This window comes from Eptesicus fuscus, chromosome 3 (genome assembly GCF_027574615.1).
Source record: "Eptesicus fuscus isolate TK198812 chromosome 3, DD_ASM_mEF_20220401, whole genome shotgun sequence".
NCBI lineage: Eukaryota > Metazoa > Chordata > Mammalia > Chiroptera > Vespertilionidae > Eptesicus > Eptesicus fuscus.
The window spans coordinates 33,599,603-34,753,035 of record NC_072475.1 but is presented as its reverse complement, the minus strand read 5'-3'; the positions used below and the strand labels follow the sequence as shown (position 1 = coordinate 34,753,035).

Sequence of the window (1,153,433 nt, the reverse complement as noted above, 5' to 3'; positions counted from 1 at the left end):
ACTATTTATTTTTATAGTACTAAAAGGCAATTCAGAGACATCATGTCACAATTACCTTTCCAACATAATCTCAATTGCATTGTTTATCTATACTTTTTCCAGTAAGAAATATAAGTTGCATTAGTTTTCTGGGTATAAATTATGAATGCTAGAATTGGAACATTTTTAGTAGTGAAAAAAGGACTAAAAGGGGGACGATTAATTTTTTTTTAAAGAATATTTAAGAAAATATTCTTGGAGCTTCCAGATAAAATGTATTTTAAGAAAGACTCAGAACCCTATACACTTCTTCTACTAAGTAAAAATATTTGAAAATTTTACATAAATTAAGAAGCTGAAAAGCAGTAAAGCAAGCTTTCATATATTCAAGCTGCATGGACTTTGGCTTTCAGTTCTAAATGTACCCACATTAGGCAATAATATCAAGGCCACGAAAATCCTGGTGAGTAATGACCAGATGTGAAGACCCAATGATCCCAAGGGCCATACTGGGCCATTATTTCCTACTAGTGGCCTGGTGCACAAAATTTGTGTACAGAGGGGGATGGGTCCCTCAGCCCAGCCTGCACCTTATCCAATTGGGGAACCCTTGGAGGATGTCCGACTGCTGGTTTAGGCCCGATCCCTGTGGACTGTTGGCTCCTAACCGCTCACTTGCCTGCTTGCCTGATTGACCCAACTGCCCTCCCCTGCCAGCCTGATCTCGCCCTCAACGGCCCTCCTCTGCTGGCCTGATCTCACCCCCAACTGCCCTCCCCTGCTGGCCTGGTAACCCCTAACTGACCTCCCTTGCCAGTCTGGTCACCCCTAACTGTCCTCCCCTGCAGGCCTGGTCAACCCCAACTTCCCTCCCCTGCAGGCCTGGTCACCTCTAACTGCCCTCCCCTGCAGGCCTGGTCACCCCCAACTTTCCTCCCCTGCAGGCCTGGTTCCCCCCAACTGACCTCCCCTGCAGGCCTGGTCCCCCACAACTGCCCTCCCCTGCAGGCTGGTCCTTCCCAACTGCCCTCCCCTGTAGGCCTGGGTCCACCCCAACTGCCCTCCCTTGCAGGCCTGGTCCCTCCCAACTGCCCTCCCCTGCTGGCCATCTTGTGGTGGCCATCTTGTGTTCACATGGGGGCAGCCATCTTTAACCACATGGGGGCGGCCATCTTGTGTGTTGGGGTGATGGTCAATTTGCATATCACTTTTTTATTAGATAGGATGGGGTCTTATTGCCCAAGAGATATCATAAAATGTGGCTTACTTTGATTACAGACTTAAAGGGATGCAGAGGTATTGGTTTTCATGTATTTTACTGGTTTCTACTTACAATCTATTTGATAAATTTCATGAAAAGCATGAGTTCACTTGTGTCTCTAGAAACAGGATACTCTATATCATTAACTCCTATCAGACTGAATTAGGGAAAAAAATGGGCCAAAATATTTAAATACCGTACTTTCTGGCGTATAAGACGACTGGGTGTATAAGATTTTCCTGGGTTAAAAAGTCATTTTATATGCCAGAAAATATGGTATATTGGACTACATATTTTCTGGTGTATAAGATGACTTTTTAACCCAGGAAAATCTTATATGCCCAGTCGTCATAAGCCGGAAAATACAGTATATATATATATGTAATTTAATCCTAAAATGACTGTTTGAGGTATATGTTATTATCTCTATTTTGAAGATGTAAATTTGGGACACAGATAAGTTTAGTAATTTGTACTAGTATAAAGTCTCCCAAATATTTTCTGTTCATGATACCCTCAGCACCTCAGTGATTTTTTACATGGCATCCTATGCTAGAAGACATAGGTAACAGGAAACTTCCAGAATGGCAGCATGAGGAGTTCTCCAAGCCTCACTCCAGTAAGACAACCACAAGAGGTGAAAATTATAAAATGCAACCATTTAAAATTCTCATGAAAATTGTACTAAGGGTACACAGAAAAAAATTTAAAAGAAAAATCTACTAAATCTCTATACAGACAGCAAGAATCTGTTGCACTTGAGCAACAACCTGCTCCCTCCCTTCCCTGTCCCCAGATCAGTGTGATTGAAGCTCCACTCAAAATGGATGGGGATAAGAAGACAAGGCTCCTTCTCTCTCTCTCATCCAAAGGCTAAAGGAAGGCCAGGTCACCAGCATTCATCACCATCCTCCTGGTCTGCATTGTAGAGACTAAATTCCAGGCAAGCATGGCTAAGAAGGCATGGATGCACCTTTTCCACCCAGTCCACATTCATAACACAGGGTATTTATTACAGGCCAAGAACACTGTAACCCAATTGCCCTTGATCCAGCTCACTTGGAGGGTGATGTTCTATGCTGGCAAAGGTAAGACAAGATCAAAGGTTACTATCCCACACTGCACCTGCTTGGAAAGAAGGAATAACACTCCAAAAGAAGCAGGCCACTTTACTTGTTCCTATGGCTTGAGTAGTTGTTCAGAGATTTTGCCTGGTGGGAGTGGTAGACCATAGTCATAGAGAGATTTGAAGCTTTCCCAAGGAAATTGAGTTTATTTTGATCAGAGTGTGGGGAATTTCAAACCTAATGGATGCTCTAAAAACAAAGGGCATTTAGTGGCAAGAAACAATCTAAACAATCGGCCAAATAATTTATTAGAGAGAGCCAGGGAAAACAAAAGCTAAAAGCTGTTCTCAGTAATGGAATAGAATAGAGAACTCAGAAATCGACCCAAACCACTATGCTCAATTTGACAAAGGAGGCAAGAGCATACAATGGAGTCAAGACATTCTCTTCAATAAATGATGTTGGGAAAATTGGACAGATACAAGCAAAAAAATGAAACTAGACCACCAACTTATACCATACACAAAAATAAACTCAAAATGGATAAAGTACTTAAATGTAAGATGGGAAACCATAAATATCTTAGAGAAATCCACAGGCAGCAAAATCTTAGACATTTGCCAAATCAATATCTTCACTGATACTGCTCCTAGGGCAATGGAAACTAAAGAAAAAAAAATAAACAAAATGGGAGTACATCAACATAAAAAGCTCCTGCACAGCAAAAGAAACCATCAACAAAACAACAAGAAAGTCCACTGCATGGGAGAATATATTTGCCAATGTTATTTCCGATAAGGGTTTAATCTCCAACATTTACAGGGAACTCATACAACTTAACAAAAGGAAGATAAACAAACCAATCAAAAAATGAGCATCGGACCTAAATAGATACTTTTTGAAAAAGGACATAAAGAAGGTAAGAGACATATGAAAACAGGCTCAAAGTCACTAATCATCCTAGAGATGCAAATCAAAACGACAATGAGGTACCATCTCACACCTGTCAGAATGGCTATCATCAACAAATCAACAAATGACAATTGTAGGCAAGGATGCAGAGAAAAAGGAACGCTCATGCACCGCAAGTGGGAATGTAGACTGGTGCAGCCACTGTGGAGAACAGTATGGAATTTCCTCAAAAAAACTAAAATTGGAACTCCCATTTGACCCAGCGATCCCACTTTTAGGAATATATCCCAAGAAATCAGAAACAAAATGCACCCCTATGTTCATAGCATCACATAACCCCATGATCCAGCAATCTCACTTCAGAGTATTTGTTCAGAAGTATGGAAATTAAGATCTCTAAGAGACATTTGCTTTTTCATATCCAATGCAGCATTATTCACAATAGCCAAGATATGAAAATAACTAAAATGTCCATCAACAGAGGAATGGATAAAAAATATTATATAGATACAATGGAATATTTTTCAGCCTTAACAAGGAAGAAAATTCTGAAACATGCTACAACATGGATGAAACCTGAGGACAGCATGCTATGTGAAATATACCAGTCACCAAAGGAACATAGTGCATGATTCTAGTTACATGAGGCATCTAAGTTAGTCAAACACATAGCAGCAGAGAATGAAATGGTGGTTTCTAGGGGCTTGGATGAGGGGGAAATGTGTATAAAGTTGTTATTCAATGTGTATAAAGATTCAATTACACAAGATTATTAAGTTCTGGAGATCTGTACAACACTATTCTTACGGTTAAAAATACTGGATTGTATACTTAAAAATTTGTTCTGAAGATCTGCACAACATTATTCTTATGGTTAAAAATACTGGATTGTATACTTAAAAATTTGTTGAGACTAGACCTCACATTAAATTTTCTTACCACAATAAAAAAGGAAGTAAAAAATTCACTCATCAAAGATGGAGCATATACATTAAATGTCTTAAAAATCAATAACAAAACACTTGGGAACAAGTTTTAACAAAACTAGTACAAATTTTTTATATGAAAACAACAAAAATTATTAAAATAAATTAAACATCTAAATAAATGAAAATTCACCCCCTATTTATAAATTGAAACTTTTAAGACTGTTAAGATGTTACTACTCCTCAAATTATTAAAAGATTCAGTATAATCCCCATGAAAATCTCAGCTGACTTCTTTGTTCAAATGACAAGCTGATACTAAATTCATATGAAAATTCATGGAACCCAGAATAGCTAAAACAATCTTGAAGAAAAGACAAAGGTTCATACTTCCTGATTTCAAAACTTACTACAGAACTACAAACTTTATAAATTAGGACTGCGTGGTACTGGCATAAGGGTAAGTACATAGATCAGTGGAATAGAATTGGAAGTACAGAAATAAACCTTCACAGTTTTAGTCAATTGACTTTAACAAGGAAGCCAACATAATTAAATAGAGAAAGAAAATTTGTTTCAACAAATGTTGTTGGCAAACTGGATATTCATATGCAAAAGAATAAAGTTTAACCTCTTTCTCACACCACACACTAAAGTTAATAAAAATATCATAAAACTAAATGTTAGAGCTTAAATAATAAAATTATTAGAAAATATAGGAAACAATTTCTATCACCTTAGATCAAGCTAAGCATTCTCAAATATGACACCATAAAGAAAAAAATAGATAAATTTGACTTCATTTAAATTTAAACTTTTGTGCTTCAATGGACACTATCAAGAAAGTGAAGAGACATCCCACAGACTAGGAGAAAATATTTGCAAATCACAAGCCTAATAATAGACTTGTATTCAGATTATATATAAGTATCCAAAACTCTTAAAACTCAATAATAAAAAGATAATTCAATTAACAAATAGGCAAAGGATATGAACATATTTTTACAAATGCATACAAATTTCCAATAAGCGTATTAAAATATCATTAACCATGAGGGAAATGCAAATTATAATCACAATGAAATAGTACTTTATACCACTTACTATATGTCTGTACCCAAAATAAAAATAACTACAAGTGTTGGAGAGGATGTGGAGAAATAGAGAATATAAAATGATGAAATATTTTGGAAAACAGTCTGGCAGTTCCTCAAATAACTCAACAGAGTTAAGACTCAGTAATTTCACTCTTAGATATATACTCTAAAAGAAAAAAAAAAAGAAAACATATGTTCACAAAAAAACTGGCATACAGATGTTCATAGCAGCTTTATTCATAACTAGAGGCCTGTTGCACAAATATTTGTGCAATAGTCCTTCCTTCCCCTGGCTGCCGTCAACGGTTTTCCTCCAACACCCAGGATCCAGGCCTTCGCTCTGGCCACTGCCTTCTGTCTTTGCTCCAGCTGGAGCCTTCAGTGTTTGTTCCAGTTGGAGTTTTCAGACTTCTCTGCTCCTGCCGGAATGCCGCTTCTGTGGCTCCCTCCGCCCCCCATCCTCCCACTCATAGCAGGCATCCTGCCCCACCTGGCTGCTTTGCGCCTGCATATGCAAACTAGCCCACCATCATTGTTGGGTTAATTTGCATACCCACTCCTGATTGGCTTGTGGGTGTCGCGGAGGTATGGTCAATTTGCATATTTCTCTTTTATTAGTGCAGATAGCCAGAAAGTGGAAATACCCAAATGACCAGCAAATGATGAATGGATAAATTAAATATGCCCAATGACAATAGACTATCATTCAGTAATAAAAATAATGAAATAGATACATGCTATAGCATGGGTAAACCTGGAAAACACCATGCTAAATGAAAGAAGTTAGTCACAAGGTAGTCATAAAAGACCACATACTGCATGATTCCATTTAGATGGAAAGTCCAGCATAGGCAAATCTATGAGACAGAAAGTAGATTAATAACTGCCTGGGGATGGAAGCTGGGGGGAAAGAAGAAGGACTACTAATGTTTATGACACTTCTCTTTTAAGAGGGGGTAATGAAATCTTCTAAAATCAATTTTGATGATGGTTGCAAAAATATGTGAATATAATAAAACTACTTAATGGGAAGGAGCAGTGAGGACAAACATTAAAAACATGGTACAATTCCCAAACCTCTTCTACATTATGTTTGTCATCAAACACACACACATACACATACACACACACACACTGCCCTTTTAGAGGATCAATTAGGATCTAGGTATGTTATTTTAAGTAAAAGTGAATGTTTACATTAAAAATTCTACTTTAGCCTTAGCTGGTTTGTCTCAGTGATTAGAGCATCAGTCTTCAGACTGATAGGTCTTGGATTCAATTCTGATCAAGGGAATGTACCTGGGTTGCAGGCTTAATGCCCCAGCACCTATGAGAGGCATCCAATCAATGTTTCTCTCGCACATTGATGTTTCTCTCTTTGTCTCTCCCCATCCCTTCTACTCTCTCTAAAAAACAATGGGAAAATGTACTTGGGTGAGGATTAACAACAAAAAAAAAAAGAATCCACTTTAAAAATCGATTCCATATCTAAAATTTAGGAATGAAATGCCCCTATTCTCCTTTATTAACAAATTAGTGAACACAAAATTAAATAAAAAGCTCACAGGCATTATTCAAGTCTTTGTCACTTGCATTTCATAAAAAGGCTATTTCCATTAAAATAGCATTATGTTTTTAAAAAAGGATTTTTGCCGGGGGTATTTTTTATCAGATTAGCTGGTCTAATTACATTTTGCTTGGGCTAATGTTAAAATTAGTTTCTGTTCCCTAAGCATGTATCAGCCGATCGCAGGGATAAGCAGACTTGCAACTTTCTAGGCAATGGATAGAAACCACCTACAATTAAGAGATGGGCTTTATTTAAATTCGCAACAACTAGCATTCACAGAGAAGTAAAGGCGAATAAATGGTACTTCTAATTCTCTTACATTTTTAATGGAATTCTACACAAAAAACAATTGGTAAGTATGTAAGGGGAAACTACCACAATTGATTTAAAATCATACACCAGAAAAAATATCTTAAAGTATGAGATAATCTTACTTTACTATTAATTATAAATGAAAAGGTGTTGCTTCTGGGTTTATTCAACATTTTATTAAAAAACACACATACACACACAAGACAAGTGATGAATTGATCTGTTTAAATAATTTAATAAAATCACATCTTGATATTTACCAGTAATACTTGGATGCACAATGCCTTTAAGTTCTGTCATGACTTCTAATAGCATATATTAAATATTTAGAAGAATGACAAAGCAACCACATTTTGATTCAGTTATCTAAATGAACTCTTTGAAGGTGAAGGTTAGACTAAAGACCTTCTTTTTATGCAATCAAAGATCTATACTAATATTTTATGCATGAGAAAGTACAGTAGTAGTTGATGATCAAGATATATTGATTAGTTGACATGAGTAGCATCAATAATGAACAGCTTTTTTCTTGCTCTAACTTTAAAACAGCTTTTTCTAATATCTGAGTTTTCTAAAACAACATTTTTCTTACTTCAAAATATTAAAATAAAATTCAATTCAACTCAACACCTATTTACTGAGCACCTACTAGTATTTACACTGAGTGGCCAGATTATAATGATCTCTGAATGCATAAATAACCTGGCCACTCAGTGTGTGTGCAAAGCATTGGATGATGCAGAACCTTGTGTAGGGTACTAAGGCAAGAGAGAGAAGCTCTGACTTCATCTTCTCTCCACTCCCAAGTTGCTTAAAATTAATTAGCGCAGTGCTTCTCAAACTGCCATATCCACAAGAATCACCCAGAGATCTGGGTTTACCGGTGCCTAGTATAATGCATTCTAACAAGCTCCCTACTGATGTCCATAATGCTGACTCAGACTGCTCTGGGGATGCAGGGGATTCAGACACTGAATGCTATAATTAATTAGAAGAATGGAAGAAGCTTCATGAAAGGCAAAAAAAAAAAAAAAAAGGAAATGGTTGTTCCAACTAGTGAGGAAGGTAAAGAAGGTGGGAGTGGTCCTAGCTGGTTTTGCTCAGTGGATAGAGTGTTGGCCTGCAGCAGACATAAGGGTCCCAGGTTTGATTTTATTCAAAGGCACATACCTAAGTTTCAGGCTCAATCCCTGGCACCTGGCCCTGGGGTGTGTCGGGGAGGCAACCAATGTGTCTCTCTCACATCTATATTTCTGTCTCTCTGTCTCTCCCCCTCCCTTCCACTCTCTAAAAATCAATGGAAAAATATCCTCGGGTGAGGATTAACAACAACAACAAAAGGGTGGGAGTGCAAAATGTAAAGACTAGTTCTTGTTATCTGGAAGGATGAAAACTACTTTACTGAACAGAGATCATAGAAAAAGGGCAATCCAGGCACATGGAAAAGACTATTAAAAATATCAGGTAGAGCAGCATGTTTGGAGAGAATACTGAACTGAAAGATATTAAGCCAGTCAGAGAAATATAAATATCACATGATCTCACTCATTTGTGGAATATCATGAACATCATAAACCAATGAACAAAAATAGATACAAAGAAGCATCAAACAGACTGTCAAACTACAGCAGGAAGGCAGGGGAGGGTTGGGGGCGGGTTAAGAGACTGAAGGCCTTGTATGCATGCATATAAGAATAACCAATGGACACAGACATGGGGGGGGGGGTGAGGGCATGTGCGGGGCAGGGGGTAAGGGAGCTGGGGGAGGTCAATGGAGGAAAAAAGAGACATATGTACTATCTTAAACTATAAAAAATTTAAAAAATAAAAGATATGGATGAGCAGAATGTAAAGTTCATGAGGGGGAAATGAAACAGGTTCAAAAATAACAAAATAGAAATAATATGCTTATCTTTTCACTGTTCATGTTAATAATCATCCCAAATCTATTATTGCCCTTATAAAGTGTTTTCATATCTATTATCCTCAGGATGTTTGTGTAACAACTTCATAACAGATTTTTGTTGTTGATGTTGTAAATCCTTAGATTCTGAAGGTAACAAGTTAATTGTATTGAATAAGATTAAACAGTCAGTCACTGCTGGATCCAAACTCCAAAATTATTATTGTTATTTTTTTGCCCCACAAAACACTGTCTCCAGTAACCATTTATAAACTAAGAAGAAAACAACACATTTTAACTTAGAGTAACAATCTGGAAGCAAAGTATGTGGGTTGTTTTTTTTTTTGTTTGTTTGTTTTTTTGGTAAAATCTACTTTTTCACAGTGGTCAGGTGACAAGAAAACCCTTGTCTTTCTTTTTTTTTTTCTGACTTTTGAATTCACCTAACGTCTCAATGTTAAATGTGATACAGCTTGTTGGTCTGAGTCAGGTTCCTTACAAGGCTAAGGAAATAAACTTCCATTCAGAATCTTTTAACAGTTTTGCATAGGAATGCGTATTGAATTTTAAAAGAACTACACATTTCATCAATGCATAGCTGCCATAGGCCCAGGTACCATCTATAAATTATAGAATACAATTACAAAAGATGGTCTCTCCTCAGTAAGCTGCCCTATCAGTCTTAGAAAAGTATAGAAACACTGTTTAATTTGATTAGAGCTTATTTTAAAATTCATAACAAAACTCATTAATCTAGGTGAGGATGTTCAGAATAACTGCAAAGGCTGAATAGTTTAAAGAAATTCAAATAAATTCATTACTAGAGGCCCGGTGCACGAATTCATGCAAGGGTGGGGTCCCTTGGCCTGGCCGGCAGTCAGGACGATTGGGACATCTAGCCCAGACCCGATTGGGGCAGATCAGGGCCAGCCGGGGGGAAGGGCCGTGGGAGGTTGGCTGGCTGTGGGAGGTTGGCTGTAGGAGCGCACTGACCACCAGGGTGCAGCTCCTGCATTGAACATCTGACCCTGGTTGCCAGTGTGCATTACAGTGACTGGTCGGCATTCGTTCTGGTCGTTCGGGTCATAAAGGTAGCTTAGGCTTTTATATATATAGACTAGAGGCCTGGTGCACAGGGGGGTGGACAGGGCGGTCACTCAGCCTGGCCTGCACCCTCTCCAATCTGGGACACCTTGGGTGATGTCCAATTGCAAGGATCAGGACTAAACTGGCAGTCAGATGTCCCTCTCGGAATCAGGTACTGCTGGCTCCTAACTGCTCACCTGCCTGCCTGCCTGCTCACCTGCCTGCCTGCCTGATCAGCTCTAACCACCTCTGCCTCCCTGCCTGATCACTCCTAACCACCTCTGCCTGCTGGCCTGATGCCCCTAACTGCTCCCCTGCCTGCCTGATTGCCCCTAACTGCCTCTGCCTGCCTGCCTGATTGCCCTTAACTGCTCCCCTGGCAGCCTGATTGCCTCTAATTGCTCCCCCGCTTGCCTGATCACCCCTAACCGCATCTGCCTGCCTGCCTGATTGCCCCTAAGTGCTCTCCCCTGTTGGCCTGATTGCCCCTAACTGCCTCTGCCTGCCTGCCTGATTGCCCCTAACCACTCTCCCCTGCTGGCCTGATCACCCCTAACTGCCTCTGCCTGCCTGGCTAATCACCTTTAATCGCCTCTGCCTGCTTGGCTGACTGCCCCTAACCTCTATGCCTGCCTGCCTGATCGTCCATAACTGCCTCTGCCTGCCTGCCTGATCGCCCCAAACCACCTCTGCCTCAGCCCCCGCTACCGTGGCTTTGTCCAGAAGGACATCCGGAAGACCTCTGATCTATCTGGTCTAATTACCATATTATCCTTTTATTAATATAGGTAATTACATTCAGTTACCCAAAGTAGCTTACAAAACTTGAAGAATTCAATTTTATGGTAAGATTAATAGACACAGCAGGAAAAATGTTAATGATTGTATGAACTTAATTTATAAATGGCATTTATATATTTGAAAAACATATTTTGCAATGGTTTATGCCTACTTATTATTCCTTTAAGAATTTTGAATAACTGTTTAAATAGTTAATCTGTAATTTCTGTTGATCAAATAAAGGTAATATTTATTAGTTAATCCAACTGAATGTACATGAATACTAAAAGCCTGAAGTATATTGATTCTATAACTGTATAAGTAATACCATTTTTAATTTCAAGGTATCATTGGAGAGACATATATGAATCTAGTATGTACAAAGAAGTTTATGTATAAGGAGAGTATATTATTTTAACATGTAAAAGTATTGGCTGAAATGGCAAACCTCTGTTAATAAGTACCTGCATATAAGAGAAAGAAAGCCCTAACCGATTTGGATCAGTGGATAGAGCGTCGGCCTGTGCACTGAAGGATCCCAGGTTCGAATCCAGTCAAGGGAATGTACCTTGGTTGTGGGCATATCCCCATTAGGGGGTGTGCAAGAGGCAGCTAATCAATGTTTCTAACTCTATCCCTCTCCCTTCCTCTCTGTAAAAAATCAATAAAATATTTTTTTTAAAAAAAAGAGAGAGAAAATTAAAGCCTATATATTCCCTAAAGGAATGCATTGAAACCTAACAAAAATTAAATTAAAAATTGACATGAATACAAATATTTCTTTAAAATCTCTTCCCTAATACAACATTAAAAAACTAAGCTACTTTAAATAACTGAAGCTTTGAACACTCTATAGCTCAAAAAAATGGATTCTCATTTTCACTTTAAATTGCATGCACAGTATGATGAATATTAGTTTCTAGTGTTAAAGCTAGATTAAAATTTGTCAAGTTGACCTACCATTTCTTTTGTAAAAGTTACTTATGTTTTTTCTATTATTCTTTTTTATATTACCAAGACAAAGTTCAGGAAATACCAAATGACTCAAAAATGCTAAAAATAAATATATTTAATTACATGCATACACAAGCATCTTTATATCTATCTATCTATCCTATCTATCTATCTATCTATCCCAGCTCTATTCATCCTATCTAATAAAGAGGGAATATGCTAATTGACCCGCACACAGTCACAAAGATGGTGGTGTGCACAGCCAATAAGGAGGGAATATGCTGACTGCCCTGCCCTCAAAGATGGCAGTGCCCACAGCCAATAAGGAGGGAATATGCTAATTGACTGCCACACCCTCAAAGATGGCGGCACCACAGCCAATAAGGAGGGAATATGCTAATTGACCACCACACCCTCAAAGATGGCGGAGCCCACAGCCACAAGATGGTGGCACCCAGTCTCCTCAGCCCTGCCGGGGTGGCAGACACATGGCAAGGCCAGGCCTGCCCCCAGGCGGGCCCGGCCTTGTTGCGCACCTGCCTCGTCTTCCAGTCCCCTCAGCCCCCCAGCTGCCCAGGGCTGGCCAGAGGTGCAGGCAAGCCTTGAATGGCAGCTGCCCAGCCGCCCAGGGCTGCCCGAGGCTCAGGTAATCAGGGCCGGCCAAGGCTTGCACTGTCAGCAGTGGCAGCAGCAGAGTTGCGATGGACGGTCCCCTTTCCCTGATCACCTGGTCGCCTCCCACCCCTGAGGGCTCCTGTACTGTGAGAGGGGGCAGGCCGAGCTGAGGGACCCCCCCTCCATTGCATAAATTTTCATGCACTGGGCCTCTAGTTTATCAATATACAGGATGGGGCAAAAGTAGGTCTACAGTTGTTTGTATGGAAAATAATACAATAATTAATAAATAATAATACAAAGATAAACTCTGTGTTTCATCTATGCACAACTATAAACCTACTTTTGCCCCAGCCTGTATAGAAATCATAATTGTATTAGGGAATTAAAGTTTATATAGTACTTGCTACTGTTTTGCAATTTTAAATTATTTGTTTCCTTCTTATCTTGACATTTTTATTACATACAATTTTTAAAAAGCATACTAAAACCAAAGAAAAAAGGTGCTTATAATAGGTTTTATTTGGGCACTCTTACCTCTGGTTAAATTTCTAGCTACCTTGAATTTTTTATTTAAGTGGACATTTGGGCTTCTTTCTGAGTCTTATACCAAATAAGCATGCCACAATAAGTAAAACATACAAAATATCAAAATTTATTATTTGTTGTATAATATGTGTTGTTACAATGATAAAATAAAGAATTTAAAATAGAAAATAGCCTGGCTGGTGTGGCTTAGTGCTTGAGCGTTAATCTATGAAACAGGAGCATGGCCGATTTCCAGTCATGGCAATTTCCCGGGTTGTGGGCTCCATCCCCAGTGTGGGGCCTACAGGAGGCAACCAACCAATGATTGTTTCTTAGAGTTGATGTTTCTATCACTCTCTCCTCCCTTCATTTCTGAAATAAATAAAAATATATTAAAATAAAACAGAAAATAATTTCTCATGCTTACACATAATAAAAGAAACAAAAAATATGATTAAGACATGTAAATACCATGAGTCTACTTGTTAAATCTGCTTTAATTATAGCCATAAGGTAGTTATTATCCTATTAACTGTGCTTTTCCCCTTGACAGTATAAGATTCAACTCAGTGAATAAATATTTAAACTTGGTACCATGCATAACATTATGTTGTATTAAGATTATTGATGGTGCTTCTAACTTTGACCCTGAACAAAATCAATACACTGATGCTGAGAGATTTAAATGGTATACACCCTCACACAGGAGTATACCAAATTATCAAAATAATAATTGTCTTCAATTTCAGAACTGCAACTTCCTCCATATCGGCTACATCTAATAACAAAGAGAAGAACAACAGGGAGGAGCTATTTTTAGAAGAAACTGAGGAACCATTGCATGATAGATGGAAAGCATTCCGAAGCCCCATTACCTGCTAAGTCTTGCTTCTAATATGTCTGGAATTCTATGCTCAGCAACAGGAGAGATAATTCAAATGCAAGTTGGTTAGATGTCCAGCATTTCTTTATGAGCTATGAAAATTAACTATAGATGATATTTAAAATTAAATTACTCATGAATTTTAAAATGAGGAAATTAAATTTAATATTCTACTATGATATCCAAAATATGTGTAATCATATTGTTGATACCATGGAGAGATAGCTAAATTTTAATACAAAAGTAAGCTTTGTGTTCATCTTGAACTAGTTAGCTAAAAGTCTTGCTAAATTTCTAAGGGGAAAAAAAGAAATGAATTAAGGGACATCTCAATTTATACCACATAAAGTGATTATACCCTTCTTAATCATCAGCCAGTCTGTTTTAAATTTTTATATATGACAATACATGTTTGTGTTGCACATAAAAAAATACCCAGATAATGATTAATTTATTATGGGTAGCTATTGGCAACAAAAAGGAATCGAACAGTGATTTAGTTCTTTGTCTCAGACACAGATTCTCCTTGACCTTCATCTTCCTGCAAGGTTGTCTGGCCCCTGCTTTCCTCCCTCATCTCTCCCAGCTTCCCCTCTGTCTCTCAGGGCCAGCATCCCCGCAGTCACTCAGTGCCTCCTACTTATTCTGTTCCTTTTTATTGTAACACACATTCCAATTCTTCTCAGTTAAGTCCTACCCACACTTTGGACTACAGATTACATATCTCTCCCCTTTATTTTATTTTTTGTGTGTGTGTTTCACCTGATCAATGTTAGTAGTCACATTAGAATGCAAGGTATACAAAGGTGGATATGTGGGTGCTAGTAAGTCTGTCCCTCCTCACAAGTGTAATTACAGCACCTAGTTTTGGCATTTTAAAAAAGAAAAAATTTCTTTGAGAATGAATAATCTATTTATACCACTTTAAAATAAATCTCATGACCAAAATTCATGTAATGTTATATCACTTTCCCAGTCACTGTGTTCATTTTAAGTATCGGGGGGTATAGTACAAAATAGCCAAAAGCAGTAAGAGCCAGTTTAGTTTAGACTTTCAAATTAAAAATAAAATTAGATAAACTATAATAATGACATATTTCTTCATAGGATGGTAGGCAAGCAAATTGTAAAATTATGGTACTGGGTAAAAATCAAGAGTCTTTTCTAGACAACTGTCAAAACAAACAAAACCATTAAATTAAAAACAAATATACTTAAAGTAGTGCCCTTCTGAATGGGAGGGAATATCATGGTGACGAGGGAAACTCAAAATGCCTGGGGAATGAAATAGTGAGAGCAGAGGGCAAAAGTTTCTCATAAATGGTGATGCCATCTTTCACTGGATAGCCACGAGTTGACCTAGCATTTGGGAACTTGAATTTAAAAGGAAATATGTTTCCTTTCAAATGTTGGGGTTATTTCAAATGGTAAATAAACTTTAAGGATAAAATTATATTACACATGATTTAAAGTGTTTTTAAACCTACTAAGAAGAAATAAAAAATGAGTTTCATAATACTTTAAAAATTGTAAAAAAAATTGCTATGAAGTGGTTTTTAATCATTAACTAAACTTTTTCATATTATCCCTCAATAGAAAATATCTGGTTATTTTCCTAGTTTTTTAGTGTGGTTCAATAATAAAACACTTTGGAAATGAACTAAAACATTATCAGTAAAATGATATGCCAGTGCTCTGAAGAATGAGCACTTTCCATCTTCATGCATTACAAAGATGAGAATGATAATCCAAGTACATATTTCATCAAAACATTTTGGACAACCAGGAGGTAGTAAGATTGTATCTTTTCCCTAAATGAATGTCTAGTCATGACAGGAATGTTACAGGTCCTCATGTAAGTCAAGAAATAGCAAAATTTCAACTCTCACAGCTTGCAGGGTTTAACAAGTATTTTTTAAGTGGTTACAGATATAAACTTGCCAGGCTGCCTATAATAAAAAATTAAGAAAATTAGCTAAATAATAGCTGGGTCATTAACTATTTTTAAAAGTGTTATTACTTATGCAGAAATGTGCCAACTTAAACTTACTAAGTTCAGTGCTCCATACATTTAAAACATGACACATTTTCCCCTATACCATGGTTTCCTAGGGGAAACTGCTAAATAAACATAAACAGTTTGGACAAGAAGCACTATCTGAATAAGGCCTCTTGTATACAAAAAAAAAAAAAAAAAATGACTTCCACTTCCTAAGAGTATACATTCTGCTAAAGTATTCATGCCCTTGGATTTTCATACAGCTTATTGAATCCTTACATCAACCCTAAGAGGTCATAACCATTATTATTCCCATTTTAAAGATGCAGAAATTGAGGCTTAGAAAGGTAAAGGGACTTTCCCAAGGAAATGTAGCTAGTAAGTTCTAGTAAAGAATAAGCACGGGTAAGTACAGAGGTTGTCTTCATTCAAAGCCCACAAATACTTAACAACAACAAAAACCCTACTATATTTGGACAATAGTGAAAAGGTTACAGAACTCAATACAGAGATGTATAAAGCATAAGTAGCATTTCCCAGGCCCTTCTAATTCCACCAGCTTTAAGCAATGGACATGTACAGTCCACTGTATCCTCCAATGATTTCTGTAAACTCCAAAAAATAGGATCATACATCAGTAAAATAATTTTGGACTAATTTTAATTCACTCCATTTCCAAATGTTTTCGTACCAATCAAGTATCTATAAGCATTCACATTATTTTCTAGCCTTTAACAATATTATATAGCAAATTTTGTGATTCTGGGCCATTTGTAATTTGTTTTTAAGTGCTTTGTAACTTTTTTATTATAAATAAAATTTTTATTTTCCATTTCAATTTTTAAAGGCTCATGATCGTAAAGTTATACATTTTTTAATATTCTCCTTTAATCTATTTACTTCACTTGTTTATTAGTTCTAGCCTAGTTTTAGTTTTCCATGCATGTTGTTAAATCATCTGCAAATAACAATTCTGTCTCTTCTTTCTCGTTATTAATATTACATATTTTGTATGTATACGTGGCTATTGCATTAGCAACAACCTAAAAAGCAATGTTGAATAAAAATATTGATGGATGCCTTTGTGTCTTAGCCCTCTCGATTATAATTGTAAATATTTTCATATCTAGCTATAATAATGAACTGGTTAAAAATGCAAATTCTCAGCGCCTGCTCCAGGCTTAAAAAATACAGAGCTCAGGGGGTAAACCCAGGAATCTAACATTTATCAATCTAGAGTTTGAGAAGCACTTCAGTAAAAGACATACAATCTAACCGCGTTAATTATGGATTCCATGTTTGTGAATTCACCACTCTCTAAAATTTACTTGTAACTTGCTGTGTTTCCATTGTCATTTGAAGATGCATGCGTGTGCACAGTGATGTAAATTATCCACCGTCCGATGTGCACTCCCAGGTGAGGTGAACAAAGAAACGTTGTTTCTTGTTTCAGCTCTCAGACTTAAACAAGTTTTCTTTTTGTGCCACCTTCTTGCATGTTTGTGCTTTTGTGTGTTTGTGATTTTGCTGTTTATAATGGCCCGGAGAGCTGTCTGGTATTCCTAAATGCAAGAAACTGTAAAGTGTATTTATGGAGAAGATTCCTATGTTACATAAGCTTCAGTCATGAGTTATAATACTGTTGACCATGAGTACAACATTAATAAATCAACCATACACATTACATCAAACAAGTTTAAGCATTGATTGATTGAGGAACATGTGACATGAGGTTCCCAGGAACCGAACCCTGTATCTCCCCTAGGGGCAATGATTTATTATTGACTAAGTCAGTGTTCTAGTCAACTTTATAAATATAACTACCCTGGCCCTGCCAGTGTGGCTCAGTGGTTGAGCATCAGCCCACGATTTAGGAGGTCATGGTGAAATTCCTTGTCAGGGTCCATGCCAGGGTTGTGGGCTCACTCCCAAGTAAGGGGTGTGCAGGAGGCAGCTGATAGATATTTCTCTCTCTATCCCTCCCCCTTCCTCTCTCTAAAATCAATAAAAAATATATTTTAAAAAATAACTACCATGAATAAGAATGGACTGCATATAAGCACTGTCTATATTTGAAATACAAAAGGAAATAAGTGAAAAAAATTCAAAAGATAAGAAACCCCTCCCCAGGCCTTCACCACACTATTGCCTGTGTCCATGGGTTATGCATACATATATGCATATAAGTTCTTTGATTCTTTGGCCTGAGAAGGGGGCAGGAGTGGGGTGGAGGAGGTCAATGGGGTGGTGGAGTGGGGAAGGATACATCTATAATACTTTCAACAATAACAATAATTTTTTTAAAAAAAACAAGAAACCAAATGCTACTGACAGGAGAAAAAGAAGTAAGTCAATAATGGTATATTCATATGCTGAAATATAATACAGCTGTGAAAACTAATTAACATTAATTAATATGTGTGACATAATGTATATATGTATAAGTTCATTTTATTATAATACTAGAGGCCCAGTGCATGAAAATTCATACACTGTAGGGGGGTCCCTCAGCTCGGCTTGCCCCCTCTCACAGTCTGGGAGCCCTCAGGGGTGAGAGGTGACCCGGCAATCAGGAGAAGGCGATGCCCCATCACACCTCTGCTGCTGCCACTGCCAGCAGCGCAAGCATTGGCCAGCCCTGGTTACCTGAGCCTCAGGCAGCCCTGCGTGGCTGGGCAGCCACTCTCTGAGGCTTGCCTGTGCCTCAGGCTGGCCCTGGGCAGCTGGACAGCTGCCATCCGAGGCTTGTCTGCACCTCGGGCCGGCCCTGGGCAGCTGGGGGTGCTGAGGGCACTGGGTGAGGGTCAATTAGCATATTCCCTCTTTATTAGACAGGTTGAATGACAGAGGGATATAATGTTAAATGAAAAAGAAAGTCCCAAGAGGGGAAATTTAATATGATTATAGAGTCCAAAAGCATGCTAAACAATGTATATTTACAGATGCAAACATGTGTCAAACCATGATGTTAAAAGCCAAAAATGACAAATGACAAGTCTAGTATAAACTCACTGCAGGACTAGGGGAGGACAGACATATAACAGAGGAGAGGCATTTACATAGATAAAAGTGTATACAAAAGCAATGGGGATATTAAAAACATATAGAAAAGAAAGAATGGTGTATGGATAACTGGCATAAAGGGTAAGCATGACAAATTATGACTGTACCATGAGTCAATAATTTTGACAAATATCCTATCTAATAAAGAGGGGATATGCTAATTGACCCTCACACCATCGCAAATATGGCGGCACCCACAGCCAATAAGAAGGGAATATGTTAATTGACTGTCCTACTCTCAGAGATGGTGGTGCCCACAGCCAATAAGGAGGGAATATGCTAATTGACTGTCACGCCTTCAAACATGGTGGCTGCCCAGTCCTCTCAGCCCCACCGGGGCACCTGCCTCTAGAGATCCCCAGTCCCCTCAGCCCCCCAGTGCCCAGGGCTGGCCTGAGGTTCAGGCAAGCCTTGGATGGTGGCTGCCCAGCCACCCAGGGCCAACCGAGGCTCAGGCCAAGGCTCAGGTAACCAGGGCCGGACAAGGCTTGTGCTGCCAGCAGTGGCAGCAGCAGAGGTGTGATGGGGCATCACCTTCCCCTGATTGCTGGGTCACCTCCCGCCCCTGTGGGTTCCCGGACTGTGAGAGGGGGCAGGCCGGGCTGAGGGATCCCCTCCCCAGTGCATGAATTTTCATGCACCGGGTCTCTAATATATATATTTATACACACACACACACACACACACACACACACACACACTGAGTGGCCAGATTATTATGATCTCTGCATGCATAATAATCTGGCCACTCAGTGTATATCCTATATAATAAAAGGCTAATATGCAAATTGTCCCCTCAACCAGAAGTTCGACCAGCAGGCAGGCCGGCCAACCACCCATGTCCCCTCCCACTGGCCAGGCTGGCCGGACCCCACCCATGCACGAATTCGTGCACCAGGCCTCTAATATATATATATGTGTGTGTGTATGTATGTGTGTGTGTGTGTGTGTATATGTATATATATATACACACACATATATATGTATACATATATATATGTATACATATATATATGTATATATGTGTGTGTATATGTATATATATATATATATACCAGAGCTTTTATAAAGCAATGATAATGCTATACTTATTAAATTTTAATCATTATTAGTATTTATAAATATATTTCTATAGTGACTTAATACTTGATAAAAAGTTTAAAAGATATAAAAATGTAAAAATATTTTGTTTAGAATGCAAATTTTGTTTGGAATTATTAACTTGAAATGAAATGATGTGTAATTTTTTTTTACTGAAACTTAAAGACCATAAATATAGACCAATATCATCAATGAATAATAATATATTTTTCTTATGATTTAATGTGTATAAGGTTCTTCTACATATAAAGCCCAATATAAATCTGTTCTCTGGCATTGTTATGTATAGTATACATTAAGAAAATATATTTAGGAGGTTTTATTTAAAAATTAAAGTAGAAAACTCAGGACTTCAGGTTCCAAATCTAATGGTCTTTCAATTATATTGTTGCAGTTCTTATTATCTTTAGTATATGTATATTGCCATAATGTTTAACAAACATTTTGGGGTACCTTTTGATAAACTAAATGTTTATATCTATATATATCTATATCTATATCTATATCTATATCTATATCCTAATAATATAAAGCTTACATATGGTGAATACTGGCTATAATAAAACAAAAAAAATAATATTTGTAAATTGTTCATATAAAACTAGAAGCCCGGTGCATGAAATTAATGCACGGGGGGGGGGGGGGGGGGAGTCCCTCAGCCTGGCCTGCACCCTCTCGCAATCCAGGACCCTGTGGGATTGGGCCTAAACCGGCAGTCGGACATTCCTCTCACAATCTGGGACCACTGGCTCCTAACCGCTGGCCTGCCTGGCTGCCTGATCACCCTTAACCATAGGCCTGCCTGCACCATAGCCCCTAACCCCTGGCCTACCTGTCCAATCACCCCTAATCGCTCGCATGCCTGCCTGATGGCCCCTAACCACCTCTGCCTGCCTGCCTGATCACCCCTAACTGCTCGTCAGTCTGCCTGATATGCCCCTAACTGCCCGCTTGCCTGCCTGATGGCCCAAACGGCTTCTGCCTCGGCCCCCGCCTCTGTGGCTTCATCCGGAAGGACGTCTGGAATGATGTCCAGTCTAATTAGCATATTACACTTTTATTATTATAGATGGTTAAACAAAGTTCCAAGACCATCATTTTCCCCATCGACAAACTAGAGTGTTACCACAATGAATTTGTCAATGTTCCCACTCTTATACATTCTCTTCTTAATATTTTTAAATCATCAAAGACTTCACTAGCCACAGAACTTCAATCTAGTGAAGAGCACTTTGACTGATCTTCATAACTGGTCAATTACCAAGAGTGAGTTTTCAACTGTTTTATATGTGGTATCAATCTAAGATCAGCTTTAAAAACCAAAGTGGCTATCAAGTTGATCAAGTAATCAGTTCATGATTCTCTAATCCATCATGAATCAGAAAGCAAATATATTGCTTCGAAGACATTTGGTGTAATCAGACCACTACACTTGAACAATACTGAGGAAATTTTTATTTCTGCCAGAACTAAAATCAACCTAATATGAAGTAAAGAGTCATGCAATATTCTTTTTTCTTTCTTTCTTTTCTAGGAGGTTGTCTGTGGACATTTGAATTTACTGTGCTAAATAATACTGTTCCAAGTAAAAAGCCTCTGTGAATTGCTGAAAACATTGGAAAATAAAATAAAACTCTGTACACTTACTGAAAATATTTTTTTCTTCACTTAACATGGTTATACAATGTGTCAATTATCTAGTCACTTAGAATTCTCAGGAAGAAAGAAACAACTTTCTCTATAGAGAATCAGTTGGCTTTCATAATACTCAGGGAATATTTGCATAATAACACTGCTAAAGCTGCAAGGTTAAATCCATTAATTTATTGGGAACAGAACAGGCTGTTCTGGTTGGCTGTTACAAAAATTGCTTTTTGCACTTGTCTTCTCCACCATCAAGTATTTGCTGGGAGCACACAATTACCATAGGGAAGCCTATGTTGCCAAGCGAGGAACCTTATTTAACATGGAAAGTGGTGAACACTTCACTTTCTGAAAATGAAAAAAAAATTAATCTTGAAAAGCTTCCTAATTAACATTTTCTCCTTCACCAGTTGTTTCATAGGATAAAGTAGAGGATGGCAATTCAGATGAAGGTTAACTACATGAACCCATTTCTGCATCACGTCATCCCTCAACAGTCTCTTTTTGGAACTAGAAATAACCTCATGGCTTCTTTAGGTACCTTTTCCCCTAAATGATCAATTTAAAAATAGGATACTTATTTTCAAAAGTCATCAAATGAACAAACCATCCCTTGAAGTTTACTTTACACATTCAAGAACTGTTTCATAAAAGTAGGGCAAATGTACAGCATTTTTATGAATTCATAGCAGAAATCATTAAAACAAAAAAGGGGTAGACCAAGAGTTAAATCACATCTGAAACACAAACTGCATTCAGCCAAGTATCAATAATTCAATAATGCATATCACCTATAATATAACTAAACTGAGAAACTTGTCCTGCCTGGGTTTGCTAAGTCAGAGGAAACAAAAATTAGAGAATTTATAAAATGCTTACCTTTTTTTTTTTTTAAAAAAAAAAGGATAAATAAAGTCAACTATAAATATAAACGATAGCAGACACTTATGTATTGCATTCACATTATGCATTGAATTCCAGGGTGAGAGGAGAAAGAGTCAGACAAAATAGTAGAGACAAAGGAAGATAGCAGAGGGAGATAGGAAGTAGAGAGGAGAGAAAAAGGATAGTATAAAAATAAACCCTTTTCCTTCATCAACCTGATCACATGCCTTTTCAGTATTATGTTTAAATCCTTTATGTTGAAATACATATGGGTGGGATGGGAGGGCATTTGGATAAAAGTAGAACATTGTCCCCTGAAACAAGGAAGCTCAATATTACATTATCTGTGCATTTTAAGAATCTTCAATAATAAGGCATTTCTGTGCTTTGGTTTGAAATGCCTGTCTTTCCATCCTTTTAATCTGCCAATGTTCTACTATACCTTCTGGGTTTCAGTCAAATGTATTCCCATCTATGAAGCTACCCCAGACCTTCTCAGCCTAAATTAAATGTTCCTTCTTCCAAATCCCCATACTATTTATTCTTACTTCTATTATGAAACTATATTTGTATTAGAGTTAAATTGTTTCTTTTTTTTGTTCCATTTATTTATTACATTTTTATATGTTTATTTTTATTGTTAAGGTATTATATAAGTGTCCTTATTCCCTCTTGTCCCACCCACTATCCTACTCATGCCCTCACCACCCTGGTGTCTGTGTCCATTGGTAGGTTTACATGCATGCATACAAGTCTTTTGGTTGATCTCTCCCCCTTACTCCCACCCTCCCCTACCTTCCCTCTGAGGTTTGAGGGTCTGATTGATGCTTCTCTGTCTCTAGATTTGTTTTTGTTCATCTGTTTATGTTGTTTATTATATTCCAGAAATGAGTGAGATCATGTGATATTTATCTTTCTCTGACTGACTTATTTCGCTTAGCATAATGCTATCCAGGTCCATCCATGCTGTTGCAAATGGTAGGAGTTCCTTCCTTTTTACAGCAGCATAGTATTCTATTGTGTAGATGTACCAGTTGTTTAATCCACTCACCTGCTGATGGGCATTTAGGCTGTTTCCAAATCTTAGCTATTGCAAATTGTGCTGCTATGAACATAGGGGTGAATGTGTTCTTTCTAATTAGTGTTTCTAGTTTCTTGGGATATATTCCTAGAAGTGGGATCACTGGGTGAAAAAATTGCTTCTTGAAGGGGGATTTACATATTAGCACCAGCACCTTGAATAATTCCAACATAATGTTGTAAAATGTATTTGGTGATTGTTATGTGTTGAAATTCCTCCAGCAGGAAGTATTCTGTTGGCCTAATTCTCATATGTCAAAACTAGAGGCCCAGTGCATGAATTGGTGCATGGGTGAGGTCCAGCCAGCCCAGCCCCACCCCAATCCATGGATTGGGACTAGGCCTGTCAGGAGGAGGAGACAGCGGGAGGTTGACCATCAAGCCCACCCCGATCTGGCCCCATCAGGGCCGGGCCAGCTGGTGGGAGGGGCCAAGGGCGATTGGCCTGCGGGCCCCGCCTCCAATTGGGGTGGGAGGGCCGATTGGGGGTGGGGCTGGCTGGGGGAGGGGCTGTGGGTTGTGGGCTGGCTGGCCCCACCCCCTATTGGGGTGGGAGGGTCAGTGAGATTGGGGCCACCCAGCGGGGGGGGGGGCTGTGGGCATATCAGGGTGGTGGGGGCCCATCAGGGGTGGGGCCGGCTGGGGGAAGGGGTTGTGGGCCAATTAGGATGGGGCTGGCCGTTTGGGGGTGGGGCCATCCTGGGGGATAAGGCCACAGCGGGTGGGGTTAGCTGGCTACCCGGCCCTCAATCAGGGTGGGAGAGGCTGATCAGGGTCAGGGCCAGCTCAGGGGAGGTGCAGCAGGAGGTTGGCCAGCTAGCCCCATCCCCAGATGGGCCTGTTCTGCTAGCCGCAGTGGGTGTGATAGCGACTGGGCGTTCATTCTGGTCGTTACAGCATTATGGTTGCTGGCTTTTTATATATATAAATGTCTTCTTTTCTTTCATTAAAAACAACAACAATAATCCACACATCATGAACTTAGACTGATCATCCTTTAAAGTGACCTAATCAATACAGCAGCCAGAGTGATTGTGTGAAAGGATTTATCAAAGTGTGTCATACTATTCTAGTCACAAGCACATGATGGTTTCCCATTTCACTCATGGAACAAGTCAGAGGTTTTAAATAACCAACAAGCCAGAGTCTTTAAATGACCTACAAGTCCCATGACCCTCTGACTTTATTGCTTCCATTCCCCTCCTCTTCCATTCTCTTCTCATCGCTCTGTTTGAGTCACAGTGACCACTTCCCTAAGCTTACCTTACCATAGGGCTTTTGCCTTTGTTGCTCTCACTGCCTAGAAGGCTCTTCTCTTAGATAAAACATGGTCCACTCTTTGACCTCCTTTAGATCTTTACTCAAAAGTCACCTGTTAGAACTTTTGTTAGCTACCTTATATAAAATCATGCTCCCTGACACTTTCTATTCTCCTCTACTCTGTTTTTCTCATTAGTATTTCTGCCTGAAATATAATACAGAAACAGACACATGATCATTGGTGTCATTGTCATAATCATCATTGTCATCATCACCATCAACATCATCATCATCACTTTCATATTTACTTATATATCTCAAGGACATACAAGCTCCAGAATGGCAGGAATTTCTTTTTTCTCATAGACTAACTGTTCCATTCCCAAACAATAGATAGAGTCTGACCCATAAAAGGCCCTCAAATAAATAGGAACTAAATGTTAATTGAATCAGTAAAGCTTCTATACATCTTTTGGCAAAGTGCCTTGGAGTAGACAAACAGATTTTTGTTGGCATTTTCAGCCCTGTTATACTTTTAAACTTTTCACAGAAATGGCTATATTCAAAGGCTGGAAGGTAGAGAACCAAAGTTTAGTTATTTTCCGGTATGGGAGAGAGGAAACGTGAACATTGAAATGCATTCTGTGTTGAGGCAGCAGAGTCATTCAAGAACAGAAAACATCTGAATCTCAGTTGGCTCGTGGCTTACCTTAATCAAGAAGAGAGTTTCTAACATTTTCAAATTAGAACTTAGGTAATATATATACACATATCAGATAATTCCCAGAGATATTTGCACATCTATGTTCATAGCAGCACTAATCAAAATATCCAGGAGGTGGAAGCAATTCTTATATCCATGGACAGAAGGATGTATAAAGAGTATGCAGTCTATACATATGATGGGGTAGTATGAAGTCTTAAAAAAGAAAAAAGTCCTCTCCACATGCTGCTGTATGAATGAACTTTGAGGACCTTGTGCTAGTGAAATAAGCAACTCACAAAAGGACAAATACTGTATGATTTCATTTATATGAAGTATTTAAAGTAGTCAAACTGGTAGAAACAGAATGTAGAATAATGATTGTCACTGGCTGAGGGGAGGAGAAAGTGGGGAGTCATTTTTCAAATGGTATAGCGTTTTAATTTTGCAGAAGAGAAAAAGTTAGAGATATGTTGTACAAAAATGTGAATATATTTAACACTACTTACCTGTACACTTAAATATGAATAAAATGGTCAATTTTATGTCATGTGTTTTTAACCACAATTAAACGTGTTTTTTTTATAAAGAACAAAAGGAATGGTGGCTGTAACTCTGCAGTTGCAGATAACTCAGACCTGCATCCACCAATGCATATTTGTGCTTTGTTTTCAAAGACTGTTTTCATGTTGGTTTATTTTTCAAAAGTAGATATTACACATAAGTAAAATAATTTAATGACAACTGGAAGCCATGGATTTTACGCCATTCTTCACGGGCAATTACCTAAAAAGACTTTGTCTTAAAAATGATAATAAATTTTATGTGAAAATATAGTTATTTTAAATTAGAAAAGACTTTGTATTTGTTTTAGAAGTGATAATTCCATAATTGTAATTTTGTAAAACTTTAAAATTCACTTTTGGTGCTTGCAAATTGTCAAAAATAATTTGGGTTTATTCTCTTACCACTGGCAATTGCAGTACATCTATGATTACTGCCTAGACACCTTTAATGGGAATGTTAATTATCAAAATCCATTTTTTACTTTAGAAACATCTGGTATTGATAATGCCATTGTGCTGTTCCATGCTAACTATATCCAAATACAGACAAGTGTGTATTATGCATTTTCCTGCATGTGTAGATTGCAGACTGAATTGTATCTCCTATATAGATCTGTTGAAGTACTAATTCCTGAGACCTGTGTATGTAAAATTATTTGGGAAAAAGGTCTTTACAGAAGTAATCAAGTTTAATCAAAGTCACACTGGATCACGGTGGGCCCTAAATGCCATGACTAATGTCCTTATAAGAAGAGAGAAAGTTAAACACAGAGAGATTGCCATGTGAAGACAGACTCAGAGAACAGAGTGATGCATCTACAAGCCAGGAATATAAAAAATTTATAACAACCACCAGAAGACAGAAGAGAAGCATGGAACAGAATCTCTCTCAGAGCCTTCTATAGAAATTAACATTCTCAACACCTTGATTTTGGAATTCTAGCCTCCAGATTATGAAAAAAATAAATTTATCTGTGTTAAGCCATACCTTTTTTGATATTTGTATGGCATCTCTAGAAAAGTAATACAATGCATAAACAGTTCATCAGCCAGAGAACAAAATTTGCATGAAGGAGCATGGGCACTGGAATTTAAAAATCCTTAATTCAAACTTTGTTCTATTGATTACTTTCAATGTGATTTTGAGCAAGTTACTTATCCTCTCTGACACCCATTTTCTCCTATAATACTGAATTAATTGCATTGTGAAGATTAACTGAAATAATATGTGATGACTAGAACCTGCCACAGGATGAATTCAACAAATAAAAGTAAGAACACCTAACATTAGAGCTAGGTCACATACATTACACTCAAATGAGCCAGTATTTTTACTCAACTTCATGTTTTCTTTATGTTAAATATATTAAAACTAGTTTCTTGAGGGAAAAAAAAAGATCATTTACCTAAAATCAATATCTACATATTTTAAAACCGCAAACTGTCTAATGCAAAATGAATGATTGCAAACACCAATAAATACTTGTGTTTTCAATGACCACCTTCATTTACTACTCAGTTATATGCTTTATTATTTCTTATAAAAATGGGCTATGTCCTTGGCTCTTTATTAAATCATGACTTGCATTTCTATAGAATATTTTCCCTTGATAGCAGAGCTGCTTCCCATTAATTATAGTACTTATTCAACCTTGAAAATTAATAATTGTTTATAGATCATAGTGGTTGCAATTCAGCATTTCAGGATGATACATAGAAAACTAAATGCAATTTTAGACATCACAGATTTAGAAAGTCAATGACAAATTCAAGTATGTCCATAGAAATATGTATAGAAGAGTGAATGGTCTAGCGAGCAAGACAAATGTGAAATGGTTGAGAAAAGTAGATTTACCCTTCAGTCATAGAACCTAAGGGCACAAGAGAAATAATGCTGCTCAAATACATAAAGATTTGACAGATGGGAGTGTCAATTTATTCTGTGTTGCTCAAAAAATATTTGGGTCATCAGACCAAAATTATACGAATGCAGATTTTGAATCAATAAGAAATTGCTTTATAACAATCTGAACTCTCCCAAAATTGAATGGGCTGATTCAAAAATAGTACAGATATCATCATCTGTTGAGGACATTGAATGATAGGGCTAGGGAAACTTTTGAGTCACATGATTTCATGGCATTTTAGATAAGAGCAATGAAACTCATTTGACAGCTATCTTGCAGTAATGTAAACTTTCACAGAGCCAACCATTACACTGCAAATCCATTGATAAAATTTGGCTTCCCTGACTCATAAGTTACATTTTAAAAGATGCCTAATAAATGTATAAAAAGTTGATAAACTTATTGGCCATCTAGAAAAAAAAAACAAAAAATACCATTCACCCACCAGAATGGCTAATATTAAACATTCTGACAATATAAAGCCTTTATAAACAAGTATTATTACTGGAACTATAATGTATTGTTGCTGGGTATGTAAATCAGAACACCCATTTTGGAAAACTCACTGATGTCTAGTAAAGCTGAAAATATGAATATAACATAATCTGAAAATTACACTCTAGGTATATATCTCTCACAAATTCATATAAATATTTACTAAAAGATCTATATACAAATATTCAGAGCAATAATATTCATAGAAACAGTCAATGCCTGTCAATAAGATAAATAAACTGATATATTCATTCAATAGAATAATATATATTAACTAGAGGCCCAGTTCATGAAAATTCGTAAACTCAGGGGGGTCCTTCAGCCCGGCATGTGCCCTCTCGCAGTCCGGGACCCCTCAGGGGATGTACAACTGACGGTTTAGGCCCATGCCCCAGGAGATCGGGCCTAAGTTGGCAGTCAGACATCCCTCTGGCAGCCTGGAAGCCCTCAAGGGATGTCTGATTCCGCTGCCAAGGAGGTGGAAGAGGCTCCTGCCACTGCTGCTGCACTTGCAGTCATCAGCCTGGCTTGTGGCTGAGCAGAGCTCCCCCTGTGGGAGCACAGTAATCACCAGGAGGCAGCTCCTACATTGAGCCTCTGCCCCCTGGTGGTCAGTGCATGTCATAGTTACCGGTTATTCCTGGTTGTTCTGCCATTAGGGTCAATATGCATATTACCCTTTTATTGTATAGGATAAAAACAAATGGACTGCTGACCCACCAGCAATATGGGTAAATCTCAGAAATATAATTTTGAATGAACAAAGTGCAACATACAAAACCACATACTGTATGATTACACATGATAGAGTTCAAGAAGAGATAAATTTAATTCATAGTGTTAAAAATTAGGATGATGGCTAACTTTGAGTGGAAGGAGAGTTTCTGGAGTAATTATAATTTCCTACTTTGTAATGGGTGAAGAATTCATGTTATAATTTTTTACTCTAAAATATAATTTAAGCTTAACATATTTAATTGGCACATTTAATATATGTTATGTTTCAATATTATGTTTAATTTTTTAAAGTTAGTTTGCTGTCTATTAAATCTGAAGAATATATGTGGAAATCCAGCAAAGAATATCTATATGTCTCATCTAATCCCAAGACAATTTAGTAAAACCATTTAAATTTCTTGTAAAATGTTGCTTACCAGATATAAAGCTATATTACAAAGCCATTCTTCTCAAAACTGCCTGGTACTGGCACAAGAACAGACATATAGACCAGTGGAACAGAACAGAGAACCCAGAAAGTGACACAAGCCATTATGTTCAATTAATATTTGACAAAGGAGGCAAGAGCATACAATGGAGTCAAGACAGTCTCTTCAATAAATGGTGCTAAGAAAATTGGACAGATACATGCAAAAAAAAAATGAAACTAGATCACCAACTTACACCACACACAAAAATAAACTCAAAATGGATAAAAGACTTAAACATAAGACTGGAAACCATAAAAATCTTAGAAGAATCCATAGGCAGCAAAATATCAGACATAAATTGTAGCAATATCTTTACCGATACAGCTCCTAGGGCAATGGAAACTTAGGAGAAAATAAACAAATGGAACTACATCAAAATAAAAAGCTCTGCACAGCAAAAGAAACCATCAATAAAACAACAAGAGAGCCCACTCCTGGGAGAACTATTTGTTAATGTTATCTCTGATAAGGGTTTAATCTCCAAAATTTATAGGGAACTCATAAACTTAACAAAAGGAAAATAAACAATCCAATAAAAAAAATGGGCAAAGGACTTAAATAGACACTTTTCAAAAGAATACATACAGAAGGCTGAGAGACATATGAAAACAAAAAAATTCGTGCACTCAGGGGGGTAGGGGGGCGTGTTGCTCAGCCCAGATTGTGAGAGGGCGCCGGCCTGGCCGAGGGACCCCACCAGTGCATGATCGGGGCTGGGGAGGGACACAAGAGGTTGGCCAGCCAGGGAGGGACTGCGGGAGGGCTCCAGGGTGTTTCCAGCCCATCTTGCTCAGTTCCTATCAACCAGACCCCAGCAGCAAGCTAACCTACTGGTTGGAGTGTCTGCCTCCTGGTGGTCAGTGCATGTCATAGCGAGCAGTTGAGCGGCCTTAGCATATCATTAGCATATTACACTTTGATTGGTTGAACAGACGACCAGATGACAGGACACTTAGCGTATTAGATTTTTATTATATAGGATAAGAGTTTAATATCCAAAATTTATAAGGAACTCATACAAATGAACAAAAGGAAGATAAAAAACCCAATCAAAAAATGGGTAAAGGACCTAGACACTTTTTGAAAGAGGACACACAGAAGGCCAAGAGACATATGAAACATGCTCAAAGTCACTAATCATACATAAGATGCAAATCAAAACAACAATGAAGTACCATGGCTATCATCAACAAATCAACCAAGGACAAGTGCTGGTGAGGATGTGGAGAAAAAGGAACCCTCTTGCACTGCTGATGGGAATGCAGACTGGTGCAGCCAATGTGTAAGACAGTATGGCGTTTCCTCAAAAAATTAAAAATGGAACTCCTATTTGACCCAGTAATCCCACTTCTAGGACTATATCCCAAGAAACCAGAAACACCAATCAGAAAGAATATCTGCACCCCTATGTTCATAGCAGCAAAATTTACCATAGCTAAGATTTGGGAACAGCCTAAGTTCCCATCAGCAGATGAGTGGATTAAAAAACCATGGTACATCTACACAATGGAATACTACACTGCTTTAAAAAAGAAGGCTTTATTACCATTTCCAACAGCATGGATGGACCTGGAGAACATTATGCTAAGCAAAATAAGCCAGTTGGAGAAAAATAAATATCACATGATCTCAGTCATTTGTGGAATATAATGAACAACATAAACTGATGAATCAAAATAGATCCAGAGACAGAGAAGCATCGAACAAACTGTCCAACCTCAGAGGGAAGGCAGGGGAGGGGGGAGGGTGGTATGAGGTCAACCAAAGGACTTGTATGCATGCATATTAGCATAACCCATGGACACAGACTGTAGTGGAGTGAGGACATGTGCTGGGGGGTGGGAATGGCCAGGGAGAGATCAATGGGGAAAAAGGAGACATATAATACTTTAAACAAGAATTTAAATAAAAAAAAATAAATAAAACTTAACTAGATGACAGTATGTTTCCAAATAGAAAATATGTGCTGATATGACATTATCTTCAAATAGAAATGACACTAAAATTATCTGTAGAAAATTAACATTAATTGAAAATAAATCTCTAAGACGAATTTATAAAAAGAAGAAGGAAATACAGAATATTAGTAGAGGGAAGGGGGCTTGGGAAAAGGTGGGCAAAGTGGGGGTTGGGGGGGATGGGGGCACCTGTAATATTGTCAACAATTAAAATAAAAAGAAATACAGACTATCAGAACCTGAAGGAGCCATAAAAAGTATCTGTCCCAAAGTCAAGTGTGGGGGCTAGAAGAAAACTACAGGAAAGAAATTGAGATCCAAAGGAGCTATATTTCCTAAAATTAATTAATAGCTAGATGCAGAGTCAGGCCCAGAACTTAGGTACCTGACCTCAAGTCCAGTGATTTCCCTCTCTACCTTGGAAATCCAGGATTTTCCATTCTTAACAACAAGGCTATTTCTTTCTTTTTTTTTCTTTCTTAATTGTTGGCAGAAAATTGTCTACGTACTCATCATGATAATTAAAGGAAAATATCTTTCCCTTAATTTGTGGGTAAACAAGTTTTAATTTCCTCTTTCTTCCTAAGTCTGCTGAGAAGTGCTGCATAAATGTTCAAGACATAGACACAATTTCCACAAGACTAAGTTTGAGTCTACCTTGAAATGAAAAATGTTGCTGATATTTGGAGAGTGAAAAATAGCGAGCTAGCCTTGTGGCTCAGTAACTGAATGTTCCACTCTGGCACAAGTTGCTTGGTATGCTGTAAATTCTTCCCATCGTAATCTCTGAAAGACAGAAGAAAGACCTGGGGGACTTTTTTGGTTCCAGTGATCTATCAAGTAACTTCAGGAGCTGAAAAATTTGCATCATTTGGCGTGTATAATGCCAGATACATTCAACCCAGTGAGATAGTAAATCAATATTCCCTTAATTTATGAGACAAAGCCACTATCAAAGGAGCATAGCACCTGCCAGAGATAAGAGCGCCAAACAGAACTGTCATTCAACCTAAACATCAGAAACTAAACATTCAGACCAGTAAACTGCCCACCGTGATACACTGAATAAATAGCGTGCAAACATATGTTGGTATATACATTTTAAAATATATACAGTATTTCACTGATGCCATCAAAAAGACATCAACTAATGCTAGTATTTAAAACTAGCCATTAAAAAGTCATTAATTGCTTATCAGTATGAGGCTCTATGTTTAAAAAAACAATAAAAAGATTCTCATAGTTCATGATTTATGCATTGATAAACCGTTAGAGTCAATGTGAGACTATTTGCTTAACCTCAAGCCGGCTATCTTATGTGCAATATGTCAAGTAGCTATAGGAATATGTAATGGAAAACTATGATTTATGACTTGGGGAAAATAAACTATTTTAGAGGTTATGAAGAAGCAAGGCCACTTTATTAATCACTTTAAACTTGTATTCCACATGTACTTTTCCATTTACTTACAACTACTACTTTTTGCTTGTCACATTTTGGAGGGACTGGTGAATTGCAGTTGACCAAGAATCATGGTAAATATGACAAACAAAAGTCTCTATCGCTTTTCAGTGTCATTTTCACAACTCAATATATTATCTTCCAAAGACATGTATCTATCAAGATTTAAAGCCAATTTATCTATTTGTACTTCATTCATTGTTGAAAAGGAGTTGCAATAACTTCAGGGGGAAAACATGGTTTTCTCCAGTGATAAACTACTTTATTTAGATAGACATTTAATTTTCACTTTTTCATATAAATTTGTTAGCTCTTTTTAAGGGCAATGGAATGCATTTTTAAACAACAGTAATTTGTATAGAAAATTTACTTTGTAAGTAATTGTTATTATTTAATACTACAATTTGCTATGAAAAAGCAGCTACATAATAGCAATTGTGCTTTATATCACAAACTTTTCTTCCTTTCTTATCTGAGAGTAATCTTGTAAAACACATGGATTTCAGTACATTATAAACAAAAGCCACATATAAGGTCATGAAGATTGTCCTGAACAATGTCAAGGGACGCCACCTATTCCTTGGCTTCTAAAAATGGACCAACTATAATAGTACAGAGCACACCCTACATGCCATATGCAATGGCCCCAAATAAGTGCCTTAGCAAATATTTCAAATGTAATTGGAATAACACAGCCTAGCTAAACTTCCTATGAAGAGAATTTCTGCATACTTACCACAATATTAGGATTTTTCTGACTGTTTTCCTACAGATCATCTCATCATAATATAATTTTCATTTATCTATTCCCATCTTTCCTCTCAACAGAAATGCTTTTATTAACTCCAGAAGTAATCTTGCCTCACTGTTGGGCCAAATATTTCTTTGCAACTCATTAGGCCTCAGGACACAATCATATTTCTGCAAAATAACTGAAACTGTTAATAACCATGAGTCAGCTAGGAAAGGTTAGATTTTGTTTTAAGCTTCCTGATTAATAAGAAAAGCAATTGTGTGATAAATCTGTCTAAACTTTCTCCTATGAATCCTCATAAAGGAAATATAACTTTGATGATATCCTTAATAATGTTTTATAATAAATCTAGAAACAAATTTCATACTGCTTATATTTTTTTCATTTCAAGCTGGGATAGTAAGAAGTTCAAGGAATTCAGTAAAAGTGTTTCTAAAAGAACAAAGCTTTTTCTGAGCTAAAGTTTAAAAAAACATCTATACGTGTATATATAAAAGTCTAATATGCAAAGTGTCCCCTTGGGTGTTCAAGCTGGCGACCTGGAGTTTGATTGCTTGCTATGATGTGTGCTGACCACCAGGGGGTGGTATGGAATGAAGGAAGGCCTGGCCAGCAGCCAGGGAAGGAAGGCCCCAGCCGGCAGCCGGAAGGCCCCAACCTAGGGACCCTACCCATGCATGAATTTCATGCACCGGGCCTTTAGTTAACTATAAAATAACAATCACAATTAATAGCAAATATTGAATGTTTACCATATATAAGGCACTATGCTAGAAATTTTAGATAACTTCTTAAAATACAAAAATAACTGTTTTTTGTTGTAATTTTAACACTCCTATAGGTGAGAACTTGTTCTGAAATTGAGCAATAGCCCGTGTCATTCTAAACCCTACATGTCCATCATTGCTCAACTTGTGGGAGAAAAAATACAAATGTCACCAAGAGTCATCAGGGCAAGTTGCAGGAAGTCCATATGCTCCCAACATTTAGATACGTCCTGTGTAGGTAGGGTTCCTCTTGATTCTAAGTCACTAAAGACTTACTAATTGGAAAATGTCCTGTCCCTCACATGTATCAGTCAAGAACAAAGTTTTAGCCAACAGCAATAATGCAGAAGAATTAATAAACTGCATGTCCTTCAAGTAATCCTTTAATGTTACTTATAAAAATAAACTAATCACAAAGGTTGGGAAGTTACAAGTTCAATTCTAATATTTTCTAAGAATTGAATGTAATGTTCTGTTATTGATTAAAAATCAGGTCAGTGTACTCGGGTTGACACTAAAGTCTTTTCATCTAAACCCATCCTGACTTGTTGCCACCTGAGGCAATAACTGTGGACAAGGCCAAGATTTTCCTCAGAAAATAGTTATAGGTATGTTTCAACCACAAATGGATGAACAATTTAGGTGCCAAGGACTTTAATGAAACTGAATCTTTTCTTTTAAGCATATTTAATTGAGAGTGAGACCTCTATACATGCAGAGGCCACACTTTTCCCTATCAAATAACAATCAGGAATGATACACCATTTTCATCCTGTTCATAAGCATTTCAATATTGATTTTCCTGACAGTTTTAAATAATGCTTTTCTATTAATAACATGAAAGAAATTATAGGCTCAAACACATATTACTTTTAAGATAAACTAATTGTACTTAAAAAAAGGTCTCTGGGTCAATGGCTTTTCATTTAATAGAGAATATTAATGCCCTTGCTCCAAAAATGAATATACTTTACTAGCTTTAATAATAAGACAAAATTTATGTTCCTCTTGTTTATTAAAAAAAGTACAATGTGCTTTCTTCTTAAAAGAACTAAGCAGAGGAAATGACTATTTGTTTCAGATGATGAAGGTAGAAAGATGAAAAAGTGTCCAATAATGAACTTCTAATATTGGATATGACATTTTTAATAAAACATTCTTTCTTGTCCTCAGAAATGCAACATATTGTTATCATAATAAAATGGAAAAGAGGTCTTTTATATCAATATTCAAAACTAACCTAAAAATTTTAATACATACTATGATTTTAAAATGTATAAATATGATTTTGAATCACTTTATATCTTGGTGACAGTTTTTATATTTAATCAATATAAATAATAACTTTCCAATGTAAAATGACCAATCGTAGAGTATCTTAAAACTCTCTAAGTGAAAAAAAAGTATATATTAACACCAAATTAAATAATGTTATTCAGTGAAAATTACATTCTGTCATTCAAAAAGGATAGCAGAAAACATTGAGGAATTTGAGACATCTGACAAACAGCTTAACTAAATTTAAAATGCAATCATTTAAATAAACATCTTCTATTAATCTTTTTAAAATAATAAAACCATGTTATTCTATTATAAATATATATATGTGTGTGTATATATATATATATATATATATATATATATTATAAAACTGGAAAATATTCTAGAAAAGTAACCACCTATTACATTTCTAATGGCCTACAATGCATTACAGGCATCCTATCATTTTTAATGAAATATTTATTATATTCTATATATTCTGATTTTTACATTCATTTCAAAATTCTGTCTCAGATAACATAAACCAAACTAGGAGCCCAGTACACGAATTCATGCACCTTGAAAGAAACTGTGGGCCACGAGGCTGTGGGCACAGGGGTGAGTCTCGGCCCATCCTCTGCGCCCCTGCCAGGCCCCTCCCACTGCGGCCCCCTGTCTGCCAGCAGCCCCACTCCCTCCACTGTGGCTCCCATGCGCTGACAGCGTGGAGCAATTGGGGTCAACGCCAGCAGCGGGTACGAGCAGCGGTTGCTGCCCTGATCACCCCTTAGGAGCAGGATGAGGTGGAAAAGCCCTCAGGGACGATAGGGGCCTGTAGCCACCGCTCGCATCCACTGATGGTGCCAAGTGATCGGGACCGGCGCTGGGCACCAACAGCATGTGCAAGCAGTGGCTCTGGCGCTGGCAGCTGGTGCGAGCGGGGCTGTCGCTGGCAGTGGGTGCAAGAGGCAGCTGCTGGCCCCACTTGCCCCTCAGGAGCAGGGGAAGGTGGAGAAGCCCTAAGGGGCAATCATGGCCAGCAGCTGCCGTTCATACCCGCTGACAGCGCCAGCAGTGGGTGTGAGCGGCAGCTCTGGTGCCAACAGCAGCTGTGAGAGCCTGGCAGGACCGTGGCGCGTGGGAGCAAAGAATTTTCAGTAACCACCAGAGGTTCGCCCTGATGGCAGTGACCAGCGCCCCGCCTTGGTGTAGCGCCCCTGCTCACCTGCTCCACCATCTCGCTGCAGCCGATGCCCGCCATGTTCTGTGCTCTGCCACCTGCTGCCAAAGCCCACCATGTTCTGTGCGTGTCCCCTGGTAGTCAGCGCACATCATAGCGACCAGTTGTTCAGTTGTTCAATTGTTCAGTTATTCCACCGTTAGGTCTATTTGCATATTAGGGTTTTATATATATATAGATATTAACTGTTTCAAAAAAGTTCTGGAAGTACACAGAGGGCTCATTATATAGAGGTAAGAGCTGGGTTAGGGGATCTAACAATAAAGAACATGAGGACTAATAAGAATAGAATGATTAACCAGGGGACTTAAAGGCATATATGCATATCCCATGAACACAGACAATGAAGCGGTGAAGGCTTGGGAGGGGTGGATGCAGGGGACATCTGTAATACTTTCATCAATAAAGATAAATTTAAAAAAAAATAGAATGTCTCTGGGTCTTAAAAGTGGTAGGGAGAGGGGGCAGTATTACTAGAACCTACTAAGAGTGGGAGCTGTTGAAATGGTCACATGACAGGACTTTGCTTCCATCTGTCAAACATAAGCCCACAGAGATTACGAATGAACATCCTGAGCTCTTCCTCCTCTCAACCACCAAACACTTGTTTCTGCCTCCTACTTATTTTGTTCATTAGATTCCACATCTGAGTGAGATCATATGATACTTGCTTTTCTCTGACTGGTGTATTTTGCTTAGCATAATATTCTCCAGGTCCCTCCATGCTATTTCAAAGGGTAAGATATCCTTCTTTTTTACTGCCTCATATTATTCTATGTTGTAAATATACCACAGCTTTTTTATCCACTCATCTACTAATGGGCACTTGGGCTGTTCCCAGATCTTAGCTATTGTAAATAGCACTGCTATGAACATAGGGGTGCATATATTCTTTCTGATTGGTGTTTCAGGATTCTTAGGATATATTCCTAGAAGTGGGATCACTGGGTCAATGGCAGTTCTATTTTTCATTTTTGAGTAAACCTCATACTGTTTTCCATAATGGCTGCACCAGTCTGCATTCTTACCAGCAGTGTACTAGGGTTCCTTTTTCTCTCCAGCCTCGCCAGCACTTGTCATTTATTGATGGTAACCCTTCTGACTGGTGTGAGGTAATTCCTCATTGTGGTTTTAATTTCATCTCTCTGATGATTAGTGACTTTGAGCATTTTTTCATGTTTCTTGGTCATCTGCATATCTGCTTTGGAGAAGTGCCTAGGTCCTTTGCCCACTTTTAAATTGGATTGTTTGTCTTCTTTTTGTTAAGTTGTATGAGTTTTTTACATATTTTAGAAAGATTTTTGTATGTTCCCTGACTGGAGATCTAGCCAACAACCTTGTTGAACCAGGACAATGCTTTAACCAACTGAGCTACCCAACCAGAGCTATAATAATAATTCTTAGTACTTTTTAGATAGCAAATTTCTTTGAAAGTATGATTAAAATTATAAAAAACTTTGTCCACAAGAGTGCACACAAAATTTGACAAGGAAAGTACATGCACTGATTAAAGACATAAATAAGTGATATATTGGAATTCATCACAGCCTTTAACTATAGTTTTTGAGAAAGTAATACAAATAAGTACACATACTAAAATTGGATAGAATGGACAAAAGGAGATCTTTAATTACTGCAATTTCAACACAAAAGAAACTCAGACAATTGAAAGCATACTATTACTAATAGGTAATAATGGAGCTTACAACAGGATGATGTTATAAAACTACATTTATAATTTTTGTTATTGTTTACATTATATTGCATCAATTCCAACATGCCATCCATTGTGGATGAACCATTTCTTATGTACCAATACAAGAATGAAAACTGACTACTGATGAAACTATACAAAATGCTTTCTTATCACTTAGAATATTTTTACTTATTAAAATGTATCATTAGAAATAATTTTATAATTATGTGTATATATAAAAAGTAAATATATAAGCTAAATAAATTTGTTAAAATATCCCTAAACCTCACTTTTAGAGCCCAAATATTCTGAATTGCTTTTTGACTCAGAGTTATAAACTTTCCTAATTTTCCACACTATGGTCTGTCTCATCAAAAGTAATGGTGATATAGTATTTCTTAAAGTAATGCTCCAATTTTCTCTCTGGAATTTTCTTCCCAGTGGTTAACACTAATTCTATGTGTTTTGGTGACAATGTTACCCTATTCACTTATATTTTCTTTTTTTCTCAACTAAATTTTATCTAGCTTGAAGTTAAACAGCTTTTGTTCAAAGTCAGTAGGAAGTTTGCTAATTCAACAACTTGCACAATACATGAATCAGTTATATTAGTCTGTCTGCTTTAAAATTTCTTTTACCTATTTTGAGATATGTGGCAATTTCTTTCCTTCCTTCAGTTCCATTTCTCTGTGTTTGATGGGCTATCCTTTTACATAAATCTTAGTAACAAAATGTAATAAACCTTCATCCTCTTCAGGATATTTTCTTTTCATCCATGTAAAGTACTTTATGGTTGCTTTGTAAGAAAATATAAGGTTGTAGTTCTTCCTTCAATGACAGATATTTGCTCCATTTATATAAAATACATGTTCAACTGTTTTGCCTTGCCTTTCTGTATACACAATGACTTTTCATTTCAATGTCAAATCACAGAGTTATATTCCTGAAGACAATTTAAATAGCAATTAAACCCAACGTGTGTGAAGTACTATTAATACACATTGTTCAGTTGATGTGATGTTAATATGAACAGCTATGACAAGTTTATACATGCACAGGCGATAGAGTGTATGCACACCCTCAGCCTGGTTGCTAGCAGTTTTAAAGCAGATTTGGTAATAGGGCAAGACCTGATTTCAGAGATCTAAAAATGTGTTTTAAAATATTTGCATTTGAGCCCAGCCAGTGTAGCTCAGTGGTTGAGTGTATACCAATGAACCAGAGGTCATGTTTTGATTCCTTGTCAGGGCTCATGCTCAAGTTTGGGGCTTGATCCTCAGTAGAGGGGGTGCAGGAGGCAGCCAATCCATGATTCTCTCTCATCATTGATGTTTCTATCTCTTTCTCCCTCTCCCTTCTTCTCTGAAATCAATAAAAATACATTTTTTAAATAAAAATCAACATATTTGCATTTTACAACTGGTAAAATATAATAGTTTAAACCCTCTTTATTAGTTAAGTAGCCAAACATATAAAGTATAAGTTCAGCAGCTGAAAATATAAAAATAACTTTTAATATAAAGTAAATCTTATGAGCCAACATGAATTTACAATAACACTCTATTCTATACCTGTTTCCTTTGACCAGAATAAATGACTGATTTCACAATTAAAAAAATAATAAAATAAAATAAAGTAAATCTTATATTAAAGTATCTAAATTTTCCTTTTTCCACTTCACAACAAGGTTATGTTGTAGTTAATTACATTAAAATTATTGAAATTTTAATAGTTTAATGTGAAAAGGTATTCATAGACTTATAACTCAATTGTTAACACTCATTGATTATTTGCTATTTATCAAAGCACTTCATCATTAACTCTTTACCATTTAATGTTTATAAAATCTGAAGTATTATGAGTCAAGTTCAAAATAATAATTGAGAGGATACCTATTGAGATTTTCCTAGTCTAAATTGGAATTCTAAAGAAAATATTATAGTGATTTTCTAACAACAACAAAACAATTTAAATAATTACTGTTACTGTTCTAAATATTAACCTAGATATGCAAAAACTTAACATTTTTAGTTAATATTATTTTATGTCTTTACATATAAGGTGAATTTCTTTTATATTCAATCAATTTTGGATTAAAAATACAAGTACATGTTGTCAATCAATATAATACTAGTGTTGGTCAAAAATAAAGTGAAATAAAATCCTAAAATAAGTAACTTTATTACAAGGCTCATATACTTGTCCTGGAATCAATGCAAAAGAGTATATGGTTCATAGGCCAGGTGGGGGTTTGTGGAGATGGGATCAATGCGGACATCTATAATACTTTCAACAATATAGATACATTTTTTAAAAAGAGAGTATGGTTCAATCAAAAAGATGTGCAATATAAAAGCAGTTTCTCAATTTGAGATTTTTCTGAAGGAAAGTCATTGTTTAGATACATTTTTCTGACACATAGATACATTTTTTGCTATTAAAAATCACTTCTTTTTTTCTTTTTTGCCAGATCTCATACATCTAGCAGGTTGCAACTAATTATTTTCTTAGGAATGGTTATAAAACTTGAGAAAAATAAAACTGTAATAATACCAAGTTAGTCCTTTCAAATTCACTACTAATACAACAAGATTCTTCATTAATTTTAGGATGGCCATTGATTTCATTATCTTAATCTCAGATTAATTTTGTTTAAAAAATCAGAAATAAAAAACAGCTTTGAAAAGTTAAATGCTCTTTATACTTTTTTTTTTCCCCTGAGAGTGGTAGTTTCTAACTCTTACTATTATAATATTTATTGGACACACATGTGTACTTCACTAATTTTATAGAAAATATGGCACATCCTGACAGAGTTTTAGTAAAATTTAGTTGATCAAAAGCATGGCAGAGTAGAATGAAACAAAAGGGTTTAAACACTTTCTCCTCTTTTGTTTACCAAGAGGAATTTAGCTAAGGGCATAAATGATATAAAACACATGCCTACCACACAATAAGTAAACCATCCACTACTAAATATTATGATATACCAGGAGAGGAAGGCTAGAAAAAAAAAAAATAACTCTTCAGATAGTCTGTGACTGCTTTCCTGGAAATAAGTGAAAGAAAAAAAAAAATGTGTTCAATGAACTTATCAGACTCATAGAAGCTAAGAATTCTAAAGTATCACTGACATTAAGTAGAAGAAAGAGGAACAGAACATGAGGTTGATTGACAGACTGTAAAGTTATAAATCAATACTTCCCCAATACCACAATTTATACGTTTTTGGGTCTTTGGCGAATGCCATTAAAAGCCTTCCAATATCTATTTGTAAATACTTTCCAAACCTTTTGCTGAACACCTCCTTAACTCAGATAATCTAAGTTCTACTCTTCTTTGTCCATACATACAAATGGTATTCATAATTCAGGAATCAGTTTATACGCTCCCTCCCTTATAAAATCTACTGACATTGACCTGCCTGCGTGGCTCAATGGTTGAGTGTCAACCTATGAAAGAGGAGGTCACAGTTAGATTCCCAGTCAAGGGCACATGCCAGGTTGAGGGCTCGGTCCCCAGTAGGGGGCATGCGGGAGGCAGCCAATCAATGATTCTCTCTCATTATTGATGTTTCTCTTTCTCTTCCGCTCCCTTCCTCTCTAAAATCAATAAATTATTTTTAAGTTTTTTTTAAAATCTACTGACATCACTAAGAAAATTGTACTGAAATCATAGGTACTAGTTTTTAGCTTCTCTTTCACCACTTAACAAATTATACTTACATTAGAGTATTTCCTTTACATGTTTTTCTTTCCTATAAAATTGTAAACACCTAAAGGACAGAAATTCCTGAATTTATACTACCCCAATACTGGTTCTACCGACTAAATAACAACAAAAGCATGAAAATGGGGAAGAGCCCAAAAGTAATAAACAGACTAAAAAATGAAAGGAGCACTTTCTTATTTCAATTACTTATAGTATTCTATTGTATGAATGAATGTACCATAATTGATTTATCCATTCTACTATGGGTGAACATGTGGGTTGTTTGCAGTTTAGGGCTATTTTAAACAATGCTGCTGTGGGCATTCTTGTATATGACTTTTGAAGCAAATATGTACTTTGGAAATTAAGATATGTATATATTCATCTGTAGTAAATAGTGACAGTTTTCCAAAATGGTCTTATGAATTTAAACTTCCATCAGTACTGTATGAGAATTCCAGTTGCTTGACATTAATGCCAAAATTTTAAGTCAGTAATTGACATGGAATCATTATGGTATGTGTGTAGTGGTATTTCAATATGGTTTTATTTGTATTTGCTTGATCATGAATATAAATAAACTAGAGGCCCGGTGCATGAAATTCATGCACGGGGCGGGGGGGGGGGTCCCCTCAGCCCAGCCTAAACCCTCTCCAATCTGGGACCCCTCGGGGGATGTCTGACTGCTGGTGTAAGCACAGTCCAGGACCACTGGCTCCTAACTGCTCACCTGCCTGCCTGCCTGATTGCCTCTAACTGCTCCCCCGCCAGCCTGGTTGCCCCTTACTGCCTCCCATACTGGCCTGTTTACCCCATGCAGCCTGCTGCTTGGTCGTTTAGTTGCCCCTCATTAACCCCCCTGCTGGCCTGGTCACCCCACGCAGCCTGTTCAGTCGTCTGTTCAGTTGCAATGGTTGCTTAGGCTTTTATATATATAGATATTTTATATGGCTTTTAACTATTTAAATATTCTGTGAACTGCCCATTTAAGAATTTGCCAATTTTTCAATTGTGCTATCATTTTTTAGTGTTTTGATTTCTAGAAATTCTGTATATTTGCTACATATGTGTTTTTTTCTGACTATGTGCATTGCAAATATCTGTTCTCATCCTGTGGTTTTTCTTCTCATTCTCTTAATGATGTCTTTTGATTTACAGAAGTTTTTAATTGAATTAGGTATGATTTTTGTTTCATTTTATGATTGGAGTTTACTGTCCTCTTTAAGAAATCTCTGTCAATCACAGAATTATGAAGATGTCCCCCCTATAGCATTGCAGCAGTAATGACTCTCTAACTCTGAGGAACATAATTAATTGGTGGCCCCAACTGTTGCAATCTGAACTCTATCATCATATTCAGAGAGTCAATGCTTCTCAGTCTACTCCCAGCTAATGACACAGAGTGGCAGGGGTGCGACAGCAGACCTGCTCCTGGGAGGTGTGAGATACAGTGATGCGTGGGTTTGGCCATAGGACTCCACTGAACTTGCTTAACTTTCTAAGTTCTCTCTGGTAGTCCAATACTTCCCCACACAACCATCCTTCCTTTCTCCTTGATTAGTCTTCCATTTTTCCTCAAAAGTATTTTTCCTAATAATTCTCTTCTACTTCTAATCCCATTTTAGTGTCTACTTCTCAAATGACCCAGACTAACAGAGTTATCTTCTCAAATCCTTGCTGTTTTATAATTCACATTTAGATCTGTAGTCCACCTGGAAAAGATTTTTGTGTATGGTGCAAGGAGGAGTCAAGATTTCTTCTTCCCATATGGATATTCAACTGATCTGGCACTATTTATTGAAAATTATATCCATTCTCTAATGATCTTCATACTCATCTTTCCATAAATCAAATGTCTTTATATATGTGTTTCTTGGTGTGTATATGTGTGTTTTGGACTCACTATCTGCATCAATGTGAATGAAAAAATGTGAATGAAATAAGCTAGGAATAAACACAAATTCATAGATAATTTCATTTATATAAAGCTATTAGATACCAAAACTAATCTATGATGTTGGACTTTTAGCATAGTGGTTATTTTTAGGAAGGAAAAACTAGTAACTCGGATGGGTATGAAGGCTTCAGGGATGCTGGTGATGCATCGTTCCTTGATTGGGGTGATGAATTACATGTTTGTGCTCATTTTGTGAAATTTCATTAAGTTATAAATCTATGATCTGCTTGCTTATGTATGTTATGATCCATTAAGTAATTTTACTTTAAAATATCATTTAAAAATAAAGAAAGAGCCGAAACCGGTTTGGCTCAGTGGGTAGAGCGTCAGTCTGCGGGCTGAAGGGTCCCAGGTTCGATCAAGGGCATGTACATTGGTTGCGGGCACATCCCCGGTTGGGGGTGTGCAGGAGGCAGCTGGTCGATGTATCTCTCTCATTGATGTTTCTAGCTCTCTATCCCTCTCCCTTTCTCTCTGTGAAAAAAATCAATAAAATATATTTTAAAAAATTTAAAAATAAAGAAAGAGGCAGAAGCCACCAATTCAAACATTAAATAGAGATTACAAAATATAATATACTTTTTTGCATATGAGTTGAAGAACATGAAAGTCTAACTTTAGAAAAAGCATAAACAGAAGGTTAGAAAAAATGTTTCAGTCTTAGCACTGTCCCTTTATAATATTTAGTAAATCACTAAATATTATCAGTGTCCCAGTTTTTTCCTCTCATACAATGGGAATAATAATGCTTAATGTATTGCTTTAATTAAAAAAAAAAACACAGAGAGAAAGAGAAAGCATTTACATAATCAGATTTTTAAAGAATGCTATATAAATTCAAAGATCTATTAGTATAAGATGCTCAAAAACTATTTTTTAACTTTCTTTCAATGACCCTTCCTATAGTTTTTGTTCCTAGGCAATATGGACTTCACTACAGGTTGCATAGATTATATCCATCCAAGATTTTAATTTGCCCCTATGATAGTTGACATAATAGAGTTGTCTCCTCAATTACAACTTTAAAAAGGCCAATAGCCTAGATCAGTGATGGGCAACCTTTTGAGCTTGGTGTGTCAAACTTCGCCAAAAAACTGAGCATAACTCGGGTAGTGTGTCACTTTGAGGGAAAAAACATTATTTCGCAAATGTTTCATCCTCAGGAGCAGCAAATGTTTCATCCTCGGCATGCAGCCACCTCAGCGGCCGCGTGTCATCAGAAATGGCTACGCGTGTCAGTGCTGACACGCGTGTCATAGGTTCGCCATCACTGGGCCTAGATCCGTGGTCAGCAAACTGTGGCTTGCAGCTCTTTGGCCCCTTGAGTGTGGCTCCTCCACAAAATACCATGGCCTGGGCGAGTCTATTTTTAAGAAGTGGTATTAGAAGAAGTTTAAGTTTAAAAAATTTGGCTCTCAAAAGAAATTTCAATCGTTGTTCTGTTGATATTTGGCTCTGTTGACTAATGAGTTTGCTGACCACTGGCCTAGATAATGCTAAAACAGACATTAACTAGCAATTGTGTGTTGGTTACCAAGAAGCTCAATTACAAGCATTGATAACACGTAAGCAGAAAATATGTAGTTCAATGACATCACATGGACATATCACCAAACTTCCTGAACAACTGTTAAATCATGTTCTAAATGGAAGCACAACTCTGAAATGATCAAAAGCTAAAGAACAGGACTCATGACCAAAAGTAACGAGAAATAACAGATCTCCTAAAAAAGTATTTGTTTTCTTCCTAAAAAAGGCAAGGGAACACCTAGACTTTATTAAAAACTAATCAGTTATTCTTCTAGCAAGGATAAAATGAGTGAATGGAGCCAAATGCAGAAAGAAAAAAAGAGAAGAAGATTTAGGCTAAATACAACAAATTATTTTTACATGGAATTACTTTTATAGAGTATTATATCACAATCAATCAATGTCAATACCCAAAAAGGAAAACACAACTTCACTGGATCTTGGTGTGTTAGTTTGTTAAGGCATGTCTGTTTATATCTTCCCATATTATACATTGTTGATTTCCTTTACAAATAACTGTGACTGTGTACCCACATGTCCTATAACATGAAGTCATTCCTCAGCAATAGTTGGCGATTACAACCGTGACTGCCTATTTGCTGTTATAATCATACTGAAAAGGAAAATAAATTACTTTTAAATTTTAATTTATTGGGTGACATTGGTTAATAAAACCATGTAGGTTTCAGGTGTACAGTTCTATAATACATCATCTGTATATTGAATTGTGTGTTCACCACCCCAAGCCAAGTCTCCTTCCATCAGCATTTATCCTCCTTTACCCTTTTCTACCTCTCTCACTCTTCTTCCCCTGTGGTAATCACCACACTGCTATCTGTGTTTATGAGGTTTTGGTTTTCCTTTGCTTAATCCGTTCCCCTTTTTCACCCAGTCCCCCAACACCCCTCCCCTCTGACAGCTGTCAGTCTGTTCTTTGTATCTGTGATTCTGTTTCTATTTTGTTTGTTAGTTTATTTCGTTCATTACTACTCAGCCATATAAAAGAAGGAAATCTTACCTTTTGTGACAGCACGGATAGACCTGGAGAGTATTACTAGTATACTAAGTGAAATAAGCCAGTCAGAGAAAGACAAGTACCATATGAGTTCACTTATAGTGGAAACTAATGGAAAATGAGTTTCTTAAGAGTAGCTCTACACTCCCAGAGCTGATTTTTACCAAGTATCTTCTTCTTAACAAAATTCTATGAAATGTTAATACAGTTATTAGGAGAAAAGGGGCCAATGGTAAAATGATGTAGAGAAACACTGGGTTAAACTAAATTCAACAGCTTCTTAACAGTGGGTATATTATAACCTTTAAAGACTCTCTTAAGAGTCTTTAATATGTTTACAAAGGCTATAAATTTCCACAAGAGGAAATGGGCCTATAGCATTTTTCACATTTATTTAATCAGTTTTTTAGTCGAGCATCTTGAAGAATATTATTTGAGGAACAATAATCTATAGACGTTCAAAGTCCCTCACAGCAATGTCAAAGGCAAGGATACACACACAAATAGGTTCTTATCAATAGAAAGTACCTTTGGATTGTTATATTTCCCCTCCTAACCCCTGGTCCATAATCCAACACCACCAGAAGGTTCATATCATTGCACAGAATAACAAACAATATAGTTTAAAAATGTTAGGTATCATGACTATTATTGTTGACTTGCTGCTTGCATTGAGACAGCCAGCTTTATAGGAGCAGACTTATAAATTTTCCTTCAGCTATGAGTTTTATAACATATCTCTAATTCTCAGACAGTGTGCAGGAAATATTATTGGCATGTATGATAGACAGGGATAATGGCTTGACAGAGAAGAAGAAAAGTCTAAAACAAGGTCATATTTTAGCCAAAAGAGGTATGAGAAATAGGCACCCCAGGTCGCATCTCAGTTCCTGTGTGAACTCATTCTGCCACAGGAGAAAACAGGACCAGTTCATATTCAACTCAACCATCTGTGTCTGTGTGTCTGTATATTATGTGTGTAAGGAAATGCTTTATTTCCTTCTCTCTGCTATTCTTTCCCTCTCTCCCCCCTAGCCTATTTCCAATAAGAATGTAATAGTGCTTGAAACAAAAGATATATATGATTTCTCAGGGAATTGAGAATAAGCCTCTAATAATCAGAAACTATGAAGAGCTAAGATTTTTCTATGCCTGGTATGCATATGCATGTATAAAAAGGTATATAAATAGAAAGTCATGTATTTATTATTTTAAAAATATTTCTTGTTGAAAGTATTACATATGTCCCTTTTTTCCCCATTGACCCCTTCTAGCCTCCCCACCCCCACCCCCGCCCCAGGTCTTCACCACACTACTTTGTGTCCATGGGTTATGAATGGGTGTTTCCATCCACATTATGCATACAAGTTCTTTGTTTGGTCTTTTCCCTCCAACCCTCCCCTCCCCTGCCTTCCCTCTGAGATTCTTCAGTCTGTTCCATGCTTCTATGTCTCTGGATCTATTTTGTTCATCAGTTTATTTTGTTCATTAGATTCCACATCTGAGTGAGATCCCGTGATACTTGTCTTTCTCTGACTGGCTTATTTCACTTAGCATAATACTAAAAAAGTTATATAAAAAATGTATACATTTAGAAAATCAGAACTAAAGAAAACTTCAAGTATGCCAATATAAAGTCATATATCCAATGAGGCTCTGAATTCTAACAGAAGGGGAAAGAGAAATACAGTCACAGGTTTTCATCACTGGACTCAGTGCAATTCATCAAATGCTATAAAATACCTCTCACTTTCTCTCTTTCCCTCCCTGCATCTCTCCCTAACTCCTTTCCTCCTGCTCTCTCTCAATCTCAACTTACACACACACACACACACACACACACACACACACACACACACACACACCAACTCCTGTATATTATTCCTACAGATATATCCATGCAAGAGTTAAATATACACAATTTTAATTTTTAATCTATTGTGTATTTTGTACTTTCATATTTTCAAATATGGATGAAAGCCTTCTGTGGCATCAAAAAAGAAAAAATATATTAAAAGTGTGGCTAGAAAATACAAAGATACTGAAAATCCAGTTTGTGATTAAGTATTAAATATTCCACCTAGTATTATTCTGCCTGCACAGAAACAAGATAGTACTAGACTAGAATCTTACCTTATTTTTTAAAATATATTTTATTGATTTTTTACACAAAGGAAGGGAGAGGGATAGAGAGTTAGAAACATTGATGAGAGAGAAACATCACTCAGCTGCCTCCTGCACAACCCCTACTGGGGATGTGTCTGCAACCAAGGTACATGCCCTTGACCGGAATCGAACCTGGAACCCTTCAGTCCACAGGCCGACGCTCTATCCACTGAGCCAAACCGGTCAGGGCTCTTATTTTTAAAAAATAAGGTAAGATTTTTATCTTAAGGCTGCCTATGTAAGGGAGAGTAGCATGAAACTGTGAAATACATGTTTACAGTAATTTTTTATTTTCTCACACATGTGGACATGCACATGCACAAAGCACCGTTTAACTTCTGTGTAAAAGGGAACGCGGTTTCACACTGAAAACATATATTTGCAAATGCTACCTTCACCATGAAGCTTTCCATTTTGCTTGCAACAACCCCCGTTTATGGAGATGCACTGGCCACTAGAATGCTTGGGACGGGTAGTACGTAATATTCTTCTTTGCCTCACAGTGCCAGGTACATGACTAGCATGCAATATATTTGGGTTATAGAAATGAAAGAATAAACACTCCATCATGGAAATAACCTGATAAAGACCGTCCCTAAATACTCTGTAGTTATACTAGTAAATGCTGGGTCTACCCCACAGAATGGGATTCAGGGTGATATCTCCACCACCTCTCACTAGCGATATGAATAATCAGGCGCCGCCCACACACTCCACAGAAGACTTAAGATCTACCACAAGTTGTAAATTGACAGCAGCATCGGCCCACAGACTTGTCTTCCCTAGGCCTTTTTTTTTTTTTTTCTTTTCCAATTTTTGAATTAATTGCCAACATTTAAAAAGATGCATTTCACATAAAATTTGGATTGTGAGCTTCTCTTAAACAATTAAAAGTGTGGCAAGTCTGTCCCCACGGTTGCTCAAAGCAACAAGGTTACACCCAAAATGCGGTTGCTCCCTTCAGACAGGGCTTGGGGTTCCCAGATAATAACACCCCCCCCCCCCGGCCCCAACTCCTGCCGTCTTGTGCTTCGTCTGCTTCACCATTTGCTTTCACTCCTGCAGATATCTGACTCTGTAGACTCTGCTATGCACATAAAAGCGCTCATGGCGGGGAAACCAAGATGGCGGCATAGGTGAAACACCTAACCTGCAGCCGGGCACAACAATTTCAAAGGCACAACTAGAGGTCAGAACGGACATCGTCCAGAACCACAGGAGAGCAGGCGGACTGAAATGCCCACAGCTGGGGGGAAGGAGAAGGCCACGGGGACAATCGGGGGAGCCGTAAAAGCCTGAGGTATGGAGAAACTGGCGGAGACACGAGCACGCGCGCCTGCGGGGAGGATGGAGCCGGAGAGGAAGGGGCGGCTGACGGCCTGGCCGGCGTTCACTGGCAGGAAGGAGATAAAGGCTCCGGAGTGTGCTAAGCGCCGGCTCCGACTGCACTGAGCGCCAGTTCTGGGCGAAACCCTGGGAAGCCAGGCGCAGGCTGGGGGAATGAATCTGGGCTGTGGGGCGCAGGCACAGAGGAGCAGGGGAAGGCAGAGCTCCAGAGGCGCGCACGGGAAGGGGCGCAAAGGACGGACTGTTGCCTGCGCCACTGAACTGCCCTAGCGGGAAGGAGACATAAGCTCAGGACCGTGCTGAACCCCAGTTCCGACTGCACTGAACCCCAGTTCCAGGCGAAACCCTGGGAAGCCAGGCGCACGCTGGGGGAATGAATTTGGGCTGTGGTGGCGGAGGCACAGAGAAGCGGCGGCTCCAGACGCGCGCACTGGAAGGTGCGCAGAGGACGGACTTTTGCCTGCGCCACTGGGTGGCCCTGCTGGGAAGGAGACAGGGACGCCAGACTGCGCTGAGACCCAGTTCCAACTACACTGAAACCCAGTTCCAGGCGAGAATCTGGGAGTCCAGATTCATTAGGGGAGGGACTGGACTGTTTGGCAGTGGGCGAAACTCCAGGGCGCGTTTCTCTCAGAGGTGTTTGCAAGGAATACAGAGGGACACAGACACAGGAGCCTCATAGGGCGGGGCTGACAGGAAGCCAAGGTTGTAGGCTCCACCCTGTAGCTCCGCCCCAGCCAAGCTGAGCAGAAGCTTTTTCCTGCTGAGTGCCTCAGGTAGTGGCTGACCCACACTACATTGGAGACCCAGAGACGAGGGCATCTAGTGGTTGGTGGGAGATGACACCAGATTTCAATCACTTGCATAAGGGAGGCATTCTAGAGGCAGACTCAGTGAGCGCCAAGGCATTGCTGCATCAAGACCCGGCCCACAAACATGTCTCCTGCACAGCAACTCTTCCTATATAGACAAAGAGGGTCCTCACGGCCAATTGGCCTGGAGGACAATTCCTCCCAGTGACACCAACAACAATCAAGACTTAACTGTACAAAGGAGGACCAAGATGGAGACATAGGGCGGCAGCCTGATCGTTGCCTACCACAACAATATTGAGACTACGACGGGAGAGCAGAGCAGACACCAGCCAGAAAGACCGGGGGGCTGGCTGAGCAGATGCTCTACAACTAGAATAAAAGAGAGGGGTACGCAGGATGTTGCTGATGCCGGTGACCCAAAGTCCACACTTTAAGAACTATGGCTCAGGCGACACAATGGTGGCCTGGAACGTGCTCGGCGCAGTTCCCACGGCGGTCTCCGGCTGAGGGGACGGCTCCACTCGCTGCCGAGCACGGACAGACGAGCCCCTGGGAGACATGGGGAGGGAGACTCCATGCTTGCTGACCTCCGAGTCCTTCAAGAATCTCAATGCCCCGAAGTGGCCAGGTTCGCACGCTCAGCGACTGGCCACCGTTGCAGACCCAAGGGCCGACGCAGCGACACCGGACCAGCCCACCGCCGGGCACCGGGCACACCAGAGCCTTGCCGAGCCCGCCGCCCAACGAGTTCTGCGGCAGCCGCCCTGGAGCTCTGAGAAAATGACCAAAGGAATTGCTGAGAGGGAATTGACCAACAGGAATTGGGATCAAGAAGACGAAACCCCGCTGAGACCCGAGTCCAGGCGAGCCTGCGAGCCTCTGGGCTCAGATGTGGTCACACGCCTCTGGGTCTAGGTGAGGCCTCACGCCCCTGGGTTTGGGTGAGGCCACGCGCCCCTGGGTCCAGGTGAAGCTGGATTCCGGGTTCGGGTGAGGCCATGTGCCCCTGGGTCCGGGCGAATCTGAACCCTGGGTCCGGGTGAGGCCGTGGGCCCCTGGATCCGGGTAAGGCTGGGTCCCGAGTACGGGTGAGGCCGTGAGCCCCTGGATCCGGGTGAGACCACGCGACCAGGGGTCTGAGAGAGGTAACGCGCCCCTGGGTCCGGGTGGCTTCGTGCACCTAGGTCCAGGTGAGGCCACGTGCCCCTGGGTCTGAGAGAGGCCACGCACCCCTAGGTCCGGGCGAGACCATGTGTCCCTGGATCCGGGTGGGGCCTCGTGCACCTAGGCCCGGGTGGGGCCGCGTGCCCCTGGGTCTGGGGGAGGCCAGGCGTCCCTGTGTCCGGGTGAGACCGTGAGTCCCTGGATCCGGGTGAGGCCTCGTGCGCCTAGGCCCGGGTGAGGCCACGTGCCCCTGGGTCTGGGGGAGGCCAGGCGTCACTGGGTCCGGGTGAGACCGTGTGTCCCTGGATCCGGGTGAGGCCTCGTGCGCCTAGGCCCGGGTGAGGCCACGTGCCCCTGGGTCTGGGGGAGGCCAGGCGTCCCTGGGTCCGGGTGAGACCGTGTGTCCCTGGATCCGGGTGAGACCTCGTGCACCTAGGCATGGGTGAGGTCACGTGCCCCGGGGTCTGAGAGGCCAAGCGTCCCTGGGTCCGGGTGCGACCATGTGTCCCTGGAGCCGGATGAGGCCTCGTGCACCTAGGCCCGGGTGAGGCCACGTGCCCCTGGGTCTGGGAGAGGCCAAGCGTCCCTGGGTCCGGGTGAGACCATGTGTCCCCGGATCCGGGTGAGGCCTCGTGCACCTAGGCCCGGGTGAGCCCAAGTGGCCCTGGGTCTGGGAGAGGCCAAGCGTCCCTGGGTCCGGGTGAGACCATGTGTCCCTGGATCCGGGTGAGGCCTCGTGCACCTAGGCCCAGGTGAGGCCACGTGCCCCTGGGTCTGGGAGAGGCCAAGCGTCCCTGGGTCCGGGTGAGACCATGCGTCCCTGGATCCGGATGAGGCCTCGTGCACCTAGGCCCGGGTGAGCCCAAGTGGCCCTGGGTCTGGGAGAGGCCAAGCGTCCCTGGGTCCGGGTGAGACCATGTGTCCCAGGATCCGGGTGAGGCCTCGTGCACCTAGGCCCGGGTGAGCCCAAGTGGCCCTGGGTCTGGGAGAGGCCAAGCGTCCCTAGATCCGGGTGAGACCATGTGTCCCTGGATCCGGGTGAGGCCTCGTGCACCTAGGCCCGGGTGAGCCCAAGTGGCCCTGGGTCTGGGAGAGGCCAAGCGTCCCTGGGTCCGGGTGAGACCATGTGTCCCTGGATCCGGGTGAGGCCTCGTGCACCTAGGCCCGGGTGAGCCCAAGTGGCCCTGGGTCTGGGAGAGGCCAAGCGTCCCTGGGTCCGGGTGAGACCATGTGTCCCTGGATCCGGGTGAGGCCTCGTGCACCTAGGCCCGGGTGAGGCCACGTGCCCCTGGGTCTGGGAGAGGCCAAGCGTCCCTGGATCCGGGTGAGACCATGTGTCCCTGGATCCGGGTGAGGCCTCGTACACCTAGGCTCGGGTGAGCCCAAGTGGCCCTGGGTCTGGGAGAGGCCAAGCGTCCCTGGGTCCGGGTGAGACCATGTGTCCCAGGATCCGGGTGAGGCCTCGTGCACCTAGGCCCGGGTGAGCCCAAGTGGCCCTGGGTCTGGGAGAGGCCAAGCGTCCCTGGGTCCGGGTGAGACCATGTGTCCCTGGATCTGGGTGAGGCCTCGTGCACCTAGGCCCGGGTGAGCCCAAGTGGCCCTGGGTCTGGGAGAGGCCAAGCATCCCTGGGTCCGGGTGAGACCATGTGTCCCTGGATCCGGCTGAGGCCTCGTGCACCTAGGCCCGGGTGAGGCCACGTGCCCCTGGGTCTGGGAGAGGCCAAGCGTCCCTGGGTCCGGGTGAGACCATGCGTTCCTGGATCCGGATGAGGCCTCGTGCACCTAGGCCCGGGTGAGCCCAAGTGGCCCTGGGTCTGGGAGAGGCCAAGCGTCCCTGGGTCCGGGTGAGACCATGTGTCCCTGGATCCGGGTGAGGCCTCGTACACCTAGGCCCGGGTGAGCCCAAGTGGCCCTGGGTCTGGGAGAGGCCAAGCGTCCCTGGGTCCGGGAGAGACCATGTGTCCCTGGAACCAGGTGAGGCCTTGTGCAACTAAGCCCGGGTGAGGCCACGTGCCCCTGGGTCTGGGAGAGGCCAAGCGTCCCTGGGTACGGGTGAAGCCAGATCCTGGGTCCGGGTGAGGCCGTGCGCCCCTGGATCCATCCGGATGATTCTGGGTCCCAGGCCCGGGTGAGACCACACGCCCCTTGGGTCTGGGTGAGGCCACGTTCCCCTTAGTCCGGGTGACGCCGTGCCCCTGGGTTCGGCCGAGACCAAACCAGAGGGAGTCGGACCTCCATTACCACCATTTGTCCACCATCCAGAGCTGAGGGGTCAGTGCTGACATGTACACATAAGGAACTACTGGACATTGAAATTGGGTCTCAAAAGAACTGTTGGTCCAGGGGGAAGCTCGCTACAGATTGATTCATTTGCCTGTCAGCATAACTATTATTGCTCGTCTCACATTCAGTTCTTATTAGTATATATCTAGTGACATATGATCTCGCTCATCTAGGGGAAATGATGAACAACATAGACTGAGGAACAAGAACAGAACCAGAAGCAAGGAGGCATCGATCGGACTATCGGGCCTCAGAGGGAGGATAGGGGAGGGTAGGGGGAGGGTGGGGGGAGGGGGAGAGTTCAACCAAAGGACCTGTATGCATGCATATAAGCCTATCCAACGGTTAAGTTCAACAGGGGATTGGGGCATGCGTGGGGAGAGGGGTGGGATGGGAATGGGGGGATGAGGACAAATATGTGACACCTTAATCAATAAAGAAATTAAAAAAAAATAAATAAAAAAAATAAATAAAAAAAAAAAAAAAAAAGAAAAGAAAAAAAAAGAAAATGAGGAGAACAGGAGGGTATCAGGAAAGCAAAAAAAAAAAAAGAGATTGTACTACCCTGGCCGGTTTGGCTTAGTGGATAGAGCGTCGGCCTGTGGACTGAAGGATCCCAGGTTTGATTCCGGTCAGGGGCATGTACCTTGGTTGCGGGCACATCCCCAGTGGGAGGTGTGCAGGAGGCAGCTGATCGATGTTTCTCTCTCATTGATGTATCTGACTCTCTATTCCTCTCCCTTCCTCTCTGTAAAAAATCAATAAAATATATATATTTTTTAAAAAGAAAAAAAAAAAAAAAAAAGCGCTCATGGCGAGTCCACATCTTAATTTTGATAATTACTAGCAATGCAACCCTGAGCAAGTAATTTATCCTCAGGGAGTCTCAATTTCATCACCTATAAAGCTGTGCAAGTAACCCTCTGCCACATCACAGACAGGCTGTGAGAAGTAAATGAGGATATACATGAAAAGCATTGGTGAACTATAAAGGCCACGTATACATAAACTGCTATTATTTTTGTTATTAAAGTGCTAGTAAGTAAAAATGTGATCATATTTAAAGTATAATATATTCCTAAACTGTTAAGTCTTTAAGTAAAAAGCTAGGGAAAGAAACTGCAAATGTTAACAGTGATTCTGGTGTATAATTTAAAACTGGAATGCAAGCAGAAAAAACAAAATCGGAATCGGGGTTATTTTTGTCTAATCCATTTCTGCTATAGATAATTCAACCAAATGTACTGTTATTTAAAAAAATTAATACCAATTATTAAAATAAAATATACAGTAGGCAGGATATATAAATAATTTCATTAATTATTCTCAGCTGATCTACAAAATAAATATTTGCTTTCAGTATAAAACAGTAATAATAAATTTTGAACACATTTAATGTTAAGGTGTCAAAAGCAACAATGCTTTAAAAAACTCTACAATAATTGTAGAATTAAAATCTAAATATCAGTTACTTAAAATTTTATGCTATAGTCTTAATTTTAAATGTATTGTACTCTTTATCACTATTCTCTTTGTTTCAATTAAATTCTCTCTTGAATGAATATGGGTGTGTATGTGCATTCAGTATTAAAAACTGTACCCCTCTTTTTGAACAAATTTCAAAAACTAATTCCTATTCACGGCATATAGGTGAAAATTACAGTTTTGAGCTTTCCTTCTTCATAGCGCTACTTTTCCTTTCATTGACTTTGTTTTCTTGTCCTCAGTGGTTATCCAACTTTAAATTTTTAGTATCTGGTACTTACATATGTTTGATATTGCAGGGGTGTTTCCATCCAAATTATGCAAAAAATGCTATGCTGTCATGTAGTAATATCTTTCTAAGCAAAAAAAAAAAAAGATTTCCCTTTGGCTAATTGTTTTTTATTACTGAATACATAAATGTCACTGGGTTCTCATTTACTTAATGGATTTCATTAACTGGATAAAAACCTATTGCTAGAGTGAACTCTTTAGATTCATATAACAACAAATCTCTTATCCTTTTTTCTCTGGATTCTTACTGAGTTTTGGCAAAAATGATCATACCTTCAACAATATGTGACTGTACAAAGATGTATTTTTCACATTCTCCATAATTTACTATGATATATTCCTATTTGATGTACCATTAACAATCTATAAATATAATAGCCTAAGTGACCATTTGACCTGTCAACTCAACCAGTCTACCAGTCCCTATGGCATGCACTGACCACCAGGGGGCAGATGCTCAATGCAGGAGCTGCCCCCTGGTGGTAAGTGAGCTCCCACAGCAGGAGCGTCACTCAGCTGACCAATGGGCGGGCGCTAGATGCAGGGCTCAAGGCTGGCTGCTGCAGCCCAGAGACCACAGGGGAGCAACAGCAAGCCTACCAAGCAGCGGCTGCAGGCACAGTGGGGCCGGGATGAGCAGGAGCAGGAGGTGTTGGACTGCCAGTTTTGGCCCAATTCCCACAAGCCACTCCGAGGGACCCCACAGGTGCATGAATCTGTGCACTGGGCCTCTAGTATTGAATATTAGAATACAAGGAGCTCATTGTTATTTTTATCTTTATTGGCCATAATAATTACCATGTATTGAGTGCTTATCTTGAGCAGGGGATTTACATAGTAAGTCACTGAATCGGTGCCATAACCCTATGAGATAAATATTATCACATTAGTTTACAAATGAGGAAAATGAAGCTCAATAAAGGTTTAGTAACTTGGTCACTGCCTCACCATTCATAAGCCAATGGCAGAGACAGGATTATAACCAGTCTTTCAGGTCCCAAAGCCCCGAATTCTTTCCAAAAGATGCTTCCAAGCAAAGCCCCAAATGATGTCAAGCTATATTCACTGTCTTTAGGGTGAATAAACTCCATAAAACTGACAGTGGACAGAGAGATATCCTTATATAAATAGAAGGAGCTGAAAAAAAATCTTTGCAGTTTTATGAGTCTATTTTGAAGGCAGCATAAATTATGTGATAAATAATTATGTTTGAAATAATATATAAATTTATTTCAATTCATATATTTAATCAAAAACAGGAAGGAGTAAGTTCAAAAATAAGGAGGAGTGATTTTATTATAAAGAGATACATTTATAGCCTAATTAATTTTTCTTCACCAACGACATGCTTATAGTGACAATATAATCTCATTTTGAAAAGTAAATCCAAAAATTATATTTACTTTACTATATTTGTCCTTAGATGCATTTTTGTATGTCACTTTATTTATTCATGAATTAAGAAAGGATAACACTCCACTCAAGGACATAACATCTAAATATCACTTTTTATGAGTTATTTATGAGCTATTACAAGTTTTACATAAAAGTGTAAAGTAGTAACATTTTTAAGGAGTAGACTTTTTGTAAGAGGACAAATTCTAATCCAAACCCCAAAGCCTGACATATAAGGTTGGTCCTGAAGTCTTTGTTCTCCTTTCAGTCCTACATGTTCCAGTTTAGTCCTAAATTGGTAACAAGTTAAAATATATAGTGTAGAAATACATATCCCTATGACTCAGTTTACTTACTAGTATATCTATTTATTGATTCATTCATTTTTGTACTCTATTTGCCACCAAAAAATGATTTGTGAGTCCAGATTTCTCATGTTAATAGGCATCCATGCAATCAGGCTGCTGAAATTAAGAAGTAGTTACTGAGATTGAATATTAAATTTTTCTTTGAGGCCCGATAGCCAACAGAAAAAAGAAAGGCAATAATACCACAAATATCTCTTCAGCTTTCATCATAATTGAAAATATTTTTCAGATTTTGATAAATGTTTAAACATTACAACATTTTTTAAGATTACTAAGGTTGTACAATAATACATACGCACATAATATGTAATGATACATAGGTAATGTTTGTAAGTTATTAGGAGAGGCCATCAACATTAACATAAAAATGCTGAAACAAAAATGTTAATGATAGAAATGCTCTAATTTAACAGTGATGGATTAAATTCACTTCTATTTGTTACAGAATCATATTTGACTTCCCAAGCTAAATTATTATACTTTGAGTTTAAACCACACATTCTGCATCTGAGTTAAATTAAGCAAACAATAACTGCTTGCTAGCTTTTAGCCTTTGTGATATGTGAGGTGTGTAGTAAACACCACAGAATGCCGGACGCTGGGCAACATTCAACGCTGGTGGTCTTGATATGGCATCTAGAAGGATTCAGCAATCTGGAGAAAGGGCTGTGCATAGATTAAATAAGACTCCAGAGATGAAACAATTTTGAAAGGCATATTGGGGGAGGCAGAGGAGCCTGGCTAAAGAAACCAAGTTCTCCTTGTCTCAGGACCCCTTGCTTTTTATTAACACAAATTGTCCTAAGGCAAGGTGGAGATATACACTTCAAAGGGTAGGGTTTCGTACAGAAGCATTGTCAGAATGGGGAATAGCCTACTTGGTGAACAGGAGGCAATAACATGTAGATTAAGATGCCCTGAGCTGTCTAGCAGCAAACAATCAATTTAATGCATCCTTTTTAGGTTTGGGGAAATGCCTTTAGCCATTCCAGCAGGCGATAACATATGTGACTCAGCCCTTGTTGAGTCCCCAAGTTCCATCAACCTTTTGATGAAACTCTTGCAATTATGACATGCTGGAATTGGCTTCCAGCAACAGAAGGGCTTTAAGGGGGGGGGCGGGAAATACAAGAGAATCAGTTGGTAGTTTCAGGCAAAGAATTGATAAGTTATTGGAAAATACTTGCTTCACCATGTGCAATGTTAATAGGAATATACAATACTGACACCTGCTAAGTGAAACATTGCAGACACAAAAGAACAACTATTATATAATTGTACTTATATAATGAACCTAGAGCAAGTTCACAAAGACAGGAAATAGAACAGTGGTTGCCAGAAGATGTGGAAGGAAATAGGGACTTATGGGGTTTAACGAGTACATAATTTCGGTGTTGGAAAATGAATAAGTTCTGAAAATGAATGGTGGAGATGGTTGTACCACAATGTCAATGTGTTTAATGCCACGGAACTGCACATCTAAACATGGTTAAAATTGCAAATTTGTTATTTATATTTTACTAAAATTAAAACAAAAACAAAATAAAAAATAATACTTAGTCCACTCTTCTAATCATTTTTTGTTTGCTTATATTGATTTTATTCATCATTCACTAGCTTTAAAAGTATCACTTAGTTTTTGATGTGTTCCTTTGGCCAAATCAGAAAGCATTGTGAAAGAGGAAGTTTCTATCTTCTATTTCCTATTGTATACTATCCCATGACCTAATATAGCAGTGTTTCTCAAACATGACCTTATTTAAAAATTACATAGTCCAAGGCCACACCAGAATTACAGAATCAGAATTTTTGAAGGGTCCTGCTTAATAATTGTTTTTAAAGTCCCTAGTAATCTATCTATAATAATAATCTATAAGAATAAAAGCATAATATGCTAATTAGACTGGACACCCTTCCAGATGACCTTCTGGACTAAGCTGGGGCTGCGAGGGAAGCCTGGGTCCTGGGTGCCAAAGGGAAGCTGGTGCTGACAGCTCGGGGAAGGAAGGCTTTGCATGAATTTCATGCATTGGGCCTCTAGTCTATATATATAAAAAGCCAGTGACCATAACATAGCAATGACCCTAACAACCAGTCGCTATGACGCCCACTGTGGCCAGCAAACTGGCCTGATCAGGGGGTGGGGCCGGCACACCAACCTTGCGGCCCCTCCCCCCAGCCAGCCCACCCCTGATTGGACTCTCCCACTTGATCTAGGGAGGGGCCAGCCAGCCAAATGTCTCCTTCCCTTCCCCCCTCCCAGCTAGCCCGGCCCCCATCAACCTGCCCCACTACGATAGACCTGCAGCCCCTCGCCCCGGCCAGCCCTGCCCCTAATCACACTCCCCACCCCAATAGGGGTCGGGACTGGCCAGCCAACCTCCTGCAGCCCCTCCCCCTGGCCTGCCCTACCCCTATGGGCTCCCACCACCCTGACTGGCCCACAGCCCTTCCCCCTGGCGGGCCCTGTCCCTGATCACCCCCCAACCCCAATAGGGGGTGGAGCCAACCAGCCAACCTCCTATAGTCCCTACCCCTGCCCGGTCCTACCCCATATTGGTCCCCCCACTCTTGTCAGGGGTAGGGCTAGCTGGCCAACCACCCATGGCCTCTCCTCCAGGCCACTGACCAATGATTGGCATCCCCACCCCATTCTGGGGCGGGCTGGCTGGCAAACCTCCACCATCTCCTCCTCCCAACAGGCCCAGCCCTGATTGGCCCTTGTGTCCCAGCCCCCCGAGGCACTATGCAGCCAGACTCCTGCAGCAGCCCATGCTGCACAAATCAAGCTTGGGTCCTGGCCCCTGGCAGTGCCTTCTGGCCTAACTCCCACAGCGGCCGGTGCTGCATGAGTCAGGCAAGGGTCCCAGCTCCCCGCAGGGTGCCTCCTTGCACAGTGGGAGGCAGGGTGCCTCCTCGCCCAGCTGGGCCCTAGTCTACACTAATAAAAGAGAAACATGCAAATTGACCATTCCTCCGCTATACCCACCAGCCAATCAGGAGTGAGTATGCAAATTAACCCAACAAAGATGGAGGCAGCCACGGAGCTGGAGCAAGCAGGAGGCTTGGGCTGCCCCCAGAGACGGAGGAAGCCAAGCTTCCCACCTGCCCTGGCCTCCACTCAAGGAGGGCTGGGGGCCTGGGTCACCAGGGGCATGGACAGCCTGAAAATGGCCCTCAGCCCCTTACCCTGCCTGTCTAGGCATCCCAGCAGGGACCCCCACCATGAAGGGGGTGTGACCAGCCTGCAAACAGCCATCAGCTCCTCACCCAGGCTGACCAGGCACCCCAGTGGGGACCCCCACCCTGAAGGGGGTGTGGCCAGCCTGAAAATGGCCCTCAGCCCCTCACCCAGGCTAGCCACTCCCCCATGGAGTAAGAGTCCCCTCTGGGGGGTGTGGCCAACCTGAAAACAGCCATCAGCCCCTCACTCAGGCTGGCCATGCCCCCATGGGGTGAGCGTCCCCACTGGGGGACATGGCCAGCCTGCAAACAGCCATCAGCCCCTCACCCAGGCTGGCCAGGCACTTCCAGTGGGAACCCCCAACCTGAAGGGGGTGTGGCAAACTTGAAAACAGCCCTCAGCCCCTCACCCAGGCTGGCCACACGCTCCCCCCAAAGGGGACCCTCACCCCATGGGGGCATGGCCAGCCTGCAAACCACAATAGGCCCCTCACCCAGGCTGCCCCACACCCCAAGGGAACCCACACCCTGATCCAGGACACCCTTGAGGGCAAACCAGCTGGCCCCCACCTGTGCACCAGGCCTCTATCTATACTAATAAAAGGGTGATATGCTAATTAGACTGGGAGACCTCCCAGCAGACCTTCCGGACATTCTTCTGGACAAAGCCATGGTGGCAGGGCCAAGGTAGAGGTGATTAGAGGCCAAGAGGGGAGGGCAGTTGTGGGTGATCAGGCCAGGATGGGATGGCAGTTGGGGGTGATCAGGCCGGTGGGGGGGGGGCAGTTAGTGGTGAGCAGGCCATCAGGGGAGTCAGTTGGGGGTGATCAGGACAGTGGGGGGGGGCAGTTTGGAGTGAGCAGGCCAGCAGGAGGGCAGTTGGGGGTGAGCAGGCTGGTGGGGGGGGAAGTTGGGGGCAAGCACACTGGCACAGGGAGCAGTTGGGGGTGATAAGGCTGGCAGGGGGGGCATTTGGGGGTGAGCAGGCTGGCGGCAGGGGGCAGTTGGGGGCAAGCAGGCCGGCGGCGGGGGGCAATTGGGGGCGAGCATACAGGCAGGCAGTGTGGTTAGGGGCAATCAGGCAGGCAGGCAGGCAGGTGAGTAGTTAGGAGCCAGCAGTCCCAGATTGTGAGAGAGATGTCCGACTGCTGGTTTAGGCCTGTTCCCTATAAACTGACAGTAGGAAATCCTTCGAGGGGTCCCAGATTGGAGAGGGTACAGGCCAGGCTGAGGGACACCACCACCCCCCGTGCACAAATTTTGTGCACCGGGCCACTAGTATATATATAAAAGTGTAATATGCAAGTAGACCGGACAGCAGAATGACCAGTAGGCTATGACACACACTGACCACCAGGGGGCAGATGCTCAAAGCAGGAGCTGTCCCCAGCCAGCAGGCCCCATTTGCCCAATCGGGGCCTGTTGGCCAACATCTCGGTCCTCCCCCTGGCCATTAGGCTCCCATCGCCCAATAGGGAACAGGGAACCAGGGGTGGGTGGCAGCAAACATGGGCAGCACTGGGGCCCCAATCGCCCCGCCAGTCACCTCACACACAGAGGGCAACCAGTGTTGGAGACGGCTGCCAGCAGCCAGGGAAGATCAGCTCTGATCACAGGCTAGGCCTAGGGACCCTCCCTACCCGTTCACAAATTTCATGCACCAGACTTCTAGTTCTGATTATAAAACCTCATTGGAAACCACTTTAGTGTTTTATTTGGTATTTGGTGTATGGTCTCAGCTGAGTGCCAGTGGATAAACTGATTTTTCAGGGCTGTTGAAACACCATTTTCTAATTCACTCATTAGGAAATAAGTACATTTAGAAATAAAGGAAGCTTCTAAGATTCTTTTTCATACTGATTAATATAACATGAAAGTTTGCTTGCATTATTTTCCATCCACTATCTAGACTCTTGTGGCTAGCAAAAAGAAATTATATATTCATTCTACACCTAAGGCCTTTATAAAAACAGCATGGTTCCAGAAAGTCTAATACTCTCCATTGATCCATAAAATTTGATGGCAATATCATTATGAATCCACCCTAAACTGTAATTTCCTTTAATATATGCATGAATTATATTTTTCAGACATAGTATATAAGATTGAAATTCTCTTAGTTGGGCTGATATTGGAAAATACAACTATAAAACATATAATGGCCTTGCCAGAAAATATGTTTAAATCGACCCAAGATTTCTAATATATATATGAAAAAAAACTTTATAAAAAACAAGTTATCTTTAGAAGTTTTACAGTACATTAGAAAACTGTATTTCTAAGGGGAAAATATTACCAATTACATGGGCATAGATTCTCGTTTCTTCTCCTCCAAACCAATTATTCACATAAACATCAAATAAATGCTTTGAATACACAACTCTGAGCAAGGCATTCTTGTAATTAAAACAATATGAACAAAAAAGTGCCCACTTTTCAAGTTCTTTACCTGTTAAAACAAAGCCCAAACTCGTTAGCATTTAATTCACTAAAACCTGACTCCAAATATTTTAGGGACTGTTACGGGCACGCTACATTTAATATTTATCACAACAAAGTTGAAATTACAAGACACCAAAAGACTGAGATGGGTTCCATTCTTCACTCATTCTTCCTTTACACAGCACCCAGCAATGCTTCAATTTATGCTGTGCTCTTTCTTCCTGCTACCTGATGTTAGGGTTCTTATATGTGTCAACTCGGCCCAGAGCTGAGCCACTGTCTCTGTAATCAGTGAGTGACCAGGAACTGCTCTTGCTTTAGGAACCCTGCCTGCCTGAGAGGCTGGCAGAATGAAAGAAAAGGCATTCCCGTCCTTCCATTACTTTCCAGAGAAAGTGCCCCCGTCATGGATCCCAGTCACAACTCAGGTCTCCTGTCATCTCTTTTAGAAGTGCAATCTGTAAACAAAAATTTTCAAAGAGGCATAATTTTTAACCAAAAAGTACTTTCAATAAAGAATTTACAGATGACATGTGTTCCACTGCTTGCAGTTTCTTTTTTAGAAGAGGCACAGATCTCTTAGCAAACCCTGTTTAAAAACAACAGCTAACACTCATAGCTTTTAAAAATCCTATCTGCATCTCCCAAGAAAGAAAAATCATATAGAGAGAGTCTCAGGGTCCACTCAGGGGATATTCCTGAGGTCTCCCACAGTATAGGTTAACCTTCCCCAAAGTTGTTTATATTATTCCTCTTGAGCGCCAATAACGTGGTCTATGTTTCTTAAACAATCTGATACCTTCCTGCCCGGCCTGTGTGGTTCAGTTGGTTGAGAAGAGGTCGCCACTTTGAATCCTGGTCAGGGCACATGCCCAGGTTGCAGGCTTGGTACCCAGTAGGGGGTGTGCACGAAGCAGCCAATCGATGTTTCTCCCTCATCAATGTTTCTGTCTCTCTTCCTCTCCCGTCCTCTCTTTCTCTCTCTTTCAAACCAATAAAAACATATAATTATACCTTCCTATGTACTTGCTTACACTTACTCTACATTTCCCACCTGGACACCCTTCATTGCGTTCCCCACCTTGTGACACATCCCTCCTTTGGGTCTGAATGGAGCCCTGGGGCCAGCATCCCTGCTGGCTCGGCTGGCTGGTCCCCATTGTCAAGGCTCAGGAGAGAAGGGAGAGCAGAGGCCCACCTATCAAGGCTTCTCTGGGTGGAGACCGACCACCCCTTTCCTCTTCCCACATTCTGACCAGGACTTAATAAAAATGACCTGGGTGCTTGGTCTGTTTAAAGAAACCTCAGATAGCCAATAACTAGTCCCCCAGACACGAGCTGCCAGGACTTCCTGGGACACACGGCCTTCAAGGGTTGGAGCTCTCCTGTTGAAGCAGGGCTAAAGGAGAACCAATTCTCTCTTTTTTGACTGGGCACTTTGCAGAGCACATTTGTCAGGGCCCAAGAAAGGCAGTTAAGGACAGGAACTAAGAACAGGGTTTGGGAGCCGACTGCGGCTCAGGTGATTCAGATGGGCAACACTGATTAACAAGGCTTCAGGACCTTTGGCATTTCTAGACCACATCACATTGTATGCCTACTTCTCCTCTCCTCCCCCTGAGGCATTTTGTAAAAACCTTTGTATTGATTTTTCAAAGAGAAAGGGAGAGAGAGATAGAAACATCAATGTGAGAGAAACATCATCAGCTGCCTCCTGCACAAACCCCACAGGGGGTTTAGCTCACAAGCTGGGCATGAGCCCTAGTGGGGAATCGAACCAGTGGCCTCTTGGTCTCTGGCTCAATATTTAACCACTTAGCTACACCAGCCGGCCCCCCCTGACCTATTTTTAAAGGTTTACAAGTAACAAGCCAACCTTGGCAAGAGGTTACAAAAGGACAGTGTGAGAGGTAGTGGAGGGACTTCTAAACACCAGCTGCTTAACGCGATTTCAAGAGGAAAAAAATTATGTATGTTTTCTAGTTAATAAAGAGGTTGCTCAAGTATTTTTACATAGATGATGATAGGTGTCAAATTATTATGATATTTAGATTCCATTGGATACAATTAATAGCAATATTAACAAGAAATTTCATCTTTTGCAACAATGAAACTAATGAAAAGCCTCAATATGTATTTTTAAAATATGCAAGAAGATGCATATTTTTCAAAATTTTTAGGAGAACCCGTGGGTTGTTTAATTTCCTTTTTTTTTTTACATGATATGAAAAGTTCCATCATATGAAAGAACTCAATAATATATCAACTTATTGGACAATGCATATGAACAATGTTTTAAAAAACATTAGAATTATCTATCTATAATAATAAAAGTGTAATATGCTAATTAGACCAGATGTCCTTCCGGACGACCTTCCAGACGAAGCTGAGGCTGTAGGGAAGCCCAGGTCCCGGGTGCCAGAGGGCAGCCGGTGCCGGCAGCCAGGGGAAGGAAGGCCTACTCTTGCACGAATTTCATGCATCGGGCCTTTAGTCTAGAAATAATCTATACTGTAATGCCACCAACCTTAATTAAGCAACCCAGAAAATAAGTGACAAAGATTTTTAACTAGACAAAGGAGTTATCAAAAATTCCAAAGTTGATTAAGTCAAAGGAAATAGGTTGTAGAAGGACTAGTAGAAATAGGTTCAGGGCATCTTACCAGGAGAAAGATGAGTAAAAAGAGCAATCATGAGAATGACAAAAATAAAGCCATTAAAAGAAAGGACAAATAGTTCTAGCTATCCAAATAAATAGTCCAGGAAGACACAACTATATATAAACTTCAAAAACTCCAAAAGAAGCAAAACAGGCACAGGGGAAAAACATGTTTGTTTAATGAAGCAAAAAGGAGTGTAATATATACTTTTCAAGAATGAATAAAGTGTCCCTCCGTAAACATTTATTGGAAAATTCATTCACGTGGAACAATTCCTTCACTATTTCTGAATATGGTGTTAATATGCAGAAGCATATTTTATACTTACGTTTTTATGACTGTAATATGATATTCATATACAGTTTCCTTAATTGATTATGCTCATACTGTTAACATAATATTATCAGTTTCTTTCCACAGTCTAATCTTCCTTCTGTAATTTCTCCTAGTGTCATGGATGTATTTCTGCTCATATGGTCTTGCATGTGAAAATGCCCTTCACCCTCTTCCTTCATTCTTGACCCCTGTTTCCAATCAGGGTGAGAAGCATCACTATAGCCTTCCTTAATAACTGCAGTTAGAGTTAGGTTTCTTTGTCCCATAACTCCCTATATGTACTTCTAATATATTAGTAAAATTGCTCTTTAGTAAATTCTTCTTTAACAACAGTAGAAAACCCATTTCTTATTCCTTTTATTATTTCCTTGGCCTACCAAAGAGTCTAATACTTACCAAAGAGCCTGATACAAACTAGACATGCCATAATGACCTACTGTATGAAGGCCATACAGAAAAGCCTAAAATCTTGCCAGAGACAGAGAAGCATCGATCAGACCATCAAACCTCAGAGGGAAGATAGGGGAGGGTGGGGGGAAGGGGAAAAGATCAACCAAAGGACTTGTATGCATCCATATAAGCCTAACCAATGGACACAGACACCAGGGGGTGAGGGCATGAGTGGGGGGATGGGGGATAATGAGGGAATAAGGACACATATGTAACACCTTAACCAATAAAGAAATTTTTAAAAATAAAAAATAAAATAAATAAAAGATATTACGTGATTTGATAAAGAAAATAAAATAAAAAAATAAAAATAACACAATACACTTGTGTTATACATCTGAATAACCAAAACAACAGCAATTATTTTTATTTCATCTAAATAGCAGTGAAAGGCAGCCTGTTTGAAGGGGTAAAATGCAATAATCACCCTGTTACTGAAATTTTATTTAAAAACACAATTAGTGTGTTTGTTGATACATATTTATTTTACAGAAAAATGAGCACTTTTAATGTTTGTTATTTTAATAATAAACTACACACTTTGATTATTTCAGAAACAGCACTCACAAAAGAATCACCAAGATCAAGCATCCATATATTCAAAAGATTACTGTTCTATGGGAATGTACATAAGATCATTTTCAAGGCCATATTATTTCTAAAAATAACATTATCAGAAGAAATTAAGTTATATCCAGCTTTATTAAACCCTGAAATATATGCATATATATGAAAGTATGTGTGCATGTGCATATTTCTATAAATTAAAACTGAGATCAAAGTGAATATACAGTTGTATATTTTTAACATAGCATTTTTGGGTGAATATTTCCTCTGTCATAAACTAATCATAAAATATTCTTAAAAGTTGTATAATGTCTAATATATAGATATACTATAAATGATTTAACTGTCCTTATACTTGGCTATTCTTCACAAATATAAATATTCTTCAGTGAACAGTATATATATCTCTGATTACCTGGCTAAGAAAAACTGGTTTTGCTTTTTTCAACCATTTGGGCATTTTTTTCAGATTTTTTTTTTAAGTAAAAGTAAAATGCCTTCAACATGAAAATAATAACACTTTCATTTTAATATTATGATGACTGTTTTCAGTGATGGTATTTATTTTATGGATAGTAAGTGAAATGACTTGAAAATGTTTCTATTAAATCACAGAAACTTAATAGTAATAAATTTCTCAGGACATTATCTAGATCATTCTGTATATGAATATTCATCCTTTCAGATCACATGTAAAAATGTCATCAACAGGTAAAAATATCCTAAAGAGATTGCAAAATATAATGTTCCTTGATAAACAATAGCAATGTGAACATAAAAACATAACAATGTTCCAAATAAACTGCTTAATTTTGGAAATACCTACTTACTTTAAAATAATGCTAATTAATAGCAAATAAATTGTAAAAGTAAATAAGTAGATAGCACCAAAAACATTTGAATACTAGGCACTGTCAAAGCCACATATAAGCAACAAGTCTGAACCTTGCTTTTTAGCACTTGCAACCTAGGTAACTAACTGCTAATTTTCTTGGCACAGGATCAGTACAGCCCAATCTCCACATGATACCAATTATTTTACAGCTGATCTTCAAAACAGATTGTCATGAAATGAAACATTCACTGAACATAAAATCAGAGACCATTATACATTAAAAAATAATATAGACTTTTTTAATGTTCACATGTTCAAAGATTAATAAAGTTTAGAAATGTGTATCAAAATAATTTGTAGCAATGACATATTTTTATCAATAGTTTTTAAAATATCAAAATAGTATTAATGAGAAATCAAATACTATTTAATTTTATAAAATCCTGATAATTTAGAACTTGAAGAGTGATTAAAATCCCAAATAAATATTGAAAATAGCACTGTGTGATCCTGTAACAATAAGAAACACTATTATAAATTTAAGTTCACAGCACATCAAGGAAAGTGATAACAACATTTTAATATGGAGTAAAAATTGGAAAAAGTAAAACTCAATCACCTATAAACTTAATCTATCCACAATAAGGAAGATTAAAAGTGAAGAGCACAGCAACGAACTTCATTTTCTATTTATTGGCCCACCTCCGCTTATTATCCTACAGACCAAAGTAATAACTGCCGCCAGAAAGGAAAGATGGAAGACTTATATTTTGCAGTTATGATGGGGAAACTGTCATGACTACCATCCAAAAGCAAGTAAATCATGAACAATATTATAAATACGTGTATTTGAGAGTAGGGCCTATTCAAAGTAGTGGACTTTTAAATATTAGATTATAATGATTTAATTGAATAGAAATTGTATTTTAAATACACTGGCACTCAAATAACCCAAATACTGTCAACCAGCACTACTCCTGTGCACAAGCGTGTTAGTCTACAGCTCTGCTCTCTTACATTTACCACATGATTTTTTAAAAATAGACAGACATTTGACACACAAGAGTTGTGTAGGCTGTGGCTTAATGTAGAGCCTTCAAATAGGACATGATCTTCTGGGGTTCAGACTATGAGTTTTTAAAAAAAAAATCAGAGAAAGAGAGGGAACAGGAAAGAGCACTAATGTTTCCTTGGCACCTTCTAGAACAGGTTATGGAAATTGCAACACCTATTCTTCAAACTCAACAACTAAACTCCTATATGTTTATCTTGTATCTTGAGATCTTTAAATCATCCATAGGTAGTATTTACTTATTGACACTAAAAAATAAGGTCCAGATCTTTATAAACACTATTTAACCTAATCCACTCAGCAATTCAATTAAGTTAGTATTACTACTTGCATTTTACAAGCCAAAAAAAAAAGAATCTCAGGACATTAGGTAATTTATCCAGAATCATACTCAGAAGTAGTCGAGTCAAATGGAGATCATTCTAGCTCCAAGTCTAGGCTTTTATAATGTGCCCCATTGCCTACCATATGGAAAAGTATGCATTTGTCAACACTTTTGTTTAATAATGAACGATGACCAGAATCCTCAATGGAAGTCATTCTCTAGTGTACAAAGCATTAGGATTCAGTGGGCAATCACCTCACATCAAACCTCATAACTGTGGTCTTTCACTGAGGAATCTCTGGTTTCTGAGGGTAAAGCAGCTGATCCTCAAGTAATTTGCTTCTAAAAGGAAGTAGTCTATTACCTTGCCTTAAATAATGCAGCATTCAGTTATTATTTCCTGCCATAGTGACAGTTTAAGCACAAGGCAATAGAAAAACTGTTTTCTCCTGTTCTAGCTGTCTGTTATTTATAGCCTCATACACTACTTGTCTGGAATTGATGGATAAATATTTGAAAGGAAAGATGCATCATTCCGGATGCTCCATGAAATTCAAGATGGATAAAAGTCAATGTTTCAGGCTCATCTATTTTATGCTTTCTTTATATAATAAGCTAAAACCAAGCTTTAACTGTTTCAAAAGACTCTGCTAGTAAGAAAACAAACAAGTGAAAAATTTGGCTTTATCAGTTTCTGTATGGATTTTTTAAATAATAGTTTCTACACTAATATGTTAAGTGTTTTTAAAGTTTTTTGGGGAAAAGTATCTGAAAAAATTGTCTTTCTGACAAGATTTTGAGTCTGACTTATTCTTTGTATTATGTTTTCACAGAACAAGAAAGTCTGGTACTATCAACTCAGTGGCATGCCATTTCCATGATCACAAAGTGGAACCACAAAGTTCACATCAAAATTATTTTCTTAATAACAAAATAATTAATTCATTTATAACAATACTTGCTAGCACTTATTCAACACTTACTGTACTTTGAGCCAGCAACGGTGCTAAGACTTTTTTTTCACATAAATTATCACATTTAATGTGATAGTTCTTCCCCATGATATCTAGTGCCTCTCCCTCACCTCCTTAAGCCTTTGCTTAAAATAATCTCCTTAATTAAGCTTTTCCTTATCACTTTACTTGAAATTACAACCCTCTCTTTCCCAGTACCCTATTGTCCTTCCTTGTTTTATTTTTTTTCCAAAGCATTTATCACTATCATACATAGAATGTATTTTACTGATCTATTTTTTATTGCCTATCTCTCCAAACTTGGATGTAATCACCATAAGGGTAGGGATATTTTGTTTATGATTTATTTATACCTGTTTTCTTCAGTAGTGTAGGCTCAGTGCCTATGATAGTGCCTGGCCCCAAAATATCAGTTTAATGAAGGGGTTTAGTCTTTACAAAACAAGGGTTTTGTGACTTTGATATTAATTAGCCCATATTGTTGGGGGGAAAAAAAACTAAAGCTGAAAAGATAAAGTAACTTACTGAGTCATATGATAAGTAACTACGGAGGCAGCTTTGTGGACTCAAGTTGAATCCTCTCCACCCACTGTACTTGTGGAGAAAGGAGCCATCCCACCACCCACGTTTCTCTATTTGTTCTATAAACTTATACATCTTTGAGTAAGTTGTGAACATGGCTGGAAATTATATCAGGCGAATACACCTTTTAAATACCCTTCACAACTGGTCTTCCTTCAGAAGGTCAGGCAGCTTTGGAAGGGACACAAGCGGAGTGGGGAGGGAGACCAGGGACCAGCGCAGACCATCTGCGTGGACCCTGGGAATCAACGTGCCGACAGATGTCGCAGCCAGTTTCCCTCATAGCCAGTAACCTGAATGTCATGAAACATTGCTGACACGAGAAAGTAAGTTATACACAATATTTAAGCTTATGTAAGGACTTTATTTGAAATTAAAAACAACCACCATTTTAAGTCTTCAAACTCCATTATCATACGGACTTAATATCACACACATTCATTCTCTATGTCTTACTTCCTTTATTTATTTATTTATTTATCTACCTCTGGCCCATTTTGAAAATAAAATTAAGTAATTCAATTTCCCATGACACATAGCACATATTCACCTGCTATTCTCCCCTTCCACCCTCCACCCTGCTTTCAAACAACAATCAGAGCCACGTGTTTAATCGGCATTTGAGGAACTTGATGAGGAGAATGTATTTTGCCATTGCCAGAACAGGGAGAGATGGTTAAGTTCTGAAAAAATCTACTTCAAAGAAAATGTTCCAGCCAAAAGGAGGGTGAAAGTATCAATAATCATCCAGAGGCTCCTACTTTTCCTACTGACTGTTTTCTTCTCATGGGCTGAAAAGATAAAGTAACTTACTGAGTCATATGATAAGTAACTAAGTCATATCATAACTCCCCTGGACTAGAGTAACAAAGTTATCATAACATTAGTGGGGACTTTAAAACTAGAATTTTATAGTGAATACAGTTGAACAACTTTTTAGGAAGAGTTTTCCTGAACCATTCAGTCTATTCTTTTGTATCTAAATGCATCTTTTACTCTTTATGACACTATTAAATAAAGTAGAAGATTTAACCAGATACAGTAAAGAATATGTAACCAAGAGAAACAAAGAATCTGACCAATAAAGGATGTTAACAATATGTAGGAAATCTTTGGGAACTGAGAATGGTTACTCCCTAGAATTTATTAGTCACACAAAAGACTATCATGCCAGGTAAGGTCTTCTGGAGTGGGAGAGTGGGGTGTAAAACAGAGCCAAAATAAACCCAAACCTCCTGAAAGTAAAAAAAAAAAAAAAAAAAAAAAAAAATGGAATGAACTGAGTCTTTACCCAGGAAAACTGAAAATTACAAAACTGAGTCAAAAAAAGTTCTATTAGGAAGACTCATTTAGCTTTATGAGTTGGTACATCCCACCTAAAGTCCAAGGGACCTGACTGTAAAACAGGCAACATAAGAATATTCTAGAGGTAAGCTACAGCTTCCAATATTGGTTTAAATTCACCTCCAATTTTCAGTCTAACAAATTATTTAGTAAACAGACAGAGCCACTGAAGAAATTAATGTAATCATTTCTGTCCATCCTCCTCTCCTCCCACTGGTCTATTTCTTTTACACCAAATTTTAAATGTGTCAAAATCTTGCTAATGGTGGTGGTGGAGAATATGAAAGAGAAAGGCTGGAAAAGGAAAGTGAATATGATCAAAATGTTTGAATATTTTCTTCCATTCCTGTTGTTCTGAACTTGAAAAATATCAGGAAAAGTGAGGATAAATTGCATAAGCATCATGTATTACAGATTTATGCAGAATTATATTAGCTTTTAAATGAGTTGGAAATTTGGGAAACAATCTTAGTAAAATTTATTTTAACATGATATGAGTGATGGTAAAATATGTATCAGGTTTTCTCCAGAAAGAATAACCCAAGAGCTGTTATGTACTTTAATAAAAGAGCAATCCTTTACGTCTTCCTGAAAAGGCAAAATACCTACTAAATTCCTAATCAGTGACTTCAGTGCAAGTCACTAAATGATTAATAATGAAAATCATACTCTAATGGTGTTTTATATAATATTTTATTTTAACCAACAAAATGAAAAATTACAATAATATTGGTGTTTCAGAAATATGTAGTTTGGTTTTTAAATGAGTAAGCATTATACACATAATGCATTACCTTTCATTTATACGATAGGAAAATCTAATTAAAAAGTAACCACTATACCATAATATATTCAAAAGTGCCCCAAATGGCATATCATATTGAAAGTTGTAGAGTGACATCCACCCCATTTCTTATGCATAGCATTATGCTAATAACTATCCTTTCAAGTTCAGAATTCCAGTGCTAATCAGTCACTTGTGGTCCAGGGTGAAATTGCTCATTTTCTTGCCCACTTATCAAGAACTACATGCTTATGTGAACTTTGGCTTCGCGTGCACAGGACTCACAGAGTCTCCGTAACATATGCATATATAAATGCATAAGAAAGGAATGCTAATCCCGTGGGCAGCAGCCCACAAGGGAGATGAGGGACAGTCCCTAGAGAGAGGTACCCTATGGAATACAAAAAGGGCAGAATGGTGTCAGATTTAGGATCTAAGAGAATATACCTTCCTGAAAGATTTTTTTTTTTCAGAATTTACCCATTATTAAGATTATACTATAAATACAGCACAGCATAAAATTTAAGTTCAAGAGGATTCTGATCATAAAATTCAGTTTCACACTCTTTATACATTGTGTGCGAATTAAAAGAGAGCTTGTCAATGCCACTAAAGAATTACTGAGCAGAATTAAATAGAATAAACCTTAAAAGTCAAATGCTTAAGTCAATGATCAAGCTATTTATTTTTCTCTATTCTGAAACACTGGTGCTGTCATCAAGAGATAAACTGCTCTTAGCACTTGTTCGGCCCTCATCTTAAGGACATGGCAACTAAAGGTCGTACTTCACTAATTAATCAACTACAGACTCATTTAGGACCTTAAAAATAATGCTTCCCTTCTTCCAATCTTTGTTTACACAGCAAAGAAGTCCAACTTATTAAATATAAACATAACATTATAGCCTCATCTGTATGTTCATTTATTTCTGTGATGAGGATAATGGTGTGCAGTGCATTAGATACTAGTGATTGACTAAAGAAAGTTTCCTATTGAGGTTTTTTAAAATTTTTATTTAGTAGGATTTAATACATGTTTTAAAACTATTATGTTTATAATCCTGTCTGTCTTGTCTCTGTTTTTCATCATCAACCATGCAGGTATTTTAAGACCAACTTTCAGAACTCTTACAAATGCACATAGGAAGAAAAAAATGACTCTTCTCTCTCTATTGTTATCCCTACAGAAAGTCTATAATCAGGGTACATAAAAGGCAGAATCTGACAGTGAAGAGAACTGATATCCATGAAGAGAAAATCCCTTAATGAGAATGGAGAGATATGGGAGATGGGAGAACAGAGAGTTTTATAATGCACATTAAAACATGGTCAGCTCTCAAAATAATGTAATCTTGCTACAAAATGTTAGAAGATGAAGAAGCAAAAATAGCTCTATCACCATGAATCTTTTTTCATATTATGGAAATAACTTGATAAGCCTAAATGCAAGAATCATTTGGCAATCCAGGTTTTAATATGAACTCAAGATGTGACTTAAATTAAGCCATTTAATTTCTGTGTATCACAGTGTTCCGATATGTAAAATAAGGGGTGGGAGTTAGTATAATTTCCAACACCAATACTCAATAACCTGTATATTCAAATACTTGAGGAATGAAAGTCTCTTTTTAACAAGAATGTAAGAACAAAACTTCTCTTTACAAACTTCTTGAAATAATGTATTCATCACTTCACTATTCTAATATTCTATCACAATATAGATCTCTAATAGATTTATATTTTTAATTTGCATATAAATATAAGTGGCCTCAATTTTGAGATTTCTGGGGTCAGAGATCCTGAACTATAACTGTCTATTACCGAGCAGCTCTTAATAAATCAGCACTGCACTCATGAAAGAATGAGTAAAAGAAGAGGGACACTAAGAGTTCTGTGGATGAATGAATCTCTTTTGTCCATTATTCACATTTTAACAATCTGGATTTATTTTATTTATTAAGTATAGAGGGAAACTATATTTGATAAAATTTGTCCTTCATATCAGCTGGAATAAGACCATTATTCAAAAATTAGTATTAAGAATTCTGAATGTTCATCCTATATAATAAAAGGCTAATATGCAAATCAACCAAATGGCAGAACCAGTCGCTATGACACACACTGACCACCAGGAGGCAGATGCTCGACACAGGAGCTGCCCCCTGTGGTCAGTGCACTCCCACAGGGGGGAGTGCTGCTCAACCAGAAGCCCAGAAGCCAGGCTTACAGCTGGACAGCGCAGCGGTGGTGGCAGGAGCCTCTCCTGCATCTGCGGCAGCGCTAAAGATGTCTGACTGCCTGCTTAGACCCGCTCCCCGGGAGGAGGGGGCCTAAGCCATCAGTTGGACATCCCCTGAGGCCTCCTGGACTGCGAGAAGGCGCAGGCCGGGCTGAGGGTCGCCCCCCCCCCCCCTGCAAGTGCATGAATCTCGTGCACTGGGCCTCTAGTTGAAAAATAAAAGCAAAAGTGGCACTTATCATTTCTTTCTTTACTGATTTCAGCAAAACAAATTCCAAGAAGATAAAAAATTTCATTGGAGATATTCAAACTTAAAATGCTAGAATAAGCTAGTAAATATTTTGTATACTCTTTGGTGATAAAGACCCCTCTAAACTTGTTCCACAACCATGAAAGTATTAACTGTTATGATATATTTAACCATGATATATTTAACTACTTTTAAAAATCCCAATGCCCAACTGGTGAGGCTCAGTGGTTGAGCGTCAATCCACGAATCAAGAGCTTGCTGGTCTGATTCCTAGCCAGGGCACATGTCTAGGTTGAAGGCTGGGTCCCCAGTAGGGGGTGTGCAGGAGGCTCTCTCATCATTGATGTTTCTCTCTCATTGATGTTTCTATCTGTCTATCCCTCTCTCTTCCTTTCTCTCTAAAAAATTAATTAAAACGTATTTTAAAAAATCATTATGATGTGTGGAAAATGGTTAGTATAAATAAGGCTTTAAAACTAAAAATGGTGGAAATAAAAAAGGGGGAAATATTGATAGAAAAGGTCTGATACACAAAGAACTTTTGTAAACCATAAAACCATAGCATACTAACAGAAAATCAGGCAACACATATAAATATACACAGGTATGATAAAAATGCTGGTCAATTAATAGAATGTAGCTTCATCTCATTATATCCAAAGAGTGGAACTTAGAATTAATGGTTCCCATATCAGGCAGATAAAGGTGAAATCAATTATAACATTCAAAATTGTTGAAGGTATAAAAGAAATCAAACACAGTTGGTGGAATTTCCTAGAAGACTATGTAGTAGATTCAAACTTAAAGTTGACTTTAGCTTTGATCTCAAATCCCAGAAAACTTCATGTAAAAGAGCAAAGACAGCTGTCACATGTTTTTTTCTGTTGCTTTTTTCTTTTCTTTTCTTTTCTTTTTTCTTTTCTTTTCCCCCTCGTCCTGTACAATCTTGAGCCAGGAGGAGATCTTGACATTTCCATGCCAAGGATAGTGAAGCAGAAAGCAAAATGCTAATGATATTATGAAGTTACCTTACCAGATAAGCACTGCAAGTATTTTTTTTTTATAATGCAAGAAAAAATAACTTGTACTAAGGTATATCTCACCAGTCACTCTTTTACTAGCATTCAAATGTGACTCATCAAGTTTATTATATACAAGGCTCTGTTCTAAAAGTTTTACCTATATTGCCTCATTTACTCCATTCTACAACGTTGTGTTATAGTGTAGAAACTGAGGCCCAACAAGGTTAGGTAACAAGCTAAAGGTCATATTTCCAAATAAATGGCAGAAACAAGGTTTGAGTCCAGGTCTTTGGTTAATCAGAGCAGTCTGTTTATAATGCCACCCTATGTGTAATCATATATTTTATAAATATTTTTTTCTCTTATCTCAGTTCCACCTAATGGATTACTCATATTTTCCCATCCTTCACTCCCTCATGTGGTGATATGAAACGTATAGTTAAGTCTTAGCTCTGAGATAATGGGAGCAATTCCCAGTGGTAATCTCTCTAATCTTCCAGAAAATGATCCAACTGCTATTTTTCATTGATTCTTTTAAATTTTTCCTTGAAAGCAAACTTTCGCAATAAAAATTCTCCCTCTTGTCAACAAATCCTCTTAGCATCACATAATCATCTTTTCATGGGGAAAAAAAAAAGTAACAAGAGGAACGTTGCTAGCAATTTGAACATGCTACAGGCATCAAATTACTAGAGAAGCTGGCAGCAATTCTGAACCATAGAAGACTAGATGAGTGTAGACATTGAACTGTCAAACACATCCCTCCCTCAGATTTACAGTTATTTTTCTATGAGATGTCTACCCATCGCAGAGATGCTATAATCATATATTCTTAAAGTGACAGCATAATATGCTCTTCCTATTCAGTACATTCAGTTTGCCTAAGGTTAAAAGCAATGGAATAAAGCATTAAAAATGTCATCTTCAAATTAATAAGATTGATGTCCCATTATGTTTTTATTATTTAGACATAAGCCAAATCGTATAATTAGCTGCCTAAAAGAAAGCATTTTGTCCTATTTCTTAAAAACTTTTATAATCTGATTTCCCATTAGCTATTATCCTGAAGCCACTCAAGCTCATTTAAATTAGATGTATTTAAATATCTTTGTGATAACAACATACAAGTATTTCTGTGTACCCATTTTGATATCATTTTCAAAATCAATTTCATAGTCCCAGTTTGTTCTGAATCTTAAGAACCTATAATTGTTCCCTAGTTCAGTTTTGTTTATTGGAGTCTTTACATTTTTTTTCTGATAGAAATATCAAACTACCTTCCCTGGGCCAGAGATACCCAAACTCTCTCGGTCCCTGGTGTCCTTAGTCATTTTTATTCCATAGTATTCTAGCCAAAAGAAATACTGAATAGTTCTATTTTTTTTAAAGGTCATCTCTAAATACCTCAAGAAGTATTTGTTAATTTAGTAGCCATTTGAAAAAAGCACATAAGTTGAAAGTAGTTCATGTAATGTACGATAAATGTTGCTGTGTTTGACATAAAAATTGTAATATTTTGCAGCACCCTGTGCATTTGCTGCAGCACTTGGAATGACCTGGTGCACAGTTTGGTATCCACTGTCTTAGGCACTGTTGACATTTATTTCATTGATCTGTAAGCATTTCAAGGGCAGGGACTGGACTCATTCATGTTTGCATCCCCAGAGACTTACACGATATCTGGCACATAGGAGGTATCAATTAATATTTGTCAAATGAGAGAGGATGAATATGGATGAATGACAAAGGGGACTAATGTTGGGTTAAGTAAAACGGTTATCCTTAGATGAGGCACTTTGTAATAAAGGGTGGTGACAGAGCACAGCGATAGAGAATATGAACTAGATTACTTTTTAAATATATAACTTTGCTTCCATCATTTATAAAATGGGGATGATGGCAGTAAGAACGTCATAGAACTCACAGGAGAATTAAATGAGAAATACATGTAATTTAGTAATAGTACACAGTACACAGTAAGTGTTTTGATAAATATTATTGTTATTATTTTCTTATTTTGTGCTTATCTCAATAGATGGGAAGACATTGGACTCTGGAAATTGTGGGGAGAGATTAGAGAATAAAGCCTGCAAACATGAAGAAGACAAGCAGGGAAATAACTATATTTAAAAATGAAGCTCTGGTTACAAACAGAATAAGAAAGCACAGTTACTATTTGTTTGGAAAACAAATTCAAAGTGCAGGCTCTTCGTGACTAGACTTAGAAAGCTGCAGGGTGACTGAAATTTACTGTCTGCCAAAACTGAGACAAACTCAAAGCCCTTCATTTCATGGCCTGAAATTGAAGACTAAAAGCATCTCTTATTTCTAATCACATTCCTAATTACAGAAACACAGGCTAGCACCCCTTTGTATAAGGGGCTGCCAGTATTTCCATTATCAGTTCCCATTTTCAGGGCTTATTACTAAAAAGCACACACTCCAGGGAGATTGTTGGCATAGAGGATCACAGCATGGAAGAGAACATGTTTTATAAAATTTGGCATCAACTTTTCAACTGTAAATACAGAGAGATAGAAAGGCAACAATGAAAAGTCAAGAAAACTCAGGTTGCTAGTATTGGAAAGCGTGTTCAAGCTAATTTAAAATATAATGTATAAATGAACACCCTGCTCAGAGCACTTAAAGAGAAAATACATATTTGAATTTAAACAATATGACCAAACATCTGTAACAAAAGGGTAGATGTAATGTGATTTACCCTTCTGTGTCCCATTAGTAAATACTGGCATAAATCTAATTTTAATATCTATGAAGGATTGCTTCTGCTTCAACCTTGGCCAGAGTGTTGAAAAGGGTAGCAATTGTTCTTGTTTTGAAACATCTCTGCATTACCTTTTTTAAATAGAGTAAGACACCATTATTTATTTGTAAGCTTTCTGGAATACGCACTGAATGGCAAAGGTACTGTTTTAGTTTTTTAAATATCCTTTGCTGTGACTAGTTTTACAAACAATTGTTAGTTTTAGAAACTGAAGTTAGTGCTAGAGGTTGTTACAATTACATAAAGCAAGGTGTAGTTTTCTTTTAACAGTTGTTCTGATAATTAAGATAATACTTATAATAATTCGGTCTTCATGTAGATTAGAACACAAATGATCTTTTTGAAGATTTATATCAAGACGTTTAAGGTGCTTTTGAATTTATATTCTGTTGTGATCATCAAATAAAGTAGAAGCTATAAAGAAAACTTTATAAGATTTTCTTCTTGGCCCTGGTAGAGTAGCTCAGTTGGTTGGAGCGCCATGTGGATACACCAAGGTCGTGGGTTCAATTCCCATCAGGACACATACAAAAATCAACCAACTAAAGCATAAATAAGTAGAACAACAAATCTCTCTCTCTCTCTCTCTCTCCTCCACCCCAATATTTTTTTAAAAATTAAAAAAATATATTTGGCTCAATAAAAAAAATGGAAATACATTAAAGGTTTGTTTTGGACTATAATATTGTAAAAACTTCCATGTGTTTCTTGATATCTCTCAGTAGATCAACTCAAGGTTGAGTCTTAAGCTTGTTGGTTCATATAGTCCTTAGGACAGGAAATAACTGCTTTAACTCAAAACCCTTTCCCTTTGGGTACTGCTGTGATATAGTAAACAAAAATCTAATTTATGTCTGGGATACCTAATTAAACAGAGGGAATAAAGATTTATAAAGCCCCAGTGAGTGGATATCATGGAGAGTTCATAGAATTTAATACTTTGATACTTAGCTCACACCTCTTTCCACAATAGCATCACTGAATTTATGAGAATCTTCATTCAACCTTCTCTCTAGGAAATACAGCCATTTACTAAAAGTGGACAAGCAATTTATGGAACAAATTTTAAAACGGGTAATGAAAGCACAGAATTATGGAGCAGTACTGACCTCGGGAAATCATTTGTATATACCCTTCAAGAAACGACTACACCTAAACCATCCATATTGAGTTACTACCTATTGCATTCTTAAAAGGCACAAAGAAAGAAAAATGTAAAACCTCTTTGATAGCCAGTTCTGGATTTAATGCTATCAAGAATTCCTTCTTTGTGTCTAAACTAGTAAACAAGTGTCTTCCTCTATAATTTAAGATGCTTTCCTCTTAACTTCAGTGGGGAGGGAAAATAGCTCATTATGATCCATTTTAAAAGACAAGTTCACATGTGATAACTTCCTTCTTAGATATTCTATAGGCTACATCAAGATTTAAAGTATATAAACATAGTTATATTGATAGATATTTAAATTGTATTAATAAGAATATAGGTCTATTCCCCACCCAATTAATACATTCTCCTTGGATAATCAGCCTAGATTCTTGCAACTGCTAACTAGGAGTTTCTATACAGAATCGCAGGTGCCTGTTTCATCTAACCTTCCAGGGAACTTCAGGCTTCATTGATATCTATCACAGAAGGAACTACTGGGTGGATGTAGATCTAGTTAAAAATGACAGGATGATCTCTTTTGGGCTCTGATTATTTATGTACAGTTTGTTTTTATTACTTCCCAAAGCCATATTGAAGGTCAAATAATCCTGTGCTACATAAAAAATACTTTCCAGCCCAGGCCGGTATCTTTCAGTGATTAGAGCATTGGCCCCAGGCACCGAAGGATTGTGGGTTCAATTCTTGACCAAGGGCACATACCTGGGTTGCAGGTTTTATCCCTGGCCCCAGTGGGGACCCATACTGGAGACAACCAATTGATGTGTCTCTCTCATAAGTATTTCTCTCTTTCTCTTTCCCTCTCCCTTCCTCCTTTCCACTCTCTCGAGAAAATGAATGGAAAAAATATCCTCATATGAAGATTAATTATTTTTTCCAGTAAAGAAGCATTTTTACTACTACACCATTTCTTACATTGAATTGTACAATGCCTGCAAATGTCCAAAAGTTTCTATCTACATACAAAACCTTAATTCAAAGAAGACTTAATGTTTAAATGACTACATTTATGATTTATTTTTGCTTTTAGTGTTTGTTGTAAGATACACAGTAGCACAGAGCTTGGCACCTAGCAGACATAATTTATTTTTAAATGCTAAATTATTTTCATAAGTATCCCAAAATATTGAGTTAGATAAGAAAAAGTGGATCACATTGTGTCAACCAAGTTGACTCCCTCCGTGAGTTTAAATGGTTGACTAGAAGTCATCCCCATTAGATTTATTGCTTTAATGCAAAAACTATCTTTGTAGTCAGTTTTTCCAGAATGTTTGGTACCCCAAAGAAGTTAAATGACTAAAGTCAATTAACAACTTCAAATTGTATTATTTTAGTCATTTACCCTTGATATTGAGGCCACTAATGCTTACTTTTTTCACAATGAGTATTAATATTTAATGAACACTAAAACTGTATCGCATGTTATATAAGTATATACAATTAAACACACAAAACTCTAAATGTGTGTATATTGGAATGTTAACTTTCTATACAAGTAATCAAGAATGCCGAGACACCAAGAGTAGATAGAAACCAGGTATGTTTCTATCCTGGGGAACATCTGACTATCCCTGGGATCCACTTTTCCATCCTAGGAGCAGCTGGCACTCACAGGCTTTCCTAGGGAGAGACTTTCCAGGATCTACTTTTGTGGCAGTCCCCTAACAGCTAAACAGCGGAGAAGGGGATTTGTGTTATTTTGACGTCAGATTTAATAACCAACCAGTGTGTTCTGTGGAGACTGACATGAATAGGAGATAGTTTCCTATTTCATTCTATGAGGGAGTCTACACACCCCCCTTGGTACCAGTAATTGAAATTCCCAGCTTCAATTCGGCATGGCCCTGAGTGAACTGTCCCAGAACTCCACAGAAATACTCTGAGGTGATATATAAACCATCAGCCATCACCCAGAGCCGGTGCAAATAATGGCATTGCTATTCTTAATTTAAAAACAATAAAGCACAATGTTACAATCTTCACTCGACTCCCAACTTCACTTTAAACCACTGTATATTTATATATTTATACATTCCGTTGCTTTCTTAAGTGTAATCTAAAGTATTGGGATAAATCCCCTAATAAAAAACAGTGTTAAAGTTAATGAGCATTTGACATTTCCCATCTGATCTATTATGTGTTTAACAAACATGTTCTCCTTACATTTGCAATCTCAAATACTATGTTATGTACCCTGTGGACATTCTGTAAATACTCTGAGACTCATATCTGTGCACTGGAGGTGAAATTAGGTTCTCTTTGAGTGGAAACTAGTTCCTTTGTATTAATATGGGATTTACATGATTTTATTAAACAACTGGCATAAGTGCAACATATATCGTTTCAATTTATTTCTGTGCTTTGGGGTTAAGCTTCCACAGAACATTTTCAATGTACTATATAAGATTATGGTTCCATGTGTTCTAGCAATTTTAAGTGCCTCTAGCAATTTTAGTTATCTAGCAATTTTAAGTGCCTGCTAAATATTAGGTATAAATCTTACTTTCAAATGTCTATTTAATATCCTAGCACAGATCTCAGGTGTGGTTAATAGTAGGAGAGAGAGAGACAAAGAGAGTTAGAGAGGAAGAGAGGCAGTAGGAGGTGAAGGGATGGGAGAGAGAAACTGAGGTTAAATGTCAGTTATAAGTGGCACACACTTTGCTAATATAATCAATGACATAGATCCCCAAGAAAAGCAAACCAAATTCTCCTGCAGTTTTTCCTTGGGCTCATGAGAAGTTAAAAAAGTATTCTTCAATACCCCAGAGAACATTCTTCTAAATCCTTTCCGTGGTGGGACTCGTTCTTTGCGACTGTTTCCTGAATTCCCTGTGTCTTCCAATCTATTTTTGTTAAAGGAAGGAGTGGAGAGAGAAAAAGCACCTCTGTCGATTGCTGGCACACTAACATTTCAAGGGAACCACCGGCAGAAAAGGCTGGGGCAGGAAGATTTGTGGGATGCTGTCTTGTCCATCACTAGAAGACGACTTTCTAGTCACTGAAAGAAGAACAGTCCCAGTCTCTCTTAAAGGAAAGTGTACACATTTAATTTTTTAAAGTCACCTAACAGCATCTTCCCAATCAACACGCAGTGGACCTGTGGGTGAGCCTTTTCTGGGTTACTTTCTCATTCAACAAAAACATTCACTTCTCCTACAATAATAAAGTAATTTTTTCTTGCCTGGGGAAAACCTTGCTTGCAAAATGGGCTACAGCAGGATATAGTCACCTGCACGAGGTAAATGCACTATTAGAGAGCACTAAGTTATGTGTAAGGTTACTGCTTTTAGGTCTCTAATTGCTGGCTATGTCGTTGAAGAGTTAATTAGTTCCATTCTGGAGAACAGTTTTATTATAGCATAAAATCTCCCCCACCCAGCTGAATAAAATTCTTCCTCATCTTTAGAACATGAACTGAAAGAATATATGTAACCTAGAACAAAAATAACAATATTCTAAGAATTCCTCATATACAACCAAAATGTGTTTTATCCTATGATAGAGATCGAAAAGCTTTGGGGACAAGAGTGCAACTTAATTTCCAAATCGATATAGTTACTAACATCTGCAAAAGTGTGTTTCAAAACCAAACCCAAACTTACCTATTTCACCGAACTGCTGTTAGGCATAATATACCCAATGAGGCATTATAAGGGGTGATTATATTATAAGAACTTATAACTTTTTTGAAAAATAACCAGAAAACTATAATGAATATGCTATCCCCTTTTGCAATTTCTTTAAAGAATTCAATTTCTAAACTCCCATCAAAATTAATTTTCAAACTTGTAAACAACTTATCTTTCCACCACTGTAATGTCCAGTGAGCACAGGTAGGATATTAAAACTGCCTATACTTGGAGCACCACAGTTTTTATTGGCTTTTCAAGACAAATTTAAGGTATATGTTTAGAAAAGTGGTATTTGCAACACCTAGAGAAGAACTGTCACACTTATACCTTTCTGTGAAGGAAAAAAATAAAGGAACATGAGGGCATAATACAGTTTAATACAATGCATAAGTGCAATACTGCAGGGATGCTTACATTGTGTAGGCATTTGGTGATTGAGAAACTATGGCCCTGAGAACATAAGGTTTGGACTCACACACTGAACAGCAGAAGCTAATGGTAAACCACTGTTATGTTTTCTTCTCTTATTCTTTTTGTTTGTTTGTTTGTATATTTTACCGTGAAAACTCGATGATGAGACAGTCCAAAATATATATGAGCTAGTGCTGAAACATGCAACTCCCAGGTCAGAAAGCACTCAAACAGTTACTGGGAAAGTGCAAAGAACAAGTATAAATAGCATTGCTGCTAACAACAAAACAAACAAAGCGGGAAGGACACTGAGCAGTTGATGTGCACAAGGTGAAAGGCAAGTACACTGCCAGACCACACACACTATCAGATCTTGGAATGGAAGATGCACGGACCAAGGTCAACTGGAAATTGCAAAGCAAAAACTAGAATGTCCAAGCATTGCAGTGCTTGGTGTTAAAAAACTAACATTGACATTTCTAGTCAGACAATTTCAAAGTGCTCTACTCTAGAAATGACAAACTTGGAAGAAACAAAGTGGCTTTAATACGGAGGCAAGGCATTGTACGGGCAATTAGAAACTATAATACAAGGACTGACTAAATAATATCAATTAGACTTCTAGGAAAACCTATTAACATAACTATTCAACTCCATGCTCTAACCACAGACACTGTAAACAATGAAGTTGAGAGCTTTTATGCAAGTATTTAAGAAATGAATCACACACCAAAACAAGACATGCTGGTAAACATAGGTGACTAGACTGCAAAAGTAGAAAATAAAGCAGAATCAAATGTTGTCGGGAAATTTGGACTAAGGGTCAGAAATGAAGCAGTCAATTGCCTCATGTGTTTCTGCAAAGCCAACTTGTCCATCACAAACACATGCTTCAAACAACTGAACAGATGACTGTACACATGGGCGTCACCAGATGGCCAATATAGAAATCATATAGGCTGTGTCAGTGGAAGCAGGAGATGGAGAAGCTGCCAAAACAAGAGCAGGAGCAGATTGTGGTACTGACCATGAACTGTTAATATCAAACATTAGAGTAAAGCTGAAGAAGGGCACTAAAATATTTGTAGTGCCAAAATGTAATGTAAATAGCATTCTTGATGGATTTAAAGTCCCCATAAAAAAACAGATTTGCATGGGTAAATTTAATTGACTGAGAAGCAGAACTGTGGACTGAAAGTAGAAATATTATTTGGGAAGAATGTGAAAAGACAATGCCAGAAGTAAAAAGGCAAGAAAAATTGAGATGGATAATAGAAGAACACTAAAAATTGTTAAAAACAGGTAAGAGACAAGAGTTAAAGGTGATAAAAGCAAGTTTAGAAACCTGAACACAGCTTTATAATGACTGACACATAAAATCAAAGAGAACTATTACAACAGTTAATGTAAGGACACAGAAGGGAACAAAAAGGAACAACAAAAGATCTCTATGACAAGATTCAAGAAATAAAAGGGAAATTCAAACCTAGAGTACAAATGCTGACTGTTCAACAAAGAAGCATAATAGCTGACCAGGAGAAAATAAAAGGAAGGTGAAGATGTAAACAGAAGAGTCTAAAGGATGACAGATACCTTTGAAGACAATTTATATAAGGAAGAACCTATAATTCCAGAAAGAGAAGTGCAAGATGTCCTGAAAGTACTGGGAAGAAGTAAATCACAAGGAGTAGATGGGATACTAATAGAAATGTTTCAAGTCACAGAGACTGAATTTGTCAAAATCCTAACAAGAACATGCCAATAAATATGGAAAACAAACAGTAACCTGCAGACTGGAAACATTCAATAAACATCCTGATCTTCAAAAAAGGAGATGCCAAAGAGTGCAGTAACTATAGGTCGTTTGCTCTAATTTCCCACACAAAGTGACACTAAATGTGATGCAATGAAGTTGTCTACCTTATATGGAGCAAGAGAGGCCAGATGTTCAAACTAGATTCAGAAAAAGAAGGGACACTCTAGACCTAATTGCAAGCATTGGTTGGATACTGGGGTGCTCCAAAGATTTTCAGAAAAAGGTTAGTCTACATATTACAGACTACAGTAAAGCCTTTGACTGCATGGATCATGAAAAAAACCAAGGGGTTGCTCTGAAAGAAATGGGTGTGGCTTAGTCAATACTTAACTGTCCTGATGTGTAACCTGTGTTGTGGACAGGAAGTCACTGTCGAGATATAATGTGGAAAAACAAAATGGTTTCCTATAGGCCAAGGTGTCAGACAAAGGTGCATTTTTTCTTACTATTTGTTTAATCTGTACACAGTACATTATACCAAAAAAGAAAAAAAAAATGAAGTAAACCAAAGTAAAAAATAAACTGGGCTAGACTCAGAGGAAATAGGGGTAAAAATTGGTTAAAAATATCAATAATGTAAGATATGTGCAGATGACCCCATCTTACTGGCAGAACATTGAAATAAAACTTTTTTTTTCAAACAAGTTCTGATGAAAATGAAAGAAGAAAGTGCCAAAGCAGGACTGTATTTGAACATAGATAAGACAAAAATAATGACTACAGAAGACATAACTGAAGGTAGACCATGAAGACACTGAAATTATTAAAGTTTTTGCTTATTTGGCTCAGTGATCAATTCAAGTGGATACTGCAACCAAGAAACTCAAAGGAGTCTGAGACTCAGAGGGCGGCAATAGAATTAGGAAAGATCACCAAGAGCAATGATGTGTCATCGCAGTCCATCGCAGTCCAACACCCTTGAATTCCCAATTACTATGTGGATGCAACTATATGGATGATGAGGAAGGCTTCATTTGAAATACAGGGTTGGAGGAGCACTCTACAAATACCTTGGATCACCAGAGAGATGAATAAGTGGATCCTAGAAGCAAATTAAGCCTCGTATATTGCTGGAGGCAAAAGTGACAAAACTAAAGCTGTCCTGTTTCTGGCACATCATAAGAACAGAGTTCTTTGGAAACAAAATAATGCTGGGAAAAAGTAAAAGGCAGCAAGAAAAGAGAAAGACCAAACATGAGGTGGATTGACTCCATAAAAGAAACCATGGGCATGAGTTACAGCAGCTGAGCAGGGCTGGTGAGGATAGGACATTGTGAACATCACTCATTCATAGAATCACCAGGAACTGGAGCTGAGTCAATGTCACATAACACACATAAATATACGAAGAAATAGCTTAAAGGAATTCCTATCCATTTAAAGGAGAAAAAAAATCATAATTATATTTCCCCATATGTTTGAAAATAATCAGGTAATAGTATTTCCAATGATCTGATGTTGCCTAAATATAGAATCCTTTTTTACTTTCTTTGAAATTCACTTCAACACATGTTCTCTGCATGTAGCTTTCACTAATGCACACACACTTAAATGTAGATATAGTTAGTAGAGACATGTCCCTTTCATGCTTATGCCATTTGCACCAAGAGACTATAAATAATTACAAGTTGAGAAAAAAGCTATCAACCACTTCTCCATCTACAAAGTCAGTGTTCTGCTATTTAGGGACATATCTGCAGCCTAACTAAAAGTAAATAATTGCTAGAAAATCTTTTATGAGATAAATTATGCCACAGCCTATCATAGCTATCAACCTTGTACTCACTCTACTAAAACTGAGAGATCTACTACCTGTCGATGAGTGAAGGCACTCAGTCGAGCAATCCACAACTGGAGAGGATTAGCTTACAACTGCTGCCACTATCAGCAAAACAGCAAGGAGCAGGCAGTTCATTTTACAAAAACTTAATGGACTGTATGGCTCTCGCTGTTTAATACAAGCACTGTCAAGGCATCTAAGCAAAAAGTCTCAGCTGTCACCACTGACAAGCTGAGTAGAATTATTTGTCACAGTAGACTAGATAAGGCACCATTAGAATGGCACGTGGGTCTGCCACCATTCGTCTCCATATTGAAGAAAGAACAACATGCTCATGGTTGCCACAGACATATAACAATGGCATGTCCTCAAAAAGATTTTTTTATCCCATAATAGATATGAGAATTTAACATTTCGCCTGTAGCATTTCAAAAGAGATAGTGGCACACAGTCTTGATAATTTCTTTGTAAGTATGTACATTTGCATAACAATCCATACATTCATTTTATATTTATATAGAGAAATTATATATGCATATATACATACTGAGTCAACTTCTCTTTGGTTAACTTTTGCTATCCAAATCTAAGAGCTCTTAATTTTACTACTAAGAACATATATACAGGTTAATCCTGAAGACCTGATAAACACTAAAAACTGTTTAGCATGAACAAATTATTTAGTCTCATTATTCTCCTTATTCGGACACTAAGAGTATATATCTTTGCCTAACTGATTAAAATATATAAAAATGTCACTTGAGAGAACTAATTAGGTTTCTGTTATGAAGAAATAACATAATTTCCTAGCTGAGTAAAAATTCACCATTTTCACTTAATCTTAAAAATATGTTCTGTGTATATAGCATGTAGGGGAGTGGGGTGGGGGGCCAATGGTAAGATATGTACACATATATACCTTAATAAAAAAATGAAAAAAGTATGTTCTGTGTATATAATTTAGCACAACTCTAATGAAACAATAATTCCACTGAAATGTGGTTTTAAAGGGAGAAAATTAAAATAAAAGCCTCTAACTACTTAAATATTGATGCAAAGAGTAAAAAAAAAAGGCACTTAAATCTAGTTTCACAAAATCAAAGTCTATGACTAGATCTTTTAAAATTAGAGACTTGTAATTAATGTCCAATTAAATATATTGCTAATCTCCTTTTAGTTTATTAGGATTTTTAATCTGAAAAATATTTACAAATGACCACCCATAAAATTAGATAAATAGCTAGTCAGGATAAAGTACAGACCATTACTTTTCACTTTTAGTCATTTATTCACTCCTCCAATGTATTTACTAAAAGCTAAGTGCTACATATTTAGCTATGGGGATTAATTTGAGTAATAAAAAGAGAGAGACATGCATGGTTTCCTCAAAGAGCTTATAATATGGAGGAGAAACATACACTTAAACAAATATAATATACAAGAGAAAGTGATGTGCTATGAGAGGAAACCTTAAATTGTTAAGACACCTCAAAGCAAAGAGAGATCAACTCTGTGCAGAAAATGAGAATTCCCAACCACAGCATTCATTGGGAACCTCTTATGAGTCCTAAAGTTAAAATAAGTGAGTGGATAGCTCAGATTACAAAATCAGAACACATTAATTGCAATAATAATTATGATCCCAAAGATCTCTCCCAATGAATCCCCTTTTGCCCATTTATTGAGAAATAGAAGATACACTGTAAATAATTTTAAGCCAAGGAAGGATAAGATCATATTTGCATTTTAAATGGCTCTCTCTGAGGCAGTGTGGAGATGGAACTGACAGAGAACAAGATTGTACACAGAAAGGCTCATTAGAAGGTACAGAGAAGGGTTAACGAAACATGCCAGAGACAACTATCCTTACAAGAGCCTGTTTGCAAGGTTGGCCCTTAGCTGGCATCTGTGAATTTTGATTTCAGGATAGTTCCCGTCATTCTCTGGTAAGAATAGCTAACTGTATAAACTACACAAACAGTAAAGTTTATACTGAACACCTGATTTCCTTCTGGGAGACTAGAATCTTGGTATGTGTTTAGGCAGAAGGTGTCTATGTGGTCAATCTCCAACAAAACCCCTGGGCACTAAGTCTCCAATGAGCTTCCCTCATGGTCAACATTTTACCCATGTTGTTACAACTCACTGCGGGAGGACTGACGCATGTCCAATGTGACTCCATTGGAAAAGGACTCTTGGAATCCTGTATTTGGTTTCCTCCAGACTCCAGCCAATGTCTTCCACCTTTATTGATTTTGTTTGCTATCTTTTCACTGTAAAAAATCGTGGCCATCAATATACCTATATGTTGAGGTTGTGAATCCTTCTAGATAAACTTCAGACTTGAGGATGGTCTTGAGCACCCAAAAACAGAAAGCTTCATCTTCTCAGAGATGAAGGAGGTCTGAACTAATGCAATGGTAAAAGGGACAAGGATCTGATAAAAGCAGGAGCATTTGATCCAAACAGATTTAGCTGCAAATTTCAGCTCCACCACTGACTAGCCATGGGCAAGGCATGTTTTCCTTCAGAACATATATAGGTGTCTAGCACATAGTTGGCTGTCCTAACCTGAAGCTAGCCATGAGATCTGTAAGAGACAAACATTTCTGCAGTCAGACATTGTAAGTATTGAGCCCATGTAAAGATATAAGTCCACCTAGAGAGAATGCCTTTAAGTGAGAAGACTAAGCCCACATCTAAATCATAGATCATATTAACTTTTAGGGGCAGGAAGTAAAAGAGGAATCCAAGATAGCATTAGAGCGGCTATTTTTGAAGTGTGGTTCCTAGACCAATAGGATCCGCATCACCTGGAAAATTGTTAGAAATGCACATTTTTTATGCATCACCAAGACCTACAGAATAAGAGAACTTGGGCCAAGTCATCTGTGATTTAACAAACTTTCCAGATGGTTCTGAGACATGCTATCATTTCAGAACCACAGAAACAGTGAGTAGAAATCTGTTAAGTCAGAGATGAGATAAACAGCTGAGTAGCTGAAGAGAACCAGACCCACAATGTGCATTGTAGTGGATAAGAAGACAGCCAAGGGATGAATTAGCCATGTCAATGGCAATAGAAAAGTCCAGTAAAACATGGAGACTGATGTTCCCATTGCATTTGGCAATGTGGCTTTACAAAGAATACTTTGACTATAGTGGTAGGGGCCAAAATCAAATGGCAGAGGGTGAAGAAAAAAGAATGGAAGGTAAGGAAATAAACAGAGAGCCTGCTTCTTTTTCAAAAATTTTAAGTGTAAAAGACCAGGATTGGATAGTAATCTGATGCAATCATGGTAGTGTTTGTTGTTGACATTGGTTTCATTGATGTTTAAGGTATGAGAAACTTGGTCACAGCAACAGAGAGAAAGAAGCTAAGAACACATAGAGGAAATAAAATAGGTAACCAGTAGAGCAAAGTACAGAACACACACAAAAAAGAATATGTACACAGGTGAAGTGAAGAGAGGAATAACAGGAAGTGCTGGGGAGTTCAACTAAAGTGTAAACCACTCATTCAGAGTATAGCCATATGTTTTTTTCCAAACTGCATGATTTTTCCTTCCAGGTTGAGCAGATATAAAGCATGGATTGAATTGTAATAATTCCTGGCACCTAATACAGTAGAGAGTCAATAAATAACTCATAAAAGAAAAAATTGTTAAGAGGGTAAATCTCATATTGTGTTCTGTAAAACAAAAAGTAAAATAAAATAATGAATAAATGATATAATAATTCATTCCATTTAGAGAGAGAGAGAGAGAGAGAGAGAGAGAGAGAGAGAGAGAGAGAGAGAGAGAAGTGGGGGGAGGGGATAAGAAGGGAAGGAAGGAGAGAAAAGGTGGGAAGAAAAGGAAGGTGGGAAAGCAAGGAGAGAAAACCTGATGGATGTGAGACTGGTGCTGAAACAGTTCCTTCCAGCTCACCAAGGCAGAACACGTACCTCTCTTCTCAATGCTGCCTTTCTGAAGAACCTGTGGTTAAAAATTACCAGCAAGCCACTAGGAAGTGCTAAGAGGTGGCAGAACAATGAGGCAAGGAATTAGTCGGTTAATGTTTACTTACTCTGGATTCCATCAGCAAAACTAAGAAAAGAAGAACTAACATCCATATTAGGCACCTATAAACTAGGTCTCAGAAAGTATTTTTAGCACTGTTTAGTGGCACAGGGATTTATGAACTCCATAAGTTATTCCTATGTTTTTTATGCTTACCTTATCAAAATCATCTTGATCTCTGGTTAATATCTATCATCTATCTATCTATCTATCTATCTATCTAGCTATCTATCTATCTATCTATCATCTATAGTCATGGCAGTTTTATTGTCAAGATTGGATTCATTGATGTATATATGCTATGTCCCACTCCAGGGCTAGTAAATCAGAATCTCTAAAAAAAAAAAAAAGGACATGGAAATTTATATGATCTACATAATTCTTAACAGCAGACAAATCTGGAAAATACTAACTACAGCAGATCACACTGTCTCCACAGGCCCTTCAAGAATAAAAACTTGGTACTAGATAGTAATATGTATTATAGTTCTTGGTAACATGGAATAGGAAAAGAAGGAGGAGGAAGAATGGCCCATAAAAGTCAGAGAGAAGTTGCAGAGACTCAGGACCATTCTCAGCATTATCCTTTGGTCAATGATCAGGACCTTGCAAATACTCCCAAAAATGCCCATGTAATCATTTCTATTTTACAGTGGAGGAAAAGGCTTGGGTGGAAATAAGAAATCATCGTAGGGTCTCATCAGGGGAAAATAGTAGACAGAATTTAAACAATTGGATTGTCCCATGTACCAGTCACTTTTCCAGGATGCCGTTCCATCCTTTGAAGATTACAGTTTTAGAAAAGAAATTTCAATATTGGCAATGATTATGTCAAAGTATTGTATTTGACACAGATACTAAAACTAATCAAGTCTTTTTTCTCCCTTTAAGCTACACTCTAAAGTAGCTAAAGAAAAAATAATCCTGTCAGTCTTTTAAAAAAAATTTTTTTTTTATTGATTTTAGAGAGAGGAAAGGAGAGAGAGAAAAACATCGATGATGAGAGAGAATCATTGATCGGCTGCCTCCTGCACTCCCCACACTGGGGATTGAGTCCACAACCCAGGCATGTGCCCTGACCAAGAAATGAACCATGACCTCCCGGTTCATAGATTGATACTCAACCACTGAGCCACACTGGTCGGGCTCCTGTCAGTCTTATTAATCATTTGTAATCACTTACCATCTTACTTGGTTAGTTGGAAGTAGAGGAGCTAATAGCTGGGAAAACTAAACTCTCTCTCTCTCTCTCTCTCTCTCTCTCTCTCTCTCTCTCTCTCACACACACACACACACACACACACACACACACACTCACACACCACCTCACAAACACAACAAATGGAGACACATTTCAGCACATTAAATTCAAATCTTTAGCTAAATAATTTACTCTTGCAAGAAAAACATTACACCATACTAGATCCTACAGGAAGAATTTAGACCTAACTCTCAGGGCTTATGAAAACTATTATTTAGGGACATTGTTGTCCAGATAAATAATGGAAACAAGAATTTATCAGAAGCAAAGATCTCTATTGGTGAAGAGCCACATTAGAAAACTTTGCAGTTCTGCAATAACTTCTTATACGTTATACATTCTCTAGATGAGATCAAGTAAATGTATTAACTTTAAATATCTGATTAATCACCTATAGCTGAAAAAGGCTCTAAGAGCAGATCCCCTGATATCAGAATTATGTAGATCATCCCTGGTCACTGGTCCAGATCCTTACCTAACTACTGATTCTAATTACCTTCTCCTGGATTGCTCCCTCAGGAAAGCCTAAAAATATAGCCTACTACCCTATCTTTAAAAAAGAAATATGCCATTTCAAAAGTAAAATGCCATTAGCCTATAAAACATCTTATAAAACTCTAGGCCATATTTCTTCATAATAAATTGCTAAATAACACCTGTCAATCAGGCAATTTATACTATGAAAATTTGAACATAACTCACTATTATACCTATTTTATGCTGAATATCACTTTTACTAGTAAAAAATAACTCAAGCGGGTATGTCACTTATTTAATACTTAGGGCATTTCCTTAAGAATAGTATTAAAGCAACAGTACAATGTTTAAAAATCATTTCAGCTGAGAGAACAAAAATTTTGATAATTGTTGAGTAATGCACAGACTTATGTTAATGGTATATTATGGCCAAGAAAAACAAATTTAACCCCCCCCCAAAAAAAAAAAACAAACACCCACAACACCAAAACTCATACACCAACTAAACAAACAAAAAACCAGAGATGTGCTCTTTGAAGATGTCTGTATATTCTGTTCTAACACTGCATTCTAACATAAGAATTTGAAACTCATGACTATAAAAAGACTAAACTTTCTGAAAGAGGAAAGAAGTACAAAATGTGTTCTACTATAGCAATCCTGAGATAATAACCAACATTTGTCTAAGGTGTGTGTGATGACGTTTGCACTCGAATCTTATTCCATTTACTCATCTCAGCATCAGGTGCCCTGTAGAAAAGATGAGAGGAAGTTTTCATTTCCATGCTCTATCCATCAGGTTTGCTACCAACTTCAAATGGCAAGTTTTCTCTCACAATAGAGCCATCCTCTGAAACCACTATACTATGGCAGAGTAATACTGAATATTTATAGTAACACACTACCATAGAACCATGAATTAGGAAGTATTTTGTCGTCTGTTGTGATTTTACTTATCCTGGACTGTTTTTTTGTACTTGTCCAGCTAATCTAAATACAATTCCGTATTCAACCTTCTACCTCTTAGGGACTTAAGAAATACATGCAGAGGGCTAGGTTGAAAAAGAATATAGTTGGTGGCCCTATTCTCAGAAGAACTCTGGAAGGCTAATGGTGTCTTGTCCATCTCAAGATTAACAAGAAAAGTTATTCTTGGGTATCTTTCAGTTTGTCTATCCCCAGAGGCTCAGCCAATGTTCTTAGTCTATCAACTTCTTTCACAGCCTTCAGATAATGAATAATGTCTGTTGAATCAGGGGCTCCCTCTTGAAGAGATGTTAGGTCTCCTTTCTCCTCAGTCACAGCTGCTGTTGCTGTGCTTGTATTATTAGGAAGGGGAAATCTGTTCACCTCTCTGGATTCCGTACCAGCAGCAACTGTGGAGAAAGGAAACATGTGATACTAATGGAAACCTGTTTTTAAAGTTTTTTTCCTTGCATTTCACTGAAATGGCTATAGCTAGCATGTATCTATTTCCTGCCAAATAGTGTTAAATGTTTCCATGCATTATCTCAATTAATCCCTACTCCACCACCAAAACAAAACAAAACAAAACTGAAGAACTATGAAAACAGTCCTGTTACTATGTCCATTTTACACATAAAGTCATTAAGGTTTAGAGGAATTATACAACTAATCCAAGGAAATAGTGGTGTTGAAGTATGGACCCGGAAGACTAAAACCCGAACCTAATAACTTAAAAAGTATGTTATCCTTACTGAAAGGGAAATACTTACTGCTCTGTTCATTTATGTAATTGTCCTTTTTGTTTTGTTGAAATTCAATAAGCCATACTCCTTTTTTTTTAGTCCGTTTGTTTTCAATACTGAGATGGACACAATGAGTAACATATAAAACTTAATTCTCTTTAAAAATGACTTTTAAAACATTTGGATAATTTATATTTATAATCAATTCATAATTTTATTTCAAATTTTAAAATCCAAGCAACAAAAGCAGTATATAGTAACCTTTTAAATCTTACCTATCAGACAGTTGCTAAATATTAAGTAATTTTAAACACCAGGTTTAAAGGTGGAGTTGTAAATATGTTGTAACTATGTACTTCAACATGGAACAAATAATGAGTTAATGACATTGTTTTATCACATTCAACATAAAACAAAAAAGATCAAGTTGGATTGATTATCAAGACAACCCTTTAAAAGAATTGCATATCTCCATGGAGAAAAATCTATGGCTCTCATTAATTAATTGGTTAAGAAGGATCCAAAGGGAGAAGTAGATAGAATCCCTCTTGTAGACAGGAGGGAGCTTTAGGAAATAAGACTAGTTTCCAAGAAAATTCCAAGAAAGAAATTTTGTTCTTTGTTTTTCTAATGCTCCTCTTTGGGGTATAGTGGGAATATCTAGCACAAACCCCAAATAACAAGATGTTTTGGGCCTTATCAATGAATGTAAACAGATACAAATAATGCCATAACTTCTATGTGAAAGAAATAAAGAGATTTTTTTTTTCATTTGTGGCATTTTCAAATCTATGTATATATAAAAGCCTAATGTTCAAAGTGTCCCCTTGGGAGTTTGACCGACCAGGAGTTCGATTGCTCACTATGATGTGTGCTGACCACCAGGGGGTGATGTGGAATGAAGAAAGGTCCTGGCCAGCAGCCAGCAGCCAGGGAAGGGAGACCCTGGCTGGCAGCCAGCAGCCGCTAGGGACTTTACCCGTGCACAAATTTCATGCACTGGGCCTCTAGTATTTAAATAATTGCTTAGCTTCTAAAAATACCTAACAGTCAATACAAACAAATATTTAAAAACATCTTGGACCCTGATATTTAATAATCTAGTATTCCACTTGCTGCAGGTTTACCAAAATGATTAACTTGGTAACAAAAATTTTCAAAACTGTTTTGATTTATTGATTGCTTTCTTATTGGCTTCCTACCTTTCTAATGTCTCATGTTGGTTTGAAATTCTCAAGTTATCCTCCTGAAATGACTTATGCCTCATTCGATTACATTTGCTCAAGATCTTTGCCTTCCATTCTCATTCACTGGTATGAGAATTCCCTGAATGATAATTTGTCCATAAATAACAAAAGCCTTTGAAATCTGCATATCTTTAGCCAAAGAAACTTCTAGAAATTCATTATGGATGTGTGTACATAATTAGCTACAAAAATTGAAATCATTTCTAATTAATACTACTAGGGAGCTGAATAAATAAAATGCAATATGATCTATACAATAGAATACTACTAAAAAATTAACTTAGATGGACAGTGCTTGCCACAGTCAGTACTCAATAATTACTTAATCTATAGATAAATATTCAAGGAGATTTGCAATTGTTGACAAAGCTGCTCAACGTGGCTTTATCCAATCTTTGTTAATTTTTTTTACACATTTAACAATATAGTTTACACCTACAGAGTCCTTGTTATGTGTAAGGCACTATTCTAAATGCCTTACATATAGTAATGCATTTACTCTTCATAACATCCCAATGAGAGACAATACTATTATTATTCCCACTCTATAGGCTAAAAAATACACAAAACAAAACAGAAGCATAAGCAAAGTAAGTACCTTGCCCAAGGTCTTAGAGCTAAGTCAGTGACAAGACAAAGATTCAAAGCTAGTAAATCTAGCTCCAGAGTCTGTGCTCTTAACCAGAAAATATACTTGCTTCATATAATATTCTACTATATCTATTGAAAAGTCTGAAAAATGTGAAAGTGGTTATTTTTGCTTATCAGATTATTATCATTATTTTTATAATACATGTGATTCATTGTGTCATTATTTTTTAAGTGAAAAAAATTTGATTGCAGAATGAGAATGAGCTAGAGATAAGAACACTGTGCGGTCTTATGACTGAGAACTGCTAACACAGCTGCAAGGTAGGAGTTCTGATATCCCAGGGCTCTACATCTTTAGATGTCTCTGAATTGACAAGGAATCTGGGCAATGACTCCTTCAGAATCTTGACATCTTATAGGGTAGAAGAGCAATATTGTCCTAATCCAACAATGTTGTTCTCTTGCTCTTGTCCCTTCAAAGTCATGTTACTGGTGTCTATTTTCTTCTTTAAGACTAGCACAAAGTTTTTATGCTTCTGCCCTCTGCCTTTCACTGGCAGAAGATTGAAATCAATATTTTAGGATATTTCTATGATATAGTGAACTCAGCTGATACTCTTAAAATATAGCCTCATGTAGTGCTTCTTGACCCTAGCTATTGTATTTTTTTTTAATTCCACAAGTGATTCTGATGCAGAGCCTGGGTTGAAAGTTTCTCCAGAATATGTATTATAGCATAACTTGTTAATCCATTTATGGTACTTTAGTATTAGCAAATGAAACTAACAGCCAATTTCAGAATATGTGTTATTATACATATTGTTATGTGTTCAAATAATAAAAAGCTTTGTGTTTTCTCTTAGAATGAGAAAATAAATATGAATAATAAGAATGGGTTATTAAATATAAATCATTATATCCTATTAAAATGTAGAATTTTATTAAAGTGTAGGAGAGTAAGTATAAATGTAAAACTGAAAACCAGGAGAAAGGGATTTCTGAAGTTGACCAAGTTAGTGCATTTCCAGTGAATAATCTCAGACTCATTGATCAACTGAAATAGTTCTAAGTGAAATCGTGTTGGCTTGATAAGTAATACAGCATTAATATGCACACAGTGATATCTAAGATTTAGCGACAATTCAAAATGACCAACAACATAAATAGCAGCAAGAAATGGTGAAAATAAAAATTAATAATATTCTTCCACAGGATACTTAACCATCATGCAGGATGAAAATTTGAACTTAAAGGTATGCTAGAGTAGTTGACCATCACATTTTGAACCAGTAAAGATAAAAACAAAAATATATTTTAAGTACCAATAACAGAACTTAAAAGTAATTTTATGAGTAAATTTGTAGAAAGTTAACTATACACAAAATCTTTAAAACACACAGACACAATATCCTCACGTATTTGTTCTTCAGCCTATTCCCAGCTCTACTAGGTGTGTGTGTGTGTGTGTGCGTGTGTGTGTGTGTGTGTGTGTGCTTTCTTTCACTTAGGCGTTAGTTTGGGGTTAAAGTAAAATTGTCTTGATTGCCTTTTTCTTGAACATATCCTTCATTTGCATCTGTAGCCTGGTGTTCCAACTACTTCACCAGCTGTTCTTTCTCAGAGAGTACAAAAATGGAAGTCTTATTGATCTATTAACTCTTTGGGGATGACCTCATTCAATACCATGGTTTTAAATACCACCTATATGCAGAAGATATCAAACTTTTTGACACTAGCCCTGGACTCTCCCAGAAAACCCTGACACATCTGTGTTCATGGCAGCTATATCTGTATATCTAATAGGCTTCTCAGCTCACTAGTAGAACTCATGAACCCTTCTCCCACAATGCAATGTATTCTTCTACAAGTTGTCTTCTCAGCAAATGGAACCCAGATATTATGAACAAAAATGTAAATGCTACAGTTGATTCCTTGATTTCCCCTATCTCCCAAATGTAACCTATTGTTAAATCCAGAACTCATCTACCTTTCTACCTCTTCACTGTTATCACTCAAAATTTTCCAAGCCCTATTTCCACTACACTAGATGTTTGCAACCGTCTTCTGATTTACACTTCCTCTTCTAATAATATATTATTGAAACAGCAACTAGTGAGATATTTTTAAAATGCAAATCAGACCATGTCACTCGCCTGTTTAAAACCCTCCTATAATTTCCACTTCAGATAGAATAAAAATCCAAGTACATAAGTCTGACCTACAGCTCTACACAATCCTGCTCCTGCCAAACCTCCTCTTATTCTCTTCTGCCCTTATTCACTATGGTCTTCTCCCAGTGACCTTCTTTCCATTTCACAAACACCCCAAATCAATTTCCAAGTTTGTGTCTCCACACTCTTCTTGGCGACCTTCATATAATATCGCAGGGCTGAAAGGGTGGGGGAAGAGGAGGAGGATAGTGCTTCTTTCTCGTTCGAATGTTTCTGAACAGGTGAAGTGACCTCCACTACTATGACGCGTTTTGCCTTTCATCAGCCCTTTTCTCTCTTCTGGATGTTAAGTTTCAGAAGAATAGCTGGACATGCTCTGCTTCACTCTGCCTTCCTTTCCCTGGACAGCGCTCCTGCTCACCGAGCACATGAGCTCTCTCTGTAGAGCACAGGGAATGGGCTGTAGGTAAAGCCTTCCTACCTGAAGAAATTGTCAGGTTCTGGGCTTGTGAGTCTGGCAAACTTGGCTGTCACAGTACGCTATCTCCTTCAATCTGGCCCCCATTAGAAAAATGTGCTATTTCCATATTTAATTCTATTTTATGTTTCAATTTGTTCAGAAACCAGCATAAAAAGTGGTGTCTTAATCCATTCAGGCTGCTGCAACAAAATAGCAGATACTAGCTGACTTATAAGCAACAGAAATGCATTTATCACAGTTTTTGAGGCCACAAGTCCAAGGTCATGGTGCCAGTACAGTAAGGTGAGGGCCCTCTTCCAGGTCACAGATTTCCCATTCTATCTCACATGGTGGAAGGGGCTAGGAACTATGTGGGATCTCTTTTATAAGAGCACTAATCCCAATCATGAGGGCTCCACTGTGACCTAATCACCTCACAAAGGCCTTACCTCCTAAAAGCATGACATTGGGAATTAGTATAGACCATAGCAGAGGTGTGTTTTTTTAATTGGGGTCACCCACAGAGACTTCACGATACCATTGGATCCTTCATGTATGTTTTAGATAACCATACATGTCACCTCTTCAGAGAGGCTCTTCTTGATGACTTAATCTACAGAATCTCTCAGGTTGCTGATTATCATATCACTCCCATTTTCATGCCCTGCATATCACTCATTATTATCTGTTACTTTTCTATTTTTGTTGTTTCTATATCCCACCTCCTATTATGATTCATGAAAGTATGGACCTTGCTCTCTTTCCTGTTTACCATAGCATCCCTGGTCCTGAGAAGAGTGCCTGGAATATTGTAGGCTCTCAGTAAATATTTGATGAATGAATGAATGAATTCCCATTTGCCGACCTGCACTGACTAGTATAGTTTTGCAGTGAAACACAGACTATCTCAAGAGATGCAGACCTCGCTATGACTATAGGTCCCCTATCCTCACAGATTTTTCTCTCTCAGTCTAGGTCCACTAATCATAAATAATCACAGATAATGTAATATATGCCTTATAGATATTGTTTTCATTGGGGATCAGCATAGGCAGTAGGCCTCCAAAGATTATCTCACTTGCTCAGACTTTGCTAAGATCAGAGGTGAGAAGCTGCCATTACCCTCGGGCACAGATAAATTAAGGAACACAGATGACACATGCATGATCTTAAATTGCACACCTTTTAAAAGTAACCAAAAACTAGGCAGTCAGGAAAGCACCTCCAATTTATGTGTCATACTAATTACTGTGTCCAGGAAAGTACTCAAATTTGTTTATTTTCAAAAAATTGTATATAGTTAACCTTCAGAAAACTTAGATAGGAATAAGAATAGTCAGGTCCCTGTTCAATTATACTGTTCCAAACTATAATAATAAAATTACTTATGGCAAATAAAGACTTTGATCATTTTTGGTTTTTAATTATATTAATGGCTTCATCATGCCTTTTCTTATAATGTGAGTCTAATTAAATACTTAATTTAAGGAAAACATTTAAAAAATATAAACAGATGAGAATGGTAAAATGCTGATGCTGTTTTCCTGAAACTAGAGTGATCTAACATACTCTCTGACAAAATATAACTGATATTCCTCTTGAGCATATCTTTAAACTTTTAAATTTCCAGCCTTCAAAATGAAAGAAGAAAACTAAGAATACAGGTCAACTACTGTATATGGGTTCAATTACTATTTTAAAATGAAAACCAAGATGGCGGCATAGGTTAAACACCTAACCTGCAGCCGGGCACAACAATTTCAAAGGCACAACTAGAGGTCAGAACGGACATCGTCCAGAACCACAGGAGAGCTGGCGGACTGAAATGCCCACAGCTGGGGGGAAGGAGAAGGCAACGGGGACAATCGGGGGAGCCGTAAAAGCCTGAGGTATGGAGAAACTGGCGGAGACACGAGCACGCGCGCCTGCGGGGAGGATGGAGCCGGAGAGGAAGGGGCGGCTGACGGCCTGGCCGGCGTTCACTGGCAGGAAGGAGATAAAGGCTCCGGAGTGCGCTAAGCGCCGGCTCCGACTGCACTGAGCGCCAGTTCCGGGCGAAACCCTGGGAAGCCAGGCGCAGGCTGGGGGAATGAATCTGGGCTGTGGGGCGCAGGCACAGAGGAGCAGCAGAAGGCAGAGTTCCAGAGGCGCGCACGGGAAGGGGCGCAAAGGACGGACCGTTGCCTGCGCCACTGAACTGCCCTAGCGGGAAGGAGACATAAGCTCAGGACCGTGCTGAACCCCAGTTCCGACTGCACTGAACCCCAGTTCCGGGCGAAACCCTGGGAAGCCAGGCGCACCCCGGGTGGAATGAATTTGGGCTGTGGTGGCGGAGGCACAGAGAAGCGGCGGCTCCAGTCGCGCGCACGGGAAGGCGCGCAGAGGATGGACTTTTGCCTGCGCCACTGGGTGGCCCTGCTGGGAAGGAGACAGGGGCGCCAGACTGCGCTGAGACCCAGTTCCAACTACACTGAAACCCAGTTCCAGGCGAGAATCTGGGAGTCCAGATTCATTAGGGGAGGGACTGGACTGTTTGGCAGTGGGCGAAACTCCAGGGCGCGTTTCTCTCAGAGGTGTTTGCAAGGAATACAGAGGGACACAGACGCAGGAGCCTCATAGGGCGGGGCTGACAGGAAGCCAAGGTTGTAGGCTCCACCCTGTAGCTCCGCCCCAGCCAAGCTGAGCAGAAGCTTTTTCCTGCTGGGTGCCTCAGGTAGTGGCTGACCCACACTACATTGGAGACCCAGAAACGAGGGCATCTAGTGGTTGGTGTGAGATGACACCAGATTTCAACCACTCGCATAAGGGAGGCATTCTAGAGGCAGACTCAGTGAGCGCCAAGGCATTGCTGCATCAAGACCCGGCCCACAAACATGTCTCCTGCACAGCAACTCTTCCTATATAGACAAAGAGGGTCCTCACGGCCAATTGGCCTGGAGGACAATTCCTCCCAGTGACACCAACAACAATCAAGACTTAACGGTACAAAGGAGGACCAAGATGGAGACATAGGGCGGCAGCCTGATCGTTGCCTACCACAACAATATTGAGACTACGACGGGAGAGCAGAGCAGACACCAGCCAGAACCACCGGGGGGCTGGCTGAGCAGATGCTCTACAACTAGAATAAAAGAGAGGGGTACACGGGATGATGCTGATGCTGGTGACCCAAAGTCCACACTTTAAGAACTTTGGCTCAGGCGACACAATGGCGGCCTGGAACGTGCTCGGCGCAGTTCCCCCGGCGGTCTCCGGCTGAGGGGACGGCTCCACTGGCTGCCGAGCACGGACAGACGAGCCCCTGGGAGACATGGGGTGGGAGACTCCGTGCTTGCTGACCTCCGAGTCCTTCAAGAATCTCAATGCCCCGAAGCGGCCAGGTGCGCACGCTCGGCGACCGGCCACCGTTGCAGACCCAAGGGCCGACGCAGCGACACCGGACCAGCCCACCGCCGTGCACCGGGCACACCGGAGCCTTGCTGAGCCCGCCGCCCAACGAGTTCTGCGGCAGCCGCCCTGGAGCTCTGATAAAATGACCGAAGGAATTGCTGAGAGGGAATTGACCAACAGGAACTGGGATCAAGAAGACGAAACCCCGCTGAGACCCGAGTCCAGGCGAGCCTGCGAGCCTCTGGGCTCAGATGTGGTCACACGCCTCTGGGTCTAGGTGAGGCCTCACACCCCTGGGTTTGGATGAGGCCACGCGCCCCTGGGTCCAGGTGAAGCTGGATTCCGGGTTCGGGTGAGGCCATGTGCCCCTGGGTCTGGGCGAATCTGAACCCTGGGTCCAGGTGAGGCCGTGGGCCCCTGGATCCGGGTAAGGCTGGGTCCCGAGTCCGGGTGAGGTTGTGCGCCCCTGGATCCGGGTGAGACCATGTGACCAGGGGTCTGAGAGAGGTAACGCGCCCCTGGGTCCGGGTGGCTTCGTGCACCTAGGTCTAGGTGAGGCCACGTGCCCCTGGGTCTGGGAGAGGCCACGCACCCCTAGGTCCGGGCGAGACCATGTGTCCCTGGATCCGGGTGGGGCCTCGTGCACCTAGGCCCGGGTGGGGCCGCGTGCCCCTGGGTCTGGGGGAGGCCAGGCGTCCCTGGGTCCGGGTGAGACCGTGTGTCCCTGGATCCGGGTGAGGCCTTGTGCGCCTAGGCCCGGGTGAGGCCACGTGCCCCTGGGTCTGGGAGAGGCCAGGTGTCCCTGGGTCTGGGTGAGACCATGTGTCCCTGGGTCTGGGAGAGGCCAAGCGTCCCTGGGTCCGGGTGAGACCATGTGTCCCTGGATCCGGGTGAGGCCTCGTGTACCTAGGCCCGGGTGAGGCCACGTGTCCCTGGGTCTGGGAGAGGACAAGCGTCCCTGGGTCCGGGTGAGACCATGTGTCCCTGGATCCGGGTGAGTCCTCGTGCACCTAGGCCCGGGTGAGGCCACGTGCCCCTGGGTCTGGGGGAGGCCAAGCGCGCCTGGGTCTGGGTGAGACCATGTGTCCCTGGATCCGGGTGAGGCCTCGTGCACCTAGGTCCAGGTGAGGCCACGTGCCCCTGGGTCTGAGAGAGGCCACGCACCCCTGGGTCCGGGTGAGACCATGTGTCCCTGGATCCGGGTGAGGCCTCGTACACCTAGGCCCGGGTGAGGCCACGTGCCCCTGGGGCTGGGAGAGGCCAATCGTCCCTGGGTCCGGGTGAGACCATGTGTCCCTGGATCTGGGTGAGGCCTCGTGTACCTAGGCCCGGGTGAGGCCACGTGCCCCTGGGTCTGGGAGAGGCCACGCGTCCCTGGGTCCGGGCGAGACCATGTGTCCCTGGATCCGGGTGAGGCCTCGTGCACCTAGGCCCGGGTGAGGCCACGTGCCCCTGGGGCTGGGAGAGGCCAAGCGTCCCTGGGTCCGGGCGAGACCATGTGTCCCTGGATCCGGGTGAGGCCTCGTGCACCTAGGCCCGGGTGAGGCCACGTGCCCCTGGGTCTGGGAGAGGCCAAGCGTCCCTGGATCCAGGTGAGACCATGTGTCCCTGGATCCGGGTGAGGCCTCGTACACCCAGGCCCGGGTGAGGCCACGTGCCCCTGGGTCTGGGAGAGGCCAAGCGTCCCTGGGTCCGGGTGAGACCATGTGTCCCTGGATCTGGGTGAGGCCTCGTGTACCTAGGCCCGGGTGAGGCCACGTGCCCCTGGGGCTGGGAGAGACCAAGTGTCCCTGGGTCCGGGTGAGACCATGTGTCCCTGGATCTGGGTGAGGCCTCATGCACCTAGGCCCGGGTGAGGTCACGTGCCCCTGGGTCTGGAGGAGGCCAAGCGCGCCTGGGTCCAGGTGAGACCATGTGTCCCTGGATCCGGGTGAGGCCTCGTGCACCTAGGCCCGGGTGAGGCCACGTGCCCCTGGGTCTGGGAGAGGACAAGCGTCCCTGGGTCCGGGCGAGACCATGTGTCCCTGGATCCGGGTGAGTCCTCGTGCACCTAGGCCCGGGTGAGGCCACGTGCCCCTGGGTCTGGGGGAGGCCAAGCGCGCCTGGGTCCGGGTGAGACCATGTGTCCCTGGATCCGGGTGAGGCCTCGTGCACCTAGGTCCAGGTGAGGCCACGTGCCCCTGGGTCTGAGAGAGGCCACGCACCCCTGGGTCCGGGCGAGACCATGTGTCCCTGGATCCGGGTGAGGCCTCGTGCACCTAGGCCCGGGTGAGGCCATGTGCCCCTGGGTCTGGGAGAGGCCAAGTTTCCCTGGGTCCGGGTGAGACCATGTGTCCCTGGATCCGGGTGAGGACTCGTACACCTAGGCCCGGGTGAGGCCACGTGCCCCTGGGTCTGGGAGAGGCCAATCGCCCCTGGGTCCGGGTGAGACCATGTGTCCCTGGATCTGGGTGAGGCCTCGTGTACCTAGGCCCGGGTGAGGCCACGTGCCCCTGGGTCTGGGAGAGGCCACGCTTCCCTGGGTCCGGGTGAGACCATGTGTCCCTGGATCCGGGTGAGGCCTCGTGCACCTAGGCCCGGGTGAGGCCACGTGCCCCTGGGGCTGGGAGAGGCCAAGCGTCCCTGGGTCCGGGTGAGACCATGTGTCCCTGGATCCGGGTGAGGCCTCGTGCACCTAGGCCCGGGTGAGGCCACGTGCCCCTGGGTCTGGGAGAGGCCAAGCGTCCCTGGGTCCGGGTGAGACCATGTGTCCCTGGATCCGGGTGAGGCCTCATGCACCTAGGCCCGGGTGAGGCCACGTGCCCCTGGGTCTGGGGGAGGCCAGGCGTCCCTGGGTCCGGGTGAGACCATATGTCCCTAGATCCGGGTGAGGCCATGTGCCCCTTAGTCCGGGTGAAGCCATGCCCCTGGGTCCGGCCGAGACCAAACCAGAGGGAGTCGGACCTCCGTTACCACCATTTGTCCACCATCCAGAGCTGAGGGGTCAGTGCTGACATGTACACATAAGGAACTGGTGGACATTGAAATTGGGTCTCAAAAGAACTGTTGGTCCAGAAAGAAACTCACTACAGACTGATTCATTTGCCTGTCAGCATAACTATTATTGCTTGTCTCACATTCAGTTCTCATAAGTATATATCTAGTGACATATGATCTCGCTCATCTAGGGGAAATGATGAACAACATAGACTGAGGAACAAGAACAGAACCAGAAGCAAGGAGGCATCGATCGGACTATCGGGCCTCAGAGGGAGGATAAGGGAGGGTGGGGGGAGGGGGAGAGTTCAACCAAAGGACTTGTATGCATGCATATGAGCCTATCCAACGGTTAAGTTCAACAGGGAGTTGGGGCATGCGTGGGGAGGGGGGGGATGGGAATGGGGGGACGAGGACAAATATGTGACACCTTAATCAATAAAGAAATTTAAAAAAATAAAATAAAATAAAAATTAAAATTAAAAAAAAAATAAAAATTAAAAAAAAAAAAAAAAAAGGAAATATTGACCAATCAGAAGGAATATCAGGACACAGGGACTTGCAGCCTTTATAAACCATAGAAACAGGAAGTTGGCGGGACTCTTTCCCCTGCCCCACGTGGGTGTCTGTACTTGTTCCTCAATAAATTTCCACCTTAATTATAAAAAAATAAATAAATAAAAAAAAAATAAAATGCAAACTATTTAACAAAAACACAAATAAATTCAAAATAGAACCCAAACCATAATATATCCACTGACTGAGCCAGATACTACAGATTCACACACACACACACACACACACACACATACACAATAATGAAATCAAAATATCTTCTTGGGTAAGTTAAATTTGTAAGAATTTGGCAAGATTGTGTATTTCCCAGATATCTGAGTGAAGGAAAGAATAGATTCACATTCCTCTTGCTGTAACTTCAATAAATAAATGATTTAAACAGTTCCATGAAACCTCCAAGCAATACCAAATTCTTAAATTTTATTTTATGTCTTAGACTGTAAGAATCCTGCTGACAGTAATTATGCCTAATATCTTAGTTGATAAAAGACAATCACCTCATTAAATTATGCTACTTTAAAATAATAACAAATCAATGAACAAAAAAGTATGACAGAATAAATAGGTTTAAGCTTACTTATGGGAAATATAAAACATTGTGCTGGTCATTAATTTTGAAGGTGGAACTCAGAAACAATAGATGTGGTCCTTGTGATGAGTCCCTCAGATTCAAAGATCTAAAACATTTGGAAAATCATTCCCTTTTCTGTGATATGGCATTATTTTTTTTCTTTCAGACTACGTTCATTTCAACCTTTAAAACTAAGTTCTAACATTCAAGTAAAGAAAGATATAAATCCTTACTTTTTCAAGTAATATGTGGATTATAGACAAAAGCTTTAAAAGAGAGGAAAAGAAAAAAGTATAATAGCATCCAACATCAATGTGTGCCCAAGAGGCTGAGACATTATCATAATGCCTCTATTATAGCAATTGCTGAAATTAAATGCCTGCAGATTTGACCCTAAGGAGTATAATGCAGTGTTTGCTGTAAGGAAACACTTACTGTAAATACTCAACCTTGAATAGATTCTATATTAATACGTCTACAATAAATATTTTGACAACTGTCACTATATATTTAATAAATAAGCCACATTGAATCATACCATGTTACTTTTTTGGTTATCTGATATATCTTGCTTTCTCCTTGCAAGTGTATAGTACTTTCCAGTATCTGTATTAAGATTATACATATACTATATGTATAAAAGAATGGCCTGGTACTTTGGTGAGTAATCGAGATTTGAAAAACTTAATAGAAAAAATTGTTCATGGAGCAGCATGTTCAAAAGTATACACAGTTAACTGTTTGATAGATTATATAAAACTCAGAATGAAATTATATAATTGGCAGCACTTAACATATTATAGATCTGAGCTGAACTTTGCCATCACTTTGCACTAGTGTTATCTCAGCTTCTTGCTATTTAATAAACTTGAATTAAGTCATTATGTTTCATTTACAGGTGACAATGAAAAAAGTTGTAAATATGGCTTTACTTGCATTTGCAGAACAATCACAATGGACAATGTGTCTACCTTGCAATTTAAATTAGATTTCAATTGTTAGCTAAATAGACCTAGATGTTTCCTGTTTCATTCTTCAAATATCAAATTTAGAAACCTAAAATTAATGTTTTCAAAAGTAGTCAAATAAGAACTGAAGTGTTAGAAATAAATGGTAAGTGTCCTCACATAATTGTCATATAAATTGAAGATAGAATTTTAAAAAGAAAGCAGAAATGGCTTTAGTCCTATTATCCAATGAGAATATTTTATTCCCTGAGGTTGTTTGTATAGTCTATTAAATGTAGTCATAGATTTTGTTTTGTTTTGTTTTTTATACTACATTAACTTCACTTTCTGATAATATAGCTTGAATTTTTTTCTTAAAATTGAAGCAAATATGTTTACATTTTGCACATTCAGATATTTCATAGTCAGCTAGTCTAGTACTGTAATTCATGCTGTTGATTTCAATACTAGTTGTCTCTACTTCCATGCCCCCCATTTACTCTGTAGTCTATTGGTATACTTTCCTTCCTCATCATGTCACCAAAACTATCCTCTTAAAGATCACAAATGGCAACCTAAGTATTAAAGCCAATAGGTTATATTTTATACAACTCATTAGCCTATATTTCTCTTTCTCCTTTTCACTTGGTACTTTTAATAAATCTTATTGAGTCTATCATCCTACTATCTTTAAAAACATATCCTTCTCAGTCATAATAGACTTAATCATGCTACAAAAACAACTTTCAAATCACCATGGCTTAACACAATGGATGGTTGTGGCTTGTACCCTGCTTCTATTGTGAGCTGGCAGGAGACTCTGTTAATAGTAGTCACTCAAAGAACAAAGCAATGGTGTATCCATGATGCTTAGTGCTGCCTATCATTGGAGCAAAAGGAAAGAGAGCTCTAGAAATTTTGCATCAGCTTTTAAGGCTTAAGTACAGAGATGAAAAGCATCACAATTTATTAGCCAGATTGTGTAACTGGAAAAAAAGATAAAGAAGACATTAAAGATAATTTTACATGGCATTTTCTTAATCCTGGTTGAGTAATCCAAGGACAATTAGATGAGTGAAACAAACCAGGAAAAAGATGGAAAGAGAAGATCAACAGATCTTAGTAATTATAATAGAAGTCAAAACATATTATTTTATTGTACTGTATGTTGTTAAGTTAAAAAAAATATAAGACACAATAAACTAATTTAATCAAATCTAAAAGACTAAAGAATAATATTTTATCTAAATATGAAAATGTTACAGAGGGAACAATAGTGAAGTGTTCCCTTGCCTGTCAATACCTCAGATTTAAGAAAATGAATTTGCTCTCTCAGAGTTAAAACTAGTAAAAACCAGACATAATGATGAAATTAGCATTGAGGAATCTATTCTAATCATAGAGGAATATGCAAATTGTCCAGGATGCCATCACAATAACAGTAATGACCAAACAGCAGGCTGTGTGGGGCGACCAGGCTGGCAGGGGGGTTAGTGAGGGATGACCAAATGACTGAACAGCAGGCTGTATGGGGTGACCAGGCTGGCAGGGGGGGTAGTTGGGGGCAACCAGGCTGGTGGGGGGGGGGCAGTTGGAGGCAAACAGGCCAGCAAGGGGGCATTTGGGAGTGACCAGGCCATGAGGGGGGGCAGTTGGGGGCAACCAGGCCAGCAAGGGGGCAGTTAGGAGTGACCAGGCCACAGGGAGGGCAGTTGGGGGCAACCAGGCTGGTGGGGGGGAGCATTTGGGGGTGACCAGGCCAGAAAGGGGGCAGTTGGGGGCAACCAGGCCAGCAGAGGGGGAGTAAGGGGCAACCAGGCTGGCAGGGGGTAGAAAGGTAGGGACGACCAGGCCAGCAGAGGGGGGCAGTTGGGGGTGACCAGGCTGGCGGGGGGGGGGCAGTTGGTGGTGACCAGGCCAGCAGGGGGGGCAGTAAGGGGTGACCAGGCCGGCAGAGGGGGGCAGTTAGGGGTGACCAGGCCGGCAGAGGGGAGCAGTTGGGGACAACCAGGCTGCTGGCAGGGGCAGTTAGGGGTGATCAGTCTGGCAGGCAGAGGCAGTTACGGGTGATCAGGCAAACAAGCAGGTAAGCAGTTAGGAGCCAGCGGTCCCGGATTGTGAGAAGGATGTCTGACTGACGGTTTAGGCCCGATCCCCTGATAGGTCCTGAATTGGAGAGGGTGCAGGCTGGGCTGAGGGCACCCCCCCCCCCCATGCACGAATTTCATGCACCGGGCCTTTAGTTTAGAAATAAAGAAAAATGAACAAGACACTTGGATACATCAACCTGATTTCAATTTAGAAAGCAGAAATCTTCTATTGGCCCCTGTTTGAAGAAAACTAAGTGTGAACATAAAAATGTAGAGTCAGCTGCTCTACAGCATAAAGGTGAGAAGTTCAAAGACTCAGAGGTAAGAATGTATATCAAACATTGTCTAATGAAAATAAAAGTAAGTCCTTAGAAAAAATATATTTATGTTTCTGAAGAGGTCTGTTCAGTATGATTCTTCAAGGCCTCATTCAATCTGTATGAAATACCCATATCCTTAAAACTTTCTGTCAAAGAATTTAAAGAGAAGCAAATGCCTCTATAATATATGAAAAAGCCTTCAAGCTCACTTAGAGAAATTCAGTTGAAATCGACACTAATATATTGTTTTCATATCCACCGATTGGAAAAAATATAAAATTTGACAATATACTTTAATGGTTTTGCAAAAGGGAAAATGAAATTCCATGTATTATTTGGAATAGTATAAATTGAAACAACCACATAGAGACAGTAAGATGACTTTTTTTCAAAACTGTAACATACTGTGGCCCAGCAATCCTCTTGGAATTTATGTTACTGATATAATTGACATGTGCTAAATTATATGTAAACTGCAATAAAGTTTGTAATAGCAAAAGTTAGAAACAACCCAAATGCCCAGTTAGAGGTACTGATCAAATTAACTATTAGATGTAGATACATATGGATAGATATATGTGTATGTGTATGTGTATATGTGTATGTGTATGTGTATGTGTATGTTTAAACAGTACATACAAATCAATGGAACAGAACAGATAGCTCAGAAATAAACCCACACATACATTGCCCATTATCTTATGATAAAGGATCCAACAATATATAATTGGGAAAGGAAATATCTTCAACAATGATACTGGGGAAATAGAGAGCCACCTGCAAGAGAATGAAACTGAACCAATATCTTACACCATATAAAACAACTAACTAGAAATGAATTGAAGACTTGAATGTAAGACCAAAGCCATAAAAGTTTTCGAAGAACATATAGGCAATAAGCTCCTTCACATAGGTCTTGACAATGATTTTTTTTAAATACCAAAAGCAAAGGCAACAAAAGCAAAATTAACAAGTGGGACTACATCATATTAAAACATTTTTGTACAACAAAGGAAACCATCAGCAAAATTAAAAGGTAACCTACTGAATGGAAAATATATATTTGCAAATTATATTTCTGAAAATAAGTTAATAGCTGAAATATATGAATAACTCATAGAACTCAATAGCAAAAAATAAGCAATCCTATTTAAACATATACAGAGGATTTGAACAAACATTTTTTTTCAAAGAAGACATACAGATGGCCAACAGGTTCATTAAAAAATGTTCAACATAACTAATCATCAATAAAATGCAAATCAAAGGCAATGAGATATCAGCTCACACTTGTTAGACTGCCTAGTATCAAAAATAAAAGAAATAACAAGTATCAGCAAGGGTGTGGAGGAAAAGGAATCCTTGTTGGATTGACTGGAATGTAAATTGGTGAAGCCACTATAGAAAACAGTATGGCATTTTCTCAAAAAATTCAAAATAGAACTACCAGGTGGTCTGGGTATTCACTGAAAGAAAATAAGAATACTAACTCAAAAATATGTATGTACCCTCATGTTCACTGCAGCATTACTTTCAATTGCCAAGATATAAAAACAATGTAAGTGTCCATCAACAGGTGAGTGGATAAATAAGATGTGGTATATATCTGCAATGGAATTTTATTCAACCATGAAAAGAATAAAATCTTGCCATTTGTCATAAAAAGGATGGACAATGAGGGCATTATGCTAAGAAAAATAAGTCAGAGAGAGAAAGACAAATATTATATCATCTCATTTATGTGTATAGAATCAAAACAAAACAAGCTCATAGACAGAGAACAGATGGTGATTGCCAGAGGCAGGAGGTGAAGGGTAGGAAAAAATGGGTGGAGGGAATCAAAATGTACCAACTTCATGAGGATGCATGAGGACACCCCTGGCTGGTGTGACTCAGTTGGTTGAGCGTCATCCTTTGCAACAAAAGGTTGCTGGTCCAATTCTTGGTCAGGGCACATGCCTGGGTTGCAGGTTCCAACATCAGTAGGGGGCAAGCAGGAGGCAGCTGCTCTCACATGGATGTTTCTCTTTCTCTCTCCCTCTCCCTTTCTCTGACTCTGAAAATCAATAAAAATACTTTTTCAATGAACCAACTTCTGGTTATGAAATAAATAAGTTATGGGAATGTAATGTACAACATGATGACTATAGTAAATAATACTATATCCCATATTTGAACATTGCTAATGGAATGAATCTTAAAAGTTCTTATCACCAGAAAAAAATTATAACTACGTATAGTGATGGGTGTTAACTAGAATTATTATGGTGATCATTGTGCAATATACACAAATATCAAATCATTATTCTGTACACCCAAAACATGTAATGTTTGTAAATTATACCTCAAGAAAAAAGAAGCTTTATAATTGATAATATGAAAATATTTTCAAGATTTATTGTTAAAAGGAAAATACAAGAAATAGTCTCTAGTATGTAACCTTTTGTATATAAATATGGAAAAGATTATGCATTTGCATTTTTCTGTATTTACATAAAGAAAAAATTGGTGAAAATCAAATAGATATTGACCCTAATGTCCATGACTGACATAGAGACTTCACAGATCATGATCAAAAACTGATCGGATTGGTGCTCTCTTGTTAATGACCTGCTCATTAACAGGAGAAGTTATTAATTTCATCCCCGTAAAGTCTCTGCCTGGAAGAGTGCCACATTTGTGAGCAGTGTTAATGTCTGACAAACAAGATGTTGGAAAACAACTGTGCTTCATTTCAGAGCCAGGGAAAATCACATTCATTTAGTGGGCAACTGTGATCTGGGTGATACCAAAAACTGCACATAAGAAATGATGCCTAGAAATTACTCCCCCTGAATTTCAGAGATGAGGGGAAAATCAAGGAGCAGAAAAATCGTGCAAAGACAAACAGAAGGAAATATAGGAATCAGTGAAAGAAAGAACATTTTTGCCCTAACTGGTTTGGCTCAGTGGATAGAGCATCAGCCTGTGAACTGAAGGGTCCCAGGTTCGATTCCGGTCAAGGGCATGTACCTTGGTTGTGGGCACATCCCCAGTAGGGGGTGTGCAGGAGGCAGCTGATTGATGTTTCTAACTCTCTATCCCTCTCCCTTCCTCTCTGTAAAAAAATCAATAAAATATATTTTTTTAAAAAAGAAAGAACATTTTTCTTCTCTACTGCAAGGAATATATTGCTAGACCCGTTACAAAACATTGGTTAGCTGATCACTTAGAATTCATCATCTTCAAGAGGAAAGGTGGTGAAAACTGTTGCATACTCAACATCTGTGGGGAAGCATTGGACTTGGTTGGAAAGTCTGTAAGGAGGGTTCTATGAAAGGTTTGAGGCCTCTAGGGGGACCTTACTGAAAGTGGCATCCCCTGCCTTGACTTTTCCAAACAAGTCCGAGCCCCTGGGTGTTTTATTGGAATCTCTATGTTTAATCTTTAGACCCGACCTTGTAGAAGCATGTGTTTTCTCAAGGATATTTATTCTGCTGATTGTATCTAGAGGTTAATTTTAGTTCAAGTTGTTGCTACAATAAAAGCCTAAGGAGGCAGGTGAATGGGGCTGTCTGGTTCCTTTAGCCAGGCAGTCCCTTAGCTCTCTCTTTCACAGAAACATGTGTCAGGGTAGTCAATCATCTGTCTGTCACTCAGGGTCTGCTGGTCAGGCCCGGCAAACATCTGTTTTGGTGTTAGTTGGTATATAATACTTTTTAAAACATAAAACTACAAATGTTAAATGCATGATAAATGAGGTAAAATGAGGGAAGGCCTATTAATCGGTGAATGCAAATCCCTAGGGACAAACGTGTGATTGAGAAAGGACAGAGACAAAGACTGTAATTAACTGGACGATTATTGGACAGAGAGATTAATTTAGCACTGGTAAATGTTTTATGTCACCTTGCATGGTCCCCAGCACATAACTTAATAAATGTGCTTAATAACATGCTTAATAAATGTGTTCGGTTGCAGGCACAGAGAAGTGTTTTAATTATTTATGTTTGTTTTAGAAGCACCATTTCTTTAATCTTCAGTTGCCTTGCATTCATAAGAGTTCATAATAGACTACAAATACAGGTCAGTAAGTACTATAAACTATCGTGCAAAAAATATATATAATGTGGGAGGACTATTATTGCATTCGTTTAGCTTTGGAAACTATTAAGTATCAGTTAGTGGAAGAGAAAAGGTAGAAATAAATGACCCGTAATAATTATCAAGAAGAGCTTTGAATTCTAACACATGAGATGTTTAGATATGAGCAATGTGGAAAACAGACATTTCGTAAGTATTCTCCCCCTCTTATCTCCTGGCTTTGATGCATGAGGACACCCCCATGATCTACCAACATGCAAAAGGGCCAGAAAACTGCTCAATCCATCTGGTCCCCCACAGTGGGGGAAAGGCTGGTATCTTCTCCCCCACCTAAGCAATCAACTGAATAGGCTGCCTTCTCCATATACTAGTATAACTCAACATAAAAAGTATTTGACCATGTAGAGTCCAAATAAGTTCTAGTTTTTCCTAAAATGACTAATACTTATACCCTTAAAAATATGTCCCATTGTTTTTGCTTGTTTTAAGTATTCTTCCTTTAGTATCTTAAAATATATCCAGTTCACCTAGTATAAACGAATTGCTTAAATCTCTCTCTCTCTCTCTCTCTCTCTCTCTCTCTCTCTCTCTCTCTCTCTCTCTCTCAATCTGTGTGTGTTTGCAAATCTAAGAAAACAGATATATAGGAAAGAAGGAAAAACAGTAAACAGATTTTTAAAAGACTGAACTTCCATAATAGGCCTGCATTCCTTCTAAAGAGCACTGTGGTAAAAGGGAGAAAAGCTAAGAAAATTAATTAGGTTTTTGGGAATTCTAATAAAAGATGAAGTTAAATGAAAATGAGGAAATTTATATCACTTCAAAAATTCACTTTTCATTTTAGTAAATTTCCTATTATAATTGGCAAATTAATAGTGTTAAAAATAATAAAATTGTTTAGTATCTTTACTGGTAGAAGAAATTATATAAATTTTAAACATATCAAGCAGGAAAATTATCTTTTCCATCCGAAGTCCACGCTCAGTTCATATAAGATTCACTTATTATACTTCTTACATTTAACTGAACAAACATGTGCCTTAAGATTTGACCCTCAGCTGTGTTAGCATATTTTTACTATCACTCCTTCACCACCAAAATAGCATTTGATCTAGCTCATTTATCCACCTATGCTGAACAGTAGAGGATAAAAATTACAGAATATAACTTTATTTTTTACTTATATCAAATACCCAAAGCCATACACTCCATATTTATGATCATCACAATTCCCACAAAAAGTCACTTAATCATAGATTTTCCAAAGAGAATGAGCAATTATCACCAAAAAATAATTTCTTATGAATAATTTGGGTATTAAAATGTATTCTCAAACATAAAAAAGATAATAAGTCCTTTCTTATTACTCCAAATTACAAGAGTTTATAATTTTTTTTATCTATCTTTGTCTACTTTATTTTGCTGTGCTATTACTCATTGTCTCAATTTCCAAATATCTATGCATGATATAAAAAGAAATGTGATGTAGAGGTGGAGATGAAAACCACCTATTATTTGGTGATTGTGGTAGTCACTATTCTAAAAGCCTTCTTAACTATGAACACTCTTTCCCTCAGATCTCTAAAGTGGGAGCAAAAGAGTCAACTAACATACAAACAAAAAATATCCCCAAAACACAAAAATGGTAATAAATAAGAAGCATTATAATTTGTTGTACTTTTCTATATGTAGTTGTTACCTATTACACATCCAGCTAAATAGTGCTATCAAGATCAATACATAATTAAATTTTGATTCTTGACTTTTCATTAAAATATTTCCAACTTAAATAAGATTAACTTCTATGAACACTGCAAAATTTTATTTTATTTGAAATATATCTACTTCAGGTGAAAGCAATTCCATTTTCCTTCTAAAACATAAGGTTAAATTTTAAAAAACAATGTAATGGAAATCCATTGGAGCAACGCGTCTTTTATCATATGGATATGTGAGTATACTAGTATATAGAAATTCCCAAAATTAAGTTTGATCTATAACTTACACTAAATACAAAAATTAATTCACAATGGAACCTTGAACTAAATTTAACATAAAAGAAAAACCTTTGTTATTTTGGGTTCAGCAAAGACTGTCTAGATAGGACCCTAAAAGACTGATTAAAAGTGAGGAGAAAAATGATTAAAAAAATACAAGATTTGTGGTCTTTGAAAGATACTGTTAAGAGAATGAAAAAGACAAGCCACAGGCCAGGATAAAATACTTGCACAGCATACTGCTGATAAAGAACCTGTATCCAGAATATAAGAATCCTCAAAGATCAATAATTAGAAAACAAACACAATTTTAAAATGAACACAATTATATACATACTTCACCAAAGAAAATATACAGATGGAAAATAAGCATATGAAAAGATGCTTGACCACATTACCATTAAGATAATGCAAATTAGCCAAAACCGGTTTGGCTCAGTGGATAGAGCGTCCGACTGAGGGGTCCCAGGTTCGATTCCGGTCAAGGGCATGTACCTTGGTTGCGGGGATGGGGGTGTGCAGGAGGCAGCTGATCAATGTTTCTAGCTTTCTATCCCTCTCCCTTCCTCTCTGTAAAAAATCAATAAAATATATTTTTTTAAAAAGATAATGCAAATTAAAGCTACAAGACACCACTGCCACTATTAGAATAGACAAAATTAAAAACACTCAGGTGAGGATATAAAGGAAATGGAACTTTCATATATTGCTGGTTGGAATTGGCAGTTTCTTTAAAAGTCAAAATACACCAAAAATAAAATCCAACCATTCCACTATTAGCTATTTCCCCAAGAGAAATGAAAGCATATTACCTATACAAATCTTGTATTCAAATGTTCACAGATCAAATTTGAAAACAACCCAAAATCCTTCAACGTAAATGGATAAACAAACTGTAGAATATGCATATCATGTAATACTACTCAGAAATAAAAAGAAATGAAGTTTCAAAATACAGTAAAACATGGATGAACCTCAAAATAATTATATAATTATGTGTGGGGAGAGAGAGAGAGAGAATGGGAATAATATAGTGACAAAAAGTAGATGCGTGGCTGCCTGGGACAAATGTTGGGACAGGGAGTAGTGGCAGAGAAAGATTAAAAGGAGTGATGGGCAGGTTCATTAACTTCAGTGCAGTGATGATCTCACATATATATACACGAGTCAAAATTCATAAATTATACACTTTTTATCTATATTTTACTACATATCAAATACTCCTGTGTAACTCTGTTTTTAAAATGTTTAGTAGATTTTCTAATGCAACCATTAAAATAAGCCATGCGTGTGTTTCTCATCTAGTAGACAGAATTTTGAGAGGAATACAGGAATTGTTGAGAACTAAAAGACTTTCCACATGATAAAATATACAAATGTTTAAAACAAATGTAACCTTCTGTTACCATGACTACTCTGTAGCTCCACAGAATGTTTTTAATTAAATGGTTATTTTCTGTTATACATTTCTGTAAGATCAGATACTTGTGTTTATATCCTTACATATTATTTAATTTTCTTTTTATTGTTGACACTGTTACAGATGTCTTCATTTTCCTATTTGCCCACCTCCACCCATCCAGCCCCTGCCCACTTCCCTCTGGCCACTAGCACACTGCTGTCTGTATCTAGGGGTTATGCATATATGTTCTTTGACTCATTCTTCACCTCCTTCCATCCGGTGTCCCCTCTGCCATCTGTCAGTCCGTTCCATGTATCCATGCCTCTGTTTCTATGTACAACAGCCATGATCTGTAAACAGCCCCAGTGCCCATCAGTAGATGAGTGGGTGTAAAAGCTGTGGTACATTTACACAATGAAATACTATGCCGCCAAAAAAAAGAAGGAAATCTTACCTTTTGTGACAGCATGGATGGACGTGGAGATTATTATGCTAAGTGAAATAAGCTACTCAGAGAAAGATAAGTATGATATGATCTCACTTATATGTGAAATCTAATGAACAAAATGAATGGACAAACAAAACACATATTTTGTTTTGCAGATAAAATAATGTTAAATATCCATCAATGATTAAAAACGAACAAAAAATGTAAGTCCAGCGATGTAAAAGTTAAGTCTTATTTAGTACTAATTGTATAATTTCAGTAAAAATAAAGAATTTGTGCAAACAACAGATTTAATATTTAATACCTAACTTTTTGATTCTTTGAATTTTATTTGCTTAGGAGGAAATATATATATCAATTATTGTGTCAGAATCACCCTCCAAAATGAAATACCTTTTAAAGGTAATGTGCCTTGCAGCTAAAAATAAACATACTAATCATGTTTATCAAAATAGAAAGAGAGCATCACTACTATGGTAAAAACAAAGTTAATTTGAATTATTGAGAGTTTGGCATTAGCATCCTATAAAAGACAAAATGTACTTAAAAGTAAACATTTTAATGCTCCAAATTTTATAGATGCAATTGTAAAACCTGGGTTAAGATAAAAATTGTAATGTATGGCCCGCCCCGTGTGGCTCAGTGATTGAGCGTCCACCCATGAACCAGGAGGTCACAAATCAATTTCTGGTCAGGGCCCATGCCCAGGTTGCAGGCACGATCCCCAGAAGAGGGTGTGCATGAGGGAGCAGCCAATCAATGTTTCTTTTTCATCATTGATGTCTCTATATCTCTCTACCTCTCCCTTTCTGTATCTGAAATCAATAAAAACATGTTTTGTTTTGTTTTTAATTGTTACATATGTCTGTAGAACAAAACACCAATATAGATATTAATTGGTGCTATATCATCTTAATTTTCTAAACAATTCTGAAGCATGAGTCTAGTCTCAAATTAACACAGCAGTAACATTGAAAATTGATTAAATCAGGTGCTAGTTGTGAAGTAGATTGACTTATGTGTGTTTTTAGGGTTAGTATGATTTGCAAATTGACTTCCACACAGGTTAGCTCCTTATACTACTTCAACAACTCCATGTGGGAATCAGAGACAACTTACAAATAACATCTCCTTCAGTGCTCAGTCCTCAGTTCTCAAGCCCACTGATGTTACTAAGACACACAAAGCTGACCTATCTCACTGCTTCCCTTTTAAGTTAAGTGGGCAGAGGGACAACTAATTTACAACTTGGAATGTAAACATGTGTATTTTGAAACACAATAACCTTGAAATGTCTGAGAATAACAGATAATTACCTTTCAGAGAAAAAAGGAATTACTTACTTTTTCCTCTCAGTGGATATATTATCACAAATTAGAATAAGGTACATGGTTTTTGTAGGCTACACACACAACAGACATGTCTACATAATAATACGTCATGCATCTAAGGATCTCAGCTCTGACTACCATCCAATATACAAATGCGTTAAAAATAGTCATCCCAGTAACCCTGATTTTTTTGTAGTGATTACACTTTCCCTATGCCATATCTAGAAGGCTGTTTAGCATTCTTTTTATTTGTTTTTCAAACGTCTTTATTGCTTTTCATTGCTGTGATTTGAGTGCTTATTTTCCTTATAGATCATAGATTATATTTACTTATAAGTGCAAATTTTTCTTTAGGAAGTATATATTCAAATCTTTTCTTGAATTTTAATTATCCTTTTTTTAGTTTCATGACAAATCCTTTGTCAAATATATATTTTGTGAATTCTTTCACCCAGTTTATTATGCCTTACCTAGCATCTCCTTTTTAAATGGAGTCGCAGGTAACCGAAAGTTTTATTTTTGTTGAAATCTCATTTACAGAATTACATCTGCTACTCTTCATTTCTTCCTATATATCAACGTTACAGTCTATTATTCCAGATCCTGAAGAGTTTGTTAAGTGCAGATCTGCTCTTAACAAATTCATTCAGTTTTTTTAAGTGAGCATACCTTTGTTTCATCTTCATATTGAGGAATATTTTCATAAGATATAAAATTGAATTTTTGTGTTGTTTTTGGTTTTTTCTTTTAGCATTGTAAGTTATTTTCCTGTCTGCTGTCCTCCTTTGTTCCTCAAGAAAAGTTAGCAATAACTTATGTCATATTTCCCCTGTATATAATTAGTTGTTTTTCTCCAGCCACTTTCTGTATTTTCTTCTGGTACTTGTTTTTCTGGAGTTAACCAATGATGTGTCTGTATGTGATATACCTTGTATTTATACTGTTTCAGTTCCCTGAACTTGGATCTAAATAAATTAATTTCATAAAAACAGAGACTTTTTTGGCCAGTATTATCTTCATATACATGTTAGTCCTCATTAGTTATTTCTTCTTTTCTCAGTGAAATACACATACATTAAGACCTTGATGTTGTTTATAGATTATCAAGAATGTGTTCTTTATTTAATCTTTTACTATCTGTCCTTCAGATTAGATAATCCATTAATTATCTTCACAATTCTTCTGCATTGGTAGCTGCTTTGGGGCCAACTCAATGAATTATGTATTTTATATATTGTACTTTCTAATTCTAAAATGTTTATTTTAAAAATACAGTTTCTACTTATCTGTTATGATTCTCCATGTCTTCACTCACTGGGCCTTTTTAAGTCCTTACAAAAATACAGTAAGTGTAAGTGCTGCTTTAAAACTCTTGTCAGATAATTTCAACATCTGGTTCATCTCAGAGTCTCTATTTCTAGTTTTTCTTGATTATGACTAATATTTTCCTGTTTCTTCACATATCTAGTAAAATTTTATTGTGTAATGTAAGTCTATAATTATTCTCTAAAATGGTTAATTTATATTCTAGCAGATACTTAACTTTGTTAGACTGAGAAACTCTTATCTTCCTTGCATTGGTCAGCATCTGAATCCTCTGCAAAGCCCTTTAATCTTCCAGCTGTTCCTTCCTATCAGAGCTCTGGACCATAGCATATTATGTATAGTCTAGAGGTAAAGGATTTGGCAGAATTTACAGACAACTATTTTCATAGATTCTAGTCACCTTGCCTAAGGTAAACTGACAAGTACCCTTGAGTGACCAATTCTATAAATGTAAGTATCCCCTTTATTTGCTGTCAATTTTTAATCCTGTCTTTCCAATACTTGCTTTTATTTATATTTGATATCTATTGGCAGGTTAGTAAATGATCATTTATATCACTATCAATAAAATTCTAACATTTTTTTATTTATTTTTTTACCTAGTTGATTATCTAATCATGAGCTAATTTATGCAAGAGTCACCAAGAGAAATTTAGACATTTATCCTAAAGCTCTCTGTATAATAATGTTTAATATCTGCTCAAATGTTTTTACAGTTTCTTTATGACAGGCATTTCAGCTATCTCCATTTGAAAAAATATACCTGTCTCTTCAGACTAAAAGCACTATATTTCATTCTATTTACATTGCAGAATGCTTTGTCTGTCACAGGAAAGGCATTGACATACCAATTAAATGAGAACATAAGTACTTGTACTTTTCTTAGGATATGGGGCAAGCTTTCATTTAAACCTTATAATAGATGTGTTATATTTCACAAGTTCTCTAAAAAGGACTGCCGCCAAGCTATCAAGGGATCAACAAAAAAGAGTGGCCATATTCCCTGAGGGTGTGTTTAAATTTAAAATTAGGTAAAAATACTAAAGAAATATAATGCAATTAAGTAAAGAACTCTTAGCCTGTTATGCATTCAACCATAAGTATATATAAATACAAAACTATCTGAAACTGTGTGTATAGTTAATATCTAAATATAAATGTTTTTCATGTCAAGAAAGAAACATACATTAGACCCACAATATTGTTTGTAGATTACTGAGAATCTGCTCTTCTTTTAATTTTTGAAACTCAACAGAATTATATCATTTAGAAGAGCACAGATGTTGTACAGATGTGAAGAAAGTAACTCCACACTCTCCAGGCAGTGATCTAACCCAAGGGTAAATATATACCATAAAATCAAGAGTATCTGAAAATACTAAATGAAGCAATCTACTAGTACAAGCACACCGTATTCTCACGTAATTTCCCTTTATAGTTCTTATTTCAAGTTTTTATATTTGTGCATCTGCTTCTTTATTTTTTTCCTTTTTACTGAATTTATTGGGGTGACACGGGTTAACAAAATTATACAGGTTTCAGGTGCAGTTTCACAACACATCATCTGTATTGTGTGTTGACCACCTGATGTTGAGTTTCCTTCCATCACCATTTATCCCCACTATATATGTCTGTTTCTTTCATTTCCATCTACTCTACTAAACAATAAGCTTCTAGAATTCAGTGATCATATATAGTTTATTCGGCACAATATATCCACGTGTAGCTCAGTGTCTGTCACATTATAACCATTTAATAAATATGAATTGAATAAATGAATGAATACAAGGGTGAATGCTTACATGCAAAATATTTGCTCATTCCCTCTCCAAAACAAACATATGCCCTACTACAATAATTTGATTATACAAAGTATATGTAAGATACTTTCACAAAACTTACACATTTCACCATATAGATTTTTCTTACGATATTTAACTATATTCGTCTCTGGAATTTCTGGCCATTTTTTCACAAAATTACCAGTTTACACATCTGGTTACAATATTCATAAAGTTAAGATATTAAAAATCAGACCAAGAAATCACATATTTCTAATAATTATAATCACTGATAAGTAGTGATTATTAGGCAAATCCACCCCTAATTAGGAAAATCTTAGGCTTTACTTAAACCTATAATCACATAGCATAATTCAAAGAATTTACCACAAGGTCCCAAAGGCACTGAAGAAGTGGAAGTGAAAGGAGAAAGCCAGATATGTATATTTTAGGTAGAAATCTTTAAGTGTTTACAGATTTCATAATTTTTCCAATGATATAATATTGTTGTATTTTTAATTCATATCAAATTATCTATAAAATACTACTTAAATCTCATCTATTCATTATGTTTTAAAGTTTTGGATTTGACTGAGAAAACTGAGAACTTCTAATACTAAGTTACTTAAGTAACATTTTTTGAGAAGTTATCTTTTTTTTTAATCTTTATTGTTGAAAGTATTACATATGTACCATTTTTCCCCCAGTGACTCCTCCCAGAAATCCCCCACCCCAGGCCTTAACTAAAATTGAATGATCAATTTGTAAAACCATTTGTCAGTTTCTTAAAAAATTGAATATACATCAGCCTTAGGACACAATAATTATATTCCTAATTAATTATTCAAAATAAATGAAAATATATGTCCACAGAAACCCCTTACATATTTAGACTATCTTCATTCATAATAGCCTACAACTGGAAGTAACCTCGATATTCATCAAGAGGAGAATGGCTACATAAACTTTTTGCTTTCATAAATATTAGAAAATAAAATGAAGCAATCTACTAGTACAAGCAACATCATAGATGGACCTCAAAAGTGAAAGTTGCCAAGGGTACATTTATTTGAAATTCTATACAAGGCCCACCTAACCTATGAAAGATATTTGCTTTTGTGGAAAGAATTGACTAGAAAGGGACACAAGGAAACTTAATGAAGTGATGGAAATATTCATAAACTTGATATGAATTCATCAAATCTGATTGATAGCTATACCTAATGTCTGAATACTGCACTGCATATCCTATATAATAAAGAGGTAATATGAAAATTGACCCTCATGCCCTCACAAGATGGCTGTCTACTACCAGGCCACAGGGGGGTTAGTGAGGGATGACCAAACAACTGAACAAACAGGCTGCATGGGGTGACCAGGCTGGCGGGGGGTTTAGTGAGGGATGACCAAATGACTGAACAAGCACCCTGCGTGGGGCGACCAGGCCAGCAGGGGGGCTGTGAGAGGCGACTAGGCCAGCAGGGAGGGCAGTAAGAGGCGACCAGGCTGGCTGGGGGTGGCAGTTAGGGATGACCAGGCCAGCGGAGGGGGCAGTAAGGGGTGACCAGGCTGGTGCGGGGGCAGTTAGGAACGATCATGCCAGCAGGGAGGGGGCAGTTGGGGGCAACCTGACCAGCAGCGGTGGGCAGTTAGGGGTGACCAGGCTGGCAGGAGGGACAGTTAGGGGCAACGAGGCAGGCATGCAGGTGAGCTATTAGGAACCAGCGGTCCAGGATTGTGAGAGAGATGCCCAACTGCCGGTTTAGGCCCGATCCAGGGATCAGGCCTAAACCAGCAGTCAAACATCACCTGAGGAGTCCCGGATTGGAGAGGGTGCAGGCTGGGCTGAGAGGACCGCCCCCTCCCCACCCCGTGAATGAATTTCATGCACCGGGCCTCTAGTAAATTATAACTCAATTAAAAAACATTATCTAGATAATTGCATAACAGAACACTATTATTTTGTGATCATATTTCTTTATCATGACATTCAATTCTAAAATATACTTCTTAAAATAATGCTTGTAACATACCTTTGTCTACATTACACATAGAAAAGAAAAATCATTCATTACTACTCACTCTGCCATAAAGAAACATAATTATCTAATCATTTCCCAGAGAGTATAGCTGAAGCAAAGTTAAAATAATCATTACAAGTCAGGCTCAAAAAAATATAATGCATAGGAAGTACTGTGTAAGATAAAATTTTATTTATTACACTAGAGACCTGGTACACGAAATTCATGCACGGGGAGGGGGGGTGTCCCTCAGCCCAGCCTGCACCCTCTCCAATCTGGGACCCCTCGAGGGATGTCCAACTACCCACTGGGATCGGGCCTAAACAGGCAGTCGGACATCCCTCTCACAATCCAGGACTGCTGGCTTCCAACTGCTCACCTGCCTGCCTTCCTGATTGCCCCTAACCGCTTCTGCCTGCCAGCCTGATAACCCCCTAACCACTCCCCTGACAGCCTGCTTGCCCCTAACTGCCCTCCCCTGCAGGCCTGGTAACCCCTAACTGTCCACCCCTATAGGCCTGGTCCTCCCCAACTGCTCTCCCCTGCAGGCCTGGGTCCCCTGCAACTGCCTTTCCCTGCAGGCCCAGTCACCCCCAACTTCCCTCCTCTGCCAGCCTGGTCACTCCTAACTGCCCTCCCCTGCAGGCTTGATAGCCCACAACTGCCCTCCCTTGCAGGCCTGGTCCCTCCCAACTGCCCTCCCCTACTGGCTTGATCACCCACAACTGCCCTCCCTTGCAGGCCTGGTCCCTCCCAACTGCCTGCCTCTTGCTGGCCATCTTGTGGTGGCCATCTTGTGTCCACATGGGGCAGCCATCTTTGACCACATGGGGGCAGCCATATTGTGTGTTGGAATGATGGTCAATCTGCATATTACTCTTTTATTAGGTAGGATATGGATATAAGGAAACTTTTATCAAAGTTATATAAAATTATTTAAAACTTGCCTCTTCTTGGAATTTTTTTAAAAATCTTTTAAGCAGGTACTAATGTAAGTCATAAAACTATATCAATTGGCCCAATTTAGTTAGAAGATGAATAAAAATTTTGTAAAAAACAACAACTACTAAGCAAACCTGAAAAATTATTTAAAATTCATAGGTAATTATGCATTCTTTAAAAGGGCACTTTATTTCAAAAAGGACTTAACTGGCATAAATTCTAAGGTTAGAGGTATATTGGAGCCAGCTTGCACTGCTCAAAAGAACTGGTTGTGTAACTTTCTCCCCAGCCCTGTGTCAATAATGTCATACTGAGAGCTTGAAATTAACCAAGTGAGAATAGCTGGACAGTTCCCTTCATGGAAATCAGCAAATGTTACAAAAGCACCTTCCAAATTGTAGCACAATAATGTAGAAACCAAGAAAGCAAAAAGTATCACTGAATTGAAGCAACAGACATTAGTGTTTGGGAACGATGGGGAAGCTAGAATTTGCAGGGCTGAGTATTACAGTTGACAAAGCTACATGGAGTAAAAGCACTAGGAAGCTGCTCAGGGGTTCTCTGAGTTGTTTATTCAATAATAAGTTGTTCACATTTAGGATGAAACTCCATGAGCCTGAGCAAAGAACAAGCAGGGAGAGTTTTAAGTGGAACAGTTCCCAAAGCTTTTACTAACTAGGCAAAATGAAGATATGTCCTTGAATATCCAAGGCATTCAGTTGAGAACCTAAAAGCATTGCAAGGCAGCAGTAGAGACAAACCAGCCCAGGATAAACTGTATTTTAAAGTTAATAATGTTGTTAATAAAGCTACCCATCTGAATAGCTTATCATTGTTTAACTGGCTATCAAAACAAATTTCAATAATCTTTAAAACAACAAATCTCATATTATCCCCTAATCAAAAATATTAGACCTGTGCAGAAACAGGGAAATAACATCCATCACCAGGAGAAAAATCAGACAATAGCAACAGGTCCTGAAATGAGTGATTATGGCATTGATAGACAGGACTTTGAAACAGCTATTGCAAATATGTAGTGATAGTTACAAGGCTACTCATATTTGTCAAAATTCATTTAACTTCACAATTAGAATGAGTGTTTTTATATGTAAACTAGAGGCCTGAAATTCATGCACAGGGGGGTGTGTCCCTCAGCCCAGCCTGCACCCTCTCCAATCTGGGACCCCTCAAGGGATGTCCGACTGCCCGTTTAGGCCTGATCCTACTGGGATCGGGCCTAAACGGGCAGTCGGACATCCCTCTCACAACCCAGAACTGCTGGCTCCCAACTGCTCACCTGCCTGCTTTCCTGATTGCCCCTAACCGCTTCTGCCTGCCAACATGATCACCCCTTAACCACTCCCCTGTCAGCCTGATTAATGCCTAATTGCTCCTCTGCCAGCCTGTTTGCCCCTAACTACCCTCCCCTGCAGGCCTGGTCACCCCTAACTGCCCTCCCCTGTAGGCCCTGTTGCCCCCAACTTCCCTCCTCTGCTGGCCTGGTCATCCCTAACTGCCCTCCCCTGCAGGCTTGATCTCCCCCAAATGCCCTCCCCTGCTGGCCTGATCACCCACAACTGCCCTCCCCTGCTGGACTGGTCCCTCCCAACTGCCCTGCCCTGCTGGCTATCTTGTGGTGGCCATATTGTGTCCACATGGGGCAGCCATCTTTGACCACATGGGGGCAGCCATCTTGTGTGTTGGAGTGATGGTCAATTTTCATATTATTCTTTTATTAGATAGGATTAGATAGGATAGAGGCCTGGTGCACGGGTGGGAGCTGGCTGGTTTGCCCTGAAGGTTGTCCTGGATCAGGGTGAGGGTTCCCTTGGGGCGTGGGGCAGCCTGGGTGAGGGGCGTGTGGTGGTTTGCAGGCTGGACATGCCCCCCAGCAATCCAAGTGGAGGCCCTGGTATCTGGGACTTATTTATCTTCTATTACTGAAACTTTGTAGCCTTAAGCAGAGGCCAAGGCAGGCCAGGGCTGGCGGAAAGCTTGTCTTCCTCCATTGCCAGGGAAATCCAAGACTGCTGCTCTCTCCATGACCACAGCCATCTTGGTTGGGTTAATTTGCATACTCGCTCCTGATTGGCTGGTGGGCATGGCTTGTGGGTGTCGCGGATGTACAGTCAATTTGCATATTACTCTTTTATTAGATAGGATTATTCTTTAAATAGTTTGCTTTATTTAAACGTCACTAGTTTTAATTTCTATGTCATACTTACAACATTATTAACTTTACAAATTTAATGAGTTCTGCTTTGTTCGATACTTTTTCCTTATTGAAAAGAGTATTTCTTATTAAAAAAATACAAATAAAGCTGATTTTTTACAAATATAATGTGCATGCAATATGCTTTCTTCTGCAATTTTTGTTTGAAAATATTACACTTTAATATAATAGCATTCATTAAAGTTATAATATTATCAATCACCAGTGGCATATTTTTTGACTGAGAAGGTGTAGCATGAATGAGGTGACTTACTTTTTATGTAAGATGTTGAAAATATTTCAATATAGATTTAATTATAGTATAATTTAAAGAGTATCCTTATAAAGACTAATTCAACTATATCTTATAAAATAGCTTACTTTTTAAAAAGGGATAATGATAATAAGGACTAATCCACAAGGATTTTCAATAATTGTGCCTTATGTTATATCTCATGGGGATACAGAAAACTAAAAATAATAGTTCCTACCAACATGAGCTTACAGTCTAAATGAGGAAATAAGATATCCCAAAGCAGACATGTCCCAGAGATATAAACATATGACAATGATAATAAAAATCACAAAACATGTCATAGTGTCCTCTGCATTGCTAAGCATGATTTGACAATTAATCATGCATTGCCTTCTTAAATAGATAAGTCCTTTTCACTTATCTTCCTTTGTTTTTAACTGTTACTAAATCACTCAATCACTCACTACATTTGAACTTTTCATATGTTCATGAAACTTCAGGTCAGAGACCATGTTTTATGGCAAAGCAATGTGCTGTGGCAAAACAAAATTCTATGTAACTGATTCAAACTGAGTTCTAATCTGTGCTATTGTACTAATAAAACTTCCTTAAACCTCCAAAAGTAACATCTTAGAATCATTCATAAGACCCGGGTAGTGATCTTTATAGAGTACACATATAATCAATATTAAATTATTAATAGCAATAATTAAATTATTAATCTGTTGTATCGAAACCAGAGGACAGAAAAAGTAGAGATCAGTATATTTGTGAACACTATATCAATGAACCTGTTTGTTTTTCAAAAGAGGACATAGTAGCTCAAAAATGACATGAACACTTAAAATGCATTCACAGATTGATACCACCTACCCAATAATTTCAATTTGATATGGATTTATTTATTTATTTTGTAGCTATAAACACTCCAAACACACAGAAATAATATTGAACAAACACAGCAGAGGTAATTTTTATTTTAGGTTTCACATTTGCAATAAAGTTTATGTAACTTCAAAGAAAAATACTCAAAGGATGAAAAATCTTGCAAGTATCTGTTTATTAATAATAATAATAAGCCCATCACACGTTTCATTTCTTGGGAAAATGGTGGGGACCACATACTATGCAAGACTATTTTTTAAAAATATGTTTTATTGATTTTTAGAGACAAAGGAAGGGAGAGGAAGAGAGAGATAGAAACATCAATGAGAGAGCAAAACATCTCAAAGCATAGAATTTATATGAATAGATTTAATAATAAAACTTCAAATTACTGATGTTTAAAAATATCTCCTTCTTATGATGCCAAATAGTTAAGTACAGAACTATAAATGTGCTTTATTAAATATGGTACTAAAATTACAAGATACAATGCTAAAACAGACTCTTGATGTCAATATATAATATTTTCATGTTGGAATTACTTTTTATATTCAACTAGAGGCCTAGTGCATGAAATTCATGCTCAGGGGGTGGGAGGGGGGTGTCCCTCAGCCTGGCCTGCACCCTCTCCATTCCAGGATCCCTCAGGGGATGTCCGACTGCTGGTTTAGGCCCGATCCCACAGGAACCGGGCCTAAACCAGCAGTCAGACATTCCTCTCACAATCTAGGACCGCTGGCTCCTAACCACTCGGCTGCCTGCCTTGCCTGCCTGATTGCCCCTAACTGTCTCTGCCTGCCTGCCTGATCACCCCTACTGCCTCTGCCTGCCTGCCTGATCACCCCTAACTGCCTCTGCCTGCCTGCCTGATCGCCCCTAACTCCTCTGCCTGCCTAATCACCCCCTAACTGCTGCCCTGTCGGCCTGATCATCCCTAACTGCTCCCCTGCTGACCTGATCACCCCTAACCGCCTCTGCCTCAGCCTCTGCCACTGCAGCTGTCCAGAAGGATGTCCAGAATGATGTCCCAAAGGTTGTTTGGTCTAATTAGCATATTATGCTTTTATTAGTATATATTATATGCATCTTTTGAAATAACTTAATAAGTACATTTTAATCCCAAAAAAATCACAGTGTTTATTTACCTTGTAGCTCTAAAAAAAATATTTCAAAATAGAATTATTCCTATATTGCCAAAGAACTTTTAAACACAATAAAATTCCCTAACTGTACCTGAAGAGCTTTTTTTTAAGTCCAGCTAAAAAGGGAAATGGCAGTACAGGACATTTAAAGTATTGTAAGAAATAATACAGTAGCACCATAATTCTCTTTCACTTACAAGAACCCTTGAACACATTTTCCACCAGAGTGGCCACTGATTTGAAAATGGTAAATTGCTTTATTTTATTCTATCATAGGGTTTTCTTTGAAATGATGTTTTTGGAAGCTTCTATCTCAAAGATGGCTTGAGCAGGGACAAAGCGAAATATTTCTCTGTTCCAAACTAGAAAGGTACATAAAAGTGAACCAGGAGACCAAATAAAATTTATAATTTACCAGGTAGCCATCCCCCCAGTTTCCTGAGAGAAGTGAGGCGAGTAAAGGAGAAACTGGTAGAAAAGGCACAAAACTAATGTTCTAAGGAAAAGGGATGAAGTTTCTAACAGCAAAAGCCAGGTCCAAGATGAATTGAAAACACAAAAGGTAATTATAAAAACCATCAATCAAATCATAGCAGAATATTAGAATGAAGAATTTTTTTGATAACTGTGTTCTCAAAAAGTTTTGTTGAATGAGTTTTTTTGAATTGTTCCAAGGTCATACAGCTATTATCCATCTAACACTTATTGAGCCACACTTATGCTCCAGTCACTGAAGGCACAGCATGAAAAAAAAGTCTCTAAGAATGACCTATCAGGTAGTTAGTTAGAAGTACATTCTATTTAGGCCGTATGATGTATTACCTGTGCAGATATTTACAAGTTAATTATTCTAAGTTACTGTGCTCTCCTCTGTTAAACAGGAATTAAATACTGGCCTTGTCACCTTTCATATCTATTGTCTTTATTTTTTTTAAATATACTTTCATTGCTTTCAGAGAAAAAGGGAGAGGCAGAGAGAGATAGAAACGTCAATGGTGACATAGCATCATTGACCGGCTGCCTTCTGCATACGCCCTACTGGGAATTGAGCCTGCAACCCAGGCATGTGCCCTGACTAAGTAGGAATCAAACTGTGACCTCCTGGTTCATAGGTTGATGCTCAACCACAGAGCCACACCAGCTGGGCCCTATGGTCTTTAAGACTATGCAGTCAATAATGTAATTTCTCCATTTGGATTTTTAATATATAAGACACAACTTTGCATATGGATATGAAAATTATTAAAGTAGGAAAAAGTATAACAGGAATAACTTAAGTGCAATAGAAGCTTCTAATCCTCATCTACTAGTATATTAAACCACCATTGGAAGCTAGAGTAAAAAGTAATTAAAAACCTACATAGACCAAGAAATAAATCTATATAAAATTTAGATTTCAATTACTAGATAATCATAAATTATTTCTAATATTATCTAGATATCTTGTTATTTAAGAGAGAAGAAAATTTCAATTTGAAAATGTAGAAGTGATTTGCTCAAAAACATATTATGTTTGTGGTAGAGACCATGAATTTCAGGAGGGTTTTCACCATTCCCAAAGCGGTTGAAAGGCTCACTGTGCCTACACTTTGTGTATAAATAATCTAGTTTATACTTAACATCTGCTTTTCTTCCAGTGTCTATAACTTTGTATGGGTCAGGCAGAAAGAGCCTACATGACCATCACCCTATAAAACTCTGGTTGTTGAGCATCTAAGAAACTTCCTTGGTTGGCAACATTCCATGCCTGTGTCAACTCATTGCTGTAGGAATCAAGGACTTCCTATGTGACTTCACGGAAAGGGGACTCTGAAAGTGGTGCTTGGTTCCTCCCAGACATCTCTGGGCGCGCCCTCTCCTTTGTCTGTAATAGATCATGGCCATGACTGAAATGCTGAGTCTTGTGAGTGCTCCTGGTGAGTCAATAAACCTTGGGGTGACATTGGGGTCCTCCTGAGAAAGAGATACTTTTAAAAGAAATACAAAAATGGTTCAACTCTTTATATATCAGCTCCCCACCAACCAGTAGTGCAGGCTCCTTCCAGATTCCTACCCCATGATGTTAGAAACTGGCTAGCGAGTAGATGAAAACATTTCTCCAAGAGCAAATGTGAAAAATTCCTTGGCATATTTACTGAAAACCTAATGAAGAAGTAACTCTTAAAGGATTCCTCTATAATAAAAAAATTACAGTGTGGGGGAAAAAAAACAACAACAAGGAAATGATCCCCATAATTTTAAAGACCACATTTTAACACAGAAAAGTCTTACTTATTATGTTAATCAGACACAGGAACAGTATAACAGGCCCTTGAGATATTTTTTTTTAAACTTTCTCAAGAGATAATACATGAGATGAAACGCCTGAGAAAGTTAAATTTCTTATATTCACAACAGTAATATTCATAGTAGTCTAAAAGTGAAGTTGTATTTTTTTAAAAATCAATTCACAAATTTATGGTGCTTGTTGGTCTATAATCTCATGTAGGCCAATGAATAAGAAACTTAAGTTTCTTTCAGGAGGGTAAAAAGGCCCAAACAAAATGTAATTTGTAACATGTTTTGAACATAATTATTAATATTTTAACAAAATGAGTATATATGACTTCAAAGTTTATTTTTATAATGTAATTACAGATTGTTATTTAAACCAAATGTATTTCTATAAAAATGCACTATAAATTTTATAATTTCACTCAATATATGAAACTTTGATTTCCAAAAACACATATTCTAAAAAAGTGAGCCTCACAGATATCATGCTCTCCTTAATATAAATTATTTTCTGAGAAAAAAATTGAACAATTCTATAAGCATTTTATTAAATATTAAGGAAGACAACTACCAGATTTGAAAACCTGGTCAATATTTTCTAAAATTGCTTCTTTTTTTCAAATAAGAAAATGTATATTTTTTAATTAAGAAACAGGAAAATATTTTTACAGTGAAAAGGGACAAATGAAAGAAGAATGTTATCTAGTCTTTCCAATCACATTAAATATTCAAATAAGAAATTTTAATACTGACCTGTAAAGAAAAATAACACAATTGCAATGTATAGTTGCTAAAATTATAAGAAAATTCAGCATCAGTTGCCCAAAATATTTTAAACCTTTTTCATGTAAGGATAAAACATAGCAGACAGAAGACTCATTTAGGTGGTGAATCATTCCACTTTGTTCTGTGGACCCTTTAACCTTAATTGCTACAGATATTCCTTTTCCTGACATCTAAACTAAAATTGTTCACAATTTCATGATGCAATTATCTACCATCTTAAATTTGTATTATATTAAGGGAAACCTTATTGAACTATGGCTACTTAGGACAGAGAAGTTAAACTATTAGAATTAAAGTAAGAAATGAGAAAGCCAGAGAAAGAAGTCATATAGTGTATAGTAGAAACCTGCAGTAGCTTGGGCTTAAGTAAGCCAAGACAGGAACTCTCTCTGATTCCTTTTTTACTTCTTGAGCTTCTACATTAATCATCAAAGTCACTATCTTCCTCAAGAAACCTCTTATTCAACCATACTAATCATAGCATTCAATCAGCACAGCTCTATTTTTTTTTAAAGACAGGCAGTATGCTTACTGATTAAGATTATAAGCTTTGAAGCCATAGAGACTTTAAAGACTGCTCTAAGTCTCAGTTTCTTTATGAGTAAAACAGGATAATGGTTGTAGTATCTAAACATAGGTGATGTTAAATAAGTTAATGTTATAAAACACTTAGCTGGAACATAGTTAACCATGTGTCTGTAGTTAACTAACATTCTCACAGCAGTAGTCTTTGTAGTATTGAAGGAAGGAAGGAAGGAAGGAAGGAAGGAAGGAAAGGAAGGAAGGAAGGAAGGAAGGGAAGGAAGGAAGGGAGGGAGGGAGGGAGGGAGGGAGGGAGGGAGGGAGGGAGGGAAGGAGGAAGGGAATGAGTAAGTTACTTCAATGTTCAACAATATATTAGATAAATAAATTGTGGTAGAATTTATTCTATAGCAGCGGCGTACCACTGGTGGTCCCTGCGGTCTGAAAGGTTAGCAACTGCTATTCTATAGTATATCTATTAAATTGCAGCCATTATATTATGTTGTAGAAGAATATTTAATAATATTAAAATATATTCAAAATATATTGTTAACTAAAAATGTCATCTTAGAAAGCCATGAAATATCTGATATCATTTTATTTATAGACTAGAGGCCTGGTGCACGGATTGGTGCACTGGTGAGATCCCTCAGCCTGGCCTGTACCCTCTCGCAATCCGGGATGCCTCAGGGGATGTTGAACTGCCAGTTTTGGTCCAATCCCCGCAGGCTGGCAGTCTGACATCCCCCAAGGGATGTAGTAGTGCTCAAAGTGGCAGGCAGCTGGGTAGGAGCCCAAGCCCGAGCCGGTCGCTGCACCACTCCTGCAAATCCTGGCCCCTGCTGTGCCTGCTGCTGCTGCCCTGTAGTGCTGCCATGGAGGCGGGAGAGGCTCGCGCCACTGCAGCTGCACTTGCCAGCCATGAGCCCAGCGTCTGGCGCCCATCGGTCAGCTTAGCCACGCTCCCGCTGTAGGAGCTCACTGACCACCAGCAGGCAGTTCCTGTGTTGAGCATCTGCTCCCTGGTGGTCAGTGTGCATCACAGCAACCAGTTAACTGGTCGTTTGGTTGTTCGGTTGCTTAGGCTTTTATATATATATATAGAAAAGCTAAATGAGTGATAGAAGAATGTGTAATTTTTATTTAGTTTTTCTTTTGTTTACTAGAAAAAATATAAATATTTTAAAGGATATTTTTCCCTGCCCTATTAGCTCAGTTAGTTAGAGAGTCGTCCCCATATTCCAAGGTTGTGGGTTCAATCTATGATCAAAGCACAATCAAGAAGGAACCAAGGAATGCATGGTTGAGTAGAATAGCAAATGGATGTTTCTCCCTCTCTCTCCCTTCCTCTCTCTCTCTAGAATCATTTTTTAAAAATATATTTGTAAAATGTGTGATAGCTCCATCCAACTATAAAATTTCATGAACTATGTGAAAAAATGAGTGAATTTTGCAGACAGTTCTTATTGTATTTAACAGCAGAGAATTACCTAACACTCATCTGATAGCAAGACCTTTAAGAAGCCACCCATTTCTTAAAATAAACAAATGGGACTACATCAAAATAAAAGCTCTGCACAGCAAAAGAAACCATCAACAAAACAACAAGAAAGCCCACTGCATGGGAGAACATATTTGCCAATGTTATCTCTGATAAGGGATTAATCTCCAACATTTATAGGGACCTCATACAACTTAACAAAAGGAAGATAGATAATGTTATCAAAAGATGGGCAAATGATCTAAACAGACACTTTTCGAAAGAGGACATACAGAAGGCTGAGAGACATGAAAACATGCTCAAAGTTACTAATCATCTGAGAGATACAAATCAAAAGAACAATGAGGTACCATCTCACACCTGTCAGAATGGCTATCATCAACAAATCAACAAATGACAAGTACTGGAAAGGATGCAGAGAAAAAGGAACCCTCTTGCACTGCTGGTGGGAATGCAGACTGGTGCAGCTACTGTGGAAAACAGTATGGAATTTCCTCAAAAAACTAAAAATGGAACTCCCATTTGATCCAGTAATCCCATGTCTAGGAATATATACCAAGAAAACAGAAACATCAATCAGAAAGGACATATGCACCTCTATGTTCATAGCAGCACAATTTACCATAGCTAATATTTGGAAACAGCCTAAGTGCCCATCAGCAGATGAGTGGATTAAAAAACTGTGGTACATCTACACAATGGAATACTAAGCTGCAGTAAAAAAAGAAGGAATTCTTACCATTTGCAACAGCATGGATGGGTCTGGAGAGCATTATGCTAAGCAAAATAAGCCAGTCAGAGAAAGATAAATATCACATGATCTCACTCATATGTGGGATATAATGAACCACATAAACTGATGAACAAAAATGGAACCAGAGTTATAAAAGCATAGAACAGACAGTCTAATCTATGAGGGAAGGCAGGGGTGTGTGGGGGGAGGGGGTAAGAAATCAACCAAAGGATTTGTATGCATGCATATGAGCATAACCAATGGACACAGACAGTAGAGGGGTGAGGGCATGTGCTGGGGGGAGGGAGTGGCCGGAAAGAGTTCAATGGGAGAAAAAGGAGACATATGTAATACTTTAAACAATAAAAAATTTAAATTAAAAATAATAATTAAAAAAAAAATTAACTGGCCCCTAAATGTAGTGCTAAAGTGCTATCCCATGTTCCTAAGCACGCACACACACACACACACAGACACACACACACACACCAAAAAAAAAAAAAAGAAGAGAAAAAAAAAGGAAGAAAAAAGAAACCACCCGTTACTGAAAAGAATGTTCCTAGAAATCCCAGTCTGCCATTTTCTGAATGAATCACAAGAAATAGAAAATGACGCTAATTCCAAACCCTATATACTCAATGATTTTTTTCAGGAACAGATGAAAGCAAAGGAAGAATTTATCTTCTTTTTACTGTACTATTTAAAGTAGTTTGGAGCTAAGTGTCCTAGATGAAGATAAATACATCAAATTCAAGGATATTATTAAAACTCATTAAACCTAATTCCCACCTAAACATTAGTGGAATGAATTAAGACACAGAACTAAGTTTCCCATCTTCTAAACTTAATGAATACATAAGCATTTCTATTAAGCATCAATAGGTAGTTACATTGTCTTGCTTAATTATTTTTCCTTATCATAAATTTTGGCACATTGTAGAGTACACTCATTAAGTCCATAATCCCTTTAGAACAAAAATGTAGTATGTCATTTGTAAATGCTACTAGCCAAGTCTATCTAGAACAGTCTAGTTTTAGTGTTTCCATTAGCTGCACATTGTGTAAAACCTGTAGTGAAGTATTTGAACACCCCGGATTAATTCATACCAAGCATTATTTTGGCAAATTGTTCTTAGCACAGTCTATAATTACTAAATGAAACTCCTACTAACTTTAAATTCTAAGAAAACAATGGTCACTTTTAGTGTTCTTTCACATAAATCATAACACCTTTTAGGAGTTTCATTGACTAAGTATACAATCCAGATTTGTTTTGTTTTCTTATATGTCCTATCACACTATGTTCTCAATTATTATAACACTTGGATATTACACTTTCCACATGGTCATTTAAAATCATTTTTGTTACTCCCCACCCTCCCAAGCTTTAAAATCGCTCAAGCTATGGTTTTTATAGGCAATTCATATTTAATAAATAAAACTATAGAGAACTAAACATTTATTTTTTTCACGTGTTTTATCCTTATTTAAAATGTGAAATCTGTATTGGATTCTCTGCTAATACAAGGGGAAAGTGAATGTCTGCCCCAGAAAGATGAACAACAAAGTAAAACTTCTTTTTGGAACAAAATGCTTTAATAGGACACATCACAAGCATACCTTAAACACTTCTTGTACTTCAGAACGAGAGACTTAGTTGAATCTCTGACTTTATCCTGGATAACACACATCAATGGTCATAATTTACCATATTTCATAAATGAAGCTGTGCTTTCAGTGTTAAAAAAGGGGGGGGGAGAAAAATTGCCTGCTTCACAAAGTGTTTAATATTTTAGCCAACAGAAAATAAGTCGGTGGCTTTAAGTTTTTCTTTAAACTGCATTGCAGAATGAGGTCTTCAGAAAATCTTTTTGCTAATGTAAACAAAGTGAACCTGGGAGCAGGAGCAGAACTTTGGGAAGATCACCACATGGGGAAATGGAGTGGAATATATGATTTGTGCCCAGGAGGACCTACAGTTTGTGACAATTTTGAGGCTGACTGAAAGCTCCAATTAAGAAAGCATAAACCACCTCAGTAAGGCCACTTATTTGGTCCACCTCAGTTTGGTGGATGAAAATGCAAAGTTGTTTAAATCAAACCTACAATATTAGCGTTAAAAGCATCCTTCCAAACTTGTAAACTAGCAAATTTATAATTAATTGTGAATTCAGTTAGGCCAAATATAAGATTCTTCAACTTACAGGGGGAGGTGTCAAAATTAGAAGTATCTGTGTCTTTTAATTTACCATATTTCATAAATGAAGCTGTGCTGAAAATGCTCTTTGCCTCTGACCTTAAGCACTATTTTTATGTTGCTGCTTTAATAATAGCAATCTGCCAAGATTTTATTATAGTAATATAAAGTACCAGCCAGTATGTTTTATAATTCCATTTTCAATGAAGTGAGCAGGGCTTCAGCTCTTGGATGCTAAATAAATGTTTGCACATTGATTAGAGACAAAACACACATTTCAATCTCTCTTAAATATTCAAGAACACATTCTGCCCTTCCATATATGAATTAAATATTTAATTTGAACAAATTAATTATGCTTTGAATTTTATAATACATACATATTAAAATACTATTTCAAAAAACTTTCTGTCATTAAAACTGTTTCCACAGTTCTGGCAATGCTTGCTTATGTAATTTCTATTCCAGAAGAATTCAGTATAGCTGAGATTCATATAAGTGTAATATCTATATTCCCATCCATTTCACTTCATTTCACCATCATGCATTCTTTAATTCTTATTTCCTAAAGATTTTTATAGAGCTTGCAAAGGAAACCCAGGTGTTTAAAATCACTGCAATTAGTAATTAAATTACATAAAATGACTTTACATAGCACAAATGTCTAAAAGCTAGACCAGTATTACGTACAGATAATCATGATGATTTTCCCCCTTTTTATTCATAGAACCCAGTTATACATCTTTAACTTCTCTTATATATAATATTTGTCACTATAAAATTTGATAGATCTTCACAAAATATTTCAGAAACCAGTTCTAATTGGTAAATCATATTTATAGTTGCATTATAAATAAAAGTGTACAATAAATTTAAAATATACATTAGCAACCTAATCCATATTTATGACAATCAAATGATGAGTGTTAATTAAGGTAGAGAAAATGAAACAATGGAGTTAGGGAATGGGAAAAAGGGGGCAATAAAGATGACTGGAGTCCACACTTTTTCCTAAATTAGAACATTCTTAATAACAATACAGTGCAGGAAAGAGCCCAACTCTGTCCCATTAGCACTATCCCTACATGGGAATATGATGTAGAAAAGCTGGTAAGATACTATCTGTTTTCCTTTTAATTGCTTTTAAAGACTTTTCTTGCCTTAGCTGGTTTAGTGGATAGAGTGTCGGCCTGCAGACTGTAAGGGTCCCAGGTTTGATTCCAGTCAAGGGCACATGCCTGGTTTGCTGGCTCGATCCCCAGTAGGGGCATGCAGGAGGCAGCCGATCAATGATTCTCTCTCATCATTGATGTTTCTATCTCTCCTCTCCCTTCCTATCTGAAATCAATAAAAGTATATTAAAAAAAGACTTTTATCAGTATTAAAGTAATATATAGTTATTTTAGGAAATCTGGAAATTAAAGAATAGCATCGCCGAAACCGGTTTGGCTCAGTGGATAGAGCGTCGGTCTGCGGACTGGAAGGTCCCAGGTTCGATTCCGGTCGAGGGCATGTACCTTGGTTGCGGGCACATCCCCGGTAGGGGGCGTGCAGGAGGCAGCTGGTCGATGTTGCTCTCTCATCGATGTTTCTAGCTCTCTATCCCTCTCCTTCCTCTCTGTGAAAAATCAATAAAATATATTAAAAAAAAAAAAGAATAGCATCAATGAGAATACTTAAACTTCCTAGAATTCAAGAATCTAGAAACAAATGCTATTTAAAATTTGCTGTATTTTCTTCCAGTTTCTTTTCTATGCACATGTACATGAATTTTAACCTACTTTGCACTGTACTGAGCGCAATTTAGAATTCTGCTTTTTCACTTTACATAGCAGACATTTTCTTATTGATATTTTAAGTACCCTTTAAAAACATCATGCCTAAGAGCTGCAGAATACTTTGTCATAATAGCTTTACTATAACTTATTTTAAAATATTTCCATTTTAGGAATTCAGGTTGTTTCTAATTTTGTATTTGCATATTTAATAATGAACATCATAGTTTTGAAGATTTATTTGTAGTTTTATTTATACCTGTGACTTCCTTCTTTAGAAGTCATTTCTAAAAGTAAATGTATAAGTCATAGGTATCAACTTCTAAAGGCTGTTGATGTATATTACCAAATTGCTTTTCAAAAGATTGTATCTACACTAATAAAAGAGAAACATGCAAATTAACCATCACTCTGCTACACAAGCCATGCCCACCAGCCAATCAGGAGTGAGTATGCAAAATAACCCAACCAAGATGGTGGCCTGCCACAGAGCTGGAGCAAGCAGGAGGTTTGGGTTGCCCCTGGCAATGGAGGAAGCCAAGCTTCCCGCCAGCCCTGGCCAGCCCTGGCCTCCGCTCAAGGCTACAAAGTTTCAATCATAGAAGATAAATAAATCCTAGATACTTGCTTCCAGCCAGCCCTGGCCACCACTCAAGGAGGCACTGAAAAAAAAAAAAAAAAGATGGGCTGGGAGTTTCAGTCACCGGGGGGGTGATCAGGCCAGGATGGGACAGCAGGGGTCATTGGGGGTAAGCAGACCAGCAGGGAGCAGGCCATTAGGGGGGCAGTTGGGGGTGACCAGGCCAGTGGGGAGGAAAAGTGGGGGTGAGCAGGCCAGCAGGGGGGGCAGTTGGGGGTGATCAGGCTGGTGGGGGGGCATTTGGGGGTGAGTAGGCAGGCGGCGGGGGCAGTTGGGGATGAGCAGGCCAACAGGCAGAGTGGTTAGGGGCAATCAGGCAGGCAGGCAGGCAGGTGAGCGGCTGGAGCCAGCAGTCCTGGATTGTGAGAGGGATGTCCGACTGCCGGTTTAGGCCCTATCCCTGTAAACCAGCAGTAGGAAATCCTTCGAGGGGTCCCAGATTGGAGAGGGTGTAGGCCGGGCTGAGGAACACCCCCACCTCATGCATGAATTTCGTGTACCAGGCCACTAATTTATATTGATATTTGATTACCAAGTTTATGAAGGTGCTTCCTTTTCTACTTCTAGTTTTATGCAAGAATGTGGTGACTCAGCAAAGTAGAACCTGGTGAAGCATTTTCAATTCATTTGTAATTAACTATTCCAACCTTTATTTTAAATGCTATAACCCTTGTTTTAATCCTAACCCAAAGATATGGCTTTATTGATTTGGAGAGAGAGAGAGTGAGAGAGAGAGAGAGAGCGAGAGAGAGAGAGAGAGAGAGAGAGAGAGATTGGTTATATTGCCTCCTGATCTGGGATAGAACCAGCAACCTTTTGGTATACAGGATGGCTCCAATCAACTGAACCACCCCACCAGGCCATAAACTGAAAGTCTTCAGACAGAATTTCCAATGTATGTATAATTATGCTCAGTTACCTTTAATCTTCAGTTTAAAGAGCTGTGACTATTTCACCAAACTTTACCATAATGCCACTTGACTCAGAACTGTATCTCCAAAAGGAAAAAAAGATAATTATTTCTTATAAGGAATGTAAACTTTGAGTCATTTAGAGTTAATGGAAAAACAGAGTATTGCACCTAATGAGATGTGTCACTTTGAAAAAAAAATTACTTAACTTCATTTTGACTGATTCTTCAGCACTAAAATGGGAGAAATATCTATTCTGAGTTATTACACACACACACACACACACACACACACACACACACACACACACCATCAGGTACTTAAAATGAAAAGGCTCATTCTGTAGTACAACTCATCAGAAAACAAATCCCGCATAAATTATCAGCTTTTATTGTTTCATTTTAAAAATAAGCATTTAAGAATTAGTAAATATATGAGGAATGCTTCCAACACACACACACAAAAAGAGTAAAACAAACAACCAAAAAAGGGACCAGGAGGAAAAGACTATGCAAAATGAGAAAGACTTCAACAAAATATAGTTAATATACTGTACCAATCAAGGACAGGACACCATAAAAATAAGAACAATCACAGAATTAAAAGTTCCTAAAAATTAAAAAAATAATAATATTTTCATAATCCTGTTCATAATCTTTATCTCCCTCCCCATCAAATTCAAGAGGACTTTATTTTTTTGGTTTTCAGAAGAACACTTTTACTAGTTTCTCTTGGGTTCTTTTGTTTTCTTCATTTCCTAAGATTAGGACTAAGATCTTTACTTGTACTTCTGTCTTTAACAATAAAGGTGAGGAAGGTCATTTTTTTCTGAGAACAATGACCACAAAAATCATTTTAAAATGTTATTGATAGCCATTTACTATTCTAGAACATTTTGGGAACAAATAGGAACAGATGTAAAGAAAACTAAGCAAACAAGAAAGGAAAATGTTAATTTCAGGAAAGTTTTAAAATATATGAGAAAGAAACATTCATAGAACATGCCCTAATTTAGAAGTAAACAATATTCACTTAGTAATTATATATGTAAAAAACCATTAATTTCACAAAGTGTGATATAATTTTGTAATTAAAATGAAGAGAGGATATTTGGGGTCGATGAGCATGAGATCTTAAAAAGCATTCTCACCAAAACAACAAGAAGTCAATGATAATATCAATAATTTATAAATTAAGAAATAACTATAAAAGCATAGAGCTAGCAGAAGAAAGAATTAGAACAGTTGAAAATGGTTGTCTTTTAGGAACAGAACTGGGGAGATATATAACAAGGTTGCTATGCTTTCACTTTAAGTCTATGTGATTTTAAAATATGTTTAGGTAATACTTCATTAAATGATGAATGATTACTAAAAATAATTTAATAAAAGCCATCCTAAAAGTTTGCTTTTTTAGATGAGAAAGTGGGAAGGAAAATACAGAGAAAAGGGCCAGGGGAGGAGGAGGGAGAGGGAAAGAATGAAGCAACAGCGAAAGAGAAACGATGGAAAGAGTAGACTATCAAACATCTTACAAAGTAGTTTTTAAAGATGTTTTTCATTAAATGTAAAAGAGGTAATCAAAATAATTTAACCTGATTGCTAATTACTGTCTCTGGAATGTGTTAAATTTGTAAATAAGAAATAAGTATCAGTAAAATATAGCTTAATTGCTTAAACTGTATTGCTTCATTCACTCCTCCCATCAGTATCCTAATTCAATTTACTCCTCTGTGCAGAGATAGATGTCCCTCCCAGCCAGCCAGGCTGGCTCTAATCCAGCTCATGTTCATTTCACAGAAGACCATATCTTCATAATGTCAACCTCAGCTCAAGCACTTACAGCAGTCCTTTACCCAGGTTTAAAGTATTCTGCCTGGCTCCTCACATTCAGTAACTTCCCAGGACAAATCTTTTGTTCCAGTCATTAAAGTCTCCTGCTTACACTGCCATTCTCTCCCTCAGTACCTGCTAAACCATTGCCTTTATGGTTCATGCTGTTTGGTCACTGAAGGGGAAAAAAAATATAAAGTTTTCTATTTACCTATCTCATCTACCCAAATTCTCCCCATCCATCATAGTATACATAGCTCAAGACATGTGATCTAAAATGCCTGCACCCTCTCCAATCAGGGACCCCTTGGGGGATATCCGACTGCCTAAACCGGCAATCGGACATCTCTCTCGCAATCTGGGACCGCTGGTTCCTAACTGCTCACCTGCCTGCCTGCCTGATTGCCCCTAGTTGCCTCTGCCTGCCTGCCTGATTGCCCCTAACCCCTCTGCCTGCCTGCCTGATCACCCCTAACCTCTCTGCCTGCCTGCCTGATCACCCCTAACCTCTCTGCCTGCCTGCCTGATCACCCCTAATTGCCCTCCCCTGGTGGCCTGATCTCACCCCCAACTGCCCTTTCTGCCTCAGCCCCCACCACCATGGCTTTGTCCGGAAGGAAGTCAGACGTCTGGAAGATGGCTGGTAGACGCAGTCTAATTAGCATATTACCCTTTCATTAGTATAGATAGATTATATAGGATAGAATTGCTTAAATGGGGGGCAGAAGGAAGCCTTTTTCAGCAGGAGGAGATGCTCTTGGCAGACAAAAATACATATTCCCTATATCTGGACTGATAGCCAGCCGTATGCACTATACTGCCAAACCAGTCATTAAAAAATTGAACTGCTTTCTTAAACCAAACAGCTGTTGCCCTTAAAACACCTCCTCAGCCTCCACCTTAGGTTCTGCCTTCGCAGTTCCCCCAGATTAGGTTCTGATTGGTTGGTTTCTATGCCAGTCAGTGTCAAAAGCTCCACCTCCTAGGCAGCCATTGGCTCCTCACAGTTCACCCAGATTTGGTTCTGATTTGTCGGTGTCTATGCCAGTCAGCATCTCTGGGCCTATCTCTGGGTCTGATCAGAGAGGCGGGGCTGATCAGCAGCCCCCACTGAAGCCCGGAGAGAAAGAGAGGCACAGCTGCTGGAGAAGCCCGAAGAGAAAGAGAGAGGCAACGGCTGATCAACAGCTGCCATGAAGGCTGCAGATCAGACCCTGCCTCTCTCTCCCTGGGCCTCTCTCACCATGGCAACCCAGCACTGACTGCAGGACTGACTTCCGGTTGGTCAAGCCTTCGGTCATTTTGTGCATTACAGCCTTACAGACCCTGTTTTTTTGTTTTTGTTTTTGTTTTTGTTTTTTTTTTAATATATATTTTATTGATTTTTTACAGAGAGGAAGAGAGAGGGATAGAGAGTTAGAAACATCAATGAGAGAGAAACATCGATCAGCTGCCTCCTGCACACCCCCTACTGGGGATGTGCCCGCAACCAAGGTACATGCCCTTGACCGGAATCGAACCTGGGACCCTTGAGTCCGCAGGCCGACGCTCTATCCACTGAGCCAAACCGGTTTCGGCCAGACCCCTGGGTTTTTATATATTAGGATATATATATATATATATATATATATATATATATATATATATATATATTTGAAAGAGGAAGGGAGAGAGAAATAGAAACATCAATGATGAGAGAGAATTATTGATCGGCTGCCTTCTGCATGCCCCCTACTGGGAATCGAGCCCACAACCTGGGCATGTGCCCTTGACCAGAATCAAACCTGGGATCCTTCAGTCCACAGGCCGACACTCTATTCACTGAGGCAAACCAGCTAAGGCTAATCCTTTTCTAATAACTCTCACTAATGTTGTCTTCACCTCATAAAAAGCATCTACTTAAATATACTCCTATTCTCTATTTTTGTCACTATTTTGTTTTCCTATAATGGTAATTAACTTTATAGCATAAAACATACTGAACTCCTCTGAACCTTCCGTAATAATGAAAATCTTAAATGGAGTCCACTAATGCATCCTGAATGTTTTTAAAAATGTTTCATAGCATCCAGTGTATTTTCATGTACATGCCACATATTCAGGATACACTGAATGGTTGATTGTTTAACCCACTTTAAATTTACTAAGTAAACATATTCTACTTTCACATACATCAAATCTCTACACAAACACCCTTTTTGTTATTTAACTTTTTAGCTTTCTGACCTTAATTTGTGTTTTAGTACATATCTAGCTATATTGTCACACATTCCAATTTTCTACTTTAGAAAAAAATAAACCAGTATGTAAAAATTTTACAAACTATCATTCAGCTATATGGTGATAAAAAATAATTTCTATCAGGATTCTTCATAAAATTATCTTCATAATTTTTATGTTATTTCATTTCAAATTAAAAGTAAATGAATTTTAAATAAAATGAAATGTGGGATGCTGTGAAGTAATGGATACTGAGAGAAATGAAATAATTTCTGAAAAGTTTCCTTGGAAATTCATGTTACCTGAATTTTAATAAATATCTAGTAAGAATTTTGAGTTAAAGGCAAGCAATGTAGTAAGAGAAAGAAATGTGAGAAGTATTGTGGTTCTATGCGCAAAACTTTATTTTCAGTAAGACATTTGTGTCCAAAACTGTGTTATTCCAGTTTTGAGGCATGTTTTAATTCTCCCATTTCATCTTTGTGGCAAAATATATATGGATGGGTGGCAACTATTAAGAGAAAAAAAATTTATGAAAATTTCTATAGAAGAATTCAAAATACGTATTATTAGAAAAAGCCAATTGTAAATTCCCTCATCTCCAGGCAAAAAGTTGTCATTAGCCACACTGTATTGCTGGGAAAAGGCTTTGAACTAATGTAAAAGAACTGCTTTTTTGTCTCAGTTCCTGGGAATGGTATAGCTACATTAAAGAAAAAGAAAAGCCACATGCAGCATGTTAGCATTAATAGTCTTTCAATAAATAGTAATGGAATGGAGGAGATTTACACTCCTTTGTTAAGACAATGGAAGTTTTCTTTGTCAAGAAGCCAGCTTCTAATGCTGTGGATAAAATTTCACAAGAGGTCTTCTGAAAGTAATATAGTTGCTCTCATAGAAAGCTGTTTGGTCTTATCCTACTTGCTCTGAAAGATTTTTTGTTGTTTGTGATTGTTCATTCATTCGTTTGTTCGTTTTTAACAATTAATTGCCTTTAGTAACTTAAGAAGAAAATTTGTTAAAGACAAATGGTAAGGCTGCCTGCCAAGGTAATGGTATAGAAGAGGTGCTGTCAGAGTCAGAGGTAGAAGCAAATGAAGAAAACCAACAGACAAGGCAGCCTGTGCCTCATACTATTACCACCTAACTAACTAGGGGAAGAGAAGGGGGAGAAAGGGCAGTTATAGAAAAGCAAATTACTTTATGGAAAGACTAGCGGCCTGGTGCGCAAATTCATGCATGGGGGAATCCTTCAGCCTGGCCGGCAATCAGGGTCAATCAGGGCCAGGGGGAGGGGCTGTGTGAGGTTGACCGGCTGGCCCAATCAGGGCCATTGGGGCAAGCTGGCAATGGGGAGGGGACATAGGAGGTTGGCTGGAGAGTGGGAGGGTCTGCAGGATGTTCCAATCGAGGCCATCGGGGCCGGCTGGCCGGGGGAAGAGGCCGCGGGAGGTTGGCCGGCTGCTGGAGGTTAGCTATGGGAGCACACTGACCACCAGGGAGCAGCTCCTGCATTGAGCATCTGTCCCCCTGGTGGTCAGTGTGCATCATAGCAACTGGTCGACCAGTCATTCAGTCATTCGGTCATTCGGTCTTTCGGTTGTTAGGTTGCTTAGACTTTTATATATATAGATAAAAGGGCCCTTAGGAGAATAAGATGGGGAACAGGATAGCCTTGTGACAATGTCTGGGTTTAGTTGATACTGTTGCAATTACCTGGTTATCAATAATAGGAAAGGAGCAAAGGGGGAAGGCCAGACAAAAGCATGTCATTTGAGCAGCTTCACCAGGAAGCTGCAATTTCACACTTCCCAGGGACCCAACAAAGGGAAGACAGACATGCCCAGTAAACTTGGGGTGACATAGGGAAGGTACTTGTCTGTCAATCACACCTGGGGACAGAGATGGTTGGCCAAATGGGCATGACCACTGCAAGCATGCAAACCTGTGGGAACACACAATCCCCTAAACAAAGGAGTTCACTCTCTTTTTGCTCCTATTTTGGACTCTTGTTGCTTACGTGGCTCTTGGCTCTTATCTCTCTTGCATTCGATCCACAGCCATGTGGATCCCACATGCAAAGGACTAATGGACTGCAGTGGGAAATACAGGCTAAGCCAGACTGATGCTGTATTGGACCCGGCTCCGATATGGAAATGAAACTCTGGACACTGGCACCAATTTTGGCTCTGCTGAAAACCTAACTACACTTCTGACTGGACTGAGGAAAATAGGACTTTGGAAACACAGGGGTATAATTCCACAGAAATATAGCTTTCTACTCTATTGCATTCTCCTGTGGAGTCTCAGGAAATTCCTTTTCTCGGGATATCATAAGAACTCCACCCCGAGTGGCAACAGGGGGAGACGAACTCCTCTCCTACCCTGTAACATAGTGAGATTAGAGTTACTACCCAGAAGAGGATGTAACGACTTCTGGATTCTTTTGAGAGATTCTGCTTTTAGGCAGATAAGGCAACTGCCTTTAGCTCAAATAGGTCTTATTCCAAACAGGCATATTTTGGGGTGGCATATCCAGATCCCCTTCACAACACTCCCAGTTTTCTTGACCTGCATTTTGACTGATAGCAGCCCAGATAAATGCCAGTTCTTCCAAAATACCAGGCATCATTTCTTTGAGAACTGACTCCACTTCATTTGAAATAGCCAAAATGTTAAATTTTTAGTTAACTATAGAAAATATATAGTCAAAATACATTATAAATGTTTTATTTTGTAATGAGATATAGAGATGAAATAATAACAATCATTAAATTAATCTGATATTATAAGATAATGTATTTAATTTAATGAGGAGCCTTTAAAAACATGGTAGTTCATAAATTACCAAATTACTTTTATCTATATATATATATATATAAAACCCTAATATGCAAATAGTCTGAATGGCAGAACAACCGAATAATTGGTCACTATGACATGCGATGTCTACCAGGGGGAGCGTGCGGAATATGGTGGGCGTTGGCCGCGGTGGGATGGTGGAGCAGGTGAGCAGGTGAGCTCGTGAACTGTCCCTTCCTTAATTCTTTAGACATATCTCTCTATCTTAAATACTATACTTTAGTTGTCATAAATTACTTTTTAACTAAATATTCTTCCACCTTCCATTACCACTTCACTCCTTGAACATCTATCCCTAGCCTGGTTATATGTTCACCTCATTTCCTATGCTTATCCTTATTGTTTTCACTCATCACACTAAGTTGTACTTGCCGATCGTCTTGACTGACTCGCACTAAACTGTAAACTCTTGAGAAGTAGATACATGTATTTCACCATCATGTCATCAATGTAAAGTAGCTGCACTGAATGAATGCTCAATAAATATTAGTTGAATGAAAGAGTGATTACTTCAACTTCTATTTTCCAAGAGAAACAGAATATAGCTAATTAGTTCATTCCATGATCTTTTAAGTAGAGAGCTAAATAATCTCATATGATAGCATGATCTATAACTAATTATATTGATTTAAATCTCTTAAAATATATTTATGTGAAGATTTACTTTCCTTTAATGCAATATCCATAATAAAAACTGCTGGCAATTTCTAATTAGTTTTTTTTTTCAAATCCATATTAACTGAGAATTCAAATACCACTGTGAAACATTCACATAAGCTAATTCATATAATTGCTTAGCACAGTAAATGGCCTCAATAATGTTAACATGATAGCAGTTTTGCTGGTAGACTGATTTAAGGTGATGGCAATAATGAATGAATAATCAATTATCTTTTATGTAAATTGTATGACAGACTTATGTATTCAAGATAAAGTTATTTTTGAAAGAGTGATAAAAATTTAGACATCTATAGAGTTCTTTGAAAGTATAGGAAAAGCATACCCAGATATCCTCTTTACAAGTAACATTGTTGTTAGCTTTATTATTAGATTAAGCATGAGGACAATTTAAAAAAACACACATTGTACTGGGAAAGATAATGTGAAATAAAATTGTATAATTTGACAATGTTTTATAATGCATGAAATAATTTTCCCCAATGTCCAAAATGTAAGTAAATGATATCAATATCTGAATGCTTTTTGACAAAAACATCAGTTACAGAAAGAAGTAGGAAATAAGGTTTCTATATTCTCAAATTGCTGGATGGTTTTATAAACATTTATAAAAGGTCACCAACAGAGGGCTTACCTGGGTCAAGTGAGAGTCCCTAAACATCAAAAGCTATTTCCAGTGTCCAGCTGGGAGATCTATCTAAAACAGAGAGTAAAAAAAGACAGCTCGTGACAAAGCTGACACACAGTATTCTGGAAGGAGTGAAATCAATTGTGACATTTTTCATTTATTTGTAAATGTCTCTTTGGCAGTACACTCACTCAAAAACGACAGTTGCTTCTTACAGAATAGGGGAGGGGAGGGTAAAATAGAGGAATCTTGACAGTTTCTTAATAAGATTTTGCATTAGGGCTACTCTAACACTTTCCCCCAACAATGAGCTTGCCCTTCATTTTCAATATCATAACTCAGTAATTTAAAAAGTGTGATCTCTATGAAAAACTAAACTAAGCAGTCCTCAACAGTCATTGCCCAGTTTATTTTCCTCTTGTCTTTCAATTAGAAGGAAACATTCTAAAGCAGGTGTCTAAATAAATGTCAGCCATACAAACCAATTACCTCTTTTTTATTAAAAAGAGTACTGTGTTTATTAAAAACAGCAATATGGAGTGTGACTGACCAATTCAAGACAGATTTTCCAGTAACTCAGTGTTTGTATGGAAATATCAGCAAACACAATTTAAGTTAGTCTTAAAAGGCTTTGATTTTTTATATTCTAAATTCCCAAGGAAAATGAAATTATCAGCAAGGTAAAATTTCACTAGACTTTGTAACTTGAGAAATCCCAAATTAAGCAGTCTAAATATTTCACTTTATTTATTCATTCTACTGTTCTTTGATCATATGCTAAGTGCTTGGTGCAGTAGCAAAGCAACTATAAACCCACTTCTGAAAAACGAACACACATAAAGTATAATGTTCAGTGAAAATGCAGTCCAATCCAAGAACTACCCCAGTATCTTCACCTATTAGTCATAGGTATTTGCTGAACTGGGAAACTGCATAAAATAAAATGTGTGCATAGCAAATAAAAAGAACAGGTGCTTTGGCCATTTTATATGCCAACACAACCATAGCATTCTGGGCTCAAATTCTAGATCCCAGAGAAATGACCTAATTATAGAAATCCATAAAATAAGGAACTCCCTAGGTTCTAATTTATCTACAGTTATTTTAAATATATTTTTTAAAGATTAGCTTAAGTTGTATTTGCTGATATTTCCATACAAATATTGAGTTACTGGAAAGTGTGTCTTGTATTTGTGGTAACAATTAAATAAATGCTGGTGCATTCATCTGGAATTCCAAGTTCCATCTCTGGTATTGTTTTCATTCTTTGAAAGATGGGAGCTTAAGTCATAGCAATGGATCTACACACTCTAAAAGTTGTATGTACTCATGTCTTGTCTTCAATCCTCTTCATCCACACACAGAGATCTGACATCATCACTGCATTCCCTACAATCTGAACAGGGATTTCACAAAGTAGACAATAAATGGCTGGTGCATTGAACTATCCTATCTAATAATAGACAAATATGCAAATTGACCATACCTCCGACACACCCACAAGCCACGCCCACAAGCCACGCCCACCATCCAATCAGAGCGAGTATGCAAATTAACCCAAACCAAGATGGCTACAGCCACAGAGAGCAAGGTTTCTTAGGTAACAGAGGAAGCCAAGCTTCCCGCCTGCCCTTGCCAGGCCTAAGCCTCCACTCAAGCTACAAAGTTTCAATTATAGAAGGTAAACAAATTCAAACAAATGGCGGCAGAATGGAGCTTGAGAGAGCAGGCCAGGGTTGTCGCCGGCAACAAGGGAAGCAAAGCTTTCCACACACCCTGGCCAAGCCCAACCGCTTAAGGCAACAAGTTTCAATTATAACCCCAACACAAATGGCTACTGGCCTCGGAGAGAACCCCAGGCTTGGCTCCACTCCAGGCTACAAAGTTTCAATTGTAGAAGGAAAATAAATTCCAGATACCAGGGCCTCCGCTTGCATTGCCAGGGGGCGTGGTCCGCCTGCAAACCACCACAGGCCCCTCGCTCAGGCCGCCCCACACCCCAAGGGAACCCCCACCTGATCTGGGACGCCCTTCAGGGCAAACCAGCTGGCCCCCACCCCTGTACCAGGCCTCTATCCTATCTAATAAAAGAGTACTTATGCAGATTGATCATCACTGCAACACACAATATAGATGCCCCCATGTGGTTAAAGATCCTGCCTCCATGTGGACACAAGATGGCCACCACAAGATGGCCAGCAGGAGAGGGCAGTTGGGAGGAACCCAGCCTGCAAGGGAGGGCAGTTGAGAGGGACCAAGCCTGCAAAGGGAGGGCAGTTGGAGGTGATCAATCCTGCAGGAGAGGGCAGTTAGGGGTGACCAGGCTGGCAGAGGAGGGAAGTTGGGGGCAAACAGGCTGGCATGGGAGTGGTTAGGGGGTGATCAGGCTGGCAGGCAGAAGTGGTTAGGGGCAATCAGGAAGGCAGGCAGGCAAGCAGTTGGGAGCCAGCAGTCCTGGATTGTGAGAGGGATGTCCGACTGCCCGTTTAGGCCCGATCCCAGGGATCGGGCCTAAACGGGCAGTCGGACATCCTTTGAGGGGTCCCAGATTGGAGAGGGTACAGGCTGGGCTGAGGGACAACCCCCCACCATGCACAAATTTCATGCACCGGGCCTCTAGTATTATAAATAAAGTACCAATTGTTTACTCTGTTTCTACTTATACTAGAACTAGCTTTGAAAAATGATTTCATCTACCCTGCAGAGCATTTAAACACAACCATTAGGGTCACATATTTTATTTCAGAAGTACAAAAACAGCATTGGTTTTTAAAATTCTACATATTTTTTGTTGTTGTTAATCCTCACCCCAGGACATTTTTTCCTTTGAATTTTTTTTAGAGAGAGTGGAAGGGAAGGAGGAAGGGGGAGAGAGAAACATAGATGTGAGAGACACAAGGATTGGTTGCCTCTTGCACATGATCTCACTGGGGCCCGGGATCAAACCTGCAACCCAGGTAGGTACCCTTGACCCGGAGTCCACTCATGACCCTTCAGTGCTTCGGTCAATGCTCTAACCATTGTGTAACTGGTCAGGGTGAAAGTTGTACACCTGTTTAAGAGGAATTTAATATTTTTATCTCAGAGGCAAGCCCTTACTTCTTGTGAATCCCATTTGATACATAGAAATATATGAGATGTCTTAAGATCCTTTGGTGTTTCAAATGTAAATATTAAATTGCATTACAATGCAGACAGGTAATCCCGAGGCCCAGCAGAGCAATAATGATTAACAATACGCTCTAGAGAATACATTTTAATAGTATCACTCATAAAATCCATGTTTCAAAGGTTACAAACAGACTCAAGTTTGCCAGAAAGCAAATAAATCACCTTGCTTTGGGGTTTTTCATCTCTGATTTTTAAATAATCAGGATCATCTCCTGAGAGCAGGTAAACTATACTTATGTGCAAATGAACTACAGGAAGTGCTGAAATCCTTCCAGAGGGCTAACTCTCACTGGATTCTGCTTCTAGTAAAGTCCACTCCCAGTGTTCATTTGAATTTATTTTAAAAAATGAGAAAGGAGACTTTAGGGAGGTGGCTTTTACATGGATTTTATTTGCTGATGATTATGATACACAATACCTCTCACAAGATGACAGGGGTTGGAAGCCAATCCCACTATCACTCTTGCACTGTTGAGAGCTCTAGTGGAGTGTACTCAATTCTGACTCCAAACTAAGAGAGAATGTAAAGAATCCAATAAAATATGTAGAGGGTGCCCGAGCCGGTTTGGCTCAGTGGATAGAGCATCAGCCTGCAGACTGAAGGGTCCTGGGTTCGATTCCAGTCAAGGGCATGTACCTTGGTTGTGGGTACAGCCCCAGTAGGAGGTGTGCAGGAGGCAGCTGATCGATGTTTCTCTCTCATCGATGTTTCTAACTCTCTACCCCTCTCCCTTCCTCTCTGTAAAAAATCAATAAATATGTGTGTGTGTGTGTGTGTGTGTGTGTGTGTGTGTGTGTGTGTGTAGAAAAATAATACCTAACAAGGATAGAACTAAATGAGAAAAAGTGAAAGAAAATTTGATGAAAATTGGTGCAAAATGCTGAGGAGAAACATACCATATATACAAAAACAGGACTAAATGAACTCAAACATCAATAAACAGGTTTATGTTTAATAATGCTAATGGGAACTAACTATATGATGCTCATAAAAAGCTTGCTTTAGTGCTTTGTAATACTCATAATTTTATACCTTTTTTCCAAGTCATATGAACTATTAAGTCAATGTGCTATTTTTTACCTCAATAAATTGCTTCAACAAATTAAGAGATTCACAAAATAATGTGATCATATAAACGATGAATCCGTTGTCCCATTTAATATTTTTATAGTCACACTTCCTACTTTCTATTTGCAATCTTTTATATTTTCTATAAGGATATTTCTGCAATGCTAATCACCCTATGGGAGTTTATCATCTAAATGAAAAGGAAAAGACTAGCACACATGAAACAGTAGTGTTTCTAATCAATACTCAGAGTAAAATCTTATGGGGAAAATTAATTTTCCCTGCAGAGAAAGTATGAGACATCGAGTTGAAATAAGCGCTCAAATGTGTATTTAAATCTGTTTACTGTGGAACTAGTGAACTTTTTTTTTTTTTTTTCTGTAAAGGTCCAGATAGTAAATGTTTTTGGCTCTGCTGTCCCTATGGTCTCTGTTGCAACTATGCTGTTTGCTGTTACAATGTGAAGCAGCCATAGGCAATATGTAAACAACTGAGCATAGTTGTGTGTATTCCAATAAAACTTTGATTATGGAAATAGATTGAGGAACAAATGTGGCTTGCAGGAACATAACTTGACAGTCCCCGGTCTAGTGTATCATTTTGAGAAGTAATTCATCCCATTTTCAATATGAAACAGAGAGCAAGAAATGAACTGAGGCCAAGTGGAATTTTTGTAGATATACTCTGAAATCCCAGAACACCAGAAACACTTATATTTGAATACAATTCAATAGAATGTGATGGATGTTTTTATTGGCTATTGTTTTATATTACCCAAGCAAATTCCTCTCTCCATTGAGAGAGATTCTTTAAAACCTGCCAACTAGGCAAAGCTCTTCCTAAGTTTGCTGTCATTGAATTTCCTTGGCACTTAAGATAGATTTGATAAAACAGTATACACATCAAATTTTGACAATTAAAAGCTTAATTACATTTTTAAAATTAAAAGACCTTTATCTATCTCTGAGATGTGCTTCAATGTTGTACCTCTTTCCTATAAATCCAAATATTTCACTACATGAGAAAGTAGAACAGAACAAAATTACTACAAGTAACCTTAACCCTTTTCACTCGCTTGCTTTTTCTCGATTCCTTTATTCTACTCGGGATTTAATTTTTTAAATACCCCAGATTTTACAAAGCGCAGCAGTAGAATAAAAAACTGGAGTTTCTTTTCATACAAACTTATTTATTTGGATTTTTTTTATATTTCAAATTATTGATACATTCAAAGAGTAATTTTAATCTCTATAATTTTTCATGGTGTGATATTTTTTGAAACATTCACCCACATGAAGACCTGGTTTACATTCACATGTTTCGTAAATATAAATCGTCTCTCTTCTTCCTCCTTTGATTTTTCTGTTAGAACAAACAACACAATCTTTGTGTTTTTTGTTAGGGTGAGGTGTGATTATATGGAGCTTTCCATCTAAACGTTGCTCTAAGTTAGTGGATAATAATCTACCCCTGGAAGTTAGTGTATCATCTCTGAATTCTCCAACAAGATCATGTACTAGTTTCCTAATAAATTTCACATGCGTTATCGGTTTTTTATTTTTTATTTTTTGGCATCAGTTGAGATGGCATTTACATTTTACTTGTCCTTTCATGCTAATGAAAACAAGAAAAGATACTGGAAAAATAGACAAAAATCCCTCTTCCCCCCGTGGTGAAACTACGAGTTGAGTGTGGCTCGACATACGAGCTGCTACCGATGCTAACCGTGTCGAGTCACACTCGACATCTGAGTGCAAAAGGTTAAGCATCATGACAACTTTCTCTTTGAATGGTACCCTGCATCATCCTACCTAATAATAGATAAATATGCAAATTGACCGCACCTTCACTACGCCCAAGCCATGCCCACCAGCCAAGCCACGCCTGCCAGCCAATCAGGATGAGTATGCAAATTACCCCAACAAAGATGGCGGCTAATTTGCATATCAAGACAGCATAGAAAGAAGCCAAGAGCTGCAGAAGGGAGCAGAGCTGTGGAGAAGCAAGCAAGCCGAGGGGAGGAGAAGGGAGGAGAAGGGAGGAGCGGAGGTGGGGCCGGGAGAGAAGGGAGGAGAGCAGGCAGGCTGGCGGAGAAGGGAGAAAAGCAGGGGGGCTGGCGGAGAAGGCGGGCGGGGGACAAGGGAGGAGAGCAGGCGGGACTGGGTAGAGTGCAGCAGGAAACCCTATTGCAGGATTTTTCCTGCAATGGGAACGCTAGTGTAATATAATATAACACATTCAAAATTCTGAATAGAAAATGTTAGTAATTGTAATATGGTTCTCAATTATTTCAGTGATAAATCACTAATTAAAATTTCACTGTTACAAAATGTTAAAATTCAGCTTATTAACACTCCTCTTAAGTAATTGTTTCCTATAGAAAAGTTACAAAAGTGATCATGACGTTACTATCTATATATATATAAAAGCCTAAGCGACCATTCGACCATTCAACCATTCGACCGGTAGTTATGATGTGCACTGACCACCAGAGGGAAGATGCTCAATGCACAGGCATGGAAACATGGAACAGAATGATGAATCTCAGAGGGGAGGCAGGTAAGAGATTAACCAAAGATCTTATATGCATACTAGAGGCCTGGTGTACAAATTCATGCACTGGTGGGGTCCCTTGGCCTGGCCTGTGGGGATCGGGCAGAAACTGGCAGTCCAACATCCCCCGAGGGGTCCCAGATTGCAAGAGGGTGCAGGCCAGGCTGACGGACCTCACCAGTGCACGAATCTGTGCACCAGGCCTCTAAGTTAATAATAATAGCTAATAACTATTAATTAATTAAATGCCATTTAATATTCAAAGCAATCCTATGTAATGCAGGCACTATTATTACTTTCATTGTATAATGATGAAGACACTGTGCCTCAGACAGGTGCTTGTCCAAGGCATAGGGTTAGTAAGCAGCAAAGCTGGGATTTAAAAGCAGATGTTCTAGGTTCTAGATGCTAGTGAGGCCAAGACCATGATTCATTGTCTGCACAGAACTAACAGCCTGCTGACACAGCCAGTATGCCCTACACTTTGTCTGGACAAGACATCACTGGCAAAAAGGATCATGAAACAGGAGCTGGAGGTGAATGCAGAGAAGTACAAGTCAAACGTGGAAGATGGAGAAAAAGAGGGAAACTCCTGAAAGCTTAAAACTGGGAATCCAAAAACTAGTTATTCAAAAAATGCTGCATGTCAGTAATCTTCCTTAGAGACATGACAAACACATTTATTTCAGGCTATGAAATCATGTGGGCCTTTTAAAAATCCTAGATCCACTATTTAGAAGGTAGTTTTTTGATTACTTAAAATGTATGAAGCTCAGACTCCTCTAATATAAATTAAGGAAAACGATCAGGGTGGTTTTGTAGGGATGTTACAGGATAAAATGAGCTCATGTGGGCCTGATAAATACTGGGTTCCCCCAAGTGGTAGCTGCTATTATTATTCAGGGTTTTGTATTTTTATTTTTAATTATAGAAGTGGTAAATAGTGGCTATGGTAACAAGTTAAAAGATGCCAGATTTCTGGATAAAAATTGAAAACATACCCAATCATTTGAATGTCTTATCTATGTAACTTTGGGCTTCTCAAATTTTTCTGATTATTCATTATGTGTTAGAAACAACATTTGGGGGAAAACAATTTTGATCAGTCAAAAAGACAGAAGATTCACTGATTTTTTTCACTTTCATCTGAAGACATATGTATACAACTATTAAGCCATTTCAATTTACAGAGCTTCCTACCTTTTCTCTCCATTTTCCCCAATATACCATAGAAATATCTTTTCATCACTGTCCTAGTATACCTTGATACACCAAATATAGAAAAGAATTGTTCTACTGAATGCATCTGATATATTCATCATTAAATAAGGAAGAAGTGACAATTATATATTAACTACTAGCCCCTTGCAGGAAGATTCCTGCAATAGGGCTTTCTGCTGCGTTCTCCCCCACCCCACCTGCTTGCCTCCCTTCTCTGCCGGCCCTGCCCGCTTGCTTCTCCGCAGCTTCGCTCCCTTCTGCAGCGCTTGGCTTCTTCCTATGCTGTCTTGATATGCAAATTAACCGCCATCTTGGTTGGGTTAATTTGCATACTCACCCTGATTGGCTGGTGGGCGTGGCTTAGGCGAAGCAAAGGTGCGGTCAATTTGCATATTACTCTTTTATTAGGTAGGATGTCATACTCCAGTAAAATGTTTAACATGTGGTGATATTTAACATATAACATTGGGCATAATCATAAAGAAGCAGATCATATTACAAGGAGATTTTTTAACTCAAAAGAGAAAAATGAGGTGCGTTTCCCTTTCCCTTCTCTCTTCCCTCCCCTGCCCCAGGCACATTACCATTAGCTTCCTCACTCCTAAACTCCAAGAGCCTTTCCTTTAAGTCCATAACTTGCTTCCTAAGACCATGGCTTCTAGGAATTACTTTATCTACCTCTGTAATTTACCCAATAAATGTTCTCTTATTAAAAAAAAGGAGAAAGGTTATATAGAAAAAGATAGATATGTGGGGGAAAGAGAGAATTTCATACTCATGAAATAAATTCTTTTTATTTTTTTTATTTTTTTGCAGTTTTCTCTTAAAAATATAGTCTAAACAGAGATTTTTTTTCTGATTGTCTGAATAAACATTTCCCAGAGAAGATATACAAAAAACCAAGAGGTACATGAAGAGATGTTCAACACCATTAGTCATCAGGCAAATGCAAATCAAAACCATAATAAGATATCACTTCACACTTGTTTCAATAGCTTTATCCAAAAAACCAAGAGATAACAAGTGTTGTGAAGATGTGGGGAAAAGGGAACTACTGTGCACTGTTGGTGGGAATGCAAATTGGTGCATCCATTATAAATAACAGTAAAGAGGTTCCTCAAATTTTAAAATAGAACTACCATATGATTCAGTGATTCCACTTCTGGGTAATTACCCCCCCCAAAAAAAAACAAACAAAAAAATAAAAACAAAAAATAAATACCCTAATTTGAAAAGATATATGCACAACCATGCTCATTTCATGGAAACATTATTTACAACTAGAGGCCTGTTGCATGAATTCATGCACGAGTGGGTCCCCTGGCTTGGTGGGCGATCGGGGCCGATTTGGGTCATCTTGCCCAGTCCCAGTCGGGGCTGATGAGGGCTGGCCAGCCAGAGAGGGACCACGGGAGGATGGTGGGACCATGGGAGGGCTCCAGGGCGTGTCTGGCCCTCTTGCCCAGTCCTGATCGGCCATATCCCAGCAGCAAGATAACCTACAGGAGCATCTTCCCCCTGGTGGTCAGTGCATGTCATAATGACTGGTCGAGTGGTTGACCAAATGGTCAACCAATCGGTCAGACACTTAGCATATTACACTTTTGTTATATAGGATATTCAAGATATGAAAATAACCTAAATGTCTGTCAATGGTTACATAAATGGAATATTAATCAGCCATAAAAAAGAATTATATCTTGTCGTTTGCAACAACACGGATGAACTTTGGGAGAATTGTGCAAAGTGAAATAAATCAGACAGAAAAAGACAAATACCAGCCCAGCCGGCATGGCTCAGTGGTTGAAAGTCAACCTATGAACCAGGAGGTCACAGTTTGATACCTGGTCAGGTCACATTCCCAGAGTTGCAGGCTCGATCCCCAATGTGGTGCATGCAGGAGGCAGCTGATCAATAATTCTCTCTCATCATTGATATTTCTATCTCTCTCTCCCCTTCTCTCTGAAATCAATAAAAATATATATTTTTAAAAACGGTAAATAAAGATGATCTTAGTTATGTGTGGAATCTAAAAACAAAACTGAGCTCATAAATATGGAGAAAAGATTGGTGGTTGCATGAGGAAGGGGTAAGTGAAATGGGTTAAAGTGGTTAAAAGGTACAAATTTCCACTTATTAATGACTAAGTCATGGGATGTAGTATAGCATGATGACAATAGTAAATAATACTTTATCACATATTTGAAAGTAGCTAGGAAAGTGGATCTTAAAAGATCTCATCACACACACAAAAAATGTTGTAAATATGTATGGTGACTAATGTTAACTGGATTTACTGTGATTATCATTTGGCAATATATACACACATTGAATCATTACATCATATACATGAAATATATAATGTTATAGCAATTATCCTATATAAAAAAAAAGCCTAATATGCTAAGTGTCTGGTCGGCCTCTAGGCTGCTCAACCAATCAAAGCGTAATATGGTAATGATATGCTAAGGCTGCTCAACTGCTCGCTATGATGTGCACTTACCACCAGGAGGCAGACAGTCAACCGGTCAACCAGTCACTACGATGTGCACTGACCTCCAGGGAACAGATGCTCCAACTGATAGGTTAGCTTGCTGCTGGGGTCCAGCAGATCAGGACTGAGCGAGACGGGCCGAACATGCCCTGGAGCCCTCCCACAGTCCCTCCCCAGCTGGCCAACCTCCCGAGTCCCTCCCTGGCCCCAACTGTGCACTGGTGGGGTCCCTCAGGGGATGTCGGAGAGCAGGTTTCGGCCCAACAGTGGAACGACTGGTCACTATGATGTGTAATGACCACCAGGGGTCAGGAGCTCAATGCAGGAACTGGCCCCTGGTAGTCAGTGCACTCCCACAGGGGGAGTGCCACTCAGCCAGAAGCTGGGCTCATGGCTGATGAGCACAGTGGTGGTGGTGGGAGCCTCTCCCACCTCCACAGCAGTCAGACATCCCCCAAGGGCTCCCAGACTGTGAGAGGGCGCAGGCAGAGCTGAGGAACCCCCCCAAGTGCATGAATTTCATGCACTGGGCCTCTAGTTACTCAATAAAAAGAGAGAGAAGTACCTATTGTACTTCTGTTCACAAGCTGAATTTTATAAAGAGTAAAAAAGCAAAATAATCTTACAAAATCATATGATTATAATGAATAAAATAATAAGACATAATTATGTAGTGATATTTACGCACTATTTGGCAATGACCTAGCAATATAAGAGTACCAAAGACATAAATAAGGAAAGACATTTCCCACAGATGAGATAAATAGGCAGTATAAAGCCTTGGGTAGGTTAAAATAAATGGGATTAGTTCCGGCAGGCAGCAAAATCCTATGAGATAGAACTTATCTTTCATCTGTTTTCAATTCATTCAGCTGGTAATAAGCAGCTATTTTTGTGTCACTCCATTGTTGTCATCCTGTCTTAAGTTCTGTTTTCAAACTTAGACCAACCTATTACATAGTTTGTTTTAGGAAAGCTTAAAGGAAACATTTGTAAAAGAGATTGCAGAATGCTTCATTAGGTTACCATCACTGACTTGTTTCTACAGAGATTATTTTTGTGTGAATTAAACCAAAATTACTTTGAAATGACAGAATATGAGTTATGACTATAAAATTTGAATTTATTAAATATAACCAGAATTTATGTACACACATTTGTTTTCCTCATGGGATACTCTACATGGATTTCAATTGTGATGCCATTGTCTAAGCATTTTAATAAAACAAATGAGTTTGTTAAAAAGCAGTCTTATCACCTAATAAAGTTAGTTGTCTCAAAGTTCAGGGTAATGTGATATGAAGGCAAAAATAGTCCATTCAACCATATTAACCCTAGAATAAAGTAGAGGACACATAATATAATGATTCCACTGTACTCTGTGGGATATATAGAATGCCATTGTATGTGATTTTTTTTTTTAAGGGATGCTGAAAACAGAAGGGTAAGAAAAGGGCAATGAAAGAAAGACAGAAAACACATACCACCACCACTTTCCCACCCTCCCCCCCCCCCCCAAAAAAAAAAAAAAGCCTTTCATGCATTCACTCATTTCAACAACTTTGCTGAGGGCTAACCTTGATCTTAATGTTGAAGATTTTGAATTATTTGCATTTAAAAAAAAACAACCTATGAGAAAATTATTTCCTTTGGAATTGCTATCCCCATGTTTAAGAATATAAAATCTGTATATTGAACACACTCTCTAAGTGTTGGTTTGAGCCATGATTATTACCAGTAATAAAATGATCATTAATATTTTGGTTTGCTGTGATGTCTTGTAGATAGGATGTGTGTGTGTGTGTGTGTGTGTGTGTGTGTGTAAAAGAAACAGAAAGATGAACAGAGAGACACAAGGGGAAAAGGAGAGAGATACCTTGCTGACTCACAGAAATTAAAACATCCTATATAATAAAAGGGTAATATGCCAATTGACCGAACAGTGGAACGACCAGTTGCTATGATACGCACTGACCACAAGGGGGCAGATGCTCAATGCAGGTCATTGAGCTATCCCTGTGGGAGCGCTGCTCAGCCAGAAGCCAGGCTGACAGTTGGCAAGTGCAGCGGTGGTGGCGGGATCCTCTCCCACCTCCGTGGCAGTGCTAAGGATGTCCGACTGACATCCCCCGAGGGCTCCCAGACTGCGAGAGGGCGCAGGTCGGGCTGAGGGACACCCACCCCCCTCAAGTGCATGAATGTCATGCACTAGGCCTCTAGTATCTTTATAATGTCAGAGTTTTTCCTACTCTGGAAAATTCGAATAACTGAGCCTTTGCGTTAAAACAAGTCCAGCCTGGCCAGTGTTGCTCAGTGGTTGAGCATCGACCTATGAACCAGGAGGTCATAGATGGATTTCCATTCAGAGTACAAGAGTACATGCCTGGGTTGTAGGTTTGATGCCCAGTAAGGGGGGGAGGGGCATGCAGGAGGCAACCATTCAATAATTCTCATCATTGATGATTCTCTCTCTCTCCCTCTCCCTTCCTCTGTAAAATCAATTTTAAAAATTTTTAATAAAAAAACGTCCAGACTACAGAGCCATATAAGATAGGAGTTGTTATCTCTACTTTCTTAAAAAGTTTACCAGGCTCGCCCTGGCCACATGGCTCAGGTGGTTGGAGCATCCTGCCACACACTAAAAGGTTGCAGGTTCACTCTCGGGTCAGGCCAAATACTTAGGCTGCAGTTTGATCCCTGGTTGGGGTGCATACTTGGAGGCAGCCAACTGATGTTTCTCTCTCTCTCTCTCTCTTCCTCTCTCTCTGAAAAAATCAATAAAAACATATTCTTGGGTGAGGATTAAAAAAAAATTTATTGACTTAACGTGTGACATCTATAATAATAAAAGCATAATATGCTAATTAGACCAGATGTCATTCTGGATGACCTTCCCCATGAAGCTGGGGCTTGCAGCCCAGGGAAGGAAGGCCTACTCTTGCAAGAATTTTGTGCATCGGGCCTCTAGTTCATTAATAAAGTTATATGCTTAAAGCATACAATTCTATAATACAGACACACAGATTTTTAACTTCTCTATGTAACTGGAATATCTAGCAACTCTGGCCCATAACACTCACTCAGTAAAGACTGGCTGAAGCTGGTTAGAGCAGGTACTCCAGTTTTCTAGAGTGTAATTACCTACTTTTTTCCCAGCATAGAGGCCTTGTGTTTAGTTACCAGAGATCACCTTTACACTTCACTTATCCATTTTACCAACATGGTTTCAATAGACATTTGCATTTCACACATTTTTTAAATGACATTTTGGTTTCAGGAGGAAATCACTGAGTGACAAAAACATAACATACTGGGAGTTCTGATAAAAATATGTACAAGGACATAAGCAAGTTAATAGAATAATAATCTACTGTGCCATCAATTAAGGAATAATCCCAGGGCATTTTTCAGCTTGGCACCATGTATCTCTTGGTGCCATATTGGTCTTATAACTAAAACTAATGTTTTCTCTTCAAAAAAGATTTATTTTTATGTCTATTTGAGGCAAACTAATGACAGGTGTCAGGGAGCAAGATTTCAAATGCTCCCCAAAAGAGAAAAATTTTAAATGTTGATCTTGAATTTAAAATTTTCCAAAACTTACCCAAGGCCAGCCCCGCCCCCAATCGGCCTCCCACCCCAATCGGGGGCGGGGCTCACCAGCCAATCTCTAGCGGCCCATCTCTCCAGCTGGCCTGGCCCTGATTGGGCCCCAATTGGGGCAGGCTGGCCAGCCAACCTCCCGCCACCTCCTCCTCCCTACAGGCCCAGTGCCAATCCATCGATCCGGGCCGGCCGGACCCTACCCATGCACAAATTCATGCACCGGGCCTCTAGAATTCTCATATAATAGGTTTTCAAATTTATACACTTCTTGAATTTTTCTTTATTCAAATTTTGTGACTTATTTTCAAATTTCAAAAGGAAATTACTATTTTTGGGTGTATAAACAGCATTTAAAAATGACTTACGTTTGACAATTGTGCCCATTAAGCATAAAAAACATGCATTTCATAACTTTCTCCTTTCATTGAATAAAAATTAATAGAAGTTTTACAAAAATGTAGCTATATATCATAGAGTTTGTTCCAAGCTACTCATTCCCATAGTTTTAAACAAAGATAAAATAAAAATAAACCACTTTTATTAGACAATGGTATACAGATAAATTTTTATCATCTCTGTGTAATTAATAATTTCACAGATAGCTTTTCAAATTATCCAAATGAATTATACTAAGATATACATTCAGTGAGGTGGTTCTCCTAGGTCAGTGGTCGGCAAACTCATTAGTCAACAGAGCCAAATATCAATAGTACAACGATTAAAATTTCTTTTGAGAGCCAAATTTTTTAAACTTAAACTTTTTCTAGCACCACTTCTTCAAAATAGACTCGCCCAGACCGTGGTATTTTGTGGAAGAGCCACACTCAAGGGGCCAAAGAGCCGCATGTGGCTCGCGAGCCACTGTTTGCCGACCACGGTCCTATGGCAGCTATGAGAAAGGAGTTGTCAGTTCCCCAGGGAATTCGTAAAGGGCCTGTGTGCACTTTCAAAAACAAGTCTTGGTTAATAAAGTAAAGTTATCAGGTAGAATTTAAATGTTTGCAAAGAGAAGTGAGCTACTGTGTATTGATATCAAAGTAGTCATTTCCATGTTCTCTGACCATATTTTGATTGGATAGATTATATTTTTGTATCTAGTTGTATGAATTCCTTATATATTTTGGATATCAACCATTTATCAGATATATAATTTGCAAATATATTCACACATTCAGTAGATTGTCTTTTTGTTTTGTTGGTTTCCTTCACTGTGCAGAAATTTTTAGTTTGATTAAATCTCATTTGTTTATTTTGCTTTTGTTTGCCTTGCTTGAGAAGACATATCCAAAATGATATTACTCAGACTGATGTCAAATAGTTTACTCCCTATGCTTTCTTCTAGGAGTTTATAGTTTCAGGATTTATATATCCACTTCTGGGTATTTATCTGAAGAAAAGAAAAACTCTAATTAAAGAAGATATATGTACCCCTATGTTCTCACAGCATTATTTACAAACCCAAGACATGGAAGTAACCTAGCTGTCTATTGATAAATGAATGGAAAAAAGATGTGGTGTTTACACACACACACACACACACACACACACACACACACTGAAATATTATGCAGCAATAACAAAGATTAAGATCTTTCCATTTGCTACAACATGATGGACTTAGAAGGTATTATGCTAAATGAAGTAAGTCAGACAGAGAAAGAAAAATATCATATGTTTTCATTTACATGAGGAATCTAACAAAACAAAGCAAATGAAAAACAAAACTAAACAAAAACAGACTCACCCAGAAGGAATGGCTCAGCATCTACCTATGAACCAGGAGGTTGAGCATCTACCTATGAACCAGGAGGTTGAGCATCCACCTATGAACCAGGAGGTTATGGTTCAATTCACAGTCAGGGCACATGCCTGGGTCGCGGGCTCCATCCCCAGTAGGAGGCATTACAATCAATGGTTCTCTCTCATGGTCTATGTTTCTATCTCTCTCTACCTCTCCCTTCCTCTCTGAAATTAATAAAAATATATTTTAAAAAATAAAACAAAAAATAAAAACAGACTCATAGAAAGAGAGACCAAAGGAATGGTTGCCACAGGAGAAGGGTACGGGGGATAGGTCAACATTTTAGAGGTACTTGCTCCTGGAATGTAACATTTACAGCTCCACTAAGAGAAAACAAAGGGATGCAGTACAGAGCACATAAATCACTGAAATGTGTTACTGTTTGCTGATGTTGAAGCATTCTGGTATCAAAAATTGTACTTGGGTCAACCTTACATTTTTCTCTATATACACATTTTAACCTATTTATTTTACTGTCTTCTCCTACTCTACATCTTTCACTTATCTCTTTTGTTCATGCTAAATGTGTATGGTTGTCTGAGGATAATATTAGAACTTATCTAAAGAGAGTTCTTTCCTCTTTCTAAGTCATCATATTTAGACAGTTTACAAACTATTCTCAGACAATCTTAACCCACTGCTGCCAAGGATGTTTCTCAAGCATAATTCCATCAATAATCAAAATTCTATGCAATCTAAATTCCTTCACCCTTAGTTTCCAATTTTATTGAGATATAATTGACATACATCTCTGAATAAATTTAAGATGTACAGCATAATGGCTTTATTTACATATATAGGATAGGTGAAAAGTAGGTTTACAGTTGTTCGCTTGGAAAATAATACAATACTTAAAAAGTCATGATGCAAGAATAAACTCTGTGTTTCATGTACTCACAACTGTAAACCTGAAATGATTACTGCAGTAACTTTAATTAGCATCTCATATAGACACAATAGAAACAGAAAGCAAAAATATTTATTTTTCCTCGTAATAAAAACTCTTAGGATTTACTCTCTTAACTTTCATATACAAGGTGTGACAAAAGTAGGTTTACAGTTGTGAGAAAGTTTGAGAATGATGTTAATTCTTGATGATAAAATTCAACAGTGAAACCATTTGGCCCCAACCTTTTCTTCTTTGGGAAAGTTTTGATTACTGATTAAATGTCATTACTAGTAATTGGTCTATTCAGACTTTCTATTTTCTCTTTACTCAATGTTGGTAGTTTGTATGTTTCTAAGAATTTTTCCATATCTTCTAGGTCATCCAGTTTGTTGGTATATACTTGTTCCTAGTAGCATGTTATGATTCTTTTTATTTCTGTGGTATCAGTTTAATGTCTCCATTTTTATTTATAATTTTGTTGATCTGGGTCCTCTTTTTTCCTTAGTCTAGCTAAAAGTTTCTCAATTGTGTTTACTTTTTTCAAAGAACCAACTCTTAGTTTAGTTAATCTTTTCTATTGTTTTCCTGTTCTCTATTTCACTTACTTCTGCTCTAATTTTTACTATAGTCTTCCTTTTGCTAACTTTGAGCTCTTTGTTCTTTTTCTAGTTCCTTATGGCATAAAGTTATTTGAGATCTTTTTGCTTTTTAACATAGGTATTTATTGCTATACATTTTTCTCTTAGAATTTTTTCCCTTTAACATCTTTGATTTATTGCTTGTTCAGATGAGTTTTGTTTAATTTCCATATATTGATGCATCTTCAAATTTTCTTCTTGATATTGATTTCTAGTTTCATACCATTGTAATCAGAGAAAATATTTGGTATGATTTCAATATTCTTCCATTTGTTAAGACTTCTTTAGTGGCTTATAATCTATACTAGAAATTCCATGTGCACTTGTGAAACATGTGTATTCTCCCTGTTCTCAGAGAGAATGTTTTGCGTATGTATGTTAGGTCCATTTGATCGCTAGTCTTATAGAAATTCACTATTCCCATATCGATTCTCTGTCTGGATGATTTATCCATTGTTGACAATGGGGTATTAAAGCCCCTAATTATTAATGAACTGTGTCTTATTTCTCCCTTTAGTTCTGTTAGTTTTATGTATTTAGGTATTTCAAAGTTGAGTGCATATTAACAATTGTTATATCTTCTTGACATATCGGGCTTTTTAATCATTTTATAATGACCTTCTTTGTCTCTTTCTTACCATATCGGGTTAAAAGCCTATTAATAGGTGATATATCTATCTTTGGGCTTTTTTGTGTGTGTTTTTTTGTGTATTTTTTTTTAATTAACATTTGCTCAACATATTTTCCATTCCTCCAGTCTATGTGTTTCTTTAAGGCTAAAATGAGTCTCTTATAAGCAGCAAATGATTGAATCTTGTTATTTTTTTTTCTTTACGCTACTTTATCTTCTGATTAGAGAATTTAATCCATATGCTTAAAGTAATTATTAATAAATAAGGATTTAACTTTTTCCCTTTTGTTGATTATTTTCTGGTTATTTTGTAGGTCCATTGTTTCTTGTTTCTTATTCTGCTATTTTGGTGTTTTGTTGTCTTGTGGCATCAGTGCGCTGGCTTCTTTATCATATCTTTTGTGTAATTACTACAGGATTTTCCATTGTGGTTACCATGAGGCTTTCATAAGATAGCTTAAAATTATGACACCTGCCCTAATCGGTTTGGCTCAGTGGATAGAGCGTCGGCCTGTGGACTCAAGAGTCCCAGGTTCGATTCCAGGTCAAGGGCATGTACCTTGGTTGTGGGCACATCCCCAGTTGGGGATGTGCAGGAGGCAGCTGATTGATGTTTCTCTCTCATCAATGTTTCTAACTCTCTATCCCTCTCCCTTTCTCTCTGTAAAAAATCAATAAAATATATATTTTTTAAAAATTATAACACCTGATTATCTACATTAATAAAAGAGTAAGATGCAAATTGACCGTACCTTCGTGATGCCCACCAGCCAATCAGGAGTATGCAAATTAACCCAACAAAGATGGTGGGTTAATTTGCATACACAGGTGTCAAGGGGCCAGGGGCGGGGCGGGACACTTGCATCATTGCCAGGGCGATGACACAGGCATTCCACACCGCTCTGGGCCTCTGGGCAGCTTGGGAAGGAAGAAAGGTGGCTCTGGGCCAGAGCAAAGGCGGTGCCAGCAGTCAGGGGAAGGAAGGCCTATTCTTGCACGAATCACCATGCATCGGGCCTCTAGTAAACTAATAACAGTCAAACTTCAATAGAATTCTTAAGCTTTACATTTTTAATTCTCTCTCACAGTTTAGGTTATTGATCCTAATTAAAATTTACATTTTTATTTTTATGTAACTAATAATAGATTACAATAGTTATGTTCATTTTTACTACAATTGTTTATTAACTTTTAGAATTATATAGGAATAATGCTCAACCATTGCCATTTACAAAATCTGACTTTTACAATATGACTTCACTTACAGGTGATTTTTACACTGCCTTTTAGGTGTTTAGGTTATTAATTAGCATTCTTCTATTTTTCATTCAAAGAACTACCTTTAGTATTTAGCATTTCTGATAAGGTTTAGTGGTGATAAGTCCCTTTAGATTTCATTTCTTCTGGAAAGTATCACTCCTTCATTTCTGAAAACAGCTTCACTAGGTAGAATGTTTTTGGTTGACACTCCTTTTCTTTCAATATTTTGAATATGGCATTTAATTCTCTTCTGACCTGAAAGGTTTCTGTTGAAAATCTACCATAATATCCTGTGGGTTCCCTTGTATATAACTTCTCTCTTTTCTCTTGCTGTTTTTAATATTCTTTCTTTGTCCAGCTGGTATGGCTCAGTGGTTGAGTGTCGACCTATGAACTGGGAGATCAAGATTCAATTCTCACTCATGGCACATGCCCAACTTACAGGCTTGGTCCCCAGTATGGGGCATGCAGGAGGCAGTCAATCAATGATTCTCTCTCATCATTGATATTTCTATCTCTCTCTCCCTCTCCCTTCCTCTCTGAAATCAATAAAAATATATTTAAAAATTGACTTTTGACAATTACAATGTCTTTCTCTAGCCCTATTCAGGATCTACCTATTGGGGTCCTTGGATCTGAATGTCAATCTCTCTCCCAAGGTTTGGGAAGTTTTCAGCCATTGTGGGTTTAAGTATACTTTGTGTCTCTGTCTCTTTCTATTCTCCTTCTAGAACTCATATAATATAAATATTATTCATTTTTTCTTTTTGTTCCTCCAACTGGATAATTTCAAATGTCTTATCTTCCATGTAATTTATTCTTTCTTCTGTGTGGAATTATTTGGTTAAGTTAAAATATTTTTGGGCTCCAGGATTTCTGGGAGGTGGTTGCTAATTCCAATTCTGTGTCACAATTTTCATTGTGTTCATGTATTGTTTTTCTAGTTTTGTGTAGCTGTCGTTGTGTTCTTATAGTTCACAAACTTATTTAAGTGGATTATTCTGAACTGAATACTCTACCCGACAGTTCATAAATCTCTATTCTTTAAGATCAGTTATTACAGCTCTATTGGTTTCCTTTGTCAGCATCATATTTACCTGACTTCTCTTTATGCTTGATTCCTTAAATTGTCTCCTCTTTTAGACTTTGCAGATTCACTTTGGCAGATAAAATTTTCACCAGTCAATTCATTTGGGTTGCTGGACGTGTCTGCTGGTAACTGCCTTGAGCATGTGGGGACTGCTATTAGAACCTATTTTGGGGTGATGTGACCGATCAAGCACTGATGTTTGTGGTGGGGTCGTGCACTGACTGAGAACAGCTGGATATGACTGCTGGCTTGATTCCCTGCCCAAGTACGGCTGTAATATGAACTTCATGGTTGCTTGGATACTCTGGTCAGGCTTTCTAGATAAGCAGGACAGGGCGCTACACTATAGTCAGCAGTGGGTGGGCTATGAATTTGGCCTGGTGGAAGAGCAGGATCAGACCCAAGACCTGCATGAAACATTGTTAGGGAACCCTAATCAGGCAAGAATGTGTGCACTCAACATCCTGGTCAGGTGAGGTCATCAGTTTTGCTCAGCAGGCATGGAAAGCCACAAGCAGTATTCTTTGTTCATATGTAAGCAGTATTCTTTGTTCATATGTAAATTGGATGAGCTACACAGCTTCCTCTGTGCTCTGGTAGGATTCTATGGTTGCGGGAGCTGAAGTTATATTCAGCAATAAGTAGAACTATGAATTAATTTTCCTGCCGGGGCACAGAGGGAGAAGCAACTCCATGCTCACTAATGCTGACCTGTGTCCCAAATTCACTGGACAAATAGGGCCACTGGCTTTGATCTGGAGGTAATCAGCTCTGTCTGCCTGCCTCTTAAGAGTTTATAGGTTTTGCAGCTTCTAGGTGTTCTTACCAGCCTCTCTTGTCTGATGATGTTGGGGGCCACACCTCTAAGCAGGAAGGGCTGACTTACGCTCCTGCCTGGGCAAGAATGGGGAAACCCACTTCAAGAAAAATCCCAATTTTTCCTGAGAAAGTTTTCTGGTCCTGAGACCATAATCAGCAGTGGGTGGGGCTATGACTAGGCCCTTTTGCCTAATTTGGGGACCCAAATTAGATAGAACTGCACCTTACTGAGTTCCCTGGTAAGACTGCCACTAACTTGGTTCTACAGATGAGCAAAGCTGCTTGTTGTCTCATCCTAGGACAAGACCCAAGTGCTGAATTTTGCAGGCCTCTCCCCACTTCTGTCACAGTAAGATTCCCGGTAGTTGGGCTCCACAAATTTCCTTGTGGTCCCTGTAGAGTTGAACCAGAGTATGGCTCTTGTGAAGCAAACCACAATGCTGGGAAGAGGGTGCTGGATGCCACCCTTGGGCTCTCTCAACCTGAGAAACCAGAGATTCGGGGTAGACCACTCAGCGTGGTGCTACACCAGCCTTGGGGAACAGCAATGGGGTCAGCAGGCAGCCGTTCCTCCTACCCTTCTAATGCAGCTTGGTTTGGTCTCTGTGGTTCACCCTCACATAAGGGTGCTTCACCCTCACTTCCATGTACTAAAACTCTCTCAGTGGTGGCTTGTCCATGAATAGTCGTTTTTTCTGTGCTGGGCAGCGAAGTCAGGAATGACCTTTGTCACCATCTTGGTGATGCTACTTCTCCCTACTTCTAAGACTTTGAGATTTTCCTCTATCTCTTCTCTGATTTCAACCAGTTACTTCTCCTAAAGGTTTTTCTACTTTGGACAAATAATTACTTGTTTTAAAAATGATTACATACCTATAATATTTGTCAATATAGTACCTGGTATAAAAACTGCCCTTTCAAAGAATGACAGACTACCACAGTGACAAGTAATCACTGTAAAATATGCTAACTACTGTTCATAATGCAAACACATACTAAGAGTTAAAATGTTATTAACTTAGTGATTTGCCCAGCTCTGGCAAAAGACTTTAGATGCATCATTGCATTTCATCCTCAGATAGGTTAACTTGGCTCCCATTTTTTAAAGATGAGGAAAACAAAGCTTGTTCATGGACACAGAGCCAGTATGGGGTGGAACAGAATTTGAAGCAATATTTGACTCCAAATCTACATTTTTAATGGTCACAGGTTGTAAAAGAAGAATAAGTATAAGCCCAACAGAAAAGGGCCATCCTTTGCATTTACTGTGATCAAGCCATCCCCTATGCTTTAGTAAATTACATTCTTCACCGTTGGATATGCCTTTCTCTGAAATACGATTTTCCTTGCATTTAGCACTTATTCCAAACTCAACTCATGATGCCTTTCTAATTAATACTGCTCCACTCTGATTGCTCCCTTAGAGTCTTTGCTTCATTTCTAAAATCTACTAAGAGTATTAAATCTGAACTCATTTGTACACATTATTTATAAGTAATTTCACAAGTGAATATTCTGTGACCTCATCTAGATATTAAGGCCCTTGGAAGAAGGTACAAACCAATATTTTTTTTTGACAGCCTCATGGTTCCTAGTGTAGTAATTTACAAATTATGACATATAAGCTATACTTTTCAGAGCACAACCCAATAACAAAGTAATATTACTGAATAAAAAGAAGCACTGTTATTTTCCAAATTGTCTTTATTTATTCTTTTCAATTTTTAATAATAAAAGTGTAATATGCTACTGAGACCAAATGTCCTTCTGGACGTCCTTCCTTCTGAACAAAGTCACAGCAGGCAGGGGCCGTGGCAGAGGAGGCAGAGGCAGCAGAGGCCCCCCAGCCGTGGCCACAGCAGTGGCGGGTGGGGGCCGGGGCCAAAGCCCTCGCATGAATTTCGTGTATCAGGCCTCTAATTGTTAATAAAAAAAAAAAAAAACAACATACATATGATCAAGGAAACAATAAGAACATTTATAAAAATTTGAGGAAACAATAAGCAATAATATAAAAGCAAACTTTACTTTCATGAAAGAAGCACCCTTATGATATATAATTTATCCTATTCATGTATATAGTTGATTTTCCTTAAAAAAAAGATTATATAAAACTATTTAGTAATTAATCAATTGTATTAATACCAAAACATAAGAATGTAGACAATCTTCAATTAAAACAATGGGCAGGAATGAACATACACATTTAATATCAAATGTCTTGAAGTGGAGAATTTATACTGCAATTAGTCATACATAGTAGATATGTTCATATTATTCTTCATATGATTTTTTAAATGAAATAAACACATTAGTAAATTTTTGTTACTTTTGCTCAAAACTACAGGTAAGGCTGCAGCATCTGGAATGCCACCACAGCATCCAAATATCTGAGGAATAATGCACATCTTCAGTTTTAAAAACTAAAATAGAAATACAAAATACAAAAATATAGAGCAACATTTTTTCATATAAAGTGGAGTGAAAAAGCCATTATCTTAACAGTGGACACAAGAATTTATTTTAAAAAATCAATGATGATGTAATGGATTAAAGTAGGACCAGAGGTTCTACTACAGTAAGTTCTAATATAACCAAGGAGATAGCTAAACTTCTTTTCACCGGAAATGATCAAAATTTTAAAGGTGGGTGGTTAGAGAAAAGAGAGTTGAGGAAAAGAGAGTTACACTTAAAATAAATTAGACTCTTGCCTCAAATCACACATAAAAATAAATTTCCCATGGAATAAACATTTAACATAAGAAAATTACCAGGAGAATATGGAAAATTATTAGTCAAATAACTTTGTGTAGGGCAAGCTTTTATAAGCATGGCTCCACAGCTAGAAACAATAAGAAAAAGATTAACACATATTCAGGGAAAAGATAAATAAAATTAGAATTGACAATATGAAAAATTTGTAAAACAAAGGTGAGACAAAAGATTAACATCCTTAAAAATATAGATCTGTTATTAAATAGCAATAAGAAAAAAAAGAAATACTAATAGAAGAAAATTGACAAACATGAACAAGAAATCCACAAAAGATAGTGCAATAGCTACTAAACATTTGAAAATGTATTGAACATCACTAATAAACAGTCAAACAATGCTAAGATATCAGAGTTAACCTACCTAATAAAATACCCTTGTTATAAGAATATGGCTTTGGTGGAAGTATATACTTACACCTTTTTGTATCAGTAACATTTCACTCATCTTTTAAATTTATTTTGTAATCTGATTTAGGAAGCTTTATTTATTTCATATGATGTTTATATGATGAAAAACTATTCTAAATGTTCATCAATATCAGATTCTATGGGTGCTACCTGAAGCCATTACACATGAGAATGTAAACCAGTAATTACTGACATAGAAAGATGTCTATGGTAAGTTGCTAGATAAAATATGAATATATCATCAGTGTGAACTCATTTAAGAAATATCTGTTTCCTACTCATATGTCTTGTTCTCCACATACATGTACATAGACATACAGAGATACATGCATTGGTATGGAGAGTATACATAAAAATTCAACAAAATTTATCTGTGATTGGTAAAATTAAGGAAAAACTTTATTTTCTTTTTATATTTGTCTATATTAAATGAATTATTTTAAGTTTAAGAAAAATGAGATTAATTTTTAAAGGATTAGTTACAATATAATTTCAAATTGGCAAGAGAAAGTAAATTTCCATTTCCTAGATGTTGACTAGTCATCATAATCAACCTATATATATATATATATATATAAAAGCCTAAGCAACTGTTACAACTGGTCCACCACTCAACTGGTCAACTGGTCACTATGATGCACACTGACCACCAGGGGGCAGACACTCAATGCAGGAACTGTCCCCTGGTGGTCAGTGCGCTACCACAGCCAACCTCCATGGCTGGCCAACCTCCCACAGTCCCTCCCCCTGGCCGGCTCCAATCAGCATGAGATGGCCCCAATCAGGAGTGAGCGAGATGGCCCCAATTGGGCCCGATCGCAGGCCAGGCTGAGGGACCCCACCTGTGTACATATTTGTGCACCAGGTCTCTAGTGTTTATATAAAACACAATCTACAATTATTTTATTTTTAATCATCAGACTAAAATTATTTGAAACTGGGAACTTATTTTGCACAAAAATGCTATTTAAGGGCTTACTAAATAGTGTCCTTCTGCTACTCTTATCCCTGGTGTTTCACATTAGAATAACTTTATTTCTCCAATAAAAGAGAGCACCAGCTTTAAGTTTCATTTATTTGAAAATTGTTTTCTGCTATGTCTTAAGAAAATAAAGTGGTTTGTGTCTTATTTGAGAAAAATAGATAACCTGGAGTCTTAAACCTTCTCTGGCGGTTTCTTGATCTTCACTAACCACGGCCAAGGTAGAAAGGTCTCATCTGCAAATTACTAAAAATAATCAGCTCTGAGAAGTGACCTTGGATGAAGCAATGTTAAATTGGCCAGGAAATTTTTTTGAGGCATCACTGTTATTAACTTGCAATTTTTTCATTTCACTCTGCCACTGATGCTTGGCAGGTTATAATTTTTCATTTTCGCACTTGGATGAAACTCAGTGAAGTAGAGATTATGGAGATAGTGGTAGAGAATTTTTACAAAGGGATTTCCCCCCTTACTCTATAATATTGGATCTCTATTTGAGATAACTTATCAGCTGAAGATACATAATCAAACTGTTAAGATAACAGTAATGACCTAAACCGTTAAATTTTTTTAAAGTGCTGCCTTCTGTATACAAAGTTAATGTGATAACCAACTTATATACTTGAAAATATTTTCATTAGTAGAGATAGTTTGGGCTGGTTCTCCTTTCCACAACTTCATACTTTAAACAATTTGCTAGGGTTAATGAAAATGTCTGTGAAAAAAAAAAAACAAAACACACACTTCTTCAGGCAGAGATGTCCAGTGATACAAACTGGAAATAAACTTGTACTACTACTAATTAATGAAAAACTACTCTTAGACAGCAACTCTTTTTTGTGCATCATCCCTACTTCTTTTCCTCCATAAGAGGAATCTCAATGCCAGATGTCTGATGTCCATTTATATCCATACTCATTCAGAAACTCCTTTCAGCATGCTAATTACTAAACAGGTACTCAACTACTAAATGGCTACTAAATTATTAAGCAGGTACTCAAGAAGTATAAATTGGCATTCCCTTAAATAAAAGAGGAAAGAAAACTCACTTAAAAAATAATTGGAAATAATTCCTCAGAACAGAATTGAGACCAGTCTTCTCTAGTCTGGAAAAATGAAGAAATGTCCACTTGACTCACAAATCCTCTTAACTTGGGATTTGACCATTAGCATCCAATTGGTAGTGTCAAGTTTATAATATCAAACTAGAAACAACTACTTGCTAGGAAAACCATTTAGTTTCATAACTTCCCTAAGTTCTTTAAGTGTGTCATCACCATTGTATTATCTTTGAATTCTTTAAAAGAAAAATTAAATTGCTTTACTTCTCCAAAGCATCTGAATTTGGAGTTTTGGATTTAACTGTGGAATAAATTATTATGTTCCCCTGAAGAAAACTGAGTTATACATTATTTCACAATCAAACATTATGATTACCTTACAATATAATTTTGATATATTGGGACTTGTAACTGATCTTTTTTGTCCAACCATTGGCAAAATATGTAAATTGATAAAATAGCTGCATATGCGTGACTACAGTACTCTATAATTGACCAAACAGATCATGTGTTTTTGCAGCAACAGCTTAGCATAAGTAACACTGTGTTTTTAACATAAGTTCCAAAAAATTATGCTGGAATAAGATTAATTATTACATTGAGGAGAAGAGGGCAAATCTAAACTTTAAAAAGAGCGAATTGGCAAAAATGATAATATCAAATATGTATCTTCTTTAGTAATCTGTACTGAATACTGTACATACCGAAGTTGTAAAAATTATATGACTAATAAAATTATTTAATATAAATAATAAATGTAAAAGTGATAAAACATTTTTAATGATATTTCTGAATTAATTTTTAGAGTGACAATAAAATGTTTTCTTAACTACTAATTAATAGCAAATAGACTACAAGCCAGCACAGTTGATAATAATTTCTTTTTTCTACCATTCCCTAGAGTGAAAAAAAAAGGAAAGAAAAAGAAAAAGAAGAAGAGGAAGGGATTGCTCTTTTCTTTATTTCTCTGAAACTCTAAAGACACAAATACAATCCTCCCAAGATTAGAATCAGTTCTACTTTTATCCTACCAGCCAGGGCCCTTGATTTTCTCTTCTATAAAAGACAGTAACAGGGAAAAGAAAAGTTAGCCCAGATGTGCTATTCATTTGAGGCAGCAGCATTTGGTGAAGAAGCTACAGAGAAACCTACCTTTAGCTTTTTTTTTTTTTTCTCTCTCTCTCTCTTTGAGAAATAATGTCAAGCTTCATTACCTATATTGTTTTTCTTTTTTCACTCTTTGAGAAATAATGTCAAGTTTCATTATCTTTATCTCAAAAATTGATTTGACTCTTCCAAAGAATTCTTGAAAATTGAAAGACCAAATAGTATACAATGACTCATCTGAGCATTAACTCCCAGAAAACAGAGATGGTGTAAAGTTTATTAGAAGATATATTGCAAGAGAGATTTTTTATATTCTAATAATATAAAGAAAATTCTGAGTCAAAATTTGGAAATCTCTTTATCTTACACAATCAGTAAATATTTAAAAGAAATTAATTTTGTTTTTATATTACAGGACAATTTAATAAAATGTTTACCACCTACAGTAGTTTCATTTGTATAAAATTGCATTCTTTTAAAAATAGCAGTTCCAATATTAATTTAAGCACAAATCTTAGATAAATTATTAAATTAACATTACAAAAAAGTATTTTTAAGGACCATAAATATTGTCAGGAAAATAGAGTTTGGACAATAAAATTTTCTTCTCAATAAGGTTAACTAAACCAAATCTCCAAAATTAAATATTATGTTTCTATCCCTTAAGATAAATGTTAATTTTAGTAACTTCTTTTTATGTTGTTTTTATCATTGGCTGAAGTAATAACATGGTTAGGTTTTCTTTAAAAAAAACACATATATCATACATTTACCAGATGCCTGTAACATCTAGTAAATACTATGTAAATGCAGAAATAAGGCATATATTTTTTATACTGTTACTAGAGGCCCGGTGCACGAAATTCGTGCATGGAGGGGGGGGTGTCCCTCAGCCCAGCCTGCACCCTCTCCAATCTGGGACCCCCGAGGGATGTCTGACTGCCCGTTTAGGCCCGATCCCACTGGCAGGTTATAATTTTTCATTTAATTATAAATGAAAAATTAATCTGTGTCTGCCGCCACTGGGATCGGGCCTAAACGGGCAGTCAGACATCCCTCTCACAATCCAGGACTGCTGGCTCCCAACTGCTTGCCTGCCTGCCTTCCTGATTGCCCCTAACCGCTTCTGCCTGCCAGCCTGATCACCCCCTAACCACTCCTCTGCCATCCTGATTGATGCCTAACTGCTCCCCTGCCAGCCTGTTTGCCCCCAACTTTCCTCCTCTGCCAGCCTGGTCACCCTAACTGCCCTCCCCTGCTGGCTTGATCACCCCCAACTGCCCTCCCTTACAGGTCTGGTGCCTCCCAACTGCCCTCCCCTGCTGGCCATCTAGTGCCAGCCATCTTGTGTCCACATGGGGGCAGGATCTTTGACCACATGGGGGAAGCCATCTTGTGTGTTGGACTGATGGTCAATCTGCATATTACTCTTTTATTAGATAGGATAGAGGTCTGGTGCACAGGTGGGGGCCAGCTGGTTTGCCCTGAAGGGTGTCCTGGATCAGGATGGAGGTTCCCTTGGGGCGTGGGGTGGCCTGAGCAAGGGGCCTGAGGTGGTTTGCAGGCCAGCCATGCCCCCTGGCTACCCAAGTGGAGGCCCTGGTATTTGGAATTTATTTACCTTCTACAATTGAAACTTTGTATCCTGGAGTGGAGCCAAGCCTCTTGCTTGCTCCGTGGCCGGCAGCCATTTCTATTGGGGTTAGTTCACCTTCTATAATTGAAACTTTGTAGCCTGGAGTGGAGGCCTAGGCTGGCCAGGGCTGCAGAAGCTTTGCTTCCTCTGTTGCCGGGGACAACCCTGGCCTGCTCTCTCCAGCTCCGTGTCTGCCACCATTTCTGTTTCGATTTGTTTACCTTGTATAATTGAAACTTTGTAGCTTGAGTGGAGGCCTAGGCCAGGCAAGGGCAGGTGGAAAGCTTGGCTTCCTCTGTTGCCTGGGAAACTTTGCTCTCTGTGGCTGTAGCCATCTTGGTTGGGCTTATTTGCATACTTGCTCTGATTGGCTGGTGGGTGTGGCTGGTGGGCGTGGCTTGCGGGTGTAGCAAAGGTACGGTGAATTTGCATATTACTCTATTATTAGGTAGGATAGTACTGAGGCATGCTAGCTGGGGGCTGGGGGGAATAGAAGACATGTTCTACATGTCCTCACTGCCATGCCACTTCTATCTTCAACTTTCAGAAATCTGATTGATTAAGCACTCAAATAACATATTTCCATTTCTCCAACTTCCAAATTGACTTAAAGCTATAAAAATCTGTGATACAAAAACAAACAAAAAAAAATCCTTTCTTAAAGAACAAAGTGACAAACTGGATTTCATCAATATTGAAAACTTCTATTTAAAAGATACTGTTTAAGAATGAAAAGAGAAACCACGGACTAGAAAAATGCATTTGCAAGTTACATATCTAATAAAGAACTTGTATTTCAAATGTCCAAAAATCTCAAATCTCAACAGTATAACAAACTTTCAAAACTCAACAGAAATCAAATAAAAAATTTGGCAAAAGACATGAACAAACACTCCATCAAAGAATATACTATATATAAATGACAATATGCAAATAAAAAGATGCTCAACATGATTAGTCATTAAAGAAATGAACATTAAAACCACAGAGATGTACTACTACTCCCCTACTGAAATGCCTAAAATTAAAAGTCTGACCATAGAAAGTGTTATCAAGAATGTGGAAAACATGAAATGCAAAGATAAAACCATTTGGGAACTTAGTTTGGCACTCTTAAAAATTTAAACATATAAGTACCATAAAATCCCGACATTCCACTCTTAGATGCTTCGCCAAGAGAAATGAAAGCATAGGTCCATATACAGTCTCATATATAAAGGTTCATAGCAGCTGTATGAGAGTTAAAAACTAGAAAATCTGAAATGGTTGTCAACAGAGGAATAAACAAACTGTAGCATATTCATACAATGGAATGCTATGCAATGAAAGAAGGAAATAAACTATTACTGTACATATCAACAAATCTGAAATCTAGGCTTAAAAAAGCAAAAATCATTAGTACATACCATATGATTCCATTTACATGAAACTATAGACAATAAAAATGAATATATAATGACAGAATGCAGATGAGTGGTTTCCTGGGAACAGGGGACAAGGCCCATGGCAGGAGGGAGGATTTATAAAGAGGCGTGAGGAAACTTTAGGGGATGATGGGGATGTTCACTACACTGTGATGATGGTTTTGTGGTGTATACCCGTAAGAACTTCACAAACTGTACCCCTTAAATATATGCACATTATTATTTATCAATTATACCTTAATAAAACTATCAAAAATAAAATAAGCTTCTAAAATGTTAGGATTCACTGATTTTCACTTGAATCATTTAACATGTTTAGATTGAAAAAGTTTATTTTCCTTCCAAAGATACTATTCATCAGATTCATCTTTCAGTTTCTGTCATTATACTGTGGCACTAAAAAGTATCAGAATTAAATGCATTGTCACATATTTAAGTCAAAGTGCTCTAATTTTTAAAATGATCACAAGCAATAAACCAGGTATGGGAACTATCATTTATCCACTGAAAAAAAAGTATGTTACATCTATACCATATAATAAGATATTTAAAAGTTTAATAATTCTAATCTTGATTATTTAACAGACCCTAGCATAAATAAATAGATGGCCAAAGTATTTCTTTCCTTTACTCAATTCTAATGCACGTGTGTGTGTGTGTGTATGTGTGTGTAACAGTGTATCTACTAGTATCTATATAAAGTAAGCTAACATCAATGAATACATATCTTTAACATTAGGAGAGAATTCAATGTCTCACATTCTAGGCAAAGAGAAAATAAACCTTTATAGTTTATGATCATGAAAATAGCCAAGAAATGAGTCAAATACATTATCAGCATCTAATGTCAACACATAGAGAGCCAAAGAGCTAATGGAAGTTACTTTCACTCTTTGGCATATTCCGCTTTTTGAGATGTGGCCAATGTTTTCACAGCACAGCAAATGAGAAAATGTTAGGGTGGGGACAGTGTGTGCATAGACTGGGTTGAGGAATACTGAGGGGTGCCTAAGGAGGTCATATAACAACACATCCATGCAGCTGGCCTTCTGACTGTTCATTAGCCAGCCTGTAAGAGCCAGAGGAGCCTCAGCTAGAGCAGCTGACAAACCAAAAGAAAGCATCACTGGAGTTCAAGAGCACAAGCTTCATACACTCAGAGAATTTTAGAGCTGGCAAGGCTCTGAGAGGTCATGTAGGTCAGTGTCCACAAATCTGTAGGTAGTTGCTGCAGTTCAGTGATTCTATGAACTTCTTGAAATCATAAGCAAAGTTTTGTGTGTACTTTCATAAGAACCACAGATCTAGCGCAAAAATTTCATTTAACTTTTAGGAACCAGTTCCACTGATATTAAATCCCAGATCACTGGTACTCAACTGGAGAGAGGATCTCCAGTCTGAACTATTTGCTTTTCCTGTCCTACTACATTGCCTCCTATTAAGTATTAAAAACCTTAACTTCAGCAGAAAAAGACAGACATCAGGGATCCCAAATCCCTGATTCTCTAAAAGATTACCCCCTGTGTAATCACTTAATAAGCTCTCCACGAGTAGATTTATACTGTCCTTCCTTGTCCAAGTGCCTCATGTTGCCTCACCTGTGTGATGTCTGTATTCTGGCAGCCCTTGCAATTGACACAAGTATGTACTCACGTCCTAGTGGTATCTCAGAAACCAAAAGTAGTCTGCCAGAATACTCAAGGGAGTAATTAGAAGAACAGAAAAAGTTTTGAGAATATAAGTGTTCACAGGGCTGTGTAGTTACTAAGAGTGCATTGTATATAGTTGATGCTGAGCAAATGTTTGTTGAACTGAATTAAATTGAGTAAACCATCTAATAAATGGACACCCTGCCCATTCCCTAAGAAAGAATTCTTGCTCAAGAAATGCCTCCCTTATGAATGCACGAAGGCTATTTTTTTTTAAACTGGCTTTACTTAGGCAACTCGATGCATATTGATAAATCTTTGAGTTATTCCAAAATGGCTCTGAATTTACAAATAAATGCCAAAATATTTTATGTTGAATAAATTAACATGAATTTATCATACACACACACACACACACACACATACACACACACACACGTATCTCCTGCAAGATATTTTGGCTAATGATTAAGAATTTCTCATCAAACACCATTAAATTCACTTTCAAAGGTTTAACTGTGGTCTTTAGGGTCTGGTAATATATTTCTGACTTGGGCAAGTTGCCACTAGACTGAACATCAATTTATACAAAGTAAATTCTGCAAAACCTACTTCTTTTCCTATATTAACTATTGTGATTAGTGGCATTATAATTTATCTAGTCCCCAATCCAAAACGTTTACTAAACTTTCCTCTCCCTCACCTAAAATTATACTGAATAATGATATCCAAGCAAATATATCTTATAAACATCAAAGTAGTGCATTATTTTTTTCCCATGGCCATTATCTGATTGTAAGCCCTAATAGCCCTGAGCTTGAACTCAGTTCTTCCTACTTTTAATTGCTTCAATTCTAGCTTTTCCTGCATATGGATCAGAATTAGTTTTCTAAAAAGTAAATTCTCAGAAACATTGTTAGAGATTGTCACTAGGGGGAAGTCTTCTTTTCCAGAGGTTAAATTTAAATTGCCATAAATTTTACAATAGCACATTTCTGAATATATTAGAACATACATGTCTTGTCAAAACACAAAATTTCCCCTTCTAAATCAGTCGTATCTGAAAACACAACCAATCAATGTTTTTAAAATATATTGTTAAATATAATTTTAAAAGTTTCATCATAAATATATCATAAAGTTTCCAAATGCAAAATGAAAAATAAGCCACATTTCAAACAACTGATAATTGAGGGAAATGGCCATTTTCTTTTCAGCTAAATGTAGTAACCTTCTCTTAAGTCCTCATTATACTCTTCTTGCATAGAGATAGCCAATGACTTTTCTCCATTAATCAAGGTAGCCCGTTTTCTTTTCTACCATGTTTATACTACAGTTGTTCCTTAATAGTTACCACAGAAAAACTCATGGATAGCAGTGAAAAAATAATACCTGAAAGAATAGTTCCTTAGGACAATATTCACTACTCCGTAATGTTCATAAACCAAGAATGCTAAGTCTCTTTAGCTCACTGACTTGCCAGTTTTAATCCTTCCCTAGAGGAAATCTATGTGTGGGTAATTTTTGCTCGAGGGTCCTTGTGGATTTGTTCCTGATAATAAGAACTGAACAGCTAAGCTAGAGCATGCAAAAATCCTGCTCTGGAAATATGTTTTTTAATGCTGTAGCTGTTATTCTTTCAAAAACAAATTAAACCAGGGAGTTCTGAAGAAAGCTAATTAACCAATTTAAGCAGCAACTTAATGCAAATCACTGTCCCTTAACTTTCACTCAACATGATGCTCTGTGATTCTAAGATGTCAATCTCTAAGTGTGCAACCGTAATAAGTGACTGTTTAAAATTGACTCATGGTGCCTATATAAGCATTCCACTGGGACACACACATTAAGTATGAGTCTTGACTTATTTTTACTTCCTACCTTTGTCATGTGGCTTTATTTCTTCAATGTCCTGTTAGAAACAAAATACAACAATGTGTAGAAAGAGCACAGAGCTAAGGATCATCTCAAAAGAGAGTTCAACCTTAGCTCCATATCAATGAAAGCATATTTGGTCCAACACTAATTACATGAAAGAATTACCATAGAGACTCTTTCCTAAATTGAAGACTGTATGCACATTTTGGATGATTTTGCTGTATGTTTTGCTCTTTAATTTTCATAGAACTTTAGTCCTCATTATAAGCCGCATGGGGTCAATTTTAACAGGAAATATTTAGTCAGACCTAGCTCAAAAGACATCTGGTTCCTGAGGCTTCCACACCTGCCCTAGACAATTAGTTTCTTTGATACTATTTCCTATTTAAAACACTTACATTTGCTGAGTGAAGTTCAATTGGGTATAATTCATGAAATCACTTCATTCAATGCATAAACAAGTATCCAGTGATCAGCAGAAAAAAATGAACACAAAGCAATAAATAAAATACGGATTCTGACAAGTAGGAAATAGTTTATAAGAAAAGAACTTAAATGTAAGATGGCAAACAATAAAAATCTTAGAAGAATCCATAGGCAGCAAAATATCAGACATATGTCATACAAGTATCTTTACCGATACAGCTCCTAAGGCAATGGAAACTAAGGAGAAAATAAAGAAATGGGACTATATCAAAATAAAAAGCTTCTGCACAGCAAAAGAAACCATCAGCAAAACAAGAAAGCCCACTACATGGGAGAACATATTTTCCAATGTTATATCTGATAAGGGTTTAATCTCCAAAGTTTACAGGGAACTCATACAACATAACAAAAGAAAGATAAGCAACCCAATCAAAAAATGGGCAAAGGACCTAAATAGATACTTTTCAAAAGAGGACATACAGAAGGCCAAGACATATGAAAACATGCTCAAAGTCACTAATCACCCAAGAGATGCAAATCAAAATGACAATGAGGTACATCTCACACCTGTCAGAATGGCTATCATCAAAAAATCAACAAACTACAAGTGCTGGCGAGGATGCAGAGAAAAAGGAACCCTCATGCTCTGCTGGTGGGAATGCAGACTGCAACCACTGTGGAGAACAGTATGGCGTTTCCTCAAAAAATTAAAAATGGAACTTCCATTTGACCCAGTAATCCCACTTCTAGGAATATATCATAAGAACTAGAAACACCAATCAGAAAGGATATAATGCACCCCTATGTTCATAGCAGCACAATTTATAATAGCTAAGATTTGGAAACAGCCTAAGTGCCCATTAGCAGATGAGTGGATTAAAAAACGGTGGTACGTCTACACAATAGAATACTATACTGCAGTAAAAAAGAAGGAATTCTTACCATTTGCAACAGCATGAATGGACCTGGAGAGCATTATGCTAAGTGAAATAAGTCAGTTGGAGAAAGATAAATATCACATGACTTCACTCATTTGTGGAATATAATGAACAACATAAACTGATGAACAAAAACAGATCCGGAGACACAGAAGCATCAAACAGACCGTCAACCCTCAGAGGGAAAGCAGAGGAGGGTGGGGGAAGGGAGATGTAAGAGATCAACCAAAGGACTGGTATGCATGCATATAAGCATAACCCATGGACACAGAAAGTAGCGGGTGAGGGCACGAGCTGGGGGGTGGGGGCACCTGGGGAGAGGTCAATGGGGGAAAAAGAAGACATATGTAATACTTAAAACAAAAAAGAATTTAAATTAAAAAAAAGAATTAACTCATATCAGAGCTTTTATTTACTCTAATTAAAGTATAGTAAATAAATATAGTAAAATATAACCTGCAAAATGTATAGTTTATTTCAAAGTTTATACAGCACACAAACATGTTTTAAGAATCATACTCATTTCTAGGCATTTCTATACTAGAAAAAATTTTAAATGTAAAAATGAATGTACCACTTGAATAAACTTTGAGAGATCTGGAACATTATAATACAATATTACAGAAGAGATTACATTAACTATAAAATGGAAATAAAACTAAAAAAAAGACAGGAAGACTGAAAATGACAAGCGAGAAATATGACAGGACAAATAAAAAGCAAGTATTAAATTAAAATAACAGCCCAACACAGAAAAAATAAAGCACATAACTGATCTATATAAAGGTTTTGGCTATTATGCTCCTCTCCTGATGTACACATTCTATCAGTAATAACTGTGTCCTTTATGTAAAAAAAATAAGGCTGTTCTAATTTTCTAATTTTCACCTTTTTTAAAAAAAATATATTTTATTGATTTTTTACAGAGAGAAAGAGAGAGGGATAGAGAGTTAGAAACATCGATGATAGAGAAACATCAATCATCTGCCTCTTGCACAACCCCTACTGGGGATGTGCCTGCAACCAAGGTACATGCCCTTGACCGGAATCGAACCTGGGACCTTTCAGTCTGCAGGCCGACGCTCTATCCACTGAGCCAAGCCAGTTTCGGCTAATTTTCACCTTTGAATAACCAATCTCAGGAACAAATTTTTGGTAAAATCATCTTATGCTACCTAATAAAAGAGTAATATGCAAATTAACCATCACTCTGCTACACCCATAAGCCATGCCCACCAGCCACACCTACCAGCCAATCAGAGCGAGTATGCAAATAAACCCAACCAAGATGGCTACAGCCACAGAGAGCAGGAGGGAGGCTTGGGTTTCCCAGGCAATGGAGGAAGCCAAGCTTTCCGCTTGCCCTTGCCGGCCTAAGCCTCCACTCAAGGCTACAAAGTTTCAATTATAGAAGGTAAAGAAATCCAAACAGAAATGGCAGCAGCTACGGAGCTGGAAAGATTGGGAGGCTAGGGTTGCCCCTGGCAATGGAGGAAGCAAAGCTTTCCACACACCCTGGCCGGCCCAGGCCTCCACTCCAGGCTACAAAGTTTCAATTATAGAAGATAGATAAATTCCAACAGAAATGGCTGCTGGCCATTGGTTAGGGGCAATCAGGAAGGCAGGCAGGTGAACAGTTGGGAGCCAGCAGTCCTGGACTGTGAGAGGGATGTCCGACTGCCCGTTTAGGGATCGGGCCTAAATGGGCAGTGGACCAGTGGGATCAGGCCTAAATGGGCAGTCGGACAGTGGAATCGGGACTAAATGGGCAGTCGGGCATCCCTCGAGGGGTCTCAAATTGGAGAGGGTGCAGGCTGGGCTGAGGTACACCCCCCCTCCCATGCATGAATTTCATGCACCAGGCTTCTACTACATTAATAAACTAGAATAGGGTCTCTGACAAGTAATGATGTTATCACAAGGATGTGATTATTTCATTCATTACACATTATATTTAGACAGAACAAGTACATTTTTAATTGTTAAGAATGTAGAAAGTAAATAAGTAAAATGCATTAACATTTTGCTGTTAACTTTTAGACTATACTAACTCAGTGTACATTTCCCTTCATGGAGCTAGGATTGTATTCTCTGGAATAACTTCAATCTCTTGTACCACTTAACACAGTGGTCGGCAAACCACGGCTCGAGAGCCACATGCGGCTCTTTGGCCCCTTGAGTGTTCTAACGCCACTTCTTCAAAATAGATTTGCCCAGGCCAAAAACCGACTTCTGCGCATGGGCCACGAAGTTTCAATCCCACTGTACGTGCGCGCCCGCACATCGTATTTTGTGGAAGAGCCACACTCAAGGGGTCAAAGAGCCGCATGTGGCTTGTGAGCCGTGGTTTGCTGACCACTGACTTAACAAATCAACAAACGACAAGTGCTATCCATTCCCTCTGTCCATCTCTTTGAATAACTCCTAAATGACAGTCTCATTTTTTAATCTTAAAATCCCTACACCTACCACCAGGTTCTATGCCTTCCAGGAACTCAATCTGTTTTATTTTGTTTTGTTTGTCTTGTTTTATTTTTTGATGGACAGATGAGTAGATGGATTGATGAACTAGCTTTACAAAAAAAAAAAAAAAAGAGAGAGGAAGAAATGGGAGGAAAGGTGTTCTATTTCTGAGCTGTTTCCTTGAGAAATAGCTTTTTATTATTCACTAGAGGCCCAGTGCATGAAATTCGTGCACTTGGGGCGGGGGTCCCTCAGCCCAGCCTGTGCCCTCTCACAGTCAGGAGCCCTCGGGGGATGTCCGACTGACGGACATCAGTCAGACATCCTTAGCGCTGCCGCAGAGGCGGGAGAGGCTTCTGCCACCGCCGCTGTGCTCACCAGCCATGAGCCCTGGCATCTGGCTGAGTGGTAATCCCCCTGTGGGAGCACACTGACCACCAGGGGGCAGCTCCCGCATTGAGCGTCTGCTCCCTGGTGGTCGTGCGCGTCATAGTGACCAGTCGTTCCACCGTTCGGTCAATTTGCATATTAGCCTTTTATTATATAGGATACTTATCATTTTAGCAGTTAGTATGGTATCTGGAATATATTAAATCTTCAAATAATGTTTGCAGAATGAGTGCCTGATTTATGTTGGCATTTCACAGAGTATGTGATTCTTTCACTGTAACAGTTTGTATCATTAATTAGAAACTTAGTCAATCCTTCCATAAATTACTCCCTTCTGTTCTTAGTCCCTACAACCACTTTTGTATGACACTAAAAGAAACAAATTGTATAAACTATATAGTAGACTGGTTATCTTTAAGATTATCCCTTATATCTTATTAATTAATTTAATATTTTCTCTGAAATGGATTTTATAATATGCTGCAACGTCAGTATTGTCCACTTTGTTTTCTGCAAATAATTCATTTTTGTTCCCTTTCAATTATTTTATGCAAATAAATTTTAATTTAATCAAATCAGTCCATCTTTTCCTTAATGACATACTCTTTTGCCTTTAGGCTTTGAAATTTGCTTCCAGATGTTTAATAAATATTCAATTTTACTTTTTCTAATTCATCAGTAGCTTGTTTTTTTAACTATTATCTTGGAATTTTTTTGCTATTAACTGTTAAGTGACAAGCTAAATATTTTCCCAATCCCTATGAAAAAAGTCTCTCCTCCCAAATTTGAGTTGTTTCCTTGATAATATCTTTTTTTTTTTTTTTTTACATATAACCAAGTCTTATTCTAAGGACAATGTCTATATCAAATTGTGAATGACTAATAAACAGAGGAGGATGGTGCCTGTGCTGCATCCAATGCAATGGGTAAAGAAACAAGCAGACTGCTAAGCATTTAATAAATGCTTCCTATTAACAAAATTCTCAACTATTTTACCTGCTCTGAGATTTCAATAGAATGATGAAAATGCCTATGTAGTTCTTCTGTAGCATTCTAGAAGATCTTTGAAAGCAAAACACCTGTCTCACTCATTTTCAAATCCCACACTTAGTACAGCTGCCTGACCCAGACATTCAACAAGCATTGGAGAAATGAACATAATTATGGTAAGTCTGAAAAAGAGGGTCCTATGAGAAAGAAAGGAGGGATTAGAAAAAGAACATATATGCATACCCCATGGACAGGGACAGTAGTTTGGTGAAGGCCAAGGGAGGTGAAGGTGAAAGTGAAAGTGGGTGGAGGTGGGCAAAGGAAGGGGAAAAGGGGACATCTGCAATTATGTGAAAATTAAAAATTTTAATTAAAAATGTAAAATAGATAAATGTAAGAAAGGCCCTAGCCGGTTTGGCTCAGTGGATAGAGCGTCAGCCTGTGGACTGAAGGGTCCTGGGTTCGATTCCAGTCAAGGGCACATGCTCAGGTTGTGGGCTTGATCTCCATTAGGGGGTGTGCAGGAGACAGCTGATCAATGATTCTCTCTCATCATTGATGCTTCTATCTCCCTCTCCTTTCCTCTCTGAGATCAATAAAAATACATTTTTAAAAAAATAAAAAATAAATAAATGTAAGAAAGTAAAAGATTTTTTCCAAGTAAATAAAAAATTAAGTGGTAGTGGGAGAATTTTACAAGAAATAAAAGTATAAAATACAGATTCCATCAACTGTCTATTCACTCCAATTACTATGTAAATATTACTGACTTTCAAATACTCCTGTTTATAGGTTAGGTTGGTTCACACTTACAGTAATGACAAAAATCACTGGCAAAATACACTTTAATTCTCATTCCTCATTAACTACTACACTATAATTCTTCAGTCAAAAATGCTCATCTCTAATATGACTTGCAAATGTTTCATTTATAAATGGAAACTTGTGACCTGAATTTTCAAACTCAATCCTCATGACTACATTCAGTGTTTTTAAAAGAATCTTACTTTCAACTTTGTCAATTAAAATTTGTGAATCAATAGCCTGAAGAAATTTTCACTAGAAATATGTTATATTCAGTGAGGCATTATTTAGAGAACGTTATGTAATTTCCATTAAGCCGAGTTGTGAAGGACGCTTTTTATATTAGTCTCAAAATATGAATTTATCAAATAACATCTAATTCAATAGTGAATTCCAAAACAAATAGTTTTTTATCTTTCTTAGCCCAAGGTTATTATTACCACATCAGTCCTTTCCACCCCACTCTCCCCATCACCCCCCACAATAAAACAAAACATAGACACCTCCTGCAACTTTTATATCATTCTCATGAGATAAGGAACTATCTTAATGACTAATTTAATTTTAATGGCCCTTTAATATGTCTAGGCACATGATTATCTTTTCAGTAAGGACAACTGGTTGGCAAGTAAACAGAGTAATCGTGAAAGGGAAATAATTCAGTCTCCCAACTATGAAACCGAATTCCATTGACACATAAAATAAGTCAAGTTCACAGGAAGAAAAAGGTTTTATTTAGAAAGTCAGGCGACTCTTACTATTAGCCAGAGGAGAAAATAACATGTGATTATGGCTCTTGACACTGAAAAGTGAGTATAGATCTGAAAGGTCCTTTGTAGAGTTGACTTAGTTAAGCAGAAAATTGTATTTTCTTTTTTTTTTAATTTCTTTATTGATTAAGGTATTACATATGCATACTTACCCCCCCCATTGCCCCCCCTCACCCCCCCCCCACTCATGCCCTAAGGTTTTCAAAATTCAACAATCCTGTAGCCTCTCTGCCTTATGGCTGAGATCAAACGCAGTAACAATCCTCAATCACTAACCAGATCTACTGATCCAAGTTGACCAGCAGGGCAGGGCAAACAGTAGGAGATAAAGGAAAGTTCACCAAGATAAGTATTATTAGCCCCATTTTGCAAATTTGGATATTTAGGTTTGAAGTTTTTAACAAACACAGGGAATATCTGAGGGCTAACTGGAGGAGGAATCGGCCTTTGGGCACAAATCCCTCTAATTCCAAAGACTATGCCCTTTATACTGGGCCACATTCATGCTTCTGTCAGAAAAAAATTTTTTAAAAAATTATACAGTCCTTAGGTGGAATTCAACCTATAGTTATAGGATTCAACCTAAGTTGATATTTTCATTTATCCTATCCATTGAAGGTAGTGATATAGGAAAATACGTAAACACAAATATGGGAAGGGAACATCTGGTTCTGAACAACACTTGGGATTCATATCTCTGTGAGATACAACGCATGCTTAGTGGTGTAGGCTGAGATTATGATGGTTGGCAGAAAACAATGATGTTGTCCTCAAGTTTAATAAAATCATAAATACACTAAGGCAAAGAAACAAAGAGATCTTAAAAACTGAAAACAAAGAGAAACACTATAAATAGAATTTTGTGAGGCCTCCCTCTTTCTGTGATTCTCACTAATCCCCCCCCAAACGCATACACGCACGCACACTGGTACTCTCTGAGGACAAGTCTGGTTTCCAGGGCCTTTTCCTCAAGCATCCTGAGCAATGCTGTGTATTTAGTGGGTCAATAAACACTTGCTGAATGAATGGAAACAAATGATACTGAAAATGAAACTATTCAATTCCTATTTACTTCTATCAAACAGAATGATCTTCAAACTGGACAAGGTATAATAAACATGATTAAGAACTAACTGAAGGCTAAGATAGATGGAGAGACAGTAAGAGCACCTGGCTGCCTTACACAAATGATTTCAATTCCTCAGTTCCAGACAAATTCTAACTCAGAATTTTCTTATGAAGTACAGATGTGACCACTGAATGTGCCAGAAGATAGTAGAAAATAAATCCTGATTCTCAAAAAAGGCAATTTCATAAGGATAAAATTAAGATTCCTAAGAGATTTCTTAGAGCATAATCCCTAAATAAAAATGTTTTGGTTCCACCGTATTCATTTGTAATTTTGTGGGAGATATTTTAGGTGCTTACAAACACATATGAATATATGTTATCATATTCCCTTTTTACACGGGAATCTTATCACATAATATTTTTCTGAACTTTTTTTTCACATCATACTAAATCATAGAGTTTTTCATTTCAATATTTATTTTTTAATTTACTTATTGTATAAAGTTTTACATATGTCTCTTTTTTCCACAATTGGCACCCCCCCCTCCAACCATTCCCACCCCACACATGCCCCCACCACCCCAGTGTCTGTGTCCATTGGTTATGCTAATATGCATGCATACAAGTCTTTGGTTGCTCTCTAATGCACTCCCCCTGCCATTTGTCTCTGGATCTATTCTTGTTCATGAAATTATGTTGATCATTATATCCCACATATGAGTGAGATCATGTGATATTTATCTTTCTCCAACTAGCTTATTTCACTTAGCATAATGCTCTCCAGTTCCATCCATGCTGTTGCAATTGGTAAAAGTTCCTTCTTTTTTATCCCATTTCAATATTTAAACAGCTTCATGATTTTATATAGGTACACAATATTCCATTTAAAAAAATTAAGTTGTTAATTTAACCAGTCCCTAATTGATGGTTATTCAGGATGTTTCCAATCATTACTATTATAAACAATATTACAACAAGCATCCTTATAAATACATAATGTCTCACATCCAAGTATACATATAGAAATAGAAATGCTGTATTAAGAGGTAAATGCATTCATAAGTTTCATAAATATTAACAAATTGCTCTCCAAATGATTGATATTTTAGGCTCCCACCAGCAATACACAGAGTCCATGAATTCCATGGGCTTCTACAATGCCGTGAGTTCCACAGTGCTTTCATATGAAAAGCCTTGCATTCCCAGATGGAATATATAAATCACAAAGAAAAAAAAAACATTCTAATAAGTTCTGAATTCATTAATCTAAGACGTTGCAGACAATGGACTATATACTAAAAGCATCATTGGGAATTAGAGTTCACCAAAGTTCTGTGAAAGAAAATGAAAAGTTATATCAGTAACCGTAACATTAAGAAAAATTATTGTTTAACAATTAAATACTCAGATGCCCTGTGTATGAAACCCAATCTCCCTTAATATAACCCCTCCAAACCAAATTCTATTGAGATTAATGCTAAAATGCAAGTCCTTACATGGGCTCACCCACACCTTAAACAAAATGAATGTTTCCTAAGATTTACCTTCCTCATTGGGAGTCTTACTAATTATGTTTAACACACCATGCTGCTAGGTCACAGCAGACACATTCCACACAAAAAAATTAATGCTGTGTCCTTCCCTTGAGCCTTTTCTTAATTGCCCCATAGGACAAATTAAACAAGACTACCAACTAGCATAATTCTATATAATAAAGAGGTAATATGCAAATTACCCTCATGCCCTCACATCACAAGATGGCCACCCGCACATCATCACAAGATGGCCACCACAAGATGGCCGCCCCCATGTCATCACAAGATGGCCGCCCCCACATCATAAGATGACTGCCACAAGATGGCCACCCCCACATCATCACAAGATGGTCACCCCATGTTGTCACAAGATGGCCAGCAGAGGAGAGCCGTCAGGGGTGACCAGGCCTGCAGGGGAGGGCAGTTGGGAGCAACTGGGCCAGAAGGGGAGCAATTAGGTGTCAATCAGGCTGGCAGGGGAGCAGTTAGGAGGTTATCAGGCTGGCAGGCAGAGTGGTTAGGAACAATCAGGCAGGCAGGCAGGCAGGCAAGTGGTTAGGAGCCAGCAGTCCCGGATTGTGAGAGGGATGTCCAACTGCCAGTTTAGACCCAATTCCTGTCGGATCAGGCCTAAACCGGCAGTCGGAAACCCCCCGAGGGGTCCCAGATTGGAGAGGGTGCAGGCCAGGCTGAGAGCCACCCCTCCCCCCCAGTGCACAAATGTCGTGCACTGGGCCTCTAGTATAATATAAGTGCAATTTGAAAATTAGTAGTGGCCACCTAAATCCATTTTACCCTTGCTTTATAGTAACAGAATTTAAGCTGAATGAATGGACATCTTATAGAGACTGCCCTTCCCAGCTTCCTTGAAGTCATATGTAGTCATGTGACAAAGTTCTAACCAACGGAATGTCAAAATGTTGGCCAGTTGCTTAAAAGGAAATTGTGTGCCTTGTACTTCTGCCCTTTCTTCCCTTTTCTAAAACTAGAATGCAGACATGGCAGTGATTCAGATTTAACCTTGCAGACAGGGACAACATCTAAGATAAAATAACCTTGGGACTAGTAACCTTGTGAGGCTAACCACTTTGACAGCCTGGATTACCGTACCATCGATTTGTGGAAAAATAAGCTTCTATCTCATTCAACCCAATGTCAGTGTTTGGTGTCTTTGTTATAGCAATCTTATCTCTACAAATACACACACAAACAGGCACATACACTACAGATTGAGCAGTGGAAGTACTCAAGAAAAGTGAAAAAATTGAAATAAAAATAAAAGGAAAAAAGTGCATGCATTTTTTTAGGCATTAGGACATAAGACTACAAGAAATAAAGTTGAGTATACATTAATAAGCAGAAGGAAAATATTGAAGAACTATCCAAAATAAAAGACTGATATCAGAAACAGATATTTGCTATGCACAGAAAATTGACATAATATAGGAAAAGTATTAGAAGGAAAAGTGCATTGTATTTCAGACACCTAATATTTTATTCAAACTTACTCCTCACGCAGAAAAGCACAGTAATTCAAATATAATTAGCAACTGTATTTGGAAACATTTAAATTTGTTTGAACTTTCAATGGATTATATAACAAATTTGGTATCTTAGCTTGATTAAATAGTGACAAGTCAGCCTCTGTGAGAGAAAATGCTGAAACTCATTCAGTAAACATCACTGAATATGTACTGTGAACTAGACAGACACTTGTGCTGGACTTAGGGATGCAATGGTGAATAAAAAACAGTTCCTGTTTGGGAAAGGATCACTAGCAAATTTTATTAATTGTGTTGACATGTGAAGATAAGAGTTTTACAGTTCAACTGTGTAAAATTATTTTTTTAAGATCAATTATTTGAACAATTATTTTTAAGAAACATATGCCCAATCTATTTAATGTAAGGATTCTTCAAGAAAAAGTTTTTTGTTTGAGAAAAGATAAATTTCAAAATTATCAATACCTTTTCATCATTAAAGCACTTTTCCTGAAGCAAGATACCAAGGTTTCTTAGATCTTTATAAATAAAGCACTGCTCAATAAATGTTGTAAAATGCTTAAATATGACAGTGTGATCACTTCTTCCTTTATATTCTACAAGAATTTATTTTAATTATTACAAGAAGGAAAATATCAGCAATACTTTGATATCTCATGTAACATATTCACTTGGAAAGTGAATCATAATGATACTGTTATAATTAACAGGAAAGGAACAAAGGGAAGGCCAGATAATATGGGCATGACATCTGTGCCAGGAGGCTGCAGGTTAATATTCTCCGGGTCTGTTCCCTGCAGATCCTCGGGTAAGGGACTAGACAAAGAGAGAATAGACCCATGCCCAGTAAAGTCTAGGTGACAGGAAAAGGTGATTATCTGTCAGTCACACCTGGGAGCAGGTCATTAGCCAGAATAGGCGTGGCTATTATAAGTGTTTGAAATCTGAGCTATATAAGCTCCTCAACAAAGGGCGTTTCCTCTCTTGGCCCTCTTGCTCTCTTGGGACTCTTGTTGCAGGGGGTGTGCTCTCACACCCACAGCCATGTGGACCCATGCACAGTGGACTCATGGGCAGCGATTAGCCTGATGCTGTGCCGGCCTCAACTCCACCATGGAATGGAAACTCTGGACACTGGCTTTGCTTCTAGCTCTACTGAAGCCCCAGCTGCACATTTTCCTGGACTGGTTTAAGAGAAATAGGATTTTTGAAACTGAGGGATATGACTTCTCACAAGTAAAGCTTTCTACCACATCTCATACGCCCATGGGGACCTCTGGAAATTCTTATTTCAGCGGCATCCCAAGAATCCCACTCCCACTAGCAATGGAGAAATTCCACCAGTGCAATTCTCTGATAACAATAATAGTCTATCTTAAAGTATTATCTACTTGAAAATGACAGTTAATCCAATAAAATAATCTATACAATAATCTAATTTAACATTTACTTGTAATTTTGTCAAAACCCAACATTCCATTTAACTGACTTTAATGCATTAAAATCCTGGAGTGACTGGTTATTATATTCGACAAATTCTGTCAAATGAAAACATAATTGCAACAATTTTGTTTTTAAAAATTGTTTGAAGCTTATAAACTACCCTACCACTATGTGAAGCAGAAATAAGTTTCTTCCTTAAGACAATGTGTATGGCATAATGCCAAGACAGATTTGTCTCCCCTCAAAAATGCCAGAAATTACAATAAGTAAATATAAGATATTAGGGTAAAATCACACTCAAATAAAGAATCTAACAACTAACCTTAACATTATTTCATAGTTTAACTTATGGGTAAAGTCCTTCTACTATAAAACTGATCACTGTTTAACTTTAAACTAAAAGTTGTTACAGATATAGTTTAGAATACAGCACTACAGTCTCACATACTTTAAATATAAAATACTTATAAAGGACTTGAACATTAGTTTGTGGAATCAGCCTACAAACTAAAGACAATAAGGTCTAAATCAAGAAAATAATAAAGGTTAAAACCAAGAAATATTGTAACTCAGAAATATTCAGTTTTCTGGAATTCCTTATTTTATCTACCCATACATATCAGCTTCATAATTTCCAAAATTGGCCTTCTAACCTTTAGTGATTACTTTTAAATTTATTTCTTAATCAATTGCATTCTTTAGTCAAGTCTAGTTCTTTATAAACAGGTGCTTAAGAGAGAAAGTAATTTAAAAATCTGACTACAGAGAGAAACCAAGATGGCGGCATAGGTAAACACCTATACTGCAGCCTCGCACAACAATTTCAAAACTGCAACTGGAAGACAGAGCAAACATCGTCCAGAACCACCAGAAAGCTGGATGAGTGGAAATTCTACAACTAGAAGGAAAGATAAAAGGACACTGAGACCCAGAGGAACTGTGGAGGACAGAAGTGCGGAGACCCACGTGCGTGGAAAGGGTGGGCAGCTGAATACGCAGCTGGCTTGCTCGGGGCGCACGGAGAGAGCGGGCAGCAAGCACGCGAATAGCTGTCTCGTTCGGGAAGAAAACAAAACCTCCAGACTGCACTGAAATCCAGTTCTGGGTGAGACTTTGAGTATCCAGACTCATTTGGGGAGAAACTGGACTGTCTGGCAGCGGGTGAAACTCGAGGGCAGCCTTCTCTCAGAGGTGCGTGCAGCCATTTCCAAGGGACACTGAGACACAGGGGCCTCGGAGGGCGGGGCTGACAGGAAACCAAGGCTCTCTGCTCCACCCTGAGACTCCGCCCCATCCAAGCTGAGCACAGAAGCTCTCCCAGCAGAGACACAGCTGATCCTCACAGCCAACTGGCCTGGAGGTCAACTCCCCACAGTGATACTAACAATCTAGGCTTAACTACAACAAGACTGCACACACGCCGAAACCGGTTTGGCTCAGTGGATAGAGCGTCGGCCTGTGGACTGAAAGGTCCCAGGTTCGATTCCGGTCAAGGGCATGTACCTTGATTGCGGGCACATACCCAGTAGGGGGGTGTGCAAGAGGCAGCTGGTCGATGTTTCTCTCTCATCAATGTTTCTAACTCTCTATCCCTCTCTCTTCCTCACTGTAATAAATCAATAAAATATAAAAAAAAAAAGACTGCACACACAGCCCACAAAGGGGCACACCAAGAGTGTCCACCTCAGGTAACTCGGGAGGCTAAGCCACTGGGCCCTGCTAGGACACCTAGCACACAAAGCCACTCCATCAACTCAGGGAAGCAGCCAAAATGCAGAGACAAAGAGGCAAGTCACAAATGAAGGAAATGGAGGAAAGTAAATGACTGGATATAGAGTTCAAAACCACGGTTATAAGGTTTTTCAAGAATTTCCTAGAAAAGGCCGATAAATTTAGCCAGACCCTCAAGGATATGAAAAAGGATCAACTTGAAATTAAGCATACACTGACTGAAATAAAAAATATTATACAGAGACATAAGAGCAGACTAGAGGATTGCAAGAACCAAGTCAAATATTTGGAATACAAAGAAGCAAAAAACACTCAACCAGAAAAGAAAAAAGAAAAAAGAATCCAAAAAGTTGAAGATAGTGTAAGAAGCCTCTGTGACAACTTCAAGCGTACCAGAAGAAGAGAGAGAGCAAGATACTGAAAATCTATTTGAAGAAATAGTGACCAAAAACTTCCCCCACCTGGTGAAAGAAATAGACTTACAAGTCCAGGAAGTGCACAGAACCCCAAACAAAAGGAATACAAAGAGGACCACACCAAGACACATCATAATTAAAATGCCAAGAGCAAAAGACAAAGAGAGAATATTAAAAGCAGCAAGAGAAAAACAGTTAGTTACCTACAAGGGAGCACCCATACAATTGTCAGCTGATTTCTCAACAGAAACTATGCAGGCCAGATGGGAATGGCAAGAAATATTCAAAGTGATGTATAGTAAGAAACTACAATCAAGATTACTCTACCCAGCAAAGTAATCATTCAGAGTTGAAGGTCAGATAAAGAGCTTCACAGATAAGAAAAAGCTAAAGGAGTTCATCACCACCAAACCAGAATTATATGAAATGCTGAAAGGTATTCTTTAAGAAGAGGAAGAAGAAGAAAAACATATAGATAAAAATTATGAACAATGAATATGTATCTATCAACAAGTGAATCTGAAAATCAAGGAAATAAAAAATCTGATGAACAGATAAACTGGTGAATATAATAGAATCAGGGGCATAGAAAGGGAGTGGACTGACAATTCTTGGGGGAAAAGGGGAGTGGGGGGTACAGGAAGAGACTGGACAAAAAGTGTACAACTATGGATGAGGACAGTGGGGGGGAGGTAAGGGCAGAGGGTGGGGTAGGAACTTGGTGGAGGGGAGCTATGAGGGGAAAAAAGAGGAACAACTGTAATCATCTGAACAATAAAGGTTTATTAAATTAAAAATAAATGAATAAAATAAAAATCTGACTACAAAATTTTAAAAAATGGAGATATTAAACTGTAGCATTAAATTTAGTATTTAGTATTATTACACAAAAAGCCTTCAAATAAACCTGCAAATCAGGTATTCTTTACTCAACCTAATGGTTTTCTCCCCTTCCAATTTGATAGTTATTTCTTAAAATAAAGAGTATATGCAGGCTGGGGATGGGGTGGGAGCCAGGTGGAAGGGGGCAATGAGTGGCAAAAAAGGGGGAGGGCATCAGTAATACTCTGAACAATAAAGATACATTTTTTTTGAAAATAGAAATAAAACCACCATACAATACTAGTGCATACTGGTAGCTACATAAAACTAACTGGAAATTTTAAAAAAAGTATGCCAAATCATATCAGCTTATCTAACCACCCTTCAACTTCACTTCCAGTCTTCTTGCCAAGCTTGACTGTGAGGTCCTTCTCATGTAGTTGATATTTTCCATTAACCTTTTGTCCTTTTCTTTCAGTGTTGCTCCTGTTTCCAGCAAGTGGAAGACTTTTTACAGAGTAGGACAAGTGCATACAGAGCAGAGAAAGTTGAGAACCACAAACAGTCCTGCTGGTTCTTCCCCACAGGAGATAATGTGCTGTAATGCAGATTTTGCTGGATTCTCTGCAGGATCTCACAAAAATCTGTAAATTTCTCCTTCCAGACCCAGCAACAAAACTGTACTTTCCTATGTGTTCTGTACAACAGTGTTTTATGTGGCATTCATCTAAAGAAGGTGATTCTCTCTGCCAAAGTTATCAGAGGCTGAACAATTACTTTCACTTTAAGCTCTGCATGTTCTCATGGCTAATTAAAGCCCAGAGATACATAGACTGTTCACACATAGCTATATAACTATATGACAGAACAGTGAATTGGGATTATTAAATTACAATTTTTATAAACTAGGGTCTACAAGTATCTCTCTGTTACAAATCAATCAAACAATTAAAAGGAAAACAAAAACTTAATTTCGTAAATCTAATTCTGTAATCTGTTTGGCTCATTTTAGCTAACTTCATTGTGTGTTGTTCTAAAGGGTCCTTTCACCTTTTTTTTCTTTCAAGAGTGTGCCGTGAGAGCAATTAACTCCTAACTCCAAGGAGCATATCCTGATACCTCTCTACCAACACTCTCTAAATTATACAGACTTGTCAATTTTGACTCCAGATCTATCTTTATTTTTCAGAGCATCAGCCATTTCTCATAGAGAAACATATACAATACTGAAGATTTTTCTATTTCATCTTAGGAACTTTTCATTGATTTTCATAGTACTTCTATTTCTGTTCCTAAAAATCTTTAAAAGTGTCCATAGTAATGGATATTTGTTAAATATTTTGAGAATTACTCTATTATTAAATTAACTAAAAAACCATAGGAAAAGAAAGTTTAATTATGATGTTAGTAGATTTATGAAAACAAATTGGTAACAAATTCTGATTTGATTTCCATTTGGAAAGATAGGGGATGCATCATTATTTCCACCTCAAATTATTCTTTTAATGAGATGTGACGTTCATAGTACATAGTGGCAGTTTAGCTATTCATTCTCTAAACTAATTTTAACAGAGATATTTGAAGAACAAAACTCACACATACACACATACATGCGTACACATACACACAGAGAATATTGTCTTAGAAGTATTTAAGTACTAGAGGCCCGGTGCACAAATTTGTGCACTAGTGGGGTCCCTTAGCCTGGCCTGTGGGATCAGGCCAAAATTGGCTCTCCTACATCCCTGAGGGGTCCTGGATTGAAAGAGGGTGTAGGCCAGGCCGAGGGACCCTACTGGTGCACAATTGGAGCTGGGGAGAGACACAGGAAGTTGGCTAGCCGGGGAGGTACTGCGTGAGGGCTCGAGGGCATGTCTGGCCCATCTCGCTCAGTCCCGATAGGCTGGACCCCAACAGCAAGCTAACCTGCCAGTTGGAGCGTCTGCCCCCTGGTTGTCAGTGCAGGTCATAGCGAGTGGTTGAGCAGCCTTAGCATATCACTAGCATATTATGTTTTGATTGGTTGAATGGATGACCGGACACTTAGCATATTAGGTTTTTATTATATAGGATATAAGATAAATGTGGAAGAGAAACTCTAATAACATCAAAAAATGTAAACCTTGATTTATAAACATATTTTGTGACTACTTCCAAAAATAATTTCAACATTCAATTAAATTTTATTTCACAAAGTTTTTTCAAAATAATTACCATAGAGCTTGCAGAAAAAAATGCTTAGGAAAGTTTCCCAAAAATATACATATTCATTTGAACAGCAATCTACTTTGGCACAAAGTAGCAGTATTCTTTCCAATATAAATACAAAGATCTTAAATCAGGAAAAAATCCACACATCCTTATCAAGGAATCTGAAAAACAAGCATTTCAATAATCTTGTCCTCAACACTATCCATCTTTTCCTACAAAACAATAAAATGTATTGAAAAAAATATAATTATTAAACTCAGATATGACCCAAATAGCCAATAGAATGTTTATGATACTGACAAACTCTTGTTGTACTCTTGAGATCAATAAAAAATAAATTATACATTAAAAATCAATAATTAGTATAGCCATTGGTATTATTATTGGCATAAAACACTTCATTTTGCATATAGCTGATGTAAATGCTAGATAGTACCAAATAAATGTAAACTGTATAGTGAATAAGGAGTATTTAATTCCTTACATTCTAATTAGGTCCTTTGTATATATTCTCTCAAGTATATTCATGGCTCTCCAGCTGAATGAAGATATCCTATTGAGGTTCATGGTAACTTAGTGAAAGGAGACATATATACTTTGTACAACTGCAATACAGCCATAACAACTAAGCTAAAGTTGGCATACCAGCAGGGAACAACAATGAGTTTTTCATATTACAAAGGATGGGGAAGGAAAAATTCCAGGAATTAGCTAGCATGTAATTGAGAGGATGAAAGGAGCAATGAAAAAATCTAATCTTAAAAAGAGTCTTTTCAATAAGCTTGCTCAATTGAAGAGGAAAAACTCAACAAAACAAACTTGCATTAATAATATTTAAAACATTCTATATATGTTATGTTGAAAAAGCAGAATGTTAAAATTTCTGGTATAATCTAAAAATATAAGGAAAAAACAAAATAGAAAAAATCCGAAGAAAAATGGTGAAATTTTAAAGGGCAACTCTAGATAGTACATTTTTCTATTTATTTATACATTTCTAGGCGTTCTGAATATTCTGCAATGACTATTGTTTTAATTAGAAAAAAATGTTTGTAAAAAAAATGTTTGTGTGTGTGTTTTTTCAAAAAAAAAATGCTCGCTGAAACTCATTTTGAATTTAATGTAATAAAAATCAGAGTAATACTCTATTTTTATTTTTTAATTTCTTTATTGATTAAGGTATTACATATGTGTCCTCATACCCCCATTAAACCCAACCCTCCCCCACTCATACCCCTACCCCCCTGTTGTCTGTGTCCATTGGTAGGTTTACATGCATGCATACAAGTTCTTTGGTTGATCTCTCTCCCTTACCCCCACCCTCCCCTACCTTCCCTCTGAGGTTTGACAGTCTGATCGATGCTTCTCTGTCTCTGGATCTGTTTTTGTTCATCAGTTTATGTTGTTCATTATATTCCACAAATGAGGGAGATTATGTGATATTTATCTTTCTCTGACTGGCTTATTTCACTTAGCATAATGCTCTCCAGTTCCATCCATGCTGTTGCAAATGGTAAGAATTCCTTCTTTTTTACTGCAGCATAGTATTCCATTGTGTAGATCAGTGATGGCGAACCTATGACACGCATGTCAGCACTGACACGCGTAGCCATTTTTGATGACACGCGGCCGCTGAGGTAGCTGCATGCCGAGGATGAAACATTTGCTGCTCCTGAGGATGAAACATTTGCGACTAGAGTCTTGGAGCAAGTCTTGGAGCAAGACTCTAGTCACAAATGTTTCATCCTCCCCTATTAGACACTCTGTGCCGGAGGTCTGTAGGCCAAAACAACAGAAGTCCGGCACAGAGTGTCTAGTTCTGGGACTTCCGGTTAAGCCGGAATCTTTGCCCTCACTTTTGCCGGCAGAGCAGGGAGCAGCGGAATGCAGTGGGGGATGCATCTCTGGGGGCCCTGCCATTACCAGTAACCAAATTACAGTTAACCACAGCAACCATTATCTACTGTTCTGGGGTGTCATGGATTTCTAATCCATCATTAATGAGATAAGTGAGGGGGAGGCTGGGAGAGGTGAGGGTTTGTGGCGTGCTATGGGTGCCGTTTCCCGCCATTAGAAATAGCGGCAGCCATTTTAATTCACATAAGGAACACCATCTTGCTCCATAGTGCAGACTCCATTTCACCACTATTACTGTTGTGCATCCTTATTAACCCCTATTTCTGCTTATTAACCCTGCCCTTTCCTAAAAGACAGTTATATGCACCATTTTGTGGTTAGTTAGACTAGTTAACCCCTAATTGCCTGCAGGCCTAACAAGCTATCTATAATTCTATCTTCTGTCACTGCCCCCCTGATGGAGAACCCAAAAAATAAAAAATAAAAAAACTAAGGTTAAGTAAAGGAAGTGGTAGTAGCAGTGGCTGACCCTTTCAATAGACATGGACCGAGATGTATGGCTTTATAGAAAAAAACGGCAGATCATTTTGCGTTCTATGTACTGAAACGGTAGTAAGCAGAACGTGGAATATAAATAGACATTTTGAAACTAATCATTCCCAGCTCTTGGAAAAAAGTGAGGATGAAAGGAAGGAATACATTTCCAGGCAGCTACACCTTTATAAGAGCCAATCTAATTCCATCCTTAAATTTATGAAAGGCTCCGTATTGCTCACTCTATAGCTCAGCATGGAAAAGCGCTCAGTGAGGGAGAATTTATTAAAGAAACTCTCCTAAGATGTGCACCAGTTCTATTTCACGACATGCAGAATAAAGATGCAATTATTAAGAGAATATCTGAGTTGACACTCAGTAGAAATATCATAAAAGACTGAATAATGAGACTGAACACAAACGTACAACATCAATTAAAGACAGACATAAGGAAGTGTAAATATTTTTCGATCTCTCTTGATGAAACTACTGATGTCACATCACATGCTCAGTTGGCCATTATTGGTCGATATTCTGATGGTCTCACAATGAGAGAAGAGTTGATAAAGTTAGTATCAGTGTCAACAAGTAACTGGAAGCAAAATATGTAAGGTTGTTATACAAACATTTCGTGACCTAAGCATTGATATCTCTAAAGTTGTGTCAGTGATGACAGATGCGGCACCAAATATGGTGGGGGAAAATGTCTGATTTGTCAAATTGTTTACAGAAGTTATTGGACATCCGATTGTGCCTTTTCATTGTATTATCCATCAGGAAGCTTTATGTGCCAAGGCAGGATTCACCAACTTAAATGACTTAATGTCAGTTGATACAAAAATAGTTAATTTAATAGCTGCTCGCCCCCTTTACAAGCAAGAATTTTCGGCACTTTTACTGGAGGTTGATTCCACCTACAGTGGACTGCTGATGTACAATAATGTAAGATGGCTGAGCTGAGGCAAAGTTCTTGAGCGCTTTGTGGAGTGCTTTGAAGAAATTAAGGTATTTCTTGACAATAAGGATCTGGGAAACTTTCCTCAGCTTAATGATGATAAGTGGGTCAACACCCTGATGTTTTTTACAGATCTCTCTCTTCATATTAATGAACTGAACTTAAAGTTACAAGGTTTGGGCAAAAGTTTTGACGTTATGTTTGGATACATAAAAGCTTTTGAAAGTAAAGTTAAAATTTTCAAGCGAGACATAGAAACTAAAACTTATAAGTATTTTCCTCGAGTAACAAAGTATTTTGAGAAGGCCAGTGCAACTGTACAAAATGAAATGGAACTCTTGCATATGAAGTACCAGCATGTTTTAGACTCGTTACTTGACCAGTTTAGTGATAGATTTAGTCAATTTAGAAGTCTAGAACAGACCATGAAAATAATTAAGTATCCTGATGTAGTAGTCTACAGTAGTTTGGAATTAAATGGTTTCCAATGGATGCAAATTGATGATTTGGAGATGCAACTTGCAGAATTTCAAGACAGTATCTGGGCTCAGGTGTTTGTCAACTTGAGGTCAAAGCTTGAGAATCTGGAAAGGTGCCGCTTGGAGAATCAAGAGGCGTGCCACTACGAACAGGAAATTTGGAGTGCCTGGAATTGACTACCAGACACTTTTAGCACCCTGAAAAATATAGCAATGGCTTTACTCACAATTTTTCCCTCTACATACTTTTGTGAGGCCTTATTCTCAGCATTAAATAATATCAAAACCAACAAAAGAAACAGATTGACAGATGAAGTTAGTAGCGCTTGCTTGGGCCTGAAGTGTACAAAATACCAACCTTCAATTGAAGATTTAGCCAATGAAATTCAGCAACAAAAAAGTCACTAATAGGCAGGTTAGTTAAAGAATTCCCCCTCCCCCTAACTTACCTTAGTTCACGGCACCCCACACAAGCTAAATAATATCAAGACCAACAAAAGAAACTGACTGATAGATGAACAAAGAAGTCACTAAGCAGGTAAGTTAAATATTTAGTTTTTGGTTTATTAAGTACAATTATATATAAAAATTATACATTTATGTTATTTAAACTATAAATATCGTGAAATAATGTTTTTTCCTCAAAGTGACACACTACCCGAGTTATGCTCAGTTTTTTGGCGAAGTTTGACACACCAAGCTCAAAAGGTTGCCCATCACTGGTGTAGATGTACCAGTTTTTTAATCCACTCATCTGTTGATGGGCACTTAGGCTGTTTCCAAATCTTAGCGATGGTGAATTGTGCTGCTATGAACATATGAGTGCATATATCCTTTCTGACTGGTGTTTCTAGCTTCTTGGGATATATTCTAGATTCTTGGTCAAATGGGAGTTCCATTTTTAGTTTTTTGAGGAAACTCCATACTGTTCTCCACAGTGGCTTCACCAGTCTGCATTCCCACCAGCAGTGCAAAAGGGTTCCTTTTTCTCCGAATCCTCACCAACACTTGTCGTTTGTTGCTTTGTTGATGATAGCCATTCTGACAGGTGTGAGATGGTACCGCATTGTCATTTTGATTTGCATCTCTTGGATAATTAGTGACTTTGAGCATGTTTTCATGTCTCTTGGCCTTCTTCTGTCTTCTTTCAAAAAGTATCTATTTAGGTCCGTTGCCCATTTTTTGATTGGATTGTTTATCTCCCTTTTGTTAAGTTGTATGAGTTCCCTGTAAATGTTGGAGATTAAACCCTTATCAGTGATACATTGGCAAATATGTTCTCCCATGCAGTGGGCTTTCTTGTTGTTTTGTTGATGGTTTCCTTTGCTGTGCAAAAGCTTTTATTTCGATGTAGTCCCATTTGTTTATTTTCTCTTTAGTTTCCATTGCACTAGGAGCAGTATACTCTATTTTTAAATAGTTGTGCTTCGCTATCAGAAAATGGCACAATAAGTAAACAAGTCTTAAATGATTGACCTATACCACTTGGATCTTTCCATCCAAACTTCTTCAAATAAGAATAAATGCTGGCCCAGCCAGCGTGGCTCAGTGATTGCGCATTGACCTATGAAGTCAGAAGATCAAGGTTTGATTCCTGGTCAGGCCATATGCCTGGGTTTCGGGCTTGATCCCCAGTGCGGGACATGCAGGAGGCAGTGGATCAATGATTCTTATCACTGACCAGAGGCCTGGTGCATAGTGGGCCTGATGGTGGGGTCCCTCAGTGGGTTTGCGGGGATTGAGCCAAAACCAGCAGCACAATGCTGCCTGCTACTCCTGCCTGCCGCTCCTGCTCACCCCGGTCCCGCTGTGCCTGCTGCTGCCACTCAGTAGGCTCACTGTCACTCAGTAGGCTCGCTGCCCCTCCACTACATCCGGGCTGCGGCCTCCAGGCTGTGGCCTCCAGGTTGTGGCGGCCAGCCATGAGCCCTACGTCTGGTGCCTGTTGGTCAACTGAGCAGTGCTCCCGCTGTGGGAGCACACTGACCACCAGGGGACAGCTCCTGTGTTGAGCATCTGCCCACTGGTGGTCAGTGCATGCCATAGCAACCAGTTGATCTGTTGATAGGTCACTTAGGCTTTTATATATATAGACTAGAGACCCAGTGAACGAAATTCGTGCATTCGGAGTGGGGGTAGTCCCTCACCCCAGATTACGAGAGGGTGCAGGCCAACCCGAGGGACCCCACCAGTGCATGATTGGGGCCGGATAGGGATGAGGGAGGTTGGCCAGCCGGGGAGGGTCCACGGGAGGGCTCCAGGGCGTGTCCAGCCCATTTCACTCAGTCTTGATCGGCCGGACCCCAGCAGCAAGCTAACCTACCAGTCAAAGCATCTGCCCCCAGGTGGTCAGTACATGTCATAGCAACTGGTCAACCGGTGGATTGTCTGTCCCCTGGTGGTCAGTGCACGTCATAGCGAGTGGTTGAGCGGCCTTAACATATCATTAGCATATTACACTTTGATTGGTTGAACGGACAACCAGACGACTGAACACTTAGCATATCAGGCTTTATTATATAGGATGTTTCTCTCTCCCGCTCAACCTGATTCCTCTCTGAAATCAACAAAAATGTATTTTTTAAAAAAGAATGCTAAATATTCCCATTTTCCCCACACTGCTTTTATACACAAACAAAACTGCTAACCAAACACAAAATTAAACTTTGAATTCTTTATCTTCCTGATCCCAGAGGAAAACACATTTAGGGCTTTGATGATATGAAAAAAAGTAGTTATCATTATGCTTTATTCTATGTTCAATACCAGATGCCATAACTCTTGAATGTACTGGAGTATATCCTCTCATTTGTTGGGGATTGTTTATGGATGTCATTGGCGGGGTGGGGTTGTTTTGGGTTTTGTTTTCTTTTTTTGTTCTAGCATGCGTAGATGTCCCTATAAAGTCAGAACATCTGTAAAGCAGCTCTGGACTTTAATCTCAGCAATGTTGCCAGTATCGCATTAACAATGTAAAGGCAACTTTCCAAAAAATTAAGAATTTTTTTTCACATTGCTTCATAACTATAGAGCACATATGATATGACATGCAGGTGGTTTTGGAAACATGAATAAACTATACGTTTGTTGTCATTATGAACTCTAATGCCACTTTGAAAAGCTCCAGGTGAGTTCCATTTCAAAGTGAAGAAATTGTATCCAAATGAAGAGACTACCTTTGAGGCTGACAGTGGTACACTTCATTTGAGAATCCTAAAGTGCTTTAAAAATCAGCAATTCCTATTCTGAGGGTGAAGCACTCACAGATAATACAACTGAGCTAAGATTACTGAATGAAATCAGTGCAAATACTTAGAATTCTAAATAACCATTCTTCCTAGCCACTGTCCACTGCAAGTTCCTCCCCTGTCACCTTTATTTGACACTGGATCTGAGAAAGCCAACTAAAGAAACACCCTCCAGTCCCCTCTCCCCCCCCCCCCCCCCCACGATCCTCAAACCTGACAACTCTGTTTTAAAACATATCCGTCTCTTCTCACCTTTCTCATCCCAGGCATCTAATCCCTCATATCGCCCAGTCTTCTATTAAGAGGGCTCATCTGGGTCTTTTCTCTTTCAATAGCTCTACAGATTCTGACTGAATCTTTTGGACTTGATGGACCCATACATTTACTAAGCTAAGCGAGCCAGATACTGGACTGAACTATAATAAGGAGCAGAAATTCTGGGTAGTGGCCTTAATTCTGGCCCTACTGAAGACAAGATTGGACTTCTTCCATGGAGAAACAGACAGAGATGAGACTCTCTAGGGGAACTCCCTTAATTTTACATCAACTATAAAGCTTTCCACAAAACCCCATCCTCCCTGGGGGCCTCAGGAAATTATTTTCCTCACAGCATCCCAAGGACTCCACCTTCACCGATAACACTAGCATGGTATGACTTCAGCTGTGACTTACTAGAAAAGGGCTTATTCTAGGAACCAAAGCCTCCCTGGGAAACATCACTTACACAGTCTCACCTCCACAAGAAACAGTAAAGCCTTGAGGCATTTTTACAGACATGCACACACACAAGAGTAGTAGGCTTCCTGCATAATTAGCAGCCATTTTGCTTGAAAATACCTTGTCCTTATTTGGAATGTTTTCTGGGAATTCAGCGAAATTAAATTCAGGGAAATGGCCCAAGACTATAAGGCTTCTTAAGTCATTCTCAATCAGATTCACATCACTTGAGGAGGTCGGATAAAGGATGCTTTCATCACCTAAATGTAATTAAAATTTCAAGCTGACTTCTATGACCCGTATTTCAAAGACGTATTGCCAGTGCACCAGACGGGGGTTACTTTGGTTACACTCTTCAAGTCCGGAAGCCTGGAGGGGAATACCTTTCAGATTTTGTTCAGAAAACTTAATGGTGCCAGAGCTTCTTAGAACCAGGAGATGCCCCAGGAAGTTGTCAAGTTACTGAGTAGCATGTTAAATAAACACACACACACACACACACACACACACACACACACACACACTCACAAACTATTACAGAGAAATTATGATTTGTTTAAAAGTGTTTCTGACTGAGTTTTCTGTTCGTTTGTTGTTGAGCTTTATGAGTTCTTTATATATTTTGGAAATTAAACATTTGTCGGAGTGCAGATATCATCTCCCAAATCATTGGCTGCCTCTTTTTTTGTTTTATTGTCTGTTTCTTTTGCTGTGCAGTAGCTTTTTAGTTTGATATAGTCCCAATCTTTTTCTTTTTCTGCCTTTACTTCCTTTGCCTTTGGGATCAAGTTCATAAAATGTTCTCCACGACCAAGGTCCATATGTTTGGTACTTAAATTTTCTTCTTTGTAACTTATTGTTTTAGGTCTTATATTTAGGTGTTTCATCCATTTTGAATTAATTTTTGTACATGGGGACAAACTGTAATCCAGTTTCATTCATTTGCATGTGGCTTTCCAGTTTTCCCAGCACCATTTATTGAAGAGACTATCTTTACTCCATTGTGTGATTCTGGCTCCTTTGTCTAAAATTATCTGTCCATATACATGTAGTTTTATTTTTATTTATTTTTTTAATATATTTTATTGATTTTTACAGAGAGGAAGGGAGAGGGATAGAGAGTTAGAAACATCGATGAGAGAGAAACATTGATCAGCCGCCTCCTGTACACTCCCTACTGGGGATGTACCCGCAACCAAGGTACATGCCCTTGACCGGAATCGAACCTGAGACCTTTCAGTCCGCAGGCTGATGCTCTATCCACTGAGCCAAACCGATTTCGGCTACATGTAGTTTTATAGCTGGGCTCTCTATTCTGTTCTATTGATCTGTGTGTCTGTTTCTCTGCCAATTCCACACTGTTTTGATTATCGTAGCTCTGTAGTATAATTTGAAGTTGGGTAGCAGTGATACCTCCAGCTTTGTTCTTTTTTCTCAGGATTGCTTTGGCTATTCGGGGTTTTTTATGGTCCCATACAAATCCGATAATTTCTCGTTCTATTTCTTTAAAAAATGACATTGGGATTTTGATGGCGATTGCAGTAAGTCTGTATATTGCTTTGGGTATTATGGCCATTTTAACTATGTTGATTCTTCCAATCCCTGAACATAGGATATTTTTCCATTTTGATGTGTCTTTTTCTATTTCTTTTAATAATGCTTTGTTATTTTCAGTATACAGATCTTTCATGTACTTTGTTAAGTTTATTCCTAGGTACTTTATTCTTTTGTTTGCAACGCTGTTCATTGCAGCATTATTCATAGTGGCCAAGACGTAGAAACAATCAAAGTGTCCTTGCCGAAACCAGTTTGGCTCAGTGGATAGAGCGTCGGCCTGCGGACTCAAGGGTCCCAGGTTCGATTCCGGTCAAGGGCATGTACCTTGGTTGCGGGCACATCCCCAGTAGGGTGTGTGCAAGAGGCAGCTGATCGATGTTTCTCTCTCATCGATGTTTCTAACTCTCTATCCCTCTCTCTTCCTCTCTGTAAAAAAATCAATAAAATAAAAACAAACAAACAAAAAAAAAAGTGTCCTGTAATAGAAGACTAGATAAAGAAGATGTGGTACATATACACAATGAAATACTACTCGGCCATAAAAAAGGATGAAATACTGCCATTTGTAACAGCTTGGACAGACCTTGAGAACATCATGATAAGTGAAATACGTCAGTCAGGAAAAGCTAAGAACCATATGATTTCACTCTTATGTGGGATATAAAACTGAAACTAGTGAACACAAACAGCAGTGTAGGTGTTGCCAGAGGGAAGGGGGTGGGGGGAGAAGAGGGTCCTAACATATGGTGACAGGAGAAGATTTGACTTTGGGGTGGTGGGCACAGGTGTAATATATAGATTTTGTAACATAGAAACCCATACCTGAAACTTATATGATCATGTTGACTAATGTCACCCCAATAAATTTAATAAAAATATTTAAATAAATAAATAAATAAAAATGCTTCTGGTCTGTGTTTTTTTCTTCTCATTTCTAAGTGTAAAAAAGATAAGGAATCCAAAAGTACATTTAGGAATGCATTATTTGAGATTATGTTATCGCCAGTGATAACTGGATTCATTACATAGGAATAAGTGAGCACAGATTATGCAGAATTATAAATTTACCAATAGGTAAGTCCTAAAACTGAAGAATTTCATGAATAATTTTAAATGTCAAGGTTTTAAAAAGACAAAAAGCCATCTGTAATATGGAAAACACTTAACATTTTATTGCAGACAATGAAAGTAAGTCAAAATATGGAATAAATTTTCATTATCTGTGTTTAAAGGATTCATAGCTTTCCTAAAGTTTTTTCATGCCTGAAATATCTATGAAATAAAATAACTGTAATATATTCCTATCAAATCACATTTTGGTAATTAATACTGAGAGCTTGCATTTCCATTATGATTAAAACCTAACTTTTTAAAAATTGAAACCACATTTATAAACAAGTAGTTAGGGAAAAACCATGCTGAGCTCAAAATACCAGGTCTCTCTGCAAGATAAATCACCTTTCTTATCTGAATCATTCAGATCAAAATGTCAAAACAATTAAATTACAATTTTGTCTGACATCAATATCCCAGACAACAGTGCAAAACAGAAAACCCTGACTTCAGGCATACTGTTTGCTTTTTAACTGGCAAACAAATTGAGCAATGAATCAAATTTTGCTCAACAAAATATGAGATATGCTTCCAGATCACAGAGGTCAAGGAATTCATCAAGCCTCACTTTCCACATAACTGTGTTTTTGGGTCGGGGGGGGGGGGGGGGGAAATTTTATCTATTCCCTCAAACAAATACAAAAACACAAATATAAGAACAGATGGTTAAATGCCTGTACACCAAATACAACTGTAAATCACATTGATTTTATAATTACATGTAGACGCTTATGTTTATGTTTATACATATCTGTACATGTGTTTATGTGTGTATAGAGAGAAAAAAAAAGGAAGCTTAAATATTTGACTTAACAAAACTGTTGTTACCTCATCTATTTCTCTGAATGTACCCCGTAAAAATTATACAATCCTATTTCTGAGTTGTGGGAAGTCCTCAAATGAGCTACCTCCTCATTTTGCAGTTAAAAAAAGAAAAATGATGGCCAGACAAGGCAGGGGCACAGAAGCTAGTTGGGCAAGAACTGGGACTAAAACCCTGGGGCCCTACCTCCTAATCTTTTTTCATCAATCATGTCACATGCTAGAGATGGGCTCCTAAAAACTGATAAATATTGCCATAAGAGTCAATAATAGGCTCCTAGTGTTGTATCATTTTATATTTACTTACTTTTTAAGTAAAGTGTTTTGCTTTCAAAAATCCAGTAAGACTTCATGAGAAAATGATGATGCACTAGAATTTTCTATCCAGGCACATTTGAATTTCATACACTTTTCAGCTGTAATGTACATTCAGGATTAGTCAGCAACTTAAAGCCAATGCATCTGTAATCACAATATAGGACTTTACTTGAGTGCAAATCATTGATTTATGAATTAATTTTCATTCTATGATTGGATATACTACTTTACATATATACGCATTTGTTCTGTGAATCTAAAGAAAATGCAGCATTATTGTTAAGGATATGGATGCTGAAAGAAAGATTGCCTGGATCCAGTATTTATTACTATGAAACTTTGTCCACCTTATACCTTAGTTTCATTTATAGAAATAACAGAACATACAAGATCGAGTTTGGGAAATTAATTGAGCTACCACATACAAAACAAAATAACAGTGTTGGCTCTTAGTAAATGCTCAAATAATATTAGCTATTATTACTAATTTGAGCTAAAGGAATCTCAGAGATCATGCAGAATAGGATTTGGAAAGCATTTTGTAAAGGGTTAGACAATAAATATTTTAGGCTTCTCTCACCATACCCTCTCTGTCTCAACAACTCAACTCTAAGTCTATGACAAACGCAGACACACACAACAAACTGACGGATGTAGTTTTGTTCCAATAAAACTTTAATACTGGTACACAAGCAGGCTGGATTTGACCTGAGGCCTGTAGCTTGCAACCTCCTGAGGTAGGTAGAGTAACAATCGCATTTAACAGAGAAAGGAAAGAATAAAGAGATCAAATGAGCAACAGAAAGTTACACAGCAAGCCCAGCAGGTACAGCCCAGAACCAAGAACTCTACAATTTACTTTGATGTTCTTTCTTCCTTTGCATATAGGAGAGCCTTCATGATGTCCTTCCTGATGTACAAACAGAAACAATGTCTCCCTTTTCTACTCTCCCACACCAAGCAAGATCAACAGAATACTGATAAGGTTGATGAGTACACTAGAGTTTATTATACTATTTTCTCTATTTTTGAGTGTCTAATAATTTCCATAATAATTTTTAAATCTCTCAAAGCCCTCAGTACTCTTCATAAGGCATTCATCAAGTTTCTCAGAATGTTGGTGTACACTCTTTTCTTTTACCTCTACTAGTAATGGTAATTTGACAGGAGGATCCTGCCATTTCCACCTTGGTATCACCAGCCTCTGCCAAGATCTCATATAGGAACCTGTTTTATAATTAGGATTCAATAAACAAATGGTCCCTAAGTAACTGAAAGTCATCTCAAACAAGTTACTATTTCCAACTGCTACAATTCTCTCCATCTTGTCAAATTGCTCAATATCCATGAGCAATGTTGTCAAAATATTATCTTTCCCCTACACCCAATTTGTTGTCGATCCAGTCTTACCATATCATTTTCAAAATACAACCTGAAATCTATTCCAAGCTATCATCTCTTTCCAGCAGTTATTAGACTCTGATATTGCCTCTTAATAAGTAGATTCACCACCACCAACACTGTTGTCCATTAGATCACTTTGGTCTTAAAAAGTATCTCAGTGATATGACTAATATTCTTAGAACTTTACTACAGTTATATAACAGCACTGGAGTTAAGACTCAATGTTTTTACCTTCCTCATCGTAGCCTTCCCCAGATTTCATGATGTGATCTTGCTTAACTTATGTCCTTCTTTGCACCGACCTTTTATTTTATAACCTCAACTTGCTTTTCAAGTCTTCTCCCAAGGAGCAATCAAGGTAGAAGTTGTTCCACTTCTTTCCTTAACAAAATACTAAGTTCTTTGTTTCAAGAAACTTTCAGTATCTGAAAGTACTCTCTCATCAAAGAGATCCCTGACCAAATTGGAAAAAAGAACTTTTCCTACAAATTCATCCTGGACCTCAACTGCCTGCCACTCACCATGATGAGAAAAGAGAAATGATCCAAAGAGAACATCCACACCCTCCACCTCATCTGTGTCCGTACAGTCTACCTTCTTTCTTATTACTATAGATAAGTAGCCCATTATCTAACAACAGACAATCTCTTCTGTTGCATCCTCCCTAACTTACGTATCGTGGACCCTGAGAAAAGAAGATACCTAAGAAGGGCTCTCAGTGTTTCAACTGGGCTCAATTAAAAACAAATAATAAAATAAAAAACAACTAGAGGCTTGGAGCCATTTCTGTACAGGGTCCTATCACACCAAAGGGCACCTCAGGGAAAATCTTGCACTATGCTTTCTGCCTCCCACACAGAAATGCTTGCCTGCACTATGTTCATGCCATCTGTGCCAGCCCTTATTGTCACCAACCAATCAGAGCAGCTCCACTCTGACCATTCAGAACAGTGCTTTTTAGACCAATCAAACTGTGAGGATTTGGAGTCCTCATTTGCATGAGGACAGACCAATCAGGGATTAGAGGTAGGGACTTTTGTCTATATAAGTCAGCTACCCTCTGGCTCATTGAGTGCACTTTCACTTTCCACTGAAGACTGAGATTCCTGACTAGAGATGAAACACCAAAGATATGTAGACTGCGTAGAGTGGTGCCGCCATAGCTGTCTAGCTATAAAGGGGCCTTGCTCTGGGGCTGCCTCACAGCAGGGCTGTTCCAGAAGCCATGCTATATCACACTTGAGCTATTTACTCTGAATAAAGTTTCCTTTTTCACTACGCCCAAAACTGGGAAGTCCTGTTGTTGTTGAATTGACCCCAATGAATATCAGTTAACATTATGAACACTGCTCCCCTCTCCTATATCATCAATTTTGTATCTCTAGTGGCTCTTTCTCATTAGCATCACAACATACCATTAGTTTGCACATGTTTAAAACTCTTTACCATATCCAATAGCCCTCCAACTTATGTTCCATTTCTCTCTCCCCCTTTTCAATAAAATTCAAGAGATATACACTATCAATTAGTTCAATATCGCCCTGACCAGTTTGGCTCAGTGGATAGAGCGTTGGCCTGTGGACTGAAGGGTCCCAGGTTCGATTCCGGTCAAGGGCATGTACCCTGGTTGTGGGCACATCCCCAGTAGGGGGTGTGCAGGAGGCAGCTGGTCGATGTTTCTCTCTCATAGATGTTTCTGGCTCTCTATCCCTTTCCCTTCCTCTCTGTAAAAATTCAATAAAAATATATTTTTAAAAATTGTTCAATATCTCTTATTTTACTCTGTCAAACATTCTAAACAAGCTTTCACCACCCACCACTCTGGAAACTGCTACCATCAGATTCACTAATTGAGAACTGATTTAGTAAATCAATTAAAACATTTGACCAGGCCCTTCAAACACATCCTTTGTTTGACTTCTAGGATTCCACCCTCTTCTGCTCTTCTTATTTAGCATACAGCTTTTTCAGCATCCTTTGGTAGGTGTTCCTCATCTCATAATGTTGGAGTGCCCCAAGGTTCAGTCCTTGGTCCTCTTCACTTTTCTAATCTCATGCATTTTTAATGAATTTACCCAATCTCCTTGCTTTTACAACAAGTTGTATGCTGAAGAGTCTTAAATGTATATAGTTAGCCTGGCCTTCAGACTACACGATTGACATCCCTTCTTGGATATGTAAAATCCATCTAACTTTTTTTAATTGATTTTTTTTATTGATTAAGGTATTACATATGTGTCCATATCCCCCCATTGTCCCCAACCCCTCCCGTACATGCCCTCACACCCCTGCTGTCTCTGTCCATTGGTTATGCTTATACGCATGCAAACTTTTAATATTTCCAAATCCAAGTTCTTTATCCTCACAACCACATCTTTCTCCTGCTCTCTTTCCCATTCAGTAAATGGGAATTATATATTTTCAATAAGTTAGGCAATTAAGTCCTTCATTTCTTTTGGTCTCACACTCCAGATACAGTCTGTCAGCAAATCCTGTGGATTGTACCATCAAAAACACAAGGCAGGGCAAAAGTAAGTTTACAGTCATGGGTACACACAACAGAGTTTATTCTTGTATTATCATTTATTAAGTATTGTATTATTTTTCCATACGAACAACTGTAAACCTACTTTTGCCCCACCCTGTATATCCAGAATCTGAATTTTCCACCAACTCACTGTTACCATCTTGGTCTAAGCCACCATCATCTCTCACGTGGATGTTATTACAGCCTAATTGTTACCCCTGCGCTGCCCCTTGCCTTCCTTCAATCTGTTCTCAACACAATAGCCAGAGTGAGGCTGTAAACAGTCCTGTTATAAACAGTTGTGATGGAAATGCCCCAAAGGCTTCCCATATCACTTCAAGTAAAAGACACTCATTACATTGGCTTACTAAAACATCAGAACTATCTAGTCTCTATTTTATCTCACTTCCCTCCTTTCTCCACTCCACTCCATCCACACTGGCTTCTCTGCCGATTACTGAACACTCCAGTATGCAGGGCCTCTGCATTTTCTGTGCTCTGAGCCTGGAAAGCTCTTGCTCCAAGTATCACATGACTCACTCCCTTACACTTCTACTCTAAACCGCTACACACACACACACACACACACACACCCTTTTGTGCTTTATGTTATGTATCTTAACAGCACTTATGACAGTATCACCTAGTATTTTTCTATTTATTATATATACTCTCTCCCTCTACTACATGCATATTCCAAGAAGGCAGTGCCAAGAACAAATGCCTGGCACTGGACAAATACTTGTTGACTAAATAAATAAATATTGCCCTCTCGACTTGAACCTCAAACTGCTTTATGTAAGCAACTAATAAATCGTATCATTTCACTCTTGTTGGTCCTATAATAAACGTCTATAATACACTAGATTACCTTGGTGAAGAGAAGTTACTTTTATATTTCCCAGAAGTCTTGAGAGATCGGAGATTACTCCAATATATATACTGGAGGACAGTAACTGAATCTTATCTCTTTCTTAATCTGTCACCAGCTATCCATAATTAACAAAGAACTGTTAGTGGATTGAAGTGAATGGAGTGAATACTACACTCACCTACGATATAACTGCTTATGCTTGTCAAGACGTAGTCTATTAACAGACGCAGCACCATTATCTAGGTGTTTAAGGTCAGTTTCATTTCATACACACCCATGTCCTATGTCCTGCATGGCTAATTGAGGCTTCAGGACAGTCCAATAACTCAGTCGCATGTACAGGCCCAGGATCCATCACTCTGCTCCTCAGGATGTACAAGCCATGGTAAGCAACGACTAACTGCTAAGAACTAGAGTAAAAATAAAGAATACTGTATGTGCACTTGCTATTCGAACAGAGCGGGACAAAAGAGCACACTCAAGACACCAAAAGGTCAGATACCCCAAAAAGAGGGAAAATGGAAGATAAACAGGTATGAATGTGGGGGAAAGAGACTGGGGGAGGACTAGAGGATGGCGAGCGATGGAAGAATGAGACCATATGGCAAATGTGGGAGTCAGCCAGGCGCTAGGAGAGCCCAGCGCAGGCTCCAGGAACAGGCTGCTCTTTCAACAGCGTCTGCTGGACTTCCTCTGGCGCGTGGTCCGGGGCGCATTCCACGCGCGAGGGCGTCACTCGGGAGCCGGCCCAGAGCGCAGCGCGCAGCGCCGCCCGGCTCCCTGCGCCCCGCGAGGGTGCCTCGTGGGCCAGCGCAGCGGGCACGTGCGCGTGTGCGGCCACGTGAGAGACGGGCACTGGGGGCTGCCCGGTTCCGCTCTGCAGACCAGCGGCTCGCGGAGGTGGGCGACGGCCCCCGAGGCGGGGCTGGGGGCGCTGGGGGCCGACGTGGGCCCGGAGGCGACCTGAGCCAAGTGCCCCGCGCCTCCCCTCGGAGCAGCTCCCGCCCCGCGCCCCTCGGCCCCGGGACTAGAAGCCAGGTCGGCGCCCGGGACCCAGGCAGGGGTGCGGCCAGCGCCTCCGCGCGCCCGTCTGGGCGGGAGGGAGGCCGGAAGGCTGCGCCGAGACCGCGCAGTCTCGGAGCGCCGAGCTGCTCGGGGCGAAACTTTGAAAACAGAAAGACTCCGTTACCTGAGCGGCGCGGGCGCGGGCGCGGGCGCGGGCCCGAGTGCGGCGGCTGCCGGGCGGCCGGGCTTCCAGCTGCCGTAAAGCGGGCGGAGCGCGGAGCCGAGCCGCGGAGCCCTCGCCCCCAGCGGCCGCCGGCGCCTCCGCGAGCGGCCCCCGCCTGGCGAGCGGGCTGCGCTGAGTCATAATAAAAGACACGTTGGCCGAGAACTTGGAAGAGGGGCCCCGAGGAGCCCTGTTAAATGGCAAGAGGCCCCCCAAATAGGGAAGGGTTTTCTTTTCTTTTTAAGTGGACAAAACTGGAAAACTTGTCTCAGGGTGGGAGAGAGAAAGAGGAGTTCTTTTATAATTTGCTTATGTTGTACAGATGTTCTTTGTGGAAAACAAAACTTTTCCAAAAGTGCATTGTCTCCGGGGCCAGCTCTAGGACCTTACTTACGCAAGATCCTTGAATTCAGTACCTTTATTTCTCATCCGTGGAACAGGATAGTGGAGGTACCTCCCTCAGGAGACGGGATGCTGGGAGGGTACTGCCTACCTTGCCTGCACTTTGCACTCAGTAAACGTGAATTATGCTGATTTAAAAATAAAGGGGGCAGATGATAAGTGAAAAGGAGTCTAGATGAACAGCTTGAAAAGGGAGGAAGACAAGAAGAGAAAAGCAAGATTTATTTTTTCAAATGGTGTAAATTTGACAGATGTCTCAATAGAAAATAGAAATCGGAGCCTTCCAGGAACAAATGAGTCCAAGAGACTGAGTTGAGCTGGGGGTTGGGGGGTTGAGGGAAGGGGGAATAGGCTCAGTGGCCAAAAAGATGGAGCATTATGGGCAAAGTATGCTTATTTAGAGAATCATGGCAAGCTCCCACTGCTGAGAGATTTTAAAAAATAAAATATTTAAGCAGATAAACAACTATCTAAAAATGAGCCCCAAATCCAATGAATGAGATTTGGCAGTTCTGCAAAATGAGGAAATTCTTCTTCCCTGAGCTGCATCTTGGGGTGAGTCATCAAACCCACAGCAAAAATTAGTGGGCTGGATTCCTGAAAGGCACGCCAGATGGATGCATTCTGCTTAGTCTTAATAACTATGATGTTCCCTCTGTGCTGTCAATTTAGAAGAAGGAAATCTGACAAGATTTGAGGAGTGAACTTAAAAGGCAAACTAGTTACAGTACTTGCTATATGAGTATCCACACACAATGATACAGCTAAAGATTCCCAACAAGTAACCATCTATCCTACTTTCATTCTCCCTCCCCTTTGTTTCTGCTTTCACTGTATTTCTTTTTATTTACTTTTATTATATTATTTTTATACAATTCAACTGCCTCAGGGAAAGGTGGTTTTAGTTAATACTAAAGAATGGAAAGAATTTTAGCTATGCCTGTCTAACTAGGGTGAAACTTTTTGAAAGAAAGATTTTTCAGTTAAAGTTTTAATGAGAGGAAGGGTAAATTGGCAGATGTGAAATCACAAGTTGTTTCAGACAAACAAGAAAACAGTAAGACTGGCATAAAAGAAAAATGAAATAAAAATTAGAAACGGTTCTATTTCTTAATTACTTTAAGCACCAAAGACTAGAGCATAGTTTTCTCTAGCAAGTAAAAATGGATGCCTTGCTCTACTGCCCAGCCTTTCAAACAGAAACAAAAGAAAGAAAAAAAGAAAGGAGAAAAAAACAACCTCTAGCAGATTCTTGTAATAATTTGCATTTTCCTAGGAGTTCTGCAGGATAAAAGACTTGAAGGTGCCTCTGAAAGTGAAATATTTGAGGGGATTAACCTTTCCAGAATTGGGAAAACACTAAGTAAAATGAGAAGCCTACTCTTTGTTCCAGTTTTGCTAAGCCTTGGGGCTGAAGCAAACATTGTCCTTAAACCTTTAATAATGTGAAACAAAGAGTTAAAACCTTAAATGGTGTGAAGCCCTTAAACTAAAAGCAAGAAAACAAAACCAAAGCCCAGAAAATAAAGAGATTAGGAAGCTTTTCTAAGAGAACCTTTGAACTTTTTGGCTGTAATGTGAATTCATGTGACTTGCTGTAGACAAACAGGCAATACAAACCAAAGCTGGGAACCAAGACCTGGTCAAATCAGATTTTTTTAAAAGCCCGCCTTGACTGAGATATTTTGGTCTAAGACGATAATTCTATTCCTTTTGGGTGGAGACGAAAACTCAACAGTTAAGTTCGTGAGCATTACTAGTAACACCTGAATCCACTTCAATGTACTTTTTAGTTGAACTCATGGCATTCTGTAGACTGGCTTTTGAGCATTTTGTGAATTTATCCAAAGGTTGATTTCGACTAACTAACATTTGCTTTTGAAGCTTTTAAATGCATCATCAATTCATGTTAATAATGTAAAGCATAGAGAGATCCACTTTTCAAGTTGTTTTATAGATTATAATAGTTATAATTAAACTATACCCATTTGATGACATTACAAGTCTCTGTTACACAACTGAATTTAACCTTGGTGTGCTAGTATGAGTTTTATTTAAGACTAGAGGCCTGGTGCATGAATTTGTGCACTGGTGGGGTCCCTCTGCCTGGCCAGCAATCGGGGCCAATCAGGGCCATCTTGTCCAGTCCCGATCCAGGCTGATGGGGGCTGGCTGGCTGGGGAGGGACCACGGGAGGACTCCAGGGCATGTCCGGCCCATCTCACACAGTCCCAATAGTCCGGACTCCAGTAGCAAGCTAACTTACTGGTTGGAGTGTCTGCCCCCTGGTGGTCAGTGCGCATCATAGTGACTGGTGGAGCAGTCAACTGAATGGTTGACCAATGGGTCAGACATTTAGCATATTAGGCTTTTATATATATAGATTTTACATAAGATGATATTGGAAAGGATTATTTAGATTGCAAAAGGCTGCATTGTTCAGTATGACTTAAAACCAGAGTAGAGAGGACTTTGTGCTGTAGTAGGCAGTTAGACAGACATGGGCCAGGTACAGAAAGTCAGCAGGGCAGAAAGTCTTAGGTGCCTAACAATGGGCAAACCTGGGAAAACAAGGACCTCATCCTGGGTAACCTTTCCTCCCCTAGCATATCATTACTCATGTGGTTTAGACCCCTGACCTTTCATATCACTGGTCACATGGTTCTGACCCTCCCCTGACCTTTCCTCCCCTTGTATGTCTCTAGTCATACTGTAGACCCGCTTGGAGGAGGAACAAGGGGCCCCAAACCCCCTTGAATGACCATTCCCTTAAGCATTAAACCCTAGGAATAATAATTAGGCTTCCGTTGTGTTTCAGCTCGAGGTCCAGAAAAGCAGTAAAACCAGACAAGGGACATTTTGGCTGATATCAGGACTCCCCTGTTTTGGGGGAGTGAGGTCCTTGAGGTGCCACTGAAAGAAGCATTTTCAGAAGTCCCCAAGGGAGGATGGAATGTGGAAAAGGCTTTATTTGGGTAAAGTTGCATTTCTCGGGCTCCAACGTCCCCTGCCCCTTAAGCCAGTCCTAGAAAAGGTGCAGCTGGGAGTTCAATAGAGTTAGAAACAAGGCCAGTGTCCAGAGTTTCTGTTCCATGTTGCAGCCAGGTGTGGTTCAGCCTTGAGGCCAGATTAAAGTCTATTAGTCCAGGTGTGAAGCCTAAGCTGGCCGTATGCTATGCAGGTGCAGGAGTGTGCAGTCCTCTGAAGCAGGAACCTAAACAGGGCCCCTGCCTTGGAGCCAAGAGAGCCAAGAGAGCATGGCTCCTTTGTCTAGAAGTTTTAGATATATTTGGATTTCACACACTTGCAATGGCCACGCCTATCCTGACCAATTACCCGTTTTCAGTTGTGATTGACAGGCAAGCACTTTCCCATGTCACTCAGACCTTACTGTGCATGTATCTGAACTGCTTTTCTCTAGTCCCTTCCCCTATGGATCAGCAGAGAACAGACTTGGAAAGTGTTAAATGCAGCTTGGCACAAAGCTGTATAAATGGCATGTCTGTATTTACTTTTCCCTTTCACTTCTTTTCTGTTAAATCATAACCAGATTATTATAATGCTAGAAAATTGACTAAGAACCACCTGTCCTGGTGCCGACCAATCAATAGAGACTGACCACAACACTGAAAGGACACACCTGAAAAGCTGATGAATATTCTATTGGGATCCTCCCCTGTGACCCCCAGATAAATGCCCTTAAAATGGAGGACCCAGCTCCACTCTCTCTCCTGGGGGCATGACCTTGCCTTTCTCCTCTCTTCTTCTCTGCAGGTGTGTTACCTTACTTTTCTCCCTCCTAAGTTTTAAGGGCCCTTCTGTAACTTGCTCCCTGACCCCATGTTTTTCTACAGCTCACTTCTTCTACCTCTGCTACTTTCTCAATAAACTTTCTCTTATAGCTTGAATCTTGACTGTGAATTCTTTCTTAGCCAGAACTCAAGTACCAAGGTCACTGAACCAAGGTCCGGTCTGACTCCTCTGGTCTAATACCCGGTGTCGTTTTCACACTACCAACAATGCCACACTCCAGACACTATTGTTGCTAAATCACTACATAACAGAAGCAATAGATAACTAGCCAGAGATCCCCAAAAAAATGTATAGTTTTAGAAACAAATTTCAGGAATGCTACTAAAGACTATATCAAAGCTGAAGTGAGATTCATGAGCCAAATTTGAACTTTAGCTGAGGACGTGTTTCAAGATGGCCAGCTTTCAGCTCAATAAGGGAGGACAGTCTTAAAGATACAGATCATTGTTCTTCATTGTCAACAGTATATACAGTATATACTAATGGAATCTGTTGTACATATTTTAGAAAAGATCTACTTGAAACTATTGAAATCCACAGCACTCTGGTCTTTTTTGGCATTTAAGGTCAATTAAAGAATGGTCACTTTATGGTTTGGATTTTTAGACAATGTCACATCTAGAAATTTTCAGGTAATTAAAATTTTCATTGGAAAAATAAACAACTGTAGGAAATAGGCACTCCCATTTATTTCTGATTGGAGTGTGAATTGTTACAATCCCCAGTAAAGAACAATTTGGTAACAATTCTACCTAATAAAAGAGTAATATGCAAATTGACTGTACTTAGCTACACCCACAAGCCACGCCCACCAGCCACGCCCACCATCCAATCAGAGCAAGTATGCAAATAAACCCAACCAAGATGGCTACAGCCACAGAGAGCAAGAGGGAGGCTTGGGTTTCCCAGGCAACGGAGGAAGCCAAGTTTTCCAACAGCCCTTGCCAGCCTAGGCCTCCACTCAATGCTACAAAGTTTCAATTATAGAAGGTAAATAAATCCAAACAGAAATGGCGGCAGCCACGGAGCTGGAGAGAGCTAGGGTTTCCCCCGGCAACAGAGGAAGTCAAGCTTTCCACCTGCCCTGGCTGGCCTAGGCCTCCACTCCAGGATACAAAGTTTCAATTATAGAAGGTGAATTAACCCCAACAGAAATGGCTGCTGCCACGCCACAGAGCAAGCAGAAGGCTTGGCTCCGCTCCAGGCTAAAAAGTTTCAATTGTAGAAGGTAAATAAATTCCAGATACCAGGGCCTCCACTTGGGTCGCCAGGGGGTGTGGCTGGCCTGCAAACCACCTCAGGCCCCTCGTTCAGGCTACCCCACACCCCAAGGGAACCCCCACCCTGATTTGGGACACCCTTCAGGGCAAACCAGCTGGCCCCCATCCGTGCACCAGGCCTCTATCCTATCTAATAAAAGAGTAATATGCAGATTGACCATCACTCCAACACACAATATGGCTTCCCCCATGTGGTCAAAGATCCTGCCCCCATGTGGACACAAGATGGCCACCACAAGATGGCCAGCAAGGGAAGGTAGTTGAGAGACACCAGGCTTGCAAGGGAGGGCAGTTGGAGGTGATAAACCCTGCAGGGGAGGGCAGTTAGGGGTAACCAGGCCTGCAGAGGAGGGAAGTTGGGGGCAAACAGGCTGGCAGGGGAGCAGTTAGGCATCAATCAGGCTGGCAGCGGAGTGGTTAGGGGGTGATCAGGCTGGCAGGCAGAAGAAGTTAGGGGCAATCAGGAAGGCAGGCAGGTGATCAGTTGGGAGCCAGCAATCCTGGATTGTGAGAGGGATATCCGACTGCCTGTTTAGGCCCGATCCTACTGGGCCCAAACGGGCAGTTGGACATCCCTCGAGGGGTCCCAGGTTGGAGAGGGTGCAGGCTGGGCTGAGGGACACCCCTCCCCTCCGTGCACAAATTTCGTGCACCAGGCCTCTAGTCAAAACTATAAACACCAAAATGATATTCCCCTTGAACCAACTAAGAGCAGTATTACTCATCATAACCACAAAAGTTTGGAAATAACATAAAAGTCTATCTATAGGAGGCTACTTAAATTAATTATAAAAATTATAGAATAATATACAATAGAATGTGCTCTATGCAACTATAGGAGGAGGAAAGAAAAATAAATAAAATGAGAAACTATTCTGTAAACAGTTTTGGGAAATACAAAATATGTAAATTGGGGGGAAAATAAAACAAGGTACAGAACAATGTTAAAAATATAGTACCTTTGTATGAAGAGCAGTAAGTTTACATTTACTTGTACACATATAAAGAAATTCTGGAAGGAAACATAAAAAACAAACAATAAGGGTTGCTCATGTAATGAGGAGGTCAAATGTATTGATTCGACTGAGGTAAAGAGGAAAAGGAGACTTTTTTTTTCTGGAGAACAAGAAAAAAAAGTTTATTGGCATATGCTTTTAAGCTTATTTGTTTGTTTGTTTTAAGTTTTATTTTGTTGTTTAAAGTATTACATATAGTATTACATATGTCTCCTTTTTCCCTCATTGTCTTACACATTTTTGTCTTGTGGATGGGGCATAAACATATATGTTTGGGAAAAAAAATTAGGTAAAAAAAGATGCCACCAATGGAATAGAACAGAGATTCCAGAAATTGACCCACACCATTATGGTTAATTAATATTTGACAAAGGAGGCAAGAATATACAATGGAGTAAACACAGTCTCTTCAACAAATGGTGTTGGGAAAACTGGACAGACATATGTAAAAAGATGAAACTAGACCACCAACATACACCATACACAAGAATAAACTCAAAATGGATAAAATACATAATGGAAGTCATGAAACCATAAAAATCCTAGAAGAAAATATAGGCAGTAAAATCTCAGACATCTTACATAGCAGAATTTTTGCCAATATATCTCCTAGGGCAAGGGAAATAAAAGAAGGAATAAACAAATGGGGCTACATCAAAATAGAAAGCTTCTGCACAGCAAAAGAAACTGCCATCAAAATGAAAAGGGAACCCATTGTATTGGAGAACATATTTGCCAATAATATATCTGGTCATGGATTAATCTCCATATTAAGTACTCATACAACTCAACAAAAGGAAGATAATCAATCCAATTAAAAAATGGGCAGATGACCTGAATACACATTTCGCCAAAGAAGAAATACAAATGACCAAGAGGCATGCTAAAAAATGCTCAAAGTCACTAGTCATCAGACAAATGTAAATTAAATCACCAGATATCACCTCACACCTATCAGAATTGCTATCATCAATAAATCAACAAACAACAAGTGCCGTCAGTGATCTGGGAATGCAAATTGGTGCAGCCACTATGGAAAAAATTAAAAATGGAACTGCCATTTGACCCAGAGATCCCACTTCTGAGAATATATCCTAAAAAACCCAAAACACTAATCAGAAAGAATATATGCACCCCTATGTTCATAGCAGTGTTATTTATAATAGCTAAGATTTGGAAAGAGCCCAAATGCTCATCGGTGGATGAATGGATAAAAAAGTTATGAGACATTTACACAATGGAATACTATGCAGCTGTAAAAAAGAGGAATCTCTTATCCTTTTGGAAAGCATAGAAGTACCTAGAGAGTATCATGTTAAGTGAAATAAGCCAATCTGAGAAGGACAAATATCACATGATCTCACTTATTTGTGGAATCTAATGAGCAAAATGAATTGACCAACAAAATAAGACTTGAAGCATGGAGACATGGAATAGACTGACATTCCTCTAAGCGGGTGTGGGGGGAAGAGAAAACATAAAGCAAAGAATTTATGTTCTTTTTTTTTATTTTTTATTTTTTTAAAATATATTTTATTGATTTTTTACAGAGAGGAAGAGAGAGGGATAGAGAGTTAGAAACATCGATGAGAGAGAAACATCGATCAGCTGCCTCTTGCACACCTCCTACTGGGGATGTGCCCGCAACCAAGGTACATGCCCTTGACTGGAATCGAACCTGGGACGCTTGAGTCTGCAGGCCGATGTTCTATCCACTGAGCCAAACCGGTTTCAGCAGAATTTATGTTCTTACTAGAGGCCCAGTGCATGATTGAATCATGCATGTGTAGGGTCCTGGCGCGGCGGAGGCTTCTGAAAGGCCTGGTGCCTGAGCGGACAGGCACCCAGCTCCCACGCTTTTGCTTTCAATCGCGGGGGAGCTGGGTGCCTGTCCGCTGGTGCACCAGGCCTTTCAGAAGCCTCCAGCGTGGCGGAGGCTTCTGAAAGGCCTGGTGCCTGAGTGGACAGGCTCCCAGCTCCCACACTTTTGCTTTCGATCGTGGGGGAGTTGGGTGCCTGTCCACTGGTGCAACAGGCCTTTCAGAAGCCTCCAGCGTGGTGAAGGCTTCTGAAAGGCCTGGTGCCTGAGTGGACAGGCACCCAGCTATCCCGCTTTTGATGGTCCGCGGTGGGACGTGAGCTCGCTGCCCCAGAGGCCCCTTCTGTGCCGCAGCACAGCCATGGCGCAGACACTGAGCTCGAGCCGCCACTGGCGACGCGAGCTCAGCATCCTGCCGGCCCCATCAGCCACCCTGGCCCAATCGGCCACCCCGGCCACCCGAGTCCCTCCCCCCCGCGCCTCCTGGCCAATCGTGGGCATAGTGAAGGTACGGTCAATTTGCATGTTTGTCTATTATTAGGTAGGATATGAATAGCCCACCAACATGAAAATAGGGTAGTGAAGACCTGGAGTAGTGGGTAGGGGCTGGGCAGAGGCGGGTAAAGGGAGAGAAAATGGGAGACATCTGTAATATTGTCAACAGCAACAATAATAATAACAATGATGATGATGATGATGCCAACTAGTATTCATAAGGTGTAAAAAGATAAAGTTGGAAAAGTTATTTGAAATTGAATTATCTCCCTCTCTTATCTCCAAAAGTACTGAAGTTTTCTATTATGAATCCCTGCTAAGAGAACTATGAATTCTATGTATACCTGTTTTAACTATAAAGATGACCAGTATTTGAAAATATTAGGTAAACCTTCACACACAAATAAAATCCATTTTCACTTTTCTCCAATTATTTTAAAGTTTCAAATAATAGAGAAATTATTCATAACGTAGTATGTCTTATGGTAAAATAATTATCCAGAGTTTCCACATTTTACTATTATTTTGCTGAAAATGCTATTTAGTAACAACTACTGAATTTTAATTTATAATGACTAAAAGAAAATAATTTTTATATTAAAGTACCTTTGAAGTACAGACTTTGTTGTTAACTATATAAAGTTTCTTCTATTTCCAATGCTTTTCAGGAAATTAATGGCTTCAATGTGAGAAACTCGATAAAAATAAATAAATCAATTCAAATCACTCTGCTTACAGAGTGTTTTGAGTTTTTGCAGAAATTTATTTGTGTAGCAGAAGTTACTTAGCTGAGAAAGTGGTATCCATGAGGTGTTGACAATGTGTGTGTGACTGAAAATTAAGTAGTGTGGCAGAAACTGTTAGTCTCACTAATAGCTTTGTGCAGTATTCCCCTTCCCCCCACTTATGCACAGTTTAACTTTCCACGATTTCAGTTACCTGTGGTTAAATTTTGTATGAAAATACTAAATGTTAAATTCCAGCCCAGCCAGCATGGCTCAGTGGTTGAGAGTGGACCTATAAACCAGGAAGTCACAGTTCGATTCCCAGTCAGGGCACATGCCAGGGTAGCAGGCTTGAACACCAGTAGAGAGTGTGTGGCAGCCAATTGATGATTCTCTCTCATCATTGATGTTTCTATCTCTCTCTCTCCCTCTCCCTTCCTCTCTCAAATCAATTAAAGCATGGGTGTTTTTTTTTTAATGTTAAATTCCAGAAATAATTTATAAGTTTTAAGTTGTGTGCAGTTCTAGGTAGCATGATGAAATCTTCTGCCATCTAGCTCCATCCCCGCCCAGGATATGAAACATCCCTTTGTCCAGTGTGTATACACACTGCATATGCTACCCTCCCTTTAGTCACTTAGTAGCCATCTAGATTATCAAATCAACTATCATTGTATTGTAGTACTTATGTTCAAGTAATCCTTATTTTACTTAACAATGGCACCAAAGTGCAAGAGTAGTGATGCTGGCAATTCAGATTTGGGAAGGAGAAGCTATAAGTGAAAAGGTGTGTATATAAAGGAGAAAATATAGTACATATAAGGGAGAACATATAGTACATGTAAGGGAGGGACCCCAGAAGATGGAACTCTGATCTCTTGACAGGAGCACAGTTGGCTGCAGCTGACACCTCTGAGAACACAACACCAGTTCTGGGAATGGCAAAAGACAATGAGACCATGTCAAACTGTTGCTGCTCAAATCATGCTGACAAGAAAAAAGGAAGTCCCTTTTCTCCTTTTCCTTTTTTTGTGCCACCTGTTAGCAACAATTGGATGGTGTCTCAGAAGTGTAACCTATCCTAGCCTCAGCATTACAGAAGACACTATGGAAGGGGGGAAGTAAGAGCAGAGTCAATGAGCAAATATTCAACACAGTCCTCTCCTTTGTCATCTCAGCATCTGTTCACATCCTTTCTCACATTTTTTAAAAATTCTATAGCAACAGGTGCATGCTTCTCCATTTATTCAAACAAAAATACTCTCACCCTCTCCTGAAAAAAAGGGGAGACACAGGCATGAGTGTCAACATTACCTCCTTGATCTATTGGTTAGGTTAGTGCCTGTATTGGTTCAGTCACAGCCCCACCTTGAATGCTCTATAACAGAACATGAATGTAAACACACTAACCACCATCACCAATCCTTATTTAAAGTAAGAGTGACAGGGGAGGAAAGAGGAAAAGTATTTAAGCAAAATTATTAAAGTATTTGTTTCTATAACTGGCCAGAAGGAAGGTGATGATTATAACTGTTCTTCTATTACCCATTGCTTATTCCTTTCATCTCAGCAAGTGTCTTTGCTGGTCATGGCTATTGAGCAAGTAGAGTACTTAAATCTTTATTCCTGAAGAACCCAATACCTTAGTAATTTGGTCTTTACTGATATATTATTGGTCCATTAAATTTTATTATTAAACATGGACACACTAAGAAGTAACCCAGATAACCCACTAGTTCTAGATCTAGTCCTCCCTGACCCCATTGTACAGCACCAGACCACTCTCTGCTTGATACTCAGGATTAATCACTTCAGTCAGTTAATTCAGTGATATGAAAAGCTCACAGTGACCAGGTGACAGTCTCAACTTTTGATTCAAGGGAACAGTTGCTGTGTGCCATGGTGGGAATATTCTTTAGTTCCTTGGGAACTGATATAACTAAATCACAGAGTCCAAATGTTAGAGACAAAAAGAAAACTTTTTCAAATGGATAATTAGGTGTTATAATTAGGTGTCAGATTTATCCTTGATTCTCAGAGACTTACATTCTGACTTTGGGAGAAGCAGCAACATATGTTTCAACACATGCTGTATGCTGCAGGAGAGTATCGTAGCTGGTGATGTTCATGAGAAGACCACGGAATGCCATTCTACCCCAATTCTTTTGCTGTGAAACAATGTTGTGGGTGACTTTATTATCGTGAATTTAGGTATTTTGTAAGTATATGAATGGTTCTACGGGCCAAAGCATTGCAGGCAGATAAAGAAAACCTATACCCAGAGTAAATGTGAATGCCTCTGGAGTCAGAGTTCTGTCTCTTCCATGCAGACAGAGATGAAAAGAGCCTGGGTCCTTGACTTCTCCTTAGAAAAGATCCACAGAACCAAAAACATTTGCTTTGGGTGATCCAAGATGGCTGCTGACAGGACGGCAGGCTGCAAGATAGTGTGAGATTGAGAGAACGAAATGAGAGTGCATGGACATGTGGGGAGTGTCTGTATTTGTGAGTGAGGGACAGCTATATTCCACAGGACTGTTGGGGACTGGCAGACTGGGCTCCCCTGGCTTGGCAGCCTCTACTACTGCTGAAATCTCTCCCAGAGCAGCTAGCTCTGCCGCAGAAACTGCACCATCTAGAAGGAGAGACCAGCTGTGATCAGAAGCCCAGCCTTACCTTCAACCAGGGAGACCTCAGATAACTCCCAGGACCCTATGACCACAATGCCCAAGGACCAGCTGCCTCAGCTGCGAACCCGCAAACACCAGGACTCCAGCATCTCCGACTGCGGGTGTCTAAAATGTCTGTTCAGGGGAGACAAAGCAGTGCCAAATATGCAGACGGGCCCTGTGCCTTCTCACAGAAAGATAGAAGGAACAGCTGAATAGAACAACAGCCACCTGGAATGGGCAAATTGAACACAGCTGATGAGGCAATCTGTGGATGGAAAGGTCAGATATCACCTAGAGAAAGTCAACACAGGAGATAGAGAGCTACATAACCAGACACCCTGAGAGGAGCAATCCTAGGGAGACAAAGAAACAGCCCACATATGAAAGAAAAGGAGGAATCACCAGAAAAGGAAGTAAATGAAATGGAGGCCAACAACATGTCAGAGAAAGAATTCAGAGCAATGGTCATGAGGACACTGTAAAGGATGGAAGACAAATTCAACAATATATGTAAGCACCCAAAGGAAATGAAGAAGAACCAAGAAGAAATGAAAAATGACATTGCTGCAATAAATAACATAATAGAAAGCATCAACTGTAGACTAGAAGAAGCAGAGGACTACATCAGTGAGCAAGAAGACAAGGTAGAAAAAAATACCCAAGCAGAGCAGCATCTAGAAAAAAAAGAAAACTTAAAAAACAAGAGGAGAGCCTAAGGGAACGTTGGGACAACATGAAATGAAACAACATCCACATAACAGGGGTGCCAGAAGGAGAGGAAACTGAGCAAGGAATAGAAAACCTGTTTAAAGAAATAATGACAGAAAACTTTCAGGATATAAGGAAGAAAAAACTCACACAAGTCCAATAAGTTCACAGAGTCCCAAACAAGATGAACCTCAAAAGACCAACACCAAGACACATTATAATTAATCTGGCAAACACCAATGACAAAGTAAGAATCTTTTTTTAAATATATTTTATTGATTTTATACAGAGAGGAAGGGGGAGGGATAGAGAGTTAGAAACATCGATGCGAGAGAAATATCGATCAGCTGCCTCCTGCACACCCCCTACTGGGGATGTGCCTGAAACCAAGGTACATGCCCTTGACTGGAATTGAACCTGGACCCTTCCGTCCACAGGCCAACGCTCTATCCACTGAGCCAAACCGGTTAGGGACAAAGTAAGAATCTTAAAGGCTGCCAGAGGGAGACAGAAAGTTACCTACAAGGGATCTCTCATCAGACTATCAACAAATTTTTCAACAGAAACACATCAGGCCAGAAGGGAATGAAATGAAATATACAAAGTCATGCAAAGCAAAGATCTGAATCCAAGAATACTGTACCCATCAGGCTATCAATCAAAGTGGAGGGTGCAATCAGGAGCTTCACAGACAAAAAATGACTAAGGCAGTTTATTACCACCAAACCAGCAATGCAAGAAATGCTAAAGGGTCTGCTGTAAAAAGAAGAAATAGGAAGGGAAGAAGAAACACAGACATAAAGAATAAAAATGGCAACAAACAAGTACCTATAAATAATAACTTTAAATGTAAATGGACTAAATGCTTCAATCAAAAGACATAGGGTAGCTGAGTGGATAAGAAAACATGACCCATATTTCTGCTGTCTACAGGAGACCCACCTCTGAACAAAGGACTCACACAGACTGATGGTGAAGGGATGGAAAAAAGTTTTTCAGGTGAATGGAAATGAAAAAAAAGCTGGGGTAGCAATACTTATACCTGACAAATTAGACCTCAAAGTGAAGGCCATAACAAGAGATAAGTCCACTTCATAATGCTACAGGGAGCAATTCAACAAGAAGATATAACTCTGGTAAGCATATATGCATCTAGTACAAGTGCACCCTAATGCATAGAAAAACTTCTGGAGGATATCAAGGGAGAGATTGACAGCAATACAGTCATAGTAGGGGACTTTAATACCCCACTAACACTGCTGGACAAATCCTCTAAACAAAAAATTAGCAAAGAAACATCAATCTTAAATGACTCACTAGATCAGATGGAATTAATTGACATCTTCAGAACATTTCACCCCAAATCCACAGAATATACATTCCTTTCAAGTGCACATGGGTCATTTTCAAAGATAGACCATATATTGGGTCACAGGCAAAGTCTCTTCAAATCAAAGAAGATAGAAATCATATCAAGCATCTTCTCAGATCACAATGGCATAAAACTAGAAATCAACTACAATAAAAACAATCAAAAGAAATCAAACACCTGGAGACTAAATAGCATGCTCTTAAACAATGGCTGGGTTACCAGAGAGATCAAAGAAGAAATAAAAAGCATCATTTCAACAAATGACAATGAAAACACAACAATCCAAAATCTATGGGACACAATGAAAGCAGTCTTGAGAGGGAAGTTCACAGCTCTACAAGCCTATCTCAAAAAAACAAGAAACAACAGTAATAAATTACCTAACCCTACAACTCAAAGAGTTAGAAAGAAAGCAACAAGAAAAGCCCAATGTAAGCAGAAGGAAGGAAATAATAAAGATCAGAGAGAGATAAATGAAATAGAGACCAAAAACAAAACAAAACAATACATAAGATCAACAAAATCAAGAGCTGTTTCTTTGAAAGGATAAACAAGATTGATGAACCTCTAGCCAGGCTCACAAAGAAGCAAAGAGAGAGGACCCAAATAAAAAATAATCAGAAATGAAAGAGGTGAAATAACAATCGATCCCACAGAAATACAAATAATTATGAAAAAATACTATGAACAACTCTATTCCAACAAAATGGACAACCTAGATGAAATGAACATATCCCTAGGGATATACAAGCTATCAAAACTCAACCAAGAAGAGCAAAAAACATGAATAGGCCAATAACTACCAAAGAAATTGAAACAGTGATCAAAAATCTTCCAGCAAACAAAAGCCCTGGTCTGGACAGCTTTACAGGGGAGTTCTACCAAGCATTCAAAGAATAATTAAAACCTATCCTCCTCAGACTATTCCAAAAAATTCAAGAGGAATGCACACTTCCAAGCTCTTTCTATGAAGCCAGGATTACCCTAATACCAAAACCAGATAAAGACACCACAAAAAAAACAGAACTACAGGCCAATATCCTTGATGAATATAGATGCTAAAATCCTCAACAAAATTCTAGAAAATCAATCTGATTCAGCAATACATTAGAAATATCATGTCCAAGTGGGATTTATACCGGGAATGGAAGGATGGTACAATATCTCTAAATCAGTAAGTGTGATACATCACATAAACAGAGAGACAAAAATCACATAATCATATCAATTGATGCAGAAAAAGCATTTGACAAAATCCACCACCCTTTGTTGATAAAACTCTCAGCAAAGTGGGAATAGAGGGATCATACCTCAACATAATAAAAGCCCTATATGACAAACCTACAACCAACATCATACTCAATGGGCAAAAACTAAACCCATTTCCCCTAAGAACAGGAACCAGACAAGTATGCCCACTTTCACCACTCCTGTTCTACATAGTATTAGAAGTACTAGCAATAGTGATCAGACAAGAAGAAGAAATAAAAGACATCCAGATTGTAAAAGAAGAAGTAAAACTGTCCTTATTCACAGATGACATGATACTATACATAGAAAATCCCAAAGACTCCATCAAAAAACTGCTAGACCTAATAAATGATTTTGGCAATGTAGCAGGATACAAAATCAATGCCCAGAAATCTATGGCTTTTTTCCACACCAATAATGAACTCACAGAAAGAGAAATGAAAAAAACAATCCCATTTACCATTGCACCAAATAATAATAATAATAATAATAATAATAATAATAATAATAATAAGATACGTAGAAATAAACTTAACTAAGGATGTAAAAGACCTATACTCAGAAAACTACAGGACATTGAAAAAAGAGATAGAGGAAGACATAAACAAATGGAAGAACATACCAGGTTCATGGATTGGTAGAATCAACATAATTAAAATGTCAGTACTACCCAAAGCAATCTACAGATTCAATGCAATCCCCATTAAAATACCAACCACATATTTCAAAGATCTAGAACAAACTCTCCAAAAATTCATCTGGAATAAAAAAAAAAGACCCCAAATATCCACAGCAATCCTGAGAAAGAAGAACAAAGTTGTAGGGATCACAATACCAGATATCAAGCTATATTACAAAGCCATGGTTCTCAAAACTGCCTAGTACTGGCACAAGAACAGACATATAGCCCACTGAACAGAAAAGAGAACCCAGAAATTGACTCAAACCATAATGCTCAATTAATATTTGACAAAGGAGGCAAGAGCATACAATGGAATCAAGACAGTCTCTTCAATAAATTGTACTGGGAAATTTGGTCAGATACATGCAAAAAAAATGAAACTATATGAGCAACTTACACCATACACACACACAAAAATAACTCAAAATGGATAAAGGACTTAAATGTAAGACGGGAAACGATAAAAATACGGCAAGACTCCATAGGCAGCAAAATAGCAGACATATATCATAGCAATATCTTTACAGACATAGCTCATAGGGCAATGGAGACTAAATAGAAAATAAACAAATGAGACTACAACAAAATAAAAAACTTCTGCACAGCAAAAGAAACCATCAACAAAACAACAAGAATGCCCACTGCATCAGAGAACATATTTGCCAATTATATTTCCGATAAGGGTTTAATCTCCAAAATTTACAGAGAACTCATACAATTTAACAAAAGGAAGATACATGATCCAATAAAAAAATGGTCAAAGGATCTAAATAGATACTTTTCAAAAGAGGGCATACAGGCCAGAGACATATGAAAACACTAGAGGCCCGGTGCATGAAATACGACACCCTCCGCCCAGCTTGCACCCTCTACAATCTGGGACCCCTCGAGGGTAGGATCAAGCCTAAATGGGCAGTTGGACATCCCTCTCAAAATCCAGGACTGCTGGCTCCCAACTGCTCGCCTGCCTGCCTTCCTGATTGCCCCTAACTGCTTCTGCCTGCCAGCCGATCACCTCCTAACCCAGTGATGGCGAACCTATAACAGGCGTGTCAGCACTGACACACGTAGCCATTTCTGAGGACACGTGGCCGCTGAGGCGGCTGCATGCCAAGGATGAAACATTTGCTGCTCTTGAGGATGAAACATTTGCGAAATAATGTTTTTTCCTCAAAGTGACACACTACCAGAGTTATGCTCAGTTTTTTGGCGAAGTTTGACACACAAAGCTCAAAAGGTTGCCCATCACTGTCCTAACGACTCCCCTGCCAGCCTGATTGATGCCTAACTGCTCTCCTGCCAGCCTGTTTGCCCCTAACTGCCCTCCCCTGCAGGCTTGGTCACCCATAACTGCCCTCCCTTGCAGGCCTGGTGCCTGCCAACTGCCCTCCCCTGCTGGCCATCTTGTGGTGGCCATCTTGTGTCCACATGGGGGCAGCCATCTTTGACCACATGCAGGCAGCCATCTTGTGTGTTGGAGTGATGGTCAATCTGCATATTACTCTTTTATTAGATAGGATAGAGTCCTGGTGCATGGGTGGGGGCTGGCTGGTTTGCCCTGAAGGGTGTCCCAGATCAGGGTGGGGGTTCCCTTGGGGTGTCGGGTGGCCTGAGCAAGGGGCCTGTGGTGGTTTGCAGGCTGGCCACACCCCCCAGTGACCATAGCGGAGGCCCTGGTATCTGGGATTTATTTATCTTCTATAATTGAAACTTTGTAGCCTTAAGCGGAGGCCAGGGCAAGCCAGGGCTGCAGAAGCTTGGCTTCCTCCATCACTGAGGGCAACCCTAGCCTCCTACTCTCTCCAGCTCTGTGGATGTAGCCATTTTTGTTGGGATTTATTTATCTTCTATCATTGAAACTTTGTAGCATTGAGTGGAGGCCTGGGCTGGCCAGGGTGTGCAGAAAGCTTGGCTTCCTCCATTGATGGGGAAACCCAAGCCTCCCACTTGCTCTCTCTGTGGTCGCAGCCATCTTGGTTGGGTTTATTTGCATATTAGCATCTGATTGGCTGGTAGGTGTGGCTTGTGGGTGTAGCGGAGGTACAGTCAATTTGCATATTGCTCTTTTATTAGATAGTATGTTCAAAGTTACTAATCATCCAAGAGATGCAAATCAAAACAACAATGAGAAACCATCTCACACCTGTCAGATTGGCTATCATCAACAAATCAACAAATGACAAGTGCTGTCAAGGATGTGGAGAAAAAGGAACCCTCGTGCACTGCTGGTGGAAATGCAGACTGGTACAGCCACTGTGGAAGACAGTATGGAGTTTTCTCAAAAAGTTAAAAATGGAACTCTCATTTGACCCAGTGATCCCACTTCTAGGACTATATCCCCAGGAACCAGAAACACCAATCAGAAAGGATATGTGCAACCCTATGTTCATAGCATCACAATTTACCATAGCTAAGATTTGGAAACAGCCTAAGTGCCCATCAGCAGATAACTGGATTAGAAAACTGTGGTACATCTACATAATGGAATATTATGCTGCTATAAAAAAGAAGGAACTTTTACCATTTGCAACAGCATTGATGGAACTGGAGACCATTATGCTAATTGAAATAAGCCAGTTGGATAAAGATAAATATCACATGATTTCACTCATATGCGGTATACAGTGATCAACATACTGTAATTTGTTGAATAAGAATAGATCCAGAGACAAATGGGGGGCCGGGGGGAGGGCAGGGGGATGGGTTAGAGAGCAACCAAATAACTTGTATGCATGCATATTAGCATAAACAATGGACACAGACACTGGGCCAGTGGGGGCTACCTCGAAGTGGGAATGGCTGGGGAGGGGGGATCAATTGGAGAAAAAGAAAACATATGTAAAGCGTTAGACAATAAAACAAACAAACAAACCAAAAACATCTGCTTTGGATGTTGTGTGCAGGCAATAAGCTTTTATTGCATTAGGTAACTGAGATTTTGTTCTTAGCTACAATAGCTTTTAGCTTATTTTGAGTAATTCAAGTGGGAAATTTTCTTTCAATAAAAAATTAAATAATTCCAAAAACTCATGGAAAAATTGGACAAGCAGTTATTATACACAAAAACTTTAACATTGAGTTTAAGAAATACACATATTTCTGTTTGATCTATTCATTAAGTTTTCTATCCTCATGTCTGAAATCATGAGGATAATTTTTTAAATTTTTATTATTACTATTATTTATTAATTTTGCTATTATGATTACTATTATCCTCGATGATTTTTTCAAAATAATATTTTAAGTACCTCAAGATGATTTTATCTTCATAAAAATATGTGTTTCATTAAAAAATCAGACCAAACTACACTTGAAATAAACATTTTAATTACTAACAAGAAAAAAAATTAAAGTCAAGTTGTTTTTTATCTCTATTCTTTTTTTCTTCTTATTCATGGTGCAATTTAATTATTTTCTTATTATAATTCTGATATTATCAAATGATTTAATAACTAAAAGGTTAACTGTGATTTCTAATATTCTTTTATATCACACTAAAGGCCCGGTCCATGAATTCACAAGAATCAAGTCAAAGATTTGAAATACAAAGAAGCAAAAAACATCCAACCGGAAAAGCAAAAAGAAGAAAGAATCCAAAAATTTGAAGATAGTGTAAGAAGCCTCTGTGACAACTTCAAGCATACCAACATCAGAATTATGGGGGTGACAGAAGAAGAGAGAGAGCAAGATACTGAAAACCTATTTGAAGAAATAATGACTGAAAACTTCCCCACCTGGTGAACAAAATAGACTTACAAGTCCAGGAAGCGCACAGAACCCCAAACAAAAGGAATCCAAAGAGGACCACACCAAGACACATCATAATTAAAATGCCAAGAGCAAAAGACAAAGAGAGAATATTAAAAGCAGCAAGAGAAAAACAGTTAATTACCTACAAGGGAGCACCCATATGATTGTTAGCTGATTTCTCAACAGAAACTATGCAGGCCAGATGGGAGTGGCAAGAAATATTCAAAGTGGTGAATAGCAAGAACCTACAACCAAGATTACTCTACCCAGCAAAGTAATCATTCAGAATTGAAGGTCAGATAAAGAGCTTCACAGATAAGAAAAAGCTAAAGGAGTTCATCACCACCAAACCAGAATTATATGAAATGCTGAAAGGTATTCTTTAAGAAGAGGAAGAAGAAAAAAGAAAAGATAAAAATTATGAACAAAAAATACATATCTATCAACAAGTGAACCTAAAAATCAAGTGAATTAAAAATCTGAGGAACAGAATAAACTGGTGAATATAATAGAATCAGGGGCATAGAAAGGGAGTGGACTGATAATTCTCAAGGGGAAATGGGTATGAGGGGTGCAGGAAGAGACTGGACAAAAATTGTACACCTATGGATGAGGAGAGTGTGGGGAGGTAAGGGCAGAGGGTGGGGTGGGAACCGGGTGGAGGGGAGCTATGGGGGGAAAAAGGAGAAACAATTGTAATAATCTGAACAATAAAGAGTTATTAAATTTAAAAAAAATTTTAAAAAAAGAAATAGAATGACTGTCTAATGATTGAGAAAGATAAAGTCTATTATAATACAGAATGGTTTAAATGACTTAGTAAGTTTTCTAAGGCAAAGACAAAATAACCCATTCCAAATATTACATTACATTTTTCTTCCAAATTTATTTTATAGCATATCTAGGGTGTCCCCCCAAAAATTATGCATACATGCTTTGAATTATTATAAAAGCAGTGTTTGTTTAAATACATTTAATTTTCAAACTTGAGCTATCAGCTATTAAAAGTGTTTATACATTTTGGGGGGACATCCTGTATATTTAAGGTTTCTTCTATTCATCACATTCATGATATTTTTCTAGTAAGTATAAGATTTATCTTTTCCATCCTAGCATTCCGGTTTGCACAATGAGCATATGCTACATTTTCTCTCCTACTTGATGTCCCTGCCTTTGGGAAATGGTTTTCTTTACCCTAAATGAATCTGATAAGATTATCTAGAAAAAGACACTGCTTCCACCATCAGAGACTAATTCATGATCCCAAAGTACCAACTGCAAAGCAGTGGTAAGTGTGATCCTCCCAATGGACAGAACATCACCCAGTTCATCTTTCCATTCACTTTGTGTAGAGAAGTCCAAAGTAAGAGTATGGCTGGACTTTAGGCTGTGCTGGATGCTTCATCCTTTTGATCAGAAGTCTGGAAGAAGCATGATTGGAAGACGGGTCCAGTAGGTCTAGAAAAGAGACCTATGGGAGTGGGCATACAGTGTGAACATCTTTGCATTGCGTGCTAACAACTCTCCCCACCCCATTTTATGCCATTTCTCATTAAAGCTACCAGATCATTTATACTGCAGAACTTCTCACATTTTCCCATTGGACTGATTATATCAGTGTGGTATTACTTAACATGTTCTTCCAAACCCATGTTTTCAATTAATTTGGCTGAAGATCCTGACTTGATTAGATTCGGCTTTGCTTCTCTCTCTCTCTCTCTCTCTCTCTCTCTCTCTCTCTCTCTCTCAGCCCTCTCTTTCTACAATAATAAACCACAGAGATATGTACTTTCTATCCCAACTTATCAAAGAACATAATATGATTGTCCCACTTTTATTTAGTTTAAGATGGCTCAAATGTTATCATCAGCCATTAACATTTTTTTCCTATAAACCTTTCACCTAATAGTTTTAACATTTATTATTTTATTATGTTCTACAAAGTGGTGATATTACAGTTTTAGTATTTCTCTTGAATTTACTAGTTATGATTCTTTTATGAAGAAGAACTTTGATCATTTTGGGGTGGCATTCTGAAATATAGTCTAAATAAGAAAGAATAAATAAATGTGTACTTTTTTATTTTATTATTATAACTGGTAGCCCATTTGCAGGATTGCAGCCCCGCCATTTCAGCCGCCACGCCTGCACCCACGGGCTGCTGCCGCCCGCCCTGCTCTGCCCTGCTCCGCCTCGCTCCACCCCACCCGGGCTTTCCCTCTGGCAGCCACCTTGCTTTCCGCTTTCCTCCCTCTTCCTTCTAAGTTGTCTTCAGTCTTCACTCCTCCCTCCCTCAGTGTATACAAATTAACCGCCATCTTTGTTGGGTAATTTGCATACTCGCCCTGATTGGCTGGTGGGCGTGGCTTTGGCTGGTGGGTGTGGCTTGGGCGTAGTGAAGGTGTGGTCAATTTGCATATTACTATTTTATTAGGTAGGATAATGAGTTTCTGTGTCAACAACCATCAAAGTTGACCCATGAGTTTTATTTTAAATATAATTATATAGTTAAGGTGGGGGGAAAGTAGGTTTACTGTTGTTCATACGGAAAATAATACAATAATTAATAAGTAATAATATAAGAATAAACTGTGATTCATGCACTCACAACTGTAAATCTACTTTTGCCTCAGCCTGTATATATCAGACATTTTGATTTTTGCAGTCACTTACTTTTTACTGCTATTTGTTCTATCATTTGAAAATGGTGCTAGGAAATAATATTTTAGAGATAAATAAAGCATAAGTTTGTTATTATTTTACTAATTTATTTGATTTTATATTTCTACTAGAGGCCCATGTACCGGTAGGATCCCTCAGCCTGGCCTGTGGGGATGTGGCCAAAACTGGCCTGATGCACAGATTCGTCTAGGATGTGTCTGGCCTGTCTCGCCCAGTCCTGATTGGCTGGATGCCAACAGAAAGCTAACCTACCGATCAAACAGTTGGACACTTAGCATATTAGGCTTTTATTATATAGGACTAGAGGCCTGGTGCACGGATTCGTGCACCGGTGGGGTCCCTCAGTCTGGCCTGTGGGGATCTGGCCAAAACTGGCTTTCCAACATCCCCTGAGGGGTCCCAGATTGTGAGAGGGCGCAGGCCAGGACGAGGGACCCCACCAGTGCATGACTGAGGCTGGGGAGGGACTGTGGGAGGGCTCCAGGGCGTGTCATGCCCATCTCGTCCAGTCCCGATCAGCTGGACCCCAGCAGCAAGCTAACCTACTGTCCAAAGCATCTGCCCCCTGGTGGTCAGTGTGCATCATAGCGACTGGTCAAACCATCAAATGAATGGTTGGACACTTAGCATATTAGGCTTTTATTATATAGGATATTTTCTGCACCTTTGAGAAATGATGTTTCCTAATGGCATAAATAGAATTATTTATTTGTTTTATATATCTATGTATCTATATCTATCTATCTATATCTATCAATATAAATGTATAAATAATGTGTATAACAAATAATAAAACAGTGATACCAACATTGCTACAAATAAGACCACTGAATACAATTTCAGGTTTTATTTTCCTTAGGATACATCCACTAAGGATGTAGTGTCAAAACACTATGTTTTAAAATTATTTGAAATAATTCTGATCTGTGCAGTTATGGCACCAACCAATTTTACACTTAGGTTGTTTTATTTTACTTTATTATCAAATTTGAGGCTTGGTTTGTTCTGTCATTCTTTGATTTATTATTTTTTTCAAAAATATGTATGTGCCCTAGCCAGTTTGGCTCAGTGGATAGAGCATCACCTGTGGACTGAAGGGTCCAGGGCTCAATACTGGTCAAGGACACATGCCCGGGTTGCTGGCTCAGTCCCCAGTGTGATATCATTGATATTTCTATCTTTCTCTCCCTCTCTCTTCCACTCTGAAATCAATAAAAATATATTTTAAAAATTTTAAAAATATGTATGACATTTATACAATTTTCAGCTCAAAACTAGCTTCCATCCTGGGCTGACTCTCTTGTTCTTTCCATGTTCCTTAGGTAAAGTATTTTAATTCATTTTTGGCTTCCTATTGTTTTGGATTTTGGATTCAAACCCAGGTAGTGTTTTTCCTTAGTCCATGTCCTTAAACAAAATAATAGAGTGAAACTGCTCCATCAGAAATTACCAAATCCTTTTTTTTTTTTTTAGGGTTCAGGGTGGGGTGAAGTTGAAAATTATGTACAGGGGTGAGCAAAAGTAGATTTATAGTTGTGAGTCCTCAAAACACAGAGTTTATTCTTGTATTATCATTCATTAATTATTGTATTGTTTTCCATACAAACAACTGCAAACATACGTACTTTTGCTCACCCCTGTATATTTGTAGCTAGTTCTTAAGATGTAAACTTGAAAAATATCATTCCACTGCTCTCCACAAGTCTCACCTCTCCTTCACCACTACCACCCCCCACCCCCTGCAATTTAAAGCCACCAGGCAGCAGCTAAAAGCCTCTTTTATAGCTCTTTGTGTTCCAAAGCTTATAGCCTTAACCCAGATACCTACTTTATAGATTCATAGCATGCAAGCTTTGCAGATATTCTTTTGAAGTTTGCATTTATAAGCCTTTGTGTACCAGCCTCTGTGAATTTCCATGTGACCTGTCTGAACTTCTTGAAGACAGAGTGTGAACAAACATTATAAGCTTTTTGTGAAAGAGAACGTAGGCTCCATATAAAAGGTTTTTCCTAAATCCCATTATATCTCCTTGAACTGTGCCTGTTCATTCTCACAAATTTTCACTACCCTCAGTTACTATTACATAGCCCTCTCTCCTCTTCTACTTTAGCTTCCATTCCTCCCTGTGTCTGGGAATCTCTCAAAAAGTCTGTTCAGATAGCTCAAGGCCCACTCAGCATAACAAAAGGCTGATAGCAGATGGAATAGCTTTAGAAACAAAAGTACCAAAACTGGTTTGTTAGCCACAATCTAACCACCTATTGTTCTTTATGAATGCCCTTGGGAGTTCTCAGTTTATCCACTTACACTTCAAATTTCTTATGACCTTTGAACTAGTAACTTCTCTTCTGAGAATCTAGTCCAGTAGAGTAATGCAAATTGGTATTAAAAAAAGTCTACAAAGCTGTTCATTGCAAATTTTATATGAAAATGAAAGTTCGTTTCTACCTAAGTATACAACAATAAGAGGATGATTAAATGATACTTATACTAGGCTATTAAGGATTACTTATATAGGCTATATTATATTAGTTATATTATGCTATAAAGACAAACACCTTAATAACATAAAAACTCTTAGTAATAAAGTATAAAGTGATATATAAGGAAAATATATCAATTATTAACAGTATTTAAAAAAATCATTAATAATGATAAACAGCATTAAAATCTGTATTTTCCAAATTTTCACAAGTGAAGATATATTACTTTCATTAGTAGTGTGGACAAAAGGGACCACATGCTGACCTGACAAGCTCAGGGGAGGCCTGCATGGTGGTCTTGCAAACTCAGAGACCTAAGGTAACCACAAAGGATGGTCTGAAATTAAACTTTAACTAAAAGCAGTTATGGTGGGCAGTTACGTCCTAGGCCTGTATCTTCATTGACAAGGTCAACCTTTACCTTAACTGAGCCTATCTGTCTTTTTGCATTTATGATAACATACCCTTAAAAATGTCTGGGTAACTTGTAACTTCCCTTTTTCTGGAGCCCCTGGGGCACAACCAAATGTGGTGGGCTCCAGGACACATACCACAAATCACAAGTTCTTTCATTATCATGTTAATTGTTCCTGCACCCACCTAAGTATGTGTCCATCATTTTACTTTTTATCCAAATTCAGGGGTTCTCTGACACCACCCCCACCCCCCGCCGCTTTGCTATATCCCACCTCCTTAATCTATCACCAATGAATTTCATGGAACCCACCTACTTTCCTCCTTTGATTGCAATGTATAAATACAAATGTAACCCGCCATTCTATGGAGCATTATCTCAATTCATTTAGGTTCTGCTTCCCCGCATACATCGACAGTTTGGCTCAAATAAACTCACAAAAATTCTTTACAGGTTTCAATGTATTTTTTTATGTTAACATTACTACACACACACACACACACACACACACACACACACACACACACACCACTGGAGTATAAGCTTGTGAGCTGGATTTTCAAGCTTTTTATGTCTATAAGAGACTGATCTGAAGGACAATAGTCCACAGTGAAAAGACAGGGCTTATAGAGTATTATAGCTTGAAGATGTGAGCTTCAAAGGAGGACAGTTTTTAAATGAAGACAGACAAAGTCCAGATCTGGAAAAGATAATGAAAGAATGCAGCTGACATCTCCTGGCCTTATGGTAGCTAGGATCTAAGGGAAAGCATAGCACATACTGGAGGAAGTGACAATGAAATTGGAGTTTTTAATAAAAATCAATATTACCTTAAGGTAGCACTTCTTACACTGCAGTCATTCTGGATATTTTCCACTTTCTATATATACTATTGTTTTTCTCGATATTTTTCTTTAAACCATCTCATCACCTCTGTCATTTCTGAAAAAAAAAAATCAATGTGAAAAAATGACTGATAAATATTTTTCTAATATACATTAAAATAAAATACTATTAAAATGTAAATATTCATCCAATGTACAGCTTAAAGTTATTGTTGAGGTATTACTTTAGAGCAAGGACAGAAAGAGAACTTTCTCTAAAGAGACTGAATATGCAGATAGGAATAGTTGACAATGGAGTAAGTGCAAGGGTTTATGGGAGGTAGGTTGGTGTGGGCAGAGTAGATCTTCAAATGAGAGAACAGAGTACTATGCCAGAAGAATCTGCATTTTTGGGTATGCTTAAGTATGAAAGATGAGAAGCATGAATTAAATTATTTGATCTTTAAGCATTCACCTTTGGTTAAAGTTATATTAAAAATGTGCAGTCTAGAACAGGTGGTATGGACTCTGCAGGTATTGTATCCTTGGAGCAGGGCAGGAAATGCCTTTGTGGCCTAATGGTACTAGAACATTGGCTCCAGGTAGTAACTAAGCCTTGAGCTAGGTATTAATATCAGATTGTTGGCTAATACTCCTCTTTGGTTTCAGAAAGTAAAAGCTACTTCATATTTTCTCTCAAGTTATCAACAAAACCAAACTTTGTTTTATAACATGTGCACCTAATTTTGTAAGGAAGAGAAGAGGAAGATTATGCCTTTCTTGAAAGTGAGTCAATGTTTCAGAAATTTAACACAAATGCCTGAGATTTCTGATTTTCCATGTCTGAGGTGCTATTTTACACATTTACTGAAAAGACATGGGAAGAAGGAATAAAATGAATAAAATTCTCTGCATTAAATAAAAATTATCTTTAAGTCATTTATGAGATTTGAGTCAGTAACCTAGATCACAGCTCATCAAGGAATAACCAAATTAATAGGTATACTCCCACAGTCCATCAGCATGAGGGGACTAAAAAATCAATAAATATTGATAACATACTAAAAAGAAATGCATAATTGTCTCTAGTGAAAGCCCTCAACCAATAATTTCAAGAATATTAATATTTCCCAAATCACTTTCATTTCCTAACAGGGTACCAGTTTAGTGCTTGTTATGGCTTTAATATGAGCATCTATATATATAAAAGCCCAGCTACCTTTATGGTGGAATGACCAGAATGACCAGAAGACTGGGCGCTATGTCGCACACTGACCACCAGGGGGCAGGATGCTCAAAGCAACAGCTGCCCCCTGGTGGTCAGTGCACTCCCATAGCAGAAGCGCTGCTCAGCCAGAAGCCAGACTCACGGCTGGCGAGCACAATGGTGGTGGCGGGAGCCTCTCCTGCCTCCGTGGCAGCACTAAGGAGCGGTGAGGAGTGAGCAGGCAGGCAGTAAGGAGTGGTGAGCCAAGTGGTAAGGAGCAAGCAGGTGGGCGGTAAAGAGTGATCAGGTGGGTACTTAGGAGTGAGGGGTCCCAGATTGCGGGAGGACGCAGGCTTGGCTGAGGGACCCTCCAGCCCCACTCCGCATGAATGTCGTACATCAGGCCTCTAGTCTCCCTATGACATGTTACAAACAGGGTCACATCTCTAGTCATTCCCACCCTGGCTCCTTCCTTTTTTTCTAATCCAGCTTTTCTCTCTTAAAGTGGTTGATGCTATCAGTAAGTATTGCACTGAGCCCCTATGTTTTTCTGACTCGGGACACACTTATTCTTTCCTGGGACTGGTAAATCAGTCAAACCCACTGTATTGTGGCTGGGCCAGCTAGTGATTTTTCTCAAGGCAGTGGAACTGTTAACACCCATCTCCATCTCAGTGACATGGGAAGGCTGAAGCTGCCTCTTCTCTTTATTTATAAGCTTGAAACATTTCTATTTTACACTCATTCCTAACACCTCTGTTTATCCTCCTTTCCCCAAGGCTCAGGAAACGTCTATGGAGTACTTTTCTACCACTAATAATTAATCAATTCCATCAGTCAGAAATATTTGTTTAATGAACCTCTGTTCTTTGTCAGTTCCTCTTCCAGGCACTGAAGATACAGAGGTAAACAAGACAGTAACATTCCCTCCTCTCATGGAAATTATATTTCAGTAAGCAAATTAATAAAAATAATATTCAGTGATATGAAAAATATAAAACAGAATAGTGCCTGCTAACAAAGCAGTTACCATTATAATTATATCTATTTGATGCTCTAATCTAATAAAGTTAATATTCATTTCAATATCTATGAGGAGACCCAAAAATTAGGCACCAGAGTCATAATTCCTTTACTTTGCCCGTGTGTGAGATCAGGTTTGCCTTCTCTATCTTCCTTACAGCTGAGCAGGGCACTCTTCTGCAAAGTTACTCTGGATTCAGTACTTGCAAGGTCTATTTATACTTGTTAGCTTTTCATTATTCTAGGATTGCCTCTGTTGGTCAACACACTCCCTATTTAGAAATAATCTTGTAATGGTAGGTTGCCACGAATTGGTCTTATTGTTTAAGGTCCCAATTCTCACTTCTCTTCATGCCCCCCCCCCCTTTTTTTTTCTCATCTAAAATTTCCTCCTTTTAATGGTGTTCCATTGGGACACATTCACCAACCAGCATCTTTTATTTTTTATTTATTTATTTTTTATTTTTTAAATTAATTTCAGAGAGGAAGGGAGAGGGAGAGATAGAAACATTAATGATGAAAGAGTCTTATTGACCGGCTGCCTCCTGCATGCCCCTACTGGGGATTGAGCCCACAATCTGGTCATGTGCCCTTGACCAGAATAGAACCTGAAACCCTTCAGTCACTGGCTGATGCTCTATCCACTGAGCCAAACCAGCTCGGGCCAACCAGTACCTTTTAAATAGAACAGAGAAGCAGGCAATCAGTGTTATATAGTATGAGAGGCCAGATGCACAACATTCGTGCACTAGTGGGGATCCCTCAGCCCAGCCTGCGCCCTCTTGCAGTCCGGGATCCCTAGGGGGATGTCCACCTGCAGGCTTAGGCCCACTTATATACATTGATATTGGTATAATATTATTGATTAGTTTTCCCTTGATATTTTTATTTCAAAATAGGTATGAGAAGGCAGGTAGTATGGGGGGATGAAAGAAAAAATTCAATCACAGAGGAGAAATTTGTCAAGCTTTTGTAGTCTCATTTTTATAGCTCTTAGAATACTTTATACTCTTCACTTTCATTAACAAGCACAAGGAGATTTATCAGTGTCAATATTAATTTGTACCCAAATTCCTCCACTTATCCATTCCTTAATTTATCAAAATCATGATAACTATAATATAATATATAAGATACTGCCAAAAATTCTTAACTGTAATTGTTAGATAACAAGAGAGAAAATGTTCTACTGGTGTCATATTTAGAGTGAAGCTTCTTTTCACTTGTTCTCTGTGTGGGAATAATGGACTGAATCACAATTGCTCTCCCAGGTCAAATCAGTAGCACTTCCCTGAGATTCATTTTGTACTAAGGCCTGAGGGTTAGTAGGGAGCTCTGTAGATACAGCCCTTGTTGGGTTGAGGGGAAGCAAATCTGAGTTTGGGTTTAGAAGCCAAAATACATCTATTCTTTTTATGTACTGAAGCAACTTCAATTTTTCCTGAAAACTGTAATATAAAGGATCTTAAATTAAACAATTTTACTGTTTGTTTAAATGAGAAATTTTATGCTGTGTTCCCTTTCAATCCAAGGTAGCCAAAAAATGTTCATAGATAGAAAAACATTTCTCAATTAAACAACAAAAACAAGGTAATATAAGTAATAACAAATAAAAATGAAGGTAAACACAGTTTGTACCAAAATGTAATGTAACTGCCATTTATTGCACCTGCCAATAGAAGGAGAGAGATTTAATAAAATATGGAGAATAGTAGAGCGAAGACAATAAGTACAAGGGACTCATTCTTTGACAGGTGTATTTTCCTTTTTATATCTTTTTTTTTGTGACGCTTTTCTCCTTTTTATATCATTTAAAAACCCTTCTTTTTTCAGTCCTTCTAAAGCTCATGGATACTTTACATAAAACTTCACTTAAGTTATAGCTCAGACAAACAGTTTTAGGACAGAGGTATTTAGGGCAAAATAGAGCCAAAATGTGCGTGGTACAAAATATTTGGCAATAGTCCAAGTTCACGATAGACCAAAAAAATATCAAAGAATATATTATTTCACTTATTTTTAGTATATCCAAACATAGTATACAATTCAAATTTTTTCATATGATATTCTCTCACTAGACAATCTTATGATAAGTAGGTTAGTGTGTCTTTGCCTGAAACCATAATGTTAAAGTATCATCTAATGCACAAAAGTTATTTAAGGTGTTTGGGAACTTTAAAAAAAAGGTGTAATACTGAGAAAAAATAATTGTCTGAAAAATGAAATAACTTTTCAAGGATCTTATTGATGAAAGTACTTACCTGAATAGTCACTCTGTATGGTTAAGACTGTAGTTTTCTACTAACCTCTCTTTTGGATCCCCATCTGAAGCTGAAAAAGAAAAAAAAAGACACTTTCTGAAGCCATTCATAGGGCTACTGAAGTGCCTCTGCTCAGATTCTTCGCTTTTGAAAATAGATACACATACTATGAGACATGCTTTCATCCAGACTGTTAAACAAAAATTCTGCAAAGAAAAAAAAAATCAACTAGCAGAAACTGAGTTTGATAGGGTCAGCTGTGCCTTATACCCCCATTTCATGGGAATGTAGACTCAGCGACAACTGATATTGAACCATAATTTAGGAAGACTCATCCTACACTAATACGAATACTGTTTGTGTTAGATGTCTACCTCACGTTGAGTCTCATACTTAGGTAGAATTTTCCTAGACAGAAGTAAGACACTGGCAATTCATATTTGCAAGGGAATTATTTTGCCAAGTGCAAATTCAAATGAACTTCTCTGTGCCTACATTTCCTCACCTGTAAAATGGATATGGCAATATGCATTTCCTTCATAGCAGGGATAAAACGAGGGAATATAACAAAGCTTTTAGATCTGTGTTTGATGTATTACTGTCCACATCCTTCACCACTAAGAGAACAACTTATTTAACAAGCCACCAGAAACTATCCTCCTTTCTTTTCTTTTTTTTTTTTTTTTTGCCTTTGATCATATTTTTATTCAAAATTAGCTGTCCAAAGTGATTTGACCTTCATGGAAGAAGCAAATTTAAGTTTATGCCACAGGCTTCTTTTCTTCTGTGGTGGGTTTCTTTTCTGCGGGCTTCTTCTCAGCTGCTGGTTTCTTGGTAGCTGCAGCCTTTTTCTCCACCAAAGGCTTCTTCTGCTTCTTGATGCCCACAGCCTTCTTTCCTTTCTTCCCGACCACAGGCTTCTTACCTGGAACCCCCTTCTCATCTGATTGGGCTTCTAGTGCTGCTGCTGCTGCTTTATCCACCCGGAGCTTGTGGTTCTTGGCCTGGCGAAGAATGGAGTTACAGTGCATGGTCTTTGCATATGGGTTTAGCTTCAACATGATCCTCAGGGTTTTCAGTGGATTCTTCTTCAGGACTCTGCGGTGAATCTTCTTGCGTGGTGCTCGGAGGCCTCTTTGGATCTCTGGGCTTTTCAAGATTCTGCTGAGGTCTGTGCTGAGCACCTTGTGCCTGGGAAGGTTGTAGTTACTCTTGAGGGAGGCAGCTCCACGCCAGGTGCCATACAGCTCATCCAACTTTCAGTCCAAATGCAGAAACGGCCCACATGCCCTCCAGGTGCAAGTTTCAAAATGTTCAGTTTGCTGACATTAAGCAGAGTAATTCCAGGGATGTTTCTGAAGGCTTTGATGATACCGTTGTCCTCATTATAGATGATGCAAGGTCCCCTGTGCTGGATACGAAGACGGCTTCTCATTTTGCCCTTGCCAGCCCTCATTCACTGAGAGGCATGGCCCTTTTTTTTTTATATCATTCCAGGCCTTAAGTTTCTTAAGTAGCAAAACGGCCTGCTTGGTTTTCTTGCAGCCTTCAACTTTATCTTCAACCACCAAAGGAAGTTCTGGAACTTCTTCAATACCTTTAGACATGAGCAGTGCTGGTAAGGCCGAAGCAGCCAGGACAGAGCAGATGGCATATCGTTTCTGCGTTGTGTTCACTCTGCGGTGCGGCCCCCACACACATATTTCTAAAAGCACTCAGGCGGGAACGATTTCTACCACCTTGAACTCTGGGAATTCAAGCCATAGCTCGGCCAGTGCCCTAGGACTCGGCACTGGTTTGATGACCTGCCAATTCACTGACAGCATAGGGCTGTCTATTGTTTTTGCGCAAGTTGGTGTGAACCAAGTTTCCAATATCTGGTCGAATGGGAGCCTTGAACACAGCAGGCAAAGTGACATTTTTGCCAGATGTTTCCCCCTTTTTGGAGTACACAGCTAACAGTGGAGGAGCACAGGCCATGGCGGGGAGAGGCGAAGGCCACTATCCTCTTTTACTTAACAGTGGACAGTTTAAATGCCAGAGTGAAACTGAGTTTAGACTCTTCCTATAGAAGAACATGATAGTTGATGGTAGACAAGAATGGGGCGAGAGATCAAAATCACCAGAGATTTTGCAAATATCCCTTAGGGCATACCTTAGGCACCAGGAGACTGAAGTACTTGGGACACTGAAGAGACTGATCAGCTTTAAAGTGAGAATATTTTAATGAGTACCGGTTAATAAGTTTTGCTTCTGTCTATCATTATGGATTATTTGTGAAACTGGATTTTGGTCATGGCGAGGCAGGAAGCATCTCTCGACCCTCACTAAACAGAGTGTCTGGTCTACAAATTATACCAATGGTTCTCAAACTATCATATCCAATGGCTCCCCTTTTTAATATATTTTATTGATTTTTACAGAGAGGAAGGGAGAGAGATAGAGAGTTAGAAACATTGATGAGAGAGAAACATCAATCAGCTGCCTCCTGCACACCCCCTACTGGGGATGTGCCCGCAATCAAGGTACATGCCCTTGACCATAATCGAACCTGGGACCCTTCAGTCTGCAGACTGACGTTCTATCCACTGAGTCAAACCAGTTAGGGCAGCTCCCCTTTTTAACAAATACTTTTAATACTGTCTTTATCATGCAAAAGTTAGATTCATCGTGGATATTGGATATAACCTGCCTATCTTATATAATATGCAAATGGTCGTTACACCGTGAAGCGTAATGACTGGATGACGGATCAGCAGGAGGGTGGGGCAACGAGCTACAAGTGGGCGATGGAGAGCTATAGGAGGGGGCAGGGCAGCAAGCTATGAGGGGTTAGGGCGGGGGTGTGGAGGGACAGCGGGTGGAGAGCTACAGGAGGGTGGCAGTGAGCAACTGACTACAAGTGGGCAGTGGAGAGCTACAAGAGGAGTCAGGGCAGCAAGCTATGGGGGACAGGGAGAAGGGGGGCAGGGGGAGTAGAGGAGGGTGGAACAGTGGGCGGAGAGCTACTTGAGGGCGGCAGCGAGCTACTGGTGAGCTACTGGTGCACGGATTTGTGTGCAGGGCTACTAGTCAATAATAAAAATCAATCTATATATAATGTAATTAATATAAAGGAGAAATCAAAGGAATGCAATTTATTTTTACCTAAAGGAAATGTAACCTAATGCTGTGGCTTAATGACTACATAGGATTAATCCTCTCCCCCCACACACATACCATTTTCCAGTACCTGATGACTTATGAATTCCAGACAGTTTAGCTCTACTGCCAAAATAATTATCAATAGTGTGAAATGCCTCAGGGAATGATGCAAAAGCTAATTGCAATATCAAGGCTTCTTGTGACCTTAGGGAAAACAAACTTCATGGAGTTATGTGTTGCCATAGGAGATGTGCTTGGGAAGTGATGATACGGGACCAAGGATGCCTGGCTATGAAAGAAAAGAAATATATATATTTTTTGTCTCTTGCTAATCTCAAGTTTCATTTGCAGGCCTCCAAATACTCAGCATAAGAGGGTATAGAAAAAGTATTTTTCTACCTGGACAATAGTGTACTAGCTAGAGGAAACTGAGAAGCAGAGAGAAGTATTCTGTGTTTGAAGATAGAAGAAACTTAGGTTTATATGCCAAGAGGAGAGGGTCAGTAGAGAGAAAATGGTTGACATAATGAAGTTGATCAATGAAAGGTGCATTTCTTGTACACATAGCAAGATGAATGGGAAAAAATTGTGAAGGAATTTTTCTTAGACTACAGAAGAACGTAGCCAGGGGAATCATACAAAAATATTCGTGAATATAAGATCAACTCAAGGAGAAAGTTTGAGAATTCTTGAGTTTTATCCAATATGTATAATCATTAAATTTAAATTATACCTTAAGTAGATCTTCAGGGGATTTATTAACTTAGTTTCAATGAATTCTTTGTAGTTATTTTATTGACCATTTAAGTAAATTATAATACAAACAAATAAAATTGTATGAATCATAAAATTATAGCTTAATAATTTTTCACAAACTGTATAAACCCTTATAATCATCATCCAGGTCAAGAGACAGACTGTTATCACACTCCCTAACAGCCCACCTTGCCCTTTTTAAGTCATTATCTTCTCCCAATGGTAACCACTCATCTAAATACTAAACCAGAGATTACTTTTGCATGTTTTTTTAACTTCATAAAAGATATGGAATGCTACAATATATACTTTTTCTTATCTGACTTCTTCCACTCAACATGTTTTTGAGATTTGTTGTGTGTGGTTGTAGTTATTTCATTCTCATCGCTGCATAATTTTCCATTGTGTATAGTATATACCCCCAATGCATTTATTTACCATTCTACTCTTTTTTTAATCATTCTTTATTGCTGAAAGTATTACACATGTCCCCTTTTATTCCCCATTGACCCCCTCCAGCCTGCCCCTGCCTCTCCCCCCAACCCCCCAGGACTTAAGCACCCTATTGTCTATGTCCATGGGTTAGGCATATATGCATACAAGGTCTTTGGTTGATTACATCCTACCTACCCACCCTCCCCCACCTTCCCTCTGAGATTCCACACTCTGTTCCATGCTTCCATACCTCTGGATCCACTCCGTTCATCAGTTTATTTTGTTACTTAGATTTCACATATGAGTGCTATCATGCGATACTTGTCTTTCTCTGACTGACATATTTCATTTAGTATGATATTCTCCAGGTCCCTCCATGCTGTCTCAAAGGGTAAGAGATTCTTCTTTTTTACTGCTGCATAGTATTCCATGGTATAAATGTACCACAGCTTTTTATCCACTCATCTACTGATGGTCATTTGAGCTGTTTTCAGATTTTAGCCATTGTAAATTGTGCTGCTATGAACCTAGGGATGCATACATTCTTTATTATTGGTGCTTCAGGTTCCTTAAGATATATTCCTAGAAGTGGGATCACTGGGTCAAATGGCAGTTCCACATTTAATTTTTTGAGGAAACTCCATACTGTTTTCCATAATGGTTGCACGAGTCTACATTCCCTTTAACAGTTTACTACGGTTCCCTTTTCTCCACATTCTTGCCAACACTTTTTATTTGTTGATGGTAGCCATTCTGACAGGTGTGAGATGGTACCTCATTGTCATTTTGATTTGCATCTCTCGGATGTTTAGTGACTTTGAGCATTTTTTCATAAGTCTCTTGGCCATTTGTATGTCCTCTTTGGAGAAGTGTCTATATAGGTCTTTTGACCATTTTTTAATTGGATTGTTTGTCTTCCTTTTGTTAAGTTGTATGAGTTGCTTATATATTTTGGATATTAACCCTTTATCAGATGTAACATTGCCAAATATGTTCTCCCATACAGTGGGCTCTCTTTTCATTCTGTTGATGGTTGCTTTTGGTGTGCAGAAGTTTTTTATTTTGATGTAGTCCCTTTTGTTTATTTTCTCCTTAGTTTCCTTTGCCTTAGTATATATATCTAAACATATTGCTACAAGAGATGTCTGAGATTTTGTTGCCTATGGTTTCTTCTAGGATTTTTATGGTTTCATGACTTACATTTAAGTCTTTTATCCATTTTAGTTTATTCTTGTGTATGGTATAATTTGGTGGTCTAGTTTCATTTTGGGGGATATATCTGTCCAATTTTCCCAACACCACTTATTGAAGAGACTCTTTTGACTCCATTGTATCCTCTTGCCTCCTTTGTCAAATACTATGTGGGTGTACTGGTTAATAATGCAGATTTTTATCAATAGATGGAGTTACACATATGTTGATATATATGCAATTTGATATGTATGCTATTTTGTTGTATTGACAACAAGCTGCAAAACTTCATATGTCAAATTTTCTGAAGGTTTTAACATCATAGATATTTTTACACTTAAAAAATGTCAAATTTCATGCCAAAAAAAGAGCATTTGAGAGAAGTTTTAATTCATTACTTCATTTTGAAGAAAAGCGCTGCTGAAAGTTATCGTATATTTTGGGAAGCTTATGGTGAACATGCTCCATCTCAAGATACTTGTGAAAGCTGGTTTAAATGCTTTAAAAGTGATGATTTCGATGTGAAAGACAAAGAACATCCAGGTCAATCTGAACCACACTTGGATGGTAAAATGACTAGACAGGGACAGAAGACACAGCAAAGTAATTTTGCTTCCTGATAATGCACCATCACACACTTCAAAACCAGTTAAAGACACGTTAAAAGATCTTGCCTGGGAAGTATTAACCCACCTGCTGTATTCACCAGACCTTGCTCCTTCAGATTACCACTTGTTCTGATCCATGGCACACACACTTTCTGAGCAGCACTTCAAAATGTATGAAGAAGTGGAAAATTGGGTCTCTGAATGGTTTGCCTCAAAACAAGAAAAGTTCTATTGGGACGGTATCCACAAATTACCTGAAAGATGGGGGAAATGTGTAGCTAACGATGGACATACTTTGAATAAAGCACTTTGTGTGTGTGTGTGTGTGTGTGTGTGTGTGTGTTCATTATGGATTTATTATAACATGGTTCTATCAGTAAAACAAGAAATACTTTGTGATTAATTTATTAGTATATATTAGTTTTCATATCTGGAATAATTATACTCAGGTACTGAATAGAAAAAAAACAACACTGCAATATTCACATCAACAAAAAAATAAAGTTTATAGCACTTTTTATGTTTCTCTTGAAATTATCGTGTTTTCTTTGATTATAAAATCTGCGTTATTAACCTATATTAATTGAGCATAATAGCTTGGGTCGATTTCTGGGTTCTCTGTTCTGTTCCATTGATCTATATGCCTGTTCTTGTGCTAGTACCAGGCTGTTTTGATTATGGTGGCTTTGTAGTATAACTTGAAATCTGGTATTGTGATTCCTTCAACTTTGTTTTTCTTTCTCAAAATTGCTTCAGCTATTCATTGTCTTTTTGATTCTATATAAAATTTTGGAGTATTTGTTCTAGCTCTGGGAAATATGTCATTGGTATTTTAATAGGGATTGCATTGAGTCTGTAGATTGCCTTGGGTAGCATGGTGGACATTTTAATAAAGTTGATTCTACCAATGCATGAACACAGTATGTTCTTCCACTTGTTTATATCTTCTATCTCTTTTTTCAATGTCCTGTAGTTTTCTGAGTATAGTTCTTTTGCCTCCTTGGTTAAGTTTATTCTTAAGTATGTTAATTTTTTGTTGCAATGGTAAATGGGATTGTTTGTTTAATTTCTCTTTTTGAGAATTTATTATTGGTGTATAAAGAAGCCATTGATTTTTAGGTGTTGATTTTGTATCCTGCTACATTGCCAAATTCATTTATTAAATCTAGTAGTTTTTTGGTGGAGTCTTTAGGGTTTTCTATGTACAATATCATGTCATCTGTGAATAATGACAATTTTACTTCTTCCTTTCTAATTTGGATGCCTTTTATTTCTTTTTCATTTTTATTTTTTGTCTGATCGCTGTGTCTAGAACTTCCAGTACTATGTTGAATAAGAGTGGTGAGAGTGGGTATCCCTGTTCTTAGAGGAAATGGTTTTACCTTTTGCCCATTGAGCATGATGTTGGCTGTAGGTTTGTCATATATGGCCTTTATCATGTGGTGGTATGCTCCTTTTAGTCCCACTTTGCTAAGAGATTTTATAAAAAATGGGCATTGGGTTTTGAGGGATGCTTTTTCTACATCAATTGATATGATCATGTGATTTTTGTCTTTCAATTTGTTTATGTAATGTACAACATTTATTGATTTGTGAATATTTTACCAGCCTTGCATCCCTGGAATAAATCTCACATGGTCATAGTATATGATCTTTTTAATATATTGCTAGATGCGTACCATTATACTCTTGATTGGCATTTGGGAAATTTCTAGTTTTGAATATTATGGATAGCACCACTATGAATATTTGTGGTCTTGTTTTTTGTTGTTGTTGTTGTTGTTTGTTTTACACATACATTTCTGCTGAATATGCACTTAAGAATAGAAATATAGAGTCAATTGTTCTTTTTTTAACTGCCAAAATTTGTTGGTCCATTTTACTAGCATGGAGAAACAGTGACATCTGGTGCGTGAAATAATAAATTTCAGGTCTTAGTGTATATTTGAAAACTTTTAAGGAATCTATTCTTAAAGGTAGTTTGTAATCTTATTCTAATAAGAATCATTATGTACAATCAGCTTATAGCTCCTGCTTTTAATATTAAAACTAACCTAAAATGTATTCACTTGGGACATTCAATTTGAAGATAAAAATTTTAAAACTTAAATAATTGATAAAACCAAGTAATTAAAAAAGATTAATAGATTTGTGGAAGAAATGCTATATTGACATATACTAATGACAGTATTTTTAAAGCAAATTGTTACCCTTAAAGTTGCTACACACGAAATATTTTTAGGGTTTGTGAAGTACATAATTTTCTTTCTAACTTAAACCAGTGAAATCTGAACAAAATAAAATACTAATACATGTAATATGTTTATAATGTAATTAGAATGTATGATTAATTGATATATATGAATTTTATTGAGTTCAATTAATGGTGCTCTCTGTCCCTTGGAAATGTTTCTAGCTCTCCTAAAAGAACTACACTTTATTTCCATTATATCATATGGTTAGGAAACATACATAAGTATAATACTTTATTTTTTGCTTGTATGTGATCTTTGTTGTCACAAAATAGGTGGAGTGGTTTAGATATTACTTTTAAGACATTGTTTGGATTTACAGTTCCAGTTCCAGAAGGATGATATAGTTTTCTTCCTTGACACCATGAAGCTCATAAATCAGGTTTATCACTCTGAAACTTAATGCTTTTCAACATTTATTCCAATGTTTATCATAAACTTTTATTTGCCAAGCATGTTAGCTAGTGAAGTACTGGGTGAAATTTCTCTTTCTCCCTCCTGCCCTCTCTGACTGACTCCATTCCTTTGCTTCTTTCGTTCCTTCCTTCTTTCTTTTCTCTATCTCTCTAAATATGAGAAAAACCCAAGTTACATGCTCACAAAAACAAATCACCTTGATAACTGGAGATGCTGAAGACACAGGAGAGACCTGGATGATTTATGAAACAGAGAAAGCAAAGAAGCAAGAATGGAGGCCATTAACTTTAGTTAGGGGAAATTACCCCTTTCGAATTGTGTCAGGGGAAAAAGAAGAATGGGGGAATGTAAAATAACAACAGAGTGGCAAGAAGTTGAGGAAAAATTGGCTGCTAATTTCTGTAAAGTAATGACTGAGATTATTTTCTGAAAGTGACATTTGAAGAGGTATCTTGTTAGCTGAAGAGAGTTTATGGTAGTAACTGTTGACAATGGTTGAAAGTGGAATCAACTTAAATAAATAGACAGGATTCCTGACAAGCACCGAAGGCCTAGTTGAGGCACAAGTTCTTGAATGTGATGGGGCTAATCGTCAGCAGTGCACATCAAGCAAAGTTTAGTCAGAGAGAAGGAAGGCAGGTGCATTAAGTTGGGTTGAGTTTCTTAAAGCCTATTCATAATGAAAGATGAAGGGCCAGAGAGATGATCTGAAAAATTATTATGAAAATATTTCATGGAGTTGATGTGGATCTGAAGATCAGGCGTGTTTTACAGTTGGATTTTGACAGACAGAGAATATTGATGACTCTTAGGTACTTGGCACTTAGATGATTACAAAGTATTATGGTAACAATGATATAGGAGAGCTGGTAAGATGAGAGAGGTTAAGGTCAGAGGGAAATTGTAGATATATAAGTTTAAGAAATATTTGCAGCGATGAGTGAGGTAGGTGTGTATGGCAAAGATGGAATCATTGAAAGTGAGAAAGTCAATAAAATGAGAGGCAAAGGTATTAGATGGATATTGATAGATAACCAGAATAATTGCAGAACTTAAGAAAGTTGGAGTGATTTTAAAAAGCCTTTAATAAATGAGGGGCAGTGATCAGGATGTTAGTAAATGAGAGTAGTATTGGTGAGAACCAAAAGTAAGTGATTGAAAGACATTAATAATTTTCAATATAAGAACATTAACTGATTAATAAGCCTATAAAATAATGCTCAACTTATAATTAATAAAATATTTGTAAATTGGAAAAAATTTATTTTGCCTATGAAATTAATGGAGATAAAATCATTGTCAAATGTATAATGAAATAGACACTCAAATAATGTGGATGAAAACTACTCAAACACTTCAGAAAGCAATTTATCAATATTTATTAAGTATGTATCAATACCACCCAGCCAGCGGGCTCAGTGGTTGAGCGCTGACCTGGAGGTCATGGTTTGATTCCCTGTCAGGGCATATGCCTGGGCTTGATCCCCAGTGTGGGGCATGCAGGATGCAGCCAATCAATGATTCTCTCTCATCATTGATGTTTCTCTCTCTCTCTCTCCCTTACTCTCTGAAATCAATATAAATTGTGATCCCTGAGGAAAGAAAAGCAAACTATTGTGAAGTTTATACTACATGTAGAAATAAATATATGACACATTATTGCAAAAAATAGGAGCAGTGCATACTGAATTTTACCACTGTTTCTTACATAATATGTGGTGACATAATATTAATTCAAGAAAACTGTGATTAATTAGAGATGTATATTGTAAACCCTAGAGGAAACATGCCAAAACCAACAATAAATAAACAAACAACAAAAATGAGCAAAACACTTCACAAAGCAGTATTATATAAATAGCCAATAGAAGAGATAGTATAAAATATTAAAAATTTTACTAACCCCAAATACAGAAAAAGAAGAAAGAAACAAAGAGCAAATAGAAAGCAAATCATGGAGATTTGATCTCAATTCCACAAATAATTTGAATTCAGAGTTTATCAGACTGCATAAAAAAACAAACACCGACTATTTGCTTGCCTACAAGAGAACCACTGTAAATATAATAATAAAGATACATATGATATAAAAGAATGGAAAAATACACTATGCAAACACTAAGCATATGAAAACTGGTATGCTCTTCAATGTCAGACAACATTGACTTTAAGACAACAAGTATCATTAGACATAAAAGTGTCATTTTATAATCACAAAATAGTCATCAAGACATAACAATCCTAACGTGAACATACACTCAATAATAATATTTTAAAATACTCAAAGCAAAAAAGGATATAATTAATGAGAGCAATAGATAAATTCCGAAAGTTAGAGATTTTAATATTTCTCTCAGTGTATAATGAGTATACAATATATCAGTACAGATCATCATAGAATATTTAAAAAACACTATCAATCAACTTGATCTAAGTGGCATTTATAGAACTCTATATCCAATAACTGCAAAATACTCATTTCAAGAAAACATGTAACTGCACTAAAATAAATCACATGCTGAACCATAAAACATATACACTGCATTTACAAATTTCAAAGTTTTGAAATCATGTTTCCCATCCACAACCAAAATAAATTTTAAAAAGTGGTAAAACAACATAGATAATGTGATCCAAATTATGTTAAACAGTTAACCCTCCAAAACAGTGTACTATTAAGCTATAAAAATGTTCACGTACATGTATAAAATATAACTGGCAAAATATAGGTCACAGATGCATTTTAACAGTAGAACGAAAGTGAAAAAGAGATTGAAGAGGAACATTCGTGCTTTATTTATATGGATATTTTTATTGTTGGATTGTTTTTATTCCCTTATCACTTTTTGATACAATATGTCTTGTAAATAATAAATAAGTGAAAACAAGAGTCCATAAAATGTTTGAAATAGCAGCGTAGTGACGAAGGACCTGCCCTACCTCTATCAAAGCATTTTAGATAGCTATGGTACTTGAGGTACAGTTATAGGAAGAAATAAAGTCCTAATAAAATAGAGTTCAATAACAGACAAATTACATATGAGAATTAAGTAGATGATAAAGGTGGCATTTAAAATTGCTGGGCAAATAATGTAATAAATAAATGGTGTTAGAAAAATTACCTAAACACTTGGGGGAATCTTAGACACTGTTGCAGCTGTACTCTCCTTTATACACTGTTAACTCTATTTTGGGGCACATGGTTGGATTTTATTTCCTCACCATCTTTGAAGTTAGGTGTGGCTCTGTGACTTCTTTTGGCCAATTCTTTCCTGCTGTTGCAGTAATAACTGAAGTCTATATTGAGACAGGACTTCTGTCCGACTGGCTCTTTGAGGGACACAATGAGCAGAATGCCCTCTACCTGACTGCGTGCGACAGAAAGCACCAGGGAAAAGTACATTTTATTGTGATTAGTCACTAGAGTTTGGGTGGGTTTGCTATTACACTCTAAAATGATTAGTGTAAAAATTGATATCTAGAATTTTGGAGGCACTGTAATAGAAAACCTAAAATTTCTTGCATTGGCATAAAGGCTGGGAAGCAGGTGGGAAGAAAATTGTTATTTGATGTTGGAATATTTCTCCCTACTTTGTGGTAGTAAAACTTATCATAAAACTTTTGCTCAAAGTGATGTGGATGACTAATTATGTATCTAATGAACTTTTTGTCCTAAGGGGGAAATATTGGAAAACAGAGTGATAGGAACAGGCTTTGGCTGACAGAGCCTGAGTCTGGCAAACTAGTAGAAGAAGGTTAGCTCAGATAGAAAATGCTACATTGCAAGCATAAACAAAAAATTATAGAATCTATGAATCTGTGAATTTGTAGGGATTGGGAAAGGAAATTGCTCCTCAACTTCAAAGAGCTAAATGTAAAAATGAAAAATAATTTGAACAAAAGTAATTTAAAACTCAGCCTTAGTTTATTTATAATTGCCCCAAACTGTAAATAACTCAAATGCCCCTCAATGAGAGAATGGAGAACTCACACAACTGGAAAACACTATAGTGTATCCATTCAATGGAATGCTATTAAAAGGAACAAATGACCAATACTTGCAACAAAATGGAGAAAGTTCAAATGCATTAAACAAAATGAAAGAAGTTAGACGTAAAAGGCTACATATTCCATTTATATGACTTTTTTTGTAAAGGCAAAACCGTAAGACTAGAAAACGGATCAATGATTGCCAGAGACTGAGGTTAAAGAGAAGGCTCAGAGGAAATTTTTTGGGGTAATTGAACTTTATTTTTCTTGTGGTGGTGGTTATATGTCAGTATTCATTTATTGAATATCATAGAGTTTTACATGAACAGGTTTGTAAGCCCAGGAGGAACCTTTTTTTAATGATTAAAAAGCTGAGCATTTGTGGAGGGCATTTGGTGATCCTGGAGAAGATGGGATAAATTAGCATTCCTAAGGAGGAAATACACTTTTTCCTCAGAGATAAAAATAATAACTAATTCTTGAGCACTTATGGTGTGCCAACTAGAACCAATCTACTAAACACACTTATATAGAGAGGTATACTTTATCCTGAATCCTTACAACATCCTGTGGTGGAAGTATTGCTATTCCCATTTTAAGGATACTGATGATCAGAGAGATTAAATAATTTGCACGAGATTGTTTAGCTAGGAAGTATTGGACCCGGGCAGATCTGTCTGACTGTTAAGTCCTGGTAGCTATCTCTTTATAACACAGAGCATAGAATGAGTGATCATAGAGATTTTCAGGTGGGAAAAGGAAGTTGAGTAAATTATAATCAAGAGACTATATTATAGCAACATTATAAGATTGGGCCACCTGTTGATTGTGAGGGGATTAATGAGGGAAAGTCAAGTTGAAGCCTTGAGTGGAGTGGGAGAAATGAAAAGAAGTTGTGATGATTTTGACATTATTTGTTAAAGTCTTTGTCCTTAAACCTTCGGGTTGAGATACCATTCCTTTCTCAGTTACATTACAAAGAAAAAATCCTGCAGCATGTTGCAGGAGACCCACAATAGTATTCATTCAGTGCAGATTATCTTAAGAATGTGCAATTTGAGGCCCTTCTATTTTGCAAAGACCAATTCTAATCCATTCCCCAAGTCCCATTCATTTCTGTGTTCTGTTTATAAAGAGCATGTCATTGAAATTATTGTGTATTCCTGAGGGTGGGAGAGAAACTTTGAAGTGTAAAAAGAAATTCTAATTTGCAAATGAATGTCATACTGATCTCTGATGGATTGATTAACCTTGATTTCTCAACAAGTTTTTAGAATCTCAGAACAGAACTGGAAAACATAAAGTGTAAGATCAAAACACCCATAACGTTAATGAAACACAGGCTTGGTTCAGAAATATCTTTTCTATGAATATCACACCACTAAATTATAAAGTTCATATCAGTTTTCTTTTATAAAGGAAGCCCTGGATATTTTCATGTTGGATTTGGTGGGTAACATTTAGTGTTGAAAGTATTAGGGAACTTTCATAAACCAAAATTGAATTGATTCAAATATAGTCAATACGAAAAAATTTTAGAAATCATCTAGTTCAATTTCTTCATTTTGCTTGTGAGTAAAATAGCATAAGTTCAACAATTTTATTTTAACTCATGAAAACTTGTTAATCAATTGCAGCATACCTATAAATAAATTTGTATTGCATTTATATACTCCTTTATCATCCTTTCTTTTACTGTACCTACAAGGTGACAGACTAACAATGTAAAAAGACAAAATTACTCTAGTAAATAAAATCCTAAAGTTTTTGAAATAAAAATTATTAAAATAAGTGGGGTTTTAGAGGGATAAATAGAACCTCTTCCTATATTTGGATGATTTTAAAACCATGGATAATTATGGGATTTCTGTCCTGGAATATGTTTATGAAGAAAACAAATAGCCCTAGCCAATTTGGCTCAGTGAATAGAGCATCAGCTCGCAGACTGAAGGACCCAGGGTTTGATTCTGGTCAAAGGCATATACCTCAGTTGCAGGTTCAATCCCAGGCCTAGGTTGGCCCGTGTGAGAGGCAATCAATGATGTATATCTCTCACATCGATGTTTCTCTGTCTCTCCTCCTCCCTTCCACTCTCTAAAAATCAATGGAAAAATATCCTCAGGTGAGGATTAACATATATATTATATGAAAAAAGAAAACAAACAACCATTAATCTTGACTAGTATTGAGATATTTGGAGAGAAATGTTTGAATCTGATAGCCTCTAGAGGCTTCTTCTAGATCTATAGTCTTATAATTATGTCCCCAATGTAGTAGGTGAAATAAGTGCTCATTGTTGCAGAGTTTATCTATAGATTCATGAAATCTTACTGCATTGCTATTGGTTCACACATGTGCCCTAGCAACACAGATGGCATCAAGGCTGTAAGTAGATAAACTTTTGAACTTTTATAAGAAAACAATTTAAGTAGCACTGCACTGAATAGCATAAAACTAGTATTTACTGTATCAGAGCTAGAGTATTGGTTAGAAACTGAGTCCTGAAATCACAGTTGAAAGTTTTCAGAGATATCTTATAAAATGGATAGAACTATTACAAAAGGGGGGGAAATAAAATGGAAAAAGACCCTTAAACACAAAAGAGTTTTTCTTTACACAGGAATGATAATGACAACACCACTGCTCCTTTACAGTCTCTCTGGGAGTTTTTCTCACCACAGCTGTTACGGAAGAATGAAAGCCTCAGGCCTTGGGAATGCTGCATTTTTATGTCTTGTAGCTCTTCCATTAGGTCACACTGTTAAAGGCACAGCTCTTTCCTGAGGGAGACTTTTCCTGCTTCATAGCAGCCCCTTAAATTCTGCCTGCAGCTGCTCTGTTCCCTTCTACTCCATGCAGACCAACCTCATTAAGACAGGGTAAAAATGGTTCCTATGGAATGTCTATCACTGTTGGCTTAACCGCTTATTATAAATATAAAATATATAGTTTTGAATTTTGGAAAATAAGAGAAACTGTCTTACAAGTTGTATCTGGACAACTCTAGGAATAAACAGGCATGAAATAAGACTGCTAAGCATTTTCACAGCACATATGCTTAGCTTCCTCTATTATGGTGCACAGGAAAGGTATAAAGATGATGCCACACACCCTGAAGGATAAGAAAGGGAAACGCCCAATGTTCAAAGTTTATTCTCATTTACCTATATGCCAAACAATGTTAGGATCCTCCCATAGAAGAACGAGGAGTAGAGAATATGGTGATCCCGCCCTCTTTTCAATTATTTATATATTTTTTCTTTTTTAGTTGTTTAGTACCCCAAGTTTTAAAATATCATCTTACTTTCAGTGAAATGTCAAAGGAAGTTTCCTCAGAATGCTAACTCTTTCCCCTTACAACTCAGTGATGCAATTTCATCTGATTTTTCCCTTCTTTTTTCTGCTTAAAATCCGGGCTCTTGACCGAAACTTAGATCAGACTCACAGGTATTAAACTTAAAAATATGTATGCATTTTTTATTATCTTGAACACCACCCTTGGCTAAAAAAATATAGTAGATAGAGGCTTTCTTTGTATTTGAAGATGGGAACTGGAACATGTCCCCCAAATCCAAATCAATAGCAAACTACGTTTCCTGAGCCAAGCAGCTGTTAGACCAACTGACTGGGGCCTGGAGGGTATAGACAGGCCTCGGCTCTTCCAAGAACAGATGGAGAGAAATGAAAGACCTTTTGTCCTTCTGGTCTTAGAATGCCTCTGGAGATCAATGATGGAAAGCTATGAGGTGCTGATCAAAATTGTGGAGAGTTTGCCCTACAGAGACCAACAATTGCCCAGGAGGAAAGATGAGTGTTCCTGAGAAAACCTACTGGTCTCCGCCAGCTAGCAAGAATAGCCAAACAGGTGGTGTGTATCCTTTCTAATACCAAGGCCTGGGAAATGATAGTTTTTACTCATGGATGCAAGCAGAAAAAGTCTCCATAATGCATCTATTTGGGACCAACAAACTGCTGTTTGGTATAAACTAGTCCCTTGCTATGCATAATGTTGTCCTTGACCTCCCAAAACAATGGTATCACCTGGTTGCTTAATAAAATGTAGAATCAAAGGCCCCAATACAGGTTTATGGAATTAGAACCAGGATTTTAGTAAGATTTCCAGGTGACCATAGGCACATTAAAGCTTTAGTAGCCTACAGATGCCGAGAAAGCTCCACTTCTCTTCACCCATGGTATTATCACATTAAGGTTGATTAGAGGCTGGACCCAAACACCTCTGAGAAAATTAAAATCCCACCAATGGCGGCTCTTAACTAAGGACTGCTGAAGGGTACGAATAAGCACATCAGGAGATAAATAACATTGTTGATATTGAGAAACTTGGTGTTTGAAATAAAAAGTTAATAGATTATTGTGAAAATATAATGGTTATTGTTAAGACTTGAATGAGTGGTCTTAAATATTAAATTAAAAAAAATGCTTCAAAACAAAGTAAAAAAAAAAACAAACAAAAACCCACAAATGGAAATAATGAGGAAAATCATAAAAGAGAAAAATTCAAAAATCCTAAAAATCAAATAACATTAGTTCTAGAGGAAGAAAAAAAAATGAGTGGACATAAGATAAATTATTTAATTTCACAAGTAGTAGAAGAAAATGCCCTATTCTGAAGATAGATTGGAATCAGATTGACAGGATTTAGCAAATCCCATGCAAAATTGAGAGGAAAAGACAGATCAGACATGTCATGATAAAGATCCCTGGATTCTGAGATTACTGAGGGCATTTTACAAACTGTAGCTGGAAAGAAAAAGTTGCTTACTAAATAAAAGATTGACATTCTTTTATTAGGAAGTTAATGAAGTTAGAGATATAGACCCCTGAAAGTATAGGTTGTAATTGTTAGGGAGGAAAAATATTTTCTTCTACCTTCTAGGTTTCTTGACTGGTCAAATTAACATAAGAAAATTAATAAGAAAAAAATGAACTTTGATTGTATGGGGCTCCATAACATCATGAGGGCCCAAAGGCAATCAGATAATTGAGATTTATATGCCATCCAGAGTTAAGGAGAAAGGGGTAGTAGGGGCCAGGGACTTCTAAGAGGAGAAAAACAATTCACATAGAGATGAAAAAACAAGTGTTTGGCAAAAAAAACAACAACAAAAAAACAACAAACAAAAAAAACAACAACAACACACACACACAAAAAAAATCATGCTAGAGACATTGGGACACAGAAAAGACTTTGGACAAGCACTACATGCTAAGTTTCTACCAGTCCACCACAAAGAATAAAATATTCTTTGTAGTTATCTCTGGTGATAGCTTTAACATATTTTTTAGAAAGATATTTTTACTATTTATTCTACAATATAATCATAATATGATAAAATTAGAAATAAATAATAAACTTAAAACTCTAATGATTTGGAGATTAAGGAATACATTCTTTTTTATTTTTTTTATTTTTTTAATATATTTTATTGATTTTTTTACAGAGAGGAAGAGAGAGGGATAGAGAGTTAGAAACATCGATGAGAGAGAAACATCAATCAGCTGCCTCTTGCACATCCCCTACTGGGGATGTGCCTGCAACCAAGGTACATGCCCTTGACTGGAATTGAATCTGGGACCTTTCAATCTGCAGGCCGACACTCTATCCACAGAGCCAAACCGGTTTCGGCAAGGAATACACTCTTGAATAATTCTAAACTCAAAACTCAATGGTAAAATAAAAGCTTAATTATAAACCATAGAGTATTACTGAGGAATACTGCAAAAATACCCAAGGGAACATATTAAGTCTTAAATATCCTGGTAGTTAAAGATATAAAGAAAGGAAATGTCTCAGGCAACAACAACAACAACAAAATATAAGGGCATGCATAAAGCTAAAGCTGAAATTAATAAGATGGAAAAATTATAACTAGAATAATTAAGTCCAAAAGCTGATTCTCGAAAAGTCTAATAAACCAGGAAAATTTCTTAAAACTTTAATTAATACATTTGCAATGGATATACTTAATGATTTGGAAGAAAATTTTGAAGGTTTGGGAGAAAAATTTTAACCAAAATAGAAAACTCAAAATATATTAAAGAAAAGATAGACATATTTAGGTATATAAACACTAGAGGCCTGGTGCACGAAATTTGTGCATGGGGGTGTGTGTCTCTCAGCCCAGCCTGCACCCTCTCCAATCTGGGAACCCTCGATGGATGTCCAACTGCCCAGGATCGGGCCTAAACAGGAAGTCAGACATCCCTCTCACAATCCAGGACTGCTGGCTCCCAACTGCTCACCTGCCTGCTTTCTTGATAGCCCCTAACTGCTTCTGCCTGCCAGCCTGATCACCCCCTAACCACTCCCCTGCCAGCCTGATCGATGCCTAACTGCTCCCCTGCCAGCCCGATTGCCCCTAACTGCCATCTCCTGCTGGCCTGGTCACCCCTAACTGCCCTCCCCTGCCAGCCTGTTCACCCCTAACTGCCCTCTCCTGCTGGCCTGATCCCCCCTAACTGCCTTCCCCTGCAGGCCTGGACTCCCCAACTGCTCTCCCCTACAGGCCTGGGTCATCCCCCCCCACACACTGCCCTTCCCTGCAGGCCCAGTCACCCCCAACTTCCCTCTTCTGCCAGCCTGGTCACCCCTAACTGCCCTCCCCTGCAGGCTTGATTGCCCCCAACTGCCCTCCCTTGCAGGCCTGGTCCCTCCCTATTGCCCTCCCCTGTTGGCCATCTTGTGGTGGCCATCTTGTGTCCTCATGGGGGCAGCCATCTTTGACCACATGGGGGCAGCCATCTTGTTGTTGGAGTGATGGTCAATTTGCATATTACTCTTTTTTAGATAGGATAGTGCGTGAAAAAAGCATACCATACACAAAGTTGATATGCAAATTATAAATAATAAAACATTTGAAACATATGATAGATAAAAAGCAATGTCTATACACAAAATCTCATAAAAATACATCATAAGCAAATGAATATCCTATTAGAAAAATTATAAGACTATTAAAATGCAGTTTATAAAGGAGCACATCTAAGTGACTACTAAACATTAAAAATGTGCTAAACATCTCTAATAGTAGAGAAAATAAAAAAAAAATGAGCTATGCCATTTTATATCCAGCAGAATGGTAAAATTTAAAAGTAGTATTAGTCACAAATGTTAGTAAGCATGAGAAGAAAAAGTTATATAAATTGTTGATAGGTGCGTAAAAGGTTATAATCCTTTTGGAAAGCAATGTGTCAAGAGATTTTAAATAAAAAAATGTATACATAGTATTGGTCTGCAATTCTACTCTTGGAAATCTATCCTGCAAAACTAAAATAAATAAAAGAAAGCATTAGTGTGTGTGTGTGTGTGTGTGTGTGTGTGTGTGTGCATTATACAGCATATTTCTTATGTTAACAAAAAACAGAAGCAAATAAATCTTACTTAATAAAGGTATATTTGAATAAAATTTTAAATAGAAAACTCTTCATTAAGGAAAAATTAAGCATACATAAAAGTGTACAGAGTAATACAATGAACCTCCTTCAGTGACCCTAAGAGAAATTTAAACGTGATGGTAAGATTTCATTGTGAATTAAGAGGAACTAATGCACCCTCGGGGACCAAGAGGGTGGCTTCTGTTCATTCTCCCTATGTTTTCTTGGTTTAGGCAAAGGATAAAGGACCATTTGAATTATCCTACCCAAACTTCTAACTTTTCATACACTTGGATTGGTCCCTCCTCCCAGAAAATTCTGTTGGGGTTTCATGCCCTCTACCCAATCCAGTTACCTTTTGGATTGTTCCCACACCAGGTCCTGGCCCTCTGTTTCCTCACCCTGACTCCCATTGAGCATGTCCAAAAGTTTCATTATATCATCTAGAGCAGAGGAATTTCCTCCCCCCACCTTTCTACAGAGGTTTTCTGTCCCTGGACCAGTGGCAACCCCCCTAGAGTGTGTTAATGGGTCTGCTTCCCAGGACCTAGATAGAAATTCTGTCCTGTTATTTGTATCTGCTTCCAAGTTTATTAAAATTATTTAATTTCCTTTTGTTTTCTTCCTTATATGAATAACTAACTGCCTATGCTGACACTATCACTTTAAGGCTATTTGTTCCAGTCCTTAAACAATATTTCCTTCTTTAAAGTCCCTGCTGTATTTAATTCATTCCCATGTCAGTGCACAGGGATGTACCTTAGTTCCTTGCCTTATAATACTTAACAATCCTCTCCCTCTCACCTTTTATTGCCATTCCTACTGCCATCTGAGAAAAGTGGTTTTCATCTCCTAGTTTCAGCCAATCTCCATCCTACCTAGAGATCAATAAGCAGATTCAACTCAAGGATATTGTCCTTCAGGATTTTGTCAAGGGGAAGGCATCCTCTCTCAATCCTGCCTAAAAATTTCAAAGACATTAAATGTTTCATCCCATTCCAAGGATATCATACTGATAATGTTGTAATAACCCAGCTTATTATTTAACAGGAACCGAGGAGAAGGGGAGTATAGGCATGCCATTAATACAGCTTTGTCCCAAAACTACATTTAACATTCTCCAAGTCCGTTCCCTGCTGACTGATGGGGGAAGAGACTAGAAAAAGGTTGTTTAGGCACATGTGTGGTAAGGTCTGAGTGACATGGAGAAATGCTTGCCTGTCAATCATACCTGGAAACAAATAATTGGCCAGATTTTGTAAGCATGCAAAATCTAAATATATAAATTTCCAAACAAAGGAAGTCCAAGTCTCCTTCTTCCTTTCTCTCTTGGCTCCAGGGCTCCGGGCCCACTTGGGACTCCCGCTGCAGTGGCACGCTCCCCGGTGCCCCACAGGCTCCTGGCCATGTGGGCTCCACATGTGGACTCCTGGACTTTAATTAACTTGGATGCTGAACCACACCCGGCTGCAATAGAATGGAAACTCTAGACATTGGGCCTGCTTCTGACTTTTCTAAACTCCCCGATGCCACTCTCTCAAGACTGGCTTTAGGGGCAGAGGACTTTGGAACAAATAAAGCCTTCTTTCACATTCCATCCTCCCCTGGGGGCTTCTGAAGATGTGCCCCAAAAATCTCACTCCCCCAAACCACAGGGGAGTTTCATCCATTGGCAACAGATGGCGAGCCAGGAGTGAGGATGCTTCTGTGGACAGCTTGAAAAACGTGAACCCTGCCTGCCAAAGCCAGCACAAAAAAGCCAAGAAGGTGAAGGCTGACCAAGACTCTAGGGAGCCAGGTGAGAACTGGAAATTAGCCTCTCTGTCCTGGGAATTCTATCATGCATCCCTCTTTGTCTCCCCCATTCTAATATCTATGTGGGCAATTTGCTTCCTCCTCTCTGCTTTTTGCAGCCTCAGATGCTGCTGGTTCAGACCCAGGGTGACACCCCAAGAACCTCACTCCCCAAAACCACCGGGGAGTTTCATCCACTGGCAACAATACTTTCTCATTATTTCCTCTTTCTTTACCTAGCAGTTGCTTGTTGCTGCTTTCCAGAACTTATATACTGAAGACCTATTGTGGGGGAGCACAGGAGACTTTGGTTGGAAAGTTTGTAAGGAGGAAATTCTGACCTAGGGGAGTTGGCTGAAGGCGGCCACCCCAATTTTTCCTTGACCTTTCCAAACAAGTCTGTGCACATGGAACCCTTAGATGTTTATCAGAATCCTTATGCTTAATCTTTAGGTGTCCTTGCTTAAAGGATACTGCAGACACATGTGTCCTCCCAAGATTACTTACCCTACTGATTGTATCTAAAAGATAAACTTTATCTTAAACTGCTTTTACAATAAAAGCTTGAAGAGGCAGGTGAACAAGGCTGTCTGATTCCTATAGCCAGGCAGTCCCTTAGCCCTCTCTTTCACAGAAACTCGTGTCAGAGAAATCATTCATCCATCACTCAGGGTCTGCTGGTCAGCCCTGGAAACCTATCCTGAGCAGAAGCCAGGATTAAACCACAAACCACACAGTAGAGCTAATAGTTCCTAAATGCATTATCTTCTGTTCTGAACAGTCCCCTCAAATTCCCAAACTCAAATATCCAAATGCCAGTTATTTGTTAGGCATCTTGAACTTCACAGGTTCAAAAATTGCAAATAAAATTGTAGGTATCATCTCTCTACCGTCCAGCCTTTTTTGTGACCCTTCCTAAATTATGACACTAGAAAACACCTAGTATCTTGTTCCAGACTCAGGGGCTTTGTACTGTCTGTTCTCTCCATCATGAAGACTATTCCTTCAGATCTGCACATTGTGGGGTCCCCTTCATCATCCAGGTCTCATTGATAATGGCATGTCCTCAGAAGACCCTTCCGGACTAAACTAACTGAAGCAGCCCCTTCTCCATTATTATCTTGCAAAGGAAAATGGAGGGGCTTGTGACCTAGTTCAGTATCTGGTTAAAACTGTAGTCTGACTTCCCCACTCTGACTTGGGCAGAGCTGCGGGGACCCTCAGGGGCCTGCCACTGGAGGAGATATATAGGTCAGAGCCTCCCCACGAGTTCAGTTCAGGCTTTGGATCCGGAATTCCCCTGGACTAGCAGATCTGCGAAATAAAGGTTAAACTTTCCTCCCTCAGAGTGCTGGCTGATCGTTCTCCCGTGCATTCTGCCACAACAATCTATTCCACTGTTTTATTTTATGCATAGTCTTTTCACTGTTTGAGTGTTTGTTATATTTACTTGTTTACTCTCTGTCCCTCTTCACTATTTCCATGCACTATTAGAGCAGAGACAGTGTCTTCTTTACCACGTATCTTTAGGCAACAGGAAAGCACGGTGTGACCCATAGTAGCTGCACAATAAGAAATATTTTTCTTCATCAAATGATTGAATAATACCATTTTAAAAGAAATCCAACACAACCAGTTGTTGTTTTTTTAAACTGTAGAACATACCACTATTTCTTGTGTTGAGCATTAAAGGAAATATTTGGTTTATAAAAAGGCTGTGCTATACAAATAGTGTATATCTTTAATTCCTAGGTTCAAATTAAGAGTGGTAAAATGTGGCACAGGGGATCTGAGCCCCACAAAGTAAAAAGCAGATTTACATTTTGTTTCCCTCTCACACTGTGGTTTCTCCGATTATAGCTTTAGCTTCACTTTATTCTGCCCTCCTGATAGATGAGATTTATTGAGATACCCAATTATAGAATTAGCCCTGCTTTCTGATAGAAATCAATTTACTGCAAAGCCTGACTTCCTTAGACCCTCTCCAAAATCACTCAACCAACATCTAAATCCTTTAATAAGTCCTTTCTGACAACCTCTTGCTGAGACACCCCAGGATTCCCTATGATGCCTGTTCTCTCTTCAGGAAACCAGTAATAAACTTAACTTGTTCAATTACATGTGTTTTGGTTCTTTGGCTGTAGGACATGACATTGTTATACATGACTGTTTATTACACCTGGTGGCAATTGGTAAAATCTCATCTATACCCAGGTAACCCCACATAAAGGGAAATTCTAGAACTCTTTGTGTTACTTGACATAGCAGTAATACATTACAACTAAGCAGAGAGCTGCAGCTGCCAAGATCTGCTGATGGAAATACTGCTTCCTTTTTTCTCCAAAAGACCAGCCTTGTGTCTGAGAGAAGTGGTGTTCAATCTATAATATACATATTAGTCATCTGGAGATTCTGGGGTTTTTTTTAAAAAAAAAAATGCAGGGAAAGGAGTTGGAGGCTGGGTGAAAGAGTGAAGGGATTAAGCAAAGAAATAAAAATAATAATAATAAAACACATGAACATAGACCACAATATGGTAATTACCAGAGGGAAAGGAGGAGAGGGGAGGGTAGAAGAAGAGGGTAAAGGGGCTCAAATGGTGATGGATGAAACTTGACATGGGGTGGTAAACACACATTCCAATATACACATGATGTATTATAGAACTGTACTCCTAAAATCTACATAATTTTATTAAGCAATGTCAACCCAATAAATTTAATAAGAAAAAGAATGTCATGAACCAGAGATATAATTAATCCAGCTCTGAGTAGCTGTGGTCTAATATAAGATACAAATTAAGTAAAATAAATCACTCTTTAAAATGTAAAAAAATAAAAATAAAAATAAAGGACTATTCAGTAGGTATGGGTGGGCTCTGACATTATGTTTTCCTAATAAGCTTTAGAGTGATACTAAGGACTAAACTTCGAGTAGCAAGTTTTTAAAGGACCTAGAAACTGCAGACATGAGCTTCCATTCCCTTTTTCCTCAGCTGAGATGCTCAGATGACCACCAGATAGGTAAGATGTGGCTTGTATCCTGAAATTATAGACTTTTGACCTTCCCTTTTATTTTGGGCCAAGAGGTTAGAAAAAGAAGCTTTGCGTTTAAATTAAAAGTCTATCCATATGTTTGTGTTCCCAATCTTTAGGCACATCCAAGAGCAATAAAATAGTTGAGATTAACGTATATAACAAGATTTGTTATTGAGTGTCTTTGTTTGGAATCCTCTGGAAGCAAACTCTCAAAGATTTGAGAGTCAGTAGGGAGGTAGTCCCAGGAAACACCACTAGAGGAGTGGGAAGTGAAGCTGGAAAGAGAAGGAAGGCAATAGAGGGCACATTTTATAACTGTGAGCAGCTGGAGCTTGAGTCCATCAGGGAACTCTGGGAGTATTGCAGATCATACCTTAGAATTGTCTGTAGAGGGAGAGGAACATTCTTCATTGTTGGAAGCCTGCTTCTAGGAGAATGAACTCCTATCACATTTGTCTTGCCATGATAAGTGGCATAATGTGCTACAAAGCTGAGTGGGTAGTGCAGGGGGGCAGGGTAGCAAATAAGAATTAGCACTTATTCACAGCAAGCAGCCTTCAGTTTAGAAGTGAGCACTGAGAAGATATGGGTGGGACATGGACAGCAAGTGCTCCCTGAGTAGCAGAGGCCTTTGCTAACACATAGGTGAAAAATAATTTATATATTATTCTCAAGAAACTGTAGATATTTCCAATAAAGACAAGAAAGTTCCTGTCACAAACAACCTTTTTTAGTGAGGGTTTATAGCAGGGCCTCCTGGGAGAGGCTAAGGCAAACTTTCAAATGGATGCAACCTTGCTCTTCTGATAAAAGCTCTCTTTCCTTTATCATCATCAGCTATAACTGCTATCTGATAATACCCACTCTGCAAATCTGACAAGGTGAACTCTAGGTGTTCTTAACAAGAAATCTATTGATCGCTTTTAGTTGGACAATTAACAGTATGATAATTCACACACTCAATTTTTTTCAGACTCCTTTTTCACTATCACAATTGAAGAGGCATATGGACTATGATTCTGTAATGATCCTATTAACCAACAGTTCTTTGAAATGATCCCTTAGGTCATTAATCTCCCACAAAGTAATCCTCCTAGATTGTTCTGGAAATGCCCTTGAGTCATTTAACAGGATGATGTGCTGCTCCCCTTGGGCATATCCCACAACCAGGCTTGTAGAGACTGACTTCAGTTCTCACCTCAACCTCACCTTATGCTCAGATGCTGAAGATATCAAAAAATGCAAGAAGAGGAGACCTAGGTCATGGGTGTTTCTAAAACAATGCTAAAGAGAAGGAAACAAAGGATCATTTTTTCCCTATCTCCCCCACAATTCAGGAATTATACCTTAGACATGTTTTATGGGGTTAAATGTCTCCTGGTGCTTGGTGCTAGGCCATTGTGTTCTACAAGCTATAGAGAGAATTAACCTGCAACACAGACTCACTACTACCCAACCTGGTGAAGCAGTGCATATCACACAGCTGCTTACTACTGTGGAAGACCACAATCTCTTGAAGGTATTCCAATATCATGATAATGCACCTGGTGGGACATGCTCATGATCCAGTCTTGGTTGGATCAGATGTTTAATCTTGAAGCAATTGAACATCATATTTATCCAGATTCATGTGGCATGGTCTTTCTCCTAATTTCTGGATATCCTGCAGTTCCTGAGGGTAGAGGCAACAGATCTGAGTTGAGTCTATTCTTAGGAAGATTCTCTCCTATTCCAGAGGGTTATTCCATTGTTAAACTACTGTAGTAACTTTCTGAATTGCCTTTTGTAGTCCCTAAGTCTTGATAGTCAGAGGGTAGATTCCTTGATATTACCACTGATATTTATTCTTGGAAATTTCTCTATACCTCTAGCAAAAAGAAAGATTCATAGTGACATTCCAGGCCTAGTTTCTTTCTTTTGAGGGAAGGGATAAGGAAAAGAAAGGGGATTAGGTTGTTTTTGGGGAGACGGAAGGGCATCTGGCCACTCATACTTACAGAAACCTCTATGTCATAGATTTGATGCCAGGTTCTAGATCCATATCCACAGCGATGTCCATCACCAGACCTAGGCTATGCCACAGCTACTAGTTCTGTTGTTTGACTTGGTCCCTTAAACTTCTAAATTTGCTGCTTTTGATTTTTCCTCTGGGCTAAAAATCATTATTAGTGTCTCATATATTCATAAGATTTCACAGCTTTCTAAGCTCATGTTAATGAGAAAGTTCCTGTTTTTGCTGCCTTAAATAATACTGATTTGTTCATTTTAACTCAAAAGAGAGGTTGTTTGTTGCTCTTTACAACAGACTTTCTAGCACACATGCTGAACTAAAGATGTTTTACTCATTCCTGGTGTGAATTAACCCTTTGCACTCCCTTGCTTTTTTCTCGATTCCTTTATTCTAATGCTAACCGTGTCGAGTCACACTCGACATCCGAGTGCAAAAGGTTAAACTTCCAAATCCCTCATAATGTTCACTCATTTTGTTGACCTAGTCAACTATAGCCCTAGAGATTTCCATGAGCTGGTCCCAGCCATCTATACCACATCAACTATAGGAACTGAAGCCTGAGAAATCCTTGTGCTTCTTTCCATTGCCCTGTGCTGTGGGATAAGAATGCTTCATTCTCTTCTGGTGCAATGTGGCTTATCAGTACCCAGGACTGACCTGCTAGGATGTCAACTCCTGCACTGGATGGCCTTTCCCACTCCCATACTTTCACTTTCCCCATGCAGCTGGCTATGCAGCAAAGGGGCTGACCCAAAGAATTCTTTCTTTTCCCACCGGATACTGGTCAAAGATAGTTCTATCTACTTTAAGCCTGCCACTTCCATCCAGTTTCCTGAGTAGATTTTAATTTCAGACATTTACCCAACAAATGTAGATATTGTTCTCTTTGCTATGATTTTATTTTTTTACATATGCAGCTGGCTCATGTTGTTCCGTTTACTTAAAGAGTGTGCCCAACTCATCTCCATCAGTTAAGATCCATTGTCATGTCTTCAAGAACATCTATGTTTCAACCATTTTCATCACAGCTTTCTTTTTTTTTTCTTTGAAAGCTGTCTTTCTTCAAGTTAAAATATTGAAACTTAATATAGCACTGGTAGGAAAAATATTATTAAAAAATAATGCAACCTATTCTTTTTTAGATGAAGATACTACTATTCAGAAAGTTGTGACTAAGCAGATGGCAGACAGCTATTTAGTGGCAGAGACATAGGACCATGGAACAGACTGTGGAATTTCAGAGGGAAGGTGGGGGTGTGTGGGTGGGTAGGAAGAGATCAACCAAAGAACTTGTATGCATATATGGATAACCCATGAACACGGAAAATAGGGGGTTGAAGGCCTGGGGAGGAGGGCAAGGATGGGCTAGAATGGGTCAAAGTGGGTGGGGGGAGGGACATATGTAATACTTTCAACAATAAAGGTTAAAAATAAATAAATAAATAAATAAATAAATAAATAAATACTGAATCCAATATACCAGAGTTGTATCAAATGCTCTTTTCTCAAAGAGAGAAGTCTTGTAGGTTGTAAACACCTGACTTTTGGTCAATATATGCTACTTATTACATTTTGTCATTTATTTATCAATATTTGTTTCATTGTCTTATATTCCTTATGTGATTGTAAACACTTTCCAGGCAGATGTTGTGTCTCACTCATCTCCATATTTCCTTTATTATTAAGCACAATGTCCTGCCCTGGAAAAAAGTTGGTGCTTACTAAGGGTTTAACCAATAAACAATGCATGAACAAATGAGTGAATGCTCTTCCACTAACTGTTATAAGGCAATACAATTAAATTGGAAGAAGTAATGGGTGATTTGGAATGCCAGTTGTTTTGTATGACGTTACTCAAACAGCTGGCTAATTTAAAAGTAATATGAGTCAAACCAATGCTTTGTCATCACATAGACAAAAACTGGCTCATTAACTGGATTGTTCACTTTCCCATTTGTGGTGGTGAGATCATGTAGTTAGAAATTCATAGTGTTTTGTCTTTTTTCTAGATAAAGCGATGTTTAATTGAGTGATCTTGACCAAGTAAATTAAAATCCCCCTGGGCCTTCTCTCCATCTGCTAAACAGTGTAGTCAAGTCTACCCGCTCATTGACACACAGGAAATTGCCATGCCAACATTTTTATAAAAGAGGATTTTATATAGAGAAATAAAGGACCAAGTGGCCTGGTTCCTGTCTCCTCCCAAAGAAGATTCTGTAAATGAGTGATTTTATTCTAACTCATCAACACAGCTTTGTGTTAGAGCTATAGCAATTTGTGAGGCATGAACTCCTCAGCAGCATCCTTATTTTCACATCCTCATTGTTTGTTTGAATTACTAAGTAATGTGATTAAAAATAAAAATACTTTATAGGTTTTCTTAGGTTCTTTGATTTGTATGGTTTCTTGGACTATAGCACATGCGTGTGCATGCGCGCACGCACACACACACACACACACACACACACACACACACAGAAAAAGAGAAAGAGAGAGAGAGAAAAAAAGAGACAGAGAGACTTGCTTTTGAACATCTATAAGTTCTTTGGTTATTGGATATTTTCTTTTGCCAGGAAAGAAACATAGAAAGAAAAAATCAATATTGACCTACTCTGACACATGATCTATTTTTGTGAGTTTTCAAAAGAGAAAGTTCTAAGTTCTAAAGGGAATCAACACATAACCCAAACACCTGACCTATTCACACATGATATACATTGCTCCTTTCTCTTCATGCAGTCTACCAAGTCTGCTGAGTCTCAGTTTTCTTAAGCTTTTTCTATCTACCTCTATTTTCTTCCTCTTTAAAATCATCATGTACATTACCACCAAGCCATCTTCAAAATACCTTCTTTGATCAAATCCTTCTCAAGTACCTTCAATCATTTATTATTGACTACTGCAGGAGCTGGCAAACTTTGGCATGAGGACCTAATCCAATCTACTCTCTGTTTTTGTAAATGAAATTTGCTGTAACACATACATTCTTATTCACTTACTTATTGCCTATGGCTGTTGTTCAGCTATAGCAGTCGAGTTGAGTAATTGCTCCAGACAACATATACCCCACAAAGCCTAAAATATCCACTATCTTGCCCTTTACAGAAAAGAAAAAGTTAGCTGACCTCTGGACAAGAGGATAAAATTAAAACAAAAAAAAACAAAACAAAACTCTACAGCCTGGCATTTATGGCCTTTCATAAATGGTAGTTAGCAGGTGATCAATAAAAGCATAATCTAGGTACAAATTTATGTTGGCAACATCCTATCTTATTAATTCCTAGCACAGTCTCCCAGCTCCAGCCATCTCCTGTCCCATTGGAGACAGTGTGTAGTGAGTTGTCATGGCATGTACATAGCCTGAGTTCAAGTTGAAACTTCAGCATTTATTAACTGTGTGACTGACTCTTGTTTTATGAGCCCTGGTTTCCTCATTTGTAAAATGACTTCATGGGATTCTAAGAATACAATGAAGTAACACATCTAAAGTACCTAGTACAATGCCTGGAATATAATAGTTCATACTCAAGAAAGACTATTGCATAGTTTCTTAATTAGTCCAGGAATTAGGATTGCCTGAAAGATGTACTGGTCAACTCAGGCTGCCATAACAAAATACCCAACTGGTTGCTTCAATAACAGAAATTTATGTCCTCATAGTTCTTGAGGCTGCTAAGTGTAAGCTCAAGGTGTTGGCTGATGATGCTCAAGGTTTCTGATGAAGGCTTTCTGCCCATCTGGCAGATGGTCACTTTCTCAAGGTGCTCTCACATAGTGGAGAGAGAATGATCTCTCTGGTATTTTTTCTTATAAGGACACTAACTCTATGGGGTTAGAGACCCACCCTCATAATCTCATTTAACCTTAATTACCTCCTAATAGTCCCTGTCTCCAAATACAGTCACATTGGATTTATAGTTTCAATGTATGAATTTGAGGGGCTACAATTCAGTCCATAGCAGATGGCATAGATAGAGTGGTAGTTGATTTAAGATTAACCAATATTTGGTCCCCTCCAAAACACCCACTGAGCCATTTGATCCATGTCAAAAGATTCTTGATATTTGTCTTGTCCAATACAGACATTGCTCCATGCCAACCCATCTACCTAACCTCAAGAACACTTGAATTGTTTTGACATTTTGCCTATTATGAATAACTCTGCTATGAACATTCATATGCGGGCTTTGTATGGACCTATGGTTTTATTTCCCTTGGGTAGGATCTTAAAAGTGGAATTACTGGGTTGTATAAAAAACTTATATTTAACTTTATATGAAACTGCTCTATTTTTTTCTTTGTAATTTGGTTTTTGATTTATACAAATGTGGGATAAGAGCAGCTACCTCTTTGACTTCCTTAAGTTGTGCAACCTGGAGTCAGTTTCTTATGGCCTCTACATCTGTTTCATCTATACAATGGGAACACAGATAGAACTTGTATCATGGAACTGTTGTAAGAATTAAAGTTGTGATATGTAAAATACTTGTAATGGTGCTTAATATGTGTGAGTATTAAGTAACATTAGCTGTTATTATGGAGTATGTTTAGATGATTGAAATTCCAAGTCAAATTGCTAACAAAAGCATTATATAAAACCATATTAAAAATATAATATAAAAATATAAACTAATTTATTATTTACTTCTTATAGTTTCTACAGTAAAATAATATTTGCAAACTCTTCCTAGATTTTTTTTTAGTATTTTTCCTCCAAATCTTTCCATTCCATAGCTTACTCCGTATTTGATGATCTTTATTTAGTTTTTCCTAAAACATTTACTTAGTTTTTATGTAAATGAATTGTTATAAAGACATTAACTCTCATTCATTTTGCATTCATGTATTATATTTATGCTTCACTATTTTAAGTAATTATGTGTCTCAAATATTTGTGGAGTTGAGTAGCTTACTGAACATGAGTTGTTCATGCACTGGAAATATTAGCAAGTTTTATGAAGTAAATGGATGTTTCCAGTAAATCTAATAGGTGATTGAATAGAACTTGGTAAAAATCTTTAACTTTATATGGCAATATGTGGATTAATTTTTACTAATTGCAAAACTGAAAAAAGATAAAATAACAAAACATGCTTAGCTCCACATTCTGCATAATATGAAGCAGAACTTGGCATATTTATTACCTAAGATAAAACACGTACATCAATACTTGAGGTAATTTTTTCAAAGCCTGCAAAAATATATCAAGATTTAAATGTTGAACACAAGTAAATCTTGAGGAGGAAACTGTGGCTCTAAGGGATAGAATTATAGATTAATATTTTTCCTGCATGGCTGTACTTTTTCTTATTTATTAAAACTTATAATGTGGACAGGTTTGGTAAATAGACAAAAAGTAAATAGAACTTCTGATTTCTCTTTCTGAGTTCCAACATGGTGGGATCTTGAAAGTCTATAGGTTTTTTTGTTATTTTTTACCCACAGCAAAAAAGAGCTAAATAAATGGAAAAACAACAACTTACCTTGAAACCATAAAATAATTATCACAGGACAAAGTGACACTGGAAAACTGTAAAGATAGATACATTCAGAAAGTCACAGTCAAGATCTTCTTACCTGAAATGGAAGCAACTGGAACCATAATCTGGTAGGACACCTAAATGATAATTGTGGTGAATTGTTAGAGGTTGAGTGTAGTGCAAAAAACCTTTTATGGATTATTCATAATCACCCAAAACTGGCAAAAACAAGATGTCCTAGTTGAATGAATAAAAATTGTGTGGTACACCATATAATGCAATGTTATTTAACAGTAAATGAAAAGAAACCATCAAACCACAAAAAATACATGGATGAATCTGAACTGTATATTGCTAAGTTGACGAAGTCCATTTGAAAAGGCTAAATACTGTATGAGTGTAATTATGACACTTGGAAAAGGTATAACTATAATGACAATAAAAATTCAGTGGCTTGCAGGGGTTTGGTGGTGGTGGGAATAGGTAAGTCACAGAGGACACATTTAGAGTAGTTAAACTATTTGTTTCTAGAGACCCGGTGCACAAATTTGTGCACAGGTGGGGTCCTTCTGGGTGGCCTGCAGGGATTGGGTCCAAACCCACAGTCCAGCGTCACCTGCAGCTCCTGCCTGCTGCTCCCTCTCATCCTGGCCCCACTGTGCCTGCCACGGGCTTGTGCCCAGTCAGTCCCGATAGATAGGGAGAAGCTCGTGCTGCCGCAAGGGGAGTGGCCAGTGGGATCGGGCTGAAACCAGCTCTCCGACATCCCCCAAGAGGTCCCAGATTGCAAGAGGGAGCAGACCAGGCTGAGGGACCCCACTGGTGCATGATCGGGCCAGGGTGGGACCGAAGAAGGGCTCCAAGGCATGTCTGGCCCATCTCACTCAGTCCCGATTGGCCAGACCCCAGCAGCAGGCTAACCTACCAGTCGGAGCATCTGTCCCCTGGTGGTCAGTGCATGTCATAGTGAGTGGTTGAGCAGCCTTAGCATATCATTAGCATATTATGCTTTGATTGGTTGGTTGGTTGTTCTGCCGTTTGGTCTATTTGCATATTACCCTTTTATTATATAGATGAGACTGTAATGTCTGATATGTGACACTATGCTTCTGTCAAAACCCATAGAACTTTATAGCATAAAAAGTGAACCTTAATGTACAGAACTATAATTTAAAAAATTAGGAGGTTAGTGTTTCTCAGTAAGAATTGCACACTGTGACAAGAAAATTTAACTCTATTACAAATGTATGAAATAACCTCATTGAATAGGGTGGGAAGGAAAGGTGCTGACATGAGTACTTTTGGAAATGAGTGGCTTCTGTAAGACTAACAGCAAAGGAAATTCACATAAGCACTGCACATTCTCAAGTTGACAAAAATGTTCCCAGGAGGGGATAGGCTGATGATTCTGAAACTTCTATACATGCATACTGGACTTGAACATTAAGTAAATGTGGTGGATAGTGGGAGCCAAATGTCTCACTGGTGGAATAGGAACGTAGAGATAAGCAAGCGCAGGAGGCTAGAATGATCCGTGTAGTAATGAAATGGAGACATCAGTATAAACTCTCATTTAGTTGATAGAGATGCACATGGTTACAAATAGAAAGGTTTATAGCTAAGTGCGTATATATGGGTTAGTGTCAGATACATTTCCTTGTTCTGTAGTTTGGGCCTAGAAGGAATGATTACCCCTAGAACCCTGAAATTTGTTTTTATTTCTGGTTCCCAGTGAAATAAACTAGGGCTGTTTGGAGAAATGGTTGATTCTAAGACTGGAACAGGAAATATATATGAAGATCCTGGAGAATCTACTAGTGCCAGAAAGAAAGGTTTTTTGTTTTTGTTTTTTTAAAAAACAACACAATAATGAGTACATGTCAATGAGACACAGAAGCAAATTGAAATTGGCTCTCAAATATTCATAGGACTATCTATATATATAAAACGAATATGCAAATAGACCAAACAGCGGAACAAAACAACCGGTCACTATGATGTGCGCTGACTACCAGGAGGCTCACATGAAACATAGTGGGTATTGGCAGCAGGTGGCAGAGCACAGAATATGGCATTGGCCACGGTGGGATGGTAGAGGAGGTGAGCAGGGGTGCCAGACCAAGGCAGAGCACCAATCGCTGTCATCGGGGTGAGCCTCTGATGGTTACCGAAAATTCTTTGCTCCTGCGCACTGAGGTCCCACCTGGCACTCACACCTGCTGCCTGTGCAGGCCCCACTCGCACCCACTGCTAGTGCCACCACTCGCACGTGCTATGTGTTGGCGGTGGCAGGAGCAGGGCTGCTGGCAGAGAGGGGACTGGGGGCCGTGGTGGGAGGGGCTGGGCGGGGGCATGGAGGATGGGCTGAGACCTGACCCTGTGCCCACCACAGCCTAGCAGCCCACAGTTCCTTTCAGGGTGCACAAATTCGTGCACTGGGCCCTGGTACTGTTATAAATTTTAGAAAGTCAGCAGATAAAGATTTGGGGTGAAAGAATCAAATAGTAATGTCCATGGTACAGTTAGTACAAAATTGCTTGCTAGTCTCCCATGCTTTTGTAGGTAGACTGCATATTTCTTCTGGGTATACCAGCAGTCAAATCAGAGCCTGAAGCAAGTTCTAAAACTCCTAGTGTATATGAGCATATATAAAAGCCAAGTTATTTGTTCAGAAAGCCAGCTTTTCTTGAAAATGATATTCAAGAGACATTTCTTTCTTGGGTTTTCACAGCATCCTTACAATAAATATAAAAAGTTGTAGTAACATCTTTCCCTATAGACAAGTTAATAGCAAAATTGTTTAATTAGTTCCCTATTGCACATGTACCAGATAATGTTTATAGGTACTATAATTTGTACATGTAGAAAACCTAAAATCATCACTTGTTTCTAAAGGGGAGGTTTTGGTTTTTTTGAATTCTTGAAATCATATGTGGCAGAAATGGGTAAAAAAGAAAAGATTAAGCATGATTTCAAATTTTATTTATTTTTTATAATTCTGACTTTTTCCTGAAATTTAAGAAATTGACCTGTTAACAATACATATTTTTAATTTTAATCCTGTTTTACATACATATTTTACCTAATAATAGACAAGCATATAAATTGACTGTACCTCCGCTATGCCCACAGCCAATCAGAGTGAGTATGCAAATTAGAAGGCCAAAGATGGTGGCCGCCCAGCTGCTCCAAGCGCGGAGTGGCCAGGCAGGGCAGGACGCCCGCAATGAGAGGGAGACCAGGGGTGGGGGTGGGTCGAAGGGATCTACAGGAGCGGAGTGCCAGCAAAGACAAGACTGCAGACTCCGGAGTCTGCAGTGAAGATGAAGATGGCAGACTCCGCCAGAGCGAAGGCCTGGGTCCCGGATGACAGAGGAAAACCGGTGCTAGAAGCCAAGGGAAGGAAGGCCTATTGCACGAATCTCTTCGTGCAACGGCCTCTAGTATATAATAAGGAATATGATCCTAGCTACTGACATTAATCTCTTCTTTTAATACAATGGCATTCTATTATGGTCACAAATCTCTGCTGCTCTCCAGTTACTCTCATAGTTTCACCTAAAAGCCAGAATGGTGCCCAGTCAGTGTGGATCAGTGGTTGAGCATCAACACGTGAACCAGGAGGTCAAGGTTTGATTTCTAGGCAGGGCACGTGCCCCGGTTGTTGGCTCAATCCCCAGTGGGTGGTGTGTAGGAGGCAGCCAATCTATGGTTTTCTCTCATCATTGATGTTTCTTTCTCTCCCTCTCCCTTCCTCTCTCTCTGAAATGAATAAAAAAATAAAAGCCAGAATGGCTCAGATTTATTTTGTGGGTTGGATTGAAAGGGGTGGGGTGGTTTATGGGTTGAAAGGAATATATTTTCATCAACTCTGAAGTTGTTTTTCTAACTAAGATTGGCTTCACTTTCTAATCTCCTGGAGTGGTAGTACCAGGCTGTGAGATCCCACTGGAAGCGGTCAATTGGTGCCCTGCAGTGCTCACTTGCACAAGAAGAGTGAGCAGCACTGGTGGGTGACTTAGACAACATTAGGTCTAAACAGAAAACCAATCTATATTCACCCCATTGAGGATTAAAACTGGGGTGGGGGGGCTAATTTGTTCCAAGTGGGAAAGAAATACTACAGATTCCCTGCTGTAAGCTGTATGGGTTCTTATCATTGAACTCATCCTGGGGCATCCCACAGAAGCTGACCTGGGATTGTTGTGGAATGGGACTACAAAGACAGATGTTTGTAGTCATACTCTATGTAACTGTTTCCATCAAATGTCACATTTAAATTACAGTATGTTTTAATAGTCATTCAAGTACTGTTTCTATAAACAGAGCTGCTGCATAATTTGCAACACTTCCATTACTTATAACACTTTATCCCAAATTGGGAGGCTATATCTAGGAAGTGATTGACAAGATGACTGAGGCTCCTTTTTCTTGTGTTAAAAGACCAAGACCTATATACTCTTCACTGTGTAATTTAGTAGCCTATGATTATAATGATTGTCTTAGATCCAATTATTGTGTCAGGTATGAAATAAACTCCAGTAAAACTGAACATTATCCTCTTGGTATTTGTCAGTAGGGTATTATTTAATTTAAGAGAGCTTTAGCAACTCCCCTTTCAAAGCTGCAGCAGATATTTTAACTGAGAAATAAATTTTTCAAAGTATGTCCTTCCCTTCATCAAACCTCTGTTATGGTGCATTTAATTTCCAGGGGAATACATTTCTTCTCATATATGTGTGTCGTTAAAGTGTATTATAACTTGAGGGCATTCTTTTCTTATTTATTACCTAGGATCTGAAGAGGACAAGATTAAAAATACCAGCTTAATCAGCAGAGTACTTATGTAAACCTAAAAGTTTATATTTAAAACAGACCCTTTAGCCTGGCTGGCATGGCTCAATGGTTGAGTGTGGATCTATGAACCAGGAGGTTGCTGTTCAATTCCTGGTCAGGGCACATGCCCGGGTTGCAAGATTCCATCCTGGGTAGGGGTCATTCAGGAGGCAGCTGATCCATAATTCTCTCTCATTTATTGATGTCTCCACCTCTTTCCCTTTCCCTTCCTCTCTGAAATCAATAAAAAAAGAAAAATAAAGCAGACTCTTTACATATTTGTATTGATCAGTAGTAGTAAACCCCATGATACACAGATACAATAGGATGATATTGCTTTCACTTACATAGATACAAGGTGAAACAGAACTTCAAATATAGAAGTGGTCATTAAGTAACTAGAGTGGAAAGAAAACAATAGTTGCAGAACTGAAAAGTTAATTGGGAAAAAGTTTCTATTGAGGGGACACACTTTTACTTTAAATTGTTATTATCCAATTCCAGATTCCATTGGGTCTGGCCCCTTTTAGAATGTTTACCTCGCTTCTCATTCTGATATCGTTTATCTTTTTCTCTCTGTCAGCTACTTCTATAAACATTTTTAATTAACCTCAGTTCAAAAAGCAACTTCCTTTGAACCTCTTCTCTTCTGTCTATTGTATAATAACTCTTCTTTCGTTCATTCACTTGTAAACATGGTAAAACCTTACTCATCTATCATTTATGATGCAATTTTTTGAAAACTGTCATTTACAACTGTTTTTATTTCATTATTTATTACCTTCATATTGTCAGGTCTTTTTAAATTATCTTTTGATAGGAACTCTGTCTCCTGCATGTACCTTGCTCCTGCTTACCACAGGAAATATCTCCTATGTTCATGGCTTCCTGGGTAACACTGTAATTTTTTCCTTACCAAGCTTTTTGTTCCCTTGTGAATGTTTTTCATCTTTCTTTGATGCTTCCTCTATGCCTGACCCTAAAGTTTGCTCTCCTAGCCTTCTCAATCTGTGGCATTGCTGAGTGATCTCCCCTATTACTAGGGTTGCTGATGAATCCAAAACCTAAGCAGAGCAGACAAAGGAAAGTTAGACTAATTTAAGAAGAAAACCTGGACATTCTGGGTCATAAAAGTGAAAGGATAATTTTAGAAAGGTTATGAAAGAATACTCAATATATTTAATTACAATGTAGATTTACAGACTTTGGCTATTAAAGAAAATAACCCGACACACTGTAGAGGATGTAGAACATAATGGAATTTCTTAAAATTAAGATCAAAGAGTCATTCTAGTTTCTAGAGCTCAAAGATATTCCCCCTTCTTCACTGGATGGAGCAGGAAGCTCTTGATCTATGGCTTCCCTGTGGTTTGTACTAAATAACATAAAATGTCATGTTATTAAATTTTCTGGCTATGGAGCTTGTGAGGTAGGGAGAAGTAACTAGAAAACAATAACAGACAATACCAAACATCAGGATTTCTGAATCTGTCATAAAGTATGCTATTACAACATCTTAAAGTGACAAAATAAAATGAGTATGCAGACGACTTAACAATATTAAGGCTAACTGGTCCAGCAGTCATTGCTGACTCACTGGGAGGCATAAGCTACCAAGTTGAAAGCAAAACCTGAAAAATTTGCCTGAGTCAGAAGTGGGGTTCATGGGTTGGGTAGTAGTAATTTGTGGGACGTGCAGTGCAGCTTAAGAAGGGAGCCAGGGCTCAGTGAGAAAACTATACAGAGTGTAGTGTAACTCTTCATATTTTAAAAACAAAAGAATTTTATTGATTGAGTAAAGTCAATACAGACATAGTATTAAAATTCAGACTTCCCTTTTCTGGGCCATCATACCAAGCAGCCTCTAAAAAATAAGGAGGGTTAGAGAAATTTAAGGACACTCTTTCTGTTTGAAAAACCACTTTAACAATGCTCTTCTCCAAACAAATAAACACTAGCATTTATTAAACTAAATGCCTTAATTCATATGAAGGGAGGCTGGCAAATGTTTTCTTGATCCTTCTACTGTTCTGCCTGGGGAGCCTGTTCAGCATCAGACTGCTCCACAACTACCACTTTCAAAGTTCTCTAAATTTAGAGCTGAGATGCTCCGAAAATCATTCATCACACATAAGTGAATGGCCTGATTGTTATTTCCAAAACATAGAAAATATTGGAAAAGAACAGGAACACAAACTTTTTTTGAAGTATATAGTGTCTTTGCTGTGTGGACCTCAACAGTAAAGGGGGGATATTTGGCTTCTGTTTAGATAAACCCATAGCTCATTTCTATTGGACAAATCAAGTAGATTTTTTTCCAGTGGGATTATTCCACCGCAGACTTCTCTTTCTCATTTAGCTTGATTATTAGCAATTTAGAAATATCTACAAATGTTGCAAATGATCCAATTTAATTAAAAATACAATATAGATGAGAGGCATATATTGAATTAGATTTTGTAATAAAGGTAGTCCAACTTTAAATGAGAAAGGCCCAATTCATACATAGCCCATGAATAAATTGATTCTTATCCCTTTTGGTCCATCCTCCCAGCACTGGAAATCACTGGATGGGTGCTGTACTTGGTTCTTAAAGGTACAGGCCATGTTGATTGGGTTTTGGGAAATGTTCTTGACTTCATTTTATTATGCCATCTGAAATTCCTATACTTAGAATATTTGAGCTCAAAAAAGAATAATCTGATAAAATTGCCACCTTTCTGGAAACCATAAATGGGTTTTAGGCATTTGCATGTTAGTATGGATTTATTTAATTGGGTTGTTTTCATCTTAAACTCATCCAGCCCTTGACAGTATGAGTTTTTGTTTGCAGAAAAGAAAGCAAATCATTTGAAAACATAACACTTGGGTTGTTGTGGACCAGGCCTGGGTGGGAAACATTGTAGGGCAGGAATGACATTGAAGATAAATTTGATGAATTAAAAGAAAAGAGATTTTTAAAAAACCTGTTCTCTGTTTTCTTTGTGGGTGCATGCACGCACGCATTCACACACATGTGCACACATGCAGAGGATATATTCAAGACCTCTGTTTTACCAGGAACTAGAACTCAGGGAATACCAATAACACTATAACAATGAGCTAGTTTATGTCTTAAACAACTTTTATGGACTGGTCTAGAACATCTTTGTGAATTTCAAATTACAGACAAAAATAATGAGCCTTTGCAATCTAATTGGATTATAAATTTTGGAGTCTCTCGGCAGCAATAAATAAAAGGGGAGGCTCTTGGATAATATTGTATATAATGAAATTATTTTATAGTTTCATACCCCAGAAGGGTTTTTCTGTCTTGAAGAACTGGAAAGTTTCCTTTAATCAGATAAGAATTTTGTAACTCTTTTGTTTTGATCTTTAATAAATTCAAATCTGAGGCCTAATTGTATTAACAAAACTGGCTCTTGCATTGGCTTATATGCCACTCATTTCTTTTAATTACTTTGACTTTCAATTTCTAATAAAGAAACTTAATTACAAGCTGCCTTAATTCTTTTAAAAATATGGTAACTAAGAGAAGAGGAAGAAGAAACAGAATGCTAATATGAGCATATGCTACATGTTATACATGTATTACCTCTGTTACTCTTCCCAACAGCCCATGACCTAGGTCTTATTATCCCACTTTCACGAATGAAGCTGGGTTCAAACAGATCTGGAGTGACAGTATTAATATTCAGACTTCTCTATATATAACCACTTTATTGAATGAGCGATATTCTGATAGGTTATAATCAGGACACAGATTTTTGTTCCTTCCATGTTTGCATTCGAAAAAGATTCCTTGTGTCTCCCCATCACTTGATCAGGAAATCGCACAATTTTCAAGTCACTTTCAGCTTAAGGATATGTTTGATTTCCAGGTATTACCAAGTCAAATCCTTCTTAATAAAGCTTCAAACATCCATCCCACTCTAAATTTTCCCCAGGTCTCCTCTAAGGTTTGAGCTGGGCATCAGAGATCAGAAGTGATAAAGCTGCCCTAGGCTTTTATCTCCTTCTCTCCACTTACTTTGTAGTTGGCTGCTTCAGAGTCAGGGTGGGGGGCTAGGGGATGTGAAGAGGGATGGGGGTAGGAGGAAAAAGTAATGTCTCTTCTGCAGAAGGGCTCTAGTGATTCACATCTCTGTGTCCTCTTTGATGGTAAACTTCCAAATGCTGGCGGACACAGGAGCTTCACTTCCTGGCTGACTTCTTACACTCCACTTCCCCCACAGACAGAAACATTTTCGGCTTCCTCCTGTGGCATGCCCTTCTGGCTGGGGCCCATCCATATGTTTTGAACTCTACCTCCCTAGTAATCCATTTTGCATGAAGGAACACAAACTTGCCTCACTAAACAAGTTACGTGTAGAGTGCTCCCCACTGCTGCCCTCTCGACTTGCCTTGCCATCAAATCAGTTTAAGCACTTTCCCTGTAGAACTCCCCAGGTGAGAGGCAGGGACCAGTCTCCATGTTTGTATAGGTCCCAGGTTAGGTCAGGTTCTCGCTCCAGTCAGCTGGGGAGTGAGATTCCCAGTGTTCCCTTTTAGAGACACCTAATGTTTTCGCTATTTAAAAAATTTCTTCTCACTTATCTTGAGGGTGGGGGTGGGACTGGTCTGGTGGCATACTTCATCAAGGCAGATAACACTTTATTTTTTTTTTTTTTAATACAGAGGATATGTTTACTGATTTTAGAGAGGAAGGGAGAGAAAGAGAAAAAACATCAACGTGAGAGAAACATAGATCAGTTGCCTCCCATACACCTGAGGATTGAACCCACAACCTAGGCATGTGCCCTGACAGGGAATGGAACCTGAAACCTTTCGGTGTAGAGGATGATGCTCAAAGCAACTGAACCACCCAGCCGGGGCGAGGCTGATAACTTTTACCATGATAAACCTTTTTAATGAACTAGTTTCTAGGAAGTTGCTTCAGTGATTTTGCTGCCTTAAGTTATAGCCCATATGGGTGAGTGTAATACTTTTCTTTAGAAGGTAGGGAGTAGCTATATCCATTTTTCTCAGACTTGGGGCTCCAGCTGAAATTTAGAGGCAATAGGACAAGACCTTGCAAAATTGTTAATAGGCTTCATAATGATTTCATTGTAACAGGCTATTTCCCCAATTTTACCTTAAGTGAGTCTACTCACATTCTTCAAATGCCCGCCTATAATATGACAATACATGTTAATGTAATGTGTAAAGTGAACAGACCTTATATTGTGAAATTCTTTTTTTCCTGTTGTCATTTATGAACACCAAAGACAAGTTTTCTGCTACACATATAATAATGAACAGCAGGTATAGATTGTCAAAATGTCAGTATTTGCCAAACCAAAAAAAAAAAAAAAAAAAATTTCTATGGACGTAATTGTAAGCAAGCAGTAAGGACTTTACCACTTAATTCTGATTTCTTTTCAACTTGGCCACTAGTTGGCCAGTCAAAAGCGTTCTGCAAAGAATCGCTCTTTGAAAAAAGGTGTAGATCTTATTTTTGGCCTTAGTGCTACAAAGCTGTGTGAACTTGGCAAATATGTTAATCTCTCTTCCACTCAGGGTTCTTATAATTAAAGACTCATGCTAGTAATCTCCATAGCCACGAAAGGTTAACCGTGCACATAGTGCTTAGACGAACCATTTCAATGAAGCACTGAAATCTTTCTAAATAAAGCCAGGGCCACTGAAGCTGCTGACTACAAAATAACCCCTGACTGGTAATATGTCTGGACAAGCCATTATCCAGGAGGGGTTGCTTTGATTTCAGTAAAGTGAAGTGCTAATCTAAGCAGTTCATTCCTCAGAGTTTTCAGAGACTTATAGGCAATTACAAAGCATGTTATTTCTTTTCTTTTTTTTTAAAAGAAAAATATTTTTATTGATTTTTAGAGAGAGAGGAAGGCACAGGGAAAGAAAGAAGCATCAATCAGCTGCACCCCGCTGGGGATCAAGCAGCCAACCTGGGCATGTAGCCTGACTTGGGACTGAACCAGCAACCAGCAACCTTTCGGTGCATGGGACAACACCCAACCCACTGAGCCACACTGGCCAAGGCACATGTTATTTCTTAAACTGTGCATGTGTTCACAAGTTAATAAACAGTATTCTGACTTTTTCACAAGTAATAAACTAATATTTATATATACATATGTTTTCAAAATGTGGATGAATATACATTGGTTCCAGAATAAAAATCAAACTCTTTGGCATAAATTATTAGGATGTCTTACGATGTGACTTCTGCTAATCTCTTCAGTCTTGTCTCTTGCCTTGCCCTGACTCAAACTCTATCCTTTGATTATTCTCAGCTACTTGTTCTTGCTTGGAAACACCAGCATGTTGTAGGCCTCCATAGTTTGTCACAGGCCGCTCCCATGTTCTTCTGTTCTAGTTATCTTCTGCTTTATAATAACACTTAGGGGTAGTCCTGGAGTTGATGGCACTTAGCTAGGTGGTTCTTACTCAGTGAGGTCTCTCGTGTGGACATAATCAGATGGTGGCTGGAACTGGGATTGTCTGAGACTTGTTAACTCACATGTTGGCTCCTAGACTTGAATGACTCAAACAACTGGAATCTGAAACAGCAGTCTCCTTGGGCACCTCTCTTTATTGTGTTCTCTTGAAATGGTCTATTCAGCATGGTAGCTTTAGGAGAACCAGACTTCTGCAGGATGGCTTGGGCCTTCAAAAAGATGGTTATCAACAGAACAAGAGAGTCAGATGGGAGCTATATCATCTTTTATGACTAGCCTTGAAAGTCATACAGTGTTACTTCTGTTGCATTCTACTCATTAGAAGTAATGACAACCCATGTTCAAGAGCAGGGGAATTAGACTTCATTTCTTGGTGGAGGGAGTGACAAGGAATGTGTGGATCTGTTTCTAGATCACCACACACACATGGCAAACCTGTTACCTTTCAAGACTCAGCTCAAGAGACATCTTCATTATGAGGCCTTTGGACCATATTCCCATTCCACCTTACTTTTTCCTGTCTCAGATTGACCATTTGCTCCATTGTACTTCTACTCTTCCTTCTATTACCATATGTATGCTATCTTTTTTGTATTTATATTAGTTTATGTTTATCTGACCTATTAAAACACACAAATCTTAAAGGCAAGAAACATTTCTATATCCTCTTCTTTAGCCCAGTGCCTGAAAAAAGAGGTGTGTTCATTGAAAAACTAATGAATTGAATAGAATATCAAATTAAAAAATGTGAGGGTATATATGAAGCTTATTGATATTAGAACATTAATTTCTTACAGAAAAGATTTACTTTTTAAAATAATAATACATTATTTTTTCCAATGGTAAAAACATTTGGTTTTGGGCATTGTGAAAATTACAATTTGCTTACTACTTTGTCCATGTTGAGCAACAAGTGACTGGAAATCCTGAACTCATTTGTTTTCCTTGCTAGAATTATAACCATTGAAAACAAATTGTCCTGGTCCAGATTAAGAGATCACACTCTTTGTTTTGAGGCACTGAAAAAAATTAGAGAATAATGTTGAATACATTCATCATTTTTCTCTCAGAACTTTAGTCTATGTTAAGCTTGTAGATCCTCTATACCAATTACTATGAGAGCCATCAAAGGTCCATAAAAGCTCAATACAATAATGGAAGAAGGAACTTCTCCAAAATGAATTTAAGATGTGATGGATTTGCAAAATGTAATGGTTAACTTCCTGGCAATTGTGCAATGAATGATCAACAGAAATTAATCAATGTAATTCTATTTGCTTTAGATTTACATGTTTGCCTTTTGGATTCATCCTGGCCACTTAAATTGACAGTATTAATCTTTGGCATCTTCCTTTCATCTCCTATGTAAAAACTGGTTTAAAAAGTTGTTGCAACTCTCACCCAAATTAGTGGAAGCAAGGCTATTTATATTTAATATTCCCTAGAGCCATACTTTCTACTTCCTATGTATTTCTATATCAATATTAGCCCTTTGTATGTTGAGAAATTTAAAAGTTAAATAGTTTACTGGCATATTTTGGCAACCCAAGATCTCTGCGACCTGCAATTGCGATTGCATGGGGAATGGGTAATTATTCTTTAATCGTAGAAGAATAGTAGGGGTCACAATTGGCTCAGAGTCATGGGTAGCATTTTCATTAAATATCTCCCTGTAGTCATTACTCATTGCACACTTTAGCAAGACAGCTGATGAGGAAGGGCGATAGAACAGGCACATTGCCATAAGCAGGCAGAGCACGCACAGATTCAAGAGTGTAATTTGGTTCGACTAGTACTTGGAGACACTTACTGTCACATTATGCCACCCTACAACTAAAGAGTTTAGGGGATAAAAAATATTGTTTAGGGAAAATGTGTGGTTGTCTGATGGCACTTCAAATTCTTTTCAAATAAAAGCTAAGGCAAGTGAGAGATTCCACCCATTTTATTAGGCCTTTGATGAAGGCAGAGCCCACAATTTAATAATGTTTCCATAGATAATATATGCAATACTGTCTTTCACACAAGTAACATGAAGTAGACATAATGCCCAATCTATAATAATAAAAGCATAATATGCTAATTAGACCGGACGTTCTTTTGGACAACCTTCTGGATGAAGCTGGGGCTGCCAGGGAAGCCAGGGTCCTGGGTGCCAGAGAGAAGCTGATGCCAGCAGCTGGGGGAAGGAAGGCCTACCCTTGCATGAATTTCATGCATCGGGCCTCTAGTCATCTATATATATAAAAAGCCGCGGCTGGAATGCCGGAATGATGGTCCAGTTGCTATGATGCCCACTGCGGCCAGGGAACTGGCCCAATCGGGGGGTGGGGTCGGCTAGCCAACTTCCTGCAGTCCCTCCCCTGGCTGTCCCCACCCCCAATGGGCCCCCACCAACCTGATCGGCCAGCAGCCACTCCCCCAGCCAGCTCTGCCCCGATTGACCCCCCCACTCTGATCAGGGGCAAGGCTGGTTGGCCAACAACCCATGGCCCCTCCCCCCAGCTGGCCTGGCCCTGATTGGGCCCTGATCGGGGTGGGCTGGCCGGCCAACCTCCCGCCATCTCCTCCTCCTGACAGGCCTGGCCCCAGTCTGCTGATTGGAGCTGGGCTGGCCGGACCCCATCCATGCACGAATTTATGCACTGGGCCTCTAGTCTATACTAATAAAAGGGTAATATGCTAATTAGACTGGACAACTTCTGGATGTCCTTCCAGACAAAGCCACAGCCGCTGTGAGGGCCAAGGGCTGGTGGTGCAAGAGAGGCAGAGTGGTGCTAGTGGGCCCGGGCCAATCCCACCCAAGCTGTGCAGCCCCTCCTTCCACAGAGGCGGGTGCTAGGAGAGGTGGCGCAGTCTGCAGTCCTGGAGCATCCACAGAGGCTGGATGGGGTGTGACCGTGGTGCCTCAACCTCCCACAGCCCCTCCCACAGCCAGCCTGGCCCCAGATAGCCCCCCCACACACACACACAAGTGTGTGGGTAGCAGGGCCAGCGCTAAGAAGCGAGGGCTGAGGGAGTGAGCCTAAGCTGTCAGTAGGACATCCCCTGAGGGCTCCCAGACTGTGAGAGGGGGCAGGCCAGGCTGAGGGAACCCACACAGTGCACAAATTTTCGTGCACCGGGCCTATAGTTATACATAAAGCTTGGATATAAAGGGAGGTAGAAGCAGGGCTCTTTTACTAATTTTCCTATACCTTTGAATATAGTATGAAGAAACTTTACACTGATTCCCATCATTGTTATTTTATATAATTTCACTTTTTCTGGTTCAGAAAATATGATTACTCATTAATGTTTAGACATTTTAATTCTAATTCTTTGCTTTGTCATTTTTTAAAATATATTTTATTTAATTTTTTTTACAGAGAGGAAGGGAGAGAGATAGAGAGTTAGAAACATCAATGAGAGAGAAACATCTATCAGCTGCCTCCTGCACAGCCCCCACTGGGGATGTGCCAGCAACCAAGGTACATGCCCTTGACTGGAATCGAACCTGGGACCCTTCAGTCCGCAGGCTGACGCTCTATCCACTGAGCCAAACCGGCTTCGGCTGCTTTGTCATTTTTGATGTGTTCATAAAGTGAAAACCAAACCCAAAAATCTCAACAAGGCAGGCGCAGGTAGTGTTTAGTGTCAGCACACCTGGATGGCTTGAGCAGATTTATCCCCTTCACAATCTTTATCAACCACATTTCTCTCCTTAAGCTTTACCCAAAGAAAACATACTCTCCAACAAATCAGCGAGCATTCATGACCAACATATCCCTCAGGTAAGTTTCTGAGTCTCAGATTCCAGTCAAATGACTGCCACTAAGTCCTTTCTGCATCAAAATTCTCACATTGTCACTGTTACATTATTTTCATTGGAATGCCTAGCTTCTTATAAAAATGTTCTAGTTCTTCAAATTGATACTTGCAGAGGATGAGAAAAATATTAAGTCTGAATATGTATTTTTTGTAATAATCTCTATTTAAATTATGACAACAAGGTAAAGTTACAATTCTGTTATTCCCCTAAGTTTATAAACTTATTTTGGGGGAAATTCTCTCTTTTACTTCATACTTCATGTTTTTGCTAGTTTCTTATCTAAATGTTGAGTTAGAGTGATCAGTGTTGGTCTATGTTTCTGGCCAATGATGCTTTCTCTCACTCGCTCATGTGATAAGAAAGAAGAGTAGAAAATAAGGCCAAAGATTCACTTCAAAAGAGAGGTCATGATTTGGAAAGTGGCAACCAACAGATTCTTTCTCTTTGCCCTATGTAGGTTTTCTGTCAGAGTTTCCCTTTTCCTGCCGATTGTTTTTAATTTGACCTCTGCCTTCCAGATGACCGTAGTGGCATTTGTAATCTCTTTTATTATCTCATTTTTTAAAAATGGTGAGTATATTATACAATGCATACAATGTAATGTAGTTTTAAAAATAATTATACATGCCCTGTATATACTATCTATACCAAGAGCTGAATCACATGTGGCCCCATCCTCAATAAATTTACAATTTTAGTGGGAAAGAGAAAAAAAATTGACTGAGTATTATAAATATTTTGAAAGACACATGAATACATATAACAAGTAGACACTAAAAATGGGGCATGGTCAATTGTATTCATCGAATAGAGAAAGGATATAACAGGGATGGCTTCATAGATAAAATTGCAGGTTAGTCTTAAAATGGCAATGGGCAATTGCCAGGTGAACAATTAGGTAGTTCTGGATTCTATCAGTGAGGAATGAGATGTGAAAAATCTTAACATGTTTTAAAATCACAACCAGGATTATGGGATGTAGGGTCAGAGAGGGCCTGAGTGCGTTACATGTTCTCTGGAATCTCAGTTCTAAAGTTTAGCAGGACAAACCTGGATGCAGAGTGGCTCAATGCAAGGCTATTTGGTAGTCTAGAAAAAGATGAAAGTATAGGTTAGGAAACATGAAAACAATATAAATATTTGAGGATTTGAAAACAAAGTCAATTTGAAAACAGTACAATTTTAAATAATTGTTGATTAATTGGATGTAGAGTGTAATGAAAGGAGGATATAAGAATCGGCCCCAAGTTTTTATTCTAAGAGCTGGATACCACTTAGGTTGATAGTGATATCACCAGGTAAAATAAAAAAATTAGTAAATTTGATCCTTAACACGAATTTGGATATAATGGCCTTTATGATTGGTTCTAATTGTCATCTCAGCCTCAGTTCTCGAAGAGGGAAGCACAAGAGCAAGGAGAAAAATATATTTAAAAAAAAAATAGAGGGAAGGAACATGCAGAAGGAATTGCTGGGAAATGGGTGCCTCATGATCATTTGAGACTTTCTCAGTGTGTGGTCATTCATATTCGATATATATATTTCACTATCTTTACTCTTGTGCCTATTACAATTTTTGAGGATGGCTTTTTAATTAAGATTACAATAATGTGACCTTGAATTTTCTCTGACACAATTTTTTTGACATCCACATGTTTTTGATAGTTTCTTATCTAGATGTTGAGTTAGAGTGATCAGTGTTGGTCTATTTCTGGTGTGGCTCTATTTGAATAAGAAGGAGAGAGGGTCAAAGATGTTGAATTTAGTTTTGATGTTGAGTGTATAGTGCTTATTATACATGGACATAGAACCCATTAAATAGTTATATGAATGCATATATTTGAATGTCAAAACTGTTAGAGATGAAAATACAGATTTTGACCATCAGTATATATTGATACTTGAAGTTGTTACTATATTTCTTTCTTAAAATATATTCTTAATTGATTTCAGAGAGAAGGAAGAGGGAGAGAGAGATAGAAACATCAATGATGAGAAAGAATCATTGATCAGCTGCTTCCTGCATGCCCCACACTGGGGATTGAGCTCGAAACCTAGGTATATGTCCTGATCAGCAATGGAACTGTGACCTCCTGGTTTATAGGTTGACGACGCTCAATCACTGAGGCATGCTGGCTGGGCTGATTATATTTCTTGTGGAAGTAGGCATTTTAATTGTAGGCAGAAGAAGAGAAACCCACACATAAGGCAGAAAAAATGATCTTGATAAAAATATTTCAGGTTATCAAATGAGCACAGAATAATGGAAACTGAAAGAATGGGGAGTTTTTGGAAAGAAAAGAAATGAGGCAGTCACATAAGACTGAAAATTCCCTCTGTATTTGATAATGAGGAAGCAATCTGTGCCCTTGGTAAGAGCCATTTTGGTATCATTCTGGGAGTGGAGGGCAGAATGTCATGAGATGAGAAACAAATGAAGCTAATAAAGTGAGATGAGTATTTTTTTTTCAAACTGTTTGAATGAGAAGAAGAGGATAGCATTTGGAGGTAGTTATTCAAGTACATAGGATGAGGAGATTTTAAGAAGGAAGACACTTGAGCCTGTTTGTGGTACCAGTAGCTAGAGAGACATCTAAGCTTCAGGAGAAAGGGTAGGTTACAGATATTGATGAGAATTAGATCAAGTGCCAGGATGGCAGGCTGGGTTTACAAAAGAGAAGCTCCACCTTTTTTCTTAGGTTAACTAAGAGGAAATTAGGATAAAGTTATATGACAGAAGTAATCAGAAGTGGATCTGAAGGAATCAGGAATAAAACATGAACTTGACTGCTGGTCTCTAGTCTTTTAAGGAGATAGGATGGAAGGGTTGATGACAAACCAACAAAAGTGGCTCTTGAATGTAAACTAACCATTCAAGGATGGTTAATGTGTGTTAGTGAGAAAACTGCCATAATGTACTAGAATGCTTTCTGTTTTCTTAAGCAACTTTATAAAGCTACCTTGTTGTTTTAATTGCTAGAAGATGTAATGAGAAAAGACTTGCTGTAAAAGAAAGAGCGCTAGACTGAGAGAGAGTCTGGAGACTGGCTGCTGATATCAGTCTCGCCATATTCCCAGCTTCGTTATGTTAGTCAAGCCAAATTAACAGCCTTCTCATCTGAAAAGGGAGAGCTGAACTATATGACCTCTAAAAGTCCTTCCTGAATCAAAACTAACTTTTCTGTTTTAATTTTTATAAAGGCAACTAAAAAGTATGAAGAAATGTGTAAGCCACACTATTTAATTTATAGACCCAACCATGCTGAGGACACCTGGTAGGAGATTAAACTAAAGCTTCAGGTTTGGGAGAGAATTTTTTAAAATTTATTTCAAAAATACTTATGGCATTTCTACTTTGAGTCAAGTACTGTGCTAGGTATTGTGAGAATAAAAAGATATATTAAATGGGTTTGAGTCCTCGAGGGAGCTTACAAACCAGTGAAAGAGTGGGATATTCATCTTTCAAATGTTGAAACTATAAAACTAAAGACACAGAGACAATAAACATTTCAGGACTGAGCATAACAACATAGATAGTCTTTGTTCCCAGGCTGTTTGTTAATTGCCACAGACATTTGCCGTTAATTGGCCAGGACATTTTCCAGTTCAGTTCATGTGATGTGCTGCTAGTTCCCTCTTGTCTACTAAATCTGTTGCCACCATAGCCTGGAGAGATTCTAAAAGTACCACAGAAGACTACAGAAATGTTATCTCCCTGCAGAGGGAATTGGTTTGGGCATGAACTCATGAGCAGTTTAATGTCATTCAACTGCTGCCTTGTGTTATCCTTGAGCTAACTAAACTCTGCCATCAGAATCAGGGCTGCTGCTTGGGGCCTGGGAATTGGGGGGTTTCAAAAAATAGTATTCTATTAAACTCTGCTTTATTTCCTTCTCTGCATTTCTGAAAACCAAATGAATCCAACACTCCCTTCCTCCCCCCCCCCTTTCTTCCCTCTCTTCTTTCCTGACTTTCTCTCTCTTTTGTTCTTCCTTCTTTATTTGCCTATGTCATCTATAAATATGTATCCTAATTTTATTGAGCCCTGTGCTAGATGATAAGAATGCAAAGATAAAAAGTATGGTTTCTGTTATCGAGTTCATAGTCACAGGATGAACACAAACAAACAGTAATAATACACCTTGATAAGTATTTTGGGGGGATTTTGCAATAAAAAGAAAGAGGAATGATCCATCTGGAGAAGAGAGAGGAAAGGGAAGGCATTCTCAGCTGAGTATTGAAACACAGATGTGTGTGCACATGTGCGTTGGCATTTGCTTTCTGGGGAGAAGTCATTGCCTCTGCAGAAGTCCTGAAGCAAAGAAAGGGCCATATGTGGGAGTTTGATGAAGGTCTAAGTATTCTGTATGTGCTTCAAATGGTGGAAAAGAAGTTGGGAGCTTCAATCCTACTTCTGCTACTCACCTACCAAACTAGAGTACATCCCTCCTTCTCTTCTATTCTGTGATACCTTCTCTCCTCAAAAGACATTTCATCAAAAGGCACCTTCTCCACGTACACCTATTGGTCCCAGGATTTTGTCTTATTCTGTTGGAACTGCTCATAGGAAAAAGAAGAAAAGTCACTATATATTTGCAAAGTGTCTATGTGCTGCCACCCATTTTTACTAGTCAGACTGCTGAGAACAGGACAGGGTCATTAGGGGAAGTGCCAGTGGTTTGGAAAGGCTATAGGATACACAGAAGTAAGAGTGCAAGGCATGAGGTAGAAAAGGTATATAGGGGTCAGAGACTGAGATGCCTCGTATAGATGTTACTCTGAAGTTGATGAGAGCCACAGAAGATGTTTAAGGAAGGGAAAGACACACGCAAACCTACATTTTATAATGGACATAATTAATCATATTTCCTAATGTATAGTTAAGAATTTGGCATTGCTCATAGAGGGGTCTGGCCTTTGCCCTCAGCTTCTGGGAGGCTTCTATGCCAAACATGATAGGAGTATATTTGGTCAGGGTGGGGGATGACTTTACCAAATCGTAGGGTGGGGCCAGTCACATCTCATAATCCAGCAAGCATGTGGTGCGGCCATGGGTGTCAGTCCACCTGGAGGCTGAGATTAATCACATGGGAAACCAGTTAATCCTATGTAATGCAACGCCAATAAAATCTCTGAATTCTGATACTTGGATGAGCTTCCCTGGGTGGCAATATTCCATGAGTATTGTCACATGTTGACGCTGGGAAAGTAATGCATCCTGAGTCCGTGGGGAGCAGACCAAGGAAGCTCACATTTGGGGCTCTCCCAGACGCTGCCCTTTTCTATTTCTGTACTTTCCCTGTAATAAATTGTCGCCACGGATACAGTAGATTTCAGTGAGTGTTGTGAATCCCTTAGTGAATTATTGAAACTACGGGCAGCTTTGGGAGCCTCTCTCGCCTAAACTTGCAATTGGTGTCAAAGTTGAGGGCAGACTTGGGACTGCACCCTCTATCTTTGAAGTTAGCTGAACCTTCTTGCCCACAGTACAAGCTTTGGAGTCAGACCTGGGTATAAATCCTAGAGTGGCTATGTTGCTCGGTTACTTTAATCGCAAAGATTTACTTTCTTTATCAGAAACAGATGCCGTTGGTGCTCTGTCACTTCCCCTGCTTATCTTGGATTTAGATGCAGCTGTGCTTCGCAGTTCCAGGTGAGCTCAGACTCACCTGCTATGGTAATAGTGTGTGTTGTATATCTTAAGTGTATGCTGTTTATCTTTTCTCTTTCTGACCCTGGGCTGTGGGAGCCTCTCAATCAATACAAACATGGCGCAAGGCCAGTTCTTACCAAGGGAGACAGCAGCTGAAGTTTACCCTAAACTCTTACCTATTGGATGGCCATTTATTGGAGGCATTCTGTTTGTTTCTCAGGTATGCCAGGTCCTGTTGCTTATAGTAGTAACCATGATAATGTTCCTTATAATGGCTTTTCTTTCTCATTCCCTTACTTCTGCTTTTTACCCAAGACCTTTCTCATGCACTATTTTAGAAGTTAAAATAAGACACTATTTCACACTGATGATAAAGATTAAATGAGATAACATATTTACTTGAAATAGATTTAATGCTTAGTATATAAAGGCTGCTATTAGAAAAACGTATAAATCAAGGCTGTATTTATAGAGATGGAGACAAGGGGATTCATTTGGAAGATTTGGGGGGCTCATCTGAGAGATTTTTATAATACTGGTCAGGTTTAACATATGGTTAGATTTGCTAAAGGATAGTGAAGAATACAAAATGACTCACAGGTTTTTGACCTTGCCATTCTTTGAGAAAGAGACTATAAGAGAGGGGAGGTTTAATGGTAAAAAGTGCTGAATTTAATATTTGACATCCGAAGCTTGATATTACTGTGGGTAGACAAGTGTGACTGTTAATTATGATGTTCTTTCTATGTATATAGAGTTAAAAAGACAAGCGGTCTAAAACTCAAGGTACCACTGGTCCTAAGTAACGCTTGACATCATCAGAGAGACGTATATAGATAGAACAGATGTTATAAACTGGACCTGCTAGTCAGACACACAGTGGCTTTTGTTTGGTCTGAATAGCATTTCCCAGACAAAGATTTACCATATTAAAAAATCCCCAGACTCTAATATCCTCAAAATGAGTATTGTCTCATTTTTATCCAAAAACGGTAACTTTAGGATATAAGGTGTTATAGTGGTGAACATGCTTTCAGATCCCTAACTGTAGTGGATATCCTTCAAGTATGGTGTCCATCATAGCACAGCCCAATGACATTTCATAAAGCATCCATAGTTGCGTAGCCAGAACTAAGATCAAATAATAGAATATTACTGACACCCAGCACCCCACATCTAGTTCAAGTCACTACAAACCCCCATACACCAAGCTTTCAGGCACTCAGCTTAACTGACTCAACTTCTTGTTTGGGAATTTCACCCATATTATTTTGTGTAGTTAGTTCATTCTCTATGTAATATTCTATTGTAAGGATATATTAAAATACATTGGATATATTAAAATACATTGATTAATTCTATTGTTGATAGACATTAGGGTTACCTCCAGTTTTTGGTTACTATGAATAGTGCTTCACTGAACATTTTTGAAATTGTCTTATGGCTTATTTTATTGAGAGTAGAATTACTGGGCCATGTAGTTGATTTTTTGCCTCCTATAATTGTTCCTAAAACATCTAACTAGGAATAGAAAGACACTCAGTAAAAAGAATCTTATTGAAAGGCACACAAATTCCAAAGAGTTCAAAAATATAAGAAACTATCAAAAGCAGACATATGAATTCATAAGGCATAGCATTTGGGTTTACACAGCTCTGTATTTTAATATATCCAGAAATATTTGAAGTTTTGTACCCAGAAGGATGCTCACAAAGAGGCCAACAGTTCATAAAGAGAAAATTAAATAATCATATTTTAGAAAATTTTTATTAAAAATTAAAATGTGCCCTAACCAGTTTGGCTCAGTGGATAGAGCATTGGCCTGTGGACTGAAAGGTCCCAGGTTTGATTCTGGTCAAGGGCATGTACCTTGGTTCCGGGCACATCCTCAGTAGAAGGTGTGCAGGAGGCAGCTGATTGATGTTTCTCTCTCATCGATGTTTCTAACTCTCTATCCTTCTCCCTTCCTCTCTGTAAAAATCAATAACATATATATATATATATATTTATAAAATTTTAAATGTAATTTGTATTTTAATAAGAAAAATATTTGAAATGTAAGAATATCTTCTACCCCAATCTGGCTTTATTAAGGAATTTAAATAGTTGCTATTTTATTGAGAGAAGGGGAAACATTTTATATAGTGAGGAGAAATATAATGGGGAACACATAAATTTACTTTTAGCATGTTTCAACTTTATATTTTCATATTCTTTAAATATACATTTTATAAGGATTTACATATAGTAACTAATAAATGTATTCCTATAATTATGAATTATATCATTATCTGAGATATAATATACATATAATGAAGTACAAGTAGAAGGACTTCCATAAAAATGTGTTGTTAAATGTCTATATAATGCATATAATACGTATCATGTACATTTTATAACGAACTAACTACATTATTAAAAGTTCTATTGACCACACAGTTCCTCACAGGTGAAGAAATTGTACAGTAATTTTTATTCTGATTTCCACAGTGATAGCCTACCTACACTATTAAGGAAGTAATTATTGTTTTCTCTAGGTGCTTACACAAGTGACCTCGTGTTTTGTTATTCAACCTTCACTGAAATGTGTCATGAAGTGTAAGAGAGAACAGGACTATTATATTACTAGATAAGCATACCTGTCTCCTGGCTAGTTCAAAAGGACATTGTAAGAATTAATGAGATTATATCATGGAAGTACTTCTAAATACTGGAAAATTCAAGCTATGTGAATGGTTATGACTTTAAAATGATCACCAAAGGTGTATTTTGGAAGTTTGATTATATTCCATTCAAAAATTATTATGTCAATAAATTAGCTTTATAATGTCACTTTTACTAAATTAGAAGGGTAGAGTCTTGAACTGATTTAACTTTTGTGAGAGAGACCTTTCCTATAAGGCAGAATTTTCTCAGTTGCATGTCTGAAAACCCAGCCCAAAGAAGCTAGCTATTAAAGGGAATTGATTGGCTCCAGTAATTGAAAAGGCTCTGACTTTAAGAAGGCATGGAGGGACCTGGAGGGTATTATGCTAAGTGAAATAAGCCAGTCAGAGAAAGACAAGTATCATGTGATCTTACTCTTATGTGGAATCTAATGAACAAAATAAACTGAAGAACAAAATAGATCCTAGAAGTAAGGAATAGATTGTCAAAGCTTAGAGGGAAGGCAGGGGAGGGTGGGTGAGTGGTCAGAGTTCAACCAAAAAACTTGTATGCATATATGCATAACCCATGGACACAGACAATAGGATGGTAAAGGATTGGGGTCGGGGGCAGGTGCTGGCTAGAAGAGGTCAATGGAGGGAAAGTGGGGACATATGTAATACTTTCAACAATAAAGATAAAAAAAAACCTGTAATGTAAAAAAAAAAAAAAAAGGAAAGGCTGGGGTAGTATACCTTCAGGCATGGCTAAGTGTAGAGTCTCAAAGGATGGAATAATGAAATAGTCACTCTCTCCTCAGTTTTGCTTTCTCCTAGATTATTGTCATTCTCACATAAGTGCTCCTATGTAAGAGCAGGTTTGGTCAATTAACAGCTTCAGAAGTTTCTCAAACCCTGTGGAAACCCCAGAGGAAAAGGACAGCTTATCTTCCCCACAGTTTTATGAAAGTCTCCAGATTATTACTAGTCCACAATAGCAACGTGTTCCCCATTGTGGTCATTGAGATGTGGCCTCTGTTAGCCAGGACTGGGTCTCCCCTGTATTCTGAAGTCAACAGTTCTCAGTATTGGCTGATCCATTGATAGAGTGGGAAAAGCCTGGCCACCCAGATGAAGACCAGGTGCTGCTACCAGATGATAAGGCTAAAGGCAAAACTGATGAAGAACCAAGATTCCCCTCACCTATATGAAATCAGAAAGTCTAAAAAGAGAAATTCTTCCACCAAACCCACTTTTATTTTTAACCTTTTTTGAAGATTGAGAAAACGGTGAACAGTTTGTGTTTAAATATTCTGCCATTCTAAATTACCTCCTAAACTTAGCAAAACTGCTCGTCAAAATCTTACTGAATCTGTGTTTCAGAGATTCACTGCCACATTTTTCCTCAGCAAGATCACAACTATACATGTGTTCATCTGGACATTTGGGACCCATAACTGAACAACTAAAGAATACGTAAAGCAAATCAGACGACCTTGTCAGGCTTGAGCACATGTGAATTAGAAAGCGGTGAGGTTTCAGAGAGCGAGTGACACGTTAAAAACTCCAATAGTTAGAGGAAGACTAGAAGACCAATCAACCCAGTTTTATCTGTAGAAGAGAGTCTCTACAAATAAATAATTAAAAAGGAATTCAGTGCCTCAAGGGAAAAATTAAAGATCTTATAGCATAGTAGGAAAAAGTAACAAGGGCAAAGAAAGTCAAATGACAACAGATGTACTTGTTGGTGGGTCATTTGAATTTTGCTGGCGGGGTAACCCCAGCAGGAGGGGTATTTTCACATCGTTTAGCAGAGGCCACAGCAGGGATAAGAAGCTCTAATCACTTTATTAGAATCCCAGTGTCATTAAAGGAAGCATGGGCATGTGGGAACTATTTATAGAAATATTCAATGAAATGCTTGTGTGACTACGAGAAATAATGGCAAGTAGATGTAACTCATGAACACATTAAGAGGGGAAAAAAAGGATTTATTTAGGCTGAATAGACTCATGAGATTCTCTGGTGAAGAAGAGAGTTGTTCTGAGAATAAGGTCTTAGGCTAGCAGATTTAGGGTACAATCTTGGGCCATGGACTCCCATCACATTCTTATGCCTCCTTGGTTATAGAGATTAAAATATTAATCGACCTTACAATGTTGACCATAACATAAACTTAACAGAGTTTTTAAAAATCACTCCTGATAAAGGAGTTTTGAACTATTTGGAATTTTATTTTCCTATCAATCATTTCTTAATGATTTTTTTTAAAAAAACTAAACACAACTGACCATAGTGATTCTATAAAACTCACTTGGCTATTTAAAATCTGATGACTCATAACACCAATCTCATTCATATGCATGTTTCAGAGAAGCCAAGTTTGGATCAGAGTGGCTGTACTTAAAGAGCACCTATCAACCCTAAGCCAGAGTCACTTTGGTGCAACATAGGTATGGGTTAGTTTTCTATTGCTGTGAAACAAATCACTATAATTTAGCAGCTTAAAATAAAACCTATTTGTTAGCCCACAGTTTTGTAGGCCAGAATTTCAGACATATAATAACTGAATTTTCTGCTCAGGGTTTTTCAGAGCTTAAAGCAAAGTGTTGGCCAGCTGTATTTTCATTTGAGGGCTCTGGAACAAAATTGGTTCATTGAGGTTGCTGACTAAATTCAGTTCCTTGTGGTTGTAAGACTGCAGTCCCTGTTTCTTTATCATTACGGCGTCCTTTCCACTCCTAGTGACTGTGAGCATAACTTGCCACATGGCCCCTTTTTCCTGCAAACCCAGCAGTGGGAAATCTTGTGAAGTCTCTCTTAAGTGTTGAATCTCAGGCTTCAGAAAGAGCCCAGTTCCATTTAAGGTCTCACCTGATCAGGTATGACTCACCCAGGATAAGCTCTCTTTCTTAAAATCATCTATCCTACATAATACAACCTAATAATGATAAAAAAAATTCATCATATTCACAGTTTCAGGGACTGTGCAGGAAATGTACATATTATGGGTCATCTTAGAATTATGCCTACCACAGGTAGGATAACATCATTTTTTACCTAAATGCAGGTGGCTAAGTCTATAATGGTATATATTTCAAGCAAAGAAATAACACTCCAGTTTTCAATCTATTTTTACTTATCTGTCACTGCCTCCCCAACCATGAAAATTTTCAAACTATTGTTATTGTTGTAATTAGCTAGTTATTAATATCCTAATGTATAAAAACCCTGGCCTTTTACCTCATCATTAATTTAAAACCTGTGTCATAATGACCAGTAACAACCAGAAGCTGACCAACCAGAAGTCAGTACTGGCCCTGCCCCCAAGCAAGCGGTAAGGGGCAATCAGGCAGGCAGGCAGAGGGGTTAGGGATGATCAGGTAGGCAGACCAGCAGTTAGGGGTGATCAGGTAGGCAGACCAGCAGTTAGGGGTGATCAGGTAGGCAGGCAAGTGGTTAGGGAAGATCAGGTAGGCAGGCAAGTGGTTAGGGGAGATCAGATAGGCAGATGGCCCCTCGCAGGGCTGGTCCTGCCCCCCAGCAAAGAAAGAGGGAGGCCCAGGCCAGCCAAGCCATTGCACCCCAGCCTGTCACCTGCAGAGGAAGGCCACCAGTGGTGGGGGTGGGGGGGTGCCGCCAGCTGCCTGCAGCCTGGGGAAGGAAAGCCCTGATAGGCCCTGATCTCAGGCCAGGCCTAGGGACCCTACCCAAGGGGTCCCGGATTGTGAAAGGGTGCAGGCTGGACTGAGGGACGCCCTCCCCCCCCCCGAGTGCATGGATTTTTGTGCACCGGGCCTCTAGTTATTAATAAAAAGAGAGCAAAGGGGAGAAGACATTATAATCATAGCCATCTGAACAGCTTTACTAAGAAGCTACAACTTAATACTGCCCAGGAGATCACTGGGGGAAGGGATCAAACAAAGGGGAGGTAGGCACATATGCAGTGAAGTCAGTGAAGTGGGATGACATAGGAAATGTGTTTGCCCGTCAGTCTAGCCTGGGGAACAACAGATTGTCTAGGAGGGTGGAGCCACTGCAAGTGTTCGAAATCTTGAAAGGGTAAAATCCCCAAGACAAAGTGTTCCCTCTCTCTTGTTCTGCTTCGTGAGCCACATTTTCCTGTTCTCTCTCAATAGCCATGTGGCCTTAGAAGCCACATGGCCCATGGCCACGGGGACTCCACACACAGGATGCTAGACTGAACTGTGCTTTAATATGGAGTGAAGACTTTGGGCAGGGGCCTTAATTCTAACCCTGATGGAGATAAGATGGCAAGTTGGAGGGAAATATGACATTGGAAGCCCAGGGGTTTAATTCCATGGAAATAAAGATCACTCATCCTCCCACGTGAGTCATAGGAAATTCCTTTCCTTGCAATGTTGCAAGAACTCCACTTCCTCTGGCAACAGATAGGTTGCAGATGGCACTCCACCGATAACACTATGACACAACAGTAGGTAGTGGTTCCCAATCTTGTGTGACTGAGTCTCCTAGGAAAATTACTAAATTTTTGAATTGCTGGCTACCGCTCCTAAGAAATTCTGGCTCAATAGTTCTTAGAGAGAGGCCAGGAGTATGTATTTTAACAGTGATTCTGATGCATTCACAGTTCAAGAACCACTATGGCTTCAGAATCTATGTAGTGATCTTGGCAGTCTGGTGTGGCCACATAGGATATGTATAGCCTGGTGTACATACTTGTAGCATTGTTTGAACTGAAAGACAGTAGCATTTAAAGCAATATTTGAGAACCAAATTTGAGACCCACTTTATCTCGTTTTGAAAATGGCAAGTTATTTTAATGTAAAGCAACTTTGGATGGGAAACATAAAGCATGAAAAAACAAGACAGCTACTAAAGAAGAATTCATTTTCTTAAAGAGTTTTTATTCTATTTCTTTGAGCATCATTATTAAAATTGTCATTTTCCCATCTGTACTATATTTTGTTTGATTTACATTAGTCATTCTTCACTGAGATGGCATGCCATGAACACTTATTGCATTTTGCCTTTATTAATGCTTATTAATAATCATGGTACAAAACATGAAGAAAGTGCTATAGATGCTACAATATGGTGAAATAACCATTGTATTTTGAGATCATAAGTTAGCATTTAAATACAGAGCCAAAAACTTGATTTGTGAAGAGAAATGAAAAATAGTATCCTAATAAGGAACACACTCAAAATGAATGATATATTTTTTAAGACAACAATTTTTGGAATCACTCTGAAATAGGGTTGTTTCATCCATTTTTAATTTTAGTGACTTCAGTATATTCATATTTTATTTTTTCAGGCCTTTTACCTCATCATTAATTTAAAACCTGTTTGCCTCTGGAAAGTATTAAACACTTTAAAAAAAATTGTGCATTTCAACTGAGACAATCAAGTGTACAGTGAATTTCCCTCATGGTTATGCCACTCTTTGAAAAGCAAAGCAGTAGATACAAACTAAGATACTCCTTTCAAGAATTGTGATCCATATAAAATATGCTTCCTCGTTTTACCTGGTGAAATGCAAATAAATCTTTTCAATTACCACTAGTAGCAATGATTGTGGTAATAAATGAGTATGAATACCCAACTTCACTTTCACATACCCATTCACATAAACCAATATAATTGAAATTTATTACATTTGCATGCCCACTAGATAGAAATATTGGATTTATAAAAGCAGAGTAACATTTGAAACCTAAACATTTTATATGACACTTACTGAAATTTATCAATATCAAAATATATGTGATGATGATACTAGTATATGATAATTACCAAACAAGTAAATTCCAGAACATATAATTCAGCTAATATGGTTGAAAGTGTAACATAGATCAGAGATTTTTTTTTTTTTTTTGAGCCACTGCCTTTTCATACAAATTTTTTCCAGGAAACATATTTTTTTTTTCTTTTGACATTATACCTTCCAAATTCACCCTCCAATGAATTGAAAGGCAGGTGTGTTTTTCTCTCTAAAGTTCAGATCTTCCTTTAATATCTCCTATAAGCACTTGACCCTTTCTTTCCTATACTCTCTCCTCTTTTCCTTCTGAATTTCACTAAGGTGTTGGAAGACAAAAGTGATGATTTAAGTAATTTCTACAATCTTCATCACCTTTATCATCACCCTTATCATCTGAAGACATGGCATATGACCTTCCCTCCTATTTTCCTGAGTAAAACCTAAGCTCTCATACATAAATAAACTCCCTCTGATTTCTTCTCTGCAACTCGAAGTATACTCATATAGCATCCCCTGCTTGCCTGAGAGAGAAATGCCTTATTGGCTTAATGTTCATTTCTTTGGCTCTGGTCGACTCCAGATGATCATGTCTCTTCTAGGAACTGTTCTATCACCACCTGCTTTTGGATTTTCAGTTTGACTACTAACTTTTTCTCTTTAACTCTGTAGGAAAGGAAAATTCATTTTACCTCTACCCTTCTAGATTCTTGGCTGAGACAACCCTGTAATAAATAACAGATTGACACAAGAGAAAAGGTACATAAGTTATTACGTACATAAGTACAGGAGCCACAAGAAGGAATGAGATTCAAAAGGCAGCCAGGTAATTGATTGTTATGTAGGACACAGCTAAGGAAAAGGGTAGGAGTCTGGGGTTTCAAAAGCAGGAAGGCAGTTCATGGGAAGGTGAGAAGAGGAAATGTTTGGTAAACAGACTTTGCTCTGCCATGCAGATAAGACTCTGGTAAAATAGTGTTCTCTGGTAATAGTTCTCTTCCTGGTACAGTCCCCCTTAAAATGTGAATTTCTCTTATAAAAGGAGAATTTCTACACTTTTCAGAGCTTCCTTTGTGTCTGTGATTTCTCAAAATAATCAGCTCAAAATAATCCTTTGCCAAAGAGGCATATTTTTTGGGTAGTACATTCTGTTCCCCTTCATCTCATAAGCACACTCAAGTCTCTTTTAATTAATTCTCCCACAAAAAAAGAACAAAAAAATAAATTACCTGCACCTGCTGACTACTCCTCCTACCATCAAGTTTTTCTAAAAGGTTAGTGTACATAAACTTTCTCCATTTCTGATCTTTTGCTAATAATCCCCTATATTCTAGCTTTTCCTCCTATAAGCTCCCACTTTTCTTCTGAAACATTTCTCTTTCCGGTCTTTTCTCTTTCTATTCTAACTCTGCTCCTTTTGGTATTGACTCCATCCATTTGGGAAATGTCTTACATAGATCAATATCACTCTGGTGCTATTCCAGCATTTTTCTTTTTCTATTATTTTATATCCACCTCTACACCATTCTAACTTAATCTTCTTGGTTTACTTTTACAATTGTATTCTTATAAATAGCAGTGTTCTAGTTTTTGTCTTTGGGTGTTTTCTCTTATTCTATTCTCTTTTGCTTGGTAATTTCATATATGATAATAGCTGGAAAAATAACCTCCTAAATAGAATTCTCTTAGGTTTACTTCTCTCTTGAATTTAAAAACAACAACAACCCCTTTTCAATTGTTTTCTTGCATATTTCACAAGGATAATCTACCTGAATCAAAGTTTCAACATATCCAGAATTGCCCCCATCATCACACAAGTCACTTTTCCAGAACGCTGCTCCTTCCTGTTCATCTTTGTATTCCTATTGCTTGGTGCTGGGAAGAACTCAAGAGTTAAACAAAATACTTGCAAGGCTTAAAGCTTTTCTGAAATCAAGGGTTTACTAAGTCATATGCTAGCCTCTCCCACCCATATCCCCTCAAAAAAAGACCAGGTCCTGGGGCATACAGTCTGAAGCAGCAGCAGCAGGACTAGGTGGACAAGACATACATGTCTTAGTACTGGAATTGATGGGCTCTTTAATGCAAATAGTTTGAAGAAGAAAGAATTCACGCTGTCTATGAATAGAGGGGGTGGGAAAAGGTAAAGCAGAGCTAGTTCTGGAACAGATACATTGTCTGTAAGGAAGAGTTGTTTCCTCCTTTGGATTGGTGGTGGGCAACACTCGGAAAGCTATTGTATAAGTAAGAAGCAGAAGCTTCTGGTGGGCGATTGTACCTGGCTATTCTCTTTCAGACAATCATGGAAATGGCCATCTGGAAGTTAATTCAAATTTCTAATATACATTCAGGAATGCAAGCAGTCTTTTGTTGGCTTTTCCCTGTTAGCTGGTTAACCTCTCCTGTCTCTTCCTTCCACCCTCCTGCCTACTACCATCAATTTAGGACATATGAGAATTTTCTTGTCACAACAATAAGTTGCTCTTTTTCTACCAATGGCCTTTTTACATTACTTGTTACTTAGGTTTAAAGCTGTAGAATTTTTTGGGGGGAAATTCTTCCTTTCCTTGACCATCAATATCAAGAAGGTTCTGCCAACTCAGTCTTTGCAATACCTCCTGCTGTCACAGTCCTTTTCTTTTCCTATTGCTTTTGCCTTCAATTACTAAAATGTGAGTCACAGAGGACAAAGATGTTAGTCTATTGTTCACAATATTTAGCCTAAGCACCTAGACGAGTACTTGGTATACAGTCAGTGCTTAATAAATGTTTATTGAATTGAACCAAAGGTGCTTTATTTTTTCATGGACTATTACAATAGACTTCCACCTGAACTCTCTGTATCCAGTCATTTCTCTATCATCCTTCACATCACTGTCACTTACACACTCTATCACCCTCTGTCTTGGTATAACAATTCTCATTTCTTTTTGAAGTATATGCCACCCTTTATTTCTACTCATAACTGTCATTGACCAAACTCCTGGTTATTCCCCAATATTCACCTAAGCTTTAGATACATAAAACATTTTTTCTTTTTCATTTCAAATTCTTCCATCACTCCAAGTACTTTAATATCTATGCGTATTACCCTTTAACATTAACTACCACAATTTCTAGTTTACTGTATCAACCATCCAGAAATTGTTGAGTATCTTTTCATTTAAAAATATGAAGTCTAGCCCTGGACAAATGGCTCAGTTGGTTGGAGCATCATTCTGTACACCCAAAACAGAGCACATACCCAGGTTGAAGGTTTGATCCTTGGTGAGAGCAGGTACAGGAGGCAACCCATCAATATTTATCTTTCACATTGATGTCTCTCTCTCTCTCTCTCTCTCTCTCTCTCTCTCTCTCTCTCTCTCTCTCTCTCTCTCTCTCAGAAAAATCAATAAAAAATATCCTCAGGTGAGTATTTAAAACAAAATAATGCAGTCTAAGCCTTTGCTGAGGTATCTCTGCACTTTTTAGTTTTCCCAGTGGTTTTGGTTTTTTCCCCCGAAGTTTTCCAGGATGATGCTAAAATCAGAAAATAGCTTTAGTAGCTATATGAGCTTTCATTATACTTTGGTTCCATGAAACCAAATTGAATCCCCAAAAGACCATGTCTCTACCTCTCTGATGTGGAAGAGAGTTGGATAGGAATCAAGAAGCTCATTTTAAATCAAATTACAAATGATTAACTTAATATATTGAGATGATATTCCATAAATAATATTGCCAGACATAGTAGAGACGTTGCTTTGTGTTCTTATGAGCAGATCTCCTGGGAAAAACAAATTATTTTCTGAATCTGAGTTGCCAATCTATTTATCTTAAACTTTAATCAGATTAGCAAGACTATTTTTCATTTTACTCTTTGCATTATACCTGAATATAATATTACTCTAAAACATTATCTCTTAATTGGCTTTATAAATATTTGATCGATGGTGATCCTACTTTATGCTCTAGATCTATGTTCTGAAAAGGATGCATATAAAATGGGAACCATTTTTAGAGTCAAGTTTGTGTTTACATCTATTTAATTTTATTCTCATGGAATGGGATTCCTTTGTCATTTAACAGAATATGGTCCTTGAACTCTCTCCCATATTCCCAGTATAATTTGCATAATTTTTTATATTCTACATTTTACAAAAAACTTAAGCATAATTCTCTTTACACATTGAGTTATTATCACTCATTGTCATTTAATAGTTTAAGGTATCTTCTTGCCATTACCTGGAGTCTTTTGCAGAAATCTTGGAATAGAAATGTTATTAAGATACTTCTGGTAATTGAGTTCATACCAACATTAGTAGCTTTATCATAGATGCAACAGTTTGCATATTTCAACTCTGACTTGATAGCATAACTAATGTGAGTTACTTAATAATTCTAGTTCAAAAGAAAGCCAACAAGATTAAAATTAAGAAAGACAATAAAAAGAATAAAAGTTTAAGTTGGAAAACCTTAATGAAATGGATTATTTTCTGAGAAAGTATAAGTTGCAAAATTAGAATCAGGAATAATGTTAAAAATATAATTAGAACAACATAGAAAATGTATAATTGTATAAAATAATTATTTCTAGCATATCTCTGAAGCAAGATGGCTTGTTGGCCAATTATTTAAAACTTCAAAAGACATATAATACTTATACCACATAATACATTACATAGCATAGTAAAAAGGAGAAAACTATTCAAATTGATTTTTAAAACTAGAAAACCTTGATACCAAAACTTGACAAAAATACAAAATAAACTTTAGGTCAATATAATTTAGTGATATAAATTATAAGTAAACATTAAATTATAAATAAAACATGAGCATGTCAAATTATAAATAAATATATAAGCATATCAAATTTAACTTCACATTAAAAACCATCATCTATCATGACCAAATAGAGTTTATTCCAGGAAAGTATAGATGATTCAAGCTTAAGAAATCTTTAATATAATTCATCATTTCAAACTGTCAAGGGAAAAAAGTCTTATGATCATCCCAGTCAAGTCTAAAAATGTTATTTCCTAAGAATACCTCTAAGAAAACAGGAAAAAAAGCTTACTTAAGATCATAAACAATATCAACTTTAGCCAATAGTTCATGTCATAATGGTGAAACATTTAGAAGATTGCCTTTAGAAATCATAAACAAGATAAAGATGGCTCTGGTTGTCATTTCTAGCGGAAATATGGCCAGGATCACTAAGTCTTCTAATCTTTTCCAATCATCAGTTGCTGATATAGTTGTTGCTGCCTAGCCTTAGTTTTTGAAAATAAAATATGACACCTTTTCTTGTATGCTGTGGCTTCAACCATGCTATTATTGAGGATACATGAATCTGAAATATAAAATGTGGCCCATTATGTGGTTTGCATACTAGTGAGAAGGGAGTTAGTCAGGTAGGAATCCCATGTCTCAATATTATTAAACCATCTGCATAACTGTCTAATACAAAGACCAAAACTAATCTTCCTTGGTGGCTCTCTAACTAATATAGGATGTCCCCAAAAATGTATACACACACTTTGAATAATTATAAAGGCAGTGTTTATCAAAATACACTTAATTTTCAAAATTGAGCTATCAGATGTTAAAGTGTGCATACAATTTATTTTGGGGGGACACCCTGTATATGAATAAGATCCACTGGTGAAATGGAGAAAATAAGAAAAATGAAGCTCGGCTGGTGTTGCTCAGTGGTTGAGCATCAATCTATGAACCAGGAGGTCACAGTTTGATTTCCGGTCATGGCACATGCCCGGTTTGCAGGCTCGACCCCTAGTAGCTGGGGTGTAGGAGGCAGCTGACCAATGATTCTCTCTCATCATTGATGTTTCTATCTCTCTCTACCTCTCTTTTCCTCTCTGAAAGCAATGAAAATATACTTAAAAAAAAGAAAAATGGAGTGATTGTTTATTTAATTATTACTTACTCTAAGTAGCTGAGACTTTCCAGGTGTTACCAGTAAATTAATATGAAATGTAAATGCCAAATATATTCTATAATTATCTTAACCAAACTTTCTGGTTGTTAAACAAACTGTATGAGATGCCAGTTATCAGAAAGTTGAGGTGAGCCTATACTCAGAAAGAGGAGTATAGTGACATGATTTTAATTTACAGTGATAGTAACTGCTGGAGGCTAATTCCAGCATCCTAATATATAAAAATCCTGGGTCTGTCACATCTGCAATGATCAGGAGGCTCGGCCATTCACCAGGCTGCACGTGCAGCAGGTGAGTGGGCTGAACTTCTGACCTCTCGGAGAGAGAGAGAGGCGGGGCTGATCAGCAGTGGCAGAAGCTGCTGGAGTTCTGGGAAAGAGAAGCAGGGTGATTAGACCCTGCTTCTCTCTCCGGACCTCACCAGTAGCCAAGCCTCTCTCTCTCTCTCCCAGAAGTCAGCAGTTCAGCTGCTGGCCAGCAGCCTGGGATGGCTGCTGGTCAGCCCCACCTCTATGATCAGGCCCAGAGACAGGCCTGGAGATGCTGACTGGCATAGAAACCGACCAATCAGAACCAAATCTGGGTGAATTACAAGGAGCCAGTGGCTGCCTAGCAGGCGGAGCTTTTGATACTGACTGGCATAGAAACCAACCAATCAGAACCAAATCTGGATCAACTGTGAGGAGCAAATGGCTGCCTAGGAGGCGGAGCTTTTGACATTGACTGGCACAGAAACTGACCAATCAGAACCAAATTGGCTGGCAGAAGAGGGCAGTTGGGGACAAGATCAGGCCTGCAAGGGCGGGCAGTTAGGGGTGATCAGGCAGGCAGACACAGTTAGGGGCCATCAGGCCTGCAGGGAAGGGCAGTTGGGGGTGAGATCAGGCCAGCAAGGGAGGGCAGTTGGGGGCAACCAGACCAACAGGGTAGGGCAGTTGGGGGGGGACCAGGCTGGCAGGGGAGGGCAGTTGGGGGCCATCAGGCCAGCAGAGGAGGGCAGTTGGGGGTGAGATCAGGCTGGCAGGGGAGGCGAGTTGGGGGCAACCAGGCTGACAGGGAAGGGCAGTTGGGGGCAATCGGGCCGGTAGGGGAGCAGTTAGGTGTTAAATCAGGCTTGCAGGGGAGCAGTTAGGGGATGATCAGGCTGGCAGGCAGAAGTGGTTAGGGGCAATCAGGCAGGCAGGCAGGCGAGTGGTTAGGAGTCAGCAGCCCTGGATTGTGAGAGGGATGTCCCACTGCTTGTTTAGGACCCATCTCTGTCGGATCGGGCCTAAACCAGCAGTAAGACGTCCCCTGAGGGGTCCCAGATTGGAGAGGGTGCAGGCTGGGCTGAGGGACACCCCCAGTGCACGAATTTCGTACACCGGGCTTCTAGTGTCATAATAAAATGCAAGAAGTCCTCAAAAGGTTGATGGTCTTCTATATTCATCAGGGCTGAATACATGTTATTGCCTGCTGGAATAGCCAAAAGCATTTCCCCAAGCCTAAAGATCTGCATATATTATTGCTTGCTACTGGAACAGCCAAAGGCAGTTCCTCCAATCTGACAGTGCCTACTGTATACCAAACCTTAACCTTTGATATGTATATCTGCTTTGCCTTAGGGCAATTTGTGTTAATAAAAATCTAGGGGTCCAGAGATTCAGAGAACTTGGTTACTGAAGCTAGGTCTACTCTGGCTCCCCCATGTATTCCAAATTTATATTTCATGTCTAGTCTCTTTATTAATTTACTTGCAGCCCTTCTACAGATTCCTGAACCCCTTCTAAATGCTGGATAACATCCTGGCAAGTAACAATATCAGGAGAACAACAGGTACTACTTGTATAATCTTCTATAGTAGCATAACTAATTCCACAAACTCAGTGGCTATTATCTTACTATTTCCATAGATCAGAAGTTTAATTATGGCTTACCCAGGACATATGCTCTTGATCTCACCAGGACTGCAGTCTCGCCTGAGGTTTGTGATCCTGCTACAATCTCACTCATTATTGATATGATCTATTTCCATGCAGCTCTAAGACCGACCCCCCTCCACCCCCATCTTCTTGCTGATTTTCAGCTTGGGACTACCTTCAGCATCTAGAGATCACCCTCACATCTTTGCGCATGATTATCTCCTCTCACAAAATGGCTGTTAGCTTAGTCTTTGAAGCCAGCAGAAGAATCCTTCTAATTTTCAAGGATTTAGCCTGGCCCACTTGTTTTAAGTTTATCAAAAACAAGAATAATCTTGTTTTAGATAAACTTATTAGGATTAAACATGGAATGTATAACCCATCATATTCACTAGTCCTTGCCACACTCAAGGAAGGTGATTATGGAGTGTGTACATGAGAGGAGGGAACCTTGGGAGCTCTCTCTAAATTCAGCCTACTTCACTCATACATAATATTTATTGAGTGTATACTTTGTGTTAGGCACATGATACACAGTTTATATGCTTTCTTTGATTATTTTATAAAACCCTAAGAGGTAGGTATTGTTAGTCTTATTTTAGAATTGAAAAACATCAATTGTCTCAGCATAACCTTCTCAAATTATCACAAGTAGTAATTGCTGAGCCAGAATTTGAACCCAGATTCAAAGAACACAAAATGAGTCTGCTTCCCTGTACACTATCTTTTATTGCCATTACTTACTAGAACAACTCTTGGGTGTGCCCAGTACAATTGCCCTTGACATTGCTTGCATGGGTGTTGGGTGCTTTGTCTTTTCTCTATGCACCATTCATGACCACATCCTTTTCTGATGGACATATTCTTTAAGGCTGTCTTTCTTTCTTTTTTTTAGATTCAAGTACTGCTGGCCCTAGAGTCTTGAAAGGGCTTTGTTTATCTCTGATCTGGTCCATCTATTTTTAATGTAACATCCTGAAGGCAGTTTATTTCATCATGCTCCAGTTATTCCCGATAGAATTGTGCAAGAGAACATCAATGAAGAGCTGAGTACTGGAGAGTCCACTTCTAAAAATTTCCAATTTCTCTTACATGAGGGAAACAGTATAGACACTGTTTTCTGAGAGAGACGGATATCTTCTAAAGTAGAGTTGTTGTATTTAATCAAAGGTTATGGAAATCTTAGTTTTATAATTTATCTCCTTTGGGAATGTGTCTTCTAAGTGTTATGAAGTTTACTTGTGGTAGTTTCTGAAGAACTGGAACAAAATGCCTGACACCAGGTGAAACTGGGACTTCGAAGTCTTCCTTATTTCTTTCAGTGATCTGTATGATCCCCTGATTCACATAATCACAAACTCTCTGATTTAGTATTCAGAATGGTGATTCTCAGATTGAAAGAGAGTATAAGTTTCAATTAGGGTACATTTTCTTTTTTTAGTCCTTCTATGTAGTTCCACATCCTAAGAAGGATTTTTCTTTTTTTCCACCCACTCATCTCCATATCCTTAAATCAAATGATGGAAGTAGATACTACCCTTTGGGTGTATTCATGTTGAAGAATTGTTTGAGAATAATGGCCTGAAAATTAAGAAATGTGTTGGAGTGTGGCTGGTGTGGCTCAGTTGGTTGAGCATTGACCTATGAACCAGGAGGTCATAGGTTCGATTCCTGGTCAGGGCACATGCCCGGTTTGTGGGCACTTTTCCCAGTGTGGGGTGTTCAGGAGGCAGCCTACCAATGATTCTTTCTCATCATTGATGTTTCTGTATTTCCCTCTCCCTTATTCTCTTAAATCAACAAAAAATATATTGAAGAAATGTGTTGGAATCTATTACTCAACTTTTTAAGCTGAATTTATTGGGGTGACATTGGCTAATAAAATTACATAGGTTTCAGGTACACAATTCTACAACATGTCATCTGTATATTGTTTACTACCCCAAGTGACATTTTCTTCCATCACCATTTATCTCCCCTTTACCTTCTTCTACCTTTTCTAACTCTCCTTCCCTCTGGTAATCACCATATTGTTGTCTGTGTCCAGTTACTTAGTTTTTATGAAAAACTAGAGGCCCGGAGCATGAAATTCATGCATGTGGGGGGTGTCCCGCAGCCCAGCCTGCACACTCTCCAAATGCGGGAACCCTCAGGGGATGTCTGTCCTGGGCCTAAACCGGCAGCCGGATATCCCTCTTACAATCTGGGATCGCTCGCCTGTCTGCCTGATCGCTCCTAACCGCTTCTGCCTGCCTGATCACTGCTTAACTGCTCTCCTGTCTGCCTGATTGCCCCTAAACACTTGCCTGCCTGCCTGATTGCCCCTAACCATGCACCTGCCTGCCTGATCACCCCTAACTGCCTCTGCCTGCCTGATCACCCCTAACCGCCTCTGCCTGCCTGATTGCCCCTAAGCACTCTGCCTGCCTTCCTGATCTCCCTAAACTGCCTCTGCCTGTCTTATAGCCCCTAGGCACTCTGCCTGCCTGATCACCCCCAACTGCCTCTGCCTGCCTGATCACCTCTAACCGCCTTGGCCTGCCTGATCGCCCCTAAATACTCTGCCTGCCTGATTGCCCCTAAGTGTCTCTGTCTGCCTGATTGCCCCTAAGCACTCTGCCAGCCTCCCTGATCACCACTAACTGCTCGCCTGCCTGCCTGATTGCCCCTAAACACTCCCTGGGGGTTGGCCGGCCGGGGTGAGGGGCGTGGTCATTATGGTCTCTGGTCATTCTGGTCGTTCTGCCATTTTGGTCACTGGGTTTTTATTATCTATACTAGCTTTCCCGTTGCAGGAAAAATCCTGCAATAGGATTTCCTGCTGCACTCTACCCCGCCTCTGTTCCTCCCTTGCTGCCCGCCCCGCCTTCTCCTCCAGCCTGCCCGCGTTTCCCTTCGCCCCCGGCCCCGCCTCCGCTCTGCCCTTGCCGCCCGCCCCGCCTTCTCCTCCAGCCCGCCCGCGTTTCCCTTCGCCCCCGGCCCCGCCTTCTCCTCCAGCCCGCCCGAGTTTCCCTTTGCCCCCGGCCCCGCCTCCGCTCCGCCCTTGCCGCCCGCCCCGCCTTCTCCTCCAGCCCGCCCTTGTTTCCCTTCTCCCCCGGCCCCGCCTTCTCCTGCAACCCGCCCTCATTTCCCTTCACCCACGGCCCTGACTTCGCTCCTCCCTTCTCCTCCCCCCGCCCCCTGGCTTGCTTGCTTCTTTGAAGCTTTACTCCCTTTTGCAGCTGTTGGCTTCTTTCGACACTGTCTTGATATGCAAATTAGCCGCCATCTTTGTTGGGGGTAATTTGCATACTCGTCCTGATTGGTTGGTGGGCGTGGCTTGGCTGGTGGGCATGGCTTAGGTGTAGCGAAGGTGCGGTCAATTTGCATATTTGTCTATTATTAGATTAGATATATTCAGGGTCCGTAATGTCCAAAATGACCAAAGGCTCGACTGAACACCAGAAGTCAGTCCTGCAGTCAGTGCTGGGTCGCCATGGCAACCCAGCACTGACTGCCAAGGTGGCTGCGATCAGGCCCGGAGAGAAAAGCAGGGTCTGGTCGCAGGCCCTGTGGCAGTCAGTGCTGGGTCAGCATGGCGGAAGTCAGTCCTGGCAACCCAGCACTGACTGCCACGCTGCGGGTGCCTCAGCGACCCAGCACTGACTGCTGAGGGGGCTGCGATCAGGCCCGGACAGGGGCCCAGAGAGAAAAGCAGGGTATGATTGCAGCCCCCGTGGCAGTCAGTGCTGGGTTGGCATGGCAGAAGTCAGTCCTGCGGTCAGTGAATATAGGGTCAATTTATATTAAGTGAACATAGGGTCAATTAATATCTCTTTGAGAGGAGGTGAGAATATAAAGTACAGTGTAGAGCAATTACTTATATTATTTCACATAAAATTCTTTTCAACTAAGATATTTTCCTTTATTTAAAATATATCTTTATTGTTGAAAGTATTACAGTTGTCCCTTTGTTTTAGTTTTATTTTTTTTCTCCCATTGATCACCTCCACCCTGCACCTGTCCCTTCCAGGCCCTTCACCAGACTATTGTCTGTGTCCATGGTCTATTCCTATCTAATACATAAAAATCCAGAAAGATTTAGAGAAAATAAAATAAAAGATATTCCAGGTAAATATTGAACAGAAGAGCTGAAGTTGTTGCATGAATACTGGATACAGGCTTGAAGCCAAAACACAACTCATGAGATAAAGTTAGTCATTGTAATATAACAAACGGTTCCTTTCACTAAAGAGATAAGATGGTCCCCAATACTTATACATACAATGGAACAGTGTGGGGGTTCAGAATGAGCCTCACCAAGATGGTATGCAGATTTTTGAGCTAAGGGCAATTTTAGCTTCAGGCTTAAGTGAAAATTCTGCCCCTCCCTTTAACTACCTAAAAAAAAATTGAATTAGAGGCCTTGCCCATAATAAGACATTATCCTATATAATAAAAGGCTAATATGCAAATGGACCGAAGAGCAGAGCAATCAGTTGCTATGACATGCACTGACCACCAGGGAGCAGATGCTCAATGCAGGAGCTGTCACCTGGTGGTCAGTGTGCTCCCACAAGGGGAGCACCGCTTAGCCAGAAGCCAGGCTCATGGCTGGCTAGCATAGCAGTGTTGGTGCGAGCCTCTCCTGCCTCTGCGGCAACGCTAAGGATGTCCAACTGATGACTTAGGCCCGCTCCCCATAGGGCTCCTGGACTGCGAGAGGGTGCAGTTTGGGCTGAAGGATCCCCCTTCCGATTGCACGAATTTCATGCCCCGGGCCTCTAGTATAGGATAATTGTAAAGAGAAACATTGCATAGAGTAATAGTTTTTGCTTTTGAACGTCTGTGGGTGTGGTGATAACATATTCTTAGAAGACTGACTTTGGTAAACAGAAGGTTGGTAAGAAAGTCATGGAACTGAAGTCATGCAATTTTGGAGATTGTAGAGGAGTATCCCAGCTGTAGCTACAGAATGACAAACTGAGATCCCATCTAGTGACCCAGTAGGACTCGAGAGAAAATCTGAATAAAATTGGGGACAGGGTAACTTATGTGTTTTGGTTGGCTAATTTAACAATACATATTAGATGGTTTAGGTGGCTGAACATTAGACAGGGCTTGACGTTTTAAGTTGATGGGATGGAGTAAATGTTGGACAGTTGTATACAGTGTTGCATGATTTGGAATGAGATTATATTACTTTTGAGGTAGAGACAGTGTAGAGGGAAAGCACTCTTTCTTTGGAGCCAGACTGCATGGATTGTAATCCCCTCGCTTACTGGATGAATTAACTGGAGTTACTTAACCTATGTGTTTTCTAATCTATAAAAAGAGAATAAGGGCAGCATCTACTAAATAGGGTTTCATAGGATGAAATGGATTAATGTCTGTCAAAGAACTCAGCACAGTTCCTGGCAGATTGTAATTAATCAACATTAGCTACAAACACTGTGCCATTAGAGTGGTAGGACAGCAAAGCCAGTGATATTTTGAGAATTGGGAATAGTCTAGATGTGGACTGCTAGTCTTAGTATATGAGGTGGGGTAAGGTCCCCTGAAACATTACACTGCCTTTGGAAAATATCAAACAGCATTTGTAAATAACTTTGGGGCTAGAAGAAAAAAGAACTGGAGATAATTCTCATGAATGTGCAGGCAGGTTTCAGGAATAATCCTTAAAAGAGAAAAACATCAGCCAGAAAAGACTATAAACTTGCAAATGCATTGGGTTAACTCGAGGAAGAAAACATGATGGGAATGTGAGTCCACAAGATTTAATCTCCAAAAAGGAGTTGACATGATCTCACTCTGCCACTATAGTTCTCATAGCAAGGAGCTTAGATATGAGACAAATGCAAAATGGAATCCTCAGTCACATGAAATTAGTCCAGTGGCTCAGAGCTTAATGTTCTGTGGGAAAGGTGCACATATTGTAAGTAAAACTGAATCTACCTTGAGTTCCTTCTGAAACAAACTGAATAAGAAACAAACAGATAGATGTATAAAATCTAGAAACTAATTAAATGGATTTACTTGATTATTTTTCCAAGTTATAAGGTGAGATGAGGCTTTCTGTCCTACCTTCTTTAGAGTGTAGCTGCATACCATAACACCACTTAGCCACAGTCTGGAAGTGACTCCTCAGCACTGAGGCCTCCTACAACTCATATTGCAGCCAACCCACACCCTGCTGTTTTGTGTCACCCTTTTTGGTGTGCAGTGCAAAGATGCAGGGAATTGGTACCTTTAGCTATTCTTCCTTTTGCTCTCAATGCAAGTAATAAACTCCCTGGGTCTAATAGTGGTCCATGATAGTTTTACTGACTGAATCCATCAAGCCTGGCTTTGACCCTTGCCTTGGCTTTGCCTGGTGTTTTGTGCTTACTAGGTACCGTATTTTCCGGCGTATATGACGACTGGGCGTATAAGATTTTCCTGGGTTAAAAAGTCATCTTATATGCCAGAAAATACTGTATTTCCATCTTAGAGGTGAAGTGACTTGTGCTCAAAGCTGCATAGTTATTTACCATATTTTCTGGCGTATAAGACGACTTTTTAACCCAGGAAAATCTTATACACCCAGTCCAGAAAATACGGTAATTTCCATAATTCCTTCAAGTATCAGCTCAGCCCTATCCTCTCTCTGAGGCTTTTTCTGTCCCACAGGCTGCCTTAAGAACACCTCCAACCCCACATTTTTATTATATCCTGTATACACCCTTATTCTAACAATTAAGACATTATCTATGTACTACAGGCCCGAATCAGGAAATTCGTGCAAGAGTAGGTCTTCCTTCCCCCGGCTGCCGGCACTGTCTTCCCTCTAACACTTGGGACCTGGGCTTCCTTTGCAACCCCAGCTCTGTCCGGAAGGTCATCCGAAAGGATGTCTGGTCTAATTAGCATATTATACTTTTATTATTATAGATACATGCACTATTTAATATGGAAGCCACTAGCCAGATCTGGCTATTGAGCACTTGAATTGTGGCTAATGTGAATTTAAAAGTATCTAAGTGTAAAATTACATAATACATTGCAACCATTTTGAATGACAAAAGTACAAAATTTTTATTGATAAAACTAGGGACCCGTTGTAGGAATATTTCCTGCAAGACTTCTGGCGGGCTTACCTCCCACCCCCCACCTCTCCCGCTGCGGCGGGCGGGGCGGGCGGAACGAGCGGGGCGCCTCCCACCTGTCCCACCCACCCAACCCAGCCCACCTGGCCCCACACTCTCGACCCTCTGCGCCCGCTGACGCAGCTGCCTCTGTGGCCATGCGCTGCCGCCTCTGATCACTCTGACCCGCCGCGCACGATGCTGCCTCCTCCTCAGCCCCGTGCGCTGCTGCTGCGTGCCCCACCCACCCACCCGCCCTACCACGCGCCACCTGCCTCACCACACCCCACATGCAGCTACCACCGCCTCCAAGGCCACCGCGGCCTCGCACACCACCCGCCATGCCCAGCCTGCTGCCTCCACTGCGCGCCCCGCCCACCACCACCGCCGCCATCGCTGTGGCCACGTCGCTGCCGCTCACACTGCCCGCCACCGCCTCAGAGGCCACCATGGCCGCGTGCTCCACAGCTGCGCCACTGCCCACCCGTGCAGCCGCCATGCTTTCTGCTTTCTTCACTCCTCCCTCCCTCAGCATATGCAAATTAACCTCCATCTTGTTCGCTCTGATTGGCTGTGGGCATAGCGAAGGTACGGTCAATTTGCATATTACTGTTTTATTAGGTAGGATAATAGTCTGGATTTTGTAATTTGAATATATTATTACAATTAATTTCAACCATTTTCTCTCACTCTTTTTCATAGATTTTATATTTTAGAGCAGTTTTAGTTTTACAGAAAATTCCCCAGAAAGTACAGATAGTTTTTCATAACTCACCTCCTTCCAGTTTCCCCTATTATGAATATCTTGATTTCTGTTGCATCAGTTGCAATGTCTCTTCTTTCTTTACTAATTTTAATTTGTTGAGATTTTTTTCTTAGTAAGACTAGTTTAAAATTTATCAAATTTGTATATCTTTCAAAATATCAACTCTTAGTTTCATTGAGTTTTTCTATTCCTTATTTTATTTATTTATTCTTTAATCTTTAATATTTTCTTCCTTCTGCTAATGTGGAGCTACGATGCTCTTATTTATTTATTTATTTTAGTTCCTAGGAGTATAAAGTTAGACTATTTCAGATCTTTCTTCTTTTTAAAAAATGTTTAAAAATATGTTTTTATTGATTTCAGAGAGAGGAAGGGAGAGGGAGAGATAGAAACATCAATGATGAGAGAGAATCACTGATCAGCTGACTCATGCATGCCCACCACTGGGGATTGAGCCCACAATCTAGGCATGTACCTTGACAAGGAATTGAATTGTGACCTGGTTCATGGGTCGACGCTCAACCACTAAGCCACACTGGCATGCTCTTTCTTTTTTTTTTAATGTAGGTGTATACTACTATAAACTTCACTCTTTTTTTATTATTTACCATAATTTCTTTATTTATTCATCTGTCAATGAACACTTAGGTTGTTTCCATATCTTTTTTCCCCACTTTTCATTTACTCTAAATGAGTAAATGAAAAGTGAGATCATGTGATATTTATCTTTCTCTGACTGGCTTATTTCACTTACCTTAGTGCTCTCCAGTTCCATCCATGCTGTTGCAAATGATAAGAATTTCTTCTTTTTTACAGCAGCATAGTGTTCCATTGTGTAGATGTACCACAGGTTTTTCTTAATCCACTCATCTGCTGATGGGCACTTAGGCTGTTTCCAAATCTTAGCTATTGTAAATTGTGCTGCTATGAACATAGGGGTGCATTATATCCTATCTGTTTCTGTTTTCTTGGGATATATTCCTAGAAGTGGGGTTACTGGGTCAAATGGAAGTTCCATTTTTAATTTTTTGAGGAAATGCCATACTATTTTCCACAGTGGCTGCACCAGTCTGCATTCCCACCAGCAGTGTGCGAGGGTTCCTTTTTCTCCGCATCCTCTCCAGCACTTATCATTTGTTGACCTGTTGATGATAGCCATTCTGACAGGTGTGAGATGGCACCTCATTGTTGTTTTGATTTGCATCTCTTATATGATTAGTGACTTTGAGCATGTTTTCATATGTCTCTCAGCCTTCTGTATGTATTCTTTTGAAACGTGGCTATTTAGGTCATTTGCCCACTTTTTTGATTGGATTGTTTACTTTCCATTTGTTAAGTTGTATGAGTTCCTTATAAATTTTGGAGATTAAACCTTTGCCAGAGATAACATTGACAAATACACTGAGTGGCCAGATTCTTATGATCTCTGAATGCATAATAATCTGGCCATTCAGTGTGTGTGTGTGTGTGTGTGTGTGTGTGTGTGTGTGTGTGTGTGTATTAGGGGCCCGGTGCATGAATTCATGCATGGGTGGGGTCTGGCCAGCCTGGCCAGGGGGAGGGTACAAGGGCAGTTGGCCGGCCTGCCTGCTAGTCGAACTCCTGGTTGAGGGGACAATTTGCATATTAGCCTTTTATTATATAGGATATACACTGAGTGGCAGATTATTATGCATTCAGAGATCATAATAATCTGGCCACTAAGTGTATGTGCTCCCATGAAGTGGGCTTTCTTGTTGTTTTGATGATATTTTCTTTTGCTGTGCAGAAGCTTTTTATTTTGATGTAGTTTCATTTGTTTATTTTCTCCTTAGTTTCCATTGCCCTAGAAGCTGTATTGGTAAAGATGTTGCTATGATAAATGTCTGCTATTTTGCTGCCTATGGCTTCTAGGATTTTTATGGTTCCCTGTCTTATGTTTAAGTCCTTTATCCATTTTGAGTTTATTTTTGTGTATGGTGTAAGTTGGTGGTCTAGTTTCATTTTTTTGCATGTACTAGTATCTGTCCAATTTTCCCAGCACCATTTATTGGTGAGACTATCTTGACTCCATTTTATGCTCTTGCCTCCTTTGTCAAATATTAATTGAGCATTATGGCTTGGGTTGAACTCTGGGTTCTCTGTTCTGTTCCATTGTTCTATATGTCTATTCTTGTTCCAGTTCCAGGCAGTTTTGAGAACAGTGGCTTTGTAGTATAGCTTGATATCTGGTATTGTGATCCTTCCTACTTTGTTTTTCTTTATCAAGATTGCTGCAGCTATTTGGGGTCTTTTTTTATTCTAGACTAGAGGCCCATTGCACAAAATACGTGCACATGGGGAGGGAGTCCCTCAGCCCAGCCTTCGCCCTCTCGCCGTCCAGAAGTCCGTGGAGGTAGGAGAGGCTCCTGCCATTGCCACTGCACTCTCTGGCTGTGAACACAGATTCTGGCTGAGCAGTGTTCCCCCTGTGGGAGTGCACTAACCACCAGGGGGCAGCTCCACTCCAGTGTTTAGCATCTGCCCTCTGGTGGTCAGTGTGTGTCATAGTGACCAGTCATTTTGCCATTGGGCCGAAACCAGATCTCGGACATCCCTCGAGGGGTCCTGGATTGTGAGAGGGCACAGGCCAGGCCAAGGGACCCCACCAGTGCATGATCAGGGACAGGGAGGGATGTGGGAGGTTGGCCAGCTGAGGAGGGACTATGGGAGGGCTCCAGGGCATGTCCAGCCTGTCTCGCTCAGTCTGACCAGCTGGAACCCAGCAGCAAGCTCACCTACCAGTCGGAGCATCTGCCTTCTGGTGGTCAGTGCATGTCATAGTGAGCAGTTGAGCTGCCTTAGAATATCATTAGCATATTATGCTTTGATTGGTTGACTGGCCGACTGGACAACCGACACTTAGCATATTAGGCTTTTATTATATAGGACAGGAGGCCTGGTGCACAAAATTCGTGCATGGGAGGCAGGTCCCTTAGCCTGGCCTGCAGTCTGGGACCCCTCAGGGGATGTCTGACTGCTGGTTTAGGCCCAATATCTGTGGGCCATATTGAGCCTAAACCAGCAGTCAGACATCCCTCTTGCAATCCGGGACCACTGGCTCCTAACTGATCACCTACCTGCCTGCCTGATCGCCCCTAACCACTCACGGGCCTTATTGTCCCTAACCACTAGCCTATCTGCCTGATCGTCCCTAACCACTTGCCTGCCTGCCTTATTTCCTCTAATTGCCTCTGCCTGAATGCCTGATTGCCCTTAACCTCTCTGCTTGCCTGCCTGACCACCCCTAACTGCTCACCTGCCTTCCTGATCACCCCTAACCATTCATCTGCCTGCCTGATCACCCCTAACTGCTTGCCTGCCTGCCTGATCACCCCTAACCACTCACCTACATGCCTGATTGCCTCTAACTGCCTCTGCCTCAGCCCTCGCTGCTACGGCTTAGTCCAGAAGGATGCCCAGAATTACATCCGGAAGTTCGTTCAGGTGTCTGGTCTAATTAGCATATTACTATTTTATTATTATAGATGAATTTTTGTATGGTTTGTTCTAGGTCTTGAAAGTATGCTGTTGGTATTTTAATGGGGATTACAGATTGCTTTTGGTAGTATAGAGATTTTAATTATGTTGATTTTACCAATCCATGAACATAGGATATTCCTCCATTTGTTTATGTCTTCCTCTAAATCTTTTTTCAGCATCCAGTAATTTTCTGAGTACAGGTCCTTTACCTCTTTGGCTACATTTATTCCTAGGTATCTTAATTTTTTTGTTGAAATGGTAAATGGGATTGTTTTTCTTTTAGTTTCTCTTTCTGTGAGTTCATTATTGGTGTATAAAAAAGCCATAGATTTGTGGGTGTTAATTTTGTATCTTGCTACATTGCTGAATTCATTTTTTAGTTCTAGTAGTTTTTTTGATTGAGTCGTCAGGGTTTTCTATGTATAATATCATGTCATCTGTGAATAATGACAGTTTTACTTCTTCTTTTCTGATTTTGATGCCTTTTATTGCTTCTTATCTGATCGCTATGGATAGAACTTCCAGTACCATTTCAAACAGAAGTGATGTAAGTGGGCATCCCTGTCTTGTTCCTGTTCTTAGGGAAAATGGTTTTAGATTTGCCCATTTAGTATGATGTTGCCTGTAGGCTTGTCATATAAGGCTTTTATTATGTTGAGGTATGATCCCTCTATTCCCATGTTTCTGATAGTTTTTATCAGGAAAGGCTGTTGGATTTTGTCAAATGCCTTTTCTGCATCAATTGATGTGATTATGTGATTTTTGTCTCTCAATTTTTTTATGTGATGTATTGCATTTATTGATTTGCAGATATTGTACCTGCCTTGCATCCCTGGAATAAAGCCAACTTGGTCATGGTGTGTGATCTTTCTAATATAATGCTGGATCTGATTTGCTAGAATTTTGTTGAGGATTTTGGCATCTATGTTCATCAGGGATATTGGCTTACAATTCTCTTTCTTTGTAGTGTCTTTATCTGGTTTTGGGATTACAGTAATGCTGGCTTCATAGAAAGAGCTTGGAAGTGTGCCTTCCTCTTGAATTTTTTGCAATAATCTGAGAAAGATAGGTTTTAGTTCTTCTTTGAATGTTTGATAAAACTCTCCTGTGAAGCCATCTGGACCTGAGCTTTTGTTTGCTGGAAGCTTTTTTGATGACTGCTTCAATTTCTTCCTTAGTTATCAACCTGTGGAGATTTTTTGATTCTTCTTGATTGAGTTTTGGAAGGTCATATATTTCTAGGAATATGTTCACTTCCTCTAGGTTGTTCAGTTTGTTAGAATAGAGGTTTTCATAGTATGTTTTTTACAATTTCTGTGGGGTAGGTTGTTATTTTGCCTCTTTCATTTCTGATTTTGTTTATTTGGATCCTCTCTCTTTGCTTCTTTGTGAGCCTGGCTAGAGGTCCATCAATCTTGTTTATCCTTTCAAAGAACCAGCTCTTGGTTTCATTGATCTTTTGTATTGTTTCTTTGGTTTCTATTTCATTTATTTCTGCTCTGATCTTTATTATTTTCTTCCTTTTGCTCACTCTGGGCTTTTCTTGTTGCTCTCTTTCTACTTCTTTAAGTTATAGAGTTAGATAATTTATTATCAGTTTTCTTTCATTCTTTCTTTCTTTCTTTCTTTCTTTCTTTTTTTTTTTTTTTTTGAGGTAGGTCTGTAGGGCTATGAACTTCCCTCTCAGGACTGCTATCACTGTGCCCCATAGGTTTTGGGTTGTTGTGTTTTTATTGTCATTAGTTTCCAGAATGTTTTTAATTTCTTCTTTGATCTTTTTGGTAACCCAATCATTGTTTAATATCATGCTATTCATCCTCCAAGTGTTTGGATTTTTTTTTAAATATATATTTTATTTATTTTTTACAGAGAGGAAGGGAGAGGGATAGAGAGCTAGAAACATCGATGAGAGAGAAACATCGATCAGCTGCCTCTTGCACACCCCCTACTGGGGATGTGCCCGCAACCAATGTACATGCCCTTGACCGGAATCGAACCTGGGACCTTTCAGTCCGCAGACCGATGCTCTATCCACTGAGCCAAACCGGTTTCGGCTGTTTGGATTTTTTGATTATTTTTATTGTACTTGATTTCTAATATTATGCCATTGTGATCTGAGAAGATACTTGATATAATTTCAATCTTCTTGAATTTGGAGAGACTTTGCCTGTGACCCAATATGTGGCCTATCTTTGACAAGTCCCATGTGCACTTGAGAAGAATGTATATTCCATGGTTTTGGGGTGAAATGTTCTGAAGATATCAATTAATTCCATCTGATCTAGTGAGTCATTTAGGATTGATGTTTCTTTGCTGATTTTTTGTTTAGAGGATTTATCCAGTGATTTCAGTGGGTTAATTAAATTCTCCTACTATGACTGTATTGCTGTCAATCTCTCCCTTGATATCTTCCAGCAGTTTTTTTCATGTATTTGTGTGCTCCTGCATTGGGTGCATACATGTTTACCAGAGTTATATCCTCTTTTTGTATGGATCCCTTCATTATTATGAAGTGGCCTTCTTTATCTCTGTTATGGCCTTCACTCTGAGGTATATTTTGTGAGATATAAGTATTGCTACCCCAGCTTTCATTTTCATTTCCATTTGCCTGAAAGATATTTTTCCATCCCTTCACTTTCAGTCTGTGTGAGTTTCTTGTTCTGAGGTAAGTCTCTTATAGACATCATATATGGTTCATGTTTTCTTATCAATTCAGCTACTCCATGTCTTTTGATTGGAGCATTTAGGCCATTGACATTTAAAGTTATTGATAGGTACTTGTTTGTAGCCATTTTTATTTTTTGTGCCTGTGTTCCTTCTTCCCTTTCTATTTCTTCTTTTTACAACAGTCCCTTTAGCATTTCTTGCATTGCTCACTTGGTAGTGATAAATTACCTTAGCCTTTTTTTTTTTTTTTTTTTTTTGGTCTGTGAAGCTCCTGATTTCCCCTTCAATTTTGAATGATAGCCTTGCTGGATAGAGTATTCTTGGATTCAGTCCCTTGCTTTGCATCATTTTGTATACTTCCTTCCATTCCTTTATGGCCTGATGTGTTTCTGTTGAGAAATCATTTGATAATCTAATGGGAGATTCCTTGTAGGTAACTTTCTGTCTCTCTTTTGCAGCCTTTAATATTCTACCTTTGTCATTAACATGTGCCATTGTAATTATGACATGTTTTAGTGTGAGTCTTTTGGGGTTCATCTTGTTTGGGACTCTTTGTGCTTGTGTGACTTTTTTCTTCCCCAAATCAGGGAACTTTTCTGACATTATTTCTTCAAATAGGTTTTCTAACCCTTGCTCCTCTTCTTGTCATTCTGGCACCCCTTTTATACATATGTTGCTTTGTTACATTTGTGCCAAAGCTCCCTCAGGCTCTCCTCCTGTCTTTTGATTGTTTCCTCCAATTGCAGTTCAGATTGGGTGTGCTTTGCTTCCCTGTCTTCTAATTCGCTAATTTTGTCCTCTGCTTCTCCTAGTCTACTGTTTAAAGCTTCCATATTGTCTTTTATTGCAGCTATATCACTCTTTATTTCCTCCTAATTCTTACATAGGTTGTTGATTTTCTCATCCATCCAGTTTGTGAACTGTATGACCCTTATGCTCAATTTTTTTTTGACACATTGCATGCCTCCATTTCATTTAGTTCCCTTTATGGTGCTTTCTCCTTTTCTCTCCTTTGGGGGTTGTTCTTCTGTCTCCCCAATTTTGTTCTCACCAAAGGATCTAGATGTCAAGTCGTGCGGGGCCTGTGGCTGCTGCGGTGTGCTTGGTGGCGGATCATGAGGTTGCGGGTAGCATGTGCTTCTTGGGCGGTCATGGGCGGTGGCTGCTCCTGAGGGCTGGTCATGGGGTGGCTGGACCTGAAGTGGTCATGGGGCTGCTGCTCCTTACACAGTCATGGGGCTGCTGTTCCTCAGCAGTCACAGGGTTGCTGTTTCTCATGCAGTCACAGGTGGCAGCTGCTCCTGAGGAGGGGAGGGGGTGTCTCAGGGTGTCTGCTCTTCGAGCGGTAGAAGGCGGTGGCTGCTCCTCTGGTGGTCACTGGTGGTGGATGCTCACACAGCTGCTGGAGTGGTCACAGTGCCAGGGGCTGCTAGGTAAGGCTCGGCTGCTACTGCATGCATGTGCTCATGGTGCCTGGGGCTAAAGCCTCTGGCTAAGAGGAGGGGAGCACCCTCCAGAGCTCACAGGAGCCCTCAGCTTGGGGGGCTGAAGTTCCATTGTCTGTGGGTCAGCAGCTGAGGGAGCAGTTCTCTGGCTGAGTGGCTGTAGGATCCCGGGAGGTGTCTGAGAGCACCCTGGGTGGAGGTTAGGCTGGGATTCCAGTCACAGCAGTTCTCCCTTTCAAGATGGCGCAGACTCTCTAAACTTCACTCTTAATACCACTTTTGCAGTACCCAATAAGGTTTGATATGTTGTATTTTTATTTTTATTTGCCTCAAAATATTTTCTAATTTCTCTTATGATTTTTTTATGCATTTGTTGTTTAAGTGTATGTTGTTTATTTTTCACATATTGTTATAGACATCTAAATTAGTGTTTTGATATGTATATGGATTTTATGACAATTTTTTTTAATGTGTACTCTTGAGGGATGTTTAGCAACTTCTCTCTTTTCTGCAGTATCATGTGTCCATCTCTATCATTATACATATTACATTCCACTTTAATACTTGGTTGTACAATTGCACACAGAACCCTGGATTATAAATACCTTAAAGGTACATTATAATCTAGTTTTTATGACACCTAACTCAATGTCTGATGATTTATGGGTGCAAGTAAATTAATGCTGAATAAGTGAATAAATTAATGATTAAATATTTGCGGTGTCAGGAGTGTTCTAACATCCCCTGACCAATTAGCATAGGCATCAGGAATAATTGTGTGTATCAATGTTGAATTCAGAAAGCCAGCAGTGAGATTTTGAAGGAAAGAGTGACATCCGTGTCTTAACCCCAAGAGGCACAACAAGTAATCCTGTGTTTGAAGGCATGAGTAACACTTCATTACAAAAGTCAATTTCCTACCATATCCCTAGAGCGGCTGACATAGGAATTGTCAGTTTCCAACCTATTTGCAACTGTTGTATTTTATTTTCTCTTCAAGGGCAATGTGGATTTTAGTAATTTCAGTGTTTCAGAGAAGCAATACCTTTGAGCACAAGACTCTGTTCTAATAAAGCAAGTAGCTGACCCTTTAATTCTCAGAATGTTATATTGCTATTTTTTTAAGTGAAATAAGACTAGAACACTTTTAGAAAAAAAGTTTAGGAGCAGACAATAAGCCAGAATAAAAAAATAAAAGGAAGAAATTTTAAAAATTCATATATATCAATCTCACTGCATAGCACTCAGCTCAGAGTAATCAAAGCAGTTTTAAACTTGTAAAACAAATATTTAACATTGTTTTGATTTTATTCAAACAGATTTCAAAAATTATTTACTTTAATGTTAATTTTTAAGTTGTTTGCACATTTCATCTATTATTTATATAGGAAAACAATCATGAATGTATTTATATGAAACAGTTTGTTACCTAAATGGCTTTTGTCTATATCTGTATATTCTTTGCCTTATATTTAAGTTTTGCATGTTTTATTTAACAAGCCTTTATTCCTTTTTAAAAATACATTTTTATTGATTTTAAAGAGGAATGGAGAGAGAGAGAGAGATAGAAACATCAATAATGAGAGAAAATCATTGATCGGCTGCCTCCTGCATGCCCTACACTGGTGTTCGAGCTTGCAACCTGGGCATGTGCTCTGAAGGGAATTGAACTGTGACCTCTTGCTTCATAAGTCAACACTCAACCATTGAGACACAGCAGCCAGACAAGCATTTATTCTTACTGATTACAAATAGAGATTCCAAGGTATATCTAAGGAATTTAAATTTGTTTGACTCTGATGTAATTGACACATGCTGTTTTGGTGATATAAATAATTATCTCTTGAACTATACAAGAATAATAGCATATCTAATAATATAAGTTCATGGGGGGAAAATGGTTCAATATAGTACTAAAAATGCCAATATCGGGGGGTGGGGTGGGGGGTGGGTCTTTTACAAAGAATGTGTCCTTACAGTTTGCAAAATGTTCTCAGATGTATTCTTTGATCTTCAATTCCATACAATTATTCTCATCAGCCAGAGGTTCAGAGAAGTTAAGCAACTTTTCCACATTATTCAGCTCATGGCTGTGGCAGAGGTGCCAAGTCATCCAAGAGCACATTTTAGAGACAACCTATTAGAAATACATGTATTCAATGTGTGTTTTATGAAACATCTCATTCAGCCTTGATAACAAAAGGAAAAGTACCCTACTTCTTGGAATAAACCAACCGATCCCTAAATAAATGAATACATCCATGCATAAACAAACTTTATTGCAACCACTAAAATAATTGGTATTTTAGTTTTCTCCAAATCTTGTAAGACTTGTAACGGTAGGATTATAACATTTCAGTTTACATTATATGGAGTCTCCTTGCAGTAGCATTCTGTAACAGCATAGGATCAAGGATTTTTTTAGGACTCCTTGTTAATCACTTTCAAAGTATCAACTGCTCACCACAATGTAACTTCTGAAAGGTAGTTGTTTAATATTTATAGAGTTCTTGTATATGTATGATCCTGTTCAGGATATAAATAGCCTAAATCCTTATTCACTGGAGCAGTAGATCCCAACCTCATACCACCAAAGGCACTTTTTATAATTTATCTCTCCACTCTCAGTTCAGACAAATATTTTGTCTTCTAGGCAAACTGTTTACATTAGTCTACTGTGAGCATATCTTGGGAAAATAGAATTTTTCTCCAAGATTTTAAAAATATTTAAATTAGTTGGAAACTCCTGTGGCTACTTCTTGTGTGTCTGGGTTCCAAGAATTCTAGGATCGATGTGTCAACCTACACATCCACATGCACAGAGCAGTCAGCTTCTTCATAATGGGACTGAGACAATGATCATCTATTCCTCTGCCTGGGCACATTCCTAACCCTAAAATCCCCCCATTTTCCCTATTTCCCTGGGTAAATTGGATCTATGCTCCAGAGGGTTTTTTTTTTTTTTTTAGTGCAGAAGTAGCTCTGAATGAAAGAACACTAAACACTAAATGTTGGGAGTTGGAGGATTGAAAAGAAGTCCTGGGCATAGAAATGGAATAAATTGAGAGAAGTTGACTAAATAAGAGGGAGCAGGATGTGGGAAGATTAGTCTGAAGAGCTGTGGGAAGCTTGGAAATGACTTGGGAACAGTGACAGAGTTTGATGTTTTGTAGATATTGTTAGGATGGTGACTAAGCAGCAACTTGTCACTGAGTTTAGTCCAGCTAACAAGACATGTCTTCTTCTACTTCATTTTAGTAATATCCCACTGCACTTATAAATGTAGCACTCTTTAGAAAACACATATATTTTTTGTCTTCTGCATTCATCTCTTTGTATTTCTCATTTGATGTGATGCATTGGGCTAGGATTTCCCTGGTAGTGTCTGGGCTCAGGTTTAAGAGTGTTAAGAGTTCTTATAATTCTATTGAATTAAGTGAATTATGGATATTGATTATTATATCAATATTAAAGGTCCAGTGCACGAAATTCATGCACGGGGCTGGGGTCCTTCAGTCTGACCTGCAATCTCTCCAATCTGGGAGCCCTCAGGAGATGTCCTACTGATGGCTTAGGCGCACCATCAGTAGGACATCCCCTGTGGGGAGCGGGCCTAAGCCGCAGTTTGGCCTCCCTCTGCAGGAGATGACCTGGCTGATCAGGGGAAGGAGCCGCCCCCATCACTCCACTGCTGCTGCCACTGCCAGCCACTGCAGCCGCCAAGGTGTTTTCATCAACACGGACTCCAGTCCCTTCACCACGAAAAAATGACAACTTTCTTTAGGCATTTTCAAGTTGTCTCTTTCACAGGATATGGCATTTCTTTTTTTTTTTCTTTTTTTTTTCTTCTTTTTTTAATCCTCACTTGAGGATATTTTTCCATTGATTTTTAGAGAGTGTGGAAGAGAGAGGGAAAGACAGAGAGAAACATCAATGTGAGGGGACACTTCAATTGGTTGCCTCCTGCATGAGCCCTGACCTGGGCCCTGGCCAGAGAGGAGCTTGCAACCTAGGTACATGCCCTTGACCAGAATCAAACCTGGACCTTGTGGTCGGCAGGCCAAGGCTCTATCCACTGAGCCAAACTGGTTAGGGCAGGGTATGATATTTCCTAGCCCCTCCAGCAGTGGACCTTTGTTTTTTCCTCCAGGAGTGAGGTGGAAAAACCCTAGATCACCTTCTTGGATTCTCATTACCCAAGTTACCATGAACACTGAGCATGGCATACAGGGAGCTTACCCAATGAGCAGTCAGAAAAGGTGTTTCCTCTGCAGCTCACGCACAGAGGCAGGACTGCTGGTGCGTGGCGCTGGCAGGCCCTGTTCTCTATGGGCCTGTGCCATCTGTAGCTTGCCTCACTGTGCATGCAGTCCCCTCCCACCCAACTGCGCTCGCAGCCTCCTCCTGAGTGGTCATGACGTTACAGCGTCCTGGCTAATTTTCATATTACCTCTCTCTCTCTCTCTCTCTCTCTCTCTCTCTCTCTCTATATATATATATATATATATATATAATATATATATATATATATATATATACATATATATATATATATATATATATATATCAAAGATTAAAGCCTAGAATTAAATTAATTAGATAAATACTCAAATAGGATTTATTTTAGGTTATAATAGGATATGAGTACTACTTTTGGCCTCAAAAAAGAAAAAGAAAAAACTAGCCCTGCCTCTGTTGCTCACGGGTTGAGCATCAGCCTATGAACCAGGAGATCACAGTTCAATTCCTGGGCAGGGCACATACCCGGGTTGTGGGCTTGAGTCCCCAGAGCGGGGTGTGCAGGAGGCAGCTGGTCAATGACTGTCTCTCATCATTGATGTTTCTCTCTCTCTCTGAAATCAAGAAAAATATATTTTAAAAAACAAGGAAAACTATCTGCAGCTTGGTGGTTAGGTTTAAGTCACTTAAGGTATCAGAGCTTTAGTTTGGGCTCTTTTTTAGCTTGGACTGGAGAGCACCTGGTGAGTCTGCTAGAAGTAGTATTGCCTTATATTTAGTGAGAGAACATCAAATGTCCTTGGTAATTTGATGGGAGGACCTTATAGAAGATAGGCTAAAGTGGCTGATTAGGAAATATGAAGTCATATTATGAAGGAATACAAAGCTAAGAAATTATTTAGAATATAATGGTATGCAAAAAAAAGTTTAATATGAACTATTAACTTAAAGTGTGCTCCTCTAGTTTTAACCAGATGCCATGAATATTGCTTCAGGTGCATCTTTACTGAAGAAATAAAATAATGTATTAAAGTGTGTAAACATATATATATGGATATTATGTGTGTGTGTGTGTGTGTGTGTGTGTGTGTGTGTGTGTTTGTGTATGTGTGTGTGTGTATTTTTTAAAAAACCTATTGGAAATTCTGGTTTGGTTGCTGTTTCAGATTGCTCAGAGCCATGGTTAGCAAGCCAGATGTACAGTTAGTTGTTTTATTTAAACATTTTAAAAATTATAAAATATAATATACATTAGAAAAACATAAAGCATAACTATGTAGATTAATTAATTATTGTAAAAACAAATACATATGTAGCTACCTCTCAATTCAAGAAAGATGATGCTGTCAGCAACCCCAAAACCCTCTTCCAATTATAACCCTCTGTCTCCCTCTTAGAAGTAATTCCTGACCCAGCCTTATGAGAATCACTTCTTTGTTTTGCTTCATAATTTTAACACCAAAGACTACATTTAAACAATACAATTTAGTGTTGCTTGTTTATGTAAACAATGCAGTTTTGACTATCAATGATTTAGTATATGTAGACGCTCAGGTCATTACCACTCACTATCAATTAAGCACAGTCAACAGGATCCAATGACAGTAGGAGAGACAAAGTGTATTACCCAAAACAGCCTGGCTATGCATTTATTAACAAGAAGTTAACTGACTTAAAAAAAAAATTTCTTCTATTTAAGCTCTTGTCATCTTGATCCTGCCTTTTTAATCTCCCTGCTCCTTTAAGTGGATATACATGTTAAAACATAGCTTTACAATAGAATTTTCTTTGTCTTGAGCTATTTCTATATTCATGGTTATAGACTATTCCAATCTTGACTTAGATTAAGTTAATCAACTACCCTTTGCCTACACAACAGTATAATTGGCAGAAGCTGGGAGGTGTTAATTAGTTCAGTCTTGCTGATGTCTATAAAGACTGTTGAGCTGTTTAAAAAATAGTTTTGGCTTGCACAGCTCTTAGTAGCATTCTTCCATCTCCTGCATAGACCAGTCTATTGATCTCATAAAACTTATGGATGTACCTCAAATTGTTTTACTTGTACAAACCAATCTAAGTAGAGTTTAGCCCTTTAAAAAGCAGCTGCCGGGCATGAGAGGCTAAAAGTTCAATGCCTCAGAGTATTGGGGGCTAGTAGAAAAAATGAAGTTATTTTTCTTCAGATCAAAAAAGACCAAAGGACGAACACTCCAACACATTAATAAATGAGACATGACCCTTTCCACTGATCCCAGATATTAAAGCAGCTTTTCCAAAGTAAGAATTTTATTTTTCAAGAGAGAGAGGGTCATGTGGGAAAGAAAAATATCATAAAATAAAAGGTGATGTCACATCAGAGTAGTTATAATTAATAAGGGCTACTAGCAACACTATGAAAAATGTCAAGAAAGTAACAAAAAACAAAACCCATAATTCTAAATGACTATTATAATTTAAAAGGTTGTTTTCAAAATAAAAAAATACTTTCAAATACAAATTAGCGTGTGTTTAATCAGATCGAGCACAGTCACAATTAGATTAAATACCAGATGTGAAATAAATGTTTTCAAGGCATGTGGAATTAATCTCTCTTAGTTTTTCATGTGGAAAACAGTAAATCACTCTGTGCCCAATGTTTCTTTATTAAAATATATATGAAAGTAGAATAATGATGACTTTATGTTTCCATCATCTAACTTCAACAATGATCAACTCAAATCAATGGTACCCTACTTAGATACCATGTCAATTCACTAGTAAATAAAATTTCAGCACTTATCTCTAAATACATGGACATTTATTTTCCTATTTATAGTTATTGTTGATAATGCTTGTAAAATATCTTCTCTCAGATAATTACTTCAGTTTTTCTTCTCCCTCATAATAATTCTCAAACATTAGTGTAGGTGAGAATTGTCAGGGGAGAATCTATGATAGAGCTCAAGAATGTGCATTGTAAACACACACACTGGAAATTTTGATACCATTAATCTATGCAGAACACTTTGAAAAACATGACTGCACAGTTTCACACCTGAGCTTCCAAGTAATTCAGAGAAGTTTTTAAAAAATTATGTGATGACTACCTTTAAAGATTTCCCCCCTCCATATCTATTTTGAGTATTTAGAACTCATTAATGTAACATAATTTGATATTTCTCTTTATGATATTTCTACATATTTTCTGTTTAAGTGATTTTTTACTCTGATATAAGTGAAATATAGATGTTATGTTCTCACATAAATCAAGTTTTACCATCCTTTTTTGGAGGTATTTGTTTTATAAAACAGTTTCTGATCCTGTCTATGGGTATTATTAAACATTTAATTTTATAAATACACAGCCGAAGTACTCTTTGGGAAGAAAGACATGAATCTGGGTTTTTTTAGGAAAGATAAAAACAACTAAATACAAAATGGTATTCTTCCTATGGGTTAAATAAAAGTTAAAAAATCATTCTTTCAGTGAAGAAAGCTTCAGATGCCCTGGTGCCTCTTTCTGACTGCCCATGAACAGAGAAGCAGGAAAATGAAACACGAGTGGAGAGACTTAAAAGCCACCTAACCTTTGGCCAAAATTCTTGGAGTAGAAGGATCATGTGAGGAAAAGCTAATGACTGCTCTTTTATGAGTTGTAAATAAACAAGGGTTCTCGCTGGACAGACAAACAAAAGCTTTCCATGTTCAAAAAAGTTTAAATAGACATTGAAAGACACTCTGGGCAAGCATCAATAGAAATGATTTTTATCTCTATTGGCCATAAAGGTAAGTCTGACAAGAAGAGATATGTTGGCACTAAACATTCCAAAAGAAAAATGACAATCAAACATCAATATCCTGCCCATACAACACCCTTAAAAATCTGCCCCTGTTTTGGCTGCCTATTCTGGGCTGCAAATGAAAGGGCCTTCACACCAGTGACCTAAATTTTCTACTTATTTTCCTAAGCACCCCAACAGTGTACACTCTATCTCTTGTTCTTCTTGGTCTCTTTTCTGGCCTCATACCAGCTCCAGATAAATTCTTGCTTTAGGCCTTCAGCAAGGATGTATTATAGACTCTTGGGATCATGATTCTGTAGGTCCCCTTCTTTGCCTTGATTCCTGAGTATGTAAAGGAAGGAGGGTTGAGGAAGTACCTGGACCTCTATCCTACGAAGGAACAGCACAGGGCTCCTAGGCTAGTTCATATGCCACCTCCCCATGTCCTTTCCCAGATGCAGCAGAAGTGAAATTTCTTTGTGAGTGTTTTAATCCCTTAGATGTGAGTGTTTCAATCCCTTACATGTTTTGCAAATTGTGGAAGAAGAACTCTCACGAACAGTCCCCCAGGAAAAACAGGTGGGAAGAAAGCACCATTTTCTGTGTAACATATGTTGGTTTCTCTCATCTTGCATCATTCATAGGGGGCTCTGAAGTCTGGGATAAAAGCTTACTTATAAATGATGGTATGGATTTGCCTGTGGAGGAAGGTAGGGTTAGTAAGATAGAGGCTGATAATCCTCATTATGTTCAGTTCCTTCTGCTTTTAGGATAAAGGGTAAGTGTGGATGTTGCAGGAAGGTGCAAAGAAAATCTTACACCAGATGTCTTGGTGATACTTAAAGTAGTTCTTATACAGTTGTTAAGTATATTAGAAGTCCTCCTAAGTAACCAGATGTTCAAATCAGCTGAAAGTTATTAGTAGATCTAAAAGGCAGATGTATTTTGTTTTGAAGGAAAACAATGGAAATGGAACTCAACTTCTGTGGAAGAGAATATTATAGATAAAGAAATGCAGGAAGTTATATTCGAATTCTAAGGTATCCAAGTAAAGGCATCAGGAATGCGCTAGTAGGCCATATAGAAATACAGATCTTCTAATGATCAATTGATATGCTCCACTAGGCCATCAGTTTGGTTTCTGAGTTGGATATTTATAGCCCATGAGTTTTTTAAATAGTGTTATCATAAAAACAAAACAAAACAAACAAACAAAATACACCATAAGATATCTGGAAAAGAATGCCCTTATTTTAGAGAATTTGTGCTTATATATTTGGCTTTGAAGTGTCATAATATGTGCAACTTACATCCTAATAGTTCAGTTTAAAGAAAAAGAGAGGTAAGATAAATGTGGCTAAATGTTAAGAACTGGTGAACCTCAGTGAAAGGTAGCATACTTTCAATGCTTCTTCTTCTTCTTTTTTTTAAAAAATATATATTTTATTCATTTTTTACAGAGAGGAAGGGAGAAGAATAGAGAGTTAGAAACATCGATGAGAGAGAAACATCGATCAGCTGCCTCCTGCACACCTCCTACGGGGGATGTGCTCACAACCAAGGTACATGCCCTTGACAGGAATCGAACCTGGAACCTTTCAGTCCGCAGGCCGACGCTCTATCCACTGAGCCAAATCAGTTAGGGCTTCAATGCTTCGATGACTGAAAATTTTGAAAATAAAAGTTGGAGAGTAAAAGTAATGGTACAAGTATATCCTATAGAATAAAAGCCTAATATGCTAAGTGTCTGGTCATCCGGTCAGCAATTCAACCAATCAAAGAGTAATATGCTAATGATATGCTAAGGCCACTCAACCTCTCACTATGAAGTGCACTGACCACCAGGGGGCAGATGATCCGACTGGTGGGTTAGCTTGCTGAGGTCCCAGGGGCCAGGATTGGCTGATGTAATGCATGGGAATGACCTTTAGACAGAGGGAAAGAGAGAGAATAATACTGTTGGGTTTGTGATGAGATTTGAATAAGACTCTTGGCAGAATGGGGCATTGAGGGAGGAAGATGTATTTTATGGAGTGCTCATATTGGAGCTGTTAACTAAGGAATATACATAATCTGCATCTCATTAGTCAAGTTTTGGTCTCTCAATTTTGACCTGGTGTATTTGGGGAAATCTCAGAGCATCCAACCTTTCTCCTACCAGCTCATTAGCAGGACCCAAGTCTGGATTTTTCTTCTAATGAGCAACTACATTCACTATCCCTCCTGGTGTCCAGGTGAAGACCTAGACCTCAGTAATATACACAAGTTGTTTGGGGATGTCTAAACTGGTTTTATTAGGTCAGCTTTCTTTTCCATCCTTACTGTTGGCTTTTGCAGATGGGAAGGCCCATATGCAGATTCTGACCCCCTTGCTAATGAAAGCAATGAACCACACCAATGCTTAAAAACCTTGGATTTAGGTTAAAAAATGCAATTATTAAAGTAAAAAATAGAGACTTAAAAATAATTAAACTAATAAAATTCTTATTTTCTGAATTTATTGAAGCTTTATTTCAAGGTTAAATGTAATTAAAACTGCCGATTAATTGAATAAAAATTTATATATCAACTTAAATATTGATCAAATATAAAAATTCTCTATGTCCTACCAATAGTACTTAACATAGATTTCACTAATCTCCATTTATTTTTTGGAGCATTTAGTTAGAATTTTAGCATGATCTCTAAGCAATCACTTAGGAACAACTTCAATTGGCTTTGTTATATTTCTACTCAATTGTTTTATTACTAAATATTATTTTTCTTTAGTTAAGTGCATCTTTGCATTTATAAAGAACTAATGATGCCATAATAATATCCTTAAAAACACTGAAATATAAGTGCCCAGATTTTCTACTCAGAAGTTTACTTTTCACACTGAAATCTGAGAGAGAAGAAAAGAAAGAGGTGAACTTAAATGCCGCGAACTTATATTTGTTCTAAGCTTTTGGAGAAGATATAAATTGCTAAGGAAGAACTTTAAAGAACAAACCAAAAAACACTCTATTGTACTGTAGCATGCTTCATTTCATGCTTTTTAAAACTCAACCGAGGTGATATGTACTCACGGGGGCAGAGGCGTTCCAGGAGTGTTTGCACAATTCCACTCAGGCAAACTGGGTCAGCTAAGGCTCCATGAGTGAAATGACAAATTATTCCAGTTCTTCCTCCTCTCTATCTAGTTATCTCCACCCCGTCAACCAAGACCAACTCAAATCCTATTTCCTTTATACCGATTGCCTTCTGCTTATTTCAAACCTGTTTGATTTTACTGTTGGTGCCTACAATTAACACTTACATGGTGGGAAATTTTATCACTTTTTTTCTTATTGCACTAACACATTTTTTTCCTTTCGATATCACATCCTTTAAATTGGGAAAAAAATTTAGGAGAACAGGCATGTTTAAAAAAACTCAAATAATACCAAATAGTTATATAGTCATACTGGTAAGTCTTTCTATTATTCTTCCCCAGGGTCATTTCCCTCCCAGCTCGACACTTTTTCACATGTGCTCCTTCATGCTTTCGTGCCTTTGCCCATCATGTTTCTCAGAATATGTTCTCACATTCTCTGCCCATCTTTCAAAACTCTTACAAGGGACATGCTCTGTAAACTCTTTCTTGATACTCTCAGCCAGCATTCCGCATTTTGTTCTCTGTACTCTCTGATGTGCTGCTTGTACTATTTGACACTCATTTCATTCTGTCCTATTTTGTAAAAAGCTCTTTACCTATCAATTTCACTATAGTAGGTTACACTTGCCTGAGGGAAGGGACCTATCTTATTCACCTATGTATCTGTTACAAAATTCAACCTAGCCACTCTTACTACAAATTTAAGTGATTGAATTCAATGTATATAATATAGTATATTCATTATACATTTTTAAAAATATATTTTTTATTGATTTCAGAGAGGAAGGGAGAGGGAGAGTGAGATAGAAACATTAATGATGAGAAAGAATCACTGATCGGCTGTCTTCTGCATGCCCCATACTGGGGATCAAGCCCGCAACCTGGGCATGTATCGAACCATGACCTCCTGGTTCATACGTTGAAGCTCAACCATGGAGCCATGCCAACCAGGTTCATTATACCTTTTTTGAGGCTTTGTTACGACCAGACTGTCAACCTCTTTAGGGTAAGGGCTAAGATATTTTGTTTTTGTAATGCAATAAAATTGACAGTCAATTAAAATATTACACCCTGGACTGGAATCTAGGCCTTCTAAATCTATGTGTATGCACGCACATGCCTGTGCCCTTGTGCCTAAACTCTAGGCTTATACTGAGCATTCCTGCAGGAAGCTGAAAATAACTTTATTTTGCTATCATCCAATTATCATTCACACTCCACTGGGGACTCCTTTACCCTGGTGATAAGAGTAAACTGATGCTTAGTGAAGTTAGATGACTTGGCCAAGGTCAAATAGCTATCTAGATGCCATATCGACCTTGTTGCCCTCACTCTTGCCCCATATGACTGAGACAGCTACATCAACAGGCCTGACTTCATATATCATGGAGAAAGACAATGCATCATTTGGCAAGACAGCCTCAGAGCAATATGATAACACAAAGGAGGAGGATTAAGACAAGGAATATGGTGAAAACTCAGGATGATGAGGACATGGAGGCCATAGATGAGATGAATGATTACAGTGAGTAACCTGATGATGGAGCGGTCATTGAGGTGGATGTGGAAGACAATGAGCAGGTTTGGGAACAGTGGATAATGTAGTGTACGCCCTGACATTTGTCCTTTTTCTTTTCCTTATAGAAAGCAAGTGCCTGACTTAAGTTAGATTGCAAAGGCATCTATTTCAAAGAGGCATCTTCTTCAAAGATAGCTATCTACAATAAACACATTGTCTAGATTAAGAGCCATGGCCACCACCTGAACTGATGCTTCTTTGTTTTAGAAATATTGGTTGAGTTTAATAACTGACCATTTGGGCTACTGGTTTTTTTTTTTCTTCATTTTCTTTAAATTCCCACTTTTATGTTTTAAATTCACTAGAAAAAGTGAGCCCATGAAACCTTAGGCCTCCATGCTTGATTCCAATAAAAGCAGAACCCAGGCCCATAAGCATACCTGCTCTTTCTCTACCCTCAATCAGATGTGCTGTGTAATTTATAGTCTTGTAAGTAATAAATTTTTCAAAGTTTCCTGATGATTATTGCTGAAGGGTGTGTTGCAATCATAATAACCACAAGGGCTGGTTCAGACACCACAGACTAAGACCAATACAAAACAGCTTGTGTAGGTAGACAGGGTAGGGTAGCCTCAGGAAGATTCCAGGCCAGCCCAACCTGCTTTATACCCTCCACAGAACCAGCTTATGGTTATATAAGAAAGTAAAAACAAAACACAGCAAGAAAGACTTCTGCTCACTTGGTCTACTCTTAAAGAAAATGTCACATCCAAGCCATCAAAGTAAGGAAATACATATAGTAAAAATGTCAGTAATTTATTAAACTGCAGAGGTTTATGTTTCCCATGAGAGAGTATCTAGTTAACATAAATTGGTTAAAATGATACATCCAGTAATTGAAATTATTATCCATGAAGTGGAACCAGGGAGAAATAGATACTGAGCTGTAATGCATCCCACTCACATTCCCAAAACATTCTCCCTACCAACTGTGCTCTCTCTTCTTCTCTATTAACATTTATACAAATTAAGTTGGAAAAAGGGAAATGTGGCATATGAATAGTCAAGCAAGAAGTGTGTTTAATGAAAAGAATAAGTTCTCAAGTACATTGGACCACTATGCTTCAGTATAAGGAGCTTGAAAACCCTTTAACTGATTGATTATTTATGATGTCATGGAAACTGATCAGAAGAAGTAAAAGGGCTTGAGCTCCTGTGATATCATATAAATGTTTGCTGGGAGGATTTTAGGAAATAAAATTAAAAGCAATTCCTAAAATTTTTGAGCTTTAGATCAGACCTTCTCAAGTTTGTAATGTGTAAATAAATTACTTGGGAATCTTTTGAAAGTGCAGATTCTGATTCGGTAGGTCCCTGGGAGGTATCAAGGTTTTTCTTCTCTAACAAGCTCCCATGTGTGCTGATGGGTCACACTTTGTAAGGTCTTAGACCATGTTGAGCATTTTTGGGTTGCTGAAACACTGATATTTCCCTAAATAATTGTTAATATCACATTTTGAAGAAAAATGCACTGGAGGCAGTAAATATGTCTCCCCAAATAGTGTCTTTATCTGGAGTAAAGATGGTAGAAAACCAAATCATGGGTCAACGGCCAGCTTGAGTCACAGTGGAATCAGCCTTAGAAAAGGAATCTATTTGAAGACAGACCAGTTCCATTGGTGTGGCTCAGTGGTTGAGTGTCGACCTATGAACCAGGAGGTCATGATTCAATTCCTGATCAGGGCATATGCTGGGTTGTGAGCTCCATCCCCAGTGTGGGGTGTGCAGTAGGCAGCCAATCAATGATTCTGTCTCATCAATGATGTTTCTATCTCTCTCTCCCTTTCTCTGAAATCAATAAAAATATATTTAAAAAAAAGATAGACCTACATTGTTTCTCATGTCTGTTAGTAGTGAATTACTCATATGAATGCTTCAGAGCAGCCATCTATACATCAAAAGAAGAAAATTGGATTGGGAATTGTAATGGTGAGAAATTTTGTGCTCCTAACTGGATTTACCTGGGCTCTCTTTCAGTTATCTTTCTTTTGTTCTGACCAGATCATTCCTGATGATTTAATAGAACCTAAATATAGCCACAGAGACTCTTTCATTGCAGTATGTGATCTTTCAGCTCTGTGATTTTAAAGCCTTATCAGATGGATATGAGCATCAATATTGAAATCTCAAAGTGCCAACGAGAGATCTTCTAGAGAAATTTTGCAGTGGTTTATCCCAAAGCTTTTTCTTGATTAACAACCTTGGACTAATATGACTCCATTCATAGTTAATTGTGATAAAAGCACCCGATTCAACTCAGTTATAGGAATATTTTGTTATTCCATCTAATAATCATACAATGTTCTCATCTGTGTCCCACAGGATAATTTGGTTATTATAAGAATTAAAATATTTTATACAGAAGAATTCCATTCATTTATGTCATTTATCTATTGATGAATAGTCCCTAAATTAGGGGCTGGTAATACACAGATTAGAGTAGCAGGAAATTGAGTATATTTCAAATTATATGTAAAGATTTTGAAAAAGATTGAAACAATTATCAATGTGATACAAGTGGCTTTATGGTATTGTTTTTGTTTTTTTTTTTAAGTTAGCCTTTAATAACACTTTGTCTTTCCTGCTTTGAAAGATTGACTTGATCCAGGACCTGGACCGGAGGAAGATCAGCAAAAGTTCCAAGACACCCGGAACTGTGTCTGATATTGGCCTGCTCCAGAGTCTCAAGCAAGAATCCCCAGAACCAACACACCCAATGGCCAGCTTCAGACAACATCAGAGCAGGGTCCAATTAGCTTTACAAACCTCATATCTCAAGGGAGATCAGGGCAGGCATAGACGCTGCTGAGGCGAATTTTGCTTCTTGTAGTCAGCACCTGCGCAGCAGCTCATTCACTGTGGTCAGGGTTGATCCTCACTGTTAGTCAGCCTGAGGGTCAGCCCCAAGCACAAACAGGCCAATACCAATCAAGACTCAATTAGAACAAGAGGTCCCACATAAACCACACAAGGAACATTCCTGGAGCTCAAGGTGATCAAGGAGACTGAGCCACTGGGTTCCACAGTACACCTACTACAGAGGCCATCCTATCAGGAGCACAGTGAGGAACTTCTTAGGCTATGTAGAAAGAGGACAAGGAAGCCTATCAATGTAAATAGCAACTGGGTCAGATAGGATTTTGGACACTAAATACAGATCAAAATGGTTGAAGCTAAAAACTTGGCGAGATGTTCTTTTTGCCAATATTGACAAAATTAGGTAGAAGGTAGCTTTTGTAATGAAATATCTTAGCTGGGTAAAGGGAACTTGATGGGGCTTTTTATTTAATGTGCAGTAGAGTGGTTAGATGATTTGGCCAAGATATTTAAGGCTGAATCTCTCTATTTATCTATCATCTATCTATCTATCTATCTATCTATCTATCTATCAATCTATCTATCTATCTATTATCTATCTATCTATCTATCATCTATCTATCTATCTATCTATATCTATCTATCATCTATCATCATCTATCTATCTATCTATCTATCTATCTATCTATCTATCATCTATCTATCTAATTGATTTCAGAGAGGAAGAGAGAGGGAGAGAGAGATAGAAACATCAATGATGAGAGAGAATCATTGATTGGCTGCCCCTTGCATGCCCTCTACTGGGGATTGAGCCCACAACCCAGGCATGTGTCCTAACAGGGAATGGAACAGTGACCTCCTGGTTCTCAAATCATCTCTCCACTTTACTGTGTATGAGTTTTTTTGTTTTATTTTTTTGTATACATAGCTAAAAGGGGGCATAATATCTCCTGGTAGCTGAACATAGTTACTTTCATGACAGATGTATATAAATCTATAGTTTTACATTTTTTCTTTTGTTTAAAAGAATCTTCTGATTTAGGACAGGGAAGGAAAATATTCAACACAGGATTTAGCCTGGAAAATTCAAGGGGAAATTGACAAAACTAATTCCTACTAATGAATATTATTTTGATAACTGCTTCTTTCCTTTTAAGATTTTTCTTTATAAATAATGATTCCTTCAACTTCAGCTCTAATTATCTGGGAACCTCAATCAGTACCAATAATTTTGCAGCCCTTGAAACAAACATATGTGCTTACTATTCAAAGAAACTTTTGCTTGCCAGAGAAAAATAGTTCTGTCTTTTAACACTTCTTTTTATGTCTGTTGAATAACCCAATTCTTTTTTCTACCCTCTCTCACCTAACTCTCCCAAAAATGTTTTATTTGAAACTGTGCACATGTTGCTAAGCTCTTTTGTTTTATCTCCCAAACTTTGTGCACACATGTGTAGCATGACAACCTAATGTAGACTTAAGATCCATTAATGTTAAGTGCACTAAGACTATCAATTAAAGGGTTTCTTTATAGTTTTGCTCACACACCACCAATTAACCATTTTCCCCCCTACAACTTTTTAAAGCATATACAGCTTTATGGCATGAACTAATTTATCTTTGCTAAAAACCTTCATGGAAATTAGAACACAAGTAGTTTTCATAAAATATTCTTCAAATCTAATAGAGATTTTTATTACTTCCTTTTCTTTCTTTTTTTAATAGCTAATCTTAGAATCTTTAAGGTTTAGGGTAAAAAAAGTATAGAAATAAGTCATGTAGCAAAGTGTGGGCCCCAAGAATCAACCTCAAAAAATAACATCTGGAGAATCAGAGATGCAATAGTGCAGTAGATGTCTTGGTCAATGGAGGAAGTTAAGCAAACAGCTAATTAGATCTTTCTCAGCAGCAGGAGAAAAAGTAATCAGAAGACTGTACATCCTATTGAACAAACCCAAGATCACCAAGTAGAGTATTTTCCAGACATCAAGACAACTGCTGTTTCTTTAAAAGTACTCTACTTGATCCCTGGAAATCCTCTGGCAGCATCTGTCAGGCATTTTGTTTAGATCTGTAAGTCCAGGGGCAGAGAAAGGAATACTTCTGTTTTTGATGCTCTTTCCTGTCTCTAACCTAGCTCCAAATACTTATCCATCATAGTTCTTTTTTTTTTGCTATTGATTTTCTTCTGATTATAAGGCTGAGCAAACTTGTTATTCTTAAGCTATTTTAATATTGAGTGGCAATTACAATGAGAAATTATGGTTTGTAGATGTCAATAGACTTCATAATCCAAAGCCCTGTGACAGCACCTCTGTACAGACTGGGTTCATAAGCCAGGGGATTTTCCCTTCCCTGGATGGAACTCATTGGGGATTTCCTTTTTGAAAATCAGATGTCACATACTGAGGGAGCAGGCAGGTTTCTGTCGTAGGCATGTAAGGAGACAGAGGTAGTCACAATTCACATATGATTTAACTAGTATCTTGCTCTTCTACTGTCTTGTAGATTTCAGTGGCTGAAAATAAAACTTCTCAGCTTTACAATAAAACACAATTCATTTTACTCAAATCTGAAAAGTATTCAATCTTGACTTATCTGGGGGGGGGGGGTGAAACTAAATTCCTCCTAAACTATTATGTCAACATAAATTTCAGATGGATCAAAAATTTAACTATAAACAATGAGACTATAAATACAGAAGAAAATATGAGCAAATTTCTAAAAATCTTGGAATGGAGAGCACCTTTCTAAGCAAAACACAAAATCCAGAAAACATAAAAGAAGCTGACACATTTAAATAGTAAATTCAAGCATTTCTTCCCAGCACAAAATAACATAAAATTAAATAACAAATTGTGCAAAATTATTTACAACACACATGACAAAAAGTACTGATTTTATTTATCTAGAGATCTCTTATAATTCATAAGAAGATATTAATAAACAAATAGAAAAATATACAAAGTAAAGGAAGGCATTTAATATAAAAAGAAATACAATAGCTTATAAGCATGAGAAAAGATGCTTTACCTCCATTTAAAAATGCAAATTAATACCATAATGACATTACATTTACATTAAACTAAAAAAGAATTTAAAAAATTGTTAGTTACATTTTTGGGCAGAGTGTAGGGAAACAGGTACTCTAATATACTGCTGGTGGGAGTGTAAATTTGTGTAACATCTTTGAAAAGCAATCAGAAAATAGTCAAAAGAAGAGAAAATATCCTTTGATCCACCTTTCTATTTGTAAGAATTATCCCTTTAGTGTATTTTCTTTGATGTGCACAAATATATGTTCAAGGATTACATTTCATGTCTTATAGTACTTTTTGTTTTCTATATTTACAATGATCATTCCATTTGCTACTTAATTTTCTACACCCTCCCAAAAGTCAGCAAAATAATTAGAAAATCTTACAAATAGCGCTTTATTTTTAACATAATGATACTTTATCAGTTTCAATTGTATTCTAGCAACATCTCTACCTGGGTCCCTAGTGTCACACTCTGAGCAAGACCAATTGGTCTTTGGTCTCTTAAGCAGGCATCCTGGTTGTTCCCCTCCATTTCTCTCTCGTAGATCCATGCCTTCTTAGGCTGATACACTGGACTAATATTTAGTTTACATATAAAACTCTAGGTTGATCATAATTTCCCCTAAAAATTTAAAGGCATTTATTCAATCTCTTGTAGCTTCAGGAGCTGATGTTAAGATGAGAACCCATTTCTTCCTTTCTGGAATCTTTAGGAACCATTTTTTCTTCAGATGTTTTGACAGTTCACGACCCTATACCTTGATGGGTGTTTTTCCCATCCATCATACTAGGCAACTGGTAGGTCCTTCCAATTAATAAACTCATGTCCTTTAAGTCTGAAAACTTTTTATGCACTAATTCTTTTTTTTTCAATCCTTTTTATTTATTTTTGTAAACTATAACACAGGTACAGAAAATCCTCATGAAATAAATGTTTGGTTTAATACATCATTGTTAGAGATATACTCTGGGAGCAAAAACGCACACCCAGATTAAGAAATGCAACTTTGCAAACCACCACCAAAGCCTTCCATATTGCATATGCGTCCTCTCAATACAGCTTCTTTTCTCTCCTATAAAAAAATCATCATTTTGGCGGTTCTTTTTTTAACTTTTGCAAGTTTTATTTATTTGTAAGTTTCTTTTAATCTACATGTTATCTTGCCATATTTTTTCTTGCATTTGTTCATTGAAGAAACCAGGAAACAACTGATAAATTTTTCTGTGGTATGAATTTTACTGATTTCATCCCCATCGTGTATTTTAACCTGCTCCTTTGTCCTATATATTTCCTGATAATTGGACCTAGAGACTTTGTAAGATGCAGGTTCATTTTTAGGTGCAAGTCCTCTTCAGAGGTGGTGTTGTATAAAAAAAGCCTACATGGATAGGAGGTATGCAAAGATTGCTTGTCTTTATTTTTATGATGTTACCAGCCATTGATACTCAATAGTTATATCCATTAATTCATTCGGAGTGAAAAAAGGATGAAATTCTAATACAATGGTTCCTTCTTTTATTAACTGAAATATTTCTATAAGAATAAATTCCCTTCATCTACTATTTGGCTATCTATATAATTCATAGAGGAATGGTAGGGCAAATTATTCAATGCTTCATTATATTAATTAATTTTCAAAACAATGAGTTGAATTCCAGTTACCTTCCGTGACAGAAGTGTTTTTTTAACCATTAATAACTTATGGATTTCCACTTGATTTGTTTCAATAAATTGAAGTTACCCTTATTGATTTTCAAATTGTCTCTTCAAATAGTGAAATATTTATCAGGTTGGTTCCTTTCGATATAATGTAGAAGTCTCTCTGACAAGATATTCTAGGTTTATCTTGTACATCTGGGCCTTGGAGATGCTCATTGCTACTGGCTTGATTATTATTTGCATAACTTTTTTAGTGTTTATTCTGATACTTAGACATTAATATACAAACCACAGGATTTTTCCTTAACCTCTTCTATCTTGCATCAGAATATCTTTTTTTCCACATTTAAACTGCTGGTTCTCAAAGACAGAAGACAGTGAAGGTGATAGATCTAGCGTGTTACAACATCCTCATTTGTTGTATCTCTCATTTGATTAACAGACTCAGGATAGCAATGGCAATGCTTTCAACAATATCATTACTGAATGCAATTAACAATTTTGCATATGATTTTCCTACTCTTCTCACATTGTAAATGTTTCTACTATATCTACATCGTCAAAGTATATAGTCATTGTATAATGTACTGTCCACCTTATAACCCTCATTTAGTCATACTTTGAATAAATATCTATTGAGTGACTATCATTAGCTCTTACATCAATGTCACTTTTCTGTTTGAAGATCATTTTCTGGTAAATTTATCAGGAAGTGTTCATGAGAACAGTAGTCTCTGGGCTCTTGGATATGGATAGCACTTTGTCTGTAGCCTCATAGTTGTATCCTAAGTAAAGATAGTTAGTTTATCATTAAGTATAAAAATTGAGTATATATATGCTACTCAATTTTTTTCTGGCATAAAGCATCACTTTTAAAAAAATCTGATGATAATCTAATTATGAGAGTCTCCATTATAAGACACTTGGTCTTTTTATTTGGATGTAAATGCCTAAAGACATTTTTTTCTTTGATATTTAGTAACCTTACTGGAATATGTCTTAATATTGGTCATTTTTAAAATCAGTTTTCTTAAATACTCAGTCCATCCTTTCAAAATATAATTTCAATATCCTTTTTATTACACTGAGAAAGTTTTCTTGAATTATAGTTTTTTTCAAAATATATTTTTATTGATTTCATAGAGGAAGGAAGAGGGAGCAAGAGATAGAAACATCAATGATAAGAGAGAATCATTGATCAGCTACCTCCTGCATGCCCCCTAATGGGGATCGAGCCTGAAACCTGGGCAGGATCCCTTGATGGAATCGAACCTGGGACCCTTCAGTCTGCAGGTTGACATTCTATACACTGAGCCAAACCAGCGAGGGCTTGAATTATTGTTTTTACTTTATTTATCCTGTTTCCTGTTGTGGTATTTTATTTCATTTTATCTTTTTGAAGATTCAATATAAACATATGTTAAGTCTTTATCTTCTTAGTCATTTACCCTTGAATCATTTTTCTTCTTCCTTCATTTTTATTTTTGGACTTTTCTTCCTTTTTAACTTCTTTTTATCTTTAGGCACTTTTTTTTTAAGGTTTCTTAAAGCATTCTTTGTTCCTGTGTTTCTTTGATTGTAATATTCACTTTTAAATCATTCTCTCTTTTATGTATATTCTTTCTTGAATTCCAGTAAAGTATCTCTTAACTTTTTAAATTAAGATTTATGTTATTAGTTTTAGGTCATATTATTTCCTAAATATCATTTAGTTTGTCTAATTTTTATCTTCCAAAAACTTTTTAGAACTCCTCACCTGTTATTATTATTATTTAACTTTCTTCTATTCTTCTTGTTCTGATTACTTATATATTTTTTATCCCCTTCATATTTTTTGTGAGTATTATGGAGAGGGAAGAAACAGATGTTTTCAGTCCACAGTATTTAATTAGCCCCATTTTTCTTATGGGTTGTCTTTTCCCTATTGACTTATAGGAGTTTCTATTTGACTCCTTAATTAATCTTTCATTGATTATGTGTTTTTAAAATATTTACTTTCAGTATGTGATTGTCATTATTTTAAAAATCTCATTATTTATGCATTAAGATTTAATTTTAATTTTGTATCCTTTTCTTTCTGGTTAATATTATTAATGTCTTAATTAATAAATTCTTCCCAACTTCAGATACATTATAATATTTTCCTATCTGTTCTTCTAAAACATTTAAAATTTTCTTTTCACATTTATATCTTTAATTTATGGATTAATTTTTATGTGTAGTGTAACACAGAGGTGATTTTCTCCCATGTAGACAATTATTTTTACCTGAAGAGTTTATCCTTTCCTCTAACGTTACTCTAACATACACCAAATCCCTTCTTTTTAATAAATCTGTTTATGAGTTCACTGTTATTCTCCATTTCTCTCTCTCTGAATTAATACTACATTGTTTTAATCACTATATCTTAATACTAACTCTTGAAATATATTAGGTGAAATAATTGCTCCTTATTGTTTTGCTTCAAAATAATCTTGGATATTCTTGATGTTCACCCATGTAAGGTCTGGAAACAAACAAATAAACAAACATACTCTGTTGTAATTTTGATTGGAACAGTTTTAGAGTATAATTCATTTTGGGACTTATTTTTATTTACTTTGATTTTCTCTAAAGCAGACATATAGTATATTCCCATGGATCATTCCCAGATGACTTAAGAAAAGAATATATACATATAATATGCTCCCACATACATATATCAACAATAAATATTTGCACATATTTGTACATGAATGGAATATTTATAGAAATATATATACAAGTTAGTAATTGTAAGATTTTTTTTTATTTTTCTTTTACCTTGAACATGCATTACTGTTTCTATTAAGCAATCCCCTTTGAAGACTACATTTGACTGGCCTAAATGAACATCTTAATTGTAACAGGTGTTAGCTGTGAGTGTTGGGAATAATATCATAGTGGCAGAACGAAACTATTTTTCTATGATTTATTTTATCTTCTGACATAAAGCACCAGTAATTTAGAAATCGCCACATAGAAAGCTTAGAGTAATTATCCACCCCTACCCTATACCCCCGCCCTTTTTTACTATGGATGACTATGCCGCCATTCAAATATTTTAAATGGAAGAAAATAGATTCTTCAAATATATATATAATAATTTACTGTGCTATCTGTATAGATAAAATGAAGAATTAATCAGTTGGTTGCTAGTGACAGGAGAACAAAATCTACATTTTATTTACTTTTCTATCACTAGTAGCTCAGTGACTTATATATAGAGTAGGTCACTAATATGTATCTGTAAAAGAATGAATAAGTACATCTAAAAGCATTGGTATTTTGAGAGTTGTATGTGGTGTTATATTTTAAGATGTGATATAGAACCTAGAATATAGTAAGTGCTCAGCAAATGCCAGCTGTTGCTTTTTTCAGTTCTGTAACACTCTCTCTATTAATATTCCACAGCTTTGTTTCTACCTGATTCTGAACAGTATCCCATATAATAAAGAGATAATATGCAAATTGACTGTCACTCTAACACACAAGATGGCCAGCATGGGAGGGCAGTTGTGGGCGACCAGGCCTGCAGGGAAGGGCAGTTGGGAGGGACCAGGCCTGCAGGGGAGGGCAGTTAGGGGTGACCAGGCCTGCAGGGGAGGGCAGTTGGGGGCAACTAGGCCTGCAGGGGAGGACAGTTGCAGGGGGGACCAGGCCTGCAGGGGAGGATAGTTAGGGGCGACCAGGCTGGCAAGGGAGGGCAGTTAGGGGTGACCAGGCTGGCAAGGGAGGGCAGTTAGGGGCAATTGGGCCAGCAGGGGAGCAGTTAGGCATTGACCAGGCTGGCAGGGGAGTGGTTAGGGGGTGATCAGGCTGGAAGGCAGAAGCAGTTAGGGGCGATCAGGCAGGCAGGCAGGCAGGCAGGCAGGCAGGCAGGTGAGCGGTTGGGAGCCAACAGTCCTGGATTGTTCCCAGATTGGAGAGGGTACAGGCTGGGCTGAGGGACACCCCCCACACGTGCATGAATTTTGTGCACTGGCCTCTAGTTTTTTTAATAAGTGACCCGAGTGAAGATAGAGGATATGTTTACCACTTTATGGAATTTCATGGCTATGGGATGGATCAAAAGATATTCATAGGCTAAAACAATGTGCTGAATTGAATGAAGTGGAATTTAATAGTTTTTAATATCCTGAAGAAGTAAAACTCAAATGATCAAGGACTGCATGAAGGCAGAATTTGCTTAATGTAACAGCAGTTCATGTAGAAATTTTAAGGCATTTTAATAGGGAATAGATTTCAATCTGAACTGCCAATTTGATGTAGCCACTAAAGAAGGTAATACTACCATAAGTTATATTAAAAGAAGATATTCTATAATAAGAGAGTGAATAGTAGTCTCTATTAACTAAGGATCTAGTCTTTATTAAGTAAATATACCTATGCTTGAAGCAATTATATATTTAATCCTAGACTTCACACTTCCTAAGAAACTTAGGCTTGTAAAAATATTTTAAAAAGCAATGATTAGTATGGTAAAAAGACTAAATTATTTTGTAATGAAAATGAAATTTTTTGTTCTGATAAGAAAAATGACTCATGCAAGATATAATAATTGTTTTCAATTTTTGGAAAAAAAAGTCAGGTGATGGAGACTTTAGGACCTTTAGAAGAAAAAAATAGAATAGTTGATCAATATAAGGAAAACATTTCAAATGGTCTCAATTGCAGCCACCTGCTTTAGAATTCCAGAACCATGTGTGTTGTGCAATGCTAGAGTTCATAACCACATATTTGGGTAGAAGATTAAGCTGAATATTTCATATTCTGTGGCATAGCTCAGTGTGGCTTCAGACATGGCCATAATTATTATTGGGAATGATGGATACTCACCTGCCTTTGTTGATGGACTTGCTCAATAGGATTCAAATAATATTTTATGTTTACCATTTAAGACATACAAAATATTTTAAAATAACTCAACTGTGAACCTACTTATACCCACCCCTATAGATAAAACAAGGTATTGTGTAACGATCTGGTACAGTGGATAGCACAAAAAGATGGTCTGAATAGTTTGTATTTATAGTTATTCCGTGCTTGGCCATACTTGTATGCTAATAGGTAAGACAGAGATTTGTTCTGTTGTCTAATAACATACTGTTTGGCAACGGCCGGCACCATTTGTTGAGTGAATGACAAATTCCTATCATTGCTTGATTGATGTTTACTAGCTTCTAAACAGCCTGAAGTACCATTTATTTACATCATCTTAAGCCTTTCCCCACACATTCCACACCCTTGGAGAAGGCATAAATAATCATGGGAGAGGGCATGACAATTGAAGCTGCCATAATTGGTGGGAAGATTTCCTCTAGTGCGGAAGAAGTCAGCTCTGAGAGTGAAATTTAATATTTTCAAGAGACAGATAGAAAGCTTCTAAGGGGATGTTCAAAGTCAATTCTCCATGACTGGGGCAGTAAGAAGTGCATCAAATTATAGCACTCCATTGGAAATGCTGCTTTCATATGAACATTTACAGACTAGATTGAGATTTCTTTTTCTTTTTTGAACTCAGGAATAATATTATGTAATCTGTAAGGAAATAGAAAAATGTAGTGAAAATGAAATCATATAAAATGTTAATCATCAAATTCTACAAAACATCAAAACCTTTTATGGGAAGAGACATCCTTGTAATGTGTTTTTGCATTATTTATTTGATATTGATAGCCATATGCAGCCACAGAGACCTGCAAAGCAATGCCAATTATTTTATTTAGTGATTTGGAAATACTGATCCTTATAAATATTGGCCATGTATAGGAAAATTCTCTCATGTCCTATTTGTTTGCTATATTCTTATCTTTGGGCTATATTCAGATAAGAGATGCCAATACTTCATTTAGTCTTCTCTATCAAGATTAGTATTAAGTAGATAGTACAAGGCTGGAAATATATCACTCTAGATTTTTGTTCTTTTGTTTGTTTCCAGTGACACAAATTAACCAAGACTTGGATCATGGATTAAATTTCTTATTTCTTTCTAAATGTTATTAATTTTGCTCTTTAAGGACAATAGATTATGGTTTAAAGGGGTTTATTTAAATTTCTTTGCTCTCTTTTTTAATATCCTGTCATATATATCTATTACAAAACTATTTGAAGGCAGAAAGTCATTAAATTAAAACTGAGAATTTTTTTCTCATTTCCTTAATCCATTTTTTTCTTTTTCACCTTACATTTTTCTCTTGCTTTTCTGACAAGTTGTGTAACAATTGTATCATAGATACCAAACTTTATTCTTCAACTTCTCTCCCTGCATTCACCAAGAGGTGAACAGACCATAAAATATTGTTCCCATCAAATCAGAACTATCAGCACATGTGTGGGCAGTTCAAAGAAGTTGCAAGAGAACATTTATCTTGGAAATGTTTTTCCGTGTGTCAAACAGAGAAGACATTATTTCTGAGTTTAAAAATAGTCAGCACAAATTGGAAAACACAGTAATATTTATTTATGATAATAAACGTGTTTTTAGTAAAAGCCATGGATGTCCAAACACAAATGGAATCATGACAACCCAATGGCCTCTTTGACAAAAAACATGACATATCTCCCATTAATTTGCTAAATGATATGAGTGCAAAGGACAAATTAAAAATACTAAACCCTTTTAAATACACCATCTAATATAGGTATCACCCTGTACATGGCATTCAAAAATAGTCCCTTTGCTTTAACTTTATCTGCTGATTTTTTGTTACTGTGACTTGACAATTTTCTTTAAAGCTTTTTAATTATCGTTCACTTAAACACAAAACTACTTGCATTTTGGTTTGACTTTCCATAGAGGACTAAATTCTACAACATTAGTACATATGTAAGAAGGTATACAAAGTCAAAAAAAAAAAAGAAGAAGGTATACAAAGTCATTTGTAAATATATGAATTTGAAAGGTTCATAAGTATCCTGTAAGCATTTAGTATGGACTGTATTGTGGTTGGCTAGACAAAAAATTATGTGTCTATCTAATTTATGTTTGTCCCTAACAACTTTAAACTTCTTTTAAATTAAACTTACCTAGTATTTGGGAGAATGTTAAAGTTTGTTAGAGATTTAAGTTTCCACACTTATGACTCATTAAATCAGGTGCATAAATAACTTGCTTTCCAAAAATTCACTTTGCTCTTTTCCAGAAGTCATTTGGCAACATTTGATATCATACAAAAATATAATTAAATTCAAGAAAAGACCCTCTTAAATAAAATTTTCTTTTTGAAAACTTATAACATGGTCATCCTGTTGTACCTTTTAAATAGATTTATCAAGCTCTGTAAATTAAAAAAAAAAAAGAAGACGGTAAGGTTTATAAATAAAATACCAGGAAAAAAGGCACTTATGCCCTGCACATGGTTATTTCAATTTGTATAATCCACAACCCTATCAAATGGAATTGATTTCTGGCATGAAAACAAATACAGAAAAGTGCTAGAAGAGAATTAAATCAGAATGCTTATGAAAAAGAATCAAGTTGTCTACCAAATGTTTCACGTCAGTAGGAAGTTTCTTTAGAAACTTCTGATGGAAATTTGCAGTGTATGTTGTTGTATCAAGTGCAGGAGAGGTATAAGGCTATTGGAGGAATTCCCTTACTTTATTGACTAAAGAGCCAAAACAATTGTTGTTAACAGTAAAGCTTGACAAGATAATTAAATGAATGATAACAAAATCTCAGTGGGGAAGTTCCCATTAATTGGATTTATTTGGGATCATGTTTTCACAAGTATAACCAAATTATCTAATTTTCACTCACATTAAAAAGTGATAGTATATAACAACTAATTACTAGACTTGAAGGAAAAGGCCAGTCTTTTGAACCAATCAAACAGAAGAAAATAAACACCAAAGAACTGCCATGATGTTTGACAGCTTCCTGAAAATCCCATTCATCATTTTGTCCTGTGAAATATTTCTGTGAAACTCGCCAAATAAAAGAATCCCAGTAATTTCTATGTAGTAGTGTCTTTAAAGCTGGAACACATTTAACCACATTCTTTGTATCCTTTCAAGATATTAATATGTGTTTTAGTAAAAGAATACCAACAGGTGAAATAACTGAAAAGGAAGGATTTGTTACAGATACAGCAAATGAGTTTTGGCATTTTTTTTAAAAGAAAATCAGTACCATTCTGGTTTCCTGTTTAATATTACATATGTTTTTTTAATTGTTGCTGTTTCCATGCTGTACAGATAAAAATATCTAAATATAGCATCATTATAATCAACATTTAAATTTGACATGAATGAAATATTCCATACATTACTCAGATTTTTTTTGCTTTGAGCTGCTAGCATGATCTCTCCAAATTAAAATGGGATACATTTAATGCTTTAGCAAATGACTTTCTAATTTCCATGAAGTTAATGATGAACCTCATGATACATTTGTAGTACTCAACTAGATCCTGTTCAGTCAATATATTAAATAGAAATTTAAACTATGAAATGTGTCACTTTTATTTTCACTCTCATACACTGAAACAACATTAATCTGTTGATAATGTTTGTATAAATTCTAGCAGCCTTGACTTGGCAATTTAATCTGAAGCATGGAAATCTAAATTAATAAGTAATGCCAAATATATTCTTTTAATTTTGTGACTTACATTTTTTCCTAAAGAAAATTATCATCTAAATAAACAGATTTTATACATATTGGTTAAAAATTAATAACAATATCCAAAATACTTCTTGCATTTAAAATTATGTTTCAGCTTTAAAAACAGTGCTTAATGTTCTGTTTATTCTGGGACATCATTTTGCACTCAGAAAACTAGCTGCTGTAACTATAAAACTAGGAGCTAACACTCATTCACAATGACTTTATCACAACTTGGGAACAGTTATACAACCTAGAACTGCTTTATCTTCCACAAAGTTGTTACTACATTAATTTAGAAAAAAGAATAGGGCTATGCTTTGTTTCCTTAACCATTTTGGTAAATTAATACAAAATAGATGTCAGTTATGGTATAGATAGGTAGATTGATTGATAGATAAATTTAGAGCAACAGATAAGTAGATGGATATAAATATGGCCATCATTAAAGTAGAATGTTTTGTTTTGCCAGGTGAAATACTGCATATGAAAGATTCCATTCATACCTTATTTTGTTATCATTTCTATTTCTGTTTTTATCTTTTGTTTAATCAATATAGTAAAAGACAGTTTTCTGATTAAACAATATTGCAAATGCTAAATAATTGTTTTTATTAGTTTACATTGGCCTTTCACAATCTAAAAGTATAACCACCCCAAGCAAAAACTGCATGTGGATCATTCTGGATTTTGAAGAATTTTTGTTTTTAAGATAGATTTTTATTTCAAGTTATGGATCAATATTTACATTTTACTGACAGTTAACAATTAGAAGAAATTATAAGCAAAGAAATGCCTTGAAATAGAAGATTTTATCTATTAGTGTCAGCTTAATGTCTTGCTCAGCACTTTTAAATTCTCTTAGAAGGATAACTTTCTGTCCATTACGTTATGATAGTTCAATCACCCTTAAAAATGAACCTATCTATTCTTATTCCATGAAATGTCACCCATTTATTTCCAATAGACCTTTTCCTCAATGATCAGAATTGGAACCTGGGATTTTAACTGAAAACAATTGGCACATTTTATTTCCCATAAGAGGTATTTAAAAATACAAAGCTGATTTGTCCACAAATTCCTAGGCTTATAAATTCATAATGTTAAAGTTTCATCAGTTTCATCTGAGATGAGACTTGCCTGGAAATCCATGGTGTGTTTTCTGAAGAAGTTACCTAAATGTCTTCAAAAATTCGATTGGTCTAGAAAAATGACTCTGAGACAGTCATGTTTCTTTTCATTTTTTTTAAAAAAAGACAAAACAGCAACAAACATTTTAGCTCTTTAATGAGCAAAGATCATGTCTCTTATCATTGGACTAATAGTCATTATCCAGTTTATCTTTATTTCACGCAATGACCAATGACATGGCCAAGATGTACAAAGTTGTTTCCATCAAGTAGTATACAATTTTTTTTTTGTATAATAAGCTTTCATTCTTGAAAAAGAGTAACTGAAAAGAAAGGTTTCTGTTACTGCAGTTAGTTTGTCAGAGAAAGTTCTTTGCATTATCTTACAAACTATCAAAATTGCTAGTCATCTGAAAAAATGTAAAAAAAAATCACATAACTTTAGTCTAATAGAAATATAGTACAGGTAAGAGAGAAAGTATTTATCAGGATGTGCTCTTTAAGTCCATCTCATTTTTTAATATAAATGTACATCTGATTACATATACAAACATTTGGATAGGTCTGTGATATACTGTTACCGGTAAACAACAGTGGATGAAGAGTTTCCTGTGGTCTTAGAATATTCATTTAAAATCACATGTACGTGTAAGACTAAAATCCCCCAGATGTTGTCTCTCTTAGGTTCTGCATCTACGTTGTACTCTACTGAGAATGCAAGAGTAAATTCCAGTGACAGGACCTCAGTAAGAAAGATAAGTGGTGTGAGGAGGGACATAACTTTATATTGAATTATTATTAGTAAACATTTTGTCATGCAACATGAGTAAATCAATTAACTGAGAGCTATAACCAGAGTGGTAATTTGGGGCATCCTCATTTCATAAAAGACTGTTGCAAGTAACTCTTTGGACACACTTCACCTTACCAAAAGGAACAAAATACAGAGTAACAAAAACCACAGCAAATTATGGATCCTGTAACACATGTCCAATTAGGATTACATCTTTATAAATAATTTAGATGGGAATGAAAAGAACATTAAGAACACAGGAAATTGTTGTTCTGGGATTCATATCAGCGAGTATTCACCACTATACCTACAGTTTCTTCAAATACCTTTAAGAACTAATTCCTTCTATTATCAAAACTACTGTGAATTATTTTATTGTAATTACTTTTGCCCCTTAAAATCTTCTTTCGGTTCTGCCAATTGATGGAGGAAGCTTCTATTAAAGACTCCAATGGGATGAGAAGAATTTTAATTACGGCTTAATCAGCAGCACAGCCACCAAGCATATAGATTATCATGCACATCGTGCTAAAAATATCCAGTTTCCTGTATCCCCACAACTTTATACTGACAGCACTTATGTGATAATGTACCTGCCAGTCTTTAAACTTCTCTGTTTTACTGGCAAATTTCAGCATGAGCCTCCGCTAAGGCCATTAACAGCATTGGTGTTTTGTGTACTTATCCAAATATGTAAATATGGTCTACACAATAAAACAGCTCCAAATAAAAACTGGTGAAAATTATCTGACATTCCATTGGTGTGTCCCTTGTGCATATTCATGGTTGTTTTTTATTTTTATTTTTTTATATTTCAGACATAGTTCTTTCCTGTTTGGTGTTCCACATGCCTAATTCCATTTTGTAACATAAATCTTCAAAAAATTAATTCTTGAATGTGAATGAAAAAGTATCATTCAGAACAATTGCTTCAAGCAATTGAAATTCATTTTTAGAGTTGATTTGTGTATATATATACAATTCATTTTTTCAAAACCCCCAAAGTCCTTGATATGTATATTCACATAATATTCCTCCTTATTTAAATAGTAAGAGTTTTGTAGGTTGAAAGCCAAGGAATCTTCAGTAATCTTTTACTGCAATCCATCAAAAAAATAGAGTTTGTTTCTGTTATCTGGCTATACCCTGGTTGTTGAATGTGAATGGGGGTGCGGATGGGGATGGGGCAGCGTATTGTTCTGTCCTCCGGTAAATGTATTGAATGTGTGTAAGGGTTGAATTCCTGGTATAGTGTTGGGAATCATTGTAATAGTGTTGGGTGTCATTAAAGGAACATCATCAGGTGACCTCCTCATAGCTAATGTGTAATCTGGGGGGCAGGCGGTCCGAAGAACCACCTCATGTGGATGGATGGACTCACATTCATGATCCAGATCAGTGTGCTTCATTTGGAGGGACATGATCTCCTCTTCTTGTGCATGGGTCAGATCGTTGGTAGTAGTACGCTGAGGGCTGCATCTCCTATGAACATCATGTCTCCTCTTATCCTTTTTGTAGTACAGGGCTGCGAATGCCAAGATGTTCAGAAATAGCAGTGAAGCTCCAACTGCTATAGTAACGCTCAGCTCTGTTGAGTAGTCCCTCTGATCCACTGAAAATGGACTTGGTTGTTGTTTGGGATCATCCTGCTTGGCAGTGGGAAAGGCTGATGTGACAGGTACAGAATTTTTTCTCGTAGGTCTGAAAGTGATGTCCGTTGATGGCACTTTAGTTGTTGTAGAGGTATACTGAGAAATGTCATTGAGATTATGCAGATGAGGTACCAGCTCCAACCAGAGGTTCACCTTATTGGCTCTATAATGTTCTTTAACTCTTGGTTTTAATCCAATATGGAGATAAAGTTGATCTTTCTGGGAATATCTGGTCCATGCTACTTCTTCAAAGCGGTTGGGTTTGGTATGGATGAATTTTGTGTCTTGAGGAACTGGTTGATTTGGGTCACTAAGAAAGAAAAAGCAATTATGAGAACAAAATTATTTTATTCATTTTCTTAATAGAAATAGTATTAGGTTGACATCAAATTGAAGAGGTAATTCAGTCAGGCTTTAGAGTGTTTTAACAACAATTTGGGTCAATTTAGAAGTATAAATCCCATTGCAGGCAGATTGCTTGATGGATGATAATGTAATTCGAGTAAGCCTCACATTCTTTTACAAATGGGCTACTATCTACCCAAAGATTTTAAAATTTATGTACCTATTCATTGTCTCATAGGAAAACTGGCAGAGAGAGCATGGAGTAGTGGAAAAGATAAGATTTGGAATTGGCAGGTGAGGATTTGAGTCCTAGTACTGCTATATATTAGACATAATTAATATCTAGAAGAGGCTCTGATAGCCTCATGTACCTTCTCTGTAAAATGGGATTAATCATACTTGTCATGCCCACCTAACATGTAGCTGGCAGAACCAAAGTCATATAGTTTTGCAAATTGGAGAGCACTATAAAAGACTATTTGTCACTATTGAATAACAATAATAATGTCTTACTCAACTAAAACACCAAAATAAATTTAATTATTGAGGAGTGCAATATATATGTAAGCCTATTTAATAAACTTCTTAAAAAGGTAAGAACTGCCGAAACCGGTTCGGCTCAGTGGATAGAGCGTTGGCCTGCGGACTCAAGGGTCCCAGGTTCGATTCCAGTCAAGGGCATGTACCTTGGTTGCGGGCACATCCCCAGTAGGGGGTGTGCAGGAGGCAGCTGATCGATGTTTCTCTCTCATCAATGTTTCTAACTCTCTATCCCTCTCTCTTCCTCTCTGTAAAAACTCAATAAAATATTTTGAAAAAAAAAAAAGGTAAGAACTAATAAAGCACTAATTTTTGAAGCACCACAGTAAGAATTTTGAAAAAAAAAAAAAAAAAAAAGAAACAATATCCTGATGTTATTAATCTATTAAATCATTTGGGCACAAAATGTATGTTATTTTTACTAGTAAATGTATTAAATTATAGAAAACTTTATTCCTTAGGTACATACCCAGTTTTAGCAAAATTTGTCCAGTATGTCATTACAACTGCACTCAGCATCACGTCATTTTTGGAGAAATTGCAAGGAAATAACTCTGTAGGTCCAATCATGGGGATTCCTAGTACATAGGGAACCTCATCTCCATGAGCTGCATCAGCCCAAGCAGGAACCTGATCTGTTTGGCAATGATGGTAAAAGGCATAGAAATATGTAGGTGAGCCAAAGTTTGAGTGAAGATCTGCTGTAGCAACAGCTGGTGCCACCCACTGATGGTCCGTAAACAAGGCCAATAACGTCTTCCTTCTGGTTTCAGGGTTGTGACGGTCAGCCCAGTCAGTATACATGAATTTAATGGTTTCTCTCAAAACATCTTTGCCTTCTGGATATCCATATAAATTATCAACAAAATTGGAAACAGCAAAGTCAAAATCACTAGCTGATATACCATCATCACTATCTACTATATTTTCAACAAACTTTAATCCCTCTCCTTGGTTAACTCCTAACATTATATCGTAGTTGAGAAACTCTCCTTGCTCCATCAATATCTGAGGGTCGTCTGGTATTACATCACCATCAATCACAGGTCCAAAGGCTATGTGGTATCGCGCTGGTTGAATATCTTGGTCAACAAGTTCTTTGTAAGGCTTCTTCTGCAGGCATTCCACCAATTCTACTGTATCTGAAACATTGCAGCCAACTTTTGTGGCCAACATCCTAGCATATTTTGCAGGTTGGAAACTAACAGCCCAGCTGGAAAGGGCTGTCCCACTTTGAGCTATTGCTCGTTGAAAAAGTCCTATGGGGAAAACAACAAAGAATTTCAGATGACTTTTGAATAATGTTGTGGTAAAACAATAACATTAGGTATTTCAGACGTGTATGTAAAAACCCAGATACAACTCAAGAACAAAAGATAAAGACATGTTTGCTTAAGAGAAGGCACGTAAGGGCATCCCCAAGGTATAATGAATTAGAGAGGAGGACTAAGTCTTCCGTTCTGAGTTACAACCCCTTTAGGGATCAAGAAGTATAAATTGGCCGAAACTGGTTTGGCTCAATGGATAGAGCGTCCGTCTTCGGACTGAAAGGTCCCAGGTTCGATTCCGGTCAAGGGCATGTACATTGGCTGCGGGCACATCCCTGGTAGGGGGTGTGCAGGAGGCAGCTGGTCGATGATTCTCTCTCATCGATGTTTCTAGCTCTCTATCCCTCTCCCTTCCTCTCTGTAAAAAATCAATAAAATATATTTTTTTTAAAAAAAGAAGAAGTATAAATTGTATCTGTCTCAAAGAGGCAGTAAGCAAGGAGAGAAGGAGAAGATGTAACTATTAGTGGTAAAAAGGCCCACATTTGTCTGTGCTCATCATGTAAACACCTATGGTATTATCAAAACCGACCAGATGGGACCAAGTCTCTCCCCACTATCTTTTCATCAGACTTTCTGTTGTCTTTTGAGGATATTTCCTCCAATTTGGCTGCATATGTCTTCCTTCAAAATGGCTCTGCATGCTTGTTTTAATCATATTTTATTTGAAAAGGAATTGTTCGGAGCTCACATTGGGGCTGGGGATTTGCTGATACCCTGGGGATAGCCCGGAGGCACATAAAACAGACTATCACTTTAGACATACTCTTTCCAGCTCTTCCTGTCAGACATAGTATGCTGAATATTCATCTTTCAAACGTAACATTTTCACTAGGTTCAAGAAAAAAACATCAGCAGAGGATTTTGTTGGGTGCGATTTAACTTCTTTCAGTTTTGAATGTGCACTGCTATGTTTTATCATAAAAAAATGCAAAGTACATGGTCCGCTGCTTTTCACTTAATTGCATTTAAAAATTACAAATCACAGCCCCATATGCAGTTTGATTAGAACTGCATGCTACTCAAATTTGCAAATGCATTTTATCTACTCATTATGATATTTTCAAATAAAATCCTTGTGTTAAATTTATCTATTTTCTTTTTGAAAAGTACATTTGTTACCATTTTCCAAATGCAGCTTTGTAGACTGGTTATTTAAACACATGCTCAGTTATTCATATGTGTTAACGAGATAAGAACAGTTTTCACAAAGGTGCTAAAACAGTGTCTGAATTAGAAACAGAATTTTAGATTTTTCTTCAAATGCATATATGTATTCAAAATGCAGTCTATAATATGTTCCTAGATAATTCTAAAAACAATACTAATTTAAATTTGTTTTGGTTTCTGACATCTTTAAGAACATATCTTTAGTTTGCTAGAGTAAATGGTATAAATACAGATAATTTCAAAAAATTATATAGGCTATGTGTCAACATTAGTTCACAGAAATATTTTACTAATTAAAAACTTGACAACTAATATAAATCTTGTGATTTCTATAATATCTTTTCCCCTTTAAGGGACTTAATGACATTAACTATATATATAAAAAATGATTTTGCGGAAAATACCTGTCATTAAATATAATCTGAAAGATGCCACCTAGATGGTATTGGGAAAACAGTAGTTTATTATTAGTTAGAGTGTTTGCTGTGTGTACACAAGCTGTGATTGACTTCTGGTTGATATAGGCCTGAGCATTGCTCCAGCTCTGGGGAGTTTACAGACTTTAAAGTCTGTCTGCACTGGAGACAGAATTAGCCCGTTGATTTCCAGACATCACCCAAGCATCTCCTGGTCAAATCAGGCAGCTGTGTGGAGATAGGCTTAGGACTAGACCAAACATAAGTCCACTTGTGTGGCCAGGTATGAACAGATTCCCTTGAAGAGACTGATGGAATGCTGTATTGTTGACTGTTTGCATAGCCATTTGCCACTGTTTACCATACCATCCATTGATAAATAGCGATGCTAGCCAATGAGCTAACTGATTCATCTCTTTATATGGAATGCTAGTTTTATACTGGCTGGAACTGGTTTGGGTGCCCATGTTTGCTTTACATTTACAAAAAGTTTTAGAAAACCTAGGAGGAAAGAACATTTGCAATCAAATGACCCTAAGAAGTCTAAACAGAATTATCTAATGTTAACCTAGATAAATATTGGCTTACTGTAGTCCCTAGCTAGAACTATATAATCTGTTATATTAAAGAAAACAACTTTGTTATTTCATAATAAGCCATTTAATTACCAACCAAATCTCTATACAATTGGCAATGTTCTCATATGTGCCATTTTGTCATCTCGAGTCAGAACTCTACTACTACATATGAGATGTTACAGAAATGATGTCCATAATGAGGTCCATAATAATATATGATATAATAATAATAATAATAATATGTAGTATATGATTCTCCAAATACATATACTCATTTAATAACTCGCTGATTTTTCAAAATTCCACATAAATGTATCTTTGATACCAAAAACAAATATCTTATATTTGGTGCTTATATCATAAAACTCAGTCTTACAAAATAAGATGTTTTATGAACACTTGACAATGTATATTTTATACATATAAAATGACAAAAAGTACAAAATATAAGATGACCTATGCTGATGTCTATTTTCCATCTTTCCATCTCTTATGTGTGTGAAATGGAAAGAAACCATTTTTTTTCAAACTTCTCCAATAAAACACTTTCTGTTCTTGAGGATACAAGTTAATGATGTGAGTTGAATGAATGACTAAACTCATGGTGAGATGGAAGTCAATAAAAACACACACAATAACATAAGGAGCTTTGGGCAGGCACTTAAAAATGGTGTCAAGGCCAGAAAATGGAGACAAGAAAAACATTTCATGGGTTTAAGCAGCCTCAGTGCTCCATGCTGCTTTGCCAAGCTTTCGGAGGGAAAAACACTTTTGGAGTTGAAAATAGAAAAAAAATCATAAATTCAGACCTATTTTTTTAAATCGAAAGCTCTACTAGTGACCTCAATGCTTTGACAATTTTGGATCATGCATGCAAAATAATCAGACATCTATTCTCCACTCAGACAACAAGTGAAAATCACATTTCTAGACAAACTAGCTTATAGCTCCTTCTTTCTTACTAGCAAAGGGTTTTAAATGTCTATTGTCTTAAAAGTAGATTATACACAATCCTTAAATAAAAACACACCTTGTCTTTTATTTTGATTACTGAATAAACAGAGATGATAGAACTGTGAACATCCTTGATATTCCCTAAAAATCACCCTTTGGAGAAAGGAAAAGTAACTGTGATGTGAACCATTCTGAAGTGTGCTTGAAAGGGCTTCCTTACCAAGCTCCACAGGAGACAGAAAGTTTGACAAAAATCTGAACATGCATAAAAGCTGAAGAAACAAAATTTTAAACAGTTATTGAGTTCAACCTGACACTCAGTTTCAACAGAGAAATATATACAGAGCATCACATACTACTGATGGTGGTGGCATGCAGACACCAAAATTGTCAAAATTTGCAACCTGCATAATACCTTTGGTTGAATTGCTCCAACGGTTACCTTCAGAATAATGGGATAAAGTCAGCAGATTGACACACGAACCCCCAGCACCAGATCCAAAAACAGTGATTCTTAAGGGGTCACCACCAAAGAATCCAATGTTCTCACTAGTCCATCTTAAAGCCTGTATGAGATCAAGGAGTCCATAGTTTCCTTTTGCAGCCTGATCTCCTGTGCTCAAGAAACCTGGAAAATAAAAATAAAAAGACACCTTAGAAACACCCTTTTGATTTGACATAAATCAAATAAGAATTAAATCTAAGTATAACTGAAGCCTATGTTCATCAAGGTGAGTACATGTTCTTTAGTAAAAAAAAAAAAAAAAAAAAAAAAGAAAGAAAAAAATTATTTCCCACCAGAATAAAAAAAAAAATTACTTTAAGAAGAATAGTAGAGACTAAAATTTGAAAATTGACATTTATCTTCCCCAAGTTATCCAGGTAATAGGCAACAAAGGGCAGATAAAGGGAATGAAAACATTCTGAGAGACCTCAGGGAAAGATTCTAGAGGCCAAGTTACTTGGTGGGGATATTTGGGATAGTATCATGGGGCACATGAGAATGTGCTTTCGCATAAAACACTGTGTCAGTCCTCAGGTAGCTCATGGTCTAACATGGTTGGAATTTAAAATATGTGTAGCAGAGTGGCAGGATATGAGGGTGGAGAACATGCGTATTTTTCTAAAACTTGTGCATAAAATCATATGCAACTCTTTGCATATATGTGTATGTACATTTTCATCAATAATGGCCCATGGTTAAGAAATAATCACTGTTAGAGGTAATTTGAGGCCACCTTTTGGAATACCTTAAATGCTAAACTTAGGAGATTTGCAGTTAGAAAACAGTGTAGAAAGAAGAAGAAGGGATTAGTTAAAGAACATATATGCATAACCTATAGACACAGACAATAGTGGTGATGACCAGAGGGAAGGGAGGCAAAGGCTGAGTGGAGGTGGGAAAAGGAGGGAAAAATGGGGACATCTATAATAGTGTCAACAATAATAATAATAATAAAGTAAAAAAAAGTGTAGAATAATTGAAGATTTTTGAAAAGTTCTGATTCATATTTCTGGAATGTTTAAAGCTCTGCTTTATAGTGAATCTGATAATGAGGAGAAGTGTATGTTACACAATAAAAAGTATGGCGTAGGGAGAGGTTGTAGGGGTCTGAATTGACAAGGTGGAAAAGGCAATTGAAAAAAAGGAGATAGGGTCCCATTTGTTTTTTCTTTCATTTGTTTCCTTGCCCAAGGTGATATATCAGAAAAAAATATTGCTACAAGAAATGTCCAAGATTTTACTGCCTGTGTTTTCCTCTAAGATTTTTTATGGTTTCAAGTCTAACATTTAACTGAAAATTTTGCACAGCAAAGAAAAATATCAACCAAGTGAAAAAACAACCCACTAAATGGGAGAACATATTTTCCAATGATACATCTCAGCGGTAAAAAAGAAGGAAATCTTATCCTTTTAGGACAGCATGGATGGAGCTGGAGAGCATTATGCTAAGTGAAATAAGCCAATCTGAAAAACACAAGTACCACTCATATGTAGAATTTAATGAACAAAATAAACTAATAAACAAAATAGAAACAGACTTATAGATAGAGAACAGACTGACAGCTATCAGAGGAGAGGTGGAGGTGCGGGGAGGCTGGGTGAGAAAGGTGAAGGGATTAAAAACATACACAATATATTCATAGACACAGAAAACTGCATGGTTATTACCAGAGGGAAAAGGAGGTAGGGGGAGATAGAAGGAGGTAAAAGGGGCATAAATGGTGATGGAAGAAGATTTAATCTGGAGTGGTGGGACACACAATGCAATGTACAGATGATGTACTATAGAATTATACACCTGAAACCTATGTAATTTTATGAACCAACTAGAGGCCTGGTGCACAAAATTTGTGCACTTGGGGGGGTCCCTCAGCCTGGCCTGTGCCCTCTCGCAGTCCAGGAGCCCTCAGAGGATGTCTAACTGATGGCTTAGGCCTGCTGTGGGTAGCAGGCCTAAGCCGGTGTTTGGACATCATTAGTGCTGCCGCGGAGGTAGGAGAGGCTCCCTCCACCACCACTGCGTTTGCCAGCCATGAGCCCAGCTCAGGGCTTCTGGCTGAGCAGCGCTCCTCCTATGGGAGTGCACTGAACACCAGGGGTTAGCTCCTGCATTGAGTGTCTGCCCCCCTGGTGGTAAGTGCAAGTCATAACAACCAGTTGTTTTGCCGTTCAGTCAATTTGCATATTAGCCTTTATTATATAGGATGTCACCTCAATAAATTCAATAAAAAAGTAAATAAATAAATAAAAGTTTTAACCTTTTGCACTCGGATGTCGAGTGTGACTCGACACGGTTAGTATTAGAATAAAGGAATTGAGAAAAAAGCAAGCGAGTGCAAAGGGTTAAAAGAAACAAAAGGAGATAGAGAAAATATGATGGCAGTAATAGCTGAATGACTTTTTAAAAATATATATATTTTATTGATTTTTTACAGAGAGGAAGGGATAGGGTTAGAGAGTTGGAACCATTGATGAGAGAGAAACATCGATCAGCTGCCTCCTGCACACCTCCTACTGGGGATGTGCCCGCAACCAAGGTACATGCCCTTGACCGGAATCGAACCTGGGAACCTGGGACCTTTCAGTCCGCAAGCCATCACTCTATCCACTGAGCCAAACTGGTTAGGGCTGAATGACTTTCTTATGTAGTAGGTCCTAGAATAGTATTATTTCATGCTATGTCATGATAACAGTGACATGCCATAATAGGAACTTAACTGTTGTTTATATCAATTAGCCTGTGGTAAAATTGGTTTTGTTATAGGTCATTTCCCTTAAAGTCACAGAACCTATGGATGACATTAAGTGAGGACTTATCATATATTAAAGTTATAGAGAAAAGAATAAAAAATATTACTTTTATAATACTTTAAGCATATTCATTCATTTTTCTGACAATAGTTTCTATACTATATTTGTTATAACTTTTAAAATAAACATCTACTCTACTTCTGCATTTGGTATAAATTTGGTAGAAAATATAAAAAGTATTTCATAAAATATTCAATTTTATAGACTATTTGTATATTATGTAGAAAATATTTAGAGATATATTACATGTAAATTGGCTAAATATATTCAATTAATTAATTTCTAAAATCAACAAATTTATAGAATTAATTTTTAAAAATTGAATTTATTCCTTTATTATAGGGCCATTATAGAAACTCAACATAATGGCTCAATTTAATGGTAAAAATTATTTTATCCAAATTGTAAAAATGTACTTCACAATTACATTTGTGAAAACTAGGCTGTGATAACAATACCTATTAAATGAGTAAAATCCATCTATACCCACAATGAATCTATGGACAAGAAGTGCTTTAGGATCATTATAGCAAGCAACAGATTTTGACAAATATGAAGAAATGTAGACAATTAGTTCTTCTTTTCTTACAAGAATTAAAATTCTAAGGAAAAAACCCCACCATAATCTCTACTCTATTGTGTATATATAGTATAATTGTGCATGTATGTATGTATGTATGTGTGTGTGTGTGTGTGTGTGTGTGTGTAATGCTGAAATATTAAATCATCCTTGAGATGGAGATTGACTTTAAAAAAATAGGTTCCAAGTAAAGATAGCTTTCTGGTCATACTCATTACTTTCTATTGAATCTGCATAACAATGTAAGGAAATTTTCATGGGATCTTTTTATGTAAAAGAACTTTCAAATACTCAATGGTCATATAAATGAGCATATTAAAATGCAATACAAAAACATGACAGGGAACTCTTAACTTTATTTGCTATTAACTGAATTTTTGTGTAAAACCTGTTATCTTAAGGTCCTGAAGGAACTTATGGCACTACTGATAGAACAAACCCTGAAAACAACATTATGAAAAGATTATTGTGCATTAGATAACAAGGCTCTTGAAGGATAAAGGAGGCATGAGTGAGTGAGTGAGTGTGTGTGTGTGTGTGTGTGTGTGTGTGTGTGTGTGTTAGAGAGAGCAGTTAGGGCGATCAGGCTGGCAGGGGAGAGCAGTTAGGTGATCATGCAGGTAGGGAAAAGCAGTTAGGGGGATCAGGTCAGCAGGGGAGAACAGTTAGGGGGATCTGGCTGGCAGGGGAGAGCAGTTAGGGCAATCAGGCAGGCAGGCAGGTGAGCAGTTAGGAGCCAGTGGTCCTGGATTGCGAGAGGGATGTCGACTGCTGGTGTAGGCCTGATCCCACAGGTAGTCCCCCGAGTGGTCCTGGATTGAAGAGGGTACAGGACTGGTTGAGGGACCCCCTCCTGTGCATTAATTTTGTGCCCCAGGCCATTAGTAATTAAATAAAACTGTAGCTCAGCTAAGAACACAAAATGAGAAAAGTTAAATAAATCACTGCCTCAGAAGATAAAGTTTGCTAATTACCCAATGAAGTGCATTGGCAGCATTCTTTATACCTTGTCATCCAATGAAGTACTTTATTCATTTAAAGTTCTGTTTTTAAATTGTTAGCTTTGGTTTCCTTAACAGAAGAATCATTTCAGATCACTCTAGTCGGAACTTTACATTGCACTGCTCAACTATAGCCCAACCATGGCAAAACTCAACTTTGCAAAAGATATGAAAGTGTGGCTTATTTTCATAATTACTTTGGAAAAGGTTGTTTCTTTAGTGTCACTGAAATTATTCTTAACAGATCGTCATTCACATTCTCTGGCCTTTCCTGACCTTCAATTGTAAGCTCCTAGAGTGTGTGACTAATTGATATCCTAACATATCAGCACATTATTTTTTAAGATAGAACAATTATGATTATAAAAGAAACACCAAGCTCTTCTCCTTTTTTAGATAATATGTGTATGTATGTGGGGCCAAAACAGCAGAATTTTTCAGAAAAAAAAAATCAACTATTTAATTTACTTGACTCAAATATAAAACCTTGACAAATATTACTTTAGAAATTAAAACAAACTTTAAAAATTCATAATTACTATTATGCCAAGAGTTATTTTACCAGCTCGTTGTATCCACTACAATTGTCATTCAACTGTGTGTTCAACCAGAATTTCTTTAATACAATTGTTTTCACTTAAAAATTCATTCTATTAAAAAAAATCCTCAATTATTGTTCTGCATGAAACTACTAGTTCTACTGACCTAATTAAATTTACTGAGCAGGTTTAGCCTCAATTTGATATTTACTGGACCTAGAAACTAGGATTACTTCTAGGTATTAGAAAAAACATTAGGATGTAAAAATCAAATAAATTGAGTAAGGGGAAAATAAATAAAGACATAAATATTGTGATCAAAGTACTGGCTTGGACTACCGATGTCCACAGAACTCAGATAGCTCTCTGATAGGAAGACTTGAAGGGGTATGGGGGGAGCTAAGTTATCTGGCAGCAGCCCTACAGTCTATTGATTGATCCAATTTATAATTAAGTCTCTTACATACAAACTTATAGGCAATGTCTTTGAATGTAAAACAAAAAGAAAGCAGAGTGCTTCTCCGTAGAAAAATGATCTGAATGTTTTCAATGAAGAAACTGAGAGTAGGAACAATACAGACTGTTTACATTTGAAGTGACATCTAGAGTGTCAGAAATTTAAGACATCAGTGATTCTATACTATGTTTATGGTGTTTAAGTTCTGGAAGTTTTAAACAGAATATACAGGGTGTTCCTAAAAATGTATGCACATTTTTTTCTGATAACTCAATTGATATTCCTTTCTTTTCAGATTTAACCTGTTATAATTAATAATTATTCAGTGTGTATACATTTTTTGGGACACACTAAATACACACACACACACACACACACACACACACATATATATACACACATACTAGTATATATATATATATCCTATATAATAAAAGCCTAATATGCTAATGTCCAGTCATCCATTCAACCAATCAAAATGTAATATGCTAATGATATGCTAACGATATGCTAAGGCTGCTCAACTGCTCGCTATGACATGCACTGACTACCAGAGCTCAGACAGTCGACCGGTCAACCAGTCGCTATGACGTGCACTGACCACCAGGGGGCAGACTCTGCAACCAGTAGGTTAGCTTGCTGCTGGGGTCCGGCTGATCGGGACTGAGCCAGATGGGCCAGATACACCCTGAAGCCCTCCCATGGTCCTTCCCCAGTTGGCCAACCTCCCATGTCCCTCCCCAGCTCCGATCATGCACCAGTGGGTTCCCTCAGTCTGGCATGCACCCTCTTGCAGTCTGGGACCTCTTGGGGGATGTCAACGAGCAGGTTTTGGCCTGATCCTGCAGGCCAGGCTGAGGGACCCCACTGCGGCACGAATTCGTGCACTGGGCCTCTAGTATATATATATATGTGTGTGTGTATACATCTATCTATCTATACACATATATACATACATATATATAATATATATATGTGGATATATATATATATATATATATATATATATTCCACACCATGTAGTTCATTCTATACATAAAGAAGTAAGAAAGAAATCTTCTATGTTCATCAATGCCATCATATGAATACAGATAAGTGCAGTCAAATTGATAAATAGTTTAACATAGAGACCGTACTAAGCATTAAAGAGCCAGCCTTATAGACATGACATTTTAAATAAATGGTAATGAGGCATCCTTCTGGGAACTTGGGAATATAGATCAGAAAATAACTCATGAAGGATTTTGCATCTTAAACAAAAAAGGATTTAAAACTGTGTGATTAATACTTAAATTCCTCCCAACTGAAAATGCAACTGGAAATCCCATATGCTAACTCTGTCTTATTAGTTTCTATGTCCAATTGTTTTTTCCTTGTATTCTGTCTCTGTCTCTTGCTTTCCACTCATGTCACTGACTCATTCTAGGTCTTTCTCTTTTATACTCATGAAATCCTTCTACTAGTCACTCAACCTCCAATGTTCCAGCAAACGAGTTCTAACTTCTAGTCTGTCACCAGACTTGCTTTTGAAAAATATTCTGTTCTAATGGAGAGACATTGCTGTATCAAAGTAAAATCTTCATGTAAGACATAATTGGATATTTTCCCCTTTTTTTCCCTTTAAGTCAAGATTGTTTAAAATATAATGTTTTAAGATTCCCCAAATTGGAAATTTGGATTCTACATAAGGAAAACACACACACACACACACAATACTGTTTAATTATCTATCACCTCTAGCTAGTTTCCTTGCTGTTATGTTCTCTTGAAAGTTAGTGTCTACTTCTTTATATGCATCATCTGGCAGAAACTTTCTCTGAAATGAGGCTGATATCTTAATATCATATAATTTCGTGATATTTTCAAAATTTTATATTTTGGTACAGTTTTTTATTTATTATTTATTTATTTGGAGATAATGTGCTTTTTAATGGCTCATCTTTGGAAAGATCAACTGAGTGACTGGCCAAGGCTTCTGGCTCCTGACAGCTGGACATGAAGGCATATAAGAAAGATGCCTGGAAAGAAAATACCTGTAGTGTTTCCCTATCATTCAGCCCCAAATTCCCAACATTTTCACCATCTCTGATGTAAACAACTGAGGTTGATTCTTCTGTGTCATATTCAATTTTAACATTTACAACTTCTTCCAAGTGGAACTAAAATATTAATTTTAACCAATTTTTTCTGAATATAGATAGTCATGGAGAGAAAACAGCCCCAATGTGCTTAGCTCTGAATTATGTTCATTATCTACATTTCAAGAATGGTCCAAGATACTGGGGAAAAAGGACCCACAGACACAGCCACCATCCCCTTTATTCTACTGCCCAACCTAAGGCTGTTAATAGTCACACTTCTTGGTCTGCAAGTCCAAAAACCAAAAATAGCTTATCTAACATTCCCTGAAGTAGGTTATTGTGTACTTCTTGTCTATTTCAATTTAGAAAACAAAACTGATATCAAAGCTGACAAAATTCCAATGCTTTATGAATAACTGCTCTCACAAAGAAGGGATAAAGGAGAAATCTCCCTTCTAAAAAGGCTATTCAAAGAAATCACATTGTTCATTTCTAATTGTTCTGATTATGCAGGAATGTGTCTGATGATTTAAATGCATACTTTGCTTCAAAACATGACATTGAGGGAGCCACAATGGCTCCATTTAAGAAAAGCCTTCAGAAACTATATATTTCAGAACTATTCTACACTAGAGGCCCAGTGGACAATTTTGTGCATGGGTTGGGTCCGGCCAGCTTGCCCCAATCAGTGCTGATCTGGCAAGGCAGAGGGAGGGGCCAGGAGTGGTTGGCTGGCCAGCCCTGCCTTCTGGTCAAACTCCCTGTTGAACTTCTGGTCAAGGGGACAATTTCCATATTAGCTTTTTATTATATAGGACTAGTGGCCCAGTGCACAAAATTCATGCACATTAAAAGGAAATTAATTAGAGGAAATATTTTAATATTGCTATTTGCCCTTTCTCTATAATAGAAATGTCAGAGAAAATTAGTAAAATGTATATGAAAATCTCCCTTCTGTCAGAGTCTGGGGTGCACCACAAGACCCAGAGTCAAGTCCTTGCCCGCCCGCTTGCACCTCAAAATCACGAGAGACCCAGACCCAGCCGGCCCCACCCCCATCAAGCCTCGCCAGGCGGGGGTCACAGCCTCAGGTCCCCTGGCCTGGTGCTGGGTGGGGAGCCTGGCCTCAGGTCCCCCAGCACAGCCTCAGGTCCCCTGTCAAGCCCCACCAGGCAGGGGGTATAGCCTCAGGTCCCCCAGCCTGGCACCAAGCAGGGGGTGTGGCCTCAGGTCCCCTGACCCCAGCGCTGGGGAGGGGGGCACAGCCTCAGGTCCCCCGGTACTCCTGCCCCGGCGAGAGGGCATGAGGGCACGAGGGCGCAAGGGTGTGACGACCCATTTGCATATTAGCTCTTTATTATATACGATAGCTTCAGGAACAATAAAAATTCTATAAATTCTATCTAATGCATATTTTGGTCTTGCTTATGTGATTCCATTGTAATGTGAATGTGTGTGCACTTTGTAATTTATTAATTGTATTTATAACTTGTTCATATTCTTTATTTTCTCAGTGTGCCTGCCCCACAATGGCCATTCTATACATATTTGCTGAATGAAGGCAGACATCAATGCATTAAAATTCTATTAGCACATAGGGGCCAACAATTAAACTTTCCAAATGAAAGAGGTCTGTGTATGTATATTATTTCTTAGGTGACAGCAATAGAATGGGAATTTAGAAGACGATCCTTTCTGCGGCCAATCTGCAGAGAAAAGTTCTTAGCTATAGAGTGTGTGGCAGTAGCTTTAAAGGGAGAAAAATAGGACAGTACTGGGTAGGGCCTACCTGAAGAAGAGGACTATGGACCAGCAAGCAAACCCAGATTACTGGCCAAAGAACATAAAGTTGGAGAGGCATTTGAGATTTTCTTATTTGAGATGTGAAAAGAGCACCAGACTTAGTAGGACAGCTTGGGTGTATAAGCAAGTTACCATGTGTGAACCAGTTAATTAGCACCACTGAGTCTCAGATTACTAATAGGCAAGATTAATAGTAGTATGTACCCTACCAAGTTGTTATTATTAAAAGACTAGAGGCCCGGTGCATGGAATCCTTGCATGGGGGTGAGGTGGGGGGAGTCCCTCAGCCCGGCCTGCACCCTTCACAATCTGGGACCCCTCGGGGGATGTCTGACTGCTGGTTTAGGCCCAATCCCAATTGGGCCTAAACCAGCAGTCAGACATCCCTCTCGCAATCCAGGATCACTGGCTCCTAACCATTTGCCTGCCTGCCTGCCTGATTGTCCTTAACCACTCTGCTGGCCTGCTTCATTGCCCCTAACCTTCGCCTGTCTACCTGATGGCCCCTAACCACTTGCCTGTCTGCCTGATCACCCCTAACTGCTCATCTGCCTGCCTGATCACTCCTAACCTCCTCTGCCTTGGCCCCTGCCACCACGGCTTTGTCATGATGGATGTCCGGAATGACATTTCTAAGGTGGTTCAGCTGTCTGGTCTAATTAGCATATTACACTTTTATCATTATTGACTAGAGGCCCGGTGCATGAAATTCGTGCATGGGGGGGGGGGTGTCCCCCTCAGCCCAGCCTGCACCCTCTTCAATCTGGGATCCCTCTCACAATCTGGGACTGTTGGCTCCTAACTGCTCACCTGCCTGCCTGCCTGATCACCCTTAACTGACCCCTACCAGCCTGATCACCCCTAACTACCTTAGCATGCTGACCTTATCACCCCTAACTGCCCCCCTTGCTGCTCGGGTCACCCCCAACTTCCCACCCCTGCCAGCCTGGTCACCCCATGCAGCCTGCTGCTCAGTTGTTTGGTCATCCCTCACTAATCCCTCTGCTGGGCTGGTTGCCTCACGCAGTCTGCTGCTCAGTGGTTTGGTCGTCCCACACTAACCCCCTTGCTGGGCTAGTTGCCCCATGCAGCATGCTGTTCAGTTGTCTGCCTGGTCGTTTCGGTCGAGACAGCCCCTGGCTTTTTATATATTAGGATGGTATTCTGGCACACAAGAGTGTTTAACATATGTTGGGTAAAAATGCTTTGTTTTTAATCATCTAAATTTGACATTCTATTTTGTTTGTTCATTTATATTGTTCTTTAGATTCCACATACAAGTAAAACTATATGGTATTTGTCTTTCTCTGACTGACGGATTTCAATTAGCATAATACTGCTAATTGAAATTTGTTACTCCTGCTATTGTAAATGGTAAGATTTCATTCTTTTTTTTATGGTTGAGTACTATTCCATTGTGTATAAGTACCACCACTTTTTTTTTTTTTTTTTTATGATCCATTAATCTATTGATGGGCACTTAGGTTGCTTCCATAGCTTGGTTATCTGTAATAAAAAAGGCATAATAAGGTAATTGGACTGGACAGCTGAATGACCTTTCGGATGTCATTCCAATGTCCTTCAGGATGAAGCCGCAGTGGCAGGGGCTGAGGCAGAGGCGGTTAGGGGCGATCAGGCAGGCAGGTGAGCAGTTATGGGTGAGCAGTCAGGCAGGCAAGCAGAGTGGTTAGGGGTGATCAGGCAGGCAGGCAGAATGGTTGGGGGCAATCAATCAGGCAGGCAGGCAGGCAAACAGTTAGGAGCCAGTGGTCCCGGGTTGTGAGAGGAATGTCCGACTGCCCTGAAAGATCAGGACTAAACCGGCAGTCAGATATCCCCCGAGGGGTCCCAGATTGCAAGAGGATGAAGGCTGGGCTGTGGGACCCCCCACCCCATGCACAGATTTCGTGCACCAGGCCTCTAGTTGTGAATAATGTTGCAATGAATATAGGGGTGCATATATTCTTTCAAATTAGTATTTTTGGTTTCTATAAATATACTAGAGGCCCGGTGCACAAAATTCATGCCCTAGGGGGTCCCTCAACCTGGCCTGTGCCTCTCACAGTCCAGGACCCCTCGTTCCTTACCACCCGCCTGCTTGCTGCTCCTTACCACTCAGCTCACTGCTCCTTAGCACTGCTGCAGAGGCGCGAGAGGCTCCCACCACCACTGTGTGCTTGCCATCCATGAGCCTTGCTTCTAGCTGAGCACATTGACCACCAGGGTCAATGAGCGTCTGCCCCCTGGTGGTCAGTGTGCATCATAGTGATTGGTCATTCTGGTCATTCCACTGTAATGGTCGCTTAGGCTTTTATTACATAGATTACATAGATACCTAAAAGTAGAATAGCTGGGTAATAAGGCAATTCCATTTTGAACTTTTTGAGAAAACTCCATACTGTTTTCCATAGTGGCTGTTCCAATCTGTATTCCTACCAACTGTTCATGAGGGTTTCCTTTTCTACACATTCTCAGCCACACTTGTTTATTGATTATAGCCATTCTGACAGGTATAAGGTGATATATCATTGTGTTTTTAATTTTCATTTCTCTGATTATTAGTAACATTGAGACTCTTTTAATGTGTCTATTGGTCATCTGTATGTTCTCTTTAAATAAATATCTATTCAGGTCCTTTGCCTGTTTTGAAATTGGTTTGTTTGTATGTTTTTTGTTTGTTTGTTTTTGGTGTTGAGTTGTATAAGTTCTTTATAAATTCTAGATATTAACCCCTTATCAGATGTATCATTGGCAAATATGTTCTCTCATTCAGTGGGTTGTTTTTCATTTTGTTGGTGGTTCCCTTCGCTGTGTAAAAATTTTTATTTTGATGTACTTCCATTTGTTTATTTATTTTGTTTCCCTTGCCCAAGGAGATATAGCAGAAAAACTATTACTAAGAAAAATGTCATAGATTTTACTCATAGTAGGGGACTTTAATACCCCATTGACATCACTGGATAAGTCCTCTAGACAAAAAATTAACAAAGAAATAGCAATCCTAAATGACTCACTAGATCAGATGGAACTAATTGACATCTTCAGAATATTTCACCCAAAAGCATTCTTCTAGAGTGCTCATAGGACTTTTTCAAAGATAGACCACATATTAGGACACAGGCTAAATCTCTTCGAATTCAAGAACATAGAAATCATACCATGCATCTTCTCAGATCACAATGGCATAGAACTAGAAATCAACTACAATAAAAACAATAAAAAATCAAACACTTGGAGGCTAAATAGCATGCTATTAAACAATGATTGGTTTACCAAAGAGATCAAAGAAGAAATAAAAAGCATCCTGGAAACAAATGACAATGAAAACACACAATCCAAAATTTACTGGACACAGTGAAAGCAGTCCTGAGAGGGAAGTTCATAGCTCTACCGGCTTATCTCAAAAAACAAGAAAAACTGGTAATAAATGATCTAATCCTACAATTGCCTATGTTTTCTTTGGGAGCTATGGTTTGGAGTCTTACATTTAAGTACTTAATTTAGTTTGAGTTATTCATGCAAATAGTTTAAGCAGGTGATCTAGTTTCGTTTTTATGCATTTATCAGTCCAATTTTCTCTACATCATTTATGGCATAGATTATATTTACACCATTGTGTGTTCTTGTCTCCTTTTTCAAATATGATTGAAAGAGAAACTAATAAAACAATCCCAATTTACAATTGCATAAACAAAACAAAACAAAACAAAAAACCTAGGAATGAATTTCACAAAGGAGGTAAAAGACCTGTACTTGGAATATTATAAGACACTGAAGAAAGAAATTGAATAAGATGTTAATACATGGAAACAAACACCATAGTCATGAATAGGAAAGATTAACATTGTTAAAATATCTACTATATAAAGCAATCTATATATTCAACACAATTCCTATCAAAATACCAATGACTTATTTCACAGAACTAGAATAAATAATTAAAAAATTTATATGGAACCACAAAAGACCATGAATAACTACAGTAATCTTGAGAAAGAAGAACAAAGTTGGAAGAATCACGCTACATGATATCAAACTATACTACAAGGCCATAGTAATTAAAACAGCATGGTGCTGGCATAAAAACAAACATATAGGTCAATGGAACAGAATAGCGAGCCCTGAAATAAAATGTTTTATTTTTGAATACTTTCAGTACTACAGAAACGTTTCAAGGATGGTCTAGAAATTACCATATGCCCTTAACCCAGATTTCCCACATTTCAACATTTACCTTTCCTTGCTCCCTTCCTCTCCCTCCCTTCCTTCCTTCCCTTCCCTTCTTTTCTCTCTCTCTCTCTCTCTCTATCTATCTATCTATCTCTCTCTCTCTCTCTCTCTCTCTCTCTCTCTCTCTCTCTCTCTCTCTCTCCTTCTCTTTCTCTCACCTCCCTATCAATTTTGGAATTACATATTAAATTTATTTTTCTATTTAATATCCTAAATATTGAACAGTTTGCTGATCTCTCTTTGTTTTTCTTGATCTTCACATTTTTTTTCCCTGAAGAATATAATGTCAGTTATTGTGTAGAATGTCCCTCAATTAGGGTTTGTTTAATATTTCTCAAAATTATATTTCATCAGGTTAAGAGTTTAGAAATAATGTTGTGTTCAACTCAATGCAATATAATAGGAGGCACCCCATGTTGATTTGTCCCATTTAGTTAAGATGGTAATTTCCAGGTTTCTCCAATATTAAGTTACTATGTTTCATTTTTACATTTAATAAATATAGACAGATTATGTTAAGACTATGTAAATGTCCTGCTTCTCATCACACTTTCACTAATTTAAGCATCTGTTCATGCTTCTTATGTGAAGCAAATATTAATTTTATCATTTATTTTATTATTAGTTGAAATTGGTAGTAAGAAAAAGATTTCCATTACCTCCAGTTTGCATTCATTATTCATTTATTCATTCACTCATTTATATTGTTATGAATTCATGGGTTCTTATTTATTCTAGGGGTTATAATCTTTTACTATCCTTTAATTTGATACTCAAATTGTCCCTTATTTGGCCAGTGGGATTCTGCCTTTTATGTCATTTTGACATGTTCTCATCATCTTTCAATACATCCTTACTTCTCTTTGGTAAAATAAAAAAACATCATTTTTGCAAGAAACCGCTCATTAGTGTTGGGGTCTTAGTCTTTGCTCTGGTTAAAGTATTTGACTAGTTAAAATTTTTGAATTGTTTGTCATGTATAAAGCAATTTGATGTTTAATTAAATTTACAAATTAATTTAATAAAAATAAATTAATTAAGCTGATAAGAAGTAATTACAAAAATTACCCAAAATTAATAAATACAGAAAGCAGAAAAGAAGCTTATTTCTGAATTTTGGAATATAAGGATATCTCATTTGTGAAAAAGTAGCATACGATGAGGTAAAAACACTCATCTGGAACAACACTAATTAATCTCACAAACACCACATATACAAGTACCAACACACCACTATACACACACAAACACACATGCACACAAACGAATACCTACAACAATAACAAAACTATAACTCAGCCTAGCTAAATATGTTTTTAATGACTTCAAGTTTTTGAATTACGGAAAGAACATGCCAATGTGCATAGCCTAGATGATGCCACTAGAATAAAATAAAGTCAATGTTTAGAGCAGGGGAAAGGATTCTCCCTCTAGCACTTCAAATTCACTTTGAAAACTGTAACAGACAGGAAAGATGTACACAAGGTGATTCAGCACCCAATCCTTCGGTTACCTCCATCTGAGCTCTGCCACAGTGAATTGTCGCTTGAGCATTGGTCTATCTTCCTACATAGAGAACATCTTTGTGTTCTTCACACTTAATTACCATTGAATAATATTCCATATAATATTTAATAAATATATAACAACTTCCTAGTAGGGTTTCTATCCTTATGCTCTCTTGCCTGATGATACATGTAACTAAATGAACTGGCCTTTCACTTAATTGTCAAATTACCCTGGGAATAGGAGAATATTAATATACACAATTCTCAATTTTAGAACCTCTTCTGTAATTTAAGAATAAAAAAAAATATATAAAGATAATTAGTAACTGATTTCTTTTTATGCACAGCCTAAATACAGTTGGACTACTCTATGTTTACAAATACCAGAAAAATCTGGTGCCTTTCATGACATTATGTAGACACAATTACTCAGAAGAAACTACCCATAAGATGGACTTACTAAAAATATGTTTATTTTTGTTTAATGTAATTATTCACAATTATGGGCATGATAGTTAAATACAAAAGTATAAACAAGAGTGGTGTAAGTATTCTACAACAAAGGGTCTAGAAACATGTAGATTGAGAAAAGTCTCAGATTAGTAGTGAAATCTAAATTACACTAAGCTATTTCCCAATAATCTGATCTCAAATAAAACTGGAATGATAATCCTAACTTCTCAGGCTCTCAAAATTTTAAATTCGAAATATCTTTTTAAAAAACCCAACTTTTCCTGGGGAGTTTCAATTAGTGGTTCTTAAGAGACAAGCGTGTGAACCCTAGATTAAGGCCATATGGTATGCATTACGGAGCAGCTGCTGGCATACCGAAAGGCATTAGAACAGGGAGCCGGAATATCCCGAGGCAAGCCACTAATACCAGCTACCAACATAGCAGCACCAGCAGTTAGCCTCGGGTCATCTTATTTACTAAAGCAGAAGGGATATATGATAGGTCTTAATTAGATGTGAACAATAAATCCACCTAATAATTAAAATTCGAATTTTTGTTTTTTTTGCTTTTGTGTTCTGCTCAAGCCTATGTAACATGGCATGATTGGCCCCTGCAATCCATAAGAAGTATTGCCTGAAGCCCCCAGTCTATTGCTGTGTTTGTTAACCAGCGGAGGAAATTATTCATGTAACTTGGCCTTCAGTTAGAGGAATTGTTCAAAAGTTTTCCTAGCCTAGCAATTCCTGCAAGTAGCTAATATGGATCTTTAGCTCAGAGGGTCATAGAATGCTGTTCAATAGCGAGGAAATATTGAAACACGTACAAGGTCAATTTAGAAGAAGCAGTGATCTGAATCTCTCCCCCTCCCCCCAGGGTGCCCTCACATTAAGCTTGGAATTGTAATTGAAAATAAATCTTTCATGTCTGGGTGACAAGTCTGAGGTCCTGTCCCGGGTGCAGTTTTCACTAAGCATTCTATTTTCCAGCTTGAAGTCACTGTCCTTTTCAGCTGCCTTGACCTGCAATGCCACAGTAGGATGTTGGCTGCCAAGTGATTAGCTATTCAAGAAAAAAGTGAAACAAATCTCTGTATTAATATACATGAGGGGAAATGGGAGAGAATCTGAGACTGGAAGGCACAGAGACTGATGTTACAAGCTGTGCAGTAAGGCATACTCCCCCAGATCCAGTAGCGGGATCAAACCCCAGAGAGGAAGGGTGACATTTGGCAGAGGTGGGGCAAGAGACAGCTGCCATGGGTTGAAATGACAGCTTGATTTTTGTAGTACTTAATGTAAAGAGTTAGTCTTTTTTTTTTTCCCAGAATGAAAAGAACACCTTGTTATTATGCCACTGAGCAAAAGGCATATGCGTGCAGAATTCAATCTTTTTTTTTTTTCTTTCACATTGAAGATTGGAGTGGAGCTATCCTAAAAGGAAGGCATGATTTTTTTAAATTTTAATTTGCTAACTTACAAAGCACTTTACAGCAATTAGTAGCTAGTGAGGAACCTTATATAGCTTATCTTCCTTCTGTTAGAAATCTTCATTCTTTCTCTTATCAGATAATCAGGAAGATCAATTAATATTACAAATATAAATCTTTTAAGGATAATAGTTCATTGAATCAGCATTTGTTGGGCACCTACTCTTTGCCTGGAACTCTGCTAGTTACTCAATATACAAAGTTTAATAAGATTTGTTCCCTGTTCTTCAGAAAGTTAGGTTTCACTCGAATGTTTCCTTGAATGTATTCCTTGACCTTCCTGCAATCTCACCATGAAGACAGTGTGTGAAAGAGTTTTTGGATTCTACCTTCTGAGTCAGAATATCTAGGGGAAGAGCCTAGACTGGGGGTGGAATCTGCACTTTTTGCAAGTTCCCAGGTGATTTTGATGTACACTAAAATTTGAGAACTTTGATGTCTTAAAGGTAAAGAATTCTTACCAAAAATTTAAGACTGGAAAGAACTTTAATAGCTAGTGCAATCAAATTATTTTACTGATGAGAAACTGAGGATCAGAGTACCTATAAATTGCCTGATGTCACTTGGCTGGTCAGCAACCCAGTTTTCAGTGCTCGTGTAGGGTAAAAACTAGATTGTGGGTTTCTTTATAAAAAACCTAATTAATTAATTAATTAATTTTAGAGAAAGAGGAAGAGAGAGAGAACAACATCCATTTGGGAGAAAAATATCTATTGGATAACTCCTACCTGCCCCCTACCTGGCTGGGACTGAGTAGCAACTGGGGCATGTGCCCTGACCAGGAATGGAACTGGCAATCCTTTGGTGCATGGGAGGGTGCCCAGCCAACAGAGCCACCGTGGCCAGGGAGGTTGTGGATTTCTGTACTCAAACAATTCACTACATTATATATGTTCCTGGGTTTCTTTTTGTATTTTTTTTTTTTTTGATTTTTGCTTTACTAATCAACTATTTCTATGTAATAGTGTTTTGTGTTATAGGACTAAAATGGTAAAAGTTTGGAATATTAAAATATCTAATCTGTTGACCTCTTATCCACCATTAACTATTCTAGACAAGCAGGGGTATTTTCCCATGGGGGAAAAAACATCAATTCTCCCACAACAAAAAAAAAATGAATGTGTGAGGCCTATTCTATATACTTTTATTAATTTTTCTTACAGTTAACAATGCTAATTTTATCTACAAATTATCCTATTTTCCAATGGAAAGGAGAACTGAATTTTAAAATGTAGGACAAGAAAATCTTTAATCGTTTAAGATTCTGTTTACCTTGGGGAAAAGAGTTCTCTTATAAACTAATTTTATTATTCTCTTTGCAAGGACATTATTTTCAGAGCTGAAATATCTATGTGGTATAAATCAGTTGTTTGTTTTTTGTGTTCTGTGCTCAGAGAAGATGGGAAACATCTGGCAGTTTTCTCTGGCAAGATAGTCAACGCAAATCTTTACTCCTCTGGCAAAATGATCTGATTTCTTTCTGTCTACATTGTATGGAGCTATGCTCCAATGCTTATATAAGTGGATAAACTCTTATATAAATGAATAAGTACATAATGTAGATGGATATTTATTGATCAGAGCCAAGTTGTAGTAGCTTAATTTGCAAATTATTTAAATAATGTTAATTATAATAAAAGCAATGGTATAAATTCTACAGAAATAATTTGCTCTTTAGGTTTTTCCCCTGTTGACAAAATAATAATAATAATAATAAAGGCAGCATGCTAAGAATTATTTGAGCTTATCTAAGAGGAAGACCTATGGGTATATTGCACTTGATCAGGTGCCATAATATTGCCCACAAACAGGGCCACCTCATGAAGAAATTGTCATGGCACAAGGGATTAGCCTCCAGGGAACACCTTTTTTTCTAACTCACACAAAGGTGCCTTATGAATTAGTGGCAGTTGGCCTAAGAGGTCCACAATCTTCCACCAATTGTTCAGCATTGTTGTGTATAAATAGGCTTAGACTCTTCCTAGATGTTGAGAGAAGGCTATCCCACCATTCTTACAAATAAAAAAAGCACTACTAATAAATACTACACTGAAAATTAGTCCAATTTTAAGTAAACATTATTTGAAAAGTTTTCATTTCTTAGTGACCATTTCTTTGAATATTTTAGTTATAAAACGATTAGTTTTCTATTTTGTAAGTAGTTTCCTTCTGTTTTTATTATATTTGGTTGATATTGCTATCATTGAAGATGAAGAATTAATTATACCAAAGCACACACGGTGGGCTGACTCATCAGAATGGGCAGCACCAGGTATAGGTACAAGTTTGGCAAGAAATTAAACTGTAATTTCCCACTAATCTGAGCTGATACAGTCATACTGTGCTCAATGGTAAAACAAAACAAAACAAGAACACCTTTCCTTATTAAAAGCAGCGTGTCATGCCCTAATCGGTTTGGCTCAGTGGGTAGAGTGTCGGCCTGTGGACTAAAGGGTCCCAGGTTCAATTCCGGTCTAGGGCATGTACCTTGGTTGCAGGCACATCCCCAGTAGGGGGTGTGCAGGAGGCAGCTGATAGATGTTTCTAACTCTCTATCCCTCTACTTTCCTCTCTGTAAAAAATTGATAAAATATATTAAAAAAATAAAATAAAAGCAGCATGTCAGATTCAGCCCAGACAAACCTAGCTCTTAGGAACAAGTGTAGCTCCGAGGGTAGAGGGGTGATCAATATTTGATTATCTATATATCCTATGTCAGAGCTGCTGTTTTTCCTGAGCTGAGCCATAGATTCTGCTAAATTATTTATAATCAGAAGCAAAGAATGTTAACTTCTCAAACTCAGCTTCGAGGCCCAGCACCATCTCCTCCATGAATATGACCTCCCTCTCCCTCTCTTTTCCTTGGCCTCTTTGATTCAGCCAGGGTTGACTTTTATTCCTTCCCTTTCGGAAGTCTCCCTCCAGGTGTTAGCTAGGCTAGTGTCCTTCGACTTGTATTTCCTTTGTCATCTTAAAGTTTCTCTGTATCAGATCCCCACTCCTCAAGCAATCATTTTTTATTTTATTTTACAGCCTTTTCCCTGAAACAAATAAAAACCTTAATTTAAAACAAATAAATAAAATTCAAATAAAAGCACATTTTTAAAGGCTGGGGAGGGTGGGCGAGAAGAACTTGTATGCATATATGCATGACCCGTGGACACAGACAATGGGGTGGTGAGGGCCTGGGGTGGGGACAGGAGCAGACTGGAAGAGGTTAATGGGAGGGGGGGCCCTATTTAATATTTTCAACAATAAAGATTAAAAAAATAAAAACAAAAACACATTTTTAATATATATCTTTGGTCTTTCCAGAATATGAGCTAATTGCATGATATAGCAGTTAATAATGGTGATTAGTCCTAGGTAATATAACTAGAATTTTTTAAGAACCTTACACTATGCCAGGTTAAGTATTTTGCATACCATGTTTCATTTAGTCTATATAATAACCTTCGATTGTAGATAAGTCTTTGAGGTTACCTAATGAGTCAATGCAGTCAGACGTAAACCCTTTGTCCTGAAAAAAAGTATGCTTTTAATATTTTGATAATAAAGTGTGCCTTTCGCATGCTCTTTTAAGCAAAATATTCGTCTGCTGTCACAACCTAAAAGATGACTTTTCCTGGGCTTCTAAGCATCTCTCTTCTGAACACTTAACTTTTTTCTCCCTTAACAAATCATCCAGCCTACATAACCTCTTTCTCTTCCTTGATAATATAATCTTCTCCTTTCCATAGGTCACACACTGGAACAAATGTATGATCCATTTGTGACAATGAAACACAGCAGCCTCCGTCTTATAATACAAAGGTGCAATCAGAGAGGAGAAAAATAACTAAGCAAAAAAGGAAAGGGAGAGAAAACTCCTCTGGTTTTAAACATAACTCAAGAGAAAATGTGTCTTTCATCAAAAGTATTTCTAGGCTAATGACTTGTGGTTTCTTCAGCCTTCATTTAAGTAGAATAGGACTCACTTTTCATAAAGTGGGTAAGTGGATAAAGTACTCATTCAGTTCCACATTAGTTTTAAAGGGAATGCGAACTACTTTCACTTGATGTGATCACTCCTGTCCAAGAAAGCTGGCTGTCAGGTAAAGCTCCTGGGGACAGAACTGTCGTTTAATTTCAAGAAAGGACCTTGTTCCCAGTCATGAAACTTAAAGAGAACAGCAGTGGACCTTTGCCCTGATTGCTCTATTCTTTATATGTTCTTTCTAGATGATATGGTTCTAAGAAGTGGGTAAAAACTCTCTTAATTGTATTGAGAGCATATCTTACAGTTAAGCTCAAAGGCATGTTTATTGGACCATGTGACAGAACCTGAGTTTAGAGAAGCGAGGATATAAGCAATACATGAATTGGAACTATCACATTATAAAAGAAAGGCAGTTCTCAACTTATTGCTGAATGTACATGAAACATTGACATAAAGGTGGGGAAAGGCAATATCTACAATAGGTATGGTTTCACCTCTAAAAATAGGACTTCGGGTCTGTATCATTTTATTTAGAGTCTAACGCTGTACCGTGAAGAGACAAATATATGGGTACTAATGTGATTATCATATTCTCTTTAGGGTTCCTTGCAACTCTCATCTGAAGCTGTTCATTGTATGAAGGGCCAGCACAAGTTTCCTGGACATGGAGAAGCCACAGAGTAGGGTTCGAAGGAGCAAGGTTGGGAAAACGATAGTCTGCTCTAATGATAAGAGCTCTAATATAAAGATTGCAAATTGTCTTATAGTGTGGATTATTATTTTAATCTCCCTCCTATAATCTGACACACAATGTTATAGTAGAGTTCTTTATTAGGCAATACATCCCTAGAATACCTCCTAACAGATAGTAAGTACTCAATAAGTGTTCGCTAAAATGGTGACTGTACATTTTTATCTTGGATAATCTTTATAAATAGTTTTATATGCATGAACGACTCTTTTCCATATTAGACTATAAACATTTGGAAGAGCTTAAGGGAAGAGAAAAAGAATTCTCCTTTGTATCCCCTGCCAGCCTTTAGCACATAGTACAAATTTACAGAATAGAAGGATGTATAAACAAATGTAAGCAGCATTTTCCTAAACCAAAATGGGGTCTTGGCTCGGCTGTCCCTTTTGCATATCCCTCACTTGCTAATGATCAAGCTGAGCTCCACTGGCAAATCTGAAGGTGCAGCTAGAAGTCTGGCGCCCACGATTCCAAGCTGAACTGATTGTGCAGCGATCCACATCACTCGCTAACACAGCCAGTAGGAGTGAACCAGTCAGGCCTGGTCAGCTTGTTACAGTCACATGTGAAAAACATGACCTGTGCATTAATTTTTTTTTGTTTTTTTTTTTTTTTTTTTTTAAGAATCTGCAATTTACATACATCACACATCTGCAAATTTTCAGGCAGATTTATAGACACTCGGCCTTTGTACAGATGGCCTCAGATATCACAGCAAAGCAGAGCAGCAGCCATCACAATGAAGCCGAAAATGTCTGGTGTTTCACAGCCAGGGAGGTTTCCAGCTGAGAAGGCTGCGAGCGGCTTCCTGAGATAGCTGTAATGGACCTTTGGCTCAGGTTCTCTATCTCGCCTCCGAGCTGGGCTGCTTGATCGGTGAATGATGGATACAAGTTGGTTTAGCTGGCAGCTGTCCACTACCGAGGGGGTATAGATAACTGCAAGTAAAGTTAAAGATTGGACAGACTTCTTGGCTGCACTGAGAAAATCATTCAGATGAGAAGTCTGAATAAGGGGTAGAGTTATAAGAGAGCCAGGACAAGAAGGACCTGTCACGAGGCCCTCCCTGAGGGTTTTGAGAGGCAGACTCTTAAAAGAAAAATGGAGGTGGCTTTTTCTTTCAAAGACGAGAAACATACCTTGTGCCAGTTACCGGTAGAGAACCAATGTTAAGAAGCAGCTCATTGAATAGTGAGCCTGTAGAGCTCAAGGATTATTTTTTTTTCTTTTTTTAAAAAAATATATTTTATTGATTTTTCACAGAGAGAAAGGGAGAGGGATAGAGAGCTAGAAACATCGATGAGAGAGATACATCGACCAGCTGCCTCCTGCACACCCCCCACCGGGGATGTGCCCGCAACCAATGTACATGCCCTTGACCAGAATTGAACCTGGGACCCTCCAGTCCGCAGACCGACGCTCTATCTACTGAGCCAAACCCGTTTCGGCTCAAGGATTATTTTAACAGCTTCCAGGTGATGTGTAATCCTAGGGCTTGACACATACTAGGCACTCAATAAATGTACATGGTCTTGAACTGAAAATGGACAGAGTTCTGTCAAGACTAGAAAATCACATTTGATGTTGGCCTCTAATTTCCAAAAAACAATGATGACTCATGAATTGTATTGGCATTATAAAGAGGCATATGCAACCTTTCTTAATATATGATTGATTTACAGTAATTTAGAGAATGCTTAGGATGTATCAGTCTTCAGATTTGGAAATACCACAATTAAACAGGCTTTTGTGCTATTGGCTCTTAAGAATTAGTCTATTCTGAATGCCTAGATGGCCCATAACATAACAAAGTTAAGGATTAATGGGCATTTCAGTTGGAATAGCTCAATATATGAGTCACTGTCCTATAGTAGACTAGCTGTGCTTGTCTTTGGTTCCTACTGATCCCATTCATCAAATGTGACCATCTGTTGATTATCAAGAGGCAATTTTTCCCTCAATGCAAAGGACTTCTCCACCCATTCATTCATAACCGTGTATCCTCTATAATCCAGAAAATGGCCTTATTAAAAATGGAACTAGGCTCATCCCAGTGAGTTTTTTTCTAAAGATTATCCTTGCCTATTCTTCCCACAAACTCTTGTCTATGTGTGGAAAGCCAGCTTTGTAATAATAACCAGTTGGATTTTGAGATAATATCATATACAGAATAGCCAATAAACTAGACTTGCAAAATAGGTAAGAGTATGGTAGGAATTTTACCATTTTTACATTTCTTTTAGATCTGTTTATTATTTTCTAGCCTCAGTGAGAATCTAGTTCTATCCAGGGCCAGCACTACCATTCTCATTCTTAAAATACTTGTTTGGGGACTAGCTAAATAATCTGATGGATGACTATTAAAGTATTAGAGTCACTTAGTGTGTATTCCTAGGGCTTGATACATAATAAGCACTCAAGAAATACACATTGATTTGAACTTAACAATGGGCATAATTCTGTCAAGGACAGAGAATCACCTTTGATGTTAGTCTCCAAGTAATGCCAGTCAGGATCTACATTAGGTGACATTTTAACATATTCATATAATAGGAGGCTTTTGGAGACAACATTCAGAGCTGGTTATAAGTCTTAAGAATGTGAAAAGTAATTGGACAGAATATTTGAATCAAAACATAAATTGATCAACTTGTTCATGGCAGGGGTGGGGAAGCTTTTTCCTGCCATGGGCCATTTGGATATTTATAACATCATTCTTGGGCCATAAAAAATTATCAACTTAAAAATTAGCCTGCTATAGTTAGTCAAACATTTAATTAATTCACCCCTAATGCCTTGGCAGGGCCAGAACAAATGACTCTGTGGGCTTTATACAGCCCACAGGCCAGATGATCCCCATCCCTGATATAAAGGAATTATAAAACTTACTTTTAGAAGATACCTCGAGGTATAATCCTTGATATTAATATTTACTCATAATTGAGAATTGGCAAACAATTTCATCATCACTTTTAGTCTTTGTAGAGATAATTGTATCTATATCTATTTAGTCAGTGTGATTAGAGATCTGATTTATTGTCTTCATGGTTTTTAATTCCTGGTAAAAACTAATAAACCAAGAATATTTTTTTCCAAGTGATAACTAATTAGGAAAAAAACAAAGCCTATATTTTAAAATCAGTTGCTTATTAGTCATTACCAGCTATTGGCAATATGTTCTTTCAACAGTTTTTAGAATTGGTAGACTGAAAGGCTTAGAATTAAGTACATTCATGTTGACCTTCTCCACATTCTAGACAGAAAGCTCAAGTCATGTTTTATATATTAAACAACAGCAGCTTTGTAAGAGAATTAGTTTAAAAAATAATGGAGGTAGTTGCCTTTTGAATTAAAAATCACAGAGACTCTAACTGCCACTTTGAAAAAAATGAGTGCTATTAATCTATTCTTCCCAAATGGAATCTGGGGAGATTAAGCTACTGCTGGCTGCACAACTGTTACACAAAACAGCTGCATCAGAGAGTATAGATTAAAATAGAAATAGATTGTTCAGATGCCTTTTGGCTCCAGAATATCCTTATAAAATACCTAGTCACACACAGTCTCCCTCTAATTTTCTAGCAACAATTTAAATAAATACAAGATGTCAAACAATAGTCTTAGTTCAGGGGGAAAAAAAGGACTTCAATTCTACCCAAGTTAATTGAGGCTAGAATCATTCCTGCAACATCTATGGCAATTTCACATTGGTGCACTTCAATTAAGGAATAATAAGAGTGCAAAGTAATTTATACTCATAGATTAGATGTCGTCTGTGAAAAATTACCGATTAACTCAAAGGCAGCCTCTTGAGTGCTCACCAAGCATTTTAATGGGGGTCTCTCTGTCACCTCTTATACTGATATCTGGTCAGAAATGAACAACACTCTACATTTTCCTTTTAAAAGATTCAATATACCTGTTTAACACATCTATGACTTCCCTTTTTAAAATTCTCTAAGCCACAATTGTTTTGCAGTAATAATAAATGTTGATCATCTCCTATTTTTCTATTACTTTACCTTCACTTTTTAAAATTTCAATTCTTGTAGTTTTAGTTAACATTAAACTACATTTTCTTTAATATGTAACAATAAAAAGACATTGTTTCTCATAACATTGTTATTTAAATGTTCTGCATTGTATTTCCACCTCAATGAGAGTATATAACTACTCTTAACAGTGAGAAAATATAGTGTTTGTAGCAGAGAGAGACCAGACTCTTAATTACTGTTTTCCCCAAACTAAAAATTTGTCTTAGTAGATGATGATCACCAGAGAGAAAATTTTGTGGATGATATTTGACCTTTTAAAACTCTTCACAAATTAAGCAGGAGGATTAACACTTGATTATCTGTTCTCAAATCAACACTTTCTTCAAGTGTCTAAAGACATGGCTAAGAAACATTAAATTAATATAAAAATACTAAAAATAGCTCTATTGAAACCATTACTACCTCTTTCCTCTTTGATTATTATTTGAAGAAAACCAAACTAAAATTTAAAGAAAACCAAGTTATTTTATTAGTGAAGAAAACAGTCTACTTTTGGTTACTAGTAATTCATTTTTAGAGATAAAAGGCCAAAATTAAACACAAGTCTAGTGAGTTGGCTGTTTCCCTTTTCTTGTGATGATGGAAGTGTCAGAGACCTGGATGCAGTAAAGTCTGAAAATCTGGGTCCTAAGGTGAGTTCTGCCACTTACTATTGGTGTGAATTTTGAATGACTACTTTGACTTCCATGAAAGTGCTCTCTGAAAAAGGAGACTATACAGTATACCTCAATAACTTGAGATAGAAATGTATTTACATGTGTTTGATCTCTGTACTAAGGGCAATTGTCATTTTGGTAGGCTACCTTTTGAAAAGGACACCAGAAACACTTCCAAAATGTTGATCTCCATCTGTAATGATCATTCTGTGGTCCTTTTTCTAAGAGTAAGGGATTACATAAACTGATATTAGTGGCAAACTGCAATATCACTAAATATGACTGTCAGAGAATATATTAGGAAAATTTTAAAAAGAACTTGGGATAGAAGAAGGATTACAGAGCCCTAGCTGGTTTGGCTCAGTAGATAGAGTGTTGGCCTGCAGACTGAAGGGTCCCAGGTTTGATTCCAGTCAAGGGCACATGCTTGGGTGCAGGCTCGCTTCCCTAGTAAGAGGCATGCAGAAGGTATCAATGATTTTCTCTCATCACTGATGTTTCTATCTCTCTCTCTCTCTCTTCCTTCCTCTCTGAAATCAATAAAAATATATTAAAAAGAAAAGAAAAAGGGTTACAGAGGGATATTTTAAAGAGATTTCAAGAAAGAAAAGGCCCAAAATAGGGAACTAGCTAACACAATATCAGGTAAAATCTTCTGAGTCATTAAAATGTATTTCTGTGTTTGGTTTTGAAGTCTTGCTTTGTGGCGTCAGCTTATTTATATTGCTGACACTGTTTATTTAAACCTGTGATTGCCATCGTGACTAAGTCTCTAGGCTGCCCACCCACAAACCTGAAAAGCTACATTAAGTCATTCTTTGAGCTCTAGATCTGGAAAGACAGACATATTTTAAAGGAGGAATTTAAATATGATCTTATTCTGGGAAGCAAAGGGTTATTAAAGCAAGAGGCAAAGGGCATACATTTTATTTTGGATATGAGAAACATCTATAGATTAACATTTAAATACACCACTGACTTGGGCCTGTTTAGATATTCTATTCAGCTTTGCAAGATTTGGTATTAAAAATGGTATGTGATTGAACAACCCCAATATACCCTTTCTCAATTTCCCCTCAGATAATGAAAGACATCGAGAAATAAAAGTCTTGAAATGATAGTCAAAATGAAAGCTGGAAGTTTAAACTATGGTAAGCATCTTGGATGACTGGAACTGATCATGAAGTTGATCAAGGTAGATTTTATTTAATTAACACCCAAGTTCATTTACGGTATACTAAACAGTTTAAGCAATTTACAATGTTTACTCATTCCATCTTGATTAACCAGTGTTATTACCATCAGCTCAAAATCACACAGCTGGTATTTAGCAGAGCATGAATTTGAACCTAGATGCTCTCTCTGACTCCAAAGTCCACACTCAAAACCAGTATTCTCGGCTGCCATGAGAAACTAGGTTAAGGACTACTTTATAGAACAGAGCTGCTGTGCTGTTAGCACACATCCAAATTGACAAGGATAGTGGGTGGGTTGATTGGTTTACTACCTGTCTCCCCAAAAGACTGTACACTCCTCAAAGGCAAGGACTATACTGATTTTGCTCTTTTATATATGTTAAGTACCAGGAACATGTTAAATTCTACACCCCTCCCCCATAACTGTAAATAACTGTATGCTTGAACAATGACAAGAAAACTGTATTTAAGAGTTCTGGCTCAGAAGTCCAAGGTCATCCATATCTGTACTGTACAAAAACTGCTTTTAAAATTTGAATCCTCTATTTCTTTTTTTAAAAATATGTTTTGATTCATTTTTTTTTTCAGAGGGGAAGCGAGTGGGATAGAGAGCTAGAGACATCAATGAGAGAGAAACATCGATCAGCTGCTTCCTGCACACCTCCTACTGGGGATGTGCCCACAACCAAGGTACATGCCCTTGGCCGGAATCAAACCTAGGACCTTTCAGTCCACAGGCCAACGCTCTATTCACTGAGCCAAACCGGTTAGGGCTCCTTTATTTCTTTTATGATAAAAGCAATATACTAAAGAAAACTTGAAAACTGAAAAAAAAGAAAAATTAAAATATGAAATAGAGAAAAAAATAAATACCTAGTTCACATTAGAGAGAGAGAAAAATAGCGATTTAGGTTATGAAATAAGACTTTTTAAAAGATATAGAGAATTGTGTTCAAATTTCCTAGTAATTGAAGTGATTATAATAGAATTTCACCTCTGCTTTTCGAGGAGTGAAATAATAGAGATGAAAATTATTAGTGTTCAAAGCAGTATACAACTCTTGAAACCATGTGTTGTCATTGTTAGCAAATGTTAGCCTAGGACAAAACCTGTATTTTAAGTGGTTATCTTAGTTGTAAAATGGAAGATGTAGCACAAAGAACACATTTGGAAACAAGTGGAGATGGATGTGTGGAAGCAAAAGAGAAACACTGAGGGGAAAAGGTAGAGCCAGGGCCTTCCCTGGATTGAGGAATTCCCATGACAAGTACTATGGAAAGAACTGTAAATCCTCCTATATGACCCTTGTGCTTGAATCCTTGCTTTCGTTTCAAGATAAATACAGGTGTGGTATTTATCACGAGCCATTGAATATCCAAGAATAAGGATTCTGTTGCCTGTAATATTCTTGGATCACAATGTTTTTGTCTAAAACTCTATGGATGCTGCTGTGTCCCCTTCTGGAATGAGGTTGGGGAGAAGACAAGGGCCAGGGTGGTATCAAACAGTATCCAACTGTTTGTTTGTCTTGTTGTTTTCTTTATGGACTTTTATGGGGGTTTGAGGGAGGGGAGAGAGCCAGATAATGAGAGCATGCATCTTTCATTCTTGTAATTCAAAACAATGTTTCAGGATTTATCTAAATGTGGGTGTCTCATTTTTTGTCTTTGCTAATAAGAAAAGCTCTTTTAATTTGGATACTGTGAACATTTTCTTTTAGATGCCAGAAAATCTGTCCATAATACATTTTATTATGCTTTTATTCCAATTTTTGATATCTTTTAAAAGAAAACTATATTATTCTAAAGTTAGTTTTACATATTTTTAATATCATACATCTATTATTTTCTCTCTTCTCATTTCAATTCTATTTTTCTTTTAATCAAATATTATGAGTAAGCATTTAAAGAATGACCTCCACATCAATGACTCAGTTTTCTACTGTATTTTCTACTCTTTACTAACATCAATCCTTGTGGATTTCAAATCTGCTGTTACTATTTAATTTTCTTGATATCCTGCCTTATCGCACCACCTATTTTTTAATATTAGCCTGATGTCTTTTGTTTCAATCTACTTTCTCCAAGTTGATTTATATCTCTGTTTCAGAGGTAATGTATTATACATTTTAGAAAAAGTGTCAAATTTCTAAACTTATATACTGGTTTCTGTATAATTTCCAGAGGTTGGCTTTTCTTTGAGTATGATGATACTTCTCCCTTGCTTGATAATATTTTGAATTAGAAAAAAAAATTTATTTTTGATGTTTTATTTTTCTTGAGCATAATATCTAGACCTGGAGTTTGTGAAATTATGAGTTTTGACTTGTTCTTAGTCCTACTTAGTCAACTTTTCCTCTGGCAAAATCCCCTCCTTGGATCTAAGAATGGATAACATGTAGATGTACACTCTCTTTGACCCAGTTTTTAGCATCTACAATTTCATGAACTACCCCACTTGCTAAAGCACATAACAAAATAATAACAATAGTATTAGTAAAGATCCTTTTAATTTATAAAAGGAGAAAAATTTAAGAGGAATCAAGTGAAAAGAACAACAATAAAATGAATGTATTGGGTCATATATTGTAATAACTAAAAAGTAACTGGTATCAGTCATGGCTGAATCCAACAGTTTAACCCTCTCTTGAATAGATTCTAGATACAAGGGGCCAAGAGAACATCAGTGCAGTACAATGTGCTAGATGCAAATATGCAAGCTCTCCATATGTATGTGGCACACCCATTCTGCCTTTTAGCTCTAGGTATGAAATAGGTATCTAACCAGCTTCCAGATAGGTTTTCAATAATCAAAGCCAAAACATTCCAACCCCCCTACTGAGTAGTCAATGACATTTCATTTGAAGATAAGAAAATTAAAGCTAGATAAGAGAAATCATCTGCATGAATGAGAGTGAGTACTTGGTTCTAAAAATTACTTACTAGAGAAATGGAAAGATACATACAGATAATAGTATTTTTATTTTTTCTGTAAAGTACAAAAATATATTGTATATGAAATTGGATTAGAAAGTCATAAGGATAAAAGCCTGAATTAAAAATAGCATCTGTGAGAGAAAACAAGATGGCGGCATAGGTAAACACCTAAACTGCTGCCTCGCACAACAATTTCAAAACTACAACTAAAAGACAAAACGAACATCATACAGAACCACAGGAAAGCTGGCTGAGTGGAAATTCTACAACTAGAAGGAAAGAGGAAAGCACAAGGAGAATCACGGGAGCTGCAAAAGGCTGAGGTATGGAGACACGCACGCGAGCGGCTGAGTGTCTTGCTGGCTTTCTCTAGCGGGAAGGAGACAAAAGCTCCCAACTGTGCTGAACCCCAGTTCTGACTGCACTGAACCCCAGTTCCGGGCGAGACCCTGGGAACCCAGGCTTATATGGGGGAAATCTGGACTGTCAGGCAGAAACTCAGGGGAGCTGCGAAAGGCAGAGGTCTGGAGGTGCACATGCGAGTGCACGCAGAGAGGACTGTCTGCTGGCTGCTAGCTTTATCTAGCTAGAGGGAACCGGAAGCTCCCCACTGTGCTTAACTCCAGTTCTGGGCGAGAATCTGGGAATCCAGATTCATTGGGGGAGAAACTAGACTGTCTGGCAGTGGGTGAAACTCGAGGGTGGCTTACTCTTAGAGGTGCTTGCAGCGATTACTGAGGAAACACTGAGACCCAGGAGCCTCTTAGGGCAGGGCTGATGGGAACCCAAAACTGTCTGCTCAGCCCTGAGACTCCGCCCCATCCAAGCTGAGTACAGAGGCTTTTGCAATTTTGCAAGTCTAGTCTCATAAGGCTGTCTGCAGCACAGAAGTTCTCCCGGAGTAGACACAGCTGATCTTCACAGCCAATTGGCCTGGAGGTCAATTCCTCCCAGTGATACCAACAACAATCAAGGCTTAACTACAATAAGGCTGTACACACAGTCCACAAAGGGGTGAACCAAGAGTGTCCACCTCAGGTAACAGGAGGCCGAGCCACTGGGCCATATAGGACACCTAGCACACAAAGCTACCCTACCAACTCAGGGAAGCATGAAAATGTGGAGACAAAGAAGCAGATCACAAATGAAAGAAATGGAGGAAAACAAATGACTGGATATAGAGTTCAAAACCACGGTTATAAGGTTTTTCAAGAATTTCCTAGAAAGGCAGATAAATTTAGCAAAACCCTCGAGGATATGAAAAAGGACCAACTAGAAATTAAACGTACACTGACTGAAATAAAAAATATTATACAGAGACCCAACAGCAGACTAGGGGAACACAAGAATCAAGTCAAAGATTTGAAATACAAAGAAGCAAAAAACATCCAACCGGAAAAGCAAAAAGAAGAAAGAATCCAAAAATTTGAAGATAGTGTAAGAAGCCTCTTGGACAACTTCAAATGTACCAACATCAGAATAATGGGGGTGACAGAAGAAGAAAGAGAGCAAGATACTGAAAACCTATTTGAAGAAATAATGACTGAAAACTTCCCCCACCTGGTGAAAGAAATAGACTTACAAGTCCAAGAAGCGCACAGAAACGCAAACAAAAGGAATCCAAAGAGGACCACACCAAGACACATCATAATTAAAATGCCAAGGGCAAAAGACAAAGAGATAGTATTAAAAGCAGCAAGAGAAAAACAGTTAATTACCTACAAGGGAGCACCCATATGATTGTCAGCTGATTTCTCAACAGAAACTATGCAGGCCAGACAGGAGTGGCAAGAAATATTCAAAGTGAGGAATAGCAAGAACCTGCAACCAAGATTACTCTACCCAGCAAAGCTATCATTCAGAATTGAAGGTCAGATAAAGAGCTTCACAGATAAGAAAAAGCTAAAGGAGTTCATCACCACCAAACAAGTATTATATGAAATGCTGAAAGGTATTTTTTAAGAAGAGGAAGAAGAAAAAGGTAAAGATAAAAATTATGAACATCAAATACATATCTACCAACAAGTGAATCTAAAAATCAAGTGAATTAAAAATATGATGAACAGAATAAACTGGTGAATATAATAGAATCAGGGCCATAGAAAGGGAGTGGTCTGAAAATTCTCTGAGGGAAAGGGGTGTGGGGGGTGTGGGAAGAGACTGGACAAAAATCGTACACCTATAGATGAGGACAGTGTCGGGGAGGTAAGGGCAGAGGGTGGGGTGGGAACCGGGTAGAGGGGAACTATGGGGGGAAAAAGAGGAACAATTGTAATAATCTAACAATAAAGATTTATTAAATTAAAAAAAAGAAAAAATAGCATCTGTAAGAAGGAAGAAAATCTTAATAAGCTCCCCTATAATAGAGAATAAAAAGACAGAGATACAAAAAAATTAAGAACAGAAATTAAAGACCAAGTAAATGGTTATGTGAACTTAGAGTTACAGATGCATATTCCAGAGGAGGACATCATCAGGACAGCTGCAAAGTAGGCAATTATCAAGTACAAATTAGCAAAGCAAAAATCAAGTATAGAAATGATACTTTCCTGAGTTTAAAAACAAAATGAAATAAAATAACTGAGTATTCCAATGGAAAATATTTTAAAAGATGCAAATATATAGACACCTACTATATCAAAATTTTTGAATGACCATGGTAATTAATACACCCTACTGTCAACTACACAATTTAAAAAATTAAGTTGGTCACAAAAAATTAGAATCTGCCTATCAACTGATTCCTCTGAGTCATGAAATACCTGGAAACAATAGAAAAGATAGCAAATGTGACTTTAAAATTTTATTCTAAATAAATATGTATTCAAACATGAAAACATTCAAATAAGAGTTCAGATATGCTTGGCTCAGAAAGTTATGTCCATTTTGCCAATATTTCTTAAAACTGCATTCCAGCTGACTCAATGATGAATGAAAACTCAGAATTTAAAAATAGAAAAATTGTATCATTAAAACTGGTGTGATGTAAAATTGTTAAAAACAGTTAATAACATAAGTAATTAAAGCTTTTGATCGACAAACATAAGTGAATAAACAAGTGGACAAATAAACATAAATAAAATGTAAAACAACACTTTAATAGAAGTTGTATAAATTATAAATAAAAATGAAAGTATATCTGCAGGTATAAACGTGTAGATTATATTAACAAGGCTGTTATTTGGGAGAGCAGCAGATAAAGGCAAAATATTTAAAACTTGGGGGAATCCAAGATTGTTGCTGACAGGATGGCAGGCTGCAAGATAATGTGTGAGTGAGAGAATGAAAGGAGAGTGTGTGGATGTGCAGGGAGTGTCTGTATTTGTGCATGAGGGACAGCTATTTTCCAAGGGACTATTGGGGACTGGTAGACCGGGCTCCCCTGGCCGGGCAGCCTCTAATGCTTCTGAAATCTCTTCTGGAGCAGCCAGTTTTCCCACAGAGACCACATTATCTTGAAGGGGAGACTGGCTGTGATCGGGAGACCGGCTGTGATCAGAAGCCCTGCCTTACCTTCAACCGGGGAGACATCGGACACCTCCTGGGACCCTACAACCAGAACGCCCAGGGACCAGCTGCCTCAGCTGTGAACCCACAAATACCAGGACTCCAGCTTCTCCAACCATGGGCACCTAAAAAGGCTCCAGGGGGAGACAAAGCAGCACTGAATACGCGGATGGGCCCTGCGCCTTCTCACATAGAAGATAGAAGGAACAGCTGAATCCAACAACACCCACCCAGAATTAGCAAATTAAACACAGCTAGTGAGACAATCCGCAGATGGAAAGGTCAGATATCGCCTAGAGAAAGTCAATGCAGGAGAGAGAGAGCTACATAACCAGACACCCTGAGAGGAGCAATCATAAGGAGACAAAGAAACAGCCCGCATACAAAAGAAAAGGAGGAATCACCAGTAAAGGAAGTATATGAAATAGATGTAAGCAATATGACAGAGAAAGAATTCAAAGCCATGGTCATAAGGTCACTGGAAAGGATGGAAGACAAATTCAACATTATGGGTAAGAACCAAGAAGAAATGAAAAATGACATCGCTGCAAAAAAGAACTCAATAGAAAGCATCAACAGTAGATTAGAAGAAGTGGAGGACTGCATCAGTGAGCTAGAAGACAAGGTAGGAAAAAATACCCAAGCAGAGCAGCATCTAGAAAAAAACTTAAAAAACAGGAGGAGAGCCTAAGGGAACTTGCGGACAACACACAAAAAAAAAAACATTTGCATAATAAGGGTGCCAGAAGGACAGGAAATGGAGCAAGGAATAGAAAACCTGTTTGAAGAAATAATGCCAGAAAATTTAACTGATATCAGGAAGGAAAAATTCACACAAATCCAACAAGCTCACAGAGTCCCAAACAAGATGAACCCCAAAAGACCAACACCAAGGCACATTATAATTAAATTGGCAAACACCAACAACAAAGTAAGAATCTTAAAGGCAGCCAGAGAGAGACAGAAAGTTACCTACAAAGAATCTCCCACCAGACTATCAACTGATTTCTCAACAGAAAAACATCAGGTCAGAAGGGAATGGAATGAAATATACAAAGTCATGCAAAGCAAGGATCTGAATCCAAGAATACTGTACCCAGCAAGGTTATCAATCAAAGTTGAGGGTGAAATCAGGAGCTTCACAGACAAAAAAGGACTAAGGGAGTTTATTACCACCAAACCAGCAATGCAAGAAATGTTAAAGGGTCTGCTGTAAAAAGAAGAAATAGGAAGAGAAGAAGGAACACAGGCATAAAGAATAAAAATGGCTGACAAACAAGTATCTATCAATAATGACATTAAATGTAAATGATTAAGTGCCCCAATCAAAAGACATAGGGTAGCTGAATGGATAAGAAAACATGACCCATATATCTGCTGTCTATAGGAAACCCAACTCAGAACAAGGGACTCACACACACTGATGGTGAAGGGATGGAAAAAGGTTTTTCAGGTGAATGGAAATGAAAAAACGCTGAGGTAGCAATACTTATATCTGACAAATTAGACCTCAAAGTGAAGGCCATAACAAGAGATAAGGAAGGCCACTTCATAATACTAAAGGGAGCAATTCAACAAGAAGATATAACTCTGGTAAACATATATGCACCAATACAGAAGTACCCAAATACATTAAAAAAAAAATCTGGAGAATATCAAGGGAGAAATTGACAGCAATACAGTCATAGTAAGGGACTTTAACGCCCCACTAGCACCACTGGACAAGTCCTCTAAACAAAAAATCAGCAAAAAAAATCATTCCTAAATGACTCACTAGGTTAGATGGAATTAATTGACATCTTCAAATCCTTTTACCCCAAAGCCACAGAATATACATTCTTCTCAAGTGAACATGGATCATTTTCAAAGATAGACCACATATTGGGACACAGGGAAAGTCTCTTCAAATTCAAGAAGATAGAAATCATATTAAGCATCTTCTCAGATCACAATGGCATAGAACTAGAAATCAACTACAATAAAAACAATAAAAAATAATCAAACTCCTGGAGGCTAAATAGCATGCTATTAAACAATGATTGGGTTACCAAATAGATCAAAGAAGAAATAAAAAGCATCCTGGAAACAAATGACAATGAAAATACAACAATCCAAAATTTATAAGACACAGTGAAAGCAGTGTTGAGAGGGAAGGTCATAGCTCTACAGGCCTATCTCAATAAACAAGAAAAAATGGTAATAAATTATCTAACCCTATAACTCAAAGAGTTAGAAAGAGAGCAACAAGCAAAGCCCAGTGTAAGCAGAAAAAAAGGAAATAATAAAGATCAGAGTGGAGATAAACAACATAGAGACCAAAAAAAAAAAACAAGACAAACAAACAAACAAACAAAAAAACACACAAAAGATCAACAAAACCAAGAGCTGGTTCTTTGAAAGGATAAACAGGATTGATGAACCTCTAGCCAGGCTCACCAAGTAGCAAAGAGAGAGGAACCCAATAAACAAAATCAGAAATGAAGAGGTGAAGTAACAATTGATGCCACAGAAATAGAAATTATTATGAAAAAATACTATGAACAATTCTATTTCAACAAAATGGACAACCTAGATGAAATGGACATATCTTAGAAAAATACAAGCTCCCAAAACTCAATCAAGAAGAATCAAAAAACCTGAATAGGCTGAAAACTACCGAAGAAATTGGAGCAGCTATAAAAAATCTTCCAGCTAACAAAAGCTCTGGTCTGGATGGATTTACAAGGGAGTTCTATCAAGCATTCAAAGAACAACTAAAACCTATCCTCCTCAGACTATTCCAAAAAATTCAAGAGGAGAGCACACTTCCAAGCTCTTTCTATGAAACCAGCATTACCCTAATCTCAAAACCAGATAAAGACACCAAAAAAAAAAAAAAAAAAAAAAAAAAGAGAACTATAGGCCAATATCCTTGATGAATATAGATGCTAAAATCCTCAACAAAGTTCTAGCAAATCTAAGTCAGCATTACATTAGAAAGATCATACACCATGACCAAGTGGGATTTATTCTGGGGATGCAAGGATGGTACAATACCCGTAAATCAATAAATGTGATATATCACATAAACAAACTGAGAGAAAAAAATCACATAATCATATCAATGGATGCAGAAAAGGCATTTGACAAAACCCAACACCCTTTCTTGATAAAAACTCTCAGCAAAGTGGGAATAGAGGGATCATACCTCAACATAAGAAAAGCCTTATATGACAAACCTACAGCCAACATCATACTCAATGGGCAAAAACTAAACTCATTTTCCCTAAGGACAGGAACAAGACAGGGATGCCCATTTTCAACACTTATGTTTGATATAGTACTGGAAGTGCTAGCCATAACAATCAGACAAGAAGAAGAAATAAAAGGCATCTAAATTGGAAAAGGAGAAGTAAAGCTGTCCTTATTTGCAGATGACATGAAAAACCTGAAAGACTCCATCAAAAAACTAACAGATTTAATAAATGAATTTGGCAATGTATCAGGATACAAAATTAACGCCAAGAAATCTATGGCATTTCTATACAACAATAGTGAACTTACAGAAAGAGAGACTAAAAAAGCAATTCCATTTACCATCACACCAAAAAAATTAAGATACCTAGGAATAAACTTAACCAAGGAGGTAAAAGACCTATACGCGGAAAACTACAGGACACTGAAAAAAGAGAGAGGAAGACGTAAACAGATGGAAGAACATACCATGTTCATGGATTGGTAGAATAAATATCATTAAAATATCCATACTACCCAAAGCAATCTACAGATTCAATGCACTCCCCATTAAAATACCAACGGCATATTTCACAGACCTAGAAAGAACTCTCCAAAAATTCCTCTGGAATAAAAATAGACCCTGAATAGCCACAGCAATCCTGAGAAAGAAGAAGAAAGTAGGAGGGATCTCAATACCAGATTGCAAGCTGTATTACAAAGCCACTGTTCTCAAAACAGCCTGGTACTGGTACAAGAACAGACATACAGACTAATGGGATAGAACAGAGAATCCAGATATCGACCCACACCACTATGCTCAATTAATATTTGAAAAAGGAGGCATGAACATACAATGTGCCAAGACAGTCTCTTCAATAAATAGTGTTGGGTAAATTGGACAGATACATGCAAAAAAAATGAAACTAGATCACCAACTTACACCATACACAAAAATAAACTCAAAATGGATACAGGACTTAAACATAAGATGGGAAACCATAAAAATACTAGAGGAATCCACAGGCAGCAAAATCTCAGACATATGCCGAAAGAACTTCACTGATACTGCTCCTAGGGCAATGAAAGCTAAAGAGAAAATAAACAAATGGGACTACATCAAAATAAAAAGCTTTTTCACAGCAAAAGAAACCATCAACAAAACAACAAGAAACCCCACTATATGGGAGAACATATTTGCAAATGTTAGCACTGATAAAGGTTTAATCTCCAACATCTACAGGCAACTTACACAATTTAATAAAAGGAAGATAAATGATCCAATAAAAAAAAATGGGCAACGGACCTAAATAATATCTTTTCGAAAGAAGACAGAAGGATGGCTAAGAGACACATGAAAACATGCTCTCAAAGTCACTAATTATCTGAGAGATGCAAATCAAAACGACAATGTGGTACCATCTCACACCTATCAGAATGGCTATTATCAACAAATCAACAAACAACAACTGTTGGTGAGGATGCGGAGAAAAAGGAACCCTCGTGCACTGCTGGTGGGAATGCAGACTGGTGCAGCCACTGTGGAGAACAGTATGGAGTTTCCTCAAAAAACTAAAAATGGAACTCCCATTTGACCCAGTAATTCCACTCCTAGAAATATATCCTAAGAAACTGGAAACACCAATAAGAAAGGATATATGCACCCCTATGTTCATAGCAGCACAATTTACAATAGCTAAGATCTGGAAACAGCCTAGGTGCCCATCAGTAGATGACTGGATCAGAAAACTATGGTACATCTACACAATGGGATTCTACGCTGCTATAAAAAAAAAGGAATTCTTACCATTTGCAGCAACCTGGTTGGAATTGGAGAACATTATGCTAAGTGAAATAAGCCAGTCAATGAAAGAAAAATACCACATGATCTCACTCATTTATGGATATTACAGAACATTATAAACTGATGAACAAAAAGATAGATATAGAGACAATAAAGCATCAAACAGACTGTCAAATTACAGCAGGAAGGTTAGGGAGAGGTGGGGGAGATAGATCAACCAAAGGACTTGTATGCATGCATATAAGCATAACCAATGAACAAAAAACACTGGAGGGTGAGGGCATGTATGGGAGTGGAGTGGGGGGGCAATGGTAAGATATGTACACATATAATACCTTAATAAAAAAAAGAATAGATTCAGAGACAAATGGTAGGGGAGGGGGAGGCTAGAGAGTAACCAAAGGACTTGTATTCATGCATATTAGCATAACCAATGGACACAGACACGGGGGCGGTGTGTGCTTGCTGGGGTTGGGAATGGCTGGGGGGGCGGGTGAGTGTCAATTGGGGAAAAAGAAGACATATGTAAAACTTTAGACAATAATAAAAAATATTTAAAACTCTTCACATTTAATTTGAAAAGGATGAAGTAATTTAATTTTTTTACTTTACCAATAAATTAACAATTGTTTTTAATTTCTTAAAATTAAAATTGTCTAGAACAGTCCCTTGCACATAGGTGATGCTCAATAAATATTGAGTAAATTAATGGAATTACTCTTAGAGTTAGAAATACGGTGTGAATATATACTAGTATGTGCATTTATTTTTATAGATTTGGTAATAGTTGTGTACACTTGGAAATTAAAAGTAAACCCACAGAGTCCATATAATAAAAAATAGAAAATAAAGACAACTGCCAGGAATTGCAACCAAAATAAAGAATAAACAAAAAACTAAAGCAACTTAAGTAAGACAATGCAAAGTAGTGATGAGAATAAATATACATGATATAAATTCTACATTTAAAAGATGAAGAATTTCTGATAGTTTAAGAAACAAAATTCAAATATGTGTTGATTGTAAGCAACACATAAATATAGAAGCATTTAATGGATGGACAAGCTTTACAAGGTAAATGCAAACTAAAAGCATGCATTGAGGGGAGTATTAAATTTAGACAGAGTAAAAGTCACGAAAAAAATATTAAGCAACTTACTATTTTTTAAAGTTTGGATTAGAGTTACAATAAAAATAGTTATTACTAATTTTACATGACAAAGAGAATGGCATTAAAATATATAAAATAAATCTCTTAGAAATATAACAATTTAAAAAGTATTAAAAAAGTTGGTAGAAGCACAATTATTCTAGAAGACTTCTATGTAACTCTTTGAGCATTTGAGAGATTACGCAGAAAACATATATGGGAACAGAGGATTTGAATGACATGATTTTAATTCCATGTTGCTTGGGTTATATAGGTTGAATTAATATGCCTGATTTGGAACCACAAGCTTCCTATAGAGAACACAACTTCTTTTTAAGCATCTATGTAGTATTTTTTTTTCAAAATTGATTATATATCAGTCCTCAAATTTTTATAGATTATGAAAACATTAGTCACATTCATTTAATCATTTACTTATTACTATTTATTAAGGAAACATTATAAGCCAGCACTCTTTTGAGCATTGGAGATACATTAGTGAGTAACACAAACTCTCTGTCTCCTTGGAGTTTAATTTTCCATGAGGGGACACAGGAATAAACAAATGATCCAGTAAATATATTATGTATCAGATGGAGAAAAGTGCTATCCTATCTAATAAAGAGGGAATTTGCTAATTGACCATCACTCCATCACAAAGATGGCTGCACCCACAGCTGAGGCCAAGCTCCCATAAGGAGTCTTAACGAGCATTCAGCAGGGACCTGAGTCTATGCCCTCCCCCGCCCCCATGGGGCTTGACAGGGGACTTCAGGCTGCGCCCCCCCCCCCCCCCCGCACCTGGCAGGGCTTGACAGGGGACCTCAAGGTGCACTTTCCATCCTGGTGCTGGGCTAGGGAACCTCAGGCTGCTCCCCCTGCCCCAGCACCAGGCCCGGGGACCTCAGGCTGTGCCCCCCACCCAGCAAGGCTTGACAGGGGACCTCAGGCCATACCCCCCACCAGGTGGGGCTTGACAGGGGACTTCAGGCCACGCCCCACATCCAGCGGGGCTTGACGGGGGACCTCAAGGTGCACTTCCCATCCTGGTGCTGGGCTAGGGGACCTCAGGCTGCTCCCGCCGCTCCAGCACCAAGCCAGGGGACCTCAGGCCGCGCCTCCCACCAGGCGGGGCTTGACAGGGGACTTCAGGCTGTGCCTCCCGCTTGGTGGGGCTTGACAGGGGACCTCAGACTGCACCCCCCACTCAGTGGGGCTTGACAGGGGACCTGAGGCTGCACCCGTCCCCCCTCCCGGTGCTGGGCCGGGGGACCTGAGGCTATGCCCCCCCACCTGGAAGGGCTTGACGGGGGACCTCAGGCCATGCCCCCCACCCAGCAGGGCTTCACAGGGGATCTCAGGCCATGTCCCCCACCTGGCGGGCTTGACGGAGGACCTCAAAGCATGCCCTCCACCCTGGTCTGGGCTGGGGGACCTCAGGCCATGCCCCCCATCCTGGCGCCGGGCCAGGGGACCTGAGGCTATGCCCCCTGCCTAGCATGGCTTGACAAAGGTGGGACTGGCCGGTTCTGGATCTAGCCCAATGTGGGGGGGGGGGCGGCCGGGTCTGAGTCTCACACGATTTTGAGGTACATGTGGGTGGGCAGGGACTTGACTCTGAGTCCTGTGGTGAGCCCCAGACTTTGACAGGAGGAAGGTTTTCATATACATTTTACTAATTTTCTTTTATCTCTGACACTTCTATTATAGAAAAATAGCAATATTAAATTATTTCCTCTAATTAATCCCCTTTTAATGTGCATGAATTTCATGCACCGGGTCACTAGTCTATAATAATAAAAGGGCAATACAGACAGCTAAACTCCAGGAGAAGGCGGGGGAGTGCTGGGCAGTGTTCCTCTGACCGCGCAGCACCCACAGGGGCTGGGTCCCCTCCTGGAGCTGCGGGCTCGCCGGGCGCCTCGCCATCTTGCAAGGAAAGGAGGATTTTAGTGGAAACCTGACTTTCCGCGACAACTGCAAACACTGAACTGCTGGGAGCACCAGACCACCGGTCCCCTATCAGCGCAAACATTTGGATTCAAAGAAACTCTTCACTGCACCACGGGAAGGTCAGATTTTGTCAGAAATAAGCTGCGGTTTCTAATCCCCGCGGTGGGTGAGGGAAGCGCTGGGTGAGGGAAGTGCGGCAGCCACAGGACCGGCAGGAGCCGGGAGGTCTGTGCCTAGAAAAATCAGCGGCAGTTGGAACTGCCATGATCCGTGAATGAGGAGGGGGATCTTCTGAGCTGCTAACAGAAGTGACCTGTTGAAAGCAACTCATTTTAATCTGACGAGGAGGGTCAGACTAAGAATTTTCAAAGGAGTGCAGGCTCTTTAGTCTGGGGCACAGACCCACGGTCCGCACACCTGGGCTCTTTCCGACTCTGATTGCTAAGCCCAATACAGAGGTAAACCCAGGTGGAAACCCTGAAAGACTGCAGGGGGAAGGTGTTTTTTCGGAACCTGGGGCCAGAGCTGCGTGTGACCATCAGAGAGGCAGCTCTGAGGCGCACACCTCCACAAACCGGTAGTGAGTGCCATAGAAGGGGAAAAAAAAAGAAAAAAGAGCTAGAGAGGCCCGGAAGTCAATTCAGAAACACTGCCACCCAGGGGCTGAAACGCTAATTGTCTCTGGTGTAATCAAAAATAAATACGAGAAATTAAGACAGGGCTGGCTTAAAAAGCAGGACTGGCTTCCAACACTGAGGAGCCCGGGAATGAAGCTGAACTGAAATACCGCCCAGACTGGGAAAAAGGCATACCAAACAGAATAATAGAGGAAGTGAATGACAGCCGCTACTGCACATTTTAGTCTTCCTATTTTTTAATTTTCAATTCTTTTTTCAATTTTTTAAATTTTTTATTCTCATATTTTTTTATTTTCATTTTTTGCATCTTTTACTTGAGAAACTAATATTTTTTTTTCTTTTTCCTCACTTACTTTTCACTTTTTTAATTATTACATTTTTATTTTCAATCAGCACTATTATTACTATTATTTTACTTTTTTTTTTTTAATGTCATTTGATTTTCTCTTTCTTTTATTTTTGGATTAGTGTCCTACATTCGATTTGCATCTCTCCCTTACAATCGCTTTACCCTATCTCAAAGCTAACATTATGCCATCACTCTCCTCCTAACCTTTCCCCTTTTGGTCCCCAGTTTATCTTAACCCTTTCTGGCTTTAGATTTTCCCTACTTTTTCAGTTTACTCCCTGCTAAAACTTCACCCTACTTATATATCTAATTCCCAACCCCCTGCTCCAAATCCATACAAACCTCTCTCTACGCTACCTTTAAAAAATTATTTTTCTCTCGGGCCTTTTGTTATTGTTTGCTTGAATGTTGATTAGATTGAATTTTTATGCTTTTTTATGAGATTGTTGTGATTATTCTTTTTGTTGGTTTGGTTGGTTCTTTTGTTTGCTTTGTTTTTGTTTGTTTTTTACTTTTGTTTTCCCTTGCCTCACTTGATATTAGCTGCTGTTGCAGTTTGTATTAATCTCCAGGCTCGTGTTGCTGGAATTTGCTGGGAATAGTGGTTGTTCTAGTGGAGTTTACTCCCCATATATATAGTTTGTTCCCCTTTTCTCTCTTAGTATCATTCTTGTCTCTCTTACTTTTTTTTTTCTTCTCTTTTTCTTTTCTGTTATTTCTTTTCTTTCTTTCTGCTCTTTTCCCAAGTTCAGATTCACACTCTTTGTTGTTGTTTTTTTTTTTCTTCGTTGTTGTTCTTTCTTTTTACTCTCCCTCTTCCACTCCTATTCCCTAATTTGTCCTTCTCTGGTGGTTACCTTTATTGGAGGTTATTAATATCGTGAATACAATTCTGTTCAGTGCCTTGTCTGTTGTGCCTGGTTGTGTTGTATTTTATACCTTTAAATCAACGCCAGAGAGAGAAATCTATATAACCAGACATCCGGAGAAGAGAGACCATGAGGAGACAAAGAAACAGCCCCCACAGGAAAGAGAAGCAGGCATCACCAGAAAAGGAAGTAAACGATTTAGAGGCAAACAACCTATCAGAGAAAGAATTCAGAGAAATGGTCATAAAGTGGCTGAAAAGGATGGAAGACAAATTCGACAATATGAGTAAGAACCAAGAAGAAATGAAGAAGAACCAAGAAGAAATGAAAAATGACATCGCTGCTGTAAAGAACTCAATAGAAAGCATCAAGAGTAGACTAGATGAAGCAGAGGACCGCATAAGTGAGCTAGAAGACAAGATGGAAAAAAATACCCAATTACAACAGCTTCTAGAAACAAAAATTAGAAAGATTGAGGAGAGCGTAAGGGAACTTCGGGACAATACAAAACAAAACAACATCAGGATAATAGGGGTGCCAGAAGGAAAGGAAACTGAGCAAGGAATAGAAAACCTGTTTGAAGAAATAATAACAGAAAACTTCCCTGATATAGGGAAGAAAAAACCCACACAAATCCAAGAAGCTCACAGAGTTCCAAGCAAAATGAACCCCAAAAGACCGACGCCAAGGCACATTATAGTTAAGTTGGCAAACACCAACGGCAAAGTAAGAATCTTACAAGCGGCCAGAGAGAGACAGACAGTTACATACAAAGGAACCCCCATCAGACTAGCAACTGATTTCTCAACAGAAACTCATCAGGCCAGAAGGGAATGGAATGAAATATACCAAGTCATGCAAAGGAAGGGTCTAAATCCAAGAATATTGTACCCAGCAAGGCTATCAATCAAAATTGAAGGTGAAATCAGGAGCTTCAGAAACAAAAAAGGACTAAGGGAGTTTATCACCACCAAACCAGCAATGAAAGAAATGCTAAAGGGTCTGCTGTAAAAAAAAAAAAAAAAAAAAAAAGAAAGAAAGAAAGAAATAGGAAGCAAAGAAGGTACACAGGGGTATAGAATAAAAATGGCGTCAAATAAGTACCTATCAATAATAACTTTAAATGTAAATGGATTGAATGCCCCAATCAAAAGACACAGGGTAACAGACTGGATAAGAAAACAAAACCCAGATATCTGCTGTCTACAGGAAACCCACCTCAAAAAAAAGGATGCATACAGACTGAGAGTAAAGGGATGGAAAAAGGTTTTCCAGGCAAATGGAAATGAAAAAAAAGCGGGGGTTGCAATACTTATATCTGACAAATTAGATCTCAAAATGAAGGACATAACAAGAGATAATGAAGGCCACTTCATAATACTAAAGGGAGAAATCCAACAAGAAGAAATAACTCTGGTAAACATATATGCACCCAATACAGGAGCACCAAGATACATTAAAAAACTCCTGGAAGATATCAAAGGAGAGATTGACAGTAATACAATCATAGTAGGAGACTTCAATACCCCACTATCACCATTGGACAAATCCTCTAAACAAAAAATCAGCAAAGAAACATCAATCCTAAATGACTCACTAGAACAGATGGAATTAATCGACATCTTCAGAACATTTCACCCCAAAGCCACAGAATATACATTCTTCTCCAGTGCACATGGGTCATTTTCAAAGATAGACCATATGTTAGGACATAGGCAAAGTCTCTCCAAATTCAAGAAGATAGAAATCATATCAAGTATCTTCTCAGATCACAGTGGCATAAAACTGGAAATCAACTACAATAAAAACAACCCAAAGAAATCAAACACTTGGAGACTAAACAGCATGTTATTAAACCATGACTGGGTTACCAAAGACATCAAGGAAGAAATAAAAAACATCATGGCAACAAACGACAATGAAAACACAACAATCCAAAATCTATGGGACACAATGAAAGCAGTCCTGAGAGGGAAGTTCATAGCTCTACAAGCCTACTTCAAAAAACAAGAAACAATGGTAATAAATTACCTAACCCAACAACTCAAAGAGTTAGAGAGAGAGCAACAAGATAAGCCTAGTGTAAGCAGAAGGAAAGAAATAATAAAGACCAGAGCGGAGATAAACGACATAGAGACCAAAGAAACAATACAAAAGATCAACAAAACCAAGAGCTGGTTCTTTGAAAGGATAAACAAGATTGATGGACCTCTAGCCAGGCTCACCAAGAAGCAAAGAGAGAGGACCCAAATAAACAAAATCAGAAATGAAAGAGGTGAAATAACAACAGACCCCGACGAAATACAAAGGATTGTTACAAAATACTACGAACAACTCTATTCCAACAAACTGGACAACCTAGAGGAAATCGACATATTCCTAGAAAAATACAACCTTCCAAAACTCAATCAGGAAGATTCTAAACAGCTCAACATGCCAGTAACTATGGAAGAAATTGAAGCAGTCATCAAAAAGCTTCCGGCAAACAAAAGCCCGGGGCCAGATGGCTTCACAGGAGAGTTTTATCAAACTTTCAAGGAAGAACTAAAACCTATCCTCCTCAGACTATTCCAAAAAATTCAAGAGTAAGGAACACTTCCAGGCTCCTTCTATGAAGCCAGCATCACCCTAATACCAAAACCAGATAAAGACAACTCAATGAAAGAGAATTACAGGCCAATATCCCTCATGAACATTGATGCCAAAATCCTCAACAAAATTCTAGCAAATCGGCTCCAGCAGTACATCAGAAAGATCATACACCATGACCAAGTAGGATTTATTCCAGGAATGCAAGGATGGTACAATATCCGCAAATCAATAAACGTGATACATCACATAAACAAATTGAGAGATAAAAATCACATAGTCATATCAATAGATGCAGAAAAAGCATTTGACAAAATCCAACACCCTTTCTTGATAAAAACTCTCAACAAGGTGGGAATAGAAGGCTCATACCTCAACATAATAAAAGCTATTTATGATAAACCCACAGCAAACATCATACTCAATGGGCAAAAACTAAAACCATTTCCCCTAAGAACAGGAACAAGACAGGGATGCCCACTCTCACCACTCCTGTTTGACATAGTACTGGAAGTATTAGCTATCGCAATTAGGCAAGAAGAAGAAATAAGAGGCATCCAAATTGGAAAAGAAGAAGTGAAGCTGTCCTTATTTGCAGATGACATGATATTGTACATAAAAAACCCAAAAGATTCCATCAAAAAACTAATAGACTTAATAAATGAATTCGGCAATGTAGCGGGATACAAAATTAACGCCAAGAAATCTATGGCTTTTCTATACACCAATAATGAACTTACAGAAAGAGAGACTAAAAAAGCAATCCCATTTACCATCGCACCAAAAAAATTAAGATACCTAAGAATAAACTTAACTAAGGAGGTAAAAGACCTATACGCAGAAAACTACAGGACACTGAAAAAAGAGATAGAGGAAGACGTAAACAGATGGAAGAACATACCATGTTCCTGGATTGGTAGAATCAACATCATCAAAATGTCCATACTACCCAAAGCAATCTACAGATTCAATGCACTCCCCATCAAAATACCAACAGCATATTTCACAGACCTAGAAAGAACTCTCCAAAAATTCATCTGGAATAAAAAAAGACCCCGACTAGCCTCAGCAATCCTCAGAAAGAAGAATAAAGTAGGTGGGATCTCAATACCAGATTTCAAGCTGTATTACAAAGCCACTGTTCTCAAAACAGCCTGGTACTGGCACAAGAACAGACATATTGATCAATGGAACAGAATAGAGAACCCAGATATCGACCCAAACCACTATGCTCAATTAATATTTGACAATGGAGGCATGAACATACAATGGAGTCAAGACAGTCTCTTCAATAAATGGTGTTGGGAAAACTGGACAGATACATGCAAAAAAATGAAACTAGATCACCAACTTACACCATACACAAAAATAAACTCAAAATGGATACAGGACTTAAACATAAGACGGGAAACCATAAAAATACTAGAGGAATCCACAGGCAACAAAATCTCAGACATATGCCACAAGAACTTCTTCACTGACACTGCCCCTAGGGCAATGGAAGCTAAAGAGAAAATTAACAAATGGGACTACATCAAAATAAAAAGCTTTTTTACAGCAAAAGAAACCATCAACAAAACAACAAGAAAGCCCACTGCATGGGAAAACATATTTGCAAATGCTATCACTGATAAAGGTTTAATCTCCAACATCTACAGGCAGCTTATGCAACTCAATAAGCGGAAGATAAATGATCCAATAAAAAAATGGGCAACAGACCTAAACAGAATATTTTCAAAAGAAGACAGAAGGAAGGCCAAGAGACACATGAAAACATGTTCAAAGTCACTTATTATCCGAGAGATGCAAATCAAAACAACAATGAGGTACCATCTCACACCTGTCAGAATGGCTATCATCAACAAATCAACAAACAACAAGTGTTGGCGAGGATGCGGAGAAAAAGGAACCCTCGTGCACTGCTGGTGGGAATGCAGACTGGTGCAGCCACTGTGGAGAACAGTATGGAGTTTCCTCAAAAAACTGGAACTGGAACTCCCATTTGACCCAGTAATCCCACTCCTGGGAATATATCCAAAGAAACTAGAAACACCAATCAGAAAGGATATATGCATCACTATGTTCATAGCAGCACAATTTACAATAGCTAAGATTTGGAAACAGCCTAGGTGCCCATCAGCAGATGACTGGATCGGAAAACTGTGGTACATCTACATAATGGAATACTATGCTGCCATAAAAAAGAAGGAATTCTCATCATTTGCAGCAACCTGGATGGAATTGGAGAACATTATGCTAAGTGAAATAAGCCAGTCAATGAAAGAAAAATACCACATGATCTCACTCATTTAGGGATAGTAAAGAACATTATAAAGTGGTGAACAAAAAGATAGATACAGAGACAGTAAAGCATCATACAGACTTTCAAAGTACAGGGGGAAAGTTTGGGAAAGGTGGGGGAGTTATGAAATCAAACGAAGGACTTGTATGCATGCATATAAGCATAAACAATGGACGCAAAACTCTGGGGGGGGAGGGCATGTGTGGGTGTGGGGTGGGGGGGGTAATAGTAAGATATGTACACATATAATACCTCAATAAAAATATTTAAAAAAAAAAAAAAAGGGCAATACACTAATTAGACTGGACAAAGCTGGGGTTGCGAGGGAGCCCTAGGCTGGAGGGAAACCTACATCCCAGGTGCCTGCTGGTGGCCAGAGGGAAGCCCAGGTCCTGGGGGCCAGAGGGAAGCCGGTGCCAGCAGCTGGGGGAAGAAAGGCCTACTCTTGCAAGAATTTCATGCATCGGGCCTCTAGTCTATATATATAAAAGCCTAAGCGACCGTCTGACGCGCACTGACCACCGGGGGAAGATGCTCAATGCAGGTGCTGCTGAGCTGTGATGACTTGGCAGCTGTAGTTCTCGGGTGACGCACCTGGAACCAGACAGGAGGGAGCCCGATTCTGGGGCACGTCACCTGAGAACTGCCCTCTCACAATCTGGGACCCCTTGGGAGATGTTGGAGAGCTTGTTTCAGCCTGATCCTTGCAGGCCAGGCCAAGGAACCCCACCGGCTCATGAATCCTTGCACCGAGCCTCTTGTAGATAAATGATGAAGCATAAAGGGGAACTGAGAACGATGACTTTGGAAGAGTTCACTTTATTTCCTGCTTTTTCTGGGTCATTTTCTCAAATCTACTGAGAATTTGGGCTATTCTTAATTCTGGTCCTTAAGAAAATACTGTTAAATTTAGAATTAAGGCTTTTATAATTTCATATAAGACATTTGACCATAACACAGAGAGTCAGTTAACAAATCCACACTTTAATGTGAAAGTAGCCACTATAAATCCTATTTGTAACCACAAAGAGCATAAATTCATAAAATATCAAGCTTATTAAGGAGGATTTTCCATTTTTTAATTAAAGTAGATCCCCTAGTTTCACTTTTTCTGGTTCTCTAGAATCTGAACTTACAGTGCACCTGACCAGAATATTATAAGGAAATAATTGGGTAACATGTACTAAAAAGCTTTGTTCAACCACTGAGCAAGAAGCACATTATCTCACACGGGTACAGAAAAGTACTGGAGTGTGAACAAGTAACTGTTTCCTCATGCTAGCCTCGCTGAAGTTAATTATCATCACTCCCTAGGACTGAGGTCTCAGCCCGGAGAAAAGTTCAGGGGAAGAGAGATGAAAAGAGTCAGATACTTTGTCTATAACAAAGAGGGGTAAGCAGGTGGACAATTCTTTTTTTTTTTTTTTTTAATTTCTTTATTGATTAAGGTGTCACATATTTGTCCTCATCCCCCCATTCCCATCCCACCCCTCTCCCCACGCATGCCCCAATCCCCTGTTGAACTTAACCGTTGGATAGGCTTATATGCATGCATACAGGTCCTTTGGTTGAACTCTCCCCCTCCCCCCACCCTCCCCCTACCCTCCCCTATCCTCCCTCTGAGGCCCGATAGTCCGATCGATGCCTCCTTGCTTCTGGTTCTGTTCTTGTTCCTCAGTCTATGTTGTTCATCATTTCCCCTAGATGAGCGAGATCATATGTCACTAGATATATACTAATAAGCACTGAATGTGAGACGAGCAACAATAGTTATGCTGACAGGCAAATGAATCAGTCTGCAGCGAGCTTCCCCCTGGACCAACAGTTCTTTTGAGACTCAATTTCAATGTCCAGTAGTTCCTTATGTGTACATGTCAGCACTGACCCCCCAGCTCTGGATGGTGGACAAATGGCGGTAACGGAGGTCCGACTCCCTCTGGTTTGGTCTCGGCCGAACCCAGGGGCACAGCGTCACCCGGACTAAGGGGCACGTGGCCTCACCCATACCCAAGGGGCGCGTGGTCTCACCCGGGCCTGGGACCCAGCCTCACCCGGATGGATCCAGGGGCACACGGTCTCACCCGGACCCAGGCTCTGGCTTCACCCGGACCCAGGGACACTTGGCCTCTCCCAGACCCAGGGCCACTTGGGCTCACCCGGGCCTAGGTGCACGAGGCCTCATCTGGATCCAGGGACACATGGTCGCACCCGGACCCAGGGACGCTTGGCCTCTCCCAGACCCAGGGCCACTTGGGCTCACCCGGACCTAGGTGCACGAGGCCTCATCTGGATCCAGGGACACATGGTCGCACCCGGACCCAGGGATGCTTGGCCTCTCCCAGACCCAGGGCCACTTGGGCTCACCCGGGCCTAGGTGCACGAGGCCTCACCCGGATCCAGGGACACATGGTCTCACCCGGACGAAGGGACGCTTGGCCTCTCCCAGACCCAGGGCCAATTGGGCTCACCCGGACCTAGGTGCACGAGGCCTCATCTGGATCCAGGGACACATGGTCGCACCCGGACCCAGGGACGCTTGGCCTCTCCCAGACCCAGGGCCACTTGGGCTCACCCGGGCCTAGGTGCACGAGGCCTCACCCGGATCCAGGGACACATGGTCTCACCCGGACACAGGGACGCTTGGCCTCTCCCAGACCCAGGGCCACTTGGGCTCACCCGGACCTAGGTGCACGAGGCCTCTTCCGGATCCAGGGACACATGGTCGCACCCGGACCCAGGGACGCTTGGCCTCTCCCAGACCCAGGGCCACTTGGGCTCACCCGGACCTAGGTGCACGAGGCCTCATCCGGATCCAGGGACACATGGTCGCACCCGGACCCAGGGACGCTTGGCCTCTCCCAGACCCAGGGCCACTTGGGCTCACCCGGGCCTAGGTGCACGAGGCCTCATCTGAATCCAGGGACACATGGTCTCACCCGGACCCAGGGACGCTTGGCCTCTCCCAGACCCAGGGCCACTTGGGCTCACCCGGGCCTAGGTGCACGAGGCCTCACCCGGATCCAGGGACACATGGTCTCACCCGGACACGGGGACGCTTGGCCTCTCCTAGACCCAGGGCCACTTGGGCTCACCCGGGCCTAGGTGCACGAGGCCTCACCCAGATCCAGGGACGCATGGTCTCACCCGGACCCAGGGACACTTGGCCTCTCCCAGACCCAGGGCCACTTGGGCTCACCCGGGCCTAGGTGCACGAGGCCTCATCCGGATCCAGGGACGCATGGTCTCACCCGGACCCAGGGACGCTTGGCCTCTCCCAGACCCAGGGCCACTTGGGCTCACCCGGGCCTAGGTGCACGAGGCCTCACCCGGATCCAGGGACACATGGTCTCACCCGGACCCAGGGACGCTTGGCCTCTCCCAGACCCAGGGCCACTTGGGCTCACCCGGGCCTAGGTGCACGAGGCCTCATCCGGATCCAGGGACGCATGGTCTCACCCGGACCCAGGGACGCTTGGCCTCTCCCAGACCCAGGGCCACTTGGGCTCACCCGGGCCTAGGTGCACGAGGCCTCACCCGGATCCAGGGACACATGGTCTCACCTGGACCCAGGGGCGCTTGGTCTTTTCCAGACCCAGGGGCACGTGGCCTCACCCGGGCCTAGGTGCTCGAGGCCTCACCCGGATCCAGGGACACATGGTCTCACCCGGACCCAGGGACGCTTGGCCTCTCCCAGACCCAGGGCCACTTGGGCTCACCCGGGCCTAGGTGCACGAGGCCTCAACTGGATCCAGGGACACATGGTCTCACCCGGACCCAGGGACGATTGGCCTCTCCCAGACCCAGGGCCACTTGGGCTCACCCGGGCCTAGGTGCACGAGGCCTCACCCGTATCCAGGGACACATGGTCTCATCCAGACACAGGGACGCTTGGCCTCTCCCAGACCCAGGGCCACTTGGGCTCACCCGGACCTAGGTGCACGAGGCCTCACCCGGATCCAGGGACACATGGTCTCACCCGGACCCAGGGACGCTTGGCCTCTCCCAGACCCAGGGCCACTTGGGCTCACCCGGGCCTAGGTTCACGAGGCCTCACCCGATCCAGGGACACATGGTCTCACCTGGACCCAGGGATGTTTGGCCTCTCCCAGACCCAGGGCCACTTGGGCTCACCCGGGCCTAGATGCGCGAGGCCTCACCTGGATCTATGGACCCCTGGCCTCACTCGGACCCAGGGGAGCGCGGCCTCCCCCAGACCCAGGGGCGCTTGGCACCTCCGCAAGAGTCCCGCCTCTCCCCGCAGGCATCTGGGTCTCCCACGGGTCCCCAGAAGCTGGATTTCAGTGTGATGGAGAGCTAATCTAGGTTTGGAACAGAAGCCCCTTTCCCCCGCCACCAACCAGACCCACGCGCCTCCACACCTCATCCCCTCCGATTTCGCTGGTTTCCTCTTCCCTCTTAGCTATAAATCTACCATTCAGCCATCTCTCCTGTAGTTCTGGATGGCAGAGGCTCTGTCTTCCATTCGTGCCCCTGAAATTGCTGTGCGCGGTGGAGTTCGCAGTTCCTTTGTTTAACTTAGCCGCCTTCTTGATTCTCCTCTGTCAAAATGGCTTAAAGGGCTTGAATGTAAGATGAGAACTCCTAAGAATCCTCCAAATCGGTGTTGGCGGCCTCCGGGGCCTCGAGGATCTCACTGCGCAGTTCGGCCAGGTCGGTGGCGCGGATGCGCCCCTCCTGCAGAAAGATGGTCTCTTCCTTCACAGAGAGCCGCTGCACCGAGTCCGCGGCCGCCGCCACAGCAGCTGCTGCGGCGCCCACGAGCCCATGGCCCCGGCTGCGGTGCTGACTGAGAGGAGCAGCCGCCCGGTCTGGGGAGACGCGAGCAGCAGTCGCCACCCTCACTAGTCCATGTTCCAGTTGTATTTCCGAAACTGCCTTGTGAGGCAACACATCAGCCTTCACCTCCGCCGTCATCTTTTTCGAATTCCCCAATTTGTTCTTCTTAATCCCTTGAATTCAGTCAACTCTACTGAGGTCTAGTGGCGCCGGGAGGTGCACGGAGAGGGCGCCCGGGCCTCCGTCCGGTGTGCGGGGCGCGCGGCCCGCGGAACCAGGCGCGCGGGGGCCTCGCGGCGGGGATGGGCGCTGGGCGGCCGCCGGGCTCCGGGCGCCGCTGCCGCCGCGGCGTCCCCAGTGCCCCGGGCCGGGCGGCCTGCGGGGGCGGCGCAGTTGCGAAACTGAGTGAGTATCTACAGTTAAGTCTTGATTGTTGTTGGTGTCACTAGGAGGAATTGTCCTCCAGGCCAATTGTCCATGAGGACCCTCTTTGTCTATATAGGAAGAGTTGCTGTGCAGGAGACATGAGGCTCCTGTGTCTGTGTCCCTCTGTATTCCTTGCAAACACCTCTGAGAGAAACGCGCCCTGGAGTTTCGCCCGCTGCCTGGAACTGGGTTTCAATGTAGTTGGAACTGGGTCTCAGCGCAGTCTGGCGCCTTTGTCTCCTTCCCAGCAGGGCCATTCAGTGGCGCAGGCAACAGTCCCTCCTCTGCGCGCCCTCCCGTGTGCGCCTCTGGAGCCGCCGCTCCTCTGTGCCTCCGCCACCACAGCCCAAATTCATTCCCCCAGCGTGTGCCTGGCTTCCCAGGGTTTCGCCCGGAACTGGGGTTCAGTGCAGTCGGAACTGGGGTTCAGCACGGTCCGGAGCCCTTGTCTCCTTCCCGCTAGGGCAGTTCAGTGGCGCAGGCAACAGTCCGTCCTTTGCGCCCCTTCCTGCGCGCGCCTCTGGAGCTCTGCCTTCCGCCGCTCCTCTGTGCCTGCGCCCCACAGCCCAGATTCATTCCCCCAGCCTGCGCCTGGCTTCCCAGGGTTTCGCCCGGAACGGGGTTCAGTGCAGTCGGAGCCGGCGCTCAGCGCAATCCGGAGCCTTTATCTCCTTCCTGCCAGTGAACGCCGGCCAGGCCGTCAGCCGCCCCTTCCTCTCCGGCTCCATCCTCCCCGCAGGCGCGCGTGCTCGTGTCTCTGTCCATTTCTCCATACCTCAGGCTTTTGCGGCTCCCCCGACTGTCCCCGTGGCCTTCTCCTTCTCCCCAGCTGTGGGCATTTCAGTCCGCCAGCTTTCCTGTGGTTCTGGACGATGACCGTTCTGACCTCTAGTTGTATTTTTGAAATTGTTGTGCCCGGCTGCGGGTTAGGTGTTTAACCTATGGCGCCATCTTGGTTTCTCCTCTGGACAATTCTTATTTAATTCCCTGTATCACTGGGTTAAATGTTCTGAAGAGTAGATTGCTAAATGGATTTGGGAGAGACATCCTTAAACTTCGGGACATATGAAATCTGAGTTCTCAAGCCCAAATCAGTGACAAGGTTGAGAAAATTCAGGTCAAATGCTCTACATGTTGGTTTGATGTATTACTACTAAAAAAAAAAAAAAATCTAGCCATCATTAGAACATTGAAAGCAATGGTTTCCTTTTTGTACAAAGCCCAAAGGATGGAAATAGAAATATTCATCAAAGGGAAGAAATGTGAAGAGAAATTATTAAAAAAAATTCAAGATATAAAAGATTTTCTTATATATCTTTTAAATTGATGTTATAAGCTGCACACTTTTATTTTACATTAATTTGGTGCTAAAAGCATAGCTGAGTGATTAAGTGTAAAATGACTAACTTGAATATTCTTTTATTCACATGGAAGTTAAAGTAGGTTACAGAAAAGAACTACAGACTATTAAAGCTTAACTTCCCACATAAAGAAGAAAAAGAAACTATATGTCAACATGTAATAGCCACAATACAAGTTATCTAGGGATCAGCATATAATATTGAATGTAATAAACACTGAATTTATTTGCATTATTACTGAAGAATTAAATGGCTAAGGAGGTAATGGTGACCACTCTTCAGAGGTTTGATAGTCACTAAAGACCATTTTTTGGTGCGCAACTATCTCTGTTGAAATTTTCACATTTGCAAATTATTCCTTTGGCTCACGAGGGTAGTCATCTAATTAGTCTAAACATCTATCACTATCTCATAAAGCCAAAAAACGTGCAACTTCATGATTTTATAGAGGATTAACCCAGATTTAGAAGGGCAAAGGCATTTCCCCACATGACCACCTGGTAGAGGAACTTTTTTTTTTTTTTTAGAAATTATTATTTTTCATTGTTTAAACTATTACATATAGTAGTACATATATCTCCTTTTCCCCCCCCATTGATCTTCCCCCTGTCGCATGCCCTCATCCCACCCCCCCAGTGTCTTGTGTCCATTGGTTGTGCTTATATGCATGCATATACGTCCTTTGTAGAGGAATCTTGATGTGTGGAGCCAAGAAGATAAAAGAGCACGGGTGAGCATATCAGCAGTGGCCAGGCCCACTTGACTTAGAAGTGGCATCCACATTTGGGGCTCTGGAATGACAAAAAGGCATGAGAGCCCTGGAAATCAGGAATCATGAGTCTGGAGACCTCTGGATTGAGGAGAATGCTCCTGTGCAGAGAAATGAGAACTCCAAAAGACAGAGCTCACCAATTCTACCACTCCTCCGCCAGGCCACTGGCAACCTGCAATCTTGAATATGGCAGACGTACTACTTTGGAAAATTGCACCGTGGAAATGCAGAGACAAATAAGATCCACCCTTTGCAGGTCAATAAGAAACCCAGACCTATAATAAAATAGAGCATGGAACCTATAATAATAGGGTGTGTAGAAACAGAGGCAGCACAGAGAAAACCTAGGGAAGGTTTGCCGGAGGAAATGATCGAGCTGGTTTTTTCAGGATAATAATAACAAAAGCTAGCATTTACTGAGTATTTATTATGTTGTTGGTAGGAGTCATATGATGAAGGATCATATTTGCCATGATAAAAAGCTTACCTTCTAACTTTACACCAGGGGATTTAACATGTGGGGGAAATAGGAGGTTATATGGATCTTCCATCAATTTGGCAGCAATCATGGAAGGTATACTGGAAATGTGTGAGTTGGGAAGGAGAAAGGGAATTTATTTTAAAAGCCATTGGATTATTCTCAGTATGGAATGATGTCACCTAAAATCAAAGCCTTAATAATGAGAAGGGGAAATAGATGGCTTGTTGCAAATAACAGTTTAATTTGCTACTTTTTGAGGTATATTTATTTGAATAGTGTCAGGGCTTACACCTTCACCAAACCATGACATCTTTGAGAGTTAGAGGGGACCTCCTTAACAATATCTAGAAAGGTGTAAACCAGGACTATTCAAGATGACCTGTTTAAATTAGTTTTAAGAAACGAATGGTAGACTGACAGAGAGGACATTTGTAGGTGGAAAGGAGAGAGACATGTCAGAATGGCACAGCGGTCAACTCTTAAGAGCTGCCCTGGTGAATCCTAACTCAACTTACTTCTTGGAAAGCAGAGGGCAGATGTCATTCCAGCCACGACTGTAAGATACAAAGCTATGCAGCATTTAGAAGCTTCCAGACTTATCATGACAACTAAGTTTTCACGGAGGAGAATTCTCAATACCATGAGCCTCTCGTGGCCCTAGTTTGCTCTTCCTTTGGACGTCTCCCAGTTTTATCTGAGTTCTTCCAAGGGAAAGAGCTAACGGGGCAGGATATTCCATTAACCCAGTCGTGCTGTATGAGATGGCGGTGGGTTTCACAATCCTCCTCAGAGTCTGAGCATATAAACTTAACAACCAGTCAATGTGTTTTGGGCTGTGACAGCAAGTTTTCACTTAGCTAGAAGAGAATATCAGGAGACATGCTATATCAAGGGATAACATTTATTCCCCAGATAAATCATTAGCAAACTTCCTGATGTGTGGACTATGGGTTAAATTAATGTCTATAAACCAATCATATGCTAATGTTTTAGAATACTTTCCTGTTATTTCAAGTCATTTGTAATCATATTTCCATAGTTTTCAAAGGTAATTAAGGGTCTGTAATAACAGTACGTGCTATTGTTGAATGGTAGAAAAAAGAAAACTATACAAATGAAAATTATTATCACCCATATATTCTTCACCTGTTAAATAATAGAATTTCTTACATTTCTGTACACAACATGTACAACTTTGATTTGGCTTTTTCTCATAACAGAAATAATTCCCTATACAATTAAAGTCACTCTAAAATATAATCTATACTAATAAAAGGGAAATATGCTAATGAGATGGGATGTCTTCCAGATGTCCTTCTGGACAAAGCCACAGCACCTGCGAAGGCCAAGGGCCGGTGGCTCAGGAGAGGCGGGGTGGTGTCAGTGGGCCTGGGTGGGTCCACCCACCATGCGGTGTGGCCCCTCCATCCACAGCGGCAGGTGCTGGGAGAGGCAGGGCAGTGCCAGTCACCACCCCTCCTTCCACAGTGGTGGTGCTAGGAGAGGCAGGGTTGCCTGCAGTCCCGGAGCCTCTGCAGAGGCTGGACAGGGTGCGACTGTGGTGCCTCAATCTCCCCCAGCCCCTCCCCCAGCCGGCCTGGCCCCAGATCGCCCACACACACACAAGTGGGCAGGAGGCGGGGTCAGTGCTAAGAAGCGAGGGCAGAGGGTTGTCAGCCCTGGCAGCTGGCTTTGGCAGCAGCAAGGGGGTGATGGGGGCGACTGATCCTTCTGGTTGCCTCTTGCAGAGGGAGGCCAGACTGCAGCTTAGGCCCACTCCCCATGGGGAACGGGCCTAAGCCATCAGTAGGACATCCCTTGAGGGCTCCCAGACTGTGAGAGGGGGCAGGCTGGGCTGAGGGAACCCCCCCTAGTGCACGAATTTTCTTGCACCTAGCCTCTAATATGTAATAAGAGGATAATACTTAACTTATAAATAAACTATGATTTATTAATCACCTCTATATTTGAACATTTAGAATAATGGGAGTATTTTCTAAACAAATAATCCTGAAGTAAACACCTTTGTGCACAAATAATTTTTTTTCTATTTCCTTATCAACTTTAGATTTCTAGTAATGAAAACACTGGGGAGAACTCTATTCATATTTTAAGGTAGATATACAGGATGAAATATCTTTCAAGAAAGTTTACATCACTTTACTCACCCATAATAGTGAATGTTGGATCCATATCATGTATTATTTTTAGCACTGGGTATTATAAGTTTTGTAATCATCTATGGATAATTTCATGGGGGAAATGGCATCTCATTTTATTTTAATTTGTATTTCTTTGATTTATTATTATTTTATTTTATTTTTTTGATGAGGCTGCAAATGTTCTCATATATATTTAAGTTTCTTGATTGAAATTCTCTCAGGAAAATACTCATTTCAATCCTCAGTCGTTTTTTTTAAGTTGAATGTAGTCCCTTTTCAGTTTTATACTTTCTCTCCAATGACAGGGTCTCATAAAGCCCCTACTAAGGCACTGTGCATATAGTGGGTATTCAATACGTATCAGGGTGGAACCTTGCTTGCTAGAGGAAATGATACAGTTGGTATGGACATTCGAGGCCTTCCCTTGTTGGAAAATTTTCTAGAAAAGTGTATCTGAAGACTATAGTGAAATGGAGAAAAAAAATATTTTCATAAAAAGGCTTTTAAGGACTTTTCTGAACTTCTTTTAATTTCTCACTTCGAGATGAGTGTGTTCCTTGTCTAATTAATATCACAAGAATTGGAGGCTCAAGAGTATGCTGCGCAGACAGGACTGGATAGATAGATTCCCAAGGAAGGCAACAAACAATGACAATAGTAGGCTTTTGTAAAGGAAGCCTCAGAAATTGTATTGACCTTCCTACCAAAAGAAATCCTTATGAAAGTGATATCACATAATTGCAATTATAATAAAATGGAACTTTTTAATATTCTTTTGCTCTCTCCTTATTGAAAACTTCCTTAAATAAATTTACCAAAATTTCAATCATATTTTAAAGGTATACAGCAAATTCCTGCACACACACACACACACACACACACACACACACACACACACATATATTCATTTAGCAGACCTTTTCCTAAGACAAAGACTTGACAACTTTACAAGCTACTGAAATAAGCTTATCATTTCAATTTCATTTATTTTGAGATGATCTAATTTGATTTTGTTACAATATTGTAAACTGAGAGAGGTGAAAGGGAAAAGGAATAGGGTGCGTATGTATTATTAACTGGGCTTGATGTATAATCTCGGTCCTCTTTTAGATGAGGAAACTGAGACTCACATATTTTAGAAAACTTGTCCTAGATCACACAGTTAATAAATGACAGACTCATAATTAATATCCACTTCTGCCTGGCACTTTCTGTCTCCAAGGTCCTGTTATAAGTGCTATAGACATAGTAACTCATTTAATTTTATTAATAATTTTACATGATGGGGACTATAATTAACCTCTTTTACTGTGGGAAAATTTAAACACAGAGAGCTAACGAATTTGCCTGAGGTCACACAACTAGTAGGCAGCAGAGCTAGAAATCAAATCCAGGCAGGCTGAGACTAGAGTCTATTCATTGAACCACACACCACAGTTCCTCTTGACATGCTATAGAAACAGATGGAATCACTGATCTCCAGTGAGAATGTGACACTACAGCCAAATGTCTACAAGGTAACACCCTCCAGGAAATTATCAATGTCTGCTTTATAATCCACATAATACAATAGTCGACTTACATGATGAATATTTGTACTATTTCTTTGTTCCTACAGAAACTTGCTAGACTAGAAACACCATGTTATTATCTCATCACTAAGATTTGTATAAAAATGCTTATTAGTGGGGTAACCATACTCAGAAGAAGAGCTGTGGAAAGGAAGGAAACATTTCATGCTGTAGTTTGAAATAAAGTGTTTTTTCACCTGATGTACGTTAAGGGCAAATTAAATTTTATTTGCAGGAACATACTATTGTGGGGTTAAAATGGCAACTATAGACCTGGCCAAGTGTGGCTCAGTTAGTTGCGCACCATCCCATGCACTGAGAGGTCATGGGTTCAGTTCCCTGTCAGGGCACGCACCCAGGTTTCATGCTCAATCCCCAGTAGGAGGCATGCAGGAGACAGCTAATTGCTGATGTTTCTCTCATGTTCCCCGCCCCTTGTATGTATGGTGAAGAAAATACATTGATATTTCTAGTGTTATTTCCTTAGCCCCTACCACATAGTAGGTATCCTAAAAATATGTGCCTTTGGGGATGAAAGTAAATGATTTATGCTATCAGAACCAGGATGAGACTCATAATTGTGCCAAATTTCTATTATGTAGAACTACATGCCATTTGATTTACAAAAGTTGTTCCATCTGACTTTACAGGAAGGTACACTGATGATGTATCATTTTAATTTCTTTCATGAGCACTCACTGGAAAAAAAATAGCAAATGACAAACTTGTTTATTTGTTACAGTAGTGCTCCTTCAAAATCTAATGAACAAAGGTAATCTTAATATCATGAATCAATTATCTTAATAAGTACCTATATAATTAACTGAGGAATTCCCTTTGGAAAAACCAATTGAGAAATGATTTCAATATAAGGAAGAAGTAGCAAGATAAAACTAATAATTCTGAGCTAATAACAAACTTTCTCACCACCATCAAATATGGTATAGAAGCTTTCCTCAGGAAATGTGTCCCCCCAAACATATATACACACTTTAACAGCTGATAGCTCAATTTTGAAAATTAAAAAATGCATTTTAATAAGTATTGCCTTTATAATTATTAAAAATCTCTGTGTGTATTTTTGGTACACCCTATATATAAAAGACCACTTAAGTATTTATAATGTGAAAATTATGTCAGTCAGATTTATTTCTGTTATTTGTGCTCGTACAATGGCCAAAGTTAAAGGCAACTAGCCAAATTATATCCATTTCTGCACTTCATATACAATTTCACTTGAATTAATTAATGTCATTTAATAAATATTTTTGAGATCCTGTTGGAGATCTAGGTCCCAACAACTGACACATTTGCCAGAGACATCTATTGGTCTTTAGAAATTTTTCTTTGCCTTTTTTCATCATAATTTTCTCATCTGTAAAAGAAACAGTTTGAACTAGATAAATTCTGAGACATTTTTGGTATAAGAATTATACTCTCAGGCTTGGTCAGAGTAGCTCAGTGGTTGAGAGTTGACCTATGAACCAGAAGGTCACGGTTCCATTCCTGGTCAGAGCACATGCCCGGGTTGAGGGTTTGATCCCCAGTGTGGGGCATGCAGGAGGCAGCCCATCAATGATTCTCTCTCATCATTGATATTTATATCTTTTACTCCCTCTCTCTTCCTCTCTGAAATAAATAAAACTGTATAAAAATTATACTATCAAAAATATGACTGCACTGATAATTATGAAATAATTGAAAGTAAAAACAAAATATTTTTATTAAGGACATGACTACATTGTACTATAGGAAAATGAAGAAGATATTAAGGAATTGAAGAGAATTGTGTTTGAATATCTGCTATAACTCTGATGAGCTTTTTAATCTTCTATTAATCTTTTGGAGCTTTAGATTCTGCATCTGTAAAATGAAGATGGTAATAAAAATCTTAATTTTTTTTCTTAATAAGTAGAAAGAGTAGGTATTCCCTTAGGTGGCTATGTTTAGTCATACTATTTCACAGGAATTTTTTAATGTAATAAATCCATAGTTTTAAAAATTACCTAAGTGTTCAATTAGCTAATTGCACAGGTAATAAATATGGCTTTATGATTTTCACATGAAGTCTACATGTACCTGGCAGGTAAGTACAATGATTGCTTGTTCCAATTTATAACTTTAAGTAAAGACTATACAATCAATCATCATTACTCTTATCAACTTGCCTATTATTTTTATACTTTAATCACTAAAAGTCAAAAATTCACCCTAGCTGGTTTTGCTCAGTGGATAGAGTGGCAGCCTGCAGACTGAAGGGTCTCGGATTTGATTCCAGTCAAGGGCACATGCCTGGGTTTCGGGCTTGATTCCCAGTAGGGGGTGTGCAGAATATAAGAAAGATTCAGTAAAAAGAAAAAAAAATATATGGAAATTTGTGATCATGTCTACACAACTTCAATAAAACAAATTCTTCTGCTCTTTGCAATACTTCTTATGGGTATTTTTGTTCTAGAAATCTTTTTCTTGACTTGATTAATATGACTTGCTACTCTAGAGTTTTAACTTTAATGATACAAAATAAAACAATCCAAAATATCCCTAAAGTGAAAATATTTCACATCCCTAATTATAAACCTTGTTTTTCTCCACCCTTATATTTCTGACTTGCAAAAACAATTGAAAAGTACAGCGATAAACCAACAGGACAAGGTATATTGTGTCGGATCAGATGCTGGGTGTAGAACTTTCTCCTCTTTTGCTTACCACGTAAAATGAATGCCTATTAAGCACTAGGGCATGGATTCTTTATATGGAATCCCTGGACATGTTTAGTGAGATCCAAAAACGCTTAAAAGCTCAGGTGTATCTTTATCTGGTAGAAAAGGGTGTATTTTTCATAAAAAATTTAAACAAGATTCAAAACTCCTGTCTGGGTATTCTTTGAGGATATCATATTGTAACTCACATCTCAGATAACACAGACAGCCCTTCCCAACCCAGGCATGGAATCGAGATACTTAGGACAGCTGTTTTTTTTGTGTTCTGGGAGAGGGGGAAGGGCAGGAGAGACATGGGAAGAGGTCATATCAAACCCCAAATAAAAACATGGGCTAAAACTTGGAAACTTTGGGTTTTCCTTTTGAGTTAACCCATGAGAGGCTCTCTGAATTTGGATTTATCAAATTTCTCCTCTTGGCCTTAGATTTCTTCTTTCTACTAATCTCTAAACAGAGAGTGGTAAGCTACATCACAGATGTTCAAAGCATGTGCCTTGATGTCCTAGGGATTGTGGAAAGGGATTTTAATGATCCTCCCAAGATGAAAGAAGTTCAGTTAGCTTTATGCACCTCCTAAAGGGAAAAATAGAGGCTGTAGATGCCAGGTAAGGCATTGATTGTCTTCTTTAAGATAGCAACTTTCAGTTATGTTAGGTTGTTCCTTTGGATTCCCACATTATTCATTTTTTGAGATGTTGAAATTGCTCAAACTTGAAGGAGAACATTTTACATATGGTATGGCCATTATTAGTTTATAATTTTATTTTCTACATTGGGTTATAAGTAACTCAGGAGAGGCATTATTTCTTGTCCGTCTTTAGAACTTCAAAAGTAGTTGCTATATGGAAGGAGAAAGATAAGCAAATAGGAGATGAAGGAAAATAATTTATGGAGCCAAATGGAAGATGGATTAACTATTCATGAGACAGATAGGAGATAAGCAGTATTATCAGGATTGCTACACAATTATAGTCTATGTAGTGGGCTGGGTTAAAAGAGAGCTATTTAAGAAGTGGAATGTTTATTTCATGGGCCAACTTGGTAAGGCATATGGGGGAGAAGGGTCCAAAATAACTTTCAGATTTCTGTATTGGGTCTCATTAACCAGGGGAGAAAATACAGAAGGAGGAGCAATTTGGGAGGTAACAATGATTTTTTTAAAAATTATGGTCATGTCTCTTGGGGTACCAAGTCATGTGGCGTTTTTGTGACTTTGGGTCTACTTGGTGATGTAAATGCAAACTGCATTTATTTCTGTGGGCTGCAGTCAACAAAGTTTATAAAATTCATAAGTAAGTGTACATGAGATATTCGTTGTCAACAAAGTACTTGTTCTGGATCTAGGATACATATTTAGAAGCCAGCAAAGAGCCGGCTGCACACACGGATTTGAGAGTTGCCAGTGGGAAGCTTAGTTGAAGGCAGGTGAGTAGGTGAGATTAGGTAAAGGAAAACTGAGAAGGAATAAATCGCGGAGAAGACAAATATTCAGGGATATTAGAGGAAAAGGAGACAGGAAAAGAGATGAAAAAAAGTGTCCTGAAATCTAAGAGAGAAGACCACACTTGTTAGAAATTTAATTGTGTGTGATTCTTTGTTTGGTTTAGTGCCAAGAAAATAACACAGATTTGAACTCTTCCTATAGGAATTTATCCTCAAGGACCAAAATGACCAGATTAACAATGAATATAAAGAGCAGAATTGAAACACTGATTTGGCACAAAGGAAACGTAAACTAGATCAAGCACATATTTAGTTAAGAAGGCAAGGGTAGGAGGAGAGGTGGGAGGTGCCAGCAGGGATAAGAACAATGGGAAGTTGTCAGCTCTCCTATGATAGATTTGAGAACCCTGTTAGGAGAAGGCGAACGACTCTCAGTGATTGACAGAAGAGATATATAAAGTCCCTGAAGTAATCAAGATGGGCTACTCCCCTCTCTGGTGGCACAGAACATGTAAGAATCTGGGCATATACATTAGATGAAATATGAGAATTGATTTTGAAAAATTGAAAAAAAATATTCAGGGTACACTTTAAAAAGCATAGTGGAACCTTAGAATAGTAAAGTATGAGAAAGTTACATTTTCAAATAAACACTTCCATTTACATCAATGCAACAACTCCGTTTGTTAAAATAGGTACAAACAGCAACTGGGATGGTCTAATCAACACCCGGGAAGAAATGGATGAAAGGAATGAACCAGTGGTGTGTGGAAGGGAGATTACATTTACAAGTGCCTTGTGAACCCGAAAAATGAAAGAAAATTGCAAACTCAGAGAAAAGAAAACTTTGCTTGCCCAAACAGGAATCTTATTTGGCCAGATATATTTTTTGAGCTGAATCTAATGAGTTCTTGCGCCCATGCAAAATGGAGCCCAACCTAACCTAGGAACCTTTTATTATAAAATGATTAAGTGAGGGAGAACCATATTGATTGTGAAATAATAAATTATTTGCTTTGCAAGCCACATATTACATCTGTTTACTGTACGAAATAATGTGTACATTGAATCCGGGCAGGGAGAAGGCTCGGATTTAAGTTTTCTAAACTTTAAATCAGATTTTCTTTTGTCTACCATGCCTCCATATAGAGCAAAAGAATGAACTCTTAACCTCAGAAGTCTTTTATTAGTTGAAGTATTGGCAAAATAAAATACAAGAAAGAATTATACAATCTGCTTCTATTATAGCTAACTATCTAAGAAGTTTCAAATAAAATAAATGTTTGCTGCATAAACTGACACACCATAAAATCAAGCAGACTGTGTCTGTATATTATACAAATATGCAAGAACCCATTAATGAAAAGACTTCTGATTTAAATTATTTGAATACTCATATCTACTCATCTCAAAATATTAAAAGATGTAGGGCTATAAATTTAATACTCCTACTGAATAGTGTCTTCCCTAAATTTATGTTCACTCAGAACCTCAGGAAATGAACTTATTTAGAAATATGATCTTTGCAGATGTGATTAGTTAGGTTAAGATAAGGTCACACAGGATTTAGATGGGTCCTAGATTCCATGGCTGGTGCCTTTATAAAAGAAAAAAGAGGGACAGGCACACAGGGGTGTAGGCCCTGTGACAATGGAGGCAGAGACTGAAATGAGGCCACTACAAGCCTAGGAACACCAAGGACTGCTGGGAGCCACAGAAGAGGCGGGGAAGGTTCTTCCCTGGCGTTTTTGTTTGTTTGTTTGTTTGTTTAATCCTCACCCAAGGATATTTTTCCCATTCATTGTTTTCGAGAGAGTGGAAGGGAGGGGGAGAGACACAGAGAGAGAAACATGGATGTGAGATAGACACATCAATTGATTGCCTCCTGCACGCACCCCGATTTGGTCGGGGATCGAGCCTGTAACTGAGGTACCTGCCCTTGACTGGGAATGGAACCTGTGATCCTTCCATACACGGACCAAAGCTCTAACTACTGAGCAAGACCAGCAAGCAAGTGCATGGCCCTGCGAACAACCTGAATTTGGGTTTCTAGCCTCCAGGACTTAGAGAGAATGCATTTCTCTTATTTTAAGTCAACCAGTTTTTGGTCATTTGTTTCGGCCACCTGAGGAAACGAATACACCGTCTTTTCAGAAATGAAACTGCTCCCGTTTGCTTATGTCAGTACTGCTTATCCAGGAAGCTGGCTTTTGATGGCCTTCCAGGATTGTTCATCACACCAAGAAGTTGAATGACTTGGCCAAGGTCATTTGGTAAAGCTGTGTCTTCGTTGTCATTGGAACCCAAGACCGCCATCTATTTGGAGTCTTTGCTGTAATCACCGTCTGTTGCTGCCTCTGACTTTCTCTGGATAATTCCATGGAAAAATGGCTCCTGTAAATTCTGCTGTCAGTCAGTGGGAGCTGGCAAAGTGCTGGTGCTGATGGCTTTCGTGATTAGAATGCAAGGCTAACAGCCCCACACTCTGGCTTATAAAACAAGCTTAAGTGTCGCCTGCTTCCTCACCTCATCGTTCCTAGAATGGTACTTATCTTTCAAGCCACAAAACAGTGCTGACGCCAAGGCCATAAAAAGTATTATATGGTTCTGCCTGCCATCTTTTCAAGGTGGGCTGGCAAAGCAGAGGACCACAGACAGAAAAATGGACTAATAAAGTTTAAATAGTAGGCAATAATATTAATCTGCTGTGCTGCAGTGCCGATTAAGAGATTGAACCAACTCCCCGCAGTTCTAATTGGATTTTCTTGTGTTTTCTACAACCCTTAGGGCTCTGCACTGATAAATCCTATTTTTGCTTGCCATTTATTCCCCACGAATGACTCTATGTAATGGACTTCTCTCTAAAAACACACAAATGCTTGTGTGGCCATAGTCTTTCTTTTGTGGTTTTCTTTGTAGATCGCTGGCATGCTACTCTCTAAAAAGCAAGCAATTAATACACCAAATCACTGGGGTAATTGCTATCTAAATATTTCATTTGCATAATAAGATGTCAGGCTATAACTCTGGTAGTGGGAAAGCACACTCAGGTGTAATGTGATGCCCTATAAAAATGTATTATGCTAAGAGTAGGAAGAAAGATCCATACATTGTTATGAATAATATCTGAGGTATTCAAATGTAAAATGAAAGAGGAATAAAGCTTTATGTATACATATGTCAGGTGTATTTTTCAAATCTGCAAGATCATTTTCACATGGTCAATTAACTATTATTTTTGAAATATACTCTTTGTCTAAATGCATCTTCTAGTGTGTGTGTGTAGCCAAAGAGCTCCTTTGTCAAGATATTTTGTACATAAGGATCTAATCACTGCTTGGTTATGATTCCAATAACAACCAGGTTAGCTCCTGGTATAAAACATCAATTATATACTTCTAGATCTAGATCAGAGATGGAGAGTGTCCCATAAGTGTTCCAATAGGTGTACCTCTGCAGGAGATGTCTATAGCGATCTAGAACCAACATTTTGATTGAGTAGATCTGCTCTATTTGTCTGATTTGATCATAGAACTAGTGATGCTGCTATTTGCCCTCAGTATGGTTTTAGCTTTGATTTCATTTGGTATAACCCCTGAAACTATCTACCTCTTTGTGATTTGTTTATTAGAATCCCCTCCCCCCCCCCATGCAAATTGCCAAACTCAGCTAGGTTCCCAAATTGTTTGCTTTAAATTCTCAGGACAAAATCTCTGTCTTCCAGCTTCTGGTATCTTGCCCTTCAGACTTGGTGTATACCTTAGTCCCAATTGCCAATAAGTGCATCATCTCTCTGCTTGGTCCTTTTCTGCTATAGTATCCATTGTATTTCTTTTTCTTTTTAATTAAATTTTATTGGGGTGATATTGTGTTTCTAATTCCTCCCTTCCATTACCTTCCTGATGCCTTCTACCTGTCTGAAACCTGGTAGCTCCCTTCTGTCCTAATGCTGACATTTGGAAATAATTGAACTGCAGTCGGCAACCCTGCTTATTTTCTGGTGGCATGTCTTGCTTCCGTGCTGTTTCACCTGAACCAAACATTCCCTGATTCTCCTGGTCTTTGTTTTGAACTCTGACAAGTGATTTATAGCCATCCACATCAATAAACGTTTACTGAACAGCTGCCATGTGCCAAAGTACTGGAATATTGGGGATACAAGGGTGAAAAGACAGCATTCCTGTTTTCGAGGAGCTGATGGTTTGTCTGGGATAGCTCTGTTTTGTTGCACTCCTACTACATACCAGGTGGTTTATACTTAAATCTTACAGCTGTGGTTCTCTAGGCTTGGCAGGGTTGATAGTCATCTGGGAGGTTTGCTAAAATGTCAGAGATCTGGACTGAATTCAAGATTTATTGAACCAGAATCTTCAGGGATGGGGTCTAATTATCTGCTTAAACAAGCAACCCCTCTGATTATGTGATTATGTCATGGATGATCTGAGGACCCTGCCTTGATATATGCTCCCATATCAACCCTATGGAATATGTTTAATAATCCCCTTTTCCAGGTAAAGATAATGAGTGGAAAGTTATGTAACTTTCCCAAAGAAGAGTGGAAGAGGCAGGTTGCAAACCCAATCCATATGACTTGAGAATTCCTGGCATTTATTCTACTTTTTTTTTTTTTTTTTTTGACCTTAGAGAGAGAGAAAGGGAGAGAGAGAGAGAGAGAGATAGAAACATCAATGATGAGAGAGAATCATTGATTGGTTGCCTCCTGCTCACACCCTCATGGGGGATGGAGCCCACAACCCAGGCATGTGCCCTGACTGGGAATTGAACCATGACCTCCTGATTCATAGGTCAATGCTCAACTACTGAGCCACACCAGCCAGCCTACCTTTACATTTCACAAAGCCTCTTACCTATGTTTTTCATGAGTCTCTGGTTTGCATTCCAGAGTGGTTCCCCAGACAATCTTTATAATTATGACACTAGCTGATACTAGTGACAGCTGTGATGGTTAATTTAATGTGTCAAATTGACTGGGCTATGGCATGCACAAATAATTGGCCAAACATTATTTTGTATGTGTATGTGAGGGTGTTTCTGATGAGACTAACACCTGAATTGTTAGACTGAGTAAAGCAGATTGTCCTCCTCAGTGTGCATGGGCCTCATCCAATGAACTGAGGTCTGATTAGAACAAAAAGGCCAAGGAAGAAGGCCCAACTGTTGACCTAGAATGTTGATCTTTTCTGATCTTTGGACTTGGACTGAAATGTCAGTTTTTCTTGGGTCTTGAGCCTGCAGGCATTTGGACTGGAATTACATGTCAGCTTTCCTGGGTCTCCAGCTTGTGACTAAAGATCTTGGGACTGTTCAGCCTCCATCACTGCATGAGCTAATTCCTTATCTATATATATAAAAGCCTAAGTGACCATTATAAAAGTGTTCGGTTGACTGGTCACTATGATGTGCACTGACCACCAGGGGGCAGATGCTCAACACAGGAGCTGTCCCTTGGTGGTCAGTGCGCTCCCACAGCCAACCTCCCGTGGCCTGCCAACCTCCCGCAGTTCCTCCCCTGGGACTGGGCTAGACAGCCCTGATGGGCCCCCATCACCTGCCAGGTCAAGGGACCCCACCCATGCACAAATTCGTGCACTGGGCCTCTAGTATATACATATCCATCCTAATGGTTCTGTTTCTCTGGAGAACCCTGACTAATACAATAGCACTTGCTAGAATTTTAGAAAATATCTTGACAAGTTGCCTGAAATAAACTTGGATATTTTATACTTCTTTTAAAGAGGAAAGATTGCGTATGAACAAATATGGCAGAAAATGATCTAGGTCAGAATGAATCATTAGCTGAACATAAACCAGAGTTGTCTGTCAGAACTAGAGCATCATCCCAATTTTGATAAATGGCAATAACACCCCAGAGGCAATCCTTCCACTTTTAGGGAGCTGATGAAATGTTTCCAAACAATAGAAAATGGGCTACTGTCAGCTAGATCCATGTACAGAGCGGGAAACTTAGAGAATGTCAAGAATCAAGAAACTACAATTACAATGATGCCCATGAAGGAAAATAAAGGTTACATATCTGATACAAAGCTCAACAAGAAAAACCTCAATTATGCTGTTTTGATGTACTTCTCTTCAGAGTGGTCTTATTTTGAAGGGTCATGCTAGCCCCCATTAAAGAGTTTTCCAAAGATGAGGATGCTCATTTTGAAGGCAGTCCATGGTATGGGCCTTGGCTGCAATACTATTATGAGGTGAGGTTCTCAAGCACATAAGCATTGTTTATTGAAAAAAGCAACTGTCTCTTTGTGCTGAGAGGCAAAGAAAAAGTGTATTTGTGCTAAGAAAAATTTTGTTTAAACCAAGAAAAATGTATAAGACTGAGTGAAGTAAGGCAGCATTGTACTTAAACCATTTCTGATCATCTCTGTCTTATTCCATAATCTCATTCAAGGAATGATGATGCAGCAATATTGCAAAAAAACTACTGGGAGCATTTTTATTATCTGTCTTAAATCCTCCCTACTGAAGTTTTACCTTATTACTCTTGGGAAGGTAAGGGTTGGTCAATGAATGGCATTAGTCTTAGTTTTCTTGGTAAGCTGCATTCCTCTGGTGGCAGGTTCTATTACCATTCTCATTTTAACCTCACTTGATTAATTAAATAAACTTAAGTGGTATGGATTCCACTTGTCTAAAGCATTAATTTTTTTCCCAGAAAAAAAAAATGGTTGTAAGCCATAAAAGAGCTGTGAGAGGGCCAAATACAATTTTCTGAGGAAATTATTCATTGACTTAATTTACTTTAAGTTGCAAAACTCTGCTTCTAAAGTTTATTTATCTTCTAGCTCAGGAAAACTTAGGAAGTCAGTAAAGTTTGCCTTCCTCATCCCTCTTATTTCTTTAGTTGGCATAGCCTTGTGGTGTCCTCATTTGATACCTGCTATATAATCTTCTGGTTGGCCAAGGACTATCCGCCATTACACCTCATTTGGGATGCCATACTGGCTTCATTCTGTGCTCCTTGTTATTTCTTCCATGCTCTCTCTCCTTCTCCCTTCACTTCGTACAAACTATCCATCTTTTTTTATCATGTTTCTAAAGTTATCGCTAAGTGAAGCTTAACTAACCTGATAAACAACTCTGGGTGTTAATGAAAACTGTTATGATTTGAATGCGTCCCCACCAAACTATATGTTAAGATCTTAACCCCCATCATCTCATAATATGACCTTATTAGAAAATAAGGTCATTGGACATGTAATTAGTCAACACGAGGTCACACTGGATTAAGGCGGGACCTAAATTCAATATGAATGACTCCTTACAAGAAGCAGACACAGGAGAAGAAAACACCATGAGGTGTCAGAGGCAGAGAAGAGATTGGAGTAACGCTGCCACAAGCTGAGGAATACCTAAGGCTACCAGAAGCTGGAAAACGCAAGAAAGTCCTCATTTGGAGGCTCTGGAAGGAGCATGACCTTACGAACACCTTGAATTCAGATTTCTAACCTCCAAAACTGTGATAAAACAAATTTTATTTTTGAATAACTTACCTATGTCTATTATAATAAGGCCATCAGCAGACAATGACATAGCAGAAGCGATACTACTAGTGATGTGACTCAGGTACCTGACAGGTCAATGAGAAAGGGATTTTTGAGATGGAAAGGGTTGGCTGGCATCCACCAACTACATATGACAGATCCTCATTTCAGGGTTCTCTGAGCTGACTCAGCATCATAACCTGACATCTAAAGTATCCTGTGAAATTTTACTTCTTAAATAATGCAAATGCAGAGAGGGACATGGTAAGGGAGACAGTTATCATTGGTTGAGAGCCTACAGTAGCAGGCACTCTGGTACATCCTTGTTTTTCTCCTGCAATTTTGCTCCTCATACAGCTTTCTCCCTGTTAGGAAGGGATACTTCCATTAACCCAGTTGCTCAAGGCCAGCATAACTGAAAGATAGGAGAACAGAGGCATTTACCCACTCGAGTCCCCAGCATCTTGCATAGAGCATGGTGCATAGCATGTGGTCAAAAACTATCTGAAAGAATGAATGCAATAATGATCAGTCTAGAAAACCTAAACTTGCATATCTTCATGATGGGGAGTCACTATTGGTTGTGGTTTTGTGGGTGCTTTGCTGGGTGAGCCCTATGCCCCTCTGTGTATCTGTCACTGGTTCCATGAAGCCTTGTCTAATCTATGAATGTAAATCTATTTACTGATGATGACAAGGTGAACAGAAGGAAATTTCAGGGTATCAGTGAGATGAGTACAGGTTCTGGCTTCAGCTCAGTTACTAACCATATACCCAAACCTGGACAGGGCACAATTTAACAGGAATTATTAAAGAACAGAGTAGTACAATTGAAAGTGGATTGGAAATCCAGTAAAATTGGATTTCTAATCTCTGTACTGCCAAGAGCTCACTTGTGGGGTTGTCAGGAATCTCCTCTGGCCCATATTTTTCTCCTCTGAATATTAAAGAGGTTTGATTATTTAAAAGGAAGTATGCATGAAACTGTTTGACTTTGTGGGGTGAGGGGGTTTGGAAGAGTGAAAGGAATGGAGGGAGGAAGGTTGTTACACTGGGAGGCTGCAGCGGAAAAGATAAAATATACCATTTTATTTGAAGCAAGTGATTAGCGTTTTCTTTTACCATCCTTAAGTATATTCATTGGCAACAAACTGACCTTCTGTAAAATTTTCATGGTTTTCTGTGACCTACATTTGCTGTGATGTTTTACTGACTCCTTCATTTGAATTAGTTGCTTTTTTTTTCACATGCCTCCAAATACCATTATGAATCACTGAAGCTCAAGACCATCTATCACGGTTATAAGGCATATAAAAGATGACAATCATCAGTCAAACATTCTCACTCCGCCTGAAACAAAATGTTCTCAGTCCAAAATAAATACTTTCCCTCCTGCTGGATTAACTAAGATTTATACTCCTAATATGCAAATAGTCCTCAAAGTTTTAGATAAAGGAAAGCATTCAGTGTCTTGGCTCAACCAAAGGCAGGAGATATAATTTTAAATAGGTATTTCAGCTTTGAGGCTTATCCACAGGCTTCTGCAAAGAGTCACATTTTTATTAGTGGGACAGCAAATGGCACTCTGTATGCTTAAAAAAAGTTCTGAGTGTATGTCTTGAGCATACATGATAATAGTTAAATCCAAGCATAATTCACTTCTTGGGCCATGAAAGACATGTTATTTAAAAATATATATATGTGAGTTGGAATAGGTTATTAAATCTTTGAAATTTTTAACTAGAAGAAACCCAGAATATGCTCACTGTTAAGTCAGATGATAATTTGAGATTCCAAGTTCAAGTAATTTAATAATAGCTGGACCTGAAATTCAGAAGTCTTGACTTCAATTTGAGCTCTCTGTCAATTCCATCAGATTCTAATAGCTTAAATAATAAATTAAGAAACTAATTCATTACCATCGAATCTTCATTTTCCCCTTCTTTGCCTGATTTTATTGTGGGCATCAATGCACTCAACCAAAAAAACTACATTTCCCAAGTAAGTTTTAAATAATTTAAGTGTAAGGATTTGATGCAGTTTCTAAGAAGCTGCCACGTTGCACTGTAAGATGACCTTCAAGAGGGAACCTAGTTGAGGATTATAGTATCCTGGGTCCCTGATTACCATAGATTCACCCTATTGATCATCTGGTAACATCTTTTATTCGAGAAACAAATAATCACCTACATCATAAGCCACTATTTTATTTCTCTACTATATGTAGCCAAGACTAATTCTAACTAGACACTAGGTTATTGCTATACTGAAAAAAAGTATAAGTTAAAAAAAAATTTCTAAAAACTCAGTAACTATAGGTTTTGGAATCTGCCATCTTATATAATCAAACAGTGCATGTGAGTATGGGTCCATTCTTGAAGATTTAATAATTATTATCTCAGAAGATAACACTAAAAAGTGTATCCATAAATATGTTAAATACTTAACATTTTAAATAGTTACCACTGTTGTTGCATAGCAAAAAAAGGCTAAGAATTCACTAATTGCTATCTTTTTCTTTAAGCTAGTTTTACAGTAATTTACTAAATATTTCAGAATAGCTCATGGAAATCCAGGTTGTGAGAAGTTGACATAAGTAGGACCATTTTAAATTATAGTTTAGACAATCAATCCAGCAGGTCTTACTTCTTAAACCTTTGGAATGTTTGAACTGGGCAAAATGACCTTTGGACTGGCCAAACCAACATTGCCTTCCAAACAACTGAATAGCAGGAAAGAAACCATCCTAACTACAAAGACTGGAAGTTAAGGACATTCTTTAGAATGAGTCAACAACCTTATAAAGCTAAAGAATAACTTAGCTTATTAGTACCAATAGAAATTCCTTCCTTCTATTCATGTAATTGTTTCCTTTCCCTGTCTCATAAAAATCCCTTGCATCCATTCCATAATTGGGACATAAATTGAGTTTTTACCTGAATATATATTCCTAGATAATACAGGGGTGGGCAAAAGTAGATTTACAGTTGTGAGTACTTGAAATACACAGTTTATTCTTGAATTACTATTTATTAATTACTGTATTATTTTCCATAAGAACAATTGTAAACCACTTTGCTTACCCCTATATACTAGTAGATATATTTTATCTCAAATAAATGCTTGTTGCTTCTCATAAATGCTTGTTTGGCTTTTTATTTTTAGGTTAACAATATAAATAATTACATAATTCAGAAACTCAATATATGGTAAACAATTATTCTGAAGAAACAATAAAACTAGTGAAAATATTTAGGACATAACAAACATTACTTAATTTTACTTCCGATATTCTGGATTTTGGTTTGTTTTTTATTAAAACAAATTGCAAATATTCTAAAAAGCACAAAATTATAGCTAATAAACTTAGAGTAACATCAATAACAATATTATTAAAATAGTGTTTCACATATATTATCTTGTTAATCATTAAAAAAGGCTCTTTAAGGCAAATAATTATAAATTATGTATGGTAAAATAGCATTGTAAAGTCAGTGTTTCATGCTTAATATTAAATACAAGGGAGACAAACTTTATTACTCTACACCTACAAATGTAATAATTTTCAAAAGTAAATAGTAATCTTAAAATTATGTATAACTTTTAATTCAATAACGTTTTAAGAATTTGATTCTAAACTATTGAAGAAAAACTTACCCAAAACTTAGAAGTTATGAAGGAGAATAACTGCAGTTCTTTTCAGGGTCATTATTTTGGCAGGGGCACACAAGGATTAAAAAATTACCTGTAAAATATCCTATATAATAAAGAGGTAATATGCAAATTGACCATCACTCCAACACACAAAATAGCCGCCCCCATGTGGTCAAAGATGACCGCCCCCTGTGGACACAATATGGCTGCTACAAGATGGCCAGCAGGGGAGGGCAGTTGGGGGGGGGACCAGGCTGGCAGGGAGGGCAGTTAGGGGCAATTGGGCCAGCAGGGGAGCAGTTAGGCGTTGATCAGGCTGACAGGGGAGTGGTTAGGGGCAATCAGGCAGGCAGGCAAGCAGTTGGGAGCAAGCAGTCCTGGATTGTGAGAGGGATGTCCGACTGCCCCTTTAGGCCCCATCCCAGTGGGTCCTTGAGGGGTCCCATATTGGAGAGGGTTCAGGCTGGGCTATGGGACACCCCCCCCCCCCCCCCAGTGCATGAATTTCATGCACTGGGCCTCTAATATCTAGATATTTGAAGACCATGTAGACATTGTGAAGTTACATCTTGACTAGTAGATTTCTGTCTAATCAAAAAGAATAACCCCAAAGGTTAAAATCTTGTGGTCATATAGAACATTGAACAGTTTTGTTTCTTAAAATTAATAAAATCATTTAGCATTTCTTTAATTATATCTGTGTTCCTCATATATGGTACCTTTGAACCAGTTTTACAATCATGGTTTCTTTATTAGTTAACAAATCCATGTACCAGTGGGATCCCTCGGCCTGGCCTGCGGGATGAGGCTGAAACCAGCTCTCCGACATCCTCTGAAGGGTCCCAGATTTCAAGAGGGCGCAGGCCAGGCTGAGGGACCCCACCAGTGCATGATCAGGGCTGGGGAGGGATGCAGGAGGTTGGCCAGCCGAGGAGGGACTGTGGGAGGGCTCCACGGTGTGTCTGGCCGGTTTAGTTCAGCCCCAATCGGCTGGACCCCAGCAGCAAGCTAACCTACCAGTCAGAGCATCTGCCTCCTGGTGGTCAGTCCACATCATAGAAAGCGGTTGACCAGTCAACTGTCTGCCCCCTGGTGGTGGGTGCACATCATAGTGAGCGGCTGAGTAGCCTTAGCATATCATTAACATATTATGCTTTGACTGGTTGAATGGCCGACCAGATGACCAGACACTTACCATATTAGGCTTTTATTATGTAGGAAAAGGTAAATAAAATATTTGACATGTTTTTATTTTAAACTTATGTGAGAGTCCTATTTGAAACTTTTGGAAAATTATACTTTAACAGAAAAATGAAATAAGAATGTGAGCCACTGTATCAGCAGAATTTATTAACACCAAAAGTTGTCTACAACTCAAATGGTTCTACATATCCCAAAATGTAAACTATAATTATTTTGGAAGAGGAAGGCATCATTTTTTTATATTGCTTTTTTAAGGAATGAATAATGCCCTCATAGATGTCTACAGCCTATTCTCCAGAATTTGTAAACATGCTACCTTACACGGGAAGGTTTCAGCTGGAATTAAAATGGCTAATGAGCTAACCTTAAAATAAGGACATTGTCCTGGATAATACAGGGTGGCTCAAAGTAAACTCAAGGGTTCTTAAATGTGGAGGAAGAAGGCAGAAGAGAAAGTCAGTGCGACACAATGTAAGGCTCAGTCATTGGTGCCTTGGAAGATGGTGCAAACACACACACACACACACACACACACACACACATACACAAAAATTGACTCCCCACTAGAACCTCCAGAAAGAGCCTCCAGAAAGGAATGCTGTCCAACTACCACTTTAATTTTAGCCCAGGAGACCCGTGTCGGACTTCTGACATTCACAGCTGTAAGATAATTACTTTGTGTTGCTCTAACACACTGCATTTGAGGTAACTTGTTATAGCAGCCATGCAAACCTAATAAACTTTTCTATATTGAAAAATGCCATTTGCAATAAAGCTAGTAGGACAGGACTGTTTGGAGCCTCATGGTGTGAAGTTGGGGGTTGGCAGGGAGAGGGAAAGCAGCATAAAGGTAATGGACTTGGTCTCGGTTCTGGCAGTTATAGCTGAGGGACTGAGCACCTTGTTTTCTTTGGGCCTCGAGCTCTTTCCAGCTTCTAAATGTTATGACACTTCAGGGCCTCAATCAGTTTAGTCATTAGGAAAAATAAACAATGGTATACAATGGTTCCCCCCTACTTTTGCATACCAGTCACCTTTATCAATCCTGTCTACAATACTCTTTGAAGAGCACAATAATTTGTCCAACAAATATTTGTTGTATACCTACTGTGTGCTAAGCATTCCTCAAAGTAGTTGGGGATAAAGCAGTGGATAACATAAGCAAGGCCCTTAATTTCATGGTTCTTTCACTGGGGAGAAGAAAGACATTCATAGGGAACAAATAAGAAAATAAATATGGTAAATTTAGATAGTGGTAAGTGAAAAGAAAAATACGGAACAAGGGAATGTGACAGATAAAAACTGTTACTAGTGTGTGAGGAAGAGATTGAGGAATATACATGATAAGAATTTTACAGAAGTTATATATGAGCTCAAATATAAATGTTAAGGGGGAGCTGGCCATGTGACAATCTGGGGAAAGAATAATCCAGCAAGAGGCAACGGAAAGTCCCTAAATTAGGAATGACCTCGGTGGGTGTAAAAAAAGAGATAATGTGAGGGTGCCCATAGCATGGTGATCTGGGTGAAGGTAGTAAGAGGTAAAGGTAGAAAGGTAGACAGACACCAGATTAGCTAGTGGGGAGGTACCAGTGTGGTGAGCATGCCCCTTCCTCCAGAGTAACAATATGATTTCTCAAATAAACTCATACTCACTCTCATCTGATCTAACCGCTTAATTAGGCATTTACCTGCAGGAATATGTCTACCACAGTCAGGTGGAGACACCCACTGGAAAATACAGAATCAATACTATTTTTATGGTGACAAGTATTGAGAAACAACAAACTTCGTGATTTTTTCCATACCCTGATCTGAACTATGTATAACGCACAATGCTAAAGATAGTAATAAGAAAGAAGTAGAAGAATGGTGCAGTCACAGGGGAGGATGGAGAAAGGATTTAACAAATCATCAAAACAAAAATAGCCGCCCCTCAGTTAAAAACATAAAATTACTAGCTGCCTACATCACTAGGCTAAGACACATGCATAGCTCCCTGCCACGAGATATACTAAAGACCCTCACAAACATAGCAACTGAAAAAAAAAAAAAAAGATGAGTATTCAGTTCTTTTAGGTCTGCTGCTGATTTCCTTTGGGCCTTTGCTGATTGAATTGAAGTTCTAGGCACAGCCTATTTTCTTGGCTCTCATCATTGATAAAGTATTCTTTCTTTCCCCTGTAACAGCATTATCTTGCAGTAATGGTACACCTTTGAAGACAACATACGAATAGGCTGTCAGATTTATAAATGCAAGCTACTTAAGGCCAACTGTGTGCCAGCAATATTAGAGAAGGTTGGGGAGCTTTCAGGGAGGGCTCGGACTATATCTGATCCTAGGCCGAGCGCTCAGAAGTAATACTAATCAGGTTTAAATTAGGTGTTGGGAATGGGGGTCATATCAGCTACAGTAATAGTGGATCATCTGCCTCGACCTGCCATTTGTTTTCTTTTTTTGTCTGAATAAACTTACTGTTAACGATGTGATAGCAAATCAGATCACCCCCACGCTGCTCTTTGCCTCCCAGATTCAATACTAGCTTTGCTAAGGAAAATAAAGCCTGACCTGATGGAATTCAACCATGTCCCCACCTCCCACGGACTCCTCTCCCTCTGAAATGAGGACGCAACCTCAGACTGCAGCTTTCCTTTGGTTGGTCATGCAGACATCATAGAATCGGAAATGACTGATATTTCCATGATGTGGAAGTATTGGGGAAAGGACACCCTTTTATGCCATTCATTCATGTCCCCAAAAGACATCTTAAGGGATGTCTGTTGAAATAAATTGATTTGCCTTTTGCTAAAGCTTTGCTTTATAAGGTGTCAAGGAGTTTGAAAAAAATATAGGCAGTTTTCAAAGAAAGCAGAGCAAAACACAAGCAGTGTTTGCATTATTTACCTGTTAGAATTTGGCAAGCTGTTCTGGTTTGCATATATTTGAATTAAGAGGCATTCATTTGTACGTCTCTGACAAGAATATTAATTCAATTTTTACTGAAATCCTAGAATGTGCAGATTTCTATATTTGGCATGAGGGGTTCAAAAAGAAAAGTGAGATTATAGTTTGGTGAGGCAGCAAGACACACAAAAAATATTAATAGTTATAAAAACATACAAGCAAACGTCTGGGGACAGTTATTTCTGACTTTCTTGCTTAAAGAATGGGATAAGAAAAGTATCCTAGAGTACAAAATATCCTTATAATGGAAATTTCTCATAGCCTGTGGCATCCACGTATTGGAGCCACACACATTTGAACTAGGATAAAATCCATTCAGTTCACACACTTAGCTGGGCAAGAGAACATGCGTCAGTTTCTTTGTAATAAAAAATATTAATTTTATTTCTAATTGAGCTGAGAACAGAGCTGCATGATGATTGTATCCTTGTACTGGTCCTACTGTGAGACAGATATGTCCTGTGCCTACGCCTTGCCAGGCCCTGTGCCTAGATTGAACAACCTTTTGGGGTCTCACTCTATGTGGGGTCAGGGCAGGGCCATTACACCAGGAGATGTAATAGTGGTGGGTAAGTAGCCAAGTAGGTTTCTTCATTTATTATTAGCACTTTTTTTGTTTCCAAATCTTGCCTTCTTCATTGTGAACTAAACAAAAGAATGCAGAGTCCTCATGTTCTCCCTTTATCTCTCAAGTCTAAACACCAACCTACTAGCCCCAAGCATCCAGATATTTATTAGCTGTTCTTTCAACCCTTTCTAGATACCACTTAGCTCTCCAGAAGTATAAACCCTCAAAGCAAAGCACCTTTCAGTTTCAAAATCTCATCATTCTGGAGGAAGAGAAAAGAGAACAAATTTTTGAGATACTTTTACTTTTCCACAAAAGGCTATATTGGCAGCCCTTGGGACTGAGCAGGATTATTTTACCCACTGTGAGTCGTTGGTGTGTGTGTTTCCATTGTAATGCTGAGAGTAGTCAGGGTCTGGGGAAAGGGAGGATAAGGCAAGTATTTAGGAGATGATACTTCACACTCCCAAGAGAAAGAAGTTTTCTTGGATAATCTCAGATGCTCATGTCAATTGATCAATATATAGATTAGGTCTTCCTGGGTAAATAAAGGTAATACTCTGCATTCTGAAGCCTATCAGTTCTACAAGGATAGGAACCTATGGTGCTGCCCGGCCTCTAATGCTCTTCTCCCCATTCCACACAGGTCTTCAAAATACCAGTTAAGATGAGAAGTACAGCAAGCAGTTCTCAGCAAAGGTTTTAGCATGCATTATTTCACCAGGAGCTATAAAGAAAGCCTGGGAAACCCCAGGAGATAACTTCTGTAGAGCACCAACAGATTTCTAACACAGTTTGGAATGAAGAGCAGAGAGAAGGTGAGTCTCGAACACAACCCACTCCTTCCTTGTCTGGGAGTGGGGGATGTTGGAGAAAAACAGTGAGTAGAGGTCTTGAGCAAATAAAGGGTTTTGAGGGGGAAGTCAATGAGTTATGGGAAATAGTATGACCTAAAAGATGGTGTTGTAGCTAAAACACAATTCATAATTTTGCTAAAAATTTGCTCTGCTCCTGCGATGCTTGATACTGCCTTCCTGACCTGGATGTTACTGCTTGACCTTGATAACTGAAAGCTGATATGAGTCCTGGGCACACTCTCTGATTCTCTCTTCTCACCAAAACCACAGAGGAATGCAAATGAAGAAAGGAACATAATGCCTCCCCAAGGCCTTTGGAGGTCCCTATTCAAGAGGTAATCTTTGATTATTTTGAGAGAATATATGCTGCATTTTCTTGATTTGAAATCAAATAATATGTCCTTACTTTTGGTTTAAAACAAGTATGGTCATCATATCTGAAGAGTTTTGGTAACTCATTTGGGTTTTAGCTGTTGAGGAGTTTGTTCAGTTGCTCCATTTGTTGGGGGTTCTAGAATGACCAAATTAACTGCATCACTTCCATATATACTTTATCTATGTTGATTAAAATATTTAATAAAATAATCATGGCCACTGACCATTGGACACTGGATACCAGGCAATGCAGTGAAGCAGTTTAGATGTAGTACCTCAGTAACAAGAACCCTCTAAGGTTGAACTTGTAATTTCTGGGACACAGTGTTTAAAACAGAGTCCTGTGGAATATATTGTGTAAACATATTAAAATGAAAAGAGCACACATTTTCTCATCAGAATTTAAGTGCTACCCTATTTCTTATTTAAATAAATATAATCATCCATAGTGTTATTCTTTAAAAAATGCAATATCATAGGAATTAGCAAGATGGACATTTCTTCAGATGATTTAGTTCATTATTTTCTTATTATAAAACTTACTTTCCCAATGCCTGTTAATCTAATTTAAAAAGAAATACAAAATAACTGCATATAGACACATACAATTACTGCAAAAATATATAAAAGTCCTGAAGAATTGAAAGATTAAAAAATGACTGCCATAATTATCATTAAAATATTATTTTCAGTAACAAAAGTACAGTTACTTTGATTTTTCAATATTAACTAAAGACAAAATTTTCATTTATATTAAATTTGGAGAGTTGTACAGACTAATCACAAAATGAGTACTAAAGTAATAATGAGCACTGGAATTCTAAACATTCCCATTTTCTTTTTAAAAATTGTAATAAGGCAAGTATGGATAATATCAGATGCTCATGTCAATTGATCAATCTGCATTCTGATATAATATTTAGCTTTAACCTCAGGCTAATTGTAGTTTGAAAAAGGAACATGACAGAAGCAATGTTAAGTCTTTAAGTGCTTTGTTTTGAATATCTTATGTTCTTAAGAGGGAAATTCAGTGGATTCCTAAGGGTAAAATTACCATAATGATATTTTCATGTCATTTAAGACTCTTATTAAACCTATAAAATGTTTTTATTTTATTTTGAATTATATTGAAATTGATAAAAGTGCCACAATAATTTGCTAACTATTTGTGTTAAGCACAATTATATAATTTTGGATCAAGAGACTTGGCAACCACATGATCACATGAGTAGTTATCTAAGTTCCTTTACTACCAACTCAATACTGCCTGTCACATTTAAATCCTTCTTTAATAAACCCCTGAAGACTAAGATATGATATCTAGAGGTGGCTAATCCAGAAGGATTTTCAGGTGGCATTATATTTAAAAAAAAAAACAAAAAACACCTGTTTGAAGTTTAGCTAATAGTCATTTTAGGATTCTGCTTGCCTAGAAATACAAAAGTTGGAAAGTTGTGGTAGACGATATACCAAGCTGTTTTAGAGATGAAACATTACCCATGTAACAACTAACTTCTTCATCTCTCAAGCTTTTCTAAGGTGTTAGTCATGTAAACACCATAATCTTCTGTAATTTATCATGCATAGATACAAATCCTGCTAATCAGATTACCTTTTTTCTTCTTCATGAGTTTATGTTATCTCAGAATTTTCACCACAAATTTCTTTTTTTTTTTTTAGGGAAAAACACACACACAAAACCAATGTTTAGTGGAGCATATGCCAACTGTATCTGACACACTCCACTAACACCACAGGACTTCAGCTACCATTCATGGATGAGTTTATCTTATGAACTAATCCAATGTCTGATCAGCTGGAATGTTCAATAAAGATTGCTTTACATCAGTGGACACATAACTAATCCAAGCGTCTAGTTAATTAAGTTTTAAGTTTAAAAGTATTATTTTTCCCTCAGGAAACAAGTCTAGAGCAGTGATCTTCAGCCAGTTTGCTGCGGCAGGTACACTGGTGTGCCACAAGAATTTTTAAAACATGCAATACCTGACTATTTAGTCAGAAGCACTGACTTCTTTTCCCTTAGATTGTCAAATAAATAAATGACAACAGCCAACACAATAGCCGTCCAGTGTGAAAGAACAGCAAAAAATAAGTTTTGTGGTATTTTGTGCCACAGAATTTTATTTAGTAATTAGCAGCCCAGTGGATGAAATTCATGTCTGGGGGGGAGGCAGGGGGGTCCCCTCAGCCTAGCCTGCACCCTCTCTAATCCAGGATCCCTTGGGAGATGTTCGACTGTCGGTTTAGGCCCGATCCCAGGGACATCCCTCTCATAATTCTAGACTACTGGCTCCTAATCACTCACCTGCCTGCCTGCCTGTTCACCCCTAAATGCCTGACCCTGCTGGCCTGATTGCCCTTCACTGCCTCCCCTGCCAGCCTAATCGCCCCAACTGCCCTCCCCGCCAGCCTGGTTAGCCCCCTAATTAGCCCCCCCCTCCAGGCTGGTTGCCTCTTCCTGCCCCCCTGCCAGCCTGGTTGCCCCATGCAGCCTGCTGTTCAGGTGTTTGGTCATCCCTCACTAACCCCCCTGCCAGCCTGATCATAGGCAGCCATCTTGTGAGGTTGTGAGGGTCAATTTGCATATTATCGCTTTATTATATAGGATTAGTTTATGTGTGCCATGAGAGGAAGACAATTGAAAATTGCTGGTCCATTGTGTTGTGAAATGATAAAATATAGACTGATTCATTATCCTTAAAGAAAAACAAACCTACTCTGGCATTTGGGGTTATTAAAGACTTGATCTAATGATATGCTAATTTTATAAATTTCAAAAGGCAAACTAAAAACCCACTGCTGTACAAAAAATTAGAGATTTGAAAAAATAACCCATATTTAATTAATAATGAAAAATTACCATCTGATTTCATTTTACTTATGTAGATACAAGTCTGTTGTCTCATATTTAATAGAAATATATAAGAAATGTACTTTTGGCATCAGTTCTTTTCTCTGAAAATGTTAATGCATTGAGAAAAATATCTGTACAACCATTATAATTTTAAAATAACACTCCAATGGAAGTTCTATATTATCTCAATCAAATTATGACATCTACCCAGAATATGTGTTCTGTGTCTGTGTTGCTATGGAAATGTTTGGTTCTTAATAAAGCATGATTGGATTAAGCCTCTAGTAGCAACAGAATAGCCACAGCTTTATCATTCACATCTAGAAATTCTGTAGAAATATACTTAATAAAAAATCTGCCTCTTTCAAGATCGAGCTTCATGAGCTACAACTTCACAACTAGTTTATATTCATGTAGATGGCATCCTGTGTTGGTGATGCTGGAGGAGAGACAATGGAAAGCTGTTCTCTGTCTTTCATCCATTTCCTTCAGGTATCTGTGTACCTTGGATAAATCAGATTTATATCTGCCTTCTGCAGCTGAAATGACATGGTTGCTGATGGGATAGCTCTCCCCAGGGCAAGAGAAGAAAGTCCTGAGACTAAACACCAGAGGAAAGCATATTCATGATGGTTTCCCTTTCTCCTAAGCTCCATCTGCCTCCAGCTGCACAGGAACAAAAGTGCAACCAACTAATCTGTAGGCATGAATGCCTACATACTACCCTCACCCCCTGTCCATCCCAGGACCTTCCAAAAAGAATTCTAAACATCGCTCAACGTAGGAAATCCTTAGTAGCAAGTGGAATAGTAACCTTTGGCAGACTGCACAGGGACTGAAAAATCCTCTTGTCTAGGTTACTGCAGCATCAGGGAATTGCTGCTAGTCAGGGATGTGATTTGGTGGGTAAACATGGCTAAGGAGTCTAATAAGCATAGAAGATATCTTAAGTGTGTGCTTCAGTAAACAAGCACTTCATACACACATAGCTGTTCAGTGACACGTTCAAATCTGTAAAAAAAAAAACTTGTAAAGGAAGTGTTTTCTTTTTTATAAGATAAAGAAAAAAGAATCCAGAACTTCTAACAAAAAAATAAGGGCAATTTACTTGACTGACATGTCTCAGCACTCACTGAGGGCTAAAATCCACTCGTGTGCACCTCACTGGCTTCGTGAGTGCTGACCTCTATTATTACTGCTGCAGCTATTTATTCTTGAATAACAGATTTTTGGATGAGTCACACTCAGGTTCTCCTCTACTTCCCCACAGTAATGACAGAAATCTTCATTTGCATCTCTGTTGCCATGGAAAACTGAACATTCTGAAAAGTAGGCACGATTATGAGTTTCAGGCAAAGTCTAGTAATAGGGAACAGAGAGAACCCAGGTTGAAACCATACATGCACCATAGCTGATATTACAGGGAAAAAAATGGCAACTTAAATAGTAAGGAAAAGAAAATAGAATTTCATGGAATATCTTTTAGATAAAATACTTTGAGTTTCAAAATATATTTCAGTTTGTTTGTGTGTTGTTTTTTTTTTGTTTTGTTTTGTTTTTTGTCGAAAAATGCCCTGAAGCTTAGGAATAAAGGAGTAATGCAATTTTCACCACCTGGTGCAGGCTGGCTGACACAAAGGCTTTTGTGCACCAAAACAGCAGATCATTGAATTCCATTTACACTGTGAGCCTGCTGGATCATGATCATTAGCAGTCTTTTCATTTGGAAATAGACATGACAATTTAAGAGGAACAGGGGGACAGGAGCAAAACATCACACCCTGCCCTCTGTGTTTAGTTTAATAGGGCAACAGGGTTTGTGTTTGTATTCAGGTCATTTTATCCCAAATTCTTCAAGTACCATAAGTATCCTGCACAGAAGACATGTTTCAAGGGACAGAGATAAGAAAAAAGGAAGAAAGACCTGGAGAGACAGGGACATATCAAAATAGTAGAATAAGAAAGTAGATTGATGACATAAGAAGAGAAATGAAGAAATGGAGAATGCAAAGAGAAGCATAAGAAAAAGGATGATCAAAGATTAAGAAGCAGAGAGAGAAAATGAATAGAAAGAAATCTGAATGAAAAAGAGAACTCAAAAAGGAAAAAAAAAATTGCCTGCAACCAGACACTTCACCTAAAAGGTCTGGGCAAAGTAGGTAAAAGAGAACCATGGGAAGAAGTTAAGAGCAGTAGAACAGTACCAACCTGCTTATCTTGTCCATAAGTGAAGATTCTTCCACTCACAATCTAGGCATAAGCTTTAGTTGACAGCCCTCGTGGGAGACATTTCTATATGAGAAATCTCTTTCAATGTTGCCCTCTCCTTTCATTTTAGCTCTAAGAAGAATTTAAGGATTTTTTGACATTTTGATTCCTACTTTTGTTTGGACCTTATCCATTCAAACTTGCAATCCCTGACTCTCCAGGTTGCAATTGTTAATTCCCCCATCCATTTGGTAAGCAAGGTGCCTGTGACCTGCCTTTACTGAGGGGAGGCGATGTGGTGCGGTACCAAGAAGACAGAACTGAGCAGCAGGAGACCTGGAAAAAGGGACTTTAGCAGAGGCAAGAACAAACTGGAGCTAATTTCTACTCTCAGGACATACACATTTGTAGTTATTGAGAAGACTATTTCTCTAGGATGAGAGAAAGAAGTTATCAGTGCTTTATACCCTGTACGATTGGAATATGCATGCCTACTGGCGAAGGAGAATAACTAGTGAGAGGAGACCTAACTGGTCTGTTTAGGGTCCAGTAAGATAAAGGTGCTCAATTTAATGGCTGAGAGGGAGCTTGGAATGAGATTTTAGTTCCATATAAAAACCCATTTAAAAGGAAAGGGTTGTTAATATTACTACCTTGGGACCTTTATTAGTTGAAAGCAATCTTTCTTCAACATGTATAGCACTTTCTCTGAACTCTGTCCTATGGAAGCATTTGCCACTTTCTACTCTGTGTACCGGTTATTGATGTTCACACCTCACCTTCTCTGCTAGATTGTAAGGAATCTCAGGGCAGAATCTGGGTCTGAGTAATCCTACCGCCTTCCACAGCACCTCTATGGAGCCTGAGCACCGTGAGTGCTTGGCTTGCATTTGGTGCTTAAGTGACAGAAGCAGTGACGGAGGTGTCTTTCTGGGTCAGGATGTGAAGAGTTAAGCTTTGATGTTAATTTTGAAGCAGTGGACTTGAGAACATAGTATTCAAGCCTTAGAAGTTGAGTGGCCAGTGTCTGAGTTATTATTAGCAATAATTATAAATTATTATTATGTGCCTGGAGATTTAAAGCAGTCACCTTTCTCCTTGCCTTACTACGGCAAGGTGGTTGTTATTATCTTCATTTTACAGTTGAGGAAAAATGGAATTGAGTTATTTGTCCAAGGAGATACAATGAGTAAAGGGCGGAGGCAGGGGGAGCTGAATTCAAATTCAGGGTTACTGATGCATTCATGTTAGACCAGAGGCCTCTGCTGGGCAGACTAGAACTCTACAATTTCGCCTATTAAATCTGGTCTCCTGAGAGAGCTCTCCATATGCCTAGATGTCCAGAAAAGGCCACTAGCAAGGGAAAAATGCCAGATTTAACATATTAATAACTGTAGGCTTTGGGCAAACATCAAATTCCTATGGCATTTGCTTCCTCCTGTTTAAATAATGCTGCTCTATAAATAATAGTACCTCCTTCACAGCTGTTGAGTACAATTTTATGTAACATTGAAACAGGAAGTTCAAAAAACTAGAACAAGTACTTTAACATACGGTGGGTACCTCAATAAATGTTTGAATCTAAATTTCTGCAGAAGAGATTAAACTGGTGAAATTCGTGGTGCCATAATGATAATGTGGACAGTTTCTTTCCATGAGCCTTTCATAGCACATTTTTGAGAGTTGTGCACGGCAAATCTCATCTAACTGTTTTATGCATACATTGATGAGGCATTTGTCCAGTGAAAGGATCAGACTGAAAGGAAGTCTCCGAGATTTTGAACTCTAGGAAAATCTTTCTACACTCTCCAGGCTTGCTTCCTTCTGCAAGTTAGTTCAGATCTCCCAGAATTAGAATATTGTGCTTTTAAGAAAAGATGGCCTTGACCACACATCCACTCTCACTCTTTATACTATTACCACTACTGCTACTGAGAGTACCTAATGTTTATAAATACTTAGAATGAGTCACACATTGTCCTAAGCCCTTTATGTCTTCCTTTATTTAATCCTCACAATTAGTGGAAATATAGGCCGTCTCACTATTAATAAAAAATACAAAGGAGAATCAGATCCCATTTGTTTACATTTGAAAGTTTAAATAATAATGCCCAATGTTGGGAATAGTGTTAATGAAATGATCATTTTAATATTCTGCCAGGAGGATAAAATTAGTATATTTGTAGAGGCAAAATGTATCAAGGGTTTTGCAAATTTTCACATTCTTTGATTCAGGGATTCCCCAGCTAGGAATTTATCTCAAGTAAGCTTTATAAAATATTTATATGTAAGGATGTATATCATAATATACTTAATAATACAAAGTTATAACTAGCAACTAAGAACACAGGCTCAAAAGATTGGGTTCAAATTTCAACTCCAGTTACAAGCTCTTTGACCAAAGGTCAAAGAACTAGTCACTAGAGTTGGTACTTAGCAGAATCTCTGACATGCTGTGCATTCTTAACTATTAGCTATTTTTAAAATTTTCTCTATTATCATTATTACTTATTACCCTAAATATACAATTGCTGGAAAATAACAAATGCTTAGTAAATGTTTTTCAAAAACTTGGAAAGATGACTATGTGTGTCTCACCAATCATTTTTTTTAATACCCCTAAAGCATTAGGCATTCTACTGGGCACTACAGATACAAAGATGGGGAAAAAATGATACCAAACTCTTAGTACCTTAGTGAGAAGAAAAATAATTATATACCAATGAGATAGTACCTTTCATTGGCAAACACTTTTTTTAAAGTTTATTACTTGTGTTCTTTGTGGGAAGCATTTTGGGGAACACATAAAGCTATATAGCTTTCCCTATATAGCTTTCCCTATATAGCTTTGCCAGTAAAGAAGACAAGAAAAAACACATAAAACAACGTAGTTTCATGGCGGAAACTACATTGTCTACATTACATATGTACCTCTGTGGAAGTTTAGTTCAAAACTAAGCCCAGAGCATGAACTTGATGGACAGATATCCCATGCACACACAAATAAATATATCTGTAACTTTTTGAGAACAAAATTCATGAGTTTTAATATCCACACAGTATCACTGATTTCAATAAAAATTTAATCTTACCTCAAATTGCATCTTAGATAGAACACCAAAGCAATTAGTTGAAAAAATAGTATTCCCTGAAGAAATTATTAGTCATCAATCAGGTCAAAAACTCTGGTTACTTGATTGAACTCAATAATTTTTCAAAAAACTAAAAATAGAGTAAACAATTATCTGTTTAAGATTTTGAATATTTTAAGATAAAATTTCTCAAATGTTTTATAAAAACCCTATTACAGTAATTGTTTTTAGGATCTTTTCAAATAAAACAGCTTTTTTTTCCACTCTCTCGCACTGTCAAACATACATCTGCTCTGAGTATCCTGCTATAAATGGTCAATACATGGGATTTCAGGGTTTAGGCTCACCAGACTGAAGTCTATGTATTATTGGCTTTAAATAAGCCACAGTCATGTTTGTCTGTTTTAATAAACTTCTGTCAAAAGGCATATACAAGCCCAGCCAGCATGGCTCAGTGGTTGAGTGTCCACCTTTGAACTAGGAGATCACAGTTCGATTCCTCGTCAGGGCACATGCCTGGGGTTATGGGCTCGATCTCCAGATGGGGGCCTGCAAGAGGCAGCTGATCAATGAATCTCTCTCATCATTGATGTTTCTGTCTTTTCCTCTCCCTTCCTCTCTGAAATCAATAAAAATTTATTTTTAAAAAGGCATAAACAAGAAGTTCTAATAAAACTCATTGCAGAATTGAATTGAAAATGTACTTGAGGTAAATTTCATAGATAGGTACGATGCTCAAACACTCATATTATTTTATTGGAAAATTGACCTTTGAAACTGAAAAAACACCCACCAAAAAACAAACAAAAAAAAGAAACAAAATCTGAAATAGTGTGCTTAAGCTCCAAAGTCTGGGATGCAGCATCTAAGTACTCTTAATGACTCCAGTTCTTGTGCTTCATTGCAATTTTAGTTTTTCTAAGTAGACAACACCTGTCAGCACTTTCTTCATTGCTTGATCGAGGTGGCCTGTTCAAACAAGTATATGAACACTATCAAACAAAATGTGATTTGTAGTTTCATTTTTGGCAAGTGACAGGGTTTTCATATAATGAGAGGTCACAGAGTTGCAAGCCAACCTCATTCTTTGATCTCTGTCAAGAGCAAACTGTGGAGCAAAAATATCTTTGCTTCTTTGTCTTTTGCTTTCTAGCTGTATAATATGACTCGGGGCTTAAAAAGAAGCATAGCTGTTCACTTCACTATTTACTAATAAATATACACTTTACTTTGATTACTTCTTTTCACATGCATAACACAGCAGTGGTTGTGACACCAAATACTATTTCCTAAAAGCAGGTGGAATTTTGATAAAGCAAAAATATGTTAGGGAGATCACTATACAGGTCTGCTTACTTGGATTAAAAAATATCCTTACAGCCAGGTTGGCCTGGCTCAGTGGTTGAATGTTGACCTATAAACCAGGAGGTCACCGTTCGATTCCTGGTCAGGGCTCATGCCCAGGTTGCAGGCTTGATCCTCAGTAGGGGGCGTGCAGGAGGCAGCCAATCAATGATTCTCTCTCATCATTGATATTTATATCTCTCTCTCCCTCTCTCTCCCTTCCTCTCTGAAGTCAATAAAAATATATTTTTGAATATATCCTTACAATAAACTTGTAGAGACCAGGAAGTGGATTTCTAAAGTAGACTTGAACCATGAATGGGCAAAACAAGCCTGATAACTTTGAATTCCTTTCACAATGCATGCAATGTTTACCATATGCAAAGGCTTCTGTTAGCTGGGGGAACAATGTAATATAGTGGGTATAGACATTCTCTATTCTACCACTGACTAACTTTGTAAATATGGGCAAGGAGCTAAGATTCTTTAAGGGTCAGTTTACTCTTCTGGAAAACAAGATAACCAACCCTACAGGATAAATGATACAATGAAGATCCAATATGTAGAGCATATGATGGGTGAATAAATAGTATTAGTTGTTGTAGTCCTTATTGTTGTTATTTAGGACCAAGGAGGCAATTTAGTGGGGTACTTAGCATGGACTTTGGGGGCAGACAGACTTGGGTTCCAAGCCTAGTCTTGCTTTTCCCTGCTCTATGATCTTTGACATTCTTTCTAAGATTTCTAACTTCAAGTTTCCTCCACTGGAGCATTGTGGGAATAAAATAAGATGGCATGTGAAAATACTTTTTGTACTGGCTGGCATTTAGCAACTACTCAATAAATGGTAGCTCATGTTTTTGTCATTATTGTTATTATTATACTAGAGGCCCGGTGCACGAAATTTGTGCATGAGGCAGGGGGGCGGGGTGGGGAGGTCTCTCAGCCCAGCCTGCACCCTCTCCAATCTGGGACCCTTTGGTGGACATCCCTCTCACAATCTGGGACTGCTGGCTTCTAACCACTCGCCTGCCTACCTGCCTGCCTGCCGGATCGCCCCTAACCCCTTTGCCTGCCTGATCACCCCTAACTGTCTCTGCCTGCCTGCCTGCCTGATCACCTCTACCTTGCCCCCTGCTGGCCTGATCAACCCTAACTTGTCCCCTGCCAGCCTGATTGAGCCTAACTTGCTCCCCTGCCGGCCTGATCACCCTTAACTTGTCCCCCTGCTGGCCTGATCAACCTAACTTGCTCTGCTGCTGGCTTGATTGCCCCTAACCGCCTCTGCCTTGGCCCCAGGCCTAAGCCGCAGTCTGGCCTCCCTCTTCGGGAAGTGACCTAGCAGATCAGGGGAAGGCGCCACCCCCATTACCCTCTGCTGCCGCCAGTGCCAACCTGAGCCTGGCCCTTCGCAGCTGCCTGTGGCTGCCTGAGCATGCCTGAGCCTCAGCCCTTTGTAGCCACTGCAGCTTTGTCCGGAAGAATGTCTGGAAGGTTATCCAGAAGACATCTGCTCTAATTAGCATATTACCCTTTTATTAGTATAGATTAGTTATTATTGGATACTAGAGGCCCTGTGCATGAATTCATGCACCAGTGGGGTCCTTCAGCCTGGCCTGTGGGATCGGGTGGAAACCGGCTCTCTGACATCCTCCAAGGTGTCCTATATTGCAAGAGGGCACAGGCTAGGCTGAGGGACCCCATTGGTGCATGATCAGGGTTGGGGAGAGATGCGGGAAAGCTACAGGACATGTCTAGCCCATCTTGCTCAGTCCCAACCAGCTGGACCCAGCAGCAAGCTAACCTACCAGTTGGAGCATCTGCTCCCTGGTGGTCAGTGCACATCATAGCGAGCGGTTGAGCAGCCTTAGTATATCATTAGCATATTATACTTTGATTGGTTGAATGGACTACCGGATGACCGGACACTTAGCATATTAGACTTTTATTATATATAATTACTTTATACCATTTCATTTCTCCAAACATTCTGGGTGAACATACACGTATTTTATAAAAAATTAAACATACCATATTTCATAACTACAAAATATCAAACTAAAAACCAGAACAAAATATCCAAAAGAAGTTCAGGAAATCATAAAGTGCTACAGAAACATATGGTGATGTCATGAATATGATTTTAATGATCAAAATCATTCAGCAGCTGTTAGTTCTGCCTTCAAAACTTTATTCTTTTGATAAATGTCATTTAGATATTAACATGATACCACTCAAATAACTTATTTATTTAATTTAATTTATTTGTTTTACATTGATTAATATAATTATATATGTTTTAGGGGTATAATTCTATAATATATCTGCTGCGTATTGTATTGTATGCTCCCCCTCCTCCCCCCACCTCCCTTTCCTCTGGTAATCACCATACTGTTGTCTATCTATGACTTATTTTATTTATTTTTGCTTAATCTCTTCACCTTTCTACCCAGCTCCTGTCCCTCCTCCTATCTATCAGTTGTCAGTTTATTCTCTGTGTCAATGAGTCTGTTTCTATTTGTTTGTTAGTTTATTTTGTTTATTAGATTCCACATATAATGGAAATTATATGTTATTTGTCTTTCTCTAACTGGCTTATTTCACTTATCATAACACTCTCCAGGTTTTAAAAATATTATTTTACAAGTCTTTTCATTTTTTTATTGGGTAGATACTAATATATATTCATTCAATAACACATTGACTGGTCCATTCATTCAATAAATATGTAATGAGCATCTATGGTGTGCTGAGAGCTGTGCTTACTGTGGAGGACACAAAGGTTACAGAAGCACAGGCTCTGGCATCTAGGAGCCCATCATCCTAGCAAACCCATAATATTACTTCTACCAAGGAGAAAATCATGGTGGGGGTTACAGATAGGGAGTGATTTTTTCCATGGGCCCATCAAGTCAAGGTGGATCTACGATAGTTAATGTCATCATTCCTAACTTCTAAGAATCTCTCATGTTAGGCCCTACCCTAAAGTCTGAAGGCTTTTTTGAGATTCTTGTTGGATTTGATTTACTTCCTCTTATGATTGCCAAATTTTATAAACAACTTTGTGCTTACAAATCCCCAATCTTTTGATCTGAGGTAGTAAGCATGTTACTGGAATGAGATTTAAAGTTCTCTCTGGCTCTTAAGCCTACTAGATGAGAAGAAAATAATCAACTATTAACCACACTGCAGTGTTTAAGAGGGGACACATCATGAAGAAACTGACCCAATCTGGGATATCAAGGAAGGCTGCTTCTACACTGAGCTCTCACTGAGCCCTTGTCCTACAGCCTGCTTTCTTTTTACCCCACACCATGATCTGTTTGTCCATAGTTTCCTCTACTAGTTCAGTTACTCCTGTGAGGGTAGAGACCATTCATTTGTGTTATCCCTTCCCAAGACACCTAGCATGGCACTTCATACATTGCAGGAACTCAATATTTAGATAAACATAATTATTAAGAAAATTAATAGTCTGCAACAAATCTCCTGGCCTTTTGAGTTATTGTGTATAGTCTGTGCCCTTTTCTTCACATCTTGACTTTATATTTTCTACATCTAAATCCTACCAATCTTTTAGTCTCAGATAAAATTCAAGTCATCATAGAGCCAAAATCATTATTTCTCTAAAGTCTGCAAACATTTTGCTTTGTGCCAGCTACTGGCTAAGTGTCATACATGTATGTCAGGCACAGGGCCACGCGAAGGTATGTGCATGCTTGGCTTCTGTCATCCACCCCCAGAGAAGAGGGCTTGGTTTTATTCAGATTATAGCTCAATAATTCAGAGACAAAAAAATCAGTATTTCTTATTTTTCTGATGAGGAAAGTAAAGCTCACAGAGGTTATGTATCTTGTCTAATGTCACACAGCTCATAATATGGGAGCCAAGATGCAAATCCAAGGCTGTTTTCCCAGGTCTTTGCTCTAAACAATTGTGCTGAACCTATCAGCTTCTACTTTGTAACTATTCTATACATACCTTATATGCCTGAAGACACCGTATTGTTTGAGGTCAGGTTTATGCATGATTTATCTCTATATCTATCAAAATACTTATAGCAGAGTCTATATAATAAGTGATTAACAAATACCTTTGGAATTACCATGTCTGATTTATTCATCAGCATAAAGATCTGCTTTCTTAATGATTTTTAAGCTACCTGGAGAAAGGAAAAAAAAAGTAAAGACAGGAGCTAAACTTGGCATTTACCAAGGGTGAAGTGAAAACAATCCCTTCTGACTTTACAGGGTAATTATGCTCTGAGGAGCAGCCCTGGCTGGCACATATAATCGGATTTCAATCTATCAGGAATGATGAATTGGATATGCTAGTCAACATGTTAGGTTAGAAGCAGAAGCATTAGGCAAAACTTCTGCAATTGGTTCTGATTAGTCTTTGGTGACATTTTTATCCTTGCATACGCTTAACCACCTACTATGAGAAAGTAAAAGGAGCTTAATTCTACTCTCTTAAGGTCACAGAAATATTAAAAGAAATAATGAATGGGCCAAAGAGGCTGAAACCACATTTAAAAGTAAAAGCAATGGGACGGTATAGAACAATGGGTAAGGGACAGAAATAAAAAGACAATTGTGATTCATTTTAGAAAAAGTTATGTGAAATTACACCTAAGGTTTCTCAAGGTATAAATGCACTCATAAAGTAGATATTGCAGAATGCATCATTGATGATAGTCACTTAGGGCCTCTTCAATAGTTATTCTTTCTTTCTTAACATCAAATCTGCTAATTTTATTGAAATAGTTTATTTCCTGTTTTGTCATTCATTTTACATATTCAATACACAGTAGTGCCTACTATGTACTGGCCTTATGTTAGGAACTGGAGTTACAATAAGATCAAAAGTCCGTGTTCTCAAACAGTTTAGTGTTTGAAGACTTAGATATAAGGAAGACAGTACAATTATAAGGGGACAAGTTACGTATAAAACATAAATGTACAAATAATTTAGAGCATCAGTGTCTTAGCAGGTTTTTGGAGTTTATTTCTATTCTATGCCAACAGTACCAATAATTTTTAAAAAGTAAACTTCACTCATGCCACATTATTTTCTCTACTAATCTTCCAATATTTATCTTCAAGCACCATTAAAATTTGTAACATTTTTATGGTTCTAATATTTATATTCATCAATTTGACATATATACACTAGGATCCACTCAGAATTGACCATTAATTAATTAATTAAACATAGCTTTATTGAATACCTACCACAATTAAATATGCTGATGTCTATGGGTGATAATATAGCATTGTTTCCCTAAGATGCTCACAGTTTAGAATTGCACTTTATGATACAGCAGTCACTAGCCACGTGTGGTTAATTAAATTTTAATTTTAATCTATTAAAATTCAAGAAAATAAAAAATTCAGTTCCTCTGTAACAGTAGCCATATTTCAAATGCTCAGTAGCCAATGTGGATCTTGTACTGGACAGTGCAGATGTATTTTTGTCATCACAGAAAATTCTATTGGACAGCAGAAAGGGAAGTAGTAGAAGCTGGTAGGATGATTATATGTAATTATTGCCAATGTAAAGAATTATTACTGGGTATATACAGAATGTGATGGAAGAGTGAGGATCTAGGAAGGCTTGAAAGAGGCAGTAACATTTGTGTCTGAAAGTATGGACTCACGTTAGTTCGAGGAGGCTTAAAACAGCATGACATCCTCAGAGAGCTGTAGAGCAGGGCCTTTGAAAACAATAGGGCAGGTTGTGCATATTGTAAACCTAAAGGGTCCCCTTCATATCTTAATTGTTTGTGTGCTATACTCACTCCTGCCTCTGGGTCTATGATCATATCCTTTCCTGCGTCTGGAGAGCTTTACATCTTCTCACATCTCTTCACTCTGGATTTCTCTTCTTTGAGTGCCTCCTGAGGTTTTTTTGATCTTTCCACCCCTGAATCCATAAGACATGCCTGAAGTGTAAAGTTACTCAACACTGAAACCCAACAGCAATTTCATCCTGAGCTACCTGAGAGAACTTACATACTGGCCTCCACAGTTCCTCACTGCTCCCATTGATAGCATGTCTTCTGACTGCACTTCAAGGTTCTGTTTCTTCTGTTTCCCTCAGTGTAGTGCTCAGCATATAGGTAGGTGTTCTGATTGATTGACATGATAGCTAGTTATAACTCAGTTTTATTCAAGTTCAGTACATATTGAACTTACAACCTGGTGGGCACTCTAAGGTTCTAGGGCTAAAACGATGAAAATGAAGGGTGATATAGGAAAGTACTATTTTATAATTTGGGGGTGTGTAATTAAAATGCATATGTTTAATTACTATAGAAAAGTATTTGAAGTAACCCTGAGATTAATCCTCATGTAATGTGGCACTATTCTTTATAATATGAATAACTGCCCATTGATATTTCTACTTACATTAATTTTTGGCTTAGTGTCTTTTGTTTGGAGTGAGTTATACTGAATACTTTTAAATTATTTTGCTCATTGCCAAGTTCCTTTTATATTAATGATCTAAGATTTCTGGGTAACAATAATTCTGGGAATATAATCTATTCAGTGTAAATGACAGGTAATCTTTTAAACTATTCATCTGTTTGACTGCTTATCACTTTGTCTAACGTTTTTGACTTTTATACTTTTCTATTGAGCAATGGTCTAGAAAAGATGCTAAAGATATCCTTCCCTTTTACCAATATAATCATTTATGTAGCTTTCTCATGAGTTACTATGGGGTATGATTTATTTTTATTCAGGATCATCTTTGAATTGCTCTTTGACATTCAAGGTTGAGCTTTGCTTTCAACTGAAAAATAATAATTCACCTATGTTGTCTATAAGCACAGCCATGCCATCTATAAATAGGAGGAACATCGACTGCTCTCACCATGAGACCTTTCATTTCTGTTCAATCCAGTATCTGAGACACAACTTCCAGGACCTAGACAAATAATAAAGTCACTTGAAAAGAAGGAGTATTCACACACTTTCCTGTCTTTTCCGTTGCTAAATGGAGATGGGCTAAATTTGGTAGAATTTTAGTGCAGCTTACATTATGAATTTATGTGTGTATGTGTGTGTGTGGGGGGGAGGGCATGCAGGGGAACAGAGACCTAACATGTAATAAATGTCTGTTTTCCCCCTCTTCAATGCAGTGTTTCTTAGCATTTTCCTCCTCTATCTTCTCTTTCTCCTGTGTTTTCATGCCAACATTTACTTCCTCTGTATATTGAAATCTCATCACAACGTGCACCGGTTTTGTTTTAGTGCCATCTTAAATTATTTTCTAGTAAGTAGAAATATTAGAGGAAGTAACTAGTTAGAATTCATTCATTCATTCTTTTAACTAATAGTTATTAAAGTATCTTCTCCGTTCTTTAAACATAGCCTTATAGGTAGAAAATGCAAAGACAGATGAAATTCAGATCTTTCCAAAGAGAAGCTCATATAGGAATGGTGGCATCAGTAAAAATAAATAGAAGAATGCAATGATGTGTTATATGCTATGGAACTTAAAAGGGCAATGAAATACCTAACTCTTCCTGTCTGGTTAAGGCTAGCCATGGGAGGAGGGGAGTTTTCTCTGAATGAGGGGTACACTCTGCCTCATAAACAATGGGGCTAAGGCTTTCCAGGCAATAACAGCAGCCTGTGAAAAGCAGGAGTAAAAAAGAATGTGGTGGAGGCCAGGAAAATTAGATTATATATGGTGAAAATAGTAGAAATTGAGACTGGAGATCTGGGAAGGCCGGGTGGGATGGCCCTCCAAATCTGGAATCTCTGTAGCAGGTGATGGAAAAACACTAATAGTTTTCAAGCCCAGGGATGAAACAGTAGGATTTGTATTTCAGAAAGATCTTTCTGAGTGTACTTTAGAAGATGGATAAGTGGGTGAGAGAAAGAGCAGTAGTGTGATTATGCCAGAAAGATTCAGGAAGGCTTTAGAGAGGATATGAGAAGCGCGCCATAGAGAGTTTTTCATTATATCTCCTGCTGCCTCCTTGAAGCCTGACTACCCCTAGAATCTTCACTATGAGGTGCCTCTAAGGCACTTAATGGGTTTTAATATCTCTATTCTAAGGGTGGTTTATAGTCTAGCAGAATCTCCATCACCTGGGAACTTGTTAGAAATGCAAAATCCCAAGAACTACTGAATCTATATATTAGCAAAATCTCCAGTGATTTGTATGCATTTTGAGGAGCACTTTCTCATAGTTCTGCATGTCCACATTATAGTGTTTGGAGGGTAGAGTGGTCATTTTTACGCTCTGCTTCTCCTGACTCCCCCAAAGCACATAATGGTGCATATTGTAGGTGGGCAGCAGGTACTTGTGAGTTGATTTATTTTAAAAATAAGAGTGTTACTTTAAACAAGTCAACCATTTCAATTTAATAGACATTTATTGCAACTGGGAGACCAGTTAGGGGATTGTTGCAATATTGTCTCCGTGAAAAATGAGGTACTGCATTAAGGCGATGATAGTAGAGATAAAAAAAAGAAGTGGCAATGGAAAAGAAATATTTAGAAGGCAAGATGGGTAGGTTCTGCTAATTACAGATATAAAATGTGAAGGTGAGAGAAAGCACAGGATATATAAGTGGGATGAGTCTTATACTTGCTTGTGATTTCCAGGAAGTAAAGAATATTATGTTATTTATTTTTCAATACATCTCAGCCATCGAGATCATCCTTGGTATAGAATAGTCATTCACAGAAAATATTTTTTTCAAAGAAATTAACTGACTTATTAATTATTGAAGTAGGTAGATAATTAATGATGCAGCTGAGAATTACCATCGTTATAAGAATAAAATCAAAAGTGGGCTTTTCCCCAAACTTGCCTCATATGTATCAATCATTAGGCTTAAATACTAGGCTTTAAAGGAGAAAGTTTTAGCAACCTTTATCCCCTCCTTAAAGCCATTTGTACCCTGTAAAATATTTCTGGACTCCATATCTGCTTTTGCTATGATTGCATAACATTTCTCTCTAAACAATTCAGAAATAAATTTGCATTTGTTAATTTTTTTTTTTTTTTTTTGCTAAATTCAGTTGTTCATCTAGGTCATTTTCACACTAAAATTGGACAACACCTTGTATCCTACAAGAAAGAGAAAGTAATAAAGCTACAAACTTTCCCTCAGTCACTGGCAGTTTCTTTTAGTGAGAGACCAATTGTCAATAATATTGGTGTAACATGTTTTTATTGATTTTAGAGAGAGAGGAAAGGACAGTGAGAGAGAGGGAGATAGAAACATCTATGAGAGAGACACATAGATCTGATATCTCCTGCATGCCCTATACTGGAGATCGAGCCTGCAACTCAGGAATGTGCCCTGACCAGGAACTGATCCAGTGATCTCTTGATGCACTGGGATGACGCTCAATCCACTGAGCCATACCAGCTGGGCAAGGCATTCTTTTGCATTGTATTTATTTTTTCTTTTATCTCTAACTCTTCTGCCTCCTCACTAAATTGAAAGAAGAGGCTGAGTTCTTTTCATATAGAAATGGCAGCAGGGGTCATAAATTGTGTTTGAGAGTTCTTTTATTTTATTTTATTAAAGAAAAATTGATGGTCTCACTGAATCAGCTTGCGATCATATTGCTATAATTCTGTCACTGTTTTGGAAAGAATGTCCCTCCCAACCCAGGCCACCATAAGTGATTAACTATGAGCATAGATCAAAGACTGCGGATCATGGGAGGAGGTCACAAGTTAAAAAATTGTATCACAGGGCGACCTGTGCATATGACTCCTTAGAAATGGATTTCAAGTTAAAACTCTATTCTTAAACTGCCAAGGACCTTGTTAGAAAGCTGAAATCACATTTGGAGAGCAGACTTCAGGGTAAACAGCCCCCTCCCCCAGAAATATTCAATTTCTCTAGAATTCAAATATACCCATTTGTCTAAAGCAGTGTATCCTACTCTGGTTTTACAATGGATTGTGCATTGACCTTTTCCTCAAAAGGGTTGACATATATTCTTTAAAAGTCTACAAAATAAATGTTTTAAGCTAAAAATACATTTATGCAATACTAAACTCTTTTCTTACCAACATCTAACAGATACTATTAAGGTGGTATGGTGTCAGCCTGAGAGACTAAAATACACTGTTTAATATTTGACCCTGGCTATGTACACATCAGAAACAGTCTGAATACTGATGTTTTTCATTATTCTATTACAACACTCCAATATATTTTCTCTCCCAGTGCACCCATCACTTTCTAAAACACACATATTCAAGTCTCTCTCTTTTGCAGCTTCTTATGTTTCTAAATATTCTTGCAGGTATATGTGGATCTTGTAATCTTATTGTTTTCCACATAATCAAGGCAACAAAGTAACCTGCTATGTAGCCAAGAACTCAATTTAATTCTATTTAAACTTAACTTCAATAGTTTAAAATGCTGTTCTCTTGTGAGGTAAGTGATTTGTTTTAAAATGCAAAATTTCTAGTGTCTTTAATCTTGGCCCTACAATTGTTGGATTTTTGAGGAATCTAATGACAACCTTTGGTTTATCACTATGATCATCATAATATCCACTGGTAATAATAACCTACTGACTGAAAAATAATCTGAAAAATTATGATGTGGTAGTTAAAATGAGTTTGAATCACATATTCTTTATACTCCACCCCAATCTATCACACAATGGTTTTACAACCTTGAGAAAGTCACTGAATATCTCTATACTTTCATTCTCATTTATTTAAAATAAAGATAATAACTTCACCATATTATCTACTTCAGTGATGAAAGTGTGAAGACTAATAACCATAAAAATCACATCAGGCTTTCTGGAAGCCAGACTCAGTATAAGTACAAACTATTTATGAAAAACAGCACACGAAGAATTTGTAAATACAGAGTTTTCATAAAGTGTCGTGGAAAAAGAAAATACATAGAACAAATATTCTTGCAGGTATACATGGATCTTGGAATCTTATTTTTTATTTTACTTTGATATTAATTTTCTGAGGTACTCTTGTGTCCACCATATCCTCTGCATTGCTAGTCCAAATGAAAGGTGTGAGGGAATTTTTATGTCATTGTGTGTAACATTCAGCTATGGCTTCCCATTGTTAGACCATGAAATACTCATCTTCTGCTTTACATATCAGATTTACTGCTCCTAATGGGAGATTTGCATTTGTTCTAAGATTACAAATAACAATTATGCCAAAGCAATTACTCTTAACCTCAATTTGTACTTCTTGCTTGCAGTAGGGCACTTTCATCTGTTCCATTTATTTTCCTTCTCATTTTGGCCTGGAGGTATTTCTAAATAAATCAATCACAGTAGATGTTGGAACAGGTCTACTGAATAACACCTAGGCTGACTATATACACTATGTGGAGAATGGAGAAAATTATAACTATAATTCAAGTAAAAAAAAAAAAGAAAACATACTTCTGGGGTTAGTTATCTAAGTCAATCAAGGGAAAAAGCTTTTTCCCTAGATTAGCCAGACCCTTTGCTCTCCTTTCCATGTATTCTTGTGAATACATAGACAGCATTTTGTTTGGCAAATAGAAAGCAAATTATGCACTGCATGCTTTCTAAATAATTTGTCAGTATCCCATACAGTATGCATGTCTTCCCTTTATTAACAACCATAATTGGTAGAAATCACTAATTATCCTACCTAATAAAGAGGGAATATACAAATTGATCATCACACCATGACCAAGATGGCGGTGCCCATAGCCACAAGATGGCGGTGCCCATTCCCCTCAGCCCCACTGGAGTTCCACAGTCCTTTCAGCCCAGTCAGGGGCAGCAGGAGCATGGTGCGGCCAGACCCATCCTCAGCCCCCCAGTCACCCAGGACTGGCCCGAGGTACAGGCAAGCCTCGGATGTCGGCTGCCCAGCCACCTAGGGCTGGCCCGAGGCTCAGGTAACCAGGGCTGGCCGAGGCTTGCGCTGCCGGCAGTGGCAGCAGCAGAGGTGTGATGGGGGCGTTGCCTTCCCCTTTTCACCGGGTGGCCTCCCACCCCTGATGGCTCCCAGACTGTGAGAGGGGTCAGGCCAGGCTGAGGGATGCCCCCTCCAGTGCAAGAATTTTCATGCACTGGGCCTCTAGTTACTATCAAAATTGTTAATCCTTATCATAAACTTCCTACCATGTCAGACACTATTAAGCACCTTACCATATTTTGTCCCTATTTTGTAGATGATAAAACAGGTACAGATGAAAGAATTTGCCCATATTCATAAAGCTAATGAGTGGCAGAGCTAAGAATCCGTCTTAGGCCTGACTCTGGTGACTTTGCTTTCATCACTTCGCTCTTCTACTTTCCCACAATGAGCCAAATGCATCACAGGGCAGCATTGCTATCCAAATGGTCATTACATAGTGGCTGAAGACTGATTCCACCATGAAGAACACATTGAAAGTTTTTTAATTGTGACTATACTTTTACTCCCATTATCAAGACTAGTCATATTTCTTGAGAATATAACACAATGAAAGATCATGAGTAAATGATTATATTTCATTGTACACAAGTATAATTGAATAGAAAAGTCCTGCATTTTCCTTCTTATTGAGACTTGGCTAATCAAGAAACAATGTATTATTTGGTGTCCTTACCTGGTGTCAAATAATTATTACTCTTAACTATAAAACTAAAATGAATCTTGTTCCATAAAATCCATTATATTCTGCCTCATTGAAGATACTGACTTATAATTTGTTATCTCTTTATATTTATCATACACAATATATATGTAAAACCAATAATGCAGTTTATACACAAAGGATTCAAAAATAATTTATCACCAATCTCTATTGTAATTGTTTCTAATCAGTATGCTAATTAATGCTTTTTTCTATATATATTAAAATTTTATACTCTACTTACTGATTTTCTGAAGTATCTTTTTAAAACCAACTACTATAAACTATGCACTTATATTGAGTTTCCTATATTGGAAATTGGGGAGAAAAAAAATGTAAAAAGAAGGAAAAATATTTTTGGAGAAAAATAATGGATCGGTATCTTTTCTTCCAAAAATTTCCCATGAATACTTTAATTAAAAAAAAAATCGTGTTTGAAATAGAAATTCTATACATCCAAAATTTGAAATGGTTTCCAAAATTTCAGTATAATGCATAGATAGGAGCACAGTTAAATTATAAAAGTATTCTTTTAAAATGAACTTCATGTTTTATAGTAGCATCATTTTAAATTAAATATTTATAGCTTGTGAGATTATACACATATTCTACTCTAGGCCTGACCAGGTAACTCTTTATTTGATGTGTCCCATAAAATTTAGGAACACAGTAAGGAGCATCCATGGATTAGACTTGATAACTCGCAGAGGCAGATTTCAGTTGAGACAAGTTATACACATCAAAAGACACTTTCATTTTCTGTCCATATATGATGTGAATGCATTGTGGCCAAATGATATTAACTGTGAGTGTGTGTGAGTACATGCACACACCTGCATCTAAAAATATATGTTTTTTACTTAGGTCCAAATAAAGTGATGTTACTGGCCTCTGTTTGCTTTCATTTGGACAGCAATCTATATCACAAAGTCATTTATTCACTGTTCCTTCACTGTTCTGCACTTGAACACACAAAATAATTTAAAATCCTTGGCAAAAAAATTTTTTTTAAATCAGAGTACTGAGCTGTAATGGCTGTCCTTCCAAAGGAATCAGTCTGCTTAGGAGGGAAAGGGAATCTTATATCTGATGGTCTGCAGAAAAGCTGTTCACTGTAAATGTGAAGTCTTTTTGTTCCATATATCATGGTTGGAAGTTTTAAAATGCCACTGGCGATTTATTTTACTTAGATCTATGTACAAATAGAGTCAAGTGAAGACAGTAAAGTCTTAGACATTGTTAAAAGACTTTTATTGTAAACATTTTGAATGCTTGGTGTTGGTAACAGATTTAGGTAACAGAATTAGAGCGATTCTTAACTGACTGTTTCCTATATTTAATTGACTCAAATATATTTAATGAAGCTCCAATTGTATATTATAAAGTAAAAACTGAACAGTATTTTGCACTAAAAAATAAGAACAATCTTATCAATTTTATGTTGCCATTTCCCAACATGACTTGTAAACTATATAGAAAAATATAATATTCAACAAACCTAATTTCAAAGCAAGAAATCTGACCTGAAAACAAAACTCATGGATGTGTGTTAAGTACAAAATGCCCTTAATAATATGTGCCTTGACATTTTTGTAGATGTGGATTTAATATTTAAAAAACACATGCTCGGTGTGGTGAATGGGAAGGATAAATCTAATATTTTCACAATAGGTGGGAAAAGAGAAACATCCCCAAAACATTCTTAACAGCAATCAAACCAGAGGCAAGTGTGGCAGAGTTGTAAGAAGGCATTCTAATATCTCTAGCATGGAGCTACCAGGATTAGTGTGGCTTCTACCAGTGCCAGAATTACATTATGTTGGGAAAGTCTATTAGCCTCCTCTAAGTCTAATTTTCCTCACTCTGAAAATGCTGAAAAAGATCTGGTATATCACAAAGATTTTATTATTTTACTAGAGGCCCAATGCACGAAATTCGTGCAAGAAGAGGCCTTCCTTTTCCCTGCTGCCAGCACTGGCACTGGGGACCCGGGTTTCCCTCGCAGCCCCAGCTTTGTTCAGAAGGTCGTCCAGAAGGACATCCAGAAGGACATCCAGTCTAATTAGCATATTATGCTTTTATTATTATAGATTATTTTTAAAATATATTTTTATTGATTTCAGAGAGGAAGGGAGAGGGCTAGAGAAATAGAAATATCAATGATGAGAGAGAATCATTGATTGCCTGCCTCTTGCACACCCCACACTGGGGATCAAGCCCACAATCGGGCATGTGCCCCCAACCGGAATCGAACTGTGACCTCCTGGCTCATAGGTCGACAATTAACCGCTGAGCCATGCCAGCTGGGCCATCACAAATATTTTAAAATAATTAAATATTGAGACATAAATGCTCATGTGAGGTGTAGGGGTCAATAGATGCCATAAGGTTCTTGGAGTGGCATTTTAATGATGACTTTTCATGCAATATCCATGCCACTAAAGTAGTAGGTGGATATTTTAAAGGTCAGGAGAACTTCATAAGAGATATCTGGCATGTTAAAAAAAAGTCTTAGAAAAAACTCTTGGCATCCAAAGATCTAAGTTCAATTTCTATCTGAGGATTACATTAAAATTTGGGTCTTAGCAAATAAATTGGGAAAAAGGTATTATATTAACCAAAATGATGAATAATTTGGTAGAGATAGAAAAATTGAGGATAATAATGAAAAAACTGAGTCACTATCATCCAAGCTGGTGACCTTGACATGTGAAATGGGAGCCTCTCAAGGGCACAAAACTTGGAGTGAAAGGTAAAAAATAAAAAAATGGTGACAAGGAGAAAGTCCTAGGACTGTTAAAGAAGTCAGTTGATATAACTAAATTTTTCACAGTTTGGGAGTGATGTAATACATAAAAATTAAAAATCCCAAAGTATCATATGATTTGCTCTGCTGGTGTTGTATGAGCTCTGTAAAAATGCTTATAAACTCATTTTATCCACTTTTGTTAGTGGCCTCAGAAGAAAATTAAAGATTTCTACATTTAATATTTTAACAGAAACTATCTGAAAATTTTCAGACACTAAATAGATTATCAGAAAAGGATAGGAACTGGTTCACAAGCTCATATTATGGATCAGGTTGTTTCTCTTTGCCCATTGCATGGTATGTTAATATTTATTTTTAAAAAGCAAATTCTGCCATTAGAAAATGATGCAAAGGAGGCATATACAGGATAAAAAATACAATAGCTTTGTCCTAAAATTCATTTTGTCCATAGTGTTATGTAATTTAGGAAGAAAGAAGAATAATGTAGGCAAATTTAAATCCATATTGTCTGACAAAGCCCATGTTTTTCATACAACTCTAATATCAACCAATGAATACACCTGCTTTTAAATTATTTTTCATAGGGTTGTATAATATATTTATTTAATTTGTTTGCAAAAATATTTGACTTGTTTTAGTACTCTCAAAAATATATTATTGCATATCTCAAGTTGATTATTTTTAAGAAAATATTAACTTAAAGATTTAATCATATATTTGTCTATCATTTCAACAAACTTATTAATACCAGACTAAATGCCATGTATTGAGTAAATGAATTATAAGTTCAAGGTTGGTTTTCTTTAATAAGAATACAAAATTTTGCTTCACATTTTTCATGTACAAATATGTAAACAGGTACATTCAGGTTCAGTGATAAAGCTGGTTCCAACAAGGATACAAAATGTAGCAAGCAGTTAATTAAGCACTTGGATTAATAAAGCAATGTGTAATACTTATTAAATAATCAAACTGCACATATTAGAAAACCTATACTGATACAACTAAAATCTTTCCTTTAATTCAGGTGTTCCCAAGTCCCTTTAGGATGTTGCTGAATATTGCAGTCACCATTAAGCACAATAACTAGAATCATACTTTTAAAATTAAAAAAAAAAAAATCTATCTTGTGAACCAAGAAAATTTGGTGGCTGCTCTCACATGTATCTAATTGAACACCGAACTGAAAGGTATAGTGAGTTTACCTACTCATCCATACCCTTTCAAACCATTTATTTTCTTTCATTAGGACTAAAACAATTTATGAAAGAGGCCTGTTTGAAGCACTTTCTCTCCTGTCAGCCTTTGGGACGATGATGTAATACAAGAATCCATCACGGAGTCAGGGAACCCTGCTGATGGATTACGGCAATGGATCATCTGTGTGCCACTGTGCTCTGCAATACACCATTGTCAGGGCACAAAAACAACATAGCCTTGGAAGAACTAAAAATTCCAGGAAATCTGGATTATTTTTTTCAAATTTGAAAGATGTTATCAAAGGAGCAGAGAAATGATGATGGATTAATTGAACAAAATGAAATTTACACTGTATATTAAAGAAACAACATAAATTGATTAGAGAAGTTAGGCTTAGAAATGTCCATAGGTAGTGTGTGATGATCTCATGAAAGGAGGAAAGAAAAAAAGTAACTTCCTAACATACAGAGGAAGGTTGTTGCTTTTCCTCTCCGTCTTACCTAGAAAATATTCTGGTCTAGCAGATAGCAGTGTCCTGTAGTTAGTGACAACCTTAATATAGACAGCACTTAATGAACATTTATTTTGTAAAGTTTAATTTCATCTGTGCTCCATTTTATGATGAAGATTCAAAGAACATGCATGCTTAGTAAACGGTGGATAAAAGGTGTGAGCCTAAATCTCTAGACTTTAAATTCAATATGGTGACATACAAAGAGGACAGATCTGTGGGTATCTTCTGCTTAGGATTGGGTGTCAATAAAAAGTGGTAATTTATATACCTAATCCTGTGCCTGACAAGAGAACAGCCACAGAATTAAAGTGATTTTTTTACTTTCTCTCACCCTCATTTAACCAGATGCCCTTTTCTGGAATTATAGGCTATCCTAACATTCTAGATATGAACCCATAGAGGATTCACAAACTTACAAGATGGCTGAATAGCCAGAAGAATACTTTCAACTTGCCCCATTTCTTAGTGCAAATCCATAGTTAAGATCCATAGTAACTCTCTTATTGAAGTCAATACAATAGATTTTTTTAGAAAATAACAAAGTAAAACTTACAAGAATGAATACAAAATCTTGAATAAATTCAAGAAGTCAATTATACCATATGGAAATGGACATAATTCAGTTCATAGTAGTTTGTATTAAAAGTAGAACAAAAATAATGGTTTTATTGATCATTTTCTTAACAAATGAAAAACTATGAAGCAACAGCTCTAGAAGTTAAGCAAATAGCAAAAGTTTTGATGAGTGTTTATAACCCCACCAAGTTCAATCTATACATGGATTACTTTATGTGTTTCTAAAAGTTTCATTTTGACAAACTAAAGAATGATGTTAAGAGTCTGGAAACTATCTTATGTTAGTAAGGCACAAAAGAATTGACTAAATAGAGCCCAGGAGAGGGAAAAAATAACAACCTAGGAGGAACAAAATTGTTCTTATTTCTATTCGTGCATGAAGGGTATAATGTTTTTATTGTCATGCCTATGTTGCTAAAAAAAAAAAAAAAGAAAGCCATAACTAGGACATCTGGGTACAAGATGCTCGGGGGCCAGACTGTTCCTCAGTTTGGACATTAAATTATCCAGAAGTAGGTTGGATACTTTTTTCTATGACTACTGAGGGGACAACTGTGATTTATGCTAGAAGAGTCCTGTTTTAGATGCAGATTTGGACCAGCCGTTTAAGATCCTTTCAAACCTAGAATTCTTGCTTTTGTGGGAGCAGATGGAACTTAAGGCTCACAATATTGAAAATCTTGAGTCACACTGAAATGATTTGTTTTAATACAAGCACATATAAACACACATATTTATTGAGCACATAGTAGGTACCCAGGAAATGTCTTCCTTCCTTGATTTCCCTCAGAAGTTTCATGTAGATAATACATAATTCCAAATGAAATAATATCTTCCTTCCTAAATAAATATTGAGCCTCTGCAAGTGAATGAATCTCTGACAGTGAGTAATGGTTTTCAGGTCAAGTTTTTGGTTGTTATTTTAATTCTAAACTGTGATCCATTAACCTGAATATTATTCATATAGTTTTTCATCAAAGATTCAGAGTTGATTTCACAATGCTTTACTCAACTTAGTAGATTAAAAGAAAAGGTTAAGAAAACACAAATCTGCATTATCATGTTGTTTTAAAAATTGGTCATTATTTTTTCATGAAAATGAAAGTGAGTATAATATTCATATATAAATTTAAATTATAATCTAATCTAATAATAGACAAATATGCAAATTGACCGCACCTTCGCTACACCTAAGCCATGCCCACCAGCCAAGCCACGCCCACCAACCAATCAGGACGAGTATGCAAATTGCCCCAACAAAGATGGCGGCTAATTTGCATATCAAGACAGCGTCCAAAGAAGCCAACAGCTGCAGAAGGGAGTAAAGCTTCGAAGAAGCAAGCAAGGGGGGGGGGAGGGCGGGGCGGAGGCGGGGCCGGGGGGAAGGAGAAGGGCGGGGCGGAGGCGGGGCCAGGGGAGAAGGGCGGGGCGGAGGCGGGGCCGGGGGTGAAGAGAAATGCGGGCGGGCTGGAGGAGAAGGCGGGGCAGGCGGAGCGGAGGTGGGGCCGGGGGCGAAGGGAAATGTGGGCAGGCTGGAGGAGAAGGCGAGGCAGGTGATAAAGGTTGAGTGGAGGCGGGGCCAGGGGCGAAGGGAAAAGCGGGCGGGCTGGAGGAAAAGGTGAGGCGGGGGACAAGGGCGGGGCGGGGGACAAGGGCGGGGCAGAGGCGGGGCGGGGGAGAAGGGAAACGCGGGCGGGCTGGAGGAGAAGGTGAGGCGGGCGAACAAGGGAGGAACGGAGGCAGGGTAGAGTGCAGCGGGAAATCCTATTGCAGGATTTTTTCCTGCAACGGGAAAGCTAGTATACTATATATATATATATGTATATATAGTATATTATAATTTAAATTTAGTTATCTCCTAAGGACACACTAATTTTCTGTGTCATCACATTGATTTAAGAATTAATTACAGGTAACATTAAATAGAATTTCCCCCTACCAACTGGTTAAAAACCAGAAATGTTACAGTTAAAATATAGCAATAGCATGCCACATAGGACTTTATCCTCTACAGATAACATTCACAAATATTCTCACTAATGAATAGATAAAAAGAGAAATACATCACAGTCAGAAGGAGTACTGTGGTGTGAAAATACTAAGACCACATGCTGTGTTTTCATACAGTGTTTGGAGAGAGAATCTGGCGATAACTGAATGGAAGGAGGAGCTGGAACTGGGATACTGTTGCTACAGTAGAGACATGATGCGGTGGGTCCTGGCCCTAGCTGGTGGCAGTAACAATGGGAACAAATACAATTACAAAGGGACAAATAATCAGATATATTTGCCTAGAGATAGAAATAGGAATAAGGTGGTAGGGGCCAGAAGAGGAAGTTGATAATCACTCTAACAAATTGAACCCATGCAGCTAACAATATGATATAACCGTGGAGAGCAGTAGGAAAATAACAGGAAGGGAAGATGGTTTTGAATAAAAAAATTAGCAGCTCTTATACAACATTTACTACCTGCCAAACATTTTTCTTTAGTGCTTTCCATTTACTGACATGCTTAATTCTCACAAAAACCTCATGTGGTAGACATCCAAGATGATATGACTTCAATGATGCTAAAAATTAAAAGTTGTTGTTCTAGAATTTGACATTGGCTGACGAAAATAAACTACTTTCAGTTCTTCAGATGCCATTGTTAAAGATGCATATTACTAGTATATTGGTCTGTTTGAAAGTAAGGTAGCATCACACTATTTGTAGGGTCAATGTGGAGTGTAGGGAGGAGATGGGAATACATACTTAGAGGAAAAAGGAAGTGTTCACTCAAAGTTTTACGCTTTGCAGTTGTCGCCTCCAAAATACTTCACAAAAATGTAAGAATAAATATGAAGAAAGATGCCAGCAACCAAAAAATGCTGTTTCTGAATGAACAGTGCTAAATAAAAAAGATGTTCTTGAACCTCTGATTTTATTGTAAATAAGGTATCCAGTGGTAGAGGATGCAAAACAATTTCAATAGCAGAAAAATGTTTAAATAACTGATTACTATAGTTAAATGTAAAACAATGTCCTATAATTTTTTTGTTTTGGAGGGAAACACTTCAGGTATTTAGGAGAAAGGGACCATTAGGATCTACAGGCCTACAACTTCCCCACAGATGGCTCAGCAAGAAAATAAGAGAAAGAAAATTCAAATGTGGTAAAATATTAACGTTTGCAACATCTTGGTCAATTTGTGGTATAATTTTTTAAACTCCTCTGCATGTTTGAAATTATTTTAAAGTACAAGTTAAAGAGAAAAAAACAAAAACAAAACATGATGGGTGCTGTTTGTAGAGTGTGTGTGTGTGTGTGTGTGTGTGTGTGTGTGTGTCTATTTTGGGTTCTGAGCTGGGTGAAACAAACAAACAAAAATCATGCTGAAAATCAGGAAACAAGCTGAGTATGTGTTTTGCATGAAAAAGAGAACCCCATAATAAATACATTTCATCTGGCCCATTCATGTACTTATGAAATGGTATTGTTGTGGCTCTAACACTGCTTCTAAGAGAATAAAATCATTCCCCATAGAGGCCTTCATGACATCTTGTTAAATGCTTATCAAAGGTTAAGCTTAATAAGAATAGTTGAAGAGCAGTGGCTAGTGGGTAATTGCCCAGAAGCTCATTGGAATTTCAAAGGCTAGGGATAAGAGGTGATAACTTACTTTGATGACTATAGTACAAATAAACTGTGGAATTGGACCAGCAGCCTAACTTGATTGACACATCAACCTCATTGGCTAAGGAACTTGTCTCTTGCTGCCTCTCTCAATTTTTATATCTTCTGTGCAATCTTCTTTTTATAGGTTATTTCTTGCCTCCTCACCTCTTTTAGAAAATTCCTTTTTTTGGGGGGAAAAAGGGGAATTTTTTCTCTTTTCTCCCTTCCCAGTTTTTTACTAGATCCTGTTTCTCTTTCTTATCCATTCCAGTCTTATATAATCAAAACAAGCTCTACTTTATAAGATCAAGTTATTGCATTTAGTGAATAAATGGGAGCTTGGTTATATTATATTTAGAGGTAAATTTTAAAAATGTTTCTCTCAATTAAAAACTGACCTCAAATTGCTATTTCCTTGAATTTGGTCCTTTATTGATTTTTTTGTTTGTATTTTTGTTTGGTGGTGGTTGAGTGACACCACTTTTAAAATGGATCACAATTTAACTGTAGTGAAAAGCTCTCAAATATGTTTTTTCATACTTAGCTTTCAGAGTGCATGGATTTAGAGAACTGTGGATAAAGAATAAGAAGTCGTACTTCTATAGTAGCAGAATTCCTTAGGAATATTTTATAACAGATACAATGGTATCCAGTGCATACTGGGTAAATATTGGCCTGATTATTCCTGAGTTGACTCAGTAGTTACTCAGTAAAGAATTCTTCTCTACCCAGTGAAAAGGAAATTTTTATATCTTTCATATACAACATAAAGATTTCCAAAACAAGATTTAAGAAAGGAAAACTGAAAAAAAGGTGAAGATCCCCAGCAGTTGTGAGCAGTTGGTACCATGGCCTGGATTGGCATAGAAGGTCATGGGAGAGGCGGGAAAGAGGAAGGTTAGTTTATAAGGTGGAGTTCAGGAGCCTGGTGATTGTATTAAGTGAGCACTGACAGTTGGATAATGGGGTTTTCAAACCATAGAATGTATATCTTGCTCTGGCTTCTCTCATTCCCATTGCTGACCTTACAAAATACATATACACCCACATAAAACACACTGTTCTACACTGTGTTTCTCAAACATTAATGAGCACAGAAATCACTTGGGAATTTTACAGAAATTCAAATTCTGACTCAGTAGATGTGACAGAGTCTGAGATTTTACATTATAGAAAGTATGTAAGTATGCCGTGGGCTTATGATCCATAGACCAGAATTTAACTAACAAGGCTTTATAGCACAGTGACTTTGTGGTGACTGTCAATGACATTCCATCTTAAATTATCTTAATGGTTATACAGTTATAAATGTTATATTCCCTTTTCCTCAGATTTACAAACTATTTGGAATTTTTTTCCACTTATATTTTGTCCCCACATAATATACAGAGCTCCAGATACACAGAGGACATTCAAGGAAGACATGCTCAAATAAATTCTACTTTAAATTCTACCATTGTACATAATCTTTGGATACAAATTTCATGTTCACACAAGAGAAACTTATGTGTGAAATTTTGTTGGTTAGCACCTCAAAATAGAAGCAGAATAACGATTTGATTTGAGGAGAGAAAACACACTTAACAAGATAAGTAAACACAAACCAAGCTGCTGTTCTTTTGTCCAATCTTAATGTCATTTACACGTAATATTTTATTTATCACAGATATTCTCCCCCACTTATGACCTTCCAGAAGCCCCACAATAGATGGACCAATGGACTGGAAAATATGATTTCTACTTAGGGCAATGGCAAAGAAACACTTCTAGTGAGTGGTCTTACAATCTTAGATTGTGGTTTAAGGCTAAACAATCTTAGATTGTGGTTTAAGGCTAAAAAGTATTGAAGAAAAATTATGTAGAAGTAAGAGTGTTCCAAAGGGAAGAAAAGAAAAAATGAACTGGATTTGATCTAGGAAAATATCTTGCTCACATTTGTTATGTTTCTTCTAAAACATTTATTTCTTCCCTGTCCCTGTTCTGTTTTTAATCTCACGGGACTTTTTCCTCGTTTCCTCCCTGTGCTTAGAGAAGAAAGACTGGAAATCACAATCAGGACACTCCATTTCCAGAAATCAGAGGGGTTTGCGTAGCAAGTAAGAGTTCTCAGGATTACTTAGAGGTAAAAGAGATTTGCAATGATCTCACCCAAACGTGCAAGCAGAAATGTGTATAAACGTGCAAATAGAAATGTCATGTTACTTTTAAAGAGTTTATTCTACTTTCACAATAAATATCTAATATTTATTGAGCACCACCAATGTAGCAGGCATTATCTCTCTTTTTATTTATTTCTTTTGGAGGAAAAGGGGTTATGTTAACTAATGCAGGGGAAAATTCTAAAGCACATATTTTTAAAAGAATATAGGGTGAGGCAAACATAAGTTTATACTTGTTCATATGGAAAATAATACATAGTAATTAATAAATAATAATAAATGAATAAACTGTTCCTTATATTCACAACTGTAAACCTAAGTTTGCATCACCCTGTATGCAAATTATCCAAATCTATTAAGGATAGGGGAAAAAATTGGTGTTCATCAGTCATATTTAGTAATATGTCCTATAATGCTTTTTAATAAGCAAAAGTGTGTACATTACATAAAAATATACTCTAGTACTTATTTTACTTAATATGAAAATGCACAATAACCTGACAGGGAGAAAGTGCTTTAAAGTTACCAATTCCACTGGTCCCTTTTGACTTAAATAAGCATCTTGTTAGACACCCCTGAATACAAATGATCTAAAAATCCTGTTCACAGCATATTGATCAAGTTGGCTTTGGAGTAAAATATCCATTTTATCTCCAACACATCTCCAGCTCTACCTCCTACCAATTGCTTTTTAAGTTCTTGTGTTAATGTAATGCATAATGAAAATGTAGTGCATTTCTACCTTGGCTGGGTAGCTCAGTTGTTTAGAGCATCATCCAAATATGCCAAGATTTTGGGCTTTATCCCTGATTAGGGCACATACAAGAATCCACCAATGAATGCATAAATTATTTGAGATCTCTCTCTCTCTCTCTCTCTCTCTCTCTCTCTTCTCCTTCTCTCCCTCCCTCCCCTCCTTCCCTCCCTTCCTCCCATTCTACTCACTCCACTCTCCACCCCCAAAATCGTGTGAGCATATGAGGACATAGTGAGGTGTCCAGCTGCAAATCAGCAAGAGGGCCTTCACCAGAAAAATAAATTATTCTGAGAATAGCTGCTAGTTAAAAAGGTCTACTACAATATTAAGGAAATTGCTTGGCTTAAATTGTATTCCTAAAGTCACTATGCAGTAGACAATGAGTTTCAGGTACCTTTTCCCCATATAGACCTTAGCAGAAAAGAAGCAGAGCATGAGGTGATTTATTAAAGAAAAACAACTTGTTTCACCAAAGCCTCTATCACTGCTGTTTATACCTTGACTAGTCAAAGCCAGTACGTTTTCTTCCCACAGCCAGTACGTTTTCTTCCCACAGTACCATGCTACTTAAAACAATCAATGTGTGCCTTAAATTTGGCTTCCTGCTGTTTATGTCATCATGGAAATGTATTTCAAAATATTGTAGCTAGCTTCCAAATGAAGATAAAAAACACTTATAAGAAAAAAATAGTGAAAAGAATAACTCCTCCCCTGTCCCCTATAAGAGCATTATGCTAAGCGAAATAAGTCAGTCAGAGAAAGATAAATATCACATGATCTCCCTCATTTATGGAATATAATGAACAACATAAACTGGTGAACAAAAACAGATCCAGAGACAGAGAAGCATCGATCAGACCATCAAACCTCAGAGGGAAGGTAGGGAAGGTTGGGGGTAAGGGGGAGAGATCAACCAAAGGACTTGTATGCATGCATATAAGCCTAACCAATGGACACAGACAACAGGGGGGCGGTGAGGGCATGAACGGAGGGGTCGGGGGAGCAACGGGGAGATAAGGACACATATGTAATACCTTAACCAATAAAGAAAATAAAAATAAAAAATAAAAGAGACTTATAAAAGGGATTTCATTAAGATTTGCTTTGCTCTCTGGAAACACTGAAAGCCTTCCTCTACATTACAAAAAATATTTGAACACACACACACTCCATTCCTTGTCACCCTCATTTATTTAAAAAAAAAATAGATTTTTATTGATTTCAGATAGTCAGGGAGAGTGAGAGAGAGATAGAAACATCAATGATGACAGGGAATCATTGATTGGCTGCCTCCTGCACACCCAACACTGGAGATCAAGCCCGCAAACTGGGCATGTGCGCTGACCAGAAATTGAACCGTGACCTCCTGGTTCATAGGTTGACACACAACCACTGAGCCACACTGATCAGGCACTATTTATTCCTTTTGATACTTCTTTATGTACTTTGCGTACTCTTGCTTATTTTCATAGCAATCTATGCTATATACTACTTCTGTAATATACAGCAACTCTAGCTAGGGAGACATTTCTTTTGTCTGAAAATGAGAACAAACTAAAAAAAAAAAAAAAATCCATTACACCCTTAGTAACTGTGTTATTTGACATCGTTGAAACCCAAACAACACACCAGTCAGATTTCCCTATATTGTGTAATGAAAAGTTTGCAAGCATATTTTTACTATATATTCTTCGCAAATGCTTCATTGTCTCCTGACAAATGGTCTGTAGCAAATCTCTAAAATCTTCTCTCCCAGTACTACAGCTTAAAAGATTCATACCATCAAACAGTGTACCTCAAAGGCTAATGTCTACTCTCCAAATTTCAAATACCATAGCCTAATAAAAATTTAAAGTCTGAGCTCCTCTCCAGGGAGCAGCTGTCAAGCATCTATTGAAAGAAAGAAACATAAACAGCCTCCACCTAGAGTACCAATATCTTGTCTCTGAGAAAAGACATAGTAAGGGCAAGTTTTTTAAAAATAAAAAATATCCAAGTTATGCTATTTGATGTTAAAATGATGGGCTTTTGATTTCTCAATAACTGAGGAACAAAATTGTTCCAAATATATCAGATCTATTTAGGAAGGGAAAATAGAAATTTCTCTCTATATATGAAGATATATACACACACACATACTTATTCACAGACATATACATGTATGTTCTATTTGGGGGACATTGCATTTTTTTAAACTGCTTTCATCATCAATTTTCTGTGCAAAATCAGATTTATTCTGCTCCAAGCTGTATTTCATTAAATCATGGCTGCCCTGGAGACAAAACAGAGCTCATTTTGTTCAGGAGAGCTCTGCATTTTGCTCTCCTCTCAACACATTTCCTCAATAGTCCTTCATTTACACTTTCTGGTTCAGTAAAATTCCTTGCAGTAATACTTCTTCATAAAAACTTGATCTGAAAAACCCTGTGTAGAAAGAACCAAACTACTTCATGTTATCTACAGAACAATTTATTTGAGTACAGAGAGCTCTAGATTAAATTGGAAGATTGCCACTTGCCTCCACAGAAATGCCACCTCATTTTTCAATTAGAGCATCTTAAATGAATGTATACTATCATCCTAATAAAGAAACTTATTTAAAATCAGTTTAATAGTAAATTTCTTTATAAGATGAAGCATAAACTATGTCTTTTGTGATTCATTTTCTACCCAGAATGCCTTCTGCTGACTTTGGGATTAAGGAGAAAAATATGCCCATCTTAAAGAATAATGATCCTTATAAACTCCTCCCTGATACTCTAATAACCTATATAATTCAGGGAAGATCGGTTGCCATGGACATTAACCACATTTGGAAATGAATCAGTTATATTTTATTTTGGTTACATTGTGGTTTACTCTTTTGTAAATACCAAAGAAAATAGAGAACACAAATAGGGAAAACCATAAAGAGCCATTTTGAATTGGCAAGTGTTTGGAAAAATACTTGCTGCTTTAAGGGGAAAAAATTCACTTAAATCATCTGCATTTATAAATTCAGTAGTTAAATACATATTCATGGATAATTTGTTATGCAAATTGATAATTTCATTATATCCAAACATTATAATATTGTTATAATTTATTTTAAGGCAAATCTTGTTATTATTTAAGGCAAAACTTTCAAATTAACCATTTGGTAATTAAAATTTGGTAATTAGGAAGAGATCAACCAAAGAACTTATATGCATAACTCATGGACACAGACAATAGAGTGATGAAGACCTGGGGTAGGGGGGCAGAGCACTAGAAGAGGTCAATGGGGGGAAAAGGGACATATGTAATACCTTCAACAATAAAATTTTTTAAATTTTGATAATTAAATATGACAATAGAATATAAAACAATATTTAGTTTAAAATTTTAGATCCTTGGGATTCAAAATGCAGTTGATCATATATATAGCATGTTGTGGTTTTATTCTGTGATGATGAGCCAAATCTAACCCAATTTAAATTTAATAGAATCATAAGCATATCAAATATGTCTGCTATTTAAAGATCATGAAAAATTAAGTATAAGTATGTACATTATTAAGTATTAGAATTGGCATTGGATCAAGAAAAAAGTAAGATTTCTAGCCATACTAAATGCTATTTTCAGTACTGTTTACTCTGTAAGAAAAATGCTATATATATATATATATATATATATATACCCTATGGTAGTTTTAAATGTGTGTAGGAATGAGAATATCATCCTATTTATCTTCACATTTTTTTCAAAACTGAGGGAAATTCAGGTTAAAATTATTCTTAACATGTAACCTTGCTTACATTAAGCATACTCATCATACTGACCATTATCTTATAAAAGACAACTATCACAATGTGTCAAAATTATAAATTGTGGTAAGTTTATGCAGTTCTGAGAAAGAGACTAGTAAGGAAATAAGTAGCACGTTATAGGTAAATTTCTTTAAGAAGTGCTATTTAAACTAAGACTTGAAGATGAAGAAGTCAGCTAACAGAAAACGCTAGTTGCCCAAGTAGAGGACCTGAGCTGGTGTTGTAAGTCTGCCTGGAACTCAGTGAGAGAGGGGGATGAGAGAAATGGGGTAAAGTTGGAAAGGTGGTAAGGGCTTCATACAAAAGTTAGTAGAGACTGACAAGGAATTTTCATTTTATTCTGAATGCATGAACAGCTATTGGACACATAAGCAAAAGAGCAAAATGATTTGATAAACTTTAAAAAATGATTATACTGGCTGGTGCATGGATAATAGAGGGCAGTGATTGTGGGTGGTACTCGGAAGTAGAAGGTTTAAGGTCTTTATGTTATGTTAATTATCTGAATTTCTTAGTTGAGTATGAAATAAAAAGTTTTCCTGTAACATGATAGAACTCACTGGACGCTCAATAAATTTTATGTGCAAGCCTAATGGTATGTACTTTAAAACTAATATATCTGTCAAGCAAAGTACCATTCATCTTTAAATTATTTTATTGTTCATTGAAATTGAGAACATCTGTTCTCTCCTTTAGCTGAATAATCTTAAATTTACTAAATATGGCTCAGATGGTACATTTATGCATATAGATGGGCAGACAGAGACAGATATATAGGTTGATAGATATAAACATATATACATATTATATATAATTTTTGCTATATGAGTAGTATATAATGCATTTGGGACAATCCTAGATGAAAAGTTTATTCTACTTTTCATTAAATATATTAAAGTTTTAGTTCATAGCTTTTATTTCCCACCATTGTAGTTTGCAATTCAGAAGAATACAAAATCACACCTGTTCCAGTCGGCTGCTTTACCATGTGATTTGTGCTTAAAGCCTTTTTATAATGTTTTGATGTAAGAACTGATATACAGAGGTGTTTTTGTATTTGCATTTTTTCCCTCAAAGCCATTTTCTTTTCTATTCACTTTTGAGGTCCCAAAAATGCTAATATATGTTCACAAGATATTTTTTCTCAGCTAACTTTTAACTTGGAAATGGGTTTTTGAAATCATCTTTTGTCCATCTGTAGTGTGGGACTCAATTAAAGAACAGAAGAGATACTCTAACTGCTCCAAAGACTTTAAGGATATCTGAATCTCATGTAATACACAAATGGTCCAGGCAGAATATTTAGTCTAAATCAGTCCTTAGTGCAAAAACCTTTATAGAACTGGGTCGCACCAAGAAAATCCATCAGCATAACACAATGATCGGAACAAATCTGTACCAAGCTGTGCTTGTTTTTGAAAGGCTATGCAAAGGTTTACAAAGTACAACTATTCTGGAGATTCCTGGGAACTTAATCTGTCTGTGATAAGTTCTTATGAGAAATTGATTTGGGAACATAAATATGTCCTAACTTAGAAGCCTGAGGACATTTGAACATTCCAGAGAAATCAAACAAACACATACTATTGCAAGGATGTCAGAAGAATGTTTTAAAGATTGTGCTCATGACCAGCATGTTCAATGTGACAGCAACTATTTCAAACACCTGGAGAGGGTCTCAGAAGGTAATGTAGGTAACACGTAAAATTTTAAAATAGTAACAAGCATAGGTGGATTGATCTATCAATTGATAACAACCTTTCTGCTAATACACAGCATTCTGTAAGTTATGCAAAACACCTTTTTCAAACTTGGATAAGTCAAAGTAAGTGAGAAATTAACATTTTTTTAAAAATATAGCTCAATGTTTCCAAATGAAAATTGTTTCTGTTTCTTTTTTATGTGTAAAGACCACCACTTGTCAATATATGATGTTGCAGCCCTGCTCTGTTAGATAGGAAAGAAAGAGGGAATTATGTGAGCATTAGAGATATTTACAGGCTTGGGTGAAAAATAGCCATGGCCCAGGGAATTCAAAGGCAGAAGATCCCATGAAATACACAAATGGTTCCCTGCATTAGGGAAAATGCTATTAGAGATCAATGACCTGCTGGATCAAGTCCTGCTAGTGTGGGAGGACTAGATATGTTGGCATAAGTAATGTGATACAATAGCCAGCATTGTACAGAATTAAGTTTTCTTCTAGAATTTTTATTAACAAGAATTTGCTCCTTGATTGTTTAATCTTTTTTTCTCATTATATTCTTCAATATTAGAACTTTCTACTCTTTCCATTCCTATACCTTCCACTCCAAATTAAATTTGTGATTTACCATCTTCTCTAATATATACCTCCTGAATCTCTCCTAGATCCTGGCCATGTCCTTTATAGTTTCAACAGCAACTATATAAAAGGATTCACTATTCAAATAGTGTCACATTAGGTTATGTTGTGTGACTTTCCTACTTCTGGTTTACCCACAGCCTTTGTTCCTAATATAACCCTGGGAACCCAAGATGGGCTTTAGGACAGTGATTTTTAATCAGGAGTATTTTTACCCAAGGGGGAACATTTGGCAATGTCTGGAGACATTTTTGGTTGTCACAACTGAGGATGCAGAGGTCATAAATGCTATTAAACCATGTACAACATGCAATGTACAACACAGCCCTCACAATAAATACTTTAAGATGTCAATAGTGCTGAGACTGAGGAGAAACTCAGCTCTGAAGCCATTTGTTTTATAATTGACTCTGCCAAATACATGAATTTTGATATAAAATAGAGAAGGGGGATGAATTTAGTTTTTGGGTGTTAGTAAATAGTTATGCTTAAAATATGAACAATGTCTACTGTATGGTCTCATTTCTGATATTTTAGAGAAATAATTAAGTTTCTGTGGGATGGATTTTTCTGTCTCTATATGGTTTATAGAACACCAATTGTGCTCTACAATGTTAACTGCATTGTGACTATTTTTCTAATCTTTAATTACAGAGTATAAGAAGAGAAGGAAAATAATGCTTTTAAGTTTTTCTGGACAGATGGGTAAAGGAGTAGAGATTATCTATCAGTAAATGTTGGAAGCTACCCATGTATTGAATAGCCATGTCTTGAGTTTATTTATAAAAAAATGAGTTTGTAAATCACATTTGACAGAATAAAACATCTGTGAATTCCCTTGATCTTGGTTAACAAATTTATTACCCAACTTTAGTGATCTGCTTATCTTGGTTTCTTATAATACACTGTTTTGTGTTTTGTTGTTGTTGTTTTGTGTTTATTTTTATCTTAGTCTCTATTCTGTTTTACTATTATCTACCTTATGGTATTCTAGTTTCGACTTGTAAATCACTTCTAATAATTTTAGAGAACTTTGGGTTAAAAATTTTTAATGGTATTCAGTTTACCAAATATTTGTTTAGTGTCTATGTCATTTTAAAAAGTAATGAAAGTTTATATATGAATATATAGATACATATATATACATATATGTGTATATATATGTGTGTGTGTGTGTGTATGTATGTACACACACACATACATATATATATATATTTTATTGATTTCAGAGAAAAAGGGAGAGAGAGATAGAAACATCAATGATGAGAGAGAATCATTGATTGGCTGCCCCCTGCATGCCCCGAACTAGGGATTGAGCCCACAACCCAGGCATGTGCCCTTGACTGGCATCGAACCTAGGACCCTTCAGTCCACAGGCCAATGCTTTATCCCCTGAGGCAAACCAGCTAGGGTAATTTTGAAGGCCATAAAAATAAGAAGCTCAAGGATGTTTACAATTTGATATGTAAATAAAGAGAAGCATGTTAATAACTATTAAACAAAGAAAAATTAGAGAAGATCAGACTGACTAAATGTTCAAAATACAGAATTCACTCCTTTTTGTGAAGGAGAGAAGTATGAAGGCTTCAGGATAAAGTTAGCTACTGAAATCTAAGCTCTTAACAGGTGGAGATGTCAGAGAAAGAAAATATTTCAAAGGACTAGTATAAAGAAAAATGAAGCTTTTTAAAAGAATGGCTATGTTTAGGTTAGAGTAAGGGTTGTGGTAGACACAATTGGTGTATGAGTCAGAAGTTCTTGTTAAGGCAAGACTGTGATCCAATTCTAGCCAGTGGAACAAAGGGGGACATCAATGGTGGGCTTAATGCTACTGAAAGTTTTTCCTCCTTATTAATGTATGAGAACTAGATGAGGTCATGACTCATAGATGAAGTCACACCTTCAGAACTTCCTTGTTCACCAGTTCCTTCCAAATACAGATATTCTGATTGATAATATGACCAGATGTTACTGGAACATTAGTACCCATAGAAGAGTAGGGACTAATGTCAGGAAAAGATTGTGCACTAGTGTTACAGGTTTTGAATGGCATACTGTGACAACTTACACTTCATTTTATAGATCTGTGGAAAGTCTTTCATAGTGGAATAATATAATTGTGAAAATGTGTAGTAAAGTAATAAATGCTTTACTGTTGTATCACTCACACTTACACTATGCTAAGGCACGTAGTAGGTGCTAAGTAAATATTTGAGGAACAAATCAAGGAAACCATATAGTTACTATAGAGTCTTTAATAATTCATAATAGCTTAATATTTAATTCTATTTAATAAAACTATTTGGATTTATAACAAGTAAAATTTCTTATAATATGTGTATAAATGTGTTATCTGTATCAAACATATCTATATATTAAAGTGGGAAGACACAAGTGCTAGTAAATTTAGTTATGCTGCTGAGTAATAATTATGTGTTACTGAATATGGATTTAAAGAAAAATAGGCAAGTGAGTAGGGAAAGAGAAAAAAAATGAAGTGTAGCTTAGAGATTTGGCATATTATTTCCAAATTAGTAAGGGGGAAATGTTTCATATTTATATTTATTTATAAACCTGTAAGTAATGAAGAATTACCTACCATTTAGGTATAATTACTTTGACCCTACCATTCTACAGGTGATGTATGGCTTCTGTAAGACTGTATAATCCAGGACACACTGGGTCACTTTTGAATGTAATCTAAACTAGTGAAACTAAACAGAAAACCAGTGTATTCATAAATGATAAATGTTTCTCAGGACTTCCTTTTTTTTTTTAACCAGAAAAAGTTTTCAACATCTATAAGTGAAAAAACACCCATGCTCCTTAATCAAATAGGAGAATAGCTGATGTTTGTAACTGACAAAATTAAAAATTCTTTGTTCAGTTTAGTAGCTTGAAACCCTGTTATGTCACGTTCTTCTCTGAATGACACACATTCTTTTGTAGAGGGTTCTTTTGCTAAATGCACACCAGAATGTTGGTAATTGGGGCATGCAAATTTGTTCTGCAACTAAGAACAAGAGGAGGATTTAGAAGCTATTTTAATGTGGTGGTACAGTTATGTTTAAGGTACAATAATATTCATGTCATTATCATGTATTATTCATATGCAATGTTTGAAGTTGAGGTCTTTCCAAATATATTAAGAAACTCTTACTCACAATCATCTAATTAGTTCCCAGACCCTCCCTTTCTCTGATTTCAGCAAATGTGAATCTTCAGGATGAATTCTGTCAGGGGCTATAACCTGGCACCTTATGGGCCAGATCCAACTGGTAAAGTGTTTTGTTTGCTCCATGAAGTGTTTAATATTTTTTAAGTATTTGCCAGAATCTAAAAATAGGAAACTATTACATAAAAATCCTAATTTTCAGCCTCTTTTGTAAAAAAACAAAAATAAAAAGAGCTGGCAACAGGAAGCCTACATTTCTTCATGGCAGCAATTTGCTGTCTGGTTAGACCTGTAGGTGGGCCTTATGCTCTGATTCCACGCAGGTCCCACTAAGCTTGACTAGTCTTTCTGTGGTCTGTGGAGGACTTCTGCAGGCTCTTAGAACATTTATGACACTTCCCCTAATATCCTTACACCCTGCCCAGTTCAATTTGATAGTCTATGGTCCTAGCTGTGGTTTGGCTTGAATAAGAAATATTGGCTACAGCTAGAATGTGGTTTCTATGACAAAGCCCATCTCAACTATTGGAGGATTCGCTGGGTGTCTACAGTTATAAGCCATCTGGAAGAAAAAGTTTTTGATTTTGCTTAAAAAGGTGTTTTCACCCTTGTTAAAGCACTTTCCATGAACTGAATTTTCTTTTCCACACAAACCTGTTTAATGTAAACCTACTGAGAAAAGGGGTATACTGTAGATTAGGGATTACTTTTTAATTTAATTTTATTTTAGCAAAATTTTTTTAATTGACAGTATGTCTAGGTATAAATATGGTCTACAAGTATTACAATTATTTTTTAATTTTTATTGATTTTTTTACAGAGAGAAAGGGAGCGGGATAGAGAGTTAGAAACATCGATGAGAGAGAAACATCGATCAGCCGCCTCCTGCACACCTCCCACTGGGGTTGTTCCTAAAACCAAGGTACATGCCCTTGACTGGAATTGAACTTGAGACCTTTCAGTCCACAGGCCAACACTCTATCCACTAAGCCAAATCGGTTAGGGCACAATTATTTTTCTAAAATCTCTATGCAACTCTTTCCCCCCAGAATCAGGCTGGTATTTATACATGAAACTTTAAATCTTGACAGTATGTGAATCTTTAATCATTGTTTTGATACAACTTTCCTTGGTGGTTTATCTTTAAAATTGTAAATCAAGGAGAATAAAGAATATATGAGGTATTACTTTGTTAAAGGTCAAATTTTTAATTCTGTTTCACATCAGCTATTTTATAATGAATTTTATTTGAATCATCTATAAATATTCAAAGATATTTGATTTAAAATTAAAACTACTAACACTTTTACTGATACCTCACAATTATTGAACAACTACTATTGGTTATAAAATTATGTTGATTACTTTATATGCATTATTTCATTTAATCTAAAAAAATCCATATAAAATGCATGTTATTGTTATCCCAATTAATTTTACCATTAGAGATTAAATAACTCCCCTAAGGTGCTATCTATATATTATAAAATATTGTGTTGTACATTAGAGAGTATATAACAATATTATATATTAACTAGAGGCCTGGTGCATGAGATTCGTGCACTTGGGGGGCGTCCCTCAGCCTGGCCTGTGCCCTCTTACAGTCTGGGAGCCCTTGGGGGATGTCTGACTGACGGCTTAGGCCCGCTCCGTGGGGAGTGGGCCTAAGTCGTCAGTCAGACATCCTTAGCACTGCCACGGAGGTGGGAGAGGCTCCCATCACCGCCGCTGCGCTTGCCAGCCATCAGCCCAGCTTCTGGCTGAGCAGTGCTTCCCCTGTGGGAGTGCACTGACCACCAGGGGGAAAGCTCCTGCATTGAGTGTCTGCCCCCCGGTGGTCAGTGCGCATCATAGAGACTGGCTATTCAGCCATTTGGCCGATTTTCATATTAGCCTTTTATTATATAGGATATATCATACTCATATATTATTAATATAAAATAAATATATTTGAAGGTTACCAACAATCTGGTGTAGTGCATATAATCATGTGCTCCTCATTCTGATCACTATTTCAAATGTTCTACAATGCCCTTTCCTAACTTTTAGATTTTTGCTATATTTTAGCTTCTCAGCCCTTCTTTCTCTTCTTAGAACAAACAAACTCATCTCATCTTAGGGCCTTTGCTTGTATTTCTCTTTGTGTAGAACATTCCATGTCCAAATAGTTACATTTATAATGTTTATAGGCATCACTACTTGAAAAAAACAGAAAATTTGCACATTGACATACCCCATGACTCAAAAATTCACCTAGGCGCATATCCATAGAGAAACATTTATGCATTGGATTAAAAGTATGATTAAAAATGATTAGATTTATGTTAGCTATAACAGAAAACAAATAGAAAATAAACAACCCGGAAATAATCCAACTGTCAATAGTGAGTAGGATGGACAAATGCACTGTGATGAATTCACAGACTAGAATATTATACACAGCACTGAAAATGCATGAATATGTATCAACATGGATGAATATCAGAAACATAATGTATACCCAAAAAAGCCAGTTACAAGAAATAAAAGCCATGATTTCATTTTTTACAATGTTTTAAACATGCAAAACTAAATAATATATTTTCAGGTACCTATGTGTGTGATAAAATCATTAGGTAAGCTAAGCAAATGATAAACACAAAATTAAAAATGGTGGCAAATTCTGGAGGATGGGGTAAGGAAGAAGTTAAAATCAGAAGGGTACATAAAATCTTCGAATTTCTTTTTTCTTAAGCTAGATTTGGAGAACCTGTATATTTTGGTTCATATATGTGGCATACACATGTTATAATATTATAAATAATAGTGTTAAATAATAACATTTTGTGTTTTTAATATTTTAAAATTAAAACAATAAGACATAGGTCCCTCTAAGTTCATCCTGTTTCATTTTCTTATGACATCACTATCTACAATTACCATATTCATTTATTGCTGATCTGTTTATGGTTCATCTCTTTCCCTCTCACCCTATGTCTTCAAGCTTCACAAAAGCTGTTACCTGGTCTCTCTGGTTCAATGCTCAAAATAGGAGAGTATCTCGTACTTACTAGGCACTAAATATACCTATCTATTGATTTACTAAATATGTGTTATCCTAGCCCTGACCGGTTTGGCTCAGTGGATAGAGTGTTGGCCTGCAGACTCAAGGGTCCCAGGTTCGAATTCTGGTCAAGGGCATGTACCTTGGTTGCGGGCACATACCCAGTGGGGAATGTGCAGGAGGCAGCTGACCAATGTTTCTCTCTCATCGATGTTTCTAACTCTCTATCCCTCTCCCTTCCTCTCTGTAAAAAATCAATAAAATATACTTTAAAAAATATGTGTTACCCTATACTAACTGCAGAGTATTGTGAGGAGGACATTTTTAGGTATATGTGTTGTTTCCATAAAGGCCCTTTATTTTAGTTGCATTTGTACAACATTATATATATTCAGGGAGGCAAACCGTGTTCTTATCAAACTGAGTTTCCTCTTTATGTACCCATTGTTCTTCCTTGTATAGCTGACCATCAGCACGAATGATTTTATTTTCTTCAGAGGAGGCATTCCACATTTTGGCATTTAATGAATCCTCATGTGACAAGATGAAAGATTAGAGAACACTTCAGCAACCCTTTTCTCATCTATCCTCTCACTGGATAAGAAAATTACTCGTACATTTCCTGATGGAAGTAATCCTATTCCTGTTAACTGCCTGAAACGTAATTTGCTTGTATTAAAGAAATGCCTTTTTCTTGCTAATTTCTTAAAGAAAAACTGTGTAGAAACTATTACTTAAATAGCATGGAAAAGCTCAAAGTACTTAATTATAAAGAAAAACCAGAGAAATGCTAAGTGAAGTGTAACAACAACTATAAAATGAGCTAAGAAGCCATTAAACAACATTTAACATATGTATTTTAAAATTTTGCTTTTACTCAAAATGTACTATTTGGCTGTTTAATTATTTTAGAAATAATAAATGACAATACTTTAATGTAGAGATTAAAAATAGATTCCTAACATCATTCCCAAGAATTGAGACATTAGCTAATATAATTTTTTCTCAATCACAGAGTTATAAAAAAAGAATCATTCAAGTTTTGGCTGTATGCTTCTGGTTATTATCATTTATAGTAAAAACAATCTAAATAAAGTGATCCCTTCCTTCTCAGCAATTTCCTCAAATATATAGACTCTGAAAAAAAAAATCACTGATTTTCTCTTAATAGAAAACTTAAGAATATACTACCAACCAAGAGATAGCATGAATTTTAATGTTCCAGAGAGGAGGGACATGACCCACAGTAACAGGATATAATAAATAATCCCAGGCTACTGATATATATTGCTTGGGTTTGAACACAATTTCAGCACCCATGCAAGAGTTGTATGATCTTTAGAAAGTTACTTTCTCTTTGCCTCATTTCCTCATCCATAAAATGGGGATAATATAATAAAAGTTCCTCTCTCATAGAGTTTTGAAGGGTGAAGAAGGTAATATATACAAAAAACTTGGAATACTCCCAGCAGATAGTATATTTTACCACTGCTGATCTAAAATATGAAACTTTAAGGTTTCTTAAAGTTTAAGAGGAAAGATTAATTTACTTGACTCTTAAAGTCTATGTTAAAGAAATAATAGGTATTTTATAAAATATCTATTAAAACATAGTCAATGAACATGTCTAAAATAAACTTATAAAACATATTAGAAATAGTTGTTAGCATATAAATTAATTTGGCAAAAAATAACAACAACAATTGTATGTTTAAAGTCTTATAGTAAAGTTTTGCTCACCTAAAATCATAAATCTCTTTAAAGTTGAGTTAAAATAAATAATGTATGACAAATTATCATAAAGGTAGAGCTAATATTTTTACAGAAATAAAAGTATCTGGTCAACAGAAGAAGACAAGCCATAGACTTGCAAAATCACATTTGATAAAGGACTATTATCCAAAATCTAAAATTACTTCTTAAAACTCAACAATAAGAAACACAATAAAAAGTGAGCAAAAGTACTGAATAGCCACCTTACTAGAGAAGATATACGGATAAAAAGTGATCATATAAAAAGACTAGAGAACTGCAAATTGAACAACAATGAGATGCCACTACACAACTATTAGAATGGCCCAACTCTCCAACACTGACAGTACCAAATGCTGGCAATGATGTTGAGAAACAGGGCCTCTCATTCATTGCTGAAACAAAATTGTGCGACCACTTTATAGTTTGACAGTTTCTTGCAAAACTAAAATACTCTCATCATATAATCCAGCAATTGTGCTCCTTGATATTTACCAAAATGAATTGAAAACTTTATATCCACACAAAAAAAAACCTGCACATGGATGTTTACAGCAGCTTCTTTTAAAATTGCCAAAATTTGTAAACAAACGAGATGTCCTTCTGGAGTTAGATGAATAAATAAACTATGGTACATAGAAACAACGAAATATTATTAAATGCTAAAAAGAAATGAGCTATCAAGCCATGAAAAGACATGGGGGAAACAAATGCATATTACTAAGCTGAAAAAATCAAATTCTGTAGGATTCTGTCAGGGCTCAGGGCAGGCTGCCCCAAATATCCCACAATGGCATATTGATTACTTTGAATTAAAGTTACTTGACAAGCAGCCAATGCAAGAAGGGCACATTGACCCTCCCTGGTCTCCTTCAATGCAAGAAATAAATCTCCCCTGTGACAGGTGGCCTCCTTGCCGCAGACTGTAAGAAACACACCCTGATTGCTGGAGTTAATAAATCCAGAGCTGGAAAACTTGCATAAACAAACCTTGTTACTCTTTTATTAATTACTACCCAAGACCAAACCTTGTTTAGAGTCCTCCCTAATGACCCCAGCCTAAAGTGCTTTGTTCTGACATTTCTTCATACATGTATTGTTCCTTTGTCTAAAAAGTATATATATTTAAAAAAAAAAAAAACTGGCTGGTTCATCATTTCTGGGACCATCATCATTTATGATCCCTTGTGCATATAATCGATTGGTTTTGTTCCTGTTAATCTGGTTTTGTGTCAATTTTATTATTAGTCTAGTCATAAGAACTCAAGAAGGGTACAAAGGGTGAATTTCTCCCCCTCCCTAACAGTTTCAACTATGTGACTATGAAAATGGCAAAATCATGGGCATGGTGAAAAGATCAGTGATTGCCAAGGGCTAGGGGGGCAGAACACAAAGTATGTTTTTGGGCAGTGAAAATCTGTATGACACTTCAATGGTGGACACATGTCATTATACATTTATCAAAACCCACAGACTATACAGCACCAGCAGTGAACCCTAGACTTTGAGTGATAATGATGTCAATGTGGGTTCATCAATTGTAACAAATTTACCACTCTGGTACAGGATGTCAATAGTAGGGGAGGTTGTACATGTGTAAGGAGAAGGTTAATAGGAACTCTGAACTTTCCCTTTAATGTTGATGTAATTTAAAACTTGTCTAAACAATAAAGTTTATTAATTAAAATGTTTCTGGTGTATAGCTATTGACTAATCAACATACAGCAATGTTAGTAGAATATGAAAATCTAATTTTTCTTCAAAAGAATTTGGAATTAGGTATTAAAATGTACTTGGCCTATGTACTTTTTAGCCATGATAAAGCAACTAGATGAAGTAGAATTACACACACTCTCTGACGTAACCACAGACACACACACACATTTTTTAAAGATAAACTCAAAGGATAACAGTGTGGAGGCAATGCATTGATTGAAGAATACTTTCATGATAGAAAGCGAGTGGACCTTCACACATTGAGTATAATGCTCTTAACATCTTTATCAGGATTCTATGACTGAACTCTAACCCTGTGAATGTGGGGACTGTATTTCCTTCACTATGCAGTACCTGAAACATAGCTGAGAGTGAACATATGGTAGGCATTTGCTGAATGAATGGATAAATGAATACGTGTGCAATTGATCCTGCCCTTTTCAGTATGATTTCATTAGTTTTCTCATTGGGCCAGACAGCTAAGAGCATCTTCAGCTGAAAACTCCTATTATTTCCTTACCATAGTTTGTTTTTACTGAATAAATTTGCAGGAAAATAGCCTCCAACCAAGATTTGAAAAGCAGTGACTTAATACACAAAGAACATGAATACAATTAAATCCTCAGGCATGAAGTTGCAGAGAAAGATAATTGCAAAATTAGATCACTACCTGCTATGCTAGTGGTGAGTCTGGGCCAGGGCCCAGATGGCCTTTAGGTGCTATTACAATTATGAACAATCACCCCTCTGGTAATATCAAGCTCTAGAGATAGCTTAGAAGCCTAGAGGGCTTAGCCTAATACTCCCTGTCCTAAAGTCGCATGCAAAGCTGCTATGGACAGACCTGCAGGGGGCAGACATATTTTAAATGGAAAGGAGCTAGTTTATTTATGGAAAACTGAGTTGTCTCCTTGGAACCTAATGAAAAGTGTCATGAAAACAGTATTTCTCCAATGCCTCTAGCAGAACCCTCTCCCCACCTTCTTCTTACTAATCAGATGGTCCATACAATGTATGTTTTTCCCTAAAAACTTATAATTAGGTGATTCTCACTGTCAGAGCAATGTTGCTTGTCCACCCCAATAAGTATAAACCTTTTCCCATATCCAGTCTGGCTTTGTGGCCTCACAATTCAATGACCTAAGTCCAAATTTGATAATACCAAGACACATATATTTAAAGTTAGGGTTCATGAAAACAGGCTTGAGTATAACATTTGACTTGGTACTTTTTTACAGTTTGTATCTGAGAAGTAGAGGCAATAAACACCAATAATATGATATGTATTATTATGTGCCTTTTACATCACTGTTCTGAATATTAATGTGAACATCTCACCAATACATCAGATATATATTTTTGGAACTTACAGACATCTGCTGTATCCTGTCAATTACAAAATATTCAGCAATTGAGAACTGTTGCAATGTTGCAATTTTGGGAGCAAAGATCAAAGCCTTCTACTACTGTGTATGTAGCTTTGAACATATTAGAATAGAAACTAAGCCATGTTTGTCAAGAAACAGAAGACTCAAAATTTATAAACAACTAGAGGCCCAGTGCACAAAAATTCGTGCACTTGGGGGGGTGGGTCCCTCAGCCCGGCCTGCACCCTCTCACAGCCCGGGACCCCTCAGGGGATGTCCATCTGCCAGCTTAGGCCCGCTCACTGGGGGATTGGGCCTAAGCTGGCATTCAGACATCCCTCTGGCAGCCTGGGAGCCCTCAGGGGATGTCCACCTTATGGTTTAGGCCTGCTCCCTGTGGAGAGCGGGCCTAAGCCGCAGTTGGACATCCTTAGTGCTGCGGAGGAGGCAGGAGAGGCTCTTGCCACTGCCACTGTGCTCACAGCTGTCAGCCTGGCTTGTGGCTGAGTGGAGCTCCCCCTGTGGGAATGCACTGACTAACAGGGGGCAGCTCCTAGGTTGAACGTCTGCCCCCTGGTGGTCAGGGTGTGTCAAAGCTACCTAGCTACAGGTCATTCCTGGTAGTTCCACATTTAGGGTCAATTTGCATAGTACCCTTTTATTATATAGGATGGTTTGTAAATAATAGCCACTTTTCACATGTTGAATTTTATTTCTTTATTTCACCAGATTTGATCTAGGTCTGAATCTTAGTGATGGCTTTTTCAGAAACTACAAGTTTGAAATAATTAAGAATTACTTAGTCAAGGTAGCTTTTGATCTGTAAATTTGATGCTACTGACCTAGCAATAGATACAGTTCAGTTTTTATTTTAAATGAAGCTAAAGGGTTAAATGACCACAGTGATGGTTGCAACACTGAATCCTGTATTCTCTGGTACCCATCAGCCACATTTTGAAACCTATAGGTGTGTATATTCTATTCTGTGGAAGATCTGTAAATGATAGAATGAACAGATGCTTAAAAGTCAAACCTGTAAGGACTTTCAACTCACTTTACCTAGAACAAGAGTGAATGATCCAGCTTGCTATTGTAAAGATATCTTTGGATTATTAACAAGAATCACTCAAACCTTCTGAGGGTTAGAAACATCACCCTCTCCGAAGATCTTTAACATTGTTTACCTTGAAACACATTATGCCTTCATGTCATCTGCCTGTCACTAGGATGTGAGCAAAAACTGTTCTAGTACACATTCTAGCTAACTACTCACAATTTTATTTGTCGAAAAATAAAAATTTACCACATTCATTTACTCAGTATTTTCAGACAATAATCTAATACATGATTTGAAATGAAGAATCTGGGAAACCTAATCTTCATGAAGCTGCCTCCAAAGTGGTTAACTTAGGAAACCAAATGCCTGATTAAGATGCATTAGACATCTTAAGAAACAATAATATTACATGTGGGGTGATCAGAATGATAGCTATAGTAATAAAGACATTAGGGAGAGTGTTTTAATAATCTCGGAACTTTGGCAGAACATTAAATTGCCTTTTTCTATATGAGAAGTAGCTGCAATTATTTCTGAAAAGAAAGCAGAAATAGCAGGCTCTCACAGGAGGAGCTTAGCCCTTCCAGGAACACAGGAGAAGGGTGTAGACCTGGATTTCTCTGGCACACCCTTCTGAGAATTTGCCTGGTGTCTGGGAAGGCAGCATTAGACTCTGGCCTCTGCATTCAGGGGAGCACCCAGCTGTACCTCCACCCATCAGGTAGCATTTCATTGATAAATTGACCCAGTCTTCACGCCCCTGGTGACTTAAGAAAGCTTCCTCAGATTTGCTGGGGCCCATCCCATTCAGCTTCAAGTCATTTACTTAGAAGCTGCAGGCTCCTTTGGGGCCATGAGACATATCAAAGATAAATCAGGCTTCTCTGACTATTTCACACGCCTCAGTCTCTTTAGGTAATACGATATGTGGCACCCACCACAGGGCTGCTTTCTTTAACCTCTCACTCAAGTCAAGAAGGGAACAATACCTGTCATTCCGTTTCACAAACACAGATTGTCTATCCTCAAAGCTTTAAATGACGGTATAATTTAAATTGTAAAGCTTTCCAAAATGATTTATTTAATTTTCTGGCTAAGTAAATTGTTTTAAGTATATGAAAGTGTTGAATTAAGAACAAACAAAGTGGGCCACATCATTTTCCCATTTCTTTCCATTTTACCCTTAGACTTTCTAAAAGTGTTGTTGGTTTTCACCTCACCAATTCCTCAATTCCTTCGCAATGTTTTGCAAACTGGCTTTGCCCTCCACCATTTTCTAAAATGGTCCTTTTGATTTTTCTTCTTAGTTGTTGACTGCTTAGCCTGTCACCATCCTATTTCTGTTCTTTAATCACAACCATTCCTTAATGACTTATGGCTGCAATAAAATATAATTTGCCCTCTCCCTTTACCTTCAAGATCAAAACTGAGGAGGAGCAAGGCCTTCTCCAAGAAGCTATTAATTTTCCACGATCTTATTAGTAATGGCTTTAAAGCTTGTTCTGGGTATTGAAAAAATCATGAAAGTTACCCAGGTCTGTTTCTAATTTTTAAAAAGGCTCAAATAAAATGTGTGTGTCTAACAAATGACATTTTCTCAGAGAGGCTCAACCTGGGGCTAAAGAAACAGGTTAAGATCCAGAATCTTTTGTTCTAACTTCTTGGCTGCTTTTTCTTTGGTTTTAAATCTCTCTCCTTCCTAAATATAACTAATGTTATGACCACATGAGTGCTCAGAATAGTCTAATAAATACCAAAAAGTATATGTTTTTCATATGAAAACCAAGGAGGCCAGCTGAGCTGACCTGGATGGAGCAATAACTGAATCAACTCACTGGAAGTAGAGAGTGGAGTGTGAGGTGACCACTAGAACCTAGGGCACCAGGAATTCACAGCAGCCTTGGGAAAGGAAATGCTGCACTTTCCACAGACTCGGAGTTGAGCTTAATTTATCTGTGGGCAAAGCACAGAATGATCCCAGCAGATTCTTGGATTCTATACTTAGGAAACATTCCCTATGAATGTTAAGTTCATTCCCTTTAAGAAAGCTCATCCACTCCTTTGGCAGATGTGGAATCCCTTGTCACGTCCCGCGTGTTTCAGAATTCCGGTTGAGGTCCGGTTTCTGGAGAAGGCCGCAATCAAAATGAAAAGAGACTGGAAAAGAATTAATTTGGGAAAATGGGGGGCCAGGCAGGAGTCCACCTCTAGGGGGAGGACTGCTCACTGCTCTGGCCTTTGCCATCCCTTTTATTGGGGTTCTGAGATACACCCATATCCTTTAGGCAGGAAATTCCAACAATAGACAATAAGCAAAAATTTACATATGATTTACAGGTGAGAGTTGCTTTAACTACCAATGTCTCAACTAAACAATGAGTGACTAGCTCTGACCATTCAGAGCGATTAAGGTTGACCAAAGATTCCCTTTTCATTTTTAAGTTCCAAAGTCTCAATGTTCGGTTTCCGGCAGGCAGAGAGCATTCTTATACCTGGGACACATTCAATCGTTTGTTAGACTGAATTTCCTTGTTGAGATCACTTAAAATAATCTCATTACTGGGTAAGGAACATAATTATTTTGCTGACACTGAAGGGAGTGACTGAGTCTACTCTGAACACTGTTAAGCCCACAGTGACTAGTATAGAGCCTTGAACTCTGGGAAGTGCTCAGTAAATGCTTATTTGATGATTAATCCAAAAGGTTGCAGAAGCTTTACAGGAGTTTATAAACAGGCTGGAAGAAAAAAAAAAAAAAAAAACCCATAAATTCCTCCAGACAGGGCCAGCCTTACAAGTATATTGAAGCTGTTTCCTCTGAAGCAGTTTTAAAGAAAAGATTAATGAAAGAAAAAGTCTAAATAGTCCATCTTTATGACACAGATGTTCAATTGCAATCAGAAGGCCCAATATTCATATAAAGGGCATGGCTTTTCACATCTACGATAACATGTTGTTGGAATGTCCAGGTAATTTTCCTTCCTCTGGACCCCTCAAAGCACAGGCACCACTCTGCGGAGATCATAAATCCCCTCATTGTTATTGAGTTAATTGTTGACTGTTAACTCTCCTGCATCCACCTAAGAAAAAGAAGTATGTATCTGGTGAAGGCCTGGGGTGGGGGACAGGGACGGGCTAGAATAGGAGGGAAAAGGTGACATATGTAATACTTTCAACAATAAAATTTCTTTTTTAAAGTATGTGTCTAACATTTTACTTTTAATCCAATCCCAGAGGTTTCCCCACTTTGCTTTCCCCTGCTTCCCTAATCTATCAAGGATAGATTTCATGTAACCCACTTATGTCTCCTCTTTTGATTGTAATGTATAAAACGAGGTGCAAAACTGCCATTCTCTGGAGCATTATCTCAATCCTTTGAGATTCTGCTTCCTGGCAATTGTCGACAGTTTGACTCAAACTCACAAAAATTCTTCACAGGTTTGAATGTTTTTCTTACATTGACATTACAGATATACTTCAATTTATTAAACAATAGTCTGTTGTGAGAGAGAAGGCATTGCCAGTTTTCACTGTTGTGAACAATATAGCCGTGGCTATTTCCATATTCTAATTTTTGTGCATTGTCTTATGATTTCCTCATACAGAATTCCTAGAAGTAAAATTGCTAAGTCAAAAGATACACATTGAAAAACAACTACTTGTAATACATTTTAATCTACTTACTGCTGCATGTTTAGTTGCTTGTTTAATTTAGTTTTATCTAAATTGGACTATTTTATTATGCCTAAATCTAGTTTTAGAAACCTTCTTATATATATTTATAAGAAAAATAGAGGTCCAGTGCACAAAATTCAAGCATGGAGAAGAGGGGGGGTGTCCCTCAGCCCAGCCTGCACCCTTTCACGATCCGGGACCCCTTGGGGGATGTCCGACTGATGGTTTAGGCCCGATCCCACTAAACCGGCAGTCAGACATCTCTCTCGCAATCCGGAACCGCTGGCTCCTAACCACTTGCCTGCCTGCCTGCCTGATCGCCCCTAACCACTCTGCCTGCCTGCATGATCACCCCTAACTGCCTCTGCCTGCCTGCCTGATCATCCCTAACTACTCACCTGCCTGCCTGATTGCCCCTAACCACTAGCATGCCTGTCTGATCATCCCTAACTGCTCGCCTGCCTGCCTGATTGCCCCTAACCACCTCTGCCTCAGCCCCCGCCACTGTGGCTTTATCAGGAAGGATGTCCGGAATGACATCCGGAAGGTCATTTGTCTATCCGGTCTAATTAGCATATTACTAGTTTATTGTTATAGATAATATATATATATATATATACTTAAGATTATACAAATTTACCAGAAAGGTATATATAACACGACTGTTAATGGTCTGCTTGTCTTGTGTCTTTAGCTTCTAGAATCAGAGTTGAGTGGGGTCCTAGATCTCTGGGCTGCCAGGTGGTATGTAGCAATGAAAGCGAGTCTTACACCATTCTTTAGCAAAGGTTGATTGACAAGCAAACATCATCATACATCCTTTTCTTATAAGTTCAAGGGAGGCCACTCTGTACTGAGGAACTCTGGAAAAAAGCTATGAATGACAAGTTCTTTTCTTTTGCATCCATCATAGGCAGATGCAACAAAGGCCAGGGCCAGCTAAATTTTGAGCAGGGTCAGGCAACAAAGTACTCCACAGTACCAAATGGAAGTCCAGACCTGGATCACATTTCTGAAGGCATAGAGCTATTGAGCTTTTCATATCCTAATACCTTGTTTAGGAGAGGTCATGGATGTCCTTACCACCTTTCCAGGCAATGACACATTTTAAACATCTATCATTTCACTATATAGCTTTCTAACATCCCTTGTTCTAATTGGCAATCTCTCCCATATAGTTTCATTAATAATATTTAAAGTGTTTGCCTAGCCACCTTGGAATGTGGATTCCAGATTAATGTCCTTCAAATGTTTGGGAATAGATTACAATTTATTTAAACAAACACACATGCACACAGATTATACTGTTTATACCAGAGTTTTTTTAAGAAAATAAAGTATCCTCAGATAACAGAGCAGGTGTTATTATTTAATATTATTGCTATTAATATTATCACTATTATTCCCATTTTCCAACTGAGAGAACTGAAGCTCAGAGAGTTTAAGTAATTTGCTCCAAATTATACAACTAATATGAAGAAAAATGTTATGGCTAAGTAAATCAGAACTCAACTCTGGGCTTTCATCATCTATACTAATAAAAGGGTAATATGCTAATTAGAGCGGACGTTTCTGGATGACCATCCGGATGTTCTTCCAGACAAAGCCACTGTGAAGGCCAGGCCGAGACTCAGGCAAGCTGTGGCAGCTGCTGCGAGGGCTGGGCCCAAGCTCAGGCAGCCATGGATGGCTGCGAAGGGCCCAGGCTCAGGCCGGCAGTGGCAGCAGCAGTGGGGTAATGGGGGCGGTGCCTTCTCCCTGATCTGCCAAGTCTCCTCCCTCAGAGGGAGGCCACACTGTGGCTTAGGCCAGGGGGCCTAGGCAGAGGTGGTTAGGGTTGATCAGGCCAGCAGGGGAGCAAGTTAGGGGTGATCAGGCTGGCAGGGGGCAAGGTAGGGAAGATCAGACCAGCAGGGGGCAGGCAGGAAAGTAATTAGGAGCCAGCAGTCCTGGATTGCAAGAGGGACGTCCGGCTGCGAGGCTGAGGGACAGCCCCCCGCACACACACACACAAATTTTGTGCACCAGGCCTCTAGTCTAGTATAAAGAAGTTAGTAACTTACATACCTTTCTCAAGGCTAACAGGAATATGTTTGGAATATTTATGAAAAAAATTTTGGACAATGTAATGGGCAATATGTTTGTTATTAACAATTTGATCAATGTAGACATATGTCCATGTTGATTATTTCCTACATTATCTTTGGAGAAAGGCAAAGATATCATGTTATCTACATGAGGAGTTAAAGTTATGAAGATCTTGAAAAGCTTCCTATAGACCTGATTTAATACAAAGATGAAGCTTAACGAGTGAATGATGAAAACATCCATTGTACTATTTTTTTCTCTTCTTATGAAGGAGGTATAATGAATAAGAATTGCATGACGACCTTTCACAATATATACCTACATCTTCATGACAATTTCTTAAAAATATTGCGTCTCAGTGAGCATTTGCCAGGGATGGATGCCAAACACTACAGAAACACAATTTCTAGCAAGTAGTTTCTGAATAGGTATTCTCAGCTATTGACTGAAGGACATTCTGCATGCTCTTAATTTTCAGTATAACAGTCAAATTTCTAAACCCAGTTTTTATCACATTTTCTCATTTCTCTTCCACTACTTTTCTGCCTTCATGAATAACTGCAGCTCTGCTAATGTACTGTCCTGTCCTTTGCCCATGTTCTTTTTTAAAAATGTATTTTTTATTTATTTCAGAGAGGAAGGAGAGGGAGAAACATCAATGATGAGAGAGAAACATTGACTGGCTGCCTCCTGCAGACCCCTATGGGGGATCGAGGAATTAAACTGTGACTTTCTGGTTCATAGATGGATGCTCAGCCACTGACCACCATCTCGCAACATATCTTTTCTCTTTGTTTTTTCTCCTGCATACCACACCACTTGACATATCATAGATCCTCAAGACTGTGTGGAGTAAATATAGACATATATTTTTTATATTATTTATATTATATTATATTATATTATATTATATTATATTATATTATATTATATTATATTATATTATACTAGTGGCCTGGTGAACGAAATCTGTGCATGGGGAGGGGGTGGTCCCTCAGCCTGGCCTGCATCCTCTCCAATCTGGGACCCCTGTGGGATCAGGCCTAAACCTACAGTTGGACAAACCCCTCACAATGTGGGACTACTGGCTCCTAACCGCTCACCTGCCTGCCTGCTTGATCTCCCCTAACCACTCTGCATGCTGGCCTGCTTGCCCCCAACTACACACCCCAGCCAGCCTGATCACCCCCAACTGCCCTCCCCTCCTGGTCTGATCACCCATAACTGCTTCTGCCTCAGCCCCACCACCATGGCTTTGTCCAGAAGGACATCTGGAAGGTCTTATGGTCTAATTAGCATTTTACCCTTTTATTAATATAGATAGGATATGACATACTGCCATAACTATAACATATCTACCAGTATTACTCTATGAGAATACATACTTCATCCAATAGGAAGGCATCTAATACATTACATTGTATATGTTGTAAGTAGTAGGAAATACTGTATTCGTAGCAATAATATATACCCTGTGACTTCCCTTCCTGATGTGGGAATGGTTCCCCAGTTCTTTTGACGTTTCCTGGCCCCTAATGTATTTTTTTTTGTCATTCAGTGTAACTTTATTTACTGTTTATTGCACATGATTTGAGGTCTTTAATTTCTAACCACCAAAGATTCAAAGGACTATTTTTTCCATGAAATTTAACATTAACATTAGTGAATTCGTGTATTCATGTGTTTTTATTGTAAACATCTGAATTATTCACATTGTCATAGATCCTGAACTCGTAAGCGTGGACCATGCACAGGCTGGCAGCAAGCCAGGAAGCCACTCTGCAAGCAAACAGATACTCTGCATAAGGAGAAAAGTCATAGCATAACATTTAATGTCCAACCTGAGTCACCTCAGAATGTTATAAATATTGACTTCTTAATTCATATAGTATTGGGAACTCAACTGCTTGGTTGGTGGCGGGGTTGACCTGGTTTTGGGAGGATTATTCCTGAAATAATTAAGGAAAGGAGGGCTCAATCTTTCTTCTTGGTTGCTTGCTCCTCCCCAGCACCTTCATCTTTCTTCTCATCCTCAGCTTCTTGGGCATCTTCTCCTTCACCTTCACCTCTTTCTCCCTCCTTTGCATCCTCAAATTCTTCCTTGGCACCTTCTTCCTCTTCCTCTCCTTCCTCTTCCTCAGCCTCTTCCTTCTTCTTTTCCTCCTCTTCAGCTTCTCCTTCAGAAGGGGGTTCATCCTTAGCTTCCTCGGCTTTTGCAGCCTCAATGGTCTCTCCACCTCAATCTGTTCCTCCTGGACATGGCTGGTGTATTAAGAAGGGAAGGAGTGAGCAGACATCAAGTAGGAGCTAGTCTGTAAACCACCGTAGGCAGATCACCAAAGACCTGGGAACTCTGCTAGTAGCTGCTGGCTATGCTTCCCATGCTGGTGAAACTGAGCCGGTCTCCTCGCCTTCCAAGAGTTTCCTGTAAGCTGCAATGTCAATATCCAAAACTATCTTCACATTGAAGAGGTCCTGGTATTCTTTTAAATATCCTGCGATTTCACTCTTTGTGGTTCTCAACTCATGTGCTAATTTGTTGATTGTGTCCTGCATAGCACTAACGTCAGAGTTCTGCTTATTCTCCAGCTCTTGCAGCTGCTTTCCCAGAGCTTTGTTCGTGCCCCAGCTTGCTTCAATCTCCAGGGTCTTGGCCTTGAGCAGTTGCTGGCCCGCACCACGTAGGTGCTCTTGGCAGTGCTCTCTGTCAGCATGGTGAAGCGGCTCTGGTACCATTCTTCGGCATTCTGCGTGTTCTTGGCAGCCAGCTTCTCATACTGGGTGCGGATGTCCTTGCATAGTGGAGAGGTCGGAATTGGAGAACACGACCATTTCCATGGAGATCTGAGCATATTAGACATGCACCTTCTTCAGAAAGGCGATATTGTCCATCAGGCTTTCGATGCACTTTTCCAGCTCAGTGCTGGCAAGAGCCGCCTCATCTGCATCTTTGCTCACCTCCATCAGCCAGCCCTCTGCATCCTCATGGTTCAGCACCTCTTCCTGGTAGCTCACCTGCAGGTTGTTCCCAGCCACTTCAGAGCCCCGGTGCCTCCTAGCTGCCCACTTCCCTCTCCTCTCCAGGGACAGGGCGTGGTGGGGCAGGGCACAGGCATTGCATTTTCATTAAAATGTTCAACCCTGGCCTGCTCCACCGGTATCCTTAGGTGGCCCGGGGGCAGACAGTGATCCCGGAGACCCTGGCCACCCCCGTCTATGGAGCCCGCAGGCAGTCAGGCACTGACCACGCTACCTGCCCAGTCCTGATTGCACCCTGGACCCCACGGGTGACATCAGGTGCTATCCATGCCGCCTGCCCGGTCCTGATCACTGCCTGGACCCTGCGGGCAGTGTCAGGCGCTGTCCATGCTGCCTGCCTGGTCCCAATAGCTCCCTGGATCCCACAAACAGCATCAGGCACTGCCTGCTAGAACTGCCTAGTCCCGATCGCCACCTGCACCCTGCGGGTGACGTCAGGCGCTATCCATGCCGCCTGCCAGGTCCCAATCGTCCCCTGGACTCCACAGACAGTGTCAGGTGGTGTCCATGCCGCCAGCCAGGTCCCGATTGCCGCAGGGACCCCGCGGGCAGCGTCAGGCGGTGTCCATGCCACCTGCCCGGTCCCAATTGCCGCCTGGACCCCGTGGGTAGTATCAGCCGCTGTCCATGCTGCCTGCCTGGTCCCGATCTCTCCCTGGACCCCACGGGCAGCGTCAGGCACTGTCCATGCCACTTGCCAGGTCCCCATCGCCCCCTGGACCCCACGAGCAGCGTCAGGCAATGCCTGCTGGAACTGCCCAGTCCCTATTGCCACCTGGACTCCACTGGATGATGTCAGGCACTATTTGCCAGGCCATCCCAGTCCTGATCGCCACCTGGACCCCGCGGACAGTGTCAGGTGCTGCCTGCCGAGTCTGCCCGATCACTATCATGGCCTGGACCTTGTGGGTGACATCAGGCGCTGCCCACCAGGCCTGCCAGTTCCACGGAGGCCTGGACCGTTCGGGCTAAGTCAGGCAGCGCCTGCTTGCCTCCCTTCTCCGCCCTCCCTGCCTGCTTGCCTTGCTTCTCTGCAGCTTCGCTCCCTTCTGTAGCGCTTGGCTTCTTTCTACGCTGTCTTGATATACAAATTAACCGCTATCTTGGTTGGGTTAATTTGCATACTCGCCCTGATTGGCTGGTGGGCGTGGCTTGGGCATAGCGAAGGTGCAGTCAATTTGCATATTACTCTATTATTAGGTAGGATTATTAGGTAGGATTATATTATATTATATTATATTATATTATATTATATTATATTATATTATATTATACTAGAGGCCCAGTGCATGAAATTTGTGCAGGGGGGTGTGTGTCCCTCAGCCCAGCCTGCACCCTCTCCAATCTGGGATACCTCTAGGGATGTCCGACTGCCCGTTTAGGCCCGATCCAGGTAGGATTGGGCCTAAACGGGCAGTCGGACATCCCTCTCACAGTCCAGGACTGCTGGCTCCCAACTGCTCGCCTGCCTGTCTTCCTGATTGCCCCTAACCACTTCTGCCTGCCAGCCATATCACCCCCTAACCACTCCCCTGACAGCCTGATTGATGCCTAACTGCTCCTCTGCCAGCCTGGTCACCCCTAAATTCCCTTCCCTGCAGGCCTGGTCACCCCTAAGTGCCCTCCCCTGCAGGCCTGGTCACCCCTAACTGCCCTCCTCTGCAGGCCTGGGTTCCCCCCAACTTCCCTCCTCTGCCAGCCTGGTCACCCCTAACTGCCCGCCCCTGTAGGCTTGATTGCCCCCAACTGCCCTCCCTTGCAGGCTTGGTCCCTCCCAACTGCCCTCCCCTGCTGGCCATCTTGTGGCGGCCATTATGTGTCCACATGGGGACAGGATCTTTGACCACATAGGGGCAGCCATCTTGTGTGTTGGAGTGATGGTCAATTTTCATAGTACTCTTTTATTAGATAAGATAGAGGCCTGGTGCATGGGTGGGGGCTGACTGGTTTGCCCTGAAGGATGTCCCGGATCAGGGTCGGGGTTCCCTTGGGGCGTGTGGTGGCCTGGGCAAGGAGCCTGTGGTGGTTTGCAGGCCGGCCATGCCCCCTGGTGACCCAAGCGGAGGCCCTGGTATCTGGGATTTATTTATCTTCTATCATTGAAACTTTGTAGCCTTGAGCGGAGGCCTGGGCCGGCCAGGGTGTGCGGGAAGCTTGGCTTCCTCTATTGCCAGGGGAACCCAAGCCTCCTGCCCGCTCTATGGCCACATCCATCTTGGTTGGGTTAATTTGCATACTTGCTCCTGATTGGCTGGTGGGTGTGGTGTGGCTTGTGGGTGCAGCGGAGTGATGGTTAATTTGCATATTACTCTTTTATTAGATAAGATGAGACACCTTATCTAATCTTAGGTGTCTAAGTGAACTAATATATGCGTAGTTCATATAGTGAACTAATATATGCATAGTTCACTCAGCATATATTAAACTATACTAGGGGCCGAGTGAATGAATTCATGCACCTTGAAAGGAACTATGGGCTGCGAGGCTGCAGTGGGCACAGGGGCGGGTCTTGGCCCATCCTCTGTGCCACCACCCAGCCCCTCCCACTGCGTCCCCTGGTCCCCTGTCTGCCAGCAGACACGCTCCCACTGCTGCTACTCCCACGCGCTGACAGTGCTGGTCCAGCTCGTACCTGCTGATGGCATGGAGCTATTGGGGCCAGTACCAGCAGCTGGTGCAAGCAGGGCCAGTGTCATCAGCAGGTGTGAGTGGCGGCTGCTGCCCCTACCAACCCTCAGGAGCAGGGGGAGGTGGAGAAGCCCTCAGGGGCAATCAGGCCTGGCAGCTGCTGCTCACACCCGCTGATGGCACTGAGTGATTGGGACAGGCACAGGGCACCAGAGGCGGGTGCAATCAGTGGTTCCAGCGCCGGCTGTGGATGTGAGCAGGACAGGCACCAGCAGCAGGTGCAAGTGCCGGGCAGAACTGCGGCACGAGGGAGCAAAGAATTTTCAGTAACCACCAGAGGCTCACCCCGATGACAGCAACAAGTGTCCCGCCTTAGACTGGTGCCCCCCTCACCTGCTCCAGCATCCCGCCGCGGCCAACGCCCACTATGTTCTGCACATGCCCTCTGGTGGTCAGCACACGTCACAGCAACCGGTTGTTCAGTTGTTCCACCATTCGGTCTATTTGCATATTAGACTTTTATTATATAGGATTATATTATACTAGAGGCCCGGTGCACAAAATTCATGCATGGGATGTGTCCCTCAGCCCGGCCTACACCCTCTTCAATCCGGGACTCTTTGGGGGATGTCTGACTGCTGCCAACTCACCTCCACTGACAGTCTGGTCACCCCCAATGGCCCTCCCCTGCTGACCTGGTCACCCCCACCTGCTCTCACCTCTTGTCTAATGCCGCCAACTCACCTCCACTGACAGCCTGGTCACCCCCAATGGCCCTCCCCTGCTGACCTGGTCACCCCCACCTGCTCTCCCCTGCCAGGCTGATTGCCCCCAACTGCCCTCCCCTGCTGGCCTGATTTCCCCTAACCCCCTGCCAGCCTTATCTCACCCCTAACTACTCTCCTCTGCTGGCCTGATCACCCCTAACTTCCTCTTCCTTGGCCCCCACCACCATGGCTTTGTCCAGAAGGAAGTCATATGTCCAGAAGATGGCTGGTCGACCCGGTCTGATTAGCATATTACCCTTTTAGTAGTATAGATAGATTACATGGGATAGGATTGCTTAAATGGGAGGGGAACCTTTTTCAACAGGAGGAGATGCTCTTGGCAGACAAAAATTCATAACCCCCATTATCTGGACTGATAGCCAGCCATATGCACTATACTGCCAAACCAGTTATTAAAAAATTGAACCACTTTCTTACACCTTACACCAAACAGCTGTTGCCCTTAAAACCCCTTTTCAGCCCCCACCTTAGGTTCTGCCTTCGCAGTTCACCCAGATTTGGTTCTGATTTGTTGGTTTCTATGCCAGTCAGCATCAAAAGCTCCGCCTCTTAGGCAGTCATTGGCTCCTCTGGGAAATCCAGAACAGCCCTGCCTTCATTTTGGTGCCAGCCCTTCAGTCATGCCCCCAGTCCGCTACTGGGTGTATCTCTGGCTGCTCTGAGAAGTGGCACCTCAGGTCTGTGCTGGTGGCAATTTTGAATTCTCATCCTTGACCTAACCTTCTTACAGTGTGAGCTCCGTGAAGGCAAGCATTTGTCTTGTTCATTCTTAGTTCACTCATAGACTTTACCTGTGTCTATGCATCTATGCTAGCACCACATGGTGACCGGTCAAATGGTCGTTTTGGTCATCACAGTCACTGACTTTATATATAGATAGATAGATAGATAGATAGATAGATAGATAGATAGATATTATATTATATTATATTATATTATATTATATTATATTATATTATCCAATTTGATTCTCCAGCATTTAGAGCTGCCAGACAAGGAATAGATTTTGGCCTGGAAACTGGGAAAATATTTAGGGGAATATGGGTGAGTCTGCAACACAGTGGTCTTATCTCAGGATAGTATTATTTGCTGGTTGCTCTAATGTTGTTTCTCTTTCCTTGTGTGCACTGAAGCTATATTCTGTAGGCTAGCAACAGGCAGGCCCCTACAGATATTGATGGTAACCAGAGAAATTTGGGTTCAATGACCAACATAGTGTGATCAGTACTATACCTAAAGATGCCATTTATTTGAAAATTACACATGAACTTTGAATGGCAAGTGTGTTGAAGCAGAGAGTAAAAAGTGACACTTAGGACCCATTTAACTTATATTTTGGTATCTTATTCTACAAAGCACATTAGCTATTTTATCTTTGCATGCTTTTCAAAAATTATTAAATACAAATATTTCTTCACATTCATAGTGGTATGGACTGAGGTAGTTCTCAGCCCTAGGCTTAAAGAGAGAAACTGTTTTATTGGCTAGGATACCTGCCCAGCCAGCAGAATAGCTGAATTCTGACGAGCACAAATTTTAAAAATTGCAAAGTCCTCAAAGAAGCTGTCAAGTCCATCTTAGCCTAAGTGTTATATGCACCTTGACCGCTAAACCTTTGAGAACTTAAGAAAAATGCTCATTTCCTAAAAGTATATGCAAGTTGAGGTCTGTGGATATTTTCATCCCCACTTCACGATTTTTAGTAGATACAGGGGAATGACTATGTGCACTTGTAGGTGTGTGTTGTGTAACAGGTGGGGGAAGCAGGAGGAATGGGGAGCTGGGATGGTGACGAAGCACATTTATTCATCTGTTCCACACCTGCTGTCCGAGATTCTCACCTCTTTAAATTCTGAGCCAAAAAAAAGTAATTGTTTGAGCCCTAACATTTCTAAGTCTTGAAGGTACAGGATAGAAAAATTCCCTGAAAGTCTGAGACTTCTGAAACCAAAGGAGGGATTATGAAAAATACTTACCTGCTGGTATTAGGTTTCTCATCTCCAGATTTGACAACAGGATAACCATACTTGTTTAGACATGTTTGAATTGATGAATGTTACCTATTCTCTAGGTAATAACCTCAAACAGATGCAGCCTTCTTTTGCTTTTCAGAATACAAGGACACACTCTGAAAATAAATATGTCTTTAATTTCCTTTGTTTCCCATTTCTATTTTGATTTTCTGAGCCTGCTGTATTTGGCAGGCAGACACAGTTTCCAGATGAAGCCGTGAGGAAAGCAACAATCAGGACATGCTTTATGATGCTCTTTTTAGGTTGCTTTATGTGGCACCATATCTAAAGAAGCCAGCCTTTCTGAATGTCCAGGCAGGTGGCTCCTTTATGAAGCCCACGGAAATAGCTCATCCCAAAATGGACAAGTTACAAGCTACCAACTGAGCAAGTAAAAGCACTGAACTCTGGGTTCTCTAAGGTCAGTCAGTTTGACTAAATGTACAAAGACAAGAACTACATGGACTATGGGGCTGCTTTTAAAATGGGTCAATAAATAATCACCATTCAATCAGAACAGCAGTGAAGAGACCAGATGTATTCAGGGGCAGTAAAATGGAGGAGAAAGCTACTTTTTTTCCATTTAACCAAGCTGTTGTACTGATCAAGAGAGAATCCAAAGGAAATGCTTCAGAAAATGTTAAATGTAATTCCAATCTCTCCTTTTCTCTTATTAGTTCATAAATTTTCATGACTCTAGCTACAGAGAAACTAAAAGTAACATTTGAATTATTAACTTTTATAAAATTAGTAAGAATTAATTTCCTCTAAAAAATAAATAAAGGCTGGGTAGCATATTTCTGTGTCTCAGTTCTAGCTTGGTCTATAGATGTATTTGGTCAGAACCAACTTTTCATTTAATGGATCAGTCATCAAATTTAAAAAATTCAGGATGTTTCCAGCAAAAAATTTGTGGATTTCTCTTTTTTATTGAAAAATTAAGATATTTGTAAGCAATGGTGTCTCATTTAGCATTCATTTATTCAGTTAGTCAGTTACTCATTCAATAATATTTATTGAGGTTCTACATACCAGGCACACTTCTAGGCATTGAGAAAATGACTGAACAAAGTCCAGCAAAAGTCAGGTAAAAATCGTAGGAGCTGCTTCTATACACAAGCATATGCTTTGGTTTTATCACAGCCACCGCCATTTCAATGGCCTGGTCCTTGTAAACATTTGTGTTTTTGTTGCTTGCAATACACTTGCAGTTTACACATATTCACTCAAGTTCTAGAAAGAGACATTTAATGGACCCTCATTCTCCGGGCATCACCTGTAAAAGGATGATTGGAGTTATATATCCCTGACACCTTTTCTGGATTTACTAGTCTATAAATTTAGAGCTGAATTTGAGGTTTAAAAAGTCTACATTTTAGGTTTAGGTTTTACATGTAAAAAAAATCAGAATAAGGTGACCATCTGCTCATGCCCAGCTTTCCATCCTGCATCTCTGGGACTTCCCCTCTGCTTGCAAGGACATCTCAGATGTCCAGAGTAGGAAAGGCTGCATGAGTGTGAGGGTCTTTCAGCCCAAAAAGAAGTTCAAGGATATTTAGGGATAGACTTCCTGATGGCCACCAGCTTGTTTTGTGGAGACACTGCCAAGCAGTGGGGAGGACCTCCTTGGAGCAGGTCTGCCGAGGTGTGTACGTGCATGGATTTGAGCATGTGCACATACCTGTGCATGAGTATCTTCCACACACAGACACCACCTGGGAGGTGACTGAGGACCAGGTCCCTCCCTGGTCATTTGGCCACTGAGGACACACTCTGGCCCCTGGCTGGGAAGGTGCTGCCTAGAGAAGCCTGCCCAGGTTGCAGGCTGTCACAGCTCAGGGAGTCTGGGGCAGCCATAGGGCCCAAATGAGACAGATGGACATCCCCTCCACCAGGCACCAGCCCCTCTCATATCCCTGGGCCCAGGCATGGAGGACAGGGGGTCCTGAGCAGAGTAGCTACTGGCTCTGGAGATAGAGTAGGATCCTCCCACCAAACACACTCAGGTGTGCCGAGTTTCTCTAGCCTCAGAAGACTACGGCTCACTGCTGACTGATGTCCTTCCTCCCCAGAAGAGGAGGGGCACCTGTGGTATAGCATCAGGTCAACAGAAGGAGCTGACAAAGCAGCTTTTCTTTCCAAAAAGGACGTGAGGATCCCGTGGGTTGGAATCACAATCCCCAGCTCCATCTGATAAGCAGGAAGGCTCCTGTGCCAGCAGTCAGGCTGTGAAGAGGCAAGACCCAGTCAGTGGGAGCCGAGAAGGGAACAAACCCTTAGCCGCCTCCAGAAAGGACAAATGGCCCTTCACCTAGTGTCCTGCATGGGTTCTCCTTAGAGTCAGCCACCTCGGCCAGCCCCAGGGAGGAAGGCTATGCAGGAACAGTCAGAGGCACCAGCTCTCCGAAGTGGCGGACAAATCCCACGTTTAGCAAAGGAGTCACTCTGCAGTGAGCCGGGCAGTGGGTGCTGGACCACTGGTCACCCACTGTAGGGTGGGTAAGGACACCATCAGTGCTGACCCACCTCTAATATTACCACTGCTGACACGTTGGTGCATTTCCTGACAAACTGTTTGCTATGCATTTATACAGTATCCTATATAATAAAAGGCTAATATGCAAATCGACAGAACGGAGGAATGACCGGTCACTATGATGTGCACTGACCACCAGGGGGCAGATGCTCAACCTAGGAGCTGCCCCCTGGTGGTCAGTGTGCTCCCACAGGGAGAGCGCCGCTCAGCCAGAAGCCAGGCTCATGGCTGGTGAGCGCAGTGGCGGTGGTGGGAGCCTCTCCCGCCTCAGCAGCAGCACTAATGTTGTCCGGCTGACGGCTCCCAGACTGCAAGAGGGCACAGGCCAGGCTGAGGGACACCCCGAGTGCACAATTTTCATGCACTGGGCCTCTAGAATAAAACATAAATAAATATTGGGTTAAAAACCAATCAGGCTCATTAGGGCATGGCCATGGAGCTGCATGCTGTGATATGGCCGTGTCCATAGCTGCCTGTCCTAACACTGATGGTCCCATAACTGCCTGTACCAATATTGGGCCACACCTAACTGCCTCTTGCAATATTGGAAGGTCTATTGCAGACATTGCCCAGCTTTCCCCAATAGTGGCCATCCCTAGTTGCCTGTGGCAACATTGTCAGTCCCCATAGCTGTTTGTTGCTATATTTCTAAGTTTTACTTCTTGGTTCATGAATATACAAGACCATGTCTAAATATATTGTTAGGTACAGATTACATGAGAAGGGACTGTCAAAATTGAATTTCATGTATGCTTGTTCAACATCTCGCTGCTTTACATTTTGGGCTTTGCACACAATCACATGCACACGTGCTCACTTTTGCCAATAAAGACCATGCGACTTAACCACTTTTAACTGAACCTTGGAGTAGTTTTTCTAATAGTAGCTTGAAGTTTACACTCTCATTCCTTCTCATGTGGTTGCCTTTGTGACCTGGTGCACATTTCCAAAATTTCTGCCTGAGGTTATATTTTGCAGCTGAGTAACTGTTTTTCTCAGTGAAAAGCTTACTGGTTTGGTAATAACAATTATAAATTTTATTGAACACTCACTATATCAAGTATTATTTCAATGGGCTCATTTAACCTTGATAACCCTGTTATATAGACCCTATTATTGATGTCATTGATATTATCCTTAACATATGGACAGCACTGAGACAGAGTTTGAATAACTCACCTAGGAAGGAGCACACAGCAAGTAAAAAGAGCCAAAATAACTGGCCAGTATGCTCAGTGGTTGAGCATCCACCTATGAACCCAGGAGGTCATGGTTCGATTCCTGGTCAGGGCACATGCCTGGGTTGCAGGCTCAATCCCTAGTGTTGGGCCTGCAGGAGGCAGCTGATCAATGATTCTCTCTAATCATTGATGTTTATATCTCTGTCTCCCTCTTCCTACCTCTATAAGATCAATAAAAATATATTTTTAAAAAATAAAATGAGCCAAAATACAAACTCAGGAAGTCTGGTTCTAAGGACTGTGCTCTTAATAACTAAATTGTTACCATTGTGTTGTTTTCTACATTTCCTAAAAGAAAAATCTTTAACGACTTGTATTTTAAAACAATGAAGAAAAGACAAAAAGACTAGCTAGACCCAAAAGAAATCAGAGTGTAATGAACAGAATACCAATTTTACAGCCAGAAGGATCTGGGATTGTCTTTATAGTATTGACAATTGCTGCTCACTGGATATCCAAGTGCTTTCCTACATTTTCTAGACTCCTGGTAATCCTATATAATAAAAGACTAATATGCAAATTGTCCCCTCAGGAGTTCGACTGACTGGGAGTTCCACTGCTTGCTATGACATGTGCTAACCACCAGGGAGCAGCACAGAATGAAGGAAGGCCCTGGCTGGCAGCCGGCAGCCAGGGAAAGGAAGGCCCTGGCTGACAGCCCAAGGGCACCAATTGGCCCCATTTGCAGGCCAGGCCTAGGGACCCTACCCATGCACAAATTTCATGCACCAGGCCTCTAGTAGTTAATAGTTAAGGCCTTGTTACTAGTTGTGAGCATGGGCTGTGAGTGGAAGTGATGCGGGCCATTTCAGGACTGTCTTTCCAGGTCCCTGTTCATCTTCTATGGTGCTGAAGAAGGCCACTTGGCCCAGATGCTGCAGCTATATGATGGTAAAGCCTCAGTCAGCCTGGATCCTGAGTAATGGTATGGAACATTTGGATGTGAACAAGTAACAAATAACTTTAACTCTCAGTGGCTTTTTTGTATTAAGCCACTGAGAGTTAAAGACTTCTTTGCTTCTGATATTTTATGGCTATGATAGCCCCAGATTTTTACCAGGTGTTTGACCTTCCTGAGTCTCATTTTCTTATTTTTAAAGTATGAACACTAATGCTTTCTTGGTTGACAAGAGGATAAAATGAGCACTCTTGGAGTGCTTGGCAAATAGGAGGTGCTCAATAAATGGTAACTATTATAATTATTCAGTATTATACTACATGAAAATAACATGAAAGCGCTAATGACATAGTGTATAGAGAACATGAAGGACAATTTTATTAGCGGAGCTTGTTATTAGATTCTTGTGCATGGCTTTTAAGTATGAAATAGCTAAGGAATGTTCTAATACAATGCATAAAAAGGGTAATAATTTGCACCCATTTTATAAATATCTCTTATTTTGTCACCCAGCATCTATATGCCTATCTCTTGTTAACTGTAACTCAGTTTTCCATGGGAATCTTTCTCTAGTTTCATTCTCAACCAACATGCTTCAGGTGGGGCTCCAGAATCAAGTTCCAGAATGGAACATGTGACTTAAGGCTTTGTCAATTATCACAGTTCTGGAAAGAAACTTGATGATATGTATTAAATAGTCTAAAATTTTTCTTGGTTTTTAACCCAATAATCCACTTACTGAAATTTATCCATAGAAAATACTTATGGATGTAAGAAAGGATTTATCTTCAGTATTGCTTTTATTTGATGTATCCTCTCCCCAAAATCCTTAAACTACAATAATAGGGAATTAAATACATTATGATGTAGAAATAGTTTACATAGAGTGAAATACCATACATACAGCAATTTTAAAGGCTATTTAGTAGGGAATGACTTTGTTGACATTGAGTTGAATGGGGAAAAAAAGTACAAGGTGTTCAAGATTTTATTAAAAGATTTTATTAAAAAACTAGAGGCCCAGTGCATGATTGAATCATGCATGTGTAGGGTCCCCTACACGTTTTCGCTTTCGATCACGGTAGAGCTGGGTGCCTGAGCGGACAGGCACCCAGCTTCCCCGTTTTTGATGGTCCGCGGTGGGACGTGAGCTCGCTACCCCAGAGGCCCCTTCTGTTCCGCAGCACAGCCATGGCGCAGACGCTGAGCTCGCGCCGCCACTGGCGACGCGAGCTCAGCATCCTGCAGTCCCAATCAGCTATCCCAGCCACCCCGAGTCCCGCCCCCTGTGCCTCCCTCTGACCCAATCGTGGGTGTAGCGGAGTGATGGTAATTTACATATTACCATTTTATTAGGTAGGATGACATTCATAATTACCATAATTCCAATTATGTGTGAAAGTGTTCATGATGTATCATGTGATTAAGAAAAATGGATTACAATTTAATTTTATATAAAATTATACTTCTAGGTGATATTGGAACTCTACACATTACATGTGAATAATGATTATTTCTGGAAGCTTGGATTATGAATGATTTTAATTCACCACTTATGTTTTCCTACATTTACTGATTTTTTTCTCTTAAAATTTAAAATTGAATTTTAAATACACAAGTAGTAACACATATTCATTGTAATAAAATATTCAAACAACATGGAAGTATAGAATAAAAAAAATGAAAGTCTGCTTTTTATAGCATTTTCCTTAAGCACCTAAATGCTCACTAGTTATAGTTAATTTGGAGGTATCTTTCCGGAACTCTTCCCACTGATTCAGGAATCCTACCCTGAATTCTCTGCACCATCTTACAGTTTGCAGGCCACAGAGGGGCTATGATGTGTGCTGACCACCAGGGGGGGCTGCTTTCAGACGTTTCTCTTAGGTTCCCTGGATGCCGTGCTCTGGTCAATGTGGGCCTGCTGAAGGGCTTTCAGTGTCCCCTGACTATGCCAAGGGAACATCCCTCCCTGGGAGATCCTCTGACCCTCTCCTCCAATTTACTGACCCTAATATTGTGTCCTTTGTTTCTTTCCTCCTCCTCCTCTTTCAGTCAGAAATGTTTCCACCTCCACCTTAGTGTGGGTGGTACCTCCTAAATGTTTATACCTTTGGATTTTGAAAAATTTAGGCTCAGTTGGCCAAGCTTTGGTTTATAAAGGAATTCTTAGAATAATGGAATTCACTCTCAGTAAATCTTGGCTTTCAAGGCTTTATTTCTCCTCTCCCTTACAGTGGAGTGTATACCAGAGAGCCCATGTTGGGTGACTTGGATTAAGCATCTTTTGTTCCACTTGCTGACCACTTAAATGTGTAATTGGTAGCATTGGCATCTTCATCCTTGCTGGTTCCAAGTTGTGCTCAAATATCAGAGGATGTCTAAATGTATGCTTAGTACCTTAAAAAGTTTTCTCTTTATCTCAGTTGAAGGATGGGTATTTATTTATTTAGTATTTATTCATCTATTCTCTTTATTGTACTTTTATTTTCTTTATTTTTTAAATAATATGGTGCTGAAACAAATTTTCTATGGATGTCTCTGAATACAAGGCTACCAAGTTTTACATATATATATATATATATATATATATATATATATATATATATAGCAGTTACAGGTATTTAAAAAAAAAGGAAAGAAATCACTTCTCTCAGTTATTTAAAAAAAACATAAAATAATCAAGGATAGAAATGATTTTCTATGTTTGGGAGAAGCCAGAGCAAGCAATCTTTGCTTTAGGAAATATAGCTCTAGGTTTTGACATAAAAACAATGCCCTTGTAAATCTCAAGGGCAAATTCACCACACGATAGTCATGGGGATATCGTAATTTGCATTCATTCCTTCTCCCTGAAGAGGTTATTATAGAACAAGAATTATTTTGCAAATGTCATCAGAAAGGTGTAAAAAAAAATAATCTCCCCCTCTGGGTAGAAGATAATAAAAGACCAAGGGATCCTGGTGGATTTTCAGCTAACAAAGGGTACAACCCTTCTCTCAGAGCAAGAAAGAGTACAGCAAGGTTACGCTTCCTTTGTACGAACCTGCTGTTTTTATTTTATAGTTATTAAGCCTTTCTTTCATTCTCAAGCTCTTGTAGAACATGCAAAAGAAGCAATTTTCAAAATGGGTTAAATTTTAGGTGAAAAAAATTTGCTTTCAAGTAGCTTACCCCTTAAAAGAGAAAAAAAAAATAACTAGATGCAGGTGGTATAGAACAACTTACAATGTGTTTGTGGAGACTGGAAATGGGCAGTATGACTGGGCTTAGGAAATATGTTTACTCACTTTTTCTTTCATTTATTTCCTTAATCCCACAGGACATTTCAAGGCAGCATGACTAAGAACCAGTCTAGAGGTAAAGAGATTTCCAAGAGGGGAAAGAGAAGTCTTTACTTTTGAGAGATGGGAAGTTGTTTTTTTTTTTCACATATATGAAATAGGGTAGAAGAATAGACAGAGGAGAATGTGGGTGTAAATTAGAGGCAGAAATGTCTGCTTGATTTAAAGAAGCAAATGACAAGTGCAAGAATAGTGAGTGTGGTTTCTCATATTTATATACTCATGTAGGTTCAGCTCTACAAAGTAAAGAAATTAGAAACATATGCTCTGGTAATACATTTTAGTTTATGATTTTGTCCCCATAAAATCCCTTATACCTTAAATGATGTGTGCTTTACTATAGGGTCATATAGTTTTAATTGTGTAAGATTCTGGAGGCATAGGAGTTTGAAAGTGAAAACTAGCTGTTTATATTTGATGAAAAATTCTGTGGTGAGAAATAGAGATTTAAACATCCAAAAATGAATCTATTCAGAACTAAATTTTATTCTCATATCTATGAAGCAATGATTTTTTTTTTATTCTTCCCTGTGCTGAAAACCTACCTTAGAACTAATTTCTAGGGCCACTTGAAGCTCAAGCCCCAATCCCTGATTGCATTAGTGAGTTTCATACACTTGCCCACTTGTCTAGAATACAAATGCAGACTCATGTGGCAATGTTGCCCTGTGCTTTATACATAGCTTTTTCACACAAAGCACAGGTCACCCTACTGGTTGGAAATGTGTGTGGTCAGTGATCTCAAAATAAACTGCTGTTGTACACAATAGCCCTCTCAAGCACACTCATTCTAGTTAGGACCTCTGGACAGAGTGGAGGTCAAGTGGAGTTGAAAGGTCAAGGGGCTCCTAGTCAGAATTCACTGCTTTTGTTCTTTCACATGCTGTCACTAGTCCCTGCTCAAAAACAGCAGAAATAATGAGCATATGTGCTTGCTCTGAACCCTTGATGTTTTACTGACTGTAGGGCACATGCAAGGCTACTCAGTTGACTCTAAAGGTATCATTCAAGTTGAACTTGAATTTCCATGGCTCTAAGGTACTTCCCAGTACACAAGTTACAGGAATTTGAAAGACACAGACAGTTAGGTTACTTAAATGAATGGCTAACATAACAAGGCCCATTGCTCTACAGATTCAGATATATTACAGGTCACACAATGACTGCTGGGCCTTATTTTACCAAGAATCAAGAACATAGCCAGCATAGTGATGTTGAGAGAAGGCTAGATTCAGAGTTAAGTAGATATTATTTCTAGTCTTGGTTCTAGCACTTTTAAGTTATGGTGCCTGAGCCAAGCAACTTCATAATTTTGATACTTAAAACTTTACCTTTGTGGGGGGGGGGGTAACTTTTTTTCTGTCAATTTAACCACTGTTCAGAGAGAGTGTGTGTGTGTGAGAGAGAAAAATATTTTTCTAAAATTCAAATATGACCATGTCATATACTGCTTTTAGCATCCCAAGATGTTATTTAATGGTGAAGGATGGCATTTAAATTCCTAAGAAAGGCAAAGTGAGGCACTGGTAAATATTTATTGAAGAGTCAAGTTAATAAATGATTCAATGAGATGACCAGATAAGTGGAACCAATAATGATAGGACAGCATTTTTGAACATTTGATATGTGCTTGATGTTCTGTTGTTCATATCACCATCTCAATGAAGCCTCACAATGACATCACACTTATTTCTAATGATATTCTTAGCTCTACTATTTTGAGATGCCTGGCATTTAATTTACCAATGTTTATTATTATTAATATTAATGAATGGGAGCTGACATCATCTTGTAGAGAAGAGCAGTGAAGACCAGAAGCACAGCCACACCACTACATTGAATAATCTCGGACACCACTTTCAGACCTGTGAAAGAAGCTACTTGCCAGCCACAACTCGAGTGGAACCACCATCATGCCCCAGCAATGTGAAGCATGTATCTGGTGGGCTCCCACCAGAGAGCACACATCAGAGAGACGTTGCCAGCGTGCCATGCCTCCTTGCCGGTGCCCAGACCCAGTGTTCCTGGAGCCCATGCTTCATGACCCTGTGTTGTGAGTGCAAGCCAGGAATACCACACTTCCTGCTCTCATCCCCAACCCTAGAACAGAGCCACCACACAGTGCGACATGCACTCCATCCACAGCCCCAGGGCAGAGTTGCCATCAGGAGCACACTCCATCCTTGACACCAGTACAGAGCTTCCCCCCAGTGCATGCTCCATCCCCGGCCGCAGGATAGAGCTATGACCCAGAAACCTCCATGCCCAGCCCAGGACAGAGCTGCTGGTGCAACCTGGTGCTCCCAGCCACAGGTCACAGGACTATGCTGCAAGTGCACTGCCAGAGGGACCTAGGTTGCCATCCTACATTGGGTTCCAGGGCCACACAGTGAATTGCATGCCAGAGGGCTCTGGGCCCCCATAGGGAGTCACACACCAGAGGAACTGTGCCCCTGTCCACCAGTGTCTGAAGTGGACAACTGAGTGACCAGAGCCATGAGAGAAAGGGGGTAAAACTCAGAGCAGAGACAATAAAGGGGTGAAACTCAAGGCAGACCCAGCCTCTGGACTAATGAGTCCTAGACCATTGGACCACTAGGGACTTCAACCTCTCTGACCCCACAAGCAGGGTGCCTAGGGCCAGAAAGAGACACAAAAAATGGGGAGACAAAGAAACAATCCCCAAAGGAAAGAAAAGGGGGAATCACCAGAAAGGGAACTAAATGAAATGGAGGTAAGAAGTATGTCAGAGAAAGAATTCAGAGTAATCGTTATAAAGATGCTCAAGCATCTGGATGTAAAATTCACCAACATATATAAGAATCAAGTGGAAATGAAGAATGATATAGCTGCAATAAAGAACACAATGGAAGGTTTCAACAGTATACAAGAAGAAGCTGAGGACCAAATCAGCAAGTGAGAACACAGGGTAGAAAAAACCCAATCTGAACAGCAATTGGAGAAAAAATTAAAAAGCAGAAGGAGAGTTTAAGGGAGCTTTGGGACAACATGAAACAAAGCAACATCTGCATAATAGGGGTTCCAGAAGGACAAGAAGAGGAGCAAGGATTAGAAAATCTATTTGAAGAAATAATGACAGAAACTTCTCTGACTTGGGAAATAAAATTTAAAAAAAATCACACAGTCACCAATAGTCCCAAACAAGATGAACCCAAAAATACCCATACCAAAGCATGTCATAATTACAATGGAAATCATTAAAAACAAAGGGCTGCATGACAGAGACATAAAGTTACCTACAAGGGATCGCCCATTAGACTATTAAATGATTTCTCAACAGAAACACATAGGCCAGTAGGGAATGGAAGGAAGTATACAAAGTGATGCAAAACAAGGGACTGAATCCAAAAATACTATACCCAGCAAGGGTCTCATTAAAAATTGTAGGGGAAATCAGAAGCTTTGTAGACAAAAAAAAAAAACCCAAAGGAGTTTATTACACCAAGCCAGAAATGCAATAAATGCTAAAGAGACTGTTGTATAAAGAAGAAATAGGAAGGGAAGAAGGAACACAGGCATAAAGAAAAAAAATGGCAACAAACAAGTACTTAACCTTAAAGGTAATAACCTTAAATGTAAATGGATTAAATGCTCCAATGAAAAGACATAGGGTGGCTGAATGGAAAAGAAAACATGACCCATATATATGCTGTCTATAAGAGACCCACCTCAGAACAAGTACTCAAAACAGACTGAAAGTGAAGGGATGGAAATTTTTTTTCAAGCAAAAGGATATGAAAAAAAAAAAAAAAAGAAGAAGAAGAAGAAGAAGCTGGGGTAGCAATATTTATATCTGACAAAATAGACCTCAAAGTGAAGGCCATAACAAGAGATAAGGAAGGCCACTTCATAATACTAAAGGGATTAATAAAACAAAAAGATATAACTCTGATAAACTTATATGCACCCAATAGAGGAGCACCCCAATACATAAAAAAAAAAAAAACTGAAAGATATCAAGGGTGAGATCAATAACAATACAATCATATTAGAGGACTTTAATACCCCATTGACATGACTGGATAAATCTTCTAGACAAAAAATCAACAAAGAAAAAGCAGTCCCAAGCAACTCACCAGATCAGATTGATTTAATTGACATCTTCATAATATTTCACCCCAAAGTTATGGAATATACATTTTTCTCAAGTGTATACAGGACATTTTCAAAGATATTGGCTCAGTGGAAGAGTGTCGGCCTGCGGACTCAAGGGTCCCAGATTCCGGTCAAGGGCATGTACCTTGGTTACGGCACATCCCCAGTGGGGGGTGTGCAGGAGGCAGCTGATCGATGTTTCTCTCTCATTGATGTTTCTAACTATCCCCCTCTCTTCCTCTCTGTAAAAAATCAATAAAATATATTTAAAAAAAAAAAAAAAAAGATAGACCACATTTTAGGACACAGGCTAAGTCTCTTCAAATTCAATAATATTGAAATCATATCAAGCATCTTCTCAAATCACAATGGCATAAAATTAGATATCAACTACAATAAAAACAATAAAAAATCAAACACTTGGAGGCTAAATATCATGCTATTAAACAATGATTGGGTATTAAAGAGATGAAAGAAGAAATAAAAACATCCTGGAAACAAATGAAAATAAAAACACAACAATCCAAAATCTATGGGACACAGTAAAAGCAGTCCTGAGAAGGAAGTTCATAGCCCTACAGGCCTACTTTATAAAAAAGAGAAAAAATAGTGATAAATTATCTAACCCTACATCTCAAAGAATTAGAAAGAGAGCAACAAGAAAAGCCCAGACTAAGTTGAAGGAAGGGAATAATAAAGATAAGAGCAGAAATAAATGACATGGACACAAAATAAATAAATAAATAAATAAAAATAAATAAATAAATAAATAAATAAATAAATAGAACCAAGAGCTGGTTCTTTGAAAGGATAAACTAGACTGATGAATCTCTATCCAGGCTCACCAAGAAGCAAAGAGAGAGGACCCAAATAAACAAAATCAGAAATGAAAGAGGTGAAATAATAACAGACCCCACAGAAATACAAAGGATTGTTAAAAAAAACAAACTATAAACACCTCTATTCCAAAAAACGTGACAACCTATAAGAAATGGACATATTCCTAGAAAAATACAACCTTCCAAAACTCAATCAGGAAGAATAAAAAAGTCTGAATAGGCTGATAACTATGGAGGATATTGAAGCAGTAATCAAAAAACTTCCAGCAAGCAAAAGCCCTGGACCAGATGGCTTCACAGAAGAGTTTTACCAAATATTCAAAGAAGAACTAAAACCTGCTCTCCTCAGACTAGTTGAAAAAATTCAAGAGGAAGGAGTACTGCCAAGTTCTTTCTATGAAGCCAGTATTGCCCTAATTCAAAAACCAGATAAAGACAATACCAAGTACAAGAATTACAGGCCAATATTCCTGATGTACATAGATGCTAAAATCCTCAACAAAATATTAACAAGTCACATCCAACAATACATTAAAAAGATCATACTCCATGACCAAGTGGGATTTATTTGGGGGATGCAAGGCTGATACAATATCTGCAAATCAATAAACATGATACATCGCATAAACAAAGTAAGAAATAAAAATCACACGATAGAGAAAAAACATTGGTCAAAATATAACACCCCATTTTTATAAAAGCTTTCAGCAAAGTGGGAATAGAGAGATCATACCTCAACATAATAAAAGCTTTATATGACAAACTACAACCAACATCATACTCAATGGGCAAATAATAAAACCATTTCCCCTAAGAACAAGAATAAGAGAGGGATGCCCACTTTCACCACTCCTGTTCAACATTGTATTGGATGTGCTAGCCATAATGATCAGATAAGAAGAAAATAAAAGCATCCAAATTGGAAAAGAAGAAGTAAAACTGTAATTATTTGCAGATGACATGATATTATACAAAAAAACAAACAAACACACAAAAAAACTAAAGACTCCCTCAAAAAACTACTAGATTTAATAAATGAATTTGGCAATGTAGTAGAATACATAATTAACACCCAGAAATATATGGCATTTTTATACACCAATAATGACCTCACAGAAAGAGAAACTAAAAGAACAATCCCATTTACCATTGCAACAAAAAAATGAAGATACTTAGGAATAAACTTAACTAAGGAGGTAAAAGACCTATACTGGGAAAACTACAATACGTTGAAAAAAGAGATAGAGGAAGATATAAACAGTGAAAGAATATACCATTTTCATGGATTGGTAGAATCAACATCATTAAAATGCAATCCCCATTAAAATACCAATGACATATTTCACAGACCTAGAACAAACTCTCTAAAAATTTATATGGAATAAAAAAAGACCTTGAATAGTCGCATCAATCATGAGAAAAAAGAACAAAGTTGAAGGGATCACAATAGCAGACATTGAGTTATATTACAAATCCACTGTTCTCAAAACTGCCTGGTACTGGCACAAGAACAGACATATAGACCAATGGAACAGAACAGAGAACCCAGAAATCAACCCAAGCCATTATGCTCAATTAATATTTGACAAAGGAGGCAGGAGCATACAATGAATTCAAAACAGTCTCTTCAATAAATGGTGTTGGGAAAATTGGACAGATACTTGCAAAAAAATGAAACTTGACCACCAACTTAAACCCTACACAAAAATAAACTTAAAATGGATAAAAAACTTATATGTAAGACTAGAGGCCTGGTGCATGAATTTTTGCACCAGTGGGGTCCCTTGGCCTGGCCTGTGGAATTGGGCTGAAACCAGCTCTCTGACATCTCCTGAGGGGTCCCAGATTGTAAGAGGGTTCAGGCCAGGCCGAGGGACCACACTGGTGCACAATTGGGCCAGGGAGGGATGCAGAAGGTTGGCCAGCCTGGGAGGGACCATGGAAGGGCTCTAGGGCATGTCCAGCCTGTCTTGCTCAGTACCCCAGCAGCAAGCTAGCCTACATGTCAGAGTGTCTGCCCCCTGGTGGTCAGTGCATGTCATAGTGAGCAGTTGAGCGGCCTTAGCATGTCATTAGCATAATACACTTTGATTGGTTGATCAGCCGACTGGTCAATCAGACACTTAGCATATTAGGCTTTTATTATATAGGATGGGAAAACATAAAAATCTTAGAAGAATCCATAGGCAGCAAAATATTAGACATATCTTGTAGCAAATGTTTACCGACACATCTCCTAGAGCAATGTAAACTAAGGAGAAAATAAACAAATGGGATTACATCAAAATGAAAAGCTTCTACACAGCAAAAGAAACCATCAACAAAATAAATAACAAGAAAGCCCACTAAATGGGAGAACATATTTGCCAATGTGACATCTGATAAGGTTTTAATCTCATATAACTTAACAAAAGGAAGATAAACAATCCAATCTAAAAATAGGCAAAGGACCTAAATAGACACTTCTCAAAAGCAACATACAGTAGGCTAAGAGGGATATGAAGAAAATGCTCGAAATCACTAATCAATGGAGAGATGCAAATCAAAACAACAATGAGGTACCACCTTACACAGTGAGAATGGCTATCATCACCAAATCAACAAATGACAAGTGTTGGCAAGGATTTGGAGAAAAGGGAACCCTAGTACACTGCTGGTGGGAGTGCAGATTGGTACAGCCTCTGTGGAAAACAGTATGCAGTTTCCTCAAAAAATTAAAAATGGACCTGCCATTTGACCCCGTAATTCAACTTCTAGGAATATACTCCAAGAAATCAGAAGCACCAATCAGAAATAACATGTATATATACACATATATACTAGTAAATCCAAGCTATGGAGTACTTTGAAGTGGTTAAACAACGTGAGGTAAACTTATGTGTACCACAGGTGAATTTGTCTATGGCCTTTTTATTAAGTGAAAAAAAAAAAGAAGAAGAAAGCACATTATGTAATGACTAGAGGCCTGGTGCACAAAATTTGTGCATGGGTGTGTTCCCTAGGCCTGGCCGGCTATCAAAGAGCGATCTTCTGGCGTGGAAGGGAAGGTCCCAGCTGACTTCTGGGCACTGGGCAGCACCTGGGCCCCTGGGACCTCGGGTCCCCTCGCGTGTTCTCCTCTGCCGGAGTTATCGGGCTCCTTCCAGGCTCCCTTAGCACTTGGGAGCAGGACAGCAACCCTGCCCTGCACCACTGCCTCTGGTTGCCATCTGCAGGGCAATCAGGGGGGCAATTGGGCCCCACTCTCATCTGCCTTGGCCTAGAGCCGCTCACTCACTTGCTCCACCATCCCACCACAGTCCCGGTCTCTTTGGGGCCCATTGGGGCTGGCAGCGCCTCCACTGCCGCCCATTACCAGTGTGGCATTGCCAACACCTGCCATGTTCCATGCCGCCCCTGGTGGTCAGTGCATGTCATAGTAAGTGGTCAAACTCCCAGTTGAACTCCGGGTCCAGGGGACAATTTTCATATTAGTCTTTTATTATATAGGATTGCATTTATATTGTTAAGAAACATGTACATTTAAAATGCATAGAATTGGGTCTGGAAATACACATACAAAACTCAATGGTGTTTTCTGAAAAGATCAATTGAGTGGTAAAAAGTTGTGGGTGAGAAAGATATTTAATTTTTACTTTAATAATATTAGCATTATATGACACTTCAATAACAAATACGTATTTTGAAAAACATTTATTTTAATTGAATCATACATATTCTAAACATGAGGGAAAAGACATACTACAGTGATTATTTTGTTACCAGAGGCCCAGTACACAAAATTTGTGCACTCAGGGTGGGGGCGGGTCCCTCAGCCCGGCCTGCGCCCTCTTGCAGTCTGGGAGCCCTTGAGGGCTGTCCGATTGATGGCTTAGACCAGGCTAAGCCATCAGAGGGACATCCTTAGCGCTACCAGGAAGGTGGGAGAGGCTCCCACCACCACCGCTGTGCTTGCCAGCCATGAGCCTGGCTTCTGGCTGAGCAATGCTCCCCCTATGGGAACACACTGACCACCAGGGGGCAGCTCCTGCATTGAGCATCTGCCCCCTGGTGGTCAGTGCATGTCATAGCGACTAGTAGTTCTGCTGTTCAGTCAATTTGCATATTAGCCTTTTATTATATAGGACTAGAGGCCTGGTGCACAAACTTCGTGCATGGGGGGGTTTCCCTCAGCCCAGCCTACATCCTCTCCAATCTGGGACATCCCTTTCATAATCGGGAACGCTAGCTCCTAACCGCTTGCCTGCCTGCCTGCCTGCCTGATCACCCCCTAACAGCTCCCCTGCCGGCCTGATTGCTCCCAACTGCTCTCCCCTGCAGGCCTGGTCACCCCCAACTGCCCTCCCCTGCCGGCCTGATCACCCCCAACTGCCTTCCCCTGCCGCGACCTGCCTCCTCCTTCAGGACCCACCTCCTCCATGCCACGCAGAGCCACGGGACCCCCAGGCCTCACCATGTGGAGTGGCCACCAGGCCCCGCCTCCGCTGTGCACGTGGCCATCTTGTGATGCCGTGAGGGCGTGATGCCACCTAGGCTATTATTAGTATAGATGTCCTCTGCCTTAGCTAGAGATGAGATGTCAATTAATATTGCCTTGAAAGAAGATTATAGAGAAAAATATTAAAAATACATAGGCTTCATTTATTATAGTCTAGAAAACATCAGGTATTGCTCACATTTTGGTATGTAACCTATGAAAGACAGGTGTGTAAACAGGGAAAGCCATATGATTGCCTTCACTGTGGAATACAAAGCCACCGGCACCTTACTTGGCACTCCATGTGTACATAAATTATTTCCAGATTCCTCTAAATGCTTAGACTTTCTTAAGTTTCTTTTAAATCATATAGAAAGGCAAATGCTAGAAACAACTTTCTTTCTACTCTGCAGCTCAGCCCCATGTTTTTGTTGAACATGTACTAGTAAGAGTCCTTCCACAATAACTTCAGGATTTTACTCTGCCATGAATTATCTTCTGACTCAGCTTCTTCTCCACTACAAATTAATAAATGATATTTCTAAAAATATGGACCTTAGCACTTATTACAATGTATTAAATCTTTTGTATAACTTGAGCTTTTATCATTAAGTTATGTGCACTTTAAAACACATCTGTATTTACTTATTTTCTAATTCCCAGAACCTGCATACAACAGGGCTCATAGTCAGTACACAATTAGGTGTTTAGAAAATAAATAGCTTTGGTTATGGAGTTAGGATGCCACATGCAAGATGTTACAGTATGCTCTCTGAGGGCTCTGATGCTGAAGCAGGCACGGATGCTCCCACTAAGAAAATATGTGAGACACATACAAATAAGTATAATGCTAAGAAGAAAGTGTTTAAGATCTTGAAAGGAATTTAGAGAAAATGCTAGCTGTTCCCTCCCCGTATAAGATTAAACAAAACAAAACAAACAAACAAACAAACAAAAATAAAAAAAACTGAGCAGTGGTAAATGATGTAGGCTCAATTTATGAAGTTTAAAAATAAGAATAAATTAAAACAAAGAAAAATTAAAATTAGCAGTTTTAAAAATAGATAAAAATCAACAAAAAATAAGTATTAATGAAATGACTTTAGTTAGCAGAAAAAATACATAAATCCTTGTGAAGCAAATTATTTTCTGTATATAAGATTTCTTTGTTTCTCTTTGAAGCCAGATTAGACTCAGATCCTGAAATAGAGTACTGAATTTAAGATTATATGTTAAATTAAGAACACTTATAACAGGTAATAACAACAACAACAAAAGAGCTATGTAAATGAAAGTAATAGAGTTTCCTTCTAATCTTTGGTTAAATCAATCATATGTATCCTGGGTTTCAGAGCTTCCCAGCTGGTGGGCAAAGCACATTGGTGAGTTGCAGAGAGACTGCAGGTGTATTGAAATTGACCTCGGTCAACCTTCAGGGCCCATTCCTCACCAGCCATAACCAGGTTAGCTCATTCATCCCAGAGATTTTCTTAGTGCGCTATGATATAAAAAACATTGATCTACTGTTATTTAAAATCTTCATTCTTTCACATAAGCCAACTTTTTGATAAATGCTTTTTACAGATGATATCGTAATTGAAGGGAATGGCAGCAAAACAAAATAGGGTATAGTGTTTATAAATTAATAATTTTTAACAATTTAAAATTATCTGTGCTCTTAAAGAAGTGACTTAATCGCTTTTATCCTTGGTTTGCTTGTCCATAAAATAGATAAAATAATATCTGCCAAGACTACTTTCACATCATTGTTACAAATATAAAATAAAATAAGGATATAAAAGTGCTTTGAACACTATGTTAATAAATTATAAGGTTGTCAATGCAAGTTTATACTTTTCCCCCTCTATGGAATAGAAATCACTTTGCATACATCATCCTGTTAATTCTGAGAAATGAGAAAATATTATAAGTGAAAGTTATGCAGGACTAAAATGAAATTCAACTGGAATATGGCTCATATGCATTCTATTACAATTGACATTATCTGACACTATTTGAATTATATACTTGCACCAAGTTAATATTCAAGTTCAACATCAATATCCAGCTTTTGGGTATGTGACCATATGGTTTACAAATACTATTTTTGCCTGTGTGTTCCAATATTACATGTTTCAGTTTATGGTGCAGTATATAGAACTGGTGTTCATAAATGTAAGATAACATTAATGTTGATGTTGATGATGATGCTGGTGGTGATGGTGATGATGATGGTGAGGAGGATGGTGATAATAAAAATCTTTTACATTTGACTAAAATCTTATAGCTTTAAAACCCTTATATTTTCTAATGCAACATTTATAAAAGTGATTATACAACTTTCATGCAGGCTATTAAGTTTGGGAACTGAGGAGTTAATAATTTTTCATTTGTATTGAACTTTCTAGCGATTTAATATCCCTAGAGATTTTTATTGTACATTTTCAGAAGGTAGATGTCATATACAGAATTTCCTATAGGAACATTTCATCTCTTCACCCCAAAACATCAAATGGACTACTAAGTATTTAGTGGAATATATTTTCTGATACTCTCATCTACTGTATAGATACATAGAACCTAATCCTGGAGGTGACCTTGATCACATGTCATCTAATTCAACGAGCCGATAGGAATTTGAAGATCAGAGAAGTTAAATAACATCTTTAAGGCTATATAGTAAATTAGTGGTAGAGAAAAAAATTATAGTCTAAACTTCTCAACCTAAGGTTTTATGTTTTTTCATTACATCATCTAAGATGTAAGAATAGCCCCAGGCTTCCTTTATCTCTGCTCAGTCTCTAAGTGAACCAGGCCATACTTTTCCCTTATCACATGCTCATAGACTCACACCTTTCATGTCTTGTATCAGGGATTCAAAAGTTATCTCCATGACCTCCAGGCTCTCTGGCTTCAAGGACCTCTCCAAGAATCATTTATCTTTATATGCATTCTGTAATATGGTTTTATATATCTGTTTAACAAATGGGGAAACCGATATTCAGACAGATTTTGTCAAGGTCACACAGCAGTTTGTGACATGCAGAAGCAGGGTTAGAGCCTAAACAATGCCTGATATCTAATTCTATTTTCCCACATTTTTGTAGTTACCAAATATGGCTATTATTTATTGAACATCGGTGTCAGGAGTTGTGCTTAACCAAATACTTCCGTTATCTCATTTAATCTTTGCATTGGCAAATGAGTAAACTCTGTGTGATTAAAACACTTTCCAAGAAAGATTTCAGAACTAGCAAGCAGCCTTATAGGATTTGAATGCAAGTCTAAATTCAATATACTGCTCCACTGACCCTCCTCTGCCAACTGTGATTTTTAATTGGCAAATAGGAAAAAATCGTAATAACATTTAAAGGATACAGTCCACAACCATGGGGCCACTTCACACATCAGTGTGGTCAATAGTCTTTTCCTATTTGGGCAACATGGCTGTCTCTCTCAAGGTTTGAAAAAACATAGGTCCCAGTCTAACTTTTATTTTAAATATAGTTTTATTGATTTCAGAGAAGAAGGGAGAGGGATAGAGAGATAGAAACATCAATCATGAGAGAGAATCATTGATCGTCTGCCTCCTGCATGCCCACAGTGGGGATCGAGCCCACAAGCCAGGCATGTGCCCTGACCAGGAATCCAACTGTGACCTCCTGGTTCATAAGTTGATGTTCAAAAAGTGAGCCTTGCCAGCTAGGCCAAATTTTACTTTTTATTGACTTTGTAATCTTGAGCAAGTCACTCTGAACCTCAGTTTCCTTGCTTTTAATATATGACTATTGATGCCTACTATTTTGTAGGCCACTTCTGAGACTTAGGAATCTGGAGAGTCAGACATGATTGAGACTTGGGAGAACCTACTCTCTGAGAGAGGTGATCTACAAGCATTGCTAGGAACCTAAGAGCTGGGGTAAAAATGAGCATTAGGTAGAGAGATGTGTTTGCTCAGTACACCTGTGAGGTAGACAGTGCTAACCAATAATGCAGAAGTGCATATAAACTACGCAGCATGATATAAATATGACAAACATAACTAGAAGCAATGTGAGCAAAATCACGTTCACCAAATTTGCAATTTAAGAGGAAACATATTTTTTAGAAAGCATGTTTATTTATTTTTTGTTGTTGGTGACAGATTAATTATTTTTGTGACTTGGTCTAGTTGAAACTGAAAGCCTCATTGAGTTAGGCATCAGATAAACTGGTATGAAGCATCCACTTTACAATATTTAGAGCACTCCTGGGAGTTTTGAAATTGTTTATATGCCATTTTTAAATGGAGGATTATGCAAAATGAGAGAAGAGATCATTTTTACAACTTCAGTCCTATTACTGGGGGCTTTATGTTGATATTCATAGATTGGTATTTTAATGAGTTATATAAAACTCTCCCTGTTAATGTTTATGACATATGTTTGTTACTGCAAGCTGTGTTTCTAGGAACTTAAATGCCTAAATGCTTCTAATACCCTAAAAGCCACGTGGGTGAAAACAGCCTGGAAAACCAACAGGTTGGATCATGGGGCATAAAAACCAAAGCCTGTTCATGTACAACACTGAAGGAAAACCAGTACCCCAGCCTAAATAACTGAGATGCAGAAATATATTTCTGTTACACAAGAGTAGTTTCCATTTAAAGTATGTTGAATATTTCTAGCTAATCTTTGTACCACTTAATCTAAAAATAGAGAAGTTGGGGGAGATGAAGTTAGAGAAGAAAGCTTCTGGCAAAATGAAAAATTATCTTTATTATAAGTCACACCTACTGTTTCTGTGTTGTAGTTAAGTTCTGTTTGAGCTGATGCTATAAATCCTGATTTCCAAGGATTTATAATCCTATATAATAAAAGGCTAATATGCAAATTGGCCAAACGGTGGAATGACTGGTCGCTATGATGTGCACTCACCACCAGGGGGCAGACGCTCAATGCAGGAGCTTCCCCCTGGTGGTCAGTGTGCTCCCACAGGGGGAGTGCCGCTCAACCAGAAGCTGGGCTCATGGCTGGCAAGCGCATGGTGGTGGCGGGAGCCTCTCCTGCCTCCAAGGCAGCACTAAGAATGTCCGATTGCCGGCTTAGGCACACTCCCTGTGGAGAGTGGGCCTAAACAGTCAGTCGGACATTCCCTGAGGGCTCCTGGACTGCAAGAGGGCACAGGCTGGGCTGAGGGACCCCCTCCCCCGCCCCCAAGTGCATGATTTTCATGCACTGGGCCTTGGGTTGGACTATAAAGGGGGCTGATAGAAACCCTTCAAATTTTCAGCCCTTGAGATTTAAGTTGAATCATTCAAGTTAGGGGTATATAAGAAATTAACAGTAAGCTTATTGAAATATCAGAAATATTTTAAAGTTTTATTATATTTATAAATATTAGGTACATAAGACCTATAAGAATCATTTCACTAAATCTGTACAAGAGCTTTATGAGATAAGTGTTATTTGCATCCACATTTTAAATAATTAAATTGAGATTCAGAGTAGTTAAGTGATTATTTCAATGTCATGCAGCTAATAAATGACAAAGCCAAAATATAAACCTAGGGATGTTGACTTTTAGCTGCAATATATAACTATGCAGACGTTAAGCTCATTAGTTCCTATTACCAGATCTCAAACAAGACAGAGCATCTCCAGTTGTTGTCCTTCTGAGAATGATTGTTCCAAAGTCCTCAGAACAAAAGAGGATTTAAATTCATTTTAGCTAGAGGATGAAAGAATGATGAAAGTTATAGTACCACAAAGTTTACATCACTTCTTACTGACACTCTCCCCTAATAAATACTAGAGTAAAACATATTTAAATTAAATAGTAAAAGATGGGTCTCATAAGCCCTGATCTCATTTCACTTGATCGTTTTTGTTTAGAAATATTTGGAGCTCAACAATTACTCTATGTTATTGTTTGATTCTTTGAAGATCATTTTTAAAATTTATTTATTTTATTTTATATTTTTCTTTACTTTTACTGTTGACACTATTACAGATGTCCCCATTTTCTCCCCATCCCCACTCCCCTTCCCTCTGGCTATCACCATACTGTTATCTGTCTATGGGTTATGCATATATGTCCTTTGGCTAATCCCCCTTTCTTTCATCCTGTTTGTCCCACCCACCTTCCCTCTGAGATCTGTCACTCTGTTCCATGTATCCATGTCTCTGTTTCTATTTTGTTTGTCAGTTTATTTTGTTCATTAGATTCCACATATAAGTGAGATTATATGGTGTTTGTTTTTCTCTGACTGGCTTACTTTACTTAGCATAATAATCTCCAGGCCTATTCATGCTATTGAAAAAGGTAAGATTTTTGTTCTTTTTGATGGCTTCATAGTGTTCCAACGTGTGAATGTACCATAGCTTTTTTATCCACTCATCTACTGGTGGGCATTTGGGCTGTTTCCAGATCTTGGCTAGTGCAAATAATATGGCTATGAACACAGGGGTGCATATATTCTTTCTGATTGGTGCTTCTGATTTCTTGGGATATATTCCAAGAAGTGGGATCACTGGGTCAAAAGGCAGTTCCATTTTTAATGTCTTGAGGAACTTCCATACTGTTTTACACAGTGGCTGCACCAGTCTGCATTCCCACAAACAATACACAGGGTTCCTTTTTCTCTACATCCTCACCAGCACCGTTGTTTGTTGATTTATTGATGGTAGCCATTCTAGCAGGTGTAAGATATCTCATTGTGGCTTTAATTTGTATCTCTCTGATGATTAGTGACATTGAGCATTTTTTTCATGTTTATTGGCCATCTGTATGTCCTCTTTCAAGAAGGTTCTTTGCCCATTTTTAAATTGGATTGTTTGTCTTCCTGGTGTTGAATTGTATATGTTCTTTATATATTTTGGAAATTAACCCCTTATCCGATTTATTATTGACAAATATGTTCTCCCATACAATGGGTTCCCTTTTAATTTTGTTGATGACTTATTTTGCTTTGCAAAAGCTTTTTGGTTTGATGTAGTTATATTTCTTTTTTTCCTTTAATTCCCTTGCTCTAGGAGACATGTTTGCAAATATAGTTATGAGAGATGTCTGAGATTTTACTGCTGATGTTTCCTCCTAAGATTTTTATGGTTTTGTAACTTACATTTAAGCTTTTAATCCATTTTGAGTTTATTCTTGTGTATAGTGTATGTTTGTGGTCTAGTTTCATTTTTTGTATGAACATGTCCAATTTTGCTGACACCTTTTATTGAATACACTGTCTTTACTCCATTGTATGCTCTTGCCTCCTTCGTCAAATATTAATTGACCATATAGGCATGGTTTGAAATCTGGGCTCTCTGTTCTGTTCCATTGGTCTATATGCTTGTTCTTATGCTAGTACCAGACTGTTTTGATTACAATGGCCTCATAGTATAGTTTGATATCTGGTATTATGATACCTCCAACTGTGTTCTTTCTCAAGATTTCTGAGGCTATTCAGGGTATGCTTTGGTTTTATATAAAGTTTTGGAACATTTGTTCTAGATCTGTGAAACATGCCAGTGGTATTTTAATAAGAATTTCATTGAATCTATAAATTGCTTTGGGTAGTATGGACATTTTAATTATATTAATTCTTACCATCTATGAACATGTATATACTTTCACTTATTTGTATGTTCCTCAATTTCTTTCTTCAATGTCTTATAGTTTTATGAGTACAGGTCTTTTACCTCCTTGGTTAAATGTATTCCTAGGTACCTTATTTTTTGTTGTTGCAATAGTAAATGGCATTGTCTTCTTAATTTCTCTAATAGTTCATTATTGGTATGTAGAAATGTCATTGATTTCTGAATATTACTTTTGTATCCTGCTATTTTGTCAGTTTTACTAATTAGATATGGTAGCCTTTTAGTGGAGTCTTTAGGGTTTTCTATGTACAATATCATCTCATCTGCAATTAATGAAAGTTTTACTTCCTCCTTTTCAATTTGGATGCCTTTTATTTTTTCTTCTTGTTTAATTGCTGTGGCTAGGACTTCCAGTACTGTGTTGAATAAGAGTGGTGAAAGTGGACAGCCTATCTTTTTCCTGATCTTAATGGAAGCACTTTTAGGTTTTGCCCATTGAGTATAATATTTGCTGTGGATTTGTCATATATGGCCTTTATTACACTGAGGTACATTCCTTCAATTCTCACTTTGCTGAAAGATTTTATCATAAATCGGTGCTGGATTTTATCATATGCATTTTCTGCATCTACTGATATGGTCATGTAGTTTTTATCCTTCATTTTGTTTATGTAGTGTATCATGTTATTAATTTGCAGATATTGTACCAACCTTGCTTCCCCAGAATAAATCCCATTTGATTTGTATGATCTTTTTAAGTATTGCTGGATTCCATACAATAATACTTTGTTGAGGATTTTAGCATGAAGATTATTTTTTGAAAGTACAAAAAATTAATATCCTAATCTACTAGCAAACTAAAAATGTGTCTTTTGGAGTTTATATACTATTTATAAGCAAATTCTCTTGGGAATGATTCATTCCAGTGAAGAAAAATGTTAAAGCACTTACTCATGGTATAGAATATAAAAAATAAACATTAAAAATCTAGTATGAGTTGTGGGATTATCAACCTTTCCTTTCTACTTCTTCTATCCTGTGATAACATTAATATTTCATGAAAATGGGAATGCATAAATTATAGAGGATACTATGTGCACTTAGACCTATATGTTTATATACATACTACAGGCATGAAATTTGTGCACGGCGGGGTGGGGGGGTCCCTCAGTCCAGCCTGCACCCTCTCCAATCTGGGACCCCTTGAGGGATGTCCGAACTCCCATTTAGGCCTGGGATTGGGCCTAAACGGGAGGTCGGACATCCCTCTCACAATCCAAGACTGCTGGCTCCCAACCACTTCTGCCTGCCAGCCTGATCACCCCCTAACCACTCCCCTGCCAGCCTGATCGATGCCTAACTGCTCCCCGGCCAGCCCGATTGCCCCTAACTGTCTTCCCCTGCAGGCCTGGTCGCCCCCACTGCCCTCCCTGCTAGCCTGGTCACCCCTAACTACCCTCCCCTGCTGGCCTGTCAACCCTAACTGCCCTCCCTTGCCTGCCTGGTCACCCCTAACTGCCCTCCCCTGCAGACTGGGTCCCCCCCAACCCTCCCCTGCTGGCCTGGTCAACCCTAACTGCCCTCCCCTGCAGGCCTGGGTCCCCCCCAAACTGCCCTCCCTTGCTGGCCTGGTCTCTCCCAACTGCCCTTCTCTGCCAGCCTGATCATCCCCAACTGCCCTCCTCTGTTGGCCTTGTCACCCCTAACTGCCCACAGCTGCCCTCCCCTGCAGGCCATCTTGTGGTGGCCATCTTGTGTCCACATGGAGGCAGCCATCTTTGACCACATGGGGGTGGCCATCTTGTATCTTGGAGTGATGGTCAATTTGCATATCACTCTTTTATTAGATAGGATTCTATAAAAATAATAGGTACATTCATGCTTATATTTTAGCCATAAATAATTATGCTTTGTATCAAGTTGTTTTGAGGATCAATTAAAGGAGTAAAAGGCCAAGCTGTTAATTCATTAGTTCACTATTTATTGAGTGCCTATTGTATACTAATCACTCTGCCAGATTCAAGATTAATCAATAACAGCCCCCCCAAAAAATCACATCTGTATTTTAATTTAATGTATCATTTAAAAATATGTTATGATTGGCTTAAATCAATTTACTTTGTGTGTTTTTTTTCCTGTTGAATTCATCATTTTAATAGAGGTGCAGGAGTAATGAGTTACATTTGAGAATGTCTTTTTAATACAACTGAAGATATAAAGTACATCTTCCATCTAACTAGGCAGTTAATCTGTGTCATTGATCTATGGAACACTGAGCCAAACAGAGTGGTATTAACAAATACCACCAAAAGAAGATTGAATGAAGAAAAGAGAAGTAAGAATTGTAATGATCAATTCAGAATAATAATAATAATACTGACTTTTCCCACATCCCACATTTATTTTAATGACTGTATTTATGAAGTTCAAACTCTATTTTGTGAATTAGTTCTTATATGCATAACAACCTTCTAAAGCATAGGGAAGCTTTTTTAAAAAAAATTACAAATGTGGTAATGAAGTAAGAGAAAGTTTAAATATATATCTATTCATCTATTTCAATATCCAGGTGACTATTTTTCAACTGGATAATGTGTCCTTGTAATGTTTCTATGTATAAACAACCTGAACATCAAGACTGTTCTTATATCTCTCATAGAAGTCTTTCTAAGCCATTTGAGAATTCCCTAATTTATGATATAGTGCCAATAGCTTTTATAATAATTTGGCAATTATTCAGCTATTACTTTGTGACATTTCTTGAATCATTTTATTAAACTGTTATTTGTCTTGTGTGTGAACCTCTCACCTACATAATAATCATCTTGCTAGCTATGTCCTCTTAGAACTGAGGTTGAAAATTAGTGGTTATAGGCTCTAACCTGCATCTAACTATACATGTGTTTAGTTTGATCTAATATATTTTCTAATTAGACTTAATATGCACAGAATTTGACCTTTGTTTCATGACATACTTTCCTTGTAATTTTACATGTGGCTCTCATGTATTTAGTTCTCATTTAAAAATGTAATAGCATTCAGACCTTCACTCAAACCATAAAAGAGGGTCTTATTAATAACCTGTATCTAATAATTCATTCCTTTCCTTCCTCCACCAAATGTGATTCCCATTCTGTATCCTTTGTGTTCATCATTCCATCGCTTTTCTTTGTCTAAAGTGTTATTGCATCTGCACATATTCATTAAAGGTAGATATTTTAACTTTAAACTTTACAGAAAGGTAAAAGGTGAAGTAAAATATGTGGTAACTATATCTTCCATTTGACACATTGTTAAGCTTCATTTGTATTTTGCATATTCCTATAATTCATTTGTTGTGATCACAGTGGACTTAAAAGCACTTGAAGTAATTGCCACCATTTAAAGGTTGGGAGAGTAGAGCTCACATAAAAGCCAAAGTCTCAGGTTCTCTTAAATAATTGTAAGATCTGGAGACATTTGGTCTGCATTCTGACATGTGATCAACCAGGAGTAAGAAGCAGCTACTGTTTTCCCTGGGGACTGTGCTTGCTGTTCCACATCACTTCCTACAGCCCCAGCCCCTGCCACCTTCACTACCTCACCTGGCATGATATGGAATATTAGTGGGTACCCCCTCTCTTAGACTGGTTGACTAGAGATTAACAAAAGGAATATTTAGTAATTAAGAAAACCACACAATCTCAACTCTTTAAAATGCCTTTAAAGATTAAAATGATAATTTAAAAATTATCTGCTTTGGCTAATCCATCAGGACAAAGTTCCAGCTGTTCAGTGCCAAGTGGTACCTAAGTGCAATAAGAAAGGCTGACAAATCTTTCCCAACACTTGCCTTGGGTGTTTCTGAATGTGACCTTTGAAAAGCAGCAGTAACTATTTACTAAAAGCCAAAAAGGATTGTCCTCTGGGATAACAGATTTCTTGTTCAGTGCTTTAAATTTGTTTAATCCATCTGCATTTTACCCTGAGTCTCCTTGGATTAAAAGAAACTACTCTAAGGCCCTGTGTTTACCTAGTCAAAATAGATTGAAAAATTGAGGCATTTATATATGTAATTTAAGCAAAGAACCATGATATCAGGAAAATAATTTATTGGTCAAAAATAACCTATTTTGACTGCCTACATCAAGCAACTTATCCCTTATAATTATTCACTGGTTTATACCCTGGAATGTTTTTGAGTACCTACTATATGTTAGGCATTGTTCTTGGGGGTTGTGTTGTAACAGTTAACCCTCAGAAATATTCATTCATTTTTACAATGTACATAAACCCAACAAAAAAAATACTCTAAGAGCCAATTAATAAGGGATAAAAACATTTGTTTTCCATTGGTTTCAGGTTTTTATGCTCTTTCCCTGGATGTCTGATTCAGGCAATAGGATTAGTATGTAACCTCACCTGAAACACAATACAAGGAAATAAACATCCCTTTAAAAACAACTAGACAGAAATGCAACCCAGATATGATACAACAGAAATAATGCAAGGAACCAAACTGAATGCTGTGATTAGTTCATTTGGAAGGTAGAGATGTGGAAAGAAAGTACAAATCTACAGGGAAATGGAACACAGTACCTGGTGGATCGAGAAATAACTCAAATCAAGGAAATGCTTGCTATGGAGAAACCACCCAAGTGAACATCTGTAGTTTCAAGCTTTAACAAGACTGGGTAAGTCTGTACTGGCAGAATGTTCACATCTATAAATGACAATTCAAGTGTATGCCACTCTGAAAAAAAAATGAGGAACATTCGAGATAATTAAACGAAGGCAGTGTTAAAGTTTTGGTGGTTCTTTGTCATGTCTTTAATTCACAAAAGGCTTTTGCATTGGCCCTCTTTTCACTTGACCAAGAGAGAAATGGTTTAGGAAATTATTGACTGCTTCTGTTTTTACTTCAGACATGAATGCTACATCATCATAAGACATACATCCACATTGAAGTCTCAAGTCCAACTGCTGGTTTAGGCCCAACCCACAGGAATCAGGCCTAAACCAGCAGTCGGATATCCCTCTCACAATCCAGGACCACTGGTTCCTAACCACTCACCTGTCTGCCTGTCTGATCATCCCTAACTCCTCTGCCTGCCTGCTTGATCACCCCTAATTGCCTCTGCCTGCCTGATCACCCCTAACTGCTCCCCTGCCAGCCTGATTGCCCCTAACTGCTCTCCCCTGCCAGCCTGATAACTCCTAACTGCCTCTTCCTGCCTGCCTGATTGCCCCTAACCACCTTTGCCTGCCTGCCTGATCGCCTCTAACCACCTCTGCCGCAGCCCCACCACCATGGCTTTGTCTGGAAAGACATCTGGTCTATTTGGTCTAATTAGCATATTACCCTTTTATTAGTATAGATATTTTTAAGTTATCTTATGTACAACAGTTCACTATACTGCTATGACACTGCAACATAGAAATAAAGTATTGTTTTAAAAGCCTATTTCCTTATAAAACGCAGATGGGTTATGTTATTTTACTGTATGGTAAGAGCATATTTAATAATTGCCCATTCATCAAAAAATTTAACTGCCAATAAAAACTCATTCTCCCACCACTGTGTTTAAAGTAAAATCTAAAAATCCAAATGAAACTATTCTCTGGCTATTTGTTAGGGTCTTTCCCAAAAGAAAATTTTTAACTTGAGGGAAAGGTGATATTTGTAGAAGCAAGAATTAGCCTTTATCTAGAAAATTAACTTTACTGAAGTACTTTTCATAGGATTTTTGAAATGTGAACAGCAATGATTACTCTTTAGAATATTCCCTCTTTTCAGTCCAAAAATTTTTGAGGAAATTGCTTTTTATCTCTAACCAGTTTTATGCTTAATCAAAACCTTTCATGAAAGATTTCAACAAATGTGACACACCAGAAACTTCTATGTAGGAAAATGAAATGCTATTCACTATGACTAACTTCCAATGCAAATAAACCCAAATGTCAAAACAATGCGGAAGTTATAAGTACAACCGCAAGCTGAGAAAAAGATTTACAGTTCCTCGCAGTCCCCTGTGTATTTTATAGCAGCCGTGTGAGATTTTATTTCTGGATGAAAGCTGCATTGATAAAGAGGTTTAATTGTCTTTCAGTGTGCCTTATGGTAAAGTTGCTTCATTTACTTCAAGCCTGAATCTCATTACCAGTTCAATTCTCCAGGCTCCTTTCCATCTTAAGGAGGTGCTTAATTAGTGTAACCCTGGCGATGAAGGCAAACACAACATACTTTCCCTTCCCATCTTCTGACAAATCTAATAGACTACTGATTTTCCATCCTCAAGCAGATTGGGCACCATTCAATCATGATATTAGCTGTCCATTAACTTGAATCCCCCACTCTGACGGGCTGTCAATATCACCAAGGCCATCCAACCAACACCTAGTAGCACTTACAAGGGGCAATTTCTTTGAAAATCATGCCTAAAATTCTGTTCTTTGTTATTTTTTTCTCCAGAGGAGTTTCTGTTCCTATCCTCATTTTTCGTATTTAGCATTTGAATAAGGCTTTCATTTCCTAACAACTATACTTGGAAAGAGGTGTTTGCTTTTGAAAGGTTGATTGTGTTATCTGCAGACAAGCCATAATTTTACTCAAAATTAATTCTACCCCTTTTCCACATCTGTAATATTTTGAAAATAATCTGACATTATAAACAGTTATAACTTGTCATATGCAATAGATCCTTCTAATTTTAGAAAAAAAATCTCTTTATTAATTTTAACTGTAGTTTTAGAGATGATTATCATATTAAAAATCAAAGGAGAAAACATGAACATCTCACTTCCCCCACCACACAGTCACATAAACTTTCAACACTTAAACCAAGAGGAAATGGAATGCCTGACTGTAATTATTTTTAAAATTCTGTATCAGCATAAGAGGGATCACACTTAGCAATACCTCATAAAAAAAAATTGCAGTGACTAAGGCCTCTTAAGAAGATAGAACATAGGAACTTTTACATTCAACTTTAGAAATACTCTTTGTAATATTTTAAAGTTATAGTACATATCATTTACTAAGATAATCATTGTACAATGATAATATGGTGATCATGGCCTTTGTCTGGAACGGCATTTCTTTTTACATCTTTCTACATCTTGAAGTTCAAGTGCCACTTTCTCTCTGAATACTTCCTAATCTCCCAGTGGAACAAGTGCAATTTTGTCACTGCTCCCACTGTCTTTTACGTATTAGGACAATGAAATATAGGATAGCTTATATTAAAAGCTGTTTTCTTAACCTTGAGGCCAGGTAATATGTCTACATTCATTCATTCAATCATTCATTCTGTCAATCATTCTAGTTATTTATCCATTGGATAAACACTTATTACACATATATAATGTGGCAACTATTGTGCTAGGTCTCATGGAAAAATAGATAAAACACACACACACATCTGTCTTTAAGAGGCTAAAGGTCCAGTGAAGGAGGTAATAGGGAATTACAATACAGTGTCATTACATTAAAAACAAAACAAAACACTATTTTATTGTCAACCTGCAATGTACCAGGCAGTAAGCTATGTGCTTTACATGCACAATTTAATTTAAAATCACAAACCACCAGAAGTTATATATCATTTATGGATAAGGAAATTGAGGCAAAAAAAAAAGTTAGTAACTGCCTGTGTTACTGAATAAGCATAAATTGAAACTGTCTTTAGCAAACCAGGAAAAATGGTCACTCTACTCAGAAGAGTCATACAACCTCTACAGGGATTTTAGAAAGCTTCTAGCTGGAGGTGACTTCTGAAGTGCAATTGAGAAATTTTGAAGAAAGAATACACAGTGACATTTTAGATACAAACCATAGCATGTGTAACGTAGCTTGAGAGAGGATGACCAATTGGGGGAACCGCTCTCAGAAGTCATCATGGCTGGAAGTTAGGATGTGTGAGTGAAGAAATTGGATTGTAAATAGGGGTAGCCAAGGCCACATCATAAGGAACCTTGTACAGCACATTAAAGAGGTTTGACTTTATTAAAAATTTTGGGCAGCAAAGCCGTTGCAGGACTTTAAGCCCAGAGATAAGATTAGACATGTCCTTTTGGAAGATGATGCCCGCAATGAGGCAGAGTTTAATAAAAGTATGTTCAATTAAATTAATGAAAACAGTATAGTTCATGGTAAATAATATAGAATAACTACAGTTAAAAAAAAAACCCACTCTTTTAATAAAAGAATTTGTTGATTCATGGGAAATGTGAAACCACATTGAAAGCTTCCCAAGTTGTCTAGACATGACAAACAAACAATAAGAGCACGAGATTACATTGTGGGTTTTCATTTCAAGTAAAACCCTAAAAAACTCATGGAAGAATTTACCTCCAATTTTTTTTTGCTCAATAAGGAACACAAACCCCCATACTCAATGCAAACCCTGAATAAACTGAATTATATACACCTCCTATAGCTCACAGAAAGGTCCAAGATTCGCCTTGGGTCATAGCACAGTTATAAGACACATCTTTAAAGATGATGCATCAATCTTGACAGTTGCCTTGAGGAATCCCTGACTCAGCAAAACACATCAGAACTGCATCCCATCCCTAGGTGAACACTAGAAACACTGAAACTTTTGGAACAAAAGTTCATTGCCTGAGAGAATTGCCTCCACTGACATTCTCACAGCTTATCTCTCTTTGATATATGTGTTTTTTAACAGTGGGTTTTCTTTTCATAAGTGTGCCTATTTTATGCTGGTAAATTCTCTCGAACTTTTTACTTGAGAGATTAGTTAAGCCCTCCTTTTTAATTTCTTTGTCATGTTGCAGCAAATGGTTAAAATAATAACACACATATTACAAGTTAAAATAATCACTGACACCTATCACCAAATAAATTTTAATCACTTTCTGTAATTGTTTATCCATATATGGAACTAAATTCTCTCCTTTAGTCCCAGAACTCCAGGGGCAGCCTTCAATAAGAATGATTATGTTGCTACAGATTTAAATGGAATTTGTGCCAAAAGAATCTGTAAGCACATTTTCAGGTAAAACCAGGGCATTCAAAAAAGTGCACTACCAAGTAAAATTGACCACTCTCTCTCTCACATATATTAAAACCTAGAGATCACAGACAAATTTAAACACTACAAATTAGCATATGTACCAACATGGACTATAGCATCATAGCCTGTTATCTACAGAAGAAAATAGTATTTAAAATTTTAAAATATTTTAGATATGTTATACATAATTTAAAAATGCATACATGTGGATTATCATAATCAGATCTCACTACATATATTATGAGATTTGGGCAGATGTTTATGATCTTCAATTTTAGATAAAGGAAGCTGGTTCCATGGCAGGGCTGGGACTAAAATGTCTGCTTTGTAACTATTACTGTTTTCCCTTGCACTTTTGCCTTTTGATTTATATAGTTGTTTCTAAGGACTGTTTTTGGTTTTAATAGAAATGTCTAGTTTTAATAAAGCTATTTATCTTTAATATGACTATCAGAATTTCATAGCAGAGAGCACGACTTAGTTGATATCTTCATTATGTGGCATTTTTATTCATTTAATGAGATCTTATTTAACAAGTCTAAAATTTCTGATAAATGTATGACAGGCTCCTATGTAATACATTTTCTAATGGCTTATGTATCCTAATGACATTATTTACTTGGTTTTTGTTTATAACACTCATTTGCTTTATATTTGGTTCTTTAAACTAGAATTGATTCTGTTAGTAGTTTATTAAACTAACTTCTTGCCACTCAAAGCGTGATCGACTTGTTGACCAGTAGCCTTTGTTGAATTTTGTTTGAAATGCAGGGACAGTAAACTGACTGATCAAAATCAGAATTTTAACAAGATATGCAGGGAATTGAGATGCACATTCAAAGTCCAAGAAATAGTATTCAATACCCTATTTTGTGTATCATTCTTGAATAAGACTGCAGGAAGCTGAGACTACCAGATCTCCAACCTTTATTTATTTTTATTCTCTTCCACATTTAAAAAAGCATTTGGGAAAGCAGATTCCCTGAATTTGGTAAAAACGTTCTCCAGCACCCCTCTTTTGACCTTCACCAAGTAATTTGCTAAGTAGGTAGTGAGGCAAATGGACATACATATATGTATATCATACAAAGAAAACTTTTATCATACACATAATTACTCTGAATTTTCACCTTTTGTTATAAGAAATATTTTTACAAATTTGCAAAAAATGTGAATTACCAGATATGAAATATAATCAAATATACTAAGTGCATAGGCATAAATGAAGGAAACATGTTTGGGAGTTTAATGAAACTCTCAAGGGAAACTGGCCCAATCCCAGATAATCTCATTAAGAGCTTTACTGCAAGCAGTAACAAATTAGCAGCATTATGAAGGCGATTTGTATTTAATTTTCCTTTTGATTTTTCTTGTGATGTGTTTGCTTAGGTCCAACATTTACAGAAAAATGCTTTTATTTTATCAGATGAATGTTAATACCACCTCAGTGATATGATGCAGAGGAAGTACTTAGAAGAAAAACAGATAAAACAGCTAATCCGGACACATACTTAGATCTACACTAGTTAAAGGGTGAGCACTTTCACTGGCAACTCTGCACCACTCACCCACTGACAATAAATCAACGCCTTATTAAGGGAACTGGTGTGGAGTGATAATGAGAGCGTTTTCCTGTAATTAGAGGTTGTACCATACCTCTGACCACTTGTGGCAGGACTTGATCTCTCTATTAAACTCCACAAGCCATTTCAGTTACTCTCTCTAACTGCTTTCTTTGTCAACTCAAAGCAGAGATTTTTTTTCACTAGACACTATGCTTTTATTCACAACTGGATACACTCTAAAACACTAAGTAATTGTGCCACGTATTCAGATCAATTGAAATAATTATTTATTTGATGATTGACTATTCAAAAAGTTGAGTGAGTGACTGGCAGAATTGTCTGTTTTAACACAGACTTGATAGAAATGACTCGTGTATATTAATTCATAAAAACAATTCTTTGCACATCTAGAGCCAAACAATTTTAAAGGTTCTGCTTCGGGTTTGAATAATTCCATTTGACAATCTACACTGATCAAATAAATTGAACAACTGCCAAGTTTTCGCTGCTGTTTGGTGTGTAGATTATCCAAAGTTATTCACACCCATTCACTAATTTTTCCCCCCTGAGAGATAAATATGAATGATTTCTAGAAGTGATTTGAGTTTTGAGCAGAGCTATGCTTGAAATTTTGAATAGTGACAAAAATGAAATGATTAAGCCTTTGAAATTCCTTGCCATAAATGGAAATTTCCCATCTGCTTATTAAGAAAACATTCAGAAAATTGGATAATTATAATCATTTATATGAAGCTACCATCTTTCTACAGTGGCACTCACAGATCCATTGTCTCATTAACCCTCAAGTCATTCCCAGAAAAGAGAAATGGAAGGCCTTCAAAAAGTATTCATTGGTAGCTAAAGCCACAAGTCAGTGGTTAAAAAAAATCACACACACGCGCACACACGTTTGTTTGTTTGTTTGTTTTTACTTACTTAACTCACTCCAGGATGTTACTTCCAGAAAGATGTTGCTTTGTCTTTAGAGGTCACTTATGAAAGTCTCAGAAAGTTTCTAAATACCACTATCATTGTTTCTCAAAATTCAATGACATTAAAAAAATTTGAACAAATATTTTTGATTAAGAAGAACAATATTGAGAGTGCCCAGTAAAATAATATATTTCATAAGTTTTCTAAAAAAATTATCAATTCTAATAAAAATTTAAATAATATAAAATAAGGTTTTCCATTACTATAAGTTTATTCCAAAAAAATCTACTGGAAATATTACTAGAAACCACATCTTTGTCAAATGTTCATCCTTAATTATCTAAGTATTTATTTGGGGGTTTCCACATCTAAAACTTATCCATTTTACTTTGGTAAAATTTTCAAAAAACTGAACATTTGGGTATTTACAAAGTACTTTAATATAGCTAAATACATTGATTACCTTGAGAAAAATAGCATTCGTTCCCTGGTATGATTGGGACTTCTCTGGTCTTCTAATTCCAGACTATTCTGATCTAAGGTCCTTGTGAATGTACTCAACTCTGTCACAACATCTGTGATATTCATTTTGACTCTCATGATGAGAAGCACAGAGATAAGTATATTCACCATTCAAACTCCTGGAAATGAAATTCTAATGCCAAATACAGAGAAATCACTTGATCTTTACTGTTGATGCCCTCCTAGGAAAATTCATGAGAATAAAGTGACAATGAACCTCATTTTTTTTTTTTTCAAATTCATTTACCAAATTCCCCTCAAAGCCTTTCTGAATTCAAGAACTCTTGTGAGAACATTTTTTCACTTTCTGATTTGTTCTGGCAAAAATAAGGTAAGAAATACAACTTCATACAAGTAATAAATGCTCTATTAAATATTTATATGGTTATATTTTAACTGTGTTTTAGAAATTTTATACTATTAAAGGATAAAGGTTTTATTTGTCCTTGATTAAATCAACCCAAGGTGTGTGGAGGACTTTTGAGGGCCACAATGGGAGATGCGGGAAAGGCCACGTGCGGGGTTTCTGATTCTTTCCCATAAATGTTTTAATCACAGTACATTTTTATCTATTTTATGCATTCAGTGTCATTAAAATGATCTTATGAAAAAAATATTCTATTGCCAAAAATGCTTGAAAATTTACTCCTTTTATGAAGTGCTTATGATCCTATATAATAAAAGCCTAATATGCAAATTGTCCCCTTGACCGCTTGCTATGACATGCACTTACCACCAGGGGGCGACACAGAACATGGTGGGAGTTGGTGACGCAGCACTGGCAGTGGGCAGCAGTGCAGGCGCTGCTGGCCCCAATGGGCCCCAACAAGAGCGGGACTGCGGTGGGATGGTGGAGCAGGTGAGCAGGCGGCACCAGGCGAAGGCAGGTGCAAATGGGGCCCAATAGCCCCACCAATAGCCCCACAGACTGCGACCAGCAGCGGCGGCGGGGGGGCAGGGCCACCGCCCGGTTCCAGGCACTGAGGGAGCTGAGCGGGAGCCCGATGACTCAGGCGGAGGGGGGCGCACTGGGGTCTGGGGGCCCAAGTGCTGCCCGGGGCCCAGAGGTCAGCCCTTCCATGCCAGATGCTCACACTTTGATCACCAGTCAGGCCTAAGGACCACACCCGGTCCATGAATTTCGTGCACTGGGCTTCTGGTAGTATCTATAAAATGTTATACATATAATATATATGTATATGCTCTTGCACAAAAAGTGACTCCTTTATCACATTGATACAGTCAGATGCAGCATATGTCATTGCGATTGCTAGTACCTTTCCAGGAAGGCAATCTACAAGATGTGTGAGGACCGTCCTTAATTTGATTGTCATTGGCTACCCATTTGTTACTAAAATTAGATTTTCCTTCTTGAACTAAATCCAGCTCCATACCCAGATAATTTATTTTTGACAAAGCACCTATATAACTTACTTTTGAAATTTCTTAAGAAGGTTTGAGGTCTATTTTTCAGACCCGGTCAAGTGACCCTTATCCATTATCTTAGTCATGGTGACTATATAAAAAACAAAAACAAAAAACATGACAAGAGTGCTGAGAAAGGAAAAGGCTTGTCCAGTTATAAATTCCCTTCTCCCCCCACCACAAATGGCCCAAAGAAGGTGCCCAGACCATTTGTTATGATGGCTTCATGCCTGATTCACTATTTTTGCCCCTTCCTGAGGCAGAGAGGAAGGTAGGTATTACAGGCAAGTCTTCTCTGATCAACGTGACCACTCTGCCTCTTCTCATTCTGAAATACCTGTTACTTTTCCCAAGGAGGGACCACTGCTCACCACGTCCAAAAGCTGCTGATATGCAAAAAGTTACAATCTTTGTAACTGGCTCATCGTGTTTCCCTCCTCTAGCAGAAAGTATATGCTCAACTCTTTTCATGTATGTATGTATGTATGTATGTATGCATGTATGTATGCATGTATGTATGTATTGTGTGGGGCCAAGGAATGTTGAGCAGAAAGGCAATGTGTTATCCCTAGAAACACAGAGAGAGAATAATTATCAAGATTTAATAGGGTATATCAAGGGAATCCTAATGAATACATAATAGATACTATTGTTTATACTTGTAGGGCACAGTACTTGAAAGATGGGGAAGAATGAGGCTTTGGAAGCTTTAGAGTGATAATGTTTGCATGATTACCACATTAGAGAGCTAAGTAATGAGGAAAGAGATTTAAAGCTATTTTGAAAAGCATCTTTACAAATATGTCATTATTATTATAAATTATAAGTTGACTGTACAAAGATATACATACTACTGAATCTTAAATCAATAAGGACTAGGCAGGAATTGACTAAGTGTACATGTAACTATGATGACTAAGAGAATCCCTGCCCTTAAGATTTTTATAATTTTTTAGGAGATATAAGCATATAAGGAAGAATGGAGAAACTGGAAACATGGAGACTAGTCAGGAGTTAATGCAGGTTTTCAGATAAGAGACAAATGAACACAAAATAATAATGAATAAAGAGTCTTTTAGAGGAGGAAATCTATTTGGATACATAGAGTGAAGAAGATGAAGGACCTAAATATATATGGTCCCCAAGTTTACTCTTAGACTGGGAAGTGGATGGAGCCATTACAAGAGCTAGGATGTATATAAGGATGAGCAGGCTTAAAAAGGAGTACAAGAATGAGAAAAATAATAATGAGTTGAGCTTAAGGCATGTTGCACTGAAATGTTAGCAAGAGAGCCATAAGGTGATATTCAGCAACAACTAAAACCATCCAATCCAATCTTCTAAGATGGTGTCTCTAGACAAATTCTACTTTCACAAAGACACTTAAATTCTATTTTCTCTGTTCCTTGTATTAATTTATTAATTTAGTCAGTAACTATTCATTGGGTGCCTTCTATGTATTGGTCATTGAGATTCATGGAGAGGAATGAAACAGGCATAGTAACCCTCTGTCATGGAGTTCACAGTAAACTGGAGGAGGCAAACAATAAATAAGTTGAGGAACAGTTATATAATTACACAACGAGACCAGTGCTGCAAATGAAAATAAGGGTAAATTAGATGGGATGTATTTTCGATTCAGTAGTCAAAGACATCTTCTTGCATGAGGTGGCATCTAACCTGAGACCCAAAAGATAAGAAGGAATTAGACATCTGAAGATTTTTTTAGGTAAAAGGAACAGCATGTACATAGTATATAGATCCTGAGGCTCATAAGAACTTGTCAATTTTAGAAATTTGAGAACAATATAATGTGAGATGAAATTGGTGGACATGTTAAGTTAGCAATGACAGAGACCTCTAAAATGGAGAGAGATGCAAAGTAGGCATCAGATAAAAAGAACGGTTTTGTCCAGTGACCAGAAAGAGGAGGTTTGTTTACTAAGAAAAAAGGACTCCTTTAAAAGATAAATATATTTTTTTTCTGATTTCCATGTAACCGACATCACTCCTTCCATTTAGAAGCAACTCAGTGAAATAAAGCAGATCAGGAGTTCACTGAAGAACATGCTGGAGTAATCCTCCATCAAAGTAGGTCTGAGCTATGAGACAGGAACCTGAAGTCCACATGAGTTTTTGCAATGCTTGAAGAGAGGGAAGCCCAGGTATTTAAAATACTATCTAACAAGGCATGCACATTTTTAAGAAGGACTATTTCAAATGTGAATGCAAAATTATGTTTGCTATTTATAACACAAACCATAACTGGAAATAGCACTTTTTGAAGTGCTATTATTGAATAACATTGCACAACTTTGCAATTTAAAAGAACTCTTTACTTTATTCTTACAACCATCTAGAGAGATAGATATTATTATTATTATTAATTTTATTATATCACAGAAACTGAGATGCAGAGAGAAGAAAAAGTTTAGGACATTATACTAGCAAATGGGTAAAACCCAGATATCCTTAAAATCCTACATTTATTCAATGAGACTAGTATATTCACAATGAAAGTTTCAAATAGAATTTCTCAGAGATTTATTGTGGATTAATAGAAACTGTAACCTTCAAAGGTGAGTCCAACCAAGATGAAAACTAATGAACACTTAATAAATCTTAATAGCAAATGGTATAAATAATAAGCCTCATTTTGTACATGGGGAAACTAAGGTGAAGTTATATGAAAGGACTTGAGCTACAATCTATATAAGCTTTGATTGAGCCTTGTAACTACAGGTTCTCATAAAAAAATTTACCTTTTATGGAAAACAAAAGGTAGAAATAATCTTTTTTCTTAAAATATGTTTTTATTTATTTATTTATTTATTTATTTTTTGAGAGAGAAAAGGGATAGAACAAGATAGAAACATTGGTCAGCTGCTGCCTCCTGCATAAAGGCTGCTGCTTCTTGCACGTCCCCAATTGGGGACTGAGCTGCAACAAAACCAGTGCCCTTATCAGGAATTAGACCGGTGACCTCTTGGGGCATGGGATGATGCCAACCAACTGAGCCACATGGGACAGGCTAGAAATGATCTTTGTATTTATGTTTTCACACTATGCTATTTGAGGATATAATTTATAAATTGCTTATTAGTAATCAAATGGTGCATCAATGAAATAAAAATAATAAAACAGTTTAAGAAAATATATAAAATCACCTTGTTACCTAGTTTTGAATTGGGGGCCCTAATTCTTTGAATCTAGTATATACTATACAGAAAACTAGGGTATAGATTTTTTATGTTTTTTGTTAATGTTCAGATTTGTACATTCATGTAATAAGGAACGTTTTCCCACTGAATTTCAATGGAAAACAGAATTTGCTTATTTAAATTCCAAAACCATAATACTAAATTTATTATGTTTTCCTCCTTAGATATATGAGAATTTAGAGAAGAAAGTCCATTAGAGAGAAAGGACATGTATGGAAAACTTTAGAATGGGTATTTGTTGGGGGTAAGAAAAAGCAAAGAGGCTCAATCATATTTATAATAGGCAGTGGATATTAACTAAATTATTCTGACATTGGGCTAAACAGATTGCCTATATATTAAAGGTATACCAACTAGTAGAAAAAACTATATTTGAGAAATAATTACATTTATTATAATAAAATAGATTACATGATCTGAAAAATATATTATTATTTATAATTAAAATTATATATGTATATAGTACATATATTAAATTATAAGATCAAACTTGGGAAGAGGCAATTACAATCAAATCCACACCTTAAATAAATGTTTCCCATGGTTTCATTTATATTAAACAGGCTAATGTGCAGCATTAACCTATTGCTCTGCATTAGCATTATTGATGAGTTTGTGTGTAACTATTAATCACTTTGCTTCAGAGAGACAAACTACTGTTTTAATTTGTTTTCTTAACTCTACTGAGATCTCCCTTTATTTCCTTCCTCAAACCAATATCTCATGCATTAGCTGGGTATGTACTGCAGCTGCTTAGCTCGAAACTGTGCCTCTAAAATACCATCACCTTCTAACCGGCTGTGTGGGATCATACTTATTAAAGAAAGCAGTATTCTTAAAACATGTATCTTTATTGCTTGCACTTATTTAGCCATAACTGGATCCCTGTATCTGGTTAAATTTACCTCAGATAGATATCTCAGTTCTTCCTTTCCCGCTCTCCCGCAAAATTATTTGCTGAAAATAAGGCTCCATGTTGGCACAGTGCCTTTCTGGTTAATGCATACAAATGGGAGATTGCAATCCTTTACATTCCCTAGATGCTAGGCAAGGTTAAAGCTTCATTCTCATAAGAAAACTAAGCTTTTTAAAGCCATCCCAGAGTTTGATATATTTTTTGCACTCCCTGCTGTAAGGTATGGCCCGTGGGATTGGCTAGCTCAGGGGAATAACGGTGAGCTATGGAGCTGCTCCCTTCTAGAATCCTGGTACAGATCCAGTTTGTTCAGATAATGGCTAGACAATTTAAAGACCTGATGGATTAAAGATTGGGGAAGGGAGACAGAGGACAGATTTGATGTTAGAATCCATGAGCCACATTTGAATTGGCAAATGTCCATGTTCATATTCTTAGCCTTTAGGGACACTGTAACTGGGCTAACTACATATTTCCATGAAATGACCAGCATTGTGCTTATATGGCAATGGACCTGGGTTCCAGAGAACCACTTCTCCCTCTAAAATGGAGAGAGGGAGGGAGGGAGGGAGGGAGGGAGGGAGGGAGAGGGAGAGAGAGAGAGAATGATTAATGTCACTCTTTTGGTTTGTTTCCAAGATGTGAAACACAAGATCCTGTCATTGGAATCACTTTCATTTAGTTTCTCTAAATTACTAAATGTCAACTTATTTTTTAAATATGTTTTTACTGAGAGAGATGGAAACATCAATGATGGGAGAGAATCATTGATTGGCTGCCTCCTGCACACCCCACACTGGGGACTGTGCCCTAACTGGGGCATGTGCCCTGACCAGGAATCGAATGGTGACCTCCTGGTTCATAGGTCAACACTCAACCACTGAGCTGCCCTGGCTGAGCTAAATGGCAACTTATTTTGAGAAGAGGTTTAAATAGGAAAACACAGCAATTAGAGTACATATGTATAAATAAAATCTTTTGATGTACTCAAATCCTCATTTTACCTTCCACAAAAGATTTATCTTATAATTGCTGAAAAGACAACAAATCTCATATGTTGTACCGTGGTACTTGTCCTCTGTATTATGTGTGTGTGAAATTACTGTCTCTCTCTTTTTCCTATCATACTTGTATGTTTTCCTTGAATGCTCTGCTCCCTTTGGTTTTTCTATGTATGTTTCCCCATCTCATAATTTTCTCCTTTCATTTGCCAGTCCACTACTGTCTTATGAGCATGAACGAGTCACCTGTTTTTGGTCTCTTCTTAGAACAACTCCACTTTATAATACACGTTCATGTGGCTATTGGTAGCCCAGGAATGCTTTGCAAAAACATATTAATTTTGTTACTCTCCCCATATTTATATTTAATGTACTTATAATTGTAATCTAGATATAGTTGTCTGTCCACTTTATGTTGAGAGATTTAAAAGCTCAGAGGTAGTCAGTCAGGGGTGTATTTTTCCACTCATTTACTTCAGGACTTCCTCAGTACAGTATTCTTAGAATAGATTTAGTTAATTTGTGTGCTCTTCACTTTGACACTTGGCCGTATTTGAGGAGGCTTATAAGAGTAGTGTTATTATCAAAGTCTATATGGCAGAAAGAGGAAGAAGAACAACTGGTTAGTAATTAATAAATTAGAAAGTGGCTTTTAAACAGGCATAAATTGAACTGGAATTAGGTAAACTTCATAAGGTTTTATAATATTTTAACTGCAAAAGAAAAATCCCCCAAACAAAATAAATGTGTTACATTTAGAAAACCAAATTTTAACACTGTCATAAATATGTATTTTAGTTCCCAAGGAAAAAAAAAATAAATGACTCATCGAGCTATGTTAAAGAATGATATTTATGGATTAAAAATGATAATAATCTCAGCAATAATCTTGGTTAGTTCTAAAGAAGAAAGCACTTGAAAGATCAATGTGTAACACCTTAAACAATAAAGAAATTTTTTAAAAAAGGAAGATCAAATAATAATTTTGTAACAGTATCAAGCATAATCTCTGGCTAGATACTATACCATACTAACTAAAGAAAATACTTCTGCAGCAGGCAACATTTGAAGACAAACTAATTATTAATTAGTTTTTTTTAAGCAATTGAAAAGTATTTTCTATCATCAGATATAGTTTGGCATAAATAACCTAAAGAAATTTTTAAAAATTTCAGAAGAAATAACATTTCACAATTGTTGACTAAATATAGAGACCACATGAAGTAACGGTGATCAAAATAGAGAGTTATAAAAACAAAGAGCTGTTTTAAAAGGTTTCACTAGAGATGGCCAGCATCAAAGCCCTTGACTCATGCATTCACCAGAATGATTAGAGATCACCACAAATTTCATCTGGCTTCCCAAGTCCAGGTTAATTTCCTTCAAGCACCAGGTCATCGAAGATCCATCACTGCTCTGGGCAGGTCAGAGCTATCTGGGAAGGAGAAATTCTACCACATAGCTTCAACACTGTACTTCCTCAGGCTACACCTACTTACGGTCTAGCAGTGTTTCCATGTTATTTACAATTGCAACAATCTGGAGGGGTGACAAATCTTCTTAAAGGCTACATGTTAGTACTCTAAAGTGATTAAGAATCCCCTGGATGGGTCAGAATAGGGCCTGAGATTGGCATTTCTAACCATCTCCCCAAGATGTCTATGCTGCTAGTCTAGCAACACACTTTGAAAAGAGTTAAAAGATCTCTGGGCTTTCTAAGATACTGTTAGGATAGTCTAGGGGGAAAAAATCCTCCTTTCCTTAAATATCACTGTGGATCATGTCCACATATTGCCAGTCCTGTATAGGTTTGGTTACAGAGAATTTCTTTAGTTTGGTTCTGAAAAGACCAACTACCACACTCTGTATGAACTGGTCCAAGCGCTCTTTCCCCCTGAAACATCTTTGTGAGTCTCTTTAGAGCCTTAAACAATCCCTTTCTTAACTCATTCTCTATTTTCTTTCTATTTAAAATTCTAACAGAAAATAATTTGCATTATGTATAGAGAACATGTTGATTGTGACACAGAAACCACATGATTACACATAGGCAGGCATGTTCTTTTTAACCGGCAGGTTCATTTCTCTCTACTGGTACAGCTCCGGTCTGTATTGTATGCATGAAATCTTTTGTTCTTTGCTCTTACTTTAGGAATTCATGCACTGAGTAGATATCTATGTTCTGAGAAAAATAGTGGCAGATCCTTAATGAAGAGCAAATCTTTATTTATTAAACTGCTTTTGGGCTGATAAAGTTAATGGTTTAAAGAAAAATAATGATAAATCTAGATATAATGAATCTACCACCACAAAAAAAACCTGGGTCCTCTAAATATTATCTTGAAAGAAAAAATAAAAAAGGTCAGTGTATACTGTCTCTAAGGCAAATATTGCAAAACAAGTTTTACCTTCTGAATGCATTTGTGAATTTGCTGTAGAAGTTCCGGATGCCTATCAGTGAGAGAATTACATCTTGAGCTTAATTGGATTAAGTGGGTCTGCTGCACACTCCACATAAATACTGCATAACTCTTTTGAATGATTTATTGGTGGCCTCACCCTTTATAATAAGAATAAAAGTGCTGCTGAAAGATTTTTAGATTAATATATATTAATTACTTTTTTTTTTAAAATAGAGGTCGCTTTTACCCTGGGGATGCATAAACACAAAGGGTAAGAAATATTTTCAGGTACTTGGGAAAAATTATGTGCTTATAAAACTATGCATTCCTTTAAGCTTTCAAAAGTCTGAATGTAAATTTTCTTTATATCCTCTCTTATTTTTTAACAAGGCTGCTATTTTTGTAGACTTGGGACTATATCCACTCAAACCTGAGGCAGAAACCACAATTTCATGATATTCTGTTCAAGTACTAGCAAAAAGAAAAAACAAACAAAAAAAATCCCAAAACCCAGTAATAAAGAGCAGGCTAGAGGAAGAACCACATATTGAGAATGGCTAGATAAGTTTCCAGGGAAAATATTTTAAGAAAATGGTACCCAAGACAGGTTATATGTTTATTTATGGGACAAACTTCTACATCTTCCATTATGCTCTGAAGCAAATAAATGATGATCATGCTCCAGTCCCTGGAACTATATGCATTTAAATTAAAAATATAGAAAGCACAGCATACACTGAGGTGGGATCTATCGACTGTGTCAGTAATAGCAGCATTTTCATTTTTTCTTTTGTAATAGAAGTCATTGTGTGTGTTCAGGATGGATTCCTGGTCTTTATTAATCTCAGCAGTGAGAGCATTGGGGATTTTAAAAGCTATTGATTTTAAAAAAGAGATCGTCGTCTATCCTATTCTACGGTATTCTTAACTTCCATCTCAAACCTGTCATAAAATAGTAATCGGTACCGAGAGTCCAGCACTTGGTGCTGCCTTCTAGATACCTGCTCTAATGTGTCTTGAAAGATTTGGATCCTTTTTAATTTTGAAGCATAAAAAGTAATCTTGTTTTGATTGATTTTTCTTTGTTCTTTTCTTCCACCCCCTTTCTTTTTGCAATTTGATAAACAAGGCCCTCCATTGTGACAACCAGGTTGCAAAATGGGCACTTTTAATGTGTCTTTCATTTGCCTGTTATCTGCAGGCCTCCTAAGTAATCTATTTCCTAATCTATTTCCTAATCCACCTCCTTCTAGTCACCTTTATATTTTCACTTGCCTCTGAATCTTACTGCTGTCTTTCCTGAAGTATCTGAACCTTTGTTCGCCCCCAAAATGAGTTACTTTTCTTCAAGTTAACCATTAACTTATGTTATGGATGTCAATAAAAATGAAACTTGAAACATAATGGATTTTTTTTTCTGTTACTCAATATTACTTTATTTAACATCCTGACATATAGGGAAAAACACAAAAATGAATGAATGCTAACTAGACATCATGTAGTAAAACCTATTAAAACTTTGCTTGTATTCATAATGATTTAAATGTCTCTGCCCCCCACACTGCATGAATACAAAGTAAAAGATGACAATAAAAAAATATTTCCTGAGATGGAAAACCCATTTGTTCTCTTTCTCTGTTAAGTAGTTTGGGATGAAGAGAATTCCATACCTCACCACAATTCTCACTCAAGTATTCAAATGAGAAAAGAATGGGGCAACAGGTCCTTATACTCAATCATGAAAAGATTTCTAAGAACATGGGCAAATATGACATGCTAACGTTAATTTCATAGTGGCCATTAGAGCTGTGACATAGAACTTCATATTCCAGTTAAAGGCCAGGATGTACAGTCATGAAAAATCCCAGAGAATGAGTGTATGCAAAGGTCTGAAACTCCTATTTGGGTTTGGAATTTGAGAGTGGGAGAATGGGGGCATCTTTGGTAGTTATAGCACTTAACACTTGGCAACAGTATATGTGTTTTGTTTTTTTTGTTTTGTTTGTTTTGTTTTTTTATGCTGTCTTTGTGATTCAAGAAAATTAAGGCATTTTATACCTTTAGCATTTAAATATTCATTGGCAGCTTTGTAATTTTATATTTAACTACCTTAGAAAGGTTGATCAGCTTGTTTTTACTATGCTAGATATAAAACAAAGTGGCTATAAGGCAGTAGTGTTTCAAACAAACTCCTGCTTGCTTGTTTAAAAACAACTAATGCATTGCCTACAAGAAGATAATAGCATCCTTCAGAACATTTTCACATCATACCCCAGATTAATTACATTTTGGATGCTAACAGATTTTGAATGTTGTCTTTGGGAATGTACAACTAGAAAAAAAATTACAAAATACAAACTTAATTTCATAGAGATTCTGTTATAATCTTTTTATTTATAAAAAGAAAAAAAGGATTTATAAATATATAATATTTAAGATTGAATTTTTCAAATATTTATTTCAAATAAAATAATACTTTAAATATTTTAGAAAGTATTGAGATTGTTTTGGGAGATTAAGAATGAAAAAAAATCTCACTCCATGAATTTTACCACAAAAGTACAAAAGCTATTAAAATTTTTGAGTTTTTCTTTCTACTCATTTTAAGTAGGTATATGATTTATGTAGTTGTTTATATAGAGTTATAAAATTTGTATTGTTTTCTGATACTATATTCACTTCTCTATATTTCTACTGAGGCTTTTACCCTATAACTTTAAAGGCTTTCATGAATACTTTTACATACATGACTTTGTTTCTTTAAGAGTACTAAAGTTATTAATTATTGAATTAATATTCTGAGATCAGAAAAAAATAAAAATTACTTGTTTAACAATAACATACATCCAAAATTGTATGTATACATAACATAGGTATACATATTTCACCACATATTTATAAAAGGAAAACGTGATTGTGGTGAGGTAGAAAGTTGGAGAGGTATTTGGAACATTTAGTCAGAAAAGAGTAATTTCCCACTCTGTGTATATTTTAGTACTATTTGCTGTTTAAATGAATACCAATGATTTTATCCCCAATCTCATTCATTTCATTAACAATCTATTGATACTCATTATTGTAATGGAAATAAGAAGAATGTTAGGCAAAATAGTCGCCAGTGTTTGATGAGACCAATGCCATCTTTAAGAAGCAAGTTGTTCTAGGTAATCCCTAGTTCCCTTCTGGAAGTTGAGCCTGAAAGGACTGTTCTTACATCGATAGATAAGCTCAGTAAATTTGTTTACTGCCCTGGAATATACAGCTCTTAATAAACACTGTGCCACTAGGCTACAGGCCACCTACGCTCCTGGAGGCTATATATATATATATATATCAAGATCCCCACCCCTGTCAGGTTCCACCCTTTTGCTAGTGCCCAAGATTCTGCTTCTGTGCATAAATTCCCTTAGTAAACTCTTTGCTTAATTCTGGAGTTATCAGCCTCTTTTTTTGGTCTCTTGGCCCCGTCTGCCTTTAGAGGTTGGTGCCAGTACACCTGGGCAAATTTTCCCAACATTGTCCTATCTGAGGACATTTCTTCACTATGGTAGGAGCTCAAATCATGTATGTTAAAAATTATAGAATAAACAATTTTATTTCAAAAATTGAACTTATATCCAGATATATTTTCAAATCTATTTGCTGCCAACAAATTGGATATATCTGTTATTTTACTTTTCAATAAGTTGTTTAGCAATAAATAAAAATTTAAATTTTCTCTTATAAATCTCTGGTGTGGAGGAAATACAAATGTTAAAAACCAGACACAATGAATATAATACAATTAGAATGCAGGTGATACCTTACAGGGAAAGAGCTATGTGTTATGAATATTATTCAGCATAATGTTTTGAGTACTGGTTTAGAAGGAAATATGAACAAGATCCAATACCTAAGACTAAAATCACTTATAGGGACTATAATGCACAAGAAATGACTGATTCACAATCAATTTGAGGATATAATTTCATGAAAATATACTTATCAATGAATGATTATAGAAAATAATTTAATGAAGCAAGTGAAAGGCCAATATATGCTATCTTTCTTAATTTGAATCAGGAGTTTTTAATTGTTCCATTCTAAGAAACATATTTTTCCCAACATTTTATTTGAAAGTTATTCAAATATATAGTCAAAAGAATATAGTAAGCATTCATATACCAACTATACCTAACATTTTATTTAATTTGCTCTATTACATATGTATCCATCTGTCCATTCTTATGATGCCAATTTTAGGAAATAATTTTTATATTTTTGTAATTGTAACTTTTATTACATTGAATTGCATTTCACAACCAATGTATTTGCAAATATGACAGTGTGTTTTGCTTTGTTTGTTTTTTTCTTTCAAGGATTGCTCTAACTTGGTATGATTCTTACAAATAAAGATATTTTGTAATTGGGAAATATAGTCTTAGTTTTGACAAAAAAAAGATAAATTCCTATTAAGTTTTAAAAAAAGAGATATGTCACATTTTTTAAATATTTGGAGTTAACTTTAGCAAGCTATCAAGATTGGAGCTCATCATTCCAGTACAAAAACATGAATTATGATTGAATTACAGAGGAATAGACTTTTATAGCATATAAAAGAATGAAACAAAGATTACAGGAAGAATTTAGAGCATTAAATGTCAGGAACAGTATTTTCTCAGGAAAGTTATTAACAAGTTGAAATCACTGTCTCTTACTTAGACCAGATAATCCTTTACATCTTTTTATTTTTTATTTTTACTTGAATACTGATAAATGCAACCATAATCTCTCCCTTATTTTGTTTATCTGCGTTATTTTGCATTCTGTATTCTTACAGAGTAAAGGATATAGGAACATAATTTATATGTTAAATCTTTGTTGAATATTTTCTTCCCATTTTTCATTTTGCACAATCTTTTCAAGGAGTAGAAAGGAACATGTTCTTTATTTTCTTTTCTTGTTTGTTTAAAGTAAAATCTGGAGAAAGGGCTATGAAAAGATATTTGGATTTTTATTGTAATATACTCATTAAATATTTTTCAAAAATTACTGTTAAATTAATTGACTAGCTTTAATGTAAAAGCTGTACAATCTTAGAAAAATATATGAGAAACACAAAAGAAAAACTACAACTGTGGTTTGCAATTTCTGAAATTGTTAAGAAATCAGCTATTTCGTTTAATTACTTCTTCTCACATCCCACACAAAAGTACTAAATTAAAAACATAACCCTTCTAAGTGTAAGAAAAAAAAGTTCCTGCTTTATGAAATAGTGAATTCTAATTGTAACTTAATGATAACAATTTAGCAGAAACATCACCTTTTTGTATTCTTTGTACTCCAAAATTCAAAACTATATTTCTCTGCCAGAAGCTGTTTGTTCCTTCACAGAATGAATGGTTCTTGGGCTTTTTGTTGTTGTCTTGCTATTTTTTTTTTTTTTATAACACACAGCTATTATGTCTCTGTTTTCACTACCTGTCCACCTCTTTTTCTCCTCATTCCTGTCAGAGAGCCTGTTATTAATGCCATCATCTTTTTATCTGTCCCTTATTTATTACAGTTATAGGGGGAAAATTGTGGCCAGAGTATTAACATTGAGTGCAAGATCAGAACAATTTCTCTGAGAGCTGGAGAGTTTAAAAAATGGATGATGTGAACATCAATATTGAACTTTCTGACATTTATATTTTAAATATTCAAAGACTTAAAAACCCATATTTTAATATGGTTCAAGTAGTTAAGGATTTTAAGTAAGTACCTTAGAATATAAGGTGTTACTGAAGGTTTTGTAAATCAAATTTTAGATTGTCACTATGAGTTTTTTTAGAAACATCGAATGCCAGTCTGTTCTCAATTTGTAATGTGTTTTTAATTATAAATTTAATCATAATAACCAAAACATATGAACTGTCTTCTATGTACCAGGCATATTTTAAATTGCTTTATATGAATTACACATCTGTTACTCACAACAGACCTATGAGTTCAAACTCTTAAGTTTACATAATTTATAGATGTAGAAATGGAGGAAGAGAGAGTTGAGTCACATTGCTATATTATATTATATATATAATATATATATACTAGAGGCCCAGTGCACGAAATTCGTGCACCGGGGGGGGGGGGGCGTGTCCTTCAGCCCAGCCTGCACCCTCTCCAATCTGGGACCCCTCGAGGGATGTCCCAGTGGGATCAGGCCTAAACAGGCAGTCGGACAGCCCTCTCACAATCCAGGAATGCTGGCTCCCAACTGATCACCTGCCTGCCTTCCTGATTGCCCCTAACTGCTTCTGCCTGCCAGCTTGATCACCCCCTAACCACTCTGCTGCCAGCCTGATTGATGCCTAACTGCTCCCCAGCCAGCCAGTTTGCCCCCAACTTCCCTCCTCTGCTGGCCTGGTCAACCCTAACTGCCCTTCCCTGCAGGGCTGCCTCCAACTGTCCTCCCTTGCAGGCCTGGTGCCTCCCAACTGCTCTCCCCTGCTGGCCATCTTGTGGTGGCCATCATGTGTCCACATGAGGGCAGGATCTTTGACCACATGGGAGCAGCTATATTGTGTGTTGCAGTGATGGTCAATCTGCATATTACTCTTTTATTAGATAGGATAGAGGCCTGGTGCATGGGTGGGGACTGACTGGTTTGCCCTGAAGGGTGGGGGTTCCCTTGGGACGTGGGGCGGCCTGAGTGAGGGGCCTGCGGTGGTTTGCAGGCTGGCCACGCCCCCTGGCGACCCAAGAAGAGGCCCTGGTATCTGGAATTTATTTACCTTCTACAATTGAAACTTTGTAGCCTGGAGCAAAGCCAAGCCTGCTGCTCGCTCCGTGGCCAGCAGTGATTTCTGTTAGAGTTAATTCACCTTCTATAATTGAAACTTTGTAGCCTTGAGTGGAGGCTTAGGCCGGCAACAGAAGGTGCGGAAAGCTTGGCTTCTTTTGTTACCGCGGAAACCCAAGCCTCCCTCCCACTCTCAGTGGCTGTAGCCATCTTGGTTGGGTTTATTTGCATATTTGCTCCTGATTGGCTGGTGGGCGTGGCTTGGCTGGTGGGCGTGATTTAGGCATAGCGAAGGTATGGTCAATTTGCATATTACTCTATTATTAGGTAGGATATACATATACATAATATGCTTTATTCAATTTATTTTCTTTTTCAAATTCTTCTTCAAGCTGCTATGCGGTTTTTTTGATCTTTTTTTTTTTAATGAATGAAGAACATGCCATCACTGCTTACAAACTTATTTTAAACCAAATATCATTGGAAAATAATTGCTAAAGCTAAAATCAACAAGCCTGATAAACTATCTACTCCCCCCCCCCCTTTAAAATGTTATTTGTTGTGTTTTTAAATTAATTTTTCACTGGCCCAGTTATCTAAATAAAGTCTTAGATAAAGAAAATATTAGGATGTATATAAAAGGGAGGGATGGGTAGTCATATCGAGAAAGTACTGAGGCCCTGGCTGGTGTTTTTAAGTGGTTAGAGCATCAGTCCATGCCCAAAGTGTTGTGGGTTTGATTCCCAGTCAAGGACACATACCTGGGTGGCTGATCTGATCCCTGTCTCTGATCAGGGCATGTGCAAGAGGCAAGCAATTGATGTGCCTCTTTCACATTGATGTTTTTGTCTCTCTCTCCCCTCCCTCCCTTCCACTCTCTTTAGGAAATCAATGGGGGGGGGGGGGAATATCCTCTGGTGAGGATTAATAACAAAAAAGAAAGAAGAGGGAGAAAAAAAAGTATTGCAAATATATACATACATCACATATAAATTGTGGTTTGCTTCATCAGAAAATCTCTAAATTAAAGACTCTATCAAAGCTGCTTGATATTTTCACTTTAAATAGAGAGGCAGGTACAAAAGTATAATTTGAATAATGAAATCCATTTCTTAGACCTCATTTTAACGTACATCGCCATTCAAGTAATAATAAGAAGAATATAGTTGCCATTATACATTCAATATTAGTCTTGCAGCCTAAGTAGCTCATATTAGAACCTTCAATTGCTCTCTGATATGAGCTAAGCTGCGTAATAGAAATATCCTTATATTTGATTGAATAATTCAAGGTAAGCTTCTACAATTTAGCTAACCTCCTCTCCCCAAGTCATAAATGTGATGCGGGCCTTTCTTCCTCTGATGCAAATCAACATGGAGCAATGCAGATTTTTTCTTGTCCAGTTTGCAACTCACAGCTAAGTACACAGCAAAGTGGGGCGTAGGTAGTACAAATGCAGCCTATTTACTGATGAATGTGGTCTTCAGGCTCAACAGTCCAAACAACATAGCAATCAGATTTCTGACATTTAATTTCTACCAGAACTATAGGAAAAGGTTAATTTATTCTGTCTATTAGGATTGAGCAACTCTGTCCCACCAGTTATATATTTGGGATGTAGGCACTAGACAATTGTTTGTTTGGAAAGAAATTAACACAGCAGAGTAGAAAGAATCTGATGTATGTAATATATAAAGATTATGGACGTTCTTTAGCCAAATGCACTAACCTTGCAATCTGACATTTAGAAAGTAGGAGAAAAATATATTTACATTTACACACACATGCATACACATAAATTATATTATGGTACTAGAGGCCCAGTGCATGAATTTGTGCACGGGTGGGGTCCCTCCGGGAGGCTGCGGAGATAGGGCCCCAGCTCACGCCCCCAGCCTCACAGCCCCAGCTCGCACCCCAGCTTGTAGCCCCGCAGCCCTACCTGGTATGCTGCCTTGGCCTGGCACCACCCCCTCACCTGCCACCATCCCGCCTGCCGGGTGATTGGTCTCGTCCAGGCCACCCCACCCGGCTCCTTCAGCATCTGGGAGATGGGCAGTGACCCCGCCCCCCATTGTCGCTGCTGGTCACCATCTGCAGGGCAATCAGCGGGTCAATTGGGCCACTGCTCACACCCGCCTAGATCTGGCACCGCCCACTCACCTGCTCCACCATCCCGCCACAGTCCCTCTCTCATCAGGACCCATCGGGGCTGGCAGCGCCTCCACTGCCACCTACTGCCAGCACCGCGACACCAACGCCCGCTATGTTCCACACCGCCCACTGTTGGTCAGTGCACGTCATAGCGAGCGGCTGAACTCCCAGTGGAACTCCTGGTTGAACAACTGCCCAAGGGGACAATTTGCATATTAGGCTTTTATTATATAGGATTTTTTTTCTTCACTGAGATAATAAAATATAATCTGAGTTTATAGCAATCCAGCTAATATGAAAAGAAATGTTCTTTAGATTTGTAGGTGGGGAACGGTTGTTGTGCAATATAGCCACAGAGTAGGAAATGCAAAACATAACTGAAATACACTTCCTCTTAAAATAACACATCTGATGTTACTTCTAATGTAAAACAGCAATAAACAAATTGCCAGCCCTTTTTTTTTTTTCAGAGACTGTGATGAAAAATAGGGGAAGTAATTCCCATCCTTAAGATCATTTTATGAAAAAAGAACCAAAGTCTCAAAGATTGATTAATACCCCTAAAATTACATAAATTGGAAATATCTAAGGATTTAGGCTTTGGTCTTTCTTTTGACCCCAAAGAGTAAGCTCTTTCCATTAAGCTATTACCACCTTTTGTTAGTTTTTTATTTTTATTTTTTAATATTCATACACTTTCTTATGAGAAAATCCTATATGCACATAAATAGGAAAACAAAATTAAGAATTTTAGAGTTATTAAAACCTTCAGAACCATGTAGTATAAATTTCTGCCCAGAGCCCTTAGATGGATAATTGATCACTATTAATACTTTTAATAAATGCTATTGAACTCTTCTGTGTTTTCCTCAACAGAAAACTGCCAATTCAAGACATAGCAAAAATAGAGTGTTTTCAAACTTTTCTCTAAAAGGCATAAATCTAACACATATGCTGGTTATCTCCATGCAAGATTACATGCTGTAAATCAATTAGCAAAATGACCTGTACTACATATATTGTTCTCCTTGAAAACCTCACTATAAGTAGTAGCTCTTTTCTAAAAATAAAGTCAACATATATAAATTAGATTTCTGAAATATTCCATTTCCAGAAGATCTTTTACCAATATTAAGTATTTTGTTTTTTGTTGGCAAAAAGCTATATAGTATATACAGATAAATGTTTACCTATTTGGTTTTGGTCCCCCAAAACAGCCTTATACTTCAATACAGAGTAACTGCACATCTGTGAGATTTATTTTTTCTGGCTTTCATCCTCTCTAAATCCCAAATTTTGGATATTTGGAGCTGTACAAAAATGTGCCTTCCTTGTCTGATTATCATTAACAAAGAAATTGAGCTATAAAGATTAAGGTCTAAACATACCAACTGCCTTCATGTTATCTGAATATTTTCTGAGCATTTGCTACTGTCTATACAATTAGTCTCACATTACCTACTTTATTATTGCAACTTATAAAATAAACTGCTTCCCTTGAATAAGACAAGTTTCACTTAAAAAGCAACTTGGTGAAGTTATTTTACAGATTTCAATGTTGTAGCAGTGCATTAAACCCCTCTAAAATTAGAGTATCTCCGTTGACACATTCTCATCTTAATGGAGCAACACATTAAAAGTAGTGTAATGCTTCATTTCCTCCCACAATATATTCTGCATAGTCTCATTTTAAAAGTGGAAATAGATGCTTTTTTTCTTGGAGAAAAATCTAGTTTTCTCTGACACTTGCCACTTGATGTATCCAAGTGACTTATCAGCAAAATATTCATACAAGATACATGAAGTAAACCCTCTCTTGGGAATCAGTTTAAAATGTCCAGTGTTTTGAACAAATCGGCTTTTATAAATTGCTGCAGAAAATTCTGTAAGCTAATTGTTCATAAGCTGGCATGCCTCGACTTATTTTAAATAGGAGACATTTGAATTAGCTCGGTCCCTTGTCAGTGAATTCTAAGAGCTCCAAACCACCTCACGGTCTCCTCACTCAAGTGGTAGTGCTCTGTGGAAGCAACAGACGGTACAGATAGGAAACATTAGCTTTCTTCTGTATCCAAAATGTACAGTCATCCAGACAGAGGGAATGTTACCAAACAAGAATTCTTGACTCGTATGTTTGATAGTTTGGGTTTAAACTATTCTGTACCCTCTGCCAGCCTTCTCCCTGGTATTTTCTCAGTGGGTAAGTTTCTTAAGCTAAGAAAGGCCATGCCTTTCTTATCAAAATGGAACTTAGTGGTCCTTTCTTATTGGAAAAGATCAGAAGCTACTCACTATTAAAAAGAGCTGTTAAATTCATGGTATGTTAGCACTAAATTGAGACATTTTTAATTTTTATATGTAGAATTATAAAAGAGAAATGGGCAGAAACCATTTACCAAAATATACTTTGCTGAGAAGGTAAATAATTCTAATGACAGTTACATTATCTGTGACATAGAAAATATTTTTTTTTTGGAGATCTCTTTACAAGAAATACTTAGAAGCAAATGGCTTATGAACCTGATGGCCCCCCTTAACCAGGAATATTATAGCTGCCAGTACTCACAGGGGCCTATGCAAATAAAAGGTCCTAAATATTGAGCTTTTTTGGCATCATGCAAATTGTTTTGAGTGTAGATGACTCAAATTATCTTCAATAATATTATGGTAATGAATATTTGGGTTGTGCACCTTAAATCCATAATCAACAATATTATTTTTTAAATATACTTTTATTGATTTCAGAGAGGAAGGGAGAGGGAGAGATAGAAAGTCAATGATGAGAAAGAGTCATTGATTGGGTGCCTTCTGCATGCCCCCTACTGAGGATCCAGCCCACAATCTGGGCATATGCCCTGACCAAGAACTGAACCGTCACCACCTAATTCATAGGTTGGTTGATGCTCAACCATTGAGCCACACCGGCTGGGTAACCACCAATAGTCTTAGAACACATACACGCACACACACATGTATACACACACTCACATATCTTATGGTCCAAGAGGAGGGTGAAACCAGCACTTAACTCTCCCTGGCAGCTTCCAGAAAGATTTCATAGAAGATATGATCATTTAATTGTATTGGAAAAGATGTATAGGAATCCGGTAAGCAAAGAGAGCATACAGAAGCATTTCCAGTTGAGATGGAAGTTTTGGCTGAACACAGTGGAACACTGTCTGGTCTTCTCTGACAATCCCAAATCCCTGGAATCTGGTACAGATGCAAACCCACTGCGAATACTCAGGAAATCTCACTGAAGTTTCAATAGAGTGATCAGAAGAAAGCTAAGGCTTTATCTCTGCGTTCCCACAAAGCAGCTAAACTCATAAAGGAAAATTGGGTATAATTATTAAAGATTGGGTCTCAATATATTCTAAAATATTTAGAATTATAACATTGACTATATCACTTAAAAAGGACACAATTCACTTGTAAATAGATTATTTTTAAAATTATAAAGCATCTTAATTTAAAATCGTTGGTCAAATTTTAGATACAAAATGCAATATATTGGACAAGTTATATATTATATTATATTATATAAACTGTAATATAAATTATAATTTGGTTAGCAATTACAAGCTAATTGAATGATATGGTGTGGGCAGAGAGATATGTAAAATAAAGTGCTGTTGCTTAGCCTAATTACCATCTCAGATGTTGCTACACCCACAGTGATTCTTCATACAACAATATAAAGTGTATATTTTAATATTATATTAGCTATTTCCATGCATGATTTGATAATGATAAAGTTAATTAAAGCAATAAAATTAGGATATTAATAGCTTATTTTCTTTCAGTGGCACGGGGATTTGTATCTAAATACTGATATCCACAAGAATCAGTAATCCACATATGGATTATTTCTTTGTCTTCTTTATTTTTCTTTTTAGTTCTAATGATAAAAAATAAATATCTTCAATACATTTTATTCCCCCCTAAATATTTTTAATACACAAATTCTTGCAAGGCTTAGTGCTAAAAACTGAAGGAAGAGTCATGTTAATTTGCAGAAATGTCCACTCCTAAGTGGCTAAATTCTGCCCTCAATTAGAATGTGTAATTCCTGGGCACGTTACACTGCCAACAGGAGTATCAGAAGTAAATCTTGATTCATTTTGTGACATTTTCAATCATGTCTGGCATTTATTTTAAAGGACCACTTAATCAAAATTCTAATTTAGGGGCTCTGATTATCATTTAAATTGATTTGCTATTTATTGATTGATTAAAAACCACAATCAACCAATATTATGCGGGTTAAATTTTTCATACAATAATTTGCCTTGACAATTTGCTTCCTTAAAATAAATTACTGATTATATCCTAAAATTCCCCTAATCCTAGAAAAATGGAAATTTATATATTTCTCAAATATTAATGGAGTTGTGGTTTGTTTCTTTTTCAGATGAGTTAAAAATGAAGTTAGACTGTTATAATAACAACCTTTAAATGGCACTTAAATTCAGGATGAAAATTTATGGTAGATTCTATACTTATTTGTCACATAGTTCCTATAACTCATCCAAGTGTGTGTTAACATACTCCAAGAGATATCTGAGTAACTAACCCTTGCTGTGGTTTCATAGCACTAAACTCAGGAATGTACTTGATTCAAGTGGGATAATCATTGATGTACAAAAGTAGAGAAAAGAAGTTTGTTCAGAATTAAGTGAACATGAAACCTACTATACACTAGCAATCATATTGTGCATTGTACAACCCTAAGGTTGCTTAGAAGCTCCTGGCTCAGGTGTGGGGGTCACCAACATACATCTGGGCAAGGCTATGCCCCAGCTTGCATAACCTTCATGTTCTCAAGGCTGGACTAATGGAGGAAGTAGAGCTTTCAGAATGTAAGATGTGACCCTTACTCATTGAGAATCATCCCCAACTGTTCTCACAGTGAGGCCTCATGGAGGAAGCCCAGAAGCTTACGTCAAAGTTTGTCAGAAGGTAATATTGCTCATTTCTCGGCTGTCAACTGTGTGCTGACTTCACATTCTATCCTTTAGAAAAGTAAACTTTGTATAATTTGCTAAAGTTAAATCCATATCTGATCCTAAATATTATCACTTGCAATTTGTCCAGATTTTCAATGTTTTGACAAGTAAATAATACCCCCAAAATTAAACTCTTTTCATCTTTTAATTGGTTATAAGTATAAAAATCAAGTTTTGAATTAAATATTTCATTTTTCATGTCAGTATTTCTACTAAAATAAACATCATTTAAATTAGTGTGAAATTATATTCACGAGCAACACCTGAATTACACAATGTTAACTATAAATATTAGAACACTAGAGGCCCGGTGCATGAAATTTGTGCACAGGGGGCGGGGGGGGGGGGTGTCCCTCAGCCCAGCCTGCACCCTCTCCAATCTGGGTCCCTCTCACAATCCAGGATTGCTGGCTCCCAACTGCTCACCTGCCTGCCTTCCTGATTGCCCCTAACTGCTTCTGCCTGCCAGCCTGATCACCCCTTGACCACTCCCCTGCCAGCCTGTTTGCCCCTAACTGCCCTCCCCTGCTGGCCTGGTCACCCCTAACTGCCCTCCCCTGCAGGCCTGGTCCCGCCCAACTGCTCTCCCCTACAGGCCTGGGTCCCTCCCAACTGCCCTTCTCTGCAGGCCTGGTCACCCCCAACTTCCCTCCTCTGCCGGCTTGGTCACCCATAACTGCCCTCCCCTGCAGGCTTGATTGCCCCCAACTGCCCTCCCTTGCAGGCCTGGTCCTTCCCAACTGCCCTCCCCTGCTGGCCTGATCACTCACAACTGCCCTCCCTTGCAGGCCTGGTCCTTCCCAACTGCCCTCCCCTGCTGGCCAACTTGTGGTGGCCATCTTGTGTCCACATGGGGACAGCCATGTTGTGTGTTGGAGTTATGGTCAATTTGCATATTATTCTTTTATTAGATAGGCTAGCTTTGCCAATAGGAAATGGGCAATCATTGTGACTTATAAGGTCTATTGGGTAGTCTTTATTTTCCTAGGTATTTAAAAAGAGCCAGTCTTAGGCAAAAGCACATGAGAGCTATCATTTAAAGCCCAATCCTCCATTTGGAAACAAGCCTCTCATTCTGAGATGTTCCTTTCTACACTGGACTCCAAATAAGCTTACACTACAACCATTCCCATTAGAGTCCTCTTCCTGACTTTTTCACTGATTTCAACTTGATTGAGATTGACACCTTTCCTGCTTCGGTTTTCATTTTCCTCTATGTATTTGATAAACTGACATGTGCTTTTATATTAAGTGGGAGCTAATATTTTACTTATTATCCCATTTCAGGTAATTATTTACATTTTAAGTCAGGTTATAATTAGTACTTTAAAAATAGTGGTTTAAAAATAATGGTTCTCATTTTTTTGACATACAAAATGCCACTTTAATCTTTCCCCTGTAGATCTTATGTTTTGCAAGATTTTGACTATCATCTTGTATTTTTGTGGAAATAAGTGATCAAAATGGACACTGTGATGACAAGACACAAGATTCTGATGTGTCTGCTCCATCAATCACATTCCAGAAGTTTCAGCAGTGTCACTAACAGTTATACTGAGATTCTGATTAGCGTTAAATTAAGATTGCTATACTTTCAACCAAATGTAAAGAAGCAAATTAAGGTTTTCATGAGGATTTCCAAGATAATCTTTTAGGCTTCACTACTATCCATGTGGACTTCTACAAGGAGGAGAACTGAAGCAGAGAATCAGTGTCTTAATCCAAAGAATTGATTTCATGATTAGAGTTTTCTACCAGCAGAGGAAATGATTTTAGGTAAATCTCACCAGCTCTATGCTCAAAAGATACTCTTAAATATTCTTCCTGAAACTATTCATATATTCTAAGGTGGCCTCTCCCTGTTAAGAATTCTGAAATTCTAACTTATTTTTATTGCTTAAAGTCTTACACATGTCTCCTTTTTCCCCAATTGACCGCCCCCACTCCACTCCCACCCCTCAGGACAAGACCCCATTGCCCCAGTGTGAAATTCTAACTTTTAATAGTTATTGATTAACTGATTAATATTTTAATATGTTAAAATATTAATCAGTTAATCATAAAATAAAATATTAAAATATATAAAAGTTGTGTATAAACTTTATAATTAATTAAAATGTCATTTTATATTAAAGGAATGCCCTCTGTACCTCTAATATAACTATATTATTGCTTCTTTCATTAGAAAAAAATCAAAGGGCTGCATTAAATATTTTTAGCTCCAGTTCTGAAGGTCTAGGCTCTTTAACTTATTAAATGTAAATTTTTCTTTTTTATTGATTCATTATTCTCTTGAGAATCTGATTAAATAATTGAGTTATATATTCTATATTAATACTATATAAACATAACTTAAGATATTATTTAGGTAATGAAGTCATTTGATACTTAGAGAAAATTTCACATGAGAAGGAATGTTTTATTCAGTCATTCATTTTATTAATAAGGGAATATGATACCCTTTATATTGGTAGCAGCAATATATCATAATGTCTTCAATTTGAGTCATTTATGTTTCAAATATACTTCATGGGTATGAACACTTAATACCGGTAATGATTCACTCATCTATTCCCGAATCACTCACTTATCATTCGCTTCCTCATAGCTACTCTGGCCATGAAATCATTTTGGACTCAATGGTCAATTCCTTCTGTGGGGCTCCCAAACCAATTGTTGGCCCTTTGCTTAAGCTAAAACAGCCACCCCAATGCCCTTCCTCTGTCACCCACAGTGGCTGCTTTGTCTGTTCCTTCACTGGACTGCAAACAGTGTGGCAGATCCAGTTTTACAGATCCGGCCGACCTCACATTCATGTTGCCCAGTTTCAACTCTGACCTCACCATTGTACCACAATCCTTGGTTTTGCCATCAGGGCCCTTGATGTGCCCACCACTGTCATAGTTTTATTATTTTAAGTTGTCAACATATAACTCCTGCGTCTACATTTTCTCATCTTGATATGGTATTCCACTGGCATCAACTACATAACAATCTCAGAAAAAAATCATCATCATCAGGCTGGACTTAGTTTTCTGCTGCCTTTCTCTGGTCCCTGTGTGACAATACCATCTTCCAGTTCACTAAAGATCAAAACTGCTTTCTCCTCCTGTGTTCCTTCCTCTAAGGACATAAAGTCTCTCAGTGGGTTGAAAAGTCCTCATGTCACCCTTCATTCCAATATTGTCACTTGTCCAACTTGTCTGCCCTATCTGGTCTCTTCCCCTCAAATCTGGCCTGCGCACAACTATCAGAGTTCCATTTCCAAAACAGCACTGTGATCCTAGTGCACCCATGCTTACTAACTCTAAGACACATTTCAATGACTTAGCCTAGATCCTGGCATGCTATAGGTGCAAATATATGTCTAGTATTATATTTTCATATGTGCATATACCTTAATGTGTAATATACTCGCTATTTAACAAAATGATTTCAGTTTGGTTTATTATATTAACAATTTTAGATGTATCTTACTCCATCTATTATCTTAGAAATATGCCATATTAAGAGTTTAAAATGGTGATTCGAGCCCACCCAGCGACGTCTTTGTTACTCTTGAAAAGAGTTTAAAATGAAGCAGAACTAAAGCCAATTAAAGGGTACTTGTGGCTCAGATCATTTCTATATCAAATATAACTTTAGTAATATCAATATTTTCTAAATCTATTATATATACTTTTAAAATCAATAATATTTTAAAACTAACGAAAAGGCTGGCAAATAAATTCAGTCTAAGGTGAACATTTCTGTTAAGCAAGTGATGTTTTGCTAATTCTAAGTGCGAAATGGACTTATCAGGTTTAAATCCAGTACACACATGGTTTAGGACAGTGGTCGGCAAACTCATTAGTCAACAGAGCCAAATATCAACAGTACAACGATTGAAATTTCTTTTGAGAGCCAAAATTTTTAAACTTAAACTTCTTCTAATGCCACTTCTTCAAAATAGATTCACCCAGGCCATGGTATTTTGTGGAAGAGCCACACTCAAGGGGCCAAAGAGCCACGTGTGGCTTGCGAGCTGCAGTTTGCCGACCACAGGTTTAGGAGAAACATGGAGGTCAGAATATTTACCACACCTGGTTCATGGTAGCAGGCTGGGGCAGATTTGAAGCATTCCAATAGCTGCCTCTCTGTTTATACAATATTTGCATTTTATGCAACATTTTTGCTGTGCTACCTAACTTATCCTCAAGATAGGGCCCTAGAGTGCTGAGACAGAGCAGGTATCTGCTGCACAGTGATTTTAGAGAAGCTGTAAAAGGCCACCCTGCACAGAAACTCTTTCCCTCTCAGCTATTTTCACAGTGCCTGAAAAGCCAATTTCCAGTAGTTAAAGCAAGTAAGGCCAGTTAAAATGCAAATGCACATACATTTCTAGCAGGAATGGCACAAGGTGGGGGAAAAGTACTCAAACCTCACCCACTTCCCAGTTCTGCCTCAGGCCAGCCTGCTGAGAGGAAACCCTATATTGCTTCAGAGTGGAGAACTTGGGTGGGCTATTCAGGACGTTTGTGTCCTGATTCTCAAGACAATTCTCTGTACTTGAACATTCCACATTGACTTTCTTTAATATTTATGTCCTTTTGAATTTTTTTTTCCAAATGCCTCAAACTATTTTCTTCAAATAGACAAATTTGATTATCCCTTTTCTTAAAGGGTGTTTAAGTTTAGACATCTGGGGATCCCTGGCACAGGGTGAGACAGATAAGTAGGCAACAGAGCTGGTCTGCACAGATTTATAACAACTTTGCCAAATGAAATTCCTCTGGTAGAACATTGTGCCCTCATTAGAATAGAGGAGACCTGAGAACAATTATTTTCAGAGAAATCTATTCAGATCTGCCTGCCTTAACCCAATGAAAACTTCATCTAACTCAATAATAGCACTGAGAAGAGAAGTAGCACTGACCCTCCATGTGGACCTTTAAGACCTATTTTCTAATCAAATGTTATTATGAATATCTTCCCTAATTTAAAACAGAAGAAACTCAATTCTATGTATTGAATTTCAATTATTGATCCACAATTTCTAAATACTCAGTAGAAGTATTAGACTTTATACAGCCTCTATAGTCAGTAATAAGACACCCCAATATATCCTAGCTTTACTAAATTCCTAGTTGTATTATGATTAACTCAAGGGGATTTGGGAGGTAAAAAGGTAAATTTATCAAGTTTGTTTCAGTCTGTTAACGGAAAAATAAAAATAAGAGGAAGAAGATTTGCCAACGCCACTTTAAGCATAGTATTATTATTTATTTATTTTATTTTGTGACAGTGCTTTTGATTTTTTTTTTCTTTATCTGAGGGAGTTAAGACAACTTGTTTCAGCAAAACAGTGAAATAGCTATAATGTTTATTAAGCAAATAAATCAGAAATACCAGTAAGGAAAGAGATTTTCGATTACCTGTGTCAAATAAGTTCCTTTGTGTTATTATTCTTATCATCAAGAGCATCACAGTCTGAGAAAAACACATTAGTTTCAGTGAGAATATGTGAAAAACTTACTTTCTATCCATTCTCTCTTCTATCAAATACCAGGCCAGTTATTTGAACAGACTGTGATTCTGATCCTTTGTGTACAGGTCATGATTACCAACACAAACAGGTCATTCAGATATGAAGTCCTACTAAAGCACACCTTGCCCCAAGCAAGGACCAGTGTGAAATTAGCACTAAAAAGAAAAGAACATCACAGAGACATGATTTTATCTCCAGATCACATACTAAATCCTTGTTGACTATACTGCTACAATAGAACCTTCCATAACCTAAAAACAACCAAAAGTATGAGATACATATGCATATACACAGATTTGTTCCATAATCCATCTAGAAATTGTATTTGGATGGAATTCACATCTAGGTCAACAGCAAAAACTAAGTAAGAAAATAAACATTTTATTTTTTTAATATATTTTTATTGATTTCAGAGAAAGAGGGAGAGGGAGAGAGAGAAACATCAATGATGAGAGAGAATCATTAATAGGCTGCCTCCTGCACACCCCGTATGGGGATGGAGCCTGCAACCTGGGCATGTGCCATGATCAGGAATCTAACAGTGACTTCCTGATTCATAGATCGCTGCTCAAACAGTGAGCCATGTGAGCTGGACTAAATTTTTTATTTTTAAAGCATATTCAAATTTGGAATAAGTTGACAGGTTACTTAGCCATATTTGAAATAAATTGACTGAATATCAATACCCTATCTTGATATAACTAATTTTTTCTTTGAGCCATATAATTCTGGAATCTGTAAAAACACCCCTATTTATTTCCAAGTTACATTAGTTATTTAATTATCTGTTCTAAATGAGGGGAACAGAAGATAAAAAGATAGAGAATAAACTACCTCTGTAAATTTGTATTAGTGAGACCAAAAATAATTACTCTAAGAATTATTTACATAGCAGTGAAGTTGGAATTAAATCTGTTTTAACAGGCCTTTTACGATTTCAGACAACTTTGATGGATCTTGAGAATAATATACTAAGTGACATAAATCAGACAGAAAAAGTCAAGAACCATATGATTTCACTCATATGTGGGAAATAAACAAGCAAAACAAACAAACAAAAAAAAAAAAAAAATTCTTAGGCACAGACAACAGTACAGTGATTATCAGAAGAAAGGGACATGGATAGGCAGTAAAGGGTAAAGGGAATCAACTACATGGTGATGGAATGTGATTTGACTTTGGGTGGTGAGCACACAGTGCTATATACAGATGATATATCATAGAATTGGATACTTAAAACCTAATGTCACCCCAATAAATTAAAAAAAAAAAGTCATTTGCTATCTTGCTATTCAAATTTGCTTTAAAAATATACTTTTGCAAACCCAAATGTATTAATTATCTAATGCTGTGCAACAAATTAGCCCAAAGCTTCATGGCTTAAAACAATAATATTTATCATCTCACAGTTTCTATGGGTCCAAATTTGGGTACCGCTTAGCAGGGTCCTCTGGCTCAGGGTGCCTAACCAGACTGCAGTCAATCTGTGGGCCAGGGCTACAGTCCTCTGAAGGCTCAAATAGGGGTGGGTATGTTTCCAAGCTCATTCATGTGGTTGTTGGCAGGAGTCAGTTCCTCCAGCTGTGTCGAACTGAGGTCCTCATTTCTCTCTGGCCTTTGGTCAGATGCTGCCCTCAGTTCCTTGCCTCACAATCCTCTCCATAGGGAAGGTCACAGCATGGCAGCTGGATTCCTCAGAGCAAGGATGTGAGAAGAGCCACAGACACAGAAGTCCCTTTGTTTTACAACCTAATCACATTAGACATAGTCCATTGACCTGAAGCAAGTCAGTAGGGACCTTGGTCACCCTCGAGGAGAGGGGATTACACAAGGAAGTATAAATGCCATGGAGCAGGATCACTGTGAGCCATTTTAGAGGTAGCCTACCACCCTCCACAAGGCATTCAAATTAATGTCTCGACATGTTTAAATCATCTGTGAATTATTCTTCTACATCAAGGAAATCTCTTTTAGAAGTTAAGTTGGGTTATGTATTTTAAGAATATTTTTCAAACATATTTCAGAAATGATTACATAAATGGCAGATAAAGCATGAAGAATTTATCATAAAATATAAAAATATTTTTGTTTCAGGGGTATATATAATGTACTTATTTATAAAATAATTAGATATCATTAAAATAAAGATGTTTTTGGAAAATATTTTAACTTTTGTATTACATAATATAATAAGAGCTAACATTTCCATAGTACTTACAATGTGCTCATTACTGTTTTACGTATTATATATATGTGTGTGTATATATATCCTCACAACAACTATACAGATAGGTATTATAATTAAACTAGTTCAAAACCAAAACCCAAAGAGTTAAGTAATATGTCTGAGATTATATAGCTAGTAAGTACTGGAATCAAGATTCAAATTCAAATTATAAATCTGACTCCAAAATTTATCTTCTTAATTACTATACTATATGTTCAGTGAGCTAATACTCAAAATAATTTTCCTTTTCTTCTTTGTACTTTCCCATCTCTCAAGTTCCTATTCATTAACTAATTCATCCAACAATTATTTTATACCTACTAAATTCCAGCACTCTGTTAGGAATGAAGTGTTGTCTTTATGCAGTTTCCAATATGTTTTTCTCAGTATATTGTCTTGTTTATCCTTAAAATTTATCCAGTTATTGGTACTTCAGCATCTGCTGTGTCTTTTACTCTTTTTGCATTAAAAATTTTCTGTCTGAATTTATAATAACACTAGAGGCCTGGTGCACGAAATTCATACACTCAGAGGAGGGGAGCGTCTCTCAGCCCGGATTGTGAGAGGGTGCAGGCCAGGCTGAGGGACCCCACTGGTGCACGATCGGGACCAGGGAGGGACGCAGGAGGTTGGCCATCTGGGGAAGGACCAAGGGAGGGTTCCAGGACATGTCTGGCCCATCTCGCTCAGTCCCAATGGGTCAGACTCCAGCAGCAAGCTAACCTATCAGTCGGAGCATCTGTCCCCTGGTTGTCAGTGCACTTCATAGCGAGTGGTTGAACGACCTTAGCATATCATTAGCATCTTACACTTTGATTGGTTAAATGGCCCACTGGATGACCAGACACTTAGCATATTAGGCTTTTATTACATAGGATATATATTTGTTCTCCCCTTTTTTCTTGATCAAGACAGATAATAGTTTATCTAATTTATTAATGTTTCACAATGCTAACCTTTTACTTTGTTTATTTCTACTGTTTCTTCCTTTCCTACTTATCTACAATTTATTTATTCATTATTTACTTTTTTGGGGGGGTGTGCGCACACACTAATATTTACCTTTCTTTAGTTGAGAAATGAATTCATTTATGTCATCCTTTCATATTATTGATGTAAATATTTAAGGTTATGATTTTCTCTGATAACTGATTTATTTTTATTACATAAATTTGAATATGTTATGCTTTTGTATTAATTTTTTAAAATTCTGAAATTAGGGCTTATATTTTCTCTTTTCTCCAGGGTTGTTTGATATAGAATTATAGTATTTCCAGGTAGGAAAGACTTTTAATTAATTTCTAGTTTTGTTGTGTTTTAATAAGAAAATTTTGGTAATACTAAAACTTTATATAAGATTTTTTTTGTAACCTCATAATTGTTCAATTTCTATTAATGTTCCAAATGTACCCGAGAAGAATGTATATGCTTTATTATCATGATGCAAATGTCAATATATATTTGTAATATGTATCTTATTTATTATGTTATTTAGTTCTTCTATATCTATTACATTTTGTCCTATCTTAGAGAGAGACTGATATATTAAATTCTTTTTTTACTTTGCCATGCCATTTTACATCTGCAACATTATAAACTAAAATGGAAGATATATGCCCTTCAGAAGAGTTTGCATACTCAGAGGTTAATAAATTTCATGGCATTATCCACCTTACCTATCTCTTATCTCGAGACATCTCCCTGAAATTCATCCCAAACATCAGACTCCCTTTCCATGCTTTTCAGGCCATAAAATGGTATATGTATTTTGCTCTCACTCCTTGGATCGACTTTGTTTGCCCAGCAAGTGTCAATTCACCTGCCTATGCTACTGTTTCTTCTTCCTCCACTTTCTCCCTTTAGTAAAGTCTTCCCAATCCACTTAGGAAGCTAATTAGTTCCTCCTCTCCAGGTTGCCACAAGCATCATGCATCATTTTGTTGAAGCCTTTATCATGCTGGATGATAATGATTTTATTTCCTCTACTCTGCCACAGTCTCCTTCTCTTGGCAGTCATTTCTTTGAAGACAAGAAGCTTACCTTCTTTATTTTTACACTTGAACAGTCTCATACAGTGGGGGACATATAAGAACTTCAATAAATACTTGGTAGATTGTGAACAATTAACTCTAATAGCACTGAGTGCTTTTTGAAAGCTCTACCCTTAAATTATCTCATTCCCTACAATCACCCTGTTTTCTTGTATATACCAAAGTACCACTTTGATAACTACTCTACTTGCTATATATAATACTTATACATTTCCATTATATATATTACCATGATGAATAGCAATTATTTTCCTATATACTAGTATCTGGTTCTCTGCTAGACAATAGGCACTTGTCTCAGAGGAAATTTTTTATAGCCTGGTATAGAGCAATTGCTAAGGAACTGTTTGGTGAATGAATGAATGAATGAAATAGGTACCATTGCCAAGTCAAAGATTGGTTGCTATTATCAGTTTTAATATAATGTCATACTTAATAGAGAACATAATAAATGTAATATTTATTATCCTATCTAATAAAAGAGTAATATGCAAATTAACAATCACTACGCTACACCCACAAGCCACACCCACCAGCCAATCAGGAGCAAGTATGCAAATTAACCCCAACCAAGATGGCTGCGGCCACTGAGCAAGCAGGAGAGAGGCTTGGGTTTCCCCAGTGATGGAGGAAGCCAAGCTTTCCACACACTCTGGCGGTCCCAGGCCTTCACTCAAGGCTACAAAGTTTCAATGATAGAAGATAAATAAATCCCAACAGAAATGGCAGCAGCCACAGAGCTGGAGAGAGCAGGAGGCTAGGGTTGCCTCCGGCGATGGAGGAAGCCAAGCTTCTGCAGCCCTGGCCTGTCTTGGCCTCCGCTTAAGGCTACAAAGTTTCAATTATAGAAGATAAATAAATCCCAACAGAAATGGCTGCCACCATGGAGCAAGCAGGAGGCTTGGCTCTGCTCCAGGCTACAAGGTTTCAATTGTAGAAGATAAATAAATCCCAACAGAAATGGCTGCTGCCATGGAGCGAGCAGGAGGCTTGGCTCTGCTCCAGGCTACAAGGTTTCAATTGTAGAAGATAAATAAATTCCAGATCCCAGGGCCTCCGTTTGGGTTGCCGGAGGGCATGGCTGGCCTGCAAACCACCACAGAACCCTCTCCCAGGCCACCCCACGCCCCAAGGGAACCCCCACCCTGATCCAGGGCACCCTTCAGGGCAAACCAGCTGGCCCCCACCCATGCACCAGGCCTCTATCCTATCTAATAAGAGTAATATGCAGATTGACCATCACTCCAACACACAAGATGGCTGCCCCATGTGGTCAAAGATTCTGCCCCCATGTGGACACAAGATGGCCACCACAAGATGGCTAGCAGGGGAGGGCAGTTAGGAGGGACCAGGCCTGCAAGGGAGGGCAGTTGGGGGCGATGAAGCCTGCAGGGGAGGGCAGTTAGGGGTGAGCAGGCCTGCAGGGGAAGACAGTTAGGGGCAAACAGGCTGGCAGGGGAGCAGTTAGGCATTAATCAGGCTGGCAGGGGAATGGTTAGGGGGTGATCAGGCTGGCAGGCAGAAGCAGTTAGGGGCAATCAGGCAGGCAGGCAGACGATCAGTTGGGAGCCAGCATTCCTAGATTGTGAGAGGGCTGTCCGACTGCCCGTTCAGACATCCCTTGAGGGGTCCCAGATTGGAAAGGGTGCAGGCTGGGCTGAGGGACACCCCCCACCCCGTGCACGAATTTTGTGCACCAGGCCTCTAGTACATAATTATAAAATGTAAATCATCATTAAATTAAGTAAGTCAGAGGGATTTTTTAAATATATTCCTAATGATTCCAGAGAGGAATGGAGAGGGAGAGAAACATAGAAACATCAATGATGAGAAAGAATAATCAATCTGCTGCCTCCTTTACTGCCCCACATTTGGGATCAAGCCCACACCCTGGGCAACCCTGGCATGTGCCCTGACCTGGAATTGAGCAGGGACCTCCTGGTTCATAGGCCGACGCTCAACCACTGAGCCACTCAGGCCCGGGCAGTCAGAGTGTTTTGAGTGTTGTATACATCATTTTAATAGAAAGGTAGTTTTTACCTGGCTGGTGTAGCTCAGTGGTTGAACATCAACCTAAGAACCAGGAGGTCACAGTTCAATTCTAGGTCAGGGCATATGCCTGGGTTGTGGACTCAACCCTCATTGTGGGGCATGCAGGAGGCAGCCGATCAATGATTCTCTCTCATCATTGATGTTTCTATCTCCCTCTCCATCTCCCTTCCTCTCAGAAATAAATAAAAATATATTAAAAAAAAGAAAGGTGGTTTTTAAAATGATAAAAAATAACATATTAATAAGTGATTAGTTTCAGTTATCACAAAGGCAGTGATTATAATGATACTTATATTTTGGAGAAAAAATTTCAGATAGAAAAATAGTTTTCTTCTCTGAACACTGAGACTATATGAATAAGTGATACATATGACATATAGAGATCAATCTAGTTTTGAAGGACCATGATAGAACATTTAAGCTCATATAATTATTGTTTTCCTTTCAAGAAATACTTAAGCCACTAAAGTATATTGTCTTCTTTATTGATAATTAGTGAATTAGAATTTTTAAAAACAAAGCTTTAAGAAATGTTAGGGTTGTTATATGTGAACAGCAGTAAGAGATACTCAAACTCCACTTGGCCTAAGGAGGTCCTTTAACAGGCGTTTAATAAGGAAAAAACACACAATTTCTATATAAAATAAAGTGCCACATATGAAAATAGAACTATAGGAATTTCTTCTATTTTAGAGTATAGGCCTTGATACCTTAACACTTGATAATTATTAAGCAAGCTTTTGAATAAAATGTCCAGTAATTTTCCCTTGTCCCTCACTCCCAAATTTCAAAAGCTTTGTAAAAAGTCATTTTTATTTTTCTAAAAAATTTAATTACTCAGTTTAGATCAGTGGGTCTGAATGAAGTTCAAACTCCTAACATTAGTCTTAATATTATAAAAACATATATTATTATTCCTTATTTCTCTTATAAAAAAGCTTTCTTACTCCATCCCTCTCTCACATAAACACCTAAGAAACACATTGAATTAATTCTATTGAGAATCTAGGCTTCAATTACTTCCAACTAGAACTCAGAGTTGACTTAAGTCGACAGATGGCTTGGGGATTGTTTAAATAAGACATTCTTTCACCCCAAATGTAAGCTGGTAAGATGTGCAATCAACTGGTACACTTCTGCACATAATCTGTAAAATTCCATTTTAGGAAAATGCATCCAAAGAATATTCAGTGAAGAACTAGTAACTTTTGAGTTTCATCCCCTTTTGGAGTATCCCAAACCTCATTTGCTTATCTTGCTGGTCCTTACTAAATAAATTGATTTGAAGCTATTTTGATGTTATTTTTATCTCAAATCCTTTTAATTAATACTGTGATAGCTATTATAAAGATTTTAATTAGCTATCCTTTTACCTCTAAACAAAGTTAAAGACAATTATGTCCTTTAAGAATTAAAGGAATCACTTATGCAAAGTTCTTCTGAGACTATTATCTCATACTAGAGGCCAGATGCACGAAATTCGTGCAAGAGTAGGTCTTCCTTCCCCTGGCTGCCAGCACCGGCTTCCCTCTGGCACCCAGGACCTGGGTTTCCCTCGCAGCCCCCGGCTTCTTCCAGAAGGATGTCCAGAAGGACATTCAGTCTAATTAGTATATTATGCTTTTATTATTATAGATTACTATAGATGGATTGACAATGCTGCTGATACTCTATTCCTCTAGTTCTGCTCTTCTTTTTGGCTGGCCCATCCCCAGTGCATTTACCAGTTCCACTGGCTTTCCTCTGAGTGTAATGACTTTCCTTGTACTCTGTTAAAAATATATCCCCACAAATCAAGAAGAAGCAGATTCAGACTAAGTGGCTGAGAAGATTTACATTCTATTGCTAACCCAGTTATTACTCTGCTGAAAACCCCATAGCATCAATATAATGAATCCCTCAACTTCTGCAGCAAGTGCAATTTTTCTTCCCAACCTCATTGGCTCCCAACTTTCTGCTTGACCTTTTATAATCTGCGTGCGGCAGAACTTCATTACAACCTTTTAAAGATGCACAAATGGCGCACAACACCAAGGTCACAGAAGATCCCAAGTGAAAACTTTTGAAACACCATTAGAATAGATATCGAGATCTCATTTAAAAGGCAGAATAACCTTATGGAGAAATCAAACCTCAGGCTTCAGTATGTCTCCCAAGGGCTGATAATACAAAATATTGACAATATGGTAAGTTGAATACACTCAACAAACATTTTTTTTAAGTGGAAAAGAATCTGATTTCTCAAGCTAAAAATGGCTGAGGGATCCTAAATGGCCCCTTCGGTGTTCTAGCTCAGTGCTGGAAGGATAATAGCATTAGAATGGGAATGCAGACAGGTTTCATTACATAATTCACAACATTGATGTAACCTCAAGAAGCCAGCACTCATATAGTTTTCCTTATCAGCTTGAGCCAGCTAAAAACACATTAAAATCCCATTGTAAAATAAGTTAAGAATGTGAAAAGCACAAAATTACAGCTTGGCTCTTCACATGATTATTGACCATAAGTGGAGGAATCTTGAAGTTATAAGAGTAAGTAAGTTGAACTGTAGGACAGGTTGGTATGTGGCTAGAAAGAGGAAGGGAGAGTTTAATTCTGATCGGAAATCTCCTTCAAGAAAAATGAATATTTGCTTGGAGAGGGAGAGAGTAACGGGAAAGAGCTCCAAAGAAAAGTTTTGTTCCACTTGCTTTAAAGCTTATTGCTCAAGAAGAATAAAAGAGAACCCATGTCTGGCTCTTTTTGCAGTTTTGGGTTGGGTCCCATTTTCTCTTTTCCTGCCCTACCTCTGCTTCCCCTTCCTCTGTTTTTCACAACTCATAAAGTCCAAGATATGCATGGTGGAGGCTGTATGATCTGCTAACATATGAGATGGAGCAGTCTGTTCAGGTTTATTTGGAATAGGGGAAACAAAATATTGACATTTCACTGCTCTCCCTATCATCTTCAACCCCAACCCAAATCCTATCTAATAATAGAGTAACATGTAAATTACCATCACTCCGCTACGCCCACGATTGGGCGGCGGGAGGCTGGGGGGTGGGACTCGGGGTGGCCTATCCGGCCATTGAGAGGCACGGATCCGCTGCCAGGGGGCCTGCCGAGGATACCCAGCTGCGCCTCTTAACGGCAGGGTAGCCAGGTGTCCGCGGCAGCCCCCCTCAGGGGCCTCTCAACAGCAGGGTAGCCCCGCTCAGCGGCCGCGGGCCATCAAAAGTGGGGGAGCTGGGTGCTTGTCTGCTCCGGCACCAGTGGACAGGCACCCAGCTCCACCGCGAAAAGCGAAAGCATGTAGGGGACCCTACACGTGCATGATTCAATCATGCACTGGGCCTCTAGTTTTTATTATAGAATGTATACTGAGTAGCATGTGCAAACACAGATGAAATATAAAAATGTCTCTGAATCGAAGACCTCCAGTTCAACAGTTGTGGCTCCATGATGACCACTCTCAATGCCCTCAGAAAAACTAAGTAATTTTTATAGATGCCTCCACTCCAATTCACCAGCAGTTTTAAGGATGACAAAAGTCAGAATTCAGAAGCTACAGATATTAGTTATGAATCCATGAGGGCCTTTGGCCCTTGGATGCAGTGTGTACAGTGGAATAAGAATGTGAGTTATGTTACCACAGCACAGCCAGGTTCCAGTGTCCAGCTCAGACACTTGCATGCTATGTTTATTCAGCAAAGTTACTTACCTTCTCCGTGCCTCAGTTCTTTCCCATCAATTTGTAATAGCATCAACTTATGGAGTTATTTTTTTTTAATTAGAAATAATGCCTTGGCTGGTGTGGCTCAATCTGTTGGGCTTCACCCTGTGCACTGAAGAGTTGCCAGTTCAATTCCTGGTCAAGGCGCATGCCCAGGTTGTTGGATCCATCCCTGGTAGGGGGTATGCAGGAGGCAGCCAATCAATATTTCTCTCTCACATCAATGTTTTTCTCTCTCCTCTTCCTTCTTCTCTTTAAAAAGAAATATTGTTTTTAAAATTAAAAATAATAATCCATGTAGAGCTTCTTGCACAGAGTTTGCCCTTAAGGATTCGCATTAGGTGGTGATGGTACATGCCTTGATTCTAATATTTAAAGAAGTCATGGATGTTCATTTTCACCAAGAAGAGTCTTAATAACTGTAATAAATGCTTAATTAGCTTAAAGAGGAGGTATGGTTTTCTCAAGATTTTTTCAGAGAGGTTAATTTCATTTAGTTTAATACACTATTTGACAAAGAGTAAACATTTTATATCATGCCCACCAATTTGATTATGTAAGTCCCCCCGCCACCCATTCCTTTCATTTATAGTAGTTCCACTCTTAAGCAATTCCATCTCATTGGCACTGAGAATACTGTTATATGGAATTCTAATATACCATCCTTCCCATGCAAATGTGCCTTTAGACCGTGATAACCCTTGGCTCTATTTCATAGCCTAAATCAATGCTGGGGACAGTGATCTGATCCCTTTACTATAGCTAAGTTGCCCAGGAAGAAATACTGGATTGAACCATATACCCTGTCAGGCTCTCAGCCATAGGCTCTGGGGTCCAAGCAGTACAATGGCTGGCAGCTTTGACAGTGGGCACAGATGGAAAATAATGGAGGTGCCCAATTAGCACCAGGCACATCATGGAAGCTCAGAAAAGTATTAAAGAGCAACAGGAAGCTGTTCATACTCTCTGTACATACAGATGTTATACACATTTGTGAATATATTTGTAGATCAGATTACTCACATTTCATCCCCAAACCCACAGGGTTGAAGGTAAAAGACGTGGCATTTGCTTTAGAAGTTTTCAATATCTTGCATAAGGACATGTGTAACCTTTGGCAATATAACTTATCTTTAGATAAGGAGGTATCAGAAAAATTATTACTTTATATATTTCTGCTTTAAAATTTCCTGCTTTAAAAATATAAAAAATATTGTAAGAAATACAATATTTTCAAAGTAATCATATAAAGCACATGACTAATTCTAAACCATCCTTCCATGTGTTGGCAGAGACAAGGCAGGTGAAATTAAAGGATATATTAATATTTTTATTAATATTTAAAATATATGAAAGTGATTTATAATGCAAATTCCTCCAGTTATATATATATTTTTTAATTTTTTTAAATTGATTTCAGAGAGGAAGGGAGAGGGAGAGACAGAAGCATCAACTATGAGAGAGAATCATTGATCGGCTGCTTCCTGCATGACACCTACTGGGGATCGAGCCCACAATCCAGGCATGTGTCCTTGACTGGAATCAAACTGTGATCTCCTGGTTCATAGGTTGACACTCAACCACTGAGTCACACTGGCTGGGCCCTCAAGTAGTTTTTGATTCATTTTCATTTATTTATTTATGAATTCTTCAACAAATATACACCTACCAATTGTGTTTCAGGCATTTTGATGATCCCTGGGAAATGGCAAGAAAGAAGCAAGATGAAATACATAAAATCTCTCTATTTAGTGCTGCAACATGGCACTCCGAATGCTCTTTTCCCAAATCTGTAAAAATGAGATTCATTTGCAATGGCATGGGAACTGGGTCCAATTCATGCGCTTTTATCTAATTTAACTGAAACAGGTACTCTCCAGTAAAAAATGCTTTACTTTGCCATAAAATTTCATTACAGAATGTGTCAAAACGATGTACAAGCATATGGAGTTAAAGAAGTTAAGTTTTCATAATTCTAAAAAGTCAAATGTGAAAATAAAACCTGCCTCTCTGGCTTATTCCCCATGTACAGATTGCTTATTCATGAATAATGATATAAAAAGCTCTGAACTCATTCACTTGATAAAGGAGGCATAAAAAATACTGGTACATATATTCTTACCTGCCTTGTTACCACTTGCCATCTGTATTATTACTGCATTCCACAGTCACTTAACTGGAAAGGCAAAGAAATCATCTTAGCTGTAACTCCCTCAAAATCACCACCAATGCCCAGGGAGAATGCCAATCTGAATCTTTTACTCTTCCTTCTATATCTGACTCCACAATATCTAGGACATCTCTTCAATATCTAAGACTATTTCATTTTATTGAGAGAGAAATAGAAAGATGGATATAGCAAATTAAAGGAAATTATTTACCCTTCCATCCCCCACCAAGCAGAACTAGTTGTGTCATTATAACCAGGGAATTTAGCAGCGTCAGTTCCCTTGATTGCAGATGACTTCCTCTCCATAAGGGAAAGTCATCCTTTTTGATTGAGCTTTGGGGGAGATGCTAATGGAGAACTGAGGGGGTAAAAAGGATCCCACCTAGCAAGTCAGATGAGCAGAATGAACTCTGGAAAGCAATAGTTGATAGATGTGGCAGCCAAATCCACACCATGACCATTGTAGGATCAATGCTACTTTCAGCCAGAGATGGCTTCTGGTGGCAACAATAATATATATTGATTAGACAACTTTATGGAGGGTGATTCTTCAAATCCGCTTGCCAAGCAACTCATTTCTATGCCTTGTGTCTTGGTGGAAGGCTATCTATATAATAAAAGCCTAAGCAACCATTACGGCGGAACGACCAGAATCACCAGTTGCTGATGTGCATTGACCACAAGGGGGCAGATGCTCAATGCAGGATCTGCCCCCTGTTGGTAAGTGCACTCCCACAGGGGGAGCACCGCTTAGCCAGAAGCCAGTCTCTTGGCTGGCGAGCGCAGCAGTAGAGGTGGGAGCCTCTCCCGCCTCCACGGCCGTGCTAAGGAGCAGCAAGCTGAGTGGTAAGGAACAGTGAGCAGGTGGGTGGTAAGGACCGAGGGGTCCTGGACTGCGAGAGGGATATCCAACTGCCAGCTTAGGCCTGCTCCCTGCCTAAGCTGCATTCAGACATCCCCCGAGGGCTCCTGAACAGTGAGAGGGCACAGGTCAGGCTGAGGGACTTCCCCCCTCCAGAGCACAAATTTCATGCACCGAACCTCTAGTCTGTCTATCTATCTATCTATCTATCTATCTATCTATCTATCTATCTATCATCTATCTAAAAGCCTAAGCGACCGAACGACTGCTTGACTGGTCACTGTGATGCGCACTGACCACACAGGGGGCAGATACTTAGTGCAGGAGCTGCCCCCTGGTGGTCAGTATGATCCCACAGCCAACTTCCCATGGCCGGACAACCTCTTGTGGTCCTTCCACCTGGTCCACCAGTCCCAATCAGCCCTGATCATTGGGCAGGCCGAGGGACCCCACCTGTGCACAAATTTGTGCACCTGGCCTCTAGTATGTATATCCTATATAATAAAAACCTAATATGCAAATTGTCCCCTCTACTGGGAGTTCAACTGGGAGTTCAACCACTCGGTATGACGTATGCTGACCACCAGGAGGCGGTGCAGAACATGGTGGGTGTCGGCGACGTGGCACTGGCAGCGGGAGGCAGTGGAGGTGCTGCTGGCCCCGATGGGCCCTGATGAGAGTGGGACTGCAGAGGGATGGTGGAGCAGGTGAGCGGGCAGCACCAGGCCAAGACAGATGTGAGTGGAGGCCTGATCGCCCCGCCGATCGCCCTGCAGACAGCGGTAAGCTGAAGCAGTGGAAGGTGGGGCTGCCACCTGGCTCCCAAGCATTGAGGGAGAAAGGGCAAATAGCAATATTAAAATATTTCTTCAAATTACTTTCCTTTCAATGTGCACAAATTCGTGCACCAGGCCACTGTGTGTGTGTGTGTGTGTGTGTGTGTGTGTGTGTGTGTGTGTGTGTGTATTAGAGGCCCAGTGAATGAAATTTATGCACTTGTAGGGTCTCTCAGCCCGGACTGCAAAAGGGCTCAGGCCAGGCCACTGGTGCACGATTGAGGCTGGGGAGGGACTCGGGAGGTTGGCCAGCCAGGGAAGGACTGTGGGAAGGCTCCAGGGTGTGTTCAGCCCATCATGCTCAGTCCAAATCAGCTGGACCCCAGCAGCAAGCTAACCTACTGGTCAGAGCATCTGCCCCCAGGTGGTCAGTGCACATCATAGTGAGCGGTTGAGTGGCCTTAGCATATCATTAGCATATTACACTTTGATTGGTTGAATGGCCAACTGGACGACCGGACACTTAGCATATTAGGCTTATATATATCTGACCGGTAGGTTAGCTTGCTGCTGGGGTCTGGCTGATCAGAACTGAGCAAGATGGGCCAGACACGTCCTGGAGCCCTCCTGCAGTCCCTATCCAGCTGGCCAACCTCCCACATCCCTCCCTGGCCCAATCCTGCACCAGTGGGGTCCCTCGGCCTGGCCTGCACCCTCTCACAATCTAGGCTGAGGGACCGCCACCCCCCCGAGTGCACAAATTTAGTGCACCGGGCCCCTCTAATATATATGTAATTATACTTTCAAACCCACAGACCTAGGGCTATGGGATGCCAAAGAGTCCTGCTGCCAAATTAAAGCTTATCAGCAAGTCCACAGGTGCTGATTTCTGTTTCTGCTAAGCATTGCAGCATAATGTCTAATTACCCAGAATTGTCCCCTTCCCCCACAAAAAACAGTGCCCTGACAGATCAATGCCTCTAAATTTTGTTGTGATACAAAACACCTAAATTATGACTTATTTCTCTTCTCCTCTAATTACAATTTACAGCCAATTTGAAACCAATTAAGTTCTTGTTTTTTTTTTTTCTCCCAGTCTGCCACTAATAGGCCCTAAATTACAAGAATATACGAAGCTGTGGCACATCAATCTACAGTCACAATACTTGTAGTAGGGTTGTCATAAAATTACAGAAGGATAACAAAATGATTGGATGTAATTAGGTGAGAGGAAAATAGGACCCAACTCAAAATGTCAGTCAGCAAGTAATTAATCCTAATATAGAAAAATGTAAAAAAAGTATATATGTAACTTAAAAGTCACATTATTTAAAAAACTGTATTCCCCAAGGCAATGAAAGAATCAAAAAATAAATTAGAAGTCCTTTATTATTAATTTGATCAAGTTCATGTTTATCATAATAAATAATGACAAAGCTTCTCAATTTATTAAAATTGCCTGAAAGGAGAATGGTTTTCTTAAGTCTGAAATACAACATTTGAGCTTTTTTGCAAATGACATACGGAAATGTAATGTTTAATTAAATGCTTTATTACAGGAAAATAAAAACAAATGACCATTCTCTCTGTGAGGAGTGACTATAAAAAATGTTTTCAAGCCCTAGCCAGTTTGGCTCAGTGGATAGAGTGTCAGCCTATGGACTGAAGGGTCCAGGGTTTGATTCCAGTCAAGGGCACATGCCCGGGTTGTGGGCTTGATTCCCAGTGGGGGCCATGCAGTAAGCAGCCAATCAATGATTCTCTCCCATCATTGATGTTTCTATCTCTCTCTCCCTCTCCCTTCCTCTCTGAAATCAATAAAAACATATTTAAAAAAAATAAAAATGGTCTTCAAGAATTATGTGGTGAGAACTTTGAATTCTTCTCTGTGCTGATAGTAAAACCCGGTCCAATAAAAGATGTTACATTTACCACTTTTAAGAAAATTATAACACTGAGTTAGTAAAAAGAAAAACATCAGACTGTTTATTCAAACAGGTGAATGATAATTTTATATTACATATAATTCAATAAAAAGAAAAAAGTAATTATTTTCCAAGATGAAAATTATTAAAACAATTTTTCCAGTCTATCTTTGTTTTCAGTATAAACTGCTTTCAGAACCCCAAGAACCTGATTTCAAAAAAAGAAAAATAAGCTATACTGTCATTATTAAGAAAACACATTTGAAAGAATGAAGCATAAAGTATGGGAGAAATGGAGACATGAGGAATCACCCAATACAGTTACTACAACACTGCAAAATATCTAAAATGTATTTCTGGTTAGATAGGCTGTAAGATATGGTTAAGAGCTTGATTTCTGGGGATAGAGCTGTGCTCAAATTTCCTTAGGCAAATTACTTAATCCCTTTAAGCCTTAGCTTTCTCATCTTTAAAAAAGGATAATAATGGTATCTGCCTCATAGAGTTGTGAGGATTAAATACTAGAGGTAATGCATGTAAAACTGGAGCACACTGCTTGATATAATCTGCTCTCAATACATCTTAGCACTTATTGAAAACACAATTTATACTTAGATCCTGTTCAGACAGATAGATGGGCTGCAAACTACTGCTAAAAGAGACAAACAAAACAAATTCAATGTCCTGTTTTATTGGCTACTCATACCTGACATTAAGAATGTTCTGACTTTATTGATAAGATTAAGGGGGGAAAATCAAGTATGGAAGGGATTATTGCGAACATTTACAGGGTGCTCCCAATGTGTCAACCATTGTTTTACCTGTTTTATATATGTTAAACCATTTTATTCTTAAAATCTGAAGACAGGTTCCATTGTTGCGTGCCCGGCCTCTCCACTAGCTGTTTGAGGGTGAGGATTATGTTTTAGGGGCAAGACAGAAGGTAGTACATGACGTTCAGTTGTTGCTTAGGAGTGCTGAACTGAACACATGAGTGAATCTTTCCAAAATGCCCCAAATCTTTCATGATTTCACAAATGCCCTGCTTTTCAGATTTCTCTCCACCTTTGTCCTCCAGATGCCTATCATTCTAGTCACATAAGACAAGTCAGTTTCTTTCTTAAAAAGAAAAAAAAAATTGATTTCAGAGAGGAAGGGAGAGGGAGAGGGAGAGAGAGAAACATCAATGATGAGAGAGAATCTATGATCACCCACCTCCTACACGCCCTCTACAAGGGAATTGCTCTGTTTGCAGATGTAAATTCAACGTGTTCATGGGAGGAGGTGAGTTCAGGATCTTTGTCCACTGCCATCTCAAACCGGAAGCCTGTGTTGCTCCTTCCTAAGCCAGCCAACATCCTCTTCTTCCCAAAGCTAGTTCAAACGTTGCTTCTTCAGTGAAATATTCTCCAGGTCCTTCAACCAGAATGAATACAGTACCACCCTACTTAATGCATTGAAATATATGCTATAATAAGAAATACGGCAATTTGTTAAAATGTGTTTAAGCTAATATGTTCACGGGTCCCAATAAACTTTGCCTCCTGGCTTTTTTAAGCGTTGGTGCTTATTTATGATAAGTTATTCATTTCAAGTTACATCCCTTGCTAAATTAAAAAAAAAATTCATCAATTCTCTTAACTCTTTAATAAAGCCTCCAGAAGAAAAAAATAATAATAATATTCTTTTGAGGAAAGCAGAAAAGTAGAACATGCTATCAACCCAGAATCATGTCAGAGTATGTCTCAAACACATATGTCTTTACAGATTGATGCACCGAGTAATTTGGTCCCTACCTAACACATGTCCTACCTTTGCCCCAGATTGCAATGACAATCTCATCTGTCACTTCCCACCTGGCACCTTCATAAACTGGTTCATAGAGGAGAAAGTCCAGGGACACCTCAAAGTGAGTGTGAGGCTGCAAGTAAAAGGAGAAATGAACATCTTACTGAATAATTGCTTGGAGTGTGTGAGCCTTGAGCTAAGTGGGAAAACAGACTATGTTACATGAATAACTAAATTTCTCCACAGAGAGGTAGGGGGCCTTTATGGGCACTGGAAAATCAAACAACACACATGTCTAGAGCTATCACTGTCCAACGCATAAATCTACATCTCTTTTTAATAGTATTGCACTGCGTCTTTCCTCAGACAAACAGAAAATTAGACAGAGCAAAAGCATGTGAGGCTTGTCTATGTGCCAGTGATATATTTGTCACTCCTGGTTGGGTGGGGTAAATATATTAATGACACAAAGTCTAATTCCACAGTCTTTTTTGGGCTTTCACACAAGCTAATGTCCCTTGCTCTCAAGAAACACCTCCTTTTATTCGTTTGATCCCATTAGTTCTCCCCATGCCCCTGAGTCGCATAATTACCCCTTTCCCTTAGTTTTTGTGAGATGCCCTGGTTTATAAGCTTTTCAATCTCATTCACGTCCCTGAAGCATCCTCCAAGCGTCCATGTAGAGTTGATTGACATACATAAGGGTAAGAGAAAGTCAGAGCCATTCCAAATTGATACTAAGAAGTCTGCCTCACAGCAGATTGCAAGAAACCTGCTACAGCAAATGCCAATTCACAAAAAAAGCAAATGGGAGCCCTCCTTGGTGTGTGTGGCAGCTGCCAGCACACAGAGGTGAAATTGGAACGGCCTCATCAGTGAAACGTGGGGCTTGGCAACATATCAGGGGTGATACACCAAATCTTCACTGAGCCTGTCTCTTCAACTTGGGCTAAGAGAGCCCACCTGGGACTCTTCACAAATGAGCATGATGGCATTGTGGGAGACACCCTGGAATGGGAGACCCATGGGGACTTAGGTGACCCACTCTGACTCCTTGAATCTCACGTTTAGCATTTTTTAAAAGTAAAATCTTATCTCTTAAGGTGATAATTCCTGCAACTCCGATACGTAAAACAAGTAAATCAGAGTTGGTGTGGTAGAACTGGAGTAGGGGACTAGACCTCCTGCTTGGTCTCTTACCTCCTGCATTTGGCCAAGAGGGAAGTCTAAAGAACATCAGAATCTCACAGAAAATTCTTTGCAAACCATGGACTTGGTGATTTCACACACTCACCAAGTCCTAATCTCCAGTGAAATGCCCTTGGACTTTCAAATATTTATACTGACATCCTTAGGAGCACTGTTGACGGCACCCCTTGACAATGCTTTGCTGATTGTGGCCAAAGCTTTTTTTCCCATTATCTGACCTCTTAACCTAGTGCACTCTTCTCTCTGTTGCTGGAGTCATCATGCTCAACTGGCTAAAGAGACAGAAGTGACACTTCTTGCCCACAGAGAAATAGCTCTAGTACCCATTGCACCACGATAGCTTCCCTCCTGTGATTTTCAAATGTTCTTCAACATTCATGAGTTCAATCTAAAGATATTATCAGCTGAGAAAAGAAAAAGTTTTAAAGAAACCCTTGGTGAGAATAAGTCCAAGTGGTTGGTGCAGCATAGTTCCGAGGGCGGGAAGGCCTAAAGCACAATGTAATTAATTTCATTTTTTAATCCAAAGCCTAGCTTACTTTTTAAGATAAATAATGCACTATTTTCTATCAGTTTATCATAAACTTTTTATCTGTGAAAAATACTTGTTCAATCTGGACCATAATCATACTAGGAATAAGAAAAATAAAAAAAGTAGAAGTTTCAGTGTACAAATTTTGCTGAATTGAATCTCTTTATTTCCATGGTTATCACTAGAAGCATCAGCTAAAAACATAACCCCAAAATGGTTTTCCCGGGCACTCCAAGTGTTTAACTCCCTAATACCAGTACCTGAGTAGCCTAAAATAATGCCCATTCTTTTGCACTCTAGTCAGTTGAGTTCTAGAACTCTAGTGATGGTCTTTGAAATAAAATGCTATTCTGTCATGCAGCAGCACATGGAAGTATTGGTCATGTTTAGTATAAAATTCAGAACGTACACTTATCTGCATAACTCTTCCTGTCCCTTTTCATAGACACTACAAACGACCTCTAGTTATTATTTTAAACTTTTTTCTTCCTATTTCTTAATATTGAACAGTAAACCTAAAATGCTCACTTTTTTCTCTTGCAAATATTTAACAGAGCGCAGCCTTCTTTCATCAGTCTTAACTCCCAAACAAACGTTGTATCCTCCTCTGTATCCCTTTATTCAGGATTCTCCTATCGGTATCTTTAGCCCTCAACATTAAACACCATATTGATTATCTGGCTTCTTTCTCTCAGTATTCTTAAACAGTTCTCTTATGTTGGCCCGGCACATCCATCATTCTGTATTCCTCTTTTATACATAATGAATAATTTTATTTACATAGTGTCCAGTTCCAAAGAATTAAAGCATTTTAGATTACTTTGGGGAAATGTGTGTAATCAATTCTGACAGCATCTCTGAGACAGGTGGAAGCAAAACACCATAATCCATTTTTACTAAGTAAGAAAGATGGCACTGGAGATAAGGGATTAGCCTTGGGCCGCACTGTCATTTTCCAATAGTTACAAATGACATTGGATCACTGGCCAAGTTCGCTAGCCCTCTTTATATTCTTTCTTCCATTCCCATTGCGACCTCCCTAGTTCAGGCCACCTATACCCTTGTCATAACACTGAGACCTCCCATCCCAGAATTCTGCTCTACTTTGTTCTATCGTTACTGCCAGATGTGTCTTCCTGAAGAACTTCCCTGATCATGCCACATATTAGCACATAAACCTTCAATAGCTTCCTATCATCCAACAAATTAAATATTACTTTTCACATACCAGCATTTCGGGTCTCAATCTAACTTTTAAATACAACAATAACAACTGTCTATGTATACTTCAGTACTCGACATGACTAACAGTTATTAACTATTCCCAAAATCTCACACTTTCTCTCTTCCAAATCTTTGCCCATACTGTTTCAGATATTCTGAAGTACTTGTCCCCTCCTCTCTGCTTTAATCCTGGGTGATTATTTTGAATTTTTCTGCTTCATGAATCTCACCATGGATCTGCTTCCATGAATCTCACCATGGATCTGTTCCTTTTGCAAAGGAGCAGAATGCTGTGCTTGCCTTTTAACATTTATGATAGTCTAACTTATTGTTTGACTTTTTACTTATTTCACCACTTTTTATAGAATACCAAAAATTTTTAGAACAATAACTGTTTTTCTAGCATTAAAAAAAAATCTTGTTACCTAGCATCTGTAATTCTATATAAAAAAAAGCTAATATGCAAATCGACCAAACAGTGGAACGACCAGTCGCTATGATGTGCACTGACCACCAGGGGGCAGACGCTCAATCAGGAGCTGCCCCCTGGTGGTCAGGGCTCTCCTAAGGGAGCAGGCCTAAGGAATCAGTCAGACATCCCCCAAGGGCTCCCAGACTGAGAGAGGGCGCAGGCTGGGCCGAGGGACCCCCCCCACCCGAGTGTACCAATTGCGTGCACTAGGCCTCTAGTTACTTATATTATAAAAATTCATATGTATTTAATTTATATCCATTAACTATATTTTATCATATTATTAATGTTTCCTATTCTCAAGTACTTTTTATTATGATTCATAAATAATCATTTATCATTATCCTCTTTAAATTCTTGAACTTTGTTTTTTCTATCACTTTTGTTGGTTCCTATTTAATCTCTTAATTTTGGCATTACTTATAGATTGGCACATCCATCTTTATGAATTGGTTCTTGCCTCTTCTACAGTCCCTCCAGAAGAAATGTTTTTCCTCATAACTCTAATTGGTGACACATGACACTAATCTGCAAGTTTTATTTCAGCCCTGATTGGTTGCCTTTCCAACTGTCTCCTTAAATTTGTACCAGGATGTCAATTTACATATGACCAAACTCAGTATTTCCACCTGCTTTGCCAGCATTCACACCAGTGATTTTACCTCTTCTCTATTTTCCACACTAAGCTAAAATGTCTTTTCTAAACAATGTAATCTATCTAATCCTCTCAGTGTACAGGTAAGGAAATTAAAGCTTTGAAAGGGGAGGGGGGGGTAATCAACCAAAGATCTTGTATGTCTATATGTATAACCCATGGACAAAGACAATAGAGTGTTAAAGGCCTGGGCGGGGGGGGGGGGCAGTAGGGGGACCAATGGGGGAAAAAGGGGATCATATGTAGTACTTTCAATAATAAAGAATTATTAAAAAAACTAGAGGCCCACTGCACGAATTTATGCATGGGGTGGGGTGGAGGGGGGCTGCAAGAGGTTGGCTGCAGGCCCCAATCTAATTGTGTAAATGTGCTGAGGTAGTGACAAGCAAAGACAACAGACAGAGTGCCCCAAAATAGCCTGAACACCAGCTACGCTCAGAGGTGGAAATACAGCTCTACTTCACTGCCCGCGCTCGGGCCACCTCACTTTTCCTGGGGCAGAGTTGCTAACAGACAGACGGGTCATCTCTTCTACCTCAGCCACACATTTTCTTGGGGATCCATCCCCAAGCATGATAGGTAGCTGACTTTGGCCAATGGTAGCACACCACTGTAAGAGTGCTAGCCAATCAGCGGTTGGGAGCCCAAAAAGTTGCAGGGCCGAGCTAGAAGTGGCTGACGGGGGCAGAAAGGCAAGCAACGCAGCATGGTGCAGTGGCAGAGGTAAGATGGCAGTGGTGCTTACTTTACATCTTTGCAGTTAGGCTATTGCCTTGCCCCTTCTGTCTCCTCTGAGCTGCTACTCTGTCTCAATCAGCGTTGGGGCCACTTTCCTCCTACAGTCTTCCTGGACCCAGATTCTCCGGTGCCCGGAGTCTTAGCTGCATGGGAGGTTGACCGGCTGCCGGAGGTTGGCTGTGGGAGCACACTGACCACCAGGGGGAAGCTCCTGCATTGAGCATCTTCCCCCTGGTGGTCAGTGCATGTCATAGCGACTGGTCGACAAGTCTGTCATAACGGTTGCTTAGGCTTTTATATATATAGATATTGAAAGAACTGGTCTGAAATTATACAACACAACTGATCTCCAGATCAAATTAATATTAAACCAGCAGTCCATCTGAAGGGATTACTTTAAGATATAATCCTCTGATGTCTGTTGTGTTTATAGAAATGCCCCTGGGAATGTTGACTCTCTCTCATGTTCTCTTCTTGAGAATATATTCAAAAGGTTTATCTTCTTTCTGAGTACTAAGGATAGGGTTTCTTCTTGTACATATGCTTTATTTAGTTCTTCTAAATGACAAATTTGATCAGATTTTCTTTTTTTTTTTGCCTTCTAGAAAGCTCATACTATAGCTTTTTGCCCACCCATCACAAGTGTTTAAACCTCAGAGCAGCCATTTTGAACCCTAGTGTCCCTATTTGGTTTCAAATTGATTATTCCTAAAAAAAAAAAAAAAAAAAAAAAAAAGAAAAAAAGAAAAGAAAAAAGAAATTCCTGCATATAAATTTTGTCAATTATTTTTGTCTTAAAGAAATAACTTGTAAATTATATCTATTTTAGACTATCTAGAATATTTGGGGGTGGGTAAAACTATTTAATTATACAAATAAAATAGTGATATACATAGAACTATCTACAAAGTTTCTAGACTCCAGTAGTATACCATGTCCTTGCTGTTCCTTATACTTAATACTTTGCTATGTGTACTTGTGTGTGTGTGTGTGTTTAAGATTTACTCATTTTTCGTATCCCTCAGATCATATTGTAAAATTCCCAAGGATGAGAACTGTCATAAAAATTTTTTTTTTTGCAGTTCTCTCAAGCAAATATAATGGTATGTTCATATGGTAGCCACTCAATAAATGGATTTGGATAATGCTCAATCTATAAATCCCATCTTAAAACATCTCACTTATATATAGAACTAGAAGCCCGGTGCACAAAATTCGTGCATGGAGAGGGGTTGTCCCTCAGCCCAGCTTGTACCCTCTCCAATCTGGGACCCCTCGAGGGATGTCCGACTGCCCGTTTAGGATTGGGCCTAAACGGGCAGTCGGACATCCCTCTCACAATCCAGGACTGCTGGCTCGCAACTGCTTGCCTGCCTGCCTTCCTGATTGCCCCTAATCGCTTCTGCCTGCCAGCCTGATCACCCCCTAACCACTCCGCTGCCATCCTGTTTTCCCCCAACTTCCCTCCTCTGCCAGCCTGGTCACTCCTAACTGCCCTCTCCTGCAGGGTTGATCACCTCCAACTGCCCTCCCTTGCAGGCCTGGTCCTTCTCAACTGCCCTTCCTTGCAGGCTGGGTGCCTCCCAACTGCCCTCTCCTGCTGGCCATCTGTGGTGGCCATCTTGTGTCCACATGGGGGCAGGATCTTTGACCACATGGGGACATCTCTTTTATTTAATATTAATTTTATTGTGAAAATAAAAATATTTAAAACTCTAGAAATCTCACCTATTAATCATTAATAACTTCTCTTAACAATTTCAAGATATATTTGTTTGTAATTCATCAAAACAAAACAAATGAAATATACTGTACAATTTTCATAGATATTTACTATTGGCTCCTGTAAAAATTATTGGATGGATGATAAATAAAATTGGATAAATAAAATTAAGGAATGAGAGAGCAATTCCTTGCTTAGCAGTGGAATCCAACCTCTGATACTTCACAAACATGTAATTATACAATTGTTGTTTTATATTCACCTCAATTTTATAAAATAGGCAGCATGGGCATGGAGAGTTCCCTTATGGAATAGAGGTATAAATCTATATTTTCTAAGGTTTAATCCATAGAAAACAGATACTTACAAAGTTGCATTAAGATTATTTTTATTCTGCCCTGCCTGCATTGCTCAGTGGTTGAGCGCCGACCTATGAACCAGGAGTTCAATTCCAGGTCAGGGCAGTTGCAGACTGGATCCCCAGTGCAGGGCATGCAGGAGGCAGCCAATCAATGATTCTCTCTCATCATTGATGTTTCTCTCTCTCTCTCTCTCTCTCTTTGGAATTTTTACAGACTGGACCAGACCTTCGAGATTTTATATCTGGTGATCTTGCAGACAAGAGCACATGGGATGAATATAAAGGGAACTTAAAACGCCAGAAAGGAGAAAGGTTAAGACTACCTCCATGGCTAAAGACAAAGGTTCCCATGGGGAAAAATTACTCTCTCTCTCTCTCTTTCCCTCCCTCCCTCTCTGAAATCAATAAAAGAATATTATTTTAATTCCATGTAAGCACAGAAAAAAGTATGTGTTGGTTTGAACATAGTAATGTGGCCTCAAACACGGAAACAAGAGGTAACTGGAGTCCAGTCAATGTCACATTGAGGGGATTGCGCCTTAAAGATCATGAGGAGATCGCCCCAGAAATTCTGCACAACCCCATTTACCATGCACTGATATAGAGCTGCAAGAGGCATAAACACACAAAGGAAAGCAATGAATAAAGTCCGTTTGCTTCTATTAGAGGCAGTAGCGCTGCTCTTAATAAAGCAGAGATGAATGTTATTCCGTCAATGTTCAATTTTCCATTATTATTTAAAGAACAAAACTCTTGTATTAGAGTCCATTTGAGGAAATACTATTGTCATCTTTTTATATATAAAAGCAATTTCAAGTCACTGCTAAATTATATATAAGAAAATATACTACGGAGTTTCAATTTTTCACATGCTCTTGCAAAGGAATAGGAACAGTTCTTACCAATATGTTTGCAATAAATCTCTGTATATTGAGATAGCACCTTTTTCTTTAGGTCATTGTTAAAACACTAAGAGTATAATGACCCAAGAAAATAGTTTTACCCTAATATCCTTTTATCAAGTTTCCTGAAACTAAGCAAATCTGATTAACTCTTTGTTGTTGTTGTTGTTAATCCTCACCTGAGGCTATTTTTCCATTTGCTTTATAAAGAGTGGAAGGGAGAGGGAGAGACACAGAGAGAGAAACTCAGATGTGAGAGCTGCCTCCCTCACAGGCCCTGGCCCTAGCCAGGATGGAGCCTGAAACTGAGATACACTGAGGTAAGTGCCCTTGACCAGAATGGAACCCAGGACCCTTCAGTGTGGGGGAAGATGTTCTATCCACTAAGCCAAACTGGCTCAATGGAATTATTATAGAAAATATTATAGAAATTATTTCAAAAGATGGAAAAGACTTCTTTGTTTCAGCTGACAAGAAAAAATAATTTTAAAACCTGGCTTTCCAGGGATAGTTTGGGTAATATGTCCATAAATCCAGAGGCGATTCTCGATCTGTTTTTTTTTTTTTGTGTGTGTGTTTTTTTTCCTGGAAATTTAGATCCCGGAACCCTGCTAGAAAACAAAACAGGGAGATATCTCTATGCTTTGGGGTAGTGGTCCGCGCCATGAGACCCCAAGCATTTGGAACATATTTATGCAGTCGAGTCCGAGTGGTAAGTTCCTTGCCAGATAAAAAAAAGGAATTTTTACAGACTGGACCAGACCTTCAAGATTTTATATCTGGTGATCTTGCAGACAAGAGCACATGGGATGAATATAAAGGGAACTTTAAACGCCAGAAAGGAGAAAGGTTAAGACTACCTCCATGGCTAAAGACAAAGGTTCCCATGGGGAAAAATTACAATAAACTGAAAAATAGTTTGCGAAATTTAAATCTCCATACAGTGTGTGAGGAAGCTCGATGCCCCAATATTGGAGAGTGCTGGGGAGGTGGAAAATATGCCACTGCCATAGCCACGATCATGTTGATGGGCGACACGTGTACAAGAGGTTGCAGATTTTGTTCCGTTAAGACTGCAAGAAACACCTCCAATAGACGCCAACGAGCCCTACAATACTGCCAAGGCAATTGCAGAGTGAGGTCTGGATTACGTTGTCCTGACATCTGTGGATCGAGATGATATGCCTGATGGAGGAGCTGAGCACTTGGCAAAGACTGTAGCATACCTAAAGGAAAGGAATCCAAAAATTCTTGTGGAATGTCTCACTCCTGATTTCCAAGGAGATGTTAAAGCAATAGAAAAAGTCGCTCTGTCGGGATTAGATGTATTTGCACACAACGTAGAAACAGTTCCAGAATTACAGAGTCAAGTTCGTGATCCCAGGGCCAATTTCGACCAGTCTCTGCGTGTCCTGAAACATGCCAAGGAGATTCAGCCTGATGTTATTTCTAAAACGTCTATAATGTTGGGTTTAGGCGAGGATGATGAGCAAGTATATGCAACAATGAAATTACTCTGTGAGGCCGGATTGTTTGACTTTAGGACAGTATATGCAGCCGACAAAGCGCAGTCTCAAGGTTGAAGAATACATTACTCCTGAAAAGTTCAAATACTGGGAAAAGGTAGGAAACGAACTTGGATTTCATTATACTGCAAGTGGCCCTCTGGTGCGTTCTTCATATAAAGCAGGTGAATTTTTCCTGAAAAATTTAGTGGCTAAAAGAAAAACAAAAGCCTCCTAACACTTAACAAGACATTCAAGATCACAGGGATTTTTAGACCTTGATCCCATTTGCTAACAGAGGTAGAGGCAGAATGTCTATGCTTCACTAGGTGAATCCTCATTTTTGTTTTGAGAAAAATGTCAGTAAGCTGTGTATATTTAATTATAGAGATGTATTTGCCTTTTAGCATACCTTTTTTTTTGTCCCAAAAGACAATTGCTTGCTGTGATGTAATTATAAAACATCTTTGCAAGAGTTTACTGTTTTACAGAATAAGTAAAAATACATTGAAAAGTTCTAGGAAAATCTTAAGCCTCTGTTACTTATGCATCATTGACAAGTTGCATTCTGATAAATGACATACTATGATGAAACAGTCAATATAGTTTGAGACTCTGATCAGATTACTTATAATAAGATATGTTCTTTATATAACAGTATAACATCTTTGGAATGATTTAGAAAGGATTAAGAGTTTGAGTGTTGATTTTTACATTGGCTATATTGTAAAATATGTGGTGTAGATAGCCAATTCTGTTTGAATTTTAAAATATGTGAACTATTATTTTTAATAAAAATAATGCATAACTTTGAAAAAAAACTTGGCTTTCCATATTTACTCTCTGCTACACTATTTCTAATCACATTAGTAAGTAGATTTATTCAAATACTGCCAGTACAACTGAAAGGGTAAAAACATACTCATTAAAGACATCAAGATACCGTTTAAAGAAATATTGTTTTGAAATTTATATTTTTTATTGGTTAGAGAGAGAAACATTGATTTGTTGGTCCACTTATTTATGCATTTATTGGTTGATTCTGACTCATGGGATCAAACCCACAACTGTAGCATATTGGGAGGGTGTTCTAACCAACTGAGCTACCTGGCCAAGGCAGAAACATATATTTTCTCAGGTATCTTATAGGTTCTAAGCTATGCCTACTTCTAAGCTAATGTTAAATCACTTTTTACCAGGTAAAATATATGATCTCCATTATGGAGCAATATATCACACTGGTTAAGAGAACAGTTTGAAAACTCAGACCTGTGGTTAAGTTTTAATTTGTCACTTACAAACTGTGTGACTTAGGCAAATTATTTCAATCACTCTAAGTTTGTTTCCTCATTTCTAAGTGGGCATAATAAGATGTTTATTTAATAGAGTTGATTTGAAAGTTAAATGCAATAATCTATGCTAAAAAACTTAGTACAGCGACTATTAATTTTTGGCTCTTTTTATTAGTACTATTTTTAATTAGCCATAGATTTTGGGGGAATGAACATGAATGGCCTTTTTCAGTCACGTGTGAGTTTGGAATTTTGTTTCATGGCCTACTAGATCTGAAATCTTGGGTAAATTGTTTGAAAGTTGCTGAGAAGAACCAAAGCAACCAATAAAAGAAGAGTCTTTTCAGCTAAGAGTTCTAGAAAATTGAACATCCACATTAAAAAATAAACAACATCTACCTCACATCATGCACAATAATTAATTTAAACATTGACCCATCTGTAAAATCTAAAATACTAAAGATTTTAGATAAAAATACAGGAGAATATCTATGTGACTTGGAACTAGACAAAGATTTCTTAGATCATATAAAAATAATTTTAAAAGAAATTGATAAATTACAATTAAAATATTAATGCATCAAAAGATACCATTAAGCCGAAACCGGTTTGGCTCAGTGGATAGAGCATCGGCCTTCGGACTAAAAGGTCCCAGGTTCGATTCTGGTCAAGAGCATGTACCTTGGTTGTGGGCACATCCCCAGTAGAGGGTGTGCAAGAGGCAGCTGATCGATGTTTCTCTATCATCGATGTTTCTAACTCTCTATCCCTCTCTCTTCCTCTCTGTAATAAAATCAATAAAATATATTTTTTTAAAAAAAGATACCATTAAGAAAACACATGGATCCCTGGCCAGTGTGACTCATGGTTAGATCATCAGCTTGCTCACTAAAGGGTACCAGGTTCGATTCCCAGCCAAGGGCATATAGCTGGGTTGCAGATTTAATCCCTGGCCCCAGTCAGGGTGCATGCAGGAGGCAACCAATTGATGTGTCTCTCTTACATCAATGTTTCACTCTCTCTTCCCTCACTCCTTTCCACTCTTTCTGAAAATCAATGGAGGTTTAAAAATGGTGGTGGAGTAAGTGGATGCTATACTGACACACTCCCAGGACCAAACTGTAATTACAACTAAAATACAAAATAAACACAACCTGAATAATCAGCTAAAGACTGGCTAGAGAGAACCCTGATAACCAAGGACGGAAAGTGGAGACCTCATAGAGACTGGTAGGAAGGGTAGAGGTGCAAAAGGGCTGGCTGTGCTCCCACAGACAGCAGCTAAAGTTCTGTTGAGATATCTCAGCTGTGGAGGATTACCACTGAGAACTCTGGGGTATAATCCCCAAGCTGGCCACCCCCAGCAGAGAGCACCAGAACTGAGAAAGGCACTCACATAACATCTGGCTATGAAAAGCAGCAGGGTTGCTGTCTGTCAGGGAGAGATGGCTGGAAATGCAGGCACCTTCTTAAAAGGTCAATGAACGAAATTTCATATGCAGCCACTCACCTTTCGTTCAGGCAGAGGGAGGGCAGAGTGGACTGGAGCTGAGTGAGCAAAAGCCAGGGTTGGGGGCTCTGGAGTTAGAGCTTGGAAAGCAGTCACCCCAGTTTTCCTGTGCTGAGTCATTTCCTTAAGATTTGGAGGTCATCTTTCTCAGGTAGACTTTTGCTATCCAGGTGGTTTTTGCCTGGGGTGAAGACAGTTGACCCACTCTATTGAAAAATCCTTTCCCCCAGGTTGTGGAGTTTCTGAGGCAGACTGGGAACAATTAGCCTCCAGGCAGAAGCCTCCAAGTGGATGGCCCCACCCTGTTAGAAAACATCTTGCCACACCTGTGGACAATTGTCTGAATCCAATCAGTCTGCGGGCAGAGGCAGGTCTCTAGTGGCTTTAAATCTTTGCCTGATCTAATTAGTCAGAAACAACATTTGACACTGTCCTGCACTAGAGATTGGGAGGCATAGCAGATCTACCTAATAAATAGTCAAAGACCTAAACAGGCAGCCAAAATGAGGAGACAAAAAAAAAGGCTAACAGAGTTTATCATCTCCAAGCCAGCATTGCAAGAAATGCTAAAGGGACTGCTATAATGAGAAGAAAACAGAGAGAGCAAAACCTAGGCATACAGAATTATAAATAAGTACCTACAATAATAACCTTAAATGTTATCTCTGATAAGGGTTTAATCTCCAAAATTTATAGGGAACTCATACAACTGAACCAAAGGAAGATAAACAATCTAATCAAAAAATGGGCAAAGGACCTAAATAGACACTTTTCAAAAGAAGACATAGAGAAGGCCAAGAGACATATGAAAACATGCTCAAAACCACTAATCATCCAAGAGATGCAAATCAAAAAAACAATGAGGTACCATATCACACCTGTCAGAATGGCTATCAACAAATCAACAAAAGATAAGTGCTGAAGAGGCTGCGGAGAAAAAGGAATCCTCTTGCACTGCTGGTGGGAATGCAAACTGGTGCAGCCACTGTGGAGAACAGTATGGCATTTCCTCAAAAAATTAAAAATGGAACTCCCATTTGGTCCAGTAATCCCACTTCTAGGAACATGTCCCAAGAAAACAGAAGCAGCGATCAGAAAGGATATATGCACCCCTAAGTTCATAGCAGCACAATTTACCATAGCTAAGATTTGGAAACAGCCTAAGTGCCCGTCAGTAGATGAGTGGATTAGAAAACTGTGGTACATCTACACAATGGAATATTACGTTGCTATAAAAAAGAAGGAATTCTTACCATTTGCAACAGTGTGGATGGAACTGGGGAGCATTATGCTAAGTGAAATAAACCAGTCAGAGAAAGGTAACTATCACATGATCTCACTCATTTGTAGAATGTAGTGAACAACATAAACTGAGGAACCAAAGTAGAAACAGAGTCACAGAAGCATCAAACAGACTGCCCAATCTATGAGGGAAGGCAGAGGGTGAGGGGGTAAGAGATCAACCAAAGGACTTGTATGCATGCATATGAGCAAAACCAATGTACAAAGACCCAGGTGGGAGGTGGGGGGCGAGGGCATGTGCTGGGGCATGGGGGCGGCCTGGGAGAGGTCAATGGGGAGAAAAAGGAGACTTATATAATACTTTAAACAATAAAGAATTTAAATTAAAAAAAAATCCTAGGAGAAACCTTAGGCAGCAAAATAACAGACATCTCTTGTAGCAATATGTTTATAGATTCATCTCCTAGGGCAAAGGAAACTAAGAAGAAAATAAATGGGACTACATGAAAATTAAAATCTTCTGCACAGCAAAATAAACCATCAACAAAATTAAGAGAGAGCCCACTGTATGGGAGAACATATTTGACAATGATACATCTGATAAAGGGTTACTATACAAAATATATAAGGAACTCATACAACTTAACAAAAGGAAGAGAAAAATCCAATTAAAAAATGGGCAAAGGACCTAAATTGACACTTCTCCAAAGTGGACATACAGATGGCCAAGCGATATATGAAAAAAATGATCAAAGTAACTGATCATCAGAGAGATGCAAATTAAAAGTACAATGAGGTATCACCTCATACCTGTCAGAATGGCTACCATCAACAAATCAACAAATGATCAGTGCTTGTAAGGATGTAGAGAAAAGGGAACCCTAGTATGCTGCTGGTGGGAATGCAGACTGGTGCAGCCATTATGGAAGGCAGTATGGAGTTTCTTCAAGAATTAAATATGGAAATCCCATTTGACCCAGTGATCCCACTTCTAGGATGATAGCCTATGAAACCAGAAATACCAATCAGAAAGAAAGTATGGACCCCTATTTTCATAGCAGCACAATTTACAAAAGCTAAGATCTGGAAACAGTCCAAGTGTCCATCAGCAGACAAGTGGATAAAAAAGCTATGGTACATTTATACCATGGAATACTATGCAGCAGTAAAAAAGAGAGATCTCTTACCCTCTGAGATAGCATGAAAGACCTGGAGAGTATTATGCTAAGTGAAATAAGCCAGTTAAAGAAAGACAAGTATCACATGATCTCACTCAGATGTGGAATCTAATGAACAAAATAAACTGATTATCAGAGTGGATCCAAAGATATGGGAGCAGGAAACAGACTGAGTAATCTCAGAGGGAAGGAAGGCATAGGAGGATGTGTGGGTGGGAAGTGATCAAACAAAGGTCTTGTGTGGATATATGCATAATTCATGGACACACACAATAGGGTGGTGAAGGACTGGGTGGGAGGTAGGGGTGTGCTAGAAGGGGTTAATGGGGGACAGGGGGGACATCTGTAAAACTTTCATCAATACATAGTAAATACATAGTAAAATAAGTGTAATAAAATGTTAATGATGAAATTCACATTGTTAAAAAATTAAAGCTTTCTGATGTTCTTTCATCTGGGAAAGGGGAAATTTTAATTTCTACCTGAAGGAGTTTTCTAAAAATGAAATGAGACAATGATGGCTCACGTATATGTTTTGAAAATATTTTTTCACACTCTGTGGATTGCCTATTTATTTTCTCAACGGTGTCCTTTAATAAGCAGAAGTTTTATATTTTGATGTAGTTTATCAATTTTTCCACTTATAATGAATGAATGAGGTGGCCAGCACAAAGTTGAGCTTCAGTAGGTGTTGGTTCCTTTATCCTTCACTTCAACTGCAATCCCCTAGTGGAGTCTGGAATCCATTCAGATTTCCCTGCCTAGCTTTTACTACTCATCTCTCCTGTACAAAGATGGCAATCACTTGCTCAGAGTTTCTTCTAATAGGTGTTCTTGACCTCTCCTAGTAACAGACTTATTTTTCCCGCACTCCCCTCACAACACACAGAGCTAATCAGAGGTAGATTCATGGTGGACATTTAGCCTTCCTCATCCCCGGCCCCTTTTCCCTGAAAAGGAGAAGGAGTAAGCAAAAAGAAAGAGAACAGAAGAATCGCATCAGTCTGAGTGTCATGTATAGTATGTCAAATGCTATGAAAAGTCAAAGAGAGAGAAGAAACCACCTTTGAATTGTGAGAGTTAACCAAAATTGACCTCAGAGAGATCATTTTTCAGGAAAGAGGATTGGCCTTATTTCTATTCTGGGCTCATCAGCAGCTCGACTTCTACAAACTTTCCAGCTACTGTTGCTGCAACATGAAGGTCCTACGTTTATTACTTTAGTTTCTCACATTCTTAAGCAGAAAATTGTTACCTCTCAATGTTTCTTATCTTCCTAAGCACAGGCAGTCACAGGCCTACAAAGGCACCGTGAACACGAACGATTCCAAACACACTCTCCTTTGTACCCTCACCGCCAGAAACCCCGACTGCGTTTGTTGGCCTTGGGAATCACTCTATTGCTGTTTTCATTTTTCAGGTGTATATATTTTGTCCTTTGCAAGGAGTGAGCGCCAATAGCTTCAATAACTTACTGTGTCTTATCTTTCTTGCCTGAAGCCTTTGAATGCTTCATCCTCAAGGCAAGGTGGGGGTAGGGGAGTCACTTGGAGCCAAAGAAAAGGCTTTGGAAATACAAAAATTAACCTAGGGATATTGAACAGCCCTTCCATAAAATCACTTTTTTTTTTTTGAGGTAAAAATGATGTTCTGGATCTGAAGGTAAAAGTATGACGTGCCAGGGACTGGATGCTTGCTTCCTAAATGACTAGCTTCTAAGACAGCCTCTCTTGTTTTGAATGCCTAGGGAGCCTCATACTCTGTGAAAGAACTTCAGCTGAAATTGGAGCTAGCTAAGTGAATAATAATGTGTACAGGCAAAGAGCAATTTTTGATGCTCAAGATTATGGTAGGTTGTGTGGAGCATGTAAAAGGAAAATGTTGCACATTCTTTTCCTCAAGTGGTATGTACATGAAGCAATTATGTAATATTTCAAAATACAAAATAAGCAAGCATCACTGACTACTGTGGGTCTGGGAGGAAAGGGATTGAGGGGGCTGGAATATGTTTTCTTATTCCTCAAGCTTCCTAGAAAAGGGAAAGGACCACTTTAAGAAGGGTTTATGAAAGGTCACTTAGGTAATCAGAAAATGAAACAAAAGAGGTGTAGGACCCAGAATGTAAGTTTGTGTTTCCCCCCTCCCCCCCTCCCAAATCAAAAGACTTTAACTCTTTGTAATTGCTGTTTTTAGTTTGCTGGGGTTTTTTTTTGTTGTTGTTGTTTTTTGGGAGGAAAAATGGGGGTTGGGGGTGGGAGGTTTCCTTAATTTTACCAGTGATGAATTCAGTGGGTGATTTTAGAGGAAATATCCATAAGACAAAGCACATGCATAGACATTCTGAATAGTACTTGGAGATGAGATGAAAAAGGTGACATTAAACTTTATTTTTGGTATTATTAGTTTAAAACTTTACTACACTTTATCACTAATTGTTACATGTTGCAAAGGCTATCCTTAGGATAAGCCATAGATGTGGCTTACTGCTGAGAATCTTTTTCCAAAAAGGTATTTCACATCACACAAAGAGCACAGGATACAGTTAAATTACATGTTGATATTGTGAATGAATTGAGAACCAAGCAAAAGATGGAATGGCTGACATCTCAATGGATCAACTGATCTCACTGAGTAAAAAGGCCTGTCCACTAGCCACAGAACAATTAGACATTGCTGCAAAATATTTTTATTTTTTACCAAAACCTAACAATTCAGTGGGGCAGTAAAATTCAATGACTTGCTCATAGAGGCCAAATGAGATTTACAGAGTTAAACCTGTAAATGAGAATTGTATTATATTCAATTAAGTATATTATATTCACGCTAACTACCACATTCTCTCTTATTACCTTGTTTTAGTTGATATTCTGTAGGAGGCTTCATGCCTCATAACATTCTTTGAATAAGAAACATAATTTTCCATATTTGAAAATGTATTTGCATCATAAAATTCATTCAATTTATTTTTATCATTACTGGAGGCATTAATATTAGCCATCATATCTGCCCTTATTTTTACATCAACACCTTCTCCTTCAAACTATAAAAACCACAGTCCTTGCAACAGCCTTCTTCAATAATATTTCACCACATTGTCAATTGTACTTTATTATTGTTTAAATTACCACTTAATTAATGTCTTCAAAACCACTCTCTTACTCTTCATCTATAGCTCTTAATTACTCTTTTCATGTGTTTACTTCAGAGAAAGCAAAATGTGCTAAAACTTACAAAATGCCATGATTAACATGTTTAGCCTTTAAAAAAAATACTTATCCTAAATTAACACACTACAAATTCAAGTTCATCCTTAACTGTCAATCTTATTTAATATCTGAATTGTTTGGCTTCCTATTTCCTCACCTTTGCTTATTAGTAGACAGTATTTTGTGCGATGGCACTGTCTAAATGTACCTGCCCATGGAGCTGGATGTCACTTAGCATTTGCCTTGAGGGACATTGCATCACCAGTGCTTCCATCAACACTGTGGCGTCTAATACCAAGAGATGTTTTCAGGAGCTCAGTTTCACTGGTAGGCAACAGCCCGCTTTGCAGGAAGGTGGAACACTTGCTTCTGAATCTAGTGTATGGAGAAAATATCCCTAACAATACCCAATTTTGAAACATAAACAGAGGTGACTGAAAGGATGCCTGTACAGTGTGACTCAGTGCTTAAAACCTCTTCCCATAAGCATGAAGTGTCACCAGAGAGAATTTGTTTTGGTTTTGCTCCCTAATTTCTCTTTGACCCTTTAATAACCTTGACCCATCTGTACCTCAGCACACTTCAACATCTATCTTTCCTACTAAAACCAGCTTTTTGAAGTCAGGAACCTAGTCTCTGTATTCGCTTTGTGTTCCCAGAACATAGATTAGTAGCTACTTACAAAGCTAGTACTTTAGTACAGCTATGCAGAATTTCATGGCTGCCAAGTTCGATAAACACACTTCTAAGTAAGGTCTGCTCTGTCTAGCTGGATGTTGTCAGTCAATAATAATAAGAAGAAGAAGAAGAAGAAGAAGAAGAAGAAGAAGAAGAAGAAGAAGAAGAAGAAGAAGAAGAAGAAGAAGAAGAAGAAGAAGAAGAAGTGGAAAACATGTCTGCTTTGAAGAAAATAAGTAAGAAGCTATGCATGGATCCCCCAAAGACAAGACTCACAGGGAAGAAGTGAATAACCCAGATTGGAGACTCAGTTTGTCTGACTGCAGAAACTATAAGATTATACTCTGACTCCCCCAAAATAAACAATTGTTCCAGGATACGAGATAGACTAGAACTTTTCACTTGTGATCCCCAGCCTGCTGTCTTGCCTACCTCAGGCTGCCTCATTCATTTGACACTTGTTGGTTTAAATTTATCTCAAGGGTCCATATTTGACCCTGGGCAATATAATTCTCATCAGATTTTTCCTGTTAATGCTGTAAATCTCATTTGGCTTCTGTGAGCAAGTCACTAAACTTCGCTGTGCATTTAATTCTTAATTTTGGGTAAAAACTGAACTCCTTTGTTCCTTGTCTAGTTCCTCTGCAATCAATGAGCATCTAGAATGTCCTTATCATGATTTGTTAGAGCAGTGGTTCCCAACATGGGGCACACCCCCCACAGGGGGGCAATTTGATTTTTAAGGGGGGCAATTTGAGAATGAGTTTTAACAGTGAATTTTTTGCATTTCTTATGGTTCATATACAGCATATAAATATATATTGTGACATATTTATGCATTTCAGTTCTCTATTATATGTTTTGAAACTTTATTTGCTATTCTTTCATATCACTTCATATTATTTTTTATTTTTCTAACAGTTTCTTAGTGATTTCTTCCTCAGTACTTCAATTGCCCTTTTGTTCTTTTATTTTTCTCTCTCATGGATTCCATGTTCTTTGGAAGCTTGTTTAGAGCAAGTTAATGGCCTTTTAGGCTTCCTCCATGTGAATAGGAGTTCACTTTTAAAATAATAAGAATTATATGTCACGGGGGGGAGGGGAAACAATGGGGTTTTAGAGATGCTTAAGTGGGGCGTGGCCTAAAAAAGGTTGGGAACCACTGTGTTTGAGGAATGACATGCTTCCATAAAAAGTGGAGATAGCTTGAGGTAATAGTGAAATTTTACAACACCGAAGTGGTTGTAATCTCAGATTATGCATCACCTCTGCCTGGTAGTACGCTCAGGTCCACCACTTTCTAACTGTGATTTTTGGAATGTTACTCAAGCTTTTTGTACCTCAGTTTCTTAATCAATAAAATGGGGATAATAACCTAATTCATACAGTTGTTAGAGCATCAAATGATTTCATATTTATAAAATGCTTAAAGGATTACCTGGCATATTATACTCACGATATATGAGTATGTTATATAAAAGCAATAGTTTTAAGACAAACCCCCAAAGCTAGGAAGTGTGAAGGAAACCAGTGGCATTAATATCAAGGTTAAATTATTTGCTTGTTTCTTTTATTTTACTTTTTAAATTATAATCTGGGATCTACTTGCTAATGTCCTCTAGTTGATTGACAATATTTTTAAAGAATAATATTTATATTTTAGCATTAATATTTTGGTTTCTTGTTTAAGGTCATGAATTGCTATGTACATTTCATAATAAGAAGACGCTATCTCATTATTGTGAAGATATCCGAAACCATGTCATTTCCCAAATAATAAATATGTTGTCTATTTTGTAAGTGGAGTTTATAAGGTTAGTGGTTCAGAGGGTCATATAACCATGAATGAGGTTAGTGGCCTGAAATACTGACGTACAGGGCATTGATAATCGGATGTAGACTTGTCAGCATGTGAATTTCTCAGGCAGTTTCACCAGCAACACCATCAGCCCTTCGCATTTTTAAGTGGAATTGCAGTCCATTGGCAACAAGACCCTGGATCCCAGCCAGCCCCAGCAACACTGAAGTCACACTCCCTTCAGCCCTGCTCTGTAGGGTAAGATGCTTATGGATGATAAATGGTAGCAGGACACCAAGGCAGGAGCTGCATTAAGTGGAGCAAACTCAAACTTGGCAGGGAGATGAAATGTACTAAGCACATACCTAACCCAATATTAAGCCATGAGGCAAAGCTGTGAGACATTGGGGAACAGTGGAGATTGCCACCAGGATTACATGTGACAGAGACTGTATGACATCAGTAACCTATGAGACAAGATGGCCACACACCACACATGACAAAACGCTGGCATGAAAGGTTCTGCTGGCCACATGCCTTCCTGGGTCTCTTGCCTACCTGGGCACAGTAACAGTGTGTGCAGTTTTGAATAGGCTTATATGACAATAATCAATGTAATACAAAATTAACAAATATAATGGTGTGTTGAGTCACTGTTTGCAGTTTCAAATGCCAATTTTCTGTTTGATGTTTCAATGGAACTTATTTAGCTAAAGGAAGCCAATGCAATGCCATTTTCCCACATTTTATCAATCTCTTTATATTCAAACATAGAGTAAATGCTACCCACCAATTGGATTTTCATGAGGAATGAATGAGATAATGAAAAGAATAGCATCTGTTATGATGTTAGACACATGTAATCTCCTCTAAAATTCACATTGCTCCTCCAGCATTGTTTTGATTAGGGTTAACATGGCATACATTTCTGTATCCCTTAATTTTTTACCTATCTGAATCTTCACATTTAAAATAGATTTTTCATAGACATATGTATTAGAGTCTTGGTTTTTTTTATCCACTCTCAGAATCTGTCTTTTAATTGGTCTATTTAGGCTATTCACAATTGAAGAAATTATTATCATCAGATTTACATCTACCTAGTTTGTAATTCTTTTCTATTTGTTACATTTGCTCTTTTTATCTCTTTGGTCCTCTCCCCCCACCCTCTGTTTTATGCCTTCTCTGATGTTGAACAAGTATTTTATATGAGTCTATTTATCTCCACTTTTAGTGTATAGATTATAATTCTTTATAATTTTTTAGTGGTTGCATTACAGTTTATAATACACATTTAAAAAATATTTTTATTGATTTTAGAGAGGAAGGGAGAGGGAGAGAAAGATAGAAACATCAATGATGAGAGAGAATCATTGATTGGGTGTCTCCTGCAAGCCCCCGACTGCGGATTGAGCCTGCAACCTGGGCATCTGCCCTGACCAGGAATTGAGCCAGTGACTTCCAGGTTCACAGGTTGACATTCAACCACTGAACAATATCGGCCGGGCAATAATACATATTTTAAACTAACCTAAATCCACCTTCAAATAATATTTTACAGGTCCATTCATGCTGTTGCAGATGGTAAGAGTTCTTTCTTTTTTTTACAGCTGCATAATATTTCATTTTGTAGATGTACCACAGGTTTTTAACCCAATTATTTGCTGATGGGCAGGACCTGGAGAGCATTATGCTAATCAAAATAAGCCAGTCAGAGAAAGTATCACATAATTTCACTCATATGTGGTATCTAATGAACAACATAAGCTGATGAACAAAAGTAGATTTAGAGACAAAGAAGCATTGAACAACTGTCTAACATCAGAGGGAAGGCTGGGGCGAGTGGATAGGTGGGAAAAGATGAACCTGTATGCATATATGTATACCCCATAGTCACAGACCATAGGGTGGGGAAGGCTTGGGGTGCTGGGCAGGGGTGTGCTGGAAGAGGTCAATGGGGGAAAAGGGGACATATGTAATACTTTCAACAATAAAGATTAAAAAAAAAAACATTTTACACTTCACATGTGGTACATGTGATTTATAACAGAGGAATCAAAATTCTTCTTTTCATCTCTTGTAGCATTAATGTCACTCACTTTATTTATCTATAAGCTATAATCACCCAATCCATTGTCACTATTACTATTTTAAAAGGTTACATTGTAGGTCAATTAAGAATAGGAAAACTAAAAGATTCAATTTTGCCTTATCTATTCCTTCTCTAGTGCTTTTGTTCTATATGTAGATTCAAATTTCTGATACACAACATTTTCCTCCTGCATGAAGAAATTTTTTTAAATATCTATATATATTTTATCTATCTATCTATCTTTATCTATCTATCTATCTATCTATCTATCTATCTATCTATCTATCATCTATCTAATTGAGTTCAGAGAGGAAGGGAGAGAAAGAGATAGAAATATCAATAATGAGAGAGAATCATTGATAATCTGCCTCCTGCTCGACCCATACTGGGGATTGAGCATGCAACATGGGCATGTACCCTTGTCCATAATTGAACCTGGGACCCTTCAGTCTGCAGGCCAACGCTCTATCCACTGAGCCAAACTGACTAGGGCATGATGAACTTCTTTTAACATTTCTTGCAAATTAAATCGGTTGAAAATGAATTCCCTCAGGGTTGTTTTTTTTTTTTTGTGTGTGTGTGTGTGTGTAAGAAAATCTTTAATTCTTTTACTTTGAACAGTACTTTTACTGGATATATAATTCTAGATGGATGGATTTCATTTCCTTTTTCAGCACTTTATAAATATTCCACTCCACTCTTCCTGTTTGCATGGTTTTGATGAGAAGTCCCATATAATGTTTACCCTTGTTCCTTTCTTTACAGACAAGTTGTTTTCCTCTGGTTTCTCTCAGGATTTTCCTTTATCTTTGATTCTCTGCAATTTAAATATGATATGCCTATTTGGTTGTAGTTTTTTGTGTTTTTTGTTTGTTTAGTTGGTATTTATTGTGCTTGGTGTTCTCTGGATTTCCAGATGTAGTTTTGGTGCCTGTCACTAATTTTGTAAAGTTCCTTACCATTATTACTTAGAGACATTCTCCTGCTCCATTATTTTTCTCTTCTGATATTACTGCATATGTTGCACCTTCTGAAATTGTCCCACAGCTCTTGGCTATTCCATTCTGCCTTTTTACTTCTTTTGTTCAAGAGAATATGCTTTTCAGTTTGGGAAGTTTCTATTGACCTGTCTTCAGGCTCATTGATTCTTTCTTTGGCTGTGTCAAGTCTATTAAGGAGACCATCAAAGACCAGCTTCAGTGGTTGGGATTTCTAGCATTCCTTATTTTAAAATATGTTGTGTGTTTTTTTTTAATAGGGAGAGCGATAGAGAGATAGAAACATTGATGAGAGAGAGACATCTATCGGCTGCTTCCTGCACTCCCCTTATTAGGAATCAAGCCTGCAACCCAAGCATGTGCTGTGACAGAAATTGAACTGGTGACCTCTTGGTTATGAGTCAAAGCGCGATGACTTAGCCACATCGTCCACGCTTTGTGTTTTTATTTATTTATTTATTTTTATTTTAGATGTTCTGTTTCTCTGCTTCTAGAAGGTTTTAACCCTTTCTAATTCCAATTTTATCCCCATTTCCAGAGTTACTTAATTTGTTAACTTCCTGAACTTCCTGGGGATTCTGTATTATAGATTGAATTGCTTCTTGATTGAAAATTCAGTTTCTTAATACTATTTATTTATTAATTTATTTTTCTTTATTGATTAAGGTATTACATATGTGTCCTTATCCCCCCATTGTCCCCCTACCCCCCCCCCACACTCATGCCCTCACTCCCTAGTGTCTGTGTCCATTGGTTAGGCTTATATGCATGCATACAAGTCCTTTGGTTGATCTCTATCCCTTACCCCCACCCTCCCCTACCTTTCCTCTGAGGTTTGATGTTCTGATTGATACTTCTCTGTCTCTGGATCTGTTTTTGTTCATCAGTTTATGTTGTTCATTATATTCTACAAATGAATGAGATCATGTGATATTTATCTTTCTCTGACTGGCTTATTTCGCTTAGCATAATGCTCTTCAGTTTCATCCATGCTGCTGCAAGTGGTAAGAATTCCTTCTTTTTTACCGCAGCATAGTATTCCATTGTGTAGATGTACCACAGTTTTCTAATCCACTCATCTGCTGATGGGCACTTAGGCTGTTTCCAAATCTTAGCTATGGTAAATTGAGCTGCTATGAACATGGGGGTGCATATATCTTTTCTGATTGGTGTTTCTAGTTTCTTTGGATATATTCCTAGAAGTGGGATCACTTGGTCAAATGGGAGTTCCATTTTTAGTTTTCTGAGGAAACTCCATACTGTTCTCCACAGTGGCTGCACCAGTCTGCATTCCCACCAGCAGTGCACGAGGATTCCTTTTTCTCCCCATCCTCGCCAGCACTTGTTATTTGTTGATTTGTTGATGATAGTCATTCTGATAGGTGTGATATGGTACTGCATTGTCATTTTGATTTGCATCTCTTGGATGATTAGTGACTTTGAGCATGTTTTCATATGTCTCTTGGCCTTCCTTATGTCTTCTTTCAAAAAGTATCTATTTAGGTCTGTTGCCCATTTTTTCATTGTGTTGTTTATCTTTCTTTTGTTAAGTTGTATGAGTTTTCTCTAAATGTTGGAGATTGAACACTTATTGGTGAAAACATTGGCAAATATGTTCTCCCATGCAGGGGGCTTTCTTGTTGTTTTGTTGATGGTTTCTTTTGCTGTACAAAAGCTTTTTATTTTGATGTAGTCCCATTTGTTTATTTTCTCTTTAGTTTCCATTGCCCTAGGATCTGTATCGGTGAAGAAATTGCTTTGGCATATTTTTGAGATTTTGCTGCCTGTGGATTCCTCTAATATTTTTATAGTTTCCCGTCTTATGTTTAAGTCCTTTATGCATTTTGAGTAATACTCTTTAACCATTTAATATTTGTCCATCTGCTTTTGAGATTCCAAAATTTTGTTTCCCCACCTTCCCTCTCCTCCCCTCATCCATGCATTAAGTATGTTTAAATATGCCTTTACTATTATTTTAGTGAGGTTGCAGGAGGGAGAATAGGTAAATATATGTGTTCAATATGTCACCTTTGATCAGAGGAAAATTCTTTGAGGTTAGAAATCACAGTGTGGTGTATAATTAAAAGCACATGTCTCGTAGTACTTTTAATCACATACCTTACATAGAAATTCAACTTGACATCAAACTATCCAGATGTTTCTTGGAAAGGTACTAAGTATCCCTGTCATATACACAATTGATGTAATAAAAACCTAACTAAAGAGTGGTTGTATAGATTAAATGCAGTAATGCATGAGTCCTCCAAGGTCATATAAGTATATACTATTATTAAGAATGATCAGAGCCAACACCCACTGTGTATTTATCATGTCATACAATAACCTACAAATTTTATGAAAATTATCTCATGATTATGATCCTTGAGACTGATGTACAATATCACATTCCTCTATTTTTAACTTCATAATTCAAAAAGCAATAAAAATTGTTTTGTTTTTTTTCTCAAACTCATTTTACATCAAAACTTGACCTGATCTGAATTTATTTGGGGGCAAAACTTGACCTGAAGTGACATGACATATAGTGTGACATGAGTCTCTATGTCATATAACTCTTTTGTCACAACAAATAATGTAATTGTTATTATATTAGTGCAGCCCAATCTCCTTAGTGGTGATTTTTATGCAACATATTTATTCCAAAATCCTGAAATGGAATTCTGAAATACATCTGGCTTCAAAGCGATGTGGCTCTGTGTGAGTATTTATTACTTTTCCCTCTGAACTTTATCCACTAGCTTTATGCTTTGCTGATTAAGGTAATGAGTAGATTTGCAGAGCTCAAAATGAGAAATAGGGGTATCTATATTACGAAATGATAAACTAAACAAATTCAAAAGTTGGAGAAGAGGGTTTGAGAGAAAAAGGTTGGGGTTGTTGAGAGAAGATGAATTTTGGAGGGAGCAGTTGTAGCATAAATAGGAGTTTGGTCAGACAGCCATGTAAATGACATTTTTGGAACTCCTTCTGGGTGTTACACTATGCAGAAACTTCAGTATTGGCTTATGCTGTTTGAAAGCTTTGGTGAAGATCAATTTCTGCTGTTAGTTCTTTTCCTTCCTTTCATTTTTTAAATGGAACTGAACCTAACTTAGCCAAGTTTTATTTGGCTTACTCCTCAGGCTATAATCTTCTTGAACACCTAGGACAATCAATCTCTCACACACAACTGAAGCTTAATAAATGTTTTTGAATTGAATTATAATAATCCTTTTAGCATGAATGTTTTGTGGAAATATTTAGTAAAATATCAGTACATGATATACAAAGAAAGTAAGATTAGGAGCAGAAATTTTGTAACTTTGCTTCAAGCTCTTCATTTGCTGTTAATAACTATATAATAGAAGGGAATTTTGTTTGCTTACTGGATCTCAAATGGTGAGAATTGGGTTAGCCATTCCTAACAGTTGATGGCACATAATCATGATAAATATTCTAAAGTTATTTATTTCCCCCTTTTATTCCTGACCCCCTATTTCATCAAACTTCCCCCTGCCTCATACTCTATTATGCTTAAAATGTGTCCGGAGTTATGCTTGTAATATTTGTAGTAGTGTTGTGTATTTATCTGTGCGTTTTTTTAAATTTATTTATATGAGTAGTATTGTGACAAAGGCTACATTTTAGTAGTGTTTTTTCTTTTCTTTATCATATTATTTTTAAGATTAGCCATGTGGCTGTATGTAGGTATTGGACATTAGGATTTTTTAAAAAGTCTACATTAGTTTTTATTCATTTATTCATCCAAAACTATGCATTAGTATCAAGGCAAATGATGACATAGTTTTTGGCCTCTGGAAATAGAGAACTAAATAACTATATATGAAAATAATTTTAAAAAATATATTTTATTGATTTCAGAGATGGAAGGGAGAGGGAGAGAGAGATAGAAACATCCACGATGAGAAACAGTCATTGATCAGCTGTCTCCTATATGCCCCATACTGGGGATCGAGCCTACAACCTGGGCATGTGCCCCGACCTGGAATTAAACTGTGACTTCCTGGTTCATAGGTTGACGCTCAACCACTGAGCCATGCCAACCTGGCAATTTTTAATTTTTTTTTTAGCTAATTTCAATTTCACTAAAGGGTTAGAAGCTGTTGATAAAATGGCTTTTCCCCCTCTTAACCTTTTGTACTCAGATGTCGAGTGTGACTCGTCACGGTTAGCATCGGTAGCAGCTCGAGAAAAAAGCAAGCGAGTGCAAAGGGTTAAGATATAAGAAAATATTCCTCACAAAATACAAGTTGCTGTTTCTTCATGACTTTTTAAATATAGGATTTTTTATAGCTATGTTCTGTTGTATACCTAACGCCATATAGTAGTCATATAAATCCTTTTTCACAGTGATAACCTTTGCCTAATAAAGACTAATTCAGTTTACACTCCTGTCAACAGTGTACAAGTGTTCCCAGCTTCCCACATCCTCAACAATCTTGAAGGTTCCTCACCTGTCTAGTTTTTGCCAGTCCATCTATATATATAAAAGCCTAAGTGACTGTCTAACCACCCGACCAGTAGCTTTGATGCACACTGACCACTAGGGGGCAGATGCTTAATGCAGGAGCTGCCAAGCTGCCATGACTTGGCAGCTGTGGTTCTTGGGTGATGCACCAGGAACCAGAGAGGAGGGATCCTGATTCTGGGGTGCATCACCCAACTACTGCCCTCTCGCAATCTGGGACACCTTGGGGGATGTTGGAGAGCCGGTTTTGGCCCAATCCCTGCAGGCCAGGCCGAGGGACCCCACTGGTGCACGAAGGGCCTTTAGTTTGATATAAAATACTTTTTTTTAATTTGCATTTTTTCCTAGTTGTCAGTGAATTTAAACATCTTTTTACAATAAGCTTATTATCAATTTGGGTTTCTCTTTCTGCATCTTTTCTTTCCTAAATACTTGGTCCATTTTTCTTGGAGTCCTTAACATTGTTGTGGATTTGAAGACATCCCTAGTATCTTATAGATAACAATCTCCTTCATCAACTTCAGATGCTAATTATATCTTCTCTTGAGCCCTCTTCTTTTTAGCTTTGTGTTCTTCACTGAACATAATATATTAATTTCCTTGTTTATGCTTTGTATTTTTGATTTGTGTTTTTTAAGTCATGTTTAAATCATACTTTTGAAATCTCAAATCAAAAAGATTATTGGCTAGTTACTTAATGATTCTAGTTGTTCTCTCATTTGGAAAATCTAAATTCAGCCTATGTGTTTGGCTTTTTTCAAAGTTGGATTTCTAGAAAAAAATCTACATAATTTATAATTAATCAGAACTGAGAATGTAGTTAAATAAAATAATGTATGTAAAGTATTTCTAATCCTTGTCCCCCAGGAGACATATACTAAATAATAGTTGTTATTATTACTATGAGAAGATATATTAGCAAGAAAGAGCTAAAAAAAAAAAAGGGACAATGTGGGCTCATAAAAATTTATGGGTGTGATTTAGAGGTGGACATTTTAATTTTTGTTTATCTTGTACAATTAAACGTGGAATGTTATTATTTTCTCTTTTAAAGACGTCTAAGTAAAATACAAACGGCACAAAATACAAATGGCATCACTACAGAGCCATCTATTTAACAATAACTAGATTGACGGTGCAGTGGTGATTTTACATTCTCAATAAGCAGATAAAAAGATTCAAGGAGTTTGGTGTTTATAAAAGAGTTGATTCACAGTGCCCCTTGGGTGGGCAATCTGACTTTTACCAGCCATTTCAACTTATTGGATAGAAGACTTTGGAATCTTCCATGCCTTTGAATGATGACGATTTTTTAATATTTTATTTTATTTTTGCCAGAAATATCATGGGGGAAGTGTAAGGAGGGCCACATATAAATGAATGTCTTATGTATAGGAAGAACATTTTTCTCAGTGGAATACAGAAAGTGTAACTCTTGAGTTGTTATTCAAAGGCCATAAATCTAAAGTATTCTCAATCCTAGCCTCTTCACTATTCCTTAAAATATAATTGATTCTACCTAGCAGATAACCTACTTTCCTGAAGAGAGACACACACTCCTTTAGTCTGCTTTGCCTGTATTACTTATTTAACAGGCTAGTATTTACTGGCAGGGATCATGGGCTCTCACTTATTCTATTCGCCAAAATACCTAATATTTCACCATATACCCAATAGGCATTTAAAAATATTTGCTGACTTTTGGATGATCTAAGCTCTACTGTGGTAGTCTAACTATGGTCAAGGTCATATTATTACAGGGATGCTAGTAACACCAGGGAGCTGTGAGTTCCCAGATCTAGTGGACAGAACCCTGGTGCCCTGTTTGGATTCTTGCAATGAAAACGAAGCCTTGTTTTATGTTTTTTATTTCTTTTCTCTACACTACTATCCACATGTACCTGCCTGCACCTTGTGATGCTGCAAGTTTGTTTTATCTCCTGAGCTTCTACATGTGATGGGTGGTTTACAAGGGCTGGGGAGATGCACTGAACAAAACTCCCTGAAGTGTTATTGGCAGTCAGCTCTTCCCATTTCCCAGATCAGTCTGCCCTTCCCATAAAATCTGCAGCTGCTGACTGCAGGGCCTGTCACCAGTACCAGTTCTGCCTCTTCATCACACAGTCAGCGTGACTTTTCTGCTCAATCAAACTTACCCCGATTCGCAAATGTTCCATTGGAGTGGTCTGGCTGCTGCCGCTGCTATTTCCCAGCTATTAACATAGACATTACAGCGCTCCAACCACTCAAGGACTGCAGCAACACAGCCATCCTGGACGGCAGCCACTTCAGGGAGATCTCAGACAGATGGCTGTTTGCAGAGGGCAGGGAATTTAACAGCAGTGCCTCTCCACACTGTGATGATGAATTTCCACCTCAAAGGAAGTAATGGGCATTAATCCCCTTGAGATTTCACTATACTCATGCTATGTCTTTCTACCCATATCCCATTTCTCACTCTTGCAAACAGCTGCAGATGCCAGCATTTCAGATGCCTGAGAAGAGGGAGCTCCTATGATTACCAACAAAGTATTGTATATATCCTGGGAGGACTTTTCCAAGGAGACCCCCAGCTCCTGCAGATAGCAGGTTTGTGAGTCTACAACTCTTAGTTTTGTCATCTGTAAAATGGAGATGATAATATTTAAGACACCAAGTTTTTGGGAGAACTAAATGAGGTGTATCTGTATAGAGTACCCCTGGCCCTCAATGGGTGCTTGATAAATGTGAGCCGCAACAGGGGATACACAATGTCACAAGGCATATTGCCTCTCTTTCCTTCTTCCTTCCTTTCTTTCTTCCTGGTATAAGGAAATATCCAAATGTTTTTCCAATATAATTACTGAAAAAAATCCAAATGTTAAGTGGACCCACACAGTTCAAACCCACGTTATACAATGGTCAACTGTATGTAAAAATAATCTGTTGAAAATCATAAAAGTCCCCAAGGTCCTCATTTGGTGAACAGTGAAATGACACCAGATATTAGACTTTGGTCCTTGACTTTGGCTAAGAAAATAATTCAGAGCCAAGGACCTCAAATATAGCAGAATTTTATTTAGAAATTCACAGGGGTAGAAGAAGTAAGCCACGGAAGAATTGAGCCAGCTAGGCTGCATGGACTCAGGAAATAAGTTACAGAGGTAAAAGAAGGGTCCCTGGGGCTTAGGAGAAAGAAAGGCAAAGAAAATGTCCCTGGAGGAAGGAGAGGGGAAAGGCCTGGGCATGTTAAAGAGAGAGAGCAAGGCTGCCCAGGGGTAGAAGGGGCTGGGGAAAGGTCTCCTGTGCTCTAGAGCTAGTGCACACTGGGTCCTTCATCTTAAGGGCTTTTATCTGGTCTCCAGAGGTGAGGATTTTAGCGGGGGTCTTAGGGGATGGTCTCAATAGAATATTCATCAGCTTTCCAGGTTTGTGCTTGTAGTCTCTGAGGGGAGGAGCTCATTAGTTATTGCATCTGGGCCTGATGTCAGCTGTGGCACCGCTTTGCCTTGTTTTGCTGCTTCCCTGGGCCAGGTGCTGAAACACAACTTAGTCTTAGATGTTCTCTTTAGTTTGACCAAAACTCTGTCTCTGTGGTCAACTTTGTTCATAAGATTATTTGATGCAGTCCAGAACCTCATTGTCCCGAGGGCTTAATGTTAAAGGGAGTGGTTGTGCAAGAGCTTGTATGGGAGTAATATGAGGTTATTCTCTTGCCCCCTGGAAGGGGTCTACCACATGACTAGCTATATGAAAGATCAGGAGGTCTAAATCTCATGATGAGCTAGGTGAAGGAAGGTCAACCTGAGGTAGAGATCCCACCTTGTAATACTTGTGTTTTCAATTTTGTGAGTTGCTAGACACCTAGGGCTTTCCACCCTGTGAGTCTACAACTCTTAGTTTTGTCATCTATAAAATGGAGATGATAATATTTAAGCCACCAAGTTTTGGGGAGAAATAAATGGCCTATTGCTCCTACTCTGCTTATGTCTCTCTGACTGCCTACTATATCAGTTTCTGTACTTCAGCTTTGAAAATTTAAATGCACCTGTATTCCTTCTCACTTTGAAATTCTAGGATTTTCTGAATTTGTTGTATGTCACAATAACAAACGTCTTAGCTTTCAGATAAGTCCCAAAGCAAACTGAATACACAAAAGGAGCTGCTTTATTGGGGTTGAGAAGAGCCTTCAGGGTTCCCCACCAGGGGAACCTGACCACCAGGGAGTACTTGACCTGAAATGGAGACTTACTTGAAATGGAAATCAATGAAGCATGCATCAAGAAACCTAGAGAGGTAATGGAGCACCAGAAATTCCCCAAAGGTAGCAGAGATCCCCACCTGCTACTGGTCATGTGCATAACACCATGCAACAGAGCCTAGAGAGGGGAGAGGAAGCAGTCTGGAAGCCTCCTCTCAGACTTGAACCACCAAACCCACATGAAGATTCTCTCTCACATCCGATGTCAGGCATTGCTCCAGAAACAAATGTTCAAGGGCCTTTCATAGGAAGCTGGACGTTGCCCTTTCCAGAAACTCCTTCACCTGGACTCATGTGTTTGCCAGTGACTCAAACACAAGTCAAACTCTCTCTTGTAAAAAGGGTAATGCATTATTTCTTGTAACTAAAGTCAAGAGCAGAGCTGGACTGCAAGGTAATGAGTCATACATGTGATGCCCTCTGAATCTCTCTCTTCCCCATACTTTTCTTTCTCTTTCTCTCTGTCTCCATTTCTCTTGATTCACTTTTTTTTTTTTTCTGCATTCAGAGTTATTCTCTCAGATCTGCTTTTTTTCCCAAGGCGAGAACCATGGGGGCTGGCAGTTCCCAGGTGTGCATCTTCACCTGAATGTTGAGCAGACTGCCTTTCTTCTCTTAGTCTATTACACTGCCTTCAAGATTATTGTGTTTTGTAGAATAAAAATTTAAAATATAGATAAGTATTTTGGAAATTAAGCAATTTCCATCTTATTGCTTTCTCAGGAGAGATATAAAAAACAAAATAAACAATCTTTTACTAATACCATCATTTCATTAAACAGAGGGATGTTTTAAATTGAAAAAGGGAGAGTTATATAATCTCAAAATAAAGGAAAATTCTTTAAATTGAAAGTATTTCTTTTTATGAAAACTTTATTACATTGCTCTTATGTTTTCCATTTCAGCCATGAATTCATTATTATTGACCAGCACCAATCCTTGGAAATTATTTTTCAAAGATACAAAGAAATACAAGACAACTGTTGCAGGGACCTGGAGTGTGAATATATTTCTCTCTCCACACAATCTTGTTTTTAGTTTCTCAACTTTCCCACTGCCCACTCTTCTCAACTCAATTATTTTACCAGAGACCAAAGCAAAAAGATAGGTTCATTGAATGCAAGAAATCAAGGGGAAAGGCGAGAAAGGAAAAACTATTGAGTAAAGATATACTCTTTGGCAAAGTCATTTATAGGAAAGATGTGAAGCTTGAAAGGGGTCAAGATATGACACCTCAAAATAAGCCACACTGGCATCAGGTTTATTTTGAGCTGAAAACATTTGAGTCCCCGAAACGCTTTATCTGTCTAAAAGCAGAGCCTACGAAAAGTGTTCAATTGTCATAAATCCTCTGTTCTAAAGCAGATCATAGAAATAGCAGGTGCTGGAAGGACTCTCTGACCTCCCCTCTTCCCTGAAGCAGGTCAGTAGACCCTGATGGGAGAGATGCTCTCCCGATACCCACAGGAAAGGAGTGTCATTTCCCCAGAGGAATCAGAAAGAACAGGCCTTCGCTTATACTCTTTGTCCTGTAATGGTTTTCCACTCTCGGTCAAATCTAGACTAAAAATGCTCAGGCTTAACTGTTTCATTGGGTCTTAATTTCCATATGAAGACTCCTGTGTCAGATAAAACTTTCATTTAATAAATTTGTATGCTTTTCTCCTGTTAATCTGTTTTTGTTATCCCCTCTGGACTATAGTTTTAAATTTCTTCCTCTCTGAATCTGCTACAAAACATAAAAACACAGACTACACTACTAAATGTTTGCTTTTAGCACCCATTCAAGAATACAATATTACTTTTGAGTTTCAAATATTCATGTAAGAATGAGCATGCTAATTTGCTGGTATTGTTTTCTAACTGCATGCTACCCATCCCTCCCCAATATTCATAATAATGAAATCTTGAAACTAAAAGTTTTTCTCCACCACTAAAGAGCAAACTGCTACACTGAAATATTCAGTCATTCATCAACAAGCCAAACTTTCAAATTACCATTTGCATTAGTGAATGACTCCGATATAATATAAAATCAATCCTTTAAACATTTATACAGGCTACCTCAAACTCTTATTGTAATAGAGTTCTTTATGAAAATACACTTAATTACATCTTTGAGGGAGAGTGGTACATCATGACCTAGACATCAATGTTTTAAAAATTAGGTAAAATTGTATTTTCTAACAGGAAAAAAAAAATAAAAGTAAAAAAACCTCACAAAACAACACTAAAATGATATATACATAATTTCAATCTTCAAAAATATCTGATACAAATTTCCATCAATCTCTTGAAGTCATTTTGGGCAGGAAAAAAAAAAAGTTTTTTCCAAGGCAATGCAGCCTTGACTCAAACCTTGAGTTAAAATTTTTCTCTTTAAAAAAAATCCCATCATATTCATTTCACTTCCTCAAGTATTTATTATAGAGAGACTCAATTAACAGTAAAGTTAATTACAAACTATAAAATTGCTAATTGAGACAAATTACACACGATGGCTTTGTAATTTGGGAAAATGACAGGTTGAAATGGATGTGTGACCTACAAACTTATGTTATCCACGGTATTTGTCTTTTTAACAAAAATTTCAAAAAGACGTGTGTAAAAATACATGAGCAGAAGCTACTATAATATATTACAGCACAAAATTTAGTAACAAGTCTCCAATCTAGACTTTACTACTTTAAATTTTAGAAGTCATTGAACTTTGTTAAACTCATCATACAATCTTGTGATATATAGAGAGAGTCAAGATATATTATTCAAATGGTTTCTATCATGTTTGCTATTGACCTCTTATTATTATAGTAACAGTCAGTCATTTGTTCTAGTGCAGGCCTATTTATGCTAGCAGTTTAAATTAAATGTTAAGAGAAGATAAAGTTCTTTGGAGTCTTTTTCTTGGTGAAAACTAACTTCTCTCATTCTCCTATTATGAAGTGACACAAATTCATTGAAGAAAGTCTAATGGATAAGAAGAAGAAGAAAAACAAAAATCACTGGTAATTCTACCATCCAGAGATACTCACTTTGAAGAGATTGGTGCCATTCTGTCTACCTTTTTTTTTAAAAAAGTTCTGATAACCCATTATCTTGGGAACAGCCTCTGTCTACCTTTTTTATTTGCATATTTGGCAAGGGGGGGCGGGCGCTGGTGAGAGAACATCTGCAATAATGTCAACATTGAAAATTTTTAATAAAGAAAAGGCGTGTGGCCATGATGCCGTAACACAGTCATGAACAAACGAGCAGTGGCTCTTGTGGCAGGCGGAGTAGGGCGGAAGCTACTAGTGGTGGAGAGCTATGAGCAGCAGAGGGCAGAGAGGCAATGGGCAGGGCAGCCAGCTGAGGCAAGTGGAAAGGAGCTACTTGTGCATGATTTCGTGCACACTGGGCTTCTAGTAAATAAGTAAAATTAAAGTGTTTACTTGTAACAAAATCATATCATACCATACATAGAATTTAATAATTACTTCCATAATATTTAGACGTATTGGGAACACAATTCTTTGCCTAAATTCCACATCATATATTTTTATTACTGCTCATATTTGGTGTGATTGAATACATGTAAAACTTACAATAAATAAATTTGTATGCATTTTCTTTGTTAATCATTTAAATATATATATATATATATATATATATATATATATATATATACACACACACACACATATATACATACACACACATATATATATATATATAGAGAGATTTCAGAGAGGAAGAAAGAGGAAGAGAGAGAGAGAAACATCAGTGAAAGAGAATCATTGATCAGCTGCCTCCTGCATGCCCCTTACTGGGAATCGAGCTCACAACCTGGACATGTGCTCTGATCAGAAATTAAACTGTGATCTCATGGTTCATAGGTTGAAGCTCAACTACTGAGCCATTCCAGCTGGGCTTTTAATTATATATTTTGCTACAGGAATCCCAGTCAAAAACTTAGAGGGGTGGAGGAAGATGGTACTTTTCTTTTCTGTACAGCCTTCTAAGAGATAGTTGCTGATTAGATTTTGTTTCATGTACAAAATCTTCTTACTCTACATGTTAGCACACTCTTGTCAAGAGCTCCATATTTTGTTCCCCAGATCATGACACCCATTTTCTGTGTCCCTCCTAATAACATAAGAAATGTAATAATATTTTTTCTGGCGCTGTCCTCCCTCATCTTTCTATTTTCTGTTCCCTTCTGGACCCAACCCAATGTCCCTGGCAAAATATAACTTCAGCGATATTCCTTCCTAGCAGTTTAGGAATTTCTACTGTTCTTTGTGGGGAAGTCTTCTTGGCTGCCATATGGTTTCAGGTATTTCCTGCTCTCTTGCTGAATTCTGCAATTCGTGATATTTTTGTAGTTTCCAATGCCAAAACCAGCAGTTCAATTACAGGTTTCCACAGAGAGTGCTGCCATTTCTTCTGGCATCTCTCCTATCTGCTGGTGCCCAATACCGAGGGTATTGCTCTCTATGCCAAGAGAACCAGCTCTAGTCATGGAACCAGCCCCAGTGCTGCTACTGTCTTGTACCCTCAATGTCCCATGCCCAATTTAATGGAACAACTCTTTTTGGGACTTACTCTTTCAGTATAGTTCTCAAGTAAGACATGATTCCATAGCGAACTAATCATAACACAATCTGAGATGTATTTGGACTTGTACCTTTGACTCTGTCCAGTAACTTCCCAGCTATATTCTAAAGCTCTATATTCTTAGAATAAGTTATAATCCAAAAGTCTCTCTGACTTTCACTCTAAAGGTTCTCTGGCAAATTTACATTTCTAGGTTGGTTTCCAACTGCATCTCAATCTTAGGTAAACACAGTTCAGGCTCACATTGGAGCATCTGCTACCTATACAGCCATTAGTCATTATTCAAAACTCATGGGGACATGCAATTGTTGCAGTTCAATACTATACACTCAAATACCTGGAAGGTTTGCTGCTGCTTTATATGCAATGCTATCTCACGGAAACATCTTCTATTCCTTCAAGCTGCTTTAGCCTTCCAGACACTATTCTCTCCTGTTTTTCAGTTCCCTGCCAGGCCTTTGATGAACATTCTCATTCATCTTTCTCTCTTCCTCTTCCCAACTTGTGTTCTCTTTTTTTTCTTCTTTCTTTATTCTCATTTTGCACGTGCATTCTTAGTGGTTTGTGGACATGTGCTACTTATATGCTGAAAACACTGGGTGAAGACTCACAGAACCTGAATTCTACTTCCTCTTTTTCTGTTAATTGGTATAATGACTTGGACAAGCCATCTACACTCTCCTGTCTTCTGTTTTCTCACTTACACAATGAGGGGCTTTGGAAAAATAAAAACTAAGTCCATTGTAAATATGCAGTTATATTGAATCTATGATTAAATAGTCAAATATTTTATATGCAACATATAATTTGATAATAGAGTCTGTAGTAATATTAAGTGCTTTTTTAAACTGATGGCTATAAAATTAAAATAATGCCTTAACATATTTTCATCTTAAAATCCATATATAGGAATAACCCTGGATGGTGTGACATAGTTGGTTGAGTGTTAATTCAAGCACCAAAAGGTCTCTGGTGAGATTCCTGGTGAGGGCCCATATCCAGGTTGCAGGTTTGATCCCTGGTCAGGGTGCTGCAGGAGGCATCTGATTGATGTTTCTCTCTCACATTGATATTTCTCTCTCTCCCTCTCTCTAAAAATCAATAAAAAATAAGTATATTTTTAAAAATCCATAGGAATAAATAGAGCCGAAACATAGTTTATAAACATAAAAATACTACTTTGAGACACAGATTAAACAAGGCTATGCTTTTATCCACATGAGAATCTACAGCTACTCAGTTTGTTCACTAGCTTGCCTCTGTTAGACCATTTCCACTTTCATATGGCTCAGATGGACTTGGAAATGATCTTCCTTCTACTATCCTTCCTTCAAGAACAGTGATGCCTATTTATGGAACCTATACTCAGGGTTAGAAGCTTTCAAATTCTTTTATTTTTTATTTTTATTGCTTTCAGAGAGGAAGGAAGAAGAAGATAGAGAGAAACATCAATGATGAGAGAGAACCATTATTGGCTGCCTCCTGCACACCTGCTACTGGGGATCAAGCCTGCAACTCAGGAATGTGTCCTTGACTGGAATCGAAAAGTCAACAAGATAGTTAACAGAGTTTCTCAAAATTGAGAACAACCTAAGTCCCATGCAAAATGTAAAGATAAAGAAAAGAAAATAACCAAGTAGCTTCTGAATATCTTAGAATCGATACACCACATTATTCTATGTAAATGAGTTAACATTTGATTTATCTTTTTTTTTTTGCCCTACATAATAAACATCAAATTTGTTAGCATATCACTTTTAAACTTTTTACTGTATTATACCAATCTATCTTTTCAGAATTACCCCATGTTTTGCTTAAATTTAAACCACATCTGGCAATTGCTTATCCTGGAACCCATCTTTTTTTTTTCTTTCCCTTTCGCCATCGGTCAACAGTCTACATATTCTTCTAGTTCCTATTTAAATGTTACTACTTCAGGAAGAAATGATTACCTCACTCTCACCTGGTACACTTGCTGCATACTTCTGTTAAATATTTACACCATTTCTTTGTTTGATTGCATTTTGCTGTTTACCTGTATCTCACTCATTACATTGTTAGTTTCGAGAGGAAAGAGACCATTCTTTATCCTTACTCTCTAATGACATACCTTAAAAGGTAGAAGTTTTTGGAGCCAGGAAAAACAAGGTAGGATTTTGATCCTAGTTCACAAGTGTTATTCCTAGAGAAAGGCATTCGATCTTTCTGACCTATAGTTGCTCTTCTGTAAAATAGTGGTAACAACCATGTACTAGTAAGATATTGCATAAAGTTTTAATTCACTTAAAATGTATAGCAGTATCAACAATACCTTTGTACTAATAGGATCTTTGGGAAACACCAGTTCAAGATAAGAATTTTAAAAAATGGCACTTTCTCTCATGTTTTCTCTAGTGTAAGTAGTGTATTTGAGGCATCACACATGTTTGGATTCTCTTTTAGTCTGGAATTTTAAGTTATATTCAATCACCAATAATTTAAATAATTCCTAGATTACCTTGTAGCTAATTTAAGGTTGATACCATTGTATTGAATTTGATCTTCCTGAAGATAAATTCTCTCTCACTACTGTAATTGGTCACTAAAATACTGTTATTTTAGCATTTTAACTTTTTATTATTTCAGCCAATTGTGAGCATATTGGTCTTAAACTCAACTGTGTTGTTATTTTGAGGGAAAATAACAGTTATATGCAAATAATACAACATTTGAAAACTCTCCAATTCTTTGTAATAAAATATTAACAGTATGAGGACAGTTAGAAATAAGGCCTTTATTCAAGAACACTCAAAATCCCAAGTATCTATTATCATTTCAAGAAAATACCCTTAACCAATAATTGGACTCATTCAAAATGTGCTTCTTTGTGAAAAATATGGAGGAGCTAGCTATTTTAAAGACTTCATCTGTCATGTCATCACAATTTAAAGCTATTCTCGTTTCTGAATTTGATATGCCCTCACATTTTTGTAGAAGCTGCTCTTTATATTTGAAGACAACAATTTTGATACATTTATTGCCTGTGTATAAATAGCAGTATAGCATCTGCTTTCCCTCTTCACTTTCTGCTCTAAGCTTGTCTCTGCTTTGGTAACTTAGCATAGAAGGATAGCAGATTATGTCAGCCCAAATATGCCACTTTGGCACAAGAATTATTTTGAGTTGAAAGCAATTGAGAAGAAGCAGACAAAAGAAAACTTGTCTGCCCTTTCTCATTTGCCTGAAAGCAGGACAAAAATTTATAAAGGTGTCTCTCCTATGCTTTCTACCACTGAGGACAACAGCTAATTCCCAGACAACTTGAGACTCTTCTAACCTGTAGAAGGCACCAGAGGAGTGTACATAACAAGCTTTACTAATTAGCCTTTATCGCTGCCATTGGAAGCCTAAACCTGCTTTCCTCTCTCTTGTCATTTTTCCATAAATGTACAGTTCTTTGTTGACGATGCTATGTATACTGAATTTCTAAGTCACCTCAAGGAGTTACTCATTTTTCCCTGGGTATCTCCCATGTATACTTATTAACCAAGTGGTTTGTTTTTCTCTTGTTAATCTGCCTTTTATTATAGGAGTCTCAGCTAAGAACTCAGAAAGGCAGGGGAAAAATTATTTTCCTCCTTTACATCAAAATATGCAACGGAATAAAAGAGAATTCTTGATTAATCGTTATATCTGAATCTAGCATCCTTTCTACTGGTATCTCTTAAAACTGATATCTATAATCTTAACCTTATTATTACAAACACCCCTCCCCCCCTCAATAAAGTGTTAAATGCTGTCTTCCCTGGAGCTAAATCTGTGAAAGAGTAGAACACCTGTGGCTGCCATTTAAGGGCTGAGCTATGACCAAAATTTGACCCAAGTTGTTTTGAAAGGATGATGGTAAAGACAAAATTGTGAATCTTCAAGCAGTTGGCTTCAATACCAGGTAGCTGAGGCGAGGACAGGAAGAATGTGTAGAACTCTTGCCCTGGGGGAGAAATGGTAAAGAGGACTTGGATGGGACAATAGGTACCTGGCAGAGTTAGTCAAGAATGAGTGACAGAGGATGCACTGTTATGTTCTAATAATTGTTCTGTCAGAGGTTAAGGGTAAGGACATGCACCCTTTGTGTGAGAAATGATATTTCCTTCCAAAATCAGTGATATTTCCCAGTCATTCACACTGGGGGAAAAAAAATCAAATTAAGGGATAGAAAATAAAAACTAGAGAAATAGGCCTAATCAAGAATGGAGTTAGGCTAAATTCTTTTTCTGTCTACCAGGGCAATAGGGCAATGTGGACTCAGCATTCCCTCAGGCCGGGTGTAGATATGAAGGGGAGATGGTATGGGACACCTTGGAGGCACAGGCTATGTCAAGCACAAGTTCAGCAGCACAGACTAACGGTCACAGTGGCCTGAGGAGAGGGGCATGGGGGGGAGGGGGGAGAACTTGAGCACGTTCTCTGAGCTTACAGTGGATGGCTTCTTCGGGGTCTGAGGAACACTGAATGATGCTTTCTTGAGAAGTTCTGATCTTACAGCTACCAACATTTGGCTTTTAAAAAAAATTTCTTCTCATCTAATAGACTGGAAAGGTCTGAAAAGAGTGAGCACCTGCTCTAAGTGATAAAATTGCAATTTTTTAATGATAAAATATAAGTTCTAAGGGAGAATACATTTTTCTAGGTTTTGTTTACTGGTGTAATTTGTGTTTAGACCAATGTCTGGCACAATATGAGTCTCAGTGAATAGTGAAAAATATATGTTATTTTATTTCACCCTTACAATAACTTTGAAAGGAGCTTTTCCAATCTCCATTTCACAGACAAAGAAAGAAGACTTGGAGAAGTTAATAGAACTGCCAGGCCCCACAGTTTCAGAGAGAGAGAAAAGCAAGTCTAGACTTGAACCTGGGTCTCTTCATTACTCTTACACAGCTACAACCATTTCAGCATAGTATGGATTCATGAAATTTAAGCAAAAACTCTGACAATCCATAGAAGCTCTAAGCCCCAAAGCTAGTTTGGATTTTGTGTTTATAGCCACTGTTCTGAATTGAAACATTGAACGTATCTTTTTTTTCTCTTAGAAGTACCAAGGAAATTAAAATAAATGAGCAACATTCACTAATGTGAAATTAGAACCATTTTCCTTCCAGTAAGTAAAAAAAAAAACCCACAAAAAAGCACAATATGCAATACAGCAAGACAGGATGGTTGACAGGAGGGGGAAAACCAACAAATACTAAAGCCAATTTGTTACTCCAATAAATGTCAGGGCAGTAATTGTGTGGGACATGGATTAATACTTAAAAGAATAGATTTCCGTAATTTTAAAAATATAAATATGAATGCTTTTAACCACAGAGTTAATAAGAGTATATTGTCCACAGTGACTAGTAATTGACGTGAAACAGTTACCTTTATGTTACCCTGTAAATGGTAGAAACAAAACTTCCACTGAGGGGTCTATTCACACATAAATTATGTTTAATGGTTTCCTGTTACTGTGTTCTATTTTTATAATAAAAATCTAGCCAAATTATAGAAGAGATGCTCTTAACCCCTTTACTGCTATCAAATTGAACAGTAATTGATTTGGGCAAGAAATCCCCTCTGACCTTGAATGCTGAGACTTAGTTTTTACCATCTAGTCCCATCATCAGATTTGAGAGAGACATGCTATTAATTTTTGTAGCCTTTTATGTTTATGTATTTAGTAACCTAATGGCACTAAATAAAATGTTTGGAATTGAAAATGCAACAAATCATCAACAAACTCATCAATTTTCATACAGAAACAAGAAATTTTGATGAAGCTCAACTTTAATTCCCCAATTCAAGTTTCTCATTCAACATTTCACCTGCTATAAAACATTGAACTAATAAGCAATTCAGATGTTATGTACAATCTGTCATAAGAAAAAATTGTGACTACATGTAGAACAATCAAATCAGAAAGAAATGTAGTGTAAGGAATAGACAATATTCCGCTTAGATGCCTTAACAGAATTATTCCTAAAGCATTTAAATAATATTTAATTCATTTGGAAAGAGTTTTATGGCTTTATATTATTATGTTGTGGATTTTAAAAATCAAATAATATTTTGAAAAATCATATCAATATTTGGGTTCAACATGTTGAAAGGGCTGCCTCTTTATATAACTTCAGTGATTTTCAGGAGAAATGATTTACAAGCAATTAGCAAATTATAAGCTACATTAGACAGATCCATACTCATTTAAAGGGGAGCAAATGGCTAATTGCATTCATGCTCATTTGAACTTCTGAGACTGAATTGGTCTTAAGCATTACAGAATGTGTCTTCAGAGATATTATGTTTTGATTAAAAATATTTTTGAATTCCTGTTTTTAAATCATCCTTAATACTGTCATACCATATTCCCTAAAATACCAATAAAAAGTTGATACTGACTTAGAGGGGGAATAGCTCCCTATTGTCTTCCATAAAAGTGTCCAAATCCCACTAGTACAGCCACTAAGGTCCTCTGTAATCCCAACCTTCTCTAACCTTGCTAGGTATCTTCTTCTTGTAGCATCACACAGATCTGTGCCCTGTTCTCTCCCTGTAGCCACATCTCTCTGATCTTGCTCAAGCCACAGATGCCCTCTACCTATGAAACTCCTACTCATTCTTTATGTTCAACTGAGCCATTGCCCTCTTGAAAATTTCCCATGGACCCCTTCTGTTACCTGTTAGAATGAATCACTCCTATTTTTCTCTAGTCTCCTATGGAACTCAGCTAACTATATTTTGTTTTCTTTTATGTAACCTAGATATTTAGACATCACAACTTCCACTCATTAACAACCAAGTAATAAATTTCATGAGGAAGAAACTATGTATACTCAATGGTTCAGAATGTGGGCTCAGAACTCAGAGACCATTATTCATGTTCCAATTTTACAAATTTCTGGCTGAGCAAATGTAGCAAAGTCATGTAGCCTTTCCAAGTGTTTTTTCTTCTACTATAAAATTATACTACCTACCTCATAAGGATTTGTAAAGATTTAAAGAAATAATGTCTTTTTTAATATACTTGTCATGGTGACTGACACATAATAAACACTCAATAGATGTTAGATATGTTAATTAATACTTAATTAGTATTTTTCATAATGGAATACATAGCATAACATAGGCCAGAGACTCAAAACTATTAAATGAATGACTGAATAAATGAATGGAATGAAGTCAATAAAAAACAACAAGACTTTAACATGAAAAGGGGTTTTCAGTCTTTTCCAAGGAACACTGCACATCCAAGACCATGAAAGACCCTAAGTTCTCTGAAGAAATTTGTTTTTGCATTAAGTAGGTGACTACATAAGGAATTTATGTCCCTGGTCCTCTGGTCTACATTCAACTGTGCTTCGCCCTAACTCTATAAAGCATGATCTATACTGTAGAATGAAGATAAGTATTTTGAACACATTCAGAACATGCTCTCTTCCTCTAGTGATGGGCCTGTCTGTACAAGCAAACCTTAGCGGCTGCCTCAAGAGCCAAGAGTGAATCTCTTGTGCTATGAGGTTAGGGCAAGAGCACAGTTGAGGATAAAACTGAAGAGAACATGAGGAGGAAAATGTTAAATGGGAAACAATGGGAGCTCAGAGATTTTCTCCACCTGCCTTAGTTTTCTTCAAAATTAACCAGTGATATAGCCCTTTCGAAAAAGAGCTCCTCTCTATGGGAGACATAAGGCTTGGCCATGAGACATGCTTTGTCCAATGAACGTGAGCAGTCCACATAAGCCACATCTAAGCAAAAGCTTTAAAACATGTTGTGTGATCCTTTTATGATCTTTTCCTCTTCCTGACATTTGCCTGGAAGAAATAAAGAGAAAATGGAATTGAAATACAGCTAAAACCACATTTATTGTTGCAAGAATGGAAATTTGGGAAATAATCTCCACAATGTAAAAGAAGAATAAGTGATAACTTATTTTGGTTAAATCATGGGGACTATCAAGAAAATAAGAGATGTGTATTAGGTTGTAGGGCTGCCATAATAAAACATCGCAGACTACGTGGTTTAAACAACAGAAATGTATTTTCTCACAGTTCTGAGGTCTAGTCCAAAATCAAGGTGTTATCAAGTTTGGTTTCTCCTAAGGCCTTTCTCCTTGGCTTGTCCATGGCCACCTTCTCATGGTGTCCTCAGATGGTCTTTCTTCAGTGCAAACATATCCATGGTATTTCTTTGTGTGTCCTAATCTCCTTTTTTTTTAATATGGCCACCACTTCTATCAAATTAGGGCCCCACCTTAATTGCCTAATTTTGACTCCGTTACCACTTGAATACAACCATATTCTGAGATACTGGGGATTAGGTCTTCAACATATAAATTCAACATATAAACTCCAGAAAACAATTGTTTATTGTTCAACATATAAACAATTCACTTCATAACAAGGTGAATAGAGGCAAGAATGTAGGAGCTGATTGGCAACTGGAAAGAACTGAAATTTTGAGATCAACAGAGGAACACACATTTGGAATTGTGATTTAGATAGATCATGTTTGTGTGTAAGGTATATAGAATTAGGGGAGAGATTGGACAGAACTTTTCAATGATGACCTCATTAAAGAGAATACCAGTGGGGATGGAGGCAAGGGGATATATATGGGAGAAAATGTGGGACAGAATAAATAAGGAAAATGAAAATATAACTGATTTTATTTTTGTGACTGGATGACTATATCGTGATGACCAGAAAAGGTAAAGCTCTTGATGAAAATTAAAATAGAAGTCTTGAAAATAGTCTAGAGAGCTAGAAAGAGATCCTGGAGTGAACTATGAAGTTAGAGGGAGCTTTTAATAAGTCAGTGGAGTCTTTACAACTGTTTATGGGGAAAACAAGAACAAATCTTGAGAAAGGTCATTTGATTTGGAAATACTGATGATCTTATCTAACAGTCCAGAAGAGAACACATTATGGAGGAGATGAAGATGGAGGCTAAGGAAGTAAGCTTGATTCTATAATCTTGGGGAGTATAAAAAAAAAAGGTCTTAAATACAGTAAAAAATAAATAAATAAAATAAAATAAAGCTAACTTTGTTAACTACTTGGTCATTTGATTTTTAAAAAAATACATATAATGCAGAAACGATGGTAATCATTATATAGACAAGGAAAATCAAACACAGCTAAATGATGTGTATTGTATTTAATGTTAAAAGCTAATAAATCAAAGAGCTAGATTTGATCTCTGGCATCTCACTCCAGAATACACATATTTAACTGTTATTCATTTGTTTCTCTATGTAAATTTAGCTTTATTGTAAAATGAAATTTATTTAAGTTGGCAAGAAAAGCATGAGCAATTTCATATGGGCAAGCCTGAGCAAGGCATACGTTTATGTGTGTAAGGGATTGGGGGCTGAATACACCGAGATCAGCATAAATACTACAGAGGGCTTATGCTTAGTCATCTTAAGAAATAATAAAACAGGTGCAATTTGATGGAATAAGTAAAGCTTTGTATCTGGACTTTGCAACTGGAGTTATTTCCTAAGTTCATTGATACTGTCATTCAACAAATATTTATTGAACACCTACTGCATTTTAGGCACTTATGCTAGAATCTAAAGATACGATGGGACAAAATACAGACATGATCTTAGAACTTATCAATTTTCCCAACTAGTAACATTTAAAGGGGTTGTCAGCAATTTTATAAAGAATTGAATTAGCTATTTAATATCAGAGGTCATAGATTATAATAAAACTACCTTCATCATTAATGGGACATACAATTCAAGAAAAGTCATTACACCTTTGATATCCCAGTTTGTCCATCAATGAAATAGAGATCAAATTATAACAGACTATTATGTCCTTGAATAAAAGGTACATGGGAGAGGTTAAGAATATTAATAAATGGGAATAACATATAATACTATTTAATAAGAATAAATCTTCACTTTATCTTCATTGGGGAAATATTAATTATTGGAGTTGACCCAGAAAGACTTGTTATTTTAAATACATTGAATAATCTTTAGAAGCTTTCATCATTTTTCTTAAGAAGTAATAAAGCTATAATTTGTAAAATCAGAAGTTAATTAAATAAAAATTCTTACAGTAAAATAATGTTATGATTGAGATTTAACATGAACATAATTTAAGACATTGTTATGACTCCCACAGTAACCATACCTGACCATACTTCACCTTCTTTCTATATAGCCTTTTACTCTGTTTAAATAATAGATGTTAATTCTTAGACTTGAATTGTGCTCTAACCAAATTACTGTATGTTGAAATCTTGATGACTATTATCCCATATTAAATATAAAGAATAATTTTTCCTATTGCTTATAAATTAGCATATTTGCATTCAGAAGGTAATGAATAGAACAGGAGCCAGCATAGATTCACATAAAACATTCTTCCAAGCCCAACTAATTTTATTCAATACCGTAACTATGTTTGTAAATCAGAAAGCAAGAATATCTTCATTTTAGCAGAGCAATCTCTCAGGTTTGAACATTTTGGTCAGTTACTTAAATAAGGTTATAAAAAAGATGTATAAATTTGCTGATAACACAAAACATGGAGGGATAGCTGATATAACAAGGGACAGAATCAAGATTCAAATTTATCTTGACAAACACTAATAAGCTAGTCCTAAACCCAAACAACTGATAATGCAACAGTTATATATTTACTTTCAAAAAATTCAATTGTACAAGCCTAGCATGGTCGAGAAACTTCTTGGCAAGAATTCATGGGAAAGTATTCTGATAGTTTTGGTTAAATATAATTTTAAACAAGTAGTTCTAAATAATGTTGATAGAGATATAGTGAAAACAAAGCTTATCTTTAGGTTACACAAATCAAGCCGTGTTTCCAGATCATAGGAAGTGATCACTGCTTGTGGATCTGATACTTGATTTACTTCTGAGAGACATATTTAAATTGACACTGATAATCAACCCTCATCCATAGACACAGAGGAAGGAATTGCAGATTTAAATGTGAATTACTTTAGGTCATTTATAAGGTCTATTCCAACATTAAATTTCTATAATTTCATGCAAAGTATGAATTATTGCAGAGCATGCTTGTATCAAACAAATCCTATTAAATACTGTACATATACATAATATTTGATTACATACTGCAAGTATTTATAAATTCTGAATTTGCATCAAAATTATTATTATCTTGGTAAGTTCAACTGTGAAACAATTTCAGTTCTTATATTAACTCGTTAAATGCATCTAATCCTTTAAGCTTTACAGGTAAAATATACAAATATATTTTTTTCTTCTAGAATTTTATTTTCCATCCAGTTATTTTAACAAACCCTATTTTACATTGAAATCTACATAAAAAGATATGTTAGAGTTAAAAACATAGTCTTTTTGCATTATTGTAGGAAAAGTATCTTTAAGATAAAAAATTAAATTATTTTTAGATAAGCAGGTTTTAGAATATGAAAGAAAGAGTTTCAAAAATCATTTTGGTTTAATATAAACCTACTCATCTAAACACAATTCCATAATTTAGAGCAGTAAATGTCAGGCTGGCAGAGGGATGTCTGACTGCCAGCTTAGGCCTGATTCCCCCCCCCCCCCACCCCTCCCGGGAGCAGGCTTAAGCTGGCAGGTGGACATCCCCCAAGGGGTCCCAGACTGTGAGAAGGTGCAGGCTGAGCTGAGAGACCCAAGTACTTCTCAAATTTTAATGTGCATACAATACACCTGCAGATCTGGGGTGGAATCTTAAATTATGTATTTCTAGCAAGCTCTTGGGTGATATTGATGCTGCTGGTCCTCGAACCACTCATTGACTCACAAGGATTTAAAGAATTCTGCTTCACTGTGCTATCAGTTATTCTAAAGCAATTCCCACTAAATATATATCATGTAAAAATAAAATGTTACTTAAAAAAAAAAAGGAAAATATCTTTGCAATTTTCTCTTCCTTGAAAGTTCTTAGCACTTCTGATGCTATTCTTCTGAATGAAGTCACTATTATTCCTTTGAAACATTAAGGCCGTTACACTTCCCCCACTTCAGATGGTAAGCCATTTTCTCTGCACATGGACTCACAAACTTGTCTCTCTTTCAGTCTTTCCCACTCCAGCCTCACTCCTACTCAATTCCTTGCTACTTCCTTTTGTCTTCATGTTATACTCTTTTTCATAGACCTTTGAAATTGTTAGGGAATGAATGTTAGTATCTTCCAAAAATTTATACATTGAAACTTTACCCCCCAATGTGATGATATTAGGAAGTGGGGCCTTTGGGAGGTCATAAAGGTGGAGCCCTCATGAATGGGATTAGTGCCATTATAAAAGTCACCAGAGAGCTTGCTCCCTCTGTTCCACTTAGAAGGCCTTCACCATGACTTCACCTTGCTGGTTCTCTGATTTTGGACTTTCAACCTCCAAAAAAACAAATTTCTGCTGTTTATGTATTTTGTTATAACAGGCTGAACTATATCAGTGTTTGTTGAGATGTTTGTTCAGGACTTTGGCCCATGTCTGTTTTCGTATTGTTGAGTTTTAAGTGTTCTTTGTATATTTCGGATAATAGTCCTTTATCAGATATATGTTTTGCAAATATTTTCTTCCAGTATGTAGCTTGTCTTCTCGCTCCATTGACATTGCATTTTGCAGTGCAGAAGATTTAATTTTAATGAAGTCTGGATTATCAATTATTTCTTTGGAACATGCTTTTAGTATTGTATCTAAATAGTTATTGCCATACTCAAGTTTATCTAGGTTTTCTTCCATGTTATATTGCAGTAGTTTCATAATTTTGTGTTTTATGTCTATGATCCATTTTGACTAGTTTTTTCAAAGCTGGGATGTTTGTCTAGATTCTTCTTCTTCTTCTTCTTTTTTTTTTTTTTTTGCTTGTGCATGTCCAGTTGCTTTAGCACCATTTGTGAAAGACATCTTTACTCCATTGTATTACTTATCTTTCTTTGGTCAAGATTAGTTGATTATATTTATGTGGGTCTATTACTGGGCTTTCTATTCTTGTTCATTGACCAATTTGTCTATTGTTTCACCATAGCACACTGTCTTGACTATTAAAGCCTTATAATAATTCTTGAAGTTTGATATGTAAATCTCCAATTTAGTCCTCTTTCAAAATCAAGTTGACTATTTCGGGTCTTTTGCCCCTCCATATAAACTTAGAATCAGTTAGTCAATATTTACAAAATAATTTTCTGGAGTTTTAATTTAGATTATATTGAATCTATAGATCTAGTTGGAAATAGATGACATCTGGACAATATTGAATCTTCCTATCCATGAACATGGAATATCTTTCCATTTATTTAATTCTTCTTTGAGATTTTTTCATCAGAGTTTTGTAGTTGTCCTCATTTAGATCTTATGCATATCTTGTTAGATTTATACCTATTTCATTTTGGGAGTGCTTCTGTAAATAATAATATAATTTTAATTTCAAATTTACTTGTTCATTACTGCTTATATAGAAAAGTTATTGACTTTTGTATGTTAACTTTGTAACCTTCAACCTTGCTATAATCACTTACTAGTCCAGGAGGTTTTTGTCAGTTATTTCAGATTTTCTACATAGAGATAATGTCATCTGCAAATAAATAAATACAGTTTTATTTCTTTCTTCTCAATTGTATTCCTTTCTTTTTATTTTTCTTTTAGGTGTTATTTCATCACCTAGGAGTTCCAGTACTATGTTGAATAGCAGTAATGACAGAGAACATCCTTGCCTTGTTCTTTCTATTAAAGGGAAAGCTTCTAGCTTCTCCCCATTAAGTATGATGTTAGCTGTAGGTTTTTGTAGATGTTCTTTGTCAAGTTGAAGAAGTTCCCCTTTATTCATTGTTAGCAGAAATAAGTGGGTGTTGGATTTTGTTAGTTTTTTTCTGCATCTATTGATATGATCATGAGTTTTTCCTTTTCTTAACTTATTGATGTGATGGATTACATTAATTGATTTTCAAATGTTGAGCCAGCTTGCATATGTGAGATAAATGCCACTTGGTTGTGGTGCATAATTATTTTATTACAATACTAGAGGCTCCATGCACGGGATTTATGTACTGGTTGGGGACGTGGCCTATGGGGATCAGCCCACTGTGGGAGCACCGCTCATCCTGGTCAGCCAAGTGGCTGTGGACTCGCCCTCTGAGCGGTTGCTCCCACTGAGGGAGCACACTGATCACCAGGGGGCAGCTCCTGCATTGAGCGTCTGCCCCTTGGTGGTCAATGCATGTCATAGCGACTGGTAGACCGATCATTCTGATCGTTCTGCTGTTCGGTCACTGGGCTTTTATTATATAGTACTAGAGGCCCTGTGCATGAAATTCGTGCATTGGGGAGGGTGTCCCTCGGCCCAGCTTGCACCCTCTCTAATATGGGACCCCTCGGGGGATGTCCAACTGCAGGTTTACACCTGATCCCTGTGGAATCAGGCCTAAACCTGCAGTTGGACATCCCTCTCACAATCTGGGACCACTGGGTCCTAACCGCTCACCTACCTGCCTGATTGCCCCCTAACTGCTCCCTTGCTGGCCTGATTGCCCCCTAACTGCTCCTCTGCAGGCCTGATTGCCCCCAAATACCCTCCCCTGCTGGCCTGATCACCCCTAAGGCTTTTATTAGTATAGATATGACCCTGCACAGAAAATTTTACTAACCCTGTTTTACAATAAGGGCTTGACGATTGAATCATTAGGAACAGACACCAAGATTTCCTTTCTTTGAATAGTGGAGGAATAATTATCTTGTCTTTAAGTTGCCCAGAAATTAAAATGAGATAATGACTTAGAAAAGTATAAAAGCACCATATAAAGACAACTGTCTTTTTAATGAAGTGGTAAAATGAAAAACACTATTTTTATTCTCCCCTTCCTTCCTTTACAGCTTTTATTTAAACTTGGAAATTTATAAAAAATTCACTCCAATTTTCATTTCTTTACATTCAACATTATTTTGTATTGGTTTCAGGTTTTATATTAGTTACAGAATAGTGGTTAGACAATCATATACTTTACAAAGTGTTCCCCGATATTTCTAGTACCCACCTGGCATCATACCATCATTACAACACTATTGACTATATTCCCTATTTAAGTGACAATGGGTTTACAGGTTCCTTTCAGTCTTTCTTTTGTGTTGCTCGTCCTTCCTTTTCTTTCTCACTTCTTCCATCATTTTCTTTATATAGTATCTCAATTGGCCATCAAAGCTCAGTGAAGGCACTGGGACATGCTTCATCCATTTTATAGATTAGGAAACTGAAGCCAATTCCAGTTGGCTGTGGAACTTGACTCAGCACACAGGAAGCCCTCAGAGCCATGCTCTTTGTGCTTCCTAAGGGGCAGTCGCCCGGCAAACAGAACAAACCTTCCAGTCAGGCTTCTGAGCCGCTTTCTCAAGCACCTCTTCATTGCGGATGCTCCACATTCTTTCCTCTCCCTGTCCCCTGCCCCCATTCTTTACTGCCCCCGCTTCTCCAGAGCAGGTGGAAGGCTTCACACTCACTGCCTAGGCATGCTCTGCCATGGGGCAGAGCACCGCAGGCTTGCTTTTGGGTCAAGGCAGGAGCAGGAGTCACTGCCTCTGAAGTGTGAAGGCCGCCTGAGCGAGGCCTGTTAGCACTGGGAGCTTCTCTGAATCACATCAGTCAGTCCAGTACCCTGCAGTGCAGCACCCCTCCACTGAGGTGGCACCGCCCCTCAACCCCTGCCTCAGGGGTAAGGGTCCTTGCCCCTCTGCCAGGAGTCCTTCCATGCCCCTTGATCCCTGGCTGGGCCCACCCACGTCTTGGGGGCACTGCAGAACCTCTGTCTCTCTGCAGATGAGACAGATCCCTGCCCTAGGTCTCCGCGAAGCTATGAATCTGTGGCCAGAGGCCTGGTCTGGGTCTCAGCAACCCCATGCCTGCAATGTTCCCAGGGACCCCGGGAGTGGCTGGGAGGTCCCACCTCACCTCCCCAAGGTGCCAATCTTCCCAGGGACCTCCTGGAGCGGCTGGGCAGACCTGGCCACATCACCCTGGGGTGCCGATCTCCCCAGGGACCCCCAGGAGCAGCTGGCGGGCTTGGCCACACCCCCCGGGGCTGCAATCTCCCCAGGGACCCCCAGGAGCGGCTGGGCAGCCCGGCCTCGCCTCCCCGGGGCGGCGATCTTCCCAGGGACCCCCAGAACTAAGAGGACTAGGCGCCGCCATCTTGATCTTCTCAAAGGCCAGATAGGCCACCCCAAGTCCTGCCCCCCAGCCTCCTGCCGGCCCAATCGTGGGTGTATCGGAGTGATGGTTATTTGCATATTACCCTTTTATTAGGTAGGATTACACTTGATTTGCTTATATTTTGATGAAGATTTTTGCATGTATATTCATGAAAGATTTGTCTGTGGTTTTCTTTTCTTGTAACATTACTGTTAGTTTTAGTATTAGTATTAGGGTAATGCTGGCCTCATAGAATGAGTTAGGAAGTCTTCTTTCAGGTTCTGGATTCTGAAAGAGATTGCAGAAAATTGGAAAAATTTCTTCCTTAAGTGTTTTATAGAATTCACCAGTCATCCCATCTGCATCTGGTGCTTTCTGCTTTGAGAGATTATTAATTATTGATTCAATTTCTTTAATAAATGTAGAACTATTCAGATGATCTATTCTAATGTCCTTTTAACAGTTTTCTCTAGTTTCTGAATTTTCCCCTTTAGACACACATTGCACTCTAAATTAAAAGAAATATTTTTAAAAACTGGATTTTTAATTCCTTAAATATCTAATTCAAGTAATTCTATTATGATCTTTAAGGATAAACATGAACATTTTAGGCTGGCAGTTTGAAAGCCTGATTTAATTTTGCCCCATCTGCTTTTCAAAATGTATCTTCTATGGAAGATATTGGATTAGGTGTTTTACAAATGTGTTTTTGCTGATGAATCCTTGGTACAATTAAATCTTACATTTAAGTCTGACAGAGTAGAATTGAACTTTGGGGGAGGGGTGGTTAAGGGTTAGTGTTCATTAAGCTGGAGTACCACACTGCAATCAATACAGAGGCAGTCCTTGATTGGGTTTCCTAGATACCTGGAGTTTAGAAGAACTCAAGGGAAAATTAGTTACCACTCTAGACTTTCACTCAAAATACTTCAATACTGGCCAACGGCTGAACACACCTGACACATATCTGAACTAGTACATGTTGCCACATTTCTCCTCTGAGTTCAATTTTACACCTTTCTTCCTTCCTTCACCTCAAGTATTTAAATCTACCCATCATTTAACTTCTACCAACCTCAGAAATTCTCTCTCCATATCATCCAATGGGATCTCTGTCTTCTTTGCATTCTGCCCTTATGGGTACCTACCACTATCACATTGGGAGTTTAACATAATTTACCATAAAAAAGATGCACAGGAAATTTCTTAATAAATACAGTCAAATTTTCTTAACTAACCTTAATTTATTCAACTCCGTTGATTAACCAAGGCTCTTTGTTGCCTTTTTAAACCAACTGACTGCTTTCCAACACATAAAGAATTTGGGAGACAGTAAGATTCTCTCTGATTCACCCACTTGCTTTTGTTTCCATGAGTGGAATTATATGTTTACCAAAATTGTTTCCCACATTGTTTCCCCTAGTTGAATTTGTTTATGTATATAAACTAGTTATTTCTTAAAATGATGAGAAGGAATGTGAATAGAAGTAGTCATTGCTATGAAAACTAACTTAAATGCTTTGAAAAACTCAAGTTGTAAATTAGGTGTGGAGGCACAACCAACTAATGGGAAACTCAATAAAAATTTAGAAGTATTTTTTCTCATATTAATGAATAATTTTCTTTAAGGTTTTACTCCACTTTAAATAAATAAAATCTGGAAATCTGTAGTCAGGTATTACATCTGAGCAAGAATAAGAGGAATTCCCATCAGTGGACCAGTACACAAAGGAAAGTCTTTGATCCTACATCAAAAGATTGGCACAATAATGTGTATTTACATGTTTAGAAACAAAAAAGGTTTAAGGTATTCATGAAACTCTTTATTATGATTCCCTGATTTAATGGGCTTTTCAAACCTAGTCATATTAGAAAACTATGGTAGATGTTAAGGGAAAAAGTTACTTAAAACTTTCTTCAAAACTCCTGAAAATCCCTTTTAAGGCAGAGTTGTTCTTCCTTGGGAAAATACCAGACATTCTATTGTGAGAATACCAAGCAGTCATCATCTTCTGAAATGAATTGACTAGTAAATTATATCTCTAAGGAGTTCAACTGTTCCACCAAGTAACAAAAGTTATTATATGGGGCATCTAAAGTTGCATTGAATCTCTGAAGATAATGGTGGCTACAGGTACAGGTATTTAAGTACAGAGAAAACATGTTCTAGGTCTGAGGACTCTTGCTGGCCCTTACAGAAGTAAGCATGTTTCCTTTTATCAGTGTTTACAACTACTAATGTGTAGGAGCTGAAGACCAGAGGCAGAAGGAATTGATTACAAGGGGTGTGTCATAGATTATTATAGGTAATAATGTTTTCAGACCCAGGTGATAACATTCAGTGTGGAGTTGGAGGGCACATATGAGTGAATAGTGTTCCCTTCACCTTTGTCCAGAATCAGACTGACATCTCAGGTGTTGGAAGATTTGAAAGAACTGGAGTCAGTACAACTATGGGTGATCTCACTCAAAGAGGCAATTGTAGGACAGACAGGGACTCCCTGATGAGAATAAAATAGTGTAAATTGATTTAATTTTGAACTCATGTCATTGTTCTGCGGACTCTGTGAAATAACTAGGCTGTAGGTGGCTAACCACTAGTGAGCTGGGAAAAGATGAATTTATCATAATTTGGGCTTTAAAAAAGTGATACTTTGTATTTGATACACATAATCAAGTGAAGTCTGACTTTGAGACTACACTTTATCGTTTCTTCTTAATATATTTGAGCCACCTGCTAAAACAAGTAATATTATTATCTTGTCCACTTAAACATTCAAGGCACATGGAAGTTTTCTTCTAAGGATGCAATAGTGTTCCTTATGCTTGAATAAATTGCATATGAATGGTAAAGCTGCCTCTAAAGTGGGCATATTTCAAATTCAAAAGTAATATGACAATGGAGTACCTGGCAAGTGAAATATCAATGGGTGAGGTAAAAGGAATAAATGCATTAGAGGAAGGTTGTCCAGAGACTAAAGCCAGTCTGTGCTTCTTAACAAATAGGTAACACAGGACAAGCTATATATTCTATTGGGACTTCACTTTCTTCCGCTGTAAAGTGCATATAATAAGAATACCTCCTAAGAGGTTTTACAGAATGTGAAAGCTAGCCATAGCCAACCCCTCAGCTTAACTCAAGTGTGACTCAATTCATGGAGAAGTTTAGACTGATGGTATTATGTTGCCCATCAGGCCATGAGTTGTCAAAGTGTACTGACAATGGGCAAGATCTTGTTTGAATCCCTATTTAATGGGAATGCATTGAACAAACTGAGGATCTCAATTCTAGCCCCAGATCTTCTAAAACCATACAGCCCGATTCTAGTATTTCATTTTGCTAAGCTATAAAACTCTCCTTCTAAAATTAAGTGGTTGGATTAGATCAGGGTCTTGTAAAATTAGGTTTATTCATTTCTTTGTTTTGAAGTCTTGTGTAGTTGTGCTGAGAGGTATAAACACAATCGGGGAACTTGAGCCAGTTACTTAAAACTCACAGTGCCTTAGTTTTCTCAATTGAAAAATGTGATGATAATAATATCACCATGTTCGTAGTATAGTTATGAAGAAGTACGGTGCTAAGAATAGTGCTAGGAGCATAGTAAGAATTTAATAAACACTAGTAACCTCACAATCCATTTGATAAGGGCTTCACCTGAAGTTGAATTAGGGACCGAAAGCTCTACTCTCTTGGCCTCTATTTCAAAATTCTGAGCAACCACTGAAACCTTCATACACTTTTAGGATTCTATAAGAATTGTTTAAAAGTCACTATAATAGATGATTCTGGATGCTTCATCCAGCTCAAAAGTGCTATGACTTTTGAAACATTTGAAAGATGCAGAATCCTAATCAATTAATATGGCCCTCCTGAGCCTCTGTTGGAAAACTATAAGATGGATATATTGCTTCTTTACTGTCATCATTTTGCACAGAAATGCCCTGAAGCCTAATTTAAAGATAAGTTTTCTTATCATTTATATCTCATCTATTTCTAAAAGTGATTTAATGCAGTTTATTGTGAAATTGTATGACCATGACCTGTACTATGAAATAAGGTTTCACAGTGTAACAATTACCTTGAGTATAAGATGCCATCAGATATTTTCCATCCTGTTCCATAAAAAAAAAGATGTATATAATCCACTAAATTGATTTCATCCATCAATAACATGTCACAACCCACTATTTGAAAAAATATTTTTTTCTTGTACAGATCTAGGGATTATATTATAATTTGTTAGGGTGTTTTTCCTGCACAAATTCATAGAGGAAATTTTGGGGGCTACTCTGGATTTAGTGAATCAGAAACTCTGGGTGTGAGGCTGAGGAATCTGTGTTTCAAAAAACCCTCAAGGTTATTCTAATGCACTGGAAAGTTTGAGAAACACACATTAAAGAAAATGGAATTTCTTTGCTGCTACATCCTATATAATAAAAGCCCAGGAACCAAATGGCTGACTGACCAGAACAACTGATCAATGTGCACTGACCACCAGGGGGCAGACGCTCAATGCAGGAGCTGCTCCCTGGTGGTCAGCGGGCTACCATAGTGGGAGTGCCGCTCAGCTGACCTAGATGAGCAGCTGCTCCCGCTGCGAACCCCAGGGTGACTGGCAGGAACCCAGGTTGCAAAGGTCCCCTCCTCGCCCCAGGCTTCTCCTCCTCGCTCCCTGTCACCTCCTCTGGACACCTGCAGGCCACACAGTGCTGCCGCCAGGCTCGCAGAGCTGAACCCAGAGGCTGAGAGGCGGGTTCATGGCTGCCACAGGACTGAGGCCTACTCCACTGCCTCTCAGTGCTATGGTTCCTGGGCCCCGCCCCGACTGGATCACCTGGAGAGGCGAGTGCTCCAGATCCACAGAAGATGCAGGGCCAGAGAGCAGACACTCAGAGGGCGGGTCCACAGCCGCTCGGCTGACTGGGATGAGTGGTGCTCCCACAGCGAGCCGATCCCTGCCGGCCACGACCCCCACCAGTGCACGAATACTGTGCACCGAGCCTCTAGTACGCAATAAAGATCTTAAAGTAAAAATAATTTTAAATGTGTGGAAGGGAAAGAAAGTACTATGTAAATTGTCAATGCTAAGACACAACCATTAGATAGAAGCAAGAATGAAAAGTCTTTTTGTTTTTTAAAAACATCACCCAAGGATATGTTTATTGATTTTAGAGAGAAGGGAAGGTGGGGAGAGAGAGAAACATTAATCAGTTGCCTTCCATATACACTCAACCAGGGATTGAACTCACAAGCTAGGCACGTGCCCTGACCTGGAATTGAACCTGGGACCTTTTTGGAATATAGGAGGATGGTCCAACTAACTGAGCCACTCAGCCTGGCAAGAAGCTTTTTATTTGACACCATTTATAATTTTGAGCTTTTCTTTCAATTCTTAAAAAAATTGATAACACAAATACAGGAGTGATTAGACTGGTTCTCTACTCCTCTTGAGCATTTCATACATATTTGTTGATATTTTGGAACTAATTAAAGTCATTGTTATGATTGAAAGGAACACACAAAACAGTCTACCATTAATTGGGGGTATTATCTTATCAATTTACAATAAGTTTTCTTTAATTTCCACTTCATTCATGGCAGAACGTCTTCTGCAGCCATTTTGTACAAAGAGATGCCATCGGGATACATTTGATCAGGCCAGGGTTAGCACCTGACCTCGTCCATCTCAGAGTCTCCCTTTTAGAAATTTGGGGTTGGGATTCATAGACATCTATTCATTCTCCCTTTATGTAGCTGGACTTGAAACATATATTTAGGAGTATGAACCTTTGAAAGGAAAAAGGCTGGTCTACAGAAAGAATGGGATAGGTGCACAGAGAGAAGAAGAAAGTTCCACCAGGCTTTAAGTCAGTGGCTGCAGTTCCTTCCTTGGGAACAATGGCATTCTGGTCTTTGGGTTTGACTGATATTCCAATAAAAATTACTTTTAGCTTAAGCCACCCACCTCTAGTTATTTTCTCTCGTTTGCAACCAAACATTGAAAACCATAAACTGGTTGCTAGATCATTTTTAAGAAACTGGGAGTAGGAAAGATGACATCTTTGGTCCAAGAAAATCCTCAGAAGTGATGTAAGCATGTAATGAATGGGAGAGAAAAGAGTAACTTTGTTTTCCAATTTTTTATATTCAATATTGTTTGAAGGTTTAGTGCCCTACTCTTTTATCTTTCATCGCTCTCTTTCTGTTCCACTTTTGAAGGGTAAAGTTTCAGATAGTTCATCTGGAAAGCTGTTGTTGATGTTGTTCTAGCCTTCTGCTTTATTTTATTTTAATTATTTGACATTTGTAATGTGTTCATGGTGCTCAAAAAACTTTTCAGAATTTCAACCTTTTGCACTCGGATGTCTAGTGTGACTCGACATGGTTAACATCGGTAGCAGCTCGTATGTCGAATTGTATTGAATGTATCAATAATTTGAAATATAAAAAAATCCAAATAAATAAGTTTGTATGAAAAGAAACTCCAGTTTTTTATTCTACTGCCGCACTTTGTAAAATCTGGGGTATTTAAAAAATTAAATTCCGAGTAGAATAAAGGAATCGAGAAAAAAGCAAGCGAGTGCAAAGGGTTAAAAAAATAAATAATCAGTCCCCTTCAGGCAAAGCACATGTCCCCACTTCTAACCTAAAGCCAAGGAATTAGATGCTGGTTGAGATAAAAAAAGGATTAATGCTGTCACCTATTTTGCCTGCGTCTTTGCTAAACAAAATGTTTAACTATAAACATTTTTATGAATCACACATGAGCTTAAAATTTTGCCACCAGAAGTAAGATAGAGAACTAGATTTTAATGGATTTTAAAATAGAGTTAATGCATTACTAAGTAGGCTTTTGTGCTTGCTCTCAAGGTTAAATACAGAATTTTCACACAAAAGAAAATTTCACTAAGTAAAATCTACAAATATATTGGCTATGTGTTTCACAAGGTTTTAATTGAAATATGAAACTCATTTATTTTCTTCTAATTTATTTTTTCTATAAAATTTAAATGTAAAAAATCCTTTATAGCAACTCATTTATATGGATTGACATAAACTATCCTATATAATAAAATATTAATATGCTAAGTGTCCAGTCCTCCAGTCATCTGTTCAACCAATCAAAGTGTAATATGCTAATGATATGCTAAGGCCACTCAACTGTTCGCTATGAAGTGCACTGACCACCAGGGGGCAGACACTCCAACCAGTAGGTTAGTTTGCTGCTGGGGTCCGGCTGATCGGGACTGAGCAAGAAGGGCCAGACACACCTTGGAGCCCTCCCATAGCCCCTCACCCTGGCCGGCCTCTGCATCTCCCGTGCACAAATTTGTGCACCAGGCCTCTAGTCCTATCTAATAAAAGGTTAATATGCAAGTTGACCATCACTCCAACACACAAGATGGCCACCCCCATGTGGTCAAAGATGGCCGCCCCCATGTGGACACAAGATGGCCAATAGGATAGGGCAGTTGTGGGTGATCAGGCCAGCAGGGAAGGCAGTTGGGAAGGACCAGGCCTGCAGGGGAGGGCAGTTGGGGGCAAGCAGGCCTGCAGGGGAGGGCAGTTAGGGGCAATTGGGTCAGCAGGGGAGGGCAGTTGGGTGGGACAAGGCCTGCAGAGGAGGGCAGTTGGGGGCAACCAGGACAGCACGGAAGAGCAGTTAGGGGCAATCAGGCCTGCAGGGAAAGGCAGTTAGGGGTGACCGGACCAGCAGAGGGGGCAGTTGGGGGGAACCAGGCCTGCAGGGGAGGCAGTTGAGGTGACCAGGCCAGCAGGGGAGGGCAGTTAGGGGTGACTGGGCCGGCAGGGGAGGGCAGTTAGTGGCAATCGGGCCGGCAGGGGAGCAGTTAGGTGTTGATCAGGCTGGCAGGAGAGTGGTTAGGGGGTGATCAGGCTGGCAGGCAGAAGCAGTTAGGTGCAATCAGGCAGGCAGGCAGGCAGGCGAGTGGGTGGGAGCCAGCAGTCCTGGATTGTGAGAGAGATGTCCGACTGCCCAAACGGGCAGTCAGGCATCCCTCGAGGGATCCCAGATTGGAGACAGTGCAGGCTGGGCTGAGGAACACACCCCCGTGCATCAATTTCATGAACGAGTCCTCTAGTTTACTTATAATAATACTAGAGGCCCGGTGTATGAATTTGTGCACAGGTGGGGTCCAGCTGGCCTGCCCTGATGGGTGCCGATAAGACCAGGCCAGTAGGGACAAGGGGACATGGGAGGTTGGCTGGCCGGCTCTGCCCTCAATAGGTGTGAGCGGGGGCCTTTTGTGAGTCAGGCTGCTGGGGAAGGGGCCACGGGAGGTTGGCCAGGCTCCCGATAGGGCTGGTTGGCCGACCATAGTGCCCATAATAGTGACCAGTCATTCCGGTTGTTCCAGTCGTTCTGGTCGCTAGGCTTTTATATATATAGATGAGACAAAAATATGTTTGCCTTAAATTGAGTGAATATATGTGTGTACATATACACATACACATTTTTATTATTAAATTACTAAATGGAAAAGGTGAGTTATTTTTAGTTGGCTCCTATATACCATGTATATATATTGTTTTGAATAAGTCTAAAGCACAAAAAAAGAAAATAAACTCTCTGTGTTGTGCAACTCCATCTATTGACCCAAAGTTCCCATAATATTCTTAGGTATACACACACACACACACACACACACACACACACACACTCACACACAATTTAACATTTGACCTAATGGAGGTAGTGACATTCATTTCATTTTATGATAACTTGAGTCTGCTCTGCAACAAGGAGAGTGACTCATATGTCCAAGTTTGATCTGACATTATGCTACAAATACAATTAGCATAACATGGACAATTTAGAGCACACATGGTATATATTTTACAAACCACAAGTAGCAACATGAGTAACTAAATGGCTGAATTGCCTTGACCACATATAAGTGAGCCCATGAAGAAGAGATCTTTACAATGGATTAGATGCTCTCTTAACACATTTAAGACATTTCTATAAAATACTGTATCACTGAATAGGACACTTAACTGCATAGACCACTCATTATGAGAATAAACTGTGACATCAAATAATGAAAATACTTGTAAGGTGATCCTCTTCTATTTATTTACATATTTTAATAAGAAGCAGGAGGGATAATAAATGATGATGAAGGACCATTTTGCCCCCAGGATTGAATAGCCTCTTGTCCTATTATACCACACAAACATTAATTTTAATTGCTTCAGATTTATAACCAACATGGATAAAATTAAGATACATTTCAATAGGAGAAAAAATTAGACTAAGAAACACAAATATCTTCCAGGTTAATTTTTAGCAAGTAAGCACAAATATGGCTGTGTTATCTGGCTTAAGGGTATATGATAAATATTATAATGAACAGAACTTTAAATTATGTGTGTGCTATTAATATATTCTTGTCTTTTCTGGGTCTGTAAAAATGAAAAAAATACATTGAAAATGAGAGTGCATTAAAACTACTCATTTACTCTTCAGCATAAAAAGTCATGACCATATCTATTTTGGGACATATTCATCATCATATTAAAAAAGATATAAGCCTATTTTTCTTATAAAAATAATTCTTACATGGGACATTTATGTTTGATTTTTATGGCAGTTAGACAACAAAAAATATGCAGTTTATTTCTTAATCAGTTAAAAGGGAAAATAAGCCACTGCTGCATCTGTTGAATGAGAAATGTCTCAGTCATGTGGAGGGTGTCCAGGGGTTAACACAGGTGGAACATAAAAGCTTTCTCTACTTGCCTTTTCTATGCCTCTGCCCTGAGGTTGTATGTGCAGCTTCAAGGTCTAAATCATGACTAACACAATTTTGTCATTTGGATTCTGACACATTGTTGAGTCATAAGTCATTTTTATGGGTCACCCACTAGATTTTTTTTAAAAATTAAATAAAGGCAGAATATAATTTAAAGATCAGAGTTCATTGCACTAATAAAGGTATTTATGGTTTTTATAAGATGTATGTATTTTGCATGTGTGTATATGTCCATTATATGTATATTTCTATATATTAATATATGTTTATTTATATGTAATTATTTAAGAGTTGTATATGAACATATACATGCATACATATACATACAAGCATATATGTATATTTTTAGTTTATATATGTGTATGTATGTGTGTCTTGTGTAATCATAGATTAATTTCTTACTATGAATTGTGGTAAAGCAGACAGAAATATTTTAGTCATATTCAAGTGACAGCAGCGGCTAATGCTGGTTTTTCTGGACAAGCTGGGGGAAGGATACAGGCAGACCTTAGAACAGTGTCTTTCAAAGTGTGGCTCTCTGACCACTTATATCTGTCACTTAATTCTAAGCTCCACTCAAAACCTGCTGATCAAGCATCTCCAGTGTTGAGGACCTTCATGTAAAACTGGTTCTCTTCTATGTCCTGTTATTTGGGATTCATTGTGCTAGAGACCATCTCCATATCTAGAGCTTTCAAAAATGTACACAAGAAGTAATCTTCATCCACTTTTTACTTCCTTCTGGATCTGTGATGTCCAATATAGTAGTCACTAGCTCCATGGGACTATTTAAATTAATTAAATTTAATAAGATTAATAAGTCAATTCCCAAGTTACAGTAACCACGTATCAAGTGCTCATAGACATAGGTGCTAGTGACTTTTGGAGAGTGCAGATATAGAACAGCTGTATTTTCACAAAGGTTGTGATTGAGCAGCCCTGCTCTAGAGGTTTCCATTGAATTAGAGAACTTGGCACACTATGTTTTGACATTGAGTATATTCATATTAAATTTAGGATACTGAATCACATACTATTTCTAAAATGCATAGAAGTCATACAGATGATCTATTTTATTGATTTTAAAAGTATATTCTATTAGATTATGTCAATTATTGAGGTTTTTTAAAAAATGTTCAAATCAGTAGGATGGGAGAAAAGGGATGAATAGGTAGAGCATAGATAATTTTAGGTTAATTAAACTACTTTGTATGATACTATAATGTCATTATACATTTGTCCAAACTTATAGAATGAGTCAACTCTAATGTAAACTATGGACTCTGGGTGATAATAATGTGCCAATGTAGGCTCATCAATTGTAAAAAAAATGTACCGCTCTGATGGGGGATGTAGATAAATGGGGAGGCTATATATGTGTGGGAGCTGGGAGTTTATGAAAAATCTCTGTACCTTCTGATCCATTTTTTAAGAAATAGAGTTTTATTGATTTCAGAGAGGAAGGGAGAGAGAGGGAGATATTGAAACATCTATGATGAGAGAGAATCATTGATTGGCTGCCTCCTGCACCCCCCAACACTAGGGATTGAGCCTGCAACCTGAACATGTGTCCTTGATTGGAATCTAACCCAGGACCTTTCAGTCCGCAGGCCAACACTATCCACTGAGCCAAACGAGCTAGGGCACCTTCTGATCCATTTTGTTGTGAAGCTAAAACTGCTCTAAAAAATAAGGTCTAATAAAAAAATCAACATATGCTTTTAAAAATCCTATATAACAAAGATGTAATATGCAAATTAACCATCACGTCATCACAACATGGCTGCGCCCACAGCGGAAGGCAGGGTTCCCATAACACAAGATGGCTGTGCCCACAGCAGAGGCGGGGTTCCCATAATGAGCAATCGGCAGGGACCTGAGGCTGCATGAAGCTGGGCTGGGTCAGGGGACCAGAGGCTGTGCCCCCCCTGCCCAGTGGGACTTGACTGGGGACCTCAGTCCACGCCCCCTGCCTGGTAGGGGTTGCTGGGGGGCCTCAGGGGTGCCCCCTGCCCCAGTGCCAGGACGGGGAACCTGAGGCCGTGCCCCCTGCACCTGCGCCCAGCCAGGGGACCTCAGGCCATGATTCCCACCCTGGCGCTGGGCTGGGGGACCTTTGGCCGCGCCCGCTGCCTGGCAGGGCATGATGGGACACCTCAGGCCATGCTCCCTGCCGCCTGGCGGGGCTTGACCATTAACCTCAGGCTGCACCACCCACCCAGCAGGGCTTGATGGGGGACTTCAGGCTGGGCCCCTTGCCCGACAGGGCTTGATGGGGGTGGGACCAGCCCAGTCTGGATCTTGCCCAGTGGGGGTGGGGCCAGCTGGGTCTGGGTCTGGTGTGATTTTGAGGCACACGCGTGTGGGCGGGGACTTGACTCTGGGTCCAGCGGCATGCCCCAGACTCTGACAGGAGGAGGATTTTCATATACATTTTACTAATTTCCTTTCATCTCTGACATTTCTATTATAGAGAAAGGGCAAATAGCAACATCAAAATATTTCCTCTAATTAATTCCCTTTTAATGTGCACAAATTTCGTGCACCAGGCCACTAGTATTTTAATAAAAAATAACACTCAAAAAGCATTATTTAGATTCTAATATTCTGTACCATTTTTCTTAAAAAATAAATTAGTATATTTTCTTAGGATAAAATGTTTATGAATATTCATAGCTATACATGCACATTTCATACCAAACAGCTGTGAGTTGTTTACTAATTTTCCTTTTAAATTATAATGACATTATCTCAAGAAGGCACAATTGCTTGAACTGCCATTATGATCAAGTTGCCAATAGTGTAAACAACTGTCATGAAGCTTCATCAAGTAATTCAAAATAGACTTTGACCCTCTGAAAAATAAAACTTTAATAAGATAGAACAATGTTAACTGAAATTTTTATGTGAGTCATGTAAAAATGTGCATGCTCACTTGCCAAAAATTTTCAAATTAGTTGAAATCTTAAGTATGTTTGCATCAAACAAAATGTATCTTCCTTTTTCTTTAATTTTCTTTATTGATTAAGGTATTACATATGTGTCCTTTTCCCTCCTTACCCCCCACAACCCCCTGCTTATGCCCTTACCCCCTAGGTGTCTGTGTCCATTGGTTATACTTATATGCATGCATACAAGTCCTTTGGTTGATCTCTCCTCCTTACCCCCACCCTCCCCTACCTTACTCCCTCTGAGGTTTGAGGGAGGGAGAGGGAGTGAAACATCAATGTGAGAGAGACACATCGATTGGTTGCCTTCAGCACACACCTCGACAGGGGCCAAAGGGCTCAACTGTGCAACTCAAGTAGGTGTCTTTGACTGGAATGTCTGGTACACAGGCCAATTCTCTAACCATTGAGCATGCTGGCCAGGCCCCCTCCCCGCCCCCCCACACTCCCATCCTGAGCAAAGTACCAAGCTTCCCAGGGTGGATCTTGATTATTTTAAACCGTTTAAACCAGTTATGCCAATCCTATTCTTCTATGATAGTTTGTCTAGAGATGAGCTGGTAATCCAAGTCTGCTCAAAGAGAAGTAAAGTGGAAAAGAGAGCTCGGATGAGCTGGGGCAGAGGAATAGTTCTGCTAAAAGTGTGCTCCAAAATGAGAGCGCCTTTTTGACCCTTCCCTCCCTTTTTCATTTGTGTGCTGTTCTATGCGGAATTGAAGCTGTGAGAGTGATGAGATGCAAAACTAAAACAGTGAGCATGGTAAAAAGTGTGGGAAACTCAATATGTCACCATTATTAAGAAAGGCATGGAAGTACAGGAAAAGAAATACCAGAGGAAAAAAAATAACCCCTGACTTCCCATTCAAGTGCTGAAGAGGGGATTTTGGCAATAGACTTGAAGTATTATGACCTTGTTGTCAGTTATCTTAGTAGTGAACAAGAGTTTTTCAAACTCTCTTAGCTGGGGATCATTTCTTAAGAAAAATGGACTCAGGTTGTTTTGGGTACAGCATTTGCCTAAAGGTAAGAAATGTCGAAGTCACACGGACACTGTTATAGCAAATGAGGTGCCTGTTGGGTTTCTCATTCTAAGATAACAGAGGCTTACCCTGCAGGCTCTGTGGGCTTGGTTAAGAAGTGACAACCTGTGAAAGATGTGACAGGATCAAGTTAACTGAGCCAAAGCCTGGTGAAGCCACCAATTTTAGTGCTGCCTCATGAAGATTTCTTGCAACTGGCTGGTCTCTCCTGCCTGATATGTCCTTCAACATCCTAAGTGAGGAAAAAAAAAATGGATCGGGCAACAGAGATGGAGAAAGAGAGAACAAAGTTGAGAGGTGACCAACCAAGATGACAGGGATAGTAGGTCAAAATGGTAAGGAGATTAATAATATGCTTATGAGAGAGCAGTGGTACTAAATAAAGAATAAGAAGAAAAAAAAAAAAAACAGGCGTGTTGTTACTAGGAGAATTAAAGTACGATTGAATGAGTTCAAATGAAGACAGAACTAGATAAAAATTATTTAACGATTAAACTTTTAAAACAGAACTATTGGCATATGGGATTCAGAAATGCTGATCAGGGAAAAAAGAAAGTAGAAGAGAGAAGGTTAACTTCTGCCCGGACAGGTGTGCTTCAGGAATCATTGTTTATATTTATTGCAACAAATATTATTCCTTTGAAGTTGTGGTAGGTAGCCTGTGTTAACAAGGTAAAGCCCTTCCATCGCAGTACTTCCAGTTAACGTCACAGCAACTTGCTCTTTCGCTTTATTCATCCTAGAACTGGCTAAAAATAGTGGCTATGGGAAGCACTAAGAAAACTCAGCAGGCTATTGTTAAGATGGACAAATATGGTAGAAGAGGGAATAAAAAAACAACAACTCTGCACCTTTTAGAGAATGAGCTTGTCCCTAACTCACACAGACCTTTATTCCACACGAATAAAGAACATTTAAACTAGCAGCTGCCATTTGTTGTACCTCTTTCCCCACAGAGAAGCAAACTGGATAGCTCTGGGCTCAGCCCCCTGACAGAACTATCACACTAGACAGACTTTAATTTATGAACTTGTTTCTGCTTACTCCAAAGTCCGTGTCCCCAAATCTCTTACATATTTGGAAACAAAATAAGAAATGTACTCATGAGTATAGGAAGCTTACTTCAAAAGTGGGCATATTCAGTAATTGGGTAGTTTTTTACTATAGGTGGTAGGAAAAAAGTGAGCTTTTCCACAATGTAGCTGTACATCTTTATTATTACTCTAGTCACATGAGCAGAGTAAAAACTACTAGCTTTAATAGAATGAAAATACACTTTGAAATGTTGGCATTGATAATCAAAGACATTTGGAATATTTGACAATAAAGCTATGACTAATTAACGATCTCATTAATTCTCAAAGCATGTGAGAATTAGGAAGTAAGGCCTCCCTTGCTGATAAAACCAAAAGAACGATGAAGTCATTTGCTAAATCCAACTGAATCACACACAGTATGGCATATTCTCGGTATAACAATGTAACTATAAATAACTGCAGGGCAAAGCTGGGTCTGCGCAATGCTCTTTGCACAGCTTCAAGAGGATAAAGCACTTAATGATTGTTCTATTGGGGAAATGAAGTTAATGGTGATGATGGTGATATTATAGATGATATTATTCTACTAATGCAAGATGGATTAACAGATATAGAAAGAAACTATAAACAGATAAACAAAAAAAAATCATAGCAATTTTCACAAACTTTTGGATTCAAACCTTATATTTTTCATATTATAATTATTTCCAGATTTATGTCAAGCCTCTTATATTGAGATTAGTGCTAAATCAAAGTTAAACATGGCACTAAGTTCCTTTCCTAATTGCAAAATATACACAGTGATCTGATTTTCCCAGCTGGTCGCATTCTCACAGTTGATTCTCTCAGATTTGAATTTCTTGATTCAATAACAAGGCCAAAGTCAATTTTAAGTAACATCTGAACTAATTAGTGACAAGAGCAATTTGACTCTTCCCTTTGTTACAAGTGCCATTTTAAAGCTCTGTCTGTATTACGCTGAAGAGGTAGGAAGTACATTAGGCCAGTCCTCAAAGGACAGTGGTGATGGTAGTAGTAATTTCAGGGAAGATTCACTTAAACTTTCTGTATCACCTGCTTTTAACATCCACTTAAAAAACCTAGGCAGTTTTTTGCCCCAGCCAGTGTTGCTCAGTGGTTGAACATCCATCTATGTAACAGGAGGTCACAGTTCAATTCCCAGTCAGGACACATGCAGAGGTTGAAGGCTCAATCCCTGGTAGGGGGCATGCAAGAGGCAGCCAATCAATGATTCTCTATTATCACTGATGTTTCTATCTATCTCTCCCGCTCCCTTCCTCTCTGAAATCAATAAAAATATTTTAATAATAATAATAATAATTTTAAAAAGCAGAAAGTTTTTTCCCCAAATGATTTTTGGTCAACCTTATGGAGCTGTACAAAGTGGGTTTCAAAGTAATTTCATTGCCTTTTGTCTTTGCCACTATTTGTAATTGTTTTCCAATTTTTGTTTATTACAGCTGAAGCAAAATATGGAGTGGAGGAAGGTTCACCAAAATGTTATTAAGGGATCTACTCCAAGACTTGAGTTAAACCAGCCATTCTAGCACACAGAAACCAAAGAAGTGGTCTGAAGTTGATTGCTCACTGACCTGTTTTATTGTGCCCCAGGACTACTCAGACATTTGGTAATCTGGAGGGAGAAATTCATCCAGTGTTAAATATAGGCCCAAGAGACTGGATTCCAACATTCTGACCCTGTATTCGTTTGCTAGGGCTGCTGAAACAACATACCACAGAAATAAAGGTGCAACCCTGGCCTGTGAGGTTCACTGGGTTTGGTATTGTCTCAGGCACCAAAGGGTCATTGGTTTGATTTGCAGGCAGGGCATATGCCAGGGTTGCAGGCCCAATCCCCAGTAGGGGATGTGCAGGAGACAGCTGATTGATGTTTCTCTGTCATCAATGTTTCTCTCTCTCCCTTTCCTTTCCTCTCATTCTAAAATAAAGATATTTGTATAAGAAATAAATAAAGGTGTAGGCAGGAGAAGTCCATCTTATCCTAGTATGACCTTATCTTAACTTATTAACGTAACTTGCAACCAGTTACATTTGTATTGACCCTATTTCCAAATAAGGTCACATTCTGAGATAGTGGAGGTTTGGAATTTTATATATACATTTGGGGGGGACATGATTCAACCCATAACACTCTAATAGTTTCTTTTAAAAATCACTTTATTGCCAAATGCATGACTTCAGAGCTACATAAATTTCCTTGAGCAGAATCATTAGCGTCATCTAAAGTATGCAATATGGTGTGAAAGACCATCAAAGGGAAACCTTTTAAGCTCCTTGCTTTTTTTTTTTTTCCCCCAATGCATATTGCCTACAGAAAAAGACAAAAGGTTATCTGATAATCCATTATCTGATGCAAAAATGGGTTTCTGCTATCAAGATAAAGGTTCTCCTGGCCTGAACTCTTTAATCTTTGTACAGCTTCTGAGACTCAGAATTGCCAGGATGGAGAGTGCTGCCTACACATGCTCTAATAGAAGGGGGCTGCTTCCCTTCCAGAATTGCAGAAGCCTTCTAGAAGGTTTCAGCATGGAGAGAAGAAAGTTTCCAATCACCATAGCTCTTTCTTTTTTCTTTAAAATGTATATTTTTATTGCTTCAGAGAGGAAGGGAGACAGAGGGAGAGATAGAAACATCATTGATGAGAGAGAATCATTGATCGGCTGCCTCCTGCAGCCCCCTCCACGGGGATTGAGTCTGCAAAACAGGCATATGCCCTTGATCAGAATCAAACCAGGGACCCTTCAGTCCACAGGCCAACACTCTATCCACTAAGCCAAACTGGCCAGGGCCACCATAGCTCTTTCTTACGGTAGATGTGTAGCCAGTGGCAGGAGGATTGCAGAGCTTCTAGAGTGAATGGTGAGCATGCTCAAAATGTGGCACCAGACAATTTTGGACCATTTGAACTAGATCAACTTGCTATCATCTAGTTCAGCATTTCTCATACTGAATTTTGTGAAATGTTAGTTCTTAGTTGTTGCAGGAGAATATGAATGCTGTGATAAGTTTGATGAATGCTGGGTTAAATCAATATAAACAGATTTATTTCCTGGAGGATTTTCAGTATTTTAAAACTGCAAATGTGTATTGTGAATCTCTAAGACAGAAAGATAGTATTTTAAATTTCTTACATTTTTTGACTATACAAGTTTTTGAAATTTCTTGCATAATTTTTAGTGAGTCAATATTTAGTTCTTGTTCTAGCTGGTTTTGCTCAGTGGATAGAGCATCAATCTGTGGACCAAAGGGTCCTGGGTTTGATTCCAGTCAAGGACATGTATCTTGGTTGCAGGTTCCTCCCCGCCCAGGCCCTGGTCGGGGCATGTGCAAGAGGCAACCAATCAATGTGTTCCTCTCACATCGATGTTTCTCTCTGTCTTTCCTTCTCTCTTCTGCTCTCTCTCTAAAAGATCAATGGAAAAATATCCTCGAGTTAGGATTAACAACGACAACAAAAAAATATTTAGGTCTTAATGAATTTGCATTTTGTAGAATCTGGAAGGGGCTACTAATCTAGTCTCATTCCTTCATTTTGCATATGCAGTAATTTAAGTCCTGAGAAATAAAGCATCTCAAGAAAATTCCTAAAGTCGACACTCTTCAGTTGATTGGTCTAATGAAAATAGTAGAGTTTCAATATTAGCAAAGACAGACACTAAATGTTAAAAAAATAAATAAATAAACACTATTTGACATTATTAAATACTTTGACAAATCTAAAATGTATTAATGATAAAGAAAACCTTGTGAGGATTGGGGCTTATTTTGGATAGTCAGTGCACTCTACTCTATGGGAGTGACAATCGATATGAGACCTGAATGAGTAAAAGAAACCATTCATGAGAAGGTTTGGAAAGAAAAGATCCAGGCAGGGGGAAAGCTATACCTTGTCTTTATTGGAGACATACTTGGCATGAGTGAGAAATTAAATAATTCTGAGCATAGGAACCAAGAGATAGGTAGAGAGAGATAGGCACTGAGGTCAGATTCCTAGAATCCAGTCTCAGAGATTTTGATTTGATAGGTCTAGGGTAGAGTTAGGGATCTACCTTTCCAACAAAGATCAGGTGTTTTGAATTCAGGAGGTCCATGAAGAACATTTAAAGAAAGTATGCACTAATCCTTTGGGCATACACTAGACTCAAACCAGAAACATTTCCTGAGCAGAGTGGGACCTATACTTTCCACTCAAAGTCTATATATCCAGGACAACTTGGAAATCACTCAACAACTGATTAGAGGAAATTTAAGAAAAGGCTACCTTGTAGTCATCCTATATAATAAAAGGGTAGTATGAAAAGTGTCCCCTCAACTGGGAGTCCATCCAGGAGTTTAACCAGGAGGTGGGGTTGGCCAGGGGAAAGGAGGGAGGCCCCAGCTGGCAGCCAGCAGCCGCTAGGAACCCTACCAGTGCACAAATTTCATGCACTGGGCCTCTAGTACTATACGTAAAGTAACTTACTAGTTAATTTTTTAGTACATGCCAATTGACAATGACTCCTGACATGTCCATGTAAGACCAAATGAAGGTGAAATTTTAAAAATTGACAATTTATGAAACATGCTAAGGAGCTTATACAAAATAATAAAGAAAAGAAAAACCAGAAGAAATAGGTAGCTTGTCTTTTTAGGTTAAATTATTCTGTATTTAGTTCCTTTTTCTAATTCAGAGAGAAAGAATCCAATATAATAAAGAGGTAATACGCAAATTGACCCTCACACCCTCACAAGATGGCTGCCTACAACCAGGCTGGCAAAGGGGTTAGTGAGGGACAACCAAATGACTGAACAGCAGGCTGTGTGGGGCGACCAGGCTGGCAGGGAGGGGGACGTTGGGGGCGACCTGGCCAGCAGCAGGGGGAAGTTAGGGGCCGCCAGGCCAGCAGGGGTGGGGCAGTTAGGGGCAACCAGGCAACCAGGTTGGTGAACGATTAGGAGCCAGTGGTCCAGGATTGTGAGAGGGATGTCCAACTGCCAGTTCAGGCCCGATCCCCAGGAACGGGCCTGAACTGGCAGTCGGACATCCCCCAAGTGGTCCCAGATTGGAGAAGGTGCAGGCTGGGCTGAGGGCACCCCCCACCCCATGTACAATTTTCATGCACCGGGCCTCTAGTAAGTATAATAAGAAGCAAAAATATGTTCATGAGGAAAACTAAAACTCCAGTAGTCTATCATTCTATCTCTACCCAGTATCGTTAGATGACCATCTACATTTTGCTTATTTGTCTAGTGACAGTGCCTCCTTTAAGATGAGTTCCTGGGTATGGAGTTGCATTATGTTGCCGTGCAGCAAAGAAATGTTTGTTGGTGAAGGGAATGTAATGCATGCCCCTCAATTTGGAATATATTTTAAAAAGCAAACTTCAATCAAAACTTAACTGCAAACAGAGAGTCTGATTATTTACAAGGTTCTTAAATGTTCCAGGTACATATCCGAGGTGCCTTCACTAAAACTCACAGCAGCAATAGAAATGAAAACGGGATCAAACTTACTGATATGACAGCTAGCAGTTTGACTCTGAAATTGATACAGGGTATGTCTGGCAGAGACTATCCATCAATTCATTTATGGTTTATCATTTCTAAACTTTCTTATTTTCTAGATGATCAATAACCCTTCCCTCATAGACTTAACTGCCCTTACTCTACATTTACTATCCATGACATCCTCTAGCTCTTTAGCTGTGGGCTCTGTAGTTCTAAGGACCAAGCATTGAGGATATGTGGTGGAGTTAAAATGAGATAATCTACTGGAGTTCTATTTTTATCCTAAAGCATTTCCTTTTTCCCTTTCAGCCTTAAAAAAAAAAAAAGTGTACATGGAATATTTAAATATTAAAAAAATATATTATTCCATTTCTTATTTTTTCCTTATATTTTTAGATAAAGATCTTTGGAATGTTTCTCAGTGAAGTTATTGATTTTCCTTTAATCTTCCAAAAGAATGGCACGTATTTATAGTTAGAATAGAGTAAGTAGGTCAAACTCAAAAGGCTAACAGGGGCCAAATAAACAAGGTTTAAGTTTATGTGGGCTGCAAAAAATGAAAGCTTTAATTTTCATAGAAACGTAGGTTTATTTCGATAGAGACATGCTGAATACAAAGGGCTAAAATAAATGACTAATTGTTAACATAAAATAATAGAACATTTTAATAAAAATTAATGTTTTTTCTTGAACATTAATTTATCAGACACTGAATAACTGCACAAATTAATAAGCATAACACAAATAAACCTATTTTTCTTGTTCTCTGAAAGTGAAATATTTCCTGTTGCGTACACCAAACAAGTCAGTACAAGACTAATGAGGTGGCAATTGGCTGCTAAAATATTCACTGCTAGTATTAGTGGAGAGAAATGGTACGCCTGTGTGTAAGGTGCGTAAGGGAAATGAATGCAACATGATTATAGTAATCAGTCATTAGCAAACATTATAGTTCCTTATTAATAATTATGTATAACAGGATATTGTAAAAATTAAGTAATGAAATTTTTATTAAAGCGTTTCTTACATACTGTTATATTGGCTGGGCTGCAAAAATATTCATTGTGGGCTGCATGCGGCCTGTGGGCCACGAGTTTGACATGCTTGGAATAGAGCTATTGGTTAGAGACCTGGGTTCTAGTTCCAGCTATTTCACCTTATATTTATGTGACCATGCAAAATGTCATTTAATCCTTGGAGTCTTAGTTTTCTATTAGTAAATCAAATACACTAATATCTGTTCTCTATTCCTCACATGTTTGGGGTGAATATAAAAACCAACTTTTTAAAAACATGAGAGAAGGTGTTTTGAAAAGCATAAATATGGTACAAAAATGTCAATTATTAAAATAATTTTACTTGAAGCAAAAAGGTAGCAGCATGGCAATTGATCTCTTTATTATTATACTCATGTGTAGGACTTAACTAAAGTGACATTTATTAATCAAAGAGAAAATTAATGCTTATAAAATGCTTTGAAAATTATAAAGTGCTATAATAATATGTATGTTATTGTTAGAGTATTATATGTAGGAGGATATGCTTGGTACCTTTATGAATATGAAGAAGTATACAATGCAAAGAGTAGACACACTTACATAAATATAAGTTAATTTTAAATTAAAAAACAAACAAACCCAATAACATTAAAATGAACAGCACATCAAAACTTGACTTTACATAGCCATATAAGAAACAGAAGACATACCTACTCAACACCATTGAACAGTAGATGTACTCCATTGAATGAAATAAGGTCCCTGTTTTAATATAATATAGAAATAGTTGGAGTTATGTGGTGTATCAGTGATACCTATGAGGAATGACCTAGACTGTCTAGAACTTTGATGTAGAACAACTTCATATGGAAATATATTTGGTCAATATTCCCACCAAAGACTTTACCATTCTGTACATTTATTCCTACTATAAAACTACATAAATATTATCAACTCAAAGTCTTGGTGACTCTACAAGGGAGTGATAGATATAGAATAAAATAAAATTAGTTAACTTGCTTGGCTGATCATCTAAGTCAGCAAATAGCAAAACTTTGTTGATCAGAATACTTAAATACTTTATATTTTATCCTCACTCAACTGTTATTATTATCCCCAGATGAGGAAACATAGAGGTGAGGGTCACCAACAGGACAATGACAGAGGCAGAGCTGGGCTTCAAATCAAGTTTCAAGTGACTACAGTGTCCAGAGCCTCAGCTGCTAATAGACACTGAAATATAGGCTGCAATAGAGGTTTGATATAACTTTATTTAATGAAATATGCTATATAAGATTTGAATATAATAAACATAACTTAACTATAACAATTGGGAAATTCTGGACTGGAAAGAATATATGGATCAAATTATAAAGAAATTTAATAAATACATTGATATGAAATAATTGATATTCCTCAAAATATAAATGGGCTGACCTTAGTGTTCACATATTGAAGAAATAGTCACATATATTTGAAGTAACTCCTACCCCTGCCCAAACAAAATAAAGCAAAGATGCCACTTTATATATACAAAGCTAACAAACATCTTTATATCTGATGCTGGAAAAGATAAGATGAGTCTGGAACTCAATGTGACATTATAGAACCTTTTTCTGAAAGCATATCAACATTCACATTATTGTATTTATCTTTTGACCTAGTAATCCCACTCATAATATACCGTATATCCTAAGAAAACAATCCAATAAGGAAGAAACCTATATTCCCAAAGATGTTCATTAAAGTAATATAATGAGGAAAAAATAGAAATAAATGTCAAACAAACGGGGGATAGCTGAATAAATTATAAAGCATCAACTCAGTGGCATTTTGTGCAATCATTAAAAATTATAAATATAAAGGCTACATAGCAACATGGAATACTTTTATGAAATAATGAAATGTAAAATGAGCTATAACATTTTATGATACCATGATTAAATAATAGAAAATAATGATAAAATGTAAAAATAACATAAAGGAAACTTAAAAAGAATAATACATTTTTCGGGATAATGTTATATTTGTTCATTCCTTAACATACTACTTGTTTAGTAGATAATATTTTAAATGAGGGGTTCATATGTTAATGTGATAGAATAATTTTTTAAATACATTCTCCAATGATTTAAATTTGGCCAAGAGGCAGAACCAACAGGTACAACCCACTGTATTTCTATTGACTAGATGGGTTTGGATAGGGGGCTACTACTTCTAAATGGTTTTATCCTGAAGACATCATGTCTCAACCCAGAATATGGAATAGAAGTTTTTTTGTTTTGTTTTTATTGCTACTACCTGGGAGCTAAAGAGCAACCTCAAAGGTACAAATATAATGGTCATTAAGATGGTAAGTGGGAGAACTCATCTGACACATTTATTGAATGTTCTCATATTAAAAGAACTTTGGTGTGCCTCAAGAGAGGATAGAAAGGAATACTCTGGGGGCTCATCTCTAGACTCATCTGGACAGATGCAGACGCAATCAATAAAATATGTTGATAGGACAGAATAGGAATATAACAAAGCACCATGATCATATCAGAATACAATGTGTCCCTCCATTGTGTACAAGGCTTAGCATAAACTGTTACAATATAACTCTCTTTAGATATCGATGCTCACTTATACTAACCCGGGGTCTTCACATCATTGGCACTTCTTTTTGCTTCTTACCCATTAATCCTATCTTACCCTCACACTTTCCCTATTTAACTTAGATAGTTTGAGCTATTCATTAAAACACTCCTGTTTTTAATAATCCTCTGATCTTATAGCTTGTACCCACCTTGTAAACTCTATGTTCTGAATTTCATCCCTTACCATCTACTGATATTTCTTTTATTTTATATATTTTTAATTTCTCCCTCTCTATTGGGTTACTCCTATCTACATTTAACATGGCCAAACAAAAGTACTTCTTTGTTTTACTTTTTCCTCCAGTTACTGCTTTGTCTCTTTGTCTTTACAATTAATTTGGAATAGTTATCTATATTCACAGTCTCCCATACTTCTTCAGTTATCGCCTGTCCATTCACTCCTTAATTCACTGCAATTTGACTTAATCTAGTCCTAGTTTATCAGTAAAACAGCTGTGGATGATGTCATCAATGTCCTTAGTTACTAATTAAAAGTGATGTTTTGGGTGGTCATTTCACTCATTCTCATTTTACTTGAAAGTCCCTCTTCCATTTCCTTCAATGACAACATATTTAAAATAGTTTTCTTCTTCATCTACTTTTTGCTTTTATTTATTGGCTATGCCATCTGTACCTATTCTTAAATGCTGGAGTCTCTCAATGTTAGGTGATCAGCCCTCTTCAGTTTCTTTGTATGTCTTTTATGGGCAATTTCATGCATTTTTAAGTTTCACTTACCAATTTCTTTTAATGTTATTTGCCTAGTTAACATCTGTACTTGGATACCTCACTCTCTCTAACTCAACATGCCCATAACTAAACTAAACTAAAAACTTTGCTTCATGCTGCTTTTTATCTATGTTATACATCTCAGTGAATAAGACAGATATATAAACAGTTGCACAGGCCAGAGTCTGGGATACATGTTTAATATTTCTTTATCACTCATCCTTCCACCCAATCAATCACAGAAGATAGGGCTAATGCCACAGAAGGCAGAAAGAGGAGACATATGGTTCTCAGTAGTATTGCATGATCAAGGTCTGCATGAAGCCACACCCATGCCAGACATTAATTACAATTAGTATAGTCAATAAATGTTATGTTGGTTACTTGTAAAACAATAGAATCATGACCTGTTATCCCGTATTATCCCATAATGGTTGATGCTTTCTTTTCCTTTTTTCTCCTTGTTTTCCTTCTATTTCTTTGCCTCTCCTTTCTATTCCATTGGCATTTTCATCTTCCTTCAAGCTACAAAATGTTAACATTCCTCTAATATTCTTAGCTCTCTCATTTTTTCACTTGATACTTTCTCCTTGTGTGATCTCATCCATGCTCACAGATTCAATTATCATCTAGTCACATCTGATTCATACAATTATATCTCTAGGCCATAATATTCCTATGAGTTTCAAATTTGTATAACCAACTGCCTATTTTACATCTCCTCCTGGGTATTTCAAGGACATCTCAAATTCAACATGGCCAAAATTGAATGCATAATTTTCCTTTTCTCACTCTCCCAGAATCTACACTCTGTCCTTTGTTCCTAGTCTCAATAAATATCACCAAGACATTTTCAGGAGCACAAACCAGATCACCAAAGTCATCCATGGCACCCTCATTTTCTAATCTAGAAAATGTAAATCATAGTTAAAAACCTTCAATGGCTGCCTATTTCTTTTAGGGTTAACCAACTTCCTTTTTTATCCTTGTCTGAGTATATTTTTACTGATTTTAGAAAGAGAGCAAGGGAGAGAGAGAGAAAGAAACATTGATGTGAGAGAGAAATATTGATCAATTGCCTCCCATATATTCCCTGACTGTATATTGAACCTGTGACCTAGATATGTATGGGACAACACTCCAACAAACTGAGCCACCCAGCCAGGGAAGGGTTAACCAACTTCTTAATATGCTGTATATGATCCTATATGATTCAAACTCTACCTACTTTGTCAACTCAGATAGAGCACCTCCTTCACTCTTTGCACGCTGGTTACACTATTACACTGTTCTTTTGCCTATACTTTACCATATCTCTCCCATCACAGAATCTTTGCACATGCACCCCTTCCCCAGCATCCCTGTCTGAAACATGGTTGTTTTCCCCAATTTGCCTAATTATCATCTGGTCATGTTTCAGATTTCACCTTAAGTGTTATTTTACCAGGAAAGCTTTCCTTAATCTCTTTGGCAACATATCTATTCATACTGTATGGATATCTTTCTACTACAGCATTTGCCACAGATATACAACATATATAGCTGTGTGTGTGTATGTGTGTCTCTTCTCCACCCTACTAGTCTGGAAACTCTAAAGGAGGGACTTTGACTATATTTGCTTACTATTTTTTAGATATATACTAGAGGCCCGGTGCACAAATTTGTGCACAGGTGGGATCCCTAGGGGTAGCCTGCGGGGTTGGGCCGAAACCCACAGTCCAATGCCACTGCAGCTCCTACCTGCTGCTCCTGCTTATCCCAGCCCCACTGCACCTTGCCCCAAGCTTGTGCCCAATCAGTCCATATTAGGAGAGGCTCACTATCTGTGAACCCTGTGTCTGGCACCCTCCCGAGAGGAGTGGCCTGTGGGATTGGGCCAAAACCAGCTCTCTGACATCTCCTGAGGGGTGCCGGATTGCGAGGGCACAGGCCAGGTTGAGGGACCTGTGAGGAACTGTGGAAGGGCTCCAGGGTGTGTCCAGCCCTGTCTTGCCCAGTCCGGATTGTGACCAGGAAGGGACAGGGAAGGTTGGCCAGCCAGGGAGGGACTGTAGGAGGGCTCCAGGGTGTGTCTGACCCATCTAGTTCAGTCCCGATCTGCCGGACCCCAGCAGCAAGTTAACCTACATGTCATAGGGTCTTCCCCCTGGTGGTCAGTACATGTCAGACCAGTCAACTGTCTGCCCTGGGGTGGTCAGTGCACATCATAGCGAGCAGTTGAGTGGCCTTAGCATTTCATTAGCATACGACGATTTGATTGGTTGAACAGTAGACCAGTCACCAGATGACTGGACACTTAGCGTATTAGGCTTTTATTATATAGGATAGTACCTGGCTTTAGTGCTTGGCACATGGTAGATACTCAATATATATTTGTTAAATGAAGGAATGAATGAGTGAGTGAATTTCTTTGCTGCCATACTCAGAGACTGTTTCAAATACTGTGTTTGAACCTGGACACAATCAATTCAATAAAGTGACTATATTTATTTAATTTGACAAGTAACTAATTTTTAAGAGGTGGAAGAAGTATTAATGAGGAAAATGAAAACAACTGCCAACATTTACTTGAGAAAAGAACAGTTAAGAAATATAAAAGGTTATCGATTCCTAAGGGCTTATTTCGGGGAAAAGTCATTGGCTTGTAAAATCATGCTTGTCAGTGTAGCCCAGAAAAATTAACTGGGGGGGGGGGGGGGGGAAGAAAACTAGAGCAATTGGCTCATAGTAAGGCATATGCATCCATGACAGAATAGCAGTACAAGAATAACTAGAGTTTATAGCCATTTATACTAGAAAATGTAATCAGAACCAGAAAATCTGTGCTCCCTTTCTAGCTCTACTATTATCTCATGGCTTGGCTGGTTCAGTTACTTTAATATGCTGAGCATGCTTTCATCGGTAAGTTGCCTGTACTAGTTCCACAATTCTGATTGTGTTATTTCAGAAGAGTTTTACATGCAATGAGACTATGAGTTACTCAAAGGAAGGGGCCACAATTATTCACTGGTGCACTCCCCAGGATCCAGCACACAACATAGTTACGAGTAGACTGTGTTGTTAATCCTGTTGAATCATTTATCCTATAGCAAACATTTAAGAATATCTTGAGTTGCTTTGGCCAGTGTGCTCAGTGGATAGAGTGTGGCCTGTGGACTAAAGGTCCCAGATTCAATTCCAGTCAAAAGCACATACCTGCATTACAGGCTCAATCCTGCACCCTGGTTGGGCAAGTGCTGGAGGCAACCAATCAATGTGTTTATCTCACATAGATGTTTCTCTTTCTGTGTCTCTCCCGCATCCTTCTACTCTCTCTCTGAAAATCAATGGGAAAATATCCTCAGGTGAGGATTAACAACCAAAAAGAATATCATGAATTAATAAGTCTCTCATAAAAGCATATGCAAAATTTTATGTGTATGCTGGATATGCATTTCCGGGGAAGCAATAGCTTTCATAGTATAGTCAAATAAAAATAATAAGGCCCCAAATGTGGAGTTCTTGAATAGTTAGGTTATCTCCATAACTCCTGTGGTACTCATTGTGCACAAATCGGTTAAAAATACCTTGATTTATCACCACCTAACCCACTTTGTAAGTTGTTAAGAAGTGAGTCTTGTGGATTTACCAATAGTTCACTAGGTGCTGGGGAGACTGCAGTGATAAACAGATTTAGAAACAGTAGTAAACAAGGAATATTATTGTCCTCAGGAGACTTAGTTTCTAGGGAGGGAAACTAAATAAACACACAAACATGTGAAAATAAATCACAATGACATGAATACAAAATAAGTCATGAAAAAGAAGATAAAGGGTAATGTAATAGACAATCACTGCGGTGGGAATGAGTTCATAGGAGGTCAGGGAAGGCCCAGGCATTCAGGTTCAGAGTGAAAAGGTCACTCACTGGAAGAGGAGTCATAAGACACTAACTCCAGATAATAGCTCATACTATCTGTGCAACCTTGGGTATCGGGTACCCTGTCTAAATTTCAATCTTTTCAAATATATCCTATACTTATTTTGCATACTTCAAAAAGCTATTAAACTTCTAAATTTTAGTAAATTTAAATTTTCGGGTGATTTACCTTCTTTGAAATTCAACAAGAAAGCCCACTGCATGGGAGAACATTTTTGCCAATGATATTTCAGATAAGGGTTTAATCTCCAAAGTTTACAGAGTACTCATACAACTTAATACAAGAAAGATAAATGATCCAATCAAAAAAATGGGCTAAGAACCTAAATAGACACTTTTCAAAAGAGGACATAAGGAAGGCCGAGAGACATATGAAAATATGCTCAAAATCACTAATCATCCAAGAGATGCAAATCAAAATGACAATGTGGTACCATCTCACATCTATCAGAATGGCTATCATCAACAAATCAACAAACGACAAGTGCTGGTGAGGATGCAGAGAAAAAGGAACCCTCATGCACTGCTGGTGGGAATGCAGACTGGTGCAGCCACTGTGGAGAACAGTATGGAGTTTCCTCAAAAAGTTAAAAATGGAACTCCCATTTGACCCAGTGATCCCACTTCTAGGAATGTATCCCAAGAAACTAGAAACACCAATCAGAAAGGATATATGCACCCCTATGTTCATAGCAACACAATTTACCATAGCTAAGATTTGGAAACAACCTAAGTGCCCATCAGTAGATGAGTGGATTAAAAAACTGTGGTACATCTAAACTATGGAATACTATGCAGCTATAAAAAAGAAGGAACTCTTGCCATTTACAACAGCATGGATGGAACTGGTGAGCATTATGCTAAGCGAAATAAGCCAGTTGGAGAAAGATAAATATCACATGATCTCACTCATATGTGGGTTATAATGATCAACATAAATTAATGAACAAGAATAGATCCAGAGACAAATGGCAGGGGAGGGAAGGGGAGTTAGAGAGCAACCAAAGGACTCATATGCATGCATATTAGCATAACCAATGGACACAGACATGGGTGGTGGGGGCTTGCTTGCACTGGGTGGGAATGGCTGGGGAGGAGGGGGTCAGTCGGGGGAAAAGGAGACATATGTAAAACTTTAGACAATAACTAACTAAATAAAAGAAGCAAATATATTACTAACATTACTTTGTTTTTAAATGTTTTCATAATTTAGTTTATGAATTTCAATTATTTTGTATTTCAATTCTTATTGTGTTTTATGGATTAAAAATGTTACCTGGGAGAAGATGTTCAAAGACTTCAACAGACTGACAAAGGGGTCCATGACACACACAAAAAAAGTGGAGAACCATTAGGGAGGAAGGAGGGAGGAAGAGGCAGACCGCAGAAAATTTCTAGGGCAATGAAACTACTCTGCATGATACTGTCGTGGTGGATACATGTCTTTACACCTTTGTCCAAACCCCATAGCATGCACACCACTGGGAATGACCCTGATGGACTTTGGATGATAATATGTTTCATCGATTGTAACAAATGTACCACTCTGGTGGGGGGTGTTGACAGTGGGGGAAGCTTTGCCTGTGTTGGGGTAGCGGGTTAATGGGGACTCTCTGTACCTTCCCCCTTAATTTTGCTCTGAACTTAAAACTACCCTAAAAAATAAAGTCTATTTTTTTAAAGGTGAAAAAAAAAAGAAAAGAAATTCAATTGTATTTTTGTTCTGTAATCGGTATTATCCCATGACTTACTTAGCACTAAATTGTTCCCTTCTTGTGATACAATAATTCTTGTGTTGTCATTCTCTTCCTCCCAGTCTCTTTCTCTAGTCAACTCCTCCTCACTGATTAGAGAGTGAGGTGGCAGAAATGAGTGGAGGGGCACACAGGAAGGGGTTTGGAAGAGATCCCCAATGTTTGGCCCCAAATGTCCATGTGAACTCACTCTCTGCTTTCAATGAATCACCACATTTGTGAGTCAAAAACTAGATTATTTTTTAGCCCACGACACAGAGGAAGAAACTATGGGTGTATCTAAAGATAGCTGAAGATGTAACATTCTCATCTTCTGAAGTGGGTACAGCCCATTTCCGTGATGCTGGTACCACATCAAATCACAGTCCTGGAAATGTGATCCATTGGCCACTGGTTTTTAATTTTTCTGGAGAGGTGTCCCCTGAGTCAACAGTACATTTTGAGCTCACTCAACCTGATATTAAATATTCAGGGTCCGTCCATGTGAGAAGAGTGTTACTGGTTCTTGAATCAAAATAAGAGTGGATGGCTGAATATTTATGATTTATGACCCACAGCTTTACTTCTAGTTTCACTCATCTAGGCAATAAGACAATGAGACTATAAAATCAAATATTTAGTTTTAATAAGCATAAAGAAAATACACACAAACGGACAAAACATAAAATAGGGCCCATCATATAGAGTATTGTAAAACAAAATGTTCTTATCTTTACCAATATGTGTAGCAGATCATTCAAACTTTTGAGACTTAAGAAGCCATCTTAAAGCTTTCTCTGAAGTCCCTGTAAAAAGTAATCACTTCTTTTTAACTTTGCAAGTACTTTATTCGCACCTCTCTTAATTGGCTTTCTACTTCTCTCCATCTTGCATCATAGGTTTTTATAAATATATTTTACTTCTCCATCAAATTCTAATTTCAAAGGTCAGGTTTTGTGACTATTTTACTTCTTCTCAGGTAAGAGGTAGTGTTTCAACACAGTGTTTTATTTAGAGCCTGGCATTTAGTAAGCACTTAATAATTATTTGTGAAATGAATGCATGAGTCAAAGTTAGAGGACTCGTTTAAGTAAAAGTACATGTGTTTTATAAAAAATACCAAAGCAGTATGAAAAGTCTTAAATGTTTCTTACACAATGTTAAAAAATGTATGCAATAATTCTCTCTTTTAAAAAGAAGTTTAATGGCTAAGAATACCAAAACCTTTTTTAAAATGAACTAAATCTCTCACAAAACATCCTCCTACAATTTTTATCTTTCAGCCTCTCTTAATCCTAATCGCACAATAAGACTTTTATTAACTCTAATTGCTCTTTGATCAGACATTTGATTATTTAGCCAGAGGCTACATTGTAGATTCTAAATTGTTCTGCACAGTTGTAATTACCATATGTTTTCATTTATCTAATTCTGTTAGCTGGCTGTTTACTGAGTGGTCTTAGTGTCAATCAATTATCCTGCTAGCCCATGCATCAAAAACAATTAGAATGGAGCTTTGTTCTCTAGGTGTAGTCATTAGGTTATTTTATTACACACTTCCAGCTTATTAGAGGGCAACCAGAAAAAGACAAATAGGAGATTATCAAATGTAGTTTTATCACTGATACCAAGTACAGATCTTCTGGGGACTCATCTGTGTGGCTAACATTAAGATCCAAGGATATAGGTCTTTGAAAACATCATTAAACACTTAAACAGTGAAGTTATGTAGATCTAAGTAAATAAAAAAATAATCAATGTGAATTGACATTTTCTTTCAAATGCCTGGAAACCAGTCTTCTCTAGTTAACACAAAAATTGTCCTTTGCCAGACCAATATATTTTACATGGTCTGCTAGTACTATGTTTTTTCAAAGAAATACTTAGTGTTTCCAAAAATTTCAAAACATAATTTTATTTCTCAAAAAATTTATCACATATTTGTTAGAAATTCCTACAGAGTTTGACTAATTCTATATGCATTACTCTGCACACATTATTTAGCTCCTTTCTCCATTTTTTTTAAATAATAAATTTTTATTGATTTCAGAGAGGAAGGGAGCGGGAGAGAGAGATAGAAACATCAATGGTGAGAGAGAATCATTGATTGGCTGCCTTCTGCATGCCCCCATTAGGGATCAAGCCTGCAACAAGGGCATGCACCCTTGACTGGATTCAAACCTGGGACCCTTCAGTCCGCAGGCTGATGCTCTATCCACTGAGCCAAACCAGCGAGGGCTCCTTTCTCCATTTCTTTAGTCAAACAGTCCCTGAGCCCATCCATGCCTCTTGCTGCTAAAGACATTGCAGGCAAAACAGAAAATATAACACAGCTCCTGGGCTCAGAGTCTTATGGCAAATGATAAACACAATGAGTCTATGCCACTAAAGGTGCAAATGTCACAGAGCACAGCAAGCATATTAGACTAATCATAACTACCAAGTCTTACAGGGGTACTTGGCATTTTATTTTATTTTCCCACAATAAGAATAATTAGCTTGTTTTTTTTATTATTATAAGCTTTATCTTTGTCATGGACCAGGGATCTCAATCAATGGCATGGAGGTTGAAGAGCCAGAAGTGAGCCAGAAGGATTGAAGAACATACCTGATCATGGGAATCTCTAAATTTATATTTTATTTATTTATTTAATATTTATTTATTTATTTATTTTTCATATTTTTATTGTTTAAAGTATTACAAATAGTAGTACATATGTATCCTTTTCTCCTTTTCCCCCCATTGACCTCCCCTACCCCCTGGCACATGGCCTCACACCCCCATCTCCCCAGTGTCTGTGTCCATTGGTTATGCTTATATGCATGCATACAAGTCCTTCCGTTGATCGTTTACCACCCTGCAACCCTCCCCTGCCTTCCCCCTGTAGTTTGACAGTCTGTTCAATGCTTCTTTGTCTCTGTATCTATTTATGTTCATCAGTTTATGATGTTCATTATATTCCACAAATGAGTGAGATCATATGGTATTTATCTTTCTCTGACTGCTTATTTCGCTTAGCATAATGCTCTCCAGTTCCATCCATGCTGTTGCAAATGGCAGAGAAAAAGGAACCCTCTTGCACTGATGGTGGGAATGCAGACTGGTACAGCCACTGTGGAAAACAGTATGGCGTTTTTCATCAAAATATTAAAAATGGAACTGCCATTTGACCCAGTAATAACACTTCTAGGAATATATCCCAAGAAAACAGAAACACCAATCAGAAAGGATATATGCAACCCTATGTTCATAGCAGCACAATTTATAATAGCTAAGATTTGGAAACAGCCTAAATGCCCATCAGCAGATGAGTGGATTAGAAAATGGTGGTACATCTACACAATGGAATACTACACTGATGAAGAAAAAAAGAATAATTAACATGTGTTGAGCACTTTAAATATACCAGAGACTGTTCTATAGACTGAAGATGCATTGAGTCATACAGATTGTACAAGAATACTATGAGTTGGTTGTGATTAGATATCTTTATATTACAGATAAAGAAAATGAGGCACAAGAGGCTGAATAATTTGTAAAAAGCACTCAGTAAGTGACAGTGCTATGGTATAAGCATAGAACCATTATGCTTTTAAACCATTCTACTCTAAGAGTGGTTCTCAAACTCTATAGTGTGCATGAGAATCACCAGGTAGACTTGTTAAGTCACAGATTGTTGGACTCCACTCATAGAGTTTCTGATTCAGTAGGTCTGGCTAGGGCCTGATAAATTGCACTTTTAACAAGTTCCTGGGAGATGTTGACATTCTTAGTCCAGAGATCACTCTTTGAGAACCATTGCTCTACTATATTCCCAGCCTCTAACAGTCTCTTCAGTATTCTGATTTACCCATGACCTCATCATACTCTTAACTCTCACAAAAGGAAGCTTATCACTTCCCAGAAAAAAAAACAGGACCCTTCAGGTCATATTTCTCCCAACTTATTTCTGTTCTCTCATATCTCTCTTCTCCAACTAAATCTTATTATTTCCCTCATCTTTTTCTCTTTCACATTTGTAAAAGTTTGCTATTCCATGTCAGTTTCCCTAAATGTGGACTCTCACTCACACCCTCTTGAGATCTTATTTAACAACATGGAATAGTATGCCGAATTAGCATGACTTGTTGTCTATTATTAAAACACAACTTTATTTTTGTGTTCTCTTGTCCCTTTACATTTATTCAGTAGAGGAGTCCCTCACCTCCACCACCACTAGTATAAAAATCCAAACAGTCCATGACTTTTCTGGTCATTTGTAAATAGTAGAGAGCTAATCACTTTAATTCACGAATAGAGTGTCTACTAAATCACAATCCGGTCCACAATAATAATCATAACTCTGAACTCTTATCAAACTGAAAATTCTCCTACTGCAGGCAGGCCTCCTATCATCAAGGAAAAGAATGTGGTCCTCTGTGATTTTTTTACTCTGTCCTCTTCTGCTAAGAAAGGGAAGATAGACTATTCTTATTTGATTAATGTCATAAAATGGTTTATGCTCTCTAATCCTGTTATGCATTTAAAGCTGACTGCTCATGGAGATGTTTGTGGGTTCTTCAGAAGTTCCTCAGCTGACCACTTTTCACTGTAGCTGTTGTGATTGCCAATGGATTTATCCCCCGCCCCACCATTCCCCTAGTATCCTTTATGGTTCCATCTCTCTCATTTGCAGGCTTCATTTTCTTCCAGCCTACTCCTCAAATATTAGAGAGTGTACCCAGGTTTTCACCATTGACATCTTATCTATATCCTCTTTGTAGACAATTTCACCATTCAACATCGCCAATTACAAACTGATTTTCACTAGATCTCCACTTTTCATCTCAAATTTAGTAAATTTAAAACACCAAACTCCAAAACCACTCCTCTTTGTATCTCCCGTAGCACTCAATTTCTCCATTTCCTCTAGTATTCAGTCTTCAATCCCACCTTTTAAGAAGTAGAAGTAGCAACTAGCATCAGAAGCAAACACATAGTAACTATGTACTAGGTAGGTATTGGTAGATAGACACTTAAGTTTAGAGATGAAATAACTTGCACAAGTCATAGAACTCATAGTTGGCCAGGATTTTATCTAGGCAGGTTCTTTTGGTCACATATGCTATGCTGTGTTCTTCGAATAACTCTAAAGTCTATTAATCCCCAAGCTTTAATTCATGCCTTATAACTTTGGGTAAAATCCAATGTTCTTCCCACTGCAAGCAAAGCCCTTCATTATCTGGCTCCTGCATCCCTTTCTACTGAATCTCTTTCTACCTACCCATGAAACATCTGGACCGCAGCCACACTGCACTTCCTGCATTCAGATTCAGTTCTCATTAAAATGCCATTCTTTCTAGCTAGAATGCCTGGCATCTAACAATCAAATGGCCTTCAGGGCTCTGGCTGGTGAGATGCCTTTTCTCTATTTTCACAAAGCACCCTGGACATCTTCTCTCACAGTACTTACCACAGAACACTCACTACAGAATACTACAAGTCTTTACTTATATTTCCTCATTTCATCCTAAACTAAACACAACTCTTCAGTAGGTCTTTAGCAGAAAGGATTGTGTTACAATAGACTAGAGTACATTTTTACTGATCTGTATTTTTAAAAATACCAATCTTAATTACTCCTATTGCTTTATCAAAATCTATGAAAAGTGTTGAGAAAGAAACTCTACTTTCAGATGCAACACATAATATGGATCTATGTATTGCATCAAACTAAGTGTATATAGTTCACTTAAAAATACTACTTTGGTGTAATAAAAATAGACCATTAAACAGTTTTTTAAAAATATATATTTTTTATTGATTTCAGAGGGGAAGAAATAGGGAGAGAGAGAGAAACATCAATGTTTAGAGAGAATCATTGATCGGTTGCCTCCTGCATACCACTTACTGGGGATCAAGCCCGAAACCCAGGCATGTGCCCTGGCTGGGATTTGAACCATGACCTCCTGTTTTGTAGGTTAACACTTAACCATTGAGCCACACCAGTCAGGCTAAATAGGTTTATTTTATGGTTAAAAATTTTAAAGCACAAATATTCTCTTCATTTTTTTGTGTGAAACAGAACTCAGATTTCAAATAAATTACTGGGCAATTACTTGGGATGAGTCAAACTCATTTTTGATAACAATTTCAATTCTATCCATAGGCACCCTGCTGTACAAAAGTGGTGAAAACACAAATCAAGTGCTTAAATTTTCATAACACATGTTAGTTCTTAACAGACTTATGTCTGTTAAAGAATATGATTGCTATTGAATCAACTGCACAGAATATTGACACTTGAGAAACTCATCACAGAATCCAGCCCTGAACTGACTACTGCTTAATCCTAAAAAAGCTCATTAAAACCAAAGATATTTGAGACAGGCTGCTCAAGGGTCAGGCTACTTTTTGCATTAGTTTTTTTATGTTGTCCATGTATTAATTTAGAATTTAAATTATCTAAATTTCCAATAATCTCCAATATATTTATTAATGATATTTCATTTTTGACTTTTAAAATGTGTGATATAAGAATATATAAAGACATTTTTCTGTGCTTTTGCAAAATATATTGCCCTTATGTTATTTTGAAAGACTTTAAAATTTTCCTGTAAAATTCAGTCCAGGAAATAATCTGTCTCTCCAAATGAGCTGCTATGTATTCATTTATCAAATAATTAAAATCATATCACATGACAAATTAACCTTGTGGCTTTGACTTCAGGGAAACCAAAATTTCTCCTAATTTATTTCTTGTTCCCTTGGTTACATTTTGATGTTGAAATCACTGTCTAATATTTTTTGTTTAGACAATCCTATCTAATAAAGAGGGAATATGCAAATTGACCATCACACCATAACAAAATGGCTGTGCTCACAGTGGAGGCAGGGATTCCATAACACAAGATGGCTGTGCCCACAGTGGAAGCTGAATTCCCATAATGAGCTTTGAGGAGCAATCAGCAGGGACCTGAGGCTGCACCTCCAGCCCCCGCCTGGTGAGGTTTGACAGGGGACCTCAGGCCAAGCCCCTGGCCCAGGCCAGGGGACCTCAAGGCACCCCCCCCAGCCTGGGTAGAGGGACCTCAGGCCTCACCCACCACCACAGCACTGGGCCTGGCGACCTGAGGCCACAACCCCCACCCAGCAGGGCTTGACAGGGGTGGGGCCGGCTGGGTCTGGATCTAGCCCAATTGGGGTGGGGCTGGCCAGGTCTGGGTCTTGTGCGATTTCAAGTCAAGGGACTTGACTCTGGTTCCTGTGGTGCTCCCCAGACTCTGACAGGAGGAAGATTTTCACATACATTTTACTAACTTTCTTTCATCTCTGACACTTCTATTATAGAGAAAGGGCAAACAGTAATATTAAAATATTTCCTTTAATTAATTCTCTTTTAATGTGCATGAATTTCATGCACTGGGTCACTAGTAGGAGAATATAAAACGAAATAAAATGACAAATACATATCAACAAGCTGACAATAATAAGCAAATTCTCTTCTTTACATCTCCTTGCATATTCTTGTTTTATCCAATCTGGTCATGTTAAAGATGATTTTTCAGTAACTGTAGAGTATTAGAGAAAGTAAATACATTAAAGTTCATTCTCTAATAACTTCCAAGAAGCCGAGGATTCAATAAAGCATTTATTGTGTATCTTCTGGCTATATAGTATTTTTGTTCTGGTTAACACATTACAAGCCTTAGGCAGTATTGAGTCAAGGAAATAAAAATCATCATTGACTCATATTTCAGAACTAGTGAAATTGTCTATAGTTATACTTGTTTCATATGTATATCCATATATACAGATATAGGTATATACCTACTACAAAATCAATTGTTAAAATATTAGATTTAATTATATTTGAAAAGCAAATGTCCAATAACTGTATAGCTTATGTGTCATGTAAAATAGAAATTCAAAATTTAGTCATTATTTAAAAGATTCATTTTCTATAGGAAGAAAATATAATCTTGATAATAACTAAACCAGATTAGATATTGTGAACTTGGGCAATGCATGCTGTAAATTATATGACCTATTCTAAAATTATATAATTAAGAGGCTAAGATTTTTTCAAGGATTATGAAATTTAAAAAATGTAATTATATACTTTATTATATTTTTTGGGAAAATAAACACAAGTCTGAAGCAATTCATTTTTAAGAGACCAAGGTAAGTTTTACACCCCAGCAAGTTTCATATTGTGATATTTGAACTGTATATTACAGGGGCACAATCCACCCACCATCAAAGCTTTACAAGGTCCTGAGCCCAGGCTTCTTAAATGTAGAAACTTGAACCTGAATATGTTTCAACCAATGTTGTTAGTTTGATAAAACTTCATGCTGAGGCTTAGACTTTATGTCAAATTTCTAAGGAAGAAAAATGAAGTGTTTCAAGAAATGGCAACAAGCATGAAATAAGATGATGTGTATTTACTGGAATTCTTTATTTTTTCTTAGCTCCTATAAAGTAAGGGTTCATGGGACTAATAAGTTCTAAGATAAGATAAGGCAGAGGGAAGTGGGATGAAATGTTTTTCAAAAGGATTGAGAATAATTGTAGACCTCAAAAAACAAGAAGTAAAAGTCATACAGAGCATGCTGAAGGAAACAGACGTTAAATAAACATTTCTGAGAAACTGGACTATGTAGTAATATGAAAACCTAAACGAAGGTTACAAGGGAAGTTTGGGGTGACTTAAGAGTGAAAAAGGCACCTATGAGGGTGCCAAAGGATAGATTTTGACAAGAATTATTTTTAAGTGAAAATATTAGGTGTGTTCATATCAACACAATAAAGATCTATCTGTATTTAAACTACAGTTATTTCAAAGAGAAAACACACCATTATACATCTGTTTGGGGTCACCTTATTACAGTTCAGGAAAGAGTCCTAGAGTTTGCATAGCATCACTAGAAGGGAACCATACAGGTCTGATCACTGTGCATCAGCATGGTCTGTTTGCTGCTATCACTGTCCAGCAGTTGGGAGTTATGCCACATTGCTTCAAGGCCTTAGAGTACTTTTCCTGCCTACTGTGCTTACAATCACTCCATTTCAGCTAGTCTATCAGCTGCTTCGACACCATGCTGTTATCCATCTCCCTCATATATCCGGACCAGTAAATCTGAATTTTAGTGAGCATGACTTTCTTGCTGATGTCCCAGGATCCTGCTGTTGTTGACCTTGTGCCATTAAATGTTAAATATAACTTGTAGGCAAAGTTGAAGAAACTGTCCCAGAAACTATTTTTTTTTAATTTTTTAGATTTTAGTCTTTAATTCATCTACTGAAGAAAGTTTGACATTGTAATCATGAAGTCCTAGACTTTTCTCTTTGGATGAGCCTAAATGCTTGGTCCTTATCATAGTTCTATATACTTACCATGAAAAATGTATTCTAGTCCATTGAAATCACTTTCAATTTGGAGGTTTACCAAGGTCTACTACCAAGATTACAATGCATGACTGTGACATTATTTTAGGGATTATTTCATTTATTTTTGTGATTGTGTTCTGTTCAACTTTTGTCTTTTTAAATCTATCAGAGTTGATTCTGCTGAGCAATCATCACAACTCATAAATTCTGCTTATCACTAAATCTGATCATGCATGGCAGATAGAGTCAGCATATAAATGTATATGTAATTTTAGCAATCAGCTGAACATTCTTAAATTAATATCTATAGCTATTATTATTATTATTATTATTATTCTGAGAGAGAGAGAGAGAGAGAGAGAGAGAGAGAGAGAGAAACATCAATCAGTTGTCTCCTGGACATGCCCCGACTGGGATTGAACCCACAATTTGGTATGTGCCTGAACCAGAAATCCAAGCAGTCATCATCTGGTGTTCAGGATTATGCACCAACCAATCAGGCAGGGCCATATTCCCATATTATTTTATGTAGTGAAAAAATTGGTTGATATAAGTAACTTAGATACTTTTTTAGTTTATTATTTTCTTTTCTTTATGTACTTTTATGACGCAATATCTGTTTCTGATGCTAGCTTCCTGGCATCTTCAGATTAACCCCAGGTCACATACTTTTGAATTTAGGAAAATATGTTATCATTTATAAGGGGAGTGAACTAAAACGAGCTTTGAAAGGCAGAACTGTGGACTTTTTACTGGGTCAGATATTTAGTATGGGAAGGAGGAATTCTAGGCAAGAGGTTATTGGTCCTATGGTTACAGAAAGGGACAAGAAACCAAATTGTGATGGAAATGATATTTATCTTAAATATCAGTTGATGCTATCAAAAGTTAAAATCTTTCCTTCTCATAAAGAAGACAAGATAAATACTACTGAATTATACAAAATTGAAGCATTCCCAAGACAAGTATAAGCCTAGCTAAAGATAGATAACCCTCTCCCCACAAAATCTAATTTATGTATGCATGTACATAATATAAAAATATGTACTACTAGAGGCCCAGTGCATGAATTTGTGCATGGGTGGGGTCTGACCAGCCTGCCCTGATGGGGGCCGATCAGGGGTGGGGCCAGCCAGCCAACCACCCATGGCCCCTCCACCCAGCCAGCCCCACTCCTGATTGGGGTATTGGGGGCTGATCAGGAGCCAGGCTGGCCAGGGAGTGGGGGCAGGCCAATTGGGACCAGGGTCAGGCCAGTTAGCTGCCACAGTGCACATCATAGCCACCGGTCATTCTGGTAGTTCTGGTTGTTACACCGTTCAGGTCGCTGGGTATATATATATATATATATATATATATATATATATATATATATATACTAGTGGCCCGGTGCATGAAATTCGTGCACGGAGGGGGCAGTTCCCTCAGCCCAGCCAGCACCCTCTCCAATTGGGGACCTCTTGGGGTATGTCTGACTGCCGGTTTAGGCCCGATCCTGATCGGGCCTAAACCGGCAGTCGGACATCCCTCTCACAATCTGGGACCGCTGGCTCCTAACTGCTCACCTGCCTGCCTGCCTGATGGCCCCTAACTGCCCTTTCCTGCCAGCCTGATGTCACCCCCAACTGCCCTCCCCTGCCAGCCTGGTTGCCCCTAACTGCCCTCCCCTGCCAGCCTGATGTCACCCCCAAAGGCCCTCCCCTGCCGGCCTGATCTTGCCCCCAACGGCCCTTCCCTGATAGTCTGATGTCACCCCCAACTGCCCTCCCCTTGCTGGCCTGGTGGCCCCCAACTGCCCTCCTCTGCTGGCCAATTTGGTTCTATGCTAGTCAGTGTCAAAAGCTCCACCTCCTAGGCAGCTATTGGCTCCTCACAGTTGACCCAGATTTGGTTCTAATTGGTCAGTTTCTATGCCAGTCAGCGTCAAAAGCTTCGCCTCCTAGGCAGTCATTGGCTACTCACAGTTGACCCAGATTTGGTTCTGATTGGCCAGTTTCTATGCCAGTCAGCATCTTTGGGCCTATCAATGTGGCCTGATCACAAAGGTGGGGCTGATCAGCAGCTCCAATGGAGGCCTGGAGAGAAATGGATGCAGGACTGCTGGCCAGGCTCTGAGGGAAAGAGAGAGGCAAGTGCTGGTCAAAAGCTGCCTCAGACGGTACAGATCAACCCCTGCTTCTCTCTTCAAGTCTCTTTCTGGGCCTGATTCACAGCCCCCTCAGTAGTCACTGCTGGGTCACCGGGCCTGCAGCCACAGTAGTCAGCGCTGGGTCGCCATTGGCAACCCAGCGCTGACTTCTGGTTGGTCAGCCTTTGGTCATGATCTGTCCTTACACCCTGGCTCTTTGTTATAGAGATAGATACTTATATATTTAATTGTTTTACAACTTTAATAGTATTTACATGTACTATTGCAATGTATGTCATGTTTTCTCTTTAGCTGTTTAGCTTAGCAGCTCCTTCAGAGTAGCAAATGTACCTTTACTCAGGGAAATAAAGGAATTTGTGTTAAAAAGATGCTTTTAAAAGTTGATTCCACAAATAAAAGATACTGAAGAAAAAAAACTCAAGAAAAATTTCTTCCAACTGTGGACCACTTTTATCTTTGAGATGGTAATAGGTATTCCAGAATACAAAACAAAACAAAACAAAAAATACAAAAACCTGCTTTGTGTTCAAACAAATTTAGAAAATATGGACCAACAAAGCTGACGGGGTTCTTTACTGTAAGACTGTTTAGACTTTTAACTCTGCCTTCTACATTTTCACATAGAAAGGCTAGATATAGTAAAGTATGGCACTATTTGCCACAAACTTATTTATTCAAAGCACTCCTATGAACAACTCAAGAAATACAATTTGGGTAACAATGGGTAAAAATATTAACCAAGATACTAGCATACCACTCTTCATAGTTTTCCTGCATAGCTCTTTTATAATTGTGTATGTTACTAAGAAAGGCCATGCAGATTTCATATCTAAGCAGCTACCAAAATCCAAAGTATTCTTTAAATTTGATCCACGTGATTGCCAATCCCATCCTCATGTAGTGGCTGAAAATGTTTACCATAGCTCAAACAATATTCCTTTTTTTTTTTTTTTAAAGAATGCTGACATAAAATTCCAAAATGGTTATTTGGATTCAAGGACATAAATGGGTTCAAGGATATAAATATCTATCATGAAAAACTATCATTAAAAATCACACTGCCATATTTTTATCATGCCAATTTTTAAATCCATTTAAGAACCATTGCTAAAAATAAAAGTTAGAATTATAGCTGATTCACACAGCTTTTGTGAGTGGGACAAGTTTAGAAAGCAAGAGGAATGAATTTCTAACCTCTCTACCTACATCCTGAATTCAATGCCCAGGCTGATGTGAATAAGTTCTTTGTCTTTCTAACATCAAAAGCATAAGCTCCAGTGTTTGTTTCCTGGTGGCATAGTGGGAAGGACACTGGATTGGGAGTCAGAAGTGAACCCTGGTCTTGGCTTTGTCCCTAGCCAGCTCTGTGACCCTACGCAGGTCTCAGTTGCAGTAGAGAACCTGGGGTCCTTTGATCGTGGACACTCTGTAAGGTCAGTAATGAGATGAACTGCAGGACATTGTGTTGTCACTCACTATTCAGAAGTACATAAACCAATGCCTGCCTAATGCTAGAGTTCAGGCTGCTACTCGCAAACGCTTGTGCAAATTAGAAGAAAGCCATCACTTCTGGGAGGATGATTATAAAATCTGTCCTTCCAGAGAAGACCAAAAAGAAAAAAAAAAAAAAAAAAGAGCCACAGCTGGTGGGACAACTAACAAAAAGAAAAGCACCCTCTTCCCCAGCTGACATGGCTCAGCAAGCAGGGCTCAGGCTAGATTTCCACATCCAGTCTCCCCTCCACTCGGAGCCTCCCACTACCATCTGTGGCAGCTCTCTCAGGACATCTTGTTGAGATTTTATGTGCTGGACTTCCTACAATACTTCATTTTGGTATCACCTACTTGTTCTATGTCTCAATTTTCTCCCTCCACAGACAAATGTGTTTAAGTCTTCCTGATAATGCTCTTCTCTTGGTTTCTAGTTACTGAGCTCTTAATCTTCTTCTCTGCACATCCTGGCTTGCATGAAGTTTCCATTCCCTTCCTCACCTAGCCACCTACAGTTAGTTCCTGAATACAGAGAGCACTGAGTTCTCAAGCCTGCCCACCTCCTTCTGCTCACTTGCTAATTATTGGGCAAACCCACTAGACACCTTTCAAGCCTTTTACTTGATCCCATTTTTGTCTATTCTCTGTATCATAAAATCATCATTCCATTAACTTTGGTGATAACCCTGTTTGAATAATTCTCTTAATAGCTCTAATTTTAACTGCTTTTTAAAACACCAATGCCCTCCCAAACCCCTATCTTTTGTCCTCTTTTCAGCCTAGAAAGCGCTTTTAAAATATCTTCTCCATACCTGAAACTTCAATTTCTATTATAAACTGATGATTTACAAAGCTATAACTCTGACCCCTTTCCTGAACTCCAGCACCTACAGCTAACTATTAGATAGTCCTTTCTGAAATCTTAGGAGCATATTAAATATGAAACATTGGTGACATCGAATAGGTCATTTTTGTTTTATTCTGTGATTTCCTTTATCTTCCCACATTACCTAAGCCACACCCACACTACTAAGGCAATTTATATAACTACAAAAATGCCACAAAAGATTTTAAAAGTTCTTTAATAAACTGCCTTTTCTAAGTGCCCCTTTTACCCCACCACTCAGTTCCCTGGCTCCTACCTCTGTCTTAGTTCAAACCATCCTTTTCTCTACCTTCAGCTGCTTTAACTATAGAACTGAAATGCTAACTCTCTCACACAGTTGTGGCAAGAGTCAGATGAGATAATGCATAAAAGGCCTGGGACACTGCAGGAGTGCAATAAATGGCAGAATATTATTATTGTCGGAATGATTATTTTTATTACTAGTAGGATTATGAGGTTCCATAAATTGCAACTCGACCATAACTACCACTAACTTTATTTGCTTTAATAATAGTTTAGGGTTGAGCTTGATCTGGTTTACTCAATTAGCATTTTTTAAACTACGTAGCACTGAAAGGAAAGATTATAGACTAACTCAACATGAGAGATCCCAGCTTAATTTAGAATTGCAGACAGGTACGGTATACTGAGCATCCGTTTTCAAAATTTTAATTAGAAAGCGCCCTTCGGCTATTCTGTATCAGATGAATAACTTGGTACTTACTGAGTCAAATCCAAGAATGTGTTTGTTAGTTAATGAAACTATCATATGCCTTCGTATTAATGGAAAATTTCCGAGTTTATTGACTAGTAAATACTTTATCCTTTCAGAGTTTAATCTCTGGGATTAAACTTCTCTTTGGAAATGTGAAATGACTATTTTGAAATTATCTGAGCCATTTGAGCATTTGTTTTAGAATTCCATACTACGTTCAAGTGAGTTTAGGTGAAGGGGGGAAATAAAATGGCCATGCTGAAAGCTTGGACTAAAATGTGACTGTCCCTGGTAGAGATTTCACAAGCATACATTTGGGGTGAATAAGCTCAGACTGGAAAGGATTTTTGACTAGACACATTGTGTCCTATAGGACAGGGTGAATACTCTCTTCTTTGGCTTTCAACTTAAGATGGCATTTGACTAAGAAACTTCAATTTGATTCCTCCCTACAATGACTTCCAAATTCCTGCAAAAACACAGAAAATTAAACTCATCTAGCATTCAAACAAAGCCTGACCCGCCATTTGCCTGACTATGGAAGAAAATCTTACCAGCTTTTGATTGAGGTAAACAGAAAAAGAAAGAAACAACGATATCTTTATCTTTATCTGTATCTCTATCTCTTCCTCTGTCTGTAGCCACCTCCACCTCCACCTTCACCTCCATCTCTATCTCTACTCTTCCTCTATATACCACATATATTCTGATGTTCATCTTGTTGTAAACCTAGTATCTCATATTTGGTTTTCAAAGCACAACTTCATTTTTAAAAACATCCTTCCCAGTAAAAACTGTTTATAAACTGAATACAAGTGTTCAAGTCTTTTAAAAACAGTTTACTGCTTTTCTGCCTCCCTGTCCTCAGACCAGCAGGGGGCAGAAGCAGGAGACAGAAAAGATAGCTTGAGCAGATTTCCATGGGTCACAGAGAAGCTGAAAGTCACTTTTGGGGATCAGGAGGGAAATCAAATTGTAGTATACTGTAATTAGTAAAGTTGGGAGTAGCTTAAAGATGTCATCAAAGATGAGGTCTGCTTTGTATCTTTGGTGTATGTTTTGGATACTATATTTTTAATTACCTTCAATTATTTCCCCCATATTATATTTACATCTTCGTATGGAGCCAATGAATCTCAGAAAAAAAGGAAGAAGAAAGCAGAGAGCAATTTCTAGGAAATTGGCTAGAAAAATATAGATAGATAGGTGTAATGTATATTTTAGTTCATCCAGCTAAAACATTTAAGTACATGTAGAAAACAAAGAATTACAAAAATAAACTGTAGGTTATCAAATTGGTTTAAAAAACTAAAGCCAAATGCTTAAAGAATGTGCCATGCCTAAAGAACATGTCACAGGAAAATTAAAAATAAAAAGACAGCTAAGGATTAATATCCCAATTCAATGCGTAGATAAACATAGTTTAAAGTCATATTTCAGACACTGATTTGCAACATCGATAATATATACAGTATAAATTAAAGATACATCAGGCATATATATTTATAATATGAATAATATTGTATTTAAACATATAAAGAAAATATTTTATAACTTCAAGAGCAAATGGACAGAAATTTTAGAATAGAGAGAAAAAATAACTTGCCTCTCTGTCTATTTTAACTTGAGTATACCAAAGTTCTAAAATATAAAATTAATACTTATATGTAAAGATAAACATACTCCATATAAGGTATCATGTAAAAGTAGATCGGGCCTAAATCGGCAGTTGGACATCCCTCTAGCAATCCGGGACTGCTGGCTCCTATCCGCTCAACTGCCTGCCTGTCTGATCGTCCCTAACCCCTCTGCCTGCCTGCCTGGTCGCCCCTCACCGCCCCCCTGCTGGCCTGGTCACCCACAACTGCTCCCCCCCCCCCGCTGCTGGCCTGGTTGCCCCTCACTGTCCCCCCCCTGCCATCCTGGTCTCCCCACGCAGCCTGCTGTTCAGTCATTTGGTCATCCCTCACTAACCCCCCTGCCAGCCTTGTCACCCCATGCAGCCTGCTGTTCGGTTGTTACTGTGAGGGCATCCGGATCAACTTTTATTAGTAAAGCTAGTGCACCTGAAACTTCTATAATATTATATACCAACTAGAGGCCTGGTGCATGAAATTCATGCACGGGGGGTCCCTCAGCCCGACCTGTACCCTCTCCAATCCGAGAGACCTCAGGGCATGTCCTGCTGAAGGCTTAGGCCAGCTCCCTGTGGTTCTCTGCTCTCTGCGGGGCTTGCCTGCTCCACACCATAGCGATGGGCAAGCAAGCCCTGCTGGGTGCTGCCTGCAGCTGTGCTTGTCTGCTCCCCGGTCACCGCGGTAACAGCCAAGCAGGCCCTGCTGGGTGCTGCCTGCAGGCCCACTTGCATGTTGTGGGTCGCCAGCAGCTACGGCCAAGCATGCCCTGCTGTCTGCTGTCAAGCTGCGCCACTGGACCCACCTCCAGGCCCACCCTGAGGTTGCCTGTCCAGCCCTGCCTGGCTCCCTGGGCCCCACAGCAGCTCTGGCCGCTGGGGTCTGGCCCTGCCTCCCTCTTTGGCCCTTGAAGCAGCCTCGGAGGCTGCTGACCAGGCCCTCCCCCAGTGCAGGTGCATGGAGGTGGGTCCGGGCGCCGCTGCCGCCACCGCCGCCCCCCCCCCCCCCCAGAGAGACCCCTCAGCATTCACGGTTCCGGGGGCAGCGGTGGCGGCACCCGGACCTGCCCCCATCAGCATTCGTGGGTCCGGGGCCGCCACCACTGCCGCAGCTGCTCTGACCCGCGAACGCTGAGGAGTTTCCCCTCAGCAGCGACCGATCTGGCTGTTGAGAGGCGCAGGGGGCGGGATTCGCGAGTCCCGCCCCCTGTGCCTCTCAACGGCTGGATAGGCCACCCCGAGTCCTGCCCCCCAGCCTCCCGCCGCCCAATCGTGGGCGTAGTGGAGTGATGGTTATTTGCATGTTACTCTATTATTAGATAGGATTTCACCTCAGTTGAAACAATTTTTCTCTGTAAATACTTTATTAAGCAAAAATTTTAAATAAATTAACTAATAAATCAATTCAATAAAAGAAAAAATACAAGAAAAGCAGGAAGAGATATGTATTACAGTAAATAAATTGATAAATTATCAAGCAGAAAAATATCTGAATATTTTATTTGACTAAAGCAATAAAGTACAAATTTATGCCTTATGTAATACTAAGAAACATAAAGAAATATGAATACCACCGGAATGAGAAAGAAGATCCAAAATCTGAAAATAATTTTGAGAATGCAATATACAAACCTGTGTAATCTAATATACAAATCTCAGTGAAATGATGATTTTGTAGATATATGTGTTTAACCAAAATTGATCAAGAGAGAGAGAGAAAGGGAGGGAATGAAAAATTTGGAATATAAATAATTATTGAAGGAACTGGAAAAGATGGAAAAATGTTGAGGCTCAAAGTAGTTCAAAGCAAATTCTTTCAAGCTTTCAAGTAACCAGTATTCCTCTGACATATAAACAACACAGAAGCACAGAAATCATGAAAGATTCTGAAAATCATTGTATGAACTTAGCACTACTGTGATATCAAAACATTAAGAAAAGAAAAAATTGTTGATCTCTTTCCCCGCCACCTCCACTTATCAAGTAAATTTTAATGGAAGCCAAAAAAAAAAAAAAAGAAAAAGAAAAGAAAAAGAAAAATTTACAATCCTGGCTGGTTTGGCTCAGTGGCTAGAGCGTGAGCTTGCAGACCAAAGGGTCCCTGATTTGATTCCAGGCTAGGGCACATACCTTGGTTGCAGGCTCCTCCCTGGCCTGAGCCCTGGTTTGGGCATGTGCATGAGGCAACCAATCGATGTGTTTCTCTCACATCAATGTTTCTTTGTGTCTTTCCCTCTCTTCCACTCTCCTTAAAAATCATTGGAAAAATCCTCAGGTGAGAATTAACAACAGCAAAAAAATTTACAGATAAATATTACTTTATTATATGCACATAATCTAAGTAAAATAACAGAAAACTGAATTTACTGCAAACTTGACCAAGTAGTTTATTTCAAGAATGCCATTGAATGACATTTATCCCTTGAATATTAGGATTCACTATTAATGTAATTCTTAGTATTATTAGATGATGAAAAAAACTATACGATCATCTTTTTTTTCTTTCTTTCTTGATTAATGTATTACATATGTGTCTTTGTCCCCCCGTTGCTCCCCCATCCCCCCCCACTCATGCCCTCACCCCCGCCCCCCTGGTGTCTGTATCCATTGGTTATGCTTACATGAATACGGTCATCTTACTAAATAACAAAAATTTACATGTTAGGTTATAAAAAGCAAAAGTTTATTTATTTCAATGTAAGCATCACCAGTCCAGGCTTGCTCAATAGCACCAAGTTTGGGGAACTCAGACTCCTTCTCTCTGAGTGTTTCCTGCTTCTGACTGGACAAAAAATGGCTCACTACTACATCTATATTTAGGTCCACAGGAAGGAGGAGAAAAGGATCTTCTCTTTATGTCCTAGTAGATAGAAAGTATCCACATGCCCCATTTAAATGAGATTATTGATTGTCTAGGAATCTGAATAAAACAGCCAATATTCAGGGGTTCTCCAAAAAGACAAGAATGGATGTTCTTGCCATCAATATTTGCTTTAGATCACATGTTTCTTTTATTTGTGAGTATTTGATTCTGACCCATGAAAACAGAGGAACAATATTTCAAGAGTTCTCGATACATTACAGCTACCTAAAAGATAATTAGTTCTGATATTTATATATGTCTTATGATCTACAGGGTTTGAACATCTGTTTTGGAGGAGAAAAATTCTCATAATATTGCCTTTTTTGCCTTAATGTATACAATGATTAATTAGTACTGGTTTAACCTAAACAACTTATCCATACAAATAAATATCACATTTTTTTCCTCTAAGAAAGGCATATACTTTAATACTAAGATATTTAAAATTTGTCTTATACAGTATTTGATTCTCATTAAATCACTTTACCTTCCAAATGGTTAATTCTTCTGTAATGTTATAACACAAGTCATACTATTGATGGCCTTTCACAAAGATGCCCAAAATCACCATTTCATGATGCTCACCATATTGTCACTCATTGAAAAATTCCAGCTCCATAGGATACAAGTTCTCTGAAGAAAAAAAAATCCCCCAGGCGCTGAAATCAGTGGGGAAAATGAATTTTCCAATCCCATAGAATTCTGTAAAGTATTTACTATGCAGTATTTTACTAATCTTTCATAGGATTCATGTCACTTAAGATCTCTACAAGTTCTAGGAAAGCTTTTTCTATGTATTTTTATATTAAAAATAATTCACTTAACTAGTAAAAATATTAATCAATTATATTTTTGATAATAATTGGCATCAGATTATAATTTATACTTTCATAAGATAAACTGTATTCTGGAGTATTCTGTATGGTCTCTAATTGTATTAATACTACTGATATATGTAATAAAATGTTTTTAAAATGAATTTTTTGACTAAACAAGAAATTAAATATTAAACATTGCCAAGGTTCTTTTTCTCATCATTAGATCATACATTGAGAGTTATAGAAGAAAAAATTTTAGAAAAATTTCTAAACATTCATATGCTACTAATATTCTCCTTCAACTATTTTTACCTAAAGTTTTAGTCAAGCAATTACTGGTTTCCTGTTTATGTTCCATAATCCAACCTATCAGTCAAACCATGATTATGCCCAGACATGATGTCACACCTATCTATAGCATTATTTGATTGGCAAGAAAGCTGGTTATACATGAAACTGACATCATATCTTTGCATAAGAAAGCATTCTTTTGACAGTATATTTGTCATAAACTCTTTATGTAAAAAACAATGAGAAGCGGTTATTTTTATAGAATTTCCCTAGTGCTATAATAGTCTGTATTTTCTGAGAATAAAAAATATATAAAATCTCTTTTTAGACATATTGGATGCACCTTGAAGCACATTTGGGAAAGTTTGTTGAATGCCACACACAATTCTTTATTTTTTTTTCCCCTTCTTGATAGGGTACAGCATAATGCTCTATGACAGAGGTCAGCAAATTATGCCTCATAGGCCAAGTTTAGCCCATCACCTGTTTTTCTGTGGACTATAAGTTAAAATCAGGTTTTGTATTTTAAATAGTTAAAACAATTTAAAAATTTTTTATTTAATTACTTATGACAATTACACAAATATCAAATCTCAGTGTCCATGAATCAGGTTTTATTAGAACACAACCATACTCATTGTTAATGTTTTTTCTATGGTTGTTTTTTGTTTGTTTATTTGTTGTTTTTTTTACTACAATGGTAATTCAAATATTTGCAGCCAAGATCATATAGCCTTTAAAGCCCAAAACATTTAGTATCTGGCCCTTTACTCAAAAAGTTTGCCAATCTCTTCTTTACGATCTGTTGATACCTAAAGAAGTTTTCATAGATCCTGGAAATGCTCAGTATCATTATTTCCAGATTCCACTGATAATTGCCATGTGTGTGAGCTAGCCTCCTTTTCCTGTATTGTGTGTATGTGCATATGTAGCAATGTAAGGTAATATAAATAAAATTATGAAAATATACTTAAAAGAAGAGTCCAGAAATGGAAGCTTTAATTTTAACTTCTCCTCTGTGTCTGAACCCTAGTTTAGTATGGCTTAATATGAATAATAAATTATGAATGAGTTCTAAATAATCAGCTATTACTTCTCTTATTGTTTAAAAAGTAGATTTGTTTCTGCTCAAAGAATATACATGAAGACCATGGGACATAACAAAAGAAACAAATGAAGAATTGACATTTGGAATAGTTGGCAGATGGAGTGAAATGCTGATTCCACTTTAACCTAATAGCTCATTTATCTTGCAAAGCAAATTTCCTATACATTTTAAATGCAGGTTTCCCAAAGACAACAGTTACACTTCTCTGCACTTCAATGATAATAAAAATAATGATACTTTATTTCAAGTTTTTCTTAAAAATATATTTTATTGATTTTTTACAGAGAGGAAGGTAGAGGGATAGAGAGTCAGAAACATCGTTGAGAGAGAAACATCAATCAGCTGCCTCCTGCACACCCCCTATTGGGGATGTGCCTGCAACCAGAATCAAACCCGGGACCCTTCAGTCCGCAGGCCAACGCTCTATCCACTGAGCCAAACCAGTTAGGGTTATCTCAAGATTTACAATTTAGAAAGACCTTCTTAGTGGTGACTACTGATGTGGATGATTAGTAAAGGATGCTTCATTTCACAGAGTCCTGTTATAGAATGCACAGATGAACCAGTTACTATCTGTGGGTCAGACTTGATTCTTGTTTCTTAAGAATAGTTAGTTGAAGGGTAGTGAGTAGCGCAAAATTCAGCAATAAGCATATACTACATTCATTTCAGTCTTCTTTTTAATAAGCTATGGTAGTATAATGAGGATAATATTTTAGATTTTATAAATTGTTTCCATATACACCCTTTGTAATTATAAAATGTCTCTCATACACCTCATTTATTGTCAAAGGGCTACAAGTTCATCACCAAGACTTTTATCCTTACTGTTTGGTTTTAAAATCTTTGGTGGCCATATAATTTCCCCCACATTGGTATACTTTTGATAGTTAAATGAGGGATCATTAATAATTAGATCAATAAAATAGATATAAATTAAAACAGACGCAGGCAATCCAGGACTGTCCACCATTAACCAGGACATCACCCTAGTTCTGCACCCATTTGGAGAACAATAAATTCTAAAATTTAACAGAATGTACTTCAGAAAATGATAGTGTCTTTTCTATGAAGCTCTTTCTGCAAGATAATTAATAAGTGGTATTTTTTGTTTACACAGATTTTTGTATTGTGGTAAAACAACCTAAGTCATGATAATAAGATTTGGATATATATTAGGTAAGAAAACCTAGTACAGTAACCTAATTTATAAATTACTTTCTTTCACAGTCTATTATATGATTAAATACAATTAATTGCCCTTTACTAATTTTTTAAAATAATTCTAAGCAACTCAGAATTCTAATAAATAGTAGAGTTGATAATCACTCACTGAAGGAGAAGGATTAAAAAGAATTTGAAGTACTTTAAAAAAATTAGTGTCAAAACAAAAAAATAAAATAAAGAAAAGCAATAAATACTTATGGTTTATTTTGATGTAATAAACATATGTTCTCTCTATAACAAAGTCCATGTGGCTATGGTTATAAATACAGACTTTGATTTATGAAGGGGATATTATTGAATATCCAATTCTGTCCCTTGCTTTATAGATGAAATAGCCACAGTACAGATCATTATATCTACCAGTTATTACTATATCTATCCTCTTGCAGTTGCAAGCAACATAAATATAACTCAGACAGGCTTAAGCAAAAATAAGGTCATTTTTTAGCTGATGTGATTGAAAAATGCAAGATGCAGATTAAAATTAGACAGAACTCAGGAATAAAAGGGTGTCACATGGCATCTTCCTTGAGTGAGCTCTGCTCTCATGGGCTATATGGCTACCAGCAGCTCCAGGCTTACATTTCCCTCCCCAGTCACTTGGTGGAAAGGGTGGCACCAAATCTGGGACTTGAGACTCATTGGCTCTGATTGGGGCTTGTGCCCATCCTTAAAGCTGTCTCTAGGGGGTAGAATACACTGCCTAGGCCTGGGCCTCATGCCCATCTATGGGTCTGTAGAAAGGAAGTTGCCATGCCTAAAGTGTACGGACTGATGAAGTGGGAAAGAGGAGGTTTTCCTAGAGTGGCTCTACCCAATGTCCCCCTTTCCCCAAATAGTGTCATTACAAAAAGAAAGAGAAATCTGGCCAGGTACAATATCAGGTGTGATATTAGATGTTCACTAAGTGTGCCTTTGATCACAGACACATATACTTTCTACTGCACTATGCATCAATTATCTTGTGAAAGAAATACAGGAAATGGCTTAACATTAAACCATGGTGAAGTAATGTGACTGTATAGAGACATACATTCAAATTTACAAAAATGCTATGGTATAGGTACAAAGTACAAAGGCAAGAATGGTACTTGCTCTTAAAGAAGTTACACCTATTAGGAAGATGATGAGAAAGGATCAACTGTGTGTGGCTTCAGTATTATTAATATACTAATCTATATGTACTGTTAAAAATGAAAAGTTTTAGCCAAAGTCTGATATTATCAGGTAATATATGCATTAATTAGATTAATCTTAATAACTGAAAAACTACCACTAATTTTCCAAAAAAAATATTTTTAGTATTTATTTTTTCCAGCTAGAGACACATTTTCTTGTAAAATCTAGTTACATAAATACAAACATTTTCATTTTCTATTAAGACCTTTTAATAATAAGTCAATGTAACTATATTTGCTTAAGCTCTCTTTGCATAAAAGCATATCTATTTAATAATATTATATTTACAGCATATATTCTAATTTTGGAACCTTGTGTAACTATAAAAAATATTTTTAGCTCCTGGTAATTATATTTTTTGTCAGTGAATGCTTACCTAATATTTATAAATGAGACAAAAAACTTGAATAAATAAAAGTACTACCTTCACAGAGCCAAATTTTCAAAGTATATCCCCAATTTTTTCTATTTGTTCAATACAGTTTATTGAACAAATTCAATTGAATTACTGCATTAATTATTATTTGGAACATCTTATAGATAAACAAAAACAAGAATTTTACCAAATTCCCTTCATTTTCATAATTAAAAAAGGATACTAATTCTCAATATAAAATGGTAAGAGGGTACCAGTGTTTGTCTACTAGTAAGTCATAGCAACCACACAACTATTTGTATCTTTCAATTGCTAACACTTAAGAAGCACTCGTCGAAGCAATTTCCAGATCTATAAATGGAAATCTCTCCAGAAACAGATGGTTAAACATCCATCAAAATCAGAAGACACAATTTATTAGAAGCCACAAAGGTAATTGATCCGGCAATGCAAGACGTAATTATTTCCTCCTGACACCTCGAAGTCTAGCATCACTCTGCTTAATCTACCATAATAAATCCTTATGAATTCTAGTTTTATTTAATTTTCATTTTAGGATTATTGCAATGTCGTGCTTCACTTTCTGACATAATATTATATAGATATTCTTTAGTGTTTTTTAAGCTGAATGTTTATAGGATGCCTTCATATTTTAGGACTTGGTTTTACCAACTGAAGTATATTTAACAATTCATCATCTTTAGTGTGAAAGTAGTAAAGGCAAGGTTTTAAAAGCACAATTCAGATGCCTCTTTTATCTCAGTCTATAAATTGACATTTATAGCATTGGTTATTAGGGGAATTTTTCTGAAAATATAAATAAGCAGAAGTAGAACTTCCAAAATGCCCCAAGTCATATAGGAAGATAAATCTTTCTAATTATGTTTTGTATACAATTTACTCTTTCCATGTTGTAGGTTAAGAAGTCTTATATTTCTCAAATGCATCATTTCTGCTAGAAGAGAAGAATGACTAAAGGCTGCATCATAGATATAGCTCCCTTTTGGGCAACTAATTATTGAAATAATTAAGAATATATTCAGAAAGGGTGTTTATTTATACCTTGAGGATTTGCAACTATAATAAGAGACATCTAAAAACAGGTTATTCTTATAGAAGGGGTATTGTATGTCTGGAGAGAATGTGCGAGGAGCTATTTTTCCAAATGTTAATTTGTACTGATTATCTAATTGTTTAGCTGTTTCTCTTATTATGTACCATTTTTTACACGGGTTGACTACAGTTATAAAACAGAGTAAAAAGAGGTGTCTACACAAAGGGCAAATATTTTCTGGAGTATAAAATCATGATTTAAAAAAACTAACAAGTTATCTTCCATTTTTTTAAAAAAATGTATTTTAAAATGCATAATTATGTTTCCTCAGATTCCTTTATTTCAGCTAGAGTCTTTCTGAATTGCCACTAAATTTAAGTTATTTGCAATAAATTAAAATTCCCAGACCTAGAATTACTTTAAAATAAAACTTCAGGAAGAATGAGGGTAGAAAGCATTAATTCATTAAATAGTTCATAAGCAAAGCTACTGGAGTTCCAGAACAGTTTGACAAATATCAGCATGCTGGCTGCACCCATTTTTCGCCTTCCCTCCTGTTGCTATGGCAGAGACAACTTCCTTTCCATGAAAGATTCTCCCTTCCTAGGTCCTATTCCAATACTCCCACTTTTTCAGGGACCATCTTTCTCCTGAAACTTTTATAACTGTCCGTTTCCTCACTCACATACAAATTGGTTTTTCAAACTCAGATCTTTCTTCTGAGTTTCAGGCAAACACTCCTGCTTGTCTTCTAGTCACCTTCCCATTTATGTTCTGCAGGCAACTCAAAGGCAACCTTGGGACATCCACTGAACACATGTCGAATAATCCAGCATGTACATGATCCATATAGCAATTCTAAAATCAGCAACCAACATTTAGTTAGGTACCTTGGGTTCCAGGCCTTCTGCTACATGCTTGAAATTCCATATTTCACTTAGTTCTGACATTAACCTCTGAGGGAAATATCCTTGTTTTGTCAATGAAGAAATTAGAACGTGGAGACTTTAAGTTAAATGGGTAGTGCCAACTCTAAATGGCAGGCCTGAGGTTGGAAGATAGGTTTTCCTGTCGACATGTGTGCTCATAGCTGACCTTTGTGCTGCCTTCCCATTGTCTCACTGTTCTATGTCTGTTGATGATAACTTTAAAACACAGTCACCCGTCTCTATTTGAAGCCAAATGCTAGGCCATTGAGTAGCAAATGATCATAGTTAATCGTATGACCTTTCAGTGGCTTGATTACTTATAGTAGTAGATATTATAATTGAGTAAAATGGAGAAATCACTGCCTTTTTTTTTTAAACTATCCAGATAGATTGCCTCCATTGTGCCAAGTCACTGGATATCTGCTTGATTTTACTTCATTTAATCTGTATATGCCAATTGTAGCAATGAGTATGAACACTGAATGTTGGCACTTGGTATGTCAATAATAATAATATTACTAACCTATTTTTTGAACATTCATTATTTATGTAATTATTATACAAAGCTAAAAACAAATTTTAAATTAAAAAACAAATTTTTAAATGTTAACAATACTTAACATTTATGTTGGATATTTTAAAGCAATTCTATGTGAATGATTTGAAGATATTGTGATATTTTTCATCCATAACATTAGTCTATGTGTAACACATGCTGTGGAAAAAGCATAACTTATAAAATAAGAGGATATTTATTGAGGGTTTGCCATGCAACAAGCATTGTATTAAATGCTTTATATATAGCTTCATAATATAGTAAAAGAATTAACATGTATAAAATGCTATATAGATAGTGCTTGACACATAGAAAGTACTAATAATGTTCTTGCTATTATCATATATTGGGAATATATTATATTGTAATATAAGTAAAGTATTGCATTAACATATAAAATGGAAATATATTAAACAACTAATCTGTGAGATAGTTACCACTATTGCCCACATTATATAGATAAGTTAAGACAATGGTCCCAGGTCATATGACTTGGGTGAAACATTTTGGAGGACCATGCCATCTGACTCTCAAACATGACACTACACTGCTACCTGAGTTGGGTTTTCATGACTAAATTAAATGACCATTAAACATATGATAACCAATGAACCTTACCAATGTAAATTTTTAAAAATGATTCCATATGTTTTACTGGTAATGATTAAAGACAATGAGAATCTCAGTGCATAGAGGCCACTGCAGAGGAAGTCTTTTTTTTTTTTTTTTTTTCCACCAGTGGAAGTGTAAGAACAGTTCATCTTTCTGTAGGGAAATTTGTGATAAATATACAAGATCCAAAATACGCATAGCCTTTGATCCAATAATTCCATGTTTAGGAATAGGTCCTAAAGACATTATCCAGGAAATGCACAAAAACAATTTTTGCGTAGCACAAACTGAGAAATGAGCTAAATGTCCATAAATAGGGAGAGAAGTTAAGTAAATTATTGCATTGCCATGTAAGAGGTTACTAAAAATCATACTGTAAGCAACACTTACTGACATGGGAAATGTTCATGAACTACCTATTGCTAAATAAAAATGCACACTATACAAATATGTAAAAGTTATCTTTTCTGTAAAGAAAACAATAAATATCTGTATGTAGATATACACATAAGCACACACAAACCCTTACAGAATCCTCAAAAGGAATGCACTAAAACATTAAATTGGTTATCTGTATGGTGAATTAACAGGTTATTTTGGTTTATTCAGTACACTTTTATGAATTGCTTATGTCTCTTCCAATTGAATGGATATTACTTCTATTAGGAAAAAAAAACAGTTATTTTTAAAAATCTAATTTCACAAAGAAAAACACTGAGTGGGCTTTTTCGTATTATGTGAAAGTGGGCCTGTGTGGAAGAAGCTGACGACATCTCTAAGGAAAAGGACGGATGGCACAGACACAAATATGTACTCAGAATCGGTTTATAGCACCAGGCAAAAATCACATTGTATTTGACTCAATGTTGTGGTGCGAAACCCACCCTGACAGCCCAGATGTGCTTCCCTTAAGAAGCAGTCTACATTCACAGGGAGACTGCAACACATCCTTGTCCTTCCCTTATAAATGCAACATATAGAGTGGAAGATGGACAGCTTGTTAAAAGCTAATTAGGAAGAATAGGCAAGAAGCAAGCCTTGTGCAACCAAGTGGGTACATTTTCCTCCCTGGGTTATGCTGAAAACTAAACCTCTCATAAACGCAAGTGGGAAAAAGTACATTTATATGCCGAATGTATCATGTTAATATGTGTTAAGAGTAGAAATCCTGGATTCAAAAAATACTATATGTGTAAAATAAACAACTTCCAATTGGCATTAAAAATATGTGCATATTTCTTACAGGGGAAAATGGCATTCCAGCTCATTAAATTATGTCCAGAATCATAGCTGAAACTCAACACAGACTGTCACCTAGCATCACACAAATAATATGGGCACGGGTTGGCAGCTGGATACTACAGACTGTGCAAATAATGACAAGGAAAGCTTTTATTCCCAAACCACTTAGTGCAGATTTCAGCCAGCTCTGTAAACTTCAGAGGCACTAACATTATGCACAAGGAAATTAGGTTTACACCCACATAAAAAAAAAGTATATGTTAGGATAGAGGTGTGGGATAAAACAGTGATCGCTGCACAGATGCAACTGCTGTCACCATAGAGTGATTTCTGGTTCCTTTTCCCACCACCCGCTCCAAGGAAAGCAGAGGCAGGATGGAAAACACCCTTCTATTTCAGAAGTTCCAAAAGACTCCTCAAATCAAGCAGATGAGGCATAGATTAGAGTCCTTCTATCAGATGATGCTATTGACTTTCAAATCAGGTCAAATGAAGCCCAGATTGGATGAAAGCAATCCAATCAAATTTCCATTTAAGTCCAGGTAAAGTGGCTTAAGGATCTAAATTATTCAAAAATTGGCCTCCATCTCATTTTCTCCTCACCATCGAAGTTTGTCAGTTATTAAGTTACCCAGAAAACTCTCAGACAGAACAAATAGAAAACTTTGTTTAAAACTGTTCTCTTTGTTTTATGTCCATGTATACAAGCAATAATTACTGAATTCCAACTCTGGACAACCAATATGACTCTGGACAACCAAAATGAATTTGGCATGGCTATTTCTTTCAATGAGCTAACAATCTAAGAAGGTGAACAAAGATAAAAACCAGATGGTTAACACACATCAAAATGTCAGGCTAGAAAGCCCTGGAAAGGAGCAAAGGTATAGTCAAAAGCCCGGGAATGCTAGAGCAAGATGAAAGCAGGGGAGTTTCACAACTTCTCAGCTGAATTTAAATTGATCATAGAACAGTCAATTAGATTGGATTCGGGCACCCTCCTTTCTAACTCTAATCTCATCCCCCTTCCCTCATAGTCTTGCCAGTCAAACTTCACCCTTGATAGAGAATACCTTGTGTGTAGGAGAGAGATAACTGATTGCTAAGGTTTCATCCCAATCAACCTCTGCAGGACCAGAGACGGCTGCCCGCCCAGTTCTCCTCTTCAGTCCAGCATAGAGCCTCAGAGTGATACTGCTGGGAGGGTTCCCCCAACTTCACATTGCCTATGTAAACAACTACAGAGAGAAGTTCAGTTTTTGTCAATTGTTAATATGGTATTTTTATTCCATATGATCACTCATGATTTTTTTTCAATTTAGAATAAAAATAAAATATCAACATACATTATCTTGTAAGGACTGATTTCTTCTTCTGAGGAGGTGTAATGATTTCTTCCTGGGATATTTATTTTAATTCTCCTTGTTCAGGGACCAAACATTTTTTATAATATTAACTGGATATTTAAAACTTGGTTTTATTATAAGAAATGATAAATATATTTCAGGTCCTTATTTTGTATTTTGCTTTGTCTAATATTAACAGGCAAATTTATATGTGTCTGTCAAATTGTTGCTCATTATCTGCGTTTCCTGTCACTCTTGGAAAATATAAGCAATCATATTTATTACTAATGATGTGAAGAAGAGATTATTTCCCCCCTGTTTTACTATGTAGTGAATAATTCCTTAGCAGCAGAAAAACATTAACTGTTAAGTGGAAATCCAGCACTGCTCCCTGAAAGTAGTTCTGGGATAACAGGATGCCACTGCTTCACACTTGGCAAGCCTTGTTTGGCTCCCTGACTGCTGTTCTCGCTTTCACAGGCAATAATAGCAGGAGATGGGAAAAATCAGATGGCAGGGAAGGACATTTGCCTGTAAAACACAAAAGCTCAAACTTTCCAAAGTATCTGAACTCCTCTGAAAGCTTCAATCATTGGTTCATTTTCAATTATTAGAGTACCCAAAGCAGATGACACAAAAGGTTACTCAGCTCAAGGAGGAGCAGATACTCCAAGGACCCCAGGAAGAGAAAAGAGCTCTAATGTAATTGATTGTGATGTCCTTTCACTGAAATTTACTTCCAGCCTTAGGTGCTCTCCTGAGCTGGGGTGTTTTCCTGGTGAGAGTTCTGGGGGCTGCATTAAAAGACTAAAGAACTAAAATCTGGTTCTGAAAATCCAAGAAAGAATGCATGGTCTCACTGTAGTTACTAGAGTAGAGAAATATGTAAGGTCCATTTAAAAAGGTAATTTATATGGAAGTCCTCCCAAAGAAAAACAGGTTTGAATATTTTATGTTCTTTATTACTTTCAGGGCCACTAATATTCTCAAAAAGAGAATTGATAAGAAAACCGGTAATCATAATTAAATCATATATGAAAATTTAGTTTTAACACTAACTCCAAGGTCTATATCTTTTAGGGTCATCACGAATATTACTATTTCTATGGAAGATTAAGTGAATCATGCAAGGAAATATTTGGAGCTGTAATAAACTATTATATAAAGGGAAACTAACACAACTTTGTTCTTATAGGCACGAGAGTTTCACATTTCTTTGGATTGCATTTTGCTCTTAATGGATGAAAACAATTTTTTCTCCAAATTAAAATTAAAAAAAAATCCTTGATATTGAACCTTAAACTATAAAGCCCGTGCCACTTTCAATAATTGTTAGTGCTATTCTGAGACCAGTATATGCTGAAAATACAGTAAAATCCAAACCACATCATAATCGTACGAACTAACTTGAGGCAACTCACCCTCAGCTTATAATGGCTACTAGGCTAGTTCCAATCAGTCTTACACTTTGTGTTTACATTTTTAATACTTCTTCAAACCAACACCATTAGAGTGAGTTTCTCTTTCTGGCGTTACTTTTATGAGTTAATTAAGCAGATGTGACTCTAAACTTGATTGACCATAACTCTTGGCTCTAAAACAGTAGAGCAGTCATTATAAGCTGCCCAAAATACAGATAGTTAAAATTTAATATATATTTAAATATATATTTCCCCCTAATATTATTAACCATGATGTTACCCTGGAAAAATGTTCCCAAACCTAAGAACCCTCTTAGTAGTGGATAAAGAAACATCAAAGTTTTGCGAGAGGAGGAGTGGGCAGCTGTCTTTATCCCTGTCACTGGGAACAAAGAGCCAGTGTCCCATAACATCTGTGGATATTTGTTGTTCATAAGTTAGGATGCTTTTAAGATGGATAACACACGTGCATTGATGGTATGGTATCAATTAGAAGCTGACGATAGCATCTAATGGATAGTAAAATGATCAAAATGGGAGAAGCTAAGTCTAAATAACACATCAAATGCATAGCTAGCTCCTGAATAACCCAAAGGTTACTGCAGAAGGACAGGCAGTTATAACTCCATGTTGTTTTCCCTTGAACACAAACTAAAGAAAACCCCTTTGAGAGTCAAGGACACACAAGCCCACGCAGGTTCTTTAAAAATCTGTCTATCTCTATCCATCAATTTATCTTAAAAATAAGCCCTTAAAAGCCCTGGCTTTATTTATTTGAACATCCAGCATAATAGTACATTTTGATGTGCTTAATGTAGTGCATGAAGTGCAAGTCATATCCAGTCAACTTTTTAAGCCACTTGTTTTGTTTTAGGCTTCAAACCCTGGGAGGGGTGCTTCAATAGGATAATCTGAGCTGTCACTCTAAAACATTTAAAGATGCCTGATTCTAATTAAGCATATCAATTCTGATGCCTGACTTCAGTAAGACAAAGGGTGCCATCAATTTGATAAGACTCTGCTAAGCAGGGTTTAAAATTAATTCATAATTTCTTTTATGTGTGTCATGTGTTGTGAAAATGAACTGCCATTCAATTTTTCATATGCCATGCACACACAGAAGATTTAATTTCAGGCAGTGTTCTGGAAGGCCTGGGTAGTTTGGGGAGCAAATTATGATTCCATACTGTGATCTTCCTATAATTGGAGCAGAAAGCAAAACTATCTGGCATGCAGATATTGACATTCACTCTCAAAGTCAATATGAATTTATACAATTAGAGAGCTCCCCCTGTTTCTCCCTATAATTAACCCCTGATGGCTCCTTAAAAGACCCTTTATCAAACTGAACCAAGTATAAATTTAAAATTCCTAAAATTTTCTATAATTATAAAAAATGGGATAAGAATTGTGAAGTTTCAGAATCAGTGAAAGTAGATGGTGACTATTAAAGCAATTTATAGTCAGTATTCATATATATATGTATATATATATAAGTTGATTTTTTTATTATACATGTACAATGATAAATAGGTTTAAAGAATAATTGGTTGACAAATACACATAGAGATACAATAACATTACACTGTTTATGAGAATTATGTCACTATAAAATGTTATTTTGGGAGAAATTACAAGGCTACTTATGAAACAAGAAAATAAAAGAATATGATTATTAGACTATCTCAAGGAATTTTAGGTCAGATATTCTTTCGCCTATGCACAAGTGTTCTCAGATGGTCAGTCTCTTTCCTTCTTCTTGTTGGGAGTTGGAGTAAAAGCTTTATTTTGGAATTTAGTTTGTTCATATTGACTTTTCAGAGTGCAGCAATATAAATGCTAAAAGTTTTAGGACAAAACACAGGAAAAATAAATTCATGCTGATCAAGTTAATGGGTTCCATTATTTCCTCCAAGGAGATCTAGGCATAACATATACTACAGACCAGAATCTACAAGATGTAACTATTGGAGTGTGAAATGTTTAAAGGTGAGTTTTAATGTATTCATGACTTTATTTTCTGTTCCTAGACCAGTGGTTGAAAAATACGTTTAATATATTTTAGTTGATTATACAAAATGTGTTTTATGGTTAAGGCCAAATAATAAGTTGTGTGTTTTTTTAATTGAAGATGCACTGAACCACTTTTAAGAACTCTAAGATAAATGCCATCCAACTTCTTTTAGGTAATAATAAATGGACTTGACTGGACGTTTTAGGCATTCACAAGGCAAAAACAAAAGCAAAATCAACCCAATAATATTCTAACCGTGACAATAGGCATGTTTCATGATTATTTGGGTGAAAATGCAAAGCAAGAATTAAATCCTCTATTAAAAGAATTTTAATGTTTTATTTTTAATATCATTCTAGTGAGCGAAGAAAAGTGGATATAAAAGCCAAATGTTAAAAAAACATTTTTCTGCCAGCTGGAAACCCTTCTGTCTGTTTTGACAAACCTATCACACATACACAGACTGTCACAAAGGGAAAATCTTGCAGTTTCCTCTCAGGAAGATCATTATGAGCCTTTTCTATTGATTGTTTCCTGTGGTATGCATAATCCTCTTTGTGGTTTTGTGCTATCCAGGGAACCTGTTGTGTGCAAACAACCACAGGTGATTAGCGATCAATGAATGATTTTAACCTACGAGATAAATGCAGTAGGACACAGACCTTCATGTTAAGGGCTGTTTAGTTTTCATTCCCTACAGATTGAACTTGATTCCTTTCAGCTGAAGGGAGAAGAACATGGAAAATCAATGTTGCCGGTTGAATCCAACATAGTTGTACTCTGCTCACAAGAAATGTTGGATGAGCATTTCCAGCTGAAGTTTTAAACTGTATTGTAGGCAGTCATTTTTCTAGTGTATGCTTTTACAAAACAATTCATTTATATAAGCCCATTTGGTATAACCCACGCAATGCTTCTCTAATATAGAGAAAAGTAAAATAAGGCACAGAGAAGATTCAAGGTCGAAGTTATTTAATTGTCAAGATTAAACAGATGGTAGTTATATGAAAAACCAATGACAATGTCACAATTTTATAATTTTGTGGAGATATCTTAGAATCTAAAACACATGTGCTGAAAGAAATCTCATTACCTATTGCAAGAATTTCCAATAAAACTGATCATTGAAATTACCTGAACAGTTTTCAAATATAAATATTCCTGAGGCTTTTTTCCAGATTTACTTGATCAGAGCTTGTATAGGTCTGGTAATATGGATTTATAGAGGTCCTCAGATAGAGGTATTTTAGAAAAAAAACATACAGTATAACTATCATAAGTAAACCTATTTTAGTAAAAGTAAAAGATTAAAAACATATACTGTATATATATTTTTCTGTGTACTACACAAATACATGCATATATTGACTATTTCTGAAAGCATACAAAAACTATTTACATTGGTCCTTTCTTATAGAATTATAGTCTAAGGGAGGGATGATATTTATGCTTTTCATCTTGGAACTTTTGTTTTTGCCTGCATTTTCTTTGTGTGTGATGTTGCTTTTAAAAAATGAACTTTTAAAACAGGTTTCTTAGGTCATTGTGCTGACTACATTGTTTGGGGAAACACTGATTTATTTGTTTCACACACCCTCTCCCCCCAAATTTTATCCCTGACTCAGTTGAGAGGCAGAAAATTGTGAGGGGTATAGATTGCCATCCCTAAACTTTGCTCTTTCCACTAAGGAAATCAATGAGCTGGAAGCATCTGCGGTGAAATGTTTTTCTCAGAACCTATTTCTGTAGGAGTTGATAGGACAGGATGCAGTAGAGAAGGAGGGCTAGAAGGCTCCCCCAATCTGGGAAGTGTTTGCTACAGTCCTTCTATGAAGTGATAGCATTGGAGCAACCAAGATAATGATTAATTATTCATTTGATCCTATTTATTACAAGCTGGAATAGTATGCTCAGAACTTCCTCCTCTGTGCCTCCTTGACATTTTATGCATAATCGCAGCATTGTAGGCTATGCCAGTGGTCGGCAAACTCATTAGTCAACAGAGCCAAATATCAACAGTACAACGATTGAAATTTCTTTTGAGAACCAAATTTTTTAAATTTAAACTTCTTCTAATGCTACTTCTTCAAAACAGACTCGCCCAGGCCGTGGTATTTTGTGGAAGAGCCACACTCAAGGGGTCAAAGAGCCGCATGTGGTTTGCGAGCCGCGGTTTGCCGACCGACCACTGGGCTATGCTGTATTGCAGTAGCAAAGAATTCTAAAGTCTCAGTGCCTTAAAACAACAAATAAGTATTTCTTGGTCATTTTGCATATTCAACACAAATCACCCAAAGGCCTGTTCATTCTGGTAAATGCTATAGTAAACTGCAGTGATAATGCCTATGGGTTGCCATCTGCCATTGTAATCGCAGTCATCCACATAGAGTCACAAGGGTTTCACCACGCTTAGATGTAATTACCCTTCTAGTGCCAGAATAAATGAGAGAGATAATTTTTATAGTGTTTATTAACCTGAAATTTCTAAACTCATTGTGTAGGGACCTGAAATAATGCAGATTAAACACACTGCAATAAACACGAAATGCATGGTACTTATTAGGACGTGTAGGAGGTAGATACCTCTATGGCCATGCTTAGAATGAAAAACGGTGCCCTCAGGGAGAAAGCAGATATAAAGACTGGATTTATGAACTACGAAACAAGAATAAGTGTTTGCAACATATGAAAACAATACAAAATCTGACCACTCACGCCTAGATTATTTTGTGACAGTTATTACAAAGGATTCTAAGTCTAATTTTTGCCTTAAAACTTCAGAGAGCCCACCCAGAATTTGAGTAGAGACAGAGAAGGAGGATGAGTATTTGCAAAACCTGATTCATTATTACATTTTTACTTCACAACAAACCCATGAGGTTGATAAAATTACCGCACTCGATGTACTGTATAAAGTGGATTAAATATTCTACACAGGATGTGAGTCAAAGTTCATATTTTTTTATATTATAGCATATAATCTGAGGAAGAACAGCTTTTTTATTTTTCTTTTTTAAATATATTTTATTGATTTTTTACAGAGAAGAAGGGAGAGAGATAGAGAGTTAGAAACATCGATGAGAGAGAAACATCGATCAGCTGCCTCCTGCACACCCCCCACTGGGGATGTGCCCGCAACCAAGGTACATGCCCTTGACCAGAATCGAACCCGGGGCCCTTCAGTCCGCGGGCTGACGCTCTATCCACTGAGCCAAACCGGTTTCGGCTTATTTTTCTTTAAAAATTAGATTTCCAGACCTTCCTTTCAACCGATGCCTCTGTTTAGAAAATTTACCCTTAAGAAAATATTTCTTGGAAAGTGGTAGGTACTAAAGGGCAAAGGGGATCAAATACGTGGTAACAGAAGACTGGACTTGGGGAAGTAGGCACACAATGCAATAGATGTATCATAGAATTGTACACTTGAAACCTACATAATTTTATTAACCAATGTCATCCCCAAATATTTTATTTTTAAGAAAAAGGAAATAATTCTTCTATTTATGCCTTAAATAATCTTGATTTATTGGTTGAAGTTACCAACTTCACAGACAGTAAATATGCTAGACTTTGAGAGACACCCAATTAAAGTAAATCAAAGAAGAGTTCACATTGTGGAAAAAAGAGAAACAGATGCCTTCCACATTGGAAGTAGTTTCAGAAGACTTAAAAATCACTGTCTTAGGTCAGGGTTTGGTAAAATTTCACTATAATGGTCCAGATACTAAACATTACTGACTTTGAGGGCCACAGGGTCTCCTTTCAACTACTCAATGCTGCCATTATAGCACAAATGCAGCTATAAGCAATCCTATATAATAAAAGGTTAATATGCAAATCAACCAAACAGCAGAACGACTGGTCACTATGATGCGCACTGACCAGCAGCAGACAGATGCTCAATGCCTGCCCCCTGGTGGTCAGTGTGCTCCCATAGGGGTAGCACTATTCAGCCAGAAGCTGGTGAGCGTAGTGGAGATGGCGGGAGCCTCTCCCACCTCCGCAGCAGTGCTAAGGATGTCTGACTGATGGCAGTCAGACATCTCCCGAGGACTCCTGGACTGCAAGAGGGCTCAATCCAGGCCGAAGGATGTCCCCAGAGTGCACACATTTTGTGCACCAGGCCTCTAGTAGTTAAATAAATCAGGAGGGCTGCGTTCCAATGAAAGTTTATTTACAGACACTGAAATTTGGAATTCATGCAATATTTATATATCTTGAACTATTCTTCTTTTTGTTGCCAGAGGAATTAATGGGCCAGATCTCCTGGACAGGAGTGTGCGTGAGGTTCTTGGGGTACCACTAAAATGAGCACTTTCAGAAGCTGCATGGGAGAATGAGATGTGGTTGAAGGCTTTATTGGTATGGAGTTACATTCCTTAGTTTCCAAAGTCCCATTTCCCTTAAGCCAGTCCTGAAAGAAGGGCAGCAGTGGTTCTAGCAGAGCCAAAAGCAAGGCTAGTGTCCAGAGCTTCCATTCCATGTTGTAGCCAGTGGTTCTGCATCCAAGCTAATTAAAGACCATTAGTTCATTGTGTGAACAGGAGTCAGGAGCCCAGCTCGTGAGAGAGTAAAAACCAAGAGAGGGTGCTGTAGAAGTTTAAATATTCAGATTTTGAGCCTTTGCAGTGGCCATGCCTCTTTTGGCCACTGACTTGCTCCCAGGTGTGATTGACAGACAGGTAAGCACTTTCCCATGTCTCTCAGACTTTCCTGGGCATGCTTCTAAACTGCCTTAGTCCAGGCTGTCCAGCGTGACTCTGTAGTTGAACGTCAACCGATGAGCCAGGAGTTCACGGTTCAATTCCAAGTCAGGGCACATGCCAGGGCTGCGGGGCTTGATCCCCAGAGGAGAGCATGCAGGAGGCAGCCAATCAAAGATTCTCTTTCATCACTGATGTTTCTTTCTCTCTCTCTCTCTCTCCCTCTTTCTTCCTCTCTGAAATCAATAAAAATATAATAAAATAAAATAAACTGCTTTTGTTCAGTCCCTTCCCACTTCGGTCAGTGGGGAACAGACTCGGAGAGTGTTAACTTACAGCTTTGTAGCCAAGTTGTTTAAAGGGCATGTCTATATTATCTAGTCTCCCCTTTTCTTCTTTCCTGTTAAATAATAACCAGATTATTATAATGGTATGATTTTGATTTTTTTTTAAGCAAATAAAAATCATTCTTAGCATGTGGGCTGTACAAAAATAGGCAGCATGCTGTATTTAACCTGTGGGATGTAGTTTGCTGACCTCTGTCTTGGATGATCCTACTCTTAGAAAAACATTTTGTGATAGTTGCAAGTAAAAATCACAAATGTTGAAAAAATAAAATAAGCATAAAAAAGAAAAACATTCATTTTAAAGGGTTAATATTAATGTGGAAATCAGTAATCTTTACAAAGTAAATGATGATTTTGTATAATGGAATCCATGTCTATGAAACACTTTGGCAACTGGTTCAATATTTTCCATGAGATATTGAAAACTGCTTAACATTTTTTAAGTGGCTCAGAACAGCATTTGTTGAAGCCTTTAAACTGTCATTGGGGATTGATATGTCTTTGGAGTCTAAGAATTTCTACGTATTAGTTATTATTTTCCCTCATGGTATAATTAAATATTTTATTTTATTTGTACATTCTAATACTTTTTGTGTCCTGGTTACTAAAAAATATACACAAAAAACAAGCAAAAACATTTTTTTCTAATGCCAATAATTGATTTAAAAGACTCAAAAACACAACACTTATACAAAAATAAAACAAAATCTCAGACAAGCTAGTTAGCCTATCCAAAATCTTATTCCTGATTTTAGTGTGTTTTTGTTGTTGTTCAAATCAATTTAATAGAAAGTGTGTGTGTGTGTGTGTGTGTGTGTGTGTGTGTGTGCACATGAGAGTATATGTGCTATGTAGACTCTATAGTCTCATAACATATGGAATTGGTCACTTTGAACTTCAAGGGACTAGAACTTGGCTGACTTTGTGGAGGAGTGGCATTGTATTTTTTGTTTGTTTGTTTCTCCTTGGTTCTAATAAAACTAGCATCTATTGACCTTCAGGGCAGATTAAAAAATCTATATTTTCATGCTGGTCTGCATGGAAGAAAAGTTTTAGAGTTTTACTATTGATTCTTGTCCCAGATTTTAACTAAGAATTGCATCTCTTATTCACTAAACTGCAACTTAATCCCATCTCTAATATTTTGAAATTGTGTGCCCTTAGGCAAGTCTCTTAGCTTGTATAAACCTCATATAGTTTTTTACTATAAACTGGCAGGCATGGGTAAGATCATGGAAAGCCTTGTATGCTAGATAACTAGTTTGGATATGATGCAAAATAATGAGGCAGTGGAGTTAAAAAGAAAGAGAAAGACTCTAGAACTCTCAAAAGGAGGGGATTTAGTACAGCACTTAAGAGCAATGGCTAGTCTGAGAACCTAGTTTTGCTTTTGAATAGGGGCGTGGTCCAGGATATAAAAGATAAAGGGAAAATCTTGGTTACTAGAAATAAAGATAAACTGAAAAGTGATCTCAATTGCAGGAAAGGGCAAGAAAACTCAATAAGAAGTGGATAGTTACTCAAGTAATTCTTACTCCTCATTAAAAAAATTAAAAATCTCCACTTAAGTTGTGTCATAATATTAATGCAACTGTGATTGGAATGTAATCAATGAAAGTATATGCTTATAAGTCAAATGCAAATCTTTATTATTCACATTGCTCTTGACTTTTACTTGCAATCTCTTCATGAAACAAGGAAATGTGAGGAACAACTTAGATATTCATTGTTATAATTATCTGGCACAGATTGTAAACCATCCCAACTTTTTTTCATGATTCTGGTAAATTGTTAGATGTTCTTTAAAAATTGTTCATTTATATAAAGTTGCTTTACTTGCACATGTGATTTTGCTCTAATGATAAATTAAAGTCTTAGAAAGTGATTCAATGTCTTTTGTACCTTGTTTAATACTGAGAATTATAGTTGTGCATCATTCAGGTATCAAACATTTCTCCTTTAATGAATGAAATCCTTGGTCATTATATTGTTATGTAGTAAAACAACCTTATGCAATTATAATATCCCCTCCAATAATAGACAAATATGCAAATTGACCATACCTCTGACACACCCACAAGCCACGGCCATCATCCAATCAGAGTGAATATGCAAATTAACCCAAACCAAGATGGCTACAGCCACAGAGAGCAAGGTTTCCTAGGTAACAGAGGAAGCCAAGCTTTCTGCCTGCACTAGCCAGGCCTAAGCCTCCACTCAAGCTACAAAGTTTCAATTATAGAAGGTAAACAAATTCAAACAAATAACGGCAGAATGGAGCTTGAGAGAGCAGGCCAGGGTTGCCGCCGGCAACAGGGGAAGCAAAACTTATTGCACACCCTGGCCAGGCCCACCCGCTTAATGCAACAAAGTTTCAATTATAACCCCAACAGAAATGGCTGTTGGCCGGCCTCAGAGGGAGCCCCAGGCTTGGCTCTGCTCCAGGCTACAAAGTTTCAATTGAAGAAGGAAAATAAATTCCAGATACCAGGGCCTCCGCTTGGGTCGCCAGGGGGCGTGGCTGGCCTGCAAACCACCACAGGCCCCTCGCTCAGGCCGCCCCACACCCCAAGGGAAACCCCACCTGATCCGGGACGCCCTTCAGGGCAAACCAGCTGGCCCCCACCCCTGTACCAGGCCTCTATCCTATCTAATAAAAGAGTAATATGCAGATTGATCATCACTGCAACACACAATATAGCTGCCCCCATGTGGTCAAAGATCCTGCCCCCATGTGGACACAAGATGGCCATCACAAGATGGCCAGCAGGAGAGGGCATTTGGGAGGCACCCGGCCTGCAAGGGAGGGCAGTTGAGAGGGACCAAGCCTGCAAGGGAGGGCAGTTGGAGGTGATCAACCCTGCAGGAGAGGACAGTTAGGGGTGACCAGGCCGGCAGAGGAGGGAAGTTGGGGCCAAACAGGCTGGCAGCAGAGTGGTTTAGGGGGTGATCAGGCTGGCAGGCAGAAGCGGTTAGGGGCAATCAGGAAGGTAGGCAGGCAAGCAGTTGGGAGCCAGCAGTCCTGGATTGTGAGAAGGATGTCCGACTGCCCATTCAGGCCCGATCCCGTTGGGATCCCATTGGGATCGGGCCTAAACGGGCAGTCGGACATCCCTCAAGGGGTCCCATATTGGTGAGGGTACAGGCTGGGCTGAGGGACAACCCCCTCCGTGCACAAATTTCGTGCACTGGGCCTCTAGTATATTTATAAAAAGCACTGTGATATGACTAATATCTTAAGAAAAAGAAATCTATCAAAATCAAATTGAGCCTTTGAGATTTGCCAAAATATATGGGATTGATATTTATGGAGTGCACTGAGTGTTGCCTTGATGTTCTTCAGGACACAGACATAATCTAGTTACTGCCTAATGGGATTTGTGTCTCCATTAAGGAAAAGTAAATAAAATATCACTAGAAAGTTCAGTTGATTTATCTGATAGTCATTATCGTTTCATCATATGTTTCTGAAAGAAGAGAAAATGCCAGAAGGAGAAAGTGTTCAGGGTCCTCTCAAGTACCATTGGATCTGAGTCACTTGTAATTGTGAGGCTGACTAAATAAACTGTCTCAAATGCCTGCTATCTTTAATTGCCAGCCAAGATAGTCATTTTCCACCCATGCTCATCACTTCCTTTCCAATGCACTCCCTTTAGAATCTCCAACTATAGTCACCAAATTACCTTAATCTAAAGGTCCTTTTCACTTCTGGCCTTTACCTGTGGTTTATTGTGAAGTGTTCTCCCAGTGAAGGCTCATCTTTATCTAACTTATGAGTCCAGTGGTGGGAAGCACGTCCCTTTTCTGTACAAGAAGGCTTCCAAACATGCTTTGCTATGCTCCTTTCTCCTGCTATTGGCTAAACTTCTAGCATCTCACATACAGAAGCATTAGTTACTAATGAGTCTGCCATCTGATTTATGGTCCTTTCTGATCCAAGTTCTATAATGACCCTGGATGACTCCAGTGTCCCTCTGAATGTTAATTTGTTTATTTCCTCATCTCTTTGACCTTTGATCCCTACTTTTCCCATTCAACCAGTCAATGACTCCCGAGATATATATATATTTGTTCATCACTGGTACATCTCCTACTTGTTCCTAACACCTCCTGAACTTTCTTGCTGCCTGTCCTTCTCAAGATTTGATTGTTTAGGAATTCCTGTGATTCTCTGAACATCCTTCAAATAAATTCCATCAAAACCTATCCCTCCAGCTACCTTTGTGTTTAAGTTAATCTCCCTTGATCTCAGGTGGCTTCTACCAAAAGAACCTCAGCAGAGACTCCCACACTTACACATGAGCTAAGCTATAACTTAGCAGCTCCCTGAGGCAGCCAGTGTCTGGGATGAGTCACATTTACCTGACTTGTCATGTCATTCACGTACATCAGTCATTCTCTGGTCCTCAGCCAGTTGCCCAGCCAGACAGCTTCAGGAGTGTTAAACTCATTCATTCTCATTAGCCTATATGACTTGGATGAAATCATCACTCTAATCAAGATTAACGAAGAATAGCTGTTTCAGTAATCCCATCACTTTAGCAGTTGGGTCCCCCAATCCCTGCCACCACATCCCCAAAGATCGTGTTCACACATCCAAACTTTAGTCACCATGTGGAATGCCACTGTTTCAACAGTTCTCCTGAGCAATAATATTGGAAATATTATTTTTCTGTCTACTCTTCTCCCAGATTTAATTTGTAGAAAATCCTATCACATCCTTTTTAAAAAGAATATGCACTTCTCTTTTCTCTTACAAATTTCCTAGTTGAGGATGGGTTCATTTTCTGACTGGATACAACTCATTGCTCTTCAGAATACTGGAATTAATTACAACATGCTCATGTATTTTCCCTCTATATACTATAATTTAGCAATAAATAACAAAAAATGATACAGAACAAGGAGTTATAGCCCAATTTACTTTTATGCAGCAATTTTTAAAAATAAACTATTGCCAAAATAACAAAAATCAATTCAAACTAATAACACTTTTGGTTGACATAAGTAGGAATAGAAAAAGTAAAAAAATAACTGGATATATAAGTGAGTAAATTGTCTATTATTGACTCCATGTCCCCATGAGCCAACCCAGATCCAAACACACTAAAACAAAACACAAAACAAAAGAGAACTCTGCCCTCAGTTAATAGGAATCTAATCCTTTCATATGTCCAGGCAAAAACCTTGGAGTTATCCTTACTAAGTTTTTTCTGTCACATCTCTCATCCAAACTGTGAACAAATTATTTTGGTACCTTAAAAGACATCTAGAATCTTGGCATTTCTCACTACTACCCTTTCCCAATCTACCATATCCTCTCACTTGAATTATTATAATAGTCTCTTATCTGGTCACCTAACTTCTCCACAAAAAAAGCCACAATGATCTAATTAAAATATATATTGGAACACATGTCATATCAAAACCCTAATGATTTTTTTGTGTGTGTGTTACTCATGTACAATAGAAGGTACAATTCTTCAGTGACCTAAAAGTCCCTATGATATCTGGCCTCCTATTCTCTGACCCTATTCTACCCACCCTTGCCCTCACTCACACATTTCCAATCCCTGAGGAGTTACTGATGTTTTTGAATACACTTCTACCATAGGACCTTTGCATTTGCTGTTTCCTCTTGCTGGAATGCTCTTCCCTAGTTAACAGGACTTGCTTGCTCACTTTCAAAGTGTGTCTTTAAGTATTTCCATGTTGAAGGTTCCCATGACCAATCCATTAGAAAACACTGCATCTAGCCCCCATATCCCTACCAGCCTTCATACTCCTTATCCCACTTTCATGTTTCATTTTCCTCCAAAGTACTTACCTATAACAAACTTAATTTTTATGTAGTTGTGTTTGCTTTTTATTGACTTACCCTAAATAGAACATAAAGTTCCATGGAGGTGGTACATTTTATTTGTATTGTTTATTGATTTATTCAGAGCCCCTAGAATGGTGTTTGAAGTATTTCAAATTCTCATGTAATATTTATTAATCTAATATCTGAATTCTTTTATTAATTTATTATAAGAGAAGAGAATAGAGGCAATAAATATAAAAATGTTAATATAACTAAGTAATCATAGTGGTTGGAACTAGGCTCCACAAGTATACTAAAATAAATATGAAGAAATAACAACAATGGATAGTTTCATGTTGTCTTACCATGTATAAAACACTTTTGCATCCACAGACTCTCCCTCTCCTAAACAAGACCACGTGAGTGAGGAGGTAATGTTACCTTTCTTACAGGTAGGAAACAGCATCAGGGATCTTAGTGACTAACCAGAGGCCTCACAGATTTTGAGAAGCAGGCCACCTTGAGTGCTTGAATAATGCTGTCTCCAGGAGGCATTCTGTTACTTCTTCTGAGAGAACTTTCTAGACCTTCCAACCACCTCCCAAATTTGGATAATGATAGGATGTTAAAAAGCCCTGTGTTCTCTTTTGTTATGAAGATTGGGCATCAGAAGCACCAGGATAAATATGACAATTGAATTAACTCTCCATTTTCTTAATGCATAGTTTAAGGTACAAAAGACATGCTTTAAACTCTATCCGACTCTCTTAGATTATCTCATTCTATCCTGTTTCCTTAGTGGAGGTGGAAAAGCTTTTCACCTACTTGTGTTGCATTACCTTAAGTACTTAAATTTCATTTTCAATGAAGCCCTGCTTAATGAATATTTATGAGTATGTCCCTGTAGTGTTCATTCCATGTGTAGACTTTACTTCACAGCAGGCTAGAGTTTTACATTTTGCTTTTTATTGCTAAAATGTTAGCCACACAAATCGATGCCGCTTAGGAAATATGAAAATAACAGTTCCTCCTCTAACTGGAATATTTCCACCAGAGTCACCTGGAGCAACACTGATGGTGCTAAAAAATAATAAATAATAATAATTAGAATAATGGGTCCAACCCATTGTAATATGTAATTTACATTTTTGACAGATGACTTTAAAGTATAATTCCCTAGTAGATGCAGAGTTTCCTAGCTAAAACATTCATCATTTCTACAAGCATCAAGTGCAGATGCTGGGATAGATACTCCCTTCTCCCCATGAATAGCGTCTACTACTTCTTTTGCTATGAGCCGTCATCAGAGGGAGTTCTAGGGTGAAATTGTGTGGAACATGCTTATTGGCTAGACATACACTTAACGCGATTTTCTCCTCCCAGAAAAGATCTGAGGAACTTTCTAAGTTGCTCTTTTTTCTTCTTCCCTTTTTGTGAATGACAGTGATCATCTGCAAAATTCCATAATAACAACGGAAGCAGAAGTCACACTTATTCCCAATTCAGCCAAAGGAAACTCCAATTAAAACTCTCATTGGGTGGTCTGGCATCTAATACTGTGTGGGCAAATCAGACAGCCTGCCATATACTTTGAATTCTTTTAAGGTGAACATACAATTTAGCTGATAATTTGCAAGAAAAAAAAAGGAATATGCAGGAATGCACAATAAATTACACCAACCGGATGGTGCTCAGATTGTAAACCCCTGACGACAAGAAGAAAGTTGATCACACTGCAACTGTTACATTTATTATTTTCCATCTATAGTCACTGTGAATCACAGAATTATGCAAGGAGCATTTTGCTCCTTTCAAACCAGGGAAAAGTAAGAACCGCATGTAACCTTTGTGCATGAGACATGGATGAAATAAAATGTATCTAATTTGCCAAGTTGACATAAGAACTCAGGATTGGCTGATATAGAACCTGATATTCACAAGATAATTTATAAGTTCTTTAATATAGAATTCTATAAGAACTAGAGGCCTGGTGCATGAAAATCATGCACTGGGGCAGGGGGGTGTCTCTTAGCCTGGCCTGCACCCTCTTGCAGTCTGGGACCCCTAGCTTCTTACCACTCGGCTCACTGCTCCTTAGTGCTTCCACAGAAGCAGGAGAGGCTCCCACCACCGCCGCTGCTCTTGCCAGCCGTGAGCCCTGCTTCTGGCTGAGTTGCACTTTCTCTGTGGGAGCGCACTGACCACCAGGGGGCAGCTCCTGCATTGAGGTCTTTCCTGAGCACCCTGCCCCCTGGTGCACATCATAGCAACCGGTTGTTCTGCTGTTCGGTCAATTTGCATATTAAGGTTTTATTATATAGGATAGCATTTATCATAATAATTGATTCTTTTAAAACTTTATTCCTCTCAAAAGTTAACCATACATTGTCTATTTCAGGGCATGTTTAATTGCCACTGCATTGATGGTAAAGAAAGAGGGAAACATGAAATTGAAAAAATTAAGGCAAAAGCCTGATAGCATTGTAATTAACAAGTGATCAATAATAGGAAAGGAGCAAAGGGGAGGCCAGATAGTGTAGGCATGTCACCTGGGCAGCTGCACCAGGAAGCTACAACTTCTCTCTCACTCAGCCCATTCCCTGCAGATCACTGGAGGAAGGAGTCCACCAAAGGGGAGATAGACACCTATGCAGTGAAGTCAGGGTGACTAGGGAAGGGATGTCACACCTGGGAACAGAGATCACTGGGCAGAATGGGTACGGCCACTGCAAGCTCTCAAAAATGTGGGAATAATAATCCCCTCAACAAAGGCGTTCGCTCTCTTGGCTCTTACTGCTCCTGATTCATGGGCTCTCTCATTCCTGCTTTCTTGCAGTTGCCGTGTTTTCTCCATAGCCAGGTGGCCCTGTGAATCCCACATGCAATGCACTGCTGGACTGCAGCAGGAAACACAAATTAAGCTAGCCTGATGCTGTATTGGCTTGTGCAGACATGGAATGGAAACTGCACACTGGCTCTGCTTCTAGCCCGGTTAAAGCCACTGCTACACTTCTCTGACTGGAGTACGGGAAATGGGATCTTGGAAACTCAAGGATTTAATTCCACGCAAATAAAAATCACTTGTTCTCCAGTGTGAGTCTCATAAAATTATTTTTTCTCAGGATATTGCATGAATTCTACTCCCACTAGCAACAGGTGGGGATAAGGACTTCTCCCCACCAGTAACAAGCCTTCTTATCTGTGAGATTTAATTTGATTTAATTCAATATCAAGTGTCTTTTACGTGTCATGAACTATGTGACAGTTCCTGTCCTCAGGTATTATAGACCTTAATTATTACAATAAGTCTGTGAGATTATTAAGATTATTTTATGAAGATTATTTTAACAGATAGATTGTGAAGATTATTTATGAAGATTATTTTAACAGATAGATTGAGATTCAGAACCTTCAAGTGGTTAGTAAAGTACCATTCAGTTGGGGTACATAAAACTTTTCACCAGGCAAAATAAAAAGTTACCAAAGTTTAACTGGCTTACTGAATGAGGCTACGTGGTGATTCCTAAGAACAGAGGATCAGAAGGCTCTGTCACAGTGTGTAGCTCTGGGAAAATGTATTAACCTTTCTGAGTCTCAGTTTCCACATATAAGAGAACAACAGCACTAAGCAATTCCTATGGTTGCCAATAGGTAACTCAAAACTCAGGATGTAAAGTCTGAAGTTTTATCTTAAAGTCCTTTAGAGTAACTTCTTCCTGGTCATGCTTAATACAAATAAATAATGGAGAGGTCAATGGGGGAAAAGGGAAACTTATGTAATACTTCAAACAATAAAGAATTTACATTAAAATAAAGAAATGTAATTCTAATAATAAGAAAATAAACATTAAATGTCTTTATTTATGTAATTCACCAATTACCATATATTCTCTATTATTGTGAACTAGAGGCCCAATGCACAAAATTTGTGCAAGAGTAGGCTTCCTTCCCCCAGCTGCTGGCACCAGCTTCCCTCTGGCACCTGCGACCTGGGCTTCCCTCCAGGCCACTGGCAGGCATGCAGGACCCGGGCTTCCCTTGCAGCACTGGCTTCTTAGAGAAGGTTGTCCAGAAGGACGTTCAGTCTAATTAGCATATTACACTTTTATTATTATAGATTTGCACTTAAAATTTGATCATATACAATGTGAAAAGCAAGTTACCTCTTAAAATAAAAATAAAATTTAATAACAAATAAATAAATAAATACACACATACATAAATAATGGTACTCTATCTGCACTTACATTTCATGAAATCTGTGTGTGACCCTGAATATTGGGGAATTTCAATGACTCAGGGGAAGGTTATTCAGTTCCTATACACAAGGCACAATGCTGGCCATGAGCAGGTCCTCAGAAAAGTCCGAGACTCATGAGCCTCTCTTGCTATCATTTGTGATAGCATGGATGGACCTGGAGAGTGTATGCTAAATGTGATGACATTTTGAAGGTGGTACTGCATTGCCTTAAGGTTTGTTAGCACTGAGTTAAGGCTTATATTAAAATCAAAACTGATAATGCATCCACTCCCTCCCCCACCCCCAACAAAGTTTCTAACATGGATGTGTTCCCTGCCTTTATTGAGTATGTAGCCACATATACATATGGAATGTACTAGTAAAAGGACATTATAAAACACGGCAATGATAGGATATAAAGATAATCCCAGTAATAAAAATGCCATGAGATCAAAGAAATGAAATTCACTGTACTATGCTAGAGAATGAACTGTTTTTAATGTGGATAGAACCTGGAAGGGTCATAGAGAATGGCCGACGTGACTATATAACACAGGTAGGTTTGTTTGAAGCAGATTATTCTTAGCATTTAGTGTGAGATAAAGTTGGAATCACACTATAGGTACCTTACCAAGCAGATTCAGGAGAACTTTATTCTCTAGGGGAAGCTATAAATTGCTATTGAGTTTTATGGTTAGAAAGGAAAAATGATGAAATAAAACAGTATTATCAAAGCAAACTAGAGTTGGAAGACTTTGATTTTGTTTTTGAGGTTTTGCAATATACTCAAATTGTAATTAGTAAAATTAAATTATCTTTTCCAGAATTCAAACAGGTAACTTTTGTAGTTATAATGGTGTCTTTTATGACACACTTCTTTTTTTTATAGATAACATGAAAATAATGCAAACAAACAAAAAAAAACACACCACACCATATAAAAAATAAAGTTATACGTTAAGAAATATTTTTAGATTTAAAGATTTAGAAGTATATCATTGCATACTTTAAACATTTTTAAAATGGAATTATAGTAAGATCTTTGAATTTTTAGCATACCAAACTTTAGAGTTTTTAGCATGATTCCAATAAAAATGACAGTGAAAGAAATTATGAATGACACATAATTTTTGGATTCTAATTGGAGTGGGAGAAATTGGAACAATAACATAGATGTTATTTTTAAAAGATAAGCTTTTAAAAATTACTGCAATGTTCTATTTTTGGGTTTTGATTTATTACTATGTAAACTATGAATGTATATTTTCACACTTTTATATCTATTATATATTTTTAAATAAAAATTATAAGATAGAAACATGTAAAATTAGTTTTTAAAGATTGTAACCCTAAATGTTTTTTAAAACTCCTGGGTAAGATTACAAGTAAAATTTTATTAAATACCAAGTAAATATTAGTTTATTTCCAAAATACCTAATCATGCAGTCTTAAAACCAAATGTTTCCTTAAAAGTTTTCAAAAATGAATTTTTAAAGTATTTTTACTCATATACCTTCTAAAGAAATATTTTAAAAACTATGTACTTTCATACATTTAACATCTGAAAATGTTTCTTCAAAAATTTAACATTTTAAAATATGTAATTCCCAATATGCCATAAATATTGAGAGATTAAAATAATTGGTCCATACTCCTTTATTTGTATTTAGTTTATTCTAAATGTCACATCAACTTAATAACCCTCATACATTACAAAATAAAATACATCAACGAGCTTTACTTAAACAGCGAAAATGTTTTGCATCATTTCTTTTTCTCTTTGGATTTTTATTTCACCTGTCCCACAACATTGTATTTTGATGGAATAAAGTTTGCATTTGAAAGCTCTCTATTGATCATTCTCTATTGATCATACTCTTATAATTTTCTGTCACAAAAATATGTATACAAATAGAAACAAATAAAAAAATCCTATGCTCAATGATAATTTAATTGTTTATATTTTTCTTCCAGATTTACCTTTTAGTATAATATAATTAGTATATACTGGAACAAAACAAATAATATAACATATATATACATATATATATATATATATATATATATATATATATATATATATATATATATATGTATTTCAAAGAGTAAGGGAGAGGGAGAGATAGAAACATCAATGATGAGTGAGAATCACCCATCTGTTGCCGCCTGCATGCTCCCATCTGGGGATAGACCCCGCAACCTGGGCATATGACCGGACCAGGAATTGAACAAAGATCTCCTGGTTCACGGGGCGACACTCAACCACTGAGCCATGCCAGCTGGGCAATAATATAACTTTTAATAATTAGTTAACATAAAAATAAAAAGGTTGGGAAATTAATTTCTCAGTGAGATAGATGGCCCTGTATCTTCCATCTGTTCATATATTAATGGCTGAATATTTTTATCGTTTTAATAAAATAGTATTCAACATACATTTTATGGTTAGTTTTTATTTTTATATGTCAGTCTGGAGAAAAAATAATTCACGTAAATAACAAAATGAGAATAGAAGGAGTTTTATTATAGAAATGTCATTCAATTCTTTGAACTCCTTCCAAATTATGTGCCAGAAATCATACAGTAATCTATAATATAAAATTACTGTTAATGATCTCTCAGCTGACAGCTCAATTAACACTGCCTTCAATTTTGTTGAAAAGAAAGACTGAAAATTAACTGACTTGTAAAAGGATTTTTTTACTCAGCCATTCTCTATGTCAATACAATCACCAATATTTTCTCTGTTTAGTGCTTTGAAGATTTTTTGTTTAAATTCATTCATCATAAAAAAATCATTCATCAGATGTATAGTGAAGATTTAATGAGCTAAGAGAGTGAAATTGTATCATACATCACTCAGAAAACTTTAAAAATATTTCCTCAAGATTGCTTCATGTTGGGAGATGTTTAACCCACCCCTGAGATTTTCAAACCATAGGATCAGTAAAGTTTAAGTGAGAGAGGGGTTCCATTCTTTATGAAATGCACCTCTGAAAGGAGAAGAAGAAAAGGAACACAATATAATATCTCCATACTAGGCATGTTGTCAGGCCAGTCCAGATTACAGTGGACTATGCATGATCATTTGGGATGCAGATGTACATTGCTTCCTTCAGAAGTACTGATTCCGAAAACTTTAGAAAATGTTGACATTCCAGAGGTTTGCCAGTTTAGTTGGAAGAACACAGTTACCATCATGCAGGCCTCTCTACTAAAGAGTGCAACCGCTACCCTTGTTCTTTGCCCTCTCACAACCACAGATATTAATTGAATTTTTCCATCTTCCCTCTCATTTTCCTACCTCTTCTAAGCTCTATATGGTTAAAACTTTGAAATGTAGTCAAATGAAGACTGCAAATATTGGATTAGAACATCTATCTCATCTTTTAGCTTTTTAGGCAAAACTCTGATTTTTAAAAATAACAAGGCAAGACTATGGTTTTTAAAAATAATGAGGTATATGTGAAACAATAATGACAATGATGAAGATAGCAAAAAAATTATATAACACTGATTATATGCTAGTCATTGTAATGAAAGCTTTTCACAAAGTTAATCAAATCTCAGAACAGCCTTATGAAACGGGCACTGTGACTCTTTCCAATTGGCAGATGGGGAAACTGAAGAATAAGAGGTTAAGGAACTTGCTTATGGTATCCAACCGCAAGCAATCTGTGTGCTGTGACTATACACCTATAATTATATCATTAAAATCTCATTATATTAGTCAATGAAATTGCCTTCCAGAGAAGATACAGAGCATTAGGAAAAAAGGCTATGCAGTTATTTTTCAATAAAAACCTTCCAGTTTCTTTTTTCCCCCAATTACTTTTTACCCAAAATCTGCCATCTGCCCTGTTCTGAGAAGAAAAACGCTGCAGTACTTGAAGAAGTGTGCAAAATTAATTTAAATAAACTAGCTTGGAAAATTTCAGCCAATGCTCACTTGGAATAAAATTTTAATAATTCTATGAAAGTATAATAGGTTTTATAAAACATCATATTTAAGGTATTTATCTATTTCCTAAGAATAACTTCTCAATTCAGAATGTGCACAAATATGTTTCGATGCATAAAGAGAAATAGTCTTTTTAAATTAAAAGTATATTTCCTAATGAAGTTAACATTATATATGAAAATTTGTTGAGACTCAATTAGTCATAGCCATTAAATTGTGAGTTGATTGGTATTAAAGTAAATTATGTGGTATTTGTATGTAGAACATTTAATTTTCTTACATATTTTAATTGGACTACATTTTTACTTTTGATATTTATGTGGGAATTATAATTAGTCAATAATTTTAAAAGGAAGGTATTGTAATTTCATAGCTTTTAAATGATCAAAGAAATATATAGAAATCCTTATAATTTATATATCACTTTAATTTTGAAGTTACTATTAAAAATATGGAAAATATATAGTGAATATAACTACTTATGCAAGAATTACATGAAATCTTTGTAAATCTCTATTAGCATTAATATTATTTTATCATAGAAATATTAGCTTTCATAGACCCAAATCTTGGTTTCTTTAAATTATCTTACACATCACATAGCTCTGAAAATCTGTAAAATATGGTTTGTAATATGTTCATTGGTCAGAACTGTTTTCCTTGCTCATTTGCTCTTTTTTTCCCCCCTAAGTTGTTTTGGACTATTATCCACAAACAAGAGCAACCATAATTAAAATAATTAGATAATAATCTATGCCATCATGGTAAAATTTATTATGTGAAAGAAGCTATGAATGAGCCCCTGTTAGAAAACACAAAGTTTGTAATTTATTTACATTTTGTCAAAGTAAATCATATTGTATTTTCACTGAATCAAATCCATGGTTATCTTACAAGGAAAACAGTGAAATCAAAGGGGGAACAACAGATTTTAAAATATATTAACATTTAGAATAGTATGTATATAATTTATATATACATCATTTAAAAAGTCACTTTTTGCTAGTAACCCAACAAAGGTTTCATAGCCAAATGCCTGCAGTGGCCAGAAAGGCAGCATAAGTATGAAGTGGACCAGGTACAGATTGTGGGAAATGGAGCTTTCACACCGTGTCTGAAAGAGGTAGCCATTAGTCAGCTACAGGTAACTCTTGCCAGAGATTCCCGTTGTTAAGGGAAGGCGGTATGTGGATCTTCTTAAATTAAACATTTCCAGTTTTTAATATTAAACATTAACTCCGTTTCTTTTTTAAGATAGCTGGCCCTAAATATGACTTGTAATCTCAGCTTCCTGACTCTTGTTAAGAAGTGCAGGCAGCTCTGCTGCTAAGCACGTCTTCATAGAGAAACATCAAGGCATCTGACAGGTGAGTGAAGAAGTAACTTTGGAAGTTAAGCCACTCAGGTCTTCAGATGACTAGACCACAGGGGCCATCTAACTGAAAGACCCAAATGAAAACCATTCCGTTAAGTCCAGTCAATCACAGAACCATGAGACAGCTAAAAAATAATTTTTTAAATTATTTTATTTTAAAAATATATTTTTATTGATTTCAGAGAGAAGAAAGAGGGAGAGATAGACACATCATGATGGGAATCATTGATCAGCTGCCTCCTGCACGCCCCCTACTGGAGACCGAGCACGTAACCCAGGCATGTGCCCTGATGTCTTGGCTCATGGATCAACACTCAACCACTGAGCGATACCAGCGGGACAAAAATATACTGTTTTTTAAACCACTGCATTTTGGGTTGGTTTGTTATGCAGCAGTCAATAATCGGAGCAGGAACTGTGTTGTCTATACTAACATGTGCCTGTGAGCCTCAAGTTTGTGACCTCTGGTCCACTGGCCTATGGGATATATTAGCCCATAGACTACAGAGTTGATAGGCTATCTAGAAATCTTCATCAGATTATCATCTTATTTGGGTTTTTCAAATGGTTTTATGATCTTGATATTATTGTTTAAAGGAAGAGTTCAGATAACATATTTTCTTTTTCTATTTTCTCATATTGAGCTGTTTTATCACTTGAGCTATTAGTAGACAAAAATTAAAATAGTGATGGAAAGATATATAACTTGGGGTGATGAATACACAATACAATATACAGATGATATACTAAAGAATTAACCTATGTTACCACAATAAATTCAAATAAAAAATAAAATATGTTTTAAATTATGCTAAAAGGTTGCTATAATTTGCTAGTCACTTGACATATATTTGATTAGCACATGTTGCAATTCAATATTTTTGTTTTTGTCTGAAGACAACTTGAATTGAAATAATTGCCTCATTCCTGAGTCATTCCAGATACCTTTCACAAACATAGTTTAATAAGCCATCAAGTCCTCCCCAGAGTGCCCAGTTCCCTCCCACTCCATCCAAAATATAAAATGATTGCCTTCTTCCATGACATGGTTCCCTTAGGGCATATACCTTAAAGCATTCATTTTAAGGTGCCATACAAACAAATGATTAAATAATTCTCTTTGAATTTATTTTAGTAAACATGCAGCTAGAGGCATATCGCCTAAACTATATTTATATTTTTCTTCTCTCATGCTTGGCAAATAACCTATGCTTGCCTGGTTCTTTCCATTTGAAGTCTAAGGATAGTTTATTCATGAAAATTTGTCAAACGTATACAAAATTTTTTTATTTAAACTTGGTGGTTTTTACACCAAGTCAGAAAGAAAATCTATTCCTATATTCTTCTCTAAAGATTTTAGCGGCAATAGCCTGGATCAACGTGGCTGTTTCCTTAAAACCTTATTTTGTAAGTGATAAATTTAGCTAATAGTCATTAGACAGACTTAGGAAGTATGTAGCACCCCTCTGGTTGCTAAGGCCCTGAACCTGATGGTGCTGTATAATGGGTTCAGAATGGCACAGGGAAATACGTTCTGCTTAGGATAGAAAATGTGTGGCCAGTAAGAATGGCCAGATCCTAAGTGTCTGTTTCAGTCAATCAAGTGATTCAAATAACACCAACTACTATAATTCGCAATGACAACAGCACTTAATTCTTTACGTTGTCAAATTTGGTACGGTAAGTCCTGGCATAGCAATGTGTAAGGAAACCAATTTTACCATAGGTTAATTGATATCAACAAGAGTTAAGTTCCTACAGCATTTTATCAACACTGTAACAAAATGATGATGAACAAAAATAAAATGTCATTTGAGAAACTGCTGTATATGTATTGCCAAAGTTTTTATATATAGAAGAAGGAACATCATGTTGAGAATACATACTAGTTTTTTAAAGTCTCCAGTTTCTTTTCTCATTTTGATGATAATTTACTGTATGATTTGAGACAGGTCATAGGATTCATACATACTTAATTGTTTCCTGCAATGAGAAGAGTACAGTCCAATTGGGAGTATACCTTAATAATCTCTTAAGTGAAATGGAAATTCATTAAATTCAAGTTGCTGTAAAATAATTATTTTTCTAGAGTAAAATAAATAAAATTTGCTCATACTCAAAACATTAAAAAACAGTCTTCAGACTGATGAAGAAAAAACACACAGATATTTCCAAATATATTCTAGTGAACTTGAACACAGAAAAAATAAATCACTACAAAAAAAACAACAGATTACCAAAACCAACTGCATTATTTTCTACTCAATTAAATTAAGCATCACATTGGAATGAAATCTGTTGCTATGAGCTCTAGGTGAATTCAAAGTTGCTTTGGTGGATTTTTAAGGTTTACCTCATTTAGATTCTCAAAATTTGAAGAAAGCATCTTAGTTGAAAACTAAGTCAACAATAGAACTTGACATTGAACCACATAGGTGGGGTTCCAATCACTTTCATGTTATGTTACTTGAATTTATAATTCAATATGTGAAACTATCAAGTTCTAATTTTAAACCTGTTTATATACTTGTCAACCTGGTATGAAGTGCTCGAACAATGATTTTCAAACATTCTCTCCTCCATATCTCTCTCTCTCTCTCTCTCTCTCTCTCTCTCTCTCTCTCTCTCTCTCTCTCTCTTTCTCTCTCTCTCATCATTTTCTCTCTTAACAGAACTGAAAAGTTGTTGTAGGCCTGGAGAACTTAAGTTCCTTTCCTCAATAGTCCTTCCTCTTTCATTTAGGTGCCTTCTAAATGATTTTGTGAAGCACAGTTTAAGACCCATAGATTAGCCTTGAGACTGGCAAATCTTTTCAAAAAGGGAGATGAACAAATGGTTCCTATTTTGAGGTTGGGAGAGAGTTACAGGAAATGAGATGGCACATACATCTTTTTACAAGTTTAAAGATGGCTGAGGATGAAAATGAATCGGTGGGTTGGTGCATGTTGCAGTAACTTTTCAACCAGGAACAATCCACACCTGTTATATTGGTAGATTTCTTTATACTGTGCCTTCTATTTTTCTTGTATAATAAGATATAATATTTAGTCCAAATCAGAATGGAACAAAAGATTAAGAGTTTTCAACTCTAACTTAGATTAATCATACTTTCCTTTATTATATGAGCACTCTCAATGGTGAAATAACATTTCCACTGTCTTTCTAACACACCTGCTTTACTAATTAAATCATTTAACCCAAAGGGTCATTCATCTGATTTTTAAAAAAAATATCAACAGACTAGGTTATACACAGGTAGAGTAGAACACCTGAAAACCATCTTATCTAATAAAGAGGGAATATGCTAATTGACTGCCCTGCCCTCAAAGATAGTGGCGCCCACAGCCACAAGATGGCGGTGCCCAGTCCCCTCAGCCCCGCCAAGGCAGCAGGCCTTGCTGCAAGCCTGCCTCTGGAGTCCCCCAGTCCCCTCAGCCCCGCAGCAGCCCAGGCCAGGGCCAGCCCAAGGTGCAGGCAAGCCTTGGATGGCAGCTGCCCAGCCCCCAGGGCTGCCCGAGAGTCGTGTAATCAAGGCTGGCCAAAGCTTGCGCTGCCAGTAGTGGCAGCAGCAGAGGTGTGATGGTGGCGTCGCCTTCCCCTGATCGCCAGGTCACCTCCCACTCCTGAGGGCTCCCGGACTGTGAGAGGGGGCAGGACAGGCTGAGGGACCTCCCCTCCAGTGTGTGAATTTTCATGCAATGGGCCTCTAGTAAGTAATTAATCATATTTTACTTTACTTCCATTTCTCCTTAGTGTCTTGAAGTATTTGTGTTTAGTTATGTCAGACTGGAAAAACAATATTGGAACTAATAATTGATATATTTATCAATACCTCATCCTTACTCAGGACAGTTTGCAATCAACTAACATCTCAGTGTGCTTGTGTGATTAAATAAAGTTACAAAGCTCTTCAGCATACATATTAACATTTTTCATATTGATTGCATATCTTCTAAGATTTACACAAATCTTAAGACAGCATTATCTGTTAAAAACATTACTCATCTTTTTAGCAAAACTGCTCATATTTAATAGCTGCACATGTAATAGAATAATATTTTCAGTTTGCAAATTTTCCAGTTTTAATTGAGAAGATAAACTCACTTAAAGTAACATAGGAATCTTTAAGTATTTATTTATATTATTTATATTTGAGGAATCATTTTAAACTGTTTTAGTTAAGATATAATCCACAACCTTGCTAAGAGTGTGAAATTTGGCCCTGGCTGGGTAGCTCAGTTGGTTAGAGCACCATCCCAATACATCAAGGTTGCAGGTTTGATCCCCAGTCAGGGCACATACAAGAATCAACCAGTGAATGCATAAATAAGTAGACAACAAATCCATCTCTCTACCTATCTGTCTATCTATCAATCAACCATCTACCTATCTATCTATCTATCTATCAAATCAATAATGAAAAAATAGAGTATGAAATTTGGAATTGTTTAGCCTTGTTCCAAATTCTGGATTCTACCACTAGCTGGGTGACTTTAGACAACAGTCCTATGAGTCCTGTTTCTTTTTCTGTGAATTAGGGGAAAGCAATCTATCTAATAAGTAATAATTTTAAAAAGCTATGTAATTCGGCCTAGCCGGTTTGGCTCAGTGGATAAAGCAGCCTGCAGACTGAAAGGTCCCGGGTTTGATTCTGGTCCAGGGCATATACACAGGTTGTGAGCTCGATCTCCAGTAGGGGGCGTACAGGAAGCAGCCGATCAATGATTCTCTCTCATCATTGATGTTTCTATCTCTCCCTCCCCTTCCACTCTAAAATCAATAATAATTTTAAAAATTATGTAACTTACCTTGCACAGATTCCATTACACGATAAATAAACAATAAAACCTTTTTCTGCTATATTGCCTTTGATCTTTATTTATAAAGTAAAATACGAACAACATTGAACTTGAATCTTTCCCTTAATATGATGTCTATGGCCTCAAGGGAAGAAATAGCTTTTCCTTTAAATTTGCTGTGATAAACAAAATAATGACTTCCCAAAAATGACCATGCCTTAATCTCCAGAATCTTGAATATATAATCTTACCAGACTACTAGACAAAGGGGATCTGGCAGATGTGACTAAATTAAAGGTCTTGCAATGGGAAGATTGTTCTGGATTATCTGGGTGGAATCAGTAAATCATAGGAGTCCTTATAAGGGAAAGAAGGCAGCTGGAGGGTGAGGAGCAGAGAAGGATGTGTGATAATGGAAGTAAAGGTCAGAGAGAGATAATGAGATTTGAGATGCTGGTTTGGAAGATGAAGGAAAAGGCCACGAGCCAAGGGATACAGCCAGCCTCTAGAAGATGGAAAAGACAAGGAAATCTATTTCTACTGGAGCCTCCAGAGGAATTGCACCCTGCTGACAACACGATTGGTCTTAGGACTTCTGACCTCTAGAACTTTAAGATAATAAACTCTTGTTGTTTTAAGGCTCTGCATTCTGGGTAATTAGTTATAGAAGCAACAGGAAATTAATACCATCAGTGCAGACAATGGATTAGAAGAGGCTACCACCCTATGCATTTTAAAATATTAGTGTCTCACACCCTTTGGAGATCTGTAGCAAGCTATAGAGAATCATGATGATACTTGATAACTCAGTCATTTCAGGTGGCAACATCATAAAGCATTAAATAAGCATACTTAAGATTCCACATAAAATGTATTACAGAGATTATGAATCCCACACTTTGGAAGATATTAATAAGTAATAATAAATAATCAAAGTTATTAGCATTATCTGAATATTTACTTTGTGCTACTGAGATAAGCATCTTATATATATTATCTCATTTAATTCTGGAAAACAAACTTAGAGATGGGTGTTCATACTCTAATTTTATAGATAAGACACTGCATTTATATTTAATTTGCAAAAGTACAAACATAAAGGAAGTAAAAGGATTTGAACCACAGTCTGTTGATTTAAAAAATCTCATGTCACTCGCCAAAGATATATTGAGATAGACCAAGAAAAAAAACCTGAATAACAACAGGCTGCTCTGTGAGAAGAATTTCAGAGTGCCTCGTTCCTAATTTCAGATGATGCTATCTCATCCTGTCATAGATATAAGGCTTCTCAAACAGGGTGGAGGGCCAGTGGGTACCCCAGAACTTCTGCCTTTCTTTTGGTTTGAACACCTTGCTTAATAGGGAGCAACTGATTTACCCATTATTCAGGACTCTGACTAGATGTTTTAGGTCAGGGATTGAAAAAATCTAGAGGTAAGAAAAGATATATTTACCTTTTTTGATTTTATAAAATCTGCTTTTGTATTCAACTGATGTTCTCAGTTCTACTATTTTCTAGGGAGGTGAAGCACCAGTATCTTTATTAGAAATTGAAGCTAATTTAACTAATATTTGATGACTATTGATTTAGTGCCTGCTCTTATGTCAGCCATCATCACATAGTTTATACGTATTAGTGTTCCCACTTTTATAAAAGAGAACCTAAGCCTCACATACTTTGTCTAAAATTAGTCAATTTAATTCCAGATGTGACTGACCCCAATAGCTATTATAATGTATATAACTCCAATAGTTATTATAAAGTATCAATCCAGAGAAATAGAAAATAATCCAAAAGGTTATTATCTCCTAACCTTCCATTATAAAATCCATGAACTCCCTCTGCACACAGTTAAATAATATCAGGTTATATAAAACTGGTCTTTTATCTCCAAATTTGGCCCTAGTGTCTGTTATGTAGATTTTCAAATGTCCTTTGAATTGCACTTATTCAGATTTTCTTGTTAGAACCAGTTATTAAGCAATGCATATCTCTTTCCCTTTGTCCCTTTCTAAGGCATTCTCACTCAGTTAAGTAGTGTGCTGGAAATCAACTTACTCTGCATTATAGTCTGAAGTTGGGAACAAAACAAAAACAAACACCCAACTGACACAAAACAAGTCTGCTTTCTGGCTCTCTGGTTCCTTCAACAGTTTGGTCCAGTCAAAACATTTCCTTTCCTTTTACCTTCAAAAGAGTGTACTGATGAAAGCACTTTAGATTTGTTCTCAGCATTCTGCAGGAGACACTGAACCCTCAGACTCACAACACTAGGATATCCTATTAACAAACTAGAACATTCATCCAATTTTCCAGTCTGGTCCAATTCAAACCCTTTTATGAAAAGATAGGCTCATATCCATTCTCCATACATATTGTATAATCTTCACTAAAATATGTATCTCTTTAGTCTTTGCAGTGATTAAAAATAGCATTAAATGAGCCATTCTGCTGAAGTTGCTGTCTTAAAGGTCACCAGTGATGAACTGGTCACCATATCTAAAGGTTATCGTGCAATCCTTTAATGTCACTACTAGAGGCCCAGTGCACGAAATTTGTGCACGGGTGCAGTCCCCAGGCATGGCCAGCCATCGAAGCACGAGCTTCTGGCGTGGAAGGGCAGGTCGCAGCTGACCTTGGGGCCCTGGATAGCACCTGTGTCCCTGGGTCCCTGCGTGCCCCCCTCCGCCTGAGTCATGGCTCCTGAGTCCCCATGTGGAGATGCGGTGAGCGCAAATGGACACTGCAGGCCAGGGCACAGCGTGGATCTCTGGGCCACCCAGAGGCACCGCATGGAAGCCGGGTGGCCATCGCGCTCTCTCCCGGCTGACCTCACAGACCAGCTCCTGCACAAACCCACGGGGAGCCCGACCAGCTCCTGTGGTCCCAGTGGCTGCGATCTGGCCCATTTGGAAGACACCGTGCGGGTGCGGGGCAGACTCCTTGCAGGTGCCCAGCACCTGAGCACAGGGAGCTTCCCTGCCATGTGAGCCCTGGCGTCCTGGGGGAGGGTAGCAGGGGGAGTGAGAACGAGCTTGACAGACACCTCGCATTCTCACTGCACCTCTGTCCCCGTCACCCCTGCCTTCAGGTAGTTGGCGAGAGGTCGCAGCGCCTCGCCGATGCCTGCCATATTCCGTGCTGCCCCCTGTTGGTCAGCACATGTCATAGAGAGCAGTCGAACTCCTGGTCGAACTCCTGGTTGAGGGGTCATTTTGCACATTAGGCTTTTATTATATAGGTTTATGACAACATTTACAAAGAATTTTTACATGTATCTAATTACTTGATACTAAATATTATAATTAGACTGTATTGTAATTATATGTTTTCTTATATAGCATTTCCTTCAGTTAGAAGTTATTATTTCCTTGTTCCCAAAGTCTCTCCACTTAAGGTGATCAATAAACAAATGAGTCAATGATTGAACAAAATATTCCTAGCATGACACAGGGTGTTTTACCAATTGTGATTGGAGTTCTATACTACAATAGATATAATGTCTTCAATATACTTTTCATATCTTCCAAAGCATGGCATTTATATATTTTAATATATTTTACATGGAATCTTAAATGTATTTATTTAATGCTTCATGATGTGTTGCAACATGGAATGGCCTAGTTATCAGGTGTCATCACAGGTCTCTATTGCTTACTCATTAACCTCAGAAAGAGTGGGGTAGCTGAAAGGAAATTAGACTCATGTTTTCAATGTCTGATGATCATAAGCAATCATAATCACACTATATGCTACATGTTTACACTGTGCTAGTTTATTTAATGTGCTTATCTGATCTCATTTACACAAGAAACCCAAGATAGGGGGAATCAATACCTACATTTTACGGATATGAACACAGGCTCAGAGGAGTCAAAATGTGCTCATGACATCCAGGTCCTAAACTCTGTTGCCTTTCTCACATGATCTGGATTCAGCCTAAAATAATACTATAACTCAGAAAGACATAGAAAAGAATAAGAAATACTAGGGTAGGCTTCAAATATGAGCATCAGTATAAAAAATGCTAGATGAATATTGTAAATAAAGGACAATAGTGTACATTATGGTTCTTGAAAAGAATTAAACGGCTAGCCAAGGCCTAAATAGGGGGCAGCAGATGACAAGTTACATGACTTGAGCCTCTAACTGCAGTTCCCTATTATATTTCTGACACATTTACTAGAATGGCTTTATTATTTTAATAGATTGCATTATTAATGGTGAAAATAATTCAAGAAGTTTCCTGGTTAGTTCTAGGGTAAAGCACCATTAGTAGGAGAGTATAATTTTTTTTTTTCCTTTTCCTTCTTGAAAGATCTTAGAAAATGTTGAAAAGCTGATTTGGATATTATTCAAGAGCAATAAATTTCCAGCCCTCAGATATAGACGTAAGTCTACTGATCTGTGAAGTGTAAACAATGTTTTTAATGTAAATTTGTTTTATCCTGACATCATGTAGACAGCTACATTTGAAAATGAATGAATTAATTATGTCTGCCATATGCAAAGATGCTAGTTACTCCTGAGATGTAGGTCATAAAATTTGAGTTTTTTCCAATAGGAAATCGATTTTCATCGATTTGCTCACATGTTCTTACAGAATACCCCTTGAGACTGGAAGAATACATTTAAAACTGGCAGGCAGGGGTTAGAAGTATAATCTATAATTATGGAATGGAGTCAGGTTAGCCAGCCTCTAAGAAATACAGCCTGTGTTTTTGACCCTATTAGTATGCTACCCAAACTAGCTAATCGAAAGGGCTAAAGTCAAATTGAAGGTACAAATGATTTTTTAAAAGTCACAAATAATGCTAATAATAATTTAATCTGTTATTTTAAAATGCACAATAAAAATTATGTCATTCAAAATAAAATTTGATTCCACATTCAAATATAGACATATCATCTAATGAACATTCTCACAAAGTATGACACTCTTTTAGCTTAAGTCAAAGTCAAAACAATAAACTTGAAACTGTTATTGATTTGTAAAACTGACCTAGAGCTGACCTAGCATTAGTGTGAAGGGCCTATCTCAAGGAACTCAAATCCTTACACCTCAACCTGCTCATCTTGCCATATTGATTCATGCTTGCTTTAGTCTCTCTGTCTCAATGTCTACACTCCTCTGCTTTCACATTTGCATAACAACAACAACAACAACACACACACACACACACACACACACACACACACACACACACACACACCTATACAGCTTCTCTACCAGGTACTTTGTCCAGCACCATGAAGGTATACATCTTAATAGATAATTATTTTTTCTCTTCCTCTATTTTCTCATTTCCTTTTCTGCATTCAAGTAGCCTCTATGCTTCTTTATTGACTAGGGAGATAAATAAGGCTGACCCCAAATCAGGCAGAGTCTGTAAGTCTTGTTGGCTTTTGTCTAACAAAAGCCTAAACCTTTGGAAGAGGCCAACGGAATGAAAGGTAAAGGGGGGTTAAAGTGGAGCAGATATTGCCCTCTGATTAAAAAGTGATTTTTCCAGGGATATGGGGAAGGGGAGATGTCTATAGCTAACATATCAATGGGAACTTTGCCACATGCCAGAGAGTGATAATATCTCAGAGAGAGAGATGGCTCTGGGAGTGATTAGATATGACCCAGGCATCATAAGCAAGGACAGGGCCACCAAATTTCAAGAGGCCACATTGGCTTGTCAATGAGAATGCTAGTACTTGATTGGAGTTTAATACCCTTTCCTGGTTTTGGGTATACCATGTACGCCTACTGTGTGATTCTGGTCTAGGGAGGGGACCCTAATGATGAATGAGACAGAACTTTCACTAAACCAGCAGGATGGAGTTTCAGAGTATACTTTTAATCTTTTTCAGTATATGTTCTGTTTTAAAAGAGCAACCATAAAATTTAACAGAGACTGCTCAGGTAAATTAAGTATTACCTTCTGGTTAAAAGCAGTGCAGTCTAGATAAGAATACTGTACAGAAACATCAAGGACTTTTTTTTTTTTTTTTTTTTTGCTATTACTGAGTTCTTCTGCTTGACATACTTTTTGCATGAAGTAAAATGTGGCCCATCCTTGCCAGAGCAGATAATGGTACCTGGACACCAGCCAGTGTAGCTAGAATGTTGAGAGTGGAGAGCATGTCAGCATTCACTGCGAGACTTACCCAGCTGCCTCTGTCAATGCCTTCTTATCTGGCTCCCTCACTCCTTCCTGAGCTGTCAGCACCGAACCTGGCACTCACTGAACCGCTCCACTGCCACTTAAAAAAACAGCTAGAAAAATCACTTGTCTCTCAGTTTCTGTGATCATTAGTTTGAGGTTATAATGAACTTTTAGCCCTATGGAAAACACTAGAACGTGGCCTTACTGCCACTTCCCACTGTGCTTGTGTATCTAAGATCTAAATGCTAAATGTGGAAGAAAATGCATTCCAAATGGAAACCACACCTTTTAATCAACCTTGCAAATTGCTTTCACTCTTTCTCTTCTCCTCCACTTACACTGTCTCCTTGGTGCATAAGCGGAAATGCTTTCACACTTGGAGTCTTCCTTGTAAATTCTTTTCTGGTTCTCACTTGAAGCAGCATTGCTCTGACGACATACGGGAAATGTTCAAAAGTGTTGGCAGAACCACATTTCCGCGCCTGCCATGGAGTTGGGGTGAATGGGTGTTCTTAAGTGAAAGAGAAAGAGGGATGTACGACTGCTTTCTAGTTGCTGTAGGTCACCGAAGATGCTCTCCTCTCCACTCCAACCCTCCACATTTTTGTTTCACAATAGTTTTTTAATTGAAAGATAATAAAGTGCCTTCAAGCTGTCCTACATTAATATAGTAATCACTTATAACCATACTACCTCTGCTATTTTCATGTGGCCACTTACCTTCTTTATACATATAACTTATGTAATGACAGTGTAGTATAAAGCCCATAATACTACTGGTTTTTGTAAGTACTACTATTTTATATCATATCATAAAAGTTTCTCCAAAGTCATATTTAACAGAAAGAATTATTTTAAATGATTACATCATATTTAATTATGTTAATATACCTAATTTAGTAATATAGAATTTACTAACTCATACTTCTAATGTGGGGCACATGGATTGTTTCCAAGCTTTTGCTTTATAGATGCTGCTGCATCTAGAAGTATAGCATACTGAGAGCTCCGATAGGTACATGGGCATAGACCAGGCACTTACATGTGATTTATAAGGCTCCCAATCCCCATTGGGGGGGCGGTAATCTCAAGTCTATTTTGCAAATGAGGGAACCTGAAGCTCCTGGGCACTCTGTGAACAAGTGGCAGCACCTGGATTTGAAATGCATGTCTATCTGACTCCCAATCTCATTCCTTCTCCCCTATGTCACAGAACTCTTTCTTTAGTGGAATTTCCCCAAGATAAATATCCCAAGAGTGGAATTGTTGAATCAAAGAGTGTGACTATCTCTACAGCTCCTGTTACTTACCCATCAATGAAAATAACAGTGAAAAGTAGACAAGAAAAAGCATGGGCAAACCTATTGTCTACCTTCCCTAAAGATCACAGGTTCTTTCAGGTCAGAGGAGAGCACAGTCAGCCTCCATTATTTATGTATGAAAACAATAATAATATGCAGGTAAATTTAGTTATTTGCTCCTATGTCACACAGCTAGATTTCTTGTGGGTTTATAAAAAGTATTAGAAAAAATGCTGTTCAAAATTTAGCACGTTAAAAACAAAATATTATTATCATAGAAGATTAAAATGCTTGTTTGCAACTCCATTGGCACAGACGGAACTCTTAGTAAACAGAGAAACACATATTTAATCTGTGAATAAATAAGGGGCCTTTGTGTAACAAAAATTAGAAGGGTCCCTTGAGCCAGAATAAAAATAACTGTCAAGGAGACAAAGGGAGGCTTTCATGGATTGAGATACACTATTATTATAAGGCCCTTTCAACAAGTATCAATGCTCTCTCTTCCCTTTCACTGGAAACAGTGGAACCTTTGCTGAACTGACAGTCAGTTAGAGCCAGTCAACAGAAACTGCTTTGGGTCACATGGCACCAAGAACTGTTGTTGCCATCGCAACTGCTCTATGATAAATTAGCCTGTCTCCACTAAGGATCTGGTTTGCCTACATGCCCTGGAAGGTGCCGTTTTGATATTCTCCTGGACAGTTTGGAGCTAATCTATGACTCAACCTTTTCAGCAGGCTTGCTAACATTTACATACATTGGGGGAGAGTAAAAGGAAGTTTGTATTTTCCACTTATTACATACACACATCAGTGTTTTTGAATGATAATCATATTTAAGGAGTATTTTTGCATTCTCCTGAAGTTTGATCATTGTTTTACAAGCCATTCTATGCAAGATTAATGTGGATTTATTTCACCTCATAGATACTTACATATTAGTGTCACTTAATTGAGATGAAATACTAGATTTAGCAAAGCTAAAGAAAAAATATGTTAGCTATAAAAGCACTAGAGCTTGTAATTGCTTAAATAATGATTTCTCAAAAGTTAGCACGTTTTTATTGCTTGGGAGATTATTTTCCTAATAAATTCTGTATAGGTTTATAAAAAACTCCTTTCTTTAGGTAAAGTAAGTTCAGGAGGTATTTTTCACTTTTTAAAATTCATCCTATCTCTTGTATTTTAATGAAATTCATAGATAGTGGTGATAAAAAATATTGTGATTTCAGACAAGGTATATGAAAACAATTAAAAATAGATATTTAGCAACCAGGTAAAATACTTTCTGTTTGCAGAATGTTTCACATAAATTTTCTCTTTTAATCTTAAACACTTCATACCCATGTTACAGATGAGGTTTTAAGGCTAGGATGCCAGGAACTACACCTGGCATAGAAAACACACACACACACACACACACACACACACACACACACACACACACACACACACACTTACAGAACAATTGGAGAAGATAAGAAAATTGCCAAAGTTACAGTGAAGTTAAAGCAGGCCATGCCTAAAACCAAGTGTCTGACTCCAAGTATAAATTCTTAATGCTATAGCACTACCAAAATAATTGTTTTTCTTTTCCCCAAGGAAACACATAAGTATTTATTTACATAATATACACATTAGCTGAGAGCATAGTATTTCCACTTTTTCCCCTGTGTGGAATAAGGAAAGAAGAAAGAAAAAGAGCATCTCTATATAGCAGAATAAATTGGTAGCAAATTTCAAATTTTAGACAAAAAATGATAACTTGAATTACTGGCAAGGAGAATGGAGGCTGATATTCAGTTTGTTGTAGGAAAAGATTGTTCTTTTTCCACTTCTGTCCTCAGGATTTGGCTCATTCCCTAGCCCCAGCTACTCAAAGTACAGTCTATGGTCTTAAGCAATACAACCTGTGCCCCTGTGGCATGTTAGAACAGCAGAATCAGAAGTGCTCCCCAGTTTTACTGAACCTGAATCAGCATTTTAGCAGAACCCAGGTGATTCATTGACACTGATGTTTGAGAAGTATTGCATCTACTGGCACTACTAATGATCAGGAAGGAGGAGAAAGAAACTGAACCGAACCTCAACCCCAGTGGTCTCGGTCTCAAGTGCCTGGGTCAAGACTGCAATGACTTTAGGTTTTAGAACTAGGAAGCCCATGGGTTAATAAATCACCACTCATCCATTGACCTAACATGTCTTCACTATAAGAGATTTTTTTTTTTTATAATGGGTGGGGGCATGGGTGTTCTACTAGAGGAGTCCAGGTTTAAATGTAAATACCAGTAAGTGAGACAAAAACATAAACCACCAGCAATAATTCAGGTGAATTGATTGCTCAATAGTGGAGACTGAACAAGTGAGTCTTGAGATGAGGTTTTTAAGGTTTAGGATGCCAGGGACTACACCTGGCACAGAATGCACAGAACACACACACACACACACACACATATCTTTTGAATTAAACTTCAGGAAAAGGCCCAAGGCATGCAATGCTTATGTTTGGGAAAGTCTTATAATAAAGGATGTTCTGAAATGTAGCCCCCTGTGAGCAATTTTTCAGTAAGGGTAGCCAAAAGGGAAAGAAGACCAACAGCTTTGTTGACTAGTGAAGCCCAGGGTTAATGTGAAGCTTGCATTGCTTTTCTTTTCCGGGTGCCAAATACTAGGTCTGTGCTCTTAACTGTCTTCCCACTCCCCGCAATCAAATCTTTCTTGCCTGAAATGAATCTTCAAGGACTTCCTGACTTAGTGACCAGCTTACATAAAAAAAAATACATATGCAGGTCATTTCCTACAAATGAATAATATTAATATTGGGAGAAAATGTCCCAGTCCAAATGTGTGCCAGTAGTGAAATGTGTCCCATTGGTAGAAAAATATACTCTTTGAAAGGTGAGACAACTGGTGACTCAAGGCCCTGTGTTTAAGCTACTAGAATCTGGCCAGTTGAAGCTATTACATTTTAATCTTTAGATAAATTAATAAAGCTAAAAAGTACTTTTAGCTTGCCAATATTTCCCATTAAAATGTTTGTATAGACATTAAAATCATGTTAATAGAATTCAAAATGAAAGAATAATAATTATTGTACAATTCTGCATTTCAACAAGCCAAATCATTTTCTTTTTTTCTCTATTTCCTTGTGGTCATTTACAAGCAGTGTATATTCTTAAAAATATATAATTTCAGCAGTGGAATCGATATTAATTACGCCTGTCTCTGGCAGCCTTACTTTGTCCACAGATATCTGCCACCAGTAGGCTGAGTTCTCACTGGTTCCCAAGCCAGCTCTGCATTAGAAAGGCTTCCAACTCAGCCCAGGCAGGTGGCGTTGTGTTGTTGGGTGTGTGGTGATAAGAAGAGAAATCAATATCTTCATTAAATATTAGGTTATTTAAATTTTATCTGTAATAAATAACAACTCATCTCATGTGGCTTTTTTTCTTATTTTGAATTATTTCTTTAGGATAAGTTATCACAAGTGAGATCATAAGGTTTGGAAATGTACACTATTTTTGTAGCTCTTTAAATATTATGAAAATTACTTTCAAAAAGCATGTGGAGAGTTGACCTTAGTAAGTTGCAAAAGGTCCCTACAGGGTTCTAATGCACAGACCTGTGTTGAAAAAAAACCACGAGATGAGTGTGGTATTTTCCCCGCACTCAAATCAGCCTAAGTATTTTCAATTAAATACTTTTTTTTCCAATTTAGTAGATATAAATAGTTTCTTATTCCCTGATATTTATAGCTTCAACTGACATATATTTATCAATATTTCTATAGACGGTTGCCTTGTTTTCTCCCGTTAGCTATACAGTAGGGTGACAGATTAAATGCAAGGGAGGTAACTATAAATTACACCTTCTCTAGAATTCTCTTCGTTTTCAGAGTCATCTCAGCTCTTTTTATGGGATAAAAAGAGAGAAAATGACTCAGCTTGAGGACAGAAATATAGGGACATGGGGAAGAAGAATGTTTGTCCTTGACTCTAAAGAAATCCTCTGTGGAATTCTGAACTCTGGAAATTTGGCGAATGGGCCATTCTCCACCAACGGGAAGGAACCATAGCTTTTTAAATAGTGCCTCACAGTCACAGGGTATCACCTGATATAATATTTTCATCTGAATAACAAGAACTTGCTGGGGAAAAAACTCTTATACTTAAATATCCTTTCAGAAAGGGCTATGAGAAATGCTGGTGGCGGCATTTTTTAAAATAATGAAGCAGAGCTAGAGGCCTGCCTGCTGATTCTGACTAGTTATAAGTAGATATTTCATGCCACCAATTCTACTTCTTTAGGTTTTAATGATGACTAGACCCAGATGATGCAAAAGACCTTCAACTGTTTCTAGGGGAGAAAAATGCCAAAAACTATAGGAGAAAATAGTTTACAATTTGCTTAGTATTTGAAGTTTTCAAAGACCTTTTCAAGCTGTTATTAATTAGTCAAAAATAGCCTTAGTAAGGTAGGCATTCTTAATATTTCATAAAAAGAAACAGAAAAAGGGAAAAAATGTAGTGTTGCAGAAGAAACAGATTTGAAATGGTCCAAGAAATCCGCCACTGTTTTGGCTCTGTGTTGGGAATGATGTAAAATTTATATATATAAAAGCCAAGCGACTGGAACAATGGAATGACTGGTCACTATGACACTCACTGTGTCGGCCAACTAGCTCGATCAGGGCCCTGATTGCCCCCCCCCATCTCTCGTGGACCCTCCCCCTGGTCAGCTCCGCCCCCAATCAGCCCCCAACCCCATTCGGGGGAGGGGCCAGCAGCCAAACTCCCATGTCCCCTCCCCCTTGCCAGTTCGGCCCAATCAGCCCCCATCAGGGTGGGCTGGCCGGACCCCACCGGTGCATGAATTTGTGCACTGGGCCTCTAGTGTTGTTATAATTTTATCACAAATTTGCTTACAAGAAGTGATAGGTTGCCTAGATAGATGGCAGTATGGCAATACATTGAAATTTTTCAGGGCAGTGGTCGTATCACTTTTATATCCCTGGATACTTTCACATAGTAGGCATACCGTAAGTGTTAGAGGCATTGAAATCTTATCATATATTAACACAAGTCATAAATTTGTTTATCAAATGCTTACTAAGTGGAAATCTCCAGAGATAGGACTTCAGTAGATTAATATATACAGTAGGTAAACTGGATAGGGAGAAGAGTAGTTGGTAAGTACAGTAATAAAGTGGAGAGCAAGATGATCTCCTGCAAAGAGCATATAGGCTTAGTTGCCAAAGTTGGATTCAAATTCTTGCTATGCTACCAACTTACTTGTGTGATCTTAAACATGTTCATTACTTAAACTCTCTGCTCTCAACTACCCTAATCTACCACACAGTTTATAGTAACTAGTGAATAAATCCCAGTTTTCTTTCCCCCTCAAAATTAGAGATCTAATCAGTTAAGATACCTCCATTTCCTCAACTAGGAAACAATAGTAGGTGAATCATGACCCTAATGTCCCTTCTCACTCCAAGAGCTTTTTAATTCTACAATCTATTTACATAACAAAGTTCAATTTCCGTAGTCTCCCACATAGATAGAGTCCTTGTGATTAAATTCCAGGGACCACCCACAAATTGATGATTCAGAGACTTTTATTTCTGTTAGGACAAGAGTTTTCAGAACCTCACAAATTCTATCAGGTCAGTGACATCCATTTTGCCTCAAGGAAAGATTATGCACTGAGACTTCCCTGCAATCATTGAGGCAAATCTGCTAGGGAAAGTGTTGCTGGATCCATGTCCTCTGTTATGTTTAGCAAAGATTTCTGTGCTTGCTCCAAATGTCTCTGTGATGTATTTCTTATCACATCTTCACTGGCAGACCTGGTAATATAACTCACAGCTAGCACCCAACTGGCCTATCTATGCCCCCGGGAGAGCCACACAGGAGGTCTGTCTTCCCCTCTCCTAAAATATTTATCATATTGCTAGACCAGGAGTGAGAAATGTCAGGAATGCACGCTGTTATCCCCCTCCCTGGCCTATGGAATATATTCCTGATGTTCTAGAATTCCCTCTCACTGAACCAGGGAATCGTCCTTAAAATATTGCTCTAAGTCTGCAGTACAAATTAGAGTTGGAAGTTAATATAAAATCTCCAGCTCTCCTCACTCTAGAGCAGTGGTTCTCAACCTTTGTAATGCCGCGACCCTTTAATACTGTTCCTCATGTTGTGCTGACCCCCAACCATAAAATTATTTTTGTTGTTACTTCATAACTGTAATTTTGCTACTGTTATGAATCGTAATGTAAATATCTGTGTTTTCCGATGGTCTTAGGCAACTCTGCTAGCGGTTCTCAACCTGTGGGTCGCAATTCACAGATTGAGAACCGCTGCTGTAGAGCCTAAGAGCATCGGAAAACACAGATATTTATATTACAATTCATTAACAGTAGCAAAATTACAGTTATGAAGTAACAACAAAAATAATTTTATGGTTGGGGGTCACCACAACATGAGGAACAGTATTAAAGGGTCTCGACATTACAAAGGTTGAGAGCCACTGCTCTAGAGTCATCATAACAACCGAGCTGATATTGCAAATTCAAACTGAGGAAAGCAAGAATAAAGAAATGTGCTGTGTCATTCATCTGTAAAAAATGAATAGAAAATCAAACCTATAAGAATAGACCTCAGGATACTGAGGTCTTATCCTGCTGTGGAGATGCTCCTCTGGGGAAAGCAAGTTTGGGCAAGTGCAGAGGGAGGTTCTGGAATCGTTACCAATTATACTTGCAGCAGGCAGGTTGCCACAATGTGCCTTTATTCTCAGAAGGAGTCTATGGGGCTCAAAATTCCAAGAGACTAATAAATGTTGCTTTCCCATAATTCTTATAAAATCCTCATCTCAGGAATATGCTGAAGCAGCTGTAGCAGGGCCTTTATGGGGCCTGGAAGCCAGGGCAGCTTGGCCTTCCAGTGGGACCACCGCAATGCCTCCAGCTTTGTGTACCTTTGTTAGGCAGCCTACCCTTCACCTACCTGTGATGAACACTCATGTTCTGCATCTGTTGGCATTTTTCTGTCAAATCTTATCACCATCACTCTGTTGACTGTCAAGCAGAGCCATCAGTGCAAATATGCTTCATATAGTCATATCCAGTACAGCGCATTCCCTCCCAGAGGTAGATGTGATCCGGAAGAAGGTATGAAAACATGTGCCATCCACATCCTCCACCAGCCGCCATGGTGAGGATGAAAACATTCAGTAGACCTATATGTCACATATTTGTGCTTGCCTACCTCGAAATCGAAATGGAAGAAATAAATGCTATATACTCACCTATGTACAAAAGTATAATCCATTTATGAGAAAAAAATTAAGCAAGATACAAAAAGGGGGTGGTGGTGGTGGTGGTGGTAAATGTTATCAAGACAGAAGCAGGTAAGAAAGAATTCTAACCACGTAAAACGAGTGATAGTTTCTTACTCTTTTTTGTGTTTCCAGGGCTAGCACAATACCTTAAATATATTATTCCATGAATAAACATTTGTTGGATGAAAGAAAACTACAGGAAAGAGATAAGAGAAATAAAAAAGGAAACAGAAAAAAAAAGAGAGAGAGATTTTTACATCGTACCTCTTTTATTTAAAAAAAAAAAAAAAAAGGTCATGCAATAATGAAATAGCACGTGGTGCCTACAGGAGCTCACAAGCACTTGTGTGTGAACTAGAAACCTTTAGTTCATTTGACTTTTCAAAAAAATAAAATAAAATCGCCAACCTAAAGTCACATAAGTTGAATATATTACAAAGTTCTTAAAGTTCCAATTGTTCTGTCACATACAAGACCTTCAAAATTTCTTGGAAAAATATATCTGTACTTCAAAAGTAAACTTGGTAATGACTTGAAAATGGAAAGAAAAGGAAAAAAAGAGCCTCAGTGCCTGTGCGGGAGAAAAAGACTACAAAGACTACAAGTATTTTAAATCCAACTTCTAGAGGGCACATCGGGATTTGAAAGGATGTAATAAAAGATCCCCTTGCAGCTCCCTGAAATATGTGACAGTATTTCAAGGAATTTGGCTGAGACTGACACCGACTCGCACTTGAGACTTTAAAATAGAAGACAAACCGTCCCAGCTTTCAGCAACCGCTTAATTGTTTCAGAAGGTATATACCCTCAGGTACAGTTCCTACCTTCTCTTCTTTATCCTGTACCTCGCATACAACTGCCTTGATGATGTAGGCCTGGTCTCACCAATAGATAATTCTCACTTTTTAATCACCTTTTCCCAATCTGCAGCTGCCACTTGTCCCTTCTAGTAAGGAAGCATGAAAATACAGTAGTAGAGAGCTCTACTTGTTAAAGAATATAAAGAAACTAGAGGCCTGGTACACAAAATCATACAGGGTCGGGGGGTCCCTCAGCCCGGCCTGTACTCTCTCACAATCCGGGACCCCTCGGGGGATGTCCAACTGCAGGTTTAGGCGGGATTGGGCCTAAACCTGTAGTCAGACATCTCTCGCACAATCCGGGACCACTGGCTCCTAACCACTATCTTGCCTACCTGCCTGATCGCCCCTAACCACCTCTGCTTTGGCCCCTGCCGCAGCAGCTTCATCTGGAAGGACATCCGGAAGGTCGTTCGGCTGTCTAGTCTAATTAGCATATTATGCTTTAATATTATATATATGCTAATATTTCATATAAATATTTTATATATTTCTATAAATAATCAAAACACAAAGATGAAATCATCTTTATCCTGCAGACATTTTGTGTGTGTGTGTGTTTTTTAACATAAGCACAGCCATGTCCTAAGATAAAAGATTCCTCATCACTTGAGGCCATGATTAACCTTCATTACTCCAATTCTCACTCTCGTTCTGTCAGAAGCCACATCTGATTCAGTCTCTTCTCTCCCAAAACCATCCTCTTCTCCCCATTCAAATCTCTTTTCCTTAGATCTAATCACTAGGCTCTCTCTGGTTTGTTGCAGGTCTGATATAACAAGGGCATAGCCCATCAGTGGTGTCTCTTTGTCCCAGGGACACACTCTTTAATAGAACAGGTAACTCCCTTCCTGACCTGAGCGCTGGTTAAGTCTCTTCTCTGTGCTAAGGTTTGTGCTAAACTTTTCTAGACCTTTACAGTGTTATTTGAGATACGGAGAATGACCCGATTCACTAAAGCTAATTTAGGTACAAACCTAAGCGTTCTTATAGCATGTTTATTACAGTACTAATTACATAGTACTGTATCTGTGTTTATCTATCTTTGTAGGGAAGCATAGGACTTGTTTGGAAAGTCTGTAAGGAGGAATCTCTGAAAGGTTGGAGGCCTTTAGGGCAGCAGTTGCCAACTGGTGATTCGTGGAACACTGGTGGTCCGTGAGGCCCGAAAGGTTGGCGACTGCTGCTCTAGGGGAACTTACCAAAGGCGGCAGCCTCTGCCTTGACTTTTCCAAACAAGTCTGACCCCCTGGCTGTTTTACTAGAATCTTTATGTTTAGACTTCAAAGCCTCCTTGCTTAAAGGATGCATGTATTTTCTCAAGGATGCTTACCCTGCTGATAGTATCTAATAGTTAATTTTAGTTCAAGTTGTTGTTACAATAAAAGCCAAAGGAGGCAGGCGAACAGGGCTACTTGGTGGCAATAGCCAAGGAGTCCCTTAGCCTTCTCTTTCACAGAAACATGTGTCAGAGTAGTCATTCATCTGTCGTTCAGGGTCTGCTGGTCATCTTACCCTATAAAAGCCCTTTAATACAAGTACTGAGTCTCACTTCTGTTTTGTTTCCAATACCCAAACAGTGTCTGGCACACAATAGTCACAAAATATCATTTTTTAGACTTGATAATGTGAGTTTAAAATAGTTATGGACTAATACAATTACAATAATGTTCTGAGGTGGCCCAGATACAAGTCAAAACCCATTATTCCATCTCTACTCTATGCTTATATTAATGGAGAGAGGGGAAGAGGGGAGAGACTAGCTAGTCTGTTGAAACAACCAATGATCAGATATTAAAATATAGCTTCCGGAGGCTTGCCAGCTTAAAAACATAGTTAAGTAGCCACTGGTCACTCAAAGGTCCTTGTAAGAATAAATACAATCAAAGTATGTCATCTTGGGAAAAGCAAGTCTAGATAAGATTAACTAGTAGGAAACATTGCTATATGAAATCAAGTTGACCTGTAAGTTTTGGGATATCACATTTTTCTTTATCCTTACACAAACTCTCTGAAAGATAACATTTTTAGTGCCAAGAGCTAGATATTTCTATGTCAGTCCTAAAATCATCACCAGTCAAGAAGAGAGGTGAAACCTGGCAGGTGTGGCTCAGTTGGTTGAGCTTTATCCCATGTACCAGGAGGTCACCAGTTTTATTCCTGGTCATAGCATATGCTGAGGTTGTAGGCTCAATCCCCAGAAGGGGGCGTGCAGGAGGCAGCAGATCCATGTTTCTCTCTCATCAATGTTTCTTTCTTTCTCTCCCTCTCTCTTTCTCTCTCTTTAAAATCAATAAGGACCTATTTTTTAAAAAGAAGAGGTGAAGACATGGGCCAGTTATGAATCCATCCCAGGGGAAAAGCCAACACCACAGACAGAAGCTGAGATCCCTAAGTGGACTGTTCATGAGTCCTATCCATAAGGAAAAGGAAAACTGTGAGGTTTGAAAAAGTTACAGGAATCTTATCCAAGCTAAAAGAAGCTGGCACATGGGATATGGTGGAATGAGGGAAATCAGAAGGTTTCTTGAAGAAGTATGAACACTGATTAGGATAATCCAAGCTATCTTTATGAGGAACCAAACTTTGGATGCCAAGCAAAATGCAAACCTGTCATAATAAAAATCTACGTGAGATCTAACCATTAGATCTTATACAAGCTTGTCATTAAAATGACTTAAATATAAAAGTTTAGGGAAGTGGAATGTATCTGAAGTATCCATACATACTGTGTAATGTTGTGAGACAAATGGCTCCATCTCTGACACAGTAACCACAATGTGTCCTCTCAGTTCAGCTCAGATCTCTTGAAGGGCAGTGCAGTGATTCACAAAGTAAATCAATAGCATTTCATGGCATTTTAGGGCCTCTTCTTAAAAAAAAAAAGCCCCTCGTGTAAATTCACATCATTTCCCAATATAGTTTCCTAAATATCTTGAGTGCCATGAAGAGGGATACCACTATCTCATACCGCAGTTTTGCAAAATAGAGTCCTTTTTCACTTTGTAGGGAATCTTAGAAATGAAGATCTCATTTACCTAAGTTTTATATACTGAACGTGCAACTCTTGAATAAGCAAAATAAGGAATATTCTTAGGGGGCAGCTAACAAATGGAATAAGCTCCAAATGAGATTGCAAACCAATTTAAGTGCAATTTTGCATTATTCAAATCTAACAGGCAATAGAGAGAAATGCCAAGCTGCTGAAAGAAAACAAACAACAACAAAAAATCATACTATCTTCCAAATATTCTGTTTCTATTTTTTTAGTTATTGGTTTCCAAAGCAAATCTACATCTTCCTTTCCCCCATCCCACACCATGGTGGGCCATTCATACTACACAAACATCTTAAAGAGAATGTACACATGTGAATTCCTAATACAGTCTCAATCACAACTCCATGTTAAACACTGGAAAAGATTTTCGTAGAAGGTGAGAGAAAATAAATTTATATGCTAAATTTTGATTACTCAAATGACATTAACTGAACATTTTTTAAAAAATTAGATGGTCCAAAAACTCCTAACAGGGCTTTTTTCAGTTGCTTTTCTTGAACTGTACACTGTTTTCCTTAAAGGATAGTTGCAAAAGATATGGGTTTGGAATCAGAAGACTTAACTTCAAAATGGGGCTATGTCAGTTATTGCTTTTGTGACCTTAAAATGGTCACTTCACAATTACTTAGTTTTCTATGCTGCAATATGGGGAATACATCACATGCTCTATTATCAGGGTAAAATGCTAAGCAAATGATAAGTAAGCCTGAATTGTTTCATCAATATACTAGGATTACTTTATTGGAATGTTGCCCTATCTAGATGTCAGTTCAATCTCTTGATCGTTGTACTTTGCATATTCACCTACATCTAAAACTCTGAAGACCTCAGGATGGTTTGGAATTTGTCTAGATAATCCAAAGTAATAGTAAATTTTGCCTCCTAAAAATGGAAAGTGAGATTCTGTCTACTCCTCCCCCATAGGTATGGAAACCTACATAGGACAGGGAAGGAGACAGAGTTACTCAAAACCACAGTTAGTGATATAAAGAAAGTAATACAAAGGGATTCATGGGGAGAAATCTATGATTTTACAAAATCCATTTTTGTCTATATTAGGCCACCCTTAATTTATAGATATTTTTTTTCCTCTGGCTTGTTACCTGCTTTGCATATAAGAAAGAGAAATGACATTAGAGTATAGTATTTACATCTACAATGTAACCTATGCATCCAAAGCTATGGTCAAACTCCGAGAAGGTTCAGATTATTCCAATCATCAGAGGCTCTTCGTATTAAAAGTTGAAGTAATGCCAGAAGAGTTTATAAAACTTGGGCACATTTAAAAAGAATGTTTGACAAATTAATGCTTTTAGCATTCAGTAAAATAAAATAAAATATAATTAAGAGATCACCTATTTTTTATCTTAAGCGTTATCTCTACTGACTTCTTTTTAAGACTTTTAAAAAGCCTTGCCCTCTTATCCTCTGTGTTTTGGTGAGGAGAGAACGTGAGGAGTAGACGATCCACCAGCTGCTCAAGAGCTTTGGGCTGGAGATGACTGATAGAAAAGGGAAAATACGAACACACACTCTATTATGAACTTAGTTGATTGCATATGAATTATGTTATTGTTTACATGGTTCATAATTAACTTAATGTAGCTTTGATGTCCTTAAAAAGGTTGATCTTGTTAATTTGATTCTAATAAAAGGGATGGACTAAGAATATGAAAAAAAAAAGTCTATGCTAAAACATTTGGTTTTCTTTTTCATAAAGGAAAATAGTGTAAGATTTTTGGCTTTGCAGGCCACATAATCTTTGTTGCAGCTACTCAAATCTGTCATTATGGCCTGACAGCATCTATAAAAACATATAAAAGAAGGGGCATGACTGTATTCCAATGAAACTTTATTTATAGAAATTTGAATTTTCTTATTCTTTTTACATTAAAAATATTCTTCTTTTGATTTTTCTCAAGCATTTAAAACTGTAAAAATCATATTTAGCTCAATGGCTATACAAATCAGGTGGTAGGCCACAGTTGGCCTAACAGCCGTAGATGGCCAAGCCCTGGTTTAATCTAGCTAGTTTCCTTTAACTAGGAGCTGTAAAGCAGTGGCCAAAGTGTACTTACATTCTCAACTAAAGAGTTTCACGGAGGTGACTGCTTTTAGCATTCAAAATGTTTTTGAAAAAACAAACATTAAATCAATGTCGTGTACTAAGGTAAGTCAATCTAATTTTTTTAGCAGTTAGTTTTAAAAAATTGTCAATGTGTTAAGTTCAATGGCAAAACTCATTAGTACAGAGTCTATTCTGACTCTATTCAAATTCAGAAAAAATTTTGTTATCTGAGGCCATCCTTTAGGTTACTTAATCTTATGTGTCCCTAAATCTCTAAGCTTTTTGCTTCTTCTAAACTAATCAAAACCCAGGGTTTAATGGAGATTGAAATGAGGTCCTGGAGGTTAATAGAAGAAATAGAATTAGCTTTCTGTCTATATTATTTTGCTAGAAAATTCAGAGATGTATATTCTTTTAAAAAATATATTTTTATCAATTTTATTTTTTAAAATACATTTTTATTGATTTCAGAGAGGAAGGGAGAGGGAAAGAGAGATAGAAACATTGATGATGAGAGAGAATCATTGATTGGCTGCCTCCTGCATGCCCCACACTGGGGATCGAGCCCACAACCCGGGCATGTGCCCTGACTGGGAATCGAACCGTGACCTCCTGATTCATAAGTTGATGCTCAATCACTGAGCCACGCCAGTTGGACTGTTTTTATTGATTTTAGAGAGATAGGGAGATGGATAGAGAGAGATAGAAACATTGATGAAATAAACATCCATCAGCTACCTCCTGCACGCCCGTTACTGGGGATAGAGCCTAAGACCCAGGCATCTGCCCTGACCAGGAATTGAACCAGGGACCTCTTAGTTCATAGGTCAACCACTGGGCACACCGGCAGGGCAGAGATGTATATTCCTTATCATTCTCTCTGTAAACTGAATTATCCACATTTAATATTTCCAAATAATTCTATTCTTTTTGTAAACAACTTATTTCTTACCCCACTAATCAAATGTGACGTTTTATTACTACTATCATTTTCAAAGTTCTCTCCAAGCTCTATCTGAAAGGCCCACAGGACAATTTCATTTTCCTTTAAATTTCAGTTTCTTAAAGTCCTTTGATCTCTAGGAAAGTATGTTGATTCTGTGGCTGATACTATTACAGTGACTATTTGGGGTTGGTGCACAACCCTGCTACTAAAAAAGAATTCACAGTTCATACTGACAGTTTTATTACAGAAAAGAATAAGTTCCAAGTTAACTGTAAAAAAAAACCCAAACCAAACCAAAACCAACAACAATAACTATACACAGGTCAACAACAACAACAACAAAACAATTAACCAGTCCACTTGGTTCCCCAGATCTCACAACTAACTATATTGTTATAGAAGATGGATATATATATATATATATATATATATATATATATATGTTAATATCAATGGTCTGACTATTAATGCTTAAAACCAGCTTTCTGGGGAGAAAAGCCCTGCTCTGTTGCATTTGCTGATTTTCATGGTATGAATATTCCCACTGTGGCTCATTGTAAGCTTCCAATGTGACATCTCTGAATGTAGAATTGGGAAGAGATGGATGCTATTGGTTCTTAAAGCCAGTGTGAGCTAGCTTCAGCACATCACTGCCCCATATTGTACTGAGAAATCATAGTCATTTTTCTCCCCATGACTGAAAGAAAAAATAAAAAGCAAAATTCCTCCTTATGTTTACTTAAGAAAAAATGCATAAGGACATATAAAACAAAATGTACAATAAAATTAAAAATCCTCTAAGTGATGAAAAGATGTCAAAATATTGAAGTTAAAACACATCTTCAGAAAAACTTACACATAAAGGCCTTAATACGTTACATCTCTTACACTTTACATCTTTTACTACGGTTTAAAACTGTTATATATAATAAAGAAGAGATCTAGTGGGGGAAAAAAAGATCATTTATAAATGTCAGTGGAAGCTAATTTTAAGACATAACCTTTTATTAGATTTTTTTCTTTCTCGAATTGTAGCAATTCGAACATAATCTCAAAATGCATTTCTTTTATATGTGGATTTTAAAGTCTTTTTCTTCCCTCACTATTAACATTTACAGTGCACCATGGCTTTTACAGATGCAAATCTGATTGATTGCAATGACTCATGGGGGCAAAAACACCATGCTATTCTATTATTATTGATTTGTAACATGAGTGGTAGATGTTCATGGCAAGGAGAGAAGAAATCTATGTATATTGAGTCCCTAAAGCTGATCCAGTTCAGTGAACAAGACTTCCCTCTTGTAAGATATCTATTGTTTAGCTTGCTTTCACTAGTTAGAACAAGAATGTTTTACTTGTTTGACATTCAAATGATGGTATCAGTATGACATTATACCTAACCTAGACATGATGAGATAAAAATGTAAACAGCCACTGGATTTCGAGGGCACACTCTAAGTAAAATATCTTCTATTAATATGAGCCATGCTTGTTGGTGACAAAGACTATAATTAGTAGCTCAAGAATTCATCCAATCTTAGCTGTTCATATTTGGATCCAAATTTCTAGGTTCTAAAACTCTGCCATGGGCATCAGCCAGTGCATTTGTTTAGTGATGGATTTGTAGGAACTAAAGAAAGCACAATGGAATATATTTAGTAGTAAGTTTGGGAATCAGAGTAGTTTGAGAGTACCAACTAACAGTCCAGTTCAAGGATGGGGAGGAAAGAGTGTAACAGGAAAGGAAATATTTGTTTGAGTGAAATAAGAATTGAGAGTAAAGGTTCTTGGTTGAGGGGGAAAATGATGAAGTGAGAAGACAGGTTGGGAGTGATGTTATTTTAAAAGGCTCCATTGAGAGAGTTGGAGTCTCAAGGCTGGACAGCACATTATGATGAAGAAGGCCAATGAATGGGAACTGTAATGAGAGGTTGGAATGAAAGGAGGATGAAAAACCAAAGAATTCCTAGGAAGGCATATCCTAACTTTGCTCCAGATGCCTATATTTTGTATATCAAACTAACACATGCCAAATTAGATCCTAAATACTAGGGAAGTAAAAAACCTTGAGAAACTCACCCACACAGTCCCAATTCCTTGCCATGCTAGAGATGCAAGTCTACTGCTCGTTCTTTTAGATACTTCACAACAGGGAATTTAGAAGACTCAATTTAATGGGGAAAAAAACAAACAAACCTTATTTCCCAGAATCAAGGAGGCTTTAATTCTACATACATTTTATCTTCTAGCTCTCAGGAGGACCAAGCTGACAGTAATTATTGGTTTTAATGTATGGTAGGCAGAATACTACTCCCCAAAGATGACTATGCCCTAGTCCCAAGAATCCGTAAATATGTTCCCTTCCATGGCAAAAGGAACTTTGCAGATGTACTATCCACATAGGCTTAACCTAATCACATTAGTTCTTAAAAGGGCTGTGGTCAGCGAGGTATAAGATTAAAGCATAGGCAGGGGTGATTCATGGTAAATTCAGTAGGCCTCTAGGAGCTGGGAATGGCCCTCTGATGACAGTTCACTGGAGAACTGGGCCCAAGACCTACAACTGCAAGGAACAACTGTCAACAATCAGAAAAAAAAAAACACAAGAAAATAGATTTTACCCTAGAGCCTGCAGTAAGAAATGCAATCCTGCTGAAACATGACTTCAGCCCTGTGAGACCAGTGTCAGACTTTCTAACCCTATATAATAAAAGCGGTAGTATGCAAATTGTCCCCTCAACAGGAGTTCTTCCAGGAGTCTGACCAGGGGGCGGGTCGGATGGGGGAAGGTAGGGAGGCCTTGGCACTGGCAGGTGGCTAGGGGAAGGGAGGGAGTACCCAGCCAGCAGCTGGCAGGCAGCTGCTACGGACCCTAACAGTGTACAAATTTCGTGCACTGGGCCTCTAGTGTCTTAAATATAAGATAATAAATGTGTGCTATTTTAAGCCACTAAGGTTGTAGTAATTTGTATAGCAGCAGTAAAAATCTAATATAGCATATCTCTGAAGTATCTATGAGAGTGTATCTTTAATGAACTTCAAAAAAGAATAAAAGTCAAATAATATAATTTTTCAGAATGAATGAATGACTTGGAGAATCCTTCCCCCAATTCAGGTGGTTAGAAAACGCGCCAGCTACCAAGGACTATTCCATTCCTATAAACTCGAGTCTCTGGGGATGACTTATTTTGGCAACTAGCTTGAATGCCTTTCTTTTACTGCTTGGTTAGCCACTGCTCACCATTTGGTGTGCTTGATCTTGACATCCAGTAGGATTAGACTAGTTATTTAATTATCATAATCATCATCATCATAATGATTATTATTATTGCTACATTATTATTTCGTTATTATTACACCCTGTGATAGTGTTGTAATGGAAGTCTATATCAAAAGCAGCATGTCATAAAGGAGAAAGCAACCAGCTTACTCCAAGGGATTGGAAAAGGTAGGAAAGAGGAGGTATAGTTGCTTCATGGGATTTTAAACAGTTCGTAGAAAATATTTTAAATAGTTTATAATTTGAAAGTTGGATAAATTGGCCGGAAATTTCAGGCAGAAGTAAGGGCACAGGTAAAGGCATGGAGTGGTGAAATGACCTTGGCTTCTTCCCATTCCTGCATGGATGGGAATAAAGGGTGTGAGAGGCAGGTGGCCAAGGATGTGGTTATATAAATAGTCAGGGTGCATATCATGCAAGATATAATATAAAAAGAATTTGGGATTTATAAACATTAGTTCAACTACTATAGCATTTTAAGCAGAGGAAAACAAAATTGTGTTTAAGCTTCTGGGTCAGCATAAAGGACAAATAGAGGTGTGCGCAGCAAGAAGTGAAGAAACAGGCTTTGAGCCCTTTCAATCATGATTATACAAGAAATAATTAGGGCCTAAGGCAAAGTGATAGACATAAGGTAACGATCTGGAAGTACTTGGAATATGCAGAGTTTAGTGACCTTTTGTGAAGGATGATTGAGGAAAAAGTGAAGGATCATCATTAATCATGATGGTCATCACCACAGTTAATTTTTTGCTGGGTCTTAATAAATGCCTGTCACTATGATAAGCACTTTATTTGGATTATATCATATGATCTGCACAATAATACTAAGAGAAAGATATGATTATTACATCCATTTTATTGATGGAAAAATTGAGACTTAAAGAAGTAAAATAAGTAACATTTTCAATGTCACACTGTCAGTATCAGAACCAGTTTCTAAATCCTCCCAATTGGCTTCAGAATCCATTTACTACAAAAGATATGCTCTTACCATATGGCTTACACTGGTGACCAGCTTGAGTGACTGGGTGGATGGGGTTCTTTAATCAAGAAAGTAAGAAGAGCCTGACAGGTGTGGCTCAGTGGTTGAGCGTTGACCTATGAACCAGGATGTCATGGTTTGGTTCCTGGTCAAGGGCACATGCCTGGGTTGTGGGCTTGATGTTTCTCTCTCCCTCTCCTGTCCTCTCTGAAATCAATAAAAATATATTTAGGGGGAAAAAAAAGAAGAAGAAAGAAGAGAGACTAGCATGAGGTTGGAAATATAATCACTTTAGGACATGGGTTTGAGATGCTGAGAGACATCTAGCTAAAGACCCACACACAGGGCTTTTGGACTTATGGGTCCGACTTTTCAGGGAGGTGTGGACAGGAGATACATATTTCCTGTCTGTTTCTCAGGCTACGTCAAAATGTAATGTAACTATCAGGCATACCAACGACAGGAACCCAGGGATTATGTAACTGAGTACAGATTAATGTCAGAGATTTGAAAAAAAGAAAGAAAAAAACGATTCCCCAAACTTCCAAGCTAGTACAACATCGCCACCTACTGCAATGGCTGTCAAGGACAATCTGTCTAATACATCAGGTTAAACCATAACTGCTAGGTTGTGGCAGCACCTCTTAGGTACTCCTCACTTGCTCCTCCCCTCTACCTGCTAGCCTCACCTTCCTCTCTTTCCTCATATGTTCCTGCTCTGTGGCTCCTGAACCATAATTAGGGTACAGATCTGGGAAGGAGCCCCACAAGTGTCTAGCAATTTGAAATCATAGCAAGTGTGTCAAACTACAAATGTTACAATAGAACCTCTTCTTTCTCATTTCTTAGCTGTCATTTTCTTTGCTTGCTTTGTCTTTTCCTGGTGCTGACACTTTTCAGCCTGTGGGGAGTTTTATACCTTTTCATACTCAGTTTTCTCATCTGTAAACTAGGGCTACTACTATTTACCTAACAGTGCTATTCTACAGGTTAAAAGAAAAAATGATGTATAACAAACATGTATAGGAAAATCTTAATAATCTGTTCCTCCCACCCTTCATCTTATCAACCTCCACTTAGAAAGGATACAGCATAACTTAAAAAAATCAGCTACATAAAATGAAAACAGAGAACAGAAATGGCAGGATCCGCAAAGACCCAAACAGAAAAAGAGAACTAACATGAAAATACATAAAAATAAAGAAATTGCATAAAATGCACTTTAATATGTGCAACAAACTCTAATGCCTTAATGGTGTAAAAAATATAGATACTTTCTCTCAAGTATCAAGCTTCTATTATAAACAAAACCACTTCATTACTGTGCTTAAGTAGAGCAGTGACTCAGGTGACTATACTTCCCCCAGGAAGCCTGCTTCCAAAAAATGTAATTGCTCTGACCTTGGCTGTAGAATATGCCTTCTGCCATTTAGTGCACTTTGCTTTATATTCATTCATCAAGTATTTATTACTCACTGCGAGGTGTGAGGCAGTGTGCTAGAAGCAATTTTGTCTTTTCTGCATGATGGGCATTATTGTGACTTGATTAGCACAGAGCTGAAGGGTTTATTTAGAAACACTATAATTAGATATCATCTGGGCACTGGCTATTAGAAAGGCCCAAGCTTTCTAAATTTGAATACGTTGGATTTGAGAAGAGTCCCTAGGATCCCTCAGCGGGGGCCACTCACACCCACTGTCCTGGCAAGTTTTGGAATTGTGATGGGAAGGTTGGCGAATGGCCCTGGACATTGGCCATAAGCAAACCATTCCCACTCTTCAAGGTCTATAGATGTTTCAGGTAGGAAATACTGGATTTGAGCATTTTAGAGGCAAAAATAAAGGTCAAACTACATATTTAGGGGAAGAGAGATGTACTGTGCAAAGACCATAACACACATGAAAAAGAAAAACTACTTTAAGGTTGACCAAATGAAGTACTTATTTGAAAACTCTTTGCTCTATAAATATCTTTTTTTACAATATTTTTATTGATTTCAGAGAGGAAGGGAGAGGGGGAGAGAGATAGAAACATCAATGATGAGATAGAATCATTGATTGGCTGCTTCCTGCATGCCCTCTACTGGGGATCGAGCCCACAACCCATTCATGTGCCCTTGACCAGAATTGAACCCGGGACCCTTCAGTCTGCAGGCTGATGTTTATCCACTGAGCCTAACCAGCTAGGGCTTTGCTCTATAAATATCTTAAATGATTTTCTTATTATTCAAATAACGAGTATACAACAAAATACTACATCAAGTTAAAGAGAATCTGGGGAGATATTACTAGAGCACAGTGATCCCAGCTGGGAACTGAGACATGGGGATATGTATTTGCTATTTTCTATTATTTAGGACATTGCACCTGGTCAATCATTCAAAGAATAAACTGTGTACACCATTAGCATTGTATCCAGAGAGTTCCTAATTCTTTGCTGGCATTACCTGTCAGCCTTACTAACACCTCTGTGCTGTGTGGAACAAGTGATCTTGTATCATCCTATTTCATCACAGAACTAAACAAGGAGAAATGTTTTGATTGGAAAACAGCTACTTATCACTAAAGAATAAACAGGGGAGAGGCCAGGTCTGCTGATCTCCACTCTTCCCAAGTCCATACATCATGCCTTCAAGATAAAGACTCAAAAATGAAGGATTCAATATTTAATATCTTTCTCATTTTCCCAAGATTATTTAATTGAACTCTCATTACAGGTGCAACCAATTCTTTCTCAATCTGTAGCTGAAAATTGCCGTAGCACACAGATTCCGACCATATTTTAATGAAGTCTTTTTTTAGCGCAGTGGCTTCTATTGCTATATGTGAAGGACCCTCAGATTTTCCATTAGAGGCCAAGCTTTGGATGGGTTTATGACTTGGAAGTAAACCTTTTCCACCAGGTTGAAGTAGGGCAAAAAAGGTTGCAGCCTTAAGAGTACTTTGTTATTTCATAATAATAAATCAATTTTCCTTCAAGATCAGAGTGCAATAACAATTTGGTTCCAATGCTATCTCCTTGTATTTCTCAGGCTTATATAAGAATGACGGCCTATCACACGTCTTTACATCCGGAAGGCATTTGCTTGGGGTCAGGGAAAAGAATTCAAGAGTAAAGCAGTTGAACAGTTTGGGCACGTTGCTAATGCAATATCCATAAAGGCCACTTAGGTGTTGCACTAAAGAGAATCTCTGTACCAAAGGCACAGGCTGCATCGCCAATGCGGGCAGCCTTTATACAAATGCATTCTGTTGATCACCCAGGAATCAGACAAGCAGGTGTGGGTAGTTCTGACCAAACCTCTCACCATTGTCTGAAAAACAACCGAGGGCAGAGGTAGGTCCCAGGAATGAGGGTCATTACGATAGTCTGAATACATGACAGATGGTCCCCTGTGTAAATGATAATACTATCACTATTATAAAGGGATTTCCTCTCACAGTCCAGGTTAATACATATAGAATCTTAAGCAGAATGGCTTTGACTGCAGATTCCTACTCTGTTCCCTAAGCAGGGTATCTGAAAATAATCTTTGGGTCACCAGAAAATGCCACAGAGCCCAAATGAACTCATGTAATTTTACTGAATTGAGCACATGCATCACCCATACATGCATATGCATAACCAGTAAGCCCTTTATTTTTGGAAAAATCTCTACTGATTTTCACAATTTGACATATTCTTTTCTATGCCTATGAGCCTGAAGAATTTAAATGATTTTTAAGTCATTCAGGACTGGAGTTAGAGATGGTGCTACTCAAAATAAAAATTTGTTCACCATATCTCTTTTGAAGGGTGTGCGTTTTATTGGATGCATCTGAATTAAACAGCTTTCTCAACCAGCACAACTAGTCCTTATTACTGCTGTTGGCAGCCAAACAACTATCACAGCCGTTGCCAGACCTTATGTTTGCCATGTTCTTTTATTCCTTTTCATGTATCACTGTCTTTCACTCTCAACCATCCTAGCTACCTTCTTTAACATATATTGGACAGAATTTTAAAACATCATTTAACAACAACAAAAAACCTTTTTACTTCTTGACAACCCAGAGAAATGGATTCTTCTAAAAGGAAACAAATTGCTTTAAAAACGACATGTCACAACTAAATGGTTATGCCACTGAGCTTTATAATAAAAGGCATTAACCCCTTGGGATTCCTACACTGACCTCTATTTTGCTCTCTTTGTCACAGTCTCCAGTAAAGCAGTGGCAGGTAGCTGGCTAAAGGCTACAGTTATGCAGGAAGGGCAGAGAGGCAAAAAGGCTGCAAAAATGGGTAATCCACCTGCCAGGAATTCACAGTCCGCCTTCCTCCAGTAACTGTCTTGTCATGCTGCCTACATGCAAATCTCTTTTTGCTTATATGCAGCTCTGAAAATTATGCTTATTATTGCTATGATCTCAAAAAGGCAAATTATTATTATTATTCATTCCCCTGGCCTACTTTCACACTGAACAATTATGACTTCAGATGAGAATTAACAGCTTCATATCAAAATGCTCATACATTTATGGAAATACGTAGCTGTCATTCTGTATAAAATTAGAAACCTTCAATTTTAGTTTCAAAATCAGTCTGCATGCAAATAGTGAATACACACAAAAATTTTCTAGAGCTAGTTTGAAATGTGGTATTCTACCCCTAACAACAAAAAGTTTCCTGCTAAAGCAGTTAATTGCCTGAATCATGAGAACCCTGTCTTTGTGTATGTCTTGTACATGGTGAGCTGTCCATATTGTAAATGACAAAAAAGGGTAACAAAATGAGGACCTCTCAGCTTTGGTTTTAATTGGGACACTGAAGAGTTGAAATACTCCTAAAATTCTAATACCTTCTGAACACTTAGAAACAACAACTCATGTATGCACATAATGTAGGAAGAAAACATACGTCACAATAAACTTTTCTCTAATCTATTATTTTAGGTAGGAATTCTGGGGGAATCAAAGATTTACATTAATACAATTTCATCATATAGTAGCATTCATCATATATTTAAAAGCTAGCATATATGAAATAAGCATAACACAAAATAAGTTCAGTGCTATTTAGTTTATCTTCTATGTTTACAAATACTCCAGTAACTTATTTTGCTTTAGGATATCTGTTATTAAATCAATTATTGTTGTGATAGAAGGCTCAGATATGCTTATAATTAAGAGTTCTGGGAATAGAATAAAAAGTGTATTGCATTTACAAAGATTTTATTCTCTGACTCACATGTATGGATGACATACAATACACCAACACGTTCACTGTCACTTGCAATAAGCATTTCCTACTGTTGCTAAATATCTGCATTACTTTAAGGAAATTCAAAGTACAGTTAGCATACCAGTTAAAGGTCACTTTGAAAGTTTTAATTAAAGCTCATAAATAATTTCCTTGAAAAGAACCCGTATTTTATTGATGGTGGTAGGGGTGAAAGTAGTTTTTTAAATGTTGCTTTTGTTTAAAATCTGTGTGAAATTTTTATAAAGACAGATTGGTAAATTTAAAAACCAGTTATTAAAATAATGATAAAGCTTGAAAAGATCCCTTTCATAGCTGCTTATATTTAGAAAGCAAAAATATACATTTCACTAGCATATATATTTAGAAAAATGATTGTGTTTTAAAACAAACCATGGGAAATTAGAATTAAAATGATCCTAAGTAGCAACATAAGGTATGGGATAGAGCACTGAGCAGGAGTCGAGAGACTTGGGTTTTCTGTCAGACGCTGTCTCTGATTAGCTGCTGCCCTTCAGCAAGTCACTTAGTTTTCAAAAGAAACAGTGTTCCAAGATTATAAAGAAATGCACTTTGTCTCAGATGAGATAAATAAGCTAAGCCTTAAAAATAATGGCAGCCAAGGTTGGGGTTTCGATCCTGGTCAGGGCACATATAAGAATCAACCAATGAATGTACATAAATGGAGCAACAAATCTGTCTCTCTCTTCCACTTTCTCTCTAAAATCAATAAATAAAATTTTGAAAGAAATGTCAGTGATGAATTCTGACTTCCAATTTTGATTTACATGCTGGAAGCTGAACACCTCAAGACTGATTCTGGTGACAAAACTTCCCTAGTTAGCCTATTTTATGGTCTGAGGGGAATCGTGGTGTGGTGATTGAAAAGCATGTGGATTGATGACTATTTCTACTGGTTTTAGTGGTCTCTGGTTATGAACATATTATACTTCCAGAGGAGTTGTAAGGGTACTCTTTTTCCAGGAATTTCCTATGTGGGTGATATTTATATAACTAAAGAATTTCATCAGTCATTTTGATTTTTACACTCATCATATTTTCAACTGTATTGGTAAAAAGCATTATTAAACTTATTTTTGCTTTTAACACATTTTGCCTAATATACAGAACTAGAGGGCTAGTGCACGAAACTTGTGCATGGTGGGGGGGTCCCCTCAGCCCAGCCTGCTCCCTCTCCAATCCGGGACCCCTTGGGGGATGTCTGACTGCCTGCTCACGCCACAGCTGTGCTCGCCAGTCTGGTCGCCCCACGCAGCCTGCTGCTAGGTCATTTGGTCGCCCCTCACTTACCCCCCTGCTGGCTTGATGGCTCCACGCAGCCTGTTCAGTCGTCCGTTCAGTTTCAATGGTCGCTTAGGCTTTCATATATATAGATAAGGGCTCAGTTTATAATTTAAGAGCTATAAAAATTCTGAGAACCAGGCAGATGCTTGGATTTGCACCCTGTTGAATATTCTCTGTCTTCGTAAAAAAAGTAAAATAATAATTGGTAAAATTGACAAGAAAATTAAAAATGTAGAATACACATTAGAGCATTTCTAGGCTTAAAGATGCCATTTTATTTGCATTTTTAATTTTTAACGTTAACATGTATATTTGCATTTAAAGGTAATATTTTTCCAGCAGTACATTTGACAAGTAGACAAAAGAGGACAAAAGTTACTCATGGTTTCTCTTGCACAATGTATATAATCTTATGATTTTGAAGTATTTATTTTCGTATTCTTTTCATAAATGTCTTTCTTTTGCATAACTATAATCACACTGTTTTTACCATTTCATATGCTGATGTTTCATTTAGATGAATACAATAAACATGTTGCCATGACCTTACAAGGTCCAAGTGACCATTATTTATGAAGGCTGCATAACAGTCTATGGATGTACCATGATCTTATATATATAAAAGCCTAAGTGACTGGACAACTGGATAACTGGACGACTGGGTGACCAGCCGGTGGCTATGACATACACTGACCACCAGGGGGAAGACGCTCAATGCAGGAGCTGACCCTTGGTGGTCAGTGCGCTCCCACGGCAGGAGCACTGCTCATTGGACAGAAAGGTGCCAGATGCCGGGCTCGCAGATGGTGAGCACAGCTGTGGTGTGAGCATCTCCCATGGACACTCCCCCGTGGCAGGCGCAGCAGGGCCAGTGGGAGAGGCACAGAACCCAGGCTGGGATTGGCTCCTCCCCTGTGCGGGATCAACACGGACAGCAGGCTGGAGCCTGATGAGCTGGCAGGTAAGGCTGGGCTGCAGTGGCATGGAGATCCACTGATCCCTGCAGGCCAGGCCAAGGAACCCTACCAGTGCATGGATAAATGGACCGGGACTCTAGTTTATAATAATTTGCCTAGTTACTTCTTTACTGGTAGACATTTATGTGGTGTAGAATATTTATATCTTGAATAACATTAAAGCAAATCCTATCTAATAAAAGAGTAATATGCAAATTGACTGTCACTCCAAAACACAAGATGGCTGCCTCCATGTGGTCAAAGATGACTGACCCCATGTGGACACAAGATGGCCGCCACAAGATGGCCAGCAGAGGAGGGCAGTTGGGAGGGACCAGGCCTGCAGGGGAGGGCAGATTGGGGTGACCAGGCCTACAGGGGAGGGCAGTTAGGGGCAACCAGGTTGGCAGGGGAGCAGTTAGGCATCAATCAGGCTGGCAGGGGAGTGGTTAGGAGGTGATCAGGCTGGCAGGCAGAAGTGGTTAGGGGCAATCAGGATGGCAGGCAGGCGAGCAGTTGGGAGCCAGCAGTCCTGGATTGTGAGAGGGATGTCCAACTGCCCGTTTAGGCCTGATCCAGGTAGGATCAGGCTTAAACAGGCAGTCGGACATCCCTCCAGGGATCCCAGATTGAAGAGGGTGCAGGCTGGGCTGAGGGACACCTCCCCCGCCCCCGTGCACGAATTTTGTGCACCGGGCCTCTAGTATCCCTATAATGTTTTACAATAATATGTCTTAACATGTTCCCCTTGCCTTTAAATCCCAATAGAGACAATAAATGACTTAGCCATTATTTTCACTTCTCAGTCATCTACTGTATCTAGCATAAACACTTTCAATTTCATTTATTTAAAGTGTTTCAGATGAGATATATATAATGTATTTGTGAAAAATAACAGAATATTGTATCTGAGTAGTATTGTTCTAAATTGTATCAGGAATTGTTTACAAGTACATCATTAAATAATAAAATTGAGGGAAGTAGAAAATATATAATGTGATTTCACAGTAAAACATTAATATCTGGTAGATCCTTCAGGGAAGATCTTCAAAATCCATAAACATTGTTATAGTTTAGCTGAAACTTATTGTATTGGTAAATTATATATATGTTCATCTGTTTTAATTCATCTATATATATAAAAGGCTAATATGCAAAGTGTCCCCTCGGGAGTTCTACGGGGAGACCGGGAGTACGATTGCTCGCTATGATGTGCGCTGACCACCAGGGGTGGCATGGAATGAAGGAAGGCCTGCAGCTGGCAACCGGCAGCCAGGGAAAGGAGGCCCTGGCTGGCAGCTGGAAGGCCCCAATAAGCCATGATTGCCGGCCAGGCCTAGGGACCGTGCATACCCATGCACAAATTTCATGCATTGGGCCTCTAGTTTGAGATAAAAATAAGTATATAAATAGAGTCTAGGTTCCTATGTATGCACATATGTAGGAAGCTTCCTTTTAGTTTCCTCTCTGTACTATGGGTATGTGTGGTGTAAAATTTTCAACTCATTCCAAAGTATGTATGTCCTTTGGAAAGTAACCTAAATCAGTACTTCTCATCACTCACTGTTAACAATGTATGAGAAGATAGCACAGAAGTGTTATATTTATTCTTCTTACTTGAAGATCACTATGAACAGATGTAGGGCACGCCATAAATCTGAAACCATCTATATTCTACTGTGCCTCATTAAAATAGCATAGAAGGACAAAACTTTAAGGCTAGGACAGGTGGTTTGACCCTGTCCAGAAATAGGAATTAGGCTCTAAAAAACAAAGTTGTAAATTGCAGGTGATCCCTCTTATTTGTGTTTTTTTTTTCTGCCTTATTTTTTTATTTTTTAAAGTATCTATTTATAGTTAGTCCTCTCCCTCCCTGAGAATACTTGTCAAATACATAGCAGAGAATTCCTTGCAAAGGCAATGTAAATTTATAATTTTTTAAAATGTTGATCTAATTTCATGAGAAAGGAAACCATTTTGGATTATCAAACATATTCTTTGGATTTAAAATAAGAAAGAAATAGTATATCTATCTATATCTATATCATCTATATCTATATCTATATCATATATATGTGTGTGTGTGTCTCACACACACACACACACACACACACACACACACATATGATCTAGTTACAAAGTAATTATTTTTAAACAAATTCCAAAGAATTTGTATGCACAGCAATGGTTTGTCTTCAAAATATACTCTGACACTGAAAGCACTTGAAAATAAAATACACTTGAGAAATCCTTTCAAGAATCAGTTTACAAAGAATTAGGTTTCTGATCATGGCCAAGTGGCTCCTATTTGAACAACTATTCCAAAATGACAACTATAATTTCTGGAAAATATACAAAATATTTAAAGTCTCTGGACAACAACCACAAACAGGCAGATTTTAGAGGGAGATATGTATACCTTTGGAAGAATATAACAGAATCCAGAGTCTTTACACTATCATTCATGATGTCCATTATCTAGTCCAAATAACAATAAAAATAGAAAAACATGATTTATAGTCAATAAAGAGACAACTAATGAAGACTGATTCTGAATTGACCCAGGTGCTAGAATGAGTAGACAAGGATTTTAAAAAGTTATTATAGCTACCAGTATGCTCAAGGATGTACGGAAGCTATGATCAGCCTTACTACAACAATAAGGCATGTCAGCTGAAAATAGAAAATATAAAAAAATAAACTTTAAAACTGAAAAATACAATGTATGAAATAAAATTTTTACTAGATAAGGTTAATATTAGACTGGAACTAGCAGAAGACTTAGTGAACTAAAAGATAGATCAATAGAAATTATCCAATCTAAAGATCAGAGAAAAAATTAAAAATCAGTTAACCAGGATTTTGTCAAACATTACTGATGGTCATGTAAACTGCCACAAATTGTTTAGGCAACAATATGGCCAGTCAGTCAAAACATACAAACACGCATATAATTACTGACTTAGCAATTCTACTTCCAAGAATTTATCTGAAATATTAAAAGAGCCTGAGGGGCGAGGGATAACTTGTTTTGTCTTCTGCTATATCTCTAGCACCTTGAACAGTATGTGGTACCTGGTAGGCAGAAATAAATAAATATATTTGAATGAGTGAATGAATGAGAAAGAGGATGGGCGAATGCCTAAGTGAATAAATGAAAAACATGATGTAAAATGCATATACAAGAATCTTCACAAAAGAATTGTTTCTAAAAATGTAAAACCAAATATCTAAATACAGATACCTGATTACATGAAGTCTAATATATTCATAGAATTAAATATGAAAAGTGATGCAGATGAGTAATTATAGCTAAGGAAAATATTCATGATAGAAAGTTTAATAATCAAAACTGTGTACACTTGTCATGTATTTTAATAGAGTAAGGTAATGAAAACCTTTTCCTTGTAATTTAAAAATAAAATCCATCCTAAGACAAAAGATTGCAGGAATCATTACTATATGACCACACCTATTTCTTTCCTTACACCTTATGTTTTATTTCAAACTACCTATCTTGCTTGGCCCTAAATAATTTTTAAAGACCAAGCACATTCTCAAAGGTCAAATGTTTGCTAACATTCAGGAGGTTCAAAAGGATGTGCTACAACTAGCAAGTAATTCCCAAGGTGTTTAAAGCAAAGGTAATATCATTATGGAAACAATATATCTCATAGGTAAATCACTTATCTTGGAGACCATTGCACAGGGGTTAAGAGAACATATTTTAGAGTTAATATTCTGGGGTAAAGTCCTACCTTCACCATTAACAAGAAGTGTGACCTCAGGAAAAAACTTTCCTCTCTTTGCTTCAGTTTTCTCATCTTTAATGTGGTGGTGCTAATAGCATCTGTGTAATGCTGTAAACATTATATGAGTTAATGTGTGTAAAGCATTGAAACAGTGCCTGGTACATACTGTTATATAAGTGTTTGACATTACCCTAATGTATATGTAAGTTTTATTATAATAGCTTTTTTAAAAAACTTTACGTTGAGATAATTTTAGACTTAATAGAAAAGTTGCAAGAATAGTACAGTTCCCACATATCCTTCATCCAGGTTCTCCTTAGGTTAACATCTTACATAATAACCATAGACTATTTTTCAAAACTAAGAAATCAACCTCAGTGCCATACTATTACTTAAAGTACAAAACTTACAGTTCTCCTTTTTTTTTCTGTCTCAATATCCAGTCCAGAAACCTGTATTGAATTTAGCTGTCACAGAGCTTTGATCGCCTACAATCTCTGACTTTTCCTGTCTCTCCATATCTTTTATGACTTGACAGTTTTGAAAAGGAATGCTTTACTGCATGCACTATCCAATGATTTGGGTCTGTGTAATGTTTTCTCATGATCCATGAGTTTATATGTTATTGGGGAAGATGCCAGAGAGATGATGAGCCCTTCTCTGTGCATCACACTGGGGTATATCAGATGGCTGGCTGGTGATGTTAACCTTGATCACTTGGTTAATGTAGTCTCTGTCAGGATTCTCCATTGCAATGTTATCATTTTTCTCTTTGTAATTACACATTTGGGGAGGTGGGTACTGTAGAACTATGCAAATATCCAGTTTCTGTTTAAACTTTTACTCACCAATTTTAGCATCCACCAGTGGATGACTAAAGTAATTCTTACTTTGGTTTTCCAATGGTGCTTTTCTTATTTCCCTCATTCTTTCCACATTTATTCACTAGAATTCTTTTGTAAGAAGAGTTGTCATTTCAACCACCTTCATGTATATATCTACTTATGTATTTGTGTCAGTATAGAATCATAAATATTTAAATTTAGGGTATAATCTAAAATTTTATGCATTTATTTGTGCTATATATTTTGTTGCTTAAGTTTTTCTGATTGTATTGTTTGGGAGCTCTTTCGGGTTAACTACTATGCCTCCTGGATATGCTATATTATTTTTTTTAGCACTTTTTATATTTCCTGGCAACACAAGTTGCCCCCAGGCGTATCTTCTGTTTTCCTATCTCAGCTCTGGAATCATATAATAGCTTTAAAAATTACACTATTTTTAGCAAAAATCACACTCCATATTTTCTTCATAGCAATGTAAACCAACAATATCCCTCTAAAAAAATCTCCAACTGTTGTTTAACATTAGTCTACTTGTTAATTATTCTAAATTAAAGGTGTTGCTTCCATTTGATACATGCAAACAAACAAACCCCTGAACATTATTTTAATTACTTAGAATCAACTAATTCATTTAAAAACAAAAGGAAAGTCCCCAAATGCTTTAAATTATGGGATATAAATGCCCAGAGGTTGAGATATGAAGAGGAAAAAAGTATTTCGAAAAAGTGATTTGTTTTGATGAATAGCCATCACAAATATGTTGTCAAAATTATCTACTTCCATGGCCGTTATAACCTACTGTTCAAAAATTATACATCCTGCCTCCTTTAAGAACCCCTACCAACTTGACATTTCTTAATATGTTACTACCTTCCAGGGGAATCAATTTGATTTTTCAGCTCTTTATCAGTGTTACTATACTTAGAGTGTTATCACCTTCATCAATCACTATCTTCAAAAATTTTCTCAGGGATTTTTTTTGAGAGGTTTTAAGACATGTATTAGCTTTAAAGACTCTTATCTACCACAGCCTGGCTGCACTAAACTCTTTGTAAGCATCTCCTAAGTTCCTACTATATAGTTAGATTTTATTTACAAAGTCATATCTGTGTTTCTGCTAATAATATGCAAATAAAAATGTGTCATTAGATTAGATAAGATGTTCAATTGAAATGCTGACATCTTGATACAATTTTAGAGTCAGAAGTTTTCTTACATCTAAGGACTCTATCCTTTTAATATAATAAAACATACTGAAAGCATAATTATATAAAATGTATGTCATTATTAGGAATATTCTTGGATGAAAGGTTTAAAATCAAAATGCTTTCTCATTTAAAAAAATACTGGTGCCTTTTAAAATTTTTGAATAAATAAAAATTCTTGCCACATTAATTTTTATTTGGTTATACAACATTCAGTATGCATATTTTAATAACATACTATTATCTACATATGCATTGCATTTCACAATTACCAATAAACAGCTTTTGCGTGCATTATTTCATCTGATGCTTCAAACAAACCTTTTTAGAAGGCACAACAGGTATTTTTTTGTTATACATATTTTATAAGTGATTAGACTAAGCAAGAAAGAAATTCATGCTTAGAGTCCAGAGGCAGAACTTGAGTATGGATCTTATGAATTACAGCTCCAGACACAGATTCTGCTGCCAAGTTTGGACGGAAGTGGGAGCTGAAAGTCCCTATCATGTATAGAACTAACAATTACTGTGGGTTTGGGAATTTTCATACTGCCTGTCTTAGTCTTTTTGGGCTGCTATAAAATAATACTATAGACTGGGTAGCTTATAAAATCACAGAAATTTATTTCTCACAGTTCTGGAGGCTGGAAGTTTGAGGCTGGCCGCATGGTCAGGTGATAGTCCTCTTCTAGGTTGGAGACCTTTTTATCCTCACATGGGAAGTGGTTAGGGAGTTCTATGGGGTCTCTCTCTCTCTCTCTCTCTCTCTCTCTCTCTCTCTCTCTAATATATATATTTATTGATTTCAGAGAGGAAGAAACAGGGAGAGAGAGAGAGAAAAATCAATGATGAGAGAGAACCATTGATTGGTTGCCTCCTGCACTCCCCACACTCGGGATCGAGCTCACAACCCAGGCATGCACCCTTGACCAGAATTGAACCTGGGCCCTTTAGTCCACAGGCCAAGGCTCTATCCACTGAGCCAAATCAGTTAGGGTGGGGTTCTCTTTTATAAAAGCACCAATCCCACTCATGAGGGCCTCACCCACCTAATAACTTCTCAAAATCCCCACCTACTAATAACATCAACTTTGGGGATTAGGATTCCAACCTATAAGTTTTGAGTGTGATACAAACATTTAGACCAGAACACTGCCCCACCAAAGCATATTTATGTCAGCAGTTACTGAGCGCCTTCTGTGCTATTCCTTGTACTGGGCATGTACTAGATGGCAGAGTCTAACAGGAAGTGAGGGAGTTTGTGGAGTAACCAACAGGACATGGTTTAGAACCCAAATACTGCACGGCCTTTGAAAAACAAAAGCTAAATGACCTGCTAAAGTTACTAAACATGACTAGTTGCATTGCCTTAGTGTACATACCCTCTAAACACTTAAAAATCCATTAATTAAAAAGGGCAGCTGTCTTAGGCCCTAGGCTAGGTTTTCTGTAGCTGTAATCAGATTGTCCCTCCTTTCCCTTATCTTTTGAAAACACACTACTACTCACAAAAGGGAATGAGCAAAAGATGGGACAGATCTGTGTAAATTTATTACTCAAAATGCACATTCTGTTAGTCTCAAATCTTTACCTTTTCTCACAGTAGAGGTGTTATTATTGCTGCTCTATGATAGCGGTTCATAACTTCAATCTTTGAACTTGGATACGGAAAAATATTACATGCCTATCATCACTATCCTTTAACTAAAACTTTGCATGTCTTCCACTTTGAATGCCAGCAATAAACCACAGTAGTATTAGCAGTACTGTGACTGTGCCATGAATAGAAAGCACAGATACTTTCATATCACATTCTAACTGTTACACATATGCCAAAATATTATTTATGCTCATTACTTGGAAATGGTGGTTGCTATCAGGCCCATTTGCTATTGTTTTCACTGTGTCAATAAGGATGCTCATATGGTCTTAAACCTTATATTTAAAATTATTTTGTATTTCCACATAATTAGTTTCCTTTACAACTTTATACATTTTATTTTGTGCATTTAGAACATGATTCTGAGAAGGGATCCACAGAATTCATCAGCTTGCCAAAGGGGTCGATGGCACAAAAAGTGTTAAGACTCGTTTCTAAAAGAGAAAGGCAGATGGTCATGGAATGATTAACAACTTTGTTGCAGAAACCAGAGTTGCCAGCCCTTTGAAGACCCCCCAACCCTTTGCATACTCACGGGCCTTTGCAGATCTCTAGCCCGCATTACCTGTAAACTGCCCATTTGGCTTACCCTTTCGCCTACTTCCCATGTAATCTTGGTCCTACCCAATATAAGCAGCTGGCTTATGGTGGGGTGCAGAGCAGATTTTTGTGGATGACCTGCTGCTCTCCCATACCGCCGGCAGTATTGGAATAAACGCTCATATATGACTCAACCCTGTCTCTGCTGAAATGGCTCAAGTAGTGACAGGCAGCCCGGACCCTTTGGTTGTCAGTTGCAGTAATATGGTATGGGTGACATCATGTCATCAAACTCTGAGTTCTGGCTCCCTTTTGCTTTCACCTACTTTTCCTGTATTCTCTCTGTCTCGTTGTGTAATAAAGAGCAAAAGACAAAGCTGCCAAAGAATAAGAGACATTATTCAAATAAAAGCCCTTGTGCAGAGAAATAAACTACAGATACTTAGCGAGATGAGAAGGTTTAAAACCAAGATCAAAACTTTACATTGAGAAACACCAAATAGAAACCACCCACTAAAATGCTTGAGGCAAGCTGCAGGGCCTCAGTGGGAGAGAAAAGCAGTCATTCCGATGACCCTGAAGCCTCTTGGGCTCACCCCAAACACTAATGAATCCTATGTGGTGGGGCCTCTGCTGAACCTCAGGGCACCAAGGAGCCTCAGGGGACACACACACACACACACACACACACACACACACACACACACACACCAGCTGCAAAGACTTTTCTACAGTAATAGTAGCAGAAAAATAATATTCTCAAACTAAAAAAATCCTTTGTTTTGTCAAGACATCACTGGACAAATCCAGGGGTCATTTAGTCATGTTCCCGGGCCCCTGTCTGCCCACAGAAATAAAGGGAAGATGGCAAAGACAGTACAGAAGCCATTGTAAGTCTAGCTTTTTTTTTTCTTTTCTTTTTTTTTGCATTTGTTTCAGTTCAGACTACATAGCATCCAAATCGCAGTCACTCAATCACTTGCACAGGCCCACACCAGTGGCACATTAAAGACTCTTCCATTGTCCACATGCTCAATTTAGACTAAATGGCTAGTCAGTCAATCAGTCAAATCAAATTGTCCTCCTGCCTATTTAGCATAGACCAGGGGCTACCCCAGCCTCTCTCAGTCCATGAGAGGGAGGCAATTTCCAACGCCCTAGCCCATGCGATCACACTCTCCAATCTCATTACCCAGTGGCTCTCACAGCAGCAAGCACTGCCTCACTGCCTCATGGTGGCTCATCCAACCAGTCCTCATTTATTTACTTTATAAACCAAAGAAGCCATTCAGTGATTTATTTCTCACAAATTCCAGTTAACTACCATGAGTGTTTGAAAATGAAAGGTCCTGTGAATAATAAATATTTCACATTTTATTTGAATGTCACCCAAGTTTTAAAATGTTTATATCCTAAACAATGTCTCCAGTGTTCCTGGCTGAATAAAGACAATGATTGGGCATATCACTCATTACCTAAAGCAGAAAGGCATACATGTTCCTAGGGCCTCTATCTAGACCATTCTTCTACCAGATGAAAAGCAACACAGGCTTGACCCACGGGGAGCTTGTCCTGATACACTATCAAGACTGTAGTCCAGACATGGCCCTATGGTACCATTTTTGGATTCCAGGTATCATATATATATGAAGCTTTTATCTCATGATACCTGGAATCCAAAAATGGTGTGTGTGTGTGTATGTGTGTATATGTGTATGTGTATACACACACACACACACACACACACACACACACTAGTATATACACACACACACATTATATATATATATATTGTAGCCCCACTACTAGTATGTATATATATAAATATATAGTATATATATATATATACTTGTATATATATATATGTGTGTGTGTGTGTATACATATATATTTATAATGCAAGCAACTTTTCCTGAGATCCTCTGACGTGCCAGGTGTTTTGCTAAATCCTAGGAAAACAAAGATGGAGATCTTTCTGCAGCTGATGGTGCCTCAATGCCAAGTCCTCACTGAGTAAACTTTTAATTTCACACTCTCTCTTTTAATTGGAGGCTTATAGAAGAAACATAAAGAATACCAAAAACCCTTACAAAAAAAACTATATATATTATTCATTACATTCCAGCTTGATACATTTTTTTAAATTCGCAACCGGTAAGTCTCTCATCTCAGGTACTGCTTTTATTGGATAATCTGAGCAAAACCAAACCAGTTCTCATTTTTTGTTGTTGTTGAAACTATCAGAAACCTCCAAACTAAGACAAAGACAAATGCCTACGACATCACATATATGTGGAGTCTAAAAACAAATAAACAAACAAACAAAAAACTCAAGCTATAGATAGAGAGAATAGATTGGTAGCTGCCAGAGGCGGGGACTTGGAGGTGGGCCAGCAGTGTGAAGGGAGTCAAAAGGTACAAACTTCTAGTTAACCATGCATTAGCCTTGCAATGCACACAAATATTGAACATAATGGTATACGCCTGAAACTAATACACCTCAACAAAAAATGTACAGCAGTAATACTATCAATAATATATATTAAAAATACAAACTTATAAAATGTCAATTATACCTCAATAAAAATATAAACTTAAAAAAAAAAGAAAACCTCGAGCTAAAGTAAGCACCAAATTTTATCTCAAACCTGCTTCCAGATCTCATTTTTTTTCTAGTTGTCTTTAACTTCCCAAGCTGCTTCAAACTAAGCAAGTATTCAGTCCTCCAATAAATAGTCACTAACTAGGTGAGGTGTACTTTATTAGGTTTTTGTAAAGATGTGATTCCTAGTTTCATGGAATTTATAGTTTGGGGTTTTAACATCAGGAGAATATATGCATACGTATGTGTATTTAAAAGCTTGGATTTTAAAGAAGATAAAAATAGTGGCAGAATATAATTATGCAACTTCATCATATCCCTGAAGAGGTACCTACTAATGTGTATATTAGTTTATTAAATACTACAGTTACTGTATTTGATACAAAAGTAAGGATCTCCACTAAAATCTAGGCAGACTTGTTCTAGACAGACTTTCTGATCATCTTCATGCTTCACACCCTGAAATGCATTTGTACTGGTCAGCACTTCCTCTCTCCCAGCCTCCGGATCTACTGCTGAACATCACAGCTAGCAGTGAAGTCAGCCGTGTCTAGAAAGAAAGACTTTCTTTCAAATGTGAGCTCAATTTGTCTGAATCAGATGCCTCTGCCTGCTGGAATTCTCGATACAGACTCAAATTGCAATTTGTCCTCTGTCAAGCATCGGATGCAAAGAGCAACAAAAATACCAAAGACAATGAATTAAAGCCTAGTTTGCATTATGTATATATTTCCAGAGAGGCTAGTAAAAAATGGGAAGTGGAGGGGAGTGGAAGGAAATGCTCTTTTGTTCTGATGAGAGGGTTCCTTTTCCCACACCCAGAGTCTGTTTCCATTGGGGTCAGGTTAGGTCACTGACCAGCAGCAAAGGTGGCTTCCTACAGACAAATATATTCATCCATGTCCTATTTAAAAAATAAAGAGTGTCCTCTTAAGTGAGATTCTGGATAAGATCTAAAGAGAACCTTCATTTTCCCCTACAATAGAAGATGACATTAGTTAGTATATATATATGCAATCCTAAATATGATCATCTAATGAAGTGAAAGATTATTTGTCATGTTTATTAAATTTATGGCTTTTCTTTAATAGCATTTTTATATGAAGAGCTAGTTTTAAAGGCATATATTCATTTCTATGTTGAGAAAATAGCACATTTCTGTCACCTATGAGCATTTACTATTTGAAAGAAATTACTTTTTTTCTAAATCTGATAGCAATTACAATAGCAGTGCATGATTCTGCCATTTATACTATGAAATCTAGATTTAACTCTATTCACCATTTTTCAGCACTTAAAAAAATAACGGTGTAGCCAAATGATATCCTATGAAGTTGGAATTAACTTTTTCCGATCTATTGCTCTGTTTGTAAAAGTTTGGAATACACCCAGTAAAAATATTCACAGAAATATAAAAAAATATCCTATATAATAAAAGGCTAATATGCAAATTGACCAAACGGCGGAACAACTGGTCACTATGACGTGCACTGACCACCAGGGGGCAGACACTCAATGCAAGAGCTGCCCCCTGGTGGTCAGTGCGCTCCCACAGGGGGAGCACTGCTCAGTCAGAAGCCGGGCTCACCGCTGGTGAGTGCAGCGGCAGTGGCAGGAGCCTCTTCCACCTCCACAGCAGCAGGGGAGCGGGCCTAAGGCATCAGTTGGACATCCCTCAAGGGCTCCTGGACTGTGACAGGGCGCAGGCCGGGCTGAGGGACTCCCCCTCCTGAGTGCATGAATTTTGTGCACCGGGCCTCTAGTATTTAAATAAAGAAGAGACAGTATCTTGGCCTCTTTGAGAATCTAATAACTTTGCCTTTCCTTCCAATTAAGGATGTTTCCATATTTTTTCTCTTTCTTTGCTTACTTCATTATCTCTCTCTCTCTCTCTCTCTCTCTCTCTCTCTCTGTCTCTCTCTCTGTCTTTCTCTCTCTATCTGTCTTTCCCTTTTCTACTCACTCTTCTCTCTCTCTCCATTCATCCCTCTCTCTCTTCCCATTTTCCAAACACTTTATTCAAATAACATGAGTTTAAGACCAACCTGGGACTAGGGAATCTCAAAATATGGTCAATGCCTTAGATCACTTGTGCTTGTTAAAATGCAAGTGTTGCATCCCACCAGAACTACTGAATCAGTGTCCTTGGTGATGGGATCCTGGTAAGTTTACCTTTTTAGCAATGGTTGGTATGCTTGGAGAATCTTGAGAGCCATTGCTCTAGACTTCTTTATGTAAAACTTCTAAGGTTTTGATCTGGTTGAATCCTTCCTTTAGCCATAACTGGAGACATTTTACTCCCTCTAAAAGATGTAGAAGTCACAACTAAGAAAGATACAAAATGCCCAAGTCTGTTTCATTCACTAATAAGTAAATAGTGGTCATTGTAACTTTACTTTGTGATTTGCTGTATTCTGATTATTTGAAAACAGTAATTCAAGTAAACTCTATGATGCTCTATATACCAGAATCTCTGGGTAGCTAAACCATGATATTTTTCAGCCTCTGAATAATGTCAATATAGACATAGTTGTTGGTTAAACATGTACAGATAAAACAATTAAAATATCACTGCCTTCAATATTTTCCCTTAACCTCTCCAGTATCCAATCCCCATACCATCTTATATTCATTCGCCTCCTCTGCTGCCCATACTCACCCGCTTCATTTAGTTCTCCCTCCAGTCAGTAATCAAACCAGTAGGATCATGTAACTGCTGAAACATTCAGGACTCTCCCATGGTTGCACTTTTACTAACCATTTGCCAGGCATTGATGTGAATAGAAAGCCATAGATATGAATTGGATGGCATTTCCAGATGTAACTGAGAGATATTAGAAAGTTATAGCTTTACAACCCACCTTAAAATGCTAAAATATACAGAAGATCTGGACTACTGTCCATGTGGGGTACTAAGGTTTTGAACAGCAAGTAACATTAAAAAAAAAATGGCATTAAGCCACATGAGAACAGTCTCCTGGGCTATAGTTGGTATGGCTAAAGAAGGTCCACTCCCAGTTCAAACAAATGAATCAGTGGCCCACCTCACTTCAAAAATATATACAGTGTATACATTCATTTGTAACTGAATTTGAAACTTAACCTATCACATGTCCTCATCACTCAGCTTCTTCAGATGATTTTTGCATCAAATGTGCCTACATGATTACAACTGAAAGATTAATTAAAGTATCCTCCCAACCATCATCACATAATAATGATAAACCACCTTTGTTCACAATGTTCATTACCAGTAGTTGTCTGATAATTAATATTAATGAATATTTTAATTCATTAACAAGCCTGAGGCAAAATAATATACCTATGTTGCATGCTTCTTTAAAAATTATTATAGTTTAGGTATTAGTTTCTGGAAACTAGACGTATATTATTTATATCTGAAAAAGAATCATTCATAAATTACAATAAAAATCAATTTGCCTATCAAAGATAGATAAAATAAAAAATATCCTATAAGTGACAAAAATTGATAGTGTCAGCAACCTTGTGCAGAGAATTCTAAATTAAAAAATACATGTTTCTTTCATCTAACACAGCCTGTTTACTAGATATATGAACTCGAGCTTTCGGAGAAGATCACCTTTACTTTCTGGTTTAATAGAGGGTTCACATGTATCCCTAGGTTGAAACAAAATTTAGAAGAGACAACTAACTGATTGCTGTTCTGGAGATTTGATATCATCTCTGTAGATTTGCGTCAGGAGAAAATTGCATTTTAAATTTTACTTGACAGTTTGTGTATAAGCTAGTTTTAAGGGTGCTTAATTGTTCACAAAATGATTTTTAATGTGCTGCTCAGATCTTCCTGGTAGTACAAATTGACTGTACTGTTGGAAGATAGTGCTGTGCCTAAAATGGCCATAAACATTCAAAACTTACCGTTGGAAACTTAGTTATGAGTAGTATAATTTTCCAAGTTTTCTTCAATTTTACCACTCTCTCCCCATAGAGACATTTAAAATGCTGCATATATTCCTAGAATAATTTAAGCCTTATTACATTTAAGTGCAGGAGAATGACTATTCCCAAATGTTGCTATATAACGAATATAAATCTCTACTGCCAACCTATTAATTCTTAAGTCAGAAAACATGGCTTTATTTAAAAAGTGGTCTCTTCAGTGTCTATGTGTTATCACAGGCAGAACATCTTCATTGAGATTTCTTTCTATCTAAACCAACAAATCAATTGCATGCTGCTGAGGTTTCAAATTTGATATTGACTAAAACTTAATTGAGAATATAAAATCAACTCTATGTAAGTCAATTGTCAAAAATTCAATTTCTAAAATAGTTTCACTCATAATAGATAATAGTAAACACATGACCAATTCCTCGGCAAAATATCATTATTCTCTCCCTCTCTCAATCTATTCATTCATTCATTCATTCACAGAGAAACATACACTAGTTCCTGTCAGTAATATAATGTAGAAAAAGAATTGCTATCTAATAACTGTTATCACTGTTTTCAAATTCCTTCCCCCCCTCCATTAGAAATTTTCTTTTTTTATTGAATTCATTGGGGGTGACATTGGTTAATGAAATTATATAGGTTTCAGACATACAACTCCACAATATGAGCTGTCTTATGACTTGCTTGCAGAGCATTCCACAAAACTATTCTGCAACCATATTCTGCCAAACTACAAATTTACCCTGACGAAGTCACAGGTGTCAGGCCCAAGGGAAAGAAGCAGATGTGGTCATAGGCATCTGGTTCCTTTAGGGGTCTCTTTCAACTGGTTAGGCCCAATGCTGTTGAACTAGGCAGGTGAAGAGAGAGCCTACAGCACCTTACTTCTCAGACTTCGGGTCCACATGGCTAATAGCACAGGACAATCTCACATATTTTTCTAATCAAAATTGTGAAGTAAGGATCTTGTGTTTCTAAGATTCTATCATCTTAGTTCTCTCCTCCCCAAAGAGCCATCTCTCTTCTAATGTCAAATGTATGCCCATCAGCCTTCTTTTGTGTCATTCCTTTTGAAGAATAAATAATGTCTAATAACCACATTTAGGATCATACTTCCAAGAAGCATCTGCATTTCAAAATACCAAATCATGCCGAAACCGGTTTGGCTCAGTGGATAGAGCGTCAGCCTGCGGACTCAATGGTCCAAGGTTTAATTCCGGTCAAGGGCATGTACCTTGGTTGCGGGCACATCCCCAGTAGGGGGTGTGCAAGAGGCAGCTGATCGATGTTTCTTTCTCATCGATGTTTCTAACTCTCTATCCCTCTCTCTTCCTCTCTCTAAAAAATCAATAAAATATATTGAAAAAAAACACACACACCAAATCATCATGTTTACGATTCAAGGCCACTTCTCCGGAGTCAAACTAACTAAATTTAAACATCACCTTTCCACTTCCCAGTTGGGTTACCTTGATCAAGTTTCTTCCTCTTTCTGTGCCTCAGGTTTTTATCTGTAAGCTTGCAAATATAACTGGACCTTTCTCATAGAGATGTCCTCAGGAGTAAATGACTTAGTACATGTAAATAACTTTGGTTCTGGCACATAATATGTCCAATAAATGTTGGTTATTATGATGTCACACAAGAACGAAGCAGTCATGTAGATTAAAGCATTTTGTAGGTGAGGAGCTGTCTTTCATAAAGACACTGAAATAATAGTCTATATGTGATTTTAAGATCTCAGGAGATTAAAGGTGTAATGGTGAGTTCAAAATTGAGAAAGTAAAAAAGTAACACAACTGAGGTTATATTTACTTCATACTAAGTCTCTAAAATAAAGCTGAAGGTGTCACTTAATATGGAGTGGCATTTACTTTGGACAAATACTGTATTATGTTAAACTCAAAATCTTACTCTGGAGTTAATAGCAGCTAATTATACCATCCACTTGACAGTCCAGTCCAAATATTTAAAACTAAATTTCATTAGTAAACATTATCTATATGTTTATACTTCCAATAGAAGCTGATAGAAAAGTATCACATATCTAGTCAAAACCATGTGATTTTCTCCCCAAAAGACAGTCAGAATCTCATACTCTACTTTTTCCATCCTCCTCCTCCACAACCCACATTTGCAGAATTCTTCTACAAATAACATCTTCTTATCAATAGGACTGTTTTCTTTAACAGTCCCTTTATGAGTTAGAGATGTATGTGCCAGTGTTAAATCCATGGAGGTGATTCCTACATTCAGAGCTGATTAGAAATATTTACCATCCTTTGTACTTAAGTTTTATTTATATATATGACATATATGTCTTAAGTCTACTCAAATTTTCATGGCATGGTTACAAAATTAATGGTAAAACAATTACATGTTTAACTAAACAGACAAAATATAAATGTTTTGGGGAAGGCAAATGTGCAAATATTAGTGAAAATAAAATATTTTCATTATTTTGTTCAAGGTGTCAAGTAGTCTGAAAATTCAAAATTTAAATGATTCCTAATTTGGCTTCTTCTTTCATGTAACAGTTTTGGTAAAATTGCCTTATGATAAATAAAGATTTTGCTTAAGGGAAATAAATTTGTTATCTATGATGTAAATAGATTAAAGACAAAGGACTATCACATTCTAATTAAAAATATGACAGTAAATGATAATCTACTAAGCAAACTGCCAATATGTACATCTATTAGCTGTCACTTCCACAAACTAGTACAAATTTATAATATGTTACTTATATCTCATTTCTACAATGGAGACAAGGAGTTATTTTTCATAGCATATTATGTGTGTGGAACTAAGACATATAATTCATATTTCATGAACATTATATTAAATTCTTGCATTTAAACAAGTCATTCAACAATCTATTGGTGGACTGATAACTTTATTTATACCAAAACAAAATGGTTGAATTTTTCCTTCTTATCTTAATGTTTCCATTTGAGACTGATCATTACTCTTCTAACATTCCTCTCACCTCCATCATCCATTTCATAATCATATCAGATTTGAAGGAAGAATTAACTCTGTGTGTTGCAATGGACTGATCACTTTCCCTTCATTCATATAAAATAGATGCTCAATGACAGCTGACCAAGTTCCCTTCTGCCTGAAGACTTCCAGACCTCATCTTCTAAGTTTCTGTATTATGATCACCGTCATTCTGTGGAGTGCCACTCCTGCCAGCAGCACACTGATTTATACAAAGCAAGGCAGAGCAGGGAAACACCTCCAGCATCTTAAATTTTACTTTTCAACTTATTTCAAACCCTAAAAGGAAATGGACACTCATCAGAAGTCATAGCCATCAAATTAGTCATGTTCATATGCTTCCTTTTTCTCACTTTGGTCATGACTGAAGCTTATTGTATATGGAAGATATTCAGAATGACTTCATTGACATGAGTTCTAGCACATTCACAATGAAATTAATTGTGGAAGTACATGTCATAATATACTCTTGTACTCATTATAATTTTATTGTAGATAGAACCTACAACAAAAATCATCGCTCTGTTTGATAGAATTGTAAAACCTAAAAGTAAGGTAAGATTTCTGCTGTTGGTTTGCTGATATGAAGGATGATAATAAAGAATCTTTAGAAAATATATTATCCATTTTAGAGAAATCTAGATTAAACATAAACCACAAAAAGGCATGTATATGCCACTGAAAAAAAATATAAAAGCACAAATGAATATATTCTGCTGTTAATCTTAAACCAAAGTAATCTGAACTTAACTGTTAAATAGTGGGGTTTTTTATTTAAATTTGGGATTTGTATACAAATAGATAATTTTGAAATTACATATAGGAAAATAATAGAAAAATAAGTTTTCCATCAGCCATAACTCACATTGCTATTGAAGTAATTTTTAATTTTAATTACCAAAAGCTATTAATTCTTAATGGTTTATATAGATTATTTTATAAAAGAAGAGCTTTCACCAATTGTGTAAGTATTATATGTTACATATTATATTAAATAGTCTGCTTAGATTTAGTAATTCATTTCAGAAATATTTAAAGCATTTTATTATGGATTTAGGGATCATCCAGGATCAGAATAGTGGGCAAGGACAGAGTATTCCTGCACCAACAGAGTTGAAAACCTGAACATTGGAGGGTCAAAGTAAATTAGTTGGTTATCTATCTTGCCAACTCAGTTATGTAGGATCTCATTTTTTTCTATAAAAATTTGTATTGTATAATCTGCATTGTACTAGTGAAAAATTTATATAAACAATAAAATGAAATATGAAATAAAATACTGCCCAAATAATCACTATTAGTTTGGTGTGTTTCTTTTTGGATATTTTTCACGAATAGATTAATACATACATATATACACCTTGACCATTTTTAAATACTCAGAATATATAATATGTATTATGTTTTTATTTTCATTTACTTATTGATATAAAATGTTTTACATTGATATATACACATGTAGGTAATTATCTGAACAGGTTTTCTTTGCCTAAATACAGAATATTAAATAAATCATTATAATTCATGCCTCTGATTAAATATTTTAATTATACAGAGGGGTATAAAATTAAAAGTTCAGAAACACACACATATATACCACAGTACCTCATCTGCACTATTCAGAATTTTTTACTTTTAATTGTTCTATTGGCAATCATTTTTATTTGTATTATTAATAGCTAAATATTATCATTATTAAAGTTGTCTTGTTAAACTATTATAGAGGCCCAGTGCACAAAATTCCTGCATGGTGGGGGCGGGGGGCGGTCCCTCAGTCTGGCCTGCACCCTCTCACAATCTGAGAACCCTCAGGGGATGTCTGACTGCAGGTTTATGGGATTGAGCCTAAACCAGCAATCAGACATCCCTCTCTCAATCCAGGACTGCTGGCTCCTAAGTGCTCGCCTGCCTGCCTGCCTACCTGATGACCCCTAACCACTCTGCCTGCCTGATTGCCCCTAACCACTCGCCTGCCTGCCTGATCACCTCTAACCACTCAACTGCCTGCCTGATTGCCCCTAAGCACTTGCCTGCCCAATTACCTCTTACCACCTCTGCCTCGGCCCCTTCTGTGGTAGCTTTGTCCGGAAGGACGTCTGGAATGAAGTCCAGAAGGTCATTCGGCTGTCCGGTCTAATAAGCATATTACGCTTTTATTATTATAGATATGTACATCTACAAACACACATACATTACAATTACTGGAATTACCAACTTTTAACAATATTTATTAAGTTACCAGTATACAAAATAAGAAATTTAGGAGAGTCAACACACTGTCTTTTCTCCTCACATTTCCCAACTCTATTCAAAATTATGTTATTTTCTTTTTTATCATTAAAAAATGTCTAGTGGTTGCAATAAGAACTTTAAGGTCATTATCTATTTTTATTGATTCGCTAAAATAATACATTACTGATTGACTTTACAGTATGAAAAATAAGAAAATACTCACTTTTTCTTTAAACTCTCATATTTTTTCACCATGTACTTTATGCTACTTTATAATATTACAATTTTATGTTGTCAAGGTTTATGGCATTTAAATTATGAGATATAATGAAGCCTTATCTAACTTTACAACGGGCTAATTTAAAAAAAGAACTAAAAGGAGATAAATGACATTGAATATTAATCATGTACTGTGATTGAAATATAGAAAAGGAAATATAAGCCTAGATTATGAAAACCTTGCCCACTCAAAGGAGATGTCTAGGACTCTTTGGCTACCCTTTCATGTTTATACTGACTCGTACAGGCTACGGGCCTGGAGTTCTTTGACAGACTTTTAAGCCTGTACTCCACAGGCCTATCCCTTGAATGTGCCTCCTTTCTGAAGTATGTGTACATTCAGATCATGTCAATAGGTAACCTGCCCCTAATTATTTAACACAGAGAATCTTCTTGTGGAATATTTTTCTTTAAGCACAAGGTTATAATAAATTTTAATTATATATATTTCATCTCCCTAAAGAGTAGAGAATGGATATAAATTTCCTGGGCAATTTTGTTATTCTTTTTACTGTATTTGAATTAATCTATTGATGACACTCATTTTTCCTCCTGCTAAAATTTTTATATCTATATCTTAATCTATTAACTTTGAAAGTATTTTTGATGCTCTAGAATAAAATAGACAACCTTTATACAACTAAAACGGGCTTAAAAAGTAATTTGAATAAATTAAAAATAACTAGTAGGCTAAAAACTGCAATCACACAATTAAATTAAAAATTTTAAAAAAGCCAAAAATTCACAGAAATTCAGAAACTCAGAATAAAAACCACACATCTAAATAATGCATGGATCAAAGAATATATTGTAATAGAGATTTTTTAAATATTTAGAGTGAACAACAATAAATATTACCTCTAAAATATTTAGGATACATTTAAATGTTAATGTTAAAAATCAATAAAATATTTATTAATGTTACATACTTAATAAAAAGTAAAACTAAAATTAATGAATTAACTGTTCTAGTAAAAAAATTATAAAATATAACAAAGTAAACCTCAAACAACAAAAAAGAAGAAAAATAAGCATAAAATATAACTAATAATAAGGAAATCAAAGAAACAAAGAGTGTGGATTAATAATACCAAACATTGACTCTTTGAAAGATTATCAAGTAAACATAGCTATGGCAGGATTGATTAGGAAAATAAGCAAGAAGCAAGGTGTAGGAGTGATATAACTATTGATGCAATTGAGATTTAGACATATCAGGAGAATAGTGTGAACAACGTGACAAAATATTTTCACATTTGGATCATGGACAATGTTTAGTGTATGTGCTCTATATAACATCTTGAACAAAAATTTCAAATATGTAAAATAAGAGACCATATCTATACATTATTGGGCTCAAGTCTCTAAATATACAGATGAGAAAACAGGACGAGAGAAGAAATTCAACTTTTCAATCGGGGATAAATCTGTTTTAGTTAAGTGATTTTATTTACCATATCAATGGATTCAAAGAATATTATCGAATGCCTCTTTCACTGTTGACTCCTTCCTTTATATCTCATGAATGTGTAACATGCTGTAGAGTAAAATAAGAACCCATTCCAAGACCCCTGCATGGGGGTCTCTCTGAACAGGTGTGGCTTGTTATTGGTTCAAAGATACAGATTAACGAACTTTGCTGGGTCACAGTTATAACGAGGCAAAAAGAAAAAAAAATGAAACAGGCAAACTTTTAGAATATAAACAGTACTTTTGAAAAGTATAACTCTATTATAAGCTCTTTGAGAACATGGTATAGTTTTCATAGGGTTTGTTATTAGGAAGGGGCTCAAAATACTTTATTACTTTACTGTCAAACTATATAAAATACCAAATCCCTTGAATTAGGAAAATGTCCTTTCTTTCCCTTCTTTCTTTTCTACATATTAATTTCTGTGCAAAGCAAGGCTACAACAACAACAACAAAAAAAATTGAAATGAAACCATACTGAAATAGAATGAAATATTAAATATACATCTTTGTAATAATCAGAAACAACTTCCATTTAATTATTATTTTCTCCAATCCACAAGCTTAGGTTTCATTATAGACAAAAGACCTTTTAAAATTAAGACATAGTCCATGAGTTCAAATAACCACTGACATTAAGAGTTGGTTTCTAAGGTTGTGTATATATTAATAAATAATTTGAAAATCATTTTTAGACCATTCTGAATTTTGCAGAAATATTATAGTAATGAAAAATCCAGAGCTACCTGCATGAACTATACTTGCAATTTAGTTCTAATGATGAATAAGAAGTCTCATATAAAATTTTCATTTGAGCTCAGTACTTAAAGGTTTAAAACCGACATTCCAAATGACATCAAAATGTATGAGTTAGGAATTATCGTGGGAACCATGGTGCCGATTCCTTTTTGATATTAAAGTTGTGCGTTTACAATGGGATAACCAATGATAAAAACCATGACCCATTTTAATCAACAACTGTGATGAATAAGAGAATTCATAACTTGAAAACCTAGCCAAATGGCAATGCTCCTTGAAATAAAACAAGCCATTGCATTTTACTCAGAGGCTTGATTACTACATTATAATTTTAAAACAAAAGGTAATTGTTTCTTCAGACAGTAAAAAGGTGTCTGAAATTAAACATACCAGAGCAGAAAATGACAAATCATTCTATCCTTCTGTTTTACTTGGTGTATGGCTACAGGGAAAATATATGACTCGGTTCAAAGCAGAGAAATCTGACAGAGTTCATTTTTCTTCATTCGTGCATCTTCTATAATCCAGCACAATATTATCCTCTGAGAATTCGGAATGGAAGAGAAGAGGCTGGAAATCTCTTTCCAGGCTCACTGTGCATGTGAAGATGGTAACAAACTGGTAATTGCAAAATGATGCCAGTGATATAGCAAAGTAAAAAAAAAAAACAAACACACAAAACACAAAAAAAAAAACCACAAAACCAACAACAACTGTTTTTTATAAAGGGAAATGTTTTTACCCATAGGGCAATACTAAGATTTAAACATTTCTTTCTTAAATATAGTATTCTTTCTATTTTTAGCTCTTGGTCATTTTGAATTGAAACTTTGTTAATATGCTGGATATAGGGAATAAAGATACTTGTTTTCAGATAGTAAAATAAGAAAATAGTAACATCCTGAAGATGCCCAATATAGTCCAACAAATGGAGGACATTAATATTTTACCCTGTTTTTACTTCCAAAGTGGCAACATAATTTTCTGTCTTTTTTTTTTAACTTGTGGGTTGATTTTCAAAGGTAGTACAACAATATCATTGCTAAATCCAAAAGTATTTATTTTGTGTCACTTTGTAACATGGGGAGGTGAAAGAGATAGCAAATCAGTTAGGTCAGTCAGGTTCAAAAATTATAAGTTGACTTGGGTTTTGAAAAATAGATTCTAGGTCTTGGCCAGGTAGCTCAGTTGGTTAGAGCATCATCCTGGTATGCCAAGTTTCCTGGTTCAATCCCAGGTCAGAGCACATACAGGAATCAACCAATGAATACATAAAGAAGTCAAACAACAAAACTCTCTCTCTCTCTCTCTCTCTCTCTCTCTCTCTCTCTCTCTCTCTCCTTCTCTGTCTCTCTCTCATTCTCTCTCTCTCCTTCCATCCTTTCCTCTCTCTCTCTCTCAAATCAGTAAACACAAACAGAAAAGAAAAATAGATTCTCAAATTTGAAAGGCTGACATGAGAGGGAGTTTCGGGTGTAAAGCTGTGTACAAATCATAAAACTGCAGATGTTTAGAGCAAACAGGGGCATCTAGTCTTTTAGGGTTTTGATCACAAATAGTGCAGGAGTTCCAACATGCCAGGCATCAGCAGTCCTTGGGTTCAGTAAAATATGTGCCCAAATTACCGGGGCTCTCAGCTTTCAGCTTCTTGACTTAAGGACCCTCCACCCAAGGCCCACACCCTTCAAAGCTGTTGACAGTTATTCTCACATGTTTCTAGAATGTTTGCCAGTAATTCTCATATGAATTTGCTCCTATAGTTAAAAATGAGTTCTAAATCAGACTCTGGGCTAATGAGGAATCTTATTTCTCAAGATTTTTTTCCCCTAAATGCCCAAAGAACCTTTCTAGGTTCCCAAGTCCCCTATGGTCCAGGACTCAGGACACTGTTGGGTTCTGTGTAGAATGGTGACTCAACCCTTGAAATCGGTACTTCCCTGTGATCCTGGGCCCTGATGTGCATCCTATCCTGAGTCTCACAAAGCCTATCATGAAATTGCATCTGTCAACTTGTGGCTTTCAGGTGATATTTTGGACCTCATGCTATTCTCTCCACCCTGCAATCTTCTATTATTTCCTGGACCTCCATGTACAAAAAAACTAATTTTCTTCAGACTCCTCATGAAACAGTCTCTATGTATATGAATTTATGCAAATGGACTCCAGGAAGGATCACCAACCACTCCACTTTTGCAGAGCTGATTTCGAGGCCCAGCTTGGGTCCAGCTGTCATGCCTGCAGTACATAATATCCCTTTTGCTTTTGCTGGACAATAGCTCCTATGAGGAGGGAAGTTCTTGCTGGCAAAACAAGGTTATTAAATATCAAGTTTCTGATCTGTATACAGTCAGGTAGTTTCTACCTGAGAGAGATCTGTTTTATATTCCTATTTTGACTATGTGATTTACAGAAAGATTTTTTAAAATATATTTTTATTGATTTCAGAGAGAAAGGGAGAGGGAGAGAGAGATAGAAACATCAATGATGAGAAAGAATCATTGATTGGCTGCCTCCTGCACTCTCCACATTGGGGATCAAGCCCACAACCCAGGCATTGAACTGTGACCTCCTGGTTCATAGGTCGATGCTCAACCAGTGAGCCACACGAGCCGGTGATTTATATAAAGCTTTAGTTCAGTTATGCTCAGTTGCAAAATAGGAATAACACCACCTATATTACAGATTTTTTTAAGGATTAAGTGAAATAGCCTCAGCAAAGTGGACAGCACAGTAGATAATGTGTAGTAAAAGAGATTTTAAAATGCTACTAATTCCTTATTAGTAATGTTACTATTACTACTACTACAACAACCTGAACATGTGGCTTGTGTATTCTATGTACACTCAAATAAAAGGTGTACACTTGACTTCATACCACAAGAGGAGTGCCTCAAGATCCTGATACTGGATACAACTGAGAAAAAAACACGGAAATAACATCTTTGATTTTTGTTCTTGGTGGGAAAATAAGACTTGGTAATGAGCATTCAGGGAGAGAAAGTATTCTGAATAGTATTATTCTTTCATCACAAGTACCTAATGTGATGGAGACATCTGAAATTAAGTAATTTTTAAAAAGATGATAGTGATGTGGCAGTGTATAGTCACCGATCTATAGCCAGGGCACCATAATGATATAAATTAAAGGTTTGGTACATTTATTTACAGAGTTGAATGGGAATGTTGTCATGCATCTATTGGCATTGATTGGCAATATTTAGAATTATTTAGAACATCATGTTAAAGTTGCTTACAGTATTGTTTGACTTTCAAATCATGTATGTTGAATAATAGAAATGTGTTAGAAGTGTTAATATTGGCAATTCTCTTTGAATAGTCATAGTGATCCATTACTTTATGACATGTCTCTTAGTTTGTAACTCTTAGGGAAGATTCCAGATGTGGCACATCTTGGAAGACTATAAAAATATATTATGCTGCCATAGAGACAATCCAACTGGAATGGGCATTTCTATCTCATTTATTTTTGTACTAAATTCAGATAGAGCAAAAAATTACATATTATCAAAGGTGGGGAGAAAACACAAATGAAGTACTAGAAGAAGCTAAATGTAAACATGTTTCTAATCATATAATGAAGGTTAAGCATAGCCCAGAAATCACAACAAGGTAATTATTAAAAAGGGTGAGAACTTGTCACACTGGACCTGTCAGAATCACCTTGAGTAGTTATTATAAGTTTTTGCAAGGCATCATTAATAAGTATAGTCATTATCAAGGAGAGATGTTCTGGTTATATACCAAATGGAAAAAAGTATATGTATATATACACATATATACATATACACATATACATTTATATATAGGTGCATATCAATCTATTTATGTGTGTGTGTATATATATATATATATATATATATATATATATATATATATATACTAGGGGCCCGGTGCACGAAATTCGTGCACTGGGGTTGGGGGTCCCTCAGCCCAACCTGCCCCCTCTCACATACTGGGTGCCCTCAGAGGATGTCCTACTGATGGCTTAGGCCCGCTCCCCACTCTCCTTTGTGGGAGGCAACTGGGCTGATCAGGGGAAGGCACCAGCCCCATCACCCCACTGCTGCAGCCACTACCAGTCACCACAGCCACGAAGGTGTTTTCATCAACACGGACTCCAGTCCCTTCACCAAGAAAAAATGACAACTTTCTTTAGGCATTTTCAAGATGTGTCTTTCATAGGATATGCTTTTTTTTTTTTAATCCTCACCTGAGGGTATGTTCCCATTGATTTTTAGAGTGTGGAAGAGAGAGGGAGAGACAGAGAGAAACATCAATGTGAGAGGGACACTTTGATTGGTTGCCTCCTGTATGAGCCCTGACCATGGGCACCAGGCTGGGGGGCATGCAGGGACCCCTGGGCCGCACACAGTGGTGGCCCCCAAGGGTCTCCACACACCCCAGAGGCCAGCAGCCAGCCCCCCATCATGTGCGCCAGGCTGGGGGCGTGGACCCAAACTGCCTCTTGGTGCTGGAGCATTCCCAAGCGGCTGGGGGCACAATGGTGACAGGGGATGTTTCCACCCGGCCCCGCCCCCAGCCCCTTGGCTCCTGCACCTATAGGCTCAAAGTGGCCAGGGGGTGTTCTGGGAACCCTGCCACTCAGGACCTAAGCAAGGGGCCTACAGGCTTGGACTGGCCTGGGTCCTGAGGATGTTTGCGGGACCCAGCCCCTTGGCGCCTGCACCCTTAGGCTCCAAGTGGCCAGGGGGCATTCTGGGACCCCTGCTGCTCAGGACCTAAGCGCGGGCCTACAGGCTCTGATTCGCCTGGGTCCGGAGGATGTTTATGGGACCCAGGCTGCTCAGGACCTAAGCGCAGGCCTACAGGATCTGAGAGGCTTGGGTCTGAAGGATATTTCCCAGACCCCAGACTGCTGCAAGTGTTTGGGGGCGGGAACATTCCCGCGTCGCTATGGCGACACGGGAATGTTCCCGCCCCACCAAGGCTCCCAGTGGCCAGGGGGCGTTCTGGGGCCCCTGCCACTCAGGACCTAAGCGAGGGCCTACAGGCTCTGAGCGGCTTTAGGTCCCAGACCCCAGACTGCTGCACGTGTTTGGGGGCGGAAACATTCCCGTGTCGCTATGGCAACGCGGGAATGTTCCCGCCCACCAAGGCTCCCAGTGGCCAGGGGGAGTTCTGGGGTCCCCGCGGCTCAGGACCTAAGCGATCCCGCCTGGGTCCGGAGGATGTTTATGGGACCCAGGCTGCTCAGGACCTAAGCGCAGGCCTACAGGCTCTGAGCAGCCTGGGTCCGGAGGACGTTTACAGGACTCAGGCTGCTCAGCACCCGCATATGCAAATTAACCGCCATCTTGTTCGTTCTGATTGGCTGTGGGCGTAGCGAAGGTGCGGTCAATTTGCATGTTTGGGTATTATTAGGTTAGATATATATATATATTCATATTCACCTTAGTATGTATTAATGCAATGCTTGATGTTTGAAAAGATGTGCACCAAACTATTTTTAGTGTGTTTATGAGTGGTGAGACTTCAGTACTTTTTATACTAGTCATTGTATTATTTTCTGTATAATTTGAGTTTCTATAGTATTACATGAAAAGTATGTAAACATGTAACTAAAGCAAATTCTAATATTGGAAAAATATTATCCTCAGATAAATATATTTCATTTTAGTGTAATGACTTACTTTGAGCTCAAATATACCTGGAAATATCAATAAAGTACGAGTCACTTACACTTCTGAAAAAACACATCTATTTATTAATTGGAGATTTTTCATAGTCACCTAATCTAAGAATTGTCTGAGAGTAAAAGAACATAGCAACTAGTCATAATTTTATGTATGAAGAAAGAGCCTCAGATAGGTGTTATGAGTTACCTAAATCCACATGAGAGGCTAAAGTCACAATAGGGATAATTTCCAGATCAGTGCCCTTTACTACATCATGGTGTTTTTTTCCCATGTTCCCACCATTGCCCTAGAGTAGTTGTCTAGGGAAAAGTCAGTATTTTAAGACAGCATAGAACTCAGAACTAAATGATGATGAATTTCTAATCCAAAAAACTACTTAACATTTGCATGCCACAGAGATGGTATTACTAAAATAGTATGAATTTTCAAACAAACTTCTAGTATTATGTGAAATTTATATTTGTAGGTTGTTCAAACTTATTTAGTGAAGGATCCAATGTTACTCTGTGGTCACTTGCTTTGTGTAATTTTTCTTATGATCTTTCTTAGACTGAACAACACATAGAAGCCTTGGTGAATCAATTAAGAATTGAATTTGTCAAAAAGTGGATGTTATCGGAAGCCTGAAAATCTACAACTATGGCACCCACCGAACAGCTGTGAACCCGAGAACATCGGACCCCAATTGGTGCAAACACGCGGATTCAGAGGAGCTCTATACTCCACCATGGAAAGGTCAGATTTTGCCTGGGATAAGGACAGAGAGAACTACATAACCAGACACCCAGAGAAGAGAGACCATGGGAAGACAAAGAAACAGCCTGCATATGAAAGAAAAGCAGGCATCACCAGAAAAGGAAGTAAACGAAATGGAGGCAAGCAACCTGTCAGAGAAAGAATTCAGAGAAATGGTCATAAGGTGGCTGAAAAGAATGGAAGAAAAATTCGACAATATGAGTAAGAACCAAGAGGAAATGAAGAAGAACCAAGAAGAAATGAAAAATGACATCACTGCTGTAAAGAACACAATAGAAAGCATCAAGAGTAGACTAGAAGAAGTAGAGGACCACATCAGTGAGCTAGAAGACAAGGTGGGAAAAAATACCCAAGGAGAGCAGCTTCTAGAAAAAAAAAAATTAGAAAGCAGGAGGAGAGCCTAAGGGAACTTTGGGACAATATGAAACAAAACAACATCCGCATAATAGGGGACCAAGAAGGAGAGGAAACTGATCAAGGAATAGAAAACCTGTTTGAAGAAATAATGACAGAAAACTTCCCTGATATAGGGAAGAAAAAACCCACACAAATCCAAGAAGCTCACGGAGTCCCAAGCAAAATGAACCCCAAAAGACTGACATCAAGGCACATTATAATTAAATTGGCAAACACCAACGACAAAGTAAGAATCTTAAAAGCAGCCAGAGAGAGACAGAAAGTTACCTACAAAGGAACCTCCATCAGACTAGCGACTGATTTCTCAACAGAAACTCATCAGGCCAGAAGGGAATGGAATGAAATATACAAAGTCATACAAAGGAAGGGTCTGAATCCAAGAATACATAGCTATCAATCAAAATTGAAGGTGAAATCAGGAGCTTCACAGATAAAAAAGGACTAAGGGAATTTATTACCACCAAACCAGAATGCAAGAAATGCTAAAGGGTTTGCTATAAAAAAAAAAAAAAAAAAAAGGAAGTGAAGAAGGAACACAGGGGTAAAGAATAAAAATGACAACAAATAAGTACTTATCAATAATAACTTTAAATGTAAATGGATTAAAAGCCCCAATCAAAAGACATAGGGTAATGGACTGGATAAGAAAACACGACCCGCCCTGACCGGTTTGGCTCAGTGGATAGAGCGTTGGCCTGTGGCCAGCGGACTGAAAGGTCCAAGGTTTGATTCCGGTCAAAGGCATGTACCTGGGTTGTGGCCACATCCCCAGTAGGAGGTGTGCAGGAGGCAGGAGGCAGCTGATCGATGTTTCTCTCTCATCGATGTTTCTAACTCTCTATCACTCTCCCTTCTTCTCTGTAAAAAATCAATAAAATATATTTTTTAAAAAAGAAAGAAAACACAACCCATATATCTGCTGTCTACAAGAAACCCACCTCAGAAAAAAAGACACACACAGACTGAGGATGAAGGGATGAAAAAATATTTTTCAGGCGAATGGAAATGAAAAAAAAAAGCTGAGGAAGCAATACTTATATCTGACAAATTAGATCTCAAAGTGAAGGACATAACATGAGATAAGGAAGGCCACTTCATAATACTAAAGGGAGCAATCCAACAAGAAGAAATAACTCTGGTAAACATATACACACCCAATATAGGAGCACCCAAATACATAAATAAAATAAAATAAAAAAAATAAAATAAAAACTCCTGGAGGATATCAAGGGAGAGATTGATAGCAATACAATCATAGTAGGAGACTTTAATACCCCACTATCACCATTGGATAAATCCTCTAAACAAAAAATCAGCAAAGAAACATCAATCCTAAATAACTCACTAGACCAGATGGAATTAATTGACATCTTCAGAACATGTCACCCAAAAGCCACGAATATACATTCTTCTCAAGTGCACATGGGTCATTTTCAAAAATAGACCATATATTGGGTCATAGGCAAAGTCTCTGCAAATTCAAGAAGATAGAAATCATATCAAGCATCTTCTCAGATCACAGTGGCATAAAACTGGAAATCAACTACAATAAAAACAATCCAAAAAAATCAAACATATGGAGACTAAACAGCATGCTATTAAACAATGACTGGGTTACCAGAGAAATCAAGGAAGAAATAAAAAACATCATGGCAACAAACAACAATGAAAACACAACAATCCAAAATCTATGGGACACAGAGAAAGCATTCTTGAGAGGGAAGTTCATAGCTCTACAAGCCTACTGCAAAAAACAAGAAACAATGGTAATAAATTACCTAACCCTGCAACTCAAAGAGTTAGAAAGAGAGCAACAAGAAAAGCCCAGTGAAAATGCAAGAAATCTATGGCATTTCTATACACCAATAGTGAACTTACAGAAAGAGAGACTAAAAAAGCAATCCCATTTGCCATCACACCAAAAAAATTAAGATACCTAGGAATAAACTTAACTAAAGAGGTAAAAGACCTATATGCAGAAAACTACAGGACACTGAAAAAAGAGATAGAGGAAGACATAAACAGATGGAAGAACATACCATGTTCATGGATTGGAAGAATCAACATCATTAAAATGTCCATACTACCCAAAGCAATCTATAGATTCAATGCACTCCCCATTAAAATATCAATGGCATATTTCACAGACCTTGAAAGAACTCTCCAAAAATTCATCTGGAATAAAAAAAAGACCCCAAATAGCCACAGCAATCCTGAGAAAGAAGAACAAAGTAGGTGGGATCTCAATACCAGATTTCAAGCTGTATTATAAAGCCACTGTTCTCAAAACAGCCTGGTACTGGCACAAGAACAGACATATAGACCAATGGAATAGAATAGAGAACCCAGATATTGACCCAAACCACTATGCTCAATTAATATTTGACAAAGGAGGCATGGACATACAATGGAGTCAAGACGGTCTCTTCAATAAATGGTGTTGGGAAAATTGGACAGATACATGCAAAAAAATGAAACTATACCACCAACTGACACCATACACAAAAATAAACTCTAAATGGATACAGGACTTAAACATAAAATGGGAAACCATAAAAATACTAGAGGAATCCACAGGCAGAGAAATCTCAGACATATGCCTAAGCAATTTCTTCACTGATACCGCTCCTAAGGCAATGGAAACTAAAGAGAAAATAAACAAATGGGACTACATCAAAATAAAAAGCTTTTGCACAGCAAAGGAAACCATCAACAAAACAACAAGAAAGCCCACTGTATGGAAAAACATATTTGCAAATGTTATCACTGATAAAGGTTTAATCTCCAACAAATACAACTTAATAAAAGGAAGATAAATGATCCAATAAAAAAATGGGCAACATACCTAAATAGAATCCTTTTGAAAGAAGACATAAGGAAGGCCAAGAGACATATGAAAACATTCTCAATGTCACTAATTATCCGAGAGATGCAAATCAAAACAACAATGCGATACCATCTCACACCTGTCAGAATGGCAATCATCAACAAATCAACAAACGACAAGTGCTGGCAAGGATGCAGAGAAAAAGGAACCCTCCTGCACTGCTGGTGGGAATGCAGACTGGTGTAGCCACTCTGGAGAACAGTATGGAATTTCCTCAAAAAACTAAAAATGGAACTCCCATTTGACCCAGTGATTCCACTTCTAGGAATATATCCCAAGAAACTAGAAACACCAATCAGAAAGGATATATGCACCCCTATTTTCATAGCAGCACAATTCACCGTAGCTAAGATTTGGAAACAGCCTACGTGCCCATCAGCAGATGAATGGATTAGAAAACTGTGGTACATCTACACAATGGAATACTACGCTGCTATAAAAAAAGAAGGAATTCTTACCATTTGCAGCAGCATGGACGGACCTGGAGAACATTATGTTAAGTGAAATAAGCCAGGCAATGAAAGAAAAATACCACATGATCTCACTCATTTATGGAAAATAAAGAACATTATAACCTGATAAACAAAAAGATAGATACAGAGGCAGTAAAGCACCAAACAGACTGTCAAATTACAGTGGGAAAGCAGGGGAGTGTTGGGGAGGGGGGGAAAGAGATCAACCAAAGGACTTGTATGCATGCAAATAAGCACAACAAATTGACACAAGACACTGTGGGGGGGAGGCGGCGGGGGGGGGGGATGAGGGCATGCAACAGGGGCTAGGGGAGGCTGGGGGAATGTCAAGGGGGGAAAAAAAGGAGATATATGTACTACTACATGTAATACTTTAAACAATAAAAATATTTAAAAAACAATAAAGGCAAAAAAAGAATTGAATTTGTCAAATATTGTATGTCTATAAAGTTTAGTAGAGACTTAGAAAAGTGACTAAATAATATGAGTTAAAATGAAATGTATATCTATCTGGTACCAGATATTGAGTAATTTAAAAAAGATTTCAAGTTGTGGGGAAAAATTCTCCACATACAAAAACAATTTTCTCTTTCTTATATGGTAGTTATAAAGTCATTTATACATATCCTACATCTCTGATACATTTTAGTTTATTTACTAGTAAAATGGTTTCTCATCTCATGTGCAACTCTTTACTACCTGTGACCCTACACACACCTTATACTTAGAAAATATTTCTTTAATTCTTTATGACTTTGGTTTAAAAAAAATCTCTTGCAGATATTCATGGCTAATTTTTAATGCTGTTAGATACTATTTAATTTTATAACAGCTAGAAAATAAAATAGTTCACATCTCATTGAAACACAAAAGGAAGTAAAACAATTTATATAAAGGAAAAATGAAATATTTATTAAAAATAAATAAAAATATTAGTTGAGAAAATCAACAAAGTATTCCGAATTGTAAGGTCTATGCTTCAATAAATGCAGGCCAATATTCTAGAAAACCCATTGCTTATTTTAAACCTCTCTTTTTTTTAGCAGTCAAGAGGAAAATGTAATTATATTGTTGTTATTTAAATGTTAAAATCAAAGTAAGAGTAAGACATGTTAACATCAAAGATGGTTTTTGAAGTAAAAAAAAAAATCATTACAATTTCATATTATTATATCTTGTAAGATAAAGAACTTGAAGATCTCTAAACGTTAAAATTAATTTGAAAACCAGTGTGAAGGCCAGTGGAACTGGGAGTCCAGTGAGCTGTTGTGGGGACTGCATTACACCTGTGCCCTCTCTAGGTTATAACCTCGGGAGAGTGACTTGACTTCCCTGATTCTCTGTCTGTCAGAGATTATGATATGTACTTCATCGCTGTGGAATGAGAACTTGAGTTATTAATAGTCAATACTGACGTCATGTTTACTGTGTGCCAAACACACTTCTAGAATATTTACCTTTATCAACTTATTAAGTTATCATAACTACATTAGATTCCACAATTATTATTTTACAGAAAAAGATAGAGGGGTTACATAACATATTCAAGGTCTTACAGCTGGTCAATGAAGAATCTATAATCTAAATCCAGGTAATATGGCATGAGAAATCACACGCTGCCACCACTGAGCTGAAGCTGGCACACAACAAAGGTTCAGAGTTGGGAAACAATTGTGCTTGCTTGTTACTAACTCCCTTCATTAGACTGCAGCCTTCTTGTTAGCAGAAAACTTGTTTATCGAATGACTTTTATTCATTGCTTTGACATTATATTCACATAGCCGGTTTCAAATCCTCAATAAATGTTTGAATTATACAAGTAAATAGCATTAATTGTAAGTTTTTTCTCCTATTGACTCATTGGTTGAATAAAAATAGCATTTATTCTTAAGCAGAGTAATTGATATGGTTAACTTTATTGTTATTTTAAAAAATGTGTCCATGTAGCCAAGGTTGAATTATAGAGAGATATAAGTAGAAAAAAGTGAACTATAAATGAATTTCATGATATAATAAAGTTTTATATTTTTTCTACATATTTATAATACAATTAGAGGCCTGGTGCACGAAATTCGTGCACGGGGGGGGGGTGACCCTCAGCCCAGCCTGCACCCTCTCCAATCTGGGACCCCTCGAGGGATGTTCGACTGCCCATTTACAGGGATAGGGCCATGGGGGTGTGGCCAGCCTGGGTGAGGGGCTAATGGCTGTTTGCAGGCTGGCCACACCCCCTGGCAACCCAAGCTCCCAGCCCCTCCTTTTATTCTTTTTAAAAATATGTATATTTTATTGATTTTTTACAGAGAGGAAGAGAGAGGGATAGAGAGCTAGAAACATTGATGAGAGAGAAACATTGATCAGCTGCCTCTTGCACACCCCCTACTGAGGATGTGCCTGCAACCAAGGTACATGCCCTTGACCAGAATCGAACCTGGGACCTTTCAGTCCTCAGGCTGACGCTCTATCCAGTGAGCCAAACCGGTTTCGGCTTATTCTTTTTTTTTTTTTTTTTTTTCAGCACCTCCTTGAGCAGAGGCCAGGGCCAGCTGGAAGCAGGTATCTGGGATTTATTTATCTTCTATAATTGAAACTTTGTAGCCTTGAGTGGAGGCCAGGTCTGACCAGGGTGGGCAGATAGCTTGGCTTCCTCCATCACCGGGGGCAACCCACGCCTCCTGCTCGCTCCAGCTCTGTGGCTGCTGCCATCTTTGTTGGGTTAACTTGCATACTCGCTCCTGATTAGCTGGTGGGTGTAGCAGAGTGATGGTCAATTTGCATGTTTCTCTTTTATTAGTGTAAATTTTTTAATAAAAACATACTTTTTTTGAGTGCCTAAAATAATACAATAATATAATAATACAACTTTTAAAAAATTATCATTGAAATAAACCAATCTCTTTAAAAGCTAACATTTCTGATATAACTGATAGTGGTCATTGTGAGAAACATTTATCTGAAAAATTGAGGACTTGATCAAAATGTCTATTTCCCTTTTGTGTTTAATTTGCATTTGGTAAGTAATATAAAAACTCTGTTATCCTTAAGATGTAAGAAAAATGCAATTAGAGATCTAAGTAATGTCTAAACAGTCCTTAAGGCCAAAAAAAAAAAAAAAAAAGAGCAAAAACAAAGCTATTCATCAGTTGTCATCTCAGAATGCAACCCCAAGATATCTTTTAAACAACCTCTCATAGCAGTGCTTTTTAAAGCAAGAACACATTTAAATGTCATTTGCAAGTTCATCATAGGAAGCAGTTGTTCTTTAAACATTTAATCAAATAAAGAATGTAAGATAGGTCCTTTTACTATACTTTTTAAGGTAACTACTCTGCAATATTATTAAGCACAATAGGCAATTTAACATTTTACTTTCTTATGCACTCACAGAACAGTAGAAAAATATTAACTATGGAAGGCTTTAAATTTTTTTAAACTATTGATACTTCACGGAGATATTTACTAGAGTGGGTCCTTGATTCATTTAGACATAAGGAAAATGTCCACTATTCACATGGCTGTTAAAGGAAAAGCTTCCATTTAATTTAGTAACTCATAAGTCGCAGAGGAGTGGATCAATGTGAGTTCGATGATACTGATATGTGGAAGGCAGTGTTTCAGATTGGTGTAGTACTGTGATCGCACAATTCATTTCACTCTTGACCAAATGATTTCATCTTCCTATTTCCAATGTCCTCCTCAGCAAACTAAAATATCATCTCAGGATGCTCTACGGTTCAATTCAAGACACTTACATAAATAGGAGGGGATGGCACACAGTGAAGTCTGATCTCTCCAGGCCAGAGTCCTGGTTGCAGCACTGAGAGAATTTAAAACTTGACATTTGGGTGGGATCTTAATGAGTATTCCTAAGCTCGGGCCCATCCTGTCTTTCTTTCATCTTCCCTGATCCCAAGCACTCCAGGTAACCTTCAGGTTTATTAATAACTTCCATTCTAAATACTTGGGAATGTGCCCCCTCAGTAATGTCCCTGAATTACCAGGACCAATTCACCTTACATTAAATCACTTAGCCCTGGGTGACCTGGTGTCTGCTGAGAGAGCACCCAGAGAATCTAACAGAGAGTGGGGAGAGGTTTTCTCAATTCAATGAGGCTTCATTTGGCCACAGTGAGTGGAGGTTTAATTGAAGAATTTAGGAAAGATGGCTCATTCATTCATTCATGTTATTTTTTTTTAAACTATCTATTATGATCTCAGAGTTGTAGTAGGGACACAAACAAACAAAACATAGCCCACCGAGAAAATTATCATCCTATAAGTGAGTGACAAATAGACGACTGAGATGGTTACAGGACCAAATGTTGAGTACTATGACACCAAGAAATTTTAAATTAAAATTTAAAATATAAAGCTCCTTTTTAAAAACTAAGAACAAAATATTAATGAAAAAATAGAGAACAAATAGAACTGAAGTTTAGTCCTATTTCTTCCTTGCAATTGTCCTCAATTTTTTCACCTGTAAAGAAGGAGCTGGACTAGATAACTTATATTTAAGTCCCTACTAACTCTAATAGTCTATGTTTCCTATTATGTTGCTGCTGGAATAATTCATCTGTCTATCATTTATCTTTATTTTACCTCAGAATTTTTTAACCTTTTCAGCTCATGGTGCACCTAAACTAATTACTAAACTTCTGCAGCACACCAAAAATTCTATTTTTTAAGACAGGACAAAAATAATAGGTATAATTTTGATTCATCCACTGGATGGCTATTGTTGTTTTGGCTGTTGTCACTTTTTGACAATCTAAGGAGAAAGAGGTCAGTGCCCCTGAGTAAATAGTGAGTTACTGCATGTTTTAAAAAGTCCTGTGGCTACACAGAACAGTTGAAAATTGCTTATCTATCTGCCTTACAGTACACAGCAGTCAGACATAGAAGTTCCAATTAAGCATTCTGTATTATGTATTGATGCTGTAATAATATTGCAGAGTTAGATCATTGAGGCACAGACTCACTTTACACATTATGAGATGACCTCAGAAATGTATTTGTTTCAACATAAAGAGCTATATAAGCCTGCTGCTATATTAGAGTTTGTTCCACTAATATCAGTAGGAATGGTGGGAACATGCAACTAGTAAAATGAAGAGTGAGATACCATTTTATGGAAATCACTGTTTTTTACAATCACTGAGAAACTTCTTTTCACATAATCAAAACACTTTTCCTCCCTAGAAATACCATCTTAAATGCATGGTTTGCCAGTACAAGGAATTTCCAGAGATTATAAAATAATATCTTTATTACTATATCAGAATCTTTTCTGCCATTGGTCATTTTAAACTACTAGACTGTGAACTATTTAATTCAGCAACTGTGTACCTTTTTTTTTTTGAAAAGTGGGTCAATCATACTAGAGGCTCAATAAAATTTGTCAAGTGAATGAGAATATTGATGAGTAATCATGTAAAATAACTCTAGAACTATGCTTACCCTGCTAAGGAAAAGTCTATAATGAAACAATAAAAAGCATTATTATTCATTATTCTTTCCTTCCAATACTTACAGTCTAAATCACAAAATCTAAATGTAAAGGCAGATTTTTTTTCAAGCAAAATGAAAATTTTTCTTACTCTGCTGTTAAGTTTAAAGAAAGAAAAGGTATTCTGAATCCAGGCTTGTGTACCTCAGTTTCTCATGTTTCAGGAACTTGTTACATCAATTATGAATTCCCTTATTAAACTCTCATTCTTCACTGTTTTGGGTGTTTGTTTGTTTTTAATTTATCTTAAAGGTGTACAGGATCACCCTTCCAAATATACAGACCCATATGCAAACTCAGTCACCCTCACACTCCACCAGTATAAAAATATAAATCAATGCAGCACTTTCCCTCCACTCTGCTTTTTCCTCACCTCTGTCTTATTCCCCTTCACTACCAAACTTCTTGATAAAGCAACCTAGAAGGGCTGTTCCCCCTGCCTCTAAAAATAATGTTCCTTAATCATTTGAATTCTGGCTTTATAATTCTATAAAAACTATGTCCCAAATGTCATCCATGACCTCCAAAGTCACCAGCATTGTTCCATTGCCTCCTTGGAGGACTGACCACTCCTTTTCATCATATTCCATCCTTTGTCTCTCCTTTCATTCCTGTATTTCTTCTTACTTATGCTGATCCACTTTCTTTGCTGTGGTTTTTTTTTCCTACTCTTATACAGGATTTTCCAAAGTTTCTCCCTTCAATGCATTTTGCTCTCCAAAATTTCTCCTTTAGTAATTTTATTTGCACCCATGACTTCAGCTATGCCCTGTAAAGTTTCCATCTGAATGTACCTCTTCAACTAACAGTGCCCTCCTGAACTGTAGATCAGCACTTGCCATTGCTCATTGGGCCTGTCTTCCTCACTATCTCATAAACATAAATCAACAAATAGGTAAATGACTGAACTCATGCTCTAATACCCCTGAACTACCCCCTCCTATCCTTTATAGTTTGTGAATGTCAAGTCATCTACTTCAAGTGTTAGATTCAACATTTTCCAAAACTGCCTTAATGGACAAATACACTCCTGTTCAAACGGGATGGGGCAAAGTCATATCAGGTGATATATATTTGGGGGAAATGTATAAACTAGAAATAATGATCCACTTACAATATTACAATAGCAATTTTATGGACTACCATGAAAGTGTCACATTTGGCTGGTATTTGGTGTGGGATATATAGATGTAGAAATAAATGTAGATATAAATGTGGATGTAGATATAAAGATAATCAATTGGTATAATTTTCAAATATTTCCAAAACCTTTAGAATTTCCTCCACACTGTAAAAATGTGGGGAATTATCACTATAAAGCTAGTAGCTTCTATTCTCACCATGTAAAATCATCTGTTTATAATTCTTCAAATGGGGTGACATCTACATTTTCACAGGCTGCTAGAAGAAATGAGGTTGTACAGGTAAAGTGAAGTCAGGTTATGCAAGCATTAAAACCTGGGTTGGGGTATGTAAAAAAACTTAGTTTTGTCTTTGATTCCTCCTTCTTTCATCCATTTATGAGGTGTTCTATAATGGCTCTCACAAACAACAACACCCCAGCCCCTCCTTTTCATGCTCACATGCTCAGTGCAACCCTCCTTCCTTCCTGTCTACGTAATGTGCATCCTCTTTATAGTCTCCCACCAATATGTACCTAATTATTCTCTGCCATATTTTCTTAATCACAATCCAGGCCTACCTTTAGCCTCAAAAATTGTCACTAGATTTGTGATCTTAAATTGTCTATAAGACATACCCTAACCCAAGTTTTAATTTGTAAAACAGCATAGTAGATAAGCTGAAATCTCTGCCTCAAGTTGTCTCTGGGTTCAAATGTCACATCTACCATTTGTAGTAGTGTGTGGTATTTCAAGTAGCGTATTTTTTTCTGTGCCTCAGTTGCTTTTCCAGTAAAGTGGGGGAAATAATGGTAGGGTTATTAGCTATAGCCATAAAAACACATTTCCAGCAGTGGTTTTAGTCAGTTCACATGAATTTTCTTCTTCCTGATTGTTGCTAATTTTGGAGTGATTTTAGCATTATCCACAGACCTTAAACACTTTTAAAGAGAATTGACCTCATGTTCTTAATACACACACACACACACACAAAAAAAAAAAAAAAAAAAAAAAAAAGCACACACTAATTTTTAAAGCATCTCAGAGTGGTCTCATCATGCTGATAACTTGACCTAGCTCATCACTGGTGAAAACTCATTGTTTAAGAACATGACAAATTTATCTACATGTAAACATTCTAAATTAACTTGAAACTAAAAAAAAAAAAAAGTAACAAAATGACAGACAAGGCAACAGTTATTGACTTACATGATTTAAGTTTAATGAATTAAGAAAATATTGATGGATATTTTTTTCTATTCACATTAACCAGAGGTGACATACTTACTGGTTTGTATCCTAAAATATATTTTTTAAACATCATTCAATTCAAGGAGGTAAAGAAAGAATTTTGTGATGGTTCTATTTTTCTCTTCAAAGTTTAGTTTAATGTAAAATTAAACTAATAAAAGTAGTTTGCTTAATAAAAAATAATTCATCCTCTCTAACATCTTGAGCTGGATGAATATATACAGAAGAAAAAATATAGTTCAATAACAGCAAGACTTTTCGTGTTAACCATCAGTCAAACTAGACTGCTTGCACATCATATTTTTATTCACACACTCTCAGGATTCCAAACTTAGAGACAATTTCACACTATGAGTATAGAATTCATTGCATCAGCAATCATAAGTCCCAATTTTTTTTTTTTTCGCTCTCTCTAAGCAATTCAGAAGTTCTTGGAAATATTCTGAAACTCTATCAACATCATTATCCACTTTTTTTCTTACAAATTTTATACAAAAGCAGCAGTGAGTCATTCATTCATTCAATAAATATTTCTTGAAAGTTTCATGTATGACAGGCAGGAAATTAGGGCTAAAAATCTAGCATTAAATCAGGCAAACGAATCCCAGTTCATATTAAACATTCATTGTAGTGCAACTGACTTCAAGACTAGGGTTGGTCAAAGTTATTTATTGTACTAAACAAAGAATTTACATTTTCAAGGGTATAAAAATTACTAGGCCAATTTTCACTTGATAAATGTGATAACTCAAATCAGTAAGTGAACAAAACACTACAAAAAGGCTAAAAGTTAACTTTAAAAAAAATATTTCTTGAATCTGCAGTTGATCAAATAAAAATGATAAATTACCCAAACTATGATAAATGTGAACTACCCCAAATTTCTTAGGTCATTCATCTTTTACAGGGCTGTATCCTTGTCCAAATCTGATGTTAAACAGATAAAAAATAAAATTTTATTTTCATACAATTGATTATCAAAGCATGTCTTTCCATTTTTGCTGGTCAAAATATGAAGTTAACCAGGTAGTATGCAATTTCACCTGTTCACACTAAGGAAAATGCTCAGGTTAACCAGGCACTGTGTGAAGGAACAAGCCTTGATTTGGAAATCCACGAAATCTGGTTCCAGACTCAATTCTGTCATTGTTCTCTATCATTTACCTTAGTAGCCCTGTTTTCCATTCTGCAAATCAAAATCAAACTAGTTAATTTTTCCCAGCTGTGTATGTGCCATTTGTAAAACTTCAAATATATGCATTTTTGTTAAAGCACTATTCACCATAGCCAAGTTATGGAAACAACTTAAATGTCAATCAACAGACAAATTGACATGAAAAATACATATCATGGAATACATATGAAATACCTATAGTGGAATATTGTTCAGCTTTAAAATAGAAGAAAATCTGACCATTTGTGACAACATGTATGAACTTGGAGGACATTATGCTAAGTGAAATAAGCCAAGCACAGAAAAACAAATACTGTATGATTCCACTTCTACGCAATACCTAAAATAGTCAAATTCATAGAAGCAGAAAATAGAATGGTGGTTACCAGAGGCTAGTGGAAGAGGGGAATGGGTAGTTTTCAACTGCTATAAAGTTTCAGTTATGTAAGATGAATTAGTTCTAGATATTTATGGTACAACATAAAGCCTAATTTAAATAATGCTGTTATTATATGCACTTATACATTTGTTAATAAGTTAGATCCCATATTAAATGTTCTTACTACAAACAAAACAAAGCAAACAAAACAAAACATAAACAAAGATACTAGTACAGGAAGAAACTTTTGGAGCTGATGAATATGTCTATTAAATTGTGTTGATAAATTCATGGGTATATGCATATTTCCTAACTCATCAAATTGTATACATTAAATATGTATATATTTTAGTATAACTATTATACCTCAATAACAATATTTTAAAAATACAAGTTGACTTAAAATTTTGAAATAATATATAAAACTCAGATTAGGACTACTATGTATTGGCCAGAATTGTATATAATCAATCTTCAGCCCCTTTCCCACCTCCCTCCTCTATACAGAAACTCACCATAGTCACAGTTTTGGTTAGTTATTGTTTCATTTTTCTGATTTGCCACAGTCAAAAAAATAAATGTATACGAAAGTATGCTGGGAAAAGTCTCTGCAGTAGAAAAATTTATTAGCACTTTAATATATGGATACAAATGCTGAACATCTTATATAATGAAATTTGAATTAATGTTCAAAGAGTCACTGAGCTTCTTTTTCCAAGCTAAAACTCTGACAGTCTACCTAAGCTGATAGCCATTTCTCTTACTCACCGTTCAGACTGCTTCATCAAGAATACCGACTTGCCTATGTTTACTGTCCTAAACATTATTCTATAATTTCTATGATGAATATATTTAGGCATAAGCACTTTCTAAATTAATAGAAATGTTTTTCTAAGGTATATGTATAATTTTACTTAATCTTATATGCATTTAGAACTTTTAAAAACCTCTTTTTTGTCTTTAAAATAAAGTAGCTGTAATATGAGCCAGCAAGGAAGTGAATTAAGAATGAAAATGGAGTACTCTTAATTTCCTATTTCTTATTTTTATGTATAGTTTGGGGAAAACAGAAGAAAATTATTTCCTCAACATGCAATTTTAAATTTATTTAGCCCATTATGTTAATACATGAGAAGGATTCAAAAGTTCCAAAGGAGATACTAACATCTATTATGTAAATATATTTTAGATGATTTTCATAACATACATTATACTGTTTTTTTTTCAAAAATGAAAATCATGTTACCCAGTAGATCAATACAGGGCCTTTAGATCAATTCAGCAAGTAATTATATATTCAAAATCCCTTTACACATGTGAACATTATCAATTTGTTGACAGCTCTGGAAAAAATCCAAACCAGAAGTACTCATTTTAACTTGAAGTGATATGAAATGCTATATTGTTCTAACTTTTGATGACACCAATGAGATTGCACCACACTGTCTGAATGTAGAAAAATTATAATATAGAGATAGTGATAGGAGTCTAAAATTTTCTTTTTCAGTAATGAAGGGGATGGAAGTTGAGTCTCAAAAGTCTAGGAAATTCTTTAATAAATAATAATTCCACTTTAAAGTGTAAAATTAACAAGTTCAATTGAATTTAAATTGCCTGGAAGAAGTTGCCCAAAAAATCCATCCACTGTAATTTTTCCCAAGTTTATATTGTTTTATTTCTAAGAACACAGTGTCAAGTCTTTATACATTTTTCTTTAAAATTAAATTTATAAACTCCTCTTACTTGCAAGTAAAGTCTATAAATCAATAAACCATTATTATCATTGTCATTAGTTTTATGATTTTTACTACCATACTATTAGTTGTAGTAATAATAGAAATAGAAATAGTAACGCGATGATAACCACAAAAAATAATCAACTTCACAGTATGAATAACACTTTCAAATGACAGTGTAAGTTTTACTTATAATAAGACTCTTAAGTCATTATAGAATTGCAATGGTTGAGATGATATATTATGCATCATAAAGTTAGGGATATGCTACAAATCATTATAGTGTCCTCAATATCCCCTAAAGTTATAATGGCATAGATTTGTGTTATAGATTTTTCTTAACCATTTTTATTGTTGACACTATTACAGATGTCCCCATTCACCCCCATCATTTGCCCACTTCCACCCAGCCTTCACTCCCTTCTCCCTCTGACCCCTCCCCACACTGTTGTTGTGTCATGAGCTATGCATATATGTTCTTTGGCTAATCTCTTCACCTTCTTTTATCCAGTCCCTCCTATACCCCTCTCCTCTGACCCCTATCAGTCTGTTCCATGTATCCATGCTTCTGGTTCTATTTTGTTCATCAGTTTATTTTGTTCATTTTATCACATTTTCATCCCCAGTGAGGATACCTGGTTGCAAGTCAATTATGGCATGCAACAGCTATCAATGCAGATATCCTTGCTAAGATCAATGAATCTGACTCACATACAAAATAGAATTAATGTTTACCTGGCCAACTTTACAGGGATACTGTGAGGATGAAATGAGATAAGAACTATGAAAACCATTCATAAATGCCAAAGTGACATATAAGTGTATTATTTTTCTTACTTCCTTAAATCTATTAAGCTATATTTGTTCTCCTGTTTCTCATTTTCAAGATTCAACAGATGACCACCTCTCCTTTTCCTCTCAGAAGGAAACATCTAGTATTCTTGGATTGTGATTCATGACTTTAATAGAATATTTAAAAGTTTTATAAATCTGTTACATCCAAATGTTTCTTTACATCTTCTTGGAGATGGATAAGGACATAAATAAAATAATATGTGTCTCTGCAAAACACTGAATCTATTATCATCTACCTATTACATACAATAATAACATATGCATCTATTAAAATAAATAACCCATTGACTTACGTTATTGACAATAAAATGTGTTCCCCCAAAAAAATAGTTGGACCCCAAATTCTGTTGCTAATTTAAATGATCATTCCAGGAGAATTTTAGCAAAGTAAACTTTACTGACCATCAATTGCAAATTAGACAGATCATTTATTGAGAAGTTTCTCCTCTTTTAGTTTGTCTACACACTATCAATACTTATGCTATCTTGTATGACTAATAGTAAAGCAATAACCATTTATAAACACGCAGAATACATTTTCAAATAATGTTTTTCTGATAAAATAGGTATAATGTTTAGAGTCAACTGTAAATATCACTACCAACTTCAAGAGAAATTATAAAAGTACAGTCAAATGTAGTAGGGGGAAACTATAAATCTTAGTAACAAATATTTCCTGCTGTGATACATTTAAGGAGATTATTAGTCATAAGAAAATTTAGATAAGCATCCACTGGCCGAATTAGGCAGTCCACATACATTCAGTCTATAGAACCATGAATAAACATTGCTCTGGTAAAATGGAGAGCATATAGATACACCTTTGCTAATGTGAAGCTCACAGGATTTTTCTTTTGTTAACTTCCCTACTCAGTTTGTAGATACACTTTATTTACCTTTTTCTCCTTGATAAGTGAGAATGACTAAATAGAGATAAATGTAGTTTACCAAGGTAAGAGAGAGCATGAGCTTTAAATTCATGTAGATCTGGGTTCGATAATCAGTACTGCCTCTGAATAACTGTGAACAAATGTAAGCTGCTTATCTTCTCTGATGCTCAATATACTCCCTTACTTAATCCCATGGTGTAAGAATTAAATGAGATGACATGTGTGAAGTTTATAACATAGTGTTTGGAAAAGACAGTGCTCCCTAAATGGAAGTGGCACTATTATTATTATTATTATTATTATTATAGAATTTATAAATTTTAGATCATTTGTAAATATGAAATTTAACTAAACAAACTTTTCTTGAATAAATAGAAAATGACATGCTTTCTATAGACTAACTCAACAATGTGTTCTTCCTTAAGGATTATTTAACAAAATTCCAATAAATATATAATAAAACTTCATATTATATGAGCTGATTAAAAAAAATGCATGTAATAAAAATGATACATGAAGAAGGTCAGAAGTTTTCTAAAAGTGAAGAGTAATAGGGGTAGAAATTAGCCAGCCCCAACTACAAAATATATTATAAAGCTACATTAAGTAAGTTTGATAGGGGCATATGAATACAGGCAGCTAACCTAAAAGACAGAACAGAAAGTCCATAATATGAATGTATGTGTATGTAAGTATAATACAGATCTGGAATATGAAAAGTTAGCATTTTAAATTGATTGAAAAAAATACACACACACATATATATAAATATATATAATGACATTGGGTCCCCCATTTAAAGAAAACATGGTTTTGAGGATAAAAGTTTGATCTTTATTTTCTATATACAAAAGCAAAAATTTTTCATAGATACCAAAATAAATACTAGAACAATTATGTTTAATTGAAAATAAGCCATAAAAAGTAATAAAATTATTTTTAAAAATCTTAGACTGACTTGAGAAGCCCATATAATCTTGGTTTATGAAGCAATACATATAAATTAAAGCCATGAAGGAAAAAATATGTAAATTTGACTATGTAAAAGTACATAAACTTGACTATATAAAAATGCTTAAAGTCTTATATGAGATTTTAAAGACTCTGAGGGTTATGAATCTGGGATAAAAGAAAACAATTTGCTTTCTTTTTCTAATCTTTATTTATTTACTTTTATATGCACATGTATTATTTTTACTTTTATAAAGTAAAAACCAGCTATAATATGCTTTTAATGTGGTCTTTTAATACCTGCCCAACTTAAAATTTAATAACTAAAGAAAATATTAGCTTTGATAGCTTAACAATAGTCTTTATAAATTAATAATCTTTCTGTTCTTTAAAGGAAGCTATTTTATACATCTTTAATGTTTATATAAACTTTTATAGCAAACAGATTTCTTTTTGCAGGGATAAAAATATAAGACTTGGCATAACTAAAGAATAGTATATAATAAAAAATAATAACCCTATTATGTGGTAGAAAATTGAGGAGTAATGATGTAGTGAAATGTGAAAGAAACAAAATAGGCAATGTGAGAAAGCTTCCTAATGTTAATAGAATACTATGTGTTGGAAGAAACATGTGAACTTTAATTTCAGGGGTCAGCAGAAATCACTTTCTTTTAAAAATAAGGTAAATATCACACAGATATTTAAAAGAATTAGTTATCTGTTCCATTTGTTGCATGGATTAGATTCTTTTCAATATTTACTAGCTATGTGGTGTCATCACATTTTAAAAAATAATAAAGCAACCATATGTTCTAAATAGACAGATAACAACAATTTATTTTGTTGGAAAGGACATAGAAATGAGATACATATTATAAGAGCTATACATTTTCAAGAGGCTCATTTCATAAATAACTTGCCTGTTGCATGTGGCAATTGACATTGTAGGCACATCAAGCACTAAACCTGCTGTTTATTATTGACCCCTTTTGTTATAGTGCTGGCACAGATTCAAGTATGGTGATCTTCTTTCCTTTCTCTGCTTCCCTGGCTACATGACTTCCTTTGGCTAAAACCATACTGAAACATACACTTGAATGTCATAAATTATGACAGCCTGGGAGCTGAATGGAATCCTATCAACTGAACTATGAAATTGGAGAATTAGAAACTCAGTGAGTTAGCCCAGGTTGAGCTGTATGCATTCATTACTGTATTAAATAGATATCTCTTTAACATACCCATACTAGTAAGTCCAAGTAAACAACTTAAATACATGAAAACATTGATACATTGATTGAAAATAAAGACTTTTTTTAGCATGTATATATACAGGGATGGGCAAAAGTAGGTTTTCAGTTCTTGTATTATTATTTATTAATTATTGTATTATTTTCTATATGAACAACTGTAAACCCCACCTCTGTATACTCCATCTCCAGTAATTCTATAATGTGCTAAAACTCATCTGGAAAGCATTACATCTACTCTGTGGGGCATCTTGGGATCAATTAGCTATCTACTGTAGGTAAGAATAAAACATCATAAATATATTTTTTTTTTTTAAATATATTTTTTATTGATTTCAGAGAGGTAGGGAGAGGGAGAGAGAGATAGAAACAGCAATGATGGGAGAGAATCATTGGTTGGCTGCCTCCTGCATGCACACTGGGCATCGAGCCCACAACCCAGGCATGTGCCCCTACCAGGTATCAAACCGTGACCTCCGGTTCATAGGTTGATGCTCAACCACCAAGCCATGCTGGCCGGGCAATTTTTAAAACCATTAGATATATGACTATGCTCAAGGCAAAGTATTAAATAAGATGGGCTGAATGTTGACTTTTAGAATACAGGAGGGCAAAAGAATAAATGAGAAATCCAAATTTAAGGGATCTGAGAAAACAAATCAAGTAAACTCTACCAAGGAATCTTAACGCTGAAAGTCATTGTTACCTGGATTAGAGAAACCCAATAATTTCCCAAAATTTTATCTGTAGCCTGGACTTCTTCCCTGAACTTTAGACATGGATATCCAATGACCAAGTGGAAACCTCCATTTTGATACCTAATAGGCATTTCAAACTCAATATGCAAAATTGAACCGCCTTGCTACCACAAAGCTGTTCTTTCTGCCACCCTCTTCTTGGGATATGGAAGCTCCCCCTTGGAGTGGCTAAGGACAAAAACCTTGTAACCATCCTTGATTCTTCTAATTCATCCCTCTAGTCCTATCAGCTCTACCTTCAAAACACAGAATCCAGCAACTTCTCACCACCTTTACACTTACCACGCTGGTCTAAGCCACCATCGTATTTTGCCTGGATTATTGAAGTTGCCTCCCAGCTGGTCTCCCTGCTTACTCTTTTTACCCCTCCATTCTACTCTCATCACAAATGCCAAAGAATAGCTTTATTATTAAAAATTATTCAGTGCTTTTCCAAATTACTCAGAAATTTTAAAAAAGCCTATTTTCCTTCCAATGGCAGCATTATTGACCCTGCCCCACTCTCCAGAAGATACCTGACTCATCTGCAGGCCAAGTCGCTGTTTCTTGAACACACGAGTCCCTCTCTCAGCTAAATTCTTTTGCTTTTGCTTTTCCCTCTGCCTAGAACGCCATTCTCCCTGATATCTATTGGTGTGGTCTCAATCAGGTCTTTATCCAAAGGCTTCTCTGGCCACTGTATCAGAATTCACTGCTTTTTCAAATGTCCCATCCACCTTCTACGATGTACAGGGTGTTCCAAAGAAATGTACACAGACTTTGAATACCATTATTAATTCCAATGAGTTAAATCTGAACAGAAAGAAGCATCAGCTGAGCTATTAGCTGTTAAAGTGTATATACCTTTTTTGGGGATGCCTTGTATTTTCTCCTCAGTGCCTATCACTATTTAACATACTCTATACCTTACCTATTTATCTTGTTTATTGTTTTTCTCTTCTTATTAGAATATGAAGCGAAATAGGGAAGATAATTGTATCTCTTTTGTTGGCTGTTGTGTCCCCAGTACCTTAAACAGTATCTAGCATGGTATTCCGTGAATATTAGGTGGATGAATGTTGAAGGGTTCTTACTACTTGGGAATCCCCTGCCTTGATCATGCAGAAGGGGATTCCCTGTCCCATGTGGATATAGTATACTCTCAGTCTAGTTTTTTATTAAAAATTTTAATATATTTTTATTGATTTCAGAGAGGAAGGGAGAAGGAGAGAGAGACAGGAACATCAATGATGAGAGAGAAGCATAGACCAGCTGCCTCCTGAACACTCCACACTGGGGATTGAGCTAGCAACCTGGGCATGTGCCCTGACCAGGGAATTGAACAATGACCTCCTGCTTCATAGGTTGATACTCAACCACTGAGCTACACAGGCCAGGCTCGGCCTAGTTTTTTAAATTTCATAAGCTTTTAAAGGGCCCGCAAAACTCTTTAACTTCTAAAATAAAAAAACAGGATTCACACTATACAAAGAAATCTGCAATGTCAAATTAATGTACTTAAGTGTGTCTATATGATATGACAGTAACTTAAAACTTAAAGCATTGTATATACATATAATGAAGTTTCAATCAGAAGAATAAAGTATATAATTTTACCAAACTCAAGATTATGAAAATTATGAAAACATCTTTTAATTTCTTTAGGCAAGCCCGATATTAATGGGGAAATTGGCACAATTGTGTTTATTTTTTGTAGGGCTCCTAAAAGTAAGACTGGGGATCTTTTAAGGTGCTGTCCCTTTGCTATTTATGCCTCCAAATTCTTGTCCCAGTGAGATATTAGTTTACTAGTCCCTTCCTCACATTTTCAGCTCTAATAATAATGTACAGCTTAATGTTCCCTGCACGTGCTGACCCTCGGTGCTGCTGGGCCAGCTGACTCTTATTCATTCTTCAACATGCCGCTCAGGCACCCTTTCTCCCAAGTTGTTTTCCTCACTGACTCTCTGCCAGGTTCTAAGATAATAGAACCAATTTGGTGCTCATAAATAGCATATGCTCATTTACATCACTTTACTAAGTCTTACTTCAGCCTAGAAACCCTATATAACCTGGAAAAAAAAAAAATATATATATATATATAATTGACTTCAGAAAGGAAGGGAGAGAGAGAGAGAGAGAGAGAGAGAGAGAGAAATATCCATGATGAGAATCATTGATCAGCTGCCTCCTTTATGGCCCCTACTGAGGATCAGGCCCACAACCCGGGCATGTGCCCTGACCAAGAATAGAACCGTGACCTTGGGTTTATATGTCCATGCTCAACCACTGAGCCACGTGGCTATAACCGGATTTTTACTCCATCCCCTATTGTGCTCCCATGTCCCTGGTCTGCCTTCTGCAGTCTACCTAATTATAATTTAAGAAACTTGGTCCTTTCTGCTCTTTTCCCCCTAGGATGCTGCATCCCTGGATCTTTGAATGTTAACATGAAAGGCCCCGATTTAGAACAGTCTTTTCTGATCCCCTAATCTAAAGTCACTTTTCCACTTATGATTGCTGAGCATCATAATGTTTTATTTTCCCCAAAGTACTTATTACTCTCTGGTGTGACTTTGTTTGAATTGTTTATTTTCTGTACACCTTTTCTTACTTCAGGCTATAATCACTATGAACCAGAAACTTTGTCCTGCTTTCCAGTACAGGACCTGGCACCTAATCGGTGATGAAATTTGTTGAATTGATGACATAATTCATATACCAGCATAATTTATAAGTTTACATAGCTTTTACAGAAATCAGTCAGCTTCTGGTAAATAGAAAGACTATGTTTCACTCCTCTTCGTATCCCCAATATCTAATATAGGATAAATTAACTGGTAACTGTTTTTCAAATGAATGAATCATCATTAACACCTCACTAGAAGCCCTTATTTTAAAAATACTGCAACAAAAAATTTCAAGAAAAAAAAAATGTAGATGGAACCTCAGAATGAATCTCTGAGGAATCAGACACAGGAAGTTTAAGTGTTGTCTTAAATGACGAAGGCATCATGGCTGGAGCAGTGATGCTCATGACATATTCTCATGCCTCTTACCTTTACCAGCCTTGACCCATTTCCGTGGAGACATATCACTAGTGCTGGCCAATGCCATCAGTTACTTTGAACTGAAGCAATGGAAGGGCTGTGTGCAAGCCTGTGATCTTTCTATGTCTCAGGCATACTCCCTCCAGCAATACTATTACCGTCAGAGCCTTAGCTCAAATGCATTGTGTTTTGCTCTACTGTGAAACCTATTTAAAAACCAAAATTTCAATTTAGGGTAGGTTTCTATTAGCTATTAGAGAGGACGTAGAGTAGATTTCTAATCTTTCATCTGGGAAAACTTAAGCATTTTAGAATCTGAAATAAAAGCTCAAAACGAGGAGGGCGGTGATTTCAGTTTTACCATGCTTTAGATCTAATGTTCGTAGTTCTACCTCTCCTTAGTGGAATACTGCACACCAAGAAACGTGCAGATAACCTTTGCGGTAAGCAGAGGTGAGCATCCGACTAATTAGGCTGGGCAGAGAGCAAGATATCAGCATCAATTATTATTATTATTTTTTTACTAATAAAAGGTCTTATATTTTAGGGGGAAATAGAACAAAAAGAAAAACTTTAAATAGCAAAATGTATTTTACTGATATTAACTACTACATATAACAAGGCTGAGCAAAGGATATAAGAACTACAATCGAGTTGAAATAGGAAAAAAAAATGACATTATGTTTTTTTTCACACGATAAAATATGAAAACATATTTTCAATTGCTCATTATCATCATGGTATTGACAAGTACATGGTTAGATTTCCAATGTATTTTTTAAAAATAAACAATAATTAATCATACTGTCAGCATTTAAAAATGCTTTTGCGAAGAAAAAAAAGTTCTCAGTCCCTTTCAATAGAGTACATTAGTCTGAAATGTAATAAAGCATAACGTGAATTCTTATGAAGTGAATGAAAATGAGGAATATTTTTAAAATAGAGATATTTATTCCTCTCCTCATTTGCATTGGCTGTTTGGCTGGCACCATTTTCTGTGTTCCTCTCTTGGGCATAGTTTGAGGAGGTCTAAGTAGCGATTTGGCCCACTTTAAGGCTGCCAGATTGTTGGATGGAGTTTTTATATAATCACAAAGATTATAGAACCCATATCAAGTCTCTAGTCTACTTTACGAATATCATGGTGCTCTGTGTTAGTTAATGGAAGATATTTCTAGTTACTTATATTTGATATATTGAAACTGCTACGAATGGTCAATACACCAACAATCCTCAAGCCATAATGTCAGTATATAATGTCAGCAAATTATACTCTTGATGAAAATGAACATTTTAATTTGGATCAATAGTCTTCATAATAGCAAGTGCTCACCCAAGGAAATCATAATATGAGTGAAAAGAGTACGGGAAGAAAATATCAAAACATATATTTATCATTATAAAAGAAAAAAAGAAATCTAACTTTTGCAATATGCAGAATGACACTGAAGCTCTCCCTGGATATGTAAATCAATCATGCCATTTAAATACACATGTCATATTCACATGTCATACGCAGTGCACGAGGACTCCTGAGGGCAGGGAGGACGTTGCCTAGAAACCTGTCATGCCCTTGTTAATCTCATTGTTGTAAGGCATACTGCAGATTCCATGATCCCAGTTAGGTGGATTTATCATTTATGTCATCTAATTTTAGTAAAACTGACATTCATACGGAACAAGTGGCTCAAAGGATTCCTGCAAGCAAATCACAGATGGAAGATGTTACCAGCACCAGTAATGGCAAAGCTGATACTTCATATTGCTCTTAAAAGAAAGCTTGTAGCCAACTAGATTCCAAGAAACCACGACAATTTAACCTATCTGACAAAAATTCAGCCATCAAAATTATCATAAAGACTAGTATATGAATTTAAATATACTACGATTAACAATGAATTGCTTCTTAAATGTGGCTTTTGTGTCTTTGCGAATCATCTTTTTCATCTCTAATAGCCATTAAAACTAAACATTAAACTGATCTTAGAAACAGTCGTCCAAATCTCTGGATGCTAAAATGTAACACTAATATCTTAGAATGAAGCTTTTCTAAACATATGGCTTTAAAAAAAGAGAGATGTGCTTAAAAATGACTAAGATAAAATATTATTTTTAAATGCTATTTCATCTTCAAAATTTCTGTCTCCTATGTACTTTTATAAAATAGATTAGTATCATGGTATATGTATATAATTTACAAAAACATCCATGAGTTGAAGATTTTTGCTTTAAAAATTTCTCCTAACAGATGAGTGTAATAAAATAAAAAAATAAAAAGTAAAGTAACAAGAGTTTAGAGCTGCACTGCCCAATATGATGGCCCCTTATTCACCTGGACTATTGAGCACTTAAAATCTGGCACTTTTATGTTTTAAGCACTTAAAACTTGTATTACCTAAGAACTACATTTTTTATTTTATATAATTTTGGTTAACGAATTTTAAACATGCAGCAGTGTCAAATACTGTTTTCTATTAAACATAACTGCATTTTTGTGGGGTAAGGCTATATTTTACTTTAGCTGTTGAAAATATAGCATCTGAATTGGGATGCTCTAAGAATATAAAATATAACACCATGTTTCAATGTGTAAAAGATTCAAGATGGCCCAATAATTAGTTAAAGTCAATTTTGTCTAGAGATGATAATATTTTGGTTAAATAAAATATTAGGTTGAGTAAAATAAAAATTTTAGAATAATTGTGGCTATTTCTTTTTACTTTTCTTTAATGTGGCTGCGATAAAATTTAAAATTATATATGTGGATTTCATTATCGTTCTATTGGACATCTGGTCCTGAAGGAGTATATGGTGGATAGGGAGATCTCTAAAATAAACATTTAAGAGGATAGGTCCATAACTTTTTCAAGATTCAAGACTAGAATAATAGATCAATTTTTCCAGCATATGAAATGTGTACTTAAGCATACAATTTTAAAATAATGTGAAGATATTTTTATTGGGATTTACTGAAATAAATGCCCCTGGGAATTTCCACTGAAATCTGTATATCACTTGAATTATAAGAAAGCATATAGAGGGAGGTAAGAGATCAACCAAAGGACTTGTATGCATGCATATAAGCATTACCAATGGATGCAAGACACTGGGGGGTAAGGGCATGTATGGGAGGGGGTTGGGGGGCAATGGGAGGATATGGACACATATAATACCTTAATCAATAAAAAGAATTGGAAAAGAAAAGAAAAGTCATATAGTGTAAACTAACATGACATTAAATTGAAATTTTGAAATTACATAAGTTTAATTCTATTTCAGAGAAAATAGCAGCCTCTTTTTTTTTTTTAATTCTATGTAAAGACTGGACCAAAAGCAAAGGACAAGAAAATAAAAAAGGATAATATGACATTGATCTTTTTAAGAGAATAATGGAAAACAACAAATTTGGGTTCTTTATCATAGGATACCATTGTTAAAAAGAAAATTTAAGTAAACCTTCCCTTCCTCTTAGGGACAGCAGATGAACTGTGCCAGCCAAAGAGATGCTCTTTATTCAAATCCACTGACTCAGTCTACCTGTACTAGTGGGTCAGCAAAGTAAAATAATTGGTAGTTTTCTCATACAAAACTATTCCAACTAGAAAATTTAAATATAGAATACTTACACAGTATAAAAATCCCTCTCTCCATTGATTTATTTTCAATTTCCCCTGCCCACCTGCTCTGTGTCAGGAAGATCCCTCTGACTGGATTCCAGTAACAGAGAAAAGGTCACCCACGGGGTAGAGGACTGCAGGTAAACAGGGCACAGCAAAGTACTGTACACAAGTAAGTTTGAACAACAGGGCTTAGCCTGTTTCTTTTTTCAGCATTTCAACTTAGAATACTATTTTTATAACTGTCCCTAGAACATGCAATCCCACAGGAAACTTCTTTTGAAAAAATTAGTGCCTACAATATCTTTGATTTCTCTGAAAAACTGACATGTTTCACAGCCCTTCTGATATTAAAAATAAACAAAATATGGTTGAGTTTCCAGCTCAGAACCCGAGTCAGCAACTATGGAAATGTTTTAAAACTGTTTGTGTGGCCCTAGCCGGTTTGGCTCAGTGGGTAGAGTGTCAGCCTGTGGACCAAAGGGTCCTGGGTTCGATTCTGGTCAAGATCATGTAGCTTGGTTGTAGGCTCTTCCCTGGCCTAGGCCCTGGTTCTGGGCTTGTGCAAAAGGCAACCAATTGATGTGTTTCTCTCACATCAATATTTTCTCTGTCTTTCCCTCTCTCTTCCACTCTCCTTAAAAATCAATGGAAAAATATCCTTGGGAGAGGATTAACAACAACAACAACAAAAGTGTGTGTGTTTGTGTGTGTGTGTGTGTGTAAGTTTAGGGAAAAGTTACATATGCCTACTGTGGTTTCTCTTAAACACATTCTTCTAGAAAATTAAACAAAATATTAACTATAGATATAAATTATCTGCTTTAATATAGAGTACAGTTGGCTCTAAAACAAAATATCAAATATACACTCTGAAAAACAAATTTCTTGTTGACTTTAAGCAGATAAAACTGAGTATAGTTCAAGGAAAAACATCATCTAGTAAAGCAATCTTTCTATTTAGGTTACAAAGGAAGAATGAATATTTCCTATTGTTTATTTTCATACAAAGTCAAGAAAACTTAATCAAATTACATTAAAATCATTACATGTTCTTTTATTTTTCCAGAGAGTTGGTGCTAATTCTAATGTTAGTACCACAAGAATCCTTTTAAATAATTTATTTCTGTTTGAGTATGTTACAAGTCCCTAAGAGAACTGACTTTTCTAGAAAAGGTGTTGCTTTTCAGAACTCAAATGCAAGCAACCAACTAGCAAATACCAGAACAGAGGTTAATATATCTCTTGTGTATGTTGCATCATAGGGATTTGTCTCAGCTCTTTAGAAAGGTTTCTAAATGGGGACTTTATCAATATATAAATCAGTTGAGAAATACAACTTGTCTCATATTTGGAAAATGTTTGTAAGAATAATAGTTAAATCTATGGTCCTACCTGTACTGTTAAAAAAATCGATAGGCCTGTGGATAATCAATAATCAATTTAAGATCTCTCACCTCAACCTGTCTATTTGTGACAATAGTTAAGCATCTGTAATTGAATCCAAGATAGATAAAGCATAAAAAGGAAAGTTAAAGAAGTCATTCCCCTTGTCTTTACAAACAAAAAACACAAACACAGTTTAAGTTGAGCTCAAAAAATTTACAGATTTCATAGTCTGTTATATATGTAAAGGCACTGTTATCCATTCTTCAATACTGTATATATTTCAATGCAAAGAGTGATGTTTCAAGCATATTTTCATGTTTACCTTATGCTCATGAGCACCAATATTTTCACTCACCACATGCTAAGCAGGAAACAGAATAAAGCAAATATTAAATGCATGGTAAATGCAGAAATCCCTAATGAGTTTAAAATAAATTACAGCTTTCATGCTTGACAGTTTCAGTAAATGGGGCAGTTCTCCAGAGGATCCAGGGGCTTGTCTTGACTGCTACTGGGGACAGAGTGTTGCTATCAGCCAAAAGACCTAGAGTCATGCTTGTGGGTGTAGACATGCGGCCTGGCATGCACATGGGTACTACTCTTTAGTAAGCACATCCTTCACTATCAGCCACTCTTTCTACTTGCTCTGTATCCTAAAACATGTATATTATATCCTGAGAAGGAGAAAAATTTACATGCTTAGTGATGACTTTTGAATTTTGTATGTAGAGCATTCTGCCTGTCTTGAGGAAATTGAAAAACCAGATAAGACAGTGTTTATTTTCTGGTGTGGGTAGCAAGGCATCAACTAAATTGCGCAGTCAATGCATTCAACAATAACAAATGGAGTTGGCTTTATGCCACAGTGAAGTCTAGGCTGCCTCAGCTATGGAAGCCTAGGGAAGAGATAGATGGAGCTGGCTTGAGGGAATTTTATAGACAAGTTGGGTGACAGCTGGGTAATGTAGATTGGGAAGATGATTATATGTGGCAAGTAAGCAGTTAGAAATGATCCTGGTAGGAAGTGAGGAGGTTAGCCTGGCTTGCGTGGAAGGAACTTTCCAAAAACTAACAGAAGACAGCTTTTGCTAAGAAGAGAAGCAGCATACTTCAGCAGACCTGAAATGGCAGGAAACATGTGGAATGGACCCCAGAGACGCTTAAGAACATTTAGGGTGTAGAGCAAAAAAAAAAACAACACCAAAAAACAAAAACAAAACAAAACAAACAAACAAAAAAAAACACCTAAAGAAAATGGTGTTCTGTTGTATTTTTAAGGTATGTTTAAGGTAATCTAGGCTATAAATTTGGGTCTGGAAGGTCAGGGGTCAAAAAAATCTAGCAACCCAAAGTGAGTAGGTAGGGGCCATAGGAATAGAAAGGAGACACATATAAGGTATTTAAAAAAAATTTTTTTGAACTGTGCCAATTAACAATAGAAAGGCAAAGGGAAAGGAACAATATCCAAATATTTATGGGGTAAGTAGTTCGAGGAAGGACATTAGAAAGAGAAAGATATTACAAGATGTCCTAGTAGGGGAAATTGCAATACATTTCTAAGGTGAAGTAGTGAGAGTGGGTGGAACATGGCATGAGGTCATGGGAAGGTGTGGGAGTACTGCCTTGTTTTCTTATTGAGGAATCAGGAGAAGGAGCAAGGATCATTGAAAGTAAACCAACCTAAAAAGCAAAATCCAAGCCCTCATTGTTTGTTTAGAACTAAAAAGAAAACTGGCCGAGGTGAAAAAGAGATCCATACCTCCATTTAAAAAAATCAGTAATGTGACTACCTGACTCTGCAGCATGGCTATTCTCAGAGACACAGGACAGGTGAGGGAGAAAACCTTCAATTGTCTCTGAAAAGCCCTAAGGTAATACTCTCACCCCATAGATCCAATAGCTAAAGGCTAGGCACTCCCTTGGGATCCTTTCCCTGTGTATTTGTATTTCATAAACCAGTTTTAATCATTTTAATTCAAATAGAGAACACTGCCTGGTTGTTTGTGGGTGGTCTGTTTGTTTGTTTAGATTTTTGCATTTTTACCACAGCTGCTCGTTTAAATGACTTATTTTGTGTCTAATTACTTGACATATTCTACAATTATTTCAAAATATTTTAATCATCATTTAACTTTGTAAATTACATGGGGTGGAAAAACAAACCCCTCCCCCGCAAATGTCAGCTATGCTAGCATGATAGGCACAAGGAGGCCTATCCTGAAACCCTCAATTTAGGTATCACTTCCACAGATACTCTTTTTTTTTTTTCTTAACAGCCTTGTTTCTTTGAAAACACATTTAGCAAAAATTGTGCTATAGTTTTGTTTCTTTGTTTAATGGCAATCTTCCTCACTCACTGTGAGGTCCAGAGAGAAAGGAATGAGGTTGATTTTTGCAACAGTGTGAACACAGACTCCGAACTACCAGGAGCCTCTAGTGGGCAATTAGCAAATGCTTGTGCAATTAATAAATGAACAAATGAATTCCTAAATTAAGATGCTAACTTCTGCTCTGAAAAGAAAACTAAATATCTTCTTGAGGGTTTATTTAGTTGTGATCCTTTGAGTACCTGGGAATAATTGGTCAGTTCTGGAACCAGAAGAAGACCTTGACGAAGCACTGAGTGAAATTTAGGCTCTATGTTCTGAGGTATTATTCCAAATCATTGATCTTAATGTCTCAAGAAAATAAACCACATACTCCCAACTTCCTCCCAGAACTAATACAAAATAACAATATCTCCTTTTTAGAAAAACTAAGAGATTAAGTGAAGCCAAATTAATAACCTAGCAAGACAAGTAAGGTGGTGACATAATACAGTAATTTATTATAATCTCTTGTATTGGACAAACTAGAGTAATACTGACTTACAGTCCTTAAAGACAGAAATTCAAAAGATCTCTTTATAATTCTAGTTTTATTCCTTTCATTATAAAAATTAAAAAAGAAGGACAATTTGGCAAAATCTCTGTTGCTCTTTGTTTAAAAGGGAGATAGATATTTATACTCATCTGAGTCAGCCAGGGTTTAGCTAGTCCCACAGTCCTCTATGAGCAAAATATCAGTCTCATTCACAAACTTACCAAGCATTTCACTTTAATGAGGCACAAGTCATGCTTTGTTTTGTTTTTATAATTTTTGTTGTTTTTTGTTGTTTTTATTCATAGCAGAATATCCACATTTTTTGTTTAAAAAAATTTAATGTTGACATTATTGCAGGAAATCCCCCCCTCCCCGCCCCCAAGGTCTAGGCCTACTCAACAAACCTTTCAAAATGCAAATCTAATCATGTCACTTATCTGCTTAATGTCCTATCATTGTTCTTAGAAGTCCTAAATCTTTAACAAGAGGCTGCACGGCCCGCTGCCTGTTTTCATCCTAATTTGACACTGCTCACTCTTATTCAAAGTGTCCAGCTGCATTTGCTCAGTTCCTGTAACATGTCAAGTTTTGCTTTTCCACTGGGTTTCACCCAAACCTTCAAATTCAGCCTTCCTTTCCTCTCCATGACCACATCGGATCATAAGCTATTGACTCTTTCCTTTCACTTTAAATTCATTCAACATATATTTTCTAAGCAAATAGCTCTGGAGATGCTAGACAACAATAAACCAAAAAAAAAAAAACAAACAAACAACAAAAAACACAAATATAAATAGGAAATATTCAATGTAATACAAATAATTTTTAAAAGTAGATGACTTATGACATGGTACCTCTTTTTAGATTTAATAAACATCCATGGACTCTCTAGTAAGAGAACATTTAAGCCAAGGTAAAAAAATATAAGAACTAGCCCCACAAAGATTTGGGGTAGAGGTAACAGAAAATATAAAGTATCTAAAGTAGGAATGAGTTTGGTATCCATGGAGAACCAAAGATGGCTGGAACAGAGAAGAACATTTTAAGATGAACTAAGAGACACAGATGTAAGAGGTATAGGTACAAATCGATGCAGGATTTTGTCAGACAGGGCAGGGAAGGAGTTTGGATTTTGTTCTAAGTGAGTAATGGGAAGCAACTGGAAGGCATTAGGCAGAAAAGTGAGCTGTTATAATTCATCTTTAAAAAGATAATCTGATTTTGCTGTGTGAAGAATGGATCATGTATATGTAGGGAGCAAATATAAAATGGGAAAATAACACAAGAAGCTCAGGGAGACTTGGCTTAGGTTGGTAAAGGGGAGAGTGGAAAGAAGGAGACAGAGCCAGGATATTTGTTGGATATGGTGAAGCTGATGAATTGGATGTTGAGCATAAAAGAGAGACAAGTCAGGGAGAATCTGTAGTTTTTGCTTGATCACCAGATGAATGGCAGGGCCAATGCCATGAGTACAGTGTTCTGTTGAAGAGAAGACCACCTGGGTTAGATCCTGGTTCTACCACTTACTGTTGCTTGGCCTGTGTGACTGGGAATATGTTACTTAGCTTCTCTACTCATTTGTTTCTGTGTTTATGAAATCAGGAAAATAACAACCCTACCTGAAAGGGTTATGGTGAGAATTTAATAATGTAATTATTGTAAACTGCTTAAAATAGCTTTTGGCATCTAAGTCCTCTGTATATGGCTATTACTATTGCTATTGTTGCAATTATTATTATAATCTAGATGTGGAAGACAATGAAACATGCAGACCAAGAAAGTCTATGTATTTTAGCAATGAAGTTTGAGATATTCATTAGACATCTACATGGAGATGGCAGGAGGTAGGCCCATGAGTCTGGACGTCTGAGGAATAGTCAGTTCTGATGATACAGTTTTGGAAGTCACTTCCATAGAGCTGGTGTATAGAGCCATGCATGAAGACCCCTAAGGAGACATTGTAGAGAAAGAAGGGAAGTGAGGCAAAAATTGTGAGGATGTGCACTTCAGTGTTCAGAGATCAGGGTGAGACAGGGAGCCAGCAAAGGAGGCTGAGAAGGAGCAGACAGTGAGGTCAGAGGAAATGCTGGGCTGATGCCAAGAAACAAACATTATAAGACGAGACCAGTTATCTGTGTCCTGTGCTACGGAGAGATCATGTAAGATAAGAACAAAGAAGTACCATGCTTCTGTGTCTCTGGATCTATTTTGCTGATCAGTTTACTTAGTTCATTAGATTCCACATATGCTTGAGATCACATGATACTTATCTTTCTTGGGCTGGCTTATTTCGCTTCTTATAACACTTTCTAGGTCCACCCATGCTGTTGCAAATGGTAAGAGTTCCAGGGACACAGAAGCATAGAACAGCCTGTTGAACCTCTGAGGGAAGGTGGAGGAGGGTGGGTGGGTAGTAAAAGATCAACCAAAGAACTTGTATGTATATATGCATAACCCATGGGCACAGACAAGCAGTGATGGTGAACCTATGACACGCGTGTCAGCACTGACACGCATAGCCATTTCTGATGACACGTGGCCGCATGCAGAGGATGAAACGTTTGCTGCTCCTGAGGATGAAACATTTGCGACTAGAGTCTTGGAGTTAGTTTTTTCCTCAAAGTGACACACTACCTGAGTTATGCTCAGTTTTTTGGCGAAGTTTGACACACCAAGCTCAAAAGGTTGCCCATCACTGGACAATCGGGTAGTGAGGCCTGCGTGGGGGGCAGGGACAGGCTAGAAGAGGTCAATGGGGGAAAGGGGACATATGTAATACTTTCAACAATCAAGATTTTTTTTTTAATTTAAAAAACTTAAAAAAAATAACAGAGAAGTAACCAAAGGAATCTACAATCTGGAGGTCCTTGGGAATTTTGATTAGGGTTTTCTCAGTAAAGTATAAGAAATGGAAATTTGAATGTCATTCCTGGGGGAAGCTTTTTCTCTGTTTCTAGAATGGATTAGCTCCTTTCTCATTGCACTTGCCATTTCTCTAGCACTTATCATACAGATGACTCTAAAGAAAGCCAACTTTGAAGTAAATCGTTATCTATGTAAAAGATCTAATTTGTGTAATTATTCATTTATTTTCTGTCTCCTAATTGCCAGTAATTACTGAATAGTAGAGACCACATTTATCTTATTTTTCACAATATCCTCAATAACTAGCAGAATGCCTGATACAGAATACTGCTCAATTTGTATTGAATGAATGGCTGTATAAATAAATCAATGAATGACCCAATATGACTATTTAAAACACATTAAAAAAAACTGACTTCTTTTAACTAACACCCACAGTAATTGACATGCTTACTTTCAGGTTATTTTTAAGTTTTTGGCATGATTAATAATTACTTTTATTGTAGGCCACCTAAAATCATTTTGGAAGAAGTAGGTAGAATAAAATTAGTAAACAGTATATTTTTCAAAAGAGTAAACAATATCTCTACTCCAGAAGGTCATTTTAGCACTCAATATAAATTTGATTACCATCCAGCCCTTATTAAAACCCAGTAGATACAACTGATATTTGAGAAAAGAAATCCATGAATCAAGTTAAATGACCATTGCTCTAAATTGATTTTTAGCTTTATCCTGTTATAAGTGAAATGACCAAATATCTTATTTGAATTGCATTTGCTGAAATTACATTATAGAAGTAATGGGCATCTATTATTATGTCTTTGGCCTTTATAGAGGGTTAATAAAAAATCATATACTGAGAATATTTCTGAATCTTCTAATGAAGACAATCAGACATTTCTTATTTAGCGTTCAAAATAAAAACAACTTATATGGTAAATTTCTTTGTAGTGCAATACAGTGTGAGAAAAAACTTCATTTGTTCATTCTTTCTGATTAATATGTATTTTCAATTTATCTGAGAATAACAATTATGAAAATCAAACCATTGTCCTTTTGACCTTGTTTCTAGGAAATTGGGTTGTACATTTCTGTTTAATTCAGTAGATATCCATTACCTGTTTCTGTATCTTTTCTCTACAATATATTATTCTATTTCAATATGATTTTAGCAACCTATATGCATGTAGTTGTCACTAATTATCTTCACTTTTTTGAAATACAAAGAACATGAATAAATAAATGGGAAAAAATGTCCTTCTTTCTTCCCGTTTGTTAATAGCAGAGATAATACACTCTCTTGGTCTTGCTCAAATAAAACCATTTCTGTGGAGACATTTTTGACTTTTCAAACACAAACTGACTCCCTCTCCTATATTCCAAGAATACACTTGAATCATCTTATAGAATTTAAGTATATATTACTCTCAAATATGAGGTAACATTGAGAGTTTTTTAATATGTTTATTTGTTTTAGGATTTAGAGACAGACAGAAATAAAAATCATGCCAAGAAAGACCCAAAACCAAGAATAATAATGACAAAATGTTGCTCTATTTCAGAATTAATATGCTTTTCCTTTTAAGTTATGAACATTCGGAGACTTTACTGAATCTCCGTGCTGCTAGGTTGCTGGGATTCAAGTATGGATCACAATCCTTCCTCCATATTGATCTATCTGATATTCCATACCTCCACTTTCATTTTTTGGTTTTTCTTTTAATATGTCAAGTGACTATATATGTACAAATCAATTAATAAATTCATATTACCATATGAAGAAGAATAGCAATTATTATTCTTTACTGGGTGTTTATTTCTCCCTCAATTAGATTAAAATCTCTCTAAAAGAAGGATTATATTGTACTTACTTTTTATCCCTCATAGGAGATATTGCTGGAAACAAGTGTTATATATACTATGATTTACCACACCAAAGTTACATTTTTTCTCATCTGATAATACTGGAAGCATTTTTATTGCATATACAATACCATTATAAGAATTAAGAAGTCTCATTAACCATGTCTAATAAACTAAAAATAAATTTAGGTGTTCATTGAAACGATATGTGGTAAAGTTAACAAAAGCTCGTTTTAAATGATTTTGTCATACATGTTATTATATAGTAAGTTTATTCTTATTCTTCAAATACAAATAGATGGGCTAGCACTTAAAATTATTTTTTCATAGATGGATGGTACAGACAGATATTAAAAGACTAAGTCAAACTTTTAATTAGACTCCAAAAATTTGCCAAATTTTCAAATAGTTATCAGTACTTCTAAAATCTTTAAAACATTTTTTTCCTAAAATAAATCATAGGCTTGAATTATGAACACATAATTGCCTCTAAAGTTTATATATCAAGATAAAAGTAACAGTAAATTTCCATCTGACAAAAATCTTATGTTTTCCTAAATTGGATCCCAGCAGTGGTATACAACTTTCATTTTTTCTCTAAAAATAACATAAATTTATTCTAACTTAGGAGACGTGTTTGAAACACATTTTAATATTCAATTAGTTAATGTATTCTTTTCATTTTTGAGATTTGCAAATATATCATTTGGATTGTTTCTATTTTCAAAAATTTTTATTGCACAATATCTCATCCTAAAGTGAAAAAACTTATTACACATTCTCTCCCAATTCTTATCTATAAGTATACATGCTTTTCCTATTTGCAATCCTAACATTTATTATTATGCTTCTCTTTTAAGAACACATAATGAAACCATTTCTCCCTAACTTTCCAATATGATACTTTTCATTATAGTAAAAATAACTATTAATAATTATTCTGAATATGTTTTAAAGCACTATGTAACAATATATAATATGACAAAGGATGAAGAGTTAATACTGGCAAAGAACGTATGTAATCAAATGTGAAAAAAGACTAAATGTTCACTAGAACTATGAGACTGAATGAAAGAAGGTTACAGAGGGAGCTTTAAGATAAACCTGAGACAGTGAAGTTAGCAGGCAGAGTCCCGTAGCCCCTTAACTTTTTACTCAATCTTATGAGCAGTTTTTCTAATCACTACCAACAGCATTTCCCATGCATTAATAGTGATAGTCCATGTTTCCACTCCAAAGGAAAGCCCAAAATGCTTTTGGTTGAGGAACTGATTCCAAACTATTCCCAGCTTCTTCAGAGCAATGATGTCATAGGAGCTATTTTTATTTGCAAACTATTTCTACTTTGTAATAAACAAAATATTTTTTCTTAACACAACATGTTTTAAACTGGAACCATGCTGCTGGATAGCTGTCTGAATTTTATGACTAAAGCATTATCACATTTTTATTTATTGCTAACACAAACAAACAAACAAACAAACCCTGTAAATGCATCTCCTCTTGGAAGAAAGATTCAAATCACTACTAATTACATTGCCTTTCTCAAACAGCCTGAGTTTTTTCTGTCAATCATCTGAGAGCAATAGTACCATAATTAGCCAATTTGTACATTGGACCCCAAAACTCATTTCCTTCACACCAAAACATTCAAATCAAAACAGAGCTCAGGATCTTCTCTGATGTGAGATCAATTCTTATTTTTTACTTGATTTCTAGGACTCTCCCAAGTGCAAACTAAAGAGCAACCCTCTTGGGTCCTAGAAACCTTGGCTTACCTTGTTACTGTTAGACACATTGTGAACAACAACAAAAACCCTACAGTCTTTATTGTACTCTGCCAGCTGAGCTGTTGATCTGGCTGTGGTATACCATCCAGGCAAATTGTGATGAAATAAATGTTCTGAAAATTTATTTTTCATGAATCAATTCACTTAAATACGTTTTCATAAAGCCCAACACATATTTTAGGAAGAAAGTGACCAGAATATATTAATTTCTAGAACAAATGTTTCCAGATGCATCTAAACGTGTCGACTAAGAGTTTTGTATGCTTTCATGTTGAGAGGAAGTCTATAAAGGACAACTGATCTGTAGTGGTGATTATTAGGAGCCAACTGATATTAAACCCTAAACAAATACTCAACTCTGGGAAAATTATCCATCATCAACACCAACACCGCTTGCCATGTTACAGACCAAACAAGTGATTAAGTGCTTCATGGTTTAGCTGGATAATCTGTTGTCCTTCCACACAATCATTTTAAGTGTGGCATTTAAAGACAGGATATGAGCATGAATATAGGATTCAAATCTAATCAAAATCAGGTGCTCATCAGTTCTAATATATAAAACACTGGCAAAATGTACATTAACATGATAACAGTTCATTTGATGAAATCTTACTTTATGTTTATGTGATATCATAATAAGGCAACATAAGGTTTGGTCAAAAGATTTTTTAAAAATCATTACACACACACACACACACACACACACACACACACACACACACACACACACAAACATAGCTAAGTGGATTTTCAAGTCCTTAAGAACACTTTGTAACTTCAAATTTCCAATTAGCAAACTGATCACTGCATCAAAATTTAGAAATTGAGAAATTCTGAAAAAATATGAGAATAATAATAAAAACAACTGAAATATAAACAGCACTATAATTAAAATTAAATGTATTCAAATTATTGATGACTCTCACATTGAAATGTTCCATAAGAAACAAATGACAGCACCAAACTATTTAAAAATTATTATGACCATCTCTATAAATCTTCTAATATACTGAGTTTTCACAGATAGGAAGACATTTTACACTGTGCACTGAAATTATAAGAACATCTCAAGCAACGCATAATTAGATACTATGGAGGAAGTAATGCAGACTGAACAAAGCTACAGAAATAATTTATATCTACATTGATACAAAGCATCTATTATATCATCCATGATGCTCCAAATTTAAAATAGAAAACTAGAAAAGGATCAAGATTTCAACGTTGCATGGCTAAAATATCTTGTTCCCCAAAACATACAAATGATTTACAAAAATTATTCTCTTTTTATATTTTGAGAGTAGCATAAATATAGGATTATGACTACATAGGAGTTAGAATAATAATAACTAATACCAATGAGGAAAACAACTGGTTTCTCAATGGCTTAAATATATAATATTAACAATTATTATAAAGGCAATATAATTGAAATTCCTTTTTCAAAATATTTTAGAATAAAGAATAAAAAAGGAAGGTGCCTCTTTGTGTCAAATAACATTATAAATTATACCTACTTAAGTGTACAGTATGGAATAAGACTTTGAGAACAATGAAAATTTGAAAAATAAAATAATTTTTGATAAATTGTACCATTTCAGCAAATACTAAAATACTACAGGTAAAGGGGTTTTATTAAATTATATAGTAATTTTACTCCTCAGATTGTGATAATACTAAAATATATTAAATTTATACAAGTAGAATAGCATAGCAAGTTTATGTTTTGTAAGTTGGATATTTCATAAAACAACAGGCTTGCTTCAGAATACTTAATGTTATTTTGCAAATAATATTTCTCTACAGATATCTTCAAACCAATAATGCCCACTCTGATTTTGCTTTATATATACACAATTATTTAATTGAACACTTTGTCACTTGATAAACTCAATGCATGTTTTTCAAATAAAATAATTTAAACAAATACATTGACAAAATATTTTTAATTATTATGACAAATTATAAACAAAACAAATCTACACCACATTGGCAAATAATTTTATCACAAAGCCAGTCTATACATATATTCTTGAAGATGATATAAATGTGTTTCTAAGCTCATAGAAAACTTCTGGGAATGTTTTAGCATTGTAAAAGAGAAAAGGAAAGAAAAAATTTGCCCAGGGACTAATTCTTCTTCAGAAAGGTCCTGCCATTGTTACCTTACACAGTTCTCCAAAGCCAAACCTACAATGCCAAGAACATTCCTCAACAAGGCAAAGACTTTCATTACCTTTTACTTTTAAATCTTAGAATCAACCCTACCTGTCTTTCACCTAGTAACTTATGAACATTTATAGACTGTATTAAAAATATCAGAAATTTTGGTTCAAACAAGTCAATAAGCATAGAATAATGAATGAAACAAAGCGAAGCATAACAAAAGCCAAAACAAAACTACCACATATTTCATGGATTAATGGTATAAAAAAAAGAGATTTCTTACCAAGTACCCCAAGTCGGTAGTTGACTGTGATGACGATCACATTGCCATAACTTGCCAAGACACTCCCATCATATAAATTTCCAGTACCTTCCATATATGAGCCACCGTGGATATACACCATCACTGGTTTAGGACCCCCACTGTCCCGAATATCTGAAAGAACAAATGTTTGGCAATTGTTCTTATCCTCAAAAAAACAAATATAATGAAGCAGAGAATACATTTTCCATTTTAGGGACAAGAGGTCATGATTTTTATTTAGTTATTTAAATGGCTGTTTTTGTTAAAGTGTTTCTTAAGCAACTCTTATTAAGAGCTGTTGCAGAAAAGAGCAATATCCATTTTTTTCTACCTAAAATTTTGTTTAAAGCTATAAACTGAATTACAGAACTTAAACCAAAGGAAAGTATGTGTGAATTTTAGTGTTGTTTGATGAATTTCTAATGTGACAATAGAACCAAAAAATATATATAAGAAGAAGTACTTTTTAAAAATTACATAGACCTCAAATGAAATATGTAAACCATAAACTAAGGCCAAAGTATCACTTCTATTGTGAATAAAACACTGTTTCCATTTTTGAGAACAGTAAATATTTATATTGAATGCATCATAATTACGCTGAATAATTTATGCTCCATTTGTGAAGATAATTACAACACTATATTATATGTTGTAAAAAGTTTCATTTTGCTACTCAAGGACTATCAGATGCATGTGTAGGCAGTAACAGAATGTGCTTCTATACTTCTGTTGTTGTTGCATTTATGGGACTGTCACTTAAATAATATATTTCAGCTAACTCCGGGTTATCTGCTCATTATACCTATCCTTACTCTTTGGAAAAAGGAAACAGATTAAAACCTCGTTAGCTATTATACTATTCTTATCTCTACTTTGGCTCTATGATTTTGTCATGTAGACATGAGGAGGATACAGCTTAGTCTAAGTGTACAGTGCCAATATTTAAGGTGATGAAGTGATTTCTGCATCTCTGAACTTTAATCAAATGTATTTTCTTTTTTAAGATACTTTCTCAGTTATGTAATTTTCAACAAGGACCAAGAAATAATAAACAGGGTGGGGCAAAAGTAGGTTCACTGTAGCAAATACACAAAACACAGAGTTTATTCCTGTGTTATTATTATTTATTAATTATTGTAATATTTTCCATACAACCTACTGTAAACCTACTTTTGCCATACCCTACAAAAGAAAAACCTCAGAAAATTTAACTAGTATAAAAAATAGGCCAATTTCTATAGAAAACATGCTAAATTGTATATTGGCCAACGTGGTTTTAACTATTGTATAGATTTGAAACATTACATATGTGTATATGAATATGAACATATACAGACATAAAATATTATTATTACATAATAGCTCATGATCTCTTTTATCCACAACTGAAACAAAATTGTACCAAATGTTCTATTTTTTTAATTTCAATATTAAAAGTGTCATTTAAAAGTGTGATTTATTCCTTTATTTTTGACACTTTTTATCAAACTTAAATCTCCTACATATTTATGATTGAGGTTTTAGCTTTCAGAATGGGATATGATACAAGCTCATTGAAAAACTAATGATTATTTAGAAGCTGCTTTATATTTCTTGTAAAAATATTTAAAATATATATAAAGCCTGATTTGTCTATTGGAACAATATTTTCATGAAAAATCATCTTAGGATCAGGAATTGCAGCTCAACTTTTTTGTTCACAATCTCAAGTGAGGGAACTAGCTCATTGCAGAATTTAGAAACTTTTTAAAAGGACTATTTTCAATTTGACTGAATACCAGTGTGCAAACTTGCACCAAGGGTACACTTGAGAAGAATGTCTTATTTTTAAGTGGTGAGAGGAGGATACTTTGACATAAAAACCGTCCACTAGACACAGCTGCATTTAGGAAGAAAAACTAATTTACTTTCTTCTTAAGTCCTTGGAAAGGAAATTAATATTCACTCATTTGCAAAGATTTGGGGGCTTATGAAGAAGTTAAGTTTACACAGAGAAAATAACCCTTTTGAAAATTTTAAACTACCCTCCTTAAATGCCCAATTGCTGCATATCGTTTTAGCTTATTTTCCTACTATGGCTGACGCTGAAGAAGCAATAATAAATTATTAAACTGAAATCATTAACTGACTGCTCACAGCAGACACTGTACTCTGCTAATTGTGTGCTGGGAGGTAGCACAGAAGGTGGCTGTTTCAGAATTCTTCTTTAATTAAAATTACATAGACTTACAAAACACCAACTGTGAACAGTAATGAGACCTTGGTAGATCCATTCTGTTCACCTGGAAAACAATACAGGCACACATTGAAATACCTGCCACATTTTATACCTAATAACTGGATGGAATGGACATTGCCAAGGAAGACTGAAAATATGACTATAGATTCCAGGAGCTATTTTGAGTGGTATTTCTCTCTTGCTTTTTAATTAGATCTGAAAATGTTACTGCAAATTTGGACTGATTCTAAGTGTTTTCAAATTTCTCAAAGATTTCAGCCTTGCCGAAGAATATATTGAACAATTATTTTCCAGAAAGTTCGATAACATTCAAATGCAGTGTTCTGAACAATATTTATTTTTGTTTAAAGTAACCCTGAAATTAATGCTGTATAGGGTATTAATTACCAAAGTAGGTAAAATTCTTGTGCATAAAAAACCCTTAATATTGCCAATAAATTTTGGGGAAATGCTGACAATTGGAATTCTTTCATAGTATTTAATCAGAGTGGTCTTAGATTTGCAACAATAGCATTTTATCACAGAGGCCTATCTTAGATTTTACTTTTCTCTATAGTTTACATGTGTTTTTTTATTGTAATAATAAACATAAATAGTTTAAATTACATCTGTATTTAATTTTGAAAAGAACCAGAATCTTTATAAATGAAACTGATATATCAGATAGCCTACGATTGAGTATTATCTGCTAATGCCATCATTTTATTTATTTATTTTAAAAATATATTTTTATTGATTTCAGAAAGGGAGAGGGAGAGATAGAAACATCAATGATGACAGAGAATCACTGATTGGCTGCCTCCTGCACACCCCACAATGGGGATTGAGTCCACAACCTGGCATGTGCCCTGACAGGGAATTGAACCGTGACCTCCTGGTTCATAGATCGACGCTCAAACACTGAGCCATGCTGGCCAGGCAATGCCATCATTTTAATAATAAAATGTTGACATTTTACTATGTCATAGCAAATATACTAGATATACTTTAGTTATTTATACTTTATTAAAGTCAATTTGTCCTTACAAACCTTGTTGCGTATTTTTCCCTAGAAATAAGGTAGATTTCTAACTGTGCCTAAAAAGCTGCTTCTGACTTTACTAAAGTCAAATGAGCACGCTTAGGCATGAAAACACTAGCTCAGGTCACTAAAGCTACAAATGTTCTTAAAGCATGTTCATATTTAATGTTTAGTTTTCTACAGCTTTGCTAGGCATCTAGGTCCCTGAAAATAGTTGGATATTAAAAGGAAAATACTACACTGATAATTATTTTGGAATTTCAGTAACACTTTGGCTGTAAATTTTAGTATTTTACTTTTCCAATTAATCAAAATTTTAAAGACAATTTAATAAGTTATCAATAGATCTAGAAGACAATGAGGATATATTTGTACCTGATAACCAGTGTTTGGAATCACAAATCCTTTTAATGATCCTAGTGAATAATTATTAGTCACACAACTTCTTCAATATGGTTGCCTTCTGCTTAATGAACTCATGAAGTTTTTAATTTCCCATGTTTTAGAATTTTTGTCATTTACCAGTTTTACATATTGGGGAATCACCTCAATTAAATCTTTCTCTGGCCCTGGCCAGTACTGCTAGGTGGTTAGAGCATTAGCCCAAGCACCAAAAGGTTTGAGTCCTGGTCAAGGGCACGTACCTGGGTTGCAGGTTTGATCCCTGGCAACCAATTGATGTCTCTCTCTCACATTGATGTTTCTCTTTCTCTCCTCTCTCTCTCTCTCTTTCAAAAAAAAATTCTTTCTCTGATATATTTAAAGATATTTCAAGATATTTTTGTGTTCCCTACTTATTTTGTGTATCTCAGTTATCACTTAGAACTAGCAAAATAATATAGAAATGTTGGCAGAATGTGTGCTTGTATAATTGTACTTAATCAAAGATATAATTTTGCATTTAAAAATACTGAAAAATGAACAATAGCAATGTTTAAAAAGCTCTATGTAGGATATAAAAGTATCTTTGAATATTAAAATATTAATATTAAGGTATTAGCACAATTAAAAAGACTATTAAGTTCTAAAAATAAATTGATAGACATATAGTGTTACTTTGACCCATTTTTATCATTTCAGATCTGTCTTTGAAACCATAGAAATAGGTTATAAATTATGCAGTTCTCTTGGTTATTATAAAACACAAATTAAAAATGACACAATTGTTTGGCCTAGCAATGGCAAAATAATAATGGCAAATATGCAAAGGAGAATTGGAAGTAAAGAATAGTGCTCCACGGAGGCCTTGGGTTATTTTAAATGAATGAGGGGCGGGCCCACTCAGTATGCATAGATAGCCTCTGAATACAGTGGCTGAGATAAGAACCTAGAAATCAGGTAAAGGAGTCAAGTTGTCAAGAAATAATTGAGAATTCCATATAAATGACCAGGTAAACAAACTTCTCACTAAAGTGAAAGTAGTTTATCAAACAATTTATATTTATTGCTTTATGTCCAGTAATGTTGATTCAATATTTAGAACAAAATAAAGATAAAAATTGGCCTTGGTTTTCGTTAACACTCATGTCTACAAAATAATTATAAAAGAAACGAAATAGAAGATACTCATATTTTCAACAAAGGTCTGTACCCTAAAGGACATTATAATTTGTTTACTTGTCTTCTAAACAATTATCCAAAACAACAACCGAGAAGAATAGACTGAACTTGAAATGATTGCTTCCATATTCTATACTTCTGAGAATTTAAAATATTTATTGATTTGATAACTCTTGTGACTGACTGGTTTAGTGCTCAACATGAATACTGCCAGCCAAATTAAATGGGGCTTAAGATATTTTTAATGACTATTTTAAAATGTTAAATGTGCTTCAAAATAAGTCTATAAAATAGACTCACATTTGGAGGGCTTAGCTCAATTATAGCCACTCAGAGTATCTTTTATAAATATATAAATGTCCTACTTGGATGCTGATTTTTATCAAAAGAAAAAAAAAACATTAAATCAGCAGTCAAAAAATATTTTTAATAGGAAAATAATGTATGCTAACTTTGTGAGTACTTTGGGGAAATTTGGTACAAAGCTACGTACTAAAAGTCCCTTATACAGAGGTATTATTTAGATAACAAATGTTTAGGAGTTAAGGATTTTTAGAGGGTCCAGCAAGTTCCAAAGCCCCCAACTGAAAGCAGTCATCTTTAGAGTACTGGCAACAACAATACATATTCTGAAAGTCAATAAAATTCCTGAGTGTTTGAATACTTCTAATTTCCAATGGCATGTTAAAAAAAAATCACAATTTGAATTTGGTAAGTTTATTTTTAGCTATTTAGCATTCAAAATGATAATGCGTGGTCAGGCACAATGATTTATTTTAAATATTAATGATTGCTTTGTATTTAATGTTTGATTCACTGTTGGGGTTTGTACCAAATCAATTTTTAAAAAAAAAAAATGCCATAAATTCCATGACAAAATAAGTATTAAATATTATAAAAATATTAATACCCAATTTAATTTTTATGCTTCCAATACTTCACCTCTATAATTTAATTTACTACTGTGAGTAGCTTATCATATATATATCTCAATGAAAACAATTCAAATTGTTTAGTAAGGATTCATTTAATCGTAGTTGTAATTCATGGAACTAGCACTTCTGCGGGCCTGCTTGTGGGTTTTTATTTTTGAAAAACTTTCTTACCATATTCTTAATTTCTCTATGAGATTTAATTACTAGCATTCTGGGAATTATTTTAAATACTAGGATTACTCTAGTTACTTCTATATAAGTCACAGCTAGGACTGCATTAAAAAAACAAACAAAAACACATAAGCCCTAATTAGAACCAAGATGAACTGAAAGAATCAATGGGCCTTTCTAGATGCTCCACTTAATACCATGTAAAAGTCCACAATGGGATGAGAAATGTCAAGTCAACATGGTATATAGTTAGACTTATGGGGTAAATCAGAATTCTATGTCATAAGAAAGTTGGAAAGAGGGAAAAATATATTAATAAAACATGAAGTGTTTTATTGCTTTTAGGTGGCAATACTTTGAAAAGCAGAATATTTTCATTTATTCTTTGAAAATAAAGAATACCCATGTAATCTTATTTAAGTAAACTCTATATCCTCGACCAGTGTGGCTCAGTGGTTGAGCACTGACCTAAGAACCAGGAGGTCATAGTTTGATTCCCAGTCAGGGCACGTAACCGGCTTACAGGCTCAATATCCAACAGGGGGCCTGCAGGAGATAGCCAATCAAGGATTCTCTCTCATCATTGATGTTTCTCTCCTTCACCTTCTACCTTGCTCTCTGAAATCAGTAAAAATAAATTTTAAACAAAAACCTCTATAATTTCTACCAAAAGTATATTCACTCTGATGAGACCAGAGTACTTCAGTTGTTCTACAATGTTTACTACAGTATCTGAATAGGTGTAATTCCTTATCTATAAAATTTCACTTATTTATGTGATATTTAAGCAAATCAACAGAAAATACTATTTTATAAATCTAAACTATATTGCTCAAGAAACACTTTATGTCAGCTTTTAGTTTTGTCCTTCCTTTTACTGGGTGTGGGGTTCTTTTTAAACAAATATCAAATGTAAAAATGAAACACATTTTGAAATTGGGTAAGATATTGACATATATTAGAAAACATGCAAAATGGGCACAGAGAGACTACAGGGGGAAAGATTGTTAGTTCAAAGAATATGGACAAATTTGCCAAAACGCGGAATGAAACATATCAAAAGTCAGTTCAAGAAAACAAAAATAAAAAGCCTCTCTTTTAAAACATTGTAATGGTTGGTATCAAAATGTAAAACAACATCCATCTTTTTTTAAAAAAAAATTAAAAATGTATATTTATATGCAACAACAAGCAAGAAGACAAAACACATCAAAAACGAGAATTAAAAACAACTCTTCAAAAAAAGACAAGAAGTAAAAAAATAGGAAGGGGTGGAAAAAGTGACTGAGGTCCTTGTCATGCAAGTAAATTTGGTGGGAAAAAATACCTTCATCTTCAGCACCGTCATTATCACCTAAATCATCTGTCTGTTTCTTTGTAAGGGGACCTAGGATTGAGAATGGAGAAATGGAAGGAAAAAAAAAAGACAATTCAAGAATAAACAAGACTGAGGGGGGGGGAAATAAATGTAAATACTAAAATTCTCAAGGATATTTCCAAAAAAATGTGGGGAAGTGGTTACGTTAAAGTTATCTATTTTGTTTAAGAAAAAAAAACACCAAAAAAACCCTTTCCCCAAAATATCTTGTAGAATATTTGATTTGTGAATATATCCAGCTTTTAAAAATACAGTATGGTTTGAAACTCAAATCATAAGCAAAGAAGATGATTTTTTAATACCCATTGCATATAAAAAAGTAAACAGTTTTAGTAGCTGAAAGAACTTAATTTATTCAGTGTCTTTTCTAAATAAAATTGGTGACAACAATTAAAAAAAAGTAGGCTAAACTCATTCTTTAATTTAGGAATATATTATGAAATTAGGAAAAACAGAGATATGAACATTTTTAGAGTGTTTTTTCCTTTTTCTTCTGTTTTTTTTTTTTTGTAAGAGCATTAACACTTGGGTTTTATACATTTTTATATCAAACATTATTCAAAACTGTGACTTTTTAAAATTACTTTTCATTAAACAAATATTTCCCCATGTGTTTTAATTAAATATTAGATATGGATTTAAGACATTTGCAAACTGCACAAATGTAGAAACATAATCTCATCACTCGGTAGGGCAAAGGTGCCATCAATGGAAGTCAGTGGTTAGCTACTAAGGTAACTTTCAGAGTCAGGACTTACATTTCATAATCTATTCAGAAATATAATGGAATTATGCCCTAGTGCAATTTCATGCCCAACATAGTCATTTATAATGAGATCATGTCTTAGGACAATAATTGTATTAAAACACTGTGAATGTTTAATAAATGTTTTATTGTACTTAACAATACTAATTTGCTAGAATGAAGGAGCACACCAAAGGGGAAGTCGAAGGCCATATAAAAGTAATTTTAAATGTCACATAATTGACATATTCAGCACAAAAAAAGCAAGTGAAGCCCCACATTTCTTTTTATTTCTGCAACCATTTAATTTGTATGACATTTCATAATCCTCATGCAAAAAGCAATCATTACAAACACAAGACAATCAAGTTAGACAGCCAACCACATAGCAGTAAGCAAGAGAATTTTGTCATGCATAAAATAAGTCATAGAAAAGGGAGGGAAAAAAGATTGATAGGCATATGTTGATTTCAATAATGTAAACAGTAAAGAAGCAGGCATTAATTCTAAGCACACTTCATAGGAAAGGATTATTAAACATTTTGAAAAAGATTTCTAGTCCATACAGCGATTACTACACATTATGCTTATAATTTAAAACTACATCTAATATCACAACCTTCAAAAAATGAAAAACACCATCACAGAAAACAGAGGAAAAAAATGAGATCTAATTCAGTTATGTTCCATCAGCTCAGCTAGACAGCCTTGAAAAATATTAATAATTGGCAAAGATCCAAAGATTGGAAATGGAAAAATTGATAATGTAATTGAAATGACCTCAGTTGTAAGGTCATGGTTTCAAGGTCATTCCAACTACACTAAGAGTAGCTGTACACAATAATTTATGTGATATACTTTTAGAGTCACTCCTGCAAGCAATCAATCGTTCCATTAAGAGAAAACCAAGATGAAAGCAAAAGTTTATGTTAATAGACAGTTGCAAATTCACAGAATTCTACATTTTAATCTGATCCTGTTTAAATGCAAAAAGTGCCCTCAGTATTATTTGATGTTCATGTAACATTGTTGCTACATTTCTGAAAAACAGAAATATTTTAATTTTAAAATTTGCCGTTATCAGAACTATATTTGAAAATTTTCCAATTTTAGAACATGCAAAATACCAGACTTAAAGAATTATATTCTCAAGTGTTTTTTTTTTACTTTTTTATCATTACATAAAGCAGTGAATGAACATACTTCAACAAATAATTTTATTGCATTTCTAATTTCAACTATTCTATCTAAGAGTTATGATTTTATTCACTGATTAACAACACAGATTAAGTATAGTAGTAATTATTTATTGCCTTCAAAACCACTATCTACTTTATTCATTTAAATTACTTCATTTGCTTAATTCTTGGCTATATTAAGAAACTACTAATGTGAGTTGAATTTTTTTTTTTCCCTGAATCTCATGTAAAAACTATCCCAATTAAATTAAGTTGCTTTCTTCATTTTGTGTGGGGTTTTATAAGATATCTCTTTTGGACAGTTCGGAAGGATCCTTCTTTCCCTTTCTAGGGTACCCAAGATAATTTACATGACTTCTTTGCTAAATCCTTTAGGTTTATAACCATGAACCAGTAACCCACATATAGAATTACTAGTTCATTGTCTAAATAAGATGTGATAGTAAGATAATTTTTATTAAACCACTAGAGGCCCAGAGCATGAAATTCATGCACTGGGGGAGGGGGAAGGAGGTTCCTTCGCCTGGCCTGCGCCCTCTCGCAGTCCAGGACCCCTTGCTCCTTACTGCCCGCCTGCTCACTGCTCCTTACCACTCAGCTCGCTGCTCCTTAGCGCTGCCGCAGAGGCGGGAGGGGCTCCAGCCACCACCAATGGGCTCTCCAGCCACGAGCCTGGCTTCTGGCTGAGCGGCGCTCCCCCTGTGGGAGGGCACTGACCGCTAGGGGACAGCTCCTGCGTTGAGCATCTGGCCCTGGTGGTCAGTGTGTATCATAGCAACTGGTCGTTCTGGTCATTCTGCCGTTAAGGTCGCTTAGGCTTTTATTTTATAGATGATCTCCCACTTGTCTGAGTATGGGATAGTTCTCAGTTGCTCTCTGACTCTCGGTCTGCTTAAGCAGAGAAGCCACAGAAATGGTACTGTATATACAAAGAGGACTTTTCCATGGCTAGAATGGTCCACCCAGCTTTTTGCTACATATTTATCACCACCTTCCCAGCTCGCGAAGCGGCATGCCTCTTCACTATTCTGGGATAATCGTCACATGGGCAAGCTGCATAGGACGCCTTTCACTGTAGGAAACCTGAAGACCTAGGAACCGATGCAGATGTTGCTTCAGCATCACAAAGAGATGGGACATGATTATCTTAGAAATGAATTAAGTTCTCTCAACTAAAGAATTTCATTTACTGAGTATTAAATAAAGCCTTTTTATTAGGTGGTATTAAATCGTTCCCATAGTACGGGTCCTAGCAATCTTTGTGATTTCAGCATAACTGGCTTTTCTTAATATCAATAATTTTTTACACATTTGAATTGTTAAGGTTCCCTGAAAAACAAAACAAAACAAAAAACAGGGCTAATTATAAAAAGAAAGAAAACATTTCTCTTATCTTCTATACCTAAAGGCACTGAGCATCAATATCTTAGAGGGTCCATGTTGCCAGTTGAGAAACGACATTGGTTTCTCTGAAGAAGCCTCAATAGAGGTGACACATGCCAGTGAATTACAGAAACAGATCCCGACATGGTCTCGATTCCTCATTCCCAGGGTGGAAAGAAAACAACCCATTGCTTTGAACGCCCTTCTCTCTAGCTCATTTTTCCTTTATTCTAAATGGTTACAAGTGACATAATTACTGATGTTAAAATGTTTCAATAGAAAGAAAATATTGAAAGAGGTAACTGTCATTAATTTTCTTAAGATACGAGGCAACAGCATTTTAGGGACCACTCATTCCTGCAAGTCGATCAGCCTGATTTTCCCGAAGGGTAAAACATTTATCCTCCCACAGAAATAACAATCGTTAACAACACTCCAACCCCAGCACATGTCTCCTTTAAACTACAAATAGTGCACTTTCAATACCAGCAGAATAAATGAGTAACTTAAAGCACCAAGGTACAAAGCAAGCAAGTCCTCTAAAGCCCGCGTGTAGAAGTGATTTATTCTACCTTGAAAGTCTGTAGGGTCTGTGCTCCTTGAGGAATGCACACATAACTCTCATTAGAGCTAATGGGAAAGTAGACCTCACGTCAGTTTAAAAAGGAGTGAGAGTAATTACTATATTTTATCTCTTCGCCAGGCAATAAATAGAATCAGTGGTGAAACAACAGGGTCAAGGAAAGTAAAGGGAACGCCTAACTGTGAACTTTGAGCTCATTTAAATTTTTTAAAAAAAGTTATTTTTCCATTAACATAAGCATGATTCAAAGTATCGGCCATTCTAAAGGACATTCTTATATTTCAGAATCTGACCATGCACCTTTTATTTTTTAAAAAAAGAATAAAAATATCAGCATTTCTCTGTAGTTAACGGAAAAATAATTATGAGCTCCAAAATAATTACTATCCACCCACATTAATGCTGCTTTTTTATCATTCCCTTTGATGAAGGGCTAATATACTTTAGATCTCAAATACATTAGAACTGATTATAAATCCCTTCATTATGGGTTCAATTCAGCAGAAATCATCTGTACTTTGTGCCACACATATCTGCAAGAGGCAAGAAGGTTGGGGATATTATTAGATCTTGACTTAGAAAGCTGGCCATGAGAAATGTGTCCTTAAGAGAACAAGTCTTTGAAATTTCGGGGATTATTTAGAGCTCCGGGCTCCAGTGAGCCCCATCTTGATAGATGGAGAGCCCTGGTTAATGATGACCTTACCTTCCTCTTTCCCCACTCTTTTTACCCAGCAGCCTTTGAGATAAACTGAGACTAAAGAATTCCTAAGGCCATTTCCACAGAATGGAAGAATTTAAGGATGTTGCCATTGTTATTCTGGAACAATTGAAAGCAGGCAAAATGTGTTGTTTTTTTATTTATTTTACCTTTTATTTTTATTTTTTTCTTTATATTGATTAAGGTATTACATATGTGTCCTTATTCCCCCATTGTCCCCCAACCCCCCACTCATGCCCTCACCCCCCTGGTGTCTGTGTCTATTGTTTAGGCTTATATGCATGCATACAAGTCCTTTGGTTGATCTCTCTCCCTTACCCCCACCCTCCCCTACCAGGCGAAATCTTTTCATGGATGTTCTTAGTACAAAATTTAGTTTATAAAATTAGGATCATGAATACAAACCTCCCCTCCCAAAACACCTAATTATGTCTGCTCCATATGGTGGACAATGCCACAATTCAATACATTTTTTTATTAAAATTGCAGTATATTATCATATTTTACTTTTTTCCAAATTGACAAACATTAAAAAATGACTTTAAGAAATTAGATAACACAGCAGTTGGTATCATTGCAACACTATTGAATTTTACCCATTGAAATTTCTGAGAAAACAGAAATAAGTGAATGAACTGATTTGGAATAACACTCATTACTTTTTATATTACTGTATTGATTTAACTAAAAGTAATCACAATTCTTACATTATGAATTTTATAAACAGATAGAAAGTAAATCAAAGCTGAAAATATTTTTTAAATGTTTTCAATTAAAAAGAAAACATTTTTTAGTAGTGTCATAAATCTACATTAGAATAGAATAAAGATATCGTCTCAAACTGCTGTGGATGAGATATTGAAAGTAAACTTTGGAACAGTTGATAGTTTTCAAAAGAACCCATATCTGTACAATTATTAATGGCACTGCTGTGTTGTTCATAATATTTGAGTATCTTTTGGTGAGCTGCATGTTTAGGCTCATGCTTCAGATGTATACATGCTGTGAAAAAACCAGGTACCAAGACTATGAATGTAGCAGGCATGGTCTATGTTTTTTGTGTGTTGGAAGAAACTGCCTACATAAACACAAACCATATTCCCTCAGAAGCAGAGCACAACTTAAAACATGACTTTTGTGAAAAAGAGAATCTGATATTAAAATAGAAAAAAAGAACAAGAAATCTTTTTGGGCAAAGTACATGGAAAAGAGCTCCTTTATACCTATGAGAAAGGCATGTTTTTTTTTCTTCATTAACTTACCTTGATTAACAAACTTTGAATTCAAAAGCAATCCTACTAGAATAAAGTGATAATATCTAGAGAGAAAAAAAATTAGGTAGATGAAAAGTAAGTCTAAAAGGCTAACCCCTAATCTGAGCATCACCAAATTTGCACAAGCTTATTACTTTTTTAACACTATGTTTGATTTTTAATGCAGATGTAGTTAATGCTGATGCAGGATTTTTTCAGCATGAAGATTGTCAGAATACCATCCCTTTTCATCTGGAGCAATGTGCTGTGCATTGTACAAACCCTTTAGTACTTTGTGAAGGCATACCATCCACTGCTCTTCACACATTACCCAGAAATACACCTGCAAAGTGGTGAGGACACAAGTGTCACCAGATTCTCAGAGATACCTCAGCAATATTGAACAGTCCAACCTCTTTGGCATGGCTGCAGTATTCAGTCATCCAGACACACACACACACACACACACACACACACACACACACACACACATATACATACTAGAGGCCCGGTGCACAAAATTCATGCACTGGGGGGGGGGGTGTCCCTCAGCCCAGCCTGTACTCTCTCCAATCTGGGATCCCTCAGGAGACGTCCAACTGCCAGTAGTCAGACCTCCCTCTCACAATCCAAGACTGCTGGCTCCCAACTGCTAGCCTGCCTACCAGCCTGATCACTACCTAACCACTCCCCTGCCAGCCTGATCGATGCCTAACTGTTCCCCTGCTGGCCAGATTGCCCCCAACTGTGCTCCCCTGCCAGCCTGGTAACCCCCAACTGTCTTCCCTTGCCAGCCCAATCACCACTAACTAACTGCCCTCCCTCCCCTGTAGGCCTGGTTGCTTCCAACTGCCCTCCCCTGCTGGCCTGATCACCCACAACTACCCTTCCCTGCCAGCCATCTTGTGGTGGTCATCTTTGACCACATGGGGGTGGTCATCTTGTGCAAGGGTGAGAGGGTCAATTTGCATATTACCTCTTTATTATATAGGAGGATATATATATATATATATATAAAATGCAAGGTGCTCAGGATATATGATGAGCAAAACAGGCAAGACCCTTGTCCACATGTAAATTAATGTTGTCAGAGAAAGTGACATCCTATCTAATAAAAGAGTAATATGAAAATTGACCATCTCACCAAGACAGAAGATGGCCGCCCCCATGTGATCAAAGATGGCTGCCCCCATGTGGACACAAGATGGCCACCACAAGATGGCCTGCAGAGGAGGACAGTTGTGGGAAGTTAGGGGTGACCAAGCCAGCAAAGAAGGGCAGTTGGGGGTGACCAGGCCGGCAGAGGAGAGCAGTTGGGGGAGACCAGGCCAGCAAGGAAGGGCAGTTGGGGGGGACCCAGGCCTGCAGGGGAGGACAGTTGCGGGGGAGGACCAGGCCTGCAGCGGAGGACAGTTGGGGGGGAACCAGGCCTGCAGAGGAGGGCAGTTGGGAACCAGCAGTTCTGGATTGTGAGAGGGATGTCCAACCGCCTGTTTAGGGGTCAGGCCTAAACGGGCAATCGGACATCCCTCAAGGGGTCCCAGATTGGAGAGGATGCAGGCTGGGTTGTGGAACAATCCCCCTCCCCCATGAACGAATTTCGTGCACCGGGCCTCTAGTTAAATAAATAATCACACACATAAACACAGACTTACAAATTCTGTTAAGGAAAAGAATCTTGGTTTTCTGAGAGACTATACAAGGAGACCTTGCTGAGCTTAGGAAGTCCTCATGGAATAAGTACAATGTGGCCTGAAGACTGAAGAGTAAGTCAATACTAAGCAGGCAAAGAGGCTGAGGGTGGTAGGTTGAGTGAGAAGATTCTACCCTGAAAAGAATAGCATGTGGAAAGGCTCTAAAATGAGAATGAGGTCGAAGTGGGTGTGCTGCCATACAGGGAGCACAATAGAGACCAGTGGGAAATGCAGATAGAGAACTAGACAGGTATCCATCAGGCCCTGCAGATCCTCTAGCCTGGAGATTTTTGTTTTAATCCTAAAAGCAATCAGAAGCCATTTAAAGGGTTTAAGCACACATTGGCGAACTGCCCTATCTGAATCTTAAACAGAAAATCAGAAATAGGCAAAGTCATTAACAAGTGTAGCTGAGAATATTTTGTACAGAGGCCTGCATTATATTCTCATCAGAGGAAAATAGCCTTCTTAGAAGAAATTAAATGATGTAAAAGAAGTCTATAATGTCTCATTCTATTTGTTTACAAATAAATTTAATATCACCATAAAGTAAAATCTAAGACTTCAGTACATCAAAAGTTTGATAAATATTTAAAAAGTTTTCTATTAATTTTGTATTTAATGTTAAATTAACTTTGCCTAAGAATTAACATACTTATATTGAACATATCCTAACTATTCTTATATTCATACAAATATAGAAATTCTGCAAGCCATTTATAGTTGAACTAGAGGCCCGGTGTATGAAATTCATGCATGGGGGGAGGGGTCCCATCAGCCCAGCCTGCACCCTCTCCCCGGGACCCCTTGGGGGATGTCAGACTGCCGCCCAGCAGTCTAACATCCGTCTCACAATCCTGGACTACTGGCTTCTAATCGCTCACCTGCTTGCCTGCCTGGTCATCCTCAACTGACCCTCTGCCAGCCTAGTTGCCCCCACTGCCCCCCTGCTGGCCTGGTTGCCCCTAACTGCCCCCACCGCTGACCTCATTGCCCCCAACTGCCCCCCTCCCGCCAGCTTGCTCACCCCTTACTGCCCCCCCGCCAGCCTGGTCACCCCACGCATCCTGCTGTTCAGTCATTTGGTAGTCCCTCACTAACCCCCCTACCAGCTTGGTCGGCCCACACAGCCTGCTTGTTCAGTCATTTGGTCCTCCCTCACTAACCACCCTGCTGGCCTGGTCATAGGCAGCCATCTTGTGAGGGTGTGAGGGTCAATTTGCATATTACCTCTTTATTATATAGGATATCTTACCCCCATTTTAGTACAACAAGAATGCCTGTCCTGTCTACCTCAAAGCCAATTTTACTTTCCAAACAGGCTTTGCTCTCAGAGGTATAATCCCTCCCTCTGTTTCCAAACTCCAAATATGGAAATAATCTTTAACCATTCCCTCTTCCTCCCTCTGGCCTCAGCCAGATTTCATCAATTTGTAAGAAAATTTGTGTTGCTGTCACACTCTTCAATTCTTATTAGCCTGTTATTAGTCTAGTCTGTGGCCACTGTCACCACATGCCTGCATTATTAGAGTAGCTTCATGGTTGCTTCTAAGAGAGTAGAGTGTAAATGTTCTAACCAAAACACCAAAAACGTGTGAGGAAAAAAAACCTAATAAACAAAATACAACTTTTTGCATGTGAGCCTTGTCACTGTTGCACAAAAAAAAAAAGTGACCTTACAGTCATGCCTTGTATGTTTTATCCCACAGAGTTTATTACTTAAACTTCTACTTATAATCGGCTCACCTTGGAGGGGAGGAAAGAAGGTGAATGAGCATAGGGAATCTCCTCTACAATAATGTGTAAATTTTTTCACAGTGAAAGAAAGCAGAACCAGTGTGTGTTTTGGCGTAAACTGGTGTCTTAAGTATATGAACAAGAGGTAGTTCTATATTGTTCAGAAAAAAAAATGACAGTGAAAATATCCTAAATCTCGGTTATTACTACATTTTACCTCCATGAGATAAATGAACTGAACCAATAGTTATTAAGATCTTATTTTTTGAGTGTGTCTCACGGGGAAATAAGCCAGTGAAGGACCCTCTGATGCTAAAGTCCTAGGGGTGCTAGACCAGTGGTGAGTGTGTGTTCCTCTGAGATGACTTTTTGTCAGTTTCCAGTCTCACACGTGCCCCTCCTTGCTAAACACCGCTGGCCCTCAGTGAAGCAGTTTCACTTCTCTTTCTGCTACATGAGCTACTCCACCTGGGCTGATTCTCTTACCACACAGGCTGGAGTCTGTCGGGGACAGCATTCTGTATTCTCTCTCACCTGATACAATATTAAGGTTACACTAGACACTAAAGAAACATGTGTGAAGTCAGTTATTTTGTGACCTGATTCATAGGGAACTAGAGTTAGAAGGGACCCCAAGGAATGACTGCCAAACCCTGCCATTGCATAGGTCCTCAAAACAAAATTAGAGTGTTAACTAATTTTGCCCAGGCCCCAAAGCTAGTTAAATGCAGACCTAGGTCTAGATCTCGGGGTTTTTATCACTCAGTCTAGTTAGTTCCCTTTTAATAAGTCACATGGCAAAAAAAAAGACAAGCAGAGAAAAGAAAAAAAAAATTTTAATAAACCACAAACTAATAAGTCTACCATAAGTATATTATAACTATAAAGCCTTTCATACTCCCCTAACCAACATTTCACTTAGATGTCATTGAGGTTAAAATTTAAATTAAAAAAAACAAATATTTATAGAGATATCTTTAAAAAGAAAAAAAAAAAACAATTTTACAAACAAGCCAACAGATCCGGGAGAACTAAAATCTGAGAGTTTAAACTAAATAAGTAATATCAGATAAGAGAAACACTTTGTCAGTAGTGCATAGCCTCAAACTGAGTGGCATGTGAAATATTTAAGTGGAGAAGAATGAAATAATCAACCTGATTTAAAAGAAGAACAAGAATAGGTAGGGCTAATGTATGAGCATATATGGAATAGTGAAATGCTCTGTACAGGTTAGTAAGTAACTATCGCCCAGAACCCTTGGAATCCCTCTACTCTAGCACCTAAGATGCTTTGGCCCTTCCCCAGGATGCCCTCAACTACGGCATAATTAAGAAATAAAAGGGTTAATGATTGGCTTAGTAGGGGGTTCCCAACACCCAGCAACAGTGTATGGGCAAGTATTTGTTCTAACTAGACAATTTATATTTTTAATATTACCTCTGGATTAATCTCAAAGACATTTCAAAACCCAGAAGTCTATGGCTCTAAAATGCATTTTCAAAAACATATATCCATACTACTTAATACTGTGATTGTTTTATAATGAGTTTGAAAATAGAATATATAGGTTTGGATATTGGCTCTTTCATGTGCTAGTTGTATAATCTTCAACAAGCTTTTTAACTCCATAGAATCACAGGAGCACAATGCCACCCCCTAAAAAAAGAAATATTGCTATAATAATTAAAAGTGTCTAGTAAAGGGCTTACTTAACATATAGAGAAGCTGAGTTAATTTTTTGTTTATGTTTAACCTCTCCACTAAGCATTGTTTCCAATCAAATCTTAATGCCTTCCTATCTAGTATAATATCTCTATATATAAAAGCCTAAGCGACCGAACGACCAAAGGACCAAATGAACAGTTGACTGGTTGCTATGACATGCACTGACCACCAGGGGGAAGACGCTCAATGCAGGAGCTGCCCCCTGGTGGTCAGGGCGCTCCCACAGCAGGAGCACCACTCAGCTGACCCATGAGTGCCACACGCAGGGCTCACGGCTGGCTGCCGCAGCCCAGAGACCACAGTGGAGCCGCAGCAGCAAGCCTACCGAGCCGAGGCAGCAGGCACAGTGGGGCCAGGATGAGCAGGAGTGGCAGGCAGGAGCGGCAGGCGGCATTGGACTGCCGTTTTCTGCTCAATTCCCACAGGCTACACGGAGGGACCCCAGCTGTGCACTGGGCCTCTAGTATATAATAAAAGAAAAAGAACTTTAGAATTAGGTCATCCCCACTCAGCCATCTACTAGCTATGTGACCCTCAGAATTACTCAATTGTTTGAAATGTACCTTTGGACAATGCTCACTTAACAGAAGGATTCAAGATCATGGATGTAAAATCTCTAGTACAGTGCCCATTACATCAAGAGAGTAAAATAATAATGATGATCATTATCATTGAATTTGAGTCCCTTAATATATACTAATGTCTAACACATAGATATTATCATTGTGTCCACTGAGTTTATATATTTGATCTAGGCCTCATTGCTTAATCAGTAGAACCGTTTAATTAGACTCTAATATGTCCACATTCTTGCCAAATAGTCTATCACCAAAATGTACTGGCGAAAGGTAATTATGGTATCTCGCACTCACCTTGAAAAGTGTTAAGGTGGATTTAGCAGAGCATCGTCAGAAGGAAAGAGTATGCAAGCCTTATGACTTCTACCAAGAACCAAGCAACCTAGAAGGCATGCAGCAGTAGTACACTAGGTAAACATTATTTTCCACCAATCATTTTTTCAGGAAGATTATGTTAAAATACTTCATCACCCAAGAAAAATTTTCCTGCTAGCTACACATAGCTTCATATTTTGACAATCTGGCAGAAAGAGCTTTTCTAATTATTTATTTTTTTAAATATATTTTTTAATGATTTCAGAGAGAGAGGGAAAGGGAAAAAGAGAGAGAAACATCAATGATGAGAGAGAATCATTGATTGGCTACCTCCTTCATGCCCCACACTGGAGATCGAGCCCACAACCCAGGCATATGCCCCGACCGGGTATCGAACCGTGACCTCCTGGTTTATAGGTCGATGCTCAACCACTGAGCCATGCTGGCCAGGCAGAAAGAGCTTTTTTTAAAATGCATCATAAATTGAGCATCTGTTTTATGTGTCTAACTTACACATAATAGATTTTCATATGTTTTTAATTGTTAAGCTAAGCCAAACAATACAGCATAGTGATTAAAAGTGTAGGTTCTAAAACTATGCTACCTGCTTTCAAATCCTGCCCTGCTACTTAGAAGCTCTATGATCTTAATTTCTCTTAGCTTCCATTTTCTTGTTTGTAAAATAAAGATATTAATAATGGCACCTCCTTATAAAGTCATTGTAAGAACTAAACTAGTCAGTTTATCATATAGTATATTTGAAACAATGTAAATGTTCAAGCAAAGTATTGTTATGATGTAGGTTGTATTATCTTCATTTAATAGTTTGGGAATAGAGGTAAATAAACTTGTTAAAAAACAACAACCTGATGCTATGCTAACCACTCCATATGGATTACCTCATTGACTCCTCAAAACTGTTCCAAATCCAAGGATTATTATTACTGCACATAAGGTGAGTTGGGAGGAGAGTCTGGGCCTTAGAAAACTGATGAATTTTTCCAATATCTTCTTTCTAATAAGAAGGGAGGCCAGGGAGTGAACCCAGTACTGTATTATTCTAAAATTCATACCATCAAGACTATTCTGGCCCTGGCCAGTTTGGCTCAGCAGAGAGAGCATTGACCTGTGGACTAAAGGGTCCCAGGTTCGTTTCCAGCCAAGGGCACATGCCTGGGTTGAGGGCTCGATCCCCCTCAGTAGGGGGCGTGCAGGAGGCAGCCAATCAATGATTCTCTGTCATCATTGATGTTTCTATCTCTCTATCTCTCTCCCTTCCTCTCTGAAATCAATAAAATAAAGTTATTTAAAAAAAATACTATTCTGTGTGCCCACAGGAAATAATATATATATATTATGCATATATATATATCACAAAATTGTGCATATATATATATGCATATATATGCATATATATATGCACATATATATATCACAAAATTGCTTTTATGAAGATCAATAGAATAGCAGTAATGATCCAAGAGGGTCTCAATGGGATATTTACAAATATATATATTGGGTTCCATAACTACTCAGAGCCAACTGCTGCTCATTTATTACATGACCTTAGGTGCATTGAAATGATAAAAAAAAAAAAGTAACAATTACTAATGTAGGGAATTAGAGACAAGATGTGCTGGTAACTTCTGTGGTATGAGGAAAGAGAAACAGTCTTGTGTACACAAGATGTAAAAAATAGTGTGGGGGGGGATGCGCGTTGTGAGTACTGTGCTCTGTGAAAGGAAAGACTCTTATAGATGTCCTGTCTAAGTCCTACTCAGAAACGCTGAGTAAGCGGGACAGGATTAGCTTCTGGGGATGAGGCAGTCTGGAAGAAGGCAGAAAACATGATCTATTCAAATGGAGATAGCCAGATTTGAAGCTGAGATTGTTACTTATCCTCAGGGGTAGAAGCCATGGTAGGGCCCAGATGGTGAAGGTGTGCTGCAGTCGCTCCCACAAGAAGCCTCAGAGGAGTGAGATGGCTCATCTCCAAATGACAGCTGTCAAGTTCTCTGGTGAAAGAGACCCAAGTAGCAACCGAAAGCCTGGGTTCTAGCTTGAACTTTGCCATTTAACTAGGTGATAATCTGTATGGCATTGCTCAAGCCACTTCATTCTCTGAATCTTCCTTTCTTCTCTCTCTCCCTTTTTTTTTTTTTTTACAGACAGATCCTGCTGCAGGTTTATTTGTACAAACAGCACAGGAGGACACTAGCACCCTGCAGACAGCAGCCCAGGGGTCCCACCAGTCCTTCCGTCCTCACGTTGGCAGATAGAGGCCTCTACTATGGAGCCTTCAAGGGGGCCTGGGCACCTTTGGGAGCGGGAGCCTGAGCTCCAAAAGGAAGAGACAATGTCTTCTAGTGACCTTGGAAGATTGTTGTTGAATCAAATAATTGAGTGTGAGCACACTGAAAAAGGTTTTTCACATGGAATGTGGAAGCTTTATCTTATTAAAGCATTAATAAGTGAGGTAGAGACAGTGAGGACTACTAATTGCAAAGGTCATGGCTATGACATAAAGAAGAGTATTTGTATTATCTTAAAGAGAAAAATCCACATATACAAATTAAAATCCTCTTACTTCCTCATGTGCCAATCAAGAATACAGATTCTGGAATCAGATATCTGATGTTTCAGCTGGGTCTACTATCCTACCTGCTGTCAGCTTTTTGTCAAATTACTTAACACTCTTGACCCTCAATTTATCCATCTGTAAATTGGGGAGAGAAATAATATCAAGCTCATAGCATTATTTATGAGATTAAAGGTGATAGATAATATATGCAGAGCTCTTAAAACAGTGTCTGGCATATTTTAAGAAAATGATACAGATCATTGATCATAGAAATGTACATTGAAACCTATATGATCCTGTTAACCAATGCCACCCCAACTAACTTAATAAAAAAGAAAGAACACATAAATATTAAGTATTACTGAAACATTAAATGACATATTAAAAAAACTATATTAATTGATATTAGAACAAGTGCAGGAGAAAAAAGGTATTTTTTAGTATCTTTTACAAAGTGCAGATCTTGAATGTATTTAATAAAACCTTTGCTTATTTAATATTTAGTCATTATAGATTTTAAATGGATTACAAGCAAATGAGATTAAAATCACTTTTTATTCTTTGGCAAAATGTCAAGTCTGAGTTTTTTTGCATTAGAAAAAAAGCAGAAAATTCAAAAGCAAAATGTCACAGCAATTCTTTGCTTCCATTACAATAATACTCATTAAAGAGAGAGTTGACAGGTTTGGGACAAGCTAGCATTCATTTCTAATACTTTATCCAGTTAAAATGACAAACTTTTTTATGGAAAGGTAAAAATGATACTCTGGATTAAAATTATACTTTTTAATATTTTAATATATATTATATATATATCTATAAAAATGTGTGTGTGTGTATATATTATATATATTAAATATATATGTATATATAAATATATATATATATATATATATATATATATATATATATATATATATATTTCAGAGAGGAAGGGAGAGGGAGAGAGAGAGAGAAATATCAATGATGAGAGACAATCATTGATCAGCTGCCTCCTGCACACACCCCACTGGGGATCAGGCATGCAACCCAGGCATGTGCCAAGCACATGCCCTTGACCAAAATTGAGCCCTGGATCTTTCAGTCTTCAGGCCAACACTCTATCCATTGATCCAAACTGGCTAGGGCTAAAGTTATACTTTTAAATCATTTGAATATTAAAGAATTTTTGCTATTTCCATGGCTACCAACTTTGATGTTCTAGCTTTATTTTCACAAATTTGGTGCTGTTTAACAAGTGTCTATGTTCACCAGCACTGCAAGAAGCAACCCCACTCATAATGTGCTTTTCAGATGCTCAGTTTAAAAACATCTGCAATGGGAAACATGGCCATGGAAAGCTTACATTCTATGTTGTGCATGAATGTGTTTTGGGAAACCCATGAGCAAAATTAAGGGATTTGATCTTCAAAATATAAACATGGCATCTTAAAGAGGCTTATCTCTCAAGTATTTAATGGTTGCTGGATTACAAGAATCAATATGGGATAAAAGTCCCCATGCTTTATTGATTTTCTCCTTCCCTGCATTTTCATTCTTCCCTTTAAGCTATTAAAATGCCCCGAATCAAGCAACTTTTTGTAACATAGTACAGAATAATAATATTTATCAAAGATAACATATTTAATGCTAACATTTTGCTGTTGGCTTTGAGGAAAAAAAAACATCTTTATCAATATAAACCAAAATGCTTTAACTTTTAGTCTCTTGTGTTTTTTACAAAAGCAGTTTGTTTTCAAAATAGATGGTAATCACAGTTGATTTTGTGAAATATTTCACATTTAGATAAACAGCCGTGTCCTGAATATTACAGAATTTTTATTTCAATATAGCAAGCTAGAAACAGCTATATTAAAATGTAAGGCAATAAAAATATGCAATTGACTTTAGGCAAAATATGTGTTTCAAAAATTTGCTCATGAATCAATGTTTGTACATTTTAAATACACGAAGAGAGGCTGCAATGTTGGCATCCTGTGATGAGTTACTTGGATAAATTCCTCTTATAAGAGAATAAATACCCCAATATGTGTTTTCTAAGTTACTATTCCTATGTATTTTTTACTTTGAACATGAATGCATTTGTATTTATTCGGTATTAAAATTAACCTTTTCTGATACATGTCTTAAAATAGTATCTAATGTTTTAATTGCATTAAATTAGGATACTTTTATCTTTTGTGATTCACCTAAAGATAACTTTTCACTGAGAATGAATGATTTTCAACATTTTTTTATTTAAGTAGAGTATAAATTTGTTTCTGCATGCAGCTTAATTATTCTAGATATTGCTTATTAAGAAGGGCAGCAAGAAAATTCACACTAGAACAGGAACATAGAGACTAAAATGGTTCAGCATTTAAAAAAATAAGGAAGAAAGAAAACTGAATAGATAGGAATATTCAGGACAATTTCAATGTACAAAATCCATAGCTAGAATAATTTCTTGACATCTCCCTGCCTCTGTGTTTGAACGTATTTTCAGAATTAATCCCTGTGAGAAAATCAATAAAATTTTGTTCTCTAGACAGGGCTTCTTCAACATGACTGTGCATATAAAAATACCTAGAGAGCCTATTAAAAATGGCAATTTCTACCTCCTTTTCTTCTGAGATTGCTCAAGGTCAGCCCAGAATTCAGTAATTTAATGATGAATAAGGTCTTTTGAGCACACTTGCAAGAAAACTTGGAATCTGGACTATTTTCCTACTTGGGGGCTCTTGACTCTTTTCCTACTTTAACTCTCACTGGGCAGTAAAATGCAAAGTTGTACATAAATACATAAAATTGACCACATTGAATACAGGCTAGGCTATGACACACATCAGCTAGAAATGTTTGTGTGGCTGCATGTTCAACTTGAATGGTTCTTTCTCACTGAAAGACAATGCTGAGCACCTTATTTTTGAAAGTACTTTAAATAGATGATAGATAAGTAAATAGGTAAGTACATATATATACATATATACACATATGTATAAAATGTATCATATATAAAACTCATGCATACTCATATAACAAACATATATGTGCCATTAAAAGTATTAATTGGCTGGAGTTTTTTACTTTCATATTCAGAAATATAGTCAAGACATCATTTCTATCTCAAAATACCTCACACCATATTGGTTAAATATGTATTTAATACTTAAAATATATTTTAGATTCTTCGAGGTTCATATATTACCAAGAATATTTACCTTATTAACTTTATATATTTGTCATACCAGGCTTTAGTCAAACTAAGGCTGGCAGGAATAAATCATGTTTAGACAAAGCAATGAGCCCAACCTGATGCATTTCAGGCCATACTTCTAAGAAAATTAAGAAATATAATGGAAGAAAGATGCACAATTTATCACAATATATCCACGGGGGATAAATGTCCAAGAATGAGAGAAATATTTCCCCTAGAACACAATGAAATAAACAGAAGTATAAAACGCAATAAGAACATAGAACATTGATCCAAGGGTAGTGGCACCATCTGTGGCTTGGGAAACAGAAATTCTTGGTCCCCTGCCTAGTGCAAGAGCCAGGAAAGCAAGGAAGCTTTGAACTTTAGTGAGAACTGAAGTCTTATTCTTTTTGTCTTGAGGCTATGGGGAATCTATGTCTCTCTCCTTGTTTGTGTGTATGGCTGTCAAATCTGCCTTTGAGTGTGTAGTTCTTTGTGTGTGAATTTTTCTGTCTAGTTAAGCATATGTTTTATTCTTGTGGAGTTACATGGCATTCATTTTGTTTTGTGTGTAAGTGGCTCTAAATGTACAAGACTCTACCCAATTATGTCTCGCTGCTTGTTTGCATGCTTCTGCCTTGTGCGTCTCTCTGACCAGGCGTGTATATATTTCTGTGTCTCCATTCATGAGTCTCTCTTTTTCTGCCTCTGAGTGTCTTTGACACCCTGTGTCCGTTCTATCTGTATCTTTGTGTATTTCCCTCTGTGTGCCACCCTGATCATCGCTGTAGCAGAGTCTTCACAATGGACGTCTCTGGGTTTGTGTTTCTGACGGCATGTGTTTCTGTTTCAGCATATACCCTTGTGTGTATCTCCCTCCTTCACTCTTGTTTTCTGCCTCTGGGTACGGCCTGTGTCTGTGCCTTTCTTTCTTGCTTGCTCCCATTTATGTGGGTATCACTAGGTGTGCATGTCTCAGTGTGTCTACTTTTCTCTTTATGTCTCTCTGTTGAGCATGCCTGTGGGAGAATAGACAGACAAGAGAAGCTCCCATGATATACACTCTCTCTCAGACCCAGTATGTCAGTGAAAAGACTCAAGGAAATGATCTAGCCCTTTATTGCCTCCAAACAGGGCTACAGCTAACATATCCCATGGAGAGACATTAATATGCATTTTCCCTACCTTTCCTAATGCATTCTGTTGACACTCAAGTTTTACACTTAGAATATATCTTCCATGATCTAAATGTCTCTTAAGTGAAAATGAGGATAAAATCACCTTTTGTTGGATTGGTGAGAAAATTACAGACATAATGTTCCTAGTACATTTCCAAAGCATGTAGTTGGTGCTCCATAAATTATATACATTACTCTTACCAGGGCCTATTTCTAGGCTTAAAATTTTGTTGAAAACTTAAAGTCCTGCTAAATAGTCAAACATTTTTAAGAGCGATTATTTCACACAATGTCCCTACCTTTAAAAAATAATGCTAGAGGAACATTATAAAACAGACCTCTTCAAAGAAGTATTATGACAACTTCTTGGATGGAAAATATATTAGAACATATGTTCCCATATTTTCAGTGGCCTATGGAACTAATGCAATAGCTCCATATTAAATGCAACCTTAGATCAATGAAATATAGTTCGAAATGACATGTGGGGAATGATCAGATCTACTGTGACCTCTTATCTGGAAGTAAATAGTAAAACAATTGTAGGTTAAATAACTATTTACCCACAGGTGAGAACACTGAGTCCAGGAAGGTTGAGTCTGATCACTTGTCCTAAGTTACAGGCAATGGTGGCAAATGTACAACAGAAACCCACATCCCTCAAGCTTATAGTTTGGAAGCTTAATGTTTCCAATGCATTTTGCTACCTCAATTATGGATTTAAACCATTATTAATTTAACCATATGTTTTGAATTTATTCAAAAAGTTAAAAATCAAATCAATGAATATTCAGATTCACTGAAAAGTCACGGTTCTATCCCATTCACCCTTGGCTTCCTGGTTCCTGCCTCTTCCCCACAATCCTATACAGGTAACAACTCTTTGATTTTCTGTGTCCTTTGCATATTATCTATTAAATTCATGAAAATTATTTATATAGACACAATACATTATAAATTATATGTATTTCTATTTCTTCTATTTTTTTCACATAAAATATAACATTCTAAATTCACTGTTTTTTCCCCTTGTTTTTTCTGCCTAACCATATTGTCTGGGAGATCTTTCTATATAAGTATATGAAAATTTTCCTTATCATTTTTTATAGCTGCAGAGTAGTATCAAATTAAAAAAATAGAAATGTAGTTAATTTTGAATACTTAAAAAGAGGGTGGAAAATTGAAGTGTATTAACAAAACAAAAGGCTATTTTAAAAAATTCACATAGCAATTTTAATTCATGGGTATGAGGAACAGAGCAAAGAAAAGAGATTAGGAAAGCTTGGAGCACACAATACAAACTGCCTGGCCACACCTATTCCCGCTCCACTTCCCCCAGGGGCTGGCTGAGGGATGCAACAAATAGATAAAATACCTACAATTAATTTATTATTTACACCAAGGAACAAAATTCCCTGAAATTAAAATGTTCATAAAATTGGAACTTTTAAGAGAAAGTGAACTTTTTGAAAATATGAAGTGTTCAGATCTACCATCTTATCAGTTTACCAACACAAACGCATGCAAACACATACATAAGTGCACATGCACAAACTCAATTTTTTCTTTCAATAAATATTTGTAGTTTTATAGTAAAACAAAGTACCATGCTGGCAACTTGTTTTTACCATAATTATATTACCTGGTGCCCTTACTACATTGTAATTAATTTACTTATCTCTATGATTCTAGGTAATTAACATTTGAGTGCCTATGAGGAATGATGTTGCTGTATATACTTGATCCTATTTAGGTCTTCCACACCCTGTCTTCCCTAATTGCTCCATGACAACACAACTTGATTCTGTGTCTGATTTGCCTTCCTCCTCCCTATGCACAAGATACAGTAGAGTAGAAAAAAGTAACTTAAAACCTCAGAAGCCTCTCTGACAGTAGGACTGGTTCTGTGGGGCTCACAAGGCCAGTTGTACTAACAGTAACTAAAGGAGCAAGAAGGCAGATTTACCTACTCTGTCTTGCCAGGTGCCCAGTGAGATCTCAAACTTTCCTTAAATCTCAGATTAAGTAAAGTCTAATAAAATAAAGTTACCAAGTTTCCTTTTCCATTTAACATCGCCCAGGTTTGAGCTAGTGGTTTATGATTCTACCAAGAGCATGGGTGCTGAAACTATTTTACATCCTGTATAATAAAAGAGCAATATGCAAATAGACTGAACAGCAGAATGACCAGAATGCCCGTGGCCCCACCCCCTGGCCTGCCCCACCCCCGAGCGGGCTCCCTCACCATGATCAGGGGTGCGGTCGCTCGGGAAACCACGTGTGGTCCCTTACCCAAGCCGGCCCGCCCCCGATGACCCCCATTGGGGCGGGCTGGCTGGACCCCACCAGTGCACAAATCCATGCACCCGGCCTCTAGTTTAAAATAATATTTCAAAAGACTTCAACCTATACTACTTCACTATATTCTCCCAACCACTGTGTAAGTCAAGGCCTGATATTTCTGTTTTATAAATATAATCCATGTTGTAAATATAACCACAAAAACATTGGAAGGTAACCCCTCCTGTCCAAAATACATCTCTAACTAGTTGTGGCAACTCTATTGCTCATGTTTGATCCAATATTCTTCATGGAGAACAACATAACCTACCCTCAAACCGAGAAATGAACCAGTGGCTTTGATAACAAAGTAGTCATTAAGTCAATCCCAAAACTGGGAATGATAAAAAACCAAAATGGCAACTAAAATATCCATCAAAGTTTATCCCCATCCATAACATTGAACCAATTCAGCTTCATGAATTTGTTAATATGAATTAGATAGATCACTATGTTCTGATAATAAAGTTATCTAATACTGTATATTATTAAATAAAAAAGGCAAATTTCAGAACAATATAAAAAGCATCATCCCATCCTATATAATAAAAGGCTAATATGCAAATTGACCAAATGACGGAACAACTGGTCGCTATGATGTGCACTGATCACCAGGGGGCAGAAGCTCAACACAGGAGCTGACCCCTGGTGGTCAGTGCACTCCCACAATGCACTCCCAGAAGCCAGGCTCCTGGATGGCGAGCACAGCGGTGACGGAAGCCTCTCCCACCTCCAAGGCAGCACTAAGGAGCTGTGAGCCCTGCTTCTGGCTGAGCAGCGCTCCCCCCACCACACCCCGTGGTAGCGCTGCTCAGCCAGAAGCCGGGCTCATGGCTGGCAAGAGCAGCAGTGGTGGCGGGAGCCTCTCTCACCTCTGCAGCCGTGCTAAGGAACCCTCGGGGGATATCCACTGGGGAGTGGGCCTAAGCCAGCAGTTGGACATCCTTTGAGGGGTCCCAGACTGCAAGAAGGTGCAGGCCGGGCTGTGGGACCTCCCTCCCAGTGCACGAATGTCATGTACTGGGCCTCTAGTATGTACATAAAAGGATTAAACACACATGTTTAAATATACTAGTACATAGACATTTCCTAAATGGATATCCAATAAACTATTTTAAATTGTTTTCTCTAGGGAGTATAGGATGTGATATGGAGAAACAGGATGAATTTTTACCTTTTCACTTACATTCTACTCAATGTTTTAATTTTTTAATCATGAAAACATGATTATTTTTATAATTATTTAAAACATTATTTTTATCACTTAAAATATCATATGGTCAGAAATTTTAACTTGCTGCTAAACTTGGGACAAATCAAGTAAATACTCTAGATACACTTTTAAATATCTGCTTATCTTAGGTGGCTTCTTGCTCTATGGTGCTTTGAGCTTACATGTGACAAAACCTCTATTGACCTTTTGAATAAATGTTTGATTTTTTCCAATCAACTATAATGCTATTGGGGAGCTTAAATTGTACAAGGATAAATGTATTAAATGTTACCTCATTAATAAAATGTCATTCTAATAGAATTTTAGAATGACATTCTGGTTGGATTAGAAAGACACAGGCTATTGTCTTGATTACCAGTGCACTTGACATTGAAGATGCTGATGGGCAATTCCAAAGTGTGTATAGTTCATGAAATGTTCTCTGAACCATTGAAATTTTCTAGCTATTTGCATTTACTGTAGTAATTATTTCAGTTGGTAAAAGATTGAGCCTGTTTTTAAATTCATATTTTGGACATAAGTATGATATTTAACCCATTTATGATTCCAATAAATATATGCATACACGTGTAAGAGTCATCCTTGAATATATGAACCAAGTGACAGCAATAGCAAGTGTAGATTAATACATTCTTTAACTCACATTATGATGTAGGAAAGGTAGGAAAGTTAGAAGCATTGTAGCATGAATTAAGGACAAAGTGTCAACTTAAAGTTTAAATATGGACTTTTCAAAGAACAAATGATATATTCCATGGACAGCTGTCTAGAAAATGTGTAGCATTTTTATGCATGTGATTTTGAAATTCTATTCATGTATTTTAATTCCCTGACTCACAGACCTTGTAGGTCAATGGGTAGAAATTTTTGGCAAAAAATAAATAAAAATAAAGAGCTGACAGAAATGGAAAAAAAAACACAAAAAACAGTTAAAGGAAGTTGTAAAATCAAGTCAATTTATGAACATTTTATATAACCTTGCAAAAATAGAAGCTGATGAAGGAAAACTAGTAAAATATTTTTTGTTATTTCAGTCCACATTCTGCAACTCATCTTTAACTTTTGTTACCCACTATATAGGATCTATACAGCTGACAACTCTTTTCAAAATCTACTTAATGGAAATGCAATCAGCTTAATTTTATCATTTTTGTAATATGCAGATTTATCTTATGCTCCATAACAGTTAGTTCAAACCACATTAATCATATCTGTCACACGGCTTTCGGTTGTCTATGTGCTCCTCTATTTTCTCCAATAGATTTTGAGCATCTGAAGGAGAAATACCATGCACAATTAATCTTTATAGCTGTAGTTACTGTCCAGGGTTTGGCACATTTTGGAACTCAGTAAAGGTTTGTTAAATAAATGAGAATGGAGTAACAAATATTAAGAGAATTTACTTGAATCAAAAAATTATATTTTACCTAAACTGGATGCCTTCTATAGATTCACCTAAATCTTCTACCTATATAGTTATAGGTACCATATGGCATATTAGTAATTGATATTCAGAATGTTAATTCTGAGGCTTTTTAGAAATCATATATAAAGTAAAAATATAAAACCAAAAATATATAGTCTGTGTTCAATACAGTACATTCACTATGATAGAAAAAATCAAGTAATATATTCTAGGAGACTATAAAAATGCTTAAAATAAATTTTTGAACTAATATCTATTTAACTGGAAAAGCTACACTCAAAGTTTTCCAGTTTATCAAAATTCTGTTTCTACAATCCTACTACTTATTTCCACAGAATATTGATGTAGAATTCATCAAGTATGATTAACTCTTACTTAAGAAATATTCTTATCATAAAAATATTTGATATTTTAATGACTAAAACATTAAATATGATGCTAACCCACTCATCTTAATTGTTTATTATACCAGAGGTGTATTAGGAATGCAAATTAAATTGCATAATCTCATGTTTACTTCCACTCCTTAAGAATAATTTTACCATTTTAAGTTATTAAATTATATCATAATCTTTGATCACATCAATTACTTACTCATATTATTCTTTGTAATGTATAATCCTAAATTCTACTGTTGCTTCTATACTGAACGGGCATGAAGTGATTTAAGTTGCTTATTGATAATAACATCAAATGCTAGTTAAAATTGATTTCTGTCATCCATTTTTGGAACATTCACTTTATTGTTAAGAAAAGAAAGACAGAAACAAAATCCACTCAATAGCAATGTATTATTTTTTCTACAAGAAATACAGAGGTCAAATATTGTCTTTATATAACAACCTCAAGGCATATAAACAAAAGGAAACACATATTAGTGGAGAATGATGACAAAAGTTTATTTACAAGAGCAATATGCTATACTATTCACATACTTTTAGGGGAAAGATAGCAAGTTTATTGGCTTCCTTCTACCCTTATCTTCTGCCAGCAAGAGCCATCTATACTTAGATACACTGGCACAAAAATTTACTCGTTTCCTAAAACCATGCCTAATAAAGTCTATGCATATTTTCCAAGACTGCATATTTTCCATTTTTCTTATTTTTCAATAATAATAGGGATACAGAGGTATTTTTTGTGATGTGTGTGTGTGTGTGGGGGGGTGCAATTTAGTTTAATTTCAATTAAATAAGAGATTCCTAGAACTAGAAGAGATAAAGGACCCAAATGGTCAAGAGATTAATAAATGTAAATATAAATGTATAATCACAGATCAAAAAAGATAATAATGGACACTAAACAAATGTCATGCTATTTTAAAATACATGCTAACAACCCCAGCCTCTATATCAAGAATGCCCTTTCAGAAACCAAGGATAAAAATTCAACCCCTCGATAAAAAAGTAAATTTTACTAATACTTCATAGGATTATACTCCTTAGGAATATTATATCCACCGGAGCATTGGTTGTTTATAAAATAATTATTCTCATTATCAATCACAAATGTGCTAGATTTTTATGTATGATAGATACCTGGAATAGTTGGATGAACCATTTCAGATGAGCATGGAATTTGGAAAAGAGTAGTAAATGCTCTTCCAAAGCTGTCATTTCAGTATTTCGGGGGAGAGCCTACCACTTATTTATGAAGATTCACTCACAGAATCCACAAGACCACTACTTTAGATATTCAAAGTCCTGTCTTCTGGTTGTAATGAAATCTAATAAAGACAAAATTTATTATCTACTAATATTCTGGGTACTGGGAAAACAACCTTTGGTGAATAGACTCACTTATTATATACAGTAAGTCTATGAGGTAGGTATTATTATCACCTCTATTTCATAGATGAGTAAACTGTTACCCATAGAAAGATTAAGTAATTTGCCCCAGCCAATGAGTGGAGAACTGAAAGCAGTGTTACAGAGCTTATTGTTTTAATTACTACTATTGTTTTCCAAGTTATATAAATATTCCATTTTGACCAAGTTTATTTTTTTTTAATTAGGTTAATCAGCACCTACATAGTCTACACAATTTTGTTGCTTGGAAGATAAAAATGTCAATAATGAAGTTAGGGCCAAAAATTTGCTTTGTGTTCACTTGATGTTGTCCTATAAATATCTATTCCACTGCTATCAATATCCATCTATCCATCCTCTGTACAAGAGTTATTTTTCAATGAATCATAAAAAAAAAAGGATCACAGAGGTGTCTGCATCTAACTTGGCAAAATCAGTCACTCTTGTTTAGGAATCACTCTAGAGCCACCCTTATTATTTTTGCTCATAGAGGAAAATAAACACATAACAATGGCTTCCATAAGAATGTGACTTCCCATCAGGAGTGATAAAATATGAGGAAATTTAATCATTTAATTGTTTTCCATACCTCACATTTAAAATACTGAAAATGTGATACTCAAAGGCAATTGATGAGGGACATCAACTAAGTATATTCCTTCACATTGCTGGAGTAATCACATCTGTATGAGGTTGTCAACACTAGAGAAGACTGAACATCAATTTTAATTGATTATATTTATTAACAGTAAGAAGACTAAATCTTTTCAAATAACTAATAATGTTAAATATTAAAAATAAGAGAGGAACAAAGCCATAATTATCATTTAAACAAGCTATGGTGACTGCATCTTACCACTCTTCATCTAATCCATATTAATTAAATTCTATTTATTGTGATATTGTTTATATTTATCTTAGGGGTTCCTTAAAACCAGTTGATATAGTTTTCAAACCACAGAGTGCAGTAAAACATGACAATTTCTAAGCAAGTATTCTTGTTTGGTATCTAAATATTGTAAGAATTTGTAATTATTTAGAACTAGCAGCCTGGTGCATGAAATTTGTGCATGGGGGTGTGTGTCCCTCAGCCCAGCCTGCACCCTCTCCAATCTGGGACCCCTCGAGGGATGTCTGACTGCCCATTTAGGCCCTCTCACAATCCAGGACTGCTGGCTCCCACCTGCTCTCCTGCCTGCCTTCCTGATTGCCCCTAACCACTTCTGCCTGCCAGCCTGATCACCCCTTAACCACTCTCCTGCCAGCTGATTGATGCCTAACTGCTCCCCTGCCAGCCTGATTGCCCCGAACTGCCCTCCCCAGCAGGCCTGGTCCCCCCCAACTGCTCTCCACTGCAGGCCTGGGTCCTCCCCAACTGCCCTTCCTTGCAGGTCTGGTCGCCCCCAACTTCCCTCCTCTGGCAGCTTGGTCACCCCTCACTGCTCTCCCCTGCAGGCTTGATCGCCCCCAACTGCCCTCCCTTGCAGGCTTGGTCTCTCCCAACTGCCCTTCCCTGGTGGCCTGATCGCCCACAACTGCCCTCTCTTGCGGGCCTGCTCCCTCCCAACTGCCCTCCCCTGCTGGCCATCTTGTGGTGGCCATCTTGTGTCCACATGGGAGCAGCCATCTTTGACCACATGGAGGCAGCCATCTTGTGTGTTGGAGCGACAGTCAATTTGCATATTATTCTTTTATTAGATTGGATAGAGGCCTGGTTCATGGGTGGGGGCTGGCTGGTTTTCCCTGAAGGGTGTCTCAGATCAGGGTGGGGGTTCCTTTGGGGCATGAGGCAGCCTGGGCCAGGGGCCTGTGGTGGTTTGCAGGCCGGCCACACCCCCCAGCAACCCAAGCGGAGGCCCTGGTATCTGGGATTTATTTATCTTCTATAATTGAAACTTTGTAGCAGAGGCCAGAGGAGGCCAGGGTGGCCTGGAAGCTTGGCTTCCTCCATCGCCAGGGGCAACCTAAGCCTCCAGCTGGCTCCAGCTCTGTGGCTGCTGCCATTTTTGTTGGGATTTATTTATCTTCTATAATTGAAACTTTGTAGCCTTGAGCAGAGGCAAGGCCGGCCAGGGCGGGCGGGAAGCTTGGGTTCCTGCATCACCAGAGGCAACCCAAGCCTCCTGCTTGCTCCAGCTCCATGGCCACCGCCATATTTGTTGGGTTAATTTGCATATTCACTCCTGATTGGCTGGTGGGTGTGGCTTGTGGGCATAGCAGAGGTATAGTCAATTTGCATGTTTCTCTTTTATTCGATAGGATTGTACTCATTTGGGATATATGGTCAAGGAACTTAAAGAAAAATATAAATGAGACCTTTTCATGGGGGCATTTTTGTAAGGAAGTGAAGAAGAGAGAACCCATGGAAACAATATTGGTTGAAGAGACAAGCTGATGCTGCTAGAAAGTGACTACAATGCACAAGAAAAAACTCCAGCAAAAAAATCTGAAGTAGATAGACAAGGGTTGATATTTTCATATCTGGATAGTGTCTATAATTATTGTCCACTTTTATCCTCAGTGTTGTGTAGTTTTGCTTCATGATTGCTGCCTCTCTTTTTTACCTTTCCCTTTGTTCTGTAGCTATGGCATGGTGGTGTATTTTTTGATGTCCTAATTAATAAAAAGTGTCATTCCAGTTCTGTTTTTCACACTTTGCAGTTATAAAATGCTTTATTGTTTGCATGGTACTTCAGTGTGCACTCTCATAGGTAATTAACACCAAAATTCTATGCTGTCAGAAATATTAAGTTGCTCATCCGACATTATACTACTAATAAGTGCTGATGCCTAAATGGAAACCCAACATAGAATCAGTAAGGGGAACAATGGTAATGGATGTTTATTGAAAACAGGAACTCTGAAAGGAGCTTTAAATATGTTCCATTGTAAATTTACACAACTACATGTTGAAGGCATAATCCCAATTACATGATTGGAAAAAAAAATGAATATCAGAGAAATTAGTACTTTACCCCACATCACAGAGTGGCAGAGCTAGGATTCAAATCCAGTTCTGTTCAAATCCAAAGACCAACATTGTAAGGTATAACAGGACATCCCATTGACAGATTAAAAGCACACAAGAAGAAACATGTATTTTAAAACTGGTAATATCAGAGTAATGAAGGATGTCACCATAAAATAATCTGAATTATTTATTTATTTTTTTAATAAAATAATCTAAATTATTTAATTTGAATATATATAATAGTGACTCATATTTTAAAGAGTTATCTCCTTGCAATTTTACTTTTTATGTGTTGCAAGTTCAATACAGATATAGTAAACACATTATTTCTTATAATAGAAATTACAAGCATATTAAGTTACATTAATTTTAATTTTAATGAAAGAAAATGGGAAATTTAGGAAGGAAAATCTATTTTATTGACTTAAGAATGTCTACATTAATTTGATACACTGATGAAAGTTTAAACATTTTCCATACCTGAGGAAGACTCAACTAAATGTTGAGCACCAAATGTTAACAGAAGTATGAAAAGTATGTTAATATCTGAAAAATATTCAAAATTAACAGATAATACATTAAAAGAACTAAAATATTTGAATGTGTTTAAATATTATAGCAATAAGGACAAGCACTATAAGATAAGCACTATATGTTAAATTAAAATAAGTCATTTTCAATGTGTGTGTGTGTGTGTGTGTGTGTGTGTGTGTGTGTGTGTGTGTATTGAGAGTTAGTGTCATAGGAGTCCATGATATAGAGTTGATCTGAAAAAATATAGAGTCTCTCTCACTCACCACATTTCTAAAAATTCTAGCTCAAAATATAAATACGACTCCTGAAGTACTCAGTAACATCAAGGAATCCCAGAAAGCTGGAGAACAAATAAGATTGTATTGAACAGATAAACCACCATCAAAATGCTCACAAAAAAAAAAAAAAAAAAAAAAAACTACCACCATAGGTGGATTCAGGAGAGGGCCAGAAGTCAAAAAGTAGAAAGAAGACCAGAGAGGTCCAAGAGAGGATCAGAAGCAGAAAGGAGTCCAGAGAATCCACGGTGTAGATACGTGAGGTATCAAAGTTAGAACAGTTATGTAAACCTATACATATCCTCCTACCTTCCTCTTGTGTCATACCAGAAACAAGGGTCACTATCTCTTAAGAAATTTTTGAATAACAAGTTTGTATTGAAAAATAGAATGATTAGGTAGTAAAAATTCAGAGAAAGACTAGGAAGTGCCCACATGTAAAAGATTTGCTATTGAATCATCCTATTTGGCAGGATTTCTCCCCACTCCCCAAATTACATACTAGTTTTCTCCATCTCCACTACCAGTAGCTCTGTTTGAGCCACTAACATTTCTTGCTTTAACTATCTCAATAGTTGTATTTTTTTAAAATATGTTTTTATTGCCCAGTGTGGCTCAGTGGTTGAGCATCATCCTATGAACCAGGAGGTCATGATTGGATTCCAGGTCAGGGTACATACCCGGGTTGTGGGCTCATCCCCAGCAGGAAGCAGCTGGCCAATGATTCTCTGTCACCATTGATGTTTCTATCTCTCTCTCCCTCTCCCTTCCTCTCTGAAATCAATAAGAATATATTTAAATTAATAAATAAATGTTTTCATTGATTTAGAGAGAGAGAGTAAGGGAGAGGGAGAGATATTGATGAGGATCTAGCTCTGTTTTATAATCCAACTTATATACCATTTCTATAGAGAAGCCTTTTCTACCCCAACTCATATAATTTCAAATCCCAGTCACCATGTGTTATTATTGCATAGAACTTATCAACTTTTGAAATCGTAGAACTTATCAACTGTATTTATTTTAAAATTATGACCACCCCCAACTGCAATGTCAGACAGAGACCTTTATTTTTATCATTATATCTCCAGCATCAAAAAGAGTGCATAGCACAGATAGGTACTAGTACTTAATTTAATTCAACAAATTTTAATTAATTATGAAAGTTATCTATCTGAAATATATAACAAACATCACATTTGGTAACATACTACAAACAAATCAGTTAAAATGAAAAAAAAAATGGTACAGGATTTTTTAAAAATAAGATATTTATATGAATTTGTCTTTTGTACATAAGACCAAGAACAAAACAATTCCAAGAGGAGCTTGTAAAACTTGCCAAGAAAACAACCAAAAAGTTGGTTTGTGATTCCTATCCATATACTGACCACATAGAAAAAGAAATTGATTTGTGAAAAATGTACTTTGAGGAGAATTTCTATGGAAAAGGGTATTAGTTGATGCATTTTTCCTCCTGTCCCCATGGAGGAGAGAAGTTGGATGCTTTGCCTCATTGCTAGTCCATCTGAGGAGCTGCAAAGAGTGAACTTGAAGAGCTTGATATGCTTACCTTGGAGCTCCCTCTGCACTGTAGGAAAAAGGCACAGGCAACCACCAACTGATGCCAGCAGAGGGGCAGGATGTTGTCCTGGACAGTAACTGCACTTCTACTGATAGAGGAGCAGGGGTGAGGAGTCCCAGGAGAACGGGTATGGAATTTATGGTAGGGATGTTGATCTGGATCAGCTGAAAAGAAAGTTTACCCAAGCAGGCTTGTGCCAGAGTAAGTTAATTTTTTTCAAACGGAGGCCAAAGTGAAACCCTTGTATGCAAAAGTGAGAAGTATAACCTGCTGGCTGAAGGAGCTGAAGCTGCAGTTAGGGGAGTCAGGCCGCCCACAAAGAACAGAAGAACACACTTAGCAAGTGGGGAAGGAGGATCAGAGTCATCAAGGAGCAGGAATAGAGAGGAAGACACACCCCATTCTCTGGTTCAGGCTTCTGACCTTAAGCAGTAGCAAGTGGAGGCAACAGAGATGCTTAACTCAGAATAAAATGTTGGGTTTTCATAATTACCATGGCTTAGGCATATCTTTTTTTATTTTTATTTTAGATACTTATTTGTAAACTCAGTGTAACTTGCCATAGATTTTATCCAAGGGCCAGGAAATACTCCACTAAACAGGTTAAAAGGCACAGGTAGAAGAAAAAAAAAAAAAAAAAAAGAAGTGGCTTTATGATTGTAATGTGATAGCCATTTCTCCATCACTGGTTCAACTCAAAGTACAGTGAAATTTCATGCCCCAGCCCCCCAGAGTATAGCCCTCATAAAATACAACCCCCCTAAAAAAGAAGCAGAGAGGATATATATATATATATATATATATATATATATATATATGAAAATAAGAAACAATAATTTCAAAATCTGTAGAAAATATGCACATTTCCACAGAAGATTTAGTAGAATTAAAATGTTTCTTTAATAAATATCAAAATTTATTTTTAATTAAAATCAAGATTAAACATTTGAATCAACAAGCCTAGTGTGTTTACCATATTTTAACAATTTTGAGACATTGGAGGGTATAGTATTAATCATCTTTCAGATTCTAGAGTCTTGCTAAAGGTTCAATAAATAGTTGAAAATAATGGACGAATGAATGAAGCTCCAATTTTCTTTACTTACTAAGTACTAGCTATTATTTTTTAAATATAGTGTCACATACAAAGGTTGTATAATTCAAGTTCTTCGTTTCCCCCTTGAGTACTTACTCATTCAAGGAGTATTTCTTTAGCCCTATCAATTAAATCTGAGTGAATTTATCATTGCTCTCCAGTCAAGAAAATTGCTTCCTCTACAATTTTCTCGAATTATGATATTCCTCAATGTGCTCAAATACCTTAATCACCACATCTGCTGATTTCAGTTTATAGATTTGACTTTACTTGATGGAATATGATTTCAAAATTAAGATGAGTCCCAATGATAGAGAAGCTCCTCATTTTTCTATTCAGTTTAGTTCAACAGACTTCTTGTTAAGAACCTACTATGTACAAAATTGTGCTAACCATTCCCCATATGATCTCATCATATTATGGGAAGACAGACAAGTATTCATTTGAAAATCAGGATGATGGAATAAGTGATCTAAAAGTGATAAGAGCAAACTACTATGGAAAAGGAAAGAAAGGGGAGATTAGATATGTCAATGAAGTCTCAATGAAAGCTTCTTAATGAAAGTGAAGTTGAGATGAAAACTGAAAAATCATAAGGACTCCGAGAGGGAAAAGACAGATAAAAGACCACTGCAAGTTGAGGAAACAACTTGAATATAGAGTGAAGGATTTTTATTTTACAAGCTGAATGAACTCCAGGGTCTTTTGTGAAAGGCTACGTCATTGGCAATGCTCTCTGGATCACAAGCTATACTACAAAGGTAGAAGGGCTCTTCATGAGAAAATGACAAAAATAGACATTTTAAATTTTTATTATGTTAGTTGTATCACATTCAGTGTCTTATTTAATCCCTTCAAAAGCCTTATATAGGGGAACCCTGCCATGCCCATCTCACAGCCAAGGAAACTGAGCCTTAGAAAAATCAGTTACTTTATCTGAAGTTGTATTTCTTGTAAGTGGTGGGCTGCATTTGTGATTCAAGTTGTCTTTCTCCTGAAAACCTGTTTTCTTTATCATTGTACCATCCTTTCTGCCAAAGGAATTATGAGTGTATGAAAAATAAACTGAACTAAAATTTTAGATATATTGTAGTAAATATTGATTTAATATTCTACCAACAAAAAAGCAAAAACCAGAGGGTAACAATGATATAATTAAAATATTCATATATCATTCTCAAGTTTATGAGACTTTTAAACTATTAATTTTAGAAAGAACTAAGGACAGAAGTTAGGATAACTCATTTCTACCCTAAATTTTAGGTCAACCACAAATTATCTGTGCATGCAACTTTAAATCAACTCACCTCTTTGGGCCCAAATTTCATTTTACTTGTGTAATTATCATATCAATGTCATTATTTCTAACTGGACTGTCCACCCGGCAATGAAGAGCATGTTTACTGAGTTTTGTCATAGCACCAGGCATTTTCTTGGCATGTTCAACCATGAAATGGATGGTAGATAAATAAGCATTTCTTTATCTGTAAAATAAAGAATTGCTGTCTAGATTTCTTAAGGTTCCACCAGCTTGAGAATTCTCTGGTTTAGGGTATCCATATTCCAGTACTCCAGGAAGAGAGCATAACTTCCAAACATCACTGCATGCTTGGAAATCAGTAAAATCCAGGGGCCTCCATTAATTGCTTTAAGCTTCAGAACTTATAAATTTTGTATGTGGAAAATACAAACAGCAAGGATACTGGATATTGTTCTGGTTTTCTGTAGGAACAATTGCCACCTTTTCCCAGTGGATGAGGTGAGGTAAAAGTGTAGCAGAAGCCAATTGACTTTGAACTCTTCTTTTATGTAGCTCAAATCATAACCAGGAAGGCCCTCCTGTGCATTCACTGGCATATGAATAAAGAAAGCTAAATAGATGAACTCTACTTTTTACTCTTTTATCTTTCCCAACAGTGCCTTTCCTGCTAGCCTAGAGTTCATCTCCAGTCCTGTCCTTTATTATCTGTGCATGGCACTGGATGGATCTCAATAGATGCAGGATTCTTTGAACATAGACCCACTGCTCAAAGAGTTAAACACCTAGAGAGGCAGACAGCTTCATGCATGGAATAAATTAATACAGACACGTGAGTTGCCAAAGACTTGTTGAAAAGTTCAAAAGAGGTTTCTAAGCTGAATGTTGGGTTATAAGAAGGAATTTGACTGGTGGGAAATACACATACATCACTGGTATGTGTGTTTGCAGAGAATGTTGGAAAGTTAACTGTGGATTGGAAAACCAATTATTTAGATTCACTGGAACATCCTAGCTAATAAAGAGGGAATATGCAAATTGACCATCACACCATCACAAAGATGGTGGTGCCCAGTCCCCTCGGCTCCCCTGGAGTCCTTCAGTCCTTTCAGCCCCGCAGGGGGTGAAGGGGTGGCAGTCGTGCAACATGGCCAGACCTGCCCTCAGCCCCCCAGCTGCCCAAGGCTGGCCCAAGGAACAGACAAGCCCCAGATGGTGGCTGCCCAGCCACCCAGGGCTACCCAAGGCTCAGTAACCAGGGCCAGCCAAGGCTTGCACTGCCAGCAGTGGCAGCAGCAGAGGTGTGATGGGGTATCACCTTTCCCTGATTTCTGGGTTGCCTCCCACCCCTGGGGGCTCCCAGACTGTGAGAAGGGGCACGCCGGGCTAAGGGACGACCCCCTCCAGTGCATGAGTTTTCATGCACTGGGTCTCTAGTATATTATAACTCAAGCAATGGTAGAAGATGAGGGATGGGCTAGGATATGGCTGCTCTTAAAATCATGTTAATTAGCTTGGTCTTACTCCTGGAAGAAATAGAGACCCACTGAAGGATTTTTGCAGAGAAGTTTCATGGTAAATATGATATTCTGGCAGTTATAGAGAAGGTAGATCAAAGGGAAGAAAAGTTCACTATTAATGTCTCCAAAATTATACTAATTAGTATGTTCTATGTATTAAAGAGTCTCAAATACTCTAATGAAGACCTACCTAAGTCAATTAAAATGTTGGTTTTGGCTTCTTGGTTGTTGTTTTGCTTTTCACTGGAATAATAATTTACTATTTTTGATTGGCCATATGTGTTTGATAAGTAAAAGGAAGGAAATTAATTAAAACACAAACGTAGTTTGATGGAATACCTTTTTTAAAATGCAAGGTCCTAGAGGGAGATAATTAAAAGGTGACCTTGAGAAAATATTTGCATTCGTAATATGTAAGGTGTAAGCTGATGAATGATGATCATTAATGGTTTGATCATTTTTTAAAGAAATATGCTTCAGATGAAAATGTCTTTTAAGATCCTAAAAAGCAAATCTGCACACTCCAGGAGAAGGCGGGGGAGTGCTGGGCAGTGTTCCTCTGACCTCGCAGCACCCACAGGGGCTGGGTCCCCTCCTGGAGCTGCGGGCTCGCCGGGCGCCTCGCCATCTTGCAAGGAAAGGAGGATTTTAGTGGAAACCTGACTTTCCGCGACAACTGCAAACACTGAACTGCTGGGAGCACCAGACCACCGGTCCCCTATCAGCGCAAACACTCGGATTCAAAGAAACTCTTCACTGCACCACGGAAAGGTCAGATTTTGTCTGAAATAAGCTGCGGTTTCTAATCCCCGCGGTGGGTGAGGGAAGCGCTGGGTGAGGGAAGTGCGGCAGCCGCAGGACCGGCAGGAGCCGGGAGGTCTGTGCCTAGAAAAATCGGCGGCAGTTGGAACTGCCGTGATCCGTGAATGAGGAGGGGGGTCTTCTGAGCTGCGAACAGAAGTGACCTCTTGAAAGCAACTCATTTTAATCTGACGAGGAGGGTCAGACTAAGAATTTTCAAAGGAGTGCAGGCTCCTTAGTCTGGGGCACAGACCCACGGTCCGCACACCTGGGCTCTTTCCGACTCTGATTGCTAAGCCCAATACAGAGGTAAACCCAGGTGGAAACCCTGAAAGACTGCAGGGGGAAGGTGTTTTTTCGGAACCTGGGGACCAGAGCTGCGTGTGACCATCAGAGAGGCAGCTCTGAGGCGCACACCTCCACAAACTGGTAGTGAGTGCCATAGAAGGGGGGAAAAAAAAAGAAAAAAGAGCTAGAGAGGCCCGGAAGTCAATTCAGAAACACTGCCAACCAGGGGCTGAAACGCTAATTGTCTCTGGTGTAATCAAAAATAAATACGAGAAATTAAGACAGGGCTGGCTTAAAAAGCAGGACTGGCTTCCAACACTGAGGAGCCCTGGAATGAAGCTGAACTGAAATACCGCCCAGACTGGGAAAAAGGCATACCAAACAGAATAATAGAGGAAGTGAATGACAGCCGCTACTGCACATTTTAGTCTTCCTATTTTTTAATTTTCAATTCTTTTTTCAATTTTTTAATTTTTTTATTCTCATATTTTTTTATTTTCATTTTTTGCATCTTTTACTTAAGAAACTAATATTTTTTTCTTTTTCCTCACTTGATTTTCACCTTTTTAATTATTACATTTTTATTTTCAATCAGCACTATTATTACTATTATTTTACTTTTTTTTTTTTTTTAATGTCATTAGATTTTCCCTTTCTTTTATTTTTGGATTAGTGTCCTACATTCGATTTGCATCTTTCCCTTACAATCGCTTTACCCTATCTCAAAGCTAAAATTATGCCATCACTCTCCTCCTAACCTTTCCCCTTTTGGTCCCCAGTTTATCTTAACCCTTTCTGGCTTTAGATTTTCCCTACTTTTTCAGTTTACTCCCTGCTAAAACTTCACCCTACTTATATATCTAATTCCCAACCCCCTGCTCCAAATCCATACAAACCTCTCTCTACGCTACCTTTAAAAAATTATTTTTCTCTCGGGCCTTTTGTTGTTGTTTGCTTGAATGTTGATTAGATTGAATTTTTATGCTTTTTTATGAGATTGTTTTGATTATTCTTTTTGTTGGTTTGGTTGGTTCTTTTGTTTGCTTTGTTTTTGTTTGTTTTTTACTTTTGTTTTCCCTTGCCTCACTTGATATTAGCTGCTGTTGCAGTTTGTATTAATCTCCAGGCTCGTGTTGCTGGAATTTGCTGGGAATAGTGGTTGTTCTAGTGGAGTTTACTCCCCATATATATAGTTTGTTCCCCTTTTCTCTCTTAGTATCATTCTTGTCTCTCTTATTTTTTTTTTCTTTTCTTTTTCTTTTCTGTTTTTTCTTTTCTTTCTTTCTGCTCTTTTCCCAAGTTCAGATTCACACTCTTTGTTGTTTTTTTTTTTTTCTTCGTTGTTGTTCTTTCTTTTTACTCTCCCTCTTCCACTCCTATTCCCTAATTTGTCTTTCTCTGGTGGTTACCTTTATTGGAGGTTATTAATATCGTGAATACAATTCTGTTCAGTGCCTTGTCTGTTGTGCCTGGTTGTGTTGTATTTTATACCTTTAAATCAACGCCAGAGAGAGAAATCTATATAACCAGACATCCGGAGAAGAGAGACCATGGGGAGACAAAGAAACAGCCCAAACAGGAAAGAGAAGCAGGCATCACCAGAAAAGGAAGTAAACGATTTAGAGGCAAACAACCTATCAGAGAAAGAATTCAGAGAAATGGTCATAAAGTGGCTGAAAAGGATGGAAGACAAATTCGACAATATGAGTAAGAACCAAGAAGAAATGAAGAAGAACCAAGAAGAAATGAAAAATGACATCGCTGCTGTAAAGAACTCAATAGAAAGCATCAAGAGTAGACTAGATGAAGCAGAGGACCGCATAAGTGAGCTAGAAGACAAGATGGAAAAAAATACCCAATTACAACAGCTTCTAGAAACAAAAATTAGAAAGATTGAGGAGAGCGTAAGGGAACTTCGGGACAATACAAAACAAAACAACATCAGGATAATAGGGGTGCCAGAAGGAAAGGAAACTGAGCAAGGAATAGAAAACCTGTTTGAAGAAATAATAACAGAAAACTTCCCTGATATAGGGAAGAAAAAACCCACACAAATCCAAGAAGCTCACAGAGTTCCAAGCAAAATGAACCCCAAAAGACTGACGCCAAGGCACATTATAGTTAAGTTGGCAAACACCAACGACAAAGTAAGAATCTTACAAGCGGCCAGAGAGAGACAGACAGTTACATACAAAGGAACCCCCATCAGACTAGCAACTGATTTCTCAACAGAAACTCATCAGGCCAGAAGGGAATGGAATGAAATATACCAAGTCATGCAAAGGAAGGGTCTAAATCCAAGAATACTGTACCCAGCAAGGTTATCAATCAAAATTGAAGGTGAAATCAGGAGCTTCAGAGACAAAAAAGGACTAAGGGAGTTTATCACCACCAAACCAGCAATGAAAGAAATGCTAAAGGGTCTGCTGTAAAAAAAAAAAAAAGAAAGAAAGAAATAGGAAGCAAAGAAGGTACACAGGGGTATAGAATAAAAATGGCGTCAAATAAGTACCTATCAATAATAACTTTAAATGTAAATGGATTGAATGCCCCAATCAAAAGACACAGGGTAACAGACTGGATAAGAAAACAAAACCCAGATATCTGCTGTCTACAGGAAACCCACCTCAAAAAAAAGGATGCATACAGACTGAGAGTAAAGGGATGGAAAAAGGTTTTCCAGGCAAATGGAAATGAAAAAAAAGCTGGGGTTGCAATACTTATATCTGACAAATTAGATCTCAAAGTGAAGGACATAACAAGAGATAATGAAGGCCACTTCATAATACTAAAGGGAGAAATCCAACAAGAAGAAATAACTCTGGTAAACATATATGCACCCAATACAGGAGCACCAAGATACATTAAAAAACTCCTGGAAGATATCAAAGAAGAGATTGACAGTAATACAATCATAGTAGGAGACTTCAATACCCCACTATCACCATTGGACAAATCCTCTAAACAAAAAACCAGCAAAGAAACATCAATCCTAAATGACTCACTAGAACAGATGGAATTAATCGACATCTTCAGAACATTTCACCCCAGAGCCACAGAATATACATTCTTCTCAAGTGCACATGGGTCATTTTCAAAGATAGACCATATGTTAGGACATAGGCAAAGTCTCTCCAAATTCAAGAAGATAGAAATCATATCAAGTATCTTCTCAGATCACAGTGGCATAAAACTGGAAATCAACTACAATAAAAACAACCCAAAGAAATCAAACACTTGGAGACTAAACAGCATGTTATTAAACCATGACTGGGTTACCAAAGACATCAAGGAAGAAATAAAAAACATCATGGAAACAAACGACAATGAAAACACAACAATCCAAAATCTATGGGACACAATGAAAGCAGTCCTGAGAGGGAAGTTCATAGCTCTACAAGCCTACTTCAAAAAACAAGAAACAATGGTAATAAATTACCTAACCCAACAACTCAAAGAGTTAGAGAGAGAGCAACAAGATAAGCCCAGTGTAAGCAGAAGGAAAGAAATAATAAAGATCAGAGCGGAGATAAACGACATAGAGACCAAAGAAACAATACAAAAGATCAACAAAACCAAGAGCTGGTTCTTTGAAAGGATAAACAAGATTGATGGACCTCTAGCCAGGCTCACCAAGAAGCAAAGAGAGAGGACCCAAATAAACAAAATCAGAAATGAAAGAGGTGAAATAACAACAGACCCCGACGAAATACAAAGGATTGTTACAAAATACTACGAACAACTCTATTCCAACAAACTGGACAACCTAGAGGAAATCGACATATTCCTAGAAAAATACAACCTTCCAAAACTCAATCAGGAAGATTCTAAACAGCTCAACATGCCAGTAACTATGGAAGAAATTGAAGCAGTCATCAAAAAGCTTCCGGCAAACAAAAGCCCGGGGCCAGATGGCTTCACAGGAGAGTTTTATCAAACTTTCAAGGAAGAACTAAAACCTATCCTCCTCAGACTATTCCAAAAAATTCAAGAGGAAGGAACAATTCCAGGCTCCTTCTATGAAGCCAGCATCACCCTAATACCAAAACCAGATAAAGACAACTCAATGAAAGAGAATTACAGGCCAATATCCCTCATGAACATTGATGCCAAAATCCTCAACAAAATTCTAGCAAATCGGCTCCAGCAGTACATCAGAAAGATCATACACCATGACCAAGTAGGATTTATTCCAGGAATGCAAGGATGGTACAATATCCGCAAATCAATAAACGTGATACATCACATAAACAAATTGAGAGATAAAAATCACATAGTCATATCAATAGATGCAGAAAAAGCATTTGACAAAATCCAACACCCTTTCTTGATAAAAACTCTCAACAAGGTGGGAATAGAAGGCTCATACCTCAACATAATAAAAGCTATTTATGATAAACCCACAGCAAACATCATACTCAATGGGCAAAAACTAAAACCATTTCCCCTAAGAACAGGAACAAGACAGGGATGCCCACTCTCACCACTCCTGTTTGACATAGTACTGGAAGTATTAGCTATCGCAATTAGGCAAGAAGAAGAAATAAGAGGCATCCAAATTGGAAAAGAAGAAGTGAAGCTGTCCTTATTTGCAGATGACATGATATTGTACATAAAAAACCCAAAAGATTCCATCAAAAAACTAATAGACTTAATAAATGAATTCGGCAATGTAGCGGGATACAAAATTAACGCCAAGAAATCTATGGCTTTTCTATACACCAATAATGAACTTACAGAAAGAGAGACTAAAAAAGCAATCCCATTTACCATCGCACCAAAAAAATTAAGATACCTAGGAATAAACTTAACTAAGGAGGTAAAAGACCTATACGCAGAAAACTACAGGACACTGAAAAAAGAGATAGAGGAAGAAGTAAACAGATGGAAGAACATACCATGTTCCTGGATTGGTAGAATCAACATCATTAAAATGTCCATACTACCCAAAGCAATCTACAGATTCAATGCACTCCCCATCAAAATACCAACAGCATATTTCACAGACCTAGAAAGAACTCTCCAAAAATTCATCTGGAATAAAAAAAGACCCCGACTAGCCTCAGCAATCCTCAGAAAGAAGAATAAAGTAGGTGGGATCTCAATACCAGATTTCAAGCTGTATTACAAAGCCACTGTTCTCAAAACAGCCTGGTACTGGCACAAGAACAGACATATTGATCAATGGAACAGAATAGAGAACCCAGATATCGACCCAAACCACTATGCTCAATTAATATTTGACAAAGGAGGCATGAACATACAATGGAGTCAAGACAGTCTCTTCAATAAATGGTGTTGGGAAAACTGGACAGATACATGCAAAAAAATGAAACTAGATCACCAACTTACACCATACACAAAAATAAATTCAAAATGGATACAGGACTTAAACATAAGACGGGAAACCATAAAAATACTAGAGGAATCCACAGGCAACAAAATCTCAGACATATGCCACAAGAACTTCTTCACTGATACTGCCCCTAGGGCAATGGAAGCTAAAGAGAAAATTAACAAATGGGACTACATCAAAATAAAAAGCTTTTTTACAGCAAAAGAAACCATCAACAAAACAACAAGAAAGCCCACTGCATGGGAAAACATATTTGCAAATGCTATCACTGATAAAGGTTTAATCTCCAACATCTACAGGCAGCTTATGCAACTCAATAAGAGGAAGATAAATGATCCAATAAAAAAATGGGCAACAGACCTAAACAGAATATTTTCAAAAGAAGACAGAAGGAAGGCCAAGAGACACATGAAAACATGTTCAAAGTCACTTATTATCCGAGAGATGCAAATCAAAACAACAATGAGGTACCATCTCACACCTGTCAGAATGGCTATCATCAACAAATCAACAAACGACAAGTGTTGGCGAGGATGCGGAGAAAAAGGAACCCTCGTGCACTGCTGGTGGGAATGCAGACTGGTGCAGCCACTGTGGAGAACAGTATGGAGTTTCCTCAAAAAACTGAAAATGGAACTCCCATTTGACCCAGTAATCCCACTCCTGGGAATATATCCGAAGAAACTAGAAACACCAATCAGAAAGGATATATGCACCACTATGTTCATAGCAGCACAATTTACAATAGCTAAGACTTGGAAACAGCCTAGGTGCCCATCAGCAGATGACTGGATCGGAAAACTGTGGTACATCTACACAATGGAATACTATGCTGCCATAAAAAGAAGGAATTCTCATCATTTGCAGCAACCTGGATGGAATTGGAGAACATTATGCTAAGTGAAATAAGCCAGTCAATGAAAGAAAAATACCACATGATCTCACTCATTTAGGGATAGTAAAGAACATTATAAAGTGGTGAACAAAAAGATAGATACAGAGACAGTAAAGCATCAAACAGACTTTCAAAGTACAGGGGGAAAGTTTGGGAAAGGTGGGGGAGTTATGAAATCAAACGAAGGACTTGTATGCATGCATATAAGCATAAACAATGGACGCAAAACTCTGGGGGGGGAGGGCATGTGTGGGTGTGGGGTGGGGGGTGGTAATAGTAAGATATGTACACATATAATACCTCAATAAAAATATTAAAAAAAAAAAAAGATTTAGAAGAACATGCATGTTTAATAAACTGTTAATATTTAAAAAAAAATAAAATAAAATAAAAAGCAAATCTGCACAGGGTTATTTATTGGGATTGGCGAGGGGCGGGGGAGATACTCATTCATTAATAAACTACTTAGTGTATACATTGTCTCAGCAATTTTTCTCTCACTTCCTTTTAAATTATGTAAAATAATTGACCACTGGTGAGCAAATTAATTCTGGATCAGAGAAGAGCTTCACAAAGAGTGTTTCTGCTCTCACAAAGCAGGAATTGAATATTTTTCAAAAACTCAGTGAAGTACAGTTCTCTGAACAATAACCCTAACCTTATTTATTTATTTATTTATTTGCCAAACTCAGGAATTAAAAATATCAAATTATTTTATTATATATTTGGCTACCTCATTTCCAATTCCTAATGCAAACAAATTTTATAAGTATTTCATGAGTAGGTATGAATTTGTAAAAGGATTTCAGGTAAGAAAAAAGATACAAGTCAATGTCAGGAACTTATTTCTGTATTTAGCTAATATTGAACCAGTAAATTTAAATAAAATTATTTTTAAATATTTAAAGAAACTGTTAAAAATGTCAACTCAAGTTACAAAAATTTACTTATTCAAAGGCAGAAAGTAAAATGAGTATGAATGCAATTGCACCAAATAAGCTTTTTTATTGTTGAATTTTGACAAATGACTAGGTTTGTCTAGTCAAGTTCCCAAATCCTGAAACTGTCACTTATTTTTTCTTAAAAAGAAACTTTAAAGTATATAAAATTAGAATATCATGTAATGTGCACCTTACTAAGACTCCTTCAAATTTAATGGATCACCATTGTTTATTCTGGGTTCATTCTTCCAATTTAGTAAACAATGTAGCTATATGTGCAAAACAAATTGCATGATTTAATAAATTAGCTGGATATTTTAAAGCAATAATATATTTCTCATAGAGAGATCTTAGAGTCAATTATCTCAAGCTGTCTGTATAATTCTCTAGTACTATTATTTTTCTTTTAGACAGTGAAAATGCCTGTCCCTTGTAAATATCTTTGTATCCTTCAAGATTTTGGGCATCATTTCCTACATACAAGAAAATGCTTTGTATATTAAATACAAGGTAACCAGTAGTCTATGTTGCCCATCACTAATTCATCAGTATATGTTGAATATCAATTATGTGTCAAGTATATGCTATATTCTCCTTATTGGAAGAAGCTATAAATATAATTTGGTAATCAAGTATAAGAAATCCCTTTAGGCTCAATGCATTGCTTTGAGTACCAATTTCACATTTCTGGCTCAGTGTCTATTAGAAGACAAATAATAAATATTGAAGGAAAACATGCCAGTCACCACTTTTATTTTTCTGGGTTATTAATTTATTCTCACATTATAATTACACATTAAACATTTACAACCACTTACACTTGAAGTTTTAAAGTACACTCTTAAGACAGACTATAATTACTAATTATCATTTTTTTATCTAGATAATAGAACACCAATGAAGAAGATAATCTGAGGAAGAGATGCAGCACATAACTTCTAATAAAAATTTTTAAATAATTATTTATCAAGGCAAAAATTTGGTAATAATAATTTTTAAATTAACTCATGAGTTAATGATATTGTCTATATAAGATGATAGCCATAAACTCTTGGCTCATACTCTGACTTGATTTAATATACTTATCCCTAAGTTACACAAATGGGAAATGTTTATTATTATTTGCATATGGAAAATATTCTGGGTTCATTCTTCCAATTTAGTATACAAAAAACAAAAGTTTCTTTTGTTTCTCTTCATATCCATTGAGGCCAGTTCTCCTAACTTTACAAATTGTGAATTTTAGCTTTGATTCTACCCTGACTTCTAGAATAACTCAATGCAGAGAGGCCTCCAATTTTAATTTTGTGACAACCATTCTTTCCTCTCTTTGTACCCTGTAGTAGGAAGAATATCTTTGTAGAGACCATTTTTAGGATCATACACAATGTACAGAAGGTGGCAAGTACACACCACCTAACATGTAGTCATCACTCAATAAGTAGAATGCACCACTGGTGCTACTGCTACTAGTACAATTTCTAATACTATTGTTACTAATAAAAACAGGAGAAGAAAAATAAGGTGAATGAGAAAAAGTATGACAAAAAGAGGAAGAAAAGATAGTGTGAATACAATGTGTTATGATAAACTATTATATGCAATACATAATATGTATGTAGTGCTTTAGACAATAGGAAATTTTCTCCTCCACCATGCCACAAAAACTGCCAAAGAGCAAAAGGGATGGAGCACACAGATGGCAGAAGAATGCCTCTAATCAAATAAGTGTATACTGAAATAAAGTGTGCTAGAAGTAAATGGAAATAATTTCATTTTTCTTTTCTCATTGAAGCAAATATTGAAAGTGTGTTCAACAACTTCTCTTGATATTCTTACTGCTTAATAATGTAAGCTTATGGCTCTGCATGGTATCAGCGGTCATTCTAAAACCCCAGACATTAATGGAAACTGTACAAAGTTATATATATAGATTGGACCAGTGGAATGTATGGTTTGGAAATAGCATTCAAACTTCTCTAAAAAAAAGGATGTCATTCCTCCCAAGATGCTTGCTTGACTCTTTTGGGTTCTAGAAAAAAGGAGAGAGTTGTAGGAGAAAATATTCCAGTTTCAAAACAGGAAGAAAATATATTTCATTTCCTTTTTTCCTCTGGTCTTACTGGTAAAATTTCTCTCTGTGTCTCTGTATATCACTTTACCAGCTCTCTAGAGATAGTATTACTGGTTGCGTGCCATCTGCCAAGGCCACAATGCAGGAACAGCTCTTATCTATTTGATCAATTAATTACCTTTTATTTTCAAGCCAATGGAGCGTCTCCTTCACATTGGGTAAGATTTTAACACTGTTCTGTATATCTTCCTTCACTAAATTAAACTTTCTCTGCTGCCCCAGATTTCTTGATTTTTTTTTCCTTTTTGGTTCCCATAAACCAGAAGGGATTCTGTGAGCCAGAAGGAATTCTATCCCTAAATAAACAACTTCTCCCATACAAATGTATGAGTATAAACACATCTACACATGCAATTTCTGGCACATGTCTTCACTTTAATTATTCATCTTCATGCCCCAAATGATGAACATAAAGTATTTTTAAAGAGAGAGATAGAAACATCGATAAGAGAATATCGATTGGCTGCCTCTTCATCTCACTGGGGATGGAGCCCACATCTCAGGCATGTGCCCTAATCAGGAACCAGACAACCTCTTGATGCGTAGGTCCACACTCAACCACTGAGCCACACTGGCAGGGCTCATCTTCTTGCTTTTATATTTCCTGACACGCTCCTACCCTACCCCAAACTTTATCCTAATCTTGGCAGAATCAAAGTCAATGAACAAGCAGTCACTTTCCAGTGTCTAAGTTACTCTCTTGTAGTGAACTAGGCACTTAAAGAGATACATTAACTTTCAGGCCACTTGGGTACTATTCAGAGTAATGGTTTATAGCAGTTAATAATGTATAACATAACTAGAGCATGCCTTAGGCAGGCTCATTGTGTAGTAAACATAATAAAACAGCTTCTTTCTAGAATCAATTGGAAGTACATTAATTCCCCCATCATTAAGACATAGTGAATGAAGAAAAATATCACATCATTTGCATATTTTATGTAGCTCTAGTATATTTTATCTCATTTAGGTTTTAATCAGTCAAATACTTTCTCATTCACTTTTGTTGTCTTATCATTTTTAAAAGGTACAAATATCTGTTTGCACTATGATTTTTATGATGGATCCCATGTTTAGCCACCCACTGTTACAATAAACTGCTTTTCTTTTTATTAAAAAACAGAATAGTGCTTCATTACCATGGGTAGCAAGTTAGATCCAGCATGTATGTGTGCCAATCAGAGAATGTGATTCCTGGGGTCTACTTGAACACTGTCCTATGGTTTTTCCCTTCTTAACTCTCTGCTCTAAGCTCAGGACCACATAAGCCATGCTTGGTTTATTTCTTGTCCTGGAGAAATAAATAAAATAATCAGGATTGAACCAGAATAATGCCTCAATATAGTTGGCCCTCTGTATCTACAGGTTCCACATCCAATAGTCAACCAATCTCAGATCAAAAATATTTTTAAAATATGTTACAATGTTGCTGATGTGTACTATGCAGTCATTATTCCTTAAATAATACAGCATAACAACTATTTACACAGCACTTAATGGTGTTAGTTATTATAAATAATCTAAAGTAATCAGGTGTTATAAGTAATTAAAAGTATATGGAGAGACATGCGTAGGTTATATGCAAATACACTATTTTATACAAGGGACTTGATCGTCTACAGATTTTGGAATCTGGGGGAAGGGGTTCCTGGAACCAATCCCTCACGGATACTGAGGGATGACTGCATTACTAAATAGTGCTACAATCATTAGCAGGTCCATGCTAAGATTCTTGCCCATGCAAACTCTTCTAACCCTTTATAACTGCTTTCTTAAAGTGTTTTTTTTTTGTTTTTTGTTTTTTTTGTGCTTTGAACTCTGAGAACTAGGTGTCTCTCATGGCCTATTCCAAGAATTTAATTGAAGTCTTTGATATTTGACTGGTAAGTCTTGGCTCATTTTTATTAGATTGCCCTGATTTGTTCCCAGTGAAAAGTCTACATTTTCCATCTCAATTGAGAAGCTTAAATCAGAGACAAAAAATAACAGGGACAAAATAGTATCCAATACATCCAGTGGTGGCCAAGGATGCATTGCTTGTTCATTTTGCTGATTTTGGAGGCACAGGGATAGAAAAAATATTTCTATAGGAAAGGAAGGCCATAACTAAAACGAAGTCTATTAAACATTAATGAAGGGCCCCTGATCTCATATACATTATGATCCATTTAATAAGTAATTTCAGAAAGAGCTGCCTCAAATGAACTAAATAACCATATTTAAAAGGGGGCCATGTTCCACAAAATGTACCAATTAACCTGTCTTGTCACAACCCCTCAGCTTTTGCCCCAATGCTACTGCTCTTTTGATTCACATTTGATTGTTGACACTGGCTCCCAGACAACTCACCTAATACCCCCTATCTCTCTGTTAGGGCCCCTAAGTGTAACTTATCTGATCAACCTTCTTCCTTGTTTGGAACCTCTCCCAGCCTCTAGGGGCCAGCTTTTTTCTCTTCAATAGAAGAGAAAACATGGGTCACTCCAGTGAGCTTTGAGCACCCCAGCAGAAAAAGCAAATCAGATTGTTTTTTAACACAAGGACTGTTATTGCACACTGGCTTATATTCATTTAAAATGCTGAATATAAAGAGGAAAAAAAAAAAACATTATGTCAAAAGGGCAAGGCTGAGTCAATTTTCAGCATTTCTGAGTACACAGCAGCTGGGATTGAAGCAGAATTTCCTATTTTATTTTACCCAGAGGCCACCACAAACAGTTTCTCTAAAATTGTTATAGACCCAGAGTTAAAGCTGCATGATTTTAGGTAGCTCTAGGTAAACACCTGTTAGTTGCTCTGTTTTGCCGACTTGAATATCATGATCTGTGTTATGCCAACACACTGAGTTCACAATCTTGGTTGCTGTGATTTTTCTAACTGTTATAAAGCAAATTTGGTATCTCAAAAGCTATGGTTAAGAAAAAAAAAGTGATGCCCGGCCACTGTGGCTCAGTGTTTGAGTGTCAACCTGACCTATGAACCAGAAGGTCACAGTTCAATTCCTGGTCAGGGCCCATGCCTGGGTTTCAGCTCCATCCCCAGTAGGGGGTGTGCAGGAGGCAGCAATCAATGATTATCTCTCATCATTGATGTTTCTCTCTCTCTCTCCCTCACTCTTCCTCTCTGAAATAATACATATATATCCTATCTAATAGAAGAGAAACATGCAAATTGACCGTACCTCTGCCACGCCCACCAGCCACGCCCACAAGCCACGCCCACCAGCCAATCAAGAGTGTGTATGCAAATTAACCCAACAAAAATGTCTGTTAATTTGCATATGCAGGCGCCAAGCGGCCTGAGTCCCAGTAACATTCTTGGGACCCAGCCGCTCCTAGCCTGTAGGCCTGCACTTAGGCCCTGAGTGGCAGGGATCCCAGAACACCCCCCGGCCATGCTGGGACTATGGGTGCAGTTGCTAAGTGGCTGGGGACGGAGTGGGAATGCGTGCTCCATGCCAAGCGCAGTTCGGGTCCACGCCCCCAGCCCGGAGCCCAGGACAGGGCTGGCTGCTGGCCTGGGGGGCATTCGGAGACAGGGATGTTCCCACCCCTCCCCCAGCCGCTTGCATGTGCTCCAGCGCCAAGCGGTGGTTCAGGTCCACGCCCCTAGCCTGCAGCCCACAACAGGGGGCTGGCTGCTGGCTTCTGGGGCATTCGGAGACAGGGATGTTCCTGCCACGCCCCCAGCCACTGGCACATGCACCGGCACCAAGCAGCGGTTTGGGTCCAAGCCCCCAGCCCGGCGCCCACAATGTGGAGGCTGGCTGCTGGCCTCTGGGGCGTGAGGAGACCACGGTGGACGCTGCTGCATGTGGCCCGGGGATCCCAGCATGCCCCCAGCCCAGCGCCCACGACGGGGGGGTGGGGAGGGGCTGGCTGCTGGTCTGTGGGGTGTATGGAGACCCCGGCGGCCACCACTGGGTGGCAGGGACACCCCCTAGCCCAGTGGAAACAACGCAGGGGCCGCATGAGCTGCAGAGGAAACACCATTTTTAAAAATATATATATTTTATTGATTTTTTTACAGAGAAGAGGGGAGAGGAATAGACAGTTGGAAACATCAATGAGAGAGAAACATCAATTAGCTGCCTCCTGCACACTCCCCACTGGGGATGTGCCTCCAACCAAGGTACAAGCCCTTAACAGGAATCAAACCTAGGACCCTTCAGTCAGCAGGCCAATGGTCTATCCACTGAGTCAAACCAGTTCAAGAGTAAATACCTTTTCTGACCGCTCATTGGCTAAGCTCCCTGTATGCAGCCACTTGCAGTGTTCTTGGTAACTTGGGTTATAAGAATCCAAGAAGGTAATCTAGGGTTTTTCCACCACACTCTGGAGGAAAAAATGAAGGTCCACTGTTGGAGGGGCTAAGAAATGTCATATCCTGTCCTAGCTGGTTTGGCTCAGTGGATAGAGCCTCGGCCTGCTGACTGCAGGGTCTGGGTTGGATTCTGATCAAGGGCATGTACCTAGGTTACAGGCTTCTCCATGGCAGGGGCCCAGGTCAGGGCTCATGCAGGAGGCAACCAATCAAAGTGTCCCTCTCACTTTGATGTTTCTCTCTGTCTCTCCCTCTCTCTTCCACACTCTAAAAATCAATGGAAACATATCTCAGGTGAGGATAAAAAAAAAAAGAAAGAAAGAAATGTCATATCCTATGAAAGACACATATTGAAAATGCCTAAAGAAAGTTGTCATTTTTTCACAGTGAAGGGACTAGAGTTCATGTTGATGAAAACACCTTGGCGGCTGCAGTGGCTGGCAGTGGCTGCAGCAGTGGGGTAATGGGGCTGGTGCCTTCCCTTGATCAGCCCAGTCACCTCCCACAGAGGGTGGCCAGACTGCCGCTTAGGTCCGCTCCCAACAGGAGGCAGGCCTAAGCCATCAGTAGGACATCTCCTGAGGGCTCGCAGTCTGTGAGAGGGGGCAGGCTGGGCTGAGGGAACCCCCCACCATGCACGAATTTTGTGCACCAGGTCACTAGTCTCTGTATATAAAACCCTAATATGCAAACAGACCCAATGGTGGACAACCAAACAACCGAACAACTGGTCGCTCTGACATGCACTGACCACCAGGGGTGCACGCGGAACATGGCAGGTGTTGGCAGCAGGTGGCAGAGAGCGGAACATGGCGGGCATCGGCCGTGGTGGGATGGTGGAGCAGGTGAGCAGGGGTGCCAGGCCAAGGTGGGGTGCTGGTCGCTGTCATTGGGGGAGTCTCTGGTGGTTAGTGAACATTCTTTGCTCCCACACGCAGTGGTCTGGCCGGGCACTTGGACCTGCTACCAGCGCCAGCCCTGCTAGCACCCACTGCCAACACCGTAGCTGCCGCTCTCACCTCTTGCTGGCACCCAGCGCCAGCCCTGATCACTCAGTGCCATCAGCGGGTGCAAGTGGAGGCTGCCAGCCCCAATCACCCCTCAGGGCTTCTCCACCTACCCCTGCTCCTGAGGGGTGATATGGGCAACAGCTGGCACTCATACTTGCTGCTGGCGCCGGCCGCAATCGCTCGGCACCAGCCCCAATCACTCCACGCTGTCAGTGGATGCAAGCGGGGCCGGTGCCATCAGTGCCTGGGAGCAGTGACAACAGGAGTGGGGCTGCCAGCAGACAGACCAGGGGCCGTGGCAGGAGGGGCTGGGCAAGGGCACAGAGGATGGGCTGAGACCCACCCCTGTGCCTACCACAGTCTCACGGCCCACAGTACCTTTCAAGGTGCACGAATTCATGCACTGGGCCCCTAGTATGTATGTGTGTGTGTGTATATATACATATATATTTTTTTTTTAAGGGAATAAATCACTTTTTATATGCTTTTCTCTGGTTTGTTTTATATTAACAAAGTTTCTTGAGTTTTGTGGACCTATGAACTCAGATATGTCTATCATGGCTTTAATAAGGTGAAAAAAGTACTAAATAAAACTAAATTAAATTGAAACACCTAATAAATGTTACTAGGCTGCAGTGAAGTTTGCATGAAGGGGAGGTCTGGAGTTATGTACCAATGAATAAAACACTGAAAGATTACATAAATAAAATTTATTGGTTTAACTCTTTACTGTAGCAAGAAGTTCAGAAGGAAAATAAGAACAAAAATCTGCCTTATCTTGACTAGGATCACGACCATCACATTAAGTTTCTAAAACTGTATGATACTATTATGATTTTCACAATTTATGTTTTATCAATATTATACCCATTCAATACTAAATGAGAAGTTTCTAAATTGCTCAAGAAACTGTGGAGTGTGCAAAAATAAATTACATGGGGACTTTTCCCTTCAAAGACTATACAGTGAGATCAAGGAAAGATGTATATAAACAAGGATAACTTGAGAGAGGAAGTGGTAATTGCCTTAAGAGTAAAAATAAAGTGCTATGAGAACCCAGAGCAAGAAGCAGAACTTGCAACTAGTGGGAGAGAAGATTTTATATGAATGTAGAATTTTAAATCCACCAGCAGAGAAGCACACATCCTCAAAAAGAGATCACAATATACTGTGGCATATAATGGATCACTAAGGAGGTATTTCAGTTCATTTCAAAAGGATGGTCTAATTTAGTAAATGGATGTTATAACTGACTATCCTGTCTCACCCAATTCCTGTTGATTAAAGATGTAATTATAAAACAATAAAAAATCTTAGAAGACAATTTAGGAGGTTATATATACAAGCTAGATATTTGAGAGTTCATTAAAAGCAAAACAGAAAGCCTAAAAGCTATGAAACAAAATATGAAACTATTTACTATATAAACATTTTAAATGTGTATATGAAAAAATATATTTTAAGCAGTAGATAAGTAACAGATTGGGAAACTAATACTTGTAATACAGATAGTAAAAAAAGGTTGTTATATTTAATATAGCAAAAGTTTTAGTTACTGATAACAAAAAATTGACATTTCAGTGGAAAAATGAGCGAAAAAATACGAATAGACAACTTACAGAGCAAGTTGACCAATAGATGTGTGAAAGTGTGAGGAACTATGCCATTGAGAAAGAGATGTGCAAATGAAAATAATCCTGAGATCTGACTATTTCCCCTGTCGATGGCTTATAGTCAAAAGCGTCATAATGCCTAACGTCCCTATATGCAATAGGGTACTTTCAGACATTTCTTAAGGAAATGTAACTTCTCACATACTTTTTGGAAAGCAATGTGAAACCATGTGTTGGAATAAAGCACACCAGTAATTCCACTCCCATAGATGTAAAACTATAACTATTATATACAAGTCTATTCATTGATGTTGGTGGCAAAACCAGAAAATAAAAATTAAATACTTATCTGTAGGGAATGGTTAAATAAATTTATCTCTGCTGTGAAATATTATGTAATTATTATTTTTTAATGAGCTAAATCTTCCTCAGCTGATATGGAGGCATTTCTGTTAGAAAAAAAAAATATGAGAAGCATAGATAAAATCTTATTATTTTATCAACCAAAGACTTGAAACTTGTGTATATGTACCTGTGCATAATTATATGAATTAAAAGAATATGGCAGAATGCATAGAAGCAAGTTACAATTGAAATTCTGGTATGCACATGAAAATGGTAGGGAAGGGGAGAAAATATAGGAAGTTAAAGAAAAATAACACTTAATATGTATGGGTTGAACATTCTGAAAGTACATAAGTGCAAAACTAAGAATGCATCAATAAAGGTATTGAAGATAGGAGATATCCCTGCACCAACGGGGCTCCCTGAATGGGAAAAGTAGGAGAGGATCTACAATTCTATTAGAAGTAACCCTATAGGCAAGCTGATTAAAGTTTATTACCAGTTCCCTGGGAAGGAAAAATTGAGGGCTGACATCAGAAACTACACAGCCTTCATTTATTAGTGGCATATAACTGGGTATAGTAACTGCTTAGTTATCTTTTTTATTTTAACGTAGAAATTGAGCTGAACTTGAAGAATCATTACAAATATAAATGGAATGAGGGTATTTTTGATGATGTAAAGTTAGTTTCTTTTATTGAAGGATATGTTATAGAGAGCAGAGGGAGACATTTCTGGAAAGATTCATTTAGACCATAATTATGTGTGTGTGTTGGGGGGGGGGAACACAGCAGACTAAGAGCTTAGACTTTCTCTCCTAGGCTGCAAAGTACTGTAAATAATATATTAGCAGGAAAGCTACAAGGTCAGATGAATTGGGGTTAGGAAGCTAAGTAGCAAAGTGAAAATTTTAATTTCAAATAACATTTTATCTCTATTAACATGGGTCAAAACTTTCAAAGAACATTTTTTTTTCTTTTCAAAATACATAAAATTAGAGAGCCTAATATCATACATTTCCATATATCCATTGTGTTAGTCAGCTTGGGCTGTTATAACAAAATACCATAGACCGGATATCTTCAAAAACAGAAATGTATTTCTCCTAGTTCTGGAGGCTGGTAATCTAAGATCAAGGTGTCAGCTGAATTAGCTCCTGGAGAGGACTATTCCTGACTTGCAGACAGCCTCCTTCTTGCTGTGTCCTTGTATGGCCTTTCCTTGGTGCCTGCCTGCATGTGGAGAAAGACCCTGAGATCTCTCTCTTCCTCTTTTTGTAAGGCCACCAGGCATATCAGATTGGGATCTCACCCTAAGGAACTCATTCAGCCTTTTTACTTCCTAAAAGCCCCATTTCCAAATGTAATCTTAATGGGGGTTAGGGCTTTAAATATAGATTTGAGGGAGACACAATTTAGTCCAGAGCACCCATCTTCAAATTTGATAAATATCTAGATTTTGCCACTCTTATATGATATATCCTACTTATTTTGCTATAAAAATCTTTTATTTTTAAAATATTTTATTTTTAATCTTTATTGTTGAAAGTATTTTAAAGCAAGTTTCAGATTTCATTTCATACCTATAAACTTCAGTACAGAACTTTGAAATATATGAGCTTTTATTTACACAAACATTTGGTTATTCCATACTGAATAAAATTAAGTATGATTTTTTGGTATAATCTCAACAACCATACCATTTTTAAATTATGATGATTGTCTCCATGATATTCATTCATTGTCACTGGGTGTTATAAATCTTAAATATATTTTAATATAACTATCTTCTCTCACCTACTTTTCCCAATCATTAGCTTAATTAAGAAACTGAGTCAGAAAGTTTTTGGTAGAATGTCCTATATTATAAATGAATGTTTTCTTATGATGTCTTTTAATTTTCCCCCACAATCATCTGTATTTCTTATAAACTATCAGTTAACTCTAAAGACTTCATTAGATTTAGGGATAACTTCTTTCCTAAGAATATTTCATAAGTGAGTCTATGCATTTAATTTCCCAAAATATCATGATGAAAATGTCACATAATATTGATTTGCCATGCCTTTAGTGATTTTAAGATTGAAAGTGGGTCAAGATGGTGACATCTGATTTCCCACTGACCTTTTATCCAATGGTTTCCTCAATTGTTATTTTTACCTGAATCAGTCAGTGAGTATTGCAAAAATGTTGGTTTTTATTAGTTATATTGTGTTCCACAATTTGTATACAGAATTCTTTGTAAAGAAGAACTTTTTCTCCTAAACTCTTAAATGTTTTAAGAAAATTCAGTAGTGTCTTGGGCTGAGTTGAACAATGTGTTTGAATATTTATTTTCTTGCATTAATGATAGAACTATTATTCATTTTCCTACAGATTTGTTCATTCATTCATCAAATATTTTTTGCATGCCTGCTATATGCTAGGCATTATACTGAGTCAAAGGGATACATGAGTGAATAAATAGTAAAAAAATTCCTACACTAATAAAATCATTAATGAGGACACTGATAATAAACCATATAAGTAAGTAAATTATATAATAATTTAGATGGTGATGAGTTCTCTGGAGAAAAGAACATGACATAAAAATGACAATAGGAAGTGTTAGAAGAAAGGGTCATTGCAATTTCATATTTCATAGTTAGAAAAAGCCTTAAAATATGCTGACATTTTAGTGAAGACTTAAAATTCTTGAGGACCACCTAATGCAGATATTGGAGGGGAAGCAGAGAGCACATTAAGTAAAGGTCTTGGAGTTAGAGCACGCAGCATGCCTGCCTTTGAGGAAGAATCTGGAGGCTAGTGTGGCTGGAGCACAGTGAGAGAATAGAAAGTAGTGGACTCAGAAAAGTAACAGGAGCTAGACTTTGTAAAGTCTTCTAGGCCCCTAACTGGACTGTGATTTCTATTCTGAATGGAAAACGAGCCACTGAAGAATTTTGAGGCAAAGTATAATATGCTACTCCTTATGTCATAATATAAACACTGTGGCTGTTGTGTTGAGAATAGGCTTAGAGGGGCGAGGATAGTAGAAAGGAAACTATAATCCAGATTGGTCCAGGGTGAATACAGTAAGAAAAGATTAGGTTTCAGATATACAGGGTGTGTCAAAAGTAGGCTTACAGTTGTCCATATGAAAAATAATATAATAATTAATAAATGATATAAGAACAAACTCTGGCTTACTCACAACTGTAATCCTACTTTTGCCCCACCTGTATTTCATAGATAGATATGCCCCATATCTAATCTTCCAATATACAATTTGCACTTGATGTTGACCATGTATTTAAAGTGGAAGGCCACTTAATGTGGTTGTGGCTTTTTCCCTGTCATGCTTAGCAGAATGAGTGGAGGAGTAGACAATCAAGGTTTAGGAAGACAGAGGTATAAGGGAATTAAGTATAGTGGTAGATAAGAGATTATAAAGATGATAAAGATGGGCTACAAGCTGTCTAAACAGAAAGAAGAAGATATCAATGGGGTGAGAAACAAAGAAGAGCTGGTTGAATCAAGTGCATTGCTGGTAGATTGAAAAAATATATAATCTTTGGCATATTGAGAAGAAAATGTAGTTGGTGGTTGGAGAGTGGAATGCTGGGAAGTAAGATTGAGGAGACTTCTGCTTATGACAAGGTATAGAGTGTGCCTGTGGGAATGAATGGTTTAAAAGGGTAGAGGGCAAGAAGAAAGGAGAAGCATTTGGAAGGTCAACAGTATACATATTAAATATTGGGTAAGTGTTCCATTTTAAAATAAGCCCAAGTCAAGAATACAAATCTAGCCCTGGCCAGTTTTGCTCAATGGGTGGAGCATCAGCCTGTGGACCGAAGGGTTGCAGGTTCCATTCCCAGTCAAGTGTATGTACCTAGGTTGCAGGTTCGATCCCTGCTCAAGGTATGTATGGAAGGCAATCAATTGATGTTTCTCCCTCACATTGAGGTTTTTCTCTCTCTTTCCATTCCTCTCTCTCTCAAAATCAATTTAAAAAACATATCTTTGGGTGAGGATTTACAAAAAAAGAATACAAATCTTTAAGACATTAGGATCATTCGTTAATTTGTTCCTCAGGAGAGATATTTGATAACACCATAATCCTAGAAATAATGTACATTCATGAATGAAATTTTGAGTCTCAGAAAAATACAAATATAGTGTTTATCATCACCAAGGCCTTCACCAGCCTGGAAGAGATTGTGATTCTGCAGCTTTTCCCAGAACCCTTTCCTCCAGCTGTGCCAAACCACTCGCACAGTGTTCTAACAGCACAGGACTTGGAGTCAGAATAGGACTCACATCTTGGCTCCATGATTTACTAGATGTGCCAATTTGGTCAAGTTATTTAACCCCTGAGTCCACAGCTTCTTATTTGCAAAATAGGGAGAGTAAAATTGACTTGAGGGTGGTTGTGAGACTCATGTTATATAATACTAGAGGCCCGGTGCACGATTAAATCATGCGCATGTAGGATCCCCTAGGCCTAGCCTGCCATCAGGGCCATGTCTGCTGCTCCCGTGATGCTTCGCATGCTCCGCTGACACTGCTGATGCTGCTGCCGGCACCCTGCCCCACGTCGCCTCGTGCACTGCACGGATGCTGCCGGCACCTCACCCTGCCTGCCAGGAGAGCTGCTGCTCGTTTGGTCGTTACACAGTCACGGCATCACGACCACAGGCCTTTTATAATATAGACACGTAATGCTCTTACATAGTGCCTGGAACGGTGCTTAGTAACTATTATATTTTATTCCCAAATCTCATTAAACTTTTACACCCCCATGACTTTCCTTCTGTTGTTCCCTTTAAATGATATGCTCTTCCTTTCCTGAACACAACAAAACTGTTGGTTTGTTATCTAGCCTGTCTATGCTTTGGCAGAAGGCTTTGTCTTATCAGTGTCTAATGCTTACTACATCAGACTCTCACTCACAGAGGCAACTTAAGGCCTGTTCGACTGAATCTGATAAATGAATACAACATGGCTGAATTTGTTGAAAAGTGGTAGCTATGCTTACATGTGTTTTCTTTTACAAAAACATATAGCAAATAAAGGATTACAGTAAAGCTACCTTGTTAAGAACTAGAACATTAATAAATGTTAGATTAAATCAAATTATGACCACCATGTCTTAAATTATGTATATTGAAAAAGTGATAAACATACTCTCTGCTTTTATGATCCTCCTTAGCAAGCAGCAATGGGAAATGCAGAATATTAAGGCCATTTGAAACTGAATCATGGAAGTCAAGGGTATGTACCTAGGTTGCAGGTTCTCCAGTCAGCCAAGTTGTTCTCATTCTAGTAATCCTAGGGTCAAGTACATTACAAAGAACTTTTTTGTCTTTGAATTTTCTCCCTGGCATCATGACTCTGTTGGAGTTTAGACCTTAATGTAAATTGCAGGAAGACCTGCATTTGCATAAAGGATTATGCACAATCTAAAGAATCAACTATAGGGAAGTTGATTTATCTGCCCTTCTACCTAAAGACACCTCTACTAACTGCTATTTCTGCAGTGTACAATAATTAGTGTGTCTAATGATTCCTTTGAGGCACAAAAGTGCATTTCGAATTCTCAATAGATACAAAATTAATTTGGTACATATCCACTGCTACTTGTGCCAAACTGTGTTCTAGTTCTTAGAAAATTGACAAATCCCACTCAATCTGTAAGCTAATGTTTTGTTAAGTTTTGTCAAGTACAAAATATAATACTCTGACTCTGCCAAGGAAATGAGTTTTCTATCTTAGTTCAGTAACCGCCAATTTGCAGAGGCAACACAATCCAGTGACACACTCACCAGAAACGTCATTACCTGAATTTAAAACAAATACAGGAAGCATCGGGGCATGGTCTAAGGTATGAAAAAAGTGATGTTGTGGTGATAAAAAAAAATCATTAAATATGGAGTGAAATAAAGTTGCAAGGCCTGGACACTGTGAAATAGACTTGATCAGGTAATTCAAAATAATGAGCGGGGTTACAAGGGGTGGAGGGTGAGGGGAGGTGTGCTTAGGTGAAGGACAATGGGTAAGGAGGACTGCTTTGGTACTGAGCAAATAAGGGCAGGGTAGGTTCCACATTCTGGAAGAAGCCTCTGACAGAATGACAGAGTCCACTCCAGAGATCCAGCTGGACAAATTTCTGACCAGAGTGAAAGGAAAAGCATAGGGCAGTAGACTGGAGACAGACTTCATTAAATTTACTTAGTTCAAGCACTGCTATCTGCAACAAAGATACACAAAATTTATCAAAAACATTTCTTTGTAGATAATTATATAGGTTATGAAAATTTTGTTGTAATATAGTTACCCTGTTACAAGGGGAGTTATTTCCAGAAAATCAGATAATGAAGGAACACTTCATTCTGTTGCTGGTTAATATGCACTGGCCATCATGGCACAATGGTATAATGTATAATGGGTTATATAATATTTTATTGGAAGATAAATGTTTTCAATGTACATGTTACTATCAATTAATTTTTAGAGTAGACATACTACTTAAGGGAATGGTGTCTTACTTGTGGAATAAGGATCACTGGTATTGTTTCAAACTGGGAAGTTGAGCTTCTGTTTTGGAGACACGGTCTTTCTAACTAATTAAATCAGAAGTTATGGTTTGATTATTGACATTCAAGTTATGTTTACCTTAATTAAATTTGTCCACACATGCCAAATTCTCAAGTGATGTAACTCAATATAAACTGTATGTTACAATTAGAAGGGATTCTTAGAGATCACCAGCTGGGTCAATCTTCTCACTTTACAGATGAAGAAACTGAGGGCAAACTGAACTATTCAGGACCAATAGGGCTCCTAACAGATTTTCAATAATATTTTAAATAAACTATTAGATAATGAGGAAAAATTACTTTGTAAATCGAGCAGGCCATAAACCACCTTATTTTGCACTGTGACTTTATGCCAAATTTGTTTTCTAAATTATAGCAAAAAAAAAAAAAAAAGCATAGGTTAAAAAAAAGTGAGAGAACCATTTTTTAAGATAATTGTCATATTTAAGTCAATAGAGGGTTCTTCACCTCATATTTTCAGTTTTTAGTCGTTGATTAACTAGAGCAAAGTAGGCATAAAATAAAAATAGTCTACCTAAGGGATTTCTTTCTATAGTATAGCATTTTTAGTTCCCTAGAGAAAGAAATAAAAAAGAAAGGAAATAGATAAATAAATAAATAAGAAAAAAGTAAAGAAAGCATACCCTAGAGTATGACCAAGAAAAGATGACCATACATCCAATTAGGTGTTAAAACAGGGAATGCAGCCAGAGGAAACCAATCTGCATACCAGAACTTTTGAGTGTGCCAGAGAGATGACCAAGTATTCTAACTGCATATCTATGATGGCATCAAGCACACAGAAGATGCCACAGATATGCAAACAAGACATATGCATGCATTTGAACAGATCTGCTATTTTTTTTTTTTCATTCACAACAACCAATCGTGCTAGATGCATATCATGACTTCACAAGTTTTGCAAACACAGGCCATAAAAAACCTAGATTCTCTATACTCAGGGATAGCACCAAGGAATAACCCCTGTATTGCCTCAAGTAGCTTCTCTTTGATCTGACCCATACATCTCCAAATAAATAAGCAATCTTACTCAACAGAAGCATTGATCTACAAATGTAGGGTTCAGAGGTAAACACAAATCTGCCACTTTTCCAACTGTATTGCTACCAAAGCCTTTCCTGTATAGAAACTTTGGAGTTTCTCTGACCCTTTATTTATGAGAACTGTAGAGTTAGGTTGGATCACATTCATAGAGAGTAATATTTAGAGAAAGGATCTAGGTCTTTAGGCTAATTTGTAATAGACTAAATTATTTAGAGTCTATGTGAGATAAACCATTGAGCAATTGAGCAATTCATTCTATAATAAAAGTGTAATATGCAAATCTACCAAAAGGCAGAACAACCAGTCGCTATGAGTTGCACTGACCACCAGGGGGCATATGCTTAATGCAGGAGCTGCCCCTGGTGGACAGTGTGCTTTCACAGGGGGAGTAGTGCTCAGCCAGAAGCTGGGCTCACAGCTAGCAAGCGTGGAGGCGAGGGTGGTAGTGGTGGAAGCCTCTCCTGCCTCCACTGTAGGTGGTCAGTAAGGAGCGAGAGGTCCTGGACTATGAGAGTCCCAGACTGCTGAGGAGAGGGCATGGGCAGGGCTGAGGGACCCCTCCGAGTGCATGAGTCTCATGCACCGGGCCTCTAGTGTATCATAATAAAATGCAGACTGTTTTAAAGAATGGAATTATCACATACATATGTGTAAAAAGAATGTGGCCACACTTTAGGAGGGGTCTGGTCTTTGCCCTGGCTCCTTTAAACCTTTGGAATTCCCTGAGTAGTAGAAATGTATTTGTATTTATGTTCTCTCTTCCCACAGACCTTAGAGTTTTTCCTAATGAGGTGACTCATGGAGGGTCTCATGACCCACACCTGATGGTTCATGTTAACAAGTAGGTTTAGCATTGGGGACTGACCATACTAGAAAGACCAAACCCATGTTTTTGAGCCACATAGCTCTACCTATCTGCAAGGAAAAGAGGGAAGTTGAAGAATGAGTTCAATGTTGTTGGTGAGAATTAAATCAATAATGACCAGGTGATAAAGCCCAATAAAATGCTCGACACAAAAGGCTCATCCGAGTTTTCTGGTTGAGTAGCTCATCTGTTAGAATGATGGAAGTTTCTCATTTGGAACTCTCCCAGACTTCACCCTATGTGTCTCTTCCTTCAGCTTGTCTATGTGATATAGTATAGTATAATGAGATGATGTACTACTGTGGCTGCGGTGGTAGCTTTGCCAAAATTCCCTTATCAGTCGAGAGAGCTCCTCTAATTTGCAATGAGTCTTGGCTGCTAATGGTCACAACTTCACCTTTCTTTGGAGAATTGCCTTTGGGCAGTCAGGTGCCACCTTACCCAGGAGATTATATATTACACTGCCGGCATGCCCCTCCCCCATGAAGAACATGTTGGACAAAAGGACAACCAACCCCACCTCAAGGTGGGACCAGCTCTTTGGGGTAATTTGTGTCCCAGGGCTATCTATGGGATCTAGTTGAAGCTCCCACTAGGACCACTTTGCTTATGAGATTTATCTCCTCACCTAGCCTGCTTCCCTAGTGCCATTTCTTGCATGAGCAGTTTCTCAGTACTCAACTGCCCAAGAATTTTACACCTTAGGCTCTGCTTCTAGGTAACTTGAGTTACAATAGATAAATTAGCCAATATGTGAGGGATTGTATTATAAATAATTTTTATATCTTAAAGTTTTATAGTTCATATCTTATAATGTGAAGAGATCCTCCAATTTGCTACTGCTACAAGAATGCTAGCTTCTTCCTTGCCTTTTAACTAAAGACAAATGGCTGCATTTTTATACATTTTAAGTACTGGGTATGGGACATACACTTTACTGGGCACCATAGCACAATGTGTGAACATATGCAAATAATAATGTCATCTCCTCCGTTATTCCGGGAAACCAATTAGACTTATTTTACAGAAGGGGTGAGAAGCTCCTTAAACTCTCACAGATAATGAACGAGGAGCTGGGGATCAGAGACAGGTCTAAGGCCAAAGTTTGTCATTTTTCAGCTGCTGTGTCACTCCCTCAGAAGATGATTAAATGTACTACAAGTGTATCTACAGTACTTTGTGAAAAATATCAAAGCATGTGAATAGCTGGAATTCTGATACTTTTGCACTGCCACTACTACTTTGCATGCATCGGTATCTCTCTATCATCTATCTATCTATCTATCTATCTGTCATCATCTATCTATTTAATTGCTATTTACTAACTGTACCTTGTTCCACAAACTTTTTGCCCCCTATATATAGGTAAATTACCACATTTTTCTTTATCTGTGTGAAAGGAGTGTGTTTCAGTTAACACTCCACTCCTAGACATTCACATATAATAACGTAGAAATATACTTGGGTTACCCAAGTATAGCCATATAAAATTCATTTTAAGAGTAGGTTTCAACTTATATGTAATTAAAAGCTGAGCATTAAATGCTAATAAAATTATTTTAAATTAAGTGAACAAAAATATTATCTACATAGAAAAACACTAGATTATCACTTCACCTGTAACTTTCAAAGTATTTCTAAAGACCGGCAGATACTAATTGATACCAATAATGTCAATTCCTAGTGGGCAAGGTATATTTATATTTAAGTTTATACTAGAGGCCCGTTGCACGAAATTCTGCATGGGGCGTGGCCATCGTAGCCTCAGTCGGCCAACACAGCCCCTCGCAGCCCCGGCTTTGTCCAGAAGGTTGTCCAGTCATTCTGCTGTTCGGTCTAGTTAGCATATAACCTCTTTATTATATAGGATGGATGGATGGATAGATAGATAATAGATAGATAGATAGATAGATAGATAGATAGACAGATAGATAGATAGATAGAGTGCCTTGAATACTAAGAAGAATGGCACCAAATTAAATTGTATACACAAAATAAATATTTATTAGCCATGTTCTGAAGCCTTCATTACTAGTACAGTATTTCCAACTGGACAAATAAAATTAGGGGCAATGTTAGCAACAGCAGAATTTGAATACAAGTGTACTGTAAGAGTTTATATACTATGTTTCTGAAACTAACCTCTATCTGAATATATATTTAATGGACATGGCTTAAATTTATTATACCTGGAGAATAAGACTTTGCATCTGCAAATCTGAATGTGAGTTCCTACTTTAATGCGTATTAATTTTTGTCACATTGATCAAGATAGCATTTTGCTATTTCTTTTTATATCCTTTAGAGAATTATTGTGATAATTCATTGAGAAAACATATTTAAAAACTTATTTAAAAACATATTTAGTAAACTTTCCAAGGTAATTCAAATATTGGATAATATTGCTATTAGTAAATAATAGAAATTGATCTAGCTATGATACATTCAAACAGAAAAAGTCTTTAAGACCTGCACTGAGAAGAATTTGGATTACTTCTCAGAGTCTATGTTGATATTCCAACATCGTGTTACTACTGTTTTAAACACGCTTTCTAGAGTTATGATATTATGGTCACAATTATAAATAATTAGACGTTTATATAACTAAGTATTCCAAAGTAAAAGTAAAAAGCATAAAGGCCATGGTTAAACTGTTTTCAGTTAATGGGTGATTGTATGGAAAAAGGTGATTTTTTAAATATTACATCTGGATATTTTGCTAATTAATATGTAGTCAATCACCATGAGACCAATTCCTCACATTTATCCTTTTCTCATTCTCCTCCCTCATTCAGATATGAGAAGACAAATAGCCAATGTATATATAGAGATGAAATATCCAATCCATTTCTTCTCACATGAGGATAACTTGTATTTTTGCCCGAGCAACAGTCATCAAGAGTCAAAAATTGATCTATACATACTAGCTAGATACCATGTTCTCCATTAGAATTTCTACTTTTCCTATGTGACCAGATAGAATGCTTGCCTATGAAAATAGAAAAGTCAGCAGCAACGGTAAATCTAAGGCATAAACAGTTTTTTCTGTGCTTGAAATTTCCTATTACTTGCTCCCTTCTAGGTGGAATGTTTCCTGATTCTTAAAACAAAGGAAAACAATTCAGTTATTTCCAGATCAGTGATATATCAACAAATAATTTGTTTCTAGGCTCTTAAATATATGTTTCAAGACAGATTTTGTTTTGTTTTATAGACTTCACATCATACCCTAATACTTGCTCATATCATAAGAATATTCCTTAAATGATGAGAATGAATCGTTTTGGAACAAATGGTGTATTATTTGTTTTTTGCATGCCCAGCTTTATGCAGCAGGTAACAAGTACATGTGTGTCAATGAATGAGTGCATGAAAAAATATCTCTGAAAGGATTTGGAAGGGGTTATGAGAAAACCTTCTTTTGGGATTAGATTGGGACTCTCCTTTGCCAACCAAGCAGAGTAGGGACAAGTCATTCTTAAAAAAAAATTCATTCACTTATTCAGACATTTACCAACTAATTGTTGAGGGTCTACTATGTACACCAGGCTTTGTTCTATGTGCTCAGGTGATATATTGAATAAAAAGAAATGGTCCCTGTTTCATAGAAATTAATTACCTTCCAGAGATGAAGACAGATCTTGAGTAAATGTTTATATATATAAATATATATTATATATATATATATATATATATATATATCCTATCTAATAAAAAGGTAATATGCTAATTGACCATACCATCGACACACCCACAGGCCACACCCACAAGCCAATCAGAGCAAGTGTGCAAATTAACCCAACCAAGATGGCTACAGCCACAGAGAACAAGGTTTCCCAGGTAATAGAGCAAGCCAAGCTTTCCGAGAGCTGTTGCAGGCCTAAGCCTCCACTCAAGCTACGAAGTTTCAATTATAGAAGGTAAACAAATTCAAACAGAAATGGCAGCAGAACTGAGCTTGAGAGAGCAAGCCAGGGTTGCTGGCGGCAACAGGGGAAGCAAAGCTTTCCTCACACCCTGTCCGGGCCCAGCCTCCGCTTAAGGCTACAAAGTTTCAATTATAGAAGGTAAATAAATTCCAGATACCAGGGCCTCTGCTTGGGTTTTCAGGGGGCGTGGGTGGCCTGCAAACCACCACAGGCCCCTCGCTCAGTCCTCCCCACACTCCAAGGGAACCCCCACCCTGATCTGGGACACCCTTCAGGGCAAACCAGCTGGCCCCCACTCCTGCACCAGGCCTCTATCCTATGTAATAAAAGAGTAATATGCAGATTGACCATCACTCCAACACACAATATGTCTGCCCCCATGTGGTGAAAGATCCTGCCTCCATGTGGACACAAGATGGCCACCACAAGATGGCCAGCAGGAGAGGGAAGTTGGGAGGCACCCGGCCTGCAAGGGAGGGCAGTTGAGAGGCACCCGGCCTGCAAGGGAGGGCAGTTGGAGGTGATCAACCCTGCAAGAGAGGGCAGTTAGGGGTGACCAGGCCAGCAGAGGAGGGAAGTTGGGGGAAAACAGGGTGGCAGGGGAGCAGTTAAGCATCAACCAGGCTGGCAGCGGAGTGTTTAGGGGGTGATCAGGCTGGCAGGCAGAAGCGGTTAGGGGCAATCAGGATGGCAGGCAGGCAAGCAGTTGGGAGCCAGCAGTCCTGGATTGTGAGAGGGATGTCCGACGGCCCGTTTAGGCCCAATCCCACCGGGGATCCCAGATTGGAGAGGTTATAGGCTGGGCTGAGGGACAACCCCGCTCTATGCACAAATTTTGTGCACTGGGCTTCTAGTATTATTATATATGTGACTAAAAATAACTCATTAAAAGACTAGTAGCCCGTTTGCACGAAGATTCGTGCAATAGACCTTCATTCACCTGGCTGCCTGCACCGGGGACCCAGGCCTTGGCTGTGGCCACCGCCTTCTGCCTTCTTTCAGGGTCGGGGCTTGGCCCCGGGCGGTGGCCTTGGGCTCGGCTGCACCCAGCGTCCCTACTACAGATCGCAGGAGCCAACCTCCAGTGGTTTCCTGCGATTGGCGCAGGCATCCCAACGTCCCTGCAACGGTATCCTGGTGGGCGTGGTTGGTGGGCGTGGCTTGGTTGGTGGGCGTGGCTGGGCATAGCAAAGGTGCGGTCAATTTGCATATTTGTCTATTATAAGGTAAGATGCTATAAAAGCATGTGATAAATCAGACTTAATGTAGAGTATTTACATTAGTGTAGAGGCAACAATGTGTGAGAGTCCTGACAGGAGCTAGAGAGAGAAGTAAGATTTGCCAGGAAGGGAGCACCAGCTGTAGAAGTCTAGGTAGAATCTAGATTAAGGATTTTAAAGTTGACCTTGAGAAAAATGAGAAAAAAAAATTGAAGGAATTTAAGAGGGTCCCCTTAATCTGAGATCAGCTTGTAATGAATGGATGGGAATAAAACCTTCTTTCATTTCTTCTGCTGGCTGGGAATTAGAAAAACAAGACATCAATCACCAGAAAGCAAATCCTTATAATTTTATTCATAACCTACTGCCTAACACAATGCCTCTCTTAGAGGAGCATTTGGTAAATACCTGGTGAACTTTGATTAAATTCAGTGCCCTGGTTGCAGATCAAGTACACACTCTTGGGTCTCAATTTCCCCATCTATGAAGTGAATGTGTCTACAATTGCTCTGTCAAAAGTTCCTTTGGCAAAAGTAAATGAAGAAACAGAAATCTGACCTGTTGGGTTTTTTATTGTTGTTGTTGTTTGTTTGTTTGTTTGTTTTCTTTTCTGGAGTAGCTATTTCCTGGCACTAGGTAATAGGCCACCAATACCCATGTCACATTACATCCAAACATCTAATCTGATGCTTGGATATTTCCATAAATGGCTGCCATGTGATCTGTGGCAAGTCATATACTCTCATCTGTAAGACAAGAGATGTAGACTTGATGGTCTTTAAAATTATTTTTGTCCTAAACACATTCTGTTCTCATCACTGATGCAACTCAGGCAATTCTAGGTTCCTTTGAACTTATATCTGTGTAAAATAAATAATTAATCAATTTTCCGGTGAAAAAGCATTAGATATAATTACATAGAAAATAACATCATCAATTTATGTAACTAAATTAGCAAATCACTAAATGCTAATCCAATTAAGCATAAACTAGGTAGGATCTCAAAGGATCTACTACTTAAAGAAGGATGTTTGGGAACATATTTCAATGATTACAAGGAGATAAAAAAAAGGAGAAAGAATATTCTTTCAGTGCATGGAGAAAGCTGTCATCTGCTCCCAGGTTCCCTTTTTTCTTCATTCAAACTGTAATAAGGACATTAGTCACAAGCAAAGTATCTCTGAGCACAGAAAACACGGTAAGGGCTGAATTATCAAGTCACTAAGTTCTACAGACATTTCACGGTAGATGAACAACTGCCATTGTATATGCTTGCCAAAGTCCGCCCATACGCAGGACTCATCTGCCCTGGCTAGAAGGAGACATTAAGAATACACACCAGTGATCCAACCATGCCTCCCAGTTTCAGTTTAGTGCAAGGAAAGACAGGTGGCCTGGTAACAATGCTAGGAACATCTGGAGTTGGTGATGTGGACAAAGAGTGATGGATGTGGCTCTGCTGAAGGATAGAGAGATTTTTAATTGGTTGGACAGTGTGTGCAATAGTGAATGAACATCTATCAACCTCATTCCAACAGAGTAATGAAGAAGCCAAAGATGAGTAACAGCCTCGTCAGTACCACTGCTGATCAATGGCTTCAGAAGTTACCAAAGGCAGGACTGCTCAATGGAAAAGGTAGAAGGAGCCAAGGGCGTGATGCACAGCAACATTCAATTAATTACAATTTTTGGGGTGGCTTTTACTTCTCTAGAAAAATAATTAAAAGAGATTAATGCTTTATAATGGTGATGGTAGTACTGCTGCTGCTGATGATGATAATGGCTCTTCACTCCCCACTGTGCCTAGTTAACTCCCACTTATCTTTCAGATCTTAGTTCAATTTTTACCTTTTCACAGTAGTATTCCCAGACCTTTGTGACAGGTTCAGTCCTCCTAAAATATGTTCTCACCTGCCTCTTCCTCCTGCAGCACCTGTTACAGTGAGATTGTGCCTCTATTTGTGTAATTGTTTCTTTGCTGTGTTCTCTCCAGTCAGTTCTTTTGTCCCTGTGAGCAGATAGCACATCTGCCTTTGCTTATCAGTATCTCTTTGGACCTAAGCATAGTGTCTGGGGGTTCAATAAATATCTGCTTAAATGAAGAAGAAAAAGGAAGGATAGGAAAAACCACTTTTATACCTCTATTATATAGCATCCATTGTCCTGATGTGCTACATATGTCTCATGACAACCCTTCAAGGCAAGTCCTATTATTTCCATTTCACTGAATCTCAGAGAATGAAGTCAATGGTATTAGTTTCCACATCTAAAATTGATAACCTCAGCTATAAAGCTTGATCAGTTTGACCCCAAATCCATGCATTTTCCACCTGCCTTACTATATCATGCTGTCTTTTTATGTTATAGAAATTTGACTTCCTAACTAGCTTATTTATTTTTTAATGGTGATGTTCCAGAATTCAGAAATTGGAAATAGTTGGCAATTGTCTCCTCTGACAGGTTTTACTATGTTAAATATTAAACTTATGACAAATGAAATCTGAAGGTCTATCTCTGAACATTGGATTCTGCAGGCAAAGAAACTATAGAGCTGGAGTTAACCCTGAAGGGCACACAGAGAACCTGCCCAGATAATGAGTCAGCTCCTGTACAATTCCCACTATCTCCCCACCAAACTGCCCAATAAGTGGCCAGCAGCTTTCTGCTTCTGTTATTTCATTCTTGTGGCCCCAGAATGGATAAAATATTGCCTCCTAAGACAGAAAAGTGAATGTTGGCTGTACTGTTACAGAGCTGAAAAATAAGTGAAGAAGAAATACTGAAGAAAAATAAGTCCTGTTATTCTCCTCAAATTCTACGTGAAGGAGGCAAAGATGGGAATACCTGCTCTGATATATTTGATAGTACAAAGCACTGACATGAAGCAATATGAATAATAAGTAGCAGCTGTTCGAAAAAGGAAATATAACATGATAGAATAAATGGTGTATTAGTCCCTCGAGCTGTTGAGTCCTTAGTCACTACGAAATTATTCGCACAGAGAACATAATTTAGACTACACTCCAGGACAAGCTAGTTAAGATTCTATAGATGTCACCACTCCTTGTTAGATATTTGTGTGATTTTAAATATTAAAGCCATTATCAAATATTAATGATAAAAATAAATTAAATTTACACTGCAGAACTCCAGTGTTCCCATATATTGCTGAAGTATGAGTTTATTATGAGTCTTTACGGGTTAACTCGAGAACATTTCTATCTAGAGAGATGTCACAATGATCCTTCCAAATAAGTTTTGGTAAACATAGTATATTAATAAAACCAAAGGATGCCCTGAATTAATCTACTGTAGCAAAGCTGTATTATTAACACATAGGCCTAAATAGGCAATATTTTCATTGAAGTTTTTTTGGAAAATATTTTTAAACAAATAATTTTATTGGTATAGTCAAACAACCAAACCCAAAAATCTACATTTTTTTTTATTTTTTTTTTACATCAGGGAGGACCAGTGAGAACAGATTCCTAAAACCTCAACTAAAATGAGATCAGGGAGGACCAATGGGAACAGATTCCTTAAACCTCAACTAAAATGAGGAAACCAGAAGCCACTTTCATGAGAACAAAGTCTCAGCTTCTTAGCTCTTACAGAAGAATCTACCACAAATTAAACATGAAGAAGAAATGTATGTCTGAACTCAGAAGGAGTTAATGTTATATAAAAAAAAAAAATGAAGTTTTGATTTCTCACATGGTTAATCTATAATAATGAAAGTATAATATGCTATTTAGACCGGACAGCCAAATGACCTTCTGCACGTTCTTCCAGACAATCTTCTAGACAAAGCTGGTGCTGAGAAGCCCAAGCCCCTTGCACAAATTTCATGCATTGGGCCTCTAGTGTTTTAATAAAACAAAATATAAAGGTTTAGAGCTATATCCATAATAAATCTAGTTTTCTCGCCTATAAAATAGTAATGCAATAACTCCCTAAAAACATCATTGTAAAGATTAAAACCACATTGCAGATACCACCTCATACCTATTAGAATGGCTATTATCAACAAGACAAGTAATAACAAGTGTTGGAGAAGTTCTGGAGAAAAGGAACCCTCATTCACTGCTAGTATAAATGTATACTGGTACAGCCACTACTGAAAATGGTATGGAGGCTTTTACAAAATGAAAAATAGAACTGTCATAAGACCCAGCAACCCCTCTTCTGGGTAGCTACCAAAACTTTTTTTTTTTAAATTATTTGTGACAATGCATGTCCCCAGTGTTCATTGCAGCATTACCACAGTGGCCAAGACATGAAAAGAACCAAAGTGCCCTTCGATATATGATTGAATAAAGGAGATGTGGTACATATATACAACGGAATATTACTTAACCATAAAAAGATGAGATACTGCCAGTTGTGACAACATGGATAAACCTTGAGAGTATCATGTTAAGCCAAATAATCAAAAGGAAAAAGTAAAGAACCATATGATTTCACTTCATATGTGGGATATAAAACTAAAAGCAATAAATGAACAAACATGACAAACAAACAAAAACTCATAGACACAGACAACAGTATGGTGGTTACCAGAGGTAAAAGAGGATGGGAGGGAAGATGTAAAGGGTAAATGGTGTCAAATATAAGATGATGAAAGAAGATTTGACTTTGGGTAATGAACACACAATGTAATGTCCAGATGATGTATTATAGAATCGTACATTTGAGACCTATATTATTTTATTAAGCAACTAGAGACTTGGTGCATGAAATTTGTGCACGGGGGTGGGAGGTCCCCTCAGCCCAGCTAGCACCCTCTCCAATCTGGGACCTGTCGGGGGCTGTCCGACTGATGGTTTAGGCCTGATCCTGGGGATCAGGTCCAAATTGGCAGTCAGACATCCCTCTCACAATCCTGGACCATTGGCTCCTAATCACTCACCTGCCTGCCTGCCTGCCTGGTCGACCCTAACTGCCCCCCCTGCTGCCGGCCAGGTCACCCCCAACTGCCCTCTCCCTGCCAACCTGGTTGCTCCTAATTGCCCCCCTGCCAGCCTGGTCACCCTTTACTGCCACTCCTGCTGGCCTGGTTGCCCCCACCTACACCCCCCCCGCCCCCGCTGGCCTGGTCGCCCCAACTGCCCCCCCCCCACTGGCCTGGTTGCCCCATGCAACCTGCTGTTCAGTCATTTGGTTGTCCCTCAATAACCCCCCTGCCAGCCTTGTCGCCCCACACAGCCTGCTTGTTCAGTCATTTGATTGTCCCTCACTAACCCTCCTGCCAGCCCGTCGTAAGCAGCCATCTTGTGAGGGCGTGAGGGTTAATTTGCATATTACCTCTTTACTATATAGGATGTGACCCAATAAACTTAATTAAAATAAAGGTATATAGCATGTATTAGTACATATATAGCATGTGGTAAAAGCTTAAAAAATATCTTTCTTACTCTTTCATGAAGGAAAACAAAGTACTTTGGAAAAGACACTAATTAGATCTAATCAATTGGGACAAATAGAAAACTTCTACATTTATTACCTGGCACAGTGATATTAATCCTAATATGAAAAAAAAAAAAAGAATCTCAGTTCTTCTATGCCCTCCCTGGTCTTCCCCAGTCCATGTTTATGACTGCTTGAGTGTTTAGTTTCGGTAAAACTGTCTGCATTATTTAAATGGAAAATAGATATACTGTGCATCCCTAGGAACAGATAACATAATTATTCTTGGAGAGAAGGAAGTGCAATGGAGTTTTGGAAAAGAAGGAAGAGGTATGAAACAAATATAACAGAAAGGATGCAAAGCATCACAGAAGGAATGAAGACATCTCTGTGACTTGGTTGATATAAAGAAGTGAAGTGAGACCTGCTCTGCTTGCCTGCTTGCTCACCGGAGGGCTTAGAAGGAGTGAGAAGGCTGGCTTCCATGAGAGAGTGTGAATTAGAGGAATGCAGTATATGCATACCTACTCAACTTCCTCAGGGATAGAAGCTTTCTTACTTTCCTCAGTCTTTCTATCTTGGACTTAGCAAGTAGATTGTGACTATGTGTCCAAGAGTTGGAAGTTATTATAAAAGACCATAGTAAATAGAGTAGCTACTAATGAGTCCATTTATGCCATTTCAAAGACGACCAACCCCTGGGAACATCAGGGTAGCCATGTAAGAAATATTTGCTGGATGAAGGCCAAGAGTATCATCTACTCTGTGAAGGCATAGGCTAGAACTTATTTATATGTTAACTTAAGAAATAGCTACTGATTGTATGCTATGTGCCAGACATTGTACTGGGAACAAGAATGCAATTGGTACCACTTAATGAAACTCAAGCAGAAAGTTAATGAATTATCACTGTATTGATTCATATGACATTTAAGATTGTAATATGTGCTCTAATAACAATCTTAATTAGACTCTATTCATTTGTAAAATATTGACTCAATCAAATTTCTGTGCATTTAGTCTTTCTTGTAACTAACTGCATATCTATACGCTAAGAGTTTTCATAAATCGACTAGCTTGCTTTCGGATGCTAATAATACACTGTGTAGTTTGTAAGGTCAAACTGTTTTTCTGCATGCCTTGGAAATGCCACAGAAGATAATGTGACTCCTTCTTGCTTTCACATCTCATCTACTTTAATTTAGTTCTTCTTTGTCAGTACTGAACCTTAGCCCTTACCTCTTCCACCTTATGCACAGCTTTTCTAGTTTTTGAGAACAATTTATTCTTTCCTTTTCTACTTCAATTCTAAAATCTGTCATTATTCAAGAATTTAACATATGGGTGCTTCCTCACCTATGAACTGTGATATAAGGAAAGACAAGCACACTTTTATTTTAGACGTCATTGCCTATCAGATAACTTTTGTTTTCCATAGTCTCAATTTCATAAACCTCACTATATTTTTTCCCCTTACTTCTAACCCTGAGATTTTTCTTTCTTTTTGTTTATAACCCACTTTCTTCTCTTTCCAATCATCACTTCTTGGACGTTAGGGAGAAGCTGCGGACAGGAGAATCTAGACCAGGATGCTGGTTTTATTTTATTTTTTTAAAATATATTTTATTGATTTTTTACAGAGAGGAAGAGAGAGAGGGATAGCAAGTTAGAAACATCGATGAGAGAGAAACATCGGTCAGCCGCCTCCTGCACACACCCCACTGGGGACGTGCCCGCAACCAAGGTACATGCCCCCGACCAGAATCAAACCTGGGACCCTTGAGTCTGCAGGCCAACGCTCTATCCACTGAGCCAAACCGGTTTCGGCAGGATGCTGGTTTTATATTGGTAGGTCCTGACTTTATCAACAAAAGCATATTCATTTCTGTGCAAAAGATCGTCCATTCTTTAACCGTTAAACTCACCCAAGAAGGTGGCGAGGTGGTGAAAGTGGGAATCCAGTGTAAAATAACAGTCATCCTTTTTCAATCACCTCTGCTGTACGATTAAACCAGTATAATTTAAAAGCACTGAACTCTTTCCCACTACCTAGTTCAGTGGATGCCCAGCACTTCCAATTGTTTGGCTTCTGTGGCAGCCCCCAGGGGTAGTACTGAATGTTAATGTACCTACCTACATATTTTATGTTTTTCACAGTGAGCTGGACCCAACTAGAGGAATGTACTGCCTTTGAGTCACAAATCTCTCTCACCAGACTACACAACCAAAAGCCAAACTAGGGTATGTTTTCCTTTCTTTTTTTTTTTTCATGAAATGTATTGGGGTGACATTGATTACTAAAATTACATATGTTTCAAGTGTACAAGCAGCTGCAATCATTTCATCCGCAGTATAATTTGAACTGCCTGTTAGGAAACAAATTGCTGTTGCATCACTCTGTTCAATTTTCTCCTGACCATCAATCCAGAATGCAAGAAACACACCCAGAATTCAGGAATTTCCACCACCATTATCAGGACAAGCTTTGTTGAAGAGTATTTGCTACCTATGCTCTGTGAACAAATAGTTTATTCACGGAGGCTGCTTGATTGGAAGTCCTGAGCTACAAGTTAGAGAGTCAGCCTTTTTTTATAAGGTATAAAAATATTTTGACCAGGCAGTCATATTTTACCATTTTCCAAGTAGAGTCATTTTTTCTCTCTGCCCTTGCCATGATGTGACATTTAATTATGGATTCCCCAGAAACCTTTCCCTGAGGTCTTTTACATCAGAAGTACCTTTTCTGGGAGGACTCCAGGGGTGTTTTTCATCATGACAGCAGCTCCCTGTGGCTTAGCTTGCTATTAAATCCTGAGTTAATATAAGCAAACTCCTTCCATTGACAAGATAAACAATGTTTCCCTTTGTTTTCCAGAAGATCTACTAGGCTGGTTGTCAGAGCGGGGACCTTTAGGAGGTAGCCTTTTGTGTGGGTTAAAATCTTCACAGATACATGTGCTTTCCATCTGACCAGCCTCAATTACAGCACATCCTCAATCAAAGTTTGCAGTGTCTCTTCATCGCCTACCAAGTACAGGTTAAACCCTAGAAAATGGCCTTGTTCATCAAATGTGATTTCATTTTGTGGGAAGAGGATTTGAGACTAGATAGACAGATGATGATAGATATAGATAGATAGATGATAATAGATAGATAGATAGATAGATAGATAGATAGAGATAGATAGATAGATAGATAGATAGATAGATAGATAGATGATAAATAGATAGATAATGGTAGATGATAGGTACATCTAAATCTATAAAAATGTTTTCTTACCTCAAAATGGGGGCAGGAAGACCTTCTTTCTGGGACACCTAGACCCAGACTAAAAACGTTTTCTTCTAATTATAACCTGGTAGGATTGGCATGATTTTTGGTGTTTTATGTATTTCTTTAGCCATGCCACTAATGCACAGGCATGTTAAAAATACCAGATACTTTTAATTTGTAACTCCTCACTTTTCCTCATGTTTCCTATTTGTCTTTGTCATTCAGCCTGGTTTTATCAATGTTTTGCACTGTAAAAGTGAGGATACTCCTAAACAAAACATCAGAAAACTATATCTAGGAACATATAAAGAGGATCATTCACCATGGCCAAGTCGGATTTGTCCCAAGAATTTGAGGTTGGTTTTATAGCCAATTAATAAAATACACCACACCAACAGCATAAAAGACAAAAATCACATGATTACTTTAATACATGTAGGAAAAATATTTGAAAAATCCTTCTACACCTCTTCATGATAAAAACAAAAACAACAAAGTATACTAAATAAACTAGAAACAGAAAGGAGCTTCCTTAACCTGATACAGGGCATCTACAAAACACCCAGAGCTCATGTCACCATTTTAATTGTTAAATACTGAATGCTTTCCTCATGAGACCAAGCATGTCTACTCTTGATACTTCTATCCAACACTGGAATGGAGGTTTTTGCCATGACAATTAGGCAAGATATTAAAATAAAAGATACCATTTTAGAAAAGAAATAAAACTATATATAAATTCAGATGCTATCAATTTATCTGAAATTCTAAGGAATACATTAAAAAACTATTAGTACTAATAATGAGTTTTGAAATATTGAGGTTTAAAACATAAATATAAAAAATAAATTGTATTTCTGTATACTAGCAGTGAATAATCACAAAATGATTAAGAAAACAATTCCTTAGTAATAGCATCAAAATAATTATAAAATATTTAGAATAAGTTTAAACAAAATAAGTGTAAAATGAACAATCTGAAAAATACAAAGCAGTATTGAAATAACTTGAAGAAGACTTAAGTAAAAGAAAAGGCCTCCCACATTCATGGGTCAAAATACTTAATATTGGTAGGTTGGCAGTAATCTCCAAATTTATTTATAGATTCAATATAATTCCTCTCAAAATCCCAGGTGAATGTTTAGTATAAATTGGCAAACTGGTTTCAAAATTCATATGGGAATTAAACTGATCCAGAAAGACCAAGATAATATTGAAAAACAAAAAAACAAAAAACAAAGTTGGAGGACTCACAAATCACAGTTTCAAACTAACTGCCAAGCAAGATTGTGTGGTACTGGCATAAAAATAGAAATATAGTTCAATGCAAAGTATATGTACAAATGGCCAAAAGTTGTTCAACATCATTAGTCATCAATGAATGGCAGATCAAAACCACAATGAGATACTACTTCACATCTATTAAAATTGCTATAATCAAAATGACAGATTAAATAATAAAGGTTGTGAGGATAAAGAGTAATTTCAACCCTCACACACTGCTGATGGGAATGTAAAAATGGTACATCTACATTGGAAAACAATCTGTCAGTATCTGAAAAGGTTATAATACATAGTTTTCATATAACTGAGCAAGTTCACTCTTAGGTATATACCTAAGAGAAATGAAAACATATATTTCATGCAAAATCTTGCACACAAATATTCAAGGCAGCATTATATACAATAGCCAAAATGTAAAAAAAACAAATATCCATCAATACACAGAAAAATAAAACTCAGTATATTCATACAATGTAATATTCTCTGTCAATAAAAAATAATTAAACACTAATACACGCTACAATATGGATGAATTCTGAAAAGATTATGCTAAATGAAAGCCAAGTGATTACATATTGTTTCTTCTCATTTAAGTTAAATGTTCAGAATAGGCAAATTGATAGACACAAAGGAGATTTGTGGTTGCCTAGGGCTGGGAAGATTGGGAAAAAAATGGGTTAGTTTTCTTTCTGGGGCAATAAAAGAGTTCTAAAATACAATAATGATGATTGTACAATTCTATGAACATATTAAAAATCACTGATTCATACACTTTAAGTAGATAAATTGTGTGCTACATGAATTATCCTATATAATAAAAGCCTAATATGCTGTGTCCAGTAGTCCAGTCATCCATTCAAACAATCAAAGCAGAATATGCTAATGATATGCTAAGGCAACTCAACCGTTCGCTATGATGTGCACTGACCACCAGGGGGCAGATGTTCCGACTGGTAGGTTAGTTTACTGTTGGGGTCTGGCCAATTGGAACTGAGTGAGATGGGCTATACACACCCTGGAGCTGTCCTGCAGTCCTTCACTGGCTGGCCAACCTCCCGTGTCCCTCCCCGGCCCCAATCATGCACTGGTGAAGTCCCTCGACCTGGCCTGTGCCCTCTCACAATCCTGGACCCCTCAGGGGATGTTGGAGAACCAGTTTCAGCCAGATACCACAGGCCAGGCCGAGACCCCAGTGGTGCACGGATTTGTGCACCGGACCTCTAGTATGTCTATAAATCTGTTACATTTTTTGAATGAAGCTATTCTATATCAGCACTCATGTTCAGAACAGGAAATTATTTTTTGTTGGCTAGTGTGCAAACTCAGCTGACATGGGTCCACACAATTCCTCCAAGCAAACAAAATCTGAATTCCAAACATATTCACAGTAAATTTGGCTTTTATACTTATCATATTATCTAGTAATGCAAACAGTTTTGGGTTAGTAATATGGCTATGATTTGAAAGATTTTTTGTAAAAAGTAACAGCCATTTTAGAGTAGGTAAAATGAAATCCTAAATAGGTTCTCTGATTTACTGCTAAACATTAAAATTTCACATAAGCTTTAAAATGAACTGTTTGCACCAAAATTGTGCATTATTAAACAAGTCTTATACAAATGTTCATAGTGTTAATTTACCAATAATGAGAATTTCCAGACATGCACATAAAGCATGTCAAACTCACGGCCCGCGGGCCACATGCGGCTTACAACGAATATTTTTGCAGCACAGCCAATATAATGGCATGTAAGAAACATTTTAATAAAAATTTTGTAACTTAATTTTTACAATATCCTATTATACATAATCTATAATAATAAAAGGGTAATATGCTAATTAGACTGGACATATTCCAGACATCCTTCCTGACAAAGCCAGGGCTGGAGGGAAGCAAGCCCAGGTCCCAAGTGCCTGTGGGCAGCCCAAGGGAAGCCAGCCCGGGTCCCGGGTGCCTGCTGGCAGCCGGAGGAGGGAAGCTCACGTCCCGGGTGCTGAAGGGAAGCCAGTGCTGGCAGCTTGGAGAAGGAAGGCCTACCCTTGCACGAATTTTCGTGCATCAGGCCTCTAGTCTATATATACAAAAGCCTAAGTGACCATTTGACCATTTGTTCAACCATTCGACCATTCAGCCATTCAACCAGTAGCTATGATGCGCACTAACCACCAGGGGGCAGAACCTCAATGCACAGGCATGGAAACATGGCACAGACTGATGAATCTCAGAAGGAAGGGGGGGAGAGGGGAGGGTGGGAAGAGATTAACCAAAGATCTTATATGCATACTAGAGGCCTGGTGCACAGACTCATGGGCTCTCTCGGCCTGGCCTGCAGGGATCAGGCTGAAACCAGCCCGGTACACAGACTCGTGCACCAGTGGGGTCCCTTGGCCTGGCCTGCACCAGGCTGAATCTGTGCACTGGGCCTCCAACATCCCCCAAGGGTTCCCAGATTGTGAGAGGGCACAGGCCAGGCTGAGGGTCCCCACCAGTGCATGGATCCATTAACCGGGCCTCTAGTTAAGAATAACAAACTACAACATTCGCTAATGACTGATTACTATAATCATGCTGCATTCATTTCCCTTACACACCTTATGTGCAGGTGTACCATTTCTCTCCGCTAATACTAGCAGCAAATATATTAGCAGCTGATTGCCACATCATTGGTCTTGGACTAACTTATTTGGTGTGCGCAACAGGAAATATTTAGCTTTTGGAGAACAAGAAAAATAGGTTTATTTGCTTTACGCTTATTAATTTGTGCAGTTATTCAGTGTCTGGTAAGTCAATATTCAAGAAAAAATATTAATTTTTATTAAAGTGTTTTATTATTTTAGGCTAATGATTACTCATTTATTTCAGCCCTTTGTACTCAGCATGTCTCTATCAAAATAAACCTACGTTTCTATGAAAATTGAAGCTTTTGCTTTTTTTTGTGGCTCACATAAACTTAAATCTTGTTTATTTGACCTGTGTTAGCCTTTACGTTTGACATGCTTGATGAATATGGAATATACACAAGTGTATTTCTACTTGGAATTCACAAGTTTATTGTAGATGAATTAGGTCGAGATTGTAAAGTTATTTTATAGTTTAATAAATAGTTTACTAGCCTCTTTAAATATTTTATAGGTATGTAGATTTCCATGTGAAGGTTCATTTTGGTAACTCTATTAGTTTCTTTCTCACATTGTAATCCTCCTCAAGCTCCCAAGCTTCCTTCCTCCAAAGGAGAAGTCTCCATGAGATGTGACCAAGGAAACATTTTTGTTAGGAAATAAAAACAAAAGTGAGAAGGCTTCATCACGTCTTGTAATCATGTTCTGGTCCCTTTCTGTGTTTGTATTTCTCCTCTATTCCTTTGATATTGGATCTGCATACTTATATGTAAATCATGTTCCCTGGACATTACACTTCCCAGCACATCATATATAAATATATGCTTTGTCCAAGCTCAGAGATCCCAGTTGCAGGGCTTTGCAGGGAAGAAGGGTGGGGTACAGGACAAATTTCCTCCTTCAACCATAGATATCAATGAGCAATTTCACCTCCTCAGATGAGAAGGAGGAAAAAAAGAAGAAAAAAAGAAAGAATTGAACATAGGTAGAAAGCATTCCCTTTTTCATGAATTATGTTAAGTAGCCAATATAAAGCCTACAAATGAACTAAGCTGAATTCGTTTTTATTCCATTCCCACAATCCCATTGTCTCTAATGTAAAGCATCCACTTCCTTCAGCCTGTGCTTATCTTCCAAACATGAAATGTTCTACCTTTTCTGTGCTACCATCTGCTTGTGTTTGCCTGGGGAAGAAGTTCCTAAGAGCTACTCCAAAGACCAAAATCACCCTAAGGGAGATATGGGTCTAGAAAAATAAAATATATTTTTATACTGTGTTTGAATGACACACAATACAGGAAAGAATTTTGAAATGCCACCTGCAATTGGAAAAATAATATTTATATGTAAAAGGTATTTTTAAAAAATCATGTGGACGTCACCAATCCCATGTGCAGTATGAGTCAACTTTGGCCCTGAGAGTGACAAGCCTAACTGAATTGTCAATCTTTAATGTTATTTCAAGACCCTAGAGCAGAAAATTATTATACAGCCTCCTGTGTAAAAGGAATAACAAAAATAGCAAAAGCAAATTTCATCCCCAAAGGGACTCTGCTCCTCTCAAAACTGATCTCTATGCAGATTGGAGACAAAAAGAGTTGGCCTGGTGTGCAAGGAATCAGCTAGCTGACAACCTTTCTATGCTGCTGAAGAATGAAAAGTGAAATGTAATTTATGAACTGGTAAAAAAAAAAAAAAAAAAAACTTTAGTCCTTCTTATAAACTGATATAAGTGGCCTTTTTCCTAATCCTTTCAGCTTGATTTGCTGCCATCTAGGGCGTGAGATGGATTGGCTTCCTTAGCATTTTACCTCCCTTGTCTGCAGCTCTGCAATAAGTTCAAGTAGCCATTGAGGAACTGGAAAGGAGAAATTTGTTTCACCACGTCTGATGTGCAAGAGCCATAGAGAGAAAAGACATGAAAATAAGCCCCCATGTATAAAACAATAATAAAATATTCACTCCCTGGACTCAAGAGTGTTAGAATGTTGGCTTTCATTTATTTAATTTTTTCAAAGCAGTTGGAGTTCAAATGAATCATCTTTATATTTTTAATTTTATGTTCCCTTATAATCATTAAAAACATAAAAACTGAAATAGTAATATGAGATCAAACCAATGGAGCTCACACAGGCAAAGTGAAATTCATACCCTTCATCAGAGACCTATCAGACCCTTATCTGTCTGGTCTGATTTATAACTGATAAATAGTGTCAGAAAATGATGTGATGCCATGGTAATTGTACATAAGAAGGTCTGTACATAATCTAAGAGAAGGTCCACTGTTTTTTTTTTTTTTTTTTTTTTCACTTTCCTCCACCATTGCTGATATCAATTGCTCTCACCATTTTAAATCAGAGTTCAGCAGGAAACCATTACAATAATTGGTTGAAGATAATAACTCCAGCAGGAAAAATTCCTTCTGATGAAAAACGGGAGAAAAGGGGCTTTTTTTTTTTTTTACTGGGGGGGAAGGTGATTTATTTAGATTGCTTACTAAAATGAACTAGCTATTCACATAATTTAATTATCAATGTATTTCACAATGAATGGAGAAACAGCACATCTATTACTTTAGAAATATAGCATAATTATCATCCTGAACTAAAACATCTGAAAATTTGTTAGTTCAAATTAATTAGACCCAAGGACCTTAAAATTATCAATACTCAAAACAAAATATTGTTTAATAAAAATAATCATTAACATTCTAAGAAATGCAATATAAACTGTTGTCGGATTATTTCTGGAGAAAGAGTAGACATCTAAAATTATTTTCTAGATTTATAATTTAATATTTTAAATGTAATAGTAAAATACACATGATATACTCATGGAAAGAAGTAACACTAGGCAACCAGCCATATAGGGCTCTTTGTTACTTGGCTTCTATGTTCATTCACTAGTTAGTACACCTAAATGAATACACAATCTATCCAAACCCAATGATTTTTTTCTTCTGTCAAATTTGGCTGAATGGCAACTCTTTTCTGGGGAATTCAGTACATAAACACCATCCCTCAGTGTGACAAATGCCAAAAGACATAACTTTGTTACCTTTCAGACTGCATGTATTTTAAGAACTTAAGAAGTGAAGTCATTGAGAAGAGCTCCACATGCTAACAACCACAGGCAAAAAGAGAGATCAAGCACAGAAGGGTGAACTTGAAAAGTGGAGGCATAAACAAACACCAAGATTTCAAGGTGAAGTTAGGATCTCTCTTGAATCTCTCCTGGGTGATACATGTCCCTGTACGCCTGACTTAGAAACAATATATTACCATTCCTACCACCCAGGTGTTCTGCTTTGGAGAAAAGATTTCATCCGTCCCCCCTGACAGTACACCTGCTGAAAGCCACAGTGAAGAGGAAACAATGATTAGAGGAAGGGGGCAGGGAGGGAGAGAATGGAGAGGAGGTAAGACTATCAGTTCCAGTGAAGAGTCAAAACCCTAATTAAGAATTTCCTCTCTAATGACTCCTTCAAAATAAAAACAAGAGCAACCATTCCTAAAGATTGTGCAAGATTGTTTTTTTAAAATCTCTGTTCTAAATGCACTTATAACTCAAGCACCACCTACTGGTTCAGCACTGGATCTTCCTATTCACTCAACAACAACTCTGATTTGATTTGCTTTCAAATCAGCCAAGAAGACAATTCAATCTTTCAGAGGCAAAAGGCAGGCTATCTATTCAGTTAAAAATAACAGACAACCTAAAATTGTGCTAATATTTAAAACAAGGTGCTGAACAACCAACTTTTGGTGTCATATTAAAGTGTACTATTACAGGAATTGAAAGAAAACTTGTTAATACGATGGATATAACCTAGACACATGATGTTGAAATTGGTGTATGTTTCTGTGTTACTCTCATTAGTCACTAGATCACACACATTACTTTGCTAATTATTTTTATTATAAAACTACATTTATGATAATATATGGACCTTTCAGCATCTTAATACAAATAAACTGTGATATGTTTTTACTACACAGACAAAATGAAAATCTAACCACAAAAGACACTATTAAACGAAGAAACTTATAAAAATGACTCCCTCTGATTTAGCTGGTTACCTTTTCCAGTACATCAAGAATCAGAATATTATATTCTTGGAGAATGTGTCTTCGAATTAGGTCACTGGAATCAATTTTGCATTTGTTTTTTAAAAAAAGGTAATTTTTAGCCTCTTTCATTTCACAGAAAACTAAAGTAAAATAAAAACAATTGTTTTCACATAACTACTCAAAAAATACAGTTGGTTACTTCGTCAATCAAAATGCACCTCCCCAAAGTGTGTCTGTTAAATTTTTTCTAATTTGTTAAAAAGCAGCACTTCCAGGCATGGCCTCAAAGCCTAACTGGTAGCAGCATCTTAGGGCTACATTAACTGTGTATCCTAGGCAACCAAGTAATGGCTAAAGCACCACAGTGTTTGTTTAAAACGTGATGTGGAAAGCAATCAGAGGAGCTTCAATTCCGGGCAAATTCCTTTTCAATGTAAGCCTCACACTGTATTAGAGTGGTGCTATTGGCACCATTATAATTAAGATTGTGTCACCATATTTATTATTCTCAAGGATTTGTGACTGAGCTGTAAAAAATTAGTCATAGTAATTAAAAGATGGAAAACATCTAGTTAAGCTAAGATGTCCTACTGGGGCTTTTAGGATCCTAGAGAAGTGGATTAAGCAATTTAAATGATAGAAAATATGTTACCTTAAGTAGCGTAAAATACTATTCCAAGCACTGATAAATTGAAGGTGTCCATAAGAATAAATGTAAATATAAATTTAGTCTATACTTCTCTTAATAAAAATATACACCAGCTATTCTAAAACTATAATGATTATTCTTTATGATTTTTATTAAGCTAATTCCTCCGTGATTTTATCTTTTGATGAGTCTTGGCAAAGAGCAGCATGTTCATTTTAAAAAATTATTTTTCACTTTTTGATTACTTCAAGTAATGTCATGAGGCCAAAATCTAAATACATGTCACGTTCATATTTATATGCCCACATAAATTATAGAAGTAATATTTTGTTCTTGATGCATTTTTTAAAACAATTTATGTTGTTCTTCTATTAGTTTCCTTAAGTAGGAAATTTCTTTTCATCTGCTGTTTTTCAGATTGAAGAACTTGATTTTTTTAAACAGAGAAATAAGCCATAATAGGAGTAAGAGAGAAATGGTAGCTAACTTCTACTAAGAACCTGCTATAATAATTACACAATGCTATGTATAACTTATTTACTTCTTTTAATTTTCTCAAAATAAGTGGAGATATTATTGCTCCCATCTCACAGTGAAAAATTCATAGTTCCAATAGGACCCAGAATTCAAAGTCCATGAATTTTTTTTTATTCCTCTTGTGCATCTTAGAAGTAAAAATGTTATATCAAACATAATCCAGCCTACATTTAAATGAATTTAAAACATTAGAAACAAAACTTAGAAAGTAACGCTATTTTTCTTTTGATTCTCCAGCGTTCACTGTCAACTTTCATTGTCATAATTAATTAACAAATGTATAAAACTCATCAGAACTATAAACTCATCAAGAATAAAATGAAACTAAGAATTGAAAAAATAAACCCATTTCTTCTTAAAGCTGTCTAATATTAACACAATTGAAATAATGCATACATCACTGAATCCTTGCAGAGAAAAAGAGAAATATTCATTGTCTTCTTATTTATTTTGCCCTATTTTTTTCTTTATTGATTAAAGTATTACATGTGTCCTTATTCCCCAATGCCCCCCCCCCCCCACCCCACTTCCATTCATGACCTCACCCCCCTGGTGTCTGCATCCATTGGTTATGTGCAGGCATACAAGTCCTTTGGTTGATCTCTCCACCTTACCCCCACCCTCGCCTACCTTCCCTCTGAGGTTTGAGCATCTGATCTATGCTTCTCTGTCTCAGGATCTGTTTTTGTTCATCAGTTTATGTTGTTCATTATAACCCACAAATGAGTGAGATCATGTGATATTTCTCTTTCTCTGACTGATTTATTTCTCTTAGCATAATGCTCTCTGGGTCTATCCATGCTGTTGCAAATGGTAGAAGTGCCTTCCTTTTCACAGCAGCATAGTATTTCATTGTGTAGATGTACCACAGTTTTTTTAATCCACTCATCTGCTGATTGACACTTGGGCTGTTTCCAAATCTTAGCTATTGTAAATTGTCTTCTGAGACTCAATATGGTAATATTGAAATGGAAATAGTCATAGGTGTATGGTGAAATTACTCTGCAGAGCTGCTCCAAAAGAAAGAACTTGCTGGCCAAGGATCTCTCAAGATAGCTATCACAGCTTCTTAGAAGCCTTTTCCAAATGTATACATATTTGAAAAAGGCTTCTAAAAGCTATGATATGTTAAAATTCTTTAAATTTAAAACACAATTGTTTGGTTATTTTCAAAGATAATATATTACAGATTTTATTATCTACTCTTCATACCCAAATTTGATATTATTGTAAAGTAAGCTATAAACATTTTTACCTCTCTCTCTCTCTCTCTCTCTCTCTCTCTCTCACTATATATATATATATATATATATATATATATATATATATATATTAATATATTTTAATTTATTTCAATTAAGAAGGGATAGGGAGAGAGATAGAAACATCAATGACGAGAGAGTGTCATTGATTGGCTGCCTCCTGCATACCCTCTACTGGGGATTGAGCCTGCAACCTGGGCATATTCCCTGACCATGAATGGAACATGATCTCCGTTCATAGGTTGATGCTCAACCATTGAGCAACACTGGTGAGGCTACCTTTATATTTTTAAAAATCCTTCAAGTAAATCATGTATTTTGTTTTTATATTTAAATATTTGAGAAACAATTGAGTATATATATTTGGTTTCTCCCATCTTTTCCACTTGCAGAATGTTGAGCAAAGAAAAAGTAAGAAAGATATGAGTAAGCCAATGCCTCCATTTTAAAAGAAGGCAAGAAAAAAAATCAAGGTATTAGACAGGTGCTGTCTGATAAATGGTCATTAGTCACATGTGGCTATTGAATACATGATATGTAGTTAGTCCAAATTGAGATATATTGTATGTGTAAAATACCCATCGAATTTCAATGCTTAATGCACACACACACATACAAATACAAATTTAAAATGTCATTAATAATTTTGATGTTACTTAGTGTAATAATAATATTTGGAAATACTGGGTTAAATAAAATTTACTTTTAACATTTACTTCACCCATTTTTATTTTTTTTTTACATTTTTTCACATGGTCGCTAGAACATTTTAAATTATACATGTGGCTTAAATTTCTAGCTCACATTTTATTTTTTTGGAACAGTGAGTGCTGTGTTAGACAATCAAAGCATGTCACATTGCAGTTTAAATCTTAAGTCATTGATATTATCTACCAAATGCTTTATAAAACAAATTTCTTGTCCTGTTTTATTTATATCCTAACTAGTGACCCGGTGCATGGATTCATGCACATTGAAAGAAAATTAATTAGCAGAAATATTGTAATATCGCTATTTGCCCTTTCTCTGTAATAGAAGTGTCAACCAAATTCATGATCAACAATGACAGATTGAAACACATGCATGCGATTAGCACCAGTGAGAGCGTTATGTGCATCGTGCATGCGCGAGTCAATGTTTATTTTTAAATTGCTAGTGTGTGTCATATGTACCGCCTGGTCGGTTGGATGGTCAGACGTACATATGTTTAGTCACTTAGCCTTATATATACACTAGAGGCCCGTTGCACAAAGAGATTCGTGCAATAGGACTTCCTTCCCTTGGCTTCCAGCACAGGTTTTCCTCTGGCACCTGGGACCCAGGCCTTTGCTCCAGCCAGAGTCTGCCTTCTTGGTCTTTGCTGCAGACTCAGGCCGGAGTCTGCCTTCTTCGACTTAGCAGCAGACTCTGGCTGGAGTCTGCCATCTTCGTCTTTGCTGCAGCACTCCGCTCCTGTAGATCCCTTCACCCCCTGCCCTCCCTCTCATAGCAGGCGTCCTGCTCTGCCTGGCCACTCCGTGTCTGGAGCAGCTGGGAGGCTGCCATCTTTGGCCTCCTAATTTGCATACTCATTCTGATTGGTTGTGGGCATAGCGGAGGTACGGTCAATTTATATGTTTGTCTATTATTAGGTAAGATAGACTAGAGGCCCGGTGCATGAAATTTGAGCATGGGAGGGGGTGAGTCCCTCAGCCCAGCCTTAAACTTCTTGCAATCTGGGACCCTTCGGGATGTCCGACTGCTGGTTTAGGCCCAATCCAATGGACATCCCTCTCGCAATCTGGGACTGCTGGCTCCTAACCGCTTGCCTACCTGCCTGATTTTTCCCCTAAAACTCAAGCTTCTTCTTTTTTTATTTTTAATATTTATATTTCTTCTTTATTTTTTATTTTAAAATTTAAGCTTCTTGAGAACATGAGGCATTTAATATTATTTCATAGTCCTTACAGAGAGCTAAGCATGGTAAACAGCAAATAACACTTATGGGCTTCTATACAAACACTTTCCAACCAGTAATGTTTTAATAGACAGTCTCCAAAAACTTGAACTGGAAAACCTAAAAGTAGAGTGCTCAGATTTCAGGTATCAGGTGCTATTAGCAGGATTTCTATCCCAATTAAGCTCTCAACAGTCTGGACAAACTGCCTTCACTATCTCCAAAGGTTTTTTTGTTTGTTTGTTTGTTTTTGTGATTCCAAAATAGAGATTTATTTATTAAGAATTATTTAGTGTTCACATAAAAATTACCAATTGTTCCTCATTGGGTTTTTAACACACATGAATTCTTTTGGGGGGGTCCCTCTATTCACCCCAACACTTTCAAAATACAGCTCTTGTTAGTGCCAGGAGGGACAGTTAAGGCAGTGAGGTATTTCCTTGGGTCTCGGCATCAGGAGGGCTCATGGTCTCCCCTCTGAGAGAACACACATGATACATAGTTTCTTAGGTGGGGTAGGTTATCCCTGGAGAAAATACTTATGCAGAAAAATGCAAATTCAGTCATCTGTGGTCAGTTACACTTACCTAATAGCTTTAAAATAAAGTCCTCTTGGTCAAGGTCATCAAAGTCTTGCTGTTTGTTTTCAACTATAAAAAACTGTCTGGAAAAAGACAGTAGGAAAGAGCGGGGTCTATACTGACAGCGCTGTGACACTGGGCTGTGCAACCACAGGAGAGCACACAGCAGTCTGCTTTTAAAAAAATCCTGTATAATTTCAAATCAGACTCCTCATGGTCATTACTCGACTCAAAACATCACTGCACCAGATCCTCATTTTTAAAATGAGGTGTATGCACCACGTGGGGGTCGGGGCCAGAAAACCCTAGGACTTGATTTATTAGCAACATTAAGTGATTTTTATCACACTAAAATGAAGGCAGTCGGTCTGAGCTGCCGTGAAATTAAAGGTGATTCAGAAGTAGGGTGGTTATGTATTGCTCTGTTAGGATAGACCTCAAAAATGACTTTTCAGAAACCAGGGCTGTCCCCTGCAACCCCAGCCAGACTCTGGGCCGCTCTGGGGGACACAGGCCAAGGCGGCCTGCCAGCTTGCTTCACAGTGATTCTGGCTTGTCTGTTTCTGGGAGTGCCGGCCACTGGGCACGCCTACACCTTATAGTTGATCTCTGTGTTCATCTTGGTGTACATCTCGTAGAGTATGTCAATGGTGGCCGTTGGTGAACAGGAACAGGCGGACCTTTTCCAGGCACTCCTCCTCCGTCATGTTCTGGCCCCTGGAGAGCGCTTTCAGGAAGTCGGACTTGTAGGGCGTAGCATACAGCACTGCCTGGAAGATCTTCTGCACGACCCAGCCGTGGTACTTCTTGAGTGCCATCTTGTAGGCCTTGGTGGCGTTGACGTGGATGAGGTTGGGGTGGCTCTCATCCCACTCCCTGTCACAGATGTACTGCAGGAAGACCTAGATGAAGCGGAGGCCCCTTTCAGCCACATCAGCACCAGCGTGGCCTCCACATTAGGCCACTCTGCTCCATATATTTCCTTCTCCACCTCCAGGATGTTCTGCAGGGTTTGGAACTTGGCCGGGTCGGTGTTGTACACAGCTTTGATTTTCGTGATGTTACCACTTATGTCTGCCTTGATGGGCATAAACCCTGGGGACCCAAGGCAATCGAAGAAGGTTGGCAGGTGGGACCCTGCCTCCAGGTAGGGCCCGGTCTCAATCTGCTTATCTGTGGGCAGCGGCTTCAGCAGGTGCTTGGCCAGCGGAGCCATTTTGGGGTTGAGGCCAGTGGTGATGCCATTTTCTAACTTGATCTTTCTCTTCCTTCCCCAGCACACTCCAAACCTACTCCAGACTGACCACTTAGCCTGCCATCAGAACCATGTTCTGCCCATTCGCCAGTCCCCATTTCCACCCTACTGCCGTCACCAATTATTGGAGCCTGAGAGCCGGGAAGAGGGACCAAGAGGTCTGCCTTCCACCCACTCGCCAGTCCCCGCCTCACTACTCACTCTGGTTCCCCCGTTAGCCATCCCCTGATCAATCGGAGCCTGCAGGCCGGGAGGGATGTACCAAGCTGTCTGCCTTCCACCTGCTCACCAGTCTCCAGTGCCACCAATTGATCAGAGCCTGAGGGCCGGGGGGAGGGACCAAGAGGTCTGCCTTCCACTTGCTCACTAGTCTCCACTGTGCCATTCACTGCGGTTCCTCCGTTAACCATCCCCTGATCAATCAGAGCCTGAGGGCCGGGGGGGGGGGGGGTGAATGGACCGAGAGGTGCTCAATGCACCTCTTGGTGATCGGTCGTTTGGTCGTCACGGTTGTCACATAGAACTAATAAAGTTATCTCCTATGCATACATAAGCATATATACATATTTTACTCTCCTATTCAATGTTATATTATTAATATCTAGAATAGCATCTTGCTAATAACAGGTGCTCAATCTATAACCATTGACTGTATTTTGAACCAATGTATTTTTCCAGCACTAAACACAATTCAGAGTAGGAGAATCTGCTTCCCAGCCCTTTCAGAAATTCTAAGTCCCATAAATGAAATATTTGAAACAAAGTGGCATGTAAATGAAAAACAGAAATGATGAAGCTTTTATAATAATATGAAAATTTGCTAATTTATGAGTTCAACAGTGTATTTACTTATAATGTGAGCAACCTTGAAATTTTAAAATGCATTCAACCTTTAATATAAGCTAGCATGGTTATAAAATATTTTTGAAGCTTTCTATTCACTGTTGGTGATACCTCTCCTTCAAAGAAAAGTTCACTTGCCAGTGAGCATCTTCTATAAACAACAATAACTCAGATTTGCATTTCATCAAAAGCATTATGATAAATTAAGAGAATCATTAGAAAAGCTTAAATATTTTACATATTGCTTCAGTGTGACTTCAAGTTTATGGGGTGTGTATATTTAAAACCACCCACAGTTTATGTCATGGGTAAAATAAAACGTTAAAGGTTATAACAATCTTTAGATGCAAAGCTTAAAGAATTGGGAGAGATGGAAATAAAATGAAGTTCTTGCAAGCCCCACCAGCTCAGAGGTCCAAAGAAGGCCCAAGAAGTCTAAATGCAGGAGTCAGAGGTCTTGTCTGAGGCAGGAACCCTTGACCCACTGCTGAATCTAATTGTCAACAACAACAAAAAATGTTTTTTAGAGGCCCTTAAAGCTTAAGATGCATTTGCTAGGAGTTTATGAGAAGCACATAGAGGAAAAGACTTAATTTGCTCAGTGGGTCTGAAACCCCACTCCTTTTTTTAAATATATATATATATATATATATATATATATATATATATATATATATATATATATATATTTCTATCTCTCTCTCCTTTCCTCTCTGAAATCTATATATATATTATATATTTTATATATATATATATATATATTATATATAATATATATATAAAACCTTAATATACAAATAGACCAAATGGCAGAACAACCGAACAATGGAAGAACTAGTTGCTATGGCATGCACTGACCACCAGGGGGCATGACAGGCGTCGGCTACAGTGGGATGGTGGAGCAGGTGAGTGAGGGCACCAGACCAAGGCAGGTCGCCAGTCACTGTCATCGGGGTGAGCCTCTGGTGGTTACTGAAAATTCTTTGCTCCTGCCCACCACGGTCCCGCCCAATGCTCGCACCTGCTGCCAGTGCCGGCCCTACTCACTCAGCACCTTCAGTGGGTGTGAGTGGCAGCTGCCAGCCCTGATCACCCCTCAGGGCTTCTCCACCTCCCCCTGCTCCTGAGGGGCGATCGGGGCAGCAGCTGATGGTACCAGTACAGCTTGTACCCACTGGTGGCGCCAGCCCCAATTGCTCTGCACCACCAGTGGGTGCAAGCAGGACCAGAGCTGTTAGCACGTGGGAGCGGCGGCAGCAGGAACTGGGCTTCTGGCAGACAGGGGACCAGGGGCCATGGCGGGCGAGGCTGAGCAGGGGCGTGGAGGATGGGCTGAGACCCGCCCCTGTCCCCACCGCAACCTCGCACCCACAGGTCTTTTTAAGGTGCACAAATTCGTGCACTGAACCCCTAAGCCTAATATGCAAATTGTCCCTTTGACCGGGAGTTCTACCACTTGCTATAACATGCGCTGACCACCAGGGGGTGGCGCGGAACATGGCGGGCGTTGGCAACACTCTGAGACCTCTCGCTGGCTACCTGGGGGAGGGGGTGATGGGGATGGAGGTGTGGTGGGAATGCGGGGTGTCCGCCAAGCTCGCTATCACTCCTCCTGCTACCCTCCCTTGGGATGCAACTACTCACCATGGGTTCATGCAGGAGCCAGTCTGCCAGGCCGGCCAGGAGAGAGCGCGCTGCCCGCCTAGCTTCCATGCGCCACTGCTGGGCATCTCAGAGGCCCACACTGCACCCTGGCCCACAGCATTCGGCCGCGCTCACCGCATCTCCATGTGAGGACTCAGGTGCCGTGACTCATGCAGAGAAGGGGTGTGCGGAGGCCCGGGGGCCCAGGTGCTGCCCAAGGCCCAGAGGTCAGCTGGGATCTGCCCTTCCACACAAGACACTCACACTTAGATCACAGGCCAGACCTAGGGACCGCACCCATGCACGATTTCGTGCACCGGGCCTCTAGTCAATGATAAGAGAGAATCATTGATCGACCACCTCCTGCATGCCTCCTGCTGGGGATGGAGCCTGCAACCTGGACTTGTGCCCTGACCAGGAATCGAACTGTGACCTCCTGGTTAATAGGTTGATGAACCTGCTCCATAATTCCTTATCTAAAAAGTATATTATAATTGTCCCCTTAACACAGATTTTTGTGAACTCATTTGAATGAAGCTCTAAGTACAGTGTCTGTAACAAATACCACAGACTTGGTGTCTTGACTCAAGAGCGTTTAGTGCTGGAGACCTAAGGTCTGAAATCCAGCTGCTGCAGGGCCATGCTCCCTTTGAAGGGTCTAACAGAATCCTCCCTTGCCTCTTCCTGGCTCCTGGTGGCTCTCATAACACACAGTGTTGCTTCACTTGTAGCTGACTCACTTTAAAGTCTGTCTCTGCTTTCACATGGCATTCTTCCCCACATGTTATCTCTGTCCTTCAAGGACACCAGTCACTGGATAGAGGGCCCACCCTAATGCAGCCTAACTCATCTTTTCTAAATACATCTACAAAGACCCTATCTTCAAATAAGGCTATATTTTGATGTTTATGGTGGACATAAATTTTGGATGGGCACTATTCAACCCATTATATATATTTAACTAATTCTAAGGTTCGCATGGCTTTAAGTAAAATAAGAGAAAGGTAAAAAAAAAACACACAATAGAGTATAAAAGCCACTCTTATATACTGTCTTCTTGTACATACATGCAATGTCTAATTTGAACTGCAGTGCAAAAATATTCCTATTTAATTTCCAAAATTAGACTTTAAGAGATTTTTCTACTAAAGATTTCTGTTGGCTTGTGTGTTTTTTAGGTTTTTACATAGACTAGCCATATCTCATCAATCTGTCACTTACCTCCTGTCACTAAGTCTAGCCTTTTTTCTCTACATCTCTCATATCCATTTTTCTTTCTTACTTCTTACTTCTACCAAAATTTAACACCTCACACCAACATGGATATAATCACTGTCAAAACAATACCTGCCTCAAGACTTCCGAATCATGGTATAAACCACTAGAGGTTAATTTCCCAACTTTTTATTCACCTTTTCACATAATCACTAAACCATCAATGATGGCTCCCCATTTCTTTGAGGTAGAATCTAAGCTCCACAAACCAGATGCAAACACTTTTATGTTCCTACCTGACTCACCCAAATATACTTTCTTTTATAACTAAATGGAAAAAATCTCATCTCCAGGAAGTCTGAGTTTATTGTGTCTGATGTCCTCCTTCACTTCTTGATTGCAAGAGAAAGTAATTACAGAAATCCCTTCTTGGCCACATCAAAAAATGTCCAGAAATATTCTGCCTTCATCTCCAAAGGAACTTTTAACTAATATCCCAAGGTTGAAAGGATTTGTAAATGTACAGTATGCATTCTCTGAGTGAAAGATAAAGATGTTGAATACATATTTGTTGTGGATGGGGCCCCACAGCACATGCAAGGTATTGATCCTCTTTTGGAGACAAAGAAGTGAAAGTGAGTCAGGCAAAATCTCTCAGATGAAAGGTTAGAAATTAGCTTTTGCCAAAGTGAATTTCAATTAAAAGAAGAATATTCATTTGGAAATATCCAGCAGATGGTGAAAGGAAAGCCTGGACTTTGTCAATATCATTTCTAGAAGATCAGTTAAGATGCTAAAAGGGCAAAATACTCTAGCATTTAAATAGATCAGTCACAAGCACACATGAAAGATATGGGTGGGACTTAATTATTTCAATGAGTAGTATTAGAAGATGTGTTTGATGAAAGTTTTTCTATTTTTTTTTAATATTTGGGGAAAAGGTATTTGTCTGCAAAGAAAAATATGTCTGTCCTGGAAAGTCAGCTCTGTGCAATACATAAGATTTCTGGGAATGGGCATTTAAGCTTGCCATTTGACCATTGACATGATCCCATGATACATTTATGGTATCCAGATTTTTCTATGCCCTAATCAGCACTCCTGCTGTTTTCACTGTTGCTTTCTCTTTTCAGACATAGATGTGGGTTTTCTGGGAGTTAAGGAACCATAAAAAGTCAAACAGCCCTGACCATTGCAGCTTGGTTGTTTGGAGCATCATCCTGTACACCGGGAGGTGGCAGACTCAATTCCTGATCAGGGTGCATAACCAGGTTCTGGGTTTGAACCCCCATAGGGTGTGTGCAGGAGGCAACAAACTGATGTTCTCTCTCACATTGCTGTTTCTCTCTCTCTCTTTCTCTCTATTTCCCTTTCTTTCTCTAAAACTCAATATAAAATATTAAAAATCAAAAAAATCCTAATTCTGTTTTCAACTAAGAGATATTGAGTAGAAAAGTTATGCTTGAAGTTTCTTTGTCTTTCTCTCGCTCTCTTTCTCACCTTCTTTTACTCCCCTGATAAACCACCAGAAACTTCTGATCTTCTTCTTTATTTTTTTAATAAGAAAATAGAAAGTGAGCTGCTTCTGAAGCAAGGAACATAACTTTTATTATCCCTATTCCCTGTTACTGACTGTTATTAATTTTAAACTTTTGTTGCATTTTTCAGGTAATAAAAAAAGCAATAAAGTAGTCCTTTAGTACAAACTGTACAACACTTGTGGTTTGCTTTAGAAATCAAACATACTTTGTAAAGGAAAGTAAAACTATCTATAGCTCCCAAGATAAACTAAATTAGTTATAAACCAAAATGGAGAAAAACATTCTTTATTTATTCAACAAATATTTGAGAGCTTGCTATGAACAAGGTATAGAGCAAGATGAAAGCCACAAGCCATTCATACCATTGCTGTATCCTCCCAAACTGCAAATGAAGCTCAGAATATATATATATATATATATATATATGTATATATATATATATATATATACACACACACACATATATGGCTAATATGCAAAGTGTCCCCTTGAGCGTTCAACCAGGAGACCAGTAATTCGATTACTTGCTATGACATGTGCTACCCACCAGGGGTAGACACTCAACGTAGGAGCTGCCCCCTGGTGGTCAGTGCACTTCTACAGCCAACCTCCTATGGCTGACCAACCTCCCATGATCCCTCCCCCAGGCCAGCCAGCCCTGATGACCCCCCATCAGGACTGGGCGAGATGGCCCCTATCAGCCCTGATTGCTGGCCAGGCCAAGGGACCCCACCCGTGCACAAATTCCTGCACCGGGCCTCTAGTGTTATATAAGACTCCATCTTAGCAGACTGGAGGATAAAAGATTCTTCTGCTGTCCTTGAAGAAATTAAAGGACATACTCTGAACTGTCTATGGATAAGGTCACATGGCAAGGAATGGGAGGTGGCTTCTAGAAAATGAAAGTGACCCTTATCCACAAGCCAGCAAATAAGTGGGGACCTCAGTCTCACAACTAAATGCTGCCCATAATCAGAGGAGCTCCAAATTGGTTCTTTCCCCAGTGGAACTTACATTTCTGCCTAACACCTGGACTGTAACCCAATGGAATCCCGAAAAAGAGAGCTTAGCTCAACTGAACGGTGACTTCTACACCATTGAACCTGACATCGTGAATGTGTGTTGTTTTAAGTTGCTGAATTTCACAGGATTAACTATGAGCCATAGGAAACTAACACAGTACCTATTTATTGTCTATATTCTAGCCTGAGGCCTCTAAACTGATCAAATAAATTAAGGAATATTTGGGGGAGGGAGTCTACTTTTACTAGTAGAAACTAACATTTTTTAGCTCTGCATTGTTGAAGACCTTTGTATGTATTACAGTAATTAGACTTCTAAACATTGGAGACCCTCAAGCTTCAGTCCTTGGCACTTTTTTTCCTATTCTCATTCTCACTCTAGGCCAGTAGTTTTTAATCTGAGGAACATGTAGTAACTTTGGGTTTTTGAACAACAACAAAAAGAAAAGCAGAGACAAAAAAAATGTAGTGAGATAAAGTTACATGAGATAGTACATCCTTTCCAGTATGTAGGTTGTGTATATTTGTGATGTAGAATATTATTTTAAGTGTGGATAGTGGCCAAAAACATTGAGAAAAACAGCCCTAGGTGATGTTATCTTGTTTCATAGTATTAAAAAGTATCTATACTAGGATGGAGTTATGTTAGGTCAATTCTCTATCTCTAGACTGTACAATTTCTCAGAACCACATGTATATGGGCAAATTTAACAAAAGAGCTAAAAACACACACTCGAGAAAAGAAAGCCTCCTTAATAAATGGTGCTGGGGAAATTGGAAAGCTACATGCAAAAGAATGAATATAGATTATAGTTTTCCCCATGTACAAAAATTAATTAAAAATGGATCAAAGACCTAAATATAAGATCTGAAGAAATAAATTACATAGAAGAAAACATAAGTACTAAACTTATGGATCTTGGCCAAACAGGACATTTTATGAATTTGACTCCAAAGGCGAGGGAAGCAAAGGTAACAATAAATGAATGGGACAATATCAAACTAAAACGCTTCTGCAGAGCAAAAGAAGCAAATAACAAAAGAGAAAGGCAACCAACCCAATGGGAGATGATATTTGCATACAGCTCCAACAAGGAGTTAATATCCAAAATATATAGATCATACAACTCAAGACCAAACAAACAAATCAATTAAAAAATAGGTAGAGGATCTGAACAAACATGTCTCCCAAGAATACATACAAATGATCAACAGATATATGAAAAGATGCTCAACTCCACTAGCTATTAGGAAAATGCAAATTAAAACTGCAATGAGATACCCCTCACACCTATTATAATGGCTATCATTAATAAGACAGGTAATAACAAGTGTTGGAGAGGATGTAGAGAAAAGGAACCCTTATTCACTACTGGTGAAAATATAAACTGGTACAGACACTATAGAAAACTATATGATGGTTCCTCAACAAATTAAGAATAGAGTTACCATGTAACCCAGTAATCCCTCTTCTGGGTACTACCCGAAAAACTTGAAAACATTTATTTGCAAAGATATATATATACCCCTATGTTCATTATTCATGGAGATAATCAGTGTCCTTCAATAGAGAATGGATAAAGAAGATGAAGTACATACATACTATGGAATACCGCTCAGCCATAAGAAAATATGAAATACTGCTATTTGCAACAACATAAATGGACCTTGAGAATATTATGCTAAGCAAAATAAGTTAGACAGAACCATATGATTTCACTCATAAGTGGGATATAAAACTGAGACTCCTAGACACAGACAATAGTATAGTGGTTACCAGAGAAAAAGAAGGGGTAGTAAAGGATAAAGGGGGTCAAATATAAGATGAAGATGATTTGACTTTGGGTGATAGGCACAGAATGCAATATACAGATGATTTATCATAGAAATGTACACTTAAAACCCATATGACCTGATTAAGTATTGCTATTCCAATAAATTTAATTTTAAAAGTTTCAAGTATACTTCTCAGCATATTTTTGTGATTATTAAAATTTTTACTTAATTTTTTACATCTTACCTCCTATTTTAGAAATAATTTTGCATTATAGAATTATAACTGAGGGGGATCATATAGGCAGGCAATGAATCTATTATTCAGGATCGTCACTGATTTAAATCTGACATGCAAGGATCATATCTACGTGCAACTTCCAGTCAGAGAACTTTTCTACAGTTGAGAACTTTTAGGAATGCATGCATCATGTAGTCTAAAGCAGTGTTTTACAAACTGAGACCCACTCATGGATTGTGAAATCAACTTAATTATTTATGACCAGCATTTCTTTTTTCATGAAATAGTAAAGAATGGAAAATAGAGTCCATTTGTATGAAGAGCATTATTCTGTGAAACATTTTCCCCCAGTTTTTAACATACATTGTGTATACCATGTCACCGTGTAAAACAGGTTACATACTATGGATCATGGTCCAAAGAGCTCGGAAGCCACTGGTCAAAAGCTGTTACAGCAAGCTGGGACCAAGACCTCTAGTTTCCTACCTCTCATGTCCTACCCATACAATCTGGATTTATGTACCTTTTTTGTTGTTGTTGTAAAAATGGAAATGAGAAACTATTAAGTCAATGAACTTCCTTTAAAAGACCATACTATCTCAAAAAATAAAAACTATTTATCTTTATTCTTTTTCATAAAATTTTCAAGTCGGGCAGAAGGCAAAATAATAATTACAATTTTACTGTAGACCAGATTATATAAAATTCTATTAAAGAGCAAAGTTCACTCTCCAAGGCCACTAAAGCTAAGGTTTGGATCATCATACCGAATTGTGTGGCTGAAATTTCTCTTTTTAGATGTTTCTTTAATGAACTTCTTATGAAACTGCAGTAAAAAGCCATATACTAAAGCTGGAGTCACTTAAATTTAACTTGTAACGGTTGCTGTAGGCAAAATCAAATAGTAGAAATGAATTCAGGTCCTGGGATCAAAGGCACAGTTTCATTGATTAATGTGTCAGAATAGACAGTCCGAGGCAGTCCCCTACTTTCCATGCATTCAATGTGTTGCTATGATATCTTCATAAAGATACATGAAAATCATTCACCTTGGACAGTAGGCAATAAATGAGTACAGAAGAATGGAAAAATCCTAATTAAAAGGGCAACTTATCAAATAATAATCTAAGCTACATTGTACTTCAATTCACCCTGATTGCAGCGTTCTCACTTGGATTTAAGGATACATTTGGCTCCTAGCAACAGTAAAGCTCATTACAATCATCATTAAAATAGCACTTTTCTCAAGCCAGTAGCAGTTGGGTGTCTTGTTGAAGCTGTGTATTCAGCTGCCCTAGAAGGAGTATCAGGCAGTGAGTCAAGTGACCCCTTGGGATAAACCTGAATGGGCTCTGATGAGCTCCAAAGGGGTATGATCCTAGGGTGTTCTGGAGGCAAAGGCACTGCTTCCTCTTACTTGCTATATATTAACAGCACTAAGGCTGCTATAAGAGAGAAATTGAAGTTTTAATAGCCATTTTCTTCCAGATTATATATATACTAAAGGCCCGGTGCATGAATTCATGCACCAGTGGGGTCCCTTGGCCTGGCCTGCAGGATCCAGCTGAAACTGGCTTTACGACAACCCCTGAAGGGTTCTGGATTGCGAGAGGGTGCAAGCCATGCTGAGGAACCCCACTGGTGCACGATTGGGGCCAGGGAGGGACCATGGGAGGGCCCCAGGGCATGTCCGGCCTGTCTAGCTCATTCCTGATCGGCTGAACCCCACCAGCAACCTAACTTACTGGTCGGAACGCCTGCCCCCTATTGGTCAGTGCACGTCATAGAGAGCGGTTGAGTGGCCTTACCATATCATTAGCATAATATGCTTTGATTGGTTGAACAGATGAATGGACGACCAGACACTTAGCATATTAAGCTTTTATTATATAGGATGGTGCTTCAAATTGAAATGCTGACATTATGTATATATGGTATATATAACACACAAATAAAAAATCAACCTATTGATAAGCACTCATGTATCTAGGTAAAATGAATATATCTACAGAATTTGTGACCAATATTTCCAGAAAATGAAAAATGTTCTAGTTAAATTCAGAAATTAGAAATGTCTATAAAGATTAATTTCTTTAAATCCCTTATTGTCTCGACCAGCTCTTATTTATAGCCAATTTTGACAGAAAACCAATAAAGTTGTCGGCTCACTCAATTTGTTTTGTGAAGTAACTCAACGCTTTTTATATTAATGATAGAATTGTTTTATGAATATCTTTGGCTATTGCAAATATGCCTATTAGACACTATTAAAATCCTCCAAAAACTTTTTAAAAACAACTTACTACTCTTTTATTTAAATGTGTCATTTGTTTTTTTGTTCAGCAAGAGTTGAAAAATATTCATCAAAATCTAAATAAATGAATAGTTTTTTTAAAAAATCTGAAACCTTGTTTTTCTAGTATGTGACATAAAATTGTAAACATAACAAGAAATTTGGTTTTCATTTAAACTACCAACCAAAGCAATATGTTGAATAATTTATATATTCTTAACTAATAAAGTCTCTATGTAAGCAATTTAATTTTTCTCAGCAATGTAATACCAAGAAGTATAATTGAATTTCTCTTTCTGTTCAATGGGCAGAAAATGCAGAGAAAACTGAAGTCAAATTTGTACTAAAAGAAAAACTTTTTTCCTGACACAGAGGAATAGCTCACCTAGTCCCTTTCTGCTGCCTTTATTCTGAAATCGGGCTAAACAAGACCCTTACATGATAAATCTCTTTAATAAGTGAGATGAATCACTAAGAAAACAATTCATTGCATATATTATTCCACTTAAGGAACAAGGAAAAAAAGAAGAGGCATGTTTTTGTTTATTCTCCTAATTTTGGAACCATGGACTTAACAACAAATTTCAAGTAGAAATATTCTCTTTGATAATTGTGGAACAGGATAGGAACAATGCTTACATCAAGATTATCAAATATGAGTAGCATTAGTTCTTATTAGGGAAAAATACATCACAGTGTCCAGATTTATACTCAGGAAGTCAAGTTAAAATGGGTATGAAATAATCATTTAAAAATGTGAGGAAACATCAAGTCCTCTTGATTCCTCCTGAATAGAATCCATCCACTTCTTTCTACCCCCACTGCCATGGCCTTTGGGAGTGTTGGGGCTACTGTGAACTCCTGGCTGAATTTTAGGCAGGGCCTCCAAAGTGGTTGCCTTTCCAGAAACTGGCTTTCTTTCATCTGTTCACTCTGTTATACCAAAAGGAAGAAAAGAGTAATTTTTTAAAGCCTTAAGTCTCATCATGTGAATACTCTAAGTAAGCTCTAGCAGTCTAACCTCCCTAATACTCAGGACAAAAATCCTTCTATCTTACCCCTACTCACCTTCCTCCTCATTTTCTACCAATTGTTCCACTCCCCTCAGCCTACTCCCACATTTTTCTCCAGCAATACTAGACTATTTGAACTTTCCCAAAAGTATTCTGGGTACATGCAGTTCCCTCAACTTTTGATAATCTTCTCCACTTTCTTCTCAGCTTAAATCTCATTTTCTCAGGATCCAGTTCACAGATCTCCTTCTCCAGAAGGACATCCATCATCCCCTGAAATGAATGGGTTCATTACTTTTTGTCTAGCAGGGACCTCTTAATACTACTATCCTCTGCAAAACAAGTATCATACTGTACTGTAAGAACCTGTTTACTCTTTAGTCTCCTCCAAATGACTTGCCATCTGTTGGAGACCAAGAACAGCATCTTTCTTACCATCTCTCTGAGCCTAAGTATGAACATAATATATTCTATATATATAAAAGGCTAATATGCAGTGTACCCTTGGGAGTTCGACCAGGAGACCAGAAGTTTGACTACTCACTATGATGTGTGCTGACGACCAGGGGGCAGTGCAGAATGAAGGAAGACCCCAGCTGGCAGCCAGAAGGCCCCAATTGGCCCTGATCACCGGCCAGGCCTACAGACCCTCCCCATGCACGAATTTCGTGCACTGGGCCTCTAGTAAGAGTTATAATTATGACATGCAAACATGATGTCAAGCACAAGTCTAAGCCATTTACCTGCATTAGTCCAATTAATCTCATGACTATCTCTTATAGACACTATCATTGGCCTTTTTTGTCAGACCAGAAAATCAAGAAACAATAAACCTGGGGGCTCCGATGAGCTCCAAAGGGGTGCGATCCTATGGTGTTCTAGGGTTGTAGCTCTCAGAGATGAAAATAAATCCTGAATACTAAGTAATATGACCCCAGAGCCCATTTTCTTTCTTTTTTTTAATTTTATTTTTCAATTCTAGTTTACATTTAATATTATTTGATATTAGTTTCAGATGTACAGTATACAGAGCCCATTTTCTTAAATGCCACTTTTTCACAGTTTTTAACAAAGATTTTATAAATGAGTGAATGAAAGTTTATATACTTAGAGTTATCAACTCTTGCATTTCCACTTCTAAGACATCTCAGCTGAGCTGTCAATATAACACAAAAAAACACAAATGTTTTCAAAAGGTATTGTTATAACCAATCATTATAACCAATGTAATGCTGTAATTTGAATCTTAATGTTTATAGCTACAAAGACATTATTATCTAATAATGTTGAACAACTATATTTCCATTATCTTTGCATTCACATTCATCCTTCCATTCCTTAGTTTAGCTGTCCCTTCATCTTTCTCCTTTGACTTTGTCTTCTTGACCATTCTGAACGTGGTAGAAGAGAACAAACAATAAAAAGCATAACTCTTTAGTAATAAATCCATATATAAAGTAAAGTATCACTTATTCATTTTTATAATAGCTAACAGGTCCATATGTTTTATGGAAAGTAAGCTAAAGAATAAAATAATGTACATAATAGCTACTTCTGGTACTTAACATCCATTGAGTACAGATAGGTATAAAGCACTAATCTAAATACTTTGCATATATTATCCCACTTAATTCCCAGTAGAATCCTGTTTCATCAATAATCCCAACTTAAAGATGTCAAGTACAGAAAGGTCAAGTAACTGTTCAAAGTCAGCCATACAGCAGGTGGTGAAGTTGAGATTCAATGCTAGAAAATCTGACTTCAGTCTACAGGATTATTATAACTTTAAAAATGAAAGTCAGTCACAATTTTTTTTTCAAAATTAAAGGAGGGCAAGCCCCAAATCTGCAAATATAAAACTAACATTCATGCCATCCTTTTCCTTAACTGTTCTCCTCTTCAATTGCAGTAACTCATTAGCGCTTTGCTCCCCTCGGATAAAATATAAATTTGGTTTTAAAAAAAATGAAAACTAAGTTATAAAGTCATTTGTCTCTGTAATTTGTAAACCCAACCAGAGGGAACATTTTATTGAGTTGAGAGAACACTGATAATGTATCTATTTTCTTATTTTTTGCTTCTTGGGGACCTATCCCTATTCTCTATTCTGATTCCACATTATCACAGAGTGCTCAATGATGTTGGGACAGCTATTTTTTGGAAAGCTTCATTTCAGCCTCTGAGTAATACAAAGAAAGATATTTTGGTGTCAGCCTAGAATTATGAAAATGCAACCTTGTTTAAAGTATTAGTTCACTTGAAATAAAAAACTAATTATATTATATGATGAATGGTCTCTTGGAATTCTATTTGCCTCTTTGTTGTTAAGTTTATCTGTCTCGAACCTGGCTGTTACCAGGTATCAGGTATCTTGCTGTCTTTTCCTCCAAGTCAGACTGTCTCTTTCCATGATTTTTTTCTTGCTATTTTATACTAGAGGCCTGGTGCACAAAATTCGTGCACGGGGAGGGGGATGACCCTCAGCCCAGCCTGCACCCTCTCCAATCTGAGACCCCTCGAGGGATGTCAGACTGCCCATTTAGGCCCGACCCTACCAGGGATCGGGCAGTCGGACATCCCTCTCACAATCCAGGACTGTTGGCTCCCAACTGCTCAATTGCCTGCCTTCCTGATTGTCCCTAACTGCTTCTGCCTGCCAGCCTGATCACCCCCTAACCACTCGACTGCCAGCCTGATTGATGCCTAACTGCCCTCCCCTGCAGGCCTAGTCACCCCTAACTGCCCTCCCCTGCAGGCCTGGTCACCCTCAACTGCTCTCCCCTGTAGGCCTGGTCCCCCGCAATTGCCCTTCCCTGCAGGCCCGGTTGCCCCCAACTTCCCTTCTCTGTTGGCCTGGTCACCCCTAACTGCCCTCCCCTGCTGGTTTGATTGTCCCCCACTGCAATCCCTTGCAGGCCTGGTCCCTCCCAACTCCCCTCCCCTGCTGGCCATCTCGTGGTGGCCATCTTGTGTCCACATGGGGGCAGCCATCTTGTGTGTTGGAGTGATGGTCAATTTGCATATTACTCTTTTATTAGATAGGATGTCTCTCCACCCTTGCCAGCCTATTCTAAATTGTTAAAATTAATTATTTAACATACAGTATATTCCTCATTGTAACATTAAAAATTTGAATTTTAATACCTCATGTTTAAAAAAATATACCATTCATTTAAAAAGCTATTGTTTCATCTTTACTTATAGGATTGGTGGTATTCAATAATTAGTAATAGTAGTAATAATAACAGCAGTAATGGCTACTATTCTTAAAGTAACCATTAGTGCTGTTGTGGGCTAGGCACAATTTGATGTAAGTACTTTCCATGTATTAACTTATTTAATATTAATGTTACATACTCCTAGGAATTAAATTCAATTATTATCCTTATTTTACAGTGAGAACCTAAGGTTCAAAAGAGTAAAATAACTTGTTCAAGGTCACATAAGTAGTAGAGTGTCTAGCTTAGGCTTTGAAATTCAACAGACATGGGTTTGAATACCTCTTTCTACTTACTGGCAAGCATATCACCTTCTCTAAATGTCAATTTCTTCATCTGGAAATCCAAATATAATACCTACATCACTGTAAGAAGTGAACTAACAAACAAAAATCACTCAACACAGTGGCTAGCATGCCTTATGTATTATTATTAAGCACAGCCATAGAAGTATACACTTCCTGATCTGTATTCAGTCTGCTTTTCAAAGCTTCCTGAAAGCAGGAACCAGAAAACCCACTGTGGTTCTGACCAGACACCAGATTTGAAAATAGTATGATCTGTATTTCTCTGTGCCTTCAGTTTTCTATTGCTCACTCTCTGGCCCGTTCAGAGATTAGCCTTGGTCTCGGTGACACTCTAAACCTGGAATAAGTACTGTCCCTCCTCCGGGGAAATGTAAAGGACTATTGCTCAGTATGTTGGGTAGCATCCAGACAGCCTCGTTGCCAGTTAGGTTCTAGACTCTAGTCTTACCTCCTTGGGTAGCTAGGCTGCCATTGCATGGAATTCAATGTCACCCTGGTAGATCATTTCTAGTAACAATAACAAGTATACACAGCCATCATACTAGTGGGTGCCCCTAAGAGCAGGTAAAAGTTAAGAGAGATTGGGAGAACCCTTCTCCCCTGCCGCCAAAAGACAAGTCCTTAAGCCTTCATTTTTCTTTTAGCCTTTTGGCGGACCTGAACCTAGAAATATGAAAAGAACGAGCTTTACTGCCTTCATGCATTAGCAAAGGAAATAGAGGTAACCTGCAGTGAGGGGTAGCTTTAGCAGCTTGTGTTTCACTGGGGGACTTCTTTACTTCATGCTCCATGTTTCAACTTGGGAGATGGCCCTTTGCATCCCTGACCTGAAAAGGAAGTTACACTCTGATTTTTCTCACCAGAAACAAACTAGCTAGCCTACTGTTGGCTCTTAGCCAGAAAACATCTACATTATGATATTTGTGAAATATTATCCCAAATCATTTAAATCCAAAAACATGGCCATAATGAAGTCAAGAAAGCTAGGTACCTAGCATAAAATTAGTACTATTATCCTTCCTAAGAATGTTTGTATCTCTTGATTTTATGTCTTTCTTGTTTCCCCAATTTAAAATCTGGCAATCAATGGATCTCTTTGCCTGTTTGGGTAAATACCAGATACTCAAATCTTGCCCATGAAAGTGTTTCATTTCACTGGCACAGTACTTAAAAAAAATAGTTCTAACTTGAAGAGATGCATGCAATGCATTCCCAGGCCTCTGCAGGAACCACAGTCTTTGTTTTCTTACAGACCAAACAATTTACTCTCTCGTGGTACTTGACTGGCTCTTGTTATGCTTTTGAGTTTGCTAAGCCTCTATTAGAAGATTCCAAGAGTCTGACTCCAAAGTACGTCAGGTAAAACCTGATTGTTAAAATATCCTAAGCTAACAAAAAGTTATAGATGCAATTAAAATTTGCATTATTAATGTTTCTTTAATTTAACACAAACATTGCATTTGTGTGCAGTAGAGCATTCTAAATCATTGCAGGCATAGACTTAGACAATCTTCATAAACCAAGTTATAGGAAATGAAATTATTTTAGAGCAATATGACATTTTATTAGGTAAAATTTGTAAAAAACTCAGAAACACTGCATTTAAAACTTAGTTTAGTTATTTAAATGCTGAAAAATTAGACTTCCTAGACAATTAAGTAAGAAACAAATGCATGAATCTTGGGAAGTCCATGCAAGGTTTTTTTTTGTTTTTAATGAGTAGAAATACAGCTAACAATAGGTTGTTAAATGAAACATTAAGCTTGGTAGTGAGAGATTCCAGAATCTACAGTTTCAAAGACATCAAGAAAGGAAAGCTGGGAACCTTATTTGTTCTTTCTTATTTTATGTAAGGCTAATATTTTCTACTATTTCTTTTGGTATGTTTATTTTAATTTTCTTACAGTATCAGTGTAAATATATATTCATTCATTAAATATTAAAAAATGTATAGTTGTGTCTATGAGCTCCACATTTAGAGATATGTCCATCACGAGTTTGGCATGGCATGAAAGCAAAATTAATGTAAGATGGACAAATATTTTAAAATTAACACATAAGTATGGCATTTAGTATTGATTCCTTTAGAGTCTACCATATGGTCTGAGTTTTAAAAATATTACAAAAGTAGTGAAAACACACAAAGTTTCTACCCCAAAGAAACCAATTTAGTGCATATGCTTCTAATGTTTCTTGTAATTTTCTTCATATGCACATGTGCATATTATACAGGATTCGTATTGTTTTTTTTTAGACAAATACCTTTTGTGCATACACTATGACTGTAGTTTGTTTTTATAATTTCTTTATTGATTAGGGTATTACATATGTGTCCTTAATCCCCCCATTACCCTCCCAACCTCCTGACTCATGCCCTCACCCCCCTGTTGTCTGTGTCCATTGGTTAGGCTTATATGAATGCATACAAGTCCTTTGGTTGATCTCTCTCCCTTACCCCCACCCTCCCCTACTTTCCCTCTGAGGTTTGATGTTCTGATGGCTGTAGATTTGCTTGTGCTTAAATTATTTGGTATGTTTTGTATCTCTGATACATGGAAACTAGATTTCTCAGGAACCACATGCTTTATAAATACAATAAAAAGAAACAATACCACAACACAACAGGACTCACATTATTGAGAATCTTATTTTAAAAACAAAATTAATATACTGAATAATGCATTGGTTTAAATATAAAATTTTATTTTTTCTTAAAGTGTATATAATTTAAAGTCAGTGTATTAGACATTATTATCATTGAGATATTTGTTCCCTTACCTAATTGACATCTCTGAAATATCTTCAATGTTCATATATGATAATTAACAGCCCTGGACCCAGGTGAGGAGGACCCCTGGGTCCTGTACTTTACATGGTCTTAGTATGGCTTGCTGCCTTCCTGTACTCCATGGGGGAGGGGGTGGGCAAGGAATCTGCAGAGCCAAATGGATGGGTCCACGTGCAGTTTACAGTGACTTTTCTAGACCATTCTCCAGGTATATAAGACTCTGACATTTCCTGCCCTATGGTTCTGAGCCCAATCCAGGGTCTGTGCAGGCCTCCTTCCTGGTCCATCCCCCTGAAAGAAGAATACTGTTTATCCTTAAACCTAGACCAGAAAGTTGGCAAGATACAGTTTTTTGGGGGATGGGAAGTGGTATTGAGGGACTCAGAAGTATGACTCACTAGAGGCAGAGTACAAAATCCTTTGTGCTGCAGGTCTGAGCAGGAATAGAAAGGCAATGCATCAGGTAATAAATGAAGGGCCTGCTGGTCAGCCAAACTCGGACGTGAAAGTCCAAGAGTTGAAGAATTCTCTACCCAAACCTGGGCTTCTAGGCCATTATAAAAGTCTATTTATCAAGGTAGGAGAAAAGAACATATTGAAGGGTTTAACTTTCCAATTTTATCATTTTTACTAGAAGGTTGATGCATGAAATTTGTTCAGGAGTAGGCCTTTTTTCCCCTGTCTGCCGGCACCGGCTTCCCTCTGGTACCTGGGACCCGGGCTTCCCTCTGGCTGCTGGTAGACACCCGGGACCCAGGCTTCCCTCGCAGCCTCAGCTTCGTCCCGAAGGTCGTCCAGAAGGACGTCCAATCTAATTAGCTTATTATGCTTTTATTATTATAGATTATCTATTTGCCAACACCCCACAAAGCCTTAAGGGCAGGACTATATGTATATGATTAGTACTCTTAACCTCAGTGTAAAACTGTGACGATCAAAATATAATTTCTTATGTAATTGCTAATATAAATCCTATCTGATTGTAAGAAGCTTCACCTGTCACTGTTAATTAATACTGCGCTTTGTCACCTGTGATGATCCATTTATTGCAGTAAAAGGAGTTAATTTTTGGACCAGTAACAAATTACAAGTAATTGCCAGGGCTGTTTTATTTCTAAGGATAGGTAGCAAAATTGCCTTAATACTCAACAACAGTGAGGTGATTTCTCAGTGTCACCACATCCCGATCTCACAGTCCACTGGGTTTAGTATTGGCAGCAGGCATGCTCTAAATTTTCAGTTTCTTAATTAGATTTAGCCATTAATTTAACTATTCTATCATACAGGAAAGTGAGTATAACCCCATTTGTGAGTTTATTTTTCTTTCTGCTTTTACTAAACAACCTCTGATGGATGCATATGGTCATAACATTTACATCTGGAAGCCTGTTATCCCTTCATGTACTTAACATTCAGACCATTGGTTACACATTAGGAGAGGGAGAATAGGTTTTTTTATTTACTTTCTACTCACATAAAAATTCACATCTTCGCTGTAATAATATTTATGTTTACAGAAAAACATGTAAAAGACACTTGTCAAATTGTCTTGCTTATTCTTCATTCCTGCTTTGTGGTGTATACTGTTATAACCTTCATTTCACGGATGAATTAAACTGAGGATCATCTATATATATAAAAGCCTAAGCGACCAACCGACCGAATGACTGAATGACCGGTTGCTATGATGCGCACTGACCACCAGGGGCAGACACTGAAAGCAGGAGCTGCCACCGGTGGTCAGTGCACTCCTACAGCCAACCTCCCATGGCCCCTCCTCTCATCAGCCAACCTCCCGTGGCCCCTCCTTCTGGCCAGCCAGCCAACCTTCCGCAACCTCTCCCCCTGGCCAGCCAACGTTCCTGTGGCCCCTCCCCCTGGCCAACCTCCCAAGGCCCCAAATCAGCCCCAATCACCAGCCAGGCCGCGGTACCCCACCTGTGCACGAATTCATGCACCGGGCCTCTAGTAGAAGATAAGGAACATCCCAAAGTCATACAGCAATTAAGTGGCAAATTCTCTGACTCCAAATCCCATGTTCTTTTCCAGAACATTGTACTTCCCAAAAATCATGTCTTCTGTGGCAGACAATGAAAATTTAGAAGTACACAACATTGCTTAGTACCTTCCCGAATCAAGAAATATTGCCAGATCATAAGCTATCTGTGAAGGATAAAAGATGAGTAAGACATGGTCCCTGCAACCAGGGATCTTACTTACTAATTCAGAAGTTGAGATATGCATAAGTCAAATTAAAGAGAACAGAATAAGTGTCCCAGAGGAGTCTAGTCACCATAGATGGTCTAAGGAGGAAAATAAGATTTCTGACAGGAACAATAAAAAACAACTATGGTGCAGTAGGGATAGCAGAATAGGAGCTCAGCTTTCCAGGATGAATCAAGGTAAATAGAGAGATATCAGAGTTTCCATATAGATGAAACCGCATAAGAAAAGCTTGCAGCGGCGGGGTACGGTGGGGTAGGGGAGGGAGTGTATATGTATATATGGTGTGTGCACGTGCACACACATGCTTTGTATATGTGTACATCTATGTTTATAACTATATGTGTACGTATATCTATAAGTGTGTCTGTATCTACATCTATAGCTATACGATCAATAATTGTATCTCTAGGTAGATACCTATATTTACAGATTTGCTAATACCTGTGAAATCTGACAGCTGAAAAGCAGGCCAACCTACTAGTAACAAAGGGCAGCAGATTTAAAAACCAGTCAGATATCTTTTAATCTATCACATTAACATAGGTCTAACAAAGATAGTTAAGGCCAATGTTTCTAAGGAATGCGAAAACCCAAATGTGCATGCATTGATGCTGGGAATGTATATACTATCAGCTGATTGAATACCTTTGAGCCAGCAAATATAATGAGCAAGTATGCAAAGATATATGACTAAGAACATTTATGGTGGTAGTGTTTCTGATAAAGAAAATTTGAAAACAGTCCAAATCTTAACTATATGGAATTGTTTAAATAAATTAGAGTAGATCTATTTCTAAAATGTGGTAGATTTATATGTAATAACAAATCCTCATTACATTGTTAAATGAAGAGAGCAAAGGATGGACAGTAAATACAGTATGCCTGCATCTAAGTTGATAAAATATATGAATAAAGAGTATGGATGTCAAGTAAATCATAAACCAAATCATAAACATACAGTAATGATAATATTTACTTCTGAAAATTGGATTCAAAGGAACTTTCATGTTCTATTTAACACTAAAACTGTTTGAATGTTTGCTATGTATATGCAAATTACTTCTAGTTTAATTATTTTAAGTTTAATTACCATAAATTATCATAACAAGTAACACAAAATTCAGCTCAAACCCTATTGCATAGAAGGGGTAAATTACTCAATCCCAATCTTATTTAGAATGTTTCCTTGGTTAGTTTTATCTTCAGGATAACACAAAAGAGCACTCCAACTCATTTTTATAAGGCCTAATACCTTGAATTCAAAGGACATATTTTTCTGGCCAAAATGTTTAAACAGCATGAACAGGTTTAAAGGATCACACTCTCAATGGAAAATACTCTCACCTATAAGGAGAAAAGGACATGCAGGCTAGGTTTTCCACATGACGGAATAATCATTCCATTCATTTTTATCACTTAAAAAAAAGGCAGATTATTTCAATTAAAACTTTCTACCTGGTAAGATTATTCTAGGATTTTCTATTTTCTTCATGCCATTTCAATAAAAAGAAATACTCCCTCAAATAATCTTCCAACATTTTAATTACCCAATTTCTTTTACAACTGTAAGCCTAGTTAGGATTTCAAAAATCTCAGGGACACTACAAAGCAATAATATGCATTTTGCCTATCTAAAATCTATTACCCAAAATGGAACCTACCAGGTAATATAAAGGTATTTTTCTGTTACTTCCTTTACCCAATGGAAGAATTTTAAAAAGAGAGATTTATAAAATAAACATCTTGCCCAGATAGTGTGGCTCAGTGGTTGAGCATCGACCCATGAATCAAGTGTCACTGGTTCAATTCCAGGTCAGGGAACATTCCTGGGTTGCTTGCACAATCCCCACTAGGGGCTGTGCAGCAGGCAGCCAATCAGTGATGTTTCTCTCTCATCCTCTCTATCCCTCTCTCTTCTTCTCCTTTTGAAAATCAATAACAACTTATTTTTTAAAAAAAGAAAAGAAAAGTCTTAGTACCACTGGTTCCTATGAAAACACTTTCACAATGACCTATTTCTTCATATCAAAAAATGGCAGGCCCACCCCCACTTCCCACCAGTATATTTCACTGTGGATCCTGCAACTTCATATAACATTTTTCAAATTTAGATTCAGGTTTGCCACTAGATTTAGGTCACACAATCATTTGCTTTATTATTTCAGTAAAAAAAAAATGTTATCAAACAATATTAGTTGAAAAATAATATTGATTTATGCACACACAAGTCTAAGTCGTTTTGGGGGTTGATAATTCCTGACATCGTAGGTTTGAGTGAAGATGGCTTGTCAAGTGGAATGGCAAAAAGCCTAAGCAAAGTAATTTTCCACTAAAAATAATGATCAAGATTGAAAGTCTCCAGGCTGTTATTGATTATATGGTAGTAGAAGTAGAGTAGCCTGAGAAAATGGTAACTGCCTAACCTGTTGAAGATACAGAGAAGATAAACAGTGTTAAGTTCAAGTCAAATGCAACAGTATATACACAGAGTTTACTGTCACTTGATAAAAGAGTTTTGGAAAAGTGAACACCAACCCATCAATACTATTGAACAAATAACTCCACAGTATTCTGCACTTTATAGGGGCCTTTTAATATACAAATAAAAATTATTCCCACTTTCATTAAATCATTAATAATAATCTCATTGAGTCCTTCTGTGTCATGGAGAAATAGGCAAAATGACCAAAGTAATTGAGCAACATTTTTCACCATACTATGAACTTCTCTTGGAAACTATTAAAACTTGCATTATATTATATAATACTATCAGATCTCACCAGTGGAGTCTCTGACTCATCATATAAACTGAAGTCTCCCACAAAGAAAATGATTGTTACAACTGTTATAAGCACTTTTGGTGAAAAATGTCCCTATTATTACCTCACTGACAAAAATAATTTCCAATTGACTATACACAGCAAATAATTATTCTGGTTTACCAAATCCATACGTACTAAAAGACTACAGCTTGGCCAGTTCTGACCACCCTTTTAAACAATTAAATCACTATGTCATTTTAGAGAATGAATAAAGACTTGTTCCCCTACACTTGAGAACATAATTATTTTGGGGACAATGTCAGACATCAGGACACACTGCCATGTGTCAGACTTATATAACATGTTTCTCTCCCCAGCTTATGACTTCCATAGCAAGTTTTGCATTGGCTAACAGTTACTCTGTGTGCTCATAAGTAACTGAAGCTTCTGCATCTGCTACTGCAGGTAAAAAATAAAAGCAGGCAATAGCACAATATGTGTGTGATTTAAGGAACAGTTCCGCCACAGCCTCTAATTGCTCTCAGGATCTGAATTGGCAAAACCATAAGACATCCAACAAAAGGCTCTATGCAGGTAGGCCTATAAAACCTAATTATTTCTCACAAAGCAGACCATTCCACTTAAAATAAAAGAAAGCTATGAGCAATAAAGACCATGCCATTAACAATTAGTCTTCTGCACACATGATTAGACTCAGAGAGATAAAGGGGCCTCTAAACTTAATGACGAATCCCATATTTCTGGTGGGATTCAATATTCTGTGCTAATTATGTTGAAAGGGCCGGTGCTTCTTAAAAGTACTTAGACTGCAAAGTATAACACAATGTCCATGGATTCACTGTTAACACAACATTTAACTTTGATGAACTACACTTAAACATATGAATTTAGGAGTGATTTTTTTTTTTTTTTGGCCTTCTTACAACCATTTTTAGAAATGGTTTTAAGTTTTTGCAAAGTGTAATATTTCCTGGTATGTATATAATTCAGCATTTTATAGAACTTAAAAAAAAACAAAAACAACCTTAGTGTGAGGTAAAGAATCCTATTTGAAGGAGGAATTAAAAATGAATTAAAAGATCCAACTGGTAAATCAATCCAGTGTAAAAAGGGAATTCATACCAGGGAGTCCTAGCTGCTATTTACCAAATATTAAAAAATATATTTAACATGAATGATGCAAAAGAAGGCAGAATGGAACCACCAAAATGCAGGAAGTAACTACTAATGTAGCATTTCTCTATTAAACAGAATTGCCATGCCTCTTCTAAGTAGAAAAGATTTGTTCTTTCATATAGCTTTGTACTAATTTGGTTCTAAAAAGGGTACTTTCCTACTAGCATGCAAATGTGACTCCAGTTAATAAAAACGGAAGTTATCTATGCACCACAGCTGCGCAAAAGACCAAAGTTGAAGTCATTGGTAGTGTTTCATGTATAAGTTATTTTAAAAACTTAAGTAATATAATGCCAAAAAAATTTTTTTTAAATATAATTTATAAACCACACAGAGGAAATGCTATCATTGCCATTAGAATGGGATGGTTAGGGGAGATCTCATTTTCTGTTGGACTGTATTTAATTTCTTTTATAGTCTTTGTGAAATAAAAGAGAATCCTATTGGCATTCAAATGATATTGCTTGAAAAGAAAACCATTTTAATTTTATTTCTGAATGTGTGGAATAGGAAAACAAGTAAAAACAGTTTTAAAGCCGCGGGGAAGCGGAGGAGTCTTTTTCCCCTTAACTGCACAATAGTTAGTGTCTCCATAGAAACCGATGGCATCGCAGTGAAGTGTCATCAACAAACCTGGGCTTCAAAATATATGCAAGTATGTTTCCAAAGGCTTAGAAAAACACATGTATACATCCTTGCCAAAGAGTGATCATTAAATGTTTGCAGAACAAGAATAACAGCTCAAAATCATATGACGGTCTCTTGATGAAACTAAATTCTTTTTTGGTCATCAAAGGCCATGCCATAAGGCCATCTGATTCAAAGGCCATCAGACAGCCACAGGCCAACAGGAAATGTCCTTGCATGTTGGAATTGAAGACTTCTTTGTAGAATCTTGCTCCTAACAAGTTTTTAACTAATTATATTTATGCTAGAGGCCCGGTGCACGAAAATTCGTGCACAGGGGTGTGTGTCCCTCAGCCCAGCCTGCACCCTCTCCAATCTGGGACCCATCGAGGGATGTCTGACTATGCGTTTAGGCCTGATCCTACCAATCTCACAATCCAGGACTGCTGGCTCCAACTACTCGCCTGCCTGCCTTCCTGATTGTCCCTAACCACTTCTGTTTGCCAGCCTGATCACCCCCTAACTGCTCCCCTGCCAGCCTGGTCACCCCTAACTGCCCTCTACCGCAAGCTTGATTGCCCCCAACTCCCCTCCCTTGCAGGCCTGGTCCCTCCCAACTGCCCTCCCCTGCTGGCCTGATCCCTCCCAACTGCCCTCCCCTGCTGCCCATCTTGTGGTGGCCATCTTGTGTCCACATGGGGGCAGCCATCTTGTGTTTGTGGTTGGAATGATGGTCAATTTGCATATTACTCTTTTATTAGATAGGATTTGTTTATGTTTGCCTTCCTAACAGATACCAAGAAGGCAGGGACCTTGGCTAATCAGTTTCTGACTATTTGTCTCCTCTGGAACTTAGCAGGACATATACAAATTCTTACTCTGAAGTGACCTCTTCCCAGCCTTATCTCCTCCCTCCCACTTATCACAACATTTAAAAATACTTCTTAAACTCTGACCTTTTGTAAGAAACATTTTCGTAACATGAAACAGAAGCAGTGTGGTAAAAATTATGAACCAGGGGACTAAGAGCTGTATGCAGCCCCAAATTTAGTCTCATCTCTGTCACTAACTAGCTGTGTTACCTTGAGCAGGTCACTTATCTCCTCTGACTTTCATTACTCGCGTGCAATAGGCTTAACTCACTAAAGATATATTCTAGTTCTATGATTTGAAAAGAATGAAATGGCTCAGGGTTGTGTCTGAATCACGGTGCTCTTATTTAAAGCTCAGAATTCTGTATTCTAAAGTTAAAAAGACAGATTAACAACTGTGTATTAGTTTCCTGTTAAGAAATGACTACACAGTTTAGTGGCTAAAAATGCCAGAAACGTATTAACTGACAGTGGTGGAGGTCAGAAGTCTAATATCACTTTCCCTGGGCTGAATTAAATATCGGCAGGGCTGCGTTTTTTTCTGGAGGCTCTAGGAAAATAAGGCTTCCTTGTCCTTACCAGCTCTGAGAGGCTACCTTGTTCCCTGACTCAAGGCTGCATCCTGCCATTTGCTCCCTTGTCACATTGCCTCCAGACTCTAGCTCTCCTGTCTCCCTTTTAGAGAACCCTGTGATTTCACAGGTCCACCAGATGATCCAGCATAATCTCCCCACCTCAAAACACTTACCTCACATCTGCAAAGGATTTTTTGTCATGTAAAGTAACATATTCACATATTTCAGAGGGACCATAATTCTGTCTATATACTTCAGAAAAAAATGTTAGATAAACTTTAATGAGATTTTCTGGCACCTTTCTGAGGTCTGGATTTTAAGACTGCTATTAGCCATTCCCAAGTACAAATGTTAGCATTCTACTCTGGCTTCTCCATAATTGGCCTGCCTGGCCATATGTCAGTTATAGCTTTTATAGAAAAATCTTTTGCATGCAAAATATAAATGTGAGAGAAATCTTCAGAGACTAGGTTAGATTCAGGTAATATCTAGACACCAAATACACAAATGCAGGTTGCTGCCTATAGATTATGCATTAGAGAGGAGAAAACAGGCATTTCATTACATACAAATGCTATGAAAACTCCATGAAAATAGGACAGAAGTTCTGCCTTCAGCACAAGAAACTCATTATGAAAATAGAAATTACTACTGTTCAACTTTCCTCAGACAGTCTTAATGATGGTGGAATTTATTTGTTTCTACCTGTAGAGTACAAAGTAAATTACAGTAATACAGAGGTCTGGGTATGTCTTTCCTCACCTTGGAAAAGTCACTAACCAGGATTCACATCTATAACAAGGCAATTTTCTGTAACATTTAATTAAAATGAACTAATCTGGCTCTTTTGATTGCTTTTAAAATTATCTTGTATTTTTCCAAGAAATGGGACATTATAAAAAGTAAGGAAATACAGCACTTCTGCAGTAGTGATTAGCATGAGTACATTTACAAGAATTTTTGTAGATATACAATTAACAATAATATTTTAGTATATTTCCCAGGAGCCTGTGGTTTTTGGCAGTTAGGGAATACATTCCATTTTGCTGATTTACTCCATTGCCTGTATCTTACCCAGTTATTTCCCAAAAGATGAATAACTAGCTATGCAGAATTTCATCCTTTGGATGGGAAAAATGTAAATTTGCTCAGTTTGGTAGGCGAATTAGCTCTTTTTACCAAAAAAAGCCCACTTAATAAATTATGCTCCAGTGCACTAAATAGTACCTCTGTGACCTGCAAAATTCCTTTTTCTTTTTCTTTCCTTATCGTCCTCTAACCTTCCGATGGTGGGCAATTTTCTCCCCACTGCTGGAGAGGAGAACTCATTATTATTGGTGAGGCACTTTGCAGTGTCTCTATTAACCAGTCCTCAAAAAATCACCTGCTGCTACTCTGATATCTTTCTACATTCCTCTTCTCCCAAAACCTTAGGACATAAAACACACTCTATCATATTATAAATTCTCATTTTCGAGAATGAAGACCAGGAAGTCGAGGCCACGGAGGCTGCATGGTAACTCAGTCCTAGAGATAAGGAGTTGGATCTTTGACTTTAAACCTCCCATTCTGTTGCTTAGCTCACAGAGATAGGAAGTTATATTTACATTCACTGCAAGAGCAACATATTTCAAATAATCCATGAGAAAACAGAACAGTTTTTACTGCTGCTCTGAAAAAAAAAAAAATCAGGCCATCTGGCTGCCCTCATGACACATTTGAATAAGAATATCAGGTTAGAAATTTAGGTCAAAGCAAACCAAGAGAAAAGAGCTTGACAAGAGTAAGCTAACATATTTAATGTCAGGTTGATTTTGGATTTGCTCTAAAATTTATGGATGTACATTTTTCCACTGAATCGGTGACATTTAGTTTGGATTCGTTTATCTTATGTTCATGCTTGGTAAATCACCATGAAATTTGGGTTTTGAAATGGAAAAATAGGTAAGGTAGATAGAATACAGAATGAAATGAAGATGGAAGTGATACCTACTTTTAAGGCACTCCTTTCTCTTAGATAAATATTTGTTTATTTTTAGAAAAATAAAAAATAATAATCAAGTTACTGCAAATATAGCTGTACATGCAAATAGCTATACATGTAAACCTATACCATGCATGAATTACCACTAAGTTTCAAATTACAGTTATAAGAATGTCTGTGCTGAGGTAAGGCTTTGTAAGGGATTTTTTGTTTGTTTGCTTGTTTCTTTGTGTTTTAAACAAGATAGCACATACTTTTAAGACAAATTCTGTTTGGGGGAGAAAAAATGTATTTTAGTATCCAAATCATTATAAGTTTTGATTACAACTACAAATATAAGTAGAATTTCTAGAAAGGTGCATAAAAAACAAAAAATAAAAACAGATATATTACAAGTTATAAAACTGAGGTTGCAAGTGTTTTACAAATTACCTGATGTTGTCAATACAAATACAAGAGCATTTAGATTAATCCCTTTTCCACTGATTATAAGAAGCATTGTGACCTGATATGATTTCTATTATTATTAAGCTAAGTATACATAGGACAGCTGCAATAATTCTACCATCCAAGTCAAACATATAGTTGTTGGACTCACTGTATAATTAATTCATCAAAAATTGTTATTTAGAACTAGATTAAAGAGACAATTGCCTTAATTTTGTCATTTTTACCCAATAGGATGATGAATTGATAGTCCTATGATTGGCTATTCCAAGGATTTGATTATGATTTAAGTATATCGATGAATACATTAGTAATCTATTAATTGGTTTTGCCATGATTTAGGGGGTAAAGGGTCCTAGTTTTTGTTTTTAACAATGCATTGTTTTCTAATTACACAATATCCAATACTTACCCCCATTTCATCACTGGCATTCTCCTAATTACATAGAGGCAAATAATACCAAGCAAGAAGAAAGTGAAGTCTTTTTTAAACTAATCATTTATTTGGGAAAGCTTACTTTGTGTATATGTGGACAATAGAGCCAGAATTTCAGATTTTCCCCCATAATACAGAAAAACATATCTGGCATAAAGCTTGTTTTTTTGAGGACAGATTTATTTTCTGTTCCACAGGTCATGACATAGAGCACTGTATATACTAAGAACTGAATAAATTTAGTGGCCAATTGAATCTGAGAAGCAATGACCAGTTTTAAGCATTTTGCCATCTGTGCTGAAATCTTAAACATTAACAAGGAATATGGTTGTTCTTCCATAAGACAGTGCATGAATCCGTTAGGTGAGCAATATCTATTTAACTGCAAAGTTTGTGAGGTCTCTTATGTCTCATCAGCGGAAGAATAAGCATTTGAAAGAACACCAGAGCCCTGATTTTGTTTTTACTTGCAAACAGGAAAAATAATCTTCCTTTTGATAATTCAGTAATGCAATGTGATGATTTCCTTTCCTGGATTTCCTTTTCTTAGAAAAAAATAAAACATCATTATCATCAAGCAGCATTTATTCAGTGTCTAGTAGTTCAGAATAGACTACAAAGCTCCACAAATCAGCAATCTTCTGCAACAAAGCAATGATTCTCCTAAGGACTTATGGGCCTGATAAACTAAAACTTGAGAATGCAGATAGTTTTTATCTTAAAAATACTGTAAAGTATATAGAAAAGATTTTCCTCACTTTTAAAGCCTTATCTTAATGGTTTTAGGCCACTGGTTACCATTCAATGCACTTTAAGACTATTTACAAAATGGCCCCAGTATTCTGAAAAAAAAAAATTAATGTAGCACTAAAAGGTAAGTAATTTACTCTCTAATCACAGAGAGGGTCCAACCTACAAAAGAGAATGGCCATGAAAATTTGATTGAACATCTTTCTTCCTCTCCATATCTCTCTAACAAACAATATAAATATGTGCATGTTGCTCTAAATCTTATTTAAAAATTTTTAAAAATCAGACAACAGAAGATAAAAATGGCCATTAATTCATTTATAATTGTCTCTTTCATCATCAACCTATATCAAAGCATTGTATTTTAAATATTTTGAATGCTTTATTTATTTCTCACAAAAGATCTTATAAGGTGAGCACTATTTATCATCTCCATTTTCCTTTTAAACAGATGCAGAATTAAGGCTTAGAAAGGTAAAATAACTTGCTTGACGGCATACAGACCTGAAAAAATGAAAAACTCTTCCCCCAAAACCCCAAATACTGAGCCCTGCTTTGGCCCACTCCCAAACCTGTGCTTCTAACACAGTGCCATGTTAACTCTCATCAGGTTTTTCTATGGATATCTATGAAATGTTACTGTAATTAAAATATGTGTCTATATGTTAGTAAATAGAATAAAGCAAACAAAAAAAAAACTAGAGAGAGACATTTAACTTTCTCCAGGATCAAAACTAATATGGTAATATTTCTGATCATATTTTTAAATTATATGAAAAGAGTAGTATTGGTAATTATAGTCAGGTACTCATTTAAGCTAATTCTACGGCTTTAGCACACTATCCATTTTCAGGAGAGACTAATCTTTTCTCTTCACATAACAACTATTCTTATCTGGGAAAAAAAAAATCTATCAAATTCACAACTCTGTTCAGATGTTTACCCCATAATATCTACAGAACTCCTTTTAGGTGAATAATGATTATAACATAATCATGGAATTATTTTTAATTTACAGAAACTCATAATTTTTTGTATGTAGAGCAACATTTCTTTGTGGCTAAAAGTCATAGCAAACAAGGAAACAAGTCTCCCTGGGGTTCTTTCAATTGTCAATGGGCCATATTTATCTTAGGTAAAGGAAAGGAAAGAGAAGTGAAGGAAAGAAAAGAACTAACAAGTGGAATAAACAGGGGGTTTTCCCCGCCTTCTCTTCCAAATGCCAGAAATGTCAGTGCATTTCCTCCTCTCAGATAGATGTCATAGGAATGCTCAACTTAGTTCAGAATAACGCCTTTCTTGGGTCCCAGATGACTGGTTCTGCAGGGGGTGGACCACCTGAATTAACAGGGTCACTCAGAATCCCTTCCTCAGGTTTCAAAACCAGAAGGTGAGAAAGTCTTGCGAGATAAAATACCCATTTTTCTCACTATGTCATAAAAAAAGTCAGAATTCAAGATGCAAAGACAAGCAGAAACAAAAGATTAGGAGAGGATGTTGTCAGCATTTAAACCTTCGGTCATGGTCATTTCTGAGGGCCGGGTGCCACTGTTCTATGGTTCAACCTTTTCTTGAAATATCTAATCTAATATATTTCCATTTTTTGGTCAAGTTATCTGGAGCTAGTTTCTCACAAACAGCATAAAGAAGCACTTCTTATTGAGTACCTCAATATGTGTTGGGCACTGTGCCAGGCACTTCACAAAATTTCTAATAGTCATAGATATGCTAAGATCAAGGTATTGCTCTTTGCATTTTACACATAGAGAAACTGAGTGAGAAAGATTAAATTGCAAGAAGTGATGAAGACAAGGTTGAATTATGTTTGTAGATATGCTTCCTATAATACTGGTTTGGAGAAAACCTATGGACTATTAACAAGTATCAGATTTTTAAAACACACACAAAATCAAACTTTTTAGAGGTAGCATAGTAGCAGAAATGGAGCTGGAAAATAATAGAATCAAAAGCTTCAAATATGAGGCTCCATTTTGCAACTAAAACTTTCATCAGTAACTCAGAACAATAAATAGGTGGTAATAAAATCCCAAGTATGAATGTATCCCTGTGGGTAGCACTGTATTAAGGAGGATTTTGTGGGTCTTGGAACCTAACCACCATTTCCTACATAAAAATGTATTTTTTATTTCCAGGCTATTGACTAGCAAGTGAATGTCAGAACACAACTCCTTTGAAACTTGGGGACTGACCATATTAATAAAGTTCAGCTTGATAGAATATTAAAAATTACAGAGACATATTTTCAAAATGCCTTTAGGTAATGAAGGTAGATACTCTCTTTTTCTCCTGAAAAAGTAATTTTCCTTGAAATACCTTTCTTTGTCAACTTTATTTAATCTGTACAGTGTATGACTTTTAAAAAATTGACTAATTAAAAACTCAGAAGTATTTGACTATATGAAGGCTTGACATATAAGCAAAAAGTCTCGCGGAAGTCTCAAATAAGCCAAAAGTCTCAATACCCTTACTAAAAAAAAAAATCAAAGACAAATAAAGGTAAATGTAGAATTTATTGGTACATTCTGATTAATCTGGAAGTTTCAATATCTCAATTATCTGTCAATACTTCAGTGGAGTGCTGGCGGTGAGATATGTTTTGAATCTTTAACTTTGGAATTAATTTATGGTTAATATTCTTTGGAGCAATTGATTGCATGGATACTGCATGGGTGTTGTGTCATAATCAAAAAAAGTCAACATAAATTTCACATGTGAGTAATCTTCTAATCAGGAGCATTGCATATATATGCTGTGGGCCATAGATTAATAAACTTACTTTCAACTTACAGCAAAGAATGGAATCTATCAGATAAGCAAGATTTTCAATGGTATCTATACAACAATGGCAGGTTTTGACTCTGGATACCAGAAACTATGCACAAAAGCATGTCTTATTTACCCAACCATTCACTCTAACAGACAAACAGAAAGAAACTTGTGCAATTTTTATGCTTCTTTCTGTAACATAAGACACTATAATAGCAAAATGTGTCCTGTTGAATTAATTCATACCTCGATTTAATTGAAGCCCTCTGTGATGTACCCCTCAATGTGTTCAATAAACCCTACACACTTTAAGTGGGACCTTATCATTATTGTTAACAAACTCTCAGCACTTCACTTAGTCCTAAGTGTCGAAACCATTTTCACTAAGTAATGTTTTATTTGGTGGTTCATATTGTCATATTTTATCATACCCTGTCCACAATGGATCACCAACTTAAATATACAGAAGAGTAAATATCTATACTAATAAAAGGGTAATATGCTAATTAGACTGGACGTCTTCCAGACAAAGCCATGGTGGCGGGGGCTGAGGCAGAGGCAGTTAGGAGCGATTAGGCTGGCAGGGGAGAGCAGTCAGGGGCGATCAGGCCAGCAGGGGAGAGCTGTCAGGGGCGATCAGGCTGGCAGGGGCGAGCAGTCAGTTCCTCCTTGAATTTCACCGTTAAAACCTATCCTCAGTCCTGGATAGACTGACCCACAGGTGGTCCACTGGCCATCCAAAAAACTGCCTCCCTTAGTGCAAGATCTGCAGCCTTTCATCTCATTCTGCTTCAAGATAAGGAAATGACTGCCTCTGTTAATTTATTATAAAGTCACTTTACAAAGATTCTTTAGCCAACTTCTCATAACCCAAGTTCCTACTTTCACTTGCAGTGCATTTCAAGGAAATCATTTAACAAAACTCTCTAGGCCACAAACTGATACCACACAAAACAAGTATACTTGATTCACTGAACTGTAGAACTAGTGGAAAGACACTTGTGTAAGTGGCTCTTTCGGAAATCAGGCAAATACCTTTTTACTATACTTTAGCTGTTAACAGGGAAGTGACCTCTCCTTATTTCTATCAGCATTATTTCCAGTGTATTTAACCCTGTTCACAGAGACCTTCTTCACTGGTTAGAGGTAATGCAGCTGAAGATTTCTGAGTTCTTGCAAAAAAAAATAGTTAGTTTTTAAGTATAAAGTATTATCATTTTAGTTCATATTAAATTCAAGCAGCTCATCTTTGCCTTCAGGGCACTGCAACTTTCTGTGCATTTCCAAATCTCAGCTATCAAACACATTTCTAAGATATTCAATATAAACGTTAAACTAGTATGTTACCAAGGGTTCTTGACACCAACTGCAGATATTTGAAAAGTCCAATCCTACTGCTCTACTGCAAAGCAATGTGGTTGGGAAAAGCCATACTTTGCCTTTATATCACATTTGACATTTTCAAAGATAAAATTAATCACTTGTTTTATTATAAAGCAGTCACATGGTATTTGAGGGTGATAAAGATATTCATCCTATCTAATAAAAGAGTAATATGCAAATTAACTGTCACTCCACTACACCCACAAGCCACGCCCACCGGCCAATCAGGAGAGAGTATGCAAATTAACCCAACCAAGATGGCTGTGGGCACGGAGTGAGCAGGAGGCTTGGGTTGCCCCCAGCGATGGAGGAAGCCAAGCTTTCCGCACACCCTGGCAGGCCCAGGCCTCCAATTAAGGCTACAAAGTTTCAATTATAGAAGATAAATAAATCTTCAATACCAGGGCTTCTGCTTGGGTTGCCGGGGGGCGTGGCCAGTCTGCAAACCACAACAGGCCCCTTGCCCAGGCCACCCCATGCCCCAAGGGAACCCCCACCCTGATCCAGGAGACCCTTCAGGGCAAACCAGCTAGCCCCTACCCATGCACCAGACCTCTATTCTATCTAATAAAAGAGTAATATGCAAATTGACCATCACTCCAACACACAAGATGGCTGCCCTCATGTGGTCAAAGATAACTGCCTCCATGTGGACACAAGATGGCCACCACAAGATGGCCAGCAGGGGAGGGCAGTTGGGGGTGATCAAGCCTGCATGGGAGGGCAGTTAGGGGTGACCAGGCCAGCAGAGGAGGGAAGATGGGGGCAACCGGGCCTGCAGGGAAGGGCAGTTTGGGGGGACCCAGGCCTGCAGGGGAGGGCAGTTAGGGTGACCAGGACTGCAGGGGAGGGCAGTTAGGTGACCAGGCCTGAATGGGAGGGCAGTTAGGGGCAATCAGGCTGGCAGGGGAGCAGTTAGGCATCAATCAGGCTGGCAGGGGAGTGGTTAGGGGGTGATCAGGCTGGCAAGCAGAAGCAGTTAGGGGCAATCAGGAAGGCAGGCAGGCAAGCAGTTGGGAGCCAGCAGTCCTGGATTGTGAGAGGATTACCAGAATCAGGCCTAAATGGGCAGTTGGACATCCCTCGAGGTGTCCCTGACTGGAGACGGTGCAAACTGGGATGAGGGACACATATCATTGCTTTATAAAAACAATTTAAGTAAAAATGGATTTCTATCATGTACAGAGAAGTGGTAGCTGCTAAATAAGATGTATAATTTACTTCTGTATACCTGAAAAGACAATGACTATTTAAGTAAATGATGTAATGATGTCTACCATGTTAATATAAAAACAATATCTTTCTTTAAATACTAATGGTATTAACAAAATATTGATTTCAAATGAAAATTTCCTCTCCCTAGCAATTAATATAAGGTAAATCCTATGCTGCCACACTGCTACATCATAAGTGATACATTGATTTTTATTTATTATTGCTACCAGAAAACTAAATGTTCTACTAATTTCTGATATAGTAAATCCACAGTTTGCAATAAAATTAATTTTTATTCACTTAAGAAATATCACATTGTGCTTCACAATCTTGGCTTTCACATAACTAAAGTCCATTAACAAATGGGAATTTAACTCATATTTCAATTATCATTAGAAAACAGTAACTCTTGTTCAAAAATGTTCAATAGTACAAACATTTTGCCTAGAGGAAATGATTGTTGTTACTTCATTTTGTTTCAATTTGGGGGGAAGAACTATACCCTCAGAACCAGGTACAGTAAAGCTAGCATCTGATCAAGCTAGAGAGCACCACTGAGGGTCAAAAATCACTACAAACATGGGCACTGATTTCATATTTCATTCCAACACAAGCTCTTGAGAGGCCTCGAAGGTCTCTTCTAACCCTAAACTTTATTTCTAAGTTGATACTTGAGTAATAGGTTCTCCCACTTCAAGTTAAAGATATGAATTAAACACCCACAAACCCAAATCAATGCTAGGGGGAATATATAAGAACGTAATATGCAATCCCTGACTGTAGAGATCTTCTTTTCTATATGATGGACACAAGAACATCTGAACTACTGAATAAGGCCATATAATAAGACAAATTCTTCATTTTTAATTCCTAATTGACTCCTTAAAGGAGTTTTAAGGAGTTTTAAGGAGTCAATTAGGAATTAAAAATGAAGAATTAAGAATGATGCTAATTTTGTAGTGAATGCAATAAATGTAAAGGGTGTAGAAAGATGGAGGGAGGGAGGGGGGAAGGAGAGAGAGGAAAAGAGAGAGAGAGAGAGAGAGAGAGAGAGAGAGAAAGAGAGAGATATCATTGACTAGAATAATCAGAAAAGCGTCAGAGATGAAGGAACTTGAACTAATCCCTGGAGGAAAATGGGCTAAAAAGAGGTGGGAAGAAAGGAAAAGAAATCTTCCAGATGGGAAAACAGCATGAGCAAAGGACAGGAGTAGGAGTATTCCCTAAATGTTATTTCAAGTTCCCCTTCTCACAAGCCAACAATGGCTCCCAATTATCCCTTGAATATAATTAAGATTTCTAATTGCATGCTTCAAAGCTTCCACACACCCATCCCCTACATTCCCCAGCTAATATTTCAGTCAAGCATATCAACTTAATATACTCTACACAGAACTTATGTCCTCCCTTCTACAACTTCTGTAATTTCTACAGCTTCTCCTAAGGCACTTTCCCTAAGGCACCAAATCTGTTCATCCCATACTTCAAAATGGTTTAAACTCAAGCCTTTCTGCCTTTGGCTCTCTTCACTAACTACACTTTGCTCTGATCTGCTTATATACAAAATTAGTCACATACCTATGTTTGTGCTTCACTGTGCTTTTATTCTTTCATGCATTCAATGTTGCTGTAAACAAGCAGAAATTATGCCCTTCATTAATTAAATTAGATTATAAAGTCATTGAGCCATTTACGTACTAGGAATTACTATGGAATAAAGGATCATGGGCCTCATTACATCATGTATTCATTCACCAAATATTTACTGATAACTGTGAGCAAAGCACTACATAAATTTACAGTATGTAATTTTCAGACCACAATTAGGTTTTAATTCAAGGGGAAACCAAACAATAATTCAGGCAATATGTGAACAATGCCACATAAGGTAATATCAAGAGCTGAGAGCTTATTTCTAGGTGTGGTAATCAGAGCTGGACTTATGAATTAGGACGTATCTGAGTTGGAAAAAATATTATAAAGCCTGAAAGTGAAAGCAGATGAAATTTCAGGAATGACAAACCAAAAGCACAAAGGTATGGCATATGTAAGTCATGATGAAGGTTGTGAAAAGTCCAGTTTAATTGAAGCAGAGGACTTGTGAATATTTTATACCATAATATTTCCATAAAAGCCAGTCTTATGCCAGAACTGTTATTCCATTTTTGAACTGTCACCTACAGGTTGACATGGGTTCGCTCAGTGAGGACTCTGGAGTCTTGCCTCCATTCCTCACTCTGCCAGTAACTCAATGATTGCTACTTGAGGTGTTCAAAATCTCCGTTTTTTCAAATATAAACAAAAACAAAAAACACAAAAAAATCACCCAATTTCAATTTCTTCAAACCTCACACTATTCTCTTGTTTAACATTCTGTTTACTTATTTTTTAAACACAAATTCTACTTTATTTTTATGTATTTATTTACTAGAGGCCCAGTGCATGAATTCATACACAGGTGCGGTCCCTCGGCCTGGCAAGGGATCAGGGCCAGACAGCCAGTGTGTGTGTGGGGGGGGGGGGGGGGAGAGAAGGGGCCACGGGTGATTGGCTGTGGGAGCACACTAACCACCAGGGGGCACCTCCTGCGTTGAGCATCTGCCCCCTGGTGGTCAGTGAGCATCATAGTGTCCAGGTGACGAGTGGACTGATCAACCAGTCGTTTGGTCATTCAGTCACTTAGGCTTTTATATATATATAGATTTTGTGCCCATTCTCTACAAACAGAATGAGAGTGGAAATCATGTCTATCCTCTCCACCACTGTATTAAAAATGCCTGGTTTACTAGGAATTTAATTTTAAAATTATTGAAGTTCTTTTCTAGTGTACAGATTTAAGAACAAGTTTTTTGTTTGTTTGTTTGTTTTTTTATTATAGATCTCCTGAGGTTTCTAGTTGAATGGGGCAAGTTAGAATTGGAGAATTAGGTAACAGATGGACTGAAAAAAGAAAAAGAAAACAAGATAAAATTAAGCTTTTGAAATTCAAACTAGGATTTTTCAGCACAATCCGGCCTTGCAAACCAGGCCATTGTCTTGAGAAATAATTTTCAAAATTATGTTGACTCCTCCTTTAGCCCAAGGAGGGTTAGACTTGGCAGGGCCAACGGAAAAAAGGTATAGGACTAAATCCTGCTCTCTTTTTTCGGCCCCAGAGACTATTGGGAAAGAAGAAGGAAAGTAGAAGAATCATTGCAGCAGATGTATTTCTCAACTTTCTCAGATATTTATTTGACAGATAGGGTGGAATATCAGGTAAGTGAGAGTAACATTATGAGCAGTTTGGGGTGTGTACAACTGCAAGCTCCACCAGTACTTTAGTAGCTATAAGGAAGCCATCTCATGGGCTATCCCATACTGTTCCAAAACATAGCTAAATCTCATAACCTTGGAGACAGAAATAGTCAGAGAGGTTCTTTCTTGGCTTTGCTTTTTCTGTGTTGCAAGCACAATCCCACATGACCAAGATAGTGAGGAGAGAACCAGCAGGCCTGCTATCTGGTCCACCAGAATAATATAGAAAAACCCAAAGTTGAAAGTGAATCAGGGCAGAAACCAGGATCTGGCTTTCTTGGAGCCAACTGGGGCCAAGGCAGTCAGTCTGAGCAGGATATAAATTGCACCAGCTACAGATGTCAATCATAAATAATTGGCATACCCAAGTAGAAGGTACAGGGATTAAATGAGACAACAGGATGCTGAAATGGAGAATTTCAACTTTTGCCCATCTCATTCATGACATCTTCCCAAATATTCTCTCTGACATCATTTTAGGGAGAGAAAGGACAGCAACAAAAGTTTACTTCAGAAATTAGTGATTTTTTTTCATGAGATTTTTGAAGACTAATTTTGAGCACTGACAGTAAGGAATGTTTAAAACAGACTGGATGCTTAATTTTTAACTAGTAGAGAAAGGCAATTAGTCTTCCTACATATCCAGTTAAAGTAAGAAGCAGACCATGTGATTTGCCTAAATATCTTTAATAACATAGTATCTGGCATATGTTTAGTGTTCAATCGTATTATTTTAATGACTGAAATAATTAAAATGCTCTCTAAATAACTATAATTCTTTGATTCCAGTGCATTGTTAAGATTAAAAAAAAAAAGTAAATGACCTTTAAGTCACTATCTGCTGCCCAGGCAGATAACACTCAGAGGAATACAAAGTCCTCAGAAACTAGTATTGTTTTCAGAGGGCAAAATTCAAAGCCTAATGAATCATTAACTTTGTCTAAGCTTACTTAAACTTACTACCCCTGGAGAACAAATGGATTAAGAGGATTCCACTGCCTTCTCAGGAGCCATTAACAAATGATTGTGTCAGTATTTAAGAAAATCTCCATAATAAAATTGCTAACATTTGTAGTTGCCTTAAACAGTTTATAAAGCATGTTCACATGTGCTATATCATATAGCATCAATTAAATATTTGAATAAAAGGGCTTTGAAAAGTCAAGATACATGGCCACCAGTATCTCACTCAGACTTGGTCTAGGTCTACAACTCAAACACATACATTTTTACATATAAACTTCAGAACACCCATAATATCAGGCATTTTAGACACCAGCATGTCTTATTATTACTTTCCCTACCATTATATTTGATTTTAGACCTTTCTTACAGAACTAATTGATTTACTGAAATTTAATGGCTAGATGTTTTGCATTCAAGAACAATCCTGCCGAGTGAAGAATTATCTTACATCTCACACACATTTCAAAACACCCTCCAAAAAAGTATGCATGTACAGTTATATGAGCCCATGATTTAACTCCCTTCTTACATATTAATATTTAAGTATTTTACTTTTGTTACAGTTTAATGTAAATATGAATTCTTCCAAAATAAAATAATTTTATAAATACATGGAAGTTTGCATTTTATTCTCTAAAACATTATCAAGAGTCAATTATCATTTAGGAAAATCGGGTAACTGACACTAGAGCTGCCTGTGGTACTTGTGTCTACTCCCCAACCCCTCCACACAAATACACCGCAAAAGTTTAAGTTCTGATCCTCTCAATCAAGTGAGAAGAGTAGTAATTTGATTTTAATATATAATCACATCTAAGGTTAAAGAAAATTAAACAATGAGTCCATGCTCACATTAAACACTCCCATCATGCTAATCTTTTGACATAGTATCTACAGAAAGTCCTAGTCCCTGCTTCTAAGTTACCCAAAATTACCCAATCTTTATTATACTTTTTGGTTGATTTACTAAGTTTTCTGGATTTGGGTTTTACCAGGCACAGCTGTCTTCCTGTCTTATCAATGACTTCCAACCTATCTCTGAGGGTGAGTCCTAATATACCCTTGTCTTTAGATTTGATATCTACCCGGCAGTCCTAGGTTCTATGCAAAGGTTGAAGGATGACAATGATCCTATTAACATAAAGCCTCAAAAACCACCCAGCAATATTATTTGGGTAGGAACTGTGGGAATATTTTTATTATAATGTTTAGGACACTTCAAATTGTTGATGCATTTAAAATATGTTTAGCACTTAATTTTCCTAAGTTATTAGTAACCTCAACCCACATAGCTCATAAAACTTGGGAATATGTCTTAACCATACATAAAAAATGATTCAAATCTGTTCTCCTCTTGTTTCCAGAATTTTTAATGATTTTTATCTCATAATTAGTAATTACCAATAAGCCTCATTTTGTGTCTATTGTAATATTGGGAGCAACTTACATAAATTGATTTTCAACCGGAGCTACTATTAGGTATCCTGTAATTATCTTTTATGTAACGCAAACTATGCAGTATTAAATGAGTTTCCATTATTAAAGAGAAGGGCCCTTAGATGGTCTAATAATGAAGGCTAACATCATGGTATGACTCAGCAGGCACCATCCTTGGACATAGAGGATTAAAATGGCAATGCAAATTAAGTTCTATCAATATGAAATAATATATTATCTGCAATGCAAAAGAACTTTATTAAAAACAATATCTTCTGAATCATCAATTGTGAGACAAGGATTATTTACTTCTAAAGGCTTTTGGAATAACATTCCATTGTTTATTTGATTAAGTTTTACAATAGCTTAGTTATGACCTTAACTAAGATCATACTAAAATACTAAATTGAAATGAATATATACAATTAAACTACATACAAATCTCAAATTTCAAATATCTTCTCCATGAATACTTACTTCATATAAATTCTCAAAATATAGTTTTAAAACAAAGAAACAAAAATTAACCTGATTCGGTGACCATTACTTCCAATATGCTCTAAACTGGGTATCACATGAGCTCAAGTATCTAAAGGGACCTCTTTAGCACATTTTAAAAATTTAGTTCTTTGGACATTATAAATATCTTTTTGTTTGGTCTAAGTTCTTCAAAGCTCAGACATGTGGAAATCTAATGGCCTATAAGTAAATTGCAGCATTAAACATCTTTTATATCATATTAACCAGGTACATTTCAGATTTACTCTATCATGAAGACATGGAAAGTACACTATGTAAATTCTGACTTTTAACCTTCACATTCATTTTTGTCAAATGTGCTTCATCTGTTACCTGAGCTCAAAGTGAAAAGGCACTATAGGGACACATCAGTCTGGCTAAAACACGTTTCTGGAAATTTGTATATAAATTAAGTCTCTGAAAATCAAATTACATCTTAATGGCACTAGAAAAATGCTCTATTTAAAAAGACACTATTGTGTCTTCAAAAGCAATCTTTTTTTAAAATTAATAATTACTCTGAATTATTTTCTCATTTAGTAGGTTTGAATTTTAACACACTGACTAAAATGAAGTACTCTTAATATATAAAATTAAGTAATAATAATAATATCTTATATTGGCACATTGTGATAAATTATTAAAAAAACTACTGGCTTTGGAATCAGCTGGAGCTTGGTAGAAATCAAACACTACAGCCACTTATTATTATGTATTCTTAGCCTCTGTTTCTTCATCTGCAAAATGGTGATAATATGCATCTCATAGAGTTGTAAAAGATTATTAAGTTAGAAAACATTTGCAAAGTACAAAGCATACTCCTCGACATACCCTTCTCAACTTTCCAGTTTACCATATGCCTTCATACACATTATTTTATTTGATCCTATTAATTGTGTCAAGGGAATTACTTGTGTATTAATTGTATGAATAGAATCTGAGGTTGAATAGGCATAAAATATTTGCTCAAAGGAAGTGATTAACTTGAAATTGTCAGTAATATTTCTATTACCATGAAAATGGGGAGAAAAATCATATTTTGAGTTACTACCTCTAAGTTATCAAATCTAGTCTTTTCTCTAATTCTTTACCTGTTACATGTCTCAGCAATGGTTACTGCCTGCCACTGGGAGGTTTCCCCACTTAAAGTCAAGTCCACATCCTCAGGGTGAGGGTGGTGACAGGCTAAGGAAAGCTCAGTGGTATCTGGGGAAATTTCAGCTCTATTTTCTGAAAGATAACACCAGCACTCACTAAACATGGTGTTTTCAAACACACAGTGCATTAATCAGTATTAAATTCATGCAGAGGGGAAATAGAGGGGGGGGTGTGTGCTTGGAATGTGTAGGAAAGATCATTTCTACTACTGAGAGAACACAAAGTGATAAATGAAAAACAAGGAAATAAAATGAAATCTCTGTATTTTTAAAGGAGAAAAAATAGCTACTTATACATCATTTATAAATACATGCCAGCTACATATTAATACCAAATGGAAGGAATATTTAAATTTATTTTTGTAAAAGTAACCATAAAAATGCATGCTGTATACAGAATGTCCTACAATGAAATGCACAGCTTTAATCTCTGTCAACGGTTGCAAAGGTAGCCAATTTATACAAGATGACAATTTAATAAAAGTCTCTAAATATTCTCTCATGCTGGAGAAAACTACTTAAATCACAATAGTTTTGGTGAATTTCTTCAACTAGAGAGCTATCTAAATTTGATATGAACCTCAGGTTTCAACATCTATGACGTTCTAGTATATATTTCATTGATACCTCGGGCAGCAATTTAAAAGACTTGAGTTCTTAGGTACGGAAAATCATGGCATACATAGTAGTAGGTATTGTTTTATAGGTTGGCAGGGATGACTTCAAAAATGGAATTATTTAATTAAATATTTCAAAATAATATTAATAATGACAACGGTTACCATTTCTTGAATTAACTGTGTAAATGGTGTATATACACTCTCCCATCAATTAACTGTGTAAATGGTGTATATACACTAACCCTGTCAAAACCCTGTGAGGTGAATATTACTATTGTTATCACCATTTTGAAAATGAAAAACAGAGCAAAGAGAGGTTAACTGCCCACAGACAAACCTGAGTACATGGCACAATCAGGTTCAAATCAGTTCTCAAACTTTACAGTTCATGTCCCTACTAAATAGGGTTTATACCATCTTTCAACTCTTAGTAAATTCATTTCGCAGATCTCAGAATACTTTGCAAATAGTTTTTTGTTTGTTTGTTTGTTTTGTTTTGTTTTGTTTTAGAAATAAGGAGGTTGATTAGAGTAGTTAAATGAATTCCCAAACATCATAGTAAGTACAATATTAAGCATTGGTGGAGCACTTATTAGCTTTATACTGAGGTCATTACATGCCTGCTCATTCAAGTTGACAATGTCCCTGGGAGGTTAGTTCCTGTCTGTTAATATTTCCATTTTCAATTTAGGAAGCTGGTGCAGAGAGCTTAAATAACTTGCCCTGATCATACATCAAGTAGGTCGTTACTGGCAGTCTGAGTCCAGAGCCCAAGCACTTAATCAGAGTATTCAAATGCTTCTTATCCAGGGAGTTTCTCATAAAAACAGTTCCAGAAAGATTGAGCCCCTAAGAGGCAGGGAAAGCAGAGATGCAAACCTCAAGTACATCAGCCAGAGAGGCCTGGAGTGGCCAAGGACAGATTCATCATGAGGGCTCCAGAGGACTGACTGTCACAAAAATACCTGCTTACCATTACTGATAACAGCTTGAGCCACAGAAATATATTATTTAGAGTGACAGCAAGGAAGCATCAGTGCAAATTCATCCATGCCTTTCGAAGAGTGAGAACAGCTAAGAGTCAATTATTACCCATCAAAATAGCAATCTTCATCTATTCTTCTCTCAGATCCAAACACTGACCATAAAGTCATTTTGTTACCTTGGCTTGAAGCAAACATTTCATGCTTCTATTTCCTTATGATATTAGAAATATAGTGCTCAGCATGTAAACCAACCTCTGGTTATCTCATCTCAAAGAATAGAAAATGCTACATATATTCTGAAGACAGGGTAGTCTGAACATACACAAAGTTAACAGTCAATTCTGTCATCACATAGTTGATAGCCTAGCAAACTTCAAATAAAAATATGTAGCTAAAATCCCTACTGGTAAACATTATTTCCTTGAAAAATACTGCTTTAACATGAAGCAAATGGGCAATCTTTAAGATGAATTATTCTAGGGGGTTGTTTTTTTAAATGCAGCCTGCAGCAGAAAGAAAATGTGACCCAGTTTCCCAAGCCTCAAATTCTAATTCCAAACCTTGAAACTGCTTAAGCTGGAACCAGAAATGTGCATTTGTTTCAGTTTTGGTCCAAAACATTGTTTGACCTTCTATTATTTGTACGTGTGTGTGTGTGTGTGTGTGTGTGTGTGTGTGTGTGTGTATATACAATATATATATATATATATATATACATATATATATATATATCAGATCTATAAAATATATATTTAATATGTATGTAGATGGTATATTTAATATGTATTATATATGGTTTACACACATTTATAAATACATATAAATATGTTTACATATAAGTATGTATAAATATGTTTATATAAATACATATATACATACATTTGATACATTTATATACATATATATGCATATATATCAGGTCAAAGAACATTCCAAACCAAAAATTGAAACAAATAATGTCATATTTTTCAATCCTCAAAGTTACTTCAGCTTCTTTTTTTTTTTTTTTTTTTTTTTTTTTTTTTTAAATATATTTTATTGATTTTCCACAGAGAGGAAGAGAGAGGGATAGAGAGTTAGAAACATCGATGAGAGAGAAACATCGATCAGCTGCCTCTTGCACACCCCCTACTGGGGATGTGCCCGCAACCAAGGTACATGCCCCTGACCGGAATCGAACCCGGGACCCTTGAGTCCGCAGGCCGACGCTCTATCCACTGAGCCAAACCGGTTTCGGCATACTTCAGCTTCTTTACATAGACCAAATGACAGAGGTCTGACTGGATTGTCAACAAACTTGCTCTCCTTCGATTAATTGCCATTAATACATTCCAAATGTAGTCTGGAATTTCATCATTATCATAAAATGCTATTATTGAGAAAACACAAGAACCATGACCTTGATCCATCTTGACATTCTGAGAATTAGAATTTAAAATGAATTTAGTAATTTATACTTTTTTAAATTTGCCACCTTAAAAATACAGAGAACACTATCTTTAAAACTGATGATTGCAATTAGAATTAATCCAAAGATTACCCTAATACCTTTTCTCCTTTGCTTTTATTTTTAGGATTTTCTAGAACTATGACAGTGATGATTTATACTAAAAGTATTTTTCTGATCATCCTTAAAATGGCATCTTCTTCTTCAAATAACACTAAATTACCGTTATAAAAATTACTTTACCAATAAGCAATATATTACTAAGAAACCTAAATAAATTAGCACAAACATCATTCCCTAAGGAAAAAAAAAGAAAAAGGAAACATGATTTCCCAAGCAAAAAGTATTTTCATGCTCATCTTTTCAAACTCGAGCCTCAAAATATTTGCTATTCCAAAATATTTTTGACTCCTTCCTTTTTCCTCCAGCCAAAACACAATCCTCCTTTTAAGCACTAATTGCAGAACATTCTCTCACTTCTCCCAATCATAATTAATTGTTCCCTCACCATGAACTTTCCAAAGAACGTCCATCATAAAACACGTTATAATGTTTAGGACATAGAGCAGGGTTCCATATATCATTCATCCATGGTAAGTGTCTAGTGATGGTACTCATAAAGTTGCTTTCTTATGTTGTAGCAATTACAAAATCAGACACTGGTACTAGCTCAGGAATTTTCCTGGCTTCTGGCTTCAATTTGAAGAATATACTAAGTCCATTCTTGAAAAACTTTTTCTCCTCAAGGCCAACATATTTTATTATACTACCCTTTACTGTTCCCCCTCACCATTTCTTCTACTGATCTTCATATCATTCCTCTATATTCAAGAAAAAAAACAAAAAACACTCATCCTGCAGACTCCCTCTCCAACTTAACTCCTGTGATAATTTTGATAGATTTCAATACATGGAGATAACCTATCCAATATCCTAGTTTCTCATTTGTTGTTTTTTCTCTCTTTTCTCTTGTAGTAACATTTATCCCCAAATCATTTCAGCAACCCAGTCTTATAACCCTAACCTATAAAATACCATATGACTCAGCATTTTTCTACCTGTAATGTCTTTGAACTATTTTCCGCTTTTTTCATTCCCTTATTCTTTCTGGAAACTTTAATTCCTTCATCTGTGTATTTTCTGCTGATCAATTTCTTCTTGTTCTCTTTTGTTACTACACCAGGTGAATCACATTTTTCACTCATCAAAAATCTCAATCAGCCCATCTACTTGTTTTTCATCAACCCTGGATAGCTTCTAAAATCTAATTGCACTCTTTTTGCATTTAGGCTGAATAACACAGCAGAATGGAAATCTATGTGCTGACAGAATGAGTTTCCAGAGTATTCTCAAACTCAACAACATACTTAAACCAAACGTATTCAATTCCCAAATGAATCCTGCTCCACTTAGTATATTCTGTATCTTAGTTAATGGGACCACCCAGTTATTATATACTCTTCAACTTCAACATGTTACAAAGCAACACATCCTCCTAAATTTCTCTAATATCTGATCCTCTCTTAATTCCCACTGTCAATGCCTTAACTGAAGGCCCCAATATTACTCACCTAGAGTAGCTCTGTGGCACCCCAACTAGCACTCTGTTTTCAGGTTTTCCAAACTTTTCTAAAAATGTTGCTAAAGCAATCATTTTGAAATCCATATCTGACTACATTACTCTCCTGGCAAGAAAAGAAAAAAAATTAGACATCAGGAGAATGAAGACTAAACCCCTTGACTAGTATACAAGTTCATTTAATATCTGGCCCCAACACACCTTCCTAAGCCTCATCTTTCAACACTTTCTAAACTTGTTTATTCTATAATCTCTACTGCAACAATGAACTACTGTAATCCCATGGCATGAATCTTTCTGTTTGGAAAGAACCCCAGCCTTTGTCCACCTGATGATTCCTACTACTCCTTCAATTCACAGGCCAAGCATCCATCACCTCCTTTGTTGAAGCTTGCCCTAGTTTTTCCATGACTTCATAATAACTAGGCAAATATAAGCTCTCCCTTCTTCGTACAACCAATGCCCTTTTCTATTACCTCTACTGCTAGTTGCTCTGTGTAGTTATTATTTCTCAGATATGCCTCCTACTAATCTGTGAGTACCTTAAGAGCAGGAACCATATCATATACATCTTAGTTCCCCAGCATATAGAACAAGTACTGATAAGCAGTAGGCATTTAGCTTATGTTCATTGGATAATTATATTAGAGATCTTGTGAGAATGAACTCTTCTTGTCACATTAGAGGCATGTGGCTCTCATGTTGACTAGATGTATGGTTTTCAACGCAGAACTGTTTCAACAGCTGGTATAATTGTTCCACATATCACAAGATGTGGGTCAAATTAAGGACATTACATATATAATCCCACTTACAAAACTGAACAAACTTTTTAAATGCACCAGGAACTGTTGGTAACTGAAAATAAAATTATATCACACCAGATCTTTCTTCTTTCTGTGTGTGTGTGTGTGTGTGTGTGTGTGTTTGTGTGTGTGTGTGTGTCTAAAAATAGCAATGTGATGTCACAGAATGAGCAGGCATTCGAGTAAGCCATCAGATATAACCCCATCTTAAGCAAGTATTTTTGTGTGACTTTCAATCAACTACTTAATTTTTCCAAAGTTTGATTTCTGTACTTACCAAATGTGGACATTAATATATAATGAAGAGATAATTGTTAGGAACTTATGTGAATGGTTACCATACACTGTCTCTCTTATTAATAAATAGAGGCCCAGTGCATGAATTTGGGCACTCAGGGTAGGGGGGAGGGGTCCCTCAGGCCAGTCTGTGCTCTCTCGCAGTCCGGGAGCCCTTGGGGGATGTCCGACTGATGGCTTAGGCCGGTTCCCCTAAGCCAGCAGTAGGACATCCTTAGCACTGCCATGGAGGCAGAAGAGGCTCCCACCACCGCCTCTGCGCTCGCCAGCTGTGAGCCTGGCTTCTGGCTGAGCGGTACTCCCCCTGTGGGAGTGCGCTGACCACCAGGGGGCAGCTCCTGCATTGAGCATCTGTCCCCTGGTGTTCAGTGTGTATCATAGTGACCAGTGGTTCCACTGTTTGGTTGATTTGCATATTAGCCTTTTATTATATAGGATGGGATAGTCTATTATAGTAGCCCTTTTTGCCATGGACTTAAATATTTATATACCTACATTTTTATCTATATTAAGAGATGTTTTTGAAGTGTAGATGTTCAGAATGTATAAGATACATATGTTGGTTATATAGTTTTCAAATGTATATGGTGGTCTCTGGGCAATATTTCTGTCCATCTGTGAAGAAACTGTCCTGGTTTAAAAAAATATTGCTAAGGAAGTCAAAACAACTCTCCTTAATAATGTATAGGCAACTTGAATAAAAATGATAAATTTCTTAATAAATCAAGGCAAGTGAAAATGAAGCAATAAAAGCATATAAAAGAAATATGAGATGCATGGAATTACATGCAAAAAAAAGGCTTAAATTTTGTGTGTTTCTGGACAAGGCTGAATGTCAGAAATATATTCCAGCATCTAGCTCCAAGGAACTATAATTTCTATGAGTAACAGGTCCTTTGGTCCTGATTCTGTAGCCTTTACTTTCCCTGAAAATTCAATACTACTCAGTAGAGTTATATATGCTATGTCACCAAACTTTTTCTCCCTACCATTCACTTTTAAATTATTTCAACCCACATCGATTAAGCAACACTATTTGAGTAGTATCATATTAGACATGTGGTCCAGGGTAAAAGGAAGAAGAGACTTTACAGACAAACAAGGAAGAATTATTCCACAACAGTAGGACTCAATGTTGAGATAGACGATAAACATGAATATGAATAATTATAAGAAAGCATGACAACTGGTTGTTTGGAGTATGTTGAGCTATGCAGTGAACATTTAGGCATTCTTGAGTCTTAGAATGGACATTTACTTAATAGTTCCAGTATTCAGTGACTACATCTTCCCAATAAAAATCTTACTTGAAGTAAATACATTTTCCAGTATGTAACTTTGTAAGAAATACACTAAACGTATATACATAAAATCAGTTGTATGTTTAACATACTACCTTTATTATTAAAAAGATATAAATTTTATATTATCTGGAAAAGACAGCAGGTGTATTCTCTATATTTTAGTAATTATTGGCGCTGAATGGCCACTGTCAGGGCCCAAGAAAGGTAGACTGGCTAAAGTTCTTCACCTGGAAGCTGTACTGATTTAGAACAGATATGATTCTGTCCCCATTGCCAGGCCTTGTTGTTTGTTCCAGTTTCCATCTGGACCTGGTTAATATCCAGTCCTGTTGATGTGCCTGTTAGCCTCCTCAGATTCTACAATCTGTCAAAGGCATCCCTACCCCAGCTCTCTGGCTGAGCAGAAAGCAAGAAAGATCAGCAGGCTTCAAAGCTCATTGAAGGTTTCCCTTTCCATTTCCCCACTATTACAATTCTAAAAATTAAACTTCTTTCAGATAATTGCAGATTCACAGGCAGTTGAAAGAACTATTGCAGAAATCCCCTGTGTTCTTTACCTACTTTCCCCCAATGGTAACATCTTGAAAAACTATACTATGATAGATATTTGCAATGATACAATTCACTGACCTTATGCAGATTTCCTCAATTTACCTATATGTCTGCATGTGCATTCATGTACGTGTATGTGTGTGTGTGTGTGTATGTGTGCATGTGCCTATGTGGATGGGACTAGTGTGTACATATAGTTCTATACACTTTTATCACATGTGTAGGTTCATGTATTCACCACCAAATTAAGAAAACAGAATAATTCCATCACCACAAAAAGCCCTTGTGTTGCTCTTTTGTAACCACATCCATTTCCCTCTTGTCCCCTCCCACAGACACTCCTTCCCTAACCCTATAAACCATTAACTTGTTCCCAATTTCTATAATTTTTCATTTCAAGAATGTTATATAAATGGAATCATATAGTGTGTAATCATTTAGGATGGGCTTTTTTTTTCTCACTCAATATAATACTCTTAAATTTCATTCAACTTGAGTGTATCATTAATGAGTTACTTTTTTGTTGCTAAGTAGTATGCCATGGTACCATTGCTACATATTTTAGTATAGTCCATTTAAAAACAGCATAACAGAAGGGACCATCAGGCAAGCTTGGGTTCAGTCCCAAGCAATGTAATCTTGCACAAATCACATAAAATTATTTTTAATTTTTATTTTTATATATTTTTATTGATTTCAGAGAGGAAGGGAAAGGGAGATAGAAACATCAATGATTATAGAGAATCATTGATTGGCTGCCTCCTGCCCCTATTGGGGGTCAAGCCCACAACTTGGGCATGTGCCCTTGACCAGAATTGAACCTGGGACCTTTCAGTCCACAGACTGATGCTCTATCCATTAAGCCAAACCGGATAGGGAAAAATATTTTTTGTATTGACTTCAGAGAGGGAGAGGGAGAGAGAGATAGAAACATCAATGATGAGAGAGAATCATTGATTGGCTGCCTCCTGCACACCCCACACTGGGGGCTGAACCTGCAACCCTGGCATGTGCCCTGACTGGGAATCGAACAGTGACCTCTTGGTTCATAGGTTGACACGCAACCACTGAGCCACACCAGCTGGGCTACATAACATATTTAATGTATTTACAAACCTCAAATGTCCTATAGAACAATAAACTAGATATTTATAAGATATCTAGCTTGGTTCCTGCCATCAGTAAATGGTAGCAAATCAAGTGTAAGCAGTCATCAAGAATAAAAAGTTGGTTAAAAGTACAGGGTATAAACTGATAAACAAAAACAGATCCAGAAACTGAGAAGCATTGATCAGATGCTCAAACCTCAGAGGAAAGGTAGGGGAAGGTGGGGGCAAGGGGGAGAGATCAACCAAAGGACTTGTATGCATGCATATAAGCATAACCAATGGACACAGACACCAGGGGATGAGGGCATGAGCAGGGAGGGGGGCAATGTGGGGATAAGGACACATATGTAATACCTTAATCAATTTTAAATAAAGTACAGGGTAACATGATACATTCCCTACTTATAACCACTTTTTCTTATTTACCTACAGTTTGATTTTCAGATGAGTTCTTCTACTGAGGGACTTCTAAGAGCTGTTTTTGTTTATTTGTTCTAGTAAATTCCTTGGTTTACATCTGCAACTCAAAGCTCCTAGATGTACTAAAATTATCAGTTCTTGATCAGGCTGGTCAATTGAGAGATGTATGTGCAATGTAATGAGCCTGGGATTCTGGCATCTTAAAAATCAACTACTTTGAAGATCAAAAAAGAAAAAAAAAGAATATTATACTTACATTCATCCATGTTTGGATAAAAATATTTTTTTAAGAAGAGCCCACATGGACATTAGTGCAATTATTTTCTAACATTTAATCAACAAGGATTTCTTCCCTTTTATTGCTTCTCACTTCCTATATACTAAATCTAAAACTTCATGCTATTATGACTAACAAACTCATTATTAATAATAAATGTATTTTATAAATTAAAGGCATATAGCTGCCAATCAATGCTGGCCTGCATAGGGAAAATACTACTACTACCTGGTTGATGGAATTGAGGGGAAAAAAAAAAAAAAAACAAAAAAATAAACAAAAACCACAAAGAAATGTAGTTAACCTGAATAAACTCATCATGCAAAAACCTTGGAAAATTTTGTGTTGTTTTTTTTTGTAACAATGAAAATAGATCTCAAATCTCTATTATTACCATTCATTACAGATTCATAGGAGACAGAAAACCCAGCTTAGTCTGAATCATTGTTTCCAAATTTATGAACATATGCTTTATCCCAACTACAACTCTAAATTTTCTCAACATGTATTATTTACCACATATTATGGGGGAGGGGGTTAGGAAAGTTGTTTATGCTATACATTTTTTTGTTTTGTTTTGTTTATGCTATACATTTTAAAAGCTACTCTAATAGTTATTGGGCACCAATCTTTAATATACTCTTGTCCTTATTCACTCCTCAGTGTGTTTGTTTGTTTGTTTTTGTTTTCTTTTTTATTATGTTTTTACTAGAGGCCCAGTGCACGAATTCATGCACAGGTGTGATCTGGCCAGGCTGGCCAGGGGGAGGAGACGTGGGAGGTTGGCCAGCCGGCCCCACCCCCTGGTCAAACTCTGGTCAAACTCCCAGTCGAGGAGACAATTTGCATGTTACCCTTTTATTATATAGGATTGATTTCAGAGAGGAAGGGAGAGGAAGAGAGAAATAGAAACATCAATGATGAGAGAGAATCATCAATCTGTTGCTTCCTGCAGGCCCATTACTGTGGATCCAGCAACTCAGGCATGTGCCCTGATCAGGAATTGAACCTTGACCTCCTAGTCCATGGGTCAAAGCTCAACCACTGAACCACACCAGCCAGGCTCAGTAATGTTTTTTGTTTGTTTGTTTGTTTTTTAGTGTAGATACAGAGTCATCCATTCAATTCTGAAAGGATGTTTTTTATTTCTTTACATTTTCCTATAGCTTTAAATAAATATGTTCAAAATTTAACACTAATTTTTTAACCTGCAGAGCTTCCTCTTCAACCCATGAGATAACATATCAATTAAGTGCACAGACTTTAAAGTCATCCAGATATTGGCTCATATCTTGTCTTTACCAGTTAAGCCTTTGTAACCTTGGGTAAATTATTTAAACTCCCTAAGCCTCAGTTTCCTCATCTGTAAAATTGGGAGAATAAGGCATAAGGCGAATGCATTATGTTTGGTAAATAATAAGCGCTCAATAAATATCCTTGATACAATGACCACTAAATCATATGCAAAATATTATTTCAGGTAAGACCATTCTACTGTTGATTGTTCTTATATTTTCTTTCATCACTTACTGAAATCTGCCAAATAATTTTTTTTATTTTATTGTGTACATTTTTCATTCACTTCTTATTACTCCAGAAAATGAAAGAAATGTTAGTTGCATGAACGTAACAAGATCTTTATTCTCTCCAAGCCCCAGCTTCATAGTGTATAAAATAAGGTAATACAACTAAGCTTACAGAATTATTCTAAGTAATAAATCTAATAATGTAGGTAAAATACTTGGCATCATTCTTAACACTACCTCTCTTTTATGAAAAATTTTGTATTTTAGTATTACTGCAAAAATCATGATCAATAGGTAGGCCACCTTGACATACAAGACCAGTATTTCAAATGGAGTAAACAGGCTCTATTTGAATGCCTCTTTTCTTAACATTTGCCGGAAGACTCTGCTACTGCTTTCAGAATAAATACACAAGGATTCTATCATAGCAAATGGGATGATGTTATATTACTCCATGTGGATGACATGAACACTCACAATATATTAAGGGTTGCAACACATGTTAACTAGTACGGTACCTAGTTATTGCTAGAGTAATGACTAAATGAGTTGTGCTCAAACTGAAATCACTGTCTTTGGAGATATGTTTCACTGTTTTAACTTTCAGAAATAAAGTTTGCTTAATTACTCAGGGATACATTTCACAGTATCAAGACAATGCACTCTAATGATGAGCAATTATTCTACGTTATTCATGAGAGAGAAAAATTGATATTGATCATGTAAATCTTTGAATTGCCCGTAAAATTTACTAAAACCTCCATTTGGTTCTTTAAAAAGCCAACCTTTATAGATCACAAACCAGCTCCCTTGTCATGGTTCTTAAAATTACAACTGAGTCATTCGAAGTTCCTTTACTCTGAGAGATCAATTGTTTATTGACAAAACTTAAACCAGCAATACCTACAGTGAGTCTCTAAAGGTCTGTCTCCTTCTAAAAAGTCTCCCAAATAGGGAGTAATGCATGATAATTTGTGCTGTTACAAAGTGACATTGATCAGTATTTTTCAGCGAGGGGAATAAAACAATATGGTTGAAAGAGGTACAGACAAATAGGTACTTAAACTTGAGGATAAAACTATAAAATACTAAACTATGGTAATGAGGTAAATAATAACTAGGCCTCATGGAAGTAACCCAGGCTAAAATAATAAAGAAGTGTCTGAGAGGAGAGAGAGGGAAGAACTACATCATAAGTGTATCAGGCCTCTCTTAGGCAATTTACATGTGCTTCCTTCATTTAATCCCTCTATCCAAGAGGTATTACCAGCATCCCAATAGGACTGATGAAGCACAGAGACTATTAGACATTGAAAATTCAGCCAGGACTCAGTCTTCACCTTTCAAAGGACTTCTGTATCATCAGGTCGAGTCCCTCATGCATTTAGGCCAGTCTTCATCTACTATAATTGCTTCCACCAACTATCTAACAGGTATAGACTAATAACATTTGAAAATTTCTCTAATCTCTCTGGTAGCATAGAAAACCCAAGTGTCATTCTGCTATAACCTTAAAGACCAGTATAGCTTCATGACTACAACTAAATGATTTCTTTATTTTTTTGAACTCCACTAAGCTCTAAGTCCTTATTTTGCATTTAAAACATTTTGTCTACAATGCTTTTTAGTTTAGGACTGACCTTTAGAAGACCCAAATACAGGTTTTTCAAGCATTGGCCTGTATTTGCCCTTGGTCAGGAACTAAAAATAGCAGAGACTCAGTTTCCTCATGTCTCAAATGAGATTTCTTACCTATTTCATCTGCATCATGGAGAGGAGTGAATGAATAAACTGTATGTGAAAGTGTGGGAAACTGAACGAAGAACCAAATGCAAGACGGCAGGAGAAATATTGTTACATGTACAGTGAAGCATGGAGTCATTTTGTTTCTAGGTCTCCTCTCTTCCAATGTAGTTAACCACGTTAAGGTTAATGATCTAATCCTGTATCATTTCATGAGATATTTTATGCTACTTCTTCCACTTACTCAGAATTTTGTCAGGGGAGGAAAATTATACTGATCCAAACATATTAATGGCCACATACATATTTAAGAATGAATGGTAAAGGTGTGAAGTGTGGGCTAAAAATACACCATCCTTCAGACACTCTATAGTAATTAAAAGCCAAGGCAAATTGTCTTATAAGCATAAAATTAAGTCAGCCATTATCCTACATAATAATAAGGTAATATGCAAATTAACCATCACTCCGTCACAAAGATGGCAGCACCCATAGCCACAAGATGGCAGTGCCCAGTCCCCTCAGCCTCGCCGGAGTCCCCCAGTCCTGGGGGGGGGGGGCTGCCACTGAGAGTGGGCAGCATGAGCAGCCTGGTGGAATGATTGCTTCATCGCCGTGGCAATGGAGGGCCTCTGGGCAGCGGGCACAGAGCAGCCAGGGTGGGACGCTTGCTTCGTCGCCATGGCAACGCCCGGCCATGGAGGACCTCTGAGGGACATGGGGCCCAGCCCGTAGCTTCCACAGCAGAGCGCAGGCCCATAGAGGAGACTGCAGGCCCGCCTCCCACAGAAGCAGTGTGGCTCCTGCCCGGTGCCCACACTCGCTTCTGCCTCCCATGGAAGCCGCAGGGCTCCCGTAGAAGCAGCACAGCACCCACGGAAGCATCGGGCAGCCTACTGCGTGTGGGCTACCAGTATACCATAAAGCTGTTGGCTGTCTATGTCAGTTCTCACTGTTGTAATTTATTTGAGTACTTTTGGAGTACTGCGTTTTCTCTTTGTATATTGGAGTTCACAGTACAACTTTTAGCCTTTATTTGTACGCTAAAAACTTCTGACATTTTCTATCTCAACACTCATGATTAACATCTTTGCTTTAGGCCAGAAGTTAAAAACTGATAGGCCCCTGCACATAGTGACTCCTTTCAACAGTCACACACTCCAGCAGTTACTAATTTTCCAAACCAGTACCTGAAGATGACATTTTGATAAATTTGCAAAGGACTTTCCAAACTATTTATGAGTTCAATATATGAGAAAATACACCTTTAGTAATGACATTTTGTTCCCCAAAATAAATTCATATACTTTGTCCATTTATTTATTTTTTAAATGGAGCTACTTACAGAATTTCTAAAATATATCACCAGTAATTTATAATTAATAAATGGCACATTTGTATTTCTCATCTTAATATGCTCAAAAGCACTGCATTTTATTTAAATTCCAAAACTATTTTTCCAGAAAGAAAAAACTGTCATGACACTTTATAATCCTCCTGTGAATAAATGAGATGAATATCACTTTTCATTCTTACTCTAAGGTAAAAGAAGACCAAATGAGTTTAAAGTTATTTCCCTTAGCATTAACAAATAGGCCAATAGTTAAACTAAAAATGGAATAGATATAGTAAAGCAATCCAGTGGTCTAGTCATGTTACATCTGCAATGTGGTATTAATAATCACATTAAGACACTGAGCATTTGCTAAGCTTTGCTTTGTGCTGAGAATATAATGATCGTTTTCAAACTGCCTGGAAAGCAAGGTGTAGGAGTAAGAGCTATCAGTTTTTAATGTATCTGCTTTCTCTTTATGTATAGGAGAAATCAACTTAAAGACAATTTCAGGGGGGGAAATCATATTATTACCATCATAATAAAACTAATACTTAACTTTAGTCTGTTAAATTCAACACATGAATATACCTTTCATAGTTCCTTTCATCGTTCTAATTACGTTGTTGTAAACAAAATTATAGACACCATTCGACACTTGTCCAGTAGGTCTTCCTGGAGTAGGATGGGCTCCTAAACCAAGATGACGGGTGTCCTTATAAAAAGGAAGTTATACAGAGAGATACACATTCACACAGGAACAAAACATTAGAAAATTGGAGTTATGCTGCCACAAACCAAAGACCTACCAGAAGCTAGATCCATTCTTAGCATTGTCAGAGGGAGCCTGGCTTTGCTGACACCTTGATTTCAGACTCTGACCTCCAGAACTACAAGAACCCATTTTAAATTATGTGCTGTGTGTTTCTCTGCTCATTACTTCTGCTAACACCTTCCCCCCTTTCACCTCTGAAAGCCCATCCAAAATGAGAACTCTTGTCTTTAACACCTGACAATTATCAATTTTTTTTTACAAAGTCTAGTTATGTTCCCCTTTTAAAAAATGTGATGATCACTGCCTATTTTCTGAATTGATGATAATTGGAAGATGCCAATTACAGCATTCAGACAATGATATTACTATTCACAGGCCTGTATCTTCCTTCTACTGTAAGCTCCTTAAGAAAAGCACATTGTGCTGAAACTGGTTTGGCTCCATGGATAGAGCATCGGCCTGTGGACTGAAAGGTCCCAGGTTCGATTCCGGTCAAGGGCATGTATATTGGTTGCGGGCACATCCACAGTGGGGGGTATGCAGGAGGAAGCTGATTGATGTTTCTCTCTCATCGATGTTTCTAACTCTCTATCCCTCTCTCTTCCTCTCTGTGAAAAATCAATAAAATATATTTTTTTTTATAAAGAAAAGCACATTGTCTCCATTCCATAGTACCTATAAGAGATGATATACATAATTTGATTATTTTCTGAAATTTCACTTTTTAAATATTCCATAATTAAAAATAAAAACAAATCATTTAAAATGTGCATACTTTCAACAGTAAGCTAAATTTTAAAAAATGTGTAGTGTCAATATAGAGAGAAAGGAAATAAAAATATTACCATCAAGCTAATGCCACAGTAAAAATTGCTGCAGACAAGATTCATTCATGGATACTAAAATTAGTGGGCAAAAGTGAGGACAAACAGGACATTTGTATAGTCTCAAAGTATCTCTCCCAAGGTACTTATTAATTACAAAGGGAAATACAGCAACTTTACAGTGGAGAAACCCAGCAGACACCACCTTATCCACGTATTCAAGGTAGAAATGTGACCATCCAAGAGACATATAACATTGCCAAACCCTCGGTGCTGTGCACTGCAAAGGATGTGATGTGACTTCCCTCGCATTCTCCACAAAAATGCATAACTGCATTTGAATCATAGGAAAACATCATACAAACCTAAATTGAGGATAATTCTAGAAAACAACTGTCTGGTATTCTTCAAAAGTGTCAAAAATCATGAAAGACAAGAAAAGACTGCAGGTCTTTCACAGATTGGCAGAGACTCAAGAGGAATAACAAGTAAATGCAATATGGGAAACTGATACAGAAAAAAAAGATATTGCAGAGAAAACTGGTGAGATTCATTTAAGGTCTGTGTCACACCAATGTAGTTTTCTGGTTTTGATCATTGTACTATGGATATGCTTGATGTCATCATTAAAGGAAGAAAGGGATGTGAGGAAATCTCCATATTATTTTAGACATATCTCTGTATGTCTAAAATTATATATTTTTTTAAATGTAAAAAAAGTGTGTATGATTCTGAACCCCATCAATTTACCTATAGAAATTTATATCAAGGATATAAGCCCACAAGGCTTTATGTAGGCATACATGCTTTTGTGTGTGTGTATGTGTGTGTGTGTGTGCGTGCGCACGTGCGTGTGCGCACGTGCATGTGTATATGTGTGTATTATCGTATGGCACGATTTAAAAATTAAAATGAAAATAGCATAAATGTCCAACAAATAATTGTTACATCACTATATGCAGCCTTGAAATTTATAAGAGTTTCTTAGATTTATTGCCATATAGAGATGTTTGCAATCTATTATCAAGTAAAAAAATACATAATAAATACAATCTAACTTATTTTATGTGCATGCTTTTTTAAAAGTTCCTATTTCTGAATATGTGCAAAGGAATTTATCTTAAGTAATATACAATAAATATAAACATTTTCTTTTTATGTGAATTAGGATAATGAGTGCTTTGTTCATAGATGTGTATTTCCAATAGTTCTAATATCCTAATAGTGCTATTAAAAACGATGTTGTTTGTAGGATTCAAGATGTTTTGGTGATGGATAGCATGAAAAAACAAACTAATATTATAAATAAAGCTGCTCATCTTTATTATCATTTTAGTAGTTTTCAGGCAAATGTTGGCTTTTTAAAAAAATTGTCACTGGAGCAGAGTTTTCACCCTCAAGATAGCAATGAATCTATGACACATCCAACAAGAACTGGGATCATTTTCAAAGAAAGACAGAATCATCAAGAGAGTGCCTGATAGAGAATGATTGATCTGTTAATCACATCTCTGTACAGAAGAAAAAATCCTTAATCTCTGACATCTTTTAATTAAAATGGAACTGTGTTGTTTCTAACTTAACAGAATTTTCCTTCAAAAACAATAAATTGTTTTAACATGAATATATCAGACATGCTTTCAACTCCCAATATATCAGACATGCATCAACTACCCTTATAATGGAATTAACTCTTACTACATATAGCTCATTTAAAATTATACACATTTTGTTCAGAGATTATGGTTTGGTCCAGAATTGTATCAATGTATCCTATTAATAGGGAACTAATTTTTTTAAAGGATCCTTAGCTTGTGTTTATCTATATCAATAGAATATGATTGTTAGAGGAGAGAAAGGGCTTTATGATTTTACTTATCAGAAACTCAAAGACAAGACACATTAACAGAAGAGTTGAGGCTAAAGTTTCCAGTTCATGAGGATGCTTTTTCCAATTATACCACAATTTGCATCCTCAGTCACATGCAACACTGTGGGAAATTTACCCATTAACCACCTGCAGGGATACGAAGATGAATAGCCAGTCTCTGCCCTCCAGGTGTTAGTGAGAAGAGGTCAGGCATCCAAACAAAATGTTTGAGCATAATATCAATGGGGGCTAGAAACTAATAGCAATTACAACTCTAAAAAAAATGAATGATGATAATAAGCCCAATATTATGGAAAAAATTAACCAAAGGATTTGGTCACAACTATGTTAGATCTAATTACAGTTTATTTTTCCCCATTGCACATTAAGCAATGCACACATCACTTGGGTAAATATAAATGGCTTCCTTTTAAATACATATATTTTTATTTTTCTCATATTATTCTAGACAAATACTTTTTTTTCTGAACACGTACCCAAAGGATTCTTTTTCCTTTCCGGTAAGGTGATTCAAGTAGACAGAAGTTAAGCACTGTGTACACATGTTGGGAGTCTTCAGTGTCAGTTATGTAAACCTTGTCACTTCAGTAAAAATATAACCACACATTTACTTAACATTGATCTAAATGCTTTGACAGGTGTGCCATTCTACCACCTTTGTTTGACAAATGAAGGTAGATGTACTTCATGAATATTTTCCATCTTGGCGTCTAAGTAACAAATATTTACAGGAGTCAACCATATGCCAGTAATTATACAGAATACTTGATGAGCCACTCCGATGCACAAGGCGTGGCTCCTGACATTGAGGAACTCACTGGAAGTGGAAATTTAAAGTGGTCCAAAGTGTTCAAGTAGAAACAGACACACAAAACCACAATAAATAATGCAAGCCGTGCGATGCAGAGGGAAGGGCATTAAACTTTAGAGACTTACAAATTTGGACTCCAATTCAGAACAACTCACTAATTGAATGAGCTTAACCTCTCAGTGACTCAGTATCTTCAATTATGAAATAGACACAATCCAGTTCCACTCACCCTACATGGTGGCTCTGAGAATTCCATGAAACATGTGAACGTGTCAGAAGAGTGCTTTAACTATAGTGCGTGCTCAATGACTAGAATTTTCCTTATCTTAGCCTTAAGATCACAGAAGAGGGGGCTGCTGCTAATTGTGTCTAGTGCTCAATTTTTAGACTTCTAATTGTTCCCTTGTCATAGCTGCCCTTTCTTTTCCATGAAGGAGATGATCTGGCCATACTTATACTATACAAGGGGTTCTATGTACAAAGCGTTTATTTATAAAAATTAGACACTGATTCCATTTAAGTATTCATTTTCAGAAAAAAAGCATCTTAGTAAAAAGATAAGGGATGGTGGTATAATCTAATCTAAATTAAAGATTTGGTGAGCTTTCAGGGAATTATTGAAATTTTATAACAGTTCATTTTTGGTCCACCTGGGAGAGTAGCCCTTAAAATGTACTGATAAAGATTTTAAGTATTTTGCTTCAGCAAAAAATAAAATGTGATTGTTTTTTAATTCAAAAAATGGCATTTTCTTAGCTAATATATGTGCATAATTCAATAGGGACCCAGTTCAATTGTTTCATTTTACCGAGAAGTACATTTTTTAACAATTCATATTGTTTTGGCACAGAAATAAATTACAGTGCTAAAAAGACCCAGAATAAATATAATGACAGCATACCTCATGCTGAATACTCCTCCATCTTCCCAACAGTTTGCTAAAGGGGAAAAAACACCTAAGAAGTACTTCTGCAGTTCTTTCAAACAATGCACTCCTACTCATTAGACAGGGCTCCTTTGGGAAAAAGACTGCTCATAATGGAAAAAAAGTAGCACTGATATAACATTTTAAACTGAGGATATTCAGGGAGCTTGGCTATCAGGTGCCTGTGAATTCACTGCTCTACAGGTGACCATTTTCTGGTCAAGGTTACTGACCCTTATAGGACATGTCAGTGCAGTAAAGATATAATGTTTAGAAATGAAACATGTTGAACACGTTTCCCAGCTCAACTGCCAATAAATACATGGCTAGTCATACTTCAGCGGCTGCTTTTTTCTGATTCATTTGTGGGTGGTTTTAATATCTTTAGGAGCTTCTCTTGTTTAGCATAATTCTTTATAGTGTCTTTCCAATGCTATTTATTATGTTGGCATCAGTTTCTATATATCAAGTACTTTCTTTTTTACAGCATATGAAATTATTTTCCCACATATATATTATATACATATATATACACACATATATATATTCATTATATCTTTATTGTTGAAAGTATTACAGATGACCCCTTTTTTCCCCCCATTGACCCCCTCTACTCCAACACCCCCTCCCCGCTGCCCATGCCTTCACCACACTATTGTCTCTGTCTATGGGTTATACATATATGCATGTAAATTCTTTGGTTAATCTCTCCCCAACCACCCAACCATCCCTTGCCTTCCCGCTGAGATTTGTCTATATATTTTTAAATGGGGAAAAAAACTTGTTCAACATGGGGTTTTTTTTGGTCTGATTTTGTCTTCTAGTTTCAATAAGCAACGAGTATAACTCAATATTCGTTTTCTGCTGCAAACCTTTAGTAAAGAAGTCAAACAATTGGTGCAAAGATAAATTAGATTCATTTTTTTTTAGTAAATCAATGGATAAAACCATACTATTCACTAAAACAATTGTTAATATAATCATGGCATGTGTCAGTTTTAAACAGCTTTTAGTTATAAGCACTTAATGCTCTATTTTAAGTCTTATAACAATGAAAGGAAGACATAATTAAACACCTTTTCAGATAAGAGAATAGAGGCTTAAAAAAGAAAAATAAGTTTTCAAAGGTCATATAACTATCAAATGATAAAGTCAAGATATAAACTTCTGTCTGCCTACTCTAGAATCTATCTCTTAACATCCAGCTCACTGTGTTTCAAATATTTCTTTATAAAAATTTAAAATAATAATGACTAGATGTTGCTTGGTGCTTTTAATATACTTAATAAATTGATATATATATATTTTCTCTGTAATGTGCTTATAATATTTGGTACAAAAATAAGACTTGCAGACTAATTCCTCTTCACTCTAAAATACATATTTAGTTTAGGATTTCTCAACCTTGGCACTGTTGACATTTTGAGCAGGATAATTCTTTATTGGGGGTAGGGGTCTCTACTGTGCATTGTAGGATGTAAAAGACCATCCTTTTCTTCTATTAGACACCAGTGGCATTCCTCAATTTATGACAATAAAAAATGTCTCTAGACATTGCCAAACATCTCCAGTTAGGAGATTAAGATAAAATAAGTTAATGAAATTATATTCTAACTAGGGGCCCAGTGTACAAATTCGTGCACCTTGAAAGGAACTGTGGGCCGCAAAGCTGCAGTAGGCACAGGGGAAGGTCTCGGCCCATCCTCAGTGCTGCCGCCCAGACCCCCCCACCCACTGTGACCCCCGGTCCCCTGTCTGCCGGGAGCCTCACTCCCGCCACCACCGCTCCCACACACTGATGGTGCCGACCCCACTCACACCTGCTGATGGTGCAGAGCGATTGGGGCTGGCGCCATCAGCAGGTGTGAGCTGCGGCTGCTGCCCCAATCGCCCCTCAGGAGCAGGGGGAGGTGGAGAAGCCCTCAGGGGTGATCAGGACTGGCAGCTGTCGCTCGCACCTGATGATGGCACCGAGTGATCAGGACCGGCAGCACTGGGCACCGGCAGTGGGTGCAAGCGGCAGCTCCTGTGCTGGTTGCAGGTGTGAGCAGGGCCAGCACTGGCAGTGGGTGCGAGCGGTGGCTCCAGCGCCGGCAGCAGGTGCAAGTGCTGGGCAGGACCGCGGAGGGTGGGAGCAAAGAATTTTCAGTAACCACCAGAGGCTTGCCCCAATGACAGTGACCAGCACCCGGCCTTGGTCTGGCACCCCCCGCTCATCTGCTCCACCATCCTGCCACAGCCAACGCCTGACATGTTCTGCACACGCCCCCTGGTGGTCAGCGCACATCATAGTGACCGGTTGTTCAGTTGTTCGGTTTGTTCCGCCGTTCAGTCTATTTGCATATTAGCCTTTTATTATATATGATGGCTAAAAGAGATTCTTATTTTCTATAGAGAATTAAATATGTAATATTTTATAAAATGTAAGTCAGGCATGCAACCATCTTGAAATAAATAGATACCTCAAATGGATAAATTTGGAATTCTCCTTAAACTGCACAGATTACTCCAATAAACTTAAATAGACTTTATGAGATGAAACATAGGATATCAGAGATGAAAGACACCTTAAATTGTACAACCTCCTCAATTCATATGTGAGGAAACTGAGAGTAAGTGACTTGGTCAAAGCTGACTTTTTTTTTAAAGTAGTTAAATTAAATTATCAGGGTTTCAGTTCATATTCCTTTCTCATGTATTATGTTTAGGACCTGCAAGGGCCTAACTGACAATGGAATTGGATAGCCTTAATATTTTTCTTCTTAATATCCCATAATGTCCTCTGTTATGAGTGCATATGAGCTGAAAGAAGTCTTTAGCAACCAGAGAAAGATAGCTTATTTGTCTTTCATTGAAAGGGTAACAGAGCTATAATCCATAGAATGAAGAAAGGATAAAATAATTAAGGATAGTACTATGGACACACATGTATGTGTATGAGTCTTGCCATTTGAGTTCTGACAGAGCAAAGCCTTCAGCAGTCAACCCACAGGAACTTAATTAGTAAAAAGCTGCTGTCCTCTGATCAGCCAGGATCCCAAATGCTACTGCACTATTTACATTAACTATACTGGTAAGCATTTTAATTAATAAAATGGTTATTCTAATGACCTTCACTAAATGGCCAAAATGCTGGATTATTCAATTTACTTAATGATTTTAAGTAATTTATAATATTGAATGGCAGCCACATTAAAAGATAGTTAAAGACAAGGAATGGTATACATTTCTCCAACCACAATAAAGATATGTCTGATGAAACAGTTCTAAGAATATGCATACGAGATATCTAATTAAAGATGAAATTCTTTTTTCTAATGTAGAAGGTAAAATCAGCATTCTATAGGACATCATTAGTGCTCTACACTGCCACTATCACCATGTGATATAATAATGACCATGTACTCTTATGAGATAGTTTGGTATGGTACCTAATAATGGGACTTGGACTTTGAAATTAGACATAGAGGCAAATTCAGATGTTCCCACTTATCAGCTATGTAATTCTAGGTAAAGTGCTTAACTTCTCTGATTTTAATTTTCCGATCCAAACAATGTGAATAGTACCACTCATCTTTTATTAAGACACATAGCAAGCCTTCAATAAACATTAAGTATCTAATCTAATAATAGACAAATATGCAAATTGACTGCACCTTCGCTACACCTAAGCCACGCCCACCATCCAAGCCACACCCACCAACCAATCAGGACGAGTATGCAAATTACCCCAACAAAGATGGAGGCTAATTTGCATATCAAGACAGTGTCGAAAGAAGCCAAGAGCTGCAAAAGGGAGTAAAGTTTCAAAGAAGCAAGCAAGCCAGGGGGGCGGGGGGTGGGGAGAAGGGAGGAGCGAAGTCAGGGCCGTGGGCGAAGGGAAACGCGGGCGGGCTGGAGGAGAAGGCGGGGCCGGCAAGGGAGGAATGGAGGCGGGGTAGAGTGCAGCAGGAAATCCTATTGCAGGATTTTTCCTGCAATGGGAATGCTAGTCATTATAATAATTATAGAGTTATCAACCAAATTTATTCTCCTGCAATCCTATAGAAACTCCACATAATTTTTCAATTCACTACCCTACTTTTAATTCTTTTGATCCTATTCATCTAAATACTTCTTTAATCAGTTCATTTCTCTCCATTTCTGCTGCTACAACACCTGTGAAAGGCATAATAATTCTCAAGTGAACTATTATAACAGACCTTTAACTGGACACCACTCACTCATGTTTGCTCTCCATTTTTTGAAACATTTCATGAGCACTCTCATACTCTCTTGGTTTACAGTTGAGGAAACTCAAGCCCTAAGAAGTTCATGAATTTTAGACCACACAAAGAGTAAATGGTTAAGTCTGAAGTTGAGCCAAAGTTCCTTCTAGCACTAATGATATCACCAAGTGTAATGTGAAGAGAGGCTAGATTGGGAAGACTCAGATAAAATTTAACCAATATTTTTCTCACCAAAGAGACTTTAGGGTAGAGAATATCATATATTTTGGTCCTGATTCCGCATTATAAACTAGTAGTAAGGTTTCAGCATTTTAATAGTGTCTTAGATAAGAAATAATACATTAAAGCAATTTTTGTCCCATGTAAATTGTTTGGTTTTACCTAAGTTGTAAAGCTGAATTAGTATATAAAGCATCATGTCCTAAATATCTTTACTCAATGGAATTCTCATATTAATTGCCTCTAGTGGTTTTGATCCTCAATCTTTCAGACAATTTAATAGTTTCCATAATTTCCCAGAGATTATAATAGGGAAAATATGTTCAGAAACTTGTAGCAGAACATTCAAAAGTTGTGGGAGATAAATTTCAATGCACACATGCAGAAAATTTTTTCAATGGACTATTTTCTTTTCATTTGAAAAGAAACCAAAGGAATGATAGGGCCAGTGTGGTATTCTGCCTTTCTTTGGTAACCAGCTTTTGTCCCAATAGCTGTGAGATCTGAAACAAGTGTTCCACGGATGTCAATTGACTTTAATAAGTGGTTAATTGTACAATGGAAACAACTTTGCATTCCCTCTAGATGCTTTCACTGTGTGGAAAAAGGTAAAGCTCCCCTTAGGTTGGGGCTGACATAGTGGAACACTTCACCTGCCTCTTCTGCCTCTATGCCATAGAGATTTCTATAAAATGGCAGGGATAAACACTCATTTTACTAGAGCATGTGCCCCCTTTTCTCTTGCTATGTACTTAGAACATGAGAACTACATAAACTAACAGAGGAAAACAACAACAGAGAAGTAAACATACTTATCTGTCGATTAAACACAAGAAGTAGGTAAATTCAGAACAAAACACATAAGACTTTCAGGCATCACACAGCCTTCAATATCAATATTAGAGGTGGAGGAAAGCTTTGATAAAGAATTTTGACAAAACATAGAACCACACACATATAACTTCTACTTAAAAACTAACTCAGAGACCAGCCAGTGTTGCTCAGTGGTTGAGTGTTGACTGAACCAGGAGGTCACAATTCAATTCCTGGTCAGGGCATATGCCTGGGATTCAGGCTTGATCCCCAGTAGGGTGCACGCAAGAGGTAGTCAATCAATGATTCTCTCTCATCACTGATGTTTCTATCTCTCTCTCCCTCTCCCTTCCTCTCTGAAATTGGTAAACATATATTTTTTTAAAAAAACAACAAACAGACAATAGTGTGGTGAAGGCCTGGGCTGGCTATAAGGGGTCAATGGGGAAAAGGAGTGACATCTATAATACTTGCAATAAAAAGATAAATTAAAGAAAAGCACACAGGCATGCAAATGATAAAAACAATCCCCCCTCAAAAATTAAAAATAAAACAGGCACACAAATAAGAGTCACAAATAAGAAACAACAATACTTATATCAAGATTTGAAGCCAGCAATGCTATAGATTTTCTGAATCAGGGATCAAGGCATCACAATGTCCCTTTTATGTAATAAACCCAATATGTTAGCTGGCAAGGAAGACCCTCTGGCCCAAGGCTATTTTTTAAACTGCTGCTCTGGAAGGTTCTAAGTGCTAAATGATTCTGGTCATACTTACTTGCTTTTTAAATGACTCCCAGATGGTTAATATTTCTGACATACCCTTCTATACACCAGGTAGATGGTTATGTCATGCAGTGACTGTCATTTCAGCTCTCACAGTTGACAATTCAGCAAAAAGAGGAGTCAGCAAACAGAACAGACTTAGAAATCACCACTTGCTTATTTGAAAAAATTACTAATGACTTTTCTTTAATCCACATTTTTAATACTTTATACAGTATATAACACCATTAAATACAATATGAGAATGCATATAGCTTAATTTGTCACCATTATAAATTCTAAAATTCTTCTATATTTGTGTTTTATTATCACTGGATATTTCATGACTGCATGCACTTATTTACTGCTCAACATGTTGGATATTGGCATAGTAAGCGCAGATTCTTTAATTAAAATATAAAAATAGAGGTAATAGAAATTAAGAGGCTCATCAGCCTAATGAAACAGCCCTAGGCTGCTAGTTCCTGGTGTTACATTTGTCTATAGAAGAGAGGACTACAATAAGTGTGTGCCTGTCTTCAAAGAAGCATCAAATGAGACTACCAGGGAGATTTATCCTCTTCGAATAATTTCCCTTTTGTTATAGGACAGTTTTACAAATGTTTTGATAATACACTTCCATCCTATGCATGTGCGTAAATCATATATATGTAGCCCTTTAAGAATAGCTATACACCACACACACAGGTATTATGGCCCAATGGATCATTTGGAGCCTCCACTGAGGGACCACTGTTCAGTGGCACTGGAATCAACATAATGTCTTCATACCCTTGAAACAGGGCCCTGGGGAAGGACTAGCGAGATTAAACTACAAGAAAGTCTTAGTTTAATAGCACCTTTAGCTTTGAACCAAGGCAAATTAATAAGATGGCTTTGATACCTTCTTCGCCTTGATGGCTTTTCGCAAGAGCATGCACAATAAGACTGAACACATCAGAAGTCATCTGATGGAACAGGAGGGTTCTTTGCTATTTCCAAATTAAGGTTAGTCAAAATGCTTCAATATAGAGAGTAGAAGTAGTATTATCCTAGCATGTAAAAAATTCAGGTTATTATTCTTATAGGTCACTTTCTTAGATTCCACCTTAAAAATCCAGATTGCTTTTCTTATTTCTCATCAAAACTTGTCTTTCCAAAGCTACTTCTCTTTTATATAAAGTAATTAATGGAATTATACCCAACTGAGAGTCAATAGAAGAGTAATTTAGGATATTATTGCTTGTTATCACACACCTGATAGCAACAGACCTAACAAATATGAGATGCTGCGGGACCTGTGTTTGTAAAGACCCAAGATCTTCCTAACTGCTAACAGGTGTATGATGTGGTATCTTGAGCTTATGGTATAAATACATGCAGCCACAGCCATCTACTAAGATGTATACTGTCACTGTGTTCACTAAGTTACTTTAACTTAGATATACAAATCATATCATTTTTCTTTCCTTAATTATCTGTTAAATGGTAGACTTAATAAAACCTAATTTCTTTCAATCCCCTTTACTGTATTTTGGTGAAAATATCTATGTACTTTCAACTTAGTTTTATCACCCCCACAGTAGATACAAGCATACATCTGCTGTCAGATTTATCAGCTCTTATGAGAAAAAAATGAAGTAGTAAGAAACTTTGGGAAAGCACATTTCCCACAAGGATCTCCATCCAGCACTTTTCAAAAGTAACATTCATTATTCATGGCTCCCTCTCTCAGGACGCCTTGGTGTGTGTATGTATGTATGTACGTATGTATTTAATGTTACTGAGAATGAAGTAAATGGATCTGGGATTTTGCAGTGGGTGGGATAATTCTAAATGTTTTAGCTGAAGGAAGAATACATATACCATATTTTCCATATTTTACAACATTCTAAAACAAGAGTGTGAATCAGGTTTCAAACTAATGATTTTGAAGCGAAAGCATTTACACTTTAGAAGAATAAATTCAAAGGAAACACTTTGTATAAGATCTTCCTATTCCTCAGCTCACCTTAAAATGGCAGCTCAGAGCCTTTGAAAGAGGCAAAATTTCACTAACAAAAGAAGAGAGAGCAGACAATAGTACTATTTTAGAAGCCAGGATGCAGAAAACAAGTACTTAGCTAAGAAAGTTGATTCCTAAACTGGCAGGAGAAAAAGTCAAAAACCAACCCAATTTGCACTGCAGAACTAATGTCCCAGGACTTGGCAGCACAAACAGTTACAGCATAGTGAATCCAAGGTTAAAAATGGCAGGATTGTTTGAGAGTTTATTTAAGAAGCAGGATTTCTAGATTATCGCATCCCCAGAATATAAGGCTCTCACCTGAGATACCATAGTAAGTAGCATGCAGGAGTCAAATACACCATGAGATCCCAAACCTCCCATGCTATGCAACTTCCTTGGTACAGTAAGATTATTAACCACATGTCTTCCATTATATTATTTAAAACTGACACATATTTTTGTTAAATTTCATGGTTTCCATAACATTTTACATTTACTGTCTAAAGTAATCAGTACTACCATCTCCAGTAGGTAAGACAAAGTAATTTATTCTCTTTTTAGATTAGTAAAAACTCAGGTAAATTAATCAATTTACTAGTTGTGAAACCTTAGATATTGGCACAGAAAATCTTCAAATCTCAATTTTGTTGTAGCTTAGATTGCCTTTGATCTCTTCCTGTAGGTTACTTCTCCAAAAAAGTGATTTACCGTCCTTAACGTTTATAACATCCCTTGAGGAACCTGATTAAAATAACCCAGTCCCAAAGATTTTTATTTAGTAAGACTGTGGTGACATCCTGAATAATTAACAATTCATTTCAGGTGATTCTAATAGAGATGGTAGGGAAAATACTTTATTAAGTACTAGGGGCCCAGTGCATGAATTTGTGTACCTTGAAAGGAACTGTGGGCCGTGAAGCTGCAATGGGCACAGGGGCAGGTCTCGACCCATCCTCTGTGCACCCACTTGGCCCCTCTCACCATGGCCCCCAGTCCCCTTTCTGCTTGCAGCCTCACTCCCACCACCGCCGCTCCCATGCGCTGATGGCACTGGCCCCACTCACACCCACTGACAGCATGGAGCAATTGGGGCCAGGGCCATCAGTGGGTGCAAGCATCAGCTGCTGCCCTCATTGCCCCTCAGGAGTAGGGGGAGGTGGAGAAGTCCTGAGGGGTGATTGGGGCCAGCAACCGCTGCTTGCATCCGCTCACAACGCTAAGTGATCAGGGCCAGCACTGGGTGTCAGCAGCAGGTGCGAGCTGGGCCAGCGCCAGCAGCAGGTGCAAGCACCAGGTGGGACCACAGCGTGTGGGAGCAGAGAATTTTCAGTAACCACCAGAAGCTCTCCCTAATGACAGCGACCAGCACCCCACCTTGGTCTGGCGCCTCCACTCACCTGCTCCACCATCCTGCCGTGGCTGATGCCCACCATGTTCTGCACTCTGCTGCCTGCTGCCGACGCCCGCCATGTTCTGCGTGCACCCCCTGGTGGTCAGCGCACGTCATAGCGACCGGTTATTCCGTTGTTCGGTTATACAGCTGTTCGGTCTATTTGCATATTAGCCTTTTATTATATAAGATTATATAGGATTTGAATTGTCACCAAAGTAGACACAATAAATCTGAACCGCATTAGCTAAGTTTCACCAAAAACAAACAAAATAGCCCCCAATTCAAAACAAATAACACTTTCACTGAATGACTATCAAAGTATACCTCTGACTATTATCAAGAGTGGTTGGGATATGGAGAACATGTCTGAAGCTTTTGCAGAATCTCTGCAAAGATATTTTTTCTGGTTAGATAGAAAACATGTAAGAAATGCTTTTCCAAACTCAGGACAAGAAAAAGTAAATAGTTACCAGTTGTAATCAACTTGGGATAGTCTCTATTTTCCTCTTTATCTCCCTACTAGGAAGTGCAAACCTAAATTTAATATAAATTACCAAGATTTTTTACATATGTACTTTTTTTACTGAGAACCTTACCTTCACATGCATTCATATGAGTCGGAGCTATTTTTATTTTTTTAATATATTTTTATTGATCTCAGAGAGGAAGGGAGAGGGAGAGAGAAATAGAAACATCAATGATGAGAGAGAATCATTAATTGGATGACTCTTTTATGCCCCACACTGGGGATTGAGCCTACAACCTGGTCATGGTCCCTGACCAGGAATCAAACTGTGACCTTCTGGTTCATAGGTCCACTGAGCTATTTTTATTTTAATTGCCATATTATTCATGAATTTTCAAGTTTTCTTGAAATTATTGGTAAGTAGACAGGGTTTAAATCATTAATAAATACACCTAAGAAATAAGTAAAAAAATTCATGTAGAAATAATTTTCACCTGAAGAAAGAATAGGGAGCTAGAGATATGCAGTGGTAGATTTTTTTTTTCCAAAACAAAATTCTTTCAGGCGCAGTTGGTTAAGTACACCTGTCATATATGCTTCCAAAAATGTAGCTCAAAATGATAACATACTGAGAGAAACACAAATCTGGGGAATACAAAATTCATTTGTTACAACCAGTTTTGCTTACACTCTCTCAAAATAGCCATCTGCACTAAAATGTGTACGTAAGAGAATGACTTGCTGCAATACAGAAAGGTTTGTATACATTTAGACCTTGGAACTTTCTAAGGCCTTGAAAACTTTTCAAAAGCACCTTTCTTATTTGCTATAGGGATGCTAAATATAAGAGAACAGGAGTTGATGTAAATGAACAGCAGCTGCTTAAATAAAACCTGTTACAATTATATCAGGTTATTTCTCTTTTTGTTTATTTTTCCCCATATAACACTTAGCTATTTTCCTCCCTTACATGGTCCTTCATGACTTTTATTTAACAAACACGTGCATGATGCTAACTATACGCAAATAATCCCCTGTGTGCTTTATAAATATTAGCACATTTAATCTTCACAGAAAACTATAATATAGACAAAACTTCCCCATATTCACATAGCTACTGTGTAAGAGTTGAGATCTGAATGAACCCAAGAAATCTGATTTCAGCACCTATGACCATTGCATGCTCTACTGACTCTATATAACATATTTTGCTCAAAAGGCAATGCCTAAAGAGAGAAAAAACAGCCTGGCTAGTGTGGCTCAGTCGTTGAGCATCGACCTATGAACCAGGAGGTCACATAAAGTTCCATTCCGGGAAAAGGCACATGCCTGGGTGTGTGCAGGAGGGGGTGTGCAGGAGGCCGTGGATCAATGATTCTCTCATCATTGATGTTTCTACCACTCTCTCACTCTCCCTTTTTCTCTGAAATCAATTAAAAATATGTTGATAAAAGAGAGAAAAAAATAAATTGTGCATTAATTCCTCACCTTCTTTGCAAATTAGAATATAAGTCTATCTGCACTTGCTATTTCAAACAAAATGCCTGAAGAATTTTCTGACAAGATATTTGCATCTATCCATAGATGCTTATTTTATTTTGAAAAAATTTAAAGATTCATGATGTATTCAGAGTTCCTCAATTGTGAGATACTTCTTTGATTTAATAATAGATATTGGGGGGGGGGGAGAAATACTATATTAAACATATATGCCAATAATAATATAAAATCTAATTGATAAATACTAAGATGTTAAAAATATGAAACTTAGAACCAAGAAAATAATGTAATAATTTAATCCCTATTTTTATAGGTTTCTCCTTCTATTTTGTTATAACAAGAACCTGATATAGATATGTATTTTTAACTGCCTTGAATACTTATTTAAAATAGATGGAATAAAAGTAATAAACAAATTGTTTTCAATTTTTAGATATTTTATTTCTTTTAAAATAAATTTTATGCTATTCAGGGTCATTTTTACTTAAATACAGTATACTACACTCATCCCACCATTCATAGAATAGAGTAGGAAAATAAAAGTATTAGTATTAACAATAAAAATAAAGTTTTTTAAGAAAAGAGTTTACAATGGCATCTTAGTTCACAAGGAAAGTTAAAATATCCCTCTAGTTTTAATTCTCCCTAAAGTAACTTCTCTGACAATCTATTGCTAGGTAATAAACTACACCAAATATCAGTGGCTTAAAACAGCAATAACCTTGAGTAATTATTTACTTTCTTTAAAAATCTGAAATTTGAGTAGAACTTGGTAGGGATTATTCATCTGTGCTCCATACAGCATCAGCTGGAGTAACACATTTAGGCTGGAGAATCCACACCTAAGGAGACTCACTCACATGGTTTGCCAGAATCTTTGGTTCCTGTCCATGTGCTCTCCATGGAGCAGCTTGGATTTTCTTACAGCATGGTGCCTGTGTCTCAAGGAGTCCCAAGGGACCTGGAAAGTATTTGTGACACTTTCTCTGCCCTAGACACTAGATCCCAGAATATCATTTCTGCTACATTCTATTAGACTAGACAAGCTAGTCACTATAGTCAGCCGAAATTCAAGGTTGCAGCTATCTTCAACCAATCATATCAATATATAACTTGAACATGATGTCTATGAAATGCTAGGTTTTCATTTTCGTAAGCTAAATAAGTTGATGCTAAAGTTAACATGAGAAATTCAACATGCAAGAATAGCTAAGAAATCCTAGATTAGTGTAATAATTGGGTACCAGCACTGCCAAATATGAAAACATGCTCTACAGCCTCTACAATTAAAACAGTATGATACTTCCCCAATGGAACAAAATAGAAGACCAGAAATACACTAGAAAAATCTATGAAAATTTAATGTGTGGCAAAAATAGTGTTCTAAGCCACTGTGAAAAATATATTTTATATAAAGTATGTTGAGATAAGTGGATAGTCATTTTTAAAACAATCAGATTGGATCTGCACCTAACATTACTCACCAAAATGCCCCTTCCAAATGGAACAGACATTTAAGTAAAAACAAAAAAAAGTAAACCATATAGACACTAGCAGGAAATGTAAGTGTTTAAGGTGCTTTATAAACTGGTTGTGTAAACTGAGTGTGGAAGGAGCTTTCTTAATTATAATTAAATATTCATAAATAATAAAAGTTTGATAAGTTCAATAACACTTTTTAATAACTCATATTCTAAAGCACCATAAGCAAAGGCAAGAAGACAAATTGCTCATTGGAATAAAATGTTTGCAATTTATATCACAAAAAAAGGCTAACTCCCTAATAGATAAAAAGATCCTAAAAATTAAGATCAGAGACAGAAACAGAGAGATGAAAGGAAAATATAGAGAAAAAGAAATAGCTATTGTTTTTATAAATATTAAAGGGTATTCAACATCATTACCAGAAATATACAAGTTTAACCTAAAATGTAATACTATTTCTACACTGTCAAATTGATAAAACTTTAAAAGTTTGGCAACACGCACAGAGGCGAGGCTGTGGGGAAACCAATAGTCTATAAATTGCTGGTAGGAGTATAAAATGTACAACCACATGGAGTGGAAATTGGCAGTACCTTCCACAACAAAAGCAATCCCTTTTCTAGAAATCCATCCTGAAGATAATCCTCCAAAAATTAAAACTACATGTGCAACATTGTGTCATTGTTTGCCAAAGCAAAATAGTGGAAACCATGTAAATGCCATCCATAGGAAGCTGATCTGAGTAAAGAATAATGAAAGAGAAGTGTGCAGCTGAAAAATGAAAGATGGCAATGAACTGAGTGTGTTATATCCGAGGTGTGTTATTAAGTCAAAAAAGCAAACTGTAAAAGAGTGATAAATAGATATTGTGCAGTATGTCACATTTTGAATCAGAAATAAGAAATAAGAAGAAATGTGTATACACACATACACATACATATATATGAAAAAACAAATTTGTTTCTTTTGGCAAAAAAAAATATTAAAAAATGATTTTCTGTGCAGGAAAGGGATTCATAGAGAGTGAATGGGAGAAAAAAATCGACTATATGTTTTATATACTTTTATCTTTTGGATTATGTAAATGTTGTACATATTCAAAAATTAAATTAATCATAATGAAAAAGGCAAATCATGAAATTCAGCTCAGGCATAAACAAATATTTACTGACTGACACTTGATTATCAGACACCAGAAATATAAGGACTGGACTTTACTTCTTTGGTTTTCTTTTGATAATAGTGGTACAGATGTGATCCTAAAACACTCTCCTATTCATATACTCTGTCTCTCTCTATCACACTCTTCCTGGGTGTTGTAAGATAGAACAATGAGTGCATACTTTGATCTTGTTAGGAACCAGTTTTCACTGTGAGAGAAGGAAATCTATATAATAAAAGCCTAAGTGACCATTACTGTGGAATGACCAGAACGACTGGTTGCTATGATGTGCACTGACCACCAGGGAGTAGATGCTCAATGCAGGAGCTGCCCTCTGGTGGTCAGTGTGCTCCCACAGGGGGAGCACCACTCAGCCAGAAGCCGGGCTCACAGCTGGCAAGCACAGTGGCGGTAAGGGGAGCCTCTTCTGCCTCTGCAGCAGTGCTAAGGAGCAGAGAGCAGGCAGGCATTAAGAAGCAAGGGGTCCTGGACTGTGAGATGGATATCTGACTGCAGGGATCAGGCCTAAGCCAGCAGGCGGACATCCCCTGAGGGGTCCTGGACTGCTAGAGGGCGCAGGCTGGGCTGAGGGACACCCCTTCCCCAGCACACAAATTTCATGCAATGAGCCTCTAGTATAAATATAGAATGGGGGAAGTTGAAAAGGAATCCTATGGCATTGCATTTGAACTTGGAATAGTGATGTGAATTCAACATTTTTAAAATTGCTTTGTTGAGGTATAATTGGCATACAATAAACTGCACATATTTAAAATGTATAATTTGATAAGTTTTGACACATGTATATACCTGTTAACTATTGTTACAATAAAGATTGCATTCAGATGTATCACTTCCCACAGTTTTCTCATATTCCTTTGTAAACCCTCTGTTATGTCCTTCCTCTCTAGTTTCCCCTCTCTGCATCCACTTTCTTTCTGTAACTATCGATCAGTTTGCATTTTCTAAAGTCTTACATAAATGGAATTGTTCAATACAAGCTTGTTTGGTCAAGAAGAGAGCCTGGCTTCCATTTAGCATAATTATTTTGAGATTCACTTATGTTGTTGCTAGTATCAAGTTTATTCATTTTTGGTACTGAGTAGTATTCCACAATTTGTTTATCTGTTAACCCAGTGGTCGGCAAACTTATTAGTCAACAGAGTGGCAAACCATGGCTCGAGAGCTGCATGTGGCTTGCGAGCCGCAGTTTGCCGACCACTGTGTTAACCTATTGATGGATATTTGGGCTGTTTCAGATTTTTTGCTAATACAAATAAAGATTCTATGAACACTCACACACAAATCTTTTCATGGGCACATGTTTTCTTTTCTCTTGTTTAATGACTTAGGTGTGGGATGAATTAATCATATAATGGGTGTCTTTTAAGATTTTTGAGTTTGCCAAACTGTTTTCCAAAGTGGTTGTACCATTTTACCTTTCTACCAGCAATGTACAAAAGTTTCCATTCCTCAACCTCCTTGGAAGAGTTGGTCTGGGCATTCTTTTAAACTTATCTAATACATATGTAGTTATATCTCATTGTTTTAACTGGTAATTCTCCAGAGAGTAATTATGTTGAATATCATCTCATGTACTTGCTTCCTATCCCTAAATCTTCTTTTGTGAAGTATTGTTCAAACTTTGTGACCAGTTTTTATTTTGTGTTTTGTTTCTTATTATTAATTTTTGACATTTTTGTTATATGTCCTATATATAAGTCCTTTACAGAGATATGATTTGCAAATATGTTCTCCCAATATGTGCCCTGTCTGTTTATGGTCCTAATAATGTCTTTCTGATGAGAAGTTTTAAATTTTGGTGAAGCCCAATTTATTAATTTTTTATTGAAATCACATAGTATTAATTATCCTACTATGTTTTCCTTTTACAAAGTTGTTTTGGCTATTCTAGATTCTTTGCATATCCCTATAAACTTGAGAATCAGGCATCAATTTCTCTTTTTTTTAAGTCTGCTGGTATTTTTATTGCCATTACATTGAATCCATAGATCATTAGAGACAGAACTGATCTCTTAACAACAGCGACTCTTTTGATCAAAGATCAAGGTATATCTCCACTTATTTCAGTCTTCTTTATCTCAAAAAAATTTTTTTCTGGTTTCAGAATACAGGTCTTGAACATCTTCCGGCAGATTTATCCCTATGTATTTCATACGTTTTGATATTAAATTTGCTTCTATTTTTCCAGTTTCATAAAATGGAAGATGATGCCATGAATTTAATTTTTTTCTTCTTTTCTAATCCTGTAGTTTAATGTTACAAATGTTACCCTCCTTATATTTGGCTTTAGGGAGAGCTCATAAATTTTGATATATTGTATTTTCATTTTCATTCAGTTTAAAACACTTTCTAAAACTCACTTTGAATTGTCTTGACTCATATGTTACTTAACATTATACTATTTAGTTTCTAAATACTTGGGAATTTTCCAGAGACTTTCTCTTACTGATTTCCGATTGAATTCCCTTAAGGTTAGAAAATGTTATTTGCATGATTTGAATTCTTTTAAATTCACTTAGACCTGTTTTGTGGCCCAGAATATGGTTTGTCTTGGCAAGTGTTGTGTGTGCACATTAGGGTCCCTGAAGTTGTAATACTGGTCACTGATATTCTGTTCATTTTCTTTTTCTAACATCTGCTCCCCATGCTTCATTTTGAATAGTGTCTATTTTCATGTCTTCAAGTTCACAGCTTTTTTCTGCAGTGCTAATTTTGCCATTACCTCATGGATGTATGTTTTATCTTACACACTGTAATTTCCATAGATCTAACTTTGCTTAAACATCTGGAATGCAATTATAATAATAACTGTTTTAATGCCCTTATCTGCTAATTCTAACATCTTTGCCATTGTAGGTCATTGTCAATTGACTAATTTTCCTCATTAAGGTTATATGTTCCTTTTTTGCTTGCCTGGTAACCATGGATTGGATGCCAAACATTTTGACTTTTACTTCGTTGGATATTGGATTATGTTTGTAGTATTATAAATATTCTTGAGTTTTGTTCTAGTCCTCTGTTAGGTTACATGAAAACAGTTTGGTCTTTCTAGTCTTGCTGTAATAAGTGTTAAGTAGGTACAGAGCAGTACTTAATCTAGAGTTAATTATTTCCCAAATCGCCTGAGGAAAGACTTTTCTAAGTCCTAGCCTGTGCCTCATGAATTACAAGTTTTCCCATTCTGGCTGGTAGGAACATGCATTGATTCCAGTTCTGTGTGTGCATCATGCACGGTTCACTTTAATACTTTCAGATGATCCTTCCCCTGACCTCTGATCTTTTACTCACATGCATGCTCTAATCACTGTGCTGAATGCTTGAGGAAGGTCTTCTGAAGACCTCTGAGCTTCTCTGTGTACAGCTCTCGGACCTCTGTACCCCATGGCCATCTTGATCTCTTGGATTATATATTTCCAACTCTGGGAGTTGGTTGGATTCCACCTGGATTTTCCTTCCCTTTGCTGTGGTCCAGAAATGCTTATGAGGCAATAAGCTGGGACAGTTTCTGGACTCACTTTGTTGGTTTCCTGTTCCTCAGGGATTGCTTTCCTTCATTTTCATAGCCTGACATCCACTGTTTAAAATGCCTTGTTTCATAAACTTTGTCTAGTTTTAATTTAGGGTTTGTTGTTGTTCTTGTTTCAGACAAGAGGTAAATTCAGTCTTTATTACTCCATTTGGACAGAAGAGAAATGAACTCATGACATTTAAAGAAATGTATTTCTATCAAGCTATTGAAAGTATCTAAATCAGAGGTTGACACACATTGTTCTTCTCTAAAGCGGTCAAATAGTACATATTTTAGATTTTGCAGGTCATATGGTCTCTGTGACAACTGCTCAACTCTGCCATTGTAGTGTTAAAATAACAAAGAGAATATGTAAACAACTAAGCATAAGAGTTTCAATAAATTGTTATTATAGAAACAGGGAAAAAAAAAACTGGATATGGCCCACAGGCCCTAGTTTATCCATTTCTGAGCTAAATCAATGCTACCCCAGTATTTCAATGGTGAGATATGATAGGCATTGTCTTAATCAAGTCTTCAAATATATAGCATTATCAATAACAGGATACCCTGACACTATTCCCCTCACTATAAAAGTAAGCAGTGTCACCTAGGTAATATTCCTGCCATAAATTTTTAAACTGTTCTAACTCTGAAAAATAATCAACTACTGAATATGGTTTATTATGAACAAGACTTGAAGTAAGCCACTGAAAAACATCACTGTCATGAAAAAAGATTAGAATGTGAGGAAACTAGATTAAGATATTAAAAACACTTTTCATGAATTTCATCTGAATCCTTGATGAAAATTAAAACACTGAAGTTATAAAAAATGTTATTTGGGTAACTGAGTAAATTTAAACATAGACTGACTTTAGAGTTTATCTGATCACTAGATTATTTAATTCATTATTTTTATTGAGAAATGGTTTTGTAAATAATTTTCAATTAACCCTTTATATGTAATATACTTGGTACATCATCCATATTATGCACTCTGCTGTTCCTGAAAGATGAGGCATCAAACAAACATGCAGATAGGCGATTACAAAGGTTTTCTTTTCAACATTCTATTAGAATATTGGAGTTTAAACCATTGCTAAAAACCACACATGTAAAGAGGAAGGGTAGGACAAAAGAGAGGTGAAGAGAAAGAGAGAAGAAAAGGGGATGAAGAAATGGAGGAAAATAAAATAGAAAGAAAATGAAAGAAAGGAAGAACATCTATAATAATAAAAGCGTAATAAACTAATTAGACCAGACAGCCGAACGACCTTCCGGATGTCCTTATGGACAATCTTCTGGATGAAGCTGGGGCTGCGAGGGCCCAGCCCCTTGCACGAATTTCATGCATCAGGCCTCTAGTGATACAAATGAGAGAAGGAGGAAGCAGGCAGATAGTTGCAGAGTGAACATTATAAAATGTGCTTTGCTCCCTGAGGCAAACCTCTTTCCTAGCCAGGGACTAAACTTCCAATTGTGCATTCAACCAGTCCCATATTCTAGCATTGGTCTGGGCCTTTCTCTCAATGATTTTCAGAACTCAAATGTAGTAGCTCAAGAGACTCATTGTTAGGTCAAAGCAATTGCTACTTCTGCTCTGATCACCTTAAAAATAGCCTAGTAACTACATTTCTGCACTTCATTTCTATTTTCATTAACTAGCTCCCTACTTCAATTGTCTATGTCTAACCATACCTTGAGAAGTTGCCTAGAACCATTTGCATGACTGGGCAACCACCTTGGCCCCCATAAATTTTCACAACACGATAGGGCTGAAAGGCATCCAGGTGTATCAGCTCTCAGAGATGCCTCAACAGCCTGCCTGTCTGCCATGTTGCTTGCTGCCAGACCAAGTTCTATAACCTTTACTCTACTTCTTGACTCAAGTTAGCTACCTGCCTGGTTGAACTTGCAGGACTGCAAGACCCTAAATAACTACTTCAGTCCATTGGGTGGATAGGTATGAGAAGATTGTTGCATGGCAGCATTTCCTTAGGGAGTCATCCTAAGGGAGCCAGAAAAAAACATGCTGGCCAAGAAAACAATATATTAATTAGATAGTCTATTCTTAGTGACCAGTCCCATTCATATTTAGAGCTAGAAAGCAAACAGTGAAATAAAATTTTAAGTGGTGAAGTATCTTAAATCAAAGATTCAAGTTCAATAATATTGTTTCCCCCATCCCTATAGCACTGCTGATCACTTTAATATTCCTGTTTAGCATACGAAAGGCCTAGAAATAATACAAAGACATTACAATCATGCATTTTAAAGTTTGAATTATTATTTTTTTCCTTTTGTATAAGAACCTCTTCTTTCTTCATTCAAAACAATTTAAAAATCCCATAACTCATATTTTACATAAATGATTCACCAGTGTTAACAATAAATATGAATGAGCTAGAATTTAAAAATATGGGGAGCTATATTTGAACTTTTCCTTAAGTTTCACTTCATTGGGTTTTTAATATTATTAATATACTTCTCCAATTCATGCAACATTTTGTTCCATATGTGGCAATACATCCTGCACTACATGTTACATGTGTATATTCTATCAACTCAGAAAGCAATTAATGCCTATAATTAGTAATGCAAATTAATACCTGAAAAGAATTCTTTCCTCCAAAGTTACTCTGGATATTTTTCACAATGTTTTACAGGGGAAATTCTAATATATAAAAAGTCAGGGGCTGTCACAACTGAAACAACCGGATGGACCACAAAACAGCAGACTGTGTGGGGCGACCAGGCTGTCAGGGGGGCAGTTGGGGACAATCAGGATGGCAGGGGAGCAGTTAGGGGTGACCAATCTGGCGGGGGTGGGGAGGCAACTGGAGGCAACCAGGCTGGCAGGGGGGCAGTTGCAGGCAGCCAGGCTGGCAGGGGGGCAGTTAGGGGTGATCAGGCTGGCGGGGGGCGGGGGCCAGTTAGGGGTGATCGGGAAGGCAGGCAGGTGAGCAGTTAGGAGCCACTGGTCCTGGATTGTGAGAGGGATATCTGACTGCCAGGATCAGACCTAAACGGCAGTTGGACATCCCCTAAGGGGTCCCGGATTGGAGAGGGTGCAGGCTGGGCTGAGGCCCCCCCCTCACTGTGCACAAATTCATGCACCAGGCCTCTAGTTATTATATAACCATTATCTTATTTAAATCATAATTTAAAAATATTTGCATAAAGAGGAATTCATGAAGATTCCATTTTTTACAAAAGTATTCATTATTTTTCTTAGCTAATTGCTTATGAATTCTTTTATAATAGGCATTATCTTAATTTTACTAAGGAACAGTAAAAATATCAGAGATTAAGAACGACTTAACATCACATATTCAGGGTGATAGGAGGGAACTGTTAAAAAATAAAAGCAGCATGTTTATAAGAATATGATCTCACATTTTATTTTAAAATTCCACATCTATATTTCCTTTAATAGTGCTCTCAAACTGGCAACTTATTGTCCTTTCAATTTTATAACAATTTTTGTATAACCTTTCCTATTAAAATATAAAATCAGCATCTGTCTACTGAAGTTGACTGAACCATCAAACTCATTTTACTCCCACTTTATTTCACAGCTACAATTACACTTTCTCACCCTGAAACATCAAAACAGAGGCACAGCCAGGCTTTTTCACCTCTGTGACTACATAAAAGAAATACTCTAACAAATGCATTTACCCATCTATTCATTAGTGTGTGTTTTCAAAAGAACTCTATTGATGAATGTGAAGCAGTGTAAATCCAGAGTTTTATCCAGGTAGGGGGAAAAATATCTCAAGTTTTAGCTCTCTGGAGGATACAAGGAAGGCAAACATCTCTACTAAAATCTACCTAATAGTATATATCTTGAACTGCCTTGAGTGGTTTAATATCAAAGTTTCACAACTTTTCACTTTCAAATGTTGAAAGGTAAGGAATAAAACAGCATTTATGGTGAATTTTATCTGAGTCCAGAGGGCTAAATCCAAAACACAGGTAGAGAGATGCATAAGCACTCATCAAAGTCTATATCCTATGTGCATACTATAGTGACTTAGCACCTCCCCCCTCCACGAAAGGAAAAAAACCAACACATTTTAATGACTCATCAATGTAATTTCCCCATGGTCTTCTCACCCATTACTTACTTCTATACTTTAAAGAATCATAGAAGCTTTCCTGAGCTCAGTTCCAAAGAACAAATACCTTTGCTATGTAGACATGCCTCATAACATCATAGCATCTCAGCAACTTAACCATAAAATAATGCCTATGAAAGCAATATGGGTCATAAAAATCAAATTCTGATTATATTGGGAGCCTTAAATAAATATACTGTAATATGACTAGTTTTTAAATGTTACTTTCACTATTTAAAATAACTAAAATAAAAGCATATAAAAAACTTATATATGAAGGACTAGTGGTAAAAAGAATTTCCTATGGCTCATACCAAGTGTAGGTCATTCAATTTGAATATTATTCAGAGGCCAATTATGGACCATTCTAATCAGTCTTGCCTTGATGCACTAGGATAGCAGAACAATTATAAAATACAGAAGAAAACAAAAATGTTTCTCAATATTTTAAATGGAATATTTCCAAAGATATTTATAATAATAATAGTGTAACATGCTAATTAGACCAGACGTCCTTGCGGACGACCTTCCGGAAGAAGCCAGGGCTGCAAGGTAAGCCGGGGTCCCAGGTGCCAGAGGGAAGCCAGTGCCAGCAGCCGGGGGAAGGAAGGCTACTCTTGCAAGAATTTTGTGCACCGGGCCTCTAGTTTTATAATAAACTGTCACTGAGATATAGTTACCTAATAAGTCCACATATAATACACTAAAATGTCTCATAGGCCTCTTTAGTTATTATTATTTTTTTTTTTACCTTCAGATTTTATAGATAGGTGAGTCCCTACACAGCCAAGTCCTTTCCTTGGGAATAAAGACTGTTTCATATCACCCAGTGTGTGCTCTTCAGCAAAGGTAACTTTTTTTTTTTTTCTGAATTTATCACAAAGTAACCTGGATTAGACTAACACAAGAAGACAAAAAGTCTTCCCCAAATTTATCTTATTTCTAATTGCACTTTGAATCATAAAGTTAACAACTGAGAATGTATTTATTTTTTATTCTGATTTAGGCACAGCATTGTCAAGAGATATTCAAATGTCCTCTATTGACCTCTTTTCACTAGAAGTCATATTCATCCTAATTCTTTGTAGTAGATTTCTATTTTTTTTGTTGTTTTTATAATTTTTTACAATTACTATTGGCCTCAATAGTGTATGAATGAAAAAGAAAAAAGTCATTGTGTTATCTAGAAGAAAACTATCCTTTTCCTCTTAAAGTTGTATCAAGTTAACATTAAATCCCCACTGAACTATTTTTCAGTTAGTCCCAAGAATGAACAAAAGTTGACAATAATCATATTCTAAAATTCCAGACCATGAACCCAATTATTTTGGCTTACACATTTTTAGTTATACCAAAGAATGTCCTAGTCTAAAGAGTTAAAAATTAAAACACCCCCAAAAGAGCAGATACTCTAAGGATGAAGAATGAAGGGTGGTCAGGCTAGTATGGCCCAGCGGTTGAGTTATGGACCAATGAACCAGGAGGTCATAGTTCGATTCCAGATCAGGGCACAAGCATGGGTTGTGGGCTCTATCCCCCATAGGGTCATGCAGGAAGTAGCCAATGATTGTTTCTCATCATTGATTTTCTATCTCTATTTCCCTCTCCCTTCCTCTTTCTAAAATCAATAAAAACATATTATAAAAAAAGAATGAGACCCTGGCTTGTTTGGCTCAATGGATAGAGGATCAACCTGTGGACCAAAGGGTCCCGGGTTCAATTCCATTCCGGTCAAGGGTACGTATCTTGGTTGCAGGCTCCTCCCTGGCCTGGGCCCTGATTGGGGGGCATGCAGGAGGCAACAAATCAATGTGTTTCTCTCACATCAATGTTTCTCTCTGTCTTTCCCTCTCTCTTCCAATCTCTCTAAAAGATCAATGGAAAAATAAATATCCTCAGGTGAGGATTAGCAACAAAAAAATAAAGAATGAGGGGTGTTCTGGTTAACAATATAAAATAGAACTAATTAATATAATATAATATAATATAACATAATATAATATAATATAATATAATATAATATAATATAATATAATACAATATAATAATATGAAGGAAGGGAGGGAGGGAAGAAAGGTGGGAAAGAAGAAAGAAAGAAGGAGAAAGAGGGAAATGTCATGGACAAACTGTGAGCATAGGGAAAACACTCAACATCTGAATCTCAGTTTTATAATCTATACAATGGTTATAATTTTCTTGAGGGATTTATTCAACCCCTCCAACTATTGCACCTGAGATTTTTAAATTTAAATGGCTCTACATCTATAAGAGAAAAACATCATGTATAGATAATATAATGGCTCATTATTATCTCTAAAAGTAATAGAACCACTTCACTGTCATGTTAGGTATGCAATGGAAAAGGTGGTTGATACAAACTATTTTTTTTCCTTTTCTTCTCTCTTTTGGCACCACAAGGAAGTACCAAAAGGAAATGACAAAACCTGTTCTTGTGCAGGAATGTAGCAGTGAGTTAGGGGGTATCACAGATATAATTCACCTATGGCATTTTCCCCTTTAACTGACTAATTACATTCTACTAAACAAGAAATTGATTAAAAAAAAACCAAAACATTGTTAAGTTATTTTCTTACTTTTTAGTACGAATATAGAAAACTAGGGTGGGTTAGCAAATAACAAGCTGAAGTAATTTAGGAGCTGGGAATAAAATACTGCTACCCTTGATGTCTTTTCATAGCTAATAAATAAACTAAAGGTCTCTGCTTAGAATTGCACATCTGCTTCGTGTTCTTGATCGTGATCTTCTTCCATAGCTAGTTGTTAACAGATAGGAAAAGAATTCAGTAGAAATGTGGGTTTCATTTACTGAACATAAAACTCTGTCCTTTCAAAAATATTTTACCCAATTAACTTAACCCCCCATAGATAGAGTCTCTCATAATTTTGAAGAATGAATGTCATTTCAAGCTTTTGTTGATATAAAATGTCTTCTAATTAATAACATTAATGAGAAAATTAAAATAATAAAATAAAATCATTTTGGGTATAGAAAGCACCCAAACAAAGAAAAAGAATTTAAATTTTAGTCAGTTCCTCAAATAGCCTAGTGAGTATTCATTTCCAGAAAAGTGTCTTCTGAAATCATTTTCTTCAGAAAAATCTTTTCTTGTATATTCCTATGTGAAATACAGTGAAGATACTATGGATATTCGTTATTGTTTTTCTCTTCTCACAAATAGAAAAATATGAACCCAAATGTTCCATTGAAAACAGAATCCTGGAATGACATTATTTCAAAAATAGAGAGCGCTCTACTACTATTACCATTATGCCTTTATCAGAGAAATAATGAGAATCAATATAGCAAACAGGAGCTCCCCTGTCCTTATCTGCAGAAGCAGAATATCTCTAAAGGTAATAACTCCCTGTAAACGTAAATTACTGAATATCTCTGAACCACATAATTTAAATAAAATGGGGATGACAATGTCTCTCTCACAGGGGTTGTGGGTAGTGGATGGTATATGTATAAGAGGCAAGTGACAAATGAAAACATACAATAACCAGTAGACATTTGTCTGATTCATGGTATTATGTAGCTATTAGTGTTTTTAGGCAAAATAAATGTTTATAGACTCTGTAAAAGGTGATTTAAAGCAGCATTCTACTACTGACAACCTTATTTTTTAAAGTGCATTATATTTTAGAAAAGACCCAAACTTAAATTTACCTATTCATTTGTCACAGTGGAAACATTTCTGCATTGTATAGCAAAGCACTTTTTCCTTGTCTTCTCCACATTCACCTACATATCCTATTGTCATCTCAAGGGCTCCTCCCTGACTGTGCTTCCTCCATCTGCCAGTGTTAGCCCACTCCTCTGCCCCATTCTGGTCTACCTCTCTCATCTACAGGACGGATCATCACAGAGGGAAACAATATTTTAAATAAATTTTTATTGATCTGTAGAAAAAAAGGAAGTGAGAGAGATAGAGAAATAGAAATATCTATGAGAGAGAAACATCATGTATAGACTGCCTCCTGCATATCCCCTATTGGGGATCAGGGATGCAACCCCAGCATATGCTCTGACTGGGAATCAAACCAGTGACCTCTTGGTTCATAGGTCGATGCTCTACCACGGAGCCACACCAGCTGAGTGAGAAACAATATCTTATAGCCCTGTGTGCACCTTCTTTCCCAGTTCCAACTCAATGCGCACTGATGACAGAATGATCTTTCTAAAGCATAGTAGTCATTAACAATAGTAAATCAGCCAAATTAAAAACACACTAAATAAAATCATGCTTAGTATGCACTTGCAAATATATTCAAGACAGTAATTGTTAAATGAATCATGCTATATTCCTCTTACTACATATGCATTAAAGAATTAGTAAAAAAGATGCATTATTAATGTGGGAAGAGGTATATAAGTTATTGTTGATTGAGAAAAACAACAAATTGTTGAGTAAGATATATTATGTCACTCCATTTGGTAAAAGTGTAAAACATATACATATTGATATTTGAAATACATATGAAGAAACATATTATATGAAACAGTAATACACGTAAATACAGAGGATTATGAATTTCTACATAATGATCACATCTACGGAATGGTGTTGGGAAGCATGGAAAAGGAGATTTTACTTACTTATTCATTTCTTTTATAAGGGATATGGACATTTTGTTTAACTTTTTAAACCATATCTTTGATATATGTTACCAACAAATTACCTACCTAGATTGAAGAAGTCAACAAGGAGTTTCTCTTACTGTTTTATCCAGTACTATATTGTCTACTTTTTTTGAAAAAACATAGAACATGTATTTCTTAAGTAATTTGAAAATTTTAAATCCCATATGGTTTTAATTAAAAATATTAATTTAGGCAAGACTACCTTTATTGGCAGATGCAGCCTTAAGTAGACTGTCTTTACTGTAGTAGGAATTACTTAGGCAGGTTGTTATTTATTATACCATCTCAGAATTCTATTAAAATGAGCAATAGAACAATGCTCTGCAGTGTTGTTGTGAGTATAAGCTAATATAAGTGGATTATATGTAAGAAGTTGAACAAGCTATGGGAAATCAGCAAGGGTTAGGTAAAAAAAAAATAATAATAAAAATAAATCAGCCCAATATATTCTCTTTTCCTGTAAACACTGTACTGCTAAATGAGCATTTCTAGGGAAAATGGGGAGATTCTTTTTGTTGTGGAACCTAGAAGTCTCATTTTCTCCACCTGATCACTTCACTAGAAATCCTTTACTCAGAAGTACTGTTCCTAAACACCCAAAAGTCTGGGCTTCCTTCATAGTTGGCAATTTCCTGCCTGTCCCTGGAGATGTCCACATAGAACTCCTGGGACCATGCGGGAGCCCCTGAACTACAAATCTTCTGTTTCCAGGAATTTACAAATTTCCCCATTCCTATCAGATCAATTGTAAATACCCAAATTGTCATTTAATAATATGAAGGTCATGTATATGTGGCTAAGAAAACACCATTAGGAAAACTACGCTAGTGAGTACATTAGAAATGCTAAAGAAGGACAAAGTGACTGCAGGGTAAGTATAGAACCAGATAAAGCTAGAAAAGTTGGCAGAGGTCAAACCATGGAGGATATAATATGAAGAGCAATGAACACCATAGAAGAGCTTTTAATTGGAGTCTACAGGAGGATGATAAAATAATCTGAGTCAGTTAGAAAGATATCCTTTCTGGCTGTAGAATTATGAACAGATTGAAAGGGGCCAACAAATCAGCTCATGCCAATCCTTGCTTCAGAGCCCTTCAAAGGCTGCCCATCTTAAACAGTAAATGCTAAAGTCTTTAAAGTATATCCTACAAGCTTTCAATGATCTGGTCCCTATTTCCAGATTCTAGCTCCCAGGAATCTCTTTTACATAACAATTTTTTTAAATATATTTTTATTGATTTCAGAGAAGAAGGGAGATGGAGGGAGAGAGATAGGTTGAGAGAATCATGGGTTGGCTGCCTCCTGCACGCCCCCTACTGAGGATTGAGCCCAAAACCCGGGCATGTGCCCTTGACCGGAATCAAACCGGGGACCCTTTGGTCCACAGGCCGGCGCTCTATTCACTGAGCCAAACTGGCTAGGGCTACATATCAATTTTTTTATTGCATAAAAGTACAACATATTTTAAAAGCAGCATACAAATTTTAGGTCACTGGAAAATATTTCTTGAAGCAATTAGAGCAGGTACTAAAAGTAATCTGAGAGCAAGTATTAAAAGTAATCTTATCCCATCTCTTCTTTAGACGAAAACCACCTCTGTAGGGGAACCCTGTGTACTTATGAAAAATCCTATCTGTGTGCCTAGTGAACCACAATGCTACAGAAGCACAAATGTCTGAGCCTGTTTTTCTTGGCTTATAAACTCAAGAGAGAAAGACTAGACAGTAGGAGCCTAGTCAGCTGTAGAAAAACCCTGCCCCATTGAGCTTCTTAGGACATGTAAATATTCACAGGCCCAACCATTATTCAAATAGGTAATGGTTGATGGATTGAATTCTCTGACCTTCACCTGAACATCCTATATAATAAGAGAGGATTATCCATTACACCGTGAAGTATAACCACCGACCCCATAACAACCGGATCACGGATCAGCAGGAGGGTGGGGCAGTGAGCTACAAGCGGGAGGCGGAGAGCTACAGGAGAGGGCAGGGCAGCATTTCTATTATAAACAACATTTTCCAAGGGGGCAGGGGGAGCTACAGGAGGGCGGGGCAGTGGGCCGAGAGCTACTGGCTACAAGCCGGTAGGCAGAGAGCTACAGGAGGGGGCAGGGCAGAAAGCAAGTGGGAGGCGGAAAGCTATAGGAGGGGGCAGGGGAGCAAGCTATGAGGGGAGAGGGGGAGGGGACAGGGGGAGCTACAGGAGGGTGGCAGCAAGCTACTGGCGCATGGATTCGTGCACAGGGCTACTAGTAAAGCATAAAATGACAGAACTAAAAGTAAACTGAGGCCATTTTGTTCTGATAATCTTACTTTATGGTCATTCTTTGAATGTGTATATATCTACCATCAACAAAAGCACCCCTTCAGATAAAATAAACTCATAGTGACTTCAGGCATTTTCCATAAAACTAGGATGCACCAGAATTTTTTAAAGAGAAGCAAGACAAAATTATTTACCCTATTCCTAGAAATTTCATAGTTACCATATTTTTCCATGTATAAGATGCCCCATGTATAAGATGTCCCCCACTTTTCCAACCCCAAATTAAGAAATCAATATTTTAAACATGTTGCTGGTTTTCCTCCTAAGGCCTTCTTTTTTGACATCTTTAGGAGTTGCTCGTCCTGTTTTCTCCACTGTCTGACCATACACTCAGTGGGAGGAGGTCCAAATTGTCTCTCTGCAGCTCTATTTCCATGCTTTTTTGCATAGCTGATTACATTCAGTTTGAATTGTGCAGAGTAAGACAATCGCTTACCAGTATTTATCTTTTTATTTTTTGACATCTTTATGGACTCAGAACGCTCAGGTCCCTGTTGCATCTGCACACTCTCCACCCCTACCTCCACGTACAGCATCAGCTGACGTCAGTAACAATAAGGCTCCTGATTGGAGGAAGCCTGTTTGCCAAGGTATGGGCAGCTATGCACCCAGGGGCTCCCTCTTCAGCTGACTTCCGTGTATAAGACGCCCCTCAATTTTCAGTCTAACAATTTTAGGAAAATAGCATCTTATACATGGAAAAATATGGTATGTTTCTCACACATTCCAGGGAGGGGAGAGGAAATGAAGCAGAACAACCACCATTTGGGAAGCCCCATATTGAGCAAAATTCAAGAAGTACTAAGTGTTATATACAGAATACTAAACCCATTTCCACTGATGCTGCCCTCAGCAAAATGATGAGTTTTTTTTCTTCTAAGAGAAAGAAACTTCATTTCCTACAATCTGGAACGCTCAAGATAGACATTGCAGATGCATCTGAAAACAAACTTCTATGTTGTCAGCATATCATGAAGATTGAAGGCTGCCTCTTAGCACTGGTAGATTTAAAGTTTATGGCAGCATTTCTATTATAAACAGCATTTTCCAAGGGTTTATAACCCAGCTGTAAAGAATCTGCTCCCAGATCATATTCGTAGGCTTAAGGAAGTAGAAAAATATTAAAGTTCATTATGAAATTAAAAATAAAACACATTTTAAACCACATCTTGAAATTGCAAATTATAAAAGCATAATTTTCAAGAGTTTTGTGCCACAACTTAATCTTAATATATAATGCAAGAAAAATAATGACGAGAAATTTATGGGATGGAAACCCATTTTCATGTATTCAGAATGCATATTGAAAAATAACTTCAAGTAAATAGCTGTCATTCCAGAGTAGATTTTACTCCTACTTAGATTGGATTTACTCTTGTAACCATGGATATATGTAACTACAAATATCTATACTTACTGAGTTGTCAAAAGAAATTATACTTGAAAAACAACCCTGGGATAAAAACCAACATTGTGAAGTACAAAGATAGAAGTGAAATCCTTGCTTTTGGTAGCATTTCTTTCTTACTCACATAAATACATAAATTCACACAAACACTCTCCCCCCACACCTGCAACACACATACACAAACACAAATGGATACGTAAGGGCCAAGCACAAAGCCTTTTGTTTTTGTTCTGGGTTTTTCAGAAATAAATGGAAAGTTAAGTCTCAAAATAAATAAGAGGAAAAAAGGAAAGTTAAGCCCTGATGATTAAAAAACCTACACTTAGAAAAGATGAACAAATAACATCATAAACAATCTTCCTCAAAACAAGGATTCTATCTTCTCTACATGTGCAAATCCACTGAACATGATATTCCTTACTTGGTGATCACTTAATAGATAGTTGCTAATAATAATAATTTGAACAACACATTTGTTTAAAATCACCACTTTCCGAATGGACTTGTCTCTCCCAAATTATTTAAATCTAAAACAACCAACAGTTACCCATTGGAATCATGGAGAAGGACAAGTTGTAATGCCACACCTTCAAGTCCTGAGAAGGCAACTTACCTTCTGGTTCTCACCTTGGATTTTCTCTCAAGCACCCCATCTGAACAACTTCCACCAAACTACCCCTCTTCTCTCCTTCATTTCCTTACTATACCATTCAATTCTCATCTCTCCCAAGGGTTTCCTTCCCCAACCTCCAGTAACTCTAATATTTGCATACAATGGTAATTGAAGTAACAAAGTCAAGAGGTTTATGGCCCTTGAAAGAAAATTTAAGCAAGGCAGGCAAGTCAGAAGAATGGTGCTCTACAATAGGGAAACGTGTGTGAAAAGAACTTTTAAAGAACAGAGATGCCTACAGACATGTCCTTGAAGAGATGATAAATAGATTTCCCAAAGGAATGAAAGTCTCTATGGAAGAGAAGAAATTCTGAAGGATGATATTAAAAAAGGATGATGTTAAAATGAATTACTGCATCCAAAAAGAGGGTGGGGGGTGAGAATCTACTTATACTAGTAAAAGGCCTGTAGTATCCATCTGAAAGAACTCTACTGGACTACTTGATTTTGGAGGAAATGCAGGACACTGCCATCCACACATACTTAATATAGTTTTAATTTGTTTCTTTCTTTCTTTTAGATTATACTGAGCTTTATTTTGAAATGGTCTTTGGTTTTATTTCCTTAATTATAGCAGACTTACTCCCAAATTAAAAAAAAAAAAAGGTAGTTAAGTATGAATAATTACAGTTAGGGATTCTAAAACTTCAAATTTATTTCTTTAAAAGATTATTATTCACTGTTCATGATGCCAACATGGGACATTAGCTATATGCCTCGAAAATCTTCCTCATAGTTTGGAGAAAATATCAGCCATTTAAGTGCTTCCCTGAGAATACTTTCTTCCTTGTCTTGGAGACTTGGTAATACCTTCCAAAATAGCTTAGCCTCCCGATTACATTGACTTGGCTCTGCCTTTGTTCACTTTCCCAGGCATGGCTCATACATAATAACTGAGAAGTAGAATTTATTCTAAAGACATGCATTCTTTTTACTTTTCCTTTATCTTTAAAACAGAAAATCCTCTTGAACAGAACAACTTTTGCCTTCTTTGACCTTCAGCATTTTTCAAGTTCTCCTGAATCTTTGGTATATAATATTAAAGAAAAAAATCTGTTCTAGAAAGTAAAAGAAAAAGAACATTGAATTTTGAAGCCTTTTTCAACTATAATTATACAAATCTGATTAAGTCTGAAATGGAGATTGATTCTTCAGTGTTTTAACAGAATCAAACCTTTTTAGAAGCAATGAAGTTACAGATATTTAAGCCAGCAATATTAAACAGGATGTGATGGAGTTGGAGATAAATGGATTTGTTATGCATATGTGATTCAAAGAGAATTGTATGATAGAAACTTGATATACAACTTTGCTGAAAGTCCTTTATCTAAGGGTTCCCAATATTCAATAACCTTTCACTGGACATTTTAAAACCTGATGTTAAAGGCTCTTCCTTTAAATCTAAATTATTATTTTCTTCATGTAATGATAACTAAACCTAAGTCTCTGAATAAAGAATATTTGTTTAAATTTGAGAAGTATTTGTTAATTAAAAAGATAATTTTCCATTGGTCATTTTTCTGTTCTTGAAATCTAATTTTTAGGAACATAGAGATGGTGTTTGCCAACTAATTACATTAGATCAACTCCAGTGTGGGAACATAGTCCATGAATAAAGAAATAATTAGATTCTCCTATTTAGAAGACTTATCAAACAAAACAAGTAAAGAGCAACAAGATATTCAACAACTCAGCTATGTTTCTCACCATTGTGGAAAATCCAAAAGTAAAGAAAAAGAATTATAGGAATCCCAAAATTGCTTATACAGTAATAATAGTTATTTATATAATGCTCTGCAAAGTGCTTTGACCTCTTTAAGTCATTAAATAATTACATTCAGTTTTGTAGATAAAATTTTAGTCACATCATGCCCCAAACAAGTTAAGTTCTTGAAAAGATAAAGATGTAGACTAAAGTATATCTAAGATTCTTCCCAATTTATTAGACCATAACTATACATATTAATTGAATATATATTTAAAACTTTTATTTGCAGTATCCTGTCATTCATTTTTTAAATGTATTTTATTGATTTCAGAGAGGAAGGGAGAGGGAGAGAAAGATAGAAACATCAGTGATGAGAGGGAATCATTGATCGGCTGCCTCTTGCACGCCCCGCACTGGGGATCAAGCCTGCATCCTGGGCAGGTGCCCTTGACTGGAATCAAACCTGGGACCCTTCAGTCTGCAGGCTGACACTCCATCCACTGAGCCAAACCAGATAGGGCCTGTCATTCATTGTTTATGGGCATATTTACACAGATTTCTTTCATAGCTAAGGTCACAATCACAAGCCAATAAGTTGTTCTGCACAGCATGGATGCTCAGTAACTATTGTTAAAAGGCAAAATCTAAGGCATTTTCTCAAGAATTTCTAGCATAAAAACATATTAATCATAAAACAGTAACAGAGATGTTTGTGAGTCTTTCCCCCAACTAGGTGGTTCACTCTAAGGTTAATGCCACGAGACATTCCCACGTCTGTAAACAAGAACAGAAAACATTCTCCATAAGAAGAGCTTGTTATGGAGCAAGGTGATCTAGGAAGTGAGGAATCCAAGCCCTTTCCAAAAACCATGGGCTCTAGAAAGCTTGTCTACCAGGCAGGCCAGCCTCAAGTTAGTAAGAACTATTTTCACTGTCTAAAGCTCCAACTATGCAAATGATAGAAGATGAGAGCAATATCTGACAAAGAGAAGTGAGCATTCACATAAGAGAGAAAGACAGAGAGATATAAAAGAGACGCATTCAATGAACAAACACTGGAATCAGGTTCAGCATCAACCAAAGCCTCATGGGAGACAGCAGAAGAATTCAGACAATGCTGAATAATTTCTGATGGAATGGTTTCTTTTTCTGAACAGGCAACATATTAAAAAGAAAAAAAGTCTTATCTGGATGAAATGTATGGCCAGCTGCTTGAATAATTTAAAGCATGAATCCTTGTGTGGGGGGGAAAAAATGTATGCAAAATAAATGGCATGTATCTTCCTAAAATTAGAAAAAAACTCAAGCTGCTATTAAGAAAACCATGAATAGCCTGGCCAGTGCTGCTCAATGGTTGAGCATGACCCATCAACCAGGAGGTCACAGTTTGATCCCAGATCAGGGCACATGCCCAGGTTGCAGGCTCAATCCCCAGTAGGGAGCGTGCAGGAGGCAGCCCGGTCAATGCTTCTCTCTCATCATTGTTGATTCTCTCCTTCTCTCCCTCTCCCTTCCTCTCTCTGAAATAAATAATAATAAAAAAAAAAAGAAATCCATGCATTAAAAAAATAACAATTTCAAACATAAGAGGTTTATGCCAAGGTCTGGAAGAAGTTAATTTGCTACAAAGAAACCAATACTCGTTGAGATAATGCCGAGATGCAAATAATAAGTATTTTGGTGCTAGGTTAATATGCTAGAAAATCACCAATTTCAAATGTTTCCATATAATGTGTTCAACTTAAAGTCATGGCAGATGAGAATAAAGTGAGAAAAACAAGAAAGAAGATATCACTATTGATGATATTTGTTTCCTCATGAGCCAGTCTTATGAAAATGTTTTTGTTTTCCAGTCAATGACTTTCAAGAGATCTCAAGGGAAATCTACCTTTCTCTCCCACTGGGATAGTTTTGCCATTTTTGCCAACAGCTAGTTTTTGAAAACGCAGAATAGATTATGAATCATCAGCACAGTCTTAGAAAATGATTTGAAATGTCAACAGTTATAATGGTCAATTTAAAATCTCTAAAAGCAAACCTTGTGACAAGTTTGTAAGCTGAGAGTCATAAAAACAACTAATAAAAATATTTCCAAATGATTAAGTCATTTTTCAGGGACCAATTCTAGAACAGTTGGCAGGATATGGCCAATCTAGCATATATTCTTGGGAGAAAATATGGTAAACATTAGTTCCAGAAACAAAACAAGTTCTTAACTATATATCTCTTGAAAAAATATAACAGCAAGAGCACCCTAAATAAAATAGCATTTTATGTAACACATTGTTTTGAATGCCTTTTGTTTTACTTTTAAAGTACTGATGATATATTTTCTGCAAAAAAAAAAAAAATCTGTAGTTAGCTAAGATAAATTCTATAGTGTGTTATTCTAAAAACATCTGAAATTAAAAATGATCATACTTGATATTTTCTATTTGAATAAGTACATTTCTTATAATAATTTCTGGTTATTTTCTTCTAAATTCAAATTTTTTCAATGTACATACAGACACTGAATTTTTGCTCAAATTTGAAAATGCTGATGATTTTTATCTTTCTTCTGTTGATACTTATATTCATCCTCCAGCTGCTCTGCCCAAAATGGTAGCTATTAATCATTGATAGCTATTTAAATTTTAATTTACATTAATAAAAATTAAATAGTTTCTCAGTCCCATTAGCCATGTCTTGAGTGCCTGACAGCCATGTGTAGTTAGTAGCTGCCATACCCATCAGCACAAATACAGAACATTTCTATGAGTGCATAAAGTTCTCTGAGCTTTGCTCTTCAGGCTGTAAAATGAGAAGGAACTTGGTACATTTGAATATATTGTGATACAGATGCTAACTTCAATACAATTACCAAAGTTGTATTTCTAGCTATCAGAAAAATCACACTAAATTTCAAATATGTTTCTGTCATCCTTTATATTATAAGAAAGTCCACAGTTCCTCCAGTGAGTTTATTTCCATTTTGTACTGAGTTTTTCAAACTGGTAACTCTGTTAAAAGTCCATTGATTTGTGTTTTAGACTTCTTAAAGACTTCTTGTATTTCATTAAATAGTCTGAGATTTTTCTAGGCAGATTCAAGTGAGTAGTTCAGGCAAGTTGAGTGAATACTCCTTAGCTATCTTATTATTTTATTAATTAACATACTCACTTAATATTGTATCACTAACTAAAATAAGGATTAATGAGTTAAGCCATAAATATTTCATAACAGGTTACTTACTAAATAGTTCATGATTTGTAGCTGAAACAGCGGTCTTTTCTGTCTTCTCCAAGAGAGAAGAGTAAGACAGTGATCCACACAATCATACCACACCCTCATTGACATATTAACTGGGAGAAGATGAGTAAGTGGACATATTTATCCATTTAAACAAATATACTAAAACTAATAAGCCAATCCAAATTTTGTTTTATTCAATTGCAATCTGAGCAAAAGTTCCAGGGTGGTGGTTATGCTGTTATGTGTGTCTCTGGAGTGTGGGCACCTGCCTTGTTTACTGCTATACTCTTGAACAGAACATGCCTGGGACTTGGTGGGGGCTTAACAAAATCTGTGAGGGACTGAGTCATTAATTCTCTAACTTAAGAAAAGCTCCTTGTCCTAGGATTCTAGGAACCCCAAGTCTCTGCTGAATTCAGCAGCGTAGGCAAGCAGGGTGTCTCAGAGTCTTGGAGGGGCAGATCTGTTATAGATGGAATATATATATATAGGGGAGAGGCATAATCTTTCCAAAATCTGCAATCACAAAATTGCTGTTCATGTCACGAACCAGTTCATATTAGCTTATTTCTAAAACCCATATCAAGGATATTTTTTCTAATTTATGTAATGTCATTCCTTTATCCAAATTCTTCACCATTTTCATTCACCTGTCCATTTTTTTCTTCTGTAAAATGAGAAGGGGGGGAATGAAAGGGGAATGACACTTCTAACAGTGATAGTCCCAGCCCCCCCCCCCCCCCCCCGACAACTCAAAGTCAATCTGCTAAATACTGTTTAATGACTTTCTCATTAGAATCAAGGAAATGACAAGTGGGTGGAGTTGAGAATATTTGACTCAACTATTCTCTACAACCGTCTGACCAAACTGATATGAATGTGATCTCTGATAATTACTGTAGAGTTCAAGAAGATATTCACTGTAATACATATTAATCATGTTATCCTCACAATCCTTTTTATAAAACTATGTGGATACCCCCAAGGGAAAAATATAAATAAATATAAAAGATTGTTATTAGCCATAACATCTTCCTAGTTAAGAAAAATTAGATAACTTGTGATCTATAAGTGATTCCATGGCAGTTAAAACTAAAATATACAATATTATACCACAGCTAATTTATTTAAATTAGTATTCTAAATCTACTTAAATATAAAAAAGAAAATGTACTCTTCATGTAGCCTTAATTCATTGTAGGACATGGGAGCAGACATCTGCAACAGTTTAGTTTCTTGGAAACAGGGGGGGAAAGCAATAGTAGTAGCATGACAAGAAAACATTAAAGATGGTATTTAAACTGTTGCAAGAAATGAAACAAGCTCATGCTCCATTAAATCCATGCATGAATTGAACTCATCCTTCTCTCTAGAATTCTTGGTGAGTCAGTGAAACAGGCAGAAGAAAATGCAGACAGATAGTAACCCTTTTATCCACTGCAATTGCCTTTTCTCACAAAAACCTGAAAATGTGAAATACAGAAATGACTCTAGAGGTCATGGAGCCCAAATCCTCATGTCACACAAGTGAAAACTGAAGCCCAAAGAGGTGACATGACTTTTTCAAAGTCACACAGCAACACAATGACAGAGCCAGGACAGAAAGCCATGAATCCAGCCATAATTCTTCCCACCACTAATACGTTGGCAAGAGGCCAGAGCGCCCAGCCCCTTCCCCAGAATATGACCTTTCAACTTTGTAAACTGGTTCTTCCAAAATACCTTCCTTTGAAAAAAAGATCGGAGGGAAAAAAAAATAGGCTAATAATGCTCTTTATTGCCAATCCTTTGGAGCCTTTTAAACATATATCAATGGGACTGCAGGAAAATTTCAACTTGTAATTGTTAAAAATTACTGATCAACTACTTGTCAGAGACACAATAAAACTATTGACTATTTTCCAAGTCCCAGCCTCTTGTAACATCAATCTAACCAAAGACAACTACCTAATTAATAGTCCTAAACCAGTTTTAATCATGTCACTCTCTTATATGCAAACATCTGGTGGCTCCCCTTTGCCTCCCAAATTAAATGTAAAATCCTCACACTGGCATTCAAAGTCCTTCACAAAAGTCCCAATAAATCTTTCCTTCCTATTCCGGCTTACCTGTTCCCAAGCCCAACTCCCGCTGCACTATAGTCACAATCCCTGTTCTTTCCCACCTTCACGCCTCCCTTTGCTCATGCTACTCTCTTTTCTTGGCACACATTCTCTCCGTCCATACCTACTTGTCAAAAGCCTGTATTACTTTAGGTCACCTTAAATCCTATCGGTTTCTGATTGTCCACTCTCTAACCACATCCAAAACACATTCCCAATTACATATCCTTCCTCCTTCCTTTTAAGCCTACAGAGACTAGCTTTTTCTTCTCTAGCAAACATTAGCATTTACAAAACATATGTACCTGTCCTCACTTCCTTTCCCATCAGACTGAGCTCCTTGGCAACACAGTCAATAGGCTCCCCTGCTGTCAACAATCAATCAGTATTGTGGACTTCCATGCCCCAGCGTTTAAAGGACACAAGACTCATTTAACCTTCACTAAGGTTAACTTTCACTGAAGCTTATGTGGAAGCCATGTTAGAGGCAGGTTACCAACATGGTCATAGCAAGAAAAAGGTGAACCAAGAGAAATACATTGAGTGGCCAGATTATTATGATCTCTGAACACACAATAATCTGGCCACTCAGTGTACTTCTCTTGAGTACCTCATTTATTTGATATCAAAGATACTATAAACTGTGCACCTGATCAGTTCCCCCCTTTGCACTGGCTGATAGAAAGCTCAGGGCAAATAGGTGGCTGATCTCCAGCAAAAGTCTAGAATACTTTTGGTACCCATTTGAGATACAAATACACTGAGTGGCCAGATTATTATGCGTTCAGAGATCATAATAACCTGGCCACTCAGTGTAAATCTATGTTGCTGTAGAATGGGACAGGCTGCCTGCATTTTGGATTTCAGGAATAGCCATACTCTGGTTCTTCATTCAGCTGAGCTTCTCCGGGATTCAACACACCCTTGGGTGTAGAACACATTCAGAAGCACCTTTAACTCTCTCAGCATAATGAGTGCACCGAAGAAGTCATTTGTCCAATGATTTGGAAGGTGGTGTGCAGCTCCCCTAAAACCTGCATCTGTTATTGGGTAGGAAAGATGGCAACTGGCTGTGTTTACTAATTAGGTCAGCCAATAACTTTGCTGTTTTATTTTTCAGAGATCTCAAATAAGTAATTTTCCCAATTGAGTCATATTATGGAAAGTGATCACTATGATCGCTTGACAAATGTGGACTTTCATTTTCCTAAAATCTTAAAAGGAATTTGATTTTCCCCCCACTTGCTTTTTCCTGGGACTTTTTCTCTTCTTCTTCCAGCAAGTCAGTATCAAAAAGAAATCTGGGCATTCTCTCATGCTCTGATCTTGCCAGCTGTTCCTGCCATTGCTTTAGATAATTTTCTACTTCATGTCCCCCATTCAGTATTCCTAGGCTTTCTCTGAGGGTGATGTGGTTTTAATGATCTAGGTGTAAAAGTCTCAAAAAAACCTTACCAGTCCCATCCGTATTTCTGACACTAAGACATGCAAGTTATTTCAAGTTCTTGGGATCCATTTCACTTCCATGCAAATAAACATAGCACTTGACATGAACAGTTAAATAGCTGCAGAACAGACTGAGTCTGTGCAATTGGTCTTGTATACATCCTTCAATCTTGGCTTGTCAGCAAGAATTATACTCACACAGCCTATGTCAGTGGGTGGCCTTTTTTTCTGAGAGAAGTATTATGTACTCTATTCATTTCTCTTTGGGAAACCTAGCACAAGCACAATACACAGCTCAGAAATGACAGTAATAGAGAAATTTTAGTGCAGAAGATGCATCACCTTTTTTATCCCCTGTTTGGTAAAATAATAAATGTAGGACTTTTTTTCAGAACATTGTTTTGTGTTGATAAGGTTAATATTTTATATGAACACATTACAAAGGTATAAATGGTTTTTCTTATACCTTTGTATTAATAAGAATAAATAAAAGAATGGTAAATTCATCCACATGATCAATTTTGCTGAAAATTTCACAAGTTCATCTATTCCCGCAGTAGATCTGGAAATACAATTTATTAATAGTGTCACCTTCCTCTGGGCCACACAATCTCCAATCTGCTGTCAACCTTGCCAATGTCTCCTGAATCACTGTCCACCTTCATATTTTTGTAATCAATTTCCAATTCTGCTATGAACTCTCTCAAATCCATCACTGTTTTATTTACATTACAGTCACTTTTTATATAAACAATAGGACTATTGTCTCTTATCTAGTTTCCTATCCTATAATCTAATCTATTGCCTACCCTTCCTGTTCCTTTCAGAACCTCCTCTGAAACTCTGAAACCACACTCCTTTTTATCACAATCCCTTGCCCAAAATTTCTTTAATACATGCTAGTTGATAGTAAAACCACTCATCCTGGCCTTCTAAGTCTTCTGATATTTCATTACAACCAATATTTCATCACAATTCATTATCTTCTGTGATATAAGTAACCAAATATTCATTCCTCTGACATTGCTAACTGCTATGTGTTTTTGTTGTCGTTTTTGTTATTTACTGGGAAAAAGTCATAGGTCTCTACATCTCTGCCTTCTGAGAGCCTCCTCATTCTTCGAGGCTAATCCAAGTATTACCTCCTTTAAGAAACTTTCTGATTCACCCAATGTAATGAGTTCTTGAATTCATATGAAGATCTATAACATTTCATCCCCCCAATGACCTCGTTATTCTTGTAGTACCAGAGGCCCAGTGCACAAAATCTCACGAGACCCAGAGTCCAGCCCACTGCCGCTGCAGGACCCAGAGTTCCTCCAGCCCGCCACCGTGGGACCCATCAATGCACCTCCTGGTGACTGGTCGTTTGGTGATTCCAGCGTTACGGCGTTATGGCCACTGGCTTTTTATAATATAGATATGTAACTGATTATTTATAATCTGCCTTCATACTAGATTCCAAGTACCTGAGTGCAGCACATGTATATATGTCTGTGTGTGTTACTAATTTGTACAGACTAGATTTGTATTCTAGTACCTAGCATAGCGCATGCCACAGTGTGCTCCAGAAATACATGTTGAATTCAATAAACATGTATTTTCTGAGTTACCAGTGTTCTGAAAAATTATGTTCCGTTGTTGTGTCATTAATACAAATCTACATAAATTATGTACCTGTCTGTTCTTAGCAATTTACATTTAACTGAATAATTTTGCTTTCTTTCCAGTTGACAGTTTGTGATTTCCTGCCTGTGCACGTCTTTCTTCTCATTTTCCAGCTTTCCCTGGCCAAGGCTTGGTTATAGAGTTACGACTCTTTCCTCTCTTCATTGCCAAACTTCCCTGTCATCTGTCTCTGTCTTGTCTGGCATGCTTATCTCCCCTTCAAGTTCTATTTTTAGAAGATGGCTCAGTAAAATAAATATACATGTGTGGCATTATTTTTAAGAGTTTACCTTACATTTGACAGGTAGGAGCCATTATTTTCAGGAGTTAACCTTACATGTAGCAGATAAGAGATAAAAATTTGTTCAGTGTTCCATTCTGTCCTTCTGTTTGTTTTTTGGCACCCATTCCCCCCCCCCCTTTTATCTTTCTCCTCTGCCACTGGCACTTCCAATTTTCTCAAACTTCATTTCATCATTGTACCTGACTCTCTATCCTATACCTCCTCCTTCAATCATGGTGAAGATGTCCTGGTAAAGAGAGCTGGTCAAGGATAGTAAGAACAGCGGGTCATGAAGAAAGTCTCTGGCCAGTGAGATAATAGGCTCCATCCCTTTCTCTGACCTCTCAACAACCAGTCACCCCCGCAATCTTATGAAACTGCCAATATCACCTCTTGCCCTTCATTTTCTCCTCTATACCCCCAGCCATTGCCTTTGGTACGGCCCTCATGGTCATTGACACCTCATTGCAATACTCTTCTACTTGTCTCTACCGTGGTTTTTCATCCTTGGGTTTTGTGGTTTTCTATCCTTAGATTCTGTCATTTACACTGTGGTCAGAGAGAGTATTCTAAAGTGCTCACCTGATCAAGCCAAACTTTTGCTTGAAATTTTTAACAAGTTGCCATCACCTGGAGAAAACCTCCAAGCTCCTCAGACACAAATCTCTGGGAGCTGCCTGGCCCAGGCTTATGGCTCAGGGCACTCTCTGCTCACATGCTGCTCTCTGCCTAGCCCAGTCTCCCACCGCACCCCAGGAAACCCTCTTCCTCCAAGGAGGGGCCACTTCCTCATTCTTCACAGTCCATTTCAAGCAAGATTACAACCTTTTATCACCATGTCCCACCCAAGATAGAATAGTCCCTCCTTTGGGCAGCATCCGACCCTATATAAACTTTAATTAGTTCCCTCAGAGCACCTCTAACACTTACTTCACTTTGTAGATAAGGGCACAGTCAATGGAGTTAGGTACTTGGGTTTGAATCCTGACTCTGCCACTTTCTAGCTGTGGAACCTTATACAGTATATGCAACCAATCTGTTTCTCATGTTTCTAACCAGTAAAGTGAGAATACTAATAATAACAATTTCATGGGGCTTTTGTGAGAATTAAGTAACTTAATACATCCATGAGCCACATAATGATGTTTTAGTCAATAATGGACCACACCTATGAAGGTGGTCCCATCTATAATAACAAAAGCATAATATGCTAATTAGACCAGGTGTCCTTCTGGATGACCTTCTGGACGAAGCCAGGGCTGTGAGGGAAGCCCAGGTCCCAGGTGCCAGAGGGAATCTGGTGCCGGCAGCCAGGGGAAGGAAGGCCTACCTTTGCACGAATTTCATGCATCGGGCCTCTAGTATGATTATAATGGAGCTGAAAACATCTTACCGCCTAGTGACATTGCAGCTATCGTAAAATTGCAGCACAATGCACTGAGCACCTGTTTGTGGTGATGCCGGTGTAAACAACCTGCTGCAATGCCAGTCATATGAAAGTACAGTACATACTATTATGTACAGGGCATAATACTTGATAATGATAATAAATGAACATGTTACTGATTGATGTATTTATTATATACTATACTACACATTTTATCATTACTTTAGCATGTACTCTGCCTACTTATAAAAAAGTTTGTTATATAACAGTATGCAGTGCTATACTGGCAGCAGCCTCATACATTTTATGTCTACCACAGCTCTTGATTGCATCATTTTCTCTTGTACTTGATTTAATCACATGTTTTGTTCATCATGACTCCTACAAATTTGCACAATGTCAAAATCACCTAGCAATGCATTTCTCAGAAATGTATCCCCCTCACTAAGTGACACATGGCTGTTCTATGATAGGCACTGTACAAGTAGTGGTGGCTATTATAATAATTACTAGAGGCCCGGGGCACAAATCCCTGCACCAGTGGGGTTCCTCAGACTGGCCTGCGGGATTGGGCTGAAACTGGATCTCCGACATTCCCCAAGGAATCCCGGATTGTGAGAGGGTGCAGGCCAGGCCAAGGGACCCCACCGGTGCACGATTGTGGACGGGGAGGGATGCGGGAAGTTGGCCAGCTGAGGAGGGACTGCAGGAGGGCTCCAGCACGTGTCCAGCCTGTCTCGCTCAGTCCTGATTGGCTGGACCCCAGAAGCAAGCTAACCTACGGGTCAGAGCATCTGCCCCCTGGTGGTCCGTGCACATTATATCAACTGGTTGACTGTCTGCCCCCTGGTGGTCAGTGCATGTCATAGTGAGTGGTTGAGTGGCCTTAGCATATCATTAGCATATTACGCTTTGATTGGTTGAATGGCCAACCAGTCGACTGGACACTTAGCATATTAGGCTTTTATAATATAGGATTTTTTCATCCTTTGCTTGATTGCCCCTTAAGGGCAAATACCACATCTAGATGTTTTTATATTGTCTATCATAATCCCTAGGAAATATGAGACACTTAATAACTCTTTCACAAGACAATGAACAAATGCATAATAATAGGCATACAAAACATACCTTTGTACTCGCTTGCTTTTTTCTCGATTCCTTTATTCTTCTTGGGATTTAATTTTTTAAATACCCCAGATTTTAAAAAGCGCGGCAGTAGAATAAAAAACTGGAGTTTCTTTTCATACAAACTTATTTATTTGGATTTTTTAATATTTCAAATTATTGATACATTCAATACAATTCGACATACGAGCTGCTACCTATGCTAACCGTGTCGAGTCACACTCGGCATCCGAGTGCAAAAAGGTTAATTTCCCCAAGTTACAACATGTCCTTATTCCACTGTTCCCCTTAGATCTGAAGAGAACTGTAAGGTTACCAACACAAACGTTCATATGGTTAAGTTGAGAACTTTAACTGAACCTGAACTTTTTTTTATTTTTTTTAAATTGATTTCAGAGAGGAAGGAAGAGGGAAAGAGAGATAGAAACATCCATGATGAGAGAGAATCATGGATCGGCTGCCTCCTGCAAGTCCTCCACTGGGGAATCGAGCCAACAACCCGGACATGTGCCCTTGACCAGAATTGAACCTGGGACCTATCAGTTTGCAGGCTGATTCTCTATCCACTGAGCCAAACCAGCCAGGGCTTTAACTGAACTTTTGAACATGCACAGAGGGTTTATATTCTACTATCTTTTTTAAAAAAATTATATGAGCATCTATGGGTATGCAGCATTGGGGAAAATACATAATTTGGGGGGACTAGGTGCCAAACAGAAATGCAGGATCCCATGTAAAAATATTATTATATATTTCAAGGTAGTGAGAGTAGAGCATTTAACTAAATATGGAGCTGTTCTGAGCACAGGATCGGTCTGACAGCACAGATCACCTTTTTATGAAGCCCACTCTGCCAGGAATCTAACACCCTCTTCTCCCTCAGCTCCAACATGTGTTCTAAGACACTGAGCTAGTCTCTCCTCCTGCCAGATTTGTCTCTCCAACAAGACAGAGAGACTCTAGGTCTGTAATGCTCTTACTATGCCTCTCCACCCTGAACTGTCCAGATCCAGCCTCCACCATCCACTAGAAAAGCCACTGGCCTCTCCATTTATCTCAATAATCTAAGCTGTGCGGTAGCTGTCATTCTGCAAATGTTCCTGCAATTACCAACCACTTATTGGGCATCCACTATGTCCCAGAACTCTGCCTATGGTACTGTCCATACAGTAAGGTTTCTGTTTTGCCCCATTTTATTAAGTGATTTCTGGCTTTTTTTCTGGAAAAGCTGATAATTGCTAATAGTAAATAAAAGAATAAAAAACAACTATCTGGATGTATGTCCATACTAATAATGATATGAACCAACTAAAAGCTAAACCATAAGGAAGGAGATCCCCAACACAGACCACCGGAGGGCTCTTTGATGGTATGTAGAAAATCCCTTAAATCCAGTTAGACCTCTTCTTAGATCATCTTGTACTCAGGCTGTATACCTCTTCATGAACCCCAACTGACATGTCTTAGCACAGTGGTCAGCAAACTCATTAGTGAACGGAGCCAAATATCAACAGTACAACGATTGAGAGCCAAATTTTTTAAACTTAAACTTCTTCTAATGCCACTTCTTCAAAATAGACTCGCCCAGGCCGTGGTATTTTGTGGAAGAGCCACACTCAAGGGGCCAAAGAGCCGCATGTGGCTCGTGAGCCGCAGTTTGCCGACCATGCTCTTAGCAGAAACAGTGGCAAGAAGTCCTGTCACAGAGGTAGATGATAGAACAAGGACAAAGAAATCAAAATAATTACAAGAGAAGATATATTTGTCAAGGGAGGGAAATTGGAGTTGGGTAAGAGGAAAAGGAAATTCAATTAGAAGGTGGGGAGGATAAATGAAGCTTTTGGTCTGGAAAAGAAAAATCATTCTCCGTGCTCCTATTACACAAATGCACTGTTGGCGTCCTGTATTAAAATATAAATTCAGCGCAGAGGCAATAAGGCTGGAAGTAACGTGCGCAGGCAGAGAGCCAAGAGCCTCGGCTGCTGGCAGCCACTGGCCCCGAGGGCCCTGCAACAGAGTCCAGGTGATATCTGTCAGCCACTGAGCCACTGAACACTGTTATTTCTTAGTTAAGGACTCTGATGTTGGCTTTGGAATTTTCTTCATTTGGGGAGCCATCCACAAATAGTGATTGCAGAGCAGCGAGGAAGAGAATATATTCCTACTTGCTATGTCTGGTGAGGAATGATTCCAGGTGCAGTATTACTCAAACAAATGCAGACGGTGGGAGATGAAGGCTCTCTCCAACAAAGTGCATTGTTTCTTAAGGATGTTTATGTTTTCAATGAATATGTATTAAGTCCCTGTGAGTACTGTGGGTATAGCAGTGAAGGGGAGAAATGTTCTTCTGGGGCAGACAGAGAGTAAATATGTAAGCACATAAATGAACAAGATAGCTTCATATAAAGATTAAAGCACCGCGCAGGAAATAACCAAGGGGACATCGAAGAATAACTGGAGGAAGACTGTGAGGGGAGGTTAGCTTCCCAGACAGCTCAGCAAAGGTTGCTTCCACAAGGTGGCATGCTGCCAAGACTGGAATTATAAGACTTAGGAAAAGAGGTAGACTCTGTACATTCAAGGTAGAAGGAACAGCAAGTGCAAAGGTCCTGAGGTAGGACAGATACTGGCTATTCCAATAACCAAAAGGAGATCAGCAAGACTAGATCGTGGAGAGCAAGGGGGGGGTGAGTGCATTTTATGGAAGGAGATTTTGGAAATGGGCAGGAGCCACTCTATGGGATCTGGAGTCCGTGGTCTGGAGTCCTACTTTTATTCTAAAAGCAACAGGAAATTCCTGAGGGGATTAAAGAGAAGTGATATAATCTGACTTCAGACTTTAAAGATCACCCTGGCTGCTATGTATAGAATGAATTGGAGCAGGAGCAGAAATAGGAAGACCTGTTATGAGGCTATTGTAGTGGTTCAGGCAAGAAATTATGGAGGTTCTAAATTAAGGTGAGAACGTAGAGAAGGACAGAGGAAAAGTGTGCACAGAGGTGGTAGGATGATGCTTGCAACGTCCGAGTTCAGGGTTCAGCGGTGCCGGCACACTTCCCTGAGCGGCCACCCCAGGGGGAGAGGGTTGGCTCCAATAGCTCCGCATTTAAACACCTCACTTATCTGGGAGTTACTTCTTCAAAAGCCTCGGTTATTTAGTAAATAAAATGGAATAACTGACTTTGAACAAAGTCTACATATTTAAATTGCTATGGATTACTCCTAGTGAAGACGCTCATAGCAAGCCTGTTTGTTTGTATTTCAGGAACAAGTTTGTTGCTTTGTATTTTGTTTTCGGGCGTGGTTGCTCCCTTTTCCCACCCAGAAGAGATTGGCTTGAGCACCTCAGAAGTGACAGGTAGTGTCTCCAAAGTCTGGTAAAATGAGAGCAATAAAAGGAGACGACTGGTATCCAGGCAACGGAGGAGACATACAGCTATACATACATACCTACCTACCCACACACACACAAACAAGCAAACAAGCTTTTAAAATAAGCACTCCGAAAGATTTCAGTCTGAGGATGCTCAGTAAAATGGTCCCAGAGACCACACTAGCAAGGGACTTCTACATTCGTTCCTGAGTGCTCCATCGGGGGCAGCTTTCTGTAGCAAAGCATCTCTGCGCCATAGACACCTCTCCTTAGGTGTTCCCATACTGCCCCTTTGCTTCCCTTCCTGGGGGCGCTTACTGCCTTGTTATTTGCTCTTTCTGTAGCTGCCACCCCCCGAGATAGTGAGCACTTGGAGGGGAGCTTTTGTTAATCCCTTTTTATCTCCTTGTCTCTGGGGCCAAACACAGGGCGCTACACAGAGTAGACACTCAACAAAAGCGTGGGGAGAACCTCCGATGGTAGCTCTTCATGTACCTCTGGAAGAGACAGCCTGTGTGGCCCAGTAATTCAGCAGCTGCTGCATCAGTGACTAAAGCATTCCCAAGCTTTACAGAGATCCTATAGGTACAGCATAGGCTGTTTGGGTTTTTGTTTTAAGCAGGTGGATAAAAAGTTTTAAACCACTGCTTCCTGTTAGAGCAACTAAGGTGGGCCCATGCAACAGGGCTGATCTAATTACAGTTTTGGTTATGCCTGATGTGTTTTATTCTGATGAGCATATTTTGTGCTCCATACACACTTACAGATTTAATTAAATGTTTTATTATAGGGAACGCAGTGCCAAATATCAGCATCCTTACCTTTTTTTTTTTTTTTCCATAGCAACAGCCATTCCCTCATTTTGTTTCAAAAGCTTAATACAAACCAGGCTTATATTTACTTGGTAATATTGACATGGCCACCAGTAAAAATGTCCTGTTTTGTGTTACGAGCAGGATGTCATTGCAATGTAAGCTCCGTGAGGGCAAAGAATACCGGTATACCTGCCCAACTGAACGTCTTTGGTGCTGGACGTGGGTACTTTGTCCACAGCAGACTCCAGCTGAGAGAGAAGGAACAGCCATGGGGGAAATCTGAGGCTGTGCTTTTGCACACAGAACATAAAACAGAGCAAAGCAACATCAACAGAACACAAGCAGAGCAAAGTCTCACACACACACACACACACACACACACACACACACACACACACACAAATAATAGGAAGGAAAAGAGGAAGGGAGGGAGGGAGGGAAGCATTATTGTGATGTTCAAAGATTCCATTAATGACAATCTGAGGCCCCAGTAAATATTCTATAAGGATTTATAGTGTTGTTTGTGGTTTGTTTGTTTTTTTTCCCCTCCTCAAAATGTCCTTTGTTAAACTGTGCCGATTTTTATTCATAACCTAAAAACAAAAAATCTCATTCTTGGCCTTTCAGAGTGAGTTGGAATACAAAATATTTTAAATGGTCATCATAGAAAATTTTTTTCTTCAGAATCCAGATTTATAGAAATTTCAGTTTTCATTGAAATGCGGTTAATACTTCCAAAGTTTTTTAAAATAACAGAATCTCCTTGCTCCCTCATTGTTTCTTTTGTTGCAAGCAAACCTTTGCAGTGTTCTCTCTTTATGTGTAAGAAATGTAAGCCCAGCTGCCCAGGTGGACCAGGAGTGTGGGAGCATGGAGGTGTGTGATGGTGGGGATTGGGGTAGGTCAAGAGGAGCACTGGCTGGCTATGCGGCTGCCTGGTTCAGAAACATCAGGATCTGTCTGGCTTGTGTATTCCTGTGCCAAAAGGATATATTACATCTTTCTGATGAAGCTCAGAGCTGCAAACTGAGGCCTCCTGCTCACTATCTAGAAAGATGGTGAGCTGAGGAAGATGGGGAGTGGGAACATAGCAGGAATGAAGACATAGCCCTAGCTATGGGCATTCCTCTTTCCAGAGACCCCTTCATAAGGACATATATATTCCTAAGAGGCCTAGGAACCCAAATCAGAAGGGGCATACACGTTCTTAATAATTCTATTTTTGGTAGAATTTTCTGTGAGCAGCTATATTTACAAATGCATCTTATCTACTTGGCAGGGTCACATTTGTCCTCCTGTCATATCTGTTCTGTACACTTATCCTTCCACTCTGAGGAACTTTGAAAGAAGCTTCTAAGAGAGGAGCCCAAGCTTTTTGAGGAAACAGAACAGGAACTCTTTTGTGAGAGGAAGAGGTGAGAGCTAAGGAGTTCTTGTATTAACCTCCTAAGACTAGGAGACAATATGGCATTTATTTTGGGCATAACTGCTTCAAAGATATTGCCTCAAAGGAAAGGGATGGTGGGGAGAATGGAGATATCTTCCTTCACACCTAAAAGGAGAAGCAGAAAATTAAGCCCATTGTTGATTAGTTAGGTTTTCTACTTTTGAAAATGATCATTATGGTTACAGCTTCTTTTATTATGATTTCCTTTTGGCATTGTTTAAAACTGAATTTTGCAACATTTTGCATGCTTTAATGAAAATCATGGGCTATAATTAAATTGCTCTAAATGCTATCATTACCTGGATACTACATGAAATGGATTACAGTAAACAAAGAAAGAGGTCTTAAGTTAAAAATCATTTTAAAAAGAGCTTCCATCTAATTGCCTAAATATGATGAATGAAACAAAACTGAAAATCAATGCTACTACAATTTTAAACTGATAGGATCTTAATTTTAACTAAAACTATGTTTTCAAGGAAGTAACCAGCTGGATAAAACACTTAAAATTCAGGGAAAGATGAAAAAAATCTAAATCATTTTGTCTACACAGAGTTCAACACTTGGATATTTCAAAGTAGCTAGACTAATGCATAGTACTCTATCTTCACAGAAAAAAATATTTAAAAATAAATTAAAGAAACTTATCAAGAGAGCAGAGAGAATCTCCGTCTGTGGGAGGGACTGAATATAACATGACATTTTACTTTTGATTTGGAAAGAAGCCCCAGCACTCCTAGCTAGCAGCCACCTGTTCCTGGGTAAGTTATTTAAGCCCAATAAGCAATGAATTTCCAACCTATAAAATGGGCATAATGATAACACCATTTTGAGATATTTGGGGGCATTCAGTTCGCAAAAAGTGGAAGTGTGCATGGTGTCCTTCAATAATTCATGTCCAACTAAAACCTCCGAATTTGACTAAATTGTGTTAATCCCAAATCATATGTTTACTTCCTAATCCTGAGTACCTCAGAATGTGGCCTTATTTAGAATTAGGGACTTTATAGATCTAATTAGATAAACGAGGTCATTAGAGCAGACCTAATCCAATATGATTGGTGTCCTTAGGAAAAGGGGTCATTTGAACACAGCACACACACATGTGAAGAGAATGCCATGTGAAGAGCCACAGGGAAAAGACAGCCAAGGAGAGAGAGCCAGCACAGATTCTTCCACACAGCCCTCAGAAGGAGCCAGCTGACACTTTGATCTCACACTTCCAAGCCACCAAAACCATGAGACAAAAATGTTCTGCTGTTTAAGCCATGCAGTTCCTGGTACTTTGCCAGAGCATCCCTGGCAATATAATACGATGACCTTATTTAGAAATAGGGGCTTTGCAAATGTATTTAAGATGACATCATACTGGATTAGGGTGGGTTATAAATCCTATGACTGGTGTCCTTATAAGAAAGTCATGTGAAGACACAGAGACACGGGGAGACACGCAGGGAAGAAAGCCCTATGACAACAGAGGTAGAAACTGAAGCAGTGTAACTACAAGGCAAGGGCAGCCAAGGACTGTTGGCAACCACCAGAAGCTAGGAGACAGGCAGGGACATTCTCCTCCTTCAGAGGCTCCAGAAAGAACCAACCCTGCCAACTCCTTGATTTTGGACATTTCTACCCCAGAACTGTGAGAGAATAAATCTCTGCCTTTTTAAGCCACACAGTTTGTGTCAATTTGTTACAGCAGCCCTAGAAAAACAATATAGGAAGCATTTTCTAAAGTTCTCTACTGATAAAGAGCTATGTAAAGATTTATGATTAAAAATTATGCTTCCACATCTAGTCCAGAGTTTAAGATTATCAAATCCTAGGGTGATTTTTTAGTTACAGTTGACATTCAAATTCTATTCATTTTAGGTGTACAGCATAGTGGTTAGACATTTATATAACTTACAAAGTGGTCTCCCTGATAAGTCTAGTGCTCATCTGGCACTATACATAGTTATTACAATATTATTGACTGTATTCCCTATGCTGTACTTTACATCCTGTGACTATTTTTAACTGCTAATGTGTACTTCTTAATCCCCTCACCTTTTGCACCCAGCCCCCCAATCCTTCTCCCACACTAGAGTGGTCATTTTCTAAACTACTTTAGCATGTACCACGATGACGGGAGGAGTATTTATAGGAGAAATGTTAAAGGAAAAAAGATTATCAACAAAATATGTAATGGTAAGTAATATAGAAGTGAATTAGACCAAAAACTGCATCAGAATGATTAAGCTAATAGTATGTTCTATATGTGAAAACAATACATTTAAAAAAAAATGTGTCATTACACTGGATAGGAGAAAGGAAAGCCATTTCTACAAAGGATTTATTTTGTGGCATAACTCTTTTTGCTGATGGCTTATGTCTTAAATGTTTTCAACTTAACCCCAATTTCTGTAAGTTTCTAAAAGTATTTATTCTCCAGAAAAATTGAGTTGGACAACTACAATGGTCTTTTAATCATCTGCTTCAGGAGACTCCCTCTGCTTGTCAGTAAACAATGGAACGATAGATGTTGCTCTTTCAAAACTTATAGCCCTTTAGATCTATTTCATTTCAGAATTACAACTAAAACTGTTTAGCTTTTAGATGACTTAACCACATGTGACCAGGGCTACTAATACAGATCTGAAGAAAAATCTCTGGGTTATCTGGTTTCCCATTTATCTTCAAACCGCAAATAAACCAGATATGATTTTTCTATTAGCAAATTTTTCTATGTGATCAAAAATCCCATATACACAGTTGCCATTTTGTTTTGTTTTGTCCCCTCTCTTCTAAAATAATCACCTCAAAGAAAATGTAGTTGGTCATCAACAAATTATGTATCTTTGGGCAAGATACTTACTAGTAACTTCTTTAGTCCTCTATTTCTGCATTTTTCAAGTGGGAATAAGAACGTCACAGGATTGTTGTGATATTAAATAAATTAATAAGGCTAGAATGCATTAAGAGCTCACCAGTTATAATTCTATCTCCATGTCCCTTAATATTACACATCAAGCAAATAAAATAGAAGAGATTAGAACCCCACTAGCATTTCTACCTACGTACATATGGACTTTGCCTAACTATGTGTTAATTTAAATTATCTACCTAGCCCTGACTGGTTTGGCTCAGTGGATAGAGCATCAGCCTGCGGACTCAAGGGTCCCAGGTTCGATTCCGATCAAGGGCACATACCCAGTAGGGCGTGTGCAGGAGGCAGCTGATCAATGTTTCTCTCTCATTGATGTTTCTAACTCTCTATCCCTCTCCCTTCCTCTCTGTAAAAAATCAATAAAGTATATTTTTAAAAAAATTATCTACTTATGCTCTCGGGTTAGGGTTAGGGTTTAATCCCAAACCTCCAATTGTTTATCACATCCCATCTGTATCTAAGGACATTATTCTTCAGTCTACTATCTTTCTCCTATATTTTTAATTGCTCCCTTCCTACTATATAGAAACATTTATTTATTTCTTCTGTCTTGAACAACAACAAAAACAATCTATTGTTCTTGTGTTCCCATTTTTTTCTGCTCCTTTTTATATCAAAACTCCTTAAAATCATTATATTTATGCTCAGCAACTATAAATCTTCTCCCATTCTTTCTTAGACCCACTTCAGTGTGTCAGATCCATAGTACTCCACAAAAGTTCATTTGTCAGAATTGATCACTCTTTATTTTGATGCATTTTGTTTACTTAGCTTCCAGGACAAAAACAAAAAATATTGGTTTACCTCCCATCTCAATGTAAAATACTTTCTGAGTCTCTATTGCCTTTTCTTTTCTGCTCCCAGACCTCTTCATGTTGCAATGTCTCAGAGCTTAGTCTTTGGTGTCTTTTTCTCTCTATATTTTTATTGAATTCCGTTTGTTCTCACTCAGCCTCAAGACTTTAAATCTTTACCTTCTAGATCACAGGGACTCCCAAATTGTTATCTCAACCTAGAACTCACTCCTGAACTTCAAACTGGTTCTTTGATGTCTACAATTGGATGTCTAAGAGTTACCTGAATTTTAACGTGTACAAAAGTAAACATCATCTCTCTACTATGTCTCCCCCTAAGCCATTCTACCACCCATTTATTCTACCTTAATTGATGGCAAATCGGTTTTAGGCAAATTTGTTCAATCTACTTTTCAAACATCAGCCAGAATTATCTCTTTAATATAAAGTCAGATCATTTTAATCTTATTACTTGTCTTTTTCCAGATATGCTATACTACTAGATGTTCCTTAAATACATAAGACAGACACTCATCTTAATGCCTTTGCACTAGCTTTTCCCCTTGATACCCACTTCATCTCCTTCCTAATGAGGACTATACTGATTATTGTATTTAAAATTACCTTCACCCTCCACACCAGTACTCCTGAACCTCCATAGTTTATTTCTTATCTTCTTACACCTTTTAAATTTAGTTATTTATTGTCTACATGTGTCTCTACACAGAGATGTAAGCTCTAGAAGGGCACATATTTTGTTTTGTTTTTATTTGTTTGTTTGTTTCTGTGATGTATCTCTGGGATCTAGCACAGCAATCTAATTGGCACAGAGAAAGAACTTAATAAATATTTGTTAAATGAATAAATAAATTAGTTTAAAATATAAGCAAGAAGGAAGAACATTCTGGAATATAATCTCCTTTTAAAATCCTAAACAGAGATAGGAGACATACAGATTTAATTATGGGAAAATCAGTCTCTAACAACCAAAAACCCCTAAATCCGTGGAAAGGCTTTTGAGTGAATTCAAGATTATCTCAGGTAAAGACTACTAAACATAGCATATACAAGTAAAATACTATGAAAATCAGGAATAAAATGCTCAATGAGTTAAGAATGGTACCAGAGCCATCTATTGAGATTATTATTTTCTGTACATAAAAATTGGGGAAAATTAAAAACAAAAACAATTTATCGCCACTGCAGAAATAAAAAATATTCTGTATTCATCGCAAAAGAATTATGAAGCCCAGCCTGTGTGGCTCAGTGCTTGAGTATTGACCTATGAACCAGGAGGACAAGGGTCAGGGCATATGCCCAGGTTGTAAGCTCAATTCCCAATGGGGGCTTGCAGGAGGCAGCCAACCAATGATTCTCTCTCATCATTGATGCTTCTCTCTCTCTCTCTCTCTCTCTCTCTCTCTCTCTCTCTTTTCCTCTATGCAATCAATAAAAATCTTTTTTTTAATGAACTATGAAAATAATAAAGTTTAGAGAAATTCAAAGTTACACAGTTCTAGGGTACCCTTGAGCCAATCAATTTGTCTGTGGATTCTCTGGGGCTCTTGTTCCTCCTTCTCATGTTTACTGCTGATAACTTGACCATTGTACCGTCTATTGGCAACTCTCAAGAGATCAAACCAGAGTAACAAAATGAAACATAAATTAAAGCAGCCAGGAGACTATGTTGGGATCTTGGTCTGGACATTAAAAAAACATGCCTAGCATATAAAAGTATTCACTAAACGGAGTACTGGAAACCAGTTGCTAACATTGGTTGACCCAATGTAATTGATTTGAGAATTAAAACTGTCTTAGACTCAACTCATAGAATAAAAAGAATTCACAATATATCTAAATATGCAAAAGAATAATAAAAAATGAGAGAGTAGGAGGGCGGAGAGATACAAGTCTCTGCTACAGAAATTATCTACTGGAAGAAATTTAACATTATGGAAGTGTATCTAATATAAGCAAGAACTAGGGCCAAATCAGATTCTACCACTTACTAGCAGTAGAAACTGGGTCAAAAAACATAACTCATAACCTACTTTCTTATTTTTATAATAATAATAGAAATCAACTTTCTAATAAAGTTTTTATAATAAATTATGTCTGTCCTTCAAATTTTAGTTTCTATCACATGTTATCAGCCTATCTGGCCAAGCATTGACAGTCATCTCATTTTAAGCCTCATCTTTTCTTTCAATTTTACAAAGATAAAACCCTCAAAAAATATCTAGAGTAATTAACATATGGCTAAAACTATTATGGGAAATATAAAAAGATAGATTAAAAAATGCAACTGGGGTTTGTTTTAAACCAAAGTCAGCTTATTGGTAAAAATATGTTTTTATTCAATTGCACAGAAAAATATTATAAAAGCCCTAATTAAAAACCATGGCAAGGCAACTTTTGGAGAAGAAAGATTTTCTTCCTTCTGTACAAACTAAAGTGCAAAAGCAATGCTTTGTCCTTTGTAAACCATGTTGAATGTAAGTACTATTGGAAGGCGGATCTTTGTTTCATTCATTACTAACTCCCTTAAATAGCACATGACTTTTAATAGGCAATTAAAAAATAGTTTTTAATGAGTACAGTATGCAAAGATTGTGGTGCACTTGGCACAGGGGTAGGTTCCATCTGCCTCTGCAGGTGACCATATACAATTAAAAAATAATAAAGCCCAAATTTCATTAACATCTAGATAAAATGCACTATAGTTATTCCTATAGTTTCTAAACCATCATTTATAAACTCCTAGACTTTTGTGGAAGAACTGTGTAATCCATATGTAATATGTATTAGCATATGTACAAAGACAAAATGTTAAATATTTTCTTGAACTAGGATAATGTAAATTCTTGAAATGAGCAGAATATAAACCCTTCATGATAGAAAAGAAAAAAAAAAGTTTGGGGAAAATGTCTACTCCTCTGCTTAGAAGTCAAAGCCCTAAACTTTAGTTTTGTTTACTTTAAAAAGACTTTGTAAAAAATAAAATTAAATTCTTTTTATTTAGATGTTGATATGACATGCCAACAACTATGAGCAGAATTTATTTAATATTAATAGGATATAATAAATGCCAAAGTAAAATAATTTTTAGAATGCTTACTACATAAACACAAAAGATGTGGACTATAAACCACACAGACTAAAGTAGGGATCTATAGATTTTTGCCCTGAGGCTAATCATAAATTAGTTCAAAATTTGCCAAAGTAATTAAGACAACTTCTTTGCCAACTCTCTCATAAAGCAGATAGATCGAGCAATCCAAAGAACAATAAAAAAAGAATTTTCTAATGAATCCATTCCCTTCTGAAATTGTATGAGAAGAAAGGTCACTTTCTCATTTACTAGCTTATCTTTTGGTACCCCTTATCATTTTTTATTGTTAATATTTTGTATTATGCTCTATTTATGCAATCATCAATAACATCTTTATTTATGACTTTGTGAATCAACATCTATGTGATAAGAGGTGAAAGTCACTTAGCTAATTACACATACTTAATAAGCAGCATAATCATAACCACTGCAGTATTGTACATTAGTTGAAGAGATGTAAATTATTGCAGTGTTTATCATTAGAGGAAAAACAAGAGACTTTGTTTCAGTTGTTTTAAAACACCCTTCTTTGTTGCCCCCATATCCACCTTCTTAAGTATACTACAATTTTAACCCAAACCATCGTATCCATAATAAAATAAAGGTTGAGTCCCATTCTACTAGAATGACCAAAAGATATAAGAATAAGAACAAAACCAAAGATATAAGAATAAGAACAAAACCAAACCAAATGCAATTCAACGCAAATACTTCTGATCTGAAGTCAAGAATTTTGTTACATAAAGCTTCTTCCATCTAATGTAATCCCAGTAAAAAAAGAACCTGTAGTCATTCCCCACCCCACAGGGGTTTTGTAATAAAATCTGACTTGGCCCAGCCAGGAGACTAGAAGTGCATAGAAAGATAGAATGTATAGCACTTGAATATTAATATGATTTCTGTATGAAGATTGAAATTCTACAAAGTTATGAATAGGGTGAAAAATAACACTTAGATGATTTACTGCCATAGAAAATCATACTCTCCTATGAGTGATTTACTGGATGTTATATAAAAATAAAGTGTGGACAAGATACATTCAGATGCAAGCTTGCAGCTGTCAGTGTCTACATTTGCTCAATCTGGCTAGAGGATGATTTGAAGGTTGATTTAATTGTAGCTTCTGAATCATGTTCTTCCCTATGTTTTAAAATGTTTAACATAAATATAAAAATGTTAAAGTAATTTTAAGACTGTAAATATTTAGTATAAAAATCTGCAAAATCTCATTCTCTTTTGGAAGAGTAACTGAAAATGAAAAGACTGTCTTGGGGAAAAATACATTACCTAATAATAGTAATTGCCCAGTATTACATCACTTATTTACCCTTACATGAGAAAGTTCATACGGTGTTCAGAAGGAGCTAAGAATAAATAAACAAAACACTACGTCTGTGACTGAATTTATCAATGTTGCGAGGAACAGAAATCTCTATCTGTAGAACAGGGTTCAGAGAACAAAAGTTGACCAGTTAGGAAGGAAGCATTGCTCGGGTTCCTTGCAGGCAATGTAATAGCCTAAGTATCCTTTCCTCAATACACCAACTCAAAGCAGAGATTCAACTCCTCTACATGCTACCAGCACCTGTGGATGCTACCAGCACCAGAACACAAGGCACCACCAATAAGCTTTGTAATTGTTATCCACTCAGCTAGAACTCTCCTTAACCATCTTTCTATTCTTTGACAGGCTTCATTAAATTCCACAGATCACCTAACCGTTCACTTTCCAACATCAGCAAATCATCCTTAGGGGGAATGTCTTGTTCTTCCTCTGCAAGCTTTTTCCCCATGTTTTATTTCCACTTTTATACATACCTCCTTTTCTACATATTTTCTTGCCGGGTTTTCTGGCACATTCCTTGGATATTCTTTTTACTGAAAAATGAATAGAAGACTAGAAAATAACATGGCGCTCCATCACAGACCGCCGTAACATGCAACACCACTATCTAACTTGATATAATCCTGTTTTTACTGAGTGCGAAAAATCCCCAATTCGTTGAGCCTGCACATGCAATGGAGAAATGTTGATGCATCTTCTCAGAAGTCATTCGGTAGGAAATGGAAATTAGAAACCCATTTCTACCTAAAGATACGTGCTGTGGAGGAAAGAAAATGAATAGGCATAGGAAAAAAAATAACAGGTACACCGACACACATAAACAAAAAGAGCGGCATGCACGCATGTAAAATATGTCTACATGCCCACAGGAAAAGCCATGCATGCTACCAGTACACGTGAATTCATATTGTTAAAACTTAGAATAGAAAAGAAAAGATATAAATATATCTCCCTGTTTTTCCTGCAGTAAACTCACCATCCTCAGTTGGGACATATATGTTTAAATACAGGCAATCTTCACTCTGGTCTTGTACATATGATGAAACCACATCCAAGTTATTAGTAAACCATACAGGAAGCATGACTTCCGGCAATCTGCCATCGATGATATTCTGGGGACACACAGGAGCAAATTGAGTGGCATTCCTGGTATCTGACCAGGGAGATGGTGGCTCTGGAGGCTGAAAACGATGTTCCCCTGTTGGCGGTGCGGCATATGGAACCCCAAGAAACTGAATAACAGGCCCCAAAATTTCATTATTGAGTTCTTTCTTAATCCCTCTTATCTTGCCGAAGTTGGTAGTCACCAGTGGATCTGCATCATCCAACTTTTGGGAGAGTACATGGGCAGCCTGAAGCAAACATGCCAACACACAGAGAGTCAACGAGGCACCCAGCCCCCTGTGTAACAAGCATGCCATTACTGCTCTCCAAACATAACTTGGCCACGTGCATCTGGGCAGTGCCATGGTCCCACATCAGTTGTCTAGTTGTCCGGTTACAGTGAGGCAAAAGTATCTGTATCCACTTGAGAAAGACCTTATAAGGGTAGAATACACCTCCTATTTCTTAAAGGTGAACTTGTCGACAACAGCTCAGAAAGCTCTTCCTGCAGCCAGCATCTCCCATTGACTTCACATGCATTGAAGTAGCATCTTCAGTCATCACTATTTTTCAGACCAAATCCTATTGACCACTCTGATTTCCATAGTAGCTACGTGGGGAGAGAGGCCATTGACTGTAGATTCCCTCTTATAAATCAAATCCACTTAGCTGCAGGTCTCTATCCTAGAGAAAATGAAAATAAATCATTAGCACAAACAAGCTAAAATGGTCAGAGTGACAACTAGATGTTTTACAAGCTCCAGGAAACATTAATAGTGGCTAGAGCCAAGTAAGTCAAATATTACTATAGGAAAATTTCGGTTTGACATAACATGACAAGTGAAATACCTATTAGATTGAGAGACTTGCCTGCCAACTTTAGACACTTTTAAGTGGAAGCAGGCCTTGTCAAAACATACAGTTTCAAGAGCATTTCACAGTGTAATATTTTTCAAATAAAAGTGATGTGTGAAATTTCCCCTTTATTGATAGTCTTCAATCACTTCAACAAACAACACAGTTAATCAGCAAACATGCTCAAAATTAGAACTCAATAACAGAAAACCTTATTGAAAAAATAATTACTGGTAGAGAATTAGTAGGACATAAACAAAATCTGCTAGAATAATTGTATATATTAAGGAACAAACAAAAAGTGGTCCCCAATCTATGCTATGGAGGAAAAACACAAAGCTAATGCTATAACAAGAAAACTACTATTAGATGAAGTATAATCATTTAAGTACAACTACCTAAGAACGCAAACCTCTTGACTGTTTAGCAAAAGTCTGCATAAAATCATTAACTACAAAGAGAAACAGAGTTGGCATCATGTTTTTTACAGACAGTTTTCTTACCATCTAGCTATAATACAGTGTAAATATCAGTAAATTTGCAAGGTGAAAATTAATTTCTGAGTCAAAGTCAATCTATTTTAAATTACAAATTTTGTTATCACTATCTGTTAGAAATCAAAGAAAGGATTAAAAAGAAAAGACTGTTTCGGAGTTTAAAAGAACAATCATACCTAATCATTGCATCTTGCATGTGAACACTAATCAAACATCTAACACTGTTTACCCAGTTCAACTTAAAATGCATCCGAATAAAATGTAACATTCCGTGCAGTGCCATTCACCGTGTAATCTTACATTCACTGCAAAATAGCATACAAGTTGGCAAATCTGTCTTTTCTTATTCAAGCCACCTTTTAAAGAGCTTACTTTGAAAATAATAGTGTTGATATGTATGACAGATGCTTCTGTCACATTATGAGAGGATTCTTGAAGAAGTGCTGCTCTGGCAGGGAGGCTGCCCTGACTGCTATGGAAAAGGAGATTGCAAAAACCATAGAGGTCAGCAAGAGATTTGGTTCAGGCCTAGTGTTCCTTTAGCGCCTCACAGAAGGCAATAAGGAGATAAATGTCTTTCTTCAAAAATACTCCAGTCCGTGTTAATTCACATACCTTTGCTGTGAAAGCACATTAACATACAAAAGACGGGCTTAGACCCATCCCATTCCCGGCCCAGAACTTTAGCATGTATGGAAGATTTAGCTACACAAACTCATTTCTGTTTGGAGTATATTATGCTTATTCTTGTGCAGAATCCGGGTGGGCCACAGCATGGCTGTCTTTCCTAGTAACATTTCGGTGTTAAAAAGCACCCCTTTGTCCCTAAAATAAAGAACCTGTGGCTAGGCTTTAAAAGTCACTGTCGCTATTTTCTGTTCAGTCTAATTTTCAAGTACAACCATTTCCAAGAGTTCTTCTTTACACACTTGTTATTTCATTAACAATACAAAGTATTTGTTTGGTTATTAACAAAATAACAGGCCCAGCTGGCGTAGCTCAGTGGTTTAGCATCGACCTATGAACCAGGAGGTCACGGTTCCATTCCCAGTCAGGGAACATGCCACCCAGATTTCAGGCTCAGTCCCCAGTTGGGGGCGTGCAGGAGGCAGCCGATCATCATTGATGTTTCTATCTCTCCCTCTCCCTTCCTCTCTGAAATCAATAAAAATATATTTTGAAATATTATTTTAAAAAATAAATAAATAACACTTCTTTTTGTATTTGCGAATCCTTAACTGTGTTCAAATAAAGGGGCTCCTGTTTCCCACGGATGTTCTACTTAACCCAAACTGTGAAGGATTCGAATTCTGCACGTGATGGTAAATTTTCAAATTCTAATAATGCTTAGCTTCCGAGGTTACAAAATTATCCCATTTCTCATGGGTTCAATGTATGGAGAACTATAGCGTTGACTACAAAGATTTTTTAGAAGTTGCTATTAGCAGTAACCCAAGTCTAATGTGAAAATATGGCTGGTTTGAATAACTGAAATTAAAATATAGATAGATATAGATATAGATATTTTTCCTATTTATTTGTTCTCCTTTAGTATATGCCAAACCATTAGCTTTTATGTGTTTACATCTCATTTGCAACAACCCTATAATATGGGTTCAACAATCATCCCCTTTTTACTCATGAGAAACTGAGAGTTAAAGAGGTTAAATACCTTGGCCAAGGTTTCTCAGCTGATTAGCTGATCAATAGCAGATCCAGGAGCCCAGTCTGATTGAAAGGCCATTCTCTTGATCATTGTACATGATATAGTCTTTCATTCCACAATTAGCACTTTAAAAAATTGATCCTAGTACATTTAAAATTGAATTGTAAGAGTATTTATGTTCCTTCAGAAGATAGTCTAGGTAAAAACTCTGACAATGTCATAGAAACAGAGAAATGTAAATGATATGAAAGTTTATATTTTATTGTTACATTTTTTACTTTTTTACCTTTGCATTGAAAACCACGATAGGTTGTTCATGTTAAAATAATGGGTAACCAAAAAAAAATCCCAAATTCAAATAGCCTAAATGTCCACTAATAGATATTGATAAATGAATTATGATAGATTGATAAATTGAAATTCTGTACTTCAGTGAAAATAAAGGACTTCAACTAAATATATCAACATAAATAAATATCAAAAATTTTAATAAAGCAAGTTGCAGAAGATTAGGAGAGTAAAATGCTATTAAATAAATAAAGCTTAAAATAAGTAAAATAATGCCATATATTATTCAAGGACACATAAATATGTATTAACAAAACATGTGTCATCCCTGAGTAAGAAGGAAAGAGAATGAAATTAGTTCTAGTTATTAATTAATTACCTCACATAATTAATTAATTGGCACATAAGATGGATAACCTGTGGTGAGGCCTTAAAAAAAAACAGCAATTAATTAAGTTTTATATATCTTAGCATTTGATAGTGGTGGGTGATAATACACACACACACACACACACACACACACACACACACTCATATACACACACCTTTGTTATGGAATTTTCTGTATTTTCCTGTACATTTTAAATATTTTGTAATAAATATGTTAAAATAATGAGATCAGGAAAGCTTTACTCAGCAGAGCAGGCAAGTAGTTGAGCTTATCAATCCATACAGGACTCACTTCATCTGGCTTTGAAGTTAGTGGAGATACTAGCTCACAAATTCCTCGATTGTTTCTCCCCTTGGGTTAAAGCATGTGTTATTGTACTGAGAGAAATAATATTAAAAGTGAATAAAACTTAAAGAGACATAAATGGGAATATATTATGTCACTTTCATTGATTTATCAAAATAACTGGTTTATCCACTAGTTTGTGCCTGAGTGAGCCAGACCAAAGGGATGATTATAGAGAGAGCAGAGAGAAGTACAATCCAGTCATTGCTCCCAAATAGCTACAATATTATAAAGATACTAGGAGCTCAGCGCGCGATTCAAAATTGCGCAGTGCCGCCCACCCTCAAGTTGCCAGTCCAGCCCTGTCTCGCTCTCCGGCCCTTGAAGCAGCTGTGGCCGCTGCTGATCAGGCCCTCCTCCAGCACAGGTGCGCAGAGGCCCCTGCTGCGCTGCGTGCGCAACCCCCTCCTGTCCAGTCGACCCATTATGAAGTCCCAGTTAATTAGCATATTTCTCTGTTGTTTAGATAGATAGCCACATAGATAGATGATAGATAGGTAGATAGATAGATAGATAGATAGATAGATAGATAGATAGACAGATAGATGATAGATAAGCCACATAAAAATAAGTCACATAAATAAATAAGTCACATAAAAAATGGCTCTAATGCAGGTTGGAAGGTGACATGTTCAATCAGTACATGATGAGTGGGAGGTAGGATCCAGCAGGAAGTCTCTGACTTCTAACTTCACATAACTTTTTGTGTGTTATCTTTTTTATGTCACCTGTTTTCTCCTACCTTGCTTTGTTTTTGTTTTCTTGTTGAACTTATCCCCCATCCCCACCCCATTGAATTTCTTATTCAAGGGTACAGACTTTGTGTTGTTGTGGGTTTTTTTAAATAATATCTTTATATTCATCATAAAATCTATATGAAAATCCTTTACATAATGTAGGCCTCGGTAAATTTCAGCTGATCTGGGTTGAATGCATGCTTATCACTGAGCAATGTAGAGTCTGGCCAATTCAGTTGACGCATTATTCACTGTAGTAATGTTCTACTGAGTCATTGCAAACACTGAATTAGGGAACATAGATCCATTTCCCCTAGGTAAATACACACACACACACACACACACACACACACACACACACACACAGTTATAACTTACAATCTTAAATCCTGAAAACAATTTACCTTATTAGATTTTATTTTATTTATTTTACAAAAGAGAAAATAAAGTTCTGATGTGTTAAGTGACTTGTCTGAGGCCACTAATAGGCCAGAGTTGGAACTCAAACCCCCTCCAACTTGCCAAGAGCTAGAGTTTGTAGGGACTATACTACACTATCTCACTACCATCCCTGTCCTCTGTTCAGCTCTGTTTGAGAGCTGAAACAAGCAGGCAGAGTATCACCTTATTCAACCTCAGCTGGAAATGTGCTCATAGGGTAACTCAAATTATGTACTGTTTTGCTCATGTCCGTGAATAACTGTGAAAGCACCATGAGTATTGATTTATGAGTTACAAATACATTTTAGTGAACAGGAAAATTTGAAAATACAGATCTAGGAATAATAAAGACTGACCGTATTAACTAAAGCTAAATAATGTTTTATACCTATAAGTTTATGAGTTGTTTTGAGTTCAGAATACATCAGCCTGTCACTGGTGCTTAGTAATAATGTTTTATTTAAGAATTGGATTTAGTAATAATAATTTAATAATACTTGCATTTAATAATAGCTGGCTTCAGTGGAGTGTGGTGATTTTCAATGGCCCAATCTAGCTATGTAACTAAAATGAGCCTGTGTGACCAGCCCCCACTGTAAGAAAACCTGACCACCAACAGATTTGGGGCTTTCTCTACCAATACGTTTCACATGCACACTGGTGGTGGTTCATGACCTGGAGACAAGGAGTATCCTGTGAGACCCAGCAATGGGAGAACAAAGCCTGAGTCTGAGATTTCCAGACCCCATTCAATACCTACCCTTCTCCTGCTGTTGCTATATTATAGCCTTTGCCTGTAATAAAGCTGTCCAGTGAGCATAAACTATTTTAAGTCCTGTGAGTCCTTTCAGTGACTGAACACATAAGTAACTAATGTGTAATTAATTCACCTAATAACTACTTTAAAATGGGATGAATAAGCAAATGAATGCAATTACACAAAATGTTGTTAGTCTTTAAAAGAAGAGACAGGTCTACCTTGAGTTAATAGAATAGGAAAGAGTTCGTGAATCAGGGGGAATTTGAGCGGGGCCTCAAAGAATGAGTAAGATTGGAAGAAACATTGAAGGTCATGGAAGAGACCTCAGGCACATTCCAGAAACAGTAGAAAGGATATGTAGTGTATACTGTGGTGCTCAACCTGCTTGGACCTAGCTCACATGGCAATGACTGGTCCACACCAGTGTAGAAAGACCTGTCCTTCTTGCCTCAATGTATTTCAACTCCACAGGGCCATCCCTGCCCCAAGGCTCCTGTGGAAAGGAGCAGAGGGAGGAGTTGCCTGTGAGTCTCTCCCTACTTCCCAGGTATTTTGTCCCAGGGCATGCCCCAATAAACTTCCTGCTGGCACCCTTCCATCCCAGAGCCTTTATATTTTCCCTGGGAAATCTAACCTGTGACAGAAAGGACAGGAGCAGCCACATTTGAGGAGGGTTTAGTTTAGTTTGGCCAGAATACAGAATAAATGAGGTTCAGCATTGAATGAGACAGGAAAGTCAGGTTACAGCCAAATCAAGCAAGCACTTCATTAAAAGGCTAAATAATTTGGATTTTATTCACTGGATGATGAAAAGCCATTACATATTCCTAGCAGGGGAAGAGTATCATTAAATCAATTCACACAAAAAGTTAAACTGGCAATACTGTGGAGTAGGGATCTCCAAAGCAGTGTGCTCACATGCCACCAGAAGATGACCAAAAGGAAGTAAATTGTTGAACTTCTATGTATCATAATATTTTACATAAAGCATAAAGCAAAAAGAGTAAGATATCACGCTTTGCTAATATGAATATATGGTGCAATGCCAGTGCCTTCACATGGTTTGTTGTGTGATGCATAAGGCACTAGAGATATACTTGGGAAGGTGTGAAGTTCTATAAAGCGGTAGGCTTGCCAGCAGTGGCATTTTATCGTTGTTACGGTTCTTTTTCAATGTTTAGTGATGTACTGGAGTTTACATCGTTGGACAGGTGGATTTATACATTTCATCATGTTTTAATTGAAGTAACCTTCACAGAACAGACTACTGGATTGTTTTTCCCACAAGATAAATGTGGATTAAGGGGAATACTAGCAATACAATCATAAGAAAAAGAAACAAGGAAAAATGAAACTCCTACTTTTAGTACAAGCTCTTCTTCAGCTACATTGCAAGACTCAAAACAAGGTCTATTTAATCCTATATAATAACTTCAGATAAAAATATTGAAAAACATGAGGAGAGACAGGGATGTGTGGCCCTGGAGAGAGCTGAAGGAACAGCCTCCAGGATCCCTGAGCTAAGTTCCTCTCCCACACTACAGATGCCATCTTTCATGTGTAGTTCACTCGCCTAAAATGGCATCAGGCTGGGGGAAAGCAATCACCCCACCCTCTGGATACCCTGTCACCCCATCCTGCGGAGCTTGTGCTCTGCTGAGGAGTCAGCTGCCTGGTTTAGGGAATAAAGATCTGGGAAGATTTAGGGAGTATCAGTGACTGAGTTGTATGACTTTGGGGTGGGGACCAATCCCTCTACTTCCCCATGAACTTGACTGGTCTCTCCCCTCACCAGACTCCCTAGCCCCATTATCCACACTCCTCGTGGCCCCACCCTCCCAATTTTTGGTGGCTCTGCCTTGCTGAGGTCTGGCCAGAATATGGAACAGACTGTCTTGTGTGGCTCAGCGGCAAGGCAACTCTCTCAACCTTCCCTCAAGACTGACCTATACCTCCCCGTCAAGGGAGGTATGCTAGCCCATCCACCCAACTCCTGGTGGCCCCATCTTATTGTGATCAAGCTCAGGCAAAATCTAGACAGACTGAGTTGTGTGGCTCTAGAACAGGGAACATTTTTCCCTCACTTCACACAGTCAAATATTGCTCTGCTTGGGTATGATGGACTCTGCTGGCCTCACCCTGCTGATTGCCTGAGACCCTGCCCAACCACAAAGGTGTGCGAGCACCCAGAGCGTGGCAGCTAACCTCTGTATGTACTGGGACATATGCTGAGTGACCTCAAGCCCAGCGCTGGCACCAAGTTTGAATCTATAGATCTGGAGAACACTAGACAACAAACTCACAACAAACAAAAGTTCCAGACCAGATGGACTCAGAAGTGATTTTACCAAACATTCAAAGAAGAATTAATATCTGTCCTTCTGAAACCATTCAAGAAAATTCAAGAGGAGGAAATTCAAGCTCATTCTATATTGCCAGCATTAGCCTAATTACAAAACTAGATAAAGACATCACAAAGCAATAAAGAAATTATAGGCCTATATCCATGATAAACCTATATGCTAAAATTCTCAACAATTCATGCTAAAATTATCAGTAATACATTAGAAAGATCATATACCATGATCAAGTGGGATTTATTTAAGGGATGCAAGGGTAGTAAAATAACCACAAATGAATAAATGTGATACACCAAATAACAAAAAAATGAAGGATAAAAATCATATGATCATATAACTAGTTGTAGAAAAGGCATTTGATAAAATGGAGCACCCATTTATTAAAAAAAAAAAAAAAAAAAACCTCTCAGCAAGGTGGGAATGGAGGGAACATACCACAATGTAATAAAGGCCATATATGACAAACCACAGCCAACATCATACTCAATGGGCAAAAAAATAAAGCATTTTCCTTAAGATCAGGAACAAGGCAAGACAGTCTGCTTTCACCACTCTTATTCAATATAGTACTGGAAGTCCTAGCTACAGCAACAAGCCAAGGAAAAAAATAAATAAAAGGCATCCAAATTGTAAAGGAAGAAGTAAAATGTCATTATTTGTAGATAACATGATACTATATAGATAGAATCAATAGATGCCACCAAAAAATGACTAGAAATGATAAATGAATTTAATAAAGTAGTAGGATACAAAATAAATATCCAGAAATCAGTTGCTTTTTATATAGTAATAATGAACTATCAGAAAGGGGAACTAAGAAAACAACCCCATTTACAATTGCTTTAAAAAATGTATCTGGTAATAAAATTAACCAAGGATGTAAAAGACCTGTAGTAGGAAATTTATAAGACACTGAACAAAGAAATTGGAGAAGATACAAATAAGTAGAAGCATATACCATATTCATGGATAGGAAGAATTAATGTAATTAAAATGCCAATACTCCCCAAAGCAATCTGTAGATTTAATGCAATTCTTACCAAGATGCCAATGGTGTGATTCACAGAACTAGAGTAAATATTCTAAAAATGTATATAGAACCGCAAAAGGCCCCAAATTGCCACAGCAATCTTGAGAAAAAAAAAGAATAAACTTGGAGGAATTGCTATCTAATATCAAACTATATTACAAGGCCAGAATAATAAAAATATCATGACACTGGCATAAAAACATATAGCTCAATGCAACAGAATAGGGAGCCCAGAAATAAACCCACATCCTTAGAATCAAGGATTACAAAGGGTCTACTCTGAGATGGGAAAATCCAAGTTATAGACCTTGATTACATAGAAGTTCAAGGGGTACCATGGCTCCATGTTGTGGCCATATCAATATGTAGCTATTGAGAACCAATGTAGTGACAAATATATCCTACCATGACCATTATTAACTGATAACTTGATTAATGGCTAGCACCAACCAACTAAGCATGAAGTAGATCCAGTGAGCTAACTGCATAATCTCATCTAATGTCTCTAAATACCATAAAGTAGAGATCATTATCATCTCAGTGTAATTGATCATTACATTGAAGATCTGAAATACAAAGCCACTGAAACACTTTTCAATAAAACAACACAGTTTTGTGAATGTATTGAATTCCAACAAATAGAAAGAGATAAGTCAGAAGAATCAAAAGACTACAGATAATCCTGCCTTCTCCTCAGTTTTGTCCATAGCCTCCTTCTAGGATAAAAGGTAGGCAAGCCGCAATAGTTTTCCAGTTACATCCCATTCCCTCTTCCTTTGCAAAAAAAAAAAAAATATAAGCAATTCTACTTGTTCTCTTTCTCCTTGGGTTACTTCTACTCTAAATGAACCTCTCCAAACATGTGAGAAAATAGAATGCTAAGGAGAAACAGCACACTAAAATTTGACAGTAATAGGAGAAAAAAATTTACCAACTAAATATTTTAAAGAATATCCAGGGGGAAAATCCTGAGTATATGCAGAGGTTCTAGCGGGTGGCAACCTATCTTTGTGGGGGAAAAACAAACAAACAAACAATACTAATGGAAGGCAGCACACAGCACTGGGAGCAGTGGTCAGTGAACTGGGCCCAACTTGTTACCAAGATCTTCCTTCCTGGAAAACACTCTTCCCAGGCTCAGTTTTTGCCAGCTCGTATTCCTCAAGGCCTGGCTCAAAGATCAGTACATGCTTTCCAGATTCTCCCAGCCCCCAAAGCATGTGTTACCATTCTTGTAACTGAGCCTACATTAGTTTTTAATCACAGCAGCTCATGCACTCAGCTTCCCTCTTCATCCTTACACTATTTAGTGGGAAGCAACTTACGAATAACAAAGGAACAGTGCTAATTTGCATGGAGACTGCAGTTCAATGGGGAAGACCAACGTTATGTAAGTCAATTACACAAATAACTATCTAGTCATAAATGCTTTGCCAAAAAGGATAATGCAGGGTGCTCTGAGGGAAGATTTAATGGATCTGTAGTGAGAATGTGATCTTGAAGAAGTGATCTATAAACTGGGTTCTGAAAGTTGAGTAGGAATTGGCAGGTAAGGACCAGAGGATGGAGTGTGCCAGACAGAGGCAAGGGAAGACCCAAATGCTGTGAAACCAGAGGCTTTCCAACAACAAAGAGATCAGTGTGACTTGAAAGAAGAGTGGGGCAACAGGCTGGAGAGGAGAAGACAAGTCAATAATTTCTATGCCATTTTAGGAAAAATATGAGATCACATCCCAAGTCTGAGAAGAATTATAATCATAAAAATAAAAAGAGGCTATATCACTTTTGAACTGTTGATTTTTAGTAACCTTCCCCAGAACAAATCATTACATTGTAGGTCATCAGAAAATATTTCTTGATACAAATAAGTGGAAACATTTCACTTATTCACTATTACTTTTTTAAAAAATATACTTGTGATGACTGACCTCTGTGACTATGGCATTATCATAATTAGAGTTGGAGCAAGAGGGGCTGAAACAGGGGAAACAAATTAAAGTACACTGAAAACTCATCACGCAGGGGTGTGCGTGGGTGACCATATAGACTGGCAGCTAATTCCATTACTGTTTGGCAAAAAAAAAGTAAGATTCGAAGATACCATGACAGCTTTTTACACAATGCAAGGAAAAAAATACCAAAGTGATAGCCTTTCCTTTTACATTCCACAACTGAATTTTTACTATGACCATCACTACAACTAATAGCTTGATAAGAAAGATAAGACTTTTTTTGGGGGGGAGACCAGCAGCCTGATTCTGTACCTAGTTAATCAGTATCCCTAATGCACATTCCTGTTAGCCTATATTCTAGTCACTGCCCCTTCCTTAATTATCTGGTCTTGCAAGACCTATTTACCTAAATACTCACATTTTATAGAGGCCATAAACCATGAACAATACACAACCCCTGGAGGGGGTTATCAGCCCTGGTGCCAGGCCAGGCCTTTAGGTGTGGTCTCACATCTCCCATCCCAACACACAGGGCTTTTTGCAAAGCCCACGAAAGGTCCAGAAGTCTGATCCATATTTGGGGGACAAAGAAACCAAAGGGTATAAAGAGAAAGCTTCCTCCATATTGGCTTGCTCAGGATTTGGAAACAGGCTGCCCTGAGTCACGGTACTAGTACATCTGGAAATAAATGGGTTTTTCCTGTATCTCTGGGTACTCCTGTGTATTTTTCAGTCACCTGGTAAATTCTGAAACAGGCTAAATATTAAAGTGTCTTATTTGTTTTGTTTTCAGGGAGCAGCTAAAACAAGTCATTTAACATTAACTATATACAATAAGTTTTACTTTTCATTTACTATGAACCTACTCTCAGATAGAATCTCTAAATATGAATTGTTAAATCTAGACTCTACTTAGAAGTCTTGACTACCAAGGATTAAGAAGGTGAAACTGGGTGAGGGGCAGGAATCAAGAAGACAGAATGTTGAATTTTTACTTTATTTTTTAAAAAGCCTGGGCAACAATTTTAATGTATGTGTAAACTACTGCAGGATGCATTTGGAAAACCAATTGGCAGCCTTGTGATCCCCCAGAAAAAAATGAAGAATCACTCAAGAGCTTAGGAGAGACAGCCAGGTAGAGTTGGTTATTTCCCTTGATGCTTTGGTCTGAAAGGGGCAACCTTTGGGTCACAAGTCATTGCTTCCAGAAGCAACTTAAATATGTCTGTCAGTGTCTTTATAGAGAAGATAGCACAACCTAACAGCAGTTCTTTATTCTCAATTTACTATGTAAGCTTATTTTTGTTTCTGGTGAGTTGCTGTACCTGGGAATAGTGGAGAATCACTGATCCTGGTGCCCTGCTTAATTAAAGTCCTCTTTTTAAAAAATCCCTTATTGCGGGAGAATAGCTACAACTTTGGCAGAAGCAGTGCTGAGTTTCTCAGTATGGCCCTATGCCAGGGTGTGTCAATCTTGACCCCTTGGAGGATGATTAGCAGAGACACGGTAGTTAAACTTTTGTGTCCATTCACTCCCAGGCTTCTGCTAGAATTGGCAAATACTATAGTGGCTATTGTTTAAGAAGTAAGTGTCTACTAGGAATTGGACTAAAACCACCAACTCCTTTCATATAAGGCACCAAACAACAATAATGGCTTCCTGTCATTCCTGACATGGCTTAGAGCTCAATCAGTGCCCCAAAGGCCAAAGAATATTACACTGTAATCTTCCTCAGATATCCAAATTCTTATTGCCCTTCATATTACAGTTCTACCAGTGCTAATACTAGCAAGATTCAAAACAATGTTCTATTCACGGGCCATTTGTGTAACAGAACACCAATGAATAGATAGATATTCACAAGGATTTAATATACACATGGAATATTAATTGCTAGATGAATTCACCATTTAAATAAAATTGACGAATAGAGAGTTGGGAATCAAAAAGTGTTTCAAAAAAATTTCTAAGTCATAAATAATGACCAAAATAGCAACCTTCATTATATTTTAGATCTTACTGTCCAAGTTCTAAGTGTTTGAAATAATTTTAGTATTTCCAAATTCCTTGAAATATCACTTTTGTTTTCATGGCAGAAAATAATTCTAATGTACATCTTGGTAAATTATAACCAGAAATAATTATATTACACCTGTAAGTCTTGATAAAATAATCTATCTAAATAAGGTAAATAAACTGTACAAAACTCGCTAAAAAATGTCAATTGTTATTTGTCTGATTAAAATGCAATATTTTACATATATTTTTTGTACTTTGGGGGCTTTGCACAAAACTTCAAAATGTCTATCAATTCAAATAAGAAATCATTTACTTAAGAAAAAAAATTAAAATCAGAAATGAAAAAACCAATTATTAAGCAAAAAGGTAACAAGCAAGGCTAAAGCCAGGTCTCTTCATTCATTTAACAAGTATTTATTGGTCACCAGTAATGTGCCAATCACTGTTCTAGGTGCTGGTGAGAAACACACAGCTCTGAGAAACCAGACAGAAATCCCTGCCATCACTGCTACTACAATATTGTTTCATTACATACAATATTTTACCTTTGTATATTCATTTAATATTCAGATGTTATTTAAAGACCACATCTTTAAATAATAGGCACTTTCGGTATCAGTCTCATAGTAGCATATACATTAGAACACTTGGCACAGTTAAAGAGGTAATGAAACTGGTGACTTTCTTTACCCAAGAAAAAGGATAGATAACATTGTCACTTGTATGTAAAGTTTTGGACAGCTAAGTAATATAGATGTAAATTAAAAATGACAGATGCAGTTACTTGAAACATAATGGTTACTGAAGTGAATCTTTATTCCTTCCAGTGTTATGGTTAACTATTAAATGACTCAAGTATCACTTTCAGGTACACATTTTGTGACAACTGTTGGTCAATGTCATATGTACTAATCACTGTCAGTTCTGTCATAAGAGAAGTGCTTGTCCTATGGGGGAAATTATAGTTACAAGCCCAAGGTAATTTTTATCAAATCAATGTCCATTGATTTCATACATGACCTTGTTGAATTTCTAAGAATAGTAAGTATTTCATATGACAATAAAAAGGTATTCATCAAAACATTTTAAGGCAAAAAGAATTTTCAATTTATGCTGAAATATTAAAATTAACCTGTTGTGTTGTGTGTGTTTTTTTCTGAAGACTCAACATTCACTGGGTGTGTCAAGGGAGTAAAAACTACTGGTACACATAAGTGATGCCAAACGTATGCATCAGGAATAAGTTGTACATAAGTTGGATGTTTCTAAAAAGGCAGAGGTTGAGAAACATATACTAAAGACCTCCATATTATTCCCTGACTTTTTCACTCTTTTTGGAATTTACTATGTTATTTAGATACAGACAAAATGTTAAAAAAAAAAAAAAAACAACCCACATTCTAGGAAAATATTTTCTTGATATTCTATCTCCTCCCTAACTTCGCCCGCCGAAACACATTGCCACTACCAAATAAATAAGCAAGCAAACGAATAAATAAACCGACTTATTTTCTAGATTATGCCAAAAATTAAACAGAATTATAGATACAGGGAAAAGATAGATAAACCCGTTTCTTATTGAAACACCCCTTACAGCACAACCAAAGCGATGATATGGGCTTCAGCAGGTAGCTTTAACTGCAGACACAGGTGGTATTAGAAAGGCAGACTATAGAAAAAGAAGAGGTTCCTGTCTGGCTTGTCTCAAGGGAACAAGTTTATGTACAAAAATGTGACTAGATATATAGTTAAAATACTAAACAAAAATTGCTACAGAAGCAGATAAAAGTGAAAACACTATAAAAAATATATACCTTCTATTTCATAAGTCAAACCCAAGCTCCTCAAGTTAAAGTCGGGTCCTAAGATGTCAGCTGTGTTGAGTAGATCTGAGTCTCAACCTGGAACTTTATTTCCTGGGATGCATCACTGTGGTTTTTGACTTTACATCTGTAACGGTAACTTAGATTCTATTTGTTCTAAAATGAATTTCATGCTCAACTTGTTTTTCTTAATTAAACTTCCTTTAGTGGTTCCTAATATGTGTATTATTGAAACTCGTTAGTCCCATTCACGCTCGCCTTCAATTTTTGGCTACACATCCGTATACTGAAGTGCTCTGTTGCTATCTATAGGGAGAAAATGAAATAATAAATACGGGGACTTGAGCGTTTTATGAGTGTCAGAATGAGAGAGTGCCTGCAAGGCACATAAGGTTTCACACAAAAGAGGCATTACTGGAAAAGCTAACATGCTGACACATCTCTGATCCATAAAGTCTGCAGTAATGGCAGCAGTAAAGCGTTTTGTCATTGACTAGAATTTCTCTTACATGCAATGGAAATAGGCACAGAAGAGATTATATTGACTGTCATAAAAAGAATTCATATCATCCCCCCCCCCCGAAAAAAAAAAGTTTCATGTTTAATCATTTCAAATGTCTGGAGTGATTTACTAGTTTTCTCTGACTTCAGTGAAGCTTAGAGTTGGCAATCTCCCTTTCACATAGGTTTGCTACCCAATAGGTATAGTTTTTGGGGCAGGGGGCAAGGGGAATCTTAAAGGCAGGGATAATTCATAGCATCATAGCCATGTTTGACATTGGCAATGCGATTTCATTAACAACAAAGCAAAAGTAATCAAACCTGTTACTGTTAAGGAATCATTCTTAGAAATAGTGGAGAATGTTGCTATCCCATAAGATTCAGCGGTTAGCTCCCTCAAAATATTTCAAATTATCTTTGAAAATGTATTAAAAGTGACACTCTAGATTCATCATGAGTGCTCACTATTTGGTTTGTTGTGGTTTTTTTTTTCAGTTTTTATGGGCTTTGCAAATTTGAGATACTCAGAGTTAAAATTTTAAATGAACTGAAAGTTGAACTTCTTTGCATTTTCAATAAAGCAAAAGAGATGAGAGATTTGCATTGAGGATGCCATTTGTTAAACATCTACAAATCATTAAAAAAAGGATTGCCCTTTTCATTTTGCTTTCAGTTGATTGTGCAGTAATTTAATTTTTTAAAAATTAGTTAATGTAGAATAACATTTAACTGTATTTAATCATCTCAAAATCAAAGGAAGCTACAGCAAATGTGTTATCTCCCCCTGAATGTTAAGGCCACTTGGAACACATGGGAGGCTTTCGGGGGACAGGTGCAGCTGTCAAGTGAAGCTCCAGTAAATGAAACACTCATTTTTCAAGTTTTGGGGAATCCAACGCCATTTCTTGTCACATACATTAGAAACTGTGCTTGCAGTTTTTAGGACTCATTGAGAGCTTCCATTCCTTTACTCCAAACTACCACATTCTGTGATATGTGTAGCAAAATTGGATCAGCTAAAAGCCACCATGTTCTTTTTTAATAATCATGAACAAAAATATGCATTTGGATGTAGTAGAGCAAAACGTAATTTTCTAAGTGAACTCTTCAGGTTTTTCAGTAGTTCTCCACACTGAAAATTGCAAGATCTTCAATGCAAATGTTCTCTACTCTATTCATGGAGAACATTTATGTAACGGGGTACCTTGCTCTTCGCTTACTGGCTGCAGTTTTAAAAACTTTTATGGCGTGTAGTTTTGTTTATTTCCATTGTTATTGACCTTCCAAAGTGAATTTACCACCTATAAAGTTTACCAAAGTTTTGCATAGAAACTGTTGGGAGTACTTCCAGGTTCCCCTTTTCATTCCCTCTGCCAAAAGAGAATAGAATGAGGGAGTAGGAAGTACTGACTCTTCTTGAGAGAGAAAAATATTGTTCAAACAAGAAAAGGCACATGAAGCTAAATTTTCTTCTTTAGCACTATTGGACATGCCATGACCCCTGGCTCAAAGATTGCAAAGTATGCAAATTATCTTTGAAAAAGACCTCCTTTTTCATGTCCCATATTCTTCATCTACTTTCATATCAACCTTATATTATCTTTTGGCCTAAAGAGAGAAATCCCAGACTACCTCCTATTCACCTTCACTATTTATTTAACATTATCATTCAATACGTTATTTACTAGCTGCCTTGTTTTATTGATTTAATTTTTCTAAAAGGTGTTACATTTTAATGGACTGTGTAGCTAGAATCAGCAGCTAGAAATGTACCAATACACAGAACATCCATTCTTCTGGTTCACACTGCACAAGAAACCATGTGACTCAGCTGTGCAAAATAAAAGGCAAACCTAGCCACTCAGATACCTCCTTAAAACTAACCACTGGGCTTGTAGAAACCATTTCTTGCTATTTCTATCATTTTGAGACAAGCTTACACAAAGTCTGCAGAAATAAAAACTAACTCCCCCTGTCGAATTCTTGGGAGACAAGTTATATATATTTGCTATTTCATCTTAAAAAGAAAAGAAAAAGAAATAAGATGTTCTTATCTCAAGATTTAGATTTAAGAAACACACACACACACACACACACACACACACATCCAGGAAGAAAGTTTGGCGAGGCTCCCCTTTTAATGCCAGAATGCCGGGTGCACCCTGAATGCCTGAGGTAAGTACTGGCAGGATGAGTGCTTCAGATGACATTGAGGAGTTGCCTTCTAATGAGTTCACAAATAATGAAGAGGCTTCCATGCTAAAACCATAAATGCATCTACGAACATTTCATAATCTGTAAACAGAAACCCCTGAAAACAATATTTGATGCTTTTCTTCAAAAGGTTAAAATGTACACAGCACATTATTTTATAGTTTAAGGAGTATCTATCTCCATTTTATTCTAATGCATGTGAATGTCTGAAGGTTTAAAATGTAAAGAATTGCCCTTACCTTTAAAAAGCCAACTAAAATTATATTGCTGTCCTGTCAGAAGGATGGGGGTGTTCATTAACCTATTAACATATCCATTAACCTATTTGCATATCTATATAGCCAGGTACATATTTTAAATGAATCGGTTTTATTTTATGTTATTGTTCCACACCTATGTGGATTCCAAAACTGGTTTAGAATAATATGCTTTCCTTGAATCCAAAGCAACTTTTAGTTTCCTAACTCAATTAATATTCACGCCTTTTGAGTGATTAATTTTAACGATATCTGCTAAAACGCATTTTCCTTCTGCAAATAAAAACGAGCTTTTTCTCGAGGTACAGAATATTCTTTATAAAAGAGAAACTGCCCTGAATTCTGCTGCAAGAAAATGGGAACGCGCGCGCTGCGCTCAGTCAGGAAGAAAAGCCAGTGAGTGGCGAGGCAGGCCGGGCAGGGATGCATCAGAAATGCAGCTGACTCCTGGCGCACTCCCCAGCCTGGGCCCCGGGCAGGAAGGCTGCAGCGCCTTCCAGGACTCGTCCGACTCAAGAAAAGTTACCTCGGACTGCCATCTGCAAAGCCGTGCCAGTGGATTACAAGACAACACGTGTGGCCAGTCACTCACTTCTGTCTCTATCCCATGCAGTGACCCTGTAACCCTTCAGTGGTAGGCTGAGCGAGGGGGAGGCGGGGAGGGGAAGGGAGAAAGAGACAATGCGAAAACGGCCAATTCCCTCTGCAAAATTCCCAGAGAAGCCAGGACAGCCCCCGAAACCGCGGCCGAGGCAGCCGCGATTTTCACTGGGGCTTCCCCCCTCCACATGCAGGTTTTCCGAGGCATCCCAGCCTCTTCTCCTTAAAGTATCACTAGGAGAACGCACTGCATGCACAAGGGATCTCCCAGCGGAAAGATGTTCAATGAAAAGTTGAGAGCTTGGAGGGTTGCTTTGGCTTCCCCACCGACGCCACAAAACAGCGTTTTTAAGCTCGATCCATCCCGAGAAGCGCGAGGCGGTTTTGCATCCCCCCCCCCCCGCCCCCCATTCTTTCCCCGTTTCACAGGCACCGCGTCCGCAGCACCTTCCGCGCAGCGGCACACCAACCCCGGCAGCCCCCTCCGAATGAAAGAGCCCCAGACTTACCCTCGGTGAGACACATCCACAGAGGGAGACCCCTCATCTTCCCCCAGTCCCCTTCCAACCATTCAAGGAGACAGTTTCTACAACACTTCGCCTTCGAATTCAAGCTGAATTGGTCAAAGTATTTACCAGTTTCTAGTCCCCCTTTTTGTTTTGGAATCTTGAAACAATCCCCCCCGCCCCCGAAATATTGTTTCAGAATTCAAGATGCTTCCTTTTTTTTTTTCTTCTTCTTTAAGCAGCCGCAACCCCAGTATTGCGCCCCCCCTCCGCCCCCTCTCCTTTTTTCTTTTTCTTTTCTCTCTCCTTTTTTTTTTTTTTTTTTTTTTTTTTTATTCACCCACGGACACTTCCAAAACGTGCCGATTGATCCTTTTTTCTCTCCAGCTGCAACCGGGATCCAGAATCCTGGGGACCCAAAGCCACCTCCATGTAAATCCGACCATCAGGCAAGAAATACAAATGATCAAACAACGTTACTTCTTTCAGCTGCAATCAGATAATCCTGCTAATCCAATAGATTTATCTCGATTGGAAATTGACCTCAAAAATGAATCCCCGGGTCTGGTGTCCAACAGAGAGAGAAATTCGTAGCCCTGTTCGGGTGGCCGAAAGAACTGTGGTTTCTTTCTTTCGTTCTTTCTTCTTTTTAAAAATCTTTTTTGGATTCTGGGTGCACTGCTCGCAAAAATGCCGAGGACCCTGGTTTTCCCCTAATATAGGTTTCTACTTCAAATCAGTGCCGGATGAAAAATGGTACAAAGATACCCCTAGTGGCTCGATGTGATATTGCAGGAATCTCACTTTCCCAATCCCCTCTCCTCACCTTTTTTTTTTTTTTCATCCTCCCACCCTTGTATATAACTGACTGCTATAGTAGTTAAACAAGAAGGCTGAATGAAGATTAACATGAATAGTATATGATTACTTGAAAAAAAAATCGTCTGATCTTTTTTGTTTTACTTTAAAGGCTGAATTTTCTGCGCTTGTCTCCCCGGTATCTTTTTTCTACATAATTTCCCCCAATGGGACAGCTACTGATTTCAAAGCAAGTGTATATGTTTCTTGAATAACTAGATATCAAAAGAAGCTTCAGTTTTCCTGAATATACTACTTCTAGAAAAACTCAACATTTTGTTTCCTTTAAAGAAATATGTATCTTTCTTTAAAGGAAACAAAGAAGTGTGTGTGTGTGTGTGTGTGTGTGTGTGTGTGTGTGTGTGTATTACACTCTCTTCTCATTTTGGACTTTTGATGTTCATTCAGCAAAGCGGATTATGGCTGCTGTGAGCCTGTGGTGGAAGAGCATGGCCTAAGGGTCATTATATGGGCCTCAATGTTTCTTGCCTGAATCCTTTGCAATTCAAGGACCTCAAGCTTACTACCACCATTTTGACAGGTTTTAGATAAAATGAGCCAATGCAATACATTTTAGGCCTCCTTTTTTGGTAAGTTATACTTCCCAGACTTACTGTACCTACCGATAACCCATGAATCTTTTAATAATGAGGATTATGGTTGTGTAGGACCAAGGAAGGAATGAGATTCTGCATTTCTAACAAGTCCTCTGACCACACTCTGATCTTCATAAACTCAACAAGTTGGATCCTTTTTCATGCTGGTGGGTGCAGAAACTGCAAGGATTCCAAGATCTTTTCCTTAACTGACTAAATAATTAAGCCTTTTGAGTGTGGGAGCTGTTAAGGAGTCAAAAGACCTTCCTTTTACTACTAGTTTTGTTATTAACTAGCTATGTGATAGCAGTTTTGAGTCCATATTTAATCATTAAAATCAAAGAGTAAACCCAAATAAATGAACAAATATACCTGTTTCTAGATGGGAGACTCAATACTGTAAATTAATCTATAAAATGAATGTAATATTATAAAAACACCACTATGATTTTTCATAAAACTTGGAAGTTAATTCTAAAATGTGTTTGCAAAAGCAAAGGGTCAAAACTTGTCAACACAATTTTAAAGAACATGTTATAGGGAATTTCCATATGAACTATTAAGGCTTAATATAAAATGACAGCAATTGAAGTAATGTAGCCTTGCTTCAGAAATACAAAATGGTTTATTACAATAGTGGGCTCAGAAATATATTGGTGAATTTATAGAAACTTGATAAATAGGTGGCATTATGGTACAGTGCAAATAAAATAATTATTCACACAATAAATTAGATATATAAAAATATAATACTAGCTCTCCACTTCACACCTAATATGTATTTGAGGTAGAATAAAGACTTAAAGATGCAGAGAAAAGTTTAAAAACATTTAGAAAAGGATAACTAATGATTGGGGGCAGATTGGAAGAGAAGGGTCTATTAAACTTTAAGGCATAAAAAGTGAAGTCCATAAAGAAAAAATATTAAATTTGATATATTAAGATGAAAAGTGGTACTCCACTTTGATAGTCTCCGTAAAGCAAATATCCCAATTTCAGACTATTCCAATGAGGAGAGTGAGTATAAGTTCAGGGCTAAATAACATTAATATAATAAAATTAAGTAATTAAAGCAGGACCCCAAATTTATATATATATATATTAATAATATATATATATAATCCCAATTGTGATTTTTCTTAAGCATTACTGTCTTTCATAAAATCTGACACTATTAAGGTGCATCCCAATTTTAGTGGTGTTAAAATGTAAAAAAATAATCATCTTAGAATTTACCTAATGTGGTAATTCCTTTCTAAATCAGTAATCTACAACTCTTTTCTCTCACTGGAACCTGAGGGAAGTAATATATTCATCAGTTATAGCAAGTCCCTATAACAAAATCTCTGATGTGAAGATATACTGAAATCTTTTGAAATAGGTGCTATACTGTTGGTATAAATTTTTCTTGAAGATGAAAAATTCATTTACATCAAAGAAGTCAATGCATAGATTGAGAGAGGATATTTGTTATACGTGTGACCAAAGAAAGATTAGTACATAAAGCTTTCTTATAAATCTATAAAAACAAATGATAGGGAGAAAAAATGAGCCGAAAAGAAGAACAATCAATTGATAGAAGAAAATTCGCAATGTCCAGTAGACATAGGAAAAAGGTATTTAATTTCTCTAGTTATTAGAGAAATGCAAGTTAAAATGATGGGATATCATGTCACTACTATGAAATTGGCAAAAGTTTGGTAAGTCCAATAATACAAAATATTGATGAGGATGTGGAGTATCCATGGAGAGTATTATAATAGGGCAACAACTTCAGAAAACAATTTAGTGGTATTTGAAGATTTGCATACCCTAAAGTCCAGTCTCTCCACTCTTGTGTACTTCTCCAGTCATGTATAGAAAATACCCATTACAGCCCTAACTGGTTTGGCTCAGTGGATAAAGCATTGGCCTACGGACTGAAAGGTCCCAGATTTGATTCTGGTCAAGGGCATGTTCCTTGGTTTCGGACACATCCCCAGTAGGAGGTGTGCAGGAGGCAGCTGATCAATGTTTCTCTCTCATCGATGTTTCTAACTCTCTATCCCTCTCCCTTCCTCTCTGTAAAAAATCAATAAAATATATTTTTTTTAAAAAAGAAAAGAAAATACCCATTACAGAATTATTCAAAAAACAAACAAAAAAGGAAATAATCGAAATGCCTTTGGTTAAAAAAGTGAGTAAGTAATTTATAGACTGTTCACACACTGCAACACTGCAGTAAATGCAGTAAAAAGAAAAAGGAACACACTAAAGCTACTTGAGTGAAAGCGGATTCATCTCAAAAATGTAATGTGAAGCAGCAACAACAAAAGCAGGTTGCAGAAAAGGTAAATTGAGTTTATAAATGCAAAATAATTATATGTATTATTTTGAGCATTTGTACATATGGCTAAAGTGTATGCACATGCATTATAATAATAACATGAAATTCAGGGTAGAAGTTGTGTCTGGGAAGAATAGAGTTTAATGAAATTGGGAAGGCATCACAGTGATTTTCAGCCAAATTTTCAGTGCTTTATTTTTCAGGCTAATTTCTTGAGTACACAGAGGTTTATAATGTTACATATAAATTGTTTGTATGCCTGAGTTATTTCATTGAAATGAAATATTTAAGCCGGATGATTTCTGTGAGCCCTTATCCTATTAGAAAATTTTCTAATTAGAATAAGTATATGTAGAAGTGAAGAACGCAGTAAGGAATTTTGGAATATCATCATGTGACTTCAATATAGAGATTTTAAAAATCTGAAGTAGAAATGGGTAGATGCTTTTTTATTTCTAAAATGGATATAAAATTTTTCAGCTAGCAAGCAAAAATCACCACCAAAATGAGAAAAATGTGATTGAAATAGGGGGTAAAATATAACCCTCAATTTGCTCTATCTTGTATTTATCCTTTGATCTCACATATAATACCTCATGTATAGTGACAGCAGGGCCTCTGAATTTGTAAAATAGGCAATCAATCGATTATGTTCAGTTCTGACCATGTTCAGAGACTTCCCTGCCAGAATAGAGACCACCAAAAGCCAGAATAGCCCTAAGCCAAACTGCAACACAAAAGATAATTCTTCTAGAATGTTTAAAATGCAAATGGGGAGGCTTTGTTTATATAAAATATGAAAACTGGGAATCTCCAAATTCACTAACTAGTATTTTTTATAATTCAAGAAAAATAGGAACACATACCAAATATTTAAGTATAATTCTGTTTTAGAGTCCAATCTCAGAAATAAAATAGATTAGTAGGTAATAATACCCAACTCATGCTGAACTCAGGCAAGACGCCTGGACAAATAATCAAGCAATCCATTTTCAATCATTCAGAACAGTGTTCCTGAGCAATAACCAAAGCAGCTTTGTGATAAAGAAAGAGTCAGAGGACAATTTAATTTCCTTTGATGATAGAATAGACATAGGGGAAGAAGTAGATGTAATATTTCCAAAATTTTGGAGAAGTTGACATTCTTTCAACAACTACTCTTGAAAACTACCTCCTGGGCAAAGCACAAAGTAATTCATAGGAAAGCTGACTTTAAAACAAACAACCACCACAAACCCTTACTTTGCTATTTATAAGTTAATTTGTCAAGAAGAACTAAAACTTATCCTCCTCAGACTATTCCAGAAAATTCAAGAGGAAGGAACACTTCCAAGCTCCTTCTATGAAGCCAGCATCACCCTAACACCAAAACCAGATAAAGATAACACAATCAAAGAGAATTACAGGCCAATATCCCTCATGAATATAGATGCCAAAATCCTCAACAAAATCAAATCCAGCAGTACATCAGAAAGATCACACACCATGACCAAGTAGGATTTATCCCTGGGATGCAAGGATGGTACAATATTTGCAAATCAATAAACGTGATACATCACATAAACAAATTGAGAGATAAAAACCACATAGTCATATCAATTGATGCAGAAAAAGCATTTGACAAATCACCCTTTCTTGATAAAAACTCTCAGCTAGGTGGGAATAGAAGGATCATAATAAAAGCCATATATGACAAACCCACAGCCAACATCATACTCAATGGGCAAAAACTAAAACCATTTCCCCTAAGAACAGGAACAAGACAAGGATGCCCACTCTCACCACTACTGTTCAATATAGTGCTGGAAGTACTAGCCATTGCAATCAGACAAGAAGAAGAAATAAAAGGCATCCAAATTGGAAAAGAAGAAGCAAAACTGTCCTTATTCGCAGATGACATGATACTGTACATAGAAAACCCTAAAGACTCCATCAAAAAATTACTAGACTTAATAAATGAATTTGGCAACATAGCAGGATACAAAATTAATGCCAAGAAATCTATGGAATTTCTATACACCAATAATGAACTTACAGAAAGAAAGACTAAAAAAGCAATCCTATTTACCATCGCACCAAAAAAATTAAGATACTTAGGAATAATTTTACTTAACTAAGGAGGTAACCTCTTTTACTTAACTAAGGAGGTAAAAGACCTATACACGGAAAACTACAGGACACTGAAAAAAGAGATAGAGGAAGACATAAACAGATGGAAGAACATACCATGTTCATGGATTGGTAGAATCAACATCATCAAAATGTCCATACTACCCAAAGCAATCTATAAATTTAATGCACACCTCATCAAAATACCAACGACATATTTCACAGACCTAGAACGAACTTTCCAAAAATTTATCTGGAATAAAAAAAAGACCCCGAATAGCCACAGCAATCCTGAGAAAGAAGAACAAAGTAGGTGGGATCTCAATACCAGATATCAAGCTGTATTACAAAGCCACTGTTCTTAAAACAGCCTGGCACTGGCATAAGAACAGACATATAGATCAATGCAATAGAATAGAGAACCCAGAAGTTGACCCAAATCACTATGCTCAATTAATATTTGACAAAGGAGGCAAGAACATACAATGGAGTCAAGACAGTCTCTTCAACAAATGGTGTTGGGAAAATTGGACAGATAATTTGTTGATTATAAATGGTTAGTAGTTACTTTGAATTGGCACTTTACTATCCATACTAAAGATTGGATATTAGATGCTAATACAGAACTGAAGGTTCATTTTCAGTGTATTCAAGTACAAATTGGTTTGAAGGTTAAGGTAGTCAATGAAGGAAGAAGAGTAAAAGAAGTAGAATAAATATGAAGTATGAATCAAACTCATGCATTCCCTTGGTGATTTACTTTGCAGAGAGAATAGTAAGTTTCTTAATCTCTGTGTCCCTCAAAGTACAAATGATTAATAAATGAATGACAATCAAAGAGTGAAACTAGTTGGCACATGAAAAAAAAAATCTCTTTTATTGATGGCCTTGCTAATCTTTTCTCGGAGAGTGAAATTAATAGAGAATGTAAGTAAAAAAAAAAATGGTATGACTAACAATAATGAGAAATTAAAGACCAAGATTGGCAAACTTGAGTATCATTGAGATATGAGATTTCAATTTGATTATTTCACTAAAATCTTATCTGTGTGAAACCTGAAAGCAGGATTACACATCCCATTTTGTTTTCTATGTGTGTATATATATATATTTCGAATAAACAAAAAGAAAGATTAACTAATACCAATGGATCATGTAAAGAAATGGCATGGATTTACTGAAACCTAGATGAGAAAAGTATTTAATTGTTGTTTTTAGTGCAAGAAGAGTCTTATGAAAAGAGAGTTATGATTTTTTTTGGGGGGTGGGATAATTGATAGAAAAGCACATCTTTAATGACCAGTTCAAATCAATTAACTGTTACCTGGTAGTAAATATTTTTAGGATGTCATGAAAGACTGGTGTTCTATGTCTGAAAAAAATTAATAACAAATATTGTAAAACAGATTTCTAAAACAAGTCTTGGAGAAATATATTCCTCTACATCTCCAGAACTCCCCTGATATAACCTCAGTTTAAGTGCTCAGACTTGAATCTAAATGAATGTCAATTGGGAATTATGAAAGGCATGAAAATAAAAAGTGTTGCAAGGCCTAACTGCTGCAAAGGTGTCTGTTTACAAAGAGGTTCTTTCTACAGGGAAGAATCTGCTCACACAATCCTCCTTAATTAGAAAAGACTACTTAAAACACCTGACTGATACTGAGTATTTCAGGTATGTGTTGGGAGAAAACACCTGTCTGAATGCTAAATTTACCAGATATATCTTTATATTTCATGTTTTGAAGACTTGTAATGGAAACCAAGGGAGTAATGATTAAGACTAGATATTTTAGGATGAAACTGTCAGAGAGAAATGGGGCTTTTGCATTAGGTTGGTTTGAGATACTGAAACATTTTTTTAAGTTAGGGGCTAAGTCAGAAATAAATCCAGATTTTAAAAATAAACTCAAATCATTTTGAACTGTTAAAACATTTTCAAATATTGGTGCCATTGTGCTAATAATTCCTTTGTTACTGTTTGAATAGTTTGTTTCTTTTTTTACATCTATAATTCACAATTATACTTAATTGCTATAATTCTTATTTACTTAAAATATGTAAATATTCAACCCCAAATATTTTAGCTATTAATAGCTTACCACATTATTATTTTATGAAATATTTTCCTTATTTTGAAATATAGGTTTTTATATATTTGTGAGATTTAACAGTATTTTACTGAACTTCTAAGGCTGTAATTTCATAGAAAATTCTGTTGATATGTCAGTTACTTTTGACTCTATCATACCATGATTGATTTTAGTTCATTTCACTGTAGTCTAGAATAAGGTAAATTATGAAATACATTAAAATTCATTGTATATTCGTTTTAGTCTATTTCTAATATTAGCAAAATATATTGTAAAATTTCACCCAATTATGGAAAAAGCACATGAAAATTAATGTTCTGTAGTTCAATCTGGAAAAGGAGATTTTTAGTACTATCCCAATGTCATTGCCATCTTATCGACTTTAGACACAGGTTTGATACACTTCTCTAGATAAGATTCTATGCTGATTGTACAACTAAAAATAAACACTAGTCTGAATTTTCATTATTATTCAATTAATGACTTAATAAACATTTACCTGTCCCAAAACATTTACTTCCATAATTTCCTAAACATAAAGTAAAGGAGATCTTTAAATGACATATCCAAAAGGAATGGATCTGTGTGTATATGTGTGTGTCTCTGTGTGTGTCTGTGTGTATGAATATTTGTGGTGTGTCTATCTTTTCTTTTTCTCTCAGAATCTCTAATCATACAAATCCACCTCTTTAAATTTTAATTATTTGCATCAAATTGGGAACTATGTCACAAATGTTTCAATAAAATGAATTTCCCTAAAATCATTTGTATTTGGTTTTAGATCTTGCTTTTTAATTGTGTAAATAAAACTATTTCTGATTACCTAAACATAAACTACAGAATGATAAGACTATGTTATACTCAATGCATAGGAAGTTGTTCAACTTCCCAACCATCCATTATAAAAATCATAAGCCTCAGCCTAAGTATTGTGGCTTTTTCTCTAAATATTTCTAAAATATCCCTAGAGATAAACAAGCTAATAAATAGTGTTTTGTTATTTTAAAAAAATGAAATTGTGACCCTTTATTTCTAAGTTATATTAGGAGAGAAGATAATAGTAATTTTCAAAAGCAGTTGCTTAAGTAGATTACACAGAAAAGGTAATATCACAAAAGTTCAAAGCAAGATTTATTATGTCAACAACATTGATAATAGAAAGCTTACCTATTATATGATGGAAAGAGAGTATAATTTTTTGCTCTATCCAATGAATTAAATCACTTCACAAGTCACACCTTCACCATTAACAAGTTTGATAAAAAATATGAGAAATACCTTAGAGCTGAAATTAGTTTTTACTAGATCTCAAACTAATAGTTAAAACAAATAGAGGACTTTGAACTAAGGCTCAAAGAATTTGAACTAAGGCTCAGAGAATTGGACCGTTATAGTTCTTGTATGAATTCCAAAGATTTCCTTTTGCTAAACAGAAACAATAAAAAAACAAAACAAACAAAACAAAAACAAGAAGGCAAATGACTGATTTAATAAGATCACACAGAGTTCAGTCCATCACTACATGAGAAGGTATTGCACCATTCCACTTCAAACTTGTTGCTTTTATGTTTGGTTGTTGGTATAAAAGTGTCATTGTTCTTAAAGTATTTGACCAAAACCAAATTTTAAAAATTAAAATTAACATATTAAGAAATGACACTAAATATCCTTAATCCAGTGAGCAGAATAATAAATGTCCCTGGAATCTGTAAATAAGCTATCTTACATGACACAGAGACTTTGCTGATGTGCTTATGTTAAAAATCTTGAGATAGGACTAATCACAAGGATCCTTATAGAGTCAGAATCAGAGTAAGAAATGTGATAACAGAAGCAGAGATAGATGAAGAGAGAGATTTGAAGATGCGACCCAGTTGGCTTAAAAGATGGAAGACATGGCTATAAGCCAAGGACAGCAGGTAGCCTCTAGAAGTTGGATATGGCAAGAAAATGGGTTCTGCCATACAGCCTCCAAAAAGAATGCAGCCCTCGCTAACCCATTTTAGACTTCTGATTCCCAGAACTGCAAATTTCTAAGTTTGTATTGTTTTAAGCCACTAAATTTGTGATTATTACAGCAATAGGCTAATGTACTTAATTAAAAATATTAAAAGTATTCTGGGAATTATCAATGATTCCCAATAGAAGCATAATGTATGCTATATAAGCAATTTAAAATTTTCTAGCATATATTTTAAGAAGAGTCAGGTGAAATTAAATTTAATACTATATTTTATTTATTCCAGTGTATAAAAATATTATCATTTTGACATATAATTGCTATCAAAAATTAATAACAAGATCTTTTATAATTTTTTCATACAAATGTTTCAAAAATCTAGAGTGCATATTGGATATCTGGTGTCTAGAGCACATCTCAATTTGGACTAATTCCTTTTCAACAGCTCAACAGCCACAGATGGCTATTGATTGCCACATTGTATAATGCAGCTGGAAAGTGTAAGAAACAAATTAAAAAGAAAAATTCATATGTTTTGTATAAATGATTCTAATATTCTTTTATCTGTAACAATCTAGATTTAAAAACCACAAAAGCACCTAAAAAAAAAAAACAAAAAAACAACAACAGCAGGATGATTGTATGGCCAATTTTCTGATAACTTCATTTAAAAGCATCAGAAAAGGAACAAAAAAAAATAATAACATGAAAGGACTGTGTGATTACCTAATGAGACAGAATGGTAAAAAATGCTAACAATAATAGAAAAAAATGGTGGTATTTTTTCTGGTATTTTCAGAGCAAAAAAACAGCCAAGGATAGGAAAAGAATGTCATTGCTTGGGGGCAACTATGTAATATGACCAAAAGAAAAGCAAAACTATTAAAACCCTGGCTTCCAATTTCTTCAGAGAGAAGAATGGTATTTCAACTGGAAAAGAATATGATGGTGAAGAAATGGTAGGAAACCCTGAAAATGATTTAAATTTGCTTTAGGATCCCAGGTCCAAGTCCATTACCTAAAGGGTAATAAAAATACTTGAAGATGTGTTCTTGGAACTAGTACCCACTGTCTTTGAGTTATCATGGAGAAGTGCCATAAAAATTGTCAATAATACTGTTTTTCAAACAGGATTCCAGAAGTTTACTATTCTTGACAACAGAAATTCTAAAACTCATGCCCACTCGCATGTGTCCATTAAGTATATGTCAAATCAGAATAAAATTTTTTTATTAGAGTTACTAGAGTGGAAGATCAAACATGTGGTTTGAAATGTTTATGTTTCCTTCATCCAAAGCGTTTTTATAAAAATCACTCATAATTTTCTCCTGGACAAAATTATGAAGTATAGGGCTGAATGATGCTGTAGTTGAGCAGATCCTTTGAAAGTTGAACAATCATTCTTCTGTAGCATTCAATGAATGTTCTTTGATGTGCTCTTCTCTTTTCCGTTTCTTGAGGATTAAAATATCTAAAGGAAACTGTTTTGGAACTAGGTCTGTCATTAAGCAAATTAATCTAATGGTGGGTATGAATGAGAAGCTTAAGTAGGAGGTTGCCTTAGATCATAGACTTTTAAATAGATTATTTAAAAACATAAACTGTTTTGGGAATTATGTTTTTCAATCATGCTTTTTAAAAGCGTTAAAGAGTTTTATAATAAATTATTTTTAGATTAGATTTTAAATTGAATTTTAATTAAATTTAACCAAAATTTAAATCTAATTTATTTCTGTGTCCTCTATGGCAAAATGGAAATCAAGATCCTATTTTTGTTTTTTTTACTGATATAATGTGATTATTACTATTTAATTAATCAACCATATTTTATTGAAAGATATTTCTTATTTACAGTACTTAATTGAATTAGAAAGAACTTTGGGCTGTAAGTAGAGTGATTTTCATAACACTTTAAAAATAATTCAAATTTAAAACAAATCAATTAAAATACAACTCAATATCAATCTTAAGTTTGGCTACATATAATTTAAATGAACTTTTTTAATGTAATGGTTATGTTTTTTCATCTTTTTTACTTCTAATCTGGGCCCAATCTTTCTCTATCCTCTCTCTTCCCAAACATATCAAAAGGTAGATTAGGAAGCACTATAATAGACAAAATAATAATAACAACAATAATAACAGAAAAGAAAAGAAAGTCTCACTACAAACTGCCTCTCTCCTTTTCTCATGCTCTCTCTGCTCATTTCCTCTTCCACCTCTCTTTTTTAAATATGCAATAAAAGATATATAATGTATAATTATATATACTATTTAACTATATTAATATATTTAATATATGTATAACTCAATATACCTAAAATATGAATCCATATATACATATTCTCATGTGGCTGTTCCAAAGACTAACATTTTTATCTACTCCTTTGCTCTCTCAGCTTTCTTGGAGTTTTGAATATTTAATAGTCACAATAACAAAAATAATGTCAACTCTCATTTGTTGAGTGCAGTTCTTATATGTATTTTTTCAATTTGAAGAGAAAATTAAATTTTTCCTATTTTTACAGATTAGTCAACTGAAACCCCAAAGAACTTGCTGCCACTACCCAATTAAACAGAGATTGTAATCTAATTTAAATCCAAGCCTCTTGTCCTTCCTGTTCACTGTGAAGGGTGGTGAACTCAGAGCTGTAGAGTATGGATACTGAAGGAATGACGTGGTGCTCAGGAGTTAATAAAAATTAAATGGTCAGTTGGGATATCTCCCCCCAAAACAAAGGGGATCACCTTTGGGTAAAGGAATGCCCCATGCATTTCTCAAGAGACAGGAATAATGCCAGGATTTGGTTAGCCTCTATCCACCTGTCTCAGGTAGGACCAATGCTGCTGTTTTGAAGATCAACAGAGGATGAGGGTGCCCCTGGCTTGAGGTATGCTAATTTCATCCTTTAGGAAATCTGAACTATGTACTGAAGTGAGGGACTACATCCAGAGGGTACTGCCAAACATTCAACTTGCAAGCAGTTAGCAAAATCCTCTTTACCACTCAGAGGAGAGAAAACACTCAGCAGATACTCTGGGTTGCTTTAAGTAAAAGAGTTGGTTTCCCTGATTATCTGGGAAATAGTACTGGCTAGAAACCATAGAACCAACATTGAAAGCTGTAGCCTGATGCACAGGGAAGTATGATCAGAGCAAACGTGACAGCAGAAGAGTCAACTACTGTTAGAGACTGAGATTACAGAGGACCTGGTAGCAATACGAGTCTTTATCCAGGAACTGCAGGAGGTACAGAAATTCCTGAATTCCTGACAGGGACCCACATCAGTTCTTGGCTGCTGCCTGACTGTGCCAGCCAGCCTCTTCACTCCCCTCTCCTCATCTAATTGTCCTTCTCCATTCCTCACACTGACATCAAAATAGTATTTTTATGAAATAAATCTTTTTTAAATCACATTTCTGGTTATTACCAGAATTGGTGATTTTCACCATGGTTGCCCACTAGAATCCCTTCAGAGGGTAGATTAAAAATGCCAGTGCTTGGGCCTGCCTCTCTGTCCCCACAAACCAATTAAATCAGAATCTCTGGAGCCTAAGCTGGGAAACGCACATTTTTAAAACACAAAGACAGAAAACCTAGAAAGATGCTCCTTGCAATGTAATTTACTGGTATAATAGCAGAATTAGGAACAATAAAAGCCTCCAAAATTAGTTCTATGTAAGTATATTTAACTAATTCTTAGGTAAATATTTAAGTAAAACATGGTAATATGCTTGATAAACATTATTAGGAGTTGTGTAACAAGATGGAAAAATGCTCAAGAACAAAATTAGTAAAAGAAAACATTTTCAAAATTAAAATTGTGCTCTGATTTTAATTATATTAAAATGTAAATATTTGAATTTGAAGAATTTTGAAGTAGAACACAAAAAATTGATTTACTTGAATGAGTATGTTCCTCCCTTATTTCTATTTATTTAAATGAAGTTAGGGTAATAGATTTTTAGGAAAAAAAACAATAGAAAGGAAAACAGCAGTATTTTCCATCTTGACCATCAATATCTCAAACTTATTGAGATTGAGGTACTCCTAATTAAAAAAATTATTCAGTTTCAAATTGTTAGAAAAATGTATGTATGATTCATATACTCAAACCTGGCATCAAATGGGAAACAGGCCTTGAAATTGATGAATATGTCTTCTCTAATTTACCTTACTTTTTAGAGGGTGACCATATTAATGTAGCAATAGAAATTTACATGTATATCACTTTACAGTTTCCAGAGTATACACATACACACACATACACACACAATTATTCAGTTATCTTAACCATAAAGCAAGGTTACAGTAGATAAGATAAATAGGTAGTATAGGTATTATCAACCTTTCTAAATAGATAAGAATAAAGGAGTTAAATGAATTTCCTAATGTCCCACAGGGGCATAGAATGAAAGTCATTCCCAACCCTTACTTCTACATTAGTGACAATTCATGATGCCATTTGATATTAGAATAATTCATTATACATTTAACTTACAAGGGGGGAATTTTAGTTTTCAAAATGCAGGAAAGTTTTAATTATTTACATTTCATTTATTCATTCCTTTTTTCAACACAATAAAAATCTGAAGACATATTATGTATCTGGCAGTCTACCAAGTACTGCGAATGCCTAAGATACAGTCCATCCTTAAAAGATCTGCAGTCTGTAAAAGGAGACACACAAATAAATGAAGAGGTATGAGTCATTGTGATAACAAGCAGAGATATCAATAGCACACAGATAAGAAAATATTTAATCATCCCTGGGATGGGGGTAAACTGGAAGTTGGAGAAAGTTGATAAAGTCTAAGTATGGAAAATGGGCAGTTAATGAGATATAAGATTGGGCAGAGAGTGATAATATTTCAGAAAGTAAATTATTTTTCCAAATTTAAGGATTTCATAGAACTTTATTAATGGATGTCACTAAGTAATCCAATTTCGAAAGCATCATTTAATTCCCAAATAATTTAGCCTTGATTTGCATATAGTTTGTTCAGTTATGCATATTTTGTTGACCTACTAACCCATATAATTAACCAATTTGTCTAAATGCTGTTGAAGTTGAGGTTAGGAAAAGTCAAGAACAATGCCTAACAATTAAAAGCTGAAGGGAGAAGCTGAGATCTGTAGCTTCAATTTCCATCCTGAAGCTATTTCCCATTGGAATCATGATGTGTGAAATTTGAGGATCAATTAATCCATTTACCAACCAGAAATGCTGGTGGTTATTTTTAAGCTCTCTTTAGGTTAATTTGAAATAATAAAGTATTATTGTGTAATAACTCCCAGACATCAGCCATTCTAAGTGCCATTAATTATAGGCTTCATACCTCATACCTTATAGGTCATTCTTTACATAATCCCACTACTCTCAGCAATTATTCTTTCTCTATGAATCAGTCTCTGTTTGCTCTGATTTTGAAGAGGATGAACATAGTGAGAGATTAATAAGTTTAATGGAAAAATAAATTTAATTCACTGAACTCTTATATGCCTAAAACAGCTTTAAATGATATTTTCTTTCATTCAAAGAAAATGCTGCTCAATACATACAGCTATAATCTTAATAAAATTTTCATTGTAACATCTGCTTCATCTTCACTCCAATTAATTCTGCTGAATTTGAAATTGTCAGGTTTGTCAGAATATTTCTGTCAAAGCACCTTGGTGGTAGTATAAATCAGTTTATCTTTATGTGGTAATTCATATCACCAAAAAACTGAAGGGCCATTTCTCAAAATCATGTTTCTGGAACTACTCCTTCTTTCTCTGTGGTGGCAGGTACTATCTTACAACTTCCCTATTTTTCCCTAGGGGAAAATTCCTATCTCTCTGGAGAAGTGTCTTTCTTCCACCCTCTTTTAGTACTTACCCTTTCCTAGACATGTCATGATTGTTAGAAGTAGGTGCTAGCTTTCAAACTGCACTCTAGCTCTTTTCCTGGTTTCAGCAAGGTGGAACAGATGGAAAATTCAGCAGCCTGAGTCCTGAGATTTAGTAGAGTTTGCAAAGTATTATTTTGCTACTCTGCTGCCAAAGAGATTCTAGTCACTTGCAGGCAATCTCCCTTTTCCCATTTCCATGTTTCCCCACTGAGAAACAGTTGCTTTCACCTCCACAACCACTTCAGCATCCATCTGCCCATCTTACTCTAGTCAGTCTACCCAAGGGACCTAGAGGTGGCTGCCCTCTGTATTCTTCACCGGCTGTCTGCCCTCTATCTCGTTCTCAGGGCCACTTTCCAGGTCTGAGTTCTGCTGGTTCTCCACTGCCTTCCCAGCCTTACATTGGTTGTCACCCAGCTTGACATTCCCTCCAACTTTGCCCTGCACTCTTTGTGGCCCTCATCCCCATCATCCTGGGATGGGTTCCCCTTTGGGCAGGTTGGTGGTCCCATAACCCCCTCTGCCCAACACTTGTCTCCAACTTCTCCTAGACTGTAAGCTCCATGAAGACAGGAAAATTTTGCTTATCACTATAGTCCTAAAATCCAGAAAGTAGAGGTGGTTAATACATATTAATTGAATGAAAAAACTGATTTTCCTTATGAATTCCTGTTAGCTTTCTAACTTCTTCATGAGAGATTAGACTGGTAGACATGATGATGGATGTGAAACAATAGTAAAAAAAGGTTAAGCTGGGCTATAATAACATGTTTAAAATCCTGTTGTTGATAAAAATAAAGGTTGATTTCTTATGCATGCACATGTCCAACAGCAACTGAGTCAAATGTTATTACAAAGATAAATATAAATTTCCAAGAGTCAAACAAGTTGCAACTATCGTGAATCATCCTAACCAACTAATACCTGCTCTTTCTCACTACCTCTCCTTCATGTAAAAATACTAACATTCTGCTCAGGTGTGGGGATGTTTAGTCTCCTTCCATAGCTAAAAACTATTTCTGCCCTGCTTATCAGCCAGCAGAGGGCTTAATGAGAGTATTTCTAAGTCCTCACAAAATAGCTAAGAGCACCTCTGTTAGTAGGCTTTGTTAAACATGTAATTTGCCTCTTAAATCTGCACAGGCAGTGTAGCTGATTATTCTTATTAGATGTTAAACCTAACCACTACTTATGTTCATTCAAACAGTTCTCTTTTCACTTGTCACATACATCCAGTTATTCACAGGCATTTTTAGTACTTGAGTGGACAAATCCTAGAATTTTAGAGTTGAAAGTCACTTCCAAGGCCATTCCTCTGAGGTCTTTCAGTTTAAACCTTTTGCCTAAGGGACTCTTTTAACAGTGATCTTGACAGATAATCTGGTAACTCCTGCTTATGCAAGAGGGATAATTAGGTATCCCTTATGATGAAATGCACTGCAAATATGCACAATTCAATTATCTGGCACACAAAATATCACTTTTCCCATAAATTCTATTCATTGCTCCCAGTAATTCTCTTTGCACCTACATGGAGTAATTTCAATTCCTATTCTAGGGATCAACCATTCATATAGTTAGAGCCTTTTGTCATTTCTTTGGACTTTGACTGTTGTGGTAAACAATATAAGTTTCTTTTCACACATATTTACATGCAATTATTTCTCTTTTTATTTAGATTTATTTCTCAATGAACTAGTTAGCTGTGGTGATCCCCATCACTTTGGAAATTTGAATTTGTAAGGCTAATCCATGAAGACAGGAAAATTTTGCTTATCACTATAGTCCTAAAATCCAGAAAGTAGAGGTGGTTAATACATATTAATTGAATGAAAAAACTGATTTTCCTTATGAATTCCTGTTAGCTTTCTAACTTCTTCATGAGAGATTAGACTGGTAGACATGATGATGGATGTGAAACAATAGTAAAAAAAGGTTAAGCTGGGCTATAATAACATGTTTAAAATCCTGTTGTTGATAAAAATAAAGGTTGATTTCTTATGCATGCAAGGCTATTGTAAGGCTATTTAGAATTTGGATGTATAAGGAACTCCAAAATCAGGAATAGCTTTGTCAGCTAACCCAATGCCTCTCAGATTTTAATATGCATTGAGTTACCTACAATCTTATTAAAACACAACATCTGATTCAGTAGTTCTGAGGCAGAGCCTGAGAGTATGCATTTTTAACAATCTTTCTTGCTGCTGGTCCACAGATCACATTGAGGATCTAGGTCTTAATAGAGTCTCTTAGATTTCATTAATTTTCAAACATATGGCATGCTTTTCTACACCATTTTATTTTATATAAACATATAATTAAGGTAAAACATTAACCCTAGCATATATATATATATATATATATATATATATATGAATATATATATATATACAGCATTACATATATATATATATATATATATATATATATATATGTAATGCTGTTTTATTCAATGACCTCAAATTTGTAGAAAAATTAGACGAATTACACTCATTACCACTGATAACAATTATTATCTGATACATGGATGCTTTGATCTAGGGAAAAAATATAATCTCAAATTATCTCAGATTATTTAGAGGCCAATAATTACTCTAAAATTGTGCTGTAATTAAAACCAGCATAACTTCTCTGACCCTGTACCAGTTAATTAAGAGTATGTTTCCATAGGCTGACTTATTTTCCTCCCTGGTGACCAGTTCTCACTTTTGCCATCAAAAAGACTTTCCCACATTTTCACAAAGGTGAAAATGAATTTATTATCCAGGGGATTAGGCACAGACATTTTCTCATGTGTTACAGCATGAATTCTCCACAGTGAGTCTATTTCAACATGGAATAGGTTATTTTCTCTTCTCTAAAGAAAGAATCCCCCATTGCTGAATAGTGTATCATCTCAGGGCTGCCTTACAAAGAGGATTCTCTATCATTTTGGATATATTTGTTTTACTTAGTTTTGTATTAATTTACTAAAAGGGATTACTACAATTATGACTATATAAATTATAATTATTGCTAACTTACTATAATGTCTGAAAACTACATAATAGCTTTTATTAATAACAACAAAACAGCTATTACTATCATTTATTGAGTGCCTATCTTATGCACAGTGCTGTCATTGTTCACACTTCCAGAATTATGAATAAGTAAGTATAATTGGTACCATTATATTGATGAAGAAACGGAAGTTCAAGGATGTGAAATAGCTTGGTTGGGGTCACTTGAGTAGTAAATGGGGTTTGGAGCCAGATGACTTTGGAACCATGATCACAGTGCAACCCTGCCTGCCTTTGGAAGGAGTTTCATATTAATGCATAAAAGGTTTTCTGTTTAAGAAGGTAATTAAAATCATCTTTAAAATGAGAGATTACATCAAACTGGATCCAAAGAACATGTAAAAGACAAAAGGATCTTTTTAAATGTGGAGTATCCATCCTCAGGGCATAAATATAAGTCTTCTTAGGATCAAAGATCATTAAAAATAATTTATGTCAAAAGCAATGCTTTGAAAAATGCAAAACAATTACTACAGCATTTAAGCTATTTAAATCTCACATATTAGCTAAGTGGAAAGGAATATCCAACCAATTTAATGAATTGATAATATAGACATGAGCAGAACCAACAGCTCATGTTTAGTTTAAGTTAGCCCTGAGTTGGCTGCTGAGCTTTGTGCTTTGTTTTCCAAATATGAAGATCCTTCATTTCAATTCCTTCCATTTTTACTTTTTTTTGGTAAAAACTTTTGGTAAGAACCTGAAAATTGAACTGCCTGTCACTGGCATTCTTTTACTTTCTGTGGTTATCACCTCACCTCAAGTCCACAAATTCCAGCCCAACTCAACCTGTGACTTCTCTGCTGTAAACGTCACAGAAGAGGGTGAGATAGAGTGGAGGTGATAACTTTTTTCAGATAAAGTAAGCTGCTTATATCTATAGAAATGTTTGAGATGAGAAAAAAACAAGATGTCATATGTGTAGGGTAAAGAAATCTATAAGACTGTCAGGGAATTTAAATAAAAAATGTATTCCTGTATAGGATATAGCTGTAAGTGTCTAAATCAAGGGGTATGTTTTAGTGAACTCAATGTATAAGATGTTTCATGGTAGGATTCTAGTGTTTGTTCTATTGTTAAAGTCACTGATCTGTCATAACATAACATAAAGTTTATGTTAGTAAAATTAAATTCACTAAGTAATAGCATAATGATCTCACAAAGATATTGCAGGTTACAAATGTGGCTTGTAGACTTTGAGTATTTAGCAAATACTTTCAATATCTTCTCCAATAGTTTTAGAGAATATATGTAATAACATGTGGCCATATGATGACTCTCAGGTCATTTGCAAATATTTGTGTGATGAGTGTGTTGAAAATGTAAGGTAATTACCTATCATAATTCTTATTGATGAACTCATTTAGGTCCTTTCCTTTATTTTCCTGCTCTCCCTGAACTTTAGCCCTTTGTGAAGACTTGTGGAGGACACCTTGAAACCATGCATGTGTGCTTAAGCATGCTATTTATCAAAACAACACATGCATTGGATCCCATACCCAATCAAGGGCAGAAGAAGACATTATGACTATTTGCTCTAAACCTCTATATATATTTATTAAAAACAAAAATTTCTTAATTGTCTAAATATAACTCTCATTCACTTGGAAAAAATCTGCAAGATTGCTAAAATAATACAACAAACTTCAACACTGCACAAGACAGGCAAAATAGATAATAAGTTCAATTGAGAGATTAAAAGACAAATGTTGCCTGAGCCAAAATCAGGATTCATGATTCCTTCCCAGCTTTCAGAGTCTAACTCAAGTGCCACATCCTCATCATTCCTTCATCACCTTCTGCATTTGAAAACCATAATCTTCCAAGTGACCTGTGTAATTCACCACTGAGGTAGAAGATAAGGTTATGTCACCAAAAACAGCCTATTGGGAAGGTTAGCTTTTAGGAGAAACTATATGGTTGACTTTTAGAATAGAATCAACAGAGTTGGATTACTTGGAGCACTGGAAATATGAACATAATTTACAAAGGTTTGGTTTGTCCTCTAAGTCCTAAGGGTTAACATTGTCTGATGGCTAAATTTGTTCCAGAAACATGCATAGTCATCTTCCACCAATAATCTAGCATCATAAAGAACTGGTTTAAACAATTTTTATAACAAGCATTGCATGACTTAGCATACCTCCTGTAAGTAATTTAATCTAATAAAAAAAGAGGAAGCGTTGTTTTCATTCAGGGAGAAAGTAAATTTTAGTATAAAATGAGAGGCAACATTTTTATTGACATAAGAATATGTACCAGCAAACAAGGGAAAAAAACTGTTATGCTCACTGAAACCTTGTAACTATATTAAAATAGATAAACAATGTAAAAAGTATTATATACAATCACTTTGTTTGGTTAACCAAATTTTGAAATGTTTTCTTGTCTTCTGCTAAAGAATATTTAGAGCTTGTAAATAGGATGGAGTAATACTCTAAGAAGCAGTCTTTCATTTACTCAGGAAACAGATAAGTATGAGTTAAAAGAAAAATATTGATACTCTTTTTAAACACACAGTTTATCTGGATTTACTATCTAGTTAGGTGAAAAGGGGAAAGTCACAGATTATTTTGATCCATAATGATGGCGAATATCTATATTTATTGTCTTTACTCATAAAGTATGGTACCTTTAATCTAACAAAAATTCAGAGTTAGTAGTTTACAAAAATCCCCAGTGCATAAACATGTCTTATCACAAATCTGTTTCTGAGGTAAAAGCAATTGTGCTATGAAGGACATGATATAGGAATATATATTCACAATTTTCAAGGAGTCACAATACATCAGTGTTTTTCAAAATGCAATTTATGACCCTTTAATTGGGTATGAAATAACTCTAATAACATATGACCAGGTATTTTTAATGGTACACAGTAGAATTGAAGAGAATAGAATATAGTGCAGGTCATTACAAACCCTATATAATAAAGAGGTAATATGCAAATTGACCATCATGCCCTCACACAAGATGGCCATCCCCATGTGGTTACAAGATGGCTGGCAGAGGAGGGAAGTTAGGGGAGACCAGGCTGGCAGGGGAGGGCAGTTAGGGGTGACTGGACCAGGAGGGGAGGGCAGTTGGGGGGGACCAGGCCAGCAGGGGAGTAGTTAGGGGGTGATCAGGCTGGCAGGCAGAAGCGGTTAGGGTAAGGTGACCAGATTTTAACATTGGTAAAGCGGGACACCATTGACCGGGGGGAAGGGAGGGGGGGCTTTTTAAAAAATATGTATTTTTTAAAAGAGAGGAAGAGAGAGGGATAGAGAGTTAGAAACATCGATGAGAGAGAAACATCGATCAGCTGCCTCTTGCACTCCCCCCTACTGGGGATGTGCCCGCAACCAAGGTACATGCCCTTGACTGTATTCGAACCTGGGACCCTTGAGTCTGCAGGCCGATGCTCTATCCACTGAGCCAAACTGGTTTCGGCCCGGGGGGGGGGTTTCTTGATTAAAAATTTGGTCTATATTGTAATCGCTTTTGTTTTTTTTTAATAAAAGGAAATTCACTTCTTAGATCATCATTGAATTTGCATCCTCTTTTCTTACTCATTATGTTAAAAATCTAACAAAAATAATTTAAAATTATATTATAAATTATTATATACATATTGCTTAAAAACACAGTAAGTAGGTACATAATCACATGAACATATTTTATTGTTAGTTTATAAATTAAATTAATGTGATTGTTATAAAGTAACTATATTTTAAAAATTATTTTAATCCTATATTTCTTTCTAAATAATAACAATACTAACTTGTATTATTTTTCCTCTGAATTTGCTGTAATGTAAGTCGTAAGTGTCACTTTCAAGGCCGGTGCTAGACTTTTTGCTGCCACTATAAAATATAAATAATACGAGTACTGTCTGCTAATTTTAAGAAAATTTATGTATTTATGAAATAAATAAATTACTTACCTAAATTATCTGAATAGCTGATTTGTAATGACATCACTTGTTTAACTAGCTTACTAGCACGCACTACGATGTGTATCGTCTGAGAGACAGTTACAAAATGTTTTCGTCGTTGCCAATCCCCAAAAATGCCATTGTTCATTAAGTCCAAACAATGGTGGTCGAATTCTAACAACTGATCAACAATGCGAACTTTGATAAGCAGTTCTCGATAATCAGTTCTCAACAATTATTTGTTATTATTAAAGTTTAACATTATAAAATTAACAAAAATAATATAAAACTCATATCCTGGCTAAATAGCCACATGGCCGCCGAAAACCGTGTATTCCCTTCCCGTTCTCCCACCGTTCCCTAGCTTGTCGTGCATTCTTTCCAAAAATCAGGACTTTTTTAAAACGCCGCGGGACGCGGGACAAATTGTTAAAAATCGGGACTGTCCCGCCAAAAGCGGGACGTCTGGTCACCTTAGGTTACGGGCAATGAGGCAGGCAGGCAGGCGAGCGGTTGGGAGCCAGCAGTCCCGGATTGTGAGAGGGATGTCCACACGGATACCCACAGGGATCAGGCCTAAACCAGCAGTCAGACCCAGCAACTGATTTTAGAGAAGCAAGAGAGATTTACAGCCCCCATCTGACAAGATGATAAGCTCTGATGTACCGAAAAATATCAGTAACAAGGTGGCTGCTGATGTTAAGTGAGGGGCCAAGGATGTTTTTGGTGGGTATCAGTTTGGATCAAGCGAAATAGAAATTTTATTTTAAAATCTCAAAACTTTTTGGGTGTTTGTGTCTTGGAGAAAATAGTAAATGAGTAAGTAAATAAATTTATTAATTACTAAGGGTGAGGAAATGAGTGGTAGGAGGGAATGGGATTTTTTATCAGGGAAAGAGCTTTGGAGGAAAAATTAAAACATGTACAGGTTTTGTCTTATAAGCCATTCAAAGAATCATCTGGCCTCCTTACAAAGACTTCTATTCTGCTCTCTGTAATAGACATCATGCTCCTCTGTGCTGGCCTGGAATTGTAATCAGACCACCTTCATTTTATATACCCCCAAGAGAGTATTAAAAACTTTTGATTACTCATAGTCTGGGAAGAATTCAAACCACTAATCCATTGTCTGTACTTTATTCTCATACCAATTCCATAAACAACCCAATTCTGTAAAAGCTGACACATAATACCTACTATGAAGAGAAGAACTTATGTTTAGTAGCAACCCGAGGAAAAATAAGTACATAAAATCAACAAGGAAGCACCAGTGTGGTTCATTGGAGATCTGGGACTGCATATCTGGATATAATATTGGATAAATTGCCAAAATTAGGGCAATCATGGATCAAAAGTTATAACGCAGCATTTTTGTGCATCACAGAGACCCTTCAGGAAAACTTCGGCTCAGCAATGAGTTCATTTATCACAGGGATAATGACCCAAAAATATTCTTCTGGAGACAGTGTGGAAACTATTTCCTTTATGAAAGAAAGGCACCTGTGGAACTAATTAGAATGAAGTACTTCTTTCAAAGTATGGGCTATAATTCTGTTGAGTGAATAAAAGATTTACAAGACTGTAGTTCAGAATGAAAGAGAGAAATCAAATGACAGCTAATGGTGGGCCTCTGGTATGGATATAAGGAGAGATTTGGAGAAATTCAGACTGGCATTCACTGAGACAGTTGCAAGAGAAACTAGTAATTGTGCCCAAGAATGATTTAAATAATGCAAGTCACTCTTGCCCCAAATTCAATTAGCAGGTGCCCCCAAATGGATAAGCCTCCCCTGAAATGCATCTTACCTATAGGTTCTAGGAAATAATCTGAAAAGATCTTTCTCTCTAGGGAGTAAGCCAGGGGATTATGGTAAGAGATTACATTTTTACTTTATACCTTTTAATTTTGCACTGTTTTACTTTTTAAGCATATGTATGAATTAATTTAAAAATAGTATTGAAAAAGAGAGAGTATTGTTCATTATGTTAACAGAGGTAAGATATTTAATTATTTTCTTCTTTATTCAGGATGAAGAACAAATTTTTGTTTTCAGATTTCTGTATACTGCTCAATGTACATGTGTAACTAAAAGCATATGTAAATGAATGATATTGGTCATTTGCTATCATTTTGTTGTCAGCTGAACAATAATGCAGAGATCTGAAAGCACAACCCAACTGCCAAGGTTTATCAAACACATACATAACGAGAGAGAAGAAAGATAATGGAATCAAAGAATCAGGGACCTTAGAGATGCAGGGAAATCTAATTCATGTGCATTTTTCTTTTATGCTTACTCTAGTGAGAAAGTCTCAAATTTTACTTAGAACAAATCTATTTATCAACCTAGCTTAATCTATCTCTTCTTCCCTGACAGGGCTTCAAAGAGCGCCAATTTTCACACACTTTCTTAGAGTTATAAGTCTTCCAGAGTGTACATCTGTTTCTATCTCTGCCTTTACACTGCCGCTGAGGCTTCTGCTCATCTTTGACAAAAAAAACTTTGTGGAGTCATCAGTGGCCTTCTTGTAGCTAAATCTAAGAGATCACTCACACTCTTTTAATTTCACATCTCGCAGGATATACAGTACCATTTCACGTTCTTGATTATTCCTTCCCTCCCTCTTGCTTCACTTCCTTTCCTCTGTTCTGTGATATTACTCTTTCCTGTTCTTTCTAGAAATTCTAGGGCCTTCATGGTCTTTGATCTCTTCAATGTTGAGGTTTCTCAGTTTTATCTTATGGACCCTTTCCCTGTTCATGCTACTCTCTTTCTGAATTGTGTGTGAACTCTGTGGCTTCATTTGCCATCTATGTCATGAAAATTTCCAAATTTATATATTAGATAAAATATTTTTAAACCTGTTTTTTGAACTACTTACTGCATACCTCTATTTGGATATCCCCCATGAACTTCATACTCAATATATCTTGTCTCAAGAGATTTCTTCAAACCCATTCCTTCCTATGTATCTTGTCTTTTTCAGAGAATGATACTAATAACCACTTAGCTACCAAGCAAGAGTTATAATGCTTCCTGTGTCTTTTTTCCTCATTCATTACATCCAATACATTACTGCAACACACAAATTCTGTAGCATATGCTTCTTTCTGTTCTGATTGCCACTTCTTTATCTCTTATACAAATAAATGCATAGCCCTGCGACTCCCTGCCTTCCCATGCTGCTTCTCTCTAAACTATTCTTCATAAAGCAGCCAGAGTAATGACCACCTTATCCCATTCTCATATCCAATTCAAAATAATAATTCAGTCACTCAAAACGTCACTCTGTTACTCAATCACACCATGTTTCAGATTTACCCACATGTATTTTCTCTAAAACACCTACCTTGGGCCTCTTCTTTGCATGGTTAACTTCTATACATCATTTATATTTCAGCTAAGCTATTATTCCCACTGGGAAGATTTCCATGACCACTATTCAAGTCTTTGTTTACTGCCACTCAGCTATGTCCTCATGACAAATAATATTTTATTGCACTTACCACATTGTATCACAATTCTCTCTTTACTTGTCTCTGAGCTTCATGAAGGCAAGGACTGCGTCTGTTTTGTATGGTTTTTTTTTACCATTTTATTTCTGGCTTCTAACATAGCAACTGACACAAACTTTGAGCTCAGTAAACATATTTAATTGCATATGTAATTGAATGAATCATAATAATCAGTCTTATCAATACCTTATTCTCAGAAATCCAAGGGTCTTTGGCTACTCTTACAAGAATTTCACTTATGATATCTTACTTTCTATAATCTATTTTAGTGATGTTTCAGAACACAAAATAATATTAGAATATATTTGCTATCTCCTGATAAACTTTCCATTCAATGGATATTGCCAAAGTCATCAAAAATCTTCTACACAATTATTCAAGAACTGGTTTTATCCTAACGGATATGCTCATAAATATATATTAAGAGTTTATGTACTGCTTTGAAAAGGCAGAATAGTGCTGGGAATGAATCATTATCTTGAAGAGGCTCAAAGTTCTTTACTAAGTTGTGCCAGGGAAGCCCTACATCCAAGTGACAGATTTCATTTGTAGTACATCATTTTTGCTGTCTTATAGAACATTGTTAGGTGTTATGCTAATAGACAGAAGTAGAAAATCAGAATATATGCTGTGAAATTAGCTATATAAACAACAATATTTTTTGTTCTAAATGAAAAGTTCTGGTTCAAAGACATCATTCCTGACATTTTAATGTGCAAAGAAAACACAATCAGTAATGGATGTCTCAAGCATAATTTAAAAATTGAACAAAATTAAGCTAGGTAGTATGCTTATCTGAGTTGGGTAAAGCCAGGGAAGCAAAAGGACTAGATAGAATGCTATAAATAAACACTGAGTTTTCCTCAATACATTCTACTAAATTACCTCTACAAATTAAAAGTTGAAGACAGGTCATCTGAACATGGTAGTGTAGTAAAGTTAAAGGAAATGTTCAGAACACTAGAGACAAATAACACCAACTATATTTAAAAAAAAGGATATAATCCATAGTTATTGGAATAGAAAAAAACAATAAAGATGTGGCATATGCTCTAATAACTCTTATAGTAATAACTGGCACCTGTAACAACAGCATCTTTAAATATGAAGGAAAACTGTACATAATAACACTAGAGTTAAGGGATAAGACATGAAACTGAACAAAAAAGAGGGAAATAAATAGCAGTCTCTAAATAGAAGCAAAATATCTAGTAGTCCATCACTTATCCCAGGTCAACAAACAAACAAACAAACAAACAAACAAACAAAATACCTAAATAACTAAAACAAAAAGAAACGGTTCTTCTCTAAAGAAAATATAAGAAGAAAACTCAGCATCTGATATTTACAGTTCCCATATAAAGGCTGGCTTATTGCCAATTCACCATAAAAAAAAAAAAAAAGCTAATGATAAATCTTTTTTTAGATATATATTTTTTTTTAATTGATTTTTCACAGAGAGGAAGGGAGAGGGATAGAGAGTTAGAAACATCGATGAGAGAGAAACATTGGTCAGCTGCCTCCTGCACACTCCCCACTGGGGATGTGCCCGCAACCAAGGTACATGCCCTTGACCTGAATCGAACCTGGGACCCTTGAGTCCACAGGCCGACGCTCTATCCACTGAGCCAAACTGGTTAGGGCAATGATCAATCTTTTCACAGCTGAAAAGCTTATAGGAAACATTTACTTACCTTATTTCTAATCATTAAAAGTAAACAATGATTAAAGGATAAACTAAGTGAACATAAAAATCAACTCCAAAAGAGATAGGAAAAAAAAAGTGAACAAAATAAAACTTTTAAAAATGCTTTCATTACTGTATGAGAAGATATAGGAAAACATAGCATGCATAGAAAAGAAAAAGTGAATTAAACACAAATGGAGCAAAAAAAGAACAAGAAAAGAGCTCTTAGAAATGGAAAATAAAATTTTCAAAATAGAAGTCTATAAAATAAATCAAGTCACATATAAAAAAAATTCTAAAAAGAGTAAAAATATATTTAAAAGATGAAATAAATAAGAGAAAAAATATAATGCCAGAGGTCAAGAAAGGAAGCCCATTACCTAATTAACCAGAGTAGAACAATGAGAAAATAGGGGGGGCGGATATAGGAAAAAATTATCAGAGAAATATTAGGAGACTTTCCCAGGGCAGCAGGATATGACTTTTCAATTGAAAGGGCCCATCAAGTGCCCTATAAAAGACTAAAAATGACCAAAAATAAAACAAAACAAAATCACACATCTAGATACATGTTTAGAAAAATTAACAATATCAAAGTTCACGAATGAGATCACAGATTCTTTTAAAGAGAAAAAAATTAGGTCACGGATGAAGAAACAAGAATCAGACTGGATTATAGTAATAGAGGAAGTAGGGAAACAAAAACAAAACCTTCAATGTAATGGAATATAAACAAAGATTCCTATGTAAAGTGAAACTACCAACTGAGTATGAGAGCATAATAAAAACATTTTTAGGTATGCAAAGAATCAGAATGTTTACTTTCCTCCTTCCTTTCTCAGAAAGTCAATCTTCCAATGCGCATCTAATTAAATCACTGCCACCAGTTGCCCCAGTGACACTTTTGCAATTTCAGCAGTATAGCTAAACCTCTTTATCAAAAGTCACAAATCAGACAGTATGGACTGACTCCCCATTCTGTGGGATCAAGAAGGATATTAATGATCCCACCCTCTCCTTGCCCTCTTTTATTCTTCTACCCAAGTTCTGACAAACCTTAAACTTACTTTTATATTCATATAGTAAGATTAGTTCAAAATTTAAGGCCTAATAAGTATTATTACTATGATAATGATGCTCTAAATATAGTCTGTACAACCTTCAGTCATATACTAGGATTATATTTCATCCCCTGTAAGTCTAATGTCCCTTATTTTTCCATAAGGAAAACACCTAAGTCATTTAGGGTGAATTCTTCTTTTTAAATCCTACACCAAGTATCATTACCATATTCTCAATTTTGTACAGATTGTTAATCATTCTTTATATTTTACAGAGTCCTATTTCCCATAGTCTTCCATCCAAAGTCTTTCGTTGTTTTACTGCTCTCTAAGCCAGAAGTACAGCTGTCATAATGAGACAACATGCCACTATACTTCTCAGCTAGACCCACCCTTTCCTGATATCAAGTATTCATTTATCTTGGTATACCCTCTTCTTACTATAACACATCTTCAGTTGACTTCCTAAGAAGGCAAGATAGTGAGGGGAAGGGGCATGGGTAGGAGGCAGAGAGAAGGTTGATGGGGTAAATGAGCTAACCCCTTCTTTCATAGCAGAAAGTCAATAAATAATGTATAAATACATTTTAATAAGAAATATCCACATATCATTTTAAAATATGCACCAGAAGAGCTAAACACAGAAACAGAAGTGGTTGTCATTTGGGCACAGGGCCTGGGAGAGGGAGTTTAACAATAAGCACTTACTTTTCAATATAACTGGTAATCATCAGTGCAATTTCACCAAATATTCCCAGTCCTTTTGCCCTCTGAGAACATGGCAGGACTGCACTTCTTGATCTGGTAGGACTGCATGGAGCTGTATTACTAGTCACAGCCCATGACATGTGTCACTTCCAGGTGGAGACTTTAAGAGCCAGTGTACAATTCACCACCCTCCCTCTTTTTCTCTGTAACATTAATCAGAAATTTTGGTGGCTGATCATCAGCCTGAGGCCCAGAATAAGTATACATGCTTCAGAGCTGGCTTCCAGACAATTCAGAGTAGACATGCAGCAATAAGCCTTCATTATTATGAGCCACTGCAATTTTAGAGTGGCTTTTCACAGCAGCAGAAGTTAGTTGAAGAATGATATTTTATTCTTTTCCAGCACGTGCAAAATTTTCCTTGATAATAAGACATTTTACCAAGCATCCAAAGACATAGCAAACCTCTAATTTGTCTTAAGTAATATAAACATCATGTCTTTGTTAATGGATGAGAATGCCAAATTGATAAGCTCAATGAAATGATTCTAATTCTTCTTAATGAGGTTCTTCCTCTGAAGCTCAGAAGAGAGAAAATTGAGTGATTATTTTCTCCATTATCCTGATGTTGGTACATAACTAGTTTCATAGGAGTGACATAAGAGGAAAGATAATTCATTAATGTAATATATGTCCTAAATCATTAGGGATTAATTATTTGCAGATCCCCAGTTAGAAAGGATGCTTGGACTATAGTCCCCATAAGGAGTTACTATGGTGACTCAAGGAGAGATAGTTAGCCATTCTTCAACTTTGTTACACCAGAGTAAACCATTAAATATATACAACCATAAGCAATGAGTAAGAATTACATTTTTGTAAGCTACCTCACAGCATAGCCAGGCTAAAAAATTTTAAGTAATTAAGTAGATAATGAATGAAGTGAGAAAGAGAGATAACACTGTTCTATAGATGAGCAGTACACTGTGAAGGCAGCTCAAAACTATGGCACTGATGCTGGGAAGTTAGCTCCAGCCCCCTTGAAACAGACCCTCTCAGCATGGTCTGTGATTAGTCTTCTTTCACTAAAATAATGGAAGATAGAGCCCTAGCCAGTTTTGCTCAGCAGATAGAACATTGACCTGTGGACTGAAGGGTCCCTGGTTCGATTCCAATCAATGGCACATACCTTAATTGCAGGCTCCATCCCGGCCCTGGTTGGAGTGCATGTTAGAGGCAATCAATCGATGTGTCTCTCTCACATCGATGTTTCTCTCTGTGTGTCCCTTCCTCTCCCTTCCACTCTCTAAAAAAAAATCAATGGAAAAATATCCTCTGGGTGAGGATTAACAAATTAATGAATGAATAAATAAAATCATGGAAGATACAGGTATTAGTTTCAGTGGTTATTAATGCTTTAGATACCTTCCGTTTTTGTGAATATGAATTGTGCACTAATAAAAGTAATGATGCTTAAAAAATTGAACTTATTTATTAATCAAGTGAAAGCATAAATCAAGGCACTATGTTGACACGGGATGGAGAGTTCCACAGGAGTTGAACAGAAGTATGGGCAGGGAATATGGGCAGTGATTCGGAACTCCAGTTTCAGATAGAGGCCAACTTGGATTTGAAAGCTTCCAATTGGCATCACCTTGGGTACTTAACGTTAATTTCCTTTCATGTATAAAACAGGAATAACATAGCATCTACCAGTTTGTGTCCTTTAGAGATTTAAACAGAGATAAAGGCATTAAAGAATTGAGTACAGAATGTTTTCCATTCACTTTTAGTTGATACTTACTATTGTAGCTCCTTCCCTAACAAGCCTAAGATTTATAGAGCAATAAGTCATATATGCAAGACTATAGTTGAAAGATGAATGCAGTAAATGCCCTGCATAAGTAAAGTGGTATGAGAGAGGGCAGCAGAGAAAGAAATTATCAAAGTCAGAGACCCCACAGTGGGGCTACTTGAAGAACAAAGAGCTACCTAAGGTATTTGAGGACAGAGTCAAGGTACATCAAGTCTCAGGGTTGAAGGACAAATTGGAACAGACTGCATGATTTGTAAATAAAATGGGGGAAAAGGCTATTAAGAAGAAACTAATCACAAGAACACTTCTTTTGCAAGAGGAATCCACCTATGAAAAGTAATATGTTCTTTATGTTGCCACCAATTAGGATATAAAGCTACATTATAACTCTTCTCATAACAACTAGCATTTACTGTAGAATTAATGCCAGGAGTCTGTTATGCACATAACAATTCTACAAGGTAAAAACTATCCCTATTTTCTAGAGCAAATGAGGCTTAATAAGCTTAAATACTTTGATTAAAGTCACTTAGTAAATGGTGGAATGGAGCTGCTTCCTGGCTACAAAGTGCAAGATCCAAAGCCTGTGATCTTCACCATCAGCCTTCACCTCCCTGCATAATTACATCTCATAGGATCTGTTTGATGATTGTGCCCAAAACGTGGCTGCGTTATTTTCACTTGGGGCTCCCCATGTAGAAATTTACATGAACTCTCTCAGAGAGGCATTAGGTAAACTTGAATAAATAAGATTACGGGTTTTATTTTCCAGAAGAACCAGGTGACACCAACACCAGCAGTGTCTCAAAGAAAGATTAGTTGCCCCCCATACTCATGAGATAACAAGTAGCTCATTATTTTCTATACTTCTGGTGGTTACAGCGCATGACAGGTGTTAACTGCTCTAAAGTCTCTGCTACACTGGAAACACATCTCTGTATCATTCTGAAGAATACATGCAAAAAGTCCTTCAATTGGGGGAAAATATTATATAAGCAAAAAATAATAATAATAAGTGATAACCTTCCAATGTTTGCTTTTCCAAATTTTCTAATACCTATTTAATTTGAACTACAACAGATATATGTGACTTGCCCAACAATGACTGAGCTCTAATCATTAAACTATTAAAAAATGGTATGATTGACAAATAGCATTTTCAAAAAGTCAACTATAAGAAAACTGACAATTGAAGCCATTTTGCATTTAAAGGGGCTATAATCAATGGACAGAAAAATAATAGAAAGAACTTTCCAAAAAACCTTATAGTATTTCTGTCATTTGTCATGTGCTTTTGACTCTCCATCCTCTAGACACCTTGTAGTGCTATACTTTCTTAACTCCTGTTGCTTTGTTGGACCATGTGACGTATGCTGGTCAATGAATCAAGAACAGAGTTATGACGTAAGTCACTTCCAGGCCAGAGCATCTCATTATTTGTTCAAGTTCCCTAGAGCTCTCTTTCTCTCTATGCCACTGACTGGCAGACTTGAAATAGTGGCTGTTATGTCAACTTGGGATATGAACTGATGGGATAGAGAGCATGAGTTTTAGTCAACATGCAACAGACATGTAGCATGAAAGGGAATTAAACCATTGTAGTTATAGATCACTAAGATTTTGTGGTTATAACTGTAGCATAACCTAGCCTAGCACTGTCCAATAAAATAAAATGTAAGTCACATTTGTAATTTTAAGTTTTCTAGTAGCCACATTTAAAAATGCAAAAAGACACAGGTGAAATTAGTTTTACTAATGTTTTATTTAACCCAATAGATAGAAGGTATGCCAACTTACTCCATACACAAAAATAAACTCATTTGCATTTGAAAATGAAAAAGAAATGTGTGAAATTAATCACCAGTCACATTTCAAGTGCTTAATAGCCACATGTAGCTAAGCAACTACTGTACTAAACACAGCAAACTGCTTATTATAGTGATAGGGACAATATATAGTATCTAATTAATTGCTAAGGTTTTCTCAAGGAACACACAGTGGGACAACTGGCTTAGAAATAAGAGAGAGTTGGTAAATTCTGATTTGGTTTAAGAAGTCAATGGATTATCACAGCAGATATATCCTCTGGGCAGTGTGAAAACACAGAACAAAAGAAGCACAGACTATTAAGAATATAAATGTAGTTCCAATTATCCTTCTCTTTGCCAGTTTCTGAAAATAGAAGAGTAGAAGGCTTAGCTACCTTGAAATATTCACAGTTGGTCCTCAAGAGACCAAATATATAAATGATTTTTTTTTAAGTTTGAAAGACACATTTGAAAGAGATGACATCAAACATCTACTACTCATAGGGTCTTGGAGTGAGAAAAAAGTGTAACAAAGAGAGTTTTAAATATGTCTAAAGTAATCAAGAGTAAAAGAAATGCAAGAACAGAGTGAAAGCTTTGGGTTTTTAACAAGAAATGATTATTAGTGACATTTGAAAGTATAGCTTTGGTGAATTCATGAGTTAAGGGACCAAATTAATAGAGCTCCATTTTGGCTCAAAAGCCCAGGGAAGCTTAGAAGAGAAAAACAGCCATTTGTGGTTCTATGCGAAGCTAATAATGAAATGCAGGATTTTACAAGGAGATGAGTGACATGAGGGCAAAAAAGAGCAGAGGATTTAGATAAGGATCAAATGCCCTATCTGGAGGCTTAAAGGAATAAAATGTAAGGTAGAGCTTTAAACTGGCTACCAATCAAAGGTGAGATATTTGATCTATTGAGAATTACAAGTTTAAATAATTGGTTACCTTGACTTTGAATGAAAGAAAGATGGGATTTATAGGTAGTTGGCAGTTTAGCTGGTATAAAGAAAATGAGAACTTGACTTCTATAGAATGTGTATGCATTTTTTTCATACAGCTAAAAATGAATAAAATTTTTAGAAAAAAAATCAAATTCAAGTCCATCACATGAATTGAAAGAAAATTTTTAAAAATTTTAATTTCTTCTTAAAATTGAGCACCATAAAGACTTGTGGCCTTGGCTAGTATTGCTCAGTGATCAGAGCGTCATCCCAAACACTAAGGGTTGCGGGTTCGATTCCCTAGCCCTGGTCGTGGCACATGCAGGAGGCAACCAACCCATGTTTCTCTCACACATTTATGTTTCTCTCTCTCTCTCTTTGCCCCTCTCCCTTCCACTCTCTAAAAATCACTGGAAAAAAATATCCTCAGGTGAGGGTTAAAAAAAAAAAGACTTGTATGTTTATTTTATTTTTTAATATATTTTATTGATTTTTTTACAGAGAGGAAGAGTGAGGGATAGAGTTAGAAACATCAATGAGAGAGAAACATCGATCAGCTGCTTCCTGCACACCTCCTACTTGGGATGTGCCCACAACCAAACATTTTTAAAAAATCAAGGTCTCCAAGAATTATATATTCTCACCTATTTTTCCACATATATCTTGACATCAATATATTTGGAAAAATAACAACAGCACTAAAAAAGAAATAAAGGCAAAAAATCTAATAATTCTCTAGATTTATATGCTTAAATATAAATTTATGGAATGTATATTAGTTTTAAGAAAATTAAGAGTCACAATAGATTAGCATGTCTTTTCTCACAGAGCAATTGTGTATGTTAAAAGTGAGAAGAAGTATAGGCCACAAAATACCAAAAATAAACAAGAATTTGGGAAGGAAAAAACTTTGAAAGTTTCAAAAAAAACTGGAAAACTGGAAAGCTATGTCAATTAGAGCAAAGCCCAAGACCAAAAAAAAAAAAAATACTTAAGAAACTGATTATTTCCAAAGAGCATCAAGCAATGAACATAATTTCAACTAAAACTAAAGAATAGTTTAAATATAATTCTACACTAAGCAACTGACAAAACTAATGTGATGACATAAAAAGAAATAGTCTATGAAGTAATTGTTTAGACTCTATCATCAGAATTAATACAAAAAAAGAGCAGGCATTTGCTTAGCATCAAATCAAATTTATGAGTAGAAAGGTAAGAAAATAAAGACCCAGCAGATTAACACATTAAGTGACTATTAACTCAATAAAGTTTTCTCTGCTGATAAAAGTGACCAACACCAGCAAAAGTGCTATATTAAGCAAAGATGATGGAAATTCTTATTTAAGTCTGATTGCTAAATGTCTGGAAGTAATCCAACTAAGCTCACCTTTGGAATACTCTCACGAATGGCTTTCGTGTGTGAGGGTAATATCTGCTACTGCCCAGCAGAGAATATTTCTTCCTTAGGTGAGTTTAGCTTATGTTCCATTCATCTCCCCACTGTCTCTTTTTATTATCCAGGATGACAGCACATTGAACCCATCAGTATCCTTTATCCCTTCCCCTCTCTCATGACACACAGTGGATGAGCAGAGCTAGTTCGGAATAAGGGGTAGGCTGCAGGCAGACATGGGGTGAGACAGTCTGGACTTTGAAGTCAAACAGCCTGGGCTTAAATGATTTCAGATCCACCACCTATCAGCAAGCCATTTAACTTCTAGAATGCTGACTTCCCTCATTTACCAAATGGGGATAATAATACCTGCCTCACAGAGTTATTGGGAGAATTAGAGCGAGTAGTGCAGTTAAAGCAACTACTGCATCTAGATACATAGAAAGTGCTCAATACGTTAATTTTATTGTTAAGATCTGAGTCCAAATCCTACTCTGCCATTAGTAGCTCTGTGACTCAATTCCTGATGATACAGTCAGTACCTACTGCATAGCAATGTTGTGATGATTAAATCAGTTAAAATAGGTAAAGTGCTTCAAATACTATCAAGTAAAAAATAAATGTTATGTAAATATTATTATCATTGTTGTCATCATTATTCTTATTACTAGGCTCAGAATTCCTAAGTGAGCTAGGGGGTTCTGGAAATAACAAAGACCTAATGTGTAGGACTTTGCATATAATGTTATAAGTCAAATTTTCTATGAGAGCGGATACAACCAGGAGAATCTAAAAGGGAGCCAAGAATGCATAACCTTAAACTTTAGTGAAGAACAAGAGACCAGACCAGAAGAACAGTGCTGACTCTAGGAATTTCCACCCTTTTTTAGAGTCATTGTCACATGTGGGTGTTCAATACTTGTAGGCACCGGGTGGCCCCAAGAAGGAGATCAGGGGTTTTTCAGATATAAGGTACAGGGATGGAAAGTGAGTCCCAGGGAGATCTCACCGCTTCTCCATGCTGCTCTCTGGCCTGGTCCTACACAGGACTGTGACAGAACATCATCACTCAGGTCTGTGGTGTTGTGCTGGATGCTTCTGTTTTCTCAATTACTCCAGAAACAGAGAGATATGGGTTCTGATCCTGGCTCTGTCATTTACCACCCTCGTGACTTGAACACATTCTATAGTGTATCTGACTTTCTACTTATGAAATTCCTAACTCTCAGGATTGCTTTGAGCTTTGGGGATAGTATATATACAGTGTCTGGCACACATTCAGCATGTGGTGGCTAAATACTAGCTACATAGTCGCCTTAACAAATTTTTTTTTGTATGTCTCACACCATCAGAATGTGCTTATTCTCAATACCTCTCTCTTTTCATGAGTAAGTCTTACCCGTCTCCTGGATAAATGCCCATGATGGCCTAGGACCTCCTTAGGCTCTTGCACACATTGATTTTTATCATGCCTTGTTACACCTGGTTGCTTCTAGTACCATCTCTCTATTCCTCCTCTGAGGCCAGAGACAGGTGTGATCAACCAACGTGGCTATATAAATAAAATGAGTTCTAAGTTTTCTTTCAGCTTTTATATCCAATAGTTTAGGTGCAAATTTCACTTCATGAAAGCATATGTTCTAAACTCAAGTTGGCACTTCTTTCTATATATGTGTTACCTGAAACCATCTCTGTTTTATATCCTAGCAAACCATGCCCAGTTGCTGCTCCTGCTGTATGTCGCATCAAGCTTTCAGTCTCCAGCACATCATCGGGACTCCTGGACATCCCATGTGCCACGTGCTGCTTTACATCTCTTTCCCTCTACCACCCGTGGCAAACTTAAACTTGGCTCTCCAAACCAGATCGTATGTCACCATCTATGATGCCCTCCCCAGCTCCACCAAACATCCCAGATTGTCTGGCCTTGTCCATGGTTGTTATCACTGTATCAGCATTGGCAATACTACATTACAATTTGTTGAATGTTTTTCTGACCCACCTGGCTACGTGTTGGGCTGTGATGGTAGAAATAATGTCCTATCGATCTTCTTAACCCCAGGATTAAGCACAGTGCTTTGCTTCTGGCATGGGCTTTAAAAATGTCTAGTAAATAAGATTATTATTTTTCTTCAGTGAAATGACCACTGCTATTAATAATAAGCTTCCACATTTGCTCTTACCATCTCAACATAATTTTGCATTTTTTTTCTATCTTATTGGTCTGAGTACAAAGATAATTCAGTACATATTAAAAGGCCAGCCCTAACCAGTTTGGCTCAGTGGATAGAGCGTCAGCTGCGAACTGAAAGGTCCCAGGTTCAATTCTAGTCAAGGGCATGTACCTTGGTTGCGGGCACATCCTCAGTAGGAGGTGTGCAGGAGGCAGCTGATCAATGTTTCTTTCTCATCGATGTTTCTGACTCTCTATCCCTCTCCCTTCCTCTCTGTAAAAAATCAATAAAATATATTTTTTAAAAACAAAAGACCAAGTAAGAATTTTTCCAGATATGTGAAGAAACCTAAACATTAAGAAATATATTAGTATAATTCACCATAATAACGAAGTGAAAAATCATATGATTATTATGTCTAAAAGTTGTTTACAGTATACTAAATTTTATATAAATCAAAATCCATTCTGAATAATAATTGCAATTCTTAATAATGAGGCATTATATTACTAATATAATAAAGTATAGTTACCTGAAATTATAAGCCCACAACATGAGATTAATGAGTTTATACCAGGAACACCCCAATTAATGTCAGAAAGAAGATATCAATATCCTCTGTGACAGATTTTTTGTCATAGGTAAGAAAGTAACACAATTAGTTAGGGAAAAGAAACACATATTGGAAGGGAGATTGTGAACATATCATTAGATATTGATATAATTATTTTATCTGGAAACCAAAGAAATCAATGACTGAAAAATTAATAGACAAAAATCAATAATTTACATACATGCACACAAAAACCAGTTATGCTAATTAATGAAAGAAAATACTCTACTTAAACAGCAATAAAATACCAAAGATCTGGGAATAAGTTAATCCTTACAAGTAATATGCCTTAATAAAAAAATATTCAACAGATGTTTTAAAACTACAGACTATTCTAAATACCACATAGAATAAAAAAGCAATAAAAGCTATAGCTAGAAAAAAATAAAGAGTAATGAGAAATAACTATTTTTATTAGATATAAAAATATATTACCTGTATAAGACTATAATAATTAAAACTTCTCCTGGTGGACAAGTAGAAAGAGAGAGAAATCAAACTAAATAGAAATGAAAACCTATAAATAAATCACATATGAAAACTTAGCAAATGATCAGTGACCTATATTAAACAAATGATATTTCATGTCAGGGAAGAAAAGATGTATTGTACAATGAACAGCATTTTGTGACAATCTGAGAAAGTATCTGAAAAAAAAACCTATTTACAATAAAATAAGTTCTGATGAATTAAAGATTTAGATGTATAAAAAAATAAATAACTCAGATAAAATTTAAAACATAATTTAGAATAAGGAATTACTTTCTGATTTACACAATACTCAGAAGCAATAATAAAAAAAACCTGATAAATCTGACCTCATAAAGTTGAAAGTCTCCAAAGGGAGAAAAAAATTCCTGGCCAAAGTCAGAGATAACATTTATACGGGGGTAATATTTCAACTCATATCACACACACATACACACATATATATCCACACTTTTGTGCTATACAACTATAAATAAATAAATAAATATATATGTACACACACATATATATATATATGTACGTATATATATTAGTTACAGATACCATTGAAAATACTTATTAAATAAAATTAATTATATGTTATATAAAAATATTTATAACAGTACAAATTTGAAATAAATCATCAAAAGATCCACAGTCTGCTTAGAAAATAATGAGCATAGCTATTTAACTAAAAAGAAAAAATCAACTACAGAGGACTCTTAAACATATAAAAAGACATTGTATCTCAGTCACATTTGCCAAAAATTAATTAAAACTAAAATGAGATTTTTTTTTAACCCATTAGTTTGGCAAAAATAAGCTTGCCTGGCAACACTGAGGGCAGTGCCTATAAAGACAGGTAAAGATGCAGCAGGTGAGAGTATAACCAGTGCAGCTCCCAATGAAGACAGTTTAATAAGATCTTTCAACATAAAAAGATATATGTACTCTTTGATTGATAACATTTCTAATTTTAACTATTTACTCCCATATGAGCAAAGTAATGCTTGTATAGAGGTAAATTGTTATATATAGAAGACAAAGCACAGTCTAATAATCCATCACTGTGGATCAGATTAAATAAAATATGGCCAATCCATATAATGTGACTCCAAGAGGTTTTTTTAAAAAAAGATTATGCTTTATTACTGATGAGAACATATATCAATGATAGATATCTGATTGATAGATAGATAGATGATAGATAGATGATAGAACTGCAGAAAAGAAAAGTGTGTGTTAAGCTGCTGACTCTATGAAATACATTTTAAAATCATGTACATATAATCATAGAAATGCTTAGGAACATATAGACTGTGTATGGAAGGATAAAAGGAAAGCTGATCTCAGTGATTGTCCCCAGGATGGAAAAAAGGATGTTTGGGTGTCCGAAGACACAGGACATTAAATTTTCATTGTAGTTCCTAGTGTACATTTGAATTTTGTACCGTAGATATATTTTGGCTAATGCAAATAAAAAGTATTTTAAATATTTTTAAAGACATCCCTCCTCTCTACTTCTTTCTAAGAAGCATTCTCTTGCTCCTCCTCTTCCTTCCTTTTCTTCCAAGAATCTTCAAATGTCGCCTCTCTTTTTCTCTATTTAAGTATCATAAATCATTTTGGGAAAGAACTTCAAAAATGCAAAAAAAATTATCCCTGTAATTATTTATATTGTTTCTGTCTGCTGTCTTAGTTTTTATTCCTCCATTAGGAAAATATTTTTTAACAACCTATTCCGTGTCGAACACTGTGTTAGATTCCAGAGACACAACAGTGAGAAGCACCATGGCCTGTGCTTTCCTGGAGCTGACAGTCTAACGGAGGAGACAGTTAATCAGGTGGTAATGGATCACGGTGATAAGTCTTATGCTACGTAATACACGGGAGGAAATAAGAGCTTACAGAAGATGGGCCTCACACACACTTTGGATGTCCATATAGTGATTTCCAGAGAAAGTAACATTTAAGCTACACAAGAAAGATGAGTAGGAGGGAATTGGTCACGAGAATGAGTTCCATTCAAGAAAAACAAACTGAGTGAATAGAAGGAAGAGTGAACCCAAAGTCCTGTTTGAGAGAAGTCTAGAGGTTGAAACTTCATCAAGGGCTTACACAGAGCTTGATAAAGGATAAATATTTGAAAGTAGAAAAACTGAGGAGAGAAAGGCCAATTAGGAGATAATGGCCCTAACACATTCTCTGAATTGGAAAAGGTAGGGGAATTTGAGTATATTGAAGAGATTTTTAAGAGTTCAAATACACAAGATTTGATGATTCACTGGGCACTTGAGATGAAAGAGAGTTAAAAATTATTCCAAAATTTTTTCTGCTAGAGCAACATGGTACAGCGATTAATGTCATTCATTAGGATACGAAAAACAGAAAAAAGACTAGAGTTATGGAGAAAATCTTTGAATCCAGTATTTTACACATAAACTGCAGGATGTCTGAAAGATTTCCCAGTGGCGCTGCCCAGTAAGCACTTGAATATGCCGGTCTGCAGCTTATGGAGATTGACCTAAGCTGGAGGTATGGATGTGGGAGTCATAACAACAAAAGTTGAAATTTAAGCCATGGAAGTAGACGTGGCTGCTCCAGGAAAGTGCACAAAGGGAGAAGAGAAGAGACTGTAAAGTAATGTCATAAAGAGAACCATGGCTTATGGGGTAAGAGAGAAATATCAGAAACAGAAAAGTAGAAAGACAAGTTAGAGAATAAGGAAACTGTAGTATCAAGAGGCCAAGGAAGAGAATAGTTTAAAAGGGCGAGGGGAGAATTACCCTGTATGTGTTAAATATAGTTGAGGAAACAAATAAGATAAAGACAAATTAGTCCACTGGATTTGAAACAAGCAATTTCATCACTGAGATATGTGTGCAGAATTTATAATTGCATTTGATTAAAGAATAAATGAGAGTAGTGAGAAGAGTTTATCCCGTATTTCTCCAACTAGAGCCTCCACAACTCTCCTACTCTAATTCCTACATTCCTTCCTCGGTATTTCATTTAAATATTATGAGCTCACAGTTGAAGAGCAATGAAAATTATAGGGGATAAAAAAGTCTCATACATAATAAAGAGGTCAATACTTCAAGAAGACATACAATTTTAGTGTGTACATATATATATGCCTAACAACACAACTTCAAAATATTCAAAGCACACATGGATAAAACTGCAACCAGAAATACATGAATCAACTATTTATAGTTGGAGACTCAAACACCCCTGCCAAAAACCGAACATTGACACTTTGTACTTAAATATGAAAAGGGAATCCAGAAGGCTGGTCAACCTTAAGGAATGCTTTGGTCAACCTTAATCGCTCTGAATGGTCAGAGCCATTCACTCATTGTTTAGTTGAGACATTGGTAGTTAAAGAATCTCTCACCTGTTAATCATGTAAATTTTTGCTGATTGTCTTTTGTTGGAATTTCCTGCCTAAAGGATATGGGTGTATCTCAGAACCCCAATAAAAGGGATGGCAAAGGCCAGAGCAGTTGAGCAGTCCTCCCACTAGAGGTGGGCTTCCGCCTGGCCCCACATTTTCCCAAATTGATTCTTTTCTAGCTTCTCTTCATTTTGATTGCGGCCTTCTCCAGAAACCGGACCTGAACGGGAACCCTGAAACATGCGGGACGTGACAAGGGATTCCCACACACCCCTCTATCAGAAATTGACAGATCCAGCAGGCAGATAATCAGTAAGAATAGTATAGTTGTACTCAACAACATCATCAATTAATTGGCATATATAGACTAGTCCACCCAATAAGAGCAGATTACACATTTTCTTAAGATCACATGGAACATTCATGAAGACAGACCACATTCTGTGCCATAAAACACACTTTAAAATGTTTTAAAAAATTAGAAATCATACAATGTTTGCTGCCAGGCCACAATGGAATTAAATTGAAACTCAATAAGAGAATGATAGCTGGAAAACCCTACATACTTGGAGATTAAGCAATACATTTCTAGATAAAACATGGCCCAACGAAATCAAACTCAAGAAAATATTTTAAAATTTTGAACTAAATGAAAATGATAATATAAGTTATCAAATTTTGTGGAATACAACAAAAGCAGTGCTTACAGGGAAATTTATAGCAGTGGATACATATATTTAAAAGAAGAAAGATCCAAAATCTAAAATTCCTCTTAAGAACTAAGAAGAACAACTTAAGTCCAATAAACAGGGAAAAAATTAATTAAAACTAGATCAATTTTTAACTATAAAGAGAAAATCAAGAAAACCACAAATTGGTTCTTTGACAGGATAAAAATTAATAAGCTTCTAAAGAGGCTAAAAGGAGAACAATGACAACAAATGTTAAGAAGAATGTGGACTAACAGGAACTCTCATTCATTGCTGGTGAAAATACAAAATGGTATAGCCACTTTTCAAGACAGCTGACAATTTATTGTAAAATTAAACATACTCTTACCATATGATTCACAATTGTGCCCCTTGGTTTTTACCCAAAGGAACTGAAAATTTATGTCCACACAAAAACTTGCATATGGATATTTATAGCAGCTTTATTCATACTTGCTAAAATTTGGAAGCAACCAAAATGCCCTTCAGTACGTGAATGGAAAAGAAAATTGTGGTACACCCAGACGGTGAGAAATGAGCTGCCAAGTCTTAAAAAGACATGGAGGAAATGTAAATTCATATTACTAAGTGAAAGAAGCAAAATTGGAAAGGTTACATACTGTATGATTCCAACTACATGACACTGAAAAAGGAGAAACCATGAAGACAATAAAAAGATTAGTGGTTGCCAGTGGTTGGGGATAAGGATGGAGGGATGAAAAGGCAAAGCACAGAGGGTTTAGAGCAATGAAACTATTTTATATGATATTATAATGATACATCCATGTCATTATACATTTGTTCAAACACATAGAATGCACAATGCAAAGTGAATCCTAATGTGAAATGTGGACTTTGGGCGATAATAGTGTGTTAGTGTAGGTGCATTGATTATAACAAAGGTACCACTGTGGTGTAGGATACTATGCATTTGCAGGAACAGGAGTTAAATTGGACCTCTCTGTATTATGTGGTCAACTTAACTGCGAATCTAAAACTCCTCTAAGAACATAAAGTCTTACTCATTAATTTAAAAAAAGAAAAAAATAGCAAGACAATTTATCCAATCCCAAGTTTGATACCTTTTATTTAGTAGAAACATAGTGGTTTTAAGGAATAACTTAGCTTTTCTCTTAGATATACCGTCATATGCTATGCTTTCAAAAGTTTCCATAAATCTGACATAAACTAATAGGATAATCATAAAAGTATTGATATTATCTTAGCTTCATTTAAGTCTATAAGCTTTCTCTTTATTTCCATAGAATACACAAAAGTATATTTCTCCATCCTAGATTTAAAATAATTTAGTATGGGTAAAAACAAAAATCCTGTAAAATTGTAATAATCTATCATATATCAAGTGGTGGTGACAATGAAACTTTTATGCTTTGTCCTGGGTTCTTTACACATTCATTTCCAGAGAAGACCCACAGCATCCATCATGCATATGATTTGTGGAAGGAAAACTCTCTGTGCTCTCTCTAGGGCCTTCTCATCTCCTGCCAGGCCAGTGAACAAGATGAGTTTCTTTTTATAACGACAAGGCACAGAGATAATTCATCAACTGGAGAGCACAAACAATCCTTTATTCAGAAGAATGACAAAAGGTTATTTAGTTTCTGGCATCTACTATAGTCCTTGCAAGAACCAGGCCCAAGAGCCAATATAATAATTAATAAATTTCCAACAATAAAACAATATTTCATGAATGTTAAACAATGTCAGAGCCAAATTAAAACCTCCCCTTCTTGTATTTACCTATCTGAAACCTTCACTGGAGAGCCAAATTTGCCAGTGTTCTGGCTATAAAATGGGGATAGTGAGGACATAGTAGGAAGATATTACACAATTTGGCAAATCCATATTATTAAGTGTCATTTAATCATATGAACAGTGATGATATCACCCACTGAACCTGAGGGAGAATCAGCTCTTGCCAAGAGTAATGTATCCACTTAAATGACATGTGAGTGATACCAATCATCACATTATTCAATGAATAAAGGAGCTAAAATTAATGAAAAATACATCAACACAATCAATTCATGAGTTCAGAAAAAACGGAATTATACAATAGTATAATTAAAAACAAAAAATGTATTATGTGAACCTTATATTTTCATGTGAAATATAATTTCTAATTTCTATGAATTTACCTAACATTTTTAGAACCGGATACACAGCTGTGATGTTTAGTTAGACATTCTGATGTTGATTGCTAGTGAAAAGAAAAATCTGAAAAATCCATGAATATAGAAATACTATTTATAATTTAAATAGTTTTGATGGCAAAATTTGGACTAAAAAATAAAAGCAAATAAACAAAGACAGGGTAATAGGAACGGTGTGTAGCAATTGTTTCAAATGCAATAAAAATAATTTTTTAAATCTCTTTTTAAATATGTAAATATTGAGAACTTACTTTTATAACAGCATGTTTTGGCTCAGTTATATTAATATTTTACTTTGTGCCTTGTTTGAATAGTAGAGAATATTTAATTGACTTTCTGTCCCCAAATAGTCTTAAATATGAGCTCTGTGGGAAAGAACTTGAAAGAAAGAATCACCATCTTTCTGCAATTTGAGAATGTCAGGAAGACAGCGAGGCTCCCAAGGAAGACTGTGAGAAAATGAGTGATAAGGCATGTGATGGGGATGGGCTGGCTGAGCTGGAGCAGCAATGTCAGGGTGTCAGAATGTGCAGTCATCCAAACCTGGAGCTTAGGCTGGGCTCAACCTCATCAGGACCCAACCTGCCTCTGTCAACCTTGCCTGGGGTTTTCTGCCCTGGAGAGGAGAGTTTGGTATGATTGGAGAACTGTATTCCTGGGGGAGCAAACTGAAGAGCTGGGACTTCTCTCTTAATGAGCAGGACAAGAGCAGTGGGCTATATAACTCAGAGGACTGACAAATGTCCCATGTTCCAACTCATAGAGGAGCAGAGGGAAAGCAGGAGAGTAGTGTTCTCCATAGGAGAAGAACTGTACAGCTAAAGGCATCTCTGCAGGAAAAATTCATATACCTCTGTCCAATCTCTGGCATTTCTAAAGGTAAGTGATCTCCCCTTCAATGTATGACCTGGAAAACCTAGGGGACATTGAAGATCACATAGGAAACAGCACTGGGTTGCATTTGCTTGTTCATGTTAATTCCCATAATCTCAAAAGAGACCAAATAGAAAAGAAAAAAAAAAGCCTCTGAACAACATAAAATCACCCAAGAGACAATAAGATCTGTGAGGAAAAAAATAATCACATGCATCATAATATGACTCATTGGTTTATTGATTAAATAGAGGTAGCATATGCATTGATTAACCCTGTGTTTATATAAAAGGAAATAACTTCTAATCATGACATTAAAAATTATTAACCAAAATTACAGAGAGGAAGAAAAAGCCAAAGCAAAAAGGAAGAAGAGAAAAAAGAAAAAAGAAAGAACGCCAAGGTACAAATCATCTTTCAGCAGTGATAGGCTACCCACTAAAAATGGACAAAAGAACACTAGAGTAGATCTTTCATATAGGAAAAAACACACAACATATTCCATTGTCCTGAAGGCAGAATTTTACAGCACAGTAATTATGTGACTTGCCATTTATTAGGTAGCACATATGTACCTCTCAATGAGCATCCACTATTTCATTCAATTAATGAGGTAGTATTTATACCCTCTTTTTACAGTTGAGTAAACGGTGTTACTAAATCAATTGCACGTGGTAACAAAACTGCAGGTTGAACAGAAAAGCCAGAAGTCAAGCACACATGTCTTGCTTCTAAGCCGATACCCTTCATTATAACAACACTTGCTCTCATTATTAGTAATATGAAAATGTCAGGAAAAGTGGATCATGATGAAAAGAAAGCTATATTTATGGTAACATTTAAATCATTTTAGAATTCATAGAAGAAAAAATATATATATATACACTGAGTGGCCAGATTATTATGATCTCTGAACACATAATAATCTGGCCACTCAGTGTATATCTTATATAATAAAAGGCTAATATGCAAATTGTCCCCTCGACCAGGAGTTCGACCAGCAGGCAGGCCGGCCAACCGCCCATGTCCCCTCTCCCTGGCCAGGCTAGCCGGACTCCACCCATGCATGAATTCATGCACCAGGCCTCTAATATATATATATATATATATATATATATATATATATATATATACACATACATACATACACACACACACACACACACACACACACACACACTGAGTGGCCAGATTATTATGCTTTCAGAGATCATAATAATCTGGCCACTCGGTGTATATACTCATGTGTGTATGCACACACACTGTTTATAAAAACAAGGAAAGGTGCAATACATTTAGAAATAATTTCATCAATAAAACATGCAATAAAATTTCTACATTTGCAAAAATAATCAATTACCTGGAAAATTCATTAAAATAAATGGTTAATTGCTAGTTTGCTTAAGGGCATTATCCCATGGTGGAAATACTGAGTGGAACTATATTTTCAGGACAATCATAGAATTCAAATACATTACCTCTTATTGGAGAATAGTAATGACCATCTGAAATAAAAAATACAGTTCAAACAACAGCAAAGACTAGTTTTTAAAAAAAGGAAGGCTATGTGCTTTCATTTTTTCCATCTTAATTGGATGAATTTTATTGTCCCTTGCCAACCCTGAAAGGGTTTCTCAACCAATTCCTCCAATCTCAGTGTGACAAAATGATAAGGATGCTCTTGCAATCTCCTTTCATTCAAAAGCACATATTTGGGTGGCCCAGAAATAGAGCCTGAGGTTAATTCTTTTTCATCAGCCGAAAACATGTATTCACTCCCTACAGTGGGAGTAAAAATGTTAAGTAAAAGGCATTACTTCCCTGCAGAGAAGTGTGAAGCAGCAAGTGTTCAAGGACCCAACTCTAATTCAAAACCTCACTTTCAGCCTGAGGTGAGTGTAGAGTTTGGGTACAAAGCAGGATAGGGATAGAAAATAATACTGCATGTTAAAGCAAGAAACTTACAAAACAGTTTGAAAAACCAAAGACTCAACAACTGAGTAGAAAGTAAGACCTGTGGCATTCTTTTACAATTTGACTCTTCTTTACAAGATTAGAATCTTCTCCCTAAAGAGTTTTTTAATGAACACTAAACACAATGCATGACACAACTAATAAATAGCATAATTCAGGAGTTCTTTACATTTTTGTGATATGGAATCCTTGGCAATCTGGCAAAATCTGAAGTTCTTTTCCCAGAAGGAAGAAATTTCCAAGCAAGAAAATAACTATCCTCTTTAATAGATTGATGTCCAAGCATTCCAAGTTCTCTTCTCTTTCTAGAGCATCAAAAAATCCCTTTATCAAATCAAAAGATAATAAATATAATTTTGATAATAAAAAGTATAGTTCATCTGGTTAGGATTCAATGTTTACCAGGAGCAACTTTATTTAAGCAAAAAGTGTGTTTTATTACATTCATGGATTTATTTATAAACATTTATAAATTATATATGTGTGTATGTGTGTGTGTGTGTGTGTGTGTGTGTCAGTGGTTTTAGAAATACGTAATATTACCTATTTAAATTACTACTTTGTTTGATCACTCATTAAATACATATACATAAAACTGCCTTTATGAGCAAGCTATTCGTTGAGTGTTGTGCAGCAGTGAGCAATATAAATAAAGTTGTTTATCCCATGAAGCCTATATTATAGCAGGCCAAAAAGACTTCAAACAAGTAGTTATTTACACCATTATTTAATAATTTCAAACAGCAGAGAGGAAGAGACTGCCAATGAGACTCTCCGGTATAACAAGAGGATCAAGAATGGTCAGGAAAGGCTTTTGAGGAACTGACATTTTCACTGAGCTTTGAAGAATGAATATGTAGTTATTCACTGAGGGTAGGTGCGTTAGATAGGGTTCAATGGTGCAGAGCTTTCAAGATGGAGAGAATGGAATATGCCAAAGTCCTGAGACAGGAAGGAGCTTGGTATATTGAAAGACACCAAGGAAGAGAATGGCACAGAGTATAGCTGAAGAGGTAGCAGAGATTAAATTCTGTAGGTCATTATGGACTATATTAAACACTTGATCATTACCCCAAAATTTATAGGAAGCCAATGCAGCATTTTAAGTAATGCAGTGACGTGATAGATCTACATTCTCTTTTTTTTTTCTTTATTGATTAAGTATTACATATGTATCCTTATCCTCCCATTGCCCCCCCTGCACCCCACTCCCGTTCATGCCCTCACCCCCCTGGTGTCTGCGTCCATTGGTTATGCTTATATGCATGCATACAAGTCCTTTGGTTGATCTCTCTCCCTTACCCCACCCTCCCCTGCCTTCCCTCTGAGATTTAAGCATCTAATCTATGCTTCTCTGTCTCTGGATCTATTTTTGTCCATCGGTTTATGTTGTTCATTATAATCCACAAATGAGTGAGATCAGATCTACGTTCTTAAAGCTTCAATTTGATTGCAATGTGGTGACTAGATGAGATGTCCAGAGCTCCGTGAGGTTCTGCCAGTACAGATCCTAACCCAGGCAAGAGATGAAAGAGACTCAACTCAGGCTATGGCAGTGGAAACTGGAAACACAGTTAAGGAGGACTCAGAAATTAAAAGTGATAACTAGGGGATGAAAAAAAGACAAATGCCCATCATTATTCCCTGTTTTCTGAGGTGAGCAATGTTTGAAGAGGGATACCATTTACTGAGACACATAACAAGAGAAAGTCTGGATATGGAGGAATATGAGGAGGGGGTACAATTTGTTTAGTTGTAGACTTGTTGAACTTGAGATATCTAAGAGATATCCAACTGGAGATGTAAAGCAGGCTCTTGAGTCTCTGGGCCGGCTGCTCAGAATTGGAGTCTTGCCCATATATCTATGTAGGAGTCATTGATCTTGAGGAACTCTGACACTAAATAGTCATATTTAAGAGGATATGCCTGACAGGATTTCTGAAAGAAGAAATGAAAATGATAGAAAGAAACAACAAGAAAAAGAGGCAGTGTGGCCAATGAGGTCCAATGCTGCTGAGAAATCAACAATGAGGAAAACTGAGAGATGGTGTTTGGTGACCTTAAGTCTGATCATATCTGTTTTGGTAGAGTTGATGTGAAGCCAATGGTTTGAAGTGTGAAGGGGAGTTGGGAACATGGAAATCTTGGGTGTAAACAGGTCTTTGCTAACCTCGTGCTGTGAATGGCAGTAGACTAGTGTGGAAATCAAATGTGAAATAGAGATTTCAAGGGTCATCATACTATCAGAACATTTGAACCATAAGATATGTTCTTTGCAAACTCTCTTTTTCCGCATTTCCAGCTATATTCTGAATTATTGATGTTGATGAAAAGTAAATTTAAAATAAATTGGATGTAAAGAAAATAAAAACATTACTACCTATTTCTGGAAATGCTAAAGCACATATGAACTATCATATGTGTAAGAATCTCAAAGTGTATTCCAGCTGTCTGTTTTTGTGTCTTTTTTTTTTCATAAATTCATCAAATGCTTTGTACATATGTTCTGTATAATGTATAAATAAGCAAATCAATAGCTTGAACAACATTCCCTGTGGTCCACAGATTTAAACTCTGAAGTAAAAAGATGTGTTCATAGTGGTCTAATGAAACAGAAGCAAAGTTAGAACCTGCACAGATCATTCATGGTTGTCAAGATCTTCTGGTAGGAGGAATTACTGGTAACTAAAGCTGACTACCTTTCATATCATCAAGATTAATTGGCAGTTTATGACACATATGTGCCATTATAGACCTCCTAATTACCACATTTCTGATGTTGCTGTTTTCCTATTTTGTTGCTAATAACTCGTGTGTTATTTCTTCTCTTCAGTGAGCAAAGAAAACAAAGTGCCTTCAGTGGGGAATAATAAGTGAAGGAGAAAGAACCCAGTCAGGGCTCTCTTCAGATACGCATTCAGAATTTCCCATGAAAGGTATCATAAAGTGAAAATTACCAAGTATCAGATTTACAGTGCTGCTCTCTGTAGCACCTTTGGAAATGACATTAAGTCTTTCAGGATAATTAGAGACTGGTAAACCAACAAATTAATAAACTATCCCCAGGTGGCCTCAAAAAGATAATGGGGCTCCTACAAAGTGACAGCATTCTCAGGGAGAACAGCAGGCACCAGGAATGGTTCATTCTGTAACAACTTGGTTGGCCAAATTGATCAACAATCTTAAAATATAAGTGAAAACAAATAATTTAATTCAAAAACTAGAATTTTTTGTAAATGATTTTGTATAAAATATTTATAGAAATCTTTCTTGTGGACAATTTTGCTTTTACAAATTATCAGATGACAAGAATACAGCTTTGCACATTATCTCATGCTGTTCAGTATTTGGCTTGAAGCCCAGGAGAGGGTCATGCCTTTATAATGATGGAAGCTGCAACTATACTATAGCCAAGGGGTGCAGAAAGTACCACTGAGAAATAAGAAAATGAGGTGTCTGTGATGCTTTGCACACAGTAGGAACTCATAAAATATCTGCTAATGCATTTGTTCTATATTTGTTGCCATATTGCTTAATTTTTATATATTTACTTAGTAGGAATTAATGAATAATCTAAGTACCCAAGTTGTTGTGTATAGAAACTAATATCTGTGAGGCCTCAGCATAGTCATTTGATGTCTTTAAGTTTCAATTTCCTCATTTGTAAAATAGGGTTAATTATGTACAGGGTGTCCCCCCAAAATGTATATACCCTTTAACAGCTGATAGCTTAATTTTGAAAATAAAATGTATTTTAATAAATACAGCCTTTATAATTATTCAAAGTGTGTGTATACATTATGGGGACACCTTATATACACATACATATGCATATCCTATATAATAAAAGCCTAATATGCTAAGTGACCAACTGTTCATTTGACCGTTCGACCAGTCGCTATGATGCACACTGACCACCAGGGGGGCAGACACTCCAACCAGTAAGTTAGCTTGCTGCTGGGGTCCAGCCAATCGGGACTGGATGAGGCTGGCCAGACACACCCTGGAGCCCTCCTACGATCCCTCCCATGATCTCTCCCTGGCCCCGATCATGCACCAGTGGGGTCCCTCAGCCTGGCCTGTGCCCTCTTGCAATCCAGAACCTGTCGGGGGATGTCGGAGAGCTGGTTTCAGCCTGATCCCCACAGGCCTGGCCGAGGGACCCCACCAGTGCACGAATCGGTGCACTGGGCCTCTAGTATTGTGTGTGTGTGTGTGTGTGTGTGTGTGTGTGTGTGTGTGTGTGTATACACACATTATATATATGTGTATATATATATAGAGAGATATATATAGATATATATATATGTATCTATATATATACATACACACACACACATATCTTCTTACGTGTTAATTGTAGAGGAAAAGGTGAGCTCTCCATGATAAATCTTCAAAAGTTGTAAAAGATCTATAAAGTTGTATATAATTCATAAATGTAATGTAATTCATATATAATTTAGCTTTAGTTTATATAATTACAACAAAGAGCAATTCAAGTATAAGTAGGCTCCAAGATTTAAAAATGCCTTTTGGCTTGCCACTAGCTTGATCATTGCTTCATCTAAATGTTTTAACATGAAACCCCTTTGTGAAGGTCATAGAGAAAGTTATAAGTACTGCCAGGGAGAAGGTGTCGATTAAAATTCAGTGATGTGTGCCATTTGCTATTTCTCTTTCCCAGTTGTTCTACACTTAGTATCGATATACTGCACCAAATTATTAATACCCTTTCTGCAGGAAACTGATTTCATATGTTAAAAAAACATACATATATGAAAAATATACTGAAATATTGAGCAAAATACACAAGTACACCCATACAAATGAACTGGAAACATATGTGAGCACATGAAGAAAACAGCTAGAAAAGCATAGAGTCCTCTTGTGAGAAACTGGGAATTGTAGCAACATCAGACCAGGAGTTCACATTCTCAGGAAGCATTTGTTAAAGATATGACTTGAAATGGCACAAATCTCAAATCAACTTAATTTGTGTCATCTAAGAGTTCACGCATGAATAAAGGTATCTCATTTCATTGAAATGGCTCCTTTAGATCTGGAGATTTATTTATATACTTTAGAGATTTTGAGACATAAGATCCTCACTTCCCAAGTCTCCAGGAAAACTGCCAAGAACTAGAGTTTAATGTTTATGTCCAAAAAAATTAATAATCACTTCTAACCCTGAGGAAAAGAAATCCACTCTTGATAATAGAGTTTGATTGCTTTAGAAAATGAACTACTTACCACTTAAAACGTTTAAACTTGCAAAAATATTTGTAGGAAAAATTACTACAATATGAGTTAAGATATAAAATTGTGTCTAGCCACCTGAAAGTCTAGGTCATGACAGGTACTACTAAATCAAGAACAAGTGAGAGGATATAATGTTAGGATCTGCCATTGACTTGTGATCTGTATGTACTCAGACACTATCTATTACCATAGGGCCATGACTGCACTAAGGTATGTGGATGCTCTGGATGTACATCCAACATTAAATAATTGTTCATCATTTATTTAATAAGCCATGAAGAAACCCATTTTCTTTTGATGAAATGTTTTATCTATATTTATTCTTTACAGTATGAAGTATTTTGTGAGATGTACTGAATATAAGAATAAAATCCTCTATACTAATAAAAGGTTAATATGCTAATTAGACCAGGAGACCTTCCATACATCCTTCCAGACAAAGCCATGGTGGTGGGGCCGAGGCAGAGGCGGTTAGAGGCAATCAGGCCAGGAGGGGAGGGCAGTTGGGGGTGATCAGGCCGGCAGGCAGGGGGGGGGGGGCAGTTAGGGACAATCAAACTGGAAGGGGAGGGCAGTTGGGGGTGATCAGGCTGGCAGGCAGAATGGTTAGGGGTGATCAGATAAATAGGCAGGTGAGTGTTTAGGAGCCAACGGTCCTGGATTGCAAGAGGGATGTCCGAGGGGTCCCAGATTGGAGAGGGTGCAGGCCGGGCTGAGAGACACCCGCCCTCGTGCACAAATTTCGTGTACCAGGACACAGGTCCTATATAATAAAAGCCTAATATGCTAAGTGTCTGGTCATCCGGTTGTCCATTCAACCAATCAAAGCATAACATGCTAATAATATGCTAAGGCCGCTCAATTGCTCACTAGGATGTGCACTGACCACCAGGGGGCAGATGCTCTGACTGGTAGGTTAGCTTGCTGTTGGGGTCCAGCTGATTGGGACTGAGCAAGACAGGCCAGGCATACCCTGAAGTACTCCCACGGTCCCTCCCCAGCTGGCCAACCTCCTGCGTTCCTCCCTAGTCCTGATTGTGCAACGGTGGGATCCCTCAGCTGGCCTGTGCCCTCTCGCAATCCGGGACCTCTCCGGGGATGTCAGAGAGCTGGTTTTGTCCCCATCCTGCAGGCCAGGCTGAGGAATCCCACTGGTGCACGAATTCATGCACCGGGCCTCTAGTTTTAATATATTTGGAATTATCTTCCATTTCATATTTTCCTGTTTCTCAAAATTGGACAAAATCTGTCACTCAAAATCACTAGTAACAGTGATAACATAAATGGTACATAGTTAACTGGACTATTGTAGTATGAGTCTGATCGAGGAGAATTTCTAAGTGAGAACTAGTTAAGGAAAGTCCCCTCCAATTCTGGAATTTAGGTTTTGTTTTGTTTATCTTTTGCCTCTTTTAAAAATATTTCCTAGGATTTTACAAAAGAATTACTACTTGAACCTGTGAAAGTTTGAGGGCTGAGCCTTCAGAGGTCATCTGACTTTCTGTTTACAACCCTAAATACCTTATTGGCAGAGATAAACAACCATGGTGGCTGTCAGCTTGGAAGGTACAGATGCACAGTCATTACATTTTCTTTGAAAACCAACAGCATTTCCTTTAGTGTCGACCATGCACTAGGCTTTGGGTTTGATGTGGAGATACACAAGAAGCACCTGATTCAGGCTTTCTCAAGACTCAAATATAGCAAGAAATAGAGACAATTGGTCAAGTGATACTCTTCCGTGTGCTGGATGCTATGATTAAGAAAGTAAAAGCCAAGCATGTCCTGGGAGCTAGTAGCAAGAAGAGTGACACCACGGGCTGGGGAGTTAGAAAAGGGCTCTCCTTGAAAATGAAGCTATTTAAAGGGATAGTAGCAGAGTAGATTAAAAAAAACACACACACACAAACCTGTAGTACATTTACAAAATGGAATACTATGCACCTATAAGGAAAGAAGGATCTCTTACTCTTTGAGATAACATGGAGGGACTTGGAGAGCATTGTGATAAGTGACATAAACCAGTCAGAGAAAGACATATATCACATGATCTCACTTATATGTGGAATCTAATGAACAAAAGAAATTTATAAACAAAATAGGTCCAGAGACATGGAAGCATGCAGCAGACTGACTAATCTCAAAGGGAAGGGGTGGCCCCAACCAGTTTGGCTCAGTGGATAGAGTGCTGGCCTGTGGACCAAGGATCCCAGGTTCAAGTCAAGTGCATGTACCTCGGTTGCGGGCACATACCCAGTAGGGGGTGTACAGGAGACAGCTGATCTATATTTCTCATCGATGTTTCTAACTCTATCCCTCTCCCTTCTTCTCTGTAAAAAATCAATAAATATATATAAATATATATATATATATATATTTTTAAGGGAAGTGGTGGAGGGGAGAGAAGAGATTAACCAAAGAACTTTTACGCATATATGCATAACCCATGGACAAAGACAATAGTTGGGTGAAGGCCTGGGGAGTGGATAGGAGGAGTTCAGTGAGGAGGGAAAGGGACATCTATAACGCTTTCAACAATAAAGAAAATTTTTAAAAAGAAAAGAAAAATAAAAGAATGACCCTACTCAGTTTTGAGATAGGATATAGGAGAAGTGGCATTTACCAGCATGCAGGTAGGAATGTAAATGAGTGCAAATTTGAAGTAAGGAAGGTGTTAATCATAGCTAAGGTTTTATCTTCTGATCAACAAAGAGGTTTTCATTATTAAAATGACCGAATATATTATGATATATGTATAAAGATATTTATTACAACATTTTTTAGGTTATTTTTTTAGACATCATAAAATAAAACGAGTGCCATAATCAATAAAAATCATTATTTTAAGGCAAACATTAAAAAGAGCCTAGGCTTACTTGGGCTTTATGAATATACATTTATTTTTCTAATATAAATGTTCATTTTATGATTGAGTTTTAAGAGAATATCAATTTATAAATTGTCAAAATTTTTGACCAGGTTTTCATCTGGTTTTCAAGGTCAGGAAGAACTTGAAGGCAGTTTCTGTAACTTACAAAGCCCTTTATGACTTTTTAACTGTTTAATAACTTTTTGTTTTGTTTAACTATGTGTATAACTTTAATCTCAAGATTTTCATAGATAGAAGTGTTTATATTATCCTGTGAGTTGATACTACTGGATATCTATACAAGTTTAGAAGAGGACATGAATATGGCTTTCTGAAGAAAAAACAACAAATTCAGAAAACAAAAATCTTTTGTCTAGAGAAAATGTATTCATGATGATTCATTAAAAATGATGCCCTCACACTGCTGCATACATTTATTTTCTTGCCATTTTAGAGGTAATTGGTACTCATTACTAAAAGGATTAAAGAATAGAGTGGGAAAGGCTGAAAAAAACTGCTGGTAAAGTAGCAGAAACCCCACAGCTTCCAAACCTCAGAGATGGATTAAGAAGGGATTAAGCAATTAATAAAGACTTAGTAAGAAATCTAGTTAAAATAATAAGTCATATTTCTTTAAATCTCACTCTAATTTAGTGTTCTGTTTAAATATAAGCAATATTAATCAGCTATAGCCACCTAAGTTTAGTCTCTGTAAGAAAAATCCTCTATTTCTCTCCATCAGCTACATGTGTTAATATTCCATACTCACAACCAAGCATCTGTCAGTTGTGGTGAGTTAACATCAGAAAGACTGGATATGAATGTTCCCTGATTGCAGATTCCATAGTTAGTCTCTGCACTGCTCATAAATTCAATGTATCTCAGGTTTTCCCATGTTTGAATAAAAAGATTTATCTATTTAATAACCATATGGAAGTTTATTATAGTTTTCTTTCAATTTTATAAATGTTTATAAATTTTCAAAAATCTTTAAAAATAAGAATGTAAGCCTTGAGAAAATAATATTTTATATATATTTGAATTAAATCATTCACTATGGGTATGTTAAATCTTTTTCTATGTGTACTTATTTTATAGAGTATGGTTGAGTATCTAAATACTTGTGCTTCCCTGCCTGAGTACTAATTTTAGATTTTCAGTTACTGGTTGTGTGGACCTGGACAAGATAATTAACTTCAGGGTGCCTCAATTTCCTAATCTGTAAAATGAGAGTAATAAGTGTACCATTTTGGTATAGTTGTTGTAAGGCTTGAATGAATGTATGCCTATAAAACACTTGTAACTTTGCCTAGCACAAGGTAAATACTTAAAAATGTTAGCCATTATAATATTATTACAAAATGCACTAAATCATGTGCATGATCCATTCCATATACATTTGCAACAGAAAAGAGTATACACTGAAGTTGTTGAGTAACTGATCCCATTTTTTATTAGCAAGTTCAACTGATTATCACAAATTATAGGTTGTTACTAGTTGCTCAAATGATGCCATTGTATATTCTTTGGAACAGGAGCAGGTAAAAATAAATCACTTAACATTTTGGCAAAATATGGTACATACCCAGAAAGCAGATACTGTGGTTCATGCCTCATACACATGCCTGGATTGAATTCTCAGACAAGTGACTCAATAGCTGTGTGACCTGGGGAATGATATTTAAGGTTGCTGATCTTTAATTTTTTCATTTATAAAATTAAGTTAATAATACCCCATAGGCATATATTGGGGAATAAATAAAATTTACCATATGTAAAACTTTTAGTACAGAGTATAGCATATAATATAAACATAATATATGGAGCTCTCATGTTTTTTACTACTTGAAAAATATTTATGAAAATCTAATAATTATATGTCTCAGGGACTTGTCACTGGAGGATAGGCTAAAAGATCCAGAAAATTCCTTCTACCATTACTCTTAGGGAGATACTCATATTTGCCATGTTAGAACATCAGTATTCCAAACTTTAAGCCCAAAGCAGAGGGTTGCACTATCACAATTTAGTTTCCAGATATGGAGAATATTTTTATATTTTTACTATGTTATTTTTATAAAACAAATCAAAAGGCTATAAGTAACTTAATTTTTGTGTTACAATGGTAAATGGGATTGTTTTTTTAGTTTCTCTTTCTGTGAGTTCATTATTGGTATATTAAAAAAACATAGATTTCTGGGTGTTAATATTGTACCCTGCTACAATGGAGTATACAACTGAGTCAAGACAGTCTCTTCAATAAATGGTGTTGGGAAAATTGGATGGATACATGCAAAAAATGAAACTAGACCACCAACTTACACCATGCACAAAAATAAACTCAAAATGGATAAAGGACATAAACGTAAGGCGGGAAACCATAAAAATCTTAGAAGAAGACATCGGCAGCAAAATAGCAGACATTTGTGGTAGCAATATCGTTACCAATACAGCTCCTAGGCAATGGAAACTAAGGGGAAAATAAACAAATGGGATTACATCAAAATAAAAAGCTTCTGCACAGCAAAAGAAATCATTAACAAAACAACAAGAAAACCCACAGCATGGGAGTACACATTTGCCAATGTTATCTCCGATAAGGGTTGAATCTCCAAAATTTACAGGGAACTCATACAACTTAACAAAAGGAAGATAATCCAATCAAAAAATGGGCAAAGGATCTAAATAGACACTTTTCGAAAGAGGACATAAGGAAGGCCAAGAGACATATGAAACATGCTCAAAGTCACTAAACATTCGAGAGATGCAAATCAAAATGACAATGAGGTAACATCTCACACCTGTCAGAATGGCTGTCATCAACAAACAACAAGTGCTGGCAAGGATGCAGAGAAAAAGGAACCCTCATGCACTGCCAGTGGGAATGCAGACTTGTGCAGCCACTGTGGAAAACAGTATGGCATTTTCTCAAAAAATTAAAAATGGCACTTCCATTTGACCCAGTAATCCCACTCCTAAGAATATATCCCAAGTACTCAGAAACACCAATCAGAAAGGATATATGCACCCCTATGTTCATAGCAGCCCAATTTACAATAGCTAAGATTTGGAAACAGCCTAGGTGCCCCTCAGCAGATGAGTGGGTTAAAAGACAGTGGTACATCTACACAATGGAATACTATGCTGCTTTAAAAAAGACAGAACTCTTACCATTCGCAACAGCATGGATGGAAATGGAGAGCATTATGCTAAGCGAAATAAGCCAGTTGGAGAAAGATAAATGTCATATGATCTCACTCATTTGTGGAATATAATGAACAACATAAACTTATGAACAAAAATTGATCCAGAGACAGAGAAGCATCGAACAGACTGCCAGTCCTCAGAGGGAAGGTAGGGAGGATGAAGGAGGCGGGGGATGAGAGATCAACCAAAGGAATTGTATGCATGCATATAAGTATAACCAATGGACACAGATTGGGGTGGGGGAGTGGAGAGAGGGCATGTGCTAGGGGTTGGGGGCCGCTGAAGAGAGGTCAATGGGGGAAAACGGAGACTTTTGTAATACATTAAACAATAAAGAATTTAATTTTTTAAAGGCTATAAGTAATTGACAGAGAGAAATATGGAATGATTAAAAAAATCCTGAGAATATGAAAGAATTATGGTTACAATTCTATAGTTTATATGTATATATTATTTGAATATTTTATTACTTTGAATGATATCATCTTCTTAGGTAATGTATTTTCCTCTCTGGAATTTAAAAATGAAGTATATATATCTTGAGAGTCATGAGCATATTCTTTTTTTATATATTTTATTGATTTTTTACAGAGAGGAAGGGGAAGGGATAGAGAGTTAGAAACATCAGTGAGAGAGAAACATCGATCAGCTGCCTCTTGCACACCTCCCACTGGGGATGTGCCTGCAACCAAGGTACATGCCCTTGACCAAAATTGAACCTGGGACCTTCCAGTCTGCAGGCCAATGCTCTATCCACTGAGCCAAACCGGTTAGGGCCATGAGCATATTTTTTAAAGGTTCATGTATTTTACTACTAACAGCAAATTCAAAAAGATACTGTTTTTGTTGTCTAGTTGCTCATTACCTGAAAACCAACATATTCACTTTATCATGTTCTTTAATAATTCAATGCAAATAATTTAATCAAAGATTGCTGGTCCCTTTATTCGTCTTTGATGTTCTACCAACCTTTTCTGTTGGTCCTCTGATGCAGTGAATTATTGTATTTGCAATGGATTCTGATTTAATATGTTTTAAACCTTTTGCACTCGGATGTCGAGTGTGACTCGACATGGTTAGCATTAGAATAAAGAAATCAAGAAAAAAGCAAGCGAGTGCAAAGGGTTAAACTATCTTCCATTGCCAATTATATTATGTAATTTTTACTTATTCATTACTATAGTCTAATCTCTTTATAATTTCATACTTTTAATAAACACATGAACAACATATATGTACACTAATTTTAACCTTGTCTAGAAAACATCCACATCTACAAGAAATCCTAAGATTAAAAATGCTATCCTATATAATAAAAGGCTAATATGCAAATTGCCCCCTTGACCAGGAGTTTGACCATGAGTTCGATCAGGGGGCTGGACTGGCTGGCTAATCACCCATGGACCCTCCCCCCTGGCTAGCCCTACCCCTGATCAACCCCCTCACACTGATCAGGGCGGGGAGGGGAGCTGGCCCACCAACCACCTTTGGCCCCTTACCCCAGCTGGCCTGGACTGATCAACCCCGATCAGGTCAGGCCAGCCGGACCCTATCCGTGCATGAATTCGTGCACTGGGCCTCTAGTCATTTATAACTGCATTCAAATATTGCTTCATTGACTCATAAGATGTATACATGTAGCAAAACAAGTTGAAATTCTAAAATAAATTGTAATAATAATCATAAAATGCATAAAATAATAATGTATAAAATTAGTAAGGTTAAGTACTCAATTCCAATATTGTAGAAAGGAAATAAATAATTACTGTTTAATGTTAGATTTTTTTTTGGCAAGTAAGAATGTATAAATATTTAAATATGATCCTAAAATAATAGAAATAGAAAAACAGAACAGAAAAAAATTAAAATAAAATCTCACAAAAACAGGAACAAAATAAAACAAACACTAGTAATTATATGATGCACATAATAAGATAAAAATGAAATTCAAGTTGATCAGTAAACACAATGAATACACACTAAACTCAGTTCAGAGATAGGAACTCTTAGAATACATTAAAAATGACATCTGTATGTTGTTTAAAAAAGACAAATGAAACATAATAATAGAGGAAGTATAAAATAAAGACATGAAAAGGGAGAAATTAGGCAAATACTCAGAGAGAAAAACTGGTATAGTTTTTACTGATTTCAGAGAAAATGCACTACATGACAAAAAGTAGTATTGCAGGTAAAACCAGTAATTACATAGTGATTAAAAAAAGAACAATTCACTGGGAAGACATAATAATATTTAAGCTGTATGTTCCAAAGAGCATTATTACAAAACATATATAAAAACCTTGAGGAATTTTAGGAGAAACTGACAAAAACAAACATTGAATTTGACAATTTTAAAATCGTTAAAATGTAACATAGTACCAAATTAGTTACAATAGAAAGAATAAGTCGTGGAAAAGCTGATTATTTCAAAAGAAACAGAAAGCAGATAGTCTAAAACTGAAGAGGACTGTTTTGCTTAGGTATGCACCTTGAACCAGAGAAGGTCAGCCATGAGTGTGGGAGGGAAATATTAGAACAATTAGTAAAGAACAATTAGAATTAGACTCTTGCTTCTCTCCTGCCATTGCCTTGAGCTAAATAATGCCTGTTTTAAGAGCTGTGGTGACTCAGAGTTCTCGTTCATGTACCCAAGGAGTACATAAGGGTGGTACAGAGTCGCATGCATGGGGAGGGATAAAAAGTAGAAGGGAAACTAACAAGTTTTATCAAGTCTTTTATCCACAACTTTTGCTCTAAGTCCCTAAACCGATAATTACAATATAAGGTTCTCAGCTTTTTTGTGTGTGCCATGAACCTCTTTCACAGTGTGATGACAAAAATAAATCTCATCTCAAAATATTTGTAAACTAGAGGCCCAGTGCACGGGATTCCTGCACTAGTGGGGGGCATGGCCTGCGGGAATCAGCCCACTATGGGAGCACCGCTCATCCCAGTCAGCCAAGCAGTGCACTGTGGGAGCGCACTGATCACCAGGGGGCAGCTCCTGCATTGAGCGTCTGCCACCCTGGTGGTCAGTGTGCATCATAGCGACTGTTGTTCTGGCCATTCCACCATTTGGTCACTGGGCTTTTATTATATAGGATACGGTACATTAAATAAAATACAGCATTATAAAGTAAATAATTGAATGCACTAATCAAAATATTTTAAAATCTCATGATATAGCTATGTACGCATTTATTTTTTAAAATATATTTTTATTGATTTTAAGAGAGAGAGAGGAAAGGAGGGTGATAGATACAAACATCAATGAGACAGAGCAGCATTGATTGGCTGCCTCCTGCATGCCCCACACTGGGGATCCAACCCGCAACCTAGGCATGTTCTGTGACTGGGAATCCGACTGGTGACCTCTTTATTCCTGAGTCAAAGCTCAACCATTGAGCTTCACCAGCTGGGCTAAAAGAACTTTAAGCATAATAGGTAGACTAGTACTTACTGTAATTTCAAAATAATAATAAGCAGAAATAATATTTGAGATATCTCCATAAGTGGTGTTGAAACATCTATTGATAGCTATCACTGAAAACATCTGTGGTATATATTGTGATAATGTTTGTAAGAAACATGCCTCTGATTCATCTTCATAAAAAATAAACTGCATGTGGCCAGGCAGTTACTGAATTTCCCCAGAGCAAACAGGATGTGTGTGTGTGTGTGTGTGTGTGTGTGTGTGTGTGTGTGTGTGTGTGTGTGGCGGGGGTGGGAGGGGTAGGAAGAGGGTATGAGAGCTGTGCACATGGCCAATAGCACATTTTCCAGAAAGATTCCCCTAAATAAAAGGAGGTAGAGACAGCTAGAAAGGTCTCAGCCCAATAGTTTAATTGACCAATGGGAGACAAGCAGACCTAGGTAAGGTATTAGGAAACAGGTGATCTCATAGGACTCAGCCAATGAGGAACCGGAGGAGGGACTAAGTAAATAGGCTATGTTTCCTGTCCTATGTGTGTTCCTGTACAATGGGCACCCTCTCTGAGAATGTTATTAAAAGTCTCATTTTTGCCATGTTTCTGTTTCCCAGTCCATCTTTTGAAATGCGGACATGTGAGCCATTTCTCACAATGTCTACATGCACTATTTAAAGAAATGCTAAAATCCAGTTAGATAATAGTGAAAATAAAGATGTGATTCTGTTTCATATGTTCATAGGTCCCCTGATGGGATTTTCTCTCCTAATGCTGTTTCTCCTCAAGGTCAGAGAGTGAAGCCTTGACCTGAGGATTTATTCTGTGGAGCAACATGTCATCTAAGCTGTCCCCATAAGGGGCCTGACTGAGTAGTCAATACTCCTAGGGGAAAGGAATGGGGGTGGGGGAGGAGGAGGGAGGAAAAGAGTGCCCTTCCCTGACCACTCTAACTAAAACAACCTCATAGAGAAACATTATAAATCAATCGTTTTTATTCAAAATACCAAGCTATAAGACCAATTTTTAATTTGAAATCCCTATTTGATATTTTGAGGAAATAGAAAAATGTTCCCATGATTCACTTAAAAAGAAAAACCTATACAAATATCCAGGAAATTTTTAATACTGTATGGGAGATGTGGAGACAGGGAAGATGGGGTTAGGACTAGAAAAGATTACCAAAACCAGAAGAGAAAGGTAGATGTGTATGTGTGTGCTGGGAGTAGGAGGCAAGTGCTATATAGTAAACCATTTGTATTGAATATTAATTAATAATTTCAAAAGTACTTTGAAAAGAAATGTACGCTTCCTCACACTTTCTATAAAAGATAAATTCAGGAATATTGAAGTTTAATTATGAACAATGAAAGCATATGCCCTGCTGGTATGGCTCAGTGGATGAGTGTTGCCCAAGCACCAAGAGATCTAGGTTCGATTCCTGGTCAAGGCACATGCCTGAGTTGCAGGCTGGATCCCTGGCGGGGAGAGGGGGTATGCAGGAGGCAGCCTGATATTTCTCTCTGTTCAGTGTTTCTATCTTTCTATCCCTCTCCATTCCTCTCTCTCTGAAAAATCAATAAAATCTTATTTTTTAAAAATGAAAGCATAAAAGCACTAAAAATTTATACAGAGTAATTATCTAAGAGTGAGGAATATATTTCCAAATATGTGATCAAAATTAAAAATAACACACAGAGGGCAATCACCAAATGTCACCATAAACAAAAATTGGAAGACCATTTACAATTTAGGGACAGTGGAAAAAGACTGGAAAAACAAAGTCACTATCTATAAATTAATAAGAAAGAGATAAATAACAAAAGAAAAAGAACTAACAAACATAAGAAGTGTTTTGACTATTAATATAAAATAAATAAAAATTCATATGACAATAAAATGTAACTTTGTCATTTATCAAAGTGCCAAATATTTTTAAAAGTGAAACTATTCATGCTAATTAGGGTGTGAATAGATGAGTACTTTCACACTCTATTGTTGATAGTATAAACTGGAATAATACATTTCCTGGAGAGCGATTTGGGAGTGTCTCAAAAAAACCTTAAAAATCCTCGTATGTTTTATTTTAAATATTTTATTGATTTTTCACAGAGAGGAAGGGAGAGGGAGAGAGAGCTAGAAACATCGATGAGAGAGAGACATCGACCAGCTGCCTCCTGCACACCCCGCACCGGGGGATGTGCCCGCAACCAATGTACATGCCCTTGACCAGAATTGAACCTGGGACCTTCCAGTCCACAGACCAATGCTCTATCCACTGAGCCAAACCAGTTTCGGCAAAAAATCCTCATATGTTTTAATTGAGCAATTCAACATCTAATAGCTACAATTAATTTTTTCTAACTATAACAATGCTCATAAAGATAGTAAATTAATGTATTCACAATGTATTCTGCCATACACGACTTATCCTATACAATAAAAGTCCAATATACAAATCGACCAAACAGGAATGACTGGTCGCTATGATGTGCACTGACCACCAGGGGGAAGATGCTCAATACAGGAGCTGACCTCTGGTGGTCAGTGTGTTCCCACAGGGGGAGCGCTGCTCAGCCAGAAGCCAGGCTCACTGCTGGTGAGCGCAGCAATGGTGGTGGGAGCCTCTCCCGCCTCCATGGCAGTCGGACATCCCGAGGGCTCCCGTACTGCAAAAGGGTGCAGGCCAGGCTGAGGGATCCCCCCCAAGTGCATGAATTTCATGCACCAGGCCTCTAGTGTAACATATCAAGATACACCCATATGAAAATGTTTTATCCAAAACTATATTTGATTTAAAGAATATGTAGGAACATATGGTTCTCATCAAATGTAAATGAAAAAAGCAAAATAAAAACATTCAAAATTGATCCAAATGTTATAAAATAAAAAATTAATATTCTAAGAAGGTCAGAACAAACTAGACCAAATTGATAACAGTTACTAGCTTTGCATGACTGTTTACATGTAATAGTTTCTTTTTGTATCTTTTCCACTCTGATTCATATTAACCTACTAGTGGCCCAGTGCATGGATTTGTGCACATTGAAATGAAATTAATTAGAAGAAAGATTTGTGCAGTAATTACATTACTGCAAAAAATTACATGTCAAAATAGTATATATAATACTAGAGGCCTGGTGCATGGATTTGTGCACCATTGGGGTCCCTCGGCCTGGCCTGCACCCTCTTGCAATCCAGGACCCTTTGCAGGATGTTGGAGAGCCAGTTTCAGCCTGATCCCCGCAGGCCAGGACACGGGTCCCCACTGGTGTATGAATCTGTGCATCGGGCCTATAGTATACATATAAGATCTTTGGATAATGTCTTCCTGCCCTCCCCTCTCCCCACTTCCCTCTGAGATTCATCAGTCTGTTCCCTGTTTCCATGCCTGTGCATTGAGTGTCTGCCCCTGGTGGTCAGTGCGCATCATAGCTACTGGTTGAACAGTTGAACAGTCAGCCAGTCACTTAGGCTTTTATATATATATAGATAGATAGTATTATAAAATTAAAATACAAAATATTTTAATATCACTATTTGACCTTTATAATAGAAGTTTCAAAGATGAAAGAAAATTAGTAAAATGTATATGAAAATAATATATAAATTGATTAATAAATAAATAATATTCTGTCAATGATGCTGCTTTCTTTCAGCTTCAGAGGTACATTGTGTCAATAGTTGGTCTTCAGATACATTCTGGCATCGCATGTGATTGGCTCTGAGAGCTTTATATGTATCACACACGCACGAGTCAACATTTATTTTTAAATTGCCAGTGCGTGTCATGTGTACCGGTTGGTCGGTCGGTTGGACGGATGGACAGTCAGTCACTTAGCCTTTTATATATATAGATAATAATGATAAACATCATTTTAAAATTGGAGGACTTGCCACTAAAAATATTTCTTTAGTTGTTACAAATCACTACCAAATCTTATCAAATTCTAGAAAAAATAAAAGTTCTTAAAGTAAAACCTCTAAAAAAACTTGCATATATTGAGGGCATAATTATTCTGGAGCCAGGGTGACTTGGTTTGATTGTGAGCTATCTATGCCTCAATTTCCTCATCTGAAAAATTGAAATATTATGATTAGACTAATAATAATAACAATAATATATCCATCTCAAGGTATGTTTGTGAATATTCAAATGAGTTAATATATGTGAAGCATTTTAAAGAGTGTCTGGCATGTAATAAATACAGTATAAGGATTTGGGTACACACATAGGAGCTCATTGTGCACATGCAACACTAATTACTTAATACTCAATTAATCTTACTTTACTTCTCTTGTGATAAACAAATGATGTCAACAGATTGGAATCTGGCCACAGTCTAGGTAGTTCCAAAGACTCTACTGTTACTAAACTCAAGTAACATTTATTGAAAGAGCTTAGATAAGTGAGTATCTACTTAAATAGAATAATTAAAAAGCAAGAACTATCACCTAGTCAAATTATCTAGATTTTATATTGATAAATTTAAAATTTACTACCAATTTAATCAAGCTAAATCTTGTTGGTGTCCTTGACTGGGTAATTAAGTAATGAGATACAGAAAGTAACTGCTATAAATCTGTCTTAGTATCTATCCATACCCATTGGTTAACATCTTGGATTGATTCCTCTTCTTATATTCTTCATCGGTTTATTCAAATCTGCATTGCATGTGTGCAGAATATCAGCAGTATGGAAGGTTCATCTTTAAAATATTTCAAAACTGGAGAGAGGAAAGTGGGCTTTGGTTTATTTTACATTTTCTGTTCAGTGAACGTTAGATATTAATTCCAAATGAAAACCCATTCTTCATTTCTTTTCCTAGAAGTCGTGTATTTGTTTTCTGTATCAGTTTAATGTCATTCATCTGATTCTGAGTCTGCAAATTCATAATGCAATGCCTAGTTTGTGGCCAGCTCTGATGTTCACATGTTTTGCATATTTCATTTGTACAAATAACAAAAGAAAATAATGGAGGGTCAGAGAAGATGAATTGCCTAAACCCACACAAACAAGATGTGGCCGCCCTGGAATATGCTCCAATCCCTCTGAACCAAATCTAGTACCTAGCTCTATGGAAGGCAGTTCCAGCCCAGAACAACACA

At 37.6% G+C, this 1,153,433-nt stretch overlaps 1 protein-coding gene, 1 long non-coding RNA gene and 3 pseudogenes across 8 annotated transcripts; 1 reads left to right on the top strand and 4 right to left on the bottom strand.

The window, feature by feature from the left end:
• Positions 1 to 174,283: 174,283 nt before the first annotated feature.
• Positions 174,284 to 220,640, bottom strand: LOC129147805 (uncharacterized). 2 transcript variants are annotated; one of them, XR_008555016.1, is made up of 4 exons: positions 220,611 to 220,640; positions 219,600 to 219,831; positions 214,606 to 214,760; positions 174,284 to 174,501 (listed from the first exon to the last, which is right to left on the bottom strand). It is a non-coding gene; the product is annotated as an uncharacterized LOC129147805 (long non-coding RNA). The 2 variants fall into 2 exon arrangements; XR_008555017.1 differs by having other exon boundaries at positions 219,696 to 219,831.
• A 31,646-nt stretch (positions 220,641 to 252,286) lies between these two features.
• On the bottom strand, positions 252,287 to 253,534 carry LOC103286742 (60S ribosomal protein L4-like; annotated as a pseudogene).
• Positions 253,535 to 368,447: 114,913 nt separating this feature from the next.
• On the bottom strand, positions 368,448 to 1,066,551 carry NLGN1 (neuroligin 1). 6 transcript variants are annotated; one of them, XM_054713731.1, is made up of 7 exons: positions 1,066,059 to 1,066,551; positions 1,065,556 to 1,065,615; positions 856,575 to 856,634; positions 849,298 to 849,450; positions 374,734 to 374,919; positions 370,315 to 371,104; positions 368,448 to 369,270 (listed from the first exon to the last, which is right to left on the bottom strand). In XM_054713731.1, exons 1-7 carry the CDS (start codon positions 1,066,549 to 1,066,551, stop codon positions 368,448 to 368,450), a joined length of 2,565 nt encoding a protein of 854 aa, XP_054569706.1. The 6 variants fall into 6 exon arrangements, with proteins under 6 accessions (XP_054569706.1, XP_054569708.1, XP_054569707.1 ...); XM_054713733.1 differs by lacking the exon at positions 856,575 to 856,634 and having other exon boundaries at positions 374,707 to 374,919; XM_054713732.1 differs by lacking the exon at positions 1,065,556 to 1,065,615 and having other exon boundaries at positions 374,707 to 374,919.
• Positions 610,662 to 615,422, top strand: LOC103286775 (lipoyl synthase, mitochondrial-like; annotated as a pseudogene).
• LOC103286739 (glycolipid transfer protein-like) lies at positions 945,115 to 945,741 on the bottom strand (annotated as a pseudogene).
• Positions 1,066,552 to 1,153,433: the final 86,882 nt, after the last annotated feature.

Excerpts from the sequence above, each read along its gene's own strand:
- NLGN1 (XM_054713731.1), bottom strand. The coding sequence starts at position 1,066,551 with ATGGCACTGCCCAGATGCACGTGGCCAAGTTATGTTTGGAGAGCAGTA. Across the intron at positions 856,635-1,065,555 it reads GAAAATATGTAGAAAAGGAG|GTCCCCTTACAAAGAAACAG; the intron begins GTATGTATAAAA and ends TCTCAATCCTAG. Across the intron at positions 369,271-370,314 it reads ACAAATTTTGCTAAAACTGG|TGACCCAAATCAACCAGTTC; the intron begins GTATGTACCTAA and ends TTTCTTTCTTAG.